The following is a 1,153,433-nucleotide window of genomic DNA, read 5'->3' as shown; positions in this document are numbered from 1 at the left end:
TTTCTGTTATTCGCAGCTGAATGTATTGTAAAGGACTGAGTCCTTCCTTTATCTGTTCTCACAGGACCTTGTATTTTCCTCTAAAGAATTTATCACAGTCATAATTATTTAAGTATCAGTGTGATCATCTGCTTAATGACTCTATCCTCAACTAGATTTTAAGTTCTGCGAGCGTAGAAACCACATCTGTCTGGTTCGCCATTGAATCCCCAGCTTCTTATCTCAGTGCCCAGCATATAGTAGATGCTCAGTAAACACTGGATGAATGAATGAATGACTGAATAAATGAATAGCACTTATTCTGAATAGACATTGGTCAGTTCACTTCCTGTTCTCAGTAGGGCTAGTGTGGTAATCTCTCAAATTAGTGTGGAAGTTTTGGCAGCACGGAGGGACCTCCCTCTACCATTTTCTCTCCAACACTAACTTGAGTCAGATTTTCCATGCCGATCAAGCCACCTTCCCTTGTGGAGAATAATGCCCAATACAGACCCCTTAGAAGGACCTCATTAAATTCCGGCTGAACAGATTTTGCAGCCCCCAAGAGTCGTTTTCCATAAGGTAAGTGCATCCTCCCTTCTAAAGGCAATTTGAGTCTCTCCCTCTAAACATTAAGCCCTGACCCCAGCTTCAACAGCAGGAAGATACCTCAGTAAGCAATATCCCCCATAGCGTTACCTGATTTTTCTTCAGGAAGAAGGAAGAAAAGTTTCTTAGTGAAAACCCTTCTTTCCTCTACTGCTGCTCCCTGGGCTGTGTGTTACCACTTCTAGTCTCAGCTGGAACTAGCAACCCAAAAGCAGTCCCAGAAAAGAGAAGGAAAAAGAATTAAATCGCACCACCCACGAGGGATCAGGAGTTTACAAAACACTTTCCCCACGGTTGGCTGCAAACACCGTGTGGAGGGTGGTCTCTTCCCCTCCATTGCCTGTCCCTTGTCCTCCCTGTGCCAGAGGGGTATATATTACCTTTTTCCTTCTGCTAAATGCCAACACACAAACTCCTGGAAACAATCCATCAGCAATTCAGAGACAGGATCTCCCACGTAAAGCAGGAGGATCCTGAGTTTCAACTTCCTGTCTCCATTCACACTGTACCTTCCAAAAGGAGGGAGACTGGCTCCCTGGAAGCCATAAAGCATAATGGTCAAGAACCAAGATTCCAGATCTGGGAACCCTGCCACTTCCTCGTTATATAATCCCGGGCATTTTATCCAATCTCTTTAAAAACTCATTCTCTGTTTTGGTAAAATGGGGAAATAAATGAGATAATCCATGTAAAGTGTAAGCTTGCCACATAGCAAGCCTCCAAAAACTTCACATATTTTTATCCAGGTTTAACTCAAGTCACACTTACCTATGAAACCATACTCTGGGAGGTTGTTAAATGTCCTCCAAGGCATTTTCTCCTGATTGGCCGGTTCCCACCAGCCTTCTATGTCCTGCCTCTGTCTTCTCTGAGTCCATCCGCCTTTCCTAGGCTCATTCCCTCTAAAAGAGCTGCTCCAATTTGAGAGATGCCTCCCAAAAGATTGTGGAGCCCATCGTGGGGCTATCTCAGTGGCTGCCTTAGTTACCCGAATCTTGCTGTCCTGTTCTTTGCCAGGCAAGTTACCTCCCCTCGGTCTGTTTTCATCATCTAAAAATCAAGAATAACCATTTCTACTTTGCAGGATTGTTATAAGGTTTAAAAATTAAGTATTTGTAAAACGCCAGGCACATACCGGGCACTCAAATCAGGCTTAATGTTCCTATTCATATTATTATTATTCAAGATCCAAGTTAGCATATGCCTAAGTTAAACAGAAAAAAGAAGAAAGAAAAAGCAAGAGCAAAAACATTTTTTTCTTTTCTTCAAGCTAAGATGCAAGTTGGCAGTCAGCTGGGGTCTGGAAAGGGAGCTGGCCAGCCACCCAGCGCGCTGCTGCTTCCCAGGAAGATCCTGCTTTAAAGCTGAAGCCCCACTGGTCAGGGTCCAGCGACGCTTGGCACATGACTGGCACCACCACACAAATACAGAAAAATGTCTGGTTGCAAATGCATTTACAGATTTGGATTAAAAATAAAGTCCCCGGATGGACCCAGCAAGCTTATATTTTAGAAGGATTTCTTTCTCTCTCTCTGGAAATGTTCTGGACTCCTGAAAATAGAGGTTTATTATGGAAATGCTGACAGACCCTTAAATAGAGCACTGTATTTGCAACACTGTAATTATGTCTCCATTGAAAAGCGCCAAAGAAAACATGATTTCCCTGTGCAAATAAATCATGCATGGCTTTAAAGGCCCAGATTTGTATCATTCGAACCATAAGGAACCATCGTCTTCCATATGTAAATGAATTATGAATAATAATGGCTTTAAAAAAGGCCCATCCCAGGGAAATATGGACCCACTACTATGGCATTTGTAAAACTGGACTCACATCTCACTATTGTCTTACTGCATGAGTAGGCACCAGATTAGCCTTATTACAGCATTGATTTGATTGACCTAGAAATTGTCCCTGAATAAATAAGACATTCATATCTTCTTCCATTTATGCCCCGCACAGAACTTTCTCCCACACTCTCTCTCTTTCTCTCTTCCACTCTAACATATTTGCTCTGTGCCATTCCTCAGCAAGACAATCTGAGGTTAGACCCTGCAAATAACCACTTCAAGGTGATGCATAGCTCAGATGTGTCCAGTGACTGCAGATCTGTTTGCACCCACCATGTAAGGTGCCACATGCACTTCTCTATGCTCTTGACACATCTCGTGGAGGGTGTGGGGCCACCAATACTTTAGAACTGTATCTTGACAACCACTGTATGTTTGACATACAACATGTGTCTGCAGCCTCTGCAAAATGTGCTCCAGATTTCATAGCCACTGCCCTGAGCACTGGATAAGGGGCCATTATGTGAATCTGCAGCAGCTCCAAGCAGTAATCAGAGAAGCAGACCACGGTCCTGGAGGACAGGCTTTATTCTCCCATCCAGATTGTGGTTTGCTTATTTTCAAACAGTTATTGATACTTCCAAATTGCAGTCACTAAATGACAGGTTTCATTTAGATGATCATCAAAAATGAAACTAGCAGAGTTGAGGCTATAATTCTTTTTTTCTTAATAGCAAAAGAAAATCTGCATTATAACTATATAGAGCTACATGTGGTTATAAATACTTGATTATACCTACAAAATATGTGTTACATGACGTTTGTTTTTTTCAACAACAAAACTGTAGCTGGACTTTTTTCATAGATATAATTTTCATATTTTGGGGATAAGTAAACTCCTAAGAGGTCTTTTGAATTACAAATGAGAGATTAAATTAGGTTCCTTCTAATTTCCTTATCAAGTCTACTTTATTACATTCTAATTAGTTGAAATTGGGTAACAGAGAGTTGCCTGAATCTGCATGTAGCACATATAAACCCAGAGGCCCTGTAACCCAGGCTTGGTGAAGTGCTGTGTTAAAAGCAATTCAACAGAAAAGATAGACAAATATAATTGAAAGCTATTTAAATCCTTTCTTGTTCTTTTTAGAAAACACCAAATCAGGGGAGGACATACGTTTCATATAATAAAATAGTTTTAAAACTCTTCTTATGGACTGAATGGTGTCCCCCTAAAATCCATTTGTTGAAGCCCTAGTCCCCATTGTGACTGTATTTAGAACTACGACCTTTAAAGAGGTAATCAAGGTTAAATGAGGTCATTAGGGTCATTAGAGAGGGGGTCCTAATCCAATATGACTGTAGTCCTTGTAAGAAGAAGTGACATCAGGGAGGCATGCGTGAAGAGTGAAGGCCGTGTTGGGAGAGAGCCATCTGCAAGCCAAGGAGAGAGGCCTCAGGAGAAACCAGTCCTCTTGATCTTGGACTTCTAGCCTCCAGAAGTGTGAGAAAGTAAGTTTCTGCTGTTTAAGCTACCTGCTCTGCAGCATTTTGTTATGACAATCCCAGCAGACTAATCCAACTCTCTTTAGATACTTTTCATGGTTATTCTCTTACACCTGTCAGTGGCTCCCCTAAAAACTACTTACTCCTTCCCTCTCCACAGCTGTCACACTCTCCTGAAAGCCCACTTCATGCCTGCTTTCATTTTTCTCTCCCTGCTCCCCTCTTTGGCTCAGCTCTTTATTATGTGTGTCAACTGGGCCTCTCTAGTAATTTGAAATATTTTTCTTCCTCTTTTCTTCTTTTCATCTTATCTTAACCAATATAGGAGATACTGAAAAATTAAAGGCCTTCCTCCAAAGGGGATGTGGGGAGAGAGGCTATAAGTATGTATTACAACCTGTTGTCCTTATTACACACTTCAAAATTATAATACAGAAGCAACCAGGACAAGAAAGAAATGAATGAAGGTTCAGAAAGACATGAGATACAAAGCCAGGTGTGGTGGCTCACACCTGTAACCTCAGCACTTTGGGAGGCTGAGGCAGGGGCATCACTTGAGGCCAGGAGCTTGAGACCAGCCTGGCCAACATGGTGAAACCCCATCTCTACTAAAAAATAGAAAAATTAGCCACGCGTGGTGGTGCATGCCTGTAATCAGCTACTTGGGAGGCTGAGGCAGGAGAATCACTTGAACCCAGGAGGTGGAGATTGCAGTGAGCCAAGATGGTGCCACTGCACTCCAGCCTGGGCAAAAGAGTGAGACTCCATCTCAAAAAAAAGGACAGAGACACAAACAGCAGCGCTGCCAACATGATGCCAGAAGTGCAGTAGGAAAGGCCAATTCTCTAGTTATTAAAAAATAAATAAAAGAGAATCTAAATGTTTGACTACAGTAATGCATTGCTTAACAGGGCAAGTTCTGAGAAATGCGTCCTTAGGCAATTTTGTCATTGTGTGAACATCGTAGAATACACTTACACAATCTACATGGGCAAGCCTACTATATGCCTAAGCTATATGGTATAACCTATGTTCCCAGGCTACAGACCCATGCAGCATGTTACTGTACTGAATACTGTAGGCAATTACAACACAATGGTAAGCACTTGTGCATCTAAACAAATCTAAACATAGAAAAGGCACAGTAGAAATATAGTATAATAGAGAAAAAAAATAGTACACCTGTATAGAGCAGCTCTATTATAATCTTAGGGAACCACCACTATATATGTGGTCCACCGCTGATGGTAATTTATAACAATGCATGTCTGTAATATGTTTGCCACCCCGAAAAGCTTTGACATCCTGTCCACCTGGTCAGAAATGAATGTGAAGGTAAACAAGAAGTGGTGTGTTCAATTCTCAGCAGGCTTTCCTCTAGGGGAAAGCGGACAGCTAAGTAAACCTCATTTGGCCTAACAGAAAAGGAGGGAGAAAGAGGGAAACCGGAAATCCTCCACAGAACAAGTACAATTTTATAAGCATCAATAGAAGGTCTGATTTTTGTTTTGGAATGGGCTTGTTTATAGTTGACAAGCAAAATATTTAGAAATATAACGGGAAGAAAAGGTCACCACCAGCTCCAACAAATTCTACCATTAGTCAGCAAAATGCCACCAGTCTGGATTCAGGCATCTGTGTACAATTATAACAGCATTCACAATGCACTCTTCACCTTCAAAGCTCTTTCCACAGCATTAACGAATGAATTCTCACAACAGCCTTCTCAAGGAGGTGTGATTATATCTGTGTGGGAGAGAGAGGCTGTGGTTGCCCAAAGAGGTTCTCCTTTCCCTAAGCCTGAGAGAGACACATCCTGGAGATGCCAATTCTTGGCAGTCTCTGGTCAGCTAGGGCCCTCCCAGGTCTCCAAGGACTATAGATCTCCTGGATTCCCGTGAGTGCAGGAACCATCCAGAGAGGAGGCCACCAGCTTTACTGCTGCCAATCACCAAGAATTGAAAGACACAGCTCCCTCTCTCAGGGGTGATGAAAGCTCATTTCTGTATCCAAACAGGCATCTCTCCTCCAATCATTAGTTTTCTGACCTCTCTTGCAACATGTGCTGGCTTTGTCCTGGGCTGACTTAGCTAAACTGTAACTAGAATTCTCAGAATTCTCTTGCTTGTATAATTCTAAGTTAGGGTTGGCTACAAGAGACGTTGGAGTGGGATCTGGGAGGTGAAAGTGAAGTAGCCTTCATTATGCTGGTAAGGAGGTATGGGGCTCCAAGCATCTTTTTAGCTTAAATTGCTGCTACTCGTCCACTGCCCATCTGTTGGAAGACAGCAGAGCTGGGCCTGTGGCTCTTTCAGATCCTACAAGATTTCTTCCTTCAGCTCCTCTGGGTCCTGAACCAGGCCTGAGCTCAGTTCTATGGAGAAGGACACCTGCTTCTGCAAACCAATTGCTTTGTCAAGGTGGTGAGTGCTATGGTCTGAATGTTGGTGTCTCCTGACAAATTCATAGGTTGAAAGTTAATCTTCGATGTGATGGTGGAAAGAGGAGAGGCCTGTGGGAAAGTGCTTATGTTCTCACAAATGTAATGAGTGCCCTTATTAAAAAGATTAAAAGGAGCACATGAGGACACAACTAGAAGGCACTACCCATGAAGCAGAACACAAGCCCTCACCAGACACCAAACCTACTGGTGCCTTGATCTGGAGTGTCCCAGCCTCCAGACCTGAAAGAAATACACTTCTATTGTTTATAAATTACCCAACATAAGATGTTTTGTTAGAGCAGCTTGAATGGACTAAGGCAATGAGTGACACACGTTGGTTCCAGTTTGTCTTCAAGGCTTCGTACTGGTGCATTCCAGTTTATCCTTGGCCATTCCCACTTCTTATCCAACCTTTTCTTTCCAATTGATGATCCTAGGGACCTGCAATGGCCACAGGCCCATCACCAGATGAGGCAACAGCCTTCCATAGACTTCCTCACCAGCTTCCATAACTGTGTAAAACATAATCCCTGTAGAAAAGAACTCATTCACCTTCTCCCTCACAGTGGTTCAGCTTCCTTGATCAAACTCTAACTAACACAGGACATTTGACTACTTATGTGATCACAGGATCTCCAAACGGAATGGGTCTCCAACTGGGAGTCTACCCCCTGGAAGCCTAGAAGGCATGTAAAATGGCATCCGTGGTTTCGGTGGGCCTCTCAGTTTCCCCTGTTTCTCTCCTGTAGATCTGCTTGGCCTCATTTCCTGTGAACTAGGACTTAGCAGACCTGTGAATCTGAATTCTAACCCAACAGCACATGTCCAGTCCTCTCTAATCCCTCCTGCTGACCTCCATCCCACTGGTGAGGGCAAATGAAGAAGCAAAGACTGGACAAACAAAGTGCACCCAGCCTGTCCCCTTACTGGTCAAGTGTTTATTTAATGAAGAGCTACCTAAAAGGTGTTCCATTCATGTAAGTTTCAGTCTCAAGTGTGAGGCTAGTTTGGGGATTTAGTGGCTTCAGTAAGAAATCTAAGTATTTTCCAAGAAAGGCCAAATATGGAAGAAAGAGGAGAATAGTTCAGAATAACCTTCCCAAGAGGCCACCATTTATCCAAGCAGAGTGTACCCATGTTCCCTCAAGTTCACACCATACAGGAGAGTCAGCAGGAGTGTTGGGGATGGATGGATGGATGGATGCTATGCTGGACATCCGCAAACAAGCTCTAAGATCCAGACTCTGCCATTTCCCAGCTCTTCTCTATATTCAAGGAAGGATGACCTCTATAAACTACCAAGGTTCCCCACTGCTTCCTGCTTGGTTTGGCCAACGAGAAACATGGGCAGCATATTTGAGAATGGGCAGAAAAGAGAAGCCAGGTTTTCACACCCTACCCCTACTAGGGGCTGAGACTTCTCTATCCAAGACACCACCAGTTGGATTCCCCCCAGAACCAGCTTTCAGCAGGTAGCTCAGGCTCTTGGGCTTAGGTAATACCTTTGTTCCTCCAGCCCTAGGGAAAATAGGAGTTTTCAGCAATTGCTAATCTTGGGGTTGCCTTGCCTTACCCTGCTTGCTCTTTCAACTCTTCTAAAAACTTTTGTAACTAATTTCCCATATTAAATTTCCTCTATTAAATTATTCTGCATGGGTTTTGTTTTTTCTGGAACGACACTGGCTGATACATATGCTTTCAACTCTAGGGATTAGAATTTGCCAAAACTGACGCCCTTCCAAGATTTTTAAGTTCCCTAGGCTAGCATCATTTTTTCCCATTGCTTGTAGACAACAATACAAAAAGTGTTGCCGAAGAGGAAAATTGAATGGTAACTCTGCACCCAGTCTTTATGTGGAGGGTGGGAGCAGAAGACAAGGAAAATTGACTCAGGTTTTCCCCCTAACTCAGTAAAAGTAGATATATACTAGAGGGGTTTCTCATGTCACAGTTATGGGTTTCTACTCATCCTTTCCACACTGTCTTACCCAAACTTCATTTCTTTCATGTATTCACCAGCATATTTTGAGCATCTGCTAGGCCCTGGGGATACAAAATGGACAAGATGCTACTGACCTCAAGGAACTTCTAGTCTAGTAGACAAGTGTGATCATGTGGATGTCCTTTCTAGGATTAGCCCTTACCATTAGAACATGTAGTACTGATGTAGAATTATCCATTCCAATCAAAACAGCCAGATAAGTTCCTCACAGACCAGAATCTTTCCAGCAACTTCAGTAGAGATGTTCACAAACAAAAGCACATCCCTTCAAAGTCATCCTCTCAGCAGCCCTCATCACTAGGGTCCTTCATATAGGAAGGCAGCAACATGCACTCCCACAAAGGAGACCATATTCTTCCTCTTCAAGTTCAGAACCCAGTCTCTTCCAGATTTGGACATTCTGATCATTCATATCATTGCCATGTGTGCTCTGACCACATATTTGTTCAATCTACTAAATCTTCAAGAGTTGTCTTGGCCTACATGTTCAGAAGATCTCCTTATCTTCCCTTTCCCTACTCCAAGCAAGACACTGACCCTGCTAGTCTTCAAGGTTTCTTCAGATCATGCTTCCACCTCTTCCTTCTTAATCAGTTTTATATCTTTCCTCAGCACTTGGTAGGTTCCGGCAAGTAGAAGGCATTCAGTGTTTGTTGAATAAATGAATGTATAGATGCATGGATGATGAGTTTGGAGTGAGAAGCAATCAATGATGTGTTGTTAACTAAGGGTTGTCTACAAAGTACTGGTTTGGAAATCTTGCTTTAAGTGCAGTACCGTGCTTATCCGTGATCATCATTGGAGTCATAAGCCAAAAATAAGACTTTCAAGGAATAATACTGAAGCTTCATCCCCAGGCACAGACCAGCACCCGTGTGTACAGAGGAAGGCTGGCTGCTATACCTGGACCTGCAAGGGTAGTTTTGCCCCAAGATTCAGCCAGTATTAGAAAATCAAGATTTCTAAGGAAATGTTTGAGCCATCCATTTCCCAGAGTCCCCCACGAAGTTGGCTCAGTATGGATCCAATATTTTAAAATCCTCCACTGGCATTTCCAGTTGCAGAAAATGTGGATCATAACAAACTGCAGCAGACAGCTTCTTAATTTTCCTTTGCAGGAGCGGCCTGCAAACCCAACACCCACAGGCAAAGCCCTATGCAGTGTCAGTTGGAGACCACAGGAGAGTGTCTGTTAGTGGCTGTAAGACTTTCCCTCTTCCCAGACCTCAAACCTTAGAATCTGGCTCATTAAAGATAGACAATATGCTCCCCTGAGGCCCAGACCTTTCCCCAGCCTACTAGAAATAACCAAGAAGCCAGAGGTGACTCAGCTCCTACTTAGACCCAGACTGACTTTTCTACCAGCCAGTGCTGTTGTTTCAAGGTCCAGTCTTGATGGCAGCCACCCACACCCCAACCTGTGAGTAGCTCTTCCCCAGGAAAAAAAAAACAAAACAAAACATAAACCAATAGAAACCCTGAAGTTTAGGTAGCAGATTTGCAATGACTTGGGCGCCATGTAGAATTAACACAGAATGCCTCATGCCGTAAGATGAAATCACAGCACCCAAAGATGAGCCAAAGGATGGCCTCCACGTCTACCTACATTACTGAGGCGAGTGGCAAAGGCCTGCCCTCTCTCTGCCTTCTGGGCAGGAAGTCTTACATGGCTCTTGCATTCCATCCAAAAGACAAAAGAGGGGGTGGATTTCTCTGAACCCTCGCCAGGTCACACTGAGGTGGGTGTTGGGTCTTTTGAAACTGTCAGAATGAGTATGCTTCTGATTATGGGGTTCCCAAGACTCTGAGCCAGCTTTTTTTTTTTTTTTTTTTTTTTTTTTTGTAAGCACATACATTTTCTTTCTGGACCACAGCCACGTTGCTCTGGCTATGTTAATCCCCACAAGTAGTCACAGTGCTTCCCAGGGCATTCAGGGAGTTGCTTGTTTTAGGGAAATCCTGTTAGTTTGAACTCTGTTCAAGAATGTGCCCAGTGTGCTTCAACCCAGGAGCAAAGTGGATTCGGCCTAGAGAGTTAAAAGCACTTGGGTCCTTGGGGGTAGGGGACAGAAATGATCTGAGAGCCTGTAAGCCTGGAGGAAGAGTATGCAGATCCAAGGGTCACTTAACTCAGCCCTGCAATGTTCTGACCTACAAACTTGAAGATTAACTGGCTACTAGAAGATTCTCTGCATACCCCGATTAGTGAAGGGTCAGTTTACGTTGATGTGAGGAGGGCATTTGCAAAGTGGGATTGTCCTGGTCACTCCACCTCTTGTTTTAGGGCCTTCCTCTTCCAGTAGGTTCTCTGGGCTCTTGTCTGTCTAAAAGACCCATGACTTCTCAACACAGTGCCTTTGCTGATAAGGAAATATGCTGCTCTTCCCAGACGTTTACCTCTACCTGCTCTTTCCAGACGCTTTCCCTACTCATCAAAGCTTGCCTATCCTGTGTGTCTACACTGATAATAGGAGATGATAATTACTCCCTGTTAATGTGTTTTCCAGTATAATCCTTAAAAATAACTGGAGCAGGCCACTTTCTATATGCTGGGAATTTAAAAGAGTCTCTTACATCCCAAAAACTCTCCACCTCTGACTCAAGGCCACTTAGAGGTTTACCATCAAGAGTGACTCATTTGGCTTAAAGTTTTTGTTGTATGTCAAAAAGCAAATCAAAGAGGCAGTATAATCTAGAGGACAGAACATGAGACTGAGAATCAGGGGCCTCAGTCCTCCTACTGGCTCTACCATAGCTGGCTGTGTGATCTCAGGCAGTCACGTCACCTCTCTGGTCCCTAATGTGCTAGGCATCCCCAAAGGTCGGAGCAATGGCAATTTACTGAATCAATCAAGTTACACAGCCCCAAGGACTGCCTGTAGGGGGTAGTTCTAAATAGTCAACGACCGAATATGTTCCTGCCATAGACTAGCCTGCTTGGGAGTTGCGACCTTATGATCACTCATATGTGTGCACTCATCAGATTCCCTGCTGAGATTGGGTTTTATTTTGTTGGCAGAAGAAGAGAGAAAAAAAGAGAAAGGGAGGGAGGGACAGAGAGAAAATGAGCCAGAACATAAAAGGTGCCATCCAGAAAAGGGAAAGAAAGTAGAAAGGGAAGGCAAAGGCAGTGGCGCTGAGGAGAAAATGGGCGTCCTTGCTAAACATGCTTCCCTTTCTCACAACCCAGCTAAGATATGCACAGCGCCCATGGTCCAGTAGTTAATCAAGCTAACGGAGAATATTTTGAATTTAAATCCTGACTCTACCTCTCATTCTAAGAAAGTTATCTAGCCTTTCTAGACCTTGGTTTCCTACTCTATAAAGGGAGGTTTATATTAGAACCCACCTCGGTGGGTTACTTGGAGGACTAAAAGGAATAAAGCATGTTAAGCTCTGCCCTAATAATGCAGAACTTTTACCCACCAAAGACTCACTCTATGTAGGCTATTTTTATTATTAGGGAGGAACACAGTTCACCTGAACTCCAGGAGGCGTCTATAGAAGGAAGTATTCTTCAAATAGGAAGACAAGAATGGTGCGGGTTGCAAGGCTTCTGAAGTCACCATGTAAAATGGGAAAATTAGCTCTGCTAAACGAGCTACACTAAGGAAATGACTAAGACCTCCTTATAAACCCAAGTAATCCATAAACACCAAGCTATTAGTGCTCAGAGTGCATCCCCTGCTAAATGCCTGGTCAAACATCATATTTGGTTGGTGCAAAAGTAATTGCGGTTTTTGCCACTAAAAGTAATGTCAAAAATCGCAATTACTTTTGCACCAACCTAATAGCATGGGACTGAACTTACATGTGTGATATGTTCCCTATGATGCATTTTAAAATTTGATGGTTCATGACCAGTGAGTAATTTTTAGTTAAGAATGGATAGGCCAGGCATGGTGGCTTATGCCTGTATTCCCAGCACTTTGAGAGGCTGAGGTGGGTGCATCCCTTGAGGTCAGAAGTTCGAGACCAGCCTGGCCAACATGGTGAAACCCCGTCTCTACTAAAAATACAAAAATTAGCCAGGCGACATGGTGGGCACCTTTAATCCCAGCTACTGGGCAGGCTGAGGCAGGAGAACCGCTTGCACCCGGGAGGTGGAGGTTGCAGTGAGCCAGATGGCGCCACTGCACTCCAGCCTGAGCGACAGAGCAAGACCCCATCCCAAAAAAAGAACATGAACAGACAGATCAAAGATCAAAGTTAAAGTATCATCTACAATAAGGTCAGCTGAAGCCTGAGGATACAGCTATTCTCAGAGGGAATGAATGAGGATATAGGATGGGTTGAGTGGGTGGATTTTCTTCTTAAGCCACAACTTGAGATTCTTATCACAATGATAATGATGGGGGCTCTCAACTAGGGCAACTTACTAAACTACTAGGGCTTAAAGAAGTTTGTGTGAGAGAAAAATGATCTAACAAAACATGTTTTTTGAATTATTCCATAGAGTTCTTTTCTGAACAACTAATTTTAAAGAATCCGAAGTCCTTACAATGGCTTCAATGTTCTATATGATCTAACCCCTTTTGTGACCTCATCTCCCAGCACTCTTCCCCTGCTCCTCCTCAATCACTGCCAAGCTCACTCTCTCTTTAACATGCCTTATCCTGTTTCCAGAAAATTCTCCCCAGATATCCACATGGCTTGCCCTTTCACTTCATTTAGGTCTCTGCCCAAATGTCACCTCATCTGAGAACCCTTCCTGACAAGAAAACCCTAAAAATATTTCCCTCTTACCCTGTTTTATTTTCTTTATAGCACATAGTACCATCTGAAACTCTAATAATAGCACTTACATGCTAATAATGACACTTCAGTAACACCTTACATCCTGATGCACTTAGTACCACATAGCACTTAGTACCACCTTACATGCTAATAATAGCACTTGGTACCACCTTACATGTTGATGCACCTGGTACCACATAGCATTTAGTACCACGTGCTGATTGGAGATATTTTAAATTTTCTTATGTTCATCTTAGTATCCATATACAGTGCCTGGTACATGGTAGACACCCAAAAACTATTTCTTGAATTAATGAATGAATGAAATTGTTGAGTGGATGCATGAATGAATGAGTGAGTGGGGATGCAGTTAAGTGGCACAACCATTAAGCTAATGTTGGCTCTGGAATGTAACTCTCTTAGAGAAAGCTGTGTGGTACTAATCTTACGTGTTTTGTTTTATGAAAGAAAGCATAAAATAGAAGATTTACCCATGACTTTAATCCTTTTTGAATTCTTATTTGGTCCTAAAAACATAAATTCCCCTTTCAACTCATTGTTTTGTGTAGAAGAGCCCTGGATCCAGTTGAGGGAAACTGGATTCAATCTTGATTCAGTTATTTCCAGGTACACAATCTTGGATGAGACATGTGACTGGCCCGAATCTGAACTTCCTTACTGGTAAAATGAAGTTAAAATAACTTCTTTCTCAAAGGCTGTTGAGAATTAAATGAGATGCTATATACAAAGGCACTTGGAATTGTAAAATATTATGTAAATGGGGGTGGTAGCTGGTAACATTTTCTTATAAAGCACTGAAAGTGTTCTTCTTTTGAAAAGTAGATACTTGATGAATTAGAAGGAAGTAGAGACTGCAGTCAGGACTATCTCTAGAGCATTATTTTTTTAAACTGTGGGACTTTACCTCCTAGTGGGTTATAAAATCAATTTGATTTAAAACCAATTATTTTTGACCGGGTGCGGTGGCTCACGCCTGTAATCCCAGCACTTTGGGAGGCCGAGGCAGGCAGAACACAAGTTCAGGAGATAGAGGCCATCCTGGCCAACATGATGAAACCCCGTCTCTACGAAAATACAAAAAAAACTAGCCAGGCATGGTGGCGGGCACCTGTAGTCCCAGCTACTCGGGAGGCTGAGGCAGGGGAATTGCTTGAACCCGAGAGGTGGAGGTTTCAGTGAGCTGAGATCGCACCACTGCACTCCAGCCTGGGCAACAGAGCAAGACTCCATCTGAAAAAAATCAAAACAAAACAAAAACAAAAAACAAACAAACAAAACAAAAAAAATCTGTTTTTTGCAATAAGTGAGAAAAGAATGGAAAACATCAAGATATTTCATAAAATCTTTAATTTTGTTTATGTGTTTCTAATGTCATAATTTAGTAATGAAGTAAATTTGTCACTGTGGGTCATGGTTGAAAGAATTGAAAACTGCTAGTTTAAAAGAATCTATTATTACAGTGCTAATTTGGGTCACCAAAGCCTGAACTAGATTGGAAGTATGAGTGAGTAGAAAATAAACCATTTTTCCACTGCTCTCACTCCACAGTGATCAACATGGAAGACTTCTGTGACCAAATGCATGAGGATTTTTCTTCACATACCAAGCAAGCAATCAGTTTTGCAGTGGACAGTGGCTGGGTGTCCTCTGATTTAATTCAGTTCTGACACTATCTACCTGGAAATAGCATCAGATCCCATAGGTTGAGAACTCAGTCCCCTAAGATTTTCCACCTTTCAGATGCCAGTTGCAAATTCAGGCCTCTGGAACTTCTGATGGACTGACTTCAAGTTGGAGTTCCCATGACTCTCAGTTTAGCAAATTTGATTAATTTCCTAGAGTGGTTCACAGAACTCAGTGAAACACTTACATTTACTGGTTTATTATAAAAAATATTACAAAGGATACAGATGAAGAAATGTGTAGTGCAAGGTATGGGGGACATGGAGCTTCCATGCTCTCCCTGGGCACGCCACCCTTCAGGAACTTCCACATGTTTCAATATCCCAGAAGCTCCCCAAACCTTGTCCTTTTGGGTTTTTATAAAGGCTTCATTGCACAGGCATGATTGATCAAACCATTGGCCATTGGTGATCAACTTCACCTTCAACCTCTCTCCCTGGAGGTGTGGGGGTGGGGCTTGTCACCAGAATGACCAAGGGTCCCAACCCTCTAATCATGCCTTGGTCTTTCAGGTGACCAGCCCCATCCTGAAGCTACCTAGGGGCTGCCAGCCATCGGTCAATCATTAACATACAAAAATATATAGCTTTAGAGATTCTAAGGATTTTAGGAGTTTTATGCCAGGAAACAGTAGAAGACTAAATATATATTTCACAATATCACAATGAAAGAAAGATGAACAATAATAACTATTATTATTACCTCATATTATTATTATTATATAATCATCATAATAAGTCTATGTGGTAAGTTGTGTCTTACCCTGATTTTTAAGGGTAAGCTCACACAGCAAATAAGTAGCAGAGTCTGGTTCCAAGCCAATTTTTACTTTTTGTTTCTCTCTCTACTCCAGATCACTAGACTATCTGCTTCACCTCTGAGAGAATTGAAGAAGATGGGAAACCAAGGAAAAAAAAGGTCAATATTCACATCAAGTCTTCAGTGCTGAGTAACTGAAAGAATCCCTGTACAAATGTACAAAATGGGTACATCAGCAGAGTGAGTTGGTATGAGCAGGAGAATGGGAAAAACCTGAATTTAAAATGATGGAATGACACCCAACTATCTAATTTTCAGGTCAAAAGAGAATTTCAAGCCCTTAGTAGACATCACTGGAATTTCAGAAGACCCAAAACCCCTGTAGGTTTGTGTATCTTGGGATCAGAACCAGCACTTGTATAAAGGAGCACTTCCTACACCCCAGAGTGGCTGCAAGGGCTTGTGAACTGTGGTGCCCACCTCATCATGGTGCCAACATCCTAGTAACACATTTGGTTTGTGAAGGCCATCAGCCCTTCCCTGTTTGCACACCTTCTCACCTCCTCTAAATTTTAGTCCTCCACTCAGAGGTCAAAGAACATGCTAAAAAGTCATTTCCTGTTTTGCAGCTGCAGTCTCTGAAGGCCTCTCAAATCTCCTCCAACCCTGTCCCTTGCCAGGTTGAAAAGAATGCAGTGAACCCATCGCTTGCCTTTATGATCAGATCTTCTACATAGCTCATCCAAATTTCTCTCATGACAACATGAGCCCCAGTGCTTTCAGAAGATGTGGGCACCAGATGGGCTGTGGCCTTCTGAGTAAACGCTGACCAAGGACAACCACAGGCTAACTATCTGAACTGCAAGTTAATCTTATGAGGACAGTGAACATTAAGGCTCATATGTCAACGAGGAGTTAACAACATGGCACAAACACATTACAAATTATTACACCGTCACTGGTGTGAAGTGACTTAAGCTGTGGGATCTGGAGTCAGAAAAATAAACAGCAAGAACAAAATATGTAAATGGCTAAGCTGTCAACCTAGCCTGCTCTGTAACATTCATGATTAGTCTGTATGGTAGGTCGATTCACAGTCCCTGCAAAGATATCCATGCCCTGGTTCCAAGAATCTGTGGATGTTGCCTTAAATGGTAAAAAAAAAAAAAAAAAAAAAAAACTGCAAATGTTAAGGATTCTTGAGATGGGGAGATTATCCTGTATTACCTGGGTGGGCCCTGCATGTATTCACAGATCCCTAAGTATAATCACACATGTCCCATAAGAGAGAGGCCGAAGAGATTTGACACACAAAGAAGAAGAGAAGGCTATGTGATCGCAGAGGCAGAGACAGGAGTGATGTGGTCAAAGCCAAAGAATGACAGCAGCCACCCGGAGCTGGAAGAGACAAGGAACAGATTCTCCCCGAGAGCCCGAAGAGTGTGTGGTTCTGCTGACACCTGGATTTCAGCACAGGGATGCTGATGTCAGACTTCTGGCCTCCAAAACTATGAGGAATACATTTCTACTGTTCAAGCCACTGTTTGTGTAATTTGTTATGGCAGCCATAGGAAACTAATACAGTCTGGAACATAGAGATGTGAAAATGCCAAGTACAATAATGGTATTAGCAGATACAAATAAACAAACGGTGCTGGTAATCAAGCCCAATATTCTTCTCTGCAGGCATTTACCCCAGAGGGCATCTGAGATGAAGAAATGTTTGCTTCTTCCCTGCATGCCTTTCTTCATCTCTTTTCTCCTCCATATCCTTCTATTTTCTCATCCCCCTTTTAAAAAAAATCTAGTCTGGGCCGGTCGCGGTGGCTCAAGCCTGTAATCCCAGCACTTTGGGAGGCCGAGACGGGCGGATCACGAGGTCAGGAGATCGAGACCATCCTGGCTAACACGGTGAAACCTCGTCTTTACTAAAAATACAAAAACTAGCCGGGAGAGGTGGCGGGCGCCTGTAGTCCCAGCTACTCGGGAGGCTGAGGCAGGAGAATGGCGTAAACCCGGGAGGCGGAGCTTGCAGTGAGCTGAGATCAGGCCACTGCACTCCAGCCTGGGCGACAGAGCGAGACTCCGCCTCAAAAAAAAAAAAAAAAAAAAAAAAAAAATCTAGTCTGTAAAGCACAGAAAAAGGAGCACCATCTTTGGAGCCTCACTTCAAATTCCACTACTGCCTATTCACTGAGAAAACTTAGGCTAGTCCTGTGACCTCTCTCAGTTTTCCCATCTGCAAATGGGGACAATACTACCTACTTTTTAAGGTATTTGTGAAAAGCAAAGGAGATAAACCATGTAAATCTTGATACATTCGGTTTACATCATGCACTCATTTACCTTGCAGATTGAACTTTCCATATTTGGTGGGGGCATTGGAGAGAAAATTAGAGAAAAATAGAATTAGCAAAATAAATAAGCAGTGCTGGTAATTAAGTCCAGTGTTTGTCTCTATAGGCATTTACCCCAGAGGACATATGAGACGAAGAATATAATCTACTGTTTGGTCTGTGGCTTCAGGCTTCAGGTGCTTCTGCTGAGTGCAAGGCCAACATTCAAAGATATATTTCTCATACAGCATCATTTCTAAACACAAGACAACTTTTTCATCTGATACTTAACATGGTGCCTTCTACAGTATTTTTGCCAATAATTTAAGCATACATGGTGTGCACTGTATAGCTGACTGCAGAATGTGGACCCAGACACGGTGCAGCTCCACAGTAGTGCCTGGTCATTATCCTTCTGCACAGATATGCCCTGAGCTTACCCAAACCCTTCATTCCCCCACCGAGCCAGCTCTTATCAAGCTCCCACAAGCACCAAAAGCTACTGGCCTACTGGTCTTTCAGCAGCCATGGAGTTCTGGAACAATTATCTTGCTTGTATCTTATCTTCATTCCATAAATTTAATGCAAGTTGCAAAGGTGCCACCAAGGGTTCTAATGATCCCCAAAAGTTTGGGAAATGTAGTAAGCACTAAAAATTCATGAGATCCATCAAATACCAAGTTATCTCAATAACTTTCTTGCCCTCAGCAATTTCCTCAAAATAAAAAAAATATATAAATGACCTAAATATTTAGAGAACAGTGGTCTTCCTACAGTGTCCTCCCACCACTTCAAAAGTAATTTTAAAAATTGTGGCAGAACTTATTGCTAAACAGCCACATCCACATCCAACAGCTTTTGGGGAAGTTATAAAACAAATAGGCAGCTCTTTCGGAGTCATAACATAGCAAAAACCTAGTCATACCACTGAAAAGAGGAAACCTGAAATTTGCCCTACCCATCTTAAAATGGGAATCTCTCAGGGAAAAGAAAAAGGGGAGGGGGAAGCTTTCTGGTTTCTTTAAATATCTTCCTGTATTTAATTTCACTGAAAACCATGCTTCTGGCCCTACCATGCCTTCAGCCTTCTCATTACCTCCAGCAATTTACATTGCATCTTTTTTGAACTCTGAGTTCCCGGACAGAGATGAATGTGGTGTGGCAAATTAGTGAATCATAAAAATTAGAGCTGGAAAAGGCTTCTGGGGTCATAGGGTTATCCTCTGCCAATTCTAGATGGTTCTCTGTGGTTTATTCCTGAGTGCTTTGTTCAAACTGGTTTTAAGTCAACAATACATCTCATAGAGAGGGGAGAAAGAGAATAACAACAAAAAAGTCTTTTGCCTTCCGTTTCCCTAGCCAGCCCAATCCAGGAGAGGGAAGCCTAGGGCCGCTGACTGGAGAAACAGGGATGAATCATGGGATATGAGGGCTGGAAGGAACTTCAGAAGGTATCTAGTCCTACATTAAATTTTACAAGAAGGAAGGGAGGTTCAGGGAGTTTAATACACAGTCCCACAAGGATTACATGAGACCCATGTCAATGAAAGCAGGGCCTGGCACATCAAAGAAACTTGACAAATATTGGTTCCATTTCCCTCATCAGATCTTCTGCCTTTGTATTGGAATTTGTTGTTTACACACATTAAATGATACCTTGTGAATTCCTTGAGGGTGGGGACTCTATTTTATTTATGTCTCCCACAGCACCTAGATCTGGGCCTTGCATAGAAAGAATGGCTCAGGAGATGCTAGTCATGTTGAATTACACTTCAGCAAAAATGGTCTCTCTTCCTTATACAGATTTCACTAGCTTATATCCATGTTTGTGTGTACCCCCATCTCCCAGATCTTGGAATAATGGATGTACATTACAGGAAGTGGGGTTTAGGGTCAATGTGAGCAGGACTTTCTACGGACTATGCCTGAAAGGAATTGGGCTGCCACGGCATGTATCAGGCAGAGCTGAACACTTGGGCAGAGACAAAAAGGAGAGGACTCAGGCATCCAAATTAGGTTTAGAGTATTGACTTCTGAGGTCCCATTCCACCTTCAAGTTTTTAGACTTTGTGATATAAAAGAGCTTTATTTCCAAATGCACATAAGGTTTCAACTAGTTGAATCCTTTAAAAGTCAAAGCTCTCTCAAGACAGATCCCCATAGTCTCTCACTATAAATCAAAGACTTCAAAATATGACTCTAACTGTGGGCAAGGGAAAGAGGGGTCCCCAAAGTTTTCTCCCAAATGCACCTCTTGATCTAGCTTAGAGACTTCAAAAGTTATCCTCTTAATACACTTTTTAAAACCTCATTTAACATAGTCTAAAGTGGAATTAGTTCTGTGAGTTAGTTTGGCAGAAAGATGAAATCACATCAAATCCATATTCATTATAGACATCCCATATGTCATCTATGAGGATGGATGGGAGCTCTCGTGTAGGAGGAAGAGCAGCTCAAGGGAAACACTCCAGGGTTTACAGAGACCTGCCTTTTGCCTTCCTGTTTCACCTCCTTTTAATTGATTCATCCCCAAACACTGGGAGACTCATCCATTCCAGCTGAAACTCTTTCATTCTTAATACCTCTCTTCCTACTTTTAGCATTAGCTAGTTATGTCTAAATGGGCCCTTGAAGACATTTGAAAATTCTTATGTGTTGTTTTAAATTTTAACTTACTTAAAATTGGGAATGTTATTATAGAAAAAATAGAAAATGCAGGTAAGCAAAAGAAAACCCTCACTTCCTGGAGAGAATTCTATGAATATTTAACATGTAAGTTTTCAAGCCTTCTTTCTCCTCCTATCCTCTAGAACAATGGGAAAGAGGGTAGTTAGAGAAAAACTGTATAACCTAGACCAGCGGTCCCCAACCTTTTTGTCCCAGGGACCAGTTTCATGGACAACAATTTTTCCACAGACAGAGTTGAGTGGGGAGCATGAGATTATCATAAAGAGCACACAACCCACATCCCTCACATGGGCAGTTCACAACAGGGTTCAGGCTCCTGTGAGAATCTAATGCTGACAGTAATCCAACAGGAGGCGGAGCTCAGGCAGTGATGCTCACTCACCTCCTGCTGTGCAGCCTGGTTCCTAACAGGCCACGGACCAGTACTGGTCCACAGCCCAGGGGTTGGGGATCCATGACCTAGACCACACTGAGAGTTGGCCGTACCTGCTGGGTCTTGACTTCACTCTTGAACTCTGAACGTGGAAAAGTCCAGAGTAGAGGTGAATGGAAAAAATACCTACAGGAATAATGCAGGCTGTTTTACACAAAAGCATCCTCTTGTGAGTGGGGGAAGGGAAGAGGGACAGGGATGGGATTTATTCAGACTTTCAATCACTGTAATCATAACAACCACTTATTCAACATTTATAATATGTCAGGCATCCCTCATCTCAATGAGTTCACACCTCCTGGAGCTCTCCCAGGGGTGTGCTGGTGAAGGATTAGCCTCTGGCAAATCTTGGAGGAAAACCCTGGCTTGTAGCATTTGCCATTTCCTGTGGTGTAAATACTCCTACCAATTTCAAGCTATGACACTACATCAGGAAGAGATACTCAGGAGTATGAAATCATATAGTATTTCCACCATTCAGATGGAATAGCCATCAATAACCTCAAAAGCATAGATAATAGTGAAATGCAGTAACATAATTTTGATGTGGTGAGTTTTGTATATTTTGTATGTTTTCAATATAATTTGTTCAGTGGAAAGTTTGTATAACTTAACTTTTATTAATGGCTGTATTTAACAACTTGCTTGCAAAATTCCTGAAAAGTGTAAGCTCTTGTGGGGCCAGCATCAGCCAGCTCCATTGTACCACTGAGCCTTTCTCATCACCTCTTCTTCATCGTGCTGTGTAAATACAACCTGACTCGTGAGCTTTTGTTTTACCTGGACTTACGTTTTGTTTTTTTGTTTTTGTTTTCCTTTTTGTGGAGAACAGGATCTCACTATATTGCCCTTTTTGTGGAGAACAGGATCTCAAACTCCTGGGCTCAAGCTATCCTCCTGCCTCTGCCTCCCTAAGAGCTGGGATTACAGGCCTGAACTACCACGCCCAGCAGATTTTGTTTTAATTTTTTCCATCTTCAAGATGTTTTGCTTCTCCTCCCCCTCCTCTGATTTTGGCTTTTTGCAACAGGAGAGGTTAGGGTGGAGAAGAAAAGCTGATGTCCAGAGGGAAGGACTTTCCCATTCAATAAAGATTTCAAGAAAGGGGAGTGTTAAAGCAAGAAATGTGATGCGTGATTAAAAGTGGTGCTCTCCAATATGGCAGCCACTAGCCACATGTTGTTGCTGAGCACTTAAAGTATGGGTAGTTTCAATTGAGATGTGCTGTAACTATAAACCACACACCAGATTTTTGAAGGCTTAGTTCAAAAATACATAAAATATCTAGGCCGGGTGCGGTGGCTCACGTCTGTAATCCCAGCACTTTGGGAGGCCGAGGCAGATGGATCACAAGGTCATGAGATCGAGATCATCCTGGCTAACATAAGGAAGCCCCATCTCTACTAAAACTACAGAAAATTAGCCGGGCGTGGTGGCGGGCACCTGTAGTCCCAGCTACTCGGGAGGCTGAAGCAGGAGAATGGCATGAACCCAGGAGGCAGAGGTTGCAGTGAGCTGAGACTGCACCACTGCACTCCAGCCTGGGCAACAGAGCAAGACTCGGTCTAAAAAAACAAATATATATATATATGAAATATCTAATGAATAATTTTATATCAACTAATTATGAAGATGATAATATTTTATATATGTTGTTTAAAAATACATTATAAAATTAATTTCACCTGCTTATTTTTACTTTTTAAAATACATTGGCTGGGTGAGGTGGCTCACATCTGTAATCCCAGCACTTTGGGAGTCCAAGGCAGAAGGATCATTTGAGCCCAGGAGTTCAGCCTGGGCAACAGACAGAGACCCTGTCTCTACAAAAAATAAAAAATTAGCCAGGCACGGTGGTGCATGCCTGTGGTCCCAGTTACTTGGGAGGCTGAGGTGGGAGGATCACTTGAGTCCAGGAGGTCAAGGCTACAGTGAACCATAATTATGCAGCTGCATTCCAGCCTAAGCAACAGAGTGAAACCCTGTATCAAAAAAACAAGTAAATAAAAAATAAAATACATCTTCCAGAAAATTTTATATTATGTATATGGCTTACATTCGCTTTCTACTGAACAGTACTGCTATGGAGAGTTAACATAGATCAAGGAACTTTTGCTAGAGATGGCATTTTGGATTATTTAATCCCAGGTTTCTCAAGCTAGAGGCGTGGTTTCTGAAACTTGCTGGCTTGGTGGGAAGGTTAATTCCCATAGAGTCTTTCAGGAACTCAGGCTGACCCTGATTTATTTAGTGCTGACGATTGGGTGCACTGTGAACAAGAACCTAGCATGTGCTGGCGCAGCACTAACAGAACACTGCTGCTCCTTCACACCATCTGACTTCCTCACTGCATTACTGTCCCTAAAACCAGCAGCATTAAACTGCATTTAATGAGAAACTCCTGAAAACAGCTGGAGTCAAGCTATATCCCCAAGCTGTTATTAAACACGTGCTATGTGCTAGCCCTGAGCTGGGGCTATGACAGAGTAGGGTTCAAGCTTACAGAAGAAATAGTCCCACAAATACATGGCCAATTGAATTCTGAAATAGGTACAAAAGCTTTTTAGAGGAGAAAGGAAATTCTTCCCAACAAATGTTGCTGGAATAATTAGATGCTCACATGCCAAAAAGTGGAATTCCATCCATTCTTCAAACCATACACAAAAATTAACTCAAAATGGCTCATAGACCTAAAACTATAAAACTTTTGAAGAAAAAAATGGGAAAAATATTTGTGACTTTGTGGTTAGGGATAGATTTCTTAGATATGATACCAAAAGCACATCCATACAAGAAGAAAAATTATAAATTGGACTTTATCAAAATTAAGAAATTTTGCTCTTCAAAAGATACCATTACAAAAGTGGATAAAACAAGCCACAGACTAGAAGGAAATATCTGTAAGTCACATATCTGATTTGAAAAAAAGACTTGTGTCTAGAATATACAAAGAACTCTCAGAACGAAATGATAACAAAGCAAACAACCCAATATGAAATTGGGCAAATGATTTGAAAAGACACCTCACCAAAGAAGATACACAGAAGAAAAGGTGCCCGTCGTCATTAGAAAAATGTACATTAAGGACACAATGCAAATTAAAATCACAATCAGATACCACTAACTATTAGATACTTATTTGCATGTCTAAAATTACACAGACTGACCATAACAAGTGTTGGCAAGGATATGGAGCAACTGAAGCTCTCATACAATGCTGGGTGGGAAGGTACAATAGTACAACCACTTTGAAAAGTAGTTTGACACTTTCTTAAAAGTTAAATACATGACTACCACATAATTCATTCCACTTGTAGGTATTTACCTAAGAAAGATGCAAGTGTATGTCCACAGAAAGACTTGTACATGAATGCTTACTGCAGCTTCATTTGTAATAGCCCAGAACTGAAAACAACCAAAATGTTCATCAATGGGTGAATGAATAAACAGGTGTCTAATATCTGTCCAGAGGAATAATACTCAGCAATAAAGAAGAATGAACTATATAGATGTAACAACATAGTTGAATCTCTGAATAATTACAGTGAGTGAAAGAAGCCAGACCAAAAAAAAAAATACATATTGTATGATTCCATTTACATAAAATCCTAGAAAAGGCAAACTAATCTATAGTGACAGAAAGCAGATCAGTGATTGTTCAGAGGTGAAGGGGGAATCAGGGAGAACCAGGAGGGAGAAATTATAAAAGGCCACAAGGAACCCTTTTAGGGTGACGTATATGTTCATTAGCTTGATTGTGGTGATGGTTTCAAGGGTAGATACATATGTCAAAACTTATTAAATTGTACACATTAAAAATGTGTGGTTTATTGTAAATTATACTTCAAAAAAACTATAAAGCATGGCCCATCTCTTGGGGAGTTTTCAATAGACAGTGTATAATCAAGATTCACCATGTCTTCCCCTGTATTTATGGAGATTATGGAAGGGAGTCTCATGCATGCCTCTCCCCCACCTCCCTCATTAAGCTCTGCTGCTGCACTGAAGGCTCTGCTAAGAATCCTAACAAGTAAACAAGAGTGATTCCATTTAGAATTTGGTCCTATCTGGCCCAAGTCAGGGCCAGCCCCCAATAACCTTCCCACCTCTCATGCCCCATTCTCATATGGACTCCATCTTGCTTCCTCGTCCGAGTGCCCGGTGAGGAACTCTGTTCTCAGCTACTCATGTTGAAAAATTCGTGCTTGAAAAATACTTGTGCTGTTTCTCTCAACGAGACCTGCATTTTTTTATAGACTGGCAGAATAAAAAAACTCAAAAGGTTTCATGTCTAGAAAGGACATTTCAGGCTCTGTTGAAGTTGGGGGGACCTTACCACCACGTGGACAATCTCCTGTAATCACTTACCTTCTGCATGTGCATGGCACATGTTCAAAGTTGGAGACCTTTACCCTCTGGTTATTGGCCTGCTGGTAGAGGGAAGCCGAGCTAATCTCTCACCTCCCTTCCAATTCAACACTCAGAAAGAGCAGGTAGTAGAAGAGCCCTGGAGTCATCGCTGCCTGTTGAAAGCTCAGTCATGCTGGTTACCACTGAAATTGCACCTGCAGTGGTGAGTTCCAGGCTGAGAAATGGGGGACGAACTCAGTGTCCTATGAAAACACATTTCAATGAGACCACGCCTGCCAACAGGTGGCTTGAGGTCTCCTCGCCACAGAGTTCCTCTTCCCTCCAGGTGATAATACCTGGACCAGGTTAGCGTTAGGTGGGGTTAGAGGACAACCTGGACCTTGTCTCAGAGCCACCTGCTTTCTGAGATGGCACATGGGCCCAGCAAGAGGGCCTCTTTGAAGTCCCCCTCACCCAGTGCTGGCTGAGCCCCAGGTCAGAACCCAGTCAGATAAACAAAGCAACAGTACTGTTTCTAGACAGGTTTTAATTCTTCTGTGATTCTTTGGAAAACTTAACGTAGGATCAAGAAATCTCAGTTTGAGGAAAAGTAGAAATATTCTAGTCTGACTGCATCACTGGCACATAAATCTCCACTCTGTCATACCTGAGAAGTGGCTGTCTATTCCTCACCTGAATGCTTCCTCTGACAGAGTTTTATTTTAAAACAAGCTTTAATTGTTAGAAACTTCTTCCTTATATGTGCAGCTGTGAAAAAGAATGAGGAAGTTCTCTTTGTACTGATGTGGAAAAATCTCCAAGATATACTATCAAGTTAAAAAAGAAAAAAAAAAAAAGGCCAGGTGCTAAACAATATGTATAATATACTAGCTTTGGAACTCGAAATAAGAAAAATAACAAATTTATGTTCACATTTGCATATATAATAAATGCATTTTAAAACTCTGAAAAAATACAGAGGAAACATAAAAATAATGGTTGAATACTGGAGAAAGGGGAGAACTAAGCAGAGAACAATGAGAGCTAACACATTTGTGAAAGTGACTACATGCCAGAAACTGTTCTAAGTACTTTATGTGGATGTACTGACTTAATTCTCACAACAACCCTATTAGATAAGTACCATTATTATCCCCATTTTTCAGATGAGAAAGATAATGTTCAGAGAAGTAAGTTGCCAAAGGCCACACAGCTAGGAAGTAGCAGGACTGGGACAAACTGAGGCAGCACAGCTTTCAGAGACTATACTCTTAAGGACCATGGCAAACTGTCCCTACCAGAGTACAAGAGTGGGAGGGAGGCTTTTTCCTGTATTTGCCTTTATGCTTTTTGTTAGTGAAGTTGGTTGGTTGGTTAGTTAGTTGGTTCATTATTTATGTATTTATTTATTTGGTTGGTTAGTTGGTGGGTTGGTTTGGTTGGTTGGTTGGGTTTTGAACCACATGAATATATGATATATTTAATAAGAATTTCTCTGGCTGCTGTCAGGAGGCAAGGTTAAAAGCTGGGGGACCAGTCTGAACAACAACAAAAAACTGCTTTTCTGCTTTTTTGACGTAGGTTGGTTCTCTGGGCAGTGATCAGGTCCTGCTAAATGAACTCTTTCCAGGCATGAAAAGAACATTTTCAAGTCTGTCTGCTGATCCCTAGATGGCCCAGGCTTTCATACTTGTCACCATGCTGGTTAGTCTTCCCCAGATACACCCAGGGACCTCATTGCCCTCTTAAGATGAGGCCCCAAACCCAGCCCAGTTCTTCAGCACTGGTCTGGCCAATGTGACTATTACCTCCTTGTTTCGAGAACTGCATTTCTACTAATACAGCCTGTTTGCACTTGGAGTTTCCAGAGTCCTCATTTCTGTGTTGCCATTAACTGCAACGTCCAACACTCACCTTCATGTGCTCCTGCCTAGTCAGCTCTTCCCCATTTCTGACTGGTACAGTTGTTTCTCAGCCCATGACTGGGACATTAAATCTCTCCCCATTAAACTTTATCTTGTTAGCCCATTTGATCTATTGTTCCAGCCTGGCCCAGTTGGATCCTGACTCCGTTTCCCAAAATAGTCAAGATCCTTCCCAGCCTCATGTAAGACAAGTATAATTATTCGCATTTGGCTGTTAAGAACACTTAGCATCAGAGAGGGGACTTGCCTAACATCTCACAAAATGTGCCAGGGAAGGAATGGACCAAGGGCTCTTGACCTCCACTCGGTGCCTGTTCCAGGAAGTCCTGGTGTTGTGCTAGGTCCACAGCCTGGGCCTGCTGGAAGAATTCCATCCTGCAGGCAGTATGTAGGCCCAGGCTCAGGACTGCCTCCCAGGGTCCAGCACTAGCACCTTCAATAGGAGCTGGACAAAGGGAGTGCACTAAGGCAGACTCATGCTCAAGCTTCACAGGCAAGAAGGAAGGCCGCCATGTGCATGGCACATGTTCAAATTTGGCTGGTGATTATAGCAGCTTAAAACATCATGTTCTAGATGAGTTGCTGGGGGTTTTCTGAAGCGTGTGCCGAAATCAGAGATGCCGTGGGGATGACATCTTCCTTATCTGTGAAGTGATGTGATGTGGAGTTACTCAACGAGCAATCCCCAGAGACCACAGACCAAGAAACCGATCCAGGAATTCCACTCTCGTCCGCCCGCCAGATGTGCAGGTTGAAGTGCGTTTCCACGCTCCACATGTCTTCCCTCCCAGAGACGAGAACAGACAGCTATTTCAAAGATGGGTAAACATAAAAAAGCGAGGGTGTTGCCTACCTAATCCACAGGCTGGTCACATGTCTGATTTGGCAAAATGGGTGAACAAAGTGAAAACAGGACAATTTCCCAGGATCCATTAATTTGTGGTCATGAAGACACCAGAAAACATGGTGGGGGAGACAGAGAACCACAACTGGGCTGACCCACGTGCTCCGGGACCACCATCTATGGGAAAAGCCAGGAAAGCAAAGCACGAGGAGCAGCAGGCGCCTCCTGGAGAACTGAAAATGCCTTTGGGATGAGGTGATGCTGGGTTGAGGAGAAGTGAGCCAATCAGATTCGTTGAAAGCCAGCCCTCAGTAAAGGTCATGGCAGGACACGCCTCAACATCTCAAATTAAGTCTCAGATGCCATCAGGAACTCCGGCTTGACTAAATGGGAGTGGAATTTAAAATGAAAGCTTTCTAACCCGGAATCCAAAACGTGGTCTCTAATTCTGACCCTGCCTTATTGTAGTGGCTTTTGAACATCCTATGACCAATGGGTGCCTCAGTAACCCCGTTTTCAAGGTGACTTGTTGGGATCGTAAGAGGCAGAATAAAAGAGATGATGAAATCCACCCTGCCAGCCTCACTGGTATCCTGTAAATTCAGAGACGAAAACATCAGGACATTCTTCTGAATTACTTAAAGAATGACAGAGAATAAATAGGATTCTTTATTACTGCTATTATGATGAAATTCATAAAATTGCCTCTGGGGGTGTTTTCTGAAATCCTGAAACACAATTTCATTCTCAGCTATAAGAGTTTTCACCTTGTCAAAGTTCTTAACAGAAAGTCCTCAGGACCCTGTCATGGGAAATTGAACCCCTGGCGAAGTAGAAAAGCTACTAGAATATGTCCTTCTGACCCCAAACCAGGAGTAGGTTAGTGCGGGAAGATGTTTTGAGTATGTTCAGTTGTGAACTGGGTGCAGCTGGCACCCCTTAACGGATAAAACTGGTTCCAAGAATGAGTCATACTGATTATACCCTTGGGACATCATTCATAAATATCATCTGTCCCCAAAGACTTCCAAAACACAGGAGTCATGGCAAAACACACACACATATATACATATAAGCAAGACTTCTAACAATCAGGCCATTGTTCGCAGCAGAAAAACCAGGCACACCCTTTATCTAAGATAAAAAAGAAAATGCAAAAAGCAATCAAATGAAACCTATCTTGTTTAACCTGAAAAACAACAGTTGGATTAAAACATGTCTATGATCCATTTTCAGCAAGCCACTTTCCTGGGAGCATTTCAGTGAGCAGGAAGCTTTTGGGGGCCAGCCCTCCCCTAAACAATGAAGTGCTCTTTGCCACCTGTACTCATGTCCCTTTTGTGGCTATCTTCCCAATCAGTCCCATCCTCACTCAAGGGGCACAGCACCTGGTTAATTAAACCTTCTTCTTTCCTGTAAAAGTATGTTATCAGAAAATAGCTTTTGTTTTGTTTTGTTTTATTTTATTAGGGAATACAACTTAAGAAACAAAAGTTAATTTCAGCATTTCAGGCACCTACAGGCTCCTGGAGAGGGGGTGAGATAAGGTGAAGGGGTTATGTATAATCTTCTCCCTAATTCCACAAGGGAAAACCTGGATTCAGCACCTCACGGGATTCCCTCCCACCTCTCCCTTCATCCCTGCACAGAGCAGAAAGTCTCTAAAGGGCCAGCCATACACATGGCCATTTGGTTCGACTGTGGCATCTTACCCTAAACAAAACTCTCCCAAGTATGCCTTTCTACAGAAAATCACTGGCCTGAGAAAAGCTGGCCAAGCCACATAGTGTGAGGCCAGGTGCAGAATATTTCATCCTTGCTGAGCCTGCAACAGTGGGGTAGAAGTTCAGAGGTTTCAGACTCTGTCCCCAACCTGTTGGTGTCTTTGCCTTCTTGTGCACACCTCAAAGGTACACATAGAACTCCATCCCACGGCCCCTCCCCACTGCTCTTCCCTCAACTACATTTCAGGAGCTAGGAACTAACAGGAGCTCTGCCTGCCTCATATGAAAACTTCAGTGAGGCCATCACTCCCACACCCACACCCTGCAATAGCACCAGTCCTAAAAGAAATCTCCCACACACACAACCGCCTGCTCTTTCTAAGGCATTAGACATAACACTTCCCACTGAACACACATCTCATTTGCCCACCCAGAGATAGTCACTCCAAGTAGAAACTATTCCAGCATTGATTCTTCATGTTCAAAACACTCACGCAAAGAGAGAGGCAGACAGACAAAGAGAGAGAGAGACAGAAGGAGGGAGACAGAGAGTCAGAGACAGGCAGAGGTGGAAGAAGAGAGGGACAGAGAAAGCAAGAGAGGAAAGGAAGTTTTCGTAGACCACTAGGGCTAGAAGAAACCTCTTCTTAATTTTTTCAATAGTTACAGGTCAATTGGGGTTTTGTATTTTTTCTGAGTCAATTTTGGTAATATGCTTTAATAGGAAATTGTGCACTTAAAATTTCAACTTTATGATATAAGGTTATTTAAGTTATCCCAATAATTTTAAACTCCTACGTTTATAGTTATGTCCTTTTTTTCATGGTTTGTTCATGCTTGATTTTTCTGCAGATATCCAGTAATCTTTAAAGAACAAGCTTTTGGCTTTCGACAGTCCTCAGTCGAATCCTTGTTTCTGTTTCATTAATCCCTTCTCATACCATTACTTCTCCCCTCTTTCTACTTTCTTTACCTTTACTCTTCTATTTCACCTACTTCCTAAGTTGGGGATTTAGCTCATTGATATAAATATTTCGTTTCCTTTCTAATTGTAATGCCCACTCTCAGACAGACAATTACACAATCACAGCAAACCTCCCTTGAATCTGCTTCACTTAGAAGAATATGAGCAAGAAACACAGCATGCCTGTAGGCCAGGATCACACACTGCTTTTCAGAGCAGTCCTCATGGTAGTTCAAGGACTAGTGTCTTGTTTTTAAAATGAGGAAATTGAGACCTAGAGAAAGAAACAGTTTGATAAAAATCAACAGCAAGCTGGACCTAGACCCTAGGTCCTCTGTCTCTTTTCCATGTTGTACTAATTGGAAAACTAAGATAACTGTTTAAGTAGTAGCTGTACCTCCCACAGTGTCATAATATCTTTGACTCTCTACTTCAGTTTCTTCATCTGTCAACTAGAAATATGATCCTTCTCGGCCAGGCACGGTGGCTCACACCTGTAATCCCAGCACTTGGGACGCCGAGGCGGGAGGATCACCTGAGGTTGGGAGTTCGAGACCAGACTGACCAACATGGAGAAACCCCGTCTCTACTAAAAAAAAAAACAACAACAACAACAACATTAGCCAGTTGTGGTGGTGCATGCCTGTAATTCCAGCTACTCCGGAGGCTGAGGCAGGAGAATCGCTTGAAGCCAGGAGGCAGAGGTTGCGGTGAGCCGAGATCATGCCATCGCACTCCAGCCTAAGCAACAAGAGCAAAACTCTGTCGAGAGAGAGAGAGAGAGAGAGAGAGAGAGGAAGAAGGAAGGAAGGAAGGAAGGAAGGAAGGAAGGAAGGAAGGAAGGAAGGAAGGAAGGAAGGAAGGAAGGAAGGAAGGAAGGAGAAGGAAGAGAGAGAGAGAGAGAGAAGAGAGAGAAAGAAAGAAAGAAAGAAAGAAAGAAAGAAAGAAAGAAAGAAAGAAAGAAAGAAAGAAAGAAAGAAAGAAAGAAAGAAAGAAGGAAAGAAAGAAAGAAAGACGATCCTTCTCTTGTCCCTCCCAGATCGCAATCTTTGGGGAAAAAAAGGCGCCCATATTTAAGAGTTTTTGTTTGGTTGTTTGGTTGTGTTGTTGGGGGTGTGTGGGGCTGGATGTGTGTTGAGTCGGCTGGTGGGGGGTGGGGGGGGGTGGTGGTTATTGTGAGTAAGTATCGTTAAAAACTCACCCTGCTCATGATGGAGTCTGGTTGAGGTCAAGATGTCTTGGTTTGTATGATCCATGATCTTAGCCTTTATCATTTAAAATTAGCACCAAAGTGAGTTCCCCACAGATAAGGAACTTTCAGTTCTTCAAATTACATCAGTGAGTACAGCAGGTCCCCACAGAATTCAACAGAGGAGAGACGTTTTGCTCAGGGCTTTGATACCTCATTGTCTGGAAGGGCCAGAGGGAATGGACTCACATTTACTTGGAGCCAACCCTATGCCAAAGACTTTGATAGGCATCTTCCCTACCATATTTCTTTTTGGAAGAGTGTTAATTACAAATTTAATTTCTTGTTATAGATCTGTTCAGATTTTCTATTTCTTCTCTAAAGAGGTTGGTTTTGGCCCTGGCATGGTGGCTCACGCCTGTTCCTAGCACTTTGGAAGGACTAAGAGGGTGGATCACCTGAGGCCAGGAGTTCAAGACCAGGCCTAGCCAACATGGTGAAACCCCATCTCTACTAAAAATACAAAATTAGTGCAACTGCACTCCAGCCTAGGACAACAAGAGAGAAACTGCATCTCAAGAAAAAAAAAAAAAAAAAAAAAAAAAAAAAGTTGGTTTTGGTATCATTTCTCTCTAAGATTTTCTCCATTTCAACTAAATTGTCTAATTTTTTCACATAAAGTTGTTCATAGTATCTCCTTAATCCTTTTACTTCCTGCGGGGTCATTACTAAATTTGGTAATTTGCATTTTCTCTCTTCATTCTTCAGCCAGTCTAGCTACCGTTTTGTCAGTTTGGCTGATCTTTCCAAAGAATTAACTTTTGGTTTCCTTAAATTTCTCTGTTGTTTTTCTGTTTTCTGCTTCATTCATTTCCACTCTAATCTGTATTGTTTCCTTCCCTCTGCTTTGGGCTTAGTTTTCTCTTCTTTTCTCTAGTATCTTAAGATATGAATTAAGATTATTAATCTGAGATCTTTCTTCTTCTCAAATATAGATGCATAAAGTTATAAATTTCCCTCTTATGAAATGGACCCTCTTAAGAAAGGATGTTTGAAAGTCAATTCCTCTATAAAGCCAATAACATTGGCAAAAATGTCAAAATGAATTTTTTTCAGAACTCTAAATTAACTAAAGGCTTACAATAATCCAAGGAACACTTAAGGCTCAGCTTTTCCATTTCTGCAAGAAAGGCAGTTAGAATTTTGATAGAGACAGCCTTGAATCTACAGATAAATTTGGGGAGTACAGCCATCTGATATGGTTTGGCTGTGCCCCCACCCAAATCTCATCTTGAATTGTAGCTCCCATAATCCCTACATTCATGGGAGGGACCCAGTGGGAGATAATTGAACCATGGGGTTGGGTTTTTCCTGTGCTGTTCTCATGATAATGAATAAGTCTCACAAGATCTGATCTGCCCTTTATAAAGTGCAGTTCTCCTGCCACACACTCTCTTGCCTGCCACCATGTAAGACATGCCTTTGCTCCTCCTTTGCCTTCCATCATGATTGTGAAGCCTCCACAGCTATGTGGAATTGTGAGTCCATCAAACCCCTTTTTCTTTATAAATTACCCAGTTTGGGGTATGTCTTTATTAGCAGCATGAGAACAGACTAATACACCATCTTAGCAATATTAAGTTTTCTAATCCATGAACATGAAATGCCTTTCCATTTTTTTAGGTCTTCTTTAATTTCCTTCATTCATGTTTTGTAGTTTTTACTATATAAGTTTTATACTCCATTGGTTAAATTTATTCCTAAGTACTTTCTTCTTTTTAGTCTATTATAAATAGAATTATTTTCTTAATTTTATTTTGGATTACTCATGGCTAGTGTACAGAATTACAACTGATTTTTTTACATTGATATTGTATCCTGCAAACTTACTGGACTAGTTCCATTGCTCTAAAAGTTCTTTTCTGTGGAATTCCGAGGATTTTCTACATACAACATAACTTCATCTGCAAGTGGAGATAGTTTTATTTCCTCCTTTCCAATCTGCTTGTTACCTTTTTATTTCTTGTTCTCATCTAATTTCCCTGGTTAAAACTTCCAGCACAATACTGAATAGAAGTGATGAGAACATCCTTCTCTTATTTCTTACTTTAGGAAGTTTTTCACCATTAAGTCTGATTTTGGTTCTGGGATTTTCATAGATGTCCTTTATGGCTGATGGGTATGTAAAATGGTACAGTCACTTTGGAAAACTTTCTGACAGTTCCTCAAAACATTAAGCATAGAGCTCCCACATGACCTAGCAATTTCACTAGTAGGTTTTTGCCCCAAATAATTGAAAACATATATCCACATAAAAACCTGTACATGAATGTGCTTGGCAGCATTATTCATAATAGCCAAAAAGCAGAAACATCCCAAATGTTAATCAGCTAAAGAATGGATAAACAAAATGTGGTGTATCTATACAATGCATTATTAAGCCATAAAAAGGATTGATATACTGATACATGCTACAATATGGATGAACTTTGAAAACATTATGCTAAGTGAAAGGAGGCAGACACAAAAAGCCACATATTGGATGATTCAATTTATATGAAATGTCCAAAATAAGCGATGCATAGCAATAAAAATTAGGTTCATGTTTGCAAAGGAACGGGGGAAGGAGTCAATAGGCAGTGACTCGTAATGGGTATAGGTTTTCTTTTGAAATAATGAAAATGTTCTGAAATGACTGAGGATAGTTGCAAAACTTGGTGAATATAGTAAAAGCTGTTGAACTGTACACTTTAAAAGGATGAATTATATGGTATGTGATGTATATATCAATAAAACTGCTATTTAAAAATTCATTCTAAGCACTTTAGCTGCATCATATATATTTTGATGATGTGTTTTTGTTTTCATTCAGTTAAAAATTTTTATTATTTCCTTTGTGATGTGTTGTTCAATTTCCAAACACTTGGAGGTCTCCAACATTTACTTCTCTTGTTAATTTCTAATGTAATGCCATTGCGTTCAGAGAAATACCTTGTATTATTTAAATGATTTTATATTTATTGACACTTTGCTTTATGACCTAGGATATAGTCTGTTCTGAAGAAGTTTCCATATATGCTTGAAGAGAATGTATATTTTGCTGTTATTGGGTGAACTTTTATACATCTATAGAAACAGATGTCGGTTAGGTCAAGTTGGTTGATAGTGTGTTCAAGTCTTCTTAAATCCTTACTGATTTTCTGTCTAGTTATTCTATCAGTTATTGAGAGTGGGATGTTAAATGCTCCAACCATTGTCAAATTATCTGTTTCTCCTTTCAATTCTTTCCATTTTTGCTTCATATATTTTGGGACTGTGTTCTTAAGTGTACATAAGTTTATAACTTTTTTTATCTCACTGGTCAATTTATCTAATTATCATTACAAAATGTCCTTCATTGTTTCTAATAATACTTTTTGTCTAAAAGTATATTTCACCTGGCATTAATAGATCCAATTCTAGCTCTCTAATGGTTTCTGTTTATACAGTGTACCTTTTTCCATTAAAAAAAATCTATTTGTGTCTTTGAATCTAAATTGTGTCTCTTGAAGATAACACATAGCTACATCTTGTGTTTTTTTCCAGCCTGATAATCACTGCCTTTTGATTGAAGTGTTTAAACCATTTGCCTTGAATGCAACTACTGATGTCCTTGGATTTGCATCTTTCATGTTCTATTTGTTTTCTATAAATCCCATGGCTTTTTAAATTCATCTGTTGCTTCTTTACTACATTCTTTTGTGTCAAATAGGTATTTTCTAATATGACATTTTGATTCCTTTATTGGCTTTCAAAACTATTTTTTAAATAATTTTCATATGGTTACTCTAGGGATTACAGTATGTATCTTAATTTATCAAAATCCCCTTTGGATTAATACTAACTGAATTCCAGTACAATATTGAAAACTTGTTCCCATATAGCTCCATTTTATCTCATTTCCTTTGTCCTATTATTATATACATTAAATCTTTATATGTTATAGGCCCAACAATACAGTTTTATAAATATTGTTTTACACAATGATCTTTTAAATCTGATATGAGAAGAAAAGAGAAAAATATATAATACAGTTCTTATAGTACCTAGTTACTTTTCCAGTGTCCTTTGTTACTTCACATGGATTCAAGTTATTCTCTGGTGTCATTTCCTTTCAGCCTAAAGGATTTCTTTTAATATTTCCTGTAAGGCAGGTCTGTTAGCAATGAACTCTCTTAATATTTGTTTTTCTGGGTAAGTGTTTAATTAACCTTCATTTTTTAAGGGACAATTTTGTTGGATATAATAACCTCAGTTTACTTTTTTCTTTCAGGATTTGAATATGTTATCCATTGCCTTCTAACTTCCAATGTTTGTGGTAGAAATTCAACTTTAATCACATTGTTATTCTTGTGTACTAAATGTGTTGCTTTTCTTTTGCTGCTTTCAAGTTTTTCTCTGTCTTTTAATAGTTTGACTGTGACGTGTTTAGCTATAGCACTTTTTTTTCTCATACTACTTGTTTGTTGAGTTTCTTTGATATTTCAATTAATTTTTAAAATCAAATTTTGGAGTTATAAAACTATTTTTCCTTAAATATTTTTTCTGCCTCTTCTGTCTTGCTTCTACTTCTGGAACACATATTACACATACGGTGTATGCTTGATAAAGTCCCACAAATCTCTGAAACTCTGTTTACTTTTTGTCATGCTATTTTCTTTCTATTCTTCAGTTTAGATTATTCCTATTCATTTATCTTCATGGTTGCCAATTCTTTCTATTGCTATTTCAAATCTGCTGTTGAGGGATTCTAGAGAATTTTTCATCTCAGTTATTGTTCTTTTCAACTCCAGAATTTCATTCTTTTATACGTTTCTCTCCTCATTTATATTCTCTATTTGATATGTCATCACCATGCTTTCCTTTAATTCTTTAAATATGATTTTTTTAGTTCTTCGAGCATGTTTATTATACCTTCTTTGAGGTCTTTCTCTGCTAAGTCCAAAATCTGGGTTTTCCCAAAGACAGGTTTTTTTTTTTCCTACTTATGGATCATACTTTTCTGTTTTTTTAATATGTCTTACAATTTTTTTGTTGCAAACTGAACATTTCAGTTAATGTATTGCAGCCTCTTGATTCTGATTCTTCCTCCTCAAAAGTTGTTGCTACTGCGCTGGTTGGTGGGTGACATTCTTGGACTAATTCTGTAGAGTTTAAAAAATGTTTCTTTTTTTAATCCTAACTTCCTACACCTCATGTTTAGCCAGACGTGTGTGGATAGTTAGGGTCCTCTCTGGACACTACTGAGTGTGTGCACAGCCTTGCATCTGTGTGCAGCCTTCCAGAATTCCAAAAATGTTATCAATGGCCACAGTGGCTATCTCACTCCTTGGATCTTCCTGTTCTTTTTGGGCAAGTTGCCTTTTCTGTTGTTTGCCTGAACCAGAATTACATACTCAGGATGGCTGCAGTACTGGCCTTTCTTATTTATTTGCCACCAAGATGGTTACTGCTTTAACAGTGTTTTCCTGCACTTCACTCCAAAGCAAGTCAACCCCCTCCAGTACCAAACCTGCTGGATTTTATGGCTTATCCTGCCCTGTTAGGAACTACTGTGCTGATGGAGCTGGAGTGAGAGTTGGGGAAGTGGGAGCAGTCCCAGTTTACCATGGCTTAGACTCCCTTTGTTCTTAATTAAGGTTCAGTAGTTTGTAATGAGTAAATACTTCTCAATTTGTTGTATATTTAGTTAATTTTTCATTGTCCCAAAATGGTTGTTTTTTACAATTTTGTCCAGTTTCATTGTTGTATTTGGGGAGTGTTGGACAGGCTTCTCATTCTACCATTCCAGAAGTGCCACAAGTCTCCATTCTATATTTCATTGAATCTTCATAAATACTATGAGGTAATTTTATTATTACCAATATATGATGAGGAAACAAACTTCAGAGTGATTAAGTAATTTGCTGGAAGTCATGACTCATATTTCTCAAAGGTAGTACAGTGTTTTGTGGATTCTACACCAGGATCTGAATTGTTCCTGATTCTTTGAAGACACCCCCCATTATAGAGATGCCACCTTGAAGAATTTTGTATATCTTGACAAGGTTAGGAGTCAACACTATTGTCTTGATAGTTCCGGTAACTCTGTTTTGGTGTTGATGATGCAGATAAAAGTTGTTTTTATGATGTACAACCTATGTTCCAGATGTCAAGCAATGTGCTACTGTATTTCAAATGTAATCCTCATAGCAATGCTACAAAGGAGTGAGACATAGTCATGTCCACTATGAAAATATGGAAGCTGAGACACAGGAGCATCTTGTATTTTAAGTGCTAGAGATAGCATTCAAACACAGACTTCAGATTCTAAGGCCTAGTGTTGGACTTGGTTCAATAGTCTCCCTCAATTGGAATGTCATCCTGCTAAAAATAAAGTGGGAAACATGGAAAGAGCCCTGAGAAAATTAATAAAAATAATGAAAGATTTAGAAATTTAAATCAGTTTAGCCGGGCGAGGTGGTGGGCGCCTGTAGTCCCAGCTACTCGGGAGGCTGAGGCAGGAGAATGGCGTAAACCCGGGAGGTGGAGCTTGCAGTGAGCTGAGATCCGGCCACTGCACTCCAGCCCGGGCGACAGAGCAAGACTCCGTCTCAAAAAAAAAAAAAAAAAAAAAAGAAATTTAAATCAGTGGAGAAAGCTAACATGAGGGACAATTTGGTCTAGAGAGGAGTTAAAAATAGCAGTCTTTAACTACATGAAGTGATACTAACATTTGCTGATAAGCACTAAATTTTTATTTCATTGAAGGGAAAAAAGCAAAGCAATAGAAGTATATTTCTGTTTCCTCAGGAAAATCTCGCTTCTTTCAAGGATTCAGGAGATGCTTTAAAGTTTGTTACTCAAAAGATTATGTAATCTTCTTCAACAAGTAATTGTTCTTCAATTCTCCTTATAGTATGGCTTAGGTAAGAGCAGGGAGTGACTTATAAGACTCTTTTAGCCCTACCTGCCCTTCCCAAATTAGAAGAGCAGACTCCCCATCCAACCCCCCTGGTGCCTAAGCTCCTTCCATATTCCACTTATCTCTGTTTCCATACCTCTCTCGCTGGTTCATGTAGCCAATTAAAGAAAGACTCTTGCAAGATACACCCCCTTCAGGCAAGCCAAATCTGTTTATCAGAAATCAACAACTACGATGCAAGTTCTAATACAGAGTGTGTAAAAACCCCACTTGCTCGAGCATTTCTTACTGACTACTATTAAAATCCCCACTTAATACTTTGGGTTAAGGTATAGTCTCCAGAATGTGACTGGTAAAACACATGCATCATGGTGGCCACATCTATTTCAGTAGATGCACACATCAACTTGGCTAGGCATCCCTTTGGAAGAAGGAGTGGCTCTAAGACAACATCAATTTACGTTCAGGGGAACTGTGATTTATGGATAAGAAAGGTGGAAAGGTTGAGATTTTGCCTTGGTGGATAAATGAGTCCATGGGTACTGAGACAAGAAAAGTGGCATGACACATTTGTTCTTCACAATTGTCCTTCAGTCTAGTCTTGACTCAGATCATCCAAAATTTATTCCTTGGGGCCGAAAGTCAGAAATGGGGACCTAAATCCTGTGCAAACTTGACTACATCTCTGCCAGCCAGCTGGAACCATAGCATATGTTTTTACATTCACTTTTATATGAACTTCATTTTGCTAGCAATTTCATTAAAACCCACTTCCAGAGCTGATATGTGCAACTTGAAATCCTCCAGATGAACAAGTTCTGTAGATGGTGACAACACTCCTGCCACACTCCATGGATCAAATTGCTCTTTATCCACTTGACTTGGCTGGAATGTAAAGGCAAATGCTGAGCAAATGCTATGAAATCAATAGCTACAGAGTGTTGGTTTTGGGTTTTTCCCCTATGTAGACTCCAAAGGAGACTGACACGCAGATTGGACAAATCACTTTTCGTAATCCTGAGGACTGCTGCATGAGGTATCCAGAGTATTAATCAAAGGCTGACACTGAATAAAACGTGAATTAAATTTCTTAATGGAGAGAGACATGAACTCTCTGTTCTTAGATCTTTGGCTGTGGATGTCTGTAAGGCAATGAAAAATTCTGCTACCCAGTTTATAATATTCTGAGAGATATATCACCAAAGTGACATAGCTTATCGTGGTTACAGTTTCTGTTTAGAGAACTCAGTTTCTGATGCGGTCAAAGGGAACTCAGGGACGGCTGGCAGAGAATTTAGGGTAGCCCATGAAAACCAGAATCCTGTACGTTTGGAGTCATTTGAAGATCCTTTTCACCACTGGGGGCTGGCCTGAGTCTCAACCAAACACCAGCATCTTAACTTTTTTTATTTAGTCCATCAAATTGCAATGAAGTGAAATTGTTTGTTTCCTATGCCCGCAAAGCCAAGATGAGCCTAAAAGAAATTAGACTAAAAGCAAATAAGATTTCATGTTAAAATTGAAAACAACGCTGTATCATGGCCACATGTGAAGATCAAACTCACACGACCTAAAGTCACTGCTATGACACTGGTCAAGTTAGGGATGAATGGCAAGAAAACAATGAAAAGTTAGTAAAAGTGTTTGTGAACAGAGCTTTTTCTTCTTGCTCTCTGCAAAGATCTTTTTGGGTGCCATGGCACTGCAGAGTCAAGCCAGTACAGCTGTCTACCCCAGAAGGAATGAACCTGGCAGCAGCTGGAGATGATTCCACTTCATCTAAGACTGTCTCTGGTTCTTTGAGGATGGATGGGGCTATGAACCCACGTAGAAACATTATAGGATACAGTATTTGTATGTGGGTCACTTTTTCCTAAGGGGTTAAAAGCCTTTTATGGGCATTATCTGACTTATTCCTACAACCTTTGGGTAGATGGTAGGATGGGAGGGGAAGCCAGCAGTATAGATGGGAACACAAATCAGAAATCCGTAAAGCCTGTGTTAGGAGTTATCAATGACTTCCCTAGGATAAAGCAAGCTGGTGGAAAGGAATTTGAGGCATTCAGCTTTTCCAAGGAGTTGGAGGCTACAGGATTTCATGCATCCTCCACCATACATACACACATGCAAACACACAAGTCTGAACCTCTCTGTGACTCAGTTTTCTTCATTTTTAAAGTTGGGATTACAGTGTATACCTCACAGGATTTTGCTGAGGATCCAAGGAGATGAGCTAAGTAAAAAATAATAACAATGATCCACAATAAAAAGGCAGTTCCCTCTTAATCCCTTTCCTTTCTCCTCCTCACTGCCACATCCATCCAGAAAATGGGCCAGCCACAGAAGGAGGCAGAACACACGAGTTTGGCAGCAGCAGGAGCAATGCTTCTAACAACCACTCAAACAATCTGAGTATACTATATATTCTAGAGTGTACATGGTCTGGGTTAAAGCAACATGTTAAATGTATTTTGCATTTCGTCAGGCTGTTAAGTGTGCACTGAATCACTGGCTGAAACTTCAGCCTCTTCCGCCATGCCCATCTGCTTCTCTGTACCTGTACTGGCGTTCTTAGTAATTGGGAGGAGGCAAATTTCCCCCGAGTTGAGAGACCCCATGAGATAATCAGCAATTGTGCCGTAAATCTTAAAGATCTATCCCCCCTCGAATGCAGTATGCTGTGGCACACCAGGTTACAAGATGCATAATTAGAGCTCATTCGGCTGACAGATTAATGGGGTTGTAGCAAAGGCCAGATAGCAGTAAATTAGGCAGCTAAACACTGCAATCTCTGGCATAACATTGGTACTAAATAGCACATCTTTTGTAGCGCGTTGGGCACTTCTCACAGAGTCTTAGAAGTGTATCTGTTTTATGAAGTGTTTTCTTTTTAAGGAACCTCAGCATAAATACTTTTGTGGGCAACTTGGCCTACTGGTATCAGCACTTTCATTGCCCCAACTATTTCACAATCACCTACTTAGTATCTATATACTATATTGTCACAGTCTATTATTGGAAGAACAGCTAAAACTAACAACAACGACTTCTTAGTAGCAGTTACACTCTCACTAACTAGCTTAAAAAAAGACTAACAAGTCCTTGATTACTGTACATATGTTTTTATGACGTTGGTAAAAAAGGAAAGTAAATTTCAGAGTGTTCGGATGGATGAAACAAATGAACCTGAGTGATTTGGGTATTTTCATTCTAGATAGGACAGCTCACCAAAATGACACAATTCAGACAAATTCACACCCATAGTGCTGACAGTGGGATCTTCTCTCCCAGGGTCTCTTAATTCTTTTCCACCTCTTTTCAGATTTCTACAATTTTGAGAGCATTTTTCCAATCCCACAGCTCCTTTCTGCCTATTAATGAGTTTTCTCCTTGCCTATGTCTCTAACCCTTCTCTAAATGAGAGGTCTTTGAATGATTTATTTGTGTACACTCTAAAATAATTTTTAACTGTGTTTTTAAGACAACACCTAAATTTCATCAACATACATTTAGGTTGTTATGAAGGATGTACCACCTGACAGCCTGTGCACTCTGCTTATGCATTAGCTATATTTTCATCAAAACTTTCTTGCAAAAGATTTAGGTGATTCTGTTTATGTCTGCCATATGACCTAAATGGTAAAGCAGTCCTCACTGTCAATCCAATTAGCCAAATCATACTCACTTTCTCATGGAGAAATTCTAACTTCATTTTCCAATTCAAATGAGTGTGTCAATATGTCTCCCCAGGGCAACTAATTCATTTCTGAAATGTCATCCTGATAGACAGATTGAGGAGTGGGTAGATGGATAGTTATGACGCTACATACATACATGGAGGCTTGCCAGGAGTTTGCCATGGTACAGAATGGTGTTCTGCCCCCTTTCAATATTTCTCCCCAACACACTTTTCTTGCTTTGTTTTTGAGATGGAGTCTCACTCTGTCGCCCGGGCTGGAGTGCAGTGGCACGATCTCCGCTCACTGCAACCTCTGCCTCCCAGGTTCAAGTGATTCTCCTGCCTCAGCCTCCCAAGCAGCTGGGACTACAGGCGCCAGCCACGACACCCAGCTAATTTTTTTTATTTTTAGTAGAGAGGGGGTTTCACCATGTTGGCCAGGTTGGTCTTGAACTCCTGACCTCATGATTCACCTGCCTTGGCCTCCCAAAGTGCTGGGATTACAGGCGTGAGCCACAATGCCAGGGCCATGTCCCCATTGTTTAGAGACCCAGAGGATATTTAGACCCTGAGGAAATGCTCTGTAGTGGGAGGGGGATGGGTGAAAGGATGCCTTTTATTTTAAAAGTGTTAGAAGGGCAACTATGAAGGGATGGTGGGAAAGAGTGGCGAGAGGTGTGTTCTCACGCTGGTGAGTTTCAGGAAAGGGTGCGCATGAAAGTTGAGCATCTGATTATCAACTGGCATTAAAGCCACCAGCATCTGCATGACTCCTGAAAAATCTTCAGTCTCTCCCCAGAAGGATGCACACCACAGCGTGAAGGTGGTTGTTCTTGATCAAACACACAAGCTGGGGGTCCTTTGGGGCAAGCAGTGATAAACACCTGGTGTACCAATATCTGCCTCTGCTCCTCTAGCTGCTGCAATCAAGAGGCCTCACCAAGGGTGCCTCACTCATTTATTCACTCAACAAACATCCTCTTTGTGTGAGACTCAGTGCTATGTGTACTCCCTTGGCTTTGCATTCTAGGGGTCATCTTGGATAATCACTGCCATCAAAATATGGAGACTCCTATCAGCCCTCACTTGTGACAACTTCATATCATAGCAAAACCCAGGTGTGTACAGACAGCAACTGGTGACTTGTTTAGAAAAACCTATGTAGGGTATTTCCAGATGCTTGAGCCATCTAGATTCCAGATCCAAAATAAAAGAAAATAAAAAAGGTAGGAGGGGAGCCCGAGGGAAGAGGTCATATCCTAAACTCATCATTAAATTGCCGGGAAGTGTGAGTGATGAAAATGGCCAGGAAATATGATCCTTTGGTGAATTGGGATCTCACTAATATTTAATTGGGTCTCCTGTGAGACATTTAAATCTATGGGCAGCTATCAAGGGTGAGAATTCTACTCTAGTGGCCCCCAAATGATTTCACCTTCACTTTCATTTTAGTGGTGGAGGAAAGCCAGGACATTTGCTAAAATATTTGAACTGTGGGTATGTGTTTTAAGGCCTGTACGTGTGTGGTAGTCACCATTGAGGAAATTCAGAGCTTGATGATCTCTTTCAGCACATCGGTTACTAAAAACCAGGGCAGCCACACTGGAGGTCTGGTCACCCTTGTACAAGCCCTGGATTAGTCAGTTTTCTAAAACAGATTTTTTTCCAAGAAAGATGGCTAGGGAATGACCATCTTCAATTTTTCTACAAGTATTTACAAACCTCCTTAAGGTTGAAATCTAGGTGCTTTCAAATAAACAAAAATAGTTTGCAAAGCACTCCATAGCCTCTGCAGTCCAAGCCCCTTCAAAATGAACGAAAAGGTAAAATGTTGTGTGTGTGTGTGTTGTTGTTCTAGTTGTTGTTTTTCTAAATTCCACCACATTATCACAGGCTGGAGGACCAGAGACAGAGAGGAAAATCACTGGACCAGGTGGAAGGAGACAAAAGTTTTAATCTCAGGTTTATGATGGGACTAAGAGAGTTCTGAAAAGAGTTGTGAACCTCAGCCCCACACTTCCTTACTGTATAATCTTAGACAAGTTACTTAACTGCCCTTTGCCTCAGTTTTCTCATCTGTTGAAGGATGAGCCTACCTTTCAGTGAGCTGTGAAGAATTGAATGACATTAGGATTGGGAAGTGCTAAGCCTCACACCCAGCACACACGACAAGCTCAATCATATTTGCTATTACTGTTTGTGGCATGGGACAAGTAAGTCTGCTCCGTTTCTCCAGACCCCTATTTCTCCCTCTTCTCTGTCCATGTAGAAAAAACAAAGGCACATTTTATTGTTTTTAAAATGTAGGTTTTACTAAAAGGCAAATGGATCAAAGTCCAATTTCCTCCTCCATTAAATTGCAAATATCTTGAAGTCTGGGACCAGAATCTTGCTTTTGTTTTCCACCCCCAGTCACCGACCCTGATCTCCTGCATTGCCTAACAATGCCTTACACATGGTAGGCATCAATAAATATTTATTGACTTGAATTACCTCTACATTTAACTTTGTGATAAGGGAGTAAATGAGTGAGACAGTTTTTGTGGAGGCGTTAGGTGAGTCTGGGAGTCTGTTTGAGTGAGAGTAGGTGTGTTTATTAGTGATTTAGTGAGGGGAAGGGGGATGACTGGGATATAAACATTTCTGTAATTACTGAGACTGCTTTAACTGACCCAAGACTTCACAGGAACATAAATCTCTGTCTAGCAGACAGAAATGCTGTTATTTAAAAAAAAAAAAAAAAAAAAAAAGCAAAAAAAAAAAAATCTTATTCAACCCTCAAATGAATCAGATTTTGAAACTGATCTTCCGAAGATAAGTTTGTGTGAGGAGAAAATGAGTTGCCTGTTTTCCATCTTTGCCCTTTCTTGCCTTTGTTTATCAAAAATACCACCTAGAAGAGGACTTTTTTGCACTTCAGAAAACAGCTAAAATCAACCCCTTCTTTTCCGTGGGGGCTCCACTCATCTCCTCTGTGAATAACACCAAGTACAGATAAAGCCCTTTGAGACAAGCATGGATATCCAAGACTCTACTTCAGAAACCTAAAATTAAAAACTAATTTAGACAGTGGATATTAATTGTTTTATATATATACATACATGTATATATTTTTAGATAAAGGAAAGAAAAAATAAAAACACCAAGTGCTTTGCCTGGCCTGTGGATTTGTGATGACTCACTTCAAGAAAATTCTAGGGGAGAAAACTCACCTCACTTCTACCTCTAGGAAATTCCCTTTTCATGGGAATGAAAATCTCAACTTCCATGCTCTCAGATCTGGGGACCCATGGTGTGGGGAAGTGGGTCTGTCACCCCACCTTGAAGTTGCAAGCCCTAAGGCAGGCCAGTGCTTTCTTTCTAACCAGATCATATTTTTCGATCTGAACAATTTTATGGTGGGGGCTTAAGCAACTTCCTACATTCCTGTTGTTGCTCTTAATTTCTTCTACTTGGACTGAAACCCCTACAGGGAAGCTGTAAAGAAAATAGAATAAATAAAGAAGGAAGAAAATGTTTCTCTTCTCTTTCCTCCCTAAACCCCCCTCATAAACATCCCACCCCAGGTCACAAAATGTATGGCGAGCGTTAAGCCTTGGCAGTATTTTGACACGGTGCACAGTCCTTTTCTCCTCCCTTTTCCTTTGAGGTTCATCTTGCAGCCCAGGGCTCTGTTCCCCTGCCAACTTGGTGGGAGTGTTTAGTGACTGGAAGGCTGTGGCCTGCTCTCCCCAGAACTTCACACTTCATTTTTCCATATCCCTAGGAGCAGCAGCAAATATTTCACCAGCCTGGTTTGCCGGCTACTGCCATAAATCAGACTTAGGCCTCAAAAAAATATCCAGGCCTGTCAAGGCATTAAGCTTTTATTTTCTGACTCGATCCAGTGGTAAATGAGAGCTTGTATTTTCCTTTAAAACTGTAAAGGGATTTTTAAGGATTGTCGCTGGACGGCTGCCAGCTACGAAAGATACAATACAGAGTGTAACTGGTTAGGAGAGATTTGAAAAAGTCTTAAGTATGAAAAATGTCTTTTCTTAAAGGTTTTTCAATGAAATGGGAAACAGGGCTTAAATTTCATAAAGACTTAAAAAAAAAAAAAAGACCCAAACTATTCATGAGAAAAGCATTAGGAAATGGAAGAGTCGCGCTCTTTGAGAAATATGAGTTATACTTGTTCTGCGTGCTCTCTGCCACTGGCCCCCTTTCTTCCTCTCTCTTTCTCAGTGTACATAGATACTCAGGCCGGTTCATTAGTCAGTTCCTGCCATCATTACTGACGATATGACAGCAAGAACAAACAGACTGGACAGTTTTATGTGCTGTATATTAATTGCTTCATAATTTAGGCCTGCAAACAGGACAGTGAGGCAAGTCTACTTGGAAAACCCCCTGCTTAAAATTCTAAGCAAACTTGCAAGGTGCAAATCATGCCTATGAGATCACTTCTAAATATTTCCCCTGGATGAGTAATCAAATCTTAAACTCCAAATGCTGAAAGCCAAAGCCTTCTTGCAGTTGGAAGAGAGATGGAGTTAAAATAGGTAGGTATTGCACCAAAACACCATGTCCAGGAAATCTGGAAAAAGGTGCAAGAAACCAGGCTAAGATCAGGTACTAGGTGTAGAAAAACACTTTGCTTAGATTTTGTGATGTGTCATGTTTCATTGAGGTACACATTTAATTTCAGTAAAATGTAATTAAGTGAGAGTAAACATAATCTTTCCTCTGCCCAGTCCAGGTTGTTGCATACACTTGCAGCCTGGGGTCACAAGGAGGTGTGGGAAGTAGGGGTCGAAATAACTAAAGAACTAGTGAACCTCTATTTACAAAGGTTTCAAGGTAGCATTTAAATCAGGATGAGACCCATCAAGACAGTATAGCAGGGCCATTTAGACAAGGTGATCTGATTCTGCACTCAGGAGAGCTGGGGATGAGGTAAGTGGGAGTAATGGGAACACAGCACCAGTGGGATATGGGAAGTGGAGATCAAAAATGAGTAGAAAGGAATATCATTATAAGGAGGGTAAGGGGAGGAATAGGCTGCCACAGCTGACTTTGCAAGGATGCCATAGACCATCCACCCTATTGGTGAAGTTATTTATGTAAACCTCTCACACTCCAACCTCAAGCTGGTTATTTGTGTTAAATCTTGGGTGTTCTCAAGGTGGGGCGTTGTTTCACTGTGTGTTGCACTTTCTTGAAGGAGTTCAGAAGAACCTGAAACCAGAATTTCTGGCCTAACATAGTTTGAGCAATGGTTTGAATGTTGGTACAATCCCAGAATGGATCCGCTTCTGAAGTCCATTCCAGCTGATCTCCCTCCACCAGTTCCAACCTTTCAGTGGCACATAGAGCTGAGCTATGGGTGTCTGAGGCCTCTCCAGGAGCATGCCTCACCTCCAGCCTCCCACTCAATGATCTATCACACTTTCCATTAGCTCTTCAACTTGCCAAGATTTCTCTTGCCTCTGGCATTTTCCTTCCTGTGACATTATTCCCAAAAGTCTGCAAATGGTGGTCCATGGACCAAATCTAGCCTGCCACCTGTTTTTGAATGGTCCACAAGCTAAGAATTTTTTTTATATATACATGTAAAATCGAAAGAAGACTACTTTGTGACATGTAAAAATTATAGGAAATTTAAATTTCAATCCCCATAAGTTTTATTGGAATACAGCCATGCTCACTCGTTTACATATTGCCTCTGGCTGCTTTCACAGTAGAACAGCACAGTAGAACAGTTGTAACAGAGATCATGGGACCTGCAAATATTAACTATCTGGCTATTTACAGAAAGTTTGCCAACACCCTGTTGTCCCTCCCCTGATCAACCACATCACATTGAGTCTGACTGACCCCTCTTCTTCCTGGACATCACTTTTCGGACTCCCTCCCAGGCTAGCTGCTCCTGCCTTGCACACACTACACTTCACGCATAGTGAATATTTTGTACACTGAATTCATTTCAAAATGGTTTGTATTCAAACTACAAACTGGCAAAACTACTGGATGAAAACATAGTAAAAGTCATCAATCAATCATAAAAAATACCCTAATTGAAATCTGGAATAATAAATCTAGAAATGTTCACGGGGGTTATCCATAAGGAGTGGTATCATGGGTGAGTTTAACATACTTTTGATTATCGATATTTTATAAATTTTCATAATGTGTATTTTCTAGATTTTCTCTATAATGTACATGTTCTGAATTTTCTGTAATGTACATTCTATAGTTATATTATATAAATATTATTTTAATGGAACTTTTACAAAAATGTGTATTGAGCACCTTTTCCATGCAAGGCACTGAGCTAAGCACCATGGAAGATACACACATTTTGCCTATTTGGGTTGAGTATTCAAGAAAGCAACTATTATTTGCTGAGGAAATGTGTTTAGGTATTATTAGATAATATATATGTGTCTATGTGTATGAGCCCCTAGTTTATTCCCTCTTCCCAGTGTTATCCACTTACTTACTGTAAGTCCTTGAATATGTCTATATCCTTTTTAAAAATGGAGTATACATGTTTTACTTTACATTGAAGGTATTCTGCTATAATATCATCCTTTTATTTTTATATTCTTTAAAATAGTTTTTTTGTTAATTTCCCAAAAAACGTGTTGGAGGATCTTCTGTGAGGTCAATTCCCGGGTATGTTGTGGGTTTAGCTGGCATTGTGAGTGGTATTTCATGTTCTATCATCATTTCTCAATGGTAACTGCTGGTGGATAATGAATCTTAAACCAGGCAATCTTGCTGGGGAAGGGAAAATATAAATAACACAATGAAAGAGCCTCTTACTGATCAGTGCTGCAAACTCAGGAGTTGGGTCTGCAGCTGTGGTCTAAGAGACTGGGGTAGGGTGCGGCAGGGTGAGAGTGGGAGGGAGGGGCGTCTCCATCTGTCACTGATGGTGTGTTCCACGCTTTTCATGACTGAGACTTCTGCAGGCCTGCTACATGTGCACCTGGCATGTCCTGACACCACACCACTGCCCCACTGACTATCCAGCACACAGGCACTGCCCACCAAGTAAGCTATCGTTTCCTTAAAAATCCCTAAACTTCCTCATATCTTTCTACAGATCTTTCTTACAGCCCCACTGAGGCTCTAAGGCCATAATCTCTCCTGTAAATATATTGGCAAGAAGCAACCCCGGCTCCGTCCTCTCTCTCCTTAAGTGGTATTTGTGCCCTCCATGCTATCCTGGTAGGTTTAAGATGGCCTCCAGGATCTGGCAGATGGTATTGGATAGAATTCATTATTCTAGGGCACACTATTGGCTCTATAGCATCTGAAGAACTGTGGAATGATCTGAGCATCAAAGGTTTCAGGTCTTGGCTGGTCCCTCTTACCACCACCACCATCATCTCCGCTAAGTCATTCCATTGTTGTCATAACTTCTTAGGTCCCCAGTGATTTGCTAAGTATGTCATTTTGGCAGGTATAAAATGAGCTGGACAATATATACTCTTTGTCCACATCCATGCAGTGTTGGGAATACGTTTTTGAGAGCCTTGTCAAAAGACTCTAGGTAGTCAAATCCTCCTTAGCTAATGTTTGTGCAGGAATAAGAAATGCTAACTCTTACTAGCTTACTAGCTAACTTTTCCCCCACTGACTTGCCTTCTAATTGCAGTGAGTTATCCAGTACCTTCAATAACTAGAGCAGTGGTTCTCGATCACCTGGGAGCTTAGAGCAAATACCTATACCTGGACCTCACCCCAGAGAAACCGAATCAGAATTTCCCTATCTACTGTGCCAAGACTGTCATGTTCTGCTCTCTTGAGACCAAGTAGAACACTTGGGTGGAGGGTGAAGGAGTGGGGTGGAGAACCTGTCCTCTGACCCCACCTTTCTCTAACCACATCTAAGTGAAAAACCACAAAACCAAGTAAACAGGCAACTGAGGGTTGATACAGTGATTGGACGGGGGCGGGGGTGTAGGGTGAGGAGGATGGATGAGGACAAGATACCACATCTCATTAACAGAGGTTTTCTCAAATTCAGACCTCACACTCCACGGTGGAAGGGATCTTTGGGTGCCAGGGTCAAGGAGCTGACACTGCCCTGGGAAGGACTGTACCCTGCCAGTGTCCAGGCTGGAGGGCTGAGCTCAGCTAACTAGAGGCCTCAGCACCCTTTCCTCCCTGCAGCCTCCAGACGGCCCTCCCGCCCCTCCCTGGTGCCCCCCCAGGCTCGCACACACACTTCATTATCACCGCTGCTGCCTGTGCTTCTTGGGTGTTCCACCCAGCTCTGGTCTCCGCCCCGAGTGAGGGGATTAACTTCCTGCAATGCCACAGCTGTAGCAGGCTGTTTCCACAACGGGCAGCAGGGGGGCCAAGTGGCCCAGGAGGATGTGTATCCAACAACTAGGGGTGCTGAATACTCATTCTGGGGGAACTTGGGGTGGGAGAATTTGCTCTCTGGGGCATTTCTGAGAAAGGGGGAAATTGGTACTTGGAGGCCTTGTCTGACACCTTCACCAAAGTTACCAAGAAACAGAAAGAACGTTGCTTCCATCTCTATTTTCCTCCTGAAATGACTTCTCTTTCTCCATGCAGTTCCTCTTTGCTTCCTCCCCATAATAAGAAATGCCTTTTATTGAATGCTGGCCATGTACCAAGTGCATTTCATATGCTCTCTTCTGGAATATTCTGTTTGTAGATGAGGAAACTGGGGCCGAGGGAAATGAGACTCAGCTTGTTAGTAAAGTCAGAGGTGGTGCTCAAAGGGCCTGACCATCATTAACCAAATCCATCAGAACTCAGAGCTACGTGGGCAACTCTGATGGCAGCAGCATAAGCTAGCGTTGGGAGCACCCACAGGCTTTGTATCAAACAGTTACTTAGCTCTCCAGCCTCCAACCTCATCTGTAAAAGAGGACAACAACACCTACTTCATAGGGTTGTTTGAGAAAATAGCACAGGAGGGACATTTAAGACCAAGTTGGGTGTAGCATAGAAGCTTCATAAAGTAGCCATTTTATTATTAATCTCATTGTTAGTTTTAGAAATATAACTGCCAAACATTTACTCACTCATTCAGTGAATATTGATAGAGAGCCCTGTACCCGTCACTAAGGTACATCTGTAAACCAAAAATCAAGCGCTGTTATCAGTTGATGGGTTCATTCTCGCCCCAGTTGGAAAGCCCACTGTGGAAAGCAGGTCACCATTGGAAGGTTGCCTGGAAATTGTGGGATTGTCAGAGGACAAGGACGAGTGTTTTGAGTTGAAGTGGCCACCTCTCTTCAAGCATCTTTGAATACTGGAACCAAGGCTCAGGACGATCTGTCCCATGGACAGGAGGGTTGTGGGGAGGACAAGAGACCAATCCTTATTAAGCACCTTCAGGTAAGATTCCTGAAACTCATGCTACAGAAAATCCTTGTAGGAGGCACTTGAGATGCTCTCAGGGGGCGTGAAGTCAAAGCATTCAATAGCACAGACTGACATGTAAGAGAAGATAATAGTCCTGTGCTGAAGAACTCCAGCTCTGGAGTCAAATTTCTTTGCTTCCCATTGTCTACACCCCTAACTAGCTGTGTGCTCTGAGCAAGTGGTTTATTCTCTCAGACTTGATGTCCCCAGCTAGAAAATGAATGGAAATGATAGGAGCACTGGTCTCATAAGATCTGGAGGTGTCAACGGGAGGATATGTAAAAAGAGACTCAACAAATTTTACCCATTACTATGATCTGTCAGTCTTTCTTACTACTCCAAGAAGAAAGTCTGGGTGTGCTGGTGAGTCTAACACTTTCTAATCTTCCCTTTAACAGGAAAGGAGCAATTCTCAGGTCCACAGTCTTCTACAGGTAAGAGAACCTCGTTAGGACTTGACGACATTGCTTTATTTTCATGGTATGTGGGGGAAGAGGATGATTGTCTCCTAATTATGGCAAGTGATACTGGTTTTTTTTTCTGATAATGATAGAAAGCTTTCTTTTAAAATAAACATTTCAATAAAAAGAAATCAACTTCAAAACAAAAATTAAAGAAATAATAGGGCAGGTGGATATGGCAAACATCTTAACTGTGGCATCCAAATGACTGAAGTTTGGGACACAATGGCAGAACAGCTCCCATGCTACTGCTTTTGACCTCCTAGAGATGAGAGGCTCCAAAAGCCATGCTTTGAGCCTCATTCTAACTACCTTAACATCACTGTCCTTTCTAATATGTCGTATCAACAGAAATATGCCTTTGCTTCCAAGCCACTCCAAAGAGACCACTGCACATCAGCCATCTCCTCCTTCGTGTACCAGTGCTGTACATTTCACCCCTTGCACTCCAGGCTGAGGGATATATGGTCCAGTCCCCTGACAGGATCAAGTCATTTCTTGAGTCTTCTTAGAAACACAACTATACTCTGTTTCTAGGTGTGGTCTACGTTTGCACATAGCTAACCCCACTCACAGGGTATCAATTCCAACTACTTCCTTCCTCAGGCAGAAATTTTGGCACCTTTTTGTACCCCCTCATGTCCCAACCACACGTCCGAGATGAATGAGCATCTCATCAAGCTGGGGAGGCCAAAGCCACTGAAGGATTCTGTTTCTATTATGGCGCTTACTACTGTTTCTCACACTAGAGTACATGTCACTCTGGGCAGGCATCACTGGATTAAAGAGTATTCTTTCACAAACCCATAATCGTGGGTCCTAGAAGTCAGTGAACTAGGGAGTCCAGGGGATATGGATGAGAATAAAAGATAAGAATCATAGAATTTAGATGTACGAGTTCCCTAAAACTACACAGTCCCACTCTTCTGCTTTACCCATGAGGGAAATGAAGCTGGGAGAGGTTAGTTGACCTGCCCAAGGTCACATGCCTCCCAGTCAGAAAACTACCATGTTCCCCTTTGGGCTTCTGAACCCAATTTGACCCTGGACCTCACTAAAAATTCTTTCCATGTCTTCTTTCTTCAATGGATAATTTAAAATAGAAATAATAATAAATATAACACCTCGTTGTATATGTGTAGCACCTTTCTTCCAATAAATGGTGTTCTTTCAGCTTGCCCACCCATGCTGCACAGAATGAAAGTGTTTCCACTATGGACTCTGGTGTTGGTTACTGACTGGAGCCCAACTTCTAGCCCACACACATGCCACTATCAAAGGTATAGCTCAGAGGTATAACAGACCCATGTCTGTTATTATTAACCACTCAAGGAGTAGTGTTTAAAAACAAAAGACCCTCCCCAACATAATACATATGAAGAATATGTTTAGAAAGTTTAAATCTTAACTATTTTTAAAATTAACTCTTTTTGTTTTAATTGGATAGTTATTTGATTCTCCATGGAATAATAGGCTCTTTTGTGTTGTTGGTAATAGGTTGTACTAATATTGATAGTATTAGTAGAATAGAAATGTCTACATGGAAGGCATTTATATCCAGTCTTTTAATCCTCACAAAAATCTTAATGATATGTGTTTTTTCACCTTACTGAGGAAATAAATGAAAGCTCAGAGACATAATTTGCCCAATATGCAAAAAAAAAGTGAGGTCTTATCTTTTTGACAATAGAGTAGACATGATTTTAAGAAAATCCCTCACTATACTAGGTAAAATATATAAAAAATAAATTTAAATGTATGACAGATCTAGCTAGAAAGTAATTCCTTGGGCCCCATGAATGATCAGAATACCCAAATCCAGAGTCATCGTCAAGTGATGGAATCAGCATTTCCTACACATAAGAGGCGAAATCTGAAACCCAAAGTCAGTGAAATATCAGAATGGAGACCCACAAATAAGCCAATATCATGGAAAGGCAACACTCCATTGAGGGAGCTAGAAAAACATCTATCCCACAGAACAAGATGGAGATACATGACTGGCTTGGTCTTGACTCTGAGTAGAGAAAAAAAAAAAGAAAGAAAGAAAAAGAAAGTTCCCTCTCCCTATTTCTAACCCTATTTCTAATGACAGATGTGTAGGTTTATGACTTTGGGCCTGAATATACACAACAAATGTGGCTAAAATAAAACTCTAAAAAGTTAAATTGATTCCAAGTTAGTGATACCTTCAAGCACCTGGTGATACACTCTGGAAGAAAATACTTTTAAATGGAGCCTCAAAGAGTTACTACATATTATTAAGTTACAAAGAAAACGAGCTGTATAGAAAAAAATCAGTAATAAAAAGTAAATGAACAACTCTGAGTGAAAGTCAGCAGAAACAATAAACTCTACAATCAGACCTTCAAATACCAGAGATACTGGAACTATTCAAATATAGAATATATAATTAGTATGTTTAATAGGTTTATAAATATGAGAGGAGATTGAAACTATGTCAAAGGCAAAAGAGACTATCATAATCAGCCACATTTGAAAAGCACCAAACAGAAATTTAGAAATTGAAAATGTAATAAATGAAATAATTTCAATAAATAGGGTAAATGTTAAATAAATGGACTGGAATACTGGAGAGATTACACAGAATCTAGTAGTAAAAAAGCAATGGGAAATGTGAAAAATGGTGAGAAAACATAAAGAATAGTGTGAGAATGTTTTATAGGAAGCAATAAAGAGAATGGGAAGAAGAAATATTAAAAGAGATGATGGGCCAGGTGCGGTGGCTCATGCCTGTAATCCCAGCACTTTGGGAGGCCGAGGCGGGTGGATCACGAGGTCAGGAGATCAAGACCATCCTGGCTAACATGATGAAACCCTGTCTCTACTAAAAATGCAAAAAATTAGCCGGGCGTGGTGGCGGGCGCCTGTAGTCTCAGCTACTCAGGAGGCTGAGGCAGGAGAATGGCGTGAACCCGGGAGGCGGAGCTTGCAGTGAGCTGAGATCCGGTCACTGCACTCCAGCGTGGGCAACAGAGCGAGAGGCCATCTTAAAAAAAAAAAAAAAAAAAAGAGATAATGGCTAAGAATTCTCCAGTTAATGAAAGATGCCAGTGCACAAATTGAGAAAGCCTAGAGAATCCTGAAGAAATCCCTTCCTAGATATACCATAGTGAAGCTGCAGAACAACAAAGACAAAGAGATCTTAAAAGCAATCAGAGAGAACAGGCAGATTGTCTAAAAAAGAATAAGGTCATAGCTGAGCTCTCAAGACCAGCAGGGAAAATTGAATGAATTCAGATCAACCAACTAATGTCAAATAACTATCTAGAATTCCAAACAAAGAAAGCTATCTTTCCTTACAAAAAAAAAAAAAAAAAAAAAAAAAGGAGGGTTGGTCAAAGAAACACAATTTCAAACTATCACAAATTGAGAGACTTTATTATCAGAATACTGTCATTGTAGAAACATCTAAAGGACATTCATTTTAGAAAGAAAGAAATCATCCCAGAAGGTAGATCTGCGTTGCAAGTGAGTCAATGACAAAGATAAAAGTAAACATGTGGATAAATCTAAACAAACATGTATATGTACCAAACAACAATGTCTAATTTATGAATCTTTAAAAACCAAGAGATAATTAAAATCTGGACAGCTTCATGTAAAATTTAGAGATGAATAATTAGATTTCAAGAGTTCTTTGTTTCTTGTATTGTTCAGAAAAAAGCTTACATTAATTAGCTTTCAACTAAATTATGTTAAATTAAAAATTTAATTGCATATTAAAAATTTTTAGGGTGGAATAGAGGGGAAAAATGGAATTCAGAGTTCAGTGAATAAAACCAATCAATCCAAAACAAGGAAACAAAGGAGAAAAAAGAAAAAAATATATAGAAACAGAAGGTAAATATTACTGTAAAGTACAAAATAAGATGGTAGAAATGAATCTTAACAGTTTGGCTATTACAAGCAATATAAACGGGCTCAACTCTCCACTTAAAAGACAATGACAATCAGACAAGAGCCTGACCTGGAGGAAGTTGTTAGTTCAAGTTGAGAAGTGGGAAAAAGGTTCAAAAAGTAACCCAAGCAGCACCAATTCACACAGTGCTTTCAAAGTTTAGCTGAGGCCTTTGACTTCAAAGCTGTGCTATTGAAACATGGAGCAGAAGATTGTTGCTTTTCATTGTAAGACTTCTTATTATTGTTTGAATGAAATTTTATTTAGCATATTTATGAATTACAAGGATAAAATATTTAAAGTTAACGAAGAAAAAACAGAGAACAATTCTTTGGTTTGAATATATATATTTTTATACATGCACACACACACGCACACACACACATACTGTTATGCATTATTTAACAATGTGGATATGTTCTAAGAAATGCATCATTAGGTGATTTCCTCATTGTGTGAACATCATAGAGTGTGCTTACACAAACCTAGATGGACTAGCCTACTACACATCTAAGCTATATGGCATAGCCTATTGCTCCTAGGCTACAGACATATATGGCATGTTATTGTACTAAATACTATAGGAAATTCTAACATAAAGGTAAGTATTTGAGTGCCTAAACATAGAAAAGACAATGTGTTGCATTATGACGTTAGGATGGCTAGGATCTCACTAGGTGATAGAAATTGTTTAGCTCCATTGTAACCTTAGGGGACCACTGTTGTTTATGCAGTTCTTCATTGACTGAAACATCATTTTGCAGTGCATGACTGTGTGTGTGTGTGTGTGTGTGTGTGTGTGTGTGTGTGTGTGTGTATCCATATGTCTGTGTACATATATATGAGATAGTTTCCTTTATATATTTATGTATTATTTGAATTTGGGACAATAAGTTTATTCTTTTACAATTAACAAAAAATAAAATAAAAAAATAAACTCAAGCTGGGTGTGGTGACTCACGCCTATAATCTCAACACTGGTGAGAGGACTGCTTGAAGCCAGGAGTTCAAAACCATCCTTGACAACATAGTAAAACCTATTGGTGTGGTAGTGCATCCCCATAATCTCAGCTTCTTAGGAGGCTGAGGCAGGAGGATCCCTTGAGCCCAGGAGTTTAAGTCTGCAGTGAGCTGTAATCATACCAATGTACTGCAGCCTAAGACAGAGTGAGACCCTGTCCTTAAAAAAAAAAAAAAAAAAGTCTTAAACATAGGCAATGGGATACTGTAGATTTTTTAGTCAGGAAGGGCTTGAGAATAAAATATTATGTGGGAAGTAGAGAACAAGATGGATTTAGAGATCAAGAGACAAAAACTGGAACCAGAGAAACAAATCAAAACAACTAAAATAATTGTCTGGGCCAGTGTGATAAATGCAAGATAGAAGGAATGGATAAATCTAAAAGAAGCAACATAACTTCTTCACTGTTCTTGTTCTCGCAGGTCAGTGACAGGAAGAGCAATTGAGTGAAACTGAACGAAGAGGCAAAAATGACTTAATGATGATAACAATGCCTGCTCTACTCTGCTCCTGTAGAAGGCTCACTTACTGGACATTCTGGAGCATTCCAACAGAATAGTGAGCCCCTCCCCGATATCTTCTCTTGTTAGGCATAACAGAGGATGAAGTACCACTATGATCTTGAGAGCCTCCTAAACCACAAGTAAATTTGATTGGAATGGAAAAAATAAATCCTCATTTGCATGTTCTCCAAGTACCCTCCCTGATTCCAGTCCACAGCATTAGAGGCTCTGGACATTCAGATAAATTGTTGGAAGGGATGGGGAAGTACCCCAACCATGCCATGGGTTCTTGAATGGGGCTGGTTAAGTGCACCCTCTGTGCCCTAGACCAGGAACTTCCTGGAGTCACACTGTCCAGTGGTTAGATACTAGATCTTAAGCAACCAAAAGGCAGGGAATCAGTTACCTGGAAATGGAGGCAACTTTATTATCATTTTCAAAGCCTCTAGAATGGTATCCAAACTGGCCATTCCCTAGGCCTTCTAGAGCTCCACCTGTGTGGCCTACATAAGTCACTTAGCCTCTCTGAGATTTAGTTTCCTCATCTGTAAAATGGGGATGGTAATAACAGACTTCTAAAGGTTTGTTGGGAGTCTTAAATGGGATGATAATATAGAAATTACCTGGCACAGTGATTGGCCAATCTAATAACTCAATACTTATTTTTAAATATTAATTTTGTAAAAAGTAAAGATGAGGAAAACCCTTCCATTTCTGTAGAAATGCTAGTGGAAATGTAAAGGAAAGAAGAAAGAGAAAAAATAGAGGAGAAGTAGAATCAATAGGACTGAAGAGAGGGGATGAAAGAAACGGAATCTTCATGAATTAGAATGTTAAAGCCTGGCCTATTATGGAAATTACTTTATCAGTGATCAAAATAAAGATGTCCAGAAGGGAAAGACTTGTCTCTGAAGTGAAGCTGTAAGATCTTGAAGGCAAGAAACTGGCTCCCTTGTGCTCATAGCATTGAGCATAGGTCAAACATTTTAGTTCTCAAAAACAAAATATTTGCTGCATAAAGAATGAATAATGAATATGTGCTGCATAAATCATTGAAGAGTGAATGAACAAGTGGGAGAAATGGAAAAGGAGAAAGAAAAAGAGATGGGAGCGGAAAGGAAGTAAAGAGAGAGAAGAAACCATAATGTGAGGCAAGTAACTGTCTCCTGGAGCTGGGAAAGCAGCTCCTCCGTATGGATGAGGCTGCCACTGTGGCGTCTTCAACCCATTTGGTCTCTTCTAAAGCATGATGGGATTCTGAACCTTGAGGCCACCTGCATATTATCAACGAAAATCCTTTACGAGTAGCCAGCATTGTTCTTGAGTTGCTTCTGTGCTCCTTCATAGCATTTTCCAAGGTCTGAGCTCTGAGAGACAACGAAAGAGCTAGAAGTATGTGCCTAAAGAAATGTGGCCTTCACTGGCTTTGCTGGTTACAGATACTCAGACACAGCCAGCCCTGAAGCTTTTGTGCCTACGCTGCTCCAGACTCAGCTTCCACAGGAAGCCTGTCCACTCCCATGGCATTAGCTGACTTCCACCCGGCTCTCTCACTGGTAAGGACAGTGGTAGTTGAGAACCTTGTATACGGAGTCAGGAAATGGAAGGAGTTATTTGTTTTCCCTGAAGACAGCTTGTTCTTTTGATAAACTACAGTTTTATTTAATTTTATCAATGCCAATGGTAAATTGTGTTTTCTCATGATTTAGCTTCTTCCTCCCACCCTCCCAACCCCCTTTAGACTTTGGCTATAAATAGGAACCTCTTTGTTCTGTCTCCTCTGGGCAATAATTACAAACATAAACTGGGGAGAAGCCCTCATGTCTTTCCACATCTCTTGGTTATTTCTCCACAAGTAGGCAGTCACACAAACAAACAGCCTGGTCTGTTTGTGTTTTCTCTGCAGTCACAATTCTTCCACTGAATGTTTATGCATTCCAGCATCTCGAGAACTTCAGGACCAAGAGAGATGGTATCTTAATATACGTTTGAACATGTGCACTTAATGTACTTGGTTAATTGGAGTAATTAGTAGTCTTTTCATTCCAAGGCCGTTGCTGAAAATAAAACGGGGCTGTTCTTTTAATGGACTAACTGAAGGATTATTATTTTGAAAGTGAATCAAGACTGAAGGATGCGAAGTTCTGTGCTCCAAAAGAGGAGGAAGGGACAGGAATTCTAAGGATCTGAACATTTTTGGGGAAAGTTCCCAGCCTCATTTACTCCCTCCAGATATCACAATACCCAGGGTGATATAATTTATTACCTAACCCAGGACACTTTTGAGAATGAAATGGGGCCTGTTTACTGATTTCGTGGGGATAAGAGTCCTAAACAGAGTGTTCCAGCAAACCAGAGTATAAACACTCTACCAACACTTCACGTGGGCATAGCTGTATACACAGGGGACTAGCCATTTGATACCATCTGTTTCTTACACACGTCCACGAGGGAGGAATCATTCCCATTTAACAGACAATGTAACTGGGGCTGAATATAGCTCAGCGACTTGCCCCAGGCCCACCAAGCAGTGGATACAGCCATGCTCAACCCAGCACTTCTCCAGAACCTTATTCTTTGTCTGCCACACTGACCCACACTGATTCCTTCTAGTCAGCCAGGAATGGCACAGGGGCGGGCTGGTAACATGTGAGCATGTGCAGCTGAACTGGAAAGTGGTCAGGAGCTGAAGTATCAGAGGGCAGAGCTGCATTTCAAGAGGAGGCAGCAGAGCATCCTGGCCAGGAAGGCTCACAGGCAGGCAGGTGGGTTGCCAAAAGAGGCTGCTGCCTTGGTGTTCTGGACCGGCTTCTGTCCCTTAGGTGTGGAAGTGTCTCAAATGAGCTCCAGGGGTCCTGTGTGGCCAAAGGAGCTTAATTGCAAAGGCACCAGCTGTTGTGACAGAATTTTCCAGAAGATAACTTTCAACAAGTTCCTGGACTGAGAGGGCTGGCCATAAAGTGGCCGTGGTCTGTGGGCTGTCATGGTTACCCTCTTCTGTGACATGTCCAAAGGGCATCGTTGATGCTCTCATTTCTATCAGTTGCTTCTCCCCACCTTCCATCACTCCTGCCCTCTCATCTTCCCTCCTCGGTGAAGGCATGTGTACTCTGCTCTGTTTAACTAATTTCCCGCAGATATTGGCATTTCTATCTTTACAATTTGGCATCCCAGTGAGGTTTCCCTTTGTACATTTTCCGGTTCCTGTATTCTCATTATTCAGGTATCATCACTCAATAACCATTCGACAGCAGTAATGCTTTTCACATGGAAGGAATTGGGTTTTTATTGATGGCAAATGTTGTGATGAACTTTCATGCCCACTTGGAGCCGGAGCAACTTTTTTATAGGATGAACCACAATGAGAAGTGGTTCCAAGAAATGTCTTTGGAGTGTGGACTGAGATGTACTTTTAGGAACAGGTCCTGTGGTCAGAGTGGGGAGAGAATGGCCTTCCCATTGTCAAAATCTCATCAATCAAAATGTATAATAGCAACATTATTAATAACCCTGTAGTTGCACTGCACTTGGTACTCTTCCAGGCACTTCCCTAGAATCCTAAAATGAAGGCAGGGCAGATATTATATCCATGTTACAGGTTAAACAACATTGTAACAGGACTGACTAACCCCATGAGTGAGAAGTCATTTGATCAATGGGTAAGTGTCCCATGAGAAGGAGACTTTTAGCAGGCCTGAAAGCTGTCTTTGGGGGTCATAGATGCTCTCTGTAGGAGTCCTTCCAAGGCTAAACTCTTATCAAGATCCCTTTTGTCCAGTCCAAATATAAAAGCATGGCCACCATGTCCAGGCATGGTGCTCCACCTGCAATGCAATTAAGCATCCTGACACCTAATCCAGATACAGTGGGGAACCAGGAATTATTTCACAACATATGCCATTGGCACATGGTATGGCAAACACAGTGCTAATGCCATGTATCGACTTCCCAGGCTAGGCTGGAAACACTATGGACAAAAGACACAGGGCATACTGCACTGGATCTAACAAAAGAATGGCAAATGCTGGGTGATGGAGGTGGTCATGCTAATGAATCACATCCGCATTTCCCAATAGGCTAGTTTGGGTCCTAGGCCACCCCTGTACTCCTCAGAAGCCAGTCTTGACACTTGCCTTGGTGAAAAAGAGAATTAAGCAATTAGACAGGAACTTGCAAACCAGCTAGGGCTACCACCATCACCATTTTGTTAATACGGAAGATAAAGCCTCAAGACTGTGAAGAGACTTGCCCTAGTAGCAGGGTTAGCCAGGGCAGAGTGGTGCTAAGAATACAGGCCCCTAGCAGATAATTCCACTCAGCCTCCCACATTGAGTCAGGAGGTTTTCTAATTCATCATGATGTCTCTTCTTCATCCTTAACCTGGACTTACCCTTATTGGTGGTCTGCAGCTGGTACTCAGGGACTCAGCAGTCTCAGTTAAGAAGAGGATGCCTTTCCTACATATTTGGCTTCTCCATGCTCCCCCCACCCTCACTACTATTGCATAGTGCAGCAGGTGTCCATGTTCTTCATTGCAAGGAAGCACCCAACCCTAGGGCAAAGCTCCCTGAACAGCAGGTTGTGCAAGGAGCACTGGGAGGCTGGTATGAACCCACAGGATGTTGTAACTCAATAGGGGAATGTACGCTCCACGTGTACCTGGCGCACCCCAGCTGGCTTACCATGGCTTGTGTTCTGATAGCTCAGTTTCAGGCTCATCCTAGTTCCAAACACACCAGATTACCTAGGAGTGTGCCTAGAGGAAAGGGTGCTTTTTTTCTAAGCCACCTGCTTCCATTACCCATGGATGTCCTTCCCCGGGTTCATAGCCTCATGACTTCTGTCAGGAATTGGTTCAGAATGTACTACTTGGACTCTCTGGAGCTCAGATCTTTTGTCATTTCAAACCTAACCCTCCCTGGCTCATGTTTCAAGGGATGTTTTTCCTGTCCTGCTTGGTTTTCCTGTCTGCTTTTTGCATTTTGCTTGGCTTATGAAATGTCCTATTTCATTCTAAACCAACATGCTGCTCCCATATCAATTCAATTTCAGTCAAAGAATATTAAATAGAGGGCTCACCTAGACCATCATTAGCTTCTATCCATCCTAAGATTGTAGAAAATTCCATCCAATGGATCTACAGCTAACAGCCCATGCTTCATGCAGCTTCTTAATTTATATTTTGCTTGGCAAACAAAATAACCCAGGAGATTTTCCTCTTCCTCCTTACTTCCCCTCAGAACTCAACCTGTTCAAGACTCCAACCTGTTCAAGACTCATGCTCCTGCTACCATGGTTGACGAGGAAGCTGAAGCCAGCAGCCAGAGCAGCGGTGACCTACAGAGCGCTGCTTTCATGACCATATGGCCTCTCGGCTGCGGGACTTGCCACACTGTCCCATCCAATCCTCTGTCCTTTTAGTATCTGTCACTGCCCCGTCTTCTTCACACCAGCTTGTGAGAAAAAATTGTGTGCATGACTTCTAGCCCTGGTTTTAGTGATATCATATTGATAGCTTGAACTTTGCCATATTTACATCGGAGAAATCAGTAAACAACATTAAAAAGTTTCTTCCTTTTTTTTTGTCAGAGAGCCAGTTATTAAACATTTAGCAACATGTGCAAGAATGGGTTTCAAGGCCAAGGTGGGCAGATCACAAGGTCAGGACTTCGAGACCAGCCTGGCCAATATGGTGAAACCCTGTTTCTACTAAAAACACAAAAAAATTAGCCGGGTGCGGTGGTGCATTCAGGAGAATTGCTTGAATGCAGGAGGCGGAGGTTGCAGTGAGCCAAGATTGTGCCACTGCACTCCAACCTGGCGACAGAGTGAGACTCCTTCTCAAACAAAACAAAACAAAAAAGAATGGGTTTCATAGTGAGAAACAGCAGAGGAGCCAGCTACCTGGTGGGCCTTGAGTGGCCCCTACGAACTCCAACCTGTTCAAGACTCATTTGCCATGTTGTCCCCTCCAGCCAGGGCAATCACCCCAGCCTGAGCTACTTTCCAGACCAGACCACAGAAGCAAGGCCATGCTCACCAAGAACCCCACTTGTGGACCAGACTTCCGTCCTGCTCTGGCCTCAAAGGCCGTAGCCAGGGCCCCATAAGGAAACTGCCATCCGAAGCATGGGTGTGCCTAGCGGGGACACAGGAGGACCACGGTCCTCCATGCTGATGAGAATGGCAGCTAAGTCTGAAGCTTTCTATGTTCTAGATTCCTGGTTGTGAGAGGGAGCCTATAGGAATGGCGAGAAGAGTGAGAACTTTGCAGAGGCAGCAAGGTGATTTTAAACTGGAAACTACAAAGTTCTGGGTTTCGAGGCTTTCACTTTTTCCCCTCAAGGTTCCAGGATTGGACTGTTCTAACTCAAGAAAACCCAGGCCAGGTGGACTCCACTGTTGTTCCATCAGTTCCCCTGACAAAGACCCCAACTTCCCTCTCACTCAGCTTCCCAATTTAGGTGAAGGATCTCAAAGGAAGAGTGGCGGGGGGCATGTCAGACAGAAAGAAGGAAGAGGATGAGAAACAGAGGATGGAGGTCAACACAGCCAGAAGCAGAGGAGGACGGCATTGGAAATAACACCTTTGCTCTGGTAACCAGAAGGAAGGAAGAGTTGGGTGGGGCTGGGGAGAGGACAAGGGCAGAGGCAAATGCCACCATGTCACACATTTCCACCATGAAAGCTTTCTTAGCCCGAATCCACTCTGCACCCTGCAGTCAGATGAATGCTGCTTTCCCTGGGCCACTGACAAAAACCTTCAGTGGCTTCTTAGGGCCCTGGTCATTCACTTCATACCTAAAATCCCCCTTATCTGGCCCCAGTCTCCCTTCTCCAACCAGGCTCCTCTTCCCTTCTCTGGGCCTCTCCTAAAGGGGTCCTTTTCTCAGACATCCAAGCCTTTGCACTCACTGAGCCGGGTTTTCTTGAGTTAGAACAGTCCTTTCCTGGAATTTTGAGGGGAAAAAGTGAAATACATGAATGAATGAATGAATGAATGAATGAATGAATGAATGACTTGCTCTTTATATATTAATTTGACTGCAGAGGTCTATTACAAATTAAGAGATGAAAGAGACATGACAGCTAATGTAATATGGGATCCTTGATCAAATCATGGAATTTTTGTTAAAGAGCTATGAAGAATATTCTTGAACTAATTTGAAAGATTTAGCATATTGCTATTTAGTATATTTAATATTATTTTATGTATCCACATATTTTAGTATTTAAATAATAGATAATATTAATAATAGATAATATTATTTTATTAAAGTTGCCTGGGTGTGATGTCATGTTTTGGAGAGAGATATATATGATATATATAACATATGTATTACATATATATTACACATATATATTACACACACATATACATATGTAATGAGTATTTATGCCTGAAGTGTCATGATATCTGCAACTTACTTTAAAGTGGTTGAGGGGGGAAAATAGAGAAAGAAGAGAGAGAGAACTGTAGTGAGATATTAATTGGTGAATAATCTAGGTAGAGTATTTATTGTAAAATTCTTTCAGCTTCTCTGAAAGCTTAAAAGTATTCTAAATAAAAATTTAGATTGAAGGTAATATAACAGGCTGGGCTTGGTGACTCATGTCTGTAATCCTAGCATTTTGGGAGGCCAGTGTGGGAGGATCACTTGAAGTTAGGAGTTTGAGATCAGCCTGGGCAACAAAGCAAGACCCTATCTCTACAAAAAATAATTTTAAATTATTTAAAATTAGCTGAGTGTTGTGGCATGTACCTATCGTCCTAGCTACTTGGGAGGTTGAAGAAAGAGGATCACTTGAACCCAGGAGTTGGAGGCTGCAGTGAGCCAGCATCCCGCCTCTGTGCTCACTCCAGCCTAGGTAACGAAGCGAGACCATGTCTCTAAATAATAATAATAATAATAATAAAACAAATAAAGCCTAAGATAGCTCATGCCCTCCATCCACTACCACCACGGCTTCCCCAGTCATTTCAGAAGAAAACCTGAAGTCCTTTGCAGCCTGCTGGTCCTTCATGTTTCGGCCCTGTCTCCTGACTTCTCCAACCGCTCCCCACTCTCTCACTACGTTCCAGGCACATAAGCCTTCTGATTGTTTCTAGAGCCAAGTGTGGGCATTACACCCAGGGAAAGAGACAATAAATATATAATCAGATAAAGAACATAAGATTTGTTAGTGCAAGAAGAAAAACAGAGCATGTGCCTGCCCCAGGGCCCCACACTTATGGCTCCTGTGGCTTGGCCCTGTTTCCCCTAAGTTATAGCTCACTCTTTCACTTTCTTCAGGTTCCCATTAAGTGTGCCCACTTCAGAAAGCTCTTTCCTAACAGCCCTATCTAAAACAACATCGCCACCCACTCCTTGCCCTTTCTTTGCTTTTTGTTTATGCAAAGCACTTATCACAAGTTGATGTGATGTTGTTTATTTCATTATGAATTTACTGTTTATCTGCCTTTGTTATTGTATCTAGTGTCTAGAACAGTGGATGGGACGTATTTCACATGAAATACAAGAATGAATGAATGACTTACTCTTTATATATTAATTTGACACATATCATGCCTGACTAGGTATTGTTGATTACGTTTCCATGTACTGGCTATTTATCCTCCATCACACCTAGCTATGGTAAATTACTTTTGATTTAGGCCAGGTATGTTGGCTTACTGTCTGTAATCCTATTATTTTGGGAGGCTGAGGCGGGTGGATCATGTAAGGTCAGGAGTTTGAAACATGCCTGGCCAATGTGGTGAAACCCCATCTCTAATAAAAATACAAAAATTAGCTGGGCATGGTGGCACACGCCTGTAATCCCAGCTACTCAGAAGACTGAGGCATGAGACTCGCTTGATCCCGGGAAGCAAGAGGTTGCAGTGAGCCGAGATCACACCACTGCACTCCAGCCTGGATGACAGAGTGACACTCCATCTCAAAAAAAAAAAATAAAATTACTTTTGATGCAATAATTTTGCCTGAGAATAGTTTCAGGCATCATATACACAAGTTCTCCCTCGGAGAGTGCAGCGAGAGACTCTGCACTGAAGCCCCAGTTCTACCATTTACTGTTTGTAGAAACTTGGTCAAGCTGCTTAACCTCTTGGAACCTTTGTTACTTCACTCGTAACCTCATCCCTACTCGACTGTGCAAGGCTATTGTATTAAATGAGATCAAGTCTGTGAATGAAGTTTGTAAACTATGGAGTAGTGTAAAAAAAAAAAAAAAAAGTCTATTATTTTACCTCTAAGAAAGACTCGGAATAAATAAGAACTTCAAGTACCATTAAAAGTATTAATTAAACTAGCAGTAGAACTAGTTATGAAAATGCAATTATTTCTTGACTTACTCTCTAAAGCAGCACTGTCCAATAATACATTGCACGTGGCTAAAGAGTCCTACTGTGACCAGGGAACTGCATTTTAAATTTAATTTTGTTTGTTTTATTTAGAGCTGTGCTGCCACATGTGGACAGAGGCTATCACATTGGACAGCACAGCTCTAGGTCATCATTTCTTCAAATATGTTTTTGCAGAAAACTCCTTGACCCTGACTACGAAGGGATTAGATTTTGCAGACATCAAGAAATCTAGTGATGGAAATAGTATAGTTTAAGGAAAAAAGTGTGGAACAGAATGAAGACAGGAAAAGGAGAGCAGAGGGTGGTGTCCTTGTTCTGTGACAATGCTGAATTTGGAACGGCAAATGAAATCTGCCTCTTTGGAATTCCAGCATCCGGTCTTACTGCTCTGTGGCCTTAAAAAAGATACTTAAGATCTCTGAGCCTCAGTTTCTTAACTGTAAATCAGGAATCATAATGCCTGCCTCGTAGGATTACTGTGAGGATTAAATGAGACTGGGTAATGACACAAAGTGAGTGACGCAGTGTCCGACACAAAGCAAGCTCTCGGTCCTCTAATTCTCCCCTCCCCACACACTTTTGCTACTCTGGGAACACAGGGAGGTTGGGAGCAGCATGGTGACTCATGTTTCTTGCCCTAGACCACTTGTTCTGGGGCTGCCTAGCTGTGAGTGGAGCATCCCTCCAGCTGCATGCAGCCTCGAAGCGGCCCGGGGTTGGCGCACACCCAGTCTCCCTCCCTCCATCCAGGCCTCCTGAATGCCCTGACCTCACCCAGGACTTTGCTCTAAAGATCTCTGAGGGCTTCAAAGGCTCCTCTTTGGATTCAATACAAATGATGTTCTTTCTGGGTATGTACACAGGTGGGGGGAAGGCTAGTGGGTGGGGCCCAACCACCTCCTCCTAATGAAGCCACTGCTCCTTCTTCTCGGCTCTTAGGGAGAGTTCCTTGCACTGCCATTTCCTTTGCTGTTGGTAGAAAAAATTGCAAAGTCTAATTCATGCCCACACAGGCTTCTGGGCGAAAGCTTCCCTTGATGTCGCCCGGGCAGTCCCACTCCAGTTAAAAAGCAGATGGTGGTGGATCCACTTCTCAGATGTGGCAAATGAAAATCTTAAGCAAACTGCTTAAAACTCTTAACCTCCCTCCCAGGATTACCCAAGATAGTCTCATTTTTAATTATTCTGTCTCTAAACCTTCAAAAATGCCCCAAAGATCCAATACATCAATGTCCAAGTCTCATCTCTTAGACTGTGTCTTTTCCCTGGAGGCAGCACCAATTTGGTCAGGCAGTGGGTTCTCAGTGTTCAAACACTCGATGACCATGTGTGACCATTTAACATCATGGCTGCAAATCTTTGACATTCCCACCTTGAGAGATGGGGTCCCCTCTCCTTGAATGTGAGCAGGCTTGTGACTGCTTCGATCCGTGGAGTATGGTGAAAGTAACAGACACCATATGACCTCTGAGGCTATGTCATAAAAGGTCACACAGCTCCAGCCAAGTTGGCTGGGACATTTGTTCTCAGTGCCCAAGTTACCGTGGAAGAAATCTAACTACCCTGAGACAGCTATCCTGGAGAGGCCACGGAGAGTGTCTCAGCTAGGATCGTCCTTCGACCAGCCCAGTCAGGCACCCAGCGAGTGAGTGAAGAAGCCTCAGAAGATTCTAGCCCCCAGGCTTTCAGGTCACCCCCTGCCTTTCGAGGTGACCAGCTGAGACCACAAATATTTAGAGTGGAGATAAGCCATTCCTAGTGTGCCTGCTCCAATTCCTGATCCACAGAGTCTGTGAGCGTAATAAAATGTTGTTCTCTGATACCACCGAGTTTTGAGGTGATTTGTTTTGCAGTAAAACATAACACGACCTTGGTATAATGTCTCATGGAATCCAGGCTTCCTGACTCTCAACTCATCTGGAAAACTAATTTCCATCGACTGAAATGCCCTGCCTCCTTGTCAATGGACCACGAAGTTCCCAGTGCTACTTGTTGATAAGAGGGAGGCCAATTTGGACTTGCATAAAAGTTGTCTGGTATAGAAGTGGCAGGCAAGGGTGGAGTGGGGCACAGCCTGGAATGAGACATATTCTTCTTTAAAAAATAATTCTGGCTGGGTGCAGTGGCTCATGCCTGCAATCCCAGAACTTGCTAAGGTGGGATGATTGCTTGAGGCTAGGAGTTAGAGACCAGCCTGGGCAACACAGTGAGACCCCATCTCTACAAAAATTTTTAGCCAGGTGTGATGGCACGCACTTGTAGTCCTAGCTACTCAGGAGGCTGAGGTGGGAGGATTGCTTGAACCTAGGAAGTCAAGGCTGCAGTGAGCCATGATCCTGCCACTGCACTCCACCTTGAGCAACAGAGCAAGAACCTGTCTCTTAAATAATAAGAATTCTGAACTCTGATCTTTAAAGTAAGTTTTTCTTAAACTAAAATAGAAATGAATACAAAGAGAGGAGTAAGGACTTAACTAATGTGATTTAAGTGGATGGCGATGGCTTTATTCAAAAACTTTAATGTTGAAATTTGTTGGTGTTTTAATCGGTTTTATTTGGTTGGTTGTTTTTTAATGTTTTGCTTTGTTTTTTTAAGCTAGGATTTTCTCTTTTGGTCACCCCATGTTCTTTGGGGGTCATATAAAGTACTCTACTCAGGAACAGAGGCAAAAAGTGACCATTCTGAGTTGCAGTGTGGCTATGATGAAAACGCATTGACAGAGGGGCTTCAGTGTCTATGGAACAGAAACAAGAGCCCTGGGCCAAGAGGAGAAAACGTGGATTCACCAACATATTGGAAATCATTTTAATATCTCCAGGCCTCAGCATGGTCATTCGTAGACAGAATTCAACAATTTCTAAGGCAAGTTTTCTAACATTTTGGAGATAAAAAATGTAATGTTTAGTAAGGGCTTACCCTGTGGTAAGCACCATGCAAGACCCTTTAATTTGTTAATTCTTTAAAAAAAATCCTGAGAAGCACCACTGTGCATTTCTCATATCACCAATGTGCATATGAGAAAACGGAGGCCCAGTGAGATAGAGAGTCTCATAGCTGGGAAGTAGAGGGGCAGAATTCTAGAATCAACATTGCCATCCCCAAGAAACATTGGCTCCCCTCTGCCTCCGCAGCATTTCCCACACCTTGTGCCCAGAGGCTTCTGCAGTCTGGTTCTTCAGTCTCTAATCCTTCATAGTTAGAAGGGAGGGTCCTAACTGCATTCCTTTGTACTGTCATCAGCTACTTAAAGTGGCAAGAAACAATAGCCTCTTTCTCTGGAGAGTCCCAGCTCTGCTTTCCTGGAAGGGTGGCTTTTTGGACCCTGCTGGATCTCTGAGTGATGGCCAGGGCATTCCCCAGGTGCACGGGGAAGTTCAGAGGACTCCTGCCACCCAGCACTTCCCTTCAGATCTTGAAACTGGTAAAGTGATGTGAGCCCTCATTTCCCCCTTACCAAGGCTCCCTCAACTGCCGGTTATTTGACATATACTCAGTCTATTACAGCACTCAAGAAAGCATATAATGACTCCTTTCACAAAATACTAGGGATTCATCTTTTCCTGCCAAACACTCACTTTCTTTATCACCATGATGCCTCTTATCCTTGTGTATTGATGAAGAGGTGTCTGCCTGTGCAGGGATGCCTCATGTCCGAAATCTCTTCTCCTTGTATACCTGTTACTGATGCTGGGACCCTGAAATAATCACCAGATGTTCACTAAGTCCCACTGCAGTCAGCACTGAGAGGGATCATTGAGAACTGTGATATCTAAGAGGAATCATTGCAAAGTGATTAAGATCATGGGCTTCCAAGTCAGTCACGATGGGTTTCAACTATTAATGCATGTAGTAGTTTAAAGATAACTCTAAATTTGTTGCCTCTCCACTTATTCCTCTCTCCTTGATTCTGGGCAGGTCCCTGTAACTAGCTTTGACAAAGAGAACACAGTGGAAGTGACCCTGCCCACCCCTCTTCCAAGGTAGACCTTAAAAGACCTGGGCACTATTGTGCCTCCTAGAAGCCTGTGCCATGTAAGAATTCTAACTACCATGGGAACATCATGCTATGAGGAAGCCCAAGCTAGCCACTTGGGAGAGAGAAAGGCCACGTAGAGAAGCACCAAGAAACTAGACACGTACATACGTGAAGCCTACTTAAACTTTCCAGCCCAACCCCAGTTGAATGCATCCAAGTGAATGGCCCCAGCAGATCCCCTGTGGAGCAGAACCACCCTGCTGACTCCTGCCTGAATCCCTGATCCACGGAATTGTGAGCAATAATATGACTGTTGCTCTAAATCACAAAATTGTGGCATAAATTGTTAATCAGCAATACATAAGTGAAACAGAGTGTGAGAGGATTGGAGGACCAAACTCACGGTGCAGGCTCCATATACTATCACTGAGCAACTAGGTCAGAATGGCAAGGAGATCTTCATGGAGGAGGTGGGAAATGGCTTGCAGGAAGGGATGGAGTTGAATGGGTGAAAGGACAAGGTATGCAGGAGAAAATTCTATAAGAGCCAACCACTCCGTAGGCCTCTGGGGACATGCTCTGAACACTGACAGGACTTCACAATTATTTCTATCACAGCCACCTAACTGCCTCAGTACTGGGGAGTCTGCCTGGGTTTGGCCCATAGTAGATTTCGCCACAGTCCTGCTTTATCTTTAGAACTCCTATGAATTTTATACTGCATTTCATAATTCAGTCATCTACATTTTAATTTTAAACATGGTTGAAATTACTTACCAATTAAATTGCTTAACTTCACCCTACCCATCCCAATCTGTTCAGTAAAACGAATGCCCCGCGAAGAAGGGTCACCATGAGACCTGGACACTGTGTGCCCCAGAACATGTGACCTCAAGGGGGTCAGAGACTTGGGTTTTTCCTTTCAGGATCTACGTACACATCTTCAACAGCCAGAACTGGCCTCTGGGTTCCCCACTCCTGTCTCAGTCCCAACTTTAAGCTACCCTTAGATTCACAAGGAACCTGACTCAGGAGAGACCACCTGCTGACCTTGCCCAGAGGCAGCTTAAAAACAACCTAGTTCTTCAGTCTTTGGACCATGCTCCTGGCCTCCTCCCACAGAACATTTGGAAAGCAACCTGAGGCAATGTTCAGTCTTCCCTGAACATACTCGAATCTCCCTCAAACTTCTTTTTTTCTTAAACAGGCAACTCACATATGCATCTATAACCTGTGTAGATATGTTGACACTTGGAAGCAAAATAGAGGAAAGCTTTCATTATCGTTTGCCATTTGAAAATGATTATATGGGAGGATGATGGGTATTGAAGGAGACAGCTTGCAGTTAGCATCCCGGGGAGACCTCCCTCTCAAGACCTGGGTGAGACTATACTACCTCCGGCTTCCAGAGTAGGGACTGCCTGGTGCCAGAACTGGATGCCTACCAACACAAATTAAAGGAATAAGACACCTCCTAGAAGGGAAGGCGGGACACCCAAGAGTGAGAATGGTGAGAATTTTAAAGGGATCATCACCTCTGCAGGAGACCAAAAATCTGCCCCAGAAAGAGCAGCTACCCCAACAGATGGTTCCCTCGCATTCAGAAAGTCTTTGATTCTGTGTTACCATGAGATTCCAGACTCTGTCTCTCCTGCATCTCACCCCAATCGCAGCCCAGGACCTCTGCTGCTTCCTGTGAGAAATACTCCCTCTCTCCTCCGAGTCCCATCCAGAAATATAGCCATGCCTTATTTAAAGTTGTGAATCCCTAACTGGACACTCTGTGGAAAGCAAGCTAATCAGGTCAACTTGTACTCAAAAATGGATGTGGAGGTGAGAACAGGAAGCAACCGCTTAATGGGCACAAGGTTTTCTTTTAGAGTGATAAAAATGTTTTGGAACTAGTCAGAGGTGGTGGTTGAACAACACTGAGAGTGTACTAAATGCCACTGAATCATGCACTTAAAAATGATTAATTTTATGTTATGTGAATTTCAACTCAATTTTTTTTTTTAAATCTCCCAGTAAAGAGTCAATCCTTCTGGAATCCTATAAACCAACACACGTTTAGCTCTGGAGCTTCATCTCCTCATTTGTTAATGGGAGCTTGTGGGAAAAGAAAAGAGTTCTGACCCCTACGATTGTTCTAATTCCTAGCAGGACAAGGACTCCAGACGATCCCAGGACAGGACAGAGAGAAAATAAGACCAGCAAGCTGCCAGTGGGCTAAAGTTAACTGACACTCCACGGTCTGGGCTTGGCAAGTGACTGAACTTCTCTGATGTTCCTTCTCTGTGAGCTCAAACACAGCATATGAAACTCTTGAGAACAGCCCATAAAAATGATTCTAAAACTCAGGCCAAATCTGGAGAGCTATATATTTGAATCCTATAACTTCATTTCTCTCTCAACCATGAGCTCGCAGTCTACACTAAGTCCCAACATTAGGTGACGCAGGATTTTTCTTAATACATGATTATAATCTTCAAAAGCCCTTGCCAATTCAAAATAAAGAGAAAAGAAGATGCCGTGGGCAGGCACCCTACAAATTTTAAAAGAAAATGAAAGGGGTCCCATCTGGTACTTTAACAAGTTGATTTGATACTTAGAAAATGATCCTTTTGGCCAAAGAATATTTTTACTTCTTGTATCTATATAAATACACTTTTTTTATATATAGAAAGTACATCACTAGTCTCTAAAACCAAACGTGGTTTTGATTGAAGCTGACTTACATTTATATCTGAAGCTCGTTTGCTAACAATAGAACTGGCTTTCCCATTTGCCAAGATCAATGTTGACCTGTTTTCACCTAAATTTTATAGATGTCAGAAAAAGAAACTGTTCACTATTCAGTGGCATACCCTGGCCTTTCTCAGCCACACTTGCTTGCATTTTTGCAGCTCCTTTAAATTCCCCTTGTCACAAAAACTAACAATAAGGTCAAGCATTTCAGTAAGAAATATTGAATTATTATCCAATGTTGTCAAGCAGCCAAGAAGCTACGAAAGCTAACCACGAACTGTAGAAGAGAGTGGCTTAACCTCAGGCCTCCCAGACCTGCCTCCATTGCACGGGGAAGGATTTTTGGCAGTGGGGGGTACCAGAAGGGTTGGGGAGGAAGGGGGGAGGGTGGACGGGTGGAATGAGAACTGGACGGCTCACAGTCACGTCCAGGCTCTCGTCCCTCAGGAGTGTCTTGTTGCACTCATTTGCTGTTGCAAAGAGCCAGCTTTGATTTTTCTTGGAGAGGGCTCCAGGCACCCTAACATCTCAACTATGCCAACACCATGAAGCTGCCGAGCTCTCCTGATTTCCTGGCCATATCCCTGTCCATCAAGGTTAATTTCTGTGACAACATAAACTTCACTGTGTAGCCAATAAACTCAAACCCGATGGAACTTGATGTGGCCAGGAAGGAGAATGACAAACGGGCAAGATGTCAGGGCTAGAAATATAACTCATTTCGCCAGCCAGTGGTTTGGGAGGGGTAGAGATGAATTAATGTGTGTGTGCATGCATGTGTTTCATTTGTTCTAATAACTCTAATAAAGATTCCATGAATCAATAAAATGACTCTCACAGAGACAGAAATCAATGCAAGCTCCCAAAATGGGCCTCTGATAGAATCAGAACTCTCCCTCATTTTCACCCTAACCCACAGTGGCTACGGGCTCAGAGCCTCTCTTACTTCAAGGGATCTGGGCTGGATGCTTGGGCGAGAGAGAGAAGAATGGCTTTCAGCTGGGTGGGGAAGAGTAGGCCACAAGGAGGCAGTGGCTCCAGGATGGGAAGTGAGGATGCCAAAAAAGCATCCCTAGGAAGGTTCCTGCCTTTCCATGAGGCTATGGGGCTTTGAAGGTGAAGTTTTCAAGGTTCCAGAAAACTTCCCTGGAAATGCAAATTCACTCCTCAAGGGTGAGATCCAGGACAGGTTCGTTTTATAAAAGGGGAGGTCCACAGGAAAGGGTTAGCTGATGTGGGCTTAGAGAGAGGGGAGTCCATGTGAAGTCCTCTAGGGGCATTGCGGGCCTCCAAAGGAGAGCTCTGGAGGTGTGGGTGGAGAAGACCCCAAGATCCTGCTTTAAAATTTTACATAAGATCAGTCACAAGCATAGCTCTTGTCAAGCTCTTCGAATGTGTGACCATGCAGAGTGGTCTTACCCCAACCATTTATGCTTGACAACCTCTCCTATTGAAGGCTGAAGGGTCCTTTGTGCCAAAATTATCCCTCACTGCTCCATCAAGACTCCAGTTCACTTGGTAGTAAGTACAGAGTTAGCAGTCAGATAAAATATATCCCTGTTCTGTACTGAAAATTTGACATTTTATGCTGTCATCTCAACATTTTTATATCTGTGCCCTCTTTTGTTAAATATTAAAATCTCACATTTTTTTCATGCTATCTGTTTTAACAACAGAGGTGTTTCTCTCGGTTTTTAATTATTAAATTCTACTATTGAATATGGTTTTCCCAAGTATGACTCCTATCCCACAGAGATTCTCATACTGCCTACCCTGCCCCACCACTCCACCCCCTTTGAGAATGCCCCTTGCTCATCCTATCTGTGGACGTGTAGTCTGGCATGCTAAAGAATGCCACAGAGCCTGGGGTCATTGTCTCTCTCTCTCTCTCTCTCTCTCTCTTTTTATCTTTCTGAAGAGCTACACCTGGGAGCTCCATGCTGGCAGTATGTGTCCACTCCCAGGTGCTGCACTGCAGGGAGGATGTGAGCTGACACTAGCTCAGCTTCAGACCCTGAGTGGCAAGGAATTCCTCAGGCTTCCAGACCCAGCCCAGATGTCATCTTGCTGCCTTTCCCAAGACTTGCTGCCTCCTTGGGGCCCCCTCTGCCCTTGGTTCATATGGCACCTGCTGCACTGTACAAGTTTTTTTCCTTCTTTCTTTCTTTTTCTTTCTTTCTTTCTTTCTTTCTTTCTTTCTTTCTTTCTTTCTTCTTTCTTTCTTTCCTTCCTTCCTTCCTTCCTTCCTTCCTTCCTTCCTTCCTTCCTTCCTTCCTTCCTTCCTTCCTTCCTTCCTTTCTTTCTTTCTTTCTTTCTTTCTTTCTTTCTTTCTTTCTTTCTTTCTTTCTTTCTTTCTTTCTTTTCTTGAGAAGGAGTCTCGCTCTGTCACCCAGGCTAGAGTGCAGTGGCACAGTTTGGCTCACTGCAACCTCTGCCTTCCAGGTTCAAGTGATTCTCCTGCCTCAGCCTCCTAAGTAGCTGGGACTACAGGTGTGCACCACCACATCCAGCTAATTTTTGTATTTTAGGTAGAGACAGGGTTTCACCATGTTGGCCAGGTTGGCCTTGAACTCCTGACCTCAGGTGATCCACCTGCCTCAGCTTCTCAAACTGCTGGGATTACAGGCATGAGGTACAGCACCTGGCTGTGAAGTTTATATTTCTGTCTCTCTGAGCAGATGGTGAGCTTCATGAGGATGGAGATGTATCCCATTCATTTTCATTTTCATCATTTCTAGTAAGTGTTTAATCAATATTTTTGAATGAATACAAATGTAATCCCTCCCTTAAGATCAGACTAGAGTTGGGGACTGAAGCAAACCAATGACAATTATTTTCTCAAGCAAGGGATGGGGTGAAGCCACAAATTCCTCCTCCTCTCAGCTTTCCACCTTCCTCTGCCCTGTAAATGGCTCGGCACTTATGTCTGATAATCACTTGGCACGATAATGGCTGTGTCTATCATTAAACAGGGGTCAGATGAACTGTAAGTCTTATAACACTATACTTAATACCTGTGTGCTCTATGGTTGCCCCATTAGAATGGTTTTCCCCTTCTACTTTTTAAATTGAAGGGTGAAATGGCTTGGCTGCGTCTCCACCCAAATTGAATCTTGAATGCCCACATGTTGTGGGAGGGACCTGGTGGAAGGGAATTGAATCATGGGGGCAAATCTTTCCCGTGCTGTGCTCATGATAGTAAATAAGTCTCATGAGATCTGATAGTTTTAAAAAGAGGAGTTTCCCTGCACAAGTTCTCTCTCTTTGCCTGCCGCCATCTGTGTGAGATGTGATTTGCTCCTCCTTGCCTTCCACTGTGATTGTGAGGCCTCCCCAACCACGTGGAACTGTGAGTCCAATTAGACCTCTTTCTTTTGTAGATTGCCCAGTCTTGAGTATGTCTTTATCAGCAGTGTGAAAATGGACTAATACAAAGGGATATGGATTATAGCTAACTTAGATAGCAAGCAGATAAAAGGTACAATTGAGATGATAAACCCTTTTTCAAGAATAGCTGTTATGCTTTGATTTGTTTGGGTGGCTAGGACATCATGTTAATGAAGTCAAGACTATGGCCCCATCTCTAGAGGCCAAAGCTTGAAACAGCAAATAGAAAGACCTTTCCATAGCAAGGCCATTGCATCTACCCTTAGCATTGATGGCAAGGGTCTGGGTGAGAAAATCCCTCTTGTCCACTAAAGGGAAATCAACTTGAAGCATGTTGCCAACAGATATATCAACTTTCTCTAGGAAGAAATGGCACTGATGCTCCTAGACTGGATTTCTCATCCACTAAATCAGGCTTGGTATGCTAACTTCATCTATGTTTTAAATAAAGTAACATAACAAGTCTTTAACTAATAAGGTTAGCTGGAGCATGGTATGGGATGAGCATGTTGGAAATTAATTTATATAAGAAAGTTTTAATAAATCAGTTTGCCTAAATTTAATACAAATGAAAATACGTTCATGAAAACTAGGAAATTAAATAAGTAGTTAATGAAAATATAATGCAGAAGGTGCTACTATTATGAAGAAAGGAAATATCTCTTATGGTGAGTGAGTATAGAAACTGCTTGAAACAGATGTCCTGACCCTTGACTTCCAATCTTCTATCTATGGGGTGATCTTACAAAAGTGATTTGACATCTCTGGGATTCCATTTCCCCATCCTCTACAAAATGAGCATTTTGCCGGTTCTGCAGTAAACAATGGACCCCATTCTCTTTCTTAATGTTAGACAGACTCTAGTCTTTTAAAACTCCCCATAATTTCTCCATTCTAAAAGCCATTCCAAATCTATAGGTAAGAGCCCCAAAGTCCTTCAGCAGACCATCTGGCTGACAATATATTATTGTCCAGATTTAAAGAGAAGGTCAAGAGAGGTTAAGTGACTTGTTCAAGGTCATGCATCTAGTTAGTAGGGGTTAAGGATCTGGAACTCAGAACTTTTTGCCACTTTCTGATGTGCCCCTTTTAATACACAGCTCAACCTCTTCATGGAGAGTTGGTTCCATGGCTGCTACAACAGGGTGGGGAAAATGGAAGAGCAGATTCTCCCTCTTTGACTGTATGAAAATCACCCACTTTTAGAACACCAAGCCACCCATATATGTGGTGGGAATGAAAGTCTCGTAGGACTAAATATAGATGCCAAGTACCTTACAAATATTTGAGTGTTTGCCTTAGGAAATGAGAAATGGAAAATGAAACTGGCTATAAACAGAAATCAAAACTGTCTGAATTCTCTCTACAAAATAATTACTAACTTTTAATCTCTGTTTTTTCGCAACCTGAAGAATTCATGAATTTGCTTAAAATAAAGAATGGCGTGACAAAAACCTCTTTTACTGAAATGGATTAAGTTGAACAGACATGCTTTCCAATATGCTTCTTAATGATGGCAAGCCTTCCAACATATTGGTCTGCCTATCGTACCTGTTCAATAAATATTTTCAAAGAGAAGAAAGAAAAGAAGGCAGAGAGTGTGAGAGGGAGAGAGGTCATTTCTATTATCTGGACTTTCAGTAAAATATAACATTTTTTTCATATAGATTTAAGAAAATAGTCTGCAAGTTACTTTAAGATACTTGGAGAGAAGCCTACCTATTCATTCAAAGTGATTTAAATCATTTAGGGCAAGAAACAGTCATGCCCCATCCCTGGGCTCCTCCAGGCTTCTGCACACCAACACAAAACCTTGTCTACATCAGGGGTTCCAATTCAGATATGGGGGAACTGGGTACTGCCCCTTTGTCAGATTGCAAAGAGGACCCCAGAGCCATTCATAGAAAGGTAAGGGTTGAAGTTGACAGGAATTTCTTGGCTTGGGTCTCTTTCTAGTGAGATGAAGCCAATGCTGCCAAATTAAGTGCGATAGTAACTTTTTCAGTGACAATGTTCACACAAAACTCAACATACCTACATGGAAAACCCTGGAAGAGACTACAGATTGAGAATTGGGATGGGGGTAAGGTCAACATTCTTGTTCTGAAGGTGTTGATGTATTCCATTCATGGTTTACGTGATATGATATCTCTGGGTTCCCTTGGGAAGCAGCCCATAGTAAGTCAATTGCCAAACTTAGCCGTAATGTTCAGTAGAAAAGTAGTTCACAAAATATATAGAAAAAAAAAAAAACCTCTGTCAAAGAGCAACATTTTTAAAAAATGTTAAAATAGTATTTTTTAAAAATCTTCCACTTCTGGCTTCAGCTCTATTGTGATTCAAACTAATTGAAAATTTTATTTATGCTTTTAAAAAAAACCTTAATTATTATCAACAATAATAATACATACCATCTAGTTTACATCTATTATGTGCCAGACACTTTGCTAGGCATTTTTAGATCTCATTAATTCATTTGCTTCTCATAACCTCCGTCACACAGATGATAAAGAGATTGTGCCCAAAGTTTGAGCTTAGGAACATAGTCTGGTATCAAGCAGATCTAGACTTGAGTCTTAATAGCTGTATAACCTTGGACAAATCTGAACCTCAGTTTTCCTATCAGTAAAATGGGGATAAACACAGTACTAACTTCTTCATAGGTTGCTGGGAAGATTAAGATAAGGCACGTGAAACATTAAGAAAAGTGCCAGGTACATATGTGATCATGCTACTGGTAGCAAATCTGACTTTTCCTCAAAAGGAAATTAAAACAATGGGGTTCAGTGCCATCCTAAGTGGGAAAGGAGGAAAATCATCTTTGGCTCCCATTCCTTTCCACCCAGGATGTTCATACTAGTGAGATCAGGGCCAAGCGAACTTCAAGGACAGCGAGGGAGGAAAAAATAGAAAGGATATTGTGCCCTTTCTGCATTTCGGGGAAGGATGTGGCAGTTGGAGACAGAAAGTATGAGGGTTTAGGAGGAGGATGTGAAGAGCAAAGGTAATGAGAGGGGTCTTTGGGGAACTTATTTTTGGGGCGAGCCTCTCAACCTGCTCCTAACATCCCCTTCTTCTCTCGCTCACTTTCCTGCAGGCCTTGGAAGCAAGCCCCCAGGAATGACTGGAAGACAACATTCTGCAGACCCCTCCCACAGGGCACCCCAGGAAGGGCCTTCAGAGCAGCATTTGGAGGTGGCATGAGCTAGCAGTGGCGTGCAGCCCGGTCACTGTCTGATCTGCAGCGGCGTGCAGCCCGGTCACTGTCTGATCTGCAGCGGCGTGCAGCCCGGTCACTGTCTGATCTGCAGCGGCGTGCAGCCCGGTCACTGTCTGATCTGCAGCGGCGTGCAGCCTGGTCACTGTCTGATCTGGTCAGTCCAGCCGCACAGAGCCCCACACAGGCTCTGGCAGCTCCCTGGCAAAGAAGAAAGCAGCATCTTGCATGTGTGGCTTATTCTGAAAGGAATAATATCTGAGGGATTTGATGGACTCTGACAGGGGGAAGAAGGTAGTGAAAAAGATGGAACAAAGATGCCATTTAAAAATATTGGCTCGTGTTCAGGATTTCGCTATTTTTTACGGCAAGGAGCAAGTAAAAAGAAAATCCTCCTATTGATGAGTATTTTTCTACAGTCATTACAAGTCAAAGGGCTCAGGGCTTCCGACTTTCCCTCTTGGGAAACCTGTGAGCTCATCTTCTGGATAGCTTAGAATAGGGCTGGATGGCGAAGGCAAGAGGCTCAAAGGCCCCCAGCAAGCAGCTCTGCCGAGGAACGGGTGCAGGGGACACACTGTGTTTTCAGTTCAGATTCTGTGATCTTTCTGCCAAACAGGGGTTTACAAAGCAAAAACCTCCAGAGAATTCTCATACTTTCTGGCTTATTCTCCTGGTGTTCATCTTAACAGGAATCAGCTGTTTGCCTTCTCACTTATACAGCATGTTGCTGAGGAGAATTTAGCATCTGGCCTGGCTATTATTAAAAACAAGAACATCCTGCTCTGTTGGGAGAACAGCACCACTGGCAATAAAAGGACAGAGATCATTTGCATTCAGGATTCCAGAGATGTAGTTCAGTTCAATATCTGTGCTCCCTCCTTCCACCTCTGCTTTCATTTTAAAATTTCCTGATGCATCCATCATTTGCAGCGTGGTCTACTTTTTTTCTGAAACAGGCACACAGAGTCAGAGCGTATTTTTTCCTTTCACTGGGAGGCAGGAATGACTGGAGTTGTTCAAACACGGTCCGTTCCTGCAGTTCCTATGATAAAGTTGAACTACCAGAGGAATTTTTTTTTACAACTGCGGAAATGAAAAAGTAAACAAGACTGGGACTGCATTGGTATTTAAGGCTCCAGCTTTTTGCTGTTGTTTTTGCCTTTCCCTTTTTTTAAGCCATTGGGCTAGGAGCCTGAAGGGGCCATATAATATGAAAAACCCTGAGAGGTTTTATTAGCCAATAAAAAAAACCTGCGCTCCTATTAACCACTTAACTCCTTGCCGAAGTTCAAACTTGCTTTCTCCTTGGATCCTTCTCTCCCTCTCATGCCCACGAGGAATGACGGTTGGTTCACCAATCTTTCCCTGCACAACCTGAGCTCACAGTTTGCGCTCCAGAAGGTGTGGCTGAGAATCGTACGCAATAATCATCTCTGTATTTCTCAGCTGTGAAGCCATAAATAAGATTTCTGCAGGGAGCCAAATGTTCTATGCCCCCAAATCTACACACACAAAGGCTCTTTAAGTACTCTACTAAAAAAGAGTAAAGTCATTGTGATTTCTATGATTTAAATACTAAATGATGGTTAGGGAGAACAAAATCAGGCTAAAGTATTTCTGGGATAAATAACGATCCCACAAAAGGCTCCTCTCATTTGGGGGCAGAAGAATGAAGGGAAACTCACAGAGAAACAGAAAGTGAAACTGCTCCAACTATTTCACTGCTGTAGATGGATGGAGTTAGGATACACAGGTGACTTGCTTTAGGAAAGAAAGAATGTCAAAGGACATTTAAATCCTAACACTTTTATTAATTGTGCCACAATTCTATGTGTCATGTGGTTTTGTTGTCTGCTTTTTGCTGCTTTTAAATAAATTTGTACCTTTCTGTCAATCCATCATCCAATTGTGTTTTGGGTGTTCTTGGTATTCCCATCTCTCAAAAACACCCTTAATTTCTGCCATTATATACTGTATCTCTAATTCCACGGAGCCTACTCTTTCCTGTTTCCATTTTCCACATTCGGGTTAACTCTGGAACTTTTGGTCCTCCCAGAGAAATTTCCTAAGGCCACATGCGCCTGTGCGTTTTTGTGTTCTGGTCCCATTTAATGTTACTGCTGCAAGAGCTACTCCTTGAAGGGCTTATGTGGAAGAATTTTGCCTTTTTGTTAAAAGCATTTTGCTCTATGTCCTTGATTTCCTTATAAGAATAGCAGGTGGGGAAAATTCTTCCCTTTTTATTGGCTATGGAGTGGGACGGAATGACCTGGAAAGAATAGATAGCAATCAAGAAGTGAGCTATGTTTGCAATGCTAAAACACGAAGCAAGTTTTGCAGAAAACCCCACTAAGTGGCCTGACATCAATGCAACAAGATAATAAGAAATGAATTAAAATACATTTTGGTAAAAGTTAAATGTGTTTCCAGAGATTTGATCCCTCTGCTTCCCAAATGGCTGAGCATGTCTGAATAGCAGGGCTGGATTGAGTCACAAGCTTTTGAATAAAAGCTTTACAAAAATTACTAAAAACTCCTTAAATGTTAGCTTCTCCCTGCTCCCTTAACTGACATATCAAGGAGCATCCAGTGTCCGTTGTCCCAGTAACCTCTTTGAAGACAGGTAATTGTTTCTTCATCACTTGTGGGATAAAGGCAGTGCTGTTTTTTTTGGAAGAATTTGCAGAAATAAACTGAGGCCAAGAAACACTGTGTCTCCTAAGCACGTGACTTTCCCTGAGTGGGTGGCTGTTCAGGTATCCGTTCCAAACTCCACCCTCCTCCTTCCCTCCCTTCAGGCATGCACATACCTGTGTGTGCATACACATATACACACACATACACACATACACACCACACACACACACCACACACACACACATACACATACACATACATACACCACACACACATACACATACATACACATGCACACACCACACACACATACACCACACACATATACACATACATACGCATGCGCACACACACCACACACACATATACCACATATACACATACACATACCCACCACACACACACATACACACACACCACACACACGTATACATACACATGCCACACACACATATACATACACACACACATACACACCACACACATACACATGCACCACACACATATGCACCACACACACACACGTACACATATGCACCATACATATACACACACATACATACATACACCACACACACACATACACCACACACACACACACACACCACATACACACACATCCCTGGTGTATTACCCTTTGCATCTACAGTGGATCCTTTTCCTTGATAAGTTTTGATTCATAACTTTTTAAAATTTCATTTCCAAGGCCACCTGATTGAATAACTACTGCTGAGAAGCCCCTAGGAAGACACAAAGAGGCTTCTCAGGGTCCACAGGAATGGTGGTGAGGAAGGAAAGACTCCCTTGCCTTTGCTCAGAACCCACAGTTTAAATCAAGAGTATCAGCTCTCCACATACTGGTTCCTACCTGGCCTTTCTTAAGCACCTTTTCCAGGCTGGAGGAGAGAGACAATGGAAGAGCAGAGATGGGTTGGGAGCAATTTGGAGTATACCTGGGGTACATAGGCCTAGGGTGCAAGCCTGATTCCCAGTACCAATATCTGGGCAGCTCAGGTGTTACGAACTCTTGCATGAAGACGTCCTCTCCAGCCCCACAAAAACTGACTAAGGAGTGAACGCATGAGGGGTTGCTTGGGATTTCACAGGTGAGCTGGCCCACACTCGCTACAACTGGAGCACTCAGTTGAGTTGTCCTCTGCTTCCCCAGAAGAACTTTGAGATGATAACAGTGTTATCATAAGCATCCTACCTTTTTAGATACCTCCAAATTGTTGCTTCCTAGGACTGGTCTCTAAAATAATTTTCAAATAGTTAGGACAGAGAGGCCAATTGATAGGATTGTTATTGTTAACCTGGTAATCTAGGTACAGGTGGTTGCTTAAATCAGGCAAGCCAGTACCTCCATTTCTGCAGTGGCTCTTGGCTAGGTCATTATTGTTTACCAACCATTTCCAGAGGGAATGAAAAATTAACTAATAAAGAGCTATAGGACCTGCTCTCACTGACTGCCAATGAAGGCTTCTAACATCCTCCCTTGCCTTTCAGACTGTTTTCAAGTCCCATAAATATAAACATGTGGCTCTTCCACTGCATCTGTAGATAATAACTTCAGGGGGCTTCCTGTTTACATGGCAATACCCATTTCCCAGCCAAATAAACTCTGTGACAGAGACCTGAGGTGTTTATTGGGCCAGTCCTGGCTGGGATTGAGTTAACAGGAAACACCCACTCTTGCAGAAATGCCTGATGATTAAATATTTGGGGGATAGAGGACACCAGGGGTCAAAAACACTGCAGAAATTGCTTTCTTCTTCCGCCTGTCGTTTCAGTGAGAAACAGGCCATGATAAATCTGGCCAACCAATCCAGGCTTAACAAAGACCCACAGCTGGGCTGTTCACTGGCTGCACAGCCCATGTTGCAGAGAGGAGTGAAGAAGTGCAGACGAAAAAGCCAACAGCAGCCCTCACAATACATCCAAATCTTGGGGTGCCGTCAGGTGAAGGGATGGAAAAGGTTGATGTATAGCAATCACTGGGAAGTCCCTCAGCCTCTGCCTGGCTACTCTAATTTAATAAACAATGTATTCTCACATCAGTTCTGTCAATAAAGCCTCTAGCTCAGTGGTTCTCAATCGGTGGTGATCTTGCCACCCAGGGAACATTTGGCAACATCTAGAGACATTTTTGATTGTCATAACTAGGGAGGTGCTACTAACATTTAGTGGGTAGAGGCTAGGAATACTGCTAAACATCCTACAATGCACGGGACAGCATCCCTGACACACACACAAAAAGAATTATCCAGTCTGAAATGTCAATAGTGCCAAGATCTAGCCTAATGCCTTTTCATAAACCAAGAAACTGAGACACAGAGGAGTAAAGGGATTTGCCCTAGACCATCCTGCTGGAGAAAACTGGAGACAGAAAGAAAGCCACTGTGACCACTTCCCTTGTGAATGCCCTTTAAAGTCACACAGATGTTTAATTTTTTTTTTTTTAAATAAATAAATCTACATCCTCAGAGTTGCAGACAAGTTCCCTGGCTTAAGCTCACCCAAATGCTTTCAGGACATTTCCTATTCTTGCAATTTAACTATTTCCAAGATTTCTTAGAAAATAGTGCCAAAGGGTTAAGAATGAGCAGATCTTCAAGGTCTCTAACTCTCCCTATGATGTGGGTCAGCTTGGCCACTGGCTGACCTTCTCTGCACCATGATTTCCTGGGTCCTTATTTTAGAATTGTGGTGAGCCCAAGCATTCAGAAAGCACAGGACACAGAGAAAGCAACTTTTCTACCCTAGGCCTTCAACCTTATCACAAGTGGGGGAACTTACCAAAAATAAACAATGGCCAAGGGGGGAAAAAATCTCCAAACTATAGTTATGTTCACTAGGAGAATTCTTCTGAGGCTATAGCCCGCCAGGCCAAGGTCCATTTTTACTCATCCTTGGGCTTTGGGTGACTTTATTTTTAAGAACCCAAAAGAGATGTGGAAAAGAAAACAGACTAGCCTACGTCTGGGCTGCCTGAGATCTTCTGCTGAGAGCCAGAGGTTCACTTGCGGGGCCATGTTCATGTTCCCAGAGATTAGAATCATGAAGCCATCAAGACTGCATCTATACCCCTGATAGGTCCCACAGTTGGAATAAATGGCCTTACTCAAGGTGAGCACTCCTTCCTTCAGACACAAGCTGGTAAGGAAGTGAGTCCACTGCTAGATTCTTTGCCCACCCCTCTCTAGGAACAGGACAAAACAAGATTTTGTTTTACCAAGATTTTTTTTCTTCTCCCCAGTAATATAGCATCTCTTCTCTTAACAAGCCCTGGCAAGTGCCCAGGTGTAAGCAGGAGTAGACATCAGACTAGGGAGAAACCGTGAACAAGAAAAGACCCAAGGTACACACATAACAAAACCAAAAAAGCCATTTTATTGAAAATTAAATTCAAACTTCAAATTAATATTACAATCATGAGAAAAATGCCAAATAATTCAATTTACAGTTGCAACATACAATACAAATAGTCCCTTTGAAGTTAAGAGTAAACTCATCCACAATCATGACCTGTGGCACAAAGCAGAATTTTTACAATATGTGCATGGAAAGCAATTCTTGGGCAATAGCAATTGGAAAAATAAAAAGGAAAGCTTGTATTTACACAAAATGCTACAAATATTTTTGTTCCACAGAAACCTAAGAATGGTAAAGCATATCCAAAAGAAATGGAATTTTATTCAGAATACCTAAGAAATTATTGTAAGTTATGGTTTTGGATGATATATTTCAAAGTACTGCATTAAAAAGCAAACAGTTATTTGTAAACATGAAGTAAACAAACATCTAAAAAATTCTCACACAGAAAATATTTTTAAAATGCATTCGTTTTCTAAAAACAACAAATTCAAGGTTTGGAAGAATTGTCTTTTATTATTGTTCTTTCAAATACCATAGGTATAATGGTTACTTTTGCTAATGCTTCGTGTTTCCATGTATTAACCTGGAGTCTGGGCAAGTCCCTTTCCTTGGAATGGAGGGAATCCTTAAAGCCGTACACACATCTCCTACCTTCTGAATTTATCACAGATGGTCCCTAATGGTGTGGACTTCTCTGCTCATTTTGAAAGGGCCCTGGCAGGGGAGAGGCGGTGAGACCATCTAAAGAGCAAATGATAGTTAATCTGTTAAGTTTCTCAGTTCCAGGCTGAATGTTATTCCACTAATCTAAAACCAAAGCTGTGGTACCTGTTCTGGAACTCTGACATGGGTTAAAATTTGTGAGACAACTGAAATGGATAAAAATGTGGCTGCGCTGATCACACTATACATTCCAGCAATGTCTGTGCTACACAGAGAAGCACGCTATTTTAATTCCCAGGCCCTAGCACATGGTTCCACAGTAGTAGTAAGACTTTGCTTGGGTCTTGAAATCACAAATCAAACACATGACCCAGTGCAAATTAAGGGTTCAGTGAAAAAAAAAAAAAAAAAAAAAAAAAAAAGAAGAAAAACAAAATTTTAATCCCTAGACCGAAAAAGGGCAGAATTTGTTCTAAGAAATGTGAATTACCCCCATCGGGGTGGTTGGAGTGAGGGTGGAGGGAAGAAGTGCTTGAATTTTTCCCAAGGAAAAAAAGCTTCTAAAGTGTTTCTGGGTTGCTGCCTGCAGCCACTATAGTAACATTTCAACACAAAAGCGTCCCTAAAGTCACTCGGTATGTGTACTGTAAACTTAAAAAAGCCCTTTTAACATTACAAAATAATGTACAAATATAGTACCTTTTTAATTAAATAGGATGCAGCTGGCACTGGCGGTAACATTTTTATGTCAATTAATTAAAATTGAAATGTGTAACCAGACACTGGCTTTTTTAAGTGCTGCTGAAACAAACACATATTTTACACTTACAAATAAATGGACAGTGGTGTGCTTCAAGCTACCACACACAAACAATAAATAGTATCAATTACTACTTCCATCTTACTTAAGTAATAGAAAAGTGGCTTATTTATCTAAGCATACTTGGTATACAGCCTTTAGAAGGCAAAGTGTTTTGTTTTCCCATCCATTTTTATTAGAAGGAGTCAGGATGAATTCGAAGGGAGACTCCCAGGCAGGAAGCACAGGTCCAGCTGCCCCACACGCTGTCCTGCAAAGGTGGGTCCTAAAAAGGTGGGTTTGAGAAGGACCAGAGAACAAGGGGGCCATTAGGGGTTGAAGGCAAATCTCTGCTAAATTCTGCTTGGGTGGGTGGAGGATTCCAATGAAGGGACCCTGACTTTTCAGGGAGGACAGCAGGGATTGGCCTGGTGGTGTCATTAGATGATCCTTGTTTGGATTAAGGATTTGCACTTGGTCAATTAAAAAATGTGGCAGTGGTCAAAGTGCATGCCACAGAAGGGCTCTAGCTCAAATTCATACACAGTAATAGACACCAAACTCCACACACCCTTGCCCTCCGTGGCCCTCCACTGTAAGAAATACAAATGTCAAAGGCTGTCTGTAGGTCCCCACGGGCCATATGTCCTCTCAGCTCAGCTACCTGCTGGAACCTGGCTGCCTCTTCAGAGGACCTACTCCCAAAAGACAGTGATGTCATTCTGCTCCTCTAAATGCAAATTCTGTGGAAAGTTGCCAGTGGGGCCTTGGGTAAGGCAGATTGGGGTTCCCCTGATGTGCTGTTTGGTAAGGCTGGTTAGTTAAGAGTCCCTGGTGCAATTTTGCTCTCCTGTACTAGGTGTCTCATAATTGATCTTCTATCCACATGTGTGGCTTTAAGCTGACTATGTCTTTGCTATGAAGCCTGGCGATTTAGAGTTTTGCTTAACTATGAAATCACAGAACATTTTTCTGTAGTTCAATGATTTACTTGTGCTTGTCTTTTTAATATGACAAGAGTCATAATTACCCCAAAGAAACTAGAAAACCACATCACTCCAGCATTTCATGCTGATAAAGGGCTAAAGGTTGTTTTTTAAATCCCTAATTATTGCTTTAAAAGGCAAAGCTGTGTTAGAGGCATTCAAAGATCTGAAAGAACTAAACATAACATTTCCTTCATACATCACAAAAACAATCTATATCTAAAATGTTTGGAGATGGAAGTATTTTTTAAAATCACATTGTGCCTGGATGAACTGAAATTGCTTAGCAATATTTCAGATATGGCTCTAGACCACTGAAGAAATTTGTTATTTAATAAAGAGCACTTTTAGAGACCGAAGTCAACATATCAATACACTAAGAAATGTTTCAAGGGTCCAAATGTCATTAAATAATTATAAATATATCTTTAAAGTTATATGACCATTCACGTTAGCAAGTTACCTCAGATTTTACACATATTCATAATTTAAAAAAAAGAAAACAAATAACACATAGCCAAACGCAAACACTATCTATACCAGTATGGCTATAATAATGTATTGCCATTTTCAGTTTTGCATAAAAGGAAAAGGCAGGTTTTAGGGATGGGATTTATTTTTGGTTCAGTGGGGAAAGGGGAGGAGGAGTGTTAAAAAAAAAAAAAGTAAAATAAAATAATCTATCCTGATCAGTTACTTTTGAAGTCACTTTCTTAGAGCACGGAAAAGAAAAACGAACCCAACAGTTCAGATGAGGACCTGCAGCATGTCTGAAAGCAGAAATTGGAAGAGTTATTCTGAATGATGGTACTGTGATGGAAGCGTCCATTCTACCTCATGTCCCTTTAGTGCACCTCAACTGGTTTTGTAAGCTGTCTGCGGAGGGCACTGGTCCATACACAGCTGCCACCGTGAGGGTGTGAGGTTTCAGAGCACAGAGAGGAAGAGGCTTTGCTCTTCTCCCTCCTGAACCTGGAGTCCACCTCTCTGAATTGGCATATGAACAGGTTATTGATGATAACAGACCAAACGACAAAAACAAAAATACCTTTTCCCTTCTTTGTTCCTTTGTAAAAGTACATCTTAAATAGTAAACAATCTGAAGCTCAATTGCAATTGTCTCTCTTGAGCCTTCTGCTTCTCAATATCTACCCTCTTATGGCTGCAAGATCATGACTGAGTGAATGAAAAATCTTCTAAAAAATAGGCACTTTGTAGATAGCTAATCGATATACATATATATGCACTCTCTCTATATATGTATATATTGATACGTGTGGGATGTGGCCCCCAGATACCACTGGGCCACTGCTGAGGAATTTCAATATGGTCGCCAAACAGATTCATCCATTCTGCCACTAGAATTCAAAACAGTTGGGGAACTGCTGTGGCTTCCATCAGCGTCAACACCATCATTCTGGTTAGGCAAATTTGGATTTAATAGCGTGCTGCCATTCGAGGTGGTGGTGCATGGCGGAAGCATTCTGGAAGGAGACCGGTCTCCCCCCGGCACCATGGGAAACTGATAGGATCCTGACGAAGTGCCATAGTAGAGATATGGAGTGCTGCTGGTCTGGAAGGGTCCACTCTGGCTTTGGGAAGAGCCGGGGTAGGGTGGTGGCAGGTAGGTGTGGTAGTGAGTGGTGGCGGACATACCGAGGGACATGCCTGAGGTGACTGGCGGGGTGTAAGTAAAGGTGGCTGGATAGTGCATTCGTGGGTTGGAGAAGCGGCTCTCAGTGAGGGATGAAATGCTTGGGAACTGCCTGGGGTCTGAAAAAGGGCCCAGTTCTGAAGCACCTAAAAATTATAACAGAAGATGGAGGGAAAAATCTGTAAATATCAATTAAAATAATGATAGAATTGTTACAAGAAAAAAAAAAAGAAAACTTTAGCTTTCCCAAAAAGGAACAGCAAGTCACAAACAGACCTTCAAATGCACCAGTCACTTTACAGTCTTTTTTCCCCCACTTTGTAGTCTTAACAGCATTGATCCTTAAGTTTTTCACCCCAGAGAATCCCAGAGGGCTTTAAAAACCCACATGTGTGCCAGGTCAATGTGTAAACCAACCCAACACTCTGATCACGTAGGTTCACTCACCAGACTTTAAGACCAAATCCTCATGGATTTTTTTTCTCTTTTTGTTTCTCGTTGCACTTTAGATATTTGAAGTGAAATTTTTACTGTCAGACAAGTTTATTTTCCTCAACTCAATATAAAGAAATTCCAAAATAATGTCTTATTGTTATTTACTCTTGGCAGGCTCCTTCATCATGAAGGAACATCAAAAAGAGAGCCTATCATGTTCCTATCATTTCCTTTAACGCCTTAAAATAATTTAAAATCTTGTCAGAAGTCTCATCTTAGCAACAGTGAAATCAAACCAGAAACTCATAACTTCTCTGGGGGTGGACACGGAGGGTCATAAGCTACTAGATCAGTCGGTTTTGAAAGTGGGAGTTAGGAGGCACAAGGGGGCATGGTACCTTAGGAATCACTGCATTTCAAGTCTTGATGGGAGACTTGTGACCTGATTTAGGCCAGGTGCTGACAGCAGCGGTTGCGAGAGGCTCGCTGCCTAGGGGAGATTAAGAGGAGGGCACTCCCCACCCGTCTCCCAGGCCCCAGCACCACACCCTACAGAACCAGCTTCAAGTCAACTTGAAGCAGTAACCTAAAGGCAAAGATGGTTTTCCCCTAAAGCGTGAAGCCCTTTCCCGTCTAAAGCTAATGGTAGGCCTCCTTAATAGATGTTTCTGGTGCCGAACTTATGAAACCACCGTTACATACCATTTCATGTGGAAATCAGTTTTCTGAAATGCTACAATCTTGTAGTTGTGATCTTTAAAGACTGGGTTTATTATTATTTTTCTAGAATTGACAGAATTGTAACAAGCCCTTTTCTAATACCAGTGCTCTTGTTAAAATATTGATCCCTTCTAAAATATTTTGATTATTTGGATCTCATATATTTGTTTTCCCTACAGCTTTTAGCTATAAAGGAAAGCACTAAACAATTCTTGAGGACTTTAATGAATGGGTATTTCTTCACCTCATTTTTATTCAGACCTTGTTCTCAGATATTACAATGTTTATTAAGGGAATAATCCGAACACTTTTCTTTAAAGGTGCTGACTGAAGGTTGTTAATTTTTGTTAAAATGCACACTGCTTATAATCTTCATAAAATGCAAGGGTTAAGTGCCATCATGTGCATTTGTAATATAAAGTGACTCTTTAAAAGCAACATATAGTTAACAAAATTTACAAATCGGACAGTAACAACCAGACAGCCCAGCCCAGCCCAGCCCTGCCCAGCCCAGCAATTGTTAAAAGTCTCACCTGCCTGGCTCTTCTTACTGAGAGTGGAAGGCCAGAGGCAGAAGTCAGAGGTGGCAGTGTCATCATCTGTAAAATGAGGGGGATGAGCTCTAAGTTCCCTTCCAGCTCTAATGTTCTATGACCATGAATTCCAAGAGAGAAGGAGAAGCAACAGCCTTAGGGGAGGGGTAGACAGAGAGGTTCCCATCCCTCATTAGTATTTTCCCAGAATCCGCAGGCCCATAAGCAGAGGGTAAAAGCTAGGGAGCAGCTTCTAAGGCCAGAAGCAAACACTTTCAAGATGAAGAACCAAAACTGACATAGCCCAGGCAGTCACTCTCTGCTTTTTATAAATTCTTCCATCCTCAACTAGCCTCTACCTATTCCTCCCCAAAACGAAATTCTGACAAGCTTAAGTTTAAAAATGTGGAAGCAGTGATTACGACAGAATCAGAAATGGGAGCAGATGCGCCACAACATCTCCCCCGCCCAGTGCTTGTGCCCTGCCTGGTATAATACAGAGGCCAAATGGAGGCCACAGCTGTTCCTCAGGCAGCCTCTGCATTGCAGGGCATCCAGGTGTCCTTGAGCTGGCAGAACTAATAGCGATGGGCAGGTCACTTCTGTATGCATTAAGTTCAATAGTTAGATCATATAAGAAAAACCAGAACAATGTGAACAGTGTGCATCAGAAAGAAGTCGCACTTAAAACCCCAACGTGTGCCCCCTGCAGAAGCATGGAGTTCACACAGACAGACATGTTAATGTAAAAACTGCTTCTCAGGTGTATTTGTACTTAAAACACACTGTAGTAATAATTACAATTCCATATGGTTTCACTTATTTTGATGCAGAAACCTCATTAAAACTCTTTATGTGGGGCCCTGGCAGTAAACTCCAATATGGTTTTGAATTTACTCCTCCCTCCTCCTTCCTCTCAATTTTACCTGATACATTTTGCTGATGTTGTTATTGCCCATCACATGCCAGGATCACTGTACCTTTTTGGTTTATAGATGCTAGCTAACACAAATTGACATTTGTTTTTCAATTAATGAGCTCTGGTTATGGTTTATAGAAAACAATGCAACAAATTTCCGCTAGGTTTACAGTATTTTAACCAATCACTTCTAGGCATTTGAGTCTTAATGTCTTGAGAATGGACTCTTTCTTGACAAAGAGCGCGAATGTTGACTTGAAAGGGATTATAGGATGATTTTTCAACTTATAAACAATAGAATTTTCTGGAATTTGTTTAGTCATTTTATGTTACCAAGAAATGTTCCTGAAACATATTGCAACATGTTCTGTAGGAAGAAATAGTAGCAATTTGCTCTAGTACGACATGAGATCCCTTATAAAATAAATAATCACAATAGGGTGGTGGCAGAAATATTAAACTTAAAAGAAAGACTATAAACTCCTTCCTAATCTTCAATTTTTAAAATAATAATTGTTACAGAAGCAAATAATATCATTAAATTTTCTTTCATTGAATAAGGTTGTATCTTTGCTTCTAATCTCTGTTTTGTACATGAACTCAGGTTTTCTTTTAGAACCCCTTCTTGGGCTCTTTTGACATTGTATCCTAAACTAGTCATATCTTGTGTCACCAACCACATTGTACCCGCAAACTTACAAACACAGAACTGGATATTACATCAACTAAAGTAAGCAAAATGTAAATTTGACTTATTAAGAGTCCACATTATGAAAGCCTAGAGTTCTAAAGGTAGTGCAACCCCAATCTGATTTTATAAATATAAAACCAAAGCTCAGCCACTCCCCCAGTGATACGCCTGGTACCCTCAGAGCTCCCAAGAGCCCATTTAAAACTCCTGACTACAACTCACTGGATAGATAAAGGTGGTTTGGAGACCTTTTTAAAATAGCAAGGAACAACTTGCACAGATCCATTCTTTTTGCTGTTATCCATGTTATCTCCTCCATATACAAAGTACATTCGGCTATTAGGCTTTGCTGAACAGTGGAGAAGTTGAGAGTGCTATAGCCAACACTAGATCACTTGGTGCTAAGAGTTTTAAAATGGTATGTGCCTACATCTCGGGGTTCCTGGGGGACTGCCAGGAGTTACTAGAAGCCCAAGATAATCATTGTGCATTTTCCCAATGGGCTGGTTTTACTCAACTTGGGGAAAATAATACACTATACAATAAAGATGAATATGATGTGGAAGAGAATGCAACATTTATGTGAATTTTTAGTCAAAGTCAAATAAAAAATGACCTCAACAAAAATTTTGCACTTGTACAGCTTTAGGCTATGCTCCCAGATCCCCTAAGCTACTCAAATATTCCATTATGTTGGTTGAGGAACTCTGATGGAAAAGTCTAAACTCCTAATTTACTGCTTAGGTAATGCAAATCTAACCCCTGTTTGACAAATAGGAAGGGTGATATCTAGAGAAAGGAAGCCATTTACTCAGTATCACAAAATCACAGCCACAGCTAGACAGACCTCTTTGACTTCTAACAAAGGATATGCGATCTTAGTTACCCTTAAGGAATCTGGTTAACATGATCACAGATCTATCTACACACACACACACACACACACACACACACACACACACCCCTCTGCTATCTTAGAGGTTGGTTTGCCTAAATGAAAAATACTTAAAATATCTCAAAATACTTAAATTGACTCTTCTGCTGCCTAAGTGCTGCCCCAGTGAGAGTTCCTATCTTTGGGATATTATTAACAACTCTTTCAGGCCTTGTTGATCTAATCTGCTAAATAATGGGCAATTAGTTTAGTTGCTCAGGGCAACATGTGAATGAGACCAAGGTCAAGGGTATGATCCCCTTAGGACCTGCTGGCTTCCTACAGATGCATTTCATTCCAAAACTGCTGTCTACACCCCTAGCCAAAGCCAAACAGCTTGCAAACAAATGTAGCTGTCATAAAGAGAGCTGCAAGAACTTTGCTCATTAAAATAGTAACGGCAGTGGCGGCAGCAATTTTTCACAACCTAATATACACAGGGAAGAATATATTAATAAAATTTCCATGAAGTACAAATGAAAATAAAATCACTAATAAAAGTAAAAACATCTTGCCCCTCCTCCCAAGGTCTATGAAGGAAAAGGAAATAGCCTCTCTTTACCCAACTAGGTTTCTTGGTCTTCAAGTGGAAAGTGTATGAAACCAAGATAAGGGGGAATCAAAGAGAATGTCTGATCTCTAATTTTCAGGGCCTGCAATCCTCCACGTGACATCTTTCACACACTGCTTTCCAATGCTGCTTATCCTGCGTCACATTTGGCTCACACTGAGAGTAGCTGTGGAGGGTAGAGATGTGTCTGATACTTTTTTCCTCCCCTTCAGAACTTCGTAACAGTCACACCTATGTTTGACATTTGTAGGCCTTTACCAAGGCCTTTACTTTAACATACATTTTCTCATTGACTAGGCCCCCAATAAATAATGGTTGGTTGATGGAAAATGGGTAAGGTGATCTCTAGAACAAAAAGAAATTGGAATTTGGGCAAAATAACATACTAGGTACTTGCCATTGGGGCTGTCAGCTGGGAAACCCCATGCCCCATGTCCTCTTGGCCTCTGTGCAGTACATTCACACATCCCCGTGGAGCAGGCAGGTTGGGGCAGAAAAAAAGGAAGCGGAGCCTTGAATCCAGACTGAACATATGTTGGCATATTCAGAGTCCTCTGCCCACTTTATGTGAGGGCATAAAGGTACAGAATGAAAAGCCATCATACTTCTCAGCAATGAGGTGTTAACTTCAAAGCTTCATTGGGGCCTTTTAAATGGTAGCAGTTATTGCTTCAACAAATCTCAAATAAATCCCAAGAACATTTTATTAAGCCCCTCTCAGAGTTCTTTCTATTGGAACATGTAATACACAAGACCTACGTGGAGCTGCTCTCCCCTGGTAACCAAGGAGGAGAATCTTCTCCCCTTTTTAAATGTTTTGGCTGCCCCCTTACCAACAGCTCTATTATTTAATTTCCTATTTTACTACTGTTCCAATAGCATTTATTTTCTGTATCACTCTTTTGCGCCCTTACTCACTCTCTTACTGAATTATTAGCTGTTTCTTAGTCTGTTTTCTCCAACTATAAAGTCAGCTTTGGATGGCAAAGAATATGTTTTCCTCTCATAGCCCTCTCAGAACCTAGTACATTGTAAGAGGTTAAAATGAAAAAAAAAAAAATGTGGGTGCAAGGTTGGATGGATGAATGAATACATAAATTAGTCTAAGGATTGGGAACTCTGTACAATAACTCTGTACAGTTTTAACACAAAAGAAAAAGATATGAAAAGCATTGAGCAAGGCTGACATCAAACCTAAAATGTAATTCGAATACATTCCATACTTATAAAACCCTGTAAAACTCTCCTTAAAGAGCATTCAAAGCTATTCCCAAGCATTATTGCATCACTTGACCTCACATCGCAGACAGGAGCCCCCAAAACAGCAGTTGACACTAGTAAACGGATGCCTCTGGTTTGTTACCACTGTTATTTCCTCTTCACTCCCAGCACCTGTCCTGCCTCCCAGCCAGTATCTGGGTGTGGATCCACACTAGGGAGCCCTAGGGAGACTAGACGAAGGGGAACGAGGGCCAGGTCAGAAACGCATGGCCTGCTGTTAAGTAAGCATACTCGTCCTTCCTCATGATCCTGGGTTAATTGCTGCCACTAAGATCATAATCTTAGAGTGAGTAGTTTAAAGGAACAGAGAGTGAAACTAGCATCTTGTTTGAATTTTTAGACTAGTATGCAGAAGCAGAAGTTAGAGTCATCAAGAATCATAGATGAGTTCCATAGATGAGTTTTATAGACACGGAAGCCTGCAGGCATGGTAGATCTGAGCGGTAACACGAGACTCCGACACAATTCTCCGTCCCAGCTCCAGCATTCTATTCTACCTCTGCAACCTGACAAAGCATGCAGGGTGCAGAGGAAAACATAGAGGGTCTGCCTTGAGCTTCTTGAAATCTGCATTCTATGAAAACACACATGAAAGGGAAATTTTTCCACTTACTGCCTTTTTAAGTCACACAGGCAGTAGGGCCTTAAAACAAGAGTGTATTACCCCTTACTCAAGCATAGGCCAGCCACCTTTCAAAAGGCATATCTGAGCAATTCTGTAATAAAGGAGTGAAAAGGAAGGAGGCTATGTGCATATTCAGAGTCCTCTGCCCTATTTCAAAGTCATATCCCACTGCTCCTCAGCATGGCCCCTCTTCCTGGTGGAGTGATATATACTCAGGACACTCAAGGGAGCTTTGCCCATGCTCTCCACAGCACCCATGACTTTCTCCCTTCTCTCTGTCAGACCAAGGTGAGCAAGCACTGTCTTCAAATCTCACCACTACACAAGGATTTCCTGGGCATACATATTCTTACCATAATATTTCATTTATCAAACAACCCTTGGATATTTATGTAGAGAAATCTTACTGCTGCACACATTCCTAAGTATTATCATTGGTTTTAGATAAGAATTTTCATTTTCCAACTAAAGAGGAAGCAAATTAAGAGTAAGAACGACATATTCTTCTTCCAGATCCCAGCTAATACACAGTATGGTGCTGAGAAGACAGATGCTTCAAAAAATTTTGCTAAGCAGATGAATTACTACCAAAGTCTCAAGCAGGTAAACATGACAGAGGTAGAAATGCTATATAAACATTATCCAAAGGTCAAATGTAGACTATATGCAAAATATTACTTTGCATTTTCCACACTGAGGTTCTAAGGGACCAATTTTCTAAATTTCCCGGAATTTCTCCCCTCACACTAAAAAATGATCAACTATCCATCACTAACTTAGTTTTACTTTTCATTTCATTAGATGATAATTAGGAAAATGTACCATATATGGAAGACATGCAATGGATCATCCTGATGGAGAAGAAAGCAGCAAAATGAGATTGTGAAATCATTTTAAGATAATGAAATGACCAGCAAACTCCATTCTTTTGCAAAAGAGAGGGAAAGTGCCTCAACTATCCAGTCTAAATATTTGTTTTCTGTGTTGTAATGAATTGTACTTTTCCACTGCATGCTCAGAAATTCTGAAAGAACTAGCTGATCCTAAGGCTAAGAAAGTATGTTATGCTGAAGGAAAAAGAGAGAGAGGAAAAAAAAAAAACCTGGCAATTTTCAAAAAATTCAGCCATTCCCTAAACCCACCCAAATTTTGAGAATATTGTTGGAAGAATATATTTCCTTTTGTAAAAGGAAAGGGGGCAGGCAGTAGAAGTGTGAGTGAGTGTGTATGCATACAGGGAGGGAGAGCAAGGGAAGGAAGGAGCCAAAGATGGAGGGGGAGAGAAAAGGGAGGAAAAACGAGAGAGATCTTCCTGCTAGGCCTTGATTAAGAACTTTTTAAATCCTAGGAAGGGTGGATAGTCTTTGAAACCAGATCCGCTGCAGGAAGGAGGCCAGCACCCAGGACACCGTGTCTTTCAGAAGGGGCCACCCACGGTGCCGTGGCAGTCATATGACTGCCCTGTCACATCCTGAAGCCATTTCCAGCCCATGCACACGTCTGTGCTCCCATTTAGAGAGGATGGGATATATTGGGAACACATATGGAAACACTTTCAGAGAATCAGTTTCCATGAAATTCATAATGAGCCAAGCGGCTTCAGATGTGGTTGCGTTCCTCCGATTAGCCAGCAAAAAAAAAAAAAAAAAAGGAAAAAAGGAGGAAAAAAAAGGGACAAATCCACCCTTTCAGACTTTATTTCAGTTTCAGAAAAATTAAAAACCACTAATGACTTATGGCTACCAAAACATGGAGCCACAATTAGGAGAGAAGGAACTAGGAAAAACGAGGGAGAGAGGTTTAAAAGTGATAGCCTTTCCCTTCTAAAAATAACAGTTTCAATATCGGTAATCTTACCTTAAATCAGAGAGAGGCTTTCCTGCGATGGTATCTGCCTAGAGTGGCATAATTAATTTTCTGACATCTTGGCAGGAGGTTGTGCGCATGTGCAAATGAGGGGGTGGGAGGTGGCGGGGAGATGGCGAGCGAGGCAGAGGCTGCAAGACCAACCCTTATTTGATAACATATGTGGTCAATTAAGATTATTTTAAAAATTGCAAACTAAATGATAAATTGTTCCTAAGTAAATCTTTCAAAAAAGCCAGAATTCAGACAGGACAGCCTGGTATTTTCCTGTAGCCTGCGCTAGTGGTAACTTGGGCTATATTAAAAGCAGAAATTTATGAACTGGTTGAGATGTTATATATTAGACACCAAAACCTAACTGATAGGAAGGCATGAAATACAAGAAGTGGACAAATGGAGAAGGGTTTTTAAAGAGGGACATTTAACTGATATTAGTAAGTTAAAACATTATTTTTGTATTAAAACAAAAACATACATATTCTAAAATAAAATTCACATACATTCTCAGATAAAACAAGAGACATGAAAACATTTTCCTTAGGAGACTTGGGGTTGTTTTGGGTTATGCCAGAAGATCGGGGAGAGCAGGGGTAGTGAAGGAGCCCTTCAGTTTCCTCTGCCCTTTGAGGCGCTCCCGTGGAAAAGTCTGCGCAGCGTTTCTTTCAGGCTTGGTAGCAAGCCTGAAGCCCTGGTGCAGGAATGTTCTGACTTGAAGCTGCTTGATGATGGGCTGGGAACTAGAACCGCCTATTGCTTAATAGACGAGTTAGTCGCTTAGTTCCCTAACCATATGAGTCCTATAAGTGATGGAACAGCCACAGCATCCCATTGTGTTAGCAAAAATTGACTAAAAGAGTGGCTAACCAAGCAACTGGGATTCCACGGCTCAGATCTGCAGAAGTACTCGATGGAAGCACTCCCACTGCCATTTTGTCATTAAATCCTCTGTGAGGTAGCAAAGTCACTGGCTGTACTTTATGAATGGCAAACTTAAACTCAAAAAAAAGTGATTTCATCGAAGTTACAGATCAGTACATGGTGGCCCACAACCCGGCCCCAGACTTGTGGGGGCTTTGCTGCCACTGTCTCCCCTAGGGTGCAGGGATTTGGGGTCATTTTCATGTAAATTCTAGCAGCCTGGCCATGGCTACCAGGAAGGCAATGATGAAAAGCGTTCTGACCAATTATCACTGACAGCCCTGGGGATGGAGGTGGAATGGGAGGCAGATGCATTCACTTATTTGCCATGCTTGACCCAGCCCCAGAATTCTGATATTGTCTTTACCACTGGCATTCTGAATGATATGAAGCAAATCACGTTTTATATTCCTTAGTCTCATTGCATGAGACACTTGTAAGCAGGAACTGGTAACAGTACACAGCAAATAGCCAACATTTCCATCCTAAAAGGGCATGCCTCCCTACCCGTACTATTTGAACTAGTAGAGTCAGAGAAGAAGGAAACCAAAAAGACTGGGTCTCCAAGTTAGAAAATACATAAATTGAAGATCAAAATCCTGAAATTCGCGATCAACCCCACACACCTAACTGCAGGTCCAGTCAAACTCTTCTGGAAAAAAAAAAAAAAAAAAAAAAAACAAAATAAAAAAACCATAACTGAGAAGAGAGATGCTGGTTGAGGTAGGAAAAGACTATGAAATGAATAATCACCATAAAGTCCACTGTTTTCAGATAGAGTTTGAAGAGTTCTAGTCGGACTCTGCTTCTTAAAGTAGGACTCGAGCTGCTCCTTTAAATCTAAAACCTACCCAATCTAAGACTACACCTGTAACCGAGACTAGCACTGGTCCAGGAGAGACGCCAGGGAAAAGGAAGAGTCCACTGCAGGCAGCGGCTGCTTTCAAGTCCGAATCACACAAAACCTGACAAGCTGGGGCACTATTTTTTCAAAGCCAATTTCCCAAAATAGATCTCAAAAGGCTTGGTGCCCAGGTGTGGTCCAACAGCCCTGAGGCCATCCTGGGCCTTAGAGCACGTGGCTCAAATTGCCTGATGCCCCTAGACCTAGGACTTGAACCAGATTACTAAGTGCTGTTCAATCTCTATAACTCAACTCCAAAAGATATAGCTACCCCAGGCCTAACGCAATCCATATTAATCTCGGATCAAAGCCACAGGCTTCAGCCTCAAACTGTATGGTGCGAGGACCTATGCTTATTTTTGCCCTTTCTCCCTCTACAGTCAGATGCAGCCACTTACCTGTGCCCCAGTGGAGGCCTGGGCTGACCATGCCCTGGGAGCGGTTCCTACCCCAGGAGGAAATACATAAGGGGCTTCTGGGTTGTGACAGACGCTGGCTTTATATTCGAGGTTCACTTTGTGTGTTGCATCTTCTGCTTGGGTGGTTTATCTGGCTTCCTGAATCTTTATCTTGTTTGACTTTCTGGTTCCTTGGGATTTCCTTGTTCATGTCTGCCTACGTGTTCTGTGACTTCACGTCAGGTTTTTTCGCTCAGGTGTGTGTGTGTTTCTAGACTCTGTGTTAAGTGCACACAAACATTTGCAAGAGCAACAATCTTGTCCCAACTTATCTTTCCAGTCTTGTGTCTCATTTTCCTTCTCATGAACTCTACAATCCAGACATACCGGACCCTCTTCCATCTTCTGTGCTACCCTGCCTTTTCCCACCTTCCTGCCTGGGTTTACATTAGCCCCTTGGCCCTTAGTATCCCCCTAGCCCCCTACCCTATCTCAACTCCTTAAAATTCTAAACAGCCTTTAAAATCGACCTCACAGTCCCCAATTGCTGTGAAGCTTCTTCACATATTCTTGCTTTAGCCCACAGTAACCTCCCCTTTCTCTCTGCAGGCAATTAGTTCTTCATTTGTATCTTTCTTATAAGTTTGCTGGGAGAGCAACAATTGCATGGTCACCTCTACTAGCCTTTTTTTTTTTTTTTTAATTTAACTTTTAAGTTCAAGGGTACATGTGCAGGTTTGTTACACAGATAAACTTGTGACTCGGGAGTTTGTCATACAGATTATTTCATCGTCCAGGTATTAAGCCTAGTACTCGTTAGTTATTTATCCTGATCCTCTCCATCCTCCCAGCCTCCACCATCCATATGTGTCCATGTGTTCTCAACATTCAAGCTCCCACGTATAAGTGAGAATATGCAGCAGTATTTGGTTTTCTGTTCCTGCATGAGTTTGCTAAGGATAATGGCCTCCAGCTCCATCTGTCTTCCTGCAAAGGACATGATCTCGTTCTTTTTTACAGCTGCATTCAACTAGCCTTTAAAAAATGGGAATGCTGTCCTATTTATCTTTAAACACACCATCGCCTTTCTCAGAGTTACATACAAAAAGTATTTAAATGTGTGTCTAAGGGAAAAATGATGGCAATAAGCAGACTTGACCTAAATCTGCTAACTGCCTTTCCTACTTACTCTACCTGTGTGTACCTGAAAGGGTTCAGGTTAGTTGTGGAGCCACAGCTCCGCCCTGACTACCAGTTAGTTCTGCAGCGAGTCTCTTGCTCTCCTCTGTTCCCTGGCTTGCCCCCTTTACCCTGTGAACAAACACTGTTTCTGATGTTTTCAGTCCCAGCAAATCATCAGGTCCCACATCAACCTACCTCTCAAAACTCATCATGAAATGATAAGCTAACATCTCAGATTTTGCTTTTTAAGTTTTCACTGTTTTTACATACTTTTGGTTTTACCTTCACCAAGAGCCTGAGAGGTAAGCAGGATAGGCACCGATTGATAAGGAAGCTTCATCAGAGAAAGAAGGCACCGTCTGGAGGACACAGCTCATTAGTGCAGGGCTGAAATGAATGCATTGGGTTTCCAATTTGTGTCCTTTTTTTCCCCCAGTAGAGGTGCCTCATTAGCATCTACTACTTTTCATCCAAAGTCTTGACAGGAGGGCTGGGCGTGGTGGCTCAGGCATGTAATCCCAGCACTTTGGGAGGCCAACGCAGGCAGATCACTTCAGATCAGGAGTTTGAGACCAGCCTGCCCAATATGGTGAAACCCCATCTCTACTACTAAAAATACAAAAATTAGCCAGGCGTGGTGGCGTGCACCTGTAGTCCCAGCTAATCGGGAGGCTGAGGCATGAGAATCGCTTGAACCCGGGAGGTGGAGGCTGCAGTGAGCCGAGACTGAACCACTACACTCCAGCCTGGATGACAGAGTGAGACTCTGTCTCAAAACAAAACAAAAAAAAAGGATGGTATTTCTTTAAAAACAGGGCATATTTCAATTGATACTTTTAAAGCGATGACTGGTATGCCTTCTCGCATTGGATGTTTATATCCAGTGACATCAGGAACTAAACTACTACCTTTTATTTAACTGAAAAACTGACTTTGCAAAGAATTTCTTTCTCTTTGTTGCTAGGAATTAGCCTAAAACGATGTACAAGAGTCTTCCTGCTATCCTGAGACAATGCTCCTTATGTAACTTCCGAATCCAAATGCAGTGTTGTAGTAACTCGTTCCTCTGACAGTCGCAGCGTTTTTCCACTCAAGCCCTGCACACAGAATTAACTCAAAACTTCTGCAAGAAAAACGTCCCTTTTAGAGTTTGATTTGGCATCAGTTTCAAAGAGCTGTTTGTATATTTTAGAATATGTAGAATTTTCCTTTGATTGAAAACTCTCTTTTAACAATGGACAAGAGATGATTTCTCTTCTAAGTGATTTAAACAAAAACAAACACATCTTAGTTACATAGAGCCTTGTTCTCAAAGTGGTCTTTCTGAAAGAAATCAAACCCTACAGATTGTTAAGCATTTGGCAAAAGCCTTCAAATAGCCAAAGCCAAATAGCGAAATTTTCCTTGTTGTAGGAGATAAACAAATACTAGAGCAAATTTTTTAAAAAATAGAACCTCCTTTCACTTTCTACTCTACTCGATAACATTCCCCTCTCAACACACACACACACACACACACACACACCCCTTCAGAAGGGTTTCATCTTCAATGTTTATTCCTGGTGCTATAGTAATAAACTCGCCACAAATGGACATTTTCAACATCTGTTTGTGGCTGTTCCCAGACGTCTTGTATTTCTTTGGGACATGAAGCCCTCTGTCTCCCAAGTGTAAACAGACACACCTAATTATGTATTAAGGTGTCTGAGAGGAGCTACTTGTTTTGATGACCGTAAAAAAAAAAAAAAAAGAAGAAGAAGAAGAAGAAGAGCCCGGTCTGCTTAGCTCGCTGTGGGATGTGGGATAAACACACAGTAGTCCAGTAGTAGCTCCTCAAACAGTGGAAGTTCTCTGCCTGCCAAGGACAAAATCCAAGTCCTATTTTTCTCAGCCTGAGAATCATGTCCACTGAGTCCACTCCAGATGTGGACCAAAACAGTCAATGACTGGGCAGGAGAGACAGTGCTGCCACAGATGCAGGGCCACATCTATTTACTCTTTTCATAAGGACTTAATTTTCGGGTGAAAAGAGGAAAGGTGCAGAGGAGGAAGAGGTCATTGGGGGTTCATTGTTTTTCTTCTTCTTCAGGTCACAATGGCCATGGATAGCAATTTTAATACAACGTCAGTAGCCTATGAGAAATGTAGCAGGAGAAAATAATTCTAGAGTGTTGAACTAGCAACTGGAGATGTGGGTTCTGGTCACAGTGCTGTCCTTGCCTCGCAGGGTGATCATGGTGGAGTCCCTTTCCCTCCCCGACCCACACATTCTTCTTCAGTAAAATGAGGGGCGGGGACGAAATCATCTCTGTGGGTTTCCCGGCTCTAAAATTCTGATCCTGCTACATATTGGACAAGTCTGAGAATTCCAAAAATAGCTTCAAAAATTCTACTAGAAATACTGTTCCTGTAAAGAATGGTCCCCATTCATTAAAAAGCAGTACTAGTTTTCAAAACAAGGTAATAAATCTATACATTCAATGTGAAAAAAAAAAAAATCCAGGTTTTCTAGGTACAAAATGTCAATTCAAAAATTTAGGATCTTTTCTAAAAATTAAAAAAAATGTAATTGTTAACAACCGTTCCCAACACAGGCCAAAAGAAAATGGGAACACTACTAGCTTTTTAAGAAAGTCTTTCATCCTTAAATTTAGCAGTAAAGGAAGTTAAAACCAACACTTCAGGCTCACATATTCGATGGGAGATATCATGTGAGTTATTTTTCTTTTTCTCTTCTAGATTATTTAAGCAAACTCTTTGATCTGAATTATCTCAAGTCAAAATAAATGATTTTTTGTATCAACCTTTCCAGCTCTCGCAGGGTAGAATATATTGCGCATAATTTAAGTAGCTTTAAATTTCCTTGCCCCACATATAAAAGCATATATTTTGAGGCCTTTTTTTTTTTTTTTTAGACGGAATCGCACTCTGTTGCCAGACTGGAGTGCAATGGCACCATCTTGGCTTACCACAACCTCTGTCTCCTGGGTTCAAGCAATTCTCCTGCCTCAGCCTCCCGAGTAGCTGGGACTGCAGGTGCGTACCACCACGCCTGACTAATTTTTGTATTTTTATTAGAGGCGCAGTTTCACCATGTTGGCCAGGATGGTCTCGATCTCTCGACCTCGTGATCTGCCTGCCTTGGCCTCCCAAAGTGCTGGGATTACAGGCATGAGCCACTGTACCCAGCCTCTTTTGAGGTTTTAAGATTTCATTAATGTGTACATTTTAAATTTCTAGAATAAAATTTATGTTTTTACAAAATTGGGAGGTAGATTTTTCTGCTATTATTTCTGGTTAGGGATTTGGTCCACTTTACTTTATTTTGGGTTCTCTGATCTACATCAAACCATGAATTTTGGCTACTTAGTAAGGATTAATGGTGTTATCCAGGTGTGGGCTGGAAAGACTAGTGATACAAATACTCCTCTTAGGATGATATCCAACAGGCCTTTGTAGCAAAGTCTGATTCTGATATGGAGACTCCTACAGCAGTGCAGAGTAGGGAAAAGCACATTATGTGGAGCTAAAAGACCTGGAATTGAGTTTTCACTCTCCATCCCTTTCAATTGATGACCCTGAACAAATCTCTGAATGTCTCTGAGCCCCAATTTCCTACTGGCAAACTACTGAGTGTAATAGTATTGATACTCCAATGCATTGTGACGATTAAATGAAATAATGCCTGTGAAAGTGCTTTCTATAGACATAAAGCACTAAGTATTATTAATACTAAGTTTTGCTATGCATTTATTTTTACTCTCACCTTTGGACTTAGTTGTAAAGTTCTTCCTATCTTCCCCTGCACTTAATTTGTATTAGATTCTAACATGATGTTCTTTATCTGTGAGCTTTAAGTACTTTCTGCCATCAGAAAAGAGCTATTACAGAGGACCCGATCGTCCTGCTTATTTTTAATTCCCTCACTCTCTGGAGTTCCTTAAGGAAAGCAGTAGAAGAGTTCAAGGTGCGCTCCTAAGATGGCTCCTCCTTCCTGGGAGTCCTCAGTTTGTCTGTACATAATCTGTTGCACCTGCCCCAGTCTCCACCTCTCCTGGATGACCAGCAGCATCCTCTGGAGACAGCAGCTTGATAGGCTGCCAGAGTCCACGTGTCATCTAACTGCACTGAGCCATGGGCCTCTTCATATGCAATATGATACTGTGGGGGGATGCAATAACCCTAACTCACAGATTGTACTTGTGCCTATCTCTTTGTTCTTCCTGTTTCCCTCAATGTTAACCCGTTTGTTACACTTGTTGGAACTTACTTGCCACATTTTTAGATAACTGAAGGGATTTACCTCCAATTCGCCTTCTATATAACCTAAAGTGGTACTGCTTATTTGATTTTAATAAATTTTTACAAAGATTATTTTCGAACTTCTAACTAGACATTCTATAATTTGCAGTTTGAGATTTAACCTGTTTATTAAAATGGTGGTAGGAAGACCCCTGGGAGAGGTTCGCTTTGGTGAAATAGTTTTTCTCTCTTAGGTACCAGAGATGTGGTAAAGTGCAGGAGGAAGGCAACTTAGCCATCTGTAGAAGCTGTGGCTTTGCAAGTCCGAAGCTGACACCTCAAATACTAGCTTGCAAAGTCTGCAAATCGGCTGAAAGACAACCACATCTCCAGTTCCCTAGTTTTAAGGCACTTAAGTGTCTAGTTACCTATCTCCTAGCCCACCTGTGCAGTGATTTTCACTATTATACCACAGTGTTGTTGTAGTGAAAAAAGATCAGTATCAATGCCTTAAGACTGGAGCGGGAGGGCATGAGTACAAGCAAGTCCAGCCACTCATCTGAAGAGGAGGGAAATTCATTATACACATGAGTATTGTCAGGACTCAGACCTCTTGGCTCATGGGGAGAAAGCACGCCTCTTTCCAATAAAGTACCCTACCAATTTTATTCCTTTTTAAAGTGACTGTTTTTTTTCCAGTGGCTGTTATCTGTTATCTGCTGCTTCTCACTCTAGTGAGAAAATTCACATTACATTTTTTCACCTCCATTCTCTTTTACTATACCCTTCTAAATGAAAAGGCCAGGGAGAAAGGTTAAAAACTAGGTTTGACAGCCAAAGCAGCAGCCAATCCATCACCTGAAGCTCCAATCTATGAAGTTTTTGGAGCTCTGAGAATTATTCTGGATTCCCCATGATGACACCCTTTGAATTGTATCTTCTATTGAGTCCTTGAGCTTCCAAAACTCAAAATAAATCCATCAAATACATTTTAGGTAGGTTTGGTCACTGGGAAATGTGCTCTCCGGGTCCTGATTTTATGACTCTCCTTTCCTTTAAAACAAACTAACAAATGGCTGCAATGGTTTTCAGTACATACACTTCCTCACTTCGGGATTCTAGAAAGAAAAGAAAGCCGTGTCCATGGAGAAATGGAATTTCATTACATTTTAAACAGGAAATATAAGAAAACCTGTTCATATCTGCATAAGATCTTGAAGCTAACTTCCAGAGTCCTAAATTTCGAGTTTCTTGAGGAGGAATCTCCTTTTAGGGCACGGTTGAAGGATCTGAGAATGGAGTAATAGCTTACTACAACTGTGATGCCAACAGACTTAACCTGTTTAAAGCCTTCTCCTTTAAGCTTGGCTTGTGGTTAGGAGATTCTGCTTAGAACATTTTCCTCATCCCTTATCAATTCAAATTCCTTGCTATTTAAGATAAGCCCCAATTTCTCAGTCCTCTGAAGAAGCTGTTCTGGGTACTGACTCCACAGGGAGGACAAGTGCTTGTGTCTCACCTGGACTGATTTTTCTCAATTGCTGGATATTAGCTCGCCAGCCTGAAGGAACTGCTAGCTCCTTGCCTAGGTATTTCTTCACTTCAGAGTTGTTGCCACACACTGCCCAGTGTGATCATCTAATGACTGCCTGCAAAGTTGGCCTGGTCACACCTGCATGCACAATGGTTTCCATTGAAGTGCATCTTTTTTTTTTCTTCCGAGACAGTCTTCCTCTGTCACCCAGGCTGGAGTGCAGTGGCACGAGCTAGGCTCACTGCAACCTCTGCCTCCCAGGTTCACACAGTTCTCCTGCCTCAGCCTCCCCAGTAGCTGGGATTACAAGTGCGTGCCACCATACCTGATTAATTTTTGTATTATTAGTAGAGATGGTGTTTTGCTATGTTGGCCGGGCTAGTCTTGAACTCCTGACCTCAAATGATTCGCCTGCCTAGGTCTCCCAAAGTGCTGGGATTACAAGCTGGAGCCACTGTGCCCAACCTAAAGTGCATCTTAGAAGCAGAAGAAAGAACTGGTGTGTATGAAAGATACAGAAGATACATTTTGAGGATGAGAAGAATGTTGATATGGTTCGGCTGTGTCCCCATCCAAATTTCATCTTGCATTACAGCTCTCATAATCCCCACGTGCCACGGGAGGGACCTGGTGGAAGGTAACTGAATCACGGGGGCAGGTCTTTTCCGTACTGTTCTCAGGATAGTGAATAAGTCTCATGAGATCTGATGGTTTTATAAAGGGGAGTTCCCCTGCCCCTGTACACATTGTCTTGCCTGCCACCATATAAGATGTGACTTTCTCCTCTTTTGCCTTCTGCCATGATTGAGGCTTCCCCAGCCATGTGGAACTATGAATCCATTAAACCCATCTTTCTTTATAAATTACCTAGTTCTTGGGTATATATTTATTAGCAGCATGAGAAGAGACTAATACAAACATATAATGTTGTTTCAGTCCCCAAAATTCATCTCATCATTGTACATCATTGTACTAAAATCTGGGTTTGCATGGTGCCAAGGAAGGAAAGCTACTGGAAATCAGAAGATTAACAAAATGTGATTACAGAAAATTAATAATTTTCAGTCAAACAAAACATTTCAGATCTCAAAAATGGATTTCTGGCCTGAAATTTCCAGGTTGGTTGTTCTGTATTCATTTAAGAAATCAAGTAACTCCTGAATTACCACTTCACTTACAGTGTATGAATAGTGTCTAAACATTAATTAAACTTGTATAAGATGCAATATTATTCCTTTTAAAGTCAACTAACAATTGGGAGAAAACATTAGTAAAGCATTTTGATGACACCAGCAAAATTCTCTCTCTACTCCAGTGTTTCTATCTCCACCACTTGCAGGTAAGCCCAAGCCACCGTCCTCTCACTAGGGTGACTTTCACAGCCTCCTAACCACACTCCTTCCCTCCTCCCTACCCCTGTTACAATTCTCCACCCAACAGCCAGACTGAGCTTTGAAAAATATAAATCAGTGTGTATCAAGACCCTGCTTAAAATCTGCCAAATGGCTTAACACTGCACATAACAGCAAATTCAAACCTCTGATCTTGACCTGTAGTGGCCCTGCATGACTTGGACCCAGCCTATCTCTCTAACTTCATTCATCTACACACTCCAGCCACTGAGCACTCCTCTGAAACACCCCACAGTCTTCCCACCACTGGGCCCTTGCACCAGCTTTTCCCACTGCCTAGAATGTCCTCCCTTCCTCCTGATCTTGACAGGGCTAACTCTTTTTTGTTATTTATATCTCAGCTTAAATACTGACTTCTCATATCACCCTATTTTACTTTTTTCATAGTACATACCCCTAGATAATATTTTATTATTTTCAATTGCCCACCCTTTGGTAGTAACAGCTAACATTTCTTGAGTGTCAGGCATTATTCTAAGGACTTTACATATATTAACTATCCTTTAGTCCTCGTGACAACCTATTAAAGCAAGTATTATTATTATTATATGGTCATTTAACTGATGTGGAAATTGAGTTTCAAACAAGCTGAGTTACCTCCCCACAGGCACAAACCTAGTAAGTAAAGAAGCCTGAATTTAGACCTGACTCCAAAGACTGTTTAATCATTATGCCATATGCCAATAGAAAAGTTCCAAGAGCCTTTCTGTCTTGTTCATCAGAGTATCTCCAGTGGGTAGAATAGTGCTTAATAAATGAGTAAATTTAATGTTGGCAATAACTTGTGTTAATAAATATTTTTTTCATGTGGTCATAAAACACTATGACAGCAATGTTTCATTAAGAGAAAGCTCATTATGATTCAGATCATATTTTCTTTAAATAGACCTAATTTCTTTAATAAAGAAAGCCTGGTCCTGTGATTACATTTATTCTATTATTAACAGAATTCATCCGTTTTAGTAACCTTTAGCTTATAAGGTTCTCATTTCTCCAGTAAGATAAATTACCACTTATAAATGTACCATTCTCATGTAAAGAGGGTTAACAAATAAATTAAATAAAACCACACAAGGGTATGAGAGATGTCAATAAAATTCCTTAATTTTACATTAAATCTGGGATTTCAAAAACTATCTATGGATTCTGACACACATGCACATATATAAGGCTTCACCTCAAAGACAGGTTCAGCTGTGGTCAGGTATCAAGATCTAAATGTACAGTTTTTTGGCATTAAATAATCTGATCTTACATTGCTTCTCATCAGAATCTCTTAACTGACCTATAAAACAAAACTTTTCCTGACATCTATCAGAGTTGCCCCTGTTAATTTAGCTCTTCAATCAAATGCTATATTAGCCTTTAGTGTTATTATTGATGGTGGTATTTAGTTTTCTTTTTTTTGGAGACAGAGTCTCGCTCTGTCACCCAGGCTAGGGTACAGTGGTCAAAGCTTACTGCAGCCTCAGCCTCCCTGGCTCAAGCAATCCTCCCACCTCAGTCTCCCAAGCAGCTGGGACTACAGGCATGCACCACTGCCCTGGCTAATTTTTGTATTTTCTGTAGAGATGGGGTTTCGCCATGTTGCTGAGGCTGGTCTCCAACTCCTGGACTCAAGCAAATGGCCCGCCTCAGTCTCCCAAAGCTAGGATTACAAACATGAGCCACAGCGCCCAGCCAGTATTTAGTTTTCTGATGTGATGATTACTAAATCTCTCCTGTAAGAAAACCTGCCCTTTCAGGCCTTAATTTAGAATCACAGATATCAAAAGTTTTATGATGTACCTTGGGGAAAAACTAGCCCAACTAACTCAGTTCACGCTTGAAGAAACTAAGACCTAAAGTTAGTGACCTGCTCAAGAACTCAGAGGCACATCCGAAATTCAAAAGACAGGCTCCTCAATTCCCAGCCAAGTCCTATTTCCAAAACACTGTCAACGATGCTATGAATGTTTAATCACCACTCTAGATGCTTGAGTCATTTTTTTCCCGATAAACCAAATCAATTCAACACAATTTTATTGAGCAACTGCTATTTTATCAGTGTTGAACTCAATTCTTCTTTGGGAGGCAAGACCCAATTCAAAAGTTTCAACCACCTGCTGGATTAAAGAGGTTGTGTGAGGTTTTACTAACCCTTCAAAGAGTATCTGTGGCACCTGCCAACTTCTAAGATTAGAGAACAACTTTAACTTTCTTTGTTAACTGCCCTGGGGGTCAAACTCTTTCCTTTTAGGTCAGTTCTTTTTCTTTTCTTTTAGGTCCGTTCTCTACTATATCTTTTGAGACTGAGTCTCACTCTGTCACCCAGGCTGGAGTGCGATTATGCAAACTTGGCTCACTGTAACCTCCGCCTCCCAGGTTCAAGCAATTCTCCTGCCTCAGCCTCCCTAGTAGCTGGGACTATAGGTGTGCACCACCACACCCAGCTAATTTTTATATTTTTAGTAGAGACGGGGTTTCACCATTTTGGCCAGGATGGTCTCAATCTCTTGACCTCATGATCCACCTACCTTGGCCTCTCAAAGTGCTGGAATTACAAGCGTGAGCCACCATGTCCGGCCTCCACCATATCTTTAAGCCACACTGAGAATGTACTGTTTTCCTAAGGTGTAGTTTGGGAGCTTACAAGTTTGTTTTCTTTAATGATGATACCATAACGCTATTATCAGACTTTTTCCTCTTTTCCAAACCTGTTTTTATTTCCTTTGTAGTTCTTATTTAGAAAAGGTTCTTCTTAATTATGTATGGATTTATTGTAACCACATCAATGGGTTTATTTATTGATTTTTCATGAATCACTGCTCTCCTTGGCACAGGTCAGGGTGTGTTTGTAACCATCATTATATGTGTTATTTTTATTCCATCAACTATAGCATTGTTACTAATCACCAGAGAGAGCTGGAATGGTGACCATTTTGGATACAGCATGAAACAGCAATAAGCTTTAGATACAAAAGCACGGGGCTTCTCCCAGTCTCCCATGCTTGGCTGCATAGTTACGGGTTGATCACTTAAGGTCACAGTCTGCAAAATACATGACATGTTTCTACTTAAAAAAATCATTTGAGTTATTTAGGAACAATGTTGCCTGTGCAGCATTTTATTTTTATTCACATTACTTTCGTGGATTTGAAATTCATTAATTTATTGAGTCACATCAAAAAAAATTTAGACAATTAATTAAATTTAAAAATTAGTCAAATGGGGTCCTAGATTTGCCTCAGACCAAGTTACTTAAATTCTGACCCAGTTCCATAAAATATGCCTTCCTGTTTGCATTTCAGGAAGACAAAAAAGAAATCTGAAAATGACTTTGAACTATCTGAAACAAAGTGTTGTCCACAAATGACTTTGAACAATTCAAATTAACGTTCTGTCATTTGCATTTAATCATATATTTTAATTAGAAAAAAAGCTTTTTACTTGTTTAATTTTTTTTTTTTTTTTTTTTTTTTTTTTTTTTGATGGAGTCTCGCTCTGTTGCTAGCTGGAGTGCAGTGGCATGATCTCGGCTCACTGCAACCTCCGACTCCCAGGTTCAAGGGATTCTCCTGCCTCAGCCTCCTGAGGAACTGGGACTACAGGCGTGTGCTACCACGCCCAGCTAATTTTTGTAGTTTTAGTAGAGATGGGGTTTCATCATGTTGGCCAGGATGGTCTCAATCTCCTGACCTCATGATCCGCCTGCCTCGGCCTCCCAAAGTCCTGGGATTACAGGTGTGAGCCACCACGCCCGGCCTAGTTATATCTTTTCCAAGATTCCCCTTATAACTATTTCTACATGTTAACAAACCTAAGAGCTAATTTAAAATAATCATGCAGGCCAGGCACAGTGGCTCACATCTGTAATCCCAGCACTTTGGGAGGCCGAGACAGGTAGATCACCTGAGGTCAGGAGTTTAAGACCAGCCTGGCCAACATGGTGAAACCCCATCTCTACTAATAATACAACAACTAGCCAGGCGTTGTGGCAGGTGTCTATAATCCCAGCTACTAGGAAGGCTGAGTCAGGGGAATCACTTGAACTCAGGAGGCGGAGGTTGCAGTGAGCCGAGATCGCACCACTACACTCCAGCCTGGGCAACAAGAGCAAAACTCTGTCTCAAAAAGATAATAAAATAATAATAATCATGCATTTCCTCTGTCGCCTTTCTATCTTTTCTACCAACAGTGATCAGTTAATGTTTCCTAAGAAATCAATGCTCAATGAAGTAACCAAACAATATTAAGACATAGGGATGTCAGTGATCCTATTTTTCCTGAAAAAAGTATTACCTTGGCTGATATTTATTAATATCACAAATAATAGACCTGTCAAGACTATTTGTATATTCATTCTAAATGTAATCAGTTAGTGAATTCATGCATATGGGGATGTATATGTTAAAGCAGAGCTAACAACGTTGTTTTATTTTATCAGAGTTGGCATATTACATAAGATATTGCCTGGTGAGACCATATATGCACTTACAAAATATGAAATAAAGGTAAATGGAAATTGTCTTAGTCTCCTATAGAATCTTACTTCTAGATCTATTAGCCAATTTCTAATAATAGTCACAGCATAAGAACCCTGAAGCATGCAGCACTGATTCCTGGGTAGACTTTTCTACTGAATGCTAGTACTTCCCACGACATTATGCGTGCAGAGCATCGGAGTAGGAGTTAGATATAGAAAGGGATTAGAAGGCCTGGGCCTGGGCCAATGGGAGGCTTCAATCTAGCAGGAGCTCTGGAGAGATAGCAAAGGATTAGAAGACTAGGCCCCTGACTTAGGGGAGCTTTCAGTCTAGCTGGGAAGAGACAAGATCCTCCATGTCCTTGTCACATCTTAAGGAACATGAAGCCACACACATCAAACATACATCATTTTTAAAAGTTGAAAATGTAATTGTTGAAGCAATTCAAAGTGAAAATATAATCTGAGCCAAATGGGATTGATTTTTTTTTTTTGAATTTCCTAAAGGAGATGGCTTTAAGTTGGTTAGGGATGTGAATTATTATAATAGAGCAAAGGAACAAAAGAGATCTCCTTTCCTAAAATCCTGAGCATTCTTTGCATATTTTTGGCATCTACATGGGCTAGTACCATAATGTAACCATCACATTTACTTTATGTTGTATCCTAAATGAGACTGAAAGCTTCTTGAAGGCAGAGACTATGTCTTCTATTTCTTTTTTTACTCCTCACCTGTGTAAGCACATTTTAAGTATTTGCCAAATATTTGTTGAGCTGACTTGAAATGACTGAAATGAATGAAAGAAAAGCATTCCAAACAGGAAGGAATGCCAGGGACTACTAATATATTGGATGACATTATTAAAATCTAAAATGTGCTAGACAGGCAGAAATTATTACCTGAATTAAATAAGGTAAAACCTAACAGGGATAACTGTAAAGTATCATATTTGGATCTACAAAAACACAGCTCTAAAAATAAATAATTGGAGAAATGCAGATTGACAAAAGTGGCAAATAGGAGAAAACAGTGTAATGTGGTCACCAAAAGAACAAAGGCCACTTGAGCCTGTACTACCAGAGGCTGAGAAGAGAGGAATAGTTTAGTTCTGGGTACGAGGCATTAAGACGGACACTAATGAACAGTGTCCGAGACTGCTGACCAGACCAGTAGGATGACCTGCAATCATACTCTACAGAAAGGGTTAAAAAAACGGCAGAGGTGGGGAACACAGGAAAAATTCAGCCTGAAGAAGATAAGACTATGAGAAATGATAGTTGTCAAAACCCTATCTTTTGCTTTGTTCTAGAGGAATAGCTGTGCTTCAGTTTACAGATTAGTGAATATAATTTCTATCATTTTCTCAGAAAAGAGTTCTGACACTTTATTACATGATGGCTATAATTAATGTCAGACTCTAAAGTAGAAATCAAAAATTCTATTTGATCATTTGGTTTCAAGCTGGACCTAAAATATGTCTTGGCATTGTTACTAACTGTTAGCAGCAAGTTCTGGAAACAGATACAGTCTTGATATGTGTTCTAAATATGAAACACATTGCAAAAAGACTTGGAGATAAAAATATATACTGCTTATGCACACTCTTACTGTGCTATTTCCTGTCCTTATCAGCAATGAAAGTTTCTCTTGTTTTGCCCTTTCTTTGTTGTTCCAGGTGAACAAAATCTTTTTTCTTCCTTTTTTTCTCCTACATATCTATCTTCCTCTTTTTTTATCTTCTTTGCCACTAATACTTGTTTCATTAAACATTCCTAAGCACCTACCATGTGCCAAAAACTGTGCTAAGTTATAAGGATTCAAGAATATGCAAAACATAGCCACTATCCTTAAGAAGCTTATAAAAGGAGAATGGCTTGCAATTAAATGTTGATGCTAAAGGACAATATGGGCCGGACATGTGGGGGCACACCTGTAATCCCAGCACTTTGGGAGGCCGAGGCAGGTAGATCACCTGAGGTCAGGAGTTCAAGATCAGCCTGGCTAACATAGAGAAATTCGTCTCTACTAACACTACAAAATTAGCTGAGTGTGGTGGTGCATGCCTGTAATCCCAAGAGGCTAAGGCAGGAGAATCCTGTGAGCCCGGGAGGTGGAGGCTGTAGTGAGCTGAGATCACACCACTGCACTCCAGCCTGGGCAACAGAGTGAGACTCTGTCTCACATATAAAGAAAAAAAAAAAAAAAGATATGTACACATTAGAGGTGTGTCCAAAGTACAGAAATGACATACAAATGGGTGTAGATGAGACAGTGATTCACTTTGAAGAAAGTGGTGTTTGGGAAAGGGATGCCCAAGAGGGACCAACAAGGCCCTGCCCACCAGTGCAAAGAAATGGCTGACATGGAAGTGGGAAACAGTGCAGCACACTTAAGGAATGCCAGGCGTTTTTAAGAGAAAAGGCCCCCCTTTACCTAGGAGAGTCAAATATTTTGGGAGGCAACTAAGCAGTCACATAACTGGATTGTTATTTTTAACTAGGTATGTTCTATATTTGAACCGGTATGCATGACCACCAAAAAGTAGATGTTCAGGAATTTATCTACGGGCAAGATTAGGAAAAAAAGATTTAATTAAAAAATGCACCCAAGATATGGAAAACCATTTGGTGACAACTGCTGTAATAGAAAACATGCTTCTCCAGCAAGAAATGTGTGAAATGCTTTCTAATAAGAAAGATCACTGACAGTCAGCAACAAAAGGAAAATGGAAGATAGAAGAGTGTCCTCAGGTTCAGGCAGAGCACCCTTGATGATTTTAAAAATATAATAGCATCCGGTCGGGTGCAGTAGCTCACACCTGTAATCCCAGCACTTTGGGAGGCCGAGGCAGGTGGATCGCCTGTGGTCAGGAGTTTGAGACCAGTCTGGCCAACACGGTGAAACCCCGTCACTACTAAAAATACAAAAAATTAGCTGGACGTGGTGGTGGGTGCCTGTAACCCCAGCCTGTAATCAGGAGGGTGAGGCAAGAGAATCGCTTGAATCCAGGAGGCGGAGGTTGCCATGAGCCGAGATCATGCCATTTTGCACTCCAGCCGGGGCAACAAGAGCAAAACTCCATCTCAAAAGAAAAAATACATATATATATATAATGGCATCCTTCCAATGGAATGCATTTCAGGGGTAGAATGAAATGCATTATTACTAAGCCATAAAAAGACATGGAGGAACCTTAAATGCATACTACCAAGTGAAAGAAGCCAGTCTGTAAAAGCTACTTACTTATTGTATGATTCCAACTATGTGACACTGGAAAAGGCAAAACTATAGAGATAGTAAAAAAAAAATCTGTGGTTGCCAGGGGCTAAGGAAAAGAGAAGGGAAAGAGAGATGAACAGGTGGTGTACAGGGGATTTTTAGGGTAATGAAACTACTCCTTATGATTCTGTAATGGTGGATACATGGCATTATGATGAAACCCATAGAACTGCACAACACAAAGAGTGAGCCCTGTGTAAACTATGGATGTTATTTCATAACAATGTATCAATATTGGTTCATCAATTACATCAAACATCACACAAATGCAAGATGTAAATAATAGGAGAAAGTGGGAGATGGTGGGAGGAGAATATAAGAAACTACATATCCTGCTCAATTTTTCTGTAAACTTAAAATAGCTCAAAAGAATAAAGTATTAATTTTAAGACATATACATAAAAGTAATAATGTTGCATGCATTTCTACTCTTTTGAAGATAATTATGCGACCTCCTTTTTCCACTAGCATTTATCTGGTAAGGCAAACTTTCTTTACTGAAAGTCCTAAGAACATCAAATCCCTAAACAGATAGCATCTTACTCCTTGCAGAGCCTCTGAGATGTGTGATTCAGCAATTTCTAGTAATTCATTAACACAGGGCCACTGAGGCACAATAAATTAACTGTATCTGAGAATGATACAGACTCTTTAGTGACAATGAAACGAAAACTCAGGTGTCCTAAGTTAAACTGCACCTCCCCCCACCCCGCGCCTCAGACCCCAGTGCACTACAGAAGCCATTGTATCTATCGTTAGAAAATTAATACTTTGGGTGAAATGAGGTTCATACACTCAACTTTTCTTTGATTGAAAGGAGATTTCAGCAAATCTTTCAATAAAATGTAGAACCACGTGTTTGCCATCCCTGCAAAAGCATGACTCCTTTCATTACTAAATCTTTTCCCTGTGTGTGGTTGGTTGTACATGTGTCAGAAATAAATCCCCACAAAAACAACTGAGAAAAACCATGTATAAAATCAGAGTCAAACCATGTACACAGGTTTAATTCTGAGCTTCAGTATCTCAGATACTAAAATATCTGAGTGTAGCTACAAATAACAGTAATTAGTCATACAACCAAGCTTAGTCAACTTTGTGAGTTGGACCAACTATTACCTCCAACTGATCTAGCAGGAATGAAAATCACTTCTTTGGGCTTCAGCAGCAGGAAATCAAAAATTAGAGTAAATGGAGGTCCAGGTAAGATTAGAACACCATCTGCTATGTCAAAAGATAGGCTATTTTTAGGGAAAGCAAGATGAATTTCAACTTATGGAATGCACAAGTAATCCATTCAATCAGTGGTGATATAATGAAGAATACTGAACATTCAATTGTTGACACAGGGCTTGCCTTTGTTTAGGGTCCATAAAATTTAATAACTTCCCCACTCTGTGGCTTTAAACGGAGAACTTCTTCAAAATAAGAGTTACTCCTATTAAACTTAATTATTTGCCCTTGGCTGCTGTGGCAGAGTATGTCTACCAAACAGGTGGCTCTTAATAAAGGAATGGTTCTGTAGTAAAAAGTAGATGCTCTAGTGTTTTATTATGGTTGCTTTAACTTTCTGGTTTATTAGTATTAATTGCTGAAGTTTTCCTTTTAACCTTTCTTAAGGCATTCCTCCCTCCTGTGAGTTAAGAGCTGCTCTGCTAAAATAAATGTTCACATATAATTGGCACATTACGAAGCTGCTGGTTTCAAGAACTTGACTTGGGGAACTTGATAGAAACTTGGTTATAAGGGACATTTTAAAATGAACTACATCAAACTCTACTGGGTTTGAATCCTCCTGACAGACCTTGAGTAATCAAATGGGGTTTTCCCACTGGCAATTTCTAGATTTTGTAGTAGTGATAAAATAATTTTTAATAATTTTGTTATTACACTAATGCTTATTCTCCTGACCTTGAAATATTATATTTTAGCAACTGAAAGTCATAAAATTGGAGACATCTTCAATAGTCCTGTGCAGTTGAGTAAGTGGAAAGTGTTAATATTTACATATTCTGAAGTAAGAGATTCAAGACTATTTTCCCAAGCAGAAGAAAAAAATAATCTTACAGAAAGATTAGCTCTGTCCTATCTTAACAACAACAACAAATAAAAACCCCATAAATGCGGAGAAAAGTCTTTCATACAATCTATAGTGGCAAGCAGGGAGAGGTGGCTTATGTCTGTAATCCCAGCACTTTGGGAGGCCAAGGCAAGAGGATCACTTGAGGCCAGGAGTTCGAGACTAGCCCAGGCAACATAGTGAGATCCTGTCCCTACAGAAAATATTGACCTGGCAAGGTGGTACATGCCTTTAGTCCCAGCTACTCAGGAGGCTGAGATGGGGGAATTGTTTAGGCTCAGGAATTCAAGGCTGCAGTGAGCTATGATCATGCCTCTCCATCCCATCCTGGGCAATAGAGCAAGATCCTGTCTCTTAAAAAAAAAAAAAATCTGTAGTGACCTCTTTCAGAGTAACTGAGGCAGCCAACATCTATGAATAAGATGCATCTTACCTGTGCATCTTTAACTAACATATCCTAAGTCTCTAAAAAAAACCTCCAGAAAGCATCAGAAAGCTATAAATCCCTTCTACCTCATGCAGGCCAAAGAGTGGTACAGACTTAGGTTAATCTAAGCTACGTCACTCAAATGAGTGGGATAGTGGAGGAGTTATTTGCAGTGAAGAAAAAAAGCCTGTGTAGGCTCTCTAGGAGACTCATACACTGACCCACTGAGTCCAACAATCAACCTCAATAAAGAGTTGTGCTTCTTTCCACAGCAGGATAACTGTATAAAATACATTTTGAAAGTCAGCAATTATTTATTTACATAGTATTTTGTAATGACTTCCAGAAATGTAATTATAATCTTTGTGTCAAGCCTCGTAAGTGCTCTGAAGATCAAAACCGCCATGGGTGATAAGACTGCAACTATAAAGACATGCGGTGGTTCAGAACATGTAAGGCGTGCTGGTCCTTGCCTTGTCACACCTTGCCCTTGACTAGAATCAATGAGAAATAACTTTGGCCACCTCTGTGTAGTGAATCATCTTTTAGAAACATGTAGGATAAAGTGAGATAATGTATAAAATCACCTGGGGATAGAAGTACCACTTAAATACAGATTATTATATGATGAGGCCATGCTTATCAAAGTAAGTATGGTAGGGAAGGAGGTGGCTTCTGCACTGTAACATCGCTAGACTGATTTCTGAGACTAGTGCTGACTTTTACAATTCAACTGAATATGATTCAAACTCATTACCATAATGTACACCTGTTAGTTGATTACATGGCAATAACTTCTCATTCAATTATAAACTTATATGTGCTCTTGTTGTTCCATTACAATATTTAAGGCTACCTAATGTTAAGGAAATATTTCCTGAATCATTGTGTTGTACCTCTGAACTTGAAGACATCTAGTATTACACCTCTCTCTGCAGTAAAGATTGTAGGTAACATATCTTTATCATTTTATCTAATTTTTTAATACCTTGCTTCCAAAAATGGTCTGAGGAAAACTAAGGACTATCTCATATAATATCACTGTGATTATTGTCATTTATTAACTTCTAGAATTGTAGCTATGCTTGAAAATTACTCAGAAGAAAGGATACTAATAAAGAAAGGTGAAATACTGGATTCTCTGAGGGTCTTTAGGTAGATTAAATCATGGTCTTTCTTTAGAATGGTCTTTTAGGAGAAAACGGAATTTCTTTAGGAATAGTTCTTTCTGGCAAATCTTTCTGGTTGTTTTTACTCCTATGATCCCTTGGAACACAGCATTAGCATGCCTAGTTAATTTAGGTATAACTCAGCACTTTCTATTGTCTGACATAATTGAATCGTTGTTTTCTCTTAATGCCTTATTGACTTTTTTGTGAACGGTTCCCAATTGCTTTTTGCTCTGTAAATGTTTATTTTAAATCTACAGAATAATAATAATAATGGGAAACATCTGAGTAGTTCTATGTGCTAGGTACAGCATTAAGTGCTTTGTGAATGCCATGTGAGTATTAACTTATTTAAATGTTTAGATAATCTAAGGGCTTTGTTTTAAATACGCTCTGTGGTGATCCATTTTGTGAAGGAAAAGTTCCCTTTAAAAGTTTAGATTTTTATCTAATCTAATTTGACTCACTTAACAAGACTTGCCTGCAAATTACATATGGATATACAATTTTTACAAAACAATTTTAGCTTCATAATATCAGCTACAATCTATTTGGCACATATGTAGGAGCCTCTAGGTCATGGACTTAGACACTGGCTTTAGATGTTGAGAGGAATCATAAGCTATACATTGTCTAACTTGGTACCTGGGAACTTATGAGACAGGCTTCCCCAAGAAGGCGCCCAGGACTAGTCCCCAGGGAATTAGAAATGGTGCACACTCCGATGACATGGTCCCTGAGTCCACCAGGCAGCGCTTGGGTGTGCAGGCACAGTCCCGCAGCCCAGGGCAAGGTCAGGTAAGTCAGTGCTCCTCCAGTTCCCTGACAGTCCACGTCTAGTTGTTTCTTCCTGTTTCCCTACCTACATGCTGACAAGAGGGATTTTCTGTTCTCTTTACTGTTTATACAGAACCTCCCACCCTGGCACCATGTTACTTTACCAGTAACAACTCCAGAAATGTTAAGGGTTGGAGGAAAAAACTGGACTAAACTCAGTATAAACCAGTTTAAACCAGAGGCTCACTCCTACCTTTGGCCTAAGATAGATACATGGCTGGAAAATTAACCAGTTTCTGCTCCTGCCTCCTTCTCTGTGAAATGGGAAAGGTACTGTTTTGTGGAAATGTTTTAAGTAACCCTCAGTAAAGTAACTTGAAATAATCTGGCTGTTTTCCATTACACATGTACATGATAAACAATGATGACTACTCGTTTATGCAGCATTTTTCCGATGTCATTTTCAATGGCTTTCCTGATGAACTCACAGGAATATACCTCAGTAGGAAACTGCTGTAGGTAAGTGTCTCTAATGCTAACATTACTCCCTGAGGTTTTTTTCCTCTAGGTACTGCTAGAGAAAAAAATAGCAAAAATCTGCTTCAGCCACAGTGGGTTGGGCAGATGGAAGCCCCAGGAGACCCCAAACAGAAGCAAGTTTGCATAAGTCTATTCTGTCAAAGTGTCCTTTTGGCCCTATGTAAAACAAAACAGACTCTCAGTATGAAATGTAGAAGGAATAACCAGAACTAACTTAACACCATCAACACTGTGCCTTTAATCCCACATCAGCCTTCGTTATCCCCACTGTGCCTTACTCATCCTTTCCCGTTATCTTTAATTAATGTTTGCCTAAAGGCGACGGTGATTCCAGGCAAGGGAAATGATAACTAAAATTCTATACTCTATACAATTTCCCAATACATACTATGTGATTCGTAAAAATGATAACAGCAGTCACAATGAAAAGTGGTAACATGGTTTCCCAAAAAACCTTGCAGTTCTCCCTCCACCCCTCTTCTTTCCCTACTCACCCCCATGGGAGTCCATCTGCTGCAGAAAATGTGAGGCACTAGGACCAGAGAGCCCTTTCCTGCTATTTGCTTGAGAAACAAAGCCTTCCCTCCTCCCAAGTTGAAAGAAATAAAGGAGTCTGAACTAATCAAAACCCGCAAGCCTGCTGGTGGAGCTTCAGCTTGTCAGTGATGCAACTCAGCGGAGTGAGTAACGGCTTCGAGCTTTGCAGAAAATGAGAGAGGGAGAGAAACAGACAGAAACACAAAGAGAAAGAAAGAAAGGCATTAACCTGGCCAGGAGTCAAAACAGGTGCAGGGGCCCGAACGCTGAGAAGAGTATCTGGCAAACGTGGGATCCAATGGGGTGTGTGCCTCTGTGGACGTACGTCATTGAGTGGGGACAATGTTTGCAGCTCATATGTCAGGGTGGACCAAGAGGTTTCTTTTCTTATTCACGGGACTCATACAGTCAGCTAAGGGCCTTTAACTTTTCTCTACTTGTCAGTTGGGAGTCTTCGTGAACACTTTCTGGCTCTCTGTGATGAATTCTCCAGGATAGAGGGGCAGCCAGGTCATTTGTCACACACACTCCCCCCATGGGCCACACATTTCTGTAGTGCCTTTGGAACAGAGGAATTGTGAGCACTGGACTGCCGGGCTGCAAGTGACAGCAGCACACATTATGCTTCACAGAAAGGCTGCCTCCTTCTTGAGTTAGCCACTCAGAGGCCACGCATTGCCTTTTAAGACTCTTCCAGGCCTCACGGCACTTCAAATGACTAGTTTCTGACAAAGATCCTAAGTTTGCAGGTGCTCTCTCTTGGAACTGACTAGCTTGGACTCCTGGGACTTACAAGCCTTTAGGAATGGAGGGCTGTGCCATCAATCTGGTTTATAGGCAGATGTTAGGAAAAGAAAGGAACACAAGCAGAGGAAGGCCTGGCATAAGACCCTCAGGAAAAGGCCCTAGTTATGAGACAGTGCCCACCAAATGAGATACAATTCAGCAGGACACTAACTGGGCGGCATTAAATACCATCTTAAAAGTATGCCATCTCTGGCAGATTTTCAGTCTCTTTACTTAAAATGTTCGAGTGTTTGATAACCCCATAATTCAGAAGATTTAATTTGCCACTTGTCATTCCCTTGCCCACATGTCTCTAATAGAGAGTCACTGTGAGCATGGATGACACAGGCTCAGCCCATCCCACTCCCCCTGACCCCTATGCGGGGATGGATTTTTAGTTAAAGCGCGGTCTTTACCTGAAATGCGCCTAGGCACATCGGTGATGGCAGGAAGCCCAGTGCCCCGTGTGGAAGACAGCGGGGTGGTAGAGTGGATGGACGGGGACGTCATCTGGCTCAGGTAGGAGGGGTAAGACTGGTCATAGGACCACGGCGGGGAAGACTGTGCCTGTCTGGGGTCTGGGAAAAAGAAGAAGAAAAATCTTTAGAATAGCAACCATTGCAGCCTTAGAAACATGCAACCCAAAACTTAGAAAGGAAAAGGCAGAAAAAGAGAGAGGGAGAAAAAAATGGCTTATATATACAAAATAAATAAGGAATGGCTATTTATCTCTTATAACCCCATCCTTTCAAGCCTTGAATAGCACAAAGCTTTCTAGACTTTGAGTCTCAAGGAAAGCAACAAAATGGATGATGCATAAGGACTGTTTTTCTCTCTCTTCTAAATATTTCTATTTGGAAAGTCTAATAGTCATTTAGAAAACAATCTGCTTTGGTTTTCTTTACAAAGTAGAATTATATTTACTTTCTGTATTCTCTAAAATTCCTCCAGTGAACATGGATAACTTTTTTTTAAGTTAGAATATTTTCTGAACAATATACTTGGTTAAAAAATATGTAGATTGTGCCTTTCCCTGCTGCATATCCAGCTACTTACTATCTTTCAGACATGCTTTTTGGTTTTAAAGTGAATGACTCCAGGATTTCATCTCAGGGCACTTTCTTTTCAGGCAGGTCAATGGAATGGCCCTTTCTAGCATGGGATGAAGGGAATAACGGCAGGAATGAGAATGGAGGGGCAGCACGTAAGATGAACAGGAAGGAGGGGAGCCAGTTACGTTACTCTCATGCTAAAGCTAAACCAGAAAATAAACCGGAAGAAAAAGACAAAATTCAATTTCAAAGTCAACTACCATTAAGAACTGAAAAGTCTCATCACCAGCCAGTTTCAATGCTAAGCACAATAGTTTCTGACAGTAAGAAAATGGCCCAAAACAGGAGAACAGGGAAACGTTTTTAATCCCATTGGAATCTGTTTAAAAGATGTCACATGTCTGGAATTTGGCCTAGTGTTACCTACAGTCACTGTAATAATAAAACTAATGGGCAGTCAGCTGGTTAGGGTTAATTACTGAATATTAACAATATTTTTTGATGTATCTCTAGTAATTTCTTGGAGGTACAAACTCAAGGCCACATAGATTTATTTAAAAATCTTTTGCTTACATACAGAAAAAAAGGTAAATGTGCTGTGTTTCCAAAGCAAAAAAAGTATGTATTTCAAACTCTTTATTTTTTTGTTTTGTTTTGTTTTTGTTGTTTGTTTGTTTGTTTTTGAGATGGAGTCTTGCTCATCACCCAGGCTGGAGTGCAGTGGCGCGATCTTGGCTCACTGCAAGCTCCGCCTCCCAGGTTCATGCCATTCTCCTGTCTCAGCCTCCCGAGTAGCTGGGACTACAGGCGCCTGCCAACGCGCCCGGCTAATTTTTTTGTATTTTTAGCAGAAACGGGGTTTCACCGTGTTAGCCAAGATGGTCTCGATCTCCTGACCTTGTGATCCGCCCGCCTCGGCCTCCCAAAGTGCTGGGATTACAGGCGTGAGCCACCGCGCCCGGCTTCAAACTCTTTTGATCTTACTTGAGGGCTAATCAAACAAAATCATAAGCAAATTTCTCAACATGTTTTTATGCTAATTTTTAAATTATGTTAATTTTTAAAATTCTAATAGACCAGGCTATTCACAAGATAGCTTGGTATCTTAGAATATGCATGGATTTTGGAATGTTCAGAATTAGGTCCAAGTTCTGAGACTTCTAGTTTCTGTGTAACCTTGGCTCAATTAGTCACTCTGAGCCTCAGTTTCCTCATCTGTAAAAGGTGAGGAAGGAGGGGCAGCAATAATACCTGAACCACAAGGATGTGAAAACTACATGAGAAAACTATTAAGAGAAAACTAGCACAAAAGACACTTAATAGGCATTAATTCTTATATATATATTAAAAAAAAAAAAAAAAAAAACCTCTGGGTAACATAGGGATAGTTCCATGTTTCAAACATATCTGGACTGGAGTTAATACACTTGGATAGGTTTCAAATTATCCCCACACATCACCTATTATTCTTTGAAAATAAAAGCTATTAATATCCTTGAAGAGTTAATTCAGGTTTATCTCTACAAGTAAAAATGAGTAAAATAAGACGTGGATTTTTGAGATGATTCGTCTGTTAAAACCTCTCAGTTTTTCTATACAGTCAAAGCAGTTTAGTTCAGCTATTTCTTGTTTATTTGTTCAATTCAGAAACAATTTATTTAAAGACTGTTTAAATAGGACATACTTCTTTGAGTCAAAATAATTAAACACATCTGGATATTTACCTGCTGTTTACTGACATTGACAGAGATACAGAAAAATGTCATCCAATTCCATTTTAAGGAGCATTTACCTGAGCTTGCAATTTGAATAAAAGAGTAGTACTATAAACGGTTAACAAACTTTTCCTTCAGAAATCTAAAGGATAATTGATCATTAAAGTAATGGACTTCTGTGCCTTAAAATTCTCAAGGCTGAGATTGTAGAGATTGGCAACATTTCAAATCCGAGTGACTGGTCCTTGTTATATATCTGATATTGACATACTTCCTTGCCTTACACCATTAATGTAATTCACTATTCAGAGAAACGGTAAATGATCTTCAGATGGAAAACGATTCATTCCTTACAGCACAGGAAAACAATCTCGCAAGGGCAAGTCCTTCTCTCAAGCAACATTTTCAAAAGACAAAAAGGTTGAGAACCACATAGCTAAGCAAGCTGGGCACACAGGACTCAAATTTGGATTTGAGTTCTCATCTAACTTCCCCAGATGACTTCCTGAGCAAGCAGTTTAACCTATACCATTCCTCTCCTGTAACGAGTCATCCGTCTAGGGCCCCCTGCCTAAAAACGAGAACAAATGCAAAGAACTGTAAAAAATGATGAAAAGGAATTAGGGTACTCAACTTGGATGTAAGATACAGTCTTACAGTTCTCCTTGTGCAGAAAGGTGGCTCAGCACAGTGGGAAACAAGAGGGCTTTCTAGTGACAGGATCTGAGTTGGCGTGTCAGCTCCACTATTGATAAGCTGTATGACCTCATCTGGGTTAGCTAACTCTGAATCTCAGTTTCCTCATCTGGAAAATGAGGCAGCATAACACAGAACAGTGAGTATAGCAAAGCGGTCAAGCATCCTGGCTGTGCAGACAAGCCTAGGCTTCAGTTACACCTCCTTGCTGTGCTGAGCAAATCACTTAAACTTTTAGGCCTTGGTGGCTCATCTATAAAATGGGAATAATGATACTTACTAGGGTTTTTGTGAGCATTACATGAACTAGGCCATATCTAATATGGTACCTGGCACTCTTAGCACATATTAAGTATATAATAAATACAAGTGCTATCTATATAATGAGTACAATAATAACTACTCTCATTTTTGGAAAAAGAGATGAGATAATGCAAGTAAAAGCATTTTGATAACTATAAAGTACTATAGGGAAACTATTTTGACTCTCTTTAGGAGCTCACATGGTGAAAGCCCTGCCTGGGCCTTGTGACCTGGGCTGTTTCTCAACATTACTGAGCTTTAATTTCCTTGTCTGCAAAATGGAGATGATAATACTATCTCAAGAGTTGAATCCTCAGACTGAAGATTAAATAATATACGGTAAATGGAAAATCATCATCGTTATTAAAAATAAATATTAAAATATGACTCTGTGCTACCTAGGGTAGCTGGGTTTGTCTCATGTTGTTATTCTTAAAGACTTCCGAGATCAGATTCAGCATAATTAAGTATAATGCCTGGCACACAGTACTCAATAAACAACTACTGAATGAACTTTTCAGGGTGGATTGAGGGAATAATAAAACATTAAAATTAAGTCATACTTAGTAATTCTCTAATTTCTTCTTAGGCTACCAAAGAGGTTTATATCATTGAGGTTTTAGGTTTTACATCCTAACTGCCAGAATATATACTAGAAAAGTCTATTAAAGGATAGTTTTGCTTTTAGTGGAGGCCTTTCCAAATATCCAAGATTAAGAAAAATAACTTCTCACTATCCCTAAACAAGTGAGAAGCTCTATCTTTGTTTTTTTGTGTCTCAGAGGATAGGCTAGAGTCTCTTTCAAGATCACTGTCCTAAGAGTCTATGATAATGATTTAAAGAAAGAGTTACTAAAGAAAAATAAAATAGGCTGGGTGTGGTGGCTCACACCTGTAATCCCACCACTTTAGGAGGCCAAGGCAGGCAGATCACCTGAGGTCGGGAGTTCGAGACCAGCCTGACCAACATGGGAAAACCCCATCTCTACTAAAAATACAAAATTAGTTGGGCGTGGTGGTGCATGCCTGTAATCCCAGCTACTTGGGAGGCTGAGGCAGGAGAACCGCTTGAACCCAGGAGGCGGAGGTTGTGGTGAGCCAAAATCACACCATTGCACTCCAGCCTGGGCAACTAGGGCAAGATGCCATCTCAAAAAAAAAAAAAAAAAAAAAAAAGGAAATATAAGAACTGCCATATGCGGTTCACTAGATCTGGTAAAAAAAAAAATTTTAAAGAGGACAGCAACCTTTAAAAAAGAGCAGGCCAGGCACGGTGGCTCATGCCTGTAATCCCAGCACTTTGGGAGGCCGAGATGGGCAGATCACGAGGTCAGGAGGTCGAGACCATCCTGGCTAACACGGTGAAACCCCGTCTCTACTAAAAATACAAAAAATTAGCCGGGCGTGGTGGCGGGCACCTGTAGTCCCAGCTACTCAGGAGGCTGAGGCAGGAGAATGGCTTGAACCCAGGAGGCGGAGCTTGCAGTGAGCCGAGATTGTGCCACTGCACTCCAGTCTGGGCAACAGAGCGAGACTCCATCTCAATAAAAAAAAACAAAAAACAAAAAACAAAGCAATGGTCTCCAAACACCTCCATGCCTTCTCTAATACCTTGTGAATGAGTGATTACCAATCCAAGCTTCACCATTTCCAGACTGTGTGATTGGACAAATTACATATCTAAGATTAAAGTTTCCTCATCTATAAAATGGGGGTAAATAAGAATACCTCCTTCATAAAGTTGTCTGATGATTCAATGAGATAATATAATATAGAATTTAGCATATGGAAAGAACCTAATAAATGTTTCCCACAGTTAAAGACTCTACCTTTACTGAACCTTCATTTTGTATTCGTTTCTAGCCCTTGACCTCTTTTTCCGGGAGAGTACAATTTTTAGGAGAGCTTCCTGTAGTGTGTAGTTCACAATTTGGAGCATATATGTCTGTGTTAGTCACGTTGATATCCTTTTACAATGACTTAACCTTAATCGTGTTCCTTCTTAAGTTTTGGTTTCTTCCCAGAGAAATCCTAATTTTTTAAGTGTATTTTCAAATACCATACACTTTAACCTTTTCAATCTTTTAGTGGGAAAAAAATGGCTGTAAAATATCTTCACTTCCTAAATGCTCAATCACCAAGAAAATATAATCCTGTCATAAATACATGATTACAACATATTTGCTTTTTATGGACAATTATTAATGCTTATAGTAGAGAAAAGTCACCTTAACCTGATCTCATAAACAATTTCTGAACTCAACTTCCTGAAGAAACCTGAGACTTCTGAGATTTACTCTCAAATTGGATGAGTCAGAACACGTGAGAGATGTTTTTCAGGCATCACCAATCAATCCTAAAGTTACTAACAGGAAAGATACAAGGCCTAGCTCTGAGACAAACATATCAATTAATGACAAACAAGAAACTGTCTTTATCTCAGCCTCAGGTCCCACAGAGCAAGGATAATCCATCCGTCACTCTGCCCCACCCAGAGTTATACTGGATTGTGTGTCTTTTCAAGTCTGCAGCAATATGGAGGGAAGAACCATGTCCTAACACTCCAGCATAAACACAAATATCCTTGACTTTTAATCATGGCCTTGACTGCAGTTATAGGTCAGTCATGGTGTCACCTCAAGGCCATAAACTACCTAAGTTTTCAGGGACTAAATCAATGCTATCTCACAGAAAGGTTCAACAACAACAACAACAAAAATGAAAGCTGTTGCCAGGTACCGTGGCTCAGGCCTGGAATCCCAGTACTTTGGAAGGCCAAGGTGGGTGGATCACTTGAGCCCACGAGTTGGAGACTGGCCTGGGTAACAGGCTTTTGTAGAGATGGTGAAACCCCGCCTCTACAAAAAATACAAAAATTATCCGGGTGTGGTGACACACACCTGTGGTCCCAGCTACTCTGGAGGCTGAGAAGGGAGGATCACTTGAGCCTGGGAGGCACTGAGTCATGCCACTGTACTCCAGCTTGGGCGATAGAGCGAGACTTTGTCTCAACAACAACAAAACTGTTGTTGAACTTTAAATATTTTTATGTTTTTTAAAAACTATAATTCATTCTTTTTATATGGCAACCTTCAGAAACAGTATCAATATTATTTTAATTACTATATTAGAGAAATCCAACAAATTGACATACGTTTTTATATGGATATGATATATGAACAACCCTCTGGTGTTGGGTTTTTGTGCGCACACTCGAGGCATAAAATATCACTAAAGATAACTCCATTCCTATTTCTCCACCAGCTTCTCTCCTGTCACCTAAAACAGGGGGTCTTAGAGGGAAGTGGTAATCAAATCTGACCTGTAACATAAACTTGAGAGAGAAAATCAGTTCTTTCCTATCTGTTGGGTCTGCTGTACTCACAGGCAGGACGTGATTAATCAAAATGACTACATGCAAGAGAAGAGAATGAAGCAGAGGACAAGGGTTGCTCCTGCAGACCCTGAGGATGAACCCAGGGAGAAAGGGGTCCCCAGGGCAGAGAAAGCACACTAAGAACCACCACCAGGAATAAGGGGAAGGCTATTTATTGGACCCCTCAGATCTGCAACAACACACTTTCAGAAGCAATCATGGTTTCCTCCATGAGAGTAGACCAAATCTAGCTTTTAAGAGTTCGGGCTAATTTCCCTTTTTCTGTCTCAGGTAGAAGCCATTGAAAGCCGTAAAAAGGAGCCAGTCATCTGACATAAGGAATCCCTTCATCATGTGTTTCAGCCGAGGGGCAAAGTCTGTCACAAGCACAGAATGGTGTTTTTAAAAACGCTCTAAAGATGGAAAGGAACCGTGGAGCACCAATGTCAGAATCGATTTTATAAGTTCTCCTTCTAGGGTGGTGTTCCTTCAGCTTAGACTTCTCGGAGAGCAGTTGCATCTGCTTTCCATTCTATAAACCACAAAACATAAAAGTACAGAAGGCAACCGTATCCAGGGGGTGCTCAAAAATGCTAATTGGGAGAGGGGTGGTTCATCTGTCTCAAGTTGTCTTTCATCAGGCAAAGACGGAGACAACCATTTATGTAAACCTGTGGAGATGAGGAAAGCAAGCTGTCTTCTTTGAGCAGGACCACAGCTTCTGAAGCACAATCACTGGTATGGGGAACAACAAGGGGGTGGCCATGCACTTCCTACAGTGATAGCTAAAGAGTCATGGGCTCTAAGAGTCTCCATACTTTCAAATGACTAAAAAGCCAAATTTCACATCTGCATAATTGAACCCTAAACACTTGGAGTCATACTAAGAAGGGAGGAGGGCAGAAAAGAAAAAAAAATAAAAGCACCCCAGGAAAATGAACTGACTCCGGGAAAACATGTCCAATTTTCTTCTGAATGAGTAAGTTTGAGTGGGGGCAGCAGAGCAGGCAGAGAGCTTTCTGAAAGCCCAAAGGTACGCTGGAAACAAGGCAGCTGCTATTAGCAGGGCTCCTTCTGTAAACACTTTGGTTAAACATGTGTGGGTGTGAAGGAGGATCTGCTTTCCTAGGAATTGCTCACAACAAGGCACACCAGGGACAGGGTGCTGAACTTCATGCAGACGGGAGGAAACAAGTCAATGGCAGCAAATCCTGAACCCCGCACACAAAAGGCTATTTCCTGTTCCTGTGGCCAGCAGGCTTCTGTGTAACACGACACCACGACAGCCAGTGATTCTGCCAAAGCTGTCTGCAGGGAATACCTGCCATACTGGGGCAGCAGGGTACAAAGATCTCCACAATCTCACCCCTTATCCTCCACCCATTTCACCCTAATCAGTACTCAAATCAGGCTGTGTAAACCTCAAATATTTCTTGAGAAAACGGGAGTGTCGAAAATGATGCACAGTCTACTAGCTTAGAACTATGCCTCTTAATTGCTACCAGGGTCAATCATCCTAACACAGAGAGGCAGATTTACCATTTCCTATCTTAAACTATTTCTGTCATATTACTGTCATTCATAATACAGATATACTCACACTTATACAAACACACATTCATACATACAGAGATTCCCGTTTCAAAACAATCTACACTAACTATGAAACATTAAATTCTATGTCTTTTCTAATAACCCTGTTAGCTAGACTGGAGTTTTAGAATGAACTTTCTCCACTCATTTCTGGTTCTTTTGACTAATAGGAAACCGTTTGCAAACAAACGGCCTCCTCCAAGCATAGGAAGAGCCGTAGACTGGAGGCTCTGGCACTAACTGTGCAGCCGTGGACCAATAATTTACAGCCTCTGGGTCTCAATGTTTTCACCTGTAACATGGGAGGGGGTGGGTTATCTCTAAGATGTTTTCCAGCTACAAATGCTATGATGCTAACCACTCAGAAGAGTGAGCTCCCAACCCTCAGTCCTTTCTGGAGACTGTAACGGCATCAGAAATGACTGAAGCCAGGCAGAGCTGACTTGGGGTGGCTATGAAAGGTAGCTGACAGTGCAGCACCTGCCATCACAGAGCATCTGGCTCATGTCCACTGAGAAGCCCCAAGAGTAAGGTGCGGACCCCCCTTATTGTCCCCACCAAGGGCTTTCTCCAGCTGATCTGGTGGCTCCCAGAATCATCTGGCAGGAGACAGATCCATGTGACAGAACCTAAACAAGGAAATCTGAGGGAAAAAAAAAGCAGCAAACTGGTTAAAACTGGAGGCTACATAGGGTACACCAGGCATGACCATAGGTTAAATTACAACACACACAATGGGAGAAGAGAGAATTAGTAAACTTAGGAGACAATAAGCAGGGAAGAGAACGAAAAATGATATGTATAACCTAAGATATCATATCCTATAATAAAATGTTAAAGAAAAACCAGAAGGAAGTTGCATTGTTAAGACAAGGTGATGAGAAGCGCTCTTAGGTATCACCAACTTTTGCTGGATAGGGATCATAACTGTCTTACAGAAAAGGCTGGGCATTTCTTGTTTTAAAAAAAATCTAATAGAAGAAAAAAGGGGCTATACCACATGTCACACCTGTCCTGGCCTCTCAGCCTTGGCATAGCCTGAATCTCAATGGTAAAGCCAGAAGGGGGAAGGAAATGAGATACAAAAGGGTGGGACAAGAACTTGAAATGTTACTGAGATGTGATGCTGGCAAGGGAGAGAGGCCCTTAGTTCGAATCATAGTATTGAACTGGGTGTGGTAAATTCAGGTTCAAATCGGGCTGATGTCAACATCCAGGGAATCAGATATGGCAGTTGGAGTATTATAGGAGGTCCCAGGCATGGTGATACCTGATGTCACATGGATGATTATATCCATCGTTCTAGTAATTGTCTGCCAGTCATTCATTCATTCATTCAAAAAAAAAAAAAACTATCAGGTATCTATCTACTCTGGTATTGTGCTAGGCACTTAGAATATTAATGTTGAATAAAAATAGACCTACTCCCTGGTCCTATGGAGTTTTATGACATAATTCCTGGTCCCATGGAGTTTTACAGTTGGGTAGGAGAGACAGACACTAATCAAATAATCATATAACGATGGTAAATGCTAAAAAAGAGATGTTCATGGTACCATAAAAATGTACAGCGGGGGAACTCCAACCACACTGAGCATCAGGGAAAGCTTCTCTAAGGTAGTAAATATTAAGCTGACATGAATGACATGAATGACAAGCAGAAGTCTAGAAGATGAGTAGGGGAGGTTAAGAGAGCTTTAGGCCTGTGTCCAGCTCCTGGGAAGAAGGCAGCATCATTTTTTTTTTATGGACTTGATAGAAGGCCTGTGTTTAGAGCACTGTGAAAAAGGTTCAAAATAGTATGAGATGAAAATGGAGAGCAGGCAGGGAGGAGTCAGGCTGTGCTGACCCTGCTAGGCCATGCTAGACATTTTAATCTTTATCCTAAGTGCAACAGGTCACCTTAGAAGGTGTTTAGGTATAGAGTGACATAATCAGACATGCATTTTTAAAATCTTCCTCGGGCAGCATCCTAACAGAAACAGGGCAGAAGTCCAATCTAGGACCAGGCGTGCAGGAAAGGGTGTGGAGAGAAAACAGCAGCTGGAATGGACACAGGGGTGGAGCCCAGGGGCTGCACTCAGGCTTCAGGCTCTTAGCTGCCTCCACACAACCTCTGATCATGGGGGCGAGGCTCCTGAGATGGCCTCAGGCTGGATCAGGATGAGTTCTGGATGGGTAAGGTGAGCCTTGAGTAATAGGTCTGCCTTGGGCCTACAGCTGGGAGTGATCTGAGCCAGCTCCACCTCACACCTTCTAATTCAGGGATAGAGCCTGGGCATCTGTATGTTTAACAAGCTCCCCAGATGATGTGATTATGTGCAAAATCAAGAACAATGGGCATAATTTTTATTAACGAAATTTAGAAAGGAAAATTACCGAACCCTATTTTGATTTAATCTTCCCTATCAAAAAGGATGATCTTACATAGAAAGAGCAGAACAAACATGCGTAAGAGGAAATTAAGGCCCAAGAGAGGTAAGGAAATAAGGGAGAGCAGTGTGCTGTTTTAGATGAATTCAAGTCTCTGCTCCAAGATAAATGATATCCCCTAACACGCCAAAAATGCAGGTACCTAGTACTCAAGGGGCTGCTTCTTGATGGAGCAGGGTCTAAAGAGTTCTTCCTTAGATTAAAATATGCCTCCCTATAACTCCAATCACTACTAATCTTAGTTTTGCTCTCTGGGATTACTACTCCACATGACAGCTGTTAAATTACTTGAAGATAATGTCTTTAAAGTTTATGACACAAAATACACTAGGTTTTACATTCCCTTATTCCATTTATCTTATACTGAAAACAGCATTGCTACTGGTAAAATCTAAGTTGCTGAAGCTAAGTTGTTTTGGAGCCACTGTTGGTGTTGACTTGCTTGCAGCCCACTAACAACACTTTCAATAGCCAATGTGCAAAGAACTTTTCACATTTGATCCCACAGTGACTATCAGAAAGCAGAATGGGTTCACTAAAAAACTGTCTCCTAGAATTACTAAAGCAATAGATTAGAAGGCAGCTCATCTGTCTATTGCATATCTGGACCTCGGCAAGATATATGCCTTATCCCTAAGTAATTTATAGCTAGTTAAAAAGACTGGCAGAAAGTGGTCATTAATATATAGATCATGGTCAGTTTAGACAGAGGTATATGGTGGCATAATCCAGGGCACAACAGTCTTATTTCTGTCCAGCATCTTCACCAAAGTCTTGAAGGATTAGAAGTGACCTTCCAAGCTTCAAGATGAGACAAAGTTGTGAGGAATAACCCAAGACAACACAAGAAGAATCAGAACTATAAAACAACCCTACAGGATGGAAAGAGGAGGTGAAAGCAACATGATGAAAGGAAATAAGAGCAAAAGTACAGTGCTGCATTTTGTCAACTACAAGACAGGATGGGGGAGCCAGATCCAAGAGCAGAGTTTTTCATTGACTGACAGCCACAATGTGATGGGATAACAAAAAGTTAACACAAACTTGGGATATATTAACAGAACATTAGTAGACCTCTACTTGACCTGGTCAGGCATAGCTAGAGGATTGTGTTCTCAAGAGGCAGCGTCAGGCTGGAGCACTGGAGAAGACAGGGCAAGGTGTGGGACCTCCATCGGTCATATGAGGAATGGCTGAAGGATGGCTAAGAGTGCCCATCTACCTTCAACCTCTCCAGATGACACTCCTTCTCCTTCCCACCTGAACAAACACTTGGATTTCCCCAGATAGTCCCTCTTAACCTTTCCACGCGGCTGATGTTCATTTTCCCAGTCAAAATGGGTCAAATCCTCTTTGGAAGTTCTTTCATCTTTACTATTATCTACCAACCTGCAGGACATTCCTCCACATGGGAAAGTGGCTCAACATCTTCCTTGTTCCCCTGTCTTGTACTGAGTCCTACCCAGTCCCAGGGACAGACGGCCCACCACAGCCTAGCCCACTCCTAGTCACAAACTGCAACCACTGCGGGAGAGAATCACATAATCGTGCCAATTGGCTCTTCCCATGATCTCTACCCTCACTGGGTCCTCAGAGATGCTCGTCCAAAGTCATTTTCCATTCCCATCATTCACCCTGGCAATAGCTCCAAACATTTCTCATTCTAAATCTTTCCCCCTACACCCTCACCCACTCCCCACCTAAAACTGTCTGTCAGGTTTCACCTTCCTAAGACACAGATTTCCAATTTCAGCTCTGAGGAGTTCAGAAATCTCCTAGCACCTCAGTTTTCATATTCACTATATGGTTCACAATCTGACTCTTCTGTTAAATCTTGTCTTTTTAAGTCTATTAAAACCAATTGTTTTAAACCATTAAAAAGTAAGTCTTTATTACAATAAACAAAGCCCTAAAAAGAATCTGATGCCCCTAACTGGGAGTAGTGCCATACAGTTCTATTCCTGGAATACTTTTGCATATAAAATGAAAACACTTTTTAGACTGATCATATCTATAATATATTATTGTTGCTATTAATACTGCATAGTCAATGTACACCAATTCTCTGTGTGAAGCCGTAAGTGCATATCCATTATTTAATGTGAAAATACACCACCAGGGCATCTTTGTATAAAGTGCATGCCTAACTTGCCCCTCTGCTGGGTTACCCCTTAAGTTAATATTTCCTTCAACGTTAATCTCCTATTCTGATCCTTTTGCCCACAGTCCATCACAAAAGGTAAAATGGGGCAAAAAAAGGACCCTAAACAACTAATAAAGGGGATACGTATGCATACATGTGGGTATACACATATATGTATATATACTATACATATAAAACTAAAACTAAATATAAAACAAAAAGAGAAAGATGATGTGTTAGAAAAGAACAGGAGAATGAAACCAAGACTTCCTCTGCATGGAGACCTAAAGACAGGCTAGAAACGGAACTGTTTCGGGGAAGAAGGATAAAATGAAGCATTATATAGGAGATGAACTCTTCTTATCACAACTAAATGTTAACTATGCATCTTACATTCCCAGATAGAAGAAAATTACAAAGACAACTTTTTGAAACAAAAAGTTAATTTTTCCAGGAACATCACCCTCTCTACTTTTCTAAAAGCATAATAAAGTCAGATCATCTTCAGTTAATCAGGGAACGCCAACAGACAGAAATCCAAACACAGCACCTTTAAGAAGCTCATCTGTGGATACTGCTAACAGGCTAAGCAACAACATAACGGGTTGACCACCAGTCCTTCCCAGAATCCCAGGCAGCTTCATTCTTTAAAGCTAGCACAGCCTGCACCTAAAGTCTACTCTTCCTCATAAGGTGGCTGCCAGAGCAGAATCAATATGAAACAGTGTTTACACACAGGATTTGAGCCCTTTTTAAAAATAAGGATTGTGACTAGCAACCTCCTATACAGAGATGCCCTGTTCACACATGTGCAAGGCAGCAGCAAATTTACCCAACTGCCCCACCTGAATGATCTCAAAGGATGAGGCTGGGACAAAACTTCCCAGGAACTTCAGAAATTACAACACTGCACCACCAAAGTAAAAGAAAACCACTTCCAACAATCTGTCTTTGAATGCAGTGACTTCAGTTCCTTGACACAAGTTGCCTACAAGTGAGCAGGACCACAGTGGCTGTGAAGCCTGAGAATTCACTAGACTCCCACTCTCCTCCACACCCACACTGATGGTACCCTGCTGTCATTCTTCCTGCTCACCAACAGTCACTGAGCTTCTTAGGGGTCCATTTGCCCTCACACTCACAGTCACCATCACCCCAGGCCCACTTCGTCTCCCAACTTGTTTCACATTAAAGAATCATGTGGTCACTCAGCACTTGAACACAACAGTAACTTAAGACACATGCAACTCAGCTGCGCTTTCTGATTTCTGAAAGGATTACACTAGTAAATGTTTTGGGACAAGCACAGTGGAATCCCAGGACAGCCAAACATATACACAGCCTAATACCAACTGGCCTAAATGGCTGAGGCCCCCTTAATTTTTAAAGGAGCTCTGTTTGCTGAGGGAATACAGAATCAGACTGAAGTTAGATGGAAACCACTTCAGCCACAGTAACTGCTGATAAGATTATTATTAGACAGGATGTCTGGCAAGTGGTTTTTACCTTAAATACCTGCCTTACATAACTGGAATCTAATCATTTAAATGATTATATTGCATTTTAAAGTATAATTCAGATATTCCTAATGCTAACTCCCTTTTATGAAAATATTCTCTCTAAGTATCCTAAATCATGTCTAACGGACAGAAGAAAAAGAAATTAGTCCTGCAGGACACATGTCACTTAGACTGTTGGCAACAAGCCCAACTTGATAGGGATGAAGGTGACTGCCTGTTAAGAATCCGGAACTCACAGTCAACTGTAATAGCTGAAATGGCCTCCAGCAAGTCATTTCTCCAAGAATCGATTTCTTCCATCTGTGAAATATACACTTTTAGAATTGTTTTAGGCCTTTGGTTTGTAAATGGTAAAGAACTGCATAAATGAAAGTGACATACAGAAATTGGAGGAAGCTGAGCCACGATAAAGTACATTTCAGCTTCCCAAGAGTACTTGGTGGTAAGTACACAGGGCCATGGAGCTATGGAGAACTGCCTTTAATACCTGTATTTACCACTTACTAGTAGTAAGTGGGACCTTGCGTGAGTTATTCCACCTCTCTACCATCAGTTTCCATAATAATGCCACCTATCTCATAGAGCTGTTGTGAGGAATGTATGAGTTAAACTCATTAGAACAATGCCTGACACATGATAAGCATTTAATAAATGGTAACTAACAGTAATTCAATCAAACAGACACTAGAAAAATATTACGGCTAGGATAATGGTGGGTGCCGCTTCCTGAAGAGGTCAGTGACCCATTTATTCATTGATCACCCAACCAAAAGTCAGGTAGTGAGCAGGTACTGTGTAAGACAATGGGGGACACAAAGATGGATAAAACACGACTCTAGACTTGGAAAAGTTCAAAGTCTGATGGAGGAGACAGACATGTGAACAGTAATCATCAGCACATGGAACAAGATATAATCAAGGGTTGTACAAGGTGGCACGGGAGCCTGACTCGACTCTGCTTGGGTAGGTTGGAAGAGGCTTGACAGAGGTGGCAGCATTTGATTTGAGTTTTGAAGAAACAATAAAAATGTGTTTGGAAAGCCAGAACAAGGAAGAGTGTCTAGGCAAAGAAAAAAGCATGAAATACAGTAACGTATTAATTTAAAATTAAAAAAAAACAAGTGAAACTTCAAATGAATTGCTAAGGAGAAAGCCACAATAAATAGCATGATGGAATATCTAGCAGCCTGTGCAGAAGTGTCCAGAATCTCCTCCTGAGTGAAGGGCAAAGAGGGGTCTGAACCAAGGAAAAACATGTCCCGTGCACTTCCTTCCAGCATTTACATGCAGGGAAAATCAACTTTCATTGAGTGCTTAGAAAAACAACCAAGACTCAAAAGAACCAAGAGCTGCTTTTAAAGGAGAAAGGAAATCACGAAAGGGAACCCTGCAACCTAGCAAGAATCATGAGAAGGGAAGCCCCTTGGGTGTCTGCAAAGACAGTTTTATGAGCCACTGTAGGAGTGAGAATGTTGAGTCTCTTCTTTCTTAGCATCTTCTTTTCTCCACCCAACTGCTTCTCTGAGCTCCCCAGCCCCACTCCATCTTATCCTCCCTGAGTCTTCCCCACATCAGTAAATGGCACCACCATCCTCCAATTGTCCAGGCCAAAACTCTGAAGTCCTATTTTCCCCTCACCGTCAGTGAGAGTTGTGAGCTCTCTTAAAAAAAAAGAGTATTCAGAATCCTTCAGTTGTCCTTCCATCTCCATTGCTACCACCATTAACTTTCTCTGGCTACTGCAGCAGCTTCCTGAACATAATTCTGCTTCTTTCTTTAGCCCGTTATGGTCCCTTCAAACAGCCTCCAAACAGGTTTTATTATGCATGTAAATGACATAATGTCATTCCCTTGCTTCACATCCCCCACTACACTGGTACCCCACTGCAGTCAGAACTAAACCCAAGCGACTATTGTGGCCCCCAAAACTCCCCATAATCTAGGCTTTGCATGAGTTTCCTACTGCCTGAAATGTCATTCCTCACAGATCTTCAAAGCTTTTCAAAGGAGCTTTTCTCAACTTTCCAATCAAAATTAGTTCCTTCCTTCCCCAAGTTGTTATCTATCAATTATCCTATTTCATTTTCTCACAGCATTTATTATTAACAGAGATTATCATGTACATATGCTTATTTACCTATTTATTGACTATATCTGACACTAAAATATAAGCTCTTTGTGAGCAGAAGCTGCAATTCTCTCACTCACTTGCATCAATGCCCGGCAGATAACAAGCACTCATGAAGTATTTTTTGAAAGAGTGAATAACAGAATAGCAGCACATCGCCCACCCTAAAAGTGAGATGAACGTCCCAATCTACCAAACCAAAGGGCCTGGATCAGCATTATTTTTTAGGTGTAGCGGACCCATCTAGAGGATAATGAGTTTAAAGATATCTTAAGCAGTATCTCCCAACATCATACCCTGACTCTACCGCTATCGCCACTTTCTCAATCAAAAGAAGTGAACATTTGTGACAGACTAGGAGTTTCCTGGCACCTAGAGACAAGCAGCAGATGTCTGAATGATAAGAAGAGGTCTAGAGGAAGCAACTTCCCCAGGAAGCTGTGGGGAGGCCCTGGGCCTTCAGCTGAACACCAGCCATTAAAGACTTCCACAAAGTATCACCATCAGACACGCACTGCAAAGACACCAGGGAGGCAACACAGAATCAGACTGAAGTTAGGTGGAAACCACTTCAGTTAGGTTCTAGCCACCACATGGCTAGAACTTTTGGCCCTAGGAATTGCAAGAGACACTGGAAAAGGTTAACTATGAAACACTAAATGCTTATGACTTCCTCAATTTATGGTTGCTAATTTCATTTCACTCTTCTGGGAGTTTAAAGGCATCTCTGCCTTTTATCTTGGCAAGTGGGAGAACTAGAGGGGACTATATAGCCATGATCATTATCTACAGTTTTGGGGTAAGAGCTTGAGATATCAAGAGTAGCAAGCCAATCACAGAGAAGTAACTGGGCCCTTCCTGTTACAAATCTCTTGTCCAAAGTATTACACGAACTAAAATGCAGATACGGCATATTGCAAAGAAGTTACAAAATCCATTACAGGCAAGAATTTAAATTTAGTCATGCAATTACATTAACCCTAAACTGGAATAAAACCGAACGGTTTAACTATGTAAATGTTTTATTGAAATGTGATTTAAGCTGCTGCCCATCACTGGGGAACAATGACATCCTGGGACAGGAAATTAGAAGAGTTAATGCTACTAAGACAGATATGATATCCTCTCAACCCTGACTGCACTGATTTCTTCTCACCTGAACTTTCAATAATTCACATTTAATGAGACACTGCCACTGTGCTAGCCACAAAAGAAAATAAATCCCTGTAATAAATCCCTCAAAGAATGTACAATCTAGCAGGGTAGAAAAGGTGAATATACAGTGTCCTTAAAAGAAGGCAATCTTAACTAAAGCTTAGAGGATGGATACACTGCCTTTGGATGAAGGTTCCAGAACTCTTTCCTGAAGAAGATAACATAGTAGCCTTGGAGGATGGGTGGAATCTTGTCAGCAGACAGAGACTACTGTAGATGCACGGCTGAGTAAAGGGGTACAGAGAGAAGCACGTGTACTCAGGAATGGTATTACAGTTGGGGCACAGGATGTGGTATGCCAGGGCTAGGGAGGATAACTATCTCTTCAACTATAACTAAGAAGAGTGCTTTTCTTCTCTCTTCATATTACCTAATACCAAGTTTGCTACATGGGGTAGGTCCCAAATAATACTTATTGAATAAACAGAGAAGTCAATCCAGAGATTTATTTATTTATTTACTTATCTTGAGACAGAGTCTCGCTCTGTCGCCCGGGCTGGAGTGCAGTGGCCGGATCTCAGCTCACTGCAAGCTCCGCCTCCCGAGTTTACGCCATTCTCCTGCCTCAGCCTCCCGAGTAGCTGGGACTACAGGCGCCCGCCTCGTCGCCCGGCTAGTTTTTTGTATTTTTTAGTAGAGACGGGGTTTCACCATGTTAGCCAGGATGGTCTCGATCTCCTGACCTCGTGATTCGCCCGTCTTGGCCTCCCAAAGTGCTGGGATTACAGGCTTGAGCCACCGCGCCCGGCCAATCCAGAGATTTAAAAATTAAATCTATTCAATTCATTTTCACGTTGCTGCTGCTCCAGATGTTCCTAGGCTTTCCTTTAAAAACTGGGTCACAGTAGAACACTGCATCTCCTTGGTTATGGACAGATACGGGCGTTCTCTTACTCACAATATGGGAACATTTAAAGAAAGCTCACATGGCCAAGAGTGGTTGGGGTGACAAGTATGTATGTGGACATCTGGAAATTTGGAAAGTTTGAGAAAAGTTGTTGGGTCCAATACCTAGTGGATGTTGAAAAAAAAAGAAGACTGGTCTATAAATCAACTCTATTACTACTATAATCCCAAAATGAAGAGCACTAATACTCATAAAAATTCCAAGAAGCTATCAGTACCTAGAAATTAACTTGTTTTATATTTTCGTTTTCAGAAATATATCCAGTGAATGTATTCCCTGGCCTGCCAGTAACTTGCTGTGCAACTGCAGACAAGAAGCTTAACTTCCTGAGCCTCCCAACAGGGAGGGTGAAGAGAAGCTGACAACTGGAGGAGGGCCAGGCCTGTGGAGGTGGCCACACTCCCAATCTGCTCAGATGCATTTGTGGCACAGGCAAGCCCCACACCTCCTCTGAGCCTCACTCTCTGCATGCATATCTGCTAGGTGGGGATGCCGCTAAAACACAGATCCTCTTCACAATTTTTCCAGCCATTTGTTTCATGGTATCTAAGGTACCTTTAGGTTCTAAAATGTCCTCTGGATCTATTTTATGATCTCATTTTTAGATTTAAGGACAAAGCCTTGAGAGAAACATCTTCTTAAGTGAATCTAGCAACATGCAGGCTCCAAAAGCCATTTCTAAAGCATTAGTCATTAACAACATAAATAGCAGACAAATAATGATTAGAATACAGAAGTTAAACATTTAAAAAGCCAGTGGTTGCCAAATCATAGAACATATATTTATATATATTTTTATTAGTCATCATAAATCCATTACAAATCATATATAAACATATATATGTGTATATATATATCCACATTTGCTTCTACAAACATACACACACACACACACACACACACAGTCTAAGGATTACTATAAAGACAAAAGGAAAGCTATTATATGCATTAATGAATAAATCTAAAGTCTACTACTTTATTTTTTTTACATATGTTTAGGTGGTATAAGCATGGATTTCTTATATGCATATAGTGCATTGAGGTGAAGTCTGGGCTTTTAGTGAACCCATAACCCAAACAGCGATCACTGTATCCAATGGGTCATTTTTCAACCTTCACCCCACCTCCCACTCTCCCACCTTTTATAGTCTCCAAGTCCACTACTTTAAATACAGTAGCACCCATAGCTACAAGCTTCAAATTCACAAGTTAGTGTGAATTTTACTCTTGTGTTTTTATCAAAGACATATGTCTAGTGAACACATTGACTTTCCAATCCCACATATCAATGTTTAAAGTTTTATGTAGTCTAAAACATGGCCATTCTTCAAAGGACAATAATGTTCTTAATGCAGATATCTGGTTATCTTTAGTGTTTAGATGTTTGATTTTTATAATTCTATATTATTTTTTAAAATATACACTCATGCAAACTCATACATTCAGACTAAAATACATATACTCACAGAAAGTGAAACCTACTCTAAGTAACTATCCAAGAATACATTTACATAATATGGGCAGGAGAGAAGAAGAGATAGGTCATTCCTTTTATAAACAATTATGTTTTGAGACCATTAAGAACATTCGAGCCTAACCGCTATAAACAAAAATCCAACCATAAAAAAGATCCATGTTGAGAGCTTATTACACATTTTGTTTTGACTTACTTTCCCTCTATTCTAGTCCACCTCTACCAATGATAGCAACTAGATGACATGTAAACTTCCTTTCAGCTCTCAATACTTTTATCTGTAAATTAAAGATTTATAATAATTAATACACTCTCGTCATCACAAGCTAAAAATTTTCAAACTACTCTTTAAATAAATCTGTGTTTGCACAAGTGGGGCAAAAAGAAAAGAGTTGGGGATCTTAATGCACCAAATGTGAATGATTAGTCTGTAATGTAACGCCGATGTTAATTTCTCAGAAGAAAGGTAAAGTAAGTAGCTGACTAGAATTTATAAAGAGAAATGTCGAATGGGGAACCAGAGCTAAATGTAAATCAGAAGTGAATTCTGTGTGCCTGATGAGTCACTCATTGACCTTGCCTTATAACTACCAATCAAGGCTTCCTGTTCGCCCTGGGCAATTTTTAAGCAGACTTAATGAAACAGTTACACATGCAAGAAATGTAAGCCCAAATCTGAGACGGTAACACTAATTTTCTAATAGTAAGGGTGTGATGTTATCCCCTGCACCACCTGGATACAATATAGAAATGTATAATAAACATTCTCCCAAAGTGCATTATTACCATTCCACCTGGGTGTAGACTGAGATTGCTGCAGAGTAGAGCATTAGTAGAAATATCCCCCAAAATGTTATCCCCAAGTTATTGAATGTTATAATTCTTTTAATAAAAAAGAAGAAATCAGTGTCTTCAAGTCTTGATTCTTTAAAAATAAGCCGCTTCACAGCTCCAGGAGTTTTGAAGTGAACACATCTCCTCTGGTAGCCCCTCACCCCCAGCCTGCCAGCGTCTATGCAAGTGAAACCTATGAATCTGTCTTACCTGTAATCTGACTCTGTCCTTGTGGATTAAAAGGACTTGGTGCAGAGTTCAGGGAGGGCCGTGGGTTCTGAGGCGGGACACCTACTCTCATACTGGGATGAGGAATGCGCCCTAAATCACTGAGGCGGTCAGAGAACAAACTAGGTTTAGAGTCATCAAGCTTCTGTCTGTGCCCTGGAAATAGCAAATCATAAAATAAAAGCATATTAATTAGCTGAACAATTGATCATGCTAAATAGATATGTGAACATACAAACTGGGAGTTTAAGCCAAGGAATTATCAATATTAATATTTATAATGACGTGTCTACATAATGCCTTCCATTTCAAATTGCTTTATGAGCGGTATCTAGTGGCCAGCATTCCTAGCTGTGTTTTATAAATGGAGAGCTGAGGTCTCAGAGGGCAACTTGGAGTCAAGCATCAGTAGAGAGGCCGGACACTAGGCGCCTTCTCTGGTCTTCTCAGTGAGGAAAAAAAAAAAAACAGGAGAGGTGTGTATTGGGGGTGTTTGCTTGTTTCATGATGGAGGAAATCCCCTCTGAAAGTTCAGAGAGTCCATGCATGTTAGCCACAATGTCACAAAGCTGGAGCAGAGACACAGACAAACACATTTGTCAAAGGGAAATTTCCATGAAGACCATGGTGACTTTTCTTTAACGTTACAACTACTCTTTACTAAGACTCTTTTCTGGAAAATTAAAACTCAAACCTAAACCCCTCTAAGAAATGAAAAAACAGAAATGTAAGCAGGGAAACTCAAATTCTCGAGGAATCTGGATATTTTGTGATATGCCAGAGCTGGAAAGTGTATAATAAACTCTGTTAAATCAGAGAGAATGCTTTTTTATTTTAAATCCACTACTGTGGTTTTGGAAAAGAAGCTGAAATATACTCTTTGAGTAAACATGTGACTGTGACAATTCATTATCTGGGGGGGGGGGGGGAACCTTTCTATCTCTCTACCAGTTTATTCAAGTCTAAAACCTAAGGAAATTCTGAGTATTAGAGAAATACACAAAATTAAAATAAACCAAGGTATTAAGACTTCTTAAAAATCATCAAATCATTCTTAACAAAAGACATACTAGTGTCTTGGTGCAAGTATAACACAAAAGCATCTGAATATGGGTGTGCCATAGTAGAGTAAATCTATAGGGTGGTGCTATTGGGAACAGATGCAATGCCTAATAGAGAAACATAAATGGACTGTGGATTCCTTCCTCCAGATTCTGTGCCAGTGAGGCCCTAGGGTGCTGCCCCAACATTTTAGTATAACTATTAAGTGACTGAAGCTGATTCGAGGAAGAGCCGCCAAGATGATGATGGGATTAAGAGTTTGCCCCTTGAAGAGAAACTAAGGGAATTAGAATGGCATCCATAAAAGGAAAAAACCATGAAGAAGGTTTATGACAAGCCTTCAAGCATGAGAGTTTCTCACTACTCTACGGGTAACGCAAACGTCTTAGCTTCCACTTAATACAGAACAAGAGGAATGTATCAGGATAGGGTTAAATTGAATATTAGAATTTCCCAACTATAAGCTGTCTTCGTAAGACAAATTCCTTATTTTATTTGCCCCAAAATGCATTTTCCTGTCTCCTTTTTCATTGCCTACCCAGCCCAAAGAAAACAGATAGGAAGCCAAGGCTTGGTAATATGAGTGTAGCTGTCTCCACGGCCAAACGTGTTCCAACTAGACCCATTAACTGAAATGCACCCACCACCCTATTTCCTGCCAGTGCAAGATCTTGGGCATCTGCTATAACAGAGGGACTAGACCTAGGAGAAAAATGAACAGGAAAAATTAGAGAAATTCATTGTTAACGGTTGTTTTCCCCACCATTACTGTTTTGTATACAGATTACAAATAGATTTTAGCTCCCTAGAGGACTTTTAGAGATGACCCAAAACAGCTCCTAGACCCTGGCAAGTAAAGTGTTCACCTATGAAGTGACTGAGTTTTGCAGAGGTAGAATAACTAGCTTATGGTCCTCGGCTGCCGACTAGCTCAGCCTCAACGAGGATATAGCCCTGGTCAGAGGTGACTGAGCTTTTCCATTCATCGTGTGGCACCATCAATGCTGGTATTCTAGCTTTCTCTTCCCTTCCTCTTCCAGCTGCCATGGAGGACTGAAAATATCCAGATCATATAGAGTGAGACACCTAAGAACTAAGCCCAGTGAGGTGCCAAGGGTGGTTTTCCACATAAGCAGAAGTAGCAACAAGGATTCAATTACAAAGTTAATAATTCACCCATTACCCTAAACAAACGGCTGTAGCCTAACTCACAAAACTTCCATCCGTACATCTTGTTGGGTCTAACTAGTTTCACAATTAGGGAATTATATAGTACTTGTCACAGATCCATGGAGTCTGTGCCTCACACTCACACACACACACACAGACACACACATACACATAGTATTGGTGTGGTGTTGATACAGCTGTAAACATTAACAAGAAAGCTTACGGAATTGTCCCTGGAAGTTATTTTTCTTAATAGGCCGTATTTTTGGAATGGCAGGTTCCCTGAGGGCTGAGGGGAGGGCTACATGATCTTGCATGGTTCCTTTATACACTAAGACTTTACATGGGCTATGGGTCATAAGAAAATTGAATAAGCTTTGCCTCTGCTTTCTATAGCCTTTTCATTAGGTTTTCCTAGAGGCTGTATGAGATGTGAGCTCAGACTGTACATGTGTGAGTACATTTTTACTTTCTCTCAGCCCAGTGCTTTCAGGAGTAATAAGAAGTTGCAGGCAAAAATAAAGGACTTAGGCTAGGACTGGTAAGTGTGAAAAATTTTAAAGCAGGTGAAATTTTAAAACCCTCAATGACCTTTTGGAAATTATCTTCAAAGAGTGCTTCCAAGTATCTACAGGCACCCTAGAATAATTCAGGAAACATTTATCTGCAGATGCACACACACAAAAACATATGCATTTTTCTTTGTAGATATCTGCCCCTTCACAGCCACCACTGCAACCACAACAAAATGCACTCTTCATAATGTATGAAGTACATTGAAGAACAAAGTACATTGAAGAGCAAAAGCCAAACACGTTCTTCATATTTCAACTATGACAAATACCTGTTACCACTAAACCACATCAGGGTAACACTCGAATGATGGGCTGAAAGAGGGTGTACTTAAATCTCCAGCACCCAATTCCTTCAGAAATCAAGAACATAGAAGACCAAGGACACACTGACTAAGTCAAGGACAGGGTATTATGTCATAGAGCAGTGAGGACTAAACCTCATCTAAAGGGCCAAGGAGTAGATCTTCCAAGCAGGAGAAGGGTATGAAGAATGGAAAACTCCTGTATTATACTTGAAACTCTATGTAAAAATGCTCAGTCCTGGATCCCTACTCTAGCTGAACTTTCTCCCAGAATCCTTCCATCCTTGCTGAATAAGAAAATTCCCTAGGGAGTTTTGAAACATATGGATGTCCAGGCCCCATATCAGATCAATTAAATCAGAATTTCTGATAGTGGTACCCAGGGAAAAGGTCTCTTTTTTTCAAGAGTTCACCACATGATGCAATGTGCAGCCAGGATTGAGAACCACTGCCCAAGGTGATCTCAATCTCATACACTAAATACCACCTATTTATACCAATGACTCCCCCTTTTCTGGGTTGAGCCCTGACCTCTGTCTTGAGTTCCAGCTTTGTGTGTTCCACTGCCTACTTGACATCTTCCCTGGGATGTTCCAAAGGCATCTTAAATGCAGTATATTCAAAACAGAATTTTTTTATTCTCCCCTACAAAAAAAATCCTATTTCTAATAGTCCCCCATCTCAGTAAATGGCACTAGCCACTCAGTTTCCTAAGCCAAAAGCCTAGACATTTTCCTTGATTTCTCCTTATCTTTCTCTCTCTCCACATTCAATCCATTACCAATGAGCCCTGTCATTTCTATCTCAACGCTATATCTCAAATCAATTCAGTTCTCTCCATTTCTACTGACATAACCTTGGCCTAAGACTGTAGCATTTCTCTCTGGGCAGCTGAAAATTTGTCTCCTTTTCAGTTTCCCATCTCAAGAGCTTTCCATATTCCTGAAGTGCTCCTCCCTGATTCCTTGTAGGGCCCACTCTCTCTTACCCGTTAGACCTCAGAACGAACACCACCTCCTATGAGAGGCCTTGTCTGTCTTCCATAACCAAAATAGGTTCCCACCCTCTTGAGCACACCCTCTCTTTATTTTCTTTATGGCAGTCACCACAATCTATAATTATCTTGTGTATTTATTTTTGTCTCTCCTGTAAGACTGTAAGTCTCATGAGAATGAGCCCTCTGTCTTGTTTACAGCTGTAAACTCACGACCTAGTTCAGTGCCTGCTACCCAGTGGGTGCTCAGTAAATATTTATGCAATAAGTGAATGAATGAATATTCTCCTCTTTTAGATAAATTCCTTGAGTGAAAGAAAATTTTCTGGTCCAGGATATCATATTATATATATCATATTCTTTCCCCAAAAAAGTTCTTCTTGTTTGACGATCTAGGGAATCTAGTGGGCAAAACCTTTCTCTAGAGACAAGCCCCTATTCGTGCTTCCTACAAAATTTTACTGAAGGACGTTCGTTTAAGTGAAAACTTGCTTTCTTTCTGGAAAATCCTATTTGCTTTCACTGTAAATCTTAAGCATTGTTGAAAGTCACTGGGAATCAGAGAGATGAAAAGGGCTATAGAAATCATTTAGACTCTAAAGTGTAGAGTAATATATTCTTTTATGGATGAGGACCCAGAGTGGGGACGTGCCTTACCCAAAGTTATATAGTTAGTGGCAGGACCAGACTCAGTTTTCCTGATTGCTGGTCCGGGGCTGTTTTCTCTCCCATTGCCAACCAGCTTATTTCAGCTCATAATAGTTCAGCAGCAGTCATTCAGGGGAAATCATGATCAAAAATCAATTTAAAATTAAAAAGAAAAAAGTGGTTTCCAGAAAAGATTTCTTTCAAAAAGTTGAGTGTGTTTAGTTGAATATGACTTTTGTTGCAATAAATTCAGGGGCACAAGAAGAAAGCATAATTAAAAGGTCACAGCATTCACACATCCTTAGAGCAAAGACAAATGAGAAACAGTTAAGTCCCTAAGCCACAGTCTAGCGAATCACCCCATTGTGCCCTACCCATAATGAAAGTTAGTAACACTACCATTATAACTTCTGCTTTCAAAAATCACACATCTGAAACTGGCACACAAAGACTCTGAAAATGTGGTCTGTGCACTACGAAAGTAAACTTGACTCTGTGTGATGTGACGCATTTTGCCCATTTTTATGAAAGTTGATTGAGAAACATTTAACGACTTCGGAGAGCTACATGGCTCCCCAGCCAGAACCTTACATTCTCTGTACTATATCCACAACCTGATGCACTGCACCAGTCAGCGCACCCTGAAGAATGTCAAAATGCACTTACAAAAAACAAAACAAGGCACCTTTCATGAAGAGTGTGCCATGGGATGCCCAGTCTACCCTAACGTGGCACAGCAGAGTCATTCCGCTGATCACTAGGGCACGATGTTTGGAAGCTCATCTTTTTGGAGTAGTATTTTGACTTGATTTTAAAAATTCCTTACGTATCTACTTGTATCCTAAGTATCATGAAAACATAATTTTTAAATAAAATAAAGTTTAAAAGAAGATCTGTAATAGAGCATCAATAAGGAATCAGTACCATGTCCATATTTGGATCAGTTAGTGCAACTAATGTGTACTGGTTATCTACTACACGCAAGCCTCACTAGGTATTGTGAGGAAGGGATAGAAAAATATATAAGACAATATCCTTGCCCTCAAAGAGTTCACAGTCTAGTGGGGAAGAAAGCAATTAAATATAACTGAAGAAAGACTGTGGGGAGGGCAATCACTAAAATGCCATGATTGCGGATCAGTTGAGAAAATCTGAATATGAACTATTTTTACATATTAAGAAAGTGGTACTTCCTGTGATTATGTAGAAAAATGTCCTTCTTATTTAGAAAGGCTAACATATATTTAGGGATTAAATATCCTGACGTCCAGTATTTGCTTTAAAATATTTGGGCAAAATAGTAGGTGAGGAAATACGCCAAAAAATAAATAAAAGGTGATGGGTAGATAGGATTGTATTCAATATAATCTCTATTTTTATGTTTGAAATTTTTCGTAACAAAAAATTTTAAAAGTATTTAAGTATTATAGGAAGTACAGGGGAACAATTTATTTTGACTAAGGGGAAAGAGAAAACCGTCACTGACAAGATCATGATGCTGTCCTTGAAGGCTGAGTAGGATTTTGATAAGCAGAGAAGAAACAAGGAAAGTTAGCTGGAAGAAAAAGGATGAAAACCTGACAATAAATATCTTGTGAGACAAGATGATGCTAAATATATATATACACACACACACACACACACACACACACACATACATACACACACAAACATGCACACACATATATACACATATCTATATATGTATGTGATATCAGTCTAAACAGATACACACCATTCTTCAAACCACTTTATACCTCTAGTCTTACTACTATGCATTAATTCTTTTAAGCTATGCGGTACCTGTGGGAATCTGCCCTTTAAAGACAGTTCTCGGCTGGGCGCAGTGGCTCACACCTGTAATCCCAACACTTTGGGAGGCCGAGGCGAGTGGATCACCTGAGGTCAGGAGTTCAAGATCAGCCTGACCAACGTGGAGAAACCCCATCTCTACTAAAAATACGAAATTAGCCAGCCATGATGGCACATGCCTGTAATCCCAGCTACTCGGGAGGCTGAGGCAGGAGAATCGCTTGAACCCGGGAGGCAGATGTTGCGGTGAGCCGAGATGGCGCCATTGCACTCCAGCCTGGGCAACAAGAGCGAAACTCCGTCTCAAAAAAAAAAAAAAAAAAAAAAAAAAAGAAAGAAAGGAAAAAGATACCTCTCTTGATGAATAAAACCACACTTTGGCAGTCCAGGAGCCTCATCCACCATGCATTCAGACTTCACTGGAAGAGAGGAGTGACTGGGGAGACATGAGCTAATTTTGCTGTCACCAAGTATACGATTGAATAAAGTCTGGTCCAATACTCTAGGGCTCAAGCCACAGGATATAACAGTTTCAGAATGTTGTGACAATGATCCCTGGAGTATAAAGGAAGAGAGGAGAGGACTTGTATCAGAATTACTATTTCTCAGAGAAAATTGGTTATATGTCCACAGAGCTGCTATTCCACAGCAGTTTTGGAAAAAATAATGAGATCCTTCACTTCTAATCTATCCTAGAAGTGCTACATGAAGCAGTGGGTTCAGGTTGACTAATTTTAAAGTCATGATTGCATTCCACATGTAATTGTTGCATTTCTACTGCTAAGGATGAGCGTTACTGTATCTTAGGGAGTTCAGTCGATGGTTTTCAGCAAAAGCAATAGCACAAAGAAGATTACACAGACTCAAGTACATTCTTAGGGAAGCCACACAAAATTCTCATCCACATACTTTATTGTAACTATTGAGGCTTTAGATTAAAAAACTTTGATTTTCTGCATTCCTACATACATGTAAAAATGAAAATACTATGGAGAAAAGTGAAAGTCTGCTCCTCTGTTTACTTTCAGATGACTACATTTCACTGGTGGTTTGTGAATGTCTAGAAATCAAAGACCTATACTCTTGTAATGTTTAGTTAAGCCCTTTGCCTCTCCCTTCCTCCTCAAACCATCCCAACCAGCTTCTCCTCCGATTTCCTTATTTTCATCATCATCATTTTCTAGTCTCTCAGGCTCAAAATCCAGTGTAGGCGTATCTTTGTCACCTCCTTTCCTAGACCCCCATCATCCACTCCAGCCCATTTCTATAGTTTCTTCAGGAATGGGCCCCTACTAGAACCCTCCTAACCTCTGGCCTGTGGCTAATACAACAGAGGAGCAGCCTGGCATATTTGGAAGGGCACCAAAATGGAACCCTGTTGGTCTTAGTTTCCTCATCTGCCAAAAAATGAAGAGCTAGTTTCCATGATTTCTGAAATTCTTTCTGCCCACAAATCCTAACATTCATGTCACTTACCTGCTCAAAACCTTTCAATTGTCTTCCATTGTCTACTGAATTAAATAGAGCCCCCTGAGCCCAGCAAACAAGGACCTGGAAAATATGGTCGCAAAATGCGTTGTCACTTTCATTTCCAATGGCTACAACTGTACTGCTCCCAGCCTGTGCTCTACTCACACTGGTCTATCGACAGTCCAAATACACCCTGTGCCTTTGCTCAAGTTGTCCCCTCCACTTGGAACACCCTCTCCCCAACAACTCCATTTGGCAAAATCCCTTCCAAGCTCAACTTGGTCATCACATTGTTCTGGTGCTTCCTGTCTCAAAAGCCTTGATGATCCCTCTGATTTCTATCCCAGCAAGCTCAGGGCAACTACAACTGTGTTTTGTCTACTACATGTGGTTGTGCTTAGGTGCGGTAGGCATCCAGTAAGCATTCACTTACTATGAATTGACATAAAATAATGATACAACATTTCAAACCCTGTTATTTTAGATTTTCCTAGACTTGACTGAGAACCCCTTAAAGATAGGTGTCACGTTTTATGTCTAGCACGAAGTTGGAGACTAGGTACAGAGATGTCACACAACAAATGACTGCTGAATTAATAAATAAGAACATGGATAAATTTATAATTATCTGTACTTTTGTCCAGTAAAGACAAAGAGGACAGAAAAAAGAAAAAAAAAAAAGAAGCTGGTTATTGGGAAACATTTCCCACAGTAAAACTGATGAGTCTATAATCTTTGCTGGGAAAGGTTGCTGAGTCATCTTTTTCCCTAAGAGTGCACTGTCTGATTCAGGTCAAAAACTATTTCTGGACTAGAATAATGAAATGGGCTAAGAAACTGTCTTCATGTTTAAGGCCTCTAGCCCTTTGAGCCGCTGGAAATTAATAGCCATGCAATATGACACAGGATAACTCGTGAGTAGAGACAGCCCTAGAGCAATGTTAGTGTGTGGCTTCAGACAGAGGACCACAGATCATAAACAAATCTGCTTCCAGAAGATTCCTCTCTGATGGCATTTCAAAAATGAGCTAATGAAGCTTCTCTCTAAGGGCCCCTCTTAAGATATAAACCAATTTCTAAAGGAAAAAAATCATAATCACTACCACATATCTTCAAGAGTCCCCTTTCAGCTCTTAAACAGAGTCAGGCATGTAGGATTCGGCGTTTATCAAGAGAGAAGAGAGGAAGAACAATTTCACCCAAGAGAGGTCTGAAGCCTTTCCAGTCTCTTGGGTGAAACATAATTATGGGAAGAAAAATATAATCTACTCAAGAGACATAATTACATGGTTAAGCCATAGACTCCATAGAAATATTCTAGGGACTCCAGCTCATAGAAAAAATGTTAAAAGTTGAATTTGCTTTCTTTTGATACTAAAAGGCACCCATTTAGACCACTGACATAAAGTTCACTATCTCAATCTCATAGGTAGTCATTTTTAAATACAATTAGATGTGTGTGAGAGAAACGCGAAGGCCTGCTTCTTTCAAAATTTAGGCTTCTAAGGGTTGAAGAACTCAAGATCTTTGAATAAATACGTTAGTAAATGAAAGAATTGTATGATGTTAATTTGAATGTCTATAAATGCAAGTTCCTTTATAACTTTGAGGTTTTAGGCTGTGGTGAATCACAACAATCAAAGCATACAGTGTCTGGGAGAAAGGACAGATGTCAGGCTATGCCAGTATCAGTCACACTTCAGGGAATACATTATAATAAACACGTGCTTACAGTATAATCCCTTTTCTTGAGATAATGGACTAAAAAAACTTGAGACATCTGAAGAAAAAGAAACTTTATAGGAGGTAAGAAGCAAAGAAGGATTAAAATTTTTTTTTAAAAGACCAGATGAAAAGCATCATGGAAATATACAAGACGAGAAGTAATACTTTTTGCAGGCAAGAAAAAAGAGCTAACAGGGAACCTGGCTAACTTCGCTGTAGCTCCTCTCTCATGTCCTAATACACCTCTAACCTACTATGCTTCCTTATGACAAATCTACTGATATCTTCTCATTTCAGACCTACTACTCAAATTTGTCTGCCTGTTGTTTCCAAGGATGCTTCCATCCCTTCTTACTCCAATTCAAAGTACAATTACATGAATTAGGATTTTTCAGAGTTGTAAGAGAATATAGATTTCATCAGACCAGGTTCCTTCCTTTTAGAAAAATAATTAATGCCCAGAAAAATACCGAGACTAGCTTTGAAGTCATGGAACCAGGCAGCGACACTGGGAGGCAGTCCCCTAAACGGCCTGAGCCTCCTTTTTCCTATACCAGGCTGCCACTGAGGGAAGGAAGAAGGAAACGTGGAGCAAAGAGACCAGAAGGACACATTAAGAAAAAGTGCAGAAGCTTACTTCAAAGATGTTATTACATTACGCCCAGTCTCTCTGACTCCGTTTTATCAGTTGTTCTCCTACTAATTACAACTCAACATCCACACCATCCTGGACCCTGTGAATCTTCATCTCTCCCTTGACGTTACGGGAAATGAACAAAAAATCTCTTTCTCTATGTCTACACTTCACTTCCAAAACTTAGTAAAACTTGAGGGTTTTAGTTCCAAAAACATTTTCTTTGCCTTCTTTTTCTATAATATGTTCACACATACCACAGTTCTTTGTGTTTCGAGCACTTATAGAGACCCCACTGAGAGATGTAAAGTTTTTTTAGCGGTAACATTTTCAGCAATGGAAATAGCAGTTTTCGTAGCTGAACAAAAAGCATCACTGTTTATTTGCCAATCCAGCTAAACATGGATGGCATTATTCTTCAAAGGGTGCAGTGACAACTAGTCTACAAACAGACTGTCACGCAATTCCTGGATCCTGGCTCAATTTCCTTAGCATGCGATCTTTTCTGTTTCTCTTTCATTATGATGGTTTTGTGCATATTTTATGTGAGACAGCGAGTGAGACAGAGAAACAGAGACAGAGTGTGTTTTAAGCAAAGAGAAACACTACACAGATGTAATTAAAAAGGCAAACGGCTCCTGTCTTGACATTCACTGCTGCAGCAGCAGAACATCATTCTCAATTTTCTCATTTCTGTAACAGGAAGAAAATGTTAAAAAGTAATAACCAAAGAAAAAGTCAGCCAACTCCCACAGCCTGGTCTTGCTGTGCTGAATGGCAGAGAAGATCACAGAGGAAGAAAAAAGAAAACGACAGAAGAAAGGAGGGGGAGAATTTCTTGCTTAAACTGGACCTAGTCCAGCTGGCAAGAAGAGGTGGTTTTCTTAACGCCTGCAAAACCTGATTACTTTTTTTAAAGGAATGAAGAAGAAGGAGATGTAAACACAGCCATTAAAACAGATTTAAGGTACTTAGTTTTAATCTAGTCTAAGACCTCTTCAATTGTATGCTGCTCTGCAATTCTCTGCTTGCTAGACGTTAATACAGCGCATAGGCACATGTCAATGTCTTCTAACCAGTGAACGCTTTCCGCTGAGCTCTGTGGTTACCCTCTCAGGTCAGGCATGGAAGGAACAGCAGCTTAAGCAATAATGGATGCATGTCTGTTACGTGCTATGTCTGTCAGAAGTCTGTTTTACGACATTAAAGGACTATTGTGTTTATATCTACACAACAGGTCTTAAACAGATTGTTTAAACATGATTAAACAAGAGACGTCTTTGAAATAACCCCCCTAATAAAATTCAGATGGGTAAGGAACTGAAAAATGCAGTCAACAATATTTTGAAAAATCATTTCTCTCTAAGCTGCAAGGGTAACATGATATAAACTCCAAAATAAAACAGTTTTTACAAGTTAAACTCAAAGGATTACCTCATATATCAGCACCGCTTTCCAATGGAATAGCGTTTATCCACCTATCCATCCACCCTTTCTTAATGCTGTTGCACAAGTTGCTAGTCTTGATAGACAGATAATTGCTTTATTCAGCCAGGTGTAATGAAGGGGAGTCTATTGTGTTAATCCCAGTATTCTTATCTTCTGTGAACTCTGAATAAGGAACTGAAAACTCTACCTCTTCATTTCAGAACCACTGGAGTTTACTCACATTCAAATCTGTTAAAGTGTTCTTACATTCCACTCTGTCACTAAAGGTGCCAAGTATTTTGAGTAGGATCAAGTTATTGTTATATAAAAAGGAATCAAGAGTAGTGCTAAATGGAGTTAGAAGATAGCAAGTTTTACTCTTTTTTTCAAAGCACAACAGATTTTTTTAAAGTGTATTATTCTTAAGAAAAGGAAGCAGGTTGGTGTGGGTTAATATTAAAAAACATCCTTCAAGTGATTACATTTAAAACCTTTTTTTGTTTTTCAAAAGCAAATGTAGTGTTTAGTTTTGTGCATATCTGCCTGCTGGCTTCATGCTGAATTAATCAATAATGACAATTTGGTGAAATGTTTTTCTTTGGTCCATATGAAATATATTCCCTTTTCCATATATATGTACATATATGTGGTTATAAATTTATATTATCTCTATTATATGCATACATATGTGTACAGAGAGGAATAACCCAGCCAGAGGAACAGTGTTACTACTAACATTAGTTCCATGTCTCTATCCAGGTAATTAGGGATGCTGTCCTCTCAAGGCCCAACGTGCTTTATAGTCTGTTTGCACCATGACATCACAAACACTTCTGATCACAAATACCTTTCTTTGCAATAGAAACATACCTTTCTTTGCAATAGGAAGTTCTCATCCTTCTGCCTAATTAGATGCCTTCGTTTTAGTTCAAAATGATACATACTGAAGAACCTATGAAGCTCACTGGAAAAGAAGTAATGCAATCTGGAAGAATGGGATAATCCCTGAAAGAACATCATCATTTAATTATTTCTCTTGTGGGTCCTATCTCTTTCATGGACCTTTCATTGAGAATGTTCTCAGGAATGGCATTCTTTCTACTCAGAGGATGGGCTCTTCTCAAGATTTAACTTGCCTAATGTCTCAACAAATCCTACTAACAACCCTTGCAATTAAACACAGAAAGTCTGTCCTATGGCAGACACCTGTAATCTCAGCTACTCAGGAGGCTGAGGCAGGAGAATAGCTTGAACCCAGGAGGTGGAGGCTGCAGTGAGCTGAGATCGCGCCACTGCACTCCAGCCTGGGCGACAGAGAGAGACTCCATCTTAAAAAAAGAAAAAGAAAAGAAAAGAAAAAGAAAAAAGTATGTCCTGTGGAATTGATGACTGCCCAAAATGCAGTACGAAAGAGAACATGTGACTGAAAGGAGACATGGGTTCTGCTACTAATAGCAAGTTGTGAACTTCTCAGGTACAGAATTTTCTCATCTGTAAAATAACAAGTGACCCAATTTGCAATCCTAAGAATCAATAATGCTATGGATTCCTCACCTGTCACTATGAGTTCCACAAATACATACACACACATATACACATAATTAGTGAACTTAATGTAATAGTTAAAAGACCAAGGCAGTGTCTGACTAAAAAGGAGAATCTCGTATCTAATTCTGGGCGTGACTATACAAGGAGTAGGAAAACTTGGGAGTCTATTCCTAGCTCTGCTACTAAGTTAGTTGTGAGGCTGTAGGCAAATAATCTATCATCTCTATGACTCAATTTCCTCCTATGACTCAACTTCCTCATCCGTCAGAAAAAAAAAAAAGTATCTGCATCACAGGGATGTCATCAGAACAAAATGTAATAAGAGGTGAAAATGACCTACACAGGTAAAACCACTATGCGAATGCAATATTCACTTATCAATTAAAATGTCCTAAGCACTACTATGTTCCATGAACTACGCTAAACTAGGAGGCTCACGGTATACTGGAAGGCATCATAAAAACAAATAATTACAGCAGTGTGAAAAATAATATAATTAAAGTATGAAGAGGAAACCAAAGAGGAGTCAAAGATTAAATACTTGACTTTCAAGAGCAGTCAGGAAGGGCTCCCAGAGAAGACAGCATTTGAGTAGACTTAAAGAATGAGTAGAATTCAGTCAAGCAAATGCAGAAGAAGATAACATTCCAACCAGAAGGAACAGCAGGTGCAGACACTGAGATGAGAAAGTATAGAGTGAAGCAATTTGGCATAGCTGGCGCTCAGCCACAGGTGTGTGGGTGGAAGGCAGTTGGGCAGAGCAGATGCTGAAGGGCATGTCAGTGTGCCACCAAGTCTGAACTTCATCCTGCAAATAACAGGGAGACATTGAAGTATTTTAAGCAAGGGTGTGCCATGAGTTGGTTTACAGTTTAGGAAGATTGCTTTACTTACAGGGGAAGATAGATTTAGAAGGGAGTGGAGTTAGAGACATAAAACCAGTTAGGAAATTGTTTCTACGCTACAGGTCAGAAGATAAATACTGAGAGAGTGAACTAAGCTAAACCAGCACTAACAGATATGAGGGAATGAATGTGAGACATAGAATAGAGATACAGACAACAGTACAGTGGAATAATTAGATGTCAGAAGTAAGGCAGAGAAGGTGAGTCTCAGGTTTCTGGTTTGGTCACCTGGGTGAACTGTAGGGCACTCAAAACTGGTAAAACTGGAGGAGATTCATGTTTGGGCAGAGCAGTTTGGTTGAAGTAGAGGTGGGGAATCCCTAGTGCTGTGTTGGCCATGAATTTGAAGTACCCATGGGACATATTCAGGTGCAGACACCCAGGAAGCAACCTAGAAATACAAGTCTGAAGTTCAGAAGAGGTTGAAGATGCATTTTCAGTGGTCATGGGAACATGAAGTTAATGGTGTCAATGAGGACACTCAGGGAATGGGTACAGAATGAGTGGAGAAAAGTGTCTAAAAGGGAATCCTGAGAAGCAAAAACATCCAGGATGGCTAGGCAAGGAAGAGGAGCCCAAAAAGTGATCTAGGAAAGACAAGGATGAGGAGCCAGTGGTGGAGACAACCCATGCAGCAGACACTGAAACAGTTCTGAATCTGCCCTTCTGCTGCTTCAGGGACCCAGGGGAGCTTAGCAAGAGAACCTTTCATTCCAGGCAAAGGACACAAAGTCATGTCACAATGGCAAAAAGGATAACTCTCCTCCATTCATTCCATATCCGTTCCCCATGCAGCCTCATCAATCCCAATGGCTTCAAGTTCCTGTGACTATGGAAAATGTATTTCTAGTTTCTACTAAGCCTCAGATTCATATTTCTAAATGCTTCCTGTACACCCTTGCATAAGAATACCTCTAATGGTATTCGTTATTTAAAGGGAAAGATAGATTTAGAAGGGAGAAACATCTAAATACTATTAGAGGTATTCTTATACAAAGATGTAGTTTTTCTAGTATTTCAAAATGGAGCCCTAGACTGGTCTATAATTTTACATACCAGGTCACAGTATAAACTTTTATTTCTTAACACTAATTTGAAAAGAAATGCATGCACAGTGTCTTCTGAGTTAAATCTTAGTCATGTTATTCTAAACAAATGGGAGAATTTTTTACCCAGTCTAAAAGCCCTCCCAACTGCATAACCATCAGTCCTTTCTGGGTCAAGTCACAAGTCAGACAATGGCTCTGTACCTGTCACTTGCACAGGCCAGAGAGTAGGCAAAATTTGTTTTGGTCCAAATATTACATAGGAAATGCCAACATCAGAGTCAGCATCAAAGATAAGGGAAATTAAAAGAAAACATGAAGCAACAACAAAAATCTCCAAAATTAACCATCCTTCCCAGTCTATCTTCTGAGCAAGGTTCCTTCCTCCCCAAAGGCTCCTTGAATCTCATGGGGCAGAATAGCTGACCACTTATCCTACCACTTGCCACCCCAGTAAGCTTAGGAGAAACATGGAAACAAAATTAAATAGACTCACTCCCTCTTTTCCATCCTCTCTCTGCATTCTCATCAGAAAGTAACAAACCCTGAACAACGTATACTGGAATGGAAGAAAAGAATCCATCTGTTATGGATGGAGAAATGGCAGTGATCCAATGCAAATAGTATAAGTGATATCATTTACAGAGCTGCAAACGTAACTAATAAACACATATAAAAGGGTTTGAGAAAGAAAGTCTGAGCCACCAAGTTGGCCTGAAGATTTTTGGACCTCTTACCTTTCCCTATAAAAAACCATACACCAGAGGTTGCTAAAATCTAGAACAATTTAGAATGTCCCTTGAAAAAACATGATTATCATCATTTTGTAGTGGGCTTATTTTCTAGTATTTCATTATTCCTTAACACTAATCTGAAAACAAACTTCAAAATGTAGTTAAGAAACTAATTCAGACACCTGATCTACTTTGTTTAACTGAATCACAGTCAACTGAATAACTATAATGTGCAAAACATTATCACATTGTAGTGGTGCAGCTCTAGTAGGGAGATCAATAAATACAGAACTAAAAAATGACAGAATTGTTAAAGTACTAGAGAAAGGGGCATTTAAAATTAGCTCTGAATGTTGACTAGGCCCTAGATTAATAGAGCAGATGACCACTGAGGTGGAAGGAACCACCTAAGCTAAAGCACTAAGGCATGTGATACTACATCTCCATGCCATAACTTCCATCGGTATACCTGCAAATGGAGCTAGGGACAAGACAGTGAAAGACATATAGTGTTAGTCTCCTAAAAGTCATCATCTATCTACCTAGAATTTTATAACCAAGAATTTCTGCCAATAAGCGTAATGACTAATCTTCAAGACTCAGCTCAAATGCCTTGACTTCAACAAAACCTTCCCTTCACCCCCAAATAGAAGTAAAACTGTTTCTGAACTTCCATGTCACTCCAGTTGCCAGTTTCTTATGCCCTTTCTCATGTTCTTTCACTTTCTGTCACATAATCACAGTCATTAACACTCATGTCTTATTTCCTAAAACAGATTAAGCTTCTTTTTTTTTTTTTAGATGGAGTCTTATAGATGGAGTCTTACCCTGTCGCCCAGGCTGGAGTGCAGTAGCGCAATCTTGGCTCATTGCAGCCTCCGCCTCCCAGGTTCGAGCAACTCTCCTTCCTCAGCCTCCTGAGTAGCTGGAATTACAGGTGCGTGCCACCACACCCTGAGATTAAGCTTCTTTCTAGGCCATGTGTTGGGCCACAAATGGGTCAGAACTCAGTCATCATCGCTGAATTCCCAGAGCCCTTCCTTAAAGTGCCTATGGTAGGTACCCAATAAGTGTTTGTTGAATAAATAAATTACTGAATTCAGAGTGTGATTCTGTGACCAAAGGATCTATGTGCTAGCAACCATTCTACTTAAGAAAAAACAGTTCTCACTACAAAAACAAATAAGGCAATAGAAAAAGCCTTCCCAACCATTCATAGTCATAGATTATTTTGCCTTCTTCCTCTAGGATAAGAAATGAAAAGCTGGACTCAATGTCTATTAAGTACTCACCGAGAGTCCGATGCTCAAAGGCACATTTCAACTCCCCAGCATTACCAACAGCCAGACTAAGCTCTACAGACTCTGATAAGATACCAGGCTTATTAACAGATGTGAACAAACATCGATGGTTTGTTTATATTCCTTCTACAGTAAACACTAACCAGGAAGACTGCCCACTCCTCTCAAAGAAAAAAAAAAAAGATAAAATCCACAATGACTTATCACAATGTACACATTGTATTGTCTACTGAAATACATATATATACATATGACATAAAAATATGGTGGGCATTATTTAATATATTTTCCTAACTTAGTTTATCCCCAAATATTCCCTAGCCATTATACAAACTCTTATTCACTTTACCTTTTACTCCACTATAGCTATCTCTAGGGCATAATAGCACTGTGACAAATAATTAGTTCAGAGAAAGTTTTATAGCCCCTGATGCTGGGCAAAGGGAAAAAAAAAGAAAAGAAAACAGCAAAGCCAACTAAATCTGCACTAAGGGCTTGGACAGACAGAATGCAATTATCCTGACCTTAAGATGTGTTTTCACGGTTGACAAAGAACATTTCCCTGGATTAAGGGCAATTTTTCTTTTCTTTTAAGGGCAAAATCATTTGGTGCAGATAATAATTCAGACATTGACACCTGAAGTGGCGGTGCTGCGGCAGCTCAGCCTGCTTCTTCCCAGGACCTGGTGACCATGGTGGCATTTGTGAAAAAGGAAAGAAAACATCTAACTTTCACAACTATGACCGAGGAAGAAAACTTGACATTCATTCCCACATATGTGACTCCTTTCAAGAACTCCTGACTCAAAATTTCAGAGGGAAGTGGCCCTGTAATAACATCTCTTCTGAGAATAGTGCCATATGGTTTTAACAGAGGTTTATTTCCTGAACCCAAAGAGGGCTGCTGATTCTCAATCCAACGAAAATAATTATGCAGACAATTTCACTCTATTACTTTCAGTGAAACCCATTCTGTGTGGTCCACACATGCCTGCTGACACCTTCAAAGAGACATTAAGCCATTTTTATGTACCATAGCCTTAATGGGTGGAATGCAAGGTAAATTTCCTTGAAGATTAGCACCTGTCGTCATGCATAAGGCATCACCGCCCCCCCCGCCACCCACCACCTTTGAGTACCACATGTTAATTCTCAGAGTGGGCAAAGAAAAGGAGAGAGATGGACATGACTTCCAAGTTAAGTAACAACTTATTATCAGTTAGATATAAAGGCAAACATACACACAAACAACATACACGCGCGCACACACACACACAAGAACTGGAAATACTACATCTCCCAAAGTCAACAGCACTGCTGGGAAATTGCTTCAGACACAATTGGCAGGTGGGAGGAATGGGGGAGGGTGGAGCTGGGGGGAGTGGGGAACCACTCCCTTGTGTAAATTCTAGCAACATTCAACTGCTAACCTTAAAATAATCAAGAGAATAGGAAAATAAAATCCCTTCAGCGCAAAGGCTGAACAACACAAATGCTGTAAAAATAAAGATTTAACCAAGGAATACAGCTATTAAATAGTTCTTTCAAAGAAGACCACCCTTTAAGCCTAAGAATATTCCCTTAAGAACAAAATATGCTAACTCACACCAGGTTGCCCCTGAATCTCTATTTTATTACACTAGTTGGGTATGAAATGAACTGGTTCTCCCTTTCAGACTACTAAAGATCACTGAGCTTGAAAATGAACTGGTGAAAACAGGCTTTTATTTTGCCAACATGCTCGGCGCACTGCAGAAAGATACACTTTTCCTCCCATAAGTTCTTTGCTTTCTAATACCCACCCACCTCTCTTTGAATCAGTACAGTAACAACCAAAAAAAATTACAGTTTCTCTAGATGTCCACCGGTGTTTCACTAAATCGAACCAAAATCACGAATATTCTTTAAAAGAGAGACAGAGACAGAGACTATAAGGAAAGCAGTGTCCAGGCCACAAGGTCAGAGCAGGAACCAGATACAAGCCGGCACAGTATTAACCACAAGGCAGGCCCAGAGGCTGCTCCGGGACTGTTTTCTTTAGACTGCCTAAAAGTCCTGCCAAGAAACAGACGGATGCTGCTGAAAGAATATCTTCCACAGCTGGGCATCTGGGTTCAGTGACAGACAACCCCGCTCCTGTGTGTGTGGCCTGCAGAACATATCGAAAGCCTAGGAGGGAATACTTGGCAGAGTAGGAGAAAACCTAAGGATGTTCTTTCTGGGGGAGAAGGGAACGTAATTCCAACATCATATACATCTGACTGAAACTTTGCCTTTGTTCCTGACACCCAGACTTAAATTTTGTTTCTCACTTTTGCTCTCCGTTTCTGATGTCTGCTTACTGATTGGGTAGAGAAAGCCCTCTGCTCACTTTCATTTCCAGTAATACTTTTACATCTAGTTTTTGCACCAGGCAGCACTAAGGCTATTTTGTTTTTAACAATCCAGGGGACTATTTAGATAAAAAATAAACTAAAAATCTTGAAATATCTTAAAAACAGAAACAATTAAAAATTGTTAATTTTTAATTGTGCATGAGAACTACTATCAAACAAGCTTCAGCTGAATTTTCTTAAATTAAAAAAAAGAAGAACCCACTTACCTTCATTTATCAGATGTATTTTCTTAAAGCATAAGCAGTATCAAAGTTTAACTTTAATAGTATACTGGCCAAAACAGTAAAACGAAAACAGGGCTCTATCAAAGAAAAAAGAAAAAAGACCAGTCTCTACTATATGCTCTTCAAAGGAAAAATTCAGAGCTCAACAGAGAAAAAGAAGGTAAGTCTGAAAAATTAACCATTAATTGAAAATACCTAACTTCCGATTGTAATGGAATAATAGGACACTGTCTTCTTGATTATCCTATTTAAATAGCTTTGAAAATGTCGGCTGCCGGCGCGGTGGTTCACGCCTATAATCCCTGCATTTTGGGAGGCTGAGGTGGAAGGATCACAAGGTCAGGAGACTGAGACCATCCTGGCTAACACGGTGAAACACCGTCTCTACTAAAAATACAAAAAAACTAGCTGGGCGAGGTGGCGGGCGCCTGTAGTCCCAGCTACTCGGGAGGCTGAGGCAGGAGAATGGCGTGAACCCGGGAGGCGGAGCTTGCAGTGAGCCAAGATCGCGCCACTGCACTCCAGTCTGGGCGGCAGAGCGAGACTCCGTCTCAAAAAAAAAAAAAACAGAAAAAGGTCTGGGGCGAGGGGTTTAGGTACCGCTTGAGTTCTACAATGCACAGGAAAAAATATGCACAAAACACTCTGCTTTTCAGGAACTTAAAAAGAGGATGAATCTCTGACTTATATCCATAAATGTCACCCAAACTCTAGCACTTTGTTAGGAAGTCGTACGCACTCTTTACAACCAGGAACTTATTTGTTCTGGACCTACTTTTTGATGTAACAAATCTGGTGACGTCAATGAGTGGAAATCACTTTACCAAATTTAAAAGTTGAGGCACCTTTGCTAAAAAGAATCGGAAAAAATGCAGTAGTAATTTTCTACCCCCATTCCCAACCCCCAAGTGTCCACGTCCCAAGATGGTTCCTGGGGTGGCTTTCTATCATCTTGGCTCTAACTAGCAAAACTGAAAAGCTATACCGTTATTATTCCCACAATGCCATTATTAGGTAAGGTTTTGTCAAATCTCAAATTTGGGGCCTTGAATCCACAAAGTCTAAATCAATTTCTCTGGGACAGAGTGGTAGAGGAAATGGGTTAAAAAGAATCAGTCTAATTTCTATGGAAACTTTTTTGCCCTCACAAAAGCCGCAGGACTCGCCAGAGTCTTGAGCTAACAAATGTACAAGCTACAAGAGTTTGAGGCATGTCTTCAGAGAAATATATTACAAGGGGAAACAGGCCTGTTAGTGAGACATTTTAATGCCCAACCATGGTGCTACAAAAAGGCACAGTTTCTGAGTCCCAAGGGAAAAGCTCAGAGAGACCAGGAGAAGTATTTCGGGTACCAAAGAAAGGACAATCTGATCAAAAGACAATCTTGGACTCACAGGGAGGTCAGGTTGCTTTTTCTGAGTATCAGGGTCCACAGTGATCTCATCCCCCAAATCTGTAGTACTCTTGTCTGTATCACTCATGTGACATTTATCACACACTTCTTTGTAATCTCCTCTGGCAGATGCTTAACTTCCCAGTTCTATGTAAAATCCTTGAAGTACATCTTTATACTCCATGGTGTCTCTCAAACTACAAGAAGAACTGGTTTTTAATTGACTGATGCAACCCAAGTCTGGGCATTTTTCTATCAAGCTGGGGTCTGGGCAAGGCTCAAATACATCTGAGGCAAGAGACGGAAAGAAAGTAATGAAAATTAATCATGTCATTTGGCCATATCATTTTCTTGGATCACTTTACATGGTCTCTACATTCAAAGACAAATACTTCCTACTTCAGAAAAAAGTATAAACAAAGAGCTGTTAAGTTTCTTATCGTAAATAGTAATGATACTTTTGTTGATTAGCGCCTATGGTTCGACTAATTATTTAATAAATGAAAACACAACCATGAAAACTACACATTGCCAGACTACTGCAGTTGGATTGGCAGAAAAAATACCTACTTTTCCAGTGGCAATAGTGTGTGCAGTAGCTTAAATGTGTTTTTCATTGTCGAAGGGGTCTGATTTCTTTCATATGGATATTGTTAGGAGGCTGAGGATTCGTGATGGAGTTAAGATGACAGAAAATGAAGCCATGGCAGGAAAGACTGCACAAATGCTTGATGCTCCTCTAGTTAGAGATGAAAGGTGGGTGGAGTGACCACTGGGCTTTCCTAGCTCATGTCATTGGAGAGGGATACTCAAAAAAGTTGAAAGCTTTCAGTTCTTGGAAATCTTGCTCACTCTTTAGACTCTATGTGTTAGAAGGAGATCTTGAGGGAATTACCTATAGTGGTTTTGAGGTTTTTGAATAAAGGGAGAAAACAGGGAAATTGTACAGGCATCCCAATTGACTTCAAAAGTTGATTTGATCTGTACATTTCAGAATTGAATGAAAAAGAAGCACTTTCTCCATATTTTCTCCACAGTGTTTGAATGCTGGTTTAATTTTGCTCTAACCTCCTGCTATGTGTAGAGAATGATCTTATCTTTAATAATAATTCCAATGGACACATATTCATAAGTATGTGTACAGACCAAACCATCGACCTATATAGGCTATGTGCTTTTCTGATATTATTTTGTACTATTAGAACTTTATGACATGAGGCTAAAATGTAAATGTTACAAAAACAAAAGTAAGTTTTAAATGTAAAAATAAAAACCAACCTTTTCTTTTTTCTTTACAAATATTCTTTTAAAATTAACCATTCATTTACCCGATAAACATTCACTGGGCACCTACTATGTGCAAGACACTTTGCTATTAATAGAAACACTGGGGAATATAACCTCTTATAACAAGTAAATAACATAAAGGGTTTACATCCTCAAGGACCTTACCGTACAGCTAGGTAATAGCTGTACACAAATAACTAACATGAAGCAGTATGTTTTAAGAATTGTTAAGTGTCACAGTCTGGATGCTGCAAAATTTTAGACTGAAGGAAAATTTAATGGGGTATACGCCATTTAAGCTAAAGAGATAAAATTTCAAAAGGCAGAAATGAAAGAAATATATTCAAATCAAAAGGTGCCACATGAAAAGAGATGTGCAATTGGGAAAAGGCAAGGCATGTTCACCAACAGTGAGAGCAGTTTGGCTAGAGCAGTGGTTCTCAGCTCAGGTAGTACAAACTCTTCGGGAGTTTGGGAAATTTATGGAGGCAGTCTTGATTGCTACATGATTGGGGATGCGCAGCTATAATCTGGTGGGCAGAGGCTAAGTATGCCAGTTGTCCTGCAATGGGACAGTCCTACAGAATGAAAAGTTTTTCCACATTCCTCATGACTTTTGGGACATACACCAGAAATTCAAGTAGGTGAAAAAATCTGGTTATAATTATCTGAGCCTAGAACTTAGTTCTACTTAAATATAAAGGGATTTTTTTTTTCCTGAAGTTTTAACACATTGGGTTTTCTAGGAATAAAACCATCTAGAAACCAAATACAAAGCATATTTTGTTTCATTAGGAGCTTCAACAAGAGTTGTTCTACATTTCAGAAAACCTTCACTAACGGTAACATTGTTCTTGGTGTTTGACTTACTAATATGCACCTGCATCAATCTTGATTTGTAGCTGTCATATTCAAGGTGGTTTTACACATGTTCAAGAAGCTGGCTAGTTCATTGTGTTTTCTAGCATGTTCTCTAAGTATTTAGATATTCAAGCGTATGAATATAATTTTGTTTTAAATTAGGTTCCTTTATTTTTCTTTTATGCGACGGTAATGGCATCACAGTGATCTTTTGGAAATTGTGTGGATATATATAGAAAATCTACGGATTTCATTGAGGATAGTAAAGAGAGATTATTGAGTATTTGTTATAAAAAGGAGGTGTTGGCTTTAATACATTTGAGAAGTACGGGACTAAAATGTAAGAAAGTGATTGCAGTTGTAATGATAAGACTGGGCTAACTTATTTTGGGCACAGGGAAACAGCCTGAGAAGCCTGTAACTGGTTGAGTAACACGTGGGGCACCACAGAGGGTTTCACAACATGAAGGCCTCATGTTGACATAATCAAAGCTGAGATCGAGGAAAACTGAGTTGCAGCACTGCATGAAGAGAACTTTAAGGAGAAAGAGGCTGGTAGCTAGAAGAATAATTGGTAATCACTACAATTCCCTATATTAAGGTAAGGAAAGGTTAGCTTTTACAGAGATATATTATTTAAAGATCAAAAGGATTTTGTGGCATTAGTTTTAGGGATAAGGGAGATGGGACATTGAAGACAGCTAGAATGAAAGATAAAGATTTGGGAGTTGTTCATTAAGTCAAGGTGACTGCTCACGTGATAGTGCCTTTGATGAGCAAGCAAGGAAACAGGAAGAAAGGAAAGCCAAGTTCAGAACTTTTGGTGATGTCCACTTGTAGGAGTTAGGTGGGGGGGTCTAAAAGATAAAGCAGGCCTTTTGCGGTGGGTCACGCCTATAATCCCAACACTTTGGGAGGCCAAGGCGGGTGGATCACTTGAGGTCAGGAGTTCGAGACCAGCCTGGCCAACATAGTGAAACCACATCTCTACTAAAAATACAAAAATTAGCCAGGTGTGGTGGTGTGTGCCTTGGGAGGCTGAGGTAGGTGAATCACTTGAACCCGGGAGGCAGAGGTTGTAGCCAACTGAGATCACGCCACTGCCCTCTAGCCTGAGTGACAGAGTGAGACTTCGTCTCAAAAAATAAAAGTAAATAAATAAATAAACAATAAAAGAGGACCAGTCATACAGGCAGGAGAAAATTAGAATATGATATGGAAGAGACCAAGGGTGGAGGCAAAAGGGGTCACCAACAGGATTATATCTGTGGAGAGGCCAAGGATCATGAGGATTGAAAGTCTGTCAGAGTGAAGCATAGACCATGGCTAGCAACCTTCAAGACAGCAGTCAAGTCGTGGGAGCAGAAGCCAGACTGCAGGAGGCTCAGCGTGAGTAGGCGATGAGGAAATGAAGGCGGCAAGTCTAAGTGACTCTTTCCAGAAGTTTAGTGGTTAGAAGGAAGAAAAATAAAATATCATCTCAAAAGAGTAAGAAAGGAAAGGGATGTTTTAGCACAATCTGACCAAATAAATATTAAAGCATTGCAGGAATTGTTTGTCAGTTTCTCATCTGTCGAATAAATGAACTGAATCAAAGCATCCTTTGTTACAACTCTAAGGTTCTATGATGAGCTACTCGGGCATACAAATTACACTAGTTAAGAAATGAAGCATTCCTAACAAAAATATGTTTAGTGGAAATAGGATTTATCTCTCCAGGACACAGAAAGAGTACTCCTACTGGAATCCTACTAAAAACTACAAAGCATTAGAATACTGGAGGCATTAGAATCACCAAGGCTACCTGTGAAAAGATGTCAGTGCCATCCTGGCCGCCCTTCTGGGAGACCTGAAAGATCATCACACAACCAGACTGGGAGCTACACTGCAGCCTGGCAAGGGCTCAGGCTTTTATGCTGATGATTGATTCCAATCCTGGCTCTGCAGCTCACTGGGTTTGAGGACTTGAGTATGCTACCTAACTTCTCCAAGTTTTTTTTATTCACTTTTAAGTTGAAATCACACTAGTACCTACCTCATAGGGTTATCGTAAATACTATATAGCATTATTTTTAGTGTGTTTTTTTTTTTTTTTTTTTTTTTTTTTTTTTTTTTTTTGACAGAGTTTCGCTCTTGTTACCCAGGCTGGAGTGCAATGGCACGATCTCGGCTCACTACAACCTTGGCCTCCCAGGTTCAAGACGTTTTCCTGCCTCAGCCTCCTGAGTAGCTGGGATTACAGGCACCCGCCACCATACTTGGCTAATGTTTTTGTGTTTTTAGTAGGGATAGGATTTCACCATGTTGGCCAGGCTGGTCTGGAACTCCTGGCCTCAAGTGATCCACCCACCTCGGCCTCCCAAAGTGCTGGGATTACAGGCGTGAGCCACCACACCTGGCCTATATTTAGTTTTCTTAACATCTCAAGATTAGAGCTACTGCTGCAATTTAGTAGGCATGGAACTAAGGCATAGAAAAAAGAAGTAGGACAGGGTACAGTGGCTCACGCCTATAATCCCAGAACTTTGGGAGGCCAAGTTGGGTGTATTGCTTGAGTCCAGGAGTTCAAAACCGGCCTGGGCAACATGGTGAAACCCTGTCTCCACTAAAGATACAAAAAAAAAAAAAAAAATTTAGCCAGGCGTGGTGGTGCATGCCTGTAGTCCCAGCTGCTCAACAGGCTGAGGTGTGAGATTCACCTGAGCCCAGAATTCAGTGAGCCAAAATCGTACCTCTGAACTCCAGCCTAGGCAATTGCAGTGAGACCTTGTCTCAAAAAAAAAAAAAGAAAAAGAAAAGAAAAATGAAGTTGTTTTCCTAAGTTCCTACAGATAGAGACCAGAAGGCAAATTTCTAAACATCATATGACCATATCAACTAGACATGGCTGCTTTTTAATTAACTGAAAAGTTTATACTAGTTAAGATTAATTAAATATTAATATTTATTATATAAGATATGCATAGTACTAAAATTAGAGTCCTTTGAGAATAAGACTCTTGACCAATAATATTTATTATCCATTGCAGAACACCCTCAAAATATCATAAAAGTAACCATGAAGGACTAATATTTCAGAAGGATGAAATAAGAGTTGTCATATTTCCATTTCACTGCCCTTAGATGATTTTGCTGAGCAATGACTCTGAAAGATCCTCTAGGATTATAATAGAAACTGGGAGCTTTCAGAGTATCTATGGAATGCCTACAAGAAATGGATGGGTTGGCCAAGGCTTGTAAATACATCAAAAAGCAGGTAACCTTCTTTCAGAAGCATACTGTTCTCCCGAGCCACCAGGTGATTTATAAGGAACCATGGTAGAGACAAAAGAAAGAGTCACATATAAATTCTAAAGTATTTCCCCAGCTTATACACATTTTTCTTACAAGGCTCAAAAGATGGCAAATCTTGTATATACTCAAGAATCAGCGCCACTCCCAGAGTTTTCTTGTGTTTGAAAGCAGTGAACTGGCCACGTGATAGATAAATGTTCCAGCCACTTAAGGAGCTGCCACAATCCCACTGTAAATCAAGAGATATTGTGATTCACACCCATCAGAGGGTTTGTCCAGACAACTTAAAAAAGCATAAATCCTACTAAGGCACAGTTAAATACCTATGACTATCAAAATGACAACTTCTGATGTGACTGATAGGAAAATATTCATTAGGGTAAAATGAGAAAAGTGAATGAACAGGTTACCTAGCTGCTCAATCATATACAGATTCTGAAAGAGGAAATTCCTTCATTTTCTGTAAGAAAGTGAATTTTGGATAATGCTGGGACATTGACCTAAGCTGGTTTTTCCAGCTCTCTAGAGAGCAAAGCAACAGACACAATAATCTGGTTTGAAGCAGTTCATGCAACCCAAGGGCCACTGTAGATAGAGTTTTAGAATGCTGACACTTATCAAAAAGAAGTAAAGGATTTGTATTTCACTTTACATTATTCTCATGTCATCATTCTAGCCCATCATCGCCAAAAAAAAAAAAAAAAAAAAAAGTTTATATTTAGGGTACAAACTTCTTGGGTTTAGCAATCAATTAACAGTTCACTTATTTATTTGAAAACTTTACTGTTAACTACTACCTAACAGGTACTGGGCTGGGACCTAGCACATTAGGGTGAAAAGACATAGTCCCTGATACACAGAGAACCGATAAAGGATCACTTAGGAGCCAAATTATCTCTGATGTTGTAAACATTTTTCTTTTTATTGAAATGGAGTCTTGCTCTGTCGCCCAGGCTGGAGTGCAGTGGCGCGATCTCGGCTCACTGCAAGCTCCACCTCCCGGGTTCACACCATTCTCCTGCCTCAGCCTCCCGAGTAGCTGGGACTACAGGCGCCCACCACCACGCCCAGCTAATTTTTTGTATTTTTAGTAGAGACAGGGTTTCACCATGTTAGCCAGGATGGTCTCAATCTCCTGACCTCATGATCCACCTGCCTCGGCCTCCCAAAGTGCTGGGATTACAGGAGTGAGGCACCGCACCCCGGCCGATGTTGTAAACATTTTTCTAATTTCAAACACAGTCCAAAATGAGTTCAACTCATTGTCAAATTAGTCTTATCCCACAAATTAAAGAAGATAGAAACATTTCCATTGATATGTGTATTTCCAAGATAAAGTAAAGATCTGGATGCAAATGCCTCACTGTATTGTCTCAAAGCTGACCCAGAATAATGAATAAACTGAGATACCCCATTCTTTCCAGGGAAAAGTAAACTGAAAGAAAAAAGGAACAAAAATAAAAGGAGGGATAATTCATTTTTTTAAAAAAAAGCATTTAAACAAATTTGAGTATTGCTCTATAGATTTCTTTGCTTTACATTATCATACTGACACTGAGAAAATCCATCAGTTTTAATTCTACTGGCAAGACAAAAGGGAAAAAACCAGCATACACCAAATGAAATAAAGACTAAAGTTGGAAAGAATTTTTCTCCCCAGCTAGAAAGAAAATATCTCCTTGTTTTGGAATAATAAAGTCACCTAAAATGCCTTAATGGTAGTCTATTTAGCACATGGTCCACCTTATAACATTATTTTAATATTTGATGTCTTAGTCAATTCATTCTGTTTTTAATATGCCTGAGGATGATATAAATGCCTCCTTGTACAGACTTTTCCTCTTGTTTCTGTATGGAAAGATTTTATTTCTGTTGGAGAGTAATGGTATACATTTTATTTCCATTGGAAAGTATCAGCATGTATTTTATTTCCTGTGCTTACCCAAGACCAAAAAGAAAAGTGACCCAGGAACTAAACCATTTGGTAAAGACTCCTTCTTTTTAAAAGTCATTGATCAATATTTGGTAGAAAGAGAAACTGCCTGCGATGTGCTGTTTCAGGTCAGATACCCAAGTGGCTGCTACTCTGTAAAGGTGCCTGTGCCACAGTATGCATCCCTCACATAGGGCCAGATGGGGACACCCGCAGCCTCAGGTTCTGCCCAGCCAGCAGAACTCTGGGGTTAGACAAGCAACTTGTTCCTTTACTCAAATGAGCACAGAGAGACAATTATTACACTACGACTCACTGTGGTAAGTGATGATGCCTTCCAGACATCTATGTCAAAATTAACTTGCAACTGATGCTCACTTGCTTAAGTTTCATTCAAGTTCAAATTATTTGCTCTGAAAGGGAAATGTTTACTTTTGTGCACACTTTGGTTTCAACCTCCAATACTATTGCTAGAAATTAATCTTAACCACTGAACATCTGCTTTAAAACCCAAACCCAAGTCCATCATTTTAACAGCATCAATTATAAATATACTGTTTTAAAAACTCTGTTGTGAATAGTGACATATCGTCACCACACAAATCATTAAAACCAAAGTCCTAGCCCTGACGAATTATTCAAAACTACAGTTCAGAAATTAGTAAGCACATTATTTCGTGCTTAAGGTCTGTTTTCAGACAGTTTGAGAGCTCATTTAATCATGTATCTGTTTATTCTCACCTAAATCTCCAGGTACAATGTTCTTGGTCTGCTTGTACATCCCTCCCACAGGTACACGTAAGACCTATAAGACCTCAATGTCAAGGAGAAGCAGTGGCAGAACTGTCACACCCCATCAGCTTAATGTTGAGTAAACGGTGGAGTACCAATGCCGCCCCCTTCTTATTTCCCCGGAAAGGACCCAACCAGCACTTTCACTGAATTAGAGGTAGAAACATGGGTTGCTTAACATATGGATAATATGGATATAAATAACTGGAGTGCAACTCATTGATTCTAAATCCTTTCATGTATTTAAAGCAATTTCCTTAAAGCAGACTGTCAGGAATGGAACCTCTTTTTTCTCTCTTTATTTTTAATCAGTGTTTCTCTGTACATTTTGCTTTATTTATCTTAATGTCTTTTTTATTATTTGCTTGTGTGAGGGTCACATGAATGCTGGGGGGCTTATATTCCACAGAAGTCTTTAGCAGTTGGACAAGCCAAATCTGGTCATGTGTTCTAGCCACAGCTGCCCCGGGAACATTTTTAAAGCTAGTAATTTATATTGCCAAATCATATTTTTGTTAAAAAAAATTGCAGCAACCAATTAATATTGACAATTTATTTAATAAAAATCACTAATTCACTTAGTAAATTATGTAGTAGGCACAGAAGAAATACAAAATCAAATGTACCTAATCCCTCAAAAAAAACAAAAAGAAAAAAATAGCCTCATTCTGTCACTGTTTGGCTTCCTCCCACACATTTCCTGCCCTTAAACATGTTTGTAGTCCATGCTTAGAAGAGAGCTTAGAAGAGTGCCCAGACTAGTGCCAAGAACAGTAGTGGTACGTAGTAGGTGCTTAATACTCTTGTCGATTGACTTCAGACTCATTTCATGAGTGTTTCCCCATCTTAAGACACTCCTTCCTTTTGCACTTTCCTTCTCCATGATGTTGATAGTGACTTTAAATGGCATATACATTTCCTAACAATGAAGTTCATTCCTGAGTCTCATCACACTGGGGTTGTGCGAGTACTTTTCCAGCTGGCTTCTTTGCCTCTATATAACCCTTACCTCCTATGTCTTCCTTATATTTGGTTCCTCTTGCTTTCCCCACCAAATCAAAATATCTCTCTTGCTTCACAACATGGAGCACTTCTGTGGACAGAGGTAGAATGGATCCAGTCCCTGTAACTCCCTATCAGGTGGCAATCCAAAGCCCTCCCTTCAACTACCTTGTTGGGGAGTTCACGAGGCAACCCTAGTGCCTGCTCCATTAACTCAAACTTTTCTGAGTAGCTTTTACAGCCCTGCATCATTAGCCTGATTCTACCTATTCAGTGTGATTTTCCTCTTCTCCCCAATGTTCATCCTCTGTTCCAAACTAGCTGCTCCTACTTCTTCACATTTCCTGGTCTTTTCCTTCCCTGTGCCTGTAACACATGCCTTCAGTCCACCTAATCCATCATAACCATTTTCTTCAGGACCTAGTTTCCTCCAAGTGATCTTTTCTTTCTTTTAAAATTTCAATTACATGCTAAGGATAGTATGACTTTTACATTTATGTTGCACTTTACAAATGACAAACTTTTACTATACACTATCCTCTAAAATAACCATTATGGGTAGGTGTTATTATTTCCATTTTTCTGCTGAAGATGCTAAGGCTCTGAGAGACAAAGTGGTTTGTCAAGGGTCACTCACTCTTTTTTTTTTTTTTTTAAGAGATGGGGTCTTGCTGTATTGCCCAGGCTGGAGTGTAGTGGCTATTAACAAGTGCAATCACAGCACATGACAACCTCGAACTCCTGGCCTCAAGTGATCCTCCTGCCTCAGCCTCCCAAGTAGGTGGGACTACAGATGCATGCCACCACACCCAACTCAAGGGTCACTCATTCTTGATAGTTCAGCACAAGAGCTCCAGTTTTGTAACTCTAAGTCCAAATGATCTTTCCATTACGCCATATCCCCTTCCAGTTACTGCCCCATTTCTCTGCTCCCTTTAAACAACCTGAAAGCGTGTTCACTTTCTAAATTCATTATACTCACCTTCTAGCCTCCATTTCTCTTAATTTTCAGCAAATGATCTTTTGAATCTATCCTTGCACTGACATCTTTTTTGCCAAGATCACCAATGCCTTCCACACTGCTAAACTCAATGACAGTCCTTGGTCAGCAAAATTTGACACAGTTGGTGACATTCTTCTTGAACAGAGTCCTTTGCTGCCTGAATATCACATTCCTTGGGGCTCTTCCTATCTCACTGGTTGCACCTACTCAGAGTCCCACATTGGCTCCTCTTCCTAATCCTTATTTCCAATGTTGAGAATTACGCCAGGGATCTGTCGTTGGCCCTCTTCTCTATCTAAAATTATTTATTCCAGTCCTATGACTTTAAATACTACACCAGATTTGACCTAGAGCCTGAAGGCTGACTCATGGTCTAGCTCCTACTTGATCTGGGCCTTCCAAGGACCATTCTCTGCCCCCAACTATCTCTGTGGCTTCATGTCTTATCACTTTCCCATTCACTCACTGTGCTGCAGCCACACTGGCCTGCTTGCTATCCCATAACCATGCCAAAGAGCTGGGCCTTAATGCCTTTGCTCTTGACATTCTGCTACCTAGATATTAATAGGTGGCTCACTCCCTATTTAATTCAAGTCTCTGCTCAAATGTTGCCCCATCAGCAAGGCCTGCCTGACCTACATGAAAAATCATCCACCTCCCTCCATTATCTCTGTTCCCTTATCCTGCTTTATTTTTCTTTAAAGCACTTATCACTACCTGCATATTTGCATATTATATATATATATATATTCATTTGTTTGCTTACTGTCTCCCTCTTTCAATAGAATGCAAGTTCCAAGAGGAAAAGAAATTTGTATATTTTGTTAAAGGTTATATTCCTAACACATAGAAGAATGCCTGACACATGGCAGGGCTCAATAAATACTTGTTGAAAGAATGAACATGTGATAGCTGAATTGAATACACAGTGCCATCTAATTGTTTATTAATTATAGTACTATCTCCAGAACAATATTTTAATTCTTCTAAAGTAGAACTTTGTGCCTTATATTCCAAACTTGTGTGTAGTTGGCATACTTGTAGGCACACAGTAGGTGCTCAATAAATACTGTGGTTGCCTGGTTGATGTGAGCAATGTAGAGAAAAGCAGGATCAGAATTGCAAGTATATTCAGCAATTCAAGTATAGTCAGTTATTTTCAGGTAACTCTATGATTTTTACAAAGAAAATTAACTGTTATAGTCTCTGCTCTGTGGGAATATGGTTTTTGATACTGAAAATGGAAGATCATGATGTATGTGACCATAAGAATGTGTACAAATAACTATAAACATGCCAAGTTCTTGGGTTCTTTATGGCAAGAACCCAAGCTAAAGTAAATTCAACTGAAAGAAGAGTAAGGGTTGAGACTAAAGAAAGAATATGGGATGTCAAGAAATCTAGACAGAAATAAGGGCTGCATAATGTCACATACACACAAGGAAAAGGAAATTAATCAGGAGGGGGAAGGAAGGAGGCAAGTGGTTCAAAGCTGCAGGTTACTGTCAGGTTTTAGAAACAGAGAATACAGCTATGCATTTCTGCTGGCAAGTTTTTTCCAAGAGGACAGATTGTGGACCTTGAGGTTTTGCATCTATAGCACTTACCCTGTCAAACCAGAGACATTAACAAAAGAGCACCTCAGGAATTTGAAGGAGTCAGGAGGTTCCGTATGTTTCCAGATCATACTTAGAGCCACTTTTTCTCCCTGGCCACAGATTATTACATATGAGTTTTATGTATAATGAATATATGAACCTTGAAAGGTCCATTCAGCTAACTGGAAGATTCCGTTTAGTTTATTTTTCATATATTTTTACTGAAATGTCTTATACCAGAGAGGAAAAATAATCAACTTTTTTCGTTGATTTAATTTATTTACATGGCAAAAAGGATTAGAAACTGAAGGAGATCATAATGTATTTGCCAGTTAACACATTGGTGGCATGGAATAAATTTATAGTTTATCAAAGTTACCACAGCTGATTCCTTAGTAACCCAATATTTCTATCTGATTTCTCAATGTTACAAAGGTGAAACATAGCCTCTAGGTAGTTTCATCAAGAATGTAAGATACTTAACAAATACTCTTCATTGCCTACAATATGGCACTGTTTTTGTTCTTAATTTCCTACCCCAAGCCAGGCAGGGTGGCTCATGCCTGTAATCCCAGCACTTTGGGAGGTTGAGGTTGGTGGATCACCTGAGGTCAGGAGTTTGAGACCAGCCTGACCAACATGGAGAAACCCCATCTCTACTAAAAATACAAAAATTAGGCAGGCGTGGTGGCGGGCACCTTATAATCCCAGCTACTCAGGAGGCTGAGGCAGGAGAATCTCTTGAACCCAGGAGGTGGAGGTTGCAGTGAGCCGAGATCGCGCCATTGCACTCCAGCCTCCAGACTGGGCAACAAGAGCGAAACTCTGTCAAAAAAATAAATAAATAAATAAACCAACAAATGAAAAAATTCCTACCCCAGAATTTATGATTGCATTTGAGTAGATCCCATATAGTCAGTCAGAAAGACTTCATTGCCTATGAAACCTTCATATGCCTGTGAACTTCCTTGTCATATTAACCAGGAAAATGCATTTTAGAACTACCTCTGCACACTTTTCACAAAGCTTTTAACCACAGTGTTTTTCCACTCAGTCCCCGGCTCTCATCAGCCAAGCTGCCACTACCCTGGCTTATTTCTTCTACTTTGTTCTATGGGCCAGCCTCCCCAACTTTGCCTCCTACTTTTCTCTACTTCACTTAGCCTCCTTGATGTCAAAAGTCACACTAGAAAGGCTGCTTTAGTTTTTACAAGCGTTGAATAAAAAATAATAATAATTCAAATTACATTTCCAGGTAGACTTAGTAGCTTAAGGCAAAGCATTTGCCAAGCATAATGCTTCTTCTTTTCCAGATACACTTATGAACTGAAAATGTTACACTTTTCAGGATTTTTAGAGTCTTCAATCTACATCCTCTCATCTTTCATGTTTCTAGAATTCCAAAAATAAGAAAAAGCATTATCTGACATGGGATCTTCCACCTTCCCTTCTCCAGTCACCCTATCTCCTATGGAGATGGTCCAGGCAAAAAAAAGAACTACCTTACCTGCTGATTCAGCCATCCCTGACCTGACTTGCAGCCTTCTTTTGTTTGGAAAGGCTAAACATTACCTTTCCATTCCATCCTTAGTAATGAGCAAGCTGCTACACTAAAAAGGCATTTTTTTTTTCTACATACATCTTTTTCTCCATTAATTCCACTTGTCTTTGATCCTCCACCAGAACAACTCAGAACAAAAACTACAAGTACATAACCCCCAAAATTGATTTGAATTGTTTTCTTCTTCACATGTATCTGATTCCTACTTACTTTTGCCCCCTCCTCTCAAAAAAGGTATATAAAAATTGGCTAGCTTCTAGTTAGAGTAATCTGAAATTATTTTGGATGTGGTAACATAGTGATATCTTACACATTTTTCTTCAAATTCACAGCAGGAACTTCTGTTCATCTTGAATCTGATTTGAATCATACTAACCAATGTTAAATATGAAATGTTCAACACAGATGTGTGATCCCAGGCAAGTTCCTTAATTTCTCCAGCCTTCTTTCTCACTTGTAAAATGGTATCTTCTCTGTCTACTTTACAGGGTTATTGTGAAGTCATCAGTGTTATTACAAACTTTGTATGCTATGCAAATATAGAATATATTATTTTCTGAAAGCCCAGAAAAGCCTAGGGCAGGTCTGAGCATCCTTTGCTAAGGTATACATAAACCAGTCCAAAAGATGACATATAGAGATGGAGCCTTGAGGAAGTCTGAAGAGGAAACCCAAGAGACCCTCAAAACATGCTTAGAGTGCCCAACATAGCATATTCTTATTTGATTAGCATACCAAACATCTGTGAGCACCTATAAAACAGAACAGAGATAAAAGGAAAAAAGAGGCAAGAAGAAAAGCAAGGAGAAGAATGTACACTCAATATGAGTTGTCTTCTAAGGCAGACAACCATATCAGAAAATAAATAATCCAGTGGGCTGTAATGTTTTTAAAGGAAGCGATTTTATACCAATTTTTGTAAATTAATTTTCAAAATGTTCATTTTTAATCAAGCAGGATTTACCATTTTGAGATTAAGATTCAGGGTATAGGTCAGTCAATTCCTTTGAATGATTAAAAAATAAAATCAGTTTAGAAGATGCAAAACTGTATAAAATAAAAAGTATATGTGAATATATATTCATACATACAAATACATTTAGGAAAAAGTAGTAAAAGGAATTATGTCAAAATATTAACTGCGATTATCTTTGGTGTTGAGTTTCAAATGACTTTTACCTTTTTCTCAATGCTTTCTGGATTTTCTGAAATGTTTACAACATATCTTCTTATATACTAATTAAATTAAGTAAATGTTATTTAAAATGTAAAAGGAAACAATTGGCAGCACTGAGCATCATATATATGTTTTTGTTACTAATCCTAACAATGTTGTATTTTCACCAAAACAGAATTTTTTTCCACATAATCTAAATTATCAAAAACCAAAAGTATGATTACCTACAACGGCAGGGCATTTATCTACAATGGCATTAAAGACTAACAGGATCAACACATCTTGTAAGGTACGTGAGAATATTAATTTCTTGTGACCAATAGTGATTGCAATTTCTCTAAGAAGAAAAGATGGCTTAGTAAAGACAAGCAAGGCCCAAGGAACTTAAAGGCGTATTGCTGATTGTCACAGGAGTCTCTTTACCTTGCTCCTTCACCTTCCACCCGCTTCACACTGTGCTAAAGACAAATAAAAGGACTACAAATCAAGCCCTTTATGGACCTTTATGGGTGCTAATCTTGGGTTTATACTCAATTCTGCTGGAGGCGCTTTCACGTTAGACTCTCAAAGTTATTTCATCAGCACTTAGCATTCTCAAAGGCCCTGGACAGAGCAGCCATGGTACAAAAGTTTGCTCAATTAATGTAGAAATAAACAATATAGATATGTTATTAAAGCTGATTTTCTTTCCTAAAGTTACCTTATTTTAATTACCAAGCTCACCAAGAACAAAAGCATCTAAATATCAACACTGGAATTTTACTGGAATATAATTATTTGTCAATTAAAAATGAAATAAAACTTAAAAAAGAAGAATTTCCCTGAATTGCTACAGATACTTTGTAAGTTGTATAGAGGTCTTGGGATTTAAGATGCTATTTTGCAAATGATAATATTTAAAGCAGTTGCTTTAAATAATTTCTAAACCATTAGCTTTCCAACAGCCTGGCTAAATGTAGAGAAGAACAGTGAGGTTATATTTTCTTTTCCTTTTCTTTTTCTTTTTCTTTTTTCTTTCCTGGAGTCTCACTCTGTCACCCAGGCTAGAGTGCAATGGCATAATCTCGGCTCACTGCAGCCTCCGCCTCCCAGGTTCAAGCGATTCTCCTGCCTCAGCCTCCCAAGTAGCTGGGACTACAGTCACCTGCCACCACGCCCAGCTAATTTTTATATTTTTAGTAGAGACGGGGTTTCACTGTGTTGGCCAGGCTGGTCTCAAACTCCTGACCTCACATGATCCACCTACCTCGGCTTCCCAAAGTGCTGGGATTACAGGCATGAGCCAGCATGCCCGGCCTGAGACTGTGTTTTCCTGAAGTGAAAACTTTCAAAATCCATTCCAAGAACTGACCAAATAGCACCAGGAATAGAAGTAGGAATAGAACTCAGCTATGATTCAGCTGCAGGAGCTCATTGCAGTAATGAAAAAACATACATACACACATACATAAATAAATACATGCATAGATACATAATCTTCTGATAGACTTTTTGGAGCAATTTATTCCAATTTAGAAAGGAATGAAAGGAGACATTTATAAATTTGCCGGAAATGCCACCTATTCCTTCAAACACAAGGATTTCTCGCTTCCCCATAAAAGTTTTTGTTTACAGCTAAGAGATGACTCATGCTGTTGAGTTCTTAGCAGAGAGGCATTCAGTAAAAGTTGTAATAACCAAAGGCATCTATCTAGATCATCAGATTTCCTTCCTCTGGTCAGTTTGTGCCACAAATCTCATGCTATAAAAGATACATTTCATCCTTCAGTGTCAGATTTTTTCCAGTTCAGTTGCAAAATTTTATATATTTATATTTCAGTTCTCCTAACAAGAGAATAAAGAAATGGTGGCTCCATACCACAGAAGGGCTTCTTCAGCTATATCTGACAGTGGGTTGACCCTCAGTAAAAATGAGTCCTTGGGGCTGGTATGTCTTGCAAAGTCCTTTTCCATTAACTTACTTCCATTCAAATGCTACCACTGGGCTAGTTGGTGACAAATTAACTATAATCAGTTTCTCCATTCACTATCCTCGGCACAGCTCCAACACAATCTAGAATGAAAGCAAAGGAAGAGGCATCTCTCCTTCTTCTTATTCAGGCTATTTGGCTCTACCAAGGAACTGCTGCACCAGGTCTCACAAAATATAGAACCAATATATAATATACAGAAAGGGGACAAAAATATATTCTACAAAAAATAAAATGAATGTTCATCCTACGTTTTGGACAATCGATGCTTTCCTAATTGCTTGGATCCCTGGCCCCAGCAAATTTCTTTGCTATGTCAGATCTGTGCTAACAATGTAGACTTTCATAAATACCCAAAGAGAGTCAATGTGGGAATCTCCTGAGACATGCTCAAAGCACAGGACCTTCACTGACACACTCTCCAAATCATCCACTTTTGTTCCCTTTGAATCTCAGGACCTTCATAAAAGCCTCCATCCTTCTCGATTGTGCTTTAGGCATTATCATGGCCATGTGTCCAGCCTTCTATAAAGCCCTGACCACTGAAAGCTCTCACTCTGTCTCTATCACAGTAACTCTTAAGGAAAGGGAGACTGGTTTATAAGTCTTAAGTAAAATCCTCAGGGGAGAACAGATAATCAAACACTTTTTGTGGGTATACCAATGGGTGTTCTGTTGCTTCAGATAACCCAATATATCCTCAGTTTCACAGTTTATTCTTCAGGAAAACAGAGCCAGCCTCAGTTACTGCAGAAAATATGGAACTGGCCCTCCACTGTCCCCCACATAGGTAAGGAAGAGACCTTTCCTATAGCAAAGTATTCGAGAAGAGGGTTCTTTTTTTATAAAGATAAACAACAGGAGGAAACCAAACCTCTCTCCAGCTGATTTTCCTTCCCACCATCAATCCTCTGGCCTCACAGCAAAAGAGGAGGGCCACTAATCCCCTTCAGGTTGGCTTTTCCGGTGGAAGAGACAGCCGTAGCTTTTACGAATCTTTAGAAGAGGTTTGAAAATAAATCATTTGGGGGTGAGGGGTGGGGGAGATCCAAATGTAGAAATCATAAGAAGGACTAAATAAAGAGCCAAAGTGACAAGACCACTAAGAAAATGCCATGGACAATGAAGAAAGGAGAGCAGTGGAAGAAAGCAAGTTGTGACTTCTGACCCACCTTGGGCTGTGGGTGATTCTCCACCAGTGATGGTGCTTTGGAAAGGTAAAGTGTAGTGGCTAAGGGTCTAAATGTTCTTAATGAGCCATGGAGCCCAAGTTATTTTGGGAGGAAAGAAAAATAGGCTTTCTGAGTATTTTTCCTTTCCCTAGCCTGGCACCACACCCACTCAGCCTTCTTCCTTGTTGTGTCACCTGTTTCAAAGTCTGCTTCTTTGGTCTCTTGATTATTTTTTTCCTTTAGAGAAAATTGTATGCACTTAGTTCAAAACAAGAACTCATCTAAAACACTGTGTGTGTGTGCATGTGTGTGTGTGTGTACATGCGTTGTTTCTCATTATTTCATTGGTGAGCTATCAGTGAATGCTTAAAGCAAACCATGTGCAGGTGTGCTAATTTATGATTACAAAAGTTGCTCAGACAGATATTTAATAAGCAAAAGCATGAATTAAAAAATAAACTTAAAAATACAAACTCTGATGCTTGGCTTCTCCAAGAAAAGTTAACCCTGAAAACAGGTCTCTTTCTTTCCTGCAGCTCCAGCTCCAGAGCTGAAAGGAATGGTGTGTCCAGCCAGCCTTTCTTAGACTTGCTCTGCTCAACTTCTCTTCCAGCCTTTAAATGCATGAAGGTTTCTGCTTTCAAAAATAAATCCTACTTATTTCCTCTCTCTTTCCTTCTCTGTGACAATAAATTCCTTGAGGGTGATTTTTGGATTGCATCACTCAAGATCCAGGTTGTACGAACTTTGGTGTCACCTGGAAATGTTTTTGATTTCTCCCAGTAGGGAAGGAACAGACAAAAATGAATCAATTTCATAAAGCCCCCTACTTTTCTATCTGGAATATACAAATCAAATGAACCTGGGTTTTTCTAACAATAAAACACTATCTCCCTTAGTCCAAAATTAATAATGCACCTATTCTGATTATCAATAACAATTTTTTGATCATATGGCAGATCTGTTCCTCTTTTTGGTCATATTTTTCTCAATTAAAGATTCTAATGACCACTGAATCAAGACAAATTACCCTCATTATTTATGTCCACAAATCTCTGTGAGTCTGAGCTTCAGAATTATAATGGAAAACAGAAATCATGCCTTTGATTTTGAAAGCAGAAAGGTGGCACTTTGTTGCACTTTATAAACACACAGAAAATCACTAAAAGGGAAGGGATTTGAAAAGTCCTCCATTCAAGCCGTCATCCTTCAGCAACCTGAACTATTTAACAATTCTTATAGTCAAGAAGTTCTTCTTTAAATCTAACCTAATTCAGTTGAAACCTATTCTTTCTCTGACTTTGCCAGAAACAAAACAGCTGGTCACCATACATAGCTTAATAACTCTCATAATTTTGAAGTCTGTTATTAAGTCATTTTTCAGTCTCCTCTTCTTGAAGCTAAATGATCCCAAGTCTTTCAACTTATCCTCATAGGTTCAATTTTACAAGCCTTTAATCATCATCAATGCTTTTCGCTAAACATTCTGAAGTTTTCCATGTTGCTCTTATGTTTTGAAACCCAGATCACCTTTGGGATTGCTTCTCATTGTCCACAAAAGCCAAGGCTTTACTGCATGACACATAGTCCTAAGAGAATCTACTCATATAGATAACCTACTGCTTTGTTTGGGTTATTTTTAGTAGAGGCCCACTCTTATGGCTCTTTTTTTTTTTTTTTTCTAAGAAAACATGTTCTTTGGGACCCAGAATTCTTATGGAGCCCCAGCTACAGACAAGCCATTCCCCCTCCATCTACTCCCACTCGATTTTTCTCACCAGAGCTCTTCAAGGTCTTTCTCAACCTCCTTTCCCTACCAATTTGGGTCTTGTGGTCCTCTGCTATAAAATAAGTATCTAGCTAATCTGATCTGATTCACTTATTTAAACCAAGTTGTTCACCAAAAATGGCTTAGAATGTGTTATCCTTTGCAGATAACATCTGTGAACATCCTGTCCTCGAAGCCTTAACTCGAAGAAGAATCTCAGGCACCTGGTGAGAATGATATGAGAGTGGTTTGGGGCCAGGAGGGATGAACATGAAAGGTCCTTTTGTGCTCCTCTAATTACACCACACCAGCCTTGGGTACAATTATAAACAGCAACTTTTGGGTGTGTGAGTCCAGTCTACTCTTTTTGCAACCTCTTGCCAACGATGTAGGCATTGCTAATGTCCTCTCACCTAGCAAAGTTAGGTATTAGATTCTGATACTGACTGTGTTCAAGGTTTGCACACAATGTGCCTTTTGCCTTGATGTCTCTTCCCCCAACTCTTCCTCAAACTGGCTTCTTCTCACCCCTTAGGTCTGTGCTCCGATGTCATCTCCCCAGACCGGCCTTCCTTGGACCACTCTTCAGTAGGTTCCATTCTGTTCCCTCCCACTCCATTACTCTTTACTATGACATCAGTTCCCTTTACAGCACTTATCACAATTTGCAATTAGATGTGATTATAGATAAATGTTTGTTTACTTGTTTCTTGCCCTTTTTCTCTACAGAATGTAGGCTCCTCAAAGGGAGGATCGCGCCTGCCTGGCACCTGGCTAACAGTAAGCACTCAAAAGTAATTTTTTGAATGAAAAAATGCTGGAAATATGACGTTTTCAAACACACCTCTAATTGTCACAAAAAAGGCTCTGCTATTTTAAAGGGGAATGGTGTTTTCAGTGTTGGGACAGGGTCAGGGGAGGAATGGATCTTTCTCAGATCCATCTAGTCCCACATCATTCAGGTAACACAGGCCCTTCACATCACAGAGGCAGTCATTAACTGGAAACAGTCGTCAGTTCTATTGTCATGCTCCTTTTCCTTACAGCAATTATCCTCGTTTCCAGTTATTCGCTCTCCTTTGAGCTTCAATACTCATTCAACAAACATACCTATATCCATGAAGTGCATGCCCACTCTGTGCCAGGCCTTATACCTTTGACTTCTGTACTATTCAGTGATGCTACTGCAGCACCAAGCATGCTTCTTATGTAACACTGCTTCATCACACCAACCAAGAATGCCCTGGGCCCGACACTTACACAGACTTGACAAACGGCAACAGGATAAACAGGAAAATATCTGGAATCCTTGCCTGTCTCTATAAATCATCTGCTGACTTGCAGAATAACACAGGACAAATGAGTTCTCGGGTGTCCATGCCTCAGTTTACTTATGTGTAAAAAGGATAATGCCTCCCTCAGAGGGATGTACAGAGAATCACTGAGGTAATGTCTAAGCATTTGGAACTCCTTGGCAGAAAGGCGCTACATAATTACTATTTGGTATTTAAGCTGCCCTTCATGTGTGCCAAGTACTTTATGATCATTCCTTAGGAGTTACTCCTAGCTACTTTGCAAAGTTGTCTTCATGTCTATTTCCATTTGAAAGACGAAGAAATGGAAGTAGAGAGAAGTTTAGTGATTTGCTTAAGGTAACAAAGATGGCAATGAGGTCTCAAAAGAAGAATTCCTGAGTCCTCCAATTCCCTTAGCCATAAGGGAATCCACCTCTTAAACATAAACTACCCTTACAGATTAATTCCCTGTTCAGCTACTCTGAAACAGCCCTCATGGTAGAAAACACATTGTCACTTGTTTTTGCAGGCTGGAGTAAACAGTGAGGGGGTGAAACAGAAACCAAAGCTCTAGAATTAGTAACCCAGCCTTCACACTCACCCTTCTTTTTACACATTTATATTTCTCCTCACTTCCTGTACAACAACCTGCATTTGGTACCTTCATCATCTCCTTGAAGGGCCCATCTTTGCCACTAATAATTTCCTAGGCCAATCCTAAAGAGGCATAAAGCCCTGATTAATCATCCTGAGTATCCCCTGCAACCAAAATACATGCTAGCATTTTTACGCAGGTTGTATCTCATAAAATTTAACTCCAAGGAGATAAATGAGAAGATGAGAATGCATGCTGTGGAGGGTGCATATGCAGTCTGAGAATTCACAGAAAAAGGCAGAAAGCACCAGCTTGCTTCAGTGTCGTCTGATGTCTTCCCCACCAGCCAACTACTGCACAACCCCAGGAAGATACATACCCAGCCGGCACTGGAATCACCCCATCCACCTTGCCCAGAGCTAGTCCTACCCCAGTTCATGGTCTCCTGGCCCTCTTAAACCATGTCCCTCTAGTCCACACATTATTTTCTTCCCTATTCTTAATTCATTGATTCATTTACCATACAAAAGACAGCTCTTATGGTTCTGAGTCCTGTACTCTCACCAAGATGATAGAAACATGTGGACACCAATATCTAAGGATGCCTGCTGTGGTTGTTCAAGGAGCAACAGCCACATGACCTCTGCAGAGCAAGTGTAATGATGGAGTTCTTTAACATAAAGTTGGATAAAAAGTTCCAAAGCAACTCAGTGCCTGCCCACGGCAAAAGTGTAAAATAGGGTATTTAATTTCCTCCCCCTTTCTTTGCTTTCTCCTCTGCAGGAACATTCCCTCCTGCCTCCTCCCCACTAACTGACCCTAGACCTCTCCAGAGCTCTCCAGAGTGACAGGAGCTTAGAAACATTTCCCTTCCACCATCTTTCATGAACATTATCTGTCCTGTGTTCCATTTCCTTAAATACTACTCCAGCTAACCTGATAATAATGACCTGAAAGTCTCAATACAAAGGAATAACTGGAAGTGTGGATCTCAGGCACTCAGAGCAGACAGGCTTTCAGCACAATGCCTCTCACATCACCACATGTTGGCAGCAGCTAACACACACAACTGCTAACATTTTCAGGAATAAAAACTCTCTGAGAGTTTCACACCAACAGTTTCTCGTTGAAGGAATTACTGAAGGATCTACATCAAGAAAAAAGCAAACTCAACTTAGAAGGAAGAACTAAGGTGAAGGAAAGAATGATGAGCAAATGAATCAATAAACATAATGGATAAATACAAGTATAAACATTTTTTAAACACCGATAATGACTAATCCAGAAAATATAAAACAAGAATATACTAAAATATCAGATAACGACATTAGAAGAGAGGGGGTGAGACTGCAGTTTAAAGAATGCTAAAGTTCTTGTATGGACAGAGATCATGATTAATTTTAATAAGACAAATTTACATATTAAAATGGTAAAGATAATACTAAAATAAAAGAAGCACATTCAATGGTAACTTGCAAACCAATAGAGTAGGAAAGCTAGCATGTATCGAGAACAACAAAAAAGGAATACTCTGAAAGGAAAACATTTGCAGAAGAGAGAGATATGGAAATACAGAAACCCAAAACTCTTACCTTCCAGTAACAAAATCTTGCACTCTTAAGAGTATATCAGAACTGAAAAGCATCAGGAATGCTCATTGCTACAGTCGACCTGCAGCAAAATTGTGATGCCTGAAGTTGGCAACCACTGGCCTCAAGGCCAGCAATGGTCCTGCCTGCTGCACACTGCCACTCACCGTTTACTTTCTGGTACCCAGGATTTCACTGACCACTCTCCCCCTATCTTCCAAAAGCTACTTCCCGAAAAAGGATTCTATATCACTTGTTTTTATCTTAATAAGAATTTAAGTCCGAGTTACCATTTCCAGGGGTGCGTGGGTTTAAGCCTTAATCCTAAATTTTAATGAAGGGTTTTGGTCTTCCAACAAATAGATTTTCACCACCAGTGCACAGTAGAAGAGAAATTCTGAGAACTGGAGCCCTTCCTTTGCTACTTACAAACACAGTCTTTTATTTTAACTGTTACATATGATCTTGAATTAATATTCTAGACCTAAATGGTTTTTATGCCTTTTCTTAATTTCCAAAAGTTACTTGAAAAAACAAGAGTAATTAATTATTTTTTATACCTGCCTAAATAAAAACTTTTGAGATTTTATGTGAAGGTCAAAGATGTTCTTTAGTTGACATCATAAGTGGGTCCTATAAAAACGCTAGGTAGGGACAGGTATGAATGGGAAAAGCAATATAACAAATCTTTTCTTTTCCCTGCTATTTTTAAGTATATCCTATTCACTGGCCTAGTCTTCCTTGAAGAAATTGCCAGACACAAACAAAATAGAGGTGAACAGAGTATTTCAGTGATCTATCAGGAATTATTATCTTTGAGAAGGAAAGTCATTTTTATTAAAAAGAGAGAGAGAGAGACCAAAAAAAGCGGGGGGAACCCCTTTCTCTCAAGTCCCTGTCAAGTCCCTAACACTATTTTCAGAATGAATGATTCCTGACTTACACTAAGATACAAACTACTGACACATTTGGATCAAGCATGTATGTGTTTTTAGAACACATATCACTTGAAAACTTGCCATGCTATATTTAGTTAGAAGTAAATATATCAACTGGAACATACGCATGTGGAAACTGTGCTCTTGCTGTGAAAGCTGCAGTGCCTTGTTAACACAAGTCCAATACAATGAGAACGCACATTCAGAGCCGGGAAGCCAGGGAAGAGAGCAAAGGAGGGACACGAGCATGTTTTAACGGTGGTGATAATTTGCCATGAAAGGATGTTAATGCCATAGCTCCTTGCTGCAGCATGCCATGTGCTGCTGAATTAAATTACTGCCATGCAGTCTGCGAGCGAAGGAATGTGTAAACAGGCCATATATCCTTGCATCAGTTCCACAGAATGTTGCACAACACAAAATGCCTCTCGATGTGTCATTTCCTTCTTGGCTATCTTCCCAGCTCCTGACAGCCAGTCAACAAAAAAAAAAGGACTGAAAGATATTTAAAACTGGTCTTCTCAAGAGCACATTCCATCAACCACCAGACATAACCTCCACCAGCGCTTCTGACCCATCCCCCCGCCACCCTCATCCTTCTTGAAGAAAGGGAAACAGAGAACAGTGGGTTTTTTTTACTGTTATTATTCTCTTAAGTTAAAGATTTTCAACGATGTTTTACGTACTGGTAGCCAAGTGATGAATATCTATGACAATCAAATTGCTGCTTGTATTTGCCAACTTGTAAATATCAAAACATGGCATTTACTCATAAATTCTATTCCTTGGGCACGTCAGAGACAGTAAAGAACCCAGGGGAAGTCTGAAAGTCAGGAAGTTCAGGGCTTCTCTACTAATGCTTTGCATTAAGGACTAAAACACAGGCCTGTGGCATCTGGGGCATGGCACAAAGCCTATCAAGGTTTTTTCAAATCATCTTCACAGACTGCAAGAATGTGAATGCAAGAACTGTGTCCAGAAAAATCAAATAACCTTAAAAAATACATCTGCTGTGCCTCTATCCAACACATTTTACATGTCCCCCCACCTTATTTCACATGTGACCAATCTCTAAATAAGCATCTTCCTGGGCCGGGCACGGTGGCTCACACCTGTAATCCCAACATTTTGGGAAACCGAGGCAGGTGAATCACGAGGTCAGGAGTTTGAGACCAGCATGGCCAACATGGTGAAACCCCGTCTCTACTAAAAATACAAAAAATTAGCCAGGTGTGCTGGCACGCACCTGTAATCCCAGCTACTCGGGAGTCTGAGGCAGGAGAATCGCTTCAACCCAAGAGGCGGAAGTTGCAGTGAGCCGAGATCCCACCACTCTACTGCAGCCTGGGCGACAAAGCAAGACTCCATTTGAAATAAAATAAAATAAAATAAGTATCCTCTTTTGGTAAATAAGCAAAGATCACAGGCCAGTCTTTGGCATAAAAAGCTCATTCCTTCACCCAACTAAGATGAAAAGTAATGGAGGATAAAAGTGAGCTGCTGCTGACATCAGCTGGAATGAAGAAGAGAAAATGTCAACCCCTCCATTCTCTCCACCCTTCACCAGGCTGGAAAGCAGTCCCAGAACTAGGTGAAACAGCGTGACAGAAAAATGAGATAATATCTTGCCTAGACCACCTGGTTTGTTAAGTCTGTTAACTCAAGTTTTTTAAGGTAAAACTTCTGCAATTGGACATGCCTCAAAAATACGGAGAAATAAAACTTCTCTGAACAATTACAGATTTGTTGATGAATTGGGCACAATTGAGAATGAGCAGACAGGAAAAGAAAATCGTTTAGCTGCAGGACCTAAGCCTAACAAGCTGAGTGAAGCATGATACTAAGGCAAGCCTAGAAATACCAACAGTGCCCTGTACTTCCAGATAACCTCTCACTAACCTAAGTCCCAGACCGTTACTGAAGCCATACACAAAGCCAAGCAGAGAAATGTTGCAGCCATGTACTCTGAGCCTGCAAGAAAGGAGCTAGATCACGGGAGGAAAAAAGGCAGAGCTTCTTTCTCCCACCAGCTCACGATAGGTGGCTGGCTGATCAGTGGTGAATGCCAGTGCCCTGGCAGGAAGTACACAATTCACAGCTTTGTTCTCTCCTTGAGAGTAAATACGATTTACTTACCTGAGACCTGACACACAAAAATTTTTAGAAACCCACTCACATGTATCAGGCAATAGGTTTGCAAGGGTACCAGCAAGCAAGAATTTCAAAGTTGGATGATATAAAGTATAAAACCTCTCATCTTGGCCGGGAGCACTGGCTCAAGCCTGTAATCCCAGCACTTTGGGAGGCCGAGGTGGGCAGATCACCTGAGGTCAGCAGGTCAATACCAGTCGGCCAACATGGCAAAATCCCATCTCTACTAAAAATACAAAAATTAGCCAGGCATGGTGGCACACACCTGTAATCCTAGCTATTTGGGAGGCTGAGGCAGGAGAATTGCTTGAACCTGGGAGATGGAGGTTGCAGTGAGCCAGATCAAGATCATGCCATTCCATCTCAAAAAAATTTTAAAAATTCCCTCTAATCTTAACCATCTGAGGATTCATAAGATATTTCTGCTACAGACTTGTCATGTTGCTGGGTAAGGCTCATACTTCTTTTTGTTCAAACATCTGATGTTCTTCTCACTTGAGTATTGATCTGCTAATACCAAGCACCACAAGCGAATACCCACCACTAATTCATCTGATGTTCACCAAATCTGTTCAATTCAGAATGACACTACCATTAGACTAGTAAATTTGGAGTCACTTTCTTTGAATGTCCCCTAGATTGAAAAAGCCAAGAGTCCTTTCAGAAGATGGTACCCTGAAAAAATTATTTCTCCTGTTGTGACAATGACAACTGCCAGCTAAGCACTTACGTAAGTTGATGACATTGGTGTCATGAACCACACCCCCCAACGTTCATACCATTGGTGGTTGTTTCCCTTAAATCCAGGCTGCACCTGTGTCTTGCTTTAACCAATCAAATGTAGAGAAGCAATTCCATGCCAGTTCTGAGCCTAATCCTTAAGAAGGTCCAACACCCTTGGGTGCAGTGGCTCACACCTATAATTCCAGCTGCTCAGGAGGCCAAAGCAGGAGGATCACTTGAGGCCAGGAGTTCAAGACCAGCCTGGGCAACATAGTGAGACCCCATCTCTACAGAAAATGTAAAAATTAGCCAGGTATAGAGGCACATACCTGTAGTCCCAGCTACTTAGGAGTCTGAGGTGGGAGGATCACTTGAGCCCATGAGTTTGAGGTTGGAGTGAGCTATGATCATGGCACTGTACTCCAGCCTGGATGACACGGCAAGACCTCATCTCAAAAAAAAAAAAAAAAGGAAAGAAAAAAAAAAAAACAAGGCCTGAGACCTCTCACTTTTGTACCTGAGGGAGCCCTGAGCTGCCACCATGCAAGAAGTCAGACTCAGCGGGAAAGACCACACGGAGAGGCCACATGGAGAGGAAGAGGATCCAGGATTATACAGTCAGAGATGCGGTGGGGCCTGCTGTCCCATCATTCCAGCTGAGTCCAACCATCCAGCCATCCCACCAAGGCATCAGATACATAAATGAAACATGTGGGATGTTCCAGCACAAGCCATTATCTGATTGCAGCTACATGATAGACCCCAAGCCTTACCAATAGAAAAACCATCCAGAGGAACCCCAATCAACCCAAAGAATCATAAGAAATAATAAACTGGATGTTATATTTGAGGGTAGTTTATTATTTAGCAATAGGCAACTAAAAATGCAGAAAGAGAATTTATTCTATGTAAGGTTATTTACTTTTTCCATCCTCTGCACAACCAATAACACCTTTTTCCATCAGTCCTCTTCCCTAACTCTGAACCACTTCTATAGAATATGATGTTGCTAACCAAGTTTTCACATTCCTGTAGAAATTATTTAAATCCGACTGGAAGTGGAACCAAGTCCACAGATGGAACAAGGGATTCTAATAGAAACTGATGTTTAAAAGAGCTAGGTATCTAAATGCATTACTATTGCTGCTGCTGCTTTACCACTTCTCTGGCTGACAGTTGTTCTTCAGAGCTAGCTTGCCAATAGAAGGTCAAAATGCCTTGCCTAAACACAAGACTTACAAATTTGGGATCTTAAGTATGATGTCATGTCTTAAAATGATAAGCTGGCAAAGAAAATAAATGGCATTTTGTAAAGATGTGCACCATTTTCATGTTTATGCTACTTAAGATGAAGGTTCTAATAAGTCATCGGCTATGTTCCTTTAAAGGGAAGTTTTATAACCGAGATGAATCACAACTGCAAAAGATCAAAGTTAAAAAACATCAATGATGCCATAGGGTACTTTTTAATCTTGTAATGAGTGATGATCATGTGCTCTTATGAAGTCAGTCCAACTGCCAACGCCAGATGTGTATATTAAGAAAAGAAGTTGTTTGTGATGTGACAGCACTGGTTCAGCTGCCAGAGACAGAAAACACAGAAGGATGAAACCTTTTGGATTTTTGAGTGAAAAGCAAGTCTTGGCAGATGTGTTGATAGGCAAGGCCTCAGAGTGGAGTACCAGTGCCATAGCATCTGCTCTTGGACTTTGCTGCAAACAAATTAAATTTATCATCAGTTCTGCACAGCTTTCCCTGGGCAGCATGAATATCTACTCAGGCATAATTTATAATACAAATTAGTGTCGTTTACTAATGAGCAAAAGTTAGTAAAGCCATCTGCAGGGGGAAAAAAGTAATATACTAGAGAACAGAATCTATAGATGGTATCTGTTTCCTAGAAGCATACCATAAGAAAAACTCTACGGCAAACCTCTGACACTGAAGAAAATTGATGTAACAATACCTGACACTTAATGAACACTTTCTACATGACAGTCACTGTGCTACCCATTTTACATACATTGCATTTAACATTCTTGCGGCAACTGATGAGGAAGGTATTATCATTCTCACATAAAAGATGAGAAAACCAAGGCAAAGAGAAGTTAGGTAACTTGCTTGTCTCCATACAGTTAATAAATGGTGGAGTTGGGATTTCGATCCAAGCAGTTTGACATAAAGACCCAACCAGTTAACCCAGACTTTGTCCTCGTTCAAACAGCTGAGCTACCAGAAGCAGGCTTTTCAATATATATTCAGATCTTTAGAGGAAGGAGTAAAATTCCATCAACAGGAACCGATAGTACAAAATTCTCAACTCCTTCAAGCCACTATAAGTGATAAACAGAAGTATACTACTTTTATGACTAATAACCACTAATTAAGGAATTATAATTTGGGGCAGAGGAGGCTAAACAATTGCCTATAAATTGCTCCGTTCCCCTCTCCACCCGCCCCAGGAAGGCCTTTTACTAAAGCCCTTCTCTATTAAGGATCAATAAAATTAGCCACTTTGAATAAGCAAGGGTTGACAAACTACAACCTGGCTCACCAATTATTTTCATAAGTAAAATTTTAGTGGAATACAGGTTGAATGTCCTGAATCTGAAAATCCGAAATGCTCCAATATCTGAAAGTTTTGAGCACCAACATGATGCCACAAGTGGAAAGTTCCACACATAAGTACGTAACATAAACTTTGTTTCTTCCACAAAATTATTGAAATATTGTATAAAACTATTTTCAAGTCATGTGCATAAGGTGTATATGAAACATACATGAATTTCATGTACGGATTTGGGTCTCATCCCCAAGGTATCTCATTATATATGCAAATATTCCAAAAATTTAAAAAAATTGAAATCCAAAACACTTCCGGTCCCAAGCATTTTGGATAAAGGACACTCAACCTATATAGCCATGACCATGAATGTATGTATTTGCTTATGCTGCTTTTGAGCTACAATGGCAGAGTTGAGTGGTTGTGACAGAGACCACCATATGGCCCACAGAGTCTAAAGGATTTTCTGTCTGGCACTCTACAAAAACTGTTTGCCAATCTGTGTTCTAGAGGATCTCCCATTTAACATTACATGTACCAACTAATCAAACTCCTATTATAGTCACTGTTTAAGAAAATTGGAAATCTTGCACATTTCCCACACCTAGGAGTGTCAAAATTAAAGAATAATATTGAGAAGAGGGCTATGCTACACATATTCAATGCCCAGGATGACCAAGAGCAGAGAGGAATCCAGCACAGAGTCCAGGTTATAGGATTCAGCAGTCGCTGAAAGCAGACCCATCCCTCTCTCCAGACACTGACTTCGTCAAGTCACCCCATAATGTCAGGAAAATGACCTTGCATTTTCACCGATATTTTCAGTTAATAAGAAATGTTATTCAGGCTTATCTAGAGCAGGTGGTCTACCACTTGCAGATCTGTATCTGCTTCCACCGCCCACCCTGGGCACCACACAAAGCCTGAACTCAGGTCCCACGTATACCACCTGGCCCCTCTATTCCTAACTCTCACTGCTTTCAGAGTACTTCTTTGCCTTTACAAGGCAGTGAGTCTATTGACTAATTTGGCCAAAAACCTCTCTAAATAAGGTACTGCTATCCACACTTGAAACAGAAGTGACTTTTCCAAAGCTACCCTGCCTTCTCACTTATTGTCATATCGTTCAGAACAGGGAGCACCTATCCTTCCCTGTTTCCTCTCCCAACCATCAAATTTTGAGCATCAACTCTTGTGTATATGTACATATACACACAAACATACACACACACACACACACACACACACACACACACACACACACACAAATGGTTTTTCCAAGAACTGAGAAAAGCAGCTGAGATCAGCAGGAAACATCTTTAAGAGATAAGTATCTCATGGTGCTACATGTTAAAAACCAACTATCCTGCTATATGCATTACTAAAATGGACATCATGCCTTTTCAGGAATTCCGGGGCTAGTCTGACCAAAAGTTAGAAGACATCTTCCATCATAAGGCATCATCCCCAAATTATGGCCATCCAGAAAAGGCAGGCAAAGCCCCAAACCAGGCAAAGCTCTGTTCTATTCACCTGTACTCCATAACCACTAGCCCTTAGGCCTAGAGACTTGGGGCTTACACACATGTGTACAGCAATCACCTAACAGGACATTCCCAAATTGAACAGACAGGGCCAGCACTGACTCAACATTATGAACCTGGAAGAATGCCATACACATGAAGGGAGAAGAAAATAAAAACCTCAAAGACTTGCTTTTGAGGCAGGAAACCTCCCTAGTTCAGGCAAGCAGTCAGTCTTTGTGAAAAGAGACAGCAGCAAAAGGGACAGGACCCATCATAAGTTCCCACTGCTAGGAAGGTTTGCTACTTGGGTAGAGGCAAAATTTTATGAGACCTTTTCTCTCATTTGAGGGGAAGAAGAGATATGCCACTCTCATGATCTAGGCAGGTTGATTGTTACAGAACAAGTACTTCTGCCAGCTATACCTCCACCACAAACCAAATTGAACTCCCTAAATGCAGTGATTAGGATTCCAATGTATTCACTCAGCAAAGGCAGAGTTCTATATGATGTTTCCATTGGCACACAATTGTTAACGGTTTATATATCAAATAATCTTTAATCTCTAAATATATTTAAATACCGCTATGCTGAGTTTGTTCAAAGCAGTTTTTTGGTGGCGGTGGGGCAAGCAAACCTCAGTCAATTTAGATTTAGAAGGAACATACATATTGGCCCAAATAGATTATGTGCACTACCTGAAACTGATTGCCGGTGAAACCTTCTGGATGTCCAGACAGACAAATAAACCAAGATGGATTTAAAGGTGGTTTGACTCTATCTGTTAAAAAGAAAACTACCTATAACAATTACTAGAGCATGACCAAACAACGGTGTTGTAACAATCAAGCAAGTTATCATTTGCAAATAAATTCTTTGTAATTAAGCAGTGTGCTCTTCATAAAGGGAATTGAGTGGGCGAGTTAAAAAGCTCAAACACATTCTTAGGCCATGGGAAACACATGCAAATGCTTTTTGACTAAGCTCAAGATTTTTAAGTTTACTCTTTTCTTCCTCAGCTCTCATGGGTCTATTCTGCCCCAGTATGTTCAGTACATGAGCAAAATTTCTTAGCAAATAGTTAACAGTGACTGAATAATTATTCACTCATTTCCCAAAGTTATGGAGGCCTTAGCAATTGTGTGGTAAAGGTTAAAACCGTAGTTTTATTTTCTAACTCTGAAGTTTGATTAACTGTCCCTCACTAAAAAAATATATATGCAGATAGCAAAGTCTACAAAGACACTATGGGTTGAAAGTGACCCTAACTCATTTGGAATAAATTCCTCATAGGGTCTCTGGAAACTCTATTACCATTTTCAATAAAAAGGGGAGTACTTACTTCTGGGTTCCCGAGGTCCATCCACTGTAACTTTAATTGCTCTGTGGTAGGTAGCTACTTGGGGGGGATTTGTGAAGACAGTTATGGTCAAGGTGAAACTCTTGCCTGCAGATATAAAAGGGGAAAACATACAGTGAATATTAAAAAACAGTGTTGATGATTACACAGCAGCATAGATTTCCAAATTGCATTTAAGCACCTCTAAGGAGGCAATGAAACAAAGACAAGAGGCAGGACTCCTTCTTCTAAATTGGAAACCCCCTGTTGACCACTTTTAAGACATTTCCAAATTTGCTTAGTGTCAAGATCATCGTCCTCATTGTAGTGCTACACAGGAAGACTCCAATTCCAAAAAAGCTCCTCAGTAGCAAGAGTTGTAATGAAAACAAAACCCTGGTCCACTTGAGGGAGGTTCTTTTTCTTTCAATTTTCTCCAACATCAGGAACACATCCAAGCACAGACAATTTTAGAAGTCTTTATTTAGGGTTAGGTCATGACCTCATGAGAGAACAATAGTAAATCATTGTTGATTATGTTATTTACTTCACATGGTTTTAGCATTTCATTTGCTTAGCTGCACTACAAGAAGAAGATAAAAGAGGAAAGTTCTTATGGGAATCATTTTAACAGGAGCCAGTGTCTCCTGTCCTGGCCTTAATGTGCCTGTGGTATGATGATTTCATCATTACTGGAACAAAGTTTTTCTCCTCCCTGTCTACCCCTCCCCTAACATACATCCTTGCTGTTAAATCTTGAAATAACTCCCTGACAGTGACTTACTTTTTGCTAAATGAACATGACATCTCTCAATATAAACTCAGATTTTGCTTTTAGCAGAAGGTGTGCTTCATTGAAATATTACATCTGATGCTTCAAATTAATGAGCTAAAAGCAATGAATAAGAAGGGGAAAAGAGGGAAAAGTTTGGTAGCATATTTGGATGTCTGTTTTCTCCAGAAGAAGATACGATTCTCTGTTGCACAGACTTACTAACAGTTGTAATCAGTTAGATTTGCAACGGTTAATCATGTCAGATAGTCAAAACTGCAAACTGTTACAAGACAGGAAGAGGTGGGCGTGAAACAGTGACTCAATAAAACATTCAGCAATCTCAGGCCAGAGTGCTCATTTAGTCTGCTCCTGTAACAGACCTTTAAAAAGCTCATTTTGTTTTGCTTTGTTTTTTTGGTCAGAGATTCTTTTTCTCTTTACTGAAAACTGAGAGTATTAAACCAAAACACAAATCTTTGACAATATGTACCAATGCAAAGTTTAATGCAGTCTTTTCAAAGCTTAATATGGAACAGGTTATATACAAGGCTTAATGGAGAACAGGTCTTTGGCTGTCAAGTCTAGTGAATGGGTTTTCTTTTCAACCTAGACCATGTAAGTTCCTAAAATCTGTTTAAGACACACATCATTTGTTGCTGAGTATAAATAGTTTTAAGTCTCCTTGGCTATACTTTTCCATAGCCAAGGGGAAAAAAACAGGAAAGAAAAGACAGGAATGGGGTGGGTGCAGTTTGAATAGGGAAAGGCGAATAACAATTAGAAACTTGTTAAGTGCCACTTCATACACATTATTTCAATTAATCCTCCCCACTTAGATTTCTCACCCCCATTGCACAAATAAAGAGGCTGAAACCTCGAGAGACTTAGTAATTTACCCAAGTTCACCCAACTAATACATGAAAAAATGAGGATTTGAACTTCATTTCTCAGAGTCTAAAATTAATGCTCTTTTTTTTAAATACTCCGTCACTTGGCCACTTCCTTAAGCGGCTTGATCATGCGCCATTTAAAAAAATTAATAAGTAATTTATTTCTAGGTGCATCCCAATCAGCTCTATGTGCCCAAGAAACAGTAAATATAAATGGACTAATGCAATATCTCAGGATGATGAAAGTATCTGTTTTTAAAGTGTCATTGATAAATCGTATTTCATCCACTATATTGGGTATTACGTAGATTTAAATAATTTATAATTAGTTAGCAAAGAGAGGCTTTATTATAAACATTAAGATTAACCAAAAGAATAAACCAGCCAGGAGTCTAATAAACCAGTTACAGAAAACTAAAAGTCTACAGAATTGGAAACCAGAAACTTGAATAGAATGCCACTGGGTCCAAGTTAGAACCTCAAAACAATGGAAAGATCACAGAAAGTGAAACAGTTGATCTCTAAATTGAAAATTAGTTTACACTAAAACATTTTAAAGTGCCATTTTGGGGTCAGATTGGTGGTCTATGGGCCCAGGATTGCCTTTCTAACAGTGGCTCCCATGGCTGTTTCAGAGTCAGTTTTCATCTATGGCACTCATCTTAATAAATCAAGGATATATAGAGATCTCAGTTATCCTTAATGTCTCTAAATAACCTGCTAGAAAGATTGTCGGCCTGGCGCAGTGGCTCATGCCTGTAATCCCAACACTTTGGGAGGTGGAGGCAGACGGATCACCTGAGGTCAGGAGTTCAAGACCAGCTTGACCAACCTGGTGAAACTCTGTCTCTACTAAAAATACAAAAATAAGCTGGGCGTGGTGGCACACGCCTGTAATCCCAGCTACTTGAGAGGCTGAGGTACGAGAAACGCTTGATCTCAGGAGGCAGAGGTTACAGTGAGCCAAGATGGTGCCACTGCACTCCAGCCTGGGTGGCAAGAGTGAGACTCCATCTCAAAAAAGAAAAAAGAAAAAAGAGATTGTCCATAAATTTATTTAAACCGGTTTTGGTAATAGTTCTACTTTAGACCTTTACAACTTACTTAGGATATTAAAAGTCATCTGTGATTCCCCTAAATTCAGGGCAACGCCTCATGTAGGAACAAAAACCAAATATAAAATTCACCCTTCAAGTATAAAGCATTTAAATGTTCAGAGTAGAATCAGTTCTGTAAAAAAAACAACAACAACAACAACAACAACAACTGCTTTTAAAAAGAGATGGGTTTGGGGGAGAAAACAAGTAGTTAAGTGCAACTATGATCTTCCAATATCAAACCCTAAGGATCAAGATGTAATTAACAACTACAGCAAAAGTGAATGAGGCTCCTTCTACTTCTTATTGCCCCTTCAGAAGAAATATGTATGTAATGTTGAAGAAACTTTCAGAAATTACCAACCAATTTAGTAATTGGTTCTTCACCCTATAATAATAATGTACTTCTTAAGTCAAATGTTCATGTAGGCATTCATGATTTCCTTAAATTAATTTTTTTTCAAAATCCCCTTTTTTATCACTTTCCATAAGTGATAAAATACAGGCTCTTGTTTTAAAATGCAGGCTCTCAAATAGGGAGCTAGCAGTCAGTAGATAACTAATTGTGTCATCCATGGCTTCATCAGGAAAAAGAAAGCATACCAAAAAAAAATTTAAGAACCAAAATCATTTTAAACACTTCTCTTTAAAATATTAAGGATAAAATAAAGGAAAAATGATGAAAAACCATAAGCCACTCCTAACTTCATGCAAGTTCCACTGATGCTCTACTTTTATTCTAGCACTTTCAAAAGTTGTGGTCCTAAGATGACCCATAAAGTCAAAGTCAGTAGTGACATGACTCTTTATAATCTAAGATTGTTTTTCAATTTCTGAGAGTTTATGTTTCTACCAGTGGAAAGAAAAAAAAAGTGTAATATTTGAGGAACTTGTTGTTTTTTTAAACACTACTGAAAATAGAAATATTTAAAGCCAGGAAAGAAAATACAATGGTAGCAGCATGTTGATCCAGACTTAATAACTTAAGAGAAATGTAGAAGTGTGAAAATCAAAGAGGAAGCTGGAAGAGTCTGTTACAAAGCAGGTCAGGTACAAAGGCAGGTTAAAGGGTTTCCTGCCACTGAAAAACTAACCCATTTTTTTTTTTCAGAGTGTGATCTGTTATCAGTGTTCTCTGTCCTTTTTTCCTCTTCATCTCAGCTTGATATTACTGTTTCCTTTCATATAATGTTAATGCAGTGATATAAAGATCTATTATTAGTGATAAATCAATTTTTCTTTCTCTCTCCACCCACTCCCCCTACCCCCCATCTAAATCTTGAAGACAAGTCTGGACCAATTTCTCCATCCTGCCTCTGGCAGCAGACTGTAGCATTTCAGATCCTCCACCAAGTCCCGGCTGCTTCAAAGGAAAAATCCTACTTTCTTCAGTTAAGATCATAAGAAATATAGGGGGAGGGGGTCAGCTCTGTTTGGACATAATTACACTTCATCAAAAGAAGCTTTCTTCATCTTCCATGCGTGAAAAGTCTGCAAGCAGTTAAGTCTGTCTTTTTTTTTAAATATAAAAATTGCTATTTGGGAAACCAGCCAAAACTCAGAAAGCCAATATAGTAAAACAGTGCACACCCTTTGTTTCTCTTTGAAGTTTCTTAAATAAATACGTTGAGGGTTTACAAAGTACACTATCACTTTGTCATAGTTTCTACTTAAATTGATCAGAAAAAAAGTTATGCAGCATCTATATAACACAAAAGTAAGATAAATGAAAACACTAACTAGAATCTGTAAGGTAAAATTAAGCATGGCACCCAATCCTTTAAAAACTAAAATTGATTACTCTAGTTAAAAACAAAGTATTATTACATAAGAAGAAAGATGCAATTCAGAGCATACAGGTAAATCATCATGTTCACATTTTTCTTGATTCTTACTAGAAAAAAAAAAAGACAAACTTTGATTGCATAGTGGACCTGCATAAGTAAATGAGAAAAAGGAAGAATGAATACACACACACATGCTCCAAACCTAATCAGTCAGTAGTGATATAGGATGTGTCTTTTTTCCTCTTTTAATGAAAGTGAACTAAACGTGATGCAGAGATAACCCCCTTAGTTTTGATTCTACCAGAGGCTGTGAGCCTCATTTTATTTCAAACAACCTGTCAGTGACAGTATCTCATTAGCATGAATCATTTTTTTTAAGTTAAAAAGTACAACTTCTTGGCCCTGTTCCTAGAAAGTAAACTAAAACTACTCATCGGAAACAGCCTTGCTTGAATTTCCCTTATCAAGTTTTTACAATGGTAATAATTTGACATCTGATCCAAACTAAAGAGCAATTATTAGACATGGTTTAAAAAGTGGTGCTTCTCATTTCCTAGTCAAACCTGGGTTGCAATGATTCCATAAGGCTTTATTTCACCTCAGCCCTAAAGTGTTCTATTTTCTTTCTTCTTATCAAAATACTTAAAATGGAAATATTAGATTCAGTTAAGTAAATAAATAAGCATAATGCTTCTAATAGGTGAGTAACCGGTAAAAGTCTTTCTGTAGAATAAGTAAATAAAAGCCAAAATATTGGTCTCCTTAAAGACTTTTTTAAAAAAAAATTAACCTCATTTATCAAACAGTTACAAAAACCCTAAAAGGGATAATTTTCTATTTAAGGATTTCTAATTTTTGAATATGGATTCAGATGGTGGGAATCCTTACATAGTATGTAACTATTAATATTAGAGTACTAATCATTCATCTGTCTAGGCAACTTTACATAGTCATTCTAACATAAGTAATACATTATTCACTTATTCAAATGAAAAGCCTTATGTTAAAAAAATGATTTTTAATAAATTCTTATTATGAAAGTAAATTAAATCATATAGAGGTAACCTGTGATAAGTGAAGAGCATTATGCCAGCTGTCCTTGCTACAACTTAGACCAAAATTGATATTATCAGGAAATTGATCCAACATATCCATTTTTCTTTCCCCTTTACCATTCAATTTACTCAGTTATTTGACTCCTCATAATTCAGAAGTTGATCCTCCAACTGTTCTTTTCTCTACCTTATATGCTCACACCCAGTGAAATTAGGAGCTAGTTTTTCTGAAAACATTGTTTGAATTTTCAATATCATAAAATAAATGAAAAAGGCCTGAGTACTCAGAAAAACACTCAGCTTCATCTGGATGTATTTAAATCAAATCTTCAGTAATTCTATTCAGAAAAAGAAGGTGCTGATTTGTATACAGACTAGTATACATTTCATCAAAGGAGCCTAATGTGCTTATTCCATTATCAGTATCAAAAGTCAGAGACCTACCTCGTCCACTTCGGCCCACAAATCTCAGATCGTTGAACCTTGCTACTTGGTTTTTCATAACAGCAGAGGCATTCCGGAGCTCAGCAGAATAATTTTCATCGTTACCCGCCATGACAGTAACCACAGTCCCATCTGGTACCTCTCCAAGGGCTACCACCTACATAAAACAGGAAACACAGCAGCAATAATGGCACATCAGAAAGGCTTACAAACAGAATATATTCTCATTGCAAATGATGTGTCTTATCAGGACTTAGTGTTCTAGTCCAGTCCAGTAATGGCCGACAGGAATGAAGCATCTGTGTATGGGTTGTGATGCCACTTCAAACAGAACAATGTTTCAGGGTCCACCCATTTCAAAGGCAGGCAAAAACTTCCTTCATTTGTTGTTGGATTCTTCACAGGAAATATGTACATTTTTATTAAACCCTATGTTAAGTTGTCCATAGGAATTATGCCACAGAAGGAAGGAGAATGCCCCCTTTGCAGATTGTATCATACAGATCCAGGCACCACCTGTCTGCAGGCTTCCTCTCAGGGAGAGCCCTGAGGTGTGGTCTTAGCCCATCACAGTCTAAAAAAATATCAAGTCTAGTCAACTCTATGGGAGAAGATTTTTAAGTGAAACCCTGGGGCTCCTGACTACATAGAGCCTAGATATCGTATGGTCTATGTTTTATCTCCTTACTTTGGGCTAGCACTTCAGCTTTTAATAACAGTATAATTACTGAAAACCCACTCTGCAGTGGGATCCAGTGGGATATCGAAAGTCATCAAGAAACTGAAGATGAAAATAATTGATGATAAATAAAAAATATATGTATACCCTTAGCCTCATTTCTATTATGTCTTGTCCCATCTGCCATCCTGGCATGACATACTTGACTGCTTAATCGTCAACAGTCAATCTGAAGCAAATTAACTCAATCAAGAAAAGATCTAGATTAATCCATCTTTGAAAATAACCAACATTTACTCTGCTCCAAGACTAAAGATCACACTTTAACCTGGGTCAGCTAACTTGCAAATGTGTGCCTCTATTAACACAGAGCCCGGTAAGGGGATGCGTGCAGATCCTTCACTGTCATATATGAAACATACTCCTCCTAATCCACTGCCAAGATCCTGCCCCTTGGTAACAATTCTTTGTCTCAATGAACTTCCAGGACTCTATATTCAGATTATTTCCATGTCTTCCTCATTCAGTTTCCAGATGCCCTCACAGTAATTCAGCAATGACCCCAGCTAAAGTAGCCCACAACTCTCTGACAATAACACTCCTGTGTGCTTGCCTGTCTGGTAAACATCCCACCTATCTTTTTCTACTTCTAGTGCTACTCCCTCCTTTGTCAAGATTTCCATAAGATAAACCTAAGCATTTAATTCCATTGTTCCCAATACAATTGGCATATTAAAGTAGATTTCTTATAGTGTGATAATATACACTATACCTACATTTTAGGGCTGAATTTCCCCCATCCATGAACCCTACTACAACACCCCTTCACTATGTCCTCTCCTCCAGCCAGGAAAACAATCAAACAAAAAACTTGTCAATATTTTTGTCACCCTTACTTTTCTCTTAGGCTGTTTCTCAGTTCCATTCCTTCCATTTAGTACTGTGCTATTCAGCTCAAAATCAATAAAGCCTTCCTTAAATTACAGGCTGCACTTTCCCCAGCATTCAACTGTACTCAAGTGATCCTCATTTCAATGTGTATATATATATATATATTAATATTAATGGTCTATGACTACTTTAAATACACCAGCCCAAAGCTGAGGGACTCACTCCTAGGAGTCCAGATTATATGAGTTTGGAAACTACATGAGAGAAGGGCCTCTATCTCATCTGTCTTGTTCACCACTTATCTACCTGCTCCCAAAAGTGTCCAGCACATGGTAAATGTTTGATTAATTTTTTTTTTTTTTTTTTTTTTTTGAGATGGAGTCTCACTCTATCACCCAGGTTAGAGTGCAGTGGCATGATCTCGGCTCACTGCAACCTCCACTTCCCAAGTTCAAGTGATTCTCCTGCCTCAGCCTCCTGAGTAGCTGGGATTACAGGCATGCACCACCACACCCGCCTAATTTTTGTATTTTTAGTAGAGAAGGGGTTTCACCATGTTGGCCAGGCTGGTCTTGAACCCCTGACCTCAGGTGATCCGCCCGCCTCAGCCTCCCAAAGTACTGGGATTACAGGCGTGAGCCATTGAATCCAGCCAGATAAATATTTTTGAAATAAATGAAAGAGCTCCATAAAGAGCCCCACTTTGCAGAGACAAGTCTGTGGGGCTACCCGCTAAAACTCTGAGAGGGTCAGTTAATGATGAGTCAGCATCCCTTGCTAACAGCAATGTGCCCTTGCTCCCAGCTCATTTTCTGACATTGTTTTCATCCCAGAGGAGAGGGAACCATGCTGCCTCCCCTTTCCCTGAAGTCTATAGTTATTCTCAATATGAGAAGTCTCCTGGGTCAAAAGTGAAATCCCTTGAAAACAAGACTTCCTCCCCGCATACTTCATCTCGTACCTCAAGCGGCTACTGAACACAGGTAATGCTGTACTCCTGGTGGAGGCAATGTGCTTTTCAGTTTTTCAAATTCACCATGCCAAAAATGTGAACATTTGAAAATACTGCAATAATTGACTACATTTGCCAGGATTCATCTGAATGTTTGACATTTTGTACACTCAGCATATTGTATTTTAACACCTGCTGTGTGGCTTTCTATGTCAAAGTAAATATGGACCCAGTAAGCATATTAATAAAGGCAGGAGAAAAGTTGTACTGTTTAGAAGAGAATGAATATACTAAAATCAAGAGGCTCCACTTTTTCCCCACTTCTGCTACATATCCGCTGTGACCTCACACAAGTAATTTCATCTCCAGGAACCACAGTTTTCCAATATGAATTGGAAAGTCTGCAAAATGTAGAAGATACTATATAAGTATAGAGTGTAATTATAATGATGTGCTTTTTGTAAGATGAGGAGGGTAACACAGTGTTCTGTTCCAAATCTGCTGTCTGTTAAACATAGGCTTTTACTTATAAGCATCCTTAAAGGGTTCAACTGAATATGTACTTCCTCTTTTCATGTTCTGAGATGTTCTTTGGTGGTGTTGAGAGATACAGGATGACTGCTGGTAGATTTCACTCAAGTCTGGCTACATTTCCGAAAAAAAATAAAGCAATCTGCCCCAATATAAAGGTTTTCGAGAGCTCTGGGACATTATTATTTTACTGCATATTTTTAACGTAATGGATTTTTTTTTAGTTAGAAGAAATGGAAAATTGATTCAATATGGGAAAATATGAAAGAAAAGATCCCTAAGAGTGAAATACATAAATCCATTTTACTGTGCTTAAGCAGCATAATAATGACCATATTCAATATTGGTGTGTTTTACATATCACATTTTACAAAACAAATAAATAATCACAAGTTGTGTGAGCCTTCTATGAGGCTTAGAGCAAGGCCTGAAAAAAAATTGCTAATGCAATGTAGTGACAATCTTTCCTGTTAAGGCTGAACTCTAGTTTAATGGCTAAATATATTGAGTTTTTTCTGCTATTCACTCTACCAAATCAGATTGCCTGATGTTTTTCTGAGGGGGAAAAAATGCTGGGAGTTGGGGGAAGTACTGTATTTGACTTTATATCAATCAGAAGTATAATTATATGTTTGAGAGGTTTTTTTCTTTAAGTAGATCTCTGAAGCTAAAAAGTTTCCCTTGGAGATTCTCAACTGTGTTTATCTAAAAGAAAACCAAAAGAATCAAGAAATTTTTACACATTTCATCTGTACCAAAACCAAGCAATGGAAAAACATTTGAAGGGGTAAAGCGCAGTCAAAACTAAGTCAAAACTCGCTCTTTAGTTAGGAATAAGCACAAATTAAAATTTGCTTCCATTCTACTCAATATAAAAGTACTGCTCTGCAAAGAATAATTTGTGATGAAATCTTAACAATTACATTTCTAGGTGTTTTGAAAATATAAAATCTACAAATTCAAGAAACTTCATGAGAAAAGGAGAAGTAATTTTCTGTCCTGACATTTCAGAACAGAGAAAGATGTTCCTTTATTTAGCGCACCTCACCATAACTAGCATTTAAATCACATGATATGTGGCTTGCACAAAATAAAGTAGAAGGATATTTAACTGTAGTAATGCTATTGAAATGTTGTATGAGACTCCTTATGACTAAATCTGTGAATCCCTAAAAGAAGAGGAACGAATAATTAACTCAAACCCTTAAAACAGTTTCTCATCTTTTTATATAGAAATTAAAATTTCCCACGACATTTCCATGGACAGAAGTCTAGTCCTAATTAATCCATTACTCTTATACGCCAACATAATTTGGGACATTGTACTTGTGGTATAATTGAAATACAATTATTTTTCAAGATACAATCTGATCAAATCTTTCTTTGCAATAAAAGAGGAGTCTAATTGCAAAAAGCAAAAATGTTATTCCTATCGTAATTATTTAAAGATAACTTCAAATACAGTATCAAAACATTTCAACAAATACTACAGTTAATTTTTTGAATTTATCCTAGAACTTAGGAAAAGCCCATTGAATTCTAGAGAAAAAACACAATATATCATTTCATAATTTTAAAAATATATATGTCAAAGAGAAATTTTGATAAAAATTATTTCAATGTAAAGCAGAAATTTGTGGGCCATGTATCATGGTAGTTTAGATCATTTGACAATAGATATTCTGGAATTTTGAAAGGATACAAACAATAATGCCAAAGAGGAGAAAAGAATGAAAGATATCTACCATACCTATTTTCAATCATTTAATAGGAGTTTTCTAAAAAATTTTATAAGTATTTATTTTCCACCTGAAATTCTTTGTTCCAACTGCCTTACTTGGAAGTTGTATATATTCAGTCCCAAAATATTTAAGTTTAAGTAAGTTTTCTTGAATTCAAAGGCATAACACAAAAATGTGTGTCTTCATACAACTTGAAATCTATTGTGATTTACATACTTTTGCATAATAATTTATATTAAGGTTCATAAGGATTTAACAGGCTTATTAACCTATTTCCCTTGCTTAGATACAATGAGATTCAAAAAATATAAACATAAAATCTGATCACTAAGTATGTAAGAAAAATACTACTCACTGGTATCAAGTATTTATTAGTTGCATATTTGTTTTCGAAGAGAGAAAAATGGTTAGTGATGCCGAAAAATTATTTTCAAACAGAAATTGCTCCGTCATTTTGAAACCCCTCCTTTTGACAAGCACTGAAAAGTATTATTAAAGATATAGAATTAACTATGAGTGCTAGATTATGTATCTAAAAATGTGTTTTCTTTCTTTAATACTGCCAGAAAAACATATGATACTGATAAATATATATAGTCCAGTGTTCTCTAACTTAAAACAGCAGAATAGGCTTGAACTACTTTTAGTTTTAAAATATACATCTGGACTTAAAATTTCTGCATAGTGTTTCAGCTTGAAGCTATTTAAGGCAACTAAGTTATGAACCCTCAACACCAGGTTCACAGTGGAAATGCTGACGGATCCCTAACTAAAAGGGTGCTACTGGATGCGAGGTTGACATGCTCTCTCCACAATTACCTGACCATCAGCTAATGAGCTGAATTTGCAAATTACTTCTTCGTCACTAGAATTATCTAGGATAGAAAGGGTCTGGGATCCTCTAACAGTATGCCTTAACTATTTTAAGGTTTCAGTGAGATACACCTGAAAATGTTAAAAATATTTATTTCCGTTTCCTTGACACCTGGGGGGACCGAACATTTCAAAACTGCAGAACTTTGTTAAAAATACAATGTTAATAAACAACTTTATATAAAGTATACTAGTTGTTTTTGCATTTTTACATGTAAAAATAAATAAATTTTATATCATCTCGAAACAAGAGTAGATGAACAACGCTAACACATTCTTAATGAAATAGATTGCCAATATCGTGTTTAAACACTAGTTTAAATTGACATTTCAAAACAGTCTATTGAATTCATTTCTGATTCTCTGCAGTGTCAAGCTCAGTGTGACAGATACAAAATACGGGCTCAATAAATATTGTATTGATTTGAATACCAGCCCTCACAAGTAAGTTGTGTGTGTGTGTGTTTGTGTGTGTGCATGTTTAAACCCATTTACCTATCTGCTATCTACCTGACAACCACTATAATTTATTTTTTACATAGCTCTAAATACCATGGCCAAACTGCTGTCACCACTTTTAAAACAGAGACTTCTTCATATTATTTCTTCATTGCAGATGTATTTGATTATATTGTAAGAGTGTAGAAAGTCTAGTGTTCCAAATATCCATACATTTTTTTTCAACCGAGTATTTTCTATACTGCGTAGATCTTAGCTATCACCCACTTTTTGAATTCTGTTTAAAACAGGTATGGTAACAAAAAGACATTGACAGTGAGGTTTTAGGTTAACTCAATTCATTATTCAATTGATATCAATTAAAATATCTGATTTAATATGGTCTTGTTACCTATGGTCTGTATCCTGCTTAAGATAACAAAAATGTACCCCGTAATTAACAAGTTGATTAATAACAAATAACAAAATTCATTTTCAAAATAATTTTTAAAGGGTGGTAGCGAAAAATCTTAGATGACAGCCAAAATATCTGAGACTAGCTCAAGCTAAAGTGCAAAAAACATCTTTTCCATCCAAAATGCTCATGTTCAAATCAATTCAGTAGCATAAACGCGGGAGAACAGTTCAAGATAGACCTTAAATATGTTTAGCAGAATGGTATATGGAATATCAAGCATCTAAATGTCTTTAAAAATGTAAGCATCTGTTCTCATATTTTCACATATTCTGATCTACTAATTTGTATTTGTATTTTTTGCTGTTTTCATCCAGGTTTGGGGTTTTGTGGGGCTTTTGGTTTGGGGGATTGAAGGGGTATTGGTGGAAACAAATTTCCATTCTCATATAAGACTAATTTAAAAATTCTGTGCCCTTGGACGATGGACATTGTAAAAGATACCTATTGTATGGAAATTTAAATTTATACAGTTCACATGTATTCTGAGCTTTTCCTACTTCAAGGAAGCAAACATTAACCTACAAAATGGGTGGTTTATAAAAGGAGAAATGTGACAGTTAAAAAAAAAATTCATGAGCCAACTGCAAAATGAAACTTGCCCCAGAAAGCAACATCCCCTTTCCATAACAATTCATTCTGATTTCTGTTCTGATATAAGACCTAGCGAGATTACCAGCTCTAATTGACCTGGACTCCTCTTTCTTTCCATCCCACCCACACACAGAATCTGAATTTGTGCGTGGGGTGGGAGTTATCAACAACTGGGAACTGTCAGTGGCCCGTGGGAGTTTGGCCACCGGGTCCCCAGTGGAGAAACTGGCATGATTCCTCCCCCGACTTTTTTTTTAACCTCCCCCGAGGCCTTGCTTGCCCTGCTCTCCACAGACCTCAGAACCCAGGGGACCCAGGCCCACCTACTCAAGTTCAGAGGTGGAAAGGGCCCAAAGCACCTTTTTGAGAGTGCTCATCTCCACATCTGGCTTACCAGCCCCTGCATCCCTGGCGTCTTGCGAGTGTGGACAGCCCGGGAACCCATTTCCCCATCAACCCAGTATGCGCTGGGCCCTGGGGACTCCGCGTCTCCCCCCTGGAGAGGACTGCCCCGGGAAATCCGGATCGAGTTACGGAGACCCATCGGGCTACTGTGAGAGGCTCCAGATCCTAAACCCTCAACCTGTGGAGCACCTGCCTGCGACTCCCGCGGCTGCCACCCGCCCTCAAACTAACGGGCCAGGCAGGCACAAGAGTCCGCGGGGCGCGCAGAGGCCGCTCTCAAGCCTTCGAACTCACTCCGTGCTCAGACCACCAGCAGGAGCCTCTCACCACCTTTCAGAAGCAGGAAGGACCTTTTTTAGATTTAAGTCCTTTAAAAACAATAATAAAGCAAAAATACAAAATTTCACCTCCGTTTTCAAATTGGGCGAACTCAAGTTGTTTCACCGGTTTCCCTCATCCCTCCCTGGCGGGCCGAGGCGCAGAGCTCGGTCCCGGCTGGAAGAAGCGGCCCGAGCTCCCGCCCCCTCCCCTGGCCAGCACCTCCCAGCACTCGAGAGTTCAGCGCCCAGGCCCCCTGAACGCCCCCGCTTCGGGGCTCGCAAACGCCCCGGCGGCCCCGCCTTCCTCCCGGTAAAGGGATCTGGCGCGGGTCAGCGAACACAGCAAACGCCCCCGTCCTGACACCCCCTCCTCTGGAGACCCTAGTCTTGTCCGGGACCCTCCCGGGCACGGGTAGTGCAGCCCGCGCGCCTCAGTCAGTACCCCACGCCCAGCCCTGGGCACTAATGCCCGGCGCCGGCACCCAGCGAATCCCGACCCGGGAGCCCGGGAGGGACCAGGACCGCTGAACTCTGCGGGTCAGGGAACGGGACGCCGAGACCTAAGGAGGGGCGTTTGGCTGGGAGGGAAGCGGGTGGGAGCGCGCGGAGCCCCAAAGAGAGGCGACGGGGGCAGCCTGCATTGCGGCCAGGCCGGGATGACCCGGGAGGAGGACGCGGGAGCCCGGGGGGACAGTGTCGGGGATCCTCGCCCCCGGGAAAGGGGCGGGGTGGAGCAAGTCAGCTCGCAGTGCAAGAGTGGGCACCTTGGGGATCCTGGAGGAAAGGGAGACGGAGCGAAGGAGTGGGTGAGAACCGAGCCCGGGCAGGAGGCAAGAGGAGTGATGAACGGGTCAGGGGGACGAGGGCTGAAGTCGGGGTGGCAGAGGGCACAGGTGGGAGAAGGAGGGATTTGCGCGGAGGGACTGCGCCCCGAGCCCGCCAGGGCATCTGGAGGGAGAGGCCCAGCCAGGGGTCTCTGGGGTTAGAGCCGCCAAGGCAGGAGGTCTTGGAGAACGTGCGGGGCCCAGCCCCGTGGGCAGGAAGACACCGGCGGGCAGGTTCCGCCGCTCCCGGCCGGGGGCGGGGGGCGGTGTAGCCTCTTACCTTGAAGGCCACGGGCAGGGTCTTGTTGCAGCGCCAGTGCGAGGGCAGTACCGAGCACAGGAAGTTGGGGCTGTCGGTGCGGACGAGTTCGGCCGGGTGGTCAGCGATGATCTCCACCATGGTGCGGTTGTCGTGTGGCGGCCGCAACCGGGGCACTGCAGCTGCCGCCGCCGCCGCCGCCGCCGCCGCTGCCGCCGCCGCCGCCTCCTGCTGCTGCTGCTGTTGCTGCTGCTGCTGCTGCTGTTGCTGCTGCTGCTGCTGTTGCTGCTGCTGTTGCGCAGCCACCACCGGGCTCACTTCGCTCATTTTGCCGGGCTGCAGGCTGCTGGAGGGGGGGCTGAAGCGCCGGCTGGTGCTCGGATCTACGGGAATACGCATCACAACAGCCACAAGTTAGCGAAGTGGCCGGGGGAGGGGGAGGAGGGTGGAAATGAGGGGCAAGGAGGAAATTGGGGGGGTGAAGGCGAGACGGGGGGAAAGAGGATGGAGGTGATGGGGCTGAGGAGGTGAGAAATCAAGTTTGATGAGGCCGACTGCCGGGCGGAGTCTGATGGGCCAAGAGAGTCTGGCGATGCGGCGCAGTCGGGCTGGCGGGTAGGGAGACCCGGGAGGCGCAGATCTTTGCCGGAGCCTTTGGAACACCCGGGGTGGCAGCTGCGAACGGGCGCGGGAGTGTGTTTGGCCCGGGGAGGCGGGGGACTTGAGTTTGCAGCTTGGAGTGGGGTCCCTTGGGGCACCGCGTCCTGGGTGCGCTGGCGCCCCCTCCCAGTTCGAGTCCGGTGGTGAAGCGGTGTGGGTTCAGCAGTCCAGCCCCGGGGCCGGCGTTGCCGCGCGCTGCCCGCCACCGCCGTGCCGCGCCGCGCCGCGCGCTGCTACCCAGCTGCAGGCGGCCGCGCCTCCGCCCTCCCGCGCCGCCGCCTCCGCGGCGGCCGCCGCTCCCCCCGCGCCGGCTGCACGCTCAGATTCCTCCCGCGGCGGCTGCCAGCCCGGCTCCCCGGCTAGTCTCCTTCCTTTCCCTTCTTTTCTTCTCGCCCTCTCTCCGCCACCTCCTTGCATCTACTCCCTCCTACAATTTGCAAAGCTCCCCTGTCTCTCGCGCTTCAAGGTGCCAAGAGGTAAGTCGTGGGCAGCGGATCTCGGGGCAACGGATCTCGAGCCTGCGAATCACAGCCGCTGCCGCCGCCAGCCGGCCGCGAGAAGGAGCCCCCCGCGCGCCGTGTGCAGCTTCCGAAGCCGAAAGGCGGCCCCAGTCTAGGGGCAATCTCGCCTGGTCTCGTCCTCTTGTTCTCCCCACCCCAGGACAAGGAACCCCCTCTTTGTCGGAAAAGATTGAAGCCGAGACACCAGAGAGCTCCCGGCTGATCTGACTGTCGCTATTTTTCGTTGTAACTTCAGGAGAGGAGGAAGGAAAATTCTTGAGCGTCTGTGCTGACTTCTCAGCACTCTTCACCCTCCCACCTCCACCCCCCACCTCTGTCTGAGCGACTCCCAGGGGAAAAAGATTTTGCAGGGTTTGGGTGTTTTTTGTTTTAATGACACAAAAAAATGAGGGGGGTTGGGGGAGAACTAGTCAAAATAGTTTTTAGGAACTCAAGTGCATAGCTGGACATTTCTTTTTTCTTATATATTCAATCTTGTCATTCCTAGAGAACAAGAAAGAGGGTTTTGTTGGTGGTGGTGGTTTGTTTTTGTTTTAAGGACTGAAAAACTGTCAGCTTGGTGATTTAAATAGTTGCAAAACCGTTGCTGGGGAAAAGCACCAGCCTTTTTCCATGAATTTAAATCTTTTATTAAGTCTATCCTACATCTAAGACTAAGTTTCGTGTCTGTCTTCCCCACCGCTCACGGGAAAAAATTAAAAATACGAACTAAAAAATTCAAAATGCTTCCGTGGCTGTTTATTTATGTATTTATTTCCTAGTGTGGGTTTAAAAAGCGACTTTGGATCCCCCAAAAAGTTGCGGTCGAGAGGATGAAGGACCGCGGAAAAAAAGCGGCACTTTTTACCTAAAATGTGGTTTTTGGAGGCTGGGATTTCTAATGATTAGGTTTTTGTGGTTTATATAGACACGACTTTGGCTAAGGCGATCATTACGCTGATGAGAGTCAGAGCACGTGGGTGTCTACGACCAGCCTCAAACTCTGAGCCTTCAAAACAAATAAAACAATGTGCTGCGCCCGCAGAAGCCGGGAAATCCGCTTGAGGCTATTACACCCCAAGAAGGGGGCACAGGGCCGTTTTACCCTCGGCGTTGTGTACTACTACGTTTCTTGCTTATTACCAAACTCTTTAAAGCCTTCCAAAGCTTGAAAACGTGTTTGCGAAAAAAAATCTTCAGTTGCCAAAGTTTCAAAGATTCCTAGTGGAGTAGCTGACACAGTAACAAGTGAGTTTATGAAATAAATGAAGAATTAGAATGCCTCCTCCTCGAAGTATTAAGGAAGAAAGATGGTTGGGTCATCTCTCCCTCCCATCTTATTTAAAGTAATTCACATACCCATTACTGGGTGTTTTTATTGCTCAGTGCAAACGCCTCCCTCACCCTCGTAGCGACCTGCCACGACCCTCCCTGTCTGGTTTTAAAGCTTTGCTCCCACTCGCTGAGCCCACGCCCGGGTCCGCGCCCTAGAAGGGGCCTGGAAAGGCTCTGAGAGCATGAGGGGCACGGAAGATGGGGGCCTGGTGCCAACCGCGGACTCTGGAGCCCTTTCGAGTACAAGATGAGCTTGCGGGGCTGTGGTTGTGTGACTCGGTGACCAGGATCGCCCCGCTGAACAGATGCGCGGGGGACTGAGGGTCTACCAGACCGCGGGAGCAGAGGTGGGGGTGCGGGGTAGCCAGGTGTGCGCTCTTGCGGGGGTAAGGATGGAGTTCAGGGGATACTACTCTGTCCTTCCTGTTTGGGGCTTTATTTTTACCTGTCCTTCCTCCATGCACTGTTCCACGCCTCCCTAGTCGGTCTTTCCCTTTCCCACGTTTCTCTCCACGTTCCTGCCTCTTCCCCAAATCCCTCCACAGACACGAACCCCGCGCCGCTCCACTCCCGCCCCCTCGGCCGCCTGCCACTGCCACCCTCGTGACTCCGAGAAGCGATTCTGCGCCACCCGCTATGACACCTGGTCCCCAACCTACTCTTTGCGCCCGGCCTACTGGCCTCCCAGCCCGGGCGCCGCCAGGATGCGAGAACCCATTTAGCCAGACCGGACCAACTGGAAGCGCAGCCAGGAGCTGAGCTGGCTCCTGCGCGTGCGATTTTTAATTATCGTTTCGGTCACAGGGGAGAGCTCTAACCCCGAGCACCGCCGCGTTCCCTGCGTGCACAGGTCTCTGGAGTCCCACAGGCGGCCGATCCGGGAAGGGAAGCCAGGCTTTCCCCTCAAAAGAGGGAGAGAGACAGCATCCATTGCTGTCCTACCTTACACATCCACTCACGTGCACTGGGACACACACTCTTGCACGTCCACACGCAGACACACATAAATACACACGCACTCACACTCATAGCTTTTTTTCCTGCCTTTCTTTTTTCTTTTTAGGGGGCTAGTTATGCTTTGGGCATGTTGTGCCACTGTCTAACAGAGATCCCTGGCTCATTTTTTGTTTTTAAATCTGTGGGGGCTGCAAAGGGAGAGAAGCAGTTATGGGAATTGATTATTTCTGTGGTAAAAATGAGATCAAAATTCCATAACTACCATAGTGGGTGATATGCCACCTTTTCTGGGATTGTCCTCCTCCCAGGAAGTCCATAGAACAGAGAACTCCTGGAACTTTGAAGACAATAAGAAACAATCAATATTTCAAATGTGGACCACCAAAGGGGCTTTCCAAATAAAAAATTCTAGAATTGAATTTAAGAAGTTACCTTGGGGACTTTTCCTCCTTTTTTCTCCATCGCTGTTTTGTCCTTTGTTTTATTCGGTGGATAGCAAACTACGCAGGCCTCAGTGGTTGGGGATTTTAAGGGCAATTTAATTAATAGTGAGATTATTTATTTTAATTAATCATATCCAGTAACTAAGCTTTACAGCCTTTCTCGGTATCCTACCTCCATTTCACATTTCAGTGGAACTAATATAAGCAGCTCTTGGAAGTTACTAGTCTTGGATCTCTTAAAATATCCTACAGTTATTTATAATGTGGAAATGTAATTTTCCACTGAATACCCTAACAACGTTTCAGGTATCTGGCACAGTGGGTTTTCAGTCTCCTTTCAAAAACATCCTTTTGCTGAACATTCACACTTTCAACTGGAACTGACTGAGCCTGGAGCTGATGATGTCTTGGCTCTGAGCATTATACTTAAAGAAAGAAAACATTTTTACAAACCCCTAAACCAAACCTCTCCTGTTAATAGGCACATACGAAAACCATGAGGTTTTACATATGTGTATTTTGTGCTATAGTTTGCTTGATGTCATCTTTGGGTTTAGATTTTCTACATCAAAATGTTCAGAACAAATCACCCGCCCTATTCCTCTTCAGAAATATTCATCTTTTCCGTTGTATGTGATGGCACTAAAAAGTAAACATTGTTTTTCTGAAAATGTGGTAACTCTGGAAGATACAAACGTAATCACACCCACCACCACCTACCATGTACTTTAACATTTAACATAACTGTATAGTAACGACACCTGACAATTCTGACGTTCCAGAAAAAGAAAATGAGATGTGAAGTAGTCGGGTTATTTATCCAGTCAAAGAACTGACTGAGAACAGAACCGATACTCCTGTTATCCTAGTTTCCTGTTCTAACCCCCATACATTATTTTATATATACTTGTTATGATGAAAAGTAGAATAAGTCCCTGCAAATTAAAAAAAATTTTTTTTTTTTTTTTGAGACGGAGTCTCGCTCTGCCACCCAGGCTGGAGTGCAGTGGCCGGATCTCAGCTCACTGCAAGCTCCGTCTCCCGGGTTTACGCCATTCTCCTGCCTCAGCCTCCCGAGTAGCTGGGACTACAGGCGCCCGCTACCTCGCCCGGCTAGTTTTTTTGTATTCTTTTAGTAGAGACGAGGTTTCACCGTGTTAGCCAGGATGGTCTCGATCTCCTGACCTCGTGATCCGCCCATCTCGGCCTCCCAAAGTGCTGGGATTACAGGCTTGAGCCACCGCGCCCAGCCAAATTTTTGAAATATTTTTTAATGGACCAGCTAATAAAGTGGGACAACCAATGGAAAATTATGGGCATATTGATGATCCCTAAAGCTTTGAATGTGTCATATGGGAAAACTGTACAAACAGAACCGTCTTTAGAGAGTTTTCGTTTGGACTGTGATTGAGAGAAGGTTACTCAGCCCTTGAAGAAGCAGCATTGCCACTAGACCAGGAGTCATCAAACTACAATCCATGGGACAAATTTGGCCTAATGCCTGCTTTTGTATAATTCTCAAAGATGTTTTTTGTGTTTTTAAATAGTTGAAAAATTAAAAGAACAATATTCATAATACATGAAAATGATAGTCAATGAAAATTTCAGTGTCTACAAATAAAGTTTTATTGGAATATACTTCTGGTCAGTCATTTATGTATTACCTATAGCTACCTTCACCTAAAGCAGAAGAATTGGGTAGTTGTGACAAAGACTGTACGAGTCACAAGGCCTAAAATATCTACTGATTTTTTACAGAAAAGTTTGCCAACTCTTGCCCTAAAGTGAAAGGGATGCAAGACCCTGGAGGAGTGAGGTAGCAGAAAAGAGTAGATATTTTATAAAGATACTGGAGTGGGTGCGCATGAGGCTCAGATTAGCTCTCTAAAAGTGAGCAATGTAACATTTAACTTATTCTTTTCTGCATAAATTATTAGATTAATAGTTTTCACTTAATAATTTTGGAGGTACCAAAACAGAAGAAAAGAATGAGGAATGGGTACATTTGCACAGGCTCCTTAAGAACAATTTTCTTACACATCTCCATATGTCAGCATTTTCCATTGTCCTTAAAACATAGTGGGAGCACATTAACTACATAGATGAAGAAGAATGAAGAAACTCTCATGTAGTCTGAACATAAGAAGTAGGTAAGGCTTTAGTAGGTTTATTCCAATTGTGTTGCACATGGTTACACAAGAAACTCAATGAGCTTACCAAGAATTTTCTAGTATACAATATATTCATAAGACCTATATACACTTTTAAGATAGTTAGCTTAGTAACTTAAGTGATCCCAAAGCTTTTTGACATATTTTTTCCATTTTACTTTTTATACCATTTAATACTGTCTGATTTGTTTTAAGCTCAGTAAATTTTTCCCATTGTCAATGGACCTATAGTAATTTGCATGGCTGTAACAAGAGATGAAATGTTTGTAGTGGAGGACTTAGCATCATAAACCTTTCCTTGTTGTTTTAGTTAGCATTCCCAAGGGCCATATTCAGGCACTTACAAGAGAGTACAGTGTTGTCATAAAAAGGCTGACACTTGCCATATGACCTTTCAGAACCACATTCATGGAGTATCTGTCTAATTACTCTTCAGGCATGGTACTGTCTAAAGAGGTATATATTTTGTTTGACTAAAGTACCAACTTACTAAACGACACCCTAGTTACCTGAAGAGACCAATGTAATTTCTTAAAAGGGTCTAATTCATTACCCAGGAGTCAGAGAAAACTAATTTTCTCAAATTGGCCCTCTGGTATTTTGGTGTTGACAATTGTCCTATGGCAGTAGCAGTGATCTTTGAGCAGCAGTGGAATGTTATATATAAAAGTTTACAGAGGTCTGTGATGAAACTTCTAAGAACACCCTAAAATTAAAGATTTCCTGTGGTAATTCAACCATTCGTTACCCAGCTGCTCACATATTGCCTTTAAGGCACCAAGGAAGGTGCTATCCTATTCTAATCCCACTGCCCAAGGTTCCAAAGTTTCACTTTAGGCATTAGGGCAGTGATCTCAATTATTTGTCCCCTCCCTACACCCTGCCATCAAAGTGAAAAATGTAAATCATAATACTCTCAGTTCATCTAGTAAAGTACCAAAAAATTCAACATTTGCACAGTGTGGGAAATTTGAATTACAAACTAGCAAAGTAAGAAAAAATAGAACAGAAAAAAAACCCAGAATAGTAAGAGTTCAACTTGGTTCTATTAGCTGCAATCTTAGGGGATGCCAGATATGATAAGTCACTATAGTAAGTTTTTTGCTACTCTGGATTTCATACTCAGAAAGTCTTCCTTCAGTGCTTTATCCCATGCTTTTCTAAACTTTTCTCAGAGAAAACAATTTCTTCTTCCCATCTAGTCATAATCAATTTCTAAAAGCAATGACTCATCTTTTCTGACTTTAGATGATTCTCCTGAATCATCTTCATTATTGGCAGGATCTTTGCCTGACTCACATTCCTATTAGTGATTATCTTTCTTCCAAATCATTTTTCTTCCCTAGGTGTGCCACTTATCAGTTTATTGTCTCGCAGCTCCAAACTCACCTTTTTTACCTGCTCTGTGAAAATAAATCTGGATCCATTAAATATTTCTCTTTATCAGTTGGTGATCATGTTTTGTCAGTGGGGGTGTTAGAAAGACATTGCAGGAGGAAAGGGTTTTGCTTCCTGGTTCCCTTGTGCTTACACAGCAGGTTTCTGCAGTGCAGGACGTATAGATTTCCCAGCTCCTGGCTCCTGAAATGCATACATACCCACATCTTCTCCAAGGCCCAGCTACTGCAGTAAAGCTGACTTTTCCCGTGCCAGGCTCCTGAAGCACAGGTAGCCAGCAGTTTCCCCCAGCACGCTCCCCTCCTGGGCTGTTTGTAGAGGTGTGGCTCTGGTGAGACAACTCCATGTGAGCAGTTTTCCTCGACACCCTAGAGAGCAGATCTGCAGCAAGCTCTACTAGCACAACTTCTCTGCCACCCAGTGAGCCAAGGCTGTGCAGGGTCTGGATTCAGCCTTAGTTGAGAATAGGGGAGGACTCTTACTTGGATGCTGTATTTCAGCCCTGAAGGTAGTAGACGCTGTTATTCCTGTATTCTTTAGAGTTATCTTTACTTATTCCTAGCCAATTCCTTATTTCTCCAATCCTCTGGTATAGTCAATAATTCTTTACGTTAAACTTTTCTTATTCAAATTACTGTATGGTTTCTCTGTTCTCACTGGACTTAGACTGATATGCTAAGGTTTCCATTTTCTGATCCCCAAGACATGCTTATTCATAGTGGTTTCCATTTTGGATCACTCCACTGGGGTCATTATAAGATGAGAATTTCCAACATCACATCACATCTATTAAATGATTTTTCTCTTCCTAATTATAAGCCTATAATTAGAAAACATATATTTTAAAGAGAAAAAGATGTAGACAGAGATATGGATATTTTAAAGCACAGGCTAAAATTGGTCAGTGTTTCTTCCCAGAGTTGTCCTGACATCTTCCATGAAATCCTATGATCCTATGTCCATACTGCAATTAAAATACACATTAAAAAAATCCTGTGCAAAAATTCCAGAGCTGCCTTATCACTAGATCTGATTTAAAAAAAAAAAAAAGAAAGAAAAAAACAAGATCAGGGAAGGTGGAGAGATACCTTACAAAAATCAGAAAAGCAAAATATTACCACCAAGGAAAGAAAAGGAGCAGGGCTAGATGATTGCTGCCTTATTGCAGTTGAAGTTAGAGACTGGATAGTGCCACGACTCTATGATAAAATAAAATTGGGAAAACGCTGTATTAAACAAAATAAACAGACTTCATATTGCCAATTTTATCCCAGCTTTTAATATGCTACATGCATTTTGAATCTCCACTAGAAGGACTTAAAATACAACATTTACAAACTTATTTAATGATTGCTTCTAAAAGGAATTTAAAGGCCTTTGAAGTATTTTTAGAAAATACTGAGCTAAATCAAAGTGGGAAAAAAAAAGTGTTGGAACATTAAAGGGACCATCCTGTCTAGAAGGGAATATTGTAATGTAGTGGAGAAGTGAAGTTGGCTTTGCTGCTTGTAGCCAAGCCAAAGAGGGCCTTGGTACCATGATTCCCACCTATGGGCACATTTATAAGAGGGAGAATATTCATGTTGCTTCTAGAAGCCACAATCTTGATCTTTTCCTTGCTGTTACAACCCATTACCTTCCTTGATCTAAACAGGAGAGTTGAATGGAAGTTTCTCTGGGCATGACTCTTCACTCCTCTTGAGTCCTCATTAAGGCGAAGCAGAAGAGTTATGCAGGTGTGGGAGTGGATCCCCTCATTATTTAATACTTTGATATTTTGTGTATCAGGTATTTATTTGTATTCAATTTCATTTTTCAGAATATTCCATTAAAATCATATCTTGAATACTAGGGTTTGTTTGGAACCCCCTTAAGTTTTGCCCCTAAGGCTAGCTAGGGTCTCCATCATTTCATCTCATCCTGGCCCAGCCCTAGGTCTGTGGGTGTTGAGAACTTGCCAAGTGAGTTCAGGCCTCCTTGCTTCATTACAAGCATCTTTTTTTTTTTTTTTAATATGTTACTAAATATAAGTACAAATTGCAATCATTGCATATTCTTCCACAAAAGAATGTATCTTTTAGGCCGAGCTCGATGGCTCATGCCTGTAATCCCAGTATTCTGGGAGGCCGAGGCAGACGGATCACAAGGTCAGAAGTTTGAGACCAGCCTGACCAACATGGTGAAACCCCATCTCTATTAAAAATACAAAAAATTATCCGGGTGTGGTAGCGTGCACCTGCAATTCCAGCTACTCAGAATGCTAAGGCAGGAGAATCACTTGAATCCGGGAGGCCAAGGTTGCAGTAAGTCAAGATCATGCCACTGCACTCCAGCCTGGGCAACGGATTGAGACTCTGTCTCAAAAAATAAATAAATAAATAAAAATGTATCTTTTAACTTTCTGTATCTAATTGAAGTATTGATAGCAGATAAAACAGAATTTTGACCTTCACCATGTAAGGGTGATTATGTGTGTGTGTCCTGTGCTTACCCGGTTATCTTTAACAACAAAAATATGGATTGTCTGCTTATTACTATGTAATTTTAAAGAAGTAGATGTTCCTGTTTTGTTGTTTCTGTCTGTTTTAGATTTTATTTTTGAAATCAAAAAATAAATTTTATTTTATTAAAATCAAAGACTGTCTTTGATTTTATTTAAATACATTGCAAACACATTACACTTGGGGCTTATTATCTTTCATTCCCATAAGTGTGTCCTTGATGTTAAATTAATTAGATTCTCCTTTAGTAAATAAAATAGATTCCATTATCAAATCTTCACAAGAGTTTAAAAGAGGCAGTTCCCACCAGGCCTGGTGGCTCATGCCTGGAATGCCAGCACTTTGGGAGGCCAAGGTGGGCGGATCACTCGAGGCCAGGAGTTTGAGACCAGCCTGGCCAACATGGTGAAATCCCGTCTCTACTTAAAATAAAATACAAAAATCACCAGGGTGTGGTGGCACACACCTGTAGTCCCAGCTACTTAGGGAGGCTGAGGCAAGAGAATCACTTGAACCTGGGAGGCAGAAGTTGCAGTAAGCCGAGATTGTGCCACTGCACTACAGCCTGGGTGACAGAGCGAGACGCCGTCTCAGAAATAAATAAATAAATAACAATAAAAGGAGCAGTTCCCACCAGTGCCACTATGAAAGTAAACTTTTACCAGAGTGAAAAAAAAAAAAAAAGTAGGAAAAAAGCTGTTTTTTAAAAAAAGCTTATTTGGCCAGTATTCTTTCCTTCGTCAATACAGTTCTTTTTCTCTGAATTCACATCTTTGCCCAGAGAATATATTTATTTCTGCTTCCTAAGTGAAACCTCTTTCTATAGTTTTTGATGACTAGATTTGAGTCTTAACCATGACATGTTGATTATCTGGCTTTTTGAAGTAGGAATTTTTCACACGCCTCAAAATCAAAACCCTTACTTCTCATATGCACAAAAGAATCTTAGCAAGTCTTTTGTGTGTGTGTGGTTTTGTTTTTTGGTTTTTATTTTTTATTTTTCGAGACAGGGTCCCTCTCTGTCACCCAAGCTGGAGTGTAGCAGCGTGATCATAACTTACTGTAGCCTCAAACTCTCAGTCTCAGGTAATCCTCCTACCTCAGCCTCCCTAGTAGCTGGACCTACAGGCATGAGCTGCCATGCCCAGCTAATTTTTTGTTTTTGTTTTTGTATTGTATTTTTTGTAGATACTGGGCTTCAGCATGAGGCCCAGGCTGGTCTCAAATTCCTGGCCTCAAGTGATTCTCTGGCCTTGGCCTCCCGAAGTGCTGGGATTTCAGGCGTGAGCCATTGTGCCCAGCCTCAGCAAGTTTTAATTTGGATTTTTACTTCAACATTTAGACCAGATTTATATGTACATAGATAATCAACAAATCTAAAATGCTATTGAGTGACGTTATTCTTATTATTTTCAAGTAGGATATCCTATAGTAAATCACACTGAATGAGAAGCTCCAGATCTTAAGCTTAATGCTTACTATTCTCCAGGACTGCCAGAAATGTGGGTTGCATCTAGTAGTTTCATTGAATATAGTTTTTTTATTTCTTCTGTTTTTAACTTGCTTCACTGGTGTTTATCCTTACTGAAGAGAATTATTATAGAGTGCCCATAACTATAAACGTGAAAACTGGTTGAAGTGTTACAACTTATTATAATATATATTGTCCTTCATAATTTAATTATGGCTTCTCTGACGTTGATGGTATTGGTTCATGCAAAAATAAATACCTTATTTTCAAAGGCTTCTCTGATAAAATTTAAACTGCAAAAAATAAAAGAGAATTACCAGAAGTATGATGCATAAGAAGCATAACTCATCTTACATTAGCCTTGAAAATTGAAAGCTTTTCCATTTTCAACTTTGTTTTGCTAGCATTTACAAACTCAACCATAAAAATTCCCTCTAGGCAGAGATCTGGCAAAAATATTCCAGTTCAAAGTTAGACTTTCTATAGAATGTTTTTTACTGTCAGTGTTAAAATTACAAAATTGAAAAAAAAATTGTTGGCAAGTTGCTTTGCACTTGTCACTGAATAAAAGGAGGAAGACTCACATCTAAGCACGTTAAAGTCCAAACAATCCATCAGTCATTTTTATTAGACATATATGAAAAGAAAAATAAATGTTTGAATTCATTTACTTCACCCTCAGAATTGTTCTATTATGTGAAAAACCTTTGTGGCCTTGATAATTTTAATACGAGTCACTCAATTTTCTGAACTTCTCAATTGGAGAGTGTGCAATTTGGAGTCATTGAAAGAAAAAAACTTTCAGAAGGTTTATATTGGAATGGAGACTTGGTCTCTTCCCTTTGAATTCCCTTCCAGGAACAGAGCAACAGGACCACATGTAAACTACATTTCTTCTCTGTACATCCTAAAAGAGTGGGTAGACTGAAAAGTGGGAAGTACACTGGGAGCCTTTTGAACTAACTATAAAACCTTAAACAAGGGCTCTAGACTAACATGTCCAGTGGTTTCATAGAAATTTCCATCTAAACATTCCATAAACCCTTCAAGGTCAGCATGTCCCATATGCCAAACTAGTTGTTTCAGGTGAAAAGAAAGACAAGGGGCAACATGTGGGTTCCCAAGGCTCGGTGCACAGTCCTTTTTTTTCCATCTTGGTTAACAGTATGACTGTACACAGAATTGTGTGCTCCTTAACTGTAGGAACTATGTCCTATCCACAGAAAATCTGGAACCACACTGTTGAAGAAGTCTGGAAACACCGTCCCTACTATATTTCATGTATATACCATGTGAATAGTGTCCCCTGGAGTCATGTTAACATGGTATCCCTACATAGACCCCACAGCCAGCATAAGGTCTAGCATATAGCATGTGATCGATATATATTAGTTGGTGAGTGAATGAATATACCCCTTTAGGCAAAAACTTAGGTATCATGATAGACTAATCTTTTCCCATTATTTTCTACTTCTAGTCTATCACCTGATTCTATTAATGCTACTTCCCGAATATCATTCATATCTATTTTCTTTCCATCTCCATTGCCACTGCCTTAGGTTCAGGCTTTTATCATCATGAACCTCAACTACAATGGACCCCTAATGTGTCTTCCCTGCTGCATTGCATGAAGGTAGTTTTCCACAAGATGTACATGTACTCCTGCAGGACCTGAAAACTTTCCACAGACATAGTTTTAAGAGAATCAATTCCCAAATTCTCAAAGTCATATATACTCCTTCCTAAAAGTGATATGCCTAGGAACTTGCCCATGGTTCCCATTTTCTCCCTTCATATTTCCCTTTTCCTACTATTGCCCTCGGGCATAAAAAAATCTCGTGGCCTCCGAGCCACTGCACTCCAGCCTGGGCGACAGAGCGAGACTCCTTCTAAAAAAAAATAATAATAAAATAAAAATCTCCTGGCCTCCACACAGAGCCTCCATTAATCAAGGCACCAAAAGCACCACTTCTTTCAATTCCTTAAGGGATGCATTTCCCCCCCCCCAAAAAGTTAACTTTGATGTTTAATAATTGTTTATAAAAAAGTATAATGTAGTTATGTTCTTTCATCAATTATATACCATGACAATAATAATATTATAATAAGTCAAACCAGAAGTATTTTAACAGTTATAAACTCATGGACCTAGGAAGCTTAATTACTTACTTGCAATTTCAATTTATGTACTTATTTTTCTGCTGAAAAAATAGTGAAGCATGACTAATTGAGACTCTAAAGCAAAAAAAAAAAATACACGATTAAAATATTATTTTGGGCTGGACACAGTGGCCCATGCCTGTAATCCCAGTATTTTGGGAGGCCATGGCAGGAGAATCGCTTGAGGCCAGGAGTTCAAGACCAGCCTGGGCAACGTATCGAGACCCCTGTCTCTACAAAAAGTAAAAAAAAAAAAAAAAAAATTAGCTGGGCTTGGTGGCATGTTCCTGTAGTCCCAGCTACTGGGGAGGCTGAGATGAGAGAATTTCTTGAGGCCAGGACTTAAGAGGTTGCAGTGAGTTATGACCACACTACTGCACTCCAGCCTGGTGGATAGAGTGGGGCCCTATCTCAAAAACAACGATAAAAACTATTTTGTGGAAGAAGAGTAAGAGCGAGATAGAAATAAACAGTGTAAAATTTCTGACTGAGGAGGATCTTGTCCATGTATTTTTTTAAATGGAGGAAGGTGTCTCACATCACTGTGGTATTTACCCTGCATTACATATATCTGAGGCTGCTTGTAGTGGCTTATCCCTGTATCCCAGCAGTTTGGGAGACCAAGGCAGGTGGATTACCTGAGCTCAGGAGTTCGAGACCAGCCTGGGCAACATGGTGAAACCCTGTCTCTACCAAAAATACAAAAAATTAGCCAGGCATAGTGGTACATCCCTGTGGTGCCAGCTACTTGGGAGGCTGAGGTAGGAGGATCACTTGAGCCCAGGAGGCGGAGGTTGCAGTGAGCAGAGATTGCACCACTGCACTCCAGAGTGAGACCCCATCTCAAAAAACATTAATAGTAAATGAAAAGTGAGGGAATTATAACCCCTAAATTCCAGATTGTGTTTACCTCTGAATTGGATCAGAGATCAGATCAGGGTTTTACAGGTATCGATGTATTATTTGATAAGTGGGGTGGTAGCTACACAGGTATTCATTGTATTGCTATTTTTTTATACCCAACAATATTATATTTTGATACTATTCAGTATTTAATAAAGCAATTTATAAAAGTTCTGTGGTTCTGAATATCAATGTCTGTAACTTAAAGCACATATATTTCCTAGTACTGGGTTGGGCTGGAGATTGGTTTGGAAAATTCATGTCATTATTTTTAGTATTTTGGGGGATTGGGAACAAATACATACTTTCCCACAAAATAATATAAAAACTGGTCAAATTCTTATCTGGCCCTGGAAAGCCTATTTAACGTGCAATAAAACTAAATGTAATGCTAATCCCAGCACTTTAGGAGGCCGAGGTAGGCGGATCACTTGAGGCCAGGAATTTGAGACCAACCTGGCCAAAATGGCAAAACCCCATCTCTACCAAAAAATACAAAAATTAGCCAGGCGTCCCTGTAGTCCAGCTACTTGGGAGGCTGAGGCACGAGAATCGCTTGAACCTGGGAGGCAGAGGTTGCAGTGAGCCAAGATTGCACCATTGCACCCCAACCTGGGTGACAGAGTGAGACTCTGTCTCCAACAATAACAATAAGAAGAATATTAAATCTAATGCTAAGAGTCTTATTCTTCCATTGATTCTACGAAAAATGAGCCCAACCTTTACCTGAGAAGTCAGGATACCAGAACACACCACTTACTACTTTAGTCCCAGCCTCCCCATGATATTTCTACTGTAGTAATCCAGAGAGAGGGATTCCTATCCTATGTTTAAGTTCCCTTATCATAGGTGTAGGTGAAGAGGAGGTTGTTGAGACAACAGAGGATGTTTACTGGGGAGTTGTGGGAAATAATGCTGCATAGATTATGATCATATCATATACTTCCTCAAAATGTTTACAGAGCAGTCGAGAATTTGTGAAATAGGTAGAGAGATTATTTAATAAAAATTAAGCTAACAGTTGTTGAATATATACTATGTACCAACGATTTTTCTAAGTGGTTTAGATGTATAAACTCTTATTCTTCTGACAATAACTGTATGAAATAGGTAATTCAATATCCCCATTTTCAGATGAAGAAAATGAGAGGCACAGAGTGGTATCTCATCAAATGTCACACAAGTAGTAAATTGTAATGCTAGATGTGAACCCATTCTGCTGATCTGTAGCACTTGCCAATTTCTACGGTCTAAATATTCCCATCAAAGTTGATTTTTTTTTTTTTTTTTTTTTTTTGAGACAGAGTTTCACTCCTTTTGACCAGGCTGGAGTGCAGTGGCACGGTCTCGGCTCACTGCAACCTCCACCTCCCGGGTTCAAGTGATTCTTCTGCCTCAGCCTCCCAAGTAGCTGAGATTACAGGTGTCCACCACCACCCGGCTGATTTGTGTATTTTCAGTAGAGACAGGGTTTCACCATATTGGCCAGGCTGGTCTTGAACTCTTGACTTCAGGTGATCCCCCTGCCTCAGCCTCCCAAAGTGCCAGGATTATAGGCATAAGCCACTGCACCCAGCTTATCATAGTTGATTTTTAAGCCACCAGCATGATGTCACCAAACAATGGGTTGGAAAGAGATGTGCACAACTGACTCTAGCAGCTGATATGAGCTAGCTGTAGTGCACCACTGAACAAAGATTTCTCAAATTTTTATTGTATACAAGAAGCACTCTGTTAAGGCACAAAACTGTTTAGCTCCAACTCTTGCCCTTATGGTAGTGATGGTCTAAATGAAGGGATGATATTTGCTGCAGTGAAGTATTAAATAATACATACATATGTAACTTTATAAGAGGAATAACAGTTCACACTTAATTGCCAGATAAATGTTGTAGATACTGGCTTACAGGTGGAAAAATTGCAGTGTCCTCTATGGGCAAATAAGGTTTAATGGAGAATTAACAAGTCATTAAATCATTGCAGAATTTGCATGGATGAAAAGGAAAACATTCTAAATACTGGTAAGAACATGAATAAAAAGGGTTATTTACGTGAGTTAATGCTTTCACCAAAGCACACTGTGAAGAGAAACTGTAGAACTCCTCCCAGTGAAAAATTTCCCAGCAACCTGGATAAGTTTCAACATTAATCTGCCAAGAGGCAAGGGGGTTAATCAGATGAACTTTTGAAATATTTTCCAAGTTTGCTGGTTTGTATAGTTATAACTCATTAGCCTACCTGACCGTATGGCTCTATCACTGCCTTTCCAGAAATGCACTCATGAAGAGGGCATTGAAATCTAATCTTTCAAAATGTGATGTTCGGGTTCTGGAATGTCGAGGCTCTTCCTCTGGCTACAATAAAATCTAATACACTGTTTTGGTAAATTGTGAAGTTTGGCATCTGGTCTATTTCCTAGTAATAATCAGGTCTGTCTGTTGAAGTCTAACATGCTGTTGACAGGCACCTTGAGAATTGTAAATTCTGTTCAATTGCATAGATATTTTAAAGAATCAATTAATACATGTCAATCAACAACACCACTATCAAAAAGAATGGATGGGCTCTTAAAGGGAAAGGTGCAGAAAGCTATTTTCACATTGACTGTTTCAATAAGTGGGGAGAAGCAGCAGCACCATCGAAGGGCACAGAGGAGGAAGCAGTGAAGAGGCAGGGCCAAGGGGAATGGAGATATCCTAGAGCAGGAGAGAGTTTCAAGAAGGTGGGTCCTTTGCACTTGTAGGTTCTTATGCCTAGAATACTTTTCTCTATGATATCTACATGGTTTACTCCCTCAACCCCTTCTTTTTTTTTTTTTTTTTTTTTTTTTTTGAGACAGAGTCTTGCTCTGTCGTCCAGGCTGGAGTGCAGTGGCACGATCTCAGCTCACTGCAACCCCTGCCACCTGGGTCCAAGCAATTCACCTGTCTCAGCCTCCCTAGTAACTGGGACTACTGGCACATGCCACCACGCCCGGCTAATTTTTGCATTTTTAGTAGAGGCAGGGTTTCACTGTATTGGTCAGGCTGGTCTCGAACTTCTGACCTCAGGTGATCCACCCACCTTGGCCTCCCAAAGTGATGGGATTACAGGCATGAGTCACCACACCCAGCCTACTCCCTCATCTTTTTAAATGTCACCTCGGTGATTTTCCCCAGATCAGGTATGTGAGACAGCGATTTTCTCTCCCCACACCATCCAGCCCAAACGGGCTCCCTATTCTTCCCCTGCTTTGTTTTTCTTCCTTTATCTGATAGTTTACCATTTGATGTATATTTACATGTTTGTTTGTTTATATTCTGTCTTCCCTCTTCCCCCAAGTCACACATACATTAGAATGTCAGCTCCATGAGAGCTTGTTTGTTTTGTTTACTGTTGAATTCTTGGTACGCAGAACAGTGACTCACACATAGTGGGCATTCAATAAAGACTACTTAGAGTACAAGTAAATGAAGAGATGATCAAAAGTGGCAGAGGTGGTCCAGTTCCTTGAATAGGCTACATCTCCAACACTGGTCAGCTAGATTAAACACATCTATATTAATTAAAAGGAAAATCAGGCCAGGCACGCTGGCTCACGCCTGTAATCCCAGCACTTTGGGAGGCTGAGGCGGGCGGATCACCTGAGGTTGGGAGTTCGAGACCAGCCTGACCAACATGGAGAAACCTGGTCTCTACTAAAAATAGAAAATTAGCTGGGCATGGTGGCTCATGCCTGTAATCCCAGCTACTCGGGAGGCTGAGGCAAAATTGCTTGAACCCAGGAGGCAGAGGTTGCAGTGAGCCAAGAATGCACCATTGCACTCCAGCCTGGGCAACAAGAGCAAAACTCGGTCTCAAAAAACAAACAAAAAAAGGAAAATTAAACAATTAAGTATAGAAGAAGAAACCTTAGGCCGGGCGCGGTGGCTCAAGCCTGTAATCCCAGCACTTTGGGAGGCCGAGACGGGCGGATCACGAGGTCAGGAGATCGAGACCATCCTGGCTAACACGGTGAAACCCCGTCTCTACCAAAAAAAAAAATACAAAAAAATAGCCGGGCGAGGTGGCGGGCGCCTGTAGTCCCAGCTACTCCGGAGGCTGAGGCAGGAGAATGGCATAAACCCGGGAGGCGGAGCTTGCAGTGAGCTGAGATCCGGCCACTGCACTCCAGCCCGGGCGACAGAGCAAGACTCCGTCTCAAAAAAAAAAAAAAAAAAAAAAAAAAAAAAAAAAAAAGAAGAAGAAACCTTAAACCCATTGCCAACTGCTAAAGATAAATAAAAGAAATCCTTAAATCCTATTTTTTGTGTCAATAACAAATTTAATGTAAGGAACTTGGATCTTTATTATAAGGTTGTTGTAATCACATCCTTGTGTTTTATAACCTTAAGAAGAAAATTTTCCATTGAGTATGGATTACTTTTTTTTTTTTTTTTTTTTTTTTGAGACGGAGTCTCTCTGTGTCGCCCAGGCTGGAGTGCAGTGGCGCGATCTCGGCTCACTGCCAGCTCCGCCTCCCGGGTTCCCGCCATTTCTCCCGCCTCAGCCTCCAAGTAGCTGGGACTACAGGCGCCCGCCACCGCGCCCGGCTAGTTTTTTTTTTTTGTATTTTTAGTAGAGACGGGGTTTCACCGTGTTAGCCAGGAGGGTCTCGATCTCCTGACCTCGTGATCGGCCCGCCTCGGCCTCCCAAAGTGCTGGGATTACAGGCTTGAGCCACCCCGCCCGGCCGAGTATGGATTACTTTTTAAACTGCATAGATCTGCCAAAATGTTTTGTTATATATGTGATACAGGTTTTTTTTTTTTTTAATCTACGTTTATGTTTTTCCAAAAAAGGACTATTAAATAGATATTTCAGTGTGTTTATTTGTTTGCGGGGTAGGGGGTGGGGGCTGTTGAGACAGAGTCTTGCTCTGTAGCTCAGGCTGGAATGCAGTGGCATGATCAATGGCTCACTGTAGTCTTAACTTCCCAGGTTCAAACAATCCTCCTACCTCAGCCTCCAAAGTTGCTGGGACCACAGGAGCATGCTGCCATGCCTGGCTTATTTTTTTGCTTTAGTTTTTGTAGAGACAGAGGCTCTTTATGTTGCTCAGGCTGGTCTTGAACTCCCAGCCTCAAGCAATCCTCCTGCCTCAGCCTCCCAAAGTGCTGGGATTACAGGTGTGAGCCACCATGCCCAGCTGATATTTAAGTATTGATTTATCAAAGACAAGATTTTGTTAATGCTTTATAGAACTGATTATTATCTTTTGGCATTTTATAGGAAGCTGTATGAAAATTCCTAAAATATTTGTTGAGAGATAAATAAAATTAATATGTATTTACCCAACTTGGGTGAAAACATTTCAGGGCTCTTTAAAATAACTTGTATTCTTTTGTTTTAATGTTATTTCAAATGGCTTGCGTTGGAAGACATCCTGATATTAACCAATCTTTCATAATGCAACTTGTGGTATATGGTTTTTGTAACTCTGAACGGCATGAGACAATTTGCAAAATTTGCCAGTTGCTAAGGGAATCATTGTTTTAAAATTCCCACTTATATTAGCTTCAGCTAAAGAAGCAGGTAAGTTAAAAGAGGTAAGAAATGTTTAAATTATTTTTAAGAAAGTGAAGTGGCAAACACTCTTACATGGGCAAAGAAAATTTGTGGAGAGGTAAATGAATATTCACAGTGAAATACCATTACACACTCTAACAGCATAATCAACAAACACTTTCCTTGAATTATCTAATCCATTACAGTATAACACGATGTCAAATGGGACGTTTCTTGATATCCTAGTGGTAACTCTAGAACCCAAGACACTAGGAACGAAAACTGAAGGCAAAGAGAGTTTGGGTCTCAACATTACCACTGAGTGGTTGACAAGGATACATGAGTTTTGTTTGTACCAAATGGGCACTGCAGAAAGTAGCAGTTCTAGAACCATCTGAACTGCCACTAGAGCTGCAGCTGTGGTAGGAGAAGAGAGGCCATTGGAAGAGATTGAACGTCTACATTAGGAAGATGTACTAGCATTTGTATGCCTGTTGTTCATTAGCCAGAAAAGCAGAGGCCCCAACAGTTAGTCACACAGTCCAATCACATAAACAATCTTTGCCCTCTGTTCATTATCCAATTATTCAATTACTAGTTGCAGTTTTAAAAGCCTGCATTATCCAATTTCATTCTCATGGCAGCCCTGTGAGGTAGGCATTGTTTTAAAATCATACCTCTTTTCTGGATTAGAAGACTTAGAAATGGACTCAAAGAAGTTATACAGCTAGTTCAAGGTCACAGTTAGTGACAGAGCCAGGACTTAAACTAGCTTCTTTTGGCTTCATATCTCCTCTTTAATTCTACTGTACAGTATAGCCTTACATGTATGTTTAGTATCTCCTATGAACAAGGCATTGCTAAATGGATTAAGGAGTATATAAATATGTGTAAGATGTTCTTGCTCTTAAAGAATTCTTAAGGAAGTCTTTGTTTAGGAGGAGATCATAAGCAGCTTGGGTGAGAAGGCAATGAGGTTGTGGTTAGTAGAAGATAACAAAGAATGATAACATGCTTTCCATTAGAAATGAACAGAAATTTTGGCAGGGTTTACCCATTGGAAAATAATCCAGAATTTAAGAGAGAGGGTAGGATGGATGGCTGAATGACTTGACAGACAGGCTGAAGAAATTTTTTGGTTTTGTTTTTTGTTTTTCTCAATATCTTATTATGAAAAATTTCCAATAAATAGCAAAGCTGAAAGCTTTTTTTTTAACAGCAAACACCCATATACTTACCACCTACATTCTACATTAATATTTTATTATACTTGCCTTATCATACATCTGTACATCTATCCACCTTTATCCAGCAACTCATCTTTCTAAAAAAAAAAATGAACTTCAAGGTAAAGTGCAAACAATATGGCTGGAGGCATTTTAAAAATAGGAATGTATTATATTCAATTTTATGTTGTTTGTTTTGCTGCACTGTAATTCCTCTTCATTTCTCTTTACCTTCGGTAAAGCTCGCCACACAGAGAGTCTTTGTGAAGACGGTGTCTTTCAATAATAGAAATCAAGGGAAATGGCTGGGTTCCAAGTGTAAATAGATGCAGAGAGACGAAATAAAAGAATATATAAGACAATGGAGAGAACTCAAATTTACTGGAGTCAGGAAGTTAGAACTAGAGGTGATCACAAGACTATAAACTTTCAGGAATTTGGAGAAATCTTGGGGAGGGCATCAGATTTTGCACAAGGTGTGAATAGGGATTTAAGCCCATTTATGTAGATCATCTAAAGAACAGGCAGATACCAGTTGACAAGTAAATGACCACTTCGTTTCTCAGTTACCATTTACTGGAACTAGAGGTGTTCTGTTACTAGAGGCAATATTTGTGGTGTGAAAAAGGCAGGAAGGAAGGAACAAGTAAGACAGGAAAGAAAACCCGAACTTGTCATAAAGGATCCAGCCACTGCCTACGGTTCTCCTCTCTTTTCTCCACCTTCCCCCACACCTCTCTAATTTCCCTTCCTCCCTCTGTCTCTCCTTCCTTCCTTCCTTCCTTCCTTCCTTCCTTCCTTCCTTCCTTCCTTCCTTCCTTCCTTCCTCCTTCCCTCCCTCCCTCCGTCTTTCCTTCCTTCCTTCCTTTTTCCTTCCTTCCTTCTTTTTTTCTTCCTTCCTTCCTTTTTTCCTTCCTTCCTTCCTTCTTTCCTTCCTTTCTTCTTTCTTCTCTTCCTTTCTCTCTTTCCCCACTTCTCTCCCTACCTCCCTCTCTTCTTCCTTTCTTTCTTCGGAGAGTGAAAGAAAGAAACAGGGAGAAAGAGAAATGAGAGAGAAGATGGCTCACGCCTGTAGTCCCAGCACTTTGGGAGGCCAAGGTGGGTGCATCATGAGGTCAGGAGTTTGAGACTAGCCTGACCAACATGGTGAAACCCCGTCTCTACTAAAAATACAAAAATTAGCTGGGTATGGTGGTGCATGCCTGTAATCTCAGCTACTCAGGAGGCTGAGGCAGGAGAATGGCTTGAACTCAGGAGGTGGAGGTTGCAGTGAGCCAAGATCACACCACTGCATTCCAGCCTGGGTGACAGAGCAAGACTCCATCTCAAAAAAAAAAAAAAAAAAAAAAAAAGAGGAAAGAAAGGAAAGAAAAGAAAAAAGAAAGAAAGAAATGAGAAAGAAGAGAGAAACAGGAAGATGAAAAAGGGAAAGGGGGAAGAGAAAAGGAAGCCACTTTGGGAGATGGGCAATTCTCTCTGCTTCCAATGCTGATCTTGCTCCATTTCTGCTCCTACCTTGACACTATTCATTAGTAGAAATACAGATGAAGAGAGAGGGAAACAAACTGGGGTCAGGGGGAGTAGAAAAATGGGAGAGAAGAGGAGAGAAACTCATGTGAATAATATCACTAATTTTTTGAATTCAGTCCCAGCAATTCAAACTCACTGTCACAGGTAGCTCAATGATTTTTTTATCCCTAATTAGAAATTTCTTTACAGCTTGCTTTTGTAAACAAAAACTTCAAACACCTTTTCTGCAAGAGAACACAGCCCTCGAGAGTCACATAGATACTATACTGAATATAGGCTCTTCATTTACCAGGTGTGTGACTTGGGAAAATTACATAGCCACAGTGTGTCTCAAAGTCCTCATGTCTAAAATGGGACAAATAATACCTACTTTGCTAGATTGTTGTAATAATTAGAGATGAGTTGTATTAGAGCACATGCCACATGGCACTTATTAAAAGATAGCTATTAATGTCACAAGGAGGAAAGCCCTAAGTTGGAACTGTAGATAACAAACTAACGTGAAGGTTAGAGGAGCTGTTTTGAGGGACTGACTGACTTCAAGATAAAGATGTAAGGTGAGTCAGAAAAAAATGTTCTACATAAGTCAGGGGATGAATGATGCTAGACTGTGGTCAAGTAACACTTGTTAAAATTGAAAGATTAGTAATAAAGGTACCATATTGTATGTACTTGCCAATTTCTTTAAAATCTTCACATATCTTTTGAACATTTTAATGTTGTTATCTATATTGGTTTCAAAAGAAAGCCTATACATATAAAAATATTTTAAGGAACAACTGAGGGGAGAAAATGCAGCAAAACTGCCTCTTTCTTAATCAGACTTTAGCTGAAGTCTCACTGTCCAGACTCTTAACAAATTCAATGATAACAGCTCATGGTTACTGAGCACTTATGGTAATCAGGCGCTGTGCTAAGAGCTCTGTATGGATCGTCTCATCTACCTCCCACTGCAACTTTAGGCAGCAAGTACAGTTAATACAGGTGAGGAACCTGGGGCTTAATAAACAGGTTAAGAAACTTTACCAAGGGCACACTGAAAGCAGTGAAGCCAAGGCAATCTGAATCTATAGCTTACACCCTTAATTACTAGGTTCTATGTCCATGTGTCCCAGAGCCAAAGAGGCAGCCCAACAAAACCACTGGCAAAGTTCTAAGGAGAAAATAACTTCACACAGACTGGATTTCCAAACCTGAGTGTAAACCATCCACTGAACACTCAACATGATCTAGGCACAATGCTAGGTTCGATGTCACACGTAGGGAACACAAAAATGAGATAGGATCCTCCCTGCCTCGAAGACCTCAGTAGGTCAATATTGATATTCTATTGTGTTGTTTATATTTAATGTTATAAGTTTAAAAATGATTAATTGCACCAACTATATTAAGTATATATGCGTGATTCTTGCATAAAATATCAAATCCAATCGAAATAATTTATCAATAATTCTTTAATTTTGGTCCCCTAAAATATTATGTGACTAGCAAAAGATTTGAATAGACATTTTGCCAAAGAAGGTATAAAAATGGCTAATATGCCATTTTTGAAATACTCATAAGTATCACGAATCTGGCATCACTAGTCATTAGGGGAACGCAAATTAAAACATTATGAGACACCATTTCACACCCACTGGGATGGCTGTAATCAGACAATAACAAATGTTAGCAAGGATGCTGTGACACAGAAACTCTGAAATATTATTGGTGGGAATGGTAAATGGTACCATTTCCAAACTGCTACTTTGGAAAACAGTTGGATCTTTTTAAAAGTTTTAAATATATGCTGGGCACGGTGGCTCACACCTGTAATCCCAGCACTTTGTGAGGCAAAGGCGGGCGGATCACGAGGTCAGGAGATCAAGACCATCCTGGCCAACACGGTGAAACCCCATCTCTACTAAAAGTACAAAAACTTAGCTGAGTGTGGTGGTGCGCACCTGTAGTCCCAGCTACTCAGGAGGCTGAGGCAGGAGAATGGTGTGAACCTGGGAGACGGAGCTTGCAGTGAGCTGAGATCGCACCACTGCACTCCAGCCTGGGCAACAGAGTGAGACTCTGTCTCAAAAAAAAAAAAAGTTTTAAATATAAATTTACCATACGACCCAGAAATTCTACTCTTACTTAGGTTTATACCCAAGAGAAATGAAAACAAATATACAACATACATATACTACACACATATCTACACAAAAACTTGGACAAAGTATGTATAAGCATTTTTTATAGCAGCATTATTCATAATAGCCAGAAAGTGGAAATGATCCAAATGTCCATCAACTGATGAATGAATAAATAAAATATACTGTATCTGTTCAATGGATATTGCTATTCAGTGATATAAAGGAATAAAATTCTGATTGATGTATGTTACAAAATGGATGAAGGTTGAAAACACTGTAGTAAGTGAAAGATGCCAGATACAAATGGCCACATATTATATAATTCTATTTATATGAGATGTCCAAAGTCAGAAAGAAGATTAGTGGGATGGGTACAGTGGTTTACACCTGTAATCCCAGCACTTTGGGAGATCAGAGCAAGAGGATCGTTGGAGCCCAGGAATTTGAGAGCAGGCTGAGTAACATAGTGAGACCCTGTCTCTACAATAAATTTAAAAATCAGCTGGGCATGGTACCACATGCCTGTAGTCCCAGCTACTTGGGAGGCTGAGGCAGGAGGATGGTTTGGGTCCAGGAATTCAAGAATGAAGTGAGCTACAATACTGCCACTGCACTCTGGAAAGTAGATTAGTGGTTGTCTAGGGCTGGCATGGGAGCAGAAATGAAATGGGTATTAACAATCCTTTTAGGATGATGCAAACCTTCTAAAACTGGATTATGGTGATGGTTATACATCTCAGTAAATGTACTAAAGCCATTGAATTACACAACAATCTCATGATAAGTAAATATGATATGTAATTATACCTCAATGATTGTTTTAAAATTATAAAATATTGTATGACTAAAATTCTCAGATTTTTATGTAATATCTGAGAATTAGTATGGAATCTATTTCCACTTTATAGAATGCTTATTTTGACAGATGCATATTATGGTATCTATTAGGAGAGTTTTTTTATACTAAAGCTTTATAATTGCTTGTCACTAGGTGATACCACTTCAGATTTAAACTCTGTCTTTATTTTAAAGCAATTACCCAATTAAGAAATCTTTTCATAATCTTTTAGTAATTAATATAGTGGGTTGAAAATGTTTTGGGTTAAGGCTGGTGCAGTAGTTCATGCCTATAATCCCAGCACTTGGGAAGCCAAGGCAGGTGGATCACTTGAGGCCAGGAGTTCGAGACCAGCCTGGCCAATATGGTGAAACTCCTCTCTACTAAAAATACAAAAAAATTAGCTGGGTGTGGTGGCACATGCCTGTAATCCCAGCTATTTGGGAGGCTGAGGCACGATTGCTTGAACCCAGGAAGTGGAGGTTGCAGTGAGCCAAGATGGTGCCATGTTACTCCAGCCTGGGCAACAGAGCAAGACCCTATCTCAAAAAAAAAAAAAAAAGTCTTGGGTTAGTGTATGACTCATTTGAAATGCTTACTTTTATAGATTATAATGTAAGGTAAAGAACCATAGAAATTGCCTCTTCTTTTGCTAAATTTTTGTCACACATTTTCCCCTAAATTTTTTGTTATATGTTCTTATTTTACTCTTTCTTCTTACGTTTTAGGAAGAATTTATATTGGTCTCATTTTATAGATGAGAATATATGAGCTCACATGGGTTCAGTAATTCAACTAAAATAACCCAACACCTAGGAGGTTTAAGAACCAGATTTGAGCATAAAACAGTGTGTCATTCTACCACTGACTACCAGCGTGACTTCAACTGATAGATGTTAAGATTCTAATAGTCATCAATTATTTCTATGTGTGAGACTGAAGTGGACTTCCAGTTTCCAATGTGACATGGAAAGAACTTGAAAATTGTCACTTCCATTCTCACAAGAAAAAAAAATGAGTAAACTGAAAACCAACCATTCTTCTTAGTTCCATCAGAGAGTGGAGGTCACAGGACAAACCACTGCCCCAAACCCTGGAGAAACAGACTGAATACAGACAATCACAGATTATCAGGAACAGAAGTGTGGCTGAAACCTAGTAGGAACGCTTAAAGGGTAAGTGTTAAAGGGTAAGTATCATTCATCGCTGGAGACTAAGCTTGGGGACTAGCTTGAGATATTAAAAACAGCAACAGTAAAATTCCTGGAACCCTAGTCTTGCCTCCCCCCGACACACACTCATTCCTGAGTTTTACCTCCAGGAGTCCCACTAGGTTCTTGGGATAAAGATCAGGGAAAAATGCTCTCAAGCTTCCTGTGGAAAGAGGGAAAAGTAATCATTTGAAATATGCTCAGAGCACTTTGTTCTGCTTAACAAACGCCTGCCCTTAAGGCAAACTATTTTACCCGGGTTTAGCTGACCTGGGGGAAAGAAAATACCCAACTCCAACCTTCTCCAGCATTCCACATGGAGGAAGAGAAATACATAACCCCAGCCCCTACTAGCCTTCCTATCTAACTTGATGGCAGTGTCGGGAGGAGGAGAAGATGAGAAGCACTTGTGAAGTTCACAGCCCAAGGAGCCAGGGTCACTAAAAGACTGAAAGCTAATAATAAAATTATGGAACACTTCCTCTGCACCTGTACTTTACCACCACATCAGTCAGGGTCCTTTATACTCACCGAGGATCATAGCTAAAAGATCCGTAAGCTTCAGATCCTACTTAAAAAGGAGTCTCTAGGGAAACCCAACGACAACAGGTGAGGCTAAAACGAGGACCCTAGAGGACATTTGATATGGCTTGGATGTTTGTCCCCTCCAAATTTCAATGTTAGAGGTGGGGCCTGGTGGGAGGTGTTTGGGTCATGAGGGCGGATCCCTCATGAATGGCTTGGTGCTTTCCTCATGACAATGAGTAAGTTCTCACTCTGAGTTCATGGGAGATCTGCTTGTTTAAGAGTGTGGTGGCTGGGCGCAGTGGCTCACACCTGTAATCCTAGCACTTTGGGAGGTTGAGGAGGTCGGATCATGAGGTCAAGCATTCAAGACCAGCCTAAACAACATGGTGAAATCCCGTCTCTACTAAAAGTACAACAATTAGCTGGGCATGGTGGTGCATGCCTGTAATCCCAGGTACTCGGGAGGCTGAGGCAGGAGAATTGCTTGAACTGGGACCCGGGAGGTGGAGGTTACAGTGAGCTGAGATCATGCCACTGCACTCCAGCCTCGGCTACAGAGTAAGACTCTGTCTCAAAAAAAAGGAAAAAAAAAAAAAAAAAGACTGTGGCACCCCCTACCCAACCCCAACCTTACTCCTGCTGTCTCCATGTTATGCACTGGTTTCCCTGTTCACTTTCTGCTATGGTTGTAATCTTCCTGAGGCCCTCACCAGAAGGGGATGGTGGCACTACACTTCCTATAGAGCCTGCAGAACTATGAGCCAATTAAACCTCTTTTCTTTATAAATATTCCTTTATGGCAATGCAAAAACATATCAATAGTACATTTTTAGACACTGACACCGCAGCTACAGCAAACAATAAGCACAACTTAACTCTTAGCCAGAAAAACATAAAACCACACAGTGAAGGCCTATCTCCCTCAGTTCCTTTTACCCAGTACACCATACCTGACTTTCCACAAAAAATTACAAGAAATACTAAGAAGCAAAAAATACAGTCTGAATAGACAAAGTAAGCATCAGAACCAGACTCAGATATAGCAGAGATTTTGAAATTATCAGACTAGAAATATAAAATAACTACGATTAATATGCTAAGTGCCCTAATTGAGAAAAAAAAGAATGTCATGTGAGAACAAATGGGTAATATAAACAGATAGAAACCCTAGGAAACAATCAAAAGGAAATACTAGAAGTCAAAAACACTGTAACAGAAATAAAGAATGCCTTTGATGGGCTCATCAAAAGATGTGACATGGACAAAGAATCTGTGAGCCTGAAGACAGGCCAGTAGAAACAAAAAAATCTGAACAGAATATCCAAGAACTGTGGGCCACTTACCAAAGGATAACATACTTGCAATGGGAATAACAGAAGGGGAAGAAAGAAAGAAATTAACAGAAGACGTATTTGCAGTAATAATGGCTGAGAATTTTCCAAAATGAATGAGAGATACTAAACCTTAAGCTAGGAAGCTCAGAGAACACTAAACAGAATAAATATGTGTGTGTGTGTGTGTGTATATATGTGTGTGTGTGTGTATGTGTGTGTATATATATCTAGACATTTTCTAGGTAATTTCCACACCTAGAAATTGACATTACAATTTATTGGTCTCCCTTCTTTTTCTTCTGACCCTCCACACCTAAAGTCTTTGCTGTCTAGGAAATGTGGCACAATTATGGGGATTATATAGCCTAACTGGTTTTCCCTTTAAGAAGTAAAAGTGTATTTATTTTTATTTATTTTATTTTATTAGCGACAGAATCTCACTCTGTTGTCCAGGCTGGAGTACAGTGGTGTGATCACAGCTCCCTGTAACCTGGACTCATGCATTCCTCCTGCCTCAGCTTCCCAAGTAGCTAGGAATATAGGTGGATGCCACCACACCTGGCTAGTTTTTAAATTTTTTTTGTAGAGACAGAGTTGCACAAAATGTTGCCCAGGCTGGTCTCAAACTCCCAGCCTCAAGCAATCCTCCTGCCTTGGCCTCTCAAAGTGCTGGGATTACAGGCATAAGACACTACGCGCAGCCTATATTTAAATATAAATAGTAAAAAAATAAAATGTTCTATTAGCTTGGACACCTCAATTGGAGTGCAAATTTCTTGAAGGCAGGGATTACGTATTATGTAATTCTGAGTTCCCCAGACCCTCTAGTTCTATTATACTGTACAAGCAAATAAAATGTATGTTTGTTTAACCGATTGGAAACAAGTATAAAGGACTGACTACATATATGAGAGCCTGCAGATGAGGACTGGAAACTGGTGAAGAGATGAGCCACCAGTGAAATGGATTAAATAGTTTTGAAGTGTTATTTGAATATTTAAAAAGCAAAACTAATCTCCTCTATGCTTCCATAGTGTGTGATACGGTTAGGCTTTGTGTCCCCACCCAAATCTCATCTTGAATTGCATCCCCATAATCCCCATAATCCCCATAATCCCCACATGTCAAGTGAGAGACCAGGTAGAGGTAATTGAATTGTGGGGCGGTTTCCTCCATGCTGTTCTCATGATAGTGAGTGAGTTCTAACAAGATCTGATGGTTTTATCAGGGGTTCTTTCCCCTTTGCTTGGCACTTCTCTTTCCTGCTGCCTTGTGAAGAAGGTGCCTTGCTTCGCCTTCGCTTTCCACCATGACTGTAAGTTTCCTGAGGCTACCCCAGCCATGCTGAACTGTGAGTCAATTAAACCTCTTTCCTTTATAAATTACCCAGTCTCAGGCAGTTCTTTACAGCAGTGTGAAAACAGACTAATACAATGTGTTAGGCCATTTTAGTATTGCTGTAAAGAAATACCTGAGGCTGGGTAATTTATAAAGAAAAAAAGTTTAATTGGTTCATGGTTCTTCAGGCTGTGCAAGTAATCATGGTACCAATATCTGCCTAGAAAGCTTATAATCATGATGAAGGGTGAAGCAGGTGCAGGCACATCATGGGGTGAGAGTGGGAGCAAGAGAGGAAGGGGAAGGTCTCAGACTCTTTTAAACAACAGAATCTCATGTAAAGTAACAGCAAGAGCTCACTTTTACCAAGGGAATGGTGCTAAGCCATTCATAAGGGATCTGTCCCCGTAATCTAGTCACCTTCAACCAGGCCCCACCTCCAACATTGGGAATCACATTTCAAAATGAGATTTGGAGTGGATAAACATCCAAACCATATCACATAGAATCTTGTACCTATACAAGACATGCAATGATTTGTTTAGAAGTCCATTTTTTCCTGTTAGACTATAAGCTTCTCTAGGACAAGGATCACATCTTTCTTCCTCTTTTAATTGTGAGAGGCACTTCATTAATATTTTGTAAATAAATAAAATTTGAGAGATATTTGATCAGAGGGAAGATAGTCTAAAGCCATTCTATAATAATAAGTTATGTATTTAAAGGAAGTACTGTATTTCAGAGTAATTTTGGAGGAGTTTTCCTCGAAGGAAATGTACTCCCTTGTCCCGCAAACCCAATCTTTTTAGGGAGCCTATATTCCCAGTTATCCCACTTCTATCCTGTGATGTTCATATCTCTATGGCCAATTCCATTGGCCTTTCTCTTTTTTTCTGACCTAGTTTCTTTCTCATGGGGGAAAATAACAACCAAAACTCTTTTCAATTACCCAATTGCCCGTTCACCTTCCATCTTGTTCCCTTCCTTCTTTTCACTGCTAATCTCAAATGAGTGATCTGTTCAATACATGCACATCATACCCTCACCACACCATCAATACCAGTTATGTCAACATTAAACTTCTGAAAACTCAAAAGTCACTTCTCAGTTTCTCATCTTATTTAAGTTCCCAATGTTTGAAAACATTTTCATAAATCAAACGATCCTTTTATGAGGTGAAAAAGCACGCGATAATTTATTTGTTTCCTGTAGTTGTTCAGAAGAAAGGCAGGTTTCCAGGTTGGGGTGCTGCCAAGGAGGACTGCCTGAACCTCTTAGAGTGGAGTTTGGGTTTGGGGTTTGACCCCCTTAACCCTCACCAGACAACATATTGCTGTTCCAGAGCTGACTCAACATATAAGAGACCCAGCATAAAAAACAAAGTGCTGAGTTATTGACATTATCATTGACATTATTATCACATTACTGAGAAGCCCAATACTATTCATGGAAGCCAAAGAATCTGAAGGTTGCTTGGTCACAACAGAATCAGGATAAGGAGAGTTACTTATATAATTTGAATTTTTAAATAATACTAAGACCCTCATAGCCTGACCTATTTATCTTTTCCTCTTTTACCTCCACAGTATTGGAATGTGAAATAACTTTTTTGTTTTGTTTTGTTTTGTTTGGACAGTGTCTTTCTCTGTGGCCCAGGCTGGAGGGCAGTGGTGCAATCTCAGCTCACTGCAACCCCCATCTCCCGGGTTCAAGCCATTCTCGTGCTTCGACCTCCCAAGTAGCTGGGATTACAGGTGTGCGCCACCATACCTGACTAATTTTTTTATTTTTAGTAGAGACACAGTTTCACCTTGTTGGCCAGGCTGGTCTCTAATTCCTGGTCTTAAGTGATCTGCCCACCTCAGCTTCCCAAAGTGCCAGATTACAGACATGAGCCACCATGCCCGGCCTGCCAATATATTCTAATTCTGCTCTTTCTATGCTTTCTGACTAACCTCTCTTCTTATTTATATCATATTTTAATCAGGTTATAATTAAGGCTTGCTGTCTTGGATCTGTATCTCTACAGTGATCCATTATTTACTTATTGTACAAATTAACGTTCAGAGCTTAGTCTTAATTGTAAGTAATTGGAGAATGTTCCACTGTCATCTGTATGTCCATCTATGGTTTACAAATACGGATTTCTACATATAATGCCATATTTCTTTAAGCAAGGCATATCTGGTTAAATCACCTTGATCACCCACACACATATTTAGCTGAAAAATAAGTCTTTATGATCTTTCTAGACCAGCAGTCTGTTACATTGTTTAGGATGTCCAAAAGGATATCTCCCAGATTGTGAAAGTAGTTCCAATTAGGTTCCAAATATTTGAACAATGGCAACATTATTGGGACAATACTAGTAGAAAATGACTTTATTATTGGTATGCAATATAAAAATCACAGTCATAAACATGTATTCTATTAAAGAGGAACTATTGAACTAAGTATGACTGGCTAACTTCAAATTTCATTAATATTCATTTACTGTTTGTTCACTTACTTGGTCATCAATCAGCACTTGCTGCAAGAGAAGTAGTAGTAAAAGCCAAAGGTTGAAGAAACATTTGTTGGAGGATAATTTAAAATTGAGAAATTCAGTTCAGACTCCTTCCCCATGAACTGAGAAATGGCTGCCATTATTTGGTTAGAATGGGATCACACCAGTGCTGGAGCATAATTAGAGAACTGCTACATAGGGGGAGTCACTGAATATTTCTGATGCTGTGAACAATTTTATTATTTCTCTATTATAAATGTAAAATGAGAGTAGAGAAGCAATTTTTTATAGTATTTGCTTTGTAAAACTTGGAAGAAAGAAATCTCTTGGTTTAGATTTTTAAATCTTGTATGACACCCATTTCTAGAGAGAAACCAGTAGAGCTTTAAAAGTCTTTAAGACTATTGTTCCAAATAAATATATTTGTAATATGAAAAATATTACCAAAAATGACTAGAATGTGGCTGAGTAGCGTAGTTTGTGCTTCATCATTGCTTGCTAGTTGGAGGAGTCACAAATTCTGTAGATGCTCTAGTGCAAGTGGTTCTCAAACATTAACTTACTTCACAATCACCTGGGCAACTTGTTAAGGTAGATTGCTGAACTCTGCACCCCAGAGTATCTGATTCTGCAGGTTTGGGGTGGGGCCCAAATGTTCATTTCTAACAAGAAGCAGATGCTGTGAGTACACTTTTAGAGCCACAGCTCTATGCTCTGGGCTAGCTGCAATTTAACAAGCCTCTGATTATCTCTGCCTTAGTCCTCACAGTGTGGCAACAAAAGTTTATCACCTCATACAGGACTTACTCTGTCATCCTCACTTTTTCAGCAAAATAGTTGCTTTCATACATTACTGAAAAAGACTGGGATCATCAGGTATGGTCTGCTTCAAATTCTTATTTCTTTTTTCCGGTCTGCCTCTTTTCTAATTTAAGACTCATCCCACTTTCTGGGCTCTTTTCTAGGGTTTAATTCCGTCTGTGCATTATCGTGATTTTGTTGTTAGCCTTCTTCTATCCCAAGTGTTCAAACCTTCCCTCTTTACCAGCTTCATCTCAAAAGCCTATAAACAACTTCAAGTCTTTTGATCTTGAAAATCTATCTCATGGCCCTGAATATTTCTCCAGCTACTCTTTCTCTTTCACAGGCCAAGTTCTTGGAAAGAATAAGGACCTTATAGGACTCTCCAAGTCACTATAACCAAGCTCCTATTCCTACCACTCTGTTTTGCCAAAGGTTACCTTCAACTGGCTAAGTCCAATTAATCCTGATTCTCATTTTAGCATCATTAATATGCCTCTTTGAAACTCTGCTCTCCTGGTTTCTGTGACACCACTAACCAACCTCTCAGTGTTCCTTGTTGACTCTTCCTCTCCTCTTCCCATTGACTGTGTTTAAGGTAACAGTATAAAATCCCAGTGGCTATAACCAGTAGCACAACTGGAATATTCAGGCAGAGTGGTGCAGATAGAAGGTAGAATACAGTCTGGAGATCAGGAGAGTATGTGGACATTTAGATCTGGGAACTAGAAGCACTGAATGTGGGTATTTAGGATTTGATGTTTGACTCACTTCTCATTGTTTTATACACTGTCTTGGGCATTTCATTGCCTCCTTTGGCTTCCGCTGCACCCACACAGATTCTTGCAAGAATGCTTCTAGGCCGAATCTAGGAACAGAGCTGTGTGTTACATGTGAGTTAGGTGTGTGGAATGATGAGTGCTGTGTGCTTCTGGTTCCTAAACCTAAATGTCCATCCACTCTCTTGAACTACAGACTTTATTCTAGCTTCTATCTTGACTATTCTGCCTGAATATTCCAGTTTGCTGCTTGTCATAGCCACTGAGATTTGTACAGTCACCTCAAACATACGTCCAAAACTGCCATTTTAGTATTCCTTGTCTTTATAAATGGTACTACCATTCACTCAGTAAGTCAAGAAACCTTGGAATGATATTTGAGTTCCTTCTTTGCCTTACTTCTATCCTCATGTCATACGAGTACCCAAGTCATATAAAATTCTACTTCTTTAGCATTTCTCCTGCTATCTTCTGTTGTTTCCTACTCCATTGACTTAACTCTAGCCCATATCACCTCTTCCTGAACTGTTAGCTCCTTCCAATTTTTCACCCTTCCAACCTGTCTTACACATTACTGTCAACTAAAAGGCAAATTTAACCATGTCACTGCGTTAAAAAAATTCTTCCAAGGCTCACCATCTTTCATTAGATAAAGCCCAAACATAATGCCTAAGACTTTATTTGATCTGGCTCCTGTCAACTTTCTAGCTTTCCTTCTCATACCCTATGATCTCATCATGCTGGACAACTTGCAGTTTCCTCCAACACACTCTGACTTTGCTAATACGGCTCCCTCTGCCGAAATTATCCTTCCTCATTTTGTTAACCATCATTTACTTTTCAAGGCTGAGTGATGAGTCATCTTCTCAATAGTAACGATAATAATAACAAAAAACTCAACATTTATTAAGAGCTTATCATGTGCAAGGCACTTCGCATACATTTCCATGTTATCCTCATCACAAGACCTTGAAGGCAACTGAGGTTCAGAGAGGTTGTCTTCCTTGACATCTTTCTCTGCTCCAGTCAACACTTAGTGGCCTCAAATGACTACTCCCTAATTGTGTCTCTGTTATAATCTATACATATGGAGGTAAGATAATTTGTATTAGAGCAGATAGTTTTGAAGGAAATGATCTCCGATTTCTTTGAGAAAATGCACTAACAGGCTGGGCGCAGTGGCTCACGCTTGTAATCACTTTGGGAGGCTGAGGCTGGCGGATCACCTGAGGTCGGCAGTTTGAGACCAGCCTGACCAATATGGAGAATCCCCATCTCTACTAAAAATACAAAATTAGCCGGGCATGGTGGCACATGCCTATAATCCCAGCTACTCGGGAGGCTGAGGCAGGAGAATCGCTTGAACCTGGGAGGCAGAGGTTGCAGTGACCCGATATGGTGCCATTGAACTCCATCCAGCCTGGGCAACAAGAGTGAAACTCCATCTCAAAAAAAAAAAAAAAAAAAAAGAAAGAAGAAAACGCACTAATAAACTGCTGGGTGGCCAGAAAGCCCTCAAAGACTGGAGCCTGCTGGAATCTAAGAAAAAAAACTACTTAATATTAAAAACAAATAAGAATTTGTGGGTGAGGAAGAGCAGAGGACTGAGTAGAAAGAAGAAAAAGGAGCATTGTGGAGAAGCACGACATTGTGGCAGGAGTGCTTTTTCACCAAGGCTGGAGTGCAGTGGTGTGATCTTTGCTCAGTACAACCTCTGCCTCCCAGGTTCAAGCGATTCTCCTGCCTCAGCCTGCTGCGTAGCTGGGATTACAGGCATGCACCACCACGCCCAGCTGATTTCTGTATTTTTATTAGAGACGGGGCCTCGCCATATTGACCAGGTTGGTCTTGAACTCCTGACCTCAAGCGATCCACCCACCTTGGCCTCCCAAAGTGCTGGGATTACAGATGTGAGCCACCACACCTGGCCCACTTTTAAGAATAGAAATTTACAGTACTTTTAAGCTGTGTTTCTGTGATGTTAACTCCCTTTCATCATCTCATAACCTTAGTAAATCTGCTGTGCCCACACAGAGCTTTGTGAAAATGCTTTTCGGTGAAACCTAGGAACAGGGCTAAGTTCTACATCTCAGTGGATGTTTGTGGAATAAGGACAGATGGCAGCTCATCCATGAAACATACTAGTTTACCATAAGGGGAAGTTCAGAGCCAGAGCGGGTCAGTGAGAACATTAGCTCCCCAGAAATAAGAAATCTTGGGTTGGGCATTGGACTTGCAAATGAGGTGGAATGGAGGTTCAAACCAATCCTAACTGAGAGCTTAAAATCCAGGGAGATCTCAGCTGACACCCAGGTTACATATTATCATAGTACCTTTGCTCTTCCTTGTTTATATACCGTTGCCTCTCCTAAATTCACCAGTAAGAAGTCTTTTCGAGGGCAGAGATTCTGTTATTCATCTTATATTCCCAATGTCTAACAATGACTAATAGTGTACTTACTATGTCCTCAGTAAATGTTTGTTAAAAGCATAATTGTCACATTTACATAAGTTTACTGAATTAAGAAAAAATAGGCTGGGCATAGTGGTTCATGCCTGTAGTCCCAGCAATTTGGATGCTGAGGCTGGAAGATGATGTGAGGCCAGGAGTTTGAGATCAGCTTGGGCAACATAGTGAGACCCCATCTCCATAAACATTAAAAAAAAAATTAACTGGGTATGGTGGTGTGCATCTGTAGCCTCCTTGAGCCCCGAAGTTTGAAGTTACAGTAAGCTACGATAGTGCCACTGCACTCCAGTCTGGGAGACAGAGTGAGACCCTGTCTTAAAACACAAAAGGAAAAAAAAAAAAAGACACCCTAATATCTAATACTTGACATAGGATTTTGTGTTTAATAGTCCCATGTCTAACACATTAAAAATATAAACATTATAAAATTACTCAATAACTAATTAAAATAAAAACTAGAAAACTGGCCAGACACAGTGGCTCACACCTGTAATCCCAGCACTTTGGGAGGCCAAGGTGGGAGGATCACTTGAGGCCAGGAGTTCAAGACCAGCCTGGCCAACATAATGAAACACTGTATCTACAAAAAATACAAAAATTAGCCGGGTGTGGTGGTGCATGCCTGTAGTCCCAGCTACTCAGGAGGCTGAGACATGAGAATAGCTTGAACACAGGATACAGAGGTTGCAGTGAGCTGAGATCATGCCATTACACTCAGCCTGGGCAACGGAGAGAACCTCTGTCTAAAAAAAAAAAAAACCAACCAACCACCCCCCGCCGGAAAACAATAATAACTACAAATAGTTAAATATTTTCAATGTGTCAGGAACTTCCCATTTAAATCCTGATATCAACCTTCCTACATTAGGTATTCCTATGCTTATTTTACACTGGAGGACACTTATTTTCAGTTGAATAACTTGCCCAGCCTTATGGCTAAAGTGGCACCAGAGCCCTTATTTTTTACGCTATACCTGACTGAGTTAAAGAAATGGTTTTAAATATATTCTGGTAAGAGGGAAATACAGCTTATGCTGCCTTGGTAAAAAGCTAAAAATAAAAACAAAGTAACTTGGTGAAACCTGTTGGTACAGTTCCCTGATTACTATTTAACAAATGATCTGAGCATTACTTAGTCAAAATAGATTTGTTGCATCCAACTTCAGAATGTGAAGTAGGAATAGCAGGTTGCGTTAGCCACACTGTCATTTATTTCATATGGCACCAAATAACTTTTGGTCCTGTTTCCATGAGTAATAGAAAAAGAAGGCAGTTATCTGAATAATTCACTGAAATAGATTCAGTTTCAGTGAAAATACTTTGGAGAACTGGATGTTTCTGTATACTCATCTTAACTTTATTCCCTACTTTCGAGGACTAATAGACCAAAAATTTTTTTTATTTTTATTTTTTAAAACAAGGGGATGTTTAGCTTTTCTAAAACTTTCTTAAAGGTATTCCTTGACATACATTAGATAGGTCTAAAGGGAACTTCATTACATGAGCAAGATTAGAAATTAATTTAATTATTATAAAATGTTACAAATTCAAACTTCATTTCCTTAAGAACTTTCTCACTTTGTTGTCCAGGCTGGAGTGTGGTGGCACTATCTTGGTTCACTGAAACCTCTGCCTCCTGGGTTCAAGCGATTCTCCTGCCTCAGCCTCCCAGTAGCTGGAAGCAGGGATTACAGGCGTGTGCCACCCCACCTGGCTGATTTTTTTATGTGTTTTTTTGTAGAGACGAGGTTTCATCATGTTGGCCAGGCTGGTCTCGAACTGGCCTCAAATGATCCACCTGCCTTGGCCTCCCAAAGTGCTGGAATTATAGGCGTAAGCCACTGTGCCCAGTCCAAAACTTATTTATTTTTGATGGCAAAACATTAAAGATAATACAAACATCATGCTTAATTATGTACTTATTCCCCAAACTGCATTCCTGATCTCTTGCACCTATCCAGCATACTCCAACCCCAATCTTCCCCATCTCAGCGAATGTAGGCAAATCCATTTTTCCAGTTGCTCAGAACAAAGTTGTTCATCCTTGATTCCTCTCTTTCTCTAGAATCCTAAATCCAATGTGTCAACAAATCATATTGGTTTTCAAAATATACGCAGAACCCAACCATGTCTTAAGGCCTCTACTGTAACAACCCTAGTACAAGCTACCATCATCTTTTGCCTGGGTTACTGCAACAGGACCTGTCACTCTACAGACTATTTTCAACCTGGGAGCCAAGGTAACCAATATGAAGCCTCAATCTTACAAAGTCAATCTTCTGCCAACAGCCTCTCAGTGTCAGACACACACGGCTTTTCACCATCTGGCCTAGTGCTTCTCTGACCTCACATCACATGATTTTCTTTCTGGGTTACTCTTCTTTAGCTACAGTGGCCTCCTGGCTGTTGCTTCAAATTACCAGACCTGTCCCCACCCTAGGGTTTGCAAATTGTTCTCATAGTCTGGAATGCTCTTTCTTCAGATATGTGCAGGTATCTCCTTCACTTTCAAGTCATTCTTCAAATACTACTTTCTCAGTGAGGCCTGCTTCAACTGCCCAATGTAAAAATTACATCTTCCCCATTCCTCCTGTGCTTGGTCTCATTCCATGTTCCTTCCCATATAAACTTTTCTGATAACACACCTTCTAACATACTATATAATTTAGGTATTTATTTTAGGTATTTATTTTTATTGTCTAACTCCTACTAGCATGTAAGTTTGATGATGGCATAGGTTTTTGTCTGTTTTGTTCACTGCTATATCTGCAGCTTTGAGAATACTGTCAGGTACATGGTAGGCCCACAACAATCTGTTGAAATGTAAAAGTTGTCTGATTCCAGTACAAGAGTATTACATATTGGATTCCATGGGAATGGGAACAACTAAGTTTTCATGTGCCTGAAGAGCTCAAAGGGTCTTTGGAACGCTGGTATTCCATGGTTCCCTTACCATTCTGACTCTCAAAAACATAATCATTTTTTCAGCAGCCAAGCACTAATTTAAAAAGACCCTGGACTGTGAAATCTACAATGACAGGTCCCTAAGAGGATGATCATGATTACAATTCTACAAGCTACCTGGTACTGTATAATTTTTTTTAACGTTTCTTTTCAAATCATTATACTGCTTTTCCTTATGAATGCAATTAGAAGGTAGGGGAAGCCAATTTGATTACACATCAATAATTCTGTGACACCCCCACCCCCTGCAGTGCATCAGCATATCTGATACATCTTTTCATGTTGGTTTCTCTTTTGAAATGTGTAAACATCAGGCAGGGCGTGGCAGCTCAATCCTGTAATCCCAGCCCTTTGGGAGGCTGAGGCAGGAGGATCTCTTGAGCCTAAGAGTTTGAGACCAGCCTGGGCAACATAGGGAGATCCTCATCTATACACAAAATTTAAAAATTAGCTGAGTGTAGTTGGCACATGCCTGTAGTCCCAGCTACTGAGGAGGCTGACATGGAAGGATTGCTTGAGCCCAGAAGGTTGAGGCTACAGTGAGCTATGATTGCATGACTGCACTCCGGTCTGGGCAACAGAGAGGGAAACCCCATTTCAAAAGAAAAAAAAAAAAGAAAGCCCTGAATACTTTTGTGATTTTTGTAGCACAAATGCTGAAATTATTCTGCACAACTTTAGGATCCATCCTTTGGCTATTCCCATTTTGAAGGAACATAGAATTTCAGAGCTGTAAGGTTTTAGTTTATTTGGTTCTATCATCTCATTCTACAGATAAAAAACTGGAGTCCAGTGATGTTAAGTGACTTGCTCAGGTACTACCCGGCTGAGTAATCTTTTTGGTAAGAATGACTTGCTCTAAACATAAAACAAGATACTTTTGAGAATGCAATTGGAAAACAGTTCTCAACATCAGAAAACGAATCTAGCAACAATTGCAATATACAGTTCTAAACAATATGCAGTCTACCCCAGTTTATTTCCATGGTGATAACCTAAGCATTAAAAATAGAAGGCAAATATAGCAAAGGACGAAATAATTGATACAAAATAAAAAGGCCCCACAAGTATCCTAACAAGTAAGAGTTATGAATCTCAAAACGACAAAGAACTTCCAGGTCACCTGAACTGTTATTGTGGCATCCACATGAGAAGAAACCACTTCTGGCCAGGTGCAGTGGCTCATGCCTGTAATCCCAGCACTTTGGAAGGCCAAGGCAGGCAGATCACAAGGTCAGGAGTTTGAGACCAGCCTGACCAACATGGTGAAACCCCGTCTCTACTAAAAATACAAAAATTAACTGGGCATGGTGGTGCACATCTGTAATCCCAGCTACTCAGGAGGCTGAGGCAGGAGAATAGTTTGAATCGGGGAGGTGGAGGTTGCAGTGAGCCAAGATCGCACCACTGCACTCCGGCTTGGGTGACAGAATGAGACTGTCTCAAAAAATAATAATAAAAATAAATCACTTCCATGGAATCAGAGAGATGGTTCCATATTAGCCATGACTTCTGCTGTTCTTTTGAGAATGTGGGCTTACTATCTAATCATTTTAAGATGCCCATGAGCACTTTTACTTAGATACATGCACTTTCTCTTTGCACTAGTGAGTCTATGTGAATGTTACATGCCAGAGGAATGTAAAAGTCTACACTTACAATGCTTCATTTTTCTTTAAGAATTTTGTCCAGGTCATGGAGACATTTTTGTGGAGTGATAAATTAACTTCGTCTCCTGATGTGTTTTCCCCAGATGCCTTGGAAATCACTTGTTTTTCTGAGAGGTGTTAGTCATCAAAACCTTAACTTCACCAACAGCTTTGCTGTTCTAGCTTTGTTATAATCAAGATACCCTAGTACCATTGATAGTTTAGGATACTTGATATGATTGTAATGGAAAAATATTTTTGGCCCTTTGTATATAGCAATGGTCTCAAACTATGAGCAAAATTATGGCTAAATCAGATTTTCAAAAATGGATTTTAAGACATTCCAGGAGCTAGGAACCTGGTTAACTAATGTGACTTTAAAACTCAGATCTCTGCCAACAGCACAATTCAGTTTCCTAAGAATAAAATTTTTAAACTTACTGTATCAATGCCTTAACTCAGTTTCCCTTCTCCATGTCTCACTCTCATTAACTTTTGTTGTCTGTGATTTTTTTTCTTTTCTTTTTTTTTTTTAGACAGAGTCTAGTTCTGTTGCCAGGCTGGAGTGCAGTGGCATGATCTCGGCTCACTGCAACCTCTGGCTACCAGGTTCAAGCGATTCTCCTGCCTCAGCCTCCCAAGTAGCTGGGACTACAGGCGCGTGCCACCATGTCCGGGTAATTTTTTGTATTTTTAGTAGAGACAGGGTTTCACTATGTTGCCCGGATAATTTTTTGTATTTTTAGTAGAGACAGGGTTTCACTATGTTGGCCAGGATGGTTTCCATCTCCTGACCTTGTGATCCGCCCGCCTCGGCCTTCCAAAGTGCCGGGATTACAGGGGTGAGCCACCGCGCCCGGCCTGTGTGTGATTTTATGCAGGCTGGACACCAGTATCCTAGAGTAAGATGATCTGGATTCTATCCTGATAAACTGGGTCAAACAGGTACTCATCTGAGGCAGGTGAAACTCCAGTGCAGGAACTTCTATGACAACTTTAACTAAACATAATTTTAATTGAAATGATCTACTTTTATGTTTCTTTAGATATGAACACCAATTTTTCTCTTAATCTTCTGTTAACTAATTTCTTGGTTAATGTACTCAAAATAGCTTTTCAACCAGTCTTCCAATGTAAGAAGTTATTACGATACTATTACTTTCCCTTATACTGCACACTTGCTCAGCGATGAATTGATCCCTGATTTACACATTGTGCTGAACTCTCACATCCTAAATATATTTATTCTTTTGGAATTTTAGGTATTTGGAAAATATTGAAGCGTTGGGGAGATTAAAGAGAATAAACACAACATTAGCAGACTCAACTACAATCCACAGAGGAAATAACTAAATAAGTTGCTATTTTAAACAATTTAAGCAAATAGGAGGAAGGGATTATTTCAGAACTCACAGTATGTACAGGCAAGAAAATAACTGAAGCAGTGATGCTTAAAAAGACTTGGTGAGGGTTAATACTTGAATCCCTATAAAATACAGTATTTTATAGTATTGGACGTCACAGGTGTGCAGGTGAGCATGGATAACCAGTTTTCTTCTCTAAGCAACCAATAAGAATGTTAAAATAGAAATAAGACTTCATATAATATAAACAGTGAAAGACTGACAGCATTGTCTTGCGACTACTGTGTTTTTTAAAGAACTACATCTGTATCAATCAAATGTGGCAGGACAGGATGTACATACAGTTCAATACTGGGGGTGCAAGATTTTAAAATGAGGAACAGGCCAAAATCTAAACACAGAATCGTCCAAAAAAAAAAAAAAAAGCCATCAAGTAGAACAAGTTTTCAATAACAAAACATGGTAGTTGAACGCCTGCGTCTAGTTACATGAGTTGGGGAAAAACATTAACTGCAGATTAATGAAACAGATTCTGTGAGAGGTCAGGGTAGGGAGTGATGGCGCGCGGGAGCGGAGGAAGAGCTGGTTTCGCTGTCCCAGAAAGGGTTCCACGTCCACACGCCCGCACTGCGACCCTGGGGGGAGCGTTCAGACCTCTCCGTTTCCCTTCACTATTCTAAACGCGCAATCCCGCTAATATCCCGTTCACTCCAATTCCTGGAAAGAAGCTTACAACGGTGAATCTCTTCCCTGGAGTTGAAAATCAACTTCGAGTGCCGGTCACCGAATCCGTCAAAAATCCTATCCCTCTCGGGCCCAATTCCTAAAGAATTCAAGCCTGCACCCTGATCAAGCCTGAGCGATCTCAGATCATCCCCACACCGCTCCCAGAGTCCCCAGCTCTAAGCGCCGCCGCGTGGCTCAGCGCTGCCCTCTCCGGGCTCAGAGGGCCACGCACAACGCCCCGCCCCCGGCGAGCGTGGCGGAAGTAGCTCGCCCGGGATGGGAGACCGCGCGCCTCCTGGCCGAGCGCGCATGCGCCCGCACTGCCAGTGCTGGGGGCGTCCGTATCGCTAACTCCTCGGTCTTCGCAACCCCCGCCTCACCGAGAGTGGATCTCACGCCATCTTGCACCCCCTACCCCCGCCACACAGCCGAGTCACCTTTTCCCTTTCTACACTCCACACTCTCTGCCCCCCCCACCCCGCCCCTTTCCAAGCGTGTCCCGGGCCGCAGCAGCAGAAACCGCACCATCTCCACCCCCCACATTCTCCTCGCAGGAAGCGCAGCCGTGCCTACAAGGGTTCTTAAAGCAGAGGTTGTGGGGCGTGCGGGGGGCGGTGCGGGGGTGCGGCGGGGGAGACGTCTGAGAACCGGGAGGGACGCAGCGCGGAGATCCAAGCGTCTCTGGGCCCCCGCGCCGGCCACGCCCTGGTCCCGGCTCTAGGGCGGCCGCCTGGGTCTTCGGCGTCTAAGCGGGAGTGTTGAAGGGAGGGCGGCTGTGGGAGGCGCTGACCGGGCGCAGCGCCCTGGTTCCGCTGCCGATTGTGGAGTTGCCTCTCGACTCCTCCCTGTTGGCGGGTGGGCGTGGGGTGAGGGGGATTGGGCTGTGCTAAGAAGCGGGGTGCGCGGGTCGTCTAGGTAGTGTTGGGGGTTGCCGGGGGAATCATTAAAGCGGGAAATTGTTGCTTTATGGCACGGCGAGAGAAGAGTTAGGTAGTTAGTGGGAGTGTAGCATCCAGAAAGAGGAAAAATCCGCTGTGTTCTCTGTGGGGTGAGCTCACGTCTGTGGCCCCTGGGGAAATTATGTAGCTTGTCTTTGCCTTGTTTTGGTCTGTAAAATGGCGATCTTATAGCCTAGTTCAGAATTGTGAGGATTATATGAGAAAATACACGTTAAACGCTTAGAACAACGCCAGGTGCTGCTCAGTACATTTTAGCTCTGATTTTGCTCTCCATGTTTTAGGAGTTCAGAATGACTGTGACTTTATCTTCTCAGAGAATGAGGACATTTGGTCTCACAAGTGAGAGTGAAGTTATGAAGACAGTGATATGTAATATTGACACTCAGACGATCCTGGACATGTTATTACTGTACACGTGGATAAATTAGCATTTCTCCACGAGGTTAATAGAAATGTTAAATTATTTCGGTAGAAAGAAATGTGTGTGTATATATGTGTATATATGTATGTATAGTGTGTATATGTATGTATGTATTTGGAAGGAGAGGACCTGGGGTCTTAATATTTGTGAAGGGCAGACTTTGGAAGAGGAATTAAATTCGCCCTGCAAAGATTTACTTGAAGGACAGAACTTGGGGAATTTCTGGTGAATGTTTCATAGAGGCTGAATTTGACTATGAGAAACAGTTCGTGAGAGTACTTTTCTAGAATGGAATGCACTTCATTGTCCTATTGGAAGTTTCTTATCTCAGGATATTCGGGACATTGGAGCGAAGTGTGCCTAAGTCTAGGCTGCACTTTTCAGTAGCAGTTTCTGCCTTGATGGAGATGTTCCATAATTTGTGCCTTTAGGCACTAGTGGTAGCCTAGGCACAGTGGCTCTTCAGCACTTGAAATATGATAAGTGTCACTGAGGAAGTTAATTTTTAATTTGTTTCGTAAATTAATTAATACATTGATTTACGTTTAAATACCAACATGTGGCCAGTGGTGGCTACTGCGTTGGACAGCACAGGTCTACAGTTTAGATTTTGAGAGTCCTTCCGAGTCTTGATATGGTTGAGTTTTAAATCAGAGAAGCCAGCTCTTTGGAACATTTATTGCCTTAGGGAATTGTAATTCTATTCAAATAATGCCTTTCATTCAAATACTGCAGTTCAGACCTTGGGTCTGTTAGTACTTATTTACATCTTGACAAATTAAAGCAAAACGTTCTTTTGTCTCCTAGGTTGTACGGGTAATGCCAGATACAAAGAGCTATGACAGTATTAACTGGAGTTTTCTTTAAACATTATGGTACTATTTGTGATTTTTGGTTTTTATCTTTTACTACTTTGGTTGGTTTTCAGTGAGAAGTTTCCAGCTCTTTTATTCAAGTTTTGTTTTCTTTTTTAACCTTTCATGTAATAAAGCGATTTGAAAAATTATAACTCTTGAGCATTAGGACATTTTAGAACTAGTTTTGTGGTTATCCAAGTCTTTTGGAGAGATAAGTGAAATTAGGTAATAGATGTTTCACGAAATTGCTTTCCTTGAAATATGTGCATCTTTTTTTTTTTTAAGCAAGTGTATATAAAGTCAAATATGAAAATAAAACTAAAAGAACAAACAACTTTCATAGGTAGTGGTAGCACCCTTAACCCTGGCCTGATGTCTGTAAAATGGTGCCCTTGAGTCAGGCACGTTGGCTCATGCTTGTAATCACAGCACTTTGGGAGACTGAGGCCAGAGGATCTCTTGAACCCAGGAGTTCAAGGGTGCAGTGAATCATGGTCAGGCCAGGCCTTCCAGCCTGGGCTACAGAGGGAGACCCTGTCTCTTAAAAAAAAAAAAAAAAAAAAGATGCTCTTGGTCTTAAGGCTGAATATAATGGTTAGATCTGGAACAATAACTTAAAGCCCACGAGTTAAATCAGATGGAGAGAATAGCTCATAATGTACGAATCAGAATGGGGTGCTTTTATGGGTGACCATAATATCTTAATTTTTCTGAGACACTCATGGTATAAAGCCTGATTGTTCCAGCACAATTATTTAATTTAATAGAACCCCTTTCACTATCAAAAATGTTCGAATTGGGACCACATAATAATGTCACCCTACTGTTAGCCTTATTGGAACTTGTAATATATAGTTTTAGGACAGTTAACCACATTGCAATATCAGAAATACTTTATTATTTTTGAGACGGAGTTTCGCTCTTGTTGCCCAGGTTAGAATGCAATGGCGTGATCTCAGCTCACTGCAACCTCAGCCTCCTGGGTTCAAGCGATTCTCCCGCCTCAACCTCCTGAGTAGCTGGGATTACAGGCACATTCCACCATGCCCAGATAATTTTTGTATTTTTTGTAGAGACACGGTTTCACTGTGTTGGCCAGGCTGGTCTTGAACTCTTGACTTCAAGTGATCCACGCACCTCATCCTCCCAAAGTACTGGGATTACAGGTGTGAGCCACTACGCGCGGCCAGAAATATACTTTAAAACAGTGACAAAATACTGTTTATGTGTCTAAATAATAAGTGAGATACCTGGAATAAGGCCAGCAAGTGACTTTCCCATGTAAGCCACTGATAATTTAAAATTCTGCTTTGGATAGAAATCTTTAGCAGCTTGAGTTTTGGTTCCCTTGGAAGAAAATTATCTTTTGGTGAGGGTGACTGTAAAGCATTAGTCTGTGTCAGTAAAATCAGGAGATTGAATATTTGTGTTGAAATTACACTGATTTTATTTTATGGTGAGGTTGAATAGTGAAATCCATCAGGAATCTGATTATGTATTACAATGTTAAAGACTGATTTTACTTACAGTTTACTTAAATAATGAAAAATAGCTACATGCATTATTAAGTTTATACTGAAGTGGGTAAAATATTTTATTGAGGCTCTAATAGACACTTGGTTTGAGTTCTCACTCTGCTGCTTCCTAGCCATGTGATTTGGGACAAATTATTTAATCTTCCTAAGAATACTCGGTTCCTCATTTATAAGATGAAGATGGCAATGGCTTCTGCTTCTAGGTTCATAAGAGGTTAATTTAAATAACTCATGTGATATGTTGGGTGCAGTTCAGTAACTATTAGCTGCTGTAGCCTTAAGTTTATTGGATAATCTAGAAGTGATAATAATGTTCTGAGATGTTCTGTGGGTTGGTGAACAGAGCACTAAGACACAATTCTGTAAACCTAGCTTTTGCCCTTTTCTGCCACATTTTGTCATTTCAGTTAAGGTATTTAACTTGTTAATATCGGAGCCTCAATTTCCTTATCAGTAAAATAGAATTAGTACCCAGCCTCATCCCACCTTCTCATTGGACTGTTGGTGGCATCAAATGAGAATTACGTTTAAAAATTGTCGTCTTTACAAACATTTTTATATTGAATTGGTTTTGTCACATCTACCTGCAGCCTCCACTGAAGAGTGACCTGCAGAAGTTGTTCAGCAAATTTTGTGTAACAACATAGATGGTGTATAATAGGCACTATTACTGAAGACAGTTCTCTTTTACAACTAATATTGTAAGTCACAGGCGGGGTGTGGTGGTTCACGCCTGTAATCCCAGCACTTTGGGAGGCGGAGGTGGGCGGATCACTTGAGGTCAGGAGTTGGAGACCAGCCTGGCCAACATGGTGAAACCCCATCTCTACTAAAAATACAAAAAATTAGCAGGGTATGGTGGTGCATGCCTGTAGTCCCAGGTACTCAGGAGGCTGAGGCAGGAGAATCTCTTGAACCCAGGAGGCGGAGGTTGCTATAAGCCGAGATCGTGCACTGCACTCTAGCCTGGGTGACAGAGCGAGACTCTGTCTCAAAAACCAAACACACACACAAAATATTATTTTAAGTCACAGTAATGGTGCTTTTTTGATCTGGTCACAATATATTTTCTACAGAAAACAACCCCATACTACTGCTAAGGGAGAACCAACATTTTCTTGGGCACTTGATGTGTTCTTTCCATTGTATCTCATTTATCCAAACATATTCCCACTGAATAGGTTATACTAATGAGGCTCTTACTTTCTAGAATGGGTCTGTCAGGCTTTTTTGTACTGTAGTTCTCCCTTTGAAAATATCTGGCCCATAGTTAATGGGTGGTGAAGGTTAAATAAGATAATGAACATGAAAATAGTGGCTGGCTCTGTGATTCATGCCTGTAATACCAGCACTTTGGGAGGCTAAGACACGTCCAGATTGCCTGAGCCTAAGAGTGATGGGCAATATAATGAGACCTGGTCTCTACAAAAAATTTAAAACAAAAATTAGCTGGGCCGGGTGCAGTGACTCACACCTGTAATCCCAGCACTTTGGGAGGCCGAGGCGGGTGGATCACCTGAGATCAGGAGTTTGAGACCAGCCTGGCCAACATGGTGAAACCCTGTCTCTACTAGAAATACAAAAATTAGCTGCATGTCTTGGCGTGTACCTGCTGCTTAGTAGGCTGAGGCACCAGAATTGCTTGAACCCTGGAGGTGGAGGTTGCAGTGAGCCAAGATTGTGCCGTTACACTCCAGCTTGGGTAACAGAGCAGAACTCCATCTCAAAAAAAAAAAAAAAAAAATGTAGCTGAGCTTGGTGGTTCGTGCCTGTAGTACCAACTGCTTGGGAGGCTGAGGTGGGAAGATTGCTTGAGCCCAGGAGATGGAGACTGCAGTGAGCTGAGATTGTGCCACTGTACTCCATCCTGAGCAACAGAAAGAGACCCTGTTTCAAAATAAAAAGAAAATAGTACACTGTTTGGTGTATAGTAGGTAGGAGTTACTGAAAAGATGCTGTTGAATTCACAGGACAGTAAATTGAAATAATTTATGTGACTATATTTACTAAAATAACATACAAATATAAACCATTTAAAAAATCTTGAAATGTATTTTTGCGATTTAAATGCTGTAGTGGTTTTATGACTGAATTCTATATGTTTCACTGTATTCATATTAGTCTTTATTAGTCATAACATTCTTTGAGGATATACATGTTTAACAATAATCTTTTGTGATGTATTTTCAAGAAGCTTTGCTTTTGCTTGAGTTTGTCATCATGGTTGGCACAAACTAAATGCCTAATATGTATAAGGCACTTTCCTAAGGGCTTTACATATTTTATGTAACCTAGGAGAGAAGTAATTTTAATCTCCATTTTGGAGATGAGGAAACTGAGGCAGCGAGGTGGCATAACTTGCCCAAGGTCATGTGTAAGTGTTAGAGCCTATAATTTAACTCCAGAGCCTAGCTCTTTACTGCTCCCATTGTGGTTTGGCATAGGCAGATATTAATATTTCACAACACAGTTCACTGTGACATACACATTGTGGAGGCCTTGTGGGTTAGTTATGATAAACTTTTATTTGTATATTCCTTGTTGTATAGTAGAAAGAACTCTGGACCAGGTGTCGGGGGACCTCAGATTTAGTCCCAGCTTGTATCACTAAATAGTAGTGTGTCCTTGGGCAGTTCAAGAAACCCCTCTGGACTTCAGTTCCTCACCTGAAAAATGAGGGATTTGGAGGAAATTAGTGATTTTCAAACTGTAGTTCTGAAGTCTGCTCAGATGTCTTTGGTTCCCTCCCACCAATTTGCATATATATTTGTCTGTTATAGTTGCTTATCCATCTACCTAAGATTTTCTTTTAAACGAAGAATTTCTTAACTGAGTGTTAAAAGTCATCAGTCTCCAAGAAAACTTAATGACCATGTAAGTCCCCTGACTGCTATGTTTACAACTTTTCAGTAATTTCACAATATTTTAGTGTTTTAGGAGATAGAGATCTTTTACTAATGAAAAAACTAAGACACTAAAATGAGAGGATTTTTATTAAAACATAGTATATCTAAATGGCCTGAATAATTCAGGTTATCAGCTATCTGGGATCAAAGCCTGTTGTTTACTGGATTTGTGATCTTCAGCCAGTCTTAGTTGGTAGAGGCAGAATACTTGTCTTGGAGGGTAATTGTGAGAAAAAAAAAAGTGAGCTAACACAGGTGAAACACCCTTTATAAACTCCAAATTCATCTGTTTTTTTACATGCCTACAGTAAGTCCCCCATTCCTTTTTCTTTTTGGTCACGTAAACTGTGTTTTTAAACCCATCAGATATTTTGTAAATTGTTTAATACAGAATTCTCATAAGCTTTAATATTTCTAAAATGTGACTCGACTGGGAGTGTTGATTTTTAAGGGAGGTGCTTATTTTTTGACATCTTTGTCAAATACACTTACCTCTTACTGTTAGGAGTGTAATTGGTGCCAAAATCTTCCACATATCTCAAAAGTTAACCATTAAGCAACTCTATTATAAAGTTTGAGTAAAAACAACAGTGTTTTAGTGTTGGAAAAGTAAGTGTGCTATGTGCCATTTCTCAGGGCTTAAGGATAATCTGATAGGCACATTTGCAGTGTACTTTAGGGACTGTTTTTGCAAATAATTTTTTTTAAACTCAATTTTTCTGTGCGAGTACTGCATATGAAAGCATATGGAATAGAAACTGAATATGAGACTGAAGAAGGAAGATATACTAGAAACTCCTGTGTCTCGTAGCAGTCTATCACTGGGCTCCTGTGTCTGTTAGTTCCAAAAGATGCTCATGTAGGATATGTAATGCTGCACAGTTTTAGCTGTTTATCATCTAGAGAGAAAGGATGGGGGGGGGGGGTAGTTTTCACGTTTACAGGGTGTTTTGATATTTTCAGTTCAGTTTTTTTTTAGTGCCCATTATATGCAATCCTGTGAGACAAATTATTCCTGACAGAGAAATTGAACTTATGAGATTAGTTGATCCTTATATCCTTATACAAAGTTCTATTATATTAATTATCCTTCTTAACAAAAATCTTGTGACCATGGCTTTTATTTCAGTTTTCTGCTTTACAACATCTCTCACAAAGCTTCTGCAGGTTTTTAAAATCTCCACTTGAATGTCTAATAGCTGTCTCAAACTTAACATAGCCCCAACTGAACTTTTTTTTTTTTTTCCTTCCCAGTCTTCTGGATCTCAGTAAATGGCACCACCATTCAACCAGTTTCTGAGGCCCCAGAATTCAGTCATCCTTGACTGCACTTCTCTCACACCCCACATGTAATCTATCAGCAAATCAGTTCTGCTTTCAAAATATGTTCCAGAAATCTGACCACTTCTCATCATCTCCACTTGTTAAACTAATTCAAGCCACTGTCATCTCTTGTCTGCACACAACCTCAGTAACTTCCTAACTGGTCTTGATTGCACTCTTGCTTCCATGTAGTATATTCTCCCCGCTGCTGGAGTTATCTTTTTAAAACCTAAAACATTTCAAGTAACTTCCCTTTTCAAAATTCTCTAATAGCTTCACATTACACTTAAGTGAAATGTAAACTCCTGTGGCCTAAAGGCTTTGTAAGATCTGCCCTCTTACTACCCCTGCATTTCTAGCCACACTGGCCACAGGATTTTGGTACTTTGCTGTTCTTTTTGTTGGGAAGTTCTCCAGAGCTCCCTTCCAGATCTTATATTAAATGCCACCTCCTAGTTGAAATCAACTTGTTTTTCTTATTTCATAGTATTTGTTATTTCCTCAAATTATATTTGTTTATGTGCTTGTCTCTTGCATTATAATATATTTCTTTTTGTCTGACTTAGTCACTACTATATCCCTACCTCTTAGAACAGTGTTTGGCCTGTAGTAGGTGCCCAGTAAATACTTAGGTATGAAGAATCCAAAGCACTGGTGGTATTAGCTTTAAATAAGAGGGTGTCTTTATTATAAGAGGAGGGAATTAAGGGAGGATACACTGTCTTTGGTGGAGGAGAGTGGAGGGAATGACTAAATGATAGCTTTTTGTTTCTCTGGAAGTAGAAGATGATATCAACTGTCCATAGCTGGGGTAGGGATTCACTGTGGGACAGAGGCTTATTCAACTAAAATAATTAGTATGCAGTAAAGTAGTTAATTTAATATTAAACTAATATAAACAAATAATTAGATATCAGAGAAAGAATTTCTTTTGTTTACATGTCTGGGAAGGTTTCTTGGAGATGGGCTTAGGCAATAGATTTTGGATGGGTTGACAGATACTGTATTGTTTCAAAAGGTATTGCAAGTAGAGAGAGCTGTAGGGGTAAAGGTTCAAAAGAACATGGGGTGGTTCTGGAGATGGTGAAAGTTTGATTTGACTGCTGTAGAAAAGGAGGCTGGTAAGGTCAGGTGGGACTGATTTGAGTTAAGTTTATAAACCAGGCTTTTTAGTACCTTCCAAAGTCCACTTAAAATGGGGCATATATTACTATACTGAGATTACCATTGTATTATTCTAAACACTAGGTCTAGACATTTTTATAGATATTTTATGTATTTTTTAATTTTTTGCATTCTCAGTGATTGACCATTTGGTATTATTTTTCACAACAGAAGAAATTTAGATCATGATGTAACCTGATTTTTTTTAAACAACAAAACTAAAACACAGTGTATAATAGTGTTGGCTTAACCATAATTGCTTCCTGCCTTTGGAATTTTATGAAAATAAAAATGTTCTAATTATAAAAGTTTTCTATTAATTTATATTATGTGGGATGTTCAGGTTATCATTAGAATTGAGACTCTGTAGATGCTCAAAATTGGTACATAGGTCTGCTGAAATAGTCTTCTTCAGCAGTATAGAAGATAAGATTAAAACTTCTCTCTTTTAATTAATGGGTTGACTGATAGTTTTCACAGTCCAGATTTTGATGATGTTTGGAGGGTGCAGAAACTAGTAGTAAGGTTCTCAACAATTTGAGGTCTTTTAAGCTTAAAGCTGTTTCATGGTATTTCTTCTGTGGTTATTTAGTCCCCCAAAATATGAGACCTAACTAGAAACCAGTAGCATGTTCATTGCATTTTGTTTAATATACTTTTTGTGATTAACTTCACTACAATTAAAACTTTTTTTTTTGATAGCAATATTTTCTGAGGAAAGGGGTGTATCCTTAAATTCCATAATTTTAAATTAAAAGATAAATGCCAGATTTTCTTCTCCGGAACACAGTTTTACAGGTGTGTTATAGTATTAGCTATTAGCTTAATGATCAGGTTTAAATACTATTAATCAGATATGAACTTATTCCTTGGGTTCACATTTAAACTCTGGCATGTTGAAATAATCTAGGTCCCAATCTGGACATCTGAATTCATTTTGTAAAATATGGCAAACAGATGCATTTTCAATTGAAAGCTGAAACAACTGCAGGACATTAACCCATTGAGAAGATTACAGTAGGTTTTCAGTTCCACGGTAACTGTATTTATTAGTGAAAATTGACTTGAGTGCTTCTGCTTTTAACAGACTTTTCTTTTTTAATGTCTAGAAGAAAGGAAATAGAGCATTGGAATGATAGGACTTTGATGTGTAAAGAAGTTAATGTCAAAAGAAGTTAATTATCTAAATCATCAAACAATGTGGGTATGGGAAATAATTATTTTAAAGAGTCTAATGAGCTATCAGCTCATCATGTCAAGAAAAATGTTATTCACCTGTTTGATATAAAAATTGACTTGACTGTGAAAGGATGATCATGGTTATAATAAACGAGGTTTGGGTGACTGGATTTGAAAATGAAAAAGGAGCAGATTGCTCCAGCAATGTCTCAGGACATTTGACCATAGGATAATCCCATGGAATGGCATGTCTGTCAAATCTGATGAGTCAACTCCAATCGTAACATTCTGGAGGCTGGGGTTACTACTTACTTTTTGAGTTTAACATGTTCTCCCAGATAGCTCTGTCAGCCTTCTATTGGGACAACAAGGGAACATTTTCTGAGGTCTTTGAGAAATCCAGACTCCCTTTTTTCGCGTTTTGTCCCAATTCTGCAGGACTGTTTATGGAAGTCCTTGGTTTCCTTTTTTCTCCCAGTCTTGGACTTGTGATTTTTTTTTTTTTAATCCAAGTCTCAAATGGTTATGTTTCTTTTCCTGTATTATTTGTAGAGAAAGTACTTACTCCAAAAGTCTTTTTAAACAATGGCACAAATTTAGGCTTAAAAAATGTGTTGGTGTTTCTTAGCATTAAGTTCTTCGTATGTTTTAGGATTTTGGTTTTCAGGTTCAGTTTGAGTGGAACGTTTTTGTTTTCCTTCTCTTGCATTCTTGGTATAGTGGTTTTGGCCTGGCTGTTAGGGCCCTCAGACTAGACCAGAGGGATATTGGTATATTTCAAACCTAGTCACCTAGCTAGTGTGCTGCTTGCCTTAGATCTTTGTCCTGTTGCCTTCTCAAAAGCTTCATCATATAAGGCCTATCTCCATCAGTGATTTGTAGTAGCTTTTTTCCCCATCCTTCTTTTGTGGGGCCCAGCCCTTCCATCGCAGCCCTTGCTAAGTGACCCTGGTTTAGGTTCCCTTTATGAATTTTATCATTACCCAGAGGAGTTGTTAGATTAGAAAGATGTATTAAGAAGATAAATTTGGCAGCAGTTTGGAGAATGAACTGAGATGGAGATAGAAGATGTAGATTAAGAGTTTTTAGGGGGCCATAGCAGTAGGACAAGAGGGGAAGGATGTGAGAACATACAGAAAGTAGAATTTACTTGACTTTTTACAAATTGTAGGGTGCAGGAGAAGGAGTCCAAGGTTGTGACTGAGATTTTGAGCCCAAGTGACTAGTAGTTATAGTGATGTCATCAGTGAAAACTAAACTTACAAAGAAGCTACTTAATATTTGTTTAGTTGCATAGACGTCTTTTAGTAAAAATATTTAAGTTTTACAAACTTGTGTGATTGTGAAAAAAGGGTAATACATCTAAATTTATATAAAAGCTTTTAGCAGATCAAGAAGGGGAATTCTTTTTTCTTCCTTAATTTTCCCTGTTCATGGAAGAGGGAGTTCTTAAGGTCTGTTTATTATAACAGTTAACATTTATTGTGTGTTCACTGTGTGCTGTCAGTGCTGTTCTAAATATTTGTTTGTAATTCTCACAACAGCCCTAAGAAGGTGAGATTATCATTGCCATTTACAGATGAGGAAACTGAAGCACAGAGAAGTTAGGTAACTTGCCCAAAGTCTTAGCAAAGGAGCAGAGGTGGGATTCAAATCTAGGCAGTCTGACTCCAGAACCTGCCCTCTTAGTTTACTAAAAGTCCTCTGCACTGTTTTACTTTTTCATATGTTGTTAAATATCTTACATTCTTCTTCAGAATCTGCAAAAAGTATTTTAAGGAAAATTACAGCTTTGCAAAGTTTATATAAGCTTATGAAATAATAACTAACGTTTATTGAGCACTCCCAGTATAATAGTATAATAGTTGAGGCTTTACCTACTTTCATGACATTATTTTAATGTTACTTTGACTAAATCTTGCTAATTTTTTTAATACATTAAATAAAATGGCATACATTAGGATTGGCACCCAATTTATCATTATGCATCACCTTAATTTTATTGGGAAAAATGTCACATTTTAAATTGAATAAGTTATTTACCCATAGGATTATAAAATATCACAATGCTTTTGACCTACTGATTGACATTATTATTTGTATTTTAGGCTTTTGTTCAAATGGGAATTAGATTATGCTGTAGTTTTCTAATTTTGTATCTTTCAGCTGTGGAATTGTTTCTTTAAATGAAATCTTACTTGGAACCTTCATATATCAACTAGAAAAGTCAGAGTTGTTGTGTTTGAAACTGGGGGTGTGTTGTGCTTGGGGTCCACCTGGAACTCCCTGAAGCATAGCTGATGAACCATAGGGCTCCCTGAAGCTCATTTTGAAAACCAATGAGCTCTAGTAAAATATGTTAATAAATACTGTTTTTACATTACCTATCGTAAAATAGGTGCTAAAGTATTTATCACTGAAGTGAGTAATTGGCCGACATCTTACTTGACTAGTTTTTTTCCACCTTGCTATTTCATTTGAATAAACAACATTAAGTATAAGTGAATCAGTTTTATGCAAAGCAAATCAGAAATTTAAATTTTCTCTAGTTTTTGAAATAATTTATATTTGCTTTCTTTTTTTTTTTTTTTGCATTTACTTATAGCTAGGTATGTTTTGTAAGCTTTATTTCTCCTTTTTATTTAGATGAATAATACTGCAGCTAGTCCAATGTCTACTGCAACTTCAAGTAGTGGAAGGAATACAGGGAAGTCTATAAGCTTTGCAGCAGAATTACAGAGTATGATGTAAGTATGTCCTTGCATGCTATTACTATTACTATTTTAAATTTATTCATGTTGAAAGGCAATAGACATAACATTTATAAAACTTGGGAATAATTTGTTATTAATCAAGCAAAAATGAAATACTGTGATAACATTTTAAATTGCCGTATGTAGAGGCAAAATTGGTTAAAAATGCTACAGTGGTACTGTATTTGAAAAATGAGTATTGGTTCATCTTTATAAATGATAGAATGAATAATTATGTGGACATATTTGCTCTAATTATTATTTATCTGAGTCTGTGTTATGTATTGTTTATTTCTATTCTAGTTTATAGATTTAGGAAATTTTGAGACTGATTATATTCTTGGACGGTTGAAATGTTTTCACGTGGAAGGTCTTAGTTTTTCTCAACTGTCATAATAATTCGATAAGCCTAATTTAAGTTAGTTTTTAGTTTTGATAATATTTGAAATCACTGTGTTTCAGAACATTGGGGAAAACCTAGAGCATTTAAAAAACAGATGTATTCAATCTTTGGGAAATTGCAGAGTCATTAAGATTTCTTAAGACTGTTCAGCTTGATTTCTGGTTTCTTGCATTAAGTGAAACTACATCTCTTGATTTGATAAGAGGTGGCACATTTATTAGAAATGTCTTTTGACACATGGTAGTTTTTCATTATGTTGGTTCAGGAGACAATTGTCTGTATAAGATGGGGGGACCACATATTATAGTGCTCTTCTTTTCCTGTGGATTCAAGACTTATCCTGTGGATTCATATTCATACTCATGACTTGTCAGGTAGTTTAAAAGAATATTTCTGTTGAAGGTTTAAGTGTCTTCCTCTTGTGGCTAAATTGATAGCCTTCATAGTTGAATTAATGTCACTATGTGACGATTACTGTTAAAAGGTAAAATGAGTTTGAGTATATGTCTTGTAATTGCATGATGAACTTGCTTTATACAATATTGAAAACATTTAATTCAGGAGCTCTCAAACTTTTTGGCCTCAGGATCCTTCTATACTTTTAATCATTGATAATCCTGAAGAATATTTGTTTATTACGGTTATAGCTATTAATATTTATTACTTAGAATTTATTATTAAAAAAAATTTTTTTTTTGAGGCAGAGTCTCACTCTGTTGCCCAGGATGGAGTGCAGTGGCACAATCTTGGCTCACTGCAACCTTCACTTCCTGGGTTTAGCGATTTCCTGCCTCAGTCTCCCAAGTAGCTGGGATTACAGGAGTGTGCCACCACACCCGGCTAATTTTTGTATTTTTAGTAGAGGCAGGGTTTTGCCATGTTGGCCAGAATTACTTAGGATTTAAAAAGAAAGAAATTTATGTATTAACTTGAAAAGTAATAAACCTATTATATGTTAATATAAATAATATATTTCTTATAAAAATATTTTAAAGCCAAAAATTGATTGCACCTTTCAGATGAGATGCCAATAAATGTGACATATTTAGCAACTGTATGAAGTGAGCCTATATTTTAAGTTATGGAGAATTTTAAGGGTTTATGCTTATATACATTTTGTGGATTAAGTTTTTTCATTATAGTTTAGTGGCTTCATATTAAGAATCTTTTATGTTGTATTATGTTAATTATGTTTAAAAATGCTAAGCATGTTTTAAAAGATTTAGAGTAAGGTGAAAAAATTCATTTTCTGTAGAGCTGGTTCATTGATTTACTTTGTATTTTTACAACTTTTAATTTGGGAATTTTCAAGCTTACAGTGTAATGAAACCCATATATCCATAATCTGGCTTTAACAATAATTGTGTTTTTCCAGTCTTAACCTTTCTCCTACCTTTCTCCCTTTAAAAAAAAAATGAAGTATTTTAAAGCAAATCCCAGACATCTTATTTCAAAATTTATAGTATTTATTAAAACAATATACTTGTTAGTAAAGTTAAAAACAGATGTCTTATAGCAGAAGTCAACAAACTATGGCCATGGGCTTGCTGCCTTTTTTGTAAATACCATTTCATTGTACCATAGCCAGGCTTATTCATCTATCTGTTTCTATTGAAGCTTTCATGCTCTGTGCTATACAGATACATTCATCTCTGTATTTGCAACAGAGACTATATGACCTGTAAAACTGACAATATTTGCTATATGGTCTTTTACAGAAAAAATTTGATAATCTCTGATCTGTAAAAGATAGTTGTCTTTGAGAAGAAGGCTACAAAAATTAAAAATAAAAATTAAAAAACCTATGTACCCACCAAAATTAAAAATAAAATATTAAAAAAACCAAACTATGTTCCCACAAAAATTAAAAATTACATTAAAAGCTTGTAGAGTATTATTTTGTCATTTATACTTAGGAGAATTTCTATTTAGTGCATTTGATGGACCTTGGGCCATTTTAAAAAAACTGAGAAAAAATAAAGGCTAAATTCAGCACTTTCTTATTAAATACTTTTGCAAACATCTTCCCAACCAATGTACCTAAGCTGGATTCGGAATACAAAAGTTATTGTTGGCTACAACTCTGGAAGAAATGTACATTTTCCTTCTATTTCAGACCTCATAGAGAGGCCATTCCTAATAGTTACATTCATCATTTATAGTTTGAAGTTTCCCCCCACTTATGAATTTCTTTATAGAACAGGGAAACAGGGCCAAAATTGGGAGAGTCTTTTTAAATTTACCAGTATTTCTATTGTTATCAAGATTTTTAGGCTTTTGATTGTATAAAATTAGACTCTATATATATTTAATTCTTATGTGTATTTCAAATGAGAAAGTGTGGACTTATGCTGCTATGTTTATTTTGTGTTACAGTAATTTCATTCTGGGAATCCCTACTTTACTGCTGCTGTTCATCGTTCTAAGCCTTTTATATTGCTCCTTTCCAATCCTCTGCTGCTGTCTTCCCCATCCATTCACTATTAATGAGTTGTTGTTCTTTTGGCTCTCTGGCCTCTAAATAAGTAACAATATTGTAGTGTCATTTCTGGGGAATGGTTTCACTGAAAGTTGTCTAGTTGTCAAGCACAAATGAAATGGTCATGATCTGCTATTAAATATAGAACTGACAACCAATCTGTCCTAGTATTAGAGCCTTGGAGAACTTACTGTATTTTGAATTTGGGTGGTAAATTCTACCAGTGAAACATTTTTAACAGAAGTTTTGTTTGTTTGTTGGTTTTTTTTTTTTTTTTTTTTTGAGAGGAATCTAGTTTTGTTCCCAGGTTGGAGTGCAGTTGCCCGATCTCTGCTCACTACAACCTCCGCCTCCCGGCCTCAAGTGACTTTTCTGCCTCAGCCTTCCAAGTAGCTGGGAATACAGGCATGTGCTACCACGCCAGGCTAATTTTTGTATTTTTAGTAGAGATGGGGTTTCACCATGTTGGCTAGGTTGGTCTCAAACTCCTGACCTCAAGTGATCCACCTGCTTTGGCCTCCCAAAGTGCTGGGATTACAGGTGTGAGCCACCGTGCCTGGCCTCTTCTTACAGATTTCAAAGGAAAGGATTATTAGTGGGTTGGGATGATAGCAGTTGTGCCTTACCTAGTGCGTATCACTGAGCATATTTGCTATATGCTCTTTATCACAGCTCCTTTGAATAACCTGTACTGGAATGGTCCAGAGGTTTTTCATTTTTAGGTTATTGAACTCAAGCAGCCTGTAAATTTGAAAGTGAAATCTTTTTATCGACATTACAGGTATTTTAACAAACTTCTTCAGAATTTTAAGTAATTTAAATGCACTTTGAGAGTCTTGATTGAGTTCTTCCTTATTTTACCCATTTATATATTTCCTGCCTTGTCATGTACATTTTTAGAGTTACAGGCCTGAGTATGATGATGCCAGGTTTCACAGCTCAGTAGTGCTTAGTAATTATAACGTCACCACGTTTTTAAAAATTGGGAGTTTTTGGGATAAATAGCAATAACATTGAAAAAATCTTGTTGGCTGGGCGCGGTGGCTCAAGCCTGTAATCCCAGCACTTTGGGAGGCCGAGACGGGCGGATCACGAGGTCAGGAGATCGAGACCATCCTGGCTAATATGGTGAAACCCCGTCTCTACTAAAAAATACAAAAAACTAGCCGGGCGACGAGGCGGGCGCCTGTAGTCCCAGCTACTCGGGAGGCTGAGACAGGAGAATGGCGTGAACCTGGGAGGTGGAGCTTGCAGTGAGCTGAGAGCCGGCCACTGCACTCCAGCCTGGGCGGCAGAGCAAGACTCCGTCTCAAAAAAAAAAAAAAAAAAAAAAAAGAAAAAATCTTGTTTCCATGTTACTTTTATATTGTAAGAATTCTTCCAAATGAAAATTTCATCCTTATCTAACATCCAGAAATTTAAAAAAGTTTAATCAGAATTTGCTTACATATAATAAAATACATTTTTAAATTGTACAATTCTGCAATTTTTGCATTTTAAAAAATTACCTTTGTATTTTTGAAATGGGGGTCTCTATGTTGCCCAGGCTGATCTTGAACTCCTAGGCACAAGTGACCCTCCTGCCCCTGTCTTCCAAGTAGCTTAGACTACAGGATTGTGCCACTGTGCCCAGCTAAAAATCATTTACTGAGTCCTTCTTATATGGCAGGAACTGAATGCCTTCAAGAGGCATATAGTCTAGCAGTAGAGAAGGAGACAAATATTTGTAATGAAATAGGATGCGAAAAATTCCATGGTAGTACAAAGGAGGGAATGAGGAGCTCTTCTGAGGATAAGCTACCTACGTTTAGGTCTGTAGTTCTGTGCGCTTCCTGGAATGTCTGTTGAGTATTCTGTGAGCACCTCGAATTTAGAATGTCCAAAACTGAACTAATAATTTTCTCAGTAAGATTTGCTACTTCTCCTGAGTGTGTTTGGGATAAATAGCAATGACCGTTTATTCACTGCTGCACTATACTAGAGCTTTGTTTTATATGTGAAATGGTATCATTTGACTATTTTTTAAGTATTATGAAGATATGAGCTGTGAAAGAATGTGTGCCCCCTTCATCTAACTTTAGAGAGCCCTGATATGTATAGTCTGTGAATTTTTGGTAGACGGGTTTTTAAGCTAACACAGGCTTCCTTCAAATATTGTTTCCCTGGTTCATTTAAGTTTTTTAGGAAACTGGAAGAAAGAAAAACTCCTGAAGGTAAAAAGTACGAACATACTATAATTCCAAAGGTACTTTAATAATATCAGTGATAAGGATGAATGCTTGTATAGAGCATGCTGTATACCAGACACTCTCTTGAGTACTTCCCATATGCCATTTCATTTCATCCTCACACAACTCTGTGAGGGTAGATGCTATTATTCCTCTTTTATAGATGAAAGAATAGAGACACAAAGGTTGAGTAACTCACCAAATATTGTCCTATAGTCAGTGGCAAATTCTGGATTAAAGCCAGAAAGTCTGACTCCAGATTCCGTGCTCTTGACACTTATGCTAAACTACATTTCAATTAATAAACTTTTTATTTTTATTTACAAAATTTAGTTTATAAATTAACTTTTAACAGTTTATGTGTGACTATTGTGCTATAATGAAATAAAATGTGAAAGCTGAATGTTTCTTCAGTTGATTGCTTGGTTATTAGTAACGAGGTCCCAGGTGATCCTCCTGCCTCAGCAAGTAGCTGGAACTACAGGCGTGGGTCACCACACCTGGCTGATTTTTGTATTGTTTTGTAGAGGCAGGATTTTGCCATGTTGCTCAGGCTGATCTTGAACTCCTTGGCTCAAGTGATCCTCCCACCTTGACCTCCAGAGTGTTGGGATTAGAAGCATGAGCATCTGTGCCCAGCCTGTCATTTTTATATTATCATAGCATTTGTTGCAGTTTCCTGTATCTTAACAACAAATTTTTTTCAGCAAGGGCATATCAGTAACTAAAAGAAAGGATAATTTTCATGGAAATTCTATACTTACCATATACTCCTTATTAGATGCTCATATTTGTGTTATTTCATGATTTTGGATATAAATATGGCCATATTATTTGAATATTTAAATGTCTATCCTACTTTTATGTTTTATCACTGTTAAATAATCGTTGATCTTAATTCCTCATATTTAAATTACACTAAAATATGTGGTAAACTTACCCATTTACTTTTTGTGAAATGCATCTGTTTGGGATATGCTTTAGTTTATAACTATAATAGTAATCAGGAATGTTTTCAAATTGTAATGTGAGAATATGTATTAAGGCAGATTTCCTGAGGGTGAGAATATGTATAAAAGCAGATTGAGAACATAAAAACACTGCGTAATGTCTTTTTTCCTTTCAGGAATGAAATAGGAAATCTTTAAGTTTCTAGATGCAGTTAAATTAATTGCTTGTGTTAAAAAATGTCATTTTATAAATGTGGCTAAATAAAATAATTTATTTTTTTTTAAATATTACTATCAATTCTCTCACAAGAAGGTAATCATTAGAACTTTTAGTTTAGGATTATATGTGTAATTACCAGGGAAAAAAGTATCTTGCTTACTTATAGAAATGAATTCTTGAAATTCAGGTAGATGAAGTTATTTGAGTAATTCTGTGATGAAAATCCTTAGTTATATGGGGAAAAATAGGTAAAAATTCACAGATCCATCAGCCTAAAATTGCAGTATAGTTGCTGATTATCACACTGGAGAGTGGCAATCCTTGTTCTGAACTAATTTGATGGTAGAGCCAGGCTGTAATTGATGTATAGCTATTTATAGTCTTTTCTTAATTTTAGAGTGAATGTTCATACATTTCACTATGTTCCTTAGTACTTCTCTAGACTCTACTGAAAGTGTTATGTGATTTATGTACAGTATTAACTTTCAAAAATCTGAAAACTTTGTATTCTGAAATTCATGTTTCAGATAAGAGATTGTGAACTTGTATCTACCTCACAGGGTTAGTACGAAGATTAAATGAGCTGATTGAATTAAAACACATAGTATAGTTCCTGGCAGATGATAAACATTGTGCTATTGTTACCATCACCTTTGTAAAAAATAAATATCATCATCAACACACTGATTAAGGAGTTTATAAAAAGTAATTCAAGTATGGGGGAAATATTTGCAATTTAATGGGAAGAATTTCATAATTATAGAGAAGAAAGGATTTGTCTGCATTATAGCATGCTGTAGAACTTTCCACAGTGATAGAAATTTTATTTCTTTTTTGTCCAGTGTGATACCCACTAGCCACATGTACCTATTGAGTATATTAAATAAGCCGGGCAGCTGAGCAACTGAATTGTAAATTTTATTTAAGTTTAGCCATAAACTTAGCAAATAGCTACCATATTGGGCAGCACAGAAGAAATATAGTAAATAGAAATTATATATAGAATGCTTCTTTTCTGGGTTGCATGTGTTATATTTTTATTGAGATTGGGAAAAATACATTTTACATGTTATAACCTGTTTTTACATTTGATTTTAATGCAGTCGTTGATCTACTTTTTTGCCCTCTCTTTTAAGTTGTCATTGTCCCACAGTTCTTTATAGCTTTGAAGATGTTAATTTTTGGCTACTTTGGCAAGTCAGATTTGATTGAGAAGTTTAATATTACATTTATGTTCCATTTTTTAGAAAGTATGAATAATAAAGAAATGTGTTTAGTTTCTTAAAAATGATCTTTTGTGAATGTATGTTCTCTCTCTCTCTCTATATATATATATACACACACACACACACTTAGTCTTTCTGAAAAATCCTATGACTGTAGCTCTGAATGTATTGTATTACACTTGATTATCATGTCAGCATATATAATTGAATATGTAATGTCATCATGAGTTTTAGGTACTTATTTTTATGTAGCTAGATTTGCAAAATTTCTGGTAGCTGTGAAATTAGCAATATGTTATGAAGTGTTCTAGCAATTCATTATTTTTATTATGGTGATATTTTGAAAACCTGTTAATTTAAATGTACCAGCTTCAAAATTTATCTTTAGAAAAGTGGGGTGAGGTGTGGTGGCTCATGTCTGTAATCCCAGCACTTGGGAGGACTGAAGTCGGGGGATCTCTTGAGGCCAGGAGTTTTGAGACTAGCCTGGGCAACATACTTGAGATGCTGTCTCTACAGAAAATAAAATTAAAAGCAGTTATCTGGGCCCTGTAGTCCCAGCTACTTGGGAGGCTGAGGCAAGAGGATCACTTGCATCTAGGAGGTCAGGGCTGCAGTGAACCATGATCCTGCCACTGTTCTCCAGCCTGGGTAACACAGTGAGACTGTCTCAAAAAAGAAAAAATAAAAAAGGTACTAGATAAAAATGAATTCTTCATTACTAAAAATAGAGAGTGGTCAGTAATTTTAGATAGGAAATTAATATTTGATGCCTATGATTATATATTGATTTGCTTCCTTACAGTAAATTCTGTAAATTAAAAAGGTGAGTGTAATTTTAGAAAAGAATAGTAAATTCTTAATATAGAGGAATAAATCTTGTTGATTTTGACTTTTTGCTGGTTCTGAAGTCCCATGATAGTTAAGTTTGCCAAAGCACAGTTTTGATTATCTCTAGATGTGAGACTGGTGGGCACTTTTACATTACAGCCAAAGAAATGAGAATTGGGCCAGGTGAGGTGGCTCACGCCTATAATCCCAGCACTTTGGGAGGCTAAGGTGGGCAGATCACTTGAGGTCAGTCAGGAGTTTGAGACCAGCCTGACCACCATGGTGAAACCCTGTCTCTACTAAAAAAAAAATAAACATTAGCCAGGTATGGTGGCACACGCCTTTAATCCCAGCTACTGAGGAGGCTGAGGCAGGAGAATCACTTGATCCTAGGGGGTGGAGGTTACAGTGAGCTGAGATTGCAGCACTGCGCTCCAGCCTGGGTGACAGAGAGAGACTCTTGTCTTGAAAAAAGAAAAAAAAAAAAAGAAGAAATAAGAATTGATACATTCTGATGTGTTTTAAGATGTTAACATGTATTAACATGTATGTGTGTATATGTATGTGTGCTTTTAATATGCTAAAATATGTCAAAAATATGTATTCAAATGAGGATGCTATCTTTTGCAAATATATCTTTTTTGGACATCTATGTAGACTTTAAAAAAAACTGTGAAACACCGTATGCCTTTGAAAAAAATGTTGTAGTCATTAGAAAGTTTTCTAACTGGTATAAAATTTTTTTTCCTATGACAGAATAGAGTACACAACCACTTTTCTAGAGAAGAGGAGTGACAACCATTATCTTTGACCGCTTTCTTCTTCTTTGCCTTTCATAGGTTTCTGTGTCGTAAAACAACTACGTTACAACCAGTTTTTGCCATGACTGGTAGAGTCCTATTAGCCTTTCAGGACTTTCTCTCTCTTCCGATATTACACTGGTCAGTAATGTGTGTTTAATGGGGAAAGGGGGGGAAATTAAATTTTGGGGGTTGGCCTGGCAATCAATTAATATTTATTTATTCAACAAAAATAACATTCTTTTTGGTTGGAATTACTTTCCAAACATTCAGACTTGGAATACAACCCATTTCTAAGTCAAGCACTGATAGTATTTTTTTATTCTGCCTCTTCCAGTTTAGAATTTGAGCATATCAATGTCTTTTATATATCTCTAATCCTTTAGAAGTATGTGAACATAGTTAATGTTTATTTTTAATAGAAATAAAACTTCACTTATCTGGAATTTGTAATTAAATACAAATATTTCAAAGGGCAAATTGATACAAAGAAAAATAATGCTACATCTGAGTGATTAAGGTAGCATGATACAGTGGAGAAGACTAGTTTTGGAGCTACAAGATCTTGGTTCACTTCTTTCTGTATTGGTGGATTTTATATTTTAGGAACAGTTAACCCCCACTCCCAATAAAAAACCCTCGAAATTTTATGGGTAGGAGAGCTGTTATATCAACATTTTATTCTATAATAAATGAAGTTTTTTTTATATTTCCTCATAGAGACAGTTATTTTCTGAAAAGAAAAAAATCGGAAAATACAGAAAGATAATAATTAACACCTTAATTATTAAATTAAATTAAAGTGCTTATTGGAACTGGGCATGGTGGCTCATGCCTGTAATCCCAGCACTTTGGGAGGCTGAGGCAGGAGGATTGCTTGAGCCCAGAAGTTAAGACCACCCTGTGCAACACAGTGGTACCCCATCTCCAAAAAAAAAAAAAAAAAAAAAAAAAGGACGAAAAGCCAGGCCTTTTGGTATGCTCCTGTGGCTCCTGATGCTTGGGAGGCTGAGGTGGAAGGATTGCTTATGCCCAAGTGGTTGAGTCTGCAGTGACCTGTGATCGTACCACTGCACTTTAGCTGGAGTGACAGAGTGGGACCCTGTCCCCAAAAAAAGACTATTATTAAGGTTTTGATATTTATCTTTCCAGTTTCTTTCCAATGCATACAAAAAATTAAAAAATACCAAAAGCATGTATTATAATTACTACTGTGTAACTTGGATTTTTACTTAATATATATCTTTTCCATGTTGATAAATACACAGCATTATCTTTATAAGCTATACTATAAACCCTAGCCTCGAGCGATCCTCCCGCCTCAGCCTCCCAAAGTGCTGGGAATACGGGGATGACCCAATACACCTGGCCTAAAACTGTTTTTTTTTCTTTTTTTAAATGTGTCTAGAGATCTCTGCATAGCAACATATAGGAGACTGTGTGTGTGTGTATGTGTGCATGCATGCATTTGTGTAGTTACTGTTTGAATAAATCAGGAAGCTTCAAATGCAGTGAAGCCCCTTATTATCCAAGGAAACAGGCAAGCCCTAAATGAGTTAGCAATGGCAGTAGAAGTAATGAGATCCTCACACAGATAAACAAAAAAGAAGATCATAAAAGTATCTATGATTCCTGTCCAAGCAAGTCATACACTTTGGGGGTGTGTACGTTTGTGTGTGACTTAATTTTTTATTAAGTTCTTAGTAATTTTTAGTCATCATTGTGCTTTTTTGGTACCTGTCCTTTTTTCCTTTCACCTACTATATTGTGAACAACTGTCTATGTTATCAGATCTTTTTATTTCATTGTATGTATATCTCTCATATTATTTTTAATCCCCTGCTGTTAAGTAATTAGGTTATGTCCAGTTTTTCCACTATTATTAAAAATGATATAATGGAAGCTTGATACCTGCTATTTGAAAGTCATGGAGGAATTTTTGAGTCCAAAGACTTTTTTGATACTAACTTCCTAATTTTTCCTATAGGAAAGTTGAACTAACATGTATTTCTATCAAGTTATAAGAGCACCTCTCCATCTTCCCTGACAGTTTTTAACAGTAAAAATATTGTGTTGTTTTTCAGCATTTCTTTGACAACTGGGCTTGAAAATACTTTGGCCATATGTATTTCTTCTTTTGTGCTTGTCTGTACTCTTAGTATAATTCTACTTATTTTTTTCCTGTTAAGGACCTTTGATATACTAAAGGCACTGACCTTTTGTTGGTTATATTTGGCATTTTCCCTGTTTTCCCTGCCAGCCCCTAAACCTTTCAGTTTCCTTAAGGTTCGTATATAGTGATTACCAAAAAAATAAGAGTTTTCATTGCTCATGTAGTTTAATCAGTCTTATATATCTTATTGCTTCTGTCTTTGACAGAATGTCTTACCCTTGATTTTGATACATATCTTCATGCAGTTTCTTACATTTTGTATTTTTAGTTTCTTTGGTTTTAATATTTAATCCATTGTTTTGTTGTATGATGTCAGGGAGGGTTCTAAGAATAATTTTTCTTCAAATTGATTTGTCAGTGGTCTTACCATCTCAAATTATATAAGCCTTCATTTCTCCTCAGAATTGAAATACTACCTTCATCAGATAATAAATTACTTTAAAATTTTCTGCTTTGTTCCATTGAGTAGTCTGTTTCTTTGCCAGTACTGCATTATTTTAGTTATTATAGCTTCTTAATGTGTTTTAATAGTTAGTATTATAGTTCAAGTCCATCCGCATAACTTTTCTTTTTAAAATATTTTTGACTCTTTTCCTATTTTTATTTTTCCAGATGAATTTTTAGGAATCATTTTATCAAGTTCCAAAACAAATTCTAAGTGCAAATTTGAAGTAGTTTCATTTTTCTTTTATTTTTCTGCTTTTTGCTGTGTACTCAGACTTCAGACATTGGTCTGTGCAATTCATTTTACTTTTAAAGTTGATTAATGAAATCATTTTACATTTAGAAAGTTTTTTTGAAACAACACTGGAGAGAAACAGTAAAAACAACTGACTAATGAGTGAGCTGGTTAACTACTGTACTATTAGAGACTGAAGAACTTCTCAGTTTTCTTTAATATTTGTTTTTCTTGCTAGAATATAGAATTGTGCTGTGACTGCAGTATGTAAAAATCAGCCAAACTCTTCCCTCAATTTTAAATCATGCAGTTATTGTCTTAATTTTGAATGGTAGACATGGCTGGAAATAAATGACCAGTTTAATTTTTGAATAGATATATAAAACTGCATTCTGACTAATAGAATTATATATGTAGGTATCTATGCAATATAAGTAATAAAGAATAAAGGTATTTAATATATTTTATCTCATAAATACATTAAGATAATCTAAGTGATCAAATGATTCTATTTTAAATAAATTATTTCTACAGTAGATTATGAATATTAATGACTACTTATAAACAGAATACTAGGTACAGTTGCTTCGTAGTACTCTGCTTGTAATACAGTGATGTCCTAGTGAATCATAGAAGCATAAAATGTACTTTGTGTCTAGGATAAATAGTCCTAATCTGTAATTTTGTTTGAATTTATAGATTTATTTTTATAGTTTTTGTTTTCTCTCCCCTTGGCAGCTGGTAATTTTGTTGCTGTCACGCCAGACTCCAGCAGTGTTTCACCTTCTTTCCTTTTGAATGTTGCTTCCAGTCTACAATAGTATAGTAATCAAATTTGTTAGATTTGTATCTATAATAGTTCATAAACTAGGAAAAGTTGATACACTTTCTTTTCTGGAAAAAACTACTTGATCTTTGGTGCCTAACCATTATACCAATTTTGAGAGGGGTTTGCTTACTCCTTGGTTCAGATTTTTTGTTATATTTTCTAAGGCTGAAATTGTCAGGTAGATGATCAGAGGTTATTTGTAAGTCCTTTGGGAGTGACTCTTTCCTCAATGAAATAATATTGTTAGGATTTTTAGTTAGATTGCTGAATCTGAAGTTCAGTACACTTTCTTTGCTTATAAAAAATGTCAGGTAATATTTATTTTCAGCTATGCCTAATTACCATTCATATCATTTTAAAGAAGTCGGCAAGACAGCTGGTTGGGATGGCAAAGGTTTGAGGTAGGGGAGGTGGAAGAGAGTGATAAAGGTTTGTCATGTCAGCGGTAGAGTTAGGGAGAAAAAGCTAATTAAGAATATGCTCATTGTTGCCTAAGTTGTCAAGGTCTCTGCTGAGCTTAGTCAACATTTATAAGGCCTCTAACAGGCTCTATTACAGTCTTTTGAAGTGCTCAGCAGCTGGGCATAGGGCTGGGAAAGAAAGATAATTGGGTTAATTTAGGTATTTGAAGGGCAGCTGTGGCAGAAGGCTATTGAAATTTGAGATGTTGGAGGTTCTGATCACTAATTTTGGGCTGGTTGGGACGGATAGAATAGAAAGTATGGAGTTGATCAATTTGGAGAAAAATGGGGAGGGAGAAGGGATTGGAGATTTTAGTGAAGTATAAAACTAGGTAGAGTAGAAGTAGTAATTAAGAGAGCTGGAGGAACAGAAAATGTAACAGAAAATACAAGTATCACCTTGGAAATCCCATCTTCCCGGAAGTCTTCTTTGACATCTCTACTCAGTTCCCTTTCTGTGTGCTGTGGTAACTTGTAATAACTCTTTTAAGTCCTCATTTTACTATGTTGCAGTGATCTTTGTATTTTTCTACCTCTCTTCCTCACCGTAAGCTCCCTGATTATGGGGATTGTTTTAAACTTCATGTTTTGCAGTGCCTGGTACCTAAGTATTCCTGGTAAGTGTTGAATTTCGTAGAATTCATAGGAAATTGTGATCTTGATGGGACAGTGTAGTGTAGGAGGGCAGTCTCTGTGGGTGTGGCTGAAGTGATGAGTGAGTAGTATACTTGAAGTGTTTTCACTAATTTAGCGCATATTTTTTTTGTATGTATCTTAGTTTCTGTGACCAGCTGTTACAGCAGTCCTCAACCTTTTTGGCACCAGGGACCAGTTTTATGGAAGACATTTTTTCCACAGACCTGGGTTGGTGGGGTGGGAACGTGGGGAGTATGATTTTGGGATGAAAGTGTTACACCTCACATCATCAGGCATTAGATTCTCATAAGGAGCGCACAACTTAGATGCCTGGCATGTGCAGTTCACAATAGGGTTGGAGAATCTAATGCTGCAACTGATTTGACACGAGGCAGAGCTGTGGTGGTAATGTTCATTCACCTCTTGCTGTGCAGCCTGGTTCCCAACAGGCCACAGACTGGAACTGGGGGTTGGGGACCCCGAGCTATTATAAATCAGTCTGAAAATGTAAAGACTTCATTCATTTGGACACTACCGGGATATCTTAAATTTCCTGATTAGAACCTGGCATTTAGCTGACAAAAAGAGCTTATCCTTACAATTTTTTGTTGTTTTCATGTGTTTTATAAGCTTCCTTTAAAAGGCACAGTAATATGATTATGACCACATTTTAGCAGCCAGACATTATTTTTACAAATTATTATTTGCTTTGAAGTTAGTTTTTATCCCATTTTTCCCTCTCATTTCTACTCTCAACATTTAGTTTAAAGCAGTGTTAATCAGCAAGTTTGTGGCTGTTACTGGTCTTCTGTGAGAAAGTAGCTTGAGCCAGAGTGTAAACCAATTCCCTGCTTCCTTCGTTGAAATAGTTTTCTTGTGATAAAAGCAGAAATTAAACGGCGTGTATTACAAATTACCTAATGTAATTGATTTACATTCTGATGCTAATTCCTTGTATTTTATTGTGTATTTGAAACAGTTCTTAGACTAGCACCTGTTGGCAGACCACATTTAATCTAGAAGATTATTATATACAAATGTTTTTGTTTATTCATTCACGAATACCAACTGGATGCCTGCTGTGTACTATGCACTGTTCTAGGCTCTGGAGATGTAGCAGTTAATAAAACAAACATAAAATCCTTAATCTCATGGTTACATTCTAATTGTATTTGAAATATCAATATTATTTCTCATTTCTCAGAAATACTTTTGTTTTTGTGGTAAACTGTATCTTGCAGTTTACAGTTTTGTGCACTAAAAACTTTAGACTTAATTGTATGCATCTTTACATATAGTGGCAATACTACTATATAGTTTTGGCTCTGGTAATTTTTTTTCCTGTGACTAACAAAACCTTTGAAAAGAGTAATTGCTTATTTGAATCACTTCTCAATTTTACTTGAAATTAGTTTTTCTGAAGCAAAGATCTTTTTATTTAAAAGGGATGTAAAAGGAATTAATTTTGAATAAAAGAGAACATTGACAACATGAACTGATTATGCAGTGGATGGAATTGTATGTTAAGCATTCTTTGTTTGGTTGCCTTATATTCTGACAGATGACCTGTTTGTCAGACTTCAGAGTATTTTAGAGACTATAATGACATAATGTAATTTTAATGATGAAATATAAAGAGCAGCAAGTTGATGAAAACCGGTGAAACAACCTATGACTTAAAAAAATGAATCTTCCAGTGCAATGGTTCCCAAACTTTAGTGTGCATTAGAATCACCTGAGAGCCTTGCTGAACCATAAAACTGCTGGGTCTCACCTCCAGCCTTTCTGATTAAGTAAATCAAGGGTGAACTCAACAATTTGCCTTTCAAATAAATTCCCAGGTGATGTTGATGTTGGTGATCCAGAGACCATACTTGGAAAACCAGTGCTTTTGTATAATGTTATCTTGTAGTGCTCCTGATTTATCAATAAGTGGCTAATTTAATCATAGTTGTAGCAGATGGTGATTTAAAGAAAACTCAGCAGGTAAACTGAAAGCCAAGAAGGAACCAACATTTTTCTTAATCCTTATTTTAGTGGACTCATTAAATGGAAGATTGTGGTACAAAATATAGAGAATTATTGTGATTCCATAATTGTGACTTTAAATATGTAGAAGTAGACTGAAATACTAGTGATGTTCTTTTTTCCCCCTCTAGTGTAGTTGTCCCTAGAAGAACTAAATTGAAATTTAAATACCCTGTTTGTATTATAGGCAGTAACATTTAGAATCAGGATCCCACTGATTATGTAGAGACAGAATTTAATGATACCAGTGGAAAGATTATAAACCTCTTTCTACTCATGAATTCATTTATTCAACATTTACTAAGTACATATGGTGTGCCATGAACTGTGTATACATTTGTGGAAATTAATAATTATAAATTGTGATAAGGACTCTGAAGGAAAATGTACAGGATACTATGAAATAGTGTAATGGGGGAACTAAAGCCTCCCAAAGAGAGTTCATTTAAACTGAAACATGAAGGATAGATAGGAATTTTGGTTACACAGAGTTGTGGGAAGAGGAAGTATCACTTCCATCACTAAATAGGTATTGTGCACTAACATCTTCCTATATATTATTTCATTTAATGCCCTCTTAGTTTAATGATACTGCCCTTTTTTTTTTTTTTTGAGGTGGAGTTTTACATTGTCACCCAGGCTGGACTGCAGTGGCAGGATCTTGGCTCACTGCAACCTCCATCTCTCGGATTCAAGTGATTCTCCTGCCTCAGCCTCCTGAGTAGCTGGGACTACAGGCATGTGCCACCATACCTGGCTGTTTTTTTTTTTTTTTTTTTTTTTTTTGTATTTTTAGTAGAGACGAGGTTTCACCTTGTTGGTCAGACTGGTCTCGAACTCTAGACCTCAACTGATCCTCCTAACTCAGCCTCCCAAAGTACTGGGATTACAGGTGTGAGCCACCGTGCCTGCCTATTGCCAAATTTTAGATTAAGAAAACGAGGAGACAATAGAACTAATGGTAGATAACTTTTTTTAGAATTTAGAATTTAATAGAAATTAAATAACTTTCCAGAATCATCCACCTATTCATTGGTAGAACTGGGATTACATTAGGTCTTTCTGACTCCAGAGTCAGACTTTTAACTGCTATGTTATATTAGAGAGATTTAAACTTATTTTCTTAATTATTAAATAATGTAAGTATACCCCCTTTTTTTTCTCATTTCTATGGAAATGAGAAAGGTGCTGCTTTTAATGTAAAAACAGCTAGACATAGCAGGCCATTTAGAAGGATACATACACAGACCACATATCCACACGTGTGTTCACATGCATACATACCTATTTATATTAACCTTAAACTTCCTCTGATTGTAAAAGTGATGCATTTGTTTGAGATTTTGGAATCTCTAGAACTAAAGAAGGAAAGAATTTTTTCGTTCACAGATAACCATACTGACATTCTGTTTCATTATTTCAGTAGGCATGTAGTATTTTTAAAAAATAGTAATTACACCGTGAATACAGAATTATTCTCTGGTAAATAGACAGTGTTTTAATGAAATATACGTCTTTTTTTAAAAAAAGAGAATTGTGAAGTTCTTTCTTGGATGTAGAATAATAAAGTATTTGGATTTCACTCTTCTATTTAAAGGGAATAATCTCACAGGATTATGTTTCTTTTATTTAAAACTTTTTTCTCTCTCATGTGCATACTCCCTTGCTTTTGCGGACAGACCCCAAGGATGCTGGGGAGTTTAAAAATATATGGAATGTAAGCCTTGCTGCACTTACGTTTATTAACCAGTTTAAAAAATATATTAAAGGTCAGATTTTGTTTTTGTCAAGCTTAACATCTTGCCTATAATGATACGTGGATATTCCTTTTGGGTTCATTATGTGCCATAGTGATTTATGTTGAGGCATTTCTTTTGTGCACATCTACCACCAAAAGATTTTAAATACAATTGCAGAACTTTACATTTGTAACTTGAGAAAGAAGGAAATACATCTTAAAAAGAAAATCAGAACACTCTTCCCTAACAGTCATATGTGTATCAGTAAAATCGAATTCATTTTAAAGAAATGTGTTCACTGTAGTTTAATTTACGATATCTCTGAATTCTGAGCTGTTGAATATAACTTAAATTTAGATGTTAACCAGATGTCCCATTATTTCACTTATCTTAATATGATATATGTAAATAATTCTTTAGTCTTGGCTTCTTTCTTTGATAGTAAACTCACACATATTTGTGGGGTATTTTTATTGAAAATGTGTTCAGTTTTTAATTATATAAAGTATCACCTCTCTTTTCAGCCATAAAAGTTGTTTTTAAGGCATTTTCTTATATAGTATTTCTTTAGCTGTTACCACGTTCCTTTGCTAAGTCCTCCTACTTTTTGTTTAGGCAGTTATTTGTCCATCCACTTCCATCTACTGGTTCATTAATTCATTTAAGAAATGTTCATTGAGGCTGGGGGTGGTGGCTCACGCCTATAATCCTAGCACTTTGGGAGACCAAGGTGGGTGAATCACCTGAGGTCAGGAGTTCGAGACCAGCCTGACTAACATGGTGAAACCAGGTCTCTACTAAAAAAATACAAAAATTAGCCAGGCTTGGTGGCGTGTGCCTATAATCCCAGCTAGTCAGGCAGAGACAAGAGAATCGCTTGAACCCGGGAGGTGGAGGTTGCAGTGAGCCGAGATTGCACCACTGCACTCTGGCCTGGGCAGTAGAGTGAGACCGTATCTCAAGAAAAAAAAAAAAAAGGAAATGTTTATTGAATTCCTATTATAGGCCAGGCATTTGGCTAGATGATGTGAAAAGAAATTAACAGTGGGAGAGAGGGAATTCTTGTGTATCTGTGCTACCAAGAGAGTGTGTAGTTTAGTGTACTGTATTGTATCTCTGTGCTTAATGAAGTTGCCTGTGGGGCTGCTCGGGAGGGCATGCGAGGTTCTAGCTACCCTCTCAACCCTTCTTTCTTTCAACCCTGTGGATTCCTTTAAAAGTCTATGTTATTTATTGGGCTTTCTCATAGCATTTCCTATGAAAAATGGATTTTGCAATTAAAAAGCTTCAGTATCACTTGTCTAGTAGAATTATATGTGTTTACATATATGTATAAGTAGAGTGAGAATCTTACACACATAGAAACTGAGAGAATGACAGGTGGTAGATGCAGATGAGTATGTGAAAAGAGTTACAGATGTACCACTGTAGGAATATGGAGGTGGATCAGAGAATTTTCAATTTGGAGGATGAAAGCTAGTGAAAATAGTGTAATTTGAGTTTTGTCTTCAAGAATAGGCAATATTTAGCCCTGTAGAGATTTGTAGGTAGGGTGACAGTGAGGATAGGTAGGGAATATTGCAAGTACAGGAGACAGCATGATCAAAGACACAGAGGCAGGGATGAGGCATCTGGGGCAAATAGCTTACTGTGTCTACGGAGAAACTGGGTCATAGAAAATACAGATAAAACATGATTAGTATCAAAATGTGGCAAGCTTTGGCAGACTGAGGGGTTAAGTCTTTTTCAAAGACAATCGGAAACCTTTGAAAAATGTTTGAAAAGATAAAGGTATAGTGTGCATTGATACTCATTAAGAAGAATTGATAATGCAGCACGTGAAATGAGTTGGCTGTGGAAAGACCTGTTGTAGTAGTCCATGTAAGAGGGAATGGGAATGAAGAATAGCAATCTAGTGTAAGTGATACTGCGTAGGTTAGATCGTTAGGTCTTGGGGATTTATGAGATTAGAGAATTAGTTACCAAAAATGATTCCGTGGTTTCTATCTTAGAGGACTAGCAAGCTGATCGTGCCATTAAGCTGCAGGTTTGAGCATTGGTTTATCATTTGTATCCTGGTTGATTTTGAAAAGATTTGAGGAGTCTATCATAATTATTTATAATACTAAAGGATTAAAAACTGGAAATTGGGATGAAGCCTGAAAGGAGTAGAGATACAAAATTAATCTAGGAGGTAAAAGTCTGCAGGGATGCATATAATAAAGTCCCTCTGGTTGCTGAGATGGGCCAAAAGTTTTACTGTCAACTTCATAGCAAATAGGAAAACACGTCATTTGAGCATGACATTTTACAGTCTTTAACAATCAGGTGAACAAAAGTTGGATTTTTTTTATAATACTGAATGGTAATAACTTATCTTTGATATTTTTATAAAGTGTCAAAGATTTTTATAAGTATCCCGGCATCTTGTATTAGTATCTCATTTAAATCTCAAAACATCCATGTGAGGCAGGGCAGATGGGTGGGTAGTTTTTCCTCTGTTTCATCCCATGAGGAACATTTTAATATACAGCCTTTTTGTTGCATAAATCAGTTTGCTAAATTCTGATTCAGCTAGGTGAAACAGATTTCTAAACTCACCAGAATGAAGCCTGGCTTAAGAGCGTAGTACATGGCAACTACTCAGCTGTCCTGCTTATAAAGAACCCCTTAAAGGGATTTAAAAATTCTGTACCATTAGTTTTATTGTCTCCCTTGTCATAGCTCTGAATCTTGGTTTATTGCATTTTTGATATCTGAAGTGACCTTCCTTTATAGGTCCACCAAGTATATTTCTTTTTTGTCTTAAAGGCAGACTCATCTTTCATATTTAGCATTTTTTTCTCTAAGCTTTCCTAGCCAAGCATGAAGAGCTAGTTTATACACTTTACCCAAAAAGCCAACATGCTTTTGACATTCCTGATTTTTAATGGGTTTTAAATTTGTGGTAGGCATAGCTTTTTTGTGGCCTCTTAATAGTTTTTGTGCATATCGTAAAGCAGTTAAGTGCTTAATTGATTATGTTACCATTCTACACATTCAAAGGAAAATGTACATATATGGGTTCTCCGCTGGATATTTAGAATCTAAGGCAGTGCTCATTTGGACATGAATGGAAAAAAAAACGATCAGAGAATGAAAACAATAAAGCACTGCATGAATGGGCAACAAAGTACATTAGTTATAGCTAAAGGCAAGTCAGTTTTAAGGGTGGAGAGCAAAAATAAATATATAGACAAGGGGAAGTTTAGGCCAAGTATAAATGAAGGAGTTCCCAACTGTATAAGAAATAAGATTGAAAATTCTGTTTCAAGTAGTCTAAGAAACCCCTTCAGTGGAGCTAAACTTCTCGGAACTTTGTCATGGTCTAACTCTTTGTATACTACTAAGTATTTAGTGGATGTTCTTTCTCTTTGTCATATCTACTTCATATCAACTTTTATCTCTTTGAATAAAAGGAATTTGAATTTTTCATATATACAATTGTCTCTCATATTTTCTGTTTTATTCAATTAGTAGTCATGGAGGGGAAAAAAGACAAGAATAGGAACCTGTGATTGTAAAATATTTTACCAGTAAACAACTAGTATAGAGTATCAAGGGCAATTGGTTATAAAATGAAAGCCTGTAGACCTGTCAGGTGGAGGTCTTTGATGGCTAAGATTCTAATATGGGTTATTAAAAGTATGATTTTAAGCACCTAGAAGGTGAGTAGTTGGAGCCAAATGGTTTTCCTCAGCAGTAGTCATGCCTCACAAACTTCTGTATTACATCAGAGCTACTAGATAGCTGTCTCAGGAACATGGGATGGAGACACCAATTTTAAACTTCATCAAGGCTTTTCACAAGGTTGTGGTGAGACATCATTGAGAACATGAAGAAATACAGACTAGTAGCTAGTTTGTACCATTATGCAACTTAATAATTTGCAGAATGTCTCAAATTATTGAAGACATTTTTTACAAGAGAGAGTTAAGCACATAGGACCTTCTGTCTTAATCAGTCATTGTGGATAAACTGAGGGGTGTATGAATATGAAAATTCTATTCAGGTTTGAAAAGTTGCCTTTTGGAGAAGCAATTATTATAGATTAGATGATCTCTGTTAGTCTCTTGAGTCCTTCACAAGTAAGAATCAAGAGTAGACTACCAGGTGCTCTTCACTCTGTGTCAGAACCCTGAAACAGATCAAGTGGACAACCTCAGGGACCTTTAGTAGAGAAGGGGTTTCACCATGTTGGCCAGGATGGTCTTGATCTACTGACCTTGTGATCCACCTGCCTCTGCCTCCCAAAGTCCTGGGATTACAGATGTGAGCCACCACGCCCAGCCGAGATTCTGCATTTTTAACAAGCTTTCAGGTCATGCTGATTCTGCTGGTTTGTGAGCCACCCTATGAGTAGTTGAGTTTAGACTTAAGATGATTTAAGGTTTGGAAAGTTGATTGTACTTAATAATTATAATGCTTTTGTCAGATCAGTGTAGACAGTTTACATTTTATTTGACTGAAACTTTCAAGGTAGGTGGTAATACTTTTACAGATGACGAAATTGAGACACAGGGAGCTCAAATGTTGCTTGCTCAGTTGTATTCTAGGCGCTGTAACTGAAATTTAAACTTAACATCAAAACCCCTGCTGTCCTTGTGTTTCCATGACATTCTCTGGTTTTCGTGAGAATACTTTTTCGATTTACAAATATCTTGTGATTGGAGGACTTTGTTCTGTTTCTTACAACTTGAGCATGAAAAATAAAAAACATTGTTCTTCATATGTATTATTTTTGGTATGGGTTCAGGAAGAATTAAGCTTTTCAAACATTAACACAGACTGTTAACTAAATTTTTGAAATTTTATGTATTCATGGTTTTTAATAGAAAAATATTGGCAAATTTAAAAAAAAGCTGCCAAAATCCTACTACTGTCTGAACCTTATGACTGTTTTGAGTTCCTCTGATACAGATGCAGTCTCACATTATTTTTAAAAATTGAGATTGTGGGGCTGGGCGTGGTGGTTTATGCCTGTAATCCCAGCATTTTGGGAGGCCAAGGTGGGCGGATCATGAGGTCAAAAGATCGAGACCATCCTAGCCAACATGGTGAAACTCCATCTCTACTAAAAATACAAAATTAGCTGGGCGTGGTGGTGCGCACCTGTAGTCCTAGCTACTCGGGAGGCTGAGGCAGGAGAATCGCTTGAACCCAGGAGGCGGAGGTTGCAGTGAGCTGAGATCGCGCTGCTGCACTCCAGCCTGGTGACAGTGCAAGACACTGTCTCCAAAAAAAAAAAAAAAAATGAGATTGTGTTATATATAACTTAGTATTCTATTTTTTTCACTAGGCACAACTTGTATAGTGACAAAGATAGAACTCATTCTATTTATAATAAAAACCCTTTCCTATTTTTCTCATGGTCATTGGCACCATCAACCATTCTGTCCTAAGTGGCAGTCTCATTTTTCTTATTCTTTGCCTCTTCCATAGCTGCTGCCAAATTCTTCTGCTAGTTTCTTTGTAATATCTCTTCAACTTGCCCATATTTTTCAGTCTAGTCTCAATTTTTTTTTAATGGTAAGTTACTGACTACTAAATCACCATGTTATTGGTGAATTTATTCTCTGCTGTTTTGGTTGACTGTTCTGGCTGTACACAGAACCTTTTGTCTATCTTCATACATCTTTTTAGTGGTTTCTGATGAAATAAGTGTGAATAATTGTAGGTTTTAAACTAAAAGTGATGAATTATCTTATTGTATCATTTTTAATTTGTAACCACATCTTTTTCTAACTTCTTGCCTTCATTGCCAGATAGGATACCAGAATCTGAGAACTTGTAATAATATTGCTACTACTGAGGACTTTTAACTGTCTGTTATTCGGTAGTTATTTTCATGTGTATACCACATTTTGCCATTTCATTCCTTTCTTGTTGTTACCTGGAGTCCTATGCCATTGTATTCTTTATAAAGTTGCTGAGACAAACTCACTTTTAACCTTTTTCAGTGGGTGTTTCTAATGAAAACTAATATGAAAATTTGTGTTTTCCTTTTAAAATGTAGTTATGACTTTATACTTGCATATGTATTTATTTAATATTAGTGTGATCCTACCTCATTTAGCTTTTAAAAGTTGTTAGTTTGCTCATTAAAGTATTACATACCAAGTTAAATATAGGTGCAGAATGATTGGAGAAGTCTGTTGACATTTATAGATACCCGCTTTTCTCTTTTCTTTAGTGCTTTATCTTTGCAAAAGTATCTCATGTATCGTGTCATAACCTGTGGTTTCTAATCAGAGCATTTTTTTTCAAAATCATATAGACTGAAAAATATAATTCATAGCTTTATTCCTACCCTCTGCCAGAGAAAAAAGCAGAGCACTTTTGTGGATTCTCTGAGAACTTTTTGTTTTGAGTAATAATGTGGATAATTGTGGTTAAAATTGGGATAAAATTGGGGTGAATAGTACATGTCAAGGGTTTATTTCTTGTAATCTTGTGTAGTACCTTTTTGGTAGGCACAGGAAAAAGTACAGTTACTAGTGAATATCAAATGAATTAGAATTTAAGAAATTATAATTAGAAGTTAAAGCTTAGAAATTAAGGTTACCTGGGTCACTTAGCGTATGTGTGGGGGTATGGGGCTTTGTAGATGGGGCCATGAGACCACAGTATAAGGAATGCTACAGATAAATATAGGAAGTAGGATTTGATTCCAGCTGACACCAAAGCCTATTTATAATTGTATTTATGATACATGATTATTTTAATTTTATAAATAAGGAGGATTATAGATTCTTGGTGTTTAAGTGTTTAATTTTTTACTCCTAAATTATATTTTTATATCGCATAAAGTATATATGTGTATTGTGGACATTGATTAAGACTGTTAATTATAATGATTAAGAATTATCTAGTTCCTTGAAACTTTTGTTTTCTGATCAGACTCAACCTAAAGGCCAGGTGCAGTGACTTATGCTTGTAATCTCAGCACTTTGTGAGACCGAGGTGGGAAGATTGACTGAGCCCAGTAGTTCAAGACCTGCCTGGGCAACAAGGCAAGAACTTGTCTCTACAAAAAATTACAAAATTATCTGGGCGTGGTGGTGCGTGCCTGTAGTCCAAGTTCCCGGGACGCTGAGTCGGGAAGATCCCTTGAACTCACGAGGTCAAAGTTGTAGTGAGCTGTGATCATGTCAGTGTACTCTAGCCTGGGTGACAGAGTGAGAGCTTGTCTTGGGGGAAGAAGGGGACTAAACAAACCTCACCTTAATCGTATTCCCTGATATACTTTTATTTTTTCTTAATCTCTTTGGTTCTGTCGGATTAGTATTTCTTAAAGATATGTGGCAGGGTAGTTTGAAGACTCCAAGATTGTCTTCCTGTTTATATTTTATCAGCTGAATAACTTTAGAATAATTATGTTTCTGAGAACTAACACCTTTACAGATGAAATTGAGGACCAGGAAGTAACTTCATTTAGGTCATATATAACACTGTAAAGTGGTAATTAAGAGTTAAAAGGCTTGGGTTGGAATCCCACCTCTTCAACTTTGTAACCTTAAGCAAGTTCCTTTACCTCATTCTCAGCTTCCTCATCTGTAAATAATTATGATACATGTCTCTTATAAGGGAGTTGTAAGAATTAAAGGAAATAATGTTTTAAATGGTTTAGCATGGTACCTGGTACAGTAAATGCTCAACAACGAAAACTAACAATACAGTTTCAATTAAGGTTTACTCTATAAAAATTATAGACTACGTTAGGTACATTGAGTTTTCAAAATATGTTAATATAAGTCTAAATTAGAACTTTAATAAATTTTAAATAATTTAAAACAAATAACATTTAAAATAAAGTTTTGAAATAGATTAATTATGTACTTAGAATAGGTATTTTAACCTAATAGAAAAATAAGAATATTAATCTTTTTGGCTGTAATCATCTTATGGAATCCTCTGTACTTCTTTATTTTCCTTATTAATATAGCTCGTTAAACACAACTTTATTTTCCTTATTAATATTACTTGTTAAACATATAACCATTGACTAACATCTCTATTAGGAGAAAAGAAGGAAAGAAAGGAACTAATTTTTTCTTGTAAACAAGCTTTATAAATGTTTAGTGGGGACACAATTTGGAATTAATGTATTTTGGATATGCATTTTGTCTTTAGCTTATTTCTAGGAGTATTAAAAGTTGGTTATCTATTGGCTCACAATCTTGGCTAATTTACCTAGGGAGTTTTGTTTTAAAAAAGTTCCGAAGGCTTTCTCTCCAGAAGCTGTTCTTCCCCAAGACTTACTACTCCCCAGGCAATTCTGTGAATCAGCCAGATTTGGATACCGCTGTAATATAAGAAGTCTTGTATAGGCTAGTGAATTCTTTAATGGAATACTCTTTCAATCCTTTTTTTTTTAAAACCTTATAGTCAACTAATAAGATTATTTAGCCTTATAGTCAAGCAATAAGGCCATAACTATCTTACTTTGCAAGATATTTATGGCAAATATGTCTTCTTTAATGTAAATATTCTATTTTTAATTTTTCTTCTTATATTAGCTTTTTCTATGTTTTATGTCACCCTGCTTGGTACATGTCGTTTTATACTCACGAGTATAAATAGTTTATACTTACGTGTCTCCAGCTCAGGACTAGAATTTGCATAAGGCAAGCAAAGTGCCTAGGGCACAAAATTTAAGGAGGCTGTCTCTTTGAGGACTGTGCAAGAGTGAGTACCTCCTTAAATTTTGTGCCCTGGATGCCTCCCTTGTCTCATCCAGAGAAATAGGCTGCATATAAATTATTTTTATTTTAATTTAGCATAATCTCGTGCATACTTGGATGTTTTATAAAAAAAAATGACAACGAAATAGTATAGCTGAACCCAAATTTATATTGTGCAGTATGAAAATAAATTAACTATTTGAGAAAGATAGCATTGTTATTTTTATCACATGGTCAGTAACCGTCAGAGCTTCCTAAATTCCAGTTCAGCAGAATCTTGTCTGACACTGAAATACACTTGGTGGTTTTACCTACTGGCAGCTACCTGAAATCAGTGATCTTGTAGCTGTCACAAGTTTCTTAATTCAAAATATAGTGCCATCAGCTTTTTATATACTTATATGTGATCACTGAAGTAATCAGAAATGATACCAGTTTTATTATATTTTTATTACTAATTTTAGAATTTCTTGATAATTTGCCTATAATTTTTTTTTTTTATGAGAGCTACATCTGGAAATGCTCAAAAGTTGTTGGCCTTTTTTTAGAGAACAATCTGCAGTGAAAGTATAACTTCTTTAGAGGTGATGTTTAAGTTAGCAATTGATGAACCGTAATGTGAGGAAGCATAATATTGTGAATTATTTGGCAAACATACCTAATACAGGCATTAGCTGTTGAAACCATTTGTAAAGTACCACTTACAGAAAGCTAGAAAGATAGGCTACACAGAACTTTATCTGTAAACTCTGAGGATGAAAACTAGAGTACAACTTAAGTTTATTCAATAAAGACTAACTTCTATAAGTTTCAGTTTGATTTGTATAGAGGTTCCATGATTAATGTGTAATTAGAGTATGAAAGAAGCATTTAGAATCCGTTAAAATTTATAGGTGTAACATCATTGTCAAGTCAGGAGTTTTGTTTCTTAAAGTTAGAATTTACTTAAATACACGTTTTTTTCTAAAAAAATAAATTTTTATTTCTACTTACAGTAGTACCAAAGTGAGTTTTCGCAAATAGAATTATTTAATATTTATTTAATGTTTGTTTCGAATAAACAAAAATAAACATATAACAACCAACGGTGGAGGGGCGTCTTAGATTTGTTTTTAGCTTTCTTTTTCATGGCTTCTAGAAGTGTATCATATTATAAATACATTCAAAATGTTTTGCTCTGAGGATATGTAGCATTCCTATAAAGGTTAAATCAATAAAAATGATTTGGACACATTCCTAAGCATGGCTAGAACAGGTAGTCCGTTGTTTTAGGTACCCTTGAGTTTCTGGAGCAGATCATTATGGCGTAGCAAAAGAACTTACTAAAAGTTGCTTTCTATGTGTAGATGCATCAGCTTAAAAAAATAAGATTTTCTGGCCTTCTAGAAATGAGTATTTTTAGAGTAGCCCTTGTATATATTGGTTTAATTATATATTTTAAATGTAGTTAAAGTTTTGGAGCTTTTTTTCTTCGAATGCTGGAGATACACCATAATTGATAAGGAAGAGGTACGTACAGGAAAAATGCAATGCAAGCTTTTCCAGCAAATTTAGAATAAATGACAGTCTTATGGTTAAAGAAAGTATCGCACATTATAATTGCAAAATAGGAATTGGATGTGATTCTTTTTAGTCTTGCCAGTTTAGAAGAAAATTCTCTAAGTCATTGGCATGTTGTTCTGTTCATATGGGCAGTTCAAAAGGCAAGCTTTAATTTGAGCTTTTATTTTTAAAAGCATACGTATATCTCCTATGTTCGAGGTTGGCTTCTCAGTATATTATTGTTGCTAGGTAGTTTTATACATTTGCTTGCGTGTTTTGTGTTCATGTCATAAGTTTTAAGTATGTAAGTTTTCAGATCACACTGTTTTCACATTAAGTTTCAAACAGCCAGTTTATAATAATGAGTAAGGCCATTTTTATTAAAGTTTCCTTTAAAACAGCATGTAAGATGTTTCTGGATCAAAAAAAATTCTATGAATTGACCATTTATTTGAATGAAGGAAGTTTAAAACAGAGGTAGAAAACTTGAGTTACGTGTATTATTAATGAAGTTTCATGATAGAAAATCACTTCCTATCTTTTTGTACATTTAATATATATTTACTTTGTAATAAATACTTTATTAAAATTACAGTGTTACATCATTTGTTGGAGCACAGGATTTAATTTTATAGTCAAGAAAATGGTTTGAATACGTCTCAGTGAAATTTTTTTTTACATGTATTAGAGTGGTTTAACCATTTAATAATTAAATAATTTAGCAATTTAAGCCAAGTATTTTGATGTTTTAAAAAATATTTAAGTGTATCTTGATAGATTCCGATTTTAGTGTGTCTTGTGTCTTTATAGAACCAGAATATGAAAATAAAAATAAGCCTAATAATCAGCACATGGCTCTGAATTTTCTTCCTGGGTACTTGTGAGTGATAATGTTAAAAACAGACCACTTCATGTGTTTTCTCTAGTCATATTGGTGTTCAAAAATACTCTGCAATATGCTTATGCATGTTATAAGGGAGGGATATTGTTAAATCTTTACTACAGAATCAAGAATAAAGCTTTCCTGACAGTACTCATCTTCCTTATCTAGCTAACACTTTTAAAATGAAGTGGTTACTAGTGGTAAAAAGTTTTTAAAATGTTAAGTTTTCCTTCTAAATTACAGAGAGAGAAAGACTATGTATATGTGTTTAGTTTTGAAAGCTGGGAGAATATAAAGAATTCTGTGTGGACAATGGAGTTTATAATATGAAAAAAAGAGTTTATGGAAAGTAGATTGGATTAATGATCAAAAGTTGGAGTACATTGACTTGTATATTTACCTTTCTTTAGAAATACACTGTAGCACATTGTCTTTGTAAGTAGTATCTCCATATGTTTTATCTTTTTAAATATTTTATTTTTGCATTGACTCTTATAAGAGCTTTTCTGCATTTTGTCAAAAGCTGAATTACCAAAATGCTTTACAGATTTCATGAGAGGCAAAAAATTAATCCTATTAGATTATCTTTTGTAGCCATTTATCCTACATAATGTTAAGATGCTGTTGTCTTGATGGGAGTTTTCTCATAGATTACTTCATGATATCTTAATATCTTTGAATTGGGTGTTAGGTTCTTAGTATGAAATGCTTACGTACTTTCACAGGTATCAGCTTTATGGAAAACACAGTGATTGATATAATATGGATTGTTAGCATAAAGAAGTTTCCTTTCTGTGATCCTATACAGTTATTACAGATATCTGTAATCTGATCGTTTATGAAATAAAATGAGAATTTACTTTTATCTAAAAAATTATGTTTTTATGAGCTGTATTTGCATTAAAGTATCTTATAATAAAATTGTAATTGATTAAAGAGAATCTGCACCATGTACCTTTTTGATATGCATCGATTTTTTAGGATCAAGTTATAGTGATACAGCAGTAGGTTGATATGTTGTAAAATGTAATACCTTATTACATAGTAAAATCAATGTGATGATCCTTTCTTTTAAGCTTCAAAGTAAATTCACATTGTTTAGATTCCTTTAAATAATTTGTAATCATTTAGTAGAATTATATCTTTTCACTTAAAGATTATATTGGGAATTTGAAGTCTTAAACTGACAAGTTCAGTACAGAAATTTAAAAAGAAAGTTAATTCTAGCAATTATTATACAAAAGTTAGAAATTCAGTGCTTCAGTTGTTTACCCAGGTTACATGGTTGTTGAGAAAATATACCTGTTTAGCTTCAAGCCAGAGTTGTTCTTTGAGATAATATTTATAAGTAGGAATCTATTAGCAAATTAATTCCATTCATATTTGCCCTTATAAACTCTAATACTTAGTTTAACTGATACAGTTTTTAATTATTATTACTTAAGTTTATAACTGGAAAGTAACAATTTTGGATTTTACAAGATTGTTTTAGTCTTGAAATTCCTAGTAGACTCGTAATCCCTGTTACAGGTTTTATAGATTGACATTTGTTAACATACATGCAAAAAAATTTTGATTATATTTCATGACGGAACTATAGTACCTTAGTTACATAATTTACAATTTTTTTCCTGGCTTATAATCATTATTACAAGTTTTGTAGTCATTGTTGTGAATGCATTCACACTCATTCGTGTGTATATGCCATGTATAAAAATGTTAAGACAAACATAGAAATTTAAGTTGAACATATATGACACGTATTTTGTTTCTGTATAAAAATACATCTGTGTTCATATGAAATTCTGTGGAATATCACATTATTCTGATATTTCTAAAGAAAGACTGCATATATATGTATTTAAAACCTTATTGATGATTGTTATTGTGATGTGGCTAGCATTTTCCTTTATTTGCTTTTTTTTTTTCTTTTACTGAAGCATAAATTAGATGTAGGTGTAAGACACATGACTATAAGGAATATGTAAATAATGGTGTGGTTCATGTAATTTAGGGGAACCTACAAATGTGTATTTAAGTTCTTGAGTTGTAACTTAGTCTGTTATATAAATATATGTTTATAGTTTATGGTATATAATGATTCTGGTAGACGCAATTGATGTAAAAAAAAAAGTCAATGCAACTGAAATGTAAAATAAAATTACCTTATTTGACTTTGTGGTAAAAATTATTTGCCTTACCTAGGGATATTTAGATATACCTTTTTAGAAATGTCACTAATCTGATGTAACTCTAATGTGTAATTAAGAGAATTGGCAGTAGGAATAGTGGAGATAAAAGAGTCTTTAAACTGTTTACCAAAATATCTTAAATATAGTTCTGGGAATAATGTTAACTTGGTAAATTTTCTAACATCAGTATGATAGTTTTTAAACATCTCAAACATTATCGAAAATTGCATATGTCTGTATGTCGGAGATTTCCTTGTTTTATGGGCAGTTGATTTAAAAGATGAAAATCATCTAATCAAGGTAAACATTTATCTTTTATTTAGATCTCAAGTCATCCTAGGTATGATTTTTGTTCCTTGGGTGTATATTGGATTTATGAGTATTAACAAGAATATAGAGTAGAGGAAGTGCATGAATAACAGTTTTTTTTTCTCTGCATGTATTAAGTACTTATGTAGCAACTAGCCTTTAAAGGCCTGTTTTAATTCTACAGCTTATCTTATTTGGGCATTGTTTTTGATATCAGGGTAAATGATATAAAAAATGATTGTTTTTATATCATGTTTTAAATGATGCAGTTTCTATTTATTAGTCTTTACGAAAAACTTTGCTTTAGTTAGGCTTCTTTCTATTCAGCAGTAACAACAAAGCCTAAAGTGTTTGATAACATGTTGCTTACTTCCACTCAACAATGTTCCAAATCTTGAGTCCTGTGCCCTTAATAAATAGCATAAAGGGGAGGAAATTCCTAAGAATTCTACATGAAGTGAAGATATTGTATACAATATAATAAAAGAGTATTTAATCTCAATTGCTATACGGGTCTTAAAACAGTTGTGTGGGAATGTATGGTCTGCTTCATGTGTATGTGCTGTTGAATGGACAAAAGCTTGTGGTTGACTGTGGTTAAAAATGTAAGGAAACTCCCTTTTAATAAGGTATAGAATTTCCCTGTTATTTTTTGAATTGTAACACATGAATCCAAATATATATCCAGTGAATTTCATAATCTTTTTGAAATGGCAAGAGATTATATTAAGGTATATAATTTCATTATGTGAGACTTCTTTTAAAGATTTGTTTTAAAATATTAAACATCTCAGTTTTGATGAAGAATTTTCACATACTGTAGACAGTTAGAATATTTTATTATTTAGAAAATAGCAAGTATTGGAGTTCATTGTTCTCTTTATTATGGGAGTTTTATGATTTTTTGGGGGTGGGTGGGGGAGAGGCAGAATTTTATCTATCTTTAGTGGAAGTTGCAGAGTTCATTGGTATAGGAGAAAAAAATAGTACATTAAGGTAACCTATTGGGAAGTCTCTGCTTAAATTACCATTGGATTTGCTAGCACCTGATTAATAATGTCTGACATGTGAGTGACTAGAAAAAATAGTTTTGCTTTGCCATAATTACAATTTTAGTATTCGCAGGAAGGATTTTTTTCACATTGAGTTGATGGTATTTGTCTATTTGGTCACATGTTTTTATATGTTTTTAATAGATGCTGTAGAGGTAGACTGTTTCAGTGAATCCTTCATATGAAAATGTCTAAAGATTTTTGTTATGTAGTAGTATTTGCAATTTTAATGTATTTGATGAGCTTTTGCATGAGTTCACTACTGACTAGAGTTGTCATATCTTAGTATCCTAGAACAAAGGTTAGAACAGTATGGAAGATTGGTATTTGTATGCTTTGGAGAGGGATTTGAGATGTTACCCTGTTTTGCCATCAATTTTCAAGTATGCACGGGTGCATCGTTAATCATGAGAAATGCAAAAATAAATAATCTAGTCCCATTGGATTTTTTTCTATGAATACTTACCTTTTCCTTTTTTTATATATATATACAGTTGAGGTATTTAGGTAACCCCTAACCTTTTGCTTCAACAAAGAAGTACAGTATAAAAATATTACCACAGTTTTCATGTGAGCAGTTCTTGGGCCGGGGGTGGGGAGCCCTGTAGATGAATATTTGTTGGAAAAAAAGTTGTGATACAGAATGTCTTAACTCAGCCCCAATACAGTACTTGAGGACCACCAGTGTGTAAAATTGAAAGCACATGAATTTTGAAGCACTAGAAAAGGTTTGTAATTGATTAGCGCTGCTTTAAAGTATTGGAGTACAGTGAGTTTTGATTTGTGAATGGTTCTATTCAATAAAGATTAATTCTGTGTGTTTGATAAAATCTTAGCGCCTTCAATGAGTTAGCTCCCCCCGCCCCTGCAGTTTATTTAACCATCAAATATTTCAGTGTTCTTTTAACAAACTGGAACATTTCTATCTTACTGAATTTAACTTTAGCATGACTGATTTAAACAAGTCAAACTATCAGTTGTTAGCTGGAAGAGTGTAATTGAATAAATTAATATTTTGTTCTTTTAAAATAACTAAAATATATTATAATGTAATCATATGTATTTCATGCCTTGTGATATAGAGACTGATTGATCAGCAGGGTCACACAGACCAGCCAGATCTTTTTCTACAGTTTCTTTTCAGTGTTTTCCATTTCAAAACATTTTTTAAAAATAAAATTTGAAATTTAAAATCTTTAACAGTTTGTAATGTAAAATTAGGATTATTATAATTTAAAATAATTTATATGAGTCTTTGGGAATTACTTTGACATTTTTAGCTTTTGATACGTGTTAGAGTGATTTTCTGTGTTTGTTCTTAACTTTGTAATTCTGCTCCCTAGATTTTGGAATTTAGCTCTGTATTTTAAAAAGAAGCTATAAAACTTTGTCACTACTAAATCTTGAAACTATGAAAATATTATTGATATGGACCATAACTGCTGTTTTGGAAATCAGTGTTCACACATCATGTTCAAGCATTTACAAAGATTTTATGTAGATAATCAGTCAGCTGATATATTTTCATGAGTTATTAATTTTAAGATACTCTATGAGTCACATCTGTGATTTTCAACAAGCTATATTTATGATAAATGATGGACATATTTTAAGTAGTATAGATTGAAAATTTTTGATTAACTCGAAGTGAAGTATGCTGAGAGATCAAGGACCCTGAGACATATTCTTTAGCGCGCACGCAGACACACACACACGTGCTTCAGTCATTATATTTGAGGTGAGGCAGTTGTTAATGTGTGCTTTGTTCCTCACCTAGGAAAATCCTAAACTTTGTTTTTAACTATTTTACAAAATTGGGACACATACTTAAGACATTTCATTAGGTGGTTGTGATAATCATTATATAAAAATCTAAAGCCTAAAGTGAGGTTTTAGACTTTGCATAGATTATAGAATGGGGACATGTTTGCAATGTGATGATAACATATACATGATGTCCACTACTCACCTGTAATTAGTCTGAGGTAGTGGGTTCACGTTAAGTTCTCTATTCAGGCTTTAAGATACTGTTTAGGGGCTGGCGGGGAGAGAAGGTGCAGCCCGCTTTTCAAAAGAGGAAGAATTGGTTGTAATGTTGGGGAAAAAAAAGAGGTTCACTACCGTGCCTAGCTTAGAATCCTGTCAAGTTTTGGAAATTTTAATGTAGAATAGTTATTAAGAATGTTACAGAAATATAAGATCCCTGTTATGATAGAATAAGAAGCAGTTTAATATATTCTTTGTGAGAGTTTTAGCATATTCTTCGTGATAGCTTTACTTCTAATACTGAAGAATTTTTTGAAACTTGTGTTGTTCCTGATCTGGTTTTTAAAATGTATTTAAAATAAATAGTTAAACAGAGTGATACTGTGAAAGAGTAACTTAACTGCCTCTGTTATACCTCCCTGATATCTCTGTTATCCCTGTTTCAAGTTATCCCTCTGTGTAACGGTAGTTTTAACCATTCTTTTTCCTTTTATCTCTTGGGTAGTAGTAACAAACTTTCGATGTATAAGCTATAATTATGCTATGTGTTGTAATGTAGTCTAGCTGTATTTATGTCCTGCTTCCTTAATATAGAAATTTTTAGAGTAAAACTTAGTACCCATCATTAAAATTTTAAATTAATCTGTAATTATTATATTGTGTATATTATAACTGAGGGGGCCCACTTACAGCTATTGAGGGAGTCACTACAGCAATTTTACATTTTTTTGTAAAATACAAAGTACATTTCCTCACTCTGTAAGAGAAACCTTTTTTTCCTCCCTTCAGGTTTAATTATTTCTGTTTGACCTAAACTAAGACTGATTATCTAGTAGTATCCAGTTAAAATGTGTGAAGTAGGAGGAGTAAAGGAAACTCCAGTCATTAGTTGTAAGTTAAAAGCAAAGTTAATATAGATGTACACAGCAAAAAGATTTATTTTAAATGATACAAGAAAAAATTTTAAAAACTTGCCTTGTAGCTGGAACATGTTGGACATCATAAAGAGAATCTTGTAAGTGTGTTTAGATATTTTGCTGTAATAACACATCAGCTGATGAATGTTAAAGTCATTTACATATCTGTATCAACACTCACTTGAAATTAAATATTAAGGGACTAGATTATGCCTGCTTTTTTTAAAGTCCAGCATGGTTTAATAGTTGTGGCTTTTAAAAATTATATGGGGTATCCTTATGGAGCTTTATTTTTCATGAGGCTAAACAGCAGTTATTCATTTTGGTAGGTCCAAGAATGTGATTAAAAGAATCTTAGATGTTTCAGTGTTTGCTGTGTGTTTATAACAAGGTCTATGGATAACAATGTGTAGATGTAAAATTAAAATTATATAGAAAAATGCAGTTGCATGTAAGTTTTAAAATACTTCCATGAACTTTTTAATATCCTGGGCAACTATGAAAATGGCTGTGATGTACTTATCATAATTTTATTTCAACCGAATGTCTATTTATATAAAGTTGTTTAGAAACAAACTTATTTAGATAGGATACAGTTTAAATTTATAAGTGGATTTCTTTCAGTTGAGCTGGTTAAAATGTTAACTGTACTACAGGTTTATTTCTGTGTTATACATGGTAGACCATAATGTTGAGATAATTCTGTGGTCTGTTATTTTGTAAAATTGCTTCCTTTTTGAAGTTTGCTCAAATATTGGGAGCTGCCGGAGTCAATAATTTATAATACTTTGATTAAATTTAGAATCTGACTTTTCTTCTGGTGAGGGTTAATGAGAGTATTAAAGTGTTTATATTACTGTTTTCATATCCTCACTTCTATAACTCTAGAAAACATTTTGATCAATGTGAGATAATTTAGTTTTGTCTATTTCAAGTCATTACTTTGGAAATTAGATACGTTACAGATACCAAATGCAAATATATACAGAAATTTCATTTTTCAATTCTTAATGCAATAAGATAGCATTATTAGGATCTTTAATATACTATTTGGAAAAGCTAGCAGTTTATCAAAGAATCATACCTTTATGTTTAACAGGTTCATATCTTACAGGATTTTAAAAATGGTAACACTTACCCCAAAAGAAGTTTTGCTGACATGGTGTCACTGTGCTGAAGAGGCTGTTTGATGCCATAGTCCCTCCTTTTTTTTTCAGATAGAACTTGTACCCTCTGTTGTAAATACTGCTTGCAGCCTTAAACTGAAAATACAAACCATACCCAAACCTTGTTTTAGTTTTACAGTATGCCTGGAGTACATAGACTTTATATTTATTTTTTTCTGTCAAGAAATTATGTAGCTGGTAACATGTGAAAAGCAAAGAAACAAAACAAAAAGAGAATGAGCAAATATTTGAAGGACCTACTATTACTGCATAGACTGTGGTTAGAGAGCACTCACTGACTCTGTTGGTCTCGGTGGCTGGTAGTGACCTGCGGAGATTAACCATTTAAAAACCAGAGACTTCTTGCTGTCCTCCTGGAGAAAGTTTGCACCGCACTTGTGGTTCTGTGGTTGTTTGTGAGGCGAATGAAGCATTCACACAATCCAAAAAAGCAAAAGCTTTAAAACTCCTTTTTTTTGCAAGCACTATTACTGGAGAGGCAGAATCATGTGGTTTGTGACCTCACAGTACTCTAAGTAAAGTGGGACTGCCTACCACTGTGGCTTTTCCCCCTTGCTCTTTCTCTCTCTCTCTTTCTCTCACAAAAGGCTTGTGGTAAGGCCTTTCCTGGCATCCAGAAGGATATAGCTTTTTAATTTTTGTGACTCATGAGGATTTGGATAGAATACAAATGCTGAAGGAGCCCAAACTCCTGTAAGGTTAAGCATTTGTAGAGCAGAGCTCTGCAGCTAAGGGCTTTCCTTTCTACTCCCCCCTCAACCCCTGCCTTTTTGCCTCCTCTTTTTAGTTCATTATTGTGTCTGTGGAAAAATGAACAAAATTGGCTCAAGAGTCTGTGTGAAATTCTGAACAACAGTGATGATTTACAATAATTCACATCTTTGGACTGTTACACATTCTGGGGTCTGCTTCATATTTGCTGGGTGGCTGGATTCCTTCTGTTTTCCTTTTTCTTGTCTTCTTAAACTTGTGAATCTGTAACTCATTGTAAAAAAAAGTTTACCTTAAGGTCTGGTTGCAAACTGCTTGCTAGGCTTGACTATAATTGGCTGTCATGAAAGTGTTAGTCTGGGCATTCTTTTACAAATTTTAAATCACGTCTGTCTAGTTTATTATCAATATATTAGGTGGCGGCCTTTACAATAAAGATTAAATGTAATGTTTCATGTGTACCATTATCTCATGCCTAATTTGAAGATCTTAAAAAAATGAATGACAGGAATTATAATATAGTTTATTGGATGAATCTTAGTTTTCTTTATGATTGTAATATTTTTTGTCTTTCATGGAAGTATATTCAGTTTATATAGTTCTTTAAGTAGTTTAGACATTAACAGTTTCTGATAGCAGATCTTCCATAAAGTAAAACGCTTATGTTATAATGTAGGTTGTTCAGTATTTGATTCTGTGAGCTTAGAATAGAGTGGGTTAACAGAAGGTTTTTTTTTTGTTCCTGATGGAAGCTTTGAAATAAATTACAAAATGCTGTGTGTAGTAAGGAATAATGTCCACAGACAGAGTATGTTAGTCGTCTCGATTTGCTAATTCTGATTCAGAAGAAAATTGGAAACATCTTTGGGAAACTATCTCCTTTTTTGCCCCTTTGGACAAGTATGTATAGAACTCATTTTCTTATTAGGATGATTATATATCATAGGCAATGAATTTTATATTTATAAATAGAGCTTCCTGTTTTCATCAGTTGGGAGCGATGGAATATTTTTCAACAAAAATCATAAAGGCGAACAGACCAATTTTCTAGGCATTTTTTTGCCATTTATCCACGCCACTCTAAATCTGCATGTTAGACTTCTTCCTAGTGTGACAGTAACTAGGAGTGGCATAAAGTAAATGGGGTGGGCGGAGACAGTGAATTACAAAAGATTATTTGGAATGTACAAGGAGGTAAGGGCTGGGGAGACAGGAGGGTGTCAGAACTAAAATATCTCTGTGTTCTTCCTAGTGCTATTCATTATCTGCTTTTGGTTCATATTAGATCACAATGACTGTACAAATATGTGCATAAGTTTCTTTACAGAAAATTTGATTTTCCCGAAATACACTGGTAGGATATGGGAATGATTCTAGTCCTTTATTTTTCAAATGTCCAGAACTTTTTCAGAATAAACTTTTAGTGATAAAAAACCAGAAATACATTTTGATGTTTTATTTTAGCTATGGATTTATCATGCCTAATTGTACGTGTAAACAGGTTTTACATTGAAAGGTAAAAGCTTTCATTTAACATGCAGTTAGTTATTCATGTGAAGGAGAGAAAAATTATTTTTTCGTTTATAAATAAGTTGTATCCATATTATCTGTATCTCTAATTAGTATCCAAAGTAAACAAAAGGAGGGTTTTGTCCATATAGCTTGTGGGATTTCCAAACAGTTTCATGTGTACATATAATAGAATCGGTTACTTGAAAATATGTAGGTAGCTGCTGTAGTATGATAAGCAAATGGTTTTCTTCTTTTCAAATAAGCTTATAATAGTTTCTACATTAGTATTCACTGAAACATCTTATAAACCCAGCATTTTGCTGATTATTTTCTTCCTTAAAATCTTCTTTATGCAAACTTTGGCTCTTCAAATTGACCTGATAAGAAATTGAGTAATGTTTAATATCTATTTGTCATTTAATTACCTGTTCACTTTTTGCATGTAATCCTCCTGCATGTTATTTTTGGGCCAGGATCGTTATTCTTAATACATGAGAGTTTAGTAGATATTGTTATATATGCACTTTTTGTCCTGTGTGAGGCCTATCAAATTCTAGCAGGAGAAAGATAGTGAAATCATGTGCTTTCAAGTTTGGATATTCATTATCCACATGAATTTTTTTCCTAAAATGAAAATATATCCTCTTTGGAGCAAATATTACTTTGTTGTAAAAATTTAATAAACAACAGTGATAACTGGTGCACATTTGATAATTGGTACACGTTTGATAATTAACAGTGTTTTTCATTAGAAATAGCTTACTACACGTGGTGAAGAAATACTGGTTTAGAAAAGTCAATGCAAATAAAGCTCTTGATTATAGATTTATACCATGCTTATAATCAGAAATTGAAAACCACAGATTTATTTTTATTTTTATTTTTTGCTTTTCAAAGACCCATAAAATTTTATCCTCTTTGGGGACATGTTAGTATTTGCTGTTTTGAAGTAAGCAACAAGTTTAGATACACTGTATAAATCATGTATTTTAGTGCCATGGAAATGAAATGTAGTTTTGATCTTGAAATCAATTTCGAAGAAATAGTTGTTGGTATCTTGCTTCTCCATTACTTTGTAGTTAATAGAATGTGTCAGAATTGATTGAACTTTTTGAAATACCAAGGTATTTGTGTTTAAATGCTACTTATTCTTCATTGAAACCATTTGAGTAATTTTTTATTTTCTTAACTAATGATCATATTTTAATACATTAATTTTACTTTATCCACTTTATCAGTATTGTGCTCATTTCTATGCATGTTTTTAAGGATTGTTTTAGACTTATTTGCTGCTAATTCTATTCTTTTATTTGCTGCTAATTCTTTTAATTGAAAATCAAAGGAGAAAGTGATTTGATGGAGGAATTTTTAAACTGCAGAGGTTCTAATTTGGCTTAAAATGTTCTGATTTTGAGGTTTTAGGAAGGAAATTTTTAATTTATTGTTACTTCTTGGTGTGTGACTATCTTTTCTTATTTTCCTTTTTTTGGACACTTTTTCTTTTTTTGGATTTGATGTATAGCTGTTTAAGCTTACATGACATCTATTTGGCCTTATATTGATTACTTCTGTTAGTAAAATATGTATAGTTTTATCTGTTAAATTATGGTGACTGTGCAATATTCCATTTCCTTGTTTGATGGGGTATATGTTTATGTACACATATGCATGCACATTTGTCTGATTCCATATGTATACAAGGCATTGTTTTGTAGTACTTTTTGTAATGAGAGTATTTTTCTCAGTTTATTTTAATTAGATCATGTAAAAACCCAAACTAGCACCATTTCCCTGATTGTTTGAACAACTTCATTTGATTAGTTTTAGCAGCTGTCTAAATGTGAGATTATGTGGAAATTGGATGCCAGAAGAGAAAAGCTAAGTCAATCTCTTCCCTCCCTCCCTCTCCCTATCTGTCTCCCTCTACCTGTCTCCCCCTTTCCTCCTTTTTCCCTTTCTTTCTCCTTCAGGCTTTTTTGGTTTCTCTTCCTTTTTTCCCTCATTTCTATACAGGCTCAGAGTAGATTCTTAAGTTGTGGTAGGGGATATTAACATTAATCCTCACTAATGAGTACTTGGTAGATTTGGAGCTCTTAATATTCATTACAAATTATTATATTCTAGTATGTGATTCCTCAGTTGTTAGATAGTATTGGCATCTGATTATAGAGAATTTCTTTTAGCTGTTTTTAATTGTTTCTTGAATCCTTTTATGCTAATTTACTTTAATACATTGTTCACATAACCTTAACACTAATTATGAGGATTACTTTGTTTTTTTCTTTGATTATTCTTTGAAGTGCAGAGTGATCCATACTTGTTTAATGTAGCTGTATAAGTAATTCATGTTTCTTGTAATTATTAGAACAATTCATCTTCGAATGCTGTCATTTTTGTAATAATAAAAAAAGGCGAGAACTTGCAGAAAATATGGGAAACATGCTCTTGTGACAGCTGAGGATGTGGCTAGACTAAAGCAGGAAACTACTACCCACAATGCAATGTTACATACACTACCACTTAATAAAATTTATATCAAACATGCTACTGACAAAACCAAAGAAAAATAATATCCCAGCTATGCTATTTAACGTATCTAGGGAGAAGTGAAAGTAATCTTTTTAGAACCTTTGTACTTAGAGAATATAGTAAATGAAACTGCAGGACATTATTGTATATGTTGGAGCACTGCTGTAACTTTGTGCTATGGAACATGGCTGTAGGTAAAACTGTCTTATAATGAGAATCTTTTGTATATTAGCTTTCTTGGAAAAGGTGTAGAAGGAAAATCTCCTCTCTTTCAATTGAACTGTTTTAGCATTAAATAGGATTAGAGGATATTGTCACTTGGAAAAATAAGTCAGATTTTGAGATATTCATTGTCATTATCTAAACTTTTAATATAGTCATGTATATTTTGTTACAATTTGTTTTAAGATGTCTTTTATTGCGAAGTTGGGGGTAGGACTTGAATTGTCCACTGAGGCATATGTCTTTTTCAAGTAATTGTTTTTCTTGCTCTTTATGTTAATAGCTTGCTCCATCAGTCTGTGTGCTTTACTGTAGGGAGGTTAGTCTAAAGCAAAAATGTGAACCGCGTTTATAATGTGGTTGAAAAACATGTTAAGGCATCTTCTAAAAAAATCGGGTTTTAATATATTGAAGGTTTCCGTTTGTGAATCTTAATCCACTGTGCTCTTAACTGTCAGACTTCAGCAATTTTGATGAATTTAATAACTTAATAATTTAGATGAATTTTGGGGTTTTATAAAGGAGATTGTTTAAGGTTTAAATAAGGGAACATAATAGAATTTTTGAATTGATAACTAATGTATACAAGTTCAGTTAGAGGAAGAATAGAAAAGATTATAAGTTAGTGTTACTTATGAAGGATTCCCCTCTGAGCATTCCAGTATATAAATTATCAGTGTTTTGTTTCACAACCGACATAGTAATTGTCATCTCATCATTTAAACATGAATATCATCGTATGTCTGTCTGTATCTCTATTAAAGATGATTTGCTTAATTGTTTGAAGTTTTTTCTCCTTTAGAAACTGCTTATCAATAACAGCTGTAGCACTGTGGCTTTTCTCCATGGACTCATGGTGGTCTTTGGAACAACGTTCTTCAACTTTGACAGGTGAGACAGAGGCTCTCCAGTGCCACTGCTTTTGGATGAATCTCACTGTGGTTGGAGAAAGTGCATCTTGCCAAAATATATGGGCGAGACCACACACAGCCTTTAAAATAGTTATTGTAGGCTTATTTTTAGGAATACATGTCTTGACAGTTCTTTTATTTGCATGCCAGTTTCATTACTGTGTATAGATTTTTCATTGGTTTCAGTAAAGGCGATTGCAGATTTAGGTCTCTATTTGTTAGGCCTTGTGTATAACTTATGCTGGAAAATACCTTGAGTTCAAGCATAATTAACAATATAGAAAATATATTGAAAATGAAGCGCTAGAATACTGATCTTTTTGTTTTTATATATTTGACAGTATTCCCATTGGAAATCTCAATTTCTCAGAAAGCATAGCAGTGAAAACTTGCACTAATTTTCCTTTTAAGATTAAGGAAGTCAGGAGAGAAATGTTAAAATATTCGTATATTTTAATTATGTTAATATTAGAAAATTATAAAAGTATATATTCTTATAATATTGGTATAATAAAGCATTGTTTAAAATGTAAGTTTTACACTTTAGTAGAAGCTTGAAAGTATTGAAACTAATTCCTGAAGAAGTCTCTTTCTTAATGCATAGGCATGATTTACATGTTATCCAGTCTTTTTATGGGATGATTAAAACTTTATTCAGCTTAGTGAACTATAAAATTGTTTGAATATGTTTAAAAATAAGTATTTCTAGTTTTCTAAAACTAGCTTTTTTAGTGACCAGTAGAGATCACTCTAGACTTTACTAAAATGTTAATTGTTTCTTTTTATAAAAATGCTGTATTTGGATAATTATTCATGATTCTTACCAAGTTATTAGTGGTAACAATATTAAAACTTCTTGGAAACTGGGAGGTCACAAGACTTTTTACTTGCTGATTAATGAATGTTTCTTAGGTATTTATTTATAATATGTTTTAACCATATAAGGTGAGATTACAATTTTTTTTCTAGCTTCATAGGGAAAACAGATTCTATAGAAATAATTGGAAAATCAGTTTTTCTCTGTTGTTATCACAATATCCTTCCGTTGCTGAATGATTCTGGCAGGTAAGTAGTAGGGAAATTGTGTTCCTATCACTTTTCAAGAGAACAAGTTTATGGATAGAAGAGAGGTTATATTATATACAAATAGATTGTTTAGAGAAAGATCTGGTGCTTGCCTGTCAGAAATTAACATGGATATGAAACTTGATTGGTTTCTAGATTGAAAGTAGAGCTACATAGGTCACTTTTAGGATATTCGAGAAAACTTGGAATGTGAACTGGATAGCGACGATACTATGTGATAATGTGATAGTGTAATCACTATGTGATTAGATGTGATAATGCTGTTGTGTTTTTGTAGGACAATACCCATAGTCTTAAAAGAGATATGAGCTGAATTAATAAAATTTAATTAAATACATTCATAAAATAAATATATTTGTAAAATAAATGTGTCAAAATGTTAATTGGTGAATATAAGTAAAGAATATATAGGCATTTGTTTCACTATTTTTCAGCTTAAACAGTGAATTCTGAAAGGTAAACCATTTTATGTTTAAGGGGTACAGAAATTTGATTTCAAATGGAAATCAGATAGTTGAGGAAAATTCATTCATGTATAAATAAATTTAAAAAATGAGTGAATATGAATAGCTTGGGCTAGATAGAGCAATTTTAGATTTTAGTTTATAGTTTTATTCTTTAAATTTTATTCACAGTAGAAAAAATGGCTAGTTTTCGCAGTTTGTTTATACATGGCAAATATAAATTGAAGATGGTAAAATATTTTTGAAAATCCTAACTTTAAGAATTATAAGTTTGTATTATGGTAACTCAAGGCTAGAAGTTTTTAGAGGATCAAAACAAGCATCTGTTATTGGTATGTCATTTGTGTATTCTTAGCTGTATGCTTCTCGAATATATGTACAAATGCCTTAAAAAGTTTATTTACATTAAATACTATTATATTGTACTACCATTACTGAATTATTTATACTACTAAAACTGTACTAATACTACTAAATTGTTTATATGACTACATTACACTTTATAAGCAATATTTTAATGATCAGAAGACTACATCTCTATGTACAAAGTATTAATTTTGAATTTGTGTTATACTAGTTGATGCCCTACCAGGAATTGACACACTTTTCCTAAAGGGCCAGGTAGTAAATATTTTGGCTTTGTGGGCCATAGGATTTTCTGTTAACTACCCAACTCTGCCATTGCAGTCTGAAAGCAGATGATAAGTAAACAAATGAGCATGGCTGAATTCCAGTAAAACTTTATTTACAAAAACAGGAAGTTGTGGCCTGGCATGGTGGTTCACACCTATATTCCCAGCATTTTGGGAAGCTAAGGTGGGAGGATCACTTACCCCCAGGAGTTCAAGACCAGCCTGGGCAACATGGCCAGACCCCATGTCTACCAGAAGAAAAAAAAGGAAAAGAAAAATTAGCCAGGTATGGTGACATGCACTTGTGTTTCCAGCTATTAGGGAGGCTGAGGTGAGAGGATCACCTGAGCCCAGGAGGTACAGGTTGCAGTGAGCTGTGTTCTTGCCACTGCACTACAGCCTGGGTGACAGAGCAAAGCCCTTTCTCAAAAAGCAAAAACAAAAAACCTGGGAAGCTGCCATAGTGGTTTGCCCACTCCTCTTATAGAACAGGCAAGAATGACTTGTAATAATGAGGATCATGTTTCTTATTTATATATTATAATAGAATTCTTGAAGTATTTGGAAATTTTCTTATAATAGTTTATTGTTATGTGAAAGATCATGTCTATGGTATGTACTAACCATCTCTTGAATTGAGTCGTGCAAGTCATCTTGATCATATAATCATTATATTGTGTGTCACCCTGAAGTCCTTTTAGGATGAAGTTGGAATCCAAATAATCTTGATTAGAGTCCATCTATAAATTATCTTAAATCTCAACATTTAATTTATTTACTTTTCATTATTACTAATAAGATGTTAAGATTTATGTACTTATTATTCACAGAAATGTTCTCTCTTTTAGAGTTCACTAGATTTAGTGCCCAAGCATGAAATATTTTAGCAGAAATCTTAGTAAGGACTGTGATCAGCTATTTTTGCTCTGTTTTATCCATATTTGAATTTCATTCTGAGTGGAAAAAGTAATTAGTTATATTTGATATTACTGTGTATCTCCAGAAACAGTCATTGCATCTACCATTGGACATAATAATCCAAAGTAAATTCATTTTCTGAGGATTTACCTACGTTAGGTAGACTTTGGGTATTATTTATTTGGTGATGGTGGTTACTACTGAGTAAGAAAAGTAACATTTTATGTACATTTATTGGTAAATAAAAATTGAACCTGTATTCTGATCTGAATTTCAGATCTTTATCATGTTAACACTTAAGGTTTTATATAAATGGGATAGCTCTAAGTAACAGCTTACAGTAAGTTCAAATTATTGTGTACTTTGTTTTGTCCATTATCATTGAAAGCAATTCTAATTATTAGATATACGGTAAGACTATATCTCAAGTAATTTTGTTTTGGAGGAGAAATCTTTCTGCCTTCTTCCTCCTGCCTTACAAACTCTGGTGATTGCCTGTTTGCCCTCATTTATGATAAGGTTCCAAAGTGATTGTTTGTACCTCCCATATTTAATTATAAGACACATCATAAGACACATAATTATAAGATACATATTTAATTATAAAACACATAAATCATTGGAAGCAGTAAGAAAGATAGCTTGTCTGAGAGGGAAACACACACACACACACACAAACCCAGAAAGCATCATCAAGGGTCATTTAATGTGAGGCCAGATTGCCCTGTCTGCCTCAGTACATTTTAAAATATATCAGTGTAGGAATTTAATAAACTAATTGACAAGAGGAACATTTTTTTAAGCATACTTTTTAATGAAAGACTGGGAAATATTTAATATTTATGTAGGGAAGATTCTCATCCAAAATTAATAAATTGAAAATAGTTTTGACATTTAAAGTTATATAATGATCATATAGTAGGAAAATCTCTGAGAAATAAAATCTTGCCTAATAACAAATGGTTAATATAGATTTATTTTATCTGTTTCACTGTCTCTTGGTACTATTTTAAATCTCTAGGACTCCTGTCATTTTTAGTTATAAATTCATGTTTTTTGAAAATTGAGAAATCCTAAAGACTGTATATTTTTGAAATAATTTATGGATTATTCAATACAATTGGTTGGTATATACTCTAGCATTGCTATTTAGTTATTTATTGCATGACATATATATAAAGTTGATTAGTGATAATGTCTTAATAGACTTTATTTTTCAGTGCAGTTTTAAATTTACAGACGAATTGAACACAAAGTACAGAGAATTCCCATAATCTCCCACCTCCCTGACACTGCCAACAGCTCTCAGTTTATTCTTACTAATATCTTGCATTGGTGGTCTACATTTAATATAATTGATGAACCAATATTGATACATTATAGTTAACTAAAGTTTGTAGTTTACATTAGGATTTGTTCTTTATGTTGTACAGTTTCATAGGTTTTGCCAAATGTATAATGTCATGTCTCCAAAATTACGGTGTCATCCAGATTAGTTTCACTGCCTATATATCCCCTGTGCACCTCTTATTCATCTCTCTCCACAATCCCTGTTAATAACTATTTTTTTCTTCACTTTCTTTTTGCTGATATGTGTATGTAGTAGTGGTTAAATATATATAAATTTACTATCTTAAGCATTCTGACAACGGAACTTTTTACTCTGTCTATAGTATTGCCTTTTCCAATATGTCATGTAGTTGGAATTGACTCCCAATCCTGCAAGCCGTTTTCGTAATGGCGTTAATCTATTCCTGAGGATGAGGCTCTCATGACCTGAAAACCTCCCATTTTAAAAATTGTGTTACTTGTTTTTTGAGTTCCTTGTATATTTTAGATATTAACCCCTTTGCAGATATATGGTTTGCAAATATATTTTCTCATTCTGTATACTTGTTTCTTTACTCTGTTGTTTGTTTTCTTTGCTCTGTAGAAGTGTTTTAGTTTATTGTAATCCCATTTGTCTATTTTTGCTTTTGTTGCCAGTTCTTTTGGGGTCGTATCCAAAACATTATTATCCAAACCAATTTTATAGAGCTTTTTCCCTCTATTTTCTTGTAGCAGTTTTGCAATTTCATGTCTTATGTTTGTGTTTAATGCAGTTTGAGTTGATTTTTGTGTATGTTTTTAGATGAGAATCTAATCTTATTCTTCTGCATGTAGGTAACCAGTTTCCCCAGCACCATTTATTGAAGAGACTATCCTTCCCTCATTTTATGTTCTTGGTGTCTTTATTGAAAATCAGTTGACAGTAAATGTGTGGATTTACTTCTGGGTTCACTCTTCTGTTCCGTTTGTGTATGTGCTTTTATGCCCGTACCATGCTGTTTTGATTGCTGTAACTTGATAGTGGATTTTCAAATTAGGTAATGTGAAGCCTCTGGATTTGTTCTTTTTGCTCAAGACTGCTTTGACTATTTGGGGTTATTTGTGGTTCCATATGAATTTTAGGATTGTTTTTTCTGTTTCTGTGAAAAGTGTCATTAGATAAAGATTGCATTCTGTAGGTCACTTTGGGTAGTCTGGACATTTTGACAATATTCTTTTTTTTTTTTTTTTGAGACAGAGTCTTCCTCTGTTACCCAGGCTGAAGTGCAAGTGGTGTGATCTCAGCTCACTGCAACCTCTACCTTCCAGGCTCAAGTGATCCTCCCACCTCAGCCTCCTGGGTAGCTGGAACTATCTGTGCATGCTACCACGCCTGGCTAATTTTTGTATTTTTTGTGGAGATGGGGTCTTGCCATGTTGTCCAGGCTGGTCTCAAACTTCTGAGCTTAAGTGATCCGCCCACCTTGGCCTCCTAAATTTCTGGGATTACAGATTCCATATGGCATGAACCACTGTGCCTGGCCATACCAGTATTCTTTCAATCCATAAAGTTAGGGTATCTTTCCATTTAATTGTGTCTTCTTCCATTTATTTCCTCAGTGTTCATACAGGCGTGAGCCACTGCGCCTGGTCTTAACAATATTCTTTCAATCCATAAAGTTAGGATATCTTTCCATGTAATTGTGTCTTCTTCCATTTCTTTCATCAGTGTTTTATAGTTTTCACAGTATGGTGTACAGGCTGTACTTCTTTGGTCAAATTTATTTGTAAGTATTTTACCTTTTTTTGGTAGCTATTGTTAATGAGATTTTTTTAAATTTCTTTTTTGGATAGTGTAGAAGTTATACTGATTTTCACATGTTAATTTTGTATCCTGCAGAATTACTGAATTTGTTTGTTCATTCTAACAGCTTAGGCCAGAGTCTTTAGGTTTTACTCCATGAAAGATTGCGTTGTTTGCAAGCAGAGAGATACAACTTTTTCCTTTGGATGCCTATGATTTCTTTCTCTTATTTAATTTTGCTTGATACAGTATTCTTTTTTTTTGTTTTTGCTTTTCATAGGAGTTATTTAGTATTTACAGCTTTCAACATAGACATCCCCCTGATTCATTTTATTATTATTATTTTTTTTAGTTTTATTTTTCCATAAGTTATTGGGGTACAGGTGGTATTTGGTTACATGAGTAAGTTCTTCATTGGAGATTTGTGAGAACCTGGTGCACCCATCACCCGAGCAGTATACACTGCACCATATTTGTTGTCTTTTATCCCCCACTTCTCCCCAAGTGTTCAAAGTCCATTGTGTCATTGTTATGCCTTTGTGTCCTCATAGCTTAGCTCCCACATATCAGTGAGAACATGCAACGTTTAGTTTTCCATTCCTGAGTTACTTCACTTGGAATAGTAGTCTCTAATCTCATCCAGGTCATTGCAAATGCTGTTAATTCATTCCTTTTTATGGTTGAGTAGTATTCCATCATATATATATATGTATATGTGTATATATATGTATATATATGTGTGTGTGTATATGTATATGTATAATCGCAGTTTGTTTATCCACTCATTGATAGGCATTTGGGTTGGTTCCATGATTTTCCTATTGTGAATTGTGCTGCTATAAATATGCATGTGCAAGTATCTTTTTAGAATAATGACTTCTTTTCCTCAGGGTAGATACCCAGCAATGAGATTGCTGGATCAAATGGTAGTTATTCTTTTAGTTCTTTAAGGAATCTCCACACTGTTTTCCATAGCAGCTGTACTAGTTTACATTCCTACCAGCAGTGTAGAAGTGTTCCCTATTCACCGCATCTATGCCAACATCTACTGTGTTTTGAGTCTTTGATTACGGCCATTCTTATAGGAGTAAGGTGGTATCGCATTGTGGTTTTGATTTGCATTTCCCTGATCATTAGTGATGTTGAGCATTTTTTCATATGTTTATTGGCCGTTTGTTTATCTTCTTTTGAGAGTTGTCTATTCATGTCCTTAGCCCACTTTTTGATGGGATTGATTGTTTTTTCTTGTTTTGTTTGAGTTTGTTGTAGATTCTGGATATTAGTCCTTTGTCAGATATATAGATTGTGAAGGTTTTCTCCACCTCTGCGGGTTGTCTGTTTACTTTGCTGACTGTTCCTTTTGCCGTGCAAAAGCTCTTTAATTAGGTCACAGCTATTTATTTTTGTTTTTATTGCAATTGCTTTTGAGTTTTTGATCATGAAATCCTTGTTTAAGGCAATGTCTAGAAGGGTTTTTCCAATGTTATCTTCTGGAACTTTTATAGTTTCAGATCTTAGATTTAAGTCCTTAATCCATCTTGAGTTGACTTTTGTATAAGGCGAGAGGTGAGGATCGAGTTTCGTTCTCCTACATGTGGCTAGCCTAGTATCTGAGCACCATTTGTTGAAAAGGGAGTCCTTTCCCCACTTTATGTTTTTGTTTGTTTTGTCAAAGATCAGTTGGCTATAAGTATTTGGATTTTTTCTGAGTTCTCTATTTTGTTCCATTGGTCTTTATGCCTATTTTTATACCAGTACCATGCTGTTTTGGTGACTATGGCTTCATAGTATATTTTGAAATCAGATAATGTGATGCCTCCATATTTGTTCTTTTTGCTTAGCCTTAGTTAGACTATGAGGGCTCTTTTTTGGTTCCATATGCATTTTAGAATTGTTTTTTCTAACTCTGTGGAGAATGATGGTGGTATTTTGATGAGGATTGCCTTGAATTTGTAGATTGCTTTTGGCAGTATGATGATTTTTACAGTATTGATTCTGGCCATCCATAAGCATGGGATGTGTTTCCATTTGTTTGGTTGTCTGTCATTTCTTTTAGCAGTGTTTTGTAGTTTTCCTTGTAGAGGTCTTTTGACTCCTTTGTTAGGTATATTCCTAAGTATTTTTTTTTTTTTTTTGAAGCTATTGTAAAAGGGGTTGAGTTACTGATTTCTCAGCTTGATTGCTATTGGTATATAGAAGAGCTACTGATTTGTGTACTTTAATCTTGTATCCGGAAACTTTACTGAATTCTTCTATCAGTTCTAGGAGCTTTCTGGAGAAGTAGTTAGGGTTTTCAAGGTAAACGATCATATTGTCAGCAATAGCAACGCTCTGACTTCCTCTTTACCTATGTGGATGCCCTTTATCTCTTTCTCTTGTCGGGTTGTTCTGTCTAAGACTTCCAGTACTATGTTGAAGAGGAGTGTTGAGAATGGGCATCCTTGTTTTATTCCCATTCTCTGGGGGAATCCTTTCAACTTTTCCCCGTTCAGTATTATGTTGGCTGTGGGTTTGTCATAGATGGCTTTTATTCCATTAAGGTATGTCCCTTGTATGCTGATTTTGCTGAGAGTTTTGATCATAAAGCGATGCTAGATTTTGTCAAATGCTTTTTCTGCATCTATTGAGATGATCATGTGATTTTTTTTTTTTTTTTTGAGACAGAGTCTCGCTCTGTCACCCAGGCTGGAGTGGAGTGGCCGGATCTCAGCTCACTGCAAGCTCCGCCTCCCGGGTTTATGCCATTCTCCTGCCTCAGCCTCCCGAGTAGCTGGGACTACAGGCGCCCGCCACCTCGCCCGGCTAGTTTTTTGTATTTTTTTAAGTAGAGACGGGGTTTCACCGTGTTAGCCAGGCTGGTCTCGAACTCCTGACCTTGTGATCCACCCGTCTCGGCCTCCCAAAGTGCTGGAATTATAGGCTTGAGCCACCGTGCCCGGCCGATCATGTGATTTTTGTTTTAAATTCTGTTTATGTGGTGAATCATATTTATTAACTTGCATATATTAAACCATCCCTGCATCCCTGGTATGAAACCCACTTGATCATGGTGGATTATCTTTTTGATGTGTTATTGGATTTGGTTAACTAGTATTTTGTTAAGGATTTTAGTATCTATGTTCATCAAGGATGTTGGTCTGTAGTATTCTTTTTTGGTTATGTCCTGTCTTGATTTTGGTATTAGGGTGATGCTGGCTTCATAGAATGGATTAGGGAGGGTTCCCTCTTTCTCCATCTTGTGGAATAGTGTTGAAAGGATTCATACCAATTCCTCTTTGAATGTCTGGTAGAATTCTGCTGTGAATCCATCTGGTCCTGGACTTTTTTTTTTTTTTTGATAATTTTTAAATTACCATTTCAATCTCGTTGCTTGTTATTGGTCTGTTCAGGGTATCTAATTCTTCCTTATTTAACCTAGCAGAGTTGTATTTTCCTGGAATTGATCCATCTCTTTTAGGTTTTCTAGTTTATGTGCATAAAGGTGTTCATAGTAGTCTCGAATGATCTTTTGTGTTTCAGTAGTGTCAGTTGTTGTATCTCCTGTTTCGTTTCTCAGCAAAGTTATTTGGATTTTCTCTCTTTTCTTGGTTTATCTTGCAAATGGTCTGTCAATCTCATATGTCTTTTCAAATAACCAGCTTTTTGTTTCATATATCTTTTGTACTGTATTTTTTGTTTGTTTCAATTTTGTTTAGTTCTGCTCTGCTCTTATTTTTTTTTCGTCTACTGGGTTTGGTTTTGGTTTGTTCTTGTTTCTTTGTTTCCCTGAGGTGTGACTTTAGATTGTCTATTTGTACTCTTTCAACCTTTTTGATGTAGGCATTTAGGGCTATGAACTTTCCTCTTAGCATTGCCTTTGCTGTGTCCCAGAGGTTTTGATAGGTTGTGTCATTATTGTCATTCAGTTCAAAGAATTTTTTAATTTCCATTTTGATTTCATTTTTGATCCAGTGCTCATTCAAGAGCAGGTTATTTAATTTCCATGTATTTGCATGGTTTTGATGGTTCCTTCTGGAGTTGATTTCCAGTTTTATTCCACTGTGGTCTAAGAAAGTGCTTGATATCATTTCAATTTTCTTAAATTTATTGAGGCTCTTTGTATGGCCTATCATATTGTCTATCTGGCAAAAGTTCCGTGGCTGTTGAATAGAATGTGTATTCTGCAGTCGTAGGATGAAATGTTCTGTATATATCTGCTAAGTTTATTTGTTCCAAGGTATAGTTTACATTTATTGTTTCTTTGTTGTCTTGTTGACCTGTCTAGTGCTGTTAGTGGAGTATTGAAGTCCCCGCCCCCCCCAGCCTGCCCCCCGCGCCCCCCGGGGCCTGCCCCCTCGCCCTGCATTGTTGTGTTGCTGTCTATCTCATTCTTAGGTCTGTTAGTAATTGTTTTATAAATTTGGGGGCTCCAGTGTTAGGTGCATATATGTTTAGGATTGTGATATTTTCCTGTTGGACAAGACCTTTTATCATTATATAATGTCCCTCTGTGTCTTTTTTAACTGCTGTTGCTTTAAGGTTTCTTTTGTCTGATATAAGAATTGCTACTCCTGCTTGCTTTTGGTGTCCATTTGCATGAAATGCTTTTTACCACCTCTTTACTTTAAGTTTATATGAGTCTTTATGTGTTAGGTGAATCTCCTGAAGGCAGCAGATAATTGGTTGGTGAGTTCTTACCCATTCTGCAATTGTATTTTTTAGGTGGAACATTTAGGCCATTTACATTCAATGTTAGTATTGAAATGTGAGGTACCCTTGCATTCATCATGTTCTTTGTTACCTTCATACTTTGTTTTTTTGTTTTTGCTTTTTAACTTGTATTCTTGTTTTATAGGTCGTGTGTGCTTTATGCTTTAAAGAGATTCTGTTTTGATGTGTTTCCAGGATTTGTTTCAAGATTTAGAACTCCTTTTAGCAGTTCTTTTAGTGGTTGCTTGTTAATGGTGAATTCTCTCAACATTTGTCTGAAAATGACTGTATCTTTCCTTCATATATGATGTTTAGTTTCGCTGTATACAAAATTCTTCTCTGAAGATTGTTTTGTTTGAGGAGGTTGAAGATAGGGCCCCAATCCCTTCTAGCTTGTATGGTTTCTGTTCAGAAATCTGCTGTTAATCTGATAGATTTTCCTTTATAGGTTACCTGGTGCTTCTGTCTGACAGCTCTTAATGATACTTTCCTTCGTGTTAACTTTGGATAACCTAATGACAGTGTACCTAGACGATGATCTTTTTGCAATGAATTTCCCAGGTGTTTTCTTTGTGCTTCTTGTATTTGGATGTCTAGGTTTCTAGCAAGGCCAGGGAAGTTTTCCTTGATTATTCCTCCAGATGTGTTTTCCAAGCTTTTAGAATTGTCTTCTTCCTCAGGAACACTGATTATTCTTGGGTTTGGTTGTTTAACATAATCCCAGACTTCTTGGAGGGTTTGTTCGTATTATTCTGTTTCCTTTTTCTTTGTTGGATTGAGTTAGTTCGAAGACCTTGACTTTGAGCTCTCAATTTCTTCTGCTTGTTCCGTTCTATTGCTGAGACTTTCCAGAGCATTTTGCATTTCTAAAAGTGTGTCCAAAGTTTCCTGAATTTTTGATTGTTTTTTCTTTATGCCATCTATTTTGTTGAATATTTATCCCTTCACTTCATATATCATTTTTTGGATTCCCTTGCATTGGGCTTCGCCTTTCTCTGGTCCCTCCCTGTTTAGCTTAATAACTAACCTCCTGAATTCTTTTTCAGGTGATTGAGGGATTTCTTCTTGGTTTGGATCCAAGAAGATCCAAAATGGTGAACTAGTGTGATTTTGTCGGGGTGTTGATGAGCCCTGTTTCGTCATATTACCAGGGTTGGTTTCCTGGTTCTTTCCTATTCCGGTAGGCTCTGTCAGAGGGAAGGTCTAGGGTTGAAGGCTGTTGTTCAGATTTTTTTGTCCCACAGGGGGTTCCCTTGATGTAGTACTCACCCCTTTTTCCTGTGGTTATGGCTTCCTGTGAGCCAAACTGCATGAATTGTTTTCTCTCTTCTGGGTTTAGCCACCCAGCGAGTCTACCCAACTCCTGGCTGGTGCCGAGGATTTCTGTGCAGAGTCCTGTGATATGAACCGTCTGGGTCTCTCAGCAGTGGATGCCAGTGCCTTTTCTGGTGGAGGTGGTGGAGGTTGCAGCCGACTCCATGAGGGTTCTTAACTTTGGTGGTTTATGCTCTATTTTTGTGCTAGTTGACCTCCCGCCAGGAGGTGGCACTTTCTGCATCAGTTGTAGTAGTGTGGAGAGGGACCGGCAGTGGGTGGGGCCCTAGAACTCCCAGAATTGTATGTGCTTTGTCTTTGGCTACCAGGTTGCCTAGGGAAATCCCATCAGGTGGGAGTGGGGCTAGGTGTGTCTGAGTTCAGACTCTCCTTGGGCCAGTCTGGCCAGTCTTGCTGTAGCTACTGTGGGGGATGTGGTGAGATTCCCAGGTCACTGGAGTTGTGTACCTAGGAGGATTATAGCTGCCTCTGCCAAGTCATGCGGATTGTCAGGGATGTGAGGAAAAGCGGCAATCACAGGCATCACTCAGCTCCCAAGCAAACTGAAGGGCTAGTCTCATTCCCACCGTGCTGCCCAGCCCACGACAGCCCCAAGTCTGTTTCCAGGTGGAGGGCACGCTGGAAAACTTTCCAGAGGCTTTCCGCTTCTGAGAGTATTTGAGGTGTCTCCCAGGTCCTGCAGGAGCCGTCTGCTTTCTTCAGAGTGTCTGTGATTCCTTCTCGGGATTGCTGGTTTGTTCTTGCAGTCGATCTGGAGCTAAAATTCACAATTTGGTACAGTATTCTTGGTGGACATTTTTTCCCCTCCTTTTCATCACTTTGACTATGTTATCCCATTTTCTCCTGGTCTGTAAGGTGTCTACTGAGAAAACTGCTGTTAGCCTCATCTGAACTCTGTTGTATGTGATTTCTTTCTTTTCTCTTGTTGGTTTCAGAATGTTTTATGTTTGATTTCTGACAGTTTGGTTATAATATACCTTCATCTATTCTTGTTTGAATTAACTCTGATGGGAGATTTTTTCCCCTTCCTATATGTTGATATTTATATCTTCTCCAGATTTGTGACATTTTCTGCTGTTTTTTAAAATAAGATTTCTATCACCTTTTTTCTTTCTTCTTCTTAAACTCCTATGACCCAAATATTTGCTGTTTTGATGCTGTCTCATATATTTTATAAACTTTCTTCAGTTTTCGTAGTTTTTTTTCTCTTTTGACTATGTATTTTTAACTAATTTGTCTTTAAGATCATAGATCTTCTGCTTGATCAGTTCTGATAGTGTTGATACTCGTTAAATTTTTAATTTCATTCATTGTGTTTTTCGGCTTTGGAATTTGTTTCTTTTTATAATTTCAATCTATTAGTTTTCTCATTTTGGTCATTTATTTTCTTGAAGTTCACTGAGCTCACCTAAAATGATTATTCTGATTTCTTTCTCAGGCAGTTTATCTCCATTTATTTGGGGTCAGGCACTGGGAGATTGTATTCTTTTGGTGGTGTTTTCTCTCCTTGGTTTATCATGATTCTTGTTGTATTATGTTGATGTCTGAGCACCTGGTGGAGTAGTCACCCCATGCAGACTTTTTGAGCTAGTTTTGCTGTGGAAAGATCTTCACCTTATGAGGGCGCTTGTTGGCTAGGGTATAACAGTTCTGGCACCAGTGAGGGTTCAAGCTGGGTAATCTGTGTAGCTCTGTCAGCTGAGGTTGCAATCAAGGGTTGCAGACATTAGTCTGCAAGACTAGGCAGCAAGGGTTGTTGGGGTCTTTGGTGACAATGACTGCTAAGGTCCTTGTGATCTCTTTTTACTCCTAACAGGGAAGTTGTGGCTGAGCGTAGATTCGTCTTGGTACTGGGTATGGCTTGTGGACTTGCTTGAAATAGCAGTGATACCAGTTTGTGATGTGTGTTGCCTGTGGTGTGGCCTTGTAGTTGAGACCTGAAACCTGGGTACTTGTGGAGGGAGTATGGCTCTGGCATCTGGGTCCATAATGGCAGTGATATGTGTGGTGTAGGCACCTCACCTGCCGTGTTGGCAACAGTGTGTGAGGCCTGGAGGCTTGTGAACACATCAGTGGATATAAGAATTGGGAGTACAGGTATATGCAGAATTAGAGAGGCTTCTAGGTAGAGGTGGTGCCTAGCTCTGTGTGATAGCTGGTTTGGTACCTGGAGTACAGGCATGAGCAGTGAGGACTTGGCTTTTAGCCCAAGAATATGAAGATGCTCACTAAGGTGATAGCTCTGATATCTGAAATGTGGGCCCTGGTGCAGCCACATTGCCTGGGCTTGGAGTGGGTTATTTGTAGAATGACTGCAGTTCTGGGGTTGGAGCAGGTGTGGAGTTGGGAAAGATAGTGGCTTCTACTCTGTTATGTTGGCGAAGTCACTTCTATTATTGGATTTTTAAGGCAGGGAGTGACATGATGTATGGTTTTGAATCATCTGATAACAATGTGGTATATAGTGTATATTAGAAGGAACCAGAAGGATTTTGTAGTGAAAAATGCTGAGGGCTTGAATGAACTAAAACCACATAAAGAAAGGGAACTCTGAAAACTGTGGTTGAAAATTAGTTTTGTGGCATGTAATTTAATTTATAAACAAACAAGTTGGCAGAAGGAACATTTTGTCAAATGTTATTAGAATAGTCTAGCTGCATTTATGTAGGTGTATTTCTGAAAAGACTTTTGTAAATTCTTGAAAATTTCAAAATGTGACAAATCGGTCATTTTATATGAGTAATAACCCTGAATCATAAAATGCAGTAGGTATAGCGGAAGCAATAAATATTGTAGTTATATTGGAGCTGGTATGAAAAGACCATGATATTATGTAATATAGGTGGTGGGATAAAACGAGTTGTGTTCCAGTAGTATGGAAACCATTCATTTAGATTTAGAGCTAAAAGCCGATATTTTTCATTTGAGGTAGTTCAGGGAATCTAATAGCTTAGATTTAAAAGTTCTACAAAATATAGTTAGCCATGTCATTTTCTGGAATTTATGCCTCATGAAAATAATACTTTTCTTTGAAAAGCAAACAAATAAGCAAATATAAAAGCATGAAGAAAATGCCTGTTCCTCTGTGATTCCTATTGGATACTTTATGTGTTCAATAAAGAAGATCAGGCCGTGGTGTTCATCAGTTGGGTTTCTGTAATCAACTGTTGCTAAAAATGAATGTTTCAGACTATTGATTTCTTCTATTTGTGTTTAGTGCTCAAGTGCGTTTTCATTTTAAGTACATTATTGACTGATGACGGCCATTGGTGCTTAAAAAGCATCTAGGTATAATGGCATTGTGCATTTTCTAAGATATTTGTGGCATTCTTACCCATTAAATTGGTTACGTTGCTAGGATAAGCAACTGGAAAAAAATCTTTGAAGCCATTCTTTTCTATTCGTATTTTTGGTTTTATTTTGGATACTACTTCTTTTATTTTCTCACCCTGTATTCCTAATAAGTTCTTCCTCTTTGACCTTTCTTTTTAGGAAAAAAAAATTAACAGAAAACTTTCTGAGGTCTGTTTGTGTAGCTTTGAAATAGCTTCTGCTAGCAGTCTGTTTAGTTTTAGAAAATGATACTAGCCTTGTAGCCAGTAGAATACTAAATGGTATCAGTAATGCCAAACATAATGATAAAATAGTGGAAAAATTTATTACGTATTTAGTTTTTTGGATGGTTTCATTGAAATGCATCTTTGAGCATAATTATCAAAGTGATTTTTCCTTTAAATTAAGTAACATTCCTCTGCTAAATTTTCAAAATTAGACCTCTTTAATTTGGATGGATGGGTAGAGATTAGTAACTTTTATCTGTAATATTTTCCTGTATAAAGCCATTTTAAATGTCTTTTAATCTATTTTAAGTGAAATATAATTATTAGATGTTGCTACTTACACATTTAAATAGATAACAAATACATTATTTTTCCATTTATAAAGCATCCACTTTGTGAGAGTGACTAACTCTTATTGATCCTAATCTGTAGTATACTGGTACTTAGTTCTCATCTACCAACATATTTAGCCTTTCTACAGCATGTAGTCTGTTAAAAAGAGAAATTCAACAAATTTAATTTAAAGATTTAATTGGCTTTTTTTTTTGAGATGCGAGTCTTGCTCTGTCGCCCAGGCTAGAGTGCAGTGGCACAATCTTGGCTCACTGCAACCTCCCCCTCCTGGGTTCAAGCAATTCTTCTGCCTCAGCTTCCCAAGTAGCTGGGACTACAGGCGCACACCACCACACCCGGCTTATTTTTGTGTTTTTGTTAGAGACGAGGTTTCACCATATTGGCCAGGCTGGTCTCGAACTCCTGACCTCGTGATCCACCCACCTCGGCCTCCCAAAGTGCTGGGATTACAGACATGAGCCACTGTGCCCGGCCCGGGTTTTTTTCTTTCTTTCTTTCTTTTTTTTTAGTTCTAGATCAGGCAACACCCCATTCTATAAAATAGAATGGACTGAGCAGAGATAGTTGGCTTTATAGGCCAAAAATGGCTGAAGAAAACAGAAACAAGAAACAAAAAGCAAATTGGTTGTTTCAAAGTTGCTTTCCTTAGTGATGTTGAGCATTTTTTCATATGTTTGTTGGTCATTTGTATATCTTCTTTGGAAAATTGTTCATGTCCTTAGCCCACTTTTTGATGGGATTGTTTGCTTTTTTTCTTGCTAATTTGTTTGAATTCCTTGTAGATTCTGGATATTAGTCCTTTGTCGGATATATAGCTTGTGAAGATTTTTTCCCACTCTGTGGGTTGTCTGTTTACTCTGCTGTTTACGTCCTTTTGGTGTGCAGAAGCTCTTTAGTTTAATTAAATCCAACCTATTTGTCTTTGTTTTTGTTACATTTGCTTTTGGGTTCTTGGTCATGAAGTCTTTGCCTAAGCCAATGTTTAGAAGGGTTTTTCTGATGTTATCTTCTAGTATTTTTATAGTTTCAGGTTTTATATTTAAGTCCTTGATCCATCTTGAGTTGATTTTTGTATAAGGTGAGAGATGACGATTCAGTTTCACTCTCTTTTATGTGGCTTGCCAATTATCCCAGCACCATTTGTTGAATAGGGTATCGTTTCCCCACTTTATGTTTTTGTTTCCTTTGTTGAAGTTCAGTTGACTGAAGTATTTGGATTTATTTCTGGCTTCTCTATTCTGTTCCATTGGTCTTGTGCCTATTTAAACCAAAACCCAATACCATACCACTATGCTCCTGCAAGAATGGCCATAATCAAAAAATAAAACAACATAGATGATGGCATGGATGTGGTGAAAAGGAAACACTTCTATACTGCTGTTGGGAATGTAAACTAGTACAACCACTTTGGAAAACAGTGTGGAGCTTCCTTAAAGAACTAAAAATAGAACTACCATTTAATCCAGCAATCCCAATCCTGGGTATCTACTCAGAGGAAAAGAAGCTATTATACAAAAAAGATATTTGCATACACATGTTTACAGCAGCACAATTTGCAATTGTAAAAATATGGAACCAGCCCAAATGCCCATCAATCAACGAGTAGATAAATTGTGGCATATATGTATATATAGATGGAATACTACTCAGCCGTAAAAAGGAACTAATGGCATTCACGGTACCTGGATGCAACTGGAGAGTATTATTCTAAGTGAAGTAACTCAGGAATAGAAAACCAAACGTTGTGTATTCTCACTCATAAGAGGGAGCTAAGCTATGAGGATGCAAAGGTGTAAGAATGATATAATGGACTTTGGGGACTTGGTGGAAAGGGTGGGAAAGGGGTGAGGGATAAAAGACTACAAATTGGGTTCAGTGTATGCTGCTTGCATGATGGGAGCATCATAATCTTGCAAATCACCACTAAAAAACTTACTCATGTGACCGAATACCACCTGTTCCCCCAAAGCCTATGGAAATAAATTTATTTAAAAAATTACTTTCCTCATACAATTGAAACAGAGGGGACTTCCTTATCATGCTGGCTCCAGGTAAACTGGGCCTTATTGGTTGCTGTGGATCTCCTGTTTTTGGAAAACTGGCCCATCTCAAAGTTCAGTTCATTTACTTGGCACTGAAGAGGAGTGATTCCATTTTGGTTTGGTCTGGTCTGCTAAAGTTTAGTGCAGGAGGCTAGTCTAAAACAGTGGCTTGCCGTAAACTTTATCAAATCCACTTGCTAAAGGACACTGAAAGATACAAAGCTAAAAAAATACTCTACCTTTGGCTCTCTTCTAGTTGTATTAAAACAAAGTACAGTTTAATTCAACAAACTATTTTCAGATTCCCATTAGGTGCCACATACCGATAATATAAAGATTGACAAACTCAAATGATCCTTGCTTTCAAGTATTTGACAATGTTAAGAGTAAATACTGTTGCACACATGATACATATGAAATAATACAAATCATAGCTATAAACAGGATTTTTAGGGACACAAATTAGAGCAACCACTTCTGTAAGGTGATGTAACGTTAACTAGGAGATTGCCAGGAAGTAGAACTGATGGCAAAGGTCATTTCAAGCAGAAATGAAGCAATTATCCCCAACCCCTCCCTGTACCAAAAAGACCCAAAACAATAAAAGAAAAACCATAAACTAAAAAGAATAAGGGGGAAAACTTAGAAGGGCTAATGAATAGAAAAAATAGGACTTCCCATTATGTTTTAATAGGCTGAAATTATGCAAAGCTGGAATGGAAAAGAGCATGAGTTATAAGGTAAAGAGAATAAGTTTCAAGTTCCAATTTTACCTGTTCTGTGTTCCCAGATAAGTCGCTCAATTTTTGTAAGCTTCCTTTTCCTCATTGCAATAGATGCTGTTAGTACCCCATCCAGTTCCTTTTTATCTGGATGGTTTATTTACCTATTCCTCACCTATAGTGTTGGTGACTCACAGCTCTCAGTTCTCACTAGCACCACAGAATTGCCAGGACCTGCCTGCCAAGAAATCCCAGAGATCTTAAGCTTCCCATCTTCCCAGGGGTAGGTAGGTGACCTGTAGCCAGTGACTGGTTGATATAAGGGTATAAGGCCTTGTCTTTGTCTCAATATGTGACATTTCCCTGGTGCCAGTTAGACTCCAGAGCTCACTCTGGGATCAGGTTGAGGCTGGACTTTAGCTGAACCCACAGTTTTGTTGCTTCATTCACTTCTTTAAGTTTTTTACTAAGAGCAGTTCCTCAAACATGTACATGGAGTTCTTGTCTTAGGTTTTGCCTCTCAGGGACTTGACCTAACCCCCACCCCCACCTTTCCCCAGCCCTTTAAAAAAAAAACCTGTGATCAGGTATACATAATTTAAAATTTACAGTTTTCACCATTTTAAAGTGTACAATTCAGTGGCATTAAGTATATTCCCAGTGTTATGCAACTGTCACCACTATCTCTTTTCATAACTTTTTCATCAACCCATAAGATAACTCCAAACCCATTAAGCAATCACTTCATATCTCCAGGCCCCTAAGCAGCCACTGGTAACACCAAGGAATAGAATTACCTCATCGTATGGTAATTCTGTGTTTAACTCATTGAGGTACTTGCTAGCTATTTTCCAAAAGGGCCTTGTAATTTTATATTCCTACCAGCAATTTTGAAGTATTAGTGTTTTGATTCTCCACATGTTCACCAATGCTTGTATTTTCCAATTTTATTTTGACGGCCATCCTAGTGGGTGTGGATACTCCTCTTTCAAATTGAACTAACTCTTCTCTTAACATTATTATGAGAATCAGATTGTGAGAGAAAACTTTTGACATATTACAAAGCACTGTATAGATCCCTTTACTTGTAATGTACGATTCAAACTAAAATTGGATTTAAAAGATTTGTTCTATCTTTGGTTTTATAAGACTTGCATAGAAAGAAAATAATAAAATTTGGTTGTGATTAACTGTTGGGCAGTCTAATAGAAGTATACTTAAGCTTTTTGGTTGTCCCTTTTTACATTTAAGAGATGTTATTCTTGACATAGTTTCAGTGTCAGAAAAGATAATTGGGGCTTGGTTTCATTTTCAATGCCTGCTATTAATTGAAGGGACACTTATGCCAGAATTTGCCATTAATATGTTTCGTTTGTGTGTGTGTGCACACGCACATATATATATATTCACATATATAATACACATAAAAGTCATATTTATATACTTATTAAGAAAAGTGACAAAATGTTGGACAATAAGAACATAAAAATATTTTTCCTGTAGATAAAAATTTTAAATCAGTTTATTTTTGTATGTATTTGAGATGTATATATATGTACATGATATTGTTAATTAATTTTTTTGTTGTTGTTGGCAGAGCTGAGGTCTCACTGTGTTGCCCAGGCTTGTCTGGAACTCCTTTGCTTAAGTGATCTTCCTGCCTCAGCCTCCCCAAAGTGTTGGGATTACAGGCTTGTTAGTTAATTTTTTTAGTTACCATTAAAATTGTTTTCTAAATTGACTAAAACATCTCTATATTGTCATTTTTAGTGACTGTACAGTATTCTTCCTTGTGGATGTTACAGCATTTTAATAGAAAGATAAATAAAATTAGACTTATTTATATGACACATTTTTGTGTGTGCATATGAATAAAAATCTTTAATCTTCAGTCTTCAGTTAAGATTTCTTTTGTTTCAGAGGACACATATCTTATATTACTGCTTTTGTTTTTAACATAGTCATCAATTTAAGATCATTACTTCATATACTTCTTTTTTTTTTTTTTTTTTGAGACAGAGTCTTGCTCTGTTGCCCAAGCTGGAGTGCAGTGGTGTAATCTCGGCTTACTGTAACCTCTGCCTCCTGGGTTCAAATGATTCTTGTGCCTCAGCCTCCCAAGTTGCTGGGACTACAGGCCTCTGCCATCACACCCAGCCAATTTTTTTTTTTTTTTTTGTACTTTTAGTAGAGGTCGGGTTTCACCCCAAGTGATCCATCTGCCTTGGCCGCCTCCCAAAGTGTTAGGATTATAGGCGTGACCACTGCACCTGGGCACTTCATATAATTCTACAAAACATTTTAATTTATTTTGATGTTTTTTAAACTTTGCACTTAAGTGGTTTTATGGTTTTTTTCCAAGGATAATTAATTGCCACAGGATTAAAATGGTCCATATTTTAGAAGCATTAGTTTTATTCTTTGATAAGTAATTTTAAAAGTTTAATATAAAAAGACACAGGGATCATTGTGAGATCAAGGTAAAGTTGACAGGAATTTAAAAGATAAATTTGGTTATACCTTTAAAGGTTTCATATATTCTAGAGAGTACTTTAGTGGAGAGGTTTAGTTTGCAATATGGAATATTTTCGGATTTTACCATTCATTAAATAGAAAAATAATGATTACATGGGCCAATTTTAGTCATTTTTCTGTCTCATTTGAGCAGATCTGATAGCTTTGTATGTTTTACAAAGTGTTGTGAATGTTTGAGTTATTGGTCATTAAGAGATAACATTTTAGGGAGGCCGAGGTGGGCGGATCATGAGGTCAGGAGATCGAGACCATCCTGTCTAACACGGTGAAACCCTGTCTCTACTAAAAAATACAAAAAATTAGCTGGGTGTTTTGGCGGGCACCTGTAGTACCAGGTATTCACGAGGCTGAGGCAGGAGAATGGCGTGAAGTCAGGAGGCGGAGCTTGCAGTGAGCCGAGATTGTGCCACTGTACTCCAGCCTGGGCGACAGAGCGAGACTCTGTCTCAAAAAAAAAAAAAAAAAAAGATAACATTTTAATGAATATTATTCATATGTGTGAGGCCCATCTTGGAAGGCTCCTTTCTGATTTTTGTAAATGACTTTTTTTGACATGTTACAGGTAGATCAAAGAACAGATATCTAGGAATTAACTGTCATATATCTCCCATTCTCCTCTTGATAACCTACTGTTTTTTCTTTTAAATGACGAAAAGAATTTTAGTTGTTCCTAGTTGTAAGACTTATTCATGCACATTGCTAAAATGTAGAAAACAAAATTTCTTAATGGCACTGTCATTCTTCCAGTCTGTCTTCTGTGTTCGTGTTCCTATTCATTCTTTGGTCTGTAGTGATCTTCCTGTCTCCACTTTCTGAAGTCATGATCATTCATTAAATTATCTAAAGTCCTAACTCTTCATAAAACTTCTCAGTGTAGCCTTGTGGAAAAGAGATGAACTTCATTGTGAGAACTAGATGAATCTGTAAAAAGTTACCAGCTTTGGATTTTGTCAAATTGCATTCCACTCCTGGCTCTGCGGATTATCAGCTTGTGACCTGAAACTTGTTATTCAACTTCTGTCTTATTATGCTTTTTTATCTCTAAAGTAGGCATAATAATCTTTTTATGGATATCGTGAGCATTAAATGAAATAATGTGTGTAAAGTACCTAATACAAGGAGCTGATAAGCAATTCATATTGAATGGTTCATTCAGTAAATACAAACTGGATGTTTACTCTGTGCTGAGTCTTCTCTAGGTCATGGGCTGCGTAGGGAGACAGATACTGAAGTATTAAAATTTTATATACCATTAGTAATGGGGAGAGGGTAAGTATCTTACTGAACTTTAAGTTCATTATCAACATGTGTTTGTGTGTGTGTAATTTGTTAGTTTGTTAAGTTTTAAAAAGCCCCCAACAATTTATTGGTTCCCTGAAGATAATAAAATGAGCTCAGGTTTAAAATGAATGTGTTAGCATATTTGTAGTAATCCTTCTAATACTTGCATTTCTGCCAACCTGTCCTGGAACTTCAGTGACAGAGGGACTCCTAGTGTTTAAAGTATTTTATATAATTTTTGTATAACACGAACCTTTAAACACAAACCAGCTATTTTATCTAGAAGTACAGAAAATACTGTGATCTGATGCACTGGTGAAGGAAAATCTAGGTTTGTTATGCCTGTGAGACAGTACTATTCAGAACTTTATTAAAAACTTAAGGGACTTTGTATAGGGTAACTCTGAATACAGTTAATTTCCTCTTTTCCTTATAAATTTGCATCTAAGATACAAGTCTACCATACAGAATTTTAGCTAGCAATGACAGGTAGATAGATATCCCTTTCTCTAAAATTTTTGCTTGTATAATGGTTTAGTTAAACTTCATGATGTCTGAAACCTGGCTTTACTATTTGCTGTGTAGTGGGGGATGAAGCACATCATTTTTTTTCCCTTTTTTAAAAATTTATTTCCATAGGTTATTGGGGAACAGGTGGTGTTTGGTTACATGAATAAGTTCTTTAGTGGTGATATGTGAGATTTTGGTGTACCCATTACCTGAGCAGAATACGCTGTACATTGGTAGTCTTTTTTTTTTTTTCTTTCTTGAGACAGAATCTCACTTTGTTGGCCAGGCTGGAATGCAGAGTGCAGTGGCACGATCTCCGCGGGGAACAGGTGGTGTTTGGTTACATGAGTAACTTCTTCAGTGGTGATTTGTGAGATTTTGGTGCACCCATCACCTGAGCAGAATACACTGCACCCTATTTGTAGTCTTTTTTTTTTTTTTTTTTTTTTTTTTGAGACAGAGTCTGGCTCTGTTGGCCAGACTGGAGTGCAGTGGCACGATTTCAGTCCACTGCAACCTCCATCTCCCGGGTTCAGATGCTTCTCCTGCCTCAGCCTCCTGAGTAGCTGGGATTACGGGCATGTGTCACCACACCTGGCTAATTGTGTTTTTGGTAGAGATGGGATTTCACCATGTTGGCCAGGCTGGTCTCAAACTCCTGACCTCAGGTAATCTGCCTGCCTTGCCCTCCCAAAGTGCTGGGATTACAGGCATGAGCCATTGTGCCCGGCACTATTTGTAGTCTTTTATCCCTCACCCCCTTCCCACCCTTTCCCCCTGAGTCCCCAAAGTCCATTGTGTCATTCTTATGCCTTTGCATCCTCATAGCTTAGCTCCCACTTATGAGTGAGAAAATACGATGTTTGGTTTTCCATTCCTGCGTTACTTCACTTAGAATAATAGTCTCTAGTCTCATCCAGGTTGCTGTGAATGCCATTAGTTCATTCCTTTTTATGGCTGAGTAGTGTTCCATTGTGTGTGTGTGTGTGTGCGTGTGTATGTGTATGTGTGTATATATGTATATGTGTATGTATATGTATATGTGTGTATATATACATATATATAATCACAATTTCTTTATCCATTTGTTGGTTGATGGGCATCTGGATCAATTCCATGTTTTTGCAGTTGTGAATTGTGCTGCTGTCAACGTGTGTGCAAGTATCTTTTCCTGTGACTTTTTTTTCCTCTGGGTAGATACTCAGGATTGGGATTGCTGGATCAAATGGTAGTTCTACTTTTAGTTCTTTAAGGAATCTCCACACTGCTTTCCACAGTGGTTTTACTAGTTTATATTCCCACCAACAGTGTAGAAGTGTTGCCTGTTTAGTGTATCCATAGCAGCGTCTACCTAGTTTTTATTTTTTGATTATGGCCATTCTTGCAGGAGTTTGGTGGTACTGATCATTAGTGATGCTGAGCATTTTTTCATACATTTGTTGGCCATTTGTATATCTTCTTTTGAGAGTTGTCTATTCATGTCCTTAGCCCACTTTTTGATGGGTTTTTTTTTCTTGTTGATTTCTGTGAGTTCATTGTAGATTTTGGGTATTAGTCCTTTGTCAGATGTATAGATTGTGAAGATTTTCTCTCACTTTGTAGGTTGTCTGCTTACTCTGCTGTTTCTTTTGTTGTGTGAAAGCCCTTTAGTTTAATTAAGCCCCAGCAATTTATCTTTGTTCTTATTACATTTGTTTTTGGGTTATTGGTCATGAAATCCTTGCCTAAACCAATATCTAGAAGAGGTTTTCCAATGTTATCTTCTGGAACTTCTATAGTTTCAGGTCTTAGATTTAAGTCCTTAATCCATCTTGAGTTGATTTTTGTATAAGGTGAGAGATGAGGATCGAGTTTCATTCTCCTACATGTGGCTGGCCTAGTATCTGAGCACCATTTGTTGAAAAGTGTTCTCCAATTTATGTTTTTGTTTGTTTTTTTCAAAGATCAGTTGGCTGTAAGTATTTGGGTTTATTTCTGGGTTCTCATTTCCATTGGTCTATGTGCCTATTTTTCTACCAGTACCACGCCATTTTGGTAACTGTAGCCTAATAGTATAGTTTGAAATCAGGTAATGTGATGCTTCCAGATTTGTTCTTTTTGCTTAGTCTTGCTTTGGCTATGTGGGCTTTTTTTTTTTTTTTTTTTTTGGTGCCATATTAATTTTAGAATTGTTTTTTTCTAATTCTGTGATGAATGATGGTGGTATTTTCATGGAAATTGCATTGAATTTGTAGATGGCTTTTGGCAGTATGGTCATTTTTCACCGTATTGATTCTACCCATCCATGAGGATGGGATGTGTTTCCATTTGTTTGTGTTGTCTATGATTTCTTTTAGCAGTGATTTGTAGTTTTCCTTGTAGAAGTCTTTCACCTCCTTTGTTAGGTATATTCCTAAGTATTGTTTTTTTTTTTTTTTTTTTTTGGCAGCTATTGTAAAAGGGGTTGATTCTTGATTTGATTCTCCGCTTGGTCACTGTTGGTGTATAGAAGAGGTGCTGATTAGTGTACATTAATTTTGTATCTGGGAACTTTGCTGACTTATCAGTTACAGGGGCTTTCTGGAGGAGGCTTTAGGGTTTTATAGGTAAATGATCGCATCAGCAAACAGTAACAGTTTGACTTCCTCTTTACCGATGTGGATGCCCTTTATCTCTTTCTCTTGTCGGATTGCTCCGGCTAAGACTTCCAGTACCGTGTTGAAGGGGAGTAGTGAAAGCTGGCATCCTTGTATTGTTCCTGTTCTCAGAGGAAATGCTTTCAAGTTTTCCCCATTTGGTATTATGTTGGCTGTGGGTTTGTAGTAGATGGCTTTTATTGTATTGAGGTATATCCCTTGTATGCTGATTTTGCCAAGAGTTTTAATCATAAAGCAATGCTGGATTTTGTGAAATACTTTCTCTGCTTCTGTTGAGATGATCATGTGATTTTTCATTCTGTTTATGTGGTGTATCACGTTTATTAACTTGCATATGTTAAACCATCCCTGTATCCCTGATATGAAACCCACTTGATCATGGTGAATTATCTTTTTGATATGTTGTGGATTTAATTAGTGAGTATTTTGTTAAGGATTTTAGTATCTGTGTTCATCAGGGTTATTGGTCTGTAGTTTTCTTTTTTTGTTGTTATGTCCTTTCCTGGTTTTGGTATCAGCATGATACTGGCTTCATAGAATGATTTAGGGAGGGTTCCCTCTTTCTCTGTCTTGTAGAATAGTGTCAGTAGGATTGGTACCAATTCTTCTTTGAATGTCTGTTAGAATTCTGCTGTGAATCCATCTGGTCCTGGACTTTTTTTTGATAGTAATTTTTAAATTACCATTTCAATCTCACTACTTGTTATTGGTCTGTTCAGGGTATCTAATTCGTCCTGATTTAAGCTAGGAGGGTTATATCTTTTCAAGAATTTATCTATTTCTTCCAGGTTTTCTAGTCTATGGATGTAAAGGTCTACATAGTAGCCTTGAATGGTCTTTTGTATTTCTTTGGTGTCAGTTGTAATTTCGCTCATATGGTTTCTTACTAAGCTTATGTCGATTTTCTCTCTTCTTAATCTTGTTATTGGTGTCTCAGGTTTATTGTTTCAAAGAACCAGCTTTTTGTTTCATTTATCTTTGTATTTTTTTGTTTGGTTGTTTCAATTTTGTTTAGTTCTGCTCTAATCTTGGTTATTTACTTTCTTCTGCTAGCCTTGTGTTTGGTTTGTTCTTGTTTCCCTAGTTCCTTGAGGTGTGACCTTAGATTGTCTGTTTGTGCTCTTTCATTCTTTTTGATGTTGGTGTTTAGGGCTATGAACTTTCCTTTTAGTACTGCCTTTGCGGTGTCCCAGAGGTTTTGATAGGTTGTATCGCTATTGTCATTCAGTTCAAAGAATTTTTTAATTTCCATTTTGATTTCAGTTTTGACCCACTGACTGTTCAGGAGCAGATTATTTAATTTCCATGTATTTGCATGGCTCTCGAGGTTCCTTTTGGAGTTGATTTCCAGTTTTATTCTACTGTGGTTTGAAAGAGTGCTTGATATAATTTCAATTTTCTTAAATTTATTGAGACTCGTTTTTTGTCCTGTCATGTGGTTTGTCTTGGAGAAAGTTCCATGCCCTGTTCAATAGAATGTATATTCTGCAGTTGTTGGATGAAATATTCTGTATATATCTGCTAAGTTCATTTGTTCCAAGGTATAGTTTAAATCCATTGTTTCTTCATTGACTTTCTGTCTTTATGACCTATCTACTGCTGTCAATGGAGTATTGAAGTCCCCCACTATTATTGTGTTGCTGTCTATCTCATTTCTTAGGTCTATTAGTAATTGTTTTATAAATTTGGGAGCTCCAGTGTTAGGTGCATATATGTTTAGGATTGTGATATTTTCCTGTTGGACAAGGCCTTTTATCATTATATAATGTCCCTCTTTGTCTTTTTTAACTGCTGTTGCTTTAAAGCTTCTTTTGTCTGATATAAGAATAGTGACTCCTGCTTGCTTTTGGTGTCCTTTTGCATAAAATGTCTTTTTCCACCCCTCTATCTTAAGTTTCTGTGAGTCCTTATGTGTTAGGTAGGTGAGTCTCTTGAAGGCAGCAGGTAATTGGTTGGTGAATATGTATCCATTCTATATTTCTGTATCTTCTAAGTGGAACATTTAGGCCATTTACATTCAATATTAGTATTGAGATGTGAGGTACCATTTTATTCATCGTGGTATTTGTTGCCTGTATACCTTAGTTTTTTGTTTTTGTTTTTTAAATTGTGTTTTTGTTTTATAGGTCCTGTGAGATTTATGCTTTAAAGTGGTTCTGTTTTGATGTGCTTCCAGGACTTGTTTGAAGATTTAGAGCTCCTTTTAGCAGCTCATGTAGTGGTGGCTTGGTAGTGGCGAATTCTCTCGGCATTTGTTTGTCTGAAAAAGACTGTATCTTTCTTTCATATATGAAGCTTAGTTTCACTGGATACAAAATTCTTGACAAAAATCATTTTGTTTGAGGAGAATGAAGATAGGGCCCCAATCCCTCCTAGCTGGTAGAGGTTTCTGCTTAGATACCTTCTGTTAATCTGATAGGTATTCCTTTATAGGTTACCTGGTGCTTTTTTCTCACAGGTCTTAAGATTCTTTCCTTCATCTTAAGATTCTATCCTTTAGATAACCTGATGTCAGTGTGCCTAGGCGATAATCTTTTTGCAATGAATTTTGCATGTGTTCCTTTTGTTTCTTCAATTTGGAAGTCTAGGTCTCTAGCAAGGTCAGGGAAGTTTTCCTCAGTTATTCCCCCAAGTATGTTTTCCAAACTTTTCGATTTCTCTTCTTCCTTAGGGACACCGATTATTCTTAGATTTGGTTGTTTAGCATAAGCCCAGACTGTTTGGAGCCTTTGTTCATATTTTCTAATTTTTTTTTGTCTTTGCTGGGGTTTGTTAATTAGAAGACCTTTTCTTCAAGCTCTGAATTTTTCTTCTACTTGTTCAGTTGTATTGCATTTCTATAAGTGTGTCCATTGTTTTCTGAAGTTTTGATTGTGTTTTATTCATACTGTTTCCCTGAATATTTCTTCCTTCACTTCGTGTAATATTTTTTGGATTTCCTTACATTGTGCCCACCTTTCTCTGGTGTCTCCCCTATTAGCTTAATAACTATCCTCCTGAATCCTTTTTCAGGTACATCAGGGATTTCTTCATGGTTTGGTTCCATTGCTGGTGAGCTAGTGTGTAATTTTTGTGGGGTGTTAAAGAACTTTCTTTTGTCATATTACCAGAGTTGGTTTTCTGGTTCTTTCTCATTTGGGTAGGCTCTATCAGAGGAAAAGTCTGGTGCTGAAGGCTGTTGTTCAGATTCTTTTGTCCCATAAGGTGTTCCCTTCATGTAGTACTCTCCCCTTTTTCCTGTGGATGTGGCTTCCTGGGAGCCAAGCTGTAGCGATTATCTCTTTTCCGGATCTAGCCACCCAGCAAGTCTACCAGGCTCTGGGCTGGTATTGCAGGTTGTCTGCAGAGTCCTGTCATGTGAACCATCTATGGGTCTCTCAGCCGTGTATACCAGCACAGTATTTGGGGTGTCTCCAGGGTCCTGCAGGAACAATTTGTTTCCTTCAGGGGATCTGTGGGTGGTCTCAGAGTTCCTAATTTATTACTGCAGTAGTTCTGGAGCAAACATTCATGATGTGAGCCTCCACACACTGCTCTGTCCATTCGAGTTGGAGTTGCAGTCTAGTCCTGCCTCCTCTCTGCCATGATCCATCCATTTTCTTGGACCTCAGATTCCTCATTTGTAAAATAAGACTTGAGGTCTTATTTTACAAGCATCTGGGTCCATAGGCTTATGTGATACAATACTGTGGGATACTTAGTACACAGAGTAAGTCTTCAGTGTTAGCTATTATTATCATGTGACATTAGAAACAATAGCTTAGAAATAATTTGTAATTGGATAGACCTGATATCTGGTCTCTCTGATTTAACTTTGAATGAAAGGTTCAACCACTTCTTTTGACTTAGTTTTGAGTTTTTAAAAAATATTTTTAAAAGAAGAGATCATAAGGCCCACCTTACGGGATTTTTGTTGATGTTTAAAGGAGTGTATAGTTAAAACAGTGCCCAGAAGAGTAAATACAAAATAAATGCTAGATTTCTCTTCGATTCCACTCCCTACTCTCTGCTTTTTAAAATAAAATCATCCATGCCCTGATCTTTTTCCAGAAGAGATTCACTTAATCCTGTGACAGTGCAGTTCAGACCTGACTGGAGTACCTCAAATGTAGTTTGATTGGTGCCTGGTAGATAATTTAAATTGACCTCCTCCAAGGTAGTTATATGTTATGTTAAGTGTGTATTTGTCTTCGTTTTTGTTCACAAATAACAGCAAGAGCCTTTTTACTTTCCAAATGATTTTAAAATTTAGATTGAATTTGTCCAAAGGAAGAAAAATATATTTAAATTTTTTTTTCTTTTTTTGAGGCAGGGTCTCACTCTCTTGCCCAGGCTGGAGTGCAGTGGCATGATCACAGGCTCACTGCAGTCTTGAACTCCTGAACTTAAGTGATTCTCCCACCTCAGGCTTGCCAGTAGCTGGGACTACAGGTGTGTGTCACCATGACCAGCTAACTTTTTAAAATTTTTGTAAAGATGGCATCTCTGTTGCCCATGCTGGTCCCGATCCTGGGCTCAAGCAGTCCTCCTGCCTCAGCCTCCAACATGCTAGGCGATTTTAGGTGTGAACCACTGCACCAGGACTTTAATATTTTTGTTAAGAAATTGTTGCTGTTAAAAACAATCATAATTCAGTCTCCTCTAACTAGTGTTACCAGCTGACATACCATTTTTTCTTTAAAATCTAAACAGCAAGTGTATTTAGTAAATATCTGATCTTTACTATGAAACTTAGAGCATATAACATAATAGAAGTATGACTGATGGATGTTTTCTCATGTTTATTCCTTCTTGAGGAACTGAAAAGCAGTAATGGTTTATGCATAAATATTTTCTAAACTGCCTGTGTGTTAATATATTATCTGACCTCTCAAATTATTCAGATCATATCTTTTTAATATGCCACTAAGAATGGAAGGAGAGCAGCTCAGGGAAGATAAGACAAAAGCTTTTCATGTTAATATTTTTTAAATTATGAATTACTTTAAAGATACAGTGAATTACTGAGAAATGCTCAGATTCCCACTTTCTCAATTTTTTATTTGATAAAAGAAAGGTGGATGGTGGCTTTCTATTTCCTCAGTGATACTCTCTATCTTTATAGTAATTTATAATTTCAAAAATGAGCAAGAAGCAGTTTGTCATTAGAATTTATTAATATCTTACTTTGACTCTTCTTACGGTTCTCTTTTATTTATAATACATGATTCTGGGATTTTTTTTGGTAGGGATATAAAAACTACCTTTGAAATTAAGTAACATTTTAACAACAAAAAGGGTTGATAATTTGAAAAAATATTTGAAGAAACTATTAAGCAAGTAGGAGTGCAATAGTATACTGATATGCAAGATGGTTAAAGATGGAATGTGAAAAGCACATTAGAAAGAACCATGTTTTATGATACAGTTTTTTATTAAAAGAAATGTATTACTAATCCTGTCCTGATGCTGAGAGTAGAGAGAAATAGCTCCTACGGATCCTAGATTAGAGGACATTGTATAAAGTTTATCACCTGTATCAAATATAGAATGTATATATAGTACCTCATCTTACGTAATTCTTTAAAATTGAGTCAGTGGAAGGGAGAGAAGATAAGTGGAAAGATGGATCAGTGGACAGAAGATGGGCAAAACGTTCTCTCTTTTTCTTTCTTTTAAATGTCTTTTGTGAAAACTGTCAGAAAAACTTGTGTTCTTTATAATGGTAATGGTTTGTCTTTATCAAATGGTGAATTTTTAGAATATATTAAAGTATCCCACAGTGTGATTATTGCAAGGAATTAATGAATTTATAAACAGTACTCAGAATATTGCATGTAAACTGAAAAATGCTTTGCTTTTATATATATATATATACACATACTATGTCTCTTATAGTGTGTAAATATTGTGATTAATAAAGTACAAATACATTTTAAAACACTGAATTTATAATAGTTTTGCTATCTGTATTCTAAATCAGCATTGCATAGTTATGTTTGAATATGTGATTTTTTCGTATTAAAGAAATTACCTTCTGACTTAAAATGGTAGGAAACACTGTTACTGCTTCAAAAACTATCCATAAGTCTCTTAAATATTGTTACTTAGGCTTCTCAGTCATAATCCCTGAAAGATGTGTTAGTTTCAGCCCTTTTTAGTTGTCAGTTAAGTATTGAGTTATGTTTGAGGTTGAGCTGGAATGGACTTGGCATCACATTGTGAAAGGTGAGTAGTAGAAGTAAGGTTTGGCAGATAAAAGATGTGAACTCAGAAACTACCTGATGGCTGCACTAGGATTCTCTTTAGAAGATAGTATCAGGTAAGTTCTCGTAAGAAGTGAGTGCATCAAGCCTTACAATTTCATAAAATACATGAATGGCTGTCATGTTAACCTGGAAACTTTAAAGGCAAATATAACAAGTAGCTGTTCTCAGCTATAGAAGTAAAATTTTAGGAAAGAAATGCGCAGCAGATCTCATTTTAAAAAAGTTACAAAATACACCAAGAACTAAGTGTGGTAAGTTGCTACAAGTAACTTTTAGGATAAATCTGTTACAGTTGGGAAGTTGCAGTTGTTTTTGGAAATTAATGAAATTGATTAATGGTCTTGTGCTTTTCAAAATTGTAGTGATACACACATTAAATTTACCATTTGCACTATTTTTAAGTGTAGAGTTCGTTGGCATTAAGTACCTTGACATTGTTAAATCATTACCACTATTTATCTCCAGGACTTTTTCATCTTCCTAAACTAAAATTCGGCACCCATTAAACAAAAACACCCATTAAACATCCTCCCAGTCCCTGGCAGCCAGCATTCTACTGTTTCTTTCTATGAGTTGAATTACACAAATTATATGAGGTCCCTCCTATAAGTAGAATCATGTAATATTCATCCTTTGGTGACTGGTTTATTTCACTAAACAATCTTCATGGTTCATCCGTATTGTAGTGTGTTTCAGAATTTCCTTTCTTTTTAAGGCTAAATGCCTTATGGATATACAACATTTTGTTTATCCATTTATCTGGTGAGGGACAGTTGGATTTGTTGACTTTTTGGCTATCGTGAAAAATTTGTAATTTATATAACAATCTTATATAAATTGCTTAATTTGAAATGAGCTATCTCAGTTAATTACTACTACTTTAAAAAAACAAATCATCTATATCTGGTTACAGTGAAGTGCGGTTTTCCCCCTTATTTTTGTTAGCCGTTTTTAATTGTGTATTTTTTATGGACATTACAGATGTTAATGGCAATTACTCAACCATTTTAGGAAGCTAAAAATTTTAGGAATGTTTGACCACTCTGTTGTCATAGAACATGTTACAGTTTTAACTGGGAGAAATAAAGTTGATAAGGCATAAAGTATTTTTAATAATTTGCCCATATATTTTATCCCACGGTTACCACTCAAGGTAAAGCCATTAGGAGTTCTGTAGTTGGTTTCCTCTTATCCACAATAGACCTTTTATAACCAGTTCGTGTTATAAGGGGATTAATTAATAATATTCCTTCATTCTCGCATGCTCTGACTATATTGAAAAGACATAGAAGATAGACAAGTCATGATCAGTGTTTCAATCTTTTTTTTCTTTTTCTGTTTTTAACTGATAAGCTGATTGGAAAATGTGGTTCTGTATCTATACCTAAACGTTTTTTTTGTTGTTTTTTGGTTTTGTTTTGTTTTTGAGATTTTGCAGTGGCACGATCTTGGCTCACTACAACCTCCGCTTCCTGGGTTCAAGCAGTTCTTCTGTGTCAGCCCCCTGAGTAGCTGGGATTACAGGCCTGGCTAATTTTTTTTGTATTAGTAGAGACAAGGTTTCACCATGTTGTCCAGGTTGTTCTCGAACTCCTAATCTCAAGTGATCCACCCACCTCGGCCACCCAAAATGATGGGATTATAAGTGTGAGCCACGACACTCGGCCTATACCTAAAAGTTTTTGCTCACATTCTTGATGTACCCTCATTTAGTTCTTGGGCACTATTTTTGATTGAGGAAAAATTTGGCTTCCTGTCATAGACATACTTATTTTTGCAGTAGAAGAGATGGTGAGACATGATTAGATTCTGGATGTATTTAAAAGAGTCAAGATAATTTGCCAAGAGATTGGATGTGGGGATTGAAAATAAAGCTGGAGTTAAAATGATTCAAAAGTTGTTGTTCTTGTCAACTAAATAGATAGAAATGATCATCAGCTATCATGGAGTGCAAGTAGAGCAGGTGTGTTAGGAATTGAGTTTTGGTTATGTTAAGTTTGAGGTATCTGTTAGATAACCAAGTTGAAATATTAACTAGGCTATTGGGTGTGAGTCTGGAGAGATTTCTGGACCAGAGATAACAGCTCTTTCAATATGATAGCTTTTGTAGTTGTCTTTGTATAAATACATTGTATTAGACCATTTTTACATCACTATAAAGAAATACATGAACTCGGTAATTTATGAAGAAAAGAAGTTTAATTGGCTCATGGTTCTGCAGGCTGTACAGGCAGTGTGGTGGCAACATCTGTGTGGCTTCTTATGATGCCTCAGAAAGCTTGTAATCGTGGTGGAAGGCAAAGGGTGAGCTGGCATCTCACATGGCAGGAGCAGGGGCAAGTGAGAAAGAGGGGAGTGCTACACATTTAAAAAAAATCAGATCTTGGCAGAACTCACTATCAGGAGGACAGCACGAAGCCACTTGTGAGAGATCTGCCTCTATGACCCAAACACTTCCTGCCAGGGCCGACCTCCAACATTAGGGATTGCATATCAGCATGAGACTTGTAGGGGATACATATCCAAACTATATCATACATGCACACAAACATACACATAACCTCTACTTAAATGGTTTCTGTCATTGTTTGCATTAAATATGTACATTTTACATTGTTCCTAAATATTTTCTACAGTGTAATGCTTACTGGTCATATGGTATTTTATTTTGCAGAGGTCATAATTTGGTTTAATTAATCCCATTTTGGGTCAAAAGATTTTAGATATTTGAAGACTTTTTAAACTTTTAAATAATAAAAGTAATTAACACTAAGAAACGTAAGTATCTTAATTGAGAATTAAATAAAAATTTTAATTAGGTAACAGTTTTTTCATTGTACTTGGGATCTGGAGTTTTACTTTTCATGAATTACTTTAACTTTTTTCAGAAATATTATCCAAATGTATTTTTTTGAAATATGCTAGTTGTAAAAAATTCTATGTTATATCTTCTCTATCAATTAAATGATTTTTGTGTTGCTTAAAGGTCACAATTAGCACTTTTTGTGTTTATTGTCTTATTCACGAATAATTTGCAATGCTCCTAAATATGTCTGCTTGTTGCTCACAGTCCAGTGTTTTTTAAATGATTGTTCTGTCATTTTCTATAATCTGTAATGAACAAGTCATAGACTTCTTAATGTACTCTGTGTAATTCTTGCTTATAAATTGTAGTGCTTTGAGGAAATCATTAATTCTTTTGAGATGACATTTAAAATGAAATAAACATTTAGTTGTTTGAAAAAGTAACAGCTGTGACTTTGTAAGCTACTGTTAGTGGCTTTGGAAGCTAGTTAGTTAGCTAGTTGTCATAATGAGGTCATTTTCCAAAAGAAGATGAAGTCATTTGCCATTTTGTTTTAGTCATAGTGGGCTTTTTCTTTGCCCAAATATTTTTGGATTGCACATTCCCACCCACTTGTTTTCATAGTTGCTAATGCTTTTGTGGAATAGGATAATGATGGAATTTTGAAAGGCAACAGTTTATACTTAACATGTTCATTAAAGGATTTTTGTTATATACCATAGTTGGAAAAAGACCTGTGTAGACTTGAATATCATTAAAGTGTATTTTCTTTTTTTTTAATTATACTTTTGATTCTGGGATACATGTGCAGAACATGCAGGTTTGTTACTTAGGTATAAATGTGCCATGGTAGTTTGCTGCACCCATGAACTCGTCATCGACATTAGGTATTTCTTCTAATGCTATCCATCCCTTAGCCCCCCAGCACCCCCCACAGGCCCCAGTGTGTGATGTTCCCCTCCCTGTGTCCATGTGTTCTCATTGTTCAACTTCCACTTACGAATGAGAACATGCAGTGTTTGGTTTTCTGTTCCTGTGTTAGTTTGCTGAGAATGATGGTTTCCAGCTTCATCCATGTCCCTGCAAAGGACCTAAACTCATCCTTTTTTATGAGTGCATAGTATTTCATGCTGTATAAATTGTAGTGCTTTAAGGAAATCATTAATTCTTTTGAAATGACATTTAAAATGAAATAAACATTTAGTTGTTTGAAAAAGTAACAGCTGTGACTTTGTAAGCTACTGTTAGTGGCCTTGGAAGCTAGTTAATTAGCTAGTTGTTATAAGGAGGTCATTTTCCTTATGTGCCACATTTTCTTTATCTAGTCTATCACTTCTAATGGGAGATCCAAGTCATGTTTGGAATTGTGTGTGTCTAAATCCCTACACAGAGAATATGGAGTTCTACCAAAAATTGTATTCTTCTGAGTTTCTATAGGGTAATGCTTTACTCAGAGTCATGTAATAATTCCCGCCTACTTGAATGCCTGCCTGTTGCTTCACCATATGTCTACAGTTTTGGAGGGTCTGTGGCCCTCCAGATCCATTTGTGGTAGAAAGTTTATGGATAGAGATGAGGATTGTATCCATCCCACTGACTGTCATCGATTTTCACTGGTACAAAAAAAAATTCTCTTTTCTTCTGGGATATGTTCCATATAAACCTGTATGTTTATTGTAGCCTGAGGATTCCATACACGTTAGAAGTGCTAATTCTAGATAATTCTAATCTGAACCTCCTTTTCTTTGTAAAGGAAAAATAATTGTCATATTGTTATGCAGTAACATAAAAATAGCTATGTATATAATTTGGACACTTCTAATAGAGAAAAGTGTTTCTATGAAGTATTGGAGTTTATCTTAAACTAATAATAATTTGACATTAGTGGAATAAAATGGAGAGTCCCAAAATGAATTCAGTTGCATTTAAGAATTTAGTATAAGCATCACAAAGCTAGAATAAGTGATTATTAATAATGTTACATTAGATTAAATGATTTAATATAATGAGTTTACATTGGATAAAGAGTTTTATGTAATATAAATATAAAATCATAAGAAAAGCTTATAGAAAATTGAAATGTGTTTTATCTTTGGAAGTATTGTAATTAAAAAGTAGTTTCTGATGACCAAGGTACTAAGTAGTATATAGTTAAGTATCTCATATCAGTTATCTATTGCTACGGTAATGCAATATCACAAAGCAGTTCAGTCTCTGTGGCATGCAACAGTTAAGTCCTTATTGGTCATGTGTCTATGATGGTCGGCTAGGCAGTTCTGCTGATTTTGGATGGCCTTAATTGGAGTAACTGGTTGACCCGGTTTTACTCTCTCATCATGTAGCAGATATGTTCTCCTGATAATGGGAGAGACGTAATAAAGACCAAAAAATGCAGTACATTTTAAAGCCTAATCTTGTAGCTGGTGTGCCATCACTTTAATCTGTTGGCCAGAGTAAATTGGAAAATCAGCTAAGGTTCAATGAGTGGGAAATATATGCTGACCCCTTAAATGAAAAGAATTGCAAAAATTGCAAAACCACATGGAAAAAGATACAAATACGGGGAGGGGTGAAGAATTGGGGCCATTATTGTAATCTGTCTCACAGACCCTAAAGCAACAAAAGCAAATGAACAATAACTTTTTTAGTGCAGAACTTTTTTCTTTATGTAGTATTTGATTATATTGTATAAGATTTTATAGGAGAGGTTTCTATTTTCATGTTATAATTTTGAAAAGCTGTGTAGTTTTTTACATTAATTTTGAAATGTTAAATGTTACTAATATATGAACTCCATTTAGTTGCACTATATTATTCTATTTATATGTCTGCAGAGTGTGCTTATTCAAACACAGTTTTTAGTAAACTTTTAGTCTTTTGTGTTTATGTTTGTTGACATTTTTGGTAAAATAAACAGTAATGCACTAATTATTCTTATAGCAGAATCTTTTAGTGCATTGTTAGCATGAATTCTGTGACTGGAATCATTTTATGAAAAGCTGTTTCTGGGGGAAATAATATACATATTTGACAGGTATGTATTTTCTTATGGTACATTAGAAAAAATAGTCTCTGGAAGGGAATAGAAAAAAGATAATACTGGTTGTTCTTCATAAGGGAACTAGATAGTTAGTAGATAGTAGTAGGAGGGAGACTTTTCAGTGTGTATTTCTTTTTTAATTTTTTAACCTATTGAATATTGAGCTACATAAATGTATTATTCAGTCACAAAGTAATATTTTAAAAACTTTTTTATTTTTAGATAATTTATGTCGTTCTAAAAAGTTGCAACAATAGAATGAAGAATTTATGTATTCTTTTCACCCAACTTCCCCTAATATTAACAACTTACCTAACCAAAGTATAAATATGAGAACTAGGAAATGCTATGTTTTATCATACTATTAACTAAATTACAGGCCTTATTTAAATTTCACCAGTTTTTCCCCCAGTGGAATTTTCCTGTTCCAGGAATCAGTCTGTCATTTCACATTGCGTTTAAATATTCTATCTTCTTAGTCTCTTCGAATCTGTGACAGTTCTTCATTCTTTTCCTGTCTTTCAAGATGTGACACTTTAGATGAGTACTGACACTTATTTTACACAATGTGTAATAGATAATTTTAAAAGAACACCTATTTTAAGAGCAAATTTAGAAATATGTCATAGTGATTTTTTTCTTTTTCTAAAAAAATGGTAAAGTAAAACATGCATCTCAAAAATAACACAGATTATAAGAATATTATAGATCAGTGAATATTCAAAAACTGAACATAGTCATGAAACAAGTAAGCAGACCAAGAAACAGAAGAATGCCTTCATCTTAGAACCCTCCCTCATGCTCCCAGTCACCAAGCCCGCTACTTTTTCATCTCTCAATTTATTTTGTGATGTTAATATTAGTGTGATATAAAAATCAGAAATTGCAAGAAAATAAAGCTGTACACTAGTACCACTTATGAATATAGGTACAAAAATTCTCAACAAAATAATAGCAGCATATAAAAAATATATACCAAGTTTCAGGGAGATTTATCTCAGGAATGCAAAGTTGGTTCAGCATCCAAAAATCAATTAATGTAATATGCCTCATTAATAGAAACAGACAAAAACCAAAGCATCATCTCAATAGATACATACAAAAATTAATATTTGACAATGTCCAACGCCTTTTCTTTCTTTTTTTGAAACAGTTTTGCTCTGTCACCCAGGCTAGGGTGCATGATTGGCTCACTGCAGTCTCGACATCCTGAACTCAGGTCATCCTCCCATGTCAGCCCCCAAAGTAGCGGGGAATACAGGCATGCACCACCACACCTGGCAAATTTTTAAAACATTTTTAATAGAGACGGGGTTTCACCGTGTTGTCCAGACTGGTCTCAAACTCCTGGGCTCAAGCTATCCACCTGCCTTTGCCTCCCAGAGTGCTGAAATTACAGGCGTGAGCTCCTGTGCCCAGCTAATCAATTGATTTTTGATAAAGGTTCTGAAATAATTCAAAAGGGAAAGAATAACTATTTCAAGAAATGGTGCTGGGACAACATGAAATAATTTGGACCTCTTCTTCATGCCGTACATAGATATTAAAGTGGATCATAGATCTAAATATAAGAGCTCAAACTATAAAATGTTTAGAAATACAGGAGTAAATGTTCATGACCTTCAGTTTGGCAAAACACACTTAGATATAACACAGTGGCCTTGAGTTTGGCAAAGGGTTTTTAGATATAACAAGCTACCAAAGGAAAAAAGGTAAATTGGACATCATCGTAATTACAAGTTTTTGTATTTTAAGGACACTTTCAAGACAGTGAAAGCACAGTTCACTCAATGGGAGAAAATTTTTGAAAATCATAAATTTGCAAGTTACTTGTATCTGTAAAGAACCTTTTACAAGTCAACAATTAAAAGATATTGCAAATAAAAAATGGGCAAAGGATCTGAATAGACTTTTCTGCAAAGAAGATTTACAAATGGCCAAATAAACACGTGAAAAGATGCTCAATATCACTAGCTATTGGCAAATCAAAACAACAATGATGACTACTTCACACCCACTAGGATAGCTATCGTCAGATAAATATGATAATGTGGAGAGATTGAAACCTTCTTAGGATGTTGATGGGAATGTGATACAGTGTGGCTACTTTGGAAAACATTTTTAGCAGTTTTTCTAAAGGTTAAATGAATACAGATTTACCACATGATTGAGCAGTTTCACTACTGGTGAAGCAGAATGAAGAGAAATGAAAAGTCCACACAAAATTTGTACATGATGTTTGTAGCAGCATTATTTCTAATAGTCAAAAAATAAAAATGATCCAAATATTTGTTATCTGATGAATGGATAGCAGATGTGGAGGAGTCATACAATTAAATATTGTTATTTGATAATAAAAAGGAATTACTGATATACAAGGGATCTTCTAAAAGTTTGTGGAAAATGTGAATTATGAAATACTATGCCTGGGTTTCACGGTTTTTTTAAACAACAAAATAAACTCTTGTTATAACATGTATGACAGGATCTAGTTTGAGTTACTAAGATAGATAAGACATCCCTTTGAAAAGAGCAACATGAATTCTGCCCAAATTAAAGCAAGAACTAACATCAAATTTATGGTGAAGCTTGGGTGGTAGAATGGTGAAATCATTGATGCTTCACAAAAAGTGTATGAGGACAATGCCCCAAGATATCAGCAGTTAACAAATGAATGTCCCATTTCGTGAAGGGATGAGGTGACGTTGTGAAGCCCACAGCAGTGGACCATCTACATCAATTTTCAAGGAAAAAATTTATCTTGTTTGTAGCCTTATCGAAGAGGATTGACAATAGCAGAAACTGGCCAATACCATAGATATCTCAGTTGTTTCACCTTATACAATTTTGACTGAAAAATTAAAGTTGAACAAACTTTCCACCCGATGGGTGCCAAGTCTGCTGCACCCAGATCAGCTGCAGACAAGAGCAGAGCTTTCAGTGGAAATTTCAAACAAATGGGCTCAAGATCTCAAAGCATTTTTTCAAAGAATTGTAACAGGAGTTGAAATATGTATTTACTAGTATGATCCTAAAGACGAAGAACAATCAAAACCATGGCTACCAAGAGGTGAAAGTGGTCCAGGCAAAGCAAAAGCAGACTGGTCAAGAGCAAAAGTCATGGCAACAGTTTTTTTGGGGATGCTTGAGGCATTTTGCTTGTTGACTTTCTGGAGGGCCAAAGAATGATAACATCTGCTTATTATTAGAGTGTTTTGAGAAAGTCAGCCAAAGCTTTAGCAGGAAAAAAAAGCCTGATAAAGCTAGAATCCTTCTCCACCAGGACAGTACTCCTGCTCATTCCTCTAATCAAGGGCAATTTTGTGAGAGTTTCCATGAGATACCATTAGACATCCACTTTAGAGTCCTGATTCAGCTCCTTTTGACTTCTTTTTCTTTACTAATCTTAAACTATCTTTAAAGTTCAATGTACTAGTTCGTTTTCACGCTGTTGATAAAGACATATCCGAGACTGGGCAATTTACAAAAGACAGAGATTTAATTGGAGTTACAGTTCCCTATGGCTGGGGAAGTCTCACAATTATGGCAGCAGGCAAAGAGAGAATGAGAGCCAAGTCAAACGGGTTTCCTTTATCAAACCATCAGATCTTGCGATGCTTACTATCACAAGAACAGCATGGGAAAAACCTGCCCCCATGATTCAGTCACCTCCCCCTGGTCCCTCCCACAACACGTGGGAATTCAAGATGAGGTTTGGGTGGGGACATAGCCAAACCATGTAATTTCATCCCTAGCCCCTCCCAAATCTCATATCCTCACATTTCAAAACTAAACATGCCTTCCCAAAGTCTCCCACAGTCTTAACTCATTTCAGCCTTAACTCAAAAGTCCATGGTCCCAAGTCTCATCTGAGACAAGGCAAGTCCTTTCTGCCTGTGAGCCTGTAAAATCAAAAGCAAGTTTGTTACTTCCTAGATACAATGGGGGTACATCAATGGGTAAATGCAGCCATTCCAAATCTGAGAAATTGACCAAAACATAGGGGCTACAGGCCCCGTGCAAGTCTCAAATCCAGTGGGGCAGTCAAATCTTAATGCTTCAACATGATTTCCTTTTACCCCATGTCTCACATTGAGGTCACAATGATGCAAGAGGTGGGTTCCCATGGTCTTGGGCAGCTTCTCCCCTCTGTTAGCAGGGCACGACCGCCCTCCCAGCTGCTTTCATGGGGTGAAATTTAGTGTCTGCAGGTTTTCCAGATGGACAGTTCAAGGTGTCTGTGGATCTGTCATACTGGGGTTTGGAGGATGATGGCCCTCTTCTGACAGCTCCACCAGGGAGTGCCCCAGTAGCTACCCTGTATGGAGGCTCCAACCACACATTTCCCTTTCACATTGCCCTAGCAAAGGTTCTCTATGAGGGCCCTGCCCCTAAAGCAAACTTATGTCTGGGTATCCAGGCATTACCATGCATCCTCTGAAATCTGGGTGGAGGCTCACAGACTTCAATTCTTGACTTCTTTGCACCCATAGGCTCAACGCCACGTGTAAGCTGCCAAGACTTGGGGCTTCCACCCTCTAAAGCCACAGCCTGACCTGTACCTTGGCCTCTTTTAGTCATGTCTGGAGCACCTGGCACGTAGGACACCAAGTCCCTAGACTACACACACCACGGGGACACTAGGCTCAGCCCAGAAAACCATTTTTTCCTCCTAGGCCTCTGGAACTTTAATGGGAGGGGCTTCTGTGAAGACCTCTGACATTCCCTGGAGACATTTTCTTCATTGTCTTGGGGATTAACATTCAGCTCCTTGTTACTTATGCAAATTTCTGCAGCTGGCTTGAATTTCTCCCTGAAAAATGGGATTTTCTTTTCAATCGCATTGTCAGGCTGCACATTTTCCAAACTTTTACGCTCTATTTCCCTTTTAAAACAGAATGCCTTTAACAGCACCCCGGTCACCTCTTGAATGCTTTGCTGCTTAGAAATATCTTCTGTCAGATACCCTAAATCATCTCAAGTTCAAGTTCAAAGTTCCACAAAGTTCTGGGGCAGGGGCAAAATGCCACCAATCTCTTTGCTGAAACATAAGAGTCACCTTTGCTTCAGTTTCCATAAAGTGCCCCATCTCCATCTGAGACCACTTGAGCCTGGAGTTCATTATCCATATCATTATCAGCATTTTGGCCAAAGTGATTCAACAAGTCTCTAGGGAGTTCCAAGCTTTCCCGCATTTTCCTGTCTTTCTGAGCCCTCCAAATTGTTCCAACCTCTGCCCGTTACTTAATTCCAAAGTCGCTTTCACATTTTCAGTTATCTTTTCAGCAGCGCCCCACTCTACTGGTACCGGTTTAGTGTATTAGTCTGTTTTCACACTGCTGATAAGGACATACTCGAGACTGGGCAATTTACAAAAGAAAGAGGTTGAATTAGACTTACAGTTCCTCGTGGCTGGGGAAACCTCACAATTATGGCGGAAGGCAAGGAGGAGCAAGTTCTGTGTTACATGGATGGCTGCAGGCAAAGAGAGAATGAGAGCTAAGCAAAACAGGTTTTTCCTTATCAAACCATCAGATCTCTTGAGACTTATTTACTACCACAAGAACAGCATGGGAAAGGCTTCCCCTCATGATTCAGTCACCTCCCACTGGGTGCCTCCCACAACCCCTGGGAATTCAAGATGAGATTTGGGTGGGGACACAGCTGAACCATATCAGTCAACCACTTTTTTTTTTTTTAAATATAGTTAATAATGTATAAAAAAACACTGCACTGACATGGCTAAATTCCCAGGACTCTCAGTTCTTTAGGGATAGAGTAATAAATGGCTGGTATCATTATTCACAAGTGTCTTGACCTTGCTGGAGCTTATGTTAAAGTTTATATTTTTTTATTTTTATCTTTTAATTACATTTTCCATTAACTTGTTGAAGTCCCTTCATATGAACTTGAAAACATTATATTGAAGAAGCCAGTCATAAAATATCACAATATTACATGATTTCACTTATTTGTAATATCTAGAATAGGCAAATCTATAGAAACAAGATAGATTCGTGGTTGCCTAGGGCTGGGAGCAGGGAGGGAGTAAGGTCAGGATAGAGGAATTACTGCTAAAGGACAGGGTTTGTTTTTGGAGTGATGAAAATGTTCTGAAATTAGATTGTGTTGATGGTTGCACAACTATGAATATAATAAAAAGTATTGAATGGTATAATTTCAGTGGATGGATTTTACGGTATGTGAGTTATATCTCAATAAAATTGTTAAGAAATGATCAATAACCCTTGCCCGTTAAACATCTGTGTCATTTGGGAGGCAAATGTAAAAAGCAAATGATTAAATTGATAACGTTATAAGTGCAATAGCTTAAAGACACTGTGAAGCTTGATGGTTGACTAGTTGTTTACCTGTCAGACCGTGAAGGGGTATCTGTATTGGAAATTGTCTTTCCTAACTATTCAAATGTCGGTTGAGGGGATGATACTTTCAAAGATTTACAAATGATTCTGTTTAAATAGAAATAAAGTGTGTGCCTAATACTCAGAGCTTAGTAGACTCTCAAATTGTAGTTGTCATGGTGAGACAACAATACTAATAATTTTGATGATTAAAATGGTGTATACAGTCTGAGGAAGTAATTGTTTCTTTAGCATTTTCTAAAATATGTTCTAGATAAAGCTTTCCTTCAGATGCTTCTTGATCAAATGGTGTTAAAGTTAAACAAATGAGGAATATGGTATTATTCGTACTTAACACTGTGTGCACCATATTAAAGGCTCCAGATAGTCCTACAGTAAGGAAACGATTTAATTTTGTTCAACTCAGGTTTTCCCAAATTTAGTTCATCCGGTATCCATTTGATTTGATGATACCTGTTACCATGTTTTGCAGTTATCCTTCTCTGAAACATTTTAGTATATGCTGCTCAGATTTCTTTTCACTAGCTGTGGTGATCGGAGTATAATATACCCAAACTTTACTTATTTGGCTTTCTGGATGATTGACTTTCCAGAACAATACCTTCAGTTATAATGTTCATGTCTCTCTTTCATAAAGCTCTGCATGACACCCATCTTTTTGAAGACAGGAAAAAAGTTACATTTTCCTGATGAATTGTTGTGCTTCGTTTAATTTGGTTAAACAATAGGAACCTTATAACCAATATATTCATTAACTATTTAATAATTTTGACTAGGATGAAGTTCAGAGTAAAAATCCATATTCAATTTGTCAGGTTATCCGAAATAAGTTTCTTTCAGAAACATCACACATTCTTCTTAGTTATCTAACATTTTAATTTTGTTGAATAGTTATGGTTTTCGTTTTCTATGTGCCTCTGCTGTAGTTTACCATAGGCCCTTTTTGCAAGTAGGTATACTGCACACTTGTATAATTGCTTACAATGAGAATAAAAATTTGTGTCAGTTGACGTATATAAGAATGTCATGATTTTATGTTTTGGAGATTGTATTTTAAATGACCTCCAATTTACCCAAATCGTTCATTAAAAAAATACTTTAAGGGGTTTCTGTTGTGCTTTTATGTCTTTTGTTGTTGTTTTTACTCTATTTAGGCAGATCTGTAAATCATGTATTTAGATACCAAACAGTGGAAAAATATTTGACATTCAAGTTTGATGGCATTTTTACATTTTGTAGGATTTGCCATTAATTTCAGTGTTCCACACACACCCCATTTTATTTCTAAAAGTGTGAATTGTAGTTACAAGATATAAATTATTTCAGTCTCTAAGTCTGTCATGTGTCATAGCAGCAGGACTATGATTGCATATATGTATTCCAGATAAAGGAAAGAACTAATTTTTTCCAGTGATGTGTTTATCTTAATGATTTCATTTGTTTTTGATTGTAAGTTTGAATATGAAGACCTTTGATTCTATGGAAAGAGATCTAATTTTATATTGTTATATGCTGTTGATGTTTCAACCTTAATGTCAATGAGAATAATCCACCTGTAACTCTTTTTACTACTGTTGCATAGCAAATAATGTGTAGGTCAGTGGCAACAATTATTTGTATGTGAGTTGGCAGCTCTGCCTCGCATTGCAGTTGTTTGGGTAGGCTGGCTTGGCGCTATTCCATGTGACTTTCATCTTTATTTTTGGATCGGGGGCAACCTAGGTCACGCTTTTTTTCTTTTTCTTTTGGTGATGGTGGTGTCTCCAGAGGGCCTCTTAAGGCCTTATAAAGTCTAGGATTTTAACTGGCACGTTTTGTTGCTACTGCCTATTTATCATGGGCCAATTTAAAGTCGAGAGGCAGAGAAGTAACTCTGCCAAGTGGAGGTCATTGCAATATATTGGATGTAGTTGGTGCATATTGTGATCTATTGCAGTGTGAGAGTTCAAAGGAGATAGGTATTAGGCACTGAAGAATAACACTAAGAAATTGAATATTAGCTAAGTTTTTAAAATAATTTCTTAATATCTCAACTATTTTCAAATGTATTTTTAAATTCAATAACTTTCAGTTTACTGCCCTGGCAGACAACAAACAATGTTAGGATCATTTTAAAGCTTGCAACAAAAACATTTTAAAGCTTGCAATAAAAACATTGCACTTGCATGCATCTGCAAGAATGTATGCATATTTTTATGTGGGAGAGAGAATTAAATATTTTCCTTTTTACTCTATAAAAGGAATAGATTGAAGAAGTAAGGGATTTTAGATGTCCTTGTTAATTCCTTAGTAAGGTCGTGAATTTTAGGTCTTAAAATGCATATTCTCCAAACCTGTTATATAAATTAAAATCGGAGATACGTGTGGCACAGTCAGCCTTTTCAATAATACAGGTTAAGTATCTCATATCCAAAATACTTGGGACCAGAAGTATTTTGGATTTTGCATTTTTAAAAATATTTTAGAATATTTGTGTACATAATGAGACTCATCTTGAGGATTGGACCCAACTCTCAACATGAAATTCATTTATGTTTCATATATACCTTACACATATAGGTTGAAGGTAATTTTATGCCATAATTTTCATAATTTTGTTCACTGAACAGTTTTGACTGTGTGTAAACTGTAACCTGTCACATGAGGTCAGTTGTGGATTTTTCCACTTGTAGAGATCATGTTGGTGCTCAAAAAGTTTTGGATTTTGGAGCATTCTGGATTTTCAGGTTAGGAATGCTTAAGCTGTACTCATTTATTGAATATGCCAACATAATTTGTAAAGAAGATGTTCCTTAATGGCTACTTCTGTAAATATGTGACAAAATATTTTTCATTTTATGCTTCAGAGTTTTTATATATAACTGAATATAGTGTCTCTGAGTATAAGGCAGATTTTTATTTATCAGATGAGAAGATTTTTAAAAGTTATTTACTTAGTTGAATGTGAAAATTATTAGGGATGTAGACGTCATCAAATGTCTACTCATAACATTTAGTAATTTAATATACATTCAAATCATATAAATAATATTAATTTATATATGCTATTTTTCTATTTAAATTTTTTGAGTCTTTTCATATTGTTACATGCCTTTGACTTAAGTGTCTTCATCAATCCTAGAAATATTTTTTAAAATATCAGCTGAGTTTTCCAGGGTAGATGATTTTTATTTCTTGGTTGTTTGAGGTAAAGCATCACTTCGATGAAATCATTAGAAATTTTTACCAAGTCCTAAGCACTCATTATTTATGATGTCCACATTGTAAGTATTTTATAAATTTCTTTTTAAGTTTTAATTTTTTTATTTTTATTTTTACAGTAACATATAGCATTTGGAATTGTAGAGTAATTCTCCCAGGAATAACTACTAAACCCATATTGAATTTCCTTGTGGCTTTTCTCTTTCTTAAAAAATATTGTCAGGTTACATTTACAAGTTTTCAGGCTATAACTGTCAGCTTCCAACTGATTGAGGTCAATTCAGGCTAGTGTATTTTTCTCAAATGTTACTTTTTGATTAAAAATACAAAATCGTGGTGGTACTGCGTAATATGAGAACCTTTGTTAGGATTCTAATGTGAGGCAACTCTTTCTGAACAATAATTCTGTGAAAGGTGACTTATATTCGCGCAAAAGATATGAACGAGTTTCTTTTTGATCACTTTTTGGTAGATACATTTTGATATATTTTATCTTCTCAAATATTTATTTTATTGTTATAGTGTGATTTTTTAACTACTTTAAGGAGATTAATTGGTCAAACATAACATTCTTGCATGCATAATATATTCAGTACCTCTATCCAAATGGTATAATTTTTGTTGGAATGCTGCAGGAAACACATTGATTTTACATGATTTTTTTTTCTTGGCCATGTAATACTGTTAGTACTTTTTCTGCCGATTTATTTCTAAAGGTAAAAGTAAAAACCCTACTTTGGTGTGCCTTATGTATTTAAGGATTTTTCAAAAGTACTAGATTTTAACCTTAATGTATTTAAATGTATCATCAATGTTGCTCAATGTGCAGTCTTTTCTTGGCTTAGCTCAAGGTTGTGATTGCCAGGATGTATATCCCAGGAAGTGTGAAGGTTAAAAAACTTTTGAAAGTTATTTTAAGGCCTAGCTGGACTAGAATCATGCTTAATATCATTAGCCAAAACAATTGGTAGTTGATTCTGTTTGACAGGACAAAGTTCAGTTAAACATTCTCCATCTGTAAACAACTTAGAAAAGCTAACAATGAAATATACAAGCTTTCTTTTGTGATATAACGATGTAGAATTGAAAGTATGTAGAAAGGACATAAGGTCTTACCTAAGAAAAATTTTCATTTATGTTTAGTATGGTTTTATTAAAATTGAAGATCATTTAAAATATACTGATAATATTAGGTGTCCTGTTGTGAGGTCTTTTCTGTTGTATGTATTTTATTCATTTCCAAAAATATTGCTTTAATCTCAATAATTAAGATTTTCTTGAGGAAATGCACTGGTTTTGAAATAATTGTGTGTGTATGAAGGAAAATCCATTGTAACTAGAGCTGTTGATTTCTCACTCCAGTAATTCACAGGGGAAATTTCCATTCAAATTAATCTCATTATAATGACTTTTTTCCTTTAATAGATGTTTATCTTTTTTATATTTATTCTGATATGTTTTGCCTTCTCTCACTTAAAAATAGTTTCTCTTTTTTTTAAACTAGTTCTGTTTTCTAAATTTTGCTTGTCTCCCTCCTTGTCTTCATTTGTCTCTTTCCTCTCCTTCCTTCCTCTCTTCTTTCTTTTCTCTTTCTTTCCCTCCCTTCCTTTCTTGGTAGCAAATATTATAAGAATTAGGCTCATATTAGACTTGTTGTAATGAAAACATAACAAATAGTGACTTAAGTAAGTGGTGTTTTATTTACTTTATCCTGCCTCACAAAAGAACTGCAGCGCTAGACAGTTTAGGGTTGGTATAGCTGATGAACTATTTTGCTTTGTTTTATTAAGTTAAACAACAGGAACCTTATAACCAATGTTCATTAAATCTTATTAATGACTACAGGCGGGCACCACCATGCCTGGATAATTTTTATAATTTTAGTAGAGACACTGTTTCACCATGTTGGCCAGGCTGGTCTTGAACTCCTGATCTCAAGTGATCCGCATTCCTCAGCCTCCCAAAGTGCTAGGATTACAGGCATGAGTCACTGCACCCAGGCAGTTTTCTTGAGGAAGTTAGAAAATGAAAGAAAAATGGGCCGGGCGCGGTGGCTCAAGCCTGTAATCCCAGCACTTTGGGAGGCCGAGGCGGGCGGATCACGAGGTCAGGAGATCGAGACCATCCTGGCTAACACGGTGAAACCCCGTCTCTACTAAAAAAAATACAAAAAACTAGCCGGGCGAGGTGGCGGGCGCCTGTAGTCCCAGCTACTCGGGAGGCTGAGGCAGGAGAATGGCGTAAACCCGGGAGGCGGAGTTTGCAGTGAGCTGAGATCTGGCCACTGCACTCCAGCCTGGGTGACAGAGCGAGACTCCTTCTCAAAAAAAAAAAAAAAAAAAAAAGAAAATGAAAGAAAAATGACTGTCTGGTGAACTTTTACCCACAACAATTGTACCACAACAATAAACATGTATATAAAAAATGCTTCTTCTGAAATACAGTCTTATTATGGGTGTTTCTTAAAAATACAGATTTCAAGATCCAATCGGTTTTTTAAATGTGCTTTGTCATTTCTGTTTTATAATGCTTATATAAATTTTAAAAAAATAGGTGTTTTCATTCTTTTTTCATTAATTAATTCATTGCTAATAGATTCCTACTTCTCTGGTGTACCACCACAATGTTTGACTTAATGAAATAAGTAATATTTTTTCTATACATTGAATTTGCTTATTTAACTGGATCTGGTTTTCTTTGAATTTTATTTTATGTTGGAGAATCGATCCTCTGGAAAGTATTCAAATGATGTACATAATAGATGTTTAAGTACAAGTTACTGATAAGTTAACATAATTTTCCTAAGAATTTATTTTATATCAAGTGGTATTTTTAATAGAAAATGGACTATAATATACAATGTTATTAAATCACCAAGGTGCTTTTGTATGATGGTTACCATTTCATGGCAAGAAAAAGCACATTTTTGGGGGTTGAGAAGCGACTATGTTTGTTTCTTTTATTGGATTTGAGACTGTAGGGATACAAGAATGGTATTCCCTTTATCATCATGCAGCAAGTCAGTTTTTTACCTTTGTTCTTTTCTGTAGCTTTTCAAATGATAGCCTTTTTTTCCCCCCAATTTTTATTTTAGATTCAGGGATGCATGTTCAGGTTTGTTACATGGGTAAATTGCATGTTACTGAGGTTTGGTGTATGAATGATCTCATCACCCAGGTAGTAAACGTAGTACCCGATATGTAGTTTTTCAACCTATGCCCCACTCCCTCACCCACCCTCTAGAAGTTTCCACCTTCTGTTGTTGCCATCTTTATGTCCATGTCTGCCCAACATTTAGCTCCCACTTTTAGATGAGAACATATGGTATGTGGTTCACTGTTCCTGTATTAATTTGCTTAGGACAATGGCCTTCAGCTGCATCCATGTTGCTGCAAAGGACATGATTCATTCTTTTTATTGCTGTGTAGTATTCCATGGTGTGTATGTACCACATTTTCTTTATCCAGGCCACTCTTGATGGGCATCTAGGTTGATTCCATGTCTTCGCAGTTATGAACCCTGTTGTGCTGAACATATATGTGTGCAGGTGTCTAGCTGGTGGAATGATTTATTTTCCCTTGGGTTTGTATCCAGTAGTGGGATTGCTGGGTCAAATGGTAGTTCTATTTTAACTCTTTTGGGAAATCTCCAAACTGCTTTCCACAGTGGCTGAACTAACTTACATTCCCACAAGGAGTGTATAAGCTTTCTTTTTTTCTGCAACCTCATCCGCATCTATTATTTTTTGACTTTTTAATAACAACCATTCTGACTATTGTGAGATGGTATCTTATTGTGGTTTTGATTTACATTTCTCTAATAATTAGTGATGTTGAGCATTTTCTCATATATTTGTTGGCTGTTTGTATGTTGTCTTTTAAGAAGCTCCTGTTCATGTCTTTTGCCCACTTTTTAATGGGGTTGGATTTCGCATATTAAGTTCCTCATAGATTCTGTGTATTAGACCTTTGTCAGATGCATAGTTTGCCAATATTTTCTCCCATTTTGTAGGAGACATTGTTTGCTCTACTGGTAATTTCTTTTGCTGTGCAGAAGTTCTTTAGTTTAATTAGGTTCGACTTGCCAATTTTTGTTTTTGTTGCAATCACTTTAGGGGACTTGGCCATAAACTCTGCTAAGGTTGATGTCCAGAAAGGTACTTGGTAGGTTTTCTTCTAGAGTTTTTGTAGTTTTACGTCTTACATTTAAGTCTTTAATCCATCTTGAGTTGATTTTTGCATATGGTGAAAGGAAGGGGTCCAGGTTTAATCTTCTGCATATGGCTAGCCAGTTATCCTAGTACTATTCATTGAATGGGGAGTCCTTTCCCCATTACTTGTTATTGTTGACTTTGTTGAAGATCAAGTGGTTGTAGGTGCTTGGGTTTATTTTTGAGTTCTCTATTCTGTTCTATTGGTCTGTGTATTTTTTTTGTATGTGCAAGTAATGTGCTTTGCTTTTTGCTTAGAATTGCTTTGGTTATCTAGGCTCTTTTTTGGTTCCATAAGAATTTTAGAATAGTTTAAAAAATTCTGTGAAGAGTGACATTGGTGGTTTGATAGGAATAGCATTGACACTATAAATTGCCTTGTGCAGTATGGCCATTTTAACAATACTGATTCTTGCTATCCACAAGCATGGACTGTTTTTCCATTTGTTCGTGTCATCGCTGATTTCTTTCAGCAGTGTTTTGTAATTCTTGTAGAGATCTTTTACCTCCTTGGTTTGCTGTATTCCTGAGTATCTGATGCTTTTTTTGGGTATTGTAAGTGGGGTTGCATTTTTTATTTGGCTCTCAGCTTGGGCATTATTGGTATATAGAAATGCTTCTGATTTTTTTATGTTGATTTTGTATTGTGAAACTTTACTGACCTTGTTTACCAGTTCTAGGAGCGTTCTAGCAGAATCTGAGATTTTCTAGGTATAGAATCATATCATTTTTGAAGAGAGATAGGTTGACTTCCTTTCTTTTTATTTGAATGCCTTTTATTTCTTCTCTTGTCTGATTGCTCTGGCTAGGACTTTCAGTACTATGTTAACTAGATGCGGTGAGAGCGGTGGCATCTTTGTCTTCTTCCAGTTCTCAAGGACAATGCTTCCAGCTTTTCCCTGTCCAGTATGATAATGGCTATGGGTTCGTCATAGATGGTTCTTAGTATTTTGAAGTATGTTCCTTTGATGCCATTGATGAGTTTTTTTTTTAACATGAAGGGATGTTGAATTTTATTGAAAGCCTTTTCTACATCTATTGAGATGATCATGTGGATTTTTTTCTGATTTTGTTAATTCTGTTTGTGTGGTGAATCACATTTATCGATTTGTATATGTTGACCCAACCTTGCATCACAAGAATAAAGCCTGCTTTATCATTGTCAGTTAGCTTTTTCATGTGCCACTGGATTCAGTTTGCTGGTATTTTGTTGACAATTTTTGCTTCTGTGTTCATCAGTGATATTGACCTGAAGTTTTCTTTTTTTGTTGTGTCTCTGGCAGGTTTTGGTATCAGAATGATGCTGGAGTCATGGAATGATTAAAGGAGGAGTTCCTACTTGATTTTTTATTTTATTTTTTGGAATGATTTCACTGAGATTGGCACTAGCTCTTCTTTGTATGTCTAGTAGAATTTAGCTGTGAATTTGTCTGGTCCAGGGCTTTTGTTTTTGATTGGTAGGTTTTTGAAAAATATATATTAAAATATACTTCTAATTCTTGGCTTTATTTTCAGTTAAAAACATCAGCTGGCCTATCTAGTGGTGTGCAGGTAGTATACTGTGGGCAGTTTCATCTGTTTAGATGAGGAATTTATTGCAAGGAATTGGACCAGGACACCTGAGACAGCTGGGTCAAAAGTCTCTTTCAGTGATTTTCATCTTGGTGACTTCTAATATAGCTCAGGCTGTCACATATTTGTTTACCTTATTTTATTTGCCTTTCTTGTCAGCTTGGTAAGAAGTTCCTTCATTGTTCAGAGATGATCTTTCATATAGGCAATTCATTTAAGGATTTTCAGGAGCTTTTTATTTTTCATAAAGAGGATATTCTTCAAACATCTTTGTATAACTGTTTCTCAAGAAATTGTGGAAGCTGTTAAATAATCTTGTGTAGTTAATGTTAATTCATTATTTTACTTGTTAAAATGTAGGGATTAAAAGATAATCTACTTTATGAGAGACTACTAATAAAATGGACTTACTAATTTTAATATACCTGTTTTAAAAATGATTTATTATGCTTATTCAATCAACAGTGCTGCTAGAAAGCTGTTATTTAGCCTGAATTTTAGAAAATGTGTTAATTTTTTTAAAGGTACATTGATTTTTTTGATAGGAATAAATTGAATGTGCAATGACCGTGGCAGCTTTGGCCACGATTATTTAGGTAAACCACAACTAATTCATAAAGTGCTGAGGACCCTTTAATACCTACCAAAAATGGGCAAGCTGTCAATTTGGAAGTTTCCATGTGAAACGTATTCTTTCACTTGGCCTCTGAAAAACTTGCCTGCAGTTCCCTGCATAGAATTTAGTTTATTTACTGAAAAGAAGGAATGATTGAGTCAACTCACAGGAGATAAATCTGTGGTAGGTGTTACAGGGCTGATTTTTATACCACATAACATAAGTTTGTTTCACTTGGTAATACCAAATTTTATTGATGAAAGCAGGAGTACCCATTCAGAGGTATTTTAGACTTCGATGAAGAACAGTGCTTTTTTTAGGAATAACGTATTAGTTTTTTCCTTAGTAATGGAATTCAAAGCTTTTAGAAGGAGATTAAGTTCTTTATTTAATCTGTGTTAAGAGAAAAAGAACCATCTAATGATAATTTGTATGTTTAAACGTTAATGTATAATTTCCCTGTAACATCCATTGTTACCTTATATCAGATTAACTACAATTAACCTGTCATTTCCAACATCAGTTTTGAAGACCAACATTATGCTACCTTTAATGGAGGGAATCAGTGTAAACAACATCCACGTTCCATCCAAGGCCCAGACTAGGCACCAGAGTTACTAGTTTTTACATGGCTTGATTAGAAAAGAGGTGGTTCCTATGCCCTGAAGTTTTCTCTATTAGAATGGGCACATGTCCCAGCACAAATATGATACTTCTATACTAATCAGGATGGAGTCTTATCCTGCAATGAGACTTAAATTTTGGACCCTTCACCACATCATTGCCGTTTTCTACGTGGTCAAAAATAGATATAGAGTAAACCAACCCCAAAAGTCAATTATAGGGTTTTATAGTGATGTACTATGAAAAATTTGGTCATGTTTTTCATTATACAGAATGTTCTTTCCAAAGACATAAACAGAAAAAGCGCATATGCTTGATTTTAAAAATAACTCTGCCTAGCCCTTTAAACTAGTGGAGACATTTTGGATCCTTTTAAATGATCATTATTATAATTACATGATAAACCTCTATCTAAAGGCAGCCCTTCTTTGTAATTACTCATTTACCCTCCCCCCATTGAAAAGAATTTTTTAAAAATGAAGTTGCAACATAGGTACTTTGAAAGTATTTCTGGTGCACAATTGGAGGATCTGAAAAACGCATCTTATTTTCTCATCTCTTCCCAACAAGCAAATGCTAAAATGTACTGCATCATTTTTGGAGCATACACACTAATTTATAAGTATAAAATTATAAAAAGTATAGAAAAATGTGTCTATTATGAATTAATACTATGCTTAAAATGTGATTGATGGAATCTGGTTGCTAGTACTGTTGTCAGAGTAACATAGTACTTGAAATTATTTTAAATTAAACTTTACATTTTTAAGGCAAGCTTATCTAAGCCTCAGAAAGCTTTAAAATGAACAAAAATTTTTGTTATATAAATGACATTTTATTGGAAGAGATACTTTGAAGCCTTGTAACTTAAAATCTTATTTTTTATTAATGATAAATTGCTGTTTTTCAGCTTTAAATTCCACATAACTTAAATTTTCGAAGATTAGGAAATGTGCAAATAAATTTTTTTACTTAGTGCTTTGCTCCTATAGTGAAGGCTTAGTTTTGCATAGACAGATTTCAACCATAGACAGATTTCAGCCTAGTGCAAATTTTTGTTTGTTTGCTTTTTTGAAATGGTTGCTTCCTTTGTTGTGAAGTCTTTTACTGACTGACTTATAATTATCCATTTACTCATACTTATGCAAATAACACAAGCGCAATGGAAGCTGAATGATAACTGTTTAAATCTGGTAACTTTTCTTATTTCTGATATGGTGTAAAAAGTGAAAACAAAAGTTTTGTTTGTTTATACCTGTCACAGATGCTATTGATTTGACTGGTCAAGACTTAACCTTTCTCAAAGAGCTCTGATTTTGCTTGGAAATATTGAATAATCTAAGCCAGTTATGGTTGCTATAGTTTGAATGTTTGTCCCGTCTAAAACTCATGTCGAAATTTAATTGCCATTGTAATAAAGAAAATGGACTTTTAACCCTTTTCCCATTTAGAAAAGTGCAGTTTGCTGACAATGCTCATTTCATTTTACATAAACATGTTCTTTGAGGCTGAAGAAAATCTGACTGATTTTCAATGTGAAAATAAAATGTAAAAACTCTTCTTGGAGTTATGTCTAAACAGAACTAATACCAGAATTGTCTCATTCATCAGAATCATCTATTTCAGAAAAATTGGATTCAAGAAATGAATCTTTGGCCAACAGTTGTTCAAGAACAATATTAACATCATGCCTAGGAATGCTACGTTTTCTGAGATTTGAGATTTTCCATGATCGAGAATTACTATGTTTTGCAAATGGAAATATCACTGTTAAAAACAGAATGCTGTAAATAGAATGATGTTTTTTGTTTCCAAAGTCAATATATTAGAACAATGCAAAAATAATAAAAGTGAGATATTTTGTGTCAAAGTTAACTCAGGGTAAATCCTGCAGCCACAAGCACCCCCAGTGAGTATTCTCAGGGCACATGGGAAAAAGGTTAAGAGGTGATTAGGCCGTGAGGGCTTCACATTCATGGGTAGGATTGTGACATTATAAAAGGACGAGTTTGGCTCCCTCTTCTCTCTTACCCTTTCACCTTCCACCTGTGGGATGATGCAGCAAGAAGGCCCTCACCAGATCTTGGACTTCTTAGCTTCCAGAACTGTGAGACAATACATTTTTATTATAAATTACCCAGTCTGTGGTAATCTCTTATAGTAGCACAAAACAGACTGAAACAATGTTGACTCTATTCTTCTTATCAGTAATTGGTTTAAGAAGGGTCGTGTGACCCAAACCTAGTCTATGACATTTAAAAAGTTTGAATGGTTTCTGAGAATGTTTTCTCACTGATAAAACAGACTCTCTGGAAATGTCTATCCTTCTTGTATTGAATGAAATGCCTAGAAATGCTGCTGGAGTATAATGTAAAATTCTGGGCATGGAGCCAGGCTGCCTGGGTTAAAATCTCAGCATTTCCCTTAGTAGGTTTGTGACCTTGGATAATTTATTTAATATCTCTGTACCTTAGTTTTTCTTATTGTAAAAATGGAGCTAATATTCAAATGGAACATTAGTCATTTGGGAAAAGCCATTATAATCAATCATTAGGGGAGTGCAAATCAAAACCTTAATGAGATACCACTTCACACTCGCTAGGATAGTTAGGATCAAAAAGTCTGATAGCAACAAATGTTGGTGAGGATGTAGAAAAATCAGAACCCTCATACACTGCTATTAAGAATGTAAAATGGTACAGCTGCTTTGGGAAACAGACTAATAGTTCCTCAAACCATTAAACAGATAATTACCACGTGACTTAGCAATCCTACATCTAGGTATGCACTCAAGAGAACTGAAGACATGTCAGCACAGAAACTTGTACTTCAATGTTTATAGCAACATTATTCGTGATAGCCAAAAGATAGAAACATCCCAGATGTTCATCAGTGCGTGAGTGGATAAGCAAAATGTGGTGTATCCACATAACAGATTATTATTCGGCACAAAAAGGACAGAAGTACTGACATAAGCCAAAACATGAATGAAGCTTGAAAACACTATGGTAAATGAGAAAAGCCAGTCACTATATTATTTCACTACTACAAAAGTCTATAATTGGGAAATTTATACCGACAGAAAGCAGATTAGTGGTTCCTTAGAGTGGTGGTGGTGAAGGTGTAGGAAGACTAGTGGAGGGAGGGTGGGGGGTGGAGAGCGCTGTAGTCAGAATGTTTGTGTCCCTCCAGAATTCATGTTGAAATATTATTCCTGTTGTGGTATTAAGAGATAGGGCTTTTGGGAGGTGATTAGGTAATGAGGGCTCTGCCCTCATGGATGAGATTAGTACCCTTATAAAAGAGGCTTGAGGGAGCCTTTACCCCTTCCTCCATGTGAGGAAACAGAGAAATCATCATTCATGGGGAATAGGCCCTCACCAGATCAATGAATGTGCTGGTGCTGTGGTTTGGGACTTCCCAGCCTCCAGAATGGTGAGAAATACATTTCTGTTTTTTATAAATTACTGTCTGTGGTATTTCGCTATAGCAGCCTGAACAGACCAAGACAGAATGACAGATAAAGGATACTAGTTTTATTTTTATTTATTTATTTTTTCGAGACAGAGTCTTGCTCTGTCGCCCAGGCTGGAGTGCAGTGGCACGATCTCAGCTCACTGCAAGCTCTGCCTCACGGGTTCACACCGTTCTCCTGCCTCAGCCTCCTGAGTAGCTGGGACTACAGGCGCCTGCCACCTTGCCCGGCTAATTTTTTTGTATTTTTAGTAGAGAAGGGATTTCACCGTGTTAGCCAGGATGGTCTTGATCTGCTGACCTCGTGATCTGCCTGCCTCGACCTCCCAAAGCGCTGGGATTACCGGCGTAAGCCACCGCACCCGGCCACTAGTTTTATTTTTTCTGTGTGATAAAAATGTTCTCAAATTGTGGTGATAGTTGCACATATCTGTGAATATATTAAAAGCCATTGAATGAGTGAATTTATGGTTTGATTGATGTCTCAATAAAGCTGTTGAAACATGGTGCTAATAATAGTATCTACCTAGTCTGGGTGTGATGGGTCATGCTTTTAGTCCAGCCACTTTGGGAGGCTGATGTGGGAGGATCACCTGAGGCCAGGAGTTCAAGACTAATTGGGGCAACATAGTGAGACCCCATTTCTAAAAAAATAAAAAAACTTTGCTGGGTGTGGTGGTGCATGCCTATAGTCCCAGGTACTTGGGAAACTGAGGTGGCAGGATTGCTTGAGCCCAGGAGTTCAAAGCTTCAGTGAGCTATGATTTTGTCACTGCATCAGCCTGGGTGAGAGAGTGAGACCCTGACTCAAAAACAAAACAAAACAAAACAAAAAAACTATTATAGGTTGTTAAGAATGAAGTAAATTAATGAACATAAAGTTCTTTAAACAATACTTGGTGCAGAGCAAACACTCAAATAATCATAAATATGGTAAAAATTAATTATAGCCCTCAGAGGAGCTAGTCAGGAAAGAAGACGATATCATAGTTTCCCGTTATCCAGGGGATATATTCCAAGACCCTTAGTGCATGCCTGAAATCTCAACCAAACTCTCTCTCTATATATAGTGCTTTTTCCTATACAGATATAACTTTGATAAAGTTTAGTTAATTAGGCATAGTAAGAGATTAGCAACAACTAATAAAATAGAACAATTATGGCAATATGCCAGCATCACTACTCTTATACTTTGGGGCCATTATTAAGTAATATAAGGATTATTTGCACATAGGTGGTACAGTACAGCAAGTTGATCTGATAAACTAGACAACTGCTAAGTGATTAATGGATAGGTAGCCTATGCAGTATAGATCTGTTGGACAAATGGAGGATTCATTCCAGGGGGGAATGCAGCAGGTTGACAAGAGATTTCATTATGCTGCTCTGAGTGGCACACAATTGAAAACTTATGAATTGTTTATTTCTGGAATTTTCCATTTAATATTTTGAGACTGTAGTTGACTGTAGGTAACTTAAACCGTGCATAAGTGAAACTTGGATAATGGGGAGCAGAGGAAGGAATTTTTTAGAGTTGGAAAGGTCTTGGTCTGCTCTGCTTTGGGATTACATATGTGATAAAAATAAGGCATGTGATTCAGGGCTTTCTGTTTCTTGCAATGGAAGGCATTTTACCTGATATTACAGCTCTCTTCTATAATCTTAGTTATTCCTTATCAGAGCAATAAAACTGTCACTTTTTCTGAACTTTTGCACTTAGAATCTTTGCCAGTCTTTGACCTTTCTATATACTAATGTGTGTGTGTTTATTTTTAGTTTTTATCTCATTACTGATTAACACTTCTTTGAGGACATAGACTGTGTTTTAAATTTTAGTGTCATTTGTATTAAATTGCTGAGCACAGATTTGAGCTTTCTAATAGTTGGTGGTTAATCATGTATTAGTACAAGAGAAAAGGAAATGCTTTTAAATTGTGTGCCTCCTCTAAAATTTACTAATTTATGCTATTTCTGTACTGTGTTTGTCAGTGCTTCATGGTCGAAGTCTCCCTTTGTTCGTTTAATACAACTTGGGTTCCTATTTCAGTACTGATTAAAGTAGAAATATATCTAAAATGCTAGTAACTGTCCGCCCCAGACTTTTATCCAAGTTGCCAGAGTGGGTCTCATTGCTGATTATAAATGTAGTAATACTCATTTAAAGATGTAAAATATAAACATACGAGGTACAACATTCAAACAACATGTTTGTTGTTCGGTGCCTATTGCTTCACATATCAATAATGATACAGGTATGGATATGAATGTGTGTGTGTGCATGTGTATGTATGTACATATGTATGTATTTTTGTTGTATTTCCACATAACTTTTGGTTCTATATATATGTACTCTCTCTCTCTATATGTGTGTGTGTGTGTATGTGTGTGTATTTTTCCCCCAGTACTTAACATTTTATTTATTTATTTTAGAGACAGGGTCTTGGTCTGTTGCCTCGGGTATAGTAACCCAGTCATAGCTCACTGTAACCTGAAACTTCTGGACTCACGTGATTCTCCTGCCCCTGCCTCTCAAGTAGCTAGGACTCCAGGCACCTGTGACCACGCTCAGTTGATTTTTTAAGTTTTATATAGAGACAAAGTTCTGCTTAGGTTGCTCGGGCTGATCTTGAAGTGCTGGGATCAAGTGATCCTCCCATTTCAGCCTCCCAAAGTTCTTGGATTACAGCCGTGAGCCGCTGGGCCCAGCTTGTAATTTGTTTTGATTCTGAGCTAGAGATGGAATGGGGCAAATGTAGAAGTGGATTAATTACAGTTTAAAAATTGTGCTCAGTTACACTGTTTTCTTTGGAGGGCACTTCAAAATGCCCAGTAGTGCTTGGTAATTAGGTAGTTATCAGATCATTATTGTCTACAAAAATAGGTTTTTGATGCCTAGCTCTCTGCCCTTAACTTCAGGCCGACTAATTCTTTGTAAATTATCTGCTATTCTTTACCCATGTAAAAGTGTTGAGGTATTTGTATTTCCTTACTGACACATACAAGAACTCTTTGTATATTGAGAGAAGTTTTTTAATCCTTTGTTTTTTGTAAGAAATTTTTAGTTTATTATTTGAAATAATCAACTTATATGTTTATAGTATTTATTTTTATTCAGGAGTTTAAAAATCTATGTTATGTCACACATGAGTCTTTTTATGTGTTTTTTCTAGCTTCGATGTCATGATAGGTAACTACTTTTGGTAAGGTTAGTATTAAGTCTTCTTTTCGTAGCCCCCTGTGAATAACTCAGTGAAGATGGTTAGGCTCACATGTTGTATTTTTAGTCTCCATTAATGCTTATTAGCTTTTGAATCCAGTTCTCTCAGGAATAATCCATAGGAATGCTTTCTTTGTTGGTTTGTTTTCTTGTGTTCTGATACATTATTTCTAATTTTCTTTTATTAATCACAGCCCTGACCCTACTCGCTAACATTTGTCTTGTTGCTTTACCACTAAATATGACTGGCATATAACAGGGTTGTAGAAAATATTCTTTTAATGAATGAATAAACTTCAAGAACCTGCATATGAATCACCTCTTCCGATACATGTTTTCTGACAGCATCCTTTTTTTTTTTCATATGCCTGTTTGTATTGTACCTTAGAACTCTTAGCCCTTTCAAATTTACATGTTTAGGTGTCTAGTGTGCCATTCCTGGATGTGAAATTCTATTGGACAGAACTACAGCATCAGAACAGAGCTTGTTGCATCATAGGAAATGAGCTAAAGGGCAGCATACAGACAATTGGCAAATATCTGTTTTCCCTGAATCTGTGTTGTTTCATCATATTATTTTATTACTGGAAATATTATTGGTTTCACAGCGTCAGACACATATTGAAGCAAAAGTATAACATTTCATTTTTAAATTGTGCATTACTCATTTTTGGATTAGAACGACTTCAGCTGGAGAATTAAATCAGTTTACCTCTCTCTCATGAACTGTGACCTTGGACAAACTGCTTAACCATTTTCAGCACAGTTCTCTTTCTATAAATGAGACTAATATGTTTGTTGTTGAGAGCTAAATGAGATGTCTATAATATATGTAGAACATAGTTGAGAATCAATAAACATTTGCAGTATTTTCTCATCCATTCTTGTTTTAATTTGACATAGAGCTAAAGTTGACCATATCTTCATCTTCTGGTCAGCTGGTTATTTTCTTATTTCCCTTCCCTCAGCCCATTTATAAGACGTTTTCTTTATTTAAGCATAATTTATGGAAATTGAATGTCTGAGATAATGGTTTGTTTTTTTTTCTTATGGATGACCTTTATTATCGTGGTACCCTGTTCTTTTATACTATGAATAGTTCATATCTAAACCTTTGGAGACCATCTAGCCAGTCAGTGGAAGAAACACTTGACATTTATCATCATGCAAGGAGTAATTCACTCAGTTACTCTTGTTTTTGTTTATGGTAAAATGAAAACTAGCACTGGCCTTGTTTTACCAGTATGTGAAGGTACTTTGAATTTTTTTGAGAAATTATTCAGTTCTATAAATATCAGAGAGATGTTTTATTGAAGCATGTCCTTTTCTACTTGAAAATACCTTCTTTTTTTCTGTTATACCTATCTTTTCATTTAAATTTTCCAATTTTTAGTTTACTCTTTATTAGGACTTAAGAATTCTATGACTAGATTGCTGTTCAGATGGAAATTGACAGCTATAAATTTCTTAATACTCACCTGTGCCTGGGAATTACAGCAAATTTTCAATCTTACTTCGGCGCTTTCTGCTGGCATTGAACACTGTTTTTTGTTTTGTTTTGTTTTATTTTTTTTCAGCTTCTCTTAGTCATTTAGAATAAGCTTGAAGAAGAGACTAATTGGTTTTAGAGAAACATAATGTAGATGTTACCTATTGTTGAAAGAATATACATAACATAAATTCTAAAGCCAAGAATAATGATTGGGAACACATACATCTCTGATCATTTGTATATAAACTTCATATTATTTGACAATAGGTTTTATATTGCAAGTGATTTTCCCTTAAAAATTTGAAGTCTTTGTTCTACTCTTTTCTAGCTTGTATTGTTGCTGTTGAGAAGTCCTGGTTGGGAACGGTGACTAACACCGTAATCCCAGCACTTTGAGAGGCCGAGGAAGGAGGGTTGCTTGGGCCCAGGAGTTTGAGACCATTCTGAGCAACATAGCGAGAACCCTGTCTCCACTAAAAATAAAAAAATAAAAATAGCTGGTGTGGTAGTGCTCATCTGTAGTCTCAGCTACTTGCTTGAGCCCAAGAGTTCAAAGCTGCAGTGAACTATGATACTGCTACTGTATTCCATCCTGGGTGACTGAGCAAGACTCTGTCTCGAAAAAAAAAAAAAAAAAAGCAGTCTTATGACCTTCTGATCCATGAGCTTTTCTATAAATCCGTTTTTCCCCTTACTTGATGCTTTTAGGATCTTTCTTTTTCTGTTATGTTCTGAAGTTTTGTGATACTGTGCTGTGAGAGGGGTCTCTTTTCATTCATTTTGCTGGATATAGTTATCTTTCAGTTCTTGGAAATTTTTTTGAATTCTTTCTTTGATAATTTTTTTCTCTTGTTACCTCTGTTTTTCCATTTTTCAGCTTTCCGGAATTGCCATTATTCAGCTATTGGTTTTCTTGAACTGGTCCTTCAACTTTCTTATCTTTTCTATCCTGTTTTCCATTTGTTACCTTTTTGTTCTACTTTCTAGGAGATTATTCTCAACTTTATCTGGAAAATTTTAACAGTTTTTTATTCTTCTAGTCAAAATTTTAATTTCTAAGAGCTTTTTTTTATTGTTGGCTTAATGTTTCTTTTACATTTTTTTTCTTTGAAAGAAAAGCCTCTGGGGTCTTTTCATAGATGTAAGATTCTATCTCTCTTAGAGTATTTGTCATGATTGCATGAAGTTTTCTTTTACTCCCTTTATTTTTCTGCTTCTTCTGATTTCCTTTTTTATCCTTTTTGTTTTGCTCACCATCTTTCATGGCAGAGGCATTTCCTTATTCTTTGGTGATTTTTGATGCCTGTTCATACTTAAGACTGAGGCGCATCAAAATGTATTTGAGGTGGACCTTTATTGTAGGATGACCAGGCAAAGATCTGGCTTTTTTTTTGTGCAAGATTCCTCAGTGATATAATTAACTGTAAATTTTGTTTCTCTTAGACTGAACATTTCTCCAAACAGGAACCTTTTAGTCTTTTGTCTAGGGTTTATAAGCCTGGTTGTGAATACTTTTGTAGCTGAGCAGAATGGGTCTGGTATAAGCTTGAAGATGTTTTCTCATGATTTGGTATGTAGACTTTTCTTCTTTTCTCGGTGGCCCCCACCACCCACAGACGTGTTGTTCACAAACACAGCGTTTCTCTGGTGTAATCTCCCCAAAGATGAAAGCTTCAGTGTTTTGCAGGAGTGGTGAAGGAATAGTGGCATGGCTTAAGTGAGGTTGGAAAAGGAATTTGGCGTTCTGTTTCCTTTAACAATTTACAGGCCGGGTGCGGTGGCTCAAGCCTGTAATCCCAGCACTTTGGGAGGCCGAGACGGGGGGATCACGAGGTCAGGAGATCAAGACCATCCTGGCTAACACGGTAAAACCCTGTCTCTACTAAAAACTACAAAAAACTAGCCGGGCGAGGTGGCGGGCGCTTGTAGTCCCAGCTACTCGGGAGGCTGAGGCAGGAGAATGGCGTGAGCCCGGGAGGCGGAGCTTGCAGTGAGCTGAGATCCGGCCACTGCACTCCAGCCTGGGTGACAGAGCGAGACTCCGTCTCAAGAAAAAAAAAAAAAAAAATTTACAATGTGTTCTGGTTGTCAGTGCCACTGTGGATTCCTGCCTTCAGATCCCGAACTTTGTCAGAGTTCTGTGGCATACAGCTTCTTGATTGTTGCTGAGTTAATCCCCCTGGGCTTAGGTTTCTACATCATTGAGTGTGCTTTCTACCTTCCAAAATGCTATTAACATTTTTTGTCTGCTGTCTTCCTTTCCCTTTTTTTGTGTCTATTTTTTGTATTCCTTTAGTATTTTTACTAAAATAAAAAGACTAGTAATTTTGCCTCTTTAGTACAGAGCAGAGGTAAATGTCATTTGACTAGATACACTGTTTCCTTCTTAAGTTAGAGCATGTAATGTTTGCTTACAGTTTTATCTACATGATAGACAGTAAAATGCAATACAAAGAAACTATAAGCAAAATAAAAGAATAATACTAAGTAAATCTCTAAAGGATGAAATAGTAAATCAGAAAATGAGGGAAGATTAACATATGACTATTAAATCAGCAAACTAAATGAAATATTTTTGTATCTGGGAAAGAATAACTGCTATACTTCAACTCCATTTTTTGTTGCTAAAAAAGTATAGAAAGGATATTGCATAGTTTCTCTTTTTTTTTTTTTTTTTTTTTGAGACGGAGACTCGCTCTGTGGCCCGGGCTGGAGTGCAATGGCCAGATCTCAGCTCACTGCAAGCTCCGCCTCCCGGGTTTACGCTGCCTCAGCCTCCGGAGTAGCTGGGACTACAGGCGGCCGCCTAGTTTTTTGTATTTTTTTAGTAGAGACGGGGTTTCACCGTGTTAACCAGGATGGTCTCGATTTCCTGACCTCGTGATCCGCCCGTCTCGGCCTCCCAAAGTGCTGGGATTACAGACTTGAGCCACCGCGCCCGGCCTTATTGCATAGTTTCTAAGTGGTAAATTCCTAGGAGTAGAATTCCCAGTGCATGGTACGTGTATATTTAATTTTGTTAGAAACTGCCAAATTATTTTCCAGAGTGGCTTTTGTATTTTCATTGCCATCGGTAATGTATAAGATTTCTTTTGTTTTTTTCTTTTTTTGAGACGGAGTCTTGCTCTGTCACCAGGCTGGAATGCAGTGGCGTGATCTCTGCTCACTGCAACCTCCGTCTCTCAAGTTCAAGCGATTCCCCTGCCTCAGCCTCCCGAGTAGCTGGGACTACAGGTGTGCTCCACCATGTCCAGCTAACTTCTTGTGTTTTAGTAGAGACTGGGTTTCACCATGTTGGCCAGCATGGTCTCTGTCTCCTGACCTCGTGATCCATCCACCTTGGCCTCCCAAAGTGCTGGGATTACAGGTGAGAGCCGTGCCTGGCCAATGTATGAGAGTTCTAATTCTTCCACATCTTCATTGGCACTTGGCATTGCCAGTTTTTTCTCTTTTTTTGATTTAGCCCTTCTAATAGGTGTGAAGATGTGTCGTACTATGATTTTCTTTTGCATTTCCTAGTGACTAATGATGTGGATGGCTTATTTGCTATCTGTAAACCTTCCTTGGTGAAGTATCTGTTCAACATTTTCCTTTTTTTATTTGCTGGATAATTGTTCTTATTTTTGTATTTTGAGGGTTTTTAATATGTTCTGGATACCAGTCCTTTAGAAGTCCTGTGTCTCATATGGAATTTGAAATATTTTCTCCCATGGAAGTATGTAGCTTTTCTTTTTTTTTGTTTTCTTTTTTTTTTTTTTTTTGGAACGGAGTCTCGCTCTGTCGCCCAGGCTGGAGTACAGTGGTGCAATCTGGGCTCACTGCAAGCTGCGCCTCCTGGGTTCACACCTTTCTCCTGCCTCAGCCTCCCAAGTAGCTGGGACTACAGGCACCCGCCACCACACCCTGCTAATTTTTTGTATTTTTAGTAGAGACAGAGTTTCACCATGTTAGCCAGGATAGTCTCGATCTCCTGACCTCGTGATCTGCCCATCTCAGACTCCCAAAGTGCTTGGATTACAGGCGTGAGCCACCACGCCCGGCCGGAAGTATGTTGTTTTTCATTCTTCGAACAGCATCTTTTGCAGAGCAAAAGCTTTTAATTTTTGTAAAATTCAATTGGTCATTTTTTTCCTTTTATGTATCATGACTTTGCTATTATATTTAGGAACTCTGTGCATAAACAAAGGTCACAAAGATTTTCTTCAGTTTTTCTCTTAAGTGATTCATAGTTTTTTTGTATAGGTTTTTTTTCTGTTTTATATTTAAGTCTATGATTCATTTTGAATTAAATTTGTATAAGTTGTAAAGTATGGGTCAATATTCATTTTTTTCTGCATATGGGTGTCCTGTTATTCTAGCACTAGTAAGTTATTCAGATTAGTAAGTCTGTCATTTCTCCATTGAATTACTTTGCATCCTTGTGAACAGTCACTTGACTATATTTCTTTGGGTTTATTTCTGCACCTTCTATTCTGTTCCATTGCTTTTTGAGTCTAACTTTTCTCTATTACCACACTGTCTTGATGATTGTAGCTTTGTAATAAGTCAGAAAATGTCTTAGAGTGAGTTCTTTTTGTTCTTCTTTTTCAACATGTTTTTGGCTCTAGTTCTTGTTTCCTTACCTTTTTTGTATGAAAGTTAGAATTGGCCTTCTATGTCAAAAAAAAAAAAAAAAAAAAAAAAAAAAGAAAGAAAGAAAATGGAAAAAGAATCCAGTAGAGTCTGGAGGCATCTAGATTTAAGCTTCCAAAGTTCTCCCTATTGAGAGTGGTAGGCACAAAGAACACACTTCTTCCAGCAATGAATTGTAGTAATGCATGTGCAGTGTTTCTGTCTAGAAAGCCCCCTTAAGACTTAAGAATTTTTTATTAAGGGCTAGTCATGTAGGCACATGGTACCTGCATGACTAGCCATAACTAGTAAAATTCTTGACTCCAAGAAAGAGAACAGGTGTTTATAATAAATCACAGTGTTTCTACAAAAGACCTAGATAAGCTGGTTTATCAGGGTTTTGTGCCCAAAACAGGTGAAATAACCTTGTTACATGGGGAACACCCTAAAGGCCAAGTTTTTCCATGCCAGCTGAAGGCCAGCTCTGCAGTCAGGCTCCCCAAAAAATAGCAGAAGGGCTGCTCAACTCTTTCCTGAAAAATATAGGACTATTCCAGTTGTCTCTGTCTACTTCAGTGAATTGTGGTAGTTTGTAAGTTTCAAGGAAATCATCAATTTCTTCTAATTTGTCAAAGCTATTATCAGAGGTTTGCTTATGGTATTCCTTTATTATCCTTTTAGCATCTGTGGGGTCCATTGGGATAGCTCTTCTTGTACTTTGTGCTTGGACTGACTGGAAGATTATCAGTTTTAAAGTTTCTACTTTTATTGATTTTACTCTGTTTTCAATATCATTGATTTCTGTCTCAATTACATCTTTCCTTCTGCTTACTTTAGGCTGACTTCTTATGTTTTTAGTTTCTTAAGAGAGAAGGTTTGATTATTGATTTAAGACCTTTCTTCTTTTCTAATATGTGCAGTTAGTGCTGTAAGTTTTCCTCTTAGCACTGCATTAGGTGTATCTTACAAATTTGGTATGTTGTATTTACATTTTCATTGAGTTAAAAATATTTTTAAATCCCCTTAAGACATCTGCCTTGACCCATGGATTGCTTAGATAAGTGTTTTTAAATTTCTGATTATTTGGGGGATTTCACAGGTACCTTCCTTTTGTTGATTTCTAGTTTATGGTCAGAGAACATACTTCGTAAGAAGTAATAGCATCTTATTTTCTTATTTTAAATATGCATTACTTTCTATTTTTTAACATGCTGGTAGGAGTTAAATATTGGTTCTTTATTCTTAAGAGCAAATGCTTTTCATAATTTGGAGAAAACCAACCATGGGACTGATAATTTTAACTTAGTTGCAAAGTTGAACTCTACTTCCTGTTCTGATAATGGTTAAAAGTTCACCTGTATTGATAAAAGACCTGAATGTAAGAGCCCAATCTCTAAAACTCTTAAAAGAAAACATAGTGAAGAAACTTCAAGACATTGAATTTGGCAGTGACTTCCTGGCTATTATACCAAAAACACAGGTAACAAAAGAAAAATAAAAAATTAGACATCATTAAAATTTAAAAGTTTTGTGCATCAAAGGACGCTATCAAGAGAATGAAAAGGAAACCCACAGAATGGGAAAATATTTCTAAATCATTTGTCTGATAAGGGGTTAATATCCAGAATACATAAAGAACTCCCAAAACTCAACAAAAACACCCCCAAACAACCCAATTAAAAAATGGGCAAAAATGTTGAATAAACATTCTCCAAAGAAAATATGTGAGTGGCCAATTAGAATATGAAAAGATGCTCTATATTACCAATCCTTAGACAAATGCAAATCAAAACCACAATGAGTTACCGTTTCATACCCATTAGAAGGGCTATTACAAAACAGTGTTGGCAAGGATATGGACAAATTAGAACACTTCTGCATGGCTGCTAGGAATTTAAAATTGTTCACCTGCTGTGGAAAATGGTATAGTGGTTCTTCAAAAATTAAACAGAATTACCACATGATCCAGCTATTGTACTTCTGGGTATATACCCAAAAGAATTGAAAGCAGAGTATCAAACAGATATTGATACACCAGTGTTTATAGCAGCGTTATTCACCAAAAGGTGGAAACAACCAACACGTCCATCAGTGGATGAATGGATAAAAAGATGTGGTACATGCATAAAGTGGAATATTATTTAGTTTTAAGAAGGAATTAAATTTTGAACTTCCTACGACCTGGATAATTTTAGAAAACATTAGGCTAAGTGGAATAAACCAGACCTAAAAGGACAAATATTATACGATTCCATGTATATGAGGTACCTAGAATAGTCAAATTCATAGTGACAGAAAGTAGATTACCAGGGGCTAGAGGAGGGGGTATCTGGAGCTTTTGATTAATAGGTATAGAGTTTCAGCTTGCTATGATAGACAATTTCTGGTTATGGATAGTGGTGATGTTTTCTTAATAATGTGAATGTACTTAATGTCACTGAATTTTAACCTTAAGAATGGTTACAATAGTACATTTGATGTTGTGAATATTTTACCACACAAAGGCAAGTTCACTTGTATTTTAATTGTTTGGAACTCAGAATACACATTACCGTGGTAATGGTATTATTTAGGGACTTAAATTCCCAGATTAACCATAATAGATATTCTTTAAAAAACATGTGAAATATCTGAAATACTACACATTTGCAATGAAAAACTTGTAGAAAATGTTTATGATCTTACCAATCAAAATATTACCAAATATTTTTTCCAAAATCTTTAATGCTTGAAGGTAAAGTTACTTTTACTGTGGAATAATTTGTAAATAATGGGAATTTCAGGTGCATTCATGGATATTTAGTAACTGGTTGTATTTATTGTGTCAAATTGCAGCTCAAATAATAAGATTTTTCATTTATTTAGTATAGATTTATAATACATCTATATTATAAGCACATAGAAAACTTACATAGAAAACTTTATTCTCAAGAAATTTAACACTCAGAATGAAAAGTGCTGAAATATTGGAATGGAGAAGGAAATGAACATGTGTATTTTAGAAGATAGGAAAGTAGGAATTAGGTTAATGTGAAAGAGAATGTTGGGTGTGGAAGAGATAGAAGTTTACTAAGGTGTAATAGCAACAGGTAAGGAGTTAGAAAATTACATACAGTTAAACTCTAAATAGTGTTAAACAGGTAGAGATGATAGGCGAGAAAACTGGGTAAAATTAATGTAGAAGGTATTAACCAGGAAGAATTTAGTATTGTGTGAACAGCACCAGTTTTCAGGAAAAGGTAGTAGGGTTGTTTGTTTAAAATGTTTACTTTACTTATACAAGAGTACTGTTTTGTGTAAGATTTAAATAATGAAGAAGAGCATAAGATTGGAAAAGTTTCCTAAAGCTATTTGGGAAAAATAATGATTTAAAAATGAGTTGAATAATGAAATTATTATTAAGGATGTAAATAAGGTGTGGCTAATAGATTTTATCTTTATATGCAACTCCCCTTGGTTGCTTGAAATTTTTGAGAAGAATTGTGGGAGTGTTTCGGGACTTTAGTAGGAAAAAGATTTGTGATTGGTTGTAATGGCTCCTATAGGTGAATTACGGTGGCCTTGCCATCTCTGATCTAAATGGTAATCAGTCAAAAGCAAAACAGCCAGATGCCATGGCTCATGCCTGTAATCCCAGCACTTTGGGAGGCCAAGGATCACCTGAGCCCAGGAGTTTGAGACAAGCCTAGGCAACATAGCGAGACCCTGTCTCTACAAAAAACAGAAAAAAATTAGCCAGGTGTGGTGGCACATGCCTGTCTTCCCAGCTACTCAGGAGGGCAGAGGTGGGAGGATGACTTGAGCCCAGATGTCGAGGCTGCAGTGAGCCATGATCACACCACTGCACTCCAACCTGGGCAGCAGAGCGAGACCCTGTCTCTAATAAAATAAAATGAATAAATAGTAAATTTAAAATATAAAACAGATCGGGGATATTGTAGTCTGATACAGGGGAAATGCAGGCAACAATATTAGTGCAAAGAAGAAGAACTGCTCTTTGTAATTCAGAATGACATTTATTGGAAAGTTTTTACTTAGCAATTTAATGTCTTTAATTTAGAATGCTGTTGGAATAACATAATAGATTGGTTTCTTATTAATCATGTTTTATTGGATAGAGTAAAACATAACCACTTTGTATAGTCCTTCATGACTAGCAATTTGCTTTCTTGTCTTGTGTTCTTTCCTCAAAGGAGCCTATTCTTTGTTTTATTCTTCTGGACAAATTTACTTTGCTTTTTCATAGTTATATTCCATTCTCTTTAAACTAGTCGTTTTTAGTCTAGTGACTTTTCTTTTTCCCCCTTCCATTTCTGTTAACTCTCTTTCATTGGTTATATACTTCCTTGCCTGCAAACCTATTTTCTCACTGATGACCTCTCATTCCTGCTGAGACCAGCTCGATCGTGGAGACCCTAACCCAGCAGCGCTAGAGGAATTAAAGACACATACACAAATATAGCGTATGGAATAGGAAATCAGGGGACTCACAGCCTTCAGAACTGACAGCCCCGAACAGAGATTTACCCACATATTTATTGACAGCAAGCCAGTGATAAACATTGTTTCTATAGATTATAGATTAACTAACAGTATTCCTCACGGGAAACAAAGGGATGGGCCGAAACAAAGGCATGGGTTCTGGCTAGTTACCTGCGGCAGAAGCATGGCCTTAAGGTACAGATCACTCAGGCCATTATTTGTGGTTTAGGAATGCCGTTAAGTGGTTTTCTGCCCTGGGTGGGCCAGGTGTTCTTGCCCTCATTCCAGTAAACCCATAACCCTCAGCATGGGCATCATGGCCATCACGAACATGTCACAGTGCTGCAGAGATTTTGTTTATGGTCAGTTTTGGGGCCAGATTATGGCCAGATTTGGGGGCCTGTTCCCAACATGTCACCCTTTTTTGTTTTGCAAAGCGATAAAAGCAAAGGCATCTTTGTCACGGTGAGCTACTTCTCACAGGAGTCAGGATCCGCATCTGCAGACTATACAAAGACAGACAACACAGATTAAAAGCGCAATCATCATTGAAATCACAGAGCTCCCAAGTGTTTTTTATCCTTTTTAATGGGTTACTAGATTATAATCTGTCTGCTGCTCTTTCAAGCACTCTAGTTCCTAACATTAAGGTCAGATGTGCCTGGGATGCTTTAAATATTTGTTCTTTTAATTTTGCAGTATCCAAAGACAAGTTTGTAGAGTGTCCTTCTAGATGCTTTTTTATTCTTTCCATTAATAGTTTCCACAAATCCGTATGTTAAGCTCCTACAGCGGGCCATATCATTTGAGGTTGCGATGCCACTATACTACCATGTTTCCAGATAATAGGAACTCTTGCCATATTTCTTACTATTTCTACCATCTGATCATTTTGTTTGGACCAGCTGAACATAATGTGGCTGTGGCACACAGACTGAGAAGTTTAATTCAAACTAAACATCCCCTTAGGGGACCAATCAGTGATTACATAGGAATTGCTGTGCAGCACCTCTGTCTGTTCTGTAATGCAATCTTCCCAAACAAGTACGTTCATTATTTCTGTCCAGGTTTAATTCTGTTTACAAATAGGTTTTTGAGGGCGGTACACCTCATTTATAGGAGCAGATTTATTGTAAATGCTGAGACCAGAAAGCATGTGTAAATGTGTCATCGAGTGATTATATCTAGGCATTATTGCCAGCCAAGATTGATAAATATGCCCAATAAGTATAATTGTTCTCTGTGTCAGCCCTTGTTGAAGGAATACTCATGGCAATGGAGATCACCACTGTCATAGCCGTCATTAAATTACTCATTGTGACTGGTTGTCCCGCTTTCCTCAGGTTTTCTTCCGTCATCTATGACAGTTGGGGTCCTCCTCAGCATCAGTCTCAACATGGCTGCAACCGGGGGGTCCTCGGGATCCTCCTGGAATCTCTTCTTCGGCATCTGGCACATGATAAAGTTTCAGGTGTCTTGATGGTATCCAAATCGACTGCTAGTTTTGGCCTGGAGAAACACAAGCATAACCTCTACCCCAAGTTATTATTTTACCTATTTCCCAACTTTTTGTTATCGGATCTCTCCACCAAACCAGTTGTTCTGCTTCTGTCTTTGCAGCTGGTTTCTGTAGATGCTGTTCAGCTGCTGATAGCACCTGGCCTTTAGGCAGGCTCAAAAAATAAATTTAAAGTCAATAATGCTAGATTCAATTGCATATGGGGTGCCCCATAGTCCCTGTTTCCCCCTTTGTGCTTTTGCAGTTGTGGTTTTAGGGAGAGATTCATTCGTTCTACAATGGCTTGTCCTTGAGAATTATATGGGATGCCAGTAATGTGTTTAATATTCCATATAGAGAAAAATGTAGCTAGAGCTTGGCTAGTGTAGCCTGGGGCATTATCTGTTTTAATAGAAGCTGGAATGCCTGTCACTGTAAAACACTGCAAAAGGTGATGTTTACCACAGGCAGAAGACTCCGCTGATTGGCATGTGGCCCAGACAAAGTGAGAAAAGGTGTCCACACATACATGTACATAAGCTAGTCTCCCAAAGGAGGGAACGTATGTGATGTCCATTTACCAAGGAAAATTAGGTTCCAATCCTCAAGGATTAATGCCTCCTGTAAAAGATGAGGAATGCACCATTTGGCAAGTTGGGCATCGCCGGATAATAGCTTTAGCTTCTTTCCAGGTAATCAGGTAATGCTGTATCTGCATTTGAGACCAGAGGCATTAACATGGGTTAAATTGTGAAAGTGTCTAGCGTTAGATATTGCAGTAGCAACTAGATGATCAGCCATTTGATTCCCTTCAGTTAAAGGTCCTGGAAGAGGTGTATGAACTCTAATATGAGTAATGTAAAAAGGGTGCATTCTACTCCTAACTACTGTTTGCAGTTGGGTAAATAAAGTCAATCAGTTGTTCATCTGTATGAAATTGTAACTGAGCAATTTCAATTAATTGTGTAGAATGAACCACATATGAACAATCAGAAATCACGTTAATAGACATATTAAAAGCAGTCAATACCTCAGTTACAGCTACAAGCTCCAGTTTTTGAGCTGAAGTATAGGGCGTCTGAAAAACTTTACCTTTTGGTCCAGAATAAGAAGCTTTACCATTACTAGACCCGTCTGTAAAAACATTCTCAGAACCTTCAGTTGGTTTAAATTTAGTTATTTTAGGGAGAATCCAATGAGTTAATTTCAAAAGCTGAAATAGTTTTGTTTTAGGAAAATGATTATCAAGAATACCCACAAAGTCAGCTAAATGGGTTTGCCAAGTAAGACTGTTTATAAAAGCTTGCTGTATTTCTGCCTTTGTGAGAGGGACAGTAATTTTTCCAGGATCATATCCATGTAATTTAACAATCTGACTTCTACCATTTCCTATCATAGTAGCAATTTGATCTGAGTAAGGAGTTAGAGTCCGTGAATTAGCATGTGGAAGAAAAAGCCATTCTACTAAGTCCTATTCTTGGACAATAACAAAATAACAACAGTAGGTGAATGTTGAGTTGGAAAAATTAGCAAATCTAGTCTTTTGGGACCTATTCTATTTATTTGAGCTTTGTGGACTGCTTTTCAATCAGCTGTAACTGTGCCTCAGCCTCCTTTGTTAATTCCCAAGGGCTAGTGAGACTAGGATCTCCTCTAAGGATAGAAAATAGATTACTCATGGCATAGGTAGGAATGCCTAGAGCAGGTTGTATCCAATTAATGTCCCCTTGTAATTTTTGAAAGTCATTCAGTGTTTTAAATTGATCCCTATGTATGGTTACTTTCTGTGGCACAATTGTAGTGTCATTTACTAAGGTCCCTAAGTAGGAGTAAGGAGTAGTAGTCTTGAATTTTGTCAGGAGCTATAATTAAACCAGTGCAAGAAATTTAATTTTGCAAGTGATCATAACATTGGAGTACTATTTCTCGAGTGGGGGCAGCACAAAGTATATCATCCATATAATGAATAATGTAACATTGAAAATTTTTTACGAGTAGGTTCAATTGCTTGCTTTACATAAGTCTGGCAAATTGTTGGACTGTTTAACATGCCTGTGACAACACTTTCCAGTGAAAACGCTTAGCAGGCTGCAGGTTGTTTACTGCAGGAATTGTAAATGCAAACCGTTCACAGTCTTGCTCAGCTACGGGGATAGTAAAGAAACAGTTTTTTAAATCTATGACTATTAAAGGCCAATTTTTTGGAATCATAGCAGGAGAAGGCAATCCTGGCTGTAATGCTCCTATAGGTTGTAAAACTGAATTAATGGCTCTTAAGTCAGTTAACATTCTCCATTTACCTGATTTTTTCTTAACTGCGAAAACTGGAGAATTCCAAGGGGAATATGTTGGAGCTATGTGCCCTTTTTCTAATTGTTCAGTAACTAAGTCCTCTAAAGCCTCCAGTTTCTCTTTACTTAGCAGCCATTGTTCTATCCAAACTGGCTTATCTGTTAACCATTTTAACGGTATAGGTTCTGGAGGCTTAACAATGGCTGCCATCAAAAATGATATCCTAAACCTTGGCAGGAACTTTGTCTTTCTGTTTGAAGTGGTTCCTTCAAACGCTGCAAATTTTGTCCTAGTCCCATACCAGGGACATACCCCATTTCATGCCACATATTTGTACAACTTTGAGGGTTGTACAATTGCTCTGGAATTAGAACTTGTGTTCCGCATTATTGTAATAAATCTCTTCCCCATAAATTTATAGGTACAGTAGTTATAATTGGTTGAATAGTCCCAGGTTGTCCATCGGGTCCTTCACAATGCAAAATATAACTTACTTTGATATACTTCAGGGGCTTTACCAACTCCAACTATGTTAAATTGAGTGGGTTGAATTGGCTACACGGACAGCCAGTGCTGTAGAGAAACGATTGAAATGTCCACTCCTCTATCTAACAAACCTTTAGATTTCTTTCTCTGAATAGTTATTTCACAGGTAGGACAGTTATCAGTAATTTGATTTACCCAATAAGCTGCTTTGCCTTGTTTATTTGTATTTCCAAATCCTCCTGTTTGTTTAGTTTCACTTTTTCCCATTTCCACATACGGCACAATCAGGAGTTGTGCTATGCGCTTTCCTGGCTCTGCTTTCCAGGGAGCAGAAGCAGATATAACAGTTTGAATTTCCCCATTGTAATCTGAATCAGTGACTCTTGTTTGTACTTGCACTCCTTTTAAATTTAAACTAGACATACCTAGAAGTAATCCTACCGTCCCTGCTGACAACATCTGACTGGAGACAGCAACATTCTTTAACAGTCCCATTACAAAAGGAGAATCTGGTCCATATTGATTAATAGCTTGTTTAAATTATTTGGGTAATTTAAAAGGAAAAGGCTCAGATATAGCTATAATATTTCCCTGTTGATCTGGGGGCTGTATTCTAGCAGGGAACTGCCAAGCCTCTAAATCACCCTCTTTTCTAGCTTGCTGGATTCCTGCCTGAATAGAGCTGAGAGTGGTTGCTTGAGGCGCTGCTCGAACAGTCACTGGGGCAACTACTTTTTACCCAGTGTCCTCTGGAGAAGAAAGATCTAGAGAGTCAGGCCGCTCTTTTTCTTCAAAATAATTTAGCTGGCAAACAAACCTGCCCTGTTACTTCGTTATACTCTCCTACCTCCTCATCATCGGTGTGAAAAGGTTCCAAGGTGGGACTAACCAGAGCCCATGCTTGTCCTATTGTTACCCTGATGCTTCCGAGCTCCCCTTCTTACTCACCACGGGGATTGCTTCAGAGTTCTCTGTGGTCCTCCACCTTAGTTACACGTTCTCCACCGTCGCTCTGGTGACCTTTTGACCTGGGTTCGAACCTCCATGTTGGGTGTCAGTTGCTGAGACCAGGTCGGTCGTGGAGACCCTAACCCAGCAGCTCTAGAGGAATTAAAGACACACACAGAAATATAAAGTATGCAGTGGGAAGTCAGGGGACTCACAGCCTTCAGAACTGAGAACAGAAATTCACCCACATATTTATTGACAGCAAGCCAGTGATAAACATTGTTTCTATAGATTATAGATTAACTAAAAATATTCCTCACGGGAAACAAAGGGATGGGCCGAAACAAAGGCATGGGTTCTGGCTAGTTACCTGCGGCAGAAACATGTCCTTAAGGCACAGATCACTCAGGCCATTATTTGTGGTTTAGGAACCCCTTTAAGTGATTTTCTGCCCTGGGGGGGGGCAGGCGTTCCTTGCCCTCAAGCATGGACGTCATGGCCATCACGAACATGTCACAGTGCTGCACAGATTTTGTTTATGGCCAGTTTTGGGGCCAGTTTATGGCCAGTTTTGGGGGCCTGTTCCCAACAGACTCCTAATTTGCCTTCTTTAAGATTAACTTTATTTTCTCTAGTTTCTTAATTCTCTTGTCCAGTAGAAACCCAATTTTTCAACTTCTCACCATCCTAGTACCTGAGACCCTAAATTGATTTACTTAAAAATAAATGCGCACGTGTGTTTGTAAAGTAAATCAATTTAAGGTCTTAGGTACTATGTACAATTTCGGTTTCAAGTACACATACTCATGTATATATCCTGTAAAGTTATCAAATACATATATTACTTTTTTTATTTCTAAGGAGCTATCTCTTTCCCTAATAATATTTATATTAGAATCTACAAATTTAATGTCACTTGATCTTCCCAGATTTCAAAAGAGAATTAATGCTGACTTTTGATACTTTTGGGCAAAAATGAAGACATATTTATGTGCAGTACAGAGTGGAGATTGTCCTTATCAGTAATTTAAACTTTTCAGGTTATTAGAATTATTCATAAGTGTTTATAAGACGGGCTATTTCATTTAAATTGTGGCCTTATAATAATGTCTGTATTGACTCAGAAAAATTCAATGGAAACATATATATCATTTCCTTCCTTTAATTTGTAATTTCAAATGTTTTATCCATAGTTTTAGATAAAGTGTCACCTGTATCATGGGCTTTCTTTCAAGTGTTAATTTTAATTTCTTTTCATTCTCTTTTTCTCATCTAAAGTAATTTCTGTGTCTTTTTTTTCTAAATTTGAAAATACTCTCAAGGGAGATATTTTCATATTAGGTTAAGGCAGAATTTGTAACACTACTGGTTCATTCAGCTCTTAAATTTTATTAGGAAGCGTTTTGTATCTTGTCAAACTATTTCTAGGCATTTTAAGGACTTGGGAATGTTAAAATTCATAAAAATATATTGTACCATGGAAAAGTCTCTGATTAGCAGAGATCTCCAGAAAAGTTGCCACTTAAATGAAGAAAATTATCGGTTGGATATAAAAGTGGGTAACTTGATAGCTTCACGTTTTCAAAGTTTTTAAGTTTAATAATTTTAAGTTGGCATGCTATAAGGGTTGTGACTAGGTAAGGAAAAAATAAAATATATATTTTCACCAAAGTTTTTAAAAATTGCGGTAATTATTTTAAAATAAGCATTTGTTCAGCCCAATGACAATTTAGAACTTCAGGTCATATACATATATATACATATATGTGTGTGTATATATTTGTATATATGTGTATTTATGTATATATGTATACGTGTGTGTGTGTGTGTGTGTGTATATATATATATTTATTATTTTTTTTTTTTCTCTGTCTCCCAGGCTGGAGTGCAGTGGTGTAATCTCGGCTCACTGCAACCTCTGCCTTCTGGGTTCAAGAGATTCTCCTGCCTCAGCCTCCCAAGTAGCTGGGATTGCAGGCGCCCACCACCATGCCCGGCTAATTTTTGTAGTATTAGTAGAGACAGGGTTTCACCATGTTGGCCAGGCTGGTCTCGAACTCCTGACCTGAGACGATCTGACTTCTTGAGACTCCCAAATTGTATCTTTGGTTTTATTCAAAAACATCAATGTGTCTTACCAAAGGATTAAAGAATTTTAAATAATTGAATATAATGTCAGTATTTACTCAGCAATATATTTTATGTAAATCAATTATACGTAGGTAATATTTACAAAGGAAAAGGGGATTTTACAGTTTTAAAAAGAGAGTATTTCTAATAACATTGTAGCCGTTTAGAATTTAGTACATATTCAGATACCTTGCAAGGACTAGGTGACTATTTTTTAGACAGCAAGAATTTGAGACTGTATCCATTTTAGTTGTTTTTAGTAATTTATTAGTGACAGCAAGGGTGTCTTTATTATTCCAATACAGGACATCTATTTTTAAAGTGATTTATAGTTTTAGTCATACTGTTCTAAAAGAGTTAATAGAAAGGGAAAGATTTTTCTTTAGAGTAGTTGTAGGTGGCTTTATCATAGTGGTTAGGAATGTAGGTTTAGAGATCCCAGTTTAAATGGCTAAGACATCAGAAACACATCCTGTCCAGAAAGAAGAGCTAAAATTACAAATAGACAATCATAGAACACCAGAATCGAACAGAGAAGTCGCACGAAACATCTGCGGCGCAGAAGGAAGTGATTGGATACTTGGCTGAGATTGGCTGGGAGCCTATAGGGGCTTGATATTGTGGTGAAAGAGTGAGTGAGAGAACCTCAGCAGTTAACATTGCCACTGCACAGTACTGTGGTTGGAACCAGAGAGAGCTTCTCTGCCTTCCCAAATTCTGACACTAGCATGGGTGGCAATTTAAAGACCTTACCAAGGCATTAGATTAGACAGGGTACTCACGCTGGCTCACTCACATACCTGAGACTTGAGTGACTGCCGCTGAGCACCATCATGAGCTCACAGCTGTCATAGGACTGCATCCTGTCTTTGGGACTACAGCTCCCATATTTCCACATCCTGTGAGCCACCACTGATGTCTCCCAGAGTCTACTTGGAGGGCTGTAGCAGCACAGCACTGGCTGGACCCAGCCCAAAAATGCTGAAGGGTCCTCAGTACTCTAACCCACAGGAAGTACTAATCCCTGGAGAAAGGACAGTGCAGCACACCAAAGACAGCCTTTTGTACAAAGAAAACCAAAGCGCGTCATTTGTAAAACCTGGGACACTCCTGTCTTGGGCTGTGAGCAGTGACCCTGAACCCAGCTGAAATAAATGGTGTGCTCAGCCTAGCACGCAGAGAGTATGATCTCTTCCCCTCTGTAAGAGTTATCACTGTGTTCAGGCTCTCACATTAGAGAGGAACCCCTTGTCTCACTCCAGATGCTTCTGCAGGCCCAGCCACTGTTGCTCCTTCTGGAGGCTGGGGCAGGCGAACTGGAGGGTTAGCTTTCCAGGGCTGTGAGTGGTGACTGCACCCGCACTGGCAGTCGGGTCTTCAGTTTGTGTGTGAAGGGCTGGGTGCCTCCCCCTAACACTTACACAGTGCTACAGTGCTCCTGTCACAGAGAGTGGAAGAACCTGAGAGTTGTATGTCTAGGACTCTGCCTGGTGACAGTGCATTGTAGCCAGCGTCAGCACCAGTGTGCTACACTTGGGCCCCAGAAGATTATCCCACCACTACTACCATCACCTACATCACACAGGTTACCCAGTGACTCAAGAACTTTCTCATCTGCCCAGTCCACTGATTTCACTACCAGTATTTGAGCAGGCCACCTGGGTGCCCATGAATTGGCCTGCCTGTTCCCATTAACCCTCATACCAATGTACACTGCCCTGGAGCCCATGATCAGGCATAGTCAGCTCATCGCTGCCATCACTGGGATCTGAAGACTAGCCCAGCTGGCATCTCAGTCTTCAACAAAATGTTACCATAGAATCTACTGATAACCATAACCTAGGCCACCAGGGAAAGCACAGATACCACTGATGCCATTTACAGCTGGAGAAATCATATAGTGATGACACTACTGCACACACCCGTAATCAAAGCCAAAGGGGCCTACTCAACCAGCACAATTGGTACATCTTCAGAAAAAGTTCTCTCCTAAGCAAATTCAGAAAACCGGAAGAAACAACAGTTACACTAGATGTGCAGATATCAATGTTAGGACACAGGAAGTATGAAATAGAATGTGATAATCCCTCAGCAATAGATCACAATCAAAAATAAATTTACAAACTTCTGGAAAAAGAATGTAAAATTGAACTAAAAATGCTCACAGATACAAGAGAATTCTGAAAATACAAAAGATGAGAAAAACTATTCAGGATATTAATGAGAAATTTACCAAACAGATAATCGTAAATAAGAATCAAATAGCAATTCCGGAACTGATGAATTCCTTTTAAGAAATACAAAATACACTTGAAAGCTTCAACGATAGAACAACCAGAAGAATCTCAACTTGGAGACATGTCTTTTGTAATAATCCACTTGACAAAAATAAAAGGAGTAAAGGATGAGCAAAATGTTCATGATATATGGACACCACATAGTGATCAAATGTTTGAGTTATCAGTATCCCTGAAGGTGAGGAGAGAATGAAGGGGTTCAGAAGCTTATTACACAAATTAATAGATTAAAACTTTCCAAGTATAGCAAAAAATTTAGACATCCAGATACAGAAAGCCTAGTGACCCACAATCACATGCAATGTAAAAAGGTTTCTCCACCCCACATTATAGTGAAGTTGTCTAAAGTCAGTGACACATAGAAAATCCTAAAAATTGTAAGAGAAAAGCGTTTAGTCACCTATAAAAGAGCCCCATCAGACTAACAGCAGCTTTCTCAGTAGAAACCTTACAGGTCAACAGGGAATGGGAGGATATTTTTAATGTGCTCAAAGACAAAAACCCTGCCAGCCAATCATACTGTATCTAGCAAAATGATTCTTCATGAAGGAACAATAAATAAAGTCTTTTCCAGACAAGCAAATGCTGAGGGAATTCATCACTGCTAAACCTATCTTACAAGAAATATTAAAGGGAGTCCTAAACCTGGAAGCAAAAGTGTGACAGTTACCATTATGAAAACACTTGGAAGTATAAAACTCACTGGTAAAGCAACAAATGAGGAAGAAAAAAGACTCAAATGGTATCACTACAGAAAATCAGCAAACCACAAGGACAATCAATCAGAGAATAAGAAAGGAACAAAGAATATTCAAAACAACTGAACAACAGTTAACAATGTGACAGGAAAAAACCTTTCATATCCATAATAACGTGTGTAAATGATTTAAATTCTTAAAAGATATAGATTGCCCAGGCGCAGTGACTCACAGCTGTAATCCCAGCACTTGGGGAGGCCAAGGCAGGCGGATCATGAGGTCAGGAGATCTAGACCATCCTGGCCAACATGGTGAAACCCCGTCTCTACTAAAATACAAAAAATTAGCCAGGCATGCACCTGTAGTCGCAGGTGCTCAGGAGGCTGAGGCAGGGGAATTGCTTGAACTTAGGAGGCAGAGGTTGCAGTGAGCTAAGATCGTGCCACTGCATTCCAACCTGGCGACAGAGCGAGACTCCATCTCAGAAAAAAAAAAAAAGTAGATTGGCTGAATGGATTTAAAACGTGATTTCACTATATGTTTACTACAAGAAATGTACTTGTAAAGACACATACAGACTGAAAGTAAAGGGATGGAAAAGGATAGTCCATCCTAACAGAAAACAAAAGTGAGCAGAAATAGATATAATTAGATAACACAAAAACCATAAAAAAAGACAGATGGTCATTATATGATAATGATAAAGTGAAGAATTCATGTAACAATTGTTACATAAGCCCGCCACACTGGGGCACTCAGGTTCATAAAGCAAAAATATTACTAGATCTAAAGAAAGAGAGAAACTCTAATACAATAATCGTGCAGGCCTGAATATCCCACTCTCACCATTAGGCAGGTCATCTAGACAGAAAATCTGTAAAGAAACATTGGACTTAAACTAGACTTTAGAGCAAATGGACTTAACAGACATTGATAGAACATTTTATCCACCAACTGCAGAATCCTGTGAATGCAACTGGAAGTCATTTTATTTAACAGCTTTATCCAGTTTGTGGATGGAACTGGAGGTTATTTTGTTCAGTGAAATGAAAATTAGCCAGATACAGAAAGACAAATACCACATATTATCACTCATATCTAGGACTAAAACACTAGATCTAATGGACATGGAGAATAGAAGAATAGATACCAGAGACAGGGTAGGGTGGGTGGGTGGGTGGGTAGGGGAAAGGGACCATGAATAGAGGTTGATTATGGGTACAAACATATAGGTAAGTACAATAAATAAATTCCAATGATTGATAGCAGAATAGGGTGACTCTACTAGTAAGAATATTTTATATATTTCAAAGTAACTAGAGGACTTGATACTTGTACATAAAAATAATGAATAGTCAAGATGTTGAATTACCCCATTTACCTTGACTTGATCATTACACTTCTTTTTTGCATGTGACAAACATTATATATCCCAAAAATATATAAATTATTATGTATTAATAAAAGAGAGAAACAAAATGTGGGCTTAGAGTTAGGCTGGGGTTTGAAGGAGGTTTAGCTACTTAGTCTTTAATGTGTTCTCGGAATAGTTGTTATTCTATAATTTTAGAAGTTTATATATATATATAGAATACCATCTATGTCTGGAATGTAGTAAGTACTCAGTTCATGCCAGATATTGTTATTCTTATTTTAGTATTTTGCTATAGTAGATTGGCTCATACTCCTATTTTCATCCTGTGTATTTCATGCAGTGGGGCAGTGTCACCTTTCAGAATGCAAACTCCTCTCTCAGTGTAAGTTGATTTGTAATTCTCCTAGGAAAAAGAATGAGTTTAAAGACTTGACTCCTGCTGTGATACAATGAGTCCCAAGAAGTTAGTTAAATAATGGCCGTTTCAGTAAAAATGCTTGTGGCAATAATAAAAAATTAAAATTAAAAAATAAAATTAAAAAACCCCAACCAGTAAGTAATATTTAAAATAACTCAGTTTTTAACAAACTCATGACTTTTATAAAATAGGATTCCAGAATTTTGATTTGATATATGATTTTTTAAAAATGTTAGGGTTTAATCTTAGCATATTTTGGAGTGCTTGTTAATTCATTCAATTAAAATGCTTTCATGCAAGATTATATCTTCTCATCATTGTAGCAAAAATTTGATAATCCTATTGGTAAATTGATTATTAAGAATTTATTTTTAGGCTAGGCACAGTAGCTCATACCTGTAATCCCAGCACTTTGAGAGGCCAAGGCGGGTGAATTGCCTGAGGTCAGTAGTTCGAGACCAGCCTACCAACAGTGTGAAACCACATCTCTACTAAAAATAGAAAAATTAGCCCGGTGTGATGGTGCACACCTGTAGTCCCAGCTTCTCTGGGAGGAGAATTGCTTGAACTCCGGGGGCAGAGGCTGTAGTGAGCTGAGATTGTGCCACTGCACTGCAGCCTCCGCAACAGAATGAGACTCCATCTCAATTTTTTTATTTTTATTTTGAGAGGGTGTATTCTTCAGAGAAAACCAGTTGTGTGTGTGTGTGTGTGTCTGTGTGTCTGTGTGCGTGTGTGTGTTGGCAGAGGAAGATATTTATTATAAAGAGTTGGCTCACATGATTCAAGTTTAAAATCTGCAGAGCCAACATACCAGTTTGGATCTGAAGGCTAGAAATTCCTATATGACCAGGAAAGGCAGTGTTTCGGGTTTAAGACAATAGGCAAGAAGAGCTCATGTTTCATTTCTAAGGCTGTAAAGCAGCAAAATTGTCTCTTACTTGGAGGAGGGTCAGCCTTTTGCTCTATTAAAGCCTTCAGCTGATTGGATTAGAACCACTGCCATTATGGAGGGCTATCTGCTTTGCTTAGTGTGTTAATTTAAATGTTAATCTCATCCCAAAACATTCTCATAGAATAACTTAGAATAATGTTTCATGAGATATTGGGGTGCCCTTTGGCCCATTTAAGTCACACATAAAATTTAACATTGTAAAAGGCAAGCAGAAAATAATAAAAGCAGACATTTTTGGCTTCACTTACTGATTTCACTTGAGCAGATAGAAAATGATTCACCTGTAGAAGTTACACCTTCACAATGTGATATTGCCATACCATTGCTCTGTGTATTTTCTTTTATTTATTTATTTATTTATTTATTTATTTATTTATTTATTTATTTATTTTTTGAGACGAAGTCTTGCTCTATCGCCCTGTCTGGAGTGCAGTTGCGCCGTCTCGGCTCACTGCAAGCTCCGCCTCCCGGGTTCTCGCCATTCTCCTGCCTCAGCCTCTCGAGTAGCTGGGATTACAGGTGCCCGCCACCATTCCCGGCTAATTTTTTGTATATTTTTAGTAGAGACGGGGTTTCACCGTGTTAGCCAGGCTGGTCTTGATCTCCTGACCTCATGATCTGCCTGCCTCGGCCTCCCAAAGTGCTGGGATTACAGGTGTGAGCCACTGCGCCCAGTCGCTCTGTGTATTTTCATATTGGCAACAGACCATTATGTACTTTGAATGTAGTTTTTTGTTTTTTTTGTTTGTTTGTTTGTTTTGCTTGTTTTCCTCCCCATTCTTATTATTTTGATAAAAAATTAAAATATAAAACTTTCATTTTGTTTTATTTTTAATATATTCCTCACTTCCAGGCAAGCTTTACTTTATCATCTGAAAACATTAGCTATATTGCCTTAATGGGCTTAGTGTGTTTTTAGTCAGGCCAGACACAATGTTAAATTAAGTAATAATTTAATCAGTGAAGTGACTGGTACCGGTGTTTTGGACCTTCTCTTATTATTCCCTGGACCTTTGAATCTTGTTCATGGCATAAAGCTGCCTGGTGGGTTGGGTGTCTTGTCTCACTGGGAAACCAGTTGTGATCTAGGAATGCAACAGATGTGCAGGTAACCTTTTGTTTAATATTATGTGTTAGGTTCCTAATCTGAAACATAAAGTGGAAAAGGAAATCCAAGTATAAGTAGTCTTTTTTTGGAAGGAGTCTGGAAATAGTTTAAAAACTAGTGGTAAAAGCTAATAACTGAAATTGCACGAATTTTATTTCGTATGAGCAGTATCTAGTTTTATGATCATTTTTAAAGCTGAAATCTACCGTTAAGTAAGTTAAACACAATTGTGAAGGCATAAGCACATAGACGTCAGAGTTAAGGAATCATCAAACTAATTAACATATTACTAATGTTGAAAATGTCTGAGGGAGAATATGTTTTTCAAAAGATATCTGATATAAATTATTTTTCATAACTATTTTAATTCCAGAAATTTTTCTCTTATAAACATATTCTAGTTTCCTTCAATCATGGAATTTATTTACGGTGCAAACCTATTTTCCTGATACAAGAACTTTGACTTCTGGAAAAACTATGGAGAGAATGTTGAACTACCCTTGTTCCTCAGATGGCTCTAATTTTAATGGAAATTTTCTTTCATGATTTCTTTCTTGGTTAATTAAATAGGCTTGGTGGTAATTTAAATGAAAAGTCATTCATATTTATTTCATAAACTATCATTAAATAGGTTAAAAATTTGATAATTTTGGCTGGGCATGGTGGCTCATGCCTGTAATCCAGCATTTTGGGAGGCTGAAACAGGATGATCCCTTGAGCTCAGGAGTTTGAGAATAGCAAAACCCTTTCTCTACTAAATGTATATATTTAGTATACATTTAAATATATATATATTTATTTCTAGATGGTCTCACTCTGTCATCCAGGCTGGAGTGCAGTAGCGTGATCATAGCTCACTGTAACCTTGAACAGGGCTCAAGTCATTCCCCGACCTCAGCCTCCCGAGTCATTTGGAACTACAGGCACTTGCCACAGGATACATGTAGTTTTTTAAAAATATTTTTATTGGCCAGGTGCAGTGGCTCACGCCTGTAATCCTAGCACTTTGGGAGGCCAGGGCGGGTGGATCATGAGGTCAGGAGTTTGAGACCTGCCTGACTAGCATGGTGAAACCCTGTCTCTACTAAAATATAAAAATTAGCTGGGCATGGTGGCATGTGCCTGTAATCCCAGCTACTCAAGGCAGGAGAATCGCTTGAACCTGGGATGCAGAGGTTGCAGTGAGCTGAGATGGCACCACTGCACTGGGTGACAGAGCGACTCTCCGTTTCAAAAAAAAATTTTTTTGTTTTTGTATAGATGAGAGTCTTCCTATGTTACTTAGCCTGGCCTGAAACTCTTGGCCTCAAGCAGTCCTCCTGCCTCGGCCTCCCAGAGAATGACAATTTAATAAGCCTATTTTACCAGCATAGCACAATACCACATTCAGTCATCATTCAGGCTTAAAATTTAATTTTTTTCTGTATTTGAGTAAACATTATACACATATACACTCATACACACACATACAAATATATATTGTATGCTTAGAGTCATACTGTATAGTATACATCCCCTGGTGGCAGAAAGCAAAACAATTTAGCTGCCTTAAAATAGGAATACTTTTTTGAAATAAAACTTACAGTTTTAATATACCCAACTGAAAAATACCAGCATTTCCTGGACTTCATATATTGGTTGTAAAATTACAGGATTATCGAGAGGATGAAATTCACTAATAAACGTAAAGGGCACACTACTTGGCAAAGTGCTCAATAAAATGTGTGACTTATTCTGACATATCTGAAGATCTCATTGGTATATATGTCTTGTGAAGATGACAGTGTTTAGGTTAATTTTTTTTCCCCTTAACAAATTTATGCCCCCTTTGCCATTGTACTAAACAATTGGCTCCATGTTTATTGCTTGTTATGTACAGTAGGGAATGTTTTGGTGGTGTATTTTAATTTCATTGATAAATTACCATAACCATGTGGAAGGCTGTTATTTCTTCAGGTCTTTTGGGATCGTGTTTGATCTGTGGGTATAAAAGAGATTTTCGTATGTATTTAATAATATGATGAGACTGAAATATACTAAATTGTATATTTTATTCTACAGCAGACTCTGAAAAAGTGGATTACTGTGTAATACACTTAATAATAGACTTGAAACAAACCTCCAAGATACTTGCAGGGTTGCCAGAAAACATACTAGCATACCATCGATTCAGTGATGAGGAAGAAGATAGTAGAAGAAAGTAATAATCCAACCAGTTAACCTCTCTCCGTATGTAGAATGGACAGAAATATTAATTTTTATAAGAAATTTTGTATAGATCTAGCTGGGGCCAATACTGATTATGATACAGTAGCTATCTGTAATGATTTGGCATTGATTCTTAATATTGAAAATTAAGACATATAAGATATTTCACAAAATGTAGATTAAATGAAGTGGCTGTATTTGCCTAAATGTTCTTTGGCCTTGTTAGTGAAAAACATAAAAATCTTACCTGACAGTATAGATTGTATATTTTTATTGTCCCCTTCCTTCCTTCCTTCCTTCCTTCCTTCCTTCCTTCCTTCCTTCCTTCCTTCCTTCCTTCCTTCCTTCCTTCCTTCCTTCCTTCCTTCCTTCCTTCCTTCCCTCCCTCCCTCCCTCCTCCCTCCCTCCCTCCCCCCCCCCACCTTCCCTCCCTCCCTCCTTTCTCTTTCCTTTGAGTTTTGCTCTTGTTGTCCAGGCTGGAGTGCAATGGCACGATCTTGGCTCATTGCAGCCTCCACCTCCCAGGTTCAAGCAATTCTCCTGCCTCAGCCTTCTGAGTAGCTGAGATTACAGATGCACGCCAGCACACCTGGCTAATTTTTATATTTTTAGTAGAGATGGGGTTTTACCATGTTTGTCGATCTTGTCTTGAACTCCTGTCCTCAGGTGATCCACCCATCTTGGCCTCCTAAAGTACTGGGATTACAAGCATGAGCTACTATGATTGGCAGATGGTATATTTTTAAAAGTTTAATTACTTAAATGGATGGAACCTTTTATGTGTTCAGAAATACACATAATGAGAACATTTTTTTTTTCTGAGAACAAATTTTTTTCACAATTTATTATAGTGGCAATGATAGATATTATAATAAATGAAAAAGTATCTTACCTTGACTAACGGTTAATAAAATCTGTTTGTTGGGTGTAGTTTTTTCCTTTATTTTGTTTGCCTTTTTTTTTTTGGAGACATAGTCTCACTCTGTCGCCCAGGCTGGAGTACAGTGGCATGATCTTGGCTCACTACAACCTCTGCCTCCCAGGTTCAAGCAATTCTCCTATCTCAGCCTCCCGAGTAGCTGAAATTACAGGCTCACGCCACCACACCCGGCTAATTTTTGTATTTTTAGTAGAAACGGGCTTTCACCATCTTAGCCGGGCTGGTCTCAAACTCCTGACCTCATGATCCAGTTGGGTGTGGTTTTGAATGAACTCTTGCTTGCCTATTCATCCTTTTGTCAAATGATGGATATATGTAGAATTTTAATTTTTTTGAAGATGTATTGATACTAAAATGCTATACACTATGAAGTGTCACTACCTTTTTTTAAAGCAGCAAACTCAGTATGTAGGTGGTGACAGAACTACACAGTGAGAAAGATTCTTTCAGCATGTCATAGTTTGTTCTGCTCAAACCATAAAGTACTATAGATCTTTTAACAATCCCATTGAGAGCATTTTATGCCTTTTAGAGGGAGTACTTACATATGGATAATGAGAACATCTTTAAGTAGACTATACAATGGGGACAGAAAAACCTCAGATAGTGAATGGTAAGAATAATGTTAATTTTAATGACATTTACATTTATATGTATATATATTATGTTTGCCTTTCAATCCTGTGAATGAATGCTAACTAAAAATATATTGCCTTTGGTTCTTTATGGAATTTTTTTCAAATGGTTTGTTATTGCTGCATTATGATATATTTTACATTTAATATGTATATATAATATATATTAAGATACTAGATATATTTTATTAAGGCTTATTGGTGTAATTTACTCTTGGTGAGTATTTCTGTCTTTTTTAGTATTCTGAGTTGTAATTTAGCATCGTTAGATTAAGATTATATTAATGTTTGGTGTGAGGAATTTAAAATAAACTAGTAATTTAGTGCTTCATAGTAAATTCTTGAATAGAGCTCTAGCTTTCACTATACTTATATGTGCAATAATTTACATCAGGATGTGATAATTACAGTAATCTTTGAAATTAAATTTAAATATTTGGTAATTTTAGACTTATTCAGAATTTGCTAGAATTTGGTAGCACTTGCAACTTAGCTTTAGTTTATCTGTTATAACAGGGTAAGATTAATTGAGAAGATATATATCAGATTAAGAAAAAATTTCATTATTAAATATAAAATTTAGGGGCTTTGTAGGGCATGATTTATATAGTTAGAAAAAACTGAGTTCTATAATTGACATTTTAATTCTGGGAATCTGAAATTTTAGATTGGAATTGCTAGGTACATATGAATTTAGTAAGGCATACCTTACTGAACTTTTACAATAGTATATTGTATCATTTGTTTCTTCATTTTAGTTATTTAAAATTAAACTTTTTATTTTGAGATAATTGTAGATTCAAAGGTAGTTGCAAGTAGTAATACAGACAGATGCTGTGTATCCTTTAGCTAGTTGCCCCCAGTGGTAAGAGGTTGTAAAACTATAGTACATTATTAAAATTAGAATATTAACATTGATAACATCCATTGATTTTGTTAAGATTTCTGCAGTTGAACTTGTGTTTGTTTAGTGTTTAGTTCTATTCTTTTTTCTCACATATTGTTTCATGTATCTACTGCACCAGTCAAGATACATAACACTTCTATTACCGTAAAATTCTTTGTGTTGCTTCCCCTTTTATAGCCTCAACCAACTCTCTCATATTCTCTACCTCTTTCCCTATCCCATGGCAACCGCTAATTTGTTCTTTCTTTCTATTGTTTTGACATTTTAAGAATGTTAAATGGATGAATTACAATATGTAATCTTTTGTTACTGATTTTTTCACTCAAACATAATTCCATGAAGATTCATAGATGTTGTTGCATTCATTAGTAGTTATTAGCTCTTTATTGATAGGAGTATTCCATGGTATGGATGTACCAGTTTGTTTAATAGTCACCCATTGAAGGACATCTAAGTTGTCTCCAGTTTTGGGCTATTAAAAATAAAGCTTCTGTGAACATTTATATACAGGATTTTGTGTGAACACATGTTTTCACTTCTCTGGAATAAATGCCCAAGAGCATAATTACTGTGTCATTATGGTAACTGTGTGTTTAATTTTTTAAAGAAACTGATAAACTGTTTTCCAGAGTATCTGTACAATTTTACGTTATCATCAGTAATGTATGAATGATTCACTTTCTCCATATTCTTATCAGCCTTTGTTGTTGTCACTGGTTTTAAATTTTAGCCATTCTGATTGTCCCATAGTGATAGTCCCTTGTGGTTTACATTTGCATCTCCTTGTTGGCTAATATGTTGAACACCATTTCTTGTGCTTATTTGCCATCTGTATGTCGTCTTCTGTGAAATGTCCATTCCTGCCTTCTGTCATTTTCTCATTGGATTGTTTGTAGTTTTACTGTCAAGCATTGAGTGTTTTCCTTATTGTTTGTAGTTTATCTGTTCATCCTCTTAACAGGTTCTTTTGCATAGCAAAAGTTTTTAATTTTGATGAGGTTCAATGTATCTAATGTTAGGGATCTTGTTTTTGGTGTCAATCCTAGCCTTAGGTTCTAAAAATTTTCTCCTACTTTTTTTTTTTTAAAGTTTTAAGGTTTACATTTAGGCCTGTGATACATTTTTTAGTTTTTATATATGCTGTGAGGTTTAAGTGGAAGTTTATTTTTTTGCTTAATAGTGTCCAAATGCTCCATCACTATTTGTTGAAAAGGTTATATTTCTTATATTGAATTACACTTTTAAGCTTGTAAAAAATCTGTGAGCCGTTATTTGTTTGGTCTATTTCTGCATTCTTTATTCTGTTCTATTGATCTATGTTTTTGTCCATCTACAGTACCACACTGTGTTTATTATTGTAGCTGTATGTAGACCTTAATATTAAGTAGAGTGAGTCCTTTGATTTGTTCTTCTTTTATAAGATTATTTCAGCTGTTCCAGACATAGCTGTTCTACCAATTATTCTTTTCTTAAATTATTGTGGTGATCATGAAGTGAGAAAAGCACTACAAATTAGAATAAGCTTCCCTATGTCTACAAAAAGAAAAAACCTTGATGGGATTATGATAGGAATTACATTAAACATATGTCAATTTAGGGAAAATTAACATCTGCAGTTTGTTGAGTCTTCTAATCTATGAACACAAAATGTGTCTCCATTTATTTAGGTTGTCTTTGATTTCTTTCATTAACATTTTATACTTTTGAGTATATAACTCTTGTTTACATTTTGTTAGGTAATTGTCTTAGGAGTAATTATTTCTTTGGAGTATTTTAATTTTTGTTTTCACATGTTAATTGTTAGCATTTATAAACAGCTTGGTTTTTGTGTGTCAGTCTTGTATCCTGTAATGATTTCACTCTGTTATTATTATATTTTATATTATACTTTAAGTTCTAGGGTACATGTGCACAACATGCAGGTTTGTTACATATGTATACATGTGCAGTGTTGGTTTGCTGCACCCATTAACTCGTCATTTACATTAGTTTTCTCCTAATGCTATTCCTCCCCACACCCCCCCACCCCACGACAGGCCCCGGTGTGTGATGTTTCCCGCCCTGCATCCAAGTGTTCTCATTGTTCATTTCTCACCTATGAGTGAGAACATGCGGTGTTTGGTTTTCTGTCCTTGCGATAGTTTGCTGAGAATGATGGTTTCCAGCTTCATCCATGTCCCTACAAAGGACATGAACTCATCCTTTTTTATGGCTGCATAGTATTCCATGGTGTATATGTGCCACATTTTCTTATTCCAGTCTATCATTGATGGACATTTGGGTTGGTTCCAAGTCTGCTGTTCTGAATAGTGCTGCATTAAACTAAACATATGTGTGCATGTGTCTTTATAGTAACGTGACTTATAATCCTTTGGGTATATACCCAGTAATGGGATTGCTGGGTCAAATGGTATTTCCTGTTCTAGATCCTTGAGGAATCACCACATTGTCTTCCACAATAGTTGACTCCCACCAGCAGTGTTTACAGTCCCATCAACAGTGTAAAAGCGTTCGTATTTCTCCACATCCTCTCCAGCACCTGTTATTTCCTGACTTTTTAATGATTGCCATTCTAACTGGTGTGAGATGGTATCTTATTGTGATTTTGATTTGCATTTCCCTGATGACCAGTGATGATGAGCATTTTTTTCTGTGTCTGTTGGCTGCATAAATGTCTTCTTTTGAGAAGTGTCTGATCATGTCCTTTGCCGACTTTTTGATGGGGTTGTTTGATTTTTTCTTGTAAATTTGTTTGAGTTCTTTGTAGATTCTGGATATTAGCCCTTTGTCAGATGGGTAGATTGCAAAAATTTTCTCCAGTTTTGTAGGTTCACTCTGATGGTAGTTTCTTTTGCTGTGCAGAAGCTCTTTAGTTTGTTTAATAGATCCCATTTGTCAATTTTGGCTTTTGTTGCCATTGCTTTTGGTGTTTTAGTCATGAAGTCCTTGCCCATGCCTATGTCCTGATTGGTATTGCCTAGGTTTCCTTCTAGGGTTCACTCTGTTGTTTTTTCCAGGAGGCTTTTGTAGATGCCCTGTGATTTTCTATGCAGACGATAATGTCATTCACAAGTAGGAACAGTTATATTTTGTTTGTTTCCAATCTTTGTGCTTGTTATTTCTTTTTCTTATGGCGTTTTACTAGCTAGAACTGCCAGTAGTGTGTTGAGAAAGAGTGAGGAGAGTGCATATCTTTGCCTTGTTACTAGTCTTAGGGGTAAATAAAGCATTTAGTCTTCTATCATTGTGCATAATTTCAGCTGTCATTTTTTGGTAGATATTCTTTATCATGTTGGGAAAGTTTCCCTTTGTGAAATAATGTTGGATTTTGTCACATTTTTTTCTGCCTCAATTGATATGTTCATATTATTTTTCTTCTTTAGCTTGTTGATGTGATTGTTTGCATTCCTTTATTTTTGAATGTTGAACCATGTTGCACACATGGAATAAGTCCCACTTTATTAGGATATATAATTATTTTTATATATGGTTGAATTTGATATGCTACTTTTTGTGTAGGTATTTTATGTCTGTATTCGTGAGAGAAGACGGTCTGCAATAATCTTTCTCTGTCTGGTTTTAGTTTCAGTTTGTATTTGCCTTATAAAATGGGAAGCATTTTCTCATCTTTTTTTTAATAGATTGTGAAAATGGGTGTAATTCTTTTTTTTTTTTTTTTTGAGACAGGGTCTCTCTCGGTCACTCAGGCTGGAGTGCAATGGTGTGGTCTCGGCTCACTGAAACCTCCTCCTCCTAGGTTCAAGTGATTCTCCTGCATCATCCTCCCAAGTAGCTGGGACTACAGGCACCTGCCACCACACTTAGCTAATTTTTGTATTTTTAGTAGAGACAGGGTTTCACCGTGTTGGCCAGGCTTGTCTCAAACTCCTGACCTCGTGATCCGCCCGCCTCGGCCTCCCAAAGTGCTGGGATTACAGGTGTGAGCCACCATGCCTGGCAATTCATTTTTAAAAATTTTCTTGTATTCTCCACCTAACCAATTCGGCCTAGAGAATTTTGAATTCTCCACTTAAACCAATTAGGCCTAGATAATTCTTTTGGAATTGGGGGGAGCTTTAAAATTATGAATTCAAGTTTTAACATTGTTGTAGGACATTTTATATTATCCATTTCACATTGGTTGTACTTTGATAATGTGTGGTTTTCAAGGAATTGACTTGTTTCTTCTAACTTGTCAGATTCGTAAGTCTGAAGTTGTTTATAGTATTCCCTTTTTAATCTTTTAATAGATGCAGGATTTGTGGTGATGTCGTTTTTTTCATTCCTAGTGTTTGTGATTTGTGTATTTTCTTTAGTTTTGTTAGTTCCTGGCATTTGTAATTTGTGTCTTTTCTCTATTTTTGTTATTCTTCCTATAGGTTTATCAATTTTATTCGTCTGTTTTCAAAGAACCAGTTCTTTCATTGATTTTCTCTATTATTTTCTTACTTTCAATTTTGTGTCTTATCTTTATGATTTCCTTCCATCTGCCTGCTTAGGTTTATTTGCTTTTTTCCTACTTTCTTGAGATAAGAACTTAGATCATTTATTTAAGACTTTTTTTGTTTCCTAATGTAAGCATGTAGTGATATGTGTTTCTTTTTCCTCATGACTTTACCTGCATCAAACATATTTTGATATGTTGTCTTTTTATTTTCATTCAGTTTTATGAGATTTATACTTTCTTTGTAACTTCCTCTTTGACGCATGGATTATTTAGAGGTGGGCTTAGAGATTTTCTCATTATCTTTCTGTTATTGATTAATAGTTTGATTGAATTGTGGTTAGATAACAAGTTCTGTATTGATTTAACTCTTTGAAATATGTTGAGATTTGTTTCATGGCTCAGGACGTGGTCTATCTTAGTGAATATTTCTGGTGGAGTATCTGTATGTTTTAATTTGATTTTGTTGAGTGTGTTGTGCAAATTTTCCATATTCTTGATGATTTTCTCACTAGTACTTTTTTTGAGACGGAGTGTCGCTCCTGTTGCCCAGGCTGGAGTGCAATGGCGTGATCTCGGCTCACCGCAACGTTCGCCTCCTGGATTCAAGTGATTCTCCTGCCTCAGCTTCCCAAGTAGATGGGATTACAGACATGCACCATCCTGCCCAGCTAATTTTTAAAATATTTTTTTAGTAGAGGTGGGGTTTCTCCATGTTGGTCAGGCTGATCTCGAACTCCAGACTTCAGGTGATCCACCTGCCTCGGCCTCCCAAAGTGTTGGGATTACAGGCATGAGCCACCGTGCCCGGCCACTAGTAATTTTATCAATTGTTGAGATAGGGCTTTTGAAATTCTCACATATAATTGTGGATATATCTATTTTTTTTCCAGCTCTATCAGTTTTGCTTTATATATTTGAGACTCTTTTTGTTTGTTTGTATTTACAGGATTTCTATGTCTTCCCAGTAGATTGCTCCTTTGATCATTATATAATATCTTTTCTCATGTTTAGTAATTTTCTTTGCTCTGAAATTCACCTTATCTGATATTAATACAGCTCCTTCTGCTTTTTTTAATATTCCATGTTATATATTTTTCATGCTTTTGCTTTCAAAGGATTACCTTCACATGTTTTTATGTACTCTGCCCAACTTTGCCCCTTTAAATGGTATATTTCAACAATTTTCACTTAATTATGAATATTTTATAGTTTTTCTTCCATTTTATTTATTGTTTTCTGTTTATTTTCCTCTATTTCTCATTTCTCTGATTTTTTCTTTTTGCCTTCCTATGTATACTAGAACATTTTTTCAGATTCCACCTTGATTCATACATATATATATATTTTTTTTTCTTTCGAGACAGAGTCTTGCTCTGTCACTCAGGCTGGAGTGCAACAGTGTAATCTCGGCCTACTGCAGCCTCCACCTCCCAGATACAAGAGGTTCTCCTGCCTCAGCCTCCCCAGTAGCTAGGACTACAGGTGCACATCACCATACCTGGCTAATTTTTGTATTTTTGTAGAGACTGGATTTTGCTATGTTGACCAGACTGGTCTTGAACTCCTGACCTCAAGTGATCCACCTGCCTTGGCCTCCCAAAGTGTTGGAATTACGGTGTGAGCCACCACATTCAGCCAGATTAATATATATAGTATTTTTGACTATATTTTGTATAATTTTCCTAGTGGTTGCTTTGGGTATACATACATGTGACTTATTCTAGTCTACTGATATCATCATTTTATATTTTATTTTATTTTATTTTATTTTGACACAGAGTCTTGCTCTGTCGCCCAGGCTGGAGTGCATTTGCATGATCTTGGCTCACTGCAGCCTCCTGAGTAGCTGGGATTACAGGCACGCACCACCACGCCTGGCTAATTTTTGTAGTTTTAGTAGAGACGGGGTTTCACCATGTTGGTCACATTGGTCTTGAACTCCTGACCTCATGATTCACCCGCCTCGGCCTCCCAAAGTGCTGGGATTACAGAAATGAGCCACCATGCCCGGCCATCCTTCTATTTTTTTAAGGAAATGTAGAAACTTTATTTTTATTTAGGTCTCTTTACATTTTGGCTTTTTATTTTATTTTTCATTGACACATAATAATTGTATCTATGGGGCATTGAGCAACATCTAAATACAGTGTGTAATGATCAAATGAGAATAGTTTTGTATTCTTTAACCAACGTTGTCCTACCTTGTAATCTCCCTGCCCTCCCTAGTCTCTCATAACTACTATTCCATGCCCTACTTCTGTGAGATCAAACTTTTTAGCTTCCACGTGTGAGTGAGAACATGTGGTACCTACTTTTCTTTGCCTATCTTATTTCCCTTAACATAATGTCCTCTGGGCTCATACTTGTATTGGATTCTGTTTCTCTCATTAGGTATAATAATTTTAAAATATATATCAGGTGTTCCTATGTTAGGTACAAATACATTTAAAACTGTTATATCCTCTTGCAGTGTTGATCCATTTATCATTAAATAATGACCTTCTTTGTCTCTTTTTACTATTTTGACTTAAAGCTTGTCTTAACTGATATAAATATAGCTACTGCTGCTCGTTTTGAATTTCCGTTTGCATGGCATACCTTTGGCACCTTTTCACTTTGAGTCTGTGTGTCTTCACAGCTGAAGTGAGCTTCTTATAGGTAGGATGTTTGCATCTTTTTCAAAATAATTTATTCAGTTTATTTATCCAGCCTATCTTTTAATTGGTGAATTGAAACTTTCTATTTAAAGTTATTATTTACAAGTAAGGGCTTATTCTTATCATTTTGTTAATTGTTTTCTGGTTTTATATATACTTTGTTCCTTTCTTAATATTTTTACAGTTTTGTGGGTTTCTTTTTGTAGTGATAAGCTTTGATTTATTTCAGTTTCTCGTATGTACCTGCTGTATCAGTGAGTTTTGTACTTTGTGTATTTTCATGATGGTAGTTACCATCCTTTTACTTCCAGATGTAGCGCTTCCTTAAGCATTTTTTGTAAGTTCGGTCTAGTTGAATTTCCTCAGTTTTCTAGTCTGGGAATGTCTATATTTCTGTTTCATCTGTGAAGGATAGCCTTGCTGTGTATAATATTCTTGGCTACCATTCCCCCCATACCCCCACACCTTTCATCACTTTGAATGTATCATCTTAGTCTCTCTGAACTGCATCATTTCTCCTGAGAAATGATTTCTTCTGTTAGTCTAGTGGGGATTCCCATATATGTGACTTGAGACTTGTCTTGCTTGGTTTTAGAATTCTCTCTGTCTTTGACTTTTGATAGTTTGACTATATTCTGCTTCAGAGAAGATATTTTTGGGTTTAGTCTGTTTGGCTTTTAAGCTTTATTAATCTGGATATCCATATCTCTCCCCAGACTTTTCAGCTATTGTTTCATTAAATATGTTTTCTATGCCCTTTCTCATCTCTTCTTTTGGGACTTCTGTAATGTAGCTGTCATTTGCTTAATAATTTCCCATAATTTCTGTAGGCTTTCTTCATTCTTTTTCTTCCTTTCCTTTTTGTCTGACTAGATTAATTCAAAAGATCTGTCCTTAAATGTAGATTTTTTTTTCTTCTGCTTCATCTAGTTTATTGTTAATGCTCTCAATTGTACTACATTAAAAAAAATTTCATTCATTGAATTCTTCAACTCCAAGATTCTTTTCCCCTGATATCTGTCACTTCATGTAATTTTTCTTGTAGATCACATATTGTTTTCTTGATTGGGTTGAATTGTCTGTGTATTCTCTTGTATCTCATTGAATGTTGTAAGGATCATTATTTTGAATTGTTTTATAGGCATGTCATAGTTATCTTTTTCATTAGGGTCTGTCATTGAGGATTGCTGTCTTCCTTTGACGGTTTCATGTTTTCTTGCTTTTTCATGTTTCTTGTGTCTACATTGGTTTCTGTGAATCTAGTGGGACAATCAGCTCTTTAGATTTTATGTTAATTTTGTTAATTAGGGATAACATTTTTCCTGCTAGTTGTGTCTTATCATGTTGGTTGGGTAGGCTTTGATTTTTGGTTCTGATTTAATGCAGTAGTGGTAGTATATATTTCCAGTGATTTCTTCAGCTCTATTTGATATCAGTGGTATCTGTGATCGGCTTTCTGGCCTAGGCTGTGGGTATTTGTTGTTGCTGTTGTGCAGCTTTCCTGGGAGTAGGAGCCACAGGGTAGGTTGATTCTCAGGTCTGGGATGGAATACACTGGGCATGACAGCTCCGCTGGTTGCAGAAGTAGTATCACTGGGAACGGGCATGGAGTGCCAATTCTTGGTCATGAGGGAGTTACATGCAGCAGGTCTTGGCTCCAGTGTTAATGAAGTCTCTGTTACCTAGTTAGGAGTGCATTGCCATGATCATAGTTCACTGCAGCCTCAAACTCCTTGGCTCAAGTGATCTTCCTCCCTTCCCCTCCTGAGTTGCTGGGACTACCAGAGTGCACCAACACACTCAACTAACATGAAATAAAATAGTTTAGAGATGGGAGCTCACTGTATTGCTCAGGCTGGTCTTCAACTCTTGGCCTCAAGTGATCCTCCCGCATCAGCCTTCTGAGCAGCTGGGATTACAGGTGTGTGTGCCACCACACCTAGCTTTTCAGTCTTTATTTCAAAATTGTCTGTACTCTATGATCCATCTTTAAATATTTATTTTCAGTGTTTTACATGAAGAGTTTAATATTACATACAAGTTTCTGTATTTCTTTCCTTTCTGTATTTTTTCAATTATTTGTATGTAGTTCTTTTCATTAACGCTGATTTCCTTTCTCCAAGTAATGCTGATTTTCTTGCCCCAGCTTTTACTATCATTAGTTTTCTGAATACTGTCAATCACATTGCATTTCCATTTGGCAGTTTTTACTTTTTCTTCATTTTCAGATTTTTTTTTCTGTGTTATTTTCACTCTACTCAGCATGGATTGAGAATGTGTGTGGTCACTTATTTAAATTTTTTTCATAAGGTGTTGTAGAAAACTGATTTTTTCTTTCTGAGCCGTTATGTACTTGGGTGGTCACTGAATAGTTTGATACTGTAGCTGTGAGCTATGTTTGCTCATTTATACATTGGATTATTGTTTAAAATCTCTTCCTGGAGTTAATTGCTTTTAGTCTATTGACTTTTTTTTTTTTTTTTTTTTTTGCATTTCAAAATCTCAAAAGGCTTTTGAGTGCTATTAACATTATGGACATGGCTGATTTCATTTAATAGTAAATTATGTAAATTTAAATGTATTTTAGAAATTTGAAATAACCCCTTTTTAATACCAACTTTCAAATTGGTTCACAGATGAGAATTTTTATCTTCTGTTTAAAATGATATAGATTTGGTAATAAAGACTGTTGTCTTAATTCAAAATTTGTAATAATTTTTGTGTGACTTAGACTAAAAACTTATAGAAATTTAGATTTTTTCTAGCTTTTAATATATAACCAACATTTAATGGGTTTCCTTGTTCTTAATAATTTGATTGATTAATTATCATAGGATATAATCCTTAAAAGTTTGCTTACTGTTTCAGCAGAGTTGATCACTTATGATTAATATTACCTAATTGATTTATGAATGTTTTGTTCATTCTCTTATTTACAGTGGCTATAAATATTTGTTTCTCCAACAAATTAGAACACAGTATTTATCTGTTTTATCTTTGCCAATGAAGAATGATAGGTAATTTAATTTATATTCCCTCAGTGATGTTAAATATTTAAAAAATGTTTTGGCCATTTAAGTTTGTTCTTCTGTGAATTATAAAACAGTTCATTTTTCTTTTGGAGCATTCAGTTATTTCATATTAAATTTACATGGCTTTTTATATGTTAAAGACATTAACTCATTAAAAAACATATGTTTGTTTTATGCTTTATTCAGTAGTTTTTTTATATTCAGTTCATCACCAGAATGCTTGCCTTTATTTAGGGTCCTGTTGTTTGAACAATGCATACTGAAACTCTTCCAGGTACATTTCCTGTGATGAGAGGCTCAAGCTAAATGAATCATGAGGGAACTTAGATTCATGTCACTCTTCAGAGTATCTGCTGATTGAATTGTGTGGCAAACACAGTTGTTTTGTCTTTTTGACTCATATTTTAGAATATTGGTGGGGGCTTGGTGTCATTCGTTTGGCTAGACCAGTATATTTTTGCATTTACATTCAAAACTGGCTTCCTTTCTTGTGCTGATTGTGGCATGTTTTGGTATTTGGGTTTTGTCATCCTTGGAAAATAAATTGGCCTTACCTGGAAACAACCTTGTATAATTTTCGATCATGTAAAAGCATCCACAGTTGGGGAAGGACATCACCTGTAAACAGAAGGATATTTAAGGTAAACAAGAATGCTATTTAATCAGGTATCAAGAGTAGTAGATTCTAAAAGACAACGAATGATGTCCTAAGAATTGTTAGGGAAGGTTATGTGTGTGTAGAATTCTATACCTAAGCAAATTGTCAGCCCTGAAGTCAGAAAAATATTATTTTTAGGTATTCAAGTGATTAGTACTACATTCTATATACCCTTTGGAAGTTTCTTGAAGACTTTCTACAATAAATAAGGAAGAAAATCAAGAAAAACAAAGTCATAGGATCTAGTGAGTAGTAGAGTCAATACACACACACACACACACACATACACACACACATAGTGGAGGTGGAGGGAAGTTTCAGAACTCATGGCTGAGGAAGAGAGCATTTTCCAGGAAGAAAAGGAAACTCCTTTTAATAAAGCTGTGATGAAGTGAGTGGAAAACTTAAAGTCATTGAGATACATTTTTCATTTTAGACAAGAAGAATGAAAACAAGTAAAATTCCAACCCTAAAAGTGATATTAAAAGTTCAGGGAAGAATAACCAAGTATAGTAAAATGAAGCATGATTTTAAGCAATTGATACAGCATAAGAAAAGTGTGTATATTTGATCTTGCTACTAGAAGAATTTCCGTTTTCTTTTTCTTTTTGAGACAGAGTCTTGCTCTGTGGCTCAGGCTGCAATGCAGTGGCGCAATCTTGGCTCACTGCAGCCCCTGCCTCCCGGGTTCAAGGGATTCTCTCGTCTCAGCTCCCGGGGTAGCTGGGATTACAGGCGTGCACTGCCACGCCTGGCTAATCGTTTTATATTTTTAGTAGAGACGGGGTTTCAGTATGTCGGTCAGGCTGGTCTTGAACTCCTGGCCTTCTGTGATTCGCCCACCTCAACCTCCTAAAGTTCTGGGATTATACGTGTGAGCCACTGTTCCTGGCTGAAGAATTCTCTCTCGCTCTTTGTTTTTTTTTTTTTTTTTGAGATGGAGTCTTGCTGTGTTGCTAGGCTGGAGTGCAGTGGCACTATCTCAGCTCTTGGCAACCTCCGCCTCTCGGGTTCAAGTGATTCTCCTGCTTCAGCCTCCCGTGTAGCTGGGATTACAGGCATGTGCCACGACGCCCCCCTAATTTTTGTATTTTTAGTAGAGATAGAATTTCACCATGTTGGTCAGGATAGTCTTGATCTCTTGATCTTGTGATCCACCCGCCTTGGTCTCCCAAAGTGCTGGGATTACTGAGCGGAGCCATCGCACCTGACCCAGAATTCTCTTTTAATTGGCCTAGGGATCATGTTATTGGACAAAAACCGAAGGAGATGTATTTGTTGTCCTCTACTTGGATAAGCACAGAACATAATTATAATAAAAATAATAATTTTTATTGATTTTTAGATTTTAGAGTCATTCTGTGGTCAAAACATGTGACTTCTTTGTATTTAAGGGAGATAATATGAATCTCAATAACCTTTACAGTATAAAAATAAACATAGAGATAAATTATGAGGGTCATGAAAGGGCAGGGAAAAGAGTAGGAGCCTTACTCTTACAACTTCACCTTACAGAGATGGGTATTGAGATACTGTAGAACATTAAGAAATAAAATTTTACTTACATTTACAAAAATTAGAATTTTTAACTTTTATACGTGTTATCTTCAAAGACAGTTACGTTGGGAAATTTTGGTTTGTTAAATTTTTTTTCTTCGTTGTTTAAACAAAATGGAAGTGTAATAAAATGAGTCCGATAAAAAACACCTTTTCCCATGTTCCTTTATGGAATGGTCAGTTAAAGTGAAAGTCACTGCGTGGAAGACTTTTGGGACTGGTGCTTGAAAGAGGCTTGCTCAACTGGAAGCTTACTTTACTTTTTGCTCCCTTTTCTTCTCTTTTCCGTTCTTGTACTTGGACTTGGTCTTGGATCTTTAAGGAAAAGACTGGAAGCACAGACATGCTTCTGAGATATTGTGGGTTTGGTTCCAGACCACCGCAATGAAGTCAGTCTCATGAATTTTTTGATTGCCCAGTGCTTATAAAAGTTATGTTTACCCTATACTGTAGTTTATTAAGTGTTCTGTGAATGCAAAAGTATCTGAGACACATCTCAATCAGTTTAGGAAGTTTATTTTGCCAAGGTTAAGGATGCACCCATGAGACAGCCTCAGGAAGTCCTGATGACACGCGCTCAAGGTGGTCGGAGCACAGTTTGGTTTTGCATATTTTAGGGAGACATGAGACATCAATCAACATGTGTAAGATATACGTTAGTTCCATCCAGAAAGGCAGAACAAATTGAAGTGGGGGAGGGAGCTTCCAGGTTATGTGTAGATAAAAGTGGTTGCATTCATTTGAGCCTCTTAGCCTTTTACTGAAGACACAATTTATATGTGAGAGGAGGGTAGAGGAACAGTCACTTAGGCCTTTGTTGGGCTTAATGAAACAATAGGGCAGAGAAAGCAATCAGATATGCATTTGTCCCAGGTGAGCAGAAGTTTGACTTCGAGTTCTGTCTGTCCTTTGTCCAAAAGCAACTTCCTTGTGGGCAAATTGTGAAGGGAATATGTAGCTTTTTAGCTTGTAGCTGTCTTATTTAGGAATAAAATGGATGGCACGTTTGCCTAATAGTCTCCAGCTTGTGTTTTCCCTTTGGCTTAGTGATTTTGGGGTCCCGAGATTTATTTTCCTTTCTAGTAGCCTTATGTCTTAAAAAAGCAGTATATATACCTTAATTACAAAAATATTTTATTTTTACAAAATGCTATCATGGTCATCTGAGCCTTCAGTGTGTCATAGTCTTTTTGCTGGTAGAGGATCTTGCCTTGACGTTGACAGCTGCTGAGTTTGAGTGGCTGAGGCAATTTCTTCAAATAAGACAAAATGAAGTTTGCTGCATCAGTTGGCTTCTGCTTTCACAAAAGATTTCTCTATACCACATGATGCTTTTTAATAGAATTTTACCCACAGCAGAACTTCTCTCAAAATTGGATACAGTTATCTCAAACCGTGTATCTGCTTTAGCAACTAAGTTTATGGAATATTCTAAATTATTTGTAGTCATTTCAACAACGTTCACAACATCTTCACCAGGAATAGATTTCATCTCAAGAAACTACTTTCTTTGCTCATCCATAAGAAGCAGCTCTTCATTGGTTCAAGTTTGATCATGAGATTGCAGCACTTTAGTCACGTAACAGGCTCTACTTCTAATTCTAATTCTCTTGCAGTTTCTACCACATCAACAGTTACTTCCTGCTGTGAATTTTTGAATCCCTAAAAGTTATCCATAAGAGCTGAAATCAGCTTCTTCCAAACTCCTATTGATGCTGATATTTTTACCTTCTCCCATGAACACAAATGTTCTTAGTGAACATTTGTGTTCACTAAGTGGCATCTAGAATGGTGAATCCTTTCCAGAGGGTTTCAACTTACTTTGCCCACATCTGTCAGAGGAATCACTGTCTGTGGCAACTGTAGCCTCATGGAATGTGTTTCTTAAATAATAAGCCTTGAGAGTTGAGATGACTTCTTGATCCATGGGCTGCAGAACGGATGTTGTGTTAGCAGGCATGAAAACAACATTCATCTCCTTGTATATCTCCACCAGACCTCTTGGGTGACCAGGTACATTGTCAATGAGCAATAATATTTTGAAAGGAATGTTTTTTCTCAACAGTAGACTTAAATTATTCAGTGAACCATGCTGTAAGGAGATATGCTGTCATCCAGGCTTTGTTATTTCATTTACCGAGCAAAGGAAGAGTACATTTAGCATAATTCTTAAGGGCCTGAGGATTTTCTGAATGGGAAATGAACACTGGCTTCAACTTAAAGTCATCAGCCTCATGAGCCGCTAACAAGAGGTCACCCTGTCCTTTGAAGCTTTGAATTGACTTCTCCAGCTATGAAAGTTTTGGATGGCATGGCATTGTATTCCAGTAGAAGGTTGTTTTGTTTACATTGAAAATCTTTTTTGAGATGGAGTCTTGCTGTGTTGCCCAGGCTGGAGTGCAGTGGTGTGATCTTCGCTCACTGCAACCTCCACCTCCTGGGTTCAGATGATTTTCCTGTCTCAGCCTCCCTAATAGCTGGGACTACATGTACATGCCACCACGCCTGGCTAATTTTTGTATTTTTAGTAGAGATAGGGTTTCACCATGTTGGCCAGGATGGTCTCGATCTCCTGACCTTATGATCTGCCCGCCTCGGCCTCCCAAAGTTCTGGGATTACAGGTGTGGGCACCATGCCTGGTGGATAATCTCTTTTTTTGTATAGCCATCTTCATCAGTGATCTTAGTTAGATCTTCTTGTTAAGTTGCTACAGCTTCTATATCATTGTTTGCTCCTTCATCTTGCACTTTTATGTTATGGAGATGGCTTCTTTCCTTAAGCCTCATGAACCAACATCTACTAGCTTCTAACTTTTCCTCTGAATTCTTACCTTTCTCAGCCTTCATAGAATTGAAAGAATTAATGCCTTGGTCTAGATTAGGCTTTGGCTTATGGGAATGTTTTAACTGGTATCATCTTCTACCCAGACCACTAAAACTTTCTCCATGTCAGCAATGAGGTGGTTTTGCTTTCTTATCCTTCTTGTATTCACTGGAGTAGCACTTCTAATTTCCTCCAATAACTTTCCCTTTTCATACACAACTTGATTAACTGTTTGGCACAAGAGGCTTAGCTTTTGGACTGTATTGGCTTTTGGCATACCTTCTTAACTATTCTTTCTAGCTTTTTATTTAAAGTAGGAGAAGTAAAACTTCAGACTTTCACTGGAACAGTTAGAGGCCATTGTAGGTTATTGACTGGCCAAATTCCTGTTTTGTCGCATCTCGAGGAATAGGTAGGTTCCAGGAGAGGATGTGAGATGGGAGAATAGCCAGGTGGTAGAGTAGTCAGAATATACACAGTATGTATCGATTAAATTTGCTATTTTATATGGGCCTGGTTCTTGGTGCCCCCAAACAATTACAGTGGTAGTGTCAAAAATCAGTGATCACAGATCACTATAACAGTTGCGAAACTAGTGAAGAGTTAAAAATGTGAGAATTATGAAAACATGACACAGAGATACGAAATGAGTCCACGCTGTTGAAAAATGGCACCAGTAGCCTTGCCACAAATGACATACAGACTTGTATGAATTTTACTCATCTTAAACAACAAACACAACATCTAGATCATACATTGGTCTCCATTTACCATCCCATTACTTTGCTTCCTTTTTAGCAGAAGTTCTCAAAGGAATTGCTTTCTCCATATCTGCAGTTTTTATCCTCCCATTCTTTCTAAAATTTACTTCAGTCAGACTTTTTCCCTTTAATCACTCCACCAAAGCTGCTTTTCTCTGGTTCGCCACTGACCTTTATATTGCTAAATCCAGTGGCTAGGTTTCAGTCCTTATTTTCCTTGACCTATCAATAGCATTTGACACAGTTGTTCACCCTCCTCTTTAAAAGACTTCATTCACTTGGCTTCCAGAACACCTCAGTCTTCTGGTTTATTTTTATTTATTTGGGTTTAACTTCCCTAGTCGTTTCTACTCATCTCCCAGATGTTGGTTGCTTTTCTTCTTCTGGATCTCTGAATAATGGATTGTGCTAGGTTTCAGCCTTTGTATCTTATCTTCTCTATCTAAACTTAAACCATAGTTGATCTCATCCAGTCCTGTGGTTTTCAGTGTTAAATACCATGTACCCAACTGTTTCTGACTATTCCACGTAGAGCTTTCCTCTGAACTTCTTGTTCACATATTGAAATCAGTACTATACCTCTCTCTCTACTTGAATGGCTGGTAGATTTCTCAAATTTAGTGTAGCCAAAACCAGGTTCCGTATATTCCCTCAAACATGTTCCTGCTGCCATCTCCCCCTCAACTCAGCAATCTATTTGGCAATTCTTTACTTTCAGCAGATCAAAATCTTTGGAGTTATCTTTAACTCTCTCACAGCCCACATTTCTTTCCACTGCTACACGTTGCTGTTAGCCATCACTGTCTTTTACTTGGGTTTATTCTTGTAATAGGTTTGTCTTTCTGCAACTACTTTTGCTCCTGTCTTTCATTTCTACCCTCTGCCCCTTGCTCTATTCTTCCTGTGATATTAAGAGTGAAATTTTAAATATTTAAATCAGATTTTTTTTTTTTTTACTTTTGTAATTTGAAATTCTCTAATGGCTTCTCATTTTATTCAGAGTAAAAGTCACATATTTTATGATGGGCTGTGTGTCCTCACTTTTCACTACTTTTCTGATCTCAGTTTCTTTTGCTCTTGCCCTCACCTTCTGCTAGAATATTCTTTCCTTAAATATCTTCTTACTCTCTTCCTTGTGTTCCTTCTTAAAGGTCTCCTCATCGTTGAAGACCTCATTAATTGCTATATTTGAAATAGCAGTCTTTCCCTTCTCTACTTACCATTTCTACCTAATTTTTCTTCATAGCCTTATCTCTGTGCGATACTGTAAGTATCTAACTTACATATTCATTCGTTCATATACTATCATTCTCCCTTACTAACACATATTCTTCATAAATGTATTTGAGTCAGTTTTGTTTAGTATTTTATCTCTCACACGTGGTAGGTGCTCGATAAATGTTTGTTAAATGAATGAGTCTTATATACTGCATAGATACATAGCTAAAAATTAATATAATGGAATGTCAAATTTTGTTTTCAAGTAAGCGTTGTGACCTGTTTTCAAACTCCAGCACTGTGACATTTCTCATAGTTGTTGAATGTTAAGGCCTTTCGTGAAAATAGTTGTAGTTGATCCTAAGAAAAAGGCAGTGAGCCGATCCCAACTGGTAGTCTATTTTCAGCACTACCATTAACTTAGTGGTATAACTTTGAACACATGGCTTACTGGTTTTTTTTTTTTTTTTCTTTTTTGATATGGAGTCTTGCTCTGTTGCCCAGGCTGGAGCAGAGTGGTGCAGTCTCGGCTCACTGTAGCCTCCGCCTCCCAGGTTCAAGCAATTCTCCTGCCTCAGCCTCCCGAGTAGCTAGGATTACAGGCGCATGCCACCACGCCCAGCTCATTTTTGTATTTTTAGTAGAGATGGGGTTTCACCATGTTGGCTAGGCTGGTCTTAAACTCCTGACCTCAAGTGATCCGCCATCCTCCGCCTCCCAACGTGCTGAGATTACAGGCATCAGCCACCACACCCAACCATTGCTTACTTTTTTGAGCTTCCTTTTCTTATCTATAAATTGCATTTTGTAAGCTATACATTATATAAAGTTTTTCAGAATTTCAGGAATTTTATATTATGTAATTGTGGAATGGTATGCCATGACCTAATGGAGTTGAAAACTAGAGAAAATGTGGGAAGAAATAAAGATCATTCCAATAGTGTAAACTTGCAAAACTGGCAACATGGAGTCCTACTATGTTATGTCTGATGGTCTTCAGTAACTTAGGGAATACTACTTTGCATCTCTAGATAGAAGTGTAAAATACCCTGTTTAAGTGATTACAGTGTACTTTTGAGAAAACTTAAAAACCCATCTGATAGAAGGAAAAGGAAATCTAATAGGTTAAGTAGCTAGTTTGGGCAGGTTATAGAAAGAGGATTTCAAAAGTCAGAGATGGGAGTTTGGTTTTGCTTTTAGTATAGTATAAAACTGGAATCTACCAGATGTTTTTACTATGGTTAAAATGAAAGTACTGTATGAGAAAGTTGAGTCCAACAGGGGCATATTTAATGAAGGGAGATTGGAGTTAAGCAAGCAACTTAGAAAAATTACTTGGTATAGTAATTTCAGGAATAAGAAGGGTCTGAATCTGTTTTAAACTGACAATAGAATGAGAAAAATGGGATATGTAAGAAAGGAATAATAGTAGGATCTGGTGATTGACTAGATATGGAGGAGTGAAGGAATCAAAAATTAAGGTGATTTTGGGTTTCAGCCTGAGTTTATTAGGGGTGGTTTCTGTCAGTCAGTAGGCTGGGAGTGATTCCAGGAAAGGATTGTATTTGAATGGAAGGACTGCATGAAGATTTGGAAAATTTCAGCATAGAGTTTTGCAAACTTTTTCCCCCCAATTGAAATGTTATGTGATGACCCGATATGTTAAAAACACATAAAAGTGAAGCAGATCTATTTGATTCAGAGGTGGAGAATATATGTGGAAGGAACGAGCATCTTCCTGACTTCTTGTCCTCCTTGAACCCAAAGGCTCTGATGAGTCTAGTGAGAAATCACCAAAGTAGATCACTTATAAGTGTTCCCGTAGATCCAGCATTTGGTGAACTGCTTGTCTGTGATAACCTGTATATCTTCTGCATGGCTGTATCTTTTGTGTTTCTTCTCACCTTAGCAGTTATCAAATGTTTATTATTTTAGACTCTTAATCTGACTCTGGGGATGTGTAGAATACAAAAGGGACATAGGTTCTTCTTTTTTTTTTTTTTAGGACGGAATCTCGCTGTGTCACTCAGACTGGAATGCAGTGGCTCATTCTCGGTTCACTGCAACCTCTGCCTCCTGGGTTCAAGCTATTCTCCTGCCTCAGCCTCCCAAGTAGCTGGGACTATAGGCGTGCACCACCACACCCAGCGAATTTTTGTACTTTTAGTAGAAATGGGGTTTCACAGTGTTGGCCAGGCTGGTCTTGAACTCTTGAACGCAAGTGATCTGCCAGCCTCGGCCTCCCAAAGTGCTGGGATTATAGGCATGAGCCACCATGTTTGGGTGATCCTTCTTAGTGAAACTAACGATTTATTATAGAAAGCTGCCATTTAAAAGCTGTGACAGAGAAGTATTAGTTGTTCAGAGTTTAAGTAGACTTAGTGTAGTCTGTCGTGTTTCACACAAGGTATGGTCAAGGGGGGCTTTCTTGGAAGAGTTATAATTGATCTTGCCTGGAGATGAGAGAGAGAGAATGCACAAATAGGTTGTATGAAAAACTGAGAGAAGTCCTTCATGGCTGGGGCAGAAGGCTCTACATGAGGCTGGAGAGGTAGAAAGTAAAACTGGTAAGATAGATTAGGACCAGAGCAACACATGTCATGTTAAAGATTTCGGTCATTATTTTGACAGTATTGGAAATCCATTGAAAGGTTTTTTGGGCATAAAGTGACCTGGTTTGCATTTCTAACAGATCATCCTGGACAGAAATATGCAGAAAAAGTTTCAAGTGAGGGCAAAGTGAAACTGAGGGCAAGGGGATGCAGTAAGACTACCTTGGAGGCTACAAAAGTAGTTCAGAGAGATAATCTGAATAATAGGTGGTACTTTTGGGGAAATAAAGACAGAACTCAGGATATACTTAAGAGGTAGAATTAACAGGAATTGGTGATCATTTAGGTACAGAGTGTAGGGCAGAGGAAAGTATAATTGATGACAGCTTAGATTTTGACGTGAACAGTTTGGGAAATGTTCGTGCCATTTAAACTTTATGGACTGCACCTCCTTTATTTTGGTTGTTTTGCATGTTGTCTTTACATGGTGTTTTCTGTCTCCTCAGTGCCTGTGTTCCTCACCGTTTACTCCATGCCCTGTATTCTCTCCATCCACTTAAATGACTGCTTTATAAAACCTGTATTTTATTTTATTTTGAGATCTTCCTCCAAACTGTGGTGCAAGACTTCCTTCATGGAGTCTTTCATCAATATTCTCATCCTTGATTATGTTATCTTTACCTTATAGTTTATCAGTATTTGTGTGTAATCTGTACCTTACTGTCTTGTATTTGATGCTGCTCTGTAATTGATCTCTAGTGATATATATGTACATGCGTTTGTAGGATTTCTCCGATTTATATTGTAATTTATTTCTACATTATGAATATCTGCACATGAAAGTCAGTGTAAAATGTTTAAGTACTACCTCTGTTAAATCAGTTTGCTCTTCAGTTCATTAAATGGAATTGTATATTATTTATAAATGTCAGATTTATAATATTGATAAACATTTTTTGTCTGTTGTAGGTTAATGCTCCAAATGGAGTGATAAAGATATTTCAAAATAGAGATTTTGATAGTACGAGTGGTAATAATGTACAAGGTATTTTTTGACGTTAATGACTAGGAAAGGTTTATGGATAAAATTGTTTAGACAAACTTCTAAATGGGATATTTGACTACATTATACAAAAGATCATTGGGTAAAAGCAATCTGATTAAGTTTTAATTAACTTTGTAAATGCTTTTGAAGATACTGTTATATAAAAAGTAATCCTAAATTTTTGTTGCAATAGTTTTGACTTTAACAAGTATATAAGGCCTTAGTTGTTTTCCTTTTTCTATTTTCTCTTCTTTTCTTCTTTCTTTTATACTATTTTATTTTTATATTCTGGATGTGAAATTTTTTTAAAACCATTTCATAATTATCTGCAATTTTATAATTTTGTAAATGTTCCAAGGAAGGTATCATCATTATTAAAAGATTCTTCTGACAGATAATGTCTAAATATTACATGATTTATTTTTAATTTCCAATTATTGGGTATGTCGAAAGAGTGAAACATTGAAAATTAATAGTATTGCTTTTGATGCCTGATTTTGAGAGCTGGATTTCTTATTTTGGAAAATATTCAAAGTGAAAATAAAAACGAAGTCACCTTAATATTATAATGGCAAAATATATGATTTGTACCATTTTAAGAAGTTGCTTGAGTCAGTGAAAAACAATTGAGGTTTCCTAACTTTGGAAATCACAGATGTAAAATGTTGATTAGTCATGCATTTTCTACTACTTTTTAACATGTTAACATAATTTGAAAATGTACATTTTATGAGATTAACTGGTTGAAAATTAAAGCAAAACAATATAAAACTGTAATATTTTAAAAACTAAACATAAGGCAGTTTGGTAAATTTTAAGAACACAAATGTTTTAGTTGGAACAGATGTGAAAGACATATTATTTTAAAGGAAAATGAGGTCCACAGCTATCTGTTTGGAAATGTCTTTCAATTACAGTGGCGTCCATGACTGTTGGATTTGAATGAAGATTTGGCTGGAAGTTCTCTCTATCCTATTCTGTGTTTCCTTTTGAATAAGAAACAGCATGTGTGAAATACATTTACTGTAATCCATTCCATACTGGGTAATAAAAATTCTGTGAAGAATGATTATGCATGTTATGAAATTATTCCGATTATGTTTTTTTCCACTTTCAGCTCGCTAGTATTTTTAAGTTTATATAAATTTTACAGTGTGTTGATACATTAATTTATTTTTTAAAATGGTAATATGGAATAACTAACTCTCATTATAGATAATCGCGTTCCATTGGTGGTGTGACTTCCTGTATTTTACCAAATGTGAAACAGTATTCACTGAAAAAGAAATAAAAATTTTCTGAGTGAGCAATAAACCAAGCAATTAGAAATGAATTCTTGCATTTTAAGTTGGCAAGTTGCAGTATGAGATTATTTGCGTTTACCAATTCATATGTTAAACTCTAGGATTACACTGAACTTTATTTTTTATTTTATTTTATTTTATTTTTTTTGAGACGGAGTCTCGCTCTGTCGCCCAGGCTGGAGTGCAGTGGCCAGTTCTCAGCTCACTGCAAGCTCCGCCTCCCGGATTCACGCCATTCTCCTGCCTCAGCCTCTGAGTAGCTGGGACTACAGGCGCCCGCCACCTCGCCCGGCTAGTTTTTTGTATTTTTAGTAGAGACGGGGTTTCACCGTGTTAGCCAGGATGGTCTCGATCTCCTGACCTTGTGATCCGCCCGTCTCGGCCTCCCAAAGTGCTGGGATTACAGGCTTGAGCCACCGCGCCCGGCCTACACTGAACTTTAAAAAGGAAGACAGTTGAAAGGATAACTTTTAGTTCACATTACAAAGAAAATGAATGATTATGTTATCTGTATCATTCATTTAAACTTAAATATTAAAATTTTGGTTAATGAAATGCAAGTTAACATATATACTTAATTATTTTATTTAAGTTACTAATCATCAGAAAATATTTTTGTGATTGATTTTAGTAAATTCATTTATATTGAAATGTTCGTATTGTTCCCATAAGGAAGTAATACATGTGTGCTTATGTCTATATTTGTACACATGACTGTTTAATTCAAATTGATAGGAGATAAACTTTGATTTTGTTACTTTGAATGAAAATGATTACAAATAAGGTACATTTATTACCAGTATGATAATTTATATAAAGTTTATGGTAGCATCCTCAAATAAGAATATTTGACATATTTGTTCTAGGCATTATGTCAGTGAATGCAACCTTTTTTTTCTTTCAAATTAAAACAAATCTTATATTACAGTGATGCTTATCAGGGTAAGCCTAAAGAGAATGGACTTTGGAAACAAACTGTCACTTAATAACTGTGTGACTTCTGATAAGCTGCTTAACCCCTATGAGCTTCATTTTTTATTGTCTATAAAGTAAAAGGTATTCTGAGCATTAAGAAGGTTCAAAAATGTGAAGTGCTTATAAACAGTACTTTGCATATCATAAGTACTATTAGCATATGATTTCTGTTAGTTTTTTTACCAGCTGCACCTAAAAAGTATGAGATTCTAAGATCTGGTTAAGTTTAATTTTTTAAAAAATGTGCATCAAAATGGGATATACTTTGGACGTTTTGATCATAGGTTAATTTTTCATTAATGTAATAAGTCATACTTGTTTTCATTCAACATTGAACAATTTAACTTTCATTTAATGATAACTTATTAGAAATAGACAATAAAATATATATGGTAGTTATACAAACAGTATTTTATATGATAATACAATTAGAGAACATATAAATACAGCACTCACTATGTTTACATTTTAGGATTTTATTAAATATTTGTAGAATTGAACAAGAAATGTTAACATAAATATTTACACTGAGTATATATTATTTATTAATTTTCAAAATTATAAATATTTTATTTTCTTTTCATTTTGCTTTTCATTTTTCTCTGTCACACAGAAGATTTTTATCTGTCACACAGAATAATGATTCTTACAGTCTCTGATTTGGTTGACGGGGTGTATAACATTTGACTAAGTGAGTCTTTGCAGATGTTTATATGAATGGAAGCTAGATTATGGTATTTCAGATACAAATTGACTGACTTTCCCTGGAACAGAAAAATTCTTGTCAGTTAAGCCACAGACTCACATAAATAAGGCTCTAGTCTTAAAGAAACATAATGTTTAACTAATCTTTGAAAAACCTGAGTTCAAAGTCATGTATTGCAAAAAAGAAAAACATTTCTGAATTATGAATCTTTTTTTTTTACTGCTGTCAGATAAAAGATACTCTTTTTAGGGTTAAAGATATAAAAAAAATACCCACAGAGAAACAGAAAATGTGTTACAGGTTTAACAGTGGTTTCAAGTAATGTGAAAAATTATGCTACTGTGAAACTACTGAAGAATTATCATCTGACTATTGAATTACCTACAAATGTCAATCTTCTATATTTAGTGAGGTTGGTTGCCTGATCATGATGTAGGAAAAATAGTCTATTGGATGACAAAGTATTTTTGATGTATTCTTTATTTTAAAACAAATGACTTTTTTTTTTTTTTTTCTCTATAAGAAGCCCAGGGAATGATCTTAATGGAGTTAAAGAAATATGCAAAAAATACCCTTTTTATAAAATTAGTTAAGGTGCTGCAGAGTTGTGGAGATTCATGCTTTAATTGTAATTCCTCAGATGACCAGAGTAGGTCTCAGGTTACATTATTTGTATATAATTTAAGTTCTCAAGGGTATAATAAAACAGTTAAAAATTAAGCTGAATTGTTTTTTTCTGGTAAGGAAAAATAGACTTAATTCTTTATATTGGAAGCATTCATTAATCACTTATAGACGTTTAATTCAGTGCAACAACAGTATTTTAAAAACAGTTTTTAAGAAATAGGTTTATTTTTTACTGTCTTTGAGTTAATAGATTTTGAAATACAAAATTGTATGCATTTCTAATTTTAAAGATATTGTGTCTTTAAAGATGACAACAGCCCTTATAAGCACTAGTAAAAGATGTAATTATTTCTAGTCTTAAGATTTTAGAATGTTATAAAATAGCACAAATATTTGTAAAGTAACAGTATGGGAAATAAAGTGTTGTAATTAGTCTGTTATATAGCTATTCTGTTGTATTTTTCTATGTCCTTAATTACATGATTTAGTTTCATGTTATTCAAAACTTAAAATAATAGATACGATTAGAAGTTAGTACTTTTACTTAAAAATAATAGGTAGCTATTTCATGATAATAATTAAGATATTGGTGTTCCATGTTGTAACTTCAGGTAGTGTGACTTAACTCAGAGTAACTCAAGGACTGTGTATATAGAATTAAAAATATATAGCAGCTTAGTCAAAAACCATCATGTTACCTGTTATAAATAACCCTGGATCAAACGAATTTTCTTAAAAATTAACTTATATCAAGAAATTCTTTTAACTGTGTCACTGTTACAGATGAGACATTGATTCATTGTTATATGGCTATTCCCAAGTTCTGAAACTTGATTTGTTTTCACAAGTGAAATTTTCAGCAAATTAATTTATTGGGACTGATTTTTTCTTTCTCTTCGTTTTTTCATGGTTAATTAAGAAAAAAATATTTTAATCTAAGGATATTATAAAGTATTAGGAGGAAAGTTTCTAGTTTTAAATTGCAAAGCTTGTGTGTTCCATAAGCCACCAGTGTTTAATTCATTATTTCCATCTCAGAACTTACATTATAGCAAATGAGTTAGACATTTATACCTTTTTTCTATTTTTTCTGCCGCTGTTGAATACAAAATGACATTCAATATTTGTAAAAGTGATCCTGTTTCAAATCAGAAAACTGCATCACTAGAATATGTATTCCTATTTTGAAAAGCTATTTTAAAAATATTATTTTGTTCCTGCCTCGCTTTCATATTGATTAGACCAGCTCTTAAGAAGATATGATTAAATATCATTTTAAAGTAAAAATGGGTATTCAAAACATATACCATTTCAGGTAATATCTTGTTCAGCAGACCAAAAGGTAAGTTGAGAACTTTGAGAGATTTTTAGATCATTTCTAGAAATGCAGTGATGGAACATTATCAAGTTTGGGTTATTGAACAGTATTCAAAGTAAGAAGAAATCTGAATGCTTTTCTAAGTTTACAGTCTGAATAGATGCTAACTGCAGATGAGAAATACAGTTTTATATTTCTTAAGTTGTATGTAATTTGGTTTTCTTTTTGTGACTAATGTGGCAGGTAGATTCACTTTACACTTTGTAAATTCAAAGAAAAGCAAGTATCTAACAAAATCAAATGCTTATTAAAAGACATGGTGTAGAACCATTATGCATGTTGTATTTTTAGGTCCCAATACGTGTGGACCCTAAAAATGCAATGCATGATGATTTTATACTCTTTATCTTCTTATTTTACATAAACTAAAAAATAGCATGAAGTCAATATTTTTCTGCAAATACCCCAAATTTTTTGTCTTTCTCATAGTTGACCTTAATTTTGTTACATTGAATATTTCAATTTGAATTCTTATTTTTTAAATTAGTTTTAAAAGGCATATATTATAAAGGACATATGAAGTATTCATCCAAGCAAATAAGCACATATGTAACTGATCTTTGAAAAATGTTTATTAGTTAAATGCACTTAGTAACAATGCATGTAAAGAAGAAACACCATGTAAAACAGGAGCCACTTAAAAATTCCTTGGTAGATTTATTTTTCTTTCAAATCATTTAAGTTATTAGATCATAGTATGAACTATTGTTCATCAGTTTTTGAGTCATTTATTTTAAAAATTTCATGAAAAACAAAAATTATCTGAAATGATCAAGTGCCATTTTCTCTCCGTTTACTTGATTATTTGTTCATTCAGTGTTAATTGAACAACAGTTTTATTGGATGCATCAAAAGATTAAAAAATAATCTTTATTCCTATTACAGATACTTAAAACCAATTTAAATATGTAGTAGTAGCAATTTTAATATTGAAATGAGAAATGAGTATTGAAGAATTATGTCTTATAACAAAACTTTTTCCTCCTCTGTTGAATTTAGCATAAAAATATTTTTTATGTTAACCTTTTGTACCAGGGATTTTTTTTTTTCTTCTCCTCAGAAGTGGAGGAAATGTTATTTTAGATGTAGCTTTACCAAGGAAGAGATGGTAAGTCTATGTTGTGGCTTTTTACGTATTTTATAAAGACAGGGTTTTAAAAAAATAATATAGCAACACTGTAAGTCAATCTTCTCCATGTTTTCTTGAATCATTTTTGTATTCTCATCTTTTATCAGTAGTTGTCACACTTTTTATGGAACCAAATGCCTAGTAATTGAAACACATACACATGATCTTTGAGAAGTCATGAAAATACAATTCTTGTGCTTAATGATATCCAGAAAGCATAATATTCTGAAAAAAGTTATTCCCTTCAGTCAATTTAAAATTAAACACTCTAATGCAAAAGGATATCTAAGGTGAAAGATGTTTGTGTAATGCTAAACATAACCAAAGAAACTGTGGTTTTAGCAAAGGTACTATTGCTCTATTTTATCAAGTGCCAGAAGTTGCATAATGAAAGTCTTTCAGTTAGTGAAAATATAAGTATAAAAACACAAAAATACCACCCAGCTGGTAGAGATCTTCCTAATTTTTACCTGATTGTATTTCTGAAGAAATATGGCAGGGCTGTCGTAAATTTTCAACATGAACTGCATTTTTGTTGCCAATTTCCATATCCTTTAAAAAGTGCTGAAGCGTGCATTTGCTATTTATGTTTGCAGTAGACTGAGTACACTTTTACTATTTGTGGTTTTAGAAATTGGAAACAACCAAACAGTGGTGCTATGGTCTAAAAAAATAAATTTTAAACAGCTGCGGGACAGTATTTTTAGAATGGTAGGAGTACTTCTAAAGCAATTTAACTGCCCCCTACCCCCTTTTAAAATGATCAAATATTGTCACTGATATAAAGTCAGATTTGTATTGTGTGTTATCTATGGTAGATTGGATAAATTAAACTAAAAGTATATTTTGATACATGTGAAATATGTTTTTAGCATGCTAGTGTCAGCTCACTTTTCTAACCTGTGAATATTTGTTACTATATGCCAACTATTGGCATATACACTTTATAGGCATTGAATCTTCCCCTTCCTTGTATAAGAACCATCATTATTCCCGTCTTACAAATAAGAAAACTGATGTAAGTAACTTGCCCAGGATCACAAAGTTTGTAACTACATACCTCAGTGAGATTCAAACTTGTTTTCTCTAAGACTCATGAATCCAGTTGTTTTTCACCTTGTATTTTGGGCAGATACTATTAAAAGAAGAAAAGAAATAATATGTACCCTAGTTTTAACTTCAAGCATTTTTCTGCTGATGTTGCTGAAATATGTAAAAATCTAGATAGCAATTCCACATTGCATTTAAGTCTATTGAAACTGAGTCAAAAAAAATCAGAAATGAAAAATCGATCATATCACAATCAAAATAATAACCTTAGTTTGATGTGACAGACTTTTAACTCCTGAAAATAAATTCCCTTTCTTAATGTGACTACTGCGGTCTAAGAGTTTGTTACATCTTCCCAGTGCTTTGCAATTCTTTTGACATTATGGCACAAGTGAAAAATGATAATATTCATAGGGCCACTGGATATGGAAGCACAAGGTTGCTCCTGACAGCAGACAATTTAGGGGTTCCTGAATGTCTCTGGCCCCACCAGCCAGGCATTCCATAGGCTGAGAGGTTTAAAACCTACACACCTGTACCCAGTTGGTGGCTTTTGTTCCTAAGGGCATGAGTTGGAAAGCTCTGATCATTACTTTCTTTTTCTGTAAGATAACACAATTTCCTATGACCTTTCTCTGTTCCAGTTATTATGTAACCATTGTATAATGTATTGTAGCATCACTTGGCCATTATTTTATGTTAAGCTAGCCTCATTTCATGTCCCTTCTCTCTTTTCCATTATTCTGCCACAAGAAGCCTTTGGCTGCCAGTTCATTGTTTTTTATTGACATAAAAATTTAATTATACCAGAAATATTACAGAAAATTTGCAAACTTTCAAGAATTAGATTCACAGATTTCAATTGAAAAACATTACACTGCAATTTGTAGGTCTTTTCACAGTAGTTAAAGTACTTTAGTTTTGCCTTTTATGATTTGGTGTCCTAGAAACAGATAAATTTGCCTATAGTAGTCAACTTCTTTTGGAATAAAATTGCTAAGCATTCTGAGATTAGATGAATACTACTTAGGATGAGATTGGGTTTAAATTGTATTGATTTAAATGACTGTAATAAAAAATCACAGCAGGTTCAGTTTAATTTTCTTTCTATTGCAATGACATTCTTTTTGTTGCATATAACCATAGTGTATTTTTATTCGAATTAATGTATTTTTATTAACCTTGATGCCACCTTAGAGAAGTTTTTTTGATTGTATACATATGTGTGTGTATTTCACTAAAATGTTTTGCAGCATGTGCTTATGAAGGCATTAGAAAATAAATTGTTTTTACTTCAACCAATCTAGTCATAGAAGTTTGAATGATAATTTTACTCTGCTCTTTTTTGGTAGAAAACAGTTATCACCAATACAACAAGCACTTGAATAGTATTCTCTATTTTGTTGTAAAACAATAGGTTTAGTAAAACAAAATTTATATTTGTAGATGTATAATAGAGGTGTTTTTTCTTCTTCCTCCACACCACAAACAACACTTTTAAGTATCATTCTGAGTTAATTTTTTTATTCTCAACCAGATTCTGTATAGCATGTTTCTTGTGAAACCAGGGATATGTGTGTTGTGTTTGAAATATAGTTAATAAAGATAAGATGATTTTCTTATTTGGATGATGGAAACATGTAAAGTGTATTTTTTAAATGCATACCATAAAATGTAAAGTTTGACAGAATCCTGTTGGTTGTAAAAGTATGTCAGTTGTGAAATAACCACATAGACCATGTAAAGACCTGCTAATGATCAACAAAAAGTTGTCTTTAATTTCTAATGAATGAACCCACTGGAAAAGGAAGCTGAAGACACAGGTGTATAATTGGATATTTTAAATTTCTAATATGGAACAGATATATACTCTGTTCAGTGTGTGTTTAAGACACATTCTGTATTAATAGATAAAATAGTTAAAATTTCAAAAGCTGTATGTTAGTTTGCAGAACTAATTGTCAGTTATCTGTATGAGGGCTCACTGTAAGAATTCTGTATTGTAGTCTTTGGGATTTAATCCCTAATATAAGGTACAACCTGGTGTGACACTACTGATTGAACTTTTCTAAGGAAGCTAACAAGAATACATTATTTTTATTTTTATTTTTATTATTTGAGATGGAGTTTTGCTCTTGTTGCTCAGGCCAGAGGGCAATGACACGATCTCAGCTCACTGCAGCCCCTGCCTTCCGGGTTCAAGCGGTTCTCCTGCCTCAGCCTCCCAAGTAGCTGGGATTGCAGGCACCCGTCACCATGCCCAGCTAAGTTTTTGAGGAATACATTATTTTACTCAACTTTGTTCAATGAAGGAGTATTTATTGAACACTGACTCTGCTTGGCCATGGAGATTTAAAAGTGAATTTGATACAGCATCTTAACATTTAATTTGACATTACAGAAGCTTTTTCTTGACATAATCTTGAAATATTAAAATATCTTTCATTTTAAAAAGTCGAAGATTCTTAATGAAAAACAATCCCTTTTAAAATTTGGAACTAAATTTTAAAGCTTATTTAGGACATTAAACTTTTCTGATTATGGCCTGTTTATAAATCATAGATTTTACATTAGAGACCAATGTACACCAACTTATATATATAAATGAATATAAGTGGGGTTTTTTTTTGCATATATATGTTATTCTGAATCGAGAGTTTCAAGGAACATTTATTCCTACTTTACATGCATACACTCTAATATTTTATTTCTTAAAACGTGGTGGTCATGGTCCCTTAACGAATCTTACTGAGTTTGAAAAACATTGTCAAAGAGAATTCTTTGGAACTCTATGGGTGCTGTTTCTGTTTTTGTCCTGGTTTCTACAGTAAGTACCCTCATCAAATGTAGAAAATTTGGGCGGGCTGGTCATTAAACCTTTTTATAAAATGGTTCAAAGAGCAAAAGAGTTGGATACATTTTCTTAAAAGGTTGCATTTCTCACATCTATAATACTAGAAGTCAGAGTTATTATTTTTGTGTCTTAAACCTTATGGAATTTTATATTTCCGATTTTCTTTATATGTTGTAGCTATAAACAGCTTTGGGGTGGGGATCTGCTTTAGTGTGGTGTGATGAGTCATAATCAGCGAGTTATTAAGTTCTCTGTGCCTTTTATTCTCAGAGTTAACCATTTTGCTTTGAATTGAAATATTAAGTCAGGAATCTGTGCTTTGTTATATGATAAAGGCTTGTAAAGTGTACAAAGTTTTTCTTTCGTTAGATCTAAGATTAAGAACACTTTATTTTAATAGTTTATTAATACAATTTAAAGAGAAACACCAAAAATTACCTAATTATTCATCCTTGTTAGGCCGACTTATTTGGGTTATAAACATACACTTTAAAAACATAAAATTAAAGCTGAAATAAATTTAAATGTATTTTTTGAAGTAATCAAGTTTCATCTGAACCCAAGTTAACCATTCTCATTTCAAAGAATATAATTCTTATGCTTAATCAGATTTTTGCTTTTTCAAACAGTTTTAATAAATCAAAATGTTATATAAACAGAAGGCATTGTGTTTTCCTATAAACTCTGATTATTTTCCCCTTGCAAAATCTGTATTACAACAACCAGTTCCATAATGCCAGCATGGGAACCTTGACTTCTTTGATCGGATGGCTAAGAGAATACAGATAACTGGCTGCGAAAGATATTAGAAGTATACTGGAAATACCAATTCCTACACATCTAAATTGAAGGGATTTAGAGAATGGAAGCAGTGGACTAACAGATAGGAAAACTTATTTCTGTGGCAGAGCTTTCAGTGAACTAATGTTGCCCTTTTCGACATAGCAGTTTCTCTGACATCAGTTTACTCAGTAAAGTAAGTGAATATGAGGAGACTGAAGTAAAATGTTAAAGACTTGTATTGGGTATAAAATTTGATTATATACATTTAAGAAATGGGGTATATTAATATTTTTTAGTCTCATGACCTGAATTATTTAAGCCACAGACACTGGAAGTGCTGGGATAATAAATAATATCTTCTCTGCTTTTGCGAGGGGAGATGACATAAATACTTCGTTGTTGATCTTAATGTGGAATTGGTGATTTGATAAATGTATTTTTGTAAAATTTGAATGTAGCTAACATTTTCTCTCTAAACGTGCCCACATTTATCTTATTTTTATAGACGGTATTTTTTAGAGCAGTTAATATTTACAGAAGAATTGAGCTGAAAGTACAGAGTTCCTACCTGCCACCCTCCCTACAGTTTCAATTATATTTGTTGAGCCAATACTGATACATTATTATTAACTAAAGTTCATAGTTTAGGATTCACTCGATGTTTCACGTTCTGTGGATTTGGACAGATGTATAATGACATTTATCCACCATTATATTATTATACAGAATAGTTCCATTGCCTTAAAAATCCCCTGTGCTCCACCTATTCCTCCTTCCCATCCTCTGAATTTCTGGCAAACACTGATCTTTTTATTGTCTCCATAGTTTTGCCTTTTTCAGAATGTCATATAGTTGGAATCATATAGTATGTAGCCTTTTCAGATTGACTTCTGTTACTTGGCAATACACATTTGAGGTTCTTCCATGTCTTTTCATGGCTTGGTAGCTTATATCTTTTTATTGCTGAATAATTTTTCGTTATATGGATATACCACAGTTTATCCATTTGCCTATTGAAGGACGTCTTGGTTGCTTATAAGTTTTGGCAATTATAAATAAAGCCACTATAAACATTGGTGTATAGGTTTATATGTGAACATAAATTTTTTACTCAAATCTTTGAGTAAATAACAAGGAATTTGATTGCTGGATCATGTAGTAAGAATATGTTTAGTTTTATAAAAGACTGTCAAATTATCTTCCCAAGTGGCAAATCATTTTACATTCCCACCAGCAGTGTATGAGAGTTCCTGTTGTTCCACACTTTTGTCAGCATATGGTATTGTGAGTGTTTAGGGTTTTAGCCATTCTAAAAGGTACATTAGCTCATTGTTGTCTTATTTGCAACATAATGACTTATGTTGAGCATCTTTTCATGTGCTTATTTGCCATGTGCATGTGTTCTTTCTTGGGTGAGCTGTCTGTTCAGATCTTTGGGCCCAGGTTTGAGATTCTTATTTTCTTACTTTTGAATTTTAAGAGTTCTTTGTATATTTTGGATACCAGTCCTTGATCAGATAAGTGTTTTTAAAAGGTAGTCTATGGCTTGTCTTTTTATTCTCTTAAAACATTTATTTTTAAAATCTTCCCTCATAAGTTATCTACATTTTCAAAATCTATTTTCATTCTACCTGGGGGTCTCTTCTCACCTCAATTTAATGGTTTAAATGGGAATAACCCAACAAAGTCTTCTATCATTTTTTTTCACCATAAGTTTCAGCACAAAGAATTGGCCTGTATACAGAGTTTACTTATGTAAAAACATTTGTAAAAATTAAATGTTAGGTTTTTCGTTTATCTTATTCTTGGTGTGCGTTGCTTTGGGAAGCTTTGCATTGAAACCACTGATTTCTTTGGGACAATGAGAACTCCTCATCCATTTTAGTTTGCAGTTAAAATACTATTTCTCAAACTGTGTTTCATGGAATTTGAATCTTTTTCAAGCTATGTATAGATTTTTTTTAACCATAAAATTATTATTTCTTAGTCACATTTTTTTGGGAAATGTTTCATGCTATTTATTATCACTTGGAGAGTTACAATGCATATTAAAGCTTTAACAGGTTTTATAGTAGAGAAACCTAATTCGTTAGTTTAATGCAAGAGTTGAAGTTTTGACAGTGGAATCTATTCCTTTGGAACATATATTAAAGCGTTCAGAATATTGTTGTGCAGAATATTCATGAAATAAATGATGCCCTAGATCTGCATGCAGTGGGACATTCCCTTGGCCTAGTTCCAAAGGGAAGATAAGTTAAAAAGTTTAGATTTTGCTGTGCTTTTAAAGGGATTTTTATGTGGTAAATTTTCAGAAACTGTTTCCAATCCTATGCTTATTAAAAGTGGCCAACTGTGTTACATATAACTTGGGACATCAAGGAACGTGGAGTTATTAATGACTTTCCAATAAAAATAAAATCAATTGTGCTATTCCTCTGTTAAAAAAGGGGTCTCAAAGGTAAGGCTCTTGGTTTGTTTCACAAATAAATTTTACTGGAAAGAGTGTTGTTTTCTTTGGTGGTGAGGACTTCCTCTTTGATTTTTCTAAGCTTTGACCAGTGAAAATGTCTTTGGGTGGTCTTTTGGCCTTGGGGATTGATACAGAAATCCTACTTTACCTTTTCAAATAAATAACGACTACAGTTCTCCTTATTCAGACCCCATCTTATGGTTTTCTCTATAGATTTGGTCAAATGAATAGGATTGGCTCATGAACTTCCTTGAGGGTTGGTGTTTTAATAAGGGAACCATGTTTCTCTGAAATCTTGCATTGATGAGAACGTTAACATTTTTTATTAGTTGAACTGAAATGAACCTGAAATATATTCACATCAAAAATTATATTTTTCATTTTAGAGACTATCTTAAAGGTTTTGTTTTATATTTAAAACTTTGAACTTTGTGATTTATGAACATGGTGGGGAGAAAAATAACAGTAAGTGATACATTAATTATCTGAAACATTTTATTTTACTTACTAGGGTTTCTCACTCATAAAAGTTGCTTTTGCCCGATATAATTTTATTTGTTTGGTAAATAAGACAAATGATCTCTCACATTTTATTTCATTTTTTTTAAGTTCTTTCTAAGAAAAGGCCAATGGGCCAGATCTGGTGGCTCATGCCTGTAATCTCAGCACTTTGAGAGGCCATTGCAGGAGGTTCACTTGAGCCCATGAGTTCAGGACCACCCTGGGCAACATAGACCTCATCTCTAGCAAACAAAACAAAACAAAACCAACAAAAATCCAGAAAGAAAAGTGCCAGTGATATTGCCACCTTAAAGGTTTATTATACAATCAATACTTTTTGTACCTATTTTAAAGAACAAAAAGTCTGCAATAATGTGAACTCAAATTACCTATAAACATGAATACCATCATTTAAGGGTGGTAAGTGCTGAGGTACACAATGAGTACAGTAGAGATAAGAACCAGCATTTGCTGAGAGTTTTTTTTTTAATCATGAAATGATGTTGAATTATGTTGAATGATTTTTCAGCATCAATTTATATGATCATATAAGTATCTTTAGTCTGTAGACATGGTGGATTACATTGATTGATTTACAAGTGTTGTAGCAGGCTTGCATGCCTGGAATAAATTCCACTGGTTATTGTATATACAGTGGTCTCTCCTTATCTGTGCGGGATACATTCCAAGACCCCCAGTGGATGCATTAAACTGCAAATAGTACCAAACCTGATTGCTATAAATTAGAACACATTTCTGTTCATGTCTTCCACAAATTTAATGCCTTTTCCACCTTCACTAAGCACTTATCATGCATTGTGGCCGTAACTTTTGCAGTTTGAGGCGGAACAGCAAAACTAGCAAGAAAATCTTTTTCCTTTTTCCCAATTTCATGAATCGAAGATTCGTTCTTACCATAGGTCTTAGCAATCTCAGCATAAGATTTCTTTCCTTGTTAAATCAAAAAGTTTTACCTTTCCAATTTAAGCAACCACTTTATGGCTTCTCTTTGGCAAGTTGGAATTGCCTGCATCACTGCTCTTGCCCTTTGGGGTCATTATTAAATAAAATAAGGATGACTTGAACACAACCACTGTGATGCTGTCACAGTTGAGCTGATAGAACTTAGAAGGCAGCAAAGTGACTAATGGGCAGGTAGCCTATGGAAGTGTGTACATGCTTAAAAAAGGGGTGATTCATGTCCTGGGTGGGCCAGAGTGAGATTTCATCATGGTACCCAGAATGGTGTGCAATTTAAAACTTATGAATTGCTTATTTCTTGAATTTTCCATGTAATATTTTCTGACCACAGTTGACAGTAGATAACTGAAACCTCAGAAAGTGAAACCATGGTAAGGGGGATCTGCTATAATTATTTTTCTATATTTCTGGACTGGATTCGCTAATATTTTGTTGATGATTTTGCATCTAAGTTCATGAGAAATATTGGTCTGTCATTTTCCGTTTTGTACTTTCCTTTGGTTTTGTTGTGCCTTGGTCTTTTTGTACTGTATTATTTTAGTATAAGAGTAATAATAGTCGTAAAATCAGGTGTTTCCCCTCATCCTTTATTCTCTGGAACAGATTTTGTAAAATTGGTGTGTTTGGGAGGAAAATTGTCTTTTCCTCACTCATCTTAGGTTCATGGCTGAGGCTGGTATAAAAAAAGAGATTGACAAGAGAAAAGATACATTTATGTAATAGAAGTTTTACATGGCACACAGCCCTCATAAGGGAAAGGAACCTGTGTAGGTTGTCTTTTTTTTTTTTCTTTTTTTTTGAGACAGAGTTTTGCCCTTGTCACCCAGGCTGGAGTGCAATGGCACAATCTCGGCTCAATGCAACCTCTACCTCCTGGGTTCAAGCGATTCAGATTCCTGCCTTAGCCTCCCAAGTAGCTGAGATTACAAGCACCCGCCACCCGGCCCAGCTAATTTTTGTATTTTCAGTAGAGACGGGGTTTCGCCATGTTGGCCAGGCTGGTCCCGAACTCCTGACCTCAGGTAATCCACCTGCCTCCGCCTCCCAAAGTGTTGGGATTATAGACATGAGCCACTGCATCTGGCTTTTTTTTTTTTTTTTTTTTTGAGAAAAAGTATCACCATGTTGCCCAGGCTGGACTCCTGGGCTCAAGGTATCTACTGGCCACAGCCTTCCAAGTAGTTGGAGCTACAGGGGTGCACACTCTGCACCTGGCCTAAACCTGTGTACTTTAAGTGCTAGGTTTGATGAAGAAGTGGATAGTGTGTGTATGACTGGATTAAAAAGTACGACCTAATGGTAGTAAACTGGAGGGAACATAGCAAGGTGTTATTCTCTGTGACCCTAAATCATCAGAGATCAGGATGTTCCTTTCCTGAGGATGGGAAGGACACCTCGCAAACGAGGATCTTATGGCTTGCTTCGGGGGAATGTCAGAAAATCCTTTCTAGATTTTATGACCTGGGTCAGGGGAGAAGAGCTGGAGGAAGGTAAGAGTGATTTACCTGCTTCTGAGATTTTCTCAAATTTTTCCAGCTTAAAATATTTTGGAGGAGTAAGTACTGAACCTTATTAGATGTTAATTCTACTTTAAATCTGGTAGAAGTGTGGTAGAATTTTCCTGTGAAACCATCTGAGCCTGGAGATTTTCTCTGTCATCTCCACTCTAACATTGATCCAGAGAATTCATTTGGGGTATTATATTTTTCAGTTGTATAATTTCTATTTGGTTATGTTTTAAATCATGTTTCTTTGCTGAGATTTTCCATTTTTTGAGATAATTTTGAAGGTTTTTTGAAACATGTCTTTGATGGTTACTTTAAAATCCTGTCATATAATTTAAACATTTGATTCATCTTAGTATTGATATCTGTTGGTTGTTTTTTCTCATTCATATTATGATTTCCTGGTTCTTGGGATGACACTGATTTCTGGATATTATGAGGCTTTGGATGTGTTTTTTTTGTTGAAGTGTAACATGAGGGCTGGGTGAGTATATACTCACCTTCCCACTGCCTGCCCTTTCCCCCAGTACCACTACAGCAAAATGGGACACTGACTTACATTGCTTTTGCAGATAGGATGTGGATGTTCACCTCCTCAGCCCACTGACGCCTTCTTGCTAAAGTGGTCTACCTCCCTTCCTGTTTACCTCTGGTTTCAGTTTAAGATCGGTCCCCTGCTGAGCCCACTGCTACCAGGAGTAGCAGGGTGAAGTGGAGTGCCCACCAGCTCTGCATTCCTTCACCTTCTTTGGCTTCATTGGTGCAGAGTGGGTTGGGACTCTGCTTCCCTCTGGGCTCTGTTGATCCTGATGGGTGGAGTGGAGAATAGGAGTGCTGAGTAGCCCTGCTTGACACTGCCTCTTCAGTCTATCAGCATGAAATAAATATATAGAGACAAGTCTCCAAGCAAAGATTTTATTTGGAAATAATATAGAAGAATTGCAGTTCAGGACACACAAACTTGGGTAGCCCCTAGGTGTGTCTGAAGAACAAAGGAAAAGTCTGGGGTTTTATTGGGGTAACAGAGGAAGCTTATGTAATTTGTTTTGCAAGTTCATTGGTGTTGGCAGTGTCTTGCAGGGGCTGGTGAATTCTGATTGGTGAGTGGCAGTTTCTAGGTAAAACTTGTAAGCTTAAAGTCATGGCAGGCTATTGCGATTTTGGATTGGGCTTGTGAGATAGTTGCTAAAATGTTTTTCCCTAAGACTCCTCCCACTCTATTTTTGTTGGGTATGAGAAAAAAAATCTCCTTTGCATAATCAGTTTTCACAGGTCTCTTTGCTTCTGGGTAGGTATGGAGACCCAGCTTCCATTGGGCATCAGTGACACCAGGGGTGGGAGGAAAGTGGAATACGAATTAGCCCCCACTTGTACAGTCTCCTTGTTGTTATCTGGTAGTTCAGGCTCAACTCCTTCCTGTGTCCCACTAACAACAGACATAGTGGCCATTAGCTGTGCTTTGGATTTCCTTCTTAATAAAGTCTCCTTGCTGCTGGGTCAGGATGGAGGCCTAGCTTGCTGCTACACCCTGTAGACACTAACCAGTTGGAGGAATGCAATCCACAGAGGGGAATGTAAAGTCAGTTCCTCCTGCTTCTGCCCCAGTGAAAATACCCTCAGCCTATCTGGTAGATGATGGAAAATTAGCCTGCCAAACTTCCTCATTGACTACTGTTGGGTAAGTTAGGCTGCCTGCAAGGATGGAATAGGTTAGAGGTTTTTGGAGTAGAAATTTTAACGTACCATTTGGCCTGCTGAAAGTGGGTAGTAAAGCTGTTTTTCAATTGATGATTGGCCGAAGTCAGGCAGATGCTGCCAAAAATGTTTTTTTGTTGTTTGCACACCCTTTTTCTGATCATTCCTTTGCTAGTTAGAAAAAAGCTTTCTTGGAGCTTTTTGTTTTTTTTTCCCGCTGCCTCATCGGAGTCTTCTGTATTACCCTGTTCGGGATATATGGGAGGCAATAAGGAGACGCAGGGGACTCATTGCCAGGTTATTTATCAAATTGTGAGTTCCCTAGGCAGCCAGCCCTCTTTTTTCCTACCTTTCAGCAATGTCCTGTGTTTTTCTTGTGTTGTGTTTTGGGTTTTTTAGTAGTAAGAGGAACGACCTGGGAGCTCTGGGGCTTTCCATGTTGATGCAACCAGAGATCCTTCAAAATACTGTTTTTGTTCACATAGGAACACTCAAAAATAAAATTAAATCTCATTATTATAGTGGAGTAATATTTGGTGAGAAATTTTTCCATGAAGATTTTCATCAATTTGTACATTGGGCTGTGATTCACTATTACCATTTCCCCTGTTAGAATAACAGGATTATTTTCCTATAAAAAAAGGGAGTGCTTTGTCTTTTAATGTGGTAAAATATATATAACACAAAATTTATAATTTAGCCATTTTTAAGCATACAATTTAGAGGCATTAATTACATTCATGATGTTGTGCAATCATCACACTGTTTCTAAAACTTAAAAAAATTTATGGACTTTTTTAAAAAGCAGTTTTAAATTTACAGAAAAATGTAAAGGAGGTATAGAGTGTTTCCATGTACTCTCTCCTTCCCCCACTTATTAACGTTTTGCATTAGTGTGATGTATTTGTTAAAACTGATGAACCAAATACATCCTGTATGTTCTGACAAATGTATGACATGTATCCACCATTACAGTATCATACAGTATCATACAAAATAGTTTCACTGTGCTAAAAATTCTTTGCGTCTACCTGTTCATCCCTTCATCTTTCGCTTCCTCATCCCCCACCAACCCCTAACAACCAATGATCTTTTTACCATCTCCATCGTTTTGCTTTTTTCAGAATGTTGTATCAGAATCCTACAGTAGGTAGCCTTTTCAGATTGGCCTCTTTGACTTAGCAACGTACATTTAAGGTTCCTTTGTGTCTTTGCAGCTTAGTAGTTCATTGCTTTTTGTTACTAAATATTTTCCAAAGCACTTTCATTATACTTGGTATGATTTGAATGTGTGTCCTCTCCAAATCTTGTTGAAATGTGATCTCCAGTGTTGGAAACGGGGCCTAGCAGGAGTTGTTGATCATGGAATGGGATCTCTCATGAATAGCTTGGTACCATCCACTTGGTGATGAGTGCGTTCTTACTCTGAGTTCACGCAAGATCTAGTTGTTTAAAAGCTTGTGGGACCTTTTTCTTCTCTCGTTTGCTCCCTCTCTTGTGATGCACCTGCTCCCACTTTACCTTCTGCTATGAGGAAATTTGTATTTTCATTACAAATTATCTAGTCTCAGTTACTTGTGCATGTTACTTATGCAATGTGAAGACGGGCTAACACAATAGCTAACAGAAACTCTGTATACATTCCGCAGTTACTTTCCATTCCTCTCTCCCCCCAGCTTTTGATAACCGCTAACTTACTTTGTCTCTGTCAATTTGCCCATTCTAGACATTTTATATAAGTGGAGTCATACAATATTTGTCCTTTTGTGTCTGGCTTATTTTACTTAGTACAATGCCTTCAAGGTTCATTTATGTTGTAGCATTTATCACTACTTCATTCTTTTTGTGGCTGAATAATATTGTATGCATATACCACCTTTTGTTTATCCATTCACCTTTTCACATTTAGGTTGTTGCCACCTTTTGGCTATTTATTGTGAATAATACTGCAATGAACATTGATATACAAATACCTGTGTAAGTCTGTCTGCAGTTCTTTGCATGTATAACTAGGAGTGGAATTGATGGATCTTATGGTAATTGCATGTTTAACTTTTTGAGGAACAACCCAGCTGTTTTTGACAGTGACTGGACCATTTTGTATTTCCACCAGCAATGTAAGAGGATTCAAGTTCCTCCACAGCAAGCTGACACTTGTTATTTTCCTTTGGTTTAAATAGACATCCTGGTAGGTATGTAGTTGTAACTTATTGTGTTTCTGTGCCTATGGCTTTTTATGTTCAAAATAACGATAAGTCATCCAAAAAAGAAATACAGCCTTCCATCCCTGTCCTGTGTAGATAAGAGACTTCATATTAAACTTTCCTAGGTCAAATACCATATAGGAATTACCACTTAAAAATTGAAACCTTTTGCAGTGAACCTAAAACTGCTCTAAAAAAGTGTATTTAAAATAGAAAGGCAGGCCGGGTGCGGTGGCTCATGCCTGTAATCCCAGCCCTTTGCGAGGCTGAGGCGGGCAGATCACCTGAGGTCAGAAATTTGTGATCAGCCTGGCCAGCGTGGCAAAACCCCATCTCTACTAAAAATACAAAAATTAGCCAGGTGTGGGGGCAGGTGCCTGTAATCCTAGCTACCCGGAGGGCTTGAGGCATGAGAATCACTTGAACCTGGGAGGCGGAGGTTGCAGTGAGCCGAGATTACGCCACTGCACTACAGCCTGGGGTTTAGAGTGAGACTCTGTCTCTCAAAATAAATAAATAAAAAATGAAAAAAAAAAAAGACACAAATGAGCTATTTCTCTATAAGCTTTATGGGACAGTAACAGGAGCAGTTGTGGCTCCTTCAGAATACTCAACACTGAACACTGGAATTTTGTTACAGGCATCAGCTCCTTCTATTATGAATACCTTTTGAAGACATCAACTCCAGCACCTATGGTGCATAAACATTTATTAAGGTAAAGTACAATTTTAAAAAAGGAAATGTATTATGATAATGTTCAGCGAAAAAGGATGGACTTACTCTCAACCACTGTGCCTTGAGAATACAACTAGTATTTATTTTCAAAGTGTAAATTTACTTAGCACTTTCAAAAGCAGTTTTATTAAACAAGATATAGTTTTAAATACCTATCTTGGACCAAGGTGAACAATCAGATTGAGTCATTACTTGGAAGATACAAAATAAATTCAGTTATATTGGAGATATCTGCTAGGAAGAAATTCCCTTCACCTTCTTCCCTAAGATTCTAAAGTAATTCAAAGGAAATCAATCAGTTTAGCAATAAACTTGATGTTGTCACATGAGAATAACTGGTATCTATAAAGAGAATCTTTGAATCATAGAATTATCTGTTTCTTAATATAAGCTTATTTTTAGTATAGTTTATCCAAATTCTAAATATGTTTTCATAAAAGTTTGGGTTCCATAATAAATACATAGCCTAAAAATTACCATTTTTTTATACCACTTGAGTCTACCTAAGGGCCTAGCACCGTGGTGTGGTCTTCATGTAGGATGCCTTCAAAATCTGTTAGTTTATTTAATAAATTCATGAGTACTGCTGCTAGAGATAAGGTTAGTCAAAAACCAAAACCTCTGCCATTTAGGAGCTGATATGGCTAGGCTTTGTGTCCACACCCATATCTCATCTTGAATTGTTATCCCCATAATCCCCACCTGTGAAGGGAGAGACTAGGTGGAGGTAATTGAATCATGGAGGCAGTTGTTTTTTTTTTTTTTTTTTTTTTTTTTAATTCTTTTGAGACCGAGTCTCGCTTGGTCGCCCAGGCTAGAGTGCAGTGGCCGGATCTCAGCTCACTGCAAGCTCCGCCTCCCGGGTTCACGCCATTCTCCTGCCTCAGCCTCCCGAGTAGCTGGGACTACAGGCGCCCGCCACCACGCCCAGGTAATTTTTTTGTATTTTTTAGTAGAGACGGGGTTTCACCGTGTTAGCCAGGATGGTCTCAATCTCCTGACCTTGTGATCCGCCCATCTCGGCCTCCCAAAGTGCTGGGATTACAGGCTTGAGCCACCGCGCCTGGCCCATGGAGGCAGTTTTCCCCATGCTGTTCTCATGATCCCCCTTTGCTCAGCACTTCTTCCTGCTGTCTTGTGAAGAAAGTGCCTTTCTTCCCCTTTGCCTTCCACCATGACTATAAGTTTCCTGAGGCCTCCCCAGCCATACTGAACTGTGAATCAATTGAACCTCTTTTCTCTATAAATTACCCAGTCTCAGCCAGTTTTTTATAGCAGTGTGAGAATGGACTAATACAGCAGTTGAATCTAGTAGTAGATTATATGTGCACACACACATCTACAAACATATATGGTATATATATACCAATAAACAATTTTTATTAGATGTTAAGTTATATAGTAGGAAGTGCTATGTAAATAAATAACTCAATCTAGTATTCAGCAAAAATGTGGACAAGGAAGTAACATTTAATTTTTTTTTTTTTTTTTTTTTTTTTCAGTGATGAGGGCTCACTATGTTGCCCAGGTTGGATTTGAACTCCTGGGCTCAAGTGATCCTGTCATCTTGACCTCCCAAGTAGCTGGGACTCCAGGCGTGAGTTACCATGCCTGGTTTAGAGACATTTTAGACATTTTAGATGAATCATGTGTAAGGAGAGATAAATGAAGATATTTCAGATAGATATTTCAGAGAATGGCTATTTATTTTTATTCTGTACCTAATTCAGTCTAATAAAATTTCCATATTATATATGTACAAAACATTTGGAGAATATAGTTTCAGAACATCAGGAAGATGAGATATAAAAACTTTTTTATAAATGTTCCTCTAAAATAGAACATTTTACTACAAACTGTATATTATTCTTTTAGACTAGTTTGTAAAGGTGCTGTTTTATAGCTTATAAAAGTGAAAGCTGTTTTAAGCAGTTAGCTTTATGCACCATTATGGCTGTTGATGTTCCTGTTGCCCAATTTTTCTCTTATTCATCTCACTTTATGCTCAATGGTTCTTAACCTGCCTCATGGTCTGTATCTTAGATTTGGAGCATAGATTATAGATTTGAAAGAAAGAGGTCAGAATCTTTTATAATAGTATACTTAAATACCCTTATGTCATAAGAGAGGAGTCAAACTCCAGAGATGTAAAAGATTAATTTCTTATTTATTTAGAGAAAGGCACTACACTCCTGCTTTATAACTAGAATGTGTCTTTATGCCTGTTAACAAACCTGAGGATCACATCAATGGGTAATCTTGCCTATGATCACGTAGAACGTTAATGGGACAACCCAGCTTAAATCTGTTGACTCTTAACCACTGTTCAGTACTTAGCCAACAAAAGCTGCACATTGAAAGTCTTTTTCAGGTTTCTTCACTTTTTGATGTTGAAGCCTGGTTGCTGAAGTGAGCTAGAATGAAAGATTAGAGTCAGGTGGATTCTATTTATCCCTGAATGAAAGAATTACTGGGTCAGATCCCCAAGCAAACCATTGTGGCCACAAACAGATGCACTATTTTCTAGTAACTCTGTGGGCAGCAGGGGCACAAAGGTAAAAAGGCAGAGGGCAGTGACATGAGTAGAACAATAAAGTAGGTATTGATAGTGCAAAGTGAGCAGTACTGTAAAATTTTTTTGATTATACATGGTTGGGGCATCAGTGATGTCTTCCCCCGAAAGAGGACAGTAAAATTCAATTTTGCTATTGGCATGACTTAAAGAAGTGTTAATGCCTCTGAAGCATCTATCTCTTAGACTTTTGAAGTATGTATGTGGCCTTTTCTGGCTCTATGCTGATAAGTTCTCCCCAACATCAAGATTCCAAGTCTCAGTTGACAGAGTATGGTTTACAATTATTATTAGAATTTAGAACCACTGAAAATAATCAAACTTCTGCATGTACTACAGGTAACAGATGTCAGCGATAAAATCACTTAACGAAAAGTGACTGGCTTTCTTAGGAAAAAGTGATCAGCTCTGGAATTTGGTAAACCTGATTTGATTTAAATCCTGCTCCTATAGTGTGTGACCATGGATAAAGCAGATAATCTCTGTGAACACTAGTTTTGTAGATTAAATGAGATTATGTTTATAAAGCTTATAGCACAGTGCCTGATATATACTCAGTACCGTGTTAACTGTTTTTATTAATAAAATGAGCTTGTATTTGTAATTGCAAAAATGTAATGGTTACCACATGTTACCTTTGATACTAAGTTTGTGCCTAAAGTAGTGGGGAAAATATTCTGTTAAGTTTATATAAGATTTATAATATTTCAAGTAGTAACCATAAATTTAAACCTGTGTGAAGAAACAAGAATTAACATTCTTATTTTGGTGATAGATATTAAAACAGTGTTTTTTGAAGAAATCCACAAAGAATTTACCAGTAGAGTTCTTAAGTGTGTGGTATCAGGATGTTTAGTGTCTGATTCTTTGTATGTACCTTCTCCAGTATTAGAAATCTATATGCTTTGTTTACATCTTTATTTCATCACATATTGAAGCTGAGTTTTTGATAAAGGAATTTTTGTTTCATTGATATTTTTCAGATTTTTATCTGTTGAAGGATAGCCAATATAATTCCTCAACTACTAATTTTTAAAAATATCTGGGCCAGGCACGGTGGCTCACACCTGTAATCCCAGCACTTTGGGAGGCCAAGATGGGCGGATCACGAGGTCAGGAGTTCATCATATTGGCCAGGAGAACAGCCTGGCCAATATGATGAAACCCCATCTCTACTAAAAATACAAAAATTAGCTGGGCGCAGTGGTGCGCACCTGTAGTCCCAGCTGCTTGGGAGGCTGAGACAGGAGAATCGCTTGAACCTGGGAGGCAGAGGTTGTAGTGAGACGAGATCACACCACTGCACTCCAGCCTGGTTGACAGAGCAGACTCCATCTCAAAAAAAAAAAAAAAATTATCTATCTATCTATCTATCTATCTATCTATCTATCTATCTATCTATCTATCTTTAAGGATTTATCTTCAGACTTTTTTTCCCCCTTTTTCAGGCACATTGCATTTCTATTTAATCATAAATCATCAATTATGTTCCTATTTAATCATAAATCATCTGTTATGTTCCTATTTAATCATAAATCAAGTTGCAATCCCTGGATTCAAAGAGTTTACGCTCTGAGATGGTCAGGATTGTTACAGATAAATAGAGGATAGCATAAGGATTATATTTTATAGACTATGAAGATAAAATAGGTCTGGGCATGGTGGCTCATGCCTGTAATCTCAGCACTTTGGGGGCCGAGGCGAGCAGATCGTGAGGTGAAGAGATGGAGACCATTCTAGCCAACATGGTGAAACCCTGTCTCTACTAAAAGTACAAAAATTAGTTGGGCGTGGTGGCGCATGCCTATAGTCCCAGCTACTCTAGAGGCTGAAGCAGGAGAATCGCTTGAACCCGGGAGGTGAAAGTTGCAGTGAGCCAAGATCGCGCCACTGCACTCCAGCCTGGCAACAGAGCAAGATTCTGTCTCAATAAATAAATAAATGACCATATTCCACTGGAATCCCATCACTTTAAAAAGCGAGTAGAGGCCAGGCGCAGTGGCTCACGCCTGTAATCCCAGCACTTTGGGAGGCTGAGGTGACCTGATCACGAGGTCAGGAGTTCAAGGCCAGCCTGGCCACCATGGTGAAATGCTGTCTCTACTAAAAATACAAAAATTAGCTGGGTGTGGTGGTGCATGCCTTTAGTCCCAGCTACTCAGGAGGCTGAGGCAGGAGAATTGTTTGAACCTGGGCAGCTGAGGTTGCAGTGAGCCAAGATCGTACCACCATACTCCAGTCTGGGCGACAGAGCAAGACTCTGTCTGAAAAAACAAACAAAAAAAAGCAAGTGGAATTTTTCTCAATGCCTTACCAGAAGGGAAGGATTTCAAATAGTTGTCTGCATTTTATGACAGCTAGGTGTTGGTATTACATAAGATCATAATTTTACTTTTATCAGTCTTAAAGTGACTCACTGTTCAATTTGGGGACACTGGTTTGAAAGGTCCTCTTCAGTTATAAAGCATAAAAATACCATGGTGGTTTTGGGTTTTGATTAAAAATAGCATGTACTGATTTCTGTGTAGGTGTACTTACCATATTTGTTTATATTTATTCAGTGTTGGTGTTGCCTTTATTTCTAGCAAATATTTCTGAAGAGTATTTTTGCCTTGTTTGTGTTGTAAAATACAGAAACAACAAAACTGAATGTATAAATTTATACACAATTTATAATGTTAAATAAGGTATTCATTTTAGAAAATAATATGACAGGTTGCTTTTTTTCTTTGATTTATGTATCTTCTGATAAATTAGTGCCCTGAGATTAAAATTTGTTTTCATCATCTTAATTCTCATGCTTAAAGCTAATATAGATACAAAAAATGAATACATTTCACAAGTTTGGACAGTTAGTAGAAATTAAAATATACCAGTAGCTATCATGCATATAATATTTTACTGTTTATACAACCAGTATGTCCTTTTGATTCTACTGCCAATATGATAAGGGAATGTTACTGTCTCAGAGCACTTACTTGACTTGCCTGTGTTATAGCACTTTGATACCACCAAGACATTTGACTCTAGATTCCATGTTCTTTCTGTATTCCTCAAGGAAGTGTCTTGATTTTAAAATTATTTTCATGAATATTGGACTTATGATATCACAGAATTAAGTTATACGACATTCCATTGCACTTTGGAAAAGAAAACAGAAGTTATGCTAGCATTCTTATGTTAATAGTTAGAAATGACAGCTGTGGAGATGCTAGGGAACCGTTAGGCCCTATGGAAGTAAAAGTAATTGTAGGATCCAAGTTAAGTAAAAGCAAATTACCGTATTCACATTCTGAACACAAATTCAAGGGACTATACCAGATTCAGAATTTTAAATCAAAAGAAAAAGAAAAAAAGGAAATGAACCTGAACACCTTTCCTTAGTAGTCATTTTTATTTCAGTAATGATAAACTAACACACCTTTTGAAGATTATGATAAAGTACACAGATGGGCTTTCGTACCCGTAAACAGAATTTCACTGAACTGATTTCACCTACAGGGAATTTGTGGATGTAGTCAACAGTCAATGAACATAAACATTTTATTTGGCTGGAGAGGGCAGAGAGGTTTTTCTGTAGAAAGGAGTGTGGGGATATGCACTTTATTTGTAGACTGAGGAAAATTTCATGTTACTGTTTTATTTTAATCCGAAAAAAATTGAGGACACACAAAGTACTGCTCAAAGTTTTTAACTGTCTTTAATTCAACAAGACTCACATTTGCATCCAGTGTAGAATAATGCCTGTGGAATTATTCAGAAATGATTTTTTCTTGTTCTGTCAGCCCTAGGAACGATAATAACATCTCTGTAGCTATTACAAATATTGATAGTATGCCCTTTTAAGAGGTAAATTTTCTTACCTAGAAGTCTACCAAGAGTTGTTTTTTAAATCATACCCTGTCCTAAATCAAAGTGAGGCAACTATTAACTTTCTGTGTTGAAATGGAGAAGTGGGAAGTATGAAGGCAAGCTCCAGGAGTCTGACTTAATGTGTGACCATTCCCACCCTCTGGGGCTGTGCCCTGTGGATCTATTTTGAGCTTCCAGACTCAAAAGTAAATAATTTTATTTAGCATCTTCTTTATATACTGGTTTGAACCTTAACTTTGTAAGTTAAAAAAAAAATGACATTGCAAGCAGTATATCCTCTTAACTGATTTTGTATTCATATACTTTGACTAAGTATTTGACCTTGAAATCATAGGATGAATCTTAGAGATTTTAAATGTATTACTGTTATGGCTAGAAAATAATAAAACTACATTTTACAGAAAGAAGCTCTTAGATTTATTAAGATTGCTCATCAAGGAGCTATCCGCAGAATAATCTGAAGAGCTTTTCCACAAATTTCTCCAGATAATTTGGGCATTTTTATACAAAATGCTTTTAAAAGACTCTCAACTCTGATATTAAATTAGAAGCAACTTTACAATAGGACCTGAACATATAAAACATTTTTGTTATGTTCAAGCAATATTTTGGATAGTTCTTACAATAAACACAATAAATGCTTATTTAATGCATAATTCTTATTTGGAATAAAGTAGCATCTAGTGCTGCACACAGTTGGATGATAGCGAATGTTTATTTTGTCTGGGAGCCTCTTTTACAATTATAAATATAAATTTAATATTCATAATTTAGAATAATTTTAATAATTTAGAATGATTATTTCCCCAGCATTATGTTACACATAATGCAGTTATTCCCATTGCATTATGTGTAACAGCAGCATGGTTGTTGATTCTGAAAATAAGAATGCATTGGAGTAGTAAAAAAATGAGCCATGGAGTTTATACGAGACCAAATTATACCACTAATTTTGTCTTAATTTTTTTCCTCATCTGTAAATGAATGAGTTGGGCTAGATTTCAGCTCTAAAATTTTATGAATGTTTTTGTAGTTATAAAGAAAAATATATGGACTCTAATTGTATGCTCATTTATCACCCTTTTAAAATTCTCTGATCCATTTAACAATTAGACTTCATACCCATCACTACATTAAAATCAATCATTCATTCAAAGTTCAACAGTGCCACTGGAGTTAACAAGTACAATTGTGTTTCTTCAGCACCAGTTGAGCAGAATCTGATCAGTTTTTGACAACTTCCTGGCTGATTTTTTGAAAAAATTTAAGTCTCTTTATGACATTGGATGGCATTGAAGGCCCTTTACAGTTTAAGCTAAGCTTTCTCTTTTGCTCTTAGCTCTGGTAGCAAAACCCTTTTCTTTTCCATACTATGCCAGGTGCATGTATACTTACCTCTCATTGCTCACAGTGTTCACTTTACCTGGAAACAACCAGAATCCAACTTTCTCTGGCCCAGATTTACCTGAGTTTCATGGAATCAGAGATTTAGGCTCAGGGTTTATAAGTAATTTAAAAACAGATGCAGCCAGGATATTACCTCAGGTCTTACTGATTTACTGTGTGATCCCCAAATATCTGAGACAGGTCTCAGTCATTTTAGAAAGTATATTTTGCCAAGGTTAAGGATGCACCTGTGATATAGCCTCAGGAAGTCCTGAGAACATGTGCCCACGGTGGTCGGGATGCAGCTTACTTTTATACATTCTGGGGAGACATGAGTGCCAGTGTGACACTCAAGGAACTGCTCATTGGACCATTTTGGGTTTTGGATTTTTGGATTAGGGATACTGAACCAGTATAGTGCAAATATTCCAAAATTCGAGAAAATTTGAAATCTGAAACACTTCCGATCCCAAGCGTTTTGGATAACGGATACTCAGCCTGTTACTGTATCCTAGCATAAATTGTGAGATTCCTAGAAAGCAGTAATGCCCTGAAGAACACAGGTAAACAATTTTCCAAACAAACTAAAAGCAAAGGAGCATAATTGATTCTCTAGTGAGAGGTACACTTTCATGTGATGTAAGAAGTGAACTTTGCCAGGCACGGTGGCTCACACCTGTAATCTCAGCACTTTGGGAGGCCGAGGTGGGTGGATCACCTGAGGTCAGGAGTTCGAGACCAGCCTGAACAACATGGAGAAACCCCGTCTCTACTAAAAATACAAAATTAACCGGGTGTGGTAGCACATTGCTGTAATCCCAGCTACTGGGGAGGTTGAGGCAGGAGAATTGCTTGAACCCAGGAGGCGGAGGTTGCAGTGAGCCGAGATAGGGCCATTACACTCCAGCCTGGGCAGCAAGAGTGAAACTCTGTCTAAAAAAAAAAAAGAAGTGAACTTTATTTTGCCAGTGTCAAAGTCAAAACTTGAGTGAAGATATTGCTATGTTTCATCAAAGTTAAGTAAATATTTCTCTCAAATGTTTTTTCATCCTCTAAATTTTCCTTATTCCAGCTAGGAAAAAAAAAAATTAGCCAAAATCAGAAGTCTCTTGTGTCCTAGAAGTTTTCATTGAGTGCTACCATTCCTAAGGTAAAAAATGTTGAGTTGACCAAAAGATACAGATGATCAAAACATTAAAATTATGAAGCAGAAAATATGGCACATATGCAAAGACAGAAAAAAGGTAAGAAAAATTCACTCCCCACCCTCAGTTGGCCTTACTACCAAAAATTACTTCAAAAAGATTTCTTAGTATGACTTCATCTCAAATCTCACATAGGGATAAGAATTCTAGCAACTTCACAGGAAAGATAATCGCTTAGTTATCATTTAGTAAGCCCATTCAGAGCAGTGGAGCTAGATGTAAAGTTCCAAGAGAAATTCCAGGAGACCATCAGACTTTGGTAGACTTGAAAAGCATTCTTCTGGTTGCTGTCACTTCTTTTCCTTTTCGTTCTTGCCACCCATTAGGTTAAAATGAGAAGAAACCAATGACTTTGGCTAGCTTTTATAGCACCTACACTTCTGTCCATTAAGACCTTAGCCCATTTGAGGAATCCTACCCAAGAGCACTCTTACACTACGAGGTTGTGTCTTTTCAGAGATCTTAATGTGCTCCTGGCAATTCAAATTTAAGGCTTTTTATTAAATAAAAAAATTATTTGCTTATTAGGTATGTATATAAGAGTGGAATTGGAATTGCTTGGTCATGTAGTGTATGTTTACTGTTTAAAACTCCGCCAAAGTATTTTCCGAAGTGGGGTACAATTTTACTTCCCTGCAAGCAATGCATGAGAGTTCTGATTACTCGTATCTTTGCCAACGCTTGCTCTTGTCAGTCTTTTAACTTTTAGACATTCTAGTGGGTATGTAATGGTGTGTAAGTGTCATTTTAATTTGCATTCCCTAATGACTAATCATGTTGGACATCTTTTCATGTCCCTCTTAGCTATTCAGATATCTTCGTTTATGAAGTGTTTATTCAAATCCTAAACTCAATTTTTATTTTTGGGGATTTTGCTTTTTGTTCTTTTTACCGAGTTGTGAGATTTCTCTTTTCTCTCCTTTTTCTCCCTCCTCTTCTCTCCTTTTTTTTTTTTTTTTTTTGAGATGGAGTCTCACACTGTCACCCAGGCTGGAGTGCAGTGGCCCATTCTCGGCTCGCTGCAAACTCTGCCTCCCAGGTTGATGCCATTCTCCTGCCTCAGCCTCCTGAGTAGCTGGGACTGTAGGCGCCCGCCACCATGCCTAATTTTTTGCATATTTTAGTAGAGATGGGTTTCACTGTGTTAGCCAGGATTGTCTCAGATCTCCTGACCTCATGATCCTCCTGCCTTGGCCTCCCAAAATGCTGGGATTACAGGCATGAACCACCGCTCCTGGCCCTCTCCCCTCTGTTTGAGACAGGGTCTCGCTCTGTCACCCAGGCTGAAGTGCAGCAGTGCAGTCACGCTCACTGCAGCCATAAGCTCCCAGACTCAAGCGATCTTCTCACCTTAGCCTCCTAAGTAGCTGGGATCACAAGCGCGTGCCACCACCTCCAGCTAATTTTTAAATTTTTTGTAGGAATGACATCTCCCTGTGTTACCTTGACTGGTCTTGAATTCCTGAGCTCAAGTTATTCTCCCGCCTTGGCGTCCCAAAGTGCTAGGATTGCAGGTGTGAGCCACTGTGCCTGACCTAGATTTCTTTATTTAGTCTAGATTTCTTTGTTTAGTCTAGATACACGTCTTTTATCAGGTATGTGTTTTACATGTATTTTCCTCCAATTTGCGTCTTATTTCTTCTCTTTCTGGGATTACAATTTTACCTATGTTAGATCATTTAGTATTTTCTCACAGCTCTTGTGTTCTCTGTTCCCTTTCCTTCAGTCTTTTTTTCCCCCTTTGTTTATCAGTTTAGATCACTTTTGTTCACTTGTCTTTATGTTTTTGGATTCTTCCTTTAGCTATGTCCTTGCCATTAATAAGCTCATCTAATAAATTTATCTCTGATGTTCTGTTTTTTATTCTTAGCATTTTCATTTGATATTTTTTGTATGTTTTGTTTCTCTTTTGCAATCCTTCTTTTCTGCATGTTGGGCCCTTTTCCACTAGGACCTTTAACATATTAATAACTAGCTAATTTAAAGCTTTTATACAATATTTCTAACATCTGGATTATCTCTCATACTAGATTTGTTGATAACTTTATCTTTTGGCAATGGTTTCATTTTTGTGTTTCGTAATTTTTTATTTGGAATGCTGGATAATGCTTTTAAATGAACAGCATAGATTGTGTTAAAGAGTATTTACTCATGGAAATAGGCTCATCTCTTCTTCTGTTAACTGTGAATGGTAGGGTCAATCAGTAGTTGAGCTATTTTGGATTTTGGTGTTGCTACATTCATTTTTAGTACACCAGGCTTCAGTTTTCTCCAGTAGAAAATAATATTACCTTGTGTTTAGTATGGGCTCTCTGGTACTGGTGGTTTTTCTCAGTGTTCCAGCTCTTTCAGGATAGCTTTCATCAGTGCCTGTAGGGTTGCACCACAGACAGGAAATCTCTCTCTGTGCTCTTGCTCTTCCCTCAGCAGTAAACTGCTGTTCCGTGTTATTGGATGTGAGGCTTGCAGTGAGGACAGAATGGAAATTTATTAGTTCTCAGCCTTAATCTTAGGTGGGCCCTGCATACATGTGCCTTGGGGGTGTGACCTTCTTTGTGTACACGCCTTACCCTTCTATGCAATCAAACTTTGCCTTGTGTCTTCGGAGTCTTGGGCTTTACATGACTTCTGCTAAAGTCTTGACCCAGAGTTTCCTGCTGCTTCTCTGGTGGCTTAAACTTTTGTTTGGTGTGAGAGAGCAGTTATTGTGGATCTCTGCATCCTAAAGTAGAAGCAGAACTTCCAAAAAATTTTAATATACTTTTTAAAATAGGAAAATGGGTTGAATTTTTATGGCAAAATATAAGTTCACAAAGAAATACCTATTTATGGCAAGCTGCTTTGTGAAACACTCCTCAGACTGTCTGGTATACATGTTTCTCTTCTCTGACCTTAGGGGAACTTTTGTGGAAACTTTGAGAAGTACCGAGTCTTAGGCCCAGCAAAAAACAAAGGCAGAAAAACCCACCTTAAAACACTGGTGAGTCATCAGTGAGGCAGACACTTGTAGGTTGACTACCGAAGCACTCACTCCCTAACTCCTCTCTTGTCTCCCTGTAGAAAGGAGACTGGAAAAGCTAAATATTTTTATTTTTAAAGAATTTTATTTTAAAGAATTTTTGTAATTCTTGGTAGTTAGATTCTGTAAAGTCACCGTGAAGACTGAATAAGCAAATTCTGAACTATTGCTGCTAAGGAAAATATGAACAAACACACACACACACATGCACACACACATTTCATATAGGCTATATAATCTTAATCCTGAAAACTACTCATCCTGGTAGAATCTCTCTTTATTTAACAAGAGAAACTGAGATTCAGGGTGTTAACTGACTTTCTGATGCCCCATGAATAGGTCCCAGATTTGAGATTCAAACTCATTCAACTGGTTCCAGAGCTGGAGCTACTTGCATTACACTGCACTGTCCCCCACAGTCTCTGTCCTCTGATGGTCATCTCTGTATGAGAGCTGAAACAAGAAGGCAGAGTGTCTCCTTGTTAGACCTTAGCTGGGAATACATGCATCAGATACTCAGATTTTTCACTGCTCTGCATGTTTGCTAATGATCGTGAAAACACAGCAAGTACTGATTTTGGGGTTACAAGTAAATTTTGGTGAGTAGGCTGATTCACAAATATGGGATTGCAAATAATGAGGATCACCTGTATTTACTTTTTAACTCTCCCTAATAGTCAGGGATGGGTATGTGACAGAGTTCTTCTGGTTAAAAGTAAGTAATTAAATGTGTGCTGAGGACCTGTTGCTTTTTTTTTTTTTTTTTTTTTTTTTTTAATTAAAGTGACAAGTGAATGGTGCTGCATCACCCTTTTCTTTCTGATTTAATGTTGATTTGAGTTGAAAAGTATGGCAGTGATCCTCTGACAACAAGGTAACAAGTATAAACATGAAAAGCAGGCCTGTAAGGTGAAAAGATAGTGGTCCTTGGTTATAGCAATGAGCAGCTAAACCCATCCTAGCAAACACCTATGGACAGTCATTTTAATTGAGAAAAATAACTACCTACCTATTTAAGCTGCTGTTGGTTAAGCTTTTTGTTATTTGGAAAAGAATGGTTTCCTAATTGACAGAGCCAATAATCCAGCTTTTACGTAAGTTTTTTTAAAAATAGAAAGTTAATATATTTACTGGCAGTTGATTATGCTCACTCCTTTACATATGTAATACTTATGTACTATATTAGATAGAAGATTATTTTAACTGACTCTATTCTTGACCAGATTTAGGTAACAGTAAATTACCTAAATGCTAAGTTAAGTGCAGTATTGTAGTGCATTTCTTTTGATAATCACAAACAACAATGCAATTAGCAGTGAAATGAATTGTGCCAACTTGAACTTTGTCTTTCATGACATTATTACTTTGAGTCATTAGTAATGCAGTGCAAAGCTTTTTAAGTTATTTCCAGTTATCTGCAGTTCTCCTAGAAATATTGGAAATACAGAAACTAGTGCTCAAGAATTCCATATTGCTCACTAATGTTTTAGTTATGTAATCTCCCTACTTCTCTTGCAATATATGTGTTCTGTAATTTCATAGGCCAGCAAAATATCTTTGCACATCATTTGTTCTTGTGCTCTATCAAAACAAGAAAATAATTGTCACTTTACACCCTACAGATCTCCAGGGATGCAGACCGTCTTTGGAATACACTCTAGTCTTTAACTTCTTGAGTGATAAATAATCTTATATTTAAGTGAAATTTCTCCTTTTATTTGAAGTCATTTTCCCCCTATTTGATCTTCATTGATTATAGACAGTTCATTATTCTTACCATGAAAATAATTTATGTATTATCTATCCCTATGAATAGGCATTGTTACTCTCAGAAAAGAATGAGCATTTTAAGGGACTTGAAGTCTCTTGTTGGCTATCTCCCTTGAACTACCTGGAGAAGACATCTCACAGAGTTGTAAACGCTTTAAGGTTAGGTACTGTCTCTTATCTTTATATCCTCAGCTGTTAGCACATGGCCTTAAATAGGGAGTTTTATACCCATTTGTTGACTATAATTATCTTTAATTTGGATATAATGTTTTGTTTTTTATTTTAGAGTTGGGGTTTTGCACTGTTGCCCAGGCTGGAATGCAGTGGCATGATCTTGGCTCCAGTGGAGCCTCAAACCTCTGGGCTTAAGTATTCCTCCTGCCTCAGTCTCCTGAGTAGCTGAGACTATCTGGGACTATAGGTGCACACCACCCCACCTGGCTAAGAGTTTTTATTTTTGTAGAGAAGGGGTCTTGCTGTGTCGCCCAGGCCTGCCTCAAACTCCTGCCCTCAAGTAATCCTCCCTGCCTTGTCCTACTGAATCACTGGGATTACAAGCACTACACCTGGCTCGTTGTTGTTGTTGTTGTTGTTGTTCTTCTTCTTCTTCTTCTTCTTCTTTCGTCTGCCTTCTTCCTTCTTTCTTCTTCCTCTTCCTCTTCCTCCTCCTCTTCTTCTAGCCCTTTGTACTCTCTAAATATTGCTTTGGTTTTTCTACTCTCTTTCCTCCTCCTCCTTCCTCCTCCTCCTCCTCCTCCTCCTCCTCCTCCTCCTCCTCCTCCTCCTCCTCCTCTCTTCCTTCTTCTTCTTCTTCTTCTTCTTCTTCTTCTTCTTCTTCTTCTTCTTCTTCCGTCTTCTTCTTCCGTCTTCTTCTTCCGTCTTCTTCTTCCATCTTCTTCTTCTTCTTCCGTCTTCTTCCGTCTTCATTCTTCTTCCTTTTCCTCTTCCTCCTCTTCTCCTTCTCCTCCTCCTTCCCCTCTCCTCCTTCTCCTCCTTCTCCTCCTCTCCTCCTTCTCCTCCTCCTCCCCTCCTCCTCCTTTTCTCGTCCTTCTCCTTCCCTCCTTCTCTTCCTCCTTCTTTTTCTTCTTCTTTCTTTCTTTCTCTTTCTTCTTTCTCTTCTTCTTTCTTCTCTTCTTTCTTCTCTTCTTTTCTTCTTCTTTCTTCTTCTTTCTTCTTCCTTCTTCCTTCTTTCTTCTTCTTCTTCTTCCTTCTTCCTTCTTTCTTCTTCTTCTTCTTCCTCCTCCTCCTCCTCCTCCTCCTTCTTCTTCTTCCTCTTCCTCTTCCTCTTCTTCTTCCCCATTAATTTGTAGCAAGTCATGTAACACTGAATTGATCTGGCAATTATATGATCTTTGGTAAATCTATGGGGCAGAGATCTGCCTGTTAAGTTGGGGAATATGAAAAGTATCCATACCCTTGAAAGCAAACTGTGACATTACCTTTGTCAGTTCCTTGTTTTTGTTTTTTTTAAACATGTTCTGAAGAGTTATACACATTCCTATATATTTGATGGAATACTGTGGTTGTCATTAAATATTTAGTATGTGTTGTATTTGAGACACTGCCTAAGATACAAAACAAACAACAGGCATCATCCTTCATCTCCTGGTTTTACTGTTTTGTTGAGTGATAAAGACATTTTAATTAAATAGTACAGAAATAGTATGTAAAATAGTGTTTAAATTAAGCCATGTAAAATGTCTACTTGTGTGATGCTGAAAAAATTCTAGAGAATAATAATGTAGTAGGTCTTTATTAATCAAATGTGTACTGGGTGTCAGTTGTGATTAAAGCACTAAGACAGGCTTTGTGTGTGTTGAGTGGTCAGCAGCTTTGGGGTATGGAGGGAGGGTCAAAGTCAAATAAGACTATTCATGCCTTCAAGGAGCTCTGGCTTTATGTGCAGTGGCCTTTAGCAGTAATGGTACTTACGAAAGTGATTTTGAAAAAATGTGGTTTATGAGAGTCTCACACAATTTGTTGTAGAAAAGAGAAAATGCAATAGGATTTCAGAGAGTAGAGATATTTTTCTAGTGTCCATACTCTTAAGAGACTTCTGTTATAGAAAAGTATTGCCCTACATAGAGATCAGATCTCCTGAGGTGGGTGCAGTCAATTGAAAGTTTATAATGTGGCTGTGAACTATTCTTTTGGGGCCCAGGAGTCACTTTTATAGTCAGGCCCAGGTATTGCTTCCTTCTGGACACAATAGTTCATCAGATAAACATTACCATGCTAGTCTGTTCTTGTGTCACTATAAAGAAATACCTGAGACTGGGTAATTTATGGAAAAGAGGTTTAATGGACTTACGGTTCTGCAGGCTGTACAGGAAGTATGGTGCTGGCATCTGCTTCTGGGGAAACCTCAGAATGCTTACAATCATGGCAGAAGGTAAAGAGGGAGCAGGTGTCTCATGGAATAAGTAGGAGCCAGAGAGAGTTGGGGGGGCGGGAAACACACACTTAAACAACCAGAGCTCCTAACAATGAACTCACTATTTCGAAGACAGCACCAAGCCATGAGGGATCCGTCCCCATGACCCAAACACCTCCCACTAGGCCCACAGTCCAGCCCTGGGGATTTTATCTCAACATGAAATTTGGAGGCAACATTCAAACTATATCAATTACCCTATTTCAGAGGCAGGAAAATTTTGTGGCATAAAGGATTTTATAGGGGGTGATTCATATCAAGACCTAGAATACAACCTTTGGATATCCATATTTTTCCTTGTATAACAAATTTTTGTATTGCCTACATATTATACTTCTTTTGTGTCTATGAGTAGTTTTATTGCATTCATTTTTTTTTTCCTTTGTACTTTACTGTTTTATTCTACCTTCCTCACTTAAAGTTACAGATTTCATGGATTTTTTTTGTTTCAGTTCAGTATGCATTTCAGGCCTTTTGGAAACTCACCATAATTCACTTATATATGAAAAAGGTTTTTCCCAGCTAAAATAATATTTTTAGTTTCAGGTTTTGCTATGCTTGCAGAATCTGTGTGTGTCATGCTCATTCATTTTGATGGAAAATCTCTTTACATCTTGACTGTAGACGTAGTACTTATGTCTTTGGTCATCTAATTTTGGACTGATTTTCAAGAAAACATTTGATCGTGCATTTATTTTGTCCTCCACATTGAAGCACTACTGTTATCCTACTACTGCGAATGCTTGCTGTAGATCTTTTTGTAAGTCCCTTTTAATATGCCAGAAATTTTAACTGCCTTGTTTGAAGACCTGCCTCATATTAACAATTTTTCAAAATAAGCAACATTTTAGTGAGTTTGTATTTATTTGACAAGAACATGAATGTGAGTCTTATCTCAGCCTGCCAAATGGCTATTTAAGAGAAACATTTTGGTATCCTTGTTAATGACTTTGGTTTTAACCATTTGAGAGGTACATGCTATGCTTTATATTAGTTCTTCTGGTACCTACTTTTCAATAGTATTTTAAAGTTCTATTTAATTTCTCTGATGACTGTACCATAAATTAATTATTTGAACCCAGATTTCTTTTGTTAGTTTATAACTCACATTAATTTTTGGGATTGTGGACTATGTTGTGTTATCTGGGTATATGTAGGTGTGGGTATGTTTTAACTGTGACTTCTGGTTTCTGCCTTCAAGAAAAAAGCTCAGACCAATAATTGTTTTTGAAAAATTCCTGACATTACTGACCTGAAATTTATTAGTATTTTACTTTTACATTTTGGAAACAAAGAGCAAGAACAACCAACAAACAAAAAAGTAATAAGGAGAAGCTAACTAAATGTGGATCTTATTGTAGTAGCTGAACAAAGAAAGGAATATGAACACTTTAAACATGATAAATTTATGATAGAGTTATGTAGCAACTACACATTCATAATTTATTTAAAACAGGATCTCTGACAGTTCAGAAACTATGTAGATGAATTGTGAGTTGTGGGTGAGTCTACATGGTTCTTGCTGGCCTCCATGACTGAAGAAAGCTTGATGTTTAGATACTGGGTGAGGCTAATGACGGCTCTAGATCCAAGGATGACAACCTGTTTCTCCGTAAACCCTTTCTCTGGGATTACTATTTTGATCTGTGCCTCAGATAACTGATAGTGCTAATTGATTTTGGAGCCTAGATGCCTAATTAGGCAGCCAATTAAGTCATTTCGAATAGTGACTTCATGATAAGTAATTTGAGCCAGTTACATTCAAGTGTGCCCAGTAACAATCTTTCACCTATGTAGAGGTGGAATCAGTGTCACTGAGTCCCATATTGCATCATTGGAAAATGGGTCTGCTGCATTGACAGTAAGTTAACTACGTACAGCTTGATCAAATCTGGTCAGTTCAATAGCATATTGTGCTTGAACAGCAGATTCTTGACAACGTACAAAGAAAGGTGACTGGAGAACTGAACATCTTGGTCATCCCCTTCAGTCGGGAGGAGAGAGTGGGAATGTAGGGACTGGATTCTAACACAACTGCATAGGTCATCTGACATACTACATTATGGATTTTAGAATGCAGCAGTGATGAACAGTCAATCAAATTGAGATGTGTCTTCCTTGCCTTGGGATTTGAGTCCATTTTCTCTGATTTTTTTGATCTTGTAACCATACTTTCTAATGAGATAGCCCCACTGACCGACAAGGACCACCTACTTCAGGGTGACTAGTAGTCGTGGAGTGTCTGTTGTTTTCCCATTACCTACATATTCTTGGTGACAGATGCTATAGAATGTGTTCGTATCAGGATATGACCTCTGGTTCTGCACCGTCATAATATAAAATAGGTGAGGTGAGTGAGTAGGGTGGGCAATAGGAATATTTCTGGAAGCCATTCCTGTACTCTGACAGCTAGCCATACAAGGAAGTGGTTGGGTATGTCTCACCCCAAATCAAAGGTATCCCCAAGTCATCCCTTCCTTAGCAGGATTCCAAAAATGTCTGATCTAGAAAACTATTATCCTGTGTAGAGTTCAGATCTTCTGAGGTTGTTGGAGTCAACCCAGAACTTAGAACGTGGCTGTGAACTAATATTCCTTCTTCTAGGACCCAAGATTTACTTTTATAGCCAGGCCTAGTTATGTATCGTTCTGGACACTGCAGTTTATCAAGTTGAACATTACCCTATTTCAGTTGCAGTGAGCCGAGATAGTGCCACTGCACTCCAGCCTAGGTGACATAGTGAGACTCCATCTCAAAAAAAAAAAAAAAAAAAAAAAAAAAATATATATATATATATATATATATATACACACACATTTATATATTTATACACATAGTTATATATAAAAAAGCATATACACACATGCTTATATAATTATATATATTTATATATTTATATAAACATGTATATATACACACACATATGTATATATGCACACACACATATATATGGTTTTTACCCAGACCAATTAAATGATTATAGATGAGAGTCAGGGAAGAAGTGACTCTGTTAGGGGTTGAATTTGTAAAATAATTATATAATATTATAATATTAATATATAAATATATTATTAATTATGATAATTTATAAATAAATTACAAATGTGATTCTTTGTTAAATCCCCTAGAGCATGGATGGGTAATGTTCAGGAATTATAATTGTGTATTAATAATTATTAAAATTTCAAAAATAATAATTTTAGATATATAGTTTTTGGAATGCTGATCATGATCTAGAACAATGATTCTCATCCTTGGCTACACACTAAAATTACCTAAAAAGCTTTTTAAAAATGTAATGCTGGCCGGGCGCGGTACTCCAGCACTTTGGGAGACTGAGGCAGGTGGGTCACGAGGTCAGGAGTTCAAGACCAGCCTTACCTACATGGTGAAACCCCGTCTCTACTAAAAAATACAAAAATTAGCCAGGCATGGTGGTGTGCGCCTGTAATCCCAGCTACTCAGGAGGCTGAGGCAGGAGAATAGCTTGAACCCGGGAGGCAGAGGTTACAGTGAGCCAAGATAGTGCCACAGCACTCCAGCCTGGGTGACATAGTGAGACTCCATCTCAAAAAAATACATATTTATATATGTAAAATATAGACACATATATACATTTACATATATACATATGTATATACACACACATTCCTATATGTGTATATACATATGTGTGTATATGTGTGTGTATGTGTGTATATACATACATATGTGTGTGTGTGTGTATATGATTTCTACCCAGACCAATTAAATCAGAATCTCTTGGGGTAAGTTCTTGGCATTGGTACGTTTTTCAAATCTATAGGTGATTCTAATGTGTAGCCAAGTTGAGAATGACTGGTCTTGTCATACATTATAAATGTATGATCTGATGATACATTATAAATGAATGTTAAATAATATATTGATTTTTGGAGATTGGTCCTAAATTTTTTTAAAAGAATGTTTCAAAATATAAAAATTGATGACCACTTTTCTTAATTATATGTTGATTAAGCCTCTCCAATTATTATGACATTATTGAAACTCTTTTCTACAATGTTGTATAAAAACGTAGTCCATGAAGTTGAATAATAGTTTATGAAGTTGAAAAAAGGACAAGGGAAGGTTTCACCAGTGTTTTAACAGAAATAAATAATATTTTTGCCAGATGATTGCATTTTCATGGAAAATTATTGGAAGTTGCATTCCTTTAACTTAATGTTCTCTGATCAAATCAACAGATCAAGTATAGGTAGTAGTTTCTCTTAAGTTCTTTACACATATATCTTGATTTCAACTAGATTATCCAAGTCTCACTTTTTTTTTTTTTTTTTTTTACTAAAACCATAAAAATTATGGTATTAAATCATGGAATTACTTCATTAAGTGTGTGTCAACAAATATTTCACACTAGCTTTGGAACTTATTGTAAAAAGTGTTCTGATAAAAAAATCAAAAACTTCATCATTCTAAAATATATATAAAGAGAAAATTAAGGGTTTTAAAAATATATATTTCCTCACATTTATTTATAATTACTATTATAGAATGGGAACATTTTAAAAAGCTCGTTTCTTGTTATACTCATAAGTTTGTATTTCTTTGGGTTGACAGATGAACTCTGCAAAGCTGACACTGATTTCAGATTTTTATAAACAAAAATTGCAGAAATTTCTTGAAATTATATTAGCATCAGAACAGAAAATATATATTATTATATTAGTATCAGAACAGAAAAGGGAGCTAGCATTTTAAAATTTATGTTAGTCATTGAGCCTATGCCTTTAAATGTGATAGCAAAGGTTATCGTAAGAAGTGTTTGCATTATATCTTTTGACCACTCTAGAACTCAGGAAGGATGCAACAGTTTTGTTAGTTAAAAAACACTATACAAATGTTGAGGATATCTGCATGACCTTAGGGGACTGAAAGGATTTTTGTCATCCTGTGATAAGAATAAAACCAGGTGGCTGTATTCTGTGGCTTAGGATGTGGGTTTCTTTGTTTCTGATAGTCTCAGACACTGAGAGAAACAACTTCCATATGCAAAATGAGCTGTGTTTTTAAGCATCATGTAGCTTGGTAGCATAATTATTGGCCATAGAATATTCTATTGGCTGGTTTTTTTGTGTGTGTGACAAGCTATTTTCCTTTTTTTCTTCTTTTTTAAATCCCCTAGAACATAGATGGGGCATGTTGAGAAATTATAAACGTATTATTTACTCTAAGATAGAGGTAATGAGTTTGGCTTTTTTCTCCTTGAATCTGAACATTACATGAATTATTTGCTGTAAAGTGTATTTCAAAAATAGAAATTTGCCCATTTTGGGGTAGATTGGTAGATATATCATTTATATATAAGTGAACTTTTACTGGTTTCTTCAACAGAATGCTTCACAGTAGCTTCATGTTAACTCCATTGCCCTAATATGTGGGGGTTTTCCTTAGTACATTGACCCTGGAATCTCAGTCTTGCCCCTTGGTCCTTTTCCCCTTATTTATCTATAATTGTGTAACAGTGAAAAGGAGGCCTAGCATGACTAACTCCGTTTTTGTTCCTAACTCCCTATCCTTCATGTCCTCTTTTAGGTTAGCTGCTTTTGCTTATCTTTGTACATAGGCCAAGCTAACTATGGGAGGAATTTAGCTTATAGTTTAAAGCAAGGATGATAATGGTCCCTTCCTTGAAAGGAACTCCTGAGGAGGTAAGGAGGATCTACACAGAAGTAACAATATAGTGTTAAAGATTTGTTGAAGCATTGTGAACTGACCAAGGACAAACACGTTTCAGTCTTCTTTGACCCTCACTGCTGCCCACATCAGCCCCTTCCCTCATCTGCCTTTCCTCCACATAAAAGAAGCCTAAAATTCATATTAACTTAAGGTGGTTCTTTAGGACACTAGTCCACCCTTTTCTTGGTTTGCTGGCTCTCCAAATAAAAGTTACTTTCCTTGCCTCTTGACATCTTGGCTGTTATGTGGCGAGTGGTAAAAGCTTTGAACTTCGTGACATTTCATTAGAAAACAGCCTTCTCAATTAATTTCTTATGAAGCAAAGTCTACTTAATATGCGAATATTTATGGTTCAACATATATATTTGAAATAGGAAGTTAGAGCCATCTTAATCACATTCTAATGAGCCTGGTAAGATGCATTTTTTGTTTCACACTAATTTAGTTGTGCTATTTTTTTCAAATCTAACTTTTTTCTTTCTAAGATGACCAGAGTTTCACTCCAAATTGCAGATCAAACACTACCTTCTCAACGGAAGTCATGTACTGACTGTCCATATATCAGGCTCGTAGGTATAGAGGCCAAGGGAGAGCTTCCCCTTTGCCCTCTGAAGGTTCTCTGAAAATGAGCTGACAAAAGGTAGATTAATAGGGGAAAGGTCACACACATTTGTTTAACAGGTATTACACAGGGGAATCACAGGAGAATGATTACCCAATAACCCAATGAGGTTTAGATGCTACGTATTCTTCCTCACTGGGGATAGGGTTGAGGGGTGCAGGGCGGTATGTAGGAGTAAATGATTTTTTAGGGGAAATGAAGGAGCCTAAAGAACAATGGTCTGGAACTAAGTCCCTCTGAACTGGAGTCAGGGAGCAGGAAGGTAAAAAGCACAACTTCGCTGTGAACAAAGGTTGTCCTATTATGCAGATAAATTCCCTCAGGTAATCTCTAGAAGCTATTCTCAAAAGAATAGATGAAAAGTCTGTTTGAGCATGGTGACTACTGGCTGAAGTCTCCTCTCTTCTCTAGTGGTTAATTGGTCCTGATTATTTGATGAGATTCTTGGGAGGAGGTCTGTTATTTTCTGAGCCACAACATTGGCATAAGATATCTTTCTTAGCCCTGATGACATTCTTGGAAGTTTTCTTCTTCCCTTTTTTTTTTTTTTTTTTTAATTGTTCAATCATTTCTTCATTGAACAGACATGGACTAAGCATCATCCTCCAATCATTTTGTTTCAAACACTTCCTAGAATCCTTCCTATATAGTAGGTGTGAAGTATGTGTGAATTAATTGACTGTATGGATTTCAAGCTACTTGTGTTTTAAGCTAAGTAGGCAAAACCAAAAGTATTGATTGACCTTTGGGATTTTTTTTTGTTTGAAATTAGTTCTAACATAGGAGGACTAAGCGCTGTTTTTTCTTTCTTTCTTTCTTTCTTTCTTTCTTTCTTTTTTTTCTTTTGAGACAGAGTCTTGCTCTGTTGCCCAGGCTGGAGTGCAGTAGCGCGATCTCAGCTCACTGGAACCTCTGCCTCCCAGGTTCAAGCGATTCTCCTGCCTCAGCCTCCCAAGTAACTGGGTCTACAGGCATGCACCAGCTCGCCTGGCTAATTTTTTTGTATTTTTATTAGAGACGGGGTTTCACCATGTTGGTTAGGCTGGTTTCGAACTCCTGACCTTAACTGATCCGCCCACCTCAGCCTCCCAAAGTGCTGGGATTATAGGCGTGAGCCACCGTGCCCAGCCTAAGCTCTGATTTTTTATCTTGCCCAAATTCCTACCTACAAGCATGTGCCACCACTACTGGCTACTTTTGTATTTTTGGTAGAGACGGGGTTTCACCATGTTGGCCAGGCTAGTCTCAAACTCCTGACCTCAAGTGATCCATCAGCCTCGGCCTCCCAAAGTGTTGGGATTTACAGGTGTGGACCACCGTGCCCAGCCAACATTATCTTTTGACTTATCTTTGGTAACACAAATATGCACAGTCATTTTTCATTTAATTTTTATTAATGTATTATAGTTCCTCTGCAGGTTGAGTCATCAGTTTCTTTTCATTGTTGCCTTATTAATTTTACTTTATTACTGAGAGTTGTTTCACAAACATGAGACATACATTCTGATGTCTATCTGTTGTTCCTATTAAGGGATTAATTCCTATTGTCCCTATTAAGGGACTAATTCATTCATCAAACGTTATTGTGTGCCTATCATGCCTAAGGTATTGTTCGCTAGGACCACACTAGTGAAGAAGATGAAGGTTCTGTCTTCATGAACCTTACATTCTATTGGCAGAAGTAGATATCAAACAGATACATGATACTATGTCTGATAGTGGTAAATCCTTGGAAGAAAAATAAAGCAGGATAAGGGGATGGATTGTGATAGAAGCTGATATTTTCAATATGGTGACCAAAAAAGGCCAATCTGAAAGGTGTTATTTGAGCTAAGATCTGAATGCCATTATGCCAGAATGCCTCAGATGTTGCTATATTGCCCTTCCTGTGTGAGAGAATAGCAAATGTAAAGGCGTTTGGGTAGGAATGTATTTGGTGTGTTTGAGGAACATCACAAAGGCTGTTTCGTAAGGGTAGAAGGTATATATAGATGAGGGCAAAGAAGCCAGACCTTGAGGTCAGGAGTTCTGATTTTATTTAAATGTGTGTGTATATGTGTGTGTGGATAGATAGATAGATAGATAGATAGATAGATAGATCAGCTATATCTATCTATCTATATATTTTTTTTACTTAAAGGATTTTGAGGCCAGGCGCGGTGGCTCAAGCCTGTAATCCCAGCACTTTGGGAGGCCGAAACGGGCGGATCACGAGGTCAGGAGATCGAGACCATCCTGGCTAACACGGTGAAACCCCGTCTCTACTAAAAAATACAAAAAAACTAGACAGGCGAGGTGGCGAGCGCCTGTAGTCCCAGCTACTCGGGAGGCTGAGGCAGGATAATGGCGTGAACCCGGGGGGGCGGAGCTTGCAGTGAGCTGAGATCCGGCCACTGTAGTCCAGCCTGGGCGACAGAGCAAGACTCCGTCTCAAAAAAAAAAAAAAGGATTTTGAGTAGGGGAGCATACGATTCAATTTAAAAGGATTACTCTAGGAGCTGGGCGTAGTGGCTCGTGCCTGTAATCCCAGCACATTGGGAGGCTGAGGCGAGTGGATCACTTGAGGTCAGGAGTTTGAGACCAGCCTGGCCAACATGGTGAAAACCAGTCTCTCCTAAAAATACAAAAATTAGCTGGGCGTGGTGGTGCACACCTGTAGTCCCAGCTACTCGGGAGGCTGAGGCACGAGAATCACTTGAACCCGGGAGGCAGAGGTTGCAGTGAGCTGAAATAGCACCACTGCACTCCAGCCTGGGTGAGAGAATGAGACTGTGTCTCAAAAATAAAAATAAAAGGATTACTCTCGCTGCTTTGTGGAGGAAACACATCAATTGGGACAGAGGTGAAAGCAGACAACCAGATAGATGTCTACTAGAATTGCCCAGGCTAGAGATGGTTAGTAGCTTAGCTTAAGGCATTAGCAGTTGGAGATGTGAAAATTGATTGCATTGTGGAAATAAATACTCTAAAGGTAGCTGGCAAGATTTGCTAATAGACCTGATGTGGTGCACAAGAAAAAGCAAAATGTTGGAGATGATTTTAAGGCCTTTGGGCTGAAGAATTGGTAATGATGGTGCCAATGAGATAGTGAGGAACTACGTTTGGAGAAGAAAATTAAGATTTTCAGTTTAGATGTGTTCTGTTTATGATACTAAGTTAGCAGTGGGATCAGAGAGTCTGGAATTCTGGGGAAGAGTTACCATAGAAGTTTGGGAATTAGTTTATAGATGGTATTTAAAGATTTGGGACTAGATGAGATTACCTAGAAAGTATATATAGATATAGAAAAGAAGTTGGTCTGAGAATTGAGCCCTCAGGCATAAGTTAATGTTACTAGAACAGAAAGAGAACCAACCAAAGAAACTGAGAAGATGCTGCCATTGAGATAGAAGAAAACCAGTGGATCATGGTGTCCCAGCAACCAAATGAAGAAGTATTTCAGAAAGGAAAGAGTGAACTGTTCTAATGCTAAGGGCCTTTATCACTGGGCTAACTAGCTAGCCTATTGGTAGACAATATTTGCCTAGAAAAGAGAAACTTGATATAAATTGATGTTAATTTTAAAAATACTTTGATTTAGAAAACAGTTACAATTGCCGGGCGCGGTGGCTCAAGCCTGTAATCCCAGCACTTTGGGAGGCCGAGACGGGCGGATCACGAGGTCAGGAGATCGAGACCATCCTGGCTAATACGGTGAAACCCCGTCTCTACTAAAAAATACAAAAAACCAGCCGGGTGACGAGGCGGGCGCCTGTAGTCCCAGCTACTCGGGAGGCTGAGACAGGAGAATGGCGTCAACCTGGGAGGCGGAGCTTGCAGTGAGCTGAGAGCCGGCCACTGCACTCCAGCCTGGGCGGCAGAGCAAGACTCCGTCTCAAAAAAAAAAAAAAAAAAAAAGAAAACAGTTACAATTATGAATTAGAATTACATTTTAAAGTCATAATTACCTGTAGGATTTAATGCCCAGTGTTGGAGGAAGGCTAAACACTTTTAACTTGTTTTAAAGTGAGTACAGTTAACCTTCTGTTTCTAAGGGCCTGATTTAAGCATTTCTTTGCCCAGCTTCACTTCATTACAGTCTAGTCTCTGTGCGATAATCTTAAATGGCTAAACATTTCTAAGAATATCAATTTGATATGAGCAATCTTAGTTACACATAATCTGAAATACTTTTGTCAATATGAATGCTATATGTGGTAGTATATGGGCTTTCAATCTTTTTGAAACTTGCTTTACAGAGGATTTAGAATAGTGTTTTTAGAAATTAGTAAATTAGAATAGTTTTTTAACACGGAATTAAAAATACTAGATAAAAAATAAAGCTTAACTTATAAGTACTAAAATTTATTTAAAGTTTAATTTGAACTCATTTAGTTTAGTGTCTGCATACCCACTTTTCTCTTTTCAAAATTTTTCAAAAATTCTTTGTTTTGTTAATAGCCGTAAAGGCTATAGTTGGAGAAGTATGTATGAAACATCTTTTTCTTTGGATTTCAAGAAGTTAACTTTTTTGTTTTCTGGTTACTTCTCTCATTGAATTCTTTGAAACAGCAGAATAAAGATGGCCGGGTGCGGTGGCTCATACCTGTAATCCCAGTACCTGAGGCAGGTGGATTACGAGGTCAGGAGTTCGAGAACAGCCTGCCCAGGGTGGTGAATCCCATCCCTACTAAAAATACAAAAAATTAGCTGGGCATGGTGGCGCACACCTGTAGTCCCAGCTCTTTGGGAGGCTGAGGCAGGAGAATTGCTTGAACCTGGCAGGTGGAGGTTGCAATGAGCCAAGATTGTGCCACTGCACTCCAGCCTGGGTGACAGAGTGAGACTCCATCTCAAAAAAAAAAAAAAAAAAAAAAAGAAAAGAAAAAAAGACAGAATACAGATGATAAGTAGAAGTAGAAGTTGGTCTGAGAATCAAGCCCTCAGGCACAAGTTAATATTTCAAGAACAGAAAGAGAACCAACCAAACAAACTGAGAAAATGCTGCCATTGTGATAGAAGAAAACCAGCAGAGCATGGTGTCCCATGCTGAATTTACTTTATATTCAATATTGATTCTGAATTTAGTTTATATTCCATATTGAATGTTTAGAGAAAAATGTCTCATTTTATATTTTGTCTTTCTACTCAGCTGAGTTTTAGTAGACTCTAAGTATTTATATATTTATCTGTTTCATATGTTAGCTCTACAAGAACAGAAATTTCCAACAATGGTCCTTTTTTCATCAGACATTTCCATCTATGTTTGACTGATGTTCAGTTAAGACTTGACAAAAATTTCCCAAGTAATATTTTTAGGGACCCATACGTTAAGCTATATCTGAATGCTACTGTTTTTCGTAAAAAAAGGAACAAATAAAACTTTGAACTTTTAGAATTGAAAATGTATAACTTTCATATATCCTAATTGGTTCTTTTGATTTATGACTGACTCCTGGAATCATGAGTAAAAAATGCTAGCTTCATTAAATAAATCATGAATATTTTAGAATAACAGTTCTCAACCTTAGTTGTACTTTTCTGTAACCATTCTGAGAAGCTCTTAAAAAAAAAAAAAAACATTGATGCTGGGGCCCCAATTTCAAATATTCAGATTCATTTTACCTGGTGTGTAGCTTGGACCTTTTTTAAAAAAGTTTTCCTATGATTATAACATTCAGCCAGTGTCCGAACCACTGTGCTGAAGCCATCATTCACAGTATCACTGTCTGAATAAGGATGGGAAATTTTACTTAGATATGCTAATATTTTAGCTATATAATACCAAACATAGAGATATTTGGAATTATTTTTAAAGTTTTTTGTCCAGATTGTTAACATTTTTTAGACTTTACTTAGCACTGACCAGATAACAACTACCTTAGTATAGTCTCACTTTGATTCCTGGTTTATACTACATTCAAAAACATTGATGTGAGTTCAAGTGTGTCTATCTAAACATGGATTTTACATGATTTCAGCTTTTCTTCTACTCAAGCTTTGGACAGATAATTTTTAAATGGTTTTTGCAACTGACAAATTTATCTTCTCTCAAATGATTTGGCAGTGATGCTATTTTGTAAAGTAAATTAACTAATGGAAAAATTGTAAAGTCTTGAGCTCCAGTAGGATTCCATTTCCATTATTAACTTGCTACTGTAGACTGTACATAGTGGAAACTGAATTTAAAAGTCTTATGCAGAGTTTTTAACCTAAATCATTAAACTTTATTTTGTCATTTTTTTTGGTTATGATTTTCCTTTCAACTGTAGTAGGTCATCGATAGCTACAAGTTGGCATTTATGGGCAATAATTGGAGTGAAAATTGACAGTGACACTTCATTTCCACTTTGGACAGTATTTATAATTTGTAACTCATGACGGAGTTATTCTTATGTATAGGCAATGTTTGTTCATACCAATGCATATTTGTCACAGGTATGTGTTGTAATATTTTTCAAGTTACAACTACTATATACTAATATGTTTAGTAATCCCAATAGTTCACACAAAAGAGAACTGGAAATTTAAGATGTCCAAAAACATATTGTGTACTAAAGGTTTGGGATGACTACATAAAAAGATGGGAAAATACTATAACTTACAAGCCTGGGCACTGAAATCAGCAAACTTGAATATAACTCCACTACTTAGAGTCAGTCCTGCCAAAATGCAACATATTTGCTCCTAAAAGTTAGCATGCTTTTCAAAATTACACAGTGAAAACCACAGGACTTATGGGAAAATGGGGTTATGGCACAATACTCAAAAACTCAGCGACACATTTAAAAAAGATCATAAGTGTTAAATAGATAATAAATAAATTCTGCAATATATTTGGCACTTTATATTGAAAAATACCTGAATTCCCTTGTGGAAGCGGAAAAGGTTGCAGCTTATGAGTTGTGAAGTGGTGGAAAGAGGATTATCTGAAGTCAGAAGGAAAGCTGTAGTACCAGATCTGAATAGGTATCAGTCACAACTCACATCGTGAACTGAGATAGCTGGTTAATGTCTGAGTGTGTGCTTTTGGTGTACTCGTGTATGACTTAGTTCAGTTGGTTCAGTTTTCTGTATTCACCTTATGTTTCTTATGGATGAAGTCACTCATAAGCAAAATGAAATCTGAGTTATGCTCAAATTGTTCCCTGATGTATCAGTTGGATTGGGACAAATTTGCATTTTCAGAATAAGTATTACAGCAGAACTGATTATACCATCTAGTTAGCTTTGGCACATTACTTAACCTCTCAGAGCCTTGATTTTCTCATGTGTAACATAGGAATAGTAGTATTTACCTCATAGGAGTTTGAGGAGGATTAAATGAAAGTCTACATACAAGTTTAAAATAGAATATGGTATATGTTTGTTAAAAAGGAAGGAATTTTCTATAACTCCTATTTAGAAATCATTCCATCTGGAGAAATTAAAAATGTATGTTTTTGTAATTTTTACTTCTTGAGTTAGACATAGATGTTTTATATATAGATTTAGTATTTTGTAGATAATTTAAGTCTATGTGTGTAATTCAGTTAGTTGCTACCAGCAGTGATGCTTTGCTTTACCCATGGGTACATGATAAAAATACATGATAGAAAGTTAGCATGTTCTTATTGCTTAATTTTTTCTGTAATCATCAATTTATTTATTAAAATAGTACAGTTATTTAACAGCTAGCTAACTGACACTATTTCATTATCTTTCTTCTTTCCCTTACATTCATTGTCTTAATCTTTCATCTTTAGTATTACCATAATATAATCAAATTCTTCTGTCCTCTGCCCCTTTCCTGTTTCTAGCACTAAGATTTGCCTTTATCTTCCCCCAATTCATTCATCCTCTGTACCACTGCCAAAGTGACAGGGATCAGGCTATTTCCTTGCTAGAATTTTCTCCACACCTACCAGCCACCTCTTCCTATGACACCAGGCACTGAAGCCATCCTAGATGATCTAATTCTTGTCTGTGCTGTTGGAGATGTCTGGATCATATCTGTCTGGTAAGGTCCCTTATATCCTTCCTTCATGTATCTCTCTCCCACAACAACAATTACACTGTATAATAATATTTTTCACATTTATGGCCTCACTGAAGTCTAAGTTCTTTGTGTTCAGAGATTTTGTATTACTGTCTCTTGGGTCTAGCATATACTAGATGTCCAATAAGTATTAGGGAAATGAATGAAGGAAGGAAAGAACAATGAAGAAAATGTAGGTCAAAATGTTTAAAAATTGAACACCTAAGTTCAAGTTAATGAATTAGTTCAGCTTTTATCATTCATTGTTTAATTTCATATTTCTTTTTCTTTTTTGCTGAAAAGAGGACAATGTATTTTAAGTATCTCGACAATATAATCTAGTGGTCAAGAGCACAGTCTGTGAAGCTAGACTGAAGACTCCTTGGTTAGATTTCTTGCTCACCTACTTATTCATTTGATGAAGGTCAGCAATTTACTAAACCTCTCAGTGCCATAGTTTCTTTACCTGGTAAATGAGAATAATAATAGTATTTGTTTCATCAACTTACTATAATGAGTAAATAAACTGTTACTGGTAAAGTGTCTAGAATTTTAGGTGGCATATGGTAAATAATAGATGTTACCTATTCTTGTTGTTCTTAATTATTATGAACTAATGACCTGCCCTTAAGTTGCAAGGACTTTTTTCCTATAACTTGCATTAAGTTTCAAGGACTTTTTTCCTATCATTGCTCTAGAGCATCTTTGCTTATATCATTCTCTCCTACTTCTGATGTGATGTTTCTTCTCAATTGAATAAAGAAAATCTTACCAGATTCAGGTGTGAGTTAGTGATTAAAGGAAATCAAGGCTAATCTACTTCACCCAGTTTTGATGCTTTATAAGGCCAACCACCTTTTGTAGTGATTATTAGGCAATGATTGTATTTGTATTATTGCTACATATATTATGCACTTAATATGTTTAGCTATTAAAGGGGAGTAAGAAAGTATTTATTTTATTTTTATTTCAATAGTTTTTGGGGAACCGGTGGTTTTTGGTTACATGGATAAGTTCTTTAGTGGTGATTTCTGAGATTTTGGTGCACCATCACCCATGCAGCATATACTGTACCCAGTGTATACTCTTTTATCCCTTACCCGCCTCCATCCCTTCTTCCTGAGTCCCCAAAGTCCATTATTGTGCCTTTGTGTCCTCATAGTACAGCTCCCACTTATAAGTGAGAACATACGATATTTAGGTTTCCATTTATATATTCCATTTAGTATATACATAAATTTTCTTTATCCACTCATTGATTGATGGGCATTTAGGCTGGTTCCATATTTTTGCAACTGCGAATTGTGCTGCTGTAAACATATGTGTGCAAGTGTCTTTTTCATTTAATTACTTATTATTCTCTGGGTAGATACCCACGAGTGGGATTCCTGGATCAAATGATGGTGCTACTTGTAGTTCTTCAAGGAATCTCCACACTGTTTTCCATAGTGGTTGTGCTAGTTTACGTTCCCACCAGCAGTGTAAAAGTGTTCCCTTTTTACCACATCCACTCTAACATCTATTATTTTTTGATTTTTTATATTATGACCATTCTTACAGGAGTGAGGTGGTATCTCATTGTGGTTTTGATTTGCATTTCCCTGATCATTAGTGATGTTGAGCATTTTTTCATATGTTTGTTGGTCATTTGCACATCTTCTTTTGGGAATTGTCTATTCATGTCCTTTGCCCACTTTTTGATGGGATTGTTTGTATTTTTTCTTGCTGATTTTTGTCAGTTCATTGTAGATTCTGGATATTAGTCCTTTGTTGGATGCATAGTTTGTGAATATTTTCTTCTACTCTGTGGGTTGTTTGCTGATTATTTCTTTTGCTGTATAGAAACTTTTTGGTTTAATTAAGTCCCGTCTACTTATCTTTATTTTTATTGCATTTGCTTTCGGGTTTTTGGTCATTAACTCTTTGCCTAAGCCAATGTCTAGAAGAGTTTGTCTAATGTTGTTTTCTAGAATCCTTATGTTTCTGGTCTTAGACTTAAGTCTTTGATCCATCTTGAGTCGATTTTTTGTATAAGGTGAAAGATGAAGATCCAGCTTCATTCTTCTACATGTAGCTTCCCAATTATCCCAGCATCATTTGTTGAATAAGGTGTCTTTTCTCCACTTTATGTTTTTGTTTGCGTTGTCGAAGATCAGTTGGCTCTAAATATTTGGCTTTATTTTTGAGTTCTCTATTCTGTTCTATTGCTCTATATGCCTATTTTTATACCAGTACCATGCTGTTTTGGTAACTATAGCTTTGTAGTATAATTTGAAGTCAGGTAATATGCCTCCAGATTTGTTCTTTTTGCTTAGTCTTGTTTTGGCTATGTGGGATCTTTATTTGGTCCCCTATGAATTTTAGGATTTTTTTTCTAGATCTGTGAAAAATGATGGTAGTTTGATGAGAATTGCATTGAATTTGTAGATTGCTTTTGGCAGTATGCTCATGTTCACAATGTGAATTCTCCCCATCCATGAGCATGGGATGTATTTCTATTTGTTTGTGTCATTGGTGATTTTATTTCAGCAGTGTTTTGTAGTTTTCCTTGTAGAGATCTTTCACCTCCTTGGTTAGGTATATTCCTAAGTATTTTATTTATTTTGCAGCTGTTGTCAAAGTGTTTGAGTTCTTGATTTGATTCTCAGCTTGGTTGTTGTTAGTGTATAGCAGTGCTACTGATTTGTGTACATTCATTTTGTATCCTGAAACTAGTGAATTCATTTATCAAATCTAGGAGCTTTTTGGATGAGTCTTTAGGGTTTTCTAGGTATATGATCATATTGTCAATGAACAGTGAGAGTTTGACTTCCTCTTTACCAATTCAGATGCCCCTTATTTCTTTCTGTTTTGTCTGATTGCTCTGGCTAGGACTTCCAGCACTATGTTGAATAGAAGTGATGAAAGTGGGCATCCTTGTCTTGTTCCGTTTCTCACGGATAATTCTTTCCAGTTTTCCCTGTTCAGTATAATATTGGCTGTACATTTGTCATAGATGGGTCTTATTTCTTTTTTTTTTTTTTTTTTTTTTTTGGAGACGGAGTCTTGCTGTGTCGCCCGGGCTGGAGTGCAGTGGCCGGATCTCAGCTCACTGCAAGCTCCGCCTCCGGGGTTCACGCCATTCTCCTGCCTCAGCCTCCCGAGTAGCTGGGACTACAGGCGCCCGCCACCTCGCCCGGCTAGTTTTTTGTATTTTTAGTAGAGACGGGGTTTCACCGTGTTAGCCAGGATGGTCTCGATCTCCTGACCTCGTGATCCGCCCGTCTTGGCCTCCCAAAGTGCTGGGATTACAGGCTTGAGCCACCGCGCCCGGCCCATAGATGGGTTTTATTTCTTTTAAGTGTATCCCCCTGTGTCGGTTTTGCTGAGGGTTTTAATCATAAAGGGATGCTGGACTTGTCAAATGCGTTTTCTGCATCTGTTGAGACAATATGATTTTTGTTTTAAATTCTGTTTATGTGATGTATCACATTTATTGAAACCCACTTGATCATAATGTATTTTCTTTTTTATATGCTGTATATTCAGTTAGCTAGTATTTTGTTAAGGATCTTTGCATCTGTGTTCATCAGGAACATTGTTCTTTAGTTTCCTTTTTTTGTTATGTCCTGGTTTTGGTATTAGGGTGATACTGGCTTCAGAGAATTATTTAGGGAGAATTTCTTCTTTTTCTATCTTTTGGAATAGTTTCAGTAAGTGGTGTCTGTTCTTCTTTGAATGTCTGATAGAATTCAGCTGTGAATCCATCTGCTCCCAGACTTGTTTTTGTTGGCAATTTTTTTTATTACTGTTTTAATCTCACTACTTGTTATTTGTTCAGAGTTTCTGTTTCTTCCTGATTCAATCTAGGATAGTTGTATATTTCCAGGAATTTATCCGTCTCCTCTAGATTTTCTAGTTTTTGTGTATAAGGGTATTCATAGTAGCCTTGAATGATCTTTTGTATTTCTGTGGTATCAGTTATAATATCTCCCATGTTGTTTCTAATTGAGCTTATTTGGATCTTCTCTCTTCTTTTCTCAGTTAATCTTTTACTGGTGTATCTATTTTGTTTATCTTTTCTAAGAACCAGCTTTATGTTTCACTTTATTTTGCATTTTTTTGTTTCAATTTCATTTAGTTCTGCTCTGATCTTTGTTATTTATTTTCTTCTGCTGGCTTTGGGTTTGGTTTGTTCTTGTTTCCTCAGTTCCTTGAGGTATGACCTTAGATTGTCTATTTGTGCTCTTTCAGATTATTTGATTTAGGCATTTTATGCTGTGAACTTTCCTGTTAGCACTGCTTTTGCTGTATTCCAGATTTCGGTGAGTTTTGTCACTGTTATCATTCAGTTCAAAGAATTTTTAATTTTTTTATCTTTATTTCATTTTTGACCCAAAGATCATTCAAGAGCAGATTATTTAGTTACTATGTATTTGTATTGCTTTGAAGGTTCCTTTTGGATTTAATTTTCAGTTTTATTCCACTGTAGTCTGAGAGGATACTTGACATACTTTTGATTTTGTTATATTTATTGAGACTTGTTTTGTGGCCTATCGTATGGTCTCTCTTTCAGAACATTCCATGTGCTGATGAAAATAATGTATATTCTGCAGTTGTTGGGTAGAATGTTCTGTAAATATGTTGGTTCCATTTGTTCTAGGGTATAGTTTAAGTTCATTGTTTCTATTTTGACTTGCTGTCTTGATGACCTGTCTCGTGCTGTCAGTGGAATATTGGAGTCCCCCACTATTATTGTGTTGCTGTCTACTTCATTTCTTAGGTCTAGCAGTAATTGTTTTATAAATTTGGGAGCTCTAGCTTTAGGTCCATATATATTTAGAATTGTGATATTTTCTTGTTGGACTTATTCTTTTATTATATAATGTCCCTCTTTGTCTTTTTTATTATTATTATTATTGTTGTTGCTTTAAAGTCTGTTTTGTCTAACATAAGAATGGCTATTCCTGCTCGCTTTTAGTTTCCATTTGTGTGAAATATCGTTTTCCACTCCTTTACCTTAAGTTTATGTGAGTCCTTATGTGGTAGTGAGTCTCTTGAAGACAGTAGATATTTGGTTGGTGGATTTTTATGCATTCTGCCATTCTGCTTTTTTTTTTGTTTGTTTTTTTGAGGTGGAGTTTAGCTCTTGTTGCCCAGGCTGGAGTGCAATGACTCAATCTCTGCTCACTGCAACTTCCGCCTTCGGGGTTCAAGCGATTCTCCTGCCTCAGCCTCCCAAGTAGCTGAGATTACAGACATGCACCACCACGCCCGACTAATTTTGTATTTTTAGTAGAGACGGGGTTTCTCCATGTTGATCAGGCTGGTCTCAAACTCCTGACCTCAGGTGATCCGCCCATCTCAGCCTCCCAAAGTGCTGGAATTACAGGCGTGAGCCACTGCTCCTGGCAATTCTGCATATTTTAAGTGGAGCATTTAGGCCCTTTATGTTCAATACCAGTATTGAGATGTAATGTACTGTTGTAGTTATCATGCTGGTTGTTACCTATATACCTTGTTTTTCTTTTCATTGTGTTATTGTTTTATAGGCTCTGTGAGATTTATCCTTTAAGATGGTTCTATTTTGGTGTATTTCAAGGTTTTGTTTCAAGATTTAGAACTTCTTTCAGCATTTCTTGTAGTGCTGGTTTGGTAGTAATGATTCTCTCAGCGTTTGTTTGGCTGAAAAAGGCTTTATCTTTCCCTCATTTATGGAGTTTAGTTTTCCTGGATACAAAATGCTTGGCTGATAATTATTTTCTTTCAGGAGGCTAAAGATAGGACCTCAATCTTTCCTGGCTTGTAAGGTTTCTGGTGAGAAATCTGCTGTTAATCTTACAGGGGAAATTTCCCTCATAGGTTGCCTGATGCTTTTGTCTCACAGATCTTAAGATTCTTTCCTTCGTCTTGACTTTAGATAACCTGATGACTATGTGCTTAGGCAATGATCTTTTTGCGATGAATTTCCCATGTGTTCTTTGAGTTTATTCTATTTGAATGTCTAGATGTCTAGCTAGACTAGGGAAGTTTTCCTCAAATAAGTTTTCCACACTTTAGATTTCTCTTCTTCCTCAGGAACACCAATTCAGCTGTGAATCCATCTGCTCCTGGACTTGTTTTTGTTGGCAGTTTTTTTTTTTATTACTGTTTTAATCTCACAACTTGTTATTTTACATAATCTCAAATTTCTTGGAGTCTGTCTGCACTTAAAATTTTTTTTTGTCTTTGTCTTTTGCATTAATTTAAAGCCTTGTCTTCGTGCTCTGAAGTTCTTTCCTCTACTTGTTCTAGTCTATTTTTGAAACCTTCTAGTAGATTTTGTTTCTCTAAGTGTGTCTTTCATTTCCAGAAGTCTTCATTGTTGTTGTTTTTTTTTTTTTGTACCTATTTCTCTGTAGCATTTTTCATCCATATTCTGTACTTAAAAAAAAAAAATTAGGTTGCTTTTCACCTATCTTTGGTGTCTCCTTGAGTAGCTTAATAATCTTCTGAATTTTTTTTTTTTTTTTTGCGATGGAGTCTTGCTCTGTCTCCCAGGCCGGAGTGCAGTGGCGCAACCCAGCTCACTGCAACCTTCTGCTCCCAGGTTCAAGCGATTCTCCCATGGCAGCCTCCCGAGTAGCTGGGAATAAAGGCGTGTGCCACAATACCTGGCTAACTTTTATAATTTTAGTAGAGATGGGGTTCTACCATGTTGGCCAGGTTGGTCTCAATCCACCCGCCTTGGCCTCCCAAAGTGCTGGGATTATAGGCATGAACCACTGCACCTGGCCTCTTCTGAATTCTTTATGTGGCAATGCAGAGATTTCTGCTTGGTTTAGATCCATTGCTGGTGAACTATTGTGATCTTCTGGGGGTGTTATAGAACCCTGGTTTGTCATATGACCAGAATTACTTTTCTGGTGCCTTCTCATTTTGGTAGACTCTTTCAGTGAAAAAGCCTGGAACTCAAGGCCTGCTGTTCACATTCTTTTGTCCCACACGGTGACCCCTTGATGTTGTGCTCTCCCCTTTTTCCTAGGAATGGGGCTTCCTGAGAGCCAGACTATAGCGATTGTTACTGCTTTTCTGGGTCTAGCCACCCAGTGGGGCTACCAGGCTCTGGGCTGGTGCTGGGAAATGTCTGCTGAGAGTCCTGTGATGTTATCCATCTTCAGGTTTCCCAGCCATGGATACCAGCAACCTGCTGTGCTGGAGGTGGCAAGGGAGTGATTTACACTATGCAAGAGTCCTTGATTATAGATATGTTTAGTGTGCTGGCTTTTTTGAATGCTGATTATGCCAGCAATGAAGTTGTTCTGTGGACAGACTCAGGACCTTTGGTTAGGCAGGGTATTGCAAGCAGTGAAATTAGCTGTTTTCTCATTCTTGGGAGCAGGGTTATTCTGTCATGAGTTGATGTAATTGCCTGAGTTGGGTGGTGCTTTGAAGAAAGCACCAGCTGTGGCAGTAGTAGGGGGATCTAAGCTTGCTCTAAGTTGGCCAAGGTAAATATGGTAAGTATTCTGGCTTCTCAGGTGATGGGGCCATAAAGCTCCCAAAAGTTATGTCTCTTGTATTTGGCTACCAGTGCGGGTAAAGAAATACCATCAGGTAGGGGCATGCTGAGGTGGGTCTGGCCTCAGACTGTTGTTGGTTGGAGCTTGCCATGGCCACTATGGAGGATGGGGAGGGGGTGGTTCGCAGGCCAACGTGGTTATTTTCCATAGGGGATTAGGGTTGATTCTGCTGTGTCATATAGTTCCCCAGTGAAGTGAGGGATAGTCAGCAGTGAAAGGCCTCACCCAGCTCCCACGCAGTTCCGGAGGCTGGTCTTGTTCCCATAGTACCCCACTCAGACCTTGCCCCAGGCTGATAAAGCAAGCATGGCTTTCAGGCCTCATCCCTCCCAGTCTGCCCACATTGTTGGCATGGGCTTCTGTACTTGTGTCTGTAGCAGTTCCCGTTTGCCCCCCTGAATTCCGCTGAGGTAAATTTGTGACCAGTCAGAATTATTACAAATTTCAGTTGGGAGCTTCGTTCACCCTGCGACCCCCTCCCTAATTACGCTGACTGCCTTCCCCAAGGGCCCCTGTGAGATATATGAAGGTTGGCTTCCCTGTGCTCGTGTTTTATAGACTGGGAGTGCCTGCAAGGCTCTTTCTGCTGCTGCTTCTGCTTTTCTATTTCGTGTGCCTCCCTAATCCATTTCAGCTTTATGTAAGGTAAATCCTTCTCCTGTTATCTGGAGTTTCACATTCTTCAGTGGGGATGTGTGTTCAGATGCAGATTTTCCCCCTCTTACACTTTAGGAACTCACAGTTTTTCTCCTGTCTCATGGAATCTGCAGCAGTGTGCCATTTGTTTCAAGGGATCCGTGAATGCTTTCGGTTTTTCTGGTATGTTGCTGCAGTGCTTCTTGGAGCAAAAGCTTGTGGTGTGAGTCTCCACATGCTGTTCTGTCCATCCAAGTGGGAGCTGCTTGTTAGCCCTGTCTCCTATCTGCCATCTTCCCCTACTTCTGTCAAGAAAATACATTTTTTAAACAGAATGTGACCTGATGCTTCACCAAAATTTTTGGCACACAACAATTGTTTGTAAAATATAATAGAGGTTGTTTTATGAAATTAGAACAATTTTCATTTTGCGTTTTTATTGCCAATTATATTTTTAAGTGTTATTTACCTGAATATCTTTTTAAGTCATAAAACTTTAGCCTCGATTTTAATTTATGAAAATAAAATAATAAAAATAGTGACCTTCATAGGAAGGATAGGCTGCAGATTTAATGACAGTCTGACTTAAAAGGGGGATGGACTTTTAATAACCACTGCATTTATATACTTGAGGTAGCTAGGAATTTTTTTTCTTCTAAAGTTTAAGATGATGGCAGTGCCACCAAACATGTCAATCGTTAGGGGATTGGATGCTATTCTCTGACACTAGACTTGAAGTCAGTATTGCAGTAATAATACAAGTGCATTATTGACATTATGGTTTACTTAGCTTTTTTCAGATTTGTTGAGGTATAATTTAAATAGTGTAAAATTCACTGTCATAAGTGTTGAATGATTTTTAGTAAATTTATAGAGTTGTGTAATCATAACTGTAATTCAGGTGTAAAACATTACTCACCTCCCCCTAAAATTCTTTTGATCCTATTTGTACCCAGGCTCTATTCTTATAACTATTCCTCTTGATTGGCTTTCCGTCTTCATATATTTGCCTCTTCTGGGCATTTCATATAAATGAAATCACACACACACACACACACACACACAGTATTTTTTCATCTGGCCTCTCTTATATAGCATAATGTTTTTGAGGGAGGTTCATGATGTATCAATATTTCCTCGGGTTTTGCTGCTAAAAAATATTCCATTGTATGGACATGCCATATTTTTTTTATGCCATTTACCAATTGATGGACATTTGGGTATTGTTTGCTTTTTTGCCTTATGAGTAATGTAGCTGTGAAAATCTGCATACAAATCTTTGGACATATGTTCTCTGTTCTCTTGGATGGATTGCTAGGAGTGGAATTGCTCAGAGTGGGTTATATGAGAAGTTTATGTTTTGTGGGGAAAAGAAAGAGAGATCAGCCTGTTACTGTGTCTATATAGAAAGAAGTAGACATAAGAGACTCCATTTTGTTCTGTATTTGAGATGCTGTTAATCTGTGACCCTACCCCCAACCTTGTCCTTGCAAGAGACATGTGCTGTGGTGACTCTTTTAATGGATTTTGGGCTGTGCAGGTTGTGCTTTGTTAAACAAGTACCTGAAGGCAGCTTCCTGGTTAAAAATCCTGCCTGTCCCTGGGCAATGGAACATCTCGGTGTAAGACCCGATTGTATGCTCTGTTTACTGAGATAGGAAAAAACCGCCTTACGGAATAAGGTGGGACTTGCTGGAGCAATGCTGCTAAAAGGTTTATGGAGATGTTTGTATATGCATCTCAAGGCACAGCATTTTCCTTTGAACTTGTTCATGTCACAGAGACCTTGATCCATATGTCTTACTGCTAATTTCCTCCCTAAAATGATCCTATTGCCCTGCCACTCCCTTATTGATTTGTTTTTCTAAGACCACCAGAGCGGGCACAAAAGAACCAGCGACTAGGCAAGGGTAGGAGCAAAACTGCAAGTTTATTTTGGTCACCTAAGGTGTGGGGAAGAGATCTGTCGGCCTCCGGCAAAGAAGGCCGACAGAGTCCCCCGGTGGGGCTCTCGGACGGAGTTCCTGCAGTCCTGACATCCCGACAGGAGTGGAGGACTGAGGAAGGCGCAGGCCGCACGTGGCGTCCCTCCGGCACGGCTTTTCTAGGAGTGGGAGGGCAATAGGCGGGGCACGGGCGTGTCGGGGGGCGTTCCGCAGGTGCGACCAGGTAAATCTTGGTCTCTTAGGATTGACGTCACCTGGCGCATGCCTGGTTGGTCTGCACCCTCCCTGGGCGCTGGCTGCATTTTCACGCGCGCGGGAAGGGAAAAGTTGGTGAAGAAGAACCCGGAAGTGCTCCATCTTGCCTCCGTTCGTCCAAACAGTCCAACCTTTTATTGGTAATAGTGATAAGGGGCGCCATGGTCTGTCTGGCTACTTCCTGCTGTTAAGGGGCGTTGTTAAGGTCAGGGTCCATGGTTGCCATTTGGATGTACGGATGAAGAATAAAATTAGGCACAGTATTAGTATAGGAATGAGGAATGGAAGCATTTGTTGGAATAGGGGCAAAACTCAGAAGGAAGGTCCCAGCAAGGTTGAGGAGTATGAGATAGTTAAGAAAATTTAGTAAGTTTGAGGCGAGTGGGGGAAAGCCAAACTGATTTCCACTGATTGCTTTCAGTAGGGGCCCTTTTTAGCTGGGAATGAGGAACGAGTGCACAGAGTAGTTGTTGGCTAGGCAGCAATTAAGGAGTGGAGTTTTTGTGGAGTGGATGGCTTTCCGCTTACTCCTACTACAGAGATATTGGATGGAAGGCTAGGTCCAGAGAAGGACGGCAAAACAGAATAGGTAGCCTCGCTGTTGATTAAAAAATTGATTGTCTTACCCGCTACCAGGAGAGTTACCCGCGGCTCGGCGAGGGTGATGGGGGTCCCCAAGTCTCGGCACCTTCAGTTGTTGTCGTCATCCAGATGTAGGAGCTGGAAGGAGCTCCCAGGATCCTGGGAAAGGGGGTCACGTGGAGACGCGGCACCTGTTCTCAGGGTGGGGCAATGAGACTTCCAGTGTCCTCCCTGCTAGCAAGCAGGGCAGGGGGTTGCTGGTGGACGAGGGTTAGGACATTCACTGGCCCAATGTCCTGATGCCTTGCACTTATAGCAAGGCTGCATTGGGGCTTGGGGACCTTGCGGACACCTGTTGGCATAGTGTCCTGCCTTGCCGCACTTATAGCAGGCTCCTTTCGTAGCCTTGGAGTCTGCGGAGTGTGTGCTCTCTGGTCTGGGGTTACGACTGGGCTGTAAAGCCGCTGCTAGGAGCTGTGCCTCCTGTTCGAGGCGAGCCTGTCGCACTGCCTCAGCCGTCTCCTCTCTGGAGTTATAGACCTTAAAGGCTAATTTAACCAGGTCTTGTATTGGTGTCTGAGGACCATCCTCTACCTTTTGAAGTTTTTTACGAATGTCAGGAGCTGATTGAGAAATGAAATAAGACGCCAAAATGGTGGCCCCTGTCGGGGAGGCCGGATCTAACCGGGTATACTGGGTTAGAACCTCAGTCAGTTTAGGGTAGAGGTTAGCATAACCTGGAGGTCATGCCAAGTTAAGTCATAGGCCTGACAAAGGTATCTAAATTCCTTTATGTATATGGTAGGATTAGCTGAGAAATCACCTAAACGCTTCTCAATTTTGGAAAGATCGGCCAATGAAAAAGGGACATGTACTCTGACTACCCCCTCCGCCCCAGCCACCTCTCGCAAAGGTGCTAACACTGTAGGAGGGTGTGGGGCAGGAGATAGGGGACTCAAGACAGCCAGTTGGGGGCCCAGAAGGAGGCACGGGACTGAGTGGATTACTAGTAGATAAGGAGGAGGAAGGAAGAGTCTGGATGGGGGGAGGAGGAGGAGTCTGGGCAGGGAGAGAGCGGGGAGAGAAGGAGGAGTACAGGGACGAGAGCTTAAGGCCCAAAAGCCTTGTATGTAATTAATTTCGGACCACTTGCCTAGCCGCTGGCAGAAATTGCTGAGGTCGATCATGCCACAGTGGAAAGGAAAATTAACCGCTTCCTCCTAAGGTCTTGTTCGACCTGTAAGGTTTTTAAATTGGCTAGGAGGCACCCTAAGGGGGTGCTCTTTGGAAATTTGGACTGGGGGTTTTCCCGTTTGTTTCCTCTTTACTTACACAATGTACACAAGGGAAATGGAAGTGGATCTCTGCCTGGCTTCAAAGCGTCCTTTGGAACCAGCAGAGACAGACTGGAGGCTCATGGAGCCAAAGTGGAGATTTACCTTCAGGCAGACGTCTCCGTCCTGAACGGGTCTCCCGAGCCACTTGGTGGCTCAAAAGTGGGCCTCGGACCTGCGCAGGATTTTTGGCCGAGGGAGGTAAAGAGGAAACAAGGGCACTTACCCCAGAGAGGCTGTGAGAGTGAGGGAAGCGGGTCTCAGGTCCTGGTCCGTCTGCTGCGTGGGAGCAGGAGGAGGTTCCTCAACCCTTAGAGGCCTGAGGAGGGGGGTCTCCTCCCGGGTTTCGGCACCAACTGATTTGTTTTTCTAAGACCACCAGAGCGGGCACAAAAGAACCAGCGACTAGGCAAGGGTAGGAGCAAAACTGCAAGTTTATTTTGGTCACCTAAGGTGTGGGGAAGAGATCTGTCGGCCTCCGGCAAAGAAGGCCAACAGAGTCCCCCGGTGGGGCTCTCGGACGGAGTTCCTGCAGTCCTGACATCCCGACAGGAGTGGAGGACTGAGGAAGGCGCAGGCCGCGCGTGGCATCCCTCCGGCGCGGCTTTTCTAGGAGTGGGAGGGCAATAGGCGGGGCACGGGCGTGTCGGGGGGCGTTCCGCAGGTGCGACCAGGTAAATCTTGGTCTCTTAGGATTGACGTCACCTGGCGCATGCCTGGTTGGTCTGCACCCTCCCTGGGCGCTGGCTGCATTTTCACGCGCGCGGGAAGGGAAAAGTTGGTGAAGAAGAACCCGGAAGTGCACCATCTTGCCTCGGTTCGTCCAAACACTTATCTTTTTGATGGTAAAGATAATTATCAATAAATACTAAGGGAACTCAGAGACCGGTGCTGGTGTGGGTCCTCTGTATTCTGAGTGCCGGTCCCCTGGGCCCACTTTTTCTTTCTCTATACTTTGTCTCTGTGTCTCATTTCTTTTCTCAAGTCTCTCATTCCACCTAATGAGAAACGCCCACAGGTGTGGAGGGGCAGGCCACCCCTTCAATGTTTAACATATTAAGAAAATGTCCAACTGTTCTCCAAAACGGCTGTATCATTTTACATTCTCAGTAGCAATATATGAGGATTTTGATTTTTCCACATCCTCCCTAGTACTTCTTACTATCTGTCTTTTTGATTATTGTTATCCTAGTTGGTGGGAAATATATCTCATTGTGTGTTTGATTTGCATGTTCTTAATGACTAATACTGTTCAGCATCTTTTTATTATTTTATTGTCCATTTGTATATCTTCTTTGGAGAAACATGTATTCAAATCTTACAATTTAAAAATGGGATTATCTTCTTAGTGAGATTTAAGTGTTCTTTTTATATTCTGAATACAAGTCCTCCAGATATGTGATATGCAAGTAATTTCTCCCTATTTTTGGCATGTCCTTTCATTACCTTAATGTTGTTTTTTTGAAATGAAAAAGTTTTTCATTTTAATTAAGTTCAATTTGTCATTTTTGTCACTTAACTGCTGGTGCTTTATAAGTTGGGTGTTTTTGTCCTCAATCTTATATCTTTGTTTCTTGGTTTCTATTTTACTGTCTTTCTGTTAAATAAATATTATTTAGTTTACCATTTATATTTCTCTGTTCACTTATTATTATGTCTTTGTGGTTCTAGGAATTACAGTTTGCAAATTTGTTATAATCTGCTGCAGAATAATAATACTTTAATTGTGGTAAAATACTGAAATATTGTTCTAATATATATTCTCCTTCTCTTTTTTGTTCTGTTATTGTCATATAGATTACATTGGTATATGTTAGTATACATAGACATATGGTATGTGTAAACCTGATGTACATTGTTGTAATTGTTGCTTTTCATAATATGTCTTTAAAAGAAGCTAAGGGGGGGCCAGGCGCGGTGGCTCAAGCCTGTAATCCCAGCACTTTGGGAGGCCGAGACGGGCGGATCACAAGGTCAGGAGATCGAGACCATCCTGGCTAATACGGTGAAACCCTGTCTCTACTTAAAAATACAAAAAACTAGCCGGGCGACGAGGCGGGCGCCTGTAGTCCCAGCTACTCTGGAGGCTGAGGCAGGAGAATGGCGTAAACCCGGGAGGCAGAGCTTGCAGTGAGCTGAGATCCGGCCACTGCACTCCAGCCTGCGTGGCAGAGCAAGACTCTGTCTCAAAAAAAAAAAAGAAGCTAAGGGAAGAAATGTGAAAAAGTATCTTTAGAGAGTCTTTTATATTTACTCCCATATTTAACTTTTTGAGTGTTCTTCTTTTTTTTTTTTTTCTTGATTGATTTATCATGTAATGTCATTTCCTTTCAAACCAAAAGACTTGTCTTAGTATTTCTTACAAGGTAGGTCTTCTAGCAACACATTCTCTCAGGCTTTTTCTTTTCTTTTTTCAATCTATGAATGTCTTTGTTTCTCCTTTATTTTTAAAAAATAGTTTTGCTGGATTTGGAATTCTTAGTTGACATTTCTTTTTCTTTTGACCCTGCTAACATATTCCATTGCTTCTTGTCTTCTCTTTTTAAAAAATGAGAAATCAGCTATTAATCCAATTGTAATTTCCTTTTATGGAATGCATCATTTATCTTATGCTTCTGTTAATAATCTCTCTTTTGGCATGAGTCTCTTTGAATTTATCTTATCTGGAGTTTGCTGAGACAGGATGTGTAGACTAACGTTTTTCATTACATTTGGAATATCTTTGGCCATATTTCTGTGAATATTTTTGTCCTCTTTTTTTCTTTCTTCTCCTTCTGAGACTCTGTTATACGCACATTGGTACACTTCTGTGTCCAGAACACTTACGATGTTCGTGAGGGTCTGATATTTCTTTTTTATTCACTTTGTCCTCTTCAGAATTGATATTTTCTATACATCTGTGTTCAAGTTCACTGATTCTTTGACAATTCAGTTCTGCTATTGAGCCCCTCTAGTGAATTATTCATTTCAGTTACTGTACTTTTCAACTCCAAAATTTCTGTTTTTTAAAAAAGAATGTCTCTGTTGATATTCCGTTTAGTGGATTATTGTTGTTACACTTTCCTTTAGTTTTTTTAAGCTTGAATTTCTTTAGCTCTTTGAAATATTTATAACGACTGCTTGACTTGTATTTCGATTGACTCTCTTTTTCCCAGGTCAATAAGTTACTTTCTTGTTTTGTTATATCTTATAATTTTTTGTTTGAACACTGGACTAAGATAGTATTTTGTAGCGAGCAACTGTAGTTTTTTTTTTTTTCTCCCCTTAGAGTTATTGTTATTGTTGTTGATTTTTGTTTGTGTGTTTGGTAATTGTCTAGACTAAGTCTGTCACCCAAATACATAGTCACTGATGTCTCTGTTTCATTTTTCAAATTGTTTTATTTTAGGCTTCACTTTTTGGGTTTTTCTTCTGTTTCTTACAGCCTTGTGTTTAGTCAGTTCAGAGATTGTGCTCAAATAGTTTGAATCAATGCTGCTTCTTTCTGCTTATGGATCTGTTTTTGATCATGGAGGGTACATTTAGTGTTCAGGCTGTTAAGTTTTTCATGGCTCTTATTTTCCAGTGGACTCACTGGTGTGTCTTCTGTGTGTGAGCTCACTTCTGTTGGCTAAGGAGGTGTGGGTGGCTGATACTGACTTTGATCTCTGCTGTGCATATTATCAGCCTCAGTCAATGCAGGATAATTAGCGATCACATCAATCCCCATATGGATGAATCACCTCCCAGAATTACCTGCTAAATCTCTGGCTTGCCTGCCTGTCTCAGTTCAGGCCATTATATCAAAGTATCATGGACTGATTGGCTTATTAACAAAAGAATGCAGCTTCTCATAGTTCTGGAAGTTAGAAGTATGAGATCAGGGTGCCATTGTTTCTGGTGAAAGCCCTCTTGAATTACAGACTGCCAACATTTGGTATAACCTCACATGGTGGAAGGGGCAAAAACTCTCTGTGGTTTCTTTTATAAGGGCACTGCTATGGTTTTAGTATGTATAAAGACTATTCTTGTTATAAATTAGCAAAGAAGTTAGCTAAGTTGTGTCCATGCCCTAGGGCTTCATAAGAGGTGGGATTTAAGAGTGATGAACTAGGTATGTGGTGGAAGAAATTTCTATGCAGAATATTGAAGGAGCTACATGGCCTTTTAACCACATATAGTAAGATGTGAGAAAAGAGAAATAATTTAATTTATAATCAAAAGAGAAATAGAACCTAAAATTCTGGAAAATTTGCAGCCTGGCAAAATAAAGAGTGAAAAAACCATCTTTAGGAGAGTAAACCAATGGTGTGTCCAAGCAACTGTTTGCTAAAGAGATTAGTATATATGGAAGGGAGCCAGTTACTATTCATTAAGACAATGGGAAGATGACCCCAAAGGCCTTTTAGAGACCTTTGAGGTAAGCTAAGACTCTGAGGGCAACGTTTCTAGCAAGATGCCAGGGAGACTTCAGTCTTCACTGGCCTGTGCTGCCTTGGCACTCTACTCTTCTATTTGTGGTTTAGTGTTTCTTGGCCACCTCAGCCATGGCTCAGGCAGGCTCAAGTGCTGATTATGCCGCTACTCTAAAGGTACAACCTGTAAACTTTGGCAGTGTCCATATGGTGCTAATTCTCCAGGTGCACAGAATGCAAGACATTTGGTGCCAAGGTGATCCTTAACCCGATTGCAATGGATGTCGTGGACACCTGGAGGTCCCAGAAAGAAACCTACTGTAGGGGCAGAGTTGCCACAGAGAGTCTCCACCAAGGCAGTGCCTAGTGGAGCCGTGGGAACAAAGCTACTGAAGATAGTCCCCACAGGGTAATTCCTAGTGAAGCCTTGGGATTGGGGATGCCTTTGAGAATCCAGAGCTGTAGAGCTACCAGCGTGCAAATCCATCCTGGGAGAACTAAGACTTAATGTTGTTTTCCCTGTTGGATTTGTAGACCTACCTGGGACTAGTTATTGTTTTCTTCTTTCCTGTCTCTCTCTCTGGAAATGGGAATGTCTGTCCTGTGCCTTCACCCTCATTTTATTTTTGCAGTACTTGTTATTTTCATAGGCTCACAGCTGGAGAAGAATTTGCCTCAGTATGTATCATGCCTTGAGTCTCACCCATATCTGACAGAGATGAGGCTTTGGCTTTTGAGTTGCTACTGGAATGAGTTAAGACTTATGGGCTATTGGGATGGAATGAATGTGTTTTGCATTGTGAGAAGGACTTGCATTTTGAAGGCTAGTGGCAGAATGCTGTGATTTGAATGTATCCCTAAAAGTTCTTGTGTTAGAGACTTCATTCCCAATGCAACAGTATTGGGAGGTTGAGCCTAATAAGAGGTGATTAGTTCATGAGGGCTTTGTCGCCCTGAATGGATTAATGTTGTTATTATAGGAGTGGATTAGTTGCCATGAGAGTGTGTGTTATAATAGTGAGTTCAGCCCTCCCTTGTTTCCTTGCACTCTCTTGCCCTTTCACCTTTTGCTATAGGATGATGCAGCAAGAAAACTCTTACCAGATGCCAGTCACTTGACCTTGGGCTTCCCAGCCTCCAAAACTATAAGAAAGAAATCTCTGTTCTTTATAAATTACTCATTCTCAGATATTCTGTTACACTAACATGAAATCAGCAAAGACAGGAACAAACTTTATTAATGAGATTACCTCCCAAAGGCCCCACCTCCTAATACCATCACATTGGGGGTTTTTAATTCAACAAAAGAATTTTGCGGGGATCCAGATCTTCAGTTTATCGCACTGCTAATCTGTTTCTTGCCAAAAGAAACCTCATTACTTCAGGCGAGTGGAGGTGCTGGCACTCCCTGTTCATGTGCCACTAATATTGGCACTTTAACTGACAATACTAAATCAAGTTATCTCCTCTTTAGCAACATGAGCAGAATTTTTAGTTATCACCTCCTGCTTTCTCCTGATTGAACTACCATATAAATAGATCTGGGGGTGTTGTCAGATGTTCCAGAAAAGGTATCCACAGACTCATGCTATTTTACCCAAAATTCAGTAGTTTAATGAATAATCACATCTCAGATTTTTGTAAACCTGTGGTTGGTTTTCTGAGTGCTGAAACTTTTTTTTTTTTTTTTTTTTTCCAGTTTTGTCAAGATTTATATTTTTGGGGAAATGGCAGAAGATTTGTTGTCCTCCCATCAGGGAGGACTGGATCAACCTCAGCATTTTAACTAAGTATCTGGTGTGGTTTATTTTCAGTTCTACAATGATTAAAATGTAAAAGATAATCAGAAGTTGGGTTTTGCTTGGCTGTCCTCTCCCACATCAGAATATTCTGTAGTTGAAAGAACAGTTCTGCTGGGGAAGGAAAGGGCTTCATTAATTCATATTTCAAAACACTTTATGAACATAAGACTGCAGGAAACTAAATATCTTGGTTGGAGATCTGAACACGTAATATGGAGTATTAGCAAGAAGAAAAGAACTTTGTTTAGAGTCAATTTTTCCCCGCAAGTTTAGAACTTTGATACTGCCTTCTCACTTTGTGTGCTAAGCAGTCTAAGCAATTAAGTAGAATTGGGCAAGAAATAAGCATGTCAAAGTCATAGCTGTTAATTTTGTCTGTATGTTTACTTTTAAAAGATTACTCTCCTTCTTTATCCCTTTATTATTCAAGTAGTGTCTATTCATGGGAGGCAATATTTGTACTGGTAAGAGCTCAGGATGTGTACTCAGACAGACCTAGATTCAAACACTTACTACTTTTGTCCTCTTGGATAAATCATGTGACCTCTGTCTTAGTTTCCTTTTTTGTAAAGGGGGTGACAATAATAATACCATTTTATGTACTTGTATGAGGATTGAATTAGATCATTTCTATTATTGTTACTGTTCTATTTCTGGACCAACACTAATCTGGACAACAAGTGTTGAATCATTTTGCAAAGTAAGGAGATTTTTTGTAAGAATAGAATCACTTCCTAAATTTGCTTTAATAAATTCAGATGGGTTATTTTCCGTTGGGTTCTTCTAAAGCATAGTGCACTGGCATATTGGAAGAATCATCAATAAAATATAGTGACATGATAATCTGCTAAGTCTTTTGTAGAAATATTACTAAAAATTGCTATCAAAATGTAACACACTGTAAGAGAATTTAATATTTAAAATGTGTTGGTTTCAGGAAAGGTCTAGTGGTCAAAGAGAAATGTAAGATAGCAGAAAGAGATTTGCTTTTCTATCCTGTCATTTATTTTGTTGGATGGACTTTGAATTAGGTTATCAAGCAGTAGGAAAAATATTTAAAAGTAGGTTTGAAGAAATCTTTTGTAGCAATTTTTAAACGGAATAGGGAACTGAAAAAGGTCTTAGAATTTAGCTTATTTTATGTATCAGGGTTGATGGGAAGTTTACAAACAGTTCCACAAAGCAGTACTTCCTATCTCTCTGTTTGGACTGCTTCCAGAGAATGCAGAAATTTAATTTTATAGGAATTCTGGAATTGCCAGTACCAGGAGCAGGAAAATATAGTACTCCTCCTCTTATTTGCAGTTTAGCTTTCTGCATTTCCAGTTACCTGCTATCAACTATGGTCCAAAAATATTAAATGGAAAATTCCAGAAGTAATTCTTAACTAATGTACTGTTCTGAATATTGTTATCATTGTTATATTATTAGTTGTTAATATCTTACTGTGCTTAATGTATAAATTAAACTTTATCATGGGTATGTATTTATAGGAAAAACAGTATATGTTTAGGATTCAGTACTACCCAGTTTCAGGTGTCCACAGAATGTGGGAGAATCTCAAAACATATTTCCCATGAATAACGGGGGACTGTTGTAAACCCACCATTGTTCCAACCAGCCTGAATATTTGGGGACTGTAGTTACAATGAAATAATACTTAAGCTATAATTTACCTGTTTTTCTCTATTCGTGTTGTTTTTTGTGAATAATATCTATTTTTGATGGTTAGCTACAGTAGTTAAAAGTTAACAATGTTAGATTTTCTTCTTTTTTCATATTTATACATTGAAATTTAGGTCTTCCATCAATCTGAATATCTTTTTATATGTGATGCAAGGTAGAGAGCTTTGGCTTATATGGTAACAGTTTGACTTTAATGGCTTCCTTTATCAAAACTAACACATAAGCTGTTAATATGTATGTTAGAAACCCATGTATACTTGAGGTACAGTGGTTACATATAGGCTTGGAAATAAATATTAAGTTATGCTGTATCGTGGATAAGATGTGTTGAGAGTGAAAGGATTTTTAATTTATTGTAGACTGTGATTGTGAATCATGCATGAATTAATTAGGCAGAAGGTTGAGGAAAAAACCCATGCAATTTTTCTTTCTGTTGCCTTATTTTGCCGTATCTGGAAGGATGAGACAGTAGGTTTAAATTATCATACTTTAGAACATAAAGCAACCTATAATTTAGCCCAGTATCTCATGTTTACATCTGAGGAAACTGAGCTTCTTGCAGGGCAAGTGATCTAATCAGGATCATGGAGAGGATAGCAACAGCACTGAGAGAAGATACCTCAGATCTTTAAGTCCTAGTCCTCTGCTCCTGCTTGCTACTTAAAAGTGTTCTTGGCCGGGCGCGGTGGCTCACACCTGTAATCCCAGCACTTTGGGAGATGGAGGCTGGCAAATCACCTGAGATCAGGAGTTCGAGACCAGCCTGACCAACATGGAGAAACCCTGTCTCTACTAAAAATACAAAATTAGCTGGGCTTGGCGGCGCATGCCTGTAATCCCAGCTACTTGGGAGGCTGAGGCAGGAGAATCGCTTGAACCTGGGAGGCAGAGGTTGTGGTGCGCCGAGATCGTGCCATTGCACTCCAGCCTGGGCAACAAGAGCGAAACTCCATCTCAAAAAAAAAAAAAAAAAAAAAAAAAAGTGGTTTTTTTCTTGTTTTGTTTTTTAACTTTGTCTTTTTCCTGTAAGGTATGCTTTCACCAGTGTGACTCTTTAAAGTTCAAAAGATAAAGGATACCCTTAAATTACTTCATATGAGAATTTACAGTGAAAATGTAGTAGGAAGTACAGATACATGGACCTACCATCCCAGCAGCTACAGAGCTAGGCCTCAAAAATGATAGGAATAAACTTGTATACAAATGTTCATAGCAGCATTATTCATAATAACTGAAAGGAGGAAAACAATCCGGAGGTCCATCAGCTAAATTTTATTATAAGTAAAATGTGGTATATTCATACAGTAGCATATCATTCAGACATAAAAAGGGATGATGTAGTGATAACATGTTACAACATGGATGAGCCATGAAAACATTGTGTTAAGTAAAAGAGACAAGATACAAAGGCCACATATTGTATAATTTAATTATTAAATATCCAGAATATGCAAATCCATAGAGACAGAAAGTTACCTGAGTCAGGGAAGAGGATGGGAGAGGGAGTGAGAAAGGGGAATAACTGCTAATGGGTAGAGAGTTTCTTTTTGGGTTGAGGAAATGTTTCAAAATTAGATTAATGTGATGGTTTCACAACTCTGTGAATATCCAGAAACTTACTAAACTGTACACTTTAAATGGGTGAATTTTATGGTATGTTTATTATATCTCAATAAAAGTGTTAAAAATAACCTTTAGAATATTTTGATCACTTAGCTGTCTTGTGCCAGTTTGCAAGTGGCTTTTACCAATCATTACGCCAGTCTTAACACTGCTTTTTTGTGTGTGTTTTGACTCATTTCTATTTATTTCTCCTTATTTTTCTCCTGCAGTCTTCCTCTCCATCCCTTCCTAAGTTCTTCATTCAGAATTCCCCCAAAAGAGAATATCCAATTGATTGATTGATGGATTTTTTAAAAATTCCATAAGTAGTAGACATCTTCTCTTTCTGGCATATGATATTGATTTTTTCGTAGATTTTCATGATAGAAAGTTTATTGTAAAATAAATTTATTAAAATGGTAATAAATATTGACATACAAAAATTAGTAGCTGCCTAACTAGTACAAAAAACAGCACAAGTTGTGAAGGTAGTAATCAGATGACTGACATTTAGTCCATACAGCTATCTAGGACAGGGGGGAACTTTCAGTAAATGATCTTTAGCAGTCCAGTTTCTCCTTATCGTAAACATGAAATTATTGCTTAATTATCTACACAAGGAAACCAAGAATTTGAAGTGCGAGGCCACATAACTGGAAATTTGTTGAACAAGGACTTGGTTCCAGATCTTCAGTATCCTATACTAAGCCTTTTTCATTAATGGGCACCATTGTCCAGACTGCCAAATGAAAACTTCTTTATCCACCAAAGATCCTGTGTAGAACATACAACAGTAGTGAGTAAATAGTTAAGACAACTATTTATGAGTGACAGAAGGAGATTCTGTCTCAAAAAAAAAAAAAGAAAAGAAAAAGAAAAAAGTCTTTTAATAGAAAAAAATACTTTTCATTCTATAGACTGGACTCTTGTGGATAATTATAGTTTCTCTTTCTTTTTTTTTTGAGACAGAGTCTTGCTCTGTCGCCAGGCTGGAGTGCAGTGGTGCAGTCTTGGCTCACTGCAACCTCCGCCTCCCGGGTTCAAGCGATTGCCCTGCCTCAGCCTCCTGAGTAGCTGGGACTACAGGCGCACGCCACCACACCTGGCTAATTTTTTGTATTTTACTAGAGACAGGGCTTCACCATGTTGGCCAGGATGATCTCGATCTCCTGACCTCGTGATCCGCCCACCTCTGCCTCCCAAAGTGCCGGGATTACAGGCGTGAGCCACTGCACCCAGCCAATAATTATATTTTCTAACACAGTTTACTTTAGCTCATGAGCTATTTTTGTGACTTTTTGACTAAGAAAACTGCCTTGATTCTCTTGTACATGCAAAGCCCAGTCATAAGGGTTGGGAAAGCCAATATGGCTGTATTAATAACAGACAAAGTAAACTTCAGAATAACAAGCAGTGTCAGTAATAAAGAGGGGTATAATCAAGAGTCTGTCAAGAAGAAACAGTAGTCCTGAATATTTGTGTGCCTAATAAGAGAGCTTCAAAGTACATGAAGGAAAACTGACAAAATAGGAGAAATTTTGAAAATTCACACTATGATAGTAAACACAACCTATCAGAATGTATTAGATGAATCTAAAGCTATGCCTACAGACAAGTTTATAGCTCTAAATGCTTATGTTAGAGCAGAAAGAAAAAGTTTAAAAATCAGTATTTCCTCTACTTTAAGAAGATAAGAAAAGTGAAAATTGAATCCAAAGTAAATAGAAAATAGTAAACATGAGAGTAGAAATCAGCGAGATAGAAAACAGACAAGAGAAAAGTCAATGAAAATAAAAGTCTCTGAGAACATCAAAAAATTGGTAAACTCCTAGCTACATGAAGGAAAAAACATAAATTACGAGTGTGTGTTTGAGAATACTAACTCTGGATTCAGAGTCTTTGTTTGAATCACAACAGGTAATTTTACCGTATTTGTGACCTTAGACAAATTATTTAATCTCTTAGTGCATCATTTTTCTTATCTGTGAGGAAGAGGTAATAGTACCTACCTCATAGTTTTGTTGTGGAGTTTAAATGATTTAATGATGTCAGGTGCCTATGAAGTGGATGATGACAGTGTTCATAGTTGTTTTATATTTATTTATTTATTTATTTATTTATTTATTTAGAGACGGATTCTTGCTCAATCGCCTAGGCTGGAGTTTGGTGGCACGATCTCAGCTCACTGCAACTTCCACCTCCCAGGTTCAAGCAATTCTCCTGCCTCAGCCTCCTGAGTAGCTGGGATTACAGGCACACACCACCACACCCAGCTAATTTTTGTATTTTTAGTAGAGACGGGGTTTCACCATGTTGGTCAGGCTGGTCGCGAACTCCTGACCTCGTGATCTGCCCACCTCTGCCTCACAAAGTGCTGAGATTACAGGCATGAGCCACTGTGCCCATCCCATACTTGTTATTTTTATTATTAATAATATTGGCTTTGGAGGGAAAACAGCATTATTCAAGTCAGGTACAGAGTGGAAGTCAGAATTTTCAGAACCCGTGATTTCTTGTATCAGTGTAATATTTTTTAGGCAAGCTTTTTCCAGTTTTTCTCCTCACATTGCTTCTTTCCCCTTTTTAAAGATTGAACTAAATTACAGAGGTATTTAAACTTTAGAAATTATTATGGAATCCTTCAAAACACTTTGAAGTCAGTACAGAAAAGATATACAGTACCTATTTTATCCTAATTTCCCTCAGTGGTTATTAGTGTGTATCTTTTATTCTAAATTCCAAGCTTCATCCTTAGAGGATAGGGATAGTCAGTGTCCTTAATCCTTACATCGCTAATACTGTTCTTCATATCTTTTGGGGGAACCCTTAATTATCAATCCCAGAACATTCTATAAATCTTCATTAGGAAATTCCTTCTGAACTTTTGCTGAAAAGTAGTTACTGTGCACTGTGTGTATAGCAGCTGTTTGCCTAAGTTAAAAAAAATTGACCGTTTTAATTTGTTTTAAAAATATCCACTGGCACTGGTTCTCATTACAGATGTGTGGTTGTAACATTTCATTTTTTAAATGTGTATCCATCTTTTTTCAGTTCTAAAGGAGTCCAAAGAAACCATCTAAAACCTTAAAAATAACCACTAAACCTACAATGTTTTCGGGTTTTAAAAATTCTCAAGGGAGGACATTTTTTATCTTGGACTTAAGCTTCATACAGGGTGGCCCATTTAAAAGAGGCCCTGTACACAGCCACATTATTAAATGGGAACTGTTTTAAATGGGCCACCCTGTAAATCAGAGGGTTTTTTTTCCAATGGATATTTACTTCTTTGCACACTTCTGAGTTTAGTGCAAGTTTTCAGTTACTGTGCTTGATAGGCAGCCCTGAAATTTAAATTTGGGTATCCAGGTGACATTGAAATGCCCAAATCTGAGTTCAGAGACATGCAGAAGCTTGTCGGTTCATATTTTAAGAGATCGTGTTTGGGTCTCAGAAAATTTGGGCAACATTCTGCGTGAATCTCCTTTTTCAAAACTTTTGGGGAAAAAAAAGGATGGAATACGGATAAACTGAAAATGGAAACTTTTAATGTAAAGAGTAATACAATTTTGGACTTTCTTTTATTGGAAGTCTTTTAAAACCGGAAAGTTTTTTTTTTTTTGGTAATAGTTTAAGGTCAGTCGTTCTTTATGTTTTTAATGCAGTATTTCAAACATAAACTATTGTGTTCAGTTACCTGAAAAATAAATCAGTGCTAGAAATGAGAGTTTACTGGAGCCATAACCTGATCCAGGTTTTGCTGAAGCCCACCCTCAAAATTTGTAGGACACAGAACAAGAGTGTGAGTGGAGACCCATGTATCATATTATCATAACTATCCCTGAAATCACAAATCAAAACAGGAAGAGATGCAAGAAAATGGATATGTTGCACTATTGAAAATGTTACTTTATAATGCAAAAAATTGCATCCATACTCTCTGAGAGGAAGATTTGAGACCCCAAGCATTTCTACCACTTAATATTCCCCACTCTCCACAGTAGCATGCATTTGCCATCAATAGTAATTACAACTCAAAAACCAAAGAAAATTTGGTTCAAAGTATTGTAGAAAAAAAAAGTTTGGTAGTCATATTATGTTTGGTAGTCATATCATGCATAAAAAGTTGGTTGAATTTTAACATGACAATTTTAATTCAGGGTTTATTTTGGACTTAATATTTTGTTTATTCATTAAATGATGGCATGTTATTTGATTACTATAGTGATAGAATTACAAAGTGAAAAACACTCCTAATACGTTGATATGTTTGTGTATTCGTTTCCTAGGGCTTCTATAATGAAGTACCAAAAACTGGGTGACTTAAAGCAGCAGAAACTTACTGCCCACAGTTGAGGGTGTTAGACATCCACAATCAAGTGTCATGTTCTCTGAAGGCTCTAGAGGAGAATCCTTCCTTGTCTCTCTTAGCTTTACGTGTTTGCCAGCAATCCTTGGTGTTTCGTGGCTTTTAGATTCATCACTCCAGTCACATTACTGTCTTCTTCCTCTGTCTTCATATTGCCTTCCCTCTCTGTCTGTCTGTCTGTGCAAATTTCCACTTTTTATAAGGATACCAGTCCTATTCATCTACAGCCCACCCTAATGACCTTGTTTTAACTTCATTATCTCTGTAAAGACCCTATTTCCAAATAAGGTCATATTCTGAGGTACTGGGGTTAGGATTTTTAGACATTGTTTTTGGAGGGACACAATTCAACCTATAACAGTTTTTTTATATTATTTTAAACATGAATATTCAATATTTTAAAAATTGGTAAGCTGTACAGTTTAAAAATAGTACAATTTTTCTTTTTTTTTCTTTTTTGAGATGGAGTCTCTGTCAGACAGGCTGGAGTGCAGTGGTGCAATCTCAGCTTGCTGCAACCTCCGCGTCCCGGGTTCAGGGGATTCTCCCGCCTCAGCCTTCCAAGTAGCTGGGATTACAGGCACGCACCACCATGCCCAGCTAATTTTTGTATTTTTAGTAGAGAGGGGGTTTCATCATATTGGCCAGGCTGGTCTTGAATGACTGACCTCAAGTAATCCACCTGCCTCGGCCTCCCCGAAGTGCTGGGATTATAGGCCTGAGCCCACCGTGCCCAGCCAGTACAATTTTTCAATTGTACTCTTACAATTTAAATAAGAACACGAAATTGATTGCTTGTTTTCTGTATATTTTGACAAATTAGTGTTTTTTTTTAAGAGTGGAACCGTTTTCTTGCAGTTACTAAATAATATAATAGCTACAGTAAATGAGTTATCATCATCCTTAGATTAACTCAAGCTCTTACATACTTCTTTAAAAGAAGTTCTTGATTATTTGAATATGTTTTCCTTTCTCTCTTCTCTGAACAGTGGCAATTATGGTCAGCTACTAGTCACTCTTAATTCATATTGTTTGATACTGGTGTTTGATTATACCAGGGATTGGCAAACTGTGGCTTGAAGGCAAAATCCACATAGCTCCCTGTTTTTGTACAGCCTGTATAACCACGAATATTTTTTACATTTTTAAATGGTTGGGGAAAAAATCAAAAGATGAGTAATATTTCGTGAGATGTAGCACTTACATGAGATGAAATTATGTGAGATGCAGAACTCAGATTGCAGTGACCATTCATAAGTTTTACTAGAACATAGCTGTACATATTCATTCATGTATGGACTGTCATTGACTGCTTTGGTACTGTGATGGCCATTGCGCAAAAGAGACCTTATAGCCCACAAAAGTGAAGATATTTACTGTTTGACCTTTTCCAGAAAATATTTGCTGACCCTTGGGTTACACCTATAGTTTTTTCCCAGCCTGTTACACTTCACCACACAGGTTAAAAAAAGAAAAAAGATAGAAAATCTTTGTTTCATTTTTTGTACGGTACAAATTTTTAATTGTACTTTAAAAAATTATACAATTTAGTGGCTGAGTGCAATGGCTCACAGCTGTAATCCCAGCACTTTGGGAGGCCTAGGTGGGAGGATCACTTGAGACCAGAGGATGGAGGCTTCAGGGAGCCATGATCACACCACTGTACTCCAGTCTGGGTGACAAAGCGAGACCCTGTCTGGACAAAAAAAAAAAAAAAGAAAGAAATTGCACAATTTAAAATTCACACTTAAAAAAATTGATAATTTTTGTATTGTCATAGTACAATTTTAATTAAGTTAGATTGACTGAAAGAGAGTTTCATGTGTGCTTATTTGTATCTCATTTACCAGTGTGCTATGTACTAATTTTGGAGTTCACAAGGACTTGGTGTTTACATTTGCATTCCTCAGCCTTTAGGAGAGGACTTTCATCTTGGTTGATGTTCAGTGAATATTGTTAAAGTGAATTAAGTTTATATGCAAATTAAGATGGTTTTGTATATATGTGGTAGAATTTTAAATCAGAAAACCCAATAAAGAAAATAGGACTAAATTTATGTAGTATTCCACTTAAGTGTCAGCTTTTGGATCTAGCGTCCGTTAACTAATAGGGTATTAGAATATTTACCTGTTGTAAAGAAATTTACCCCAGGTTCTCAAACATGTTAATGATGAAGCTGAAAATAGAACATGTAGACTCTAAATGTCCACCCTTTATTTTCAGTGTAGAATCCAAAATGAAAGATTCTAGCAATTTGTGGATGATTATTCTTGTTCATTGGGTCTGCAAGCACAGTATTCAATATGATATAAACTTAGAAAATAGACATGAAGTTCCTCTCGTTTAATTTTATATATCTTCTAATATGAATTCTGTTCAGCAATACTCTCCAATTTTTTTTTTTTTAATTAGAAACACAATGTTACGGAGGTAGGAGCAATTCCATCTTCTATTTTTGGTGTTTTAATGTTGTATATGGTGATTTATCCTTAAAGGTTAAGTTTGTTGTCAAGTCATAGGGATAAAGTTAGTTACCAAAATAAAATTAATGATGGTGAATTTAGTATTCTTTCAAAGTCTGATATTTTGTTTTGTTAGCAAATAGCTTCAAGAGACATTTTAAATATCAATATTTTATTTTAAAACATTTTTTTCTTATTCCTTAGATACTGTGAAATTATTCCTAAGTTTTTGAGAGAGGAAGTGTATAAGGGCTTTAACTATATAAAGTATGTGTGATTTTAAGAAAAGTGAAGTCGTTATACTGAATTGAATCCATGTTTTTTTGTTATGGATTATTCTTATAACGTGTACTAAAAGTGCTACAGGCAGCCTCGTTGCTTTTCCACTCCCTCGCCAAACCCTTGCTCCCAACCCCAGCCCCATGTCTGGAATAGATTATTGTAGGCTCTAGCATTTAACAGCATAATAAAGATGACACGTGTGTGAAAATATAGTTATGGTAAGTAGATTAATTTTGCATTTTCTTTTTTTGAAGTTAATATATGTAGAAAATATAATTCCTTCATTTTTAATTTTTCTTTCTTTTTTTTTTTTAAATGAAAGATCTCTTTCACTTAACTTTCTTTACTCAGAGTTTTAAAGAACACATCTGGCTAGGTGCGGTGGCTCACGCCTGTAATCCCAGCACTTTGGGAGGCAGAGGCGGGTGGATCACGAGTTCAGGAGTTTGAGACCATCCTGGCCCACATGGTTAAACCCCGTCTCTACTAAAAAAATACAAAAATTAGCTGGGCGTGGTGGTGGGTGCTTGTAATCCCAGCTACTTGGGAAGCTGAGGCAGGAGAACTGTTTGAAGCCGGGAGGCAGAGATTGCAGTGAACAAAGATCGTGCCACTGCCCTCCAGCCTAGGCAACAAGAGCGAAACTTCGTCTCAAAAAAAAAAAAAAACAAATCTGTAAGTAGAAATGAGTTCTGTGAGTTTAGTGAAGAATTGAATACTGTATTATGAACAATTTAATTTGAAATGTTAAATATTGTTTTGAGTCATTTAACTGTGAAAGATATACTTGGATAATCACCCCGTGGCATAATTTCATAGGTTTTTGAAATCTTTGGAATGGCGGGGAACGGGAAGCTCCTGCAACTGAGAAAACCCAGATTTAGTAATCTGATATTATAATTCCTTGTCAATACTCAGAAAGTCAAATTGTTTACATTTGTTTGAATCCTGAAAACCTCTGGTCCCCAAGACATACAGAGCATCGCAATTTCCCTCTTTCCTCTAGAGTCGTCCAAGCATTCTCTCTGTAGAGGAAAAGGGGACATTCTCCAAAGTCTTTGAGATGGGAAATTTGTTCACCATAAAAGAAGCTCTAATTTTTACTCTTATAGGATCTAGAGGTTATGGAAATTAGAGATCCTGGATGTGGAGAGTTACTGGGCTAAGATTTTTGTGGAATTTTTCTGTTTATCAAACTCTCTGGAAACAGTATATGAATGGTATTGGTGTCTTTATGCTGCAAGGAATATTTCCCTCTGAATATAATAATAATTAACATACCTAGATAATCAACCTGTTCCCAAGTATCAATTTTAATCTCTGTGTAATATTTGTATTGTGATGTATCTATTAATAGTATGGTGAGGTTAACCCTATACTTATTATTGTTCTAATATTTCTGCAGTTTATATTTACCAAGTTTTAGCCTTGGGAAATTTTTGTATTGTTTAGTATAATTATTCTTGAACTTTGTCTCAGAACCTGAGAAATTTCTATGTGATTTATGCATAAAGACACTATGGAGTTCCCCAGGTTCATAGCTTTAATATTTACCCTTAATTCTTGAGACCTAAAATCAAGGTAAATTTCATGTGGTAAACTCAGCTTTTTTCATGAATAGAGAGGAAGCCAGTTATTTGCTTTTGACTTGGAAGAATTTGTTCAGCCTTTTAATAGATTCCTTTTTTTGGTTATTGATGTAGACATCATTTATTGTTCAGCTTCTTTAGTTTTCCTCTTAATCTTACAAATTCAACTATTGTGTCATTTATATATTGGTTTGCATTTCTGCATGTGCCACACTGTTTGTCAAAAAGTTATTTCCAATTATATCAAAGTATCATCATCATCCTATTCCAGTCACCCTAAATTGGATATATGTTTATATAGTGTTTTTTTTTTCTTTTTTAAGACAAGGTCTCACACTGTTACCCAGACTGGATTTAAACTCTTTTGCTCAAGTGATCCTCCTGCCTCGACCTCCCAAAATCCTGGGATTATAAACATGAGCCACCATGCCCAGCCTATATAGTCTTTTCACTTTTAAAATTTTCTTTATTGTGGCAGAAACTGAAATAAATTACTTCCGAAGTCTCTTCAGTTTCTGTGAAAGACAATATTATAGAGCAGTTAGAGGGTTTTGTTTTGTTTTGTTTTTGTTTTTTTAGAGTTTGCAGTCAGACTGGTGGGAGTTGGAATCTCATTTCTGTCTCTTATTAAATATGTTCCTTGGGTAATCTAGTTAACCTCTTCAAGTCTTGAAGTGGCAATAGTAATAGTACTTACCTTATAGAGCCATTTTGGCATTTGAATCAGTTCGGTGGTGTCTAGCAAACAGTAAATCCTCAATATGTACGATGGATATAATCAACTCATTGTCATTTTTGTCATAACTATCATTATTAAATGGATTCTAAATTCTATATATTTTCAGATTCGTTTTTTTCCTTTTCTTTTTTAGAAGTATTTGCTGCCTTTAAAAAACTAAATCATTAATCTGGTTCCTTTTTGAATTTTTACTTGGCCCTAAATGCATATACCAAGTTTAATGAAATTTCAAACATTTTTCCTTCTACATGTGAAAATCTTAAGTTTTCTAGGAATACACCCTTTGATTCTCTGCCCTGGCATCTTTTACTGCATAACCTAATTCCACTCTATATTTGGTCCAAAGTGCTGCAATTATTGACTCTTTCCTGTTAACATTATGCTCACAAATCACATGAATTTGTGGCCATCAGTGCTCATCCAACAGGCGACTATATACATATATTAATAAGCATGTGTTAAAACCTATATGCTTAAAGTTTTAATCTGCTTTAGCAGTATCTAATTTGTGTGCCCACTGAACTTTCACAACATGGGGAAGGCTCCTTGTGGTCTGAGATAATAGTGGAATCATTTGGGAGGTGAATCAGTCCTCTTTCCTTCTCTTCCCCAGTCCTACATTGAGTGGCCACATACAACTGGCATCTTGTTAGATGCTGAGAATACAAATTTAAATAACAGGTGATTTTTTTTTCCTTTAAATGCATAGGGAAGAATAGAGATAAATTAGTTAATATAAAAGTATGACTGTGTAACTACATAACTATATAACTATGTAACTATACTATGAGGAGGTTGTGAAGAGTGCTGTGGAAGCATCTAGGAGTGGGATCCGTTGTTTATTGCCACAATAATGCTGTATAACAAAACATTGTGAAACCTCAGCATTTGTGATTATATGTCTAGGACAGTAGATTAGGCAACCCCACCAATCTCAACTGGGCTCTGTTATCTATCTGAAGGTCAGCTGACTGCCAGCTGATCTACAATAACTCAACTGGGATGACTGGGGTGACTGAGCTCTGCTTCATGTATCTCTAATTTTCCAGCAGATTAGCCTTGTCATACTTTCATGGCAGTGGCAGAGTGCAAGAGTGCAAGTTGAAATGCTTAAGCACTTCTTAGCCTCTACTGCAAATAATATCCCATTGGCCAAATAACACAACAGGGTTGAGCTCAGGGTTATAGTGCAGGGCTACTTAAAGTTACTTGGCAATGGGAATGAATATAGTATGAGGTGAAAGGTGAGTTAGGGCAATCAGTGCAATATGCTGTAGAGGAGCAAATGAGTATTACGGAAAATTTCCCAAGGGTCGTACTGGTTGAACTAAGTTTGGAAGGCATTGGCTGAATGGAAGAAGAAACAAAGACTTACTTGACAGAGAAAATACCATGTACAAAAGTGAGAAGACATGAAACCTATTGTGTGGTCAGCTGTCCATAGGGAGTTTGATATGTCAGGAACAAACGGTGCATGGCTAGAAATAAGGCTGGAACCAGAGAGAAGCCAGATTTCAAAGACTTTTATATAATAAACAGAAGAGTGTGAAAGTTGTAGGATTCTGTGAAGGCTCTAAGCTAGCATCTTAACTACTGTTTTATTGATATTAACTATTATAAATAATTTCCTGATATTGCCTATTAATATTTTTATTTGCTACCAAGGAGCCTAGTACCTATGAAGATCTTAATCGTGTACAGGCTGGTAGTTGGTAGGTACAGAGATGTATGTTTTCATTAATATTTTTAGTATACTTAAATGTATGTTCATTATAAGCTTCTACAAGTACATACTGAACTTTTCATAGTAAGATTTAAAGATTAATATGAGTTTCAGTGCTAATAGTGTATATAAATATCTATAAAGGGTTATTATTTATGCATGCCAAATTTTTAAGTTATTGACTATTATTAAAGTAAAACTAAAAGATCATTTAATGTATGCTATGTGTTTATTCTCAGTAGCGTTGTGTCTTAACATCTTTCTCATGTCATCACTTTTTTATCCATGTTGTAGAGAACAAACTGAAAATACATTTCTTCTGGGTATACTAAATTTCATTTTTATTTGAGGAATATAGTATTGTTGAGACTAGAGATAAGCTTTTTCTTAATGTTCTTAAAAGTGACTGATCACTGTAAGACAATTGTCTTATATACTTCCTGATTCAAATGAAAACCCTTTGTGAAGGAACTAATGGAATATATTATGTAGTACAACTGGAATATATTATGTATTTTCCTATTGGCAGTCACAGGTATTTACACAATTAATTTTCAAGTTGCATTGTTTACATATTTTCTAATTTATAGTTTTATTTATTCAGTATTATATTCTGTGAGACCAAAGCCATTGTTTTTGGTGACAAATTAGATTTTGCAAGTACAACTACATTAGGAAAAGATTATGTACAGTAGTGGTATTAATTATTGCCAACTGGTTTTTCTAGAATGTTATGTAAGGAAGTGTAATTAAGTTATAATTTTGGCATGAGTTTGCTTCATTTTTTAAAATGTTGAGTGAAGGAGATTCTAGTCATTATACCCTGATGAACTTGACATCAATCTCAGTAAAACTTTTGGAATCTGTAATTATTAGGAACTTGCATGCGCTCCCAATTCATATCAGAATAAAACAATTTTACTTTCATTAAGGTAATGCCACAATTGTAGAGTAAAAATTTCAGTGAGATGTTTGATGTCATCTCTCCTGATGTTCTGCTGGATGAGGTGGAGACTTATATTTCAGACAAGGACAGCTTGAAAGCTGAATCAACTCTTCCCAGCCCACAAAGTGTTCATTATTGGATCTGTTGTTTCAAGGATATCTCTTTGCTGCAGGGCTTTATAATTGGCCTAGGACTTGTTCAACACTTAGAGGTTTGCATTCCTTCGGTTTGTTTACTAAAAGTTTTATAACTTTTTTTTTCTGAAAACTTGGGTAGGACCTTAATATATAAATCAAATAAATGCCAAACTACTCTGATTCAAGTGAGAATTGAAAGTGGTAGTAGTTTTGGAAAGTCTTTTCAAAGATACGCCATTTACATTGAGACCAAAATGATAAGAAATAGGAAATCTTTAACCTTGAAGAAGGCTAGAGAGGATACATAGTTTCTTCAAGTAGATTAGTGGTTGCCTTTGGCTGAGGATGGGAAATAGGACTGACTATAAATGGGCATGAGACATTGTTTTGGAATGATAGAAATGTTCTGAAACTAGATTGTGGTGATGATGGTAAAGCCCTGTAAATTTACTAAAAGTCATTGAATTGTACACTTTAAACAACTGGATTTTATGGTATGTAAATGATAATAAAGCTGTTTAAAACAGATGCTGTTTAGCAAAAACAAATCGAAACCAGACCTTTAAAGTAAGCTTTCTTCATATTTTTGAAGACCTGTCATGTAAAAGGATTTGTTATTTCATCAGTTCCGGGGACAAAGCTAATCCCAGCATATGGAAATTAATTTTTAAAAACCCAGAATATCACTTACTAGAACAAATATCTCTCCAAGATGCAGAGGGACAGGCATAGTGATAGTGTGTTGCAGAGTCTTTAAGAGGTTTAAATGACATAATACATATAAGTATACCTGGCACTTAGTACATGCTTACTGTTTAAAGAAAAATTAATACAGATAAGAATACAAGTGTATGTTTGTATAATTTTTAAGAGAGAGAGAGAGAGAAAGAAACATGCATGCAATTGTGCCAAAATGTTAACAATTGGTGATTCTAGGTGAAGGATTTATAGGTGTTCATTCCACTTCAGCTTTTCTGTTGGTTAGGAATCTTTCAAAATAAAATGCAAGAAGAAGGAGAGGAAGGGAGGTTAGGCTGACAAGTTTGTGAAGGCAAACTTCCTTAAGCGCTGTGAAAAATAATGAGCCTGTCATTCAGTATCTGAAATAAAAAGAGAAAACTTGATTTATTGCTTCTTATCTTAAAGGATAGATACATGCTGGTCAAGCACAGTTTGTTAGCAAGGAAGGCTGCTGATCTTCTTTTGAGTTTCCAGGAAGCATTGAGTTCAGGGATTGGTCGTGTTCTGGAGTTGACATAATCTATAAAAAGAGAGAGGAGAATGTTGTTGATAGGTTGGCACTCAAGGGTGTGTTTACTGGAATGAGTCTGTTCCTGGTTCTGGTGGCTGTTTATTGCCATGGCTACAGAAAATCAGTCTTGTCTCTAAGTTTGTGGGAACTTTGAAAATTCTCAGCTAGTGTAATATTCAGTGCTTGGCATGATGTAAACCCAGTATTCAATAAATATTCATTGAATGTAAGTGAATTTTTTAAAAGCTCACAATATTTGCCATTATCATCATCATCTCATTGTTAGAAACTGAAGAACCTGACTTTGAAGTTCTAACATCTTAGGCTACATTTTATTTGGAATCCTCTCACTAAAGTCCTTAAAGTTATTTTGGAAGTTGTTTTGTTTGTTTATTTAAATCAGTGTTTCCTAAATTTTTTTCAATGCTGTGTAACTACATGGGCTTAGAAAAAGATTACATAGATAGTAAATACATTTAAAATCAAAAGTTTCTTTTCTTCTGAACCTCTCAGAGTGTCTAATACGGTAACGTGCACTGCAAATCTAGTGAAGAATAAAATATGTCATTTTCCAAGTTAATTTAATTACAAAATACTTCTTTTTCTGGACACTGTCAATCTGAAAAATGTTGTTGCAGTATACCACATTTATATCCATTTTATATTGATAATTTTCTAAAGATCTGCTAGTACAAAATTCTCTTATCTCTATGTGACTGTCTCATACCAAGTAATTGTGACTCTTACTGTTGCTGACTCCCCGGGTAAGTCTCTTAACTTTCTAGACTCTCTCTGATTCCAGATTTATGTAATATGGGAGAAACTTTCCTTTTTTCATGCTTAACAGTTTATTTTAAATGATAGATGAGGAAAGTCCTCTAGGACTATAAGGTGTTATTGTGATTGTAGTGTATCTGTTTTCAGTGTTATAGGAAGTTAGTTTTTTGACTAAATTTCAGTCAAAATAAGATAGTAAAGCCCATTAAATGTTTTGGAGGCCTAATGGACTTTGATTTAGCATGTTGTTGTACAATGAGTTCTGGATGAGGTAAAATTCCTAGCTTTTGCTTCTAACTGTACTTACGACCTTGAGATGGCTATTTAACCTCTTGGACTTTAATTTTCCATCTGTTTAAAACAGAATCAATGGACTACATAATCTTTTAGATTCTTTTTTTAACTAACATTCAATGATTGCTATACATATCTTTCCTGTTCCTCAAATAGGGAGGGTTTATAATAATTTTGCTTTATGCTGCTATCTATTAAGAGTTTGAAGATGGGAATATGTTCTTCTTAGAAATGTAGGATATATGAAGAAAAATGTCCTGTAAATTATTAGAAGAAATTCATAAAGATGTTCTGCTAAGAAGAAATTCATAAAGATATTCTGCTAGTTTTGTAGACTTTCTCAGATGCACATTTTCATGCACTGTAGATGAGTTTTATGAGTTTTCTTATAAATATTTATGGATGAGCTTATGTCTTGATTTTTAAATTTTAAGTCTTGATTTTTAAAAAATTTTCTAATTTATGTATTTTTTTCATTCTTTAAAGCTATTTCTTTCACACATCAGATCTTAATAAATACATGTTTTAATATTTCACACTGCCTATTGCATACTTTACATTTCGTGATTCTGTTCTACGTTTTTGTTCTGTCATCTTTCTAATATACAAATTATTTAGTAATTCATTAGTTATATTGTTTATTGTGTCCTTTCCTCATTGGAATGTAAACGCGACTCATTTTTTGTCTGTTTTGTTCACTGATATATTCCAAGCAACCAGCACAGTGACTGGCACATAGCAGGCAATCAGTTAATATTTGTTGATTGAGTGATTAATACCTATAGGTAATATGTGTTTACCTTTTCAAAATTTTACACAGTCTTACCTTTTATCTTAAACATATGTACATATATCTGTATTTTTTTACATCAGCATTATTTATTTTACATCATAAATAATAATTTAATAATTTTGCTTTTTATGTATCTTCACATATTTATATTTATTTCATGGTGTTTTATAAAATTCTAAATGTTTTCTCAAAGTTCTGTTAAATTATGTGAGTGCTTATCAGAAGGGAAATGGGGAAATGGATGTTGAGAAATCAAGCAAGCAATGAGAAAAATCATCACTGCTAGGAAATCTGTTGTCTTAGATGTTTGATTTTTTGATGGAGTCTTGCTCTGTCACCCAGGCTGAAGTGCAATGGTGCAGTCTCGGCTCACTGCAACCTCTGCCTCCTGGGCTCAGGTGACTGTCCTGCCTGAACCTCCGGAGTAGCTGGGGTTACAGGCATGCACCACCACGCCTGGCTAATTTTGTATTTTTAGTAGAGATGGGGTTTCACCATGTTGGCCAGGCTGGTCTCGAACTCCTGACTTCAGGTGATCCACCCGCCTTGGCCTCCCAAAGTTCTAGGGTTACAGACTTGAGCCACCATGCCCAGCCTTATTTGATATTTTGATTTACCTATCGCTTGGGGTTTCTTAGAGCTATTGTTAATAGAATTCATTTCTTCCTTTGAAAACAGGTGGATGAAATCATAGATTTGTGAAAGTTAGAGCTGTTAAAATTTGAAGAGCAAGGCTAATTTGTAGTGTTTATAACTTTCCAATTGCATTAAATGACTGATCATGGCCAAACTTCTGCACTTTTATTCCCCACTTTGGATAGTGGACAAATCAGTGTCAACAAATATTGGGTAAGAATGACGTAAACAGTATTGATGTCTGTGTTTACATATATCGTCTAGTAGTAGGTTAGCTGACTAGAGTGTATGATAGGGTTGTAGCCTCCTATTCACTGTAATTCCATTAGGGAGAAATTTTTGGGTATTATAGTAATACTTAGTCTATAAAAGTGTTATCAAAAAAATGCTTTGAAGGGGGAAAAAAAAAACCTTTCTTTTGGGGACGGCAAGTTACCTAGAGCCTTCTTACACCAAGCAATAGTCACACAGCGTCCATTCCAAAGTAATGTCAGTTACCTGGGGTAGGAAAACGTCCAAAAAAGCCAGAGCTAATTAAAAAAAAAAAGAAAAAAGTAACTAGCTCCCAAGACCACAGCAATTACTTAACCACAGTATCCAGAATGATTTAACCCCATTAGAGTCTGTGGCCAGTGGTAAGTATTGAAAGCAATTCAGCATCCAAGAAGATGTACACATTGCAGTAAAGAAACATCTCTTTATCCTTTCTTTATGTTTGGTTTCTAGAAGCCTTACGAGTAGATCTGCATGTAGGTCTTGTGTGCTTGGTGACTGGCCCAGCAGGCTGTCTCACAGATCATCACCAAACTTATCCCCTTTGCTTCTTTTTGAGAATCTCTTTAATTAAAACTTTATCAGTCCTTCCCCTCTATTAGAAACTTAGTCATTCCCCTCTGTTCTTAATCAGGGCTTGGAAATTTAAAAACGAGTATTTTAGACTCAAAGTTAGACCTGTTAAATTCTTTTAATTGAAAAACAATAATGTAGACTTCCATGATAGTATTTTCAACACCCCTCGCCTTTTTCTTTTTAAGGAACAATGACATGTTTCTTAGAAATTATTTCCACATATAAGGCCAGGGATAAACTGTAGTCTTCGTTTCCTTCCTCCAATTATTTTTATTTATTTATTTATTTACTTACTTACTTTACTCATTTTTAACATGTTCTTCTTTTTCTTAATTTCATGATTTTTTCCACAGTTTACTCTGTACAATTTGATTTTCTTATAACAGTGTTGCCCCATTCTTGAAGACACAGTCTTTAAGATTTACGAATTATAGTTGAATCATATATATGTGATTCAAAATAAAGTTTCTGAAAAGGTTTCTTTAAAATTATCTAATCTAGTCCCCTCCTTTTACTTGAGAAACTGAGGTGCCAGGAGAAGTTACCTGCCCATTGCAGCAGTTGTTAATAGCAGAGTGGGAACTAGAACCAGATCATCTAACTTCCAGGATATTTTCATGGTTACTGACTTTTCCTACTTTGTAGCTGATGGCCAGAATATAGTGTGACTTCTAGCAGCATTACTGTAATCTTTTTAGTTGGATACAAGCCCTGTGAACTTCATAATTTTTTTCTGGGCTCAAATCTCTGGCTGGTCATTTAGTTTGGTGCTACTTCTTACAGTGAGATGTCAGCTGGGCACCTACTCATCCACTGACTCTCATGAACTTCATCCTCAACATCAGAGAATGGAAAAGCATTATCTTTAGATGAAGGAATTAATTTCCCATATACTATTTGTTTCTGTTTTGAGACTTTAGAACTGAAATAATAATGGTAATTGTTTGAAAGCAAATATATAAGTTTTATTTATTGTTAATTCATTCCTTTAACAAATGAAACTGTTTTCTGGCTTGTCTTTTTTTTTTTTTTTGGTGGAAAGTATACCATGACCTTCTAATACTAATTAGGATGATTTACTTGGTAGAGAATAATTTGGAAAACCCCTCAATCCCAGGCAAACTAGGGTGATTGGTCATGCTGATAACAATAATGTATATATGTTAGTGAATGCAAAAAGATTTTCTAACACCAATAAATAAAATATATTTTTAAAAATACCATTTTGGCCGGGGGCAGTGGCTCACGCCTATAATCCTAGCACTTTGGGAGGCTGAGGCGGGCGGATCACAAGGTCAGGAGTTCGAGACCAGCCTGGCCAACATGGTTAAACCCTGTCTCTACTAAAAATACAAAAACTAGCTGGGCATGGTGGCAGGTGCCTGTAATCCCAGCTACTCAGGAGGCTGAGGCAGGAGAATTGCTTGAAGCGGGGAGGCAGAGGCTGCTGTGAGCCAAGGTCGCACCACTGCACTCCAGCCTGGGCAACAGAGTGAGACTCTGCCTCAAAAAAAAAAAAAAATCGTTTGTTTTATTTTTACCTCCTTTGATATTTCTCTTTTGTGTTTGTTTTATGCTGTTTTTGTTATTATATACATTTGTATAACTTGAAAATAGATACACACACATATGTACACACATTGTATATACTTGCTCAAAAAGTATTTATTTTCCCCTTATGGTTGATGCCATGAAAAGAGCTTGGAGTTGACTGCTTTTTGCAGTTGGGGATATGTAGACATGAGGAGGATGGGTCAATGGACACAACATCAAATACATGCATTTACATAGGGTCCAGAGGTTAGCAACAGATTTTGGCAAATGATGCTTTAGAATTTATAGAGAGATTAAAAGAGTATTGCTATATTTGGGTAGCATCTTGGCATAGATTACTAACCAAAGATGTCACATGTGGGCTCAACATAAGTAAGATAGTAAAGCTCCTTCATTTTTAAGAAATCTTTCTTTAAAAAAAAAAAAAAAAAAAAAAACTGATGTTAGAAACCACTGAAAAGGGGTTCTGTTGTTTTTTGAGAGCAAAATGACTAGATGTTGATTGTGTATTTTAATAGATGTCTATTTGAAGGATCTCCCCTAATTTTAGATAGTATTGGGCATATGCATAACACAAAAATGTTAAGAGGGTTAGTCATAAATTCTGCTGGCTTTTTAAAACAGTATCCAATGGTTTTGTTCAGGATTCATCCTCCTGGATCTCGGTATAAGTATACAGAATAAAAAGTTTAACTTCATCTCATGAATGCCCTCGTTTGTTTCATACTTTCACTATGTACCTATCAAGTGGATTGCAGAGTCAGTTGCCCTAGTTTGAACTGAGACATTTCATTCCAGGATTGAATAAAGCCAATGCTGTTTGCGTGAGAGGATAGAGTGTAAGTGGCTCCGCCCCCACTTACACTCATTATGAAGTTGCTCTGGCCTTACTTGTAATCATGGCTGTCAGATTCACAGTCCTTCCTAAAATGGATGATTGTGTGTTATAGCTACGAGACTACTGCAGGAGACCAGGAGAGCGGCAGCCTTTTCAGAAAGTTTCCTGATAGACCTTTAGTGGACTCTAGTCAGGCAGTACTGGTATTGTTACAGGCATCGAGACAGTGTGTAAAAGAACAGGGTATCAGATTCCATTGATTAGGACAAGACCCAGGGTAAGTCAGTCAAGACATCATAGCACTGGGAGATAGGTCTTTAAAGGGGAAAAAAAATCAAAATAGTTGTGTAAGTATCAATTACTTGTCTGTCTTTAAGTGGCTTACAAGTAGTACATACACTGCCGAGCGAAAAAGGAAGTGACTGTGGCCAGGCACAACAGTTTTCATTTCTGTTTTCTGAAAACCACTGGAACAATGGCAGAAGTTATTTATAAAAGCTTTGGGAGAAAAACTGAAGTACCAATAACCCTGAAAATTAAAATAATATACTCATCAAATGATATACCTGATACCAGTCGTTGTAGCTGATTTAGGTACTTAACTTTACATGTGTATGCTAATGAAAACTGTTTTTAGTACAAAGGTCTAACTTTCTCATAAAACCTTAGGCAATTTGTGTATTTTATTGATACAAGAAGTATTTCCAGTTATTTAGCTTTGATAACTTTACACTTTTTTTTAACAGTGACATTTGAAGTAACTTAGAATAAGGGAAGGAAAACCTTGTTCAGGTATTCCAAAGAAATAATGCATATATCAGTGAATACAACAGAGGATTTTTGCCTTTGTGGAGTTTGCTTTTTATTGTGGACTTTCTATTCTCTTTTTGTTTTATTGGTTGTTTGCACCAAATAACATACTGTCTTAATGATTGTAGCTTTATATTAAGTCCTGTAGAAAATACTCTCCCATCTTGTACTTTAAAAGTGTTTTGACTATTTCTGTCTCTTTACCATCTCATGTGATGTTTAGTACCAATTTATATTTCTTTTTAATTGCATCTTCTACCTTTATGTTAATGATGGCGTTTTGTAGATTGATCTTATAGCCAGAAAACTTGCTAACTTATTAATTCAAATAATTTTTTTCTTGATTTTTGGTTTTCTGTGTAGATACTCATATTATCTGCATATAGGGATAGTGTAGTTTTCTCTTTTCCAATACTTTTATAGTTTTATTCTTGTTTTATTGTTCTGACTATAATCTTAAATATTGACTGAAAGTGGTGATAATAGCCATCCTTATTGATCTAGTTCTTAAAGGCTTTGAATTCTTCTGTGTATGTGGTTTCCTGTCATGAGTGGTTGCTGGATTTTGTTGAGCGGTTTTCTTACATCTATTGAAATGATTATGTAGGTTTTTTTTTTTTTTTTCATTTTCTAAAGTGATATATTAATACCTTTATTCAATGTTGAGCTCTTCATTTCCTGGCTATGTTAGTCAAAGTTCTCTAGAAAAAAAATACAATCAGTAGGATTTTGTAAAGGAGATACACACATACATATAAGATACATGCACATGCATCCACACATACACACACATATCAAAACAAGGAGGAACTAATCATGACAATTATAGTCCTTGACTACAGGTGCACTCCATCATGCCCGGCTAATTTGTTTTGTATTTTAGTAGAAACAGGGTTTCACTGTGTTGCCCAGGCTGGTCTTGAACTCCTGAATTCATGCAATCCGCCAGCCTCAGCCTCCCAAAGTGCTAGGATTACAGGTGTGAGCCACTGTGCCCGGCCTATTTCTTTTTCTTACCTAATTGCTTTCACTGGAATTTACAGTATTGTGTTGAATAGAAGTGACAAAATTGGACATTGTGTTAATACTCATCTTAGGGGAAAAGTTTTTAGTGTTTCACCATTAAGTCGGATGGTAGCTGTGAGTTTTTCATGTATAGTCTTTATCAGATTGATAACTTTTCTGCATTAACTTTTTAAATGCTATTATTACGTTTTTCATTTCTATTTCTGTTTAGTGCTTTTTCAAAAATGACTAAGCATTTGGTAAGGTTTTTGTTGTCCTACATATACTTCTCATTTCTCTTTTAAAAAACATGAATTACTCTAGTTAGTAGATACTTATTTATTCAGGTAGGTGTAGGCTGTAGGTCTGATTCTGCAGTTTGTTGGTCCTGCTCACTGTCATTCATGACGACTTGATTCCTGGTACACATAGTGAATTTTGATTTTGAATTTGTGGTCCTTGATATGTCATCCATGGGAATTCTTTCAGTTATTTGTTTGAAATACATTCTTCAAGAAATGAGCTGCATTTGTTTCTACAAGGTACCCGTGGGCACCATCAATATAAATCACTTTAAATTAATGCTTGACCTTTTTTTAAGACTATATGGGCAGCAGATACTCTAGCACCGTGGAAGTGAATTTATGGTTAACAATTTCTAGGGAAGATTTTTTTCCTCTGCCACTCAAAGCTTCGGGTGAAGTAGGCAAAGTGCATTCTCTGGAATGGGTATTTTCCTAGTTCACACATTGAGGGTGACACCGTGACTGGATGTTAGGTTTCTCGATGTTATATTGGAGTCTCAAACTGATTTCCGGCCTTTCTTGTGGTCCCCACATTCTTCCTATACCTTGAATTCTGTACTAGTTCAATATAGACTGTAGGTTACTGTGATTGGGTAGATGCCTTCAGAATAAATTTTGAAGGTTCAGTGCTCTATTATAGAACTGTTTTTTCATCTTGTCTGACTTTGGTTTTGTCTTCCCTATTGCTGGTTAAAGCATACTCTAAATATAAATTTTTAATATATTATGGTGCATTTTCAAGTGTTCTTTACCAAGAAGGTATTCTTTGCACATCCAGTCTACTTTTAAGTTTTAAGAAGAGGACTTTTAAGGCCAGCCTTTTTAATCCATTCTTGAAAATCTGCTCTTATATAATTCCAAGTCATATTCAATGGTATTTACATAAATTTTTCTTATCAATTTTCAAAGCTGATTACGTCATACACTTTTATACCTTTCTATGTGGCTCTTACTAGCTCTTGTATTGGTAATTGGGATGTGATTACATGATTTGGTGGTTGCCAGTGTTGTGAAGTAGTTGTCAGTATTTCGCATTTTGAAACAATTAATTCTCCTTAAAAAGTACTGTATGAGCCGGGCACGGTGGCTCACGCCTGAAATCCCAGGACTTTGGGAGGCCGAGGTGGGTGGATCACCTGAGGTCAGGAGTTCAAGACCAGCCTGGCCGACATGGTGAAACCCCGTATCTACTAAAAATAAAAAACTAGCCAGGCGTGGTGGCACGAGTCTGTAGTCCAGCTACTCAAAAGGCCGCGGTAGGAGAATTGCTTGAACCTGGGAGGTGGAGGTTGCAGTGAGCCGAGATCGTGCCACTGCACTCCAGCCTGGGCAACAGGGTGAGACTCTGTCTTTAAAAAAAAAAAAAAACTGTACAACTCCAGAAATAGCATAGATAACACTGCGCTTTTCTTTTGAAGTTGCAACTTGTGTAGGAAAGACTTTCTTTTCTTTTTTTTTCTTTCTTTCTTTTTTTGAAACAGGGTCTGACTATGGCCCATGATGGAGTACAGTGGCATGACGTTGGCTTACTACAACTTCTGCCGCCTGGGCTCAAGCCATCCTCCCACCTCAACCTCCCAAGTAGGTGGGACTACAGGCACTTGCCACTGCTTCTGGCTAATTTTTGTATTTATTGTAGAGGCGGAGTTTCACCATGTTATGCAGGCTAATAACCAACTCTTGGGCTCAAGTGATCCTCCCGCTCTGGCCTCCCAAAGTGCTGGGATTAAAGGTGTGAGCCACCACGCCTGGCCAAGATTTCATAGTCTTTGTCTAGAGAAAATTGCACACCCATTCAGACATTTGAGCAAACAATTTATATTCTCCTTACTAAACTGATTCATGTAATAAATATCTTTCACTTTTTGCCATTGTTAGTTTTATAGTCCTTAATATTGGTGTGTTTAAAATTATTTTGCAGGTATTCTTTAGGTGATGCTAGAAGGCCTCTTCATGAAACAGCAGTTTTGGTAGAAGATGTGGTACACACTCAGTTAATTAATCTGGTAAGAACATATATAATTTGATTCGGTATCTCTTCTCTGCATTCTTTTAATAGGATTGTAACCCAACACTTTAAAAATATTTTATTTACAGCTGAAATTCTTTTTCGTTAGCATTATTGAAGTATAATTTATATATAACAAAATTTACTGGTTTAATGAATAATTTGCTTAGCCTCAACAATGGAATATTATAATATAAACTTATAATACAATCATGATATCGAAAATTTCCATCATCTAAAACAAACCCTTGTTCCCCTGGGCAGTCAGCAGCCATCATCATCACAGCAAAAAGTTTTGACTCACTGAAGGCTCAGATAGTTGTTAGCATTTTGTAACAATAAATTATTTTTAAATTAAGGTATGTACATTATTTTTTAGACAATGCCATTTGACAATTCATAGACTATAGTATAGTGTAAACATAGTTTTTATATGCACTGAGTAATCTCATAATTTGACTGTATGCCTACTCTGTACCCACAAAAATTAAAAGTTAAAAAATTTAAAAAAAATTTGTCTGACTCACTTTATTACAGTGGTCTGTAACTGAACTTACGGTATCTCTGAGGTATGCCTGTACCATGTTTAAAGAGGAATTCACTCATGTTGCCTCCTAATCCTTGTATGATTTTATTTTTACATTTAGCTCATTCATGTAGTTGTTGTTTATTCCTGTTATTTTGTGAGATGTGGATCTAATTTTATCCTTTTTCAAATGGGAACTCAGTTTTACTATCACTGTGTATTTTAAAATTTATCTTTTCCTTAGTGATTTGAAATGCCTTCTTTATAATATACTAAATTTATATATATATAGGTATCTGTTTCTCATTGTATATGCTATACTAATGGTTTAGTATACGTATATCCTAGTATGGCGTTGTTTATTACAGTTTTATAGTATATTTTAATGATTATTAGGGCTAAACTTCCTGGTAGATTTTCTTTTTTTTTCAGTATGTTCCCAGCTATTCATGTATATTTATTGCGCTTCATGAATATTAGTAGCAACTTGTCTAGCTAATAAAAATTTTCATTGGTATGTTTATTGAGATTACATTATTTTATAAGTTAAGGAGAACTGCATCTTTAAAATCTTGAATCATTCTATGAATAGGGAATATCTACATTTGTTTGAGACTACTTTTGTGTCTTTCAGTTGTGTTTTAACGTTTTTATTCTCTTAGCTTCACACATTTATTGTTGTTTGTTTTTTTAACTATTTCATCTTCGTTGCTATTGTTAATGGATATTTTCTATAATTATATAATTTTATAATTATATAAAACATTCAAAAGTTTAATGAAATGCATACATCTACAGATTTCAAGATGAGCCAACTCCGTTTAGAACAAATTAAAAGAAATCCATGTTCCAACTGCTGGACAGTAATAACATAATACAAATCTTAAAGCCTGACAGGCTTATTATCATAGGGGAAGGATGATTTGAAAGACGGTGGAATTCTTATCAGAAAACAGGCAGCCTAGAATGAAATGGCACAACAGTTCTCAAGTACTGAATGTAGAATATTAGGTTGACTGTTCTTTTTCTCTATCTTTCTATAGCCTTCTCCCCTTCTAAACATGTCCTCCTGTCTTACAAGGACACCAAATATTTATTCTTTAGTGTTATTGTTATTCATATTAAATCTATGTATGTTGCTATTTTTATCTTACAGTGTTATAACTTTTAAAGTCAAATGCTTTTAAGGAATGTAGACAAAAAAGGAAGCAGCATATGGGCTATTTTGTGTTTACCCACATATCTACCATTTCCCATGCTCATTATTCCTTCTCACAGATTGTAGTTGCCATTTCAGTCTTTTCCTTCATCTTGAAGAAGCCTTGTAAGTTTTTTTTGGTACAGCTGTGGTGATGATGAAGTCTCTTACATTTCTTTCATCCGAACATATCTTGATCTTTATTCTTTAAGTATGTTCTTCCCTGCATGGAATTCTATGTTGATAATCTTTTCCTTTTAGCTCTTTGAATACTTCATTCTAATATTTTCTGACCTACATTAGTTTCTGACAAGTTAACTGTTATTCATTTGTTCCCCTGTATGTAACATGTAGTTTTTTCTGGCCGCTCTCAAGGTTTTTTCCTTATCTTTGGCTTTGGGTAGTTTTATCTCTAGGACTGATTTTTTAAATCATTAAAAACTAGGTATCAATTTGTGGAAGTTTTCAGCCATAAGTTTTACCATTTGACATTATTTCATAAGACTCTCAGGGCCTTTAGTGTTTCTTCAAACTTTTTCTGCCCCTTTTTATTCTGTTGTTTTGTTTTATTTGACTTTTGTAATTCCTATTGCTTTACCGTTAAGTTTACTACTTTTTCTGCCATCTCTAATATGCTATTTAGTCAGTGCTAGTGTTTTTTTCAGTGAAGCCCATAGTATTTTCTATTGCAGTATCTGTTTGAAAATGTATCTTAGTGAGTTATAAACCCCTTTTGAATTATGGGTACATACTTTTATATTCTATTTTAAATATTGAAGTTGGAATATTATTTGATGACTGCTACGCTAGTATAAACAAGAAATAGTGTGTGCCTTTACTTATAATCAGAGATCCTCTTATTACAATATATGCTTACCTCTCCTTACCCATTTAATATTTGAATGATAGTTTTGATGCCTATTTGTGAGATTCATCCTGTCCAGATTCCACTAAATATTACATTGAATGATATACCTAACTAGAGGAAAACTTTGTTGTGTTACCTCTACAATATCCAGGCATGTGTCAGAGTGAGTTCTTTAGAGGAAAGGAAGATTTATAGAGAACAGTTATTTTCAAAAAGTCAGTCCTTTTTTTACCATGGAATATCATGTAGTCATGACAAATTATATATGTGTGTTTTGTAGTCTTCATTTAAATCTCTTTGTAGTTCTTTATCCATTTGCCTATTAAGATCAGTTTTTTCCTGTAATTCTTTGAACATATATATATATATAAATTTTTTTTCTTTTGAGACGGAATCTTACTCTGTCATCCAGGCTGGAGTGCAGAGGCATGATCTCGGCTCACTACAACCTCCACCTCCCAGGTTCAAGCAATTTCCTCAGTCTCTTGAGTAGCTGAGATTACAGGTATGCTACCATGCCCAGCTAATTTTTTGTATTTTTAGAAGAGATAAGGTTTCACCATGTTGGCCAGGCTGGCCTCGAACACCTGACCTCAGGTGATCTTCCCACCTCAGGTGATCTGTCCGCCTCAGCCTCCCAAAGTGCTGGTGTTACAGGCGTAAGCCACCATGCCTGGTCAACATCTTTATAATAACTTTGCTGAAGTATTTATAGTCTAAATTCAGTAACTGTACCACATTGGAAGCCATTTATCTTGACTCTGCTTTTTACTTACTAGGTGTCATTCTTTTGGGGTTTTTTTGCAGGTATAACAATTTTTTTAAAAGTGGATATTTTATATAATATATTATTGTGACTCTTCTGAAGACTTTTTATTGGTTTTGTTTTAGCTAGCAGGTAACATGCCTGGACATAAAATGTTCTCTCTCCCATATTGTAGACAGCAACTCACCTGTCTCCTTAATTCTTGTTGCTTTCTGCTGCTGTTTTTGGCTTTTCCTCTTTTGTGTCTCCTTAAACTTGTACATTTTCCTCTTTTGTCTCTCTCTTAAACTTGTACATTTGAACTCTTGAGAAGAAAGGGAAAAATAATAGGCAAATTGTTTTTTAAGTGTTGATACTCCCTTAGTGTATAATATTATGTAACCAGTATACATTATATTTGCTAGTTTTTTATAATATTAAATTTTTTGTTGAAATTACATAGAACAAAATCTATGTTTTGTTTTCTTTTTTCAGTTCTTTATGTTTTGTCAAATATGCAGTCTTATAACCACAACTAAAATTGATTCAGAACAGTTCCATCATTCCCCCAAAAATTATCTCGTTCTACCCATTGTCAAACTTTTCTACCCCAACCCTCTGCCACCATGAGGTCCCCATTATTTGTCATGGAAGGAGAAGACTTCTCTTTTAATTCTTTTAGTCTATGCTTGGTAAGCAGTTCCTAGATTTATACTCCCTTTGAGTTCAGTACAGGGGATATGAGTAGAAAATAAAAACTCACTGCCAGGTTTATTTTTGCTTTTATTATCATTTTTAATAGACACATAATAATTGTACCTATTTATGGGGTACAGTGTGTTATTTTGACACATGTATACAATGTGTAATGATCGTATCAGGGTATTTAGCATATTCATTTCCTTAAACATTTGTGATTTCTTTGTGTTGGGAATATTCAAAATCCACTCCTAGCTATTTGGAAATACATAATAAATTGCTGCTATTATAGTCACTATATAATACTATAGAACACTAGAACTTACTTCTCCTATCTGTTTATCTGTGAACAACTCTTTGGCTATACCTTGCTCTCCACCTCACCTCTAGAAACTACTATTCTACTCTCCACTATTGTGAGATCAACTTTGTTGTTGTTGTTGTTGTTGTTGTTGTTGTTTTGGAGATGGAGTTTCGCTCTTGTTGCCCAGGCTGAAGTGCAATGGCATGATCTCGGCCCACCGCAACCTCTGCCTCCCGGGTTCAAGTGATTCTGCTGCTTCAGCCTCCCAAGTAGCTGGGATTACAGGCATGCGCCACCACGACCAGCTAATTTTGTATTTTTAGTGGAGACGGGGTTTCTCCATGTTGGTCAGGTGGGTCTCAAACTCCCGACCTCAGGTGATTTGTCCACCTCGGCCTCCCAAAGTGCTGGGATTACAGGTGTGAGCCACCGTGCCTGGCCAACTTTTTTACCTTTCATTTATCAGTAAGAACATGTGATATTTACCTTTCTGTGCCTGGCTTATTTCTCTTAGAATAATGTCATTTATGTTGCCACAAATAACAGAACTTCCTTCTTTTTTATGGTGAAATAGTATTTTGATATCTATTCATCTGTTGATGGACACTTCAGTTATTTCATGTCTTGCCTATTGTTAGTATTGCTGCAATAAACATGTGATCGTAGCTATATCTTCGGCATACTATTTTCCTTTATATATGGACCCAGTGGTGGGATTGCTGGATCATATGATAATTCTATTTTTAGTTTTTTATTGTTTTCCATAATGGTTATGCTAATTTACATTTCAATCAAAAGTGTATAAGACATTCCCTTTCTCCTCCTTATTGCTAGCATTTGGTATTATTAATTATAACGTTGTTTTTGATAATAAGCATTCTAATAATTAGGGTAAGGTGATTATTTCATTGTTGTTTTCATTTGCGTTTCCCTGATGATTAGTGACATTTAGAGTGTTTTCATGTACCTGTGAGCTATTTATGTCTCTCTCTCTCTCTCTCTTTTTTTTTTTTTTAAGTATAGCGTCTTGCTATGATGCCTAGACTGGTCTCAAACTCCTGGGTGCAAGCCATTTTCTCCCCTCAGCCTCATGAGTAGCATGTATTACAGGTGTGAGTCACTCCACTCAACTGGTCTTTTGAAAGATATTGATTCAGACCTTTTACCTATTTTTTAAATTGGATTTTTCATTTTATTGCTTTTAAGTTCCTTGGATATTAGTCCCTTGCTGGAAGAAATTCAAGCATTTTCTCTCTTCTTGCAGGTTGTTTCTTAACTCTTGATTTTGTGTAGAAGATTTTTAGTTTAATATAATCCCATTTGTCTGTTTTTTGTTTTGTTGCCTGTACTTTTGAGGTCGATTTCATAAAATATTTTCCCATAACAATCTCTGAAGCGTTTTCCCCTATGCTTTCTTCTAGTAACTTAATATTTTTGGGTCTTAGATTTTAAGTCTTTAATCCATTTTGAGTTGATTTTTTGAGTATGGTGAGAGATAGGGGTCTAGTTTATTTTTCTGCATATAAGCATCCAGTTCTTCTAGCACCGTTTATTGAAAAGACTCACCATTCTCGGGAATATTCTTGTCTTTATTTGTTCTGATATGTGGGAATCCCTATCTGGCTAAGCCTTTAGCCACACAATCTCAAATGGTATGTAAATGGCCCTGAGGTGTTCTTTGCACATCAAAGTTAATTTTTTTTAATTATCCTGAAAACAAAAGTGTAAATGAGGTCATCATTTCGTTTTCAGATTGCCATTTACTATTTTGAATGGTTTTCTGCTTTAATAAATTATTAGGTATTTTTACTTTTTCATGTTTTATTCATTTATTTAGTACACTTATTTATTGACACTACTATAGCTCTGGTTATAGTGATACAAAGAAGAATAAGAGTTTACAGTTTTGTCAGGTAGATAAACACATAGAAGGTCATTTTAAAACATGGTAAGTGGTAATGCTGATATCCAGAGTGAGTTGAGGGTTTTAAGAAGAGTTACCTATCCTGGGTTGGAATTCTTCATGTATTTGTATATTCATGTCTCTAATAAATGATAAATCTTTCATAGGATTCAACATGTATTTATTGAGTTGAATTGAGGGAAGTAAGCATCGGAATAGAGGTTATAAACTGTTGACCCAAAATGTGACATAAAAAACATGTTTTATTCCATTTGCAGTATGAGTTTTTTTGGAAGGAAAACATATTTATTCCAAGATTCATTGACTGGGATTTTTAAGCGTTCTTTCTTCCATAGAGCACCAGAGTGTTGATAGTGTGCTAGGGGTTCCTATGTTTTCTGGCATGAGCTCCCATCCTCTGAGGGTCATGAGAAGGATAGTGGATTAATCCTGGAGTCCTCATGAAAGGAAGGGATGGTCCCATTGAGGTGAATATATGTAGCCTAAATCCTAGGGTTGGGGGGTGTAGAAAACTAGGGGCTGGTGGCTGGGCAATGTTCACCACAGCTGGAGGACCATGTTGGATGCATCTTCTGCTGCTGTAGGAAGAGGAAGAGCTCATGGCAGTGCTGGAATAGGCTGTAGCTGGATCCCAGAGTCTGCCATCTGTTCTGTTTTTCTTTTTCTCTGGATGCTTGGGATCTTCCCCATTTTATGTTGAGTCTACAGCCATTGACAGTCAACTTATTAAAGGACTTCTCAGCAGCCACTTCTGCAGACTGCCCTGTGGAAACCTGGATGAAAGGACACTGCTCTCTCTGAACAACGGTAATCATCTGCATCTCTCCAAACTGGTAGTGATGATGTCTTAGATCTGTCTCAGAAATGGTATTACCCAGACTACCAATATATAGTGAGGATAACCTTGTCCTCTGATGGGTCCAGATGGGGCATGATTGAAGCCTACTTTAGATGCTTATCTGTTTCTGGATCATTGATTCCATAATATTTGTGTGTAATATTCTGATCGGCAAGGGGATCATCTAGATCTATAGGCTTCTTATGTCTGCATGGACATTCCTCTCCTCTCTTACACTCTTTTTTCACCCAGAAGGAGCAAAGGTGGGGTTTCTCCTTTGGTAGGAGGGTGTGGTCCAAGCTGGATTGAGTAGCATGTCACTGGTCAGTGTGGCTTTTTCCCCAGCAGGCAAACTGGCCATGTTCCATCAGAGCTAGAAATCCCTGTTTCTCATATTCTACATGTAGAACTCTTTTTTTTTGGCATCTTACTTTGGCAGGTCACCTTCAGAAGACAATTCTGCATCATTAACCTGGATGGGCAGTCTGTGCTTTAGGTCTTAAGATTTAGGCCTAACAGACATGCTTCAATTTATTGCAGGTTTGGCACACTTCTGTCTTCTTGAAATGCGTGTGGACCCCAGGGCACAAGCAAAACACTGAATAACCTGGCACAAATTTTGCGTTCCTTCTTGCTTTTTTCTTTGGCTATGTAATATGTATAGATTTCTGCAAGACATTCCTGGCACAGAACAAGAAAGTCCGCCCTCTCCCAGTTTTGCTTGTTGTAAGCTTGGGAACCCAGAGAGATCACCATCTTTAGAGCATCTGAAGGCAGTGGTAGCTATTGAGGTGGAAGAGAGGACTGCCACAATCCTATCAGACCCAGCCCCAAATTTCATGATTTTTCTGCAAGAATAATGAAATGGATGACCTTGCAGTCCAGTTTTTTCATAAGTGTCTTTATCCAGTATGAAATTAATTTCCCTGTTAATGATAGGTCTTTCCAAGAAGGGAGTGAGTTTGGAGAAAAGAAGATACAAGGGGAGACTTTCAGTTTGTAAAAACCTGTATGTCTTTTTATACAGTATATATATTTTTATCATTAGAGATAGAAGAAACATGAGTGTTGGTACTATTGTGTAGAAGAACAGCAGTATTACCTTCATCAATATTTGCATTTGCATAGCAGGAACCTTTGGGGACCCATTGTGGCTATAGTCACTTGTAATTGTGACAGTGGATCTCTTTGAGATGTCAGTGGCATGACTTTGTGTGGCCACAGTTGAATTTCTCACAAATCAGCAAGTGGCTGCCCTTCTTAAGCTAGGTGGGATGCCCCCCTTTATCACACCTCTTTCCTCTGCCTTTGCTTCTGTGGCAGCTCAAGAAATTGTGAGCCATCATCACTTCTCCTGGAGGGCATGGACTTCTCTCTCTCAGAGTTTCTGGGAAGCCAGAAAACTTATGGCTGGGCTTGACACTTGTGTCCTGTAGCAAACTTCCTGACTAAAGCAGTGGCTTTCAATTAGCATGGTCCATGAAACACCAGTATTCAAAAGAATGTTCAGGGATACCTCCTGTTTGAGGAAGAGAAGAAAGTGGGGCTCTGAGATCCCGGCTCCAAATTCAACCTGAACAGTTCCTTTTTGATCATTTGTGTATTATAGATTTCTGTCAGTCAAAAATATTTGAAGTCCATCTTTGATCAGTATTATCTTTTCATCATTTCACTATGTAGGATAACAAGTTCCACAAGATTGATGCCTGATACATATTATACTACACTCTTTTTGTCCTACAGCATTTTTTTTCAGGATCAGTTATGTCAGTCCTTTTGGCTCCTCAAAATTTTGTTTTGAGACTATGGACAAATATATTTCTAGCTCTTATCTCCTGATAGATATATATCAGAATAGAATATAACACCTCAAAGTAGGTGCAGCTGTGTTTTTGACAAGGCTTATTATGATACACTTTCTTTAAAAAAAAAAACCTCCCTTAGTCAATACAGATTTTTATTGAATATCTACTTTGATATTTTGTTGAATGTCAACTGCCAATGATAATGGTCATGTTTTAGATCATTTTGGCAGTAGGTACATATTGTTTCATTGGGGAATACTACAGTAAGACTGGCAATAAACTACATTTAGAAGTTTTTACTGAAATCATTTGTTTTGTCTCCTCTATCTTTGACCTGTTGTTCCCATGTGGAATCTATATACTCTCATCTGACCCATAATTCTCATCCAGTACTTCACCTAGGCCTGTGTTTCATTTTAAGTAATTTCACCTTCTTCCACTCTTTTCCACTTGTTAAGTTGTGGATGGCTTAGGCCTGAATTGACTGTTCTTCCCTGAAGTTTTGCACATAGATTATAAAGTATGTTAAATAATGAAAATATGTCATCTAAAATCTATATAATGCTTTCAATTTTACTACTTCAGGAACAAATTGGAACAATAAAGTCATAGAATTTTAAAGTTGAATTACACTTGAGAAATTATTTAAACCAACCCTTGTATAAGTTTGAGCCAAATGAAATTGACATTTTTACAGGCTATAAATGATTGAATATTGGTGATTTGATATGATTCAATGCAATACAAATTAGAAATTTTCACTAGAGAAAGGTTTCAAACTCTTATTTTTCTTATTTTGTTATGTTGCAATGCTAATTACTTTTTATTGTAGTTATAAAGCATCAAAAAGATTTTATATATATATATGTATATATATGAAGGACTTAATGAGATTCCTGGAACATCAAGAGCATCCCTTCTCTAGGTTACTAGTAACAGTAGTAATAGTTGCTATTGTTATTAATAATGGGGCTATTTCATGGCATGATTGAGATGATAAATTGATTAGAAAATTTCCAAGAATTTCACATTTACCAGAGAGATGCAAACTTTTTCATATCTTAAGCTTCCTTATCCCTCACTTTCCAGGTTGAGTTAAATCACATTTGAAGTAAATAGAGATTTGTGCCAACTGCAAATTATGTTTGAGTTGGTATTATGATGCTGTCAATATCTCTTTTCAAGTTCAAAAAGTAATGATTTCAGATGGCTGTATGGCTGCTTTCATTTCTCTGTTCATTCAAAGTTAAATATGGAAAGAATTGCTACATTTTATGCATAGAATATAATTATCTATCATTCCACTTAAAAATCATATTAGAGTTTCACTATATGAATCTACCAGTCACTAGTAAGCTGTTCAGTTGATTACACTAGTTTTCACATCAGAACTGATTTCTCATGTTTAGCTAATTCTCCTTAATGATGAAAAGTAATAAAGAACAAATTTGTATGTGTGAAGAGTTATGGCTTAATCTCCCATGTGGATTAAAATGCACTGAATTCACCCCTCCCTCCTATAATGCTTTTTAATTTCCCTGGTAGAAGCAGTTCATGCAAAGCTCTGTTCTGTCCTCATCACCAGTTCTGTGAGGCTGTCGCTTATGCCACCTCAGTAATGTTTTATGGGTGTGTTTTAAAATAGTAATAAAGTTTCCTATGTAGAACTTCAATTATGAGGGTTATCAAAATAGGACAAACTAATATAATTTGTGATTGCATAAAATAAAGGAAGCAGGGGTACCATGGGGACCTAATGAATCATAGGATGGAAACAGTTTCTTGCTAACTAAACATTCATACTTTGTACTAAGCCAGAGCATGTATATGTAGTTCAGCAAACCGGAACACACTCTGTGTTTACATGAATGGGATATGAAGTAGTCCACAAATACCATCTGGGAAAAAATTCTTGGCCTTTCTATCTGGTACTGTGGAGTAAATTAAGCATATGTTTAGAATAAACAGACTAAAAACACACCTGCTTTGGGGAAAACACACACGTATGGTCACATCCGCGTACAGAGTGGTTCAAAATAGAACATTTTGTGTTGGTAAAATCTGATTACTTTTCTTCATTTTTACTTCTTATGAATAAGTATTATGGAAAATTTCCTGATTATTTCTGTATAGCACTACTTGTTTGTAATTGATTGCTCCTAATATCTTCTACTTAAATTAGTCTTATTTTCTCTCATATGTTACTACCTCATGCATCAATAAATACACTTGTCTTTTTTAAAAAAAATAAGTAACAATTGACTGATACTTAGTTTTTAAAATGGGCATATTCTAGGTAGAATGCCTCTTATGCTACATTTTCCCTACCAGTTGCCATGGAGAGTTTGCTAAAGGCATGACACAGAAGACCAACTGGGAAGGGATTCTCAGTCTTTTCTCCCACTCTTAACATATTTTTTTCCCACTGTAGTATATCCCACTAACCAATTCATTTTGAAAAGCAGTCTTTACTTCAGTGTCACAGAATTTTGGAGCATAAATTGTTTTCACTTACAGTAAATTACAAGTATTGTCTTATGTTACTTGGTTTTCTTAGCATAAATATAAAATAGCATCTTCTCACCTTTCCATTTGTGTTTCTTTTCTTGCATCAGGTTTTTCTCCCTAAAGGTTCTTCCTTTTTTTCCCCACTGGTCTGCTAGACTCCTATCCCTTGACTTAAGCTAAGTTCTAGCCACTTGTATCCTGTGCTGTGCTTGGATTTTTAATCTGTGCTGAATGTTTCAGTTCAGGCTAAAATTTCTCATAAATGCTTAGGTTCCAAGTATTTCAGATTTACCAGAGAGATGCAAACTTTTTATAAAACTCCCACTCTCCAGATTGAATTGCATGTCTTCATTGTGATAGGCGGAGATTTGTGCCAACTTGAAATTGTGTGACTGAGTCTATATTATGCTTTTGATAATATCCAATTTTAAATGAAGTTCAAAAACTGTCATGATTTCTGATGACTGTGTGGCTGCTTTCACTACTCTATTAAATATGTGTAGAATATAATTTGTTTTATGCATAGAACATAATTATCTAACCTTCCATTTGATTTTTTTTCTGTGTGAATCTACCCGACAACTAGTAAGCCATTCAGTCTGTTGAACTATGCTTTCATATGTGAATCTATTCTCTGGATTATTTTTGGAATTATTCATAATCTTGAATTACAAAAAGTAATGAAGAATAAACATATCTGAGGAGAGTAACTGTTCAGTCTCCCATCTTGATTAGCATGCATCAAGTTCTCTCTTTCTTTGTTCTTACTTTTTGTGCTTTTCAATTTGGCAGATGTTTTCCAAGTATTCTATTCTCATTTATCAGTTTTTCTTTTCTCCTCTGTATCTGAACTAAGAGATTGTTTAAAACTTCCACTTTCCAGTTCTTTTTCCAAGATCTTTGAATGTCTTTTCTTTATCCATAACTCCACATCTTCTTTCCCCATTGCTGTCGTTAGTCTTGATTAGTGTTAAGTTTCTGCCGAAAAGAAGAAAATAACAGTTAGTAAATATCTACTATGTGTGAGGCCGTCTTCTAAAGAGTTTGCTTATATTATTTTATTGTATATATAGGCCATTTTCCAGGTTTTAAATAAAAACATTTCTATATAGCTTTTTAACTTATGAAATTTTAACCTAGCTTGGCTTTATCCTATTTTTTATAAAAATATAATTAGCACTTTTATTTATTTCTCAGATCTCAGTATTACATATTCTTCTACACTTGAAGAACATATAATTATTTTGTAAAATATGTATTTTTATCCCTTTAGATTCTGATATGAACTCTTCACATCCATTGTGATGTTTTATTAGGGGTGTTATTTTACTACATTGTGTTAGGGAACAAATTATTTATGCTGATAATTTCAATTCTAGTCATTCTCACATCTCTGAGTGAATTTATAAATCACATTCTTAGTTTCCCAAGCATATATTAACTGTCCTCAGAGACTTCTCTACTAGTTGTTGTGAAACTCTAAGTACATATATAAAATTTGATATTCAAAAGGTATTTATATCTGAAGCACTAGAATAAAATTGACTTCAATTTTTTGTTTTGTTTTGTTTTGCGATGAAGTCTCACTCTTGTTCCCCAGGCTGGAGTGCGATGGCACGATCTCAGCTCAATGGAACCTCCACCTCCCAGTTTCAAGTAATTCTCCTGCCTCGGCCCCCCGAGTAGCTGGGATTACAGGTACCTACCAGCACGCCCAGCTAGTTTTTGTATTTTTAGTAGAGACATGGTTTCACCATGTTGGCCAGGCTGGTCTAGAGCTCCTGACCTCAGGTGATCCACCTGCCTCGGCCTCCCAAAGTGCTGGGATGACAGGCGTGAGCCACCGCACCTGGCCAACTTCAAATTTTGTAATCAAATGGAAAGAGAAAGTCTATTAAATAAATGTGTCAATTAGAAAGGCTTAAGAAAACATCTTCAGGATGTTTTAAGACTAACTTTGAAAATGATGTTTATCAGTAAAATTTTTACTGACTTTGCACTTCTAGTTCAACTAAGAATATGACATTAAGTAATAAATTCAGCACAAATACTGTAAAAATCATGTTCAGTATCCCGAATTTTTTAAAGAGTTTCTTTATGTGTTTTTTGGGTTTTTTTGCAGTAGAATAGGAGGAAAATTGAATGGGAAAGGCCAAGGCAATTAATCAGGCAGATGCTGATAAGAAACAGCAAGAAGTTGTGACAGTATAGAGCCGAGATAAAACAATTGCTAAAAACACAAATACACACAATTATAGGTTATCTCGTTGGTTTACAAGTAAAACATAATGTAAAGTATGTTCCAGAAAATATATATTAAAATATTAAAAGCCTCCTAACTTTTTGGTTGCCGAGAATATCATTCTGGTTTATTTAGCCCAGTACGCTTATTGATATCTGTAGCCATATAAAACATAAAATATAAAATTTATATTTTATTTATATAAAATGACCAAAACTTTTTCCTCCCCAAAACTGTAATGACCAAAGACTTTTAAATGACCAAAACCTTTTTCTCTCTAAAACTGTATATAAAGATTCCATAATTTAGCAAATATCCTTAAGGAATTAAGGGAAAAATGGTTTTAAAACTTTCTGTGTTTGTATCTCTTTGGCAGAGTGGCATCACTTATAAGAAACATCTCACTTAACTACTTCCAGTAAACCTAGAGAGTTAGAAGATAGAAGATACTCTCTTCACTTTATAGGTTTAGAAACTGAAGAACAGAAAGATTAAGCAACTTGCCCGCAGTCACATAGCTTATAAGCAGTAGATATGGAATTCAAACCATTTCTTCTCTAGACAGTTTGGGGATTTCCTTAGTAGAGAAAATATGCTGTTTTTTTAGTGGATACTTACCTAACTGAATTTACTGTATGTCTGTAAGGTCCTTTCTAATTCTGAGTATTCTGTGGTTCTCTGCAGTAAAAAGAATATTGTTTTCAGAGTAGTATTTACATTTTGCAAAGAGTTAGTGAAGAGTGGTTGAAAAAGAAGTGATTGAAAAAGAGAAGTGCCACGAAAGGTAAAGCACAATCTTCTTTTGGTATGGAAAATACAAATTCAGTTTCAAGTCTATGATAAATATTTATCATATTTGAAGTTTGCAGAGAGAAGGAATAGCATTCTTAACATGAGAAATGGTGTTTATGGCCAACAAAACATAATGTAGGCATAAGTTATAATTTCATAACATTAAAATAGGAATCATTTGATAGACCACTGGACAAAGGTAATTAAATATATAAGAAAGAAGGAATTTAAACATACTTGAAAAGGATATTTAAAATATTGTGAACTTTCCAGAAATCAACCATATTATTGATTGCTTTGGTATTAAACTTTAAGAAGAGAAGTTTTAGTAGAATCTTTTTCCTTGAGCACTGAAGTTTCTCTTTGTAGACTGTTTTTATTAAGAAGATCAATAGACTTGATGTAAGATTTGATGATAATACAAGAATTAAAAGAACTGTATTCCTAATAAAATGTTTATGGTTCACATATACTTAAAAGAATAATAGTTTTTTTCATTAGTTAACTTTTACTCCCGTCATAAAAGTCTCAGATTTATCCTTTTCAATTATTTTGTCAATGGCAGACTTTAAAAATCAAATACTGCCCTTTTTTCTAAATATGCAAGCAGTTGATTTCACTGATAAGAATAAGGTTTCAATGAGTACATTAAATTTAGTGGGAAATCAATATTTTTTAATTTGTTTTTTTCATTAAAAGCAAAAATATTAATACTCTTTTTCTAAATAACTTTGGTATTTTCTATCATGGTGGATAAAAAAGTCCCTGCATTTTCATAAAAATCAGAGATCAGGTGGTGATATTTTCAAATGCCTCTTTTGTGAGAATAAAGAAAATACTGGAATTCAGTTTCCCATTTCTAACATATTTAATTTATTTGTCCTCTTTTATGTTAGTCAGGAAATGAAAGTTTTTTATAATACAAGAAGGAAGTTATTTATCTGTGTCAGTATTAAAGACCTAATGGCTGTTCTCCAAAAGAGAGAATGGTAATTAATAAATTATCATTTTATTACACTGAGTTTCAAAACCAATTGCTTCTTTGTTTTCGGTAAGTATAATATTTTTGTGTGAATAATAAGTTACATAGTAATGATTAATAGCTAACCCCCGTTTGGATTTCAGAATGGATGTAAATGATGTTGTCAGGAGTGGAATGCCTATTTTAAAATGTCAGCTATATTGCAGAGCTTTTGCATTTTATGCCAAGAACCAAATTCAGCTATTGGTTTATATGATATCACCTCTAATCAAGGCATATGGGTTTCCAGTTGTAGTATGATCTATGTTTCTTAATTGTATGATGGAGAAAGGTGATGAAAAAGACATTTGGGACCAGATTTTCAAGGTCATTGAATTTCAAACTGAGTAATTTTTATGTAATTCTGTAGACAACTGGGGACAATTAAAATTTTAGCAAGTGGTGTAGTAAGTAAAGTGGATAGAATAACCTGGCTATTTTATATCGAACTGTGAAAGACTCAAGATGCTGCTTCTGGAGAGGTCAGTTTTAAGGAGGATATTGCAGTATTTAGGCAAAAGATGTTACTAGCTCTAAGTTGCACGGTTACAGATTCTGAACTAACACATCCTAGATTAAGAAAAAATGTAGAGCTGCAATATGCAAGATTTCATGGGTTCAGGAATTCAGAGCCAGGAAGGTTAAGTAAAAGATAAGGGAGAGCAAGTCAGAGATATTTCCTAAACAATTGGGAGAATGACAGATTTGTGAATTGAAATAGGTCAGAAAGGACAGATTTGGGAGAGAAATGATGGTTTTAGAAATGAATTTGAAAATCTGATGAGAGATGCAGAAGAAGGGTTTTAGAATAAGGGGAATGGCATTTCAGGGAGATACTGTGTTTGCCTGCAAAGAGGCCTGGTTACAAGTGAAATGGGTTACACCAACCAAGAGGATATCGAGGAATCCTGGGAAGAGAAAAATTGAGTCCTGATTATAAAAGGGAAGAACATCACTGAAATAAGAAATGTTACATATAGATTGAAATTTAATTTTATTAGAATGATGCAAAGCTGCTGTTTTTGGCATTCTTACACGTAATGCTTTGAAATTAATGGGATGTTTTTAAAAACCTATATATTTTTACTTTTGTTTTAAGGTGGACTAAAGGAAAATGTTATAGACTACTCTTGGCAAGCATTTTGCCATAAAATCTTTCTGATATGGATAAACAAAAAGCTAAATTGTGTCTACTTGCTACTATATTTTCCATTCATATGATATTTTGAAGTCCGTGTCTCAATATACTCAATTCTACTTTCCTTCAGATGAATACAGCTTACTCTGGTAAAGAAAGATACCAAATTTACAAAGTTAGTGTAATTGTTATATATTCTTTTGTTTTAGCTTCAACTCCTTATACTTACTACCTGTAAACAATAGTTCAGTATGGGTATAAATTAAATTCTGTATCACAGAGAATAAATGAATTTAAAATCATATAACAATCAAATCCACCATGACAGCAGTCAGTATTTATCTGAGTGAGAAACTGATAGAGATACTGAGTTATTAGTACATTTATTTGTACTAACTTGGTATATTCTCATTGGCTAATCACTGTTCAAGATGTGACTCCCCTGATTACTTGTGCAAAACCCACAGGGTTTGTGAACCATGAGTTGGTAAATGCTTGTAGACTGGAATCTTTTTAGAGACAAACATGACTGGATTTGAATCTTGGCTTCATAACTTGCTAGTTATATAGTCTTGAGCATATTCCTTAATCCAAGTCCTCATTTAGTCATCTGTTGGAATTTACCTACATCATAGGCATTATATAAGATAATGTATGTAAATGACCTAACGCTGGTCCACATTATTTGCCAGTGGGAACAGGATTAATGGCAGCCAAAAAAATTTTTGACATTTGGTGTAACAAAGTGTCAAAGGCAAAGACACTAAGAGACAGAAAGAGAGCTTGAAGATTCATAGCATGCAGTGTTTCTGAGGCCACTTTTCTGCTTTAGAATGTCACGCTGTATACAGTTTTGTCACTATCCTACCTCTACTTTTTATTTCCAATCTTCTTAGATACCTTAACATTCTTAAAAACCAGTTTAGATAATTTATTATACATGAGTGTCCCTGTTCCTTCCTTGTCAGTTCCCATGTGATTTTATGTCCCTGAGAAGAAACCTGCAGACACAGAGTGATCTAAATTTAATTCATTTCAATCCTGGAGACTTAGGAAGTGATTTTATGCCTTCTCATTTTATCTCTGTAATTGGGTAGAACTTAACTATCGTTGAAATAAGAAAGAGCATTGACTAAAAGCACTTATTTTTATCTAGCAAATCCTTGAATATTCTCCTAAACGATCTTTGAGTCCTAAGACAGTATATTTTAGTGGCTACTTCTATGTTTTGTTTTGTTCCTTTTTCAAACTTGACGGTGTTCAGAATATTGTATGAAGAAGTTTCCCAGCATTCTTGAAAATTACATGATTTCCTAAGTACATAGTAATGTGGAGTTTGAGGAAGGTGAAACAGATAAATGGATAAATAGGTAGGTGAAAGAGAGAGCTCAAGCCCCCAAAATTGACCAATGTACTAAAATAAGTATAGATTTTTAAAATTATTATTATTAGGTGTAAATTAAGTAATACTATGTATTTGTAAATTGTGACGTGCCTCTTCATAAAACTAGGGACACCATTTTGATGTTGACATTTCCTTTTATTATTATTGCTAATAATAATCTTTTTAAAACTTGTGTTTTAAGAGCATTTACCCTCAAAAGTCTGTAGAGAAAACTCTTTATCTGAAATATTGGTAAAGTTATTAGATGATATTTTTAATATAAATATTAGCATTTATATTTTAGAAAATTTCTAGGTACTAAAATTTTGAGAGGAGCAATTTTACTTCCCAAGTTCATGTGCCCTCTTCTTGTGAATTGACCCTTTAAGCATCTTAACTTTTGATAACTTGAAATTTATGTGGGAAACTTCTGTTTAGGGAAAAGCTTCAAATTCAGTATCATTTATTAATCATCCACATTATTATTTTGAAAAATAACCAACAAAAATAATGCAGTATAATAGTTCTACACTTTAACATTTCAAAATTCCTAAAAGTAGAATTTTCTCCAAATATATATTCTTAAAAGTAAAAATTTGCTATGCTTTGTGTAACCGAGGTTACAAAAGACTTGTAACTTCTAATAATTAGCTTAATCTGATTTTAAATTCGTGATGGTTTTGGAACAGGAATTTTTGTTTGAAAGAAAGATTGGCTTGTTAACTGAATTATGTAATTATAAGTAAATGTGGTCACAGCTGCTTTTCATTTTATCGTTATACACCTGATTGGAAACAACAGGTTTTTAAAAATATTTTTCCGTTTCTTACACTGACACCTAGTGTTCACTATTACTGATATATTAAATATTAAATTTTATTTATTAATAATTATGGAAATAGATTTACATTCAATGTATTTTGGCCATGTACGTATTCACAGATAAATAACTCTCATTTTCAATACCAGTGATGCACATTTTTTCTGGTTACTTATGTGACATCATTACGAACCAATTGCTGAGGCCATTTTGCATGCAGCAAAACTCTTAAGAAGCCTAGAGTTTTAGAGATGGAAGAATTGCTGGAGGGAGTTTTTAAAACCAAGATTCTTAAAATCCCAGTGCTTTGTTATGTACGTAACTACTTCAAGCCACAAGTCCAAGTGGCTGATTTAGTTTATGTCTGCTTAGTCTCTGTGTCATAGAACAAAATCACATTTAGTCATGCAAGTATTATAAATTTAAAATTCTTGGTTGACCAGGAATGGAGCATGTTTGAATTATTTCTAATTTTTGAAAAGGGAGACTTGGCAATATTATATGTTTACCATTTCCTATGAGTTCCCACGGATGATTTTAATGCCCCAGTTTTCCTAGTAATAAAGCTTAAAGGTATAGATTAATATCCGATTTTACACAATTAAATGAAACTGTATATATAATTCAGAGAAAATTTATTTGTGCAGTAAGCCTTTGGCACATCAGAAATATAGTTGGCCAATAAAGATAATGAAATTGTTTCATTTTATTTTTTGTATCTCTCATTAAAATGGGGAATGATATTATTAATAAGATGAAAATCTGTAGCTAAGATTGAACATTTAATTTATGCTTAACTTTACAAAGTCAGGAACAGAAACTAAGTTTCAAGTAATTTCTAATAGAACTGCAACCTTCAGTGTTTGACTATCCAAATGTAATTTTCAGAGAAGTATGTTTCTCATACCTAAAGATCAAATATTTTAAGTATAGGAGAATCATAATTGACTTGTTTTCAATAATAGTTATGATATTTTTAATGTACTTTGTTTTTTTTATTTCTACCTAATAAGCTATTGTTTTATAATTCATGTAATATCTTTTCCCCAGACAAGCAAAAATTATCATTCTTCTTTTGATCCATTCATGAACTATTTATTAATCATCCAGTATTCGATTGAATCTCATTCAGGAGATAAATTGCCAAATGAAGTTGTCATTCATGTTGTCTTAATTAACAGAAAAGATAAGAATATATAAATGTGGAAAAAATATAAAAGCAAGAGATAAGTAGAAGGGAATTTTGATTACAATGTTAAATACTTTCTGCTACATTTCTCATAATCAGGTTTTTGGGTGGATTTCCATAATTTCTGAAAAATTTTTTCCAGAAGCATCAAGTTCATTCTAAAATTAACCAAGTTCTTAGAAATGAGGTACCAAATATGTTCATTTGTGTCTCTAGAACAGGTGATACAAAAGGTTTGAAAGGAACTTTGTCAGATGTAAAAAAAGGAGAAACAAAATAGGTAGTATGGAGTATGTAGTTTGGCTTTAAATGGATTGAAACGTATCATTTGATAATATCACACATGTTTACGTTGAATAAAAATTCCAGCAATAGCAAAAGTGTATATAAATTGTTTCTGGGTGCATAGAGATGCTTCAGAATATTTAATTAAATATTTAAATCTTTGTGTTGGGAGACAGGACAGAATAAAATTTCAAATCACATTTTCCCCATGGCACTGAGTGCAAATGCATAGATGTTTGCACTTTCTTTTTTACATTTTTATTTATTTTTAATTAAGTTTTTAAAAATTTTCAACTTTTATTTCAGATTAAGGGATTTATGTGCTGGTTTGTTACATGGGTATACTGAGGTTTGGGATCTGAAGGATCCCCATCATCCAGGGAGTGAGCATAGGACCCGACAGGTAGTTTTAAACCCTTGGCCCCCTCCCTCCCTCTTACTTCTTGTAGTTCCTAGTGTCTGTTGTTCCTGTCTTTACATCACTTGTACCCAGTGTTTAGCTCCCACTAACAGGTGAAAACATGCAGTATTTGGCTTTCTGTTCCTGCATTAACTCACAGGATAATGGCCTCCAGCTACATCCATGTTTCTGCAAAGGACATGATTTCATTCTTTTTTATGGCTGCATAGGATTTCATGGTGTGTATGTAACACACTTGCTTTATCCAATGTACTGTTGATGGACGCCTAGATTGATTCCATGTCTTTGCTATTGTGAATAGGGCTGTGATGAACATATGAGTGCATGTGTGGTTTTTGGTAGAATGATTTATTTTCCTTTGAGTGTATACACATTAATAGGATCCTGGGTCAGATGGTACTTCTGTTTTAAGTTCTTTGTGAGATCTCCAAACTGCTTTCCACAGTGGTTGAACTACTTTACATTCCTACCAGCAGTGTATGAAAATTTCTTTTCCTTTGCAGCCTTGCCAACATGTTATTTTGATTGGTATGAGATGGTACCTCATTGTGGTTTTGATTTGTATCTCTCTGATGATGAATGATATGGGAATTTTTTTCATATGTTTGTTGGTAGTTTGTATGTTTTCTTTTGAGAAGTGTCTGTTCATGTCCTTTGCCCACTTTTTAATGGGATCATTTGTTGCTTGCTTGTTGAATTGTTTAAATTCCTTACAGATTCTAGACATAGACCTTCGTCGCATGGATTATTTGTGAATGTTTTCTCACATTCTGCAAGTTGTCTAATGTACTCTGTCCATAGTTTCTTTTGCTGTGCAGAAGCTGTTTGATTTAATTAGGTCCCACTTGTCAATGTTTTTGTGTGTTGCACTTGCTTTTGAGGATTTAGTCATGAATTCTTTGCCAAGGTCAATGTCCAAAGTGGTGTTTCATGGATATTCTTCTAGGATTCTTACAGTTTGAGGTCTTACATTTAAATCTTTAGTCTATCTTGAGTTAATTTCTGTATATGGTGAAAGGTAGGAGTCCAGTTTCATTCTGCTGCATGGTGCTGGGATAACTGGCTAGCTAGCTAAAGGCATCCAACGAAGGTCTATAGTTAGCCAGTTATCCCAGCACCATTTATTGAATACGAAATCCTTTCTCCATTGCTTAGTTTTGTCAAGCTTTGTCAAAGATCAGATGATTGTAGATGTGTGGCTTTATTTCGGGCTTCTCTATTCTGTTTTATTAGTCTACGTGTCTGTTTTATTACTAAACCTGTGGTTTTTTTTGTTTTGTTTTGTTTTGTTTTTTACTGTACCTTTATGAAGTCAGGTAATATGATGCTTCTGACTATTCTTTTTACTTAGGATTGCTCTGGGTATTCAAGCTTTTTATTGGTTCTGTAAGAACTTTAGAAGAGTTTTTTCTAATTTGTGTGAAAACAATGTTGGTAGTTTGATAGGAATAACATTGAATCTGTATAGCCTGCTTTAAGCTGTATGGCCTTTTTAAAGATAATGAATCTTGGCCAGGCACGGTGGCTCATGCCTGCAAGCCCAGCACTTTGGGAGGCCGAGGCCGGTGGATCACGAGGTCAGGAGTTCAAGACCAGCCTGGCCAAGATGGTGAAACCCCATCTCTACTAAAAATACAAAAATTAGCCAGGCATGGTGGCAGGCACCCATAATCCCAACTACTCAGGAGGCTGAGGCAGAGAATTGCATGAACCCAGGAGGCAGAGGTTGCAATGAGCCAAGATCATGCCTCTACACTCCAGCCTGGGCAACAGAGTAAGACTCCGTCTGAAAAAAGAAAAAAAAAAAAAAAAACCAGCCCTAGCCAACATGGTGAAACCCTGTCTCTATTAAAAATACAAAAGTTAGCCAGGTGTGGTGGTGGGTGCCTATAATCCCAGCTACTCAGGAGGCTGAAGCAGGAGAATCGCTTGAACCTGGGAGGTGGAGGTTACAGCAAGCTGAGATAACGCCACTGCACTCCGGCCTGGGCTACAGATCAAGACTCTGTCTCAAATAAAAATAATAATGATAATAATAGTAATAATGATTCTTTAATGTCTATGAACATGGAATGTTTTTTCATTTGTGTCATTCTGTGATTTCTTACAGCAGGGTTTTATAGTTCTCCTTGTAGAGATTTTTCACCTCCTTCTTTAGATGTATTCCTAGATATTTGTGTGTTTGTGACTACTGTAAATGGGATTGTGTTCTTGATTCGGCTCTCAGCTAAAATGTTATAAATGTGTGGAAGTGCTACTGATTTTTGTATGTTGATTTTTTATCCTGAAACTTTGCTAAAGTTGTTTATCATTTCTAGGAACCTTCTGGTCAAGTCTTTAGGGTTTTCTAGGTGTGGAATCCTATTGTCCCTGAAGAGAGATAATTTGACTTATTATTTTCCTATTTGGGTGCCTTTTATTTCTCTCTCTTGCCTGATTGCTCGGTTAGAACTTCCAGTACTACGCTGAGTAGGAGTGGTCAAAGTGAGCCTCCATATTTTGTTCCTATTCTTAACAAGAATGCTTCTAAGCTTTCGCCTTTTTACTATGATGTTGGTAGTGTGATATGATAGTATGTCCTTTGATGCCTAGTTTCTTGAGGGTTTTTATCATGAAAGAATGTTGGATTTTACTGAGAGCTCTTTCTGTGTGTATTGAGATGCTCATATGGTTTTTGTTTTTAATTCTGTTTATGTAGTGAATTACGTTTATTGACTTACAAATGTTGAACAAACCTTGCGTCTCAGGAATAAAGCCTAATTGATCATGGTAAGTTAACTTTTTGATGTGCTGCTGGACTTGGTTTGCTAGTATTTTGTTAATGATTTTTGTGTCTACAATCATCAGAGATATTGGCCTGAAGTTTTCTTTTTGTTGTTGTGTCCTTGCCAGCTTTTGGTATCAAGAGTGATGCTAGTTTCTTAGAATGAGTTAGGGAGGAGTCCCTCTTCCTAATTTTTTTTTGGAATAGTTTCAGTAGAATTGATATCAACTCTTTGTATATCTGGTAGAGTTCAGCTGTTAATCCATCTGGTCTGGGGCTTTTTCTGGTTGGTAGGCTTTTCATTACTGATTTAATTTTGGAACTCAATATTGGTCTTTTCAGAGTTTCAATTTCTTCCTGATTTAATATTGTGAGGTTGTGTATTTCCAGGAATTTATCCATTTCCTCTGGATTTTCTAGTTTGTGTAAAATGCATAAATGTGGCACTTTATTTGCAAGTTGATTGGCTTTATTTAAATTGCTTATTTTATTTAGAAGCCCAAATAAAATAAAACTAATGCATTACACTTTCATGTAACTGAGTGAAAGTTCACTTGGTTTTTTTCCCCTATTTTTTCCAGGCTCAAAAATTGGCTGAAATTGCTGGGCAGGCAGTTATTTTAGAATTGTTTCTGCGTCAATGTTTTATCAGGCCCAAGAGTGAAATATTCTGCAACTACTGCAGTTTTTTTTATTGCCACTCTTAAGGTAGAACCCTGTTAAAATGGCGTATGAGTATGTGGATTCAGATATGATAGGAAATCCTGTTTCCTCAATTATAGTGTATATGTAAGACGTAGAGTTAGATTGGATAGTGATTTCTAGCCACAGAGGAGTTCTATCATTCATTCACTCATCAAAGATTTATTGATAAATGTGGCAACCATTGTTTTAGGTACTGGGGATATAATGGTATATACAAGAAATTCTCTGCTCTAATGGAGCTTATATTTTGGTATGCAAGAAAGATGATAAGTAAATGAATAAATAATATCACATAGTGTTAACTACTATGAAGAAAATAATCCAGGACAAGGACTGGGAGTAATAATGTTAGATTACCTCAGAGAAGATGATATATGAGCAAATAATTAAATAATGTGAAGGAGAATACCATGTATTAACAGGGAGTATAAAGGTACTGAGATTGGAATGTACTCCAGAAACAGTGAGAAATACCAGTATGTCTGGAGTGAAGTGAGTTAGGGATCAAATGGAAGGAGCCCAAGTGTAAAAGTTAAATAGGGGCCAGATTATGTAGGCATTGTTTTTCTCTCTCTGTCAATTTCACTCTCTTTGGCTTTGTTCAGGAGAGAAGGTTTATTTATTTGTTCATTTAATTTCTTAATTTTTAATTTTTGTGGATACATAGTTGTATATATATATATGGGATGTATGAGATTTTCTGATACAGGCATAAAGTGGATAATAATCGTACCAGGGTAAGTGAGGTATCCATCACCTCAAGCATTTGTGCTTTGTATTCCAATCCAGTTATACTCTTAGTTATTTTTACATGTATAGTTAAATTATTATTGATTGTAGTCACTCTGTTCTGCTGTCACATACTAGACCTTATTTATTCTTTCTGTTTTTCATACCCATTAACCATCCCCATTTTATCTCCACTTCTTCATTTCCCTTCTCAGCCTCTGGTAACCATCTGTCTACTCTCTATGTCCATGAGTTCAATTGTTTTAATTTTTAGCCTCCATAAATAAGTGAGAACATGTGAAGTCAGTTTTTGTGTGCCTGACTTATTTCACTTAATGACCTCCAGTTCCGTCTATATTGTTGCAAGTAACAGAATCTCATTTTTTTTTTTAATGGCTGAATAGTAGTACTTCATTGCGCATATACCACATTTTCTTTATTCATTCTTCTGTTGATGGACACTTATGTTGCTTCCAAATCTTTACTATTGTGACTAGTAAACATGGGAATGCAGATACCTTTTCAATATATCGATTTCCTTTCTTCTGGGATATACCTAGCCAAGGGATTGCTGGATCATATGGTAGCTCTATTTTTAGATTTTTGAGGAACCTCCAAACTGTTCTCCATAGTGGTTGTACTAATTTACATTCGAACCAACATGTATGAGGGTTCCCTTTTCTCCACATCCTCACCAATATTTGTTATTGCCTTTTGGATAAAAAGCCATTTTAACTGGGGTGAGATAACTACCTCGTTTTAGTTTTGATTTGCATTTCTCTGATGATCAGTTATAAAGTACTTTTTCATATACTTGTGTACTGTTTGTCTTCATTTGAGAAATGTGTCTTCAGATCTTTTGCCCATGTTTAAATCAGATTATTAGATTTTTTTCTATTGAATTGTGACCGAACCCTTGTGAGATGGATAGTTTACAAATATTTTCTCCCATTTTGTGGGTTGTCTTTTACTTTGTTGATTGTTTCCTTTGTTGTGAAGAAACTTTGCGATTTGATGTAATCTCATTTGTTCATTTTTACTTTGATTGCCTGTGCTTGTGGGGTATTACTCAAGAAATCTTTGTCCAGTCCAATGTCCTATAGAGTTTCCCTAGTGATTTCTTTGAATAGTTTCATAGTTTGAGGTCTTAGATTTAAGTCTGTAATCCATTTTGACTTGACTTTTGTATATGACAAGAGATGGGTCTAGTTTCATTCTTCTGCATGTGGATATCCAGTTTTCCCAGAACTGTTTATTGAAGAGACTGTCCTTTGCCCAATGTATGTTCTTGGCATCTTTCTCAAAAATGAGTTCACTGTAGATGTATGCATTAGTTCCTGGGTTCTCTTTTCTGTTCCACTGTTCTGTAAATCTGTTTTGATACCAATACCATATAGTTTTGGTTACTGTAGCCCAGTAATATTATTTGAAGTGAGGTAACATGGTTCTTCTAGGTTTTTTTCCTTCCTTCTTTGTTTTCTTCCTCCTTCCTTCTTCCTGCTTCTCCCTTCTTCTTCCTCCTCCTCCCCACTTCTTCTTCCTTCTTCCACTCCTCCTCCTCTTCTTCTTTCTTCTTTCTTTTTCTTCCTTTTTGCTCAGGATGGTTTGACTATTCTGGGTGTTTTGTGGTTCCTTACAAATTTTAGCATTTAAAAAAAATTTCTGTGGTTAATGTTACTGGTATTTTGATAGAGATTGCATTGAATCTATAGATTGTTTCAGGTAACACAGACATTTTAGCAATATTGATTTTTCCATTCCATGAACATGGAATATCTTTTCATTTTTTCGTGTGTCCTCTCCAGTTTCTTGCATCAGTGTTTTATAGTTTTTATTGGAGAGAGTCTTCACTTCTTTGGTTAATTTCTAGATATTTCACTTTATATGTAGCTAGTGTAAATGGGATTACTTTTTAGATTTTCAGAATGCTCAGTGTTGGCATTCAGAAATGTTACTGATTTTTATATGCTGATTTTGTATCCTGCAACTTCACTGAATTTGTTTATCAGATTTAATAGTTTTTGCTGGAGTCTTTAGGTTTCACAAACATAAGATAATATCATCTGCAAACAAGGATAATTTGACTTATTCCTATCCAATTTGGATGCCCTGTATTTCTTACTCTTGTCTAATTGCTCTAGCTAGAACCTTTGGTACTTTGTTGAATAACAGTGGTAAAAGTGGATATCCTTGTCTGATTTCAGATCCTTGAGGACAGATTTTCAGTTTTTCCCCATTCAGTATGATAATAGCTGTGGGTGTTGCATGTTGTATATGGCTTTTATTATACTGATGTATGTTCTTTCTATACCCAATGTTTTGAGGGTTTTTTTTTTTTTTATCATGAAGGGATGTTGAATTTTATCAAATGCTTTTTTTTAGCATTAATTGAAATAACTGTATAGTTTTTATCCTTCATTTTGTTGATATGATGTATCACCTTGATTGATTTGCATATATTCAATCATCCTGTCATCCCAGAGATAAATCCCACTTGAGCATAATGAGTGATCTTTTTAATGTGTTGTTGAATTTGGTTTGCTAGAATTTTGTTGAGGATTTTTGAATCAATATTCATCAGAGATATTGGCCTGTAGTATTCTTTTTTTTTGCTATGTCTTTGGTGTTGGTATCAGGATAATACTGGCCTTGTAGAATGAGTTTGGAAATATTCTCTTCTCCTCTATTTTTTGGAATAGCTTGACTAGGATTGGTAGTAGTTCTTGTTTAAATGTTTGGTAAAATTCAGCAGCAAAGCCACTGGGAGACATTTTATTATGGCTTTAAACTCATTACTTCTTATTGGCCAGTTCGGGTTTTGGATTTCTTCATGGTTCAATCTTGGTAGGTTGTATGCGTCTGGTAATTTATTTTTATTTATTATGTTTATTTATTTTTTTGAGATGGAGTCTCACTGTGTTGCCCAGGCTGTAGTGCAGTGCATGATCTCAGCTCACTACAACCTCCGCCTCCCAGGTTCAAGTGACTCTCCTGCCTCAGCCTCCCAAGTAGCTGGGATTACAGGCACGTGCCACTACGCCCGGCTAATTTTTGTATTTTTAGTAGAGACTGGGTTTCGCCATGTTGGCCAGGCTGGTCTCGAACTCCTGACCTCAAGTGATCTGCCCTCCTTGGACTCCCAAAGTGCTGGGATTTACAGGCGTGCGCCACCATGCTCAGCCATGTCTGGTAATTTATCTGTTTCCTCTGGGTTTTCCAGCTTATTGGCATATAGTTGTTCATAGTAGCCTCTTATGATTGTTTTAATGTCTGTGATATTGGTTGTAATATCTCCTTATTTGTCTGTGATTTTATTTGGGTCTTTTTTTCTTAATTGAGCTAAAAATTAATTGATTTTATCTTTTCAAAAAATCAACCTTTTCTTTTATTGGTTTTTGTTTTCATTCTATTTCATTTATTTCTACTCTGATCTTTATTATTTCTTTTCTTGAGTTTGCGTTGCTCTTGTTTCTCTAGTTTGTTTGAGATAGGGTTTAACTCTATCTCATCTATCTAGGCTAGAGTGCAGTGGCATAAACATGGATCTCTACAACCTCAGCTTCCTGGGCTCAGGCTGTCCACCTACTGCAGCATCTGGAGTAACTGGGTCAACAGGCACAAGCCACCATTCCTGGCTAATTTTTTTATTCTTTATTTTATAGAGACAAGGTCTTATCATGTTACCCATGCTGGTCTCCATCCATCTCCTGGGCTCGAGTGATTCTCCTGCCTTAACCTTCCAAAATGTTGGGATTACAGGCATGAATTACCATGTCTTACCCTTATTTTACTAGTTCTTTAATATGCATTGTTAGGTTGTTTATTTGATGTTTTTCTACTTTTTTGATGTAGGCACTTATTGCTACAAACTTTTTTTTAGTACCCCTTTCACTGTATCCCATAGGTTTTAGTATTTTGTGTTTCCATTATCGTTTGTTTCAAGAAATTTTTAAATTTCTTTCCTAGTTTCTTCATTGATCCATTGGTCATTCAGAAGCATATTGTTCAATTTCCATGTGTTTTATGATTGGCAACAGTTCTGGTTATTAATTCCTAGTTTTATTCCATTGTGGTCAGCGAAGATACTCATTTATTTCAGTTTTTTAAAATGTTTTAAATTTTTTTTGTGGCTTGACTTGTGGTCAGTCTTTGAGACTGATCCATGTGCTATGGAGAAGAATGTATATTCTGCAGCCGTTGGATGAAATATTCATTAAGTGTCTACCCTGTTTGTATGTTCCTCAGTGCAGATTAAGTCCAGTGTTCCTTGGTTGAAGATCTGTCCAGTGCAGAAAGTGGGGTATTGAAGTCTTCAGCTATTATTGTATTGGGGCCTCTCTTTTCTCCTTAACTCTAATAATGTTTGCTTTATATATTTGGGTGCTCCCTTTGTGGGTGCATATATATTTACAATTGTTATATTTTCTTGATGAATTGACCCCTTTGTCATTATATAATGACCTTCTTTGTCTCTTTTTATACTTTCTTGTCTTGAAATCTGTTTTTCCTGCCATAAGTATAGCTAACTCCTGCCTTTTTTTGTTTTCCATTTGCATAGAGTAATTTTTTCCATCCCTTTATTTTCAGTCTTTATAGGTGAAGTGTGTTGCTTGCAGACAAGAGATCGTCCAGTCTTTTTTTTTCTAAACTATTGAGTCCGTCTCTTTCGATTGGAGAATTTAGTCCATTTACAACCCATTATTTTAAACTGATGACAGCTTGACACTGATTGCATAAACAAAGAAGCAAAGAGAAAACTAATAAAAACTCTACACTTTAACTTTGCTCTGCCACTTTCACAATTTCTGTTTGTCTTTTTATACTGTCTATATCTTGAAAAGTTGTTGTAGTTTTTTTTTAATGATGCTCCATAGACAGAACAGGGCTATCCGATAGGCAGAGTGGCCCAGAGTAACCAGTTATTATTTTTTTCATCCATTCTCTTTTAGTCTTTATACTTAAAATCTGAGTAGTTTATACAACACAATTATAGCATAATATTCTGTGTTTTTCTGTGTACTTACTATTACCAGTGTGTTTTGTACCTTCAGATGATTTCTTGTTGCTCATTAACATGACTTTCTTTCAGATTGAAAAAAAAAATCCCTTCGTCTTTTTTTTTTTTTTTTAAAGATGGAGTCTTCCTTTGTCGCCCAAGCTGGAGTGCAGTGGCACGATCTCAGCTCACTGCAACCTCCTCCTCTCCAATTCAAGCGATTCTCCTACCTCAGCCTCCCAAGTAGCTGGGATTGCAGGTGCCTGTCACCACAGCCAGCTAATTTTTTGTGTGTTTTTAGTAGAGATGGGGTTTCACAATGTTGGTTAGGCTAGTCATGAATTCCTAACCTCAAATGATCCACCTGCCTTGGCCTGCCAAAGTGCTGGGATTATAGGTGTGAGCCATCGCTCCCGGCTTATCATTTCTTGTAGGACATGGCTGCTGTTGATGAAATGTCTCAGCTTTTGTTTGTCTGAGAAACTTTATTTCTCCCTCATGTTTGAAGGATGTTTTTGCTGGATATATTATACTAGGACAAACATTTTTTTTTTTTTCTTTAGCACTTTGAATAACTCATGCTATTTTTTCCTAGTCTATAAGATTTCCACTGAGAAGTCTGCTGACAGTTGTATTCAGGCTCTTTTATGTGTTGTGTCTTCTCTTACGCCGTTGTAGGATTCCTTCTTTATCCTTGATCTTTTGGAGTTTGATCATTAAATACCTTGAGGTAGTTTTCTTTGAGTACATCTGATTGGTGTTCTGTAACCTTCTTGTACTTGAATATTGATATATTTTTCTGTGTTTGGGAAGTTTATTCCTTAGAATAAACTTTCTACCACTGAACTCTCTTTCTCTCTCCCTCCTATTTAAGGCCATTGGCTCTTAGATTTGCCCTGTTGAGGCTATTTTCTAGATCTTGTAGGCATGCTTCATTCCTTTTTGTCTCCTCTGACTGTATTTTCCAATAGCCTGTCTTCACTGAACTCACTAGTTCTTTCTTCTGCTTGATTGGTTCTGCTGTTAAGAGACTGTGATGTGTTCTTCAGTATGTCAGTTGCATTTTTCAGCTCCAGAATTTCTGCTTAATTCTTTTAAAGTATTTCATTCTCTGTGTTAATTTTATCTGATGGGATCCTGAATTCCTTCTCTGAGTTATTTTAAATTTCATTAAGTTTATTCAAAACAACTGTTTTGAATTCTTTGTGTGCAATGTCACATATCTCTGTTTCCCTGGGATTGAGCTCTAGTGCCTTATTTAGTTTGTTTAGGGAGGTCATGTTTTCTTGAATGGTCTTGATGCTTGAGGATGTTCATCGGTGTCTGGGCATTGAAAAGTTAGTTGTTTCATCACAGTCTGGGTTTCTTTGTAATGTTATTCTTGGGAAATCAATTGTGTAGCAGTGCTGCAAGATACAAGGTGCTTTTGAAACCAAATCCACTGCTAGTGTTCATCCTTCCCTGGGGGCCAGTAGCCGCTACCTTTATTTGTCCCCAAGAACATGCCATCATTCCACCTCATTCACATGGGAGCCTGTAGTACTGCAACTCTGGCTGCCTCGCGCCTAGGCCCAATGGAACAACCAAGACCTCAATATCTAAACCAGTGTGGTATTTCTCTCCCATCCCAAGGAAAAGGCAAACTGGTCAGTAGTGAAACTGCCAAACAGATGGCAAGTTCACTTCTACCACACATGCCTGCACCCACTTCAGTAGCTAGTTGAGCTATGGCCCACCTCTTCAGAGTGCCTGCCACACAACCTGCTGTTCCATCATACCACCGTGCACCTAGCCCATCACCCCCACCCCCAGTAAAACCACACCACCACCATCACACACTTCCTTAGCCTAGGCTACTGAGGCAGTTACAAACATCAGTGACAAAGATAACAGCTGAAGAAGCTGTACAGAGACAATGATACTGAATTCACTCAGAGCCAAAGCCATCATATTATATCCAACCAATACCCTAGGACTCATCTACAGGAAAAAGCCTCTTCCTGTGAAAGCTATTCCATAAAATTGGGAAAACTGTCTGTTCCACTAGATGCACAGTTATGAACCAAAGCATACAAGAAACATGCAAAAACAAAGAAACATGGAGCCACCAGAGGAGCACAATTATTCTCCCGTTATAGACCTCAAAGGAAAGCATATTAATGAAATGTCTGAAAAGAAATTCACAGTGGTGATCTTAAAGAAATTTAGCAAGTTACAAGAGAACAAACATTTAATGAAATCAGGAAACAACTCATGATCAGAATGAGAAATTCAACAAAGAGATATTATTTAAAAAGAACCAACAAAACTCTTGGAACTGAAGAGTTAAGTGAATGAAATAAAAAGTACAACTGAAAGTTACAACAAAAGACTAAATCAAGCAGAAGAAAGAATTTCTGAACTTGAAGACAGGTCTTTTGAAATAACTCAGTGAAAGGGAAAACAAGAATGAAGAAAGCCTATGAGATTATGGTACACAATTTAGCAAAGAGTTGCATTATAGGGTGTCAGAGGGAGAAGAGTTAGAGAAACTCACAGATTATATATATTAATATATAATTATATATATAAATCTATATAATTATATATTGTATATTATTATATATTGTATAGATATATAGATATATAATATAGATATGTGTGTGTGTGTGTATAGAGAGAGAGAGCGAGAGAGAGATGGAGTCTCGCTCTGTCACCCAGGCTCGAGTGCAGTGCTGTGATCTCGGCTCACTGCAACCTCTGCCTCCCAGGTTCAAGCAATTCTCCTGCCTCAGCCTCCCGAGTAGTTGGGACTACAGCGTGTGCCACCATGCCTGGCTAATTTTTGGTATTTTGTTGTAGAGACGGGATTTTACTGTATTAGCCAGGATGGTCTCTATTGCCTGACCTCATGATCCCCTCCCACACAGCCTCCCAAAGTGCTGGGATTACAGGCATGAGCCACCATGCCCAGCAATATATTTAACAAAATAATACCTGAAAACTTCCCAAGTCTTAGAAGAGATGTGGACACTGGGATCAAGAAAGCACTAATGTCTCCTGTTAGAGTCAAATCAAAAATATTCTCTGGAACACATTATAGTTAAACTGTCAAAAGTCAAAGACAGAGAATTCTAAAAGCTGCAAAAGAAAAACACTGAGTCACATATAAGGAAATTTCCATTGGACTACCAGTATGTTTATCAGCATAAACTTTGCAGGCCAGAAAAGAATGAGATGTTATATTCAGAGTGCTGAAAGGAAAGGAAAGGAAGGAAAACAAACAAACAAAAACCTGTCAGCGAAGTATACTGTATCCAGCAAAGCTCTCCATTTGAAATGAAGGAGAAAAAGAGACCTTCCCAGATGAGCAAAAGCTGAGGGAATTTATCACCACTTGACCAGACTTACAAGAAATGCTTAAAGGAGTGCTACAACAGGAAATAAAAAGGTGAGAATCATTGTAATGAAAACATGTGAAAGTATAAAATTCATCAATAGAGGTAAATTTATAATAAAACTAAGAACACCCCAAAGCTGTAATGATACTGTGTGAATCTTTCAGTCCACTAATATGAAGATTCAAGGTCAAAATGGTCAAAAAAACAACTACAATGTTGGCTAACAAACATATAATAAATAAAAATGTAAATTAAGGCCACAGAAATATAAACTGTGTGACAGAGTGGAAAAGTCAAGAGTATTTTGATGTGACTAAAATTTAATTCCAGCAGATATACAAACAAAAAAGAGAACAAAACCAAAGCAGTAAACAGCAGAGCATGAAAGGAATAAAGGAGGTATAAAATGACCAGAGGACTGGGCGTGGTGACTGACACCTGTAATCCCAGCACTTTGGGAGGCCAAGGCAGGCAGATCACTTGAGGTTAGGAGTTCAAGACCAGACAGGTCAACATGGCGAAACTCTGTCTCTACTGAAAATACTGAAATTAGTTAGGTGTATTGACAGTCCTGTCTTTCTTACGTTTTAGACTGTGTGTGTGTGTGTGTGTGTTTCTTTTTTCCCCTGACCAGTCCTTCTATCCTTCTGATTTTTAATTTCTGTTTTTAGGAATTCCTCAGTTTTCGTTCACTAATATAATTCTTTATTTTCCAAAATGGTTTTTGAATTTTTACTTTTTCCCCCAAAATACACCTTTTTAAAACTTCTTGAAATTTTAGGCAAAACAAAAAGTTCAGGTGTGGGTTATTTGTCATTTTGATCTATCTTTCTTTACTTTTGTGTTTATTGAGTTTTTCTACTGATAACGTGACACTGTGTAGAAATGCAGTTGGGCCTGCAGAAATTCAGATTTTTATTGATTTGTTTCATGAACATTCCTTTGTGTTTTTTTTGTTTTTGTTTTTGTTTTTTGAGACAAGGTCTCACTCTGTCACCTAGGCTGGAGTGCAGTGGCACAGTTATGGCTCACTGCAGCTTCAATCTCCTGGGCTCAAGTGATCCTCCCACCAGAGCCTCCTGAGTAGCTGGGGCTATAGGCACAGGCCACCACACCTGGCTAGTTTTTAAAGCTTTTGTAGAGACAGGGTTTCACTATGTTGCCCAGGCTGGTTTCAAACTCCTGGACTTAAGCGATCCTCCCACTTCAGTCTCCCAAAGTGCTGGGATTATAGGCATGAGCCACCATGCCCAGCCTATGAACATTTCTTAAACACCTATCATAAGCAAAATCCTATGGTTAGTACTATGAACAAGGCCTTCTATCTGAATAGAGAGAATATAGTTTGTATGGGATATGGTCTGTTTGGGAATGAATATACTACTAACGAAGATGTAATGTTTTATAAAATGTCACAGTGGTTCAAAGAGGGAGAAATTACTTCTTCCTTAAAAGAATGAGGGAAAGCTTCATGGGGGAAGTCATTTTTATGCTGGTATTGCAAGTGGTGGTATCTGACCACATAGAGATTAGAAAGAGGATTGAAACAGTGGGAAGTACAGGTAGGAGAACAAGTCAAGGAAAGTGAATAGAATATTTTGAAGGGAACATAGAATACATGAAAAGGAACAAAGGGAGATTTAAAAACTGCCAGACCATATTTGGTAGAAATTGAGAGCCATTTAAAGTTTTGAGCTTAGTTTCAGCTGGTGTTTTTAGCTGATAACCAAATATTGTACATGGAATAATATGGGGCAAGGAGGCCATTTCTGGGGGAGCCCTGCTAGGAAACTGGTCATCTAGACTGCCAGGGCTTGACAATAGGTTGGATTTTCTTCAGAGCAGATTGTAAGAAATCATTAATGTTACTCAGTAGACTACAACTTAATCATTTTGACAGCCAAAGGGGGCTAATGATTAAAGGTGTCAATTTAATTATTAAAAACACTTGACCATATATGCTGAATATAACCTTATATCATTGTTTTACAAGTACAAAAGCATTTTTGAGTAAAAGAGTAACTTCGTTGGCCAAAGTTTGGAAGAGCCTGTTTGTATCAGAGAATACATCAGAGTCTCTGCCCTAGTTGTTTTTTTTTTTCTTCTTGTAGTATATTCTTTATGATAATCAGACACGTAACAGGAAGAACATCTCCATCTGGTAATCATTACCTGTAGGATGTAGAGCTTGTATGTGTCTTCTGGAAGTTAACTTTTAATGTTAAACAAAGGAAGCTGATCAAAACCAGCTGTAAAACCTTTGCATAGTTCATATTTTATACAGTCAGCATTACATTACCATTCACATGACTGTATGTCTGAAGTTTTCTAAAAAAGTAAACCTTTCATTAAAATTATTGTAATCCTGATTTTATAGTTAACACAACTTAAATGTTTCCCTGTTTGGCAGGAACATTTAACGCAATTGACATCACTGTGTATGTGGTTATACACCTTGGAGAAATAATGGCTCATTTATTAAACATATATGCCACTATTAATATATTTGGGATGCAGTCAAAATAAAAACAGTAGGTAGGTCAAAATATAATTTTCTAATTTAAAATTATGAGGTTAATAAATGTAGAAACTTGCCAGCTAAACATGTAACAGGCCATTAAATATATTATATGAACTAATTATATAGATATTGAAAATTACTCTAGTAATACCCCCTTTGACACATGGCATTTATTATAATCCTGGGTACACACAAGCATAGTAATTTTAGATCATTATTATTTATGATAAGAAATGGCTCAGAATTGTAAATCAAGAAGAAAACTTCTTTTCTTTCCCTTAATTGAATTTAGAACAACTATGGAACTTGGAAAAATAAAAAGTTCATCCTGGGCAGTGCTTTGCATTCTGCCGGTATATTGTAAATGTAAATGGTAATAGTTTCTTCTGCCTGGAACTTGCAGTCATTATAGAAGTAGCAATTTTGAAATCACAAAGCACATGAATTTCTAACAACACATACTTGTGAAAGATCTGTAACAACAGTATTGAGGATTTGCTATCATGAGATGGAATTTTGTGACGAGAAAATGTACCAGATAATGTAATGACTCAGGCAGAACAATCTAAGCAGAAGACAGTAAGCATTTCTCTCCCAAGGAAATATTTTGATATTCAGTGGTTGTTTTGTAAATGATTAATACTGTTGTATTGGAAATGTTCTAGTCTGGAGAAACCAAAGTATTGCTCACAAATACCAAGTAGTCAGAGAAGCCAAGGACCTTTCTGGTAGTTTAACTATAGTGTAACTGCATCAAGTATGACCATATCTGACATTAGGGTCACTGTTGCAAAGGGGCTTTTCTCAGGCCTTGGTTAACTGTCCAGCTTTAGGAAGGTATTTAAAAATGTACAAGTACATAAGTGGAAAGTAACTGATGGCAAACAAATAATTTTCAAAATATTGTAATTATAGTTTTCATTTCTGCTAATAGTAACATATTCCTGTTTTAAAAGATAAGGAATATATTAATTGTATGCTGAAAAGGCACGGAACCATGTTAGTCTCTGAGAATTGACAAGCAGTCATTCCATAGGAGAGAGATTTAAAGAATGTTCTACTTCAATCATAGTATTTGTGTCAGAACACTTAAGTAAATTTAAGACATTCATTTTTAACACAAAAATAATTTGTAGCGTGAAGCACATAGCAGAAACTCAGTATATGTATGTTTATTGAATTATTGTACCAAGAAGACTTAATTATATTTAACACCTTTCTTAAATTATATCTATGTGTGTGTATCTAATATATGTAAATACACATATTTGTATACATAAGATTAACAGGAAAAGTGCAGATTGTAAGTGCTGAACTCAGGGAGTTTTGACAATTCCACACTCCCATGTAACCAGCACCCCAAGAGCAGCGAATAATATTTCCTGTACTTTAGAAAGTTCTCCTTTCCAGTCACGACCTTCTTACTTCCCCCAGTGGTTTCTATTACCATAGTTTAACTTGTCTATTCTTGGATGTCGTGTAAGTGCAATTACATAAGTGTGCCCTTTTGTGTCTAGCTTTCCTTGGTTTTGTTAGTCTTTTTTATTTTATGTATTCTAATGGGTGTGCAGTATTATTGTGATTTTCATTTCTGTTTCCCTAAAGATGAATAAAATTGAGCACCTTTGACTTTGCTTATTGCCATTCGTATATCTCACTTTGTGGTGTGTCTATTCAAACTTTTTGTTCCTTTTTATTGGGTTATTAATACTTTCTATGTTTTGTCCAAGAAATCTTTGCATACCCAAAGGTCAAGAAGACTTTCTGTTAGGTTTCTTTATGGTTATATGGTATCTATTATCTTCATGGTTATATGGTACCTATTATGTTTATGGTTATAGATTTTATGCTTAATTTTATGGTCCGTATTGAATTATTTTTTAGGTATTGAATTAGACAGATAGTGGAGCTTTTTTTTTTTTTTTTTTTTTTTTTTTTTCCATTTAGCTGTTTCAGTGACATTTGTTACCCGTGTTTCAGCAACATTTTTGGACATAAATAAAGGACTATGTGACTACAATTATGCATAGAGTTCACATTTTTATTCACTTTCCTCCTTTGATTTTAATTGCTTTTCTATTGGTTTAACCACTAGTGAACCACTAAGCTATGTCTTTCATAGCATTTCAACAAATTGGTGTCAGCACACATTGCAGTTTTCTGTTCTCTTCCATAGAAATACTCAAAGATCAATTAATTCTGTCAATATGAAGTGATCTGTAGAATTGGTATCTAACTTCTATCCTGTATCTGTCCTCCTATTCTCACCTTTTTCTTTTTTCTTTTTTTTTTTTTTTATTATACTTTAAGTTCTAGGGTATATGTGCATAATGTGCAGGTTTGTTACATATGTATACCTGTGCCATGTTGGTGTGCTGCACCCATCAACTCATCAGCACCCATCAATTCGTCATTTATATCAGGTATAACTCCCAATGCAATCCCTCCCCCCTCTCCCCTCCCCATGATAGGCCCCGATGTGTGATGTTCCCCTTCCTGAGTCCAAGTGATCTCATTGTTCAGTTCCAACCTATGAGTGAGAACATGCGGTGTTTGGTTTTCTGTTCTTGTGATAGTTTGCTAAGAATGATGGTTTCCAGCTGCATCCATGTCCCTACAAAGGACGCAAACTCATCCTTTTTTATGGCTGCATAATATTCCATGGTGTATATGTGCCACATTTTCTTAATCCAGTCTGTCACTGATGGACATTTGGGTTGATTCCAAGTCTTTGCTATTGTGAATAGTGCCGCAATAAACATACGTGTGCATGTGTCTTTATAGCAGCATGATTTATAATCCTTTGGGTATATACCCAGTAGTGGGATGGCTGGGTCATATGGTACATCTAGTTCTAGATCCTTGAGGAATCGCCATACTGTTTTCCATAATGGTTGAACTAGTTTACAATCCCACCAACAGTGTAAAAGTGTTCCTATTTCTCCACATCCTCTCCAGCACCTGTTGTTTCCTGACTTTTTAATGATTGCCATTCTAACTGGTGTGAGATGGTATCTCATTGTGGTTTTGATTTGCATTTCTCTGATGGCCAGTGATGATGAGCATTTTTTCATGTGTCTGTTGGCTGTATGAATGTCTTCTTTTGAGAAATGTCTGTTCATATCCTTTGCCCATTTTTTGATGGAGTTGTTTTTTTCTTGTAAATTTGTTTGAGTTCTTTGTAGGTTCTGGATATTAGCCCTTTGTCAGATGAGTAGATTGCAAAAATTTTCTCCCATTCTGTAGGTTGCCTGTTCACTCTGATGGTAGTTTCTTTTGCTGTGCAGAAGCTCTTTAGTCTGCCTCCTTAGCGCAGTAGGCAGCGCATCAGTTTCATAATAGCTCCTTTTTCTTGCCCTTTTCATAGCTGATAGTAAAGACACTAACTTCAGTACCTCACAAAACAACTCATAAGATCTTCAGTATTTTCTGAAACTATTTAGCTGTGGTTGTAGAACATGATGCCCCTAACACGTTAAGGTATTTGGTATAGTAGTATAAATCAAGGTATTTAGATATAGTAGTATAAATTAGTGACTCTTCTATATAAAATTTCCTAGCCATCTATGTTCATTTTGGGATGCATCCCAACAAAGGAGATGGATTTGTGGTTTTTCACATTAAATATATCTTATCAGTTTGCCATAAACTGACTTACAAATCGGAAGACCCATTTTTGGATTTGAGTTTTGAATTATTTGTGATTTTTATCTTTATTAAGCTTTTTTTTTGTATTTTTTGAGCTTTCCATGATAAACATGTATTGCTTTTATAACAAATCCATGAGGAGATTATATTCTCTAAACTTTTGGTAATGTCTAATTAATTAACAAGGTATATGTAGATACCAGGGCACTTTGATTAATGAATTCTCAAGCTGATATAAATAGAAGACAGAGAGAATTGACCTTCTAGAATGCTTTTAGTTGCTGTATTTCCTTATATTGTTTGAGTTATACAGACACATATGTTTGAATGACACTGCTCATGGAATACCTACATATCTTCAGCGTAGATATTGCAGACTGTCTGTCAAAGTAGCAACCAAAATCTTGTCTCTAAGTATAGATAAGAGATGAGAAATAGACTTTAACGGAGAAAGTCATTCCTTCAAATTCATATTTAGGCAAATAAACATCAGAAAACATCAAGAAATCTTAGAAATGATAGACCAATAAATGATACTATTGTTTCTTGGCTTCTAAGGTGTACTTTAAAAAAAAAAAAAAAAAAAGTTTTAACTTTCTAATGTTTGGATGTGTAGTGACACAGCTGTTATAGCCTGAGTTCTGGTAAGATAGAGAGAGGGCCAGTATCCAAGTTCGAAGAAGGTATCAGTGCCTCAGATTAAAACCCAGGAGCTTTTAATCTTAGATTGTGGGGGCAGCCTTGGTAACACAGAGGAAGATGGGTACCAATGATTTTGCATCAGAGAGATTCAGAAGGGTCAGACTCTGAATGTGAAAACATTTATGAATACCTTAACCAATTTTTTTTTTTTTTTTTGCTGCTGTTTTCCTCCTTTTCTATGCTGAAGTGAAACAATAATGCCCAAGTATGATCTATAATGATAATCTATGCCTTAAATTTAAAAGAACTTAAAAAATGAGAATAAAATAAAAATTCTAAGTCAATGCTTCTTAGACTGTCTGAAGCCAAGGTCTGGTTTTTTGTTTTCTACCTCCACCACTTTTATAAAGTATATTTGAAATTGTCACTGCAATATTAAAATGTTAGAAAACTTTCTAAACACTTTTATTTTCTGACCTTATCTTGTAGACTGATAACAGTTTATGGTCTGGCACTGGTCAGGGTCCACATTTTGAGTGGCACTGATAAGAAAACATTTTATCAGTTTAATTTTCATTGTATCTTTTTTTTCTTAACCTACCAAAATAATGGTGATCTTACACTTGGTGGTGTTAGAGGTTTGATGAAATAGTTGGTGTGTATTGCCTAATTTCTTTAAAAGCATTGTTTTAGGAGTCTGACTGCCTAGTTAATTTTGGAAAAAGTCCCGTATCATTTCTGAGCCTGAGTCTTTTGATTGTAAAGTGGGGATAATATTAGCTCTGACTTCATAGCATTTTTGTAATCATTAAATAAGAAAATTTGTGGAAATCACTTGACTGGACGAAGTAGGAATGTCATATATATTAAAGCATATTGTCGTACTCACCCAGACTTTTCCTCATAGGAACTCAATGACAGGGCACTGTAGAGAAATTATTAGCATGCCAGGAGATTACCCCTCCTTAAAGAGCTGGCTCTCAAGGACCTTTGAATTCAGGTATAATCCAGGTAATACCAACAGCCTTGCATTTCTTTGGTAGGTCTGGGCATCAGGGATCTGTGTCACATTGAAGGATGGATGTGTGAATGAGCTGAAGCAGGTCTTTAGTCAGCAATTGAGAGTAAGTCAAGATTCCCCCTTCTCAGAGAGAGGAATCTAGTAAAGACTTAAGATGGTTTGTCAGAACCCAGTTTGGACAGATCAGTGTTCTCAGTAGGATTCTAGTCCCAAAAGAAAACTGGAGTGCACCCTAATAACCGGGACAGATCCCCAGTCACAACGTATATGGGTCAGGGTTCTGGGAAAGCTGTTTCTTGGGTGACATGTGAACATACAATATCTTACCTGTCCTCTGCATTGGATATCTGACTAAGACAACCGATTTTCTTCCACCCTTTTCTGGCTGCTGACTCTTTCTCCTTGACTCCAAGCATAGTAAGGACTAAGATTGCAGATCAGTGATCTAATTTAATGGATATTGTGGGGCAAAACAAAGACAGGAAAATAATAAAGAGTTTACTGGGTTTGGTTAGGTAGGTTCCTCATGTGTAACTTTTGTAGTTTTTTTTTCAATGTTTCTAACAGTTTTAAAATATAATTTAGATTTTCTTGATGTGGGTCTGAGGAATCCTTGGTTCACTGACCTATGGGATGAATAAAACTTTAGGTTTCCCAGGTGTGTCTGTTAACTATGTTTTCATTGTTCATATATCCCAATTAACTGGAAACTCTTGCCAAACAGGAACCTGCCTGAAATGAAGATACATATTCTATTACTATGTCCATTTTTCTTCATTTTACATTCTCCAAAAAGGTAAACAGAGACAAAATACGAGAAACATCTTTTTCCATATTGGTTTGATTACTTTTTATCGTATTTATTTTAATAGTATAGCAAACATACTGATTAGGAATAAATGGCAAGAAAAGATTTACAAAGAATAGGGAATTTGTTTTGTGACTTGGATGTTTGTTGCTTATACATACCGCTTTGTTTCCTGTGAACTTAATGGTGATTTTAAATTCAGTAATATAAACTCTCTGCTATACACTGGTAGTAACATTTCTTCCTTGTCATCACTCCAGTTTGTAAAAAGAAATTGCTTTCATGTTGAGATTAAATCATTTATGTATGTATGTATGTATTTATTTATTTTTATTTATTTATTTATTGAGACAGAGTTTCGCTGTTGTCACCCAGGCTGGAGTGCAGTGGTGCAATCTCAGGTCACTGCAACCTCCACCTCCCAGGTTCAAGTGATTCTCCTGCCTCAGGAGTAGCTGGGATTATAGGCGTGTGCTGCCATGCTCAGCCATTTCTTTCTATTTTTAGTAGAGATGGGGTTTCACCATGTTGGGCAGGCTGGTCTCGAACTCCTGACCTCAGATGATCCATCCACCTCTGCTTCCCAAAGTGCTGGGATTGCGGCTTGAGCCACCACGGCCAGCCAAAGCATTTCATTTTACCAGCTGTTGTCCATACATGTGACCTCATCAACAACAAAAGTATATACCTCTGAATATCAAACAAGATTAGGTTGGATCCTGCTCTTTCCAAATTGGCTTTGAGTGGTCTTGAAAGATCAGACATCTTCTGTTGATCTGAAAACTCTATGTAATTCTCATAAATTTCAATGTGCTATAACTTCAATCAACATAGTGAATGTTTTTTGGATAAAATGGGTTTATTGGATAACAATGGTCATTTTCCCCTTAAGTTTGCAGATTATGTGAAGTAAATGATGATATATCATTGGATTCATAGCCTATGAAAACGTGCAGATTTTCTTCTATGCTTTGAGTAGCTTCAAAGCAGACTCTGATAGACGTCCTCCTTGGGAATGACCATGATATATACATACCTGGCATTGATCTGATGGCTCTGCCAAATGTGCCCACTTTGTTGCACACCTTTGCTGAAGTGAGCAAAGATGTTTCCTTTTCTGGCAGTTAAAAATGCTGCTAACAGTAGCTGTTGGCAGGCTCTTCTCTAGGCATATTTAAATCAGTGGAATGGAGCTAATGTATTTCTCCTTTGTGTTGTGGAAGTTATCTGAGACCTGCAGAAAATTAAATATTACCATTCAAATACTTTTGAAAAAATAAGACCAATTCAGTGACTACTTCTAAAAATAAATAAATAAGAGTTCTCTGCAAAATATAATTTTGTCAAGTTAATCTATGGATTTTTTGGTGGTTTCCTCTCCCTCTACTCATATATTTCAGATTATTTTTAGTATAATGCTTAGGCAGTTAATCTTTTAAAACTCTTCGCAGGAACTTTCTAGGAAATAAGAAGGTGACTATGAGTGTACTGTTTCCTTCCATTAGTTTACATATACTTATACGGATCATACTTACATTTTTTCCCTCCAAACACTTTTTAAACCAAGCCAAATATGCTATGCCAATTTATAGGGGCCTATAAATCTAAGTAATATTAGGACTACAGATCCATCCTTTTTCCTTACTCTCCTCTTACAACTGTAAAATTAGACCCGGTGATGATATCCAGATTTCAGTGTTAGTTCCTCTTGTATCCTCCCCATTTAACACATACTGTTCAACCTAAACACAGCTTTTATCATGTCACTCTTCCCTGCTCAGAGTCCTAGAATGTTGTCTAACACCTTCTGCATGAAGTGTTTGGTTCCTCTAATACAATTGGTTTGTGCTGTTATTGTGGTATTTACAATCTGTTATCCTGTTTTACTGCCTTTATAATTTTCTTGGTTATAAGGCCACAGATAATCCCTCTTTATCCTTCACCTTCTAATTCAGTGTTTTACATTCACATGTTCCATATGGTACTTATTGATTCTCTATTGTGCTCTAAGCATTGTAAAATACACTGGGAATCACAGGTGGAAGCTATACAGTGTACTCTTTAGAAGGTCGGTCTGCTTTGATGCTCTATTTAATGTGTCTTGCCTGTAATATTTGGTAGTATCTCAGAATTATAATTTTGTGATATTTATCATAATGCTCTGGATTTATGTCTTGAGAACTAGAATTTATTATGGTGTGGATTTATAATTTTTATTATTTCAACTTTTTCAAATGTTATTTGTGTTACTTTGTAAATTACTTTCTAAGATGTATGTACTAACTTCTCCCAACAGTATTACAACAACTTTATTATGGACTGAATTGAAATAATTCACCTAAAAGAGGCATCTATATCCTTTGCCATATTAGACACCAGTGTAAATACTAGATAAGGTGTATATTTATATAAAAATTTGTTTACTTGGTGTTTAAAAGCGAATTGATAATGTCTAATATCAAAAAATTTGGATATTAAATAACACTCTAATTTTAATAGTGTGTGTTAGGGTTAGGTTGTCTTTTCACTCTGATGATAGTTTCCTTTTCAGTACAGAAGCTCTTTAGTTTAATTAGATCCCATTTGTCAATTTTGGCTTTTGTTGAAACTCTTTTGGTGTTTTTGTCATGAAATCTTTGCCCATGCCTGTGTCCAGAATGTTATTGCTTAGATTTTCTTCTAGTGTTTTTATAGTTTTGGGTCTTTAATCCATCTTGAATTAATTTTTGTATAAGGTGTAAGGGAAGGGTCCATTTTCAATTTTCTGCATATGGCTAGCCAGTTCTCCCAGCATCAGTTTATTAAATACAGAATCTTTTCCCCATTGCTTGTTTTTGTCAGTTTTGTCAAAGATCAGATGGTTGTAGGGTGTGTGGTCTTAATTCTGAGATCTCTGTTCTGTTCCATTGGTCTTTGCATCTGTTTTGTCCCAGTACCATGCTGTTTTGGTTACTGTACCCTTGTAATATAGTTTGAAGTCAGGTAGCATGATGCCTTCAGCTTTGTTCTTTTTGCTTAGGATTGTCTTGGCTATACGGGCTCTTTTTTGGTTCCATATGAATTTTAAAATAGTTTTTTTCCTAATTCTGTAAAGAATATCAATGGTTTAATAGGAATAGCATTGAATTCATAAATTACTTGGGTACTATGGCCATTTTCATGACATTGATTCTTCCTATCTATGAGCATGGAATGTTTTTCCATTTGTTTGTGTCCTCTCTAATTTCCTTGAGCAGTGGTTGGTAGTTCTCCTCAAAGAGATCCTTCACTTCCGTTGTTAGCTGTATTCCTAGGTATTTTATTCTTTTTGTGGCAATTGTGAATGGGTGTTCATTTGTGATTTGGCTCTCTGCTTGCCTGTTGTTGTATAAGAATGCTAGTGATTTTTGCATACTAATTTTGCTGAAGTTTGCATACTGAGAATTTGCTAAAGTTGCTTTTGAACTGAGACTGATGGGCTTTTTTAGATACAGGATTATGTCATCTGCAAACAAAGAAAATTTGACTTCCTCTCTCCCTATTTGAATATGCTTTATTTCTTTCTCTTGCCTGATTGCCCTGACCAGAACTTCCAATACAATGTTGAATAGGAGTGGTGAGAGAGGGCATCTTGTCTTGTGCTGGTTTTCTGGGGAATGCTTCCAGCTTTTGCCCATTCAGTATGATATTGGCTGTGGGTTTGTTACATATGGCTCTTATTATTTTGAGGTATATTCCTTCAATACCTAGTTTATTGAGAGCTTTTAACATGAAAGGATGTTGAATTTTGTCAAAGGCCTTTTCTGCGTCTATTGAAATAATCATAAGGTTTTTGTCTTTAGTTCTGTTTATATGATGAATTACATTTATTGATTTGCGTATGTTGAGCCAACCTTGCATCCCAGGGATGAAACTGACTTGATCATGGTGGATAAGCTTTCCAATGTGCTGCTGGATTCGGTTTGCCAGTACTTTATTGAGAATTTTTGCCCTGATGTTCATCAGGGAACAATCCCTAATTTCTGAATAGGGTGTATTCAGTGCTATATATCAAAACTTGGTTCTGTGCTTTGTAGAAAATACTATGAAGGAAAGGAAAGCAGAGATTAGTGAGATTCAGATCTTACCTTCCTGATGCTTCCTATCTTACACCTGTATCATAAATGTAAGTGTCATAAAGAAAAAGGTACAAAGTGCTTAGTCAACCAAGAGAGCGATCAGACCTACTTAATTCATCAAAAACAGCCTTATAAAGCACTTATAATTTTGGGTAGGTCTTGCTGGATGAATAAGATTTCACATGGAGAGATGGATAAGTGGAGAGGGAAAACGTTCAGAGTCAAAAGGAGCAGATAGGTGTTCATATGAGCAACTTCATAGACTATTAAATAATGAATAGTGAGTTTGGCTAGAGCTAAAAATGATGGGGCAGGGGAAGGGATAATGAATCTGGAAAGGGAGCTGAAGTTACACTGCAGTGCAGTGTTTCTCAACAATAGCTGAACGCTCCTTTTAGTAGGAAGGGTTGGAATCTTAAAACCAGTATGTAAGATTTCAAAGAGCCCCACAGGTGCTTCTGATAAGAGCCTCTCCAGGGTGTATCCCCAAACTGAAAGTCATTCTGTGTAATATAACAGTACGTTGTGCCAGACACTGTACTAAGTACATTGCATCCATTATTCTAATCTTTACAACAATTGTATGCATAGCATATTCCTTAGAATATAGAAGGTGTTCAGTGTATATTTGTTGAATTAATAAGAGTTTAAAAAGTGAATATAAATTATAGTTATTAGTGTTTCTGTTTTCCAGATGAGGAAACTAAGGTACAAAACCTTAAGTATAAGAAATCAGTTGCTAAACTGCCAAAAATGTGCATAATTTCTAGGACTAAGAGTCTGGTGTGAAAGTTTATTTTAGGTGTGGAGGCTCTGATCTCACATGGATTATTTTATTTTCATCTTTTTCATGTCTTATCTTACTCTTTCCAATAATACGGAGTTGAAAATGGAATCTATTTTCTGTCAAAATAATCCACTAATGCACATTAAAGTTAAAAAATAAGCACCCCATAATTTTCTCACATTTGTGTGTCTAAAAAGATACTTTTAACTTAGATACCTAACTTACATCACTCTCTAATTGGCATTGTTTCATGTGCGTAACTAAAATTATCAACATTTTTGGGTAGTAACTGTCACATTGATATGTCAGATCTCTCTGGAACTGCCTGTACTGTGTTTACTTAAGCAATTCTTTGTCCTAGATTTTTCTTTTTTCTTGTTTTGGATCCTACTGATTAGTTAAAGTGATGTTTTCACCCACACACTGTGGCTTTTCCAGCAGTTTGTCTGCAGGAATGGTAGTCTTTCACAAATCCAGGTTTTCAAAGTAACTGTCTGTGTTCACAGACCCAATAATTAAACTTTATATTCCAGGCCCTGCAAAATATGTGGTTATCATTTGTCCAACCATTCTTTGTTTTTTCCCAAATAAGAGACACATGACTACTGAAAAACTATGAGTTATACTGAGCAGCAAAATAAATACTGCCATCCTCTCAACTCTGAGTCCTCCTCAAGGTAGAAGTCTAAAGCTTAGTTTAGCATTTCACTTTCTCAGGCTCTACTTTAGATTAGTTTTTGTATCATTACAATACCTTCTATGTTCCAATTCTTTTTTAAGAAAAAAGCTTGATTTTTCTAAGTGAACATTGCTGGAAACATTGCTTTATTTAATTAAACGTACTTTACATATGTCTGGAAATTAGATAAAAGACTAATATAAACTTTGTCTTCAAGTTATAAAATATGGTACCATTACCTGATTTCTCTCTAGGAAGAATTGATAAAAGATTGGGTCCATAATTAGAAGGATTTTAAAGAGCAAAAAGATTATCAAATAAATCAGTTAAACAATTTAAATCAATATCTTTTATTTTTAGAGTGAACTTCTGTGTTTACCTAAGGATATAGCTCATATTATTAATCTTTAGGTTTTAGAAAGATGATTATATTTGTTTTAGGTCTTCATGAAATACACTCAAATACATCTTTCAATTCTGTGTTTATAATACCTTATTTAAAGCCTTTGTCTCCTAAGTCCAACATCTGAGCTCTCTCTGAGACACTTTTTATTGATTGCCTTTTTTCCTGTGTGTGGGCTGTAGTTTTTTCTCTTTCTTTGCATATCTGGTAAATTTTTTGTTGTTTAAAACTGGAACTTTTTTTAAATTTCAATTGGTTTTGGGGAACCAGGTAATGTTTGCTTACATGGATAATTTATTTAGTGGTGATTTCTGATATTTTGGTGTACCCAATCACCCATGTAGCATACACTCTCCCCAGTGTATATACTCTTTTATCCCTCACTCCATCCCAACCTTCCCGCCAAGTCCCCAAAGTCCATTGTGTCCCTCTTATGTCTTTGTGTCCTCATAGCTTAGCTCCCACTTGTAAGTGAAAACATACGATGTTTGGTTTTCCATTCCTGAGTTGCTTCACATAGAATAATGGTCTCCAGTTCCATCCAGGTTGCTGCAAATGCCTTTATTTTGTTTACTTTTATGACTGAGTAGTATTCCATGATGTACATATACATTTTCTTTATCCACTCATTGACAAGCATTTGGACTGGTTTCATATTTTTGCAATTGTGAATTGTGCTGCTATAAACATGCATATGCAAATATCTTTTTCATGTAATGACTTATTTTCCTCTGGGTAGATACCCAGGAGTGGGATTGCTAGATCAAATGGTAGGTCTAGTTTTAGTTGAGGAATCTCCACACTGTTTTCCATAGTGGTTGTACAGTTTACATTCCCACCAGCATTGTACAAGTGTTCCCTTTTCACCACATCCACGTCAGCATCTACTACTTTTTGATTTTTTGATTATGGCCATTCTAGAAGGAGTAAGGTGGTATCTTATTGTGGTTTTGATTTGCATTCCCCTGATCATTCGTGAAGTTGGGCATTTTTTTCTTATGTTTGTTGACCATTTGTATATCTTCTTTTGAGAATTGTCTATTCATGTTCTTAGCCCATTTTTGATGGGATTATTTGTATTTTTCTTGCTGATATGTTTGAGTTCCTCGTAGATTCTGGATATTAGTCCTTTGTTGTAATATTTTCTCCCATTCTGTGTGTTGTCTGTTTGCTGATTATTTCTTTTGCTGTGCAGAAGTTTTCAGCTTAATTAAGTCCCATCTGTTTATCTTTGTTTCTGTTGCATTTGCTTTTGGGTTTTTGGTCATGAAGTCTTTCCCTAAGTCAGTGTCTAAGAAGGGTTTTTTCCAATGTTATCCTCTAGAATCTTTATGGTTTCAGGTTTTAGACTTAAGTGTTTGATCCATCTTGAGTTGATTTTTGTATAAGGGAAGAGATGAGGATCTAGTTTCATTCTCCTACATGTGAATTGCCAATTATCCCCACACCATTTGTTTAATAGGATGTCCTTTCCCCACTTTATGTTTTTGTTTTGTCGAAGATCAGTTGGCTGTATTTGGCTTTATTTCTGGGCTCTCTATTCTGTTCCATTGGTCTCTGTGCCATTTTTATACCAATACCATGCTGTTTTGGTGAATACAGCCATGTATTAATAGTGTAATTTGAAGTTGGGTACTGTGTTGCCTCCAGATTTGTTCATTTTACTTAGTCTTGCTTTGTCTGTGCAGGCTTCTTTTTGGTTCCATATGAAATTTAGGATTGTTTTTTCTAGTTCTTTGAAGAATGATGATGGTATTTTGATGGGAATTGCATTGAATTAGTAGATTGCTTTTGGCGGTGTGGTCATTTTCACAATATTGATTCTACTCTCCATGAGCATGGAACTTTTAGATAATATATTTTAGCAACTCTCAGAATCACTGCCACCTCTAGAGTTGTTGTTTCTCATATTTTTGTTTTTTTAGTGACATTGCTAATTCCATAAAATCTGTCTTCCCTTCTATATATAGCCACTGAAGTCTCTGCTCAGGTTTTTTTTTTTTTAAATTCAATTCATAATTTTTAAATTTAATGTTATGGTTAAAGATGGCTTTTTAGTGATGACCCCCCCCAGGGCAGCAAGCTTTAATAGTCAGCCAGTGATTAAAAGTTTTCTTTAAACATTTTGAACCCATAAGCCTTCCACTTTTGCTGAGAAATCTATATGTATATTAGGGCACACATTCAAAGTTCAGGCAGTTTACAAGTCTGCCTATGCTTTTACTTCATAGTCTGCTCAGGATGTACAGGATCTCGTGGTCTACAATTGATAAGTAGGCAGCTGAGGTCTTTTCTGGTCTTTCCTAAGCCTGCATGTAACCTGGTGCATGTGTAATCTGTTCAGATTCCCAGGAATATATTGGAACTTTTCAAAGCCCCCGATGGCTACATAGTGGCAGGAAAAGATGTATCTTTTCCTCACTTATTGCCAGGTTCATGACTGAGACATTTATATTAAAAGATAGACTAACAAAAGAAAAGCATACACATTTATTTCATATAAATTTTACATGACACAGGAGCCTTCAGAAATTAAAACCTAAAGAAACCAGAAAAATTATTTTTATGCTACATTAAATGAAGAGTGGACATTTGTGCAGAAGTCTGATTGGATAAAGAGAGATATGATCTAATAGTAAGAAACTGGAGAGATTTCAGCAAGGCCTTTTTGTTCAGAGTCTTCTGTATCCCTGGGCAATATTCCTTGCCTGTGTGTGTGGGGTACATGAGGGCCTTAAGACCTACTTCAGAAAAAGACCAGAGAATTATTTTATGCCTGCTTCAGATGAGAAGGGTAGTAGAAGGCAAGAGAGACCTTCCTACTACAGCTTACAGGGGGGGAAAGATTTCTCAGTCATTTCAAGGTTCATGACTGAGACCCCTATAACAAAAGACAGACTAACAATAGAAAAGCGTGCAAATTTATTTAATATAAATTTTAAATGACATGTAAACTGGAGGGAACTTAGCAAGTCCTGTTTGTTCAGATTTTTCTTGGCATTTCAGCTCCTTCATTCCCACTCTCTGGGTATAGGCCAGGTCACCTGTTACCTGAGGGTCTTCAGGGGAGAAGGGAGGGAGAAAGTCAGAGTGACTTTTTTTTTTTTTTTTTTTTTTTTTTTTTTTTTTTTTGAGATGGAGTCTCTCTCTATTGCCCAGGCTGGAGTGCAGTGGCTCAGTCTCAGCTCACTGCAAGCTCCACCTCCCAGGTTCACGCCGTTCTACTGCCTCAGCCTGCCAAAGAGCTGGGACTACAGGCGCCAGCCATCTCGCCCGGCTAATTTTTTTTTTTTTTTTTTTTTTTTTTTGTATTTTTAGTAGAGACGGGGTTTCACCATGTTAGCCAGGATGATCTTGATCTCCCAACCTCGTGATCCACCCGCTTCGGCCTCCCAAAGTACTGGGATTACAGGCGTGAGCCACCACACCTGGCTATCAGGGTGACCCTTTTAGGATTTATAGCCTGCTTCAGGGAAGAAGGGTGAGGGGAAAATGAGAGTGGCCTTCCTGCCTCTGCTATTTTCTCAGTTTTCAAGGTGCCTTATTTTGGAGTAGTGTTTTTTGCACCTCATCATACTGTTCTAAAATGCTGAGGTGCCATATTTTGGAGTAGTATTTCTTGAACCCCATCAGGGATTTTCTGCAGATTTCCATTTTAAATTTTTGGTTGCTTTTCTGTTAGGCACACTTGGTATTCCTGATTACTTGCCACCGATTGCTGTTGTTTTCAACAATGCCCTTGAGAACAGGCAGGAGGATCTCTTGAGGCCAGGAGTTAGAGACTAGCCTGGGCAACATTGTAAGACCCCATCTCTACCACAGGAAAAAAAAAATTAAAAAAGCAAAACAGACAAAAAAGCTGGGTACAGTGGCACATGCCTATAGTGCCAGCTACTAAGAAGGCCTAGGCAGGAGGATCGCTTGAGCCCGGGTGTTTGTCGCTGCAGTGAGCTATGATTGTGCCACTGCACTCCAGCCTGGGCATCAGAGTAAGACTCTGTCTCAAAAAACAAAACCACCAGAAACAGGAAATTATTCTCAACTCTCCTGTCTCCCTTTTTACCTCCCTTCTCCTCCTCCTTCTTTTCTCCCTCCCCCTCCTCTTCCTCTCCTCCCTTCTCTCTACCTTTCTCCCTCTCTCTTCCCCCTCTTCCTTTTTCCTCTCTCACATCACACATACCTTTTTTACCCCCTTCTGCATTGCCTATTCTATCTGAAATGTCCTTATCCTCTTTCATACTCTTCTACTCACCCGTCCTTTTCTGGTCTGTCTTGCCCATTAAACTATGATCTACCTAAGGTAAGGACCACATTTTAGTCATCTTTGCATTCCCAGCCTCTGGTGTAGTGTCCAGTACGGGAGTTTAGGGTAAGGTATAGTCTATGGATTTATTTCTCATGACTTTAGGACTAAGGTAATGTCTGTTGGTAATAATGGGGCATTTTCTAAGAACCGTATTTATGTAGAGGTTTTGTTTTGCTATTGCTTTAAATTTAGCTAAATAAGAGTGTCTGAGTCAAAGGTGTCTAATTACGTTGACAGTCATCCACTGAGAAACGCAGTCAATACAAAATGCTACTGTTTGTATGATTGGATTTTTTGCAAAGCTACTGAAAGGCAGTCATGCCATAATCTGGAAATTGTATTCAGCACATTCCTATAAAACCTTTCAGTGTAACTTGGTATGGCTATGTATCTGCAACAGTCCTTCTTAGCTCTTGTCACCTGATAAACAAGTTTCGTGCTTTTCTTTAACTTTAATTTAAATTTCAAAATGTATATCACAACATAAATAAATTACAGCCATCTCATTTTTAAACAGGCTTTTTAAAAACTCATAGCTACTTAGGTTAATTATCCCATTTCAGAAAATATATTCCAAATCCTCTATCACCAACTCTCTTCAAAAGAGCTTTTTGTTCACCTCCTTGTAACTAAATATATCATTCTGTCAGACAATACTGCCAAATACCTAGGTGATTCCCTCTGATTTCTCAAAAGATTTTATTGTCTGGCTCATTGTTCTTTTGTCTATAATACTCCTGTTAGAATTCTTGATCATTTCAGTAGCCACATGCATGATCCTTCCAATATCCTGGACTTTCAGTTTTTCATTTTCTCTCCAATGGCACTGTCCTTCAATTTATTTCAGCCATTAATTCCATGATTGTACCCTAGACCTTGTTGTTTACAATAACTGCAACTCCTGTGTAACTTCAATTTAGAGTATTCTACTCTCCAATCACCACCTCCCATTGTCCATCACCTAATTTAAAATTTTATGCTCAAATTATAATTACTCCTTTGCATATGTACTTAATACCCTTGGCCTCATTTCATTTGTCTTATTCACCTGGCAGTACTCTACACTGGTTAAATTCTGCTCTTTAGCAGCTTTTAACCTGTACCAATGCAGCTGTATATTGCTAGAGATAAACACAACATGGCTTACAGTAATTCTTGACCACTAACTTTAGAGTTTTAATGAGTTGTTAATACTGTCCTGTGATATATGTATAAATATATAAATAATATATTTAATAAATATATATCATACATATATATACATTTTTCCCTGTTTATTTCATTCTCCCAGTATCCTGGATGAAGTGTTATACCTTTTTCTTTTTCTTTAAATTTCTAACAGGTTGTTTCCTATCCTGATTCTCAGCTTATAGCTGTGCTTCCTACCTCTCTAAGGAAGTATGAGGAAATATTCATATGTTTCTACTTCATCTACTCTTTTCCTGTACATATGCCCACATACCTGCCTTCCCTCCTCTTATTGTAGCTTAACTGTCTATTCTCCACCTTCTCCACTTGTGCTTAAACTCCCATACCCTCGGGCCGGGCGCAGTGGCTCACACCTGTAATCCCAGCACTTTGGGCGGCCAAGGGGGGCGGATCACGAGGTCAGGAGTTCAAGACCATCCTATCCTGGCTAACACAGTGAAACTCCATCTCTACTAAAAATGCAAAAAATTAGCCAGGCGTGGTGGCAGGTGCCTGTAGTCCCAGCTACTCAGGGAGGCTGAGGCAGGAGAATAGCGTGAACCCGGGAGGCGAAGCTTGGAGTGACTCAAGATCGTGTCACTGCACTCCAGCCTGGGCGACAGAGCAAGACACCGTCTCAAAAAAAAAAAGAAAATCCCATACCCTTTTATACACACAAGGATATCAGCACTTTTCTCTCCTGCATCATTACGTTTCTACTCTTTACTAGATTATTCTGAGAGTAATTAGCCAACATACAAAGTTAACATCAAGTTTCTAAGTATTTGAACACTGGGGAATGTGAGAAAGTAGCTTTTGAAATGTAACATGCCCACTCATTGAACTTGTGTTATCAACATGCAAAATCAGAAAACTGTCTTCCATGAGACTTTAAAATAAAATTAATATCAAATATATGTGGCATGGTTTATTTTCTACTGAATACTGCAGTGGAGACCAAGAACATTTTAGTAATTGTATTTAATTTATAGGTTCAAATGATTATTGTGCCTCCCTCTCTTCCGCTACCCTCCCCCCCATGAAAATTTCCTAAATGGAAAACTAAACTATGGGTTTTTTTTTTCTTTGCCTTTTAATGCTTCTGTATTAACTTCTTGTGTTATTTTGTGCTAATTGTGTTATGCAAATATTCTTGGAAAAATGTCCCATGATCCCAGATGATTTTGTGGTTTATAGATATTTCAAATGGAAGTGTCTTCTTTTTATACATACATACACACACGCACACACACACACACACACACACTGCAGAAAAGGCAGTGTTTGCTAAACCATGTGTGTGGACGACTGGCAAGGTGGCTCTCAGTATCCTGTTTCTTAAGCTATAGCTTACCTAGATAATCTGCTGCAGTGGCTTTTAAACTGTCTTTTATAGAAGTACTTCAGGAGATTTTACTCAGGAGATGATGATGACCTTGTGGGTGGAATCCTAGACTTCCCATACTTGGAGTACTTGAATTAAAGGAGCTCTGTTTTTACCTGTTCATGATAAGGGGGTTTCAGGTATGATTGCATTTTCCCCAGAACATTCTGCTGCTTAAAAAGGGGGTACCAAATATATATCTTACTGTCAAGTAATTAGTCTTATTTTGGTTATTCTTTTGGTTCTTATTTTATTGGTGGATAAATAACATGAATTTTTCCATATTATTATGTAACTATTATGCAAATTGATGTATATTTTAATCATAAGGAACTGCTTTAAGAGTATATTATCAATATTGTCCTTATTTTATAAGGATTAGAATTGGATAGAAATAATTCCATCAGGAGGTAAATGTAGTAAAAAGTGAAGGGGTGTTTTGCTTGTTTGTTTTTGTTTTCTCATCTGAGTTAAGCTATAAACAGTGAAGCTGCTTGTGTATACTGAAAGACTATTTTAACCAAGGCCCTGCTCTTATAGTCACTTAAACTCTGAGTTGGCCAAGCTGTGATAGGTTTGAGTTTGGTTGCCAGCTGGCAGGCAAGTCGTGAAATGTCATTATAGTTTCATTTGATACAAGAACTTAGGAAAATAAAAGGGGACCTAGAAGATTCATACCCCTTATTTTGTAAAGGTAAAGTTGAGTTCTGGAAAGGAGAAGTGACTGATGGTGTCACAGGTAGACCTGACTTCCTGTTTTTATCCCTGTGAATGAGTGTAACTTGTGCTGACTGTTTGAGTAAGGCTGATTGTGTGGGACAGACGCCCCTTGGGGCATCTCTGAATAATGAAGATTATCTTTTAAAGGATCCACATAAATGAGATCCAACACCAGAAGGCTCAGTATTGGAAGCAGATCAGTGGCTGAACTCTTGGCATCCTTCTTTTCTTCTCATTTTCTTTCAAAGCTGATTTTTAAAAAAATTGTTTTAATTGACAAGTAACAATTGTATATGTTTGGCATGTACAACATATTTGTAAACACGTGTACATTGTGGAAGGGCTAAATTGAGCTAATTAATATATGTATTACTTCATATATTAATTTTTTTGCAGTGAGAACCCTTATGCACTCTTAGCATTTTGCAAGAATACAATACATTTGTTATTAACTATAGTCACTATGCGGTACAATTCTCTTGTATGTTTTCCTGTGTAACTGAAATTTTATGTCCTTTGGCCAACACCTCCCCAACCCTTCTTTAACCCGTCCCTCCCCCTCAGCTCCTGGTAACCACCGTTCTACTCTCTACTTTGGCGAGTTCAAACGTTTTAGATTTTACATATGAGATATTGTGACATTTGTCTTTCCATGCTTGGCTTATTTCACTTAACATAATATCCTCTAGATTCATCCATGTTGTCACAAATGACAGAATTTTCCTACCTTTTTAAGGCTAAATAACACTCCATTGTATATAGCACATTTTCTTTATCCATTTACCCACTGATGGACTCCTAGGTTGATTCCATCTTGGCTATTGTGAATAATGCTGCAGTGAATATGAGTAACGCTACCTCTTAAACATGCTGAGTTTACTTCTTTTGAATATGTAGCCAATAATGAGATTGATGGATCATATGGTAGTTCTGTTTTAAATGGTGTTGAGACAACTGGATATTCACACATAGAAGAATGAAATTAGACTCTTATCTCTATGCAAAAATCAACTCAAAATGGATTAAAGAGTTAACTGTGAGACCTGAAACTATAAAACAACTAGAAGAAAACACAGGAGGAAAGCTCCATGACTTTGATCTGGGCAATGAGTTTTTGGAATGAACCCAAAAGCATAGGCAACAGAAGTGAAAATAGACAAATGGGATTACATCAAACTAAAAAGACTCCGCCAAAAAAAAAGAAAGAGAGAGAACAGAGTAGAGAGACAACTTACAGGATGAGAGAAAATATTCACAAGCCATATATCTGATAAGGGATTAATATTCAGAATCTAAAAGGAACTCAACTGTAAGAAAATAATACAATTAAAAAATGGGCAAAGACTCTATATAGACATATCTCAAAAGAAGACACAGAAATGGCCAACACGTATATGAAAAATTACTGAACATCACAAATCATCAGAGAAATTCAAATTAAAACTGCAATGAGATATGACTTTGCATATGTTAGAATGGCTGTCATTAAAAAGATGACAGATATGAAGTGTTTGAGAGGATGTGGAGAACAGAAAACCTTTGCACACTCATGGTGGGAATATAAATTAGTACAGCCGTATGGAAAATAGTACGGATTTTCCTTAAAAAAGTTAAAGATAGATTATTCTTATCAGAGTAAAGACATGCTCTTATTTCTCCCATCTGAAAACTCCTTTTTTAAAAACTTTCTTTCTATAGCTGCTACCCTTAATAGCAAAATTCCTTAAAATAGTTGTTTGTATGGGCCATCTCTGCTTCCTATTTCCCCATCACTTTTCCTACAGTCCAATCCTTGCTTATTTTGTATGTTATTCTCCTTTCTTAAATACTAAGAACTTGATTACCAACAACCTTAATATACTTATTTATTTGTTCAGTGCTCTAATGCCTAAGAAATGGTTGCAGGATTGCCATACCAGTACCTCTACCAATACAAACCTACTTAGTAAAGCTCAAAACTGAAAGCCTTCACCTTAAGAATGAGAACAAGGCAAGGATGCCCCTTTCACCAAGTATCTTGACTATCTTGTATCAGATGCCCTATGCCTTGCGTAAGGAACAATAAGAAAAAATAAAAGCCATAGCAAATAAGAAGAAAAAAGTAAAACTGACTTTAGTTGCAGGAAACATAATCGTATACATAGAAAATCCTATACAATTTACCAAAGAAGTTTTTCTAGAATTAATAAGTGAATTTAGCAAGGTCAAAGATACAATGTTAATCTACAAAATTCAGTTGTAATTGTATTTTTATATACTAGCAGTGACATCAGAATTTAGTACCAAAAACATAAGGTATCCAGCGGTAAATTTAACAAATTATATATAATACCTGTACACGAAAAATTGTAAAACATTGCTAAATGAACTTTAAGAAGCCTTAACTATATTGAGAGGAGTAATTTTTCAGGAACTAGAAAGCTCAATATTGTTGGGCATCATTTTTCCCCAAGTTGTTCTATAGATTCATTGCAGCCTCTATTAAAAGGCCAGCAGGCTGTTTTCTAGATACTGACAGCTAATTCTAAAATTAATATGGAAATGCAAAGGACTTAGAAAGTCAAAACACTTTTAGAAAAGAACAGTTAGATGTTTCTTTTAAAACTCACTATAAACCTATAGTAAAGCAGTATGGGCTGGGCGCGGTGACTCACGCCTGTAATCCCAGCACTTTGGGAAGCCGAGGCAGGTGGATTACTTGAGGTCAAGAGTTTGAGACCAGCCTGACCAACATGGTGAAACTTCCTCTCTACTAAAAATGCAAATATTAGCCTGGTGTGGTGGTGCACACCTGTGGTCCCAGCTGCTTGGAAGGCTGAGGTGAGATTATCACTTGAATCTGGGAGGCAAGCAGTGTGGTAATGACATAAAGATAGACATATATATGCATCAATGAAACAGAATAAGAAATGCAGATATAAAGACAAGTATATGTTGAGTTGAATTTCTGCAGTTTGACAGGTTAGATAATTTAATGGGGAAAGGTTATTATTTATAACAAATGGTACTGAAGCAACTGGGTGTCCATGTGGAAAAACAGTCTCAACCCTTTTTTCGTGCCATGTGCAAATATTAAAATAGCTAAAATTATTAAACTTCTAGAAAAATGTGTAGGAGAAAACCTTCACCTTAAGAATGAGAACAAGGCAAGGATTCCCCTTTCACCAAGTATCATTACTTCAGTTAGGCAGACTTCTTAGATAGAACATAGAAAGCATGAAGAACAACAAAAGAAAAAGTGATACATTGAACTTCACCAACATTAAAAAATTTGCACTCTGAAAGATACTGTCAAGAAAATGAGAAGGCAGATTACAGACAAAAAAATATTTGTGATGCATATGTCTGACAAAGAATTTGCCTTTAGAATATATGCAGTACTCTTTATTAATCAGTAATAATGTGACAAATAATCCAGTGATAAATGGGTAAAAAACTTGTATAGAAACTTTATAAAAGAATATAAGTGAATGACCAGTAAGCACATGTGGAAATATTGGAAGCTCTGGCCAGGGCAATCAGGCAAGACAAAAAGGATATTCAAATAGGAAGAGAGGAAGTCAAATTGTCTCTGTTTGCAGATGACATGGTTCTGTATTTAGAAAATCCCAGTGTCTTAGCCCCAAAACTCCTTAAGCTGATAAGCAACTTCCACAGTCTCAGGATAAAAAAATCAATGTGCAAAAATCACAAGCATTCCTATACACCAACAGTAGACAAGCAGATCTACATTTGCAACTACATGACTACATCCCATGAACAAGGTAGTTTGGGGTAACGACAGTATTTTAGAAGAATTTAGAGGTCTTAATACTTTGATGTTTTTGGCTCGAAGGACTGTGTGTTCCCCCAACAAAAAGATGAGTTCCTGAGGAGGAGGGAGTTTCATTTCTTACAACGGTGGTTCTCAAAGTATGATCCCCGTAGACCACTGATGGTCTTCTAGGATTCTCTGGGTTGTCTGCCAGCCGCTTTCTTGAAATTCTAAGGTTTATAATATGATCGTATCTGTAGTCTTTTTATGGCATGGATTAATAATTTACTTGGGACATTCTTAAGTATTTTCTCAGATGCCAGTCTTCCCATGAGTCATGATGAGGTTTCTTTTCAGTGGCATAGTGGATGATGGAGTTGGTCACTCTTTTTCCTCTCGTGAAATAATCCACAATATGAAATTGAGAACTGCTACCTTAGAGATGTCAAACTATTTATATGATTAAAGCTTTGAGAAGTCCTTCACTGACAATTTGTAACACTAAAATAATATTTATTTATTAACTGAAATCCCAGTTTGCATGCTTAAAATTGACTCCTCAGTTGGCCAGAGAGAAGTGGCTCTATTTTAAAACTGGAAGTGATCCCATCCAAGAATCTAAGACCTAAGAATCTAAGATAACACTTTGAGTTGAAAGCGTAGGGTCACCTGGCCTGAAACCCAGCAGGCCTGGATTTATTTCTGATTCCATCACCCAGTAACCATGAGACCTTGATCATGTTATATTCCATCTCTGAAGCTATTCTTAGCAGTTAAAATTTTAAAGTATTTGTTTTACCATAATTAAATTCCTGGTATAGTGCCTGACTCATTCATTTAATAAGTAATATACTGAGTGTGTCTTCTAATGATAGCTGTTTGGATGCATAGTAAGGTAAGATGTGATTCCTTCCTTCAAGTAATTTACAGATAAGTAGTGGAGGTAGAAAAGGAGAGCTAGCCTAACAGTACAGTGCTGTCACCTATTCCCTGGTGCTGTAGATATCCTGAGAACCAGGGGATTAGAGGTCTCCCCGAGGATATGAAACCTGAGCTCAGTTTCAAAGGTTGAATAGGAGTTAGTTAGACAAAACTGGAAAGATTATTCCAACCTGACAAAGGATTCAGAGGCACACAAAGCAGGATTTGTGTAGAGAACTTTTAGCCTTGCAGTGAAAAGTGCATATGGGTGGGGTTGGAGATGATAATAGAGATTTGCACAGAGGCTTAAGAAATCAGTGAATGGACGCTACCATTAACATTAACACTGCACCGCCTCTACTACTATTACTGCTATTTTATTAGCAGCATTAGCATTTTAGATGGTTAGCTAAATGGGAGGGAACTGTAGTAGCTTAATTTGAATGAAATAATTCAGCATACTTTGTTACAAATAAAAGTATAGGAAAAATGTATTTTTCTTAACTTACATACCTGAAATTAATAAATTCTGTTAATATGGTATATATTTCTGAGTTTCTCATTTTTAGAAAGGCACTAAGGGGTTCTTTAAAGCCCTGAGTTGTTTGTAGCTTCAGTTCATTTAGTTAAGTTTTATTCATAGTGAGTAAAAGCTGAATTTCAATGTCTACCATGCCCCAGTAATTATAAATTTGAAATTAGAGAAAGCTGAATTAATATGATTTCATCAAATAGTAATGGTGCATAGCTATAATTAGATCATATTTATTTGTGAATTTCTCTCCTTTTTTTTTTCAGCCTTTAATATGTGTGTAGTCTCCCACAGTAGAATAAGTTCCTTGAAGGCAAGCTGGGACATTTTTGCTTTCCAGGTTTTCAACTCTTTTTATTCTTCTTTTATTTCCAATTCTAAATAGCATCTAATATTGTGTCTGAGTGTAGAATAAATGTTTAGAATTTATGTCATGAAGGGATTTGTAACTTACGTGTAAGTCTCATCATTGCTCCCTGTGGGAATTTTGCCTGAGGAGGAAAAGGACTGTGCTAAAATTAACATTATCAGGTACTGTGCTCACTACTTGGGTAACTGGATCATTCATACACCAAACCTCAGCGACACGCACCTCACCCATGTAACAAACCTGTACATGTATCCCTGACACTAAAATAAAGGTTGAAAAAATAAATAAAACTGTTTATTTATATTTATATGCATTTGTCATTTCTCTCATTTTCATGGAGCACAAAACAAAATTAAATAGGCATTAAGTTAAAGATTTTATACTCTTTTTGTAATTTGCCTTCGTTTTGGTGTTTGTGTGTGTGCATGCACGTGTGTGTGTGTGTGTATAAGATGTAAGGCTCCCAGAAAAGTATACTTCTTATGGGATACTTCAAGTAACCAATTAAACAGAAAAGATTCTTTTTTCATGATGCTATTTTGCTTTAAATATTTAGTAAGGGAGGACACTGCCCTTTTGTAAAAATCCTTCTTTGAACAAAATGTTGAGAAAGGGTAATTTTTTAATAAAATAAATAATTATAGGTATACAACTTAGCTTCTAGCAGTTTTTTTAAGCATTAAAAACTGATTTTCCCTTATAATACTAAATATGAGTATCTGCTCTATTCCAGACATATAGTAAGCAGCCATATCATGTTCTAGGTATGCATTTACCACTATAAGGAGGGATTAGACTGAATGGATTTTGTTTTGTTTTGTTTTGTTTTGTTTTGTTTTGAGACCAAGTCTCCCTCTTGTGCCCCAGGCTGGTGTGCAATGGCGTGATCTCGGCTCACTGCAACCTCTGCCTCCCGAGCTCAAGCGATTCTCCTACCTCAGCCTCCCAAGCAGCTGGGATTGCAGACACCTGCCAAAATGCCCAGCTAATTTTTGTATTTTTAGTAGAGATGGAGTTTCACCATGTTGGCCAGGCTGGTCTCAAATTCCTGACCTCAGGTGATCAGCCCACCTCAGCCTCCCAAAGTGCTGGGATTACAGGTGTGAGCCACCATGCCTGGCCAGACTGAATGGATTTTTAAACAAGTTTGATGTTTTTTAAAAAGCTTTCTTTCTTAATACTAAATTCAAATTTTTTATTCTGTGCCATAATGTGTCTGTATTTAACATAAAAATAAGTATTTACTCTCTCTAATATATTTGACACTTCTGGAAGACGTGCTGCACACTTACCCTTCACCTTATTTTACCCTTGTGTGTAGGCCTGTGTACCATGATATCTTTATACCCTCATAGGATAAGCCCATAATCATCTCATAACCCTAAGAAGGAGTAGCCATTATTATCTAGTATTTGAAATGAGGACATTGGAACCCAGAAAAATTACTGAGTCCTGAAAATATACAGATATCTTTACAACGTCCTATTGGTAGGAGACACTTAATTTTACCTGTATTTAGGGCTACTGACTAGTGAGGAAGAAATGTTTAGATGTTAAAGAAGAAAAAGAAGGTGGAAAGTGAGAATAAAGGCATGTGTTTTCTTTGCATTTTCAGCTTCTCCTGGAAATTTCTGTTTTAAAAGCAATTTTTCTGATTTGGAAAGTTTGACATTTATTATTCATTAATTTTGAAAGTTTATAAGCAAATAGCCAACACTGCCCTGCATCAGTTGGCAACTGCCTTTTTCTGTGTCCTCACTCATTCATTCTTATTTCTCTTTCACCATTGTCATCTCTCTGTTTCTCATGTAGACCAAGTTATTTGCTGTCCAGAGATCTGTAGACATGTTCTTCCCTCTACCTGGTATGCTACTCACCACCACTCTCTCCCCAGTGAATGCCCTTTGAATAACCAGAGCTCTGTAATCCTTTAGATTTTAAGTCTCAGCTAAAAGGTCACCCACTTAGAAAGGCATTCCTTGAAACCATTGTCTAATGTAGGTGTCTCCCCTGCCTTTAAGTGCTGTTTCGGTGAACTGAGATTTTTATTTTACTTATTATGACTTGTTATTTCATTTATTGATTTACTTATTCCCTAACATAATGGAAGCCCTTTGAAGGTAGGGATATTTCTCTGTTTTTATCATGATGGCACCCTAGTTCCTAGCACAGTGTTTAGTGTACAGTGGGCACTCAGTAAGTATGGTTAAGTAAATGAATGAAAATAAATTGAAACTAAAGCTCACTTTAGTCTTGCTTCTCTAGGACAAGATAGAAAATAGCCACCAGTTCTCTGGTGAGATATGTTTGCTAAGATTTTGAAATGGAAAAAATAAATTGCTCGTTGAGAGCTTGGGGTCCAACTACTTGGCCTCACATATAAGGTAGCGAAAAATCTCTCAAGAGAAGGAGACAGAGAATATTCAGTTTAAAACTAACAAGTTAAAAACTTGTGACATATTGTGGGTAGTGTGAATTTCCGTATCGTCCTCAATATATTTAATTAATCACACATGTTAAAGTTGTGGGGCTTTTCTGTTATTCAACAGGATTATTGATAATTAGTATTATTATTTGAGAGCAAATGAGAACAGTAAAAATAGTATTTATTGTGTTGTTCAAGAGTATGAATTTCTCTTTGAGAAGTATTTTTTGTTTGTTTCTGTGTTTGAAAATCAACTCTGTGTTGGTAATGGTGAAAGCATTAGGAGAAAACAGGACTTTGCAAGTACATAATTTGTAATTAACTGTCAACATTTCCGAATGCTGTCTTAACAGTACATCATACCGTTGTGTCAAAACTTTCAAACAACTAATCATTTCTTATTGTGACTATTCTTAATCTGCATGTACAAATATGGATTGCAATAAAGTCTAAGTTCATGTTCAGTACTGCTCGTTTTTGTTTTACATTATAGTATAGCATTTTTCCTCCCACTGTATAATTTTCATTTTTCCCCACAATACAGTAGACCAGGGGTCAGCAAACTACAGCCCATGGGCCAAATATGGCATTCTTTGCTTATTTTCGTAAATAGAGTTTTGTCAGAACACAGCCATGCTCATTCACTTATGTATTGTTTGTGGCTGATTTCGTGCTGCAACCTCAGGGTTGAATAGATGAAACAGCATATGGCCTAAAAAGCTGATGGTATTTATTATTTTGGCTCTATATATTAAAAGTTTGTCAAACCCTGCTGCAGATGGTATAAGGGCAGTGACTGTGTGATCACTATTCATCCTATAAGTCCCCTGACAGAGTCTGACCAACTACAAAATCCTGTTGCCAGTTTAAAAAGCTGAAAGCCTTTGTTCTTATTTATATAACAGTTGTCCTAATCTGGAACATCTTGTGCATTTTATTCAAGCATAGCAAAGATAAACCCTATTTAACAAATTTTTTTTTTTTTTTTTTTTTGCTGTGATTAGGTCGGAGGGTTCTTTTTTTTTTTTTTTTTTTTGGTCACCAAGGCTGGAGTGCAGTGGTGCAATCTTGGCTCATTGCAGTGGAACCTCCACCTCCCAGGTTCAAGCGATTCTCCTGCCTCAGCCTCCTGAGTAGCTGGGATTACAGGCGCACGCCACCATGCCCAGCTAATTTTTTGTATTTTTAGTAGAAATGGGTTTTCACCATGTTGGCCAGGCTAGTCTCAAACTCCTGATCTCAAGTGATCCACCAGCCTCAGCCTCTCAAATTGCTGGATTACACGGCTGGCCCAGGAGTTGTAATTTTTTAAAGTTAGGTGATGGAAACATTTAATTTTTGCAGAGCAAAAATTAAATTCTTTAATAGTACAGAAATAAATCAATCCTAGCAGTTTTTTTAATTCCTTCAATTTTGACATTTTGCTATTTTGTTTTGATTTTTTGTTTAAAACCTATCACACATACCACCTCAGCAAAGTAGATTTGAAATGTTTGGACAATACCCATCCACATATTAAAACACTTTTCTTCCCAGAGGAAGTATAGTAATTTATTCTTTTCGGAGTGTTGTGACTTAAATGCGTCTTTTTCTTCCTGTTTCTTGATCCAATGTAATTAAATAATAGATTTGATTTCATAACTTTTCAGAAGCAATAAAGAGGAAATTATGTTCAGCAGATTTGTTTATTTTTTTTCTGTGCCCTTCCAAAGTTTAAATGGGATCCTTTTTCCTTGCACTAACGGGAAGCAAAATAGCTCTTTCAAATCAATGTCCTTGAGAAATGAGTGTTAATTTAAAAATACACCTTAAAGAACAGAAACATAATTTTTCCCTGGAAATATCTGATGATTAAATCTAGTTAGATACTACTTTGAAATAATACCAAGATTTTAATAACTATTCAATTATTTAAAAATCAGTGCCATGCAATATATACACCCAGTAAAGTATAATTTAATGAATTGCCAAATTAGTCCTTATCAAGTTTTAGTTTTTATACCAAGGTGTAATACACCTTTAAACTTTGTCAAAATCATTTCCTTCAAATTGTGTATGTGTATCTTATGTGGTGTATTCCCTTACCTTGTTTATGTTGAAAAATAGTTTTCTCCTAATGTTATTAAAAAAATAATTGCAGAATTAAAGAAGTCCTAATACCCCAAACAAGGTAAGAACCAGAGGAGTCTTTCCTGTTTACATATGATGAGATAGCTATTTGTACATGTTTTAAAGCCAAAAGTGGACTCAGTCACTTACTAAGCAATATTATTCAATGTTTCTAGGTACGATGAAGTAGAAATCATTCATTTCTGATTTTTATGACAAATTATGTAAAAACACAAAATATGAAGAGCTCTCAATATGAATAGCTACTCTAATCATTAGGCATTGCGAGCTGTTGGTGGGTGTTAGACACACAGCTCTTTTCATCCATTTTGATTTTACAACTTGTCATGTGTGTTTTAATGCTAGTAAAACCTATCTAAAGAAGAAAGTACTTTGATTTTTGGAGGACCTTGATGAATTAATTTGAGTACCCTCTAAGCCAGCCAGCTAGCAGTTTCTCTTTCAGGCCTAGGGAGATAAATTTGTGACTATTGATAGCATAAGTAAAACTTCAGTAGTTTTTGTAAATGAATTGCATATCTTTAGGGTATAGTTATTCTTTTTAATTTTATCTTTCACTGATTTGTCATGGATGTTGTTGAGACTCTAACAAGACTGTGGATTCCCTCCCATCTAATACATTTTTACGTATGATTTCAGAAAGTCCATGAGCCCCAGTTAAAATTTCCTCAGTGACAGTATTTACATGATTAAACTTATCCTTTAAACTTGAAGAGATAGTTGAAAAGCATTAACTGTATAACTGGATTAGTGTAAAAGTAAGAAAAGTTAATTGTAGAGAATTTGAAAAATGCAGAAAGGTATAGAAAATAAAAATCACATATGATCTCATTATCTAGATATAACTACTCCTTAGTATTTTTTTTTTGAGGCTGAGTTTTGCTCTTGTTGCCCAGGCTGGTTAATTAATTCTGTTTTCCCACTGAAATAAACTACTTCTTTTAGTTTATCTTAAATTCTCATATATTTCACTTATTTTTTATTTTATTTATTTATTTTATTTATTTTGAGACAGAGTCTTGCTCTGTTGCCCAGGCTGGAGCGCTGTGGCATGATCTTGGCTCACTGCAACCTCTACCTCCCGGGTTCAGGTAATTCTCCTGCCTCAGCCTCCCGAGTAGCTGGGATTACAGGAATGCACCACAATGCTCAGTTATTTTATTTTATTTTATTTTATTTTATTTTATTTTATTTTATTTTATTTTATTTTATGTTATTTTATGTTATTTTATTTTATTTTATTTTATTTTATTTTATGTTATTTTATGTTATTTTATGTTATTTTATTTTGTATTTTTAGTAGAGACGGAGTTTCACCATTGGCCAGGCTGGTCTTGAACTCCTGACCTTGTTATCTACCCACCTCGGCCTCCCAAAGTGCTGGGATTACAGGCATAAGCCACCATGCCCGGCCATATATTTTTATCTTATCATTATGTTCATCTATTTTTATAGTCTCTTCTTTTTTTTTTTTTTTTTCCTGTATCTTTGCTTTTCTCCCTCCATTTCTTACCCCTCTTCCACTGCAGCCACTCCTACCAAAGCTTTCTAATACAATTATATCATAATTTTCAGTTAATTTATTGGTCTTTGTCTTGGCTGTGAAATCACCTGAATTCACAGCTGAATTTTATATGGTACTATATTTGCATTTTCTTATAATTTTGTTTTGTTTTCCTCACAACAATGATTCCTTTGTTTGGTTTTCCGTGTACCAGTAATTCATACCCAGCTCTCAGTGTGACTCTCTTGTCAATATAAATAAAACAAGTATTTCCCACAATATCATCTTTTTAGGGAATACCTCTCCTAGATTCTTTTGTCTGCTTGCTTTGGAAGTTGCTCTTTAAGCTTCCTGCACATCCATCCTGGGATCTACCCTTACATCTTGGGGTTTTCCTCTATTCCGTTTGGGCCCCTTACGTCCTATCTTACTTCTTAGGCATAAACCAATGAAAAGTCATCTTCTTACTTGGATTTATTCCCTGATTTTGCTGGAATACATCCTCTACTTCCTGAGAAAGAGTCCATGAGTGATGAATTTTTATATATTTTGCATGTCTTAAACTACCTTAATCTACCATCATAGGTTTTTGACAGTTTGGCTGTGTGTGAAAAACTTTTAGGTTTAAAATTATTTTTCCTCAGATTATGAAGGCGTTTTTTTCATTATTTTCTGGAGTTTAGGATTATTATAACTTAAACAGAATGAGATGGCAATGTAACTTTTTAAGCTTTACTTGTGACCTCATTTTTTCTTATCTCTGTTTTTGGTATTACTGTTATCAGATTTTTGAAATTTCACAATAATATGTCTAGAATCTTTTACATGACATGTCCCCCACCCCACCTTGGCTACTTTTCTGATGTCATCCCCAGCCACTCTCCTTACTCTCAGTATACTGTAGCCATGTTAACTCCTTCCCTTTCCTCCAACATGTTCAAGCAAAGTCTTGCCTCAGAACCTTTGGACTTCCTATTCCCTCTTCATGGGATGTTCGTGAGTACTGCCCTCATTACCCTGTATAAAGTAATCCACAAACTCCCCTCACCTGATCCTGCCTACTCTTCTTATTTGGCATAGCAGTTATTATGACATTGCAAGTTGTATATTATTTGTCCTCCTGACCACTAAACTATAAGCTTCATGACAACATGGACGTTACCTGTTTTTATCCAATGCTGTGTCCCTGCCATCAAGAGTTCTGTTGGATTTTCAATACAAATAAGTGAATGTGACTTGGTATGGTCTCTTTTCATCCATTGTGCCTAAGAATTATAATAGTAGATTCAGTTTGAAAAATCCTATTCTTCATTTCTGGGAAATTTTCTTGTATTGATTCTTCAATAGTTTCTTCACCTCTTTTTTTTTTTTTTCTTTCTCTTCCAGAACATCCGTTTTGGGATATTGGAACTGTATTAATCCTCTAACTTATCTTTTTTATTTTTCATTATTTGTCTTAGTTAATTACTAATATGCCATATACTAGGTTCAAGTGTTTTAAGAGAAGCAAATTAAAATGGAAAGTGAGTTTTCTACACACAGTTATTTCTCAATCTATAATATTTATCATGTCACAATGTCACTAAAATAAATACAGTTTTGGATAATTTTTCCCTTCTAATTCATACCTGTGACTGTGGTAGTACATTAACTAAACGAAATGTTAAAATACATGATATAAATATTGATGGAGGTAAGGAAGTAATCAGAGTCTGTACGTGAATGACATTGGCATCCAGTTAAGTTGGTAACAATTCCCAACTAAGTACCAACTCCATCCTTACCTGGTAAGGAGTCAGAGTGCTATTACTTTTCATGTTACCTCTCCATACAACCTGTTAGACATAAAACAGTGAGGATACAAGTGAATATTTCTTGAGAGTCTGATAATAAACAGTACCAGACACTTTGTATATACAGCTTAATATGGTCCATACACACTCCTGAAGTGCAGGTATCGTTACATCCATATTAAAAGTTGGGAGATTGAAGGTAAGAGACATCAATTACCTAGCACAAAGTCACATAGCCAGTGTCAGATCTAATCCATCAACTGAAAACTTTGAATTTAGTGAAAATCTTAGTAATGTGTTTTAAGAGTACAAAATTCTTACCTTACACCAAAAACAAAACATGTTTACATAGAAATATTTACAACTTTAAAAACTCCACAGAAACTAATTCTGTGTAAGTCCTATTATGCTGGATGTTGATTGGTCAAATTACTGAATTTTACATATTTAAATATTTACATTTTAATATTTAATTTTACATATTAAATACTAAATATTTACATATATTTAAATATTAGCTTCCATGAGCAAACTATTAAATATTAGTTTCCTAGGGAAAATGGGGAAAGTTGTCTACTAGCTGTGGACTACAGTCTAGACAGAGAATTATTGTCTGATAGATTTGTTCAAATCCCATTTTTGTCACTCAGATGTTCTCAACTACAGATTTCTTATCTGTAAAATATCTATTAAAAATAATAAAATACTGACATCACCTAACAAGCTTTTGCAAGGGTTAGTAGAACTAACAATTTTGTAAAAATAATGTGTCAGAAATTTCATGTTGTTTTCAACAAATGCTAATTTATGTTCTTGTTATTGTTATTATTGGTGTTGTATTTTCTTGGAATCTGGAATTACAGTTTTCATCACTGGACCATAGTGTTTATCTGGTGCTGGACACCTCGCACCATTTATGTTTTTAAATAGTCTGAACAGAACTACTTTTAAAGAGGAATAAAAACATTCTGCTTTAATGTTTTAAGTGGAAAGTGGCCCTGCTGAGGCTATTCTTGATAATTCTAAAGACTTATATGACACTGGATGTCTTCTCTTTCTCCCTCTAGATCCTTTTTTCACACTTTGTTCTTTTCTGTGTCCCAGGGGGCTAGTCTCTTTGGATCTCTCTTGCCCTCTGACTTCTGGTTGATTTTGGCCTGTGGAAGGGACTGGGGAGTTCTGAGAGTGGGATGAATGTACAGGGTTGGTTGTATCCCTATCAGGTGGGCTTTTCTAGCCTCCAGCTTCAGGTAACAGCTGATTCCCCCTTAACCCTCTAGGCCTAGGTTTAGTAATAGTTTTATGCTGTTGTTGCAGAAGGAAGAGGTAGGATGGTGAGGAGGTACCACAGTCTCCCTGGTCATTTCCCTAACACCTTCCCCACATTTTTATAAACAGTTCCTGCATTAAGCTCTTCTTAAGTTACACAGTTTAACTTGCTGTTTCCCTCCAAGCCCCTGACTAATAAACATATATTCAAATCAATATTGATACTTCCATTGGGGTCATCCCCAAAGATGCCTCAGACACACATATATTAGCTGAGATTCAGCCAGTTAAATTCTGAAAATTGAACTTTTTCCAAATCCTGATTAGAGGCTTGGAGGCATAATCTGATTTGCCTTCAAGCTTAAAATTCATTATGGCTAGTATCTAACTGAACACTAACTCAAGATGGATAGGAATATTTTCTTTAGATATTTTAGATAATCTGTGGCAATCTCTTTGAGACACTTAAAATCCATAACCTTAATATAGTCTGACTTCCTTGTGCAGCTTTTAGAAAGATGTTAACTTTACACACTCCTCAATATAGTATATAAGTTATGATACCTATCTTGCAGTTCTCTGATTTCTAGCATAAACTTGTTGAAATTATTTTAGAATAAACTTTTCATAGTAATAGTCATAATATCTGTACATTTATTATACATCTTAACTTAAAAGTAATCAGTCTGTTTAGCCCTGTGAGGTGAAGGACCATGTTTTCATTTGTTTTCTTCTTTTTGTTGTTTGTGGGCTTGCTTTGGTTTGCTTCTGGTTAGCATAATTTCCATTCTCAGCCCCATGACTGGCCTATACTAGGTGCTCAATAAGTATATATTGAAGGAACAAAGAGGTTACTAGTGTTTAACTAAAAATAATAGATTTTTTAAATCTCCATGCTTGTTTATTTTATTTTAGGTTCAACCACAATACTGTAGTTGGAAGATTTTTCCTTCTATGACTTCTCTTTTATGATGTTACAGCCCTAAGAATCACAAGATAGAAATAAAAGGTTAATATATGTTGGAATGTTACTATATTTCAGACATTATCTTTTCAATGTTTTTTTCCCCTTACTTGTTCTTTCAACATATCTGCAAAGAAACTGGTATTACTCTTATATTTGCTTTTTTGTTTTGGTGAGTTAGTACAATCTTCTCTATATTTAGTTATGACCACATTCACACAGAGCCCACAGCAGGATCCAGCAGTGCTTAGTCTTCCTACTCTACTTCCTGTGCCTGTTCCCCTACATCTGCCATACAACTCAGAGTCTTCAGAGGCTTTTACTGAATTGCTTAAATACTGTTTTAGCTCATTCTAACACACATTAATGGAGAGTTTGCATCCTATTAGAAAGGGAGCCGCCTTCTTATAAAGAGAGCTTTGTAAAGTAGAGTGATAAGTGGTAAGGTGCCTGAAGTTATATGAGGACCTGGGCAGTACAATGGAAAGGGAGTGCTTAGGTCTATGCTTGTGCTAGAGAAGACCTCAAAGAGGCAGTGATATCTCACTTATATTTATGAAGGTTATGAGGTTCCATTTTCTCTACACTGTTTGCTTCCTTAGAATGCAACTGTATGAGTGTTGGATAATTGTACCATTTTATCCTGATGTGAATGAATCTCCCAGGAATATCCTGATTTTGGTTTCAGTGACCAGAACTAAATGCTTTCTTAGCCTACCAAGTTATTAGTGGAATCTCTTTTCCTTTTCTATATACATTGTTGTTTTACCTTCTCCCTAGCCAAAAATGAGCCATCCCTAAGCAATACTTATGCGGGTGTAGTGTTTTATAGTTCTCTATTTGTCTTTACTACATTATTTCATTTGATCTTTACAGTGATCTGTGAGTGTAATAAAATCTGTACTTTGTCACTTTCTTGAGCCCTTTTTAATAACCTGATAGTGGAATATGAAACTGACATCTGAGCTTAGGGAAACCTGACTTTTCATTTCATTTTACATGTACTGCATCTAATTTGATAAATAATGTATACAACATGTATTGGTTTTCCTATGCAAGCAGTCTTTTGATACAGAATTTGAATAAGGGCTACTTTCTCTGACAAACTGAGGGAGAAGTATATACAAATTATCTCTGTTCATCATATGATGAAAGCATAGGGCAGATGAGAAATGGATAGAGACCAATCTCTTTTACATATTAATTAGCAATTGCATTGCTGTAATCCCATTTTGCAACTGTCTTTGGCTTTCAAATATACCTGGAACTATTGAATAGGATACTAAAGTAATTATATCACCTGCTGATTTGTGTACCATGGTAAACATTATGGTAAGATAAGTCATTACTGCTAAATAAGAACCCAACCCCAGACTTCCTTTCATGCACATGCAGCTAGTTGAGCTGGTTGCTATTTCCACTGGTATGACTAAGTGAGTTTCCCTTAGAGCGTTGACTCCCATCTGCACCTTATGAAGTTGCACCATTCTTTCTTATGATTCTTCTTTATTTTTTCTATTATTGATGTAAGTGCTTCATTATGGAACCAAAACTATACCCAGGGTTAAACACTGGAATCAGAAAGGAAAAATCAAAAGGATCTTTGGAGCTTATTTGATATTCACCTCTCTTTAGTTCTCACTTGAAGAACCTGAGGACCAGAAAGGTCGGCTATTCTGTTAAAAACCATAACTACAAAACTGTGCACACTAATGTGTGCATTGTATTTCATTTTGAGGTAGTTTTATATGAGAAATTATTAGAGAAACAATTAGATCTCTAACAAGAAAAAGCCCACATTATTTTTCTCTTTAAGTTTGGATGAAAGTTAGCTTACATCTTACAAGAAACTGATTCTAGTGATGTACAGACATGTGTGGTATCTATGTATACACACATATGTATTATAATTAAGGATAAAAACATCACACATATACACAAATACATTTATCCACAAATTATTTACATCCTAAATTTTTTAATGGGAAAATGTCATTAATGCGTATTAATAATTTGGTAATAACCTTTAATCTTTGTGAGTACTAAAAGGTATAAACTTTTTTATGAGTTCCTCACAATTTATCTTTTCTAAATAAATGTCAATAACATTTAAATCGGGTTAACTATGTGCTGTATGATGTTACCTCACTAAAACATGAAATCATAGGCACTTAAAAAATGTTATGAGACAAAGAAAGTCAAGATAGTTTGGGAAACTTTTTCAAAGTAATGATTTTTAAAGCTTCTTAAAGTGCTTGTTAAATGAAATTTTATAGTGCAATAGCATGGAGATAATCTACTGTATTTGACTATAACTTGGAGGTAATAATCTAAATGTTCTGCAACACTCTGCAGGATATACCACACTAACAGGGGAGGCCACATTTTAACAGAGTTTCATAGCAGATCCTTGCCCTCATCATGGATCAGGTTCTTAGATCCAGCATCAGAAGCTGCAAATCTAAAATTGGCACTTTCTCTATATATTTTCTCAACAAAAAGACAAAATTACAAAGTTTCTTTTGCCAAAACAAGGGTAATTAGTAATAGAGATAAAATTAGATATCAATTTTCCTTACTCCCCGTAATTATTCTTCAGCAATACTTTTATTCTTTCCATTTGGTAACTTTTCTAATCATTACATTGGCCTGTGTGTGGTCTGGTGTAATTCAGTACTTTTAATACCCTGATCTAGCCATGAAGACTTAGCACAAGACCTGTGTTTATTCCTGAACATTCTAGGGTGAAATGAAATAAGGATATCTTGTAAAAAAAATCAGGAAGAGTTCTGAAAAAAAAAACTAAAATTCAGTCTCTTATATGTTATATTTTTGTCCTTTGAAGAAACAAGTAAGGGCTGCAACCCGTTCAGCAGATGCCTGTTTACAAATGTGAACAGAAGGGAATATAGAGAGGGATGTGGACATGCCAAGAAGTAAGCTGAGAAAGAAGAGGCATTATTAATGTAGTCAAGTAAAGCACATATTATGTAGGCTACCAAAATATCTTATGGTTCTGAATTTTAAGAAATGCAAATGAAACCTTTTCTTAGACTTCAAAAATATATCAATTTCCAGTTACTGAGTTACCAAAGGATAACTATATATTATGTTGAACAAATTCAAGGTAGGCTTCTGTCGTTCTGCAATTTTAATTGTATTTTAGATTCAGTAAATAGTCAAATTGTATTTTCATTTTAATAGTTAAATACTAAATAGTTAAATTTTAAAGGGACTCTGTGTGGTAGCTCACACCTGTAATCCCAGCATTCTGGGAGGCCAACACATGAGTATCGCTTGAGCCAAGGAGATCAAAAACAGCCTGCAATAAAGTGAGATCCTGTCTCTACAAAAAGAATACAAAAATTAGCCAGGCATGGTGGCATGTGCCTGTAGTCCCGGAAGCTCTTCAGGAGGCTGAGGTGGGAGGATCATTTGAGCCCAGGAGTTTGAGGCTGCAGTGAGCCAAGGTGGTACCACAGCACTCCAGCCTGGGCAACAGAGCAAGACCCTGTCTCTTAAAAAAAAAAGAAAAAGAAAAATTTTAAAACAGTTATCAATTACAGTTAATTAATACTAAAATACTATATTATTTAAACTATGACTTTATTTAATTTCCACTTTAAAAAATTTCTAAAATGTGCCTTTGCTTACATTCAAAACAGATATATTTAGAGTTGAAAGTTGCTTATGAATAGCTTGTATGCAAAATAGGTTAAAAGAAAATGTTCAAATGATTATTGCTTCTTGTTCTCCTAATTTCACATTTAAATCACAGAGTAACAACAGAATTAGTTCCATGTTAAGGCTGCTATCTTCATACAGTAAATATATAGTTATTGTTTATTGGATTTTTTTAAGCTTTAGAGGCTCACATTGATTGCAACTGAGTAATTCATATATATACACATACAATATATATACACACACATATATTTTAAAGAATATGTATATATAGACACATACATATATGTCATATATATACACACACATAGTATATATGAATGCATTTTTTGAGCCATGAGATCCTGATAATTACAGCCTGATAGTATTTTTTAAAACCTGACTTAACTGTGCTTGACTTACTCTTCTAAAAAGAACAGTTAAAATGAAACTCTAAAAAGTTAGGCATATCTTTTATCAATTTATATACTCATTTATGTTTCAAATGTCTAAGACAACAGAATACCAATCATCAAAAAAGAATAAGAATATTCTATGTCAAATATCTTAAATGCAGAGTATTCTGAGTGTTAACTTTAGTTACAAATACGTTTCCCTTCAAATACTTAGCTCACAGTCCTAAGCTGGGTCTGCATGGAGCCACTGGCCTGGATGTTTTGATCCAACCCTTTTTTGTTTTTTCTTTTTCTTTTTTTTTTTTTTTTTGGCAACTGTTTATTCACCAAGAAAGAAAATGTTTTGAAAGACAAATAAACGTTTTTATGGATAGACTTTTCTGCGCAATGTAAGGCTTGATTTAGTGAATGCATCTTCCTCTATTCTGAATAAGAAATCTAGGAGAGAAACATGAATGGCTTAATGTTAAACATGTATTACTTAGTAACAGTTTTGTGTGTTTGGACATCTCTAGTAAGTTTGTTGTGAAGGCTAAATGAGATAATATATGGAAGACATGAAGCATAGGATAATACATTCTATAAATGTTAGCATAAAAAACGAGTGCCAACTTCTTGTTAAATATGGGTAGTACATATGCTTCAAACTCTGAAAACTCCACTAAATAACAAAATAATTTTAAGCGTATAAACTTACAAGACATAGAAAATGGAAGAGGACTAAATAGCAGATGAGAGCTGTCAAAAAAAAAATTCTGAAAGCTTAAAGTGGTAAACAGGCTTAACAGACCTGAGGAAAACAAAACTTTGGGACATGGAAAAGTTTGGGATTGAAGGTTCCTCTAAGAAAGAAGTCTTGTGTAGACTAAAAACAGGAAGATTCATAAAAGGCATAATTTTATCCCAATATCCTATCCAAACCATGGAGGCCATTAACTACTCCTTTGCCATTCTGGCAAAATAGTATAACTTTACTTTGTGGAAAGGTGAAATAAAATGATCTCTAGTATTAGAAATCCTAGACACGAGTCCACCAGCATTCAATTAATAGACATTTCAGGAAAACAAACAAAACAAAAAACAGACAATAGAAATTTTCAAAGTAATCCAAGAACATTTTTCAAATGTAAAGGACAAGAACATACAGGTTGAAGTATTGTTGTGAGTATTTAGTAAAATATTTCAAGATAGACCTTCATCAAAGAAGCATCATGAATTTTCAGAACTTGAAGTATAATGAGAACAGTAGTAAAAGTTTCTCAGACTAGGGGAAAAGTCACGTAAAGGCTTAGGAATCATAATGTAATCCACTTGTCAACAGCAACATTTTAAGCTAGAAGACAAGGTAGCAATGCCTTGAAAATTCTGAGGGAAAATTATTTTTAATCTAGAATTCTGTACTCAGCCAGATTATCAATTGAATACAAGGATGACATAAATACATTTTGAGACATACAAGATTTTTAAAAATTTATTTCCCTTGCATCCTTTCTCAGAAAACTGTAATATCAAGTATATTTCAACTGTAGCCCACCACAGGGGAGAAAAATATGTTGCAGTTTGAATCCATTCTGGTTAAGTGCCTATTTTTTAGTTTTCAAAGGAATACAACAAAATCCAGAGTTCTTACAGTATATTATTCACAATATCTCAGATAAAACACTAGATTACTTAAAATCTGAAATAACAGGAAAACATGACCCAAAGCCAAGAAAAAATAGTCAATGGAGACTGATTCCAAGATGACACAGAATTTAAAATTAATATACAAGGATCTTGAAGCAGCTATCATAACTATGCTCATGAACTAAAAAGGAAACTTTCAGATAATATGTTCTGCTGAAATAAGGAAGTAAATTATGAGAGTGGGAATGGGGTCAAGAAAATAAGAATCCAGGTCTGGGCACGGTAGCTCCTACGTGCCTGTAATCCCAGCACTTTGGGACACCGACCCAGCCTGGTCAATGTGGCAGAACCCTGTCTCTGCAAAAAAAATACAAAAATTATCCAGATGTGATGATGCATGCCTTAGTCCCAGCTACTCAGGAGGCTGAAGTGGAAGGATCTATAGCGTCTAGGAGGTTGAGGCTGCAGTGAGCTGTGATCACACCACTGCACTCCAACCTGGATGACAGAGTGAGACCCTGTCTCAAAAAAGAAAAAGAAGGATCCAAAGCAAAAGAGTAGAAGGGAAGTTTGGAGGGTTCCAGATGAGATGTCTCATCAGTAAACAAAAGACACAGTAAAACTGAAATAAATTCTGATACATTTCAAATTTTTCAAAAATAGTTTGGTATAATATAAACACTGTATATTGATTTAACCAAAAATTGTATTTCATAGGTAAAGTCAAGAGGAGAGATGGTCAAATTTGGGGTGTCTAAGAACACTAAATCTTTTTCACCTCTCATAATAGGAAGTCATCTGATAATTTTTAAAACTGAAAAATAAAACAAGTATTATAAACTTGTTTCAAATATGTTGGTAAATAACATAGAAACAAGCTTAAAAAGTTAAAGGTGATTGCCACTGGAAGCAGAATTACAGATTCAGAAGAAGTGTGGCAAGGTATTCCTATCTGTCTTTATACAATTTATAGTATTATTTAACTTTTAATGTTTTATGTATTTTTTAACTTAGATATAAAATTTAAAAGTTAAAATTAAATATAAGACACATAGCACAGCACCTGGCACAAATTTAGGGACACAGTATATGGCCACTATTATTACCACTAACATTATAATTCTCCTACTAGTCATTAAAGTCATTGATTACCCATTTCAAATAAAAGAGAAACATAAACCCACAAATGTAGAGAAGTTATTTGATGTATCTAAGGTTGTGCAATCACTTAGTGATGAAACTACACTGGAGTTTCCCAACTCCAACTTAGGAAATTTAACTCCAGGTTCTTTCAGTCTCATGGAGGATTTAGAGAAGACCTTTGAGGTTATCTCTGGCTAGCAAGTATCTGCTGACCATTCATAGCCTAACCTAGAATCTAGCCTGATAGATAATGAGTGCTTAATAGATAGACTGATAGAGGGAAAAATAAATAATTTTAGGTCAGGTGACAACCTTACCTAGGATTCTGCCTCTTCATGATACTAGCTCACCGCAACTCCTACTGTTTACCATTTATCTTCAAAAAGGACAAATCCAGGGTCTTAGGCAAAACCTAAAGGAAAGAGCTGCAATGGAAATCTTATTAAAATACTTTCAGTAGCTTAGTAATTGTGGAATAATCAACTTAATTCTGTTGTACATTTTAAACCTTGTAGAACTTTAGAGAAATCTTTATGCTGAATTTATGTGGGCCCCAGCCAAATGCAAAGTCATCGATTTTACGTAGCTTAACTCATTTCTGTTACATTTAAATGGAAAAACTGAAAATCATGGAGGGGAAGATGGATTGCCACCATTTAACAAACATTTATAAATTGCCTGTTCAGGGTCAATGGTTCTGGACCTACATGTATAATTCAAAAGAAATTTGGGAGGCAGGAGTGTTATGAAACTTGATAACAAGTGCAATGAAGACATAAACTGTGCATTTAAGTTTTCTATCTACGTTAGATGAGAAACACTGTTGTGTGAAAATAATCATAGGTCTTATTTTTCTGACAAAATTATTTTAAAGCTTGTTTTTGTTGGTTTTTTTTTTTTTTTTTTTTTTTTTTTTTTTTTTTTTGAGACGGAGTCTCGCTCTGTCTCCCAGGCTGGAGTGCAGTGGCCAGATCTCAGCTCACTGCAAACTCTGTCTCCCGGGTTTACGCCATTCTCCTGCCTCAGCCTCCCAAGTAGCTGGGACTACAGGCGCCCGCCACCTCGCCCAGCTAGTTTTTTTGTATTTTTTAGTAGAGACGGGGTTTCACCGTGTTAGCCAGGATGGTCTCGAACTCCTGACCTCGTGATCCACCCACCTCGGCCTCCCAAAGTGCTGGGATTACAGGCTTGAGCCACCGCGCCCGGCTAAAGCTTGTATTTTAAAGAAAAAGTGCCACATCTTAAAAAGAATCAAGATTTTCTCATAATTTGAATATAGTACTGTATTAGAGTTCAGCAGTATGTGTGAGTGTGCATGCCTGTGTGTGAGAGATTTATGTATTATTATAAGGATAATAAATTATAATTATGCAGTTACAAAGTCTGAGGATTCCCAAAATCTTCATTTGGCAAGCTGGAGACCCAGGAAAGCCAATGTGTAGATGTGTATTTCCAGTATGAAAGCCAGCAGCCTCAGAACACAAGAAAAAGTGATGTTTCAGTCTGAGACCAAAGGCCAGAAACGGCCCAGTGTCCCAGGTTATGCATTCAGACAGAAGGTGTTTCCTGTCACTCAGCCTTTTCTGTTCTATCCATGTCTTCAACTGATTGGATGGGGCCCACCCACATTAAGAAGGACAGTCTGCTACTCAGTCTACTGATTAAAATTTAATCTCATCCAGAAACACCCTCATAGTGACTCTCAGAATAATGCTTGACCAGATGTCTAGGTACCCCATGGTCCAGTGAAATTGACACACAAAGTTAACCATCACAAGTACACAAAGGTAAAAAAGAGCCAAAATTATTGGAGCCTAAATGTAGAATTATATGAGAGAGAAACAAGAAATATAATTAGTGGAAAGGCAGGGAAAATATGTGCATCATTCAAGCTTTAAAGACCACATTGAATTTAGATAATAGGGAATTATCATAAATCTCAGAGCAAGAATTCAGACATTACATTTAAGGGAGATTATAGTATAACAAATATGGTGGAAATAGCACATTCAAGACCCTGAGAAGATGCAAAGAAACAACAAAATAAACAGAAATTGGTGAAAATATAACGCAGTGAGAAAAAAATGAATGTCATGGATAGCAATGTGAAATTGAGAACATATTTATTTATAGGGTCAAAGATGTGACATTTGAGGTGACATGTAATAGTGTACCTTTTAATTCTCAACCTCCTAATGAACTATTATACTTAAAATGTAAACTTGAGTTTTAATATTTTAGAGAATGTTTTACTAACAAAGTTGTTACAAGTTAATATTGTATTTTGTTTACTTTGACAAATAGAAGTAATATTAATCAGAAAAAAAGAAATGCTATAACTGAACTGCTGTTAATACTGAAGGTTTGAGGAACATTTGTAATATTGGTTTCCCAGTTCTACTGCTGTTTTCACATTAAATGCACCTGTGGAATTGGACTGCCCAGTTGCTCACCTGTTTTTTGTTTTGTTTTGTTTTTAACTTTTATTTTAAGTTCAGGGATATGTGTGAAGGTTTGTTACCTAGGTAAACTCATGTCACGGGGGTTTGTTACACAGATTATTTCATCACCCAGAAATTAAGCCCACTACCCAAGAGTTTTCTTTTCTGCTCCTCTCTTTCCTCCCACCTTCCACCCTCAAGTAGGCCCCAATGTCTCTTTCCTTTTTTGTGTTCATAAGTTCTCATCATTTAGCTCCCACTTATAAGTGAGAACATGTAGTATTTGGTTTTCTGTTTCCGCATTAGTTACCCTCCGACTCCATCCATGTTCCCAGAAAAGACATGATCTCATTCTTTTTTACGGTTGCATAATATTCCATGATGTATATGTATCACATCTTCTTTCGTCTGTCATTGATGGGCATTTAAGTTGATTCCATGTCTTTGCTATTGTGAATAGTACTGCAGTGAACATTTGTGTCCATGTGTCTTTATGGTTGGATGATTTATAATCCCTGGGGTATATACCCAGTAATGGGATTGCTGGGTCCACTGGTAGTTCTACTTTTAGCTCTGAGGAATCGCCATACTGCTTTCCACAATGGTTGAACTGATTTACACTCCCATTAACAGTGTGTAAGTATTCCCTTTTCTCCACAACCTTGCCAGCATCTGTTATTTTTTTGACTTTTTAGTAATAGCCATTCTGACTGCTGTAAGATGGTATCTCATTGTGCTTTTGATTTGCATTTCTCTAATGATCAGTGTTACTGAGCTTTTTTTTCATATGCTTGTTGGCCACGTCTATGTCGTCTTTGGAAAAGTATCTATTCTTGTCCTTTACCCACTTTTTAATGCTCACCTGTTTTTAAAGTTTGTATTGTTAAGGAAAACTTTCTTTAGTCTTTCTGGTAGTAGGCAAAAATTTTCAGGAGAAGTAAACCAATGCATAATAACACAGTTGACCCTTGACCAACTTGAACTTGAACTGCATGGGCCCACTTACATGCAGATTTTTTTCAACCAAACATGGATGGAAAATAGGATTCCTGAGTGTGACACTCCTCTATAAGGAGGGCTGAATTTTCATGATACACAAGTTCCATAGGACTGAGTGCAGGACTTGAGTATTTTGGTATGGGGATAGTAGATGACTTTTGTTTGAGTTACTTTAATTAGCTAATAAGATTGCCGTCTTCACTTGGTAGAGAAGAAGAGGTCAAAGTTTGGGAGAGGTAATTTTGGGATTTGGGACACATCCAGGATAGGCAGGCCTTGGTAAGGTAACATAGTGATACTTTCAGTTCCAGAGACATACTAACTAGGCAGAGGTCCAAGGTAGACTAGGGAGTGGTAGCAATGCTAGTCCTAGTAAGGATATTATGTTGTTTGAGATAAATTAGAAAATCAGATAAATAAAAAACAAAGATAAACTTTTCCTGCTACATATGACAGCACAACCATGATATAAATTCCAGATCCTTACAGTGGTCATGTATTGGTTCTGAAAAAAAAAAAAAAAAAAACAGTGATTCCAAATGTCAAACTCTTCTGTGTCTTTATTTTCTATTTTCATACTTATCCTGGTTAATATGTTTGTAAACTAATACTTTGGAGAATATTATGAATAGAGATTATTTATATGTAGTGTGCATAAACTGCTGATTAATTGGGAAAACTATTTAGGGATACATATTTCTCCTGATCCTTTCTTAATGTGTGTAAAATTACATATGTCTGTATAGTGTTTTTCAGATTTCAAATGATCAGCATTCTTCATTTAAGAAAATAAATGTACTATGTATGCTTCCAGACAAATGTATATATAGCCCATATTCTTCTCAACACTGATTACCTATATTTTAGACTGTGATAGAAATGTTTTTGTTTGAAAAGCATGTGTACATATATTTCCCTCACACTTCCAATTTTTAGAAAAAATATGTTCATGCTTGCTGAAAACTGTTAGTTTCTGAGTAGATAACATCATCTTTTTAAAAACCTTCCCCCCCCCAACATTTCTTTTTAAATGGTTCACAGTTAAATTTAAATTTCTATATTTAGATAGGATTGTGTTTATATACCAACCACAGTATCCAGGAAATTCAGTGGTAAAGCTGACACATAGCAAGTTTATAGTCTATTTTGTAGTCTGTGTATTTAGAGAAGGTTTGAAGCTTACTTAGCAAAATGGATTAAACATTCAAGCAGAATTTCTTTAGCACAAATGTGCTATTTGATTTCATATATTTGTTGAGATAACAGTGTGTCCATTTTTAAAGATTAGTTCTCAAGAATATATGTTATTTTTATCCTTTAAAAGAAGTATGCATTCAGGAACAGCTTTTATATGTAAACATTTTTATAATATTTCATATTGTATAGACTTGGTTTGGTGTAATCAGTATGATTTTATCAAATTTGGAAAAAGTTACAGACACATTTTTATAGTGTTTTCTGTAGCATCTTTATTTTTTTCAGATGGGCATATTTTATATTACTTCCAAATAATCAAAATAAGAAATTGAGTTTGCCTGTGCCAAAAAATAGAACTATCATTTTTCACATTCTTTTATTTTCCAGGTCATTTTTAAGTAAGATTATGTTTCTAGGAGTTATGAATTCCTGAAAATTCTTGACTTTGTAGATATAAGGGGCTAGATGAACATTTCAGGGGGAATCTGACTTTTCATGCAGTAATGTTTTGTGTTGTACATTCCAGATACAGTTAACTTTTTGTGTGCATGTGATTAGTATGGAAAGAAATTAATGCAGTCCAGTATTATGATTTATGGACTGAATCCTTTACCCACTGAAGACTTGCCAAAACTAAACGTATTTTTTTTCCTTTGGATATTAGAAACAGCTACTGTTTTTGTTGATCTTTTAAAGTTCTGAATGGGCCTATTTCAAATCAGGGCAGCATGGGAGCTCAGATTAATAATATACTTATTCAACTAGTGATACTGAGTGAAACCATTGCTCACATGAGTATGAAGGATAAAATTTCATGAAATTATTTTCAGGTGCATTAATGCATTTCTGGAAGCTGTGTATGATTTTTCTCTTGCATGAAAGAAAAGATTTCTTTTTATTGTATTGGTTACAGGTGGGCTCATAATTTAATTGCGTGTTTTATATCTTAAAAACATAAGACATTTTGCTCTTAAAAGCAGTAATGTGATTGCTGGATTATTCCCAAAGGTTTTTAACTCAGTATATTTATCTCTCTAGGTACATCATGACTGTAATTTATATTACTCAGTAATTTATATTACTGAGAAAAATTTCTGAATTTTCATTATTGTTAGTTACAGCAAGCCGCTGAAGTTTCTCAACTGCGGGGAGCAAGGGTAATCACTCCTGAAGATCTTCTGTTTTTGATGCGCAAAGATAAGGTAATACAACATAATTTTATTGTATTAAAATCCAGATGTTGTGTTTAATTGAACTTGTATGTGGAAACTATATATCCTTGTTATATAGCTTTCAAATTAAAATAATAACTATTGAACTGATGTTTTAGTCTTCATAGTTTGCAAAACAAAATGAGTTTACAAAAGAATTGATATTAATTATGTGGACAAAAGCACTTATATGAAAACTGTGCTAACAGCGAAACCTCGCTTATCCTTATGTGTCTGTATAGACACTTTCATTGCTACATGACACTCACTAAATATTGACTCTATGTTCTGTTGTCATAAGTGGGATATAACTGAATGGCATATTTATTTTTCTCCTCTTCTTACAGATTAACATTACCAGGATTATAGACTTTCCTAGAGTAAATTTTTAAGCCTGAAATACAAAGTTTAGTCTGTAGCTCTACCTTATTGAAAAAAGCAAATTAATTAAGATTAATTTTCAATGGGATAAATATATACCATAATTTCTGTTTTTGAACAAAGACCTACCTTTCTTACTCTTTGAAATCTGATATTAAAATATTTAAGCTGATATTTGTGTATCTAATTTTGTCATAATTATTTTTCATGAGTAGGTAGTCAAAAATATTCTCTAATATTTTACGTTTCAGTTAATCAACTCTTAGATGATATGAAGAATATTAAAAAATGGAAAATCTTCACTATTAAGAAAACTTATGATTTGGTATAGGGTATCTTTATGATTTAGTTGAAGAAGCATTTTAAGACTCATGAAATGTCAGGGTTGTATGATTAGATGGAGAGACTGTAGGATTTTTTGAAGTGAAAGTTTCTGCCTAGGGTGAGGCAGTCTTAGGCACAAGGCACCAGATGCAAAGAAAGTATTGAAGATATCAAATGATGTGCATGTAAAGAACTTTGTAAAATGCAGTATTTTTCAGCTATTAATAGAAATCTTGAACGTGAAGGTCAGGAATGAGTGATAATACATTCTAAGTGTAAGCATACAACAAGCTACAAAGGATTATCAGTTACTTTTAAAATTAAGCAGTATTATGGTCTACTAAATCTAAAAAAGGCCACCATTAACACCTATCATTCATCAGCTTTGAATTTCATAAAACTACATTTTTCGGGTTTACAGATTGTTTTCCATAAATATAATACATAAACCAAATCTTCTAACAAAAAGATAAGATTCTCAGAGAATAAAAAAAAGTAAAAAGGAATTTATTGACTTTTAAAGCAGCTTTTATACACTCACTGTCTAGGTATTTATAAGTTAATTTTTTAAAATAAAATTTCATCGAGTATATACCAAATTCTATAGCATAAGTACAGTCAGCTTGGTATGAAGACTGATAATACAGTCTTCAACAAAAATTAGAACTTCATTTATTTTATTTATTTATTTATTTTTTGAGACGGAGTCTTGCTGTGTCGCCAGGCTAGAGTGCCGTGGAACCATCTCAGCTCACTGCAACCTCCGCCTCTCAGATTCAAGAGTTTCTCCTGCCTCAGCCTCCCAAGTAGCTGGGGCTACAGGTGCATGCCACTATGCAGCTAATTTTTGTATTTTTAGTAGAGACAGGGTTTCACCAAGTTGGCCAAGATGGTCTGCATCTCCTGACCTCATGATTTACGTGCCTCAGCCTCCCAAAGTGCTGAAATTCAGGTGTGAGCCACCACACACAGCCTAAAACTTTTTATAAGATTTTAAAAAGCAGGTCGGGTTTGGTGGCTCACGCCTGTAATCCCAGCACTTTGGGAGGCCAACGTGGGCAGATCATGAGGTCAGGAGATTGAGACCATCCTGGCTAACTAACATGGTGAAACCTTGTCTCTACTAAAAAAAAAATACAAAATATTAGCCAGGTGTGGTGGCGGGTGCCTGTAGTCCCACCTACTCAGGAGGGTGAGGCAGGAGAATGGCGTGAACCCGGGAGGCCGAGCTTGCAGTGAGCCGAGATGGTGCCACTGCACTCCAGTCTGGGCGGCAGAGCAGGACTCTGTCTCAAAAAAAAAAAAAAAAAAAAAAAAAAAAAGCAATTACAGTCAGGTACCACATGATGAACTTTTTTTTCAACAATGTACTGCAAATATAGCAGTAGTCCCATAAAATTATAATGGAGCTGTATAATTCCAATTATCTAGTGATGTCATAGGTATCATAATAACATTGTAGTGCAATGCATGACTCAACTTTGTGGTGGTGCTGGTGTATACTTGCTGCACTGCTGATGGTATAAAAGCCTAGCACATAAAATTATGTATAGTACATAATACTTGATAAAGGTAATAAATGACTGTTACTTGTTTATGTATTTATAATACTCTTCATCATTATTTTAGAGCGTACTACTTGCAAAATCACTTAACTGTAAACCACCTGAGGTTGTTCCTTCATGAGATATTCCAATAAAAAAGCAGTTATCAAGGGAACTGACAGTTCCATGCATGCTACTGCTCTTGAAGACCTTCCAGTGGGACAAGATGTGGAGGTGGAAGACAGTGATATTGACAATCCTGACCCTGTGTAGGCCTAGGCTAGTGTGTATATGTGTGTGTGTGTGTGTGTGTACACACACATCTTAGTTTTTAACAAAGAAATTTAAAAAGCTAAAAGAAATTTACAAGTAGAAAAAAAGTTTATAGAATAAGGATATAAAGGAAAAACGTTTTTGTACAATTGTAGAAGGTGTTTGTGTTTTAAGCTAAGTATTACTATGAGTCAATTTTTTAAATTAAGTCTATAAAGTAAAATAGTTACAGTAAGTAAGCTAAGGCACATATATTATTGAAGAAAGAAAAATTTTAAATATAGTGTAGCCTAATTGTACAGCTTTTTTTAAAAATAAAGTCTTCAATAGCATACAGTAATGTCCTAGGCCCTCAAATTCACTTGCCACTTATTCATGGACTCAACCAGAGCAACTTCAGATCCTACAAGCTTCATTCATAGTATATGCACTCTACAAATGTATCGCTTTTTGTCATTTACATGGTATTTTAACTAATTTTTCTATATTTAGATATGTTTAGATATACAAATACTTACCGTTTTCTTACCCTTGCATACAGGTTTGTAGCCCATGAACAGTAGGCTGCACCATGTAGCCTAGGTGTACATTAGACTGTTCCATCTAGGTTTGTGTAAGTGTATTCTGTGATGTTCACAAAACGATGAAGTCTCATGAGGATGCATTTCTTGATCCCCATCATTAAGCAGTGTGTGACTATTGTGATTCTGGAACATCCAGATATTTGTAAATGAAAAATGCTTTTGAAAAGACTTGTATTTTAGCCTTTGTGTTTGATGACTACCTTTTTATGTCATAGCAGTATACTAAGGATTACTTTATTTTCTCTGATATCATGAGGTACAAGTTTATTAAATTTTGTTATAGTAGTCTTTAATCAGTAAAATGAATATATGTATAGGTTTTCTTATTTATGTATTTTATATTTTTAACAGAAAAAACTTAGAAGATTGCTAAAATACATGTTTATCCGAGACTACAAATCAAAGATTGTCAAAGGCATTGATGAGGATGATCTTCTCGAAGGTAACCAAATCAAAACACAAAACTAAAACTTTAGCTTATGACACGTGTGGTGGTAACACATTTATGCAATTCCAATGTAGCTATTCTCAAGAACAAGTTAATTTTGTTTCCTGTCAGCAAATCAAGTGGAATGCCCTTGCAAAAGTATATATTTCTGATAAAATGTATTATACCGTGTTACCTATTTAATATTACTACACTTCTTATAGAATCTAATTCTTGAAAAATAGTTCTGCAGATGAATTGAAGTGTTTCTTTTTATGGAGCGCTTAGTGAATACAGACTTAGAGTAAAATAGACCTGAATTCCAATCAATACCAGTTCTCTGCTTTCTGTGTGTGACCTTGAAGGATCAGTTTCCTCATTTATATGGAGGGAAATCATATAACATGTGTAACATGTGGAGTGCTTAGGAGAGTTTAGCATAACATGTGAAAGCACTTGCCACTGAATAAATGATAGCAGTTAACACCATGCTTCAGATACCACAAAGCTCAGGGTGGTCAGAGCAATACTCAGTTTTGCTAAACCATCATATTAGTTTGATGTCCTCTCATTCATTTTAAATCTTCCCTCCTTATCTTCATTTGTATATTCTAATTTTGTGTGTCTTATAAAAAGCACACTAAAACTTTAAAAAAACAGTTGATAGAAATTATAAGATAAAATATTCAGGCCAGGTGCGGTGGCTCACACGTGTAATCCCAGCACTTTTGGAGGCCGAGGCGGGCGGATCACGATGTCAGGAGATCGAGACCATCCTGGCTAACGTGGTGAAACCTCATCTCTACTAAAAATACAAAAAATTAGCCGGTGTGGTGGCAGGCACCTGCAGTCCCAGCTACTTGGGAGGCTGAGGCAGGAGAATGGCATGAACCCGGGAGGCGGAGCTTGCAGTGAGCCGAGATGGCGCCACTGCACTCCAACCTGGGCGACAGAGCGAGACTCCGGCTCAAAAATAAATAAATAAATAAAATAAAATATTCAGGTAGAACACATCTAATCTTGAGGTGGGACTTCTGAAATGGCTATGTAAGGAGCATGGCAGAGTCTCTCCCCAGTGAAACACATTTAACTGGTAAAATTTTTTTGAAATAATTATTTAAAGTCTCTAGAAATTGTCCTAAGCACATATAGCAAGCAGGGCAACACATATTCAAGATCAACTAAATCTTGTTAAGAACAGTATGAGAGTCTTTCATTTAAACCATGACCTGCTCACATGATCACTCTCCAGCATTCTGCCACCTTAACTCAGTGTGACAGAAGCTCTATTCTGAGTGAGTGTAGCTGGCCCCTCCAGTTATTCTAGAGCAACAGTTTTACCCCAGAAGGGGCAAAGAGGTAGGCATCTCTTATCTCCCCCAGCCCCATGTTGCAAAAGCTTTTTTCTAGGCAGGCACAGCTAAGGTGACTGGGGCTCCCTTTTCACACTTAACCTCAACTCATAGGATAAAAGCTCTACCTCACACATGGTGGGCTGAGAATACTGGGCTCTGATTGCCACCACCCTACCTCTCATAGGGAGCAAAGCTACATACCAGAATAGACAAGCCTAGAAGACTAGGGGTTGCTTCCCTTTCCAGATCCCCATTCTCAGATACAGGGAAGCTTTTCCAGGAGAAGCTAATTTCAGGTCCACCTTCAGCTTCAGTACTATGGTACAGAGGTTCAACTCAGACCTTAGGAGCAGAAAGCTCTGCAGCTCTTCCACATCACTGCTTGGAACAGAGTATGTAGAAGTTCATACCTAACTTCATTGTAAAAACAACAACAGCAACAACAACAATGAAGATCCTGGTGATGAGTGATTAAGAGGGGACTGGTAGCTCCATGATACTGGTAGCAAAAAGCAAAACAGTGGGTCACCTAGATGTTAAACAAAGAAAACAAGGGAAAGAGATAGTTAAAAAGAGACCTCCTGCAGTCAGAGCAAAACTTAAAGACTGACAACATTTCAAAGGGGCCCAATATTATTTAGATCAATCAGTCTCTGGAGCAATTTATGCCCAAGGGTATTATCAGAAGCAGTGGAGCACACAGCTGGCAATTAGTGGTGGCTAACAGCTGTATGTGATATCAGTAGAGGCAGAGCAGCCAGAAACTTAATGGGGAGATCAGGGAAGGTAGCAGCCAGAGACACCCTGACTAAAACTACAGTCATCTGTAGTTATGGAGGAGATTGTTTGCATACTCAAGGCTGCACCCTCTGAAGAACATCAGAGGCTGCATACTGCAAGGGAAGAGATTTCATTGTACTAGTTCAGTCAAGTCATGAAATAAATAATGACAAGCCCCAGGAAGGGGAGGAAATTATCTAGATTTGCTACACTATATTATCTCAAGTATCCATTTTCAACAATAACAGCAAAATACTTGATATGCCAAGTAATAGACAAGTGTTATCCATAAAAAGGAGACAAAAAAAAAAAAAGCAGACAATAGAAACTGCCTTTTGGGGTCCCAGATGTTGGACTTAGCAGACAAAAACATCAAAGCAGCTATTATGTATGTGTTCAAATAACTAAAGGAAATACAATTTTTAAAAAGGAACATCTGATAATAGTGTTTCACAAAGTGAAGAATATCAATAAAACCAATTTATTTTAAAAAATAGAAATTATGGAGTTCAAGAATACAATTAGTGAGATGAAAAAATTCAGAAGGGCTCAATAGTTGTTTTCAGCTGGCAGAAGAAAGAATCTGAACTTAAAGACATCATTAAAGAGTATACAATCTGAAGAAAAAGTGAAAAAATAATAAAGAAAAATTAACAGCTTCAGAGAAATGTAGGGTATCATTAAGTGTGTCAAAATACACATAATGAGAGTATCAGAAGATGAGAGAAAAAGGAGTAGAAAAATATTCAAAGAAATAATGACTGAAAACATCCCAAATTTGATGAAAACTACCAGTCTACTAATTGAAGCATATGAACAAGCTCCAATTAAGATAAACATAAAGAAATCTACACTAAGACACTTTTACCAAAAATGTAGGAAGACAAAAACAGACAAAAAATCATGAAAGTCACAAGAGAAAAGCATATACAAGGGGACCCTGACAATATTGATGGCTGACTTCTAATCAACAATAGAGGTCAGAAGGCCAATGGGATGATATATTCAAAGTGCTGAACGAAAAAGAAACTGTCCACCGAGAAACTTATATCGAGCAAAACTATCTTTCAAAAATGAATGCAAAATACATTCCCAGATAAACAAAAACCAGGCAAATTTCTTGCTGTCAGACCCATATAAGACAAGTTTTTAAGGCTTAAAGCAAGCTGCACCAAATAATTTGAATCCACACATTTATAAAGATAATTAAGTACATAAATATAAGAGATAGTATAATTGTATAGTTCCTTTCCTTTTTAAAACTGATTTATAAAGCAACTGTATAAAACAATATATATGTAAAAATTGTGATGTTGGGTCTGTAACATTTGGAAATATAATATATTTGACAGTAACAGCACAAATGATGTAAGTGGTAATAATGCTGTACTGGGGTAAGGAAATGGCATCTCAAGTTATAGAAAGACATGAAGAATCAGAAGTGGCAAATAAAATGGTTAGTATAACAAACTATATAAGTATATAGTTGGTCTACTATAAAGACTCAAACCACTGAAACTGAATCAAGAAGGAATGGAAAATCTGAACAGGACAATAGCCAAAGGTTAAATCGGTAGCTTAAAAATTTCTGCAAAGAAAAGCTCAGTCACAGATTATTTCACTGTTGAAATCCACCAGATATTTAAAGAAGAATACCAATAATTTCCCAACTAATTCTATAAAGGTAATAAAGACTGAGCCTGATAAGAAAACCAGACAAAGATATCACAAGAAAAAAAAAACCGGCCGGGCGCGGTGGCTCAAGCCTGTAATCCCAGCACTTTGGGAGGCCGAGACGGGCGGATCACGAGGTCAGGAGTTTGAGACCATCCTGGCTAACACGGTGAAACCCTGTCTCTACTGAAAAATACAAAAAGCTAGCCGGGCGAGGTGGCTGGCGCCTGTAGTCCCAGCTACTGGGGAGGCTGAGGCAGGAGAATGGCGTAAACCCGGGAGGCGGAGCTTGCAGTGAGCTGAGATCCGGCCACTGCACTCCAGCCCTGGCGACAGAGCAAGACTCCGTCTCAAAAAAAAAAAGAAAAAAAACCACAGATTGGTATCTTTTTCAATAAAGATACAAAAATTCTCAACAGAATGCCATTAAACTGAATTTAGCAAATGTAGAAAGGATTAAAACCATGACCAAATGGGATTTATCACAGGGATATAGGTTGTTTTAAACGTAGGAAACAATTCATGTAATGCGTCGAATTAACAGAATAAAGGAGAAGAATCACATGATCACCTCAATAAATGTAGGAAAAGCATTTAACAAAATTCCAGTGGCACGATCTCGGCTCACTGCAAGCTCCCAAAATTCCAAAAGTTTTTAATGAAAGGAACATTCAACAAACCAGGAAGAAAAGGAAACCTCTTTAACTTGATAAAGATGATTGCATGGACTAAATGTTTGTGTCCCTCCTCACCCTCTAAATATATATGTTGAAGCCTAATTCCCAGTGTGGTAGTATTTGGAGGTGAGAGTTGTGGGAAGTATTAATAATTAGGTCATAAGGATGGAACCTTTATGATTAGGGCACTTCTGAGAAGCAACACAAGAAAGGTTGTTTCCTCTGTTTCTGCTGTCTGCCATATGTGGACACAACAAGGTCATGGTCATCTGTAAGTCATGAAGCAGGCCTTCACCAGACACTAAATCTACTGTCACCTTGAACTTAGACTTCCCAACCTCTACAACTGTGAGAAATAAATGTTTGTTGTTTAAGCCTCCCAGTTTATGATGTATTTGTTGTAGCTTCCTGAGCTAAGACAGACATATATGGAAAACCCACACCTAACATCATACTTAATGGTGAAAGACTGTATGCTTTCTCTTACAAGATCAGGAACAAGACAAAGATGTCCATTCATGCCACTTACATGCAATATTGTACTGAAGGTTTTAGCCCGGTGTTTAGTCAGAAAGAGAAGTGAAGGGCATCCACATTAGAAAAAAAAAAAGTAAAACTATCTCTGTTTACAGATGACATAATTTTGTGTATAGAAAATTCTAAGAAAATAAAAACTATTACAACTAATAGACTGGTTGGATATGTTTGCTGGATAGAAGGGAAATATGCAAAAATCAAGCATAAAAATATATCAGCAGTGAACAGCTCAAAAATGAAATTAAGAAAACAATGCCATTTACAATAGCATCAAAAAGAATAAAATATTTTGGAATAAAATTACTAAAGACTTGCAAGATTTATGTACTGAAAACTACAAAATATTGTTGAAATAAGGCCTAGATGGTAATGGAAAGACATCCTATGTTCATGGATTGGAACACTGAATATTATTAAAGTGTTAATACTCTCCAACTTGGCCTACAGATTTCATCTGCTTTTTTGTAGAAATGAATACACTGATTGTATGAATCATGACTACACTGATTCTACCAATCATATAGAAATGTCAGATGCTGACATGGAAATGACTCATCTAGGTCATGAGGGAACTAGAATACCCAGAACAATCTTAACAAAGAATAAAGTCAGAGGACTCATGCTTACTGATTTCAAAACTTACCATAAAGCTACAATAATTACAATAGAGCAGTACTGGCATAAGGGTAGACATATTTGTCAATGAAATGGAGTGGAATGAGAGTTCAGTAATAAGCATTTAGGGTCAGTCGATATTGACAAGGATTTCAAGAGAATTTGATAGGGAAAACATAGCCATTTTGACAAATATTGCTGGAGCAACTGGATATCCATATACAAAAGAAAGAATTTGGACACCTACAACAACACAGTACACAAAGTTAACCCAATATGGATCATAGACCTAAATATAAGGGCTCAAACTATAAAATTCTTAAAAAGAAATACAGGAATAAATGTTGATGACTTTGGATGAGGCAAAGCATTCTGAATGTATGACACCAAAAGCACAAACAGCAAAAGAAAAAAAATAGAAAAATTGGACTTGATCAATTATTTCAGAGTCAAAACAATGACCAATAAATTAACTGATCAATTTTAAAACTTTTATGTTTCAAAGAGCAACATCAAGAAAGTGAAAAGACAAACCACAGAATAGGAGAAAATTTTTCTTACATATCTGATAGGGTACTTTTGTATAGAATATATCTAGAATAGGTACAACTCAACAATAAAAAGACAGGTGGCCCAATTTAAAAATGGGCAAAGGGTCTGAATAGGCATTTCTACAAAGAAGATTGACTAATGGACAATAGACACTGAAAAAGATACTTAAAAATCATGCCTGTAAGTAATCCCAGCACTTTAGGAGGCTGAAGCAGATGGATCACTTGAGATAGGGAAAATGGAAGTGTTCTGAAGGTCTCTTGATACTGGAAAGGGGGAAATACTAGAAGAAAAAGTTGATTTGTTGGGAAAATGTTACCTCTTGGTAGGGGTATAATTGATACCTTGTTTTAAATAATAATGGAAACTGTCATTTAAAATATGTTCAAGCAATGTGTCCAACCAGAAAAGAGCGAGGTAAACATTAAAGAAAATGGAAAAAGGGATGGTAAACATTAACAGAATAGAAAAGTATATTACAATTTCAAATTAACAATGAGAAGACATGGAGGGACTGTCAACATGGCCAAATCATTAAAAATGAAGAAAAGGAAAAAACAAGAATATGAAATAAATACCAAACATAAAGCAAGAGAAAATAATAAAAAGAAATATATTGGTCATTGCACTAATTATGAAATGGATTAAATTCTTACATTAAGAAAGATTATAAACAACCACAAAAATAAAACTTAGAGATAAAGAAAGATTATAAATAATGGGATGAACAAATAAATGGTAGATAAATGTATACACAAATGCAAAGAAAGCAGAAGTGGCAATATTAGCATCATGCAAGCTATAATTAAACATTAAAAGCCCAAACAGGGTAAAGAGGAATATTTTATAGAAGGATAAAGGGGAATAATAATAAAACAGGATAAAGAGGAATAATTATAGAAGATGCAATTTTTAACATAATAGACCCATAAGCACTAAATAGTAAATCAGCAAAATAGCAAGATATGCTTAGACCTGTATTTATCTGGAATAGAATGTCTATGAATTTTTTTCAGTATATCTACAGAACATTTACAAAACTTAATTGTAAAATTGTCCACAAAGTGAACCTTTACAGATTTAAATAAGAATAGATATCTGGGCCGGGCGCGGTGGCTCAAGCCTGTAATCCCAGCACTTTGGGAGGCCGAGACGGGCGGATCACGAGGTCAGGAGTTCGAGACCATCCAGGCTAACACGGTGAAACCCCGTCTCTACTAAAAAATACAAAAAAAAAAAACTAGCCGGGCGAGGTGGCGGCGCCTGTAGTCCCAGCTACTCGGGAGGCTGAGGCAGGAGAATGGCGTAAACCCGGGAGGCGGAGCTTGCAGTGAGCTGAGATCCGGCCACTGCACTCCAGTCCGGGTGACAGAGCGAGACTCCATCTCAAAAAAAAAAAAAAAAAAGAATAGATATCTTACAGGATCCATTCCATCTGTGTGAGTGGAGAGAAGTCATCTCAAACAAAAGTTATTTTAAAAAAAAGATGAACTTATTTGACAATATAGAAATTTAATTTTTTTTTTTTTTTTTTTTTTTTTTTGAGATGGAGTTTTGCTCTTGTTGCCCAGGCTAGAGTGCAATGGAGCGATCTCGGCTGACTGCTGCCTCCGTCTCCCGGGTTCAAGCAATTCTCCTGCCTCAGCCTCCCGAGTAGCTGGGATTACAGGCATGCGCCACCACGCCTGGCTAATTTTGTATTTTTAGTAGAGACGGGGTTTCTCCATGTTGGTCAGGCTGGTCTCAAACTCCTGACCTCAGGTGATCTGCCTGCCTCGGCCTCCCAAAGTGCTGGGATTACAGGCGTGAGCCACTACGCCTGGCAAATTTTAAATTTTTTAATGGCAAAAGATGCTTTAAAATTCATAGGCAAATGAAAGACTAGGATAAACATTTTTAACTCAGATAACAAAGGGGTAATATAAAAGATCCCTTTAAATTGTTAAGAAAAAGACAACCCAGTTGAAAATGGGCAAAGGATAAAAATAGGCAATTAACAGAAAGACTTATTCAGATAGCTGGCAAACATATGGGAAAAAAATGTTTAGATTCATTAGTGAAATTAAATATTTTAATCACAATGACATATCACTTTACATTTATTAGACTTTTCTCATGGAGAGGAAAAGCATTCCTCATTACTCTTGGAAACTTGAAGGGTTAATGCACTGGTAAACAATCTCTTAACCTCCATTAAAATGTTTGTACCTTTTAACTCAGTAGTTCCATCCTTGTGAGTCTATGCCATAAACATTAAGCCAACCATACAGAATGCCATATGGATGGGATGTTTATTACAGCATTTCCCCGGGGTAGCAAAAACCTGAAACAAAGTTTATGCCCATCAATAGGGGATTGTCTGGAAAGCTATGGTGCATATATACTGTCAATTATTACACAACCATTAAAGAATCAGGGCTCTACCGTTGACTTGAAGGAATTTTTTTCCATAATTGACAAAGAAACATGAAGTGCAAGACAAGAAAGAAATAGAAGGAATCTCATACCCTTTTCTAAAAAGCATAAATGAATAAAACAGCTCTATAAATGAATGTATTTTTATGGATATATGAGCATGGAGAATACATATTGGGTGGTAGTAATATGAGTTACAGGATCTTTAGTTGGAGTTTGATCATATAAAAGGGAAGGAAATGGGAAAGAGTAATCAAGCAAAAATGATATGTGGTATCATTTTAATATATTTTAATTTATAGATATTTATAAAACTCTTTGATGTAGAAATTTAAAAGAAATGATAAAAATGAAGAAAAATGATCTATGGACCTAAGAGAATAATATAGATTCTTATATGTATATAGTTGTTAATGTGTTTAGAGATAAATATTTTTTAAATCTTTTGTAACCTTAAGTTGTCAAATTTTGAAAAATATATTCAGATATCTCACAGTAATTGTGCTTTTTATTAAGATTTCCTTTGTGTTTTCATTTTGCTATTATTTGGTACGTAAAAGTTTATGGCTGTTTAAAATTCCTTTTATTATTAGATACTATTTCACCCTGTCTCCTTTAGTGTTTTTGGTCTTGAACTGTATTTTCTAATGTTAATGTTACCAGTTCTGCTCTCTTAGCTTGTATTTGCCTAGCATATCCTTACTCATCATTTTTTGTATTGTCATTTCATTTCAGAGGTGTTTGTTATAAATACTGCAGAGCAGTATTCTTTTTCCAAATCTGAGCACACCACTCTCTGCTTTTTATAAGGGATTTAATTAGCCCTTTCACATTTATTTTGGTAATTGATCATTTGGTTCTATCCTCTCAGTCTGATTTGTGACATGAATAAATGATTTAATTCTGTATGACTTTTATTTTGGATGCAAGAATTTTTTTAAGATTATTTTCAGAGAATCCCAATTCTGAATTTGGTATACTATATTTAATACAGGTAATAATTAGTGCCGATGTAAACCTATTGAGAACATTTCTTTTTTTCTTTACCTTGACTTCATGAAGACAAATTGAGTGGCAGCAATAATACGAACAAAAGACAAAAAATTGCTCAGGACTTCCTCAACTCTATTGACCAGACAGGAGAACTTTTAGCAATGTTTGAAGATGACGAAGTTGATGAAGTTAAACAAGAAAGAATGGAGGTATAGTACATTCTTCCCTTTTTACAGAAATAGAACAACCACTACAGTGCCTATGCTATTTGGTTCTATTCTCATGTTCTTTAAATGTTTGAAATCTCTAAGTCAGTGGTTTTATGTCTGACGGTAGAGATGTGCAGAGGATCATGATCACCCCTGAAGTGGGAGTCAGATCTACCTTCAGCATCAACTTTGGGAAATGACTTCTGTTTTCCTTTCCTTATTTCCTTTTTTTAAAAATGAGTAGGTTTCCCTACTCTGGATCTGACATTTACTGATTTTATTTTATTAAGCTCATTTGTAATTAAATATTTACCTTTTTTTGTTTCAAATCATCCAGTTTTATTTGTAAACAAAACTAATTCTTATTGCTTTTATATTGGCATATATAGTGTGAAGAGCTATTCTTCTGGCTATAGTTGCAGACTGTGATTGGACTCACTAGCTAGGGTAGTACCCAGGGCAATTACATGCTTTATATCACTGCAAGACAAAGTTAGTGACATTTATTTGGATTCCCTGGATATGTCTTAACAATGAATTTGAAAATTATGTCTTCTATTTACCTTAGCTATCTATACATAAAATTATTATTTCTTTAAACACTAAAGGAAAAAATTAAAGTAAAATGGTTTATTTCATTTCAGTGCCTTCCAAATTACAAGACAGTATTTTCACAGTTCATATTGCTATTATCATACTTTCACATATAAGGAATCTCCATTTTCCCCTTCTCTTTCAGTTGGGCAAGAGAAGTAATTTCAGAATTACAAAAGATTGTGCTAAGTGCCAACTTTATTATAGTTTCTATGCATGCTGAAAATATAATTATTTTGTGTTAAACTTTGGAGGAGGTCCAGTAGATATACATGCTTTATAAACTTCAACAACCTTTAATGAATTAGCATGCTTAGATCATGAACTGTGATCTAAAGGCAGTGTTCTTTTAGGTATCAATTACTTTAGAAATGTGTGGTTATCTTGGTTTGGGACAACTGCAAATGGTTTTAGTTCAACTTTGCCTTGGGCCAAAAACATGCTAAGTTGTCCAAAGCAGATGATAAACATGTATTTCTGATGTCATCATTGCCTAAACAGGATATGGTTGTTTAGTGGCATGGTTTCACTTATGATGCATTACACAAAGAGAAAATATTGTTTATGCTTTATTTTTAAATATTTTTATATTATAAAAATGGCCACTGAGAAAGGTTCATTAAGGAATAAAACATAATACATAAATCATTAGTAAAATTGAGCAGGTAACTTTTCAATTTTGATGGGAAAATCTTGGCTAGCCAAACCTGTTTCCTAAAAGGGCATTCCACAATCAAGAAGAGAAGAAATGGAACTTTTTTTTGCTCTATAATAGCAGGCTACTGTACACCTAGAAAAATGGGGGTCAGCAGGGTACTAAAGTCAATAAAATATCTGGAGATGCAGGGTAGAAAAAGCTTGGGTACTTACGCAGCCTGTACACTTCTTCTTTATAGTTATGTATTACATACTGGTAACCAGGATAATAAAATATCAGAAGTTGATAAAAATAGTTACAGTGAAAGTCTTCATATGTACAATAAACATAAGACTGGCAACTTCGTTAAGCTTTATACCATAACAAAAATCTTCTCTGGCCAACATAACAGAGTAGCGTTTATATTCTACTCATCCAAATAACAGTTTAACTGAAAAAAAATACGCTGGGCTTGTAGACCATAACTGGGACAGTAGAAAGTGGAACCGTTAAGAGCATAGGCCTTGCCTGCTTCTAATTTGATAGGTTATAGTTTCTAGAGTAAACCACAACTGTGGCAGTTCATATGAAACCACTTTGGACTCAGAGACTGCAATCTCTTGCCTTTTTTTTTTTTTTTTTTTTTTGAGGCGGAGTCTCGCTCTGTCGCCCGGACTGGAGTGCAGTGGCCAGATCTCAGCTCACTGCAAGCTCCGCCTCCCGGGTTTACGCCATTCTCCTGCCTCAGCCTCCTGAGTAGCTGGGACTACAGGCGCCCGCCACCTCGCCCGGCTAGTTTTTGTATTTTTAGTAGAGACAGGGTTTCACCGTGTTAGCCAGGATGGTCTCGAACTCCTGACCTCGTGATCCGCCCGTCTCGGCCTCCCAAAGTGCTGGGATTACAGGCTTGAGCCACCGCGCCCGGCCGCAATCTCTTGCTTTTAAAGTTCAGTAGAATAATCAGTCCTAGCATCATTCAGTGACTTAATTTTCCTCTAAGCATCACTTATGGTTGCAGAAACTTTGTTTACTACCTTCTCCCCTAGAATGTATGAAAATGGTATGGACCTACCAACAGGCTTCATTTTAGTTTTCTTTCTTCTTTATAGATATAAAAACTCACTTGGTATTCTAGCTTCTTCTCAAAACATTGAGCAAATATACAAAAAACAGTCTAAGTCCTTTCCTATTGTTTTCAGTTGATGTATGTGTGCATGACTTTAGTTTCATCCATAATTTACTTAATTACTATTAATTTATGTGACTTGAAATACAAAAAAAGTCTGAATTTTTGCATCCATTTTGTCTTACTAGTTCATCATCGTGACAGTTAGCTAACTCTTACACATTTATTTTTCTCTAGCACCAGATTCTGGGTATACCTATAGTAGAGATCCATGATCTCAGAACATCCTTTTAAATGATCAAATAAAGATTAAATAGTGCTCAGAGTTCTTTTAGTGTATCTGAGAGACTGAGAAAGAAAAGCAGGGAAATACATACAACTATAGCTTCCCTCCAACCCCACCCACCTCCATCCCAAAATAAGGCAGGTGTGTCTAAGTGTAGCTAATGTTACTTTCATTCTAATTTTTTCAGCTAATCAAATAATTTGTGACTGTGTCAACCAAAGTCTCAAATAGCTTTGAGTTTTCTTGTCAGTGAGGAACTGTGGTCACCCCCAGAAGAGCTGTGCCTAAGAACCTGCTTTGCTGCTTATAAAGGAACCTGAGAAGCTCGGGTTTGTCATTAATCAAGTAAACTCTCTAGTCTTGTAAGCCACTAAGTTTGTAAAGAGATGTAAACAATAGATGCTTAAAAAGTTGGGAGAACTCTACCTTCAGACTAATCCTCAAATTGATAAAAGTAAATAAGAGAGCAAAGATTAGAGCTTAGAGAGAGAGCTTTTAAATAGTTTGGGGGTACAGAAAATCCCTAGGGACTTTGTATCTCGTGTTTTCATATCAGGCTTAATAGTGGAATCTAGAGAAAAGCAGAGTGATACACATAACATTTAAGGCAGCTTAAAATTTGTTGATAATCAGCTTTAAATTGAGTAAGGTGCCAGGTGGTCATCTGAATTTGCTTAACCTGAAAGGAACTGACCATAGATTTGAAAACATAGTTTCTTATACAGGCTGAATAATAAGAGAAATCAGGTGTATCATTCAGTTGTGCCCAAGTGTAGCATGGTTATGATTCCTGGGGATTTTGACTCCCAGGGTTATGGTTTTTGGAGGTAAGTGGACTAGAAAACTCATTGAAGAAGAGATAGGTGGATGCCTGTAGAAGTTGTCCATCTTCTCCTGTTTTTGAAGTCTTTCTACCATTCCCATTTGTACCTATCATGATTTCTTTTAATTATAAGGAAAAGGAAAATAAAATGCCTTTAAAGCTAACAGTCCAAAAATATCTTAGATAAGACTTAGCATTAAAGAAAAAGGCTAATCTCAGTAAGATAAACATTCACAAATACCAGAAGAGTTTAAAAGGTTGAGTTAAAAACTGAAACTCTTAAAAATCTTAGAATATATAGGACTATGAAATGAAGATAGAATTATATACTACAAAGATATATGTAGTTTACATATGTACATAATAAATACCTGTATGTATATATGTATATATATACATTTATATTTGCATATACATTTATATATGCCAATTCATTTGCATATTTGTATACAGTATGCCCATATATACATACATAGAAATAGAAATGAAATTTTTCTAGATTATTTAAAGGGAAAAGTTAAAGAACAATCAGAGGTATATCATACAAATTCTGTAATACTGGTGCTTACAATATCAATTTCAGAGAAAAGAGAATTTAGGGAGAGAAGCATTAAAATGGAATAAAGGCAATAATTTTATGTTACTAAAAAATACGGCTATAGTGAAAATATAGTAGGTGCAAACTGTCAATCATCAAACTCCGGAGAATTGAAACCTTCTGGTAGTGTGGGGAGAGGTCAGAGAAATACATTTGTTGTGGAGACTAGAACATACCATCCCAATCCTTAACTGATTAATTGAAGGGAAATAAAAAGACTTTAATAAATCCCAGAACTTTGGGAGGCCGAGGCTACACACAAAGGGTTACAAACAAAGGGAAGCCAATCGGACTAACAGCAGATCTCTCGGCAGAAAGTCTCCAAGCCAGAAGACAGTGGGGGCCAATATTCAACATTCTTAAAGAAAAGAATTTTCAACCCAGAATTTCATATCCAGCCAAACTAAGTTTCACAAGTGAAGGAGAAATAAAATCATTTACAGGCAAGCAAATGCTTAGAGATTTTGTCCCCACCAGGCCTGCGCTACAAGAGATCCTGAAGGAAGCACTAAATGTGGAAAGGAACAACAGGTACCAGCCATTGCAAAAACATGTCAAAATGTAAAGTCCATTGATGCTAGGAAGAAACTGCATCAACTAGTGAGCAAAATAACCAGCTAATATCACAATGACAGGATCAAGTTCACACATAACAATATTAACCTTAAATGTAAATGGACTAAATGATCCAATTAAAAGTCACAGACTGGCAAATTGGATAAAGAGTCAAGACCCATCACTTTTCTGTATTCAAGAGACCCATCTCACATGCAGAGACACACATAGGCTCAAAATAAAGGGATGGAGGAAGATCTACGAAGCAAATGGAAAACAAAGAAAAGCAGCAGTTGCAATCCTAGTCTCTGATAAAGCAGACTTTAAACCATCAAAGATCAAAAGAGACAAATAAGTCCATTACATAATGGTAAAGGGATCAATTCATCAGGAAGAGCTAACTATCCTAAATATATATGCACCCAATACAGGAGCACTCAGATTCATAAAGCAAGTCCTTGGAGACTTACAAAGAGACTTAGACTCCCATACAATAATAATGGGAGACTTTAACACCCCACTGTAAACATTAGACAGATCAACGAGACAGAAAGTTAACAAGCATATCCAGGAATTTAACTCATCTCTGCACCAAGCGGACCTAATAGACATCTACAGAATTCTCTACCCCAAATCAACAGAATATACATTCTTCTCAGCACCACATCACACTTACTCCAAAATTGACCACATAGTTGGAAGTAAAGCACTCCTCAGCAAATGTACAAGAACAGAAATTATACCAAACTGTCTCTCAGACCACAATGCAATCAAACTAGAACTCAGGACTAAGAAACTCAATCAAAACCACTCAACTACATGGAAACTGAACAACCTGCTCCTGAATGACTACTGGGTACATAACGAAATGAAGGCAGAAATAAAGATATTCTTTGAAACCAATGAGGACAAAGATACAACATACTAGAATCTTTAACACACATTTAAAGCAGTGTGTAGAGGGAAATTTATAGCACTAAATGCCCACAAGAGAAAGCAGGAAAGATCTAAAATTAACACCCTAACATCACAATTAAAAGAACTAGAGAAGCAAGACCAAACACATTCAAAAGCTAGCAGAAGGCAAGAAATAACTAATATCAGAGCAGAACTGAAAGAGATAGAGACACAAAAAACCCTATCAAAAAATCAATGAATCCAGGAGCTGGTTTTATGAAAAGATCAACAAGATTGATAGACCACTAGCAAGACTAATAAGAGAGGAGAATCAAATAGACACAATAAAAAATGATAAAGGGGATATCACCACCGACCCCACAGAAATACAAACTACCATCAGAGAATACTATAAACACCTCTGTGCAAATCAACTAGAAAACCTAGAAGTAATGGATAATTTCCTGGACACTCACACTCTCCAAAGACTAAACTAGGAAGAAGTTGAATCCCTGAATAGACCAATAGCAGGCTCTGAAATTGAGGCAATAATTAATAGCCTACCAACCAAAAAAGGTCCAGGACCAGACGGATTCACAGCCGAATTCTACCAGAGGTACAAGGAGGAGTTGGTACCATTCCTTCTGAAACTATTCCAATCAATAGAAAAAGAGGGAATCCTCCCTAACTCATTTTATGAGGCCAACATCATCCTGATACCAAAGCCTGGCAGAGATAGAACAAAAAAAGAGAATTTTAGACTAATATCTCTGATGAACATCAATGCAGAAATCCTCAATAAAATATTGGCAAACCAAATCCAGCAGCACATCAAAAACCTTATCCACCATGATCAAGTGGGCTTCATCGCTGGGATGCAAGGCTGGTTCAACATATGCAAATCAATAAATGTAATCCAGCATATAAACAGAACCAAAGACAAAAACCACATGATTATCTCCATAGATGCAGAAAAGACCTTTGACAAAATTCAACAGCCCGTCATGCTAAAACTCTCAATAAATTCTGTATAATAAGAACTATATATGACAAACCCACAGCCAATATCATACTGAATGAGCAAAAACTGGAAGCATTCCCTTTGAAAACTGGCACAAGACAGGGATGCCCTCTCTCACCACTCCTAGTCAACATAGTGTTGGAAGTTCTGGCCAGGGCAATCAGGCAAGAGAAAGAAATCAAGAGTATTCAATTAGGAAAAGAAGTCAAATTGTCCCTGTTTGCAGATGACATGATTGTATATTTAGAAAACCCCATTGTCTCAGCCTAAAATCTCCTTAAGCTGATAAGCAACTTCAGCAAAGTCTCAGGATACAAAATTAATGTGCAAAAATCACAAGGCTTCTTATACACCAGTAACAGACAAACAGAGAGCCAAATCATGAATGAACTCCCATTCACAATAACTTCAAAGAGAATAAAATACCTAGGAATCCAACTTACAATGGATGTAAAGGACCTCTTCAAGGAGAACTACAAACCACTGCTCAGTGAAATAAAAGAAGACACAAACAAATAGAAAAACATACCATGGTCATGGATAGGAAGAATCAATATTGTGAAAATGGCCATACTGCCCAAGGTTATTTATAGAATCAGTGCCATTCCCATTAAGCTACCAATGACTTTCTTCACAGAATTGGAAAACACTGCTTTAAAGTTCATATGGAACCAAAAAAGACCCTGCATTGCCAAGACAATCCTAAGCCAAAAGAACAAAACTGGAGGCATCAGACTACCTGAGTTGAAACTATACTACAAGGCTACAGTAACCAAAACAGCATGGTACTGGTAACAAAACAGAGATATAGACCAATGGAACAGAACAGAGCCCTCAGAAATAATACCACACATCTACAACCATCAGATCTTTGACCAACCTGAGAAAAACAAGAAATGGGGAAAGGATTCCCTATTTAATAAATGGTGCTGGGAAAATTGGCTAGCCATAAGTAAAAAGCTAAAACTGGATCCTTTCCTTACTCCTTATACAAAAATTAATCCAAGATGTATTAGAGACTTAAATGTTAGACCTAAAACCATAAAAACCCTAAAAGAAAACCTAGGTAATACCATTCAGGACATAGGCATGGGCAAGGACTTCATATCTAAAACACCAAAAGCAATAGCAACAAAAGCCAAAATTGACAAATGGGATCTAATTATACTAAAGCAAAACAAACTACCATCAGAGTGAACAGGCAACCTACAGAATGGGAGAAAATTTTTGCAATCTACTCATCTGACAAAGGGCTAATATCCAGCACTTAAAAAGAACTCAATCAAATTGACAAGAAAAAAACAACCCCATCAAAAAGTGGGCAAAGGATATGAACAGACACTTCTCAAAAGAAGACATTCATACAGCCAGCAGACACATGAAAAAATGCTCATCATCACTAGCCATCAAAGAAATGCAAATCAAAACCACAATGAGATACCATCTCACACCAGTTAGAATGGCAATCATTAAAAAAATCAGGAAACAACAGGTGCTGGAGAGGATGTGGAGAAATAGGAATGCTTTTACACTGTTGGTGGGACTGTAAACTAGTTCAGCCATTGTGGAAAACAGTGTGGCGATTCCTCAAGGATCTAGAACTAGAAATACCAGTTGACCCAGCCATCCCATTACTGGGGATATACCCGAAGGATTGTAAGTCATGCTGCTATAAAGACACATGCACACGTATGTTTATTGTGGCACTATTCACAATAGCATAGACTTGAAATCAACCCAGATGTCCATCAGTGACAGACTAGATTAAGAAAATGTGGCACATATACACCATGGAATACTGTGCAGCCATAAAAAAGGATGAGTTCGTGTCCTTTGTAGGGACATGGATGCAGCTGGAAACCATCATTCTCAGCAAACTATCGCAAGAACAGAAAACCAAATACCACATGTTCTCACTCATAGGTGGGAATTGAACAGTGAGATCACTTGGACACAGGAAGGGGATCATAACACAACGTGTCCTATTTTGTGGAGGGTGGGGGGAGGGATAGCATTAGGATGAGTTAATGGGTGCGGCACACCAACATGGCACATGTATACATATGTAACAAACCTGCACGTTGTGCTCAAGTACCCTAGAACTTAAACTATAATTAAAAAACAGAAAAACCATATGATAGTTTTAATTGGTAATAAAAAGACATATGACAAAATTCACTTCCTAGCCTTTTTGGAAATTCTTAGTAAACTAGATATAGAAAAGTCCTTCTACTTTATGATAAAAAATCTCACTTAAATGAACAGACATCAGGATAGTTTTAAAAATATTAAGAGTTCTATTAAATTCTGAATATGCACTGTTACTGCTTTTATTTGCCAGAGTTCAAGGAGCACTAGGCAGTGTGATAAAAGGCATTGCTATTGGCAGGAGACCAAAATTTATCATTATGTACAGATAACGTAATTTATTAATTTTGGTAATCCTTGAGAATCAGTATAAAAAGTACTGAACCCAGTAGAAGTTTTCATTAAGTCAGAGAGACACTGACCGAGATTAGGAACTTCTTCCATAATTCTGTAATACTTGATAATAAATTCAGTAATAGTCAATAGTAAAATTGAGAAAAAAAGGCAATGTCGATCAGAATAATACAATAAAAAAATTATTTGGAGATAAACTTTGTATTAACAATAAATGTAAAAGAAATATATAACTCATTTTTAATAATGTACTGAGACATGAGTATATAAATGAAAAAACACTATGTTCCTGGATACAGACTAAATGTTGTAAATTTCAGTTATTTCCACATTAATATATTGACTTAATGTTGTTTAACAGAAATCTCAGCAAGATTAAAAATAAAAACTTTTTTCACTGATATTAGACTTCACCTGAAGTTATAAAATTTACGATAGCCAAGAAATTTTCACTAAAGAAGAGTAGGCGATTGAGTTTAATTTAATGGCAAAACTGCAATTACTTTTGCATCAACCTAATACCACCAAATAATATAAGATTCCATGAAACTACAACAGTCGAAATAGTGTGGTACTGGCGTAAAACCCACAGGCATGCCTGTTCCGAGAATAAATGATACAATTAACTATAAAGAAGAATTAGTCACAATAAAGATGGCATTAGACACCAGTGGGAGAAAGATGCCAAGACAACTAAAGAACTATCGGAAAAGAAAACATAATGATAACTCAACCTTATACATCTATCAGAATACATTCCAGAATATTAAAAATTTGGTATAAAAAGTAAAACCATTTTTAAAAATTAAAAATAACCACAGGTAATATGGAAGGACTTTCTAGGCTTTCATTTCAGAGCTTTTGAGAAATACTACTCCTCAAACTTTTGACACATACACTGTGGGAGTAGGGAATGGTCTGTTTTCAAATAAGTTTGTGAAATGCTAAGTTCAAATTTTTCAGAAGGTTCTTTTAGGAATTTTCAGAGGGTTTTGTATGCTAAATTTTGTGAATTTTTCAAGAGAGGAAATAGACTCTATTAAAATATTCTGAAAGGTCACTCAGAGCCCAGTTTGGGGGTGAAAAAATCACAAAGGAAGTGACTTTTAAATTCGATCTTATAAAAATTATGTCTGTGTTTCAGAAACACAAAAAATTATTAAAAGGCAAATGCATAAAAATATGACACAACTATCAGTATCATTTATATAGATCTTTTAAAATCAATAAAATATAACATTCTAGCAGAAAAATTGGCAAAGGATATGAAAAAGAAATAAAAATAAATATATAAAGTATCTACTTACTGGAATTGAAATAATGCCATTTTTGTATATAAAATGTCAAGAGTAAGATGGGAGTGGTAACACATTAACTGTGGAAATGTAGATTAGTAAAACCAAGAAAGTATTTTAAAATATCAATTCAGTTAGAAGCATTAATATACTGCAACCTAGTAGACCTACATTTGGTAATTTCTCTTTAGATATCAGGAATTTTGTTCATATGCACATTCATACGCACAAAACTCTTCATCACAATGTCTTACGTAATATTGGAAATGGAGTGAGAACCCTGTTTACCTGATGATAAGGGAATATTCATATTTCGCAAACACATTGAAATTAAGACTGCTAGGAGAAATATACCAACATGCTCATAGTGGCTGACAGTGGAGGATGAGATTTACAAGTTTATTGAATTTATAAATGTATGCTGTTTTGAATTTACATATTTACCATCTCTGTTATGTTTCTCTTAATCCTCATTTGATTTCCTTTGTTCTGCAGTTTATCTTTTCATTTTATTTTTCCCATCAGAAGTATTTACTTTATAAGTGGTGCTGAAGGATACGCTTTATGAGGCAAATTAAATTGGCTCTTTAGATGCTTGCAGTTAAGACTGAACAGATGAATGTATGAAGCAATATACACATATAATATGCATGTAAATACAAGTAAATGTATGTTGTGGAAAAAGATGTACCATTGATTTTATCTCTTCCAGAGAAGGTGCCTGTTGCCAGATTGAAATACTAGCAGTTAGAAACTCATAAAATGTTCGTTAAGTTTTAGACATAAGAAAGTATGGTAGTTTAATTGTGATTTGCTAAGTAGGCAGTTGTTTCTTATGTATGTTTTTCCTTTTAATTGTCCCTTGTTTCTAGATGCAAGATAGTGTAAAGAGGTAGGGAATAAAATAGATCTTTTGGAAAAAAAGTTGTCTATGAATTGTCATACTGGGAGCAATAAAGTTTATTTTGCATTTGATTTGAGGCTTGATTATATCAGGAAGATTCTAGTTTCATGGGTATTTTTGTATAAATGCAGTAGCATCTATTAGATGCTCTCAATAAATAAATATCTCAATAGATATTAATATTGGTGTTGATTTTTAGTCCTTTAAATGTTTTATTCAGCTATAGTTTGAGTTTAGATTCTCAAATATTTCAGAAAGCTGCTATTCCAATTTGGAGGATGTATAGGTATAATATTGTCATAATAACTGAAGAGTAGGAGACTATAACCCTACATAGTGTCATACAGACCATCTTCAAAGCAGTAATAATGATGTAAAAGTTGAAAACAGTTAATATTTTTGCATGATGCTATTGATTGCAGTTAATAAAATAAAAAAAAAAAAGACAAAAACAATTCAAACAAAATTAGGCAGTTAGGGAAAGATTTTGTTTCAGATAACAAAGCCCAGAGGTAGATTTGGCTTCAAGCGAGGTTTAATATTGAAGTTCACAATGTCCATTGGATTGAAGATCACGATGTCCACTGAATATTTATAGGAGCACAAATGACTATAGAAGTTTTAGGTCCAGGTGGAGAGATAATGCCTTTGTCCCAAGATTTATGCTTAAAAAGATTTGGGTCACAACGTCTCCCCAGTCCCTGCCAGTGACAGTAGCTAGTAGGATGAAATGTCCTGCCTGGCTTAGCCTAAGTTGTATGCTTCATCCCTGCAGTTGAGTATACAGTCAGACTCCAGCAAAACCCTGGATCTCTGGAACTTTAGGAAGAAGTAATGGGTGTGAAATGATAGCCACAAAGGTCCTTAAGTGTAAAGATCTTTAACATTATGGCAGTGTGAATTGACAGAATGATGTCTTAGAATCTTGGCACTCTGTTCAACTCTCTAGGAAGTTTTCTCTAAGACACAACATGGTAAAAACGAATGCAAATCATTTTCTTTGGAGTCAAGCAAATCATCCATCCATCCTTTCACTCTTTTGTTTATTGGACATTTATTTTTTGAGATTTTGTTAAGTCAATCACTGTTCTAGGGCCTGAGGCTGTGACTCTTAAAAAAAAGACAAAATATGGCCTTTGCCCTCACAGTCCTAGAGTAATAACTGACCAATCAAAAGTAAGTGTCTAGTAAAGGTAATACAGCCTCAACAAATGGGTTACTATTCTAATTATTACTCTATTTGTTTTTAATTTTGAACCTTCTTAATGGATTGTTGGTTATTGAGCCATATATTTTCTACTTGCTATATAATTTGAAATTTAGTTTATTCTGACATAGGGCACACTACTTCTTCAAGACATTTAGGCAGGGTCATTGAATTAGCTTCAGTGTGTTTGCAAAATAAACTTGAAAAGGGCTAGGGTGCATTGAAAAACATGAAGCAATGTAATATGTCAAGGTTAGTTCCTGGAGGAGTTTCATTAGGATAACTCATTGTTATGTTTATTAAAGGTTAATTTTTGTTCAAACAATTTCAAAATACTTATGAAATTATTCTCCAGGGAGTATTACTAGAACTACCAACAAGATACCTGTGGTAAATCTAGCTGCACAGAGCAGAATTAATGTCATTCAGTGTATGTTATTCTGGCATAGGAACTGCAGAACAGGTAGTATTACTTAATTTAGAAGAACCCAAAATCGATGTAATACGTAGCTCTGAAAGTGATTTCCATCTGTGACTTTATATACTATCAAATTACATTTTACCCATAGCTATAACTATCCTTTTATGATATAATGATAAAGAATTGTGTATTTGTTGTCTTAAGTGCTTGTCTAAAATTGGGGAAAGTGTCTTCTGGAGAAGGCATTTTTCAGTTAATGAAATAAAAAGCAAGTTATAGATCTATAAAAATGGAACTCTAACCTAACTCTTACCTAGGTCCTTATTTTTCTGTAGCTTACTATATCCGATTTGAAGATGGCTCTCAAGGGATCTTTTTATGCTTTTCTTAACCTTGTGAAATGTGAGCTTCTGCTGAGGGTGGAGTCTGACTTCTGCTTTGATGATTAGAGCACCTCACATACAGGTGTCAAACTAAAGTGGTTGTATTTGTTTTATTCTGTTTTTGTTTTGTTTTGTTTTAAAGACAGAGTCTCCTTCTGTTCGCCAGGCTGAAATGCAATAGCCCCGTCACAGCTCACTGCAGCCTCAACCTCCCAGGCTTGACTGATCCTCTAGCCTTAGCCTCCCAAGTAGTTGGGACTACAGGAACGTGCCACCACACCCACCAAATTTTCATATTTTTTGTAGAGACAGGGTCTCACTATGTTGTACAGGCTGGTCTCAAACTCCTGGGCTCAAGCAATCCTCCCATCTTGGCCTCCCAAAATGCTGGGATCATAGGTATGAAGCACCAAGACTGGCACTGTTTTTTAATCATTCTCTAACATTTCTGAATATATAATCTCTTACAGTTGTTGCTTTGCTGTAGAGAAATTTAATAGCAGGATTAATTAAATGACTGCCATCTTTTTTAAAACAATATTAGTACCATTCCCATTTGTCCTCCACCCTCGGACCTATTTAGATTCTTTACTGTTAGTTTTTGGATGCAGTTTAAAAGTTTTCTTCCCCCATTCCTTTCTTTAGTCTGCAGGAGAGCAAAATACATGGTGGCAGCATTGAAACCGTACTCATAATAATCCTATTTTTCCTAATCCAGATCAGAATATATGATCTGATATTCACAAGTATCTTTTGTTATGGGGACAGGATATTTTCTGTCTGGATTTGGTAGGAAAGCATTGGAATAATGATTGCTATTTATTTCCACCTTTCCTACGTCAAGGGAAGTAAAACAGAGTCATTTCTATGGATAGAGATACACATCAGCACTGCACACTGTAAACACTCGTGTCCACTGTTGGTGATGTGTGGTGCAGGCCTTACTGGGCTGCTGTTTTTAGTCTTGCCTAAATGGATATTTGACTGCCACATGGTGATTATACTGTTCAATTAAGTGTTTTGTAGAATCAATCAATATTCTCTGTCTGAAGTAATTTCAATTTGTTCTTTTTAAAATGAAATCCTTCTCTTTTAAAAAATACATTTCAAGGGTTTTCTTAGAGATCAGTCTTCTAGCTTGTTTATAAAACACCTTGGCAAAGATGAACTTTAAAATATCATTGAATTTAAGAACACCACAAGATTTGCCACTAATTTACATTTAATGTTTATAGTTCTCAAATTGTGGTTGTTGTAATAACCAAAATATTTTTGCCTTGAATATTTTGTGGATTATATTTCCCTATTCTTTCTCCTTACCCACATTCCCCACAGTAGGTGGGCAGATTGTTGTTACATAGTTTGGCCTTTATTTATCTTTATTGGTTTAATCTCACCAAGTTTGTGTTTCTAAATATGAAAATACGTGTATTCTCTGGCAAGATTTTTGTCTTTTTAATGTTTCAGTTTATTTAGTGGAATTAGCAGATCATTACTTGTTTGGTATAGATAATTATCCCCATATCTTTATGTGCATCCATGCTGAGGAGCTGCCTTTAGCTTAATTCTTATTGTTGCCACTACTTTACAGGAAATGTGCAAATCAAGCTGTTTAATGTAATTAGATTTTTTTCTATATCATTGTGTTCCTCATTTAGAATTAATAATTTTGGATTCACGCTTGAACCCGCAAGGCGGAGGTTGCAGTGAGCCAAGATCGTGTCACTATACTCCAGCGTAGGCAACAGAGTGAGACTCCATCTCAAAAAAAATAGATAAATAAAAAGAATTTTGGATTAAGCCATAAATATTTAATAATTTGTATAATCTATTGTATTAGCATGTCTCTTTGGAACTTTTCCCAGCATCGGTCAAAAAGACAGATCAGATCCTACCAGCCTTCTCCTTTTCATGATTCTCCATTTTCTAGAGAGGAGTCTTCATTCCTTAGCATGGGATTAATATGATTTTTACTGTCACTACAATGGCACTTATAGTCAGTTACAAAGGGCAGTGTTTTGCATTGCTATAGAAATTCTGAAAATTTTTGCTTTCACAATTAGTAGCCATGAAATAAACTTGTGGTTGTTTAATTCTCAGATAAATAGTTAAGTATTAACAATTTGGGCATTTCATCTCATTCTTTTAAAATATTTATTGTATCTTACTTTTAAATGTCCTACCTTGAAGAAAGGACTTTTATTTCTTGTAGTTACTCTCACCTCAAATAGTAGAAGACAGTCATGACTAATGGATTCATTGAGGTGCTCTCAAATATAGAGGTTAAATTACAAAAATGACCACCTTTAGGAAAACAAACTTTAGAAAAATCCAAAATCACTGGGTAATTCTTTTTATTTTGCAAGAATACTTTTATTACATAAAAGTTTAATGATTACTATTTATTTTTAATAAATAACTTATTGTTTATTAAAATAATAAATTTATTTTAGATCATTGTTCTTTTAAGTAATTTAAAATAGGACTTTGCCAAAATTTAATACGTACACAAATATCTGCAAAGAATGCTACTATATACCTTTACTGTAACTGTAGAAGTTATTGAAGTGAGAGAGAGACAGAAATAAATGAGGTGGGGGAAGAAAAAAAAGAGAGATGATTGGATGAAGAAGTGAAGCCTTTTTTTCCTAGAGAGTAGTTTTGTGTAAAATTCTATTACCTATTCGTTATGGACCTGCCCCCATGATTCAATCACCCCCAACCAGGCCCCATTTCCAACACTGGGAATCACATTTTGACATGAGATTTAGAGGGGAAGAATATCCAAACCATATCAGCAACCTTGAGAAAGAACAAAGGTGAAGGCATCACACTTCCTGATTTCCAATTATGTTACCAAGCTATAGTAATCAAAACAGTACCCTACTGCCCCACCTCCAACACTGGGAATCACATTTTAACATGAGATTTGCCATAAAAACAGACACAGAGACCAAAGGAACAGAAAACCTAGAAATAAACCTACACACATGTGGTCAACTAATCTTCAACAAAGGTGTCAAGAATGCACAATGGGGAAAGGATAGTCTCTTCGATAAATGGTGTTGGTAAAAGTAGATGTCCACATGCAATAAAAAAATGAAATCGAATCCTTATCTCATACCAAAATTAACTCAAATGGATTGAAGATAAACATAAAAGTTTAAAAGTCCTAGGAGAAAACATAGGGCAAAGCTCCTTGACATTGGCCTTGGTAAGATTTTTTGGATATCACACCAAAAGCTCAGGAAGCAAAAACAAAGATAAACAATTGGGACTATATCTCTCTTAAAAGCTTCTGCATGGCAAAGGAAAAGGTCAACAATATGAAAAGGAAACCTGTGGGTTGGGAGAAAATATTTGCAAATCATACATCTGATAAGGAGTTAATATCCAAAATATATAAGGAACTCGCACAACTCAATAGCAAAATAATAACCCATTTAAAAAGGAACAAAAGACCTGAAGGTACATTTTTCCAAAGAAAGCATAAAAATGGCTAACAAGTATATGAAAAGATGCTCAGCAGAACTGATCATCAAGGAAATGCAAATCAAAGCTGCAGTGAGATATATCACCTTATACCTATTAGGATGGCCTTTATTAAAAAAAACAAGAGATAAGTGTTAGAGAAGGCGTGGAGGAATAGGAACCTTTGTACACTATTTGTGGGAAAGTAAATTTGGTACAGTCATTACGGAAAACAGCATGGAAGTTCCTCAAAAAGTTACAATCAGATGATCCAGCAATGCTTCTTCTGGTTATGTAGCCAAAAGAAATGATCTTGATACCTCAAAGAGATGCGTGCACTCCCATGTTCATTGCAGCATAATTCACAATAGCAAAGATGTGGAAACAACCTGCCCGACCTAACTGTCAGGTGAATGGATAAAGAAATTGTGAAACAGATATACACACGTATATAATAAAATATTACTCAGCCTTAAAAAAAGTGGAGATTCTGCCATTTGTGACTACATGAATGAACCTAGAGTATATTATGCTAAGTGCAGTAAGCCAGACACAGAAAGAAAAATACTACATTATCTCACTTATACATGCAGTGTAACCAAAGAGTGATGGGTTATTTTGGTGGCCTGGATTTTATTTCCTTGGGATATCAAGGAATCCCAAACTCAAACTCATCAGATATTTTTAAATATTCTTTTAATGAATGTTATTATAAATCATTCCATCCACTTGTGTGGGACTTGGGTACTTTCACATATGACTACAGGCCAAATGTGTGTTATTCAAAGAATTGTGGGATCTCCGAGGCATGAGACATCTATAAGAAAATTTACAATTCATTCGTAATACATTTTAATAATATCAAATCTCCCCACCCCCACCCCAGAAAACAAATCAAAACTAGGAAGAAAAGAAGCCACAATTTATTTAAGCTAGAAAATGTAATTTGTTTAATTTGTACCAATAATTATCCAGTGTTTGCTTGGGTGTGGAGAAATAGACAATCTCATATTAGTGGAAGCATATGTTGATACAGCTTTCTGGAAATACATGTGGCAATATCTATCAAATACACGTTAAAAAACATTATATGTTATTTGCTCCAGAATTGCATTATCCCAGGGAAGTAATTTTACAAATATGTTTTAAAATCAAATATAGTCATTGTTTTTTAAATAGGAAAAATTTTTTTTAACAATAGAAATATTAGTGTTGTAAACTTTCATCTTAATATTGCTTTTGGTGTAGCCCATAAATTTTTTTAAAGTTTTTTTTAATTATTATTTAAGCCTTTCATACATAGTCTGTAATTTCCCTTTTGAATTGCCCTTTGGCCTAATTTACTTATAATATTTAAAATATATAGATATATATTTTCCAAATGTCTGGGTGTTTTATATGTTTCTTCCTTTATTAGGTATTTTAGTTGTTTTGTTGCATAGTAGTTAGATTGTTAGATATATTAGCATAAGGAATTTATTAGAATTTTCTTGGTAACATTAATATGTAGTGGCTTTTTACAACTGTTCCATGGACAGGTTAGGAAGATTTTCAAGTATCTTTTAGATCATCAGTATTAATAGCACTTAGTGCTTTTTCATCCTTAGTCTCTGAAATTTGTTTTGACCACAGACCCTCTTCATTAAAAATTTGAAAACTCAAACTGCACCAATGCCTGCCCTAGTAAAACCCCAATCCTGATTAGATCTAATTATTTGCCCATTTCAAAACTATATTATGTCTATTCCCCAGTAACAGAACACAACGGGAGAAAAACATAATCAAGCGGACTAATCTTACTTTCTTCAATAAGAATCTCAAATACCCTTGACACTGCCAAGCAATTCTTAAACATTCCCTAGTGTACCCATTCTCCCATGGTACTTAATGATTGTTTAAACCTTTTCCTCTCTTCAGACTTTGTGCAGTTCTTCCCTTTCCCAGCTTCATTCCTAGTTCACTTGTTCTCCAGATTCACTTCATCTTGTTGCACTGAGAAAAAAGTATCAGAAGAGTACTTTCACAAGGTCCTACCACAGCACCAATATACATTATTGGTTAATTTTTATCAGCACAGAACAGTGTTATAATTTCCCCTATCTTAAACGAACAAAGCTTACAACTATGTTTTTCTGCTCTCATTTAGCATAAAACTTCTCAAAAGAGGTTGCATTTGCTCTCCTCCCATTCTCTTTAGAACCCACTTGAATCATGCTTTCATCCTCACCACTCTACAAGAAATTACCCTTGTTGCGGTTACTAATAACCTCCATTGTTGCCAAATACATTGGTCAATTCTCCATCTCCATCTTTCTGTGGATATCAGCTCTCAGTGGCCCTAAACTGAACCAGCACACTGCCACTTCCAGAATTTTACATGTACTGTTTTCTAGCTCTCTCATTTTCCTCGGATCTCTACTCACATATCATATTTTCAGAGAGATTTTCTCTGACCATCCCATGAAAAGGGGCTATGGACTGAATTGCCCTCTTCCCATGCACCCCCCACCCAATTTATATGTTGAAGCCGTAACTCCCGGTGCCCAGTGTGATAGTATTTGGAGATGGGACCTTTGGGAGTTAATTAAATTTAGATGAAGTCATGAGAGTAGAGTTTCATGGTGGGATTAGGGTTTTGTAAGAACAGGAAGAACCTCTAGAGATCTCTGCCATGTGAGGACATAGGGAGAAGGCAGCTATCTGTAAGCCAGGAGGAGAGCCCTCACCAGACCCAGAGTGTGCTGGCACCCTGTTGTTGAACCTCCAGCCTCCAGAACTGGGAGAAATATATTTCTGTTGTTTAAGCCACCTATTCTATGGTATTTTGTTACGGCAGCCCCAGCAGACTAAGACAAAAGGAACAGTGTACTTCCCATGTATCAATCCTTTTCTAAATCCTTACTCTACTATATTATTATTCATGGTACTTACCATCCGTGATCTTTTATATGTTGGTTTTTATCTGTCTTCCTCTACTTTAGGAGAAAGCTCCAGGAGACAAGAGCTTCATCTCTTATTTTCACTGCAGTATGTCCAGTACCCTGAACAGAGTGTAGTAATAGTAGATGCTCAATAAATGTATTTTATATAAACAAAATAATAATAATGAGAATATCTTCAAACATCTGTAGATCATAGTTGTGTCATCATTTGGAAAGCACTTATTTTCTTACTACTGTTAACTTGAAAGGATATATACATTGCATTTATTTTTTCAAAAATATCTGTTAGTAGTATCCAATGGTCATCACAAAAAAAGTTAAGCAAATTTGTAACACTTGTCTTTTTAGCAGGAAAAACAGTCATTTGTCTTTAGGTTCCAGGACACCTTTAATTACTTTGCTTAGAGAGAACCGGTGAACCTTTGGATAGGATAAAGGATTTTGACATTCATTCTACATCTCAACTCAAAGTATTGTAAAGATTTCGACTACTGATGGTATAATTTTAGTTGACCATAGCAAAGACATTTCGCTATACCAAGTGCAATAAATTGTAGTGTCCTCAATAGTAGTAGTACCACAGTCATTCACTTACTGCATGCCAGATACTGTTCTAAACCCTAACATATGTGTTATCTGATGTATTCCTTTCTTCACAGTCTACCCATGAGATGGTTTCTGTTACCCTATTCACTTTATAGTTGGGGACACTGAAGCACAGAGATTAGGTAACTTGTCTGGGTCACAGTTACAAAGTGAAAAGTACTAGGAAAGCAATCTCCTCGGTGCATGCACTATCTGGAAAAGGAAAGTACTGGGAAAGTTTTATATTTCTTCCATTTTGACCTTTATCTGGAAGAAACTTCTTGAATTTTGTTATGTATAGTTGCTAGGCTCCCTAATTTTAAGGTTGATAAAGATATTTTATTTTTGCTTTGCCATGTCAATTTCTGAACAGAATCACATATTAAAAGATAATGGACTATCATACTTGGTTTACAAACATGAAACCTCATTATCTTAAGTCCACAATTTATAAAACCATAGTTGATAAGAGATTACTGTATCTTCTTTCAAAAATTTTAAAAACACATGAAGGGCCAAGGACACTCAGTTATTTACATATTAGTGTGAATCAGATTGCTTGCCTCTTGATCATTAGCTAAGGGGGACTTTAAAGAATGTTGGTTGGCAAAGAGTAGAGATAAAGTAGTTTTGAACCTTAAAGAAATTTAAAGAGTAGGGAATATATTAAGTGAGCCGCTGTAATCACTGGATTACCAATCTTAAGTCTCAGGAAATGGCCTCTGTTTGATTCAGCTTGTGTCCAGTGGTCAGGCCTGGACTTGGCACCATGGCTAGAAGGCAGGATCCTGTTACACCTCTCTCACGTAGCAGCTTCTAGGCAACTTTGCAGAGATGAAGGAAAAAGGAGGCAGATAGTGCCGTAGCTCCTTACTAGATTAGACCATCTGTTCATTCATCCACTCAACATTTATATTCATAATATGCCATATATAAACTAGGTTGATCTTGAGACTGTCAGTATTTTATTTCAAAAATGATTTTTGTAATCTAAATTTTCTTTAAAAAGCTACAGAGCATACTGTTTAGTTACCTTAGACTTAAAGGAAAATGCCTAATGAAAAAGTAAGTAGAAAATCTCACTAAAGTTCACAGAATGACAGAGAGAAAGTTAAGTGTGCTTCCAGTCAAGCTCTTTCACTTAAAAAAATCCTCACTAAACCTGTAAAACATTTCAATAAAAACGTTTCTTTGAATGTTATTTTAAATACTATATTACTTAAGCAAATATTTAAATACTATATTAGTTTCTCTGCATTCTTTACTCGAATTTAATTCTACCTGTCTGCCAAGTATGTCAAAACCCCAAGTCCATTTTCATTTGCCAGGTTAAATGTTTATTTTGTTTTCCCACATAATATGTTCTTTGAAGTGTCATAAGCGTACCAAGCCTGATTTCTTTTTAATAGGGACATGGTAGGGCAATTTTTTTCTTTCTTTCTTTCTTCAGTTAATAGGATAGAATATGCTTTTCTCAAAGAATATGTAAAGGTATGTTCACATTCCCTGTCTACTGAAGGTACACACTGCCTTCATTAGCTGTTAGAAAATAGACTTTCACTTTCTTAAAATGTGTCCAGTAAATTTAATGTAAATTTTTGAAGGCTCACTTTATTTCCTTATTATCAGAATACCAAAGACTTTCTGTAATCTAGAATGTCCACTTTTACCTAACAAGTCACCCTGTATAGACTAATACAGTGAAAAAGTATGAGGCTCTGGTGATCTACAAATAACTGAACATTATTTGATTTGGGAGTTTCCATTTGCTTCTTCTCGTCTATGCTTATGTGAGTCAAACATCCATTTATAATCTTTTACACTTATTTTCAAAGAGCATTGACATACATTTGAATACCATAATCTCTTAGATATACTTCTCTCAAAAAACAACTACTGAAAATAGCTTTCAACATATATTTTATCTTAAAAGGAAAGATTTAATATTTAGCCTCTATATGAATCCCATGGTGATTTGTAGCTTTTGCAGAGTTCATTAGTACATCTTCTTAGATTTCTTGTGTTAGACCTATGTCACTATACGAGCGTCTCCAGGAGGAACTATTTGAAGCCAGAGTAGTGGTGATTTTCCTATCCTTTTATCTTCTTGACTTTATAAAGTACATGAATTCTTTTTCCATCCTCTGTTATGAAAGTACAGATTGTTATGAATGCCATAGTCTTTCTTTCATTATCACTATCATAAGGCCTCTTCATTCTCTAAATTAGGAAAACATTCTTCAATGCAAGATAGAGAAGAGATAGCAGACTAGTACAAAATTGGTACGGTAGAGTACGTAGCTGTATCTTTGATACAAGTGAAGTGATTCTAACACACTCATAGTTTTGAAGTATCTTGATGTTTACCAGAAGTTAGGACCCTGATGGCTTATTCCAGTGACATTTCTTCTATATAAAGAATTGGGCTGGGCACGATGGCTCATGCCTATAATCCCAGCACTTTGGGAGGCCAGGAGATCAAGACCATTGGCTAACACTAAATACAAAAAATTGGCCGGGCGTGTTGATGGGAGCCTGTAAACCCAGCTACTCGGGAAACTGAGGCAGGAGAATGACGTGAACCTGGGAGGCGGAGCTTGCAGAGAGCCGAGATTGTGCCACTGCACTCCAGCCTGGGCGACAGAGCGAGACTCCATCTCAGGGAAAAAAAAAAAAAAAGCGTTGGTAACAGAGCGAGACTCTGTCTCAAAAAAAAAAAAAGAAACAACAAAGAATCATTGCAAACAGGCTGAAACTTTCTCAGTGTGAATTTGGCCAGGTTGTCTTATCTCTTAAATCTTAGAATTATGAAGTATTTCTTTGCTTTTTAAATGTCTTTTTCTTTTCTTTTCTTTTGCTTTGCTTTGTTTTAGACATAGGGTCTCACTCTGTTTACCAGGCTGGAGCACGATAGTGAGATCATTGCTCAATACAGTGTCAAACTCCTGGGCTCAAGCGATCCTCCCACTTTATTTAGCCTCCCCAGTAGCTGGGACTATAGGCATGCACCACAGTGCCTAGCTAGTTTTTTTCTTTTTTTTTTCCATGTTATATAGACATGGGGTCTCACTTGTACTATAGAATGTCCGCTCTCAAACTCCTGGCTTTAAGGGATCCTCCTAACTTGACCTCTCAAAGTGCTGAGATTACAGGCGTGAGCTACCATGCCCAGCCAAAATATTTCTAAGACTTTCGGGAGTTCCCTGAGATAAGAGAATACACATAGAACCACAGAATCTCAGAGCTATATTGAAGAAGAGAGAAGTCAGTCACAGTGAGATGAAGCAACTTAACCTAGAGAGTCCCATCTTGTGTTAGAGGTAAAACCGAGACCTAGAATCCAGATCTTCTGATTCCCAGGTAAACATTCCTGTCACCACTCATGCTAATCTTTTTCTAATGGTATACAATGTTTTTCAGTATTATAGAAGAATATTTCAAAATATTTAGGTTATGATTAAAACTCAGTTGCCACTGAGTTACAACACTTAAGCACTGTATAGAATGCATTGGGATTGGGTTGAAATTGTATTTACCCTATGATGTGCCCAGTCCATTCCTTTTCAAATATATCTTAAATGTAATTTGCTTTATTCATATCTCTCTCATCAAAATAAAACAACAAAAATGTAATTTCATGCTTTTTGTTAACAAGTGAAGCAATATTTTCCTGGTATGTGGCTTCTTCATTAAAATCCATCCTTCATTTATTTATACCTAGTTCTGCAAATATTCTCTGTTACTTTCAAGTTCCTTGTTCTTGGAATCACTTTACCCCTTATATCCTGTAGCGTATTTCTCCCTTAGATGAAGTTTGAGATGGATAGCAGCTATAGTCGGGCTTCCAGTAAAGGGTTAGAATAGAGTATGTCAATAGCAGTGATCCATCCCACCAGCTGGCATTTATGCAAAATGGCAAAGCATTTAAGTATGCATTGGAGTGAATCATTTGTCAAACCCCTTTTCCTATCACTTGCCTTCCTTGAGGAGTTGTTATGCTAATTCTAAGGTACGAATAGATTAAATGCCACTAAATCTACTTTTTCAGACATACGCTTCTTAATCTTTGTAGTATTAGGACAGCTATTAGACATGGTTATTTGTCTGACTTAACTTTGCCCTCTTCTTATCCCCTGGAAGTACTCCAATGAAGTTTAAAACTGCATAAATTGCATTTAAAAAAATGTAAGTGATGTGATGGAAGAGAATCCTCATTCTTAAACTTCTTAGAGGTCCTATGACTGCTAAAAATCAGTTCTGGAAATGATTATCATGGGTCACATAGATGTAATGAATTTTTAACCTCAGTCATATACCACCGTGTAGACACAACTACTTGCCACTCAGTATCCATGCTCTCCTTCCTTTGTAACAAAACTGAATTGTATCTGGGTATTTTGCCATCCAGACCAAACAAGAAGAAATAAAGTAAATCCGCATTTCTCTTACCCTCAGCCACATTTGGTCACACGACTGAGTTGTGGCCAGTGAAATGTAAGCATTCCACGGGAATTGCTAATACAATAAGCCCTCACTTAACACCATTGTACAACAGGCCTTCAAATAACTTCATTTCCTTCACTATCATTTTGTTAACGTTGATGAGGGGCAAAGAAAACAATGATTTTGTTATATGTTGTTTGACATAAATTTTCAGTTTCCAAGAACTTATCAATGAGATGAAGTGGTCATTTTTTTCTTTTTTTTTTTTTTTTTTTTTTTCCTTGAGAGAAAGGGTACACTCCCTACCCTTTCTGCATTTGAGTGTTTTGTGCAGATTCAAGGCTGGAGCTTTAGAAGCCAAGACATTCGGAATCACAACATGTCAGAGCAGATACTGGAGGAGATTGAGGCCCTGGAGACTTCAGTTAGTTCCTGTGAAGCCTGAATACCTATCTCCAGAATTCATTTATGTGAGGAAAATAAACCTCTATCTTGCCTACGCAACTATGATTTTGGCTTAGATATGTAGCCAGAAATAATCTTAACTAACAAAATGTGAGTGAGCCCCTTGGATTGATAAGAATATACTTCAAGAAAGTAATTAGTGTCTTAAGATAGACCTGGTCTACTATAAAAATTGTTTTAGTTAACAGTTTGGTAAATGGAAAGAACTTAATAATTCCAATCTGTTTGACAATAATTGCATTCTGTTTTGCCTGATGCTTTAAGAAATCCAGGTTATCATATAGTCTTATTTCTAATTTGTGCCAGTGAAATGAACTCATAAGTTCATAAGATGTAAAACGAACTTTTTTTGTGCCATGTCATGAGAGCAGATAATTCTTGGCTGCCACGTGAACTCATCACCTTTTAATGGGTCAAGGAGGCTGTAGTTATTACTCCTCCTAGCTTTTTTGTAGACTTCCACTGTCAATTCCAAAGCTCCACTTAACCTTTTACATAGAACATTGATCCCCCCAACTTTGTTAATTCTTTCACAGATAGTTGATAAAAATTGAGTTTATTTTTTATATTGAAGGAGTATTTTGTCATGGTTTATGATTTTCAAAGAACAATCATAACCACAGGACAAGTGCTAGTATCTTAACATGTTTTAGCCTAAGACTTATACTAATTTGCAGAATTTTGTTCATTGAAACCTAGCAACATCAAATGCTTGAAGAAATCATTCAGTATTTATTAGTATGTTTCTTGTCTCTTAAATTCTGAAAGAAAATGGGGGGAGGATTTGATTTTAGGCTTTTTTGTTAATCAAAGTATTCATTCTGCGACTTGAGAAATTAAAATACCATGCTATAGAAAAATAAGAACCATCTGGGCTGTGTGTTTTTCTACTTCGTCTAAAGAACATTATGCAAAGGAGAGTATGCAAAGTAACAAGGCGTGTTGGTTTAACTATATGGGATACCTGGTGTGGTACAATAGGAGTATTACTTAAGAGTTGTATAAAGTCCAATTTAGTTTATCATGTTGTAAATGTACCTAAAAGGCACCAATAGAAAAGAGTATTAACAGGATTGCTTTTGTGCTTTGAAGAATGTTAATTTATTATTTTGGCAAGGACATATTTCCATTGTGTGGATTTCTGTTACTTATTTTAATGTTGTCCATGTTTTGTTTTATTTTGAATCTGCATACAACATTTGGTCAATCTGGTCATGAAACCTATTGCCCCAGTGATTATAGGGTTTTTAGCCTGTTCTGACAGACTAAACTCTCTCCCTACTTTCACCCTCACCCTAGTCCTCCCATGTGGATCCTTCATGTTGCTTCTTACTCAATATAATAACTATTATTCTATTACTTAGAAGGAATAAAAAGGAAGGATGACCTTCCTGGACAGATAAGACCATACTGTGTCAAAACAATGTGTTCCCACTTAAAGCCTACAAATTAATGAAACATACGCAGTATTCTTATTCTCATTGTTTAGCACTTGTATCTCTTCCCTCAGCATCATTTTCCTAATCAAGGATCTGAATCATCACAAACAATTTTGAAGTCTTTATTATAGAATGACAGTTTTTTATCTTTTACCAAACTGTTTGTAGTATATCTGTCTTTTTTCTGATATTCTCTTTAGATTGTATGGTATTATGACCAGAGCATGGGCTTTGGGGTCAGATAGACCTGCATATTCAAATCACGGTTCCATTCTTTATCCAAGGTATGTTACTAACCTGGACAAATTACTTCATGTTTCTGAATTTCAGATTCCTTTATCTGGACCTGCATCTTTGAAGTGTTGGGAAGGATGTAATGTACCCAGCTCAATTCAGCACATGGGTGTTTAAGAAATGGTAGCTGTCACTGACAGAATCTTCTTTATTAAAATATATAATATAGCAATATTCCTATGGAATTTACTTTAGAAATAATCTTCCCTTCTTAGTGACTAGAGTCAGAATCAAAGAATTTACAGCATGCATAAGATCAAGTTACTGGAATATGTAATATTTACTGCTATCCCTGAGTAAGATGACTCAGAAAATGTAGTCCGAATATTCAGTAGGCACTTTGATAATTCCATGACATTCGTCCACTTATATTTCATCAAACAGTGTATTCATTTTCGAATACATTTCTAGATCTTATGAAAACTGCATGTAGCTCAATCTGAGGGTTTTCAATTCTACAAAAACAAAACCAGTTTCTTCTCAGGGCCACTACAGAGCATTTCATGTAGAATTTTTTAGATTATTGAAAATTTTATACATCTCTAAAGTTGTAACATGTAGTAGTAATGTCAGGTGTGCTCTGCATAATTTTACTTGATCAGATAGAAAAGTTTATATCTGAATAAGGAATTTTGTTGTAGAAGTCAGTAGTATAGTAGAAAGAGCACTGATTTTGGAATAGGAATCTTAAACTCTTTCTAGCAATATATTTTGCTATTGATGAAAACCACAAAACTCTCATCCAACTACTAAACAAACCTGACCCAGTTTAGCTTGTGAGATCAGATAAGACGCATGTAGGGTGGCAGGGTGGGGTGAAGAGTATACAGGAACTCTCTCTACTATTTTTGAAGTTTTTCTGTAAATTTAAAATTACTTCAAAATAAAAATAAAAGAAAAAGATCTTTAAAAAATTCAGAAAGTCAGTAAGTTTCAGTTTCTTCTTCTATAAATGGAAATGTAATAATAGCTTATCTTTCTACCTGACACAGTTGTTGAATGGATAAACATGTAAATAAGGCAGTACACATAAAATTTTAAAATACTGCTGTTCTATGCTGTGATTCTTCCTTACTTGACTTCACCCATTTTACTGATCTTCACTTCCTCTTGCTGCCAATTAGTCCTTTGCTTCTTTAAAGCTTTTGTGGTTACTTTATTTAAGGTGAAACACTGCCTCACATGACCAAGTTGCAAAAACAATTCTCCTTTCATCATCTTTCTTTGTAATCCATTCTACACCCTCTGTGGCTTGCCTTCTCTAAGCTTCTTGCTTATGAACTAGGCCTAGTGGCCACTGATGTTTAATCAAATAACAGTTATAATACATTTACTCATGAGTAAAGCCTGAATAAAATTTGGGCACTGACATCTAAGAGAATGGAAATTTCATCATGAAATATCTTAACAGAAACCATTTTGTTAAATAACCATAATTACAGGTTTTGCACTTATGATTGCAGAAGAGTTTGCTCTTCTGCATTCTTTGAGGCTCAAGGGACAGTCATTGTGTTCAGGCTACTTGAAATACCTATACTGAATCTAAGTATAGCTAGGGCTTCTTCAATAGAAAAGTCCCTGCAAGACTTTATAATTCAAAGATTTTCACACCCACAATTATTTTAAAAATTATTTCTGTTTTTAAAAAATATTTTTAATTTAGGTAAGTAGACTTTTCAGATAAGAATTCAAAATATGACCGGGCGCAGTGCCTCATGCCTGTAATCCTAGCTCTTTGGGAGGCCGAAGCGGGCAGATCACTTGAGGTCAGGAGTTTGAAACCAGCCTGGCCAACATGGTGAAACCCCATCTCTACTAAAAATACAAAAAATTAGCCAGGCATGGTGGCGGTCACCTGTATTCCCAGCTATTCAGGAGGCTGAGGCAGGAGAATCTCTTGAGCCCAGGAGGCAGACATTGCAGTGAGCCAAGATTGCACCTCTGCACTCCAGCCTGGCGACAGAGTGAGACTCTGTCTCAAGGAAAAAACAAAAACAAAAAAAAGACACTAATTTTCCAAATGTGTAGACATTTCGGCTTTTTCTTAAGTATTTAGGAATTTGCATTTACTGCATCTGAAGCAAAGCATTTTTGATTGCTGTGATTATTCTTGTATCCTCGTGATAGTCATACTTGGTAAAGACTATCATTTTCTCCTTTTTTTAGTGACTAAATCTTGGCATTCTCAATAAAAAATTTTCTTCCTTTTGTTTTATGTTAACTCATGCTTCTAGCTTAGATCAGTCTCTGACAGATTTCTATTGATGGACTTGCTCATTTCTGACTCGTGAAAACAACTCAGCCAATTAAAGGAAGCTTTAGCATTAAGATGATTAAGGATGTTCCATTTAGAGGAATAAATAATTTAATTTTATTTGTTTTGTTTCTAATCTTAAATGCTATCCAGTTATAAAAGCCTATTTTTCCTCGAGAATTTTTTCCCACACTGGTGGCATTGTTTCCTTACTGGAGCATGACGTACTCAACTTCAGTTTTTTGGGTTTTTTTTTCATATTTTCTTTTTTTTTTTTAACAATGAGCTCATCATTTTACTTACTCTGCTTATCAAAAATCAGAATTAACTTGATGTTTATATTATTAATAGGACTCTTCCCAAGTATATTGACATTTCAATTTTTTTTCCCAATAGTGTTTGGGAAACAGGTGGTTTTTGGTTATGTAGATAAGTTCTTTAGTGGTGATTTCTGAGATTTTGGTGCACCTGTCACCCAAGCAGTGTACACTGTACCTAAGTGTACGCTTTTATCCCTCACCCCTCTCCCACCCTTCTCACCAAGTCTCCAGAGTTCTTTATTATCATTCTTATGCCTTTGCATCCTCATAGCTTAGTTCCTACTTATAAGTGAGAACATAAGATAATTAGTTTTTCATTCCTGAGTTAATTGACTTAGAATAATGATCTCCAACTCCATCCAGCTTGCTGCAAATGCCATTATTTCATTCATTTTTGTGGCTGAGTAGTATTCCATGGTATATATACCACATTTTCTTTATTCAGTGGTTGGTTGATGGGCATTTAGGCCCAACTTAGTTCGTTAGTTAGAATACTTATGGTTTTCTATATAAAGAGTCAACTTTTAAGATATTTTATAAACTGGGAGAGTGAAACTAAGAACATAAATTACAGATAGTAAAAGCTATAAACGGGTCATTTTGTTTGTTTGTTTGTTTGTTTGTGACAGAGTCTTGCTGTGTCGCTTGGGCTAGAGTGTAGTGGCCCGATCTCTGCTCACTGCAACCTCCGCCTCCTGGGTTCAAGTGATTCCCCTGCCTCAGCCTCCCTGGTACCTGGGATTACAGGCACCCACCACCATGCCCAGCTAATTTTTGTATTTTTAGTAGAGATGGGGTTTCACCATGTTGATCAGGCTGGTCTCGAACTCCTGACCTCAGGTGATCCACCTGCCTCAGCCTCCCAATAAACTGGTCATCTTAGTATATCATTGAGACAGTTATCTCCACTACTCATTAACATTTCTGGCAGCAATAGGGTAGCTTTCACATAGGGTATAGAATTTTTATAAGAGATGAGGAGAGATCTTATTGTATTGGCTCAGGAAAGTTAAATATAGCAACATTTGTTCTGGTCTGTTTTAGGAGCACTTTTTCCTAAGTGCTCTATAGATAGCCTGTCATTTTTGCAACAGACCATGATGTCAGGACCAAGGAGGGTTTTGATAGAAATGACACAGCATGATTTGCATTTTTAAAAGGTCACTTTGTATGGTGTATGGGAGTTACTTTTTCCTTTGGTACCATGATCTTTCTGTGAAATGGACTCTGTTTTGAAACGAGAAGCACAGTGCTTACTCCTTGAAGGGAAGGCAATGTAGTATAGTACAGCAGTTTTCAAGTTGTGTCTTGCAGTTTTTGGTATTTCATTGAGAAGTACTTTGCAAAAGACAAAGAATATTGGAGGATTCTAAGTCTTCTTTCCTCACCTCTATCAAAGCATGTCAGGTTTTAGCACCTTCATTTATAAGGGTTCCATAAGATATCTATTAAATTACACACACACACATATATTTATATACACACATTATGCATATGTGTATGTATATTTATACAGACATATGTATATTTATATATACAAACATATGTATATATGAACATATATACATAAATACATATTTTCAAATGTTCACATACACCTACCCTGCCCAGCATATACACACATAGCCAAACCCCTTCTGTAGTAAAAAGAGCATAAACTCTAGAGTAAGACAGACCTCATTTCAGATTGCAGCACACATTGCTTAGCAACCTTGGATAAGTTTGCTAATATATGTGAGCCACAGCAGGAAGACTCATTAGGAGTCTATTACAGTAATTGATACAGTTTGGCTGTGTCCCCACCCAAATCTAATCTTGAATTGTAGTTCCCATAATCCTCACATGTTGTGGGAGGGACCTGGTGGAAGGTTATTGAGTTATGGGGGCAGTTACCTCCATGCTGTTTTCATGGTAGTGAGTGAGTTCTCAGGAAATCTGATGGTTTTATGAGGGGCTTCTCCTCTTTTGCTCAATTTTCTCTTTGCTGCCACCATGTGAAGAAGGATGTGTTTGTTTACCCTTCTACCATAATTGTAAGTTTCCTGAGACCTCCCCAGCCCTGCAGAACTGTGAGTCAATTAAACCGTTTTCCTTTATAAATTACCCAGTCTCTGGTATGTCTTTATTAGCGGTGTGAAACGGACTAATACAGGAAATTGGTACCAGGTAGTGGGGTGCTGCTGTAAAAATACCTGAAAATGTGGAAGTGACTTTGGAACTTGGTAACAGGCCAAGGATGGAACAGGTTGGAGGCCTCAGAAGAAGACAGGAGAATGTGGGAAAGTCTGGAACTTCCTAGAGAGACTTGGAGGGCTCAGAAGAAGACAGGAAGATGTGGGAAAGTTTGGAACTTCATACAGAGTTGCTGAATGGCTTTGACCAAAATGCTGATAGTAATGTAAACAATGAAGTCCAGGCTAAGGTGGTCCCAGATGGAGATGAGGAAGTTGTTGGGAACTGAAATAACGGTGACTCTTGCTGTGTTTTAGCAAAGAGACTGGCAGCATTTTGCCCCCGCCCTAGAGGTCTGTGGAACTTTGAACTTGAGAGAAATGATTTAGGGTATATAGCAGAAGAAATTTTTAACCAAGTCATTCAGGAGGTGCCTTGGGTGCTGTAAAAAGTATTCAGTTTTATGTATTTACAAAGATACAGTTTGGAATTAGAACTTGTGTTTAAAAGGGAACCAGAGCATAAAACTTTGAAAAATTTGCAGCCTCACAATGTGATACAAAAGATAAACCCATTTTCTGAGAAGAAACTCAAGCCTGCTGCAGAAATTTGTATAAATAATGAGGAGTGAAATGTTAATTGACAAGACAACAGGGGAAAATGTCTCCAGGGCATGTCAGAGGTCTTCACAGCAACCCCTCCCATCACAGGCCCGGAGGCGTAGGAGGAAAAAATGGTTTCATGGGTCAGGCCCAGGGCCTTGCTGCTTTGTGCAGTTTTGGAACTTGGTGCTCTGTGTCCCAGCATGGCTAAAAGAGTTGTGGCTTCAGAGGGTGCAAGTCCCAAACCTTGGCAGTTTCCACATGGTGTTGAGTCTGTGGGAGCCAAGAAGTCTAGAATTGAGGTTTGGGAACCTCCATCTAGACTTCAGAGGATAAATGGAAATACCTGGATATCCAGGCAGGGGTGTGTTTCAGTGGCAGAGCCCTCCTGGAAAACCTCTGCTAGGGCAGTGCAAAAAGGAAATGTGGGGTTGGAGCCCCCACACAGAGTCCCCACTGGGGCACTGCCTAGTAGAGCTGTAACAGGGCCACCCTTCTCCAGATCCCAGAATGGTAGATCCACTGACAGCTTGCACTGTGTTCCTGGAAAAGCCACAGATACTCAACGCCAGCCCACGAAAGCAGCTGGGAAGGGAGCTGTGCCCGACAAAACCACAGGGGTGTAACTGCCAAAGGCCCTGGGAGCCCACCTCTCTCGCATCAGTGCGACCAGGATATGAGATGTGGAGTCAAAGGAGATCGTTTTGGAGTTTTAAGATTTGATTGTGGAGTAGTGGTTCTCCCAGCATGGAGTTTCAGATCTGAAAATGGACAGACTGCCTGCTCAAGTGGGTCCTTGACCCCCGAGTAGCCTAACTGGGAGACATCCCCAACTAGGGGCAGACTGACACCTCACACCTCACATGGCCGGGTATCGCTCTGAGACGAAGCTTCCAGAGGAATGACCAGGCAGGAACAATTCCAGCTCAGCAATATTCACTCTTCTGCAGCCTCCGCTGCTGATACCCAGGCAAACAGGGTCTGGAGTGGACCTCGAGCAAACTCCAACAGACCTGCAGCTGAGGATCCTGACTGTTAGAAGGAAAACTAACAAACAGAAAGGACATCCACACCAAAACCCCATCTGTACGTCACCATCATCAAAGACCAAAGGTAGATAAAACCACAAAGATGGGGAAAAAGCAGTGCAGAAAAGCTGAAAATTCTAAAAATCAGAGCGCCTCTCCCCCTCCAAAGTATTGAAGCTCCTCGCCAGCAATGGAACACAGCTGGATGGAGAATGACTTTGACGAGTTGAAAGAAGAAGGCTTCAGATGATCAAACCTCTCTGAGCTAAAGGAGGAAGTTCAGACCCAAAGCAAAGAAACCTTGAAAAACCTTGAAAAAAGATTTGACAAATGGCTAACTAGAATAACCAATGTAGAGAAGTCCTTAAAGGACCTGATAGAGCTGAAAACCATGACATAAGAACTACACGACAAATGCACAAGCTTCAGTAACCAACTGGATCAACTGGAGGAAAGGGTATCAGTGATTAAAGATGAAATGAAGGAAATGAAGTGAAAAGAGAAGTTTAGAGAAAAAAGAGTAAAAAGAGATGGAGAAAGCCTCCAAGAAATATGGGACTATGTGAAAAGACCAAATCCACGTCTGATTGTTGTACCTGAAAGTGACGGGGAGAGTGGAACGAAGTTGGAAAACACACTTCAGGATATTATCCAGGAGAATTTCCCCAACCTAGCAAGGCAGGCCAACATTCAAATTTAGGAAATAAAGAGAACGCCACAAAGATACTCCTCAAGAAGAGCAAGTCCAAAACACATAATTGTCAGATTCACCAAAGTTAAAATGAAGGAAAAAATCTTAGGGGCAGCCAGAGAGAAAGGTCAGGTTACCCACAAAGGGAAGCCCATCAGACTAACAGCGTTATCTCTCGGCACAAACTATACAAGCCAGAAGAGAGTGGGGGCCAATATTCAACATTCTTAAAGAAAAGAATTTTCAACCCAGAATTTCATACCCAGCCAAACTAAGTTTCATAAGTGAAGGAGAAATAAAATCCTTTACAGACAAGCAAATGCTTAGAGACTTTGTCACCACCAGGCCTGCGCTACAAGAGATCCTGAAGGAAGCACTAAACGTGGAAAGGTACAACAGGTACCAGCCATTGCAAAAACATGTCAAAATGTAAAGTCCATCGATGCTAGGAAGAAACTGCATCAACTAACAAGCAAAATAACCAGCTAATATCGTAATGACAGTATCAGGTTCACACATAACAATATTAACCTTAAATATAAATGGACTAAATGGTCCAATTAAAGGACACAGACTGGCAAATTGGATGAAGAGTCAAGACCCATCAGTTTGCTGTATTCAGGAGACCCATCTCACATGCAGAGACACACATAGGCTCAAAATAAAGGAATGGAGGAAGATCTACTAAGCAAATGGAAAACAAACAAAGGCAGGGGTTGCAATCCTAGTCGCTGATAAAACAGACTTTAAGCCAACAAAGATCAAAACAGACAAAGAAGGCCATTACATAATGGTAAAGGGATCAATGCAACAAGAAGAGCTAACTATCCTAAATATATATGAACGCAAGACAGGAGCACCCAGATTCATAAAGCAAGTCCTTAGAGACTTACAAAGAGACTTAGACTCCCATACAATAATAATGGGAGACTTTAACACCCCACTGTCAACATTAGACAGATCAACGAGACAGAAAGTTAACAAGGATATCCAGGAATTGAGCCCAACTCTGCACCAAGTGGACCTAACAAACATCTACAGAACTCTCCACCCCAAATCAACAGAATATACATTCTTCTCAGCACCACATCGCACTTATTCCAAAATTGACCACATAGTTGGAAGTAAAGCACTCCTCAGAAAATGTAAAAGAACAGAAATTATAACAAACTGTCTCCCAGACCACAGTGCAATCAAACTAGAACTCAGGATTAAGAAAATCACTCAAAACCACTCAACTACATGGAAACTGAACAACTTGCTCCTGAATGCCTACTCCTGAATGGTACTGCTCCTGAATGCCTACTCCTGAATGGTACATAACGAAATGAAGGCAGAAATAAAGATGTTTTTTGAAACCAATGAGAACAAGATACAACATACCAGAATCTCTGGGATACATTTAAAGCAGTGTGTAGAGGGAAATTTATAGCACTAAATGCCCACAAGAGAAAGCAGGAAAGATCTAAAATTGACACCCTAACATCACAATTAAAAGAACTAGAGAAGCAAGACCAAACACATTCAAAAGCTAGCAGAAGGCAAGAAATAACTAATATCAGAGCAGAACTGAAAGAGATAGAGACAAAAAAAACCCTTCAAAAAATCAATGAATCCAGGAGCTGGTTTTTTGAAAAGATCAACAAAATTGATAGACCACTAGCAAGACTAATAAGAAAAGAGAGGAGAATCAAATAGACACAATAAAAAATGATAAAGGGGATTTACCACCGACCGCACAGAAATACAAACTACCATCAGAGAATACTATAAACACCTCTCTGCAAATAAATTAGAAAAACCTGGAAGAAATGGATAAATTCCTGAACACATACACTCTCCCAAGACTAAACCAGGAAGGAGATGAATCCCTGAATAGACCAATAATAGGCTCTGAAATTGAAGCAATAATTAATAGCCTACGAACCAAGGAAAGTCCAGGACCAGACAGACTCAGAGCCAAATTCTACCAGAGGTACAAGGAGGAGCTGGTACCATTCCTTCTGAAACTATTCCAATCAATAGAAAAAGAGGGAATCCTCCCTAACTCATTTTATGAGGCCCACATCATCCTGATACCAAAGCCTGGCAGAGACAAAACAAAAAAAGAGAAATTTAGACCAATATCCCTGATGAACATCGATGCAGAAATCCTCAATAAAATACTGGCAAACCGAATCCAGCAGCACATCAAAAAGCTTATCCACCACGATCAAGTTGGCTTCATCCCTGGGATGTAAGGCTGGTTCAATATATGCAAATCTATAAACATAATCCAGCATATAAGCAGAACCAAAGACAAAAACCACATGATTTTCTCAATAGATGCAGAAAAAGCCTTTGAAAGAATTCAACAGCCCTTCATGGTAAACTCTCTCAATATATTTGGTATTGATGGAACGTATCTCAAAATAATAAGAGCTATTTATGACAAACCCACAGCCTATTATACTGAATGGGCAAAATCTGGAAGCATTCCCCCTGAAAACTGGCACAAGACAGGGATGCCCTCTCTCACCACTCCTATTCAACATAGTGTTGGAAGTTCTGGCCAGGGCAATCAGGCAAGAGAAACAAATAAAGGGTATTCAATTAGGAAAAGAGGAAGTCAAATTGTCCCTGTTTGCAGATGACATGATTGTATATTTAGAAAACCCCATCATCTCAGCCTAAAATCTCCTTAAGCTGATAAGCAACTTCAGCAACGTCTCAGGATACAAAATCAATGTGCAAAAATCAAAGCGTTCTTATACACCAGTAACAAACAAACAGAGAGCCAAATCATGAGTGAACTCCCATTCACAATTGCTTCAAAGAGAATAAAATACCTAGGAATCCAACCTACAGGGGCTGTGAAGGACCTCTTGAAGGAAAACTACAAACCACTGCTTAATGAAATAAAAGAGGACACAAACAAATGGAAGAACATTCCATGCTCATGGATAGGAAGAATCAATATCATGAAAATGGCCATACTGCCCAAGGTAATTTATAGTTTCAATGACATACCCATTAAGTTACCAATGACTTTCTTCACAGAATTGGAAAAAATCTACTTTAAAGTTCATATGGAACCAAAAAAGAGCCCGCATTGCCAAGACAATCCTTAGCCAAAAGAACAAAGCTGGAGGCATCATGCTACCTGACTTCAAACTATACTACAAGGCTACAGTAACCAAAACAGCATGGTACTGGTACCAAAACAGAGATATGGACGAATGAAACAGAACAGAGCCCTCAGAAATAATACCACACATCTACAACCATCTAATCTTTGACAAACATGACAAAGCAAGAAATGGGGAAAGGATTCCCTATTTAATAAATGGTGCTGGGAAAACTGACTAGCCATAAGTAGAAAGCTGAAACTGGATCCCTTCCTTACACCTTATACAAAAAATAATTCAAGATGGATTAGAGATTAAATGTTAGACCTATAAACCACAAAAACCCTAGAAGAAAACCTAGGCAATACCATTCAGGACATAGGCAGGGGCCAAGACTTCATGTCTAAAACACCAAAATCAATGGCAACAAAAGCCAAAATCGACAAATGGGATCTAATTAAACTAAAGAGCTTCTTCACAGCAAAAGAAACTACCATCAGAGTGAATAGGCAACCTACAGAATGGGAGAAAATTTTTGCAATCTACTCATCTGACAAAGTCCTTATATCCAGAACTACAAATATTTGGTTCAATATATGCAAATCAATAAACATAATCAAACAAATTTACAAGAAAAAAACCCCATCAAAAAGTGAGCAAAGGATATGAACAGATACTTCTCAAAAGAAGACATTTATGCAGTCAACAGGCACATGAAAAAATGCTCGTCATCACTCACCATCAGAGAAATGCAAATCAAAACCACAATGAGATACCATGTCACACCAGTTAGAGTGGTGATCATTAAAAAGTCAGGAAACAATAGGTGCTGGAGAGGATGTGGAGAAATAGGAACACTTTTACACTGTTGGTGGGACTGTAAACTAGTTCAACCATTGTGGAAGACAGTGTGGCTATTCCTCAAGGATCTAGAACTAGAAATACCATTTGACCCAGCCATCCCATTACTGAGTATATACCCAAAGGATTATAAATCATGCTGCTATAAAGTCACATGCACAGGTAAGTTTATTGTGGCACTATTCACAATAGCAAAGACTTGGAACCAACCTAAATGTCCATCAATGACAGACTGGATTAAGAAAATGTGGCACATATACACCATGGAATACTATGCAGTCATAAAAAAGGATGAGTTCGTGTCCTTTGTAGGGACATGGATGCAGCTGGAAACCATCATTCTCAGAAAACTACCACAATAACAGAAAACCAAACACTGCATTTTCTCACTCGTAGGTGGGAATTGAACAGTGAGAACACTTGGACACAGGAAGGGGAACATCACACACTGGGGCCTGTTGTGAGGTGGGGGAAAGAGTGGGGGATAGCGTTAGGAGATATACCTAATGTAAATGACGAGTTAATAGGTGCAGCACACCAACATGGCACATGTATACATACGTAACAAACCTGCACGTTGTGCACATGTACCCTAGAACATAAAAGTACAATTTTTAAAAAATGGGTTTTTATAATAAGAAGTACTCAATTTAAAAAATGTGTGTTATTTAAAGTGGATAATTTAAAAATATATCTCCATAGGCAGAGGAAATAAGGCAATTTCTAACACCTTGGGAATTTAGGTAAAGGCACAAATTACCTTTGTACAATTCTTGCAAATTTTTAGAAAATCTAAAATGATTTTAAAATAAAATCATAAAAATACCCACACACACAAAAAAAGATTTGATTGCCCCACTGAATTTTGGACTTATGTGGGGCCTGTAACCCCTTCATTTTGGCCAATTTCTCCCATTTGGAGTGGGTGTATTACCCAATGCCTGTACCACCACTGTATCTAGGAAGTAACTAACTTGTCTTTGATTTTACAGACTCATAAGTGGAAGGGACTTGCCTTGTCTCAGGGGAAGCTTTGGACTTGGACTTCTGGGTTAATGCTGGAGTGAGTTAAGACTTTGGGGGATGTTGGGAAGGCATGATTGGTTTTGAAATGTGAGGACATGAGATCTGGGAGGAGCCAAGGTGGAACTATGGTTTGGCTGTCTCCCCACTCAAATCTCATCTTGAATTGTAGTTCCCATAATCCCCATGTGTCATGGGAGGGACCCATTGGGAGGTAATTGAATCATGGAGGCAGTTACCCCCATGCTTCTGTTTTCATCATACTGAGTGAGTTCTCAGGAGATCTGATGGTTTTATAAGGGGCTTTTCCTCGTTTTGCTTGGCACTTCTCCTTCCTACCATCATTTGAAAAGGGATGTGTTTGCTTCCCCTTCCGTCATGATTGTAAGTTTCCTGAGGCCTCCCCAGTTCTCTGGAAATGTGAGTCAGTCAAACTTCTTTCCTTTATAAATTACCCAGTCTCAGGCAGTCCTTTATAGCAGCATGAGAATAGACTAATACAGTAATCCAGAGGAGAGCTGTTGATGGTGGCTTGGACTAGAGTAGTATCAGTGACAGTAGAAGGTGATGAAAGTGGTTTATTTTAGTTACATTTTAAAGATAGAGCTGATGGAACTTGCTTAGAGGGAATTAACTGATGAATTAATCTGTGATAAAAATTTTTATTTTCACATGTTTAGAAAAAGTCCTTATTGAAAAAACTAAGATAAATCACATAGTAGCAACAAAGGGAGATTTCAAGCAGGGCTCCCTTGTTCTTTACAGAGTTCTGTGTATCCTTGGGGATGATGTGAGAGCCATGCTGCACTTACAGGCTTCCCCTTTCACAAGATTTTACCTTAAAGATGCTATACTTTTATTCTATGTAAGTAAAGCCAGACTCCATGAAGTGTGCATATGTGACTACTTGAGAATGTGATCTTTCCTAAATCAAGATGAAAAGATCTGCAGTTCTAACTCAAGATTAAAGAGGAAGTATGAACTAAATTTTATGCATTAATGGATTTTATATTTTTCAGGCAGTATTCTAAAGTTTTATCCAAAATGACTAAAATATTTAACCGTATCCCTGTATGTCTGCTCTGCTATAAAGCCTATCAGCTCATCTAGATATTATGTAAACCTCTGAGAATTTTTAGGAATGTTATTCAGAATGCCTAAAGATTTTACACATATTAAACTAGTATGTTCACTTTTTTATATACAGCCAAATAAAAACCACCAAAAAAAAAAAAAAAAGGGTGAGGGGGGATTGTGACGTCCTTAATCAGGAAAACAAAAAGTCAGTGTTCTGTTACTTAAAAGAAATAGTTTGGGCAGAAACTCACATGGCTTTTTATGTTATTTGCCAACTGAGTTATTCCAGAGCATATTTACAGCTTCAGGGAAACACTAGCAAAATTTGGTACTAACACTGAACACTGGGATTTACAACTTGACAGGGAATTAGGTTGTATGGCACTAGGTTATTTTAAAAATGATACTTTTCTTAGCACACATTTTATCCCAAGACTGGAAATATTTTATTACATATGGTTTTTCCCCATTACTGGCTTAATACATTTAGATTAAAAATTTTTAATGCGCATTAAAACGTTTTTAAATCTATTACTTTGATTTTAATGACTATATTTTTCATTATATAACAAATTAATGCCCACTCTTGGTGGTTTAAAATGTATTAAAAAGGTAAAGGTCCTATGTTGACATTAATTAATATATTTAGACCCATAGAATATAGATCAAAAAAACTGAATTTAATATTTTGAAACAACTCTGTTATGCCTTAGTAGCACAAATATCTTTTTGTGTGTTTCTCAATCACTGATGCTTTGTACTGGCTGAGGATTACTCACTTTCAGCACAAAATTTCTTTTAAATACTTTGAATATTCTAGGGTCTACAGCTCTTTAGGAAACTTCATATAATTACTGTAAGACATTCTTAGTACCTTGGACACATAAAATTGGTATATTATGCATGCCACTCTGGGGAAACAAATTAGCACCACTGGAAACCTATTTTTTAAGGCTGTGATATAGAAAATATACTGCATTTCTATTCAAGTCGATATAATTCAGTGAAAATTACAGGTCAAACCTAAGTGAACTTTCGGTTTCTACTGCATCAATCAGGATTCTGAGTTGGTCCCTTAAATATTATTGCATGACATTCTCCTTTGTGTGTGTATGTGTGTTTCTGTTTTTTGATTTTTTTTTTTCTAAAAGCATATATTCAAGCCTTTGCTGTTTCTCTGTGATTTTCTCTGTATGTATGTGTGTTTTTGTTTTTTGATTTTTTTTTCTAAAGGCATATATTCAAGTCTTTGCTGTTCCTCTGTGATTTTCTGCCCCTTGGGTAAGTGCTTTGATTATTTTTATGTGTGCACAGTTAATGACTTCCTGTAAGTCAAGCAAAATTAGCTCAAGAGGAAAGAAGATTTCTTTACTTTTGAAACTCTTTTTCTGTTTGTAATTCACTGTAAAAAAAAAAAAAAATTATTGAAATGTGTAACTGAAAAGTTAAAGTTACCTATAATTTTACCTCCAGAGATAAATACTCTCAAAAGTATAATATATTTGCTTCCAGACTTTTTCCATGTATTTGCAGGCATACACATGTGCATATGTGTGTGTATGTTCAAACATAAATGAAATTAAGGTACATACGTTCTAGTATAAATTTGATTTTTCCACTAATACATTCCCACAGCTACTCTTTGAGGAGAGACAAAAGTGGCACACATAGAAAACTTCAGGAAGTGGTACAATACTATCTAGAAGAACAAATAATTTTAGAAGAGAGAAATCACTGTAAACTACACGAACTTCCCAGAGGAGGTGGGACCTATGCAAGACCTTGAAGAAAGGGAGTGATTTAAATGACCATGGAGATGGGGAGGGGTGACCAGCACAGTAGTGGGGGAGTGGCAGCAGTACATGGCACATGTGACAAAGGGTGATTTAACTAAAAACAAAGAATAAATCTGGTTTTAGTGAGAACAATGTGTGCTGAGGTAGAATGGTCCAGATTATGTCTGTATTTAGAACTCAGACAGTTGAGCTTAAATTTAATGCAGTGATTAGAGCCATTTGTTTTTGAGTCAGAGAAAAGAAAGTGGTGTGGGGATACAGGAGAGCCTACTACAGTGAGTCTTGCAATGTACAAGGGCCTTTTCTCCATGTTTTTATTTAAAAGACTAGTATGCAGGATAGGTTGGGAGAGGAAAGGTCTGTGAAAGCTAGGAAACTGTTGCAATACCCTAGGCCCAAAATGATGACTTTTGCAGTGGAGTAAAAAGAAAGGGTACTTTACCATGTGTTTTGAGGGAGGCTTACTTGGCTTTTGGGAAAGGAGTCTACCAAATTACAAACTCACCCAGCAAGCAGAATGAGCACTCACTGGGGTACTGGATTGCCTCTGCAACCGTCCCAGTAAATCCTTTAACTTTTCTGGACCGACCTCAGCTTCCTTACCTACGGTGAGTTGGAGATATGGTTTCTTCGACATTCTATGGTATTTACTGACTTGTTAATATTATCCTTCTGCAAGCAGACCACATTATACATATACAAACATGCATATACATTTCATAATTTACACATTGCCACATTGCTGAATGCTGCTGCCAACCACTCCATTTGAAGTTTTCAAGTTCAACAACCAGTGCCTGTTGAACGTGAGATTGTTGGTAGATTACCGTTTTGGTGAAAGCATTTTGCCTTTTCCATGCAAAAAGCACTCTGCATTTCAATTGTAAGACTTTTAAGAGTAATCAGAATAAGATTTAAAAACAGTTTTTTTGGCCAGGTGCAGTGGCTCATGCCTGTAATCCCAGCACTTTGGGAGGCCAAGGCAGGAGGATCACTTGAGGCCAGCAATTCAAGACCAGCCTGGGCAATTTTATAGAGATCTCATCTCCGTAAAAATAAGAATAAAAAATTCACCAGGCCTGATGGCACGCACCTGTAGTCCCAGCTACCCAGGAGGCTGAGGCAGGAGGCTCACTTAAACTGGGGAGGTGGAGGCTGAAGTCAGCCATGATGGTGTCACTGCACACCAGCCTGAGTGACAAAGCAATTCCCTGTCTCAAAAAAGAAATTTAAAAAAAACTTGAAGTGAGAGCAGATCCTCTCATCTTGGTTTGAAAGTTCTGTTCTGTGTTTTTGTGTTGCTGAAGAAAGTTAAATGCCATGTGCCTTGAGAAGCTGCCAAGAGATATGCCAGCACATAGCTTCCATAACCTTTAAAAATGCTTCAATGAAAGCACACAGAATTTAAATGGAACAGTATGCTGCATAAGTAATCCTGCCTCACACCTCAAAGTGGTACAGACAGGGCAAATGATGATTGTCCGTACTGAAAGTATTTTTCAAAGACATAATCAACTTCACATTAATTGAAGTAAAAACTTTTCACTGAAAATTCAGATTAACAAATATGTACCAAGAGTTTGTTGTATGCACGATATTGAACGAACAAATTATACTAGGCACTGTATCTGTAGGGATATTAGCACTTCTGTTTTCATTTAAGTAGGACGCAGAAAGTGAGTTCATCTACCCTAAAAGTCTGCCTCCTCTGTATGTTTTACAATAACAAGAAAAAGCTGTAACTTTCTGGTAGTGAGAAGAGCAACTAGTCACCAACTATTCTGTTTTACCTTTTTAAAAAGCTATTTCAATTAAATTTTAAAATACTGTTGAGTATTTGGGAAACTTTAGGAATAATTCTTTCACAAGTAGTTTCTCCATATTTGCTCCTGTGTTATAATACTTTGCTATATTGTAATACTAGTAAGATGTAATTTCTGAAAAGCCTCTAAGTATGTTTGTTGCATATTTTATGAATGTTCAAGAATGCTGTTGTTGACACCTAAAGAAACCAGGGAGTGGGTGGAATTGACAGATTAAGCAGAAGACAAACTGGACTTGCAGATACAAGAGTATGACTAATCCAAAGATGACCTTACATTCATGTGGCAGTCTGAGATAGGAGAGCATTGTGTAATTTGAGAATGTTCAGAAAAGCCATGATAAATCATCTGTGATTATTCAGTGACTTTTATTTCAGAGATTTGTGTTTTCAGTGCCTTTGACAATGATATGATGTATTTTTTATTCTAGTTTAATGACTATACAGACTAGCCAAAGTAACTCTTTTAAAATTAAGTTTGCATTGTAATATTTAGTTCAAAAGAAACTAGAGCCTAAAGGGAGTACAAACTTTATTACAATTAATATGATCTAGAATAGTAAGTCTTTTCTGAGAAACTTTGTGTACCTTAGAGTAGGTATTTAGGACCCAAGTTTTACTTCTAGTTTTGCCTCTTTATTAGCTGTATGCTTTTAAAGTTTTCCTTTAAGTTCTCTAAGTCAGTGTCTTCATTTGTAAAATGAAACTAATAAAACTGCTTACTCTTTATTGAGATGGTTTTATTTTATAAATATTTTAAATATGTATATAAATATAAACATTTTATAAATTTTATTTTATAAAACCATCTCAAAGAGTAAGCAGTTTTATTAGCTTCATTTTAAAAATAAAAATAAAAAATAATTATGTTCATTTTAAAAATAAAACCATCTCAAAGAGTGAGCATTATTCTGATCATGATGTTTTACTAGGCTTATGATATTGTCCCCTTGAATCTTTTTCCACAGATTTCTTAAAGGAGTAGAAAAGGACTGCCAATGTATACTTTAGTATGGATCAGAATGGGTGATCTGAATAGAGGCAGACGAGAAGGTAGAATTAGGGCACCAGAGTAAATAAGAGCCACACTTACTTAATATTTGACCACTGTGTTGATTTTTTTAATGGATTTTTGTCTTAAAAACTGCCTCATCTCTCTGGGATTTGTAAAATTGGATTATAATTTGATCCTAATTCTTAACGTTTCTGGTCTTAGGCCAGTCAACACGTACTTAAATGCATTTCTTTTGTCTCAGTCTATCCATTTGTCTGTCCCTTGTTTCAGCTAGTGAGGCCCAGGCAAATCCAAGCACAGCATTGCCTCAGCACTCTAGAAGAGCAGCACAGTTCCTGTATTTAGAGAACATACAGTTCATGAAAGTTAGATATTTACTCCCTTTCTGAGTATTTAAGATGATAGTGGAAGGACAGGAGAAAATGTAATACTCAGAAGTTGAATTATTTGGATCATATGGCCAAAATGTCTTCCTTTTTTTTTTTTTTTTTTTTTGTATTTTTGAAACAATTCAGGGGGAAGAGAGGAATAAACAAAAATTAGGTGATAAGCATATCCAAATCATCTTCATCATCAGCCAAAATTTGTTCCTTTTTTTGTTTTGTTTTGTTTTTAAACAATTCGGGGAAAGAAAGAGGAGTAAACAAAAATTAGGTGATAAGCATATCCAAATCATCTTCATCATCCTCAAATCCAAGTCAGTGCATATATAGCTCAAAGATTCTCTGATTTCATGAACTCCCTTGACCATGCTGTGAATAGCATTCATGTTTTGTATCATGTAATATTCGAGGACATTAGTGTTAGTACAGTGCTTCCAGTCATTCTCACATCATAGCTCACATAGAAAATGATAATATTTTTGTCACCCACCAAAGTAAATGGACAAGGCAGCTGGTAGCAGATACCAGCCTAGGGGTTCTGCCTCAGCCTTGTTCAGCATCCAGAGAGTGAATGGAAGCAGTATCTTTACACACCTGTGACGTGCTTGCACTATCAGATACACTACAGTTTCTGCACTCTGCATTAGATTACCCCCAGGTTGTACATTATTTGCTGACCCAGGGTCAGCAAATTTCTTTTTCTTATGAATAGTTTGAGCATGTTAATTGTAGGGGCTACATGACATGTTTCAGTAAGACAATATATGAAACTTAGAGCATCCCAAAGGAAAACATTGGAATAAGCAGTTACCATTAGTTGAAGACAGCTTTTTATAATGAAAATAGGCTGACTTAGGAATTGGGAGTCCTGGGCTTGAATTCTAACTTAGTCAACCTTTGACAAATCACTTCTCTGAGCCTCAATTTCCTTATCTTTGAATTGAAAAGGTTTGAACAAGATAAACTTTAAGCTGCCTTCTATCTCTAAGCCATGATTTTGTATTTTCTGTAAGTCCTTGCTGTTGAGTCAGCTGCTTTGCTTGGAGTGTTTCCTGTGTGCTAGGCACAGGATAAATGACTTCTTAAATATACCCTAGGGTCAGATTTGTGGGGCTCCTCAGATCAAAGTTTACTGCTTCAATGCTGGAGGAATTGAAAAAGAACTAGGATGCTTAATGAAGAAAAGAGAATAGGCATTGGAGAGGGTAGCTGAAAGGAATGAAGCTAGCCATAATAATTTAGTCTTTCAGATGTTTATGGTTATCCTTGAAATATTGTAGCTGGCAATTCTGGCAACCTTAACCTCTGACGATAAATTTTCCTAACTCTCATTTCTAGAAACACTGATTGCCAATACATCAGCTATGTAAGCATATATGCAGAGGCTGCCAAATCTTGGTTGTCCAACTTGGTGGAAGAAAAAGTTGGTGTTAAGAATCCCTTTAGGAACATTCTTTTTCCATGGTTATCCAGGTCCTTTCTCTCTAGCCATATATTGGGTAGAGGAGGCTACCAAGCTGGAGAGTAGCAAAGATGGTATGTAGGAATCATTAGATAATCATTCTCGATCTAGTTCCATTATGGGGATAGTCATTTGCCCTGTGGAATAAAACGGTAGCATTTTTTCATCCAACAAATGTTTATTGCTTATTTATCATGTGTCAGATATTTTCCTAGGAGCTAGAAATTCAAACCTGAGTGGTTCCTGCTATAGTGAGACATAGACAAGCAGGTATATAATACACAAACATATGTACATAGATACAAATTCATGATAGTATTATCAGTCTTAGAGAGTTTATTTAAATAAACACATGAGCTTTTTTTTTTTGAAACGGAGTCTCCCTCTGTTGCCCAGGGTGGAGTGCAGTGGCACGATCTCGGCTCGCTGCAACCTCTGCCTCCTGAGTTCAAGCAATTCTCTTGCCTCAGCCTCCCAAGTAGCTGGGACTACAGCCACATGCAACCGTGCCCAGCTAATGTTTTATATTTTTAGTAGAGACAGGTTTCACCATGTTAGCCAGAATGGTCTCAATCTCCTGACCTCGTAATCCACCTGCCTCAGCCTCCCAAAGTGCTGGGATTATAGACATGAGCCACCACACCCAGCTGCAACTTTTTTGTAATGTTCAAAACATATAAACAAATTCTCCCTTTCTTGCTTCCTATTTTCATCAAGAAACATTTATTGAGTCATGTGTCAGATACATTAGAAAGAGGGCTAAAACTAGATCATGCATTTATATATCAAAAAATACTTCCAAGTAAATAAAAATTAACCCAATAATATATCTTAAGGAGACGTGGTTTTCTGTTTGTCTGTCTGTTTGTTTGTTTGTTTGTTTGTTTGTTTGTTTTTTGAGACAGAGTCTTACTCTGTCACCCAGGCTGGAGTGCAGTGGCGTGATCTCAGCTCACTGCAACCTCCACCTCCCAGGTTCAAGCAATTCTCCTGCCTCAGCTTCCCAAGTAGCTGGGATTACAGGCCCGTGCCACACGTCCAGCTTATTTTTGTATTTTTAGTAGAGACAGGGTTTTGCCATGTTGGCCAGGCTGGTCTCAAACTGCTGCCTTCAAGTGATCCACCTGCCTAGGCCTCCCAAGTGCTGGGATTATAGGCGTGAGCCACCACACCCAGCCGAGACCGTGGTATTTCTAACACATACACAAGAAGATATGTACATACATATATACATATATGTGTATTTGTGTATATATATAAAAAGATAAATGTGTGTGTATATTTGTGTACATATATAATTTATATATTTATCTTTATATGTGTGTGTGTATATATACATATATACCTTATGTATATACACATACATATATACCTTATATATATATGTGTATTTTTAAATGTTTGTACATGCCCAAAAAGGATACTTGAACCTAGTGGGTAAATAACCAAGAGAAACTTGCGTTTGTGCCTGCATATATGTATGTTTGTGAGTATGTGGATGTGTGGGAGGTAAGGAATGAAGGAAGGGAGAGAGGGAGGGAAAGAAAAAAGGGAGGCGGAAAATGAGGAAGGGGAAAAGCAGTCAGTGGTCTTAGAAGGAACCACAGTAGTGACTAGTAATTTTTACCTTAACTCCCACTGCCTCGTCTGTATTCTCTATTAAGCTCCAGTTAGTACACCATTATTCATTCCATCAACTGACGTATCATTGGAATTGACTACTCACACAAATAAAAGAAAAAAGAATAATTTCTGTTTCAAAAATACAAAACATTGACAGACATTAGAAGAAATGGTACTTATGTGCTCCAACAACGATGGTAAAGATAACTTGCTGAAAGTTCTTCCACAACAGAAAAAAAAAAAAAAAATTAAATCTGAGATTTTTTTTTTTTCTTCGCTGGGCAGAAATTCATTCCAAGAAGTACCAGCCTGTCTCATTTCAAAATGCTTTCCTTACCAAGGAAGCGGAAGTGGTCATATTCCTTCCCACCAAACTATGGATGAATTATAATTATCCTACCTCTTGTGGGACAGTGAAGCAGTAAACATCTGCTATACTGAATCAAAAACTCCACAAATGAAACTATACCAAATGAATCATACCTGGACTCAGATTAAAGGATCTGTATTGTGTTTACCTTTTTCTTTATTTTCTTGCAATCTAAAATATGGATTTGTCAACTGTGGCCCCAGATTCTAACTGAAAGGGAATAATATATGGATTCCATTCGCCGATTCTTGTTTAACATTGAAAATCACAGCTTTAAAGCAGATTGACAGTAATATTTGTAACAGTTTTTCTGCTTGGTTTATTATTCCCTCATCATTTTCTTTTTCTTTAAAAGGATGATACAAGTTAGAAAATTTAGACATGAGGTCCTTTAGTTTTAGTTTCAATAACAAAGGAGCAGAAAGTAGTATTTAAACTTTATTTCCAAAAGACACCAGCTTCACAACTAGTGTTATCATAATTTTATGTATCATGATCTATGTGGTAGTAGTACTACCCTGTTCACCTGGCATAAGGAAAGGAAAATGGTCAATTCTAAGTTTAAGCTGTGAAAACATATATAATAGTCTACTTGCTTTAAAAAATGTTGTGTCTTTTTATCTATTAGAGAGCAGAAAGACAAACTCGAATTATGGATTCAGCTCAATATGCAGAATTCTGTGAAAGTCGACAACTAAGTTTCTGTAAGTAACCATTTAACTTTGCTTAATTATATGCGTAAGAGATTTGTGTTATAGATGTACTAAAGTATGACAGGATCTGTTTCTTAGAAATTGGTGGATTTAATATATGTGTATTTGTAACTGCTATAGAAACAACCTCTACATTGTGAGGAGCCTATAAAAGATTTTCCTACCTTCTACTGCTTTGCAATTAATAACATTAAGAGGTCTTAAAGGGTGCTGGTAATATACAGAGTGCTATGTTAATTATTTACAGTACTTTTAATCATAAAAATTCAATTTTTCTTATTATTTCCATTTTAATTTCCAGTTTCCTAGTCATATTTACACTAGTATTTCTGATTGCATTTGATCCATAACAGACTCTAATAGTAGTCATGACATTTAAAGGCCCCAATATTAATTATGGATACCAACCTTTTCCTTTATGTATACTCATATTACCACAAAGGAACATATCAGTGGTCTCTTCCATTTTTGTCTAACCTCCTACTGTGGCATGTATTCAGTGTTAGCCAGATTTATTAGTACATGCTCTAGTAACACTAGTAACCTTGTGGTAAAATTAGTACTTTCATATCACTGCACATCAGCTTATTAAAAGTGTATAATGACTCATAATAGTGAGCTCAATTGTGTAGCAAAACATCCTTACAGCGAAGTTTCAGTTATGACTAAGGCTCTCAGGGTAAAGGTCAAAGAAGAAAGTGTGATGAAAAGTCCAGTTAAAAATATGACAAAGTAGCACATGACCATGGTCTGAGGGATTATAGAAACAATGGTGTCTTCAAATGAAAAGCTATTATGTGGTCACAATAACAGCATATTTGATTTGGAAAAAGAAAAGGAGAGCTTCATTTATAGATTATAAAGTGCAAATATATGACACATTTCATAGTATCCCATGTAAATGTCAGTAAAATATAGGAAAACATGTTTTGGAAGATTTCTTTTTTTCTGACTAAATATACTTTCCAATTTGACTAACAACTTGGCATCATACATCTGTGAAGCATTAAGTAAATGGCACTTCAGATCATGGCAATTTCAGCAAATGAAAGGTTTTGTATTGTAATTTTTAGGTTTAAAAATGGCATTCAAGTCTTTATAAGTATCAACCTCCAGTTTATAAAGTAACATTTAGTGCAATTGAACTATTTTTTTAAATTATATTTTAAATTTAATTCACTTAAAGGAACAGACATACTACTTTCACACTAAAACTCATAGTCTTAAAGTATCCTAGTATGCCTTCTCTTTGAAAATCAGATTTTCAGTTACTTCATGTTTTTTTGTTTGTTTGTTTTTGTTTTGTTCTTGTTTTTTTGTTTGTTTGTTTGTTTGTTTTTTGAGATGGAATCTCACTGTGTTGCCCAGTCTGGAGTGCGGTGGTGTGATCTCGGCTCACTGCAGCCTCCTTCTGGGTTCAAGTGATTCTCCTTGCCTCAGTCTCCCAAGTAGCTGGGACTACAGACGTGCACCACCACGCCCATCTAATTTTTGTATTTTTAATAGAGACGGGATTTCACTGTGTTGGCCAGGCTGGTCTTGAACTCCTGACCTCAGGTGAGCCACCATACCCGGCCCATGTTTTATTTTTAAGTCAATAATAAACTATAGTAGATTAAAAAATAATATTTTCCCTTCCTATATAAAATAACTATAGTATAAACAGTATGTTGTGTTTAATTTTCTTGTCTTTAGAGTGGAAGGATTTGGTCATTTAAAACTACTTATATATGGTGCCCATAGCTGCTTTATTATGAAACCTTGGTGGGGAAATCTGTTTTATATGACAAAATACTGTGGTTGAGAATGCTTTAATCCATGTGGGTCAGCAAATTCGAAAGCTATTCCTGCACTCGTCAGAGTGTTATACTCTTTTCATTCTTCTTCTAACAAATTACCAAGATAGAGGAATTGTGGTCCTGCCATATGTATCTTCTTAAGTATTTGATCATAGCCATCCCTGGAATTACTGGTATATTTTAAAATAATGAGTCTGTAACTTTATAGGCTGAGGGTAAGCTGTAGCATGAGCACACTAATGCAATTCACAATTCAGTCTTTTGTTTTTATATGTATATAAGTCAGAGAGTTATTTCTCTTAACGTCTTTTAAAATCTGATATTAATATTGACACACAAAGCTCATAATTATAATTAAATAATTATAATAATTTAAATTATTATAATTTATAATTAAAATGTATAATTGGTAAATTATTTTCCAGTCCTTTACTTTCAACTTTTTATTTTATATTTGGTTTTCTCTCTATTTTCTTTATAATCAGAGAGGCTCTGTGTATTTTAATTAATTTATATGGATTTAATTACTGATACTGTATATGCTGTCTTATCTTGTGTTTTAAATTTACTGTGCTTTTTAATTTGCTTTTTCTCCTCCTTTTTTATGTTGTATTAGATCGATTGGGTTTTCTTCATTTCTTTTTCCTCTGCTAGTTTGTAACTCCTATATTCTCTTTGTACTATTTCAGTTGCTATCTTTTTTTGATATACATCCATGACTTAAAGTTTTTTAAATTGGTAAGTATTTGGCTGGGCATGGTGGCTCACGCCTGTAATCCTAGCACTTTGGGAGGCCAAGGCAGGTGGATCACTTAAGGTCAGGAGTTCGAGACCAGCCTGACCAACATGGTGAAACCCTGTCTCTACTAAAAATGCAAAAATACAAAAAAAAAGAAAACTAGCCAGGTGTGGTGGTGCACACCTATAATCCCAGCTACTTGGGAGCCTGAGGCAGGAGAGTCGCTAGAACCTGGGAGGCAGAGGTTGCAGTGAGCCGAGATCACGCCATTGCACTGTCAGCCTGGGAGACAGGGCGAGACTCCGTCTCAAAAAAAAAAAAAGGATTTATAAGTATTTAAACTTTGCTTCTTGGCCTAATATCATTTTTTCCTACAGCTCTGTACATGCTTAAAACACCCTTTTTTATCTTAAATGGCTTTATTTTGCCCCCATACTTAAATGATTGTTTAGTTGGGTAGAAAATGGTAAGCTGATTGTTACTTGTTAAAACATGATTCCCTTGTCTTTTGGCCCCTGTTGTTGGTAGAAGTTTGCTGTCAGTCTGCTTGTTATGTATTTTTCCTGTGGAAGAAACTAAGAGAATGAAGACATTGACTCCAGGTCCCCCCTTATATGGGGAAATGAGCACATTGGCCAAAGTAGTTGCCCATAAATATGTATAAAGGAAAGGAATAAGGAACTCCTGCTAGGGAAGGTTCCAGGGAAAGCCATGCCCTCTGAAGAAGGCTATTTTGAATTAGGTTAAAATTGCAGAGTAGCTTCTTCTGAGTGGACTAAGCATTCCAGAGGACCCTAAGGAAAGGACTGGGAATGGAAAGACTGTTGGGAAGGGATGGGATAGAAATCACCAAATAGTATGTAGGCATGAGAGAATGGAATATTGCAAGAAACTTAAATTTTATTAGTGATCATTGACAAGAAAGATAAAAAGTATGCGAGATTAACCTTAAATTTCCATATGAAACTATCATGTAAAGTCGTTTTTTAAGTTCAGCACAGGCTGAAAATCCAGGTAGTATTACAAAGTTAATAATCCTAGGAACTTTTGACCATTGCTTAGGATTCTATTTAAATTGTTAGTCAGTTTCCAGGTCATCCTTTCTCCTGATACGTTGGGAAGAGGGGCGAAGGAGAAGGAACTTGTTTATTCTGAGGCCCCTCTCACCTCTTGATGAAAGCAAACTGTCTTAACTAGAGGTATCCGTGCCTCCAACAATACCTTGGAAGCGTCAGGCTCTAAAACCATCCTTCTCCAGGTGACAGGGAAGGAATTAGCTCTCAAGGAATCTCCACCTCTTGGTGGAATGGCAATAACCCAAGTGGTTTTTGGGACTTCTATGCATGTCTTTTGATGAATAGAAAAGTTTGGACCCTACTCTTTTGTTTAAAAAATACTTTATTCATTCATTTATTCATTTCTTCTGGAAATATTTCTTGTGAGTCTGCTAATGCCAGGCAGTATTCTAGGTGCTAGGGATACAGTTGGAGATATATGGTCCTTGTCCCTGCATTCTCAGTGGTTACAATCTAGCAAGGAAGCTAATTCTGTTGCTTATGTGGATAGATCCAACTGAATATTAATAATGATCCTTTCCTTCACTTTTAAAATCAAATGTTTAGAGCACAGTTCCAAAATATCTGTTTCTGTCCTAAAGATCTGTCAAGGAGATAAGTGAATAATGTACATCTCATTGATCTTGCCAAATTGCTGCCTGTTAACTTTAACTTCAGAAGTATTCCACAGATGTGAAACAAGTGTTTGTGAGCTATTGCAGCATACTAGTTAGATGGAATGTTGCATGTCAGAAAGTATTTGGAAGATTTGTTACTTTGGGGAGATAGCTTTAAGGAGGATTATCATAATTCTGCCATATTTGACAGCTTTGGGTATATGCTTCGATAGCAGGACTTAATGTTTTCTATGATTTATTTAAAAGAGAACTCTTCTGTATATGGAATCCTTGAAGATTCTATATAGAAGGATCAAAATATCGTGCTTTGAGTTACTGTTAAGTGTTTTATAGACCTGTGGGGCCAGATTAATCAAAAGAATAATCAGTGGATTATAAAGAAAATCTTACAGATTTCATAAAATCTTCACTATCAATCTTTCCCTCTAGGTTACTAGTTAAATGAATAATGTCTAATGAAGTGCCTATATCAAATTAGACTCTGCTTAGCACTGTGGCAGTGTAGAGATATTTAACTAAAGGTTACATACGTGCTTGGTTCTGTATATGCTTGGTACTGTTACACATGCAGAGACATAAGGCATGGTCTTCTCCCACAAAAATTTGTAATATGGCTTAAGAAATTATAAGCATTTGTGAAAGAATATCTGATGGTATCAGTGTTCAATAAATGGCTAGAGTGGGGAAGTATACTTTTGGCCTGTATGATCAAGATTCATGGGAATGTAGAAGAGTGGTGGGAGAGCATCCCCTGGAAGGAAAAGAGTAGGAGTAGACACACAGAGAAAAAGACTCAAGGCCAGGTGATGGTTTAATAGGAAAATATCATAAAGGCTGCTTGGAATCAGTCTCGATGGTTTTGAGAGTCAGGATTAAGAATTTAGACATCTTCATAATCAGAAAAAATGTAACCACAGGCTTAGATTAGACCAGATGTCAGTTTATTTAACTTTAAATTTGCAACACCTTTGAGCCATTCTAGTAATAGACACTTTTCTTTTTTTTTTTTGAGACAGAGTTTTGCTCTTGGGCAGTGGCGTCATCTCGGCGCTCTGCAACCTCCACCTTCCGGTTTCAAGCGATTCTCCTGACTCAGCCTCATGAGTAGCTGGGACTACAGGCGCCTGCCACCACGCCCAGCAAATTTTTTATATTTTTAGTAGAGATGGGGTTTCACCATGTTGGCCAGAATGGTCTCCATCTCTTGACCTCGTGATCCTCCCGCCTCGGCCGCCCAAAGTGCTGGGATTACAGGCGTGAGCTACTGCACCCGGCCTAGACACTTTTTTTAAACGTATTTATTTCAGTAGGTTTTTTGAGGGGAACCGGTGATGTTTAGTTACATGAATCTTTAGTAGCGATTTCTGAGATTTTGGTGCACCCATCACCCGAGCAGTGTGTACACTGTACCCAATGTGCAGTCTTTTATCCCTCACCCCCCTCCCACCCTTTCCCCTGAGTCCCCAAATACCATTGTATCATTCTTATGCCTACGCGTCCTCATAGCTTAGCTCCCACTTGTGAGAACATGTGATGTTTGGGTTGCCATGTGGCGGAGGCAGGGTTAGGCATGTCTGAGCTCAGACTCTTCTTGGGTGGGGCTTGCTGCGGCCGCTGTGGGGGATGAGGGTGTGGCTTCTACCAAGGGAGTTATGTTCCCAGGGGTATTATGGCTTCCTCTGTCGCCCCAAGCAGGTCGCCAGGGAAGTGGGGGAAAGCCAGCAGCCACAGGCCTCACCCAGCTCCCATGGAGCCCACAGAGCGAAAGCCCGGTCTCACTCCCACCATGACCCCTGCCTGTAACAGCACCGAGTTTATTTCCAGGCAGCTGGTGAGCAAGGCTGAGAACTTTCCCCAGGCTACTGGCTTCCTAGGTGAGAAAGCAAGCCTACTCACAGTTCCTCTGTGTCCCACAGAGCCTGCAGCGGTGATCCACCTTCTTCAAGGGGTCTGTGGCTCTAGCCTTTCCTGGTATATTCCTGCAGTAGTTCTTGGAGCAAAAGTTCACAATGTGGGTCTCCACATGCTGCTCTATCCATCCAAGTGGGAGCTGCAAGTTAATCCTGCCTCCTATGTGCCATTTTCCTCTGAGACAATAGATGATATTTTTGAAAAGTATTAGCAATAATTTCTTTGTCTTTCTTTTTTCATCACAGATTCTTTCTTGCAAGATTTTCTTTCTGTATGAGTAAATTAAGGTTACATCAGACAACATCTTCTGACTGTTGTTGTAACATAAACTGTAGCCAATGGTAAATCTGACAGTGTGAGAAGTATTAAACATTAAATAGTTTAATGTACTATGTCATATAGCATAGGTATAAAATAAAAAATCCTAATACGTAAGAGAGTTGTTGAAAACAACCATTGTGTTGCCTTATCACTGAAAGTTAAAACTTGAATTTCTTGGGGCCAGAATATCTAGATATTAATAAAAGCTGGAACACATTGCATTTTATGTGCATTATTTTTTTGTGTACAATTCTGAGTATACATATTTTTCATTTTGTGATAGTAATGTGCAATATTAAAACACTTTAAAAAATAAAATTTCTACACTTGTTTTTTTTACATGACCAGCCAAAAAAGCTTCCAAATTTCGAGACTGGTTGGACTGCAGCAGTATGGAGATAAAACCCAATGTTGTCGCAATGGAAATCTTAGCATATTTGGCATATGAAACTGTGGCACAGGTAAGAGTTCTAATCTGTCATATCAGGCCACACTGGCTGGTTTTTCCTTATCTCTGCCCATGATCAATTATTCTTCTGCCTGCTGCTCTACCAGGAATAACAGCCATGAATTCTCTCCTGTGACATTTACATCATTTACTAAAATTTAGTTCAGTTATGTGTATCTGCATCCTCAATTCAAGTGGGTGTTAGGATAAGAAAGACAGTTTCTTGCACCTTTATCCTAATGAGAAATGGAATCCCTGGATACTTTTTCTTGACATTGAACTCTAAGTCCACATCTGCCTTGTTTAGAGTTTATTTTTGAACTTTGAAAAACTCCTTTCTATGTATGTGAGATCTTAAGAGTACTTACCAAATTCTGGGTCTGAAATCTTGCCCTCTAAAAGACTTTCTCAAGATGTGGTCTTTAGACTACAAGCATCAGCATCTCCTTGGTTCTTGTTTAAAATGCAAATTCTGGCCAGGCATGGTGGCTCATGCCTGTAATCCCAACACTTTGGGAGGCCAAGGCAGGTAGATCACCTGAGGTCAGGAGTTCAAGACCAGCCGGGCCAACATGGTGAAACCACATCCTGCTAATAATACAAAAAAACGTTAGCCGGGCGTGGTGGCAGGTGCCAGTAGTCCCAGCTACTCAGGGAGGCTGAGGCAGGAGAATCATTTGAACCTAGGAGGCGGAGGTTGCAGTGAGCTGAGGTCGTGCCATTGCACTCCAGCCTGGGCAACAAGAGCGAAACTCCATTTCAAAAATAAAATAAAATAAAGCAGATTCCTAGACTGTATGCTTAAAACAGACCTACTGAATTAGAATCTCTGGACTTAAAGCCCAGAAATCTGCACTAGTGATTATGAAATAAATTTTGAGAACTACTCTCCTAAAAGGTCAGAATATATCATGACTAGGTCCATTTACCAGTCAATGAAAGTGTGTGCTCATGTCTACAATATAGATTTTTAGGCAAGCAGGATTATCAGTAACATTCACAATGTATTGCTTTTAGGTTTGCCACTTCAGTGACATTCATGATTATTACTAGCTATGTGACTTTATTTCATTCTTCTGGTCTTCTAGTTAGTGGATCTGGCTCTGCTTGTGAGGCAAGACATGGTAACTAAGGCAGGGGACCCCTTCAGCCATGCCATTTCTGCAACCTTCATTCAGTATCACAACTCTGCTGAGGTAAGTACAAAAAAAAAAATCTGCCTTTAACACATTTGTGAATTTTGTCACATATCTGGTATTTACATTAGTGTTTCCTTTAAAAAGATTATGCAGGAATGTATAGCCTTCAGTCAAAGAATCTTAAATACATTAGACATTCAAATAAGTATTTAATTGAGCACCTACTATGTGCCAGGCCCTGACAGTCCACGTAAGACAATGATTTTTTTCACCTGTTTCTTACTTCACTTAGCTTTTCCTAGCCCTTCAATGAAAGGGATGGTTGCGAGGCATTTCTTATTTTTATGGGAGATGAAAAACTGGTTTAGGTAATGTTGGAAAAGTCATTTATTTCTTTGTGCCTCAAAAGATGAGTGTTATCATTATTATTCACATAATTCCTGGCATTTATTGATAACTTTCCATTTCAATTATTATCTCTAAACATGATTTAAAGAAGTTTGTCTTCATTCATCTTGAGTTTTTAGATTGCCCCTACTATGTGAAAATTACGTTCTTTTCTGATCTGCTTTTGCTATGGGAACTAAAGTTTTCTTGCCAATTTTAAGGCTCTGTATAATAACTGTGCACCACTTTTAGTATATAGAATATCCTCTGTAAACAGCATCTACCTTAAAACCAGAAATGTATTGCAATGTGTTGAATATATTTGCCAATATTTGACCCTTTTCACTAACAAAAACAGCAGTTTCACATAATTCAATCGAATATCCATAGATAAGACAGCGAGAAGGTTAAGTTCGTATCTACATGTAGAGTTGTGAAGTAAGTTTTGGGTCAAGTTGGTTGAAGTGTATAACCTGAAAATGGTTAAGCTCTGTATATACCTTAAGTACACATTTCTACTCCTTGTTAATATCTGTAGGCAAGGATAGTGGTTCAAATCATCTCTAAGAAGTAGTTGTAATCTTTTTTAGGTCACAGACCCCTTTGAGAATCTGATGAAAACTATAAACCCTTTTCCTAAGCACATTCACAAATTTTGCCTACAGTTTCAGGCTGTTTAGAGACATTGTGAAGCCATTCTGTGGATCCAAGGAATCTGTGAACCCTATGGGCCCTAGGTTTAAGTTTCTCTGCTCTAGGATACTTAGAAAATATGTTAAGATATATGCCTGTATAGCATCTTATTACAAACAAAAGGACAATTTAACATTTTCTTATGCTGCTTGGAAAATCAAATTGGTTTGGAAACCAAATAGGAATTAAAATGTTTATACCCATTAAAAATCCATTTTTTTCTTAGAAAAGGTCATACATCATTATCAGTCAACATACAAAAGTCCCTAAAGCTTACTTAGTTGATTAATCACTATTTGTTTTCTTTATGTTACAAACCCAAATTATGATGTCAAAGAACACCCTTTAAAATGTCTTTGATGCATGTTCACTTTATGAATATGTGTATAAGTATGCTTTCCATTAACATCAGACAAATTTGTTGTAACATTTCTAATTGAGGAAATTTACTGTGAACACAACAAGCCTAGTTTTCTTTTAACATTCAAGTGATTGCTTGCATGCCTAGGAAAACTCTTTATTTCCCCTTTTTTCTTGGTTCTCCAGGGTGGCCAAGCTGCCCTGGGCAACTGCTCAGCAACCACAGCCGCTGTTCCCAGCTACCCAGCAGTTGAGAGGAATATCCTATATGTACTGGATTTCCTGGGCTCTCTGGGAGGTGGGAGCATGAGTGTCAGAGAGCCTTCTGACAAAATATGTTAGTATAAGCCTCAAACTTTTTTCTGGCTGGCAGACACCCCGCTCCTCTCCTGTGACTGATACAAGATGAATATTCAGAGACTGGAAGTCTTCCTTCCGGCCCTTTATCACCTGACAAAATCAGCAGGCAACATTAAGGGCCTGTACATCAAATACTATACCAAATTGAGTCCAAAGTGGGGCTCTGGAGACTGAGATGATCTGTGTTCAGGAAGACAGGACATTTTGTAAAACAAATAAGCAAATAATTGAACAAACAGTTTAAGATGGCATATACTAGTTTCCAAATGAGTGACTCAGACAGAAAGTACAGAAGTTTAAAACAAAACAAAACAAAAATCCTCTCGTTGCAGTCAAAGACTTTAGAGAGAAAGCTGAGGTTAAAGGAAAAATAGGACTTTGATAAGGTAGAAGTTAGGATAATACTCTAGGACTCAAAGACAGCATAAGTACCATTTTACAAGGGGAAAAACCCAATGCTGTTTAAAATATTCAAGGATTAAGGTTCATTAAAGAGGAATAGTAGGCATTTGGATTAGAAAATTAAGGCTCAGATTGTGTAGAGTCTTAAACTGCTAGAGTTAAGAAGGAATGGATGGTTGATGGTTTCTTGGCTGAAGGGTGAGGAGTTCAAAAGGGTGTTTTAAGATCCAAATGGTAGTGCCATGTACAGTGGATTAGAATTGGAAATGCAAGATGTGGGGTTAATACACAGTGCATTTTATTTTAAGGGGTATCATTCTTGAGCACTAACCATATAAGGAACTGGGCTGATTAAGATTGGGTTCTTACTAGATTAGCAAGTTTAATATTCAAGTTAACTTTCTAGATTTTCTAGATTTTCTGTGTTGCCCAGGCTGAAGTGCAGCGGCTGTTCACAGGCATGATCACAGTGCACTGCAGCCTTGATCTCCTGACCTCAAGCCATCTCTCTGCCTCATCCTCCCAAGTAGCTGGGACTACAGGCACACCACTATGCTCAGCTGTTTTTTAAAATACATTTTGAAGAATTGCAGGCCAGTAGTGCAGTTGGTATGATTGATAATGAGGAAAATATAGATTAATAATACCATACATTTTAAATGATTTTGAGATTTTTATTTGCCTGTGAATTTCTTAGGAGCCAATATTATGATGTGACTGATAAGGAACTTCTTTTAGTATTGGGCATCATCCTGTAGAATGGACATTGACACAGTGGAGCATGTCTAAAGGAGAGTAATGGGAGAGGAGGCAGGTGTGTGAAGGAACTGAAAAACATGTCTTGTAATAACTGCTGGGATGAACTTGAGGTATTTGACCATTAAAGAGAAGAGACTATGAAATATCAGTCTTCAACTATTTAAAAGTGCTTCTACATAAAGAAAGAATGGACTTGCATGAACATATCTGTTTATGCATTCTCATGTTGGTGAATATCTGGACTGTCACCAGTTTGTGAGGTATTATGAATAAACCTGCTGTGAATATTATTGTACAAGTTTGTAAGGATAAATGTTTTCGTTTTTCTTAGGTAGTTGGCAGTGAATGAAATTGTTCGGTCATAGAGTTAGGCATGTGTTTGGTTTTTGAAGAAACAATAAGACTTTTTTCCAAAGAGGTTGTACCATTTTATACTTCCACCAACAGTGTATTAGAGTTTCAGTTGCTCCACAGCTTCATCAACATTTGGCATTGTCATTTTTACTTTTAGCCATTCTAGTGGATATTTTCTGATAACAGTTTGAGTGTGTATTTCTCTGATGACTGATAATGTTGAGCACTTTTTAATGTACTGATTGTCCATTTATGTATCTTACTCTGAGAAGTATCTCTTCAAATCCTTTACCCATTTTTTTTTTTTTTTTCAGGCAAAGGGGCTGACTTTTATTACCAGTTTGTAGTTCTTTACATATCTTGTGACAGCAGTCCTTTATCAAACACATATTTTTCACATATTTTTCTCTCAGTTTGTGGCTTACCTGTTCATTGTCTTAGTGGAGAAATTTTAACTTTCTGATGAAGCCTAATTTATCCAATTTGTTTCTTTTTTTTTCGTTTTTTTCTTTTTTTTTTTTTTTTTTTTTTTTTTTTGACAGTGTTCTTGCATTTATTTATTTTTTTTAATTTTTTAAAATTATACTTTAAATTCTAGGGTACATGTGCACAACCTGCAGGTTTGTTACATATGTATACATGTGTCATGTCAATGTGCTGCCCCCGTTAACTAGTCATTTATTCACATTAGGTATATCTCCTAATGCTCTCTCTCCCCGCTCTCCCCACCCCACAACAGGCCCCCTGGTGTGTGATGTTCCCCACCCTATGTCCAAGTGTTCTCATTGTTCAGTTCCCATCTATGAGTGAGAAAATGTGATGTTTGGTTTTCTGTCCTTGCGATAGTTTTCTGAGAATGATGGTTTCCAGCTTCGTTCATGTCCCTACAAACGACACGAACCATCCTTTTTTATGGTTGCATAGTATTCCATGGTATATATATGCCACATTTTCTTAATTCAGTCTGTCATTGATCGACATTTGGGTTGGTTCCAAGTCTTTGCTATTGTGAATAGTGCCACAATAAACATATGTGTGCATGTATCTTTATAGCATGATTTATAATCCTTTGGGTATATACCTAGTAATGGGATGGCTGGGTCAAATGGTATTTCTAGTTCTAGATCCTTGAGGAATCACTACACTGTCTTCCACAGTGGTTGAACTAGTTTACAGTCCCACCAACAGTGTAAAAGCATTCGTATTTCTCCACATCCTGTCCAGCACCTGTTGTTTCCTGACTTTTTAATGATTGCCATACTAACAATGAGATGGCATCTCATTGTGGTTTTGATTTGTATTTCTCTGATGGCCAGTGATGATGAGCATTTTTTCATGTGCCTGTTGGCTGCATAAATGTCTTCTTTTGAGAAGTGTCTGTTCATATCCTTTGCCCACTTTTTGATGGGTTTGTTTGATTTTTTCTTGTAAATTTGTTTAAGTTCTTTGTAGATTCTGGATATTAGCCCTTTGTCAGATGGGTAGATTGTAAACATTTTCTCCCATTCTGTAGGTTGCCTGTTCACTTTGATGGTAGTTTCTTTTGCTGTGCAGAAGCTCTTTCGTTTAATTAGATCCCATTTGTCAGTTTTGGCTTTTGTTGCCATTGCTTTTGGTGTTTTAGTCATGAAGTTCTTGCCCATACCTATGTCCTGAATGGTATGGCCTAGGTTTTCTTCTAGGGTTCTTATGATTTTAGATCTAACATTTAAGTCTTTAATCCATCTTGAATTAATTTTAGTATAAGGTGTAAGGAAGGGATCCAGTTTCAGTAACCAAAACAGCATGGTACTGGCACCAAAACAGAGATATAGACCAATGGAACAGAACAGAGCCCTGAGAAGTAATACCACATATCTACAACCATCTGATCTTTGACAAACCTGACAAAAACAAGAAATGGGGAAAGGATTCCCTATTTAATAAAGGGTGCTGGGAAAACTGGCTAGCCATATGTAGAAAGCTGGAACTGGATCCCTTCCTTACATAGTTTTTTTCTTTTATGTTTATTGTCTGTGTCTTAAGAAACCTTTGGCTACTCCCATGTCATGATGATATTGTCCTGTGTTTTCTTCTAGAAGCTTTATCCCTTTGGTTTTTGTATTTGGTTCTATTAATCTGGTTAAATTAAAATCCATTTATTGTATGAGTCGAGGCCAAATTCAATTTTTTACTTATGGATATCTAATTATTGCAGAACTATTTGCTGAAAGACTCTCTTTTCTCCCACTGGATTGCTTGAACAATATATCTATATGGATTTATTTTTGGAGTTTCATTTGCGTTTATTTGATTATAATATAAGTCTTCAAACTCTGTTATTTTTTAAGCTTACTATGGACATGCTGTGTTCTTTGCATTTCTATATAAATTTTAGAATCAACTTGTTAGTTACTACGAAAGAAAGAAAAAGAAAAAAGAAAAGCCTGGTGGGATTTTGAAAGGGATTAGGTTGAATGCTTATGTCAGTTTGGGATATGTTTTAGCAATACTAAATATCACAATCTGTGAACGTGGATTTTCTGTTTTTTGTATTTATGAAATATCTCTTTTTCTTACTGAAAATACTGTACATTATGAAGTCCATTTATCTGATTGATTTAGCCATTCCAGCCATGTGATTACTGTTTACATAATATGTTTTTCTTTCCACTTTCTTTCAATATATTTGTATGTTTCTGCAGGCATACTTCAGAGATATTGCAGGTCTGTTTCCACACTGCCATATTGAAGTGAATATTGCAATAAAGCGAGTCACACAAATTTTCTGGTTTCCTGCTGCATATAAAAATTATGTTTACACTATACTGTAGTCTATAAGTTTACAATGGCATTATGTCTAAAACATGTACATACCTTAATTTTAAAATATTTTTTTAAATGCTAATTACCATCTGAGTCATTAGCACGTCATAAATCTTTTGCTGGTGGAGGGTTTTGCCTCAATGTTAATGGCTACTGATTGATCAGGGTGGTGGTTGCTGAAGGTTGGGGTAGCTGGGGCAATATCTTAAGATAAGACAACAGTGTGAAGTTTGCCACAATGATTGGCTCTTCCTTTCTTGAAAGATTTCTCTGTAGCATGTGATATTGTTTGATAGCATTTACCCATAGCAGTACTTCTTTCATAACTGAAGTCGGTTCTCTCAAACCCGGACACTGCTTTATCAGCTAAGTTTATGGAACTAAGTCTAAGTCTTTTGTAGGAGTTTTTGTGGTTATTTTTTTAAATGTTCACAGCATCTTCACCAATGTAGACATCTTCTCAAGAAACCACTTTCTTGGTTCATCCATAAGCAACAACTCTCACCCATTGAAGTTTTATCATGAGATTGAGCAGTTCAGTCACATCTTCAGGCTCCAGTTTTAGTTCTTCTGCTATTTATCCCACTGAAGTCTTGACCGCTCAAAGCCATTCATGAGAGTTGGAATCAACTTCTTCCAAACTCCTGTAAATGTTGATATTTTGATCTCTTCACATGAATCACAAATGTTCTTAATGGCTTCTAGAATAATGAATCCTTTCCAGAAGATTTTCATTTACTTTCCTTAGATCCGTCAGAGAAATCACCATGTATGGGAGCAATAGTCTTATGAAACATATTTCTTAAGTAATAAAACTTGAAAGTTGAAATTACTCCTTGAATTGTGCTGCAGAATGGATTTTGTTAGCGGTCATGAAGACAATGTTCATCTTTTCTTACTTCATCAGAGCTCTTGGGTGACCAGATACATTGTCAATGAGCAGTAATTATTTTGAAGGGAATCTTTTTCTGAATAGTAGGTCCCAACACTGGGCTTAAAATATTCAATAAACCATACTGTAAATGGATGTGCTGTCATCTAGGCTTTGTTGTTCCATTTATAGAGTGTAAGCAGAATAGATTTAGCATAATTCTTCAGGATCCTGATTTTTAGAATGGTACATGAACACTAGCTAAAACTTAAAATCACCAGCTGCATGAACCACTAACAAGAGAGTCAGCTTTGAAGCTTTGAAGCCAGGCATTGGTTTCTCCTCTCTAGCTATGAATGTCCAAGATGGCATCTTCTTCTAATAGCCATTTCATCTACAATGAAAATCTGTTGTTACATGTAGCCATCTTCATCATTGATCTTAGCTAAACCTTCAGGATAACTTACTACAGTTTCTACATAATCATTCGCTACTTCACCTTGCACTTTTGTGTAATAGAGATGCCTTCTTTCCTAAATCTTATGAACCAGTCTCTGGTAGCCTCTAACTTCTCTTTTGTATGTTTCTCATCTCTCTCGGGCTTCACAGAATTAAAGAGTGTTAGTGCCTTGCTCTGGATTAGGCTTTGGCTTAAGGAAGTGTCGTGGCTAGTTTGATCTTCTATTCATCCCACTGAAACGTTCTCCATATCAGCAATAAGGCTGTTTTACCTTCTTATCATTTGTGTGTTCAGTAGACCAGCATTTTTTAATTTTCTTCAAGAACTTTGCCTTGGCACTCACAGCTTGGCTATCTGGGGCAAGAGGGCTAGCTTTTATCCTGTCTTGGCTTTCAACATGGCTCCTTCACTAAGCTTAATCATTTGTAGCTTTTGATTTAAAGTGAGAGACATGTAACTCTTCCTTACATCGGAAATACTTAGAAGCCATTGTAGGGTTGTTAATTGGCCTAATTTCAGTATCGTTGTGTCTCAGGGAATAGGGAGGCCTGAGGGAAGGGAGAAAGATGGAGGAACAGTTAGTCAGTGGAGTAGTCAGAACAGACACATTTATTAAATTTGCTATCTCATATGAATACAGTTCGTGGCCCCCCAAGACAATTATAATAGTAACACTAAAGATCACAGATCACCATAACAGATAAAATAATAATGAAAACATTTGAAATACTGTGAAAAGTACCAAAATATGACACAGAGACATAAAGTTGGACACATGCTTTTGGAAAAATGGCCCTGACAGATTTGTTTGATTTTGGATTACCACAAACCTTAAGTTTGCAAAACATATAACATATTTGAAGCACAATAAAACAAAGTGCAATAAAGTGAGGTATGCCTGTATTGAAAGATAAATGTAATGTATTTAAAGTCATCTCTTATAGTCAGCAAATAATTGGGTCATGCTTCTTTATTCTTCCTTTCTGTCTGTATCTTTTTTTTTCTTTTTTTTTTTCTTTTTTTTTTTTTTTTTTTTTTTTTTTTTTTTTTAGACAGAGTCTTGCTTTGTCTTCCAGGCTGGAGTATTGTAGCATGATCATAGCTCATTGCAGCCTGAATCTCCCAGGCTCAAGCAATCCTCCCACTTCAGCCTCCTGAGTAGCTGGGACTACAGGCATGCACCACTACGACTAGCTAATTATTGTATTTGTTTTGTAAAGGCAGGGTTTCACCATGTTGCCCAAGCTATTCTCAAACTCCTGGGCTCAAGCAGTCTACCCACCTCAGCCTCCCACAGTGCTGGGATTATAGGCATGAGCTGCCGTGCCCTCCCCCCATCTGTATCTTAATTGTAGTCCATAATTCTGTGATATTTGATGTATTAATTCACGTGGTTGGATATAGGGTAACTTTTCCTATTTGTTTTCTGCGTATTTCCTCTGTTATTGTTCATCTTTTTATCTTTCTTGTCTTCTTTTGGGTTGTATGTTTTTTTAGAAATTCCTTTGAATTTACATATTGATTTCTTTATGATATCTTTTTGCATCCTTTTTTCAGTAGTCATGTTAAGGATTACAATGTACATCCTTAAATGTTCAGTGTACTTGGGAGTTATACTACTTAACTCACATAGAATGTAAGACTCTTGTATATATATATAGGTCCATGTCCTTTATGCTATAATTGTCATGCATACTACTACATCTATATATATAAGCCATAATACCATAATTTTTGTCTTAATCTAGTGTGTTTTAATGAAACTAAGAGAAAAAATAGAGCTTCACTTGATCTTAGCCAAAAGGCTGAGAAGCAATTAAAAAAATAGAGCTTAATGTTTACCATTCCCATTGTTCTTTATTTCTCTTTCATAATTGGAGTTTTCTTGTATCATTTTCTTTTCTATTCTGCTAAATTTTGTTTAACATTTGTTGTAGTGCAAGTTAGCTAGTGATGGTTATCTTAGTTTTGATATTTCTGAAAAAGTCTTTACTTTTTCTTCATTCTTGGATGATATTTCATTAGATAGAATTCTGTCTCGAAAGTTTTATTTTTCAGTATTTTAATGATGTCATTCCACTCTTTTCTCTATCTGTTGTTTTCAGTTATAAGTCAGTAGATTTATGTTACTGTTTCCCTGTATCTAATATGTTGTTTTCTCTGGATGCTTTCGGAATTATAGCTTTTGATTTACTTCTGATGTTCAGCTGTTTGGCCATGATATCCATAAACATGGTTTTCTTTGTATTTATCCTGCTGAAAATTCACTGAGATTCTTGAATCTTAAATCTCTTGAATCAAAGACAGTGTATGTCTTTAACCAAATTAGGGGACTTTTTGGCAGTTATTTCTTTAGATTTTTTTCTGCCTTATTCCCTCTCCTTCACTTCTGAAACTCCAAGTACATTGTATTAGTTACTTTGATATTATTCCATAGGTAACTCAGGTGCTTTTTAATTCCTCTTTTAATGTTTTCTCTCTATTCTTCAGATTGGAGCAATTCTATTGAACTTTATCTTCTATACATTTCTTTCTGTCAGCTCCAATCTAGTGTGACACCCATCTAATAATATTTTATTTCTGATATTTTATTTTATACTTCTAGAATTTGTATTCGATTTTTTATAGTTTCCATTTATCTATCATTATTTTTTATTTGTCCATTTGTTACAAATGTATTTTATTTTGTGCTTTTGAGCATGGTTAGAATTGCTGTTGTAAAATTCTTGGTTGCAAAATTAAATATATGAATTTTCTTGTCATGCTTTCTTGTGTTTTTGCGTGTCTGGTAATTTTGAAGTGTATAGTGGACCTTGTGAGTCGTATACATCATAGGCATTTTGGAATTCTGTTATATTCCTGTGAACATATTGTTATTATTGGTGGTGGTGGTATTGTTGGTATATGTGTTCAGCAGGGAAGTTACTTTTCTAGACTCACCTGTAAACTTTGAAATCCTCTTCAGTGGCAGCAACTAGAATGTCTTTTCATTTCTTTTTGCTTTAGTGGGATTGCATGCATTTCATACCATACAGGAAGAACTTAGAGGTTAGTAAAAGATTTGAGGAAAGCCATACATGATGGCACTTGTTATTTCAGCTACTCAGGAGGCTGAGATAGGAAGATCACTTTAGCCTAGGAGTTTGAGACTAGCCTGGGCATAGTGAGACTCCATCAGTCCCCATTCACAAAAAAAGATTTGGGTAAAATTTGTACACTGAATTTGGGGCTCCCCCTCTTTCTGTTCTGTCCCTTTGGGGATTTCCTTTCTTATTCTGCACCTACTGTGATTGTCCAAACTCTGGCATCTCATTTATCAAGGATCTAAGATTGTATGTTAGCCACTCCTCTACCCACTGGATCCTGCCCTTAGACTAAAACTGTAAAGACAGGAAATCCACCCACTGACATTCCCTTCTAAAAGTACATACTACCGTTTCCAGTTTCAGTCTGGTTTTGATCAGTCTTCAGTGCTTTCATATACTTGTTTTTTTTTTTTTAATTACCTATTCAAAGCTTGTAAGAATTTCAGCTATTGTACTCTGCAGCTCATTCAGTAACTAAAACTGTGGTAACAAAATGTTACCTACAAGACCTCTTCAGTTAATTTGATTCACAAAGTATGTGAGAAGGAGCTGTAATTAACCTAGTGATATGTATACATAAATTAATTTTTTATAAGTTTTTAGAAATTCTTGACATTTTTCTCTGTATATTTAAACATTTATGCCCTGATCCTGCTGAAAACTATTAAATTGGAGTTATTTTACAACAAAGTTTTCCTGAGGAAAGTATTATCCCAGTCTATGTCTGTATTCTCTTGAATTTGAAATTAGTGGCATCAGAATTAATAATGTTCCACTTCAAAGGCTTTAATTATTTTTCTACTCATTTATACACTTCTTTCTATATTCAGACTTTTGCCGTATTTTGAGTTTTACTCACTGGAAACTTCAGCTGTGATGCTATAATGGTTCAAGTAATCCTGCATATAATAATAAAATTTCTACCCTCACTATGTGTATTACAAGCCAAGAGATTTGACATGTAGTTTTATCTGTAATACATAGTTATATCTGTAATACTGTTGTTGTAGCATTGGACATGTCCCATATTTTCACTCTTTCATCTATAAAATTGTGTAGGAGTCAGAAACATTTAGAATAGGCCATTCTTATGTCCCATCCAGAGATAATAATGTATGAATCCTTGAATTTAGTAAACCTCTATTATTTTTTCCTTAAACACCTTTCTGGTTTTAATTAAAGAAAAGCTTTTTTAGTCACCTGTAAAGAAAACCCCATCAGACTAACAGCAGACTTCTCAGCAAAACCTTACAGGCAGGCTAGGAAATAATGGGATGGCATTTTCAAAGTACTGAAAGAAGAAAAAACTGTCAGCCAAGAATTTTGTATACAGTAAGATTAAGCTTCATAAATGAAGGAGAAATAGCTTTTCCCAGTTAAGCAAACACTGAGGGACTTCATCACACTAGTCTGACCTTACACAAAATGCTCAAAGGAGTCCTAAACATGGAAACAAAAGGTTAATATTCACCATCATACAAAGACACAAAAGTATAATTCACAGGCCTTATAAAATATCACACAAGAAGGAAGAGAAACAAATCAAATGGCAATTTGGCAGAATTCCACCAAATAACAAAGACAAAAAGAAACAAAGAATTTGTCAAACAACTAGAAAATAATTAACAATATCACAGAAGCAAAACCTCACATATCAATATTAACCTTGACATAAACAGATTAAATGCTCTACTTAAAAAATATAGATTGGCAGAATGGATAGAAAAAAAAAATCATTTAACTATATGTTGCTTACAAAAACTCACTTTACCTGTAAAGACATATATGGACTGAAAGTGAAATGGAGGAAAAAGATATTTCGTGCAGATAGAAAGCAAAAGTGAACAGCAGTAGTTATACTTAGATAACACAGAGTTTATATCAAAAACAGAAAAAAAGACAAGGTCATTACATAATAATAAGGGAATCAATTTAGCAAGAGGCTAAAACAATTCTAAGTATATATGCACCCAACACCGGAAGGCTCAGATTCAAGAAACAAATATTACTAGACTTAAACAAATATAGACATATTACTAGACCTAAAGAGATAGACAGCAATACAGTAATAATGGGCAACTTCAACACCCCACTGACAGCATTAGTCAGATGGTTGAAACAGAAAGTCAGCAAAGACATATTGGACTTAAATTGGACTTTAGACCAAACGGACTTCAACAATCATTTACAGAACATTCTACCAACAACTACAGAATATGCATTCTTCTTATCAGCACATGGAACATTCACCAAGATGGATATCACATCTTAGGCCACTAAACAAGTCTTAAGAGATTTTTAAAATCAAGTATCTTCTCAGACCACAGTGGAATAAATCTGTAACCACTAACAAGAGGAACTTCAGAAAGCATAAAAATACATGGAAATTAAACAACAGGCTCTGGAATTATGGGATTAGTGAAGAAATTAAGACACATTAAAAGATTTTTTAAAACAAATGAAAGTGGAAATACAACACACCGAAACCTGTGGTATACAGCAGAAGCAGTGCTACAGGGAAGTTTGTAGCATTAAATGCTTTTATATCAAAAAAGCAGAAAGATCCCAAATTGATGACCTATCATTCTGTCTCAAGGAATTAGAAAGCAAGAAAATACCAAACCCAGAATTATCGGAAGAAAAGAAATAACAAAGACCTGAGCAGAACTAAATAAAAATAAAGACAAAAAATACAAAAGATTAAGGAAATTAAAAGTTGGTTCTTCAAAAAGATAAACAAAATTGGTAAATTGCTAGCAAGATTAACCAGGAAGAGAGAGGATCCAAATAAAACCAGAAATGAACAAGGAGATATTACAACTGATACCACAAACATACAAAAGATTGTCACAGACTATTATGAGCAACTATACACTCACAAACTAGAAAACCTAGAAGAAATGGATAAATTCCTGGAAACATACAACCTCCCAATATTGAACCCAGAAGAAACAGAAATCCTGAATAGACCAATAACAAGTAGCAAGACTGAATCAGTAATTTAAAAATCTCCCAACAAAAAAGAGCTCAGGACCAGATGGATTCACAGCCAAATGTGTACAAAGAAGAGCTAATACCAGTCCTCCTGAACCTGCCCCAAAAAATTAAGGAGTAGGGAATTCTTCATAAATAATTATATGAGGTCATTACCATCCTGATACCAAAACCAGGCAAGGACACAACAAAAACAGAAAACTACAGACCAATATCCCTAATGAACACAGACTCCAAAATCCTCAACAAAACGCTAACAAACCAAATCTACTAGCATATCAAAAAGATAATTACTATGATCGAGTGAGTTTTATACCAGGGATGCAAGGATGGTTCAACATACCCAAATCAATAAATACAATACATTACATAAACAGAATGAAAGACAAAAATCATGATTATCTCAATAGGTACAAAAAAGCACTTGATACAATTCAGCATCCCTGCATTATAAAAACCCTCAACAAACTAGGCATAAAAGGAATATACCTCACAATAATAAAGGCCATATACTACAAACCCACAGCCAACATCTTACTGAAGTGGAAAAAGTTGAAAGCATTACCTCAAAGAACTGTAACAAGACAATGATGCCCACTTTAACCACTCCTATTCAACACAGTACTGGAAGTCCTAACCAGAACAATAAAGCAGGAGACAGAAATAAAAGTTATCCAGATTGGAAAAGAGGAAGTAAAATTACTCCTGTTTGCTGATTATATGATCTTATGTGTAGAAAAACCTAAAGATTCCACCAAAAAACTTTCAGATTTGATAAATGAATTCAGTTTGAATATGCAAAATCATTGTACAAAAATCAGTAGTGTTTATGTTCACCGATAATCTAGCTGAGAAAGAAATCAAGAAGGCAATCCCATTTAAAGTACTATAAATAAAATAACAAAATATTTAGTAATATTTAACCAACGAAATGAAAGATCTCTACAAAGAAAACTACAAACCAGCGATGAAAGTAATTGTAGAGGATACTGACAAATGGAAAACCATCCCATGCTTACGGATCAGAAGAATTAATGTCATTAAAATGATTATACTGCCCAAAGCATTGTACAGATCCAGTGTAATCTCTATCAAAATACCAACCCCATCTTTTACAGAATTAGAAAAAAAAATCCTAAAATTCATATAGAACGAAAAAAGTGCTCAAATAGGCAAAACAATCTTAAGCAGAAACAACAAAGCTGAAGACATTACATTTCCTGACTTCAGATTATACTATGAGGCCATAGTAACAAAATAGCATGGTACTGATGTAAAAATAGACGCATAGATCAATGGAGGAGAGTAGGTAACCCAGAAATAAAACCATATTTTACAGCCAACTAAATTTTGCCTAAGTTAACGAAAACATACACTGAAGAAAGGACACCCTCTTCAGAAAAAAGAGCTGGGAAATTGGATCAGCATATGCAGAAGAATGAAACTGGTCCCCTATCTCTTACCATATACAAAAAGCAACTCGAGATGGAATAAAGACTCAAAGGTAAGACCTGAAACTATAAAAAAATACTCAACATAAACCTGGGGAAAACTCTTCTGGACATTGGTCTAGGTGAAGAATTCATGACTAAGACCTCAAAAGCACAGGTTAAAAAAAGAAAAAAGAAAAACAGACAACAGGACTTAACCTAAAAAGCTACTACTGTGTGGTAAAAGAAATAAGATAGTGATAGGAGGCTGAGGCAGGAGAATCGCCTGAACCCAGGAGGCAGACGTTGCAGTAAGCTGAGATTACACCACTGCACTCCAGCCTGGGCTACAGAGTGAGACTCCGCCTCAAAAAAAAAAAAAAAAAGATAGTGAGCAAAGAACCTGCAGAATGGGAGAAAACATTTGCAAAGTATGCATCCAACAGGGGACTAACAGCCAGAATTTATAAGGAACTCAAACAGCTAAGCAGCAACAACAACAAAAAGAAACACCAAGTAATCCCGTTTAAAAACTAGTCAAAGGACATGAATAGGCATTTTTTAAAATAAGACATACCGATGGCCAACAGACATGTAAAGAAATGCTCAGCATCGCTAATCATCAGAGAAATGCAAATTAAAACCACAATGAGCTATTTTACACCAATCAGAATGGCTATTATTAAAGAGAAAATAACATGTTGGTGAGGATATGGAGAAAAGAGAACTCATGTAAACTGTTGTTGGGAGTGTAAATTAGTACAACTTCTATTGAAAACAGTATGGAATTTTTGTTGTTGTTGTTGTTGTTGTTTTGTTTTTGAGATGATGTCTCGCTGTGTTACCCAGGCTGAAGGGCAGTGGTGTGATCTCGGCTCACTGCAACCTCCACCTCCCAGGTTCAAGCGATTCCCTTGCCTCAGTCTCCCGAGTAGCTGGGATTACAGGCAAGCGCCACCACACCTGGCTAATTTTAATATTTTTAGTAGAGACAGGGTTTCACCACATTGGCCAGGCTCGTCTCAAACACTTGACCTCTCGTGATCCACCCGCCTCGGCCTCCCAAAGTGCTGGGATTACAGGCATGAGCCACTGCACTCAGCCAGTATAGCTATTTCTGAACTGAAGATAGAACTATCATTCACTCCAGCAATCTCATTGCCGGGTATCTAGTCAAAGGAAAAGAAATCATTACATCAAAAAGATACCTCCTCTCATATGTTTATTTGCACCCCTATTTACTTTAGCAAAGATGCAGTCAACCTAAGTTTCCATCAACAGATGAATAGGTAAAGAGAATGTGGCATGTATACACAATGGAGTAATATTCAGAAATGGAAAAGAATGGGTCAGGTGCAGTGGCTCATGCCTGTAATTCCAGAACTTTGGGAAGCCGAGGCAGGTGGATCACCTGAGGTCAGGAATTTGATACCATCCTGGCTAAAGTGGCAAAACCCTGACTCTACTGATATAAAAATAGACACATAGTTCAATGGAGGAGCATAGGTAACCCAGAAATAAAACCTTATTTTACAGCCAACTGTAAATTTTGGGCCATTAGCCAGGCGCAGCGGGTGTGCCTGTAGTCCCAGCTATTTGGGTGACTTAAGCATGACAGAGGTTGCAATGAGTCGAGATCGCACCACTGTACTCCAGCCTGGGGGACACAGCAAGATGCTGTCTCAAAAAAGAAATAAGGAATGAAATAATATTTTTTACAACAACATGGATGGAACTAGAGGCAATTATCTTATGTGAAACAGCTCAGAAACAAAGTCAAAATTGCATGTTCTTACTTATAAGTGAGAGCTAAATAATGTGTATACACAGAGGTAGAGTGTGGAGTGATAGACAATGGAGATTTGGAACGTTGGGAGTAAGTAGGGGTAGATGATGAGAAATTACTTAATGGGTAACTATGTTACTCAGGAAATAGATATCCTAAAAGCTCTAACTTTACCACTCTGTAATCTGTGCATGTAACTTAATCACACTTGTACTGTACACATTTATACAAATAAAAGCTTTTTCTAGTTATGTAAGAACTACATTTTAACAGTTACCATCTCAAACTTTTAAATGAGAAAATTACATATGTCCTACACTATATCCTTTGGCCAATGAATGGCCCACCTTCATGTGAAAAACATTCTCCATAAGGATGAAACTTTGGAGGAGCTATATGTGTAACAGGAGAAAGATGATACTTCCTTGGCCAGATCACATCAACTTTTGTGGTCTGCAAAATGTGAATAATAGTAGTACTAGCCTTTCAGTTGCTCTAGTCTGAGGTGAGTGTTACTTCTCTATAATTATTGAAGATTTTACATTTAGCAAAAGATCTAGTTTGCCATTATAGATGTGGAAAGAATAAGATGCAATTGAATGAAATTCTAGATCCTTCTTAAACACTGACTCTGGTAAGGGGAAGGCTGAGAAAGGATAGGACACTTACCCTGCCAAGAACTTTTAAGTTGGGAGGAAAAGGCTCAGTGAGAGATCCTGGGGCAACCTAAGTTTCAGTATAACTTCCTGTACCACAGTTGAGAGTTTAAACTGCTAAGAGATTTTGTTCATTGTAAACCAGCAAAGAAAAACAGAGAGACAATAGTCAAATCCAGAAAAGATGTAGAACTCCGTATGCTATTTCAACTTCTGATACCCAGCATCAGTTTCTAGTTGAAGAGCTATGAATACAAAAATGGAAAGATACAAGAATAGAGTGTGAATGCAGCCAAGAGGAAGAGGACCTGACATATGGAGAACTTTTCCAAACAGCTAGTGCTTTTCTTAAAGAAATATAGAGTTTAGTTCCCAGAGAGATTTCTGCAAACACTTTATAAACAGGACTCAGTATTTTGTCAAATATTTGGGTTTAGTTTTTGAAAATTTAAAGAATATCCTAAAATTTGGGCCTAATCAGGATGTTAAAGATGAATTGATGTATAATGCTCTTCACATGTGTTTATAGCTGATATAAGATTATTAATAACAAATATGTACATTTTATGTTAATTCTTCTGAAACAGTTTTGAAGAATATTATGCTAGAACCACTGCTATATTAAAAAGTCTAAACTTGGGATACATTTTTAATTCAAACAGATTATTAGCACCTTGATAAAGGACTAGATGTTGACAGACGAAGAGAATGTGAAGATATTTGTTGAGGTGGAAAAAAAAAACTGGGATTATAACATTTAAAGGCTTGCTTCCAGAGAACTCAATGAGCAGATCAAGAAAGTATAAAAGTGCACCTAGTAGCTTCATTATGCTAATGTTAACAGTTGCTGAATTATGGCAGATAAACCTGAAATTGGCAAAACGGAAACTCTAATGACATTTTTCACAAAATTCAATGTTTTTATTTTAATATAAGTTAATGTCACCTTTTGGCAAAAATAGCATGATTCAACCAGGCTGGCTTATGTGTCTCTGTATCTTACAAATGGCAGTCACAAAGTTTTTCTAACTTACGCTTCTGCCTTAGTCCATTTGGGCTGCTATAACAAAATCCTGTAAACCGGTTGGCTTATAAACAGTAGGAATGTATTTCTTACAGTTCTGGAGGCTAGGAAGTCCAAGATCAAGACATTGGCAAATTCAGTGTTTTGTGAAGGCCCACTTCCTTGTTCATAGGCAGTCATCTGTTCACCCAAACCTCACATGGCAGAAGGGGTGAGTGGTCTTTCCCTGGTTTCTTTTATAAGGGGACTAATTCCATTCATGAGAGCTCCTCCCTCATGGATAAATCAATTCCCAGAGGCTTCTTATCCTAATACCGTCACTTTGTGGGCTTGGATTTCAACGTACAAATTTTAGGGGAACACAAAGACTTACCATAATAAACCTCCTACTTCAGTTTTTGATCAGTGTTTCATATAATATCTTAGAGATAACTCCATAGGAGTTTGTAGGGAACTGCCTCGTTCTTTCCAGTGGTTGCTTTGGTTTCTGTTTCTTTGAATGGATGTATCATAATTTATTTAACCAGTCCCTCATTGATGAACATTTAGTACTACAGTAAATATCCTTATGTATATATATTATTTTGTACCTGTGCAATATATCTGTAGGATAAATTCTTACAGGTGAGTGTGCTGAGTCAAAGAGGTCGTTCTTTTTCATTTTGATAAGATTTTGCCAAATTGATATCCATAGAGGTTGCTATCTATAGAGTTATATTCCCTACAAAGAATTATGAGTGTAAAAAATGTATTAATTATCAAAAAAGTATAGTAATGATCAGAAAAACAAATAATATTAATTGTGTGGCTACAAATGACTTCTAGACCCCAGTTATAGTAATATGCAAGTTGATTCTTTAATGTTGATGACCTGCCATCTGCTACCCACTATACTTTGAAGAGGTCCCATTTTTAACACTGAATTTGAATAACCTAATACTAGTACTAGCTAACATTACCCAGGAGGCTGAGTCAGGAGGATCACTTGAGCCCAGCAGTTCAAGACCACCCTGGGCATCATAGCAAGACCATATCTATAAAGAAATTAATCTTCTTTTTTAGTAGCCAGATGTGGTGACACTTGCGTTTAGTGTCAGCTACTTCAGAGGCTAAGGCCAGAGATCACTTGAGCCCAGGAGTTTGAGGCTTCAGTGAGCTGTGATCACACCACTGCACTCCAGCCTAGGTGACAAAAGGAAACATCATCTCTTTATAAAAATAAAACAATTTCCTAGCATGTGTCAGGCATTGTTCTAAGTGGTTTATGTATTTCAACTTACTTAATTTTCACAACAGTCCTACAAGCAATTATAATTGTTTTCCCAATTTACAGGTGAGGAAACTGAGACCTGAGATATTATGTATCTTGTTAGAGCTGATACATAATCAGCTCTGATATGTTATTCTGAAATTATATGTATCCAGCTCATAATAGGGCTAGGGTTTAGCCTTATAAGTTATTTTGAAAAATCATGCTGAACACACGTATACACATCTATAATTTCTTAAGTTTGTATTCACACTCTCATCGCGAATAATCCTTATCTTTCTTGTATTTTTTTTGTGCTTGCAAACCTGCCTTTTACAGATGTGGCAAATTAAAACAGAAAGTTGCTGGTTTCATTTTTGTTTTGTCCTGAGATACCTAGAAAATTAGAAACCAAGTTGAAATGGTCTTATGACAATCCCAGGTATGATAAATAAATGTATAGCAATTTAACGTTTTTCATTTTAAGTTGATGACCCTCAAGTTATTTCAGAAATGTGCCAAAGAAGCTCCTAAGAAACATTTATAATAGTAAATGTTAACATATTTTTAAAAAAATAATAATAATAATAACTTCCTGTGGTTCTTTCAGTAAGCTTTCATGACACTTTTTATCTGCAGGCAAGTGGCTGTATTCTCCTGTGTCTTGACATGCAGACTTAGGTGAAATATTGTGGGCATAAAAATTGCATTTGGTAGATCTGCTTGGAAGGGGTCATGTAAAAGTCATCTTTGATTTGTTAATGGAATTCTTTTTTAGATGTAGTATATGGCAGTAGTGATGTGCATCCTAAGGGGAAAACCGGTCTCTTTTGTAAAGGTTTATTTTCATATATATACACTGTAGTTCTGTTGTGTGTTTTTGATTTAGTAACAATTTATGTGTTTTTCTGTCGCAGAGCACTGCAGCCTGTGGTGTTGAGGCTCACAGCGATGCCATCCAGCCCTGCCACATCAGAGAGGCCATTCGACGCTACAGCCACAAGATTGGCCCGCTTTCCCCATTCACAGTACGTAATAACAGAGTTATAAAAAGTTATATTTATAATATGAAAGAATTTTGATTTTCAAGTGGTCAAATGAAGAAGCATTGGAATTGTTGAAAGCAATTTGTGGTGACTGTAATTTTGTTGTATAAAAGTGGCATAATTCTCTTGGGAAATGAAAGTCATTTTCGTCTCTTTTTGGAAGGACACTTTTTTCTACAAAATATTATTTTCTTTCAATTACAAATTAAGTTTTTTTGTTGGGGTTTATAGTTTCTATTTTTCAAAGCTTAAGTTTATAAAACGTTATTCTGAAATTATATGTATCCAAATATTGCTAGTAGCATTTTATATTTTAAAATTGGTTAGAATGGCATTACCACTTCTATCAGATATCCTTCTCCTAAACATGCTTTTAGTTGGAAGAAGAAGAGATATTTCTTTACTGGCTTTGAACTAAGCTGAAATGTAGACAGCCTTTTACATCTTCAAATGATTTGAAAACTTATAATCAGGGTTTTGTGTTGTTTTAATGGGGAATTGAAGACCTGATATTTCAGCAGCCTAAAGAAAGTGTGTGCAGATGTGTGTGTTTTAATTAAATGCTCATCTTATGGCCCTTTAAAAAAAAAAATCTTACTTGTGTTAAGAGAAATTTCTTCAAGTCCTACTCTATAAGGAACTAGTTCAACAGAAAGTAGAGTTTGATATACATAACTGAGGAATAGTCAGATTTACTTTTTTGGTATTCTGTTTTAACAAGCTAATGAAAATACATATGTGTAACATTATACATAAACAAATGAAAAAATAAATAATAAGTGTTACATAGTATACATTTTTACCTAAGAGTGGATTTTACTATTCATAAAAGTCATGATTTTGTCTATATTATCTTTTTTCCTTATGTTTAAATAGAATGCTTTCTTTCCATTCTTTATTTTTATTAGTTTTTGTTAATTATATAGATAGATTCTCTGTGTAACAGGAAGAACATGCTTTATAAGTGTCTCCAGAAGCTCTCTGTAATGGTGAGGCTTTGCACTTTTAATATTTGAAGTTTATCTTGCATAAATAAGAACATGATTTTAATATTGCTGATTAAACCAATATATCCTTTTGTATGAATGTTTTTAGAGTCTTATAACTGAAAAGAAATAATTAAATCAAGTTTCTTTTACATGATAGGTGAAGCTGTTTTAAATGACAGGCCAAAAGGAAGATCAATATGAAAAATTATGAATGAGAAAAATAAGAGATAATTGGAAGTAAGAATTTAAAAACCAACTGAAATTGAAAAAAAAAACAATTTATAATGAAAGATTAAAAATATCAAATCCATCGATAACAGTCAAATAATGACGAATAGGTTGAGACAATGGAGGGGAAAAAGAAGAAAAAAGAGGCAGTGTTTGGTAATAATCTAGAAGCAATTAAAAGATAGCAAGGGAAACATGATTTTTGAGAAATAACCTAAAATGGTAACTAAAAGTAATGAATAAAATTACATAAAGGAAAATGTATCCAATACAAAGAGAAAACCTCCTAATCATGAAGCCTGCATTATTTCCTCAAAAAGAAGTAGCAGCTGCTTCATTCTTCAAAGTTTTTGTTTTTCAAATAGACTGGAGAGATCACTTGAGAGCCATCTTGGTTGATGACATTATTTACATACATGTGTGTATGTATATCTTTTCCCCCGTGTCCAACCTGGTACTTATGTATTACTACTTTTACAATCTAAAACTGTAGTATTAGTGTATGATAAAAATGTACTTTAAGCTAGGTTCAGATATTGCCTAAGCTAACTTTGATCTAATAAACATAAAGAATGGGCTTTTTAAAACTGATGACACAATTTTAAAATGCTTAATTTAAATACATCTGGAAAATAAATGAGCCATGACCTGGAAGATTCAGTTAGCCACTAGTAGAGCAATCAAACAAAATGAACAGCAATTGGTAACAAACTCCACCCCAGAGGGGCATCCAAGGTGTTATTATTCCCCAGAAGGGTACCGCCACCTGGAAAGGTCTGCTCCATTATCTTCAGCTATGAGAATTTGCCCATACTACAGAGTGAATATGCCTGCACTTTTTTTTTGTTTGTTTGTTTTAGACAGAGTCTTGCTCTGTTGCCCATTTTGGAGTGCGGTGGTGCGATCTCAGCTCACTGCAACTTCCGCCTCCCAGGTTCAAGCAGTTCTCCCTGCCTCAGTCTCCTGAGTAGCTGTGATTACAGGTGCCCGCCACCATGCCCAGCTACTTTTTGTAAGTTTTAGTAGAATTTCACCATGTTGGCCAGGCTGGCCTTGAACTCCTGACCTCAGGTGATCCACCCGCCTCGGCCTTCCAAAGTGCTGGGATTACAGGCATAAGCCACTGTGCCCAGGCTGCTTACACTATTTTATACCATGAATTGTATGACCAGGGTGACACAGTTTCACAGTATATATAATACATAAATCTTCCTTTTAAAGTTAAAAATTATCTCTTTAAAATGGGATGGATTTGTAGACTGTGTGTGTCAATAATGCAGCCACCCTGTCTTGGCTCCCACATACCTCAAGCTGCTAAAAAAAAAGGAGCTTGTGGTAGAAACTTACCATGATTGAGGATGCTGATGTTCATTTCCCTAAGGTCCACTCTGAGGACCTGACATGGTACTTTAAGCTGCAGTGGGGACACTTTGCCACCTAGGCTTTGAGCTGCAGCTCCTAACAAGAGAAAAGGTATGTGGGCTGCTTCTATAGTAATCATAGATTGACACCTATATTTTCATATAGAAAGGCTGAACTGACTTGCCTCCAATGTAAAATGTACTTCGTAAATTAAAATGCCAATGAACAACTAGTTTATATTTATGAAGCATAGAGATTTTGTCTTCATAGCATGTCATCCTGAATCTAGAGTTTTTGGTATATATTTAAATGTAAGTAGAATACCCATAACAATGTATATATATCCAGTTTCCAATAATTTGATATTGTTAATAGTTTACAGGGAAACAATTCAGATAGTATATTTTAAAATCTCCTTTTAGCGAGTCATCTTTCTGTCTACTACATGACTCTGAAATAATTTTATACCAAATGACATGATCAACTTCAGGAATATAATTCATTATATGAAGAATTGTAAGTGAATATTTCACCTTAGGAATTATTTAAAATGATAAAGGAATACTTAAAGCCACATTAGCTTTAGGTATAAAGAGAAGAATACAAACAATGCTTTGAATTGTAGTAGCTCCTAGAGTAGGAAGTATACAGGGAGAATGGCATAAACATCAGTCACCTGCCACACACATGTGAACACCACATTCACGAGTGCTGTGGAGACACATGCCATCCATCCCCACTCAGCAGTTAACGACAGTACTCTCTTTGGCATATTGGTTTTCATTGGTGATTTGTTTCCTTTCCGTATTCTCATTTATTCTCAATTCTACACGGAAGATAAGAGAAGGTCTTACCTTCTTAAGTAATTTTCCTAAGTCAAGCTATTTATTAGATTAAATTAAATTAAACCAGAGATAAGATTCAGGCCTTCTAACACCTAGCTTCAAACACTTTCTCCTGAAATACACACTTCTGCAACTGTCCCCACCATACCTCACTTTCTGTATACACACTCTAAAGAACCTTTAGAGAAACTAATTTTACTTTTTTGCTTCTTGTTTATCTTTCTTAATTCTAAAAATCACTTCAGATTCTCTGATCTGCAGTATTCTAGAGTGCTTTTGCAACCTAGCATGTCCTGAGTGATTTTGATGTTTGCCATCTTATATTGCATTTTTATTCATAGTAGTTGATAATATGTGAAGTTATATTGTGTGGTGATTAAGAACTTTGATCCTGGAGCTAAATGACCAGGGTCCAAATCCCAGCCCTGCCGCCTACAAGCTAAGTAGCCTTGCACAGGTGTCTTCACCACTTTATGGCTGTTTCCTCATCTCTAAAGTAAGGATATTAGATTATACTTCATGATAGGATTTAAGAAGTACTAAGTACTGTGAACTTAATTAACATGTAGTGAGCTCTTAATAAATTATATTAGTAATAGTGGAAGTAGTAGTAGCTATGGTATATTTTTTAAAAGAGATAATACAAAGTAAGCGGAAACCATCCCACTCAGCCACACTCAAATGTGTGTGCACAGTACACACAGAGGGTATCTGGCTTTACTCTATAAGCCTGGAAAAAACTAAAAATGTAAATAATAATGTGGTTTGTTTATGGACTAATAGTTTATACCATTAAAATTTAAATACTATTTAAAGGTTATTGTTCCTGAAAATAAATGTTCATTTTTACTTTTTGTATTAATAACAGTTAAAGAGCATGATTTTTTTTAATCACTGATCATCATAAATAAGTCTTAGCAACTGAGTGTACATACTTACCACCCAATTTTTTGCATACCAGCTAGATTTTGCATATTAGCTCTGTGGAACAGAAATCTAAAGAACAAATGGGTGACCTCATTTATGAAGTTTCTTCAATTTCAGTGTTTGTGATTTTACATATTTTTATAAGTTATTGAAAAGGTTTTCAGAAATTGATGATCATATATCAAAGTTGATACATTTTTTAATTACTGGGCTTATTTTTCTCAACTTTTAAAGTTTCTTCAGTTTACTCATTATGAAAGAAATGCTACTATGTTACAAAATTATGAAAATATAGAAAAATAAAGAATAGACTAAAACTTATGTCCTAGAGATAACTACTGTTAATATATTACTACCTTTTCATCCTGCCCCTTTTCTTTGTATATTCATATTAATAATTTAGCAAAATTGAGATTATTCTAATATTGTTACTCATTTTGTAGTATATTATGTAGTCCTTAAAAACATGATTTGTAATAGCTTCATAGTACACCTTATACATCTAACTGTACCTTTATTCACTTAACCATTCCATTTTGTTCTGTATTTAGGTTATAAATAGTGATAGTGGATATTCTTGTATGTAAACATTTACCCATCTATCTGGTTGTTTCCTCATGATAGATTACTAGAAGTGAAATTCCTGCATCAAAGAATCAGTCCTTTTAAGTTTCCTGATAATCTTGCCAAAATAATTCTTAGAAAACATGAGTGACTTCATAATTGTATAAGTGGTATATGAGAGTATAAACTCAAATCAGCATTGAATATTATCAGTTTTATTTTTGTCGTTTTCCAGGCAAAAATAAAGTAGCAATTATAGCAGCTAATATTTATTGAGCACTCATGCATCATGGACTGCACTGTACTAACTCACACAGGCCTCACGACACCTTAACAAATAGAAACTATTGTTATTTTATGAATGAGAAAACTTAACAGACTGTAACTAGCCTTCCCAAGTTCACATACAGCTAGTGAGTGATAGGATACTTTTGTTTTAATTTGTATTTGATAACTAATGATATTGAACATTTTTATATATTTGCTAATAATTTGTATTTCTTTGAATTGTGATTATGTCTTTGCCATTTTTTGTAGGGCATTAGATTTACTTGTATGAATCTACTAACTTATGTGAATAAATTTTTGTAATTAAAAAACTTTTGAAGACATTTATCAATTATGAACAGTAAAACTTTTTGTCAGGGTTGTTGCAGGTATTTTTCCCAATTCTCCCTTTATCTTAATTTTTTTCTAATTTGATATTTTTTCAATAATAGGATTTTATGTAGTTAGATCTAATATTTTCCTCTATAATTTTCCATTGTCTTATGATTTAAAAAATTGTATCACCTAAGATTAAATATACATCTGTATTTTTATTTTTTATTCAACTATAATTCTACATTGTTATCTAATATATGGTATGATAGTTTCTATAATATAAAAACTAAATATCAAAATATGTCAATCAATTAAATGAGTAACCTATCCAGTTCCTATTTATTAGGATTGCTTTATTTATCATCTATTAAATTACTACAACCATATCTCAGGTCTTTCTGTTTTCTATTCTGTATTATTTTCCAAAATTATTGGTAATGTTTTGTACGTACTACCTGAATATATAAAGAATACAATATTTAGGAAGGGCATCAGGATCTAAAAATGGGTGTAACAAAGGTTTAAATGAATTGTGGCATCAGAAAATTCATTGGCATTTGTTTGAAGAGTATCTTTTTCACAGCCTAAAAATTCAAATGCTTTTGAATGGTAATAGTAGTGCTTTTAACAAAAACATTCTCAGAATTTACTTGTTCAGGTTTAGAAGTAAAAAGCATTTAGAAATTTTATGATTAGAGCATTTGGTTTTTTCTCTCAGAGAAAATACTCTGAAGGGTAGTCTGGTGTTCTCTTATGTCACAGGGAAGGTGGTCAGACATGTTTTATCTAGATCTTCACTATTTACAAGCAGTGGTTACCTACTCAAGCCTAGGTTTCAGTGGGAAGTGCTGTAAATTGCTGATATAAACCCAGGTCTGTAATTTTGAAAGCCAGAGAAAGGAAACTGTGTTCGCTGAATGTGATGACATAATCCCATCTGTAATGCCTAAATCTATTTTAGTTTCTCCTGATATTCACAGTAGAAAAATGTTAACCCTCTGAACTCGCATGTTATCAGGTAACTTTCTATTGAACTAGAATAAGTGAGACAATAAAATTGCTCATTTAAGTATGGTCATTAACCTGAATAATACCTTAAGTGCATCTGTAGAAACAAGTCTCTTTAGTCTTTACTCAGCTGCCTTAAATTGAGACAGAATCATAGCATTTTAAAACTGGCAAGGACTTGAGCTAGCCAGTTAGTCTGGACCTCCAAGAAGCTTTGTGATGTACCCAAAGACATGTTGCAAGTGCATGACAGAACCAACCCTAGAATCCAGCCTCCTGACACTCGGATTACTGTGGCCATTTACTTTGATGTAAGTGTATTAGAGCGTACTAGAGATGTTTTCATATCATTAGTTTAGGGATGTTCATAATGGACTAATAGGGATCAAAAATATGAAAAATTTTTAAAGAATTCTCCACATTGAACTTTTAAAAACAAAAGTGGCATAGCAGATTGTTATGACTATTTTGATCGAGAATTTCATATTTGTGAATATTTATGTCATGAGCACATTAGATTTGTCTGCATCTTATGTGTTCAACCTGGAAAATTAAATGTCACAAAATATTAGAATAATTTTCAAATGTAAATACCAAGTAGAAATTGGGTGGAATTAAATTATATGTGTTTTTACTGGAAGTGAAAATTTTCTTAATAAATTTTTTGGGAGTACTAAATCTATTATTACAGATTAGAGTCCAAACACATGTTTAAAACTATAGGCCACTGATCCTAAGGAAAAAAAAATTAACATGTAGCATATTTATCATGTAAGAATAACCTGAAAGTGAGTATTTTCCAGAAAAATATGAAACATTTAATCACTTATAATTTTAATCACCAGAGCCTTTTCTGTGTATAGCAGCTAAATATTCTGGTACCATAGGCTTCAATAAATTTTTATTAATCCTACCCATTAAACTTTTTCTTTAGAGGTTGGCCTGTATTCTTAACTCTTTAAGTGGTTTTATTCTAAAAATACAGCGTTTCCTAAACTAAATTCTGTAGAAGACAAGTATTCCAAGAGGTATTAAGCCTGTATTTGTATAAGGAAGATCCACTCTTAAAATTTCATTCAGTAAGTATAGGGGTATTTTGAAATCAAAGTTATGGATGACATTTGGAATATTATATTCATTAATGTCTACTTTATTTCTGTATACTTTTTAGTTGCACAGCATTGAAAAGAGTTTGATTCAAAATACAGCCGTTTTTAATAATGTGCTGCACAGGCCTGCAGTAGTCTTGGTGCAAAGAAATAGTAAAAATTATTTGTTTGAAAGTTGTTTCACTAACAATATCTGACACGTGCTTATATTTCTAAACTGGAAAGTGTTTCGAGGGAATCAATATATGGATTTCTTATCCAGCATACTTCTTCATGGTTTTCTGGAAAATATTTTTTAATGAGTCTTAAAACACTAGAAGCTACTCAAAGGTGTCACAAAGAAAATCTCCGTCATCTGAGGACTCTTCTCTGACAAATATTTATTGAAGTTTGAGAGTTAAATTTATTTTGCTTCGTCTATTGAAACCATATTTGGTGAACTTCATTTTCCGCTATTGTAAGCATAGCATCATGATTCTAGGTTGCCAAATGGAGTTGGTATGATCATGTTATATTATAAAATTGTTCAGTTAATTTTTTTTTTAAATCGGCAGACAGATGTGGGGAAAAGAGATCTTATCTCATTTAAACTCTCTGCAGCAATATCTTACCTTGGGGTAGCCAGTACATTTGTTTATAAGAAATTATTCAGTTCTATTTTTAAAAATCCTGGTATTGCCAACAACTAATGTTTTCTCTGTGGTATACAGTGACTATTCAAACACATTTTGCTCTTTCCTGCTTTCATTTTGTATTATTAGTAAACACCTCAAATTCAGTTCAGCACAGGACATACATCCTAAGGTGATAGACTTACTTGCACAATTTTATATAGAGTATATTTGGGCTGCTTTAAATATCAAAAACAAAACAAATATAAATTCCAAGACACAACTTACTAATCAACCAAACAATTATAAGAAGTTCAAATATAAAACAGTGGATGACATAACCTGTATTTGGAGTAGCACAAAAGTTGTGATAGACTTTCAAACCAAACATCTAAGAAGACCCTAGAATACTCCAAAGAATTCTAGAATTTTCAGGAACATAGTCTGAAAAACCGAATCAGTCATCTCTAATGGGGGGCATAAAGTAGTAATGAAACGTGACAGTCTTAATCATCCCTCTGTAGTTTCTCCAAGTTTATATATTTCAAAGTCTTTTTAAATTGGTAGTACTTCAAGAAATTAATCTCTTTTTGTTATAACAGGTATACTATATCTTGAGGAATAGAGGAAGAATTTATCATGGGTGCAAGGAAAGGAGTAACTTACACCAAAGAGAAACCTTTTGAGTGGAATATTCTAAAAGGACTAAATCTTGAGGTTTAAATGTTATAGTTTCTAGGTCTTTGCAATCTTCTGGAGGAATGGAAATCAAATGAACAAAATCCTTGGAGTGACTCTGAAAAGGAAAATATGTCTTTAAAAAAAACTACAGGATTCATTTAAGTCATAAATTCATGAAAGCAGCACAAGGATTAGCCAGGAAGAACTAAACTAAGTTGCGCTATTTCTAAATTTTAAAATTGTGCTCTAAAAGTGGGAAGAAACTTCTTTTAAGTCTATGAAGAAACAAGAAGATTATAAATACTCAGAAAGATAACTCTTTCAGTACATTAAGTTGCTCATGTTGACCTAGCAAAAATACTATTTTCATTTTTTAAGCATTTTATATACAAATTAGTTGAATATTAGAAAAATAACGTATCAGTTTTATTTAAATAGATTATTTATTTACTATTGCCAGAAACATCTAACATTCATGAGTGTGTTTTGTTTAAGTGAAACATTTGTATACTCTTTTATTGATTATGTGACAAAAAAAAAATCACCTCCAAATACCTGTGATGAGAGCCTGTTGAACTGTAGGTGATTTACTTTTTGGTGATTTCTTAAATAGTGTTACATAACTTTAGTCAACAAATGTAATCATTGAAATGTCATTTAATTTACTGACGTAGTTGCAAAGTTAATCCCAGAACATAATAAATGGATTGTTTTAAATAGGAAATTTGCACCTTTCAAAAATGAAACTGATACCTTACTCTTATTGTGCCCAACATATATTTAAGACTATATGCAAGTTAGTTAAAATGTGCAGGAAAAAAATAATTATGCCTTGTTTTCCTAACCAGTGTTTTAATTATGATTTGATTTAAACCAAATCCCCTAGGCTATGTATGCACAGATCAAATATCCCACCCCCACATACTGCCTCTGCATGCCTCTAGGCTTCGAGAAGAGAAAATTCATAGTCCATATGTCAGTCAGATGTTAATTCTTGCCCTGGCACCTGGATAGGTTCTCCCACCTGATTAGAGTGCACTCGCAGTTCTGGGCATGTGCCCAATATGTGGAGTATGCTCTCTAGATCAGGAAATATTTTGACTGATTAGTTGGCAGAGGTCATGAGGACAGAGCCCAGTGTCAGGCTCTGAGTTTGCCCAGGTGCATTCAAGGTGACAGTTGGGCTGCTGTGCCTCTCTGGTGGAAATAGCAGGGAGTGAGTATTTGAGTTGACTTTCGGGCTGCAGAAGTTCACAGCCTGGCCTACAGATTTCTGTCAATCCAATTCAAACACTTGTGTAGATTTGACAGTTTCCAGTAGAGACATTAGAGACTACATTTCTGGCTCTGATCTTACTCTGTATTACTGATCTAACCCAAAAACCATACCGGTATTCAAGACCTAATTAAGGTAAGATCCTAATGAATAAATGAGTTATAGTTGACAAATAGTTCTCATCCAAGCAGGGTTTTGGTGTTCAAAAGAGAAAGAGAAAAAAGAGAGCTAGCTTGGTTTCTACAGTATGGTTTTCTCTGAAGCCACTGTCTAAAGAATAAAGTATTAGGGGTTGATCTTCATGTTGGTGACCTAACTTTGCCTTAATTTTTGATGGCAAGCAATGTCTATTGCTCACACAACCAGCTCGCAAATGGTTAAAATAAAAAGTTAATAAGGAGGCAAGGCAAGACTGTGTACTGCTATGAGTCAATCTGTCACCCACCACTGCTAGAAAAACAATCCAAAGTACATGCCTTCCTGATAGAATGAAAGCACACTTCATGTACAAAGGACAGCACTTGATTTTTGGGTATGGATAAGAATCCGTATCTGTACAACTGAACTACATGTGACCATTATTAACATCCACATGTGTCCTGAGATCCTTATAGCTTTGAGGATCTGCATTTATTCAATAAGCATGTGCCAAACATTGTGTTAGAAATGTATTGGGAGGGAGGTATGGTGTATGGAGATAAGAAACCAGTTATTCAAATACAACAAAGGAGGTGAATAAATAAGCAGTGCCATGTGATTGATGTTGTAACTAAAAGATGGACAGTGCCTCAGATACAGTGAAAGGATGGCACAATCTGCATGAGGAAGTGAAGGAAAACTTTTAGGGTGTTTAATATTTGACTTTACAAAACAGAGGTGAAGGGAATGAGTAGTGATTTTGAAAAGACAATACAGGCACACAGAGGGGCAGGAATAAAATGAAAAATAAAATAGATGTATGAAAGTAGCATGGCTGTTCAGGCAGAGATAAGGAACTGAATCTGGAGTACGTTGAGATGAGATGAAGCATCAAAGATAGAGTGATGCCATTTTGAGAAGGACTTTTAATTGCAAGCCAGTTTACCCAGACTTTATGATTTAGGCCGGCAGTTATCAAACTGTTCTGCCAAAATACATTATGAATTTTCCACAAATAGTAGTGTTTTCTCTAGTTATACAAATTTTTGTCTCTTAAATATATTGGGGTTCTCCGGTTCTGTTTGGAAAATTTTTTTCCTTTTCTGTCTTCTCCTTTTTTTTTAAAGAAACAAGGTCCCACTCTATCACCCACCCAGGCTGTGATGCAGTAGTGCAGTAATAGCTTACTGCAGCCTCCATCTCCCAGGCTCAAGTGATCGTCATACCTCAGGCTCCCAAGTAGCTATGCACCACCATGCTGGCTAATTTTTTAAAACTTTTTGGAGAGATGGGGTCTCACTCTATTGCCCAGACTGGTCTCTAACTCCTGGCCTCAAGTGATCCTCCTGCCTTGGCCTCCCAAAGTGCTGGGATTGCAGATGTGAGCCACTGCCCACAGTGGGAAATTTTCTTTTAAACAACAGATATAGTCATTAAGGAGCTATTTCAGATTTTTTTAAGCAAAGTATTAATATGAACAGCTCTGAATTGTAGAAAAAGAAGTGATTGTGGGTTGGGCACGGTGACTCACACCTGCAATCCCAGCACTTTGGGAGGCCGAGGTGGGCGGATAACGAGGTCAGGAGATGGAGACCATCCTGTCTAACACAGTGAAACCCTGTCTTTACTAAAAATACAAAAAATTAACCAGGTGTGGTGGCACGCACGTGTAGTCCCAGCTACTCGGGAGGCTGAGGCAGGAGAATCTCCTGAACCTGGGAGGCAGAGGTTGCAGTGAGCTGAGATCACGCCACTGCACTCCAGCCTGGGCAACAGAGCAAGACTGCATCAAAAAAAAAAATAAAGAAGAGAGAGAGAGAGAGAGAGAGAGAAGTGATTGTGTTGAGAAGAGACTGGTGTGAGGAGATATAATAGGCAAAGAAACAAATTAGGTGGCACTGCAATATTGCAGGCAAGAGGCTAAAAGAGCATCTTCTGAGGCAATGGCATGAGACCAGAGAAGACAAAATGTATTCAAGATCTATTTACTATATAGAATAAGTAGAATAAGACCCTGAGTGAGAGAATAAAAAATGGCAAGTTTACAATTTGGCTGAATGCATAGAACAGATAATTAGAAATGTTCTCAAGACTAAATTCAGTGCTCAGATACTTAACAAAGAACTGGCATTAAATTAAAGATTCACCAGAGAAACTAATTTCAGGGGGATTTCCTGGTTAAGGGTAGGGGTAGCTCAAAGCAGAAGTCATCTAAACTTAAAAAAAAAAAGAAAGACACATAGCTTTCTGTTTGAACTTCTGGGAGTGTTTGTATATATGACCAGAAAGTCCCACATGTTATGCTGTTTTGATGAACAAATTGACTTTCTAAACCGGTAATGAATTTGGTCATGCATTCTTAAAAGATGCCTAATCTGACCAGGTTTTGATTTTTTTTTCTTCATTAAAGCCATGCCTGCAGTAGCTTTGGGTAAGATCCAAAGCATTATTTTCCTAAACTTTGATTAGCAGCTTTTATCTCTGTGAGAACCCATCATCTCTATCATTGCTCTTCCACGCCCCCTCAAAAACAAACTGTAAGGAATGTAATGAGAGCAGCACTAACTTACACACCAGATTTTATAGGATTTATGAACTGATGAATTAACACTTTTTCTACAATTTAACAGAAATCCAGTCTTATTGATTGTAGTGATGCTTCTAAAGGAGACTCGCTATGTAGTTGATCATCACCCGTACAATCATTCCACCTCATCAAACACTTCCAGTCTGTAAGAAGTTCAGGCTCAATTTCAGGCATTTTTGCCCTTCCCTGCTAAGTGTCCCTTCTTCAGATTTATGAAAGAAAACATTTCATTCTGTGAAAGGTTTTTGTACACCCGCATCTGGAAGTGTTTATTTCAGTGGCATGTAAGCTATCTGTGGATTTAGTTAGCACCAGACCCCCTTTTGTGTACTTCTGCCTTAAAATTTTTATAAATGATCTTATTGAATTTGTGCCAGTGTGCACATGCTTTGGCTGATTGCAGCATATATCCTTTACCTGCCAGTCACCTTTGATTTATGTTCCTTCTGCTAAGCTTTTGCCTTTCCAAAATGGTGCCACTGAACTGTCCTCTAAATCATCTTATTGGTTAAATTACTCCAAGATGAGTTGGTATGTTTTTGGTTGCCTACAGTCAGATGAATTTATATTTTTATGCCCTTACCCACTTCTAGTAAAGCCACTTATGAAGGAGGATTGGACAAGTTATATCATCGATCTCTTTATTCCAAATGAATACCATCTGAAACACTGTGCCAAGTCAAGACTAAAGTGATAAAGAAGGGTTCTTTGGCATCTACTTACAAGTCCTTCTTTTGCAAATAAGTCTGTGCCTTGAACTATAAATCTGATGTGGAGAATTTTTAATTCTCAGAAAAGAGGAAATAAAGTCACTGAAACAAAATATGTAAACTTAGAAAGACAGGGATTTTGTAGGCTTTCCAAAACTTTACTAACTTGTGAGTTTCATGATGTTTCTTGGAGAAAAGCAGGTGGCTTGGCAGTTACTTAAAATGTTGGCTATTTGTGGGAGTGGTTTCAAGGGGATTCATATTTCTAACGAGAGATCTTAGCTAATTCCTAAGAACGTTTGATAAAATGATGCGTCATTTTGAACTAATTTTCTAGAGATACATTGATCATTGAACATACTCTTTAACTTAATGTCATAGGTTACCAGCGGTATCACTAGATTACCCTCAGTGAATTTACTTAGAGTGAATTTGCTAATGAGGAAGCCAATATTCTGCTGATAGAGCATGGCGTTACTGATAGAAATTCTAAAGTAAGTTTTAAGTACTCAAATATCTCACTTAAGCAAACTTTGCAAATAACGGGGTTTTTTTCTATGTAATATGTGATGATAGAGGAGTATTTTTAAATTTCCATGATTGTACTTGAAATGGTGTGGAAGTATTTAAAATACTTGGATTACATAGCTCTCGGTATCATAGTTCACAAACTATTGTAAGCAAGGATAGAACTTCTAGGCTCCTTGGCTGTGGTCCCACCTAGCCTGGAGGTATTTATTCTAAAAGACTCATGAGGCTTCATTTATACTCCTGAAAATTTATGTGGTGCTCCCTGTGCTCTACCAAGGTGAAAGCTGTCTCAAGAGTGTGTCAGTCACATTTGCGTGTTTACACAGTCATGGCACTGACATGCTGTTCAGAGACGTAGCATGTGTAGGGCTGCTGCTAATAGAAAATCAGTACCAGAGATGTAAGGACTGTGTTTCCATTAATATGTCAGTTTGACTTTTAAAAACATGTATGTACACACGTATATGATATTTTAGATAGAATGTACATATATTGTACCTATATGTGTGTAAAGTAAACATGTATATGTGTGTGTATACAGTCTCAAATATAGTCTCATTTAAAGTGATTATTCTAAATGAACCAAAAATTTCATGAGTACTATTTTACGTAAATGACCAGTTAACATTCTACTGTCTTTGATGGTTTTTCAAGGGCTTTTGAGTCAGACAGCTTGCCTGAGCCAGTATTGTGATTTGTTAAAATTAGCAATTTTTTTTATTTTATTTTTGAGACAGGGTCTCACTCTGTTACCCAGGCTGGAGTGCAGTGGCGCAACCCCAGCTCACTGAAGCCTCCAGGCTCAAACAATCCTCCTACCTCAGCCTCCCAAGTAGCTGGGACTACAGACATATACTGTCATGCTCAAGTAGGTTTTTTTTGTTTGTTTGTTTTTTGTAGAGACGAGGTCTCACCATGTTACCCATGGCCTTGAACTCCTGAACTCAAGCGATCCACCTGCCTCAGCCTCCCAAAGTACTGGGAAATTACAGACATGAGCCTCTGTGCGTAGCCCCCAAATTAGCAATATTTAATAAGTGTCAGTAATAATACTTCAAAGCTTTTAGCACTGTGCTTAACATAGAACGTGCTTAAAGAAATGCAGTATTTTAAAATCATTATTATCATATTAGAATTTAAATGTAGATTATAATGCTAGTTTGCCAATAGTACCCTTCAGAGAATCACAAAGGGAAGCCCAGCCTGAAATTTGAGTGTGAGACAAAGACCCAGACCCATAATTGGCTTTCTTTATAGCCTTCAAAAAAATTCCCTAATGTTCCTATGTCCATTTTCAGTTAGTAATAGTATGTTCTCTATACCAAAACCTTTCATAGTATCTTGAGATCCACGAATGCTGGACTCCTTTCCTGCCCTGCATGTTTGCCCTTGTGTGGGCAAGCAGACCCATGCTGAGTACCATTTTACTTTCCAGTGCCCGTCACATTACTGACCACATATGGGGAATGAGACTTAGAGGCAGTAAGGGTATGGTAAAAAGATGAGGATCTACAGAAATTGCAGGTTCCAAAAAGTAACTACCAAAACGATTTCCAGGAATGAGAGCTTACCGAAGTTGGAAGTTTTAGATTGAAAGGAAAAAATGAAAGATGCAGTGTATTGTGAATTAGCTTTAATGATAAGTTTCCAGCTTGAGTATCAGGAAGGATCCTTACCCAGAAATAGTTCCTACTTCTGCTTTTACTGATTCCTAAACTTTTCTACTAGTGTAGAGTCATTGTCATCTCTTAAAATATGTTTCTGTACACCTGTGAAAATGTAATGTTTCAAACATCTAGATGAGAGAATCTATAATTCAACAAAATTGTTCAGCAATAACACTTTAAGTTGATAATGTCGATGAAAACAGTCAAACTCTGTAAAATATTTGAAAAGATTTATTCTGAGCCAAATATGAGTAACCATGGCCCATGATGCAGCCCTTGGGAGGTCCTGAGAACATATGCCCAAGGTGGTTGTGTTGCGGCTTGGTTTTATACATTTTAGGGAGATATGAGACATCAATCAAATACATTTGTTGGTCCGGTCCAGAAAGGCAGGACACCTTGAAGTGGGGAGGGGTCAGGAGCTTCCAGGTTATAGGTAGATTTAAAATTTTTCTGATTGGCAATTGGTTGAGTTATTATCAATAGAAATGAATGTCTGAGTTACAATAAGAGGTTGTGGAAACCAAAAATTTTTATCATGCAGATAAAGACTCCAGGTAGCAGACTTCAGAGAGAATGGAGTGTAAATGTTTTTTATTGACTTAAGGTCTGCGTTGATGTTAATGCTGGAGGGTATAATGTGGCGTGTCCAACCCCCACTTCCCATCGTGGCCTGAACTAGTCTTTCAGGTGAAATTTTAGAGTGTACTGGCCAAGGAGAAAGTCCATTCAGATGGTTGGGGGGCCTTAGAACTTTATTTTTGGTTTATGGTAACTAGTTTATGGTATTTATGGTAACTAGTATGGTAACTAGTTATGGTAACTAGTATGATCTTTGGTTTATTCTCTTAGTCTATTTCAACAGAACTGTAAATTATTCAAGTTAGATGAGAATGTATACAGTTTCCAGAGATTTCCTAAGAATTTAATTGTGAAATCTTGGTTGCCAGGTTATTTCAGCATCTGAGAGTTACATACTTTTCTTCAAATCTAAGTCGAAAGTGTTTCTTTCTCCCCAGTGGAAAGAAAAATGTGTAATGTTATATGAACAAACTCTCTGAGGCCCTTCCAAATTTTGGTAGCAGTATTTCTCATGCACTCGGTTGGGAGAATTTTGCCACTGTCTTTACTTTTATCCTGAGACAGCTTCTTAGCACTCATACTTTCTTTAGAGGTAAGGTAAAGAGAAAGAATTGGATGTTCAGATTTAGATAGATATGGGCCCAGGGAATTCCTGGTGATACAGGGCATGGTAGTAAGAGTCCAGATGCCATCCCTTTCTTATTTCCTTGACTTTGTTTGAACTGTTTTCTCCTTTTGGATCTAGTCCTAAGCTTTGACCCACTTGCTCCAAGATACATCATATTTCCTGATCTGATCCACACCTGGTGAGGACCTGTATCCTCAGGTAGACCAAGGGACTGCATCTTAATCGTCTTGGTTCCTCTCTCAGCAAGGGATAATACTTTTTGTTTATTTGCAGCTCAATATAAAAGATGGATGAATGGATGGACAAGTATACAGAATGATGGTCTGAAGAGACAACAGTCACCTAATAGAGTCCAATTTTAATCTCCCTAATCAGTTTTAGACCTCTCAAACTTGGTGTGCCTTATATAAATGTACACTTCATTACCTGTGATTAATTAGTATATGGATAACTGCAGGGCAGCCAAAAGAAATTATAAGATTGTTTGATTATTACTACCCAGGATTGATCCTTGATTCCTCAGGAATCCAAGGCAAAATAATGTCCAAGCTACCTCATGAGTAGTATCTGTTTTAAAGTAATATGCTCAGTGGGTAGTTATGTACTAAACATATTGAATAGTCCTAACCATACTGGGAAAACTATGAAGCTGAGCTCTTGGCACCATGCTGGAACTATAATTGGAGCTAATAAATGCCTGTTTAATTGATTGACCTTTGCACTCTGCACCTCATTCAGCACTGAGGAGCAAAGCTCCACATAACCAACAAGAAAGAACTTTCCTGTCAATTTTAAGCTCCTGAGGATTATCTTTTAACTTCACTGATAAAACTCTTTAATCATTTTGCAAAAGTGGCTTTTAGGTAACTAGGTGATATGTATAAAACATATAATCTTCATGGTTACTTTTATCACAGAAATTCATTCTGTCTACCTAATTGTTCTTGACAGCAATTTTTTAAAAAAGTATTCAAAGGAGCAATGCCCAACTATTAGGCTCTGGATAGAATATTATTATAATAGAATATTATTCTTTGTAATGGTACTTGATGAAGGCAGATTTTACTCGTGGCTATTTTATGAGCTGTTAAATGGAAAATAATGAGGACTCAAGTTGATAGTTGATAAACATTTGATATGAAAATCACAAGTTACACATGAAACTATATGGTAGGGGTGGCACCAAATCATTGCTATCCATTTAGGAAGCTTTTGTCTAAAAAATTTTAGATACCAAAAATAACCACTTGGAAGACAAGATTTGAAGAACCCCAAGTAGCAGAATAATATGGACATTAAGATGCATCTGTTTGGTAGATGAATGTGTGTTCTCATACACACAACCTAATTTTTCCGATAAAAGTGCTTTTGTTAGTGGTATGCTTCTGTACAGTTTCAGACACATTTTTATGATACATTTTTATGTGTAGTCATCAATTAAGAAAAGAGTCTAGACGTCTTGTTTTCAAATTTGGAAGTTATGTTCTCTTCTTGGATAACAAATTCACATGCAGCCATGAAATACATCAGGTTCCCATGCAGACTGTAGTTGTCTACATTCTTAGTAAAGAGCCCTTCTCTCATTCTGTTAAGAAATTCCCAACATAAAATATTTTGTGCTATATGACTAAATAAAAAAGCTAGACAGCTGCAAGTTGAAGATGGGGCTTCACATGTTTCCTGAGTAGAAGAGAATTCATCTTTTTTTGTTGTAATTATGCCAAATAAAAGCCGATAAACACAGGCGTGCTGTGATTCTACTTTCCTTGGGAAAAAGAGAATTCTCAGCATTGTAGCAAAGAAAAAAATCGTGCAAAGATATGTGCCAGTATTACTGTGTTTTAAAGTTCATTTAAAGTTTGAAAATTCGACAGCCTGCTAACATTTCTAAAATGGTAGCATTCTCTATTTTGAAAATGTGTCCTGAAAACTTTTAGTGCCCTCAGCCTTTGGTATAATGGGAAGAGTCCTGGGCCTGGACCAGGTGTCAGAACCCTTACCTACAGGCCTTGAGGACAAGTCCATGTGCCTCTCTCTGTCTATAATGTGAGAGTCAAAAGATAGGCCCCTGCATGGTGCCATAGTGGTTTAAAAGGTTAAAGGAGATAATAAAAGTGAACAGTCTTCGTACATAGGAAAATTCTAGATAGCTATAAAATTCAAGATAATTTTTATATATTAGTGTGCCACATGGTTAAGACTTAATCTGAGTATTTTATAGGGTAAGTGTGAGCTTAAGGATGCAGCACTTCTGATCCCAGTTTTTAAAAATCAAAATCATAGGTTGGCGAAGGGACTAAATAGGTGATCCAGAATTTCACATAGAAAATGAAACATACAAGAAGAGCCAGGAAATTTCTCGAAAAGTAGAATTAGGGAGGGGGTTATTAATTAACTAGGCCCAATATCAAAACATTACAAAGCTACAGTAATTCAGTTTGATGTTAATACATAGATTAATTGAGCAGCCTAGAAAGATCAGAAATACACCCAACATATGATATAGAAAAGAATTCCCAAAATATGTTAGTAACCACACACAAACACACCTCTTAGGAATAGAGCAGCAGAAAGATATATAGTGTTATTTATATTAAGGGGATAATTAAAGATATATTTTTATAGCTATATGTTTATACATATATATGCTAGTATATTCTATATATTCTCCTGCCTCAGCCTCCCAAGTAACTGGGATTATAGGTGGCTACCACCATGCCTGGCTCAGCCTCCCAAGTAAGCGATTCTCCTGCCTCAGCCTCCCAAGTAACTGGGATTATAGGTGGCTACCACCATGCCTGGCTAATTTTTTGTATTTTTATTAGAGACGGGGTTTCACCATGCTGGCCAGGCTGGTCTCGAACTCCTGACCTCGTGATCCGCCCACCTCGACCTCCCAAAGCGCTGGGATTACAGGCATGAGCCACCGCCCTACCACTGCTTTTATTTTATATGTAAGAAAACTGACATATTACATGAAAAATGAAATCCATTGTACAATGCATAATACAGTCAAATATTGTGAAATAGATGTGGTGGCTTAACCATCATTTCCCACCTTTAAACAATAAACATTATTCCTCTGTAAAGGAGGTGAAAAAAATACTCATATTAAATATAGTGAAAATAAACATCATTAAATACTACTATCTAATCTCTTTGCATTCATTAACTAACGCTGGACCAAAAAACATAATGGTTTTTGTTATGGCTTTATATTTTTTTTAAATAACTGAAATAGCTTTCTAATTTGAGAAACATAACTAGTGCCATTTGGTTTTAAAAAGAATTGTATCTTAATCATCAAGGTAATGACACAGCAAGAAAACAATGACATTATCACTTGAAGGTTGTCTCCATCTACATTCCATCATCTAATCAGACACCCTTAAATTCCAGCAGAAAGTCTATGAAATTCAAGAATCAACCTCCAAAGTACATCAGGAAAAGTACTACTACATTTGAGAGTAAGAATAACAATGACCAATGGCAGAACATCTTATTTAAACTTTGAGATAATAAAACAATGCAGAGTGGGAACCCTTGTGAAATTTTTTGTTTCTTTTGTTTTTTTGTTTTGTTTTTTCGTTTTTTTTGTTTGTTTGTTTTTTGTTTTGTTTTGAGACGGAATCCCACTCTGTTGCCCAGGTTGGAGTGCAGTGGCACGGTCTCGACTCACTGCAACCTCTGCCTCCCGGGTTCAAACGATTCTCCTGCCTCAGCCTCCCAAGTAACTGGGATTACAGGCGCCTGACACCATGCCTGGCTAATTTTTTGTATTTTTATTAGAGACGGGGTTTCACCATGTTGGCCAGGCTGGTCTCGAACTCCTGACCTCGTGATCTGCCCACCTCAGCCTCCCAAAGAGTTGGGTTTACAGGTGTGAGCCACCACACCTGGCCACATTATAACTTTTATAGGCACAAATTTCCTTAAGTTTCAAGCAGGTTTAGTCAACCCTCATTATTCATCAGGACTACAAATAGACGGGCTTACAACCAGGCGGCACCCTACAAGTGGCTCGCTCTTACTATGTAGTTCTTAAGACAAATGTGTTTCTACTTTGAATAGTCACAGGGATATTGTAAAGATGGCAATTGTACATCACTACTCAGTGACATTTCTTGCCTTCTTGATTCTGTCAGTCTTTTTTTCAGTAGACAAAAGATTTTCTAAAAAGTGTGAATCTTCTAGGTAAGAAAAGCCAGCTCATACCCTGGTAAAAGCTGGGCATCCCATCAGCAGTTAATAAGGTGATCCCAGCCATCTTTCCACCCTTTATAATGCATGATCCAAACAAAATTTTTGCAAATCAGGGAGGGGGCAGAGTTTTCAAGTCTTCTTATTTCGTAGAACTGTGGGGGCAACATCAGATTTCTGTTGATACAAAAACTGTCAGTTGTCTCTGATGTAAATGACTACTGGCAGCCCACCACCTTGGCCAAGTCGGGGTAGTCATGCAGCAGCTCATGCAGGCAGCACAGGAAAAGACCCTGTTGAAGCAGTGACTGCCACTGCGCGTGAAAGGCGTGAGCCAGCTGCTCCTGTCATGCAGTGCCCAGATGTCATGCTGTGCTGTCCGAGTGTGCACAGGCACACCAGGCGGCCAGGCCCTGTGGCAGTGCAAGAGTGCAGGTACCTCAGGTGTAGGGGGCTGGCTGGGAGGCCTGGTTTCTATTTTATATATTATAGCAATAACCCTAGAATTTACTTTTAAGACAGTAACCACTTACATGCTGATTTCTGTGGGCAGGAATTTGGAAGTAGTTTGACTGGGCAGTTCTGGCTTGGAATTTCCTGTGAGGTTGCAGTCAGATGTCAGCCAGCTGTTCACTGATTTGTTATGTAGCTGATAGAGTAATGCTGGCAGTTGGCTGGAGGCCTCAGTTTTCCATGGGAGGGCTGAAACGTTCTCATTGGATGGCAGCTGGCTTACTCCAGAGCAAGCAATTCAGGAGACCAAGGTGTGAACCACAGTGCCTTCTGCAACCTAACCCTGAAGGTCACGTACTGTTCCTTTCACCATTGTTACATTCAGTATGGGAAGGAACTACATAAGGGCATGAATACCCGGAGGCAAGAAGTATCACGGACCATCTGGAAGCTGGCTACCACCACACCTCAAGAAGGATGTAGTCTTTAGGATAAGAGATCATTTCTACTTCAAATTAACAAAAGGCCTCAAAGGATCCTAAGATGCAAATTCTTAGTCACTTATTTCTTAAAATTGGATAAGCAGTTATGTTATGTAATAGTAATTTGTGCATGTGTCAAATGGTTATAAGTTTTTTTGGATGGAATGGTTCTGAGATCTTGGCATTTTCTCTAATGTCTTATATAATTGTATAACAAGAAAATACAGTATGATTTGGTGACTGAAAAAATTAAATGTCAACCTTTGTTGACAGGACGATAGTAGATGAGGCCTAGGGCTCAGTGTAGAAGGAGTTTGGGGGAGCCAGAGAAAGAAGAGCATAGCAAAGATTCCCTTAACTGGGGGATATGAGAAATAAGCTGAACTTGGGCTCCCTCCAGGAGCAGGGTCTGGGTCACCTTTGCTCACTTTTATATCCCCAGGAACCAGCATACTGCATAATACAAGTAGATGTCCAGTAATTAATTTCTGACTAACAGTGGGATTGGAAACTGGAGTTCCTAGGATGTGGAGAATATTGTACAGGGAGCTAAAAATTGAAGCATGGCCTTTGCATAGGGCGTTATGATTTTGCTTTAAATGATGTTCCAGTACATCACATTATCAGTAAAAACATGATGCAAAGTCAGGAACTTTAATCTCTTCTCCATAAGCACACATGCTGAAGATTAAGCTATATTACACGAAGTAACTGGTCATTTCAAAAGAGGAAATTTCTGTTGAACAAAAGACCACAGCCAAGAACGACTGAACATAGTTCAGAGAGTTTTTCCCACTATAAGTGAATATTTTTCTAACATTAGATTTCTATAGGATGACTAATGGACTGTAGGGCAATTCAACCATTATTTTTAAAAATCCATTTTGGCAAATAAACATGATATTCTGTCGAAAGAGTTGAGGTTAACCCCAGCTTTTTCAAAAAGCATCACGTGTGTATCCTCACTGTAGAGAAAAGGTCTTCATTCTCAACGTCTAGCCCAAAGCTCACACTAACTAATCTGCTTGGCCTTCAGTTTATTCTCTGTAGTAGGACCTTGGGCTGAATCGACACAACTGGGATTTGCAATCCTGACTCCAGAAAGTCTGCATTTTGTATACCTCAGGCTTAGCCATTCTGTGATTTTAAAACTAACAGCATTTTAAGTCATATACTCAGAAATAGATTTAGCATTAAATGAGATAATTTGCATAAGGAGCTTTGGCACAGTGCCCTAAAGAGAATCTGGATCTGATAAATGAGATAGTATTACAGCCGTCTTCATTGTGTCATCATTGTCACTATCATTCAGTTGACCTTGACCCTCTGTCTAGCTGTGCTACATGCTGACTTCAGGGTATCCTGCATTTTCTCATCTGTTTTTTTTTTTTTTTAATAGAAATTACAACTCTCCCACTTTTCTACCCTAGAGGAATTTTATACATGTAAGTGAAATATATGAAAATTACTTACAGAAAAGCAAAATAGGAAGGAGATGTGTTTAAAAAGCACAGGAATAAGAACCAGAAGATCTGGTTTGATGTCTGCAGCTAACCAATTTTTTTGTGAACCTTAGATGCCTCTTAGTTACTGTTAGAGCCTAGACGGGATGATCTCAGAATCTGTTCCATCACTAACTAGATTATTGATTTTGTGTTTCACCTCACAAAAACTCTGTGGAATAAGTGTTACTGTCTTTAAGCAAGTTACCCAACCTCTCTGTAACTCAGTGTCTTCATGTAGAAAATGTGCCTTCTCTTGGGGATATTAAGAATTAAATAATTAAAATATGTGAAGTCCTTAGAACATTACTTGGGATGTATTTACTACCCTAAGTGCTAACAATGATGATGATGATTTTACAGATGAGGAAGCTGAAATTCATGACAGTTACTTAAGTTTTCTGAGGTTACATACAGCTTTTACAGCTGGAACTTGAATTCAAGGCTTATGAATTCCATCAAACCACATTATTTGCACATATTTCTTTCAAACCTTGTTACTTGGTTTTGAAATACTAATTGACTAGCACAGCATCTACACAGCTGGACCCCAATCACACTCTCCCAGCTTTTTTTATAGGTTATGTTACAGAAAAAAGCATGGAATGAGAAGTTGGAATGTTGCTTGTCCCCAGGCCTCTGAATGCCCATGGGACATATACAGTCCCTCCTTCAGAATTAAGAAGTCTTACAGGGCATCACTACCTAGGAAGGTAGAAGAGAATTCTGCTTTTTTCCCCAAGCACTATTTGTTACCACTTCACTTTTTTTTACCCTACTTTAGTTATGTCTACACATTTCTCACTTATTTGGATAAAGAGAATGAATTTCATTGTACATTATACAGCCTATTAAAGCAGTAAAATAATTGTTTGCTTTTGAAATTGGCTCTTTGTTCTCCAATTCTCCAATCTTTTCCACTAATTGTGGTTCTGCCCTTGGTAAGTGCATAAAAAGTAAAATCCCATTCCCTTCACTGCAGTTATTCCATCAGGCTGAACCACAGCCCCAGACAATACAAACATTGTTTTAGCCGTGTTAAAAAGACAGGTGATACGAGAAAGTAATTTCACTAGTTTTGTTACTGCTTGTTTTGTTTTCACATTTAACCAGAGCATTATTTCTCAGAGACTGTCTCTCAAAACAAAATGTCCTTGAATATATCTACAGTTCCAAACAGTGCTGCCTTTGGTCAAAATATTTTTAAAATCAGTTTTAATAATTATCTTCAGAGCTTTCAGCACGTCCTTTTGAAAAGACTAAATGGTTGAGCCAGGTATGGTAACGTGTGCCTGTAATCCCAGCGAGAAGCTGAAACAGGAAGATCCCTTGAGCCTAGAAGTTCGAGACCAGCCTGGGCAACAGAGTGAAACTGTGTCTCTTAAAAAAAAAAAAAAAAAAAACTAAGTGATGGCAAATAAATCACATTATTATTATACCATATAGTTAGAGATTAAGACCACTTCTGATACTTCTGACTTTAATATGAAAAAATTATGGAATGGACTTTCATATGGCTCAATTCATTGTCTGTGTATAATGAATCTAAATTGAGGAAAAAAATAAACATTAAAACATTTAAGTATTGAATGGTAATAATGGGTTATTACCATTTCTGGATACCATTGGCACATTCCCATTGTATCAACATCATTAAAAGTATTCCTCTTCATATACTCTTAAGTTTACCTAGTGGAAAAGTGAAATTAAAAGTTCTATAAGAACTCTTTTAAACAAAATGATGCTCAATTATTAGATTGTTCAATTTTTATATTTTATATTATTTTAAAGTGTTATAAAATATATTATTGCCCTGTGAAACACTCATGCTTATTAACATGGTTTTCCTGGCCTATAAGGGCATTTTATCAAAATACGTATTTTAAATATAATAAATATGTAATACTTTGCTAAATTAGACTATAAATAATTTGAAAAACAAATACATTTTTATTATTTTTCCAGAATGCCTTTATATATTATAAATAGGCAACTGGAAGGAAGTGAGATGCTTTCTCTGTGTACATATGCAATCTTTAGGCACACAAGCCTCTGCTATAAATGAATAATTGAGTCAACATTTGTCCAAATTTAAATTGTGTGTGTGTTTGTATATATTCTTTTGTATTTTTGTATTCCTACATACATTTTGTATTTGTTCAAAAGACTTCTTTAGTTTTTATCCTGTTTGGATAGTTGGTTTGTGGGTTTAAAAAAAAAGAGAGAGAAAAGTACAAAATCAGAAAAATTCAGCTGAATTTTTGAAAGAGATTTTAGTAGAAGGAAAGTAATACTTTTGGCTGCTAACACTTGGCTCAGGGTTTTGATTTGATGAAGCCATGTGCTGTGGTGAAAAGAGCAGAAGTCAAGAGGCCTAGACTTCAGTCCTGGGCTCTACCACTAATCTGTCTGAAGGACCTCAGATAAATCACTTGACCTCTGTGGGCTTCTGTTTCCCTATGTATAAAACGAGAGGTTTGACAGTAGTATGGTTGCTGGAACGTCTTCCAGCTTTAACATTCCATCATTCAAATTCTGCATGTACTGTTTCAGATCCTTTTTCCCTGTGTATTATTTGCATGCAGACTAAGTATCCATAGATGTTTAACTCCAGACTTTGTCTTAGTTAGCTAGGGCTACCGTAACAAAATACCACAGACTGTATGGCTTAAACAACAGAAATCTATTTTCCCACAGTTCTAGAGGCCAAAAAGTCCAAGATTGAGCTGTTGGGTGACTCGGTTCCTGGTATGGGCCCTCTTCCTAGCTGTAGATGACCACCTACCTTTTCACTGTGTTTTCACATGGCCTTTCCTTGGTACTTGTGTGTGGAGAGAGAGATCCCTCTCTCCCTCTCTTCCTCATCTTATAAAGCCGCGAATCCTGTGAAGTCAGAGCCCTACCCATATGACCTCATTTAACTATCTCCTTAGAGCTCTGTCTCCAAATATAGTCACATTGGGGGTTAGGGCTTCAACATGAATTTTGCAAGGATACAGTTCAGTCCATAGCAGTTCTCCCAGATGTTCATTTCACTCTAGACACTCTTCATTCCAGATGGTTTGTACTTGCTATCCTCCTTTTTAGATTAAAAGGGAAGAAAATAGTAACATTTCATGAGCTTTCTAAATTAATAAGATAAATAATAAATATATAAAAGAAATAGAAGTGACTGTAACATTTTGATGGAATTTCCCCCAATATTTTATTATGGACACTTAGTAACATACAGAGAAGTTGATGAAAGTTTACAGTGAACACCTCTATACCTACCACCTGTATTGACAGTTAATATTTTACTTGTCTTGTTTTGTCACTGATCTGTCCATTCTCCATCAGCCATCTTTTTTTCCTGGAATGAATCTTTTATTTTTTATTATAAAATATACATAATAAAAAATTTACCAGTGTAACCATTTTTAAGTATACATTCAGTGGCATTCAGTACATTCACAGTATTATACAACCACCACCACTATCATTTTCAGAAACATTTTATCATCCCAAACAAAAACTCTGTACCCATTAAGCAATAACAGCCCATTCTTTCCTCCCCAACCCCAGTCCCTAGTAGCCTCTGTCGACTTTCTATCTGTAAGAATTTGCCTTTTCTAGATACATCATATAATGAATGAAATTATATGATATGTGGTCTTTTGTGTCTGGCTTATTTCACTCATAATATTTTCAAGGTTTGTGCTTAATTATAATGTGTATCAGAATTTTGTTCCCTTTTATGGTTGAATAATCTTCCATTGTATGTATATACCACATTTATTTTAGCCATTTGACTGTCAATTGATGATTGGGTTATTTTCGTCTGTTGGCTATTGTGAATAATGTGGCAATGAATATTGGTGTAGTACCAGTTTCTGAGTTCCTGCTTTCAGTTATTTTGATTAGACACCTAGAAATATAATTGCTGAATCAGATGGTCATTTTATGTTTAACTTTCTGAAGAACCACCGAACTGTTTTCCACAGCAGCTGTACCATTTTATTTTATTTTATTCTATTTTATTTTATTTTATTTTATTTTATTTTATTTTTTTATTTTTTACTTCTTGAGAGGTCTTCTTTTTTTTATTATTATACTTTAAGTTCTGGGATACATGTGCAGAACGTGCAGGTTTGTTACATAGGTATACATGTGCAGAACGTGCAGGTTTGTTACATAGGTATACATGTGCCATGGTGGTTTGCTGCACCCATCAACCCGTCATCTACATTAGGTATTTCTCCTAATGTTAACCCTCCCACCCCGACAGGCCCCAGTGTGTGATGTTCCCCTTCCTGTGTCCTTGTGTTCTTATTGTTCAACTCCCAAAGAATGATAGTTTCTAGCTTCATCCATGTCCCTGCAAAGGACATAAACTCATCCTTTTTTGTGGCTGCATAGTATTCCATGTGTGCCACATTTTCTTTATCCAGTCTATCATTGATGGGCTTTTGAGTTGGTTCCAGGTATTTGCTATTGTGAGTGGTGCTGCAATAAACATATGTGTGCATGTGTCTTTATAGTAGAATGATTTATAATCCTTTGGATATGTACCTAGTAATGGGATGGCTGGATCAAATGGTATTTCTGGTTCTAGATCCTTGAGGAATCGCCACACTGTCTTCCACAATGGTTGAACCAATTTACACTCCCACCAATAGTGTAAAAGCGTTTCTGTTTCTTCACATCCTCTCCAGCATCTGTTTTTTCCTAGCTTTTTAATGATCACCATTCTAACTGGCGTGAGATGGTATCTCATTGTGATTTGACTTGCATTTCTCTAATGACCAGTGATGATGAGCTTTGTTTCACATGTTTTTTGGCCGCATAAATGTCTTCTTTTCAGAAGTATCTGTTCATATCCTTCACCCACTTTTTGATGGGGTTGTTTGATTTTTTTCCTGTAAATTTGTTTAAGTTCCTTGTAGATTCTGGATATGAGCACTTTGTCAGATGAATAGATTGCAAAAATTTTCATCCCTTCTGTAGGTTGCCTGTTCATTCTGATGGTAGTTTCTTTTGCTGTGCAGAAGCACGTTAGTTTAATTAGATCCCATTTGTCAATTTTGGCTTTTGCTGCCATTGCTTTTGGTGTTTTAGTCATGAAGTCTTTGCCCATGTCTGTGTCCTGAATGGTATTGTCTAGGTTTTCGTCTAGGGTTTTTACGGTTTTAGGTCTTATGTTTAAGTCTTTAATCCATCTTGAGTTAATTTTTGTATAAGGTGTAAGGAAGGGGTCCAGTTTCATTTTTCTGCATGTGGCTAGTTAGTTTTCCCAACACCATTTATTAAATGGGGAATCCTTTCCCCATTGCTTGTTTTTGTCAGGTTTGTCAAAGATCAGATAGTTGTAGATGTATGGTGTTATTTCTGAGGCCTCTGTTCTGTTCCATTGGTCTATATATCTGTTTTGGTACCAGTACTATGCTGTTTGGTTACTGTAGCCTTATAGTATAGTTACAAGTCAGGTAATGTGATGCCTCCAGCTTTGTTCTTTTTGCTTAGGATTGTCTTAGCTATATGAGCTCTTTTTTGGTTCCACATGAAATTTAAAGTAATTTTTTCTAATTGTGTGAAGAAAGTCAGTGGTAGCTTGATTGGGGATAGCATCAAATCTATAAATTACTTTGGGAAGTATGGCTATGTTCATAATATTGATTCTTCCCATCCATAAGCATGGAATGTTTTTCCATTTCTTTGTGTCCTCTCTTACTTCCTTGAGCAGTGGTTTGTAGTTCTCCTTTAGGAGATCCTTCACATCCCTTGTAAGTTGTATTCCTAGGTATTTTATTCTCTTTGTAGCAATTGTGAATGGAGTTCACTCATGATTTGGCTCTGTGTTTGCCTATTATTGGTGTATAGGAATGCTTGTGATTTTTGCACATTGATTTTGTATCCTGAGACTTTGCCGAAGTTGCTTATCAGTGTAAGGAGATTTGGGGCTGAGACGATGGAGTTTTCTAAATATACAATCATGTGTCACCTGCAAACAGAGACAATTTGACTTCCTCTTTTCCTATTTGAATGCCATTTATTTCTTTCTCTTGCCTGATTGCCCTGGCCAGAACTTCAATACTATATTGAATAGGAATGGTGAGAGAGGCCATTCTTGTCTTGTGCTGGTTTTCAGAAGGAATGCTTCCAGCTTTTGCCCATTCAGTATGATACTGCCTATGGGTTTGTCATAAACAGCTTTTATTATTTTGAGATACGTTCCATCAATATCTAGTTTATTGAGAGTTTCTAGCATGAAGGAGTGTTGAATTTTATCAAAGGCCTTTTCTACATCTATTAAGATAATCATTTGGTTTTTGTCATTGGTTCTGTTTATGTGATGGATTACGTTTATTGATTTGCATAAGTTGAATCACCCTTGCATCCCAGGGATGAATCCAACTTGATCGTGGCTAATGAGCTTTTTAACATGCTGCTGGATTCGGTTTGCCTGTATTTTATTGAGGATTTTTGCATGGATGTCCATCAGGTTTATTGGCCTGAAATTTTATTTGTTGTGTCTCTGCCAGGTTTTGGTATCAGGATGATGCTGGCCTCATGAAGTGATTTAGGGAGGAGTCCCTCTTTTTCTGTCATTTGGAATAGTTTCAGAAGGAATGGTACCAGCTCTTCTTTGTACTTTTGGTAGAATTCGCCTGTGAGCTCGTCTTAGCCTGGGCTTTTTTTGGTTGGTAGGCTATTAATTACTGCCTTACTTTCAGAACTTGTTATTGGTCTATTCAGGGATTCTACTTCTTTCTGGTTTAGTCTTGGGAGGGTATATGTGTCCAGGAATTTATCCATTTCTTCTAGATTTTCTAGTTTATTTGCATAGAGGTGTTTATAGTATTATCAGATGGTAGTTTGTATTTCTGTGGGATCCGTGGTAATATCACCTTTATCATTTTTTATTGTGTCTATTTGATTCTTCTCTCTTTTCTTCATTAGTCTTGCTGAGGTCTATTTTGTTAATCTTTTCAAAAAAACCAGCTCCTGGGTTCATTTATTTTTTTGAAGGGTTTTTCATGTTTCTGTCTCCTTCACTTCTGCTCTGATCTTAGTTATGTCTTGGCTTCTGCTAGCTTTTGAATATATTTGCTCTTGCTTCTCTAGTTCTTTTAATTGTGATGTTAGGGTGTCAATTTTGGATCTTTCCCACCTTCCCTGTGGGCATTTAGTGCTACAAATTTCCCTCTAATCACTGCTTTAGCTGTGTCCCAGAGATTCTTGTATGTTGTCTCCTAGTTCTCATTGGTTTCAAAGAACTTATTTACTTTTGCCTTAATTTCGTTATTTACCCAGTAGTCATTCAGGAACACATTGTTCAGTTTCCATGCAGCCGTGCAGTTTTGAGTGAGTTTCTTAATCCTGATTTCTAATTTGATTGCACTGTGGTCTGAGAGGCTGTTTTATGATTTCCGTTCTTTTGCATTTGCTGAGGAGTGTTTGACTTCCAATTATGCGGTCAGTTTTAGAATAAGTGCGATGTGGTGCTGAGAAGAATGTATATTCTGTTGATTTGGGGCGGAGAGTTCTGTAAATGTCTATTAGGTCTGCTTGGTCCAGAGCTGAGTTCAAGTCCTGAATATCCTTGTTAATTTTCTGTCTTGTTGATCTGTCTAATATTGACAGTGGGGTGTTAAAGTCTCCCACTATTATTGTATAGGAGTCTAAGTCTCTTTGTAGATCTCTAAGAACTTGCTTTATGAATCTGGATGCTCCTGTGTTGGGTGCATATATATTTAGGATAGTTAGCTCTTCTTGTTGCATTTATCCCTTTACCATTATGTAATGCCCTTCTTTGTCTCTGTTGATCTTTGTTAGTTTAAAGTCTGTTTTATCAGAGACTAGGATTGCAACCCCTGGTTTTTTTTTTTGTTTGTTTGTTTGTTTGTTTGTTTTGCTTTCCATTTGCTTGGTAAATATTCCTCCATCCCTTTATTTTGAGCCTTTGTATGTCTTTGCATGTGAGATGGGTCTCCTGAATACAGCACACCAATGGGTCTTATCCAATTTGCCAGTCTGTGTATTTTAATTGGGGTATTTAGCCCATTTACATTTGAGGTTAATATTTTTGTGTGTGAATTTGATCCTGTCATTATGATGCCAGCTGGTTATTTTGCCCGTTGGTTGATGCAGTTTCTTCATAGTGTCAATCGTCTTTACAATTTGGTATGTTTTTGCAGTGGCTGGTACCGGTTGTTCCTTTCCATATTTAGTGCTTCCTTCAGGAGCTCTTGTAACATAGGCCTGTGGTGACAAAATCTCTCAGCATTTGCTTGTTTGTAAAGGATTTTATTTCTCCTTCACTTATGAAGCTTAGTTTGGCTGGATATGAAATTCTGGGTTAAAATTCTTTTCTTTAAGGATGTTGAATATTGGCCCCCACTCTCTTCTGGCTTATGGGGTTTCTGCAGAGAGATCCACTGTTAGTCTGATGGCCTTCCCTTTGTGTGTATCCCATTCTTACTCTCTGGCTGCCCTCAATATTTTTTCCTTCATTTCAACCTTGGTGAATCTGATGATTATGTGTCTTGGAATTGCTCTTCTCAAGGAGTATCTTTGTGGTGTTCTCTTTATTTCCTGAATTTGAATGTTGCCCTTCCTTGCTAGGCTGGGGAAGTTCTCCTGGATGTATCCTGAAGAGTGTTTTCCAACTTCATTCCATTCTCCCCGTCACTTTCAGGTACACCAATTGAATGTAGGTTTGGTCTTTTCACATAGTCCCATATTTCTTGGAGGCTTTGTTTATTCCTTTTCATTCTTTTTTCTCTAATCTTGTCATCACACTTTATTTCATCAAGTTGATCTTCAATCTCTGATATCCTTTCTTCCACTTTACCAGTTTGGCTACTGATACTTGTGAATGCTTCATGAAGTTCTCGTACTGTGTTTTTCAGCTCTGTCAGGTCATTTATGTTTTTCTCTAAACTGGTTATTCTAGTTAGCAATTCCTCTAACCTTTTTTCAATGTTCTCAGCTTTCTTGCATTGGGTTAGAACACGCGCCTTTAGCTCGGAGTTCGTTATTACCTACCTACTTCTGTCAGTTCGTCAGACTCATTCTCCATCCAGTTTTGTTCCCTTGCTGGCATTGAGTTGTGATCTTTTGGAGAAGAGGCATTCTGGTTTTTGGAATTTTTGGCCTTTTTGCGCTGGTTTTTTCTCATCTTCATGTATTTATCTATCTTCGGTCTTTGATGTTGGTGACCTTCGGATGGGGTTTTTGAGTGGATGTCCTTTTTGTTGATGTCGTTGCTATTCCTTTCTGTTATATTGTTTTCCTTCTAACAGTCAGGCCCCTCTGCTGCAGGTCTGCTGGAGTATGCTGGAGGTCCACTCCAGACCCTCTTTGCCTGGGTATCACCAGCGGAGGCTGCAGAACAGCAAAGATTGTTTCTTCCTCTGGAAGCTTCATCCCAGGGGGCACACGCCACATGCCAGCCAGAGCTCTCCTGTATGAGGTGTCTGTCAGCCCGTACTGGGAATTGTCTCCCCGTCAGGAGGCACAGGGGTCAGGGACCCACTTGAGGAGGCAGTCTGTCCCTTAGCAGAGCTTGAGTGCTGTGCTGGGAGATCCGCTGCTCTCTTCAGAACCGGCAGGCAGGAATGTTTATGTCTGCTGAAGCTGCGCCCACAGCCGCCCCCTCCCCCAGATGCTCTGTCCCAGGGAGATGGGAGTTTTATCTATAAGTCCCTGACTGGGCTGCTGCCTTTCTTTCAGAGATGCCCTGACCAGAGAGGAGGAATCTAGAGAGGCAGTCTGGCTACAGCGGCTTTGCCAAGCTTTGGTGGGCTCTGCCCAGTTCGAAGTTCCAGGCAGCTTTGTTTATACTGTGAGGGGAACATCGCCTACTCAAGCCTCAGTAATGGTGGATGCCCCTCCCCACACCAATCTCCAATGTCCCAAATCAACTTCAGACTTCTGTGCTGGCAGCAAGAATTTCAAGCCAGTGGATCTTAGCTTGCTGGGCTCCGGTGAGGGTGGGATTTGCTGAGCTAGCCCACTTGGCTCCCTGGCTTCAGCCCCCTTTCCAGGGGATTGAACAGTTCTGTCTTGCTGGCATTCCAGGCACCACTGGGGTATAAAAAAAACTCCTGGAGCTAGCTCGGTGTCTGCCCAAACAGCTGCCCAGTTTTGTGCTTGAAACCCAGGGCCGTGGTGATATAGGTACCCGAGGGAATCTCTTGGTCTGAAGGTTGCAAAGACCCTAGGAAAAGCATAGTATCTGGGCTGGAATGCACCATTCCTCACAGCTTCTCTTGGCTAGGGGAGGGAGTTCCCTGACCCCTTGCTATTCCTGGTGAGGCAGCGCCCCACACTGCTTCAGTTTGCCCTCTGTGGGCTGCGCCCACTGTCTAACCAGTCCCAATAAGATAAACTGGGTACCTCAGTTGGAAATGCAGAAATCACCCGCCTTCTGCGTTAATCTCACTGGGAGCTGTAGACCGGAGCTGTTCCTATTCAGCCATCTTGCCATCCACACCTGAGAGCAGATGTACCATTTTATATTACTACGAGCAATGCGTAAGTGTTCCAGTTTCTCCACAATCTAACCAATGGACTGAAATATTTTTAAGCAAGGGATTCATACACATACACAGTAACTTCAACATGATCTTTTATTTCTCAAAACTCTCATTAGTTTAAAAAAAAAAAAAAAAGGCTTTAGTATAAGCCCAAATGTCTCCAAAAAAAAGGCCTATCTCACAATTTATGATAGGAGATTAGAAACATAGCAACAAATGGCATGTTGTTTTTAAGAGTTTAGATTCCATTAAATGTTACAAATACATGTATAAGCATCACATTCGATGATCATCTTTGCTTCAGTGTCAAAATCAGTAATGCATCACGTTTTATAAAACAATTTCTAGTAAAACCTTGTTACAACACTGCTACTGTATTACTTTATCACTAGGATCACATCTAATTGTTTACAACAACACATGAATTATTTAGGATTTGTTAGACTTAAAAGCAAAATGCTGGCAGCTAGGGTTCAGTGTTTTGCCCATGTTAGCGTTCTGTCCTGGAAGGACTCCTTTAGTTGGGTGTCAAAATAGCTTTGAAGAAATAGCATATCATACATTTTATATTCAATTCCTTTTAGACATACTAAGGAATTTACAAACAAGATCAGGTTCCAAGATAAAAAGCATATCAGGCTTATTCAAAGAACCTTTGGAAGTCAATAAGGAAAAAAATACCAATATCACAGTGCAGAACTAGAGAACAAACACAGACAATTCATCTAAAAGTATGAATGGCAGACTTCACTGATAATGGAATGCTATGAAAACAATGATAAACCAATATCTACATCACTGACAAAAAAAATAATTGAACATAATGTTTGATGCAGGAGAGGTTTGCATGAGAAATGCAATCTTAGGTCAGTTAAAAAATATATAGATACATAGATACACACGCACACATAAACTGTTCCTGTCCTTTAGCCACCCTGAAGAAGTAAATGGGAGTGAACAATTTTCATTTCAGGGTTTTCCCTGTAGTACACCTATGTTAATGAAAATGTAGAAATAATCTGCTTACCCATAAGGAAACACCTGAATAATTTGTGTTACAAACTGGGATTTGTTTTGTTTTGTTTTGAGACAGTCTCACTCTGTCACCAAGGCTGGAGTGCAGTGGCACTATCACAGCATACTGCAACCTCTGCCTCTGGGGTTCAAGCGATTCTGCTGCCTCAGCCTCCCAAGTAGCTGGTACTACAGGCATGCACCACCACGCTCAGCTAATTTTTTTGTATTTTTAGTAGAGACAGGGTTTCACCATGTTGACCAGCCTGGTCTCGAACTCCAGACCTCAGGTGATCTGCCTGCCTTGACCTCCCAAAATGCTGGGATTACAGGTGTGATCCACCATGCCCAGCCCACGCACTGGGATATTAAGTAGTCATTAAAATAACATTTTTTAAAATGCTGAATGGCTTGGAAAAATGCTCAGCATATTGTAAGGAGTAAACAAGGCTCCATTATTTGACATAGGACAGGATATTTAAAAACAAATTTATGGAACTACACTAGACATAACTGCCTCTTCTAAATTAGTTGTAGATTTTCAAATCCTTTTTGTCAAATCCTTTTTCCAGCTTCCTTGAGGTATAACCTACCCCATCTTTTTAATGCATTTCAAAGTAGGCTTCAAACATCAGCATTTAAGGATGCATGTTATTAACTAATGTTCAGTTTTTTTTCTTTTAAGATAAAATTTTCATACAATGGCATACACAATTTTTTTTTTTTTTCTTTTTGAGACAGAGTCTCACTCTGTTACCCAGGCTGGAGTATAGTAGCATGATCACGGCTCGCTGAAGCATCAACATCCCAGGCTCAAGTGATCATCTCACCTCAGCCTCCCAAGTAGCTGAGACTACAGGTGTGCACCACCACACCTGGATAATTTTTGTATTTTTCGTAGAGATGGAGTTTCACCATGTTGCCCAGGCTGGTCTTGAACTCCTGGCCTCAAGAGATCCTCCTGCCTTGGTCTCCCAAAGTGCTGGGATTACAGGCATGAACCACCGTGTCTGGCCGACATACACAAATCTTAAGCATACTATTCTGATGAAACTCTTTTTGATCATCATTTTAAATCTTGCTGTGCTCTGTATACATGTTAATTGAAAGAGCTGTTTTGTGAGGAAAGAGGCACTGTTCCATTGGTAGAAGTTGTTTGTAACTTAAGCTAGTTGTTGAAAGCACCATTATTTGCCAGATCAAAGTTAAATCACTGAAAAAGACAAGGTTGGGAAGTGGATGTATGAAGAAAAATGTTGAAATTCTTTGGGGGAAAAAAACAAAATTGGCTGATAATAAAAGACTAGTTATAGGTGTTTGGGTACCTCATACACACTTGCTTGTATAATTTGCTTTCTACTTTTGCTTTGTAAATTTAGAGGCAGGGAAATGAAAAGAGATATTGTTTCTCATCTCCACTATTCTCCCTAGAAATTTTTTCGTATCTAATACAGAGAGCCTCACATTGTCCTGACACGTTTGACACCTTGTTAAAGATTGATAGGTGAGTGAATAAGTGAAAATAAATGAATAACTATTCTTAGCAGTCAGAAGGTACTTCCTAGGGATTTCCTAACTAGTGATTATGAGATAATTATGCTGTATCTTCCAGTGGACTGCGGCACAATGCTTTCAGGAAGTTTTAGAGCAAGGGATTCAGGGCAGGTTAGAAAAGAGCTTTCTGATTCATGGGTGTACTTGGTTTATATTGCTTTGCATTTAGGTAGGTAGGTAGAATTGGTTTAGATTTTTTTGCATTTAGATAGACACACAGATACACACATTGAAGTTGTCTGGGCATGTTAGGGGTAATTACCTACATATATGCCTCTTCTAAATTAGTTGTAGATTTTCAGAACAGTTGCAGTATCGTCTGTTTCAACCCACCAGGTTTTCTTAATGGTTTATATCTCAGCCCTTGGTTCACTGCTCAGAGGTTCACCTCTGCCTCAGTGAGTCATCCAGCATTTAGCAGAATGCATGGCTATTTTTCTCGAATCCCTTGAAATGAACTCCTGGGCCATAGAAGGAGTTGTTTGTGTAGAAGACAGTTGGTAAAGAAGGGCCTTTTCAGTATTGTCACAGCCTTTGGGGTGTGATATGCTATTTGTCTTTCCAAGGAGGCAGCCTTCAGAGAAAAAAAAAAAAAGACAAACCAGCCTATTCTCAGTGTTAAGAATTGCTGCTTACTTTTGATGTTTGGACAAGAGCTGGGACTGCTAGAGATGTTCTGCCTTTTGAGGCACAGCTCATGCCATCTATATGGGCACAGTCTCATCAGCACTCACATCTTACCTGCTACTGACCTCACACTGTGGAAATGGGTAATAGAAGCAGAAACATCAGTGACATTTGACTCTTTTATTCAGAGGAATCCAAAGTGACAAAGAGAAGCCAGGGTCAGCAGTAGGCAATAGGTCCACCCATTGGGATAGCATAGCTATTGGGGAAATTGTCAGCACAGAGGCGAAACCATGGTGTTCCATGATTGCAGCAGTAGGTCTGCAGTTGTGACTTTAGCCAAGAAGCATTGAGAATCCAAGATGAGTTAACAAGGCATCTATCCTGATGTTTGTCTTTGGGACAAACATCAGGAAACACAGGAAATAGTTGCTGTGATGAAGTCCAAGAAAACAGGCAGAGCTAAGGAGCTCCAAAGAGGGGAAGACAGGCAGGAATTGATAGGTGTAGGGACCCCCACAGCAGAAATGGCACCTTCAAGACTCCCAGCAGCAGAGTCTTAGAGGGAATGGCGCAGCAGCGTTGGTTTGGCTAGCAGCTGAACAGAGTCCATCGTATGACAAAATGGACAAGACAGGACCTAAAGAGAGAAAGCCATACACTCACAGATGACTACCTTGTCATTATGAGACACAGCCTTATCCAGGCAGGTAGATGGTGACATCATCCTTAAAAGGCTGAAATAGATGGTTCCATCCTTGGAGATTTTTCTTTAAAAAGTATAATTATTGGGGCAAGAAAAACATGAACTTGGTTTTTAAATTTTACGTTACATTTTCCTGGGGTTTTATCCTGTTTGCTTCCAGCATGGTCCAAATACCTACTTCAAAGCAAACATTCTAACAAGAACTTGTTAAGAGGAAGGGAAACCAGCTCCTGTGGCTTCTTGTACACCAGCTATGGGGGCACGCACAGAACCACGTTTGTGAGTTGAGTGTAAATGAATCCGAAACCTACAAATTAGATTTCCTTTGAAATACACATGGGTTTAAAACTTTAACGGGAAAAGAACTTGGCAAATCAAATCTGAGCATATTCAGTGAAACCTCACTAATTTGCACTAATGACCAAGAGATCCATTGAGAATTACTGGATTTTTGTGAGTGTGTTAGCATGGGAAAAAAAATACCAAAATGGTTGAGAAGGTAGGGATGGGGGGGTAGAAAAAGAGAAGGAGGAGGAAAATCAAAGTTCTAGCATCAAACAAACATACTTTATGGTACAATGAAGAATGTATTTGAACGGTTACTGGAATGAAACTCAATAGCTTAATGAGTGCCTTGCTGTGGTACGCCTGCCCACTGGGGAGGCAGCCATGTCATAAGGCCTGCCTAAGCCAGCAGCTAATGTGCACTTAGGTAAAGAGGCCTTTGCTTTTTTGAAAGTCGGGGGGTTGTGGTTTTTGCAAGGGTGTGAACCAATGAGATTCTACTGTGTGTCATGCAGGTTTGTTACAGACTTGCACATGTAGACTGTGATTCTAAGTCCGCATTGGGAATGGAATTGCTTATTACTGCTTTAAAAAAGTGAAAACTGGCTACAAAGAGACAGCAGTTCTGACTAGCTGAATCTTTTTTAGATGTTAGTGAATCAATCATATCTGTAGTAGAAGATGAAATTTAAAGCATTCTGAATTGAAGATTGAATTTTTGGTAGCCCTTTATTGTGACATGAATTTTATTAAAAATAAAAGGTGGGAGGCCAAGGCAGGAGGATCACTTGAGGTCAGGAATTCGAAACCAGCCCAGCCAACATGGTGAAACCCCGTATCTACTAAAAATACAAAAATTAACTGCGTGTGGTGATGCCTGCCTGTAATCCCAGTGACTCAGGAGACTGAGGCAGGAGAATCACTTGGGCCCAGGAGGCGGAGGTTGCAGTGAATTGAGACCACACCACTGCAGTCCAACCTGGGTGACAGGGTGAGACTCCATCTCAAAAAAAAAAAAGGTGTATCTTCCTTTATAAGTAACTGTCTAAAAAGTTCTTTTAAGATTTAATTATTCGTGGTCCAAATTTCAGCAATCATAGTGGCTGTTTTTAATCCATTTATTTAAGAAATAGTTTTCTTCAGTTGTTAGTATTTTTACATGTGCAGTTAAAGGACAGTGATGTTTCCTTTCACTCTCCTTTCTGTAATATCTGAGAATATCTAAGGTTGTGATAGTCTTTATTACTGTGGAATATGTCTTAACTAAATGTGCTATTCTTCTGACTTAAGAGCAACCCTTGGTAATGATTTGTGTTTACACTGATTTAAGTCACTCGTTAGACTTCCCTTACTATGAGCTAATGTTTTACCAGCTGAAGAATAATTTAGAACTTCAACTCAAGCAGCCATTGAAGGCTGTGGGGGATAATAAATATGAATAGTCACAGCTTTCTCTAGGATCTAAGCTGAGGCAATGATTTCAGGTCTTTAACTGCTACCCCTGGACCAGAAAAGGAGTTGTCACACCAGCTGCTGCAGAAAAAGATCAAACCTAATTTGACACACAGTAAAGCCTAAAAGGAGGTGGGCACTAGAAGGAGTTGTTTGTATAGAAGACAGTTGTAAAGCTTTCATGTTTTTTTTTTTTTTTATTTTCCTAAGAGATGGATGTGTGTGTGTGTGTGTGTGTGTGTGTGTGTGTGTGTATATATCCTGATAGATAGATAGATAGATAGATAGATAGATAGATAGATAGATAGATAGATAGATAGATCTCCTAAGAGATGGATCTCAACATATTACCTAAGCTGTCCTCAAATTCCTAGCCTCAAGTGATCCTCCTGCCTGAACTTCCCAAGTAACTGGGACTACAGGCGTGCACTGCTAAGCTGGGTTTGCTTATGTCATTTTTAATCTTTTCTTTCTTTTTCCCCAGTTAAAAATAAAACGTAATTCATGTGCCACCTCCCCTTCAAGTCAGGGAGTAGAGAAGTAATATATTTGGAGGATTCATTTGTTTAGCATCCCCATAGGAATCATACAAAAGTTATTTACTATTTTCAAGCCCCCAGTTTTGCCCCTATGACTCTTAGGCAGGCAATCTACTTGGCTTAAAAAAAAAAAAAAAAAAGCCGATGTAGGCTTTCTAAATTATTTTCTTCCTCACCTCAACATTTCTGTAATTTAATTCCTGTTATCTCTCTTAGACCTGTTTCTGAGGAGAAAGTACTGATTAGTTTGTCAAGCAGAGCTCTTAAACTCCCCTCCCTCACTGCAAGTTCTCTCATTTGGCTTTCTCCCTCCTGTCTGTATTTTAGCAGACTCAGGTCTCCCCCATCTTGAGTCCTCTCCTTGGCAATGTGGATGACTATTATTGTTACTGCCCTTTTACAGCAGAACTCTTTAGAAGATTGGAGAACATTCTACTTAATATATGTGATGTACCTCAAGTCCCTGCCTCTAAGGCTCCTGATACGGTTTGGCTCTGTTTCCCCACTCAAATCTTATCTTGAATTGTACTCCCATAATTCCCATGTATTGTAGGAGGGACCCAGTGGGAGATAATTGAATTATGGGGGAGGTTTCTCCCATACTGTTCTTGTGGTAGTGAATATGTTTCACAAGTTCTAATGGTTTGATAAGGGGAAACCCGTTTCATTTGGTGCTCATTCTCTCTCTTACCTGTGATGTAAGACATGCCTTTCACCTTTTGCCATGATTGTGAGGCCTCCCCAGCCACATGGAACTGTGAGTCCATTAAATCTCTTTTTCTTTGTAAATTACCCAGTCTTGGGTATGTCTTTATCAGCAGCATAAAAATGAATTAATACAGTAAATGGGTACCAGGAGTGGGGCACTGCTGAAAAGATACCTGAAAATGTGGAAGTGACTTTGGAACCTGGATAACAGGCAGAAGTTGGAACAGTTTGGAGGACTCAGAAGACCTCAGACCCCAGGAAAATGTGGGAAAGTTTGGAACTCCCTAGAGACTTGCTGAATGGCTTTGGTCAAAATGGTGATAATGATATGGAATGGACAGTGAAATCCACGCTGAGGTGGTCTCAGATGGAGTTGAGGAACTTGTTGAGAACTGGAGCAAAGGTGACTCGTTACGTTTTAGCAAAGAGACTGGCAGCATTTTGCCCCTGCCCTATAGATCTGTGGAACTTTGAACTTGAGAGAGATGATTTAAGGTATCTGGCAGAAGAAATTTCTAACCAGCAAAGTATTCAAGAAGTGACTTGGGTGTGTTAAAGGCATTCAGTTTATAAGGGAAGCAAACATAAAAGTTTGGAAAATTTGCAGCCTGACAATGCGATATAAGAGAAAATCCCATTTTCTGAGGAAAAATTCAAGCCAGCTTTAGAAATTTTCCTAAGTAATCCAGAGCCAAATGTTAAGCCCCAAGACAATGGGGAAAATGTCTCCAGGGCATGTCAGAGGTCTTCATGGCAGCCCTTCCAATCACGGCCCGGAGGCCTAGGAGAAAAGAATGGTTTTTTCGTGGGCTAGGCCCAGGGTCCCCATGCTGTGTGCAGCATAGGGACTTGGTGCCCTGTGTCCCAGCCACTCCAGCCATGGCTGAAAGGGGCCAACACAGAGCTCAGGACATGGCTTCAGAGGATGAAAGCCTCAAGCCTTGGCAGCTGCCATGTGGTGTTGAGCCTGCCACTGCACAGAAGTCAAGAATTGGGGTTTGAGAACCTCTACTTAGATTTCAGAGGATGTAGGGAAATACCTGGATGTCCAGGCAGAATTTTGCTGCAGGAGCGGGGCTCTCATGGAGAACCTCTGCTAGGGCAGTGCAGAAGGGAAATGTGGGGTTGGAGTCCCCACACAGAGTCCCTACTGGGGCACCGCCTAGTGGAGCTCTGAGAAGAGAGTCACCATCCTCCAGACCCCAGAATGGTAGATCCACTGACAGCTTGCACCATGGGGCCAGTAGCCCCTTTGTTTTGGCCAATTTCACCCATTTGGAATAGCTATAGTTACCCAATGCCTGTACCTTCATTATATCTAGGAAGTAACTCACTCACTTTTGATTTTACAGGCTTATAGGCAGAAGAGACTTGCCTTGTCTCAGATAAGACTTTGGACTATGGAGTTTTGAGTTAATGTTTAAATGAGTTAAGACTTTGGGGGACCCTTGGGAAGGCATGATTGATTTTGAAATGTGAGGACATGAGATTTGGCAGGGGATAGGAGCCGAATAATATGCTTTCGTTCTGTGTCCCCACCCAAATCTCATCTTGAATTATACTCCCATAATTCCCATGTATTGTGGGAGGGACTTGGTGGAAGATAATTGAGTCATGGGGGCAGTTTCTCCCATACTGTTCTCGTGGTAGTGAATAAGTGTCGCGAGATCTGATGTTTCATAAGGGAAACCTTTTCCACTTGGCTCTTATTCTCTCTTGCTTGCTGTGATGTAAGACATGACTCTCGCCTTCCACCATGATTTTGAGGTCTCCTCAGCCACGTGGAACTGTGAGTCCATTAAATCTCTTTTTCTTTGTAAATTATACAGTATTGCATATGTATTTATCAGAAGCATGAAAATACAGCCCCACATGATCTGGCCCCTGACAATCTCTTAATTCATCTCTTACTACCTGCCCTCTTGCTCATTCTGCTGCAGCCACCCTGACCTCTATCCCGTTTCTCAAAGACTCCACTTATGTTCCTACCCCAACGTCTTTCCACTTTCACTTCTTTCTACCTAGAGTGCTTTTTGGTCATATACTGTACTATATGGCTTATTCTGTCAATTACTGTAGAGCTCCCTGATCTAATGATACCTTCACGAACAGGACCTCCTGACCCCTCACATGAAATAGCAACACCATCTCCTCTCTAGAACTCACCATTACTTTTTCCCAAGATATCTTTTCCCCATAGCACATTACCCCTTTTCATCCCATAGCATGTGTCACCCACGAATACTGTGTGTGTGTTTGTTGCGTATTTCTTCCACTGTAATGTTTTGTGTGAGAGCATGGACTTTACCTGTTTGGCTCACAGGTGCATTCCCAAACCTAGAAGAGTGACTGCTAAGTAATCAGTGCCTGACTGGATTAAAGATATTCTAGAGATACATACATTCTACAAATATACTAGCACTTTCTTTGGTGAACTTTGTTATTTTATTTTGTTTTTAACTAGTAATTTTTAAGTTTGTTCTTTGAGGGGAGTTTTTATAACAGTTTTTAGGTGGAGTGTTGCTCTCTTGCTTCCTAACAAGCAGATGTCAGATGCAGTCGAACTTTGTTGAGACTCCTTTCTTAACTAAAATGCTTACTTAAGAGAATATGTCTTCAAAGAGAGAAGCTGTACACCATCAGGGGATTTTTTAGTTTTTGAAATTAAATTGTTTGATCAAGTTCAAGGTGTTTTTTAAATTTTATTAATGCCCTCCTTTAATACTTCTTTATTGAACTTTTAGACACTAATATTTTAACAAATACAAAAGAGAAAGGCCTTGCCCATAAGACAATTACAGCCCAATGAAAGAGACAGTATAGAATTCTGTCATTTTTAAATTTTATTATTTTTTTTTTTTTTGAGACAGTCTCACTCTGTTGCCCAGGCTGGAGTGCAGTGGCGCAATCTTGGCTGACTGCAACCTCCGCCTGCCGTGTTCAAGCAATTCTCCCTGCCTCAGCCTCCCAAGTAGCTGGGACTGCAGGCGCCCGCCACCACGCCCGGCTAATTTTTGTATATTTAGTAGACGCAGGGTTTCACCATGTTGGCCAGGCTGGTCTCGAACTCCTGACCTCAGGTGTTCCACTCACCTCGGCCTCTGAAAGTGCTGGAATTACAAGTGTGAGTCACTGTGCCTGGCCCTATATCGTTTCTTTATAACGTGTAATTACTGTGCTAATCCTTCACAGGCTGTAGTAAGAGCAAATAGAGGGCACTTCACCTGGTTTTGGGGTTCCAAAAAGGCTTTGTGGAGAAAGGATTGCCTGAGCTGAATTTTGAAAGATAAGAAGAGTTTAGCCAAGCAGAGAAGGGGGGAGATGCAGAAGGAGCATGAGCAAAAGTGAGTTCCAAGGAGGTGTGAAACAACACTGCATTGTCAGGTTATTACCAACATTTTGAAATGCTTAAAGCATGAAGTACATGGTGAGAAATGGCTGGACATGAGAAGAAAGGAGAAGTGGGGACTGAGGCATGGAGAATGCTGTATTTAGGAGCTTGGGCTTAATCCTTAAGGTAGTGTCCTTGCAGGGCTTTTAAGTGAACATCAGAGTTAGAAGGTGTATTATAGGTACTGTCAACTTTTCAGTGGCTTTGAAACTTCTGCCACATAACTTGTTCTTCAAACAAGATCTTACATTTTAACTTAATATTAAAATCAGATCAAAGCAGAACTGCCCAGTTGAGGTTGGGGTGGAAAACACAGAACTTCCAAGCTTGGTCTCTCCCTTATTCTTCTCTTAGCCCCTCTTGTCAACTCCTAGGACAACTCTGGGAAACTTCCAGGGCCCTTCTTAGCTCACTATTAAAAATTAACCCTTTCAATTTTTTTTTATTAGAAAACTGTGGCTGGGGCCGGGCATGGTGGTGGCTCATACCTGTAATCCCATCACTTCGGGAGGCCGAAGCAGGTGAATCACCTGAGGTCGGGAGTTCAAGACCAGTCTGGCCAACATGGTGAAACCCTGTCTCTACTAAAAATACAAAAATTAGCTGGGCGTGATGGTGGACACCTGTAATCCCAGCTACTCAGGAAGCTGAGGCGGGAGAATCACTTGAATCCGGGAGGCAGAGGTTGTAGTGAGACAAGATTGTGCCACTGCACTCCATCCTGAGGGACAGAGCGAGAATCCTTCTCAAAAAAAAAAAAAAAAAAAAAAAGGGGGGGGAAAAAAAAAACTGTGGCTGAGCATCATGGCCCATGCCTTTAATCCCTTTGGGAAGCTGAGGTGAGAGGATCCCTTGAGCCCAGGAGTTTGGGATTAGCCTGGGCAACATTGGGAGACCCCATCTCTACAAAAATAAAACAACTAGCCAGGTGTAGTGGTACTTGCCTGTAGTTCTAGCTACTCAGAAGACTGAGGCAGGAGGATCGCCAGGAGGTTGAGGCTGCAGTGAGCTGTGATCCTGCTACTATACTCCAGCCTGAATGACAGAGTGATACACTGTATCCAAAAAATAAAAATAAATAAAAAGCTATGACTGAGAAAATAAGAAAATTAAGATATCTCAGTGAATTAATAGCAGAACTCGGGACTCTTAATTCTCAATCTAGTTCTTTTCTTCAGTATAATGTACTATCATTGGCAAAAGAAAACTTTTACTGTTGAATACAGAAATTCCTCACGCTTATGCAGGTGCAATAGATGAGATTAAAAATATATATATATCAACCAAGTAGAATAAATGTTCTACATTGAGTATATCCCTATTAATCTTATTAATGCAGACTTTTAAAAAATATGTTCTTTTAGAATTGGTTTCTAGTCCATATAGTTTCTTTGCCTTTTTATATTAGTGGATAGAATACCAAGTTACCATCCCTCAAGTTGAATTTTTTAGGAATTAGATACAGGGAGTTTTTTGTTACAGCCTCTTGTTATTAATGGAATCACTTGCCATTAAGTCCTAGTAGTGTCTGTTTACTGACCTTATTTAAATAGTATGTCATGGCTGAATCCTGTTATAATGGCAAAAGCAGTTGAATAAGAGTCAGGAGACCTGGTTCTACTCCCAGTCCAGCTGTTAACTGGTTGAATAACATTTGGAAAAGTCACTCAAGCTCAACTGTACAATGAGAAGGTTGAACTAAATTACTTCTAAGGCCCATTCCAGCTCCTGCAGTCTGTGATTCTAATTATAGGGTATGTTGTGTTTTATCTGTGAGAGTGGTGATGTTATAGACTGCTGTAAGCTCTCATTTTTGGTGGTCTGAATGACTCAAGATAATTGGGAACGTGAAGCAGTTGATTGTGAATATCTCTGAAGAGATGCAGAAGTGGGCATTTACTCATCAGGGCAGAAGATATGTATTAATGAAATGAGTTCATTTATTGCAATTATATTCACAGTCTGGGAATTTGAATGGCTTCACTGAAATTCTAGTAATAAATTCCCCACGACCTTATCAGTGGACAGTTCAGCCTTGGGACAGCCCACTTAGCAGATGTTGATTAAGAGTGTTTATGAAGAGCTGTGCTTATCTCAGTGGGAGTCATGATATATAAACTCTTTTAGGACTCTCAGAATTATAGAAGTCCTTCATAGTCCATTTCTGAATTCCCCATTCTGTGTTTGATTCCCAAATCTCATTTTTCTGCAGAAGCCCTTCCTCAATGTGCTATTTAAAGTCCTTTAAATCAAGCCCTATTACTTTGAGAATAAGTGTGATATAACCAACAATGACATTATTATATTGTAAGGACAAGAAATGGGGTTAAGTTATAAAGCAGAACATTTTTATTTACACAGCAGTGTTTTAATAACCAGCAAAATTTTGGAAGAGAACTAGAAAAATAGTTAAAAGATAAATGGACTTATGTTTCAATGTTATGATTTTTCACATACACTAAAGTTCATTTTTACTTTTTTAAGTCCTTGAATTTCGGACAGGACCCTAGGAGAGTTGTTGGCATCCTTTGGTCAACACATTTGTCAGGGTATTTTCTTTTTTCAATGTCCTTCTATGGTTCTATTAAGCAATAACCTCATTAGCACCACATTCAGAGTGGTATAGTATGATAGCTTTACTACAAAGGGGTTCTGTATTTCACTTGCCAGGATATAACACTCTTATGACAGGAGAGAAAAGGAAAACTTGCTATGAAGGGGAAGCTTAGACATTATTTACTCTAAATATTGGAGCTTTCCATTTGAAAGTTTACAGAGGCTGAAGAATTGTTGAATTTGGAGATTTTGAAATGAAAATCTCCAGCAAACTCTAAAAATGTTTCCACCTTAAAAAACAAGTTCTGTTTCCTTCTGTGAGCATTTGCCTTACATAGCTTTGGATTAGTCTATAAGTTATTTTCATCACAAATATCTTTCACTAAGAGACATAGTATCACCCTCTTCTGGAGTGAAACAAATAAAACATTCTGGTTCAGGGCTAGGCAACTTGAGAACAGACCGTCAGTTGTGTTGAGTTAGATGAACTCTTTTTACCTCTTTATATCCAGTCTATTTTTTAGGCTACATCAGGTTAAAGTAATGCAAACTCTGAAAGGCCCAATCCAAATTAACCCTGGCAGTATCCCAGAAGTGCTGGGAACTGGCAAATTTAAATCATTTTCAATTCCAGATTCTTTTTTCTTTTACTTTTGGCTTTATGTCATCCTGGATGAGTTAGAACTATGGAAAAACAGTCATTACTGATTTTACCTCTTTTGAGTCCCTTGACTTTGTCTACACAGGCAAAATGTATCATGGCGAATATATCGCAAAAATATCATTAAGTCCTAGACAGCCATAGGAAAAAGGCTCTGTTGACACAGTTAAGAAGAATTATGTGCATAAATACCTTCTCAGGTCCCTCTCCAGGTGCCTGTCACTCTAGCATGGCAATATGTAGGTGCATGCTACCCAGTTGTGGGTAGATGTACAGATAAAGCACAGGGATAAAGATGAAATTGCCATTTATGTAGGTCAAACCCAATTGAATGCCAACAGTTTTATGTTTCAACCTAGTAATTATTTTGATCTGTTATCAATTAGCAGTTACTCTTCACTTCACCTTTGCTCTGAGCATATAATCTGAATTCATCAAAATTGACAAGCCACTACCAAAACAAAGCAGGGCAACAAAATACAGAAGGTTCTCTGTATCTCAGCTTCTTCATCCATAAAATGGAGGTGGTAATGGCACAAATGCACCTTCCTTGTAGGGTTGTGAAGATTAAATGTAAAAGGCCTAGAATAGCACTTGACATGTAACAAGCACTCAGTAAACTTAGCCATTAGTAACACTGTCATCATTATCAGCATGTTACTAATTTGTTTGTTCAATGAATATTTATTGGCTTCTGACTATTTGGCAAGCTGCTGAGTGCTGGGGCCACATTTCTGAACAGGCTATATTCCCTACCCTCAAGGTTCAATTACAATGTAGTATAGTATAGTAGTAATGTGGTATAAGTGCTGCTTAGGGCTAGCAGGTGCTGTGGACTTAGTGCACTTAGGTGAGGCCTAATTTTGTCTTAATGATCAGGGAAGGCTTCCTGCAGGAAATGTCAGCTAAGCTGAAATCTAAAGGACTAATCAAGTTATCCGAGCAAAAGTAACGAGGAAGAACAGACTCATCACATGAATATAAAGTATAGAGGCCGGAGGGAGAGAGAGCATTATGTGTTCTGAGAACAAGTCTTTACTTCCCTCCTGTTTTGCACTTGTTACCCCATATATCAACAGGTTTCATCTGTTGACACCATGGCAAAAATGTGTATGATTTCTACCAGTGTGTTCTAGAGCTTATTGCTAGTTGCCTATTTGAATAGTTCGAGAGTTGCTTACCAAAGGATTCCAACTGTAATGTTTTTGTTCTGTAGAGAAGTGGCTATTCTCTAAAGGTATTTTTATGTAATCCTAGGTAAGAAAAATTGACTAAAAAGTAAAAACTGGGCCTCTGAATAGAAAAGAACTTTTAAAGAAAATCTGTTAATAATGCTACATAATAATAGCAATAGTAAAATGATTGTAGAAGAGGTGGATTACTTATTTATCTGAATAACCAAAGGGTGCATTTTTCAAAAACAAAGCCAGTTAACATTGAGCTAAACATAGACATTAAAAATCAATCCAATTGATCTGGATTTTTTTTATAGAGCAAAGTAAACCAGTTAAAGCAAACGATTGTAGCAGTCACATCTCTCCCAATGAGACTGCTCTCCCCAGTAGAACATCCCTTTCTTTCACAAACCCATACGAGCTGAGAGGATGTGTTTCTCTTCCGCTTTTGTCCTTTTACTAAGATAAAACTTACGTGTCCATTATGGCACTTTGTGTTGTATAAGGGTATTATAAGTGATGCTTTATTTACTTTGTATTTTCAGAACATCTGGATAAAAAGATTAAAAAGGTAAACAATGTGGAAGAAGCAAAATGCAGACAGTAACAATAAAAAAGAAAATTTACCAATTAATATACTATTGAAAATCTGAGTTTTTAATAAAGTGATGAATTTCTTTGCGTCTCAAAAGACTGCTTACTCTTGAGCCTATGTTTTGGGTTAGTTTATGATATACAAAATTGATTGAATTGAAATGTATATCTTTCCCCCATATAATAACATACCTAATTCTATACTCGTGAATACTGAAGTCCCCATGATTTATTACAGATTTTATTCTCATTTATGAGTTCCATGTCAAACTGTTAAATCAACGGAATCATTGCCTTTGCTTAAATTAGCATAGCACATCATTAGGGAAAGCAATGCTATACATTTAATTGCTGTTTTTTAAAGTTATGTCATGTTGCCATGCCCTACGTTTGTGTTCATGTGTTACCATGTTTAATTTATAAGGCGTTTGTTTAATTTACAACAAGCTTCTGGGCTGCTTCCTGTTGTTCATTAGCTCCCTCAAAGCCCAACTATTTGGTAATAGCTGTGGCTATTGCTATGTGAGTATTTGAAATATAGTGAAACTGAAATGATATAGGATAAGAGGGCAAATGTTAGAGAATTGGAAAAACAGAAAAAACCAGTGCAGCATGAAATGTCAAACCACATTTTAGGGCACTTTTACTGTATTTCCATAAATGCATGAGGGAATTATGTTGCAAATACTTGAAACTGTTTATTTTCATTTTTGGCCTGATTTTCTAGCATTGAAGAAACCATGTCTAATGATCTTGAGTATTCCTAAAGAAAAAGAAATTATATTTTACATAATGGTTTGCATGTGTGAGTTCCCTCTGGCAGAAGCACTATAATTAGTGTGTCGTCTCTGAGGGAAGAGACTAGCTGTCTTAAAGATGCAGTGGCCACATTTGACTGCAGGAGCTGAGTGCAGAACATTATGATTTTGTTGAAAGATAAACACCATCCCTTTTCACTTATTCATTCGCTCTCCTTCCTGCTTCTTTGGCAAGGGAAGCAAAGGACAACTGAGTACAAGCAGTTTTCTTCCTTTCTTATTCAGCAAACCATGGAGAAATATCTTGGCTTCTTGACATTAATAACTGCTTCAACTATATTTGGAACCATTTGGGCAGCTTTTCAAAAATGAAAAGGTACAATAAAAGAGGACCGAACTTCCTGTTTTACTCATAAAGTAGCAGATTCAGCAAAGGCTCACTCTCCTCTGAGAACAGTCATATTCTTCCCTGGAGACTGGAGATTGTAGAATATTATTTCCTTGCACAGCTTTCATTGAAACTATCAAAAGACAGTCAGCTTGAGGAGGCATAATGGCAGACAGTATGAAGCTTTTCAGTATTGTTATTAAATGAGAATAATGGTAGTATAAATGCTTGACTGCCTCTGAATTAGTCAAAAGTGTCTCTGATCATCAGGGTGGTGGGGTGAGACCTAAAGGCTATCTAGAACCAAAACAGAGAAAGAATGTGAGCGCATGTATAATGGTTTTGTGTAAGATGTACGGATGTATCTGTTGTCTATCTGCATTATCATCCACACACCATCTTTGTGTAGTCTTTGCTGTGTATTCTTGATTCCCTGCAATATTTGAAGAAATTACAGTTGACCAAGAGTCAAATACGGCACATTTCAGATCAGTACCTGTGGCTGCACAGAGGTAGTGGAAAGATATGAAGAAACCATTCTGTGAATAAAGATGCCAGTTTCATTAGGAGAGCAAATAAGAAAAACTGTGCCTTCTGATTCTGTTTTGCATTAGTTTGTATTCGTTTCTGAGCACACTAGAGCCAGGATGTCTGCTACCCCTTATCTGTTACAGTGTGGGCCATAAAGCCAGGGAGATGAAAAACTGCTGCTTCAGTAGAAGCATCTGCCAGTCAAAACTGGCCAGCCCAAGAGATGGGACTCAAGCCCATCAGCACCTCCCTGATCCACAGCAAAGCAGTTTGGGAGGAGAGGGGCAAAGTTAAGTGTGCAGTATTAAATGCCCCTCTCTAGAAAGTGCAAGATGTTTGTGTACAAATCCATGTGATAGAAAAAATTTTGAAACCAGAAAACATGAGTTTCTTAATATAATCTGACTGTTCTTTGATGACCCAAGAATGGCAAGTTGCACAACTGAGTGGTGAAAAATGAACTCTCTGATTGTTTTCATTCTAAGGTGAAAACATCAAGGACACATTTTGTGCTTCCTCTTTGTGCTTATCTTTTAGATAAGGAAATACTATGTTTTATCTCTGGAGGTTTCTTGGAACTTAAGTAATAGAACAAATCCTGTCTCATAAGATAGTCCTTCAGGTATTTGAAGATAGCTATCATGTTTCCAGATTCTGTAAGAAAGTCTTCAGTTTAAAAGAATTAACCAGATGGAAATAAGTTTCTTCTTATCTTTCATATGAATAATATTTTGAAATCACATTTCAGATACATTTAAATGCTAGCATTTTTACTTGAATGTGTTTGTGGTCGTAAGCAGAGATGGATCATAAGGGGGTGCTCACTGAGTGCAGAAGCTGAATGCAGTTGGATCTGCAAGAAGCATAAAGAAAAGAGAGGAGAATTCTGGTTGCAAGGGGTTGAGGGTGTATAGAATAGGAAAAGGAAAGGAACCTCAGCAGAGAGAAGCTGTTCAGGGACGTTGACACCACTAAGCTCTCCTGCTCCGGAACCAAGTTCAGCAGAAGAGCAGAATGACACCTAATATCTACTGTTCAGTATTAGTTTATACTGATTGACAGATAGCTTCTTTTCAAAATAAGTGGTAAAGGATCACTCAGGCTGCTATGAGGAGAGTGTCCTACAGACCAGAGGAGAAGCAGGGAGACCAGCTAGGGTGTTATTACAAGAGTCCATAGAAGGATGATGGTACAGTGCATTTTGCTTTGGGAAAGCTGATTTCAGCCTATTTTTTTCTTACCTGTTATCAAGACAAAAAGAATCATTCCTGCATTCATTTTTATTCCCCTGTTTGGGGGAATAAATTTTATAATTTGTTCTATGTGCATTTTCAGGCCCAAGCATGGATTAACTTTTCATTTGTTTAAATGACTGAATGTCATGGCAGTAATATCTGTGTCTTGTTTATTCTTCTGTCTCCACTGCAGACCCCAAGAGCTCTCTGCATATATTTATTACAAGTGAAGGGGTTCAAAATATACCACTTAGGCCTTTTTTTTTTTTTTTTTTTTTTTTTAGCTAAAGGCAATTGAGAACCAGCTAATGCAGGAAAAGCTCTTTACCTCCCCCTCAACTATCTAAAATAAAGTATAAATTTACTTTTGTAAATGAAATTTCCACTAGCAAAGGTATTTTTATCAGGAAGAGAACTATTCTCAGTAGTTCTTATCACTCTTTCCTGCATAATAAGGCAATCTTTATTTGCTACACATTTTTCCCCTCACCTTCCCTTAATTTGCCTCCCACTCCCCCCACTAGAAGCCCCTAAACCACTACTCCTGTTTATAGCTCAGGTATGTAAGTCTCAATTATCTGCCCATCTCCTTGAGCCTCATTTTTGTAAAACACTCATGCATATGTATGTAATTAAATTTTTTCTCCTGTTAATCTGTCTTACACTGATTTCTTAGACCAGTCAGAGAACCTAGAAAGAGTAGAAAGAAGCATTGTTTCCTCCTATACACATGCACTTATTTAATTTTTATTTTTCTATTTTTGATAGAGATGCCTTCCCACTATGTTGTCCAGACTGGTCTGGAACTTCTGGGCTCAAGCAGTCCTTCTGCATAGACCTCCCAAAGTGCTAGGATTATAGGCGTGAGCCACCTCATGCACCACTTGCGTTTATTGAATGCATGTTTCCTATGACGATTTTAGAGCTTCTTGAGGTTATCAGTGATTCGAAGGCCGGTACAATATAGAAGTTGAGAACATGCCTAGGTTCCCAACATGACTGTGCCACCTAGTAACTGTGTGACCTTGGGCAAGTTATGTAACCTTACTGAAAGCACCTGCCTAATAGCGTTGTTATAAGGACTAAATAAGTTATACATATTAAATACTTAGAATAATCCCAGGCACAGAGTAAACACAGTATGTTAGACTTTGTTATTATAATTAAAAAACAAAAGCTTACTTATCTTTAATCTCAAGAAGAGCGAGGCAGCCATTAGGTAACATACTTTCTACAGCCATTAGGACATTATTTAGAAATGTCAAAGATACCGATGTAAAACTCTGTTTAGAATTGTTTTGAGCCAGGTGGTAGACTGGAACCTCCTACAAGACGAAGTGCAAAACAAATTGCTGCATAGTTAGCTAATACTGTGCATACACCTTTCCTCTCCCCTTGCCTTAAGGTCAGCTCACAGAACAGAGACAACTGTGGAAGAAGTAGCATTTTTTATACAAATGACTTGTTTTGTGGGAGAACAAGACCTTTTGTATGCTGATATGAGTTTTTGTTTAATAAAACACTTAACGGTTAAAATATGGATAATTTACCATAGCTGTTCTTCTATGAAAATGTGTTCTCCAAATTAGAAGAATGAGTATATACAGCATAAATTTTTAAGATGTTTTCATTTTCTTCTCATGTTCATGAATACTATTTCTTTTGTGGGAGGTTGGGAAGAGGGTAAGGAAAGTAACAGAAAACTTGGGAGAAGAGGTTGTTCCTTCTCCACTTAATTTTTCAAAGGATGAAATCCTTCAATAGCCTTAGAACCAGAAGAGGTTAAGTAAAAATGTAAAAGTAGAACCCTGCTGAAACTTGACCTCCAAAGCCTTTTTTGAGGTAGGTGCCATATTATGTGTTCACAGCTCTATAATATGGCTTTCAGTATAGTAAATGAAGCTGAGCAACGTCTGAGCATGCCTCAGCCAAGCATAATGCATAATTAGGGAAAAAATAGTAGAGTGGAATTAGTTGAAAGGTAAAAGAAAGCAAACTGGAAAAGGTGACTAGTGCCACCCATAATTACTTTTCCTCAGGTGCCCACTTGTCTAATTCTGGCTTAAATACTTTAAATAATTGATTCTCAGCCTCTTCCCTCCTCACTAGAATACAGGGAATATTAAAAGCAAAAGTTTTTGAGTTTCCCCAAGGCTGGAAAATAGAAGATATGGTATTATTACCATGAATTGGTCCTCTAATGTGTGAGGATAACAGATTTTCCATTTCATTTGGCACCCAACTATGTAGGAAATGCCAATGGGGCCCCTCTTATTTAAATAAGGAGTCAATCTTTGTCTCTTTGGCAGATTTAAGTTCCTGGAAAAGGCCTGACAAGTCAAAATGATGTAAGTCAGTTTTAGATTTTCCCATAGAAACTGTTCAGTAGGAGTTTATAATCTTGATCAGGGGCTCAATGACCAGCTTTTTATAGAAATCACTCACACACCAGCTTTCATCAACTGAATCAATTTTAAAAGGCACTGTAGTATTTCATAACCTAAGATATTTATGTATTTTTACTATAAGGTCATAGTCATATGGAATCCTTTTTAAAAATTATCCTATCACATTTTTATTTTAAGGAACTAGAAGGCAACAATATGTCTGCATTGGTATGGAAATTCAAGAGGCTAACCGGGGATCATTTTGACCAGTTTCTCCAAGGAGACCTAGGATAACTCAATGATGGCTCTTCAATAAAGAAATCACACTTTTTCTCATCACTAGTTCCACTATATCTAGCACAAATCTTAGAGACTGGGTATTTTGGCAGATCAGTCTGAAGTTGGATTTATTTCCTTCTGATTGCCTGATAAGTCTGTCTGTCCTGCCAGCCATAATCGTGGTGAATATGAACACGAGCATGAGTCACATCAGTGTCTCTCCAAGACTGCCTGTTTACCAGTGAAGGAGAATGTCTTACATCCCCACCTTCTGCTCATCCTAGCCAGTTTAGAAAACTCTTTTTATTCCTTAGAAATTGGTATTATTTGATTCTGGTCCTGTATTGAAGTACATATTTATATGTAAATATTTCAAAAATATATATTTATAAAGGCCATGGAAAGGTATTCAAATTTATTGAAACCATTCCTATGAGGGCTAAAGGCTGATCCCTTCCTGTGGTCTCTACACATAGAAAAATCTCCAAGTTCTTGATGCTTATTTCCAGAATTCCATCACATGAACTAAATTCAGTGTCCATGTATACCTTCTGTTAGAGGTCACAGCCATGTCATTAGACCTGGAGCTCCCAAAAAAGAGAAAACTTGGTCTATGGGTGGGTTCCTACTGGTAAATCTTAAACAAACCAGAAGCTGTACCTCTAGATAAATCAGTAGCTTATTATGAATACTAATATGACTATAACTGAGATAACTGAAAGCTATACATGGTGGCTTCATAGCACCTATATATGTTTGTACATACCAGGTACATTTATAGACAGACAGATGTATATAAAACCAAAAGCAAAATAAGCCCAGCTTCCCCGGATTCTGACTGACAACAAACAAAATAATTGAAAAAAGATAGTTCAGTATTTCAGTCATAAACTTCCAAGACTCCTTTCTATTTGAGAATGTTTTTGTCTTGCTAACCACAGAGAACAGTTGGAGTGAGTGGATCATTTTATTTTGATTGCTTCTCCTGCACTGGCCCTGAGGGACAGACTTGATGATCTAATAAGTCTTTTCCATCTCTAATATCTATAATTTTGGCTATTCTGTGGCAGCTTCTTATTGCTTTAAATAAGCCATCTTAATTCAAAAAACATACATCTGGATTTGACCTGCCTAATATATGTCAAGAAGAGTGTGTCCCTTTAAAGCCCCATCAGGGAATTTCTGAGAGACTAAAGAAACTGAAAGGAAGCAGGAAAAAAAAAAGGTTGGGGGGAAGCGGAGGGGGACTGTGAGTCAGAAAATTTTGTTTACTTTATTTAAGTTTTTATTTTTCAATGATGAGATTGTCCCTTAGGCCTCCTTAAATCATTTATTGGTTAAAATTTAATCTGATCATTTGTGCATTCTTACATTAGTAACATTTTTAAATTGTTGATTCTTTTTCTTGGAAGTTATTCTACCACTAACTAGCATTTTGTTTCACAGATTTTAGTCATCATCTCTGACAATTCTTGGCCTCATATCCACTCTGCAACTTCTCAGACTTGAATGTCTGAAGAGGAAGTGGTATCTATGTGTTGCTGTAAATGTTAGCCAGTGGTGGTCCTCAGGCCAGGTGTGCTGGGGGCATTATTACAAATACATAGTAGCTGTCTTCTCCCCAGCTAAATACATTGCCAACACTATGAATTCGCTTTTATAAATGTATAAATATATCGCCTCTATAGTTGTACTCAGGCCATACATCTGGTTGATCTGCTGGAATCGCTATCCTTTATGTTTCCTGCCCAGTGATTTTAATTTAATGTGTAGGTCTTGTAAGCTGTTTTTGGTTAATATTTTCTCCTGCACATATTTAGTTATTTCCTGAGATTATTATTCCAGACAAAAGAATAGAGGACTATGTGTGACTTTTTGTCCATCAGTCTGTCCTTGTCTTCCTGCAAAACTAATTCAGCCTAAATGCTTAGTTACTTTTTCTGACCCTTTCTCCAGATCCTTACGATTATAGGCAGATCAAACTAGAATAAAAAATTAGTATTCATTTGTAGTGCTTATATATACAGCTGTGTCCTGTAGAAAAGCAAGAAACAACTGGAAGTTGGTAAATTTATTCAACAAATATTTGTTGGCCGTTATGTTATAGTCTAGGCATCTCATGAAATTACATTAAACTGCTCCCATGTATGGTATCCAGTGCTTCAGCTATGACTTAGCCTGTAATGTCACATTGGAGTGGAAATTAAAGTTATAAGGTAGTGTTTTCATCAGTAGTTTATTTAGACTACAATGCCTTTAAGAAGAAAGTCATCTGGCTGGGCGTGGTGGCTCATGCCTGTAATCCCAGCACTTTGGGAGGTCGAGGCAGGCGGATCACAAGGTCAGGAGATCGAGACCATCCTGGCTAACATGGTGAAACCCCATCTCTACTAAAAATACAAAAAATTAGCCGGGCATGGCGGCGGGCACCTGTGGTCCCAGCTACTCGGGAGGCTGAGGCAGGAGAATGGTGTGAACCCAGGAGGCGGAGCTTGCAGTGAGCCGAGATCGTGCCACTGCACTCCAGCCTGGGCGACAGAGCGAGACTCCGTCTCAAAAAAAGAAAAAAGAAAGTCGTTTCTTATTCACCTCTGATTTCCTTCAAAGGAATGTTGGGTGGAATGAAGTAGTAGGAAGTGTAATAGGTTAGATGTTAGATGTCATTGTTTCGAGTCCTGAGTCTATCATTGAACCACGAGATTTTAAAAAATCATTTAACCTTTCTGAGCCACAGTTTCTCATCTAAAGTGGGCATAGTAATCCCACCTGCTTTCCAGAATTACAGTTAGTTCAATGAGAGAATGCTTGTGGAAGTACTTTGTCTACCTCTATAATATCTATTGGTCTGTAATAGAAAAGACTCTCATAATTGTAAGTCAGCTCACAGGAAAACCTTTATTAGAAAAGGCCGGTTGCAGAGATCCACACAACAAATGTACACAGACTATTACTCTAATACTGTTCTTATCACAAGAATAAAGACCACAGAGAATTAAAACTAGGAATGAACCTGACAAACAAATAAGGTTTTGATTTTTCCCCCTAGCCTAGTGGTTCTCTGCCCTGGCTGAACTTTGGAATTGATGTCTGGGGCCTATCACCAGAAATTAATTGGTGTCAGTGGGTCTCAGGATATTTAAAAGTTCCCCAAGTGGTTCTAATGTACAACCAGCCAGTGTTGAGAAAAGTCACTGTGCTAGAGAAATCAATAAAAGACCTCCAAAAGTCTAGTTGTAAAGATACAGGCTGGGTGCAGTGGCTCACCCTTTTAATCCTAGCACTTTGGGAGGCTGAGACGGGTGGATCACTTGACGATAGGAGCTCGAGACCAGTCTGGCCAACATAGTGAAACCACGTCTCTACTAAAAATACAAAAAAAAAAAAATTAGCCGAGTGTGGTGGCACACGCCTGTAATTCCAGCTACTCAGGAGGCTGAGACAGGCAAATCACTTGAACCCGGAAGACAGAGGTTGCAGTGAGTCGAGATCATGCCACTGCACTCCATCCTGGGCAACAGAGCAAGACTCCATCTCAAAAAAAACAAAAAGAGACACAGAGATAACTGTCAACACTAGAAGAAAATATTTCTGTAATGAATGGTAAAGAAAATTAGTGGAATCCATACATCTCCAACAATAGTCTATAGTAGCTTACGTTGACATCTCACCAGTGACAACAGCAGGAGAAGAAAAGATAGAGCATTTAAAAAATCTTCCCATAGGCTGGACGCGGTGGCTCACGCCTGTAATCCCAACACTTTGGGAGGCCAAGGCAGGCGAATCACCCGAGGTCAGGAGTTCAAGACCAGCCTGGCCAACATAGTGAAACCCCATCTCTACTAAAAATACAAAAATTAGCTAGGCATGGTGGCGTACACCTATAGTCCCAGCTACTCAGGAGGCTGAGGCAGGAGAATCACTTGAACCTGGGAGGCGGAGGTTGTAGTGAGCCAAGATTGTGCCACTGCACTCCAGCCTGGGCAACAGAGCAAGACTCCATCTCAAAAACCAAAAAAATGTTCCCATAACTGTTAAAGTTTCCACTTAAAAATTAGTATTCAACCGGCCAGGCACGGTGGCTCAAGCCTGTAATCCCAGCACTTTGGGAGGCCGAGACGGGCGGATCACGAGGTCAGGAGATCAAGACCATCCTGGCTAACCCGGTGAAACCCCGTCTCTACTAAAAAATACAAAAAAACTAGCCGGGCGAGGTGGCGGGCGCCTGTAGTCCCAGCTACTGGGGAGGCTGAGGCAGGAGAATGGCGTAAACCTGGGAGGCGGAGCTTGCAGTGAGCCAAGATCCGGTCACTGCACTCCAGCTTGGGCGACAGAGCGAGACTCCTTCTCAAAAAAAAAAAAAAAAATTAGTATTCAACCAGTAATATGATAGCTATAAATGAGTCAAGTGGCAATAGGTATACGTAAACACAAATGTAAGTGCTGTTTTCACAATTCTTGTTCCCTGTAGTAAATATTTAAGTAACGGCTAATCTGTGTTATAACCCATCATGGCTGATTCCCTTAAATGTGTAGACACTTTGATTGTGACCAGACTTGTAGTCTCAGGTCATTTACAGAAATGTCCAAAAAAAAAAAAAGAACTTTCCGCAAGAAAAACAGTGGCATTTTATGCCTAACAAAATAACTGTATCAGCAATTGGAAAAGTATGTAGTAGCTAGCACAGTTCCAAAATAAAATACAGGAAACAAAATGTTAGTCTTTCATTGTGATGCTAAGGGTCCAGTTCTCAGAGCATTGTCCTGATTTGTGCCCAAGGATTCGATCTCATCCTTAATATCAATTACTAAAAACAGAAACAAAAAAAAAAAAGTCACATTTATGTGTTTTCCAGTTAAACACAGAAAAAGCCAAGAAAGTCAAACCATAAGCCTTAAAAACTCCATCCCTGATGTGCAAAGTTGTTTTCGTCTTCAAAAAAACTTTTCAATTGGGGCTGGGTGTGGTGGCTCACGCCTGTAATCGCAGCACTTTGGGAGGCCAAGGCGGGGAGATCACCTGAGGTCAAGAGTTTGAGACCAGCCTATCCAACATGGTGATACCCCATCTCTACCAAAAATACAAAAATTAGCCAGGCATGGTGGCAGATGCCTGTAATCCCAGCTACTTAGAAAGTAGAGGCGGGAGAATTGCTTGAACCCAGGAGGCAGAGGTTGCAGTGAGCCAATACTGTGCCACTGCACTCTAGCCTGGGTGACAGAGGGAGGCCCCATCTCAAAAAGAAAAAAAAAAAAAATCAACTGGGAGACAAAAATGTTCAGAAAGTTCAGGCCTCCCCTGTTCTCTCCAAAGACCATTGTCAGTTTCCCTGCAATACAGACATCTATCCTGGTCTTACCTCCTTTTTCCCACTCCTTCTCTTCTAAAACCTCCCTTGTTTCTTCTGTAGTCTGCTCCACACGCTTTATATCAAAGGGCTCTAAGGTTCCTCCCTTCAACTATAAGGTTGTCTGGTGTCTGAACTACCTTTGAGCCTCTTGCCACTATCTGTGTGGTTAGCTTGTTGGAATATGCGTAAGTGTAACTCTTGAAGAGATTAGTAAATTGAACTGTTGGTATCCTTAACTAGCATTTTGCATTAAGTTGAGGAAAAGTTCGTGATTGACAAGCCTAAAGTTACAGAGCAGAGTGAGTGCAAAGTTGGAAGGCAAAGTGATGAAAAGGACAGAGGATCAGGGATGGTACTGAAAAGGGAAAAGTTCCCTTGTCCCCCTCACAGGGAATGCAGTGGGGGTGTGGCTCGCGTGTTCAGTGCCCTACTGCCCATACCTCTAGGGGAGCATAAAGACCGGCAGACTGTGGGCTCTGACCCCATGGCAGTGTCTCGGGGTGAACGTTTACAGCTGAAGCCCCAGTGGGTGTGTGTTACAGGTGCTCTTTTAGTTTAGCCGTCGATAGGAGCTTGTGTTAGTCAGCTCAGTGAGACCCCTGCCTTATCACAAGGACAGAGGGCTTTCTGTATCCCAGGGTTCTTTCCTTGGTGTACTGGAAAAATAGGATCACACGTGGGCTTGAAGAACGAGCACAAGGTTTTATTGAGTGGAAGTAGCTCTCAGCAGATGGGGGGGCCAGAAGGGACATATTTTCCCCTGAAATCAGGTTGCTCAGTGGCCTGGGCTCATGCCGGCGAGCTCCCCTCGATGTCCTCTTGACATCTAACCTCTTGTGTCTTCTTCTGCCAACATGTTCCTCTGGATGTCCAGCTGCTTGTGTGTGTGCCTGCTAGGGTCTCAGGTTTTTATAGGCACAGGATGGGGGCATGGTGGACCAGGGTGGTCTTGGGAAATGCAACATTTGGGCACGAGTGCCTGTCCTCACCTAGGTCTGTGGGTACGGGCCCTAGGGTGGAGCCCTTACCAGGGACCCACCCTTCTCTTCCCAGCACTTCCCTGCCCCCCTTCCATATCAGTACCAAAACAGTTTTTCAAAGCCTGCTACTTTATATACCTTTATCAAGGAGCAGTTCTTCAGAATTAGAATTCAAGCCCTCCATAGAGAAATGCCATTTCAGAGCTGTGTAGTGATTGCTGTATCACTTCACAATGATAGCTTATGAATGGATGGCTTAGATGTACTCCTGTGAGTCCCAGGACACCCTGTTTTATGGCTCACATCTCTATTTTCCTCCCGCTCAGTTTCTACCCCGTGCCTGGTACTAGTAAGCATTCAATAAATGTTTGCCAAAATGAATGGAATTTATTGTAAAATTATATACACAGTTTACCTTGGTCCTAAGTAACTCTAGCCTTATAATTTTTCTATTCAACTGGGACTTTCTAATGAACATGTAATGTGCTGCCATGTAGAAAACCAACAACTTGGAAACTTATTAAGTGCTGTTTCATTTCTAATACTGTTCAAGTCCAAACAAGTACATCCTACCTATGATGAACAAATCCTGACCATCTCCAACAAAAGCATTATTGTGGAGTGGGGGGGTGGGGTTTGTTGTTTTATTTTACTGAGTTCTAATTTACATACAATAAAATTCATTCTTTTAAAATATATAGATTGATAATTTGACAAACGTATGTAGTCATATAACCACCATCACAATTAAAATATTAGAGCATTTCCATTGCTGCAAAATGGAAATTTATAGTCAGTCCTCTACCCCTACCATCTACAGCTCTGTCACCCACTGATGTGTTTTCTGACCCTATAATTTTCCCATTTGTAATATGTCATATAAATGCAAATTGTATGTACCCCTTTGAGTCTGACTTCTTTGGTTTAGCATAATGCATTTGAAGTTCATCTGTGTTATTGCATGTATCAATAATGCATTCTTTTTTTATTTTCAAAGAGTGTTCCATTCTATGTGTGTACCATATTTGTTTCCTTTGTAGTGGACATTTGGGATATTTCCAGTTTGAGCAATTAGGAATAAAGTTTACATAAAAACATATAAATTTTCACCTATAAAATATGGACGTTTTCATTTCTCTTGAGGTTTTAATTTTGACATAGTCTAATTTATCCATCTTTTTTTACAGATAAGTGGGTTAACTAAAAAAGCTTTGCTTACCATAAGGTCACAAAAATTTTATCCTATGTCTTCTAGAATTTTTATGGTTACTTATGTTTCTGTCTATGATTCATTTTCAGTTAATATTTGTACTGTATGGGTTAAGTACATTTGTACATGGTACGGGGTAAGAATCAAGGTTCACTTTTTTGCATATGAATGTCCTTTCCCTATGGAATTATCTTGGCACCTATGCTGAAAATAAATACTCTAAAAACGTGTAGGTCTATTTGGACTCTCATCTCTTTCACTGATCTGCATTTCTATCTGTAGAAATACCATACTGACTTGATTACTGTAGCTTTAAAATCAGGTAGTCTGCATCCTCCCAACTTTGTTCTTTTTCTGTGCGTGCGCGTGTGTGTGTTTCTGGCTCTTCAAGGTGCTTTGAGTTTTTATTTGGAATCAGTTTATCACTTTCTACAGAAAAGCCTGGTAGGATTTAGAAAAGAATTACACTGACTCTATAGATAAGTCTATGGAAAAAGATCTTTATAATATTGTCTTCTGATCGATTAACACAGTATCTCTCTCCACTTATATGTTAATATTTAAAATTTTTCCTCTGTCGTATTTTGTAGTTTTCATTGTACCGGTCTTACACATATTTTAAGAGTCCCCTGATTAATATTATGTTTTTGTGCCGTTTTAATTTCTTAATTTTTTCTTCTTGTTCACTGCTAGATATAGAAATAAAAGGTTTTTTTTTCTAATGTTGATTTTGTATCCTATAACCTTACTAACTTCTTAGTTCTAGTAAGTTTTCTGTAGATTTTTTGGTATTTTCTATGTAAACAATTGTATTATTGTCTGTGAATACAGGCAGTTTATTTCAACACTTCCAATGTGTATGTCTTTTGCTTTCTTTCCTTATTTCAGCTGGTATTAATGGTGGAATAGGTGCAGTGGGAGTAGATACCTTTGCTTTATCCCTGATCTTATGGAAAAATTGTTTAGACTTTCACCACTAAGACTGATGTTAGCTGTGGGGTTTTTATGTATGTCTTTTATCAGATTGTATAGCACCATTGTTTTTGCCTATTTTTGTGTATGTATACATAACTCATTTTGAAATTTCTAATGCTTCTTCATGTATATCACTTAAAGCACTGATATAAAACAATTTATAATAATTTGCTGCTACCAAAAAGGTTTTATTTGTTAGCACACTGAATTGCATGTGTCCTGAAACTAGGTTTTAATTTTTTACTATTTATAAAATTTCTAGCAATATTGGATATTTTTTATCCAATCTCCCTTCAGTGGATGGACATTTGGGTAGTCACAGTGTGCCCAGGTGATAATTCCCTTCCGCATAACAACATGTTTATTTTCAAAAGTCAGTAGACATGGGTCTTTTTCATTGAGCAATGTCTTTTTGCTCCCACCAAAAACAAGTGACATCATTAACATTCATTATGATTCATTGCGATGTAAGCATGTATTCATAGTCACCACCATAACCTTGTGCTGATGTACACAATACTGTGATAAATGGCCCCTTCTGTCTCACAGGAAACTGGATAAATAGGCCTGGCTGTCATCGTGTTCCCCTTGTGTCAAAGCACAGACCATGAAACTGCTCTGATATCACTGGTATTTGTAAAACTAATCTTTCTTATCTTTATGTATCATGTAAGTATTTTTTTTAAAAAAAAAGGTATATGACAGCATGAAAAGCCTTTAAATGATTTATGGTTGGTAATGTCTTACTGTCTTTCCATTCATTTCTTTATATTGAAATAATCCCTAGACAATTGGACAGCACTGACTAGCCTCATGATCTCATGTCCTGACACTGATACCTCTTACCTATTTTTGTAGAAGAAACATTTATTTCTAAATAAATGTTAATAAACAATTATTAATGAATAATAAAGATTTATATTTCTAAATCCAGTATACATGTATGCATAGACATGATACACACATACATCTAAGTAATTTCCTTACTCTGCCCACCCCCGGCCCAAAGTGAGACTCCTATATAATAAGAACCATGACTGATTCCTCAGAGCCTACCATGTGCATTTCACCGAGAATATACACACAAAAAAAATGTTGGAAAGACAGGTCATTCTCAATGTTCCCGGCATCCTATCAAAGCCTTCCTTTTAAACATTATTTCAGCACCCACACTCTGCTGTCCATTAATAGGCCATCTGCACTCTGGTGTCTGCATGGCTTTCTACATTCAGGCCTCTAAATGTCACTTTGAGGTAACACCTTCACGCCATCTCTCTCTGTCACCTCATTCTGCCTTATTTGTCTTTATAGCACTTACCACTGTCATTGTGTGTACACCCCCACTACACACACATACACAGAGACAGACTAAGATTGAGTGGATTCACATGTATTCACAATACACCTCCAGCACTAAGAACTGTGCCTGACATGTCATAGGCACTTAATAAATACTTGTGAATGAGTGAATGAACAAATGAATAAGCAAATGTAGACCAGAGATGCGTTTCCAAACCTGAGTTCCCCAAGAGCCTTATACTTACAATGGGACATCTGCAGACCCAAAGGTGCATTAAGCATTGTCTAATAGGGAGAATAACTGATTTTTCTTGATGTTTTTCAGTGGTATGTAGATACCATTGTGATTAATCAAATTTATTTAAATACATTACGGAAGGCTTTTAATCATTGCATATTAGATACCATTGTGATTAACAAAATTTATTTAAACACATGATTGAAGGTTTCCAATCATTACATATTTTGTTGGTCAGTGGCTACGAGAAGCACAGCACCTCCCATGTGGGTGTCTTTAAACACCTCCCAACACTTCCACATTGAGGACCAAGCCTTACCGTTAGTTTTGGTGAGGCTTTAAAAAAATAGTTTTGGTGGGGAAAAACCATATTCACAGCATAGCAGGGACTACCTTAACTTGAATAGTATTTAAATAAATTCTATTCACCGCATATGTATTGAGCATCTAAATGTCAGACATTATAGGAGATATGATAATGGCTAAAACAGGGTTTAAAAGGTGGAACTTATTAATTCATATAATTAATAATATCTGTTAGGACATTCTTGCTTGCTCTAACGAAATACCTGAGACTAGGAAATTTATAAAGAAAAGAGGTTTTCTTGGCTCATGGTTCTCCAGGCTGTACAGGAAGCATGGCAGCATCTGCTTCAGGAAGCTTCCAATAATGGCAGAAGGCAAAGGGGGAGCAGGCACATCACAGACAAAGACAGAGAGATAATACTTGCATTATCATAGCCAAACTCTCAAATTTCTCTTCTCCAAAGTTAGATGACAACATCATGTTTTAAGGTATTGCAACCTTATTTGACTTTTTCATTGGAAGTTTGACTCTTTAATATCACCATATAATTATGTTTACACAAAGAATTGGAAAGAAGGCATAGAGTCTCCATATGTTCATTTCAGCCTGGGTGGCTAAAGGGCTTCTAAGAGTCAATGCATGAAAATGGCCTAGATTGAATAAATTAGAAAAATCACAAAAGGAAACCACTATAGGAAATAGTTTTACACATGTAATTGCTGAAATCCTATAGTGAATGTGTCAATCTGTACTAACTAAATAAATTTGTTTATAGACATGTTCTGTATTAGCTTCCACTCTTTCACAGACCTTTGCCAAACAAAATCCCACTAGAAGTAGGATGTTCACACCCGAGTAGGAGTTTCTTGGATAAATATTTTTACTATATGGAGACCAAAACCACTTTTACAAATTTTAGACTTTGATTGAAATACTATATTTCTTTTGCTTTTTTCTCCCATCTTTTCTCCTGGCAGGGACTTGTGCAATAGCTTACCTCCTCGCACCTCCCACGGGTCTGCTGAACGAGAGACTGGCTGCATGCACAGGAGGCCAGGCAGTCCCGAAAGTAGTGAGACCAGCTTACCCAGTCACTTCCACCACCAGCTGGACTGGAGAGACAGAGACATTTACCCTTCTCCTAAGACCTAGTTGAAATTATTCCTTGAATTAAGCATAGAGATTATACATTGTGAAGCTATATTTTATAGAATGCCTGTTTACATTTCATTTGACTGCTATATAAATAGAATACACAAAGGTAGAATTTATGCAGCCAGTCCTCAAGAAATCGCAATAAAAGTTATTGAAATATAACAGCCACATTCTTTTGTAAGGATGACTGATCTCAACTTTTGCCAACCAGTTTGGAACAAGAATTTCAACTGACTTCTTAATTCTGTAGTCAAAAACTGGTGCTGAATTTTTTATAGGCCCTTTTGAAGATCCATTTTGTTAATTTGGCTGTTGAGTAATAAAATATTTTTAGTAAGTATTTTGAATTGTAATAACTCCTGTTAAAAGTGAAACAAGGGGCCAGGCATGATGGGTAGCTAAGGCAAGAAGATCGTTTGAGCCCAGGAGTTAAAGACCAGCCTGGGCAACAAAGTGAGACCCCCATCTCTAAAAAAAATTTTTTTAATTAGCTGAGCGTGGTGGTGCACACCTGCAGTCCCAGCTACTCAGGAGGCTGAGGAGGGAGAATTGCTTGAGTCTGGGAGATTGGGGCTGCATTGAGCCGTGATCACACCACATCACTCTAGCCTGGGCGAGACCCTGTCTCAAAAAAAAAAAAAAAAAAAAAATAGTGAAACAAACAACATTATTTTTGATGTGCTAAACCAAAACCTTTTCACTGTGTTTGTGAAACAGTGTACCCAGTAGGCAGTTGACTTGGACAATAGTGTGATAAGGGTGATCTGGGCCAGTACAGGATCCTAGTTACTATGAACCCAAAAGCTCACCTTTTAGAATTAATTAGAATAATATCCAGTAAAATGAGTACTGTCACTACCACGTAAATAATATATCTGACTTAGGATGGCTCCACAACTCAGATCTTGTCATTTAATATGGTAGCCCTGTTCAAATTAATTTTTCACATCAGAGGAGACACTTTGGTTATTTATGATATGTGGGAGATAAATTTTCAGAATGGTTAAGGCATATTATTGTAAATGTCCATGGCAAAGTTAATTAACACAACTCTGTTTTAGAAATACAGATGTGTAGTATGTACAAGGTAAAAGTATGTTCACAGTGTCTCCAGAACACCTAACTTTAAGGAAAGAGACACAAAGGCATGGAAGAGGCATGCCCCCCTATTGTCAGTCCACAGCAGTTCACCTGGGAAATAAATGCCAACAGAGAGTACTCTAATGTAATATAAAGAGTTTATGCCAGGCCCTAAAGCAGTGATTCAAAAGAATCACTTGGTTGAATGCTTATGAGTATCGCTGACCTCAATTTGGATAAGCCCTTTAGTGGTAGGTAGTTTGGGTTGGTGTCTCAGATTTAACATTTATTGACTAAGCCTATAGCTTGGCGTTTGGAAACAAGATAAGTTAAGGTCTCTCTTCTCTTGGCCTTACTTGGAATACTTCTTTGTCCCCCAAACCCATCCCCTTCCCGTCCCCAACTCAGATCTCAGCTGTGTGACTTCTTCAAGAAGCCTCCTTGATCACCCCATCTACCTCTACTGCCCTCTTATACAGCCCTTTGCAGGTCTATTCTCATTTTGTAACTTCCATCACTTTTGGCATGTCTTATTCAATATGTGTCTTCCCCCTCAGCCTGTTCACCACAGAGGGCAGGAACCACATCTGTGATCCTGCTGTATCTACTGTACCTTGTACTCTGCATTTTTGGAATGAATAAGTGAATGAATGACAGTAGGTTCATATAGACATACACCTTTTCTATCATTTCTCAGCCTTTTGGCTAAAATCAAGTGTAAAAATATATCTTCTCAGGTGGCTACCCAATGTAATTGATATTATTAACTACCATCTTCTGATTTTTGTCATAATTTTTTATTCACTGTCTTTAAATCTTAAAGACCTTAACTATAATTTCCTTACTGTCCAATCAAATTGACCATTGGCAAACAGCTATTGCTCTCTGTGTTCTTACTCCTTGTGGTTTTTTTGTTTGTTTGTTTTTAATTTTTTTTTTATTGTACTTTAAGTTCTAGGGTACATATGCATAACGTGCAGGTTTGTTACGTATGTTACTTGTGCCACGTTGGTGTGCTGCACCCATCAACTCGTCAGCACCCATCAATTCATCATTTATATCAGGTATAACTCCCAATGCAATCCCTCCCCCCTTCCCCCTCCCCACGATCGGCCCCGGTGTGTGATGTTCCCCTTCCCGAGTCCAAGTGATGTCATTGTTCAGTTCCAACCTATGAGTGAGAACGTGCGGTGTTTGGTTTTCTGTTCTTGTGATAGTTTGCTAAGAATGATGGTTTCCAGCTGCATCCATGTCCCTACAAAGGACGCAAACTCATCCTTTTTTATGGCTGCATAGTATTCCATGGTGTATATGTGCCACATTTTCTTAATCCAGTCTGTCACTGATGGACATTTGGGTTGATTCCAAGTCTCTGCTATTGTGAATAGTGCCGCAATAAACATACGTGTGCATGTGTCTTTATAGCAGCATGATTTATAATCCTTTGGGTATATACCCAGTAGTGGGATGGCTGGGTCATATGGTACATCTAGTTCTAGATCCTTGAGGAATTGCCATACTGTTTTCCATAATGGTTGAACTAGTTTACAATCCCACCAACAGTGTAAAAGTGTTCCTATTTCTCCACATCCTCTCCAACACCTGTTGTTTCCTGACTTTTTAATGATTGCCATTCTAACTGCCAAGACAATCCTAAGTCAAAAGGACAAAGCTGGAGGCATCACGCTACCTGACTTCAAACTATACTACAAGGCTACAGTAACCAAAACAGCATGGTACTGGTACCAAAACAGAGATATAGACCAATGGAACAGAACAGAGTCCTCAGAAATAATACCACACATCTACAGCCATCTGATCTTTGACAAACCTGAGAGAAAGAAGAAATGGGGAAAGGATTCCCTATTTAATAAATGGTGCTGGGAAAATTGGCTAGCCATAAGTAGAAAGCTGAAACTGGATCCTTTCCTTACTCCTTATACGAAGATTAATTCAAGATGGATTAGAGACTTAAATGTTAGACCTAATACCATAAAAACCCTAGAAGAAAACCTAGGTAATACCATTCAGGACATGGGCATGGGCAAGGACTTCATGTCTAAAAACACCAAAAGCAACGGCAGCAAAAGCAAAAATTGACAAATGGGATCTAATTAAACTAAGGAGCTTCTGCACAGCAAAAGAAACTACCATCAGAGTGAACAGGCAACCTACAGAATGGGAGAAAATTTTTGCAATCTACCCATCTGACAAAGGGCTAATATCCAGAATCTACAAAGAACTCAAACAAATATACAAGAAAAAAACAACCCCATCAAAAAGAGGGCAAAGGATATGAACAGACATTTCTCAAAAGAAGACATTCATACAGCCAACAGACACATGAAAAAATGCTCATCATCACTCGCCATCAGAGAAATGCAAATCAAAACCACAATGAGATACCATCTTGTGTTGTGTTTTAATGTGGCAAAGGCCATTGAGAAGAGGGGGGGAAGGCCATAGCAACAATATTTTCTTTTTGTTTTTGTCTTACATCAGTATTGTCTAAGGCCTTGAAAATGCAACTGAGTAACATGACTACAAAACCAAGATTGTAAAAAAAAAATTACTGCAAACTTACTGTTGATTATAATTTTTGATAACAGAGTATTTGAACCTAAAATGTTTATAGACTCAAAATAATTTCACAGTGTTGTTTTAGATGAGTTGAATACTTTTTCTGGCAAACAAAGCAATTGGCTTGATTGATGCATAAGTTTTCACTGTTGACTGATAATTAGTAAGGAGAAGCCCAGAAATGCTCCCAGTGGGAACTGAGACCTAATATCAGAATAACTGCTTTGCAACTCTTGCCAGCAGTTGGGCTATCAAGGTCACTTATTTAGTTTTCTTAATAACCGGTGCTGATGGTTCTCTTGCAAAACAGTAAGTGTGTGGTCTGAGTCCAATTTTGGGAACTGACACTATCCAGCCCCTGCTCTAACGATGAGCACATCAGCATTTCCCAGTATTGCCCAGAGGAAAAGAAGCCACCTGCTAGTCAAATTCTTTCATTCATTAGATGACTCTTTATTAAGCATTTAACTTATTTCATGCATTGGGTTATGCCTTAGACATACAGAAATAAATAGAACATTAAGTTCCCTTCCTTCTGAAGGTTATAGGTTACTCAAGTGAAATGAGAATTAACTGTTGTTAGAGCTTAGCCCCCAAACAATTGTTATTTGGGTTACTAACTCCTGCCAATTTGGCACTTTCTGGCTGTTCTTTTTGTTTTTATCTTGTATCAGTATTGTCTAAGACCTTGAAAATCCAATTGAGTATCATGGCTATAAAACCAAGATTGTAAAAAAAGAATATATTATATTATCTATTACAAACCTACTATTGATTCTAATTTTTGGTAACAGTATGTGAACCTAAAATGCTTGCTTATATGTGTTTGCAGCTTGGAATAATTTGAGACATTTGTTTTGATTGTCATTAATATAAAAGTGGCTGAAGACAAGTTTAATATGATTGGCATTAAATTATTATTAAACATAGATGTATATAAGTGCATACAGTGTCATGGAAAGAATAATTTATACATAGTCTCATAAAATTGCCAAAGATAATATTTACAAAAAACCTTTTTTTTCCTAAAATACAATGTTGTATTAACCACTTAATTATTTTGCTCAACAACAGAAAAGTCTTAATATATGTCATAATTTGCAATGACTTGGGCAATTATGAATGGTAATTTTTAATGACTAAATTTAATCTAGAGATTTTTGTATTCAGACTGCTGAAACAACTTGGTAATAACTCAAGAATTTATAAAAGCCCAATGTTAGTATTTTTAATAAAATAAGAAGAGACTGAGATAGATTTAGAGAAAAATCAGGCATAAAATGACGAGTTCCTCAAGATTTATGGGCTTTGGGTTACTTGGACTACAATGAGAGTTAATACTATGTTTTTTTCCCATTCTGCCAGCCAGAGAAGACCTCTTATTTAAAGGGCAGGGCTCCCTCCACTGTCGTTAAATCAAGGCTCTGCTTCTGACAGGATATTTATAACATAGGGCAAGTATACAAAAGAAAAATGTTTAATGATGAGTTTTGCATGTTATACAGTGTTATACATCATATGGTTTAATTTAGATCCTCTGAAATATCAGAGTTAGAATGAAATTATCAAAAGGAGAAAAGTCACATGGCATGGTGCAAACAAGATGTGCCTATTTTATTTATGTTTGCTAATGAAATTCAGCCATGATTCCCACTTTGATTCTAAGAGTCTTAGACTACCATTCGGCTTTATTCATTATAATTAAGTATCTTGCCCACACGCAGACACAAGGCCAGCAAAGAAAGGGGCATATTTTATCTTTTAAAAAGCGATTGCATAGCTTTCATATGAAACTCCTGAGCTTCCAAGATTTATAGTATTAAAGCAAAACAATATGTCTTTCAGGGCATGGTCATGTTCTTAGGCAAATGGAGAGCTTAGACTCAGAATCTAATGACCTCACAGAGACCAGGGCTGGATCTTAGGCAAAAGAGAGGGCTTAGACTCGGAATCTAATGGCCTCCCAGAGGCCAGGGCTGAATTTGGACATGTGGAAGCAGTAGAATATGAAACAACCTAAGTTTGAGACAATGTGGCATAGTCTCTTCTACCAGAAGAGAGATTGAAAAAGGCCTGTTACAAGCACGGCTGATTTTTACTATAAAGCTTGGGAATGTGGTGGGACAGAGAGGGGGACAATTTCGTTGACCAAAACAGCATTTATACATGAAATTCAGAAATGTACCTACTTTCCCAATTGTGGCTCAACTGAGTATTCCAATAAACCAGACATTTAGGTTAAGTTAATAAGTAAGAGTTAGTGAAAGCCTATTCCTTCTAGTTTATTCCACTGCCTCCCTACCTTTTTCTCCCAGCAAAGCAAAGCCAGTGTAGAACCTCAACCCTCTGTGCTCATCTTCATCCCCTTCAACCTCAACCCTCTGTGCCCTCACATCCCAGGATGTGAAGAATTTGGAAAACCCCCAGGCTCTTGGTAACAGGGCAGCTCCTGTGGCCCACAAATCATCCTAGAGACAAAGCATCTATAATCTATACTTAGTTAATTAGGAGTTAACAGTAGTTTGGGAGAGGGTGAATGTATTCTCCAAATCTTTTTATTGTCCCTTTTATTGCTGGATTTAACCCAAACTTGCCAACTCCAAATAGCTCCACGCAGGCCATGTTATTTGCTCAGCGCAAAATCAGACACGGAGCGTAGCCGTAGTAAGACTTCCATGAAAACACATGGTGTATCACCCCCTTGAAGGTCCTAAAGATGCATACATTTGCCACAGAACCTTTCAGCTATATTTATCTTATTTTGATGCTTTGTTCATTTATCAGTGTTATTATTTTGGGCACTCAGGAAAATTAAGTGATTCTCCAGGGGAGGGCTAATCATAAAGCAGAAAAGCCCAAAGTAGAACTCAAAGCTTATAATGGCTTGACCTCTACCTGCTCAGCTATATTGTTTCAGACATAATTGTGTTCCTTCCTTCCCCCTCCCCTAACCCTCTCCCGCCACCACCACCAGTTTCTTCACTTTTGTTCTGCTCCCAAGGGCTGTTCTTTATCCAGAAAAACTGTTTCTTTCCCTGCATCTGTTTTCCCCATTAAGGCTGGGGAAGCTAAACACATAGCTTTGGGCAGAATCAGAACCATCTGCAACAAGCCCTAAACTGAGTCAGGAATCCTGGGCTTTTCCTCATGTGACTGCGGACAGGTCACTCTCTGGGCATTAGTTTTTTCATGTTAAATTAAGAATGGGCCAGAGGAATTCACAAAGATACTTTCCAATTCCAAAGTTCTATTGTTGATTCTAGATGTTAGTAAAGGGTTTGTTCAGCTTGCTTTAGCAGGCTTAGTTCCAAATTCCTTTTTCACTATAGTATTAAACATGTTGTGGCAGTCAGACAGACTGTGCTCCTAATAGTGGCATCTCAGCATCTGCGGGGGGGAAAGCAATGCCTAGTCTACAGATAACCTAAAAGTATGGAGATATAGGTAACCCATCTGCTGTGGGTAAAAGCCACAGTCTGAAAACTTCAATTTCTGCCTCTTCCATGTTAAATTTGCTAAATGCCAAAATTAGAATTTCCATTAGGAAATATTTACTCCATAATCATGACAGATTCTGAAAATGTTCCATTTATTGACAAAACCATTACTGGGTCCTGTTAATATGGTCTCCTCATCCATTTTACCACTGTTCTCAACTCTCACTATGCACCTGGGATACTTCTAAAATGTTCCACAGCCTAAACTCCACTCAGACCCACTGGCTTTGAAGAACTGGAGCTATAGCATCAGCATCTTTTAAAGTTCCCCAAGTGATTTGGGTGCGATGTTCTATACTATACACTATTCTTAAAGTTAGTTTGGAAAATAAGCAGTAGTTGAGAAAGCCTCCAAAGTGAGGATGATTTAGATTCAAGGTCCATGTCTGTACTCTGAAGTATTGTACCTGGCTGATTTAGCTTAAATTTGAAATAAAATTGTAATTTACCCTTTAAGTGATGTTTAGCAAGAACTGAGTTTGTTGGGACTAAGAGAATATGTGTATCTACAGTGCTGTGGGTGGAACTGGGGCAGGGGACTGTCTGGTTTGTTTTGTTTATTGTAAGACAATGTAGTATAATGAAAAGAACACAGGCCCTGGGTTTTAAATCCAAAATCTACTCTTTTACTAATTGTGGTAAGGCTCAAATTAGATACAGACATGAAAATATTTCATAAACCATAAAACCATGTGTCTCAGCATTTTTTAATCTTTGCCCCTCCCTACTTTGAGAAATAGACAAATCTCGTGCCTTTCTAAAGTGTAAGTTCAAATTAAATATTGTGATTAGAAGCAAAAAAACCAAAAGCTTTGTTTTCTCCCTCCTTTCTCACGTTGAGAATGACCTCTCAGTGCATTTTACTTGTGGTGGTTAAAACTTGAATGTGAAACTGGAAGTTTAGTGAAGCCAGGGACTGTCTATTTATCTTTGTGTCCTGTTGTACCACCAAGCACACAGTGATTTACAGAGTAAGAACTCAGTAAAGATTTGCCAAAATCATATTAAGCAAATTTATAGGAATTCAGACAATAGAACCAAAACCTCTTTCTTATGCCTTTGAGAAATAAAGTATGCGTAAGAGAGTTTGGGACTTACTACAGTGAAATTCTTATGCTAGTTTATTTAAGATTTGAGAAAGCAGAAGAGAAACAGGAAAAGTAATAGAATAAAACAAGTCTATACTGGAAGAAAGACTGGTGTTTATAGTTAATGTTCTAATAATTAGGCTAATGGCAAAAATAATACACAGTAATATTTAAATTGGAACTACAAAATTAAGTTTTGTAGCATGTGTCCTTTTGCTTAAGAAAAATATTATCTTTTTAATATTCATTTGTATCCCTTAAGATGTACCAATTTATGGTAACCCATAAAAAACAGAAGTAAACCATGATGGGATTTAAATGTTTTCTCTAGCTTGTCCATATGAAGTTAAAAAAAAAAAAAAAGTCATTTTAAAAAGTGCACACTTAGAAATTAATTACCCCACCAGTGCCCACCCAGTGCAGTAGGTAAAATCTGTATCTGCTTATCCAGGTAGATTGATATAATGGCACAGGTCATAATTTGGTGCTATAAATGAATGTCCAAAATTGGGTCCTCAATTTTAAAAAACCTGGGAACTATGAATTCCTAATTTTAGAACTAATTGGGCCTTAAAAACATTAAGTATTGTCTTTGCTGTGAACTTTAAGAGATACTAAAATGTCTGAACTTTTCAGCAAATTCACAAAGGAGCAACTGATGTGGAGAACAGAACTTTATTAAATCAGAAATAAACCTTAAGTAGTATATAGGCATGTAGAATCCAGTTTTTTGGGGAGGTCTGATTGTGTTATTGATTAATCTATAACTTTCAGTAGTGGGTGGAAGTCCTGTTTCTGGTCAAAGCCTGGATTTTACTAACTAGGGGTGTCTGTAAAGATACAGAACTGGGAATCATTCATAGGGTCTGACAGAAGAAAGTAAGTGGGACACGAAGTATTCCATGAGAATGTGGCCTCTGGAAGGCCCTCACACCAAGCAATGTTTAAATTTAGTTTCAACATTTGCAACACAAATAGAGAGAAATTTACAGTTGACGTGAAGATGAGTTGTCTTCATCCATCTTCCTGTAAAGTTGCTTACTCTGGAAAGCATGCCAAAGTTGGGACGTTCCCATAATTGCCTTACATAGACAACGTACATCCTTTGTACATCAAAAGGAAAAAGCAGTGACTCAAAATAGAGGACCCTAGGGAATATGTTTACTGAAATTGCTCTTCACTAATTACACATGTTTGTTTGTTCCTTCTTTATTTTAGAATTAAAATAGGAAGAACTCATCACAGAAGTCTGGGTCAACTCTAAACTTTGGTTTTCTCATAGGATCTGTTATTAAATACGCCTGTAATCTTTTAATTGTTTGCAAAGCAGTGATAAATCACCTGTGAAGGTGAATTGATCTTTCAAAAGTGACCTTTTCCATGCTAACAAGAACTATTTCATATTGCCCCATCTGAAAACATTAAAACCTGGTTATTTCTCAGGTGAACCCAGCTAAGACTCAGTCTCCCTCTAAGCCAAAACCTCCTTTCTCAAGCAAGTCTCACTTCAACACTCTATCTTTAGAAGGAATGCAGCCTTACTCCTAGGTCCATTTAACTCCATATAAAACCATCCCTGTGCTTTAAATAGTACATTATGTTAAAGATTGTCACTGTGGTTGTAAAATTTAAAATACCAGGGTGAGGAAGTTAAGAGTATTACCTTGGCATAAGCCTCTGTAAGGCAGCCATGGTGGTAGGAGCTGTTTCACAGATGAGGCTCCCCTGCCTGTGGTTGTGGGAAGACACCCTGTGCATTCCTACAAGTTATTTGTGGCTCTCTGAGGCATTCATTTAACACTGTTCTATAGCGCACAATTTTAGGAAGTAGAGTTGGAATTTTCTAGTCCTTGTTAGAATGTTTTCTTCAATCCAGAAGTGTTGTACAACACAAAAAGCCCCATGGTACAGAACAAGCTCACAGAAAGAATACTGAGGAATGACACTTGGAATGTGCCACTGTTTTGTCATCCCTGCTACACTGATCTGGAGTGAACTGCGTAGCAGCATAACTAACCGAAGAAATTTCAGCCAGGGCGCCAAAGCCTTACAAGCATAGTAAATCTTCTTAAGCAGGATATTTGGAGAGAAGGTTTTCAAGTTAATTGAATTTTATGATTAACAGAAGGTTATCTAGAAAACTGTATTTGTTTCACCTCATGTTGATGGAAGTCTTTCTAAAAGGGTTAAGTCTACTTTCCGTTTATAGTGTAATTATTAATGTGGTTTAATTATTTTTTTAAGATGAAGATTTCACTGCCTCCACAGCATTATCTTGATTGTAAAAGGTTATTCTATATTTCTTAAAATATGGCTGTGGCTGTTCAAGGTTAATTCATTGGGCTGGAAGTATACAGACTCCAGAACTGCTTCAGAATTATAAGCCTAAGGGGGAAAAAATCCCTAACATGAAATTTTATGATTTCCTTTGTTTTTCTGAAAACAGATTGTAGGAAAATTCCATCCAGTTGAAGGTTATGAATTCTCTGGATGTGACTGTTACTAGTTTAAATGATGAAAAATGTGCCAGTGAAAGGGAAATTTTATTCCTAAGTCCTGAATTTTAGTTCTCCACTCTGGGTCTTACGGTGAGATTCAGGATGTTACAGAGACCCTGTGTGGTCCAGGTCTCCCAACACTGAAATGCAAAATATAGCTCTTGGAGTGAAAAGCATGCAATTTTTCTTTCCTTACTGGAACGTATTATATTTTTGCACTTAGAATCCATTTTCCCACTTTCTTTTATGGGAGTATTTTATCCCAGCATGCATATACATGGGTACATCTGTATGTACAGGTATGTATATAAAATTAAGATTTGCATTTTTGATACTGTCTACGATATGCAGAACAATACAGAACTCCTTTGAGATAATCATATTTTACCAGGGAGGAGAGGCCTCTATTAGTGTCCGTTCCGATAGCTTTTCACTCAGACTATAAATTAGGCCTGGGAAGGGCCAGTAATGAGTCAGTAATTTATACATTATTAAGATACTTAATTAGAAGTGATCCTGAGCATGTCGAATAGAGAACACATGTTTATAAAAGACAAACAGATTCGATACCTCTCTTTGGCCTAACCAAGCCCAATCAGTTAACAAAATGGGATGTCTTATTTTGTGTATCTCCTAATTCCCAAAAATAGAATCACTAACCACTCGCTAACCACACCGACTTTTTTTTTTTTTTTTTTTTTTTGAGACGGAGTCTTGCTCTGCCACCCAGGCTGGAGTGCAGTGGCCGGATCTCAGCTCACTGCAAGCTCCGCCTCCCGAGTTTACGCCATTCTCCTGCCTCAGCCTCCCGAGTAGCTGGGACTACAGGCGCCCGCCTCGTCGCCCGGCTAGTTTTTTGTATTTTTAAGTAGAGACAGGGTTTCACCGTATTAGCCAGGATGGTCTCGATCTCCTGACCTCGTGATCCGCCCGTCTCGGCCTCCCAAAGTGCTGGGATTACAGGCTTGAGCCACCGCGCCCGGCCAACACACCGACTTTTTAACAGACAGAATGGTTGCTATAGTTTTGCCACCAGAAATATTCAGATTAAGCATTCTATTAGATTGTAGCCAGCAGAGTCTACAAAACAGGAAGAAGGCTCTGCTTGCTTTTTGCCTCCTTTCCTTGTTTGACTTGATGTGATAATTCATTGCAGATTTCTTTTTCTTGACAGAATGCCTACCGCAGGAATGGGATGGCTTTTCTAGCCTGCTGATGTGACAACTGTGATGTGCCCGCAACAACAGGAAAGGCAGTGTTATATTAAGGTGATTTCTTGTGAACAAAATAAAATACAAATTTACCTTTCTTTTATCTGAGGGAGTGGGCTGGTTTGTTGTGACTACCAACTTGCTGACTCCTGCTCTTTTCCAGCCACTCAACCATCAGTCTTGTTTACTAGATGGGCTGTTCAGCTAATTAATGGCAGGATGTTTAGGATAGTGTGTAGGTGGACAAGAATGCAGATCACACAATTTTGAAATTTTAATTTGAGTAGATTTACTGCCCTCAGTTCACATATCTTAAAAGTAGTGGTTGCCCCGGTCCAGTCTTTTGTCAGTGTTTTATTTGATACATTTTATAATCCAGGTTTGGAACAAGGAAACAAAATTAAAAGGACAGTGAGTTTTCGCCTTCCCTAACCATCAACTTGACTTTCCAACATTTGTTGACTATATGTATTTTATTGACAGCTATCTACTTTATAAACTTACAGTAATCAAAGATTTAACAGACCTGCTAAATCACCTGTTCCCACCTCCTTTCCCTTCACTCCACTTACAGTATGTGTCATTTTCACTGCCTTCGTCCCAACTTCCTGCCATCTGCCTTTCATGTGTGTTTTTCCTCACACAGAACCTCTTCCTCCATCTTCATTTCCCTCCTTTTCCTGTTCCTCCAATCCCCAGACCCACCACTCCTGCACATGCCATACACATTTAGAAGCCAAGTATTCAGAATTAGTAGAAGAGCAGAGTGATTTCTTGCTTCCTCCCTTCCAAGCACTACCACACCTAGACTGGAAATGTGGGCTGGGTAATTTCTTGCTGTTAGCAGCCACGCTACCCTTCTGGCATCTATACTTTCTCCAGTAAATGAGGAACCGTAACTCCTCGGAACAAACAAAAATATAGCAGATGTAAGTGTACAGTTCCTGATGAAATTTCAGTTGCAAGAAAAGAAAGTTATTTCTTTAATTCTGTGGGAGTTTTGTATAATTTTACTTTTATCATGGATTTTACACACACTTGAAACACTCTCTCTAAAGAATAAAAACAGAAATGAGAAATATGAAAGATCTTTTTCTTGTGGCCAAAGCATTATGAGTCTCTGTTAATATGATTATGCCACATTATTTACATGTGTTAACTGTCATTTACCTGCTCTATGTTAATCTTTTTAGAAAAAATTTGAATTTCAGAAACAAAATCACAGATATATAATATCAAAATATTCCCAAAGGGTTTTGATGTTCCATCTATGCTTGTTAAAATGTATGATTAAACATTTATTTTTATCATCATTCTTATTTTCCTTGTCATCCATAATCATGGGAAATTATAAGCTTGCAGTAAACATGCTAACTTTTAAACGATAGCATTTATTGTATTTGGTTTTGATCTGCCATGCTTATAGATGGTATAAAATTTTCGGGGGCTAATTTATCACATCAAAATTCCTTCTTTCCCACATTATACATTTGAAAGTACACACAAGGCAGAAAATACAGGGTTTGGGTTTTTTTCCTTCGTTTTATTCTACCTGATCTCCTTATAGTCCCAGAGAAGGAAGACTCAACGTACATTTCTCTCAGAAATATGACAGGTCTGTGTTTTTGTTGGTCTGGCGTATGTTTGTCTATCTTGAACAGTCTGACAGGTAATTATTTATAAAATCTGGTTTTGCCAAGTTCATATAATAACCTTTCATTTTTCATCATAAGCCAGTAAGCTGAATTTAGAATAAAGCAAGGTCATTTATGTCTGTCCTAAACCAGCCTACATGTCCCCATAATTGCTCAATATTTTTCATTTCTTTTTCTATTTTTTATACTTAGGTTCTTTCTCTGACTCTTTGCACAATATTAAATTTGAAGTGAAATAAAATTTCCTTCAGCAGTGACTATAGAAATAAATAAAGGAAAATTTACAGAAGAAACGTTTAAGAAAACTTGACTTCAATAAATTATGTTCTCAATAATTGTAATGTTAGAGCAGAAGACAGTTTTAGAGATCATTGAGAACAGCTGCTGATCTTACAGATGGAAGAACCAAGGCCTAGAGAGGGAAAGGGACTTTCCTAAGATCACTCAATAATGGTAGTGACAGAACAGAGACAAGAATCGATGGTCCCTAATTTTCAGTCTGGTATTATAAAGTATTTTCTGCCATACTGGGTTAGCATAAGAATATTACTAAGACATGTTGGGGTTTTATGGTATATTTATCCTTGACAACAATGTCAATTTATTTAAAAACTATACTAATTATGGATACATCCTAAAGCATACGTTTATATAGTAAAATCTTCAATGTGACTGTGGTATTAAGTAAACAGTCTATTATCTTACACATCAGGCTTAACTCTAAGTCAAAAGGGAATATACAAAGCTAATTTCTGTTTTTTTGTCCCTTGTATTTTAGAGACTGAATTTGAAAATAAATAAGCCAGTAAATAAATAGCCTCTCTTGATACCGCTTCTTAGATTTAAGGGTAAAGAAAGTAGAAATATTTCTCCCTTCACCTAAATTTGGAAGTATGACTTTCTGAACGTGCCATTTAGAGGTTATGTCATTAGCTTTCCTGCCTTCTTATATTGTAATAGTTGTGATTCAAAAATACTGTTTCAGTTTTAAAACCAAGACTTTTTATTGGAAAACCATCAGAAGCACAAATATTTTTAAATGGTGTATATAATTCCTGTATCTGGGGAGAACCCTTCATTTATTGCTGTTCTTTCTTTTTACAAAATAATAAACAAGCCATGTCTAATGCTTTTACCATGTAGAAGACAAATAAACATAACTGGTGATTCTTGGTCTGAAAGACAGCACATTTACTTGTTTAGAATTCTAAAGTTTAATTTTATGAATTTTTTTACATAGTTCTTAAATCAAACAATGCTATCCAGTTCATATAACCTCTTGTGTAAAACGGAATCACTAAAGAGAACATATTCTGTCATCTGCCCCCCTGGAATTTGGATAGAACCTTTCCAGGCTACATTTAAAATTCTACCATCAACCGTGTATACATCTCATAAAATATTTTACGATTTCCTGTATGCTCTGGCCGAACATTTCGTAGTACATAAACACTTCTGCAAATAATCTAAGGGCATCAAGTTGAATATGTCATAGTAATGGCCACTACATAAAGCTAATTCTCCAGCAACATAGTTTCTTATTTTTACCTTCTTATTTGAAATTCAAGATGAAACTTTACATGCTATTGTTGTACAGTGGCAGGGGTGAGAAGAGAGCAGGGAACTCTAGCAGTTTTTTGTGGAATTGTGGTTCATTAAAGCAAAGGCTTTCTGCAGAGGGCATCTAGCCAAGCTTAAACAACAAAACTATGCCTGCAGGAATTGGATGTAAACGTGATGGTTAAATAAGGGCCAGATGTCGTTAAAAACGCAAATATTAGAAAGTCGTATCTCTTAAAGTAAGTCTCAAGTGTTGTAAGTCGGATACTGATACCATGGTACCTAAAGAAAGAGACTTGCGTTTGTTTTCTGAACAAGATAGTAGGTATTCAAGCTGTCATAAGTCATGGAAGTTTCGGCAACTGAAGCATATTTTAAAGCAAACAATTCCTGCAAAGTCACAAGAACGCCACATACATATTTCATTGTTGGGAGCCACTGTGATTACCTGTACAGCATTGTGTTCATGATCCCTTTTCTGCTCATCACCACCCAATATTCACTATGCTCATTTTTTTCAAAGGAGGGTAAAGATAGAAAAAAAAAAAAAAAGGCAAGGCTCAAGATGATCAAAATATAGTTTTACTTATACCAGGTAATACTCTACTTGCTATCAAAAATGATGATATATTGTGTATGTTAATAAGTTATGACATAATAATTATAGCACACCATGTGCTACCCTGTGAACTAAGCAGTTTGTATGATTTATCTCATTTAATACTCACAGCCCCACTACCAGATATGCCCTGTTGCCCACAGGCAGGAGAGAGGAAACTGAGGAACAGCAGCTTAAATGTCTTATGCAGAATTACCCAAGGTGTAGCTGGCATTTGTACCCAGCACTTTGATCCCAAAGCTCATGCTATTAACCACTGTTACACAACGTGGACTGTACTGGAGTAGAGATTTCTGAGAACATATGAAAGAGAATTGCTGCCTGACCTTGAACCTAGAAGCACTTCTCAGAACCAGAAAATTTGATTGCAAGAAAACTGTATTCTAACTTAACATTCCTTCTCTAATGCCAAGTATTACGTATATAATAGAATATCATATCATGTATAATAGAATATAACTATATAGGATCATGCCAAGTTTTTAATAATGTCTTAAGCCTTAAGAGAAATGTATATAATCAATGAATATACTAAAATTCCCTATACAAATTATGGGAAAAACTTCCTCAGAGATCCATGTATACAAAGCTTCTCTCCTTTCTGAAAACCAGATTTCCCCAGAAGGCTCTATTTTACACAGGCTACTGTTTCATGCTTTCATACAAGGTATTTATCCATGTTGTAAAATAATTCCCATCTTGTTTACATGTGTTTGCAGTGGCAGATACAGAAGTCCATATGGCAATGCCCTGAAACTTTAAATAAATGACCCTTTTAAAGACTTGCTCATTAATTCATTAATTATATAGTAGTCATACTTTTTCCCAGCCTGACATGTTTGTGTGTGAGGCAGGTCCGGGGGAAAGGTAATGTATGGAGATAAATAGGAAAGTGGAAAAAAGCTACCGTGCACAATTTGAATTACAAAGGATAGTTTTCCATTCGACTCAGTAGTTAGCAGCAGTTTTTTTAAAGAGAAAGAGTCAGGTCTCTCTTTGTTGCCCAGGCTGATCTCAAACTCTTAGTCTCAAGTGATCCTCCCACCTTGGCCTCCCAAAATGCTGGGATTACAGGCATGAGCCACCACACCCAGCCAGAGCTTCTTTAATTCAACCCTATGTTTGTTCTGCCTCAGGACAAGCCACCTTCTGAATTATGTCCTTTAAGATTCCAAATAACTGCACCAGCCTGTGCTACAACTTTTCTGAATTTTTTTTTTTAAGATGGGGTCTCCCTATATCACTCAGGCTGGTCTCCAGCTCCTAGGTGCAAGCAGTCCTCCCACCTCAGCCTCCTGATTAGCTGGGACTACAGGCACAAGCCACCGCACCCAGCTATTTCTGAATGGTTTTAATTGCATCTTCCAGCTGCTTCACTTGGGAAAAGTTAGTTCACCTGCCAATGCATTGGCCACTTCTTGTCACCCCTCCCTGACCTAAACATATCAGTCAGTCAAGCAAGCAGACACCAAGCAGCAGCAACTACTACAGCTGATGGATTGGCTTGCCACACTTCCATAGGTTTGGCCTGTAAGGAGACAGTGAGCCCAAATGGCTTTAGACAGTTTGTTACACAGCTACATAAGCAAGATTGGCACAGTGTCAACTTCCCATGTTCCTAATCCCACAGGAAGATACCAAGCCAGAGGGGCGAGTTGACAGAAGATGTGAGTGAGTGGAGGGTTACCATGTCATGGAGGAGCCAACTCTAAACCACAGCCAAGCAGTTTTTTGGTTTTTTTGTTTTTTGTTTGTTTGTTTTTGAGACAGAGTTTCACTCTTTTTTTTTTTTTTTTGAGACGGAGTCTCGCTTTGTCGCCTAGACTGGAGTGCAGTGGCCGGATCTCAGCTCACTGCAAGCTCCGCCTCCCGGGTTTACGCTATTCTCCTGCCTCAGCCTCCGGAGTAGCTGGGACTACAGGCGCCCACCACCTCGCCTGGCTAGTTTTTTTTTTTTTTTTTTTTTGTATTTTTAGTAGAGACGGGGTTTCACCGTGTTAGCCAGGATGGTCCCGATCTCCTGACCTCGTGATCCACCCGTCTCGGCCTCCCAAAGTGCTGGGATTACAGGCTTGAGCCACCGCGCCCGGCCGAGTTTCACTCTTGTTGCCCAGGCTGGAGTGCAGTGGTGTGGTCTTGTCTCACTGCAACCCCCACTTCCCGGGTTCAAGCGATCCTCCTGCCTCAGCCTCTTGAGTAGCTGGGATTACAGGCGCATGCCACCACACTCAGCTAATTTTTTGTGTTTTTAGTAGAGATGGGGGTTTTACTATGTTGGTCAAGTTGGTCTCGAACTCCTGACCTCAGGCAATCCACCCGCCTCGGCCTCCCAAACTGCTGGGATTACAGGCGTGAGCCACCGTGCCTGGCCAGCCACGCAGTTTTATAGCTTGCATTCACATCCCAAAGGGGGTTGAGGTGGAAAGACCTTTGCCTTACCAGAACTAGGGAAGCAGATGCGAAACTACCTGTGGCAGCTCCTCACAAGAGTGGCTGTCTGGCTATTTCCTGTGACGATCACAGGAAAAGGTCCCTATGGCCTAGGTATGGCTATGTGGCCTATGTGAAGATGAGGTCTCCTGGGAGCCCTTCCACAGCAATGCGTAGAAGGTCATGTGTTTCTGTTAGCAGTATGCAAAATCAATCTGCCTCTTCTTTCCTAGGTTTTTATGGTGGTCTCCTTCCCTAGCTCTTTCCCACAAAGTTTCCTGCCTGTCTCAGCACACAGCACCCTTTGCTTCCCCTGAACTCTTTAAGCCCTTCTTGTTCTCTGTGCTTCCTATTTAGTGTCCCTGATCATCTGTCCATGTGCCTTTAGACTGCGCCAGATTAAGAATTTGAGGGCAAGTCTTGAATTGACACCTCTTTGTCATTCTCACATACACAGATACTCATAAACATTTGTGGTTTGGTTGATAGAAAAAGAAATGCTTTTTTTTTTTTTTAATGGAGTCTCACTCTGTTGCCCAGGCTGAAGTGGCTCACTGCAACCTCTGCTTCCCGGGTTCAAGCAATCCTCCTGTCTCAGCCTCCAGAGTAGCTGGGATTACAAGCATGCACCACCACATGCAGCTAATTTTTGTATTTTTAGTAGAAAAAGGGTTTCACCATGTTGGCCAGGCTGGTCTTGAACTCCTCACCTCAAGTAATACACCTGCCTCGGCCTCCCAAAGGGCTAGAATTACAGGTGTGAGCCACTGCGCCCAGCCAAAAAAATGCATTTAAACGTGAGCTCAGAATCCTTTTTTAAAAATCTTTGTTTAATCTCATCAATTCTTGTTTCACTTATTTGACTACACAGCTCATGAACTTTAGATGACCACAACCTTTTTCTTAAAGACAATAGCTCGGGGGTGGTTCCAAGATGGCCAAATAGGAACAGCTCCAGCCTCCAGCTCCCCGCGTGAGCGACACAGAAGATGGGTGATTTCTGCATTTCCAACTGAGGCACCAGGTTCATCTCACTGGGGCGTGTCGGACAGTGGGTGCAGCCCACCAAGCGAGAGCTGAAGCAGGGAGAGGCATCGCCTTACCCGGGAAGCACAAGGGGGAAGGGAATTCCCTTTCCTAGCCAAGGGAAACCGTGACACACAACACCTGGAAAATCGGGTCACTCCCACCCTAGTACTGTGCTTTACCAAGGGTCTTAGCAAACAACACACCAGGAGATTATATCCCGTGCCTAGCTCAGAGGGTCCCATGCCCACGGAGCCTCCCTCATTGCTAGCACAGCAGTCTGAGATCTAACTGCAAGGCGGCAGTGAGACTGGGGTAGGGGCACCCGCCATTGCTGAGGCTTGAGTAGGTAAACAAAGCAGCCGGGAAGCTCAAACTGGGTGGAGCCCACCACAGCTCAAGGAGACCTGCCTGCCTCCGTAGACTCCACCTCTGGGGACAGGGCGTAGCCAAACAAAAGGCAGCAGAAACCTTTGTAGATTCAAATGTCCCTATCTGACAGCTTTGAAGAAAATAGTGGTTCTCCCAGCAAGGAGTTTGAGATCTGAGAATGGACAGACTGTCTGTTCAGTTGGGTCCCTGACCCCCGAGTAGCCTAACTGGGAGACACTCTCAACTAGGGGCAGACTGACACCTCACACCTCACACAGCTGGGTACCCCTCTGAGACAAACCTTCCAGAGGAACAATCAGGCAGCAACATTTGCTATTCAGCAATATTCACTCTTCTGCAGCCTCTGCTGCTGATACCCAGGCAAACAGGGTCTGGAGTGGACCTCGAGCAAATTCCAACAGACCTGCAGCTGAGGGTCCTGACTGTTAGAAGGAAAACTAATAAGGAAAAAGGACATCCACACCAAAACCCCATCTGTACATCACCAAAGGTAGATAAAACCAAAAAGATGGGGGAAAAGCAGTGCAGAAAAGCTGAAAATCCTAAAAATCAGAGCGCCTCTCCCCCTCCAAAGTAACGCAGCTCCTTGCCAGCAACAGAACAGAGCTGGACAGAGAATGACTTTGATGAGTTGAGAGAAGAAGGCTTCAGATTATCAAACTTCTCCGAGCTAAAGGAGGAAGTTCAAACCCATTGCAAAGAAGCTAAAAACCTTGAAAAGAGATTTGACGAATGACTAACTAGAATAACCAATGTAGAGAAGTCCTTAAATGACCTGATAGAGCTGAAAATTGTGACATGAGAACTACGTGACAAATGCACAAGCTTCAGTAACATACTCGATCAACTGGAAGAAACCGTATCAGTGGTTGAAGATCAAATGAACGAAATGAAGCGAGAAAAGAAGTTTAGAGAAAAAAGAGTAAAAAGAAATGAACAAAGCCTCCAAAAAATATGGGACTATGTGAAAAGATGAAATCTGCGTCTGATTGGTGTACCTGAAAGTGACAGGGAGAATGGAATCAACTTGGAAAACACTCTGCAGGATATTATCCCGGAGAACTTCCCCAACCTAGCAAGGCAGGCCAACATTCAAATTCTGGAAATACAGAGAACGCCACAAAGATACTCCTCAAGAAGAGCAACTCCAAGACACATAATTGTCAGATTCACCAAAGTTGAAATGAAGGAAAAAATCTTAAGGGCAGCCAGAGAGAAAGGTCGGGTTACCCACAAAGGGAAGCCCGTCAGACTAACAGCAGATCTCTCGGCAGAAACTACAGGCCAGAAGAGAGTGGGGGCCAATATTCAACATTCTTAAAGAAAAGAATTTTCAACCCAGAATTTCATATCCAGCCAAGCTAAGTTTCATAAGTGAAGGAGAAATAAAATCCTTTACAAACAAGCAAATACTGAGAGATTTTGTCAACACCAGGCCTGCCCTACATGAGTTCCTGAAGGAAGCACTAAACATGGAAAGGAACAACCAGTACCAACCACTGCAAAAACATGCCAAAATGTAAAGACCATCGATGCTAGGAAGAAATTGCATCATCTAACAAGCAAAATAACCAGCTACCATCATAATGACAGGATCAATTTCACACAAAACAATATTAACCTTAAATGTAAATGGGCTAAATGCTCCAATTAAAAGACACAGACTGGCAAATTGGATAAAGAGTCAAGACCCATCGGTTTACTGGAGTCAGGAGACTCATCTCACGTGCAGAGACACACATAGGCTCAAAATAAAGGGATGGAGGAAGATCTACCAAGCAAATGGAAAACAAAAAAAGGCAGGGGTTGCAATCCTAGTCTCTGATAAAACAGACTTTAAACCAACCAACAAAGATCAAAAAAGACAAAGAAGGCCATTACATAATGGTAAAGGGATCAATGCAACAAGAAGAGCTAACTATCCTAAATATATATGCACCCAATACAGGAGCACTCAGATTCATAAAGCAAGTCCTAAGAGACTCACAAAGAGACTTAGACTCCCATACAATAATAATGGGAGACTTTAACACCCCACTGTCAACATTAGACAGATCAACAAGACAGAAAGTTAACAAGGGTATCCAGGAATTGAACTCAACTCTGCACCAAGCAGACCTAATAGACATTTACAGAACTCTCCACCCCAAATCAACAAAGTATACATTCTTCTCAGCACCACATCGCACTTATTCCAAAATTGACCACATAGTTGGAAGTAAAGTACTTCTCAGCAAATGTAAAAGAACAGAAACTATAACAAACTCTCAGACCACAGTGCAATCAAACTAGAACCCAGGATTAAGAAACTCACTCAAAACCACTCAACTACACAGAAACTGAACAACCTGCTCCTGAATGACTACTGGGTACATAACAAAATGAAGGCAGAAATAAAGATGTTCTTTGAAACCAATGAGAACAAAGATGCAACATACCAGAATCTCCGGGACACACTGAAAGCAGTGTGTGGAGGGAAATTTATAGCACCAAATGTCCACAAGAAAAAGCAGGAAAGATCTAAAATTGACACCCTAACATCACAATTAAAAGAACTAGAGAAGCAAGACCAAACACTTTCAAAAGCTAGCAGAAGGCAAGAAATAACGAAGATCAGAGCAGAACTGAAGGAGATAGAGACACAAAAAACCCTTCAAAAAATCAGTGAATCCAGGAGTTGGTTTTTTGAAAAGATCAACAAAATTGATGGACCACTAGCAAGACTAATAAAGAAGAAAAGAGAGCAGAATCAAATAGATGCAATAAAAAATGATAAAGGGGATATCACCACCAACCCCACAGAAATACAAACTACCATCAGAGAATACTATAAACACCTCTATGCAAATAAACTAGAAAATCTAGAAGAAATGGATAAATTCCTGGACACATACACCCTCCCAAGACTAAACCAGGAAGAAGTTGAATCCCTGAATAGACCAATAACAGGCTCTGAAATTGAGGCAATAATTAATAGCAGGACCAGATGGATTCACAGCCAAATTCCACCAGAGGTACAAGGAGGAGCTGGTACCATTCCTTCTGAAACTATTCCAATCAATAGAAAAAGAGGGAATCCTCCCTAACTCATTTTATGAGGCCCACATCATCCTGATACCAAAGCCTGGCAGAGACACAACAAAAAAAGAGAATTTTGGACTAATATTCCTGATGAACATCAATGCAAAAATCCTCAATAAACTACTGACAAACCGAATCCAGCAGCACATCAAAAAGCTTATCCACCACGTTCAAGTGGGCTTCATCCCTGGGATGCAAGGCTGGTTCCATATACACAAATCAATAAACATAATCCAGCATATAAACAGAACCAAAGACAAAAACCACATGATTATCTCAATAGATGCAGAAAAAGCCTTTGAAAAAATTCAACAGCCCTTCATGCTAAACTCTCTCAATAAATTTGGTATTGATGGAATGCATCTCAAAATAATAAGAGCTATTTATGACAAACCCACAGCGAGTATCATACTGAATGGGCAAAATCTGGAAGCATTCCCCTTGAAAACTGGCACAAGACAGGGATGCCCTCTCTCACCACTCCTATTCAACAGTGTTGGAAGTTCTGGCCAGGGCAATCAGGCAAGAGAAAGAAATAAAGGATATTCAGTTAGGAAAAAAGGAAGTCAAATTGTCCCTGTTTGCAGATGACATGATTGCATAAAACCATAAAAACCCTAGAAGAAAACCTAGGCCATACCATTCAGGAAATAGGCATGGGCAAGGACTTCATGTATAAAACACCAAAAGCAATGGCAACAGAAACCAAAATTGACAAATGGGATCTCATTAAACTAAAGAGCTTCTGCACAGCAAAAGAAACTACCATCAGGTTGAACAGGCAACCTACAGAATGGGAGAAAATTTTTGCAGTCTACTCATCTGACAGAGGGCTAATATCCAGAACCTACAAAGAACTCAAACAAATTTACAGGAAAAAAACAAGCCCATCAAAAAGTGGGCAAAGGATATGAACAGACACTTCTCAGAAGAAGACATTTATGCAGCCAACAGACACTTGAAAAAATGCTCATCATCACTGGTCATCAGGGAAATGCAAATCAAAACCACAATGAGATACCATCTCACACCAGTTAGAATGGCAATCATTAAAAAGTCAGGAAACAACAGGTGCTGGAGAGGATGTGGAGAAATAGGAACACTTTTACACTGTTGGTGGGATTGTAAACTAGTTCAACCATTGTGGAAGACAGTGTGGCGATTCCTCAAGGATCTAGAACTAGAAATACCATTTGACCCAGCCATCCCATTACTGGGTATATACCCAAAGGATTATAAATCTTGCTGCTATAAACACACATACACATGTATGTTTATTGCGGCACTATTCACAATAGCAAAGACTTGGAACCAACCCAAATGTCCATCAATGACAGACTGGATTAAGAAAATGTGGCGCGTGTTCACCATGGAATACTATGCAGCCATAAAAAAGGATGAGTTCATGTCCCTTGTAGGGATGTGGATGCAGCTGGAAACCATCATTCTCAGCAAACTAGCGCAATAACAGAAAACCAAACACCACATGTTCTCACTCAGGTGGGAATTGAACAATGAGAACACTTGGACACAGGAAGGGGAACATCACACACCGGGGCCTGTTGTGGGGTGGGAGGAGGGGGGAGGGATAGCATTAGGAGATATACCTAATGTAATGACGAGTTAATGGGTGCAGCACACCAACATGGCACATGTATACATATGTAACAAACCTGCACGTTGTGCACATGTACCCTAGAACATGAAGTATAATAATAAAAAAAAAAAAAAGACAATGTCTCAGAGAAACCAATTTAAAGCACCTCATGCATCAGCTTTCTTGTGGCCTTTATGAGTAGGTCACTGTGACATCAGTCTTGTGTGAAGGGGTTGAGGACCTCATAAACAGATGACCTTAATCATATTTGCATTACTTTGCACTACTAAGACCTAAGAACCTTTGAGTTCCATCTGAATCTATACAATCTTGAAAAAGAATTACAAACTAGTAGGACTATTTTTGTATATAGTCCATTTTTGAAAACCTACCAGTTCTTCCACTGGTTCACTGTAAAGACAATGAGCCTTTTAGGATCAAATTTCCCTAAAGGTAATGGAATAACATGTCCACTGAACTTAAAGCAAATATAAAGATCTATTTAGACGAAAAATAACATTTTGTGAACTGGAAGCTACTCCAAAGAGTAGCTTGAAATTAAAATGTCTCTTCTCTTTATAGCCATTCCCTCAGAAATCTTATTTGACACCTGTGAAAATCAAGTAATCAGCATGTAGTCTGCAGGCCCCAAATAGTGAGCCTGAGGGGAACTGTGGAATTATAGAAAGGGGTTCATGAGCCCACCTAAATTATGTGTAGTTTCAATAAAGCGTATTTTGCCCATATAAGCGCTACTCTTTTATTAATAAATATATACGTACGTCCCATTGTAATTATAAAATGTAAAATCACTTTAAAGTGATACTGAAATCCTGCTAGCTTTTTGACATTACCTTTTTTAAAACTTAATAGACAGCAAAAAGCCAAAATGCAGGGATCCGTGAATTTATGTTAAAAAGTTATTCTCAAGCTCAAAAAAAAGGTAATTGTTGCTTTCTGTACTTTATCATAATTGCCATTGTCTCCTCAGTTCTCCAATGGTGAGTAGATTGTACCTTCTGAAGATTTCAGGCAGCTTTAATGTAGATTTAAGGGTTTTTTTCTTCCTTTGACATAAAGTATCACTGGAACTTTTTTCATATGTCTTATTTTGGGAAAAATTTATGATATTTTTAACATTAGGAAGTTTTGCTTTTCCTGACATTTTATTGCTTTGCCTATTTGAAACATTTCAATCCCAGATAATAAATATTATGTGATTATTGTTTTCATATGGATAGGCTATTTCCTCCTGCTCTTTCTAACCCCCTTTCCCAGCTAATGATACTAAAAAAGTAAGTTCAGCATTCCCAAAATCACATATAATGAAAATTGAAAGAGAGGCAGGTTTCAGAGAGAGGGGTAGTAGTAGTTAAAATAAAAGTGAGGTATGTGGTTTTCTTTCTGTTGGATCTCAATTTTTTTCTTGCTCAGTTGAAATGAAGATTATATTTATTCTATAAATCATTTTTATCAGCAGTCATAACCAATTATCACATTAATGGTATATTTGAATATCATTTCAATGGAAGCAAAATGGGTCTCAATGAAGTAGATGGATGTTAGCTGCGCACACCGTGAGTACTCAGTGTTTAGAAGCATCCACCGTAAAAAGCTGCCCTCATGGCTACCTTACCTTCTTCAAGTCATACATGAAATATCATGTTACTTTCTCAGACTGGGCACAGTGGCTCACGCCTGTAATCCCAGAACTTTAGAAGGCCAAAGTGGGAGGATTGCTTGAGGCGAAGAATTGGAGACCAGCCTGGGCAACAGAGCAAGACCCAGTCTCTACAAAAAATTTAAAAACTAGCCAGGCACAGTGGCACACTCCTGTAGTCCCAGCTAATGGGAAGGCTGAGGCAGGAGAATCACTTGAGCCCAGGAGTTCAAGGCAGCAGTGAGTTAGGATCGTGCCATTGCACTCCAGCCTGGGCAACACAGCCAGACCCTGTCTCAAGAAAACATAAACCACTGTCTCTATAAGACCTTCTCTGACCACCCTTTTAAATATTGAGACCCCAACCCCTGACCTAGCACATCATATCCCTTTCCTTGCTTTCTTTTTCACTCTAACACTTACTGTCTTCTAAAATACCATTTCATAGATCTGTTTATTTTGTTACTGTGTTCTCCCTCTAGAATACAGACCCTGCAATTAAGGATCATGGTCTGTTTTGTCTACTGCTGTATCCCAGCACTTAGAACAGTGCCTGACACATAATACATGTTGAGTCAGTATTGCATAAATGAATGATCAGTACTTAATTCTGCAAATTCTTGCAGAATTTGCTATAGAATTTGCTATACCCATGTTATTATACTCTCTGGTTCTTCTCCAGCCTTTAGCTTTTCCTTTTCACTTCTGTCCTGGCTCGTCATCTTCGTATGTCAACATTCAGCTTCCCCTTGACTTTCCAAAGACTTCTGAACTTCTTCAACTGTGTTTTTCAACATAACTCTTTTAAAAAACATTTTTGCATTTTAATACTTTCTAAATCACAGTGCATCTCCAACAAAATAAGAAATTTGTCCACTACAACCAGAAATTAGTTGTGATGTCATAGGTTTCAGTAATATTACGTCAAATTTTATTTGATGTATCTTTTTTTCTTTTTGAGATGGGGGTCTCACTCTGTTACCTAGACTGGAGTTACCTAGACTGGAGTACAGTGGCGTGATCCTGGCTCACCACAACCTCTGCCTCCTGGGCTCAAATGATCCTCCCACCTCAGTCTCCTGAATAGGTGAGACCACAGACGCATGCCACCATGCCTGGCTAATATTTTTTTGGTAGAGACAGGGTTTCACCATGTTGCCCAGGCTGGTCTTGAACTCCTGAGCTCAAGTGATCTGCCCACCTTGGCTTCCCAAAGTGTTGGGATTACAGGTGTGAGCCACTGTGCCCAGCCTATTTTGATATATCTGTTTCACCACTGCTCAAATGTTCTTTTTACCACAGCTCCAGGTAGCATTTTTATTAAAAAATCATGTGTTATTTATGACTTCATATGTTGCAGAAGTTCTTTAGATAGGGCACATAGAAACGATATATTTCCTTTTCTCTTTTTTTTTTTTTTTAAGGGTCTTGCTGTGTCACCCAGGCTGAAGTGCACTGGCATGATCACAGCTCCTGGGCTCAAGCAATCCTCCCTCCTCAGCCTCCTGAGTAGCTGGGACTACAAAGCACATGCCACCATGCCCAGCATTTTTTTTTTCTTTCTGTAGAGACAAGGTCTCACTGTGTTACTCAGGCCTATCTCAAACTCCTGGATTCAAACCGTCCTCCTGCCTCAGCCTCCCAAAGTACTGGGATTATAGGCATGAATCACCACTCTTATTTCTTTTCAAAATAAAATGCTTAGTCTGATCTAGTTTGCATATAGTGATAAACCCTTTTTATATGTACAGCATAATTTAGTGACTTTTGACAAATGAACAGCTGTGTAATCACCATCACAATAAACATTAAAGAACCCAAAACAGTTTTTTCATGTTCCTTTGTAACTGATTCCCCCACCTCATCACTAACCCCTGGCAGCCTATTTCTGTCACTATCATTTTTTTATATCTTCTAGAATGGCATATTAAATGGAATAATTCCATATCAAGTTGAATTTCAAGATTTTTGTGTCTTTTTTACTTAGCATAATGCTTTTGAGATTCATCCATCTTGTTTTGTTAGTTCATTGTACATTATTACTGAGTAATATTCCATTATATGGATTCTCTACAATTTGTTCATCCATTCGCTATTGAGTGGACATTTGCATTGTGTCCATTTCCTTGCTATTAAAAATAAAAGTGCTATGAACACAAATGGACAGATCTTTGTGTGGACTCATGTGTTCATATGTATTGGGTAAATACCTACAAGTGGGATTACTGACTCATATGGTAAGTGAATATTTATTTTTGTAAAAAGCTGCCAAAATGTTTTCCAATGTAGCTGTACCATATGGCACTCCCACCAGAAATACAAGATTTCTAGTTTCTCCATATCTTCACTAGCTTTTGGTATGATCCAGCATTTGCCATTTATTTTCATTTTAGCCATTCGAGCAGGTGCATAGTGATATCTCATTGTGGCTTTACCTGCATTTCCCTGATGACCGACGATATTAAGCATTTTCCATGTGTTCGTTTGCCATCTGTATTTTTTCTTTGTTGAAGTGTTTATTCACATCTTTTGCCCCTTAAAAACATGGTTGGTTGTCTTATTACAATATTAAGAGTTATGTCTTTTAGATACAGATCTATTATCAGAAATGTGCTTTTCAAAACTTTCAAGTCTGGAGCTTGTTCTTTCGTAAAGTGCCTTTGGAAAAGCTGATATTTTTAATTTTGAATAAGTCAAAGTTATCAATTTTTATTCTTGTATGGCTTATACTGTATGTCTTATGTAAGAAACCTTCATCTAACCCAAGCTCACAAAGGCTTTCTCCTATGTTTTCTTTTAGATATTTAAGTTTTTAACTTTTACTTTTAGGTTTTGTATTTATTTTGACTTTGTATATGGTATTAATACAAGATAAGAGTTGAGGTTCTATTTTTTTTTGCATATGGATGTCAGATAGTTTCAATACCACTCATTGAGAAAACTATCCTTTCTGCATTGAATTACCTTGGCACCCTTGTCTAAAATTAATTGACCAAATAATATTGCTCTGCTTTGCATCCTGTTTTGTTCCATTGGTCTATTTGTTTATCCTGATACTAATGCCTGGTTGTCTTGATTACTGTGACTTTTATACTAGGTCATGAAATCAAGTCTTAAGAGTTTCTCAGCTCTTCTTTTTCAAAATAACTTTCCATATTTTAGGTTCTTTGCTTTTTCATATTTTTACAAAACACTTTCTGAAATTTTGACTGGGATTGCTTACAATATATAGCTTAGGAATAGGAACAGCTCCAGTCTCCAACTCCCAGCACGAGCGACACAGAAGACCGGTGATTTCTGCATTTTCAACTGAGGTACTGGGGTCATCTCACTAGGGAGTGCCGGACAATCGGTGCTGGTCAGCTGCTGCAGCCCGACCAGCGAGAGCTGAAGCAGGGCAAGGCATCACCTCACCTGGGAAGCGCAAGGGGGAAGGGAGTCCCTTTTCCTAGCCAGGGGAACTGAGACACACAACACCTGGAAAATCAGGTGACTCCCACCCCAATACTGCGCTTTGAGCAAACAGGCACACCAGGAGATTGTATCCCACACCTGGCCGGGAGGGTCCCACGGCCATGGAGCCTCCCTCATTGCTAGCACAGCAGTCTGCGATCTAACCGTAAGGCAGCAGCGAGGCTGGGGGAGGGGCGCCCACCATTGCTGAGGCTTAAGTAGGTAAACAAAGCCACTGGGAAGCTCGAACTGGGTGGAGCTCACAGCAGCTCAAGGAAACCTGCCTTTCTCTGCAGACTCCACCTCTGGGGACAGGGCACAGCTAAACAACAACAACAAAAAAAGCAGCAGACACCTCTGCAGACACAAACGACTCTGTCTGACAGCTTTGAAGAGAGCAGTGGATCTCCCCACATGGAGGCTGAGATCTGAGAAGGGACAGACTGCCTGCTCAAGTGGGTCCCTGACCCCTGAGTAGCCTAACTGGGAGACATCCCCCACTAGGGGCAGTCTGACACCCCACACTTCACAGGGTGGAGTACACCCCCGAGAGGAAGCTTCCAAAGTAAGAATCAGACAGGTACACTCGCTGTTCAGCAATATTCTATCTTCTGCAACCTCTGCTGCTGATACCCAGGCAAACAGGGTCTGGAGTGGACCTCAAGCAATCTCCAACAGACCTGCAGCTGAGGGTCCTGACTGCTAGAAGGAAAACTATCAAACAGGAAGGACACGTATACCAAAACCCCATCAGTACGTCACCATCATCAAAGACCAGAGGCAGATAAAACCACAAAGATGGGGAAAAAGCAGAGCAGAAAAGCTGGAAATTCAAAAAATAAGAGCGCATCTCCACCTGCAAAGGAGCGCAGCTCATCGCCAGCAACGGATCGAAGCTCGTCAGAGAATGACTTTGACAAGATGAGAGAAGAAGGCTTCAGTCCATCAAACTTCTCAAAGCTAAAGGAGGAATTACGTACCCAGCCCAAAGAAACTAAAAATCTTGAAAAAAGAGTGGAAGAATTGACAGCTAGACTAATTAATGCAGAGAAGGTCATAAACGAAATGACAGAGATAAAAACCATGACACGAGAAATACGTGACAAATGCACAAGCTTCAGTAACCAACTCGATCAACTGGAAGAAAGAGTATCAGCGATTGAGGATCAAATGAATGAAACGAAGCGAGAAGAGAAACCAAAAGAAAAAAGAAGAAAAAGAAATGAACAAAGCCTGCAAGAAGTATGGGATTATGTAAAAAGACCAAATATACGTCTGATTGGGGTGCCTGAAAGTGAGGGGGAAAATGGAACCAAGTTGGAAAACACTCTTCAGGATACCATCCAGGAGAACTTCCCCAACCTAGTAGGGCAGGCCAACATTCAAATTCAGGAAATACAGAGAACGCCACAAAGATACTCCTCCAGAAGAGCAACTCCAAGACACATAATTGCCAGATTCACCAAAGTTGAAATGAAGGAAAAAATCTTAAGGGCAGCCAGAGAGAAAGGTCAGGTTACCCACAAAGGGAAGCCCGTCAGACTAACAGCAGATCTCAGCAGAAACTCTACAAGCCAGAAGAGAGTGGGGGCCAATATTCAACATTCTTAAAGAAAAGAATTTTCAACCCAGAATTTCATATCCAGCCAAACTAACTTTCATAAGTGAAGGAGAAATAAAATCATTTAAAGATAAGCAAATGCTTAGAGATTTTGTCACCACCAGGCCTGCCTTACAAGAGACCCTGAAGGAAGCCCTAAACATGGAAAGGAACAACCGGTACCAGCCATTGCAAAAACATGCCAAAATGTAAAGACTATCAAGGCTAGGATCAAATAACGAGCAAAATAACCAGTTAATATCATAATGGCAGGATCAAGTTCACACATAACAATATTAACCTTAAATGTAAATGGACTGAATGCTCCAATTAAAAGACACAGACTGGCAAACTGGATAAAGAGTCAAGACCCATCAGTCTGCTGTATTCAGGAGACCCATCTCACATGCAGAGACATACATAGGCTCAAAATAAAGGGATGGAGGAAGCAAATGGAGAACAAAAGAAAGCAGGGGTTGCAGTACTAGTCTCTGATAAAACAGACTTTAAACCATCAAAGATCAAAAGAGACAAAGAAGGCCATTACATAATGGTAAAGGGATCAATTCAAGAGGAAGAGCTAACTATCCTAAATATATATGCACCCAATACAGGAGCACCCAGCAAGTCCTAAGAGACTCACAAAGAGACTTAGACTCCCATACAATAATAATGGGAGACTTTAACACCCCACTGTCAACATTAGACAGATCAACAAGACAGAAAGTTAACAAGGACATCCAGGAATTTAACTCATCTCTGCACCAAGCGGACCTAATAGACATCTACAGAACTCTTCACCCCAAATCAACAGAATATACATTCTTCTCTGCACTGCATCACACTTATTCCAAAATTGACCACATAATTGGAAGTAAAGCACTCCTCAGCAAATGTACAAGAACAGAAATTATAACAAACTGTCTCTCAGATCACAGTGCAATCAAACTAGAACTCGGGACTAAGAAACTCAATCAAAACCGCTCAACTACATGGAAACTGAACAACCTGCTCCTGAATGACTACTGGGTACATAACGAAATGAAGGCAGAAATAAAGATGTTCTTTGAAACCAATGAGAACAAAGATACAACATACCAGAATCTCTGAGACATATTTAAAGCAGTGTGTAGAGCGAAATTTATAGCACTAAATGCCCACAAGAGAAAGCTGGAAAGATCTAAAATTGACACTCTAACATCACGATTAAAAGAACTAGAGAGGCAAGAGCAAACACATTCAAAAGCTAGCAGAAGGCAAGAAATAACTAAGATCAGAGCAGAACTGAAGGAGATAGAGACACAAAAAACCCTCCAAAAAATCAATGAATCCAGGAGTTGGTTTTTTGAAAAGATCAACAAAATTGACAGACCGCTAGCAAGACTAATAAAGAAGAAAAGAGAGAAGAATCAAATAGACGCAATAAAAAATGATAAAGGGGATATCACCACCGACCCCACAGAAATACAAACTACTATCAGAGAATACTATAAACACCTCTACGCAAATCAACTAGAAAATCTAGAAGAAATGGATAATTTCCTGGACACTTACACTCTTCCAAGACTAAACCAGGAAGAAGTTGAATCCCTAAATAGACCAATAGCAGGCTCTGAAATTGAGGCAATAATTAATAGCCTACCAACCAAAAAAAGTCCAGGACCAGATGGATTCACAGCTGAATTCTACCAGAGGTACAAGGAGGAGCTGGTACCATTCCTTCTGAAACTATTCCAATCAATAGAAAAAGAGGGAATCCTCCCTAACTCATTTTATGAGGCCAACATCATCCTGATACCAAAGCCTGGCAGAGACACAACAAAAAAAGAGAATTTTAGACCAATATCCCTGATGAACATCGATGCAAAAATCCTCAATAAAATACTGGCAAACCGGATTCAGCAGCACATCAAAAAGCTTATCCACCATGATCAAGTGGGCTTCATCCCTGGGATGCAAGGCTGGTTCAACATTCGCAAATCAATAAACGTAATCCAGCATATAAACAGAACCAAAGACAAGAACCACATGATTATCTCAATAGATGCAGAAAAGGCTTTTGACAAAATTCAACAGCCCTTCATGCTAAAAACGCTCAATAAATTCGGTATTGATGGAACGTACCTCAAAATAATAAGAGCTATTTATGACAAACCCACAGCCAATATCATACTGAATGGGCAAAAACTGGAAAAATTCCCTTTGAAAACTGGCACAAGACAGGGATGCCCTCTCTCACCGCTCCTATTCAACATAGTATTGGAAGTTCTGGCTAGGGCAATCAGGCAAGAGAAAGAAATAAAGGATATTCAGTTAGGAAAAGAAGAAGTCAAATTGTCCCTGTTTGCAGATGACATGATTGTATATTTAGAAAACCCCATTGTCTCAGCCCAAAATCTCCTTAGGCTGATAAGCAACTTCAGCAAAGTCTCAGGATACAAAATTAATGTGCAAAAATCACAAGCATTCTTATACACCAGTAACAGGCAAACAAAGAGCCAAATCATGAATGAACTTCCATTCACAATTGCTTCAAAGAGAATAAAATGCCTAGGAATCCAACTTACAAGGGATGTAAAGGACTTCTTCAAGGAGAACTACAAACCACTGCTCAGTGAAATAAAAGAGGACACAAACAAATGGAAGAACATACCATGCTCGTGGATAGGAAGAATCAATATCGTGAAAATGGCCATACTGCCCAAGGTTATTTATAGATTCAATGGCATCCCCATCAAGCTACCAATGACTTTCTTCATAGAATTGGAAAAAACTGCTTTAAAGTTCATATGGAACCAAAAAAGAGCCCACATTGCCAAGACAATCCTAAGTCAAAAGGACAAAGCTGGAGGCATCACGCTACCTGACTTCAAACTATACTACAAGGCTACAGTAACCAAAACAGCATGGTACTGGTACCAAAACAGAGATATAGACCAATGGAACAGAACAGAGTCCTCAGAAATAATACCACACAACTACAGCCATCTGATATTTGACAAACCTGAGAGAAACAAGAAATGGGGAAAGGATTCCCTATTTAATAAATGGTGCTGGGAAAATTGGCTAGCCATAAGTAGAAAGCTGAAACTGGATCCTTTCCTTACTCCTTGTACGAAAGTTAATTCAAGATGGATTAGAGACTTAAATGTTAGACCTAATACCATAAAAACCCTAGAAGAAAACCTAGGTAGTACCATTCAGGACATAGGCATGGGCAAGGACTTCATGTCTAAAACACCAAAAGCAACGGCAACAAAAGCCAAAATTGACAAATGGGATCTCATTAAACTAAAGAGCTTCTGCACAGCAAAAGAAACTACCATCAGAGTGAACAGGCAAACTACAGAATGGGAGAAAATTTTTGCAATCTACCCATCTGACAAAGGGCTGATATCCAGAACCTACAAAGAACTCAAACAAATTTACAAGAAAAAAACAACCCCATCAAAAAGTGGGCAAAGGATATGAACAGACACTTCTCAAAAGAAGACATTCATACAGCCAACAGACACATGAAAAAATGCTCATCATCACTGGCCATCAGAGAAATGCAAATCAAAACCACAATGAGATACCATCTCACACCAGTTAGAATGGCAATCATTAAAAAGTCAGGAAACAACAGGTGTTGGAGAGGATGTGGAGAAATAGGAACACTTTTACACTGTTGGTGGGATTGTAAACTAGTTCAACCATTATGGAAAAGAGTGTGGCAATTGCTCAAGGATCTAGAACTAGATGTACCATATGACCCAGCCATCCCACTACTGGGTATATACCCAAAGGATTATAAATCATGCTGCTATAAAGACACATGCACACGTATGTTTATTGCGGCACTATTCACAATAGCAAAGACTTGGAATCAACCCAAATGTCCATCAGTGACAGACTGGATTAAGAAAATGTGGCACATATATACCATGGAATACTATGCAGCCATAAAAAAGGATGAGTTTGCATCCTTTGTAGGGACATGGATGCAGCTGGAAACCATCATTCTTAGCAAACTATCACAAGAACAGAAAACCAAACACCGCATGTTCTCACTCATAGGTGGGAACTGAACAATGAGATCACTTGGACTAGGGAAGGGGAACATCACACACTGGGGCCGATCATGGGGAGGGGGGAGGGGGGAGGGATTGCATTGGGAGTTATACCTGATATAAATGACGAATTGATGGGTGCTGACGAGTTGATGGGTGCAGCACACCAACAGGGCACAAGTATACATATGTAACAAACTTGCACGTTATGCACATGTACCCTAGAACTTAAAGTATAATAATAAAAAATAAAAACCAATATATAGCTTAATTTGGAAAGAACTGACACCTTAGCAACATTAATCCTTTTAATTAATGAACATGATATAGCTCTCCATTTTTAAAGGTCTTTTTAAATTTTTCTCCTCAATGTTTTATAGCTTTCAAAATATAAACCCAGTACATAGTTTGTTAGGTTCATGCATGGATATTTCATGGTTGATGTTATAAGAAATATTTAAATTTTTTTCAATTTCCAGTTATTCATTATTCATTTTACTTCATAGAGAAATAAAATTGATTTTTGTATATTAACCTTTTATGCTAAAACCATGATGAACTCACTAGCTCTAATGGATTGCTGAGGTGGTGGGGACAGTTATAGATTCTTTGGGATTTTCTACATAGATGATCATTTGGTTTGCAAATACAATTTTATTTTTTCTTTCTAATCAGTATGGTTTTTATTTCTTCTTCATGTCTTATTGCAGTGACTAGGATCTCCAGTACACTATTGAATAGGAGTGGTAAAAATGGACATCCTTTCTTTTTCCCTGATTTTATGGGGAAAGCATTCAGCCTTTACCCCATTAAATTAGCTAAGATTTTCTTTGATGCTTTTTATCACATTAAGGAAGTTCCCTTTTATTCCTTTTTTGCTGAGTGTTTTATGGATGATGAATTTTATCAAATCGATTTCTGCATTCTTAAAGACAATGAGTTTTTTTTTTCCCAGTGATAAATTATGTTGATTTTTTTGCTTGTTGAACTAACCTTCCATTACTGTGATAAATGTGATTCAGTCATGATGTATTAACCTCTGCATGTGTGTATATGTATGTGTGTATTTATATATATTTGTGTGTTTGAGTTTTTAAAGAGACAGGGTCACTCTGTTGCCCAGGCTGGAGTGCAGTGGCATGATCATAGCTCACTACATCCTGGAACTCCTGGGCTCAAGCCATCTTCTCACCTCAGCCTCCCAAACAGCTGGAAGTATAAGCACACATCACCATGCATGCCTGGCTTTTTTTTTTTTTTATGTTTTATTTTGTAGTGACAGAGTCTTGCTTGTTGCCCAGGCTGGTCTCGATCTCCTGGCCTCAAGTGATCCTCCCACCTTGGCCTCCCAAAGTACTGGGATTATAGGCCTGAGCTAGTGCACCCGGCGACATTTTGATGGATCTGATTTGCTAACATTTTGCTAGGTATTTTTGTATCTGTACTCATGAAAAGTATTGATCTGGAGTTTTTGTAATGTCTCATTTCTGGTTTTTATATCAGGTAATGCTAGGCTCATAAAGTGAGTTTGGACCTGCTGCTTCCTTTTCTATGTTCTGGAAGTTTCTGTAGAATTGGTGATGATGGTGGTGGTGGTGGTGGCAGTGGCTGCTGTTGTTGTTGTTAAAATTCAGTAGAATTCACCAGGGAGGCTATCAGGGTATGAAGTGTGTTTTTGTAGGAAAGCTTTTAGCTATGAATAATATTAGATATAAGGCTATTTCTTAGATAGATATAAGGTTATCTATTAGATATAAGGTTATTTCTTCTTGAGAGAGTTTTGGTACTTTGTCTCTCAAGTTATGTGTCCCTCTTCTAAGTTAACAAAAGTTTTAGCATAAAGTTGTTCATTATCTTATAATCTTTCAAATGTCTGTAGGATCTGTAGTGACACTCCTCTTTTAAATTCCTAAGATTGGCAATTTGTTTATTCTTCCTTTTCAGTTTCCCTCTAAACACTACTTTAGCTATATCCCACAACCTTTAATGTGTTTTGTTTTCATTTTCATCCAATTCAGAACATTTTCTAATTTCCTTTCTGATTTTCTCTTTGACTCATGGCTTATTTAGAAATGTGTTGATTAGTTTCCAAATGTTTGAGAATGTCCTAGATATCTTACTAAGTTTTAGTTTAATTTTATAATAGAAACATACTTTGTATGATTTCAGTTCCTTTAGGTTTTCTAAGGTTTGCTTATGACCCAGAATATGTACATATGCACTTGAAAATGTGTATTCTGCTCTTTGATGTAGTGCTCTATAAATATTAGGTCAAGTTGGTTGATAGGTTGGTGCAAAAGTAATCGCGGTTTTTGCCTTTGAAATAGTAATGGCAAAAACCATGATTACTTTGGCATCAACCTAATAGTATTATTCAGTTCTTCCATATACTTACTGATTTTCTACTTTTTACAATCAAGTACTAAGAAAGGAGGGTTAACGTCTTCAATTAATATTGTAGACTTGTCTGTTTATCCTTTGAGTTTTATTAGGTTTTGCTTAGTATATTTTGAAGTTCTGTTCTGTTACATACACACATTTAGGAATGGCATGTCTTCTTGATTAATTGTCCCCTTTAGCATTCCATAATTTTCCTCTTTATCCCTGAAAATGTGTCATGTTCTGAAGTGTACTTGGTCTGATATTAATAAATCTACTTCATCTTTCTTCAGTACTTACATTATACGTATTTTTTCATCCTTTACTTTCATCTATTTCTTTAAAGTATCTTTTTCATTGATAGCCTATAGTTAGGTCTTGATTTTTGACCCAGTTTATAATCTCTGCCTTTTAATCCCACTCTTTAGACTGTATCTTATGTAATTATTGATGTGGTTACATTTAAATCTGCAATCTTATCCTCATCATAACTCCTTAACATGCTAACTTGTATTTCTTGGTTTTAACTTATTTTTGTCATTTTAACTCTTTAATTTGTTCTTTACCACCCTTTTTATTATTTTTAAAATATTCATTCATTGCAAACTAGCAAAAACCTCAGAAGACTCAGAAAAGCACAAAGAATGCAATTAGAATTAGCCATAGTCCTTTAACTTTGAGACTACACGTGACTGACGTTGTAATACACACATGCACACACACACACACACACACACACACACACAATATGTTCATAAAGTACATGCTTCTTTGTAGCCTGTAGTAACACTTTCTCATGAGTTTTTTTTTAAGACTGCAGAGTATTTCTGTTACGAAAAAAATTTGAGGCCAGGCGTGGTGACTCACAACTATAATCCCAGCACTTTGGGAGGCCAAGGCAGGTGGATTACTTGAAGCCAAGAGTTTGAAACCAGCCTGGCCAACATGGTGAAACCCCATCTCTACTAAAAATACAAAAATTAGTCAGGTGTGGTGGCGCACACTTGTAATCCCAGCTATTCAGGAGGCTGAGGCAGGAGAATTGCTTGAACCCGGGAGGCGGAGGTTGCGGTGACCTGAGATCATACCACTGCACTCCAGCCTGGGCAACAAAGCGAGACTGTCTAAAAAAAAATAAAATTTTGAGACTGTAACACTGCTCCCACCCCCAAACTTGGAAGATGCCAAGAGACCAAAGAACAATTCAGACAAGTCCAGCTTGGTGAGCAGATGAGTTTATTAAGACTTACAGACGGGGCACTCCTGGGCAGCAGCAGAACAGCTCTAGAGATCCGCGCTGCTTCCCATCTCTAAGGCTGCTTTTAAGCTAATTTTCTGGCTCTTTGCCTACTGTGTGTGTGATGGGACTGTTTTCCTTGGTATGTTCCCAGATACTCACCGGGAAGTCTGGATTCTCAGGGACACCTGCTCCTCTGCTGGGCACCCTGGACTTGGATCACTGCCTTGCCTTCAGGGTTCAAGCAATGAACATATACCCTTAAACAACCTGGTGGGAGACCTGTCACGCTACATTTCTTCATACTATGATGGCTGGTTCATTTTCAATTGTATCCTATTTTGGGATATTTCTCTTTTCCTAAAGTTTTGCCATTATTATAAAATGTGCATTATTTTTCACACACCAGACTTACTTCCTTATCTTTTGGCCTCTGTCATTTTGGTTGTCAGCCTTGTTGTTGCCCCTGTGAAGGTAATGTGCCTGCTTTTCTCTGGCTGCTTTTGAGGTTTTTTCCTTTTATTCTTTAACAGTTGTAGTATGACATGCCCACATGTAGTTTTGTTTTTCTCTTTCTTGGAATTTGTAGAACTACTTGAATCTGTGGCTGGATATTTTTCATCAATTTTTTTAATCCTATCCACTTTTCTTCAAATATTGCTTTATGTCTTCTAGGATTTCAATTAGATCTATGCCAGACTTTTTTTTTTTTTAACCATACATTATATATCTTCTGTACCCTTTTCTGTATTTCTCATTTCCTTTTCTCTCTGCTTCAATATGAATATTTTCTACTGGCCTATCTTATATTTATTGAACTTCCCTTCTAAAATTCTATTAAGCTTATCTACTGAATTCTTAAATTTTTTTATGTTTTAATTATACCATCACCATTTGATTCTTTTTTGGAAAAAAAAAAAATTCCAGTTCTATTCCCTTCCTTATTACCTCAATATTTGGATTGCTTGGGGATGTTTCTGTTGTCTGTTTTTTTGTTTTGTTTTTTTCTCTCTCTCTTAGTTTTCAGTGCCTCCTGCTTTGCCTATGAATTTTTTATTGAATGTCAGACATCGTATATGCAAAATATATAGACACTCTGGGCTGGGTGCGCTGGCTCACCCCTGTAATCTCACCGCTTTGGGAGGCCAAGGTAGGAGGGATGATCGCTTCAACCCAGGAGTTGAAGACCACCCTAGGCAACAAAGCAAGACCCCGTCTCTACAAAAATAAAAATTAACTGGGCATGGTGGCGTGTGCCTGTAGTAGTCCCAGCCACTCAGAAGGCTGAGGCAGGAGGATCCCTTAAGCCCAGGAATTTGAGGCTGCAGTGAGTTAACGATTGTGCCACTGCACTCCAGCCTGGGTGGCAGATCGAGACCCTGTCTTAAAGAAGCTCTGGAGGTAATTTCTTCTAGAGAGGATATAATTTTCTGGCAGGCAGCTGGGGTACAGTTGGATCAAGGTTGATCTATTTCTACTTTGCCTTTATTCCTAGAAAACATCCCTAGGGTCTCAGCTGAGAGCCTGTGGTGTTCACCAGACCCCTTCAACCTTGGTGAGCTCTGAAATCTAACCCCTAACCCAACAAGATTGATGGAATTTTTGCTCACCTTTTTAGCCTTCCATCTGCTGCTCTCACTCCCCACCCCACCACATGTGTAGCTTTGGAGTTGACATATGCTTCAAGGGGAAATTGCATGCAGAATTATAGACTTACTTCTCTGCAGTTTCCTCTCGTCAGGGAATCTTGGTTCCTCAACTGACTTGGCAGCCCCAAACTCCAACCTCTGCTTCCCCAGCCCAGTGGTACTGCCACAATTCCCAGATGGTTTGGCCTCACTTCCTCTCACAGTTAATTGGCAGATTTCACAAGAAAAAAGAGAACCTGACTTTTCTCTAGTATCTAGCCAGTAGTCCTGGCTACACTGGCTGTTTTCTGATGCTTCAAATAATTTGTACCCCTACCCCAAGATGTCCATATCCAAATCTCAGAACCTGTGAATATATTACATCACATAGCAAAAGGGAAATAAGGGTGCAGATGGCATGAAGGTTGCTAATCAAAGGAAATTAAGATGGAGAGGTTTTCCTAGATTATCCACATGGGTCCAGTCTAATCACCTAAGCTCTTAAAAGCAGAAGAATGGGTAAGAGAGATGCAACATGAAAATGACTTGACGTTCTAGCTTTGAAGACAGAGTAAAGGAGCCACAAGCCAAGGAATGTGGTGGCCTCCTAAATGGCCCCAGCTTACAGACCATTCGAAAATGGAGACCTTGGTACTGAAGAAACAGAAACTGAGTTCTCCCAACAATCTGAATGAACAGGAAACAGATTCTTCCCTATAGCCTCCAGAAAAAGCATAGCCTGACAACACTGACTCTAGTCTAATGAGACTTACACAGGACTTCTGGCCTGTAGAACTGTAAGATAATAAATGTGTGGTATTTATGCTACTAAGTTTGTAGTAATTTGTTATGGCATCATAGAAAACTATTACACAACTGCGTTTGTGTTTGTTTTCCAGTTTCTGTAGTTGTTTGCAGTTTGAAAATCAGTCTCTCATACCTTGAGGTGTCAGTCAGGGCACAGCCACAGAATCAGCACCACTGTGTACTATGGGAGGAGGACTACAGGAATCAGACCTTATACAGTTGTCAGAAGAACTGGGAAAGTGAAAGCATAGGAAGGAAGTTGGAGGATCAGAGGGAAAAAAAATAACTAACTCATCAATGTGAGAAACAAAGAACAACCAGGTGCCAAAAGTGGCTGCAAAGTGATGGCTCGTGAGAAGGTGTGTAGGAAGCCATGCTTCTGTATAACTGCCACCTTGGCAGGCCCACCACCAACTGTCTGGCATAAGCTGGGAGCCACTGTTGGTCAACAGGCTCTTCAGTCAGAACTAAATGTAGAGTAGAAGAAAGTGAAGACAAGCTAGAACCTGTCAGCACTTCTGTGCCTTCTCTGTACCTGCAAGACTTTCAAAGATCAATAGCTGCTTCATTTCCACCCTCCACATCTACATACATTTCCCTTTTGGCCAACTCTAACTCAGAACCCTGTAGGGAAGGGGACTATGGGAAAGTAGTTTAAGTTTCACCAAGTTGGCACGCTATCAATGACTGCAGTCTGTCTACCCTTTGTCTACTTGGTACCCATACATACACCTTTTAACAATGTTTAACCTTCAAATAAAGTCGACAGCAAAATGCTTCCACCTAACATGATGCATGCTAACCCTGTCCTCCAAAAAGGATATAAGCACCTTTGTGGTCTTCTTCCCAGTAACCCATAACCCCATCTAATCTTAAGCATCATACAAATCTCACTTGAGGGGCATTACAGAGTACCTGACCACACTCCTCCAAACTGTCAAGGAAAGCCTGAGAAACTATCATAGCCAAGAGGAGCCTAAGGAGACATGATATAAATGTAGTGTGGCATCCTGGATGCAATTCTGGAGCAGAAACGAGACAATGGATTAAAACTAAGGAAATCTGAATCAAGTATGGGCTTTAAGTAATAGCATACCAGTATTTGTTCATTAATTGTGACAAAGGTATCATAATGTAAAATACTAATAATAGAGGAAAGTAGGTGTTGGGTATATGGGAACTTTGTACTGTCTTCACAATTTGGTAAATGTAAAACTGTTCTAATATAAAACGGGGTTTTTTTTTTTTTTGGTTTTTTGTTTTGTTTTTTGTTTTTTGAGATGGAGTCTCTCACTCTGTCACCCAGGCTGGAGTGCACTGGCACGATCTCAGCTTACTGCAGCCTCTGTCTCCCAGGTTCAAGTGATCATCTTGCCTCATCCTCCCAAGTAGCTGGGACTACAGGTGCATGCCACCATGCCTGGCTAATTTTTGCATTTTTAGTAGCGACGGGGTTTCACCATGTTGGCCAGGATGGTCTCAATCTCCTGACCTCATGACCCACCTGCCTTGGCCTCCCAAAGTGCTGGGATTACAGGCATGAGCCACCGCACCTGACCAAAAGTATATATTTTTTTAAATAAAAGGCTATTAAGTCCTTTATGACACATCCATTTTGGGGTGATGTTTGTTCCTCTTTTCTCTGAGTCACACTCCCCCTTTAATATCCTGTAACCTAAATACTGAGCTATATGGCTAGCCACTATAAACACATCTTCTATTTAGATAGTGAGGGAATGGAAGTGGGGGAGTAAAGAAAATTAATATCAAAAAAAATGCTGTATTCATATTAAAGTAAGAAAGAAATACAACCACTACTGTCATCATTTCTGTAACTGGTCCACTGGTCCCTGCTAGTATTTATAACTTCCGTCTTCTGTTAGCCAGTCCATATCGCCTTTACCCTTAGTAAACAACTCAGCCGATGCGCTTCCTTGCCTCATGGGGTGATCCTGCCTATTTCTGTTTCAGTTATCTTTTGCTGTGTAACAAACCACCCCAAAACTTATTTGCTTTAAGACAACATGATTTTTTTATTTCTCATGATTCTGGAATCGGGCATTTAGATGGTATTTAGCTCTTGTCCAGAGTTGCTAAAGGAGAGAAGTACACTCAGTTTGGACCCACAGGCCCAGTCTTGGCTTCTGGTCAAAACTACACCAACAATACATTTGGCCTCTTCGCCACAAGGTTTGTTTCCTCAGTGGATCTGGCACTAAGAAATTAAATCTATTCATAACTCTTGCCTGATGAGTAACTTGGATCCTAAATTCTCCCTGCCCTTAATAGCTGTGTGGTGTTTGAGAAATTGCTTTAACTTTGGGGTCTTGGATTCGTCATCTATTAAGTGGGAGCATTGAACTTCTGCTAGATGACTTTAAGACATATTTTTTTACTCCTGAAATCTGTTATTTAAGAGGGGCATTTATGGAGTGTGGATTATGGAAAAACCAGCATAGGTGGGAGTCAAAACTTTAAGAATTTATTTCAGCCTAAAATGCCTATTTTTGAAGGCAACCTAATCAAAACTTTTTAAAAATAGTTTTTAATTACAGGTTTTAAACTTTGTGTTATTTGTAATACCTTTTTAGAAGCCTGAAAATAACATTTCTCTCTGTACCAACTTTGTGCTTTTCCATTTGGTAAACACTGATTTTATTTCTCTCTGTCCCTGTAGGAGTAAACCAAGCCAATTCAGCACTTCCTGTTTACTTCCTTGTCATATGTATCATAGATGATGACAGACCTGCTCTCAAAACAAGCTTCCTTAGTTTAATTCTGCATTTTCTGCTTAGGCAACCACCCTATCAATATACTTGAACAATGAAACAATTTGGCTACTGAAGCACTGTCTCTGAATTCCTCCTTCAACTTGTCAGTGGAAAGGAAATTTCCTTGGTGGAATGGTAGGAATAGTTTTAAGTGGGGTATCATACAGTGCCTTATGGTTGAGAGTATCAAAGCATTTTCAGCTCTTAATCTTGGTATGTATGACATGGGTGAACACAAGGCTAGTAAACAACTTTATTTCCTTAGGAGATTCTCAGTGCTCTATCTGTTTTTTAAGTAAGAAGATTGAGTTTCATGTATATTGAGTGACTAAAGTGTAAGCTTAGAAATATTTTATGTTTCCATCATAGTTTATTCTGTTCAGCATAAATCATCAGAGCCAACCATAACTTAACCATTTACTAGAGCTTTCTCAGAGTCAGTTGTATTACAAGCATGTCAGACACACCTTCCTACAAGTCCCTCAAGGTCAATAGTTTAGAAATTCTGCGTTTTCCTTCCCTTCCCCACTCAACACTTATGGAAATATATGCTAATTGGAACAGAAGCTGCCTACCAAACTAACAGGGTTAGACCACTCTTAACACAAGATTAATGAGAAAGAAGTTTAAGGAAAAAATAACATTTCTCAAGCAGTAAGAAAGTACATGCCAAGTAAAAGCCAACAGTCTGCATCAGTCGGATACCAAACTCTGCTTTCCCTTGACTTTACCTAAAGGAGTTAAAGACAGGGAATCCTGTATGTCCAGCCTTGCCCCAGTCACTGTTGCCAGCCCTTCTGCTCAGTGTGGCTGGCTTCTCACCTTCCTTCTGGCCTCGGCTCAGCAGCTACCATTGTGGAAAACAAGACCACAGACTCAAGGGTTAGAACGAGACTCTACACATTGTTTACTAAGGTGACATGCCAGAAGGAATGATGAGGCGCAAACATACTGCATGTGGCCAGCTGCATTCATGACTGCCCTTTGTAGGTGTGTGATTTATATTCATAAAGTGGGATTTGGAGACAGTGAATGTTTAAAGTCACTGATATTGGCAAGAAATTAAGTTCATGAATCACTCTATGCTGTTGATGAATAACTGAACTGTGAGTACATCAAGAGCTATCAATTAGGAGTGATGCTAACATTCTTTTGGAATAGGTTTAGACAACAGTATTTGCTTAGAAGGAGAAAAGCCTAAAGATCTTATCAATTTGCAGAAACTGTAATTGGCATACTACATGACATACTTACATTATTTGGCAAGGGCAAGGGGTGCCGATTTCTCTTAGAATTGCAACCTTTTCAGGATCCAAAGGCAGCCTTCACCTATGGCACATGCTTAGCTCTTTATAAGCACCCTAAATTTTTCCAAATAAATTTTACACATTTAAAAAGTGATGATCTTTCACACCTAGTACCCAGATCTTAGTTTCTAAATATCATTCCCCACTGGTATTCAGGGTTCCTTGGAGAAATGCCTGATTCCAGAACCAGGGCAGGAAAAGATACCTGGAAAACTGAGCCTTGAATATTTTATTGCAGAAGAAAATAAGGAATTGGTCACAGAACCATGGGGACATGTGAAAAATGGAGCTGGAAGAGGCTCTTACTGGCCAAATCTGGGACAATTTGAGCATCAAAATAAATAATGATAGTACTAGTTTGTCACCCATAGAATAAAATAGATATTCATGAGTCCATGCTGTATAAATAAGTAAACAGAGGAGAAAGTGAAAGGTCTTCTTTGCAGAAGAATGCCAACTAATAAATATAGAAAAAATCATAGCATTAAAAGATCATCAGTGGTAGAGGAAGACTGATAAGAAGTGATTTATGTAGTCTCAAATTGTCTCCCCACAAATTACTGATTAATTGAAAAGGAAAAAATAGTAAAAAAGAAACCTGATGTTCTTTATTTAAATATTGTTAATTAAAATGTTTTTATTGTTTGTGTTCAAAAATAGGTAAGTACTCTTGCTTAAATTTTGTGTTTCTGCAGGCTATGCCACTAAATAAGAAATGCAAACAGGGAGAAATTCATTTGTAATAGTTGAAAGAATATCTCCAATGATGGCAAATCCTTTGATAAAATATATTTTGGTCAAATGCCTAAGACAGCTCCTTTTGTTCAGCCTCAATCTGGAAATTGTTCTTCTCTCCAAAAGCCAGAACAGGCTGACACTGTAGCATATCAGAGGCATATGGGAGCTCTCTGCTCCAAGCACTGCGGTTTAAGGGAGATGGGGAGCTACAGCATCATGTGGGCAAAGAGGTGGCCATTCCAGGATGGCACCAGAACTCCGTCTGTCCCTTTCCCAGTGAGGACCCTGGCCACCTTTATTTCCCCCTTTTGTTGTCTATATAAAACCAGAAACACGGTTTTCAGTTCCTGTGATGGTTAGGTATCTGAAGCAGGCAGGACACCAGTGTCCAGACAGGGCTGACTGGGTAAACAGGACTCATAGATAATGCTGGCTCAGCTGGGCGCCCAACCACCTGGTTATGTGATGAACTGCACTAGCATTCCAGGGAGACCGGACAGGCACCTCGAAGACTACATTCAGACGCTAAAATGCACACCCACAAAACAGCCATCTCAGACTTCTAATCTTACTTTATGACCAAACTGTAATTACATTACACCAATTACTTGAATATTACATTTTTATTACTGTTATGTCATTATGTCTACTAGGAAAAAAATATGCCTACTTTAACCAATAAAATTCTTAATGACTCATTTAAGCTGTGTCTACATGAAACCCCTGACTTAGACATTTTGGTCAAAATAATTTTTAGGGCCTGGGAGAAAAAGAGGGTTAATCTCCATCTATATGATTACCCCCAAAGCAAGAAAACTTCCATTCGTAGATGTACGGCTAGAAGTTACAAAGTTCCAGCCAAGGCTAATCCGAAAGTTATGATGATATATATATCATCATAAGATATGAGAGCTATATTTATACAGCCATCAATTCTTTATCTTCTGTTGATCAGTTAATAAAAAAGGAGAGCTGGGAACTCAGGAAACATCCATGTAGCCGTCCTCCAAATGCATAGAGGCACGCTTACATTCTTCCAGAATGTCAAGTAGGCCCAGCTGTATAAAGATTCTTTAAAGGCCATCTAAGTCAGTTTTTTGGGAGCCAGTGATTTAATTAGGACTCACTAGGGACAGTCCCCCAAATAAAGTTACTAATGTGTAGAACTTCTGTTTTAAAATCATTATAATTACATTTTACTTCATTTACCTCTTTTAAGGTAGCATCTCATTTTCTGTAGGCCAGCGACCTGCAGAGCTTATCTGAGAAATTCCAGGCAATCAGACTCGGTGCATTTTCTCAGCAGAGGGGCCTGTGACCTTAACCACCTCTCAGCTCGCCCCGAATCTATTTATCCCTTTCCCAAGCCATGCAGACTCAGACAAGCATAGGATGCTACCTGTCTCCAAAATAATTCTCTACTTTGGGAGCCAGAATTCAGACACTTGAATTTTCAGAATTTACCATACGCACTTAACTGAGTCAAAATATCCAAATTTAATCACTATTGAAAACTTTTTTCACATACATTTTACATATGCCTTTTCCTCCCAATTTTTATGCATTACACACTTTCCTACAAGAAGATGGAAGTGGGTAACAGGTTTTTCTTCCCCTAGGCTTGGTATTTGCTTTATTTAAAAAAAAAAAAATCCTTTTGACAATATATGTACTCTGTATTACTGTGTAAAATGTAATGCCTAATTCTAAAGTTATGTGCATCTGCTGGACATACACACTATTAAACATTCATGACTGCCTACAAATGTGAAAAGTATTACCAGGACTATTTTTAACATTACTTTGGCAAGACTGTTGCTGTGGAGAAAAAAATCCTATAGCATCTTAATGAGAAAACTGAATGATTCTTTGAAATGTGGTTGTGATTCCCTAACTTATTAAGTGATGATGTCACTGGTGCCGAGAAGCAAGGAACAGTGGACTCACTCATTTGCCAGCACGCTCTGGAGATACACCAGAAGGGAAATGAAACTCATCTCGAGTGCGGTTTGCACTGAGCGGCACCCTCCCCCACAGCTCGGAAGGTCACACATGTCCCTGCTCAGAACATGTCTCACACACACACTTGGTCTGTCATCTCTGTGAACCTACATCATGGAAGGGTACACTGATTGCATGTGTTTTTATGGAACTTGATCTACTTGCTGGCCTTATTTTTGTTTATTACCCACGTTTGTCTTACAGAAAAGAACCACCTTGTTTCACCTGTTGGGGAAAGAAGGGGCGTCCTCCAGCTCACCTGAGTTCCCTCAGTCACTTAATTCACAAGTGGCAGGAAGTTCAAAGAAGTCTGTCAGGACAGGAGCACAGGTCTAGTGAAGGAGGTCGTTCCTCATGCCTTCTTACTCCCCAACTGTCTTCAGACTTCCTGGTCACTCAATTTAAATCCCACTTGTCCTGTCCTAAGTGGGCACAGGCCCTATAAGAGCAAGGTGTGAGGCTGTTTGGTCCCAGGCAGCAGCAGACAGGACCCAGCAGAGTTGTACAGACTGTGCCCTACACAAAGAAACCAGGCCAGGAAGGCACTGGAGGGGGGCCTAACTTTTATTTTGGCCTTCACTCAGCCAAGAGCAAGGTCCACTCAGAGGGAGCGTTGTTTCATCATTCCCTACCTAGAGGAGGCACTTTTTCAAATTCTTCTGCCCTCCAAGGATCCATCTGGCTTGTTTGTACAAAGTCCCTGTGTGTGCTTGCAGAAGCCCTGAGGCTGGCTGGCCCTGGAGGAATCAGGATTTGTCATACTGAAGGGGCAGATTCTGCAGCCTAAATGCTGGCTGGGTCAGCAGTGAATGAATATAAATGCGGTCATTGCTTCTATGGAAAAAGTGCTACAGAATAAGGTCTTTCATCCTAGATAGCAAGTCTGGAACCTTTCAGAGTTCCAAAATCAGCCACAGCTGATTGAAAACTGAGGAAACATTTTCAGCCAGAAGCCTGCAGAACCCGTATTTAAAGAGAGAGCTATGTGTTCCATCCAAAGTAGGGGCTGGTTTAGTTCTGCACTGGGGAAAATGCAGCCTGAGGGTGGCCTAGCTGGTCTTAAATCTGCATAAAATCATGGAATCATTGAAGTTTAGAGCAGAAAGAAGCCTTGGGTCCTCTAAGATCCATCCACAACTTTCCGAGATGAGCCCAGGAACATGAAGTGCTGGTCCCCATCACCCGCAAAGGTGGTATCTTGTCAGCCACAGGAGCCTGCCACTCCCTCCACGCCCATTCTTCTCCCATCCTGATGGCTCTAGATATTTTGTGGTGGATTCTGATTTCTGGGCATGGACCCACTGGTGCTTCACTTCCTTCCACAAGTTCTTTGTGAAATACCTACCTGCCGCTAATCACTCAGTGATGTCTACCATTTGCACAGAACGACCAGTGGCTCAAATGCTCTTCACTGGTCATCGATGATTGCCACAGACTTCCAGAGGAACTCAGGGCCATCAACCTGCAGTCTTAGTCCAGTCCCTGCCCCAGTCCACTGGAATGTTGCAAGGACCCATCCTGTCAATCCCCTCCACCCCTGCCAGGACACTCCTGTTTCCTACCCTTTTATCCTCTGGCTATGATGCAGTTTCAGCTTATTGGGGGAGGTCCCCAGGAGCCAGCCTCCTCACCACTGCCTCTTCAGAGACTCCTGCCATGCCCCGCTCAGCAGTGCAGACTTGTGCATGGACACCTCACATCAAAGTCCTGTTTATCACACACTCAGGACAGCGATTTGGACTAGAGCTCATCTTCAATGGAGATAGCCCTACACTTCCCTTTATCTACCCTAACTCCAGAAGCATACATTTTTTGACTACTTCCTCCCACCCAACAGCCTCCACTGAAGTCCCAGCATGTCTCAGAGCTGAGGCTATGCTGGAGATGACACATGACATTTCAGTCCATTCTTGGAAGTTTCTTTGTCTTTGCAAGAAGGATGTTAATTTCGCAGGTTCATTTGGTAAACCTGTAAGTCAAGAAGTGGGACTTTGACTTCAAATTATTACCTTTATAATGCTGCATATTATTTTAGCAGGTTCCACAGAAATAATTCACTCATTGTTACAATTGCGTTTTTATGAACTTCAAAGAAACATGGACTTTCCTTTCAGAAACCGCCTCACACACACTCGTATTACATTGTTCTGAACCCCAAGTCTACCTAAGACATGACCAAGACATCGTTTGATGTGCCATCCCATCCTCCTGCCGGAGAGTGTGACCCAAGGAAGAGATCCTTAGGGCTGGTGACCATATTGCCCCTCTCTATGATGGATTGCATGTGCCACTGCCATTACCTATACTGACTTTGCCCTTAATGATTAGTTCTGATTGGTTAATTCTTGGCAAAATACTCCACAAGGTCCATATCAGTTAGCTACTGCCAGCTAACAAACATCCTAGAACTCAGTAGCTTAAACCAATATGCATTTATTATTGTGGATAAGTCCAGAGATCCGGTCTCAGCTGACTTACTGATGCATCTGCATCTGCATTCTATGTGTTGGTACGCAGCTCTGCTGATCCTGGCTGGACACTATCATCTGTTTAGGGGTCAGGTGACTGTGTATCATATAGGATGGCTATGGCTAAGACAACTGGGCTCTTCTCCATGTAGTCTTACCCTCTGGCCCTGGGTGGTTCATATAGAGGCAGCAGGATTCCATGAGAAGGGAAACACACCAGGTCTCTTGAGCCCTAGGCTCAGAACTGGTACAATGTCAGTGTCACTTCTGCCATGTTCAAGGCCAAAATAAACCACAAGCCCTGCCTAGATTCATGGGGTGGGAAAGTAGGCTCTATCTCTTTCTGAGAGGAACTGCAAAGTGACACTGCAAAGGCCATGGCAATAGGGAATGGTGGTGAAGTGTGGATATTTTTGCAATGGATCTACCAACTCTCTATTAATAGCTTTTATTGGCCAGGTACGGTGGCTCACACCTACAATCCCAGCACTCTGGGAGGCCGAGCTGGGAGGATAACTTGAGGCCAGAAGTTCAAGACTAGCCTAGGCAACATAGTGAGACCCTGTCTCTATTAAAAATATATATATATCTAAAAATTAGCTGGGTGCAGTGGTGTGCACCTCTGGTCCCAGCTACTTGGCAGGCTGAGGCGGGAGGATCAGTTGAGCTCAGGAGTTAGAGGTTGCACTTAGCCATGATCACAGCACTGCACTCCAGCCTGGGTGACAGCAATACCCTGTCCCTATTAAAAAGGAAAAAAAAGCTTTTATTTTTCTCATTCTAGATGTAAGTAGTTAAATGTCTTTATAATTATAAAGCGCTTTCTCATGTGATCTTGCATCATATATCCAACCCATGCACTTCGTAGACGAGGAAACTAGAGACTCTAAGAGGCTAAGCTGCTTGCCAAGAGCTAGTAAGTGGCAGTATCAGGACTAGAATCCTGATAGAATCCTAGGACTAGAAGACTAGAATCCAGGTCTCCTGATACAAAGTTCAGAATCATTTCCAAAATTTCACACTTATGATCCCCTTTGGGCTAATGGTGTTCCCTTAAAATAGCTTTCTCCAGAGGAAGCAGTGATTTGTGGCCATAGGATGGGAGCAGAGGTGGGGCTATACAATCCATATGGAGCCTGACCCCATCTTCTTGGTCTCCTTGCTCCCTAGCACGGTGTTGTAATCCTCCAGGCCAGATAACCCTAGGAAGATGTTGTACCCTACACACCCTCAAACACTTCATTCCAGACTATGGTTTTGTGAGATTTCATGCTACTTTATTATCTTATTTCTTGTTAACTCTGGCTCTCCCTACCAGCCTACCTTAGAACTTTCGTCTCTTTCCACTGTCACACTTTGTCTCTAGCTACATAGCCCAACCTCAGACCTACTGCCTGAACTTTCCATCTGCTTTCTCCCTTCTCCTGATGTCTTCTTGAGATCTCGCGAGTGTTGGCTTTTTTCCCCAGGACTACAGCTCTCAACCAGTTTTTACGGGACCAGCTGGTGACCTCACTGGCTCCTTGACTGCTGCAGCTCATTTAAATGTAACCAACGGCCTTGGAATTTTAATAAGAAACTTGGAGCTCCTAGTTCTGTTGCAACTTGGTGGCAGCTCAGTACCTGCTAAAGTGTTGCTTCCCCGCTGGCCTCACAGAGGGGCTGTAAAAGGTTCAAGTTCTGAAAGCTTGAGTGGAAGCTGTTGCATGCAGGCTCCTGGGCCCAGAGAGGACTGCTTTTCTTTTCTGAGCCAGCCTGCTTTTTATTTCCTCCTGGCACGTGTCTGCTCTGCTGAGGTCTCCACTAAGGGCTCTATCCTCAAGACAAGCAGCGACACAAGGGAGGCCAGGTCTGGTGGGAAGAGAAGAGGTGATGAGTCACTCAGATGTTGCCCCGGACACAGTCCTGCACCTCAGGCAGACACTACCCCACTGCCCCACAGGGTGGGCCCCACAGCGCTCCACTCTGAAGTGATGGGGCAGCCATGGACAGACTAAGACAAACTCAGACACTTTGCACTTCTTTTGCCAAAAGCAGATTTTAGGTAACAGAACTTCATCTTTCATTTGGAAACCCCTTTTCTTCTTCTAACAGCTATGTGTGTCCCCCTTACAGAAAAGGAAAAGGAATCTTCAAAATTCACTAAGTGATGACACTTGGCAAGTCTGAAAGGGAGAATTCTTAGCTCCTGCTCACCGCTCTCAGATTTCCTGATAGTTAAGTAATGATGAAGACAAGGCAGGGAGTGAGAACTGCGTGTTCAGTTGGGGTCTCCTTGGGGATTATAAAAAACAAACAAACAGAAAAGCTTGACACTCAATAAATAAACCATTCATAGAAGCTAAGATAAGGAGTTCCCGTGAGCTTCGGAGCCCCTTCTGTTTGCTGCTGTTCTCCAATTAGCCGAGAATACCAGCAGATTGTGCGAACGCAGCACTAAGCCCCGTGCCAAACACCTTCTCAGGTTTTTTCCCCTCTGCATTTTGCTAATCCCTGGATGAAACATAATCGCAGAGAAATGTTCAAGGTTGGACACAACAGGGAGGAACTCAATGTTGGCTCCCACCCAGTGGAAATAACATGCCACTGGACTCAGCAAGGCAGGAATAAGGATGTTAAACAAATACACTTCTCTCCAGCCTCCCTAGCAACGGCTTGTTGCTTTCGGCAGAAGCCCTGAGTTTCCTCAAGCTGTTCATTCCGCTCCAAGGTTTCATCACCTGAGATATGTTTTATAAGAGAGAAACAGGGAAGTCAACGAGCAAAAATTCCAATCAGGAAAAGAATGGAAAGAGAATTAAGTCATTTATTCCCCTCTAGGGAAAAATAAAAGTAGCAAAAGTATTTATATAGAATAAGTATATAATTATGTGTAATAATTAAAATCCAGCAACTTGCAGTCATCATTCTTTGTCACTTTCTTTCAAACCAGAGGAAAACATTTCTCCCTATTTTGCTTTCGAGTTAAGATTTCTGAATTAGAAGTTCCAGGTTCCAACTGACTCCTGTCACCTGTGTTCTGAGGATGGAATGGGAAAAGAAATCAGAGAATGGGACAGAACTTTCTGTAATAAAAAGAAAAAGGGGGAAAAATCCTGTCTAAAAGTACTTAAAATATAACACCTATCTTAAATATACACACATATATATTTATATCTCATTTAATCTTTACAGCAGTCCTGAGATTGATGTTATTATTCCTATTTACAGATGAAAGTCTAAGGTGAAAAGGGGTTTAAGGCCACACAGATTGAACCGTGGAGTGAACTGGAGATGCCTATGCAGTCCTCCTGAACAGAAAACGGGGCTCAGAACGGTTTAGGAGAGGTACCACTGGAGGTTAAAAACCATCACAAGAGCAAATACTTGTGCATGCTAAAAAGGAAATAAATAATAGAACATGGCCAGAGTTCTAGACCTCTTCCTGAGGAGTCAGAAAGTGCTCAGTGGTGATTTTGGCATCTCTGTCCAGTTATAGTCCAGAAAGCTGAGGTTTTGTAATGTAGGTTTTCCTGCAGGCATGCCATAAATGTGTGCTGAAACCCAGTCTGAAACAGGTCTCCCCGTTCCTGTTGATCTCACTTTCATGAACCCAAATGTGATGGAACCAGGAGGGGCATGAGCATTTTGACTGGCTCTGAAATGGAGAAGATAAAATGGCAGCCTCTCTGATTGCACTTCCTAGAGTGAATCCATGTGGCTTTTGGTTAACTTGCTTGGGGCTTCTTCCTTTTTTTTTTTTTTTGAGACAGAGTCTCACTCTGTCAGCCAGGCTGGAGTGCAGTGGTGCAACCTCAGCTCACTGCAACCTCTGCCTCCTGGGTTCAAGCAATTCTCCTGCCTCAGCCTCCCAAGTAGCTGGGACTACAGGAGCCTGCCAGCACACCCAGCTAATCTTTGTGTTTTTAGTACAGACGGGGTTTCACCATGTTGACCAGGCTAGTCTCGAACTCCTGACCTCAAATGATCCACCCACCTTGGCCTGGCCCTGAGGCCATGAAGCCAAATATGGCCACTAGCCGAGCACTGGCTTCTATGGCTCTTAAAAGTGTCTGCAAGCATGATAGTCACTCCATTGTCCTGTGGATCATCCAAAACTCTCTCTGCAACAGTCTTTCCTCTTTTATTCATTGAGCCCTCTATGTTCCAAGCACTGTACCACACAGCAACAACACAGGGAGCATGGAGGTTTCCTTAACCAAGTAAAGTGAAGCCCTACTCCACCTGGATTCACATTAAATGTGTAATTCTCTCACCCTTACGACTTAATAGAGTTTGCCGAACTTCCTTGGACTTGGAGATGATACACAGGAGTGAGAACTACATAGGCTTTGAGTTCTGGTTCTGGTCAGCTGTCTACTCTTGGGCATGTCACTTGACCTCTTTGAGCTTCAATTTCCTCATCTATAAAATGGAGGTGATAATTCCTATCTTGCAGGATTTGGGGTAGTGCTGGTTATGCAACTGGCACAGAACATGTGGTCAGTGAGGGGGACCCATTATTTTGCTACATTCAGTTTTCATCAGCATAAATTTCTAACTCCACTGTTTATTCTGAAGATTTACTCTCTTTTTCCCTTCCACAGTAAGTAATCACTAAAAGCCAGATATTCCATTCACTCTCTGGTTTGGGGGTGTTTTTTGTTCTTCATTTGATAATTTCCTCCAAAAAAGTATCTGCCTGCCTCCTGGGTAAGAATATTCCTGGCCAACTTCTTTGAAAACCTTTGGCAGAGGCGAACACATTTCTAATAAAATGCCACTAGAAAAGAAAGCAGAGGGAGAGACAATCATACCCCTTCTGTCTAGAAAGTCTTTTACAAGCACAAAGAGCTTTCTCATCCACTGCCTCCCTTCATCCCATAACAATACTGAGAAGTAATCAGGACTGAAACTGTCAGTCCATTTTACAAATGAGGAAACTGAGGTTCGCACAGATTGTGTGTCTTGCCTGGGGGCACACAGACAAAATGCAATGAAGCCAGCTCTCTAAAGCAAGTCTGACTTTCCATCGATGCTCCTTCTACCACAGGGAACCGCTTCTGGGGTAAGTCCTTTTTCTTGTTGCAAAATAAAAGTAGGGAGGATTTTTTAATATGGCTTAAGTGCAAGGGGGTGAAGTCGCTGGGAGACTCAGGCCTGCCTTGCTTCCTGCATCTGTGAAGTTCTCCTTACAGTTTCCTTTTCCAGGAACCAAGGGCATTAAGGCCTCTGTTTCTCTACTCAGGAATTGAATTTATCCAAATCTAGAATTATTCGAAGCCCAGAATCTTATCCACCAGCCCAACCTCCCTCAAGTTTCCACTTGTGACTACATGTGAAACTCTGCATGAGTAATTATCCTGCCTGAGCCTGAGGCTCCTCATCTGTTAATTGGGGATAATAATGCTACCTCTCACTGTTGGGATAATGTATGAGAAAGCGGCTTCCATCTTATGGGCATCTTATGAAGGTGTATTACATGTCAGGAATTATTCCAGGTACTGGGGATAAATGGGGTACAAGACAGAAGGGGACCCTCCTCTTATGGAGCTTACCTGCTAAAGGGGGGAGGTAGATAAGAAACAAACAAACAATGAATAAGGTAAGTTCCCAGTAGTAACCACTGCTATGGAGATATATAATGTAATATATAAATGAATAAATATTCATTTAGATGAATATTTAAAAATTATTCAAACAAACTGAAATAAATAATCTTAACTTGATATCAAATTGGTGATACAGCTACACAGAGTAAAGAATTACTTCAGGTCACTTTAAAATACAGTATTTTGATTATACATCGCTGGTAAGATATATTATCAGGACAAAAAGAACTGTACAGAGATTTCATACTGCATTCAGGTGTCTTATTGCAATTTTAAATTCACATTGGAAAATCCTTTGTTCTCTTCACAAAGCATATTTCCTACCTCTATCCATTAAAAAGGCTTAGAAATGGACAACCCAGTAGCAGTAACCTCCTAGATCACGGCCTCTAAATGTGATTTCCTTTAGAAAGAAACCAAACATTCTTGGAGAAATGTTTGACTTCAGGTCTAGTGCAATAAGTACACAAGATGAGCCTGGTATCTTGAACCAGAAAGCAGGGAAACTATCAAAGACTAATTTCAATGAGTCTGCTCATTAAAACAGGACATCGGAGTCTATTTGAAGGGGCTCCTATTGGTCTACAATAGGATAATGTGAACATCAAAAAGATTAAAACACACCCAATAATATATATATATATTTGATATATTATACACCTATGGGCTTAGAACAATTGCACAATGAAAATTCACAGTACCTTTTTTCAAGTTACTGAGCCACCAACTCATTATTCTGAAAACTTGCTTTTAAAAATTGGGAGGAATTAAGCATTTATCCTATCAAAAAGATTAAAACACATCCAATAATATATATATATATGATATATTATACACCTATGGGCTTAGAACAATTGCACAATGAAAATTCACAGTACCTTTTTTCAAGTTACTGAGCCACCAACTCATTATTCTGAAAACTTGCTTTTAAAAATTGGGAGGAATTAAGCATTTATCCTATCTTTCCTCCTTGAACTGGATTTTGGAGAAACTAAACTGTTATTAGGGAAAAATTTTTAGAAGAATTCCAAATAATAAATGCAAAAAAAGAAATACAGAAATATAAAAATCACCATTTTGCAACTCCTAATGAAATAATGTATCAAGCAACAATCATTGAAGGTCCCAAAATCATCAGATGAAAGGTTGATGGGGAGCTTTCCAGTGGGGGCTGAATCCGTTTTGGCATCAGTAAAGGGGGGACAGCTGAACACTGTGTGTTTCATAATGTGATGTACTCCCCATGAAGTATTGTCAAACAAACTTGAATCTGATCCTAACTGAGCCTATAGATCTCAGTAGCAGTGTAGAGGAAATCCAGGGGACAGAGGAACAAACCAAACAATACCGTGAGGAAGCAATCAACCAAATCAAAAATGTAGAACCTCCTTCAGGTCACATAACCTGATATCTCTGCCAAATCCATGGTATTAAAAAGAGGTGGTACATAAGGGAGTTTTTAAAGAATAAAAAAGACTTAGGAGATAAAACGACCAAATACAATGTGTGGACCTTGCTTGGATCCTGATTTGAACAAACCAACTGCAAGAAGGCTATAACGAATCAGGAAATGGATGATGGACTGGCTATCACTATTTATTTTTAAACTTTTAAGGTATGATAATGGCATGGAGATATACCTTAACGGTTGGAGATCCACACTGAATTATTTAGGGTGAATTACATAACGTGTAGTGTGGCGGGCTGAATAATGACTCCTAAAGATGTCTTTGTTCTAATCCCTGGAACCTGTGAATGTGTTACTTTGCACAGCAAAAGGAACCTTGTGGGCATGATTAAATTAAGGATCTTCAGATAGATCAGCCTGGGTTATCCATGTAGGCCCAATCTAATCACATAAGTGATAGAGAAGAGAGGCCATAACACAAAGGATGCCAGATGCGGGATGGGGCTGCCTCCTGAAGATGGAAAAAACAAGGAAACAGATTTTCCCCAGAGGCTCACGAAAGCCCTCAGCACCAAGCAGGGGAGCTTTGTGTTGTTTTCAGTCACTGAGGTAATTTTGTCAGCACTAATAGAAAATGAATACCTGTGGGATCTGTTTTTAAATGCTTCAGAAATAAAAGTGGTGGAGAATAAATGAAAGATTGGAAAAATATCAACGATAACTGTTGAAATGGGGGATGAGTGCTCAGAGTTTCATTATACTATTCTGTCTACTTATATATTTGAAATTTTCCACAGTAAATGGGTTTTTAAAAACTACTACAGGATAGGTAGTGGGCAAAGGAAGAAGAGGGGCTTGTGGGAGGCAATGGGAGAGTGGTTTTGTGGTGTGGCATGAGATTGGAAGTCTCAGACCTGTGACCACCAAAAGTGACACGTCTTGGGTTGGGGAGATGGCTCCCAGGCTCCGTGCCTGGTGCTGAGTGTTTTCTGGGTGCACTGAACTAGAAGTAAAGGGCTCTATCTAGAAAAAACTAATCAATCATTTACTAAACATTTCTTGAGCATCTACTGTGGCCATGATCACTAGATATAGCCTCCATGCTCTAAGAACTTGACCTCTACGAACGAAAGACAGCAAACCCAAATTAAAACCCAACTCATTGAACTCACACACTCCTTTGGCAGTGGAAGTGACTGTGAGCTCTGACTTGTCTCTGAGAGTGAGGATTAAATGTCTATAAAGCATTTGCCACACCCTGCCCCATGAAAAGTATCTGTGTGGTCACCAGCTTCACTGGCACCCACATCAGCCAAATGAGCTCCCTGGGTCATTCACACTGCCTCAGTGGGCAAGAAAGAAAGGTCTTCTCACACTGGCTTAAGGAAAAGTGAGTTTGGTATAAGGAGTCACGGCAGTAAATAAGGCAGATCTAATAAGGGGCTGAGCTGGAACCAGCTAGCTATAGGAAACACAGCAACATCTTTCTCCCTCTCATTCCCCACGCAGCCTCTCAGAGCCTCCCCTTCCTCTTTAACCCTGCACCTCTTTTACTCTCTCTGTCAGTTCTGCCCACCAGCATCCTCTCTCTTATGAGATCAGATCACATCTTGAATAATTAGCTTTCTTTAGACCTGATCCTATTCAGACAGTGGCATCCACTGTTCAGGGAATGTTGGGGCTGTCAATCTAAAAGGACGGGAAACAAAGAAGCCCTCCTCCATGCCCACCTTTGGAGAAGAGACTTCTGACACTGATGGCGAAAACATTAGTCTTGAAAGCCAGGGCTTTTGACTGGCAAGAACCAAGCGAATGTGGAAGCAAAAGAGTCTGTTGGGCCTTCAATCAGTTTTGTGGTATGGAAACACAAAAGGCAAAATCCTGAACAGGACTGATGCCATAATCCACAGACTGATGGCACAGATGGAAAGAGACCAGCAGACCCCAGAGGTGAATGGTTCCACAAGCTGCAAAATGGATGGCACCACAGGAACATGATAAGGCAAACTGGCAGGAGCCAGAGTGGGAAAGTAGAGTCTTGTCCAGAAACTGTCAGGTCAACACCCACAGGCTTCTGGTCACCATTCGTTGCCTACCCAGAAGCTCAGTGGGTAGCCTCATTGGTCAGCAAGACTCTCTCCCATTGATGGCAGCCTGCACATGGCCTGGCGATTGTTCCAGCAGGAGTAATGTTCTAACACACTGTTCACCCTATCCTAATTCACCTCTGCTGTAATGGCACAGGACACTCATGAGCTCCCCAAAGAGAAATGACACCCAGAAGGAGGCAGAGTGTGGAAGTAAAGGCCCCAGCACTGTCTCTGGCATGGAACTGAATCCTAGGATCTTTACCTAAGCAAAGATACTGGTGAACCACTGCCCACTTATGTTTAGCACAAAAACAGCCACTCCAGGCCCAGAGGCACTGATCAATCAACTGGAGCCACTGCATCTCGAGGCCTCTGTCCTGGAACAGACAATCCAACTGGCTCTGCTTGGGTAAAGTCTATTCTTGTGCCTCTCAGCTGTGGCCGGGCATGGAGTCACATGGCCTGCTGCCTCCTCCCTAAGAAGTATGGGAGCGCATGCTCCAACTCCTCCCTACTCCAAAACCCATCTTCTAAGTCTTCCTCATCTCCTGTTGAGGTCTTCAGGGACTCCACACGCCAATCCAGTCATTATTTCTCTCTCCTTTTCTTTCCTGGCCTCTCAGCAGCATTTGGCACAGTTGATTGCCCCCTCCTTTTTCATCCTCAATACTCTTGACGTCGGTGACACCATTCATGCCCGGTTTTCTCCCACCTCAGTTGCTATTTGTCCTCAGTCTCCTTCGTGGCTTTTCCTCCTCTGATCAAACATTTAACGTTGAGATTCCCAGTGCTTGGCCCCATAGTATCTTCCTAAAAGATCACATCTAGTCTTATGGCTTTAAACACCATCGCTTTGCCAGTGACTCCCACATATCCCTAGCTCTGACATCTCCAATGAGCATCAAACTGATACATCCAACCACTTACACGATGTCTTCATTTAGAGATCTCATATAAACTCCACACGGCCAAAAGATAACTCTTTATCTTCTGCCACAAATTTGTTCTTCCCAGTTTCAGTAAATGGCCCCAACATTCACCCAGGTGCTGGAACTTGAAATGTAAGGAGTCACCCTCAATCATCCTCTTCCCCCAAACCCTATATCCAATACATCAAGCCAAAATATCACCCTTATTCATCTATCTCTCTCCATCTCCACAGCAACAGCCCTGATCCGAGACCTCGTTACTTCTGACCTGAGCTCCTGGAATCCATCATCATCTTACTAACTTCTTGCTGCCATGCTTACCTTCCTACAGAGCAGCATGGCTGACTCCCTCCTGATTTTATACCTCAGTTCAATGTCACCTCCTCAGAGAGGCTTCCCTGACCTCAACTAGCTCCCCTCCACTGGCCCACTGTGCCATGTCACACTCTTTCACTTTCTTTATATCATTCAGTGTCATCTTAATTTACCTCGTGCTTTTCTGTCTCCCCTCACCAGAATATAAATTCTATGAGAGCAGAAACCTTGTGTTCCAAACACCTAGCACAGTACCAGCATTCAATAAATATTTACTGAATGAATGAATGAATCCACAAACTCCTGTGTAGCTGGGGACAGTCTTTCTGTTCCAAAAGTAAGTGCAGGTTAGGAGCGGAAGAGAAGAGTGGGTAGAGCAGGGAGGGAACTCTTTGTCCAGGCTAGGTAAGAAAAACTATTATATTAATGGAAGAAAATCGAGATTTAAGAATTTGGGAGAGGACAAAGATAGCCGTGCCTTCCATTCTACAGTATTTTCATAGGGTTCGATTGTCACAACGCCCCTCCTTGGGGGAGGGGGGGACATGGAGGAGTACCATTCTTACTTTTTTCACTAATGAAACGAAGAATGAAGTAATTTCCCAAGGTCACACAGTCAGTTAATAGGATTTGCGTCTGGAGTCCTGATCGCCAGACGCCCAGTTCAGCAATCCTGCAGGTCTGCCCTTGGGCCACTAGGAAAGCTGAGCAGTGAACTGTGTGAGTGGTGAGAGTTCTGCCTTCCACACTCTGGGAAGCTCCCCAGTTTGAGGACATGAGCAGGCTCAGGAAGACACCAGATGAGCCCCCTTCCTAAGGGGGGGCATTCTCTACTGACTTGCCTTTCCCCGAAGCTCATGACGTAAGCACCCCTAAGCTTCCTTTCAATTCTTTGAGTCACAAAAGGAACACTGGATGATGTGGTCCAAACCTCTCATTCTACAGATGAGGAAACTGAGACCTACAGAGAGGTATGACTTGCCCAAAGTCACAGTGAATTAGTGGCAAATCTGGGGTGCAACCAGAGCCCCTGCATGCAGAAAAGTGTAGTAACATACCCACCTCCCAGCTCTGTTTAATTTTTATATTTTGCAAAAATTGCCTACATTTTTTGTTTTTTTTTTTTTTTTGAAACAGGGTCTCATTCTGTTGCCCAGGCTGGATTACAGTGATGCAATCATAGCTCACTGCAGCCTCAAACTCCTGGGCTCAAGCAGTCCTCCCATCTAAGCCTCCTGAGTAGCTGTGACGGCCAAACCCAGCTAATTTTTACATTTTTTGTAGAGATGAGTCTCACTACACTGCCCAGATTGGTCTTGAACTCCTAGCCTCAAGCCATCCTCCCACCTCAGGCCCTCCCAAAGTGTACAGCTTTGATTTTCAAATGAAGCATTATAACACAATTGAGGTTCCCTGTGTACCCTCCCCTAATTCCATTCCCCACTCCTCTTCCCCAGAGGTTACCTGAATTTGGTATTTATCATTTCCAAGTGTTTTTATACTTTTACAACATATATATGTATACATAAACAGTACATAGAATTATCTTGTATGTTTTAAAACTTCACATAAACATCACTATACTGTACAAGTCCTCCAACTGGCCATTATGTTCTTGAGATTTAACCATGTTGGGTAAATGCAGGGCTGGTTCATTTGTTCAAACTACTCAGGTACCGTAATTTATTGATCTCTTTATTGATGAGTATTTATGTTCTATTTCTTTCACTGTTACAAATAATGTTATAATAAGTATTTGGGGGACACAGTTTTCCATTTTCCTATTGATGGACTCATTTTTTTCCCAGTGTGTTGCTATCTCTGTCAATGCTGCAATGCCCCTAGACAAGTGGCCCAGAGTTTCTCTAGGGAATTCGCCTGAGAGAAGAACTGCTGGGCTTCAGCTTTACTAGATATTGCCAATTTGCTCTCCAAAAGTGGTTGTACCAATTTACACTCCCACCCAGTTCAGTAATCTTTCCATTGTGCCAAGCTGCTGCCTTATTCTGCTTTCAATTCTTTATAATTTATGAAAGGAAAATATAAAAGAGGTGCTATTACCTTATTAAAAAATCCAGCTTCCTTTCCCTGCAGAAAGGAGAGGAGAAAAGAAGGGCAATTGCATATTGGATTAGGGCCTGGCATGCATTCATCAACTTTATAGTAGCGCCGGCTTGGAATTTGGGTCTCCTGAGGGGGAGAGTGGGGCCACTGGAAACAAGAGACACTTTCACCACGGCCTTCTCCAGGAACGCAGATATAATTTACTCTAAGGTACAAAAACGTTTGCACTTACAGCCTCCCTGGTTCCAATCAGGACATGAAGGGAAAGTGCCAAGACACCAGAGAATAAGCCAGTTCTCATAAACTTTCCAGCCAACTGCTGCAAACTCTGGAAGGTAGAATCAGGACTGGTAATGAACTTGAGTGCTCAGGCCAGGTCAGCTCGGAGCTCTTCTGAGCAATGCCTGGCAGCCCCCTCACGACTGCAGAGGGCCCTCACTCCCTCCAGGCCCTCACCACTCTGATGCCTTGCAGCAACCTCATAGACCTATGTCATGTGTCTGCCCAGGTGGGGTACCTTCTTCCCCTGGGGTTTTAAGAGAAGGGGTGCTTCTGGCCTCCTCTGAATCCCTTCTTCTTCCCCATTCTCAAATCATCTCTCCCTCTCCTTAGAATCTCATGGCACTGTGCCCACCACTGTGTCATACAACTTACTTAGGACTTAGTCTGCCTGCCTTGATCTAGACTTGTGAGTGGATCCCCCATAGACTATCGTCCCCTTACAGCAGTGATTACATCTTTGTCACCTTGGTAGCCTGCCTAGTATGCACCCACTGTTTTGCTCTGGGAGGAAAAAAGAAAAAGAAACACAAAAAAAAACACCACACAACAGTTCATCAGACCCATCTCTGCGCTCCCCACTCATTCCCATCAATGATTTCATTCTCCTCACTCTGCTGTGCTTATTCACCTCCCTGCCTATCTTCCCTACCAGGCTGTATAATCCCCGCTTGCACCTTGAGAGTAGGGCCGTGCTGTGGGCAAGTGCTCAGCAGGTACTGCATGGCACATTGTAGGTGTGCACTGAACTGAATGGCATTAGGACTTCATTTTCAACTTCAGATGCAACCCAGTTCCTCTAATGAGCTGCAGGTATCTCTTTATTGGTGAAAAGAAAATACCAGAATTCACTCATGAGAGTTTGGGGTGGAAGGAAAAAATAAGAGTCCTGCTGACTCCCCAGGATGAAGACTGAAGACGGGAGAAAGCCTGAGGGGAGGAGGAAAGAGGCCCGTTTTAATTGGACGGCTTTTTTTTTCCCCCTTTTATTCTTCGTGTTTTTAAGTTCCAGTCTTGGATCCTAGAAATTACAGGCTCCTTCAGCATCGCCTCTGCGGTTGGAAAAAATGCTTATTTCACTTTTAAAACAAACAATGGAAAGTTCCTTTTAAAGGAAAAATCTTATTAGCCCAAGTCCAAGGATATCGGCCGACAGTCAGATCTGCTGGGATTGCCCACTGGGCAAACTGGGCCTCACAGTGGGCAGCCCCAAGACCAGGTCTGGCCGACCCCCACCCAAGGGCTCCCCTTCTCAGAAGAACCCACCCCTCCCCGCAGAGCAGCGTGCAGAAGACCTCCCAGTGAACGCTCGCAGGAGGAAACCACTCAGACATGAAAGGGAGGAGAATATCCTTTACCCAAATAAACAGCCAGAGGAAGATGCAGAGGGAAGCGAGTCCATCAGACAAAGCCACAAATTAAGATCACAAGAGGGCTTGGGATTCGGGCTCTGTCTTTAAAACATCTTCCAGGAAGCTGCCCCTGGGGCAACCCTGTCATCATGCTGGGCTCAAGTGGCCCTTCCAGTGGGCATCTGCACATGTGCTGAGTCAGTGGTGACACAGAGTTGGCGGTAGCCTGAGAAGATGGGAATAGAGGTGAAATAGGCCACGGGTTAGGGTCCAGGATGTGGAATGGGGCCTGTGGAAAGGAGCAGATGGAGCCCTTCACAAAATCCTGGGTGGCACCAGACGACAGAAAAGAGCCTGGGGCCGGAGCTAGCTTTCTGTCCTGGACAGAGCCTTCCCCACCCACAAGCAAGGCCTCAGGCCCTCCACAAAGAAGCTACACCCCGGGACTCAAAGTGCTTCAGTTGGTACAGCAGACTCCACTCAAGCTCTTCTCCCCATTCCACACTGCGCCCTTTGACGTGGGTCAGCAGTCGCTGGTGTGGCACGTCTCGGGATTAGACAGCCTCCCCGACCCTACTCTGCTTGGGTAGTAGAGGTAGTGTGAAAGCATTCTGATGCCACCTGAAGGCTCACCTGGCCTTGTTTAAATGTCTCAGTGCTTGGATGTGAGGACACAGGAACCGCTGCTGTGAATGGGCATAGGCACAGTCGCACTGCAAAGAAATCTGGCAATATTTAAAGAAAACCAAGTATGTATTTCCCCAAGTTCAAGCAATCATTTTTACACAGCTTGGTAAGGGGATATGTACAGAAATGTTTGTGTGGTATTACTTTGGTGATGGAGAGTTAAGAGAATCCCAAATGTTAACCTCTAGGGGAGTGGATAAGAAAAAATAAGGGGCACGCATACCATATCAGAACTCGGGACTGCAGCTAAGAGCAATGTGCGGGCCAGGACACTGTACGTGCTTACCTCAGAGAATAAGGAAGGACCGAGATGAGTGACAGCCTTCCCACTTAAGAAGTCAGAAAAAGAACCACTCAGCCCACAGAAAGAAGAAAGCAGAAAATAAAACTTAAGGCAGAAGTTAAGGAGTCAGAAAATAGATAACAGAATCAACAAAGTCAAAAGCGGGTTCTTAGAAAAGGTAAACCTTGTCAAGATGAATCAAGAAAAAAAGACAGGATGCTAAAGCGCTCCATTTTAGGAATGAAAAATGGAACATGACCCACACGTACTGTAGAGATTAAACAGATAATAAGAGGATACTATGAACAACTTTATGTCTGTAAATTTAAAGATTCAGATAAAATGAAATAGATCAACTCTTAGAAAAATACAAGTTGCCAAAAGTGACTCAATCAAAAATAAAGAACCAGGGTAATCCTATAAGTACTAAAGAAATTAAATTACTAGTTTAAAATGGCAGTAAAAAGACAACTGCAGTCCAAAAGGCTTTACAGTAAGTTCTACAAATCATTTAAAGAATTGATCATTCCAACACAAATAAAATAATGGAATAAGAGACACTCTTTGCAAGATGGCCGAATAGGAACAACTCCAGTCTCCAACTCCCAGCACGAGCGACACAGAAGACCGGTGATTTCTGCATTTTCAACTGAGGTACTGGGGTCATCTCACTAGGGAGTGCCGGACAATCGGTGCTGGTCAGCTGCTGCAGCCTGACCAGCGAGAGCTGAAGCAGGGCGAGGCATCGCCTCACCTGGAAGCGCAAGGGGGAAGGGGATCCGTTTTCCTAGCCAGGGGAACTGAGACACACAACACCTGGAAAATCGGGTAACTCCCACCCCAATACTGCGCTGTAAGCATACAGGCATTCCAGGAGAATATATCCCACACCTGGCCGGGAGGGTCCCACGCCCACGAAGCCTCCCTCACTGCTAACACAGCAGTCTGCCGCGATCTATCCGCAAGGCAGCAGCGAGGCTGGGGGAGGGGCGCCCGCCATTGCTGAGGCTTAAGTAATAAACAAAGCCGCTGGGAAGCTCGAACTGGGTGGAGCTCACAGCAGCTCAAGGAAGCCTGCCTGTCTCTGTAGTCTCCACCTCTGGGGACAGCGCACAGCTGAAGACCAACAGGGGAAGTAGCGGGAGCCGGTGCAGACGCGAACGACTCTGTCTGACAGCTTTGGGGAGAGCCGCGGATCTCCCAAGGCGGAGGTTGAGATCTGAGAACGGACAGACTGCCTGCTCAGGTGTGTCCCTGACCCCTGAGTAGCCTAGCTGGGAGAAATCCCCCACTAGGGGCAGTCTGACACCCCACACCTCACAGGGTGGAGTACACCCCTGAGAGGACACTTCCAAAGGAAGAATCAGACAGGTACACTCGCTGTTCAGCAATATTCTATCTTCGGCAACCTCTGCTGCTGATACCCAGGCAAACAGGGTCTGGAGTGGACCTTAAGCAATCTCCAACAGACCAACAGAGAGTCCTTCTGACTGTCAGAAGGAAAACTATCAAACAGGAAGGACACCTATACCAAAACCCCATCAGTTCGTCACCACCATCAAAGACCAGAGACAGATAAAACCACAAAGATGGGGAAGAAGCAGGGCAGAAAAGCTGGAAATTCAAAAAATAAGAGCGCATCTCCCCCTGCAAAGGAGCGCAGCCCATCACCAGCAACGGATCAAAGCTGGTCAGAGAATGACTTGGACGAGAGGAGAGAAGAAGGCTTCAGTCCATCAAACTTATCAGAGCTAAAGGAGGAATTACGTACCCAGCGCAAAGAAACTAAAAATCTTGAAAAAAGAGTGGAAGAATTGACAGCTAGACTCATTAATGCAGAGAAGATCATAAACGAAATGACAGAGATGAAAACCATGACACGAGAAATACGTGACAAATGCACAAGCTTCAGTAACCGACTCGATCAACTGGAAGAAAGAGTATCAGCGATTGAAGATCAAATGAATGAAATGAAGCGAGAAGAGAAACCAAAAGAAAAAAGAAGAAAAAGAAATGAGCAAAGCCTGCAAGAAGTATGGGATTACGTAAAAAGACCAAATCTACGTCTGATTGGGGTGCCTGAAAGTGAGGGGGAAAATGGAACCAAGTTGGAAAACACTCTTCAGGATATCATCCAGGAGAACTTCCCCAACCTAGTAGGGCAGGCCAACATTCAAATTCAGGAAATACAGAGAACGCCACAAAGATACTCCTCCAGAAGAGCAACTCCAAGACACATAATTGCCAGATTCACCAAAGTTGAAATGAAGGAAAAAATCTTAAGGGCAGCCAGAGAGAAAGGTCGGGTCACCCACAAAGGGAAGCCCATCAGACTAACAGCAGATCTCTCGGCAGAAACTCTACAAGCCAGAAGAGAGTGGGGGCCAATATTCAACGTTCTTAAAGAAAAGAATTTTAAACCCAGAATTTCATATCCAGCCAAACTAACTTTCATAAGTGAAGGAGAAATAAAATCCTTTACAGATAAGCAAATGCTTAGAGATTTTGTCACCACCAGGCCTGCCTTACAAGAGACCCTGAAGGAAGCCCTAAACATGGAAAGGAACAACCGGTACCAGCCATCGCAAAAACTTGGCAAAATGTAAAGACCATCGAGGCTAGGAAGAAACTGCATCAACTAACGAGCAAAATAACCAGTTAATATCATAATGGCAGGATCAAGTTCACACATAACAATATTAACCTTAAATGTTAATGGACTAAATGCTCCAATTAAAAGACACAGACTGGCAAACTGGATAAAGAGTCAAGACCCATCAGTCTGCTGTATTCAGGAGACCCATCTCACATGCAGAGACATACATAGGCTCAAAATAAAGGGATGGAGGAAGATCTACCAAGCAAATGGAGAACAAAAAAAAGCAGGGGTTGCAATCCTAGTCTCTGATAAAACAGACTTTAAACCATCAAAGATCAAAAGAGACAAAGAAGGCCATTACATAATGGTAAAGGGATCAATTCAACAGGAAGAGCTAACTCTCCTAAATATATATGCACCCAATACAGGAGCACCCAGATTCATAAAGCAAGTCCTTAGAGACTTACAAAGAGACTTAGACTCCCATACAATAATAATGGGAGACTTCAACACTCCGCTGTCAACATTAGACAGATCAACGAGACAGAAAGTTAACAAGGATATCCAGGAATTGAACTCATCTCTGCACCAAGCGGACCTAATAGACATCTATAGAACTCTCCACCCCAAATCAACAGAATATACATTCTTCTCAGCACCACATCGCACTTATTCCAAAATTGACCACATAATTGGAAGTAAAGTACTCCTCAGCAAATGTAAAAGAACAGAAATTATAACAAACTGTCTCTCAGACCACAGTGCAATCAAACTAGAACTCAGGACTAAGAAACTCAATCAAAACCGCTCAACTACATGGAAACTGAACAACCTGCTCCTGAATGACTACTGGGTACATAACGAAATGAAAGCGGAAATAAAGATGTTCTTTGAAACCAATGAGAACAAAGATACAACATACCAGAATCTCTGGGACACATTTAAAGCAGTGTGTAGAGGGAAATTTATAGCACTAAATGCCCACAAGAGAAAGCAGGAAAGATCTAAAATTGACACTCTAACATCACAATTAAAAGAACTAGAGAGGCAAGAGCAATCACATTCAAAAGCTAGCAGAAGGCAAGAAATAACTAAGATCAGAGCAGAACTGAAGGAGATAGAGACACAAAAAACCCTCCAAAAAATCAATGAATCCAGGAGTTGGTTTTTTGAAAAGATCAACAAAATTGACAGACCGCTAGCAAGGCTAATAAAGAAAAAAAGAGAGAGGAATCAAATAGATGCAATAAAAAATGATAAAGGGGATATCACCACTGACCCCACAGAAATACAAACTACCATCAGAGAATACTATAAACGCCTCTACGCAAATCAACTAGAAAATCTAGAAGAAATGGATAATTTCCTGGACACTTACACTCTCCCAAGGCTAAACCAGGAAGAAGTTGAATCCCTGAATAGACCAATAGCAGGCTGTGAAATTGAGGCAACAATTAATAGCCTACCCACCAAAAAAAGTCCAGGACCAGATGGTTTCACAGCTGAATTCTACCAGAGGTACAAGGAGGAGCTGGTACCATTCCTTCTGAAACTATTCCAATCAATAGAAAAAGAGGGAATCCTCCCTAACTCATTTTATGAGGCCAACATCATCCTGATACCAAAGCCTGGCAGAGACACAACAAAAAAAGAGAATTTTAGACCAATATCCCTGATGAACATTGATGCAAAAATCCTCAATAAAATACTGGCAAACCGGATTCAGCAGCACATCAAAAAGCTTATCCACCATGATCAAGTGGGCTTCATCCCTGGGATGCAAGGCTGGTTCAACATTCGCAAATCAATAAACGTAATCCAGCATATAAACAGAACCAAAGACAAGAACCACATGATTGTCTCAATAGATGCAGAAAAGGCTTTTGACAAAATTCAACAGCCCTTCATGCTAAAAACGCTCAATAAATTCGGTATTGATGGAACGTACCTCAAAATAATAAGAGCTATTTATGACAAACCCACAGCTAATATCATACTGAATGGGCAAAAACTGGAAAAATTCCCTTTGAAAACTGGCACAAGACAGGGATGCCCTCTCTCACCACTCCTATTCAACATAGTGTTGGAAGTTCTGGCTAGGGCAATCAGGCAAGAGAAAGAAATCAAGGGTATCCAGTTAGGAAAAGAAGAAGTCAAATTGTCCCTGTTTGCAGATGACATGATTGTATATTTAGAAAACCCCATCGTCTCAGCCCAAAATCTCCTTAAGCTGATAAGCAACTTCAGCAAAGTCTCAGGATACAAAATTAATGTGCAAAAATCACAAGCATTCTTATACACCAGCAACAGACAAGCAGAGAGCCAAATCAGGAATGAACTTCCATTCACAATTGCCTCAAAGAGAATAAAATACCTAGGAATCCAGCTTACAAGGGATGTAAAGGACCTCTTCAAGGAGAACTACAAACCACTGCTCAGTGAAATCAAAGAGGACACAAACAAATGGAAGAACATACCATGCTCATGGATAGGAAGAATCAATATCGTGAAAATGGCCATACTCCCCAAGGTTATTTATAGATTCAATGCCATCCCCATCAAGCTACCAATGACTTTCTTCACAGAATTGGAAAAAACTGCTTTAAAGTTCATATGGAACCAAAAAAGAGCCCGCATTGCCAAGACAATCCTAAGTCAAAAGGACAAAGCTGGAGGCGTCACGCTACCTGACTTCAAACTATACTACAAGGCTACAGTAACCAAAACAGCATGGTACTGGTACCAAAACAGAGATATAGACCAATGGAACAGAACAGAGTCCTCAGAAATAATACCGCACATCTACAGCCATCTGATCTTTGACAAACCTGAGAGAAACAAGAAATGGGGAAAGGATTCCCTATTTAATAAATGGTGCTGGGAAAATTGGCTAGCCATAAGTAGAAAGCTGAAACTGGATCCTTTCCTTACCCCTTATACGAAGATTAATTCAAGATGGATTAGAGACTTAAATGTTAGACCTAATACCATCAAAACCCTAGAAGAAAATCTAGGTAGTACCATTCAGGACATAGGCATGGGCAAGGACTTCATGTCTAAAACACCAAAAGCAACGGCAGCAAAAGCCAAAATTGACAAATGGGATCTAATTAAACTAAAGAGCTTTTGCACAGCAAAAGAAACTACCATCAGAGTGAACAGGCAACCTACAGAATGGGAGAAAATTTTTGCAACCTACTCATCTGACAAAGGGCTAATATCCAGAATCTACAAAGAACTCAAACAAATATACGAGAAAAAAACAAACAACCCCATCAAAAAGTGGGGAAAGGATATGAACAGACATTTCTCAAAAGAAGATATTCATACAGCCAACAGACACATGAAAAAATGCTCATCATCACTGGCCATCAGAGAAATGCAAATCAAAACCACAATGAGATACCATCTCACACCAGTTAGAATGGCAATCATTAAGAAGTCAGGAAACAACAGGTGTTAGAGAGGATGTGGAGAAATAGGAACACTTTTACACTGTTGGTGGGATTGTAAACTAGTTCAACCATTATGGAAAACAGTATGGCAATTCCTCAAGGATCTAGAACTAGATGTACCATATGACCCAGCCATCCCACTACTGGGTATATACCCAAAGGATTATAAATTAGTCTACTACAAAGACACATGCACACGTATGTTTATTGCGGCACTATTCACAATAGCAAAGACTTGGAATCAACCCAAATGTCCATCTGTGACAGACTGGATTAAGAAAATGTGGCACATATACACCATGGAATACTATGCAGCCATAAAAAAGGATGAGTTTGCGTCCTTTGTAGGGACATGGATGCAGCTGGAAACCATCATTCTTAGCAAACTATCACAAGAAGAGAAAACCAAACACCGCATGTTCTCACTCATAGGTGGGAACTGAACAATGAGATCACTTGGACTCGGGAAGGGGAACATCACACACTGGGGTCTATCATGGGGAGGGGGGAGGAGGGAGGGATTGCATTGGGGAGTTATACATGATATAAATGATGAATTGATGGGTGCTGACGAGTTGATGGGTGCAGCACACCAACATGGCATAAGTATACATATGTAACAAACCTGCACGTTATGCACATGTACCCTAGTACTTAAAGTATAATAAAAAAAAAAAAAAAAAAAAATAATGGAATAAGAGCAATTCATTCCCCCTCTCCAATTTACTGAGGAGACTAAAAAGAGATCAATGCAAATGAGAGCATAGTACAAGAAAAAATATTACAGGACAATCTCACTCCAAACATCCTGAAAATTAGCAAACAAATATTTTATTACAAATACATTTTAAAACAATACATCCTGACCACGTTAGAATCTATTAATTATAAATTACATTAACAATTAATAATAAATCACTATATTAATGTTATATTAAAGGAGGAAAACCCTTATGATCATCTCATTGCTTTTTAAAGCAATGAATTCCTTATAAAGCATTAGGTAAAATTCAAAAATTTACAATGGGAAAACAAAAGCTTTTTGCAAACTAGGATTCAAAGACCTGTTCTTGAATCTGATCAAGAATGTCCATAAAGAACCTGCAGCAAACGCCATTCCCTGAAATCCCAGAAGCCCTCCCTTTGTGATCGCAGAAACATGGGACTGTCCCTTCCTACTCCTGTTCAATGCTGTCCAGCCATCTCCACAGGACACACAAAGAAATGTCAGCATTGGAAAGAAACAAAATTACCATTATTTACAGATGATTTGGTTTTCCACTTAGAAAACTCGAAATAATCTTGAGATAAATATTAGAGTTAATAAAATGGACTTTAAAAGTGATATTATGGCAAAAACCACAACTACTTTTGCACCAACCTAATACGCAAGCTGATTCCCTTTCTATATTCCAGTAAAAAACAGCTAGGCAATGTAATAAAACACTACACTTACAATAGCAACAAAAATATATCCAGAAATAAATCTCCCAAAGATGTGAAAGTCCTCTACAGATAAAGTTATAAACATGTATTAAGAGATACAAAAAAGACCTAGTTAAGATTACCATACTTAGATAGGAAGACTCTAGATCCTGAAGTTGTCAACATTCTCCTCCGCTGATGTACAGTCAATGCACGTGCAAGCAAAATCTCATTACGTATGTGTATATGATGGTGGTGGCAGGGGGGACAGCAACTAAACAAGGTGGTTCTAAAAATTTATATGGAAGAACAAAAGGTCAAAAATAACTTGAAGAAGAAAAACAAAATGGAGGGACTTGTCCTACCAAACATCAAAACTTTCAATAAAGCTATAAAAATGAAGACAGTGCAGTATTAGCACAAGAAGAGACGAAGAGACCTGTGGAAGAGAATAATCAACCTAGGACAAAACCCAATACAAAACAGGCATTGCAGGGTGTACTGACCAATATAACTAAGACAATGTGTTATCTATGTGAGATAAAAATAAACTTAGAGCCTTACCTCACACTCTACATTTAAAAACCACCAACTTTGGTTGGGTTAAAAACTTGTGAAAGGCAAAAGTTTACATCTTTCAGAAGACAATGGGAGAGGCTACCTCTATGATCTCAGAGCCAGGAAGGAATTACTTAACAAGACAGGTAAATGCAAACCATATAGGATCATACTGACAAACTTGACTATATTAAAATTAAGTTTAACATAAAGAGCTGATATCATGCAACAGTAAGAAGCAGTGAGCTAAATGAACATATAATCACATGGATAGTCCTCAAAACATAGTGCCAAGGAAAAAAATATGAAGCAGAACAAAAATTATAGTATATTTCCATTTATGCAAATTAAAAACATATATACACAAAACAGCAAATATTTTACAAAGATACAAACAAATTTAAGGCTATTCAAATCATTCCAACACAGTAGGGTGAGTATTCAGAATAAATGAGAATGTGAGTCAGAGAGAAGGAGGAAATGGAATAAAATGCAATGAGAGAAGGGCTTGCCCAGGCTAGTGAAGACAGTGTACTACCAACTAGAGAGTTTAATTACCTCTACTCTGCTCCTCAAGTTCAACAGAAAAAACAAAACAAGCAAATAAAACAAAGGTTGCCAATGTTACCCCAACCGTGAATCTCTCAACTTTGTATTTAAGGCTGTTTCATTCTTTTTTTTCCTGGTATCCATGATGATTTCACAAAATGCCCCAAAATTCCATTAGGAAGTAAACATGTCTTGAACAAGCACCACTTCATAATTATTAGGTGTTTTAGGTTGAGTTTCTTAGAAGCAGAACCTGAGGCAAGAATTCTGTGTGTGTTTTATTGAGGGAGTGAAGAAAGCAGGACAGGACAAGGGAAGAAGTTAGGCAAAGAAATGGGTTCAGAGGAAGTCTAGTCTGTCTGATCCCGTGGGGAGCTCTGAAATATGAATTACCACCCAAAATGTATGCCACTTACACAAAAGGATACTAGCCTCTTATATCCCAGTATCAGTCGGGGTACTCCAGGTCACACTAAGGGGCACTTGTAAGTGACATGACTCTGAGTAGGAGGACATCTTTGAGGCAGGCTATCCCAGTCTACCCTCTAGCCTTCCAAAATTCACTTTGCTCCCACATGCAAAATACACTCTCCCCTTCCCAAGTTTCCCAAGAGTCTCATACCATTATGGCATCAGATCAAAGTTCAGAATCTCTTCATCTAAATGAGGTCTCTAGGTGCCCATGGGGTTCCTTGAGGGTAGTTCCTTAAGTGAGCTCCTTGAATACACTACTTTTGATTTTAAAACCTTCAAACTAGATAGATACGTTATCCCTTCCTTCCACAACACTTGATGTTGGAACATGGATAGGATAATTTCTACAGGAATTCCTGTTCAAAAGCAGGAGAAATGGGAGGTACAAAGGAGTCACTGGCCCATAGCAATTCTGAAATCTCATGGGGCAAATTCCCTGATTAGGAATCGTCTTATTTCTGATTGAGTCGGAAGCCAGAGAACAATTCTCCATGGCTTTTGACTCTAATATCTAGGCTCTTAGTTCCAGCCTCTGGGCTCTTGACTTCCCCTATGAGTCATTATTTCTTTCTTTCTTTCTTTCTTTTTGTTTTGTTTTGTTTTTCTGGTTTTTTGTCTCACCCTGATTCCTGCCAGAATTTTGCGGTCCAAAGACTTTTATTTATTTTGTACTAATTTTGTCCCTTTCAGTACAAGCTGGATATATTTTTGTGATTATCATCTTTAAAAACTTGTAGCTTTCCTATGAATGTCATTGGGGATTTTCGCCATTAGACAAAAGCCACCTACATACAAATCTCTTTGAGATAAGCCTTTCTCTACCTTGGGCTTCTACTGCAATCAGTTAGCTTTACTCTTAAGCTTCTTAGAAACCTTAGCAAAAGGTGCTGAAACACTTTAGCACCTTTTGTCTATCTGAATGGCACTCTAAGGCATCCCTTAGATCTTTCTGAAATCTTAAAGAATTTTACAGCCACAGCCTAAGCTTTATTTTTGGACCATGTTTTCCCAGCAGTGCCCTTGATTTGATCTTTAGTTGAAAGACATTCCTTAATTTTTAGCATCATTTGGCATCCAGAGATGATAGGATGTGTCTAAATCACAAGTCCTTGCTTCTTTTAGTTTAATGTTCTTTTAGCTTATCTCCCTCCTGTTGCATTTTAGAAGCATCATGAACCAGGTGAAACTTCTAACACTCTGGCTGAAAATATCCTTACTAGATCACACAGTTCATTAGGTGCATTTTCTATTTCCATATGACTATAGGTAACACTTTTGCTACCCTTCCTGCCACTAGTTATTCAGGATTTCCCTTTATCCAGCTTCCAGTAACATGTTGCTTTGTTCCTGTTAGGGCCTATCAGCAGCCTTCTCATCCAGACTGTTCAAGGCACTTCAGGCTTTCAGCAGCACTCTCTTCAATGTCCTTCCAGCTTCCATTTACCTCCTGGTTCCAAAGCCACTTCTACCTCTGTAGGTATTTGTTATGGCAACCTCCTCTTGCAGATACTAAAAACCTGTATTTTTGATTGTCATGTAATAAATTAACCCCAAAACATTTATTATGACACAGTTTCTGTGGTTCAGAAATTCAGGGACAGTTTAGCTGAGAGGTTCTTACTTGGGGCCCCTCACGTAGCTATAGTCAGAATGTTGGCAGGAGTTGAACTCACTAAAAGGCTTGACTGAAGTTGGATGGCTCCCACACATGGGAGTTAGCAGGAGGCTCAGTTCCTCACTAAATGGCCCTCTCTACAGGCTATTTGAGTGTCATGACAATATGACACCTAACTTCCCCAAGAGCAAGTGATTCAAGAGAAAGACTAACTTTATGTTTTAACAAGAATCACTCTGGTTGCTGTGTAGAGAATAGACTGCAGGAGGGCAAGGGTAGAAATGGAGAACTTATTAAGAAGCTAATAAAATTATGTAGGCAAGAAATGATGGTGGCTTGAACAAGAGAGGAGCAATGGAGATGGTAAGATCCTGGATATATGTTGATATTTTGAAGGCAGAGCTGGTAAGATGCACTGCTAGATTGGAGATGGAATCTGAGAGAAGGACCATGGAGATCAACCAGGTTTTGACCTGAGCAAACTGGAGGAATGAGATCACCATTCACTGAGGCGGCCATCCTCCATATGATTTAGGAACCTTTATTATCTATATTTTAGAAGTGAGGAAAGTGAAATTTTGAGTGCTTAAGTAACTTGCCGAAGGTATCCCACTTACAGCTAAGTGACATAGCTGGTTCTTAGTGATGTGGTATACTGGTTATTAACTACTGTACACTGCTGTCTACTGAGTCAGGAATATTACTAGATGGATCACTTGCCAACATACTTTGCTAAAAGCAACCGGCAGATGTCTGTGTGCTTCCAGATGACTTGCTCAGTAGTAGGGGCAGGGCATCAAGGGAACACACATCCCTACATTCACATGTGTGTGGCCACAGTGCTCACTGCCCATGCCACCCTGGCCAGGGTCTGGTGCTGAATATGAGCCATGCTAATGTGGAAGCTTCCAAACATGCACTCCGCACTCCAGAGAGAAGGCAAGGTCAGGGGAATCTTGTCCCCCACATGCCACCAGGCTGCCTGCTTTCCAGCCAGTAACTGTTAGTACTTTAGGAAATCACTGCTAGGGCCGTCTCTTTAGTGCAAACCTGCTATGGGCTCTTTGCTACATGATGCCAAGGGCAGGAGCCTGAAACATTAAGCCAGGGCCCTAGGACATTCATTTCTGCAGTTATCCATAAGTGAACTGACAAGGGAGGCAGCATTTAGCATTGTCTACAGTCTGGATTCCTTCATGAGCAATTGGATTTTCTGTTTCTTCTCTAACTCAGTTTCTACCTTCACTGCCTAAGCTACATCCCAATTCCCAATAAGGATTAGGAATTCCAAGTGGCTGCCCTGGGACAGAAGGGATCCTGTTTCCAGGCTGGTCCCCGTTAGCCCTGCCCTTGCTTGAAAAACCCTTTACAGTCTTGCGGAGTGAGAATCTTTTCCTTTTTCCCTTTCTTTTCCTTTTCCATCTCTATAGGAGAGTATATAATGGCTGCTTTATATACCTAGCAAAAATTGTGGATAAGTCCTCCCAAAAACAATGTTTCTTTGATGTTGTATTGAAGAAAAAAATACTTTAAGCGGGGAAAGCAAAGCACATTTCAGTGTTTTCATGCAGGGCCTAGTTAGGGAGAATTTCTGGGAGGTGAACCTGGAAGTAGGGGGCCTCGGTGTCTCCTGCTGATCTCAGAAGGGGTCTGGGGTGTCACCACTTTTTAATTTTAATAGAGAAACACAGACAGAGACCTAATCTCCAAAGGGAATAGATTCTAAGTGGGGACCGCAGATCTTTGGGTTACTGAGACACAAAGAGTTTGAGGGAAAATGTCCAGCCTCACTTAGAAGAAATGCAAACCAAAACAAGTCATCATTTGTCACCTATCAAATCAGCAAGGGGGTTTTAAATGATACATCTGACACCAGTGAGACTGTAGAATGACAGCTATTCCCATGCAGGTGAAAGAATAAATTGTTATAAATTCTTGGTAGGCAGTTTGGCAGTTTGTATCAAAAGCCTTTCAATCAGACCAACCCTTTGAACCACCAATCCCTAAACTACAGGTTTGCCATAAAGAAATATTGCTAGATGTGCACAGGGCTTTGGGTAAAACAATGCTTGCAGCAGCTTTTCTTATTTGAGAAAAAACTTAGAAACAATGATAGGAAAGGGGTTAATAAATCATTATCCCTCCAATTGCTGACATTAAAATGTGTTGTAGGAGAATATGTTGTGATGTACGAAAATAAGCATCTTATATGGTCAAGTGAGAAAGAAAGATATGAAAAAGGGAGATATATAAGAATATATAAGAAATATAATATATATATATGTGTGTGTATGTATGTATAAAATCAACAGCAGCATAGCAAAATGACTAAGAGCTCAAACTCAATATTTGGATAACCTGGGCAACTTAACTAATTCTCTCAAAGTCTTAGCTCTTCGGCTATGAAATGGGAACGAAAGGCCCTTCTTTCTTCATGGAGTTTTGAGGGCTCAATGTGAAGCCCATGGCACAGTATCTCCACCTGGTGAGTACTTAACAAACAGTAGCAGAGATGTCTCGCTACCAAAAAGTAACAAATGGAATCTCTGGGGTATCAGTTGATAAGTTACTTCTCTCGGTTGTCTTATTTGTGATTTTCTGTGTTTTCTATTATTTTGTGCAGAAAATGTGTTGTACTTCTGCAACCTGAAAATCAAGTAAACCCTTATAAATAAAAATGAACTCTAGGCTCAGAGCAGCAGCAGGAGGTGAATCCTGCAAATGCCTGGGTGTCTGACCACAGAGGCCATGAGGGTGCCGGGAGCCCCTGGTGGGTCAGAGGTATGCCCCTAGCAGGCCTCAGGTCTGTCCTGCCCCTGGCCCAACTGGGGCCATGGCTTTAGTCAGCACTAGAAAGGGAGGGCACCTCCTCTCGGGTGCTGTTCTCATCCCAGAGGGCCCGGCCCAGACCCCTCCATGCTGCTTTCAGTCAGTGAGTGCAAGAACTCTTCCTGTGGGCCTATCACAATGAGGTGGAGACAGTAAGTGCCTGCCTGAGCCAGAAGGTCCCCACTGTGCAAGGGCCTCCATATTCCTTCACCCTGGTGGGCTTACCTGCCTGGAATGCTACTCTCCCTCATCTTCTCTCCCCACTTCCCTGATCCTTCTCAGCCTTCTGGGCCCAGCTTGAGCCTCACCTCCATCAAGAAGGCCTCTTGGGCTGCCTTAGCCTCCACAGTCTCTTCATCCCCGAATGCTTTTCCCCCCTGCTGGGCTCACCAAGCACAACCCCATGCATTCCTTGGGAGATGAGACACTCTCTAACTCCTCAACTGTCATCCCAATCAATCAGACTCACTCCAGGCTTACCACATGTATGCCCTGCACATTACCTGACCTCTCTGGGCCTCCATTTCTCATCTATAAAATGGGGATAATTGCATTGTTTTGCCAGCTTGTTGTAGACACTAGAAATAAAACATGAAAGGCAGGTACCACTCAATAGACATCATTCAATAAATGGTAACTATTATTAAAAGCTAAACATCGCTTTTCTTTTACAAATCACCCTCCCTGTCGATAGAAGAACTAGCAGACTGTGAACAGAGGCCAGAGGAGCTCAGCATGAGTGAAGCATGTGATCTCAGGCACACTGACCTCTGGGAAGTTGGAGAACTTTTCTGCTTCCTTCTGAGAGGAGAGGAGATTTTCCCCAACGTGTTCTATGATTTAATCATATATGTGGGTTTCTGTTCCGTTTTTGGAAAGTGTGTTTTATATACCATGTCACACATCCTGAATTTGTCTGTAACTCTCCAGTACTTTCCAGGTTTTGCAAACACTGCCCTGTGACAGAATGTCCTACCTTGAATGAGCTACTTGGGGAAGTGGCGACGGCAGAGACCACCTTTATTTCAAGCACAAATAAGGATCCAGCATGTCTCTTGAAGGGCTCACCAAGGAGACTACAGGTGTGGAAATAACAATTGAAGCCAGAGTGGAGGCAGCCAGAAGGCCACTCCAGGGGGAGGCAGGCATGGGTGGCTTCCAAGGCCAGGGCCTGAACTACACAAGGAGTTTAGGCTTGAGCTAAGAGTGTGTGCTGTGAAGGTCACAGGTGGCCTAATGATCTCCCAAACTAGGCATAGCCATGTCTAAGACTCCCAATGGAGTCTTTATTCCTCTGAGTTGAGCTCTGCTGCCTCTTTAAGCATGGCCATACTCTGGATAGGGTTAATTACGCAGCTTACTTGTGCCTATTTGCACTACGATGTTGCTGAAAAAGCCAACAACCCAAATGAAAAATAGCCAATGGGGCCGGGCGCGGCGGCTCAAGCCTGTAATCCCAGCACTTTGGGAGGCCCAGACGGGCGGATCACGAGGTCAGGAGATCGAGACCATCCTGGCCAACACGGTGAAACCCGGTCTCTACTAAAAAATAATACAAAAACTAGCCGGGCGAGGTGGCGGGCGCCTGTAGTCCCAGCTCCTAGGGAGGCTGAGGCAGGAGAATGGCGTAAGCCCAGGAGGCGGAGCTTGCAGTGAGCTGAGATCCGGCCACTGCACTCCAGTCCGGGCAACAGAGTGAGACTCCGCCTCAAAAAAAAAAAAAAGAAAAGAAAAGAAAAATAGCCAATGGATACAGTAAGTTAACAGAAAATGTATATAAATTCCCCTAAAACATAGCAAGAAATTGGTCAATCTCACTCATAATAAAAATGCATGTTAAAACTCCATTGAGATACCATTTCTCATCTATTAGATTGACAAAAATCCAAATGTTTGACAAATACACCTGGAGATGTGCTAGTTTTTGTTACTGACCCTCAGCTCCAAACCCACCCCTCTTGCTTCTGCTTTGCAATGCTGGGGCTGGACTTCTGCAAATCCCTTCTCTGGTTTGACAGCTATTGATGTCTTAGGCTCTGCCAAGAGGGGGCACTAGACAGAGACTGCAAGGTTGGAGGGGGCAGAAGTTAACTCCTTCCTTCTTATTTTGCTACCTGTCTGCCTCTTGTTTGGTTACTGTTCTTGAGAAGATTGCCCAGCCCCTTCACTGACAAAATTGGTAAAACTGGTGAAAGCACAAAATAGTATAACTTTTATGTAGAGAAATTTCACAATATCTAATAAATTACAAATTCAATCACCATCTAGCTCAGTAACCAATCCCTCTTCATTCTAAATGGTACATGTTCAAGATCACCTATTGTAGCATTATTTGAAATAGCAAAAGGTGTCCATATATAGGGGACTGGCTAAATAAACTATGGTATGTCCATACAATGGGTACTCTGCAGCAGAATAAGAGAAAAACTTACATTGTTAACTAAAAAAACCAAAGTAAATAACCATGAATGTAGTGTTCAGCTTTCATATAACAAACAGCATAAAATTAGAAAATATATTTGCTTATAGTTACATATAGAAATGTTGGAAGGATACACAAGAAACTAGTCAGAGCAGACATCTAGATGGCTAGGTGTGGGGTGCTAGGAGACAATTTTCTGCATGTCTTCTGAGCAGAGACCCTGACAGCATATGTTATAGATTATCTTTCCAAGGAAGTGTGTATAGAAACAGGCTTAGAAGATATAGTGTCTCTCTCCAGAGCAGAAAAGAGATTTGTTTGCTGTCTGGTAAAGTAAAATAAATGTCTTCCTCCAGGGCAAATATTGGGCAGGTATGTTCTCAGCCCAATATAAAAGATTGGGGTTTCCTAATCTTGAGATTCCTGAGTTATGATGCAAACTTACTGCATGCATGGCACCCACCCTGGCCACTCCACATGCCCACCCTGGCGGACACAAGGAACTGGTATGAATATCAAATGCATGCTGCCTGCTGTCCCATGAGTAATGAAGTCCTTTGTTTCTTACGTAATTCTTACATCTTCTGCCTGTTTAACAGTGGTGCCTTATATGTTAGCTTGCAAGCAGGGTAAAATCAAACCGTTCACAGTTCTGGATGCGGGGAGGAGGGAATTAGGTGGCTAGAGATGGAACAAGACAAGACTTCTTACGTGTATCTTTTCATATTATTATGAGTTTTGAAGTACACAATCATATTACCTCTTTAATCATAAATAACATTTAGTTTGAAATTAAAATGTTACTCTTATAAGTGGGCCAGAAAATTTTAGAGTGCTGGGCCTGGCAAGAACATAGGAGGATGCTGAGTATGACCTTGGACTCTTACAGAGGAGAGGGCCAAGACTCAGGGACATGGCGTGACCTACCCTGCTACTTACTGGAGGATCCTGGATGAACCCTGACCTCCTGACTGCCAGTTCTTTACAGTGCCCAGGCTGGATCAGGGAGATATAGGTGAGACAAGGACGTAGAAAACAGAGGTAAAGATCATGATTTTGACCTCACAATTTAGCCTAGAACCAGCTGTGCCTGAAATTAAGTAATCAGGCTGTCCTGGGGAACTCTTAACCTTCATTTCTTATAGTAACATCTACTGCAGTATATGTGATTTAGTAAACTGCCTCAAATTATGTTTGGGAGCAAACAAAACATTTTAAAAGGCATGCTGATATGCTAATTCAACTTAAAACACTCTCCCTATTACAAGCAACTATGGAGAGAAGGCAGGTTTGAGGCTCCCTTAGAATCACTCAACATTCCTAATAAGTCAGTGGCAGCATAAGTAGACAAGAGAAATGTGGTGTACAGGAGTTTGGGTGGGCTTTTGCAGAAAGATGATCAGAGGCCAAATATCTGGTACGTCTATTCAGGAATCATATCTGACACTTCAAAAGTAAGGCAGCTATAGAAGGTTTTTAATAAAGGTTTCTCAAATGAATAGGGGAGAGAAGTATGTATTGCCGTCACTCAGGCAAATTTCTAGAATCAATATTATCAGGCTGCTAATACTGAGAACCAGAGAAGGATCACATGATTGTTCCTACTGCTGTGGAGCTTGATATGGCATGGAGAAAGGGTGGAGGATGGGCCCTGAGAAAGTGCCTCTTCAATCAGACCAGCTCCACCTGATTCCTTCCTTTCATCCATCTGTTCCCCTGTCCATCCATCCATTCATTTATCCATCCATCCACTCATTCAACCATCCATCCACTCACCCAGCCAAACAATTATCCATCCATCCATCCATCCATCCATCCATCCATCCATCCACTCGCTCACTCAGCCACACAACTATCCATCCATCCATCCATCCATCCATCCATCCATCCACTACCCCCCTAAACAATCCCTTGTCCTATAAGATCTTTGAGAGTATTGGGCTTTTAGGGGAGATATACAGAGATTATTGGAATATAGTTAGAAAAGTGCCAGAGTGCTAATACCTATCGCAGATATGCATGAAGTGGAAGGGTAATGTTGCTTGTCTATTGGCCTGGTCTGTCTCCCTTAAACAGTGACCACCTTAAAGGCAGTGAACTGCACTTTATTTATTTCTGTATTTGGGGACTCAAGACAGTACACAGTAAGTCAATGTATGTTGAATGAAAGAATTAATGTGTGTTAGAGAGTATCAGTAAGAATGAACTAGATTATGCTCTGGATACCAAAACCTCAGTGACTTAGAATGATTAACAAAAGGTTGATTTCTTGCTCATGAAACATGTCTTTCAATTGGCTGGGAGCTCTAAATTATCACCACACTGGAATTGGTCTGACAAAGTTGTCACCATCTGAAACAGTGTCTATCATCATGGCAGAGGGAGAGACAGAATGGCACAATCTGTAAGCCTGTGCAGACACCTGGTGAAGGTCCCAAATCCCTGGGCAACGCACAATATTCTCATCATTAGGTCTGCACTGGATGTGTGTTTTTTCCTGATATTAATGCCTATGACAAGTTATCTGCCCCATACCCCCAATGTACAAATGTGGTGTAGGGGCAGAATGACACCCCAGTCCTAAAAGGGGAATGAAGAATGTAGCAGACAATAAACACCTGCCCTGCCCACCTTGAGGGCACCTATCATTGGATGGGGATTGTTTCTTGATTAGGCCTTCATTTACAGCTCTAGGAGAAGCTCCCATTGTCCACTGCCCTCTGAGATCTCTGGATCAGCCCTCTGGAATATTCTTTCTCTTTGGCCAAGTCAGGAGTGAGCTCTGGAGACTGTGTCCCCCTTGGAGGCTAAGCAGCTTTCTCAGAGAAGCCACTGTCTGATACAGTGGTGGTTCCCACAGCAGAAGGAAACCTCCAGCATGGAAAATCACACACTAGTTCTGAATGCTTCCACCCAGAAGTGACACATACCACTGTGGTTCACACAGCATGTCACATGGCCAAGCTTGGCTCCAAGGGCAGGGAAACGTAATACTTCCATGTGCCTGGAAGGAGAATTGGAAGTACTAGGTAAATGACATTTACAGTGAGTGAATTTCCTCTGGCACTGGAAGTCAGACTGTCATAGCCCAGTGGGTTCTTTCTTCCTGCTGCCCAGAAAAGACCACGCACTAGGAACAGCAGGTACTGCAGCAAAGAAAGAGTTTAATAATTGCAGGACCAGTCAAGTGAAAGGATGAGAGAGAGGATGCTATTTCTCAAATCTGCCTCCCTGACAATTCAGAAACTAGACCTCAAACTATGAAACTATTACAAGAAAACATTGGGGAAAATCTTCAGGACATTAGTTTGAGCAAGAATTTCTTGAGCAACACCCCACAAGCACAGGCAACTAAAGCAAAAATGGACAAATGTGACCATATCAAGTTAAAAAGCTTCTGCACAGCAAATGATACAATCAAAAAAGTGAAGAGACAACCCATAGAGTAGGAGAAAATATGTGCAAACTACCCACCTCACAAGGGATTAATAACCAGAATACATAAGGAGCTCAAACAACTCTACAGAAAAAAAAAATCTAATCATCTGATAAAAAAAATGGGCAAAAGATTTGAACAGACTTTTCTCAAAAGAAGACATACAAATGGCAAACAGGCATATCATATTAGTCCATTTTCACACTGCCATAAAGAAATACCCAAGACTGGGTTATTTATAAAGGAAAGATGTTTAATTGACTCACAATTGCACATGGCTGAGGAGGCCTCAGGAAACTTACAATCATGGCAGAAGGTGAAAGGGAAGCAAGCGCCTTCTTCACAAGGCAGCAGGAGAGAGAACGTGTGAAGGAAGAACTGTGAAACATTTATAAAACCATCAGATTTCATGAGAACTCATTATCATGAGAACAGCATGGGGAGAACCACTCCCATGATCCAATCACCTCCCTCCCTTGACATGTGGGGATTACAGGTCCCTCCCTCAACACATGAGGATTACACTTCGAGATGAGATTTGGGTGGAGATACAGAGCCAAACCATGTCACATATGAAAATGTGCTTGACTGCACTGATCATCAGAGAAATGCAAATCAAAAATACAATGATACATCATTTCACTCCAGTTAAAATGGCATATATATAAAAGATAGGCAATAACAAATGTTGATGAGGGTATAGAGAAAAGGGAACCTTGTACACTTTTGGTAGGAATGTAAATTAGTACAACCACTATGGAGAACAATTTGGGGGTTCCTCAAAAAACTAAAAATTGAGCTACCATATGATCCAGCAATCCCACTGCTGGGTATATACCAAAAAGAAAAGAAATCAGTATATCAAAGAGATATCTGCACTTCTATGTTTACTGCAGCACTGTTTATGATAGCTAACATCTGGAAGCAACCTAAGTGTCCATCAGCAGATGAATGGATAAAGAAAATGTGGGACAGATACACAATGGAGTGCAATATAGTCATAAGAATGAGATCCTGTCATTTGCAACAACATGTATAGAACCGGAGATCATTATGTTAAGCGAAATAAGCCAGGTATAGAAAGATAAACATCGCATGTTCTCACTTACTTGTGGGATCTAAAAATCAAAACAATGGAACTCATGGACAGAGAGAGTAGAAGGTTAGTTACCAGAGGCTAGGAAGGGTAGTGTGGAACTGGGGAGGAGGGAGGATGGTTAATAGGTATAACAAAATGGAAAGGATGAATAAGACCTACTTTGTGCTATTTAATAGCACACCAGGGTGACTATAGTCAATAATAACTTAATTATACATTTTAAAATAATTTAAAGAGTGCAATTGGATTGTTTTTAACTCAAAGGATAAATGCTGAAGGGAATGAACGCCCCATTCTCCATGATGTGCCTGTTTCACACTGCATGCCTGCAGCAAAACATCTCATGTCCCCCTTAAATATATAGACCTACTATGTACCACTAAATTGTTAAATGAAAAAATATAAATAAACAAAACAATTCAGAGGCTAGGGTTTTTAAGAGTACTCTGGCGAGCAGGGGACGGGAGAACTGAAACAATTGATTGGCTGAGGATGAAATCACAGGGGTGTCTAAACTGTCTTCATGTAGATGAGTTAGTTCTCAGTGGCAGGGTGTGGGGAGGGGGGTCTCAGGACCGGGTGGCATCTTTGTGGTTTACCAAAATGCTAAATCTGAAAAACATCTCAAAGATCAGTTCTTTAGGTTTCACAATAGTGATGTCATGTATAGTAGTAGTTGGGGAAGTTATAAATCTTGCAATCTTTGATTATGTGACAGTGGGGTAGTAAGCAATTTATAGAAAAGCAAGCTAAGCAATAGCAGGTTACTATTTATGCTAATTCCTTAACAAAGTTCAAGCCTCTGCCACAGTTTTAGCCTTGTCTTATGAATGTGGCTTCAATCTCTGGACAAAGAGAGGATCAGATTTCCTTGCTTCAGACTGTACCTATGAACTAAAGTCCTCTCATAGTTATCTTGGCCTCAACACTAGAATAAGCAAAAAAAAAAAAAAAAAAAAAAAAAACAATAATTTAGCCTGTGAGGTTAGAAGTAAGATGGAGTCAGTCATGTTAGATTTCCCTTGTTACTTATAATTTTGCAAAGGCAGTTTCAAGACCAGCTTCCAAAAAACGGCATTTGCTTAACTTAAAGAAGGTGCAGAGAAGGGTAACTTCAGTCAAGGTGAAGCAGAGAAGGCAAAAGGAAGCCTGTATATGAGGCTGTTCCCTCAGGCTGCAAGATGAGGCTGTGAAGGAAAGGGGCTGAGACTAAAGCTGGGAAGGGCGCCCTCCAGAAGAGAACACCCAGGTCTTGTGTCCCCACCACCTGACCCCCAAATCTGGGTTGAGGCTGCAGAGTTGAGTTCTGGCAAATAAAAGGAAGGCTGATCTCCCAGGTGGGAAAGTGTGGAGCGTGTACTGCCAGCTGGGGAGCTCATGGCTGACCTGCATCGTTACTAACACAAAGGAGGCCCGTGAATCAGGAAGCTACAGATGTTTCAAAATGTCCCTAACCTCTTGAAGGTGATGTCACCACAACTCTCCGACATGTTTCTCCTTACTCAGGCCCTGGCCCTGGCAGAGGGGGACCCGGGGCTGACCTGGATGGCAATCGTTATGGGCCGTGTGAACTAACAGAAATAAATGGAATTTATTAAAACTCTCTATTATAGGCTGTTCTTAAAGAAATCAAACACTAGCTTTAAAGAAATGCAGTTTTATTTTTTTTCTATGGACAAACACTATAACCTGAAACAAGCTATTGGCAAGTAGGGGCTTTAGAGCTTCCTTTGGTGCCACAAAGAATGAAGTGGAATTAGCACATCAATTGGTTACAGGTAAAAAATGGGTCTAAAGTATTTAAAAGCTATTTGTTCTCCTAAGGTGGTTAAGCATTCCCCTCCTCCCTGCCTTCCTCTTTTTTTCCCTTCCGAGCTCTTCCTGCAGTTAGTAAAGAGGGCAAGCTCTGACCTGGCCCCTGGCCCAATTATTGCCACTTCCCAGCCTGCGGATTCTCCTCAGCAGAGGTTTTGCCTGCTGATAAGCATCACTTTCTCTAGGCTGGCTTTTACACTTGCCCAGAACTGTCTGAAATTGTAGGCTGTTTCTGTAATCAGCAGCAAAGACCGATGTCTGAGGCTTCTGGGCTTGATTTTTTTTTTTTTTTTATTTAAGTTTTCCTACTTATTTGTAAAATTTTATTATATATTAAGGATATTAAATGTACAGGTTTATTACAGAGATATACACGTGCCATGGTGGTTGGCTGCACCCATCAACCCGTCTTCTGCATTAGGTATTTCTCCTAATGCTATCCCTCCCCTAGCGCCCCACCCTTGACAGGCCCCGGTGTGTGATATTCCCTTCCTTGTGTCCATGTGTTCTCATTGTTCAACTCCCACTTACGAGTGAGAACATGCAGTGTTTGGTTTTCTCTTCTCAGAGATTCAGGTCAAAGGACTGACCATTAGGCACTGGTGGTTTCATTTTACATAGTATGCTTTTAAGACTGTGGCTGTTTTCTATCTCTTGAAAATTCAAGATTAGCCTTTCATTTGTGACTGGTTCCTGTTAGTTCCTAAGTGAAAAGTGTACCCCCATTTTGCTCTTCCAGACTGTTGTAAGATAAGGGTCTGGCCCCACATACCTTTGGCATTCTGCTGCCACCTGGCACTTAGACACACTGAGAGAATCATCACACTTTGACCCTAAACACATTCCCAGCCTCACTTTTGAAAAGTTCCTAAATGATGGGAAATCAAGCTTCAAAATCTCAATGCTCCTTTTAGAAACACCAGCTGGATTTATCTAGACCATTTATGGGGTACCCTCTTGTAGATATCCAGTTACGTGCACCCACCTAACCTGGGATGGTCATAAGCAGCAATGACCAAAAATGAAGGCCTTTAAAATACCAAAAACAGGCCAGGCACAGTGGCTCATGCCTGTAATCCCAGCACTTTGGAAGGCCGAGGCAAGTGGATCACAAGGTCAAGAGATCAAGACGACCATCCTGGCCAACATGGTGAAACCCTGTCTCTGACTAAAATACAAAAATTAGCCAGGTGTGGCGGCACGCATCTGTAGTCCCAGCCAGTCAGGAGGCTGAGGCAGGAGAATCGCTTGAACCCAGGAGGCAGAGGTTTCAGTGAGCTGAGATTGCATCACTGCACTCCAGCCTGGGCGACAGAGCGAGACTCCGTCTCAAAAAAAAAAAAAAAAAAAAAAAAAAACCAATTTATTTGTGTGAATAATTAGAAAGAGCTAGTTTTAAAACCAGACAAATTGAATAGGAGACTTATTTCCAATACACCTTAAAACCTCTAAAAGAAACTCTAACAGAAAAAAAAAATTGCCTATTCCATTCAACAGGTAAACAAAGGGATATTTGAAACTATAAACTATTAAAACAGACTTCACAGGCTTTTTTCCTTTTGCCTCTCACTGCTTCTTCAGATGAGCCCTGTGATCTGAACTCAGGCTTTCTCCTGTTCACCTCTCACTGCTCCTTCAGATGAGCCCCGTGATCTACTCATCCCTCAACTCCTATACACCTCTTAGCCAGAGATGTTCTGGAATTTTACAGTGTACACATTTCCTTCTCTCAGAAGGGGGAAATGAATTTAAATGTAGAACAGAAGGAACAAATGGAACAACTGCAGAGTGGAAATAAATCTACTATGATTATAAAAATGCAGATCGAACAACTTTCCTAAACCAAAACTAATAAATACACTGATTTACTGACCCAATATCAACCAATACCCTTTAAACTTTATCATCTTTGAAATGCTAACATCCAGAAAATTAGCTAAGCAGCAGTTCAATTCAGATCAGATCAGGAATAAAAATAAAAAATAAAAATAAAATCCTTTAAACACTCAAACTTCCTGCTTTGGATCCCCTGCAGGATTGACACACAAAAAAGCACTCCACCCTGTAGTCTAGTGGCCAGTGTGGTCCAGGTTCAATCCCTGCTCAGGGAACTAGACCCATTTGTTTACAGTTATTTGCATGATTCATGACCTTTTGGGATACTCATTTGTCACTGGTCCTTTTCCCTTCCGTGGAGAGCTATTGGGCTCCTGTCTTTCTCCATTTGTGGGGCATATGGGGCTTGGGTCTTTGTGCTGAGGTGCTAGGCTGAAAGGCTGAGAGCCCAGAAAACATGGCCAGACAGAAATGTGAGTTTACTACATTTGCAGCTAGCAAAACTTTCCTTTCTTTGAGCTGCTTTTGGGGTAGTTCTGGATCTTGTGAGGGCTGCTTTGAACTTCTTTGGAGATACTTCATGAAACCAACAAAGATCAAAAGAGACAAAGAAGGCAATTACATAATGGTAAAGGGCTCAATTCAACAAGAAGGACTAACTATCCTAAATATATATGCAGTCAATACAGGAGCACCCAGATTCATAAAGCAAGTCCTTAGAGACTTACAAAGAGACTTAGACTCCCACACAATAATAATGGGAGACTTTAACACTCCACTGTCAATATTAGACAGATCAATGAGACAGAAGGTTAACAAGGATATCCAGGACCTGAACTCAGCTCTGCAGCAAGCAGACCTAATAGACATCTACAGAACTCTCCACCCCAAATAAACAGAGTATACATTCTTCTCAGCACCACATCACACTTATTCTAAAATTGACCACATAATTGGAAGTAAAGCACTCCTCGGCAAATGCAAAAGAACAGAAATCACAACAAACTGTCTCTCAGACCACAGTGCAATCCAATTAGAACTCAGGATTAAGCAACTCACTCAAAACCGCACAACTACATGGAAACTGAACAATGTGCTTCTGAATGACTACTGGGTAAATAACAAAATGAAGTCAGAAATAAAGATGTTCTTTGAAACCAATGAGGACAAAGACAGAACATACCAGAATCTCTGGGACCTATTTAAAGCAGTGTGTAGAGGGAAATTTATAGCACTGAATGCCCACAAGAGAAAGCAGGAAATATCTAAAATCGACACCCTAACATCACAATTAAAAGAACTAGAGAAGCAAGAGCAAAGACATTCAAAAACTAGTAGAAGGCAAGAAATAACTAAGATCAGAGCAGAACTGAAAGAGACAGAGATACAAAAACCTTTCAAAAAATAATGAATCTAGGAGCTGGTTTTTTGAAAAGATCAACAAAATTGATAGACCACTAGCAAGACTAATGAAGAAAAGAGAGAAGAATCAAATAGATGCAATAAAAAATGATAAAGGGGATATCACCACCGATCCCACAGAAATACAAACTAACATCAGAGAATACTATAAACACCTCTATGCAAATAAACTAGAAAATCTAGAAGAAATGGATAAATTCCTGGACACATACACCCTCCCAAGACTAAACCAGGAAGAAGTTGAATCCCTGAAAACACCAATAACAGGCTCTGAAATTGAGGCAATAATTAATAGCAGGACAAGATGGATTTACAGTCAAATTCCACCAGAGGTACAAAGAGGAACTAGTACCATTCCTTCTGAAAGTATTCCAACCAATAGGAAAAGAGGGAATCCTCCCTAACTCATTTTATGAGGCCAACATCATCCTGATACCAAAGCCTGGCAGAGACACAACAAAAAAAGAGAATTTTGGACCAATATCCCTGATGAACATCGATGCGAAAATCCTCAATAAAATACTGGCAAACCGAATCCAGCAGCACATCAAAAAGCTTATCCACCATGATAAGTCAACTTCATCACTTGGATATAAGGCTGGTTCAACATACGCAAATCAATAGATGTAATCCATCACATAAACAGAACCAATGACAAAAACCACATGATTATCTCAATAGATGCAGAAAAGGCCTTTGACAAATTCAACAGCCCTTCATGCAAAAAACTCTCAATAAACTAGATATTGATGGAACGTATCTCAAAATAATAAGCGCTATTTATGACAAACCGACAGTCAATATCATACTGAATGGGCAAAAACTGGAAGCATTCCCTTTGAAAACTGGCACAAGACAGGGATGCCCTCTCTCACCACTCCTGTTCGACATAGTGTTGGAAGTTCTAGCCAGGGCAATCAGGCAAAAGAAATAAATACAGAGTATCCAATTATGAAATGAACATTCAGTTAGGAAATGAGGAAGTCAAACTGTCCCTGTTTGCAGATGACATGATTGTATATTTAGAAAATCCCATCGTTTCAGCCCAAAATCTCCTTAAGCTGATAAACCACTTCAGCAAAGTCTCAGGATACAAAGTCAATGTGCAAAAATCAAAAGCATTCCTACACACCATTAACAGACAAACAGAGAGCCAAATCATGAGTGAATGCCCATTCACAATGGCTACAAAGAGAATAAAATGCCTCAGAATACAACTTACAAGGGATGTGAAGGACCTCTTCAAGGAGAACTACAAACCACTGCTCAATGAAATAAAAGAGGTCACAAAAAAATGGAGGAATATTCCATGCTCATGGATAGGAAGAATCAATATCGTTAAAATGGCCATACCACCCAAAGTAATTTATATATTCAATGCCATCCCCATCAAGCTACCAATGACTTTCTTCACAGAATTGGAAAAAACTACTTTAAAGTTCTTATGGAACCAAAACAAGAGCCCACATTGCCAAGACAATCCTAAGCCAAAAGAAAAAAGGTGGAGGCATCATGCTACCTGACTTCAAACTATACTACAAGGCTACAGTAACCAAAACAGCATAGTACTGGTACCAAAACAGATATATAGACCAATGGAATAGAACAGAGGCCTCAAAAATAACACCACACTTCTACAACCATCTGATCTTTGACAAACATGACAAAAACAACAAATGGGGAAAGGATTCCCTATTTAATAAATGGTGCTGGGAAAACTGGCTAGCCATATGTAGAAAGCTGAAACTGGAACCCTTCCTTACACTTTATACAAAAATTAATTCAAGATGGATTAAAGAATTAAATGTTAGACCTAAAATCATAAAAACCCTAAAAGAAAACCTAGGCAATACCATTGAGGACACAGGCATGGGCAAGAACTTCATGACTAAAATACCAAAAGCAATGGCAACAAAAGCCAAAATAGATTAAAGGGATCTAATCAAACTAAAGAGCTTCTGCACAGCAAAAGAAACTACCATCAGAGTGAACAGGCAACCTACAGAATATATGAACATTTTTGCAATCTATCCATCTGACAAAGGGTTAATATCCAGAATCTAGAAAGAACTCAAATTTACAAGAAAAAAACAATCCCATCAAAAAGTGGGCAAAGGATATAAACAGACACTTCTCAAAAGAAGACATCTGTGCAGCCAAAAGACACATGAAAAAATGCTCATCATCACTGGTCATCAGAGACATGCAAATCAAAACCACAATGAGATACCATCTCACACCAGTGAGAATGGCAATCATTAAAAGGTCAGGAAACAACAGATGCTGTGGAGTATGTGGAGAAATAGGAATGCTTTTACACTGTTGGGGGGAGTGTAAATTAGTTCAACCATTGTGGAAGACAGTGTGACGATTCTCAAGAATCTAGAATTAGAATTACCATTTGACCCAGCAATCCCATTACTGGGTATATACCCAAAGAATTATAAATCATACTTCTATAAAGACACATGCACACGTATGATTGTTGCGGTACTATTCACAATAGCAAATACTTGGAACCAACCCAAATGTCCATCAGTGATAGACTGGATTAAGGAAATGTGGCACATATACACCATGGAATACTATGCAGCCATAAAAAAGGATGAGTTCATTTCCTTTGCAGGGAGATGGGTGAAGCTAGAAACCATCATTCTCATCAAACTATCACAAGGACAGAAAACCAAACACTGCATGTTCTCACTCATAGGTGGGAACTGAACAATGAGATCACCTGGACACAGGGTGGGGAACATCACACACCAGGGCCTGTTGGGGGGTGGGGGCTGGGGGAGGGATGGCATTAGGAAAAATACCTAATGCAAATGATGAGTTGATAGGTGTAGCAAACCAACATGGCACATGTATACATATGTATCAAAACTGCATGTTGTGCACATGTACCCTAGAACTTAAAGTATAATAATGATAATAATAATAAAGTCATACCTTGGTTAAGCCTTATTGGTTTTGGTGAGTCACTTAGGAGGCTGCCTTTGGTTAAAACAAAAGTTCAAATGCCAGAGCTATCAGCTATTTTTCCTGGCTAAAATCTGATAATAAGAGATATGCAAAGACTTTTTTTTAAAGCTCTATGGTCAAACATCAGCTTAATTAAAAGCTGATATTCAAGTTCCTCCTTCCTCTTTGTTGTCTTTGGTCACACATGAAAGAATCTAGAAGAGACTTCTAATGACTCAAATTCCCTTAAGGAACATAGAAAAGAGTACCACTAACCCTCCTTTTGGGGTATTCTGTCTTCCTGTGGAGTCTGAAGAGTCATGGATGAGTTCCTCTCAAGTCTAAAACTCTGCTTTCTTTTGTATTGTGTTACCTGATCTCTTTGGCTTTGAGGGATACCAGAGATTTCTCTGTACTGTGAGAGAGTGCTTGACATTTGTATGTGTGATGGCTGCTAAGTCAACGGCAAGAGCTGCAGTGTTGGAGGTAGCTGACAGTAGCTGTTTAAAATGAATGGCTATTTTCTAAAAAGTTTCAAATTTTTATTTTTGCATTCTTTTTCCTCTTTCTTACTTTAGGGAGTAGAATTAATGGTTATTATTACAGAGGGCTACTCATTTCTTTGCATGTTGAGATTTAAAAGGCATGATTTAAACACTTAAAGAAATGTGTTTATAGTGAAGTGCACTGTGAAAGCATTCTGTGTGGCACAGTTCCATGGCATTCTCCTCTTTTTGGGGACTCAGGATAAAGTGTAAAAGTGGAGTCCTTGATTTTTAAATATCTAGATGTTCTGCCTCCCAATTGCACCTGCTTTTCACATAAATTATTAGGCCATTAAAAATTACAAATGCTTTGTTGGCCATGTTTCTTAATGGGCTCTGCCCTGAACATAGCAGTCCAGTTGGAAAACAGGCTAAATTAAAAGCTATTTATCTAAATAAAATTGGTCTCCTTATAAAATGCTATGGCATTTTCCTATCATTTGTGTTACCTTGGCATCCATTTCAAATCTTTCTCTAACACACCCAAACTCCTTCTTGGAAAAAAGCCAAATTCTCTCTCTCTCTCTCTCTCTCTCTCTCTCTCTCTCTCTGATGTGAGAAGTAAATTTGCTACCCTGTTTCCCTAAAACTCAGTAAGGGCTTCAGCCCTGTGGGAGAGAGAAACTTTAACCTTTTCCATTCACAAAAACACAGCTTGAATCCCACCATCCTTTTAAACTAGTGACTTTTACAGGTCTCATGGTTAAGAGTTTTAAATCAAAGCTATAATGTCTTTATTTGTGCCTCTCTGTATTATGTGTACATGTATACATGACTGTTTGTATATTGGCTGTGATACCATTGACTTATAAATAAATGAGGGCTCATACATTAAATAACCCAAATGCTTTTCAGGTTCCTGTGACTTCAGTAATCTTTGGTAAATAAAGATAGTTTTTAAATTATTGATAAAATAATAGAAATGTCTTCAGGATTTTAGACATTTTTGCCTAGGTCTACTGGTCAGATATGCTTATAATGTCTCTACTAGATATTTTAAAGTTATAAAGCTGTTGCTTTTATGATATTTTTGACACTTGCTTAATTTGTCTGTGAGCTTATGTCTTTGGATTTGGCCTTTAAATTATGTGGTATAGACAGTGGCCACAGTGAGGCCTGGGGACAGTGCCTGGGCTGCATCCTCCCTGGGTCAGCTATGCCTCTTGGCCATGCTGGGAAGGGTTGGATCCACCAGGTAGTATCTCCACAGCTCTATCCTTTGTCCTGGGATCTGCATCTGACACATAAGTAAAATCAGTTCCTAGGTTTTTCACTGAAAATCAGGGTTACTAAGAGTTAACACTGGAATTAATATATACAACTAAAACTACTAGGTACAAGACAAACAATTCTATATACAGAGTATATAAAGAAAATAAGATGCAAAAATAGTTTTTAAAAGAGAGTAATTTTTTTTCCTTTTACATGAGAGAACTTCATGTGGTCAAAATAAGAGGGCAAGGAAAGTAAATGTTCACCTAAGGTAGAATGCCAATATAAAAAAAGGATATATAGCACAAAACTGAAGGTTTAAGCAAGTTGTGGAAGGCCTGTAGAAGATTAATCTCATGAAAAGAATTTTATGTGTGATCAAGTTGGCTAAAATTAGAAGGGGATTATTTTTTCTAAAAATGGAGCATATCAAAAGTACACTGATGCAGGGTCAGAGTTAGGCCTCTGTGTCAAAATAACAGGGTTTTCTTGGAGCATCAATCTGTTCTTTAATAGAAAATTGTAAAGGTTATAAAAGGTTTACAGAATTCTTGTGCAGTCAAAACTGAGATTGGATAGATTTGTTTATAAGATTTAATTAAAATTAGCTTTAACATTAATAATATACTGATGTAAAGGCAAGATTTGTTTTTCCCTTTTGAACAATATTGTTGTGAAGCACTAATAAGGATTAATTTTTTGTTCACCTTCTGAGTAAAAAAAGAGGGAAAGACATTTTTTCATCCAATGCTGCCTTTATTAGGTCTTTTGATTGCTTGGTAAACTGAGTTTCCTCTCTATCAAAGAGTAGAGGTGTTTTTGGTTTTTTGTGGTTTTTTGGTCCTATTTATATGCAAAGAAGGTTTTTGCTTTCTGAAATACTTGAATTATCACTTTGGTTAAATGAATGACTATTATTAGTGACCTGTAATCCTATTTTGATCTAGTATTTAAGCCTTTAGTATTTGACATACTCCCAAAATCAAATTTCAAATTCTAAAATTAAGTATTTTCGAGAAGAAAACTCTGAAGTCCAAGAGAGATATATTAGGCATATTTGGTATATTAAAATCATATGGGAAGCACTGTCAAATAAGAAATAGTTTTTCCCAGCACTTTGGGAGGCCGAGACGGGCGGATCACGAGGTCAGGAGATCGAGACCATCCTGGCTAACACGGTGAAACCCCGTCTCTACTAAAAAATACAAAAAACTAGCCGGGCGAGGTGGCGGCGCCTGTAGTCCCAGCTACTCGGGAGGCTGAGGCAGGAGAATGGCGTGAACCCGGGAGGCGGAGCTTGCAGTGAGCTGAGATCTGGCCACTGCACTCCAGCCTGGGTGACAGAGCAAGACTCCGTCTCAAAAAAAAAAAAAAAAAAAAAAAAGAAATAGTTTTTAACTTTGAGTTATATTTGTATAGATACATTAATATGTTCCAAAATTATATGAGATTCCAAAACTTCAGATAGGTCTTGGTATATGTAATCAGTCATGATTATGATTACTTTAAACTGCTGTATGCCACAGGAATAACCAAATTTCCTTGTCAATTGTGTCTTTAATCACAGCTATTCTAAGTCTTTTGTTATTCACAGACAATTAGTATTCTACTTTGACTCTTCCGGAAAGAAAAAACAGAAAACAAAAAATGGTTTAAAGCAATGGCAACGAAAGCCAAAGTTGACAAATGGGATCTAATTAAACTAAAGAGCTTCTGCACAGCAAAAGAAACTATCATTAGAGTGAACAGGCAACCTACAGAATAGGTGAACATTTTTGCAATCTATCCATCTGACACAGGGCTAATATCCAGAATCAAAAAGAACTTAAACAAATTTACAAAAACAAAACAATCCCATCAAAAAGTGATGAAGGATATGAACAGACACTTCTCAAAGGAAGACGTTTATGCAGCCAACAAACATATGAAAAAGAGCTCATCATCACTGGTCATCAGAGAAATGCAAATCAAAACCACAATGAGATACCATCTCATGCCAGTTAGAATGGCAATCATTAAAAAGTCAGGAAACATAAGATGTTGGAGATGATGTAGAGAAATAGGAACACTTTTACAGTGTTGGTGGGAGTGTAAACAAGTTCAATCATTGTGGAAGACAGTGTGGCGATTCCTCAAGGATCTAGAACCAGAAATACCATTTGACCCAGCAAAGGATTATGAGTCATTCTGCTACAAAAACACATGCAGCCAGGTACAGTGGCTCATGCCTGTAATCCCAGCACTTTGGGAGGCTGAGGCAGGGGGATCACAAGGTCGGGAGATTGAGACCATCCTGGCTAACACAGTGAGATCCTGTATCTACTAAAAAATACAAAAAAATTAGCCAGGCATGGTGGCGGGTGCCTATAGTCCCAGCTACTCAGGAGGCTGAGGCAGGAGAATGGCGTGAACCTGGGAGGTGGAGCTTGCAGTGAGCTGAGATGGCGCCCCTGCACTCCAACCTGGGCGACAGAGCGAGACTCCATCTTAAAACAAAACAAAACAAAAAACACAACACAAGGACACGTATGTTTATTACAGCACTGTTCACAAAATAGCAAAGACTTGGAACCAACCCAAATGCCCATCAATAATAGACTGGACAAAGAAAATGTGGTATATCTACACCACGGAATACTATGCAGTCATAAAAAATCATGAGTTCATGTCCTTTGCAGGGACATGGATGAAACTGGAAACCATCATTCTCAGCAAACTAACACAAGAACAGAAAACCAAACACCACATGTTCTCACTCATAAGTGGAAGTTGAACAATGAGAACACATGGACACAGGGAGGACAGCATCACACACTTGGGGCCTGTCAGGGGATGTGGGGCTAGGGGAGGGATAGCATTAGGAGAAATACCTAATGTAGATGAAGGGTTGATGTGTGCAGCAAACCACCATGGCACACATATACCTATGTAACAAACCTGCACATTCTGCACATGTATCCCAGAACTTAAAGTACAATAATAAATTTTTTTTTAATTTGCTACAATCCAAAATTTGCCTTTTCTTCAAAGAAATTCATGAAAAAGGACCCTGACAAGTACTCTTAAGTACAGATATCTGATAACTTCAGAGATCATACCATTAGACTAAGTAAAAATCTTCAGAACTCAATAAACTAACGTGTTCACGAAGATTGCTAACCCAACATCAAGCAGAACAATAATTAATTATGTGTCACTAAACTGATAGAGAACTGAAATGATTTTTAAGACTTTTTATTTCAAACATTGCTGATTTAATATTTTGTTTTCCAGAGTCAAAAACACGTTTTTCTTTCGGGCTATTTCTAGCTTATAGCAATTGGGCAATATATCTTTATAAGCAAAATCGAAACATTTGCCTTTCTCTCTACTTTATTTTCCCCAAATTTGGAAACTATTCATGGGTATTCTTATTTCGTGGCAATCTAGTAATCTGCACTAGTTCAATAAAAATCTGTTTTCTGTAACAGGACACAACTGAAGACATTGTTTGTTGTTGGTGGTGTTTTTAACCAGACTTTGTCTGGAATGGTACATTTTCAGAGATGATCAGACTGCTTTGAGGAACTGAGGTTGACTTTATAGAGCTGATAAAAAGCCTCTTGGAAAGACTGGCCTGAAACCTTATCTTACATGGTTCTCTTGCAAGATTTCTGTCCTTGTGGTAAGTAAAGAATGCCACTTTTAGACAGGTTTGGGAACCTCAAGATATTTTGGGGACCTTGTGAAGAGAGGAATTTACCAATTCCTACAGGTATTACAATGGCAGTCTAGTGGTGAATCCTTGGCTTGATTCCTAACCTCAGAACTTTTAACAGTGTAATCCAAAATTCCTTACGAAAGTTCCAGCAAAGTCAACCTAAAAGAGCCTATTTGGCCAATCATCATTTTTCTTGCACTTTATGCAAGTAATCAGACCAAGTATAACATTAAAACTTATTTTACAAATAAATTGGTCCTACTAAGATTTATCTTTGGCAAAAATGGGGGCTGAAAACAGAAAAATTATGTTTCAGAAGAAAACTACAGTACACCTGTTGTTAGATTCTAGCCTTGTCCATTGTTCTGAGTTTTTATTATCTTCCTACAATTTGGATTACATCCTGAACTACTTCCTGGATACAAGTCTCTAAAAAAAGGACCAGGCTTTAATTTTCTTCATGATGTTTTTAACTGACTTCCCCAATGGAATAGGTTTATTAAAAATTTTGGCATACACATTTTGTTCTTTATTATAATCCTTATGCATATTATATTTCTACTATATATCTCTCATTGTTTTACTACTTCTAAGAAAATTAGATTCATGGTACTCTACAGACTAGAGATGATTTAACAAGTGACAGCAGCTATAGATCAATGACTTTGACAGGACTACCCTAAGAACCAGACTTTCCAGCAATGAGGGACACCTTGACACTCAGATTTTGATCATCAATGCTTTCAAGAAGAAATATTTTTGATCAAAAGGGGGAAATGAGAAAAGAAAAGAAAATTTATCTGAGAAATACAAATCCTTTTAAATTCTCAGACCCAGAGAGGCATGAAAATATAACGGCAATCACATCCTACTCCCCCACCCCATTTTTAAGCTCTGTATTCATCTCTTAAAACTGCTTGCTATTGCCACTAGCAGCTACAAAGTAACCTAATAATGCTCCACCAGAAACTACAACCCAGTCTATAGCTTAACAATGTATACTCAATAGCTTATGTTATTTCAAGGTCAAGTCTTGGTAAACAACTCAGGAATGGCCTCTTCCTTCGCATTTGTAACTGCTGCTGATTAGACAGTACACTCAGGGCAATTTGAATCTATATTGCTGGGTTGTAGTCCTCAGACCTGGCCCAAATAAACTTTCTACTTATATTAATTTTGCCTCAGCTTCTTTACCTTTTAGATCAACAGACAACAGGGACTAGAAGCCTTTTTGGAGTAAGGAAATGGCATTCACAGGTGACAGTGCTGAGGAAGGAGCCTGGGGTCTCCAGGGATATAGCTTACAATTCCTCTCTAAATCCTGGGTTCAAAGAGCTGGGCTCCCAAATGTCCCCCGAAAGCTTTTTTGTGGCCACACAAACTTGCACCAGCCCCCTACATCTGAGCCATTTGAGGTGATTTATATGAAGATGATTGCAGGATAATTCATTGAGACACGAATTCATGCTGTATTTCTCCCTCTGTTCCAAGTGGGAAGCTTCTCTGCGCTCCTGCACCTCTGGGGAGCCTTGTGGCGTGGGCTGGGGGTAAAGGCTGGTTAGAGACAATTAATTTCCTGGCCTTTGCCTTCCAGGAGCCAGAGCAGCTTAATGGGATCATGCAGTAGAGGAGAGGGCAGAGAGAAGGAAGGAGCCGCATCCAAAGGAGCTTGTGGAGTTCCCCTCATGAGTAGAACCAGCAGCCCTGCTAGGGAGGTGGAGGACCTCCAAGAGTACTGGTTACCAGGATGGCCAAGGACAGGCCTGAGTATCTGGCTTCCCTCTAAGCCCAAGCCTAGAACCTGGATTTCTGTGTCAAAGATGCACCACTCTTCCACCAACACTCCCCTGCATCCTTGCAGCTATTAAGGGGAAGGGGACTCGGCTCACTCTTGGAAGCTGGCTGCATCACTCCAACCACTTGGACAGGATGGAATTCCTAAGCAGCTCTTCACTCATTCCCTGGCTCACTCAAATAACCAGTGGGTCTGGAGAGCAGACCAGCACTCAAAGCAGAAATTGCTTCCGTGCATGTGGACTTTGTGAGGCTTGGTCCAACACCTAGGGGCTGCACTGGAGCACTGAGGCATCAGAAGGCATTAAGGAACCAGCTAGGCATCCCCATGCTTTGAGGAAGCAAATCACCTAAACCCTATCCTCTGACCCAAGCCAGGTGAGAGAGACCACCAGGGGGCTAAGTCTCCCAGCTAAGGCAATGTCTGTCAATGTCTTATAAGAGAGCTATTTGAATACAAATGCCCACAGAAGCTGCTGACTCTCCCCCAGTGCCTTACAAAGTGGCCCAATCCTGGTGTCAGCTGGGGTCATCTGTCCCTTAAGATCCAGACCTGATTGTCTTGAACTCCCTCCACCTCCGCCCCCGCCCCTGGCATGTCCAGTGCCCTCACCAAGACTTCTGGGAATTCTCAGAGATTAGCGCTTCTTCTATCCTCTTCTGGCTCTGATTTCAGAATTCTGCTGAATTATCCTTCTTCTTCATTTTGTGTCTCCTCCTCCCAGCACAGACCCGGAACCTTTCCCTGATCCCCAAGCCTCTGAGTACAAGCAGGCATGGAAGTTGGATGTAGAGATTTTTCTGAAGATTTAGGGGCAATAGCTGGAAACGTACATCTCACTCCAAGATGCAGGGAAAATTAAAAGTGGACTTAAGTTCTTAGGTAGCCCCTAGGCATTTCCTCCCCTTCTGCCTCAGTTTCCGGTTGCTGCAGTCCTCTCTTCTCTAATCCCCTCTCTGAGCCCACCACCAATTCTGGTCCTTTCTCATGCAGACTAGGATGGTTCTCTATTCCTCTTTGTACTCCAGCCTCCCCTAAGGGCCCCTCCCACTCCCGTGTCCTACTGTGCATTTTACTAAACTAAGATCATTCCTTTCCCGTGTAAAACTGGTACTGGTTGTGGTAAAATAGTAATTTCCTACCTCTGAAAGTAACATTATTTTACAGATGAGGCCAATTGAACTCAGTAGGTTAAATAAATCAGTCAAGATCACATAGCAAGAAGAGTTGGGATGGCACTGGGATCTGTCTTCACAGAAAGTTGCCTTTCCTTCTGGACTGGCTCTGGTTTGGCTGAGGTCTTGGCCTGCAGGAGGGGTCTGCTGCAAGAGGGACAGGTAGTTCTGAGAGGGGGTCTTCATGACCCAGGCAGGAAGCAAGAGTGCCACTGCCTTGTCAGAGTTCCAGAAGCAGTGGTGTTTGGAGTCCTGAGAACAGGCAATCCTGAGTTCTAGGGAGCCTATGTTAGGTGGCTGGACCAAGACCACCAGGCCTGACTGTGGGGTAAGGGGCTGGCACAGAAGGCTGGGCTTTTGCTCCCAGGCAATGAAGAATGAGAAACCAGGCAGAGCTGGGAGGACTAGAAGGAGCCTTTAGCCATAAAGCAAAGCTACTAATCCTGGGTGCCAGAAGCAGTGCTAAAGCCTTTACATTACATCATTTCTAATACACACAGTGAGCCCCAGAGAGAGTCATCCTTCCACTTCACAGACAAGGAAGCTGAGGGTCTCAGTGGTTGAGTGACTTGCTCAGAGCCCCACAGCTAGTAAGTAAACAGGCAACCAGAACGCAAACTCCACACGTCTGCTTCCTAGTCTCACACACACCATGTGGGTTCTGGCAGAATATTCAGCTGCTGGGGTTGGTAAATTGCGTGTCTGTTCCCACCTCAGGGACTCTGCCGCTGTTCTGGAATACTCTCCTGCTAGGTTTCAGTACAGCAGACCCCATCTTGTCTTTGGGACTAAGTTTAGGAGACTTCTCCTTGCAAAAGCCTTGCTGACCTCCCAATCCAAAGAAGCCCCCAGGCCCTCTCCCTCTCCTCACTCTGTCATGTTTTCTTCTTGGAACTTACTTGAAATTTTCTCATTTATTTATTTATTACTTATTGTCTCCCCCATGCCCTAAACGTGAAAGTGGGCTGTGTCTGTCCTGTTTTCCTGAATCCCCAGTGCCTAGGTCAGCCAGCACTCACATACAAATATCTGGGAAGAAGTGAAGGAGGCTGCAGAGTCTGAACACCATACTCGTATCAATCTCTTGCTCGTATCAATAACCCTCTCTCCACAGCCCAGCCACCTCAGTGGCAGCTCCTCTACTCCATCCCCCCATGAAAAATTGCTGCGGGAGGAATGACAACTGGACCAGATGTCACCTGACAGGAGTCCAAGGCAGATCCTGCTACCCTAGCTGGTGGGTCTCCAGACTGGCAGATCAATCTGCCCTGGTCCTTGGGAGGTCCTCTACCCCAAGTCTGCCCAGGAATTCCCTTCCGCCTTTCTACAACCTCTCATGCTCACTGACCTCTAGGCTTTAGGGAAACAAAAACAGTTCTGCCCTATAAAGATGTCAGGACCCTGGCTCCAGGTGGCCAAACCCTTGTCGTGAAATGGAAGGAAGGCAGGGCCTGGAGGTGGACCACTGGCTGGAGGCCTGGGGATGAGGCCCAGACCCTGAGCTAGGGACTCGAGGCTCCCGGTTCCATGTGCAACATGCTCAGGATCACTGCTGTGGCTGAACTCCACTTCTCTCAAACACATTCAGCGATGGGTTCCCTTTGTCTACCCTGTGGGGAGGCCAGCACACCAGTGAAATATGAAATCGAAAGCACATTGTACATCTCAGATGAAAAGTGCCACAGTCAGAGAGATTCACAGCCGTGCTGTTCACTTGTGCTGGTCAAATGGCTTTGGCTGGGAGATTGTTTTATGGGTATGAGTTTTACGGTTTAAAGAAAAAAATACGACTTGTTTCATAGAGCCATTATGGGATTTTGCTGTTGAGGCACACAGTCTCTGCACAGCCCTGAAAGGTTTTGACAGCTCAGGCAAATTCTCAGGAAAACCTGAGACCAGAGCGTGCCAACCAGCCGCTTATCACTCCGCTCCCACAGCCCGGGCGCTCGGCCGGAGCTTCCCCTGCTGGCTCCTCAGCAGGCCCGGCCGCCACCCTGCCCGCGGGACCAGCCGCACGCGGCCCAGCTATGAATCAACCCTGTCCTCCCATTCCAGTGCGGGAAATGGGATGATGAATTCGTTTCCATCACCACACTGCCCATAAGTCACGGCTTGAAGGGCATTTTTTTTCTTTTAAAGTTTCCAATGACAAAGATTTCATTATCCAAAGCAATAATTTTTACCCGGAGCAATGCAAGATTTCACTCTACCTGAATTAGGCCCATATGTGAAAGGGCAGCCTGAGAACGTCAGTGTCTGGGGGCGGAGAGGAGGGTGGGAAAGGGGGAGGCTGGTCTCTGTGTTCTCGCCCTGCCCCCACGTGTTCCCTTTCTCTCTCTGTGTGGATGTTCGCTTTCTTTGTTCTCAGTCTCCTTCCTCCTGAGCCAACCTCTCTCCTTGTCACTGAGCACCCCCATGATCCTCTCCCCAAGGCATAACCCTTCCTCCAGTGACAGCCCCAGGCCTGGGCTCACACTCTCTGTTTATTCTGCCTGCCTGTTCTCCCCACTGCTTCACATCCACACCGCCCTCCCAGCCCCCGCACCCCCCCACCCCATATCAGAGCCAAAGAAGGGCAGAGAATCACCAGCACTGCTCTCAAATAGAGGCCAAAGGGCTTTCCTTCAAATCAGAAAGGCAATTTCAAAACTGCACGACAGAAGCGCACTGCACTACAGAAGATCCCCGGGGGCTTGACTCATTCTGAGGCTCTGGATGTGCCACCTTCTGCCAGGTCCCATCTTTTTCCCCTGTTAGTTTTCACACTGAGGCCTCATTGCTCCAAAGCTAAAGCCTAAAGTCACAGGAAGCATAAATAAGAATCTAAAGAAGGAAATATGGGACCTTCTACAGCAGCGCAGGAGGAGCCAAGACAGGGCCCCTCTGCTCTCAGCCCTCCTGGAAAGCAGCATTTGACAGGTAGGGGGTTCTTTCAGGGACTGGCTGGTATCTTCTGAGGGCTGGCCTGGTCAAGGAAGACCAGGAGCACTGCTGAGAAGGGCTTACCCTTCTCAGGGTAAGGCTGGGGTGCCCCTGGCATCTCCCACTGTCCACATCCCACTCCCACAGAGCCTCCTTCTCCACCTGCCTTCCCGCTAACACGGCCACCGTCAGTCCAGAGACAGGCCCAGGTCAGATCACCTGTGACAAGCCCAAGAGGAAACGCTGGTATCAGATTTGAGGGAGCCACGTGCAGCCAGTCTACATTTACACAGCAACTATTAATTATAGAATCCCACCCAAGTACAAAAGATAAAATAAATACATGAATGTATTTCACTTCCTCATAAAGCAAATACAAACTAGGGCTGATATTAACTACCAAAATGACAAACTTTCGTATGACTGACCTACATCCACACACAGGTAGATTAAACACCAGGGAAGAGGCCCAGACAGTGACCTCAGGAGTTTCGGCAAGCAAAGGAAAACTGGAGGTTGGGTCAGAGAGTCTTCACAGAAGAGTGGTGCTCTGGTGTGGAGGAAGTAATAGTCCCAGAGTCTTCAAGAGAGTGTTAGAGGAGTGAGGTGTCCTCCCGGAGGGGTGGAATGATGCTGGGAGTTAACTGAGCCCATCCATGAAGTTTGGAAGCCCAAGCTAAAGATCTAGACCTCTCATTACTTTCCAATCAGTGACAAAGGAAGTGTGTTGAAGCCATGTTAGCCCCCACAGTTCTCAGCTACCACTATTATATATTGTTAACTCCTCCCACCAGGTACAGCAAAGCATATTATGAATGTTATGGTAAGCATGGGCACAGGGAGAGAGGACAAAATTGAAGATCCGTGGTGATGCCTGTGCTGGGGGGCCTCTAGTGCACTCACTGGCTAAGAGAGACCCCCATGCCAACCCCCTGACCCGCAGCCCAACTGCAGGCCAATCTTCAAATTCCTGCCTCAATAATCTCATCAACCACCTCATGTCAGGAATCTGGAGCTCTGGGTTAACAGGTGGAGTTGTGGCTGATATACATGACACTCGGGTGCTGTGAGATTTGCAGGCAGTGACAAGTTTTAATTAAAAATTTTTCTTAGGCCAGGCACAGTGGCTCATACCTGTAATCCCAGCACTTTGGGAAGCTGAGGTGGGCAGATCACTTGAGGTCAGGAGTTCAAGACCAGCCTGGCCAACATGGCAAAACCCCATCTCTACTAAAAATACAAAAATTAGCCAGGTGTGGTGTTGGGCACCTATAGTCCCAGCTACTTGGGAGGCTGAGGCAGGAGAATCGCTTGAACCTGGGAGGCGGAGGTTGCAGTGAGCCAAGATTGCCCCACTGTCCTCCAGCCTGGGTGACAGAGTGAGATTTAGTCTCAAAAAAAAAAAAAAAAAAATTCTTAGAGGTGAAATTCACATAACATAAAGTTAACCATTTTAAAGTACACAATTCAGTAGCAGTTAGTACATTCACAGTGTTGTGCATCTACTACCTCTATTCAGTTGCAGAACATTTTCATCAACCCCAAGGAAAAACTCATACCCACGAAGCAATCACTCCCCAGTTCTCCTCCTCCCAGGCCCTGGCAGTCCCTGATCTGCTTTCTGTCTCTTTCCAGATGTTTCATATAAGCAGAATCATACAATATGTGACCTTCAGTGTGTGGCTTCTTAGTATGTTAGCTTGGCTTAGAAACTTAGCATGTTTCTGAAGTCCATCCACGTTGTTGCATGTATCAGAATTCCATTCCTTTATATGGCTGAATAGTATTTCATTGGATGTATATACTACACTTGTGTAGCCATTCATCTGCTGATGGACAACTGTTTCCACCTTTGGCTAGTGTGAATAATGCTCCTATAAGCTTGTATGCCCAAGTATTTGTTTGAGTCCTTGCTTTCAATTTTTTTGGACATATGCCTAGGAGGGGAGTTGCTGGGTCATATAGTAATTCTATATAATATACTTTTGAGGAATGGCCGAAGTTCTTTCCACAGGGCTGCATCACTTTGCATTCCCACCAGTGGAAAGGTTCTGAGAATTCTCAGACAGATGGATAGTGGTAGGGGATGCATCTGATGGTTTTGTTTGAGTCAGGGTTAGGGGAGGCTGAGCTGGAGCTACTACCTGGTGCTCTCATGACACCCAAGTCCTCTGCCACTCCTAGAGCCCAGAACCATGTGTGGCTCAGAGCAGGTCCTCAGACTTAAGGTGTAAAGGAAGCAGTGAAGACTAGGAAGGTGTTCACAATGGTGGTCCTGGGTCGCAGAGTCCTGAGACACCACAGCCACACCGTGAAAATCAAGGCTGAGGACCTGAGACTACACAGGCTTCTCCACTCGGGCTCCTGCAAATAGCAGGCTGGGGAGCTGCACTCCTCTGCAGATCCCATTACTGGAGATAGGACTGCAACATGAAATGATAAAAACATAAAACATCAGGGAACATGCTGTAAATCACTTATTGGCAACCTGCTGCCTCCCAGACATGCCCGATTGGAGTGAGATGCTGCAGCAGCTCGGGATTTCCACATGGCCTAGACCAGGCTTTCCTTCAGGCGCCAAGACCCTGACCTAAGAACTGAAACCATGTGGGGAAAACACCTTGGGGGCCTGACTCATCCTGTCCTCCAGCCTAGAGCATCACTCCCAAGTCTTCTCCTGGCATCGAGCCCCCCAGCTCCAGGCCTTGGGAAAACCCCTTTGCCCCTCCATGCCTGTGTTTTCCCAATTTGAGAAATGATGATGCCTTGGCTTGAACAGCCTCCCAGGCTCCCCAGCAGATTCCAGATGTATCTGTGATTCGTGGAATTTACCCATACTCTTGGCTGTCCTCATCTGGTCTCAGTGAAAAAAATCAAGAAACAAAGAAAAGAAGTGGCCAGTTCCACAAGGCCCTGTGAACAGGCTTCTCAGGGCCAGTGTCAGCAGCAAGGCTCCTGAGACCGAGGCTCCTGCCATCCACCTGCACTGGCCCAGATGGGAAATGGGGCTGCTCAGGAATATGTAGGGTTTCATTTCTTCAAGTGTGCAGTATGAGGTATGGCTCCTTAGAAGCAAAACCCACATTAAAAATCAAACTAAGAAAGAAAGTGAAATGATAGGCTGTCTGCCTGCTTTCCCAAGGACTTCCCTCAGGACACCTTTAAATGCTTTAAGTGGAACTGCTTCTGCACAGTTTTGCAGTTTCATGTATACTGTCTGAAGCAGAGGTTAATGTATATAACCTTGTTGCAACTGGGTGGACTTTCTCAGTTCCCTGGTTGCTTGGCCATGGAAGCAAGCCCTGAGCAGGAGGGTGGAGGGCAGGAAGAGAAAGAGCATGGGAGCTGGGGGCTCAGAGGATCTGCAAACCACAGCTGAGCTCTGGCTAATACCAAGGCCAGTGACGGAGGAGCTATAAACCTTGTGTGCCCTCCAGCGAGTCCTTCTCACCTCTGGGCCTCGGTTTTCTCCTTTCAACAGTGAGAACATCAGACCAGATGACCTCTGGATTGCTCCAGCTCCAATATTCTAGGCAGTGGGACTTCATGGAGCAGCTGAATATTCATGAAGGTGTGAGCAGGCCAGTCCTCGCCAGAGCCAAGCAGATGCACTAGCAAGTCCCCCTCCCACCCACTAAAGAGCAATGGTGGTGTGTCACAGTCCATCGGCTGAGTAGGCCACTCAATTCTCCATCTCATCTACCTTCTTTGATCTGAAGGTCCACACAAATGGTTCCCTTTGAGCACATGGAATACTGTCCTTTCACAGGAACAGCGTTTAACAAAGCAGGGGGCCCGAGGTGCCCAAAACCATCATTATAATAAAGTAAAAGATCAATGTATCCAACAATGCCACCCTGTTTGCCAAATTTATCAGCCACAACAGCTTTGCTGTGAGGTGAAATGTCAGGGGCTGGGTTGGGGAAATCAGTCGCCTTTCCTTACTATGCAGCAGTTTAACCATAATTCTTCTTTAGACTTACTGCCTGTAGCAATCTTGTCTCCTCAGATTCTCATTTCTTAGTCAGAATCCTTTCATGATTATCCCATAGTGCCTAGAACAGGGCTGCGCACACAGTGGTACTTAATAAATGTATGTGGACCTGTTTTCAGGAGTGTCCAGGGAAAGAAGACCAATATTTCAGTTACCTGTGGCTGCAGAACAAGCTACCAATTTAGTGGCTTATAACAATGATTTATGATTTCTCATGAATCTGTGTGTTGACTGGATTCAGCTGGGTGGTTTGGCAGGGCTCATTTCGCAGCTGCATTCATCTGGAAGCTTGTTTGAAGCTGGAATGTCCAAGATGGCCTCTTATCCTCCAGAGCTTCTCTCCTATGTCCCTGCATTATCCACTGGTCTAGTCTGGACTTCCTTTTAGCAACAGGGTGGCTGGGTTCCAAGAGGAACTGTTCTAAGAAGACAAGCCCATTGCACAGGCATTTATAAAGTCTCTGCTTGGATCATACTTGTTAATATCCCATTGGCCAAAGAACGCCACATGGCTAACTCCAGAGTCAATGCAGGAGAGACCACAAAAAAGTGTGACTTCTAAGAGATATGTTCATTGAATGCCACAAAGCAATGATCTACCACAGCTGGTGAATCCCCCCCGATGGGAGATAGGGCCATGATACCCTGAGCCATCCTCTACTCTCCCAGGAAGGTGGAAGACGGGACAGGTTTCTCAGCAGAAAACCATCCTCCAGAGCAGGTGAGGCAGTCAAGTCACCCACTGTCAAGGTAGGGAGGGAAGGTTCCTTGAGTCCCATCATGGTCATGCTCAAAATCTAGCAAAAGCTGGACTATCTTTTCAGATCCTGGAGGACAAGTGGGACCTGTCACTTGCATTCATTCACTGAATATAGCACCTGAGCACTACCAGCATGGAGCACTTGGGATCAAGGTGTATCAAGGGAACCCCTGCTCCCAATAGCAGGAGAGGAACACGTGCACTTCCTCACATGTCCTTGTCGGCCATGGGGATCGGCTTTTTCCACTGGGGAGTAATAGTGTGGTGCAGTGGTTAATTGCATGGACCCTGTTGGCAGATGGCTTGGCTTCAGATTCTAGCTCTGCCACATACCAACTCTGCTGACCTGGGCAACCTGCCCAGCCCTCCTGAGCCATGGTTCCCGCGTCTAAATTCTCATAAGGGTTAAATCACTTAATCCATGAAAAGCACTCAGAACAGAGGTTGGCATAAAATAAGCACCAAGCAAGCATTTGCTAATATTATTCATGAGTAATCCTTACATAAAGAATTCTTTTTTCAAATTACAAACCTAATATATACTCGACGTAAAAACACACCAACCTTGCAATATCTGAAAAAAGAAAAAAGGGAAAACCCACTCACACAATTCCTCAACCCGAAAAGAATCCTATTAACCTCCTGGCATGCATACTTAGTGTTTTCCTATGAAATATGTACACATAGCCATTCTTTTCATTACAAAAAAAAAAAAAATTGTCATACTGTTTGTAGCCTGCCAGTTAAAATGTAATAATATGTCAAAAATGTTGGCCATAAATATTATTCTACAATTTGATTTTACTGTCAGCATGTATTTAGTGATGTAATCTATCCTTTCTTGTGGGATATTTATATGATCTGTGATTTTCCACAAACAGAAGTAATGCTGTGATACATATCCTCATACACATCCCTCATTATGTCTTCAGAATAAGTTCCTAGAAGAGGAAAATGCTGGGTTTGAAGGGAATTCTACCTGTAGGGTTGATTCAGATGCTGCTGTCCTGGCCTGGAGAGAATGAGTGTGCCTGGAAGGCATAGTAGGAGAGGAACATGTACCTGTCCTCCATGTCCTTGTCAGCCATGGGGACTGTTTTTTCTCACTGGGGAGCTATAGTATCAGCCTCTAGGCCAGAAACATTCTGCTGTGGTGTGGCTTCACCTCTGCATCAAGCAAAGCCAGAGCCACCTTTAGAGCCTGTGGAGGCCAAAGCAACTCCATCTTGGATGCTACTCACCATGTTGACTTCTGATTATCACCAGTTCTGGGAAGGCCTCTAAGATTTCCAGCATATCCCTTGTTCCTTGTGTAAGAGCAAGTACTTGCTGTAAATCATGGGTCAACCTTGATGTTATCATACTTCAACTGTCCTACACTTCCCTTCTGAACCACCCCTCCCTGTGGTATATAAGCCCTGGGTCTTGGGGGTAATGGCACATGGATCCACCATCTTCTCTCACTGCCACCTGAGACATAAAAACGGCTTCTTAAGTTTCTATTAAATGTTTCTAAGAAACTGGATTTGTCAGCCTCTTTCTTCAGCCTCTCAGCTTCTTCAGACTTTGGAGGTGGGATTGCATATACCTGCCTATTGTAAACAGAGCCCCAGGTGCCTTCTGCCTGCCTGTAACCACTAACTTCCCCAGGTTTCCACCTGGTCCTCCTGCACCCCTCTCCACACATAGAGTTTCAGTGTCCCAGAGAGAGACTTTGGCAGGAAACAGACCTGGCTTCAATATCCCTTTAGCAGGTGACCCCAATCCATGTATCCCTCTCTGATGCCCATCTCCAACCTGGACCTGTATTTCTGCCTGACTGTTCCATGGGATCCTCGAATTTAGCCCCGCCTAACCCGCTCTTCTTGTCTGCTTCCCATCACCTGTTCCAGCAAGCTGTTTGAGCAGGAGTCCAGGCTTCAGGGGTCAGGCAGCATGGGTTTAACTCTGGCTCTGCATTTACCAGCTGGGTGATTGTTGGCAAATGACTCAACCCCCTTGGGCTGCAGTTTTTCTTAACTGCAAATTGAGGACTTTAATATGAGCTTCTCAGGGTTCTGAGGATTCAGTGGGGTGACAACAGGTCCTACAGAGTAAATGTTTAATAAATGATAACAAGAGCAATACTGATACTATTTTTATTCTTACTACCCACTGCTCCAACTAAAAACCTCATAGTCATTCTTCCTTCTTCAAGGGTCTCTTCTCTTCCACAAACCCAGGAAGTAAACCTCAGAAATGGCCCCTGAACCCCTGCTGCTGCCCTGCTGCTTGCACACATGCATTAAGTGGTCTTTTTATCCCCTCGCCATCCTGTGGGCAGCACATAGCAGATGCCTGGAAAGTTGCTTGTGTGAAAAGTACAGTGGTTCCCAGCAGATCACTTCCTTTCTCTGGACCCTGCTTCCTCATCTGTAAAACCATCTCCAAGGGCCCTTGCAGCTGGGAAACACTGATTCCCTATCCCTCTACTGGTTCCTTGCCCCAGGGAACAAGGAAGCCTGGCTGCATCACTCGGGCAGGCAGATTCTTAGTGGGATGGAGCGAGATAACAGCTACATAGATGACTTCTCTTTTTATTGTCTGAACAATCAAACCCTCCCCAAGAATTCTGGACTACTGTCCCTTGGCTGGCTCAGAAATTTCTTAGCTCTACCAATATTTTCTTTCGTAGTTCTGTAAAGCAAGCTCAAACTCAGCGAGCACTGCCTATGCAAAGACCTTAAACCACATGTTTATTTTCCTAAGCTATAAAAAGTTTATGAGGGGAGCTGGACTTCTTGTCCAGCACCATGCTCAGAACTGCTACTGCATTCCACAGGAAGACAGAGGGCTCTGTGTCAGTCCGGGGGGGGCGCTGGAGGGAAGTAGGTGGAGTATAGCTATCCAGCCTCCAGTGGAAAGGGCATAGGGCATGGGAAGGAACAACTGAGTGGCAAATTCATGGAGTAGTGAGAGCAGTGGAGAAGAAAGATGGGGGAAAGATCTGAGCATGGTTGCAGGTGGTTTAATCCAGCATTCTGCCTCTCAGGTCCATCTCCTGTCAAGGCAGCTTTGGGACACTGAGTCAGCAAAGTCACTGGGGTTCACCCTGGCTGAAGCTCACTAAGCCAGCCCTTCTGACATGACACAGCCCCTTCATCCAAGAATATGAAGTCACTGAAGCTTGATCCTGGAATAAACTGCCAAGAGGAGACACCTTCACTTAGTTGCCTCTAGTTTCCTAATGATCCCAGCCCATCAATTTACTTCATTCCACCTAGCCCAGTGCTTCTTGAGGACCAGATGCCATGGAGTCATTCAGAACTCCAGCACCAGGGTATGTTCTGAGATACAGTGTGTTTGTCCACCAGCTTGGCATTTCTGGGGTCCCTGATATTGACTGAGCCTCTGAGGGTAGAGTATTTTCTCTTGCAATGCACGTCTAGGTTTTCCATTGAGCTGATGCCAACCTCTTTAAGTGGATGAGATCTTGAATGGCTCTTGGATCCCAATATCTATAATACCACCTGCCAACATCTGGTGAAGCTCACTGCACCTGGGCCCTTGGTCATTTGGGCTCATTTCCCACTTGGTTCCATCCTGGGAACTCCAAAGAGTCACATCACAGGAGTAAGAGGTATGTGAAGGTCCTTGGTCCTCCAACTGCAGGGATCTGAGTACTAGATGGAGTGGGGAAAGGACTGAGTGACACTCAAGATCTCCTCTAACCCTGAAATCCTGTGATTTCTAGGAAAAAAAGGAAACTGCCATTTGCTCAGAGCAGTGATTCTCAAACTCAATGCCTCTATTCTGTTACAAATATATCATAATACTCCCTTATTATCCTGAAATAATATATTATACTCATAATTTTAAAAGATCAAACATCTTAACTGTAAAAAGGGTAATTTATGATAAATTAATGTGTATTGCCATACGTAAATGTGTGGGCATGACTACTTTGGAAGCCCTGATGAAGCACAGCACCACACCGCTGAAGAGACTCCTGGTGCCAGCAACATCAGCAATGCAGAGTGACGAGGTGGGTCAAACTGGGCTTCCAAAACTACACGCAGCATTGCTGTAGTGTATACAATGCTTTCCTATATTGTGAACACTGTTAAAGTACAATCTGAATGTACATACTGGTTGTATGCATTCAATGTTTTCTAAAACCATGCAAACCTGTATTGAGTCCTGGTATAAGATGATAAAGTCAGGTTTTTCACCTCCAGAATTGTCCAGTTAGTCATTTGACAGTTGTGTAGGGCACAGGATAATTCTTCATTTTGTAGGACAGTCTCAGGAATGGCAGGGTATTGGGCATCCTTTGCCCAGTGTGCAAAATGCTAGTTGCCCCTCGGCTGGTAGTATCACTTTGCTCAAAATGGTTGAATTGAAGCCTCCTCTCTGTCTGGAGACACAGGAGGCAGGAGATGGGGACACTAATCATCACAGTATTAAGGACCTGTGGAGGTATCACTACGGTTTGATGAAGCAGCCATGGTAATAACCCGTGTTGCTGAGGACTCGCGGTGATCAATGCCCAGCTTTGTCTCTCATGTGGTCCTTGGCCTCCACCCCAGCCTCAATATCTCAGGTCTCATTTAGCATGCAATCAATTTATAAACCAGGTTGGTAGCAGCCCTCAGGGCTCAGGAGTGACCTTCTCTTGTCTGAGATACTTTCAAAAGAACCTGCAGACCCTCACTTTTGGACCAGACACTGCCCATGTACCATTTTGCAGTGGTTGTTCTTTTACCCTCTACCCCAATTTAACATAGAGGCACTTACAAATCAGAATGGTTAAAAAAAAAAAAAAAAAAAAGGTTCAGTGACCTGAGAAAGTTGCATAACTTTTCTGTGACTCAGTTTCCTCGTCTGTAAAATGGGAATAATAAGATGGATGGATACCATTAACCTTATAAGGTTGCGAGAATTACACTTTGATAATATTAATGAAAAGGCTTTTCAAACTTGAAAGCAACAATATAAGGTATTACTACTTTTTCATTTTGTAGTACTATTATTATCGCCAGTTCACTAAGCCTCTATGAGGCACATCCAACATGTGCTGACCACAGCCCATCTTTGGCCTCAAAGGAAAAGGAGGCCTGCAGAGCCTGAGTCTCCCATTGCCTGGCCTGGCCAGTTGTTCACCTGTTCCGCACCTGCAGGAGACTAGGTGGTCTCCCAAGAGAAGGCCCAGGGTCAGTAAGGCCACTGTGGGAGAGCTGGCTTTTCTTTCCAGAGGGCAGGGCTAGGCTTGAGACATTCATTCCGGGGTACAGTCCAGGAGGTGTCTGCCCCAATGCAGGGGACATGACCAGAGCTGTGGGTGTGAGGATGAAAGTAGTGAGAAAGAGAATGAAGAGGCAACCTAGGACCAGATGATGCACGGCCTGAGAGGCCTAACCAGAAAAGGAGAGAGGGGCACCTGGTTGTTTAATTGGCTTTACTGTCCTTAAGTATGCAAACCTGCCTGTCATTTCCACAGGCCTGACACCATCATTGCCCCAGGCAGCAGGAAGCTGGCTCAAGACCTGCTCAGGCTGTTTTCCCCCTGCACTCACCTTGCGCTTCCGGATCCTGGCCTTCCTCCTGAGGTCCAGTCTTAGGTCCGAGCCCTCCCGCTTCTCGCGGACCCGTGACCATCCTTCTGGCGGCCAACTGCAGACACTATTGGGCAAACCACCAGGGGAGCAGCAAGGGTACAAGTACACCTAACACAGGCATGCCCACCTGCGTACCTCGTGCGTACGCGTGCCTGCTCATGTGCGAGCATCGTGCGGGCTCGCCTCCAAGCTTCCAGCGAGCCTCCGTGCGTGCGCGTGCGTGCGTTGTGCGGGCTCACCTTCGGGCTTCAGGTGAGCCTGCCGCGTGCGTGCTCAGCAGGTGCGGGCCCTCCCAATGTTCTGCGCTGCCCCCCACTCCTCTGGACCCAGCTTCTCTAGCGGTGATCGGGGTTGTGGTGCTCAACGCCGATCTTGTGTGTGGATAAAAGCTGCGAGGATTGTCGAGGTCTTCCTAGGGCAGTGAAAGCGGGGGGGCCCAGCTTCAGCTCCAGCGAGTTTTCCACCAACCTGGCTGCAGCTGTTACCAGCCCGTTCAGATTCATCGTCAAATTGGAAGCCCCCAAAAGGAGACAGCCAAAAGACTGAGGACTCCCAAATGCAGACTCGGAGAGACCGAAAGGGAGATCCCATCTCACTGGAGTAAGGTGGAGGAGCTGAAACAAAAATTGGTACCCAGGCGATGACAGCCCTGGATATAGCGTATCCACAGATAAGAAAGAGCTTGGCTTTCCTGTTTTGAAGTAAATTGTCTTGGGCCCCTTCTAGGGACTAGAAGTTTTGTATACTCTATGAGGTAGATATGCCATCTACCTCTATTTTACAGATGGGAAGACAGAGGCCCTGGGCAGGTAGGGAACTGGCCCACAGCCACACAGCTATAACTGGTAGAGCTCAGATTTGAACCCAGGTTTTTCTTTTGCGAAAACTTTTCCTTTCAGTCACCCCACGCAGCCTCCCTAATTTGAAGGGCCATGAGGCTAAAGAGGAAGCTAACATCTCAGATTTTCAAGGGCCATACTTATCCTTAACACAGAGAAGACTGTAAACCCCTGAGATTTTGGAGAGATATCCCAACAACCAGCCACATGCACAAAATGCATTTAACATTTCTTGTTTTATCCTGAGAGTTCATGTAAAGTTTGCTTTCTACTCCATGATACATCCAGGTCTTCTTAAATATGTTCAAAAGGTGTAACACTTGAGTAAAACAGATTTTCCAGGGACCGTTCTTGTTTATTCAGGCACCAATTTTGTGTCTCCAGGCAGTTTGAGGAGCAGAGACTTGGATCAGAGGATCTCAAGCCTGTGTGCTGCAGACCCTTCTGGCTGCCTGAAGAAGTCCAGGGACTCCTCCCCAGAATAATGTTTTAAATGCATAAAATAAAACACTTGAGATTATAAAGGAATCAAGCGATATCAAAATATAATTAACAATATTTTTTAAATTGAATTTGTGATACAGTTATTTTGGGGGTTCTTTTTTTAGGACGGCTTTTTAAAAAGTTATCTTAACCATTTTTAAGTGTACCGTTCCAGGGGTGTTAAATGCATTCACATTGCTGTGTGACCACCACTGCCATCCATCTACAGAGCTCTTCATCTTGCAAACTGAAACTCTACCCATTAAACGCTAACTCCGCATTCCCCTCTACTCCCATCCCCCTGGCAACCACCATTCTACTTTTCTTCTCTATGATTTTGAATACTCTTAACTACCTCACATAAGTGGAATCAAACAGTCAGTTTGTGACTGACTGATTTCACTTTAGCTTAATGGCTTCAAGGTTCATCCATGTGTCAGAATTCCTTCCTTTTTAAGACTGAATAATATTCCATTGAATGTGCATACTACATATTTTTCATTCATCAGTCAGTATATACTTGGGTTGCTTCCAGCTCTGGGCTGTTGTGAATAATGCTGCTATAAACATGGGTGTACAAATATCTCTGTGAGACCCTGCTTTCAATTCTCTCGGGTATAGAGCCAGAATTAGACTTGCTGGATCCTATGGCAATTCTATTTTTTTGTTTTTGAGGAACCACCATACTGCTCTCCATACAACTGCACCATTTTACATTCCCGCAAGGAGTGCACAAGGGTTCTACTTTCTTCAGATCTTCAGCAATATCCTTTATTTTCTTTTTTTTTTTTTTTTTTTTTTTTTTTTTTTTGAGGCGGAGTCTCGCTCTGTCGCCCAGGCTGGAGTGCAGTGGCCGGATCTCAGCTCACTGCAAGCTCCGCCTCCCGGGTTCACGCCATTCTCCTGCCTCAGCCTCCCAAGTAGCTGGGACTACAGGCGCTCACCACCTCGCCCGGCTAGTTTTTGTATTTTTAGTAGAGACGGGGTTTCACCGTGTTAGCCAGGATGGTCTCGATCTCCTGACCTCGTGATCCGCCCGTCTCGGCCTCCCAAAGTGCTGGGATTACAGGCTTGAGCCACCGCGCCCGGCCTATTTTCTATTTTTTTGATAGTAGCCATCCTAATGGGTGTGAGGTATGTGATAAAATTTTATATACGCTTTATTATTAAGACCTTAAATAATAAGCTCTTGTGGTGGGACCATAATATAAAAAATATTTCTTGATATGTTTAACTGTAATATGAAAATATCTGTGATTGCCAGTGAAAAAGACTGCATTTGAAAGGAATGCTAAATTTCAACTTTAGGGGAATAAAAATAAAGTTGTTTTTTTTTTTTCTCCTTCGAATTCAGAGAACCCCTGAAAAATTTAACCTCAGGTTAAGAAACTGCTAGAAAGACAGCTCCAGAAGAAAAGCTAAAGGAAAAGGCCTGACATATTTGTAGGTAGGGAAGTGGGGTGACTGCAGGCTGACTTCCTTCCACCTTGCAGCCGTGAGATGGCAGAATGACCATGGGTAAATGTCCTCTCCTTTACCCTGTGTCCCCCTTAGTCATTGGATTAGCTCCAGCCATGATAGGAGTCACTGAAGAGGATTTGTAAACCCACTGTGTCCACACATTCTGCCTTCTACAGCCCCTCACTGCCCATCCCCACCTCTCTGAAACTTGACTTCAAGTGCTCTGGAGAAAGTCACCTTCCCAGGTCACATCGTCCCTTTTAAGACTCCTCCAGTGCAGAGGAGGTGAGGGGTCACTGCTGTCGGGAGGCCCTACTGTAGCTACCACTCCACTGTGAGAAATGAGGCTGAGACCCGGAAGGGCCTTTTAAAGCCTCAGAAGTCAGCCACCCAGTTCTCCCAGCCACATCTTGAAGCATTTTTACTATCAAGAAGGATCTGCATGCAAATTTCAGAATCTGTCTGTCAGTTCATTTTGCAAAGAGTGTTGGAACAGTGGCATAAAAGGAAATCCAGTGAGACAAGGTAATGGGTATGGATGACTGCTAATGGAACCTTCAAGTCCCTAGGCTGTCCGCCCTGTCTCCCTTAAGCACACGTTTGGAGTTCAAGTTCAGTGAGGGGAGTTGTGTTCTGATTTGCTGATTTTCGGAAAACACACACACACACACACACACACACACACACACACACACACACACACACACACATCGGAAAAATCCAAAATCAGTTTTCTTTCAGGTGCTTTGTTTTTAAAGAGAATCAAGATGTTAACCAAATATTCAATGAGGGCAAAGCCTTCTTTTCATACACTAGGTGTGGGGATGTTATGAACAATTTTCCTCACAGGCTAAAAATTATTTCTTTGTGTTCTGCTACACACAGTATGCATTTGGAAAGGCAGAGTGACACTGCTTATGAACAGGATATTTCTTTACAATTCCTGTTACTGTTTAATTTTTCAAAAATGTTTTCCTGCTCAAGATTGAGTACCTACTTTTTAAAAGAAAATTAAACTGAAAATTGTAACAGTAACGCAGCTGGGATGTCTGACTTTACAGTTCAGGAGTTGAAATATAACACCCTAGTACTGTCTCAAAGGGCAGTGTTTGAGGTCCCAGTATACTCAGTCTCTTTATTAACCCTGCTTCTCTCTTCACCTCCCCTTCTTCATATGTCAAGGCAACTCCAATAGTCCACCTGGCTCTTCTTAACAGAACCGAGCTAGGTAGGGAATTAGAGAGTCCCTCTGCCTGTGGCCACTGTCTTAGTACAGGAATCACGGTAGTCATTAATGTGGGTCCTAAGCACTGATCACTGCCACTCCACTGGTTTTATTTCAAGAGACTTATTGTACTCTCATGTCCCTAGATGATAGCCTGGGCTTTGGATTTATCCTGACTAATGTTCACAATATGGAATCTCGCTGGAGAGAATTCTGCGTTCTCCCAGAAGGCTCCTGAGTTCCTTATGCAAATTTGCTCACATTTCACCAGTAAGTTTCAAGTTAATCATATGCAAGCTACCAGAGTAATCAATCTGCTACAGATGGTGTATCAATTATCTATTGCTGCGTAACAAAACCACCCCAAAACATAGTAGCGTAAAACAAGAACCATGTATTCGCTTATGATTCTATAGGCTGAAGGTTGGACTGAAGCTGAATAAATCAAGAAAGATTCATATGCCTGGCCCTTCGGCTGCTGTGGCTGCAATAGCTGAGAGCTGGTAGGACTTTTGTCTCTAGCAGGGTAGCCTGACTTACAAGGGGTAGCTCAGAGCTCCAAGATAACTGAAGCTACCAGGCCTCTTACAGCCTGGGCACAGAAGTCCCAGAAGGTCACATTCCACAAGGTCAGCCCAGATTCGAGGGGGAGGGAGAATTGACTTCTTGATGCCGATAAGGGATGGGAAGAATTGTTATTAGCTGTATTTGCAGACAATCTAGTCTTACCCCTGGACAATTTGCCAGAAATGACAATTGCATCCCAAACTGGCAGGTTTTATGTGAAGAGGTGGGGTGTCAAGGGCTTGCTTCCAGGTGTTTATGAGGGCAGGACTCAGTGGAATTGTGGAGCAAGTTGTGGGGAAAGGAAGGACACCACTGTTGCTCCAAAAGACAGGGTCTCTGGAGCTCCCTCCCACAAGCCAGCTTCAGGGACTGGCTTTAGAAAGCCTCAGCAAAACTAGAACTGAAAATAAGGAAAAACCCCCAAAGGCTGTGGAAACCATTTCATGCAGTGTGAGTTGGTAAATAGTTACTAGAAACATGGTTTCGATCAGGTTAATTCAACCCAATTAAAGGCAGGAATGGACCTTACATCCCCCTGACCCCGCCCCTAATAAGGGATGTAGTGAAATGCCAGCAGGCAGATGAGGTGGCAGGCTGATTTTTGGCAAATTGGTCTGTTATCTGCAGAGCACTTTGTAATTCACAATATACTTTCTCATTGCTCATTTCTTATTGCTTATTTAATGTGACTCATTACTTATTTCATGTGTTGATATTTAAATATCTTTTTAAGATAGCTCGAGCCTTGAGTTCCTAATATTTTCATCTACCCACAGGCACTATATACCCTAAGAAAAACAGAGAAGGCCTAAATTGGAATTAGGAGTTATCTGAGTGTGTCTGGGGAGCTCATGGGGTGGGTCACCAGAGGCATATGTGACTGAGGAAACAGGGCAGCTGGAAGAATGCAGCCCAAGAGGAGAGGCAGCCAGATGGGGCCAACTTGAGCAAGTTAAAACAAAACAAAACAAAACAAAAAAAAAACACCCATAGGGATCAGTGAGTAGCCACAGTTCAGAATAGAGCTTGAGCTTGAAATCTGTCATTCTGTTGTGTCCCCTCTGAAATGCCCATGGATTCATTTCTGGGACCAAGGAGATAAAAGGCTGAAGGAAAACAGAGGAGATCTGGCAGGGGCCAAGGTCCTCCCTAAGCACATGGATGTGAGATCCAGCGAAATGTGGATTCTTATCATTCATGGGATTTAATCTGTGCTGATTTGCTGGAGTGGTCTGGGGAACTAGGATAAATAAATAAAATCATAGCACATGTACTTACTGATTGTCCTTCAGTGTTATGGACCTAATTCTCTATTCAGTATTTGAGATGCCAAAAAAGAAAGTGAGAAAACAGCCTGTTCACTTGCATGATGGATCACCATGGACTTACCAGGGAATTAAGGGATACCATTAAGTAACATATCCACCCTCCTAAAGATGAGGAAATACTGGAGGTTAGAGCAGGACATGAGATGTCAGGAGTCCTGGGATGTTTCTGGTGTCCTCATGTGTCATTACATGACTTGGAAATTTACTTAACGTCTCTGGTTCAAAGTAGTTGGGGGAAATAAATCTAAAAGTAACATTTTGGTGGGTGACTCCAACATTTTCTACAAATTCAGTGGTTCTGAAATAGTGTAAGGCAGAAAGTTAAAATTCATCAATGGACATAAATTTAGAACAAATACACGCTGAACTTTCAGGATGAGACCTGGTTCTGCTACAGGCTCTTCTGAGTGCCTATGGGCTTTTTATTTTGTTTTTTGGTAGAAACTCTTATGTTACATTTAAAAAAAGCCAAAAGTGAACAATAACAAAAACTTTCTGCCATTGCCCTACAATGTGAGCTATGTGGTTCTGAGACGTCTAACACTATTATATTGCAATATTGCGAGATGCTTGCAGGCCATAGTTTGCAAATAACTTTTTGATACAGAGCCTAAAGCTTTTAGGCTAAAAGCAACTTTTAGTATTTGCAGCTGCACTGACATCTAGGGTGTTGCTGTTCTCTCGTGCCCTGCACACCCTGGACATTCTTTTTGAAAAAAAGAATCAAATTCTCATGGGCAGACTTTGAACTGAACCCCAAACCAGTCCAGACTACTCTCTTCAACTGAAAGCCAAACCCAACCCAAATGATACTTTTCAAATTTTGCCATTAACCAAACCAAAGATTTTCCAAAAGCCCAGCAAACCTACTTGGAAAAAAATAATTGAACCTGTGTAAAAATTTTTAAATGAAAATAAAAACTTGAACTGGAACAAAAACAAAACATAAAAGTGTTCTCCAAATTGGATAGCTATTTTACTTGGTTCAAGTGTCTGGTAAATATAAGATCATAGTCTGTGTCTAAGTTGTAGAATTCAGCCAGAGAAGCCTGTTTCTTGTAATCATATAGATTGAGCTTCCCAAATAGGAAAATCTGAAATCTGAAATGCTCCAAAATCTGAAACTTTTTGAGTGCTGACATGATGCTCAAACAAAATGCTCATTGGAGCATTTCAGGTCTATGCAAATATTCCAAAATATGAAAAAGTATGAAATCAGAAACAGTTCTGGTTCCCAAGCATTTTGGATGAGGGATATTCAACCTGTAGCTATCTTCCAGGTGGTTGTATGATTTGTCATGCTTTTATTCATTCACTCTTTTTGATGCCTCTGCAACAGTTTCCACCTTTGTCCCCATCTTTCAGAGGGAGAAACTAGGGCACAGAGAGGTTAGAAACTTGCCCTTGTCTAGCAGAGCCACTGGAGCTGGGATAGGATGTCCACACTGTACCTTGTTACAGAGGCAGACTGTGAAACTGAATGAGTGGAACCATGATGGGGCAAGAGGCTCCTTAGTGGAAACGCTGGCACTTGGGAAGCTTTCATCATATATGGCAAACGAAATGGTATTTTTATTGCCAAGTCACTGATATGGGGGCTTTTAAATTAGACAGTTCAGGAAATAGGACCATATGATTTTGTAGCGCATGTTTAAATGGATTTGGCACCCTTGGGAGGAGACCCATTAGCTCCCATAAGCAAGGACACGGGCCCCACTCTGGAGCACCTGGGACTCACCAGGGTGTGTTGCCCCACCTCTGCTCCATCCACCCTCCACCCCCACCCTGTTTCTGGCTGCCCACCACCCTGCCTCTTGGGAAGGAGGCTTCAGAAGGACTATGATTTGGTTATCCTTGCCTTTGCCTTAGGCGATGCTATTCAGATCTGCCTGGCTCTATCTAGTAGCTTATGAGTCCTCTCCAGGTCCAGAGATCCCTTCACAGGGGACAGCTCAGGAGAGGTTCCTGAACCCTTTGGCCAGGTAGAGACTCTGTTAGTACCTATCCCTGAGGAATTCAAATCATGTCTCTGTCTACTCCAAAGCCACATCCTGGGAGACTGAAAACACCTGTGCTTTACTCACTTTTGAGAAGGAAACAGGATTCCATGGTGAGGCAGATGGATGAGGATGAGGAGAACTGTTTCTGTGCCCAGAACCTCCAGGAATACGAGGGTGAGGAGACAAAATCCTCCCCTCATACTGATAGGGGCTAAGAGCCATCCAAAGCTTGGGACTGATGTTAGTGCAGCTTTATTTGTACTCTGTATTTGTGCATGTGGGCTAAACTGTTGTAACAAATAGTACCAAGCTGTAATATGTCAACACAAGTTTATTTCTTGCTCATGTAATAGTTCTGAACAGCTGTTCAGAAAGGTGGGGTGATGCTCTTCCATGTTTTATTCAGGGATCCAGCCTCCTTCTATCTCATGGCTCTGTCATTCTCTATGGCATCGTGCACCCAGTTGATAGAAGAAGAAAACTATGGAGGATCATAAGTGGGTGACTTTCTGGCTCAGTCTGGAAGTGGGGCGCCTCACCTCCTTTTACATTCCAATGGCCAAAGTCAATGACATGACATGCCCAATTGCAAGGAAAGCTGGAAGTGGATCTAGTTGTGTGCGTGGAAGAAGGGGAGAACGGGTTTTCCTGAGCAGTCATCCGTCTCTGCCACACACCTACATAGACATTGGTGAGACCTGCAAACATTTGGAAGTTACTTCAGAAAGAATCTAAATGGAAAACAAAAAGATGAAGAGAGAAAGTAGAGATGTAAAAGCGATTACTGACTACGGTGAACTAAATAAATGTAATTTGAAGTCACAGATTAAAATGACTAGCTTAATGACTCTTAACTTAAAGAGTCCATCTAATCTATCCTGAGAAAGTTGTCCTAAATCTTTCATGCAAAAAATGTTAACCACCACTTTATATATAATAATTGACTATTCAAGATAAAGCAAATTCCTATACATAGGGGAAAGATAAACTGAATATTGAGTACGTCCATGCCTTTAATAATAATATTCCCAGTGACTAAGTAATAATCTGAAAATGCTTAGGTTACAAGGTTACATGGAAAACACAGGACAGAAAGTTGTATGTACAATATGATGGCTGCTTGGTAACACTAAAAAAAAGTCACATAAAGAAAAGGCAGAAATAAACTCATCAAAATCATAGCAGTAGTTGTCTTTGGATAAGGGCACCCTTGGAGATTTGTTCCCCCAGATCTTAATTTTCTGTAGTGTTTAAAAGTTTACAAGAGAGCATGTATTGTTCCATTTCTCCTGTCTGTCCTAAATCAAGCCTTCCTCCTACTCTCTTTCTACCCTTTCATGCTCCAGAGTATTGGTAAAAATTAGATATCACTGTCCTGCCCCCGATGCAATGGAATGCTCCTCCTTACCAACTCACTCAGCACAGACTCAGCAGCCACTCTAGGATCCTCATCTCTCACTGCCAGGGAAGAGGAGAGAGACCCTCGCTCACAGGACCTTCATGGGATTTCCTGGGCTGGGAGGATCCAAGATTACAGTTTGTTTTTATTGTGGGAATTTGCTTATGGGCCTCCCAGCTCTGCTACCATCATCACCCTCCTCACCAGTATACTCCATGCCAATGTCAGGTGAATGCATGTTAATATGTGTGTTGCGTATACCCATACATCTATGCAAACGTGCCTTCTCATGCCTAACAAGTGTCAAAGACTCAACAGAAATTAAGATCTGCAGCCAGGGCAAGGCACAGTGGCTCATACCTGTAATCCCAACACTTTGGGAGGCCAAGGCAGGCAGATCATGAGGTCAGGAGTTCAAGACCAGCCTGGCCAACATAGTGATACCCCATCTCTACTAAAAATACAAAAAATAAAATAAAATAAAATTAGCCAGGCATGGTGGTGGGTGCCTGTAATCCTAGTTACACAGGAGGCTGAGGCAGGAGAATCACTTGAACCTCGAAGGCAGAGATTGCAGTGAGCCGAGATCATACCACTGCACTCCAGCCCAGGCAACAGTGTGAGACTCCGTCTCAAAAAAAAAAAAAAAAAAAAAAAAAAAAAAAAAAAAAAAAAATCTGCAGCCAGAAAACTATCTAATCAATGGCCAATTTACATTAAGATCTTAGGGCACTGAGATTATTTTTATAATCTATGAACAAATAAGAGGAGACCTTCAAGCTGAGACTCGAAGAATGAGAAGGAACCAGTGATAAAAAGAGCTTCAGAATGAGATCCCAGTGATGTGCATGTGTGAAGAGCTTGAGATGGGTATGAGTGTCTGGGAGTTGGCCGGGGGTGTTGGGGGGCAGGTATCTGTAGCCCAGGGAAGACAGAATGGGGTGCAGAGTGGGAATGGGGTGAGAGTTAAGGGAAGTAAGGATTGGATCATGCAAGGCCTTGCAGGTCACAGTGAGATGTTTGAATTTAATTCTAACTACAATGGAAAGCCACTGTACATTTTTATGCAGAGAAATTACATGATCTGAATTATGCTTTGAGAAGTGACATGGTCTCTGGGACAGCTGTCTGGAAGAGGCGCTGGTGGAAAGGCAGGAAGAGCAGTGAGTAGAGATGATGGAGGCTACCTGGGAGGTGACTGAGGTTGTGCAGCCAGAAGATGCTGGTGCCTGGAGGAGGCGATGGCAGTATCTCAAGTACTGAATCTAAGGAATGAGCAAGAGGGGGTGATTGAGGTGGAATCTCAGATTTCTAACTTGAGTATATGCCACTGCCCCTGCCTGACATGAGAATACTAAGGCAGTAACAGAAGCAAAGAATCCCACTTTAGACGCGTTAACTGTGAATTAGTAGATTTTCTAGGAAGGACCACAGTTGGGCCTGTGATGGAATGTCTAAAAAAATTCCATAGAACATTAAATTCAGGACAAATTCTGAAGATCCCCAATCCTTTTTTCCTTTTGGCATCATTTTCAGAATATCGTGTCTCAACAGGAACAACTCCTTTGAACAACAAAGATAGCTGCATGGTGGTGATAGACAGACGCCATTCAGCTTTGGAGGATAGACTAATATCACAGCGCCAACTGGAGAACCACGGAGGCAGCACCTCCCCTTGAGAACTCTGCAAAGCCACGCTACAGATGTGCAGCTAGCACAGGCAGCGGGTTGGCTGGACAGGTGAGGACTGGCCAAAAGGCCACTGCTGGGACCAATCATTATCGCCAACTCTGTTCCTGTGTTTTGAGCTTAACAAAACTCCAAATGCATTTCAGCTCCAAATTCCCTTTCTTCTGCATGGAAGTCCCTGCATATTTCAGGGAAATCTGTAACCGATTTGTGAGCAATCTGCCTACCCTGGAGCAACTTTGTCACAAAATATAGTATTTTCACATTCTTGTAGAAACCACTGATGTATCCGCCTCCACCACCCAGCATACTCCCACCCCACCAATCAGGGCCTCTATGCACACATCTAACTGTTGCAGAATGGATGGCAAACCCAGCAACTGGTTACCTCCAAAATAATTTTCATCTTCCATGGAAATGCTCCAGGGGAGTGGTTTAGGGAAGGTATACTGTAAATTAGAACAGCTTATTTTCAGAAGCCATGTTTTAGAAACTTGATAGCAGCCCCATGTTCTTGATAACTGTGCCTCTTGGAGGCTGCACAGACATTTCTGTTGACGCTGGACTGGGTGCTCCCACATGAGCTGGTTGGATCAGTCAAGTGCCTCGAGCCCTTTTCCTTGTATTTTGGGCTCATGGAAACCCCAAATGCTTTTTGCCTCTGCCCTTGCCTCTAGGTTGAAAATCTGTATATTTCAGAGAAATTTTATCCATCTGTTTCTGATTCATTTACCCCAACTCATCATGATATTTGTTTTGCAAGAGATATTCAATAGCTAAAAAGTTATTTTCAAGTTCTTCGTAGAGAAAGGCTTATGTCTTCTCGTGTACAAAAAGAACATCTAGTCCCATAAAAACACCTGATTTCCTTAAATAGTCAATAGAGAAGCCAAGATGGTGAGAATAGAGGATCAAAACCTGGCTACACATCCAACCCTCATTTCTGCTAAATCCCAGTTGCTGAGGGATCAAGAGGGGACATACTCATGTGGTATCTCAGGTTTCATTCTGAGGAGGTGGGGGGGGGGGGGGGGAGAAGGAGACAGAAGATGCTTCCCAAGTGATCAGTGCAGTCATGTGCTCTGCCAGTGCGGCCTCCTGAGGTTTATGGAGGCAGACAAGCAGCAGAGGCGCTGGGGGTGGCAACATGGGCTGCGGAGACTCCTGACAGATGGGACAGCTATGCCAACTGAGGGCAGTCCCTGGGGACCCCCAGGCTCAATAGCCCAGGAGCAAAGATGATATAAGATGGTGACTTTCATTCTGATGGACACTCTGCCTCATTTCGGAAAGGGTTTGAATCGCTTATAATATTTGGTCCAGATACTCCAATATAAGCAGTGCATCAGAAGGACAGAATCCTTCTCCTGGGTTAGGCGCCCCTCCCTCAGAGGTGGAACTCAGCACAGCCCAGGAGCATGGCAGTGAGCACCCTTGAGGAAGGGTTCCAAGGAGGAAGGAAACACATAGGCTCCTTGGTGGCCCCCACGGCTCAGCCATGCCCTGAACAGAGAGGGTGCTGGCTCAGGTGGCTCATTTCCACGGTGCTGATGGGCCTGTTGTGGCTATCTACCCCTCCCTCCAGCGGCCCCGACCTTCTGCTGCCCCTTCGCATCTGGGCTGTAGCCACAGCCAAGGGGGCGAGAGTCCGGCTCCTCTCACCATCAGTGTGTCTGGCAGGCCGGGCGGAGGCACGTGGGGAAACGCTGAAGCAGGGGCAGAGGCAGGCGCCATCTGGGAACGATTAGAGGCTGACTTTTATCCCGAGGCCTTTATAAACCATCCATCAGGGAGGCAAGGAGAAAAAACACAACCTTCTTTCCCTTTTTATTTATTTATTCTCTGCTTTGTTTATAGTGACAGTGGTCACAGTTTCCCTGAAAGGAAATCACTGAAAATTACAGGGTGTTTGGTTGGGCTTTTTAAAAATTAATTTCCTCTATTTTTGCATGAATTTGATTTGCTCTCATTCCCGTCCACTAACTCACGCTTAGTGAAAAATCTCTTTTGATTTGTTCTTAATGTGGAAAATGTTGGCAGTTCCACATGGCGATTGGAAAAACTCCGAGGAGCGCACACCAGGTAGAGCTTTCCAAGGCTTTCCAGAGCTGGGGAGAAGCCCTGTATGAAGCGAGGCCACGGGCAGAGCCCCTCGCCTGGCCTTTGCCCAAATGCCCGGGCTCTTGAGGCTCATCTGCCCGGTTCCCCTCAAGTCAAGCTCACTGTCCAAATGCTTGTTTTCTTTCTTTCCCATCTTCAAGGCTCCCTTCTCTATTTCTAGTCAAATCTCACCAAAATATCCCCAGTAAAGACCCCTTTCTCCTGCAAAGTGTCTATCATTGTCCCCAAACTGGAAACTTTCACTTCTGAAATTAATTCAAGATGCTGCCTTCTGAGCTGGGATGGCAATGAGCAAAACAGGAACCATCCTTTCCTCTCTTGGGAGAACCACACTTTCCCCTGGAGGAGGGAAACCCTACCTGGCAACTGTGGGCTGCCTCATGCAGCATGTCCTCTGGGCCAGTGATAGAGATACACAAACGGCTTCCTCCGGAGAGGCCAGGGACATTGAGTGATGGGTGAGCACGTTATCCTGCACATCCAATCTATTCTAAAGAAAGAGGAGGACCACAATTGGAAGGCTTTATTCTCATTGCAGAAGGATATTTAATCTCTTGGGGAAAAAATAATATGTTTTCCTCCTGAATATCTCTGCTGCCTTTATGTCCCACGCCTTCCCAGGATTAGGTCCCACTGGCCCCGTGGAGATCACCTCTCAGAAATGACAGGAGGCACTTAGCTAGCTGGAGGGAGCTGCTGCATGAAAATCAACATCCAATGCATCTCCTAGGTGGAGAATCTGGAGAGTAGCTCTCAGCAAAAGGATCCGCATATCATCATTACGATAGTAACAGGGACACTGCAGTGGGCTGAGTGTTTATGCACCCCCATCAAAATTAATACGTTGAAATCCTAATCCCCAAAGTGATGGTGTTAGCAGGTGGGGCCTTTGGGAGATGATCAGGTAATGAAGCAGAGTCTTTGTGAATAGGATTAGTACTTTTATAAGAGAGGGCCCAGAGAGCTCCTTCTCCTCTCCCACCATGTGAGGAGGACACAGAGAGAAGGCACTGACTGTGAACAAGGAAGGGGGCCCTCACCAGACACCAGATCTGCTGCTGACTTGATCTCAGACATTCCAGCCTCCAGAACTGTGAGTAATAAATTTCTGTTACTTACAAGCTACCCAATTTATGGTATTTTGTTATAGCAGCCTGAACAGACTAAGGCATACACCAAACACTGTCAAGAGGCCATTTACTAAATGTCAGGCATTGGGCTGAAAGCTTTAAGTCATGATCTTGCTTAATTACTTGGTCAACCTGATAGGCAGGTATTATTATCACCATTTTATAGATGAAGCAACTATAGCTCAGCCAGGTTAAATAATTCACCCATAATCATACCACTGCGTATGTGGGAACCTGGATTTAAACCTGGCTTTAGTCCTGTTTTACTGCACCCCTTATGCTGTTAAGCAACATGATCAAGTTGTGCAGGCATCTCCTGAGAGAGTGCACCAGAAAGACAGTCAGGAAGCGTGGAGCCTCATGCCACTTCAAGAGTGGTGAAAGTCTTTTTGAGCCTGGTTTCTCGATCCAGTAAAGCAGGCAGAGTAGATCATTTTTAAAGGCCCTTCTAGCCATGCTTCTAGAGCCAAGAAACCATCACACACTATTTCTCACTAAGTTCCACCAAATTCCTCATGCCCAGAACCACGTGGGCCACATGGAAGAGCCCCGTTAACAACTTTAAGGACCAAGGGTGTGGACTTCACAGGCAAAGGAGCCAAAACCATCCCAGAGGCAAAGACCACAGCTCGCTCTCCAAACCTGTGTTCTGAGTGGCTGGCCATGATGGAAATCTGCAATTAGCTATTTTAATCCCTAAAATAGCTTTGCTACTATTGTATATAGTCACGTAGGAAAAGAGAAAACCAGGGACCACCACAGCAAGGTTGGGGGGAAGTTGGAGATTCAGGCCTCTGAGCGCCAGCCTCTTATTTGAATTGTGTGTGGTTGCAGATAATGTTCTGATTTCCAGAGAGCTGACAGCTGGGATGAACGGCCGCTTAACCTGATTAGATATGCCTCAGCCACAGACTCTGGGGCCACAGACAACTGCTCATTTGAGATGCATGCCACTGGCATCCGTCTGAAAGAATAAAGGCCAGCCTCAAACAGACAACACATTCTTGGATGGAAACCTTATGGTTTCTACACAGCAAAAAAGGTTTCTGACTGCCTGGGGTTCCTTTTCACTGAATATTCTTTGTTGAAGAGTGTTTAGAACAAACTTGTAACTTTAGCACTTTGCTGTAATTGCAGCTTGTCATTTAGGACCCAGTGGTATGTAGGGGAACCCCAGGGGGGAAAAGGAAGGACCAAAGAACTACTGATTTCCTGCATTGAATCTATTCTGTCTTCCCTGACACCCTGGGCAGTGGCTCCTGACTTTTCTCCTCAGGACCTGAGTGTGGTCAGGAGGCCCTGCTCCTCCTTGCTCCTCCCTGCTTCTCCCTGCTGGGTGTCAGGACTGCAGAGCATCTCTTTTCCCACCAGCTCAGTCGCTGCCCAGAGGATGCTTCCTTGTTGAGGTGCCAAGCCTCCTGCTCTGCCATGGTTTTCAGTTGTGGTTCTTAGTACCATGAGGCCTCCCGTGCATCTCCAGGAGTCTGGTCAGCACCCTGTAGGAGAATGGTGGAAGGGCCAGAGGGGGTTCTTCCAAACACCCCCACCCCTCACCACCCAGCATCTGAAATGCCGGCAATCCTCAGCCTCAGTGAGCCTCCAGTTAAATCACTAACCTTGAGGTACTTTTAAATGCAAAGCACAAACTCTTATTGTGTGAGAACATACTATTGAGAACAACACCTTTAGAGTTCTCTCCTAGAAGGGGAGAGGAGCACATTGCTCCCAAAGGAGCAGCAGGGAATCCATTCCTTCACAACCCACACATTGGAACCAAGTGCTGAGCCATCAGTCATCCTTGTACATTCCCCCCCTCCACCCCTGCTTTTTTTTTTTCAAAAATTGGAACCTACTCAAGTACTAACTATAAACTATAAATCCTAAATCCTCCTGTTCATTTTTCTCCAAATGGTAAGATTTCTGCAGAAGTCTTCCGATAGGTCTCTCCCTGCTGCCCCTCTCACCTTAGTGGTGAAGAGCATGGAGGGAGTATCTAACTAGGATGCATGGAGTATGGGAGTGTCTAACTAGGATGCATGGAGTATGGGAGTGTCTAACTAGGATGCATGGAATATGGGAGTGTCTAACTAGGATGCATGGAGTATGGGAGTGTCTAACTAGGATGCATGGAGTATGGAAGTGACTAACTAGGATACATGAAGTACGGGCATGTCTAACGAGGATGCATGGAGTATGGGAGTGTCTAATTTGGATGTATGGAGTATAGAAGTATCTAACTTGGGTTCAAATCCCAGCTTAGTCTGAATTTCCTCATCAGTTAAATAGGAATAATAGTTAACTGGGTCATCTGAGTTAACTGAGTTACCTCATCAATTAATTGGGAATGAGTATCTCCTTACAAGGTTATTATGACGTTAATTGAGATGTGCTATGTAAAGCACTTAGCAGAGGACCTGGTTCATCCCACAGGTCCAGTTAATCTTTTTTCTTTTCTTTTCTTTTTTTTTTTTTTTTTTTTTTTTTGAGATGGAGTCTCACTCTGTCGCCCAGGCTGGAGTATAGTGGCATAATCTCGGCTCACTGCAACCTCCGCCTCCCAGGCTCAAGCAATTCTCCCACCTCAGCCTCCCAAGTAGCTAGGATTACAGGCACGCACCACCATGCCCGGCTAATTTTTGTATTTTTAGTAGAGACATGGTTTCACAATGTTGGCCAGGCTGGTCTTGACCTCCTGGCCTCAAGTGATCTGCCCGCCTCAGCTTCCCAAAGTGCTGGGATTACAGGCATGAGCCACTGTGCCTGGCCCAGTGAATCTTACTGTCATTATTATTGTCATTAATAATCCATCTTCTACCTGATTATCAGTTTTTACTGTGCTTGAGCCCCTCTTTGATCACTTTCCAGGTTTAGGTTTCCCTATAGGGGCATTGTTCTGCCCTGTACTATAATTGTTTGGGCACTTGCCATATTCCCATTATTAGAATTATAAGCTCCTTGATAGCAGGAATCAGGTCTAATTCATCTATGTATGTCATGCAGTGCCTCTTCTGTGCTAATTATAAGTCAGCCCCTGCTTCAAAACCCTCCAAGATACTCCACAGCCCACTGATTGAGATCCAGGCTCCTATCTTCACTTTGGCCCTAAATATGCATCAGATTTCTGTGGCCTCACATTGGTCCATGCTGTTCATGTTGTTAGAATCCTGTTCCCACCTTCGCTTCTTGAACTATTAATCCTTCAAAGCCTAGCTGAAATTATACTTCCTCAGGGACATATTCCCAGTGTAGCAGTCAAATGGGATTCATCCTACCTGTGTAAAATCTGACTTTAGTGCAAGAGTCAGCAGACTTCTTTCTGTAAAGAGCCAGAAAGTAAATATCTTTGGCTTTGCAGGCCATATAGTCTTTGTCACAATTACACAACTCTGCAAAAGCAGCCATAAATAAGGCATACAAAAATGGGCGTGACTGTGTTTCAATAAAACTTTATTTATAGAAACAGGTGGTGGGCCAGATTTGGCCAGTGGCCCGTAGTTTGCCAGCCTCTGCTCTAGTCTCTTTTTTTTTTTTTGAGACAATGTCTCACTCTGTCACCAGGCTGGAGTACAGTGGTGCGATCTCGGCTCATTGCAACCTCTGACTCCCAGGTTCAAGCAATTCTTCTGCCTCAGCCTCCCAAGTAGCTGGGACTACAGGTGAGTGCCACCATACCCAGCTAGTTTTTGTAATTTTAGTAGAGATGAGGTTTCACTATGTTGGCCAGGATGGTCTCAATCTGTTGGCCTTGTGATCCACCCGCCTCGGCCTCCCAAAGTGTGGATTACAGGCATAAGCCAACCTGCCCGGCCAACCTCTGCTCTAGTCTCTTATGGTGCTAATCACAAGCTGCCTATGTATTATGGTTATCCAAGGTCAAGTCTCCTCTCCACTTCAGAATAAAAGCTTCTTGGGGGCAGAGACAACATTTTTCTGTTGCCATGTGATGTGGTTTGGCTGTGTCCCCACCCAAATCTGACTTTGAATTGTAATAATCCCCACGTGTCAAGGGCAGGGCCAGGTGGAGACGATTGAATCATGGGGGTGGTTCCCCCACACTGTTCTCATGATAGTGAAAAAGTCTTACGAGGCCTGACTGTTTTAGAAGTGGGAGTTCCCCTGCACAAGTTCTCTTGCCTGCCACCATGTAAGACGTCACTTTGGTCCTCCTTTGCCTTCTGCCATGATTGCGAAGCCTCCCCAGCCATGTGGAACTGTGACTCCATTAAATCTCTTTACTTTATGAATCACCCAGTCTTGGGCATCTCTTTATTAGCAGCGTGAGAACAGACTAATATACTATCACTTACAACAGGCACATAGAAATGGACAGATATTTGAAGAAAGACAGGAAGAATGAAGGTAAGAGGGTGGAGGGTGTGGGTGGAAGAGACATGCACAGAGGAACTGAGGATGCCAAGTCAGAAAGATGGAGACGTTCAGAGATGGAAGAGAAAAGCAGGCAAGAGAGCCTACAGCAGAATCTCCCCAGTGCAGAGATGTAGGGAGATTAAAAACAGAGCATTATGGGCTAATTGTGCCCCCTCCTCCCCACCACCAATTTCTGTGTTGAGATCCTAACTCCCAGTACCTCAGAATGGGGCTGTATTTGCAGATAGGATCTTAAAATAGGTGATTAAGTTAAAATGAGACTATTAGGGGTGGGCCTTAATCTGATCTGACTGATGTCCTTATAAGAAGAGGGAATTTGGCCACACAGACAGACACAGGGATGTGTGTTAACACAGAGATGACCATGTACAGACACAGCATGAGGGTGGCCATCTGCAAGCCAGAGACAGAGGCCTCACGAGAAACCAGACCTGCTGACACCTTGATTTTGAACTTCTAGCCTTCAGAACTGTGAGAAAATAAATTTCTGTTTAAGCCACCCAGTGTGTGGCATTTTTGTTATGGCAGCCTGAGCTGGCCAACACACAGGGGAAGGCCAATTAGAAAAACAGAAGGAAGGCCCCAGCAAATGCTCATGATTTCAAATACTTTGCCTGTGATTTCTCAAACATTCTAGCCTCCTGAAGACTTTCAAGTCTTGATCTCTTGGGAGATGAAGGTAGGGGGGAGTTAAGGATGGATTCAGTTTCCAAGTCCTGGGATACAAGTGTGTAGCTGCAGGCTTGCATTTCTAACACCATCCAGTCCTGGTGATTCTGCTGAGTCCCGTCCTGTCCAGTCGCTCCACAGTGTTCCAGAAACGTTTCTTACATGTCCACTCAAACTTAATCATCTAAATACCTGCCATTTCTCATGGACTTTTGAAGGGTTCTGTTTGCCTTGTAGTTTAAGGAAAGCATTTGATTTTTCTGCCCTTGTAAAAACTGTAGTTGGGAGAAATAATTTTACTTTCCCTTCTAGGTTTATTTTGTTTAACTAAAGCCACTAGAAATAGCTTCAGTTTTTCATTTTTCTTCAGTCTGCTTGCAAAGTGTGTTAACACGGTGGTTGAATTTCAATGGTTTGGATTGCTTTAAATGACTTCTGCTTTCGTTCCCGATTCCTCACATATTGATTGCTATCTAGGTGACCAGAGGAAAGAGTTAATTATTTTATTTTTTATTGATGTGTAATAGATGTACATATTTTGGGGATGCATGTGACAATTTGATACCCTCATATAATAAAATCAAAATCTTAATTATTAAGAAAGTATTTTCACTAAGACTTAAATGTGCATATCGAAGTTGAAAACCTGATGTCCCCATAGATACAAGTTCAACTTGTATACCAAGAGACCCAGCAGCCAGATTTTCTCTTTGCAGCAAGTGACTTAAGACCTCACAGAGTGAAGTCCTTGGGACACATGCCGTGGCCCTGGGGGGCACAGCCTCCATTAGGCCAGGAAGTGTCGCAGAGTTGCACTACCCTGGAGCCTGTCTTGTGGCAAATGATGCCATAGGAAGTTTCCACTTGACTAGTATAATTTTGAGATGCTCATACTAGATTTCCAGACTCATTATATTTTCCTAACCATCTGGTGGAGCCAGGTGCTATTTTATGTTATCATCATCCTCATTATACGCATGAAGAAACAGGACAAGAGAGGTTGTCGAAAACTGCCTTCTACGTCAGTTCTCTTTTTTGACTGTTGCTTGCCAACCAGCAGTTTGCTGGTGGGGTAACTGGTGGGCAGGAGCTGAGTTCTTTCACTCCTTTATAACCCCTCTTGGCACCTTGTAATATTAGGAACAGCATCATGGGCTATGATTCTCAATGGTATTTGCAATTTAACAAGATGCCCTCCTATGCCTGCTGGAGATGCTCCCCTGTGGCGAAACCAGGGATCTTTTGTGTGCTGGTGCTGGTAGGATCACATGTTGTGCTCCAGCTGCGAAGGAAGGCTCTTTCCTGAAGTTGATGTGCAGAAAACAGTAGTTAGGATTGACCTCTAAGAGGAGGGTGACTCTTGAGAGACAAGAGTCAAGAACCAAAAGATTCTTCCCCTCTTACCAGTTTTGGAGTATCTGGGGCTTGATTTTATTGAAGAAACCAAGCCTTTATATGAACATACATCAAATGAACAGAAAAACCTCTGACTTTTTGCTGCAAAAAGACTTCTGCCTTAAGCATTCATTCTGAATTGGAACTGTTCCCCGGCCAGGCTGTCCCCTTGTCAACTTGGAATCTGACCTCTCCTGCCTTACAGAGAATCAAGGGACAGATTCTATTCCTCTGGCTTGGGACTGACACTGCCCACCTGGGTTACAGCCCCACTCCCAGCAGCCTTCGCACCTGCAGTGCCATGATTTAATGAGGGCTGTCAGGGATTATCGAGTCGTGAACTCTCTTGCATCCGCTAGGCTCTCATGAATGAGGCATTTTGTTCAGCTCCTTCTCACTTCGTGTTTCTTGGAGCTAGCACAAAGAGAAAACGCAGCAAGTGAACGGCTATTTTGGGCCAGGGTCTTATATTTGAATATTACATGATGAAATAGTGCACCTATCAAGTCTGTTGTTTTTGTAGCTTTTCTCTGCGTCTTCCTCCCACCTCAACTCACCCCACTGCCACCTCACCCTGGCCTTCTGAGCCCTGAGGCACCCTTGCTGGTGGGCCGGCTAGGTAGTTGTGCAGTTGGTGAATCACAGCTCAGTAACTGAGACAGAAAATACTTGCTGCTGCAGATCCCCTGATGAATGGTCACCGGAAGCTGGGCCTGCAAAAGAGGGGCTGTAGGCCAACATTGAGCTCCCTGAGCTGGGCAGATTTAGAGACCGACTCACACTGAATCCCTCTTGATCCAAGTTAATTTTCTGAGGGAAATCCAAGGGTGAATGGTCTTATGATTTAGCAGTGTTTTGAGGCTCAAAAAAAAATTGTCAATAAAAGATAAAGAATGGTGGCTTGGATATTCAGTTGCTTTCAGTGGACAACATTTTGGTCACCAGGAGGCAGAAACATCCACTGTGAGTGAGGGTCTCCTCTCCGGGAAGATGGTGGCAGAGCAACTGGGCCAGCCTTTGGCCTGCAGCCGGGACTGTCTTTATATAACACCGCAATAACTGCCATTTCAACAACAATTATAAACAAGTATTCTTTGACTCTTCTAGCTCTCACTTCAAAGAAAACCAAAGCCATTGGGTGCCACTGGAGAAAAGAATACTGTGATCATTTTCATTCTCCCCAAACGCCCTTCTTCCAGCAGCCTGGAAAAGCCTGGAGTGGGACCTTACAGGTCACAGGATTCTTCTCCATATATTCTAGGTAGAAAAAAATCTATTTAGGATTAAATTTTTTTTGACATTGACATTATTTATCTATCCACACTATAAGGGAGTATTTCCTTTTCAAAATATACCAGCCTGTAGAATCTCTGAAAGAAGTCTGTTGACTGAGAGGCAGATGGAAGGTGGAAAACAAAAGGTATGTCAGCTGGAGGTTCACAGATGAGAAAATTAAAAAAGGAAAGAAACCATTGTCGAGTTGGTAACCATTAACTCAGGGTCGGGCGAGACAGGCTTCAACAAAGTTGCTCTTTGTGGCTGTAAAATACTATTCTGGACCAAGTCCACCACAAACCACAGGAACATCTAACTTAGAGGCCCTTGGAAGGATTGAAATACAAACCCTGAACTTTAGTGTCCTCCGACGGCAGTGGCTGTGGGCTACTATGAACATCTGTCTGACCCTTGGAAAGCCTGAAGGAGGTGCCTCCTTGCTCTCCAGCTTGGGCCTTGGCACTTGACTCTGTAGTCAGGGTCCCGGGTGTCCAGGATAAGGGTGAGTGTGGCCTTGTACAGCTGCACATTGTGGCTTAGGTTTCTTGTATTTACTACGGATGGAGTTGAGTTGACCGTGGTATCATGTAACCAGGATTGGTTGGCAGTTCCGGAAATCTGAGGGTAAAAATAGCTGCAGACCCGCCAACCTTTAGCCAGTGCCACCACGGTGGACAGAAATGGTGGGCTGGAAAGTGCTGAGTTTCGTGATGTTTTCTTCCTTCCGGTGGTGGGAGGTTCTCAGAATAAGAAGGTCTGGGCTTTGGATTTCCCCCAAAGGTTTCTCGGTGCTTCCCGGGCCTGCTGAGTCAGTGTAGTTGGGTCTGAGTGAGCACTCAAGAAGGGATGTTGGTTTTTGAGAGAGGGGGCTTGGAGCATGAGCCGACTCAGGCTCAACAGCCAGGGGAGGTAACCACAGAGAGCACCCACTGGTTCCCAGCCTCCCATGGCCCCAACATCCTGTCACCAAGGGTTTACAGCCTCCCAACCACCCTCCAAAATAGACCCCTCAGAGCCAAAGCCTCTACCCTACTCCATCTTTCTTGCTTCTTGCCAATTCTGGTCTGAATTTTGCCATTTCCTGACTACCATCTTCACCCCACAACTGCTTCTCCTGTCTCTGTAGGAGAACTGGTTAAATCCAAGCCTGTAGCCCAGTTCCCCTCTCTATGGTACCATCCCATGTACTCTCTGTTTGATCTTAACTCTGAATTCCTCTGTACCATATTTCTACATTTTTCCTGTAAATGTTCATTCATTGCAAAATACTCCAAGGCCCCCTAAGAAATGGAAAACATAACTTTTCTACTCATGACCTACAGAGAAGCTGCATTAGCCTGGACTGACAGAAAGATGCACTTGAACCAAATGTACATCTAAATTCTAGAATGTCTCTAGAAGGGGAAAAGTCTTATTATTTTAATGTTCACATGATAGTTTCAACTAGGCTGACAAGTTGAGTTGGTATCAGCCCTTTGATATCCTGCTTTAATAATTTGATAGGGATAATTTTCATCACTAGGTTAATCTTTCAAATATAAGGGACCTCTGGAAGGAACGCATTGATGAAAATTGTTAGTTGAGTCTTAAGTTTTCTCGGACCTTGCCAAATCTAATTTATCCCTCTTTTCATGTTATTCACGCAGAACTTAATTTTTAAAATACATTGTGTGTGTGTTTGTGTCTGTGTGTGTGCATGTGTGTGTGCGCGCTTGTGTGTGCGTGTGTGTGTGTGTGTGTGCACTCAGATTGCTTACTTCTAGGCTGGGCTGTGAACTCCCTTTGAAAGGACAAATTCACTCAGTTTTCAATTCAGCACCCAGTAAGTGCTTACGAAATGTTTATTGAATTGGACAGGATTATATGGATTAAAGATTCTTGCGGGAAATCTTGTTTACATTATTAATTTGCTTGGCACATTCTTTCTTTCTAGATAGCAATAAGGCACACTTTATTTCCAGCTCTTGTCCAAATTTAAAATTCCACCTTAGTGAAGTTCTGTCATCTCGCAGTAAGCCTGTGGGCCTTTATTCTCCAACCAGGTCTTTACTTCTTTCTACAGTGTCCCAAGGAGGACCCCAGCCAGCAGCTGGCTTCATTGCCTGGAGTTTGCTGCCAATGTGGCCAGAATCATGCATTTGGCCTGCTGTGGTCCACCAAAGCCCACAGGCCCCATCCTGTGTACCTGGCCCAAGGCAGGCGCTATGGTGCACTTAGTCTCAGAAGGTAGGGCAGAGTTTGAAAGGCTCACTGCACAGCCAGTGTTTCTACATTGTGGGCTTTGGCTCCACACCTCACCTGATTCAAATCCTGGCTCTAGCCCTTTCTAAGTGTGTGGCCTTGGTCAATTCAGTTCGTCTCTGATACCATCTCCTTTCCTGTAAAATGGAGAAAATAATACCTTACCTGTGAGAGTGCTGAAAAAAGTGGAAATACAGTATGCAAAATGGCTACCATGGTACCTGGTAGCTGTTTCTTTCTTTCTAGATAGTAATAAAGCACACTTTATTTCTAGCCCTTGTTCAAAGGTAAAATTCCACCTTACTAAGGTTCTGCCATCTCTCCATAAGCCTGTGGGTCTTTATTCTCCAACCAGGTCCTTATTTCTTCCCACAGTATCCTAAGGAGGACCCCTGTCAGCAGCTGGATGAAAAGCTTTTCTCACCATGAGTGAGTTACATCATCTTAACAAAAGATGAAACTTTGTTCCAGAGTCCTAGGCCAAGGAGAAGCTGAAGAATCAGAGGCCAGGTCTAGCGTGCCACAGGGAGTGGCCTGAGAAGTGGGAGAAGAATGGTAGTAATGGTAGATATGAACTGAGCACTCACTAAGGACAAGCACTGTACTCAGCACTTTATGTGGGGCATTTTATTTCCTCCTCACAACTTCCATGTTACAGATGAAAAAAGCAGGGCTCAGAGAGACTCAGTCCCACGTCCAAGTTCATGCAGCTAGCCCAAGTCAGGTCAGTTCCAGGAAAGAACCGAGCATCACACCAAGGTCAGGTTCCTGCAACATGAGGTCCCACTGCCTCAGTGGGACCCTCTTGCCTCCTGAAGTTGCCCCTCCCTGGGAACCACAGTTGGAGTCCAGCATAGAGGGGCAGACACACAAGGCAACTTTACGTGTCCCACACAGCAGAGGTGGTGAGACGTGACGGGGTCCACACTACTAATGAGACCGAGGCCTGTGGAGGTGAAAGGAAAGCTTTGTCTCTTCCTGTGACTGCTTAGAGCAGAGCTGGGACCAACCCAGCCCTCCCAAACAAAAGGGAAGCAGCCGCCTACTTCCCTAAGTCCTCAGCATCCTTCGCCTGACTCATGCTAAGGAGCTTGGGGCGGGGGCGGGAGGAAGAAAACTGACAAAACCAGTGATCGAAAAAACCTGGATTGGAACATTTAGCTTCCTTCAAGACCAAGTAGAAACCGCACCTCTGCCTGCCAAGCCCTAATCATCATCCCATGGCAGAGTCCCTTCTTAGTCACTGTCTGCCCCTCCAGAAGGGCTTGTAAGACAATTACAAGAATTCAGCGATAATCTCTCCCTATTTTACATCTTTCACTTTTTATTTCCCCGGTTTTCCTGAATTTGCCCTCATTAAGCATCCCAGCCCATGCTTCACTTAGCCCTGAGCCCAAGCCAGCCAAAAAGCCTTTCAGCATATGTTAGTGTCTCCCTCTGCCTGATTCTATTACATGGATCAAAGTCCCCTAGCAGAGTCCTGGGGCTTCCTGTCAGCATCAGCAAGATCAAACAGGAGAAAGACAAGGCCCTTAGAAGTGGGAGGATGACTGGCTCTATGATATTTGCATGTTGGAGGCAGAGATGGAAGACCTAGTCCGAGAAGGGGCTGCTTGCCTGAGCAGAGGGTTCCACACCCCAGGTGACATAACCCAGTGAAGGGTGCAACCTGAGGCCCAGGGAAGGTCTGGTGTAAGTGTCAGAGTCCATCACAGCCAGATGACCGTCACAGCATCCAGAATGAAAGGTAGACCCTGCCATCCAGATGGGAGCCCCGTTTAAACCCTCAACCTCAGACACACACACACACACACACACACACACACACACACACACACACGATGAAGAGGGAAGCCTTGGAAGTTCTTGGTGAGGAAGGAATCCTTGGACATGAGAATTAAGGGTGCTGCTTCTTTGAAACATGGCTCCTTTTGAGTTCAGAACTTGGTTGGGCCAAGGATGAGAGGTCAGAGCTATGGGTTACGAAAGGCCCGTGAGCCCCGCTGGGTGTCTTTCCTCAGCATCCCTGAGAACCACTCCTTCTTCTGCTGGTGTCTTTCCATATCGGTCCCTTCTATACCTGATCCCAGACTCCTGAAAGGTTGGCTCCTAGGTAAGAGGGCTTTAAGTTTCCCTCTTGGGTTCCACATACCATTCTCTGACTTTGACCTTTTGTAATTTCAGCAAGATGTGTATTTTACCCTCTGCAAAGGCGACTGTGACTGAGGAGTAAGCCCCAGACAGGTTTTGTATTTAGGATGTAGGGCTTTATGAAAGGCTGGACACGCTGCTATAATAGAGACCCCAGTCGCACTTAAGCATGGTTCTCTTCCATGTGGCAGTCTGGAGATGAGTGGTTCAGGCCAGCAGAGAAGCTATGCTCCATATAGTCACTCAGCACCCAGGCCTCTTCCACCTGTTACTCTGCCATCCTCTAGAGAGTTGTCCTCAACTGCAGGATCAAAGCAGGGTCACCACCATGTCAGCATCCCTGTTCATAGGGAGCAAGGTAGAGCAGAAATGAAGGGCAATCTACTTTCATTTAAGCAGGTGATGCAGAAGCTACACATCTCAGTTCTGCTCATATTCCATCAGTGAGAACTGAGTCACATGACTACCAGCCCAGCTGCAAGAGAGGCTTGCTCTATTTCCATACCTACATACCTATAATCTGTCTATTTTCACTGAGAATATGGTAGAAAGTTTTTCAGGAAGATACCTTCAAGATTAAAATATCAAGTAAACTGGCCTTTTTTTTTTTTTTATTCAGTCAACAAACATTTATCAAGTTCCTAACATGATCTAGGTGCTATGCTAGGCACCAGACAGACACAGATGGGGAATGCATGCTTCATGACTGAGTAATATAGTCTGTGGTTTATAAATTTGCCAATCTACCCTTACTCCCAGAAAGAGAGAGAGAAAGAGAGAGAGGAGGTAAACTTGTTTTTAAGCAGATCACAAAGGATGCTTCTTAGCCACCTCTGTGTAATTGAAGGGTATCCTCAGATTCCAAGCTAACTAAAAACTTGCCATTGGAGCTCCTTATCTTCTTAATGATCTGCACAACAACAACAAATGCAAAAATAAATTGAAGCTGATATTGATATGATGATAACTGTAATCCCTAATTCTGAATTTTCCATTTAGGGTCCATGAAAACAGCATTACTATGCTCATGTGTTGACTTTATAGTAAGCCTTTACACAAAATTCCACTTTTGATGATTTCATATTCTTTAATAAAACTACTGGAAAGATGTGAAGACAGTGGAATCAAGCTTCTCTCAATTATTCCAACACAGAAGCTCTGTGGCTCCCTGATTCTCCATGAAGCCTGTGAGGCTGGAGTGTGATGTGGGACCAGTGAGGAGCCAAACAGCACTAAACAGGGGAAGAGGTTGAAGGGGAATCAGAGTTCCCCCACTGCAACTTTGGTGCAGAAGCACATTGGGTAAGAGTCAAAAATCTGACAGGGCTTGGAAAAACCTCAGAACCAGCGTTCCACATCTCCTGCAGCTGCCAGATTTTTGTTCAAGGAAAATTATTTCCCTCTCAAATATGTGCTTGCAATCCCACAAGCTGCCTTGCACGTGGGCTGTAGCAATGGCCCAGGCAGCCTCTGGCTCAACCCCCACCCGCCTGAGCACCCCCTGGGTAAACTGCCAAGAGTCTGGCCTAAAGGAGCCAGCTAGTTCATTGTCAACAGATTGTCACTCTCCAAAGCATCTAGGGCTGGAGCGAATTTGCTGAGTTTCAATGCCATGAATGTCTGCTCACAGGCACGAGAGTCTGTTCAGAGTCATCGGCCTTCCAATCCTGGAAGGCAGTGATATATTACCTCGCACAACCTCTGGATGTACACAGTGGGCAAGGAGATGCTCAGGATCTCACAGGTTAGTAGCTGTGTCCAGATTTAAACCTAAGAGTCCAACACCCCATTCCTTATTATTTCCAACAGAACATTTAACACAAATGTGCACGTGGTTTAATGAGAAACAAAAGTAACAGCTGACAGCCCCAGTTGCCAAAGCACTGTGAACTCTCCAAATCATTTTCATGAAGCCTATATGGTGGCCTGGTTTTTGCTAACAACGTTACAGAGTAGATGGGACAGGGATGAGCCACACTTCAGAGGAGGCAGATGTGGACTGCCGAGAATGTCAAAGCCTTAGCCCCAGCACACATGCTGTTCATAGCATGTCCATGATTCGAACCAGGTCTCCTGGCCTCGCCCAGCATGCTCCCCACTCTGCAGCTCAACCTCCCTATTGGCAAATTGCAGTACGCCAGGTCTTGCTCTTTTGCTAACAAAAGAGAGAGAAGATAAAATGAAAGAGTGACAGTGTCTCCAAAAGCAGCCGTAAAGCTCCTAACCAGGGCTAAAAGGCACAGTGAGATTCCCCCAGCACAAGGCATGTGATTCTTGTGTCCTAACTCTTCACCAGGAAATATCTAGAGTCCCTTACCCAACCTCTGTGGAGTGCTCCCTGTGCTACGTGCTGCAGGGTGTTTGGGGAAGCACAAGGCAAGGGCTCTATCCTACAGGAAGGGAAAAAGAACCGAGGAAGAGGTGTTGGAGTTGTTGCCCATGATGTTAAGCACCTTGTATTATCTCATTTAACTGTTACAACTGCATATGTATTTTTGTCCCCCCTTTAAGACATCTGACACTTAGGGAGATTAGACAACACCTGAAGTCATAAAACTATTAAGAGGCCAGACTAGAATTCGAGTCTGGGTCTGTCTGAATTCACCACCTTTCCAGCACTGGGTCTGGTACACAGTAGATGCTCAATAAATGTGTTGAGTAAATGAATGAGCAGGGTGAGGTTTGACCAGGCAGAGGAGAGAACCATAAATTGGTACAGAACCAGGGTACAGTGATCTGCACAAGGTACAGTGGATAAGCCACCTTATCTTAGTGATAAGCCACATCACTAAGATAGTGGCTTACACTGTAGAAAAAGATGCTGAGGTCCCAGGAAGAATGTGCTGGTGATTTATCACAGCTACCCAGAGAAGACCAGCCTTCCTAGCCAGGGAGGACGCTGCTGGGGAAGGTGCTTGTTTTTCTCTGCTCCAGGTCTGTCCTCTCCATCCACCAAGCAAGGCACGGTACTCATTTTCATGCTCATCACCCGTATGGGAAGGCGACTGCCTGTCCTGTCCACACCTCCTTCCCTCCCCAGAGGCAAAAATCACACTCAGGCCCCAGCTGTTCCCACCTCCAAGGGGCAGGCCCTGTCCTTGCTGCCCATGCCTGTCTTTACTTCCACAGATGGCATCAGAATCAGCAACCTGAGAGGAGGAGCCCAAGAGGCCCTGGTCCCACCCTCCGAGGTGGTTTGACGCTCTGAGTTGGGCGCCGACAGCTGGTTTAGCTGAGACACATCTCCAAACCACGGGCTACAGCTGCCGCGGTGTGAACTGTCTCTGAGCCTCCTCTTGGGGCAGCCACGGCCTGACACTGTGGTTCCTAAATGGCTGACAGATTATCCTGTGTGCTTGGAGGAGTCACAGGAGGATTATAACTGTCTGCCCCATCCTGTTACCCCTGCAGCTGCCTCTCCCCCTGGAGTCCCTCTCTAGTGTGTAAGAATGTCATCAGCACAGCCACATTAAAAAATTTGTAAATGACATTTTTCAAAGCTGGAGCATGACTGGTGTGTATGTGTATGCGTGTGTGCATGCGTGTGTGTGTGAGTGTGACTCTAAGCCATGAATTTATCAAAGGTACCTCTGCTGCCTCCCTGGATGGGTTTTTGGGGGCGAGAGAGAGGGTTGAAGGAACGAATGAAAGTCCCTTAGAGTCCTGTCCACCTCTTGATCTTGGCCATTGTAAACATTTTCTGTCTCAAAATCACCTATCCCCAATTCCCCAGCATGGAGGGAATGTGTGGTCCGAGAGCCCGCACTGGGAAAGTACATCTGGAGGCCAGCCCTTCCCCGGCAGCTTTGCCCATTGTGCTACTGGCAGGCAGCACAGCTGGGCCGGCTGGCAGCGGTGCACGCACCTCCTGTCCTGCACACACCACATGCTGTTCGTCCTGCCCTCGCACCTCCCTCCTCAGCCCATGCCTCCCTGCGCTGGATGTGTCAGGAATGTCCAAGTAGCAGAAGCCTTCTCTGGCTCAAGAGCACCATTAGACCTGCCAGGTCTGGCTAAGCCTCATGTGTGTTCACTACAGCCTTCCCTCTGGGTGCCACTGTCTCCAGCAAGGGTTTCAGCCAATTGATTTCCAGGTTGGTCTCACTTGGGGATTACAACCGGCTGGGCAGCCAACCAGAGCCCTGACAGCTGGAGCAGGACTCCTGTCTACAAGGAGTGGGGCCACACCCCTCAAGGTTGATGATACCCTCCCTCCACCCTTGCATACATCCCTGCATCATTAGAGCTGAACTCCTTTGGAAGGGCCTGGACCCTCCCAGAGTTGTAACCTGGGTGTCTCAGGAGGAATGAGACAGTGAAGCAGATTGTCACCATTTGGGAGCCATTTTCCTCCCCAGAGACAAGGGAGCTCGCTAGGAGTACCGTCCCAGGCCTCCCCCTGCCATTCCGTGTCGCATGTCATCCTACAGCAGGGCACAGCACTCTGAGTTTGGAGGCAGGAATCTGTCTTCACTCACAACTGTGAGATGTGAAATCAGTTTGTACCTCCTCTGGCCTCTGCTGAGGGAAGGTAATAGACTGGAAAAAAAAATCACAGACCCTGTTCCTCCAACCATTTGCTAAGTTTTATGAAAAACCGTGGTTATGATTCAACCCCAGACAATGACAAAGAAATTGGAATGTTGATTTGTGAAAGAAAGAAAAAAAGCTGGCTTGCATTATTTGTATTTACATTTTCCCTTACTTAAAGTGGTTTCTACCATCTATTGATCATAATTTATATTAGGAGAACCCGCTGTTATACTACATGACATGACCACTATTAAAAAATACAACCACTCATGTGGTAACAAATTGAAATGTAAATCAATGTATAAACCACACATTTAAAAACATATTGTCTTTTATTCCCAAATAAACTATACTATAAATAACAGAACTATTTACCAAGTTATAGAAGTTGTGCTGCAAATCAATCATCAAAGCAAACCAATCGATAACTTCCAAATCATTGGTGGAGTTTTAGAAGTTGTCTTTTTTTACTTTCCTCAGCTGTCACTACCCAAATGGTAAACATATCTAATAATTTTTGATGTATAGAATGAGATCAAACCCTTCCACAGACTCCCTTATAAATTAATAGTCACCGGGCGGCTTTCAGTTTCAGTAGACAGAGAATTTCTCTTAAGGTCATTGACACTCTTCACAGTACTGAGCCCCCACTCAGTTCCTGCCAAACCCATGGCAACACAGTAAAGTTTTTCGCAATCCTTGTCATACTGTTTATGATGTTTTTGTATTCTATGTTTCTATTTTTGAAGGAGTCACACAACATAATTTATTGGAATGTCATACTTAATTGGCCTAAATGGATTAAGTTTGTTCACCTTCAAATCCAAATGTCATTTAGATTTCACAAATTGAAAGAATATAAACATTCATTATATTTTTAATTTTTGTGTTATCTAACAATGGAACACATTTTCTTTCTTCTAAAAATAATCTCATGCTTTTGTTGGTGGTGGTGGTGTTTGTTTTGGGGTTTGTTTGTTTGTTGTTTTTGAGATGGAGTCTCGCTCTGTCACCCAGTCTGGAGTGCAGTGGCATGATCTTGGCTCGCTGCAACCTCCACCTCCCAGGTTCAAGTGATTCTCTAGCCTCAGCCTTCCAAGTAGCTGGGACTACAGGCGTGCGCTACTGCATCTGGCTAGTTATTTTCTGTATTTTTAGTACAGATGGGGTTTCACTTTGTTGGCCAGGCTGGTCTTGAACTCCTGACCTCAGGTGATCCAGCCACCTCGGTCTCCCAAAGTGCTGGGATTGTAGGCATGAGCCACTATGCCTGGCCATTGTTTTTTTTTTTTTTCTCTCTCTTAGAACATATACTCTTTTTTGTTGTTTCAAATGACATAAATCAGTCAGCATCCCAGTAGGAAACAGATGAACACTCAAATTGAGTAATTTGAAGAGTTTCATAAAGAGACTGTTTACTAAGGGGTGGGCCCAGCACAGGGAAAAGACAAAAGTCAGTGCAGTACCTCACGGCCAGTCATTGCTAAGGCCAGGCCTGAGCTGTTACTAACATTTGGAGAGAGAACTGGGTGCACAGTGTGAGGAAGGCAGTGGCTATCAGCAGGGAGGGAGCCTCACAGTGATCACTTTGACCTCAGACTCCTCCCTCTTTCAGACATTCTGTTGCTGCTCCAATTGGCCAAAGTCAGTTGGTAGGCAGAGCTCCCAGGAGCCCATTGGTAAGCCTTGATGGGCCATACAGGTGAGAGAACAGAGCAGAGAAGCAAGGAGAGAGGGCTAGGAGCAGGAGGAAACAGACAGAAGATGTACTGCTTTGTCTCTGTAACATCTTGTGTGTCTCTTTCATGGTTTCCCGTATTTCGTTTTTTATGCTCAGATACCATTATTGCCCTCAAATTAATTATCAAAGAAACTTTTCTTTCTTAGAAGGCTGAAGAAAGAATTGATGAATGTCATTGATTAAAGTCACATCTCTTAAAACAAATTTTCAAAATGTTCAACTATAGCCACTTTATAATTTCTGCTAAAATAAATATCTCAACCTTGACACAATGTCCAATCTGCCTTTGCAGCTCTTATGCTGCAGGCTAGCTCTTGAAGACTGAATATTTGTCCGATTTTTGTCATTTAAATTCTAAGCTCTTCAAGTATATTATTTAATCTTTAATATATTATTTGGAGAAAGGTGATAAAGTTAATGGAGGACAGATTTAAAATGATTTACTTATTCACATTTTTCTTTGAATATTTCAAAGACAACTGAATACGGTAACTTAGATGATACCAAATTAAAACACCTGGAAATTTTTTTGAAAATTTGTGCCGAAACCTCATATTTTATTCATCTCATTACATTGATACACTCTATAAAATTGAATGAGATTTTCATATAACTATTTCTCAGTGAAAAATTATTTTTCCCAAGCATTGATAAACTTAGCAATATCATTTCAGATGTTACTACTTCCAGTTCCATATGATCAACAAAATCCATTAAACTACCTTCAAAGTCTTAAATTTCACTGTTAACAACACTTTAATGTGAAACAGTTGAGACTTTATCAATAATGGTTGACATTTTATTGGTTAATGTGTATGTTTTCCAAAAAGCAATTTTTTTATCCTAATAGAGGTTTTGTAACAAACAAGATCATAAATAATAATATACCCATACTGAAATTAATGATTGTTGAAGTTTGTTAAGTATTTTCTATCTATAAATACTCACTTATTTGTTACTAGCCACCTTATAGTGTCACAAAGTCTAATTGTACTTTCAAAATGTTTATCTCTTTATTAATAGCCATTGATAAACTTTTTGTCAGAAATGTTGATGATTACAAATGCTGTTTTATGGAAAATTGATTCATGATCAACTTCTGCTTTTTTCCTCACTGATGACTGCAAACTTAAAATCTGGACTACGAGCTTTATCAGAATGGGACTGCCATTCTGATAAAATATTTAAATGTTTAGTACTTTCCACTTTTAATGATACAATTTTAGCACTCTTTGCATCCCATATTTACATTACTAGCAAAATAAACCAGCTATGTTTTTGTTGAAAAAATAAAATTATGAATTTTTTTTATGCCAGAAATACAAATTATTTGGTTTATTTTGTACCAGCACTTCCATAGTCACAAGACGTTCTGTTTGGGTTTGTTGCCTGGTGTTGGGAAATAGTCCAGCTTACAGTTGATTATTAGTATGATATGTTGTTACTACAGAGTCAGAAGATGAACATTTATGACATGTCAAAAGGAACATTAATAAACATCTCAGCTTTCATGTTTCTTCATTCTGTGTGTTCAGGTTTCTGTTTTTTTCTAAGCAAATATGTATTCTTAATGGAACAAGTAAGATGGTAGACTGATTGGAGGGAGCAAATTATTCATAGTGACTGGAAGAAAGAATGCCTGAATATGATTGCTAATTTAGACACGAAACTGGCTAATATACGATGGAGCAATAACACTATAACCTTTGGTGTCATCTTTTCTACCAGACAGAAATACTTGTGTCTCCACTGAACAAAATTCATTTACATTGCTATTGGACAAAAGTCAATTGCATCACTTTCAGTTTTCTGCAAGTTAATACCTATCTTTACAGATTCATAAAGTAGCCTAAATCAGTAGTAAATAGCAAATCAAAGGAACACATTCCTAGAGAACTGGGTAATTTTCAGTGGGCCTGTTCAGCAGTGCTTAGCACTGAAAGAATGTGTGATAATCTCTTTGTCTATTTCTAACTTTTAGATAATTATCTTGAATTATCTTCTTTGTGATTATAAATAATGTTCAGGTATTATTTTTAACCACACTGTGTTTTGGCCTGATTAATTTATATACATATAGCAAAAAGTAGATTAACATATGTAAACTTCCTTGTAGTCTGGTCAGCAAATCTAGAGCCATATGGTGTGAGGCATTGCTATGGCCAGAAAATTAACTTCTGTCTGAAAACTGTGTAAGAAATTGCAATTTCAATAATATCTATTATCCCAGTATTTTAAAATTGCTCTTCTATTCCAAAGTTAAAAAACCAGACCCAAGATAATAATTATCTCCATCAATTTTGCTTACATCTATAAATAAGAGTGAATTTCTTCTTGAGGTCCCTCAAACCTGCAGAGATTCCTGACTGTCAAGAAGTGATTTTTCTATAAGCCATAGAACAGATATCAGATCAATTTTCCTATCTCTCTCTCTCTCCTTCCTTCCCTCCCTCCATTCCTTCTTCCCCCTCCCTCCCTCCCTCCCTTCCTTCCTCCCTCCCTTCTTTTTTGCTTTTTTTTTTTTTTTTTTTTTTTTGAGACAGTGTCTCACTCTGTTGCCCACACTGGAATGCAGTATCACGATCTCACCTTACTGCAACCTCCACCTCCCAGCTTCAAGTGATTCTCCTGCCTCAGCCTCCTGAGTAGCTGAGATTATAGGTGCCCACCACCAGGGCCAGCTAATTTTTATAATTTTAGTAGAGATGGGGTTTCACCATGTTGGCCAGGCCGGTCTTGAACTCCTGACCTCAAGTGATCTACCCGCCATGGCCTCCCAGAGTGTTGAGATTACAGACATGAGTCACCATGCCCAGCCTTCAGATCAATTTTCTAGGAGGGCTGTGAACATTGGTTTCACATATGAAATGCGACTCTTGTTCTTTAACAGTGGGATTGTCACACCTGACAAAATGAAATTCTCAAATATGGCACCTGAATTTGTCTATGGTTGTACAATCAAATTGTACAATTATATCCTGCTAAAAAACAAAAAGAGGACAAATTCTTACTGAATCTATAAATAAACTAAACTTCCATTACAGAGATTCAGTAAATTATATTTGTTCCTAAATTTTGAGGTGTCAGTAAAAACAAATTATTCAAATAATTCTCTCTCTCTCTCTCTCTCTCTCTCTCTCTCTCTCTCTCTCTCTCTCTCTTTCTTTCTTTCGACAGAGTCTCAGTCTGTCATCCAGGCTGGAGTGCAGTGGTACAATCATGTCTCACTGCAGCCTCAAACTCTGGCCTCAAGAAATCCTGTCACCTAAGATTCCCAAAGTGCTGGGATTACAGTCATGAGATACTGTACCCATCCAGAATGTTTTATTTCTATATACAAAAGCATAGACTACTAACTTAAAGGTTAGCAATAGATCAAGGAAAGGAAGGGCTTCATCACATACCCGTAATAAGATAGAACATTGAACATGAAAATGAAAACAAATAACCACAATTTGATCACCCTTACCAGTTAACTCAGTCCTGTGTAAGGTTCTGCTGGATCTTTGTTAGCAGTGGTTTACAAAAAGTCACTTGTTTCTGGAATAAAACATGTCCTAGAAATCTTTTCTCTTAAGCTTGTCTAAAAGTTATCACCTCAGAAGCTTGTATCTATAAGTCCATTCCTTGAAGTAGTAATCATTAAAGAGAATCTGTTGCAGTCATTTCCACTGGGCTTCTGAGACTGTTCTTTGTTGAAGACCCAATGTCTAGGCTATAGTTTATTTTTTAAAAAGTCCTTCAGGCAAGCATGAGAAGAAATCAGAAATTACTTGCTAATAAGAATGGAGAAGAATGAAACCTATTAGGTTATAATATAAAACTATCACATATGGGTTAGATCAGTGTTTCTAATAAGAGTATTCATGAGCCTCCTAAACCTTCTTGTAATGTTTACAAATCTCTGAAAATCTACAAAACGTTACTGCTTTGATTTGTCAGCACTTCACATACAGCTTTCATGATAGTATTGGACTATCTAAGAAATACGGAGCATATGGCAGGGCGGGGTGGCTCATGCCTATAAACCCAGCACTTTAGGAGGTCGAGGCGTTCAGATCACCTGAGGTCGGGAGTTCAAGACCAGCCTGATCAACATGGAGAAACCCTGCCTATAATCCCAGCTACATGGGAGGCTGAGGCAGGAGAATTGTTTGAACCCAGGAGGCAGAGGCTGTGGTAAGCCAAAATCATGCCATTGCACTCCAGCCTGGGCAACGAGAGTGAAACTGTGTCTCAAAAAAAAACAAAGAAATATGGAGCATACAAGATGAACAATCATTTTAGTATCCCTCTTTTTATGGGGTAAAAATAAAAACTGGCAATCTTCTTCAGAAAATCTCAGTGATCATTGTAGATGTAAAAGAAACCCTGAAAAGTTTACTTTACTTTTTTGATTTTAGAATGTGATCTTGGGAAGGCAAAATCCAATGAATTAACTGAGGAGATTTGGTCACTTGATTAAGAAGAGTCATAGGTGTCTAAGAACAATAAATGTCTGTAGCTAGACTACCTACTAATCAAAATGACAATACCGTATTTTCATATTTTAAATAACATAGAAAATTGTAACACCTTTGTGAGGAAAGAGTTAATTCAGCAGGTTTGGTTGCTCTTTCTTTGCATGTCCGTCTACAGGAAACTCAAACATGATTGACCCTTGGCTAGTCCCTGGGAACGTGGTTCCCTGGAAGCTTCTTTATGTTAATAATTGATAATTTTCTTCTACACACCTAAAACAATTGATAGTGATTGTTTGCACAATTGCAAATTGATAGGATTGCTTTGCACAAACATCAAGATACATGATAGGCATCTGGTTTCACTGGAGTTCTGAGTTCAGGTTGTCATGGCAGGTTGCATAGCAGAATGTATCGATGTGATCAGCCCTCCATGAAAGCCTTGGGCTTTGGAATTTGAAAGGGCTTTTCTGAGGCAGAAACTCTTCACACATGTCCCTGCAATTCATAGCCAGAGAGAAGGCATGTTCTGTGCAACTACAGATGGGACAGGACTCAGAAGCCTGTGCTCAACCTCTCTGGACTCTGTGCAATGCATCTTCCTTCTGTTGCTCTTACTTTATATCCCTTTTTCTGTAATGAACCTTAGCTGTGATTACAACTAGCTGTTAGGGTTGTGAGTCACTCTAGCACATCAGCAAATGTGAAGATGGTCTTCAGACCCTGGAAACAACCCTTTTTAAAAGCCTCAGCTTTTTCACATGTAAGAATGTTTTATAGTTTTATTAAAAATAATCAAAAGCATGATGAAATTACCACAAAACGCAGAAAGATATTTTAAAATATGGAATATGGGCTATCTGTGTAAAGGGAACTCTTTTAATACCACTTGTTAAGAGCAGACTAAATACTTCAAGACTGATTTATCATGCTAGCAGGGAGAAAACAAAATTCTAATTTTTGCACTAATATAATATTTGACAATAAATGCTTATAAAATTTCCTTTTTAAAAAATTGTATGAATAAGAAGATGGCAGATAGAAGACTGGGCTGATGTGCAGTTCCCACTTGGACAGACAGAACAACCTATGGAGACTCACACCATGAAATTTTGCTCTGGGAACCACCACAGAAGCATACCAGGAAAACTGAAAGAATTCACAGATCCTTTGGTATAAATTCCATGAGACAGGCAAAAAACTAGCAGGTGCTGGTATCCATGGCTGGGAGACCTAAAGATGGATCGCATCACAGGACTCTTTACAGACATTTCCCTACACTAGCTCAGAGCCCGGTAGCCCCACTGGGTGGCTAGACCCAGAAAAAACAATCACTGCAATCTGGCTTGTAGGAAGCCCCATTCCTAGGGGATAGGGAAGTGCACCACATCAAGGGACCACCCCATGGGACAAAAAAGTCTGAACAGCAGCCCTTGAGTTCCAGATATTTCCACTGAAATAGTCTACCCAAATGAAAAGGAAACAGAAAAGTAATTCTGGTAATATGACAAAACAAGGTTCTATAACACCTCCAAAAGACCACACTAGCTCCCCAACAATGGATCTAAACCAAGAAGAAATCTCTAAATTGCCAGATAAAGAATTCAGAGGCTGATTATTAAGCTACTCAAGGAGATACCAAAGACAGGTGAAAACCAACTTGAAATTAAAAAAAAAAAAATACAGAATATGAATGAGAAATGTTCCAGAGAAATAGATATAATAAAAAACAATCACAGATTCTGGAAGTGAAAGACATACTTAGAGATACAAAATGCACTGGAAAATTTCAACAATAGACTCGAACGAACAAGTAAAAGAACAAACTTCAGAGCACAAAGGCTTTCAAATTACCCCAATCAGACAAAGAAAAAGAAAAAAATTAAAAAATGAACAAAGCCTCCATGAAATTTTGGATTATGTTAAATGGCCAAACCTAAGAATAATTGATTTTCCTGAGAAAGAAGAGAAATCTAAAAGTTCAGAAAACATATTTGAGGGAATAATCGAGGAAACTTTCCCTGGCCTCACTAGAGATCTAGACATCCAAATACAAGAAGCTCAAAAGAACACCAGGGAAATTCATCACAAAAAGATCATCACCTGGGCAAGTAGTCATCAGGTTATCTAAAGTCAAGACAAGGAAAGAATCTTAAGAGCTATGAGGCAAAAGCATCAGGGAACCTATAAAGGAAAACCTAGCAGATTGACAGCAGATTTCTCAACAGAAACCCAAGCCAGAGGGTGGGTGTCCTATCTTTAGCCTCCTCAAACAAAAGAATTGCCAGCCAAGAATTTTGTATCCAGCAAAACTAAACTTCATAAATGAAGGAGAAATAAAGTGTTTTCCAGACAAACAAATGTTGAGAGAATTTGCCAATAACAAGGCCAGCACTACAAGAAATGCTAAAAGGAATTCTAAAGGAAACATAACCCTGAAATACACTAAAATGGAACCTCCTTAAAGCGTAAATCTCACAGGGCCTGTAAAACAATAACAAAAAGACAGAAAAAAAAAAAAAAAAAACACACCACAGTATTCAGGCAATATCTAGCACAATAAATAAAAGAGTACCTCACATCTCAATACTAACATTGAATGTAAATGGCCTATATGCTCCACTTAAAAGATACAGAATGGCAGAATGGATAAAAATCTTCCAACCCAAATATCTGCTGTCTTCAAGAGACTCATCTAATGCATAAGGATTCACATAAAATTAAGGTAAAGGGTTGGCAAAAGATATGCCATGCACATGGAAACCAAAAGTGAGCAGAAACAGTTATTCTTATATCAGACTAAACAGACTTTAAAACAACAATGGTTTAAAAAGACAAAGAGGGACATTATATAATGATAAAAAGGTCAATCCAACAGGAAAATATCACAATCCTAAATGTATATGCACCTAACATGGTAACTCCCAAATATGTAAAAAAAATTATTACTAGACCTAAGAAATGAGATAGATAGCAACACAATAATAGTAGGGGACTTCAATACTCCACTGACAGTGCTAGATAGGTCATCAAGACAGAAAGTTAACAAAGAACAGTGGGCTTAAACTACACCTAGAACAAATGGACTTAACAGATATTTAACCAACAACTGCAGGATATACATTCTTTTCATCAGTACATGGAATGTTCTCCAAGATAGACCATATGATAGCCCACAAAACAAGTCTCAATAAATTTAAGAAAATCAAAATTATATCAAGTCCCTTCTCAGACCACAGTGGAATAAAATTGGAAATTAACTCCAAAAGGAAGCCTCAAAACTCTACAAATACATGGAAATTAAATAATCTACTCCTAAGTGATCTTTGGGTCAACAATGAAATCAATATGGAAATTTAAAAATTATTGGAACTGAATGATAATAGTGACACAACTTGAAACCTCTGAGACATAGCAAAAGCAGTGCTAACAGGAACGTTCATAGCATTAAATGCCTACATCAAAAAGTCTCAAAGGGCACAAATAGACAATCTAAGGTTGCACCTCAAAAAACTAGAGAAACAAGAATAAACCAAACTCAACCCACTAGAAGAAAAGAAATAACAAATATTAGAGCAGAATTAAATGAATTTGAAACAAAAAAATGCAAAAGACAAATGAAACAAAAAGCTGGTTATTTGAAAAGATAAACAAAATTGACAGACCATTAACAAGATTAACCAAGAAAAGGAGAGAATATCTAAATAAGCTCAATTAGAAGTGAAACAGCAGATATTACAACCAGTACCACAGAAATACAAAAGATCATTCAAGGCTACTATGAATATCTTGATATATACAAACTAGAAAATCTAGAGGTGATGGATAAATTCCTGGAAATATGCAATCCTCCGAGATTAAATCAGGAAGAAACGGAAACTCTAAACAGACAAATAACAAGTAGCAAGATTGAAACAGTAATTTAAAAACAGCCAATGAAAAAACTCCAGGACCAGATGAATTTATAGCTCAATTTTATCAAGTATTCAAATAATTGGTACCAATCTTACTGAAACTATTCCAAAAGATAGAGAAAGAGGGAATTCTCCCTAAATCATTCTATGAAGCCAGTATCACTCTAATTCCAAAACCAAGAAAGGACATAACAAAAAAAGAAAACTACAGACCAATATTCTTCATGAACATATATGCAAAGGTCCTCAACAAAATACTGGCTAACTGAGTTCAACAGCATATCAAAAAGATAATCCACCATGACCAACTGGGTTTTATACCAGGAATGCAGGGATAGTTTAACATATGTAAGTCAATAAATCTGATATATCACATAAACAGAATTAGAAACAAAACCCATATGATCATCTCAATAGATGCAGAAAAAGCATTTGACAAAATCCAGCATCACTTTATGCATAAAATCCTCAGCAAAATTGGCATAGAAGGGACATACTTCAAGGAAATAAAAGCCATCAATGACAAACCTATAGCCAACATTATACTGAATGGGGAAAAGTTGAAAGTATTCCCCCCGAGAACTGGAACAAGACAAGGATTCCCACTTTCACCACTTCTATTCAACATAGTACTGGAAGTCCTAGCCAGAGCAATCAGACAAGAGAAAGAAATAAAGAGCATTCAAATCAGTAAAGAGGAAGTCAAACTGTTGCTGATTGCTGATGATATGATCATATACCTAGAAAACTCTAAAGGCTCATTCAAAAAGCTGCTAGATCCAATAAATGAATTGAGTAAAGTTTCAGGATACAAAAATCAGTGTACCTGAATCAGTAGCACTGCTATACACCAGCAATGACCAAGCTGAGAATCAAATCAAGAACTCAACGCCTTTTACAACAGCTGCAAAATAAATAAAATACTTAGGAATATACTAACCAAGGAAGTGAAAAATATCTCTACAAGGAAAACTAGAAAACACTGCTGAAAGAAATAATGGATGACACAAATAGAAACACATCCCATGCTCATGGATGGGTAAAATCAATATTACGAAAATGACCATACCGTCAAATGCAATCTACAAATTCAATGAAATTCTCATCAAAATATTTTTGCTATTCTTCACAGAACTAGGAAAAACAATCCTAAAATTCATATGGAACCAAATAAAGACCCTGCATAGCCAAAATGAGACTAAGCAAAAAGAACAAATCTAGGGGCATCACATTACCTGACTTCAAACTATACTACATAGTTACCAAAACAGCATGGTACTGGTATAAAAATAGGCACATAGACCAATAGAATAGAATTGGGAACTCAGACATAAAGCCAAATAGTCATAGCCAACTGATCTTTGACAAAGCAAACAAAAATATAAAGTGGGAAAAGGACACCCTATTCAACAAATGCTGATGGGATAATTGGCAAGCAACATGTAGAAGAATGAAGCTGGATCTTCATCTTTCACATTATACAAAAATCAACTCAAGATGGATCAAAGACTTAAATCTAAGACCCAAAATCATAAAAATGTTAGAAGATAAAATTGAAAAAACTCCTAGACATTGGTTTAGGCAGAGTTCATGACCAATAATCCAAAAGCAAATGCAACAAAAACAAAGATAAATAGGTGGAACTTAATTAAACCAAATATCTTCTGCACAGCAAAAGAAATAATCAGCAGAGTAAACAGAGAAACCACAGAATGAGAGAAAATTTTTGCAACTATGCATCTGACAAAGGATAATATCCAGAATCTACAAGGAATTCAAACAAATCAGCAAGAAAAAAAAACTATCAAAAAGTGGGCAAAGGACATGAATAGAGAGTTCTTGAAAGAAGATATACAAATGGCCAACAAACATATGAAGAAACATCCAACATCACTAATGATCAGGGAAATGCAAATCAAAACCACCATGAGATACCACCTTACTCCTATAAGAATGGCCGTAATTTAAAAATTTAAAAAAACCAGATGTTGATGTGAATATGATGAAAACGGAACACTTTTACACTGCTGGTGGGAATGTAAACTAGTACAACCACTATGAAAAACAGTATAGAGATTCCATAAAGAACTAAAAGTAGAACTACCATTTGATCCAGCAATCCCACTACTGGGTATCTACCAAGAGAAAAAGAATTCATTATATGAAAAAGACACTTACACACACATTTATAGCAGCATAATTCGCAATTGCAAAAATACACAACAAGCCTAAATCCCCATTAACCAGGTGGATAAAGAAAATGTGGTGTATATATACCATAGAATACTACTCAGCCATAAAAAGGAACAAAATAATGGAATTTGCAGCAACCTTGATGGAGTTTGAGACCATTATTCTAAGTGAGGTAATGCAGGAATAGAAAACCAAACATTCTATGTTCTCACTTATAAGCAGGAGCTAAGCTATGAGGAAGCAGAGGCATAAGAATGATATAATGGACTTTGGGGACTCAGTGGGAAGGGAGGGAAGGGGGTAAGGGACAAAAGACTATACACTGGGTACAGAGTCACCACTAAAGAACTTTTCCATGCAACCAAATACCACCTGTTCACCCAAAACTAGTGAAATAAAAATATAAACTATGTATGTATGTATGTATGCATGTATAATTGACACTACAGATTTAGAAAAACAAATAATACAGTTTAAGTATATTTATAATTTTAAAAAATAACATAAAAATTGTATGAATAAACCCATAAAAACCTAGGCAGCTTTGGCAAAATTTTAATAAATTTCAATGACTTCTTTATGAGGCTCAATTATCTGCAGGTATTATAGTTCCAGGCAAATAAAATTCTCTTTTCATAAACTTTTTACTACTTCTTATATCAATTGGGGTTTTGTCCTTTACCATCCTCTTTCATGTTCAGGATCAAATTCTTTATTTCAATATAAAAATAATTTTCTCTCTCTCTTTTTTTTTTTTTTTTTTTTGAGACAGAGTCTTGTTCTGTCGCCCAGGCTGGAGTGCAGTGGTGCGATCTCAGCTCACTGCAACCTTTCCCATCCAGGTTCAAGCGATTCTCCGACCTCAGCCTTCCAAGTAGCTGGGATTACAGGCATGTACCACCATGCCCAGCTAATTTTTTGTATTTTTAGTAGATACAGGGTTTCCCGACATTGGACACGCTGGTCTCGAACTCCTGACCTCAAATAATCCACCCACCTTGGCCTCCCAAAGTGCTGGGATTACAGGTGTGAGCCCCGGCACCTGGCCCAATTTTCTCTTAATAAGCAGAAACACCTCCCACTGCATTGCAAAAACAGATGTACTTTTTCTATACCCACTATTATTCCTACTGTAGTATAGTCTCGAGAACCCATGTTAAATATAACTTTTTCCAAAGCAGGCCTGTTTTGTTCCACAGTGAAACCTGAACATATCTTTAAAAAAAAAAAAAATTTGAATGAATTTGTGATCCCAGTTTATATGTAACAGATTATTGTACTAGGAAGGCCTTATAGAAATGAGACACTTTATATTTTAGAGCTGAATTTAAGAGGTTCTAGATAAAACCTATGCATACTTTGATGCAGGAAGGCTGACCTAAGGTGTCTCTACCCAGTGGATGCAGACGTGCCTGGACATGTTTGGGAACTGTGGAAGCAGCAAGGTAGGACTGATTCATATACATCCTGGAGAGCCCAGGGAGCTTCTAGAAAGAATTCTCCATTCAGAAGAGGTTTGCAACTGCTTTTATATCTCAACACAACTCGATTTGTGTAGTTCATATGACAGTGCTCTCCAAAGAGGTAATGGAGATGAACACCTCTACTGAGTCAACTAGGACTACTCTTGGCTATAAGTAATAGAAAAGATGACTACGCAGAAGCTGACATAATTTTTTTTCTTTTTTTTGAGACAGAGTTTCACTCCGTCACCCAGGCTGGCGTGCAATGGCACAATTTCAGCTCACTGCAACCTCCGCCTCCCAGGTTCAAGCAATTCTTCTACCTCAGCCTCCCCAGTAGCTGGGATTCAGGCACCTGCCCTCATGCCCAGCTAATTTTTGTATTTTTAGTAGAGACAGGGTTTTACCATGTTGGCCAGGCTGGTCTTGAACTACTGACCACAGGTGATCTGCCAGCCTCAGCCTCCCAAAGTGGCATGAGCCACCACGCCTGGCAAGCTCACATAATTTAAGGAAGATTTTTTTCCCTCACAAAGTAAGAATTTCAGAAGAGGTAGTTCCTTGTATTAGTTTAGGGGTTTGCAGCCTTCAGGGCTGAGGTCTCTACAATTCCCTTGGCCTTTTCCTCATGGTCAAAATATGGCTGTTGAACTTTCAGTCACTAAGTCCAAATTCCAGCCAGAAAGTAGAAAACAGGAATACAGGAGAGAAAATGAGAACAAAGGGGCAATATTGTCATCAGAAAAGCAAAATGTTTCCCCCAAATGCCCAGTAGAATTTTGCTGATGGCATGTCAGTCAGGATGGTAACATTTGGACATTGTAGCTGAACAAATGGCTGCCCTGCTAAAATCAGGATTCTGTTCATAAGGAAGAAGATATGAATAAATATTGGAGATGTGTATCAGTCAGAAAACATTGCATTTCATGTAATTCAAAGAGAAAGAGAGTTCATACAAAGAATCAAGTGCTTGCAAGATGGTTTAAAGGGCTGAAGGAAGGAAGGGAAAGGAAGGTTGGGGCAGGCTCTCAGGTTCACTGCCAGATTTCAGACACTGGAATGCTGCCATCACAGAAAACCACCACCAATGACTAGACTACCTGCAACACCAAGATAGGTGATTCACAGGGGAAAAATCAGAGGTGGCTGCAAAACCCCATGTCTGCAAAACCCAATGTGTCTGTCCACCACTGCTGGAGGAAACCTATGGCCTCTATTTCCCTTCTGTCTTCCAACTCTCAGTAAGTGCCTCTCATTGGAAAATTTAAACCAGAAGCCTACTGGCAATAGATTCTGGGAAATATAGTTCCCAGTCTTCCAGCCCCTGCATTACAGAGGAGTTGGTGAGTACCACAAACTTGTTTGGCACAGTGGGTAACTAGCAGTGTACTACATCAATGCAGAGTAGAGTCATCAAAATCTTTGTGTGTGTGTCGGGTCGGGGGGAAAGGCTGTGCCCCCAGGTGCTCCCACTATGGGCCATCTTTGAGAGTCACTTCTTTAAGGAAAGAGAGGTACAAATGCATATGCTCAACACAAGGACAATAGGTTATCTCCAGAGAGGTGTGGACATTCTGAAAATAATTTGCATGTGGGCAATTTAGATCTTTCTGCCCTTTTGCATGCTCCTTTACTCCATGCTCTCCAATACAAGTTACCTGTACCTGTGCCAGAGTTCCCAAGAAAGAAGGCTGGAAGAGAAAAAGAATTGTGTTTCTAGGGCCAAAGCAGATCCTCCTGCACTGTTGATGGGGAGAAGGATGCTTTGCTCACTTTAGGCCATCTGCACTCAGAACCAAGACAGGGCTGTGAGAAGCCTGTGAGCAGCCTGTGAGCTATTTGGCCAATGTTAGAAGCAGAAGGCCTCCACAAAAGAACCACTGAGTCACCACAGCCTCCATCTGGAGTGATAGCCTTGGAGCCAGAGACCTATGTGTTCATGACACTAGAAGATGTCACAGAGTGGTCAGATGACTGACTGAGGAGCCTGGGGAGGGATCTGGGGCACAGTTGTTAAAATTCTGTGCTACGGAAATACTCTTCTATTACATTATTATGTATTATTACTGTGGCCCACTCTCCAAAGATAAGGATCAAACCTCGCCTTCCAGGAACCTGTCCGTATGAAACTTACTATTCAAACTGTGACGAGCTGCTCCTGGCAGAAAATTAGATTTTGTGGGAGGGTGAGGATGAGAGACAGAGGAGAGATGGAAGTGGCGAGGGGTGAGTCCCTGTTCCTCTCTTTCTGGTGTAGCCTGAGAGTAGCTGAGCCTCATCATTGCTTTCTGTGTTTTGAAAACACGAACTTATTTAAAGGGGATTTGAAAAATACTTGGTTAGTGGTTGCAGGGATTTCCGCAGAAGTGCTCCGAGGAGCCAAAAGCATCACGGGCTTCAGAACATTGGAATGGTCGGTACATGCGCTGCAGTTGACCTCAGAGGCTGTGGAGGTTTGCAGAACATAAGTAGCTCTTTTTAGGTAATATGGAGCAAGTAAGACCAGTGGCTTTGGAGCCAAACCCGAAAGTGGATGTGAATTCGTCAGCAGAGCCAAAGCAGAGGTTTTTAGAATGAGGGTGATGTCATGACTGAGAAGAATTCAATTCAGTTACATGGTCATCTGGTCACAATTCTGAGTTATGGCTGGAGTACAGCCTTGGCTTCATGAGCCAGAGAGAGGAAGGGAGGGAGGGAAGGAGCAGCAAGGAAGAAAAGGAGGAAGTGGCACACAGGAGCCTGGACAGAGCCTGGGATTGGCATCCTGGCTTCCATCACTGGAGAGGACTGTTGAGGGCCTTAGGGGTGCAGCAGCTGTCTTGTGGGAGGGGAGCCCAGAGCCACAGGGAATGCTATGCTGTAGGTTAGGGGCTCAGGTTTCTGGTTGAGGAAGTCATCTCCCCAAAGTGGACAGAGCTGGCAGTAGCTGCCAAGGATGTCACCGTGGAGTATATGAGGACAGGGCCCACCTCTGCTGATGGCTCCCCCTTTTTTTCTAGGAAACCAGGGGGTGTCGAGCCTCCTGTCACCCTTCCTGGAGAGGACTGGGAACCTCAAGTGGAGCCCAACCTGCTGGCCCTGAGGGCCTCTCTCAAGTCAAGATGTTGGCTAATAAATAACTGAGTTGAAGCAGAAAAAATGAAAGGAGAAGGGGCCCCTTCGATGCTAGATGACTCTTAGGTGTTTGGGGGTGGGGGCAGGTCCCATTTAGAGGAAGAAGCCAGAACTCTGGGCAGGACCTACCACCCGGCACTCTCCACTGAGCCCCTCCGAAGGCCGGATTTAGATTCCACTTGAGAAAATTTGGAGTCCTCCAGAGCTGACCTTCAGCAAACCACAGGGTGGCCCAGCAACCGCAAGACTGAGATTGGAGGGCAGGGACACGTTAGGTCAGAGAATTTGCACAGACTTAAAAGAGCAGCTGTCACAGCAGGGACGACGTGCAAGGGGTCAGGCTGGGGGACGATAGGTGGGGGCGTCCATCGCAGCTGAGGATGCCATAGGCTGCCTGGGTAGCCAGGAGGCGAAGCAAAAGTCAGAGGCTGAATAATGGGACCCAGATGAATGCGCTACTATAGGCGGAGGCAGGGAGATGGGGAAACGCTGCTGGAAAAACCTCACCGTTTATGTAAAAATAAATGACTGCTCTCAGACGACCGGATATTCCACAATTGGTCTCTCCATTCAACAAATAGTAAGCACACCTACTATGTGCAGAGGCTGGTGGGGAAACGAGGATGAATAAAACAGATGAATCCAGAGAGGGAGGGATGGTGCACACAAGGATAAACAATTCTCACAGCGTCCTGTGGGGACAGGAGCCAGACCTTCTTCTTTCCCCTCTGGGAAATGGGTTCTCGAGTCGGAGTCTCAGTGCTGCGGTGTGCCCTGCTACATGCCACTCACGTGCACTGTTTTTCACCCGCCACGCTTCACCCCTGAGCTGGGTTTTACTGTCATACTGAGGGGATGAGAAAACAGAGGCCCAGAGAGAGAGAGAGAGAGAGAGAAATGCCCAAGGTCCCACGGCTGGTCATTGGAGAGGGGGTAGGAGGCCCATGCTTGACCTTGGCTTAACAACTCCATCCCCAGGGCCTTGTCTCCCTTTGGACAAAGAGGTGAAAAACAGCCTCATGTTCTTCCTCCTCTGCCCACGCTCCTTCTTTCCAGAACTCACTGTTACAACTTTACAATAGTTGACTACCCTTTTGGGTCATGTCTCCAAGTGCCTACCTCATTTTTGCCTTTGTTTGGAGTTATAAATAATAATAATAGTAATATTGAGATGAACTTTCTGAACTTAATGAGCATATACTCTAAGGGAAAGTCTGACTGCACATCTGCAAATTAATTTGAAAATAGTTTCAAAGCCACTAGCCCCCATGAGGAAAATGAAAAGCACCTCTGCTAAGAGACACCAAATAAAATGAGGCATCAAGGTGGAGTTGGAGTAATCAGGGAAGGCTTCCTGAAGGAAGTGGGTTTAAAAGGGAAATGTAGAGGATGCAGTGTACCCAGTTATGGGAGACTACCTTCTGAGAAGGTGTGAGCTGGTCACAAAAGAAGGATGGATCTGGGGAAGAGAGTGATCTGGAAGCCACAAGTCAAGGAGGGAAGAAATTAGATTTGCTTGAATTTGAGCAGATGGTCTGCAGAGGTGAGTAACCAAGGATGAGCTTGGAGAGACTGTGTGATTGCACTCGAAGGAGAGCTGGGGACACCAGGGAAACCTAGAATACTCTGTGGGTTAGAAAAACAGACGAAAAACCCTTCCGATGGTTTGTTGCCATGGTCACACCTATCAGGATGAAATGCTGGCTCACTCTTTCTCATCGGAACTTAATGCTCTCAGCCCCACAGCCCTAAGCATGGGGAGATTCAGAGCTGTTGTTTAATGATGCATCTGACAGGTGAGAATCTGTACCTTGTCTGCCCAAGCCTGCAGAACTTTGTAGAGAAATGACTTTAAATAATGACTGTGGGCATCCAGCTTTGCACATGCTCAGAAGTCACCCCTTGTCTCGGTGGCAGACTGGTAAATGTTCCTGGCTCTCCAGGGAAGAAAGCCCTGATTTGTAGTGGTTACCAATTTCTGTAGTATAAATATACCCTCTGTGGCTTATTTCAAGCCACCAACACAAATCTGCTGATAGCAGAGCTGGAATGTGTTGTGCACAGTCAGCTCTGGAAAGCTGGTACCTGCCAGCTGCAGCCCACCACTGCCTGTGTTCATCTCACATTGACCTGGCTAACCCCCACCCCCTCTTGATTCTGGCTTTTCTTTACTCTGCACACCCTGACCCAGACCCCATCAGAGGCTCTCAGAGCCCACACCACCTCTGTGTGTCCTTCAAAGCATTTATCACAAAGCGTGACAATGCACTCATTTTTGTGATTCTCTGATGTTGTCCCTCTCCCCACTAGATTATGAGTTTCATGAAGACAGGGCCATGAGTCTTTGTTCCCATGCGCAGTGCCTGGCATTTATACAAGATGAGTGTGAAATTGTCAAACGAAGGAAGGGAAGGAATCACAAACATTCTTTCCAGATTTAGTGGAAATATCATTTGACAGAGTCACTTTGACTCCCACCTCTGGGACTGCAGATCCATTACATGACATTATTTCACTCTCAGGAGTGCCACATAGAGATATGGGTAGAAAGAGATTATGAAAAAAGGAATAGGATAGGCAGAGGGCATGGGTGTGGCTGGTAGAACTCACAGGAAGAGAACACTGAGCCTCCTCGGCAAATGAGTTGGGCTTATCAAATCTTGGCTCTGAGCTTCCTTCCATGGGAATGAAGGAGACTACGGAAAGAAAACGTTAAGCTGTGAATGGTCGCAATCACTCCTGACTGTCTTGGCTTGACAGGGGCTCTGAAACCGCCTCATACTTGGAACAGAAGCCATGTGAAAACAAAGCCCCTGCATTGCTCCTATCTGCCTGGAGTGCTATTGTGTGAAGGTGTAATGTTTGAAGCTGTGGCTTCATCCTGTGACAATGGGGCACTCCATGAATATGGCAGAGGAAGATGCTGGGGAAAGCCTGGACCTGCAGATATCCCTGAACCACTACGCCCTGGGACCAGCTATGTGGGCTTCTTGTTTTGTGAGATAATTTCACGTATTTATGATACAATTATTAAAATTTGGGTATCCTGTTATGCACAGCCAGAACTGTTCCTAATTGACACATCCTAGTAAGTGGAATCAAATGCCTGTGTTACAATTGGGAACCTCCCTCATGATGCGTGGATGGCATCATGGGGCCACTCTGGACAGGCAGGGACTGGAGTTATATGGAGCCTCCACCTCTGGATAGGATAGAGAGCCAAGAGGAGAAGCAAGGGGGAGGCCAGACGGGGCAGCTCCCCCAGCTCACAGGAGGCTTCTCTCACCCCTTCTCTCTGAAGCAGTGGAGTCATGTGGGTGCCAAACAGGTGTGCCTAGCCCTCCAAGGCCCTCCGTGGCCCAGCAAGGGATGGACAAAAGAGGAGACAGAGAGGAGGGAAGGGATCTTGGCACTAAGCCCTGGAGTGTGTGTGCACACGTGCGTGCATGTGTGTGTGTGACTCTAGAATAGATCACACACAGACACACTGAGACACCAACCCTGGAGCAAGGACAGCCAGCTGACAGGCAGGAGTGCCCCTGAGCAGCTCTGACATGCCAGCCCTGGGTTTCTTACAGGGGTGATGTGTCATCCATCCCCTGTTTGGAAGTGGAGTCCTGGGGGCAGGGAGATCATGCCTCCAGATAAGGGTCCAGGCTGGTGGATACCTTCACTCCAGGGGAATGAAGCCAGGGAAAATTGTTCGTGGAGTGAAAACTGGGATGGATATTCCCTCAGCTCTTCGGACTGGGGCTTGTACACTTTCTTTTGACTCCTATTGTGCCCCTCCTGACACTGTGTTCTCCTAGGGGTAACTCATCCTTCTCTACAGCTAAACTGTGAGGCAGGGACAGAGACAGGGCCTAGCACTCCTGGCTGTGGTGCGCACAGTTGATGCATGAGTGAAGAAATACTATTTTGTCACTGTTATGGGGGCGCTGTTATACCCCTAGGCTGGGGTGGCTTGTGATGGTACTCATGACATCTACTCAGTGTGTGTGATATTCCAGGAAGAGTTCAATGTAGGCACCCAGCATGTGCGTATGTGTGGGTCTGTGTATGTATGTGCATGTATGTGTGTGCACTTGTGCATGTGTGTGTGTAGGGTAGGGAATGATGCTGTCACCAGTTACCACCTCGTCTTTAATCTTTGTCTTTTGAGATCTTTTTTTTTTTCTTAAGCCCATACATGGAATTACAGCTGTAGGTCAATAAATGCTACAAAAATAATTTTTTTTTAATAAAAGCTTGCCACAAGTTACATGCAAATATGGCCATTCTAGTCACAGGGGGCCTTAAAAGCAGAGAACTTTCTCTGGCTGGAGTCAGAGAGATGAGGCAGGGGAGAAAGGCAGAAGAGATATGGCGAGGGAAGTCAGAGAGATTCGAGTGTGAGAAGAACTTGATCCACTATTGCTGTTTGAAAACGGAGGGAGCAGTGGCGAGGGTGGCTTTACAGAGCAGAGAGAGGCTCTTGGATGACATCAGAAAGCCACTGGATCCTGAATTCTCTTCCACAGCCTCTGGATCAGGGCCCAGGCTGGTGGATACCTTGATTTTGGACCGTGAGACCCTAAGCTGAGCCATGCTGTACCAGACTTCTGACCTATAGAACTGTGATATAATAAGTGGGTGTTATTTTAAGCCACAGAGTTGGTGGTCATTTGTTAGGAAACTAACAGCAACAGGAGATAATCCATCCTCCCACCTGACTTTGCAGAGGCCCCTGGGTGCCAGTCTCTCTTGGGTGGTTCCTTAGCCCCTCTTGGGTTCTTCTTAGTCCTTGGTCTGGGAACCAAGAAACTAATTCCTGCCAATACGTAAGTAGTAGTGACATGGATGTCTTTTAGCTAAGGCTTTGGAGTAGATTTAATAGGAGACTCACAAGCATTCACATGGGTTGGAGGTGACAGTGCAAACCAAGCCAACAGAGCCGACTCTTGTCCCAGCTCAGCCTCTGCTCACAAATCTCATTTCTGATATTACTTCTGAAGGATCTAGTCACAGGAAGCAGCCTACAGGCTAAGCAGCTATTTGAGGCTGACTCAGCCAGGGGCCTTATGGGATTTAAAGCCCAGACTCCAGAGTGTCTAGGACTGGGACAGGAGACCACAAAACTAGCATCCCTACTGCGTCCAGCCAGGTCCTACCTGCCAATAAATGCCTCCTTCTACTAAGCAATGACTACTTTTGTTTGCCAGAAGTCATCTCATTGAAGCTTGAAATCATCTTCTCTCCTCCTCCAGGGATACCAACAGCTTGGGAGACAGAGGTCTACATGGCCTGTACCAGCTCTCCCTCTTGCCTCTGCAGACTCAATAGGCACAGCCTCTCCCCTGTGTATCTGAGTCACTGATGAATATGCTCAGTAGGCCGAGGCTGATGGCATTTTTGTTGGAATGTTTGGTTCCAATATTCTAGGTGGCAAACTCCATGCCCTCTGGCCCTCCTCAAGGATGTGCCCCTCCAGGTTAACACCAGCCCAGTCACTGCTTCCCCTTGAAGACAGTTGTTCAACCAGTCACTGTCCTAACCACACAGTATAGTTCTCTGGTCTTGTCCAGAAACCCCATATCTACTGTCTTTTACAGATGTGCTAATCCTGGCACCCTGCCAGGAGGGCAACATGGATGTGTGGACACACTCTCTCCCAGTGCATTCATGCTTCTCTCCAGGGGGCACTCCCAGAAGAGGCAGTGTGGTGCAGCAGCTAGGGCACAGCCCTGGAGCCAGGTGCCTCGGTGTGGATCCTGGCTCTGGCACTTGCTACCTGCACGGCACTGGGTAAGCTGTTAACCACATTCTCTGTCTCAATATCCTCATCTGCAGAGTCAAAGTAATCATCATACCCATTTAAATACCATTTGGCCATAAAAACGAATGAGATCCTGTCATTTGCTGAGCATACATGGATGGAACTGGAGGTCATTATGGTAAATGAAATGAGTCACATATGGAAAGACAAACATCGCACGTTCTCACTCATGTGTGGGAGCTTTTTAAAAAGTTGATCTCATGGAGGTGAAGAGTAGAACAAGAGAATACCAGAGGCTAGGAAGGTTGTAGGTATGGGGTGTGGAGGACGAAGAGAGGTTGGTTAATGGATACAAACATACGGTTAGAAGGAATAAGTTCTAATGCTCAGTAGTAGAGTAGGGTGACTGTAGTTAACAACAATGTATTGTACATTTCAAAATAGCTGAAAGTGAGGACTTGAAATGTTCTCAACCCATACAAAAGGTAAATACTCCAGTCAGTAGTTACCCTAAATATGCTGACTCAATAATTACACATTCCATGCATGTAACAAAGTATCATTTGTACAAATGTTATTTATCAATAAAAATCATCATACCAATTTCGTAAGGTGGTTATGAGCACTGAATTAGTAATAGCACATTGTTAATTAAGCTCAAATGTTAGCTATTTTTATTACTATTTACTTCTCTAGGTATTGGCAAGCCCTACTTAATCATCTGTTCTACATCCTGTCCACAAGGGCTTGAGCTCATGGTTGTTATCCACTTTGGCTGAATACTCCAGGAGTATCCTGGCTCCTGCTGGGCAGGTCTCGTTACAATCAGGGAGTGTACTGGTGAATTTTTTTTAATGCACCTCCTCTGAGGGTTGAGAAGAATGAAAGGGACACATCTAGACAATGAGCAGAAGCTTTCAGACCTCGGGCAAAGAGACTGTTAGGTCCCAACACACTAGAATGCAAACTCCCAACAGGTGGCAACCCTGCCCCCTCAGTGTCTGAACTCTTCCTAGGATCTAGCACATTGCCAAACACAAAGTGGTCCATTCACATTTTATGAATGAACGAATGAATGAACGAATGAACAAACGAACAGAGGGATAGCACACACTAAAAGACAATGTGCTTTGGACTTTTTTGATGGAAAGCCTACATCTCACAGTTAGACTCTTTGAAAGATTGAATTTTTGGTAAAGCTTGACCCTAACCTGCTTCGCAAGCCATTTTGTAACTATCCACTGGGTTATCTGGCACCCTGCTGGTCCCTCACCATGTGACCAGCACTGAGGCTTGGGTCTGCAGCTGGGCTTCGGAGAGAAAGGTACTCAGAGGTCCAGCTGTCCTCCAGGGAGGAGGTGGCCTGTTTGCCAGGGCAGTGGCCCATTGGGTCCAGGGCACTGACCCATTGTCACCCTTTGTGGTGGAGAATCAGGGCAGTTGATCTTTGTGGGACCTTTGCCCTCAGTGGCGCCAACTCCGCCCTAGGTAATTTCTCCAGAGCAGAACTAGATTTGGAAGCTGGGGAGACACTGGTGACTAATGAATGACTTAAGGGTGGAAAGGGGATTTGCATACAGCTAGGCTGTGCCTCTGTGGGCTAGACTGAGGCAGTTTAGAAGTCTAATAATAGGCTTTCCAACAGGTAGACTTCTGAGGTCTCGCAGGCTTCTGGTGCCTGGGGTTGACTCATCTTTCCAGTGCCTCAGGCAGGTTTCCATAAAGGTGCCTTCCTGTAGGGAATTCAAACACTGGATTTGCTGTCACCTATGGGTGAGGATTGCAGCTCTGTGTTGAGGCTTTCAGCACAGCTCCCGACTTAGACATGACCTTGACCTGGTTGAGATTATAGCATCTTCCTGAGTCAAGGCTTTGAGCTGGAGTTCTGTCCCTGAGCCTGCCCTACCACCCACCTCCCTGCTTGCCCTTTATAGCTTGACTCTTGCAGCTGCTGAGGAAATGTTAAGTGTCTCAAGGCACGGAAACAGAAGGTGCACCATAAAGTCCTTCACAGAAGATTTTGTTAGGAAGTCTGAAGCAAACCTGGTCTTCCTTCTGGCTCCCCTTTCAGAAAAAATCCCCAGCCTCCATCTACTCCTTCTTCTCCCCACCCCCAGCCCATATAAACCTTTGAATTTCTTCCTCTTTTCATTTTTTCCTGCCATCCAGTCCAAGATATGACCATTTTTCTCCTGGAAAAGCCTCATGGAGGACACCTTGCTTTCCACACTTGTCCCTGTAATCCATTCTCTACATAGCAGCCAGAGGATATTTTAAAAATGCAAATCAGATTGTGTTGCTCCCCTTTAGAAATCCTCCAATGGCTTCCCATTGCTCCAAGGATAAAAATCCAAGTCTTTAACCCAGCCAACGAGGGTCTACATGGTTTGGACCTCACTCCAGCCCTCCTTTGCCTTTTCCTCATTACACACATCTGAGTTTTGAATTATATTTTGGTGGAATTATTTGAGTAGAGAGTAGGCAGGGCACCTCATATGTCCAGACAGGTTGTGCACTGCACAGTTCCAGGGCACGGAGGGCATTTACACAGATTAGGATGTGACTAGGCACATGAAATTGTGCAGTACACAACCTGCATGACCATACCTGGCAGCCCAGTTGTGTTTTCAGCTCCTGGCAGAGTACCTGGCACTTGGTAGGTGCTCAGTAAATATCAGTTGAATGAATAGATGTTGATGTAATTTGAACTGGCATGATAATATGAGCATCCTGTAAAGCTTCTTGAACCCCAGATATAATCATGTTACAGATTAGAATGTTACAGATGCAATGCAGAGAGATTCTTGAAATATTTTTATTGGCAGTTGATCATGATAGCATTAACCTTTATCAATCATTAATTCCTGACATAGTCCTAGGTTCCTTGTACGGTTTATTGCACTCAGTCCTCAAAACAAACCCATGAAATTAGCCTGATTATTATTTTCTTATTACAAAGGAGGAAATCATTTCCTGAGGGGTGAACTACACCAGTCCCAAGTGGCAACATCCAGGACTGGAACCAGTGCTGTCTGACTCCAAAGCCCACGCTCCTGCCTTGAAGCCTGACACCAATGTTCAGGATCAAGACTATTCCTTTATTTCCTCCCAGAATCTTGCTTAGTACTTTGTAAGCAAACAAAAAGCTTTTCATAGCCCTGTGCCTGCCAGTTCTGAGTGTGTTACCTGAAACTAGCTCTCCTAGGATGCCTGGGGGCCCATGAGGGGACCAGCCACATGCCCATGGGCCCTGAGTCACCAGCAAGCTGGGGGAAGGAGAAGCAGCTCAGCAGGTCACCTGAGGCCATTGTACTGGCCTCTGACTCAAATGCAACACAAAGGGCTTTTTGCTTCTAGCAGAGGGCAGTCATAGGGTGGTTGGGGAACAGACAGAGCCTGCTCCTGAGTTCTGTGGCTTAAAAATTCTCATAATTATTGTTACCACATATCAGTTGTCCAGGCATCTGGACAGATGTGGGGTCCAGGCACCATGCAGACTCTCCTGCATATATTAATTTCCTGAAAGGCAAGAAGAATTATGCCTAGTTTACAGCTGGGAAAACTGAGGCTTGTTGAGATTAAGCAACTTGTTAAAACTTCCTTAACCTGACAGTGGCAGATCTGATATCCAAATAGGGTCTGTCAGTATCTAAAGGCCATGCTTTCACTAGGATGCCCTGAGGCTCAGATTGTATCTGAGACCAAAGACCAGCTCACTGGGAGGTGGACAATGTGATGGCTCCCAGCCCACACCTACCCCATCCCCTATCCTCTCCCACAGTGGGGCAGCATGCTGCTTTGGTGGAAATCATCCCTCTCCCAGCTCCATAAGCCAATCCATGGAGTTTCATCCCCCTTGCCACAGCGATTTCTTTGTTTGGAGATGGGAAGGAACTTAGGCTCAAGCCCATCAGTTCTTGACATTCTCCTGGCCATAATGTCTGTCTGAGGTTGGCTAAATCAGAGTGAAGCACAGGACTCATGTTAAATATCTAGGGGGTGGGGTGGGAGAGCTCTCTCCCCTCACTCTCCACAGTGTGGTATGTGGACGTGAAGCCCGGAACAATTGCAGCTGTTTTGTCACCATCTGAGAAATCAGGTTGAAATGAAGCCAAATCACCAAAAAGGACAGAGCTGGGCAGATCACAGAGAAATGGAGACACAGCCCTGATCAAACCATTCCTACAGGTTGAACCACTCCTGGCCTTTCCATTGCATTTTCTAATGTTATTCCCTTACTGTTCAAGTCAGTTTTCGAGCTAGATGTTCTATTCATTGCAACAGAGTTGATCACATCCAGAATCTACAGAAAATTGGCCTGGGTTGGTTTTCACCAGACCAGCCTCTATTAGAAGGAGCTGGTTGCAGATGAGGTGGAGAAGCAGCTGTATGGAGAGTCCAAGGTGCAGGGATGCAAAGGGAACAGGGTATGGCGAGGAAGTGTAAGGGAGGGGAGAAGTGAGGGGCTGAGAGACGGAGAGGAGGGGGAGAGAAGAATTGAGGGGCTGGGAATTGAGGGGGTAAGAGACGTTAGAGGAATTGGGGGTGTAAGGGGGCCAGGAGAATGTGGGAGGAGTGGAGAGTGGGGTAGAGAGATGAGGAAGGTGAGGGATGAGAGAGTAAGGGGGTGAAGGAGGCGAGGATGCTGAAGGAGATGAGGGGGTAAGGGAGTGAAGGCAGTGAGGAAATTAAGGAGGGGAGGGCTTGGGCGGGGGCCTCCTAGGGACTGTCCCAGGCCAGGGCTGCCAGAAGCGCTCTTCTGGCTGCTGAGGACCCTGCTCCCACTGGGCAGGTGAGGCGTCCTGCCTCAAGCCATGGGGGGATCCAGAAGTCATGGAGTGAACCTGAAGTGGGGAGGCTGAGCCCACTGATGTTAATCATTGTCTTCCATGTTTTCAGTTCCTTGTTGCTGAGAAATGGAGACATAGCCCTGATCAAACCATTTATCTGCAACAAGGAAAGACTGAGTCCTGGGCTTTCAACCCTTATTCTGAAGAACTAAGCATAGAAAGAATTCACCTGCTTCAAAGAGAGGGCATATTTTTGGAACTAAAACACTCCCCCTCCTCTTGCCTTAGCCTTTTGTCTGGAGAGCACTGGGAAGCCTTGGTGAGGCTGCAGAGAAGGAAGGTGGACCCCATGGTGCATTGATTCCATCTGTGAAAATCTTGAATTACAAAGGAAAGCAGAGGGGACAGTATGATTACAAAAGGCTTCTTCCCGAGATAAAAGGAGGTTCTGCAGTAGTCTTGTGAATAGTGAGCTGTCAAAGTGTCTTTAAAATCATATCCCAATTTACAGGAATCTGGCCTCATTTTACAGAACCTATCACCATTAGTAAGCAAGGCACACCCAAAGATAGGGTGCACCTAATGAGGACAATGGCCCAAATTAGCCTTCTCTCTGGTCCTTGCCTCAGTTTCTTATCATCAAATCCGTCCTGAGGTTGTGCAATCAGGGCCTCTCAAAATGCTCTGGCCCGCTGGACCTCCTATCTCTAAAAAGACACACCCACCTTTGTTCCTTCACCAGCACATCCTTTTCTCAGACTTTTAGGTCATCGGAAAGTGGTGGGCAACTTGAAAATCTGCCCATATCTAACTCTGCAGCTTGAGTTATGTTTCTTAACCTCTCTGAGCTTCAGTGTATTCCTCTCTTAGTGGGTATTATGTCACAAGGCAGTTGTTGTATTAAACAAGAAAAATGCACGTCAAAACGCAAATCTTGATACTAGTAGATGTTGAATAAATTGTTTAAAGTATACATCTGTGCAGTGTACAGAAGGATGGATTGAACAAAGTGCTTAATTGCAGACAACAGAGTCTACTCTAGCTATTGGACATGAAAATGAGTTTATTATAGAGTATGTAGGAGTTGGTAAAGTGTCTTGGGAAGCCCAGGAACCAAGCCAGGATGCTGCCCAACCAAAAACAATGCAGACTAGACAAATACCCAACCACACCACAGGACAATTTCAGCAGAAACTCTACACCCATGATGTTGGGAACCAGTCAGGATGGTTCCAGAAAAAACAAACATGTCCCCAGGGGATCCGATGTACCCACACTTGGCCACCACTCACATTGCTCACTGCCACATGCGAGGCTGCCATTTGGTATACCTGGGCCATCAGAAGAACTCTGGCTGCAGAGAATCAACTCTTCATATTCGGGAAAGTCAGAGAGGCTGGTTTAGGCAGATGTTTAGTGAAGCAGCCTGCAGTGTTCACCATGTTGGGGCATCTCAGAACCTCTCGGTGTCCAGGTCTCAAAAGAACCAACCATGTTGGGGGGGTCCCATGCTGTCCCCACCACTGCTCTGTGCCCAGGAGCTACAGCATTCGATCTCTGCCATGCTATTTAACCTGGCACCAACAGCTTCCCAGAATCCAGCCCAACCTACCACCTTGGCCTTGCCTTCCTCCTCTTGTTTACAGGACTCCTCTCTTCCAGGCAGCCCAGCCTACTCACTGGCTTCTTCCTCCTGAGATCCTGCAGGACATTGGGGGAAGGTGGACACTGTGCATGCAGGCACACAAAGCCTTGATTTCAAGTTCCAGCTCTGTTATTTGTTTTCTAGCTATGGGACTGGGATGAATGATTTCCCTCTAGGCTTTACATTCCTCACCTACCATCGCGTGATCATCACAACACCTCCCACTGCTGCGAGACTCCAAAGAAGGGCTAGGTGGAAAAAGTACTTGGTACATTGTAGAGCACGTATATGGTCACTCAGAGCTTTCTCATCCTTCAAGGTTCAGCTCAAAACTGACCTCGCCACCAATGCTGCCTGGATCCTGACTCTGTTGGGACTGTTTTCAGAGCCTGCTCAGTGTACTTGGAAATGTCCTTCAAAGGCTGCTAATTTGCATCATTTTGGAGTTGATCTGATATTTAGAAGCAACTGAAAATTATTTGAAGCCAATCCCAGTGAATTAGGTGAGTAATCGAACTGGGTAATGAAATTTTTTGGTCAATAATGAGGTGGGACGAAGTGGTTTATTTTTTTTTTTCCATGTGGCCCACACAAACGGACTCTGAAGGCAATTCCAAAAGAGATGCCACAAGGAACTTGAGCGATGGCAACTCCACTGGAATTGGATGGAGCTTTCCAGTGGAATGTCTTTGGAGTCCTACTCTGTTTGCTGAAAAAACACAGTCATTATTTTATAATCACATCTTACATAAACATCAGCTTTTCTCTACTGGCTTTGAAACTGGCATATATAAACATCGTTCCCTCAATTTATTTTGAGTAAATGACCACACTCAACAAGCAAGAATCTATAATGATGGAATATATGTATTTGGAATTTTAGTGTTGTAATTAAATCAAATGTGCAGTGAATGTTATCTGATGTATAATTGATCATTTGTATAGCTGTTGCTATGTGGCTTGGTAATAAGGCATAAATGTTCTTTGCCTAATTTTGGCACGACAAACTCAGGCATTTTGGACATCGGCTGGGATGGGGAGAGAGGGGGAAATGTGGGTTGGGGGGGTGGGCTTAGCTCTCCAGCCCTCTCTGCCACTCCCTCCCCAGCAGGTCTCATCTGGGCACAGAAGACTGCTTGGCCTCAAGCTAAGATGTACTTTCAAGACTGAGCCCGTGGGCCAGGTCTCTGAGAGCAGTGGGCTGTGGATGCTGCCAGTTCTGTCTTCCGGAAGAAGAAAAATGAGTTCGAGGTTGGGAAGATGTTTCTGGGGCCCAGGAGGCAGTCAGCTCCTGCTTGGAAGGTTGATGAATCCAGAAGTGAATCTGGCTTTCCCCCTCTCTGGGTAGGAGACCTCGGGCTGCTTGGTAACCTCCCTGAACCTCAACAGTTTCCTGATTCAATGGCAGGGTTCCTGGGGCATAATGAAAAACCCTAGGTGCCTAGCAGGCGCTCCAGGAAAGTCTTGGTCTTTTTCCCCAGGGACACTGGAGGCAGGGTGAGGGTGGTGGCGGCACAGCAAGTCAAGGATGTCACTTAGCCATCTGTCGGCAGGGGTAGGAACTGCAAAGGGCTTTGGGAAGGCTCGCAGAGCTCTTCAAATGAGATGCTCCCTCTTCTCCTCTTTCTCCTCCCTGACTTTTATCACAGTAATTCCTAATGCCAGCATTTAGAAACAGCTGGTTTTATGGAGGCAGAGGAAAGAAGCAGTCCCACAAGATATAAATATGGGGCATGGCCGGCTTGTGAAAGTCCCAGGGGCTCAGCGCTGTGTGGGGCCAGAGCAGGCTTAGCAGTGCAGGGCCAAGGAGGCTGGACAGTGGGCCCTAGAGGAGCAGAGTCCTTGAAGTGCAAGAGAGGGGAGGGGCCCACCTGCAGGGAGAAAAGAGGGAAGGCACCTCTGCAAAATGGGGCTCTGCTGTACCTTGTTCTTTAACCCTGTGATGGTTGACAAGCTATTTCTGTACACTCTGAAGGGGTGCCCTTGGTTTGGGAAACTGACCGAAGGCAGACACTGGGGGATGAATCAAAGGTATGTGGGGAAAAGCAAGGGCTTCAACTAGATGGGAACTGGCCTCCCAGCTTCTGCACCGTGCAGAGATCTAGGGCAACCTGGCCTGCAAATCCTGTAACTTGGCTGGGTTTTATTCAAGGTGGGCGGTCTAGACCTGGTGGTGGGAGGAGGGAGGAGAAACACATTGGAGTTGTGTTGCTTATTAATGGGAAAGATCCTTTCTCTGGAGACACATAGAAAGAGAAAAAGGAAAACAGCCACAGGTCTGAACAGTCCGAAAAGCCAGAGCAAATGCGACTGTCAGATCCCAGCTCCCCCCACACCCCCTGTGGAGGCATTTCACAGGACTAAAGACGACCCTGACTCATTCATTAATTTGAAGAGAAAACAGAGGATGAAAACAACAGAATAGTCCAGACACAAGCATTCTTCTAATGCTTTCCATTCCCCAAACACACATTTTAAACCAGATTCCCTTGGCTTCCCAGAATGTCTTAATTTTATGCTTTCATGAGTCATTACAGAGAATGCTGAACCCTATAGAGGGGGCAGCTGTCAATGAAGTTATTGATGCTTAAGGATGGAGGCGCTGAGACAGCTTGGGGCTCCCAAGCTCTGCCGGCCTCGTGCCTCGTACAGGTGAGGGGCCTGAGACCCCAGAGTTAGAAACTTGTGCTCACGCCTGCTTTCCTTCATCCTCTCCCTCTTCTCCTTCTCTTCCCTTCTCCGCTTTCTCTCCTTCCTCCCTTCCTTCCAATACTTCCCTCACACCTTTTCTTGCCATTCCCTCCTTCTCCTCCTCTGGGTTTCCCTTAAGAAGTGGGTCATCTTAGGTCACCAGGACACAGCCCCTGCCCTTGTCTTCTAAAGCTCCGGTTTACCAAAATCCCACCTGTGCCAGGAAGACCAGGCTCTGCCCAGGCTTCTTTGCAATGCAGAATAGACTTACCTGGTTTTATGCACAGCTTAACCAATTATTTTAAAAAGAAATACCCAACCTGGAACACCATGTGCAGGAACATTTCTCTTTCCCATTTTAAAAACTAGCATATTCTCCTACCATCCCCAGTCCCTTCTGTGCCTCTCCTTCCCCAAATGCTTGCTTTGGCTTGGAGGAGAGGTTTTCGATATCTGACACCTCTTGAAAGTGTAGTTTGGCAAATGAGAATTGAAATCCACTCCAGACAGCCAGGCCTGCTCTGGGGGCTGCCTAAAAACACCTGGGTCCCTCCTCACACCCGACGAAAGCCAGGCCTCCCGTCTGAAGAAAACAACACCCTGGTCTTTCCACCGTTCCCTGCCCTGTCCATACTCAGCTGCCCCTGCTCTTTGAACACCGAACTGAATTTAAAACCTTGGTACTAAAACAGGTGGTAGAAGCAGGCAGGAGGGGGCCTGGCTGGATTGGGGGCATCTTCCAAGAGTTAAGACAGAGGACTTTTAAGGCTGGACATCTGGGCTTCTTCCCTCCTCCAGCCTCCCCGCCAGGCCCTGACTTGACCATCCTCAAAGCCTTGCAGATGTGCAAACTGATTTAAGATGCTCCTGGAAATGACAAGGGAAAGCGTCAAGGTGTCTTTAGCAGGCCTCACCTGAAAAGCCCTCTCTCCCCACCACCTCTGGGAAAGCTGCCTCAGTTGGTACACTTCCCTCTCCCTGGGAATCAAAACTATTTTCCAAGGCCTACATGTGGGCTGCTTTCAATAGTCCCATATAAAACAGCAAACACCCTGTCTAAAGAAAACAGTTTTTAAGGTGCAGCAGAACACATCATAATGCAGAAAACTGTAGCCCAGCAGACACATAGTAGAATGGAGAAATGGGTAAACTGTTAAGCCAGCACGATGGTTCAGAGGTCATAGTGCTGGGCCTGCTATGGGACAGCCACTCACACAGACACACACAGACCCACACACAGAGCTGTCCCCGATTGTGCTCCTGTTTGTACTCAAGCAAATGCACCCCCATGGCAACGAAGAGATTTTGCATCATGCAATGCACACTTTGTTGTGCGCATTACATAATTCATATTTGTAAACGTTTCCTCTGGGGTAAATTATTAGGGAGACAAAGGGAAAAAAAGAAAGCAAATTCCAGCTTCTTCTAGATTGTGCTCTCAGAGAAGAGTTGTGCTGCCCAGAACAGTTTGCCACTCCCCAGCTGTGTTCTTCCTTGGAGGGTGGTGCTGGTCCCAAAAAGAGTCCTGTGATGTGGATGGGACACCTGGGTTCTTTCTGCCTTGGCTTCCTCATGGGCTAGAACATGAGGCTCCTCTCTGCACCTCAGTATACTGCTCTGCTGTGCAGAGAAAGTGTGGGGGCTGAGGAGCACCAGAGTTCTTTGAGCATTGGTTGATGGCTTCGAATCCTAAAACGCACAGAGCTTCCATTGCTTTTGTCCCTACTTGCCCTTAGCCCAGCCCATGGCCTTTGTGAATTAGGCTTGCAGCAATTTCTTTTGGGCTGGCCTGTGAGCAATTTTCTAGGTGGTCTCCCCTTGCTGTCTGGGAAGGAAGGGGAGGAGGGTGGCCAGGCAGCCCCCAGAGACCAGTCTGTGTGAGGGCCACTCTGGGCCAACCCAGCGAAGCCCTCAGTGTCCCCTGGGTCACTGGGCAGGCACAGACTGCAGATGGCAATGGTCTGGGAGCACAGTCTCTTCCTCTTTGTGTCAAACTGTTCATCCGGATCTAGCCTGTACCTGGGATTTCTTATTTATCTAAGTCAAGTATCTCCACATGCAGGTCTGAGGGGGAAAAACTGTGAGCTCAGTCACTCTCTGGCTAAGCACTTAACTTTTCTTTGGCTCCAGACGCATGTTCCAAATACGAGGGTTTACATATAGACATATCTATTTGCAGATAATTTGTCTGAGCCCTTATTATCCTGTAATTGGGTTAAATGCTGCTGTGTAGGCAGCAGCATACCAAAGCCATTGCCGAATCCCTGCAAGGCCTCAGGCTTCCCCTCCCTCCCTTTTTCCTCCTGCAGGCTTATTGGAAGAAAAAGGTAGAAACATAAATTAAGGCAGGGAGAACATATTTCTTTCTTGGAATGAGCTATTTAAAGAACAAGCCAGATGTGCAAATAGACATTTTCCCCTTGCTCTTTACATTTAAAAAGAGAGAGAGAGAGAGAGAGAGAGAGAGAGAGTGTGTGTGTGTGTGTGTATGAGAGGGAGAGAAAGCAAGCCTGAATTATACCATTCTCCTCTTCTGTGGAGATCACCGCACTTTTCAATAAGAGCCGTTGGTGGTGGGTCCGATGTCACTGTGTAAACACAGCAAGCCCCTTCCCATGGCAGCAGGGCCCAGCTGTGCCCTCTCTAAAAAGCTGCCCACACTGTCCTTCTCTCTCAAAGCCTTTCATCTCCCCCATTGGTCTCTAGGTCAGACACAGCCCTTCTAAAGGACCACCACCCTGTCCTGGCACCCCATAGACCTTGAATGACGGGGCCTCTCCTGGAGCCCATGTTCCCAGTGGCTGAAACACACACTTTTACAGTCCCCACCTGGCACCGGGACACCAGCTTCATGACTTACCAGGTTCTCTCCAGCTAATGCACTCTTTGATATTTTAATTGTTTTATAGAAATCTTCCTAAAGCATATGATGCTTTCCTGCCTTACAAAAATTACATATCCCATTGGGCATAATTTCAACGAAGACGTAAAATGCAGGACAGCCCTGCCAGCCTCAGACTGGCTTGGCGTTGGGAGTCAGAGTTGGGTTGGGATCCAGAGAGCATCGCTCCCTATCTGTGACCTGAATAGCACCAGGAGTCTGTCTCCTCCCAGAGAGATGGCTTTGACCCTGTAGGGGATGGCACTCTGGGGGATGAATTACGATAATCCCGTCATCCCTTGCTCCTTCCTCTTTTCCTCCACTGCCTTCACACCCCTCCCTTTTTTGCCTGGGTTACTGTCAACCACTAAGGGAGCCCTGCTTTTGCTCCCCCTCCTGTCCTGATCCTTTCAGCCAGAATAACCTTTTCCAAAATGTAAATCATGCTATGTCCCTCCCCTACTTAAAACCTTCAGAACTCCCTACAGTTCAGAGAACAAACAAAAAGCTCAGAGCACTTGGTTTGCTGCACAGAGCATTCTCAAAGACCCTGTCTCCTGCCCCACCTGTCGGCCAGGCCACGCCCCGCCCCTTGCAGGTCTGAACTGTAGAGTCCTGTTGTCACCCTTCTACCTGGCTAATTTCTGTGCCTCTTGGGTTCAACCCAGCTGTCGGCTTCTCCTAGAAATTTTCTCAAGCTGCATGAGGTCTACCTTACTGTGCTCCCTCATTTATGGAATTTCACCCCACTGAAATCCTCCCTGTTCACCCACATAAACTTCTTAAAGCCTGGGCCTATGTCTTTTCCCCTTGTACTCCCAGCGCCCAGAACAGTGGGTAATAAACAGTTCTCCCTCCATCATTTCAGCACCAGCTTTCCTCCTGTCTTGCTCTTGATGACTTAGACACGTGTCCTGGACACTGATGATTGTGATTATAATTACAGCCCTAGGGGCTACAGAGCTGAGTAGGCTGTTTATCTCTGCCCTAAATAGGCGCAGACCACTGGGGCTTTGAAATGGTCCCTCTTCTCTTTCTGCTGTGAATTCTCACCTCTTGCTGCTGACTGTGTGTCTTACTTTATACTCAATTATTGGGTGAGGGCCTTGCCTGTCTTAAAAATTAAATTGCAGGGCTCTGAGCTGTTTTCCTTGACAAGCATGAGTCTTGTTCTCTACCTTTGTCTCTGTGGTTTTTGTCCTCAACTGTTGGAATGGCAGGAATTTGGCTTTTGGACAAGCCGTGGGGGCCGCTGTGTGTGAATTGCCCCCTGTAGATCTGGGGAGTGTGGATGGACAGGATGCCAGCTGCAGACACGAGAGCTTCCGGATTGTTTCAAGGGCTAATTTGATTAAGAATAACTTTAATTTCTGGAACCTGCTTTGAAAACTTGCATCTGTGTAAATGTCAAGTTTCTTAGTGTCAAATTGAAAAACCACAAAAGGACAGATGTTTTGCTTAAGCTGGAGGACGACTAGCCCAGTTGGAAGGACACACAGGGAAGCCAAATGGGGCCACCAGGACAGAGCCCGGGCCCCGGGAAGTGCTTCTCCTCTGATGCATGACGTTTCCCGCAGGCGTGCCCTTTCCACAAGGCAGGTCAACAGGAGGACCCAGCTCAAGGCAGTGCTGCACCCACTAGGAAAATGCCTGTGTCTGTGAGCGGCACGGGCCCAGGAGCCACCTTGAGAAAAATGTGAGCAATCTAGTCACGCAGTTGCAGGAAATACAGAGTTCACAGGAACATGTTAGATTGCACCATTGGCACACAAGGAGCAAATCCAGCATATGGGAACTCTGTGGGCCTGCACGAACTCTGTTTTCCTCAACTAATAAATTGCAAGGGAAAGAGAGAGGGGGTAGAACCTCTAGGTCAGGGTTCTCAGTCTCAACACCTTTGTCATTGGGCTGGATTTTTTGTTGTTGGGGTGTCAGGGGCTGTCCTGAGCATGATAGGATGCTTAACAGCATCCCTGGCTTCTCCCCACTAGATACACTCCCCACCAACCCAGTTTGACAACCAAAATTGTCCCCAGACATTGTCAAGTTACCCCTTTAGGAGCAAAACTGCCCCTAGTTAAAAGCTTCTGCTATAAATTAAAAGTGGCTTAGGAAACATACTGACCAGTCACAATTATGGACCTTATCTGGATACTGAAACAGATAAACTGTTTAAAACTTTAAAAAAAAAAAAAGAAATATTTATGGGACAATTACAGAACTGTATACTTAATGCTATTAAATGATTCATTGTTAATATTTTAGATACACAGTGGCATCATGAATATCTTTTTAAATTCCCTTTTAGAGACACATATTGAAACATATGAGCGAAATGATATCTGACATCTGCGCTTTGCTTCAAAATAGCCCAGGGTGGGGGCAGAGAGTAAAACAAAGAAGAAACAAGATTGGTCGTGAGTTAAAGATAATTGATGGGTCATGGAGCTTGTTATACTAGTTTCTCTACTTTTGTATATATTTTTTTTCACAAAAAAATATGTTAAATGAAAGAAAAAGAAAAGAAGGGAAATACTAGTTAGGACTCTGAAGCTGAAGACATTGTTTCTCCTCCAAGAATCGCTGTCACCTTCTCATCAGCTTTTCCAAATCTTCCCTTTAATCAGATCCCTCTGGAAGCCTGTGTCAGTGGTGCTCACCACTCTAAAAAGCTCAAGCTGTGCAAAGGAAAGTCACATTGGGCTGAATCCTTGTTGCATGAGAATTTTAATAGTTGATGTTATCTGCATGACCCATCTTGCCGGAGCAGTTCTCTCCCTAATGAGTTCTGGCAGTACAAGGTAGGGATTTCACAAATGGCGTTTGCATGCAGCCATCTGTGAGTGAATGAACTGGTGCATGGGCAGAGTTCAAGGTAGTCTGCTGGTCTGTGGGAGAGATGAGACTTAATAAGTAAGTCACGGTCCCTGCCCGAGAGGAGTTCACTGTCTACTGGGGGCTAGTTTCAACAATCAATGCGAAAATAATTCAGAACGAAGGAAACGCTAAGTAGACTCTAAGCAATGTGACATGGTGTGGCCAGTTCCAAGCAACAAGGAGAGCCAAGTCTCAGCTCAAACCTCGGGGCCCGATCTCAGAAGGAGCAGCACCAATTCTTACGACATCCAGTTGCTTTTTTCGATTCTTTCAGTTGTGAAGTCATCAAAGTTGCCCTACTCTAACAAATTCACCGGGGAGACTTGGCTGGCTGCAAAGAAGAAAGTCTGTTTACATTAAAAAGGGGGGGAAAAAAGCAAAACAGATGAACTACTGCAAGAAAACCAAAAATCAGAAAAAGCTGTTGGTGGCTTAATATGCTCTTTAGCGGCTTCAGAAGATCTGACTCATGCCTTTTCCTAATATGTCTTCCCATGTCAAACTCCACCACCTCAAAGGGAAGCAGAAGATGGTCTTACGGAGACCATGCTCTAGGCAGCTGCCTGTGGATGGTGCCAATGTGTTAGCTCACCGCCCGGAGTGCAAAGTCCTTTTAGGAAATTGATTTTCCTTGGATAAAGTCACTTCCCTCTCTACACCTCAGTCTCTTCCACTGTAAGATGAAGCAGTTGGATGAGATCAAGCATGGCAAATTTGTGGCACACTTGCCACTCCTTACCACTCCGTGCTCACGACAGGCACTGCTAATTGAGCTAAGCACCTTTCCGCACCGAGCCCAGACATACCAGGCCTACTCAACGGAGGATTCCAGTCACACGCAATCCATCAGAGGGAAGTGATGCTTGCCTCAAACCTACTTATCATCTCTGGCCTTCAATGTCCCAGAATTTTAAGTGAGCTAAAAAAAAATCCCTGACCAAGAATACATCCACAGGGAGAAAACACAAGCACACAATTACTTCACATCCAAAGGCTATGGAGAACTGCTACTTGCTGAGTGTCATGATGAGATTCAGGCAGAAGACAAGGCCCACTCACCCAGCTTCTTCCACAACTTAAGGGGCTTATGATTTGATTAGGGAGAGGAGAATTATAGAGAAAACACAAGCCACAGCATGACACCAGGGCCAGATCACGGACAGTCGGACCACAGGAAATGGAGGTGGAGGTGGCATGGAGTGGGCAGAGAATAGGAGACTTGGGTTGAGCCTTGATAGATGAGCAGAGTAGACAAAACAGCCAGAAAAGCCAAGGTCATCCAGAGCCAGGCCCCTGCTCTGAGCTCTCCCCCTGCTCTCCTGAGTGATAAGCGAGCTCCTTCTCCTTCTGGGCTGTGTTTTCTTTGCACTGGGCTCCATTCCTAACCCATTTTGCCAATGATGCAATATCCATGGGGATGTTGGGTGGTGAGGCCATCCTAACAGCATCCAATAATAGGAAAGGAAATTAAGCTTGAGAAATCCACACTCAAAGGCATCTTTTCTCCCCACAAAGGAAGTATCTGGAAGAAGTTTGCTGGTGTGTGAGCATTTTATCCATTTCCCCACACAGACTGAATTTAGCACAGAGGGCGGAAATGAGAGGATCGGGGAGTCCCTGATCTTAGCTGCATAAACTGTAAGAATTCTGGGTGTCTGCATGCGCATTTCTTTTACATGAATCTTTTGTTTTCAAAGTGGCTACCCCAAACCTTTATGCCAGAAATAGGGCTGACCGAGGCAGAATCTGCAGGTGAAAAAGTCTGCTTTAGCTGTATGTGTAGTGAGACAATGTAAGACTGCATAATGGTAAAAAGTACTGTTCAATATGTGTACAGGGAAATATACTTTTATCTGTTACTGATTTCTCAAGAGGAGTATTTGAGAATGTGCCTCAGCCAAACTGTAGAGGGATGGATTGGAGGCCTCTTTCGTGTCTCTCCTGGGTCTGACCACAGGTCAGTTGGACAACAGACTGAAGGCATGTCCTCTCTCCACGGTGGCTAGGTTTTGGCTCAAGCCGGAATACGGTCCCTGGACTGGGAGCCCAAGACCGCCAATTACCCAATCGGTCAGACCTTGCCCCCACTGTGTGCCCTTTGCATGATACAGATTACAAAGGATGGCAGTCGCGTGGGCTTTGAGGTGTGCCCTTGTGGCAGAGGAAACAGCTATTTGTCTGTTTAGGGTCCAAAATGGGGACTGGGGTCGATGCGGGGGGAGGGGGGGTAGATGACTCTGAAGCTTAGAAACTCATCTAGTCTTTTCTGACTGTAACTTTTTATCCATAAATGTCCCCAGAGAGAACACAGAAAGGAGATTTGCTTCTATTCTGCTTGCCCTCGCCATGCTTCAAACCGTAGTAGTCTGAACCAATGAAACTCCCAGAACACATCTAGCCCAACCCCACCCCATGTCCCCATTCCTTCTATTTTGATGTTTTTAATCAGCAATTGTCTAAGAAGTCCACTCAACAGGTTTGTTGGAATTGTGTCCATTAAAAATAGATAGCTTGGAAGCAGAAACTACCCAAAATATCTATGAACAGTCCAATGGATATATAAATTGTGGTGTCATCAGATGTTGGAATACTATACAGCAATGAAAAATAAGCAAACTGAATCAGACATAGTGGTAGGAAAAAAGGTAAAAGTAATCTATGATATAGAAGTTAGGAGAGTGGTTCTCTGCGGGGAATAAGGCTGGGAGCCAGTATGGTGGAGTTTCTGGGTGCACGTAATGCTCTATTTTTTTATTTAGGCAGTAATTACTTTGATGTGGTCTGTTTACGAAAATTTGTCCAACTGTAGTTAGTGTTTGTGTACTTTATACATATTATATACCAATAAAATATTTAAAAATCTGTATTTTACATATATCTTGTATGATTCCACTTGTATGAAATATCCAGAAGAGGTAAATTCATACAGACAGAAATAGACTGGCAGTTGCCAGGGGCTGGGTGGACAGGAGAAAGGAGAGTGACTGCTTAAGGATTACAAGGTTTCCTTTTGGGTAGAACTAGGTAGAAGTGATGGTTACATGGTATCATGAGTGCACTAAATGCCATTGAATTGTTCACTTTAAATTAGTTAATGGTCAATGTTACGCTCTGTGAATTGTACCTCAAAAAAAAAATTCTATCTAGGATAGTCACCTTTTAAGGGCCATATTTTTTTTTTCTTTTTGAGACAGGATCTCACTCTGTCACCCAGGCTAGAGTGTAGTGGCACAATCTCAGCTCACTGCAACCTCCACCTCCCAGGCTCAAGTGATCTTCCCACCTAAACCTCCCGAGTAGCTGGGACTACAGGCACACACCACCATGTCCAGCTAATTTTTGTATTTTTTTGTAGAGATGGGGTTTTGCCGTGTTGCCCAGGCTGGTCTCAAAGCCCTGAGCTCAAGCAGTCACCCTCCTCGGCCTCCCGAAGTGCCGGGATTACCGGCATGAGCCACTGTGCCCAGCCTAAGAGCCATCTTTGTTGCTGTGATTCCTGTAGCTCAACAGCTTTGCCTTCCCTCACTTTTGCCATGGTTGCAGACAGCTGAGGTTGAGGGGCTCTGGTCTGAGTCCAGATAACTGGGGAGTTCCAGGATAATGCCCAGGGAGCTGTTACGAGGAAGTGGACTCAGACTTTTAAACAGCCCACAACATCTCCTGGGGTCCTTGGATGACAGAACCTGGGCTTGCAGAGTGCCAAGCTTTATCCAACTGCCATGTCAACACCACTCCAGAGTCAAAGACTTCCCAGGTCTTCAGCCCCATCCTCATCCCTGCCCTAGGCAGAATTGGGTCTGGAACATTTCCCCTCAGCCTTGGGAGGAAACTCTCATACGAAGCAGTATGTGAGCCCTGGCTGGCGAGCGATGGCCACTCACACTGTTATCCCTTTCTTAGCAATAATGTTTAGATTCAGGAAAGAGTTCCAAGATATATATAATTCCTCATGCTGAGTAAGGGCTTCAGCCTGACTCCACAGCTGCCCCGGCTACTGCTCTCTCCAGGAATGTTATTACACCAGCACTGGCCCGGTGCTAGAGATGGGGTCTCTCAATGTTCTCATTATGTGCTCCGTATTTTTCAGGTCATGTAATTCAGCTGTAAAAATTTGCCCCTGGCTGCACCTGGCATAAGAGTGGCACAGAGGGGTGAGTTTATTTTTTTAAGGTACTGTTAAAAATAAATTTAATAAGAGAAAGAGAGAGGAAAAGAGAGAGCAAGAGACTAAGACTGTGTTTAATTTGAACTATGAAGGAGAAGATATGAACCAAAGGTCTGAGATCCTGGTGCTTTGGCTGTGTGTGTGTGTGTGTATGCACGGGAGAATACATGTTTCTCCTGTGTAACTTAAAGCCAGCTTTGTTTATTTAACTGAGATTTTCCAGATCGTTAGTTTGTGATGTGGCTTAGTTTATACTGTGCAATATCCCATTTTAAATACACTCAGGTACATAAGTGAAATCCAACGGCGCTACTTCAATTAGTAAGAGCATGGGCAGCAATTAAGTTTAAATGAACATTTTCATGAGTCTTTTCTTCCCCTTCCTTCCCTTAGCCATGTAATTAATGAGCCTCTGAACGAACCTACTCTCTGTCCATGGGCATAGAAGATTTTGGCTCTGGAATCCAGGACATATAAATGGAGAGGAACGCAAGGGCCTCCAGGCTGCAAGCTGAGGCGGCAGGTGGCTGCCTTTCCATATTGCTCTGCGTCGGTAGAAGGAGCCTCTCCCCTTCCAACAGCCTCACCTTAGGAATAGAGGATAGGCCATGGGTGACCTTAGTATGTAAACCAAACCCCAGCACTTTTAGAGTTCTGTCCCACTTCTGACCAAGAGAAGCTGTTTGGGAGATGCTACATTGAATATTGGGCTTTCCAGACTATTTTCAATGATTTATAAGAAAAATTGGGATGTATGAAATTGGCATGTCCTGGAAAGACTGAGATGGTCCCAGTAATTAGGAGGTGGGACAGACAAGGGTAGGAGACTGATATATCAAGTTGTCCCTTTTTCTGCTTGAGCTATGTCACCAGGGTTTTGGGCATGTCTATGTCACCCGGAATCCAAGTGTCCTTGTTTTCGTCCAGACATTCTCCCAAGTGGAAACCAAGAGTGGAGGCTCAGTCCACAGGAAGAGAAGATACAGGGCCCTGGACAGAAGGGCCTAGCTTCCAGGGGGATCCCCAACGCCGGAGACTTCTTCCTACTGTGACCAGAAGCTGGGTCTAAGGACTCCTGAACAACCACATCCACTGGCTGGGGTCCACCCAGGCCAAGCGCAGAGCTGCGGAGGGGCTGAGGGGGCCTCTCCGGGAAATGGAAAGCAGCTCTCTTGGAGGAACTGAAGGAGCCCCCACTTCCATCTTGTGTCCCTGGCGCCTGCATGGCAGGACCCTGGGACCATGAGCCCACAACTCCTCTCCGGGTCACTAGTGGACATCAGGAGGGCCCCATGGAGCTCAGCGTTTGGATAGGGCACCCTCACGTAGCATCTCACCCACAAGCCACCCGACCATAGCTAGGACACCTGTCTTTGGCTGGCCGTCGCCTTCACCCACTCTATTTGACAGTCGGTGGACGCTGGACGCTGTGTCCCCTCAGAAATCAGACCGAGGGGAGCTCAGCTTTCGGCCAGACTCGGGCGCCACCTGGTGTCTGCGGGCGTCCCTGCGGGTGGACTCGAGCCCCAGGTGTCTGCTGTCTTTGTTGTTCCTGCTACTTTTAGAGCCAGAAAGGCTCGGTGGAGAGAGGTGGAGTCTGTCTCAATTACGGCGGCTGAGCAGGCATGAGTTGCCTGGGGACATTCCTTGATATTCATATCACAGGACATGCTGTGCTCTGCACGGGTTTCCACACCTCACCATGAGGCTCTCAGGCCCTCAGTCAGGATTTCAGGGGTTTTTTGTTGTGTTTTTTAGGTAGGTAGATGGGTAGGTAAGTAGGTGGATAAGAGAGATAAGAGTTTGGGGGGAAATGGACTGTTTAGGAGTGAGGCTGGGTTTCTGTCGTATCTCAGCCACTTACCAGCCTTGTGATCATGGGAAAATTACTTTAATCTCTCTGAATTTCAGTTTATCTGCAAAATAGGAACAATACCCACTTTAGAGGGTTATATGAGACTTAAAATAAGTCCTGCCAAGTTCTTGACAACTAAAGGTGTTCAATAAATGTTAGTTCCTTCTTTCCTTAGCAAAGACAGTCATAGATAATAATATAGGTAATAATTAAAGTTAGTGACACAATAAGAGTAATGCTAGTTTTTTCTTCCTTCCTTCCTCTTCCTTTTCCTTTCCTTTTGTTTCTTTTTATCTCTTTCTTTTCTTTCCTTCCTTCCTTTTCTTTCTTTCTTTTTTTCTTCTTTTTATTTCCTTTTTTTTTTTTAAGACAGGGTCTCACTGTGTCACCCAGGCTGGAGTACAGTGGTGCAATCTCGACTCATGACAACCTCTGCCTCCCAGGCTCAAGTGCTTCTCCTGCTTCATTCTCCCATAGGTGCATGCCACCAGGGGTTCACCATGTTGCCCAGGCTGGTCTCAAACTCTTCAGCTCAAGTAATCCTGTCCACCTCGGCCTCTGAAAGTGCTAGGATTACAGGTGTGAGCCACCGCACCTGGCCAGAGTGATACCAGTTTTCTCAGTGTGTGCAGGCAGAGCAATGGCAGGGAGGAGCTCTTCATTCACACTTTCCTCCAGGCCCCTCCAGAGTTTTTCATGGCTGAGAAGGGGAGTCTGGGCTCTGTGTGGGGAGCCTGACTATACCCTCATTGAAGAGGCTAGTGGCATATTTCCATTCCAAACTGTATACAAAACTGGCTAATAAATAATCACTGTTGATCAAGCTTTGGAAAGTCCTCATCATCATTTACTGAGCACCTACTATGGGGAAGCCACATTTAAGTATTTTACCAGTAGTGCCCCCATTAACTCCTGTAGCCACCACTCAGGGTCAGTTTTATTATCCCCATAACTAGATGAGAAAACTGGGGCTCAGGGTATCTCAAGTCACATATCTAGGAAGCAGTGAGGTTCACACAGTTCCAAATCCAATTTGCCCTCTTCCTCCTTCTTGCAACTGCCCCTCAGAGCTGAGGCATTCTCTTAGGGGTCTTCTTCTGAAAGAACAGCCTGTCCCCGAACCACCAGAAACAGCTTTCTCCACCAGCCGCAGCCCCGGCATAAATCAAGTCTAGGTTCCTGCCCATGGGTCATTGGTCGGGCTCCCAGCTGTCTTCCGGATAGTTCCTGGCGTGTGGCTATATTAAGAATGTGAACCGTAACATTAACACTTAAAAAAAAAATTCAAAGAAAGAAAGAAAGGAAGAAATACCCCTAAAGAGACTCACATCAGGTCTAGCCAAGGGTCATAAATCAATGTCAGTAAATTTATAAACAGTTCATAAATGTAAGTGCTTTTCACAGGGCTGTTTGTTATTGTGTCGGGCTGAGCTGGGGGTGGGGCTGGGGGCGCAGAGAGGCACTGCATCCATTCTGTCTCCGGGTGAGGAGCAGCTCAGACGGCCCCGGCAGCAGAAGGAACAGGGATGGGACCCGTCCTGGTTGAATACTCACATCCAGGAGGCCACAGCATGACATAGGGTTGAGTGAGCTGAGAGAACCAGCCTGGATGGCAGGTGAGCTGAGCCCTAAACCTGAACTGAGATTTTGAAGATATTTACAAAAAAAAAAAAAAACCATCATAATTGTGTGTCCCCCCTCCCTCCCCCCGCCCGATTCCCTTTTTGCTTTTCTAAGTATTTTGCTCTTTGAAACTCTACAGGGTGCAGGGCTGAGATGAGTAGCCAAAGCGAAATCCTACAGAGTAGAGAAAAGAATTTTACACACACAGCCCCCACCCCACCTGCACACTTGATGGCATCCCCACCTCATCTCCACTCGGCCAGTTCCAGGACCCAAAGTCCAGTAACACCAACACCCAGTGACACATACTCTAAAACCGAGGACATTGACAAGCCACAGAGCCTGGGTTTTGTGAACAAGAAGGGAAAATATCTGACCCCCACTGCCATCCTCTGTCACTGGGTTACAAAGCAGCAGTATTTGGGCCCTGGAAGCTCAGAGGGCAGCTCGTGAAAAGAACTTCTTTCTGTTTCTCCATTGAGACTAGGAAACACACACTATCCTCTGCATTATCTTTGTTTCTCTCTTCTTTAGGTACCCCTTGACTCACACACATACCACTTCTCCATCAGCCCCAAACCAAGAGACCCTGTGCATAGAAACTCTTGCAAATGGATCCCTAGGGTAGCAGACGGGGTGTGGGGTTGCCCCACGCTTTACCCCAGAAGCTCCAGCTTCTGAAGTTCCAGCTCTGGCCCAGTTCAGATGCCCTGTGGCATGTTCACCTCAACACGTCCCACCAGGTAGCTGGTTGGTAAGGGTGGAATGAGAGTAGGTATTACCCCCTAGCCTTGGCTGCCCCCTTCCAAGCCCCAGCCCCCTACACTGTTGTTTGAGAGGATTTGGAGGCTAAGTCAAAGCTAGGCCAAGTTGTGACTTTGCTATTATACTTTACAGGGTCAAGGCCCATCCATCCTTCTGGAATAGCACATAATGAAAGTAGATTCTTAGAACTGAGAATCTAAGAACCTTCTGAGAAGTTCTCCTTCCCCGATTCTGAGACACACACATTTCTATGTGTGAGTGATTATAATTCTGCACACAAAGAGGCTCTTCTTTCAGTAAGACTTATTTTAAAAAAATGCATTTGCCCATTTATTATAACAGCTGTTCCATTATTCTATAACCTTGTCCCCCCATTTCTGAGAGACCCCGGTCACTGCACCCTCTTCAAGAGGCTGCCGGGTTTGACAGAGTTGCCTTGCGCAGGCCCGTGAAAAATTCCTTAACCAACTGCACCTTTCCAGGCCAGCACTAAACAGGGATTTCATTTATTTGAAAAGTAGGTATTAAATATGTCAGATATAGGAAGTTAAATGTAATGGGCCCAATTCCACACTCGGTTCCATATGCGTAAATCCCACTGATAGAGAACAGAGTGTGGCTCGAGCAGCAAAAATGAGGTCTCAAGTCTGTGGGAGGAAATTGCGCCCTTGATGGATCTTAGCTGACATTCTAATGGACATCAAACCAAGACTGTTAAAACTGGAAGGTGCCCTGAAATTCTGGGGGTTTATTTTTTTGTTTCTAAGCTTTAGGAGTTGTTGCATTCCTCTGCTTCCTTCCTTGTTTTGTTTGTTTGCTTTTTCCTAACTGCTAGTAAACATTTGCCATTTCTCTTCAGAGCGTTTGTTTCAGCTCACCTGCACTAGAGCTGTTTCCCAAGAGGATGACCCGGTACCTGGCTAAGGAATAAGCAAACAGTTCAGAGCCTAAGTTTGGGGAAAAGCCTGAAGGTCTCTACACCCTGAGGCAACGTTCCAAGGCTTGCTGCTCACAATACAGTCCCTGGATCGGCAGCAGCAGCAGCCCAGGATTCTTGTTAGAAATGTAGCACCTTGGGCCCCACTTCAGACATTCTGAATCCAAATCTGCATTTTATCACGATCTCAGGTGATTCATGTGCCCCTTAGAGTGTGCGAAGCCCTGGATTAGAGAACAGAAATTAGACGCGACCCTTTCTTTAACAGGAATTTATCACCAGGTGCTACCTCAAGAACTGTGAGAATTCGGTTCAGATGTTTGTGATAACTCTACAGCAGTAACTGACTAGCGTGGTGGTTCTCTTCCCTGACCAGGCATTGGAATCAGCGAGGGAAGTTTTTAAAGACGTTGATGTGCAGAATTTACCCAAGAAGTTGTGATTCAACGAGTGTCTGGGAAGGGGCTGGGACATTTGTCTTTACTTAGAGTTCCCCAGGTGATTCTACTGTGCAGCCAGGGCTAAGAGGCCCTGGGGTAAAAAATACCATCTTGAATGGTTAGACTTCTTTCTGAATGGGAGTGATGTAATTTCCGATTCACCCACCAAGCACAGCATGCTGGGCCCTGAAGATGTCACAGAAGTGGATGCCGTTATTGCTCTCCAGGGACAATTCATTGAGGAACAATAGGGCATCTGCAAGGTGAAAAAAGAGCTATAACAAGAGATGCCACAAAGTGTGGCTTCCAGACACAAGAGTGTTCTGGGAGGAGAGCTGAGGAGGGAAGTGCATGGCAGGAAGGTATGAAAATGGACTGAGCACAGAGAGCTGGGAGGGAGAGGGAAAGGCCCTGCATGACACATCCTTCTGGAACGTGAGAACTAGAAGGCACTTAAGAATCTTCTAGTTTTGCCACAGGATACCATGCTGCACTATCGACATTTTGAATCTGATCATTCTTTGTTGGGGGCTGCCCTGTGCGTTGTAGGATGTTTAACAGCATCCCTGACCTCTACCCACCAGATGCCAGTAGCATCTCCTGCCCCATCTGTGACAAACAAAAATGTCTCCAGACTTTGTCAGCTGTTCCCTGGGGTCAAAAGCACCCCTGGCTGAGATGCACTGGCATAGAACAATTAAGAACAATGGTGGTAGGCCCACGATACTGACCTGAAAGGTGCACTGAGATGTGTTAAGAATTAAAAGCAAGTTGTACAACAACATGGATGTTAGTCCTAATAAAATGGATGTGTGTGTGTGTGTGTGTGTGTGTGTGTGTGTGTGTGTGTGTGTGTGTGTACGTGCAAGGATTGTGCCCAAACAGTGGAAGTGGTGCCTCCTCTCTTGGTGGTTAAAGCATGAATACTGGCGCTCACTAACCTGGGCTTTTTTTTTTTTGACACCGAGTCTTGCTTGCCCTGTTGCCCAGGCTGGAGTGCAATAGTGCAATCTTGGCTCACTACAACCTCCGCCTCCTGGGTTCAATCGTATCTCCTGCCTCAGCTTCCCGAGTAGCTGGGATTACAGGCACATGCCACCGTGCGTGGCTAATTTTTGTATTTTCAGTAGAAACAGGGTTTCACCATGTTGGCCAGGCTGGTCTCGAACTCCTGACCTCAAGTGAAGCACCTGCCTCGGCCTCCCAAAATGCTGGGATTACTGTGCCCGGCCTGCCCTGGGCTTTTTATCCCAGCTCTGCCACCTACTACCTTCCCTGGCCAGTATCTGTAATCGCCATGTGCCTCAGTTTCTCCATCTGTAAAATGAGTCTAGCAGTGTCTATCCCAATAGGTTGTTATGAAGATTAAGTTCAGTCACTCAGTTTTGGCAAAGCATTTCTACCAAACCTGGCACATAGTAAGCAGTTTCCCAGTTTGAGCCATAATGAACATTATTAGCTCTGAGGAGGTAAACGGAAGGCAGGGGTAGAGGAGAGATGGAGACTTCCGGGTTTTGTTCTGTAAACGTCTGTTTGTCTGAATCCTGCACAATGTACTTATATGTTAATTGTGTAATAACACATACACACAAAAGAAAGAAATATTCTAGTTTAGCTTACCTCATCTTTTAAAATGAACTCTTTATATTGGAACAATTTTAGATTCACCAAAAGTCTGCAAAGATGTGCAAAGTGTTCCTGTATGCCTGTCACCCAGTTTCAGTTTCCCCTGGTGTTATCATTTTACATTTCCCCAGTACAATTGTCAAAACTAAGAAACATGGGTCCATTACTATTAACTAAACTCCAGACTCCATTTGGATTTCATGTGATTTTTTTTAACTAATATCCTTTTTCTGTTCCAGGATCCCATCCAGAATATCACGTTACATTTAGTCATCATGTCTCCCTGAGTTCTTCTTGGCTGACCGTTTCTCAGTTTTTGCTTTTCATGACCTTGACGAGTACTGGCCAGGTGTTTTGCAATATGCCCCTCAGTTTTGGTGTGACGTATTCTCTTGATTAGACTAGAGTTATGGGTTTAGGTGAAAACCACAGAGGTGAAGCACCCTTCTCTTTGTACCATACCAGGGAGTACATGCTATGAACGGGACTCATCACTGCTGATGTCACTTGATCACCTGGTCAAGGTAGTGTTTGCCAGGTGATTTGTAATTTCTCTACTGTAAAGGAACTCCCCCCACCCGCTACCCTCACCACACTCTATTCTTTGGAAGCGAGTGGCTATGTGCAGTCCACACTCAAGGAAGGGGGAGATGAAGCTCCTTGTCCTCGTGGAGTAAGTATCTACACAGGATTCGGAATTCCTCTGCAGAAGATGGGTCTCTTCTCCCAGTTATTTGTTTCTTCTGTCATGTATTTATATCAGTGTGGACTCGTGGATATTTTTATTAGACTTTGGCTTATAATCCAATACTGTGCTATTTATTTTGTTGTTCAAATACTTATCTCCTTTTAGATTTTCACTTTCATCAGTGGGAAGGCCCTGGATTGGGAGGGTGGAAGGCTTATTTGTGGAGCAGGGACTCCAACCCTGAGATAGATTGTGAGTGGGGATCTTTTGGTTTTTCTTGGCCTCTGTAGAAGGCTGTGGCCAGTGGGAAGCAGAAAGAACAGAGGCTGTGTGACTCATGGTAAAGGTGCAGAGAAGAGGAATGTGTGTGAGTGGGGTCCAGGCACAAGGCAGGGTGAAACTCAAGTTGTAAGAATCACGGTATATCAGTCAGGAGTTTCCAAAGTAACAGAACCAACAGTATTTACACGTGAATGTGTAAAGGAGCAGGGGAGAGGGAGAGAGAGAGTATAAGGAATTGCTCATATGATTATGGAGGCTAAATCCCAAGATCCACAGTGAGCATGCTGGAGACTCGGGAGAGCTGATGGTGTAAGTTCCAATCCAAAAGCCAGCAGGCTTGAGACTCGAGAAGGTTCAATGTTTCAGTTCAAGTCCAAGGGTCAAAAGAGACTAACTTCCCAGCTCAAAGCTATCAGGCAGGAGGAGTTCCCTCTCAGCCTTTTTGTTCTATTCAGGTCTTTAGCTAATTGGATGAGGCCCACAGACATTAGGCAGGGCCATCTGCTTTACTCAGTCTACTGATTCAAAAGATAATCTTATGCAGAAATGCCCTCACAGACACATTCAGAATAATATTTGACTAAATATGTCTGGCACTCCATGGCCCAGGAAAATTGACACATAAAATTCACCATCGCATATAGGGTTAGTAACTTCTCCAGCAGCGAGCCCACTTAGAGCCTGGGGGCCACAGAGCTGGGGTTTCTTGGAAGGCCATTGCCAATGTTGTGGAAGGGAGAGCGTCACGAGTGAGGGATGTGGGCAGGAGGATCTAGATGTGCTTCTCAGCTGTACAATGCTGGAGAAATCAAGGCCATGATGTGGTTGAGCAGTTGACATTGGAAATATAGGACTTCCTCAAGGATCATAGAAGAAAGACTGTCAGAGTTGCTGAATTTTGTGTGATTCGGGGGAGAGAGGAACAGGCATGTTGAAACCCCCAGTATTTGGGGTGGGGAATAAAACATGGTGTGAAAAACCTGTAATCATAGGCTATGACATTACGAGGGGTATATCAGCCTTGCTATGATTACTCAGTCAGTCTTATACAGGGAGTCTTAAACCAAATGCACCAGTTTTCACTTCAAAGTTGTGTCTTAGCATCTGTCCTGAACAGAGTCCACAGGAGTGTGGAAGACACTCACCCTCCCTCCTTGGCTTCACGGTGCCTTTGGCTCTTCGCTTCTTCCCCCACGGTCCAGCCTCTTCCTTTTCTTGACCTCCCATGAGGAGTCTCGGGCTCCCTCTGCTCCTTCTGCCCCTCCGGGGAAGGAAGGAGTGGGGAGAGGAGGTGCGTAGGCCTTGGATTCTGTGAGCAGACCTCTTTTGAGAGGGTCAGGCCTTTCCCTGGCCAAGCTGGCTGTGCCCAGCACAGCTCCTGGGATCATAAGAGCTCCTGGGCTCCTCTTGGCCTGAGTCTCATGACCCACAGCCTCCTCCTTCCTCTGGCCTCCTTATGTGTATTTCTCTAGGAAGATGGGGGCACAGGGTGAGGGAAGAACACCTGTCCTTTCCACTAACACTTGTTAAACATCCTAATATTACTTCCTATTGGAAAATGAAAGGGTCCCTATTAGTTTTATAAATTAAGAGGCAGAAAGGACAGCTCTCCAAAATCTTCTTGGCTAGGGGTCATGTGCCTAGAGTCTGTTTATAGGGTTAAATGAGGTCAGGTAGGCCAGGAGCAGTGGCTCATGCCCATAATCCTGGCACTTTAGGAGGCCGAGGCAGGCAGATAGCTTAAGCCCAGGATTTCAAGCCTGGGCAACATGGTGAAACCCCGTGTCTACCCCAAGAAAATACAAAAATTAGCCAGGTGTGGTGGCATAAGCCTGGAGTCCCAGCTACTCAGGAGGCTAAGGTGGGAGGATTGCTTGAGCCTAGGAGGCAGAGGTTGCAGTAGGCCAAGATCATGCCACTGCACTCTAGCCTGGGCAACAGAGACCCTGTCTTTAAAAAAAAAAAAAAAAAAGAAAGAAAAGTAAAAGGAAAAATTAGGCCAGGTATGTTAATAATCGTAATTCTTCATTGGAGTTGTTCAGATTTTCTTTGGGTGGCAGAAGAAGGAGTTGTAGAATTTTTATATTTATCAGTAAGTGAAATGGATTACAAATCAGTGTGAAAGCTGAGACCCAGCTCAACCTTTGGGTTTGGGCAAGTGCAGGAACAGGCCTGATATTGAGGGGATCTTGGTCAAGGTCACACCTAAAGGTCCTCTTGAGGTGTCCTTCCAGCTAACTTGAAGCTGTGGGCTTCTCCAAGACTTCTCCGCACGTGGTCTGGCTGGTCAAGGCAAGAATAACTCATAGTGGAAGAAGAGGTGAGTCAAAGACAAATAGTGTCCAGGAGTGGACAGAGCAGACAGCCTGACCACAAGCAGGCCCCCCGGGGCAACTTCAGACTCCCACGCACTGCTGGGAGAGCCTTCCTGGAAGCTGAAATCCTCTGGCCAGGAAATTTTTTGAAAAATAACTAAATGAACCACATGTGGATCTGGGACTCAGACTATCAAAGACGAAGAGGAGGAGGGGTGAGAAAAGCCAAGAAGAGGCTGGGATGCACATGCACTATCCAGAGCAGCTCCTGGAAACCACAGTGAAGGACATGTCAATGGGAGCACACTCTCGAGCACAGGAAGGAACCCAGCCTGGCTACCTCCAGCTAAGGGTGGCTTCCTCTGCCCAGCAGTCCTGTTGGAAGAAGGAGCAGGGAGATCCTTGGGTTTCTATGCCAGGCAAGAGAGGCTGAAGCCACCATGAACAGGCACAAGGGAAATCCTCATGAGCTGACTCTGTTTCCAACAGTAGGCTGTGCCAGGGGCTACAGCGGACACGGCAGACACAGTCCCTGCCCTCAAAGAGTAACTGTCTTTTTGAGGAGACAAGCCTGGTTTCAGAAGCAGCACAGTCTTGTGACCCAAAGCATGGACTGAAGCCCAGCTCAGCCATTTATGGGTTGTGTTAAGCACCTGCAGAAGTGTTATCATCATTATCCTCACACTGCATATGAAGAAAAAGACAAGGAGAGATCCAAGAAACATTTCAAAAGAATAACTGGGGGTCATGAAGAGTTGTCAGGACACAAGGAATGGAAAGAGGACAAAGACGACTCTGTGAGTAACCTAAATGGACTGCAGAGAGCCCTGTCACCATTGACACAAATCTGGTTGTGAAGGGAAAGATTCCTCTGCAAAACAAGCAGATCTCAGTCTCTTGGGACACTCTGAATGTCCTATCAGGCATCTTGGCATTTGCCCTCACCTTCACTTTTCAGGCCAAGACCACCCAGAGGACACCCCCTGTTGGCGCCTGGGTGGGATGCTTGAGTGTCTGGGAAACCTGCCTGCTACCCCTATACATCATTCCTTGGGAAGTTGTCCCAAGGCTGAATCTGTTGTGGAACCTGCAGCTTCAGCAGGGCTGTGTCCCCTTCCTCTGTTCCTGTCTCAGGAAGGAGGACCCAGATCTGTTCAGGATCTGAAGATTGTGCCATCTTCTCATCCACCCTCTCTTCATCCCAGGAAGGCTAGCTTTGAAGACCCAAGATGACCCCAGGCTACCACAGCCCCCAGGCTCAGGCTAGAAAAGAAAATAACCCTCCATGTCTGTCAATCAGAAACACACAGGAAGGCCTGGAGGCCCCAGGAAGTGCCAGCAGCAGCAGGTCTTGACAGAAATATCTGCACATATAGCTCCCAGTGGGTTTGATCTGATGCTGCTACTAAAGAGAGATGCAAGGTACAGTGTCTCTCATGGGACAATTTTTTAATTGGCAGAGCTGAGGGGAACTATTCCTTGTGTCTTTGCCCAACTCCATCTTTTTCTCTTTTGTTCTTAATTTTTTAACTCTGGCCCTGGTGAACGTTTGTGGTAGAATTTTCTAACAATAGCAACCACATCAGTGATCATGGCTACCAGTTATTAAACACCTCCCTCTACAAATCACCTTCTGGGCTGGGTGTTTTACAGGTATTATTTCTAATCCAGACAATAACCATGCCCAGTAGGTGATATTCTTCCCATTTTACAGACGTGGAAATTAAGCAGAAACAACAGAATTCACATACAAAGACTTCTGATTCTGGAATTATCAAACATGGAATATTACTGTTTTCAATAAATAGAAGAGCATCTTTAAAATATGAGTAAAGGGTAAGCATATTTGTGAAAGAACAGAATGGAACTTCTAGAAAGTGCAGGTCTAGACATAAAATAAAATAGAAATTTAAAACTCAGGAGAGATGACCAGGCGCAGTGGCTCGTGTCTGTAATCCCAGCACTTTGGGAGCCCAAGGCAGGCAGATCACCTGAGTCAGAAGTTCAAGACCAGCCTCGCTAACATGGTAAAACCCATTTCTACTAAAAATACAAAAAATTAGCCAGGTGTGGTGGTGGGTGCCTGTGATCCCAGCTATTTGGGAGGCTGAGGCAGGAGAATGGCATGAACCTGGGAGGCGGAGGTTGCAGTGAGCAGAGATTGCACTACTACACTCCAGCCTGGGCAACAAGAATGAAACTCCATCTCAAAAACAACAACAACAACAACAACAACAACTCAGGAGAGACTTTGTGAACTGGAGGATAGAACTAGAGAAATGATCTAGAATGTAGCCCAGAGAGATAAAGAGATGGAAAACGTAAAAGAGATTAAAAGCCATGGAGAATAAAGTAAGATGGTCTAGTGTGTAATCAGAGTTTCAAACAGTGAGGGAAGAGGGAAGGGGCCTGAGGCAGTTTGAAGGCCTAATGGCTGAGAATTTCCTAGAACTGATGACTACTACCAGTCCACAGAGTAAGAATGTGAGCTGAGTCCTGAAGATGGAAAGCATGGACTTTGGACGCTCACAATGCGTTGTGTGAGAAGCAGTTTGTCTGCAGAGGGTGTTGGGAGGGTGGCACCCTAGGAACTGGCCTTCTGGGACAGAGAACAGATCCAGAGCCTCGGGGGGACTTTGGGGGAATGTGCACAGCACAAAGCTGAGCCCTGCCTCCCGGGGGAGGAACATCAGGAAAATTTGCCCTACCCCTGGAAGACGCAGCAAGAAGAGCAGGGTGGTTCTGTGCTGTCATTTGGAGGCATTTCTGGGAAAGGGAGAGAAGGGACGTTAATATACCCATTGTATGGATTAGGGAATCGAAGCACAAACAACAGTTTCATCAAGAAAGTGAGAAGCAGCCCTGGGATCAGAGCTCTTTCCTCTGGTCCCCAGGGCAGGCCCCTCAGGGTAACTAACAGATTCTCCGGTCACCTGTTTGGCAGTCAGCCAAAGCAATGGATGGAGCCATTGGCATCGTTTCCAGCCCTGATGGGATTTTCAGAAGCAAAAGCAAACAAAGGACACTGCTGTGCCACACTCGCTCCTAGACCCAGGTCTGCATCCCTTCCCCACAGGCAAAGTCCTAATTACCTCTGTCTGTCTCAGTCTGATGACTTAGACCCCACTGGGGCAGTGTTGTCACATCTGTGTGACGTGGACATGAGTCAATTTAGGAGCAGCAGAGCTATCACTGGAAACTGAAAACAAGTCTGACACATACTGTCCTAAGTGCGACGTGGTGAAACAGCAGACAGAGCCCCACGGCGCCAAACTGTCTGCCTGGTCCCCGCCTCCCTCCGCCTCCCTCCGCCTCCGCCTCCCCTCCGCCTCCGCCTCCCCTCCGCCTCCGCCTCCCCTCCGCCTCCGCCTCCCCTCTACCTTCCCCTTGGTTGTTCCAGGAGAGCAGGAGACAGTGTTGGTTGTGGTTCAGCTTTCCAGCCCATCCAAACTCAAATTCCAGACCTCTGACTTTCACAAGGTATTTAATACCGCTAAGCCTCAGTGTTCTCACCTGTACAATGGAATCTGTACTACCTCTTGGAATTAAACAAGACTACGTGTTTTGGTACATTTATCAATAAGTGACAAATATAGTTAACAGACTTATTTCTAATAATCTCATACTATGATTGAGTTAAATAGCCAAAGAATTAAAGTTGTTTGTAATTATACGTGTTTCTTTTGGCTTAAGGTTTAAAAGAGGACTTAGAGAATTGTCATAGCATTTCAAAAAGAAGTAGCAAGAAAACGAAAGAAAGAATAAAAATGCCAAACTGGGTGGCGAGTGGGGAGTAAATTAGAGGTTTCACTTCCTTTAGATCCATATATGACAGTGATTCTCAACTGGGGGCAGCCCACCCTTTTTCTGAGTCCCAAAGACTTTCTTTTTTTCTTTTCTTTTCTTTTCTTTTTTTTTTTGAGACAGAATCTCACTCTGTCCCTCAGGCTGGAGCAGCAGTGACATGATCTTGGCTCACTGCAACCTCCATCTCCTGGGTTTAAGCAATTCTCCTGCCTCAGCCTCCTGAGTAGCTGGGATGACAGGGTCCCGCCACCATACCTGGCTCATTTTTTGTATTTTTAGTAGAGACAGGGTTTCACCATGTTGGCCAGGCTGGTCTTGAACTCCTGACCTCAGGTGATCCACCTACTTTGGCCTCCCAAAGTGCTGGGATTAAAAGCATGAGCCACTGTACCTGGCCCCAAAGATTTTCCTACTATTTTGCCACATTCTGGATTTCCTTATTCTGCTGTGCTAAATTTGGCTTAGAGCATTGAGAGTAGAGATGGCAGGGCCCTGGCAGGAGATATGATGGTGTTTGGATGTATAATAGAGAACAGAGGTGTGGTTAGACAGATGGCCCAACCCAGAGTCTGTCTGAATCTAAGGGATGAGACCCCACTGTGCCCTGTGCCACCTTCTGCACCACCACAGCTGTGACTGCTGAAATTCAAAAGTGTATCACAGACCAAATAAGGCTGGGAAATCCTGGTCTACATGTTTGAAGAGCAGGCACCGTGGGTGGTCCAAAGGGATCTAGCAGGAACATGACAGTGGGAAAAGAAGGAAAGGGAAAATTAGATTCAATCAAAGGCATATAACTGCGAATGGCGAGTTCGTTCTATTTGGCTGCAGTATAACCCCTCTAGGGAAGACGGTGGAGCTTGAGTCATTTAAACTCTGGCTGGGAAAAGTCGTGGAGGATGTACAATAGACAAAGCTGGAGTTTGGATCAGTCTGGTGGTAGGACCAGAAGACCCAATAGACGACTTGACTCGACATGGCTCTGCTTCGCCAGACATTCCCCCCTGCCGTCAGATTCTGCTAAGGGACTGACTCAGGCCCAGCTGATGAACAGGGCCTGGACACATGTGCATGGATGTGTGTGTAAAGCGAAGTGTTTTCCAAGTCGTCATTGCCTCGTTTCCTCAGACTGGGATGTTTGAAAAGTTAGCATGTTCAATCTCATAAGAAATTTCACATTTCTTGCAAAGAGTTTGTTTTATGGGGGAAAAAATAGAAGCAGGGGAAGAGTATTCCATTTGGGTTTGCAGGAAATGATCTTTTTAATTAGAAGGCTGCCGCACATTTCAGATTTTCCAACAGTGCTTAAGTTCACTGCCGTCATATGTATGTGTGTGTTTTTATAAAAGCACACTGCTATTAATCATTTGTTTTTCCTAGAAAGTACTGGTTAAGGTGTGATTTCTGTGAAATTAGGTTATTTTGTGTCATCCATGTGATCAAGATTTGGTTAAATGTTATATTCTGTGTGGTTTGGTTCATAAAGGTACTTGAAGCCAGGAACCATCATATAAACTTGGTATAAACCCAGTTTTTACATTCAATATCATCCATACCTAGCACCATGCTGGGTAAATAGAGAGTGCTCAATAATTGCATGTTGATTGATTGATTTGGTAAGTTGCCCAAAGTAATCATCTTTCCAGGGTCTATGCAGGGAGCAATGGGTGGTTAAATTCAAGCCATTTTTTCAAAACCAGTTTGCTTTGCATTTCAAAAAACACAGGAATCCAACGAGAAGAGAAGAAACAAACTAGATTTTACATAAAAAGACCTTGATTCAAAGACCACCCTTCTCATGGCTTATCAAGGGACCTATGCAACATCCTGCCAGACTGCCCTGCCTTGGTTTCTAGATCCATGAAATGGGGGAGCTGCACCCAATGACTCCTATGGCTCCTCCTAACCGTACAAAACATTGCCTTGCCCAGCAACAGCCAGAGCCAAGTTGCCTGGTTATATTGTCCTGCCACTGCCCAGGAGTAATAGTGGGTAACACCACTGCTTTTTGAAAGATGAAACTATTCTCATAAAGAAGCAGACAAGTTATCCAGGGAGGTGTGCCAGCACAGCAGAGCAAAGATGAGTCAGGAATAAGGACACCTGGGGTCTGGTTCTAATTCTGTTTCTGACCTGATTTTCGATATGATCTTTGACAAGTTGTTCAACGTGTGTCTGGACTAAATGTTATACAAACATAAAGGGACATTCTGACCATTATTATCAGCAGTAATTCATTGAGGTTACATTTGTCTGTCTGCTTCTTTTTGTTTGTTTAGCTATCCTCAGTCATCTTGTTCCCCTAAGGATTTAGGACAGCTTAAAAATGAGGTAACTCTCTAGAGAAAATCCCCCAAATCAGACCCCCTTATCTGACTCCCTATTTTGATGCTGGCCATTAAGAAGACAATGAGCCTGGAGTCTCCTGTTCCAGTCCTGGTCCTGCTAATCCATTAGCCATGTGACTTGGGGAAAATCACTTCACTCCTCTGGAACTTGGGGGCTGTGGTTTAAAAATGTGTCCACAGGCTGGATGTGTTGGCTCACGACTGTAATCCCAGCACTTTGGGAGGCTGAGGTAGGTGGATCACTTGAGGTCTGGAGTTGAAGACCAGCCTGGTCAACATGGTGAAACCCTGTCTCTACTAAAAAAATACAAATATTAGCCAGGTGTGGTGGCAGGCACCTGTAATCCCAGACACTCAGGAGGCTGAGGCAGGGAGAATTGCTTGAACCCGGGAGGTGGATGTTGCAGTGAGCTGAGATCACGCCACTGCACTCCAGCCTGGGCAACACAGCGCAACTCCATCTTGGGAAAAAAAAATGTCCACAAATTCTTTACATTCTTCTCATAAAGAGAGGATGCCTAATTCCCTCTCTCTTTGAACACAGCTTCCTCAAGGACTCACTTCTAACTAATTGAAATATACAGTTTGGCAGAAGTGACCTTGCATGATGTCTAAGGCTAGGCCTGGTGCCCTTTCTCAGAACACACACCTTTGGAGTCCCCAGCCATATGGAGGAGTCAGGCGACTCTGAAGCCACCCTGCTGGAGAGACCACTTAAGAGATAGAGTGAGATACCCGAGGGGCCCCAGCCATTCAAGTTTCCCTTCCTGGCTGCCAGACATGTCAGTGAAGCAGCCTTCAAGATAACCCTGGCCACAGCATCGTCTGGCTGTAAGTTATGAAGAGGTGCTGACCAGCTAAGCTGCTCCCAAATTCCTGGCACACAGAAGCCGTGAGAGATGACAAACGATTGGTGTAGTTTTAAGCCACTGAGTCTTGGGGTAATTTATTGAGCAGCAATAGATACCGGAAATGGATATTTCCATCATCTCCTCCAGAAGGAAACCCTGAACTCAGTGTTAGGAGGCCTCGGGCAGCCCCACATGCATCCTGGGAGGTGTTTCTGTTACCAGAACTCACATCCCATTATCTTCCTGAAACAGACACGGAAGTGCAAGGAGCTGGAGATTCCTAACTTTGACACTGTAAATAGACGAACCTTTCTCCTATCCTTGTACTTCCCAAGAGTATAAATTACACAACCTGGAACCCTCAAGTTGACGAAGCATTTTGAACTCCTTGGAAGGCCCTGTTTAAATTCAAGTCATACCACGATGCATCTTCCATACAAAAGCCCTATGTGGCTTCAGCACTCTCTCAGAAGGCAACAGTCAGAAAAGGCCAGGTTCCTGTTCTCCAGCTTATGCTCCCCTTCCTCCTGCTTAGACCAGTCACCTCACTGGCCACTGCTCCAAGCCCCACCTTGCCTATAAAATTGGTGGGTTGGTCAGCATACTCTCAGTCCCATTCCAACTGTAGGATGCTGCAAACCTATGAGGCTAGGGTGTGAAAAAGACAAAAAGAGGAAAAGATAGAATCTCTGCCTTCAGAGTTTCTAACCCAGTGAAGAGGCAGCCCCAAGCACAGCAGAAATTAGAAGACAACAGGCAATTTAATTTTTAATTGGCCAGGGTGGGGCAGATTTTAAGACAGGCACAGCTGCAGAATCTGAAGGCCTCAGAGAGAGTAGCAGAAAATTCACTTTCTCCAGCTACTCTTTTTTTTTTTTTCAATGTTTACTTTAGAATCAGGAGGTACATGTGCAGGTTTGTTACAAAGGTATATTGTGTGATGCTGAGGTTTGTAGTACGAATGAATCCATCACCCAGGCGGTAAGCATAGTAACCAGCAGGTAGTTTTTCAGCCCTTCCCCCATCCCTTTCTCCCCACAGTAGTCCCCAGTGTCTGTTGTTCCCATCCTTATGTCCATGTGTATGTAGCCAGTGTTCAGCTCCCCCTTATAAATGAGAATGCGTGGTGTTTGGTTTTCTGTTTCTGTGTTACCTTGCTTAGGAAAATGGCCTCCAACTGCATCCATGTTGCTGCAAAGGGCAAGATTTTATTCTTTTTTATGGCTGCATAGTATTCTATGATGTATATGTACCACATTTTCTTTATCTGGTCCGTCATTGGAGAGAATCTGGGTTGATTCCATGTCTTTTCTATCATAAATAGCATCTTCAGCTACTCTTGAAGGATAGTGCTATTGGTTGGATGTTTGTGAACTCTTAAAATTTACATGTTGATGCCTAATTTCCAATGTGGTAGCCTTTGGGAGGTAATTAGGTCATGAGGATGGAGCCCTCCTAATGAGATTAGTGCCCTTATAAGCAGAGATACAAGAAAGATGATACCTTTCTTCACCATATGAAGATGGAATGAAAAGTCAGCTGTCTGTAAACTGGGACAATAACTCTCACTAGACACTGACTCTGTCAGCACCCAGGTATGGACTTCCCAGCCTCCAAACTATGAGAAATAAATATTTGTGGTTCAAACCACCCCAGTCAATGGTACCTGTTATAGCAGGATGAACTAAGACAAATGGTGTAATAGTAAAATGCTTAGTTGCAAACAACAGAATCCATTGAGTTCATTAAGGGAAAAGATAAGTTTAATCAATACTCCTGGAGAGCTCACAAAATGTCCAGGAGAACCAGATGTTGAAGCTATTAGCCATAAGCAGTGTCTAACCAAACAAAGGAGTTTCTTAAAGATCTCCCCATCCCCCACCACTGCCACTTGGCAGCTAGGAACCCCTGCACTGCAAACCAGAAGCTGGATCCCTTCTATGTCCTCAGGAACCAAGTATCTCTGCTAGCCCCTTGCCACCCAAACTGAATTCTGTTGTGGACATGTCACAATGTAATACATGACAAAGGGGTCGAGAGATGTGAGTCTTCTAGCTTCTCCCTTCATAGTGTGGGGTTTGTAATGTGGGGGATATCTGAAATGCAGGGAGGGTATGCAGAGATGGGTCCCCGCAGGTGACAAATGTCCCCCAAAGATGGACAGAGTTAGAATAAGTACAGGATGGAGGCGAAGCTGAGGGGTAAGGGGGCAAATGTGAAGGACGGTCTGGGGCAAGGAGTCTGGGACAGGAGATTTACTCCCCTAAGTGGTGCAGAGAGGCAGGCGGAGTGGCTGCGGGCACAGAGAAGGGCAGGCAGACTGATGGACCACGAGCCCCCATCTCAAGATGCCTGTCGCCTGGCTGTCTGCGCCCCTTCCTCCTGGCTCACACCAGCGCCGCTCAGTCTTTTGGAAGCAGCCTTCCTTCACAGAGCTGGCGGTTCGCAGTTGGCAGGGAGCACCTTGCCTTCTCTCAACAGCCGTCCGTCTTCTTGTCTTCCCCTTTCCAACAGGGTGAATACATTTCTCTTCTGCTGTGCATGCCAACATACCTCGAATTTGCTGGCAGCAACCACTTCTCATGTGTTGGTTTTGGAACCCTTTAGGAGTTTGTCCTATTTCTCTTCCATCTGGGCTAGAAACATGCCAACCAGGATTTCTCTAGATTTTTTTTTTTTCTTAACCCTGGGCTGTAACCCAAGGGAGCATGCATCTAGACCCCTTAGGTCTCAAGCTCCATCTCTGCCTCTGGCGCCCCTCCCCCTCCACACCTCTCTCTGGGCAGCCAGGCAGTCAGGCCTTGTAGGTGGAGCCTCGACTCGTGACCCCCTCGAACTTAGTGCTCAGAGACCCGGTGATTACAAATGGACATTTGAGCTTCCACTGGAAATTGGTAATATATATTCTTGGCAGCAATAAGGACAGGCTGTGAAAATTCTTTTCGTGTTGGACTTCTTTTAAGGAGTGGAGTTTTGTTTTAGCCTATTCACAGGCAGTGGAAGTCGGTGGGGGTTGTGTAATGGGAAAACCAGGCTAAAACTGGAGATGTTCAAGGATGGCAGGTGGAACCCATGGTCATGTGTCCCACGGACATCAGTGCCTGCCACCTTGGAGGTGACCAACAATTATTTGCTGCATAGAAGGCTGGATAACGTAGAGGAGAAAGCAATGCATGGTAGCACTTCAACCTCGCTGTATTAGACCCACTCCTCAGCAACCGAAAAGAAACACTCTGGGGACACAGAGATAGTTGCTCATGCTGAACCCTCAAACGTCTCCTCATCAAGTGAGTATAAAGTCTAGATTTCTTGGGCTGGCTGAATAAGCTCTTCCATGGTCTACGCCCAGCCTGTGCCTCTAGCCACAGAGCTCTGCCATCCCCCCAACACCTCACCAGCTACCTTGGGCTCCGCTGAGCCCCCTCCAGTCTGTGCCTTCACTCACATTGTTTCTCTGCCTAGAGCGTCTTCTCTGTCCTCTCGTCCCCCCAGTCAATAAACACAGGTTCCTGTTTTAAGGGCAACTCAGGTTTTATCTTCTCTGCAAAACGTTTCTCTATGCCAGTGAGCTGAAAACTTATTTCCACACATACATAAAAACCTGCATACTGATGTTGATAGCAACTTAATTCATAATTGCCCAAACTTGGAAGCCACAAGATGTTCCAAGCGGTGAATGGATAAATAAACTATGGTGCATCCAGACAATGGAATCTTATTCAGCACTAACAAAAAATGAGCTATCAAGCCATGAAAGACGTGGAGGAACCTTGAATGCACGTTACTAAGAGAAAGATGCCAATCTGAAAAAGCTATAAACTGTATGATTTCAACTAGATGACATTCTGGAAAAGGCAAAACTGTGGAGACAGTAAAAAGATCAGTAGTTGCCAGGGGTTAAGGGGATGGGGGGTGGGGGGAATTGGCAGAACACTGAGGATTTTTAGGGAAGTGAGAATACTCTGTATGATACTATAATGATGGATATATGTCATTATACATTTGTTAAAGACCATTAAATGCACAACACCAGGAGTGAATCTTAATATAAACTATGGACTTTGGGTGATAGTGATGTATCCATATAAGTTCATCCATTGTAACGAATGTAGCACTCCAGTGGGGGCTGTTGACAGGGAGGCTATGTGTGTGAGGGGGTAGGGGGTGTATGGGAACTTTGTACCTTCAGCTCAGGATCTATGTGAATTTAGAACTGCTCTAAAAAACAAAGCCTATATAAAACAAACAAACACACATCAAAAAAACCTATCTTTCTCTAGGCAGTTGCCCTACTCCCCTCCCTGCAACTGGCCCTGCCCTTTTTTGGTTCCTCCACCCCTGCACTGTTATGGTCAGAGCCTTCGTAGCAATGCATTAAGCCTCTCGGTGTCTGGGCCTGTCTACTTCCACTCCACTGGGAGCCAGAGAGTGGGAGCACGGCATATTCATTCCTGCATCCCCAGAGCCTGGAGTGCTTTTTGGCCCCTGGTAGTTTAATGTTTGTTGAATGAATGATTCATGTTGTTGATAATCTACTAGGTGCCAAACATCCCTTCCCCTTGCTCCTGACTGTTCATGTTCCCCTTCTCTACTGGTTTGCTTCCTTCAGCCTGTAAAGAAGTTAAAAGAAATCTCTCGCCCTGCTGTCCTATGTAGTTCTTGCCATATTTTTGTCCTAACACAGGTGAATTTCTCATAAGGAAGCCCTGTCTACACCATTGACATTTCCTGATGGCCCACTCATGATTCCCTGCCACCTGGCTTGAGTTCAGCTGCAGCCCTGCTGGGCATGGCTTATGCTGCTCGCCTGGGTTCACAGCCTCCATCCTGAATCCCTGAATCACTCATCCCAACCCCCAACTTTACTCCCCATCTGCCTCTGCCTCACTCACCCAGCTGTCTTCCCGTCTGTGGCCTCACCTTACCCTTGGTCCAGCAGCTGGGCATGAATTCTTAGTCTTTCACTTTGTTCCTTGTGCTTCCCCGGGGCAAATATCCCACCCATGGGAGGCCAGTCTGTTTGGTGTGACCCCATAAACAGGCTCCTCTAAGCTGCCCAACCCTGAAAACAGGACACTGGAGCTCTGCCCTAAGGCTGTGCTCCCCAAGAGCTCCTCTGATTCCTACTTCAACAAAGTAAGGCCCATTTCCAGGACACTCGTACTCACATCTCTGCAGGATTGGGTGCTATTAGCCTCTCTCTCCTGACCAACCCTATGATAAGGGTAGCCATGGAGCAATAAGTGAGAGGTACTGACATGAGTTTATTTTATTTTATTTGTTTATTTTTGAGATGGAGTCTCTTTCTGTCACCTACGCTGGAGTAGAGTGGTGTGATCTTGGCTCACTGTAACCTCCGTCTCCCAGGTTCAAGCGATTCTCCTGCCTCAGCCTCCCAAATAGCTGGGACTACAGGAGTGCACCACCACACCCAGCTAAGTTTTTTGGTATTTTTTTTAGTAGAGATGGGGTTTCACCATCTTGGCCAGGCTGGTCTCGAACTCCTGACCTCAAGTGATCTGCCCGCCTCAGCCTCCCAAAGTGCTGGGATTACAGGCATGAGCCACAGAGCCCCCGTGACATGAGTTTATTTAGGTGTGTCTTAGGTGCGGTACTCCGTTCTGGGACACAGCAAGAGAGTATGGACCACTTACTTCTCACAAGAAACCCAGCTCTATGGACAGATAATAAATCCAGGAAAAAAAAAAGCCCTGGCCTACTCCAGAATGTATTCATTCTGTCTTCATAGAATGTATCAACTTTCAAAGTGTACATACCTTTTAACACTTTCACCCAGCAATTCCAATTCTAGAATTCTACTCCATAGAAATACACATATCCATAAAGTTATGCGCACAAAGATATTCTGTTATAGTGAAATGTTTGGAATAACCTACTTGTCCATTGGGTTATATAAATTGAGCTAAATGCATGCAATGAAATACTAGGCAGCCATTAAAACAATGAGGTAGATCTATGTGTCATAATGGGAAGAGATTTCCAAGATACAATGTAAATCAGGGGTTATCAAACTAAGCACCATAAGCTGAATCCAGCCTGCCACCTGTTTTTAAATAGCCTATAAGCTAAGAATGGTTTCCCCATTTTCGAATGGTTGAAATAAAAAGAAGAACAATATTTCATGACCCATGAAAATTACATGAAATCTAAATCTCAATGCCCACAAATAAAGTTTTATTGGAACACAGCCATGTCCATTCATTCCCATATGGTCTACAGCTGCTTTTACACTGCAACAGCAGAGTTCAATGTATGTGGCAGAGACCATGTGGTTCACAAATGCAGAAATATTCGCTTTCCAGCCCTTCACAGAAAGAGTTTGCCAGTCTCTCTGCTCTCCAGTCTTGGTGAGAAGATACAACAAGAAGTTGGCCATCTGCAACCAGTAAGAAGAACTTCACCAGAACCCGACCATGCTGGCATCTGACCTCAGCCTTCCAGCCTCCAGAGCTGGGAGAGATACCTTTCTGTTGTTTATAAGCCAAAAAAAAATACAGAAAGAAAAAGAAAAGAGGCCTCACCCTAAACTGTTAACAATGTTTCCCTATGAAAGAGGAGCAGAACTGGAGAGGGGTAGATAAGAGATGTTTTATTATTTATGCCTATATTTGTTTCATTTGGATACTGAATATATATATATATTTATATTCTTATTTGTGGTAGCTATATTCTATAAAATTAGCACAAGCACTGGAATAGCAAATACTGAACCATTGCTTCCGGGGGAAATACAAGGGTGGGCTCCTGTGAGCCTCTGGTCACAACATTTTGTCAATGGATCAATAAATAACCTTGTTTCAGTGTGTTTCTGTTTAAACACATCTTACTTTCTGTAAGACACATCACAGCCTTCTTTGGCGCAGGAACACAGACAGCTCGTCAGTGCTATGTTTAGGGGCCATTTTAAACAGTGAAGTCACCAACGAACAGCACAAAAATGTGAAAAATGTGGCACTGAATAGACCACAGAAAGAACTCTTATTTACCGTTTGAGAGCTGGAACAGAAAGGAGAGTTTCACCTTGTTTGTCCCCAGCTGGAAATGCACCCACCGGTTGGGTGACTCAAATTTTTCATTCCTCTGCCCATGTCTGAGAATGACTGCAAAAGCACCATGTGTGCTGATTTGGGGGTTACAAATACATTTTTGTGAGTAGCCAAATTTGCCAGTATGGAATTATCAAATAATGAGGATCAAGTGTACATTTGTATATGACACACACACACACACACAGTTTTTATACTTAATAAATAAAAATATGTATAACGTTTGCCCTTGACCATGCACAGAGCTGCCTCCAAAGTTGTCTTTTGGGCAGCATGCAGAGGGTCTCTAACCAACGCCTCTGACAGGCAGACATGATCGAAATGTTCATTTTTACATGAGTGAGTCAACCTTTCAACAGGACCTCCATAAGGCAGAGACAGCAGCAAAGCAGAGAACATGTTCAGCCTTCTTCACACAGCTTCCTATCATCCAACGGTTGACTTCTTGGGTGTCTATGAACACTTTCTGCAAAGCCACATGGCCATCTGTGGGGCACGAGAATGCCGGCCACACACACAGGCCAGCCAGAGGCATGTGATGAAAAGCTTGCCTGTCCTCACTACAGCATCCATTATTCTTCATTCCTACCACTCATTAATTCATACCATTCATTCGCACAGCCAATGCATTCATTCTCCTCCTGCATTCTCTCCATCAACCCTTTACCAGGGCATGTTTGAGAGGCATGGTGGCTTGTCTGCTTTGTTCTTCCCTCCCCTGACACCACAGCCTTCCAAGGCTGAGTTGGAGCCATGACCATTATTTGATCAGCGTGACAGGAATGAGTTCCTGAATGGACACCCGACTAGCCACGTCACGAGAGTCTGCTGGCATAAAATGAGCAGTTCGAGTGGGATCCTGGCCAGTGGATGATGTGAACCCCCCACTCTCCACTCAGCTTCCCAACCTTCTCCCAGAGCTGCCAGCCCCACCAAGGGGACAGGCACGGCTGGATGGGAAACAGCACCAGACAGCACGGGGTGAAGGGAGCCTGCAAGGCTGCCAGAGAGAGGGTTTTGCGCTCCAGGCAATATTGTTTCCAGGTTGAGATGCCACTATTAGCTCTTCTTCTAAAATGAAAAATTTAAATTCAGCACCACACATAGCACCAAATTATATAATTCGTCTATACTGTCTAACAGGTTTTTAATATCTTAGGCTTGTCTCCACCTGGCTTTTCAAGAGTCCTGTGAGTTGAACGGCATCTTCCTACCACCCCCACCCTCCCGTGGAGCTTATAGAATAGGTAAAAGGGACAGAGGAAAAATCAGAACCGTTCATCAGGTACAGCTGGAACTGAGCTCAAGGCAATAAAACATGAAAAAAGACACACTCAGACCCACATTAAATTAACTCTCATCCTGATCTGAAGGCATCAGAAGAATACTCAGACCATGGAGGTAAGGATATGGCCGGGTCCTCCCAGTGAACTGGACCCGCCCGGGCCCCTGCCCGAGCTTGGGGCTCATACAAAGCTCTGTTGCCATCTTGTGGTCTGCAGGGGTGAGCTTCTGAGCTCTGCAACTTCAGGCTTTTCTCAGCAGGCTCCTCAGGGCTCTGGGAAACATGGCCCTTCCCTAGGCTGCTAGACATGTCTCCTGGGAGACTGGGCCCTGTGTAGCTGGAGCACAGTCTTCTCTGGGCCCCTGTTCCTCTGTCAAACTTCAGGTTTGTCCTGGCCTCACCTCCCAACCCTCTACGATCCCTTCCAGCTCTTACATGCTATGTATGTAGTCACTATTTTGTTTAAGGCACTGTGGGGAACCAGGAGCAGCTTCTCCCTGCAGGGCACTGGGCATGGGATGTGTTCTGAACCGGCCTGAGTGGTGAGAAACCCCATCACCCTTCCTCAGGGTATTTCCCAGTTCCTCTGTTTTAATGAGCAAGGGGGCCTGCAGAGGAAAACAGCTTTTTGTGCCTTGCCTCCATACATTAAGATAGAATACATCCTTTCCACATGTGGCCAGAGGGCCCAGGCACAGAAGGCCTGGGTTGGGGAGGGCGAGAAGAAGAGAAAGAGAGAGAGAGAAAAAGAGAGAGAGGGAGGGAGGGAGGGAGAGAGAGGGAGGGAGGGAGGGAGGGAGGGAGAGAGGGAGGGAGGCAGGGAGGGAGAGAGAGGGAGGGAGGGAGGGAGGGAGAGAGAGGGAGGGAGGGAGGGAGAGAGAGGGAGGGAGGGAGGGAGGGAGAGAGGGAGGGAGGCAGGGAGGGAGAGAGAGGGAGGGAGGGAGGGAGGGAGAGGGAGGGAGAGAGGGAGGGAGAGGGAGGGAGGGAGGGAGGGAGAGAGGGAGAGAGGGAGGGAGAGAGGGAGAGAGGGAGAGAGGGAGGGAGGGAGGGAGAGAGGGAGGGAGGGATGTGCTGCACGTGTGTTTCTGGGCATGCATGCTTCTGTGTCTTTTTCCATACTAAAAGAGACAGGCTACAGACAAAACCTGAAGAAGGAGGGAGGTGGACAGAGGAGTTCCTGGGCTGCTGGCCTCAGAGGAAGCTGAAGTGCTGCCTTATCTTCATGAAAAGTGAGACCAGGCCTTGGGAAATGATCAGTTCCACTTCCCAAGGGCTCCCTCAGGATTGAAATCTGCAGCCTCCAGGCCACGGTTTCAGCTCCAGGTGAAACTCATATTGTCTGTGACAGTAGAGTACAGAAGCCCACTGTGTCTCCCCGGCACCCCAGCAGACCCTGTTCTTTCTAGAATACCCCTGCTCACCCACCCCTCTGGTCTGCCCCGGGCCTGGCGGACAGGCTGCAACCCCATCCTCAACCTTCCTGTCTCAGGCTCCAGCCAGGCAGGCTTCACCCCTCTGACTGTCCCTGACCAGCTGCCCTGGGGCTCCTGGAGAGACCTGGCACACAAGCTCAGATGGGCTTCAATATGTGCCACCTTTCAGATCTAGGAAGTCCAGCCCCGATATGTCAAGCGGGGCAGTGATTGATAACCCCGGGAAAATCTGTTTTTCATATTTTTCAGAGGAAATGTTGCCAAGACCAACCTGGAACAGGGTGAGATGGGAGGAGAGGGAGAGGGTACCAAGGGGCTGGAGTTGTCACCATTCCTCTCTGGGGGAAAACAAGCCCAATCTGGCTAACCTGGCAGGTCTCTAGGAACACTGAAAATAGTGCATGACATTTCTCCTTGTGAAGGATAAGGCAGGATTACTACGTCCATTTTACAGGAGAGAAAACTGAGGCATGAGGTATTTATAGGCATATATTTTATACATACATACATATATGTCTATTTTGCCTTTTTACTATTCCATCGTCTTCCATGATTCCCAACAGCTCTGTGAGACAGAAAGGCCAGGCTGACAGTCTCCCAGCCCATGATAGAGGCTCTGCTACAACAGGGCTCTCTTGTTTCTGGATGGAAAAACTGTTAGTTGTTTGACTGCTTTCATTTCCAACCCACCTTCCCCCACTTTCCTAGCAGAGTCCATTCTGGGCCCGACCCTCCTATGTGACACCTGTGCCTCAGGGTAATCCAGTCCCAGCAGTTAGAGTGACTCAAACCTCCTTGCTTGGGTTGGGTTCAGAACTCCGGGCAAGCCAAGCAGTAGAGGATGTTAGCCTAGCGGCTCCAACTGTCCAGTTCGTGGCTTAAGTGGACCCATTCAGACCAAAAGGAAAAAGGTTTCCCCTCTTTCTCCCTGGACATGACCAAAGAAGCAACTGCCTGAGTTGCTGCCAGCAGCTATCTTGCAGCCATGAGGGAAGTCAGCCTAAGGACAAAGAACTAGAAGAGGGCAGAGCAAACAAGGTCACAAGAAAACAAAATTGGCACCCAGATCAAACCCTACCTGAAACCCTAACTCTGAGCTACTTTGAGATGATATAATGCACTCTTTACGATTTTAGTCAGTTTGCATTGACTTTTCTCTTTCTTGTATCTAAAAGCATCCTAATGGGCACATTTGGATGGATGCACCTTTCCCCACTTCTGCTGTAAGAATTCCCTTTGCCTTCCTCTAGTCGCTGTCAGAGCCAAGTCAGCACACATTAAACGGGCCAGGGCAGACTAAATGTGTCCTCTGGACACTGCAAATGTCTCTTGTGGTATCTTAAGACTTTAAAAACTGTGCAGGGAGCTGTGGCTTAGCTCAGTCCTGCTTCCCATTAGGATAAACACACCCCTCAGTGTAGGGACCCATGTACAGCTCCAGAAATAGCCTGCCCACCAGAGAAAATGCACTTTATTTGACAGGCTCCCCACAGCCATGTCATTATCATATAATCTCTTTTATCCACCCCTTTCCCCTGCCTGGAACTCAAATTGCATCTTTAAAATGTCTAAGTAGCAGTTTGGTGATCTTCAGCGATGCTATACTTGATTCTGAGCTGGGAAAATCAACGTCAAAAGGAGAAGTCTGGGTGAGGGGCAAGAGGAGTTTTACATCCAGTTATTTTTCTGTGAAGAAAGATGAGTTGAAAATATGTCACAATGTATGTTTCAATGTCCACGGTTCCGCTTTCAACCTTGAAATCCACCCCCACAGACCTGGCCTGAGCACCTACTGTGCGCGATGTTTTGCCCTTAGCACTAGGTGGTGATTCTCACTTCTGGCTTCCTTCTCACAGGGCTGGCACAGCTCTGCAGAAGCATAGATCCCCCAGGGCTCCAGGAGAAATCAGGCAAGAGGCAAAGAGGCAGACCCAGGAAAGAAGGAGTGAAGGAATCTGAAAAAGCTACCTGCTAAGGGACAGCATCAGAACATTGGGGAGGGGGCGGGAGAGCTGCTCAGGGCGGTTAAAGACAGTGTCAGAGTGAAACAAGGAAAGCGCTTTAGAGGAAACAGGAAGTACAGCCCCACACACACACGCACACACACATGGGCACACATGCACATGCACACACACGCACATGCACACGGGCACACACGTACATGGACACGCGCACACACACACGGGGATGCTGAGGGCTGAAGACTTCTGGGCTCACTATGTGGGAGGCTGGTGAGCTCCACTTAACCAGGGCTAACTCTTGCAGCAAAACTGGGAAGCAGGCGGGGTTTGTCTCCTGTGCCCTGCCCACCACCTCCCGCCTCACGCCCTGCTTGGGTGGAGCCTCCCCCCAAGGGGAGGTCTTCCTCTTTCCAGTACTGAAGACCTGCTCTAGATCCCTTCTAGGCTGAGTGACAGGCCCCAGCTCCACGTGCTGAGGGGAGGATCGGAGAGGCAGCCTGGGAGTGGGGGACTGGGGTGGCTTTCTAAAAGGAAACAAAGCCTTGCTTGTGCCAAGTCCATTTCCAACAGCACACAGGAGGCAGCTTTGGTGGGAGGCCAGAGCACAGGGCCCTCTCCTACCCTGAGCACCCGCCCGTACCAGCCTCTGTGCTCACACTGCCTCCTTGCAGCCTCACGAGGACTGCACATCAAGGAGGTCATTGGCTCCGATTTCAAGATGAGAAAACTGAGACTGAGAGAGGTCAGCAGCATTCTACTTTAGGACTTTCTCCCCCTCAAGACCTGCTTTATTCCTCTACCTGGCCTGCTTAGGTGAGGTGGAGTGGACTCTGACCTCACGCAGGCTTTGCTTTCCTTACCACATCTTAAACCAACCCAATAAAGCAAATAACAGCGTAAATCTCACAATAGGCGAAATTGGGCAGAGGTGGGTATTTGCAGGCCTAAAAATCAACCTTTTCTCTTCCTGCAAGTTGCTCCTGATCAATGCTGGTCAGCATTGGCCATCCCAGGAGAAAAAGCAATATGGAACTTTCTGGAAACTCACTAAATTCCTGAGTTCACAGGGGATTGTTGGAGTACCCCAAACTTCCACACTTCATCGCCTGTCATTGTTTCTCTTCTAGGGTGGCAACTACTGTATCCTCCTGCCTGCTATCAGACCCACTGCGTTTCTCCTCATCTCATCGGAGCCTCCTTGTTCTTTCCTTCCCAGAATCCCCACCCTCATGCACACACGTGCACACACATGCACACACAAGCACACACATGCACACACAAGCACACTGACACACCCACAGCACATGCATGCACACACACGCACGCTTACACACCCACACACGTGCACACACATGCACACTCACACACACATGCACACACAAGCACACTGACACACCCACAGCACATGCATGCACACACACGCACGCTTACACACCCACACACGAACACACTTGAGCACACTCACACACACATGCACACACAGACACACAAGCACACTCACACCCACATGCACACACAAAGCACACACACATACACACGCACACATGCACACACACCCACATGCACACACACGCACATGCACACACAAGCACACACACCCGCATGCACACACACATGCACACACAAGCACACTCACACACCTACATGCACACACACACACGCACATGCACGTACCCACATGCATGCATGCACCTACAAGCACACTCACGCACACACAAGCACACACCCACATGCACACACATAAAGGACACACAAGCACACACATGTACACACAAGCACACACACACATGCACACACACACCCACATGCACACATACAAGCACACTCACCCACAAACGCGCACACACACAGAGCAATCAGTTCCTTTCAAAACCAAAACATACGAATTTATATAATTCTATTTTCTTCTAGAATTCTGAAGTATTAAGACAAAGGTCATTATGCCTACACTTTTGGTTGAGGAAAATTTCAATCATCAAAATAAAGTAACAGAGAAGCAGAGCAGATCTGTTTCTAATGAAGAAAGTTTGGGGAAAGGCAGCTTGCGCAGGCACGTGTGTGTCCTGGGTGGTTTACGCTGGTGTGCGTGTGGCGGTGGGTTGTTCCTCCCACCCAAGTGCGTGTCCTCGTGCAGCTTGGTGTGTCTCAGCTTGTGTGCCGGGGGACCTAGCAGCACTGAAGCCCCTTGTCCAGTCAGAATCTGGCAGCAGAAAATCTGCGTTTAATTGCAAATGTTGTAAAAATAATCACACAGAAGACCAAGCTAGCGTTGAAACTATGCGTCCTTGACTTAGTGCCTGAGTGTGGACATCCTTCTACTGAAATGCTTATAAAGCTGCAAGCCATAAGTCAAAATTTCTTCAAGAACATGTCTTCTCTTGTTAGGATGATTTTACTTCTCAGGGTGTTCCCAGCCTTTTCTGGGAAAAGGAGATGGGGGAGGCCATGGAGATGGGGGATTTATAGGGTGAAGGCACGGGATGGGAGGCCTCCTTAGATCTGTCTTAAAGATGTCTTTGTTTTTAATTATCCATGTCTTGAACTACAGTGAAATCGGCCTCACTCTTGCGTTTTAAACTCAGATAAAATACTCTGCGTTGCAGCCTTCTCTCTACCTCCCAGACAGTGGCCTTTCCCCCATTTGAAGATTATTTATTGCTTCTCAACCACCTTTCATCCTGCTAAATGATTCTCCGTGCTTAGTGCACAAAACAGCCCAGCGGGATTTTATTTCTCTGAGTGCTGGGATCTGTCCTCTCACCTCTTCCCAGGGAACGCTCTGGGCTCAAAAACCCGCGTTGCATTCACCCTCCCAGGCCAGCTCCGTGTCGTTGGCTTCTCCCGACACAGGCCCAGAGAGTACCCCGGTCATAGAGTTGCCTCTGGGCCTGCATGACTATACTTTCAAAAGGGGGAAAAAATAAACTGCTTTTAGAAGCTTGCTGAGAAGGAGCTCAGTCTGCAATACCTCCCTTCCCAACTCCCCACCCTCCAGGGCATCCAGTAGGTGGTCACCCTTGTGGACTTTAAAATGCAGATTTAGCCTAAGTGGGCTGATGCCAACCTCTCTTGGCTCCCCACCCAGGTCCAAAATAAATTCACACCTCCTCATTTCTGTCCTATTAATCAGTCCCTCCCAGGGAAAAACAAGTCCGTCAATGCTGGCCAGTTAGATGGAACCACAGAGTACATGTTTTCAGATATTTTAAAATTAATTTTATTTCCTGCTCATATTTTTAATTTTGCTTCCGTTACCAGAATGCAACTGCGCTGTACCTCTTGTTAAGGAAAACTGTAAATTCTATAGTTAGACTTTCTTTTTCCGCTCAGGAACTGAAGGTTCTATTTGCGGACTCCATGGCCCTACCTCTGAGGCTGGGATCTGGGGAGAGAGGTGACCCCACCCCTCCCAGCCCCCTCCTCCTTCAGGTTCTCATTTGCAGCTCCACACCACCCCCACTCTGGACTTTCTCTCTAATTTCCTGCCCCACTCCTGGCCCAGCTTGGCTGTGCCTGGGGGGCCCTGCCGGCTCTCCCTGGCCTTGGGGGTGGAGGCAGTGCCTGGGCGCCTGGTGTCAGCCTTGCTCTCAGCTGTGCCACTCCCTTGCTCTCGCTTCCAGTCCTAGCCCTCTCCTTCTGCTCCTGAGCCTCTGTAAAAGACAAAAATGCCAAAAGAGTAGGTCAAAAATGTTTCAAAGAAACTTTTAAATGCCCTCATAACATAATTAGAACCTAAAAATAGCAAATACTCACTAGAGCTTACCAAGGGCCAGACACAGTCCTAAGTGTTTTCCAGACATCATTCATTTCCCACTCATAGCTGTCTTGTGAGGTGGACACTATGATTCCATTTTGCAAGGGGACTGAGGCACCGAGACTGAAGCTTGCCTGACAGCATCCAGCTAGAAAGGGGGAGAACTGGGATTTGAACGCAGGCAGCTCCGAACATTGACACCATTCGACCTTGCTGGTAGAAAAGCAGATTTTATCATTTGTAGTAGTGCAGTCGTATTTCACTTATCAAGAAGTCTACAAGTGGACAATGTCAACTATTCAGACCTCAATCAAGAACTGAAAACACAAGTAAGAGGATCCTTTGAGAGACTAAAGTATAAGAGGTGTCAAAAAATTCATATCCAAAGGCTCCTGAGGAAAACCTCTCCAGCCTTCCCACAAGATTCTGAGACTGGTTCTTCCTGAGGACATACAGTTCTAACACACTTGGTAAGTGGGCTTCCTGCCACAGCCTCTTAGAAACAACAAACTGGAAAGAAATTCTTATTAACCTTTTCATATCAATCTCAAAGAAATGCATAAGTTAAACCATGGGACCATGCCCAGCCATATTTGCAGCCAATACAGATGTTGTTGGTGACGAATTTAAAATTAGCAAGGGGAAGTGCTTATGTTATCATTATAACTAAAAAGAAGCAGGGTGCAAAATTATATCTACGGTGTAACTTCAACATGTGCAATAAACACACAATACTCAAAACTGAAAAATGAGATAAAATGGAAATATATCAAAAAGTAGTTTTCTCAAGGTGTCAGGGGTGACTGTTTTCTTCCTATTTTTTGTTTGTTTGTTTGTTTTCTTTTTTCAAATTTTCTGTAATGAGCATTTTTTTTTTTTTTTTTTTTTTTTTTTGAGACGGAGTCTTGCTCTGCCACCCAGGCTGGAGTGCAGTGGCCGGCTCTCAGCTCACTGCAAGCTCCGCCTCCCGGGTTCACGCCATTCTCCTGTCTCAGCCTCCCGAGTAGCTGGGACTACAGGCGCCCACCTCGTCGCCCGGCTAGTTTTTTGTATTTTTTAGTAGAGACGGGGTTTCACCGTATTAGCCAGGATGGTCTCGATCTCCTGACCTCATGATCCGCCCGTCTCGGCCTCCCAAAGTGCTGGGATTACAGGCTTGAGCCACCGCGCCCGGCCTGTAATGAGCATTTTATAGAGAAAAGTTCCCAATAAACTTTAAAAAGAGAAATAAGAGGAAGAGAGAAAGAATAAAAAGGAGGAAGGGAGGGAGAAAAGGAGGGTCACTAAGTCAGGTGCAAGCCAGCCATGCAACTGGTGACAAGGGAGAGGAAGAGAAACTATTTAATTCATGCCCAAGAAATCAAAATGCCTAACAGTCCAGGGGCCATTTCCTGGAAGGGCAAATTGCTCTTCATAAATCAATCTCTGAATATATCACCATGTAATCAACTGACGATTAAAATAATAATCGCTATTAACTAACCATGTTCCTCTTTCCAGGCCAGACCTTTGTTTACGTAATCACAGGGACCTTGTGAGGGAGATATGCTTTTCCTCAGTTTACCCATGAAAACCTGAGGCAGGACAATTGATATTAGTTAAGATGAAGGTTTGACTCTGTTCATGATACCCAGCTAAGAGGGCTGAGAAGCAAGAAACAAAGTATCTATTCCCATCTAAAATGGTTAAAATGGGCCAGGTGCAGTGGCTTATGCCTGTAATCCCAGCACTATGGGAGGTCAAAGCAGGCGAATCACTTGAGGTCAGGAGTTCAAGACAGCCTGAACAGTATGGTGAAATCCTGGCTATACTAAAACTACAAAAATTAGCTAGACGGGGTGGCAAATGCCTGCAACCTCAGCTACTTGGGAGGCTGAGGCATGAGAATCACTTGAACCCAGGAGGCAGAGGTTGCAGTGAGCTGAGATCACGCCACTTCACTCCAGCCTAGGTGACAGAGTGAGACTTTGTTTCAAAAATAAATAAATACACAAATAAAATTGTTCAAATGATTAAAAATATTTTATTATTTAAAGGGTAAAATTCAGGTGTGTGGAAAAACTACTTAGCTAGCACACCCTATGGGGGTAGGTGGTGAATAAGTGACGAAAGTCCATGTTACATTCCTTAGAACCTCAGCAGACACACGCCACGGGGATCTTGAGGGGCTGGGATGGCCTCTGCCTTACCCTGCTGGCTGAATAGGCCCTGCCTGCAGGCATCTTAAAGAGGTACATTCCCTTCTGGAGCCTAAAGTCTTAGAAGTGTGGATTTGGTCTAATATTGTCCTCTTTTGTCCCCTTCCTTCCCTCTAAGGAAAAAAGGAGGGAAGGAAGGGGAGAGAAGTTTCTGTGACCCTGTGGGCCCACCATGCTACTACACAGCCTGGTTGCTGAGGGAGCCCCAGGCAGGCAGCCAAGACCTCCATTGAAGTATATATGTTCTCCAGGAGGGCTGGATGCTCTCCTGTTAGCTCTTGAGCAATGACCAGGGAGTGAAACGTGGGAGAGATACAGTTCAATGAATGAAAGAGCCTTTGAATCCTTTCCTTAGAGGCATAGTTAATTTAAAATAAAGTTGTTGTATTCACAGCATCATAACATTTAAGCTCTGAAAGGCACCTTCACCATCACCTAGTTTCTGGTCCAATTTCCTTTGTTTGTTTACACATAAGGAAACTGAGTCCCAGAGAGGGGAACTGATTTACCCAGGGTCACGTTGCAAGTCTGTGGCTGAGCCTGAACCACTCATCACTTTCCTAAATTCTTGCTGGATCAAGCTCATTTTGGCAGTGGGAACCTACAACCATACAGTGTAGAACCACACAGTGTGTCTTCCAGAGACTGCTCGGTGCTGCTGCCAGGGAGAGAGCACTGTTCTTCTCAGATCATTTATTGAAAATTCTTCATGACGTGGATTCCCAGGCCACATCTCCCTGCCCCTTCCACCTGGGATGGGTTGAGATAGTGTTTACAAAATGACCACCATGCAAAACCCAAACCAGAGCAGATCTCAACCCTCAGCTAAACCTAATCTGTACCCAACCCCAAATATCAAACTTTTCACTGAAACACAAAAGGAACTGAAGTCTTTCATAAAAATTGATAGTGAAGAATGAAGCACCCGGCACGTGACAGTCACACAAGAAATGTTTACTGGGTGAGCAAATGAATTTCTCAGGTTGTTGTCTCTGAAGTGAGCAACCTTAGCCTCCATGGATGGTCTCAAGAGGAGACGCAAACCCACCACAATCACACGCAAGTTTGCAAGGACACTCCATGCACAGGTGCTGTTTGGGGAGGAGTCCACCAGAACCAAATGGATATGCATTCAACACAGCTGAAGCAGAACAGGACCCAGCAGATCACAACATTGTCTGACCCCAGGAAGGTTGAACTCTTGGCTATTAGTGATGTGGATAGAGAGGAGTGGAGTGAAGAAGCATCTCCCCTGGAAGAAAGAAGCTAGAAGATAGTGGTTAACTACTCCCAGATGTGCACCTCCCATCCCAGCCTCCACAGCTGGGTGGAGGCTGGGATCCCTAGAGGGTCAGAGACACCAAAGAGTCCTTCATAACAAAGGTAAGGACTGAAGACAGGTAGATTGTCAATGTCTTCCGTGTTTTATGTAAATGAATGAACTGTGCTTTGTGTTATAGAAGTGATACTGAATTGGAAGCCCATATTTGAAGAACAGAACACGAACTGGCTTTTTATCAGAGGTGCAGCATTTTAGGAATCTGGCAGCTAAGTTACATTCAGGTGAAGGCAAACACCAGCAGACAGATATTCATGCACTTGTGTCAACTGTCGGGATGGGTACCCTGGGAATACCAATATGTCCTTTAAGAACAAAATTTAACTCACCTTTTATTTTCCAACTCAAATATCCTTCCTTTCACTGAACCTACCTGATTATTTCATACCCCCATGGTGGAAATAATGTCCTCCTCTGAACTGGGACGAAAAAAAAAAAACATAGCCATTTGTCTGCTATAACATTGAATCATTTCTAATTTTCATTATGGTTTTTGATGCCTGTGAGCAGTTTGGGGAAAGTTCTCCTATCTGACTTTTCCTTGACATCCTGGCCCCCCACAAAGCACCCGGCACGTGACAGTCACACAAGAAATGTTTACTGGGTGAGCAAATGAATTTCTCAGGTTGTTGTCTCTGAAGTGAGCAACCTTAGCCTCCATGGATGGTCTCAAGAGGAGACGCAAACCCACCACAATCACACGCAAGTTTGCAAGGACACTCCATACACAGGTGCTGTTTGGGGAGGAGTCCACAGATTGTATCAGATTTCTGGAGGGATCCAGTTCCCCAAAAGGTTAAGAGCCACAGCTCTGGAACTGGGGAGACAGTCCAGATGAGCCAGTCTCTGTGACAGCTTTGGACTTCCACCCCCAGGGATGCCTGGTGGTGAGCTCCTAGAAGCTGGAAGATAGGCCATGCCTGCACTCTGTCCCTCTCTCCTTGGCTCACTCAACAATCATAGCATCAATAAATGCAACCATTTTTCAGGACCTATAGGGTCCGCTAGTATTTGCTATATTGCAAATGAAGAACCAAGCCTCAAAGAGGAAGGTGTCACTGATGTTACAGAGCCAGTAAGTGCAGGGCTGGATTCTGAACCCAGGCCTTACTTCAGAGTCCTTATAGCTCTTCTTCTGAGGCAGCTCATCAAACCCATGCAAGTAAGACTCCAAGTAGTGTCCCGGATGACAGGGGCTTCCAGTGAAGAACCCCTAGAGTCTCACCTATATAAAGTGTGTGTGTGTCTGTGTGTGCACGTGTGTAATAACGGATGGACAGATGGATGGATCACTGGGTGGAAAAGGAGAGAAGGGACTCCTGCCTTTAGCTTCTTCTAGATGTTTATTATCCAATTCACAGATTGAATTCTATTGATAAACCCTGATTTGGGGAACAATAAATTCAAATAAGAAGGCTGTTGCACTCTGTTAAATATGCCCACCCACCACCACTAAATTAATGTTGAAATCCTAACCCCTAGTACCTCCAGAATATGACCTTACTTGGAAATAGGGTCATTGCACATGTGATCAGTTAAGATGAGGCCATACTACAGAGTATGATGATCCCATAATCCAATATGACCAACGTCCTTATAAAAGGAAATTTAGACACAGACAGACACACAGACACACACAGGAAGACGACCATGTGAAGATGAAGGCAGAAGTCCGTAAGCCAAGGGACACCAAAGGTTGTAGTAAGCCACCAGAAGTGAGGAACAGGCTTCCCTCACAGCCCTCAGAAGGAGCCAAGCCTGCGCACACCTTGATCTTGGCCATCTGGCCTCCAGAACTGTGAGAGAATCAACTTCTGTTGTTGAAGCCACCCAGTTTGTGGTACCTTGCTATGGCAGCCCAACCAAATGAATACACTGTTTCTCCAAAAGTGTGAAGGTGTGAAAAGGTGCATGTGATCTGAACTCTAGTTCTATCTCATGTGCCAAATTCTAACCTTTGACTCTTTTAGCCTCCCACAAACTGTAGACAAACAATTCAGGCAGTATTGGCATGGCAGGAGTGACAGAAAGCTATTATGGATTGATTCGATTTTGCCCAGCACATGGCTTTGTCTTCATCAGACTTTTCTTAAATTTTGTAAACTCCTTAACTCAAACCACTGTTCTTCAGATGTTTGCATTGCTTATTTGTTTATTTCCAAGGAATACTCAACCAAATCAGAAGCCAAGGCTCTGAAAATCTGGTTGGAACATAACCTCCTCCGGTTCCTAGCTTTACGACACAGTAACCCTCAGTCCTTAACTGTGACCCATGAGTATTGGACCCTGGGCAAATCTCACGGAGTGGAAAGGAAAGAGGCCTGAGGACAGCCCCTGCCCAGAAGGCATCTCCAGTCCAGCCCAGGATACAAGACTGAAGGGCAGAGTATAAGGTCTGTGTGATGATAACAGAAAACAACACAAGAGAAGTCACAGCAACAGCCACGTGAGAAACACAACCAGAGTGATGAGTTCCAAAAATGGAGAGTGAAATGTGGAGAAGTTAAAAAGATGAGAACGGATAAATTAAAATGTGCAGTAGATTGAAATTCAGGCTTTGCCCAAGTCAAGAGGAACTTGAAACTCAAGTTCCCAGATCACATCTAAATTTGGAGCTGTAGTTTTAAGTGGGTTTGAAACCCTGCCAAATTGCCCATCTTTTGGGTTCAAATCTCTTGATTTATTTGAAGCCACAAACATGGCATTTCTAAACAGAGGAACCAAAAACCAGAGAACTCAGCTGGGTTGGAACCCTTCATTATTGTTAATGTCACTGAGTCCCCAAGGAGCAAGTCCTTACCCTATTGTGGGTGAAAGACAGGGCCTGTTGTGCTCCAGGTGGGTTTTCCATTCTGTTTTCACTCACATTAAGAAGCATGCCCCCTAGCTGGAATTACGGAGCACTTACTGTGTGCCAGGCACTGGGCTGCATTCGTGAGAGCTGCCTGTGGGGCCTGCACCACAACCTGCCCTTGGGACTTAGCCCAGGGACTAAATCATGTATAAATGCAAAGTAACAAGCCCATACCTGCAGGATGGAGCCACAGACTGGGTCAACACAGATCCAGAAACAGAAGGCACCAGAGGTAACAACTTTCATACACTGTCTTCACTCACAGCTGCCATAATTTACCCACAGAATGATTTAATCTTTAGCAGTGAACAGTGAAATCTGGCAACTGAGGACATCCTCTCCTAAGGGTTCAGTGACCTCTGATTTTCTAATTCTCAGTCCTGGTGAGGTTGACTTGCCCATGAGGAACCTGCAGACAAAATGACTATATGGAGGTGCTAGTATGGAAGGGGAGGGCTGTGAGTCCATCCAGCACTGGCCGGAGGGAGATTTCCGAGGGTGACTGCCTGTGCGTGCGTGTGTGATATGAACATTCACCAGACCCTCCCTGACCCACAGAAGCAATGTCTCTGTAACATGAGACCTGGGTGTCCTCCAGAGGGTCCCCCTAGGCTCAACTGGACACAGCTGTGCCTCTCTCTCCCACTTCAGCATCCTGTGGGAACACACCAGACAGTCAAGGGAAATGAAACAGAGAAGCTGGAAGATCAGACATAACAGAGCCAAGTGGATGAAGAGCTTAGAGATGGGTGAAGGCGTGTGACCCATTCCTGCTTCAGTGAGGAGAACCCAGGACACTGCTTCCTAGGCAAGCCCACGAGTTCAGGGTGCAGTCAGGCTCACACTTTGATTCTGTCAGTGCACCAAAGGTGCAGGGGCCCTGGGAATCGGGTCGGGATGGGAGGGACAAAAGTGAATGCCAATGTGCCCTATATGGCAGGGTAGCTGGCTTGGCCCTTTCTTCCTAGGGGATAGGTCTGCTCTGGAAATCAACTCCCTAAGATGTTGAATGCGCAGAGTTAAGAAAAGTAACTCTACTCTGAGGATCCTAATTTCCTCACTGGTAAAATAAAGGGGTTTATTCTACAGCATCTAGAGTCTTTTCCATTCTTATTGTTTTAACTCATAAACAACAGAAATTTCTGATCATTCTGGAGTCTGGGAAGTCCAAGATCAAGGCGCTGGCTGATTCAGTGTCTGGTGAGGGCCCATTTTCTCATAGACAGCACCTTCTCACTGCATCCTCACATGGTGGAGGGGCCTTTTTCTAGACCAAGGCACCTGTTTGTAGGGCACTACAGCTGCGCCGACAGCTCTCCATAAGGAGGGAAATACATAGCAAATCATGTAGCAAATGAAATGAGCCAACTTTGGCACCATCAGGAAAGAGCTCCATTTCCCTCATTGCTATTGTCTTTAATCACAGTCTCTCAGCTCTAAGTTCTCCAACCCTAGATGACGGCTCTCGTTGTCCCCTTTATAAAGTATACCAATCTCTTAGGTGTGGTGATTCATGCCTATAGTTCCATCTACCTGGGAGGCTGAAGGGGGAGGATCATTTGAGGCTGGGAGCTAAAGACCAGCCTGGGCAACATATCAAGACCCGGTCTCTAAAAATATAAAATAAAATATATTAGCCAGGCAAAATGGTACACGCTAATTTCCCATCTACTCGGGTGGTTGAAGTGGGAGGATTGTGTGTGGCCAGGAGTATGAGACCAGCCTGAGCAACAGAGAGAGAACTTGTCTCCGAAAAAAAAAAAAATACAGTAGCCAGGTATGGTGGTGCATGTCTGTCATCCCATCTACTTGGGAGGCTGAGGCGGATGGCTTGCTTGAGCTCAAGAGTTCGAGACAGCAGTGAACTATGATCATGCCACTGCACTTCAGACTGGGTGACAGCGAGACCCCATCCCTTAAATAAAAAAATAATTAGAAAGCATAACAGTCTCATTTTTGATTGTTAAAAAATCCCATACAACCTAAGCCAAAAAGTTAATTTCTCATCAATTCAAACCTCTGCCTTCCTTCCTCTCTGCTCCAGTGCATCTGCAGAAACTCAAAGATAAGAGAGACACTATCAACAAGCACTCTGATGGATACGGAGCACAATTGACTCAGCGTTGTGTTCTGTCACCTTTGACTAAGTTTTGTGCGGGAATAAACAACCCAAGATCTCATTGGCTTAAAGCAAGGAGATTGACTTTTCACTCACATTTCATGTACCTGCAGGTGTGGCCCTGCTCCACATGTCTTTATTCCAGGGCCCAGGTTGAAGGAGAAGCCCCCATCTGGAACATGCCATTCTTGTGTTAGAAGGAAAATCACAGTGACCAAACCAGGCAATGCCTTTTAAGGCTTCCATTCAGACACAGTATACACCACTTCCTACTCACATTCCATTGGCTAAAGCAAGTCACATGGCCAGGCCCAACAATGAAGCCAGGAATTACATTTCTCTCAAAGGGGATACCATGTGTCACCTGGCAACAGGTATAGATTTATAGACCTCGTATAGGCAAGTGGCAAATAACCGGAAATGATAAGATCAATTACCACAAATAATCTTTACCACAAATAATCAAAATCTATAACTTCATATAAGCCTATTTAATTAATATGAGGTAAACCACAGTTTATCTTAAAATAATCACATTTTAATTTGTGGCTTCCTTTAACGTTCTAAAGTGGTCTCAATTCCTGATTTATATCTTAAGGTGGGCTGTTCCTGAGAACATTTTCTCAAGATGAACTGTCACATACATGGAATTATAGTTTGTTTCCAAAAGATACATTTCTCGCCTTTTCCCCAAGTTCTTAGATCTATATGCTCCTCAACTCTGTCTGACATTCAGTTTAGGAAAGAGAGGGTAGGAAAAAAGGATTTAGGATTGGTGCCTTACTCACAGCCTAGCACACAGTAAGTGCTAAACTGATCACTGGTGAGCAAATGAACAAGTGAATGGGCCATGGTAACTACTGACCTTGTCCCTGGAGGGCCTGATGATGAGAAGAATCAGGCTTTGATTTCATGTTTGAACACACTTTCTGGCTTGGAGAGGATTAGGGGCTATGGAGGACAGACTCATAAGGTGGTCCACGTGCCTGCTGCCTCCTGGTATCCATGTCCTTGGGTGACCTCCACCCCTTCAGTGTGGGACCTGTGACTTGCTTTTTTTTTTTTTTTTTTTTTTTTGAGACGGAGTTTTGGTCTTGTTGCCCAGGCTGGAGTGCAATGGCGTGATCTCGGCTCACTGCAATCTCCTCCTCCTGGGTTTAGGAGGTTCTTCTCCTCAGCCTCCCAAGTAGCTGGGATTACAGGCGTGCATCACCAAGCCCAGCGAATTTTGTACTTTTAGTAGAGATAGGGTTTCCCCACATTGGTCAGGTTGGTCTCGAATTCCCTACCTCAGGTGATCCACCTGCCTCAGCCTCCCAAAGTGCTGGGATTACAGGTGTGAGCCACCGCACCTGGCCGACTTGCTTCTAACTAGTAGAATACGGTAAACATGATAGCTTGTTGTGGTTACATGTATGTGATTACAAGAGTTACATTACATAAAACTGTAACACCTGTCTTGGTGGAGTCTCTCGCTTCCTTGCCAGCTTTGAAGAAGCAAGCTGACATGTTGTAGGCGGCCTGTGTTGGAAGGCCCATGTGGCAGGGAACTGAGAGTGACCTCTAGGAACTGAGGATAGATTCCAGCTAACAGACAGCAAGAAGCTGAAGACTTCACTCCTACAGCTGCAAGGAGCTGAATTCTGCTAATGAAAGTGATCCTTCCCCAGACGAGCCTCAGGTGAGACTGAGTCCCACCAACATCCTGACTGTAGCCTTTTGAAATTTTGCAGAGGACTTAGCCACGTCATATCCAGACTCCTGACCCATAAAAACTGATATTATAAATGTGTTTTGTAAGCCACTAAGTGGGGTCTTGTTATGCAGTAATAGAGAACTAATATTGGCACATTAGCTCTACAGATCCTCCCTACAGTTTCTCCACATTGTACACCAGAAGACTAAGCTCATGGGGTAGAATGATTTGTCTGAAGCCACACAAGTATCTGGTGTCAAAGCCAGGATGAGAATTCACTCTTCCCGTCTTCCTCCTCTGTAAATTTGTAAACACTGGAAGCAGCTCCCATCCTCAGTTCCTTGGGTTGGTGGAAGTCTATTTCTCTGCTAAGAATTCTGGGATTTTCTGATCAAAGACTGACCACCCAGCAGCAGGAAAATCTTACTCTAGTGTTTTGCCTGACCTGCCTTGGAAACAGAAGACTCCACCTAAGCTACCTCTGACCCAAAACCTTCCCCTACCTCAAGCCCAGGAGAATTAGCTGGAAACCAACAATTAACCATTATCCAGAGTGCCAATTAATTGCCTAATGGAGCTTGACAGCCAGGAGCCCAGCAGCTTTGCTCTACCACATGCTTTATAATTAGCCCAACAGGTGAACCACAAATCACTCAGGATGACCCAACAACTTCATTCAAACCTCCCTTCTAGAAGACTGTGAGATGCTGTTGGTATCAGAAGGGCCTATAGAAGCAGCCTGCAAAGAGAAAAGGCATATGCCACAGAAAGAAGAACCCAGGATGGTCAGAACATCTGTACTTTCCTGAACCGCAACAGGCTATGGGAGCAGAGGTGAGCTTAGAGCACCCTGGAGGAGTCGGGGCTCCCAGCTTTCAACTACCAGCATCCCTTTTCAATGCAAAAGTTGTTGATAGTAGTTATATTTTTTGCATCTGGGGTAGACAAAATTCCTAAAGATGAAAACCTTCTAAAAGTTCAGTAACACTTTTCAAGTGATTAATGGTTGCTTCCTTTCAACAGGACCCACGTTTTTCATGTGCACAACTGCAATATCAGTATTTCTCTAGTCTCCATCAAAACATGGGCTTGCTTATGCTGAAGTCATTTAGTGAACCCATTGCTGCTGCTTTGTAGCTGTCATGAATTTGAAGTTTGGTTGAAACAAGAAACATTTCTAACCTTAAGTCTGACCACACACCCAACTTGTTTCAGAATTTAAGTTTTGGTGCCATGGCATTAAAAAACACAGCATCACTTTACAATGGAAAGCACAGAAGTTGTTCATAAACGCCAAGAATTAGCACCCCAAATGGTACAGAACAGGCAAGGTATCTTGTCACAGATAAAAGTCATAATTTCATCTCCTAATGCCAGGAAAAAAAAAAAAAAAAACTTTCTATCAGGCGCAAATGGAGTACTCACAATACAAAAATAACATCAAATGTATTATTCATGCTTGTCAGTTGGGAAACAGTAGAGTGTAATGGTTAAAAATGCAGATTTGGAAGTAGACTTTAATTGAAATCCCAGCTCTGCCATTTATTAGCTCTCTAACTTTGGCAGTTTTCTTAAATTCTCTGAGCTCCAATTCTCTCAGATAGAGATGTACTTGTTTTCCATTGCTGCCTAACAAATTGCCACAAGCAGCAGCCTTAAAGAAGCCCATTCATTATCTCACAGTTTCTGTAGGTCAGAGTCCAGGCAGAGTCCTCTGCTCATGGATTCATAAGACTAGAATCAAGGTATTGGCCAGTCTGAGGAGGAATCTGCTTCCAAGCTCCATTCAGGTATTGGCAGAATTCAGCTTGTAGCAGCTGTGTGATTGAGGTCCTCATTTTCTTGCTGGCTGTTGGACTGGACTGCCCTCAGCTCCTTGCCATGTGGTCCCCTCCACAGGTAGTTCACAACACAATGGCTTACTTCTTCAAGCCAGCAGCGGAATCTCTCTCCCAGTCAGCTAAGATGAAGAGATGAAGTCTTACATAACTTAACTGTGGATGCAACTATCCCACTTTTTTTTTTTTTTTTTTTTTTTTTTTTTTTTTTTTTTTTTGAGATGGAGTTTTACTCTTTTGCCCAGGCTGGAGTGCAGTGGTGCAATCTTGGCTCTCTGCAACCTCGACCTTCTGGTTTCAAGCGATTCTCCTGCCTCAGCCTCCTGAGTAGCTGGGATTACAGGCATCCACCACTATGCCCAGCTAATTTTTGTATTTTTAGTAGAGACGGGGTTTCACCATGTTGGCCAGGCTGGTCTCGAACTCTTGCCCTCATGATCTGCCCGCCTCGGCCTCCTAAAGTGCTGGGATTACAGGCGTGAGCCACCGCGCCCAGTCTATCCCATCACTTTTGCCTTCTTGCCATGTTAATTAATGACTGGAGTGAAATTCCCTCCTATTCACAGGTCCTGCCCACACATTTGAGAGGAGTGCATTGATTATATAGGGTATGCAGACCAGGGGGCAGAACTCTTGGGGCCATCTTAAAATTCTGCTTATCACAAGAGATAATATTATCTATACCTTAGGGCTGCTATGGGGTTAAATAAGACACTGCATATAAAGTTCTTAGCTCAGTGCACGGCCTTCAGAAAGCCTCAATAAATAATACTCATTGTCCCCACCATCTATGTCTGTGTCAGTGTGTTAGTTCATTCTTACATTGCTATAAAGGATTACCTGAGACTGGGTAATTTATAAAGAAAAGAGGTTTAATTGGCTCAGGCTTCTGCAGGCTGAGCCTGGTGTTCTACAAGCACAGCACCAATATCCGCTCGGCTTCTGATGAGGCCTCAGGGGGCTTTTACTCATGGTGGAAGGCCAAGTGGGAACAGGCACGTCACATGGTGAGATGGAGCAAGAAAGAGAGAAGGAGGAGGTTCTAGACTCTTGTAAACAACTGATTTCTCATAAACTGAGTAGGAACTCACTCATCACCAAGGGAATGAGGCAAAGCCATTCATAAGGAATCCGGGGATCTGCCCCCACGATCCAACACCTCCCACAGGTCCCACCTCCAATACTGGATGTCACACTCTAAATGAGATTTGGAGGGGACAAACATCTAAACCATATCCGTCAGGAAGAATAAAGGCCTCCCAAAGATGTCTACAGAACCCGTGAATATGTCTTGCTGCATGGCAAAAGAGAATGAGGATTGCGAATGGAATGAAAGTTGCTAATCAGCTGACCTTGAAATACGGGCGCCCTCTGGATTAGCTCCTTGTGTTATCACAAGGGCCCTTCAAGGTAGAAGAAGGAGGCAGAAGAGGATTCAGAACCAGAGAGATGGCGGCATGAAAAGACTTGGCCCACTATGGCTGGTTTTGAAGATGTTAGAAGACCATGAGCCAAGGAATGTGAGTGCCTCTAGAAGCTGGAAAGGGCAAGGAATAGATTCCTCCCTAGAGCCTCTGGAAAGGAGCTGAGCCCTGCTGTCACTTTGATTTTAGCCCAGTGAGACCCATTTCTGGTCTATATGACCTCCAGAACTATAATGTAATAAAATGGTGGTGTTTTAAGCCACTGCGTTTGTAGCAATTTGTTACAGCATCTTTAGAAAACGAATACAACATGTTATATATTTTATTGGGGCTGAAGAAAAGATGAAAATGACAGCATTCAGGGCTGACCTGAAAGTGATTCACTGACCACTTATAAAAGCTGGTTGCAAAAGTTTGAAGTGAAAAATCTGAAATAGAGTAAATGTCTTCCTGTGTCCAATCTGCTTGGTCTGAGTGTACACGGTGTGAGGCCTCAAAGAAGGAAAACGGATGGAACACAGGTGTCATAGGGAGTGGCAGGTCCCACAGAGTGCAGTGGAGAATCGGGAGCTGAGAGACAATGTGCTGTGGGCATATGGCTTGGGGGGATGCCATGCTTGTTGGGAAATCGTTGGACTGTCTTTGGAAGAGGATTTAGAAATGTTGTGTACAAGCACAAGGGGGACCTACCTGGGTGGGGAGCTGTTGGTGCTCAGCACTCAGCTCAGTGGAAGTAATTGCTTTCTGCATTGTATCATTCAGGAATAGATTCAACTGTGGATAACAGAGACCAGAGTCAACAGTGGCTCTGACAGAAGTGTCTTTCTGTCATGGTAAATGGCTTCTGCAGCGGAGCAGGCTGGGGCTGGTTTGATGACTCCATAATGTCACAGACCCAGGCTCCTCCCCACTGATGCTCTGCCTCCCCAAGGTTGCTGCTGTGTCCTGCATGTTCCAAGATGGAGCAACATTGCATCCACATTCCAGGCTGCCGCCAAGGGGAAGGGCACAGCCTTTAAATTTACATCCCAGATGATGCATATACCACTTTTGCTCTCATCCCAATGACAAGAACTTCATCAGACTCCCTCACCAGGCTGCAAGGGACACTGAGAAACTCACCCTTATTCTGGGTGGCCATGCAACCTGCTAAAACCTGAAGTTACCCAGGGAGAGGAGGGGAGAACTGATTGGGAGGCAACCAGCAGGCTTTGCACAGTGCTGCCTAGGTTACTTTGGAGACAGGTATTTTCCTCTCTGTAATAAACCTGCATGGTTTCAGCATTCCAGTAGCACCTGATGTCCTTTTGGGGACTGAATTTTCTCCCATGGAATTGTTGGATGGGACTATTTATGGAGGTGCTGCTCTCCCGTAGCCAAGAGCCCTGTGATTCATTCCACCTCCAGCCTCAGGGAGAGACTGGTTTCTGTTATCCCCTCAAGCTGCCTAGTTCTTACCCTTTCCCAGACCAGTTTTCAAACCTTTCCTTGTCTGTCCAAAAAAACTTTCTTCCTGCTTAGATCAGTTTGAGGTTTCTGTTGCTTGCAACCTATAACCCTTCACCAATAATACCCTCTCCCCTGAATCTTTAAGCAGAAGCTTGCAGTCTCAGGGCAGAACCAGAAGCAATCTTTGTAGGGCAGTGCACATTTTAGTATTACATTGGAGAATCAGAAAGCAAAACACTAAGTTAAATATCTTAAGCAAGATTTAGATTTTATCACTAAGACACTTAGGATAAGTAATTCTGAGTTGGTACAGGACACAATAATCCCATTAAGTTGGAGTCAGCAACTTTTTCTGAAAAGGCCAAATGGTAAATAGTTTAGGCTTTGGGAAGTTCCCATTCTCTTTGCAATTACTCCATTCTGCCATTGTAGTGCAAAAGTAGCCACAGATAATACATAAAGGAATGGGCATGGCTGTGTTCCAATAAAGCCTTATTGACAAATCAGATGACAAGCAAAATCTGACCTATGAGTCCTACTTTGCTGACACCTGCCATTAAGGGCTCCTCTCTCTTGCTGCTGTGCCTTAGCATAAGGCTTTTGTTATCATGTTTGTCTCGTCATTGTCACAGGTGAATACTCTACCTCTAGCATCATCTCCTTTTGAACAGTCTTGCTAGATTCCACCCAGTGACTTCCACCTACATCTTATTGGCCCAAACTGTGTTGTATGGCCACCTCTATAATCCAAAAAAAGGGGGATATATAGTTTTTAGAAGGATACTGAATAAACCCATGGTTCATCATGGAAAGAAGAAAGAACAGGAAGGAAAAAGGGAGGGAGGGAGATGGACTGGATAAAGTGTAGGCAATAAGCAGTGTGTACTACAGGCTGGGACTGTGTCTTGTTCTGTCTGGTGTCCCCACACCCAGCACAGTGCCAGGCACATGGGGGGGAGGAGGAGGAGGAGGAGGAGGAGGAGGAGGAGGATGGGCACCATTATTGAAGGCTTCACCATGAACCAGGTGCTGGGCTAATTAGTTTCCATTCACTTTCATATTTAACCTTAAAAACAACCCTCTGGCATTGGTACCATTATTTTTCCAGGTTTACAAATTGTGGAGATTGAAGTTAAGCAACTTGCCCAAGGTCACTATTAGGAAGTGGATGGTCAGGATTCAAACCTGCATCTGTCTGATTTTGAGCCAGCCCGAAAAGCTGTGGGATGGCGAGGACATGGTTATGGAAAGACTGAGGCTGAACCAGATGACCCTAACAGCCTTCCACCCTGATCGGCTGTGATAGCTACTGTTGCTTAAGCAAACTGAAATGAAGCCTCTCTGTGGTCTCCTTCTTATACTCAGGACTGGGCTCCAATTACTGTCCTTTCCAATTTTTCTTTCCCCAGTTATGCTGACCATATTTTCTGAAACAAAAATCAGAACACATTTGTCTGGCACTATCCTGACACGTGGTCTCCCAACACAGCAGGCTGTTTGAAATCAAGACTTTCTTGGAAACTGGGACACAGAGGCACCACCCAGGATGCCTGTGCCCCAGGGATGTGGGTCCCACCCAGCCCAGATAAAGGGACCAGGGACACTGTTTCTGATTCTTGTGTTCATTCAAGACTGAGAAGATGCGGGGTGGCTGTGGACAGTTTGGAAGCTGCAGAACCTACAGTTTTTTCTGCCTCAAAGCAGAGGAATGGCAACGAGAAATCTGGAAAATTTGGATCTAGGGACCTCAGCTCTAGGGTGTGAGAACCTACCTATTTCACTGAGGCCAAGATTCTCAGAGAAATCGGAAGGTGAGAGCACCGTCATTCCATGCAGGTTCATGTTTGCCATCTAGGCCAGAGTTCTCTCTGGGGAGCCAGGAAGGAAACCCACAGAGACCAGTTTCAACAGGAGCTGGCTGGAATGGACTGGGTGGGTTAAACTCACTCAGCTTGCTGACCCCAGGAGTAGGAGTGAGGAGGGAGCCATGACTGCCTCTTTTCCTCTGTCAGAGTCCTCCTCTCCTTTAGAGACAAGCCCTCTTTGGCCCCAGCATGTCTCCAGGTTACTTCCATGTTGCCCCTGGTAAGCCCACCTCCTCCTGGAAGTCAACTGGACACAATGCCTCTCTCCCAAGAAACCCCTGCCATGATCTCAGCTGCCCTCCTCAGTAAGCACCTAGCCTCACACTTACATTTATTCCATTCCAGGGAAACAGAGTCACAGGAGACTGAGTGGTCCCCTATTGTCACCCAGAGGAGGGGCTGGAAAATAAGGCCTGGTCTCCCTGACCCCACTCGAAAAGCAGGCCTACAGGTAGAGGAGAAGGCTTTCTAACCAGGGCACAAGAGATGCTCTTGTGAGGGTGGTGTGAGGACTAACGAGATCACCATAGCCCATGGAGACACTTAAAGATTCCCCAAAGGGCCATGATGCCTCAGAGCTTCTACTCACATGGCTCCTTTACATGGAACAATATCCCCCAGAATAAAGGACCCTTGAGGAAGGGAAGCCATGTTGGGTGATTCAAAGACAGCTGCCTGGAGGATTTGCTAAGAAGATTGCAATCAGGGGGCCTCAATGCATGCGAGGCATGCAGGAGCCAAGGGGCACCATGGTAGAGAAGTTGAAGGATTCCGGGTATCTAGACTATCACACATACAGAAAAGCAGACAGCCCAGGAGAGGACCAGGTCTCCATGGCAAACTGTCAATGTGACAATTTTTCAGGGCAAGGAGGGATAGGGTTTACTTCTAGCCTTGATATAAATTTTATCTGTGGAAAGAGGTTATATAGCAAGCATAGGGTCTGTAGCTGCCCACCTGGGTTCAGATCCCAGCTCTGCCACACACTGGCAAGATACGGAGCCTCTCTGTACTCCAGTGGGCTACTCTGTATGGCAGTTTCCTCATCTGTGAAATGGGCTGATGGGACAATGGACTGCGGTGTGGATGTTGCTCTACAGGACTCCTGATGCCTGGTGAGCACTGAGGCAGCGCTTCCTATTATTACTCAGGCCAATATTCACAGCCACCAGCTCGGAGGACTCCAAGCCTGATGACATGACTGGCACAGAGCCAGGTACACACATTGTCTTCACGCTTCACACAGCCCTGCCGTCCACTGCTGAGAAGATCAAGGCTCAAAGGTGGGAAGACTTGTCCAAGGCCATCCAAATAGAAGCGACTGAGCAGGGATTGGACACCCGATTGTTTGGCTCAAGAACAAAAGCCAGCATACAAGATTTGATGGTAACTTTTAGGAGCAGATTAGGGGCAACCAAAATCCCTCAATCCAAATTCATCTGCTTTTATCATCTGTTTCTTTGTTCCCACCAGTGAAATGATACAGTGTAGAGAGAAGCAGCTCCCTGGGTACTTTGGGAATTAGAGCAATAAATTTTTATAAGCCAATCAAAACACTGGGACTGGTTCTCAGATTTTCCTTCTTGCCCCACCACATCATTGCCTTGCTGGGCCTATCTGGAAGCCTCATTCTCATGGCTGGGGAGAGGAACTATTGAGGCCCAGACACACCCCTCTCTCAGGCGGGAGCCTGGGCCTGCCATGCAGTGCCTCATGCCATGTAAAGGGTGCCCTGAACCTCCTCTGCCTGCTGTCTGTCTGCTCTACTCCTCCCCTATGGATTCTGTCACTCATCTTGTGCAAAAGGCTTCATCAAATTCCACTTGTCTTCATATGAGAAACCTCCCCTTATTAGTATCCCTAAGACCTCTCCTAGGAATCAGATACGCTCTTGTCTGTCTCCACTTCTTCCTTTTTTCACCAGCCCTGCTCTCTTTCTCAACTGATTCATGATCCTTGCTAGTCCCAAGGTTCATCTCTGTGCAACCAATCCTCAGAAGGCCTAAGTGTGAGGCCAAATCTGAGACCCACACTCCCTGACAGCTCCCCTCTGGCCTACCCTTGGCCCTGCTGGAGAGGCCCAAGATGGAAACATTTTAATCAGGTGATGGTGATCTTCAGTGAGGGCTTTGAAGGGGACGATACAGCCACATCCCATTCCCTTCCTGCTGTCAACCCATCTTCTCCCAAAGAGAGGCCCCTCCCCTCTTATTAGCAACTCTCAGTATTGCAACCTGCCCCCAGCAGAGGCCCTATAGCCTGAATTTGTTCTCTATAGCCAGAGTAAGCACCTCTGAAGTGAACCCAGCAAATGGAAGTCATCGAACCCCAGGCCGTGAGAGCCATCCAACATGGAACCAGCCTGCAAGGAAGTTCTGACCTCCCCATCACCACACAGTCTACAGGTCCGTGAGAGAAAAGACCAGAGGTTTCAACTCCAGCCCACATATTAGAACCCCACTCATGCCCAGGCTCCACCACAGGGATACTGATGCCAGCACCCAGGAGGGGCTCACGCACATGAATCCTCTTAAATGCCTCTCCAGCCACAGTTGAGAACCACCGGGTCAGACTGTCTTCACTAAAGGTCTCTGAGGGGCTCACATTAGGCAATCATTAAATGTGTCCTTGGCTCAGCCCACACTTATGGAGGACTGCTCTGTGGCATAAACCTGTCCCAAGGCACATGAGGGTAAACAAGGCATGTCTGTCAACCTCAGCAGCCACCTGCCAGCTCCCACTTGAGAGTGAACAACTGGAATAAGACAATGGCCTCAGCCCCTTCCAAACTCAAGACCCAGGGTACTGCACTATGCCACTCTGGGGGCATCTTTCCTACCGTAGACCTTAGGGGTATCTCCAGAGGGTGTCACCAACATACGCCAACAGGATGGAGTGTGTGATGCCTCACAGCTGTGCCATCTGGATCTACTGCTGAGAGCACCCACTTCATACTGAAGGCACCTAAAGAGCAAAGGAGAAAAGAATATTTGTTCACTCTTCGGAAACCCATGGATATCAATATGCCACTCCCTAACTGCAGTCCAGCTTTCTCTTACCTCACTCATTCCAAAAACATGAGTTGCTTGTTTTTTCCAACTAGATTGTGAGCTCTCCAATAGTATATATATATTTTTTTATTGAGACGGAGTCTTACTCTGTTACCCAGGCTGGAGTGAGTGCAGGGGCGCCATCTCAGCTTGCTACCACCTGAAAAAAAAAAAAAAATTTTTTGTATTTTTAGTACAGATGGGGTTTTGCCATGTTGGCCAGGCGGGTCTTGAACTCCGACCTCAGGTGATCCGCCTGCCTCAGCCTCCCAAAGTGCTGGGATTACAGGCGTGAGCCACCTTGCCCAGCCTTTAATAGCATTTTTATATTGAGGGTGAACGTATCACTTATTGTCTGAGCCAGGGTGCTCCTAAGACTAAAAGGAGGAGGCAGTAAGAATTACACCAGTACAAGAGGTGCAAGCCAGGACTGCAACAGACAAGTAGGGCATGTGTTTCCCCAATTTGTGTTCCTTCTGCTTCTCCGCCATACATAGCACAAAATTTTGCACATATGAAATATTGAGAACCATAAATATTTTTATTGCTTGATGAATTTACTTTCCTCTTATCAACTGATCCAAGTACAGAAACAACTATTGTTTTGAGAGTGTGGTACTTTATAGCACCAGAGAAGGACGTAGCTTCGTTAGGCTGTCTGCATTGAATTAATGTCCCTGGTGAACAGAGCAAAACCATGTTCCTGGGTCCTTCGTCAACTGGAGAGCATAAGAAAATGGCACGCGTCGGACTCTCCCCAGCCCCTAACGAATGTTCAAGTGAGCAAAGTGACTGCCCTGCCCACCAACTTGGAGCATTTCCAGAGGATTATTAGGCCTTGTTCCTGATGCATGGGCTGTGTTGGGGGAAGTGGAAGCACGATTTCCACTTCCCTTGCAGAACGTCGAATAATAGGAGAGCACTGGCGGAATGACAAATGAATTATTCATGCCAGGAATTTTTGGACCAATGTGTACCTACCCTTGAACCCACTCTCAGTTGACCAAGACCGTGAACTCAGTGAGATTAAGGTTTATCGCCTCTCTGAATTTCTCACTCCAGCTTCCACAGACTACTCTTCCCACTAGAAACTTCCTCCCCTAGGCCATCTCTCCCAGGCAGAGCCACAGATCTTTCCTGTACCTGCCTCCATATGAAAGGCAGCTGTCCTGGGTAACATGCGCTTTACCATGCCTGCCTTCTCCCCAAGAAAGCCTGCTTGGGTATGGTTGCCTGGTAGTGGGGTAGAGTAGGCTGCCCTACCTAGTGAGCTATTGCTTTTTGACAGGAGCCTTCTTGAGTCAAAGGCCCGTCTCCTACAAGAGAATTTCTATTTTAGGCCAAAGGGTAGTTGGGCCTTTTGGAGCTCTTAAAATTATATCCTACATAAGTGGACACTTCTCTGCTGACCCACAAAAACAGTGAGGATAGAGGCCAAACCCATCAGTAGGTGAAAAGTGGTACTCTGGGGCACTGGGTCGTGTACTTTGGTTTTGTTTGTAACTTGCTCACAGCCCAGTCTCTTGAAAACAGACCCCCTGTCATCCCTGCGGCTGGCATCTGTGTGATCGGTCCTGCCACAGACTCCATCTGAAATGAAAGACACCAGCATAGAGCCACGGAAGAGAATGGGCATCAGTCAGGGGTTTGCTCCTGGGGTGAGGGCATTTGAGCACGAGCCTGTGGGCAAGTATCATGTTCCCCGGCAAGTCTAAAAAGAAAGGGAGGAAAAGAAATGCAACGGAAATGGCCAAGCATCTCTGGAAGCTGGAGGGTTGAAAGGCAAGGACAGGGACGCAGCCCTTGTCTTTTCTGTGGCTCTCTTCACAGCTGTTTTTATTTTGCCAAATGTACTGGAATTAGAATGCTGATTAGAATTAGAATCTCAGTTTGAGCCTTCAAACAGGACTTTCTCTCATTAGGGGACTGCATCTCATCAGCTACTCAACAACGAACACATGGTTACCACTTGCCCGGACAGCAGTACCCCTTGCCTATCGCAAATGTGTCCAGGGACTACGTCTTTCTGCCTGAAGTTGATTCTTCAGAAACCAGGAAAGCATTGGTCCTCAGCACCTCCCCAGAGCCCTAATTCCCTGAACCACCGACGATCGCCTGCCACACCTGGAACAGGACACCCTCAGCCCAACTTTCAGCTGTTCCTCTTTCCTGTTTCAGTGCCTTCCCCAGGTGCCGGACCTTCCTGGACACTGCCCTGTCCCTCAGACTTTTCTGGGGAGAGGTAACATTTGTTGAGCAGCTAGATGCCCCAGATGCTCTGCTAAGCACCTTGCATTCACCATCACATTCAGTCTCCATGACCCAAATGCAGAGAGAGAGGTAACTTCCTGGTCACCTGGATGGCTCTTGTAAGAATGAAAATTTTAAATAATCTCTGTTAGTGCCAAAGCCCATGCTCATCTTAAATCCCTTCTCTCCTGCTTTCCCCAACTCAAAACATAACTGTCAACCTCTCTAAACCTTTGAGTCTAGCTCTCTAATTTAAAAAGGCAATAAATTGGCTGGGCGCGGTGGCTCACGCCTGTAATCCCAGCATTTTGGGGAGCCAAGGCGGGCGGATCACGAGGTCAGGAGATTGAGACCATCCTGGCTAACAAGGTGAAACCCCATCTCTACTAAAAAATACAAAAAATTAGCTGGGTGTGGTGGCAGATGCCTATAGTCCCAGCTACTCCGGAGGATGAGGCAGGAGAATGGTGTGAACCTGGGAGGCGGAGCTTGCAGTGAGCCAAGATCACACCACTGCATCTCTAACCTGGGCAGCAGAGCAAGACTCCGTCTCAAAAAAAAATACTTTTTTTTACATACATTTTTTTTTATCAGAAGCAATTTTCTTCTGATCAGAACAATGGTTACCTGTGGGAGATATATGAGGGAAGCTTCAGGGGTGCTGGCAAATGTTTCACCTTTCTTTTTTTCTCTCTCTTCCTTTCTTTCCTTCTCTTTCTCCCTTTCTTTTAAGAGACAAGGTCTCACTCTGTCACCCAGGCTGAAGTGCAGTGGCACAATTATAGCACACTGCAGCCTAGAACTCCTGGGCTCAAGAGATCCTCCTGCCTTAGCCTCCCCAGGAGCTGGAAATACAAGTGTGCACCACCACATCTAGCTAAACATTTTTTGTATTTTTTTGTAAAGATAGGATCTTGCTATGCTACCCAGGTTGGTCTTGAACTGGTGGCTTCAAGGGGTCTTCTCATCTTCGCCTCCCAAAGTACTCAGGTTTGTCTTGAACTCCTGGTCTCAAGTGATCCTCCCACCTCAGCCTCCCAAAGTGCTGGGTTTACAGACATGAACCACTATGCCTGGCCAATGTTCCGTTTCTTGGACTTGGTGGTGGTAACAAAGGAGCTGACTTTGTAACCATTCAGTAAGCTGTGCTTATATGTTTATGCATTTCTAGATGTATATTATCTCTTACAAAAAAAGAAAAAATTTGAAAGTGAAGACATTTCCCTAGCCTTTGAAGAGGTTGCAGTCTCCTTAGGGCGGGGGAGCTGAAGTGAGAGGGAAGAGAAGTGTTGAGAAGCCTGTCCATCCTCCCTTCTCCTCTGTCCCTTCTGACCAACAGTCTCATCTGTCCCCACTGCACCTGCTTCCTGGGCCTTGCTGGACCACTGTCCTGCTCAGAGGCCTCCTCCTCCCTCACACCTTGCTTTTGCCCTCCCCTCCTGGTTTCTCTTCCTCCCCTCCTTCCCGCAGGCCTCCCTGGTAACCCACAGCTGCCACGCCTGCTTCTGTCTTTCTATCTTTGTCCCAGATTGCCAACTTTCAGTTCTGGATACACAGATGGTGTTCTCTCCCCACCTCCGAGGTCGCCTCCCCTCGTCTCTTTTTCAATGTCTTGGTAACAGACCCTACCCTCTCCCCACAAACCCCAATCCAAACATCACCTGAGGTCAAAGCAAGTGAGCTTTGGCTCAGAGGGAGATGAGTGGGAACCAAGCAGGGCCCTTAGTTATTGCTGTTAATGTGAATGGCTAAAAATCAATGCAGATCTGGGAATGTTTCCATGTCCTAAAGGCCTTCCATCTGGAATAGGACTAGAACTGATGGAGAGACAAAAAAGAAGTCTCAAACAAATGGAAAGTCAAGTTTTATGGGTCTTGGATAGGAAGACTCAATGTAAAAAAAAAAAAAAAAAGAAAAAGAAAAAGAAAAAAAGTCAATATTTCCTCAATGTTTTAATTTAATGAAATTCCAATAAAATACCAACATATTTTTTGAACTAGATTATCTGATTCTAAATTTCATATGGAAAAATAAGCAAATAAGAATAGCCTAGTCACCTTGAAAAAGAAGACAAATGGGGGAGTCCTGCACTACTAGACATGAAAACATATTCAATGTTCTGAAACAACTCTGACACTGGCATATAAATAGATTAACAGATGGCACAGAACAGAAATACCAGAAATGTGCCCAAATAATACAAGATGGTGTTATGATAAAAGTGGCACTTCAAATTATTGGTTAAAAAAAAAAGTCAATTATTCAATAGATGAGATCAGAATATCTTGGTAGCAAGCTAGACAAAAATAAGCTTGGACTCAATTAGAAACTTCAAAATTAATCCAAGACTTAAAAGATAATAAAACTATAAAAGTACTAGAAGACATGGGAGAATTCCTTTAAAACCCTTGGCATAAAGAGGGTCTTTCTAATGACAGCATATCCATATTATAAAAAGAAAGGCTGATTCAACTATAGGAAAATCAAAAACTTCTATGTGGCAAACAGACAATAAAAAACACCCAAGGAAAATGTTTTTAAAAAAGCAAACAAACGTGTCAAAATAGGAAGAAGCATTTGCAACTTACCTCATTGACAACGATCTGGTCTCTATAATAACTAAAAAGCCCCTAAAAAGTAATAGAAAAATGACTAACAACCACAGTACAAAAATGGGCAAAAATAGAAACAGGTAATTTATATGTATATAAAAAGAATAACATAATCTCCTTTAAACATTTGAAAATTTCTCCAACCTCACCCAAGATATTAAAAATGTAAGATAAATCATTTTCACTTTTCTCCTATCAATGATAAACATCAGAAAGTTTGAACACCAACACGTTCTATTGGTGAAACTGCAGAATACTGCACTCTCTGCCAGGCACAGTGCTCATGCCTGTAGTCCCAGCTGTTTGGGAGGCTTATACAGGAGAGTTGCTTGAGCCCGGGAGTTGGAGATCAGCCTGCATAACACGGTCTCTACAAAATAAAATTTTAAAAATTAGCCGTGCATGGCAGCACACTCCTGTAGTCTTAGCTACTAGGGAGGCTGATGTGGGAGGATTGTTTGAGACCAAGAGGTTGAGGCGGCAGTGAGCTATGATCACACCACTACACTCCACCTGGGCAACAGGCTGTCTCAAAAAAAGAAAAGGAAAATTGCACCCTCATATACTGCTGGTAGGGGGAAAAAATTGCCCCAACACACCCTGACAGAGGGCATTTTTGTATCATCAAAATGTAAAATGCATACACTCTTTGACCTAGCAATTCCACTTTTGGGAATTTATCTTTCGAGTATATTTGAAAATATGCAAAGTGGCATATGTAGAGGATGTTCATTGCATTGTTATTTATAATAGCAAAACGTTGGAGACAACCAAAATGTCTATCAATGAAAAACTGGTTAAATAAATTACAGTACATCCTTACAGTGCCATACATCTACTGAAATAACAGAGAATGATCTTGATATTCTTTAGTATTGTATAAAATACTTCCAAATTGTATTAAGTGAAAAAAGCAAGATGCAATATAGTGTGTCAGTATTCATGAGAAAAACAAGGATAAAAATAATGCATATCTCAATTATCTTACCTATTCACAAAATAAAATCTGAATGGAAATAATGAACTAGTCACAGTGGGTGCCTATGAGGTGAAATGGGAACTGGACAGACAGAGGGCATGTGTGGGAGAGCATCCTCTTACTGTATATACCTTTAGATATTTTTTAATACTTTAACTATATATGTAATCTGTTCAAAAATAAATGAAAAACAATACAGAAAGAGAAAAACAGAACCAGCATTTAAGTGGCATAAAGGATGTGGCTGGTAAATGTTCACATTTCAAAGAGGAGCTCAAAACCAGGTTGAGCAATGCCAGCCTGGGTGAATGAGGGCAGCTTTGGGGCACAGCATTTTTTTGACCATTTCCCTTCAACCATGTTTTATGCAGTCTCAGTGGTTTCATTACCACTTGCCTGCCTATCCAAAGCATCAGGTACATGAATCCCCAAAGACATTTGCATGGTTCTACCTTCCTGGTGTTGTGGGCCTCACACAAGGGCACTCCTTCAACTCCAAAGGCTAAGGATATGGAGGGAGAAGGAGTCAAGATTCTCCTTAAAGCACTCCCTCCTTTCCTTCCTTCTCTCCCCACCTCGACCTGACCTCCTGCCTGGCTCTCTACACCAGGTGGGGGGCCCTCTTCATTTCACCCTTATTGCCACCTCTCCACTTGCACTTAACCTTCCACAGTGTCATCCGCTTATTCTCTATCTACTTACATGACCTGAGGCAAGTCACTGCTACGGTTTGCCCACCTGTAAAATGGGAAAAATGGAAATGATCTCCTGGGGTTGTTAGGAAAAGCAAGTGATATTGGATAACTCCAGGAGCTGCATTGACATAAGCAGTTGCATTAATCTAAGTAATTAGTCCTAGCAGTCACAAACACCCAAATCTCAGTGGCTTGGCACAATAAAGGTGGATTTCACCCTCAGGAAAATTCCAGTGCAGGTTAGGCAGCCTTTCTCCATCTTGCAGTCCAGCTATCTGGACCACATTGTCCCCAGGGTTCCTGCAGCAGAGGAAGAGGGGTATGGAAAAGGCACACTGCCTTTTACCTGCCTCAACCCAGAAGCAACACACATCATTCTGCTCATGGTCCATTGGCCAGAACTAGCCCCCTGACTGACCTCAACTCCGCAGGAGGCTGGGGAGTCCAAGGGGCACCTGGAATATTTGGAGAACTCTATCATTGCCCCAGTTTTCTGTCACCACCCTCATCGTATCACCCCCAACAGACTGCGTACTTTGCCACCCACAAAAATATCTACTTAATTTTTCTCTCCTGAGGCCTGGGCAGCAGTCATGGAAAATGAAATGCTTCCAGTGGGGAAGTCCAAAGAGATCTCTTCACCCCACCAGCCCCATTTGCTAGCCTTCAGGATGTCAGCTTTTCACTTGCTGTCCCCTCCTCTCCAGCCCTTGGTTTGTTATAACTAGGGTAAGGCACAGCCAGGAGTAGACTTGAGTGACCAGGTTTCACCAAGAACCAGGTCAGCAGGATAACTGTGTAGGGACCAGAATGAGAGAGTGACTGGGTCTCTTTGACCCTCAACTCCCTTGATGCAGTGGCCATAGTCGCTTGGCACTTGCATAGGACTGTGAGGTCCTGCAGGGCTGTAAGATACCTTGTTTCATTTTCTCTTCCCCACAAAACTCAAAGTGACTCCCATTAGGTGCAGGCTTTAGTCAGAACCCAGCCAGAGGAGCCAGGACAGGTTGGGGACAGGGCAGGCCCTTCCTTAGGCTGTCCCTGTCTCTGCCAAGGGCACTTTCCCATTTGGAGGCCAACAGTGTGGGTGAGAAACAAGAACCCAATATGTCAAACAGATACAGCAGAGAAAGTCTGGGCAAATTCTGTCCCCCACACCCCCCCCCAGCTTCAGTCCTCACAGCCCCTCCTTCCCAGAATAGCCTTGGGAGGAGGAAAGAGATGGGTGGGGAAGGCAGCTTTCCCTCCTCCCGGGGCTGCAACTGCTGGCTGGCGCCAGAACGGCAGCTGCTAGGGGCTGCTTCCTCTCCTGTGGACAGGGCGGTTTCTGTCAGCGAGTATGGGAAGACTGCCCTCCCTCCACATCTCAGGTGACCTCTCCGACCTCCTGTGGCCCAGACCACCTGGGCCCTGCAGCCCTCTGCAGACCCTTTTCCTCTAACAGTGGAATGAATGAAATGGCTCCACTCTCATCCCGGAGGAATGTGGAAAATGTTGCTTTGTTCCTAAGTCTCAGAGACTCCGGGGAGGTGTCCATCCTCAGGGCATCCCTCCCACGGCTACCCTCCCGGGGCTGTGGTCTTCTTTTAGGACCCCTCATGTGACTCCCCCAGCTCCTCCTCCCTTCCTCAGCCTACCTTGAATCCCTGCCTGCTGTGGGTGGCAGATGAAGGTGAGCCGATACCAGCCCAGGATGCAACAGGAACCGATACCACATCCAGTATGAGCCCTCGCTGCTCCAGAGGGGCTGAATGCCAACACACACACACACACACACACACACACACACACTCACACTTACACTCGGTCACACAACACTCAAAGGAGTTATTTATTTATTTATTTATTTATTTATTTATTTAAAGATGGAGTCTTGCTCTGTCACCCAGGCTGCAGTACAGTGGCACGATCATAGCTCTTTGCAGCCTTGAACTCCCAGTCTCAAGCGATCTTCCTGCCTCAGCCTCTGGAGTCACTGGGACTACAGGCGCTCACCACCACACCTGACTGATTTTTTATTTTTTGTAGAGACAGGGTTTCGATATGTTGCCCAGGCTAGTCTTGAACTCTTGGCCTCAAGCAATCCCTCCAGCTCAGTCTCCCAAGTAGCTGAGATTCAGAGGAGTCTCTTGTGGGCTACTCTTCCCCTTAGGCCTGGCTGCATCTGTTTTTCCTATCACAGCTGCATCTCCATGACCACATCTTCTGTCTCCCAGGCTGGAGTGCAGTGGCCGGATCTCAGCTCACTGCAAGCTCCGCCTCCTGGGTTTACGCCATTCTCCTGCCTCAGCCTCCCAAGTAGCTGGGACTACAGGCGCCCGCCACCTCGCCCAGCTAGTTTTTTGCTTCTTTTTTTTTTTTTTTTTTTTTTTTTTTTTTTTTTTTTGAGACAGAGTCTTGCTCTGTCGCCCGGGCTGGAGTGCGGTGGCTGGATCTCAGCTCACTGCAAGCTCCGCCTTCCGGGTTTACGCCATTCTCCTGCCTCAGCCTCCGGAGTAGCTGGGACTACAGGCGCCCGCCACCTCGCCCGGCTAGTTTTTTGTATTTTTAGTAGAGACGGGGTTTCACCGTGTTAGCCAGGATGGTCTCGATCTCCTGACCTCGTGATCCGCCCGTCTCTGCCTCCCAAAGTGCTGGGATTACAGGCTTGAGCCACCGCGCCCGGCCTGCTTCTGTCTTTTCTAAGATTCCTTACCCCCATCCTCTTACATGCCAAGGGAAGATTCCAAATTCCTGGGTTTGGGAGAAGAGTTTTTGTTTGTTTTTTTAATTACCTAGAATGATAGCTCTCTCATGCATACAAAGAGGCAGACTAGCATGATGGTTACGAGTACACAGACCCCTGAGCCAGACTGCAGGGCTTCATATCTCAGCTCTGCCACCTGCTGGCCATATGACTTTGAGCAGGTTACTTAACCTTTGAGTCTCAGTTTCCTCATCTGTAAAACCAAGGTAATGATATTACCTACCCCACAGGGCAACCACCCTTTGAGGATTAAATGATATAATGCACATAAGCCCCCCTAATAGGTTGGACAGCAGTCCCCCCCAAAAGATATGTCCACATACTAATCCCTAGGACCTGTGAATGTGAACTTATTTGGAAAATGGGTCTTTGTACATGAAGTTAAGGATATTGAAATGAGATCATCTTGGACTGTCTGAGTGGACCCTAAATCCAGTGACAAGTGTCCTTATGACAGACACACAGAGAAAGCCATGTGAAGACAGAGGCAGAAGGCCGGGGCAGCGGCTCACACCTATATCCCAGCACTTTGGCAGGAGGGTCATTTGAGGCCGGGAGTTTGAGACCAGCCTGGCTAACAAGCCAAAACCCCGTCTCTACTAAAAATACAAAAATTTAGCCAGGCATGGTGGCGTGCACCTGTAGTATCAGTTACTTGGGAGGCTGAGGCAGGAGAATCACTTGAACTCGGGAGGTGGAGGTTGCAGTGAGCCAGGATCAAGACACTGCATTCCAGCCTGGGTGAGGAGTGATGCTCTGTCTCAAAAAAAAAAAAAAAAAAAAAAAAAGACAGAGGCAGAGATTGGAGTGATGCAGCCATGAGACAAGGAACGCCTGGAGCCAAGCTGAGAGAAACCTTCTGCTTTTCCCTTAGAGCTCCAGCGGGAGAATGGCCTTCAGACCGGACACTGGCCTGCCCACTCTTGAGTTTGGGCTTCTGGCCTCCAGAAATGTGAAGAATAAATGTCTGTTGTTTTAAGCCACCCAATGTGTGGTAATTTACTGTGGTAGCCCCAGGAAACTAACACAATTACTCCAACAGTGCTTGGCACATAGTAAATGTTCAATAAATGTTAGCAACCTTTATTATTGGCCCTGTTATTGGACCTAATTGTTATCTGAACCTAATTTTTCATTAAAAGTAATAATGATGGGGAAAAAACCCCATCAACTGTTTTGCTAAACTGAAGGGACATCTTCCCAGGTCTCACCCTTAGCAATATAAAGACACCTCCTAAAGCTTTGAAATTACATTGTTTTCAGAGCAAATCCTTAGATTGGGCTCCCTCCCTTGCTCCCCAGGGGTTGGGCAGGATCTTCCTTCCTGTCACATGCCCAGGACCCTCCAGTCCATTTTTTGGTCTTGAAGCTGGACTCTTGGTCTGGCTGGGATCTGATGAATTTTATTTCCCCCAATCCCTTTCTCCAGCCGAATGAGGGGACTCGCTATCTCCCCTGCGTCCTCTAACGCCTTCCTGTCTCCTGCTGCATCCATGGGATTTCTGGAGCCTGATATTGCCCGTAATATTTCCATGTGCCCCAATGTTACCCACCTTTTAAGACCCAGCATAAATTCTGTCCTTCTATGATCCCTACATGAGAGAGAAGAATACAAACTCTCTGCCTTCTCCTACCTCTCTTTGGGCACTTATATCTTTCTAGTAGAAGGTCAGTCTTCTATTCTATGTTGATGCCAGCAAATCACTCAATAGCTCTGTCTCCAAAATAAGGCTAATCATTTCTTCTGCTGTGAAAGGGGTGTGACAAAAAGCTGGTATGTGCCTAGAATCCCACTTATAGAGGAATGCCTGCAACTTCCACAGTTTTAACTGAGAAAGTTCACATAACTGCAAAGCATTTTAACATTATTTCTCAAAGTTATCTTACATGCACAATCTCACCTGAGGCATTTAATAACACTATGGAGAAGGCAGGCAGGGGTTATCGACCCCCTTTAACAAACTAGAAAACTAAGTCCTAGAAAGATAAAAATTCAACTAATATTTATAGAGCACATTCTATGTGACAGGTATTGAACCCAGCACAATCACATTATGTTTTCTCAGGAGCTCTTTGAGTTAGGTAGTTAAAAGTATCAGAATCTAGAACACTAAATCCACTGTGAGTGTAGAACAAAAGTCACAAAACCCAGGTTTGGAAGTGATCCCCTGTGGGTATTTTCATGAGTAAGTGCTTGGGCCTCAGTTTTCTTACTGATGAAATTGGATTTATAGCTGTAGCTGGTTTCTCTTACAGGTTTTTTTTCCCCCTGCTAGGAGGCCCATGATCTTGGGATTGTTTTTCATGGGTGATGATACCATAACTGCCCCTGCCCCTGCCCCTGCCGGCCTGGGAGAAGAGTAGAGATGGAAACCTGAACTGTCATTCCGTCTCAGCCACTTGTGAGCTATGTGACTCTGAGCAACTCTCAGTTTTCTCATCTATGAAATGGGAATTCAGTCTCTCCTGTTCAGCACACAGGTCATTGGTGGTTGAGAATAAGAAATGATCTTATGTCTGTAACAATGCCTTATTTTAAAAAGACAAAAAGTCTGTACTAGGTGGCTCGTACCTGTAATCCCAGCACTTTGGGAGGCAGAGACGGGTGGATCACTTGAGGTCAGGAGTTTGAGACCAGCCTGGCCAACATGGTGAAACCCCATCTCTACTAAAAATACAAAAATTAGCCAGACATGGTGGTGCACGCCTGTAATCCCAGCTACTCAGGAGGCTGAGGCATGAGAATTGCTTGAACTCAGAAGGCAGAGGTTGCAGTAAGCCAAGATTGCACCACTGCACTCCAGCCTGGGCAACAGAACAAGATTCCATCTCAAAAATAAATAAGTAAATAAATAAAATAATAAAAGAAAAAAAGAGCAAGAGACACCCATTGCATCCATTTTAATGATATCACTTGCTCTGTCTCTGCTGCCATAAGAGTGTCCAAGGATGAAATTGCTCCTTGGAAAGGCTTAGAGATTCCAGGGTCCTCAGACCCCACAAGGAGCAGGAAATGGCACACACAGCTGAAGGCAGGTCATGGGGTGGAGCAATGAGCCTTGAACATGGCTTTGATTTCCAACAGTTTGCAACAGAGATGATCCTTGTGAATGCAGTTGCCTCACCAAAGGCTTAAGGGGCAGGATACTGGGACTTGACATGGAATTCAGCATTCTTGAAGTTCTGAAGCTGACACTTTTTATGTTTCAAATCCTCTCCCTTATTTCCTATTACCCTATTCTTCTTTGATGTAATCTTACCTATTAACTCAGAAGCAACAAAATTTAAAAGGGACACAGAGTTTCAAATAGTTCCAAGGTGGTCAGAGTTTTAAATAAACCACTCAATTTCCCCTTTAAAAATTTTTGTTTCACATCCCAAAACCTGGGTCATTTCCAAACCTGGGTTTTGTGACTTTGTTCTACACTCACAGTGGATTTAGTATTCTAGATTCTGATACTTTTAACTACCTAACTCAAAGAACTCCTGAGAAAATATAATGTGATTGCGCTGGGTTCAATACCTGTCACATAGAATGTGCTCTATATTAGTAAAAATACAAAAAAAAATGTATTTTTTTCTTTCAGGACTTTTTGATTAAAGTCAGATTGACAGAAGTTTTAAAAAATAACCCGTTAAAAGATAAGCAGAATAATATAGTTTTGACTTTACTTCTCCAAAGATGTTGTATATGACTATTTTCTGTTTCCTGTGTCTATGGCCATCATTTAACATTTTTGCAGACAACCACCATACCCAACATTTGTTAAGCACTTTAATGTTCATTATCTCTATTATTTTTCACAACTCTACCATTTTCATTTTACGGATACGGAAACTAAGACTCAGAGCCCAGGCCCATAGAACCAGCAGAGGCAGAGCTCAAACTCTAAATTGCTGTTCAAAGGCAGCACTCATTCCCACATAGTTCCAAGGCTGGCCTTTGGAATTATATTTCTGGGCTGGAGGTGGCAGCCAAACAGGGCTGACTTGAAAAGCCCAGATAGAAAAGACAAGGGGTGAGTTTCAATAATACAGGCAAGCCTTCTATGCTGAAAGGATCATGAGAATAAAAGGTACAATCCAAGGAAGTCAGCTGAGGCAAGTTGTACAAAGCACTATAAGCTCTCAGGGCTTATAGAGAGATAACAGACATGTCCTGGCCCAAAACACACATTTGGCTCCTAAGAAGTCATGTGTATAAGTCTCAAGTTTAGGGACAATTTGGGAACATGAAATAATGGGCCTCTATCAATAAGGTGTTCACTGAGTACTCATCATATCAGGAATTGAGCCTAGTGCCATGATAATACAAATGGCACATAAGACAGGGGTGCCGTACTCAAGGAGCTTCTAGTGTAGTTAGGGAGACCAGACTGAAACATGAAATAACAGAAGAAATCGTGTCTATATTCAACTTTAATGGTATAAACTAGAAATTGTATGAGTCTAAAGCAGAAGACCAGTGGGGACAAGAGGCAATTAAGAGACATGGGAGATAGAATGGGGAGGCTGCCAACTCTAAGCAGAATTCCAGAAGGAGCAAGAGATAATATGGAGAAGAGGCAATTGTCAAGGAGACAATGGCCTCACTTTCTTTAGCACTGATGAAAGATCTGAATCCACAGATACAAGAAGCACAAACTACATTAAGCAGGATTACACACATACACACACACATGCACACAATCTGAACATATGATAATGAACTATAGAACACCAACAATAAAGGTAAGATATAAAGGCAACCAGAGAGAGAGAAGACAGACAATTCAAAAAAAGGCATAGCAACTAGAGAGCAAAATCTCAGCAGCAAATATTAAAGCTATCTTCAAAACGCTTGGAGAAAATTATTGTCTACCTATATTTGTGTGTCCGGAAAAATTACCTTTTAGAACTATGGTGAAATCAAGATATTTCCTGATATGCAAAAGTTAAGAATAAACCCAATAAGCAATTAGAAGGGGGGAAAAACCCCTTCTAAATAATATACTTTAGGAAGAAGTAAAATGATCCCAGATAGGAGCTCTAAGATGCAAGAGGATTGGTAAACAAAGAGATGAATAAACCTGTATACAAATCCAAACAAACAATTTATGTATAAAACTTATAACAATATCTATTTTGTAGGAGTTTAAAAATACATAAATACTGAATATAAAAGCATGTATGTCTAGAAAGTGTGCACAAAGAGTTAATATCTTACAAGGTTCTTGTATTATTTGCAAAGAGGGTTCAGATACTAAGTTGGAGTTTGTCTAGTATGCCTCACAAAATTTCTATGAAAAAATAACATCCAAATCAGTGGGAGAATGGGAGGAATGGAATAAGAAAACAAACAATTCAACAAGAGTGAGCAAGAAAAGAGAAAAAATAACAGAAAAAGCAGAGACAAATAGAAAGCATGAAGTAAAGCAATAGGTTTGTCCAAATATGTCTGTAATCATAAGTATAAAAAGACTAAAATCATTACTTAAAAGACAAGAATTGTCAGATTGCAATTTTTTAAAAAATCAACTATATACTGCTTATAAAAGACACACCTAAAACATAAGGACACAGAAAAGTTGAAAGTAAAAAAGGATGAAAAAAAGATACATCAGTCAAGCACTAACCAAAAGGAGGCTGGGAAGGCAAATTTAATATTAGACAAAATAGACTTGAGGACCTGAGGAGTCCAGGACGGCTCCACAGAGGAGCTGTTATAGTTCCCTCAGGACAGTGGGTGGGGAAATTGATCTCTCAGGTCACCTTGACCCTCTGTGGCCTGACCCCTGCTACCTTTCCAGTCTTGTCCTATATCACTCTCTCCCTCATTTTTATTGCTTCTTACGCTGGACCTCTTTCATTTCCTAGAACATTCCAGACTGTTTCCTGTCTATTGGCTCAGTGTTATATCACCACGGCCAGCACTGAAACTGGCACTTAGCAAGTGCTCAATAAATATTTATTGAATGAATAAATAATGGGTGATTCTTCTGAGGGGGTTGCTGTGTTGAATCTTATAAAACAGCAGAGGGATTCTGGGAGAACTCAAGTTTTACTTCCCAGAGCTCCAAGGCTGAAGTGCTGTGAGGTACAGGACCCAGGCCATTTTTCTTTCATGTGAGGGGAAAAGATGAAGGGATGTAAAAAGAAAAGACCTTTCAGGACTTTTCCAAAGGATCTCAATGCTTATATCCATTGGGTTAATTCCTTTCCACTCTCCGGTGACCTTGAGCTGGGAGGATGGTTGGAGGGGTAAGAGTTGATGGGGAAGGGGTCCCAGGACATCCTCATTGGAGAAGTTCATGAGAACATCACTCAATTCTAGCCAACAATTGTATGTATATATGTGTATGTGTAAATATGTGTAGGTATACACTTTGAGTAGTTGATCCACAAATGTCATGGGTACATGACAGTCCTTCAGGAAATAGGGAACAGAGATGAACAGGTGGAGAACTTGACTGCTGGAAAGATGAGTGAAAACTGACTTCAATGGGATGGGGTCCTAGACCAGCAAAGCATTGTGTCTGCTTCCAGCGACCTGGTTTGGGTATCCTAGGGATGGTCTCTCTGGATCCAGCCTCACTCCCTTTCACTCCCATACTTTCCAGTGTTGTGATGTGAAGTGAGCATCACCAAAATTGTATGACCCGTCTTGATTCTTTTGTGATCATTTCATCTAAAATTCACAGATTCTTTGGAGGTGAATGGATAATTCATCTGCTTTCTTCTTAAGTAATAGAATAAATCAGTCTAAAGCTCACAAAACACCTTAGAGACTGCCTAATGTGACCTGTCCTTATGTTAAAGGATGAGGATACTGTATCCCAGAGAAGGTAAATAGTTTGCCCTAAGTCACGTTCTGGCAGAAGGAAGCGTGGAACCCAGGCCTCCCAATGTCCAGGCTAGGTCTCTTGTCACAGCACCACATGTTCAGCCACCCAGGACTACAGGCTTAATTTACACCACAACCTGTGAGCTTTTACAGTCTCCAACCTGGGCTCCCCACCACAGGGGTCTGGATGTGCCCCTTACCGCACACGTTGACTTCAGCAACACCAGCCCATTTTGCTCTGCCATAGGGCCTGAGTCTCCCATTGTTAATCATCTTTTAAAACAGTTTAACATCTGCTGCAGGGAAATTTACTGGCCTCAAGTTACCGGCTATAATTTTGGTCATTTGGGGGAAATAATGATGCTATAGTCGTCACTTTCCAAATGTTGCAGGAACCTGACCCAAATCAAGAAACCTCTCAATAAATCAGCTCAGAAATGGCATCAATTTCTAGCCTCACTGTTTAGAATGTTGCAGCTCTGAATCAGTGTCTGGGCTGGAGAAAGAATCCAACTCAAAGTCTCTGGATTTTAATAATAGCTGCCATTGTTCAAAGAGGGATTCATAATTCTCAGTGGACTCTGGCCAAAAAGCTTGAGCCAGACTCTGTATTTATGTATGTTTGGATGTACTAAGCGCCCTAAGTTTTCTTGAGTGGTTCTTTCAATGTGGAAGCTACCCAGATCTCCAGGCCATGATCCTGCTTGTGGACATCACCTTGGACCAAGCCCTCCCTGCTGACAAGATTTTATAAGTCTTCTTTGGCCCTTGATTTATGGGCATGTGGCCAGGATTATTGTACATCATGACATTCATCATTAACAGTAAAAGCAGTAGGTAACTCTTATGGAGTGTTTGCTTTGGGCCAGGAGCCATTCCATTAACTCATGCAATCCTCACAACAACCACATAAGGCAGGTACTACTACCATCTTCATTTTACACATGAGGAGACTGAGGCACAGAATGGGCAAGTGACTAGGCCAAGATCACACACATATCAACAAAAAGTACTGGGGTTTGAACTCAAGCAGTCTGGCTCTAGAGAACCCTTTTTTTGTAAACAGATTTATTGATATATAATTCAAATACCATACAATTAACCCCCTTAAAGTATACAAGTCCGTGGTTTTTTAAGGGATATTCACAGAGTTGTGCAATTATCATCACTCTCTAATCCAAGAATGTTTTCATTACTCCTCAAAAGAAACCTTATGCACATGTGCAGACATGCCCAACTTCCTCGTTCTCCCAGCCCCTGGCAATCACTAATTTAATTTCTATCTCTATGAATTTGCCCATTCTGTACATTACATGTAAATGGAAGCATGCAGTATGTGACTTTTTGTGTCTGGCTTTTTTCTCTTAGCATGTTTTTCAGGTTCACCTATGTTGTAGCATGTATTTCATTTATTTCTATTTATCATTATGGCCAGATAATATTCCATTGTATAGATATACTGTATTTTGTTTAGCCATTGATCAATTGATGGGCATTTGGATTATTTCCACTTTGGGGACATTACAAATAATGAGGCCCTGAACATTTCTGTACAGGTTTTTCTTTCTCTTGGTTATGTACCTCAGAGTGGAATTACTAAATCTCATGGTAACTCTGTGTTGAACTTTTTGAGGAACCGCCACACTGTTTTTCAAAGTAGCTGCACCATGTTACATCCCCACATCAATGCATAAGGGGTCTGATTTCTCCACATCCTTACCAACTTATTATTTGCCATTGTTTTGATTATGGTGGATGTGAAGTGGATGTGATCATAGAAGATGTGAAGTGGTATCTCATTGTGGTTTTCATTTGCATTTTCTTATTAACTAATGATGTTGAGCATCTTTTCATGTGCTTTTTGGCCATTTGTATACATATTTCCTCTCTAGAAATGTCTATTCAAATGCTCTGCCCATTAAAAATGGTTATTTTTCTTGTTATTGTTAAGTTGTAAGGGGTTTTAATATTAATATATTCTATATGTTTCTTATCAGATAATTTGCAAATTTTTCTGCCATTCTGTTGATTGTCTTTTCAGTTTCTGGATGATGTCCTTTGAAGCATTAACATTTTACTTTTTGTGTAGTCAAGTTTATTTTTTTTCTTTTGTTGCTGTATGTTTGATGTCATATCTGAGAAGGCTTTGCCTAACTCAAGGCCATGAAGATTTGCTCCTATGTTTTGCTCTAAGAATTTTAAGATTTTAGGTTTTATATTTAGGTCTATGATCCACTTTGAGTTAATTTTTTATGTAGTGTGAGCTACTGGTCCAACTTTATTCTTCTGCATGTGAATATCCAGTTGTCACAGCACCGTTTGTTGAAAAGACTATTCTGTCCCCACTGAACGGTCTTGGCATCCCAAAGGCCTCTCTTGACTACTGTACTCAACTGTCTTTCTTGAAGATTTTTGGGGTATGAATACGTGTGTGTGTGTGTGTGTGTGTGTGTGCACGCGCATGTGTGTCACAAAAAGTAGCAGAAACTAACCAAAGCTGTGACCTAGAGTGCTCATCGCACCTGAAGTGAAATCACCAGATGTCTAAAAGTCTAAAGAGTAAAGATGATGAAATAAGACCAAGACCAGATTATCCATATGACCGCCGAAGCCTGAAACACACCATTAGAAAGAAGATGGGGTCTTTGTAAAGATTTTTAAAAGGAAAGTCTCCCAAGGAAGAAGGAAGATAGCTCCATGAAGAGCACATGCTGTTAAACTAACAGACGTCCTATGGTCACTCATAGATGGGATTGAATGAACACATAAAGTAGATGGAGCCAGCCAACTGTGAGATTGGAGTTTCAGATCTGGGATGATTTCTATCAGTCCTCACTCTGAGACCTTAGGGTTATCATTTTCTTTGTCACAACTGTTAATACAATAACTTTCTGCCCATCAGGCCAGACTCTGCCCCATCGGTGATTCAGGGATTCCTGAGCCACTTTTAGAGTGGACAGGCCATGATTTTACTGCCCTGCTCCTTCCACAGACAATTTCTTCAGTCTCAAAAGGACCCCTGGCATTATTCAGTTAGTGATTTATTTCTTTTTCTCCAAAGACAGTACCCCTGACATGAGGAGTGCTCAGGTAATCAGAAAGTCATGACCTTCAGAAATGATTCATTGAGGTAATTAGAAGTGGTCAAGCCCCAATTACTGTGCCTTGAAGAAACCTGGTAGGGTTGTTTCCTTTGCTCTAGTTTCACCACGAGCCACTTTCTCACTCCTCAAAGGGCTTGTATAAGTGAGAGTAAGTGATGTCAATTACTATAACAAGCAATCCTTAAATTACAATGGTTTCACTCGAAAAATCATTTCTCTCTCTCACAAAGTCCAGTGCAACAGAGCAGGCTTCCATGTGATCATTCAGTGACCCAGGGTCCTTTCATCTTGTGTCTCTGCCACATTCTTAGAACTCTACGTCCTCTGCTAGATCCTTCCATGCAGCTAAAAGATGGGAAAGGAGGAACTGGGAATCCCTTTGTTGGTGTTCATGCACCAGACCTGAGCAATATACTTTAGCCACAATCCATTGGCCAGAACTGAGTCACATGGACACATCTAATTCAAAAGATCCTGGGGGAAAAAGCCTCCCATGCCCAGGAGATAAGGGAAATGCATTTTGGTGAACATATATCAAGATGCAGAACTATCAAGATGCAGAATTCAGCTGCCATAATGACAAAATCTTTATGATACTTCCAAGCCATCCTAGAGTGTTCTTTCCCCTGAGCTCAGAAAGGTCTCTCTCCGGTCACGTGCTTTCACCAATTGTGACCAGATCCACTATGGAGAAGGCCTCAAGGCAGGTCTGTGAGCCAGGCAGTGAGGTGAATCTGGCAGGATCTTTCCTTTCCATAATAGTTCATGGCTGTCAAACAAGAATTCTACAAATACCAGCCAGGTGTGATGGCTCACACCTGTAATCCTAGCACTTTGGGAGGCATGGTGGCACATGCATGTAGTCCCAGCAACTTGGGAGGCTAAGGTGAAAGGATCACCTGAGCCCTGGAGGTTGATGCTGCCACCATGCTCGGCTAATTTTTGTATTTTTTGTAGAGATGAGGTTTTGCCATGTTGCCCAGGCTGGTCTTGAACCCCTGACCTCAAGCAACCTGCCCACCTTGGCCTCCCAAAGTGCTAGGATTACAGGTGTGATCATGCTACTACACTCCAGTCTGGGCAAGAGTGAGACCCTGTCTCAAAATAAATAAATACATAAATAAAAGAATTCTACAAATACTTAATTACCTAATCTGGGTCAAAAATCAGAACAGGTTCTGAGAGCATGGCCTAGGTGCAGGAGACTGGGGTTGGATGTGTATACGAGAGGGTGGGGCCCAGGGATACCAGAAAAACAGAGTCTATTTCTTTTCATGGCCAGATAATATCCCATTATACAGATATATCATATTTTGAATAATTCTCATTCCAGAGGGCTGAACACAGAGGCAAAACCAGATGCAAGGCCATGGAGCAGAGCCTGGAGACATCAAAACAAAGCCTGAATTAATAACAACAGCTATTGACATCACAAAGAGAAACAATTAGAAAGTATGTGGCTCCTGATGGAAGAGCACCACTACCTATCATCTAGGAGAAAAACTCAAACCTGAATGTGATCAAACCTCTAGGTTCAACTACTAACTTAGCAGAAATTCACAGGGTAGAGGAACATGCTAATCAACACCAAGAGGATGCAATCAGTGACATTTAGGCTGCGGGAAGCTCTGCAGGCTAAATGACCCTGGTTCTTCAACAAATCCATCACAGGAAATAAAGAGAGAATGGGGGAAGCATGTTTAGATTAGAGAAGCTTAAAAATATATGTGGAAGAAATGGGCAAAAGAGAACAGCAGAACTTAAGGAACCATACTTGTGTGATAAACTATAAAGAAATGTTCACCACCAAAGTCAGCCACCTTGGCATAGGAGGATAGCCTTGGGGTCCTAGAGCAGTTGAGGAAGAGATAAGCTCAGGAGAGTTGAGCTCAGTTCCTGGTCCTGTTCCTGGTTATCAAGATGAATTCAGGGCTGAGAAGTGTACCTCATTTTCTTCAGTAGCAAAAAATGAGGTCAATTATACCAATTCTGCCAAGCTCTTAAGATTGTCTTGAGAACCAAATGAGCCTATGCCACCCCCTTTCTCTTATTCCCCTGGTGAGCTGGTCATCCTTCAACTTCTGTGATCAACCTTACCTCCTCCAGAAAATGCAAATCTTCACTTCCTGCTGATCCCACAGCCATCAGCACATCCATCTGATGTTACAGCTAGTTTGTGACTCTGTCTTAAGCTATTGCGTTAGCAGTACCCAATAAGAAGCATGGTTGCTATAGATAAAGTTGGTTGTAGACAAAGTCAATAAAGTCCATTGAATGAGTAATATGCAGGAAAGTCTCTGTAATGATTAAGGAACAGTTACAAATGTAAATTATTATGGTTATTTGTTATCACCACTGAGCTATGGGATTAGGACACTAGGGGGAAACTGTCGTATTATTCAGACTGGATGATTTGACAACTGTTGCCTTTTGGGTAAAAGAGACAATGTGATGGATAAAGAGGAAAAAAGACCTTAATCTGGGCTGCTGCTTTGCCTTGGTAGGGTAAGCAGATGGCAGCACCAGAGAGTGTGGCCAGAGGAGGTGCTGAAAGGAGGGAAGTGGGAGTAGGGTCCTAAAGCCAAACCTACATACAATTTTAACTTTGCTAGGGCCTAGGCTCATCTGTGCTGACATAGTGGATGGTGAAAACACCCTACCACATGAAAACAGCTTGGGGAAGAGGCTTGGTGGTCTAGACAACAAGGTTCTGTTCCTGGCTCTTATTAGTGAGCTTGAACTCTCTGATGCTCCCTACCAAGCAGGTGGGCTTCAGTGGAAGGCTGTGCAGCCATGAATGAAGATCACGTGGAGTCGAGGACTAAAGGTGCCAAGTGGGCCAAACCAATCGTCAGTATTTCTAGCAGCTTATCCTTAGGACCTGTACTTCCCAGTGGGCTCTATGGGAAACCCCAATACAAGGGATATTAGAAGGTGACGAAAGAGTGTGAGTGTGGAAAATACTGGATGAAATAGAATGAAACAAATTTCTTCATTGCAGAACTTCTCAGAGCCTTTCATAGGTGCTGTGAATCTCCAAGATGGCAGACAGTGTTTCCCAAATTATTTGGATCTAGGAACCTTTTTCATAAAGCATCTTATAGGCCTCATGTGCCAGGGTGTGGCTTCAAGAAAGGCTGGTCTAAATAGATGTCAGAGTTGGGGGTTGAAACATTATTTAGCTTTAAATATGGCCTTGGAGGGACAGAGGGCATGCCATTACATGACTAATAATTCACATGAGCTATCTGCTTTGATTCTGGAGGACCTGTGTCCATTTACTTTTGCCTCCCTGCCCAGTCCCTCAGATGGACACTTTGGTTGGAGAATCTTCTGGGCTCTCAATTCCGATTTCACCTTCAGGTACCACGGGGCAGCTCTTTGACAAGATAGCTTTTAGGACATCAATTATTTTTTCTTCCTAAGGAATAGGGATGTACCACAATGGCTGAGCCATCCCCAGACAGCCATGTAGTATAAGAGGCCTCCCGCTCTAGGGCCAAAGCCCAGGGATGTCTCAGACCAGGGTTGGTGCAAAGGCTCATTGTTCCACAAATCTGGGGGTGCTTCACAGGCCAGGGGTGGTGAGAACTGTCCTGGGGTAACTTATCAATATGGCGGCACCTCTTTCTGGAGGTCTGGGAGACACGTATAACAGAAGGAACATTTTGAATACATCTCCAAGCAGCAATCCCTCTGGCCTGCAATGCAGGCTGTCTGTGGTGGGATCTACACGGTGATATCAAAATTTTCTGAGAATTCTGTGTCACTAAGACTTAAGAATAACATCCCAGCCCTCTTTCTGTGACAAGCTTTGGAAAAACTGAACAGAGGCTGGGCTGGAGGAAGCTCCATGAGCCATGTCCCAAGGCCAGGTCTGTGAGGAAGTTAGAGAGAGAACAGCCAGTACCAGCTCTTCCTCCTCCTGCTGCTGCTGGGGCTCCTGTTTGCTCAGCCACCTCCAGCAGTTCCTTTTTTCAGCTGTGGCTCGGGTGAGAATTATGCAATTACTAATATTACCCCAGCGCAGCAGCCAGGGCTTGATAGCTGCTGCCCGGCAGCTCCAGCCCAGAGGGAAGCCAACTGCAATGACAATAAAACAAAGTCCTTGGCAACTGATGGCCTCTCGTTTGCATGCTGGGACTGACAAACGGGATGTGGAGCCAGCCCTGACTCCAGCTCCTTGGGAAGTCTTGGAGCTGGCCCATTGCCTCCCCAGCATCGGATTCCAAAGGCATTTTTCAGCCCAGCTGGGAAGGCTGTGACAGTCTCAACAAGGCTCACTCTATTAACCTTGAGAAATAAGTCTCCAAGCCTCAGTCCAGGGCATCTTCTGGAAGAGAAGTGGATGAGCCTGCCCTGATTTGGCTGGCTTTGTCAATCAACCAACCAAATAGCATTTAGAGAACACTGTTGCATGTGAAGGCATTGCTCAAGACTTACGCATTCAACGCATCTTTCTGAAGGCCTACTGTGTGTTAGTCACTGTGCTGGGTCCTGGGGACGTGTCCATGAACAGAGGAGACAGCCCTGCCTTCTTGGGAGCTCATACTCTGTTGTCAGGAGGGAGATGAGAAACAGAAGAAATCAGTAAGTGATACAGTGAATTAGAAAGTAATAAGGTACTCTGGAGGACATTTGAGCAGTCAGGTGATGGGGCATGTAGGAGGCAGGAGTGCATTTGAAATGGGTAGTCAGAGAAGGACTCACTAAGAAGGCGACATCTGAATCAAGACTGGAAGCAGGTGAAGGGTCAAAACGTAAACTCCAAAATGACCTACTCTCTAGAGTTTACCAGCTCTGTTCACAGCAAAAGGCACGCAAAGCATCAGACTGATTGGCAGGGCATCCCAAGAAGGAAATGACCACAACCCTCTGTGACCTAGGGAGGGGAGTAACTGCAGCCTGGGAACTGCTCCCTGAAAGCACTTCATTGTTTGAAATATGGGTGAGATGCCTAAGACAGGTGGGAGTTAGTTGGGACCAACAATATGAGGAGAATTCATGACTCGGACACGCAAGAGCAGAGTAGGGGACATCTGTAGGCAATAGCAGGACCAGGGGCCACTCTCATAGGTGCAGTCCACAGAAGAGAAATGCCTGTTGAGGTTTAGCAGGCTGAGCCCATGAGAAGTCTCCCTTCTTCCCACTGAGAAACTTTCAGATCAGTTGATTGTTCTCCAAAGACCAAAAAACCCTGTAAATCAGAGGGTTTACATGCCCACCCATCAATATCACCTGGTTTTTATTCTGGACCCATCAATCAGAATCTGTGCTTTCAAAAGCCTGCCAGATGGCTCCAAACATCAGTTAGATTTGGGGGCCATTGTTCTGGCCCTACCCTGTCCTGCTTTTATTGCCTAAATCATTCAGAGGCAATTCAAGTGGTCAGAGAAGAAGATCAGGGGCTTTTCCCACTGAGTGGGAGGGATCTGTTCATATGTCAGTCTCCACTAGGAGACTGTGAACCCCTTGAGGGCAGGAACTGTATCTTACTTTTCTGTATGAAAAGTAGGCCCTGAAACATAAGAGGCATTGATACATATGTTCTGAACTGAACTGAGCCTGGTTCTACCAGGGGCTAGCCATCTGCATGTGGTCCTGACACTTAACCTCCCCAGACCTCAGCCTGCATCTATAAAATGGGCACAGGCCAGGCATGGTGGCAGGTGCCTGAAATCTCAGTTACTTGGGAGGCTGACGCAGGAGAATCCCTTGAACCCGGGAGGCGGAGGTTGCAGTGAGCTGAGATCAGGCCACTGCACTCCAGCCTGGGCAACAGAGTGAAACTCTGTCTCAAAATAAATAAAAATAAAAAACAAAATGGGTACAATGATTCCTGCCCTTCCTACCTCACAGGATTTCTGAGAGGCCCAGAGTGTGGTGACTTGTATACTTGCAGAAGCAGTTGAACAGTTTCTTTAGCAGTTTCCAGTGGAGAGGAAGCTTGGCACAGATGACCCAAAATAAATCATCTTAAGGCCTTGTTTGACTTTAGAATCTGCCCAATGAGTAGGTTTACCTTCCTGAATTTTTTCTTTTGCTCTAATTAAAACTCATTCATACTGAGCAGAGTCAAATAACAATCTACTTTGTGCCAGACACCATATTTGACAATGGGAACCCACAAACGAGTAAGTTATAGTCTGGACAGTCACTGAGCACAAATTCTAACTGGGAAGAGCAAACACACGGACCAAGAGCACCGACGGAAGCAAGCGGAGTGAGAATTGTGGCCAAACACTTCACTTCCAGGCCTGAGGTAATGAGCAGAAGAAAATCTCCAAGGTGGAAAGTGTACAGAAAACAGAGAAAACAGATAGCTCTTTCAGGATCAGCAAGTGACATGACCAGCATGAGGAGTTGGAGCAGAAGATGCAGGAAAGAGGTGAGACAGTATCTGTCTTGAAGATGGCACCCAGTGCGCCCTCTCTCCTGGTATTCATGCCTTTGCATAATCCCCTTCCATGAGAGTGGACTGGACCTAGTACCTCACTTCTAACAAAGAGACTATGGCAAAAGTGATGAGGTTGCAAAAATGCTGTGGCTTCCTTCTTGGGTGTTCTCTCTTGCTCTCTCATTAGCTCACTCTGACAGAAGCCAGTGCCGGACTGCAAGCTGCTCTGTGGAAAGACTTATGTGTCAAGGAGTTGATATCTCTGGCCCACAGCGAGCGAGGACATGAGGTGCTCAGTCCAACGGCCAGCAAGAAATGGAATCCTGCCAGCTATCCCGTGAGTGAGCTCAGGCTGGGTCCTGCCTGGACTGAGCCTTCAGATGAGCCCCAACCTAGCTGCCCCCTCAATTGCAGCCTTGTGTGACCCTGAGCTAGGGGACCCAGCTAAGATATCCCCAGATTCATGATCCATAGGAAGTGTGAAATAAATGTTTGTGGGTTTTAGCTTTTATTTATTTAGCAATAACTAACTAATATAGGTGGCCATCAGAGTTTTCAAACATGAGGGGGAAATAAAACCTATTCTTTGACAATGGGTTGATGGGCAATAAATGCAGGAATCCCAGGGGGAGTGATGGGAACTTGAACAAGGCAGTGGCAGAAGGAACAGACAGGAATGAACAGAGAGATATTACGAGGTACATTGGCAAGACTTGGGTTCCAGGAGGCCAGATTGTCCATTCTTCTGGTTACTTAAGCCAAAAATCTCAGTTATCACTGATTGTTATTATACTCAGATCTCCACATGCAATACACTAGCAAATTCCATCTTCAGCTTCTCTTCCCTCTCCCACAGTTCTGTTCTCCACCTGACAGCCAGATCATGCCACCTTCCCACTCATAACCCACTGATGAATTTTAACTGCTACTAGAATAAAATCCGAAGTCCTCCCTATGTCCCACAGTCCCTATGTGATGTGGCTTCTGGCCACTTTCTAAGCTTATGTCTTCCCATTCTTCCCACTCTCTCAGTCCCAGCCAAATAGACTCTTGCTAACCCCTCTGTTTCGAATTCTCTTTCTGCAGATGCTGCGTTTGCTCAGCTCACTCCTTCAGTCCTTTTAGAAATTACTTCCTGATGGGGGAGCATTTAAGCTGAGATTCTGAAGAAAAATCATACAACTTGCCATCTTAGATGGCTTAGGAAAATTGGCTGCATTCATTCAGAGTCACATCTCCCACTGGAGGACTGGTAGTATTAGGTGTAGCAAAAGCTTTCTTGAATGATGCCAGAACTTCAGGGCCTGGGGCCTGATGACCAGACAGGATAGGGCACATTCTCCTCCTTAAAGGTCTTTGCAGAAGTAGAGCATCTTAGGAGTAGCCCACCACACCTGTCACTGACTTTTTTTTTTTTTTTTTTTTTTTGAGATGGAATCTGGCTTGTTGTCCAGGCTGGAGTGCAGTGGCACCATCTCAGCTCACTGCAACCTCCACCTCCCGAGTTCAAGCAACTCTCCTGCCTTGGTCTCCCAAGTAGCTGGGATTACAGGCATGCAACACCATGCCTGGCCGATTTTTGTATTTTTGGTAGAGACGGGGTTTCACCATGTTGGCCAGGCTGGTCTCGAACTCCTGGCCTCAAGTGATCCACCTGCCTTGGCCTCCCAAAGGGCTAGGATTATAGGTGTGAGCCACCATGCCCAGCTGTGTCACTGCCTCTTTAACTGCCCCAGACACTGCATATCCACCAATGGGCTTGATCCTCCCTGCAAGGTTGCAGAGAAATATGTTCAGATGTTATTTTCACCACTGCCTGGACAGTTGAGGCAACAGAGGCACAGGGAGGTGGAGTGCCTTTTCCTAGAGTTTATTTTTTTGAGACAGGGTCTTGCTTTCTCACCCAGGCTGGAGTGCGGTGGCACAATAATGGCTGACTGCAGCCTTGACTTCCCAGGCTTAGCAATCCTCCCACCTCAGCCTCCTGAGTAGCTGGGACTACAGTTGTGTGCCACTACACCAAACTAATTATTATTTTTTTTTTAGAGATCAGGTCTTACTGGTTGGTCTCGAACTCCCAACCTCAAGGAATCCTCCCACTTTGGCCTCCCAAAGTGCTGGGATAACAAGACTGAGCTGTCTGTGCCCAGCCCCTAGGGTTTCTTGATTGCCAGTGAAGTATACCTCATTATCCTTGGGTCTTCAAAACAATGAGAGCTTGACAGGAAAAGATAAATAAATCATAATAAGAAAATAAGAGACATGTAAAAGTGCTGTGTCAATTGCTATTCATTTAATAACTATTTTAGCTTAATATGTTGTGGCTTTGAAGCAGTCATTCATTAAGCTGAATTTCTCTGGCCACCTACACACCATGTGGTCAGGCGCTGTGCTAAGCAGCAGCTACTCACCCTGAGTGCCCAGTATAGGCCAGGGTGTGGCCCGTGTGGCTCCGGGTGGGGCCACTCAGTCTGCAGGGTGGAGGGAGTGGACTTGGAGAGAAGAGGGCATTTGGAGTCAGTTGCCTGGAGTTGGTGAGAACCACAGCCCCCATGGGGCTCTCTGTTGTCTGCCCCATGAAGGGTCTTAGTGCTCTGCAGAGTCACCGTCCGTCCTTACGCTCACACAGCCAGTATTGCTCTGGGTTCCTGGGAGGCCTCCTGCAGGGCATAGGACAGTGCCCGCCAACAGAGTCACAGCGAGTCCAGTGATCATCTCTTGGTGATGTAAAATGGCTCCGGGGTGACCCGGTGAGTCAACAGTGTGTCCCTCCCCACCAGTCTTCTAACCCATCATCTCCCCCACAGGCCACCCACAGTGTGCTAGAAATGCCTGCTCTTTTTCACTTTTTCCCTAAAGACAGAAAGAAAAAAAGACAAAGAGCTGAAAAAGCACAGGAGCCAGGTAGTGCAGCAGGGCAGTGCCAATGTGAGAAGCCAGCCAGGGTAGAGGCTCGGCTGGGAGTAGAGGGCTTCGGGGACAAGGGACATTCAGACTCAAGGGCAGTGAGCCCCTCTCCTGTGCTGACATGAGTCTCTCGTACCCCCTCAGCTAGAACTGGAAGGGCCTTTAAACACCATCTCATCGAACCTTGGTTTCAAGTCAACTGATGTTCAAAGAGGCCATGTTATAATTAAGCCAGATTTGTTCTGGCCTTAGAGAATGGAAGAGAAAGTTGAAAAAATAGTTAACTTGGACAGAAAGCCTGAGTTTTACAGCACTCAACCATATAGCGACACCTAATCATTTACCTATGACTGCTCTATGCCTGGTTTCCTCTAGGCCAGTCTAAGTTCCTTCAGGGCCAGGGCCTTTCCCAAGATTCCTCTTGTGTCATGGATACCCAGGAAATGTTGGCCCACATTAGGTAAACAGAAGGAAAAAAAGAATAGCAGATGAAATCCAGGCAGTGAACGGAATAAATGATGAGCAAACAGACACCTCCTAAGTCACCTACAGCTCACTCCTGCTGAGAAGTCAACCAAAATTACAAAGCAGTGTGAGCTAGTAGAAAATCACAGAATCACAAATAATTACAGCAACATTAGTAACAACATCAAGACACGCACATTGTGTAGCATAGTATTTTGTCACAGAGCCTCTCCATTGTGGCCAAGTACTGCTGGCAGGGCAGGTCTGGACCATCTTTACACCACCCAAGCCCTAAAGTCTCACAGTGAGGAGTCGTCCCCAGGAAAGGCCCATTTGTTCTTTCCTGCCTGAAGCCCAGGCAATGCCCAACAAACTCAATTTTCACACGTTCCTGGAATGAAAATAGCATTTGTCAGTGCCTGCCCTGTGTTTATCAGGCTCTCCGGGAGGAAGTGAGACGTTTGGAAAAAGCCTGATCTAAAATTATCATTGATTTTTTTGAAGTCACTGTTTCATCCATTTTGAAATTTCAAAAAGCATCCAGAGGGTGCAAGATTTTTTAACACTCCTCGAAGAGCGGCCCAAGTTTGAGTCCGCTCTGCTCAGGGCATGCTCCCCACTCCCGTGTGTCCTTGTAAAGAATGCAGGAGGGCGTGACCTGGGGTTTCCTTCCTTGGCTATTCTCCTGGCATGGGTAATGTGAATCCTCCAGCTATATTAGGGAATACTTTCATCTTCCTTCTGTTGTCCCCTGCCCTAGAGAGGAAAGAAAGAAGGGGAGGGACTAACATGACTGAGCAAATAGATCTGCCAGCAACATGTTAGACCTTGGCTCACGCTCACACACACGAATGTATTGGGACAGTTTGTAACTAAGGTCTTCTGTATTTACACAGCACTTATCTGTGAGTCGTTTCACACCCACCCACAGAGCACAGTGAGCCTTGTAATCCCTTGATGCCTCAGTCTCTTCATCTGTAAAACGGCAATAATGATACGTGCTGCCCAGGGTTGCTGCAAGGACTGGCAAGCTCAGGGTCTTACAATGCCTGCACCAGGTCAGCCCCAGCCACCCCTTACGGGCTGTAAGGTCTTCTTGCCCTTATTTCATACCCGAATCACGGAGATGTGATGTGCGACTGCTGTTTGGTGCATTTCAGGTCCCTGACTCCCAGTTGAGGACCCTTTCCCAGCTCTGCCATGGGACTAGTCTGCAATGAGCCAGGTTTGCCCATCCTGAGAACACAGGAGAATTCTAATAAGGACCCCAATGTCCCAGTGCCCCCACACAAACCAATCTAGAAAGCAGTCACCATCGAATTAGGCCAGGCATTTTACTTTCAAACTCCAGATTTTATTTGCGAGGTTTGCTTTTCCACGAGGAGGTCTGTTGCAGACACTTGCAATTGCTTTTAGGGTTTGGGAATTCTGGCTGGGGCACCAGAATAACTTCATGATCAAGCACTCTGTGCACAGTCACTTGGGCTCTGACACCCAGCAAGTGTTCCCCTGCCATTTCTCATGGGTGCTACTGAGCATCTTCTGGTTCCTGATGTTCACACTGGGTGTTCTGTTCTAGGCTGTCATGCCATGGACTACAAGTCCAGGTGGAGAATGGAGGCCTCTGCTCACCAGTGATTCCACGCTAACTGATGTGTATGGCGATGACCCACAGCCACAAAACCTTACTCAGTTTTCAGCATTGTTCAGTATCACATGTAGTCATCTTGATCATTTTCTGATTACTTGAAAATGGGTAAAACTCCATCCAATAGACATGGGAAATTTCTGGTTACTAAAATATAAATTTTTAACTTAAAGAAACTCCTTCCCAATGCCACTGATACCGAAATGTCCCCCAGCTCTCTGATTTGGAGTTCATTTTGTTTCTTTCCTTCAATCACTCTCTCATGGTTCCTTTGAGGTCTGTTGGGTGGTCCTCGCAAACAGGAAGTTTCCAGATGCCAGAAAGTGGTTCTCACTTCATGCCTTGGAATATGTGTGAGGGGCATCCACACAGCTCAAGAAGGCAGCTGGATGTTTCAGTGGGGGTGTTGGCTGGGATCTAGCCTTGCCACTTTTCTGTGTGGCGTTGGGCAAGTCACTTCTCCTCTTTGAGCCTCAGTTTCCTTGTGTGTGGAGTAAACTGCTTGTTGGAGAGGAAGTCTGGGTAGCCTGCCTGTTTCGAGTCCCTGCGACCTGAGAGATCTTTGAGAACCTGGACTCAGGACCCAGAGGGATCCTGGGCAAGTCACTTACCGTCTCAGTGCTCGATTAACAGTGAGATAGCAAAACGCCTGCTTCTTCAGGTTTTGTGAGGAGTAAATGGATGAGTACGTGTAAAGTGTCTGGAACAGCGTCTGGCCCGTGGTAAGCAGTCAGTTAGTGTCAGCTTGCACTCTGGGTGCTTTGACAGCAAAGAACGGGGCCTCCCTGAGGCGAGTGGTGTGTCTTACTCATCTCTGTGTCCTCAGCACCTGGTGTGGGACCTGGCAGGCGCTGGGTGAAATGAGAGTTGAATTAAAATTCCGTGAAGAAATATCCAGCTTCGAAGCAGATCTATGAAGAGGAAGGGAGCATTAAGGTGTGTGGGGGGGGGGGGGGCAGCTATTCTGCAGTGACAAATGTATTCCCTGTCCCCAGCCCTTTGAAGTATGTGTGGCATGGGGGTGGGGGTAGAGAGAAAAATCTTCAGCTCCTCCCATCCCCTTCCCCCGCCCCCCGCCCCCGCCCCGCCCCCCGCTCCTGCGGTAGCCCGGCACAACCCAGCCCATCCCAGTTGACCCTCTGTCTTCTTTCATCCCATAGTCCAGCCTCAAACTTCAGGAAAACAGTAGTCAAAAAAGAAACAGCCCTCGCCCCTCAGCCCCAGGCCAGCAACCTGAGCTGCAGAAGGAAAGCGGCAATTATGGTTTGGGGTTTCTCCCCCTCCTCTCCAGCTTCTGGACTCACTTTTCATCTTCCTCCTGCCTTTTGAGAGCTTCGCATTGAGCTCCACGGGGCTGCGCTCCTGGAGTCCCTGGGGTGGGGGCGCGGCAAAGCCCCCACCTCCTCCGAGAGCCCGGGGTGGAGCGGCAGCCCCCGGGGGACAGGCTGGTGCCCCCTCTGCTAATCTGCAGCCCGCAACTCTGGCCCAGCGCCTGGCAGCTCACCCCTCGCCCAAGGAAATTTATTAGCAGAGGCTGCGGGGAGGGCCGGGTTCCTGAGACTTCATTACTCTTACAAAATATACTATGGGACGTTTACTAGTGTCCCATGAAGTGTGGCCATAAATCAGGGGCTCCGAGGCGCTTGTCAGAAGAAATGAGGAAAGTGCGTTTGCTCGCGCCCCCGTGGCCTTGCCAGCACCGGTAGCATCCCTGTCCCTGATCAAGGACACCTCGGCCACCCGCCTGGCCCAGGGACTGGGCACAGGGCTGTCCCAGATTCGCAACGAAAATGTCATCCAACTTCGAATGCACACATGTCACACACTGAATCTCTCCTGGAACTATTTCCTCTGCCAATTTTATTCTCCCGGCCCCAGGGACCTACAAAACTTCTGTGCAGCACGATCCTGTTTCTAATATACACACATGAAGGAAATACCCCCGAAGGTTAGCAGTGATTCTCGCTTGGTAGAACAATCACAGGTGACTTTTATTAACTTCTTTATACTTTCCCAGATTTTCCACTCTAAAAAAAAAAAAAAAGTGTGACTTTTAAAAAAAAAAGTTTTAAAAACATTTTTAAAATGTTACTTTTTTTAAAATTTAAAAGCCAATCGTGGGAAAATATAAATGTATTTTCTGTTATTTGTAAAAATGCAAAACTGTACACAACTTACATGTGTAACAATTAGTCCATACTTCCAGGACAGAATATCACATACCCACCTAGAATATTGGTCATGAAGAGGTAGGAAATGCTTATGATTTAATGCTTAGCAAAAAAAAAAAAAAAAAAAAAAAAAGAGGCCATTTTTGTATACATATGCTGATTAGTAGTATATAAAAAATATACATAAAGGAATATTGTTGTATTAGGGTGTGGGTTTCTGGAATCTTTTATTTTTTCTCTTGTTTTCCAATGTTGTGTAGTGTGGTTAGTCTTTTTGTAATTTTTAAATGTTTGAAAAGAGAAAAGAAAATGCAAACTGGGTCTTGGCCTCCTGTACCCCCCTCCCCCATCCCAGCTCAGTACCACACACGTGCTGTCGCCCCACATTAAAACATGAGGCCCGGGGTGCCGTGGTGGGCTCAGTTCCGTTAGGACAATCTGGAACAATCAGCTCCACCAATGAACTTTTTATGGAGTTTTTGACTTTGAAGCTAAGTAATGAGACTTGGCCCCTGACCAGGCCTTGAAATGTTCAAAGTGGCCTCCCCATGTCAATTAGCTAATCTGAGGCATCCGAGGTAGGCCAGCGGGCAGGCGGGCAGTGAGGCCCTGGTTGATGGAGGAGGATGGGAGAAGTAGGTGTCCCTGCCCAAAGCCAGATGAAGAGTTTGAGGGTCCTGTTCCAGTCTATGGCCAGACCGGGGGATGTGGGGGGAGTCTTTCTGAGACCCTCCTTCTGTCTTACATCTGGGGACAAGTTCAGAGAGGGAGGCAGGTGAAAGATATGGAATTTTCAGGGCTCTGAGTTGGTCTCCACCTAATCAAACGAGTGCTTCTTTCAGAAATGAGATTTCTCCTGTTTAAGGGAAACAGGCTGGTCTCGAGCACCCTCTAGCCGGCCAAGATGCCCACTACTAGGAAGTGTCACCCCACGCCTTAGCACAAGCAACGGGTGCTGCTGCTTGTCTCTGTTCAAAGAAAGTCCCCAGGAGTCTTCTAGATGCTGGCTACAAATAAACTATTCCTCTCCCCCACCCCCAAGAATTTTAAAGTAAATTGACCATGCTCAGCAAAGGGATTCCTCAACCCCAGAAGAGGGGCATGTTTTGCTAGGTTTGGCTTTTGGGGGTTTGGTGGGCTTCCCTGCCCCCCCCCCTTTTTTTTTGATAAAAAGTCACTCTGTCCTGACCTGGTGGAGTGGGTGCAGGTGAGCCTCTGGCCTACCCCAGATGATCACCCCAGGTAATCACTCCACATTCTGAATGGGTCTCACAGCATTTGGAATTTCAGTGGCTTTTGGTTTTGATTTTTAAAAAGGGAAGGAAAAAAAAACCTTTTGCCTTGAAGCAATGTGTTATCTTGGCAGCTATAAGGAGCCTGGCAATGTTGAGACCTTTACTGGCAGGGCTAAGAAGATGAGCTGGTTGGTTGTGGTGTGTTTAGAAGTTTAAAACAGCAAAAGACATAGTGAGGGTTTGCAGGAGGGGGGCCTGGGGTGGGGGTAGCAAGACCTCCAGATCTGCTCTCCTCTCTACTGTAAATTACAAGGCTGCTTTTTTTAATTTCCTTTCCCAGAACAATGTTATTCATTCAATTCCAAAGTAAACATTGGGCTTAGATACTCAACAGTTTGGGAGAACAAACTGTCCTCGTTGTCAGGGTCTTTACCTGTCAGGGGCCTGATTAAACCCATATATCTCATGGCAGCCATCAGCAGCCACAGTGAGCTGAGGAGGGACCCCGCACCAGCCCCCTGTTCTAGCAGCAGGGCAGCCCCTCGGTGCCAGTCCTGGGCATGCAGGGCTTTCTGTTTCACTGGATGGGTGACAGCAGGGTGTCTATTCAGGGCTCCAGCCTGATCCTGGACCTCTGGGGCAAGGAGGCAGATCCGAGGAAATGCTAAGGGCCTGGAGGGCACCAGGGACAGGGGAAGAGGAGAGGAGGGTGGTGTTTGAACCGCCTTCAAAGTGATAGATGTTTGCGCTAGAGGGGAGTTGATTTGGGGAGAAATGCAGGCCTCGGGTAGTAAATCATGCAATCGAATGTCGGTGCTAAGAATATGGAAGGCCATTTCCTTTCTCCTAGGGGAAGGCTGCTTAATTAAGAGATCTCCGGGTACTTGACTTTGCTCATAAATTTTAGAGAGCTGTAAAACTCAGTGTGTGTCTGTCTGTGTGTCTGTATGTGCACATGAGACGAGGGGAGCAGAGAAGAGTGAGTACATCCAGAGCTCTCTTCAGAGTGGCATTCACGTGACCACTCGCCTCAGCCCTTTTGTGACTCAGTTTCCCCATGTTGGGAATGGCAGAAGGAAGCTATCGCTCACATCCCTGCCTGCAGATACATATCAGGACACCGAGTTGGAAAGCACATGCGCCCTGATTGCTGAATGAATAGAAGGGCGCTGGGGCCCCCACAGGGGGAGAAGGGGAAGGATGACTTTGATCAGGTTGCCAGTGTTGGGGTGGGGGTGGGGGGACACAGAGCCCAGACCCAGGCTCCAAATGACAGTTGCAGATGTCAGGAGTAACAGCTTCCATCCTTCCCAGCCCGCGCGCCCCAGGGATGCCCCAGTTTCTCTGGTGAGCCTTCCTCAGAAACCCGTGACTGGGATCTAAAGTTTCCTGCTCTCCTCTAAGGAATATTTAATTTCCATAGTACAGGCTGTTTCCCTTCCAGAAGAACTCGTTTCCCCTCCTGGCTTATCTGATCGTGGGCATCTCTGAGAGCAACTTGTCACCTATCATTTTCCACAGAAGTGAACATTAGCAGTTGGGGAGCTGTGAGGGGGGCTCCTGAGGAGCCCATGATGCTGAGACAAGGGGCTAGGGGGAGAAAGGCAAACTCAGTGCAGGAGGCCAAGGAAAGGAAAAGCAGTCTATCCTAGAACAGCACCAGCCAAGTCAAGGTTTTGCTAGTGGAAAGAAGGTACTCTTGTGTGGCACTTTCCATCCATAATGCACCTTAACTCTCCATAAGGCTTGGTTTCTGCAAGGTCACAGTGAATGGGTAGGCTGTGATTATGACTTCATGTGGCAGAAAGGACAGCTCAGCCGAGAAAGGGAACATGGCCTGTCGGTAGGTCACACTGCCAGAGATCGGTGAGTCCCATTCTCAAACCCACGCCTTCCAGGTTCTCACCATGCTGGGTCAGCCAGTAGAGGCACAGCACACAGAGCGCTGCAGACGAGAGGGGCTAGGGAGACGCCTTGCATCTTGTCAGGATGCTCACTAATGGCATGAGACGTTATGTGACAGATGTGTGGAAGGTGCTCTGACTCCTGTGGTTCCAATGAATGCCCTTGACTTAGGCACTATCCATGGTGATGGTGTCCAGTGTCTGGGATAGTTTGGGGGCATTCTCGGCCTGCTTTGTTCTTGTAAGCTCTAGATTTCATTTGATAGTGAGCACTGGTGAGGATCAAATTAGACAATGTCGGTGAACATACAGGCATGAAATGAGCTCTCACGACACATTGGTTCCATTCTTCCAGAAAATTGGAATATGCATTTGAGCACGTTCAACTGCCAGGCCGGACACGTTGGCTCACACCTGTAATCCCAGCACTTTGGGAGGCTGAGGTGGGTGGATCACCTGAGGTCAGGAGTTCAAGACCAGCATTGCCAACATGGTGAAACTCTGTCTCTACTAAAAATACAAAACATAGCCAGCCGTGGTGGCACATGCCTGTAATCCCAGCTACTTGGGAGGCTGAGGCAGGAGAATCACTCGAACCCAGGACGGGGAGGTTGCAGTGAGCCAAGATCACACTACTGCACTCCAGCCTGGACAACAGAGAGAGAGACTGTCTCAAAAAAAAAAAAAAAAAAAAAAAGCAACTGGCACACTGCAGCTCTACCTCAAGTTGAACCTGTTGAGAACCTGTTGAATGCTAGAGCCAGGTTTGTTTATGGGACTCTTTCCCTCCAAGATCACAACGTCAAGGATATGGAGAGTGGAGATAAGGAAGCAGGGGAGAAGTCTGGCACTGCAGGAAGTGCACTGAATGCTGCAGGAAGTGCACTGAGTGCTGCAGGAAGTGCACTGAGGGCTCCAAGGTATTCCAGCCCCTAAGCACGCTCCCCCTGGGTCCATGGTTCCATCAGATCATTGTGGAGATGTTAAATGTTTTCTTATCTATTTTTTTCATAATAAATATGCACTGCTTATACAATGCCTGAAATAATAAAATGTTAAGAGAAGATTTACATTATATGCGCTAGCATATAAGACCCCTATTTCTTTTCCTTGCCACAGTTACTAAGGTTCATTATAAGGTAAATTAACTTTATGAAAACTCCTTTTAAGAGACAAGCCCTTCTGAAGGATTGCTGTTACATGGTTCAGTGAACAAACATATACTGACCATCTCACATGTGTCAGGCACTGTGCGAAGTGCTGGTGACACAGGCATAAGGAAGTCACTCTCCCTGACAGCACCGCACAGCTGCGCATGTTCCTTGCACCTTCTGCCTCTAAAATGTGTGGGAGACCCAAGACCCACACCAAATTCCTGCCTGGTCAACAAAATGTGGTGGAAAGAGCCCTGGACCAAGGAGTCAGAGAAGGGATGTTGTAGACCTCACTGTGTGTGACTTTGGGAAAACCTCTACCCTTCTCTGGGTCTCAGTTTCCCCCTCTGCACAACAAGGATTTGGCCTATAGAATTCCCAAGTTTCCCTCTAGCTGCGTGGTCTTGTGATCCTTACTCCCTCTTGCCCAGATCTGGTCCCGGAAACGCCTCACCTCCATGGAGTGCTGACCAGGTCTAGGGTTCCCCTGAGCATCCCTCACTCAGCTTGTCTGTGCCAATGACTTGGGTAGTGTGTCTAGCTTTCCTGGCATGGGCTGGGTCTGGGTCTAGAACAAACAGCCTTTCCAGAAGGCAAGGGGTGGGCTTGTAGTTGCCCCCTGCCCCCAGGCCCTCCTTTCTCTCTCCACCCCACCATGCAGAATGAAGGAAGAGCCCAGGTGAAAAGCAATATAAAGAAGACCTGAAGCACTCCCAACTTTAAAGGAAATATGAATCAAAAAGGCAGAGGAGGAGAGGAGTCCAAAGGCAACACACAGGTCTTTGCCAAGTATGGAAAAATAGGCCACGAAGTTTCAACCAGACATCATGCCCAGTCTTCTGTATCTGGATGAGAGATGCCTGCTCTGAGCTAATATTCTATCCCCAATATTTAGCACAGTGTCCCTTTTAATTTACAGCCAAATTCAATGTATCTAGAGATCAGTGTGTGTGAAAAGGTCTCTTCCCTGGAACTCGTGGTTCAGGTCCGTTTACTACCATCAGGGTGACATAGAGCACATCCCGCCTCTCCGATTCACCTTTTGCACATGGAGGGAGGCCTCCACATCCGCCCTGCATGGACCTCCCAAGTTCTTCCAGCCCTGACTGCTGGGGCATGCAGGACAGGACCTTGCAGGTGAGGTTGGCTTTGGTGGCACAGCTTCCCCAGGGAGTGGGGCAGCCGTCCCAGCTGGCCTCCAACATGCTGACCAGCCACCACGGGGCACAGCGGGGGTGTGGTTCATGGCTCTGCTGGCTTCTACGCTGCATATTTTAGAGGCCGCCCTGAAAACTTTTGCAGCAGCCAGCATCCCAACTCCCTCTCTTCCTCTGATCTCAGTGAAAACAAGTTGGCCACATCAAAATGCTTGTGAAGGAGATTTAAGGCGCTGTGTGGGCCCGGCTACTTCCCGGAGGCCTGGCTGCCGAGTTGACTTCCTATGGCTCAATTTGCCTTGGACAGCCCAGCTTGCGCCTTCTGTCCCCACAGTTATTAGCACTGCCTCCTTTCACACTCAAGTGTGACTGAATTTGGAAGATAAATGTATGGTGACCTGCCCATGGGGCAGAGTGGCCTTCCCAGGAACAGGAGGTTGTACCAAGTTCAGGGACACAGACCCACCATAGGCCAAAATATGAGTAAAAGTTGGGGCCTTTGGGATACACCCACCTGATTTACGGCCACCCAATCAGAGGCAGTGTTTCACCTCCTTCCCCGTGATAGGTATCTCTCAATTTACTCATCCCCACCTCCTAGACCAGTGGGTATCAGTGTGGTCCCAGCAGCAGCATCACCTGGAAACCTGTTAGAAATGCACATTCTCAGACCCCACTGCAGCCCTACTAGACTGGGAACTCAGGGGTGGGGCCCAGCAACGTGGATTCTCACAAACCCTCCAGGGTGTGCTGACGCTGCTCGATACTGAGAACCACTGCCCTAGACTGTCCCCAGTGCTAGAGCTGACCCAGAAACTCTCCAGGCCTGTGCCTCCTCCACCTCCTATTAGAGATGGAGAGGCTGAGGGCCATCGGAGGGCACACCGTACCCTGAATTCACATAGAAGTGATGCCTGTCCCCAACCTGTACTGCATCCAGCAATCTACTTTCCGGCCCTCAGAAATAAGTATCAGACTGGTCAGTTAATCTTAGCAAGGTACTTTCCCCTCTGGGCTTCAGTTTCTTCATCCGTACAACTGAGGGATTTGCTTAGATGGCCTTTCAGGTCTGGCATTCTCAAATGCTAAGCCAAATGATATGTCCATAAATCATCCTCCAGACAACATCCACCTTTCTGTGGGAGCCTTGGTGACAGCAAAGAGAAGCCTCAGGCCATGACCAGAAAAGGGTCTTCTGGTAACCCCTCAAATCCATCTTAGAATCAGACTATTAAAATTAAAAGAGATGGCCAGGTACGTTGGCTCACACCTATAGACCCAGCTACTCAGGAGGCTGAGGTGAAAGGAGCACTTGAGCCCAGGAGTCCAAGGCTGCAGTGAGCCATGATTGTGTCACTACACTCCAGACAGGGTGATAGAGGAAGACCCTGTCTAGAAAAAAAAAAAAAAAAAAAAAAAAAAAGGCTTTAAGGCGGTTTGTCAGCCTCAGGACCACTGACCTCTTGTGCTCTATGTTGTTGGCTCTCCTGTGCATTGTAGGATGTTTATCAGTGTCCCTGGCCTCTACCCATCGGATACCAGTAGCACTCCCACATGCTTCCCTTGAATTCCCCCTCTTCTCCCCAGGACAGGAATCTCCTGCACTGCTAGCACCGTTTACAGGTATTAGCAGGATCACTCATTGCCTCAGGAGTTCCACCAGGGTGGCCTTCACTCTGGCCCATTCTGCAAGAACTTTTACCCAATCCAGTTCGCAATCAAGGGTGGGGTTAGCCTGCCTTTGCCACTTCCTAATTATGTGATCTTATACAAGTTTACTCAACCTCTCTGAGCCTCACGTTTCTCATCTATAAAGCAGGAACCATGACACCCACCTCACTGGGATAATTGTGTGGCATAGATGGGATGCATGTGAGGCGCCTGTCCAGTTGGCACTCAACAGTGTCAGTATTCAGAGAAAATGGGAATCGTGCTGCCGTTTATTATTTTTTTCTTTTCTCCTGTCTCCAAATTACAATTCCATCTTCAACCCACTAGGGTAGGTTTGCCTCAGGAGAGGTTCGGATTGTCTTGTTCAGATTTTCTTTCCCAGTGAGCACAGCTGCCTGTTACCATTGGTGCAGGTAACGCTGGAAGGACATTTCTGAGCAGCTTCGGGGCTGGAAGAGAATTGAGTTTTGTGGATACAACCGGCTCAGCCTAAGGAAACAGGGGAACCCAGACCACAGACTCAGGGCCTCAGGGTCAACCAGGACGTGAAGAAAGGCCCTGCCCCTAAGTGGAATGGAGGACCAGGACCTGGACAGACAGGAGATGTCCTTTTCGGCAGGAGCCTCCTCTACTCGGCTCCAGGTGGTTGTGTGGACATAGGGTCAGGGTGGCTCCCTGTCATTCACGAGAAGCTGAAAACCTGGATTTTTAGAAAGTGAAATTCTCAGATTTTGTAAAACAGTGTGTCAATTTGAAGTTTCTGGTAGAGAGAGAGACCCTAAAATAACTCAGTAATTCAGTATTTACTCAAAACAATTCTATGAAATAGGTACTATGATTATTCCAGTTGAGGAAATGGAGGCACAGAGAGGTTAAATAGCATCCCAAAGACAAACAAGTAGAAGTGGATTGGGGGAGAGCCTGGCACAGGAGGGGTTAAAGGGGAAACTATAGGCCCTTGTAATAAATAAGAGGAGACAGAGCCAATTTTTCTATCATAACAGTAAATTGGCCCCAAATTAAGCCAATGCCCAGTTCTTATTGCTTCTGCAGAGAATTAATAAACCATGGCATCTTCTGAAAGTGGGGAAGCCAGCAGCTCAGAGAGATGTCACAAAGCTTTTTACGGGGCTGGAGATATTCTGCCTTAGCAAGTAAAACGGTTTGATGGTTATGCCACAAACATGCAGAGAGGGAGAAACAGCACGGGCTGCCCTGCCTGTGCCCACTCCTGGCTCGGCTCAGAAGAGTGCCCACTATGAGGAGAAGTACCTGCAGTAGCTGGCTCTTGGGGCGTTAATGGCTATGGCCTCCCAGAGAATACTATGGAATATTTTAGGTTTACATTTTGCAGATGGTGTGCCAAGTCATTCCCTCATTCGGCCTATTAGATGGTTAGTTTCCTTTTTCTAGTTAAAGGATTAACTAGAATTATCAGTCATCATGAGCTTCCCCCCAAGGACAGGTCAAAGGAAATTAATGGAAACTGCAGCAATAGAGACATGGGTTAGTTCCACAGAAGGAATTCCTGACTGGGAGAATTACCCCTGGCACAGCTTCCAAGGGGGTGGAATTAGAACCCATCATGGAAGCTAGGCAGAGCTGGAAACCCCTGCAGGCTCTGGCTCAGAATGGAGGTTACAGGCAAAACAGCAGAGTTGGGCTGGGGGGAGGCGGGTTAAATGCTTCACCATAAAATGTTCCAGAAACTTGAATCTGAATGGGGGCCTTTGAAATATTTCAGCCTGACCTTTTCACGTGCGAATGTGAAAACTGTGATCCAGACCTGGCCAGTGACTTGCTAAGGGCCATGCAGCTAAGTAACAACAAAGGTAGAACGCAGGGCTGCAGTCCCTGCCCTGATTCCCCAACTTGAATCTTGTAATGCTCACTATAGAGGAGACGACAGCCTTCTCAGGTTCTCGGTCCATGACACTATAAAATGGAATGTCGGGCTTGGCACATCACAACACAACTGTCTATTTACAAGTTTATTCCCAGTCTCCAATGGAGGTGAACGCCCCAAGGATAGGGACCATGACTTCCTCATCTTTGTCACTGGGTGCCTTCCACAAGGCCTGACACATAGCAGGTCTTCAGTAAGTATAGAGGGATTGGGTGAAGACAACTTTGAAGGTCCTGAGACATAGCTCCTCTGTGTATACTATCCCCGTGATGTGCTTGACAAGATGTCCCTGTACCACAAGATGGTATCATTATTGTAATCAGAGTAGATGAGAAACCTGGGTTCTGGGAGCTGCATCAGATATGGCAAATACTATTTGCTAAGTCTAGGTGATGGGTATATGGGCATTCACTAGGCTATTCACTATATTAAAAAGTATTTATTATACTTTTCTGTTAAATATTTTCATAACAAATAGTCAAAACAACGTAATAGCAACCTAAAGTTTATTCCTAAAAATGCTCATGCTCATGAAGCTTGGCTCTAGAACATAGCCACATCATTAGATGTCATTATTTATAGTTGTATCATTCAGCAGATGTCTATTGTTGCTAACAGAATGTTCCATATTCTTCCGTGGCACAGCACTGAAGACGATTCAGCCAGTGCCCTTAAGAAAGTTGAAGAGAAATGAGACTCAAGCCAACATTGCCACAAAACAAGGCAGATGTGGCTGCAGGGAAGATGTGGGGAGAGCTGGGGTGGCTGAGGCTCAGCCGCACTCTGCGGGTTCTTCCACTGACTCCACCCCCTGACCAGCTCAGCCAACATTAACCCACTGCACACACACGGTCACACCACAGGCACATTTAGAGGCACCAAAGGCTTGCTAATGACCAGGGTGCCCCCACCTGAGGAGAGCTTGGGGCCCCTTGCCTCCAGCCCTCTTCATTTCCTGCTACGGAATATTTGCACATGTGACCTGTAAGTTTCAAGTGAAACAAAAAGGAAAATGAGCCACAGAAGGGCAGCCTGGGACGTGTGTGTGTGAAAGGAGACGTGAAGATCATTGATTGCCGTAAGGACTCGTTCTGGGAGAAGGAAGACAGCACATTTATGGACTGCTGATGTGGTTACAAATGCCACTGCCAGCAGCAGCATGGCATCACAAGTCCAGGGTCATGGCTGATGCACATATTTGTAAGCTCTAGGGTGCAGCATGAGAGCACAGAAAAGCACCAGATTTGGCATCAGACAGCACTGGATTCAAATCTGGGCTCTACTACTTACTGGCCGTGTTCAGCAACTTGCTTAGCCTCACTTCTCCCATTTGTAAAATGGGGGCTAACAATGAGTATTTCACAAGGCTCATCTACGAACTTAATAAGATTCTACTGAACATAGAGTATGCAGCGCAGCCTGGCATGGAGTAGGTGCTCAGTAAACACTTCCTTACCCACCTATTCTTGCCCCTTTGCAAGGACAACTGCTTGAGGTTATAAATACATGGAAGAGTGTGGGTGCCTGCACAGTTTTTGTTTTGGCTCAAAATAGACACCCAAACCATCTTCTGTAGGTTTTCACATTGAGTCCTGTGCGCTAACAACCATCTCTCTATGAAGGCACAGTCTTGGGCAAATGCTCAAATAGGTCAATGGGTGGTGATACCTCTTGAGTTAGAGTTCCTACAAAGACTAACCTGGAGCAAGGATTCAAGTATGCATCATTTATTTGGGAGGCAACCCCAGTAAACACTAGCAAGGAAGTGAGCAAGTGAGACATCAAAGGAAATGAAGCCAATGAAGGAAGTGTCAATATACAGGTTACCACTGGGGGCAGCTGAGTAACAACTAGGGGCTCAACCTTACAGGGGAATTCTGGAAGAAAATGTAGACCATACCTCAGAATTACCTATCTTATGGGCAAAGGAGCTGGGGTATTTATCCTCCAACTCCCATCTATCAATGGCTGAGGGCTGCTCCTGGACGTGAACTGGGAATTTTCAATTCACTATGCAGGCATGCTAAGAAAGAGCCTTCAGGACCTCAGTTGTCAGTGCTTTCAGTACAAAGTGGTAAAATGCTCTTAGCACATATTGAAGTAAGGACCAAGGAATATTAACGGGCACAAATAGCACCTGCTATATTCCCTTACATGGAATTCCTTCTTAACAGTCATTTTAGCTTGTGTTTTGGTGGCTTTAGGTCTCTATTTACATGCATTTCCAGACTGAGTTTTCTCATAATCTTCTAAAATCTTTCAGCTCCAAATGAGTATGTAGTATTATCTACCAAGATGTGCATGATATGCATTGAGACTGTAAAATCCTTTAGAGGAGCATCTTTTTTATATTTCTCTTTTGCTGTGACTTTGGGTTAGTGGCATGCCCTCTGTAGCCTTTTCTTCTTCACCTGTAATATCAGGAGGTTTGCTATGATGGCCTCAAGGCTCCCCAGTCTGTGATTTTTATGCTGTCAGCTACCACCCAAGATCCCTGGTGCTGAGTGGAGTGCATGTCAGGTATTAATAAAGGTTCATGGAATAAACAGACACCCATACTGCTCTAAGCCAGAGGTTTTATACTCCTTCAACTGGTGGAGTAATAGACCCAGGCCTCCTCCAGGAGAGATGGCAGGAACTAGACGACTGGCAGGCAAGATGGTGGCCATCAGAAGCTGAACAGAGGAGCACTGAATTCTGGGAAAGGAAGCTGAGGGCAGAAATAGAAAAGTCAAATCTGTGTGGAGAGAACCCCTAGAGGCCACAAACCCACCCCACTGCCTTTCAACAAGACCGTACTTAAGCCCTTCAGATGAAAACTCCATGAGCTACTTTTAAAGACCTACAGAGAACTAGGTAACTCCTGACCCTCCCACTGTAAACCACCAAGCAAGCTGTCCCGAAAAGTCAGAGAGAATGGAACTTGTTCTGTAGTTTCAAGCCAAAATAACCCAGTCTCAGCTAAATGGACAGTCCAAGTGACATGGGGCGTGGGTTTCACCTAGAATCCTCCAGGAACTGTCTGCCCTCCTTGTTTAGGGCCAGGAGTTGCCCAGAGCCCCAGTCACTTAGTCTCTTTCTTTGGCTCCAGGCTCACTGGAGATGGTGAACAGCTGTTTGCTATTCTGAGAGGAGGAGCCTTTCATATACTTGAAGACATTTTAAATCATCTCTCTTAATGATGGCTGGGAAGACTTCTTGTTACAGCTACCACATGGATAAAAAGCATGGGCCATCCCGTACTAATGTTAAATTCATCCGAGCCCTGGATGTGCAGGCATAGGGTAGAAATTGAACGAGTAGAATGGTCTTGTTTTTAACGCTTTGGCTTCAGGCAAGGAGACTGTTAAAAAGCATACATTTCTTTAAAAAACTAAATTACTAGCAGCAGTCTAGTTGTGGGTGATAAAAAAGATAGATGACTTTTATTTCTGTGTATTTGGCCATGAATAATTTTTATAACCAGGAAAAAAAACCCAGACTAGAGTGCAGTAGCTTGATCATAGCTCAGTGCAGCCTCGAACCCCTGGGCTGAAGCAATCCTCCCACCTCAATCTCCTGACTATCCGGGATTATAGGCACACACCATCACATCCAGGTAATTAAAACAAATTTTTTTACAGAGATAGGGTCTCACTATGTTACTTTAGGCTACTCTCCAAACTCTTGACCTCAAGTGATCCTCCTGCCTTGGCCTCCCAAAATACTGGGATTACAGGCGTGCTCCACTACGCCCAGCCTGGGCTGCTTTTTGAGACAGTGGTGAGATACAGTAATAAGAGGGAGACTGAAGGAGAAAAGTCAAGGAGGAGATTACCCTGGCGTTGCTTGACAGAGCTGTATCCAGTCTTTTTGGCAGCACGGACTGGTTTCATGGAAGACAATTTTTCCACTGCTGGGGAAGATGAGGGGTGGTTTGGGGATGAAGCTGTTCTACCTCAGATCACTAGGCATTAGATTCTCATAAGGAGTGGGCAACCTAGATCCCTCGCACACACAGTTCACAATAAGGTTCAAGGTCCTGTGAGACTCCAATGCCACCGCTGATCTCACAGTAGGTGGAGCTCAGGCAGTAACGCACGACCTGCTGTGAGGCCTGGTTCCTAACAGGCCATGGTGGGGGTGGGGTGATGGGGTTGGGGACCCCCAGCCTAACACATAACAGGCATGCCACCATGACGTGGAGAACGCTATTACTTGCCCAGTTTGTCTTAAAGAGCTTCCCTTCCCTTTATCTCAAGGAAACAGTAGTTGGCAGATAGACACAGCATCTCCTACAAAAACTTCAGAGGGAGCAGTGTGTGTTAGAGCTTTGTTGAATCTTACACAAGTTAAAAGTATCTTTGGCTTTTGGAGTATGACTGAGGTTGGAAAGGGATGCCCTCCCTTGCCTGGGATGGAAGTAATTCCCAAACATGAATGCACTCACCAAAAAAGCATAAATGTTGGGGAAGAGTTGATGATAAAATGTTAAGGGAAAAAAAAAAAAAACAAGCCATAAAATACTATATATACTGTGAACACATGTATGAAAATTCTGTATTTATAGAGATAAGGGCTCAAAAGATCAAAATAGTTGCTGTGTTGAGTTAATGAATTATAGGCAAGTTTTTTCAAAAAGTTCTTAATGTAACTGTGGTCCATTCAGGGTTTTTTAATCCAACATTTTATTATGAAAATTACCAAACCTACAGCAAAATTGAAAGAATTTTACACTGAGCACCCATTTACCTGACACATAGACTCTGCCTTTAATGCTGTCTAGTTTTTAAACTATTTTAACATGTTTTAAGCTTTTGTTTTCCATAATATTTGGCACTTACATTAAGTATAAACTATACAGGCTTAATTACACAATGAACGCTTCAAGAATCAGAACATCATCTATAATACCAGCAATTTGTGAGGCCAGGGCAGGAGAATTACTTTAGCCCAGGAGCTTGAGACCAGCCTGGGCAACACGTGAGACCCTGTCTCTAAAAATAAATAAGAATCAGAACATACCTTCGCTCCTGCAGCTCCCCGTGTGCCTTTCCTATTCCCAACCCATCTGCCTTCCTCCAGGATAGTCACAACCTGAGCTGTGGGTTTATTATTCTCTTTCTCACCTTTCTGGTAACTTTTATGTATGTATCTGTGTTGACCAGGGCAGACTAGGTCATGCTGTGGAAAGAAAACACTCTAAAATCTCGACTGCTTAACAGAACAGCAAAAATTTTTTTCTTGCTCAAGAAAAAACCTACCTACTGCAGGTCCAGCTGACTCTCACATCCTTCATGCAGCAACTCCACAATCCAGGCTGCTTTGACCTTATGGTGCCATCACCTAAATATGAGGCATTCCCCAAGATCACTTCAGCCGCAAAGAGCTGCTTCAGCCCAGGAGTGACACGTGTCCCTTACAGTCATAGCCCATTGGCCAGGAGAGCTACCTGGCCTCACTTGGCTGCCAGGGGAGAGAAATGTGATCCTTCCATGTGCCCAGGAGAAGAGCACAGAAATGCAGATACGGGTAAGCCCTGGAAAGCTCCTCCATATTAGCCCTGAGCAACATATTATTTACTATTTGCTTGGGTTGGTTTTTGAGCTTTACCAAGAAAAATAATCATCATCATGCTCTATGCAGCCCTCTGCAAGCTGCTTTTTCTCATCCATGGTAGATGTCTCTAACATTTACCCATGTTATTGTAGGTAGCTGTATTCTCATTCATGTTCACTCTTGTATAGAACTCCATTGCATGAATGATATGCCTCCATGTTTTGTCCACTCTCCTACTGAGGGATATTGGAGGTTCCTGTCTTTTGCTGTTTTAAACAATATGCTGCCAGATATAGGTCTCTCAGTGCAGATGTGCAGGAGATTCTCTAGAGCACAGGTTGCTCAGGTTTTTAAAACTAAAATTTTTAATGAGAGGGGAAAGATAAAGCAACAGCAAAAGGTGGGAGGTGTTAACACTTTTCCATTTTGCAAATGGCAGGGTGCAGGGGATTCAGACTCTGTGCTCTCCTTCAGCAAGGCATAGGTTGAACTCAGAACAAATAAGTCAGAGATTAAATAAATGTCTTTGCATAAAGCTGCGAGTTTACAAAGAAGAATCAAATGAGGAACCCAAGCAACTGTTGCTTTCACATAACTTGGAGGTTTCTAAGGCAGTGTTTCTCAATGTCAAGATGTCACCATTTCAGAAGAGAACCTGAATTCTCAGATTTCAATGCAAGATTTTCACTTGCCTCCATTTTGCAAATAAATAAATGCCATACTGTGATCTTGTTCCCTTTTTTACTGGAGGGAGACATGTCTTGGAATCAAAGAAATAATGACAAGGTATTTCCACTCTCCCTAAGACCGGTAACACCAGTGTACAGCCCTGGAAGGAAAGATATAAAGCAGGAGAAATAAGGCTACTGGGAACAGATTTCAACATCAGCAAACCAAGGAATAACATTAATCATGTAATTTATCCTACTAGGTTCCTGGTGGGATCCTTCTTGTTAGCTTTGACCACAAGTAAGAAATTGTGGCCTTGATGAAATCTGTTTTATTTTCAATTTATCAACGGTAATAGAGGGAATCTGGTAACCCATCTCTTGACAGGTTAAGAAAGAAATGGAGAGATAGTCCTGAACAGCTTTGGAGTAGTTGGCTCATAGGCAAATCGGATAAAGCACTGGGAGAAGTCTGGGGGCCAGTCAGCCTTGGTTTTGCAGGCAGAAAACAGTGGGATGGATCTTAGTGCTGTCCTTAGAGGGCCAGGACAACAACTGGCCTCTGACCAAGAGCAAAGGAAGCACATCCAGGTGGCTGAGCTCCTCGCCTTGAGAATGTCAAGATGACCAGCTGCTCAGGAGTTAGTGGAAGTCACAACTTGTAATTCAATGGTGAAAGAACAAGGCTTTATCAAGTTAAAACAAAAGTGGATGCATTGTTCACTTTTGCTGCTGCTAATGGGGCGTTTCCAGGTGCCATCCACTGTGCCAAGGCTTGGCATGCATTGCCTCCTTATTCCTCAGGGCAAGCCGGTAAGGTGGGTGGAGTTATCACTCAGGCTTCTTGGTAGTGACAGAAACCAACCCTGGGTGGTTTCAGCAGAAAAGCAATTTACTAAGAGGATACTGGGCATCTCAGAGAATTACAGGGAATGTTCAGAAAATGAACAGGAGACAGGGAAAGCCAAGACCTGGTTTTAAACGGTAACCACCACCAGTGCCACTGCCACCACTGCTGCTGCTCAACAAATTCTCCACCATCCTCATGTCTCTGTATTGTGTGTCTCAGGTTCAGAGTCCTGGGAGGAAGAGTAGGCTTAGTTGAGCCTGAGTTGTGTGCCCATGCCCTGGGCCAGCAAAGCAAATGTCCCCTAACGTAGGAATTATGGTTATGTGAACCCCAAATATCTGAGACAGGTCTCAGTTAATTTAGAAAGCTTATTTTGCCAAGGTTGGGGACGTGCACCCGTGACACAGCCTCAGGCGGTCCTGATGACCTGTGTCCAGGGTGGTAGGGCACAGCTTGGTTTTATACATTTAGAGAGATAGAAGACATCAGTCAATATGTGTAAGATGTACATTGGTTCCGTCTGCAAAGATGGAACAACTCGAGGTGAAGATGGGACAACTCCAAGCGGGGAGGGGGCTTCCAGGTCAAAGGTAGACAAGAGACAAATGGTTGCATTCTTCTGAGTTTGTCACCCTCTCCAAATGAGGCGGTCAGATATGTGTTTATCTCAGTGAGCAGTGAGGTGACTTTGAATAGAATGGGAGGCAGGTTTGCCCTAAGCAGTTTCCAGCTTGACTTTTCCCTTTAGCTTAGTGATTTGGGGGCCCCAAGATTGATTATCCTTTCACGGTTATCCCCCTTTACAGATGAGGTCTTCTGACATGTCCTGTCCCTGATGCACCAGGACTGCTGTATCTTCTCACGATTAATATCTGCATTTGGCTAGCTCTGGCAAGGAAGAACTAGAATGCCCCAAAATTAGAATAAAGCAGTGTGTAAACTGTAATAGCTAACATTTTATGGTGCTTCACAGAATGCATTAACCCATTTGTTTCACTTAACCACTACCAAAAATTCTTGCATCAACCCTGGTAGGTGAAGAGGGAGGCATTTTTGTCATCCCAAAACTGAGTCCAAGTGAACTCAATGACTTACCTGTAAGTAGAGGCACAATCTAAATATTTTGACCACAGTTTTCATGCTAGACCAGGTGATTGTTTAAGTACTTGGCCGATTTTCTCTTGGTATAATGCTTCATTAAATGTTTTTAAAGGTTATGAAAGTGAGACTTCTCAAACTTTAATGTTCACATTAATTACCTGGGGATCTTTATAAAATGCAAGTTCTAAATCAGTTGATCTGGGGTGGGGCCTGAATCTGCATTTTTTTTTTTTCTGAAACAGGGTCTCACTCTGGTGCCCAGGCTGGAGTGCAATGGTGTGACCATGGTTCACTGCGGCCTTGATCTCTCAGGCTCAAGCAATCCTGCCATCTAAGCCTCCTGAGTATCTAGGACTACAGGTGTGCACCACCACACCTGGCTAATTTTTTTTTTCTTTTTGTAGAGACAGGGTCTTGCTATGTTGCCCAAGCTGATCTCAAACTTCTGGACTCAAGCAATCCTTTTACTTGACCTCCCAAAGTGCTATCATTACAAATGTGAGCCACCACGCCCAGCCCAAATGTGCATTTCTAAACAGTTCCCAGAAAATGCTGATGCTGCCGTCCAGGAACTACACTTTGAGTAGCAAAAATTTAGAGGATTGGTAATAAGGATTAACAGCGATCAATGTTTCGTTGTTGTTTTGAGACAGAATGTCTGTCACCCAGGTTGGAATGCAGTGGCATGATGTCGACTCACTGCAACCTCTGTCTCCAAGGTTCAAGTGATTCTCCTGCCTCAGCCTCCTGAGTAACTGGGTTTACAGGCATGTGCCACATGCCCGACTAATCTTTGTACTTTTGGTAGAGACGAAATTTCACCATGTTGGCCAGGCTAGTCTTGAAATCCTGACCTCAAGTGAGCCACCCGCTTTGGCCTCGCAAAATGTTGGGATTACAGACGTGAGCCACTGCATCCAGCCAGCAATCAATATTCTTAATCTGTATCACACAACTGCAATATTTTAATAACTTGGTGAAGAACTGTAGAGAATTTTTATTTTTTCCATGCTTTGACCTTTTGTGTTATTTCTTTATTAGGTTTAAAAGACAAGGTTTGAGAGAGAAAGGTGGTGAACAGATGAAGTGGTTTGGGCTCAATTTGGGTTCTGCTCTAGACAGAGACACACACAGAGGGGGGTACACAGCTTGAAGAGCAGACCAGGCTGGAAACAGCAGCACTGCTCAGAAACCTGCCAGTCATTCAAACAGGAATTCCACAGATAATACATCTCAGCATGCAGCCCAGGAAATTCAATTCTCTCCTTTCAAAAGTAAGCTCTCCTGAAGTTTATAAACAACCCATATCCCTGCATGGAGAAACACAAAGAAGAAAAGACCTTCACAATGAGAACTTGGAAGCCACACAGCGCTGAGGGCCGCAGCAGAGTTTGCAGCAGCAGCCAAGACGAATCAACAAGACCACTAGACCCAACTGGCAAGAAACAAGACCCAAGTGCCAGGTCACAGAGAGCCCAGTGGAGTGGAAGGTGAGGGAGCAGATTGGGATAGTTGATGCGGAGATTAAAGCAACTGAAAACCCTAAAGAAAACAAAGCGGGGAGTTAATAAAGCAACCGTCTGTCTCCTCGTGAAAGTAAACAAAGGCGAAAAGAAGCAAAGAGAAACCAGATGCAAGGTTTGCCTTAAACCCCAGCGGTGGTTGCCGAGACGGGCAGAGCAGGGCGCTGGAGCAGATGAAAGCTTCGGGAAGCAATTGGGAGTGAGAAGGAGAGTAAATACAGTAACCGGAGGGACCTCAAATGGCAGTGGGGGGAGCTGGCGCCTCCGCCTCGAGTTTTGATTAGCAAAGGGGAGTTGGCACTAACCAGCCCTTGACAGACATATTTGGGGACAATTATTAGAAAGCTATTTTTGTGGTTTCTTTTGTCTCTCTGACCCACAAGCTGAAGCTGCCCATATGTTAATCTGTTTTGGAGCCTGAGAAAACAACATTGATTTCACCAAAACCCTTGAGCTTTTAAAAATAAGAAAACACCCTTCCAAAGCTTCCACAAGTTGTTTCGGTTCTTTTTGAAAGTATGTATTTCTTTTCAAAAGGGTATTACTCAGCAATTTGGTTTATTTTTCTTCTCTCTCCAAAGTATGCCTGTGTTTATACATGGAAGTAAGAAAACATGAATGGAAATGTTTAAGCCCCTAAATGGTAGCCTTTAGGGGGGCAGGGGTGAGGGGCTTGCCAGTTCTCACCATTGGGTACAATTTTGTCCATTTCAGAAATGCTAGTCCTTCCCCTGCAAACCTTGGCCTCCTGGAAGCTCTCCTTCTCTCCATGTGACCCTCACCCTGCCCCACTCCTTGAAGAGTGAAAGGGTCCTCCCTCTCTCGGCCTTGCTCTTCCCTCCCACTCACTGCCTCTCTCCCCTGGTTACTGCTAACCAGTGTTTTCATCATACTTCTTGCTCCATATTTAGGAAAGGTAGATTTGTGCAGTCACCCTCCTCATCCAAGCCCTATAAACTATATCAATGTCATTGTTTAATAGCTCCCAGACCCTACGCCTGTAGGTCAATACAGACGGATATTATTGTCCTAGATACTTCCTCAAATTAAACTTCAGGCTCTTGTCTCAAGATGTCAAGGGAGAACAGGCCACCAGCATAGCCTGTGAGGGTATCGTCCATCAGACTTCCCCTCATGCACTTTGATGGGTCCCCATCCAAGCCTCTGCTTATAACATTTGCTATGGCCTGAATGTGTCCCCCAAAATTCATGTGTTGGAAACTTAATCCCTACTGCAACAGTGTTGAGAGGTGTTTAGGTCAGAATGGATTAATTCCTTTGTAAAAGAGCTTGACAGAAGGAGCTAGGTCCTCTTTCCCTTCTGCGTTCCGCCACATAAGGAAACAATGTTCCTTCACTCTAGAATATGCATTCATAGTACCACCTTGAAAGGAGACAGCAGCCCTCACCAGATGCCAGAGCCTTGATCTTGGACTTCCCAGCCTCTAGAACTGTGAGAAATAAACTCTGTTCTTTATAAGTTATGCAGTCTGTGGTATTCTGTTACAGTGGCACAAATGGAGTAAGACAGCATTGCTCTAACCCACCTGTGCTCACCTGCCTCTTATTCAAATCCTCAAGGTCACCCTTAAGAACCAGCTCTCCCAGCCATTGTGGCCCAAGCTCCCCAAGACGTGGCCCACTGGAGGTAAGTCCCAAGAGACCTTCTGGCTTTTGAAAAATCCAGAACTTAATGCAAGATTCACAAGTGTACCTGGACACTTTGGTCTTAATGCTCCAATATAAAGAACTTGATGTATATACCCTTGGGCTGCCTGCTACTTACCTTTGGCCCATCAGGTAGGAGGTGGACTTGGCAGGGAGTCTTTCTGCATGTGACCTACTGATATTTGATCTTTTCATGGTTGACTGGGAAATGGGGGAAGAAGTTCTGCAGAATTAGCTTACCTCTGGGGAGACTGTCAGGTATGATTATGATATGCACTCTGGCTTTTTTTTTTTTTTTTTCCTGCAATCACATCAGAGAGTGAAATAGCATAGGCTTTTAAGGCACACATGTAGAAGTGCAGCCAGTTCATTTCCATTCTGTCTGTCCAGCACATCCTCCAGGAATTCTCCCATGACTCCAATCCCTATAGATGGCTCCTTTCTATAGATGTCTCCTTTCTATAGCTGTCTTCTAGATGTCTGTAGGATAGTCCTATAGATGTCTCCTAGAGCAGGCTTTGGCAAATTATTGTCCACATGCCAAACTTGACCAAGCATCTGTTTTTCTAAATAAAGTTTTATTGAAACACACCCATGCTTATTCATTTACATTGTCTATGACTGCTTTTGTGCTATAACAGGTGAGCTGAGTAGTCACAACAAAGACTATCTGGCCCTTTAATGACAAGAGCTCTCCAGCCCTCCTGTATTTGTGCTTCGTGTAGTTATCTCACCTTTCCAATAAACATCTGAGAACTCTGAAGAGCCGGGACTGTCTACGTGTTCTATTGTTCATCTCCCCTTAGCATTTACAGTAGTGCTAGTAATGACGAATGCTTATCCATTATTAAATAGCTGTGTCAGGATGCTTCCCCTTTAGGTAACAGAAACCCTCTCCCAGACTTGCTTAAACTATTGTGACATTTATTGTTTCACAGAACAGAAAGTCCGGAAGTAGAGAAGGGATCAAAATTGGTAGATTCAGCCGCCCAACCCAGGTTCTTTTCATTTCTCTGCTGTCAGCAGCAGTGCAGGGTTCATTCTAATGCTGTTTCCCCTTATGGCCCCAACATGGCTGCCAACAGTACCTCGAACCACAGCTTTCATGTTGACATCCAGCATGATGGGGGAAGGGCAGGTGGGATGGGCTTCTCTTACTCAGAAGCTCTGAGCAAGCCTCTCCTTGACTTTCATTGACCCAGATTGGCTTATACCTGCCTGGCATTGAGCCAATCTCTGGCAAGAGGGATGGAATTAGCATGACTGCCTTAGGCTGGTTAATCATTTGGGGTGTAATGGTATACCTCCCAGTATACTATGTTTTAAAATAGTTCAAAAACAAGTCAGATTACAATTTAATCACTAGAAATGTTGTGTATTTTGTACATCGCCTGTTCTTCATGGCATTGAAACTGTTGTGAACATTCCCTTAGTGCTGTAGTCCCAAACATAAACAGGCTCTGCCCTCCCAAATTATACCTAAAGTGACCCAAAACATATTCTCCATATATTATACATTTATATTCCAAACCAAAAATATCTGATACTGATATATTCCAGAGCTTTTAATTTACAAAACCAGAGATTTTTCCTAATACTTTCATTTCTAGACATCTTAACAAGACCCTTCTCCCCCACACCCCCAACTAATTGGAATTCCAAAGGGCCGGACACTATTGAAGATCATGAAAAAATATCTGATACATCTACAAATGCGATGCCTACTTTAATACACTGCTAACTAACTCAGGCTTTTCCAGGAGGGGAGGGAAGAGGAGGGGAGGGGATCCTCCCAGAAAAGAAAAAGGGCAACCCTAGTATCACTTTGCCCCATTGCATAACAACATAAAGAAACACAGGGAGATGGCTTTAATTAAACTGCTGCCATGAATTCAGATTTGTGCTAAGAAAGTTGTGGCCAGTTGTGAAAGCTCTATCCATACAAAGGATGGCAAGGTCCGGACCAAGCATTCTGCTCAAGGAACAAGGACCCACAAACAGCAAGACTGAGATGAGGAAATGGCAACCCTTGCCAGAATGTGTTACACAAGACACTAAAAATCTACCCAAAGGCAGCCATCACCTGTCTCACCACCTTCAGGGGACCAGGGGCCACACTGGCACAGGTCCAGGCTAAGCCGTGCTGAAGAGAAGGAGCTTGTATTTCCTGCACGTGCAGGAGGAGGGGAGCAAGGCTGTGCTGGTGTACACAGTAACATGTCAGTGGCAGCGCCGGGGTGAATTACAGGTTGGAGACCTGACAGTGGTCTTCTCACAGGAAAAGGGCACGAGCCTCCTCTGAGAATCATCCCCCTCTCCCAGAGAAGCCATATGTCTGCCGCCCCCATTGAGGCCCACTCCAATGAGGGTGAAGAGTGCTATTAAATTATGTCACTTTGATATAAGGGCCTCTGTCTAAAAATTCAGTGTTGAATCATGGTATGCTTGACTTGAACAATATTGAGGTGAGTGGCCCACGTCCCCTGGGTAGGTCAGTCCAGGTCTGGACTCCTGTGCAATGATGACATTGTTGCTGACGTAAATAATAAGTGTGATTTATTTGTTCAAGCCCCATTTCCCAGTCAGGAGTGGTTTATGGGGCTGACTACCTGCAAATTGCAAAGTGGAAAGTTTATGGGGCTGATTTATGGGGAAAGTGAAGGGCTACCTTTCTACACAGAAGACAACTAAATGCCTCCTAAGGCAAGGTCTCTTTCTTCTCAGGCTGGTTTTCACCTCCCAGAGCCTGTCCTGCCTGTGAAGATAGGGAGTCACTGTGGAATCTTATTGGTGCCCAGTGCTCACCATGATTCCCCATTGTGATTGCCAGTAGCTCAACTGGGGACGTCCCCATCACTGCCACATCACCTATTGCACACCTGCCACCATTGTGCTGTCACCCCCGTTACAAACCCTTGTCACCATGAGCATTGTCCTAGCCTTCATTATAATCTGCCACCACCATTATCATCCTTGCTGTCAGCCCCTGTCAGCAACAAGACGAGTAACAAAAACACAGATTTATTGAAGACAATTCACAGAGTGGGAGCGGGCTCAATAGCCTCTTCAATTAGGGTTTTTATTTATCCAAAAAGAATCCAGCAACACCCTTTGGTGCTCCCCAAAGGCCTCCAACTGGCCACACCCCATGAAGGATTGGCCTGTGACCAATCAGTAGCTGATGTGGCTTGTTATCATGGGAGCAAGGATGCGACCTATATGCTGCACCTGCTGCTCTCCTGCCTCTACGAACTGGCTGCACCTGCTGTTCCCTTGCTCATGCCTCAACCCCTGGTCACCTCAATTCCCTGTTCTCCTACCTCAGTACCATTCCTCCACCATCAAAACCTCCACCAGCTTCTTTACTGCAGCCTTCACAATTCTCCGAGTCACTTTGGGGGTTAGTAAATTGTATTACTCTGTTTTCATACCTCTATCATGAACTGATCAAGACTGGGTAATTTATAAAGGAAAGAGGTTTAATTGACTCACAGTTCAGCATGGCTGGGGAGGCCTCAGGAAACTTACAATCATGATGGAAGGTGAAGAGGAAGCAAGATACCTTCTTCACGAGGCAGCAGGCAGGCACCGTCCTGAGCAAAGGGGTAAAGAGCCCTTTATAAAACCATCAGATCTCGTGAGATCTCACTCCCTATCGCGGGAACAGCATGGGAAAAACTGCTTCCATGATTCAATTACCTCCACCTGGTCTCTCCCTTGACACGTGGGGATTATGGAGATTACAATTCAAGATGAGATTTGGGTTGGGACACAAAGCCTAACCATATTGTAAATCATCTGGCTTTCTCCAGCATGATTGAGCTGAGAATGGAGGGCACACGTGCTCAGAAGCAGCCACACGTGTTTCAGCCTCATTTCTGAGTGAATCCACCAACCTTCAACCTTCACAACACTACCCACCCACTCACCATTCCTGGAATCCTGGGGATGAAAATCGTATGTTTTTTATTGCATTTGTGTCCACAGAGGCTGCAGGATACAAAGGTGCACACTCCTAGTGGGTCTCCCATTTTGCTAAGGTCTTTATTAGTCCTGAGCCTACAGACCTCCCTAAGTGGTACATTCCTGACTTTTTAGGCACCATCTCTTTGCTGCCAGCCCAGGTCATTAACTCTCTAAAGCCTAATAATGTCATGGATATACCGAACACCTGAGTAGGGAGCTCTTTCTTCTTGGGGATTACTAAAGTTAAAACAAGCTACCCACCCTCATTACCAATGTTCTCATCACTAGTGTCACCACCATAATCATGACCTCATCTTACCATCATCACCATCAACTCTGACATCATTCTGCATTCAGGAAGAAAGGTTAGTATGAAGTTGCACAGGGCACTAGGTACTGCCTAGAAAACTTCAGAACCCCAGTTTCTTTTTCTTTTTTTTAAGTACGGAGTCTCGCTCTGTCACCCAGGCTGGAGTGCAGTGCGCGATCTTGGCACACTGCAACCTCTGCCTCCCAGGTTCAAGCGATTCTCCTGCCTCAGCCTCCCGAGTAGCTGGGACTATAGGCATGTGACACAAAGCCAGGCTAACTTTTTTATATTTTTAGTAGAGACAGGGTTTCACCCTGTTAGCCAGGATGGTCTCGATCTCCTGACCTCATGATCTGCCCGCCTCAGCCTCCCAAAGTGCTGGGATTACAGGAGCCACCGCACCTAGCCAGAACCCTAGTTTCTAGAAGAATGGTCTCCAAAGAATAATCTCCAGAAAATAATCCCAGGAGATATGCCATATTTAAGAGAAAAAAAATTCCATTGTCAATTGAATTTTAGAAAGACTGCATTCTGACAATGCATCTTAGCATATTAAAGGCTCTGAGAAGTCCTGCAGGAGAGAAATCTGTTAATGGCTATTCGACCCAATCTTTCTCAGGTATAATTTACCACTAAATCATGTTTTCACCTAACTTCCATTAACATCACAATGAACACATGTCCCATAGAAGATACATTGAGAAGGTAGCTCTAAAAGCTGAAAACTGCACAGGCAACAGTACCATGGATCCAGGCGTACTCACAGGCCACCAGTATGGATGCTCCTCAGGTGCGTATCCTAGCACTCAATCACAAAACCTATTCTTGCATCCCAGTCCAAAGTGGTCATCCTCTCCTAGGCCCTGGAAGATGGGGATCAGCATCATCTCTGCCTCCCAGTGCTCACTGAGTGCCGTCTGAGCGTCTTATCGATGCAAGCATTATTCACGCTGCCCTCAATATGGCCAATTTCCCCTTCTCAAATTTGTGGACATCCCACAGCTCTGGATGTGCATTTTCCGGGGCAAGAAGTAACTAAGGAATGCTTCACTGACACCTGAGCCCTCACCCAGCTTTTCCACCTACAGATCCCCCTGCCTCAGATGAGAGAGGGGATGAAGAAATTTCACAGTCCAACCCCCAAGGACACGAAGGCCCAGAAAGGGGAAGAACCCACGAGGACCACAGTGGCTGATGCCTTCCGCCATTTCCTTCAGCTACAGCAGTGTGGGAATGGGGGCTGGTCTGAGATGGCATTTTCATTGGTCCAAGTTGAGTGGAGAGAAACAGGTCCCCAGAGTAGATTTTTCATAAAGTGAAATGCTTTCAACTCGAAGGGTGTCCTGAAATTGTCATCCCTACCTTGGGAGTTAGAATATCCTTAAGTAAGGGTGACATTGATGGCAAGTGTATTAGCTTCCTGTGGCTGCAATAACAAAGTACCCCAAACTGGCTTAAAACAACCAACATTTATTGTCTCACAGTTCAGGAAACCAGAAGTCCAAGATCAGGATGTGGGTAGGGCCATGCTCCTGCTAATCCTTCCTGTCTCTTCCTAGTTTCTGATGGGGGCAAGAAATTCTTGGTATTCTTTGGCTTACAGCTGCAGCATGCCACCTCCTGCCTGTATTTTCCCACAGCCTTCTCTCCAGTGTCTGTGTCTTCCCCACATCTTTTCTCTGTGCCCAAATGTTCCCTTTTCATAAGGACTTCAATCATATTGGATCAGTGGGTCCATGCTGCTCCAGCATGGCCTCATCTTAACCAATTACATCTGCAACAACCCTATTTCTAAGGAAGGTCACATTCACAGGCACCAGGATTTAAGACTTCAACATATCTTTTTAGGGGGATATAATTCAACCCGTAACAGTGGGGGTGGGGGGGTTCTAATGTTTTTACCAGGCAGCTCTTAGGCCAAATCAAGATGTACATTTGCTTCTCATTTATTTTTGTTGTTTTACAAGTGTGTAACATCCCATCACCTGGAAGCTGCCAGAGGGAGCACTGTCCCCAGCACCTACTCTCCCGCCTCCTCACCCCCAAGTTGACTGGTCCCCCAGGCCTCACCCTGAGGGCTCCTAGGATGTTTGAGGACTGGTTTCAGCCTCAGTCTGTCCTCCCCAGGGACCCAAAGGGCAGCATTAGCAGCTTTACCTTCACCATGGCAGGTAGAGAAGCTAAGTGGCCCTCCTCCTACATCCCTAACAGGGCCCCTCCTTGACTCATCTCAATCCCAGGAGGGTTTAGATTCAGGCAGGGCTGACCTCAGCATTTCTTCTGCAGTGGCCCCTGCAGGCGGGGGCACATCCCTAGGACTGGCTTGGCCTTTCTGGCTCCAGTTACAAAGCCTGGAGGACAGAGTGACGATTGAGGCCTTCTCGGCACAGGGATGAAGAGCACTCTCTGGCCCACTGTGTGCATGCTCAGGGCTCCTCTGGGCTGATAGCTGCCTGGCACATAGTAGGTGCTCCGGAAAAGCTTGTGGAGGTAAGCAGAATGAAACTGGATTTCATAGTCCCAGTCCCATTTCATTTATTTGGCTGCACTGCTTCCATCAAACCAGGCCCCTCTGCCCACTTTCCCTTGTCCAGCCTTTGTCAATTCCAACTTCCATCCCTTTGCTGAGGCTGTACTTGCTCCCTAGAGTACATTTTCCTTTCCTCCATGCAGGCAAATCGCAGGCACATTGCAAAGATGAATGTAGTGCCTAACTCCTCCATGCCTCTGGAGTTACAAAGCTTTTTCCTAGGCCTCTGGGGTTAACACATTGTCCTTTGCTACCTGTCATCTGCTTATTAGAACACGATTTTCTCCCCCCACTTGCAAAAGAAACACTGATGAGCAACTCTAGAAACAAGTGTTATACATCACTACATGCTCCTTATTCCTCCCCGAGGCCCATGGTTCTGTTTCACAGAAAAGGCATGAAGTTTGACTTCAGGGAGGCCTGGGTTCAAATCCAGACTCTGCTATTTACTAGCTGTGTGGCCACAGGCAGTCATACCCTCTATGAGCCTCATCAGTCAAATAAGGATAGGAAGACTACCTCATATATTGTAGACACAAAGATGCACTTCCTAGATTCCCCTTCCAGGACCCATTACAGCCCCCAGTTCTGGGGCTGCAGTCAGCAGACAACCCCCATGTGTTGGCTCCTTCAGGATCTGGCTTGGCGACAGAGCTACGCCACTCCCACGGCCTTCCCAGGACAACCTGTATCCAGCTACAAAGCCAGATGGGGGTATATAGGCCCAAGTCATTCCGGTCCAATACCGGACACTGATGGGCAATTCCTGCTCTACACTCCACTCAGGGATGACTGAAGCTTTGTAGAGCTTGTGTCACAGTTCAACGACTTCTCTGCACATCCTGCTTCCTCCTCGATCCCCATCCCTGCCCTGGTGTTAACCTCTAATAAATATCTCTGCTCCAAACTCCATCTCAGCATCTGCTTCTTGACAAACCAACATGTTGCAGAAATGTAAGAATTGTAATTTATGATCTCAAGGCACCCAGCAACATGCTTGGCACATAGTAGGTGCTGAGAGACCTCACTTCCCTCCTTGCCCCAGTGAAGAATAAATGGAAGGCTCTGTGAAGGCAGTTTGAGTTGAATCTCTCCAAAAGGGTAGGAGAGTCCCAAGAATTCCTATGTGCCAAATTCCTGGAGAGGCTGAGCAGGAAGGAGTCAAAGACACCCAGGCCCCTGTGATTAAAGACACATAAGTGGATTCAGATGACCAGGGTATATTGAAACTCACCCCCGCAAGTGGTTGTAGTCAGGGGTGAGTGGAAATCTATACATGGAGTGAATGTTTTCCAGCTCCTCCAGGCACTGCTGCCCTGCAGCCTCCCGCTGTCTGCCCAGGAGTGGAAGACTGCTCAGCTTTGAGGAGTTTCTTCTAAAAAATAACCCCCTGCTATTATTCTTTGCAGTGTGAAGTGAAAACTTACCTGGATGAGGTTTCACGGGAAGCATAAGTTGCTAGAGACAGCGAGAGGAACCCCTGCGCTGAGAGCAAGAAATGAAGCAAGTTCTAGCGGTGCAGAACTAAAGGGAAGTAAGCAACAATTTTTTAAGTGTGGGTCTGACCTCAGAGTCCCAGTACCAACGTCTTCTTGGCATGAGAAACTGAGGTTTGGCCACAAGTCCCTGCTTTGCCTGCCTCTTAAGGGTCCTCATCTGCCTTCCCACCAACTCTCCAACCAGAACAACCTGGAGGGTGGTGTCTATCAAGGCTATAATGGAGTACCAGCGACCCAGGGAGGAAGCACAGCAAATGTCAATACAGTCTTCAGAGCCAGGCAGCTCCCATCCAGCCTCAGCTCTGCCACTTTGTGGCTGTGTGACCTTAGGCAAGTTACTTAACCTCTCTGATCCTCAGCTACCTATTACTATCTTCATTATCATGTTATTCTTGCCGTGAAGAGTTAAGATTCCTGGACAAAAGAATGAGCATGCCTTGAAACAAAAGCAAATCACGTGCTCTGCCCTACTGGAGTTCACTAACTAGTACAGGCGGCTGGAGCAGTAGAGGTGAATTTCACACAGGAGGTGGCATTCAAGAGACAACTTGGGAGCAAACTTTGGATGGGCATGGGAAAGAGAGAGAAAGCTGGAGGCATAAAATCTATGGAAGAAATCACAAAGATAGAAATGGGCGTGGGAAGCTTGTGGGACAGAGAGGAGCCTGGGAGAACCACATGGACGTAGTCTCTGCTTTCCGGCCCTGAGGATTCAAAGGTGAGTGATACACAGTCCAGAAGAGAGAGGAGAAGAGAACAGTCAAGGCAAATCAGGAACCAGCCTGGGAAACAGAGACCCACAGAATACACTGAGGCAAGCGCATGACTAAGCCTCCCGTGACAGCCAGGTGGGCAGGGCAGGAGGAGGAAATGGATGGCTGAGGAGGCTTTAAGACTTGCCCAGGTAGGCCAGGCCCAGAACTCCCACCCCAGGACTCCTCTGGGGTGCAGGGGGCAGATCAATCTGGGGGCTCCCCCTGACCCAGGCTGATACTGTCAGCACCCCGTACTCCGTGGCTGCCCCACAGAGACCCAGTGCCTCTCGAGGAGGCAGCCCTGAGCAACCCACACTGCCATGGCTCTCGCTGTGGTTTTCGCAGCAAATGCATTCCACATGGCAGCCAGCCCCGGCTTTCCCTGGCAGAGATGAAGACGCTGTGAAAGGACCCTTTGCCTCCCTGCTGAGTCCCCCCAGAACAAGGCTTCTTTGTCTACAGCTGCTTCCCTGCAGAGTGAAACCTCTGATGAAGGCCAAGCCCCAGCCCCAAGACCACCACCCCAGCCTTCTATGAGCTGGCACCACTATGGGTGCCCACGAGCAACTCCCTTTTCTCCTTCCCCATATCACTCCCAGAATCCAGGACTCAGTCCCTGGGATCCAAGCACCAGCCAAAGAGCCCCAGAAAGGAAAATAACCTTGAAATTGCAGAGTTGGGGACCAAAATAGAGGCAGGCAAAATGTGGGTACCCCAAAGGCATAGCGGGGAGAGGCCAGCTCTACACTGGGCAGGCCCCTAAAAAGGAGCTGGGGTCCAGGGGTATGAGGGGGCAGTTCGTGGCTTCACAAGGCAGGCTCATGGCACATGTTGCAGAGCTGCAGGCACCTGAGAAGACCATAGATGCATCTCCTGACCCCCTTCTGAGCCCCATGCTAGGGAGAGCCATATAAGCGTGTCATCACAGCCTCTGTCCTAGTGATGATGGCTGGCAGGCCCAATAACCATCACTTTAACCATAAACACTTTAATGCAAGCGCATCCAAAGCACAGATGAGCCCAGGAGACAGCAGCTATACTCGTGGGGGCACTGGGACCCCTTCCATGGTGGATACTGCCATGCACCACCCAGATCCCCCTTCAAGGAAGGACTTGCTTCTGCAGCTGCGGGCAGTGTTAGCAGCAGACAATCCCAGCTGTTGGCCCCTCAGCCATTGACTCAGCTGCAGAGAGCCATCTCCCTCAAGGCTGTGTGCTTTCCTGGGCAGCCCACATTCAATGATTAAGCAAGACTGGGGGACTTGCAAGAGCCACCTGGGTCAAAAGCAGGTCCACTGTGAAAGGGCCTTGCTAGCTCCAGAGCTCCCCGTGGGGCCAGGAGCTTGGATTCTCCCTCTCTGCCCATGCCTGCTCCCTCTCCCCTTCCCCAGGCACCCAGCCTCCTTAGCACACAAACACCCTCTCAGAGTCTGCTTCCCAGGGAACCCAACCTGCAAAAACTTTCCACAAAGAGGTGGCGGTGTTCTCCATCACGTGTGGGGTCCAAGGCAGAAAGCACACCCTCTGGTGCCACTCCTGCATCGGCAGCTGATCAAGAAGTGGCCCCAGGTCCACAGAGCTGAGTCTAGCGGGTGACCAGTGTATAAAGGGCAATAGGGACCTTTTTCTACATTGGGCTTTTTCTAAAAGCACTTTTCTGTTGTTAATCTGTCTTTTGTTACGGGGTCTCAGCCATGAACCTTGCAATGGGTAAGGAAATACACTGCTTTTCTCCCCTACAACAGCAGTGGGGTGGGGTTGGGTTTGGGGCTGTATTTCAATATTTCAGTTATACTGATTGGCAGCTTTTAGAAACAAGAAGCCTGGTTGGGAGCTCTGGCCTTGCCTCTGAATCATTCTGCAAACTTTGACATCTCATAAGCTCTTCAATTCTACATTCTCTCCTTCCTCAGTAAATGCCTTCCTTGCAACACTGTGGTGAGAAGCAAACTCAATCATATATGCAAAAGTGCCTGGAACTCAGGAAATGCTCAATGCCTTTATTTCTTTACTCTCCATATAATGGGTCTTTGTCAATCAAGGCTACCAATGAAGAAACTGAGTCCCCTGTAAAGCAAAGATGAGTTTGATAGTGTACACACTGAGTAACCAACCTCCTTGCCTGACCACACCTATCATGCCCCATTCCACCCACCTGGACCCCAGCCCACTCTCACACCCTGGGACAGGGGCCAGCATCTGGAGGGCTCCAGAATGCATTCTGTTCTGTAGGAGAATAGTCAGGCTCCAGGAGATCCCTTCCTGACTTGGTCTGTAGCCCAAAAGGGTGTGAAGATGGGAAGAGGCATGGGTTTGGGTATTCAGAGCTCCGAGAAAGGTGAACCAGAGCCAGGGCAGAGAGGGGCTGAGACAAGCCTGGACTGGGCGGGAGGGGGTGGGGTGTGGGGTGGGGGAGGGCAGGTGCCTGCCACCACCTATCACCACATCTGGGAGTCAGGGAACATGAGGCCCCAGAATGGGAGAGAACAAGGGAGGAAATTAGAGACAAAACGTGAACTTCATAAAGATTTTATTCAAGCAAACTCCAAAAGCAGCTGCAACCCCATAATGGCAGCCAAAGCTGACTTTCTGATTTTTCACTTTGATTAATTATCTAATGACTTGCAGGGCTCCCTGCTGCTTTATGACTTGCACGTTTTTCTGTTTCTTTTTCCCTCCACCCCCACCTTCCTGCTCTGTTCTGATTCTCATCCTCTAGAGCCTGCCTCCCCAGGAAACCAGCTTCACCCCAGCTCCTCTTTGTCAAGGGAAGGCTGAGTTACTGATGGGAATCTTCTGGACCCCATCTGCCCTGGTTGAGCAGGTGGTTCCGGGAGTATAAAGAATTAGGGAACTGCCCTGTTCCTCAGAAGCTCTCAGTCAAGGTGGGACAGACCCTTTTTTCATTCACACACCAGGTACAGAAGATGAATGTCTCCGTGGCCAGCCATGTAGCGAGAGCTCTAGCAGAGGCAAGGGCAATGCATCCTAGGGGCATGAAGGGGCATCTCCAGCTCTGACAGAGCAGCTGAGGATGGCTTCTCAGAAGAGCTGCTGACCATGCTGGGTGTTGTGGGATGTGCTTGCCCGAGGGAGGAGAAGACAGGATGAAGTTGTTCCAGGAAGACAGAGAAGCTCACGGCAGGGAACAAAGGAATAAGATTGCCCATTGGGGGTCAAGGGAGACGGTAACAGATGGGCATGTGGCTAGTGGGGACCCAGAACTAATGACCAGGCCAGTGGTCAGAGAAAAAACAAGAGCAAATGATTCTTAGCTGGTTTTCCCTTGCAAGAGAACCCAAAGCAGGCCCTGAGCTGATCATGGAGTCTGGGTCTAATTTGAGATGTGGCAGGCAAAAGATTTGGGTCTTGATCCTATGGATAATGGGAGTAAGATACTGACTTGCACTGAATTCTCCTAGGGACAGACCCTGAGCCAAGGATTTTGAGATGTGTGACCACCGCAGTGTTTGTGAACAGTTTACCACTGAGGGCACCTGGGACCTCTGAGAGCTTGTGTAGGGCATGCCTCACAGTTGCCCCACACCAGTGAGAAAGCCAGGGTATGTATGCGCCATGGCATCCATGAAGGAATGCTCCCCAGAGTGGACTCCCTGGGGCTTCCAGCCAAGTCCTCAGGCAGCCAGTCACAGTTGCTGCAGCAGGACCCACCAGTGTGCACAGGAATGGAGGCGGCCAGGGACCATGGCCAGGCACCAGCAGTGTCCCCTACAGACACGGCCAAATGGAAATGTAGCTCTCATTTCCCACCATAATGAGATATCCAGGTAGCCTGGTGAGCTCTACAGTGAGAGGATAAAAATGCCACCCAGGGCTAGGGGCTGGGGGAAGGGCAGTCCGAGCTGACTTGACAAAGGCACAGACTTCATAGGTGTAGGAAGGAAGTGAGAAGATGCCAGACAAGAATGAAAGTCATTTTTAAAGGGCTTGGATCAATGGTGGGATGTGCAAAATTGTCACAAAAGAGACCATTCATGCCCCATTCCAGGAGTCTGACAGAAAGCAACGGGAAGTGGGGCTGGGTGAGTGGATCCCTGCTAGGTATACTCGAGAGCTACCCAGAGTCCTCAGGGCTCAAGCTCTTTGTTCCCGAGGCTGAGAGAGCCCTGGAGACCTCCAGCTCCATGGAAGGCCCAGCCCTGCCCTCCCTGGGCTGCCTTTATGGTGATCAGGCTGTGGGCAAGCAAACCAGGAGGGGCGTTCCCTCTCCCACCCTGCCACGGCCTCTGCCTGTCCTCACTGCCACCCCCAGACCCTCTCCCACCCTGCCACGGCCTCTGCCTGTCCTCACTGTGACACCTCTGGATTCATCAGGATAAGCCTTTGCTTCAAGGAACAAAACAGCCTGACTGCAGTTGCTTAAATAATAGAATTTATCATTTCTCATAACAAGAAGTCTAGAGGTCAGGGGCCTCTGGGTGGGTTAATTCAGCCCCATGGTGATGCCAAGACTTATTGAGGTTTTTCTTTGTGGTCACAAGATGGCTGTCACAAATCAAACGTTACATCTTCACAGAACCATGTGTGAAGGCAGGCTGGAGTGAAGAAGGAAGTTCCTCCTCTCCTTACAAGAGAGGGGTGAGATTAAGCACCCTCATATCCCATTGGCCAGAAATGGCTTACACATTCATCACCAAAACAATCACTGGCAAAGGGAAATGAGAGGGGGATGGCCCTCTCATGAGTGAAATTGTGTTCCTGTAGCAGGATCGGGACATTGGGTGTGACCAGCATGGTCTGCCACTCTGACTTCAGAATTCTCTCAAACCAATATTTGAGTATGCAGGCCTTGTGGAAGCCAAGTCGGGGTGAAATGAAACTTATCTCCAAATGTTTGCCTTACTGGGCATCTCAGGGTTCTCTCTTAGTCCTCTCCCTTGATGGTTTAATAAACCCCAATGACCTCATTCTCTTAAACCCTAATAACCCCATTCATTAAGGTGTAACTAACAAACAATGTTCGATCATTATTCTAACCCAGGGATTTGCATTTTAACACAAAATGAGAAAGCTTAATCCTGAGATTTCCGATTAACCTTTCAGGAGGTCACTGATATGGTCCTTCATTTCATTATTTCTAACACTATGAAGACATCGTATGTTTGCCTGTTATGAGGTCCTATAGGGTTCCTCTGCTCTGGATGAGTGTGTTGCAGTATCTCTGGTTGTCTCTTCTAGTCTGAAGTTCTCAGTGGTGGCTACATGGATCTCTGAATGATAAAGATAGGAAAATAGATTAGTAAATAAATGCAATTTGTTTGGCAGACAAAATATTCTCAAACGTATGTCCATGAGGGAAAAAATTTTAATGATAAAAGTTTATTTGATGGTAATGAATGTTGCTTTAATGCCAGGAATACATGCCATGGGTTCATAGGCAACCACGTTCTGGAGGCTCAGGAAGACCCCCCTGCAGGCTCCCCTGAAACCTCATTCTGCACTCGGCCTCTTCCTCCCTTCACTCCAAGGCCAGATCTGTTGTCCAAGGGGAACCGCCATTCATCGTCTTCCACTTCGGCTCACACAATAAATTCAGGGAGCTGCCTTTCCGTACCAGCACTGGGAGGGATATGAAAATGCAGCCCCTGCCCTCGGGAATACAGACAGGCAGGAAGGAAGGGAGGGAAAATGAACCTACCACCAAACCAGAGAAGGCTGGGGCAGGGGTGGGACAGGGCGTCCGACCATGGAGCTTCATGGAGAGTGGCTGGGGAGGGGCTAGGAAGAGTGGTCCAGCATCCAGCACACACAGGTTGGCAGGGTGGTGGCGGCCATTCAGACGGAGGACTTCAGAATCATGGTATGGAGGAGGCAGTTCAGGGCATATTCAGGAATAAGTAAGTGGCCTCCCAGCAAAGTGATGGGAGCAAAGGCCCTGCATTAACAGAGTAGGAGGAGGAGGCTGGCAAGGTAGATTGGGACCAGACCACACACGGTCTCAAATTCCACACTGAGTTGTGTGTATTGAATTCCTTAGAAAATGAGGAGGTGTTGAAGGGCTAGATGTTATTATTATTTTTATTATTATTATTTACTGTACAACAGAAAAGAAACAGGCTTAGAGCCGAGGATATGGGAATTGCTACAACAGACACTTTGGGGTTTCTAAATATTAAATGGCTTCATCTCCAACTCATTTGGTGAATGTGAGTAAGTCAGGGTGGGACTCTCTCTAAGCCCCTGTGGTTTTATTTCCAGTGGAAGCCAGGCCAGGGCAGGCCAAGGATGAGCTGCGGGGTCAGGACAGAGCCAGGAAGCAAGCAGAGCCAGAAAGGGCCACCATCTAGCGCCACATGCAAGCAAGGTTTGGCCAGCTGGGGCAGGTCTTTGCATCCCCAGGAAGTCCATGGACCATTGGCAGGAGGACACACCTTGAGTGGCAGAGAATCCCAGAGGAGGTGAAGTGGCATCGGGGCGAGACTTCACAATGCCTCCTGAGTAAGGAAGTCAAAGTGTGCAAGACCAGGGAGGAGCCTGCAGGAGCACAGCTGCCTGGACCGGGCAGGAAGGATGGGTTGAGCCATCCACAGTCTGGGAGACACGAGTGGGTGGCACCATCCGCTGTCCGGAGGGAGCTGTTTCTCCCTATCTGGCCATGAGCTCAAGTAACAGTTCCTTCTACTCTTGCCACATTGTGCACTTCTGGGCAGGACCTGCCCTGGAGGCTCCAGCCGGGCCAACAGCAAAAAATCTCTTAAACCACATCAAAAACCCCTGAAAGATGATTAGAATCTTGATTTCAGATGTCATTGCTCCCTTTTTACTCCTTCAGGTGGTACTAAAGCAGCACTAGTAACCTGAAACCTTCTGATGTCCAAATTATTATGCTGAAAGTGAAACCGAGTCCTGCTAGCAGCAGGCGGATGCTTCCCAGTGAGCACAGGGCCCTCTGAGCGAGTGAGGTAATGATTGCCAGGTGCAGGTACAAACTCTTTCCCTGTCTGGGTCAGCAGCATCCCTAGACCCTGTCTGCGCTGATGTCCACCTGCACACACACAGGGGTTCTTAACTCGCACTAGAAAAGTTGGGACATGAGGAGTGCCCCAGTTTAGCACACAGTGAAGTCATGTCTAGCTCTTGCCATAATCCTTTAAGGTCTGCTGTGGTCGGGAAACCCACAGATGTAAGTGCTGGAAGAACCTTTAGGTGTATAGTCCCATCCACTGGTTTAAAAAGCCTTACACAATCCCTATCAAAATTCCAATGGCATTCTTCACAGAAATAGTAAAAACAATTTGGAAATGCATATGGAAACATGAAAGATTCCAAATAGCCAAAACAATGTTGAGAAAGAAAAACAAAGTTGGAGGCATCACATTTTCTGATTTAAAATAATATTACAAAGCTATAGTAATCAAAACATTATGGTATTGGCATGAAAGCAGACACACAGAACAGTAGAACAAAATAGAGAGCCCAGAAAGAGGTCTAAACATATTCAGATAACTAATTTTTGACAAGGGCACCAAGAGGGCATAATGAGGAAAGGACAGTCTCTTCAACAAATGGTCCTGAGAAAACTGAATTTCCACATGCAAAAGAATAAGATTAGACCCTTATTTAACATCATACTCAAAAATCAACTCAAAATGGATAAAAGACCTAAATGAAAGATCAGAAACTATAAAACTTCACCTCCTAGCCATTAGCTTTCACAATGATTCTCAGGATATCACACCAAAAGCTCAGGCCAAAAAAGCAAAAATAAATAAATGGGACTATATAAAACTAAAAAGCTCCTGCACAACAAAGAAAACAAACAGCAAAATGAAATTGCAGCCCACAGTTTGGGAGAAAATATTTGCAAAACATATATCTGATAGCAGGTTAGTATCAAAAGTTTATAAAGAACTGATACAAATCAATAGTAGAAAACCAAAAAAAAATTCAATGGGAAAAAGACCTGAATAGATACTTCTCCAAAGAAGACATAAAAATGGCCAACAGGTGATTATGCAAAAATGCTCAACATCCCTGGTCACCAGGGAAATGCAAATCAAAACCACTATGAGATATCACATTATGCCTGTTACAATGGCTAATATCAAAAAGTCAAAAGATACCACATGCTGGCAAGGGTGTGGAGAAGACAGAGTTCTTGGACACAGTTGGTGGGATTGTAGGTTGGTGCAGCCATTATGTAAAACAGTATGGAGGTTTCTAAAGAAATTAAAACTAGCACTACCAAATGACCTAGCAATCCCTCTCCTGGACATATACCCAAAGGAAATGAAATTGCCACCTCCTAAAAATATCTGCCCTCCCATGTTCATTGCAACATTATTCACAATAGCTAAGACATGGAAACAACCGAAATGTCCATCTTCAGATAAGTGGATAAAGAAACTGTGATATAGGCAGAAGGGACAAGATAGCTGACTAGAGACATTAGACACCTGCCCTCTTCAGAAAGAACTAAAGTTATGAATAGAAAAACTGACCTTGAATAGAACGTCTAGGAGAGAACAACTGTGATCAGCCAGGAGCCTGAAGGGGCTCAGTATTGCAGAGAATGGGTAAGTGAGAGAACTTCAGTGGTCCACACACTCCCCACACAGACTGTTGTAATTTAAACCACAAAAGAGCTCCTCTACCACACAAACCCTGATGCTAGCTAGGCAGTGATTTGGAGACCCCACAAGGGCATTGCACCAATCAGGGAACTTACGCTGAGTCACTTTCCACACTCCCAACCCCTAGACCTAAGCAGCTAGGGCACCATTGTGAGAGCACTGCCATCACAAGACTGCACCATGACCTGGGAACCACAGCCTCCATAGCTCCATCCAGGATCCCCGACTGACATCCCCCAGTGTCCACTGGGAGGGCCACAGAGGCATGGTACTGGCTGGACCCCACAGTGCTGAGGGGTCTCCAGTACACTAGGGAATATGAAAATCCGAGGAAGGGATGGTTCAGCACACCGAAAAGGGATCTCCTAAGGCAAAGAAAACCAAAGTGTAGGCTTTCCAGAGCCCGAGTGCTCCCTGTCTGGGGCTGTGAGGAGTGACCCTGCCCACAGCAGCAGCACAAACTCTGTGCTCAGCTTCAAAGAGGCAAGTGAGATCTCTTCCCACCAGCAGAGTGGCCTCTGTGATCAGGCTCAGGTATAGAGAAAACAGGAACCCTTTTCCCAATTCACACACCGCTGAAGGCACAGACACTGGTGCTACCACCAGAGGCTGAGGCAAGCAAGCTGGAAAGTTGCCTGTATGAGGCTATGAGTGGCAACTGCACCCCCAGTGGTGATGTGGCCTCCATGCCCATGCTCATGCATGAAAGGCAGATCCTTCCCCACCTGCTTGGCACTGTGGTGCTGCTGCTGCTAAGAGTAAGTGAGCCTGAGAGCTGGATATCTTCAGCTGTGGGTGGCAACCCAATACCACACCACCAGTGTGCACTTTTTGACATCCAGGGAGTTGCCCCATTGCCCAGAGAGTTACCCCAGTACTGCCATTGCCCACACCACACCAACTACCTAGGGACCCAAGAACCTGCTCACCCACCCAGCCAACTGCCACTATTGGCATCTGAGCAAGCCACCAGGAGGCCCTGAAATAGGCCTGCCTGGTTCTTGTAACATCAGTGCCAGTGTACACTACCTTGGGTCCCAAGAGCAGGCACATTCAGCCCACTGCTGCCACCACTCAGGCCCACTGGTTATCCCTGTCCACCTGGCATCCCTGTTCCCAGCAAAATTTCACTGTAACCTCCACCAATAACCATATGTTAAACCACCAAGGGGATCACAGATACAACTGATGCTGTTTACAGCCAAAGAAATCACACTGAGGGTATACTACTGCATGCACCCAGAATCAAAGCCAAAGGACCCTATCCAACCAACACAACTGATACATCTTCAGGAAAAAAAAAAAAAAAAAAAAAAAAACTCCCCTAGGAAAGCAAATTCAAAAACTGGAGGAAGAGACTATAACATCAGATGCATTGACACCAACATAGGGACACAGGAAGCATAAGAAAGCAAGGAACTATGACATCTCCAAAGGAACACAATAATTCCCTAGCAATAGATCTCAATCAAAAAGAAACTCACAAAATCCCAGAAATTCAAAATTATGATATTCAAGAAGCTCAATGAGATACAAGAGAATTCTGAAAGACAGTACAAAGATCTCAGAAAAACAATACAGGATATGAATGAGAAGTTTACCAAAGAGATGAATAAAAAAGAATCTAACAAATCATGGAACTGTAGAACTCCCTGAATGAAATACAAAATACACATGAAAGCTTCAACATTAGACTAGATCAAGCAGGAGAGATAATCTCAGAACTTGAAGACAGGTCTTTTGAAATAAACCAGCCAGTCAAAAATAAAGAAAAAAGAATGAACAGAGTCTTCATGACATATGAGACACCACAAAGCTACCAAATCTATGAATTATTGGTATTCTCAAAGATGAAGGGAGAACAAGCGTTCAAAAATCTATTTAACAAATTAAGTAACAGATAAAAATGTCTCAAGTCTAGCAAGAGATTTAGACGTCCAGACATAGGAGGCCCAGCAATTCCCAATCAAATACAATGCAAAAAACGTCTCCACCACACATTATAGAAAACTGTCTAAAGTCAATGACAAAGAGAAAATTCTAAAAACTGTAAGAGAAAAGTATCTAGTAACCTAAAAAGGAGTCTGCATCACACTAACAGCGGACTTCTCAGCAAAAACCTTATAGGCTAGGAGAGAATAGGATGATGTATTTTAAGTACTAAAAGAAAAAAAAAACTGACACTCAAAGAAACTACATACAGCAAAATTATCCTTCATAAATGAAGGAGAAATAAAGTCCTTCCCAGACAAGTGCTGAGGCAATTCATCACCACTAGACTGGCCTCACAAAAAATACTCAAGGGAGTCCTAAACCTGGAAGCTAAAGGTGGACAGCTGCTATCGTGAAAACATACACAAATATGAAATTCACTAATAAAGCAAACAAAAATGAGAAATATTTGAAAAACTCAAATGGTACCACCACAGAAAATCAGCAAACGACAAGGACAATCAATAAGTGAAAAAGAAAGAAACAAAGAATATACAAAACAACCAAAAAACACTGAACAATATGACGGAAAAAAACCTCATATATCAATAATAACCCTGAATGTAAACAGATTAAATTCTAGATCTTAAAAGTTGTAGACTGGCTGAATGAATTTTAAAAAAATATAATCTATATGCTGCCTACATGAAATTCACTTTACCTGGAAATACATATATAGACTGAAAGTAAAGGGATGGAAAAAGATATTCCATGCAAACAGAAACCAAAAGCAAACAGGAGTCGCCATACTTACACCAGAAAAACAGACTTTAAGTCAAAAACAGTTTAAAAAAAGACAAAGAAAGTCATTATGTATTGATAAAGGGATCATCCCAGCAAGAGACATAACAATTCTAAATATATATGCACCCAACACTAGAGCACCCAGATTCATAAAGCAAATACTACTACATCTAAAGAAAGAGAGAAACTCCAATACAATAATAGCAGAAGATTTCAACACTGCACTGTCAACATTAGACAGATCATCTAGATAGAAAATCAACAAAGAAACATTGGACTTCAATGGGACTGTTGATCAAATGGACCTAACAAACATCTACAGGACATTTATCCAACAACTGCAGAATATATATTTTTCTCATCAGCACATAGAACATTCTCCAGGACTGACCACATGTTAGGCCACAAAGCAAGTCTAAGAACATTTCAAAAAATAAAAATTACACCAAGTATTTTCTCAGATCATAAAGAAATTAAACTAGAAATCAATACCAAGAGGAACTTTGGAAACTATATAAATACATGGAAATTAAACATCATGCTCCTGAACAACCATTTTGGTCAATGAAGAAATTAAGATGGAAATCGAAAAATTTCTTGAATCATGGAAAATGGAAACACAACATACCAAAACCAATGGGACACAGCAAAAGCAGTGCTAAGAGAGAAGTCTATAGCAATAAATGGCTTTATTTAAAAAAAAGAAAAAGAAAAAGATTTCAAATAAACAACATAAAGATGCATCTCAAGGAACTAGAAAAGCAAGAAAAAACAAAACCCCAAATTAGCAGAAGAAAAGAAACAATAAATATCAGAGCACAACTAAATGAAATAGAGACTAAAAAAACCACAATAGAACAATAAAACAAAAATCGGTTCTTCCAAAAGATAAACAAAATTGATAAACCGTTAACTATACTATGCAAGAAGATAGAAGATCCAAATAAACAAAATCAGAAATGAAAAAGGATATATTACAACTGATACCACAAAATACAGACGTCATCAGGGACTCTTATGAACAGCTATATGCTAACAAACTGGAAGACCTAGAGGAAACTTACAAATTCTTGGAAACATACAACCTACCAAGATTGAATCAGGAAGAAATAGAAGACCTGAATAGACCAATAATGAATAACAAAATTGAATCGGTAATTTGAAAAAAAAAAAAAAGGTCTCTCAACAAAGAAAATCCCAGAACCAGATGGATCCACTGTGGAATTCTACCAAATGTATAAAGAAGTATTAATACTAATCATCCTCAAACCATTTCAAAAAAATTAAAGAGGAAGGAATCTTCCTTCATTCTATGAGGCCAGCATTACCCTAATACCAAAACCAGACAAGGCACAACAAAAAAAGAAAACTATAGCCAATATCCCTAAGGAACACAGATGCAAAAATCCTCAACAAAATACTAGTAATCCAAATCCAACAGCATATCAAAAAGATAATACAACAAGATAAAATGAGATTTATCCCAGGGATGCAAGGATGGTGCAACATATGAAAATCAATAAACATGATACATCACATCAACAGAATGAAGGACAAAACCATAGGGATCATTCATTTCAATAGAAACAGAAAAGGTGTTTAACAAAATTCAATGCCCTTCATGACAAAAACTCTTAGCAAACTAAACATAGAAGAACTATACTTCAAAATAATAAAGGCAAACAAACTCACTCACAGCTAACATCATACTGAATAGGAAAAAGTTGAAAGCCTTTCCTCTAAGAACTAGAACAAAACAAGGATTCCCACTTTCACCACTCCTATTTAACATAGTACTGGAAGTCCTAACCAAAGCAATCAGGCAAGAAAAAGCAACAGCATCAAAATTGGAAAAGAGCAAGTCAAATTATCTCTCTTTGTGGGTGGCAAGATCTTATATCTAGAAAAAACAAATGACTCCACCAGAAAACTCTTAGAACTCATAAATAAATTCAGTAAAATTGCAGGATACAAAATCAACATACAAAAATCAGTAGTTTCTATACACCAACAATGAAATAGCCAAAAAAGAAATCAAGAGGGCAATCCCATTTACAAGAGCTACTATATATATATGTATACACACACACACACACACACACACACACACACACATATATATATATATATATATATGAATAAATTTAACCAAGGAGGTGAAATATCTCTATAAGGAAAACCAGAAAAAACTGATGAAAGAAATTGAAGAGGGCACAAACAAATGGAAAGATATCCCATGCTCATGGATCAAAAGAATTAATTTTGTTAAAATGACCATACTACCCAAATCAATCTATAGATTCAATGCAATCCTTATCAAAATACCAATGTCATTTTGACAGAACTGGAAAAAATGATCCTAAAGTTTGTATGAAACCAAAAAAGCCCAAATTGCCAAAGCAATCCTGAGCAGAAAGAACAAAGCTAGAGACAACACAGTACCCAACTTCAAAACATATTATAAGGCTATAATAACCAAAACAGCATGGTATTGATATAAAAACAGACACATGGACCAAAGTAACAAAATAGAGAATACAGAAATAAAGGCACATATTTACAGGCAACTGATCTTCAACAGAGCTGCCAAGAACATCTACTGGGAAAAGGATACACTCTTCAATAAATGGTGCTGGGAATACTGGATAACCATATGCAAAAGAATGAAACTGAACCCCAATCTCTCACCATATACAAAAGTCAATTCAAGATGGATTAAAGTCCTAAATATAAGATCCAAAACTATGAAACTGCTAGAATAAAACAGGAAAAACTCTTCAGGACATTGGTCTAGGCAAAGGTTTTATGGCTAAGACCTCAAAAGCACAAGCAACAAAACAAAAAATATATCAGTGGAACTATATTCAACTTGAAAGCTTCTGCACAGCAAAAGAAACAATAGAGTGAAGAGACAACCTCTTGAATGAGAGAAAATCTTTGCAAACTACTCTTCTGACAGAGAACTAACATCCAGAATATGTAAGGAACTCAAATATCTCAACAGTGAAAAACCAAATAATCCCATTAAAATGTGGGCAAAGGACATGAATAGACAATTTTCAAAAGAAGACATACAAATAGCCAACAGATATACTTTTAAAATGCTTGACATCACTAATCATCAGGGAAAGGCAAATCCACCTACAATGAGGTATCATTTCACCCCAGTCAAATGGCTATTACTAAAAAGACAAAAAAAAAAAAAAAAATAGAATAGATGCTGGAGAGGATGCAAAGAAAAGGGAATTCATACACTGTTGAATGGATGGAAATGTAAATTAGTACAACCACTACGGAAAACAGTATGAAGATTTCTCAAAAATCTAAAAATAGAACTACTATACAGTCCAGCAATCCCGCTACTGGGTATCTATCCAAAAGAAGAGAAATAAGTATATCAAAGGGTTAGCTGCATTCACATGTTTATCACAGCACTATTCACAATAGCAAAGACATGGAATCAACCTAAGTGCCCATCAGTGGATGAATGGATAAAGAAAATGTGGTACATAGACACAGTGGAATATTATACTACAAAAAAAAAAAAATGAAATCATGACATCTGCAGCAACATGGATGGAACTGGAAGTCACTGTGTTAAGTGAAATAAGCCAGGCACAGAAAGACAAATACTGCATATTCTCACTCATGTGTGGGAGCTGAAAGACTTGATCTCATAGACACAGAAAATAGAACAATAGATACCAGAGACTGGCAAGAGTGGCAGGGGGTGGGAGAGGGGATGAAGAGAGGTACAAACATACAGTTAATAGAAGAAATAAGTTTTAATTATTAGCAGACTAGGCCAACTATCTTCAGCAATGATATTATGTAGATTTCAAAGTAACTAGAAGAGGGGATTTGAAATGATACCAACATAAAAATGATAAACACTCAAGATGATGGACACCTCAGATACCCTGACTTAATCATTACTCATTCTATGCATGTAACAAACTCTTACATGTACCCTATAAATATGTAAAGTATAATCAGTAAAAGGGAACAAAAGAAAATATGATATATAGATGATAGATAGATATAGATAGACGATAGATGACAGATGATAGATATAGATAGATGATAGATAGAGATAGATAGATAGATAGATAGATAGATAGATAGATAGATAGATAGATAGAGATAGATAGATTGATAGATAAATGGAGATTAGATAGATATAAGTGGGATATTATTGATCCCTAAAAAAGAATGAGACCTTGCCATTTGTCATGATGTGGATGAGGACATTGAGCTAAGTGAAATAAACCTGGCACAGAAAGAAAAATATTGCATGATCTCACTTATACGTGGAATCTTTTTTTTTTTTTTTTTTTTTTTTTTGAGACAGAGTTTTGCTCTTGTCGCCCAGGCTGGAATGCAATGGTGTGATCTCGGCTCACTGCTACCTCCACCTCCCAGGTTAAAGTGATTCTCCTGCCTCAGCCTCCCAAGTAGCTGGGACTACAGGTATGTGCCACCACGCCCAGCTAATTTTTGTATTTTTAGTAGAAATGGGGTTTCACCATGTTGGCCAGGCTGGTCTCAAACTCCTGACCTCAGGTGATCTGCCTGCCTCAGCCTCCCAAAGTGCTGGGATTACAGGCATGAGCCACCATGCCCAACCTGGAATCTTTTTTAAAAATCACATACAGGGAGATAGAGAACAAAACAGTGGTTACCAGGGGTTGGGGTGGGAGGTGAGGAGGAAATGGGAAGATGTAGGTCAGAAGACACAAAGTAGCAGATATGTAGGATAAACAAGTCTAGAGCTCTAATGTACAGCATGAGATTTACAGGTAATAAAATCGTATTTGGGATTCCTGCTAAATGAGTACATTTTAGCTGCTCTTGTCACAAAAACAATAAACATGAGTAACTATATAAGGTGATGAATACATTAATTTGTTTTCCTATAGTAACCTTTTTACTATCTATATGTCTCCCATAACATCGTGTTGTATACCTCCAATATACACAATAAAATTTATTTTTTTCAAATTAAAAACAAAAAAAGGCTCGTTTTTAAAAAATTGAAATGTTTTTTCCAGACCTCAGAGTCTAAAACAGATAGAAGGTGGGGGATCTTGAAGAGGGGTAAAGATGGGGTTCCACTCCCCTTCAGCAGGGTCACAGGTAGCCACTGCGAAATTTTTTTGAAACTATTCCTTGCACAGCTCAGAGAAAAGCAACAAGTTGCTTGTATCACACAGCCTGTGAAGAGAGGCACTACAATACAAACTCAGGACTTAGTGCTCCTAGTGCCAAACCTTGTTGCTTCTACCACCCAGTCTCCAAACCAAGCCACTGAAAAGTCAAAATCATTACACTTTGTTCCTGGAGACCACCAGAACTACAGAGATTCCAGACAGAAGCAGCTATAAATGCAAATGCTGTGACGATGACAGGTCTATTGAAATGTATGCATACTGGGCCTCCAAAATCAGAAATGATAATTATTTCTAAACCATAACAATAATTAAACATTATAGTCTGATTTTTGGTTCTTCTTTTTCTTTCCTTCCTTCCTTCCCTCCCCCCTCCGTTCCTTCCTTCTTTCCTTCCTTCCTTGCTTCCTTCCTTCCTTCCTTTCTTCCTTCCTTCCTTCCCCTTTTTTCTGTGGCAAAATTTATTCAATATCTTCAGTCTGTCCAAGAAACAATCTTAAGAAATTCTCTCATCCCACCCCCACCACCACCCTGGTTGCTGCCCCAGTTCAGCCCCTCACCTTCCCTGGCTCCCACCCCACCTCTGTCCTGCATCCAAGCTTCGTGTCCCTTGAGGCACAGGGTAGCATCTTAGCACCAACAGGATCTGAATGAACTTCCCTCCTGTCTTAGTCCATTTGTGCTGCAATAACTAAATACATTAGCCTGGGCAATTTATAAATAATAGTAATTTATTTATCACGGCTCTGGAGGCTGGGAAATCAAAGATCAAGGTGCCAGCAAATTCAGTGTCTGCTGAGGGCTTGCTCTCTGCTTTCAAGATGGCACCTCTTGCTGCATCCTCACATGGTAGAAGGGACAGATGCTGTGTCCTCACGTGGTGGAAGGGGAAAAGAGTAGAAGGGCATCTCGGCACTCCCTTCAACCTCATTTATAAGAGCATTAATCCATTTAAGAGAACAGAGCACTCATTACCTAATCGCTTCCCAAAAGGCCTCACCTCTTAATACTATCATATTGGGTATTAGGTACCAACATATGAGTTTTGGAGGGACACAGACACGGAAGCCACAGCATCTCCCTCCCCTCCACTCTGGGCAGTCCTAAGCCCTCCTGTGACAGGGCCCCATCATACTCATTGGCTGAGGGCGGGAGTGTCTCCTGCATGAGGTTAAGTTCAAAAGGTGTGGGCTCCAAATGCCTCAGCCTCCCTAATAACCCCATACAGCCCATCATAGTTACCTCAGCCAAACCATCTCGGAACTCTTTCTGTTTTCAGCCTAAATCTCTTTTCAAGGTAGTAAGTTCTCAATATTTACTCTCACATCTGTATTTTAATTGTCTGAACTCACCTCCTCTGAGGCTCCAGCAGTGCTGGCTTTGGGATGGGGTCGGAGGCCTTAACTCCAGTGAACAGTTCACAATTCCCTTATCCAGCCCCTCGTGATGGTTTCCGCATCTGTAAAATGGAGATCATAGTCGCTGCTGCATAGGATTATTGTAAGGGGCTAAATGCAATTATACATTGTAAATGCCAAGTACAATGCCTGGCTCTGAATAAGTGCTCAATAAATGTTAGCTTTTAAAAATAGCACCCTGGATGACTTTAAGGCCAAAGAGGAAAGAAAATAATATTTCTTAAGCTCCCCTACTGGCAAGGCGTAGTGCCAGGTTTTCTCGTATGTTATGTCACTTAATCTTCTCAGCTACCCCTACGGCTATACTATACATTTTGATCCCAATTTTTACCATTTTATAAATCAGGAAACGCAGGAACTGTGAGGGCAATTTGCCCAGGATTTCTAAATAAGTCAGACCTCTTTTGGTTGCAAATGTTCAAAGCCAACTTGGACAGCCTTACACAAAAAGGGACACTTGATGGTTCCGGAAATACAACAAAGTGTTTAAGAACCAAACCATGCATGGGAAAGGCAAGGGACAGCCAAGCCTCAGAGCAACTAGAAGCAGTGGCTCAGATGCCACCAAGCCTGTTTCTCCACCTCTCATCTTTGCTGTCACTGCAGACTGGCTTTCTGCACATGGCAGGGAGTGTGTCTGCCTATATTACCACACGCCTGTCATCTTCAGCCTTTGCCCACAGGGGACTGATGCCGTTCCTCAGTTTCAATCTCAGAAATCACAGGGAAAGGCTCTGATTGGCTCAGCTTGGGCCAGATACCTGCCCCTTAACCAATCAACTGTGTCCAGGGGGCGTGGTCATGTGAGAATGTGTCACTTCCCACAGGAACCGCATGGATAGAGTAGGGTATGGGCAAGCTCCAGAAAGTCAGTGTGCAGCTCCCAAAAGAGAGGGATATGGGGCAGGCCACAAAATAGTAACACTCTGGTCTCATGGCCTGCAAGTGGAAGAGTCTGGATTTATTCCCAGGTCTGTTGGACTCCAGAGCCCACATTCATTCTCTGACACATGCTGCCTCTCTGAGACTCTAAGTGTCTGCTTGTGCATTAGGAAATCAGAGTTGGTCAGCCTCTCCAGAAAGTTAAAACTAATTTACTCTCTAAGCAATAATATCCATGGATAGTTCTGGCATCCAAAGCAGACAAAGGGCAGCACTAGGCTGGGAGCCATGGTTTCCATCTACTGTTTGATAGTCATTTTTATCACTACTATCTTCTTCGTTGTCTTTTTAGTAAACTGTGTCCTAGAAAGTAGGGTTTTCTGGCTAACAGAGAATTTCTTTAGGTATTATATTTATATTGCCAATTTTCTAAGCATGAAAATCTTGTATCAACAGAGCTAAAAAGAGATCTCAAAACTGTTAACTATCTCCATCCTTTTCATTTTACAGATGAGGAAATGATGACCACGAGGGGAAAGTCAGCTGTTAATGGAGAGCTGGACCACCACACAGGTCTCCTCATTCCTTACCCAGTGCCCAGGCCCTTCTTCATTCTATCTTTTCTGGAATGCACTACAATACAATGTTGAATACTGTATTGAATACAGTGTTGACTGTTGAACACAGTATTATGTTGTACTAAACATAATTTTGGTGCAAATTTTTATTTTTAATGATCCAAGCACTTCTCTTTTTAGTGAGTAGGAACACATTTTCTAAATTCTTAACTTTCTCATAGAATATATCGTACCTCCTGGCTCTACCTAAAATCCTGCTGGCCTCTGAGGATACCACTTCCTTTAAACCCTGGCAAGTAAAAACTATTTACCCTCACATCCAGTAGACCTGGGCTGAAAAGTGTTGAGAATTCTCCATAGGTCTTTCACATCCTACCACTTCTTGCCAGCAGAGGTGTTGGTTACCTTCACTTTAGACTTTCTTTTCAAGGTGTTTGTATGATGATTAGGCTTGGAAGACAGAGACAGTGTCTCCTCAGGAGCAAATGGCAGATAAGCTTACTGACCAGTGTAGTAAAGATAATGTCTCCCCCCAGAGCAAAAAGCAGACTGACTTATTGCTTATTATAAAAGATTCAAAGTCCATAAATTCAGGATTCCTCTCCTTAAAAATTAACCCACTTCACATGTGGGTATAACTTGACTTTCTTTGCATCCTCCTGTAGGAATTGCAATTCAAAGAATCAATACAAATGCAGATGCTCTGGCTACTACCATTGCCATGAGTAATATACTGAACTTCATCTCTGACCTGAGTCTCAAGTCTTTTGCCAGCATCCATAAAGCTGCGGCAGGCTCAGCTGTTAGCTTGTAAGTAGCATAAAATCCCAGACCCTTTACAGTTCTTGGCAGAGAGATGGGATCCATCCTTCCCACTCCTCAATCCCATTTCCAGATTACTTCTTCACTCCTGTTGGAATTCCTTACTCCATTATGTTTTAATCTCATTTGTCAAGACTACTCTCTCTTCACCTCTGTCTGCTAACCTTCCCCTCATCCAGTGATAACTTGGGCACCTGTCTCCCCACTGCAAGTCCTGCCATAATTTTGGGTGACTTCACAGGCCACATGAAAAATCCCCCCACCCCTTTAGACTCCCAGTTTCTGTATCACTTCAACTCCCTTGAATGACTCCTCCACTCCACCTCAGCTGCAAACTCCCACTGGCCACACTTTGGACATCAACACTAGCAACCGGTCTATCTCAGAAACCTCAAAAACCAACATCATTCTTTACTTTGATTATTGTATTTTTCAGTTCTAAGAATTCCATTTGATTTTCAAATCTGCTATGTCCTTTTTTATGGTTTCCTGTTCCCTGCAGGACTGATCTTTATTTCTTTAAACATAGCAAGCATAGTTTTTCATAGTCTATATCTAATGATACCAATATGTGAAATCTATGGGTCTGTTACATCTGTGGATTCCTCATTGTATCTTATTTCTGAGTATATTTAGTTATTTTTGACTGTGTGCTGGCCATTACGATTGAAAAATTGTTTATAGAGGATATGTGTTTGGAAATCTCACCTTAATCCAAAATCAAGATTTGAAGTTCCCTGGGCTACCTAGGTGGTACGAATCTGAGCTGCAAAACTATGTAAGAATTGGTTTAGGCCGGGCACGGTGGCTCAAGCCTGTAATCCCAGCACTTTGGGAGGCCGAGACGAGCAGATCACGAGGTCAGGAGATCGAGACCATCCTGGCTAACACGGTGAAACCCCGTCTCTACTAAAAATACAAAAACTAGCCGGGCGAAGTGGCGGGCGCCTGTAGTCCCAGCTACTTGGGAGGCTGAGGCAGGAGAATGGTGTAAACCCGGGAGGCGGAGCTTGCAGTGAGCTGAGATCCGGCCACTGCACTCCAGCCCGGGCAACAGAGTGAGACTCTGCCTCAAAAAAAAAAAAAAAAAAAAAAAAAAAAGAATTGGTTTAATTCAGTTCACCTCCTACTTTAGAGGAAATAGTCTTAGGAAGCCCAGTTGATAGTGCCAGAGGCCTCCTATTAGACGCCTACACTTTGTGCTGGCCTTTGATTTTGATTTTGGTAGACAAAACAAAACTTCAGATTTGCTAAGATGTCAGAATCCTTCAGGGCAAAAGCAGATTCTGTGTTCATTGGCTCCTTTTTTCCCTTCAACAATGGCCTGGTAATTCCTCAGGGTTTTGTCAGCTCTTGTTACCTTTAAGATGTTTTTATATTTTATGCAGCATTCTTGATTGTTTTCAGCAGGCAGTTGATCCAAATAACCTAGCTCACCATTACCTGGAACTGAAGTTTTCACAGTCCAGTAAGGATCACTGTCCTTCTAGCATTTTCCTCCACTAATCTCACAACATCTGTTTTTAACCTTATTAAGACCTGCAGACCCTTAGCTACTTCATTTTCTCCACTCTATCAGCCCCTTCTATCTCCAGTCCCTTCATTATATGCCATCACTTCAGCCTGTCTTACAAAAACTCTTAATTCCTTTGCTGATCTTTTTACCCTTATAGCTACCTGGAAAAACTGATCCTAAATGGAGCCAGCCTTCTTTGCTCCTATACTCATGCTGCTGGGGACTTCTGGAGAAACCCACCCAACCATTCATTGTGAGGCTACTCTTCTTTCATGGACTCTGGTGACAGCTGGGCCCCTATCACCTCCCAGTAGACATCCTTTATGACACAGTAAATCCCATGTCAGTTCTTCCTGGCACTTTGTTACATTTTCCCCTTTCATGAAGCCCTCTTCACCATCCCCTACACTCTTAGACGACATCACACCTCCTAGTTCACCCAAAGCAGCTGCCCCTTCCCATTTCCTCACCTCCAGTTCCTTGCCTACCAGTCCATGCACGTCTGTGTCCACCCTTGTCTCTTTCTCATCTGTTTCACAGGCAGGTTCTCCTTCCTCCTAAGGCTCATCCCCCAACCCAGCTCCATTCTCTTATACCTTTTTTTCTTTTTTTTTGAGACGGAGTTTCACTCTTGTTGTGCAGGCTGGAGTGCAGTGGTGTGATCTCAGCTCACTGCAACCTCCACCTCTTGGGTTCAAGCGATTCTCCTGCTTCAGCCTCCCGAGTAGCTGGGATTACAGGCATGAGCCACCATAATTTTTTTGTATTTTTAGTAGAGACGGGGTTTCTCCATGTTGGTCAGGCTCGTCTCTAACTCCCGACCCCACGTGATCGGCCCACCTCGGCCTCCCAAAGTGCTGGGATTACAGGCATGAGCCACCATGCCCAGCCCTGTTATACCTTCTTAGGAAACTCAGGTCATTAACTGACCTCAATTCTTTCTCTTTCTGGTGACTTTTCCCATCACCTGTAAATACACTCAGGTTTCTCCTATTTTAAAGATGAGCTCTTTCCTTCAAATCTACAGTCCTTCCAAGGAAATATTCCTGACCCTGCTCCCTAGTATGAGGCATTCACTCACCATACATCCCATTGCACCTCCAGATGACAAGTCTGTTTACTTGTACTCCAATTTCTCCCCAAAAGACAATGAGCTTCTGAAGGGCCAGAACTTTGTCTTAATCACTATTGAATCCCCAATACCTAGCATTTAATTTGTGGAAGGAATGGAAGACTAAGGCCTGGGGTCATTGTTAGGCCTAGCAGCCCCATTAATCTCCATGTGCTGGTTACCAGGGCACTTTGCTGTCCCGGGAGCCCAGCTGGCGGCATGCTAACATCATAGTATTATGATACTATGCAATTCTTTTCTGTCTATGGAATTTCTGGCTCTGTTTAGTTAGTATCTAATTTGTGGGTTAATAAGTCTTTGTCTGAAGGTCTTGGTGTGCAGCACAGGGCTAGGATCAGCTTTCTCAGACTCCTTTGAGGCTTGGTGTGGGGGGATGAGTGTGCTTTGAGGCACTGACTCTTTGGATAGCTTACAGGATCTCAATCTGGGCATATTACTCATTAGGGTTTATTTACCTTTTGTGGTGGCCTAGAAAAAGCCAAGCTTAATGAAGTGGTTACCAAAAGCCTTTAACATCATACTTTCCACAGAGTTCATAAAAATATTGACAGTGGACTTAACTGCCACATTGCATCTTTCCAAGAGATGAACAAAAATTATATAAAGCATATTGATTTGTTGGTTTTTTTTTTTTTTTTTTTTTTTAACTAAAGCCTTCATAGCAAGAATCCTGGCACGCTCTCATTCACAGCAGCCACAAGCAGGCCGTTCCCAGGGATGATGAGTAAGTTGGTCCTGTGGGCTTGGGCATGCCACTGTCCCTCTCTGGGCCTCAGTTTCCTCACTACAAATAAGAAGCTTGGGGGTGAGCCCAGTGGCTCACGCCTGTAATCCCAACACTTTGAGAGGCTGAGGTGGGAGGATCACTTGAGCCCAGGAGTTCAAGACCAGCCTGGGCAACAAAGTGAGACCCCTGTCTCTACAAAAACTAAAATAATTAGGCAGGCATGATGATGCACGCCTGTAGTCCCAGGTAGTTGGGAGGTGGGGGACAGAGAGTGGGAGAGAATCACTTAAGTCCAGGAGTTTGAGGCAACAGTGATCCATGATAGTGCCAAGTAACAGAGTTGAGACCCTGTTAAAAAAAAAAAAAAAAGAAGAAGAAGAAGCAGCAGCAGCAGCCTGAGTGAAATGAACTCTGAGGTGGTGACTGTTTCAAAATAAAATTATGCCATTCTTTGTAAATTCACTCCCAGGATAACACACTGCCTTTGCTTTAAAAGGAGGAATACTACTATGAAATAACATCCAAGGAATATTAGTTTTATTTCTAAGATGCCCCACAGTCAGCAGATGACCAGAAAGTTGAGGAAAATGGTGACAGTGCCCAAGGCCAATTCACACATTCTTTCGTATTTCATAGGCTGCCTTGCACAGGGCTCACTTGACTCCGGCTTTTCCAGCTCCCTCTCCTCCTTGAGATGTCTTGTCAGTCTTCCTTCCCTGCAGCCTCCTTGGTAGGGGAATAGAGGATGATCAGAGACGCCTGAAATATCAGAACCAGTCAACCTTAGTGATCATCTGGATAGTGTGGTTTTCAAAAATCACCTGAATAAATTATGTTGATACCCAGGCTCCACCCCACACCAACTGATTCTGAATCTCTAAGGTTGAGACTCAGGCCTTGGTATTTTTAAAAAAGCTCCTTAAGTTACTCTGAAATATGGAGAAGACTGAGACAACTCTTTTGAGCTCCTGGTCCAGACTCTCTCAAAATGGTGGCACCCATATGGAGTTAAGTGCTATTGAGTCAGACCGTCTTGGGCATGAGTCTTGATTGCACCCTCACCACCTGCATGACGTCAGCCAGTGATGCTCTTACCCTCTTGGCACTTCAGTGTCCTCAGTCGATAAATGTGAGATGCTTGGCACAATGCCTGGGACATGGTGAATGTTCAGTAATTATTGGCTTTCATCATGTCTTTGTCTTTCTTACTACCATCATCATCATCAGCTTTATCAACATCATCAACACTGTCATTTTATCATCATTGTCATCAACAACATCATTACAGTCATTGACATCATCTCCCCCTTTTCTCCTGCTCCTTCTTCCCCTCTTCCTCTTTCATCATCATCACCAACATTGTCATCACCCCCAACATCATTATCATCACCAACATCATCTTCTTTGTCTCCTTCTCCTCCTCCTCCTTATCCTCCTCCTCCTTATTCTCCTCCTCCTTTTTCTTCTCCTTCTCTTCCTTCTCCTTTTCTTTTTTCTCCTTCTCCTCCTCTTCCTCCATCATCCTCATCCTCGTCATCCTCATAGCTATCAGGAGGGCCTGACTCAGCCCATCTTAGAATGTGATCGGCATTTGTGCCTCACTTACCAAGCCTCAGTTTCCTCATCTGAAAAATAACAGCAGCACAATACTAGCATGTATTCACTGGCTACTATGTGTCAGGCATTGTTCTAAGTGCTTTATATGAGGAAGGCAAGTTATTGTCATCCCCATTTCCCTCAGAGAAGGAAAAAGAGGCACAGAAAGGTTAAGTAACCTTTCTGTCCAAAGTGGCGCCTCTAGGAAGCAATTTTAAAATGGGGGTGAAAATAATAGTACTGATCTCATGGGTCAGTTGTGAAAATTAACTGAGGTGTAGGCATAAGTACCTGCTACCAAGTATAGCACTGGCAAATGATCAATGTGTATTCTCAGGTCACTTAAACAGGTGCTCAGGGCCTGCACTGGACAGAGAGTGACTGCCCCTCCTTCTCACTCCCCCACCCCACATATATACACTACCTGTCAGTGGAGCCTGAAATCCCAGGATAAACGGCACAACCAATGGGGCCAGAATTCTAGAGGGAGAGGAAAAACATGCTGCATCCCTTTCCCCACCTCCAACCATCCCTGACCCACCTGACTCATCCACACACTCACACACATGCATGAACCTCCCTAGAGTGACACTAGACCTGCTGGGAACTAAGAGTGAAAGGGAACTGGAGTCCTTGATATCACCCAAGGGTCAGGTCCTACCTCCTGCAAGGATGGGTTCCTGAGCCTGAGTCCTCTCTCTGAGTCTCCCATGAATAAATCAAATGTGCTAGGCCAAGCCTGGTGGGTTCTACCCACCATCCAGCCCTCTGTCTTGCAGATGACAGACCCAGTTTCATTCCGGTGGCAACATGTTTAGTCCCTAGGGATGAGAACTGGTTCAACTGAAATCATTCACTCATGGCCACCCCATTTTCTTGTCAGCATTGTTGTGGGGTGCCACAAGACCCCACTCTGGTCCATGAGATGTTAGGGGAACTCTCTGGGTGTTTCTGGAAGACACTGTCCTGCCTGATTAGAGGTGATGGCAGCATGAGGAAGACTGCTTGTACCCACCCCTCACCCCTAGTCCTCCTGCTTTAGAAGTTGTGTAGTGGAGGGGGCCATGGAGCCATGAGGGGGAGGCCCAGGGAATCAGACACACTGACTCTGCATCCTGACACTGAGCTCCCATCAAACCCAGAACACCTGCCTCCAGACCTGCCATGACAAAGTGGTAGGTAAATGCAGACCCTGAGGCCAGATCACCTTAGAACCAGTCAAGTTCTGGCTCTACCACTCACATGAATTCGGGCAGAGTGATTAACCTGCTGAGGCTCAGTTTCTTCATCTGTAGTAGGAAGACCATAATAGCACCTCCCTCATAGGGATGATGTCAAGACTAAGTGTATGAATATATAGAAAGCATCTAGATCAAAGGCTGGCAGGTAGCGAGTCCTCCATTCGGGCTCCCTGTGAGCATGTGAAATCATTAAATCTTTATTATTTAAACCACGAACACTTCCATTCTTCCATTCTTGCAACCCAAATACATCCTAATTGATACAAATGCCTAATGTCTATTAGTTTCTTGCTTCATTTCACAGTGGTCAGTTGAGCTGAAGCTGAAGATTCTTCCTTGGAAACAGGGTTCTTTTAATTAATCAGTCAATAACTATTTATTGAGGGGTCAGCAGATGTAGGAGCCTTTGAGAGGTATAAAGACACATCAGACCTGGTCACTGCCTTCAAGGACCCCAGAGACTAGTCAGGGGAAGGAGCAATTTATGCAAGAGGGGTCCAAGAGGAGTGACCCCAGATGGTGGCCCCAGGAAAGCTGCCCAAAGAGGCAGGATTTCAGTACTGATCAGCCAGCTCTGACCCAGAACCCGTGGACCTCTGCCTTGGGCATACAATGATGAACATGCTGGCAAGATCCTGTCCTCTCTCTCACAGGGGAGACAGACCAAACAAGTCTATGCACAAATAGGTAAAATAATGGCAAATTGCACTGAGTGCACTAGAAGACCCAAACAGGACGTGTCAGTAGACAATTGAAAAAAAAAGGCCACTTTGGGAAGAAGCAAGGAAGGCCCGCATGAGGAGGCCCCATTTACACTGAGACCTGGATGGTAAGAAGGAATTAGCCAATGACCAAGTGGGACATGTCCCAAACACAGGGAACAGCCTGTAAGGGCTGTGAAGCAGGAAAAATATTCACTTGTTTAAGGAACCCAAAGAAAGCCAGTGTTCTGGAAGCCTGGAGAGAACGGGAGAAAGCTGAGGGCCAGAAAAGGCAGGGCCCTGCCAACCACAATGAGGAGTTGAGCTTTTATCCCAAGGGCTAGGGGCATCTACTGATGGTCTTACCAGGGTGGGACAGCTAGTCCTCTGGTAGGAAGAAGAGGTGGCCTTGGATAGAAGGAAGCAAAAGTGTCATAGGAGAAAAGAAAAGGCTGAAAGAGCAAGTCTCCAAACGCTAGCTAAGGAATTGCCTGTAGTGTTGCTTAGACCTCCATCCAGCACTGGGACTGCAGCGACCAGGCTATTTTAAAGCTCTCACTCTGTTCCAGAAAATCCTGGAAATTTTAAGCTCTAATAGAAAAGATGATGAGGAATTTAGGAGACTTTAAACAGCTTACAGAATTAAAAACCACCCTCAAACCCAGCATCCACACATCCCCTGAGAAATGTCAGCTGGAAAGCAATTCACATTGAAGCTATGTGGGGTCGAAGTGGGAGGGGTTGGTTTAGCTTGAGGTGGCCATCCACAGACATCCGAACATGGCTAGTGACAGGGGCTGGCCATTCAGAGAGTGTTACAGGAGGTCCAGCGCCTCTCCCCATCAAACAAGAATGCAAAATCCTCCACCTCATTGCACACGAAAAGTTCAGTGAGAGTTTGAAGATATTAAAGCAGGATTTCTGGAAGCCAAGTAAAAACGACCTTGAAAATAAACCACATGTGGCTGCTAATTAATCTTAGTTCCTGGCTCTTTCCAATCAGACCCTGAACTGTAATCCATCTTCATTACACTTCTTTTAAAGCAAAAATGGTGCATTTCCTCAAGTCTAATTAAGGAAGGAACATTATAAGGCCTAAGGTCATAACTCTCTTTCTGTCATAACTCTCTTTCTGTGCCTGTTCTCACACACACACACACACACACACACACACACACACACACACACACACACATGCTTTAGAAAACTCTACATGACCTGTTTATTGGCAAACATGGACAAGCCACTTGAGAGCCCAAGGATGAATGAGATGGCCAACTGGGGCGCCATCACAGTCCATGTCACTCTCAGCCAGTAGCCCTCCCCACTCAAGCTCCCCCACCTGGCACACATCCACCCACCACATTCCTCTGCGAGCCCCTGGCAGGTAGCCAGGGGCTCAGGGAAGGGTTGCCTGGTCCCCAGCCCCAGAGAATGAAGCAGAAGTAGTCTAAGCTGGGTGTGGCTACCAATTGCTCTTTGACAGCGATTGGTTTTAGGATGGCATTTGACCCAATTCCTCTGGCCAATGAGACCAAAGGAAAGGTCTGTTGGGGGTTTCCGAGAAAGCTTCTCTTCCATGAAAAAAGTGATAATCCCTGAATGGTTGAGTTGTGTGAGGGTGAGATGCTTATCTCTGCAGCAGCAGGCAAGGTACAGAACTAGTGACCACAGAGGGGAAAACTACCTGCCTGTGTGCACCCACCAAGATGTTCCTTGAGTTTAGGAGAACTTGGGAAGAAAGTGTTGGGATGGAGCTGTGTTATCTCTGAGGACTTGGTTGGTTGCCATAGTCTAACTGCAAGATTTTGACTTGGGATCCTGACAAAAGGGTGTGATGGTTCAGGACCCACCTCTGAGTTGGACTTCACATTGTGGGTGGGGACATAGCTGGGGTGATGTTTGAGAGTCTGGTGGTAGGTTTTTCCCACCTTGGGTTGGGTCCTTGCCATGGACATTCTTCACCCCCATTCCTAACACCACCCCACAACCCTAGATGAATCATAAGGTAGATGTGCATTTTCCCAATTGTTGATGATTGGAGGGTTCCTCCAAGCCTCCCACAGATTTTGTTCCTCCAAGTCAATGAACCTATTGACCATTAAGGGGCTTGGGTGAGATTGTCTGAAGTCTCATTCTCATTCACCCATGCCCTCCCTGCTCCTCACCCACCTACCCCATCCCATTTCCCACATCACTGCAGTTCCTATCAGTCAAACCCTGGAAGGATTCTAATTCCAGTTCTAGCCTAAATAACACCAACAATTATACATCATGGAGAGAGATATACCAGCCATTGAATTTCCTGCTTGGAATATGTAATAATCCATTCAGATGTTTCCTACTCATCATATGACCAGCTCAGTCCAAAGGTAGCAGTCTCAACCAACCCTTCTCATTAAGAGAACACAACCATTGCGGTTTAGAATGTGTCTGAGTACATGAGTATGTGTGATGCCCTTAGAGACTATATTCACTCACATATACTTGCATGTATTCACACGCACAGTGAGAGACCCAGTCAGGGAATAATGAACACTGGGGCAGGGGACTGTTGAGCTGCCACAGCCAGAAGATATTAGAACAGGTCAGCAAGACTAACTTCTTCTATGTATAGATGAGAAGCTAAATTCAAGAAGGAAAGGGTCCTGGCCAGAGTCCCAAAGCTCTGGGCAAAAAATAAGTGAAAACAAGTGAGTTAATAGTGGTGTTAAGGATGCTGGTTTCCTGCATAGTAAAGAGGTAGGAAAGACTTTGTACCCTGCCCAAGGTGAAGCCTTGCTGGTGTGGTAGAAGTCCATGAGGTACTATAGACCCTTCTTGGTTGACTGACTGAAACTCTCCCTTTGGTGGTGGACACAGCCAGACATTTCAAGGTGGGCTCAAAGGCTATATCTCTGCTACATGATCCTGCCACTGGCCAAGCTGGATGTATGACCCCAGGTGGGTCTGACACATTCTGCTTCTCGGGAATCTGACATCTACTTGAACATAGGCTGGAAATCTTTTGGGCTGTGTTGTGTTCATGGGAGCCCAGTGAAGAGAGAAGCCGGACACTCCTGATGCTAAGCTATCAGGGGCAGCCCCATTTCAGTCCAAATCCTAGTTGTTCAAGCCTTCCTTTGATTTACGAGGTACTCCCATGGACCCTCTAACAAATTACTGTCCTTTTTTTTTTTCTTTGCCCAAGCTAGTCAAAGCGATTTCTGTTGCATGCGACCAAAAATAAAACAAAAAAGCTAAACTAATGAACAGGACAGTTCTGGTGTTCCCTGGGTGCCCTAGTTTGCTGCTTCTTGGATAGCATGTCTGAGAGGTCCATACTGAACTAAGTAGAGTCACATAGCCTTAAAACTATGACTCCAGCTTACAAGGGCAGAATAAGTAAATGGAGAAGGCTACAAAGCATCATCAACCTAACATTTTAGAGAGCATGTTGAGTTTTATTGAGAATATTTAACATTGTCTCAGAAAGACAACATTTTTATCCAGAAGATGATCAAGCTCAGGGAGAAAGGACCAGGGGATGGGTCACCCATTCAGAAACCTCTGGCCAGATCTCCAGTCTCCAAATCAGGATTCTCTCCATGCCCCATGCACCACAGCTCCAAGCGTTAGGAGACTGGATCTTTAATCTTTATTCAGCCACAAACTCACCTGGTATCCTTAAACAAGGCACTTTGTCTCTCTGGAAACAATTTCCTCCTCTGTAATAAGTAAATGTAGAAATAAATTACTCCCAAGTTCCTTCATAACTATAAAATCCCCCAATCCTATTAAATCAGTCATCAGAAATCTGCTCATTCCTATTTGGATTCCAGTTCCAAAAATGGCCCTTCTACAGTGGTAACATTCCCAAACAGATCGTTATCATGCCCTTAGCTAAGGCCTCTGGTAGACAGTCTCCAATATGGCCCACAATGATCTTTGCCTCTTATTATTCACACCCTTGTGTCATTCTTTCTTCACTGAGTCAAAGCTGATGTGTGTAACCAATAGAATACTATGGAAATGATGGTGTGTGATTTCTGAAGCTAGGTTATAAAATACATTGTGGTTCCACCCTGTCCTCTTGGATCACTTACTCTGAGGAAAGTCAGCCACCATGTTGTGAGGACACTCAGGCATTCCTGAGTACAGGCTCATGTGAAGGAAGAACTGAAGCCTACCACCAACAGCCAGCACCAACTTGTCAACTAGGTGAATAAGTCACCTTGGGAGCAGATCCTTCAGATGACTGCAACCCTGATCAACACTTGACAGCATCCATGAGCGATTCCAAGTCAGAACTACCCAGCTCAGCCACTCTTGCATTCTTGACCCATGGGAACTGTGAAAGACGGTAAATGTTCACTGTCAGTTTAAGCCACTTAGTTTTGGGGTAGTGGATCGCACAGCAAAAGATAACTAATGCCATCTCTAAAAAGATTAACATGAAAATTAATCACTTAACAGGAAAATTTGAAATTCTGATAAATGTAACAATCACAGGATTGTTATGACTTTTTTTCTTCTAAAATCCCAAAATACTTTCAAATACTTGTCTTGATTTTCCCTGAGAGATTATATGAGGTAAGGAGGAATCTACAAGAGACAGTCTGTCTTCTTGCTACCTGAGAAATTTGTACATTGTTTTTAAATTATAATAGGTTTGGCAAAACATTGGTAAGCTGATGGGTGCTTGGCAGTTCATTCTGTTATTCTGTTTACTTTTGTGTACATGGGGAAAATGCTCTGTGCTCAAAAAGATTATCATTGTTAAGCTTTTCCTAAGGTGGGTGGGAGGGGGAGAGCTCCTGGGCTGTAGGCCTTGCCTGTCTCTCCATCCTTACCCACTAGCCCTCTACCCCAGTCTCACTTCATCCCAGTCACACTGGCTTCCTTGCTGCTCCTTGACACGCCAAACTCACTCCCCCATACAGGTCTTTGTACCTGCTGTCCCCTCTGCCTCTGGCAGAGGCTCCTGCCTTTGGCTGTCCACCAAAATCCTGGGCACATGACCAGAGTACATTTCCCAGGCTCGCTTGCTGGTGGGATAACCATGTGACCAAGTTCACACCGATGGAACATGGGCATAAATGGTACCTGTCACTTTCAGACTGGGCCATAGAAAACTCCCAAGAGGCTCTTTCTAGCTCTTTTCCCTTCCAGCTAACCAGATGGTGATGCCGAGATGACCTTGGAAGCCAAAATTTGAAGATGGTAGAGCAGCCATCAGCCTGGGTCCCTGAATGTGTGTGGAGAGGAGAGTCAGACCCTCAGCCTAAACATCAGCTCTGAAGGATGGTTGAGAAATCACCATATGCCTTATTTCTGAAGCCATTTGATTTTGAGGGTCTAGTTGATGCATTGGCTCAGCCTGTAACTAACACAAGTCACATTGCTCTTGTCATTCAGACCTTCTCTCTCTCAGCCCACCTGAGTTGGCCCCTCCCTACCCTCCATAACGTCACCCTGCTTCCTGTTGTTGCATAGCCCTTCCCCCTGCCTGAAGTTATATATGTGCATGCTTAGCTGTTCACGGCCTGTCTCCTCTACGAGAAAGTGCACTCCACAAAGTCAGGGACATTGCCCATATCCCCAACAGCACTCAGCACATAATAGGTGCTTGTCCAATAAAAAACCAATATTTATTTGTTTATGGCCAATCTGGGATGTCCTAAAGCATAAATGGACTTAACAAACTGGTTTTGAAACCCGAGGAGGGGCACGTCTCCTGGGGAGCTTAATAAAAACACCAATGTCTGGGTTCTGTGCCCAAAGATTCTGAACCTGTCAAGTTTGGGTACTGGGTGGAGACCAAGCCCTGCATGTTATTGCATGACCAGGTTTGAGATTCATTGCTCTGGCTTTGGCCATGATCTGCACATGCCCCTTGCATATGAACTGGAGGAGGATTTGCACTCGAAAAGGAAATGACCTTTGTTCGACCTCCAACTACCAAGAAAGATGGAGACCAGCTCCCAGGGCAAGGCAATACTCCACATGGGAGAGTGGGCATTTATTTAGGTTATAGATTTGGGCATAATGGACACAGCCTTCAGTCGTCAGTAGCCTGAGCATGGTAGATGTTCCTTTTTCTTTGAAGTAGAAGTCTGAGTTGGGAGAGTGGCTGGGCCCAGTCTCCTCCCATCTTGCTATTCTGCCATCTGTAGAGTGTGGCCACCACTCATGTGGTCAAGGAAGCTCTTCACCATGTCCAACACCCAACCAAAAGGGCTGGGGAGAGGCATGTGCTCCTTCCTTCTGAGGGCATGACCCAAATACTGCACATATCACTTCTCCCCATACTCCAGTAGCCAGAATTTCATCACATGGATGCACCTGGCTGCAAAGAAGCCTGGGAAATAGAATGTCTCTTCTGGATACCACAAGCTCAGCTAAAAGTTCTCTGACAGGGAAGAAGGCAAAATGGATATTAGGGGACAACTCGCCACCTCTGCCACAGAGACCATGTGGCTGCTGCAGAGAAGAGAACGGAACCAAACACTGATACGAAATTACAGGCCTAGGAGTCAGACTGCTGATGCAGCCTAAAGCCTCTGCCCTCGGGCCTCACAGGGAGACAGCTGCTGTCTCTACCACTGAGTGTACCGCAGTGATGAAACGGCCTCCAGAAGCACGGAGGACAGTTGACCAACTCATTCAGGGGGTTGAGAAGGCTGTTCCCAACAGACACATTTCCACTGGCCCCAGACAGGTGAGTGGTAACTTGGCAGGGAAGAGCTCAACCAAACAGCCTGCCTCAGCAGAGGCCAAGCATGCAAATGTCAAGAAGCCTAGAAAAACCTGCGGTCTTCATGACAGGGAGAGAGATCCTGGATTTAGGTTCTAGAGAACTTCAGGGAGGAGCAGGAGATGCAGCTGGTAAGGCAGGTGGGCTCACTTTGAGGAGCTAGACTGCCTGGGTTCAAATCCCAGCTCCCCACTTCCTAGCTGTGTGAGCTTGGCCACGTCAACTGAAACTCTCTGAGCCTCAGTTTCCTCCTCTACAAAATGGAAATGAATAATGCACCTCCACCCTAAGCTTTTGTGAGGGTTAAAGGGGCTTACGGAGGGGAAAACCTTGCGGGAGTGCCTGGCCCAGAGTGCCTTTAAGTGCCAACTGCTTTTATTATTGCCCAGCAAGGGGACTGGCTTGATCCTTGGTTTCTTAGGAAAGTTTCTCTAGAAAAATCCAAGTTGTCTTGGCTGTACTAAGGAGGAAGCACAATCTCACCCCCAAACCTGCTTGTGTCTGGAATGCAAAAGAGGACAGCTGGCAGTGTGACTCGCAGTGCTGGGTCTGGGGAAGCCCAAGCAGGGAAAAAGGGGACAGTGCCCATCTGCTCTTCCTTTGCTCCAGAGAGCTTGGTGACTTCTTGGGGGTTGGCTTCCTCACTGCCTCCAGCTGTCCTTGCCAGTTTTACAAAGGAGAAAATATCAGCCTAGACTGAGTGTGGCCCCAACACCCAATGAGAGCAACCCTGGCCGGCTCTGCTGCTATTTGTAGAGCTCAAGGAAGACCTTCCCAGAAAGACGAATGGCTGGCGCCTCTTCATTCATTTGCTGGTTTTCCTGCTCACACTCAGCCAAAACTGAAAGGCGTGGAGCCCTGGCTTTTGTTGGTGTTTGCATTGGGTGTAACGAACCTGCCACTGCAGGGTGGGCAAGAAGAGGTAGTGCCTGCTTTGTAATGCAGAAAGAACAAGGCCCTGGGGTGAGAAAGAGCCAGGTTCAAAGCCCACACTCCCTCATTGGCAGAGAGTGACTGAGTCTACATTAGGAGCCAGGCACAGGGCTTTAGGGCCTCACAGTTTCTTTTTAGGGAGAGAATGAGTTGATATAACCTGCAGGTGATCAGTAAAGGGTATCGGTTGTCATTCAGCACCCAGAGGAGAGGTTATCCAACTACTCCAAGAAGGGGAGCCATGCCTGGGTGCATCACCATCTTCTGCCATGAGTTTCCCAATCCCCTACTGGATGGGCATTCAGGCCCTCATGACTTCACCTGACCAGATACAGCCCAAATGGCCATTGCCTGCATGGGCCACCCAAATGGGCACAGAGGAGGGGGAGAGAGGGAGTAACCAGAACCAAGGAGACGCTGTACACAATGACATTAAACAGCCCATACGGCGCATGTGTCCCAGTCAACTGCCATTGAGTGCCAGCTCCTGCACTTTTCAGAGAGACCCTCTCGCGCCTGCTCCAGGGTGGGCAAAGACACAGCCCCCGAGAAAGTCTATAACCAGCCTATTTCACTCCATTACCAAGTTTTACAGCAACTAAGGGAACAGGCTTTCCACATGCACATTCTCCCCAGTGAGCAATAAAGAATGCCCAAACACTGGAGCCAGCGTGCAGTGTGTTAGAAGTTTTCTGTCTTCCTCAGACTCTGAGTGTCTGCCAAGTCCCATAAATTAGGCCAACGTCTCTCGGCTCAGGAGCCCAGCAAAATGAGTACCATGAGCAGCCAGGGCTACCAAGTCCAGAGTACAGACAAAACCAACTGCAGCATCAGCCTGGCCTTGGGGAAGGGGAGCCTGCTGCTCCTGGAACTTCCCTGAGCCACCCTCAAGAGAGTTCTGGGCCACACTGCAGGTCTCTATGCTAGTGGTTTTCAAAGGGCTGTCCCTGGACAGGCAGCATCAGTGTCACCTAAGAACTCACTAGAAATGCACATTCTTGGGCTCCACCCCAGACCTATTCCATTAGTAGCTCTGGGGCTGAGACTGGCAATTTCTGTTTTAACAAACCCGCCTTTAACCAGCCCTCCAGGTGATTCTGATGCTCACTGAAGTTTGGGAACCACCGCATTAGAGGCTTTCTTGTTTAACTGAAATCAGCAACACATTGGCTGCGTGACAGCCAGGATAAAGGGAGGCAAGAGAGGCGCCGAGAAGGGAAAATCGAATGAAGTGTTGTTGTTGTTTTTAAGAGACAGGGTCTCACTCTGTCACCCCAGCTGGAGTGCAGTGGCACGATCACAGCTCACTGCAGCCTCAAGAGATCTCCTTTTTGATAACAGGCCATAGCTACCATTTATTGGTGGTGAGAGATTGTAATGGTTGGTAGGTGGAGATACTTGTGGTGGGAGAGGGTTGGAACCTGGGAGAAGTTGTGATCCACAGAAACCGAACTCCACCTCGCTCACCTTGGGACAGGTGGGAGGCTGAGCAGGCAGATGAACGAGGCAGGGATGGCTGGGGAGTTCACACTGAGGAAGGGCAGTGACCGGGCTGGGCATGGACACATTGCCTCGAGCACCCACTTTGGAGCATGCCCATGCCAGGTGCTTCACGCCTGTGCTGCCACTTGACGCCCACAGCCAGCTGGGAACAAGGTACCATTGCCCCATTTTGCCAAGGAGGAGGCTGAGGCCCTCAGAGGCTAAGTCATTTGGTCAAACTCATCCAGCGGGCTCCTTCCCATCATCCCTGCCCTATTGCCCCCCTGGGTGGTAGCTGTGGGGAAATCAAGGAGGAGCAGGAAGGGAAGCGGGAGCTGCCCAGGCTGTTGTCATGGCAACAATTCTATCCTGCACCTTCCCTTGATGGTTTTCAAGTGTCTTTTCTTCTCTCCACAAAACCCCGCATTCTCAATGACTGTTTTGGAAGCCAAAAGCTGGAACTGCAAGTGTTTCTTTCCCTTTGTGTCCTGCTCAATCAGTCCTCACCAACAAGGCCATGTGGACTCACAGGAGAAGATCCAGTGCCTGGCGGGAGGAAGGAAGTGCAGACCAAGAGCTCACCAGATGAACTCACCCTACCTTTCCTGAAACAATTTTAGAGCTGGGAAGAACCTCAGAGGTGATCCTCTCTAACCCTCTCATTTCATATGCGAGGCTCAGAGAGGGAAAGCAACTTGCTCAGGGTCACACAGAAGATTGACGACTGAGCTGGGGCTGGGACCTGGCCCCAGCATTGCCCCCAAGTGAGAAACACTTGACCTCATATTGCCGCCTGTGGCTATCTCCACAGGCTAGGTGGAGGGGGGCACTCTCTCTGCTGTGCATTTTTTTTTCTTTTTCATTATTCTATCATCTCATCTATGCTGCATCAATGTCAACGTCTTCATTCCTCCTTCTGAAACATGAGCTGTGTGTTAGTCAGTGTGGGCTTATTCTGTGGAAACAAGCCACCCCCAAATCTCAAGTGCTTTAGCCCCTCCAAGATTATGCTTCTCTCCTAAATCCCTCCCAAGTGGGAAGCGAGTCTTCCGTGAGCCCCATGTGTTTAAGTCCTGGTAATGTCTGCCATGGCCCATGACAGAGCCCATGTCTTCACTGTGTGTGACACATAGTCACTTGGTAACTACTAGAACATACAAACAAACAAATGACACAAAACGAGAAAGGATCAGAGGGGACAAGAGAGGGATGAGATTTCTCCCTGGGCCTGACTCTTCTCTGCCTGGTGTTATTTAACCCTCAGGAATCGGGAGAGTAGAAAGAGCCAGAGACTCAGAGTCCAGAGGTATGTGGTAAAGTCCCCACTCGGCCACCAACCCAGCTGTGTAGCTTTGGACACATCATTTCCCTTAGCTGGACAGTTCTCCTACCAGTAAAGGACACCGTGGGGCTACTAGAAGATAAGTTCTAAGGTCTCTAACTGTTGGGACATTGTCCATCCTGTACACCACCAGGAAGAACCCGCAGGACCAGCCCTGGCTGTGTGAGTGAGCAGTGGCAGCTTTAAGGGAGCAAGTTCAAGGACATGCCTTAGGGAAAAATGACCCAAAGTCCATATATCGTAGACTCTGAGTTAATCATCATTACGACTCAAGAATTCCTAAGGGTAATGTCAAATATGTTCTTTGTCTCAAAAGGCTAGGCATTATTTTAAAAGGCACTGGAAGTTATAACCTCTCCCGGCCCAGCTCCTCGGGGCAATTCTGTACCAGGCCCAACACCATGTGCTGCACATAAGCTTTATTATTTAGTCCTCACAACCCCTTGAAAGCAACTGTAATTTCTGTCATTTTGGAGTAAGAAACTAGGCTCATGCATTGGGCAAGTGTGTTTTGAGCCCCTACTGGGTGCCAGCACTGTTCTAGGCTCTAGGGTTATTTCTGTAAACAAAACAGACCAAATTCTCTGCCCCCTGGAGACAACATTCTAGTGGGAAGACAGTACTAAACACTCAGCTGGTGCAAAAGTAATTGTGGATCTTGCCATTACTTTTAATTACTTTGAATACACTCCTATCACCCTTCCCTGCTTCTCCAAACGCTGTTTTTCACTCTATCTTAGCCAAAAGGCCAAGAAGCGGTCAAACGCTATTTTTCTTCATAGTATTTACCAACCAGTGGGCCAGTTGCCAGGCTACCACTGGTTGGCAAACACTATGAAGAAAAATCATGTTTGGAGAAGAAGGGAAGGGTGATAGGAGTATGTATAGCAAAGCCGGTGGGAACAAGAGAAGGGCTTCACTCGGGTGTCACCTGCATCAGGACTGTGCAGGGGTGAGAGGGAGAGCCATGCGGCCATGTAGAGAAGGGTGTTTCTGCAAAAATAAGCTGTAAATGCAGGGTCTGAGACTGCACAGAGAAGCAACCATGAGGCAGGTGCCCCCAGAATAAAATGAGCAAGGGGGAGGGCAGTAGGAAGTGACGTCAGAGAGGGACAGGGCCAGAGGGAGCAGGGCCTGAGTGCAACGGAGGCCACTGGAGGGTTCTGAGCAGAGGAGAGGCATGGGCTAACTTGGTTTTTGTCAGGATCCTGCAGGCTGCCATGCCTGTGTAGAAGCAAACTGAAGGGTATGGTTAAGAGGATGAGAAGGCCAGGTGCGGTGGCTCATGCCTGTAATCCCAGCATTTTGGGAGGCTGAGGCAGGCGGATCACCTGAGGTTGGGAGTTCGAGACCCACCTGACCAACATGGAGAAACCCTGCCTCTACTTAAAATACAGAATTAGCTGGGCATGGCAGCACGTGCCTGTAATCTCAGCTACTCGGGAGGCTGAGGCAGGAGAATCGCTTGAACCCGGGAGGCAGAGGTTGCAGTGAGCTGAGATTGCACCATTGCACTCTAACCTAGGCAACAAGAGTGAAACTCCATCTGAAAAAAAAAAGGGGGGGAGTGAGAAATAAAGGTGGTGGCTTAGGCTGGAGCGACAGCAGTGGAAGTAGGAGATACAGGTAGGAAAAAAGCCCAGTGTTTCTCCTGCTCACTACTCTCATACAACACAACACTCTGACACCAGATTCTCCAGCGGGTGCCAGCAGGTGTCCTCTAATTCAATTCATTTCTGACACCATCTACCTGGAAGTAGTATCAGATCCCACAGGGTGAGTGCTCAGCCCCACAAGACTACCCCAACTTCAGACAGCAGTCTCAAGTAGTATATTGTCACCTACACTTCTGACCAACAAGTTATAAATTGGGGCTTTCAACGACCCCTCCTTAGGTTCAATTAATTTGCTGTAACAGCTCACAGAATGCAGAGAAACACAGTGGCCATCAAAGAAAAATAAAAGAATGCAGAGAAACACTTTACTTACTGCCTTAGTCCATTTGCATTGCTATAAAGGAATACCTGAGCCTAGGTAATTTATAAAGAAAAGAGATTTATTTTGGCTCATGGTTCTGTAGGCTGTACAAGAAGCATGCTGCTGTCATCTGCTTCTGGTGAGGGCTTCAGGAGCTTCCAATCATGGCAGAAGGAGAAAGGAGATAGCCATCATATGGAGAGTGGGGAGGACGTGCCAGGCCTTTTTAACAATCAGATATTGGGGAAACTAACAGAGCAAGAAGTCACTCCTTACTACGAGGGAGAGAAAGGCACTAAGCCATTTGTGCGGGATCCACCCCGATAGCTCAAACGCCTCCCACCAGGCCCCGTCTCCAACATTGGGGATCAAATTTCAACAAAATCTGAAGGGGACAAATATCCAAACTCTATCACTTATGCTGACTGGTTTCTTAATTAAGGATACAGATGAACAGCCAGATGGAAGAGATGCATAGGGCAAGGCATGTGGGAAGGGGGCACCGAGCTTCCATGCCCTCTAGGGGTGCACCATCTTCCAGGCACTTGTACATGTTCAGACATCTGGAAGCTCTTCCAACCCAAGTTCTTTGGGGCTTTTATGAAGGCATCATTACACAGGCGTGATTGATTGCATCATTAGCCATTGCTGATCGACTCAACCATCAGCCCCTCTCCCTTCTCCAGAGGTGGGGGTGGGGCTGAAAGTTCCAACCCTCTAATCCTGCCTTGGTCACTCGTGACCAGCTGCCATCCTGAGGCTATGCAGGGGCTGCCAGCCATGGGGGGTGGGGAGTACAAATATGTATATTATTAGAAATCACAATATCACAGGAAGTGATGAGGAGTGGATATATCCTAGGATATAGTTTGAAGATAAATGCGCAGCATTTACCTACCAATTGGATATGAGTATGAGAGAAAGAGGAAAGTCAAAAATGACTTCAGGAAGGCTTTGGTCTGGCAACTGGGAAGATGGTGTTCTGGTTACCTCTTGCTGTTTACAAACTACCCCAAAACTTAGTGGCTTAAAACAAGCATTTATTTTGCTCATGATTTTGTGGGCCAGGAACTAGGAAAAAGCTTGGCTGGGTAATTTGTCTCTGCTCCATGTGACATTAGCTGGGGAGGCTGGAGTGAAGATTCTACTTCCAAAATGGCACCCCCCACACACGCAGCACCTGGGTGCTTCCTAGAATCTTAGTCTCTCTTTCTCTCTCTCCCTCCCCAGCCCCAACCCCTTCTCTACAGTCTCATCTTCTAGGGCTCCTCCATGTGGCTTGGGCTTCTCACAGCACGGTCCTTGGATAGTCCCACCTCTTACATGGGGATGGTTGGCTTCCAGGTAGAAGTAGAAGTTGCCAGGCTGGTTAAGGGCTGGCACCCCAAACTGGCACCACATCACTTCTACCATACTCTATTATTCAAAGCAGTCACAGGGCCTGGCCTATTTCAAGAGGATGGAAAAACTACCTCTACTTCTTGATGAGAAAGTGGCAAGGTCATATTGCAGAAGGACATGTGAGATGAGGGATATTACTGTGGACACTTTTGGAAAAAGTGGCACAGATGGCACAGATGAAGTTAGCATTTTGTAAGTTGGGGAAGACAGCAAGGGGTAGAAGAAGGGGAGATTGGAGCTCAGTTTTAGGCAGGTTAAGTCCGAGAAGCCCAAAGGTTATCTAACAGTGATGGAGAATGAGGTCCCAAACCTACCTTCAGCTACCCACCAGCCCACCCACCCATCCGCCAGGCCTTTATAGGACAATCAAGACCTCTGCAGTTGCCCTTTCAGTGGCTGAACTGTTTCAGAGAATGTTTATAGCTTTCTGCTGGGGAGGAGAGGAGAATGGAGATAATAAGGGAGATGAAGACAGCTTCCTTCCAGACAATGGCAGGCCATTTGTAGTTATCATAAACCCAGCTGCCGGCTCCATCCAAGGCCCCAGCACCAAGGTGTTGTAAGAAAGGCTCTGAGTCAATGAGAGGCAGCTGGTTGAAGCGTTTCCCAGTTTTTCATATGACTCATAAATTTGTTACATGGTGAGGAAATTCCCTGAAAGATTTTTGGCAGTCTCATCCAGTCTGACCAGTAGCTAAGAAACACATAACCTTCCAGTTAAGAAAAGGAAAGAAAACACACAAGGCTTTGACTCGGGGCTTAAGTGGAGGGTCACTTTAAAAGCTTTCCTTCCACTGAGTTCACAACAGCTTTCTGGGGGAGATCAGGGATTTATTAGGAAGGTTTATAGTTGCAACAGCCTCCAAACTGGAGATAGATCATAAGGGTGTCTGTGTGTGTCTCTGTGCACAGGCACACGCCTCGAAGACCAAGCCCCTGCCTGGGGCAGACAAAAAGAGAGAGGCTCCCCTGGCAGGCCTTTCTCTGAGTGCTGAGAAACGCATGGCCTTCTCCCCAGATGCACAGATGGCCAGGCCCACACCTAGCAAAGTCAGGGCCGGGATGCAGCAGAGCTGGGAAGTCAACCCCATCTCTCCTGTCGCTGCCAACGAGCACTGTCCACCTCTGGGGCTCATGTGACAGAACGGAGAAGTAGAGAAGCTGCCGGTGCCTTTCTTCACAGCACAACTTTAGACAAACGGATTTGTTAGAAGCCAGGATGACAGTTACCTTTGAGGACAGTGGGACTAGTATCTAGGAGGGACACAGGGGCGTTTCTGGGGTGCTGGTGACATTCTCTTTCTTGTTTTGGGCAGTGGTCAACAGACATGTTCACTTTGTACTAATCCATTGAGGTGTTCACCAAATCTAGTGATTCTTTTTTCTTTTTCTTTCTTGTTTTTTCTTTTTGTTTTTTGAGACAGAGTTGCCCGGGCTGTAGTGCAGTGGCATGATCACAGCTCACAACAGCCTCGACCTCCCAGACTCAAGCGATCCTCTTGTCTCAGCTTCCCAAGTAGTTGGGACTACAGGCATGCACCACCAAACCTGGCTAATTGTTTAAAACATATTTTATGGAGACCGGGTCTCACTATTGCCCAGACTGGTCTTGAACTCCTGGGTTCAAGTGATCCTCCTGCCTTCGCCTCCCAAAGTGCTGGGATTACAGGTGTGAACCACCATACATGGTTCTCTTGTTCTTTTTTAGGCTAATTGCATGCTATCTGACATCTTGGCAGCATATGATTCTGTCAACCAATCTGTTCTCTCAGCTTGTAGGACGTGGCTTTCTCTAGATGATGTGTATATGTTTCTCTGTGTGTTATACTTCAGTGAGCCTCAATTTGCTCATCTGTGAAATAGGCATGGTAGTAAACACCTCATGGGTGATAAGAATCAGAGACACAGATGGAAAGTTTCTGGGGCGATACTCTCATGTGGTAGACACTAGTGCCAGCTGTAGCAACACATGATACCACGTGTTTACATGTTGACCTCATGTGATGTGACAAGATTGTCACAGTAAGCCATGGCTTCTTCCCTGCCCTCTCGTCTACTCTTAACCATTATCCCCAAGGTCTTGCTAGTTATGTGGCATTTGTATGCTTTTCATGGGTTGGAGTTTCTGAATTAGAATTACTAGATCAAAGGGTTAGAAAAAGTAAAAATTTGTATATACTGGTAGCTTAAGTTGCATTAAAAACAGGAACCTTGAAGACCCAGTGAGTGCTGTCAACATCTAATAAAAAGCAATGAGAACATCCCAGTGGAAGAAACTTCTTGTGCAAAGGCAAGGAGGTCTGGAAGCAAGGAAGAGATGGAAAGGCACACAAGCAACAGGAGAACCTCATTGAGAACAGAAGGGGTGGGACACGAGGGCAGACAGGTGACCCTACAGTTCCTGGTACAGAGTTTGGAGTTTACCCTGAAGGGAGAGAGGAAGGCTCTGAGTTTTAAAATAAGTGTCGAGGCTGGAACTGCATTTCAGAAAGAAAGCAGTGTGGAGGGTGGGGATTGAGAGGAGGGGGCAAAATCAGGAAATATTTAGATCATTTTTCTAATTGTGGCAAAATATACATACAAAATTTAACATTCTAACCACGTTCATGAGTACTCTTCAGCAGTGTTGAGGATATTCACATTGTTGTGCAACCAATCTTCAGAACTTTTTCATCTTGCTAAACTGAAACACTACACTCATTAAACTCCAGTTTCCCATTTCACCCTTTGATCACTTTGATAGGTCTCATTGACCTACTGGATGTAGGGTTGAAGCAGAGAGAGAAGACAGGGGTGACTCCCAGGTTTAGGGGTCGGATAGCAGTGCCATCAGATAGCAGTGGTTATATAACTGGTTAGATAGCAGTGCCATTAACCCATTTAGGGAATACAGGATATTTCCATTATCCATCGCACATCACAAACCATTCCAAAACTTAATAACTTCAATAGCAAAGATTAAGGGGTCAGCTGGATGTCTCCTCTGCTGGCCATGCCTGGACTCACTCATTTGGCTGCGTTCAGCTGGCGGATCAGCTGGACTGGAAGGTCCAAGCTGGCCCCACTCTTGAGCCTGGAAGTTGGCACTGGCTGTCACCTGAGACACCTCAGTTCTCCTCCATCTCTCATCCTCCAACAGACTGGACGGGTTTCTTTATATGGCAGCTGGCTTCAGAACTCTCACAATGCCTCTTCTATCACATTCCATGGGTCAAAGCAAGTCACAAGGGCAGCCCAGATTCAGGGGGAGAGGAAGTCAATTTCATATGTCATAGGAGGAGCTGCAAAGATGGTGTGGCCCATATTTAATCTGTCGCCTAAGAGGAGGACCCAGTTTAGCAGGGGGGAAGAAAATGAGTTCATGGTCATAGAGATGGAAGCAGAAGTTAAAATTAAATCCAGGGAAGAGATTTCCCCAACCCAAAGGGAACCACAACATTTAAAGGAATGGATAGGAAAGGTGGGAGAGATGGACCAAAAGTTACTGAGATGGGGTCTCCAGGGGTATAGAAAGAGGACTGGGGAGCCGGGCGTTGTGGTTCATGCCTGTAATCCCAGACTTTGGGAGGCCAAGGTGGGCAGATCACGAGGTCAGGAGATCGAGACCATCCTGGCTAACACAGTGAAACCCCATCTCTACTAAAAATACAAAAAATTAGCCAGGCCTGGTGGCGGGCGCCTGTAGTCCCAGCTACTAGGGAGGCTGAGGTAGGAGAATGGCGTGAACCCGGGAGGTGGAGCTTGCAGTGAGCCGAGATGGGGCCACTGTACTCCAGCCTGGGCGACAGAGCAAGACTCTGTCTCAAAAGAAAAAAAAAAAAAAAAGAGAGGACTGGGAGAAAGCTACATCCCAGAAGCCTAGAGAAGAGAGTGGTCAACAGAATCACATGCAGCCAAGATATCAAGTAGCATGCAACTTGCCTACAAAAATAAAAAAGGATTATTAAATATGGTGATTGTAAAGACCCTAATGATCATGGGAAGATGATTTTGGTAGAAGGCTAAGAATAGACACCAAAATGCTCCAAATGGTGAGTCCAAAGGCACTGAACTGATCCTTGTATACCCAGGACATCTCACATGGGCACACGGAGATGCTTATGGTAGAGTCTCCCGGTAAAAGGATGATTCTTCCCCACTGACATCAGGCTTGGCCACGTGACCTGCTTTGGCCAATAGGATGTGAATGGAGGTGATGTGTGCTACATCTGAGCAGAGTATTTAAAGCCATACATGGTTTGATGATTGTCCTCTTTTTCCATCTACCTGGAGAATGGCATGTCCCAGACGGGGGCTGCTACTTCAGCCTGGATCCCAGAAGGAATAGGCAGTGTCATGACCAGTGTGCAGCAGACATGAAAGGCTACTGTCATAAACCACTGAGTCATTGGGGTTGTTTTTTAACAAGTATAACCTAGCAGCAGCTCATTGATATGGACTCAATAAGCATTTGTTGAATTCTATCAACCAGAGACAAAGTCATGGGAGCCCAGAACAAGGAGGGCTTAATTGTGACTGAGGCAATGGTCAGAGAGAGACTCCAGAGAAGGGACCATTTGCACTAGCCCTTGAAGTGTGGCTAGGATTTAGAGAGAAGGGAACTGGGGTAGTGGTATATTGATGTCCTAATAATCAAGACTATGCACTTTTGGGTTCTTTTTTGATGTTGTAAATTCTGCATAAAAACTTTCGATTTCCTTGCTTAATAGTATACTTTGGTTCTCTTTTGAAATATGCTTCAAAAACCTTCAAAAATGGCAAACAGGGGCGGCATATTAACGGCTTGGCCCAGCTTATGCACAGGAGGTCCAAATAAAATTGGAGTTTCACAGGAGAGAAAATAAAGAGGGATCTGAAAAGAGCTCCAGATTCTTGCCTGAAGAATGCTTCTCTCTTTAAGAGACAGACATATGACGCCCAAGAGAAGCTCATCCATAGAAGCTCAGCTCTCTTTGAAACATGGGCAAATAGGACCTTGCAGGAATGGGGACTGGTTGGCAGGGCTTGATACAGCTCCACTAACAGCCTCCTTCTCCCTTCTCAGAACCTGGCTGGCTCTGAATTGCAGCAGGAAAAGGCATACTGTGAACAGGTTGGAAGCTAAACCCTCTGGAATTCAGAGGATGTGTTCCAGGGCCTTTGGTGAGCACATTTGGTGGGGGAGACTGTGTGCATGTGGGTGTTCGCACACACACAAGCGCACACGTTCAATTTAGCAGAGGAAGTCAAGGCAAATAGTTTAATCACAACCATCCCTTGAGGCAATTTGAAATAATTTTCTCATTAGAGAATATAACGTGCAGCATGACTAATGTTCAATCAGACGGTAGTCCAGCCCCTCGCTCACCGCCATTACGCAGCCTCTGTCCTGATGAATGGAGAGGGCTTTCTGTCCTTCCTCTTCAGGGCAGTGGCAAGAGTTCGGTGATGGGGAGGGCAGGGGGAAGGGAAGGGAAGGTCTTTGTTCAAGCATGAACATGAGAAATGAAATAATGGGTACCCTTAGGTCTGAGGTGGACTCAACTGAAGCTGTGGACAGCGCCCCCTTCTGGGATATCGGGATGCTGGGGCAGGGCTGTGGTCTGCAGGCTCCACTCTTGACAGAGACCCAGCTAGGAGCCTCTTCCTGTGCTGCCCCTCCCCTCCATCTCTCTCCCTACTCCACCTCTGCTCTCCCGCTGTCCATCTGTCTCCCTGTCTGTCTCTACTCCAGTCTTTCCTATTCTCTGCATCCTTCACCGTTTCTGCCCCTGGCCACGTGGGCCTCTGTTTCTTTCTCCTTCTCTCTGCCTGTCTCTCCTGGTGTGATGCATATGTGACCTTTGGACTCAGAAATGATTTGGGTTTTTCTAAGAAAGCCCTTAAAAATGACCCCCGGGCCGGGCGCGGTGGCTCAAGCCTGTAATCCCAGCACTTTGGGAGGCCGAGGTGGGCGAATCACTAGGTCAGGAGATCGAGACCATCCTGTCTAACCCGGTGAAACTAAACCCGTCTCTACTAAAAAATACAAAAAACTAGCTGGGCGAGGTAGCGGGCGCCTGTAGTCCCAGCTACTCGGGAGGCTGAGGCAGGAGAATGGCGTAAACCCGGGAGGCGGAGCTTGCAGTGAGCTGAGATCCGGCCACTGCACTCCAGCCTGGGTGGCAAAGTGAGACTCCGTCTCAAAAAAAAAAATGACCCCGGGCCGGGCGCAGTGGCTCACGCCCGTAATCCCAGCTCTTTCGGAGGCCGACGCAAGAGGATTGCTTGAGCCCAGAAGTTCAAGGCCAGCTGGGCAACATTATAGTGAGACCCTCTCTCTACAAAAAAATAAAATAAAATAAAATAATTAGCTGGGCATGCTGGCACGTGTCTGTAGTCCCAGCTACTTGGGAGGCAGAGGCAGGAGGATCACTTGAACCCAGGAGGTTGAGGCTGCAGTGAGCTATGATCCTGCTACTGCACTCCAGCCTGGGCAACAGAGGAGACCTCATCTCAAAAACATAAAAAATAAAGATAAATGAGAAGCCCAGCTTCTCTCATCCCACTTCAAACCATACCCCAGGATGTTCACATTCGAAGGGCTCTCAGAGATTTCTTGGGGGCAGGGATCCAGGACATCCATGTGGGGCAGCCAGACCCCAGCATCCTGAGCCCACTAGGTAGAAAGTCCTGGGAGGGGTCCCGTGGCATCAGGTGCAGCCCTGGCTCTCAGGGGCCTTGGACAAGTCACCTTCCTGATGGGCCCAGTCCTCTGAACTCACTGGTCTCTTGGAACCCTCCTTGTTGTAGGGTTGTGTGGTGCTGCAGGCACTTCTAATCTTGGTGTCTACAGTGTTTGCGATCAAAGATTCGAGTTCAATGAAGGCTCACACAACACATGTGTCTCCCCTCAACTCCCCAATTCACCCCTTAAAAAACCTTCTAGACACCTGTGATTTTAACTAAACTAAAGCCTCAGTGCTCAAGTGGGGTCCAGACCAGTGGCATGGGTGTCGCTGGAAAGCTTGCTAGAAATGCAGATTCTCAGGCCCCGCCCTGCAGCCACTCAATCAGAATCTACACTTTAAGGGGATCCCCAGGGCATGTGTGTGCACAGGGAAGAATGAGAGGTGCTGGTCTAAAATGCTCTCATTCCTGGAAGAGGCAGTGAGGACTCGGAGAGGGCCTGAGATTGGGCCTCAAAAGTAAGCTGCTCTGCTGCTCTGCTCTGCTCTGCACTGGTTGTGTGGCCACAGGAACCTTTGCCCTTCCCTGCTGGGTTTTTGCATCTGTAAAGTGGATGGCTAGTACTTGACCTACACACCCTGTACTATCAGATGGAAGTGAGTTTCTCTAAGTTAATTGGGACACAGCTGGGTGTGCAATTAACACAGAGGTGTTCACTGCCGCACTGTTTGTGATAGCGGAAAAACCAGACACAATCTAGATGTCAACCAGGAGGAGATTAATATAAGAACTGGTATACACCCAAACAATACAGGACAGTGCAATTAAGAAGGAAAAAGAAGAACTGTATGTTTGTGATCTATTGCTGAGTAAAAAGGCAGGATTACAGAGCAAAATGGGTAGTGTGATGCCAGGCATGTAAGAAAAAGAAGCCACACATATAGTTCATGCATGGATAGAAAAGTCTAGAAGGTTATGACCCAAACTGGGTTCACAGCAAACTGGAAGATAAAGGTAACTGAACTGGGAGCAGGGAAGAGGCTACTGCTTTCTCAATATTGTTTTAAATCTTATTAAAATGGATTAGAAAAAAATTAACATGCTGTATAAATTTGAGATATTATTACCATCATTATTTATAAGGTAGACATAGTAGCACTAGTGACTTTAGCCAGGAGAAATAATGCAAAACGTGCAAAACGTCATGCCTCGCTCTTTCGAGTTCCTAACCTTTCCCCAGGGCCAAGACACAGAGGCGTGAAGGCACTGCAACAGTGAGGCTCCAGGAGGCTCTCAAACTCAGCCCCCAAAGGAGGTGTGCTGCTACTTGAGTGAAGCACACACAGAGGGTAGAACGTTTTCAGATGAAAGCATTCCCCTGTACATGTGTCTCTCCTGAAATGCCACTGGCCCATGGTATAATACAGGTTAAAATGGCATCTGATTTAGAACAAAATTACACCATGCTCAGACATTTTAAGTACAATGTATCTGCATCTCAGTGTGGGGACGGGGGGCTCCACAAAGTCCTGACTCCCACTCCCTGGTGAAGGGCCAGTGTGAAGGGTGCCAGATGAGGCCAAGAGCACTACAGGAGAGCATCCCCAGAGAGAAAGGGCACCTGGCACACTCCTCTGCCTCTGCCCAGTGACGTCCAGGAAAGGCAGTCTATGCAACTTACCAAAGAAGGGAGACAATGGCCTCCAGGAGGTCCTGAGGCCTCCAAATCATACCATCAGTGCCACCCACTTAGACCTGCATGGAAGACTGAGCCTGGGGTTGAGGGACAGCAGAGGAGCCCCAGAGGAGGCTAGAGGGGTCAGTCCCCAGGGGAGAGCACGGTCTTTGGAGGAACTCGCCCCCTGCCCAAGGCCTCTGTGTCAGGCTGCCTGAGGGCACACGCAGCAGGCAAGGGCTCAAGTCCAAGAAGCATTTCCGAATATGCTGCCAGGTGAGGCAGGAATTGTGAATAGGTTCAGGCTGAAGAATGGGGGGCCTGAGGACTGGGAGGGCCTGGAAGTCAGGAGCAGGCTCAGCACCAACAAGGCAGTTGCGCACACACGGAGACTGGGTGTTTACCAACAGCCTAGCATACAGTAGGTGCTCAGTAAACCATAGTGCACCCCCACCTTCCTCCCATTGCTGAAGAGGCTCCTCCTTCCTGCCACTTGTCAGTGCTTGAGGGACTGTCTCAAGTCCAAGGATAGACAAGCCCTGATCTCCCCTAAAATAAGGAGCCCTCTCTAATCAAAATGAAGGAGCCAGCTGGGGTCCCAGGACCCTCTGCCAGAACCCATTTCAAAGTCCCTTCTACATGTTCATCTCAGGTAGGCTGCCAGATAAAAATGCAGGTAAAATACTGTATGGGACATGTTAATACTCAAAAATTATTCATTATCTGAAATTCAAATTTAACTAGGCATCCTACTTGCTTTTGCTTGTTTCATTCTTGTTTTGTTTGTTTGCTACAGCTGGTTAATCAAATCTCAGAACAATCTTCCCAACAGACAGCAAAGATATCATTATGCCTGCACTGCAAAGAGGAAAGTAAGGTCCAGGACATTTGTGCTCACCTTCTAGGGGGGCAGGGGCGGCTCTCAGGTTCTCAGGCTCCCAGGCTGTCCTTTCCCCCACACCAATAGTTCCCAGTCTGCCCATGCAGCATCTGGGAAATGTATTAAAAATAAAATGAAGGCTGAAGAGGAAGGTGCTCCAAGATACACCCCAAACTGATGGTGCCAGTCTCTGGGGGATAGGCATGGCAGGGGAAATGAAAGACTGGGTTCTTTTGTTTCATACACTCCTTATTGCTTGAGTATGCACTGCTTTTGTGATTCTAAAACTAAGAAAATAAATGAGCAAATGTTCCATACTGGCAGGAGACAGGGGGTGGATACACTGTGGGGAGTAGAATCCAGCACAAGGAAATGAGCTAAGCCAAGTGTTTAAAACTCTACTCTAGAGCTTTCTCACACACTTGAGAACCCATCTCGAGGAAATAATCAGACAGGCAGACAAAGATTCCCTTATGTGCGGCCGATACAAACCACGCTTTCAAAAAATATTAAATGTCATGGGAAAATACTCGTGATGCTCAGAGGAAAAGGAGACCAAACTGAGTGTGCAGCACTGATCCGAATATAAATGTATGCACAATAAAAACCCTGGAAGGAAAATTGCAAAAATGTTCAATGAGAGTATCTGAGGGAGGGAACCATGATGGTTGACATTTTCTTAATTTTCTAGATGAACATACACACTGAAGATATTTTGAAAGAAAAATAAAGATGCTTGAATCCCGCATCAGATGGACTAAGCCAGAATCTCCAAATGCTATGAATCCTAGAGATCTGTGCAGCACTTTCAAAGCGTTTGGAACTCTTCTGTGTCTACGCCATGCCAGCGCTTTATAACTAACTGCTAAAACTCCAAGGCCGAAAGAGATCTTGCTCCTGCCTGTGCAGGACTCTGTAAACTTGATTCACTTGGCCCTTGCAGATGGTTCTAAGGGAGGGAGTGGCAGGGCAGAGGGCAGCCTGTGGGCAAAGCAGGACACTTCACAGGCAAATGCTCCCTGGCATGTGACTTCCTCTGACTTGGAAAGAAAGAGATCTCCATGGCTCTATGAAAATCGCTTTGCAAATGAAACGGAAAACAGGGCCTTGGAGATAGCCAACCCCAAAGCACACCCCTAGAGCCACTCACCTGGAAATACAGTTATAGCCAAACACACAGCACCACCAGGTGTAATTCGATCAGAGTTCCATCTGTGAGTTGACAAAGTAACAAAAACATTTCACACATCACTCTGCCATGGGGCTGCCATTTTGAAATTTAGAGTCCAGGAGGCCCTTGTGCTTCCCAAGAAGAAAGACATTTGCGCGCAATCCAACCTAATTACTGATGAGGCCCTCTTTAACCACCACAGTTAGGGCCCAAGTGGTGCCTTGATAGGCGGGAGACAGAACAGGCAAACCTGAATGACCCGGAGCAAGCTGACCCTGGAGGTTTCCCTCCAATGCCTACTCGGAATCTCTTCCCATTCCCCCACCTCCAACTGCCCAGAACCCTACCATAGGTTCCCCCAAGCCTGGGTCCCACTGAAGGTCTGTTTAGCAGAAACTCTCTCTTAATCCTTTCACTCACAGTGCTAGCCCTTCAGTGGACAGGGCCCGAGTACATAAGCAGAAAAAATCAGATTAATTCATACTAAGGTGTGATTGACTGATGAACTGACCCCTGAGAGCCACAGGAAATTGGCTAGCCATGGAGAACATCTCGGCCCCAACCCACAATGGGCTTCGAGACTCCCGCGTCCTCCTGAGAGGCTGGAAGACAGCGAAGTTCCTCTGGACAACTTCAGCCCTCCAGAAGGGAGGCTTCTTCCCGGGTCTCCTTGGTGAGCATCCACAGGCCCGAAGCACTGAGGAGAAACTCCTGGGGCAATTACATCAGCACAGGACGCCTTTGTTTTGAGCTAAGGCTGGTTTTCCCACAAGCGACTGAAATAAATTAGAGCGTTTTCAACGAGGGCGGTTGAAAGCGGTACTCTTGGAAAAATCTCAGCAGCTGCTCTTTATTGGATTATAACTAGGAGCAAAACACCCCAAACCACACAATCGCCTGCAAAGAAGGGGGGGGAAAATCAAATCAAATACAACATTGTTGTAGGCTCTGGAAAATGTTTCTCCAGGAAACCCAGCCTGGGAACCTAGTCAATGTTCTCTTGCTCGGCTGCGAGGGGATACAGACATTGCTTCTCGGGGGTCAAATACAGTTTGTCTACATACAGGCAGCCAGAGACACCGACAGACAGCCACACACAGGCAGGCTGGAGACAGGGGACAGACGCCCCAGTGCAGGCTGCTGCCAGAGGGATGCACTGAGGCCCAAGGAGAATGTCCTGTCTGCTGGGGTGGCTCAGCCCAGAACGAGACACGCCAAGCTCTCTGCTGAGAGGTCTTTAAGAATGGGTAAAACCACCCTGCTTGTGGGGTGAGTGCAGCCCATCGTGCCCTGGAGCCCAGAGGTGGGGTATGTTCCCTGGGAAATCCATGGAGGCATGGATCCATTATTGGTATCTAATTCGGCAGACGGCCTGAGATGGAAAGAAGGAGCTAGAAGACCAGAAACGTGGCTGGGTCTAACACTGCTAATACTTAGCTCTGTGAGCTCAGACAAGCCATTTCTGTTTAGCTGAGCCTTCATTCCCTTATCCATAAAATGGCTATAATCTGAGAACACACAGACACATAGAGGGGAATGGCACACACTGGGTCCAATCAGAAGGTGGAGGCTGGGAAGAGGGAGAGGATCAGGAAAAATAACTAATGGATACCAGGCTTAATACCTGGGTGATGAAATAATCTGTACCACAGACCCCCATGACACAAGTTTACCTATGTAAGAAACCTTCAGATGTACCCCCCTGAACTTAAAATAAACATTAGAAAAAAGAAAAGAAGAAATGGGTATTATCACATTAGAGTCTCCTATCTTTCCATGGTGGATGTGGGAGATTGTTCAGAAGCCTCAAATGAGAAGCAAAAGGAGACAGAAGTCAGAACAGTGGTTGTTTGGTGGGGGTGGGAATGGCCTGGGACAGGGGCAGAGGGAACCCTCTGGACTGATGTAAAGGCACTAGCTCTTGACTGGGGTTCCTCCGAGTTCCTCTGGCAAATGAATTCGTCAAAACTGATCAAGCTATATACATTTAAGATCAATGCATTCCACTATATGTAAATTACACCCCGGTTTTTAAAAATGAGAAGTAAAACGAAAGCGCTGAACAAATGAAAGCTACTTCTGCCATAAAGAAGGCTTTATTGGCCTGCTGTGAACAGAACACTCTCAAGTAAATAAAGTCTCACTTTGCCCTCGGATAGGAGATTATTTTGAAGTTCAGGTTCAATAGTTTCAGAAAACACATATGTTTGTGTCTAGTTCGAACTGGTTTGGTAGGTATTTAAGAAAAAACATTAGTTCAATTCAGAGTTCAGTCAAAAAATAATAATATTTGGATTCGGTTTCGGGTTCAGTGAATCAGGGCAGTGTTTTCCAATTTGGGGGTCACGGTTCGGTTCAGTTCAAGTTCTTGTTAGAACAGCCCAGCATGGGGCTTGGCCCCTGGGACACAGCCAGCCTGGCCCACCAGCCATTGTCCACACACTCTTATCCCTTCCCGATCAGCAGCAGTCAAGGGGCCTTTCCAGCCTCTTTCCTGCACCTTCCAAAAGGAGAAACCAGAACTTAAGAGGAAAAGAAAATAGTTAAATTTTTTGGCAAATCAAACCTCAGTCTGTATTCTTGCACACGTGGGTGATGCAAGACTTGGCCTCTGAGATGCTGCCACCCACCAGGAGGAAGAGTAAATAATCAAGGCATCAGGGCAGTTTATGCCCTGGGCCCTGGGTGGGTGGGGGCTGCTATACCCTTTTGCAGGTGGAGGAACTAAGGAAGGGGGTGTGATTCACCCAGTGCCCCAGTGAGGGGTGGAGACTGTGCTCACACCCAGGTGTGCACAAGAGAGGGCAAGGTACGAGAAGTCCTCCTAGACCACCCCAAGCACAGCGGCAGCGGCTTAACTCCTCCCAACTTCCCATTGCACCCTCTGTCCCCAGTTAGTCCCAGCAGACACATGTGTGTGGTCATGACTTCCCTTTTTAGCCCTGGCATTTCTGCTTAAGAGTAAGGCTCCAACTTCTGTTTCCAAGATTCCCAGCAGAAGCTGGCACAATGGGCAGAAGACAGAGCTCAGAATTATTGCTGGAAGTTTCTGGGAATATCATTGATGTGGTATGGAAATAAGCCTCTAGAGGAGCCTACGAAAAGGAAGGTTACCTCCCACCTGGCTCTCCCTTGCTGCCCTCTTCCCTCCAGCCTGGCACATACCTCCCTGAGCCTCAAATAGAGAACAGCCTGCAGAAGACCAGGCCTCTAACTCTAGCCCCTGCCTACCTCATCTCCTGCTGTCCCCACCTTGCACCCTACTCTCTTGTCAATGGGGAAGTTTTATGCCTCTGTGCATTTGCACTTTATATTTCTTCACCCAATGCACCTGTCCTCCTCCTTATCCTCCTGTATAACTTCTCCTGGATGCTTCCCAGGAAGAGTTGACCACTCTGAGCACAGAAGGGACCAGATGGGGAGGGCATCACCCAGGTCTCAGGTACCTCCTGCTTCCTGCCTGCAAAAGGGTTATCAGTCCTTGATACAAACAGCCTCTGCTGGCAGAACCGTCATGTACAGTTGTACAGTTTATGCACTGCACAAATGTGTCCAGCTAAGAGGGTTAGCAGGGACTGAACTCCACTTACAAAGCTGCGCTGCTGAAGGCTGTGCCCATCCAGAGAGGGCTCTTTTTCCTAATTCTCCCTGTCAAGGGAGCAGCAGCCTTGCCCAGCAGACATGTGCAGATCCTGGGAGTAGCCATTTGGTGCCTTGACCAGCTGTCCTGATAAGCTTGTCACTCATCCTTGCTGCAGTGACTTGCAGAAGGGCCTGCCTGCTGCTGGGCTGGTTGCTTTCTTCCATAGGCACTGGAGGGCTGGGTCTTCTCTCTATAATAGTAGCCCTGAGCACAGCATCCAGCCTGCCAGCTGCCTGGCTGCCAAAAGATCTGATTTTACCCAATAAATCAAGGACTTGGCGAATCCCTTCATTTCGGCTTCCATGCTCAGGCTGAATGTCCATCCAGCATCTGTCAGAAGCTGACACTATTTCATGGCCCTCTGTGGAAGTGGCCGATGCTGTTCCTGGCCACCTGGCAAAGGGGGCCTGGGTGAACTTCCACCAGCATCTGCTTCTGCCTATGTAGCCCCCATCCAGGTACTGCCACATCCTCGGCTCACCAGGCTTAGGGGTTTGGTTCTTGTCCTAAAAGATATTTTATAAAGTACCTGGGCCATGATCACCTGGGCCATGGAGGAGGCACATGCAGGTATTGGAGCCTTCTTGGCAGTGGTATCTCCCTTCCAGGCCCTGTCAACCTGGCTGTGCCCCCTCAGCCTGGCCCACTGTGTGCTTTTCTGCTACCTGTGCTCTGACAATGGGGCTCCACATCCCTTGTTTCTGATGTGCTGCTCCCCTCAGACCTCCATGCCCTCAAGGGACTCCTGGGCTGCTGCCCCAGTTCAGGCGACCACCACAGCACACAGCATAATTGTCCATGCCTGTGGCCCACAGCTGCCTACCGTTTGGGCATCACGGATTCACGCCTGTGAATGCCACTTCTCATCTCTCAATCTCAGAGGCATCCAGGAGAAACAGCATGGGTCAGGTGGTCCTAAATTCAAATGTCCACTCTTCTCTCCCCAGCCTGGAGAGTTTGAGCAGCTTGTTAGACTCTTCCAACCTTAGTTTCTTCTTTACATTGGGGAGATAACAGACCAACAATGTGGGTTCAGCAAGGTGATGCCTGAAAAGTGGCTCGTACCTGGCCCGAATGACCAACTTGTTGGGTTGCCCAGGATTTTCTGAGTTTAGCACCAAAGCTGTGCATCCAGGAACTCCTCAGTGATGAGCAAACTAGAACGGCTGGTCCGCCTACAGCCCCACTGACGGGAGCCACGCCCTCTTCATCCGTCACTCTGAGGAGCAACTGACAACCTGGAGCAAGACCATCCGCGAAGCGTTGGGAGTGAGGAGAGGCGGCCAGGAAGAGGAATTCATTGTGCCAGACCCAGGCTGGGCCTCGCTTTGTCACACCTACCAACACCTCTTCAAGTTGCCCCATGCCCCCGCAGAAGTATGAAGTCCATGGGGCTGTGGGCCCCACAGCTCCTAGGGCAGAGCCTGGCAGGCAGTGGGTGCCCAGGACCCCCAGCTGTTGGGTGCTCCCACGTGCCCTGGCCAGGCCAGTGAGGGAGGACGCAGCCCAGCAGGCCTCCGTGGGGTCCTCTGAAGGGAAGGAGGAGAAGGGCTTTTACTCCTTCCCTTAGGCAGAGGTGCAGGCAAACAGGCTCCCAACCCTGCTATAAGGTAAAGTCTGTGAGGCAGGAACAAAGCGGTTTGTTCTAGCTCACCGTGTTTCCGCAGCCCGTGGCCTGCCGTCTCTGGGGCAGCAGTGACACCTGCTGGCCGCCGGATGCGCCTTGCTCCACATTCCCTGCGGGACCCCGGTTGCCTGCAGCCTAAGGAAGCTCGGGACCTGGTAGACCGCAGAGGAGAGGCCAGTTCGCCCAACCCTGCAGCCCTGGGGGGCCGTGGGCTGCAGACAGGCAGCTGGCTGGAGATGCTGCTGGAGCTGCGGGCTCTGGGTCCTTGGGGAGGGGAGGACAAGTGGCCGCGGCATCTGTCCTTTCTGGAGCGTGGGCCCCGCATAGCCTTCAAGAACGAGGAGGAAGAGGGACCTGGACAGAGCTGAGGGCACAGGGAGCTAGACCAGCTTGCAGTGGCAAGCACCCTCTCCTGGATTTACCTATTTCCTCCCCCTAAATGCTCCAAGAACACATCGTTTCCCCCGTAACACTTCTTAATTCTAAAAACAATCACTTTGTCAGAATCTTCATTTTCTCTTTGTTTCAATCCTAGCGCTAAAATCTGGTTTCATCTTCAGTGCTTCCTCCAGAAGCAAATGTCTCTGCAGCTCATGAGCAGGGTGGGACATGCCTGGGAGGGCAGCACCACAAAAGCCTCATGGAGGCAAGGGCACCTTGTCGTCAGCCGTCTCCCTGGTGGCCAGCTGATCACTGCCCACACTCCAGCCTCGGAAAAGCAGCTATTTAAAAACGAGGCCTCAGCAGAATCTCAGGCTCTCCTATGCCTCAAAGTCCAATGATCTATGCTCTTCCTAGTAGACATCTGGGGAAATCAAGGCTGGGAGAAGCAGAACAGCTTGTCCCAGATCTCAGAGCTGGCTCAGTCTCACCCTCTGTGCCTCCCATTGCTCTGTGCCTGCTTCAGGCTTTCAGAAGAAATCATGTATTGTGTTTGGGGATGCCTTGATATCAATGAGAAAAACTGAATACAACATTAAATGTTTATCCGTAGGGGACTGATTACATAAGTAACCTATACCCACCCACTGGGGTGCTGTGAAATAGCACACTGGCCTTAGAATGGCCACTTCTCTGTTTATTTTGTGACTGTGAGCAGATTACCCACCCTCTCTGAGCCTCTGTTTCCTAATCAATAATGGGGTGATGCAGTAACATCCTTCTAAGTATTTATCTGAGGCCCCCAGGACTTCATGACTTCACAGGATGTTTACATATAATAACTCCTTTTTACACACACACCCACACATACACACGTGCAGATTACAAAACAATATATGTGCTTATTCTCAGTCAAGATTCTGAAAAACATAGGACTTACAGGGTTTAAGGAAATCAACAAGGGAAGAAGGGCCAGTAACCATCTGCAGGGCTGAAGGGTGAAGGGAGGAGGCTATTATGGGAATCCAGAGAGAGAAAATGTGTGAAGGGGCCACCTGACAGGAGCTAGGACTCCCAGCAGAAGGCTGCCACCAGCCCCCTGACCATGTGGTCTCCCACCAGCTCCCTGACCATGAGGTCTGCCACCAACCCTCTGACAACAGGGTCTGCCACCAGCCCTCTGACCACAGGGTCTGCCACCAGCCCTCTGACCAGAAGGTCTGACCTGGCACAGAGGGAACCAGCGAGAAGAATATCCTAGCCGCACCTCCTATCCCCTGCAGAGGCTGAGCCCTTTGATGCAGTGCACACTGGTCAGCTTCTGAGCAGAGAGTAGGGTGAAGGAGGCAGCCAGGGCAGAGGCCCATACAGCTTGTATGCATATGAGAATGTCCAAAAGAGACATCCTAACATATCAAACTGTGTTCATCTTGGGTTGGGGGCCAATTGGGGTTGCCAGGAGTGGGGGAAATGACACTTGGATCTTTTACTTCCTATTTCTCTATATTTGCATTTATAACAACTAGTAGATATAAAATGTGTCATCGGCAGCAGTCATTAAAATGTTCCATTTGGGGAACAGCACCTAGATTTCAGTGAGGTCCTGGTGGAAAGAACCCCATGCAGGGGTCCACAGTCTCAGCAGCTGTTCGCGCCTCCTTCAGGAAGTGCCGCCTGCCCCCTACTCCAGCCCACTTGCAGGAGTCGCAGCACAGAGCTCCAGGTCAGCTTAAAGTTGAAGGACTGTACCTCGTGTTGGGCTGCTCTGTACCGTTCTACGTAAATGAGGCATGTGTATCCACAGCAAGACAGCAGCCACCCAATTTTCCTTTCCTTCTGTGCACCGGGCTGGGCACAGAAGAGGTGCCCGGGAATATGTGGCCACAACAAACTGATGGAATGCACCAGCTCCGTGTCTTACCAGTGGGATGACCTGCAAGGTAAGCCATTTAACTTCAGCGTCCTCATCTCTCAGGTGCAGAGATGGATGGAGGCCTTGCTCACCTCCCAAGGCTGCTATGAATTGAAAACATTCTGAAAAGGCAAAAGCACATGCAAAACCGATGTGTCAGGAGCAACACGCTTGGATTCATGCACCTTTGCAAATGCTTTTCTTTTCAGTGTTTAAAAAAAAAAAAAAAAAGTGTGTTTAAGAAGAGCGATCACTTCTCTTCATTTCCTGCCCTCTCCCCTTTGCAGGGGCATGAGACATTTCATTCAGGGTCACAGATTCTGTTTCTGTCTGGGGGAGGCAGGCCTCGGGGGAATGGCCCCCTTTAGGAATTTATACTGGGGGAAATACAATCCAGTGTTTTCCAGCCACCATTTAGCAAAAAGTTGTCATAGGAGTAGTTTCCTCCCAGCGATGCTGCCTTCACCTTACCCCCACCCCGCCCCCCGAAGGACCGACTTGGTGACTCTCTTCATAGTTATGAACAAGCAAATCTGCGAAAACTTAGGAGGCCTCTGCTGAACCAAAACGTTTTTCAAAGAAACACTTTCCAGCCCAAGAAAGGTAATATCCTGGAGGGCTGCCCGCCTTCCTGCAATTAACTAGAATACCACCCAACAGCGCTTTTGTTGGCTACCATTTCCCATGGAAATACCTCAAATGCTTTTCCTCCTGGTGGTTCAGCAACTAGAGACATGGAAACAGACTGCAGCTCTAAAATGGGACCTTTGTCTTTTCCTGTTCAAGCCACAGAAGGGTAGCCCAGACCAGAGAGCCCTTCCTCTGCCACCCACAGCAGCCTAGGCGCAGGCAAGGGGCAAGAGTCCTGGCTCCCGGGTGGGCTCTGGGCCCAGGCCCTGAAGCAGGATGGGAGGGGAGGAGGCGATGTCATGAGGAGGGGCCTAGGGACTGAGACTCTACCAAAAGTATATTCAAGTCCAGCCCCACCAGAGAGCCTCCAGCTCTGTGAACCCGACTGCTTGACTGTACTCAACCCCCAGGCCTCCACTTTCCTATCTGTTAACTAGGGAAGCAAAACCTTGCGGGGTTGTAGTGAAGATTAAATGAGCAACACTTGTCCAAGCTCCTGATACCCAGAAGGTGCTCGTTACAGAGTAGTTTTCATTTTATCCTTTGAGTTAGAATGTCTGCTCCACTGTCTCCTTTTAAAATATAAATGCTGCAGGAGGAATAATCTTCGAAGGTTTCTAAAAGCCTATCAGGAAGAGGAAAGGAGGTGGTGGTGCCAGGTGGAGGGGGCCAAAGGAGAGATGTCAGAAGAACCAAGCCACAGAGCAGCTGATCTATCCTATCAGGAACAATGGCAGAGAGATCGTCCAAAGAAAGCGTTAAGGCTTCTGAGCCCCCCTGGAAACCTAATGCAAGGGCTGTCCCCTGACCAGGTGGTCTGTACCATGCCATCAGTGACAAGGACACTCAGAGTTTCACCACTAACAGGACCCAGAAAAGGAATTGGTATGAAAAGTATGTCCCTCCAGCTTCAAGCCTACCCTGCGCATCCTCGATGACCTCAACCCACGCCGCTGCCCTCCTTCCCAGCCATCTCCAACACCAGTGTGCAACTGCACTGATGCGAGGTTACCAGCACCAGGCCTCTCATTTCCCAGAAGCATGCCCTTGTCCACCTAGAGCAGCCTGACCAGTCCTGGGAAGGACCTCCGGCCCCGATGACCTGTCCAACTGGGTGTCTGCACCTGAAATTTCACCAGCAGCTGTTCATTTCTTTAAGCAGGAACTGTACAGTTTTGAAAATGTTCAAACTCTGGAGGAGACAAGATAAGTAAAAGGAAAAAATGGGGTAGGGAAAAGGGAGTTTGCTGTTGTTTACAAGGAGCACGAAGATAGAGGCATGAAGTAAGTTTGTAATTTTGTGACTCATGCTATCTTTTGCTCACCGAATCATCTCATTTGACATTATCTCTGATCCTTTTTGGACTGAGGCAATATATTCATTTGTTATTTAATATCAAGCTGGATATATTACATTTAAAGATATAATTTAGTCAGCAAATAATAAATTTGCAAATTGAATTTCATTTTTACTTCATTTTAAAACGAGGCTACTGGCCGGGCGCGGTGGCTCAAGCCTGTAATCCCAGCACTTTGAGAGGCCGAGACGGGTGGATCACGAGGTCAGGAGATCGAGACCATCCTGGCTAACATGGTGAAACCCCGTCTCTACTGAAAGATACAAAAAGCTAGCCGGGCGAGGTGGCGGGCACCTGTAGTCCCAGCTACTCGGGAGGCTGAGGCAGGAGAATGGCATAAACCCAGGAGGCGGAGCTTGCAGTGAGCTGAGATCCAGCCACTGCACTGCACTCCAGCCTGGACAACAGAGCGAGACTCCGTCTCAAAAAAAAAAAAAAAAAAAAAAAACGAGGCTACAAGCTGCTAATCCTCTATAAATGCAGCATCTTGACTTTTGTTTCTGAAAAGCAGTTTTTATAAAATCATAATCAAGAAGAAGTCTCCACTATCGCAGAGTGAAACTGTGGGTGTGTGCATGTCCTTTGATCGTCTTCAGGGAAGGAACAATTCTGAGCCCCAAATCAAGAATAATACAGCTGAGGACCAGGTGAATGAGGAAGAGGTCGCAGCACACCTTTTTGTACAGGAAGCTCACAAGTGGCAGCATTTACACCACAGGGAACAGCAGCAGCCACTGGGACATGATAACAGGCAGGGCAGGGCACAGGTACCAGAATGAGGAAGTTGGAAGGTAAAATTTGTATAATTTGCAATTTTGCTAAAGAATGCTGCTGTTGCCAAATGACATTTTAGTAGTTTTCTTTGTTTATGCTGATTTTTTAAAGATATACTCCAGTCTTTCAAAAATGCATTGGATGATTCAAATTGTCTCTGAGAATTTTTTAAATTTATTACAAAGGAGTATAAAGAGTAACAACAATACTCATATCCACGCCACCTTGAGTTAAGAGTTCCTCCTTTTCAGAGGCCAAGACAGGTGGATCATTTGACGTCAGGAGTTCAAGACCAGCTTGGCCAACATGGTGAGACCCCCCCCCCCCGTCTCTACTAAAAAAAATACAAAAATTAGCCAGGCCGGTGGTGGTGCATGCCTGTAATCCCAGCTACGCAGGAGGCTGAAGTAGGAGAATCGCTTGAACCCAGGAGATGGAGATTGCAGTGAGCCGAGATCACGCCACTGCACTCCAGCCAGGCAACAGAGTGAGAGTTCATCTAAAAAAAAAAAAAAAAGTTCTTCAATTTCCCTGGGAACATTACTACGAGTCACGAACTGCTATAATCATGCCTATTCAGCTTTTATTACACATCCATGACAAGAGATCTGTGTTTGTGTAGTGCCCAGCGGTATTAGTTGGCAAAAAATCGAAGTTCTTACATACAGGTTGGTGAACGGCCCTCGCCACCCGAACCTTTCCCGGGGGCTCATGCACCTGGCTACAATCCAGCAACTAAAGAGTTAACATCTGTCACGGAGCTTCCAGCACCTAGGTTACTGTCCCAGAGGGCCTGGCTGGGGAGCCCGGACTGGGGATTCCCTGCACCCACTAAACCTCTGAAGCTCCTGCGCGAGATTCTATCCCAACATGCCTCTTTGGCCCAGCAGCTTGGACACTCCTTGGCAGTGGTGCGGCCATCCCCCGACCCCCACACCCAAAGGCTGTGGCTGCCCCATAAATCGGCACTCCCCTGGCATCGCCCTCACATGGCCACGTGTGGAACTGCAGGCTCTGAGCTCTGCCAGGCGGGAGAGCAAGTAGCCAGGCAGTGACTTGGCCAGCGCTGGTTAATACTGCTGGTTCTGACAGCAGAGGCACCCGTGCGACAGAAGGAAGGAGGCGGGCCCAAGTCTGTAGGGGCATTGAGGGCCACGTCCCCTCAGGGGTAGGTCCCTCTTTCCACAGTCCCTGTTGAACTTAACCTTCTTTTTTTTTTTTTTTTTTTTTTTTTTTTTTGAGACAGAGTCTTGCTTTGTCGCCCAGGCCAGAGTGCAGTGGTGGCGCGATCTCGGCTCACTGCGAGCTCCGCCTCCCGAGTTCACGCAATTCTGCCACCTCAGCCTTCCGAGTAGCTGGGACTACAGGCGCCCGCCACCACGCCCGGCTAATTTTGTTTTTGTATTTTTAGGAGAGTCGGGGTTTCACCGTGTTAGCCCGGATGGTCTCGATCTCCTGACCTCGTGATGCGCCTGCCTGGGCCTCCCAAAGTGCTGGGATTACAGGCGTGAGCCACCGCGCCCGGCCGAATTTCCTCTTCTTTTAATAAAACACGTATTAAAACATTGAAGCACCTGCCCATGCCCATCCCTGGCATTAAGAATCTAAACTCACTAAAGATGAGAGCTGACATCTATGTAGTGATGCTCACTGCCAGGTACCATTTTAAGTGTTTCCTGCCTCCCTAAGTACCATCCATATCATCACCATCATCACCGCCCCCCTTTACAAATGAGGAACCTGAAAACAGAGGTAATCAAAACTGACGCAGGAGAATCTGAATTCAAAACCAGGAATCTGGCAACAAAGCCCACACATTGGAGCATCTTCTCTCATCCACCTGAAAGATTAGACTTGATCTAATTAAATATGACGTTTCAAGAAAGAAATGGCAATGATTTCATCACTCATAGAGGTATGGAATATATGGAAACTTCTGACATTTTTGTAAGGCCTCGAAAATTTATTTAGCTGCCGTTAGTTTAGCAGAAGCTAAGAAGAAATCAACACCACTTACAATATCTGATGTTCAGAAAGATTTTCCGCTTATTGAGGCTAAAAGTTACCTCATGCCTGTAATTTCATGGGGAAATTCTTGGAAGAGTTTGCTGCCATCTCCTGTATCAAAGCATGGCCCAGACCAGCGCATCGCTCACTGAGGTTCCACCATATCAAACAGAAGCTCACACCAGCAATTCCTGAAAATTAACAACTGGGAAATTATAAGATGTATTTGATAAACCAATTTGCCAGAACTTAGACAATAAAAGAGAATATTTTTAAACCTTGGATTTATGAAACTATGTAATTTACATTATCACTCCAGCTAAATATTTGCATATCAACTTCTGTCCCTACCAATAATAAGAAAGTTTCACCTGTGAATTAGATTGTCACAAATGCTCTCTTGCTAAGTATGTCATTCTGCATCCTCTTTTTTCTCAGTGGTTGCTTTTGATTGCTGCACAGCAATTGCTCTTGAGACTCTCCCACACTTTATTTTTTCTTTCCCTACTGATGGATGCAACATCCAAAGGTTGTTGTTTCATCACTGAAACCTCTGCCTCCCAGGTTCAAGTGATTCTCCTGCCTCAGCCTCCTGAGTAGCTGGGACTACAGGTGTGCGCCACCATGCCCAGCTAATTTTTGTATTTTTACTAGAGATGAAGTTTCGCCGTGTTGGCCAGGCTGGTTGCAAACTCCTGACCTCGGCTTCCCAAAGTGCTGGTATTACAGGCATGAGCCACCACACCCGGCCTAAATTTTTAAAAGTTCTTAAAGCATTTATTCTTGTGAATGGTGTGAGGTGGGGAGATAAGGCAAGGAGACACACAGAAGGGAAATTAGGAGCAAGATGACAGCCACTAAAAATAATATTGCAGAAAAAAAATGAATTCCATAAAAACTTACCATATAACATTTTTTAAAAGGCCAATCACAAACCGCATGTCCATTACTAGTGCATTTGTATTAAACATTTATGTGTATTTTCAAAGGCTCTACCCAGGTCATGTTTTAAATGTCTCCCTCCTAATAGTCCTCCCTCTCCCATTAGAGTCACTATATCTCCCCCATGCACCTCTTCTCCCTCTTCTCTTCTGAGAGAGGAGGAAGAACTCTTTCCCCAAAAATCATCCTTTGATCTTTGGTCAGTAATGGATGTCCTGGTTTGCCTGGGATAGCTCAGTTTTCCCAGATTTCCCAATTGTTTAATCTGATGTGTCCCATACTGTGGTATTGGTACCACCAACATGTACCACCACTGGTATTGTTACCACCATTGTGGCATTAGTACCACCGATACCATAGTATGGGATACATCAGATTAAACAACTGGGAACTAATCCCCTGACTCAGCATATCTGATACCCAGAATAAATCGTAGTTTCATATATCCCACTTTTTACATGTTGAAAAATTTTCAGTTATCAAATAAAAATATTACAATTCACAGTTTGCACTGTTTCAGTGTTTAAATTCTGAATACAAATAAAAATTCCAAGTGGTCACATAGGATGACAATTAAAGTAGCTCAATTCCTTTCATCTTTATGATGATCATTGTGTTATCAGTCTATTTCAATCTATTGTTTAAATGCAGGAGTAGGCCAGGCACGGTGGCTTACACCTGTAATCCCAGCACTTTGGGAGGCCAAGGCAGGCGGATCACCTAAGGTCAGGAGTTTGAGACCAGCCTGGCCAACAAGGTGAAACCCTGTCTCTACTAAAAATACAAAATTAACCAGACATGGTGGCGCATGCCTGTAATCCCAGCTACTCAAGAGGCTGAGGCAGGAGAATCACTTGAACCTGGTAGGCGGATGTTACAGTGAGCAGAGATCACACCACTGCACTCCAGCCTGGGCAAAAAGCGAAACTCTGTCTCAAAAAATAAATAAATAAAAACAAACCCAGGAGTTCTCCGCCAGGGGTTGGAGACATGAGTTGTTCCCTAAGCCTGATGACTTTTAATAATTATGAATTTATTCACAAAAAAAAAAAATGTGTGTAGCGCATGCCAGAGGTCAACTGTGTAACCGGGTGTTTGTCTAATTAACTTCCATGTAAAATATGTTTATTTAGTAAAAGGTAAGAAATTAGGCCAGGCACGGTGGCTCATGCCTGGAATCCCAGCACTTTGGGAGGCTGAGGCGGGCAGATCACCTGAGGTCAGGAGTTCGAGACCAGCCTGGCCAACATGGTGAAACCCTCTTTCTACTAAAAATACAAAAATTAGCCAGGTGTGGTGGCAGGTGCCTGTAATCCCAGCTACTTGGGAGGCTGAGGCAGGAGAATCATTTGAACCTGGAAGGTGGAGGTTGCAGCGAGCTGAGATTGTGCCACAGCAGTCCAGCCTAGGCAACAAAGCGAAAGTGCCTCTCAAAAAAAAAAAAAAAAAAAAAGTAAGAAATTAAAACAAGCTAATTTGAAGCTTACAGGTATATTAGCACAATAGTAACCACAGCAATTGTTTAGGAGTTAAACCAATTAAAGATTTTTTTTAAGGAGGGGTAGGTTATCACTGATATAGTTTAGAATTGCTGATTGCTGCTGCATGGTGATAATGAAAAGCAGACAAATTCTTACCCATTTATATAGTCTTTAGTCAGTGTATGTCCTGCTGGACTGCTTTCACCACCTGCACTGTTACCATTCTCAGAAGTGTCCCAGATTAGATGATAAATTATTAAATATATGGTCAGTGGTTTCTTTGAATCTTTTTGCTTATATGGGGGGAAAAATGGCTGTTGAGCACAACTGAGAGAGGACAGAAGTCTGGAGCTACACAGCAAACAATGAGTTAATACTTTGAGGTCTTCTTGCTGGACTGGAATCTGCCTCCATGGCCCCGCTTCTCTTCCTTGGGGTCACATGAAAGAAAATTAAGCCTCTTGCATGTGACAGCCCTTCAAATTGGGAAAGGGCTTGCTACAGATTGAACTGTGTCTTCTCCAAAAAAGATGTTACAGTCCTAACCCCAATACCTGTGAATGTGACCTTAACTGGAATAGGGTCTTTGAAGATAAACGAGCTAAAATGAGGTCATTAGGGTGGGCCCTAATCCAATACACCTGGTGCCCTTGCAAAAAAGGGAAGCTGTGGCCAGGCACGGTGGCTCAAGCCTGTAATCCCAGCACTTTGGGAGGCCGAGACGAGCGGATCACGAGGTCAGGAGATCGAGACCATCCTGGCTAACCCAGTGAAACCCCGTCTCTACTAAATACAAAAAACTAGCCGGGCGAGGTGGCGGGTGCCTGTAGTCCCAGCTACTCGGGAGGCTGAGGCAGGAGAATGGCGTAAACCTGGGAGGCGGAGCTTGCAGTGAGCTGAGATCTGGCCACTGCACTCCAGCCTGGGCGACAGAGCGAGACTCCATCTCAAAAAAAATAAAAAAATAAAAAAAGGGAAGCTGTGGACAGAGGCAAGCACACAGGGAGAATGCCACATGAAGGTGAAAACAGAGACTTTGTATGTATTTTACATAGAAGTTAATGATGGAGCTACATTACAATGAATGCCAAAGATTGCCAGCGAACTGTCAGAAGCCAGGAGAGAGGCAAGGAACAGGTTCTCCCTCACAGCCCCCGGAAGAGCCAACCCTGATGATGCCTCAACCTTGGAATTATAGCCTCCAAAACGGACAAGACAGTAAAGTCTATTGTTTCAGCCCGCAGTGTGCAGCACCGTGTTGCAGCAGCCCTAGGCACCTAACACGGGGCTCTTACGTCGCTTTCCCAAGCCCCACCAGCTCTCCGCCCAACCACGACTCCCATCTCTTCACCCTGATGATTCTGTTTCCCCCAAAGTTCACAACTGAACACAAGTCCCCTACTAGTCTTATACGGAGGCCATTGGTATCTAGGCCCCAAATCACTCAGATTCTTCTATTCGTCGTCATCTCATTTCATACTGTTACACTCAGCTCATCATTCTGTTTGGTCAAAATATTTTTTGCATCCTGCAATACTTTTCAAAACATGAGCTCTCCTGGCCAGCTTCAAATCATCCTGGAATGTAGTAAGTGTGCTTTTCAGGCTTTCATGCAAGTGAATGCTTGGAATGTTAAGCAGTTCATGGTCAAAGGCAGAGTCTGGGACACACTGCCAGATACTGCCCTTGGGGATGACACTACTCCCTTAATCAACACAACTTTTTGTGCTGACTTTGTACTTTGGTGCTTTTATTTCTTTAAATATTGTCCTATCTTGACCATAGTTACATCAAGTTATATAAAGCAAAGTTTTATAAACACAAAGGTAGTAATTAAGTCTTTCTCTTGACTTTTACTGTTATTTAATGAAGAGCTTTACTTTACGTGAAAAGTAATATTGGCTGGAGTGTTCCCTATTCCTGTTTCTCTCCACTATTCACATGTGGCCCAACCCCATCAGGCGCTCCTGACGGCCCGGTTCCACCACCAACAATGCTAAGTTCTGCCTTGCGGGAAATAATTACGCTCTTTAGGGATATCTTTGCACATTCAGAAAGTCCAGAGATGGTCAACCTGGGCTGGCATGGCACTCCCTGGTGTATGGGGACCTGGGCCCCTGCTATCTTGCCCTCCTTCATGCCCAGCCTCTCTTCCCAGTGTCTCCTTGTGGCAGATACAGTGGCCACAGGACTGCGAGCCTCTAGTGTCTGCCTCTAGCTGGCAGAAGAGAAGGAGGAGGGTACAGCCTGTCCTGTCTTAAGAACACATCTCTCTCACTCATCATTCCTGTTCTGTTCCACCGGCCAGGACTTAGACACTCCACCTTCTTAATATGGGCTTTGAAGACTGTTAAAGACTGCAGAGAATGTCCATTGGGAGAGTGCCAGCGATTTTGCTAAAATATGAAACAGGTTTAGAGGCTAGGCCATGTGTAGGAAATGTGGGGCTTGTAACTTTGGATTCCTTTCCGAAGTGTGGAATTTATCTGTAAAGTAAGTGTATTCGCTGGAATTTAGTTCAGCTGTAACAGAAAACCCCGCAATAACAGTGGTTTGCTTCTGTTTCCCGTGTCTGAATGTTTTAAATGACAGTAATGCCTACCACCAACTGAAGGCCTGCTGCATGCCAGGAACGCCCCTAGATACTTTCCATTTCACCTTCTGGAGACCCAGTAAAGGAGGGCCCCCCTTTAGAGGTGAAGAGACTAAAGCTTGGAGAAGGGAAGTAACTTGTCCAAGGTCACACAGCTCCTTCATGGTAGAACCTGCAGGAACTCAAAGCTCTTTCCACTCCACTGACCACACCAGGGGATGACAAGTGCCACCCTCACTGCACCCAGGTCAACTAGGCAGGAAGGGACCTCACTCAGCTGACTGTCTGGTGACAGAAGCATGTTTTCCTGGACTGGCTTTCATAACATGTGTGCTAAATGGGTGAAAACTAAAACTGAAATGTGCATCCACACTCATCACCCCATACAGGCTCTTCCTGTTCATTTTTTTAAATACCGCAGAGCGATCTATTTGGGTTACACTTCTGGTTCACCAAGCACAACTATGAACCAGATATGAGACATAAACCAATGCCAAGGACATCTGAGACGAGACTGCACGGAATGATGAGTCTCCAGGCGCTCAAGTCCTCTCTTCCTCCCCAAGTACCAAGTTTTGGTCAAAACAAACAAACTCGTGGCCCTGAATCTGGTGTGAGGCTCACCCCTGGTATCTTTCTCTATGAACTACGGCCCAGAATCATGAAGGGCCTGGGTGGTAGTAAAGCTTTCCAGGTGCGGGCACTTGGGGGCTCAGAGGCAAACAACCTCACGACCCCTTTTACTCAAGCAATAACAGCTGCACTTCACACAGGGCAGTCAAGGTCAGACATACCAAGTCATTTGTCTCAAGTCACACAGCCTAAAAATAACAGAGTCAGGACTCAAACCCAGGACTTCTGACTCTGAGAACAGAGCTTGTTCTTGTTCCTGAGAAGTTCCCCCTCAATATCTCCCCCTCTTCCCATCCCTTGCTGTGTGGAGCAGCAAAAGTAATTGGTAACTTCCAGAGGTGAAGCCCATCCATTGTGTGGGCACCGGGGATGGACACTGCAGAGGGGGCCTGATGTTTTGTGACCAGACGTGCTGGGGGACAAGAGGAAGAGAGACAGAGACAGAGGCTGAGCGAGTGGTCCCCTTTCTGGGCAGATAAGCAGAAGGCGTGATCTAAAGAAGCTTATGACCTAGCTAAGGAGCCAAGATGTGACACCGGAAGAAACCACGACGCGATGTGAAAGCCACAGACTGCCAGTCAGCAGAGAGTAGGGCTGCCCTTCCACGGGGGTTCTGGGCAGAGGGTGGGCTGAAGCCAGCCCAGCCAGAGTTGGACAAGGGAGAGAATGGAGAGGACCCAGTGAGAGGATGGAGAGGAGACTAGCCTGAAGTAGGGGATGACCCGGGAGGCACCCTCACCCTGAGGGTGGAGGCAGCACCATCCTCCATCGCGTGGGTGTTGCCATGAGTTTCATTCACTGAAGGACGTTTAGGTTGTTTCCGTCTTTTGTGATCACAGTGCAATAATGATAGATTTCCCTTCCAGATCAATCCCTAAATGTAGAATTGCTCACTTAAAGAAGAAAGAGTGGTTCCCAGGTTTTTTTCTTTTCTTTTTTTTTTTTTTTTTTTTTTTTTAGGCAGGGTCTCACTCTGTTGCCCAGGCTGGAGATGGCAGTGATGCAATCATAGCTCACTGCAACCTTGAACTCCTGGGCTCAAGCGATCCTCCTGCCTCAGCCTCCTGAGTAGCTAGGACCACAAGTGTGTGCCACTACACCCAGCAAATGTTTTCATTATTTGTAGAGACAGGGACACCCTATTTTGCCCAGAGTGTTCTCAAACTCCTAGGCTCAAGCGATCCTCCCACCTCAGCCTCCCCGGTAACTGGGACTATAGGCGCATACCACCACACCTGGCTACTTTTTGTAATTTTGGCAGAGATGGGGTTTCATCACGTTGCCCAAGCTGGTCTCAAACTCCTGAGCTCAAGTGATCTGCCTATCTCGGCCTCTCAAAGTGCTGGGATTACAGGTGTGAGCCACCGTGCTGGCCTTTCCCAGTTGTTCTAATTGCATTCCATGTTGCCGGGTTTGATGGGTTTCTTCTGCCCTGCTCCCCTCTGTCTCCGCTGTGCTAAGACAGTCTCAGAGCTGCTGTCCTGCTTCTTGCCAGCTCAGTGAGGTGGTAATGTGTGCCCTGATCAAGTTTTTGAGAAAATGTAGAGAAATCAAGCTTTATAAACTCACTCTAAGCTTTTCAAATGTATGAGAGGGCCCGGGCCAATTGGTGAACTCCACATTGACTCAAATTCAGTGAACAATCTCTTTTATGCGCTTCGGGAAAGTGCCCAGGTTTTCAGATATATCATCATTTTCAGGGCTTGTTTGTAATGGTGTCAGGAGAACATGACTCTGAGAGTGAGCCCCATATCCCCAGCCACAAGATGGTGAAGCAGGTGCAAGACTGAGAAGTGGGTGGTTAAAAAAGCAGGGCCAAACTGTGCTCCGTCCTAACCTTTTCTGAAATGTTGATCCTAACGTAGGCATTCCTTATCTATCTCATCCCCTTTAGGGGCCTCAGGAATTTGTATTTGTGTTCACATAATATCTACAAGATGTGTTCTCAGCTGAGTTTGAAATATGTTGGAATATACTTTCAAAGACCAATGCAAAAACCGAGTTAACTCAGATGCTGTTTTACTTGTATGAGGGGAACCAATCAGCAGTGCTGACCAAATGAGTCAAAGGAGAGTTTTCCCCTCACTGACACAGAAGAAACTGCAGGGACCAGGGTGCTTTGAATTTCAGACAGGAAACAGACACATTTCATAAGTGCAAACCCTTCCTTATGTAAAATGTGCAGCTATATAAGAATGAAAATACCTTTGTGTTTAAAATATCATTTTGCTAAGCTGCCAAACTAAGATTTTGCTATGTAAAACAGCCTGCATCAAGGTTAGTTTCAAGCCAATTAAAATTAAATCTCAAAAGCAGTATTAAATTTGTACATCTCATATTCTAATATAGTTTCAAAAAGAAGCTTACAAGCCAGGCACTATGGCTCATGCCTGTAATCCCAGGATCTTGGGAGGCTGAGGTGGCAGGGTCGCTTGAACCCAGGAGTTCAAGACCAGCCTGAGCAACATAATGAGACCATGTCTCTAAAAAAATTTTAAGAAAAGCTGGGCATGGTGGCATGCACCTGTAGTCTCAGCTACTTGGAGGCTGAGGTGGGAGGATCGCTTGAGCCTGGGAGTTCAAGGCCACAGTGAGCCGTGATGGCACCGCTGCATTCCAGCCTGGGCAACAGAGCAAGACCCTGTCTCAGAACAAATAAACAAACAAAAAACTTACCTCCACCACATACACCAGTGATTTTTCCCCTAGAGAGAATAATATGCACATCTCCAGAAGTGTAGGGAGACAGGAGACAGAAGTATATTTTCTGCTGTTGTTTAATTTTATTGTTGCTGTTTTATTTAACTAAATGAGGATTCATAAACATTTTGGTTTTCTTTTTTTAATGGTTTTTGTGGAGACAGTGTCTCACTGTGTTGTCCAGGCTCATCTCAAACTCCTGGGCTCAAGCAATCCCCCCACCTCAGCCTCCCAAAGTGTTGGGAGCCACTGCCCCCAGCCTCATAAATGTTTTCATCCTGTAAGTCCCATGTGCAATTCACAGCTGCATTTTCTCACTAGTCCACCAGCACCCTGCTAGGTGGCAACAGACAGTGTCTTTGTATAAAGAGATCAAGATTTTACCAGTTGTCCAGGGTGGCACGAGACAGGCAAGGAAGCTGGGTGTTCTGGTTTGGGGTTCACTATGTGGCCTACAGCTCCTTGTACATTCCACAGCAGCAATGGCCACACTGTTGCCATTTAATTGACTGTTTTCAAAGCATGGCGGAGTAAAAAGGCACACTTACCCACCCATGCTCAGGGAAGACTGAACACTGAGGCCCCACGTGGCATGTACAGTGCAGTTTTGAACCAGAAATAAGTTACTACAACTTAGTAATGAGTATGTCTTACACCTGGGATGTCCAATCTTTTGTGGCTTCCCTGGGCCACACTGGAAGAAGAATTGTCTTGGGCCACACATAAAATACACTAACACTAACACTAACAATAGCTGATGAGCTTTTTGCAAATGGCCAAAAAATCTCACAATGTTTTTTTTTTTTTTTTTTTTTTTTGAGACGGAGTCTCGCTCTTTCGCCCAGGCTGGAGTGCAGTGGCCAGATCTCAGCTCACTGCAAGCTCCGCCTCCCGAGTTTATGCCATTCTCCTGCCTCAGCCTCCCGAGCAGCTGGGACTACAGGCGCCTGCCACCTCGCCCGGCTAGATTTTTGTATTTTTTAGTAGAGACGGGGTTTCACCGTGTTAGCCAGGATGGTCTTGATCTCCTGACCTCGTGATCCGCCCGTCTCGGCCTCCCAAAGTGCTGGGATTACAGGCTTGAGCCACCACGCCCGGCCTCACAATGTTTTAAGAAAGTTTGTGAATTTGTGCTGGGCCTCATTCAAAGCCATCTTGGGCCACATGTGGCCTGTGGGCTGCAGCTTAGACAAGCTTGTCTTACAGCCCTATGTGACTTTCTAGAACAGCACTGTCCAGCAGAACTTTCTGTGATGACAACAAGCTGGCTAGGGTGACTGAGGGACTGAATATCTACTTTTATTTAAATTTAGCTAATTTAAATTCCAATTTTAATAGCTACACATATCTAGTGCTTACCATATTGGACAGCAAAGTTCTGGAAGAACTAGAACCTTTCTGAACTTTGATTTTTCCTTGGGTTTTCTGACCCTTTGTCAAAGCACAAACGTGGCAATTGTAGGTACAGCGAGAGCCCTTGTTCTCCCCTCCCTCACCCAGCTCCCCTGTCCTTTCTACATTCCCCCTTCCACCCAATGCCTTTAGAGCTTTCTAGGACCAAATATTATTTCTAATAACAGAGCTTTCTCATTCCAGTTATAATCACAAATCCCTCCGGGGAGAAAGTCTTATAGTGCAACAAATGGCCTATCCAAAGATTTCAGAAAATTACTTTTTAAAAACTCTTTGGAGTGGACTATGCGGGGAAATTAAATAAGTATCAGGTTGGCTTGAGTAAGTTATCACATATGCCCCATGAGTTTCAGGCCATGTTTTGAGAAGGCTTTTTTCACTGGTTGCAAATAACGGACAAATTGTTAATATCATGAGTGATCGAAGGAAGGGCCAGTTGCTGCCTTCAGAACAGGAAGACCTCTGCAGGGAGGAGAATATTAATCAAGCCATCTGGAGAGCAGAGGACAGCCAGGAGAAAAACAAGCTTCTCCTTCATGTATAGGCAGCTCGTGGGTGAGGCTCCAGCAGTGTTTCCCAAACTTCCACGTCCTTGCACGCCACCTGCATTAAAAGGCAAATTCCCATTCAGCAGAGCTGGGTGATGCTGACACCATGGCCCATAGTGACCCTGCAGGCCTCGATGCCCTGAAGCTCACAGAGAGCGTCCACATCTTCCAGCCCCGACTCTCGGGTCTACCCTGCCTGCTGAAGGCTAGCTTCTCTTGAAACGAGCATCTTGGAGCCTATCTCCTTCTAGGAATTCAGCTCTGCTTTATAAACTCACCTGCTGCAACCAGCAATCTGCAGAACTCCAGGAAGTTGCCAGAACCCATCCAAATTTATAGGATAGGGCTGGGCATGGTGGCTCATACCTGTAATCCCAGTGCTTTGGGAGGCCAGGGCCAGAGGATTGCTTGAGGCCAGGAGTTCAAGACCAACATAGGCAATATAGCAAGACCCCATCCCTACAAAAAAATTAAAAATTAGCCAGGTGTGGTGGTGCGCACCTGTAGTCCCAGCTACCTTCCAGGCTAAGGAAGGAGAATTGCTTGAGCCCAGGGAGATCGAGGCTGTAGCAAGCTATGATCATGCCACCCTAGCCTCAGCAACAGAGGGAGATCCAGTCTCTAAAACAAACAAACAAACAAACTTGTAGTTCAGAAGCCCTGAGAGATTAGCTTTGGGAGATTTATATATACAATCTTCTTCCTGGATGCCCATGTAGGTGAGAAACCTGGGGTCATCCCTGATGCTGCCTGATCCTAACTCCCCACAAGTTGTTGCCCTCGCCTTAGCGCCTCTTAGACCTGTCAGCGTGTTGTTCACCACCACTGCTGCCCCCATGGCTCAGGTTTGCATTGCTCTCTGCTCCCCTGTAAGCTGGCCTCCAGCAGTCCTTTGCCCGTGCTAACTCCTCCTCCTCACGCCTCTGCTGGAAACTCTCCTTGTCCTCTAAGTACAGTTTTCCGCCATTTCTTTTTTTCAGTCTTTCATTTTGGCACTAGCTAGAATGGTTTGGTTCCAAGTAACAGAAACCAATACAAGAGGCCAGGTGCGGTGGCTTATGCCTGTAATCCCAGCACTTTGGGAGGCCAAGGCCACTGGATCACCTGAGGTCAGGAGTTCGAGACCAGACTGACCAATATGGTGAAAGCCCCATCTCTACTAAAAATACAAAATTAGCCAGGCATGGTGGCACATGCCTGTAATCCCAGCTACTTGGGAGGCTGAGGCAGGAGAATGGCTCGAACCCCAGGAGGTGGAGGATGCCGTGAACCTAGATCACACTGCTGTACTCCAACATGGGCAACAAGGGCAAAACTCCATCTCAAAAAAAAAATAAAAGAAGAAGAAGAAACCAACACAAGTTAGCTGATATGTAGGGGCTCTCGCAGGAACCAAGGGAGGTCTGCAGCTAGTTTTCAAGAAGATCCTGAAAGCAAGACTGAAGCCACTAGAATTCTCCCTAGATCTCATCTCTGCCCCTTTCTGGAGACAGCTTTCTTGGTTCCTCCGTCCCCATGAGGAAACGTGGCAGCTCTTCTGCTCCTGGCTTTACACATTCATGCCGCCATTAAGGGAAACTGAACTCTCTCTTTCAGCTTCAGACTCCCAGTAGAGAGGATTTTATTTGCCCAGATTAGGTCAAGAGTGTCAAATCAACCATGAGGAAATGGAAGAATAAAGAATTGTTGGGCCCTGTTTCATTATATGAAATTTTCATACAATGAAAATGTAGAGAAATAACTGATTGGAAATGAGGACATCAGGAAGGCTCCATGGAAGAAATAGAACTTACAGTATCTTTTAGGCACACACAAGGAAGCAGGGGGCTCGGTATCCCCATCACTCAATATATAATCTCACTTGGCTTCACTGCCTCCTGCATGTCCATCCCCCCTGCCCCATATGGATTCATCACTGGGCTACCTACCCGAATTCTTGGTTGCAAGCCACAGAAACCACTTCTGAGCAGTCTCAGCACAAAGGGAGTTGATAGCTCACACTGTCAGGCAGGCCCAGAGAACCAGGCATGGTGTCTGTGTTGCCTGGAACAATGTCCAAAAGACACTGTGCAGAATCAGTCCTGTGCCCACTGGGTAGACACCCCGAGGTCTGTGCCACCACCACCTCTGCTGGACATTCCTCCAGTGGTGACGGCTGGCTCTGAAACTGCATGCATGGGTCCTTCTGAGCTGAAAAGTGTGGATTCCACACAGCCTGGGCTCCTGTGCATCCCTGGCTCCTGAGCCAAAGTCCAGCAGCACCTGACTGGGGAGCTTTCACTGCCAGGAAGACAGGGAGAGCAAGTTTGCAGCTTCTATGGTAGGAAGCAAGGAGGAGATTCCACAAACATACCAAGAGACTGCACATAGTATGAGGCTAAAACAAATGACGAGTGTCAAGTCCAGCCCTGAAATCCTGAACTTCTCCCTGCCCTATCCACCCCGGGGAACCCACGGTGGCTGTTCACATCACCATCCCTTTACTCATGCCTCAACCTACATGAGCTTCTCTCCTCTCTTGCTGGTAAAAACCCATCTGCCCTTCAGGACAACAAACACAACCCCACATGTGTGCCACCTGTCCTGTCCAAGCTGCAGCTCCCGCCTGTGTTCCATGGCCCTTGACTCTTAGCTCTGTTTTACAACCTGCTACGTAATATTGTCACCGTGTTGTCACACCTGACCTCCCCTCCCTGCCTGCAGAGCGACGTAGTTCCTCTGAGCCAGGAATCGCGTCTTGTTTGTCTTCTGAATGCAGCATCTGCATTCATGTGTGCCCTCTGCAAGTTGCTGAATCGTATTGGGAAGGCACGGAGAACACTCCTCCGTTCCTCTGCTTTCTAAGAGAGGGGTTTTCCCTAAACTCTCCTGGCCTCCTGCCCAGAGACGTAGGAGTAACCAGACTGGTGGGTGACCGCCAAAAGCCTAGAGTCCCAGGCCTCTCTCTCCTTTTCTTCTCGTCCTTGACCAGAATAAGGCATCAGCCTGGGTGAAGGAATCCACTCTGCAAACTCACCCTGGCCCATAAGGGGGAGCTCTGAGGCCCAAGGGTGGTGGGCGCTCTAGGAAGCCACTGCTAGCAGGAATCTAAGCCCTATCTGCTTTTATCAGTAACCATGTTGATTTTTCATCTGTTTCTTTCTTCTTGTTTCCTCCTCTCTCTTACTTAATTTAGTCTTTGGTAGGAAGGAAATGGGTCGAATTTGCCCTTTCAAGCTTGATCTCCATCTACAAGAGGAAGACAATCGAGTACTTATACTTCTGTTTTGTGAGGATCATATCAGACAAGGAATAGGCGGGTTTAACCTCATCCCTAGTATGTCAGATGATTACTCAACACAAGCCATGAGAATTAGAGGTACCTACAATGTTTGTTCTATGTACAGATCAGTCTCCAAAAACAACCTCCCTCTTGACCTCCAGATCCATATTTTCCAACACCTGCTTGACATTTCTACTAATAGTAAACATTTCATCTTTTCTCCAAAATCAGTGTATCATGCCACCTTCTGTCAGAGGTATCATCATTGTCCATCAGAGGCACCAACACCTTCCCCTCTGCCTCCCCAAAGCTCTTGAATACATCCCTGCTTCCTTCTCCATTACCCCACCCTCATTACCTGCTCATAGACTCCTGCAATAACTTCCCATTACGGGCCCCGCCTCCAGGTTAGTCTTCCAAGCACCGCTGGAGGCATTCAAAACAATCCCAGTAAACAGCTTCAAAGATGTGGCTCTTTAAAGTCACATCCCAGTAACTCATTGCCTCCTCCACACCCATGGAGCCCCCACTAGGGCTGGACGCTGAGGCTTCAGCAGTAAATACGGCGAGCCCCACCCTATGTGCTCAGTCTGTTTTCGGGAGGCTTAAATCCCAGGTCGAATGAACCTCTGTTTTTCAGAGAGCATTGGTTTGGTTTAGGTTTTTCCATTTGCTATGGTTTTGTCATCAAGCAAAAACATGGCTTTTGTTTCATTATCCGCTAGGGATTTTAGGACCTGATATTGTTTTGGAATTCATCTAGTCCAAAATATTTTTTTTTTTTTTTAAAGCAAGTTTGCTTAAAAATAGTGGTGACAGTCGAGAATGAACATGTTCTGCTTCTCAGATTTGAAGGTCAAAAAAATTTTAACCCAGTTCTTGGTCCCTCGGTTAAAAGCCATTCCTCTGTTTAACCACCAGATGGCACTGGAGCCGTGGTGGGCGGGGCCAGCTGGCTCCGGAGTTTAGGACCACACCCCAGGGGGTCCTGGACAGAGAGCAGATGGAATTTGGAAGAAATGTCCCACCAGTTCCTTAACCAACCATACAAGCATGTCACGTTATTTTTTTTATTTTTTATTTTATATTTTATTTTATTTTATTTTATATTATTTTATTTTATTTTATTTTAGAGACAGGGTCTCACACTGCCACCCAGGCTGGAGTGCAATGGCACTGCACATCTCAGCTCACTGCAACCTCCGCCTCAAGGGTTCAAGCAATTCTCCTGCCTCAGCTCCCGAGTAGCTGGGACTTCGAGTGCATGCCACCACACCCATCTAATTTTTGTATTTTTAGTAGAGACAGGGTTTCCCCATGTTGGCCAGGCTGGTCTGGAACTCCTGGCCTCAAGTGACCCGCCCGCTTCAGCCTCCCACCACGCCCAGCTAGCATGTCCCTTTATTACCGATTTTTATTAAAGAACAAAATATTAATAATTGATTACCATAAAAGCAATAGTGGAAAAAAAACCCAATAGGTGATTTAGAAAATCCCAGTCTGTAGCTCACAAAGTCTGCATGTCATGATTCTCCTTAGTTCCACCTTCTTGTTACATCTCACCCCCAGAAAATGACACCTCTAGAGAAGAAGGTGGAAAAAAATAATCCCTCTAGTTTGGTGCCTGTCCCATCTGCACACTTACCACTGCTAAGATCCTGCCTTCCCTGGGAGCTCAGTTCTCCAGGGCTCAATTCCCCAAGGTGTAATCCCTGAAACATTTAATAGCTGTTCATCCACATGGGCTCCTCCTAACTCAGCAAGCAGAGACGAGGCGGCTCGCTCCCGCCAAGCCTCTCAGTTCCCTGCCACTTGAACACTAAAATAAAATGTGACCTGGAGCCTGTAATCCCATCACTTTGGGAGGCCCAGGCTGGTGGATCACTTGAGGTCAGAAGCTCAAGACCAGCCTGGACAACATGAGGAAACCCTGTCTCTACAAAAAATAATGTGGGCAGCTGCCATCCTCCTTTTTCTTCCAACAGATTTTCAGAACCAATTAAGAGAACTTTGAGGAAAGACAATGGAAATTTCTATGGATGTTCGAAATTTCTAGTCTAGGCAGGGCGCGGGGGCTCACACCTATAATCCCAGCACTTCGGGAGACTAAGGCAAGAGAATCCCGTGAGGCCAGGAGTTCGAGACCAACCAGGGCAACACAGAGAGATCCTGTCACTACAAAAAAGCTAACTTCTATATTTCTCAAGCAAGCAAAGCCTACATCTGGACAGGTTTTCTTGATCTCTCCTTTCTCAGATGAAGAGTTTTAAAACCCAAATTATAGTTGACAGACCTGACCATTTTTGTGGGGAAGCAGGGAGCTCACCTTGGAGTAATCAAATAACCATCTCCCACATATCCTTTGTTTTATAAATTTTGTGTTTACTTAACATAACGTTATGAAATATATGAAATACATATAGATAGCAAAAATCGTTACTATAGTGAAGCAAGTTTGACATAGCCATCATCTCACAATTATTACCCTTCTTGTGTGACAAGAGCAGCTAAAATCTACTCATTTAGCAAAAATTCTGAGTACAATTCAGTATTAACTATAGTGCTTATACTGTACATTAGATGGCTAACTTGTCCATCCTACAGAGCTGCTACTTTGCATCCTTTGAATTAGATCTCCACATTTCCTACTCCCCCAATCCCTGGTAACCACCATTTTCATCTCTATGTATTAGACTTTTTGTTTTTAGATTTCATGTGAGATGGTGCCATATTTTTCTTTCTGTGTCTGCCTTATTTCACTTAGCATAATGTCCTCCAAGTTCATCCATGTTACGGCGAATGTCAGGATCTCCTTTTTTAAGGCAGAATATTACATCGTGCGTGTGTGCATGTGTGTGTTTACACATTAATCTGTCGATGGACAGTTAGTTGTGCTTGTGTTTCCTATTGTGGATAATGCTGCAATAAACACGAGACCAGGTATCTTTATGAAGTAGTGATTGCATTTCCTGTGAGTGTATACCCAGAAAAGGGCTTACTGAGTCATATGGTAGGTTTACCTTTTATTTTTTTAGGAACCTCTGTACTGTTTTCCATATGGCTGCACTAATCTACACTACCACCAACAGTACACAAGGATTCACTTTCTCAATACCTTCTAGTTCCATCTCACCCCCAGGCTGGTCTCAAACTCCTGGCCTCAAGTGATTCTCCCACTACAGCCTCCCAAAACACTTGGATTACAGGTGTGGGCCACCACACCCGGCCAGAAAATGTTATTTTAAAAATCGTTAAGGAAGACAAAATATATCTAGAATTAAGTGGAAGTGGATCATCATGAAGGTCTTCATCTGCATCATCTTCACACTGAGTGGGCTGCGGAGGAGGTGGATGGGAAAGGACTGGTCTTGATGTATTAGGGATGGCAGAGGAAAAAGAAAATCCTTGTATAATTAAACTCTGCAGTTCAAACCCATGTTGTTCAAGGGCCAACCATACTCTCATTTCAACATGTAAGCAATATAAAAAAATTGAGCTATATTATATTTACTTTCATATTGTCTTCAAAATCTAGTATTTTGCATTTAATAGCATACCTCAAATTTTACAACAGCCATGTTTCACTCAACAACCATGTGTGGCTAGTGGCTCCCATACAGGATAGCACAGCGCTACATGGTACATTAACAAGTCTCTTATAACTGGCAATTTTAATATGCATATATTACTAAGTTACTGTCTTCTTTTTTCAAAGAAAAAAATCTTGAGACAGAACAAAGCTTTTGAAATATTTAAGCCTATCTTTAAACTGTTAGTCTATTAATCATTAAGATTACTAACCTCTCTTCAATGTTTTGGTGAACAGTAGACAACATGTACCACAACCTCCCCATGAAGTTACAGCAGAGCTGAAAAATTTGTATCACCTAGTGATGTCATAGCTGTCATAAAGTATAACACAATTACTTTACTTTTTAAATTTAGTGTAGCCTAAGTGTGCAGTGCTTGTAAGTCTACAGTAGTATAATGTCCGAGCCTTCACATTCACTCACCACTCATTCACTGACTCACCCAGGGCAACTTCCAGTCCTGCAAGCTCCACTCACGTAAGTGTCCTATACAGGTGTACCACTTAACCTTCAACACCATATTTTTACTGTACATTTTCTATGTTGGGTGTATATATAGAGGCATACAAATAGTTATAACTGTTACACTTGTCTACCGTATTCAGTACAGTAACATGCTGTACAGATTTGTAGCCTAGGTGTGTGGCAGGCTGTATCATCTAGGTTCGTGTAAGTACACTCTAAGATGCTCCCACGACAGTAACCTACCAACACATTCCTCAAAAGGTATCATCCCCATCAAGTAATGAGTAACTGTACTTTCTGATCTGATAACAGAGCTGGCTAATGAGCCGATAGTATACACAGCCCGGATACACTGGACAAAGGGATGATTCGCCTCCTGGGCAGGATGGAGTGAGACCATGAGAGATTTCATCACACCACTCAGAGCTGTGTGTAATTTAAAAAGCACAAATTACTTCTTTCTGGAATTTTCGATTTAATATTTTTGGGCCATGCTGACTGTAGATTATAAATCTCAGAAAGTAAAACCTCAAGGGGGGACTACTGTAATATTGCCTGAACTTCCCTCCTTGGCCTTATCTCCGGCAGCAAACATGCAGAGGAGACCCAAAGAAATAATGTAGGACTGCAGGAAGGATGAGGAACCAAGGAGTCACTTTCAACAAATAATCCAAGCCCAAGAGGCCAGGCAGAGGTGAAAAACTTGGAACCAAACGCAAAGATTGGCCACCAGGGACCACCAGATGAAATAAACAGCCTTAAATAATGAAACAGGATGCATACCCTAGAGATCCCCCAGAAACATATATAAGCTATCCCCTGACCACAGTGTAAAGGAGCTGCTAAAGGAATTAAAATTGGCTCAAACCACTGCTTCATTCTTTACTCAGGAGTCCAGAAAACTACAGGCTTGAGTGTGATTTTGAAAAGCAACGGTTAGTGTGCCAGCTCCAAATTCACCCTGCTGTATGAAACAGGAGTTGTAACCTAGAAACGTTTCCGTTTTGCCAGTGGATCCAATAGCACAGCCACTGAGGGACACAGCAAGTGGAACGGGCTTCACTTCCGGTTCTGGCGCTTTTCCTTCTTGCTTCTACTGTGTCACTGTCAGCACTTCTTTCTGCCAGGGAGGCGTGGGAGACCCAGTAGTGAGGGTGCTCTGGAGTTCTGCTAATGACCCAGGAGGCAGGTTTCCTCCAAGTATCACCAGCACCCTCAGCAAGTGACTTCCCAGCGAGGTTCCCTGGCACCCTGGCACCTCAGCAAACTTCTCCACCCACACTCTCTTCAGTGAGATGTGAATCCCAGCCTTTGAGGAGGTGGGAAAAGGGCTCTTCCAGGTCCTTCTTCGGTTACTCTCTGTCTACAGGTAGCAGCTGCTCCCTACATCTGCCATTCCTGTATTATTCAGAGATGTCTTTGTCCCTCTTAGTAGTTAACTCCCTACTACTGGTCAGTAATCTTCATATCGAGTCTTCCTTGTTCAAATTACCGGTTTGCTTTCTTTCTCCTGAACAGATCCTAAACCCTGAATGATACCATAACTATTTGTAAGATTTTAAAAGACGATGTGTATTTTCTAAATCACTAAGAAAATTAAAACCAAGAAATTACAGTCCATTTACGGACATCAGTGAGAAAGTATAAGACATGATTACAGAAGACTAAAGTCATTAATTAGCATAAAAAATGAAACAGACACCCTACTAAAACCCAGACTCTCCAAATGGTTTGAAATACAAAATTCAACAAGATATGCTGTTTAAGAGACAACTAAAAATTATATATGAAAGTTGAAAATAAAAGGACAATTTATCATGCAAATATAAGCAAAGAAAGGAGAAATTCTAATAACAAAGCAAGTAAAATTCCAGGCAAAAAGCATAAACAAAACAAAAAGGATAGCTTTAGGCCATTAAGTCTTCCTTATGAACTGTATGTAACAGACACAAGTATTTATATACTAAATAACACTATTAAAATACACAAAGCAAAAGCTCTAGAGAAACAAATGAAATTGAAATAACTATAATCGGAGACTTTAAGAAAACACTATTATTCTAGGGTATCTATAACAACAATAAGAACATTAAATTTGAATAATTAAATTGGTTGAATAAACACACATTCACCTCTGTCCTATACAAACTAAATAAATCTTCATTTATAACATCCATAGAACACTTTTTAAAGATGCTAGGCCCCCAAGCCTCAATAAACAGAAACTACATAAACCATATTTTTTTTCCACAAGGTAAAAATCCTACAACTAGAAAAAAAAATTTTTTTAAGCCAACCATACAGATATTTTGAAAGACTTAATTATTGAACCAGAAATTTAAAACACAATGATAAACTACTTAGAAAACAAGACTACTACATGTCAAAATGGCTGGGATGTGAATATATTTGACCTTAAGAGATAGTTCAAAAGCCTTCAACACATTCCTTTGTATACAAGCAAAAAATAAGCATCAGGCTCAAAAAGTTAGTCAAAAAAATCTACAGAAAACAAAATAAGCCTAAATTGAGAAATTAACGTATTTTAAAACAAAATCCCAATCGATAAGCAAATCAAAACAAACACTAGTTTCTGAAAAGAAAAGGTGTATCCTTAACAAGTCTAGTCAAGTAAAAAGCGGTAGAATTAGGAGAAGGTAAATTTCCTAGAACTTAGAAATGGCAAAGTTAATAGAAAAGAGATTGCTATTAGAATTTTCTGCTAACAACAGATGTTTAAATTTAAACAAAATAAAAATATTTCTTAAAAAGTATACATTACTTAAATAATAAACATAAAAGGAAAAATATATTTTAAAACAAATTTTTTTAATTTAAAGTTGCTTAAATTTAAAAATAGATAACATAATAGTCACAAAAGAAACTGACAGTTACAAAGAAATTATTTCCAGAAAGCACTGTGAACTCAAAAGTTCTGCAAGTACAGACTTTCAACCTTTCATGAACAAATCATTCCCATGTTATAATTGCTTAATGCACAGAAAAAGATATACAGTTATCCTATTTAGAGAGCTAGCAAAATCCCAATGTCAACATACAATAACCAGGCCGGGCATGGAGGCTCACACCTGTAATCCCAGCACTTTGGGAGGCCAAGGTAGGTGGATCACCTGAGGTCAGGAATTCAAGACCAGCCTGGCCAACATAGCGAAACCCCATCTCTACTAAAAATACAAAAATGAGGTGTGGTGGCGCATGCCTGTAGTCCCAGCTACTCAGAAGGCTGAGGCAGAGAATCACTTGAACCCAGTAGGCAGAGCTTGCAGTGGGCCGAGATTGCACCACTGCACTCCAGGCTGGGTGACAGAGCAAGACTCCACTTAAAAAAAAAGTACAATGGCCCAAAAGACCAATATCATTAATGTAAAAATGTAAATTTCCTAAATAAAAGATTAGTAAATCAAATTCAAATGCATTTCTAGGGAAGATGCATGGTTGGCCAACATTAAGTCTGCAATCACTGTAGTGTAGTTTTTCTTTGATGTGGTTTTTTATTAGACAGCATTATGTCTCTAATATTTCAGAAAGGACTCTCTCTTGTGATGGTTTCTTTCAGCTTTTTATCACATTTTATTTCTATCCCAAAGTTACCGAGACTTTAACATGCTTAACAAAATTTTAACAATACCTTAATGAATGTCTTAATGACCAATACCTTAATGAACAATACCAAGGTATTGAAGGTTATTTTTATTGTGATTATTTTTTAATAGAGACAGGGTCTCACTATGTTACCTAGGCTAATCTTGAACTCCTGAGCTCAAATGATCCTCCCACCTTGGCCTCCCAAAGTGCTAGGATTACAGGCATGACCCACCACCCCTGGCCTCGGTGTGAATGTTAAAATAGTAACCAAAATCGCTGTGTGGTGCTGGTAAAGAATCCTGGGCTTTACAGGCTACTAACAAAGGATAACAGTGTGTCTGTTCACCATTTCAAGTGGCACTGCTACCTGGCAAATGCATATGCAGTTTACGATGCGCCAGTTTTGATATTTTGTAACTCTTGCCAATTTTTTTAGGCTGTAAGTTTGTGCATTACTTCAAATTTTAAGAACAAAGTGAGCCTTTATTAATATTAGATCGACTTTTAAATCCATGTAAGTCTACAAAAAATGCAAATAAACTATAAATCCTTTAAAACTTTTTAAAAATAAATCTACCTGATTCCAGGAGTGCAAAGATGATTTAATGTGGGAAAATCTATTAATACACCTCATCAGAACATCAAATGAGAAAAATTATAGAATGCTTTAATAGATGCCCGAATGGTATATTTTTTAAAGTTCCAGAGCCATTTCTAATTCAAACTCTTTTTTTTTTTTTTTTTTTTTTTGAGACGGAGTCTCGCTCTGTAGCCCAGGCTGGAGTGCAGTGGCACGATCTCGGCTCACTGCAAGCTCCACCTCCCGGGTTCACGCCATTCTCCTGCCTCAGCCTCCCAGCATAGCTGGGACTACAGGCACCCACCACCTCGCCTGGCTAGTTTTTTGTATTTTTTTTAGTAGAGACGGGGTTTCACCATGTTAGCCAGGATGGTCTCAATCTCCTGACCTCGTGATCCGCCCATCTCGGCCTCCCAAAGTGCTGGGATTACAGGCTTGAGCCACCGTGCCCGGCCTTCTAATTCAAACTCTTTAAAAATTAAAAAAGAGACAGTATCTTTTAGATGAAGACTATGTAACTCCCAACAGCAAACTTAAAAGTAAAAACTATGGACATTCCCATTAAAATGAGGGAAAAAAAAGTCTAACATTATTGTTATTTAACATTGTCCTAAACATTTCTGCTAACAAAACATGCAATAAAAGTGAAATAAAACTATCAGAAGAACCACTATCATTATTCACTGATGATACTGAAGTTTTTCCTAGGAAACCCAGAACTTACTGAAAAAAGTATTTGAATTAAGTGACTACATACCAGGAAAATATGAATTTATGGTCTGATAAGACTATTAAGTATACACCTATGATGCCTCTCCACATATCTCCACTACTATTACCTGGACCCTAGTTAGAATCACTATTATTTTTTTGTCTGGATTACTGCATCAGGCTCCTAAATGGACTGGTTTCCCTATTCCCAGCCTGGTGAGATCTTACACAGTTAAGGAGAAAAAGTGATGTTTCTAAAACCAAATCTGATCATGTCATTCCTTTGCTTAGATCTTCTCATAGATTCTTATCATATTTAAAGTAAGATCCAAATTCCTTATTATAGCCTTATTTATGTGGCTCTATACAACCAGGCCTTATATACAGAAATGTCATTCTTGACACTCCAGCCACACAGTCCTTTTTGTTCCTCAAACATACAAAAGAGGCTTTATGTTTGCTATTCACTCCACCTGGGATGCTCTTTCCTTGAATCTCACAAGGATGGCCCATTCTAAAATGTCAATCACATGTTATCTTAAATGTTACTTCTTTAAGAGGTCTCTTTGGCCATGCAGCTTATAGTGGTATGGTGTGGTATAGTGCAGTGGTATAGTGGTGAGCATAGCTGCCTTCCAAGAGGTCTCTTAGATCATCCAGTCTAAAATAGCCAGTCATTCACTATCTCATAATCACCCTACTTTAATTTCCTCCACAGAATCTAAAACTCATGGTCTGATACTTTCCCTGTACATATTTAGTATCTCCTCCCCACTAATGTAACCTCCATGAGAGCAAGAACTCTGTCTTAATAACTGCTTATCTCCAACACTTAAGTAAGCGTCTGACACATAAGAATCACCAAATAAACATTTGGATTTTAATTGTCTGTTATTCTCAAAAGACTGTAAGCTCTACTAAACAAGAACTAGGCCTATTTTATTCGTTGTTCTCTCTCTAAAACTCTGGCACAGGTTATACATTCAATATCTGATGAATGAATGAATGAATGAATGAATGAATGAATGAATGAATGAATGAATCCCTTCCCTTCCTATAGTTCCTAGTATTCTAAGACTGGGCAAATGTTTTTGGTCATCTCAAAACATTGCTGGCCTATAATGAGCTTGTAGCCAACTGATACTGTACACTAAATTCATATGAATTATTATAAAATT

At 40.0% G+C, this 1,153,433-nt stretch overlaps 3 protein-coding genes and 1 long non-coding RNA gene across 11 annotated transcripts; 2 read left to right on the top strand and 2 right to left on the bottom strand.

The window, feature by feature from the left end:
* Positions 1-86,604: 86,604 nt before the first annotated feature.
* On the bottom strand, positions 86,605-214,792 carry RUNX2 (RUNX family transcription factor 2). 3 transcript variants are annotated; one of them, XM_030928951.1, is made up of 7 exons: positions 214,113-214,792; positions 205,109-205,265; positions 199,064-199,168; positions 145,540-145,713; positions 124,357-124,518; positions 92,403-92,468; positions 86,605-90,860 (listed from the first exon to the last, which is right to left on the bottom strand). In XM_030928951.1, exons 1-7 carry the CDS (start codon positions 214,488-214,490, stop codon positions 90,382-90,384), a joined length of 1,521 nt encoding a protein of 506 aa, XP_030784811.1. In that variant the 5' UTR covers positions 214,491-214,792; the 3' UTR covers positions 86,605-90,381. The 3 variants fall into 3 exon arrangements, with proteins under 3 accessions (XP_030784811.1, XP_030784812.1, XP_030784813.1); XM_030928952.1 differs by lacking the exon at positions 92,403-92,468; XM_030928953.1 differs by lacking the exon at positions 145,540-145,713 and having other exon boundaries at positions 214,113-214,716.
* Positions 214,793-257,821: 43,029 nt separating this feature from the next.
* SUPT3H (SPT3 homolog, SAGA and STAGA complex component) lies at positions 257,822-807,001 on the top strand. Of its 5 annotated transcripts, none has more exons than XR_004056848.1 (12): positions 257,822-258,098; positions 270,497-270,597; positions 521,006-521,090; positions 604,840-604,926; positions 608,393-608,483; positions 618,136-618,275; positions 667,338-667,413; positions 674,234-674,346; positions 675,422-675,529; positions 696,066-696,176; positions 774,667-774,760; positions 806,558-807,001. XR_004056848.1 is itself a non-coding variant. In XM_010372540.2 (11 exons), the coding sequence occupies exons 2-11, from the start codon at positions 270,497-270,499 to the stop codon at positions 774,706-774,708; spliced, it is 954 nt and encodes a 317-aa protein (XP_010370842.1). In that variant the 5' UTR covers positions 257,822-258,098; the 3' UTR covers positions 774,709-775,782. The 5 variants fall into 5 exon arrangements, 3 of the variants coding, with proteins under 3 accessions (XP_010370842.1, XP_030784814.1, XP_010370843.1); XR_004056849.1 differs by lacking the exon at positions 806,558-807,001 and adding an exon at positions 778,649-778,842; XM_010372540.2 differs by lacking the exon at positions 806,558-807,001 and having other exon boundaries at positions 774,667-775,782.
* Positions 263,781-307,539, bottom strand: LOC115896927 (runt-related transcription factor 2-like). Its single transcript, XM_030928955.1, has 3 exons — positions 307,352-307,539; positions 307,028-307,151; positions 263,781-263,944 (listed from the first exon to the last, which is right to left on the bottom strand). The coding sequence occupies exons 1-3, from the start codon at positions 307,487-307,489 to the stop codon at positions 263,913-263,915; spliced, it is 294 nt and encodes a 97-aa protein (XP_030784815.1). The 5' UTR covers positions 307,490-307,539; the 3' UTR covers positions 263,781-263,912.
* A 222,616-nt stretch (positions 807,002-1,029,617) lies between the features above and the next one.
* Positions 1,029,618-1,040,245, top strand: LOC115896806. 2 transcript variants are annotated; one of them, XR_004056688.1, is made up of 4 exons: positions 1,029,618-1,029,754; positions 1,035,264-1,035,373; positions 1,035,598-1,036,421; positions 1,040,103-1,040,245. It is a non-coding gene; the product is annotated as an uncharacterized LOC115896806 (long non-coding RNA). The 2 variants fall into 2 exon arrangements; XR_004056687.1 differs by lacking the exon at positions 1,040,103-1,040,245 and having other exon boundaries at positions 1,035,598-1,036,548.
* The last annotated feature ends 113,188 nt before the right edge of the window (positions 1,040,246-1,153,433 follow it).

The sequence above is a fragment of the Rhinopithecus roxellana genome, chromosome 4 (genome assembly GCF_007565055.1).
Source record: "Rhinopithecus roxellana isolate Shanxi Qingling chromosome 4, ASM756505v1, whole genome shotgun sequence".
Classification (NCBI taxonomy): Eukaryota; Metazoa; Chordata; class Mammalia; order Primates; family Cercopithecidae; genus Rhinopithecus; species Rhinopithecus roxellana.
This window is presented reverse-complemented; position numbering and strand designations above follow the sequence as displayed.

Coding starts and splice junctions, on each gene's coding strand:
- RUNX2 (XM_030928951.1), bottom strand. CDS start 214,490: ATGCGTATTCCCGTAGATCCGAGCACCAGCCGGCGCTTCAGCCCCCCC. Junction 205,266..214,112: donor CCCTGCCCGTGGCCTTCAAG/GTAAGAGGCTAC, acceptor TGTTTTATGTAG/GTGGTAGCCCTTGGAGAGGT. Junction 199,169..205,108: donor TGTGGGCCGAAGTGGACGAG/GTAGGTCTCTGA, acceptor TTATATCTGCAG/GCAAGAGTTTCACCTTGACC.
- SUPT3H (XM_010372540.2), top strand. CDS start 270,497: ATGAATAATACTGCAGCTAGTCCAATGTCTACTGCAACTTCAAGTAGT. Junction 270,598..521,005: donor GCAGAATTACAGAGTATGAT/GTAAGTATGTCC, acceptor ATTATTTTGCAG/GTATTCTTTAGGTGATGCTA. Junction 675,530..696,065: donor AGTATCACAACTCTGCTGAG/GTAAGTACAAAA, acceptor TTTCTGTCGCAG/AGCACTGCAGCCTGTGGTGT.
- LOC115896927 (XM_030928955.1), bottom strand. CDS start 307,489: ATGCTTCATTCGCCTCACAAACAACCACAGAACCACAAGTGCGGTGCA. Junction 307,152..307,351: donor CACCGAGACCAACAGAGTCA/GTGAGTGCTCTC, acceptor TTGTATTTTCAG/TTTAAGGCTGCAAGCAGTAT. Junction 263,945..307,027: donor TCAGCAAAACTTCTTTTGGG/GTAAGTGTTACC, acceptor CTCATTTTTCAG/GTGAGGAACTGAAGTCCAGA.